Source organism: Gopherus flavomarginatus, chromosome 1, assembly GCF_025201925.1.
Source record: "Gopherus flavomarginatus isolate rGopFla2 chromosome 1, rGopFla2.mat.asm, whole genome shotgun sequence".
Taxonomy (NCBI): Eukaryota; Metazoa; Chordata; order Testudines; family Testudinidae; genus Gopherus; species Gopherus flavomarginatus.
In genome coordinates this window covers 207,203,966-208,259,199 of record NC_066617.1, presented here as the reverse complement: position 1 = coordinate 208,259,199, position 1,055,234 = coordinate 207,203,966, and the positions used below count along the sequence as shown (strand labels likewise).

General features: G+C 41.4%; 2 protein-coding genes across 9 annotated transcripts; one reads left to right on the top strand and one right to left on the bottom strand.

The window, feature by feature from the left end:
• The first annotated feature begins 212,106 nt into the window (after nt 1–212,106).
• Nucleotides 212,107–892,618, top strand: DSCAM (DS cell adhesion molecule). 8 transcript variants are annotated; one of them, XM_050933241.1, is made up of 33 exons: nt 212,107–212,250; nt 322,826–323,143; nt 329,652–329,798; nt 627,381–627,527; nt 643,606–643,884; nt 646,302–646,577; nt 649,082–649,378; nt 650,202–650,477; nt 662,340–662,618; nt 677,808–677,927; nt 685,202–685,375; nt 745,538–745,734; nt 751,146–751,242; nt 752,665–752,793; nt 762,020–762,187; nt 770,561–770,631; nt 776,492–776,732; nt 778,440–778,586; nt 781,423–781,578; nt 792,584–792,717; nt 807,238–807,391; nt 819,939–820,056; nt 821,199–821,362; nt 825,305–825,403; nt 825,718–825,906; nt 827,508–827,798; nt 832,166–832,342; nt 842,392–842,422; nt 847,036–847,151; nt 850,362–850,511; nt 855,781–855,978; nt 860,357–860,659; nt 891,732–892,618. In XM_050933241.1, exons 1-33 carry the CDS (start codon nt 212,208–212,210, stop codon nt 892,070–892,072), a joined length of 6,027 nt encoding a protein of 2,008 aa, XP_050789198.1. In that variant the 5' UTR covers nt 212,107–212,207; the 3' UTR covers nt 892,073–892,618. The 8 variants fall into 8 exon arrangements, with proteins under 8 accessions (XP_050789198.1, XP_050789197.1, XP_050789199.1 ...); XM_050933240.1 differs by lacking the exon at nt 212,107–212,250 and adding an exon at nt 221,612–222,073; XM_050933242.1 differs by lacking the exons at nt 212,107–212,250; nt 825,305–825,403; nt 825,718–825,906; ... (6 more) ...; nt 860,357–860,659; nt 891,732–892,618 and adding an exon at nt 221,612–222,073 and having other exon boundaries at nt 821,195–821,268.
• A 56,158-nt stretch (nt 892,619–948,776) lies between these two features.
• PCP4 (Purkinje cell protein 4) lies at nt 948,777–1,028,088 on the bottom strand. Its single transcript, XM_050933442.1, has 3 exons — nt 1,027,993–1,028,088; nt 1,000,768–1,000,819; nt 948,777–949,120 (listed from the first exon to the last, which is right to left on the bottom strand). The coding sequence occupies exons 1-3, from the start codon at nt 1,027,999–1,028,001 to the stop codon at nt 948,993–948,995; spliced, it is 189 nt and encodes a 62-aa protein (XP_050789399.1). The 5' UTR covers nt 1,028,002–1,028,088; the 3' UTR covers nt 948,777–948,992.
• Between the last annotated feature and the right edge of the window lie 27,146 nt (nt 1,028,089–1,055,234).

Here is a 1,055,234-nt window from a genome sequence, read left to right as displayed (position 1 = left end):
TCCCACACCCTCCCAGTTGTTTTTAATTCCTGGATGAGTTGTGGCAACCCTTGCCCCTTGAAGTTGCATACAATCTCTGGCCCAAAATGAAATACAGACCATTCATAAACTTAATGCAATATGTTCCCCCAAAGATACTCCAGGCAGTCGTAATGTCTGTCACAGTGTATAGCTATAAACATTACAAAATATGCTTTGTTAGTATCTTCTTGTTCCTCTGCAGACCTTCATTAAATTAAACATTTTATTGGGTCTAAAGGACAAAGATATAGAATTGTATTTCACAGAATGTACTCCAATAGCAACTATAATCTTAGTTCACAATGTTCCAGGGTAGATGTAGCTTTTTGAGTGTTATCTCCAACTAGAAGAACAGCCACTGCCTAAAACTCACACATAGTTTAAAAACTGATAATGAACTACTGATAGCCCTTGGCACAGGACCTTCTGCTGAGGTAGGGACAAAGCTGTTCAGGTTTTTTAAAGTTAATTAGTAATAAAAGCACATGCCATCTTAAAGCCATATAGTAACTAGATACTGGTAAACCAGTTTGTATAAAATATGAACCAGGACAAAACATCATACATACTTTTTCAGAACAAACCAGAAACATTAGTAAGTTTGAAAAACACTGAGTTACATTTAAAAATAGTATTATTACCTGCCTCTGCATTTCAATTTTTATATTTATTTTAATCTTTGTAGTTATTCATTGTTTCTTATCTTGATCTGGGCTCATAGGTCTCCTTGTAACTTTTCTATCTCCCACTGTTTGTTCCAAATACCTGGCAATGAGACTAATTACACTTGCCTTTTGGCATTCTTTGTTTTCAGGAGACAATGGACCAGGGAAACTATTCTATTAAGGTAGATTCTCATAGGCAGATAGCCAAAGAAGGCAAAACTTTCAAAACAGCTTAAGAAACTTCAGGTAATTCTACCTTCATTTATAATTGTATAACCCACTGAAGTAAATGAGATTGGCTGGCTCTTTATGTGGGCAGAATTGAGCCATTTTTCTTTAACCAATTTCTTTTTGGTCTAATTCATTTTTATACTATTTCTTTTGTTTTGACATTCAAATAATGCATTACAGGAGTTGATAGTGCTATTTATATTTAAGATTTCCCCACACTTCCCATTATAAGACAGTGTTTTCTGTTGCTTATAACTTTGCCAAAATTTATCTGTTGAGCTGAAATTTTTCATGCTAAGTATCTTGTCTTCAGCTGAATTGTTTTGGAAAGTTTCAGCAAAAACAATTCAGACATTGCTGAGAATGAGGCTAAGGAGGAAAATATAGTGTTTTGCCATTTAAAAAAAATGTGAGCAACCTTTTCTTTGAGAAGCTCCAGCAACTCTGTGCTTTGGAGATGGGGCTTGAAATTTGAAAGGGAGCTTTCTCTCATGTCATGGATGTGTCTTTTGCTGTTACAATGAATATTCACTTCAATTTAGTCAAGTTATAAAGCCTCTGAAAAATCTCAATTTGCACATGCTTAGTAGAGACTTGTTAGAATATTGCAACTAAATTCTCTGAAGACTCCATCTGCACTGAGTATGCTCTGTCTCCTCAGAACTCCTACATGTTATTGCCCTTTGTATGCACTATCATTATGGGGCAACTGAGCATGCTCTATCCTAGGGCTACAGAGGCTAAGCTGGACTTTCCCTGTAATTGCCAGGGGCCAAAGTGGTCCTATTGGCATCCAGCGGGGGTGGGCAGGCAAAGCCCGCCCACTTCTAAAGGGCCTCCCCCCAGCCTAAGGGGTGGACCCACAGGTCTGGGACACCAAGTAATTACGGGGGACAACTAATGAAAAAACAGGATCGGGAGTGAGGGCATAGGGCTAAACGAAGGGAACCTGATGGGGACACTGAGCAGAGAACCCCGGACAACGCCCACTACTCCTCGAAGGCATCAAGGGAGCCAGTGGATGCCGCCCAGAGGAACTCTGCCCAGATGCGTGAACAGACGGAGGAACGGAAATAGGCCCATACAGTCGCAGGAAATCCCGTCGGCCAACCTCCTCTCCCTGGTGTTGTAGATGGTCAGTTTGGCCAGGGCCAAAAGGCGGTTGAGAAGGAGATCCCGCGACTTTGTGGGGCCACGGATGGGGAGCGTATAGATAAAAAGGTGAGGGGAAAAGTGCAACCAAAAACGCAAGAAAATATTCAAGAGGAGCCGGAACAGGGGCTGCAACCTGGCGCACTCCAAATAAATGTGCGCCAAGATCTCCTTCTCACCACAGAAAGGGCAGGTGCTGGGGACAGGGGTGAACCGCGCCAAGTACACACCCGTGCTCATGGCCCCATGAAGGAGCCGCCAACTGATATCCCCGGCGGGCCTCGGGACCAGGGTAGAGTACAAGCTGGCCCACCCGGGGCTTCTCACCCTCGAGAGGTGGCAGGAGGTCCCGCCATTTGGTATCGGGGCGGGACGCGAGGGTGAGGTAGTGAAGGGTATGGAGCACGAGCGTGTACAGATGTTTCCGTAGCGCGGTCTGGACAGAACCGGCTGCAGATCATGCAGCCGGCTGGCAGTGAAAGGGTGAGGAGGCCGATTGGATCCATGGGGCAGAGGCTCGATAAAAATGTCCACGGGGCCAGGGGTGGAGGGTGGGCGAGGCGTGCCCTCTCGCAGGACCCGGTCGAGGTAAGCCCGAGCAGCAGGCAGTAAAGTGGCCTTCACCTCCTGAAGTACGCACTGGGGAGTACGAGGTCTGGAGAGCCCCATGCGCTGAGCGAGCGTCAGAGGATCCAGCCAGTCTCCCCGGTCGTAGTCCAGGAGGTCTCCGACCCTGGTGATGCCCGCCGAGACCAGCCTCTGACACACCGTGGGGGACTCCGCCACCTGCACACGAAGCTGGGGATTGTGTAGCAGGGGCTCCGCGAGGAGGTCAACCCCCACGGTGGCCGCCACGGACCTGGTCATTGAAAAGAGCTTCCAGGTCCGGAGGAGGGCTTGGTAGAAGACCGGCAGCCCAGAGAGGTCTCGCGGAAGACCTTTCGGATGGAGGTAAAAGAGCTGCCGGTCGTATTGGAGCCCTCGGAAGCGGCGGAGGAAGGCGTGCGCCAATACGCTCCACACCGGACTACCCGCACCAAACAGGAGCGGAAGACATGGACCTGAGTGCGTAAGCACTTCAGGCCCTGCCCCCCATCCCCCAGGGGCAGGTGGAGGACCGCGGCAGAGACCCAGTGCGTCCCTGGCCAAAAGAACTCCAGAATCGCCGTCCGGAGGTTGGCCAGGAAATACGGGGCCGGGACCAGGGTGTTGAGCCAGTACCAGAGCATGGACAGGACCAGTTGATTAAGCACCAGTGCCCTCCCCCGAAGGGAGAGGCACCGAAGTAGTCCTGTCCATTTCCGGAGCCGCTCCGTCACCCTGCCCTGCAATCTTGCCAGTTCTCCGGCGGAGACAGATGCGTGGCAGAAAGGTAAACGCCAAGATAGAGCAGCGGACCCGCGCTCCACCGGATGGCCTGAAGTGTGAGTGGGAGGGAGCTCGCCTGCCACCCATCCCCAACCACCAGGCCAGAGCTCTTGACCCAGTTGACCCAGGCGGAGGAGGCCGCCGAGTACACAGCCTGGCAAGCCTCCACCCGCACCAAGTTGCCCGGGTCCTGGACCACGAGGAGCACATCGTCAGCGTATGCCGACAGGACCAGCGGCAGCCCCAGCTCCTGAAGCACCAACCCTGTCAACCTCTTGCAGAGGAGACAGAGGAAGGGCTCGATCGCCAGAGCGTACAGCTGGCCCGAGAGGGGGCACCCCTGCCGCACTCCCCGCCCGAAGCTGACCGGCTCGGTCAGGGTCCAGTTGAGCCTGACCAGACACTGTGCAGAAGAGTACAGCACCTGGAGAAAACCCACAAACAGGGGTCCGAAGCCGAACGCTCGCAGAGTGCCCAGGAGATATCCGTGATCCATCCTGTCGAACGCCTTCTCCTGATCCAGGGGCCAAAGTGGTGCTGGGCACAGGAACTGAGAGTAAAGAGACTGTCACTTGTGGTCTGAATACTCCTCTGGGGGTGCTCAGGCAACATATGGGAGAAGAAGGAGGTGGAGGTGGAGCTGGCGGCAGCATCAGCATCCACAATGGAATGCAAAGTGGTAAGAAATGGGGAAGTGGGTACAGAAGAAGACTGGTTTGCAGCAGCCAGATGGTGCAGAGAAACAGAGGACGGGGGGACAGGAGCAGGGGTTGGGGGCCTAGCTGGCTGCTAAGTGAGTGGGGGTGTATGAGTCAGGAGGAATGAAGCGGGGTTGGCTAGGAGCATAGAGGGACAGAGGTAGGCAGGTACACGGGTAGAAGTGTCTATAATCACTACAGTACATTCCCCTAAGTAACCTGGAAATTGAACCCAGGATTCCTCAGTCTCTACATTTCTCTGCTGTCAGAAAATAGATTAATAAATTCCTATAATAAATGCATAGATTTTAAGGCCAGGAGGGACCATTATGATCATTTAGTCTGACTTGACCAAAGAACCCTAGCTTATATTTTCTGCATCAAGCCCATAACTTCTTTTTGAGCGATAGTGTATCCTGTCTTGACTTAAAGACTTCAGATGATGAAGGATCTATCAGCTCTCTGGGTAAGTTGTTCCAATGATGTATTATCCTCAAATGTAAAAATCTGTTAACCATTTCTAGTCTGAACTCCTTCCGATGGGTCACCATACTTTTTGAATTGTGGACACCAGAACTGGACACAATAGCAGCTGCAGAGCATCATGTAAAGTAGTGCCCCCCTGCCTCATTCAAACTCCCCCCCTACTTGACTCTTCCTCCTCCTCTCAGGCACATCCAATAGCAGCCTGACCACCCCTCCCTCCCAGGCCAATAAGCCTCCACACCCCAACCCCTCTCAGCCCTAGAGGGAGACCTCCTCCCAGGAGCCACTGCCTCCCACACCCCACTTCTTACCTTACCCTCCCTGCTGGCAAGCCTCACCCTTGGGTGACAGGTCTGCCCTGATTCCGGTCTGGTTTCCAGCTCTAAGAGGCGCCATTGGCGTTTTGGCAGCTGGTAGATGAGAGCGTGTTACTGCATGCCATGCACACAGAGCAGGACATGGGTACTGGCTGCAGCATGCTCCCAGCCATGATGTGTGTGGCACATAGTTACAAGCTGACTCCATGTGCAGTCGTATGCCTGTGCAGCAAAAAACTCTGGCAAATTACATCTCTTTTTATCAGCAAGAGAGCAGAAAAGGTGGCCAGGGTGGTCAAAAATGGGTTGGGTAGCAACAATTTTTTCCATGTTTCTGCTTAAAAGTTGCTGAGCCATAGCTTAAGTGCTCCCCTTCTTCCCCCACAGCTCTGCGGCCTACAGGACACAATATTCCAGTAATGGTTTCGCTAATGCCGTATAGAGAGGTAATATCGCCTTCCTACTCCTATTTCATATTCCCTTGTTTATACATCCAAGATTTCCATTCACCTCTCAGCTACAGCTTTGCACTGTGGGGTCATGTTCATTTGGTTCTCTACCACAGCCCCTAAGTCCTTTTCAAAGTCCTCAGTATTATAAATGTGTTCTCCATTTTTATTCCTAGAAGTATGACTTTGTTTCTGGTTGTTAAAATGCACATGTGGCGGTGTGGTTTGCCCCTACTTGTCAGTATATCCTGCCATCTGGCATGCCCTTTATGAGTCTGAGGTGGAGGAAAGAAGTAGCATTTAGAAGGGAATCCAATACTGTATCTTTATGGGACTGTGACCTGGAGCGGTGCAGAAAGGGTGGGGCAGGGCTCTCCTCCCACCCAGCTAATAAGGAATGAGCTTAGGGAAAGGGCCAGCATAAATGCTGCCTTTGCCTTCACAATAGGTCAGCTGTTTGCAGGTTCTGAAAGGAGTAAGAGGGCCCCTGCAGGGCTTTGAGTTAGCTGGGATCTGAACCCAGCAGGAGGTGGTTTCCAAACCCTCTAACCCTGAGGATGAAGTGGGGTCAGTTGAGGGAGATAAATTACTAGCCAGCTCCATGAGGAGAGCACAGGATTCTTGGCAGGGAGAGGGATGATAATTTCTGGAATTATCCAGCTCCCGAAGAAAGCTGAGGCTCCTGCCATGAGGAGAGACTTAAAGACTGAGACTGCTGAGATGACTGGGAATAGAGCTTAGCAGGCAGGTGTCAGAGGAACCTGAAAGCCAGAAGTACCTTTTGTTTATTTGGGACTTCTTGATTTGTTTTGTTTGTGTTGGTTTTAAGGTATTTATTTAGGAAACCAACAATTTTAAAAATCCTTGCCATGCAAATATCGGAAACAAAACAATCATTACAACAGTTACTGTTGTTTTAAGAGCTGTTGTATAGGAATATTGTCATCAGATCTTTCTATTTAACAGGGTGTTACCATATTACAGAGTGAGAATCATTACAACACCTGTGTCATTTCTAGTGATTTTATTAAATTGTGTGAAATCTCTGTATACACATAACAGACCTGGTGTGCCTCAAATGTTAATATTCCAGAAAACTGGACAGGTGTGTTGGGGTTTTTTTTTGGAGATGAATGTACTTTGTCTAGGCACTGAATGAATAAAAGGTAACCAAATATCCAAGTTTCTATCTGTCTTCCATCTATTGTGCCGGGTGCATAACTGGTGTATATATTTTCCATAACCACAACTTTTTTTGGGAACTATTTCTCAATGGTTGGACTATCTTTCTTTTCTCCAATGAGAGGCTACCAATTGCTGAGCTGCTACTAGCAGATTCGTTCTTTATTTTCTTTTTGTGTGACCATTTCCACTAGGAAGGCCTAGGACGATTACCAAAGGAGCATTTGGTAATAAATATTCAACATTTTGTGATATTTGGTTATGGATTTCCCAATAGTCTCTAATGACTGAACAAGTCCATCATACATACAATCTCCTCTTTCACCACAGTTTCTCCAACATGTACCTCCATGCAATCTCTCTATATTTTATTTTATTGTACTACAGACTAAGGTTGCTGGTCCTCCTTTCCAGATCAAAACCCTTTCTCTTGGGGTAATTTGCCTATCCATGTCTCTTTCCGAGCAAGTCATATGTGGACACTCTTTTGTTAGGAAAGCTGTCTGCAAAGCTTGGTTATAAATTAGGTTTTTTGTTTTGTTTCCTAGCTGACCAGATGGCATAGCTTCTATTAAAATTAGCTTGTTGTATAAAACAAGCATTCTAAAAAGTTGAGAAATATAATTCCTGACTTGAAAGTACTGGTATCAGGGGAGAATAGGCCCGTTAAAGTTAGTTTTGGTCTCTAAATAATTTAGAAAAGTTTCTTTACTGACTAGCTGGCCCACTGTGTGTATTCCTCAGCTCCCCCCAATCTTTGAAACTCTCAGGCTTGTGATTTGGGTTAAGATCTGGATTATTAGCACTGGCTGTCATTGAGAGAAAATAATGGATTTTCTCTCTAGTTTTATCCCAAATCCATAGGATGGAGAATGTATAAATTTCAGAAGGGTCTATCGTGTGTGGGTTTGTTTTTTTTCTTTTTTTTATAATCCATGATAGTTTACCCCTTGTTTACATTGCTGCAATTTTCTTCTTCAGTAAAGACCCAGTGTTTTTTGCTGGGTTAGAGCACTTCCAGTCCATTACAGTGTTGAGCTGACAGGCTTGATAGTAAAAAAACCCCAAACATTTGGAACAGCTGGTCCACCCTGTTTAATGGGCCTGTATACAGTGTCTGCTTTCATTCTTCATCTTTTCTTATTGGGACTATTTGTCCTGGCCCTTTTGTAGGGGTCTTGGAATAAACAAGCCTTAAGGAGGGTATTATTGAATCAAACATCAAGAGTGACTGAGATGAGGAGAATTATTAACTTCTTGAGAAGGGAAACTGAAGCAGAGTGTACTTACAGCATCACACTGACTCAGTAGGCAGGACTACAAGGCAGGCATGACCTATTACACCATGTTGTTCATATGAGTCCACCTTACCAAGTGGTCCAGGTCAGTCTGTATAACTGCAAAATAGCTGTGATACACACTGGCAAAGTGTATGTTTCAGCCCTCTTTAGTGGCTGGTCCACATAAAGGATAACAGCCTCCTACCACTATCAGTTACTCCATTACTCAAGTGGTAGAGGTCTGCCGTGGGTCTAAATAGCCCAGATCTGCTGATGAACCATGTGGGGGCCAATATGGTTCAATGTGGTTTTTTTTTTTTTCAGTTTCCTATACGAAAATAGGAAATTATTTTAAAAGAACACTAAGGATACAAAGTCAAGCATTGGAAAGTTTGGAAATGTCAGTATTTAGGTTACCCATGCAACCTTAATGCAGCCTCCTTGTGCATATGCATTACGATACAGCCTTTGACATGATCACACGCTATTTTTTTCTACAGGACCTCTGTCTCATTCAGTGCACAGGATAGACTGTCTTCCAGCAGTTCTCTGCCTTGTGTTCACCACCTACCTTCCAACTGCTTCCACAAATGAGGCCAGGGCCTAACAGTTAACAGCCTTCTCCACTACACAACCCTGATTCATTCCAAGAGCACAAAGATTGTTCTCATATTCAAAGTAGCTGAATGTCACCCTGGAGAATTGAATTCTATCCCTGTCTCTGCCACAGAGTTCATATGTGCTTCTATAGAAATTCTAAGTATTCCGAAAAAATCAGGTCCTGGACATCTCAAATTTGGCACCCAAAATTAGTGAACGTTTTGACACCTTTGGCCTTAAATCTTGGTGCTTCCATGTCCCCAGCTGTGAAATGGGGATACCATCACCTCAACTCAGATAGGTGTTATGAAGATTGATTGCTATTTGTGAAGCACTCAGATACTCTGAGAGATTTATGGAAATGCCAAAGTGGAAATCTGTTTTGTATTCAGTGCTGGGTTTGGATAGTGGATGTTAAATAAGACCTGGGCCCACGCATTGAATGTGGAAGATAAGATGAAATATTGGAAAATCTACCCATTCACTGACCTAGGCAATGCTTATTCTGTATGTGCGTGTGTGGTGTGAAATAGTATGATATCATAAATAAATAATTAAATACTATCATAATGCAGATGCACAAGGGAACCAAATTAAATTTGTATGGGATACCTTGATCCTGACGCTTCCTAACAGTTGTGTCCTTGACTTTGCACCCTTAATTTTATTTTAACAATTTTTGGGATTTAAGATAGATATTGACAATGTGTTTATGCTGTTTAGTGTGGGTATATATAACATACACGGTCATATGTACGTTTATAGGTGTGCCATATCTATGTAATCTTTAACTGTAAAAATGTAACTATTGGCTGTTGTGCTTGGCAGACTCATTAGTTAATAATAAGCCTGAGTGAAAATACTCTTAGAGAAGAAAACTTTTGAATGTGAAGCCTGTTTAGTGAGTGAAAAATCTCTTAAATTAACTATAGTTACATCCTATTTGTAAATGGTAAATCTTAGCACATGTATGTATGTGCACACACATAGGATTATAAGTCGAATTGAGCTGATAAAACTTGTTTTTCTCCACTTCATTCCCTGCACTAGAATATACCATTGGGATACTGAGTATATGAGAGAAATATTGTGTTAATGTATTATTGTCATTGCATGCAAGTCTCTCTCATAGAGTGCTCTGTCTTATCTATCTTAACAAGACTTAGACTTTTGGATCCTTATAGTTATGTTTATCATTGCTTTTTCCTTCGCAAGTCTCTCCTCAGAGAATGACTGCATTGATTACATGTTAATATGTTCTACAGACCTACACAAAAAACCTTGCCTGCACATTGGCCATGACAAAGGTTTGGCTGCTACTGTATTTGAATATGAATTTCAGGATATAGTAAATGTATTCCTATTAGCCAGTCTAGAGAACAAAGAATAAGAAACAAAATTCATTGCAATGTGGTAGCTAATCCCCTTCAGTGGACTTGCTGAAAATACAAATCTAAAATGGGGGGGAGCACTTTCAAGGATCACTGTCTCTGCAACAGGCCCTAGAAAAGCATCCGTATTTTAATCACATAAAATGATCAGGCAACACTCAAGCTTTTGCTCAGCAAAGCACTTCACCATGTGCTTAACTTTAATCTTGTTAGTAATCTCAACCCTCTTCAGCAAAGCATGTGCTTAAAATTAAAGCTCTGCTGAATCAAGGCCTTAACAAGCCATTATGGGTTCAACCTACCACCAGAATTACACTCTGCCGTGAGTAGTTTACAACAACCACTTGGATTTGTAAGAAATGGTGTCAGGAGTGCCTCATGCTTAGTGACCCTTGCTAATGCCTCTGCTGCGATTTCCAGTGCATGAGAAGTTGCTGTGTACTCTATGGGTACTCATGGGAACTCTGACAAGGGCAACACTATGGATGTCTGACAGTTCTGATCATCTTCTGCTAACCCTTTTTCTCCCCTCCATCCCAGACACACACAAATTAGAACTATTGCTGTGAAGAAAATCCTATACCTCTTGCACTTAGATCTTAAAGGGGAATCTTTTTCTCCCACCTCCCAGCCCTCTTCCCCCCAAAAAGCATGAGTGAAATACTTTGTCACCAAGGGATAGTGTAAGAAGAACTCACCCATTAATATTATTTATCCTTGTAATGAACACAACATATAAAGTGTCTAATGAATTTAAAAAAACAGCTGGAGGGGCAAAAAGGACATGCATGGCTGCTTTGAAGGGAAGAATGTCCTTATTTCATACTTCAGAAAAATCATTCAAGAGCAGTTCATCCATGTGAAAATGTGACCCTGTAATGCTGCCACGGTCTGTGAAAGCAGGGATGATCTGCTGGGGAAATGCAGCTTATGCAAGTTTAAAAAAACCCCACAAGAGAGCTTCAAACTTTACCTTTTTTTCTGAGAGTAAAACATATGTGGAGAAGAGATGATTGGTAGTGATTAGAGTGACCAGACAGAAAATGTGAAAAATCAGGATGGGGGTAGGGGGTAATAGGAGCCTATATAAGAAAAAGACCCAAAAATCAGGACTGTCCCTATAAAATCGGGACATCTGGTCACCCTAGTAGTGATCATATGCTTATTTCTGAGTGATTCCTTTCCCCTTTTTGAGGAACATTCTCTCCCTTTTTGAATATACAGGCATGTCTCTGTAATTTTTTGTTGCAAAAATTGCTTTGTGAGAATAAAATATAAGTAGCAAAACAGCCTACAAGTTAAAGCCTCATCCCTCCACAAGAAATATAGGGTTGCCATCTTTTAGTTGTTTGAGCTGTACAACAAATTGCATCATTATAGGCAAAGCTGATAGGGTTGCCTACAGTTAACATTGCCCAGTGCATTTCTTTAGAATACACTGTCTTCAGTTACTTATAATTTCACTAAATTTTAACTGTTTGGGATGAATTTTTCCATGCTGATTGTCTGCCTCAGGTTGAACTTTTCTGGGAAGCACCAGTTAAATGTTCCAGCCAGAAAACCAAGTTAGGGAAAAATGCAAGTTCTCTTCCTATTAAAAAAAAAAAACTTACAACATTTAATTGAGAAGCTGTAAGACCTGCATGCTTTAGCCCAAGGATTAGACAGATGGCAAGGGTATTTCCTTGTAGTAGTGATGTGCCTTTTACTGTGTCCCCATAAAAATGCACCCAAATTTGGGTGAATTTTTAAACCTCTGAAAAAACTTAGTTGGCATATGCTCTGAGGCTGGTTAGGATTTGGCAGATAAATTCTTTAGATGTTCCATCTGTACTGGGCATGCTCCAACCCCTCACATATCACTAGCTCCTACATGTAATCAGACTGCCTATGTGTCATCCTCCCCACAAAGTGACTGAGCATGCTCCAGCCAAGGGCTGCAGGGGAAACTGGACTTTCCCTGCACTTGCTCCTCCTAATGGCCAGGAGACCTTGCAGTGCCAGTGCCTTCAAATTAAAACAGAGAGATTCTGTCTTTTCTGTACTGTCAATGCTCCTCCTGCTGGCATACAGGCAGTGTGGAGGAGTGAGAGCACAGGAGTGAGGAATACAGTAAGGGAGGGAAAGGAGGAAGAGATGCCAAGTAGTAGGGAGAGGGTGTAGGAGTCTAGGGGAAAGAGGTTAGGAAGAGGAACTGGAGAAAGGAGCAGAGGAGGTAGAAGAAGGGGCAGCAACTGAGAACTGGAACAAGAACTTGGGGGAAGGATAGGGGCAGGAGGATGGCTGGGCAGCAGCTGGAGGGGGGGATAATAGGGGAGGGGAGAGATGCACGAGTGGGGAGGGCATAAGAGGGGCAGAAGGATCTGATAGACCACTCTCCTCTACAGAACCTGGAATTGAATCTAGAGGTCCTAAGTCCATACATTTCTTTGCTATACAGCACAGAGTTGTGAGACCTACTGACAAAGTGTATACCTCCTTTCCTTCTAGCAGTTCATCCACATAGAGTATAACAGCCTTTGACTGCTACCAGTTACTGTGTTTGCTAGAGTACTGTGCTGTGGGTGTTCTTCTGATGACCCCTGTGGAGGGTCAGTGTGGTCCCCCCACAGACACATATTTAAGATTTTAAAAAACAAAGGAAATTACATCCAAAAGCTGTTAAAAGAACATTCAGGTTGCAAAATCAAGCATTCAAAAGTTGGAAACATTAGTCCCCTTGTTTGTGTATATTCAGATACAGTCCTGAATTACATTATTACTTACTATTTTTTCCACAGGACACCTGTCTCATTCTGTGCACAGGAAGGATTGTGCTCTAGGAATGTTGTGTAATGAAATAGGCTGTTGTCTTCAGGACTTATGCCTCCTTTGTTGTAGAAGTTGGAAGGTGCATAATGAATGAGGCAGGAGGCCAACAGGAACTCTGCTCTGAACATATGAAATGCTGTAAAACGTTACGTACTCTGAAAAATCAGGCCCAGGCCTTCTCAAACATGACACTCAAAATTAGTTGACATTTTTGGCTTTGATCTTTGTGCCTCAATTAAAATACCTGAGTATAAAATGGGGATAATAATGCCACTTTACTAGAGTGTTGTGAAGATAAATTCATTCGTGTCTGCAAAGAACTGAGCTATGACAGGAGCACCACAGAAAAGCCCATGAGGAAGCTAATAACTCTGTACTGAGTGCAGGATTTGGTTAGAGTACGGTAGAGAAAACTGAATGATGAGGATACAAAGAAATATAGACCAGCTGCCCACTCAGTAAGCATTGATCATTCTGTGCACAGCACAATGAAGGGGGTCCTGTGGAAAAAATAGCTTGTAATTACAAATGTATCAACACATACAAAGAGGCTGAAATAAGGTTTCATGGAAGGCCAGCAAGTGCTCCAGTACATGAATTCACTCACCACTGAAGTGCAACCACTTCTCAAGTGAAACATTGTGGTTCCTGAACAGTGCCCAGCAACAGTTCAGACAGAAAGCCAGGAATACTTTATTCACTTAAAACAGCAGGAGGAATTTATGCAAGCATGTTGCCATCAGAACCCTGGACGATTGTACAATGCCTTATTGTGTAGGTCAGTTATTATAAAACCTGTTATTTTCTCTGTTCTGTAGGAATTGTTCAGCTAATGCTGTGCTAATGTTCAAAGTGTATAACTAACCTTATTGTAACTCTTCCTAGGATATCTAATCAGTTTGCCTTTTCTCTCTTATGCTTTCAGTCTCACCTGGACCTCACCTATTCTTCTTCCTTGCACTGATTCCTCGCCTTCCGTGCATTCCTTAATTGACTTGACACTCTTTGTCATCACGGGACATGGAATCAACGGTTTTCATAAATACAGTCTAAAGTTGCTTCTTAAAATTTCTTTTCATCCTACAAACAAGGACAGAGAGAAGTCTTTGTATTGCAGTCATCTGTGTCCTTCATCACGAACCCTGTCCTTCCCTCATTCTTCCCACATAAAACTCTTGCTGTCCCCATTAACCCAACACTTCCATTTTCTCTAGTCTTTAAATCTTCCCTTGATCCAGTCCCACTGCAGCTGAGCTATTTGTCTGCTTTTATCTCCCAGAACTCATGGGCCCTCCTGTACACTGATATTGACTATTGTTCTAGCAAGGGATAGTATTTATTTTTCTTCTCCATAACTTTGCCCCTGATTGCCATTGCTCTGTTCTGCCTTGTTATACACCCCCCGTGTATCTCTCAGGTTCTGGGAGCCATTAGGAACTAGGGTGACCAGAAAGCAAGTGTGAAAGAGCGGGATGGGGGTGGGGGGTAATAGAAACCTATATAAGAAAAACACCCCAAAATTGGGTCTGTCCCTATAAAATCGGGACATCTGGTCACCCTATTAGGAACACAGAGAGGTCTCAAACATAACTTACAGTAGCCCCAAGAATGCACTAAATGAGGCAGGGGCCCTGTAGAAAAGATAGTACGTGATCATGTAATTAAAAATGGACTCATAGAGCATACGTGCAAAGGGGGAACATAACATTTTGCTCTTGAACCCCTCCAAATCATTTTTACCTTGTGTAATTTTACCATGATAGCTCTCATAACCCCCCCCCTCCGCACACACACTTTTTAAAATGAGTAAATCCAAAAGTTTCTCCTTTGTCCTCTTTCTTGTCCTCTGATTTATCAGAGTTTTTGGATCATTTCCTTTTCCTTCCTCACCTTGGCATCTATGCTTTTTCATATTTTTTTTTCAGTTTTCTTCCAGTTTGTCTGACTGATCCTTCAAGGTGTCTTGAGAGGATGATCCTTTTCCTCTCTCAGTGTATGTTCCTCGGGTTTTGTTTTTGGTCTCTATTTTATTTTTATACTTGCCCTTTTGGTAACACTTTTGCTCCTGGCCTGCAATATTTGTACGCGGATGACACCCAGCTGTGTTTCTCCTTTCTTGTCTGGTCACTACTCATCCGTAATTCTATTTGTATCTTCCTTATCTCCTTTGTATATGAAAGCCAACTACTTTCAAGTAATAATTATGAAAACAGCAATCCTTTCCTTCCCCTCCAATTCTCACTATTCATCTTCTCTCTTCTCCTTTCTCACCATTGATTATATTCTTATAATTTCAGTTGCCAACGCCAAGAATACATAGTCTCTTTAAAACTAATTATGTTCTTTTTTTTAAAAGCCTGGTCTTTCAAATTATCAAATCCTGCAGATATCTTTTGAGTATTTCCCATCAAAATTATTACCTTCAGTTCTACCAGTGCCATCTTTCATGCACTTCTTGTTTTGTGTCTCTACTCTTACAACACTGTCTATGATCATATCTTTCCCCCCATTTCCTTAGTTGCTCCCTTCAATCTGTTCAAAATCATGCAGCATGACTGATTTTTCACTTTGATCTATTACAGGGGCAAACTTTTTCGCCTGAGGCCCGCGTTGGGTTTCAGAAATTGTATGGAGGGCCAGTTAGGGGAGGCTGTGCCTCCCCAAACAGCCAGGTGTGGCCTGGCCTGGCCCCCGCCCCTATCCTCCCCCCTGCTTCTTGGACCCCGATGGCCCCACTGGGACTCCTGTCCCATCCCCTCCCCCCGGTCCCTGTCCCCTGACCGCCCCTGGAACCCCCATCCAACCCTTCCTCTCATTCCTGAATGCCCCCCCCCGCCCGGGACCCCTGCCCCATCCAACCACCCCTTCTCCCTGACCACCTCCAGAACCCTTGCCCCTGACTGCCCCCCCCCCGCTGCCCCATTCAACCCCCGCTTCCCTGCCCTCTGACTGCCCCGATCCCTATCCACACCCCCACCCCCTGACCACCACCCCAAACTCCCCTGCCCTCTATCCAACCCCCACTGCTCTCTGCCCCCTTATCACACTGCCTGGAGCACTGGTGGCTGGCAGCACTGCTGTGGCTGGAGCCAGCCACGCCACCTCACAGCATTTGGGTCAGGCCGCAGCTCTGCAGCTGCACTGCCAGGCCGCCCAGAGCATTGCACCAGTGGCGCAGCATGCTGAGGCTGCAGGGGAGGGGATGGGGGCTAGCCTCCCAGGCCAGGAGCTCAGGGGACAGACAGGAGAGTCCCGCAGGTTGGATGTGGCCCGCGGGCTGTAGTTTGCCCACCTCTGATCTATTACTTATGTCTGCCAACTGTTCTGTCTCTAAAGGCTCCCTCTTCCTTTCCTACTATTCTCACCTTATTTTTATTCCTACTGCTCAAAATACTTTTTCTTCTTCTTCACTCCCTAGCCACCCGCCTGTTTCCTTTATTCAAATTCTCAATTTTAGCACAATTTGTTCATCCCATGCTGTTTCTAACATCAAGCTCTCTCCTTTGGCTCCTTCTCTTTGCAAATATGTCCCTTCTTCTTTCACTTTTCATTTCTTTCTTCATTTGAGTCTCATCTTAAAGGCTTTCTATGTTCTACAACCTAATGCTAAAATACTGTCTATGATGCATCAACATTCCTCTTCTTAGCTTCGTTATGCCTCAATACTGCACTTACACGGGGTCTAGCGGTTGCCGACTTTGCCATTTCTGTTTATTATTTTTCATTGTTTCCTTTGTAACTGTTGTCCAGCTCCCCAGAATTACAAGTGATGTATTAAACACCTGCAGTGGAATGTGCTGGCCTTTCAAGGGTAGACCCCAGATGCAGTGCTATCCTGGTACTATTTCAGCCCAGAACCCAGGCATTTGTGGGGTTGTAGTCCCCAAAGGAAGCAGTGCAGATATAGTTCACAGCAAGAAATATAAAGAGGGGCAGCCGCAAGGGATGTGGAGTGTTGCTAATCCTCAAGATTTGATCTCAAATCTTACAATATTTGGTGTTCTTTTAGAAGCCTTGGCTCCTGGAGTGTGGATAGGTCAGAATCTCTGCCTTCATTTAGGTGAAAAAAACTTTCTAGCTCTTATGATTGCGGAGAAATGCTTGAAAACGTGACCCGAATGCACCTGAAAACTCAGAAACCAAAGGGCAAAACAAGAACCCAATATTAAAAAAAAAAAATTTTTAATCCAACTTCATGATTTTTGAACATGTGGGGTTGACAATACTGAATATGAATACTTCACTTTCCCATAAAAGGAGAGGTTTGGAAGAGGGCAGGGCTTCTAGCAGATCTGTTCAATGGAAAACTTCGGAAGGAGCTAGAGTGTGGTCTCACTGTCTGCCCAATAAGTGTATGCCTAGATTGCATCTGTGGGAGAGCCTCCCAGCCTGTGTCCACACACTCATGGTAGTAGGGCTCATGCTAGCGAACTAAAAGTAGCGATGCAGACATTGCTTTGATGGTGCAGTTCACCTCCCCCCCCCCGGGTTCATAGCCTCAGCCACAATGGCTGCACAGCTCTTTTTAGAGCACTATGGTGAGCCCTGCTAGCACACGTCTGTGAACCCAGGCTGGGAGGCTTGCTCTCAGATGCAGTATAGACATATCTAAGGACCCTGGGAAAGGGCCTTGCATACCAATGGCTGCAGCTGTTCCAAGAGTCATGTGGAGAGAGCCAGACAGCTGGAGAAGGGAAAGCTGGAAGAGGACCATGTGCAATTGTTTGTGAGGGGTATTGCATAAAGAAAGATTGTGTTGTGTATTTGGTTGTCATGGTTTTTGTTCCTATGGCAACCGAGTTAGATTATTAAGGGATAGCCCAGCCAGCTTCGGCCGGTTAGGCGAGCTCTGTGTCTGTAAATAAATGGTAGTTTTGTTAGCTGTCTGCTGTCCACTCTCAAGTGATTTCTTCCTAAATCGGCTGCCCCCAAGGATATAACAAGTGGCTACGGAGGATGGGATTCCGGTGCTGCTCCAGTAAGAGAAGGAAGTAGAAGTCAAGGTAAAGAACAAACAAACAAAAAACTGCTTGTTTGCACTGACTGTGAAAGTGAAACTAAAAATCATGGCTACTCTGACCGGGCCACTGGAACCTTTTGATGAGAATATAGAGCAGTGGCATGTGTATACTGAGCGTTTTGAGCTTTTTATTATTGCAAATGACATTACAGAAGCGAAGAAGGTGCCAATATTCTTAAGTGTTGTAGGGGCTAAAACCTACTCCCTGCTATGCAGCTTATTACACCCTGTTAAGCCTGAGACTAAATCTTACAGTGACATCGTGGAAATCCTGGGGTCCCATTTTTTCCCCCAAACCACTGGTCATTGCTGAAAGATATCGGTTCCACAAAAGAGACCAAAAAGAAGATGAAACAGTTGTACAATTTGTAGCAATTTTTAAAAAGCTAGCAGAACACTGTGAATTTAAAGAGATGTTAAATGATGCCCTGCATGACAGGTTAGTGTGTCTACAATGAAGCTATATGGAAGCGCCTACTGACAGAGGCTCAGCTTACATTACAGAAGGCTGTTGATATTGCTGTCTCCATGGAACTGGCTACAAGGGAGGTGCAATACATCGGTGTATTCCCTAGGGTGCAAAAAGTGTCACAAGAACCTACCCACAAAACTGTGCAGAGTCAAGAATGTTCCCGCTGTGGTAAGCCAGGTCACCAGGCATCAGAATGCTGGTGTAAGGACCTGGTGTGTCGACACTGTGGCAAAAAGGGTGTGTGCCCTGTAAACAAAAGAAAAAGAGGCCTGTGGTCTGGCCAACAAAAAGAGGAACCCTGCATACCCTAGAGCAGACCCAGGATGATCAAGGTGACACCTCATCGCAAGAGGAAGTGCCACTGCATGTTTTGTCTTTGGCGGTGGGCTCACATGAATACTGGGTAACCCCGTTGTTGGATGGCAAACTTATATACATGGAACTGGACATCTGTGCAGCCATCTCGCTGGTCCCCGAGACTGTGTATAAAGAAAAGCTACAGCATCTTCCGCTTAAGGCAACAAAAACTGTTCTGAAGACGTATACGGGAGAAGCTGTGCCCATGTTGGGCACTATTGATGTTAAGGTGGAGCTCAATGGACAGGCTGCTAAATTGCCACTGTTTGTGGTGAGAGGTAACTACCCAGCCTTAATGGGTAGGTCTTGGCTTGGGAAGATTTAGCTGAACTGGGCAGAAGTGCACCTGATGACTAAAGAAGAAACCAGTCTAATCTCTATACTAAGGAAACACGCTGCTGTTTTTGGAGATGATTTGGGAAGTATGAAGGGAATCACGGTGACATTGAACATTAAACCTGACAGTCCATCAAAATATCTGAAAGCCCGAACTGTGCCATATGCCATCAGGCCAAAAGTTGAAGCAGACCTGGAGCACCTGGTCACCAATGGAGTCCTAATACCAGTTACCCATAGCTCATGGGCCACTCCTATCGTTCCAATAGTGAAGAAAGATGGCTCTCTCCGGATCTGTGGTGATTTTAAAGTCACTGTCAACCCAGTGTTGTGTGCAGAGCAATACCTGCTTCCCCGCATCGATGACCTCTTCGCAAGCCTGGCTGGGGGACAAAAGTTCAGTAAGATTGATCTAAGTCAAGCATATTTACAGATGCACGTCGATGAAAAGTCCCAAGAGCTGTTGACTATTGTGACTCATAAGGGGCTTTATTGATACTGTCGCCTACCCTTCAGAATAACGTCTGCTCCCGCCCTGTTCCAGACGGCTATGGACCAGATCTTGTGTGGCTTGTCAGGAGTTCAGTGCTATCTGAATGATATCCTGGTCACTGGAAGGAATGAAGAGGATCACTTAAAGAATTTAGAAGCTACCCTACAAAGACTGGAAGAGTATGGCCTACGAGTTCGCAAAGACAAGTGTGAATTCTTCAAGCCCTCTGTTGAATATTTGGGACACACCATTTATTCTGCAGGTCTTCATAAGGCCCCTGCAAAAGTTAAAGCTATTGTGGAGGCTCCCCCACCTCGAAATGTAAGCCAGCTGCACTCATTTCTAGAACTACTGAACTATTATGGAAAGTTCATCTCACAGTTAGCCACACTGCTAAAACCACTTCATGAGCTCCTTGGGCAGAACAAGGCCTGGAGGTGGACTGAAGCCTGTGATGTTGCATTTAACAAAGCTAAGGATGCATTGCTAAATTCTGAAGTTCTAACGCACTTTGGTCCATCCTTACCCCTACAATTGGCCTGCGATGCCTCCCCTTATGGAGTGGGAGCAGTCGTGTCACACATTATGCCTTCAGGAGAAGAGAGACCTATTGCTTTTGCTTCATGCACTCTAAGCAAAGCAGAAACTAACTACGCCCAAATCGAACATGAGGCATTAGGAATTGTTTTTGGAATTCAGAAGTTTCATCAGTACCTGTTTGGGTGAAAGTTTACTCTTCTCACAGACCATCGACCTCTGACATCAGTTTTTGGACCCTACACAGGCATTCCCTCATTAGCTGCTAGTTGTATGCAACATTGGGCATTGTTACTTTCAGCACACACATATGAAATCAAATATCGGAAATCCACTCTGCACGGCAATGCAGATGGCCTCTCAAGGTTGCCTTTGACGGTCAAACATCAAGATAGTGCCCAAAAGGAAATCTTCTACTTTGAACAGGTAGAGAATACACCCATCACTGCTACTCAGATAAAGAAGGCAACTCTTGTTGACCCAGTATTGTCCCAAGTTATGGACCTGGTGATGCATGGAAAATCTCGACAAACCTCTCCGGTCTCACTCAACCTTGTTACCTACATGTCCAGGAGGACGGAGTTATCGGTCCAATCTGGTTGTTTGTTGTGGGGGAGACGTGTCATTATTCCACCACCACTGAGATCACAGATGTTAGAACAGCTACATTCCGGTCACTGTGGAATAGTGCGCATGAAGGAAATTGCATGAAGCTATTTTTGGTGGCCTGGATTGGACAGTGCTATTGAAGAGAAGGCAAAAGCTTGTATGTCATGTCAGGGTGTGAGGAATGCACCCCAGTGGGCACTCCTACACCCATGGGACTGGCCGGAAAACCTGTGGCAACGTATTCACATTGACTTCGCTGGCCTCCTTGAAGGAAGCATGTTCTTGGTGGCAGTAGATACCCATTCTAAATGGCCAGAAGTCTCTATAATGCAGTCCACTACTGCAGAGAGTACTATCCAAAAACTACGGGGACTCTTTAGTCATTTTGGTCTGCCAGAACAACTTGTGAGCGACAACGGACTGCAGTTTGTCTCTCAGGAGTTTCAAAATTTTATGAAGGCAAATGGGATACACCACATCACGTCAGCACCATATCATCCATCCACCAATGGATTAGCTGAAAATTGTGCAGACAATGAAACACGCTTTGAAATCAGCAAGGGGACAACACTCCATTCAAAAGCGTCTGGATACCTTCTTACTTTCCTACAGAAACACACCTCATGCTACGACCCAGGCATCCCCAGCCTTTCTAATGATGGGATGACAGCTGCGCACTTGCTTTGATCTCCTTAAACCTTCTGAACCCCAACAAATTGTGCAACATCAGCAGCAATATCAAATCATCAGACAGGCACCCAGAGCAAAAGACCGAACCTTTAGCCCGGGACAGCCAGTTTTGGCTCGGAATTATACTTCCAGAACTAAATGGGTCCCTGCCACGATCATCACTCAAACAGGACCTGTTTCCTACACAGTCTGGACTGCAGAGAATCTTACCTGGCGATGACATGTAGATCAGCTGTTGCCAGGTCATGCCAGTCCTCAGGACACATCTGCAGTTGAGTGGTCTGACTTCACCTCTTCTGGTGAGACACTGAATCACGAATCACCTGTTCCTGACTGTTCTCCTTCATTACTGAAGGCGGCTGAGATACCCCTTTGCCCAGCACGAGCTGATACCACCTCCCTCCTCACCTGTTTGTGCTGTGGACCCTGAGCCCATGGTACTTTTGGGTGCAACAACGCCAGAAGTTCGCCGTAATCCACCTAGAGACAGAAGGCCTCCTCATCGGCTGGATCTTTAGCTAGGGTGAACCCATGGTTATGGGGCAAAATAATCCCCAGGGTTTAGCTGGGAATGGAGGCAGTCTACCCTCCTTCTCTAGTCTAGAGCGTGTTTTATTTAGGGGATGTTCTTATTGGGGGGGAAGGAATATGTTGTGTATTTGGTTGTCATGGTTTTTGTTCCTATGGCAACTGAGTTAGATTATTAGGGGATAGCCCAGCCAGCTTCGGCCGGTTAGGCGAGCTCTGTGTCTGTAAATAAATGGTAGTTTTGTTAGCTATCTGCTGTCTGCTCTCAAGTGATTTCTTCCTAAACCGGCTGCCCTCAGGGATATAACAGATTGAAGCTCTGATAAAATAGTACTAGCTATAGCTAATTCATATGGGGATAGATTGTGCCTTTAGACTCTGCCTTGAGGCAGGGATATTGAATGAGCTGCATCACACCAGGAGTAGGCTGGTGAGGCATTATTCCCTAGAGACACCTCAATGAGGCACAGTTCTGTCCCTGCTTCTCCCTTGCCCTGGGGGAGGGCGTATGTGCATGGAACTGCTGGCTTATACCGGCAGCAAATTACAACCCGTTCTACTAGCTCAGCTGTGCTAACTGGTGTGGTGGGAGGTGGAAATAATGCTCCACTCTTCTGAGTAATGAGCATTGTGTACATAGCACCCACTTCCACTATGTGCCTGAACCAAAGTCTGGGTAACTGATACCCAGATGTACGTGGGAAGGGAAGGGTTCTTCCTTCATCCCTTCTCCCATACAGGTGTGTAGACCAAGTCAATCTAGCCTATTGTTATCTGAATAATATACTGTGAACTGAACATTAGAGAATGGTGTCATCAAAACACTGCAGCATCACCAGACTTCTTAAAACGATAAAAGACTTGAAATATAATTGAATGTATTGAAAAAAGTGTTCTGTCAGCCTGTTGTTCTGGTTTGATGTCACCCTCAGTTTGACTCCATGTTTTAAAGTTCTGGCAGTCACTCTAATCCCACTCATTCTGATTGGCCAAGTCAGTTTCTATAGCTGAATTCTAGTGAATTTTATGGTCAAATTCTCTTCTTCAAAGCAGCTTCTCTGCCTCTGTCATGTCCTAGAAAAGCTGTGGAACAGAACCTGCAGTTGGACCAGAAGCTGCAGCTGGTGCCGTTCAAAAGTTTCTGCCCTGCTCTCTCTAAACAAACGGGCAGATTCTGTCACCTCACTGACACTGAGTAGTTCTTTACTCTGTGAATAAGCCCACTGAAATCAATGGAGCTATTTTCAGTGTGAGTAACGGTAGCAGAATCTTGCCCTGAAAAACACGTTCACCTCTCCGACTTGTTGTAGTTCTTATGAAAAGTTGACTGATTTAAATGCCCAGGGAATGAAAGCTTGGGGGACTGATAGCTCAGTGGTTTGAGCATTGACCTGCTAAATCCAGAGTTATGAGTTCAATCTTTGAGGGGGCCATTTAGAGATCTAGGGCAAAAACATAAACTGTCAGGGATGGTACTTGGTCCTGCTGTGAAGGCAAGGGACTGGACTCAATGACCTTTCAAGGTCCCTTCTAGCTCTATGAGATAGGTATATCTCCATCTAATAATAAATATCATCCACAGGACAGAGACAGCTCCCTTTCATTGTTCCACCAGTGTGTGTGTCTAATTTACACTGGAGAACCCTTCCTCTAGTGTAAATTAGAGGAGGGAGGAGGAAGCAGCTATGTCTAAACTTAAAATACTGCTGCAGAACTACAGCAACTCAAGGGGTTCTCCCAACACTGTAGTAAATCCACCTCCCCAAGAGGCAATAACTAGGCCAACAGAAGAATTCTGCTGACTTACCGCTGTCTTGGGGGACTTAGGTTGCCTTAACTCTGATGCTCAGGGTGTGGATTTTTCACACCCCCAAGCAATATAACTAGGCTGAACTAATTTTCTAGTGTAGACCAGCTCTGAGTCTCCACACCCTTCACATTTTAGTGGTGAGTGCCAACAGCTGTGCTAATGAGTGCCAAATTTGGTGCAGATGCTTAAAGTCGTGGGTGCCCCGCATCCATTCATACTCATTTCCCACATAGGTCCCCAAAAAATCAAATGGCAATAATTTTCAGTCTGTATCAAGTGGGGCTGGATTCAAACTGATGACCCAGAAGTGAAATGTTTCTTGTCCCATGATCAGTCCCCTGAGCCATCCAGACCTGCAACAATTGTTTTCATTATTATTATTTATTGCTGCGGCACCGGAGCGGTGCATGACATTTAAAGACAAATGTTAAAAACAGACTGCTCCTTTCATAAGGGCGTTTACAAGTTAAAGGCCAGATTGAGGCTGGTCTGTGAGTAGTCTCACATCAGGGTAATGAGGGAAGGATGAGGAACTTTTAGCCTTCCCTCCATTCTTAGATCTGGTCACAGTTACAGCACTTGTGCTCCCCTGAGGGCAAGAAGAACAAATCTAGACATATCTGGTTAATCCATTGGTTGAACACAAAACAAAAGTGCATGTAATAATCTAATCAAGAACAGAATATTACACGCCTGCCTTAAAACAACAGAGAATTAAGCTAATTGAAATACTGAAAAGGTTAAACAAAGGGAAACAAATATAGTTTGAAAATGGTGGCACTTACAATGAGAGACAGCAAAGATTGGGATCATTTAATTTGGTAAGAGACTTGACTAAAATAGCCAAGATTATGAAAGATAGAGTGAAAAACAGGGTCAGGCACTTCTTTCTTAACTCCTTCCCACAGTACAAGAACAAGAGGTTCCTTCAGGAGAGTGAAAGGCAATATATTTAAAACAAACAAACCCAAACACAATACTTTATTAAATATATTGCCAGCCTCTGGAGTTGTTGCCACCAGAAGTTAAGACAAAGGACCCATTTGTCTATGTTTGGCACAGGAACAGATGGGTTGGGTGATGGAAGGAAAGGTGGCTTTAAACCACATTTGAATCACCCACTTTTGGGCCCTGCTCAACCCCTGGTATAAGTCAGAGCAGCTCCAGAGTTGCTGTAGTTTACACTCAACTTCCCATGCCTCCCTATAGGCCATAGGAAGCAAAAAATAGCTGGAGTGCAGGAGCATTGTAGTCACACTCCTTCCTGACATGGTCCACCACACACAGACATGTCCCTCAACACTCTACAATAGAGCTTGGGGGAGGCACAAGCATAGCGCCATTCTTTCAGCTATATGTTGGGGGAAGGTGGGGGCATTACAATGGGTTATGCCCTGAGAGCCATTTCTTCCCCCTTTAGCCTACCAGAGTATAATATTTATAACCATGAAAAAAGAAAGATACAAGAGAAATAATTAGGGCTGTCAAGTGATTGAAAACATTAATTGCATGATTAAAAAAATAATCACAATTAATCGTGCTGGTAAACAATATGAGAATACCATTTATTTAAATATTTTTGGATGTTTTCTACATTTTCAAATATATTAATTTCAATTATAACACAAAATACAAAGTGTTCTGTGCTCACTTTATATTTATTTTTTATTACAAATATTTGCACTGTAAAAAACAAAAGAAATCATATTTTTCAGTTCACCTAATACAAGTACTTGAGTCCAATCTCTTTATCATGAAAGTTGAACTTACAAATATAGAATTATGTACAAAAATAATTGCATTCAAAAATAAAACAATGTAAAACTTGAGAGCCTACAAGTCCACTCAGACCTACTTCAGCCAATCGCTCAGACAAACAAGTTTGGTTACAATTTTCAGGAGATAATACTGCCCGCTTCTGGTTTACAATATCACCTGAAAGGGAGAACAGGTGTTCTCATGGCACGGTTCTAGTCAGCATTGCAAGATATTTACATGCCAGATGTGCTAAAGATTCAGATTTCGCTTCATGGGTTCTGTTCGATAACAATCCAAAGCAAAGCAGGCCGATGCGTGTTCATTTTCATTATCTGAGTCAGATGCCACCAGCAGAAGGATGATTTTCTTTTTTGGTGGTTCAGGTTCTGTAGTTTCTGCATCTGAGCGTTGCTCTTTTAAGACTTCTGAAAGCATGCTCCACGCCTCATCCCTCTCAGATTTTGGATGGCACTTCAGATTCTTAAATCTTGGGTCGAGAGCTGTAGCTATTGTATCTGCTGTGAAAGTGTTCTTAAAACAATCATATGATGGATCATCATCCAAGACTGCTATAATATATGGCAGTGTCAAGGTTCCTCCCCGACTCTGAACTTTAGGGTACAGATATGGGGACCTGCATGGACACTTCTAAGCTTAATTACTAGCTTAGATCTGGTAATACTGCCACCATCCAGAAATTTCAGTGTCTGGAACACTTCCTGTCCCCCCAAAACCTTCCCCTCCCTGGGAAGCCTTGAAAGGCTTTTTCACCAAGTTCCTGGTGAACACCGATCCAACCCCTTGGATCTTAATACAAGGAGAATTTAACCATCCCCCCTCCTTTCCACCACCAATTCCTAGTGAGTCCAGATCCAATCCCCCTGGATCTTAAAACAAGGAAAAATCAATCAGGTTCTTAAAAAGAAAGCTTTTAATTAAAGAAAGAAGGGTAAAAATCATTTCTGTAAAATCAGGATGAAAAATACTTTACAGGGTAATCAGATTCATAGAGCCCACAGGAACCCCCTCTAGCCTTAGGTTCAAAGTTACAGCAAACAGAGGTAAAATCCTCTCAGCAAAAAAGAACATTTACAAGTTGAGAAGATAAAAATAAGACTATCACGCCTTGCCTGGCTGTTACTTACAAGTTTGAAACATGAGAGACTGATTCAGAAAGATTTGGAGAGCCTGGATTGATGTCTGGTCCCTCTTAGTCCCAAGAGCGTACAACCCCCAAAACAAAGAGCACAAACAAAAGACTTCCCTCCACCAAGATTTGAAAGTATCTTGTCCCTTTTGGTCCTCTGGTCAGGTGTCAGCCAGGTTTACTGAGCTTCTTAACCCTTTACAGGTAAAAGAGACATTAATCCTTAACTATCCGTTTATGACAGGCAGAATGCGGGTAAAACAGAACAGTAGACATACAATTCTCCCCCAAGGAATTGAGTCACAAATTTAATTAATGCATTATTTTTTTAATGAGCATCATCAGCATGGAAGCATGTTCTCTGGAATGGCAGCCAAAGCATGAAGGGGCATACAATTGTTTAGCATATCTGTCACCTTGCAATGCCGGCTACAAAAGTGCCATGCGAACACCTCTTCTCACTTTCAGGTGACATTGTAAATAAGAAGCAGGTAGCATTATCTCCTGTAAATGTAAACAAATTTGTTTGTCTTAGTGATCGGCTGAACAAGAAGTAGGCCTGAGCGGATTTGTTTTACATTGTTTTGTTTCTGAGTGCAGTTACATAACAAAAGAAATCTATATTTGTAAGTTACACTTTCGCGATAAAGAGATTGCATTACAGTACTTGTGTGAGGTGAATTGAAAAATACTATTTCTTTTATCATTTTTCAGTGCAAATATTTGTAATAAAAAATAAAGTGAGCAGTGTAGAGTTTGTATGCTGTTGTAACAGAAATCAATATATTTGAAACTGTAGAAAAACATCCAAAATATTTAATAAATTTCAATTGGTATTCTATTGTTTAACAGTGAGATTGATTAATAATTAATTAATTGCGTGAGTTAACTGTGATTAATTGACAGCCCTAGAAATAATACCTAATATTTCAGGCTATAAAGTGTTTAGCATGCAGGAGTTCTGCCATAGAACTCCACATCTGTATAGGTGTATTCTCTATGCTTTTGCTCTCCTCAGAGCATCTGAAAGGTAATAGTTTCTTTATAGCAAATGTTGGATCTGGTGTCACAACTCCTATTTTCCTAAAATAAAGAGAGGAATATCTCCCTTCTCTAAGCTCCTTCACTGAAGATTATTATTGTTTTATTATAGCACCTTGAAGTCCCTGTTTTGAACCAGGACCCCGTCGTGATAGGTGCAGTACAAGAACAAAAAGACAGTCCCTGCCCCAGAGCTTACAAGTGAAGATCTAGAAAGGGGTAGGCAACCTATGGCGTGGATGCCGAAGGCGACACGCAAGCTGATTTTCAGTGGCACTCACACTGCCTGGGTCCTGGCCACTGGTCCAGGGGGCTCTGCATTTTATTTAGTTTTAAATGAAGCTTCTTAAACATTTTAAAAACCTCATTTACTTTACCTACAACAATAGTTTAGTTATATATTATAGACTTATAGAAAGAGACCTTCTAAAAATGTTAAAATGTATTACTGGCACGCGAAACCTTAAATTAGAGTGAATGAATGAAGACTCGGCACACCACTTCTGAAAGGTTGCCGACTCCTGATCCAGAAGATAGGAGATCTTATGTAGGCCATTAATCTGCTGATATGTTTATCGGACCTTTCCCAAAGGCCTGCTGTTTTGTTTTGCAATGCCAAGCTGTCTTGTCTGAGGGCATTTTTTTACTTTGAGAAAATGATTCAGGGCATTTTTATGTATTACCCCAGTAATCTAATAATTTACATATATTTGAAGAAAGAAAGTTAAAATAATGGTTCAGAAGGTGAAGGATATTGACAAACATAGCAATTAGAGTTAGTCAAATTATTCATTTGTAGTGTTTTAGCCACGTTGGTCCCAGGATATGAGAGAAACAAGATAGATAAGGTAATGTCTTTTATTGGACCCATGGGCACTGACTCCACGGGTGGCAGGTTTGTTTAATTTTTGGTGGTGCCCAGAACTGATCCAAATCCCCCGCCCCACACACACCTCGTAAGCCAATATATATGTATATATTTAAAATAATGTAAAAATGTGAGGGCTCTGGAGTGGGAGGGGGTCAGGCAGAGGATTGGGGTGCAGGGGTGAGTGCTGTGGGGTGGGGCTGGCAATGAGAGGTTCAAGATGCAGAAGGGGGTTCAGGGCTGGGGATGAGAGTTAGGGTGTGGGGGGATGAGGAGTTTGGGGTACAGGCAGGCTGCCCCCGGGGCTGGGGCCAGAGGGCAGGGAGTTTGTTTTTAAACAATCAGGATAACAAGGCTTGTCATTAAATTAAATTAAGGATCATTAGATGATCCTGAAAGCATTGCCAGGCACTCCAGTTAAAGTTAGGAAACAAAGGGTTGGACTAAATGGTCCATTTTCAGGATGGAGAGAGATAAATAGAGGTATCCCCCAGGGGTCTGTTCTGGGACCAGTCCTATTCAACATATTCATAAATGATCTGGAAAAAAGGGGTAAACAGTGAGGTGGCAAAATTTGCAGATGATACAAAATTACTGAATCTAGTTAAGTCCAAAGCTGACTGTAAAGAGTTACAAAGGGACCTCACAAAACTGGGTGAGTTGGCAACAAAATGGCAGATGAAATTCAATGTTAAATGTAAAGTAATGCACATGGCAAAATATAATCCCAACTATACATACAAAATGATGCAGTGTAATTTAGCTGTTACCCTTCAAGAAAGAGATCTTGGAGTTATTTGCAGTACCCTAGAAGCACTATGCTTCTAGAGTACTGCAAATTTATAAGAATCCTTCTCACTGTGCTGCATCATCCTGAACTGTGGCATACTCATTTTTCAGCTTCAGAAGACTTGAAAAAATATCTCCAGTCATCAATGGGACAGATGCAACTGAATAATGTAACTGTCCTTAATGTGCATCCAGACCATGCCAGGGAACTAGATGTAAATAAGATTGCTGACCGGTTTATCCAGAAAGCTACAGTAAGATGTAATGTCTTTAAACTGGGACGTCAGTGAAGACAGCTTGTAGGTGACGATAATGATTTTAATATACTGTAATTCATGATAATATAATTGTGATGGGTTCGGTCACAGAGACCCCCTTGGGGCTGTCACCTGATGTGCTGGGATTACCTCTGAGCCCCTTTTCCCTTCCAGCTTGGGACTCCAGAACCCTGCCTTGTTGAGCCAGACACGCTAGCCTGCTGCAAAAGAGACCCAAATCTGTCCTGCTCCACCCCTTTTTATAGCTTTGGCACAAGGCAGGAATCTTTTGTCTCTCTGGGTCCTCACCCCTCCTTAAAAATGGTAAAGTACCAGATTTAGGATGGATTCCAATATCAGGTGGCATGGTCAGGTGTCCTGTGAGATCCCAGCCTCCATTCTTCCTGGGCTGGCCCACAGGTACACAGGAAGGTTTGCAAGTAAACAGAGCCATTTACAACCAGTTGTCCTAGTCAATGGGAGCCATCAAGATTCTAAACCACCATTAGTGGCCCTCACTTTGCATAATTACAGTAGGACCTCAGAGTTATACTTCATATTTCTAGCTTCAGATACAAGAATGATACGTTCATTCAGATAAGATGAACACACTCAGTAGATTATAAACTTTATAATGATACCTTACAACAGACCTTTTGCATAAAGCATATTCCAGTTACATCATGTTCACATTCATAAGCTTATTTTCATAAAGCATATGGAGTGCAACGTCACAGTAATTATGTAGTTCATAACAATGTAATAATTACTGAAATAGTAAAGATACCAATGACAGACATACTCAATAACTAAAATATGAAAGTGTATAAATATGCTGAAAATAGCCTCACCTCTCCAACACATACACGTCTTTAAAAGCACCCACCTGCAAAAATGAAAGCCAGTGCCTGTGATTGGATGAACTTCTGTTGGGTGAAGGTATAATCTTTTTAGCTAAACAGAGCTCTTCTTCAGGTCTGGGGAAGGAAGTAGTGTGTCTGAGCTAAATACAAGTTGGGACAGATAGTTACCCATAAGGGGTGACACCGTGAAGGAGCTTACTTGAGATGAAATGGGCAATAAGGGTTAGATTGTTATGCCAAAGGTTTTGAAGTGGGCTGTTAAGGGTTAGCAGGCAAGTGTGTGTTGCAGATTGTTGTAACAGAAGTTGGTCCAATAAAAATTATGCATTGGCAATTTAGCCTTTCTTTTTTGTTTTTGAAGTATTCACAGACGGCAACTGGTTTCTACAAATCTATAAATTAATATTCACCGTATAGTTTGGAAGTTTCCAGCCTATGTGTACAATGTTGTCAATCTATTTGTGTTGTGTGACTGGTCACCTGGCTACATATTTATCTCCTGGTTGGATGACTGACTTTTTATATGAAATTACAGATATCCTTGTTCAAGCATGAACATCCTTGTTTATATGAAAATATGGGTATTTGTATAGAGAACAGCTATTCCTCAAACATGCACAGGAACCAAAAGCTGTTCACCTGAATGTTTAAGAACAGCAAACAATAAGGACTGCATGGACATGGTAGTGATTCAGTATTCAAGCAAACATTTACAGACATTGTTTGGCTATACTTGAATGGCTTTAGTATCCGTGCTCTGTCACTGCAGTTCATTTAATGGTACAGTAACAGGGTGTACTGACCTTTGCAGGATGGTTCAGCTTTAATGAGTTCCTACTTTCTGTACAACACCAGAGAATGCTGGGAATTGTAGTCCAGGAAACTACTGGGATCTGAAGGCTACCCCTACATTGAAGGCTGGGAAAGGATACTAAAAAAACAGCTACTATCTCTCTTAATAAGAAGAGAATAAAAAAGAGCAGGGGCTGTGATTGGTATCTCCAGCAAGGTTCGTGGGAGACATCCAGATGATCGAATGAGGAAATCTGTAGTGAGAAATGTTTGGGAAACTGACACCAAGTGATTGTAGAGAACCTGTGAACCCAGAAGGAGGGTGGGGAAGTTTGCTTTGTTCTGACTTTTGTTTTGTTCACTTAGATTTTGCCACCAGACTTGAACAGAAAGAATGAGAGGCTTTGAAAGTGCCTTTAGGCTGCCTGAGCTGGTCAGACTGGGTAGTTTGGACTTTGAATGTGGTAATCTGAAGTGAAGCAGTTTAGTTTGGCTGTAGAGTCAAATACTGACCTGCCATAAAATTATACAAATGCTTCTCAATCACAAAGGAAATCCTGGTTAATGGGAAAAGAGTATCCTGAGAAATGGTCTGGGATGAGGAAGCAGAGAGGACAGGAGGCTAGGCACCTGCTTTCATATTAGAGCTCCAGGCTAGAGTTTTCACAAAAGGGTGGATGAGAGCTTCCCTTCCTCTCCATTATATCAACAGGGGAGCTTGCTACACTTTCTTAGTATAAATCTTGCTTTTTTCCTCCATCATTTACTCATTTCATGCTTATAAAGTTGTGGCCACTGAGACTTAAAATGAACTCTGCAAGACACTTTTTTTTATAGAGAAGTATTATTTGTATTACATTATGTATCTTTGTCTACAAACGCTTTCTACAATTTTTTGAATGGCATAAACATCAGACTAAAAAAATATAATTGTTGAACACGGTCCAGGGATGTATAATTAGAAGTAACAGTGGGAAGCAAACATTGTGTTTGCTGAGGAACAGACTCAAAGACAGTGTCTCCCAAGAGAAATGGTAGAATCCCCATTTCTTGAGCCATTTAAAACTAGTCTGAGCAAACCTCTTGAGACTAGTAACTTATCCCATTCCAGCAAACTATCAAGCCCCATGAACGCTCACTGACTGTAATGGGAGCTGAGGTTCATAGACTGGACTCCTATTCTCTTCCATGTGTAACTTTGCCCCCATGTCTACACTACAGCATAAAATCGAAATTATTAAAACCGGTTTTATAAAACTGGTTTTATAAAATCGATTTTATGCGTTCACATTAGGGCACATTAATTTGGTAGTGTGCGTCCATGGTCCTAGGCTACCATCGATTTCCGGAGCGGTGCACTCTGGGTAGCTCAGTAAAAGAATGAGACCAATAACTTCGATTTCCGTCCACACTAACCCTAAATAGATATAGTAATATCGATTTTAGAGTTACTCCTCTTGTTGGGGAGGAGTACAGAAATCGATTTTAAGAGCCCTTAAAATCGATTTAAAGTTCCCTGTAGTGTGGACAGGTACAGCGTTAAATCGATTTAATGCTGTTTAAATCGATTTAACGCTGTAGTGTGGACCAGGCCTTTTACTTTAAAACAATAGCAAAAAATAAAATAAAATAAAATCAATTACTCACGTGTCCACCAGATGTCAGTATATTATAGGTCTACAAAGGGCACCCACTCAAACTAAATGAGATTCAATTCCTGTAAAAAAGGTACTAAGGTACCTTAAATGTTTCCCTGACCAAGTTCAGAAAATAATGGGGGTGGTGGAGGGGAAGAACGTGTAGTCTAGTCTCCTTCAGACAGTGAAGGAAAGGTACTGTTTTCTGGTTTATCTGTATTGGTCTCCAAGGAATTGTTAACTATTCAGACAAATGGCCAAATTTTCTGCTGGTGCAAATTACACAGTTTCATTGGCTCCAGCAGATAATTGGATTCCCACCCCCCACCAAATAAACATTTGATAAGAGAAATAAACTTAAGGGTGGTTGTGACACTCTATACCTCACAGTAGCATGCTGGAACCCCAATATTCACCACTGTGATATTATTACAGTATGATATGTTTTGTACAAAATTATACCTCACAAGGCATACTTTGTAAGTCTCGATCTGTTGAACAATAATAACCTATTGGATTATACATATTATCATTGTATGTGAAGTTATAAAGTATTATTATATGTGTTACTGAAGTATGTTGTAAGGTTGGGAACACCCATAACCATTTACAAGAAAGAAGTAGCCATCAATAGCAAGACAGCATTAATGTCTCATCAACACACAATCCACTATCTTAGAAACTTCTTGCAGAAGGCATATATGCCATGGGGTGAACTAACTCTCCTTACAGCAAGGATCTTTCCATTAAGTTGGAAGAGAGTATAAAAGTGACATCACTTGGCCTCTCCCTCCTCCCCCCAGATACCTGGCAGAACATCTGGAAGACAAAGACTTTGAAGTGGGGAGGGTGGTCGCAGACTAGAAGGTAGTCCCAGCCTGTGTGTCAAGGAACAGTAACTTGCTTGTCCCATTTGTCAGGGTGACACTTTTTTGATTCAACTCTTATTTAGACTAAAAGTTTAGATTTAGAATGCGTGCTTACTTATGATTTTATTAAGGTAACTGTCTCTGACCTTATAATCACTTAAAACCTAGCTTTCTATAGTTTCTGTTTTATATCTGACCTAAAACAGTGTGTTGGTTGAAGTGCTTGGGAAATCTCTGCTCAGGTTAACAAGGGCTGTTGCATGTCCATTACCCTTTTGTCAGAGTGGTGAACTAGGTAATGAGCGTACACTGGCCAGGCTTCTGACCAGTGCAAGATGGTACAGTTCTGGGGTGCAAGGTTGGGGAGCTGGGGGGAATTGTCTGGAGCTTCTCTACTGATGGTTCATGAGTGGCTGGGAGATCATTCATGTAATCCAGTTGGGTGTGTCCTTGCTTGTGGATGTCTGTGTAAGTGCAGTGCCTGTCAGAGGTTTGTTACTGGACATCAGCATCACAGTGGGAGATGCAACCCAGGTTTGTGGGTCTGGGGGAAGGACTCAGTGGTTCCACAGTCCAGTTTGCACCCAGGGACCTCGGCACAGTGAGCAGGGTAAAATGCACAGCTTGTTGTTCTGAGTGAGATTTGCACGTCAGACACTGGTGTAGAGATTTTAAGTGAGACTTTTAGTGTGGTGCCTGAGAACAGTCAAGGAGAAGGTTTCCAATTTGTTGTTTTCTGTTTGCTTATTTCAGAAAAGGGAAGTAGGAACAAAAGGCATAAAAATGAGCAAGAGTGATGCAGTTGCAAGCTTGACACTGTACAAACTGCAAGCAGCCTGAAAGGAGAAAGAACCTCAGCAAATCTTGGAGCTAAAGGAGCTGGAAGTGGAGGCTCACCTCTGAGCCTTAAAGGAGAAGGAAGAAGAGGCTGCCAGAGGTTTGTAGCTTTATATCAGCATCAAAGGGCTCGTCCAGACTGGGGGGTGGGGGGAAATCGATCTTAGATACGCAACTTCAGCTACGTGAATAACGTAGCTGAAGTCGAATATCTAAGATCGAATTACTCACCCGTCCAGATGGCGCGGGATCGATGTCCGCGGCTCTCCGTGTCGATTCCGGAACTCCGTTGGGGTTGATGGAGTTCCGGAATCGATATAAGCGCGCTGGGGGATCGATATATCGCGTCTAGATTAGACGCGATATATCGATCCCCGAGCAATCGATTTTAACCCGCTGATACGGCGGGGTAGTCTGGACGTACCCACAGTGTGAGAGGCAGCCCTGGTTGGTGCATTTGGAGGGCTCAGTGGTCCCACAGTCCAGGTGGCACTCTGGGTACCCTGTCAAAGTGGTGTCATATGAATGCCCTAAATAAAAAGGCTTAGAAAGACAATCAGCACTACCCTGATCCTGCAACTGGATCAGTGCAGGTGGACCACTGTAATTCTGTATAGCCTCAGTAAAGTGAAAGGGGCTCGATGTGGGTACAAAAATCCACCCATACAGATTGAATTGAGGGATGAAGGCTCACATAAGTAACAAATTTTCAATCCTTTTGCACCCCTGCCCATCTACAGCCACTTCTTCAGAATGCAATGTTCTAGTAAGTACTTTGCTGGCGATGTCACATCTTCATCTCTCTGTTGCCTTGCAAGCAAAGGGGACCCAGCAGAGGCACAGATCTTCACTATTTGCATCTGCCTCCTTCTTACTCTGGGGACTCCCAGCTTGGAGAATTCTCCTCCCCTCAATTGCTAGTGCTGCTCCACACACTGGCAGGAAGACCTGAAGTCTCAAACACTCCAGCCACATTCAGTCCCTCCTGCTGGCCCCACTGCAAGTCCCACCCCCCTTCTAATTCCTGTTTAACTTCTGTAACTTGCTGGACTGATAAGTAACGAGTGTCTGTGATATAACTGGCTCAGCATAAGTAGATGGCTGGTCCAATCTGAAGGGACAGGCCTCTGTGACATAGTTGGTTCAGCACATGGAGCTCAGTAAACGGATCTATTTGGAGTCTCTAGTTCAGCATCTCTACAAGTCTGAGCTGAGGTTAGAGCTTATGCTTTTCTGAGGCCTTTAGCCTTGCAGCTTTAGCATGCTGTGCCCAAAGCAAGACATGGGTCTTTAGTCTTGCCAATACTGAAGGCTTAAAAATCATGAGTCGGGCCCCCCAAATGAGGGTTGTTTTTTAAAAAATTATATTGTGTGGTTTTTGGTCTGGCCTTTGACTTTTGAGGCTCCTCCCCATCCCCAGTGTATCTGTGTGACAATTAGTGTAGCCCATGCTCCGAAATGTACTGGGGAAGGGGATGTTGGCCCTTGCTTCTGGAGGTCTCACTCCATATCTAAGCAACCCCTGACCAGGAATTAATTCTACCCCTAATCTCCAGATCAATCTTGAGTGAGAGTCACTCATGGATACTGGAACAATTTGTATAGAGGGGGTGCTGAAAGCCATTGAACCAAACTGTAAACTCTGTATGTAATGGAAACCTTTGCAAGCCAGTGGGTATAGCAGCATCCCAGCACCTATGGAGTCACTGAGGAACAGCTTCATTCTGCCTGGCCTAATCATTTCAGACCCAGGCCTGTCAATTTGGATGAATCAAAATTTTAGGAAGAAACGAAGGTTTGGGCAGTAGAAGAATGGGACTGGAGGAGTCAGCAGAGCCAGAGTAGTGGATGCTGGATGGGATCAGTGGTGTTTGTTCATTTGTGGTGTGGGTTTTTTTCTTGACAACTGCTGTGGCCAAGACACTTAATAGGAAAGGACTGTTACAGCCTCTCCTAACCCTTCATTGGTTAGGTTTGTAATGTTATAATGCCATTTTTGGCAATCCATCTCTAATTGGATTTTTTCCCCCAAGAAATTGTCCATTTTGGAAACTTTTCATGCATCACTTTTAATTCTTTCCCCCTTTTCTGCTTGATCCAGTCATTTAACTAGGCTTATGTTTCAAAAGTAACTGGAAGAAAAACCAAAACATGAAACCCTAGAAAAAAAATGTGTAAAAGTTATCATGAATTTTTGGAAAAATGTAACATGGGTCAGTTTGAACCCTACAAAATGAAGACAAGCTGAATTTTTTCCATGAAACCTTTTTTAATTTTTTTACTCGCTCTAGCAACATATTGTTATGCTGGAGGGCATGTTAGCTACCTTCCATTCGGCCTAAATGAGGGAACAATTCAATGCTTCTTTGATAATAGATCCAACTGGATTGCAGTTGTTCTGTGTGGGTCAGAAGCAGAAAGCCTCAGGAGAAAACAGACAGAAAAGCAGTTTTAGTGTGGCATTAAGGGAAAGCCAAGAGAAAACTTTTGGGCAGAGTGCTGGCTGGAAAGCAGCTTGGAATTGTGAGCAAGGAAACTGCCTGCTGTTCTCTGTTCCTGTTGTGTTAAAGGAAACAGGACTTTATTAACAAAGTTGTACACAAACAAGATAGCTTCACAGAAAAAACTGACTGTCATGAATTTCTTCTCCTAATGGAAACAATCCACAAAGCCTAAAATACTGGCTAACTGATTGGGCCAAAAGGGGTGGCAGTATATTGGAAATCTGATCATTGTAGGCTCCTGGATTCTTGAGGGCAAATCAGTGATGGGGACTCCCTTTTCACCTGAGGAGGAGCGACTTCTAGAAATGGGAGGCCTCCTCTCTATTCTCTCTGGAAGGGAGGGGGCGAAAAAGTCTCCTTATAGAAAGAGAGGCAAAGATTTGAAACCCCCTAAGCTCTGCAGCCAGGGAACCAGCCCCTCTAGCTGCTCACACTGTAGTATCTTCTACCTGCTGTAGGCTTTTCTGGAACCCTAGGCATAACTCACAGTGTGGACCCAAGGCTGTGAACCAGAATAGGTCTGACTTTGGCAAAACACCAGCACCTTAGGTTTTGGCTGACACCAAGTAAGCACATTCCTGACCTGAGAGGATGGTCTAGAGTTCTCAAGTAACAGCGTAAACACACTCCTAGGAGAAGGCACAGGAACACAGCAATCCCGAGTAGGATAAGGATGGGATGACAGGATAACAGATAGGGATGTTTTGTTCTAACTAGCAAGTACAAGGGTAAGGGTGGTAACTAACCAGCCAGGAGTGTAATATGTAAGTGGTTTGTATCAATGTATAAAAGAGGAAGTCATAGGAGGGACGCTTTTGTCCAGCCTAGAGCTCCGGCAAGGCCTATACCAGCAATATCCTCATTTCACCATCTGTGAAGTAATAAGAAGGGCAGCTGCTCTGTGTGAGCTGAGATGCCTTCAAAAGGAGTGGAGGCAGAACTCTCTCTACTCTTTTCAGCAGAAGAAGAGCTGTGCTCCACACTTCTTTAACCCTACCACTGACAGTGTTTCCTTCTGAAATTCCCAACCATTAACTCCTGACTATGCCCAGGATTGGGCTCCTTTTCCTCAGTTTGGGGGTCTCCCTATTTGTAACAATCATCTCTCTCTGCTCTCCTTTGGAAGTGGGGTAGCTCAGCACTAAAAGTTAATTAACTCTCTCCATGTCCATGCTGGATTTTGAATTGAGAATCAGCATCTTGTCATATGGCCATGTGATGAAGCGTAGGTCTGCACCTGTAGCCAGGCTGTGTAAGGAAAGAACAGCATGGCACATCCTGTATTGGGTAAACACTGAAATTCATTTTGAAAATTATCAATGAGTGTTGCATAGCAGACTGATTTTTTTTGTGTGTGTCTCATTATACTTTTTTGGCTAGTATGTTACAGACTGCCATATGGCCCAATTAAAAAAAAGGCTGTGTATATGCTGTCTCACATAATATATATGAAGACAAGATAATTAACACTGATTAAATCACTCTAAAAAACATATATGAAACATGGCATTACAAATTAGTTAATTGGAGTTGGCTGGCCAATTCTTTAGCTTTTGGCTGACTACTAACATGTCAAAGATGACGTTACACAAAGAGGTGGTTAACATGCTGTCACTCTGTGCACCACTTGCGCTGTAAAAACATTTAGTGTGTCTGTGGATTTTCTTATTCTTTGAAGTAATCAGAGCAGGAGCCTAAATGTGGGCTCATCATTCCCAAGACAATGGGGAAAACTGGCAGAGTACCTTTTTTGCTTTCTTGCTGATGTTGTGAAGGCAGAAGAAGCTGAATGAATGATTGGCTGAAATTTCTCTCAGGTGCAACTCTGACTTCAGTCAGATTGAATTTGGCCTATTGTGTATCAGCATTGCATTTGGAAGCCAAGAAAGGAAGTGGGTAACAGAAGGCTGAGCTCCTATGTGACATTCTCTGGAAAGCTATTGTAAAGAGTATAGCAAAAGCATGGAGTATTTCCTAGTGCTTTAGCTTACTCTCCAGGTGCCTAAAGATTAGGACACAGAAAGCTTTGCATAGCTCTCCTATCCAGAAAGAAATATTGAATATGCTGCTTTTCTATTTCTTTTTCCTTGTAGCCTAAAGGATTTCTCCAGCCAATATACTTTGTCAGTTTATTTTAAAAAACATAAGTGTTTGCTGACAGAGGCATAAGGCCTTTTATATGCTAAAATAACAGCGATCTATCTCCTGCTATAACTCTTATGGAGCTACTAAATCAATGTCAATAAAACAAGGTGCTGGTTGGGACTACATAGTTAAGGAAGTTCCATTTTACACTTAAATCAGGGATTCAGCCTCTGTGTTGTAAAATTACAGCACCTCATCCCCAAACTGACAGCCCTTACTCAGAACAAATTTTCTGAGAATTTACCAGCAAGTCTGTTAATTAGCTTGAGATAAAATTAATTAAAACTGGGTCCTTTAAGAAATTTCCCATGTTTCTTCATGCCAAATGATTACAATAATGGAACAATGCAGGCACTTCACACACTTCGGTCCTGAGCTTCCGTGGAAGCTACAGAAGGCAACAATTCCCCACCATTTTTCAGCCATCGTGAACTGAGCCACACAGCTTTCTCCACAAACTCTGCTCTCGCTTCCACCACAAACTCTTGTCAAAGTTAGAATTAGGACTCACAATTTGTCAGACCACTCTGTTTTATTAGCACAGCGCTCTGCCAATAACATTCAGAATATGTGAGCAGCCATGCAAGGCCAAAACAGTCTTATTTATACAGATAAAAGAGCGGGAATCAGACAAGGGAACAAAGAAAGCAAAACTGTAAAATTCACCTGGGGCACAGCATGCATATCCTACTTCCTTACTAACTCTTTATGGATCTGAGGCTAATACTTCACCAATTGCCCTTAAATGGTGCAATTGTTCTATGTGAATGTCTGTATTCCTGACACCTGGATTGCAGCATTCCAACAGTTTTTCTTAAAGGTACAGACAGCATTTCTTTAATCCTTTCTATTTTCACAATATAATTCATTCTACTTTCACAATCCCTCCTTTTGGTCAAGCGCACGCCATGACCAACAATTACTGGGTTCCACAAATTAACCGTTTCTTATCTTTTTGTTCATCAGTGATATTTAAAATTATTATATTAGCACTCTGTTTTGGGGCAGCCATCTGGGTGACACAATTCTGGATACAACAGATTAACTGAAAGCATACAGAAATCACTAAGATTTCAAACAGGATAGTTAGGGCTCCCTGAAACAACCAGTTTTCTATGCCAGAGAAATTGAACAGGTTACTTAGCCACTTCCATAAAGAACTCAGCTTTTCATGAGGAAGATATGTGATTTGTTCTAAGTGGCTGTAGCGATTTATTACCTTATTGGTATTGTATAAACATACAACATTGTTTTCCAGTGAGAGCACAGGTCCCTTCTTTGGCCGTGAGCACTATGTCCAATGCCTGACGGTTCTGGAGGGCCACCTGTCCGATCGCCTCTGTTTCCTTGGCCAGGGCTCTTAAACTTTTTCTGGTTTTATTTGCCATTATTTAACTACTTAGGAGCCTTTTTGCCTGGTGTATTGCTCCCCCAAGTGGGGTAAAGGAGCTGCCAATAGCCTCTTCCCAGGTGTCATTACTGTTCCATATTGTGTTAAACAGACAAGGTCCTCCAGTGAGGTCTGGGGAATTGAGTGGGATAGCCAGGACAGGAACACCAGTTTGAGAGTGGGCTGGGATGTGGCTGCAGACCCAGCATTTAGAAATAATAAGGGTCTGAGCTATCCACACTTGCTGCTGGATAAAAGAATTGTCATTGTGTGCACCCCAGACCTTAAGATACCAGCAGCCGAGGAACAGGCGCTACCAGAGCTGCATGTTGGAGGCAAGGCCCTTCTGGTTCTGACAACCTCAACTGAGGGAACTGCACTTACAGTTTTATGTCCACCAGGCAGCAGGCGCTTGGCTCACTACTGCTTCTTCTTGGGCCTTGCTTTATGTAGTCATCTGCTTCTGGCAACCCTTACGAGAGCGTAGATTGTAAGGTATTGCAGGCTGTTCCTCTACGTCTTCTTCTGGAGTCAAAAAAATTGACTCTGCATGGTCCTGAGGTGGTGATTGGTTCACTGGGGTCTGTGCATTCTTACACTGCGAAGCATGTATTCACTCTGAGATGCCAGACAGTTTAACAGCCGTCCCTTGACTCTGGCTGTAACAATGGCCTTCACACCTTATCTTTTCCTGATGCATACATTCCTCATTCACACAAATAGATTTGAGAATACAAACAGTAGTATTTTATATAGAACAAAAAAAGCATTGCAAATTAAACCTTGCTAAGTTTTACAATTGATAACTAAGACAATTTACATTGAGACCCAGGCCTTCAATGTTTCTCTAATTTACTTAACACAGACACAATAGAGAATCCTGTCTCTTACTACCTAAATCTTAAAACAAAGAGTTAGAGAGGGCCCAATTTGTAATGCATATGGGAAAACAGAATCCTATAGTCCCAGGGGGTCATTTCTTTCTGCTATTTAAAAATAGTGACTAGCAGGATGAAATCAAATTATACTTTAATTCTTATGGGATATTATAAAATCCTGCTCCTACATATCCCCCTTTTGACACTAAGATTATTAATCGCCAGTGTTACTTCTTATTTAGTCCACGTAATAGAAAATACTGGGAGGTGATTTGGGCCTGTGGCTTTAGCTTTACATACATTTGTTTTATCCACCAGCACATTTTAAACATTTCAATTAAACACATACAATGTAAAACCAAAAACAATTAGGGTAGTAATATTAGTATGCCAGTAGTTGTGGGAGACCATTCAGAAAATGTTATACCAATGGTAAGCTGTTATACTTTTATGCAGTGGCAATTTTTAACATGTCCCCATTTGCGTGTATAATATGAACAGTTCAGTTTTCCACATTTTTGTTTTTATTTTTTTTTAGGAACCATGTTACCTTTTTACCTTTTAACAGATGATTGGTAACTGTTTGCCATTTAATGCCAAGGTTGATAGAGAACTCAGCTAAATCAGTGCTTACAGTAAGCGGAGACTCTTTTGTTGTTGTTGTTGTTGTTGTTGTGGCAAATAGTAAATGTGATTATTGGTAAACACAGTACTTACATTACATTTACATTTGTCTTCTGGTGGGTTGCTAGCACTTTTTAAACACTTTTCCCCAAGAATTAACACATACACATAGTCCATTATACAGTACTTTGGATTATCTGAAAGACAAAAAGAACAGTTTTCTACCCCTTTTGGGGTGGCATTGATTATTGCTTAAAGATTTCATTCTTTTACAAATACCCTTCCTGACTGCAGGCAAAACAGAGGAATTACCCCCATATTTTCCTGTGTGGTTTTTTTTTTTTTTTTAAGGCAGGCCAGGTTTTAATGGCTTCTACATTTTAAGGGTTATGCAAAAATTATTTCACTGTTTAGTTATTAAATTCATGAGGTGGTGTACCTTAAGTTTTGCCTCTTTTATATAGCAGACCAAGTTTGTAATGTTTTCCCTGCTGTGTTAAGCTTTAAGTTTATTTACAGGTAATAGCTGAGAAGCATTATTACCATATTACTTTAAAGGATTTTTTCAAAAATCATACACACTACAAGTTGTTACAGGGGTACTCACTAACATTAAAGTTATTTTAATGTTTAATATTAACAGTAACATTAGCATCAAATTAATTAAAGGTATCTTGTTATACCATGCCTTTTATGTAGGCAGTTTGTTTGCTGACCAGGTATGTTCTTTATTTGCAGCTTCATTTGTGCTGGCAGTTTTTACCTTTTTTTATCAGTTAGGTAATTTGCATCAACACAGGCTAGGCTTTTGGATTCAAAGCCATCAGCAGAGCTTAGAGACTCTGTTTTAACACACAGGGATCTGAAAAAGAAAACACAGCCTATTGTGGCTCTTTTTGGAGCCCTAATAGGATTTTAATTCAGCAGCATGTTTCATTTGCATTTTTTTTTTACATCCCTTTCTACAATATACGCTGCACATGTCCTACGGAAAATGCACATTTTTTCTATACTATAACTTTTCAAAAACATTAGCCATATTAATTTTTACATAAGGTATAACTTTGTTTTATTTTTACAGAGTTTTCATGTACTTTTATTAAAGTGACAGTCTGATTACACATAGTCATTTTAAGGCTCAGTGTTTTTAACATTGCTTCTTTTTGTTTTGTGCACCTCACCTCTGCTGTTGCTTCAGAGGGTCACTGTTAACTTCTTATTCTGTCATTACAGCTTTTATCTGCTATTGTTACAAAAAAAACAAACCAAACAAACAAAAAGACTCCAGAATCTCTACCTATTCTCCTGATTCTGACTGCCCTATTGCAGCCATGACTTGGTCTTTATTTAAAAACATTTTAATTTTTGTAAAGAATCAAGTTACCCCTTAAGGGTTAAATGCTAAATCCCAAAGCCAAACAACACTAATTACCTGTGTCTTGCAAAAAGGTCTGTCAGTTTTGCAACTTTGAATCAAAGAGTCAAATGAATTTTTAGTGGCATTAAAAACAAAAACAAAATCAATTTATTTTACACCTACAAAACAGTAGTTTTACAAACCAGATGTGTTGGTTTAGATTCTTAGAACTTTACATACACAGACAAATAGATACATACACATTTTCTTTTCCTTAACATTATTTTTTTTTTTTACACTGCTTTGTTTTTGCATAGCTGTATATATATATATAAGGATTATTTACAGGCACTTTTCTGGAAAAGGGCCCATTTTCCCTTCAGAATGTCTGCAAAGAAACCAAGAATTCTCTCTCTTTAACATGGTCCTTTTTAACATTTTTCACAAAGTTTAACTGCTTAATTTTCTCCAGCCTTTATAGTTAACTTTTTACTCTCTTTTTTTAAATCACTTGTTTATGTTTCAAAATGACACCTTTATCACCTTAGATTTTACCCTTTTAAGTATTGTTCCAGGGGTTCATGCCTGCACTTAATACTTTTTTTTACTCCTGACACTATTCCCTTAGGGCTTTCAACCTGTTTCTTTTCTGTTGCTTGCCTGCTTGTCTGGGCCCGATCCTGCTTTTTTTTAATGAACCGTTTGTGAATGATATTGTGGTCACTTCACAATTTTGAAAGAAATGTTCAAGGAAAGGGACCAGGAAGGGTGGGGGCTAGTTGAGGAGCCCCCCCTGCCCCCAACCTTGCTGAATTGGTAGTGGGACACTATAAAGAATCAGTTTCTGAGGCAGACAACAAAGGGGAACAGAACAAGGGACTTTTTGTCCTTTTTACAATGAGATGGGAGTATGAAGGGGTTTGGATCGATCCGGGGTTTGGAGAACGGGGTAAAGGGGAGCGCTCGGTCTAGTGGTGGGAGAGGAGGCTTTTAATAAAGCTTTTAACTTATTATTTGAATAAGTGAGAGAGGCCAGTTTTGATTTTGTTCACCTATGATTTGCCTCTTCCCACCACTGCATGAAACAATTAACCTCTCCTTTAGCCAATTTAGTTTTAGGTTGGCCGAGTTTGTCCTTTAAGACGTCCACTCAGTCTTTGTTCCAAGATTTTAACAGTGGTGAGTTTTGGGATCCCCCTGAGTTAGCCTAGACCATTTTCCCAGAAATTTACAGGAGTCTTGACCCTTTTTACAGGAGTTTGGACCCATCCTAAATACATAAAATGAGCCGGCGTTCATTTAGGGAACTGTCCCGACTTAGACGTCTGGTTACCAGTACAGGAGGACTTTCACACACCAATCACACAAGAAGGAAATTCAGGTTCGTCAGAGCGATGCCTGCTGCAACACATAAAAGGAGCCCACAGGCTACTGCCTCAATTGCCCTTGCTTTCACACTAAGGGTTTTACCCAAGGTGTGGTGCGGCTGCAATTGTGCAGATTTCACTCACTCAGACCGCGGGGACAGGAACCCCTTGGTCGGCCGATCCCCAGACAGAGACGGCACCCAGACTCAAACACTCCACAAGAGGACAGATAGACACAGAGACAGGACAGTCCTCAGTCCGGACAAAACACAGAAATAATTACCTGACCAGATTCCTGATGTCAGATCCCGGGATCCCTACCAGAACAGAGTGGGAACCAACAGGTTCGATGGCGTAGACCTCACTGTGTCTGTGCGCCTTTCCACTCTAGTGGGGGACCGCTTGGGCCAAATGCCCAGGTGCCGGCTGCCACAGTCATCCCACAAAAACAGTCAGGAATCACACAGCCCCAGTGAAGACGTTTGCCATCTCGGTGGAACCTCCAAATTGTCAAAGTTAGAATCAGGACTCACAATTTGTCAGACCACTCTGTTTTATTAGCACAGCGCTCTGCCAATAACATTCAGAATATGTGAGCAGCCATGCAAGGCCAAAACAGTCTTATTTATACAGATAAAAGAGCGGGAATCAGACAAGGGAACAAAGAAAGCAAAACTGTAAAATTCACCTGGGGCACAGCATGCATATCCTACTTCCTTACTAACTCTTTATGGATCTGAGGCTAATACTTCACCAATTGCCCTTAAATGGTGCAATTGTTCTATGTGAATGTCTGTATTCCTGACACCTGGATTGCAGCATTCCAACAGTTTTTCTTAAAGGTACAGACAGCATTTCTTTAATCCTTTCTATTTTCACAATATAATTCATTCTACTTTCACACTCTGCTCTCCTGCTCTTGCAGCTCTAGCGAGCATCCCGACTCCGTGAGAGCTACAGAAGACAACCATTTACTGCCTTTTATCAGCCATCTTGAACCGAACAGTTCTCCTACGTTTTGCGCCCTTTTTCCAGGATTACCCGTGCAGGCACTGTAGCGTGGTAATCATGGAGCCTGCTCAGAGCTCCGCTGCAGTTTTGACCATTGTAAATACCTCGCACATTATCCAGCAGTATGTGCAGTACCTACAAGTCCAGGTGAGGAAGCAACGACAGTGAGATTACTATATTGATGAAGACATGAACACACACGTTCCTAGAAGCACGGCATGCAGCAATTGGGAGATCATGGTGGCATTGGGTCAGGTTCATGCCATGGAACACCGATTCTGGGCCTGGGAAATAAGCACAGACTGGTGGGACCATACAGTATTGCAGGTCTGGGATGATTCCCAGTGCCTGCGAAACTTTTGTATGCGTAGGGTCACTTTAATGGAACTTCGTGACTTTGTGTCTCCTGCGTGAAGACACCAAAATGAGAGCAACACTCACAGTTGAGAAGAGAGTGGCCATAGCACTGTGGAAGCTTGCAACGCCCAACAGCTACTGGTCAGTTGGGAATCAGTTTGGAGTGGGCAAATCTACTGTAGGGGCTGCTGTGCTGCAATTAGCCAGCGCAATCATTGACCAGCTGCTATCAAGGGTAGTGACTTTGGGAAATGTGCAGACCATTGTGGATGGCTTTAATGCACTGAGGTTCCCTAACTGCGGCAGGGCGATAGATAGAATGCATGTCCCTATCTTGGCCCTGGCACACCGGGGCAGCCAGTACATAAACTGCAAGGGGTACTTTTCCATGGTGCTGCAAGCACTGGTGGATCACAAGGGATGTTTCACTGACATCAACGTGGGATGGCCAGGAAAGGTGCATGACGCTCGCATCATCAGGAACTCTGGCCTGTTTGAACAGCTGCAGAAAGAGACTTACTTTGCAGACCAGAAAATTACTGTTGAGGATGTTGAAATGCCTATAGTTATCCTCGGGGACCCAGCCTACCCTTAAGCTGTACACAGGCACCCAGGACAGTAATAAGGAGCAGTTCAACTGTAGGTTGAGCCAATGCAGAATGGTGGTAGAATGTGCTTTTGGACGTTTGAAAGCACGCTGGTGCAGTTTACTGACTCGGTTAGATCTCAGCACAACCAGTATTCCAATTGTAATTGCTGCTTGTTGTGTGCTCCACAATATCTGTAAGAGTAAGGGGGAGACGTTTACGGTGGGATGGGAGGTTGAGGCAACTCACCTGGCGACGAGTTTCGCACAGCCAGACAGCAGGGTGATAAGAAGAGCACAGCAGGGTGTGCTGCGCATCAGAGAAGCTCTGAAAGCCAGTTTCATGACTGGCCAAGGTACGGTGTGACAGTTGCGTTTGTTTCGCTTGAAGTTATCCTCCCCATATATTAAATAAAAGGAAAAAGTCAAAATTGTTTAAAAAACCTATTCTTTATTATTTGATGCACAACACATTGAGAGAAATCCAAAGGTAGACTGGGGGGGTGGTATTGGGTTAGTGGGGTGGAGGAGGAGGGAAGGACAAGTCCAGAAACCAAATCAAAAGTTTGCATATGCCAGCTTTCTGCTGCTTGGGTGATCCTCTGGGGTTGAGTGTGTGGGTCCCCGTAGCCTCCCCTGTCGTGTTCTTGGGTGTCTAGGTGAGGAGGCTGTGGAACTTGGGGAAGAGGGAGGGCGGTTATGCAGAGTCTGCAGCAGCAGTCTGTGGTCTTGCTGCCTTTCCTGCATTAGATCCATATAGTGGAGCATATCAGTTTGCTCCCCAATGAGCTTGACCATAGCGTCCTGCCTGCTCTCATCACACGCCCTCCTCTCTGAGTTCCTGTAATGCTTTACTGGACTCCACAATTGTTTGCTTCCACACATTCAGCTGGGCCCTGTCCGTGCGGGAGGACTGCATTAGCTTGGTGAACATGTCCTCCTGAGTTCATTTTTTCTACCTTCTAATCTGGACCAGCCTCTGGGACGGAGTAGATAGGGGCCGCATTGAAACATTTGCACCTGCAGGAGGAGAGAAAGGGAGGGTAGTATTTTAAAAGGTACATTTCAGAGAACAAAGGGGACACTCCCTCTCAGTGAAACAGGCAATTCATAGTACAGAGCACATGTTCTTTCTGTACAAGTTAGCATTTTGCCTCTTATACTGAAGTGCCTGCCACTTTTGTGCGAGTAAGCCATCACCACACATTCAGGCAACAGAATTCATCTTGCAGGCAGCCTAGGGGCACGCGGGGTTCTGCTTCTTCTACATTCATTTCAATGCTTTCAAACTGCTGGGCCCCCTTTCCCATAGCGAGTAATGCCTGGTGGATTTGCCATAAAAAAGGAGGGCCTGTGGGCTTTCTGGGATGATCGCTTCACACAACACTCCCCCCTCCCCCTCCCCCGCACCCACCGCGTGGCTCTGATCAGGGATAAGCCCTCTAAACTGAATGCGAACAGCCCAGTACGGCTGGGTTTCCCCAGGGCCGGGTTTAGGCCAATTCAACCAATTCCCCTGAATCAGGCACCACCCCTAAGAGGGCCCTGTGCCCAAGCCCCGGTATGGTGTACCAGCAAGAGCCGATGTGCTGTACCACGGTGGCCCAGCTTCCCCAGGGGGCAATTTAAAGGGCCTCGGGCTCCCAGCAGGGGATGGAACCCCAGGCCCTTTAAATTGCCACCAGAGCCCCACTGCTGGAGCCCTGGGGTAGGGCTGCTGGGCTCTGGGGGCTATTTAAAAAGTCCGGGGCTCCCGTTGCTTCTACCGCCCCGACCCTTTAAATAGCTACTGGAGTCCGGCCGCTTCCCCAGGGCTCCCGCAGCTATTTACAAGGCTGGGGCGATGGAAGCAGGGGAGCCCTGGGCCCTTTAAATAGCCTCCAAGCCCTGGGCTGCTGCTGCTACATCGGTGGGGGAGGGATGAGGAGGACGGGGCACTCACTGTACAGGATGGGCTGTACCCGCACCCCTGCCTGCAGCCAGCCCCACACCCCCTGCCCACACCAGTCCCTATCTCCAGCCAACCCCGCACCCCTTGCCCTGCCTGCAGCCAGACCCTACCTCCAGTCAGCCCCTGCCCTGCCTCCAGCCAGCCCCATGTTCGCTGGTGCCCTGCAGTTCCCAGGGCAGTAACCCTGCACACCTGCTTCAATGAGGGGGGCAGGGAGCAGCTGGGACCCACACATGTGCACACCCTAGGATGACCAGACAGCAAGTGTGAAAAATCGGGACGGGGATGGGGGGTAATAGTATCCTATATAAGAAAAAGACCGCAAAATCGGGACTGTCCCTATAAAATTGGGACATCTGGTCACCCTAGCACACCCCCAGGGAGTGGCGGGGACCCACACATGTGAAACGGAGCTCATTTCTACTTCAGGCCCATCTTTTTAAAAAAGAACTTTAGATAGGGTTAACATACATCCATATTTTCCCGGACACATCAGGGTTTTTGGTTCCTAAATCACCATCCAGAAAATACGGACGTATGGTAACCCTATTGGTACAAAAAATACATACTATGGCACATCCCTTATATCAGAACTTTTTATAGGGAACTGGTTGCAAAGAAATGAAAGGCTTTTTTTTTAACTTTTTTTTTTTTAAAGTCATCCCTGCTGAGGCCCCGCCAAAAATGTTCAAAATGGGCCCCTCGCTTCCTAAAGCCAGCTGTTGGCCCCTGCCTCCCACCGCATGGCTCCGATCAGGCTCTCACTCATCAGAAGTACCTTCTCCAGGGTCATGGTCCGGGAGCCCGCCTTGGGAGTTGGGGGAGGCTATTGGCTCCAGCATTAAGAATAGTTCCTGGTTAGGGGGGAAAACGGATTCCCTACTTGCTGCCTGTGCACTGTCCTCCTCCTCCTCTTTGTCCTCCAGTGACTCTTCCTCCTTGCTCCGTGCAACTCCCCCCTTGCAGGTGTCCAGGGATAATGGTGAGATAGTGGTGGCATCACCCCCCCCCATAATTGCATGCAGGTCATGGTGGAAGCAGAATGTATGGGGCTGTGACCCAGAGCGCTCATTCACCTCCCTGGCTTTTTGGAACACTTGCCTGAGCTTCTTGATTTTTGAATGACACTGCTCTGTGTCCCTGGAGTAGCCTCTTTCCGTCATGGCCTTGGAGACTTTATCGTATGTATTTGCATTCCCTTTTTTTGGAACATAGTTCTGCCATAACAGATTCATCTCCCCAACATACAATGAGATCCAGTACCTCCCTTTTGGACCATGCTGGAGCTTGTCTGCAAATCTGGGACTGCATGATCTCTTGTGATGGTGCACTCTGCATGGTCACCTGTGATGGTGGACTGTGCTGATCGTCACCTGTGCTGATGGTGACCAAACACGAAATGAAATTCAAAAGTTCCTGGGGCTTTTCCTGCCCACCTGGTTAGTGCATCAGAGTTGAGAGTGTTGTACAGAGCAGTCACAAGGGAGCATTCTGGGATAGCTCCTGGAGGCCAATAATGTCAAATTGCATCCACAATACCTTTAACCTAGGATTGCGATCTTGATTTAAGCGCTACTCCACTTGCCGAGGTGGAGTACAGAAGTCAGATTAAAGAGCCCTTTAAATAAAAAAAAACGGTTTGATTGTGTGGATGGAATAATTTTTATTTATTTTTTTCAAATTAACTCCACTAATTCCAAAATCACAGACTAGTATAGACCAGGCTTAAACGAGTGAAGGTTGCAAATTAAGGGCTAGATTCACCAGCATGCTTTGATTGCTCTCCACTGCTCTAGAGGTGCAAAGCTGTGGTAAATCCAGCTAAAGTGGCTGGTGTGCTCCAATTGCATTGGTGTACCAGTGGCTCTGATCTTAAAAAGTAAAAGAAATTATTCAAAGTCTAATTATTTGAATCTATTTAGTATCACATGGTAGCATTCTCTTTGGGTTTCTTCAGTGTTTGTATGAATTTTTAAATTATTTTAAAAGTTAAAGAAATTTGAGATAAAAGAAACCCACTGTTGAGATCGAGTTAAGGCTGAGAGTATATACCAGTAACTTGAAGGTTAAAAAAAAATTGTAGGGATTATAAACCCAGGAAATTGAATTAAAAGTTACACTTAAAAGAAATCCAAACATGTGAAGGAACCAAAACAATAGCTGCCTGTCAGGAACGAGAGTCAGCAGCCAAGCCTGGCAATTACAGCTACAGCAGAACTGGCTGATTGGCTAAAGGGAACCAGCTGCACAGGTTACTAGTTGCTCAGCACTTACACTGTCTGGTTTGTTCCCAGCCTTGCTCCAGCCCTGCTCTGGCTTCTGGTTCCAGCTCCTTCTGTGACCCTAAGATCTCGTTAATAGTGCCCAGTTCTTGCTCTAACCACATCCCAGTTGCTGGCACTGCACTGCAATGCCCAGGGGAGGCTCCAGGAACCAGCGCTCCAAGCATGTGCCTGGGGTGGCAAGCCACGAGGGGCGCTCTGCCTGTCTCCGCAAGGGCGGCAGGCAGGCTGCCTTCGGCGGCTTGCCTGTGGAGGGTCCACTGGTCCACATGCCTGCGGGAGGTCCGCCGAAGCCGCAGGACCAGCGGCCCCTCCATGCTTGGGGTGGCAAAATGTCTAGAGCTGCCCCTGGTGATGCCACAAAGGGGAAGGAGATGGCATATGGGGAAAAAAAATTGAACATCTTTCAGAAAAGTCAGTTTAATCTTGATCTACAAACACTAAAATGCCATAGTCATAATTCTTTGGCTATCGCATGTCAGTTTTAAGTGACAGACAATGCTGTGGGATTAAGTCCTTTAATAGAAATGACTTTCTATAACCTTTAGCTTAATGATTCTTTATTTCTGAGGTACATAAACTTTCAACAATAAAAAGGAGGAAACACAGTTTGAGTAAAATGTGATCATTTTGGATTAAAATGAGTGATGTCTATCAAAATGAGAGATTTCTGATAGGCAAAGCTCTACAGGTGCCCTGATTTAGGAAAGCATCTCTAAACACATGCCTTAATCACACACACTCTACAAGATATGCACCACATGCCTAAGTTAGCTATATACACATGCACTGCCTTCTTTCATTCCAAACACTCACTAAAAGTACTTTAAAAGAAACAGCAAACTTAGTAGCAGACCTTAAACTTAACCATGGGTCTTTTTGTAGCAACAGCTAATGCCTAATGTATTAGGTGAGTGGGGCTCCCACTCAAGCCACTGCACTTCTTTGTTAACACACTGGAAAAATGTGATTTAGTAAGAATGCTTTTTGCCACATGGGTGCATTTTCTTCTACCCATCTCAAAACATGTTATGAAGGAGGGTAAGCATTACTCCGCTCATTTTACAATTGGTCTGAGTACTGAAAGACCATGAAACATTTGTAGGAGAGACATTGTGGTTTAGTACTTAAGATAAGGATTTGATTTCATTTCCATCTCACTATTTATTATCAATAGTCAAATGAGCACACAAATGTAATTTTTCCTACATTCCCACAGCAAGGAGTTTTAAAGGAGCATGGACTGGGACTTTTCTGCTTAAAATTAGGAGTTCCAACTATAACCTTTCTGCCAGGTACCAAGGGCAGAAACAATGCCCAGGTCCTTTTCTAAAATAAAGGCTAGAGCCCCAGCCAGAGCTCCTACTTACCAATTACTCCTACTTCTGGTTAATTAAAATAGAACCTCCCTGCTCACTTTGGCAAGTAGCCCTGTCTCACGCACAAGCACTCAGAGTCCATAGGAATGTGGAACCAAAGTACCTTTCATTTAGGGGAAAAGAGGAAAACACTGAACAAAAGAAAACACAGTTACCATGTATATAGATTTACAGACAACAAATTGAGCAAAACCCAGTCAGTGTGTCAGGAATATGACCAACACCATAGCCCCAAATATTAATTGTCTGGCCTATTTAAGTCCAGAATTCCTAGTCACAAACACCCCCACCTATTTAAAACCTGCACTTACAGGTCCAAGTTGACTCACTAGTAGTTAAGGACATAAGTAAGTAGGTGCTCTCCTCTGCCTGATTGCTCCTGTCCAAAGAAGTCTGCACCACCAGGACCTACTCTGATGTGCAGTTACCTGGTTCAGTTCCATGCTGTCAGCACTGCTGGTCTCATCTGTCCTCACTGCCAATTCAGCTTGGCCCAGTCACACAGAACCACTCTATGCATAGTTCAGAATATCTAGGTGGGGCACCCCAAACACACAGGGCTCTCCATGAGAGAGATGTCCTATTCCCTAAGACAAAGCCTGCTAGCTTCTTTTGTTGAACTTGAATCTTGTTCCTAAACTATTTCACTGTCTATGAAACCAGGGTGACCCACTGAATCCAGGATAAATCTTGCAAATGTCTGTGCTTGTTACTATAACTGTGCTATGAAAAAGCAAAATATAGACAAATTTCAACTAAACCAACAAAACACGCCATGTGGAATGGTAGGTAAACTATGGGTTAGACTTTATATAAATGAGGCTGGCAAGTGTTGTTCCCTTCCTCCCTCCCCCGATAGGGAAAGTAGACATGTTTCGCTGTCCCACCACTCCCTGTCTCTCATCTTATGAGCCAATAGGGTACTGAAACAGGTAGTAATCCTTCTCGATAGCAACAGTGTCATTTTAAAGTTAGAGACAGGAACAGAGGGTCAGAAAACCTTGGTTCTATTCCTGACTCTGATTTCCTGTTTGACCTTAGGCAAGTCATTTTAACCTTTCTGGTGAAGTTGTGGCCCTACTGAAATCAATGGCAAAACTCCTATTGACTTCAATAGGGCTAGGATTTCACTCTCCATTTTTATTTCCCCATATGTAAAATGGGTATAACATCCACTTCTATACAGTGCTTTGAGATTCCTTGATGAAAGGCACTAAGTATGAAGTAGTAATAATATTAGGAGAACTATGGTGCTTAAGAAAGTAGGAGTCTTACATTTCAATTCTCAGCCTGCTCACAGGAATGGAGCAGATAGCCGAGGGAAGGAACAGGGTGACTTATACATGATGTCAACGTAACTCATTTTCTCAGGTCAGTTGATATGTAGGTTGCCTACCTGAGAAATCTGTGGTTTGAACCAAGTGACTTGTTTCTTTCTTTTAAATATTATTTAATGAGCAAGTTTCAGATCTTTTCAGCATTCCTTAGGACAGAAACATTAATCAAATATTACTTGTGTCTGTATCGCACAACAAAAATAAAGTAGTCCTTTTGGTTTAAAGACAGAAATATGTATACATCTATTTAAACAAGATTATTTAAATACAAGCTGGATCTCTGCCAGAAATGGAAAGAGAAATGACTGGAAAAATAATTTTCAGGATCACAGGTAGCAGTATCTGCTTGCTTAGAAGAGGAAGCTGTAATATCTATTATAACATTTGCTGCTTTAAAAATACGTATCTATTGTATGATACAGAATGACCTACAATAGTCAACATGACAGTTCAGGAACAAGATAACCCATTAAGATTAGAATTCATTAGCTGTGATCATCTTGTTTACATGATATAATGTGGGCTACATGGCCTTCATGGATGTAGGGTAGCAAGCTGCAGGATAAACAGTCTGAACTCCTCTCTTGGGAATTTATTTTGCAAATTACTGCCACATAATAAAAATGTGGCAGTTTACTTTTATCATTCTGTGTTTAGTTTGGCTTTTATAAAATTATTTTGAGACAGATCATTCACTTGACTCAGTTGTTTCCCATTTAACTTAAAAACAAGAGTTGTTTTTACAATAAACAGGAAAGTAAGACAAATTAGTTATTTTACTTTGCAAATACAATGTACTGCTTTACTACCCTTGGCCCTACATAGATTATAAGGCCAGAAGGGACTATTGTGATTCTCTAGTCTGACCTCCTTTATAGCACAGTCCATAGGATTTCCCTGAATTAATTGCTGACCATCTGACAGCACTGCACCTCATCCACATCACACTGATAGGGTAGAAATTAGAAATGGACATAAGCTGCATCTTCTACGTAAGTTCCGTATCTGGGTATCGAACACACCAATGGTTTTGGGTGTTTGAAACCAGGATTTTAGTCGCACTTATTATAAAGATAGGGCCAGGGCCATGACAGGGGTGCGTGTGTGTGTGTGTTTCAGATTCCCATCACAAAGCTTGTTGGTTTTTAGATCTAGGGCTGTGGTTTAGGATTGTCTACAGTAGAAACTGAACAGTACTGGCATTGTATAGCCAATGAGAGGGATCAAGTAAGCTATTCCACTATTCAAATGTTCACAGTTCAAGGGCTGATTTGGGCTTAGGGTTCAGCTCTAGATTCCATTTATCCAAACCTGCAAGGTACAGAAGTTTTGGGTAAATGGTAATGGTTTGGGTCAGTCTGTGGACAGTATGTGTAATTAGTACATATTTTAAAAAGAGGGTGACTGAAATTAGGCTCTTAAATAAAAGTGTTTTGATTTTCAAAGGTCTTAAGCACCCACAAATCCCACCGCAATTGATGTACAAAGTAGTTTTCAGCATAATTCTATGTCTCTCAGTGCCATATACAATAAGAGAAACACATGTCTGAACTAAACACTCTTGATAGGCTTATAACAAAGGGAACATCAGTAAAGCAAAGGTGCAGTGACAGAAGTCTACTCCCTAAACATTAGTTAGTGAGAGCGAGTGCCAGAGAAATATTCATCAGACAAATCACTGATGTTCTGTACTTGTTTGATAGGAAGTTTTAAATAATACTGAAATATGCACTACCTGGTAACACAGGCCTAGATCCTCAAAGGTACAATACTCCACTCTGCATTGTAATGCCTAACCAGTCATTGCCTGGCTACCTAGTAGAATCCTCAGCCCTGAACTAGGCACCCAGGTTCCCTCTACAATGCATGGACAGAGTTGGGCATCTAAAGACGAAATCTGCAGAATCCAGCAAGCTGAGTGGATAACTACCTAAATCATCAAGGAGTAAAATACAAAGGGAAGGGGGGTTCGGCACTCAAGTGGCTGGCCTAATTCACCTGGTTGATGGGCCAGAGATAGACACCATCCCCCTCTTGGGATCTTCAGCTGCAAACTCTCTCCTGATACCTAAGCCAGGTCAGCTGCTTATGTAGCCCACACAGTAACAGCCAAAACCAATCTCTGTCTCCTACTCATGCTTGATACCAGTCTCATGCTCACCCTACGCAGGGCAAAGGCCTGGAGTTTAGTTTCTGTATGAGACAACATGCATACTAATACTGCTAAACACATTATGGAAAGTTTTGGATGTAACAAAATAAACCAGTCCTGCTAAACAAATGATAAGGTAGTAAGTAGCCAGATCTAAAGAACTAGAAACACTATTACTACCTCCGTCATTCAAAAATGAATCAGGCCATCAAAAATCCCGAGATTGGCTTATAAATCATGTGATTAAAAAAACCCACTGACTTGAGGTTCCTTTTATTGGTGTTTGCGGTTTTTGAACCTTCAGGGTGCACTTGGGCCACATTATGAAGCTTTTATTCACAACCATGAGCCTTAGAATTTTTTTAAATGAAAGCCAAGATTCTCATGTAAACACTTAACTCCAGGAGTTGCCTCTTTAGGAAAAGCATCAGAAGACTCACAACAAACCATGACAGTTGGCAGTACCAAAAAGTAACATTTCATTCTTTAACAAAAAAAACTACATTCAACTGAAAAAATATTAGCGAGTTTGTTCTACACAAAGCTGAGCTAAATGTGATATTTCCACCCATCTCTCTTTACAGTCTGGAATCTGCACCAAGATTAGCAATACAAATGTGGGGAGGAGGAAGTGCTAGGATTTAAGCTTATTGTAATACTTACCATGTGTCTTCTTTAAAGACAGCTATGGTGGGAAAGGCTTCTAGGTCAGTCAGGAAGAGGTTAATGACCTCTCAGGGCACAGTCAACTCCAACCCAATACACCTGTGAGAAGGTAACTCCCTACAAGGAAGGATTCCATCTTAATAACCAGCAGTACTTACAGGGAAGCTAGAGCTAGATCCCAGAGCAGAGAGTGCTAATTAAGTAAGTGGCTGAAGATAACCTGTTGCCTGACTTCAGTTTCTTTTTCTTCTTCTTCAGAGCCTAGAAAGCTCTATGTGGGCTCTTAAGCTGACAAAGGGTTAGAAATGTAGCCCTATCTCAGAGACATTTGAGCTATTATTCCTCTAAGGAGAAAGGGGTGACTCTGCACTATGAGAGTGCTCAACCTTGCCTTTTTCATGTGGACTAAGGTTAACTCCCAGAAAGAGGGAGAATTGCCTCCCCTGATACTTGGAAGTAGAGCAATGCAGCCCCTTTCTAGGGTGACTGTATAGCAAATGCTGCTGTAACAGGAAACTGTTGAGAACAGAGGAAGTACCAGTATCCATGGTAATAGGATGTTTTAAAGGTAAAGCCTGTGACAGGTTTAATAGTGACTGCAGCTGATGACTCTAGAGCAGGGGTTCTCAACCTTTTTCTTTCTAAGGCCTCCCAACATACTGTTAAAAACTCCAAGTCCCAATGTGCGTGGGCCTCTGGCCTTCAGCCACAAGAAGGGGGGTGGGGAAGAGACTTGAGGCTTCAGCTGCTGGGACTCAGGCCTTCTGCCATATGGGATGCCAGGGCTGAAGCCTCAGGGGCCAAGCTCCCAGCTTTAGAACCGCATGGGGGTGGACTTGTGGCTTCTGCCTTGTGGGGGCACCAGGGCTTAGAGCTCTGGGCTTTCAGCCCGCTGGAGGGCATTGGGGATTGAAGCATTTAAGCCCCACAGGGGGCCCGGGGGCCCTGAAACCAGCTTGCAGACCCTGGTTGAGAATTGCTGCTCTAGAGAATGCTGACGACACTGATGCATTGTCTGTGAAATTTTGCCTTTTTTCATCCTGAAAGTTCAAGTACTGTAGAATGGCTGTGAATGTTCAACTGCAAAAAGCAGTTCTTTGTTGCAGGGGTTTCTTCTGAAAACTGACCATGATCAATGAAGAACCTCTGTTGAATGTTCTCAAGACCGTTTGTTTCACTTTTCAACTTTTAAAAAAAGCTGTAGCTCTCTCTGTAAGGATCTTTACCACTTATGTGCTGTGAGTAGTTCAGTTGACTTTGTCTCAAGTTGTCCGTACCTATAGACGTGATAACACATGTAACTAGTTACTCCACGTGTGTGATTAACTTTAAATACAAGTAGTCCCATGGAGGTCAGGTCAAAGCAGTGAGCTAAAATCTAAGCTTTGTCATGTTTTGCAGTATTAGGGCCTTATGTACAAAAATGTCTCCCAACGAACTAGCCCTTTCCCCTTCCTTTTCTCTTCTCTCCCTTCCCTTCCCCTCCCCTGCCAAAAGACACAGAAAAAGCTGTTGTAATGGTCACATTCATATGAGCCCCTGATTTAACAGGAGTGTGTTGTGTCCTACGAATGTGTAGGTTTTCACTGGCTCTAGGGTTGTTGCCTGTTTTATAGGTGAGTAAGCAGAGGTTTTCCCATGGTCACAAGCATGTCAGAGGTAAAGCTGGCAACGAAGATGGATATGACCTGTGATCTTTTGCAGGGTATATAATATTGTTAGGCTGAGAGATGCTAATTGCTGCTATAAAGGAAGTTTTGGCTCCAATGTCCATCCCAGACCCCACTAAAACCAGTGGGTGTGCCATGAACTCTTTTTGGCTCAACAGAAGGAGCCATTGGTCAGCCCCCTATAGTAAAAACTGCTGAAGCTGGGACTCTTCTGAGGTTAAAGCTATGTGGCAGGTCAGAGTTAAGACATGCAGACTAAGGTGTTTCCCCTGGCTGCAAACACAGGGACTCCCATCAGTTTGCAAGCTGCCTGTATTGGCAGTAGAAAGCTAGGAGAAGGAGTTGAGTGTGACCCTAATAGGAAGGAGCGGTACAAGGCTTCTGAGGCCTAGTGCTTTCTGGAGTGCAGACTTCAGGATTTCTGGGCAAAACCTACCTGCTTTGTGTCATTCTTCAGCTCAGGAATGCCTTGACTCATCATCCTCAATTTCCCACTTAACAAAAATAACCATTCAAGGCCCAAAATACCTGCCACCTGCTCAGTCAAAAGGGCACCAATACTTTACTCCATTAGGTTAAGAAAATAACCTTGACAACAGCACCATGAAAAGACTGTAGCAAACAGAATGGTCCTGTAGTGATGATGGTAACCATCATGAGTGGAATAAGGAAATAGAGGTGTATTTTACTCGCTTTAGGAGTTTGACTCTCTGGTGAACAGCTTGCTGCAGCTCTAGCACACAGTAAGGGCCAGCTCATGAAGTTTACCTAAGGGCTGTGACTCATGTTTGTTTTGAAAGGCACAGCACTAAGGGCCTGTGAATTATGTCTATTGTGAGAAATTGCACTGAAGTAATCACAAATGCAAAGCTAAACCCAGTTTAAAAGGAAGAGAACTAATGATCACAGAAACCTATGTCTGCCCTGCTCCTGTGGTTCCTTGTTGCAGGAGAGTCCTGACTTCTCTGCAGCCCCTTTGGTGAGCTCCCTCACTCTGCTTATAAGACCCAGGTGAGTTAGAGCTCATCACCTAGCTCTTCCACTTCTCCACCTGCCAGCCAGTGGTCACCCCACAAGTGCAGATCATGTTATTAGTTCTGTTTTTTTCTTCTCTAGAAGAGGATGGGAATTCACCTCATCACAAAGCTATATCTGCAAATAAGCTGTCTCCACACTAGAGGCTTCTGTTGGCACAGCTATGGTGGTCATAAATCACACCCCTCCCTGATATAGCTATGTCAGCAGAAACTTCTTGTGCAGACTTGGCTTAAGTGACTTGCCCAAGATCACACAAGAAGCCTGTGGCAGGGCACAGACTCAAATTCAGGTCTTCAAGTCTTAGGCTAGTGTCCTAACCACTGGACTATGCTTCCTTTATTCTTTATCAAGTAGAAAAGCAGCTGGTCTAAAATGCTGAGATTTAATCTTGCCTTTTTACTCCACATGTCTAAGATTCTTTTGTTTGCTATGTTGTAATAGCTGCCCACAACCTTTTCCTGCTGCCATAGAAGGACACTTCTGATGGACTAAAAATATTTAAAACTACTTCTCCCTTTCAGGAAATACCTGTGCTAAAGAGAGACACTTTATATTTGTGGTGGTACCCAGAGAAGCCAGTTAGGATCAGGGCCCCGTTATACAAAGTGCCGTATGAACTCACAGGAAGTTGTGCTCACCATCCCAAAGAGCTTACAGTTAAAAAATATAAGGGGAAAGAATCAATTTATTGCAAGACCTGATCCAGTGCTATTCAGTCCTACAGGAAAAGGCTTCTAAGAGGCAGATCTTCAGCTAATGAAAATGTCAGTGGAGCTGTGACAATTTATGCTAGCTGACTATTCTATCTCACTCTTTGGGGTTTCTTTCACAGCCGTCAAGGATGTGGTACATGTATGTGTATATAACCTCTTAAGTATGCCATTGCTGTGATTCCTTAAACATTAAATGTAAAATATCAGTGATGCAACTGAGGCTTTCCTGAACAGTTCAGATGATTGTGCATAGCTGATTCTATGCTTCTGAGCATCAATAACTTGTTTTCATTACAAATAGTTGTCTGGACATAAATTTCATTATTTTCTTCTGGGTGGCTTAACTTTTAATATTTAAATTTTTAAAGTTTGATGTGTAACTTGGAGGCAGAGGTTTTTTTTTGAGTGGCAATCTTGTTCTTGCATGCCAATGAATATTTTTTATGCCATTTTAGGAAGAAAAAAATACCCTAGTTTAACACTGACCTTGTTCCTTATGTTAAAGGATTTCAGCTGAAAGACATTGAGCATATGTATTTGATCTTTATTGGCAAATAGAAGGCCAAGGGGTACTGGAGGTTGCAGAGGGCAGCCCAGGAGTAGGCTAAGGCAGCAGGTCCAAACCCTCCTTGCCAGTGATGAGTAGGCTGATACTGCAGTCTGCTCCAGAGTGTGGGGCTAGACAATGACTGGCAATAGCCGAGGTGGGAATAGTGGGTGGGGGTTCCCTGGGGAGGGGAGACCCGAAGACTGAGCGGTTACTGCTAGGGGGGCAGCACTCCAGGTAAAAGGAGCACCGGGTCTGGGAGGGACACGGAGGCCAGAGGATAGGCGTATTATCAGCCTGCAGAGAGCACGCCTTAGCTGGAACGAGCTAATTCCCAGAAGTCATCAGCAGGCAGTGCTGCAGGGGTGAGTCCGCACCTGTACAGTCTTTGAAGAAAATGTGTTTCAGAAAATGGATACATATGCATTGATAGTATCAATTCCATACGCTAAGGAAAACCTTCTTTTTTGCTACTTGATGGTCAAAGTGCAACTCTGAATGTGTATTTTACAGGAGTCTGTATTCACTACTCTAGAAAGGTAAATGGAGATTCAAGGCCTCATTCTTAACTCTTTTCTGAGGGCTTGTCTACATCAGAAAGTTGCAGCGCTGGTGAGGGAGTTACAGCGCTGCAACTTTGAAGGTGTACACATCTGCAGGGCACCACCAGCGCTGCAACTCCCTGTTTGCAGCGCTGGCCGTACTCCCGTTTTGTCTCGGGTGTAGAGGATCCAGCGCTGGTGATCCAGCGCTGGTAATCCAATGTAGACACTTACCAGCGCTTTTCTTGACCTCCGTGGAAGGAGGAAGCCTCTGGTAATCAAGCTGGTCTCCTTTCCCGGTTTGCTCTCTCGTTCCCGGAGCCCCGAGCAAGCAGGTCTCCTTCCCTGCGGTTTGCTGGGTGGCTCCGGGAACGCGAGAGCAAACCGCGGCGAAGCGGGTCTCCTTTCCCGGTTTGCTCTCTCGTTCCCGGAGCCCAGAGCAAGCAGATCTCCTTCCCTGCGGTTTGCTGGGTGGCTCCGGGAACGAGAGAGCAAACCGCGGCGAAGCGGGTCTCCTTTCCCGGTTTGCTCTCTCGTTCCCGGAGCCCAGAGCAAGCAGGTCTCCTTCCCTGCGGTTTGCTGGGTGGCTCCGGGAACGCGAGAGCAAACCGCGGCGAAGCGGGTCTCCTTTCCCGGTTTGCTCTCTCGTTCCCGGAGCCCAGAGCAAGCAGATCTCCTTCCCTGCGGTTTGCTGGGTGGCTCCGGGAACGAGAGAGCAAACCGCGGCGAAGCGGGTCTCCTTTCCCGGTTTGCTCTCGCGTTCCCAGAGCCCAGAGCAAGCAGGTCTCCTTCCCTGCGGTTTGCTGGGTGGCTCCGGGAACGCGAGAGCAAACCGCGGCGAAGCGGGTCTCCTTTCCCGGTTTGCTCTCTCGTTCCCGGAGCCCAGAGCAAGCAGATCTCCTTCCCTGCGGTTTGCTGGGTGGCTCCGGGAACGAGAGAGCAAACCGCGGCGAAGCGGGTCTCCTTTCCCGGTTTGCTCTCGCGTTCCCGGAACCCCCCTTGAAGCCGCCCAACAGCGCTGCAGTGTGGCCACATCTAACACCACTTGCAGCGCTGGTTGCTGTAAGTGTGGCCACTCTGCAGCGCTGGCCCTATACAGCTGTACTAATACAGCTGTAACAACCAGCGCTGCAAAACTTTAGATGTAGACATGGCCTGATTGTCATAGTGGGTCCAACCCACCTCCAATTTTCCCTGCTGATGGGGAATGTCTGCATAGCACCAAGGATTTGACTGGCTAGCTTTTATGCGCTGGCAATCCTGCCCCTTGGTACCATTGGCAGCTGGGTGTAAGTTAGAGCAGCACTGAGGTGGCTTTAACTTTTGGAGGGCAGGGCTGGCCTCTGACTGACCCTAGGATCTGGGGAATGCAAAGATTTGTCTGAGCTGCTGCTCCTAGATTAAAATGGCAAAATATATTAAGATAATTACACTTTTTTTGTAGAAACTTTTATAAACATAAGTAGGAAACATTTGTTACTTGAGAACTGGTTAGTGTTTGTCTTCAATTACACAGATAACACAAGACACTAGTATAGAAATTGTTGCTCTATTTGTGTGACTCTGTACTTAGTAATAGTCATCAGCTGCTAGCAGATCAAAAAATCTCTTATGTTCAGTTGACTTGCAGAGTTCCTCATCATTTTGGGACCATAAACAGATGCATGAACAGCTATTGAAGTAAGAACCAGGAAACACATTCATATCACAAGTGACTAGTCAGCCAAATTTTGGAAATAGCCACTGAAAGTCACTGTGAAGGATAGGCCAAAATAAGGAAGATAAATGATAAAAAATGTAACCTCCCACATGTAGTATATAAATGAAGAGGTGTCTCACTCTTTATGGCTATGATCCAGCAAACAATTGAGCATGTGCTTAAATGTTTTGCTAAATCAGATCTAAGTAACAGTTTATAGCTCCCATAACTTCTGGTATTCCAAACCGAGGGTTTTAGAATTAAATGTACTGGAGGTGTGGAAGACACTCCACACTCTCGTTGTGGATTGTACTAGTATGGCAGGTGCAGACTGAACACTGACCAGAGGGAACTCTGAGTGTGCTCTGTTTGACACTTTAAGTCTGGTCTAAACTTGAAAGTTTTATTAGTATAACGAATTTGGCTAGGGCTGTATTTTTTTTTTTTAAAACCAAATAGTTGTGCTGATACAATCCCTAGTGCAGATGCAGTATGAAGGTGCTTTATAGCAATATAGCTTATTCCCAGCTATACAGATAACTTGCCTTTATACCAATAACTGCTTCTACAGTAGGGGGTTGCACCACTTTAACTATGCTGGTATAGTTAAAGTGGTACAACTTCTAAGAGTATACAAGGTCTAAGTTGTATGTGCTTTATCACTGATGCCAGGTGACAAGTCTGTTTCTTTGTCTGAACTTCCAAACACTTGCTCTAGAAGGGGTGTGTGTTGGGGGTGGGGAGGGGATTGGGGGAAGGATTTCACTGCCTAACCCAGAGGTAATGTTATAAATAGCAGGTTGTCTGCTGGCAGACTTTATCAGTGACATGCTTGCACCTGATCAAATTTCTTAGTTGAAATAACAAATATCGCTTAACATCTGAAGAAATTTATGCCCCAGAGGACTTTAGTGAAAGAGGGATTAACTTAGTAGTGAAAAGCCAAAGAGAAGATTAATGTATAAACACTATAGAAAAATGTTCCAAAGGCCCTTTGCAAATGGCAGGAGCCAGTGAAGACAAGCACAGGTATTTGACTTGGTCAAATGGTCATAGCTTTGTGCTGGTGGTGGCTTTTTTTTTTTTTTAATACCCTGAAATACAACCTGTCCTGGCAGCAGCTGGAGGGAGGAAGCAAGCTGGCTTGCTCCTTTTTGGTGCTCAAAACTGGAATAATCGTCTGTCCCAAGCCTAAGCCGTGGGGTGGAAGAAGCCCCAAGCTCAGCTGGGTGCCCTGGCAGAAGCCAGGCTGGGCAGCTGGTGGAGGGAAGGATGGTGGTGCTGAGTGGGGGTGGGAGGGTCCTGGGGGTCAGCAGGCAGAGGTGGTGCTATGCCCCCTTGAGACCCAGGGGTCAGCAGCACTAGCTGAGGACCGCCTTCAATGAAGCCCCTGCCTTCTCTTCCCCCATCCTTCAATATCCTCCCTCAAGTAACTTGCATAGGGCCCACAAATCCTAAGGACAGCCCTAGTCTCAGTCTTTACATAGTTCCAGCCCAGGTATTGAGCTGTACCCCTTGGCTTTCCTCCCTTGAGGCAATGGTTTTAACTTCTCTGGGACTTTTTGCCCTTAGCTCTCCAGCTGGGCCACTGAACAGTTCAGTCCCCCTTCCAGCGGTGTATCATAATTCAATAGTCAGGCTACCTCTCCAGTGCCTAATGAGGGGAGGACCCAGCCTCACCTGCTGCTCCAGGTCCCAGCCTGGGGACCCTATGAATAACAGCCCTATGTTGCCGTGTCTCTTTAGTGAAGAGTTTGTTGCTACAGTTCCCTAGGCCGCTTTCCCACAGCCCCAGCACCTTCACATAGGCTTCACCCTTACTGCATGGCTGAAGTCTTGTATTCAGTCTCAGCAGCCAGCCAAGAGCTTCTTACTCCCTCAGTCCCTGCCAGCAACTGCTCTGTCCTATAGCTCCTTCACCCAGCCAGGAACATCATGAAAACTTCTCTAGTGTGGAAGCTCCTTTTTTATGGCCCTCCTGGACCCTGACTGGCTGCTTCTCCCAGCCACTCTAGCTAGCCTGGAAGATACTTCTGCTGTTCCTTTCTGGGACAGCATGTGGTAGGACCACAAAAACTCCAGCAGGGGGCCTCAGGGCCTGGTACACCTGCCACAACAACCATGAGGACTAAACTTTCTTTTGTCTCTACATTTAAGCTTAGATTCTGTAAATCAGAATATGCTGTGCTGGCTTCAAATGTATGCAGTGCACTAAGTGTTTGACAACTCTGATTTTATTTTATGTAGTCAAAACTCCACGTGGCATCTGAATGATAGGAAACCCAACTGAGCAGAAACCAATTAAGTGGATCAAGTGAGTCAATAAGAAAAAGAGCAGGATAGACTGCCTATGCAATAAACTCAATTTGTCTGTAGCATGGTTTTGTCTGTTTTCTTCCACTGCTGCAATTTTACTCTTATGGAAAAGGCGGCATGGTTACAGAAACATGCAGATTTGCAAAGCTTTCAGTGAAAAAGTGTAACGTGTTTTTTGAACACAGACCTGTTTTAGGTATAGAGTGTTTTCCAAAACAGGAGGGGGTGTGTGTGCGCGTGCACGTGTTCATGTCTTGAGATTTTTTTTGTGTGTGTGCCAAACTTTCACACAACTTATGAATCTGCAGCTCAAATCTCTTTGGATGGAATCTCAATATATGCCATTGTGGAGTCAGCCAATACTGGAGATTTAGTCCCAGGTTTTGAGCCTTCATTATCCACAGAAAACAGAATTGCTGAAAGTATATTAAATATTTACATGAACACACATAAAATTGGCCTGCTTTTTGAAAGAATCTCTTGAATCCTATTTAAACTAATCATTTTCCCCAGAAGCAAAGGGAATAGTTTGATTCTTCTTCCTATCCATCTAACAACTGGGATTAAGGGAGTACATAAATGCAACTTCAGATTACTGCTGTCTTAATTCAAAATCCTCAAGCAGATATCAGACTGAGTGAGCATAGTCTGTTCTGGAGAACACAAGCAAACAGCTTGTGATCTATAAATCTTTATTTTTTCCTTCACTGTAAATCTGCTGAAAATCTTCCTCTGGACGTTGCCACATTTTGTCCATACCTTTTGACTGTGCTTCTGTTGAAAACCTTATGCTTGCTTCAGATTAATTTCCTATTTTTGATTACTGAAATTGCTTGTTTTACAGACTTTCTATATGCCGAAGATACTGTAGTGACATTCTCCAGGGTACAATCTGGACAGCGGTGTTCTCTCAGATCTCTATCGTGGGTGTCATTTCTCACTGCTTCACTGTGAGAGCAACCACTCCTGGTCCTGCTTACACAACCACTGGCATGCAAAGTCACTCCCAGCTGAACTGGAAGCATATTCTAGCAAACCACTCCTAAATTACGTTACAGGATGTAGTAGGAAGACAGCCTAAAACATAAGCCTTTGTATTGAAGGCCTGGTATAAGGCCTGGGCTAAAGTAGCAGTTAAAACTTTGCTAATATAAAGTAAAATTAGGCTGTAAGCTAGAGGCAGGGCCTGCTTACAGAATGTGGAAAGAACAGGGTTAATACTGCAAAAAAGTGCTAGGCACAATAGACATTCGCAAACACATTCCAAAAGGGTGGTTCCAAAACACTCCCTACCAAAAATTGGTACAAACACCTTCCCCAAAGATAACAAGAGCACATTAGCCCTTCTTAAAAATGTTAAGATGACAGTGTAATAAATAAAAATGTACAAGGTAATGGGTGGTAATGTCAAAGGGTGTCAACTAACTACATCAAAGGGGCAATCTGTAACTTGTTTGTATCAGTGTATAAAAAAGCATTTTAAAGTCTTTTGTCTAGCCTAAAACCCCCCAAACTCCTGCTGTTCACTAAGCTGGCCCATTGTTATGGGCATTCATGTATTAGTGGTCCAGTAAAGTGCAAAATACTAGTACTGTGCTTAGTCAACAATAACACTGCCTGGGTGTCTTTGTACCTTAACAAATCTTGTGGTCATTGGGCAGTTTGCTCAGGTCTGCAATGCCACGTGTCTGCACGGGGCTGGGGCAGCACACAAAAAAACCCAGAACAGACATGCAGCCAAACATGTAACTACACTGCTGACACTAGCGACCTTCCATTCCTAGAGTTGTCCCTAGAAATGTGCATCTTATACTGTCCAACTCTTTCCTTCTGTGCAGTACAAGGTCATAGAAAATGATATACATGAATCTTGTTATCCTAAATGGAGGTTCCCAAACACTTCAGTCCAAACACACTGGTTTAGATAACAATAAAACAAGTTTATTAATTAGAGAGAGGTTAAGTGATTACACATAATGAGGCATAGAAGTCAGATTTGGTTACAAAGAAAATAAAGATAAAATGCAAACTAATACCTCACTTAGCAAGCTAAATGGATTCAAAACAAAGGTTTCTCACCACCTGGTTTTTGTAGTGTTTATTGGCTGACAGGCTCTAGGCCAGAACCAGTTCAGTGTTTCTTCAGGAAATGTTGCTGCCATGAGTAGAGAGGAATTGAGGACAGAAGTAATTTGTGGTGTGTGTGTGTGTGCGCTCCATTCTTCTACCATTCTCTCATCTGAGGATTATATCTGGCTGTCATCTGAACCCCGGCTGGTCTGTTTACATGAGAACTGCCAGCTGTCTTCCATTGCCAATATGTAAATTTTGCTTTTACCCTTCTTTCTGCCAAAGAATGGCAGCTTAACTAGGTGATGGTCCACTTGACTTTGTTGACACCTGGCTGAAGAACTGGTTTGTACTAGTATTTCTGAACTTGGCCCATGTTACAGCAATGTTATACAGCAGAATCTTATAACTCTACATACAATGTTGATGCATCTATTTTATCAGGATAATAACGTTCAGCAGACTGAGTTTTCAAATGATCCCTCACAAGGCATATGTTGTTCAAAATTTATCATAGACTTGTAAAAAGGATGAATATAGAGATACATTCTGTCACAACTGTTCCAAGAAATTTCCCCCCCCCCACTACCACCCTCACAATTTTTTTTGGCAATTCCCACAAAAATCTGGCTTTTTCAGACCAGCTGTAGGGGCAGCATTGTGGTAAGCCATGAGTGTGAAAAACAGAGGAAGCAGTTAGGCGAAGGGGAGTACACAGAAGAGGATGCTGGGAAGATGGTTGGAGGCTGAGTGTAGCCAGTGGATGCTAGCAGTATGAGAGTCTGTCCAGGACAAGTCAAACTCTTCAGGAAAGAAGAGAGGCAGGCTTAAGGAAATAAGAGCTGGAATACTTCTGAGAAATTCTCCAATAAGCACTGTCAACTGCAGCTCAATTACAGAGTTAAATAATACATAACAGCCCAAAGAGGAGGATTCAGAAGTATGAAGTAAGATTAGCTACTGCTTTTAATTCAAATCAGGCAGAGAGGTGCAGGAAAGCTGTTATAGGAGCTGCTGAGGAGAATTATTCTTGTGCCAAGGGTGATGGGGCTGTATGGGGAGAAAAATCCAGTGCTAGACTGGTAAAGGGGAGCAAGTTCACTGAGCTTTTAAAAGTAATGAGGTTAATTCTCTCCTGCAGTCTAAATTGACTGGGGAAAGAAATGTATAATACAAATGCCATGTTATATTGAAAAAAATAAAATAAAGACCTGAAGACTGCAACCACACAATGGCCCTGAAGTAAGTCGGTAATAAACTAAATGATACGTAGTTACAAAAAGATGCAAAATGTGTAAGATCTGACAAGACAAATATCCTCAGGAACCACAAGTGTGCGCCTCTGTTTTCTAGTACAGTACATTGTCACTTATTTACTTCACAGCATGCATCAGAATTCCAGGAGCTAAGTAGTGAGGACTAAATGCTGAAAAGAATAGATGATATCATAGACTTTAAAGTCAGAAGGGACCATTATGATCATCTAGTCTGACCTCCTGCACAATGCAGGCCACAGAATCTCACCCACCCACCCAGTCCTGTATCAAACCTGTGTCTGAGCCACTGAAGTCCTCAAATCATGGTTTAAAGACTTCAAGGTGCAGAGAATCTTCCAGCAAGTGACCTATGCCCCAAGCTGCAGAGGAAGGCGAAAACGCCCGAGGGCCTCTGCCAATCTGCCCTGGAGGAAAATTCCTTCTCGATCGCAATTATGACAATCAGCTAAACCCTGAGCATGTGGGCAAGACTAACAGCTAGACTCCCAGGAAAGAATTCTCTGTAATAACTCAGATCCCACTCCATCTAACATCCCTTCACAAGCCATTGGGCATATTTACCACTAGTAGTCAAAGACCAATTAATTGCCAAAATTAGGCTATCCCATTATACCATCCCCTCCATAAACTTATCAAGCTTAGTCTTGAAGTCAGATATGTCTTTTGCCCCCACTACTCCCCTTGGGAGGCTGTTCCAGAACTTCACTCCTCTGATGGTTACAAACTTTTGTCTAATTTCAAGACTAAACTTCCTTATGGCCAGTTTGTAGCCATCTGTTCTTGTGTCCACATTGGTACTGAGCTTAAATACTTCTTCTCCCTCCCTGGTATTTATTCCTCTGATATATTTATAGAGAGCAATCCATCTCCTCTCAGCCTTCTTTTGGTTAGACTAAACAAGCCAAGCTCTTTGAGTCTCCTTTCATAAGACAGGTTTTCCATTCCTCTGATCATCCTAGTAGCCCTTCTCTGAACCTGTTCCAGTTTGAATTCATCCTTCTTAAACATGGGAGACTAGAACTGCACACAGTATCCCAGATGAGGTCTCACCAGTGCCTTGTATTGTAGAACTGATAAATGAAATTGTTTTCAATTGTTCACTTTATTAATGTAACTTCTGTTCATCATTCACTACACTTGCCTATACTGTAACTTCTGTTCCATATTGTAATTCAAACCCCATTTTAAAACACTCACTCCATTTTGTAAAAGCTTCCTCCAACCTTCATTTTTGCAAACCCTGCTGTAATCTTATTAGTTTACTTTAGATGTGTGAATGAGGTATGTATGAATGATGGAATCAACCTCCAGCCCCAGCCTGTCCTGATGAGATAAAGTTCAAATACCAACGGCTGAAGACCTAGACAACAGCCCTAAACAAAGTAGGAAGCATCCACTCTAAAAAGAAAAGGACAACAGAAGGAAGATCAAAGCTAGGTCCAAGGCTGAAAGTCACGCCTGCAGTTGATGGGTGATCAATCTAAACCCAGAGGCAGTGTGACACAGCAAGACCTATAGACTTTGAATCCAAACTAAAAGCCTATAAAAAAGAAGGGTGAGATGAGAGACTCTGGGTAACATTCTGCTGCCAACATGGAAGAACATCGGTGCCTGCCCAACAGAGATCCAGCTCAGCCTTGTGCCCAGCTTTCCTGGCCAGTTAGCTGCCACAAGCTACGAACCCAAGCTGCAAAATCAAGCCATGAACTTAAGGTATCTTCAGGACTGGTAACTATGCAGCAGCTGCAGAACAGCTGATGAATGTGGGTCTGTGTGTGTGAATGTGTGTATGTACGTGTGTATAGATATTAGGTATAATGTGAGTGTGTGTGTGTGTATAGGTAATAGGTATAATGTGTGTGTATAAGAATTAAGATATTAGTTATTAGTCATAAATTGTTATCATAATAAATGTGGCATCTTTGTCTTGTCCCCTTTAATAAGATCCTGCTGGTTTTTACTGGTCTAATATAATTGGTATAACAGTATAATGGTACTAACCCCTTATCTCTACTGGAAATACTTCCCCTGATGCATCCCAAGACTGCATTAGCTTTTTTGCAGAGCCATATCACATTGGCTGCTCATAGTCATCCTGTGATCAACCAATACTCCGAGGTCCTTCTTCTCCTCTGTTACTTCCAACTGATGCTTCCTCAGCTTATAACAATAGTTCTTGTTATTAATCCCTAAATGTGTGACCTTGCACTTGTAAACTGGAGTAATAGTAATAGGATGAAATTTAATAGTGACAAGATCATCCAGATCTTCCTGTATGATATCCAGGTCCTTCTCTGTATTGGCAATAAATAAAACAAAGAGGTGAGAAATAACAGACCTCAACCTGATTGTCCCTCTGCAAATTTGTGTACACAGAGTCAATTCCTTACCTCTTTCTAAAAGTGCAAAGTTTCTGTCCTCAAGGGAAGGAAATACCCTTCCACGTATTTAAGTATAAGCCCCATTTTCAACCACACCTGTAACTTAAATGACAAGAAGTCCTTGACTAACATGGATACCACTCTGAAACCTGTCACCTGTAACGTAGTCTTTGGAAAGGTTCTGTTCTTGAAATTGCTTTTATTCTATTTCTTATTCCAGAGTCAAGTTTCTCTGGAAAGCTTGGTAAAAATCAGAAAATGATTTTTTTTTCTGTTTTGAAACTGCGCTAATGTCTTAGACTTCTGACTTTTTTTGGCTCATCTCTCCAAAAAGAAAACAAATGTGCATTTGTAGTCAGTAGAGTGATTTAGTGGAGAAATTAGAGCTGAATTGAGCATGCAAGCTGATTTTTATAACAGGCTGTGAACAAATGCAAACGCAGAGGGAAGGGGAGAGGAAGGAAGTCCCACTTCTCTCTTGGCATGTGGTGCACCCCACTACTACATCCTACTCTTCCTCCACCAACCCACTACTAATAGGAAGAAGCAAGCACTGGAGACAGTAACAAAAAAAAATTTTAGACTTGGCAGGATTCAGTTTGTTGTAATTTTGATGCATAATAATGTGTCTTCAGGAATTTTTCTATCGTTTTTAAATTTGTAGTTGCAGGAAATAAGGGAGGGTTGGACAATTATTGATAGATGCAGAGACTCAAAGTTAAAGCTTTATAACCATTATAACAGGTTGTCAATATGCAAAGTACTTATCCTTAAATCAAACTCAGTTCTCAAGCAGCATCTTTCTTTCTTTGCTTATGTGTAAACCTTATCACTGAATATATTTTTTTCATTGGGTTTGTGGTGAAATTGACACCAATTTAAAAAATCTAATCTTTCCAAGCCTAAGTGTATCCATCATGGTCTGGCATATGGTGACTGTGGGTGGAATGCAGTCACGCACAGGGTATGCCTACACTGCAGTCAGAGGTGTGATTGCACCACATGTAGACATACTGGAAGTAGATTTGATCTAGCTTGCTTGAATAACAATAGCAGTGAAGCTGTGGCAGCATGGGCAGCAGCCCAGAGTAGCTGCTTAAGTACACTGTATTTTACCACTATTATGCAAGCTATCTAGATCAAAGCTAGCTCTGGTATGTCTACATGTGCTCCTGTCACACTTCCGATTGTAGTGTAGATATATTCAGTCCTCAGAATCATGCTTATCAACACCAGTGCAGCAGTAAAGAAGCTGATCCCCCATTGACTCTGCCTACATTTCTCGCTCCGGTGGAGTACTGTATTCGACGGGAGAGCGCTTGGCGGTCAATTTCTCTCGCCTTCACTAGACGTGATAAATTGACCCCTGCTGGATGGATTGCTCCAGAGGTAAGTGTAGACATGCCCTCATTCACCTAACATGTGAGTGAGACAAAAACTACATAAACATCATAGTAAACTCTGGACCAGCAAACTTCAGTGGCTCCCATACCACTTTAATTTGATGTTTGAAGTGTAATATGTACCTTTATCCTTTCTGTGCTCATTTGAGGCCTTAATAGGCTAAAGTATTTCTGGACTCAATAGTAATAAATGCCAAAGGAAGCCTAAAATATTCAATTATAACATCCTTTCTAAACATCTCAGGTCTTCAGACAGGGCATCAAAAAGAAATGCTATGAAGCTGCCATTATTATTACTTATGAATCTCATGTTACTCAAACAACAAGTAAAAATTATGTCATATAGGAAGTCTTTATCTATCTTGGTGTGTACCACTGAACTACACTCTGTGGCTTGGCTTTTGAAATTGTCTACATTAAGCAGCAGCAGGAATTTAAAACTGATCTGGATTATGGGAGAACATGAGCCAAAGTCTTGCCTGGTAGTGAGGGCATTATACAGGTCTTAGGCAGCTTCAGTTCCAGGAGGTCTCTAGCTTCTCAGTAGATCTGGCACCCTCCTAAGCTGGCCAATTGGATGCCTGCAGTGCAGGGCAAATGGCACAGCATCTCCCCACTACTAAGAGGCTCAAATAGCACCCTACTTGGCTCCTGAAGAGCCAGGCAAGGCAATTCTACATAGTCCTGTAGCCAGGCTAGCCAGGCTTGGGTCATTGAAACCAACCATTCCAGTGTTGCTAACTCTTGAGACTTGAGTGATGTGATATTTTTGGTGTTTCTTAAATCCCAGCTCCTGAAAGTGAGAGGCTCTGAGATTCTCTGCTTTCTTTAACAGGGGAGTGTGTGCATGTGGTTATTTTGTCACAATGTTTGCATAGAAAAGCTTGACTGTGAAGTAAGTTCACCCTAAAGCCTCAAACCAGAAGGCAAATTAACCCCCACCCCCAACATTTTATTAGCTTAAACAAAAAACCTTCTGACTTTTCGGAGCCTGACACATGACTTATGAATGTTTGATTCACAATAAGCACAATTTCCCTTTGAAGACAGGAGGGAATTTCCCCTGTGTCTTTTTGCATGGACCCCTTCGTAATAGTGACCATAATATAATTAAATTTAACGTCCCTGTGGTGGGGAAAACACCACAGCAGCCCAACACTGTAGCATTTAATTTCAGAAAGAGGAACTACACAAAAATGAGGTTAGTTAAACAGAAATTAAAAGGTACAGCACCAAAAGTAAAATCCCTGCAAGCTGCATGGAAACTTTTTAAAGATACCATAATAGAGGCTCAACTTAAATGAATACCCCAAATTAAAAAACATAGTAAGAGAATCAAACAAGAGCCACCCTGGCTAAAAAATAAAGTAAAAGAAGCAGTGAGAGGCATCCTTTAAAAAGTGGAAGTTAAATCCTAATGAGGAAAACGGAAAGGAGCATAAACTTTTGACAAATGAAATGTAAAAATATAATTAGGAGGCCAAAAAAGAATTAGAAAACCAGCTAGCCAAAGACTCAAAGTAATAGCAATTTTTTTTTGAGTACATTAGAAGCAGGAAGCCTGCTAAACAACCAATGGGGCCTCTGGATGATTGAGATAATAAAGGGGCACTCAAGGATGATAAGGCCATTACGGAGAAACTAAATGAATTCTTTGTATCAGTCTTCACAGTTGAGGATGTGAGGGAGATTCCCAAACCTGAGCCATTCTTTTTATGTGACAAATCTGAGGAACTGTCCCAGATTGAGATGTCAATACAGAAGGTTTTGGAACAAACTGATAAACTAAACAGTAGTAAGTCATCATGACCAGATGGTATTCACCCAAAAGTTCTGAAGGAACTCTGATGTGAAAGTGCAGGACAACTAACTGTCGTCTGTAGCCTATCATTTAAATCAGCCTCTGTACCAAATGACTGGAGGATAGCTAATGTGATGCCAATTTTTAAGAAGGGCTCCAGAGGAGACCCCAACAATTACAGGCTGGCAAGCCTGAATTTAGTACTGCGCAAGCTGGTTAAAACTATAGTCAAAGTCAAAATTGCCAGACACATAGATGAACATAATTTGTTGGAGAAGAGTCAACATGGTTTTTGTAAAGGGAAATCATGCCTCACCAATCTACTAGAATTCTTTGAGGGGGTCAACAAGCATGTGGACAAGGGGGATCCAGTGGGTATAGTGCACTTAGATTTTCAAAAAGGCTTTGACAAGGTCTCTCACCAAAAGCTTTTAAGCAAAGTAAGAGGGGATGGGATAAGAGGGAAGGTGCTGTCATGAATTGGTAACTGGTTAAAAGACAGGAAACAAAGGATAGGAATAAATGGTCAGTGAGGGTGATGCATTGCAGTGGAGAATGAATCTTGCTTGCTATTACTACTGAGGCAGAGAAATGTTACAGTTCCCTCTACAAAGGTGAGTGTTTTCCATTTTCTCCCACCTATGTAGAAGGTGGGTTTTTTAATCTCACTATTTTTAGTGTAATTTTTTTTCAGACTAAAAGTTGGTTGACTATAACTTTGACCACTAAATCCATGTGGAGGTGAATGAAGTTTTGTGTAGCAATGGGGAACAAATGTCCATTTGCAGATGTTACCGTGCATGTAGAATTTTGTTACTCAAAATAGTGTTTAACTGAGCTCAAGAAAAGACACTTTGAATTTTTATGCTTTTTTGTTGTAAGTTAAATCCTTTTAGACATGTTTTAAATGTCAAACACTGCTGTTGCTCCTTTCCCTCTCAAGATATCCTAAGTAAAAATGTATATGCTTGCTTATGAGCAGCCTAAATAACTGAGAGAATATATATATATTTTTCAAACTCCAATGCATCAGTGGGGTATTAGCAGCTAATGGTGATGTAACAGTGAAGACATGCGAAACTACTGATTCGGCACTGTAATGTCTAGTTAAATGCTACACTAGCTATTTAAAAAAGAAAAGCAAGACACTTGTGTATGACTCACTAATCACTGTCTGTGCTAGAGTCAAGAGTACAAATGCCTTTTGTCATGAAAATGCTTGCTTGCTTTGATCTCCACAACATTCTTTAAACAGTTCTACAGAATAGGTAAATCTTTTGGCACATTCTTTGCAAAATAATCATGTCAAAATTCAGTGTGGGAGTAGCAAAGAATCCTGTGGCACCTTATAGACTAACAGACGTTTTGGAGCATGAGCTTTCGTGGGTGAATACCCACTTCCTCAGATGCATGTAATGGAAATATCCAGGGGCAGGTATATATATGTGTGCTGGCAAGCAAGCTAGAGATAACGAGGTCAGTTCAATCAGGGAGGATGAGGCCCTGTTCTAGCAGTTGAGGTGTGAAAACCAAGAGAGGAGAAACTGGTTCTGTAATTGGCAAGCCATTCACAGTCTTTGTTCAATCCTGAGCTGATGGTGTCAAATTTGCAGATGAACTGAAGCTCAGCAGTTTCTCTTTGAAGTCTGGTCCTGAAGTTTTTTTGCTGCAGGATGGCCACCTTAAGGTCTGCTATAGTGTGGCCAGGGAGGTTGAAGTGCTCTCCTACAGGTGGAGTGTTTGATCCTTAGGAGATTGGTGCTAATACAATTTTAGTAGCAGGTGCATGCTATACATTGCTTTGCCCAAGAGGGGAGGAGAGTTTCTTGCTTTTTCTAAGCAGTTAGTTAGAAAAGTGAACTACACTGTTGTCATGTAGAATTTCTATAAAGTGGTTGCCATTCAAATGGTAACATTTAGCAATAAATAACACAGATAGTGGCACTGTTTTATAAATCTGTCCTGGCATGCAATACAGGAACACCAGCATATTCCACAAAATGTTTCACAGCTTTTACTCTTTATTTTATGTTTCAGCTGAAAACTCTAGATACCTTTGTTGGTGAGCTAGTAAAATACTGGCTACTATTCCAATAATCAACACATTTCTTCAGCAGAACATGTAAATTCAGTCCCCTCCTTCATGGCTACAGTGTGTAGAAGAATGGGGATAAGGGCAGCCATGGGTTTGTGTAGGGTTATGTACCATTGGTTTGTATACAGCAGGGGTTGGCAACCTTTCAGAAGTGGTGTGCCGAGTCTTCATTTATTCACTCTAATTTAAGGTTTTGCTTGCCAGTGATACATTTTAACATTCTTAGAAGGTCTCTTTCTATAAGTCTATAATATATAACTAAACTATTATTGTATGTAAAGTAAATAAGGTTTTAAAAATGTTTAAGAAGCTCAATTTAAAATTAAATTAAAGTGCAGAGCCCTTCGGACCAGTGGCCAAGACCCGGGCAGTGTGAGTGCCACTGAAAATCAGCTCGCGTGCCGCCTTTGGCACGCATGCCATAGGTTGCCTACCCCTGGTATAGAGACATGCTTTGTGGAACTCCTCCTGTGGACTCCCATTCTCCACCCTGTTGAGGGTAGAGACACAAGTTTCCATAGAGGGTACCTCAGCCCTTGAGGTGCAGTGGCCACTAATCAGAGCAGCTGTGAATAGAGGTTTTCCTTTGCCTTCCACAGGTCAGGCTAGCTGGGAGTTTGAGGCTCTGCAAAAAGTAAAATCAGGAAAAGTGTTCCTCCCGTCTCCCCCTCCCCCAACATTTTTGCCAAAGGTGCTGTTGTTTCCATCTAATTTCACAAGATTTAGCTAAAAGGGGAAGAAAATATGAGAGTAATGTAAAGCTACCCCATTCAAAGATATTCCACTGATTATGAGACTAGCATTCCACTACCAAATAGTGATTCTTACAAAGTAAAGTTAACCTCCCCCGAATGTATCATCTGGTAGAAAGAAATGTTGATCTTTTTTGCATTTCAACTGTAATATTGTAATGAAAGATATGCATCATATAACATATTTTTAAAATGATCTAACTGATGTTCTGTGGGTGGGGGGTGGAATGGAGCTGCTGCTGAAAGTTCTGGCATCCAAAAAGAGCTTTGGGTAAATGACTAACCACTCTTTCTTGTGAAAGAACCAAGAATAGGGATTTCTGTCGTGCTCAAAAGCATGGCTATATAAACTACAGATGGACCAAAACTCCAGATCCATGCACCCCCGATGTTATGAATATTCAAATTTAATCTCTGTATCTCTAAAGGGAAGAATCAAACCCTGAACTTTGGATCTGAGTCTAAACTTTTTGTCTCAGGTCTATATCTAATTTAAAACATCTGCTCCCTTAGGACTGTCTCATTGTGGGTACCTGGGATATCACAATAAAACAGTAATCATCTTACCAAACCAAGTGTTACCAAAGAGACCCTCTGTGTCCACTGGCAAAGGGTTCAGTGTCATGTGACAGAAACTCTCATCAAGCCTGACAAACTCGCTGCACCTAACAGTGTTGTCAGTGTTTATAAAGAATGTCATGAGAGATCCAATAAAAGCCAGTAATGCATTGGTGATTGACATCCATTATGAAATCTATGTATTAATGCTACATGAGGAATTATGGATACTCTTCGATATTATGTATTAAAGTATGCAACCAAACAAAGGGAAGAGAATCCATTTTTCCCAGATAAGAGAAAGGATCATTATCTCCCTGTCTCCAGTGCTAACTGAGCATGGCAATACCAGAGACAACTGCTATTCATTTGCATCTGAGATAAACACCAGTTACCAGGAGTATGAGGCAACAGCATGGCATCAGCGCATTGGAGTCTGAAATATGAGGGTGGGGGGGTTCATCCTAGTGGAGACAAAGACAATGAACTTTAGGGCATGTATCAGGAGAAGCAAAAGGGCATCTTGTTATCTACAGCTCAGAGGACAAAGAGCTGGTCTTTGTATCTTAGAACAGTGGGTGAGTGACACTGAAAGGTTGCTTTAGATAAGCAACTTAATAGTCAAGGATTAGGAAGCACGATTCAACTTTTCATTTGTAACCATTTTCTATTTCTGTCTCTGCTTAGTATCACTGAAATCTGTTCTTCATTAATAAACTTATTCTTGCTTTTATAATGTCATCTTTGTACTGTTCTAGTAAAGCGACGGGTGTATCTTCACTGAGCCAACAGGCTGGTATGTGTTCTGTCTCTTTGGAGACAGAAGAATTGATCACTTCTGTGAGCGTCTGATGACCAGCTCGATATTGCAGCAGAACACTCTTTCTGGGGCTTGGGAGCTAGGGGGAGCGAATGTAACCTGCAAGAGATCACAGAGCCTTACGGAGTTTTTGTGGCTGGCTAGCACACTGGGGTGATGGGGAGCTGTCACACGGGCTAGCATCAAGAAATCTGTGTTTTGCTACGGAAGATGGGTGACCTTTCTGGATGCCCTGGGAAAGCATCTCACCAACAAATATCTTCTGTGTGGGGAGGGTCAAGGATCAGCTCTTCTAGGGTGAGATGTAAGGCAAAATATATATGCTGATATATCTCTTTATTGGGTTTAAGTTGAGGAAATTAGTTTGTCCATTAAATCTATAATGAAATATACATGAAGGCCTTTATATCCAACCTATATCTTCAAGCTGTGGAGCTTCAATTAGTTTATATAAAAGATGGCAAAGGAGACAGAGCTCTGAAAGGGGGATGGATTGTGATCACAAATTGAGAAATTTATTTTAATTAGTCTGTGTGCTATTTAGAATGTATCTCTTTCCCCGGGTTCACATTTAAGTTTGTATTAATATTCTGTGGCTCATACACATCTACAAATCTTTAATTTTGTCATCCAATTTAAATAGAAACTCTGGCCTCCCAATCAGTGTTTTGAATCACTAGGATATTGACTAAGTATATAATTCTTATCTTAGACACTGAACAGCTGTTGCTATTTGTGTCAGATATGTAATTACAGCAGGGGGAGCTGGACAATCGGAGATTAACAGGATGCTGCTTAATCTTCCACCACATGGTTCCATTTAAAAAAAAAAAAAAAAAAAAAAAGGGAAGAAAAAAAAGAAAAATTACACGTGAGAAATCCCATTACAACACACGGTATATCTGCCCATGCCCCTAGCCTCTGTTCAGTTGATAAGGCAGAGACAGACCTCTTTCTAAAGCTGCTGTGGGACTTATGTTTGAATCTGGGGGTCTATAGGCTGTTAAGAGTGTTCTAAGCCAGGAGTGGGCAAACTTTTTGGGCCAAGGGCCACATCTGGGTGGGGAAATTGTATGCAGGGCTGGGGCAGGGTGAGGGAGTGCAGGGTGTGGGAGAGGATGCAGTGTGCAGGAAGGGGCTCGGCAAGGGATTGGGCAGAGGAGGGATGTGGGGTGCATGAAGGGGCTCAGGGCAGGGAGTTGGGGTACAGAAGGGGTGTGGGCAAGAAGTTGGGGGGCAGGGTACAGGAGGCGTTCGGGATCTGGGTGGCAGTGGTGCGCAGTGGGGCCAGGGCAGGCCCCCTGCATGCCATCACTGTCCCTGTCCCCGTGCTTCTCCAGGAAGCACTGTGGCCCCTGGGGGAGGCAGAGGGCTCCGCGTGTGCTGCCCTTGCCATACCTCCATGTCCCTCCCTTGAAGCTCCCATTGGCTGCAGTTCCCCATTCCCAACCAATGGGAGCTGTGGGGGGTGAGGCCTGGAAGCATGGGCAATGCCCGGAGCCCTCAGCCCCCCTGCCTGGGGCTGCAGGGAACTGGTGCCGGCTGCTTCTGCAGAGGGGCACTGGGCCCGTGGCGCCATGGGGGGCAATCCCGTGGGACGGATCCAAAGCCCTGAGGGGCCAGATCCGGCCCGCAGGCCATAGTTTGCCCTCCCCTGTTCTAAGCTCCAGGTGGCTTATGGATGACTCCATTCCTGTATCTTTTGCCCCAGTTTAAAAATGTATCCTGTAGTTTCCCCTCTAACATATACATTAGTAACTTTCCAGAAGGGTAGATGATCCCTTCTGCACAAGTTGAAGGAAGCTAAATTTAAGAGAAATAAGCAGACGGTATGGCAGTGGGACCTTGTCATGCTTTCCCATGTATTCCTTAATAGGATTCCATGGTAAGGGAGGTAGCATGTTTCAGGGAAGAGTTAGAGTAGCAACCATAGTACACAGCATGTTTCCCTCACAGCAATGAATTTCTGAATCTTCTGTGGGCCTACTCACATGTATAATATTAAGCATATGCATAAAGGCTTGCAGGATCAGAGCCAAAAGTGATCATTGAAAAGAGCATGTAATGAAAATAAATATCTGACAAGGCGGAAGGAGGAGTGCATTAGGTCTATGGAGTTGTGAAGATGGCACAGTGTGTTACTTTTGAGGTTTTATTATTTTTTAAATGATCAGATAAGTGGTTGTCTGAGAAACGGCTGGACTAGGTAAGCTTTTGACAAGAGAGAGGAAGGGGGAAAGGATGTTGCGTGTCATATGGGGCCAAAGAAAGTCATTCCACAAACAAGAAGCAGCATGGATGAAGTAACAGAGGAGCTTGTGTCAGGAGACAAATACTTGACTGAAAATACTGCCTTTCATCAAAGCGTGAAAACTTCTCTCTGGTGTAATGCTACAGGCTGTCAGTTGAATTTTCCCCTCGGTGTTCTGGTTCTCTCTTAGAAGATAAACTGCTGGCTCGGTGAACAAATGTGTTAAGGGTCTCTGAGTGAATAGCAAGAAGATTGCTACTCTTCACAAGTAGGAAGGACTTATCTCAGAATTACTTTCAGCCAGGAAGTTAGGGGCATGTTTATGCATTCTCTAAAACAAGTAATAAATACATCAACAGTAGCAGCAGGTAGTGAGTTGCCATTGTATATCCCTTCTAATGATTGACCTGGTTTGTCAATTTAATAAACTTTTATGCACTATGATTTTCTTGGGGAGTATGCCTATTTGTGATGACCCACCAATGAGCAGAGTCTGAGCTTTTCACAGCAATCAGCTGTTATCTTCCAAACATGACTGTAGGTCAGTGGTCCCCAACCTTTTCGTCTGGCAGGTGCCAGATGAAGGACCAAGGCGGCAGTGGAGCACCTGCCAAAATGCTACTGAAACGCCGCAGAAATTCGGGGGCGACGCCTCTCGATGACGTCACTTGTCGGCGGCAAGCGGTGTCATCGAGAGGCATCCACGCCAAAATGCCGCTGAAATTCAGAAGCATTTTGGCGAGTGCTCCACCGGGGGTCAGGACATGGGCGCATTTAGCTGCCCCTGCAGGCGCCATGGCGCCCACGGGCACCACGTTGGGGATCCCTGCTGGAGGTGTTGAATCTCTCCCCCAATTTCTACTTTTTGCCCCTGCTGCTTATTCATCATGGGATGCTCTTAAAATGTTAAGTATTTGTTAATATAACATTTCATTTTATGTTTGTGGGGAAAAATAGGAGTGAAAAATTATGTGAAATGGACAAAATTAATTCTGAATTTTAGTAATAAAATGTTCATTAGTTTTATGCAATAAGTCTGAGAGCTTCTTTTAATACCCATAAGGTATTAAGGGAAGATACATTGCTGTACAGTATTGTGTATAACCACCCCTAGATAGAGTAGTTTTTAAACAGGTGTCATCAGCTCTTTAAATTTGTCATTTTCATATGCACTATTTCAGGCTTGATTCTGAAGTGCCTTTTGAGCATCTAATATACTTAAGCTTTCATCTGTTCTAGCTCCTTTAAAAAACAAACAAACAGAACTACAGTGTGGGGAAGGGATAGCTCAATGGTTTGAGCATTGACCTGCTAAACCCAGGATTGTAAGTTCAGTCTTTGAGGGGGCCATTTGGGGAACTAGGGGTAAAAATCTGGGGATTGGCCCTGCTTTGAGCAGGGGGTTGGACTAGATGACCTCCTGAGGTTCCTACCAACCCTGATATTCTATGAGTGTTCTATAAAGTAAACATACAAAGTAGTATGTGCTTTTTTGTGTTCCTTCCTTCTGAAGAATATTAATTTACAACTGCATCCCACTTCAGGCAGTTTCTGATTTTCCTAAAAATAAGCTTTGGGACTTGGAAGGATTTATTGAATGAGACTGGATTTCAAAATAGCCATGTAGTAGGTTCAGTTCTCAGTATTATGACTTCTTTTAGAACACAATTGGAAAGGTGGTGTTTAAACTTAGTGCATCTGATACATGGAGCAGCATTTGAGAAGCCTTGTAACCTATGTAAGAAGTCTACCCTAGCAGCATATAAGCAATTGTTGATGGTCAATTGCTTTGTCTAACTTGAAAACAACAATACTTCTAACTCAGGGTCTTCAATACTGCATTTGATGTAAAAATATTAGCTTTGGCATGGATGACGGAATTCAAAATGGCAGCAATTCACAGAAGGTAGCTAATATCCTCCATTTCTAAATTGTTTTCCCCTTCACACCCCCCAATTTATCTTTAATCCCTGTCAGATGCATAAAATGTGGTATTGCATCTTTGACACTGGAGAAGGGGAGTGTGAGAGGGGAGAGGTTTGGACTCTGATCCAAAGCCTATCAAAGTAAGACCTCCGTTGGAACACTCCTTTCTAAGTATTTACATTTGTGTACCCTCTACAAGGCTTACAGTTCTAAGCCATGGTGAGCACTGTTCAACACCTTCGCTTAGCAGCTATATTTTCACTTGTGTAACTGTTTACAAAACTGTAAAGGTAAATAGTAAAACAAACCAAAATATATTCTGCTTTTCCTGGAACTAATATAGCATGTAAACTATAGAAAAAGGGTGTGTGGCAGCCAAATCCAGGGGAGGGTATCATATCTGACTTGTGGCTGGATCCTTAATAGGAAACACTGACAATATTTATGAAAAAGTAAGACTTACCATTGTCAGAGTTACTAAAAGTCTCACAGTCCAAGAAGAAACTGGGACAGATTCTTCAGTAGGAAATCAATGAGGAAATGTCAAGTGGTTACCTCTCTAAATTATAAAATAACCCCTCTGCTATTCCAGTATGCCAAATCACCTTGCACAGGGGAAAAAAATCACTCTGGGTGAATGGAATATTCACTGATGCAATTTCGTTGGAAGGACAGTTCCTGCGGAGGTTCGTGTTCTGCAGAAAACAGTGGGTGAACTATGGATTCCCCAGCCAGACCTGTGGAATCAGTTCTTCAGTAGTGCATCTTCCAAAAATGCACTGTCCACAGACAATTTTCTCATGTGTCTTATGTTATTGGCTGAAAAAAAAACCACAAAACACATGTTGTGTGTGTTTATCTACTCCTGTGGTTTTTTTTTTTTCTTGTTGTTTCTGAGCTTTCCCTGGAATAATGGGCCATTCATCATTTGGGGGTGGGGAGGGGGAAAGATGGACAGTTCCCCACCTCTTGCCCCTCAGTGATCACTAGAGCGAAATTTACTCCTGTGTGAGCGGACAGCACAGCCCTCTTTTGAGGCTTTAAGTGGTACAGAAGTTTTGTGCTGAGCCTTTGCACAGGAATGAATCTTACCCCACTAATGCATAACAATGTTTTGGGCAGTTGGAGCAGAAAAATATGAATTGTATTTGAGTGTCCTGTGCATATTACAGGTTTGGTGAGAGGAGAATAATATAAACTCTGCTCCACTTTATCTAAGCTTTTTTTTTTTTTTTAAACTTTAAAGTAAATATTTGTCATACTTCCTTGTAAAATATGTGAGCTGATCACTAAAGATCCAAATCAGCCAGCCTTATCTGTGCTGAAGTTGTATCTTCTCCCTTGAAGAGCCCTATTGGAACCAATGGGCCCATGTGTGGAGCAAGTTACTATTCAACACAAGATAGATGGGTAAAATTGGGCCGTGACTGGTGTAAAGATTTTATGGTGATTTTTCCTGGAAATCACAAAGTAGTCAGGATAGCTTTTTCCTTATTAAAAAAAAAAAAAACACTCCCCAGTTCCCCATGTATCTGCCAAAGGTCCTATGTCTTTCTTGCTTCTTGTAGCTGAAATCTTTACTGGTCTTTCTCACCATCACCAACTGCAAGAGCAGGCAGGGAACTGGTAGAGCATTCACTCCCTGCCCAGTTCCCTTATTGGAAGCTCATATTGAATTTGCCATCCACAGCTAGTTCCCTTTCAGTATTTGTTTCCACGTTTTCCTTTCACTGGCTATCTGTTTGGGGGTTTATTTTTACAAAAGTACTTCATTGACTCTCTTTTCATCCAAAATTCCAGCTAAAGTCAACAGGCAGTTTTGGATGTGTCAAGCATATCGCAAGACTTTCCTATTGGTTTAGATTTTTTTCAAGGGTCCTATCTAATACACCTATTCCATTTCTACTGAGTCTGTGGAAAATGTGTCAGGAGAAACATTTAGACCATTACAATACAAATTAGTTATGTAGTGTGGTGTTCATATAGTGCTTCACAGCCTATCATGGTTCCCCACCACTAGGGAAATGCAACCTATGTGGAGCTACTATATGGTGGGTGAAAAACTGAGTGGAAAACTATTTCCAGAAAGTAGTTATCAGTGGTTCATAGTCAAGTTATAAGGGCATAATGTGTGGGGTCCTGCAGGGATTAGTTCTGGGTCTGGTTCTGTTCAATATCTTCATCAATGATTTAGATAATGGCATAGAGCAGGGATCAGCAACCTCTGGCACACGGCTTGCCAGGGTAAGCACCCTGGTGGGTCGGGCCAGTTAGTTTACTTGCTGTGTCGGCAGGTTCGGCTGACCATGGCTCCTACTGGCCGCGGTTCTCTGTCCCAGGCTAATGGGGGTGGCGGGAAGTGGTGCGGGTGAGGGATGTGTTGGCCACGGCTTCCTGTCACCTCCATTAGCCTGGGACAGAGAACTGCTCCAACTGAGATTGGAACCATATTGCACTTGGTGCTGTACAAACACCTGGTAAAAGGCAGTCCTTGCTCTGGAGAGTTTACAATCTAAATAGACAATGCAATGATTATTATCCTCATTTTACAGATGAGAGAACTAATATACAGAGAACCTTAAGTGACGGACTAGCCCAAGCTCACAAAGAAAGTGTGTGGAGAGACTGGGAACTGAACCTAGAACCCCTGTATTCTAATCCAGTGCTTTAACCACAAGAACAGATTTCCTTTCTTTTTATGTCTGTCATATGGCACAAAGCTAGGGTTATGTAAGTGTGTAATCACATGCCATTTCAAGAGGAAATAAAGTTTTGCATATAAAGATGAGTATGTTTTCTTAAGTGCAGAATGTACTGTCCGCATTTCTTTCTTCTAAAATCTTTGCAATTGTTTGGTACTTCCTGCAGAATCCCTACAGTGACAACTCATGACAAGCCAACATCTTGGCAAGAAAATGACTGAAGTTCAGTGATAAACAGTGGCTTATTATGCCAAATACAATCTACTCTACATCATACAAATTCGGGTACGCTGCTCAAGTCAAACTGAAGTGGATCTGTGGGAAGTAGTTATGGCATACTGTGCATTGCTAACTAGTGATGGCTGAAACTCAAGACTTGGCAGCTTGGTTCAGATGAAAGATGCTTCCAAAAGCTTGGATATTGAACCATACCTTACCCAAGCTTTTTCTGCTCTCCCCCACCAGTTCAGTAATAAGCCTGATAGACGCAGTGTACTTGATAGACTCCTCAGCTCAGTCATCTATAAGTACATATTTCATATGGATGACATTGGCTCTAACATTTGGTAGGTTCCACTTTCTATTTCTTCTACATTCCCTGACAATATCTTTTTTCACTTTGCATAAAAGGAAGCTAGAATATGGGGCGTGGACACAGTGCAGTATGAAATATATGTGATAAATATTGTGCGCCTAATTCTCCTCTCACTTATCCCAGTGTAACTGCATTGGTCTTATTGTCCACTTTGTCACATTCCTGTAAAATGGAAGCAGTTCAGGCAGGCACCTTTTGAGGTTACCAAGAAGTTCCTGAAGGTGATCTGTAGCTGGCATGAGAGACATACAGATGCAGATATGTAACAGGAAACCTCCTGCTAAAGTTAAATACTACAAATTTATTGTCTGAGGCAGCCTACACCAAATTAGAAGTCAGTACAACTTGTGGGAGAAATTTCGGCAGAACTGTATTCAGACAAAATCAAAATGCTTAGATTTGATTTTCCAATTTCATTGAAATCTTGTTTCAGAAGGAAACTGGGGGCGAGGAATTGATTACCAAAACAAGACATTCTGACATTTCTGGAATAAAACATTTTTGATTTTTCATTTTGAAATGGCTTTCCATACTTTTCTTTATTTTCTATAATACCAAATTTTAAAAGTCACAATCAGAGTTATTTCACACAAAAAAAAACTATTTGTTTGAATTGTCCTATAAATCTCAATCTCTCTCTTTTCCTCCTGCCCACCTCACCCGACCCCAGCATTTTCTTTGAGAACTTCAAAAGATTAGGATTTTTTCCCTCTGATTCGAAACAAAACCAGATTTTGAAATTCTTTGTGAAATAGAACTTTGATCCTCTGCACAACTGTAGCAGTCAGTGAAATATCATGTCTGTGTGTGTACAAAGAGATACTTGCTTAGCCAGGCACTGACATGCTAAGTGAGCTATAATCTTGATCTAATGAGTATCAGTTACCCAAAGTGTAATGAAGGACAATGCATTATGAATTCACTAGATATATAAGAGAAATTTCTGTTTTCATTGGTTTGCTCTCCAAAATATGCATCTCTTAGCTTCACATTTTTTTCTGTAGCTGAAATAAAACCTGTTTTGCTTTATGCTTACTGTACTAAACAAATCAGTTTAAAGGAGGGTGACAACCTATTTACCCATCGGCTAGTTAGGTGCATGTTGTATAATATTACCTAGAAGTCTCTGGGAAAAGACAAAATGAAACATTGTTGCAATTAATGTTCTGTCTTACACCTCGGTTTAAATTTCTGCATATCAGTTGGAAGTTAAGAGAAGAAGAGTTCTGGGATGATGAGTAGGCAAGGTGGCTGCTAGTGCATAAAATAAATGGCAGAGCTGCAGGTAACAAGGCCCTCCTTATTGCCCCTTCCATTTTTCTGCACAATTGCAGATGGTCTGTCGTGTCCTACAATAACTAATTGGTATATGTTCTCATAGCTATATACATATTGAGAATTTTTCATGGGGAGGTGGCATTTGTATAGAAAACTATTGTAGTCCACGTTTGTTTCTTATCTAAGCAAGGTGTGCTGATCGATGTGCATGCTGATCTACATAAGAGTAAGTGAGATCCCAATCAGGCTCCCTTTAAGAAATGAATTAAAAGGCAAAGACAGAGAAGGGACTAGAATTTAGTCTCTGAAAGCTTCATAGGTGAGTGCTCTTCCAGCTGAGTTACAAGATGCAAATCCCCTTAAAATGTGTGAGCATTTTAGGTGTAGCTGCCTTCATGCATCCAAGAAATCTTTTATGATAAGCACAGTAAGGAAAATTTGCAGTATATCTCTGTTGAAAATGGAAAGCATTTTAGGAAATGCAGCCTCTGCTGAAGCTGAACGTTACAGGATGAAATTTACTCCTAGGTAGAAGGCCAGCATCAGGCCTGTGTACCACTGAACTCCCACTTAAACCTTATTTCAGAGTTTGTCAGCCTTCACTGGTGCACTAGCCTTGGCGTCGCTGTCATGGTATAATTCCCAAATCTGAACCTTAGAGTCCAAAAATATGGAGTACCAGCATGAATTTCTCTAAGCTTAATTACCAGCTTAGATCTGTTAAACTGCCACCACCCAAAAATATATAGTGTTTTGGGGCACTCTGATCCCTCCAAAAACCTTTCCTGCGGACCCCAAGACCCAAATTCCTTGAGTCTCACAACAAAGGGGAATAAGCCATTTCCCTTCCCCCTCCTTTCTTCCTCTCAGATCTTTCCTGTCCTGGGTACACTAGGAGATCACAGTGATTCAAACTCTTTGAATCACCACACACAGAGGAATGTTACCTCCCGCCCCCTCCTTTTCCCCTCACCCAGAGGCAATACAGATTCAAGCTCTGTGAATCTAAAACAAAGGGATTCCACCCTTCTCCTTCCCTGTTAAGTACAGACTCAATTCCCTTGAGCCTCAACAAGGGGGGAAAATCAGACAGGTCTTAAAAGCAAAACTTTTAATAAAAAGAAAGAAAAAAGTAAAAGATGTCTCTGTACTTTAGATGGTAAAAGTTACAGGGTCTGTCAGCTTATAGAAACTAAAAAGAAACCTCCCCCCCAGCAAAGTATTTAAAATACTTCCAGCAAACTACACATTTGCAAATAAAGGAAAACAAATAAAGAGACTATACTGCCTTTCTATACTCACAAAATTTGAATAGAAGATTAGAGAGCCTGTAGGTACGTGTGGTCACTCTCAGAGCCCAGAGAGAACAAAGCAAAACCCCAAAAACACAAACAAAGGCTTCCCTCCACCGAGATTTGAAAGTATCTTGTCTCCTGATTGGTCCTCTGATCAGGTGTTGCAGGTCACTGTTTGTTAACCCTTTACAGGTGAAAGAGACATTAACCCTTAGCTATCTGTTTATGACAGTTGCCCTCTACACAACTGTGACTATCACCCTTTAAGTAGTCAATGCACTGCCTGTCAAAAGAAAACCCTGGAAATAGGCAAGGGATGGAAATATTTTTAAATTGAAAGCCAAAGCATGCCACAAAAATGAAAAGTAAATTGTTCTGACAAGTGAAAGAGGATTTATTGTTTCCAAACTTGCATTTTTCTTTTCTTTTTCGCTTGTTGCAGTGGCTGGTCAATTTTTTTTTTTTATCCTGGTGCATAATGTACTGTTACTTCCAAATCATTGGAATTTATTTTCAAGTTTGACTTAAAACATTAGCAGATATATCCAAAACCTTTCTTCACAAGCATCACTTTCCACCGCTCCTTTTGGTATTTCACTGTGACATGGATTCTGTGCTGGACCTCTCTGCAGAGAAATGAATTTTGCACCCTGCTTTATTAGTTCACTCCCAGCATCATGCCTTCCCCTTGCCTGGAACAGTTTTGCAAACATCACTTGCAAAGCTTTTTCTGGCACACATTCATTAAACCTTATGTTCCATGATACCTTACCATTTTGAGGAGTCTTTCCATTGACTTCCAAGGGCTCTTGGCAGGTCCATAATGGTCACTTGCCACCACAACTGTGAATTGCATTGACTCTGTCATTCTTTGTGCTAGCCTACTTGCAGATCATAAAAGCTTGGATGCAGGAAGCATGCTATGTATTTGGCACAACTCTCAAACTGTACAGCGCTGTGGAACTATACAAATATCACTATTTTTCTACCTACAAATGGAAGAAATGAGATTCTCTTTAGCTGATCTATGTTCCTATTCCAATGGGGTATTTTTTCCCCCCAGAAAATGGGTTTTCTGACATTTCTGTGACCTCTTAGAAGAAGAATTAGATGCACCAGTTACCAAGCAACAGAGAGTCAGGCAACACACTTTCAAAGAGCTCTAATTGCACATAATGGCAAGAACTGCTTCCACATTCACAAAAGCTTCATGTACTAGAGACTTATTCGGTTGTGAGAATTCATTTACCTGTTTATTATCAATATAGTATTAAGCTATAATTACTACATGGAGGAGGTGAAAAACTTAAAGATACATGGGCTCTGGATCTGCTTTGCGTACAGTGAACCGTAAAGAACTATTGTCACGCCTTAGAATTCACACATCACATTTTTGTTTGTCTAGACTATTTTATAAGTGTTCAGCTCTCAGGAAGATCCATTCATCTCTACAATATTAAAACCAAAGGGAATGCAAAAATGACTGACTTAAATCTTTGAAATATTTTGTAAGAGACCAAAGAGATGCTTTAAAGCACCAAATATTCTAATAACTTGTCATTTTAAAACCTTAGAGGATATGTTTTATGATTCACACAATGAAATCCCTATAGGAGAAAAATGCACATGCCCGTGTTGGAAGGTTTTCTTTTTACCCCAACTTGTATCTCACCGCAAGAGAGAACTCAAACTCTTAACTCCTTGCATGGTGCATCTAGGACAGTCAGGACACCCCTTCCCAAAGCATTCCCATGTCATCAAAGGACCATAATAGTATGCATCCAGTGTAACAACCCTCTTTCCTCAGGGGTTTGTAAAAGTTCAGCTTGAGCTACAGAATAACTCCACACAGAGTCAGAATTTGTGAATGGACACCCAACTTCTTTATTACACCTTTATTAGTCATTGCCCCTTAGTTTCCTGCAGGGAGGTGATGTCATCTAGTGGTTGGCGCAAAGGAGTGGGATTTGGAACTATTTTCCACTCTGGCATTGGTTTGCTGTGTAGCCTTGGGCAAGTCATTTCATTTCAGAATGAAGGCGATTATATGCCCTTCAGAGATAGATAAATATGTGCCTGCCTGTCACAGGTGGTGTGAGGCTGGCTTAATGTCTGAAAAGTGCTGTTACTATTTTATTTGTCCATTTATTTTTCAAGCACCCAGGTATTTGCAAGGTGCCTCACAGAAACAATTAAAGACATAGGGCTTTGCTGAACTACACTGACATTAATTAAAGTTACATTTGTGTAAAACTGATATAAGTGAGTGCAGGAAAAATCATGCTCATGGTCTGAATCTGAACATGATCTGGTCTAGCTCAATCTAAATTGAGCATGATGCATCAAGTGGAAAAGTATTCCAACCTTACATGATACCAGGACCATTTTCTGCACCTTCTTCCTTGAGCCATCCATACCATATCTTTGCCTGTCTTGCTATCAGACATGAGCTGGTGCAATGCTTTGTAGAAGAGGTGAGCTGTCCAAGGGCTCACTCCTGGAACCTGATGAGTGCACTGGACCTAGTCCAACAAAGTATTTAAGCATATGAGCAGTCCCATTAACTTCACTGAGACTACTCACATGCTTAATGTTAAGTCCCTAATTGTATAGATACCTGTATACAAAGTAGGTGGATATTCACTAGTTGAATCATCAGAAGATAAATGAAGTGTTGGTTAAATTGCCCACTTCTATATGGATTTTTGGAGCTCTCTTTTTTTCTATTTAGGGACCTTTCAGTTCAGTAACTGTGTAATTACCATGGCTTCCAATAGAGTTACTGTGATATTACCAGGTAGTTTATTGCAGAGTATCTATGTAATTAACTTGTCTAACCACTGTAAGTGGAACGATCATGATTTTCCAATCCAAAAATCACTTTTTATAACCATATTCTGACAAATTCAACAATGTTCCTGCCATATTTCTAGTCCCACAAGTGGTTATTGCTTTTCAGAGACTCAGTCAGGGGGAGAGAATTACTATGTTGGCCAAGTATATAACAAAGACACAAATTACCTGCCACTGTTAATGGCACAAAGTTCCTCTGCAATTCTTCCCAGCTCATGAAGCTGTGGTTAACTTCTTTAAGTAGGAATTGTTCAACTCCTATTGAATTCAATCAGATTTGCATGGATGTAGCACATTTTAGATAATCAGTTGCTTTTTAAATGGAAATTTAAGTTGGAGCCTCTTCCAATTACACTTAACCTCCAAAATCCTGCACTCCTTAATAGTACTAGATATTTACATGCTAACAGTGTGCTCAGCATTGCTCAATACATAAATATCAAGACAATCTTTGCTCAGGAGAGGTGTACAATCTAGGACACAGAAGAGCAAGGTGTGCCAAGACACAGGAAGGAGTTGCTGCAGATAAGCTCTTTTCCCCTCTGAATCTGTTGACTTTTTTTGTATTTGTGGGCATCAGGGAGAAATAGGTTGTTGGGAGGCATTTAATAAAGAGAAGGAGAGGGGGTTGGAAAACTGGATGTGAGGGGCATCATTCTGTCCATAGGGGCAGCATGGAACAAAGCACGAGGGCAGCAAAAGGATTAGAAGCACTTCTTTAAATTCATGCATGTATTCCACTGAAGTTAGTTCATGCCCATTCCTGCAGGCCTTACACATGCACGTTACTCACTGGAGTCAATGAGAGGTTTAAATGTGGGAGAGAGTCAGGATCAGGCCTAGTGGGTCTAAAAGCTATTGCTATGAGTGATTTTCGGCCCTGATATACCCCTGTATAATCAACATTCTGATTTGAGAGAGAAATAATAATTATCTTACAGCTACAAGGCACTTCCTTCTTGCTACATCATTATAATTAACGCATAAGCAAACAGCACCTAGCACATCAATAATATACAGTATCACCAATACTAGTATTAGCCTTGTGAAAGAATATATATATATAAACACCGTAATCAGTGAAGGAGAGAGTCACTTGGGGTCCCAGAGCCCGGGCTCTAGAGTTAGGCTGAACATCTACACTGAAATTTTACAGCCTGAGTCCCATGAGCTTGAGTCAGCTGACACAGGCCAGCATGGGTGTTTAATAGCAGTGGAGACATACCCAATGGGGCCAGGATTTCACCCAGAAAGGGGAAAATCCATGGTAAACTATCCATGGGATCTGTAAGCTTGTGAAGCAATGGTTTCACCAGCTCTCAAAATATTTTCCAGATATTTGACTCACCCAGAGAAGAACTCAATCAACATGCATACTTGCAAATTACATTTTCTGATGAATTGGTCAGAACGGTGATTCCCATTCTCTTTCCCCTCACCCCCGCCCTTCTTAAAATGGTAACCCCTGAAAAGGGTTTTAAAATCTACAAAATGAAACCTTTGCTTTCTGTTGGAAAGCTGTGGGGAATGGATTTCATTATATGATTAGCTCTGATTTATTTTTTCTCTGTTAACATTCTGTTGCACACTACAATGCTCACCACAATCTGCCATGAATTTTCTGTAATGATATTCCAGCTTTCTGCAGTCAGTAAATTTTCTGAAAATATTTCATTTTAAATGGGATTCCACTTACCCCACTCAATACAGCCATCGCTATCGTGAAAATAGTCAAGTTACACATTATGCTGCCTGATGAATAGAGTTACTGCAAAGCTTTCAGTGCACGACTGTTTTGCAGCATTTGTACATACCAGCCTACTTTGGCCCTATCAGGGAACCAGCTCAGAACCGCAAAAGAGAGACTTGACCTCTGGTAAGAACAACGTTCTCCTATGTGCTTGGGGGAAGAGAAAGTACACCAGAGTGCAAGCTGTGCAGTCACGGCCAGTGCAAGCTGTGCAGTATTAAGGAAGTCTTGCAGACCAGATGAATGGCCTCCCAAGAGTTTATGTAGTCCCAGACATAGGGAACTCTAGTTTGTATGCAGCTAACTCAGTCTGGATGCAAAACAGTTGAGGAGGTGGGCAAGCTGGTTCAAAAGAATTGAAAATCCTGTTGAACCTTAATTCATCCATTATGCAAGACCACAAATTCCACTTCTGAAGGTTAAGAAATGTTTGCTTAAGCAGAGAGCGAGAGAAGAGTGGCGACATTATAGCACAACTCCGTCTTCTCTCTGACCACTTTCCAGATCCATGACTTCTTACCTGCAGAGGCCTCCTTGGAGGGGGTGGCATGGGGGCTTGGAACATCCAGCAGTCCTCTGGTCTCACTGGTCCTTTTGAGGAGGCTTTCTAGCAAAACTTGTTCCCCTGCCTCATGCCCCCAGCATCTTCAGGTACCGCCATGACTGAAGAACACATCTTCCACTCTGTCTTCAGGAGAATAGACTGAATTGGCCTACTGATCTCCAAATTTATTTTCCTGGCCCCTTCTAGAGACAAACCTTTTCCCCTGTTCTGGAGTAGCCAGCCCAATTATCCCCTCCTCTGGATCCCACTGTTCTAGCTCTTTAAAATTTAAAATCACTTTTGAGTTTAATTCCCAGAATGCATTATGGGACTGTGACAACTCAGTTTTGCGTGTTCCCTCCCTTCCATTTTTGCACATGATCTGAATTCTCTAAAGTGATGTGGTAACCACAAGGGTTATTCTTTGTGTGTGTGTGCTAGTGCTTAGGAAGAATAACTTGGAAATAAGCATTTTACAATCCCATAAAGTTTAGTAATTCTTTTATTTTACAAATGCAGTACAATATTTTATAAGTACAGCTGTCATCAAAATGGAGCCTTGATTCTGATTGTAGCTTCTAGGTGCTACCATAATACAAATGAGAAATAATTAATAACGTACTAACTGAACTAAAACCACATATCTGCTTTACAGCTTTGTGACACCAGCCTCCTCTTTTGAGAAAAGGGTGACTTTTATTATGGTCCTGCCAGCTACTTAAATGATCACTCAGGTGTGAATGTGTCACTATAAATAGTAATTCCTGCATCCTTGTAGGACAAAGATGGCTGCTGAGTCTATGTAGATGTGATGTATACCACAGAATTGTACTAGTCTCTGGAAGAATTGTACTAGTCTCATGGCCCCAAACTACTGAGGGTCATGCTGTCCACCCTCCGCCCCTGGAGCTGGGGCCAGGAGCGGGGAGATGTGGACAGGTGTAAGAGGGCAGAGGTTGGGGCAGCAGCTGGGGATGGGTCTTGGCCCAGGGACAGATTCACCCTCCCCCAGGGGCCAAGGCTGGGGCTGGGAGTGGGCTGCAGCCAGGCTGCAGTGGGGACCAGCAGCCAGATCTTCGGCTGGGTGCAGTTCCACTCCTGGCGCTGCCCCCTCTCAGCCTTGGCCCAGGGCTGGGAATGGAGCTGAGGCTGGGGGCGGGAATGAAGCTGCCATGGGGGCTGTCAGCCAAGATCCCGGCTGTGTGCAGATCTGTGCTGAGGCTGGGGCCAGGCCCAGGCGCAGAACTGGAGCTGCAGCTGAGGGCAGGGCCAGAGCAGAGTTGGGGTGGGGCTGGATTGCGCTCATTCCCTGCTCCCTGTGGGGGCTGGCCTGGTCTGTTACACCCCCCCAAAATGTTCCTCTATGCTGCCATAGGGGGTGCACCCCATTGCTTTATGTCATTGTGTAATCAGTTCTTTGGCATTGGGAGATTTAATGTGCCTTGCTCCTGTTATGTTTAGTTTTCAATCACTGCAAATGTCTCCAAATGTTACTGGCATTGTAGATACTTTTGAGGTTGAACTGATGACTGCATTTTAGAGCTGGTTGGAAAATTTTTCTCACCCTCTTTCCCTTGGACAAAAATGGTTTTTCAACCAAAACAAACATTCTTGGAAGATTTTTATTTTGATCTATGAAAACTGTAATCCTAGCATGTGTTCAGTTTTTGACAACCAAACCATTTTGGGGGTTGGGATTTTTTTTTGGTGAGTTGTGGGGAGGAAGGAGAGAAAGGTGGAAGAATATGGGAGGGGAAATCTCAACATTTTCTTTCTTTCTTTGTAAAAGAGCAAAAATTTTTTCGTTTTGTTTCCTTAGACTGAAAAAGTCCAAACAAAAGGAAAATTTTCAGAGAAAAGACTTTCTATTTTTCAACCAGCTTTACTAGCTTTGTCCTTGGCTATCATTACTGTCAGGGTGACTTCTTCAGATTCTGTCCTGGAACCACCAAATGCTATTGCTGTAACTATGTCTGTCTTATCTGAATGGGACCTGGTACCTATTTGTTCACTTCAGGCCCAACATCAAGTTTAAACTTTATAGGTATATTGCTTTCAAACAGTGTGGAATCCAAGCTTCTCCTGGGTTAGCTGTGACTTTTGTGACTTGCTCCACTGTTCCTACAAACAGGATAGATTAGCAATCCTGTTTCAATCTGTTTTTATCTCTTAGGTGGATTTGTTACTCTGCATGTTTGGGAAATGATTTGCTTTTCTACATAAGTTCTCAGTGATGTGTTGTTTGTTTCTTCTTTCTCATAAGGGTGTAGTGTCCAAGGGAGGGGGTGCTGGCAGGGGGCCCAGGCTGGCGGGGCCCCTCCCCCGGCTAGGGGGGGTGTCAATACTTTCACTGCAGTTTCTGGAGGTCCTCGGTGTTGAGGTGGGGGCAGGGCAGGTCCCCGAACATCTCGGTGCAGAGGTGACTGTTGCTTTGTGCCAGCTCTCTCATAGCTGTTGGATTCTGAACATGCGATGTTAAAATTGTGTTTAACAGCCCATACAAGCTCATCCGTAATTTGCACAGCCCCTATCTTTATTTGCGATTTTTGTAGCTTTTGAGGCCCTGCAGATGTCTCTAGCTCTTGGCAAACACAGAGCAAGTTCTTTAAATAGGCTTTCTTCCGGTCTTCTGCCAGTCACGCTAAACACAGTCTTCTCTATAAGTAGATCACTTTCAGTGTTCACAGGCTCAGTTCTGCGGCTCCAGTCTCAAATCTGTTACATAATCTTTTCTCTCTCATTTGCGCACAAACTAGGATGAGACCAAAAGTGTTTCTGTTCCAAAACAATGTTCTCTTTAGGATTGCAATTGCTTCTAAACATTAAGAACTTGTGCGGGATGAGTGTCTCATTTCCTTTCTCTGCTAATGTGGTGGTATACGCTTGAAGAACATGATATTGTTTTCATATCTTCGCTACCTGTCTCTAAACCTTTGTAACAATTTTAAAACATGCTCCCATCTCTTCTAATTCTCTGTTATGTTGCATCTAGGAACAATGGTGGCAATGGACTCCTGCTGTTCTCTATGGCTCTCTTAATTATGACATTAATTTGCTTTTTTTGTCCTACTTTCTTTCAAATCTGCAGATTCGTTTTTCTTTCCTGGTTGTGCTCATTGTTAACCAGGATCTTGGCACCAACTGTTCTGTTGCTCACTTGCTTCTGCTCCCCACTTTGCTTTCTTTGTCTCTTTTCTTCCCTTCTCTATTACTCATCTTGGAAAAACTTGTGTCTCAGTGCCTCTGTAGCAGGGTGGTTACCCCACTCCTGCCTTGAAGAGCTTAAAACAGCCCTGAGAGAGGGCTGTGGCTGGGGGAAAGCATCTACCAGGCTGATTGGGGAAGTAGCCACAGCTGGGCCACGCCCCAGTCAGGCACAGCTGGGTCTGTAAAAGGCCACTGAGCCAGGAGCTGGCAGAGTCTTGCTCTAGCTGTAGAGGGAGGTGGACCTGGCTGCAGGGACCTGAGTGGAGCAGGGCTGGGGAAAGGCAGAGGAGCTGAGAAGGCTCTAGCCTAGAAAGCCCCAGGCTATGGCCTAGCAGAAGGCCAACGGGTACGGGGGCTTGCAGAAGGGCAGCCCAGGGGTAGGCTAAAGCAGCAGGTCCAAACTCAACCTTGCCGGTGATGAGTAGGCTGATACTGCAGTCTGCCCCAGGGTGTGGAGCTAGACAATGACTGGCAGTAGTCTTATACTGAGGTGAGGTGGGGACAGTGGGTGGGAGCTCCCCAGGGAGGGGAGACCTTGAGACAAAGAGGTTACTTCCAAGGGGCAGCACTCCAGATAACAGGGCACCGGGTCTGGGAGGGACAGGGGGCCAAGCGGCAGTGGGACACTGGCCTGCAGAGGGTGCTGTGTGCTGGAAAGAGCTAATTCCCTGGGATGACCAGCAGGATGTGCCGCAGCAGTGAGTCTCCCATCGCTACAGCCTCATACACAAATATTGCCATTGAAGCCAGATCTTAATCCCAATGACAAAGCTCTTATTAACATCACTGGGTCTGGTATTTTTGACATGGGACAAAACATAGAATTCTGCTGTAGGAAATATTTAGAAGAGCTCCTGCACACGTTGAATTTCTTCATTTTAATTTTGTTACTCCATAAACATAAGTATTTTGTTATGGTAGGAAAAAAGGCCCCAACAAGGCTCTCTAACAGTTTTTGGATCATCAAAAAATGACACAGGCCTGGTTTTTCCTCTTACCTGCATCAGTTTAAATCCACTGACTTGAGAGATTCCTGATTTATACAGGTATGTGAGCAGAATTGGATTCTGCATATGCCCATTTATGTTTATGTATTAGTGCCTCTGAGAAAGAGGCAATGCTGCTTGTTCCTGTGACTTATAACAAAGACTATGGCCAATATGGTTCGCTTTGTGATTTCAACAGGGTCCTTTTCCAACCTGGATGTGTGTAAGCCCTAAATCCAGCCACAGAACAGCAATGTGTTAATTCTGTAATCAGTTTACATAATAATTTTTCAGTGATTGTCTCCTTGCAATGAACAAAAAGTACTGTACATAATTTCTCTTTTTTGTTGTTGTAGTTTGTTGTTAATTAGGCTCTTTAGTAATAAAATCCCTAATGGAAGGAATAAATGAATAACTAGCTTTGATGCAGAGCATACTTTCATTACGTAGAAAGGCTGAAAATGTAGTGCGCACTATATTTAGAGCCAGCATTACAATACAGACTTCTTTTATGGATAGTAAAGTAGGAAGCAAATTGTACTGTATTTCTGCTACCACTTAAATGTTCAGTGGTGCCTCCTCAAGATTTCCACACTCTCCTTACCAACCCATGAATTTCATGTGAAAATTAGTTGAGTAAAATGTAATACTTTCAAGTATAAAATCTAGTATTTAAAATGTTCCACTACAGGTGGGGTATGAATTCTGCTTACTCTAAATCAGAATGTGCCTCAGGCTGTTAATCCTAGAGCTGATGGGCCAGTTATGTGTCCATAGAGCAGAGATCAGCAATCTTTGGCACGCAGCCTGTCAGGGAAATCCGCTGATGGGCCGGGCTGGTTTGTTTACCTGCAGCGTCCACAGGTTTGGCCAATTGCAGCTCCCACTGGCCATAGTTTGCTGCTTCAGGCCAATGGGGGCTGCGGGAAGTGGTGTGGGCCGAGGGACGTGCTGGCCGCTGTTTCCTGCAGCCCCCATTGGCCTGGATTAGCGAACCGTGGTCTGTGGGAGCTGCAATCGGCCGAACCTGCGGACGCTGCAGGTAAACAAATCATCCCGGCCTGCCAGCGGATTTCCCTGATGGGCCGTGTGCCAAAGGTTGCTGCAGAGGATGGTGATAGCACCTGAAACTGGATAGTAAATCTGGCATGTTAAGTGTCCTCAGAGCCAGTTTGCATCAGCAAGCATAGATCTGACTCAATACAGGGCAAGCCCTGTCTAATTTTGGGAACTTTCCCTGAATAAGGCCAATGCAAAAATATTGTGAATGAGAAGGGATGTATCATCTCCAAGTTTATTGAAAATTAAGAACTAGATTTAAACATCTGCCCTGAGTATAAGACATCATGTAGCTCTGCTGTCTTTGGAGATCCTCCACTAATCTCCAGTTGTTGCTTCGGGAGGGAAGTAATCTACTACTGGTCTATAACACTAGAAGATTACATCCCCATTCTGGGCTGGCTCCATTGTGCTGGCCTCGTGTGTGTGGGTATATGTGGAGTCAAGGCTCTTCCCATTTCCCACCCTTGCCCACCCATCTGAGTAGAAGAGTGGGAGTAGAGCACTCATGGAGGCTATTATTTATCTCCATCTCCCCATGCTGTGAGTCCCAGGAGAGTAAAGGGGCACCTTATATCCCTTTATTTACCTGAGCACATGCATAAGAGACAAGACTATTCCTGACCTGACCTAAAATAAATGGGGCCCAATTTTTCCATCTGCAATGGAAGTAACTAGTATCCTGTAGGTGGCAAATTGGGGCCATGGATTATCCCTGCTGTAACAAGTTTGGTCTGTGTTTCTATGCAAGTTCTTCTGGGAAATAGTAAGAGCCAGCAAGAAGTCTAAGCAATTTTATTCAGCTATGATGTAACTGTCACTGCTGTTGTCTGAAATAAATATACTGTGTTTGTGATTTTCCACTATGGAAAAGATGTGTAAAATTATTATTATATAATATACAAACACATACATACTTTTTTTTCTCTTTCCAGAAACCCTTTTCATCTGGGGAAACACAGGAGATCTATTTTAGAATATCTGTAAACAGTGTCTGTATAGTGCACATACCCCTTACGGGCTACTTTGTAGGCTGGGGTTGGCAACCTCTGGCATGTCTTACACCAGGGTAGGCACCCTGGTGGGCTGGGCCAGTTTGTTTACCTGCCGCATCGGCAGGTTCTGCCAACCGTGGCTCCCACTGGCCGCAGTTCGCTGTCCCAGGCCAATGGAGGTGGTCGGAAGCCACAGCCAGCACATCCCTCACCCGCGCCACTTCCTGCCGCCCCCATTGGCCGGGAATAGCGGCTAGTGGGAGCTGCGGTCCGCTGAATCTGCCTATGTGACAGGTAAACAAACTGGCCCGGCCCACCAGGGTGCTTACCCTAGCAAGCCGTGTGCCAGAGGTTGCCAACCCCTGTTGTAGGCTGTATACATTAAAGGATTTTCAAAGCAATTTGCAATGAGCAATTCTATAACAAGAAGGGTATAAACTACTACATTAAAAGAATGTTAAGGTTGGAAAGTCAGGCACATAAAAATTAGGAAACACCAGAACTAAAGTTGCCATTGCAACTTTAATTTCACCCCTTTTGTGCATATGCATTATGGTGATCTTGCCCAGTATCACATAAGAAGACTGAAACAGAGTAGGAGTGGAAGCCAGTTCACCTGGATCTAGTCTTGTGCCTTAACCACACAAGCAGAACTTTTCTCTTCTTATCATGTGCACTGAATGAGGCAGGAGTTTTGTAGAACCAGAGGATGTGATCATGTAACTGAAGACTGCATCATAATGTTTACGTGTATGGGGAAAGAATTAAGGATGTATAAGTAATCTTAATCCTGCCACTTTGTAACTTTTTAGAGCTTTACTTCACAACATAGTTTTTGTAATTTCCTCTGTTTCTTTTTGCTTTTTTAATACATCTGGAAAAATATAAATTTCTTTCCAACATGTGAAATCTTGATGTCTTATGAAGATCATCACAGATTTTAATTCATTTAGATCCACAGTACAGATCTCTATCACTTGAGCTAAAGAAGGAACTAGTAGCACTGGTAAGGTTTTTTTGTTTTGTTGGTTTTTGGTTTTGTTGTCTGTGGACTAACCCCTAGAAAGGGATGTGACACAGACTTTGCCAGCTGGTTGCACACTTTTTGGTAGAAAGCAGAAAAAATGTTGGGCATCAGAATTCCTAGGTTCTGTTCCTGTGTCCGAAGGGATTACAATCTAGTGGAGAGAAGGCAGCACAGCCAAGCACAAAGATTTGGAGCATTCATTCTGAAAGGCAATGTGGCTGAGCGGATCAGACCTGAATCTGCCATTTTACAGACAGGATCCTTTTCTTAGTTCTACCTGACGTGAAATGTACAACCTCTAAATTGCCCCATCTCTAAAGTGGGGAAGGGGGAGAGGATGATATTAGGCAGCTTCCTAAGGTAGAGGTATGAGGCCTTGATCAACAATAATGATTCTGTGCATTTAACAGCCTTTAACTTTAGTTAGTGGAAAGACTGAATAATACTCCTAGCTCAGTTTACCTTCTTTTGTTCCAAAGGGGCTACTGTGATGGTGTTAGCTCGTGTGCTGTCACTGACAGTGTTAGTGCTCTGGCTGTGTTTCTAAAAGATAGAAAGGATTGTCGGGCTTGGGAGTATGCTCAATGCTGTTGGCATGTTGCAGGATTTTTGGAGCAAGGCTCTAAGCAGCTCTGTTGAACATGTGCAAATGACCAGTTTCAGATTCTGCTAACTTGGCCAAATTTGTGAGTGTTTTCATAGGAACAGCAAACTGCAACTCCCTGATGCTGGGATCACCCTACTGCCAAATTTCAAGACCCTGTTTCAAAGCAATGACTTGATAGAGATCTTCAAAGAGAGAGAGGAAAAAAACCTTTGACACTAGCAAAACTGCCTATTCTTCTTTGAGTGCTTGCTCATATCCATTCCAGTTAGGTGCGCGCGCGTCGCGTGCACGTTCGTCGGAGATTTTTACCCTAGCAACACTTGGTGGGCCTGCAGGGCGCCCCCTGGAGTGGCACCACCATGGCGCCCCATATATACCCTTGCCGGCCCATCCGCTCCTCAGTTCCTTCATACTGCTTGTGTCGGTCTTTGGAACAGTGGAGCGTGGCTTAGCTGATCTCCACCTCCCTAGCTCTTCGCTCGTTTATATAGTTATTGTGTACATAGTTAGTTTTTCTATAGTTCTAGTTAACTTTTATATTAGTAGTTTTATAGTAGTTATGTATATAGTTAGAGGGTCGGTGGCTAGCCCCTTCTCCTCCCCCGATACCGGGGCCCATGCCCGGTTCACCGGGCTTCAAACCTTGCGTGGCCTGTCATCGACCGATGCCCACAGGAGATCCGCACGACTCCTGTTTAAAGTGCCTGGGAGAATCCCACCTTGCGGACAAGCGCCGAATCTGCAAGGCGTTCAAGCCCCGTACGAAGAAAGAACGGGACATTCGCCTCAAGCAACTCTTGATGGAGGCAGCTCTAACTTCTCCATCTTCAGCACCGACTCCAGCACCGGGGACAAGTGCTTCCTCCGCACTGGAATGCACGGTTCCAGTGAAGACTCCTCGGTACCAGCCTTCACCGGCTCAACCCTCTGGCAGGCACTGATCCCTCTCCCCGAGGAGCAAGAGGCACAAGGCTCCTGCGGCACCTGTATCTACGCCACAGTCGGAGCATACATCTAAGGCGGACTGCCCGGCACCATCAACTGCTGCGGCACCGCTTGCCTCTGCACTGTTGATTCCAGTTTCTCAGGAGCCGTCGAGTCCGGTGCCTACCAGCTCCCCAGCGCACGCTGTGGTCGAGCTCGTCATGCCTTCGACGCCGGAGACTTTCTCCACGGCTTGGGAATTAATTGCTCTGACGGAGCCTGAGCTGCCCCAACCCCCGGCACCGCTGGTGCAGGTTGTTCAGTCACTGGGCAAGCCCGCCATGATGAAGCCATCTTCGCTGGACACTGCACAATGCCACCAGTCCCGATCCAGGTCCCGCGGGCACTCTTGGTCCCACCATCGCTCCCGCTCTCAGCGCCGCTCGCAGTCCCGGTACCGCTCTCCATCCCAGTACCAGTCGTACTCGCGTTACTGCTCAAGATCCTGGTCTCCATCGCAGTACTCTTGGCACCGGTCCAGATCCCAGCACCGCTGTACCTCTCGCAGCCGATCTTGGCATGGTGATGCAAGGCACCGGTCGACCTCCCGGCACCACGCTGGTCGCAGGTCCCGGTCCCGCTCCCTGCACCGCTACAACTCTCAGTACTGTTCGCCGGTACCGCACAGACAGGAGTCCAATGGACACAGAGACCTAGTCCAAGCGACTTCAGCTCCTCCATGTCCCTCGCGTCATCCATCCATCTCCTCCCATGCAGACAGTGCCTCCTACGGGGATTCGGATATGCATGCCCATGGCCCGGACCACGGACCTCATCAGTGGTCCTTTTGGACACCTTGGGCATATCATCAAGCCCAAGGCGAACCGACTGGCCCATCACGCTCCAGTCGCTCAGAGCACCTTGTGCCCAAGGCCACCGTCAGCCGACCTCTCCCTGCTGACACAGAGGAAACCAGTGCACACGCACCGGAACCGCATGACCTTCCAGAGACGGAGGTCCTCCCGGATCAGGCGTCAGTGCAGGACCCACTCGTCCTGGGGCTGTCATCCTCCTCTTTCCTGGATGAGGCAGTAGCGGGGACGTCATCATCGGGACCACCTCCAATTGACCTCTGGTCACACCAGGACCTTCTGCGGCATGTTGCCCAGAATATCAACCTGCCGGTAGAGGAGGTTCCAGAGGTGGAGGACCCGGTGATTAACATCTTGTCCACAGAGACACCCACCAGAGTGGCTCTCCCATTTATCCGTTTGATCAAGGCTAGAGCAGACACTATCTGGCAATCCCCGGCTTCCATCCCGCCCACAGTCAAGGGGGTTGAACAGAAGTACATGGTGCCTTCCAAGGGGTATGAGTACCTCTACGTGCACCCCGCTCCCTGTTCCTTGGTGGTACAGTCCGTCAACGAACTGGAGTGCCACAGCCAACAAGCCCCTGCGCCTCAATCTAGGGAGGCCTGGTGCATGGTTTTGTTGGGACGAAAAATCTATTCTGCGGGAGGTCTCCAATTCTGCATAGCGAACCAACAAGCCCTTCTCGGCAGATACAGTTACAATACCTGGGAGGCTGTCGGGAAGTTTGCCGAGTTGGTTCCGCAGGATTCCCCCCAGGAATTTGCAGCACTCCTGGAGGAGGGGAAGAGGGTCGCGAGGACCTCATTACAAGCCTCGTTAGATGCCGCCGATTCGGCGGCCAGAACGGTCGCTTCTGGCATAGCCATGCGCCATATATCATGGTTGCAAGTGTCCAGCCTGCCACCTGAGTTGCAACATACGGTACAAGACTTGCCGTTTGATGGTCAAGGCTTGTTTTCGCAAAAGACGGACCCCAGACTGCAGAGTCTGAAGGACAACAGAGTAATTATGCGTTTGTTGGGAATGCATACACCTCAGACTCAAAGACGGTCCTTCCGCTCCCAACCGCAGCGCCCTTACCCCCCGCCTCGGCCAAGGCAAGACTTTGCCAGAAGACAAGGTCGTACTAATCGCAGACGTCAGTCTGGACCTCAAGGGGGCAACAATTCTGGTCCCACCAAACCAACGCCGGGACCCAAGCCAAACTTTTGAGGGTGTGCCCTAGAGCAGTGTACCAATTGCCTCCCTGGATCCCTTTCAGTTCTACAACCGCCTTTCCCCGTTCCTTCCAACGTGGTCCCAGTTAATGTCAGATCGTTGGGTCCTACTCATGGTGGAGCTTGGATACCGTCTTCAGTTTGTTTCACCCCCTCCCTTCCACCCCCCGTCCTCGTCCCTCTTCAGGGACCCCTCTCACGAGCAACTCCTCATCCAGGAGGTCCGCAAGCTCCTCTCAATCAGAGCTATAGAGGAAGTACTGGAGGAGTTAAGAGGCAAGGGGTTTTATTCCCGATATTTCCTCATTTCCAAGGCAAAAGGGGGCCTCTGGCCTATTCTAGACCTGCGAGGACTGAACAAATTCATCAAAAAGTTAAAGTTCCGCATGGTATCCCTGGGAACCATTATTCCTTCCCTGGATCCCGGAGATTGGTACGCCGCTCTCGACATGCAGGATACATATTTCCACATAGCAATTTATCCCCCTCACAGGAGGTATCTGCAATTTGTGGTAAACCATCGACACTACCAGTTTACTGTTCTCCCCTTTGGCCTCTCCTCGGCCCCTCGTGTGCTCACAAAGTGTATGGCAGGTGTCGCTGCTTCCCTACGCCGTCGTCAGATACACGTCTTCCCTTACCTCGACGACTGGCTTATCCGAGGGGCCTCTGAGGCACAAGTGATCAGCCATGTGGCCATTATCAAGGACCTCTTTCTGCATCTAGGCCTGATCATCAACTTAGACAAGTCCACTCTGGTGCCCATGCAGAGGATAGAGTTTATCGGGGCAATGCTGGACTCCAACCTTGCGACGGCCAGTTTACCCCCCCACCAGTTTCAGGCCATAGTCTCACTTGTCCAAGGTCTTCAGCATTTTCCAACTACCTCTCCCTGCACTTGCCTTGGTCTCCTCGGTCACATGGCTGCATGCACATTCGTCACAAAGCACGCCAGGCTGCGAATGCGTCCTCTCCAAATCTGGCTCGCCTCCGTCTATCGGCCGCGCAGAGACGCCATAGACATCATTCTGACAATTCCACCGAGCGTTCTCGGCTCCCTCGACTGGTGGCGAATGTCCTCCCGGGTGTGTGCAGGACTACCGTTCCATCCTCCCCAGCTCTCCATGTCCCTAACAACGGATGCGTCCTCCCTGGGCTAGGGTGCTCACCTAGGGCACCTGCTCACCCAAGGCCTTTGGTCGTCCCGGGAGTTGTCACTACACATCAATGTCCGGGAGCTGAGAGCGGTCCGGCTAGTGTGCCAAGCGTTTCAGCGCCATCTGCAGGGCTGTTGTGTTGCAGTCTTCACGGACACACAACAGCCATGTATTATATAAACAAACAGGGAGGGACGCGGTCCTCCCTCTTGTGTCAGGAAGCGATCCAACTGTGGGACTTCTACGTAGCCCACTCCATAGACCTAGTAGCCTCCTTCCTCCCAGGAGTCCGGAACACGCTCGCAGATCATCTGAGCAGGTCCTTCCTGGTGCATGAGTGGTCCATCCGTCCAGACATTCTCCATTCAGTTTTCCGGAGGTGGGGCGTTCCCCAAATAGACCTCTTTGCCTCCAGGGAGAACAGGAAATGCCAGGTGTTCTGCTCCCTGCAAGGTTGCTCCCCGCGCTCCCTGTCGGACGCATTCCTCATTCCGAGGACGGGCCACTTCTGTTATGCCTTCCCACCGTTTCCTCTCGTCCACCGAGTTCTGCTCAAAATGCGCAGGGACAAAGCCTGTCTTATCCTGATTGCTCCAGCTTGGCCGAGGCAGCATTGGTACACCATGCTGCTTGACCTGTCTCTGTCAGACCCGATTCCCCTGCCACTCTGCCCGGACCTGATCATGCAGGACTTCGGCAGGCTACACCACCCGGACCTGCAGTCCCTTCATCTGACTGCATGGCTGCTGGCTGGTTGAGCCAATTGGAGTTGCGTTGTTCTGTCGCAGTGCAACAAGTGCTGCTGGGAAGCGGAAAGCCCTCCACACAATCAACCTATCTTGCTAAATGGAAGCGCTTCTGTCACTGGTGCACTCAGCAGGACCTTTCTCCGCAGTCTGTATCAGTCCCCACCATCTTGGACTATTTGTGGTCTCTCAAAGAGCAAGGTCTAGCGATCTCTTTGCTAAGAGTGCACCTTGCAGCTATTTCCACCTTCCATCCTGGGGAGGCTGACAGTTCCATTTTTTCCCATCCTATAGTTTCCAGATTCCTCAAGGGCTTGGAGTGTCTCTATCCCCATGTCAGACAACCAACCCCTACCTGGGACCTGAACCTCGTCTTAACCAGGCTCATGGCGCCTCCCTTTGAGCCTTTAGCCACATGCTCGCTGCTGTACCTGTCCTGGAAGACAGCATTCCTAGTTGCTGTCACCTCGGCTAGACGAGTCTCAGAGCTTCAAGCTTTGACTGTGGATCCTCCGTATATGGTGTTCCATAAGGACAAGGTACAGCTGCGACCACACCCAGCGTTCCTCCCTAAGGTTGTCTCCTCCTTTCACTTTAATCAGGACATCTTCCAGCCAGTCTTTTTTCCAAAACTGCACTCATCGCAACGGGAACAGCAGCTGCATACTCTGGATGTCCGCAGGGCTCTCGCGTTTTACATCGAGAGGACCAAACCCTTCCGGCATTCACCTCAACTATTTGTAGCCGTGGCGGAACGTATGAAGGACATGGCAATCTCTTCCCAGCAAATTGTTTCTTGGGTGACATCCTGTATCCGAACATGCTACGACTTGGCTCATGTTTCGACTGACCATCTTACCGCCCACTCTGCTCGGGCTCAAGCCTCATCTGCTGCGTTCTTGGCCCATGTTCCCATACAGGAAATCTGCCGCGCGGCCACCTGGTCTTCCGTCCACACCTTTGCATTGCACTATGCATTGGTCCAACAGTCTAGAGACTCGGCTCAGCAGTCTTACATTCCGCAACGTCTCACTCCGACCCCACCGCCTAGGTAAGGCTTGGGAATCACCTAACTGGAATGGATATGAGCAAGCACTCGAAGAAGAAAAGACGGTTACTCACCTTTGTAACTGTTGTTCTTCGAGATGTGTTGCTCATATCCATTCCACACCCACCCTCCTTCACCACTGTCGGAGTAGCCGGCAAGAAGGAACTGAGGAGCAGATGGGCCGGCAGGGGTATATATTGGGCGCCATGGCGGCGCCACTCCAGAGGGCGCCCTGCAGGCCCACCAAGTGTTGCTAGGGTTAAAAATGATGAATGTGCATGCGGTGCGTGCACAACTAACTGGAATGAATATGAGCAACACATCTCGAAGAACAACAGTTACAAAGGTGAGTAACCGTCTTTTTTCCTGTAACCTTATTCTTAGGAAAGGCTGATCCACTTTAGCTGAAACTTGGGGGCCAGAGGCGGACGGTGTAGGGCAGGCCTGCACAACTTGTAAAGCGATGAGGGCCATCTTACTTCAAAGAAAACAGCTGAGGGCCAACCCCCCCCCCCCGAACCTCTCTGCAACACCCCTACCCCCCACCCTCCAGTGCCGGCCGGCCGCCCCTCGGAAACAAACCCTCCTTCCCCAGCATTGCCCTGCTGAAACAACTGTGGGCCAAAAAGGAAGATGGGGGGAAGGAGAAACAACATGCATAGGGTGACCAGATCACAGCAGTACAATAGGACCCACCCCCTGCAGGCTCGGCCCCACCATCACACCCCTCTTTAGCCCCCTAGGGTCACTATATTACTGCACACAGCAGTACCAAAATTTTAAAATACTGAAAATGGATACCCCACTCCAGCCACCAACTCGCTGCTTGCCTTGCCTGCCCCCACCCCCCGGTATAAAGCCTCACCACCACTGCCCGCCCGGCTCATCATCCCTCCATGAAATAAGGAGAGAGGAAAAGGGGGACAGTTTGAAGGGATTTTCTGGGGCTGTGAACTGAGGGGAAGGGAAAAGGGGGCAGTGTGAAAGGATTGGATGTGACTGTCCAACACACAAACACAGGGGCTGCAGGGAGCCGGGGGAAAGGGGAGGGGCACTGTAATAGGGGCTGGGGAAGGGGAAGGTCTCTGGACCTGGGAAGCGGGCAGGGCAGGTGCAATACACACATAGAGACACACATACATCTCCCTCGGGGATTTCCTGACTGCCCACAGACAGTTCAACCCCCTGATCACTACAGAGGCTGCCCTGGGACCAACCAGTGCAGTAGCTGCCCTGCCCCCAACCGAAGGGGGAAGGACCCTGGGGGAGGGGTCTCGATGCAGTCCCCCCTCCACCTCCCACCCGGGCAGGGTGCAAACCCAACAGCCCCACCCTGCTGCTTGCCCGCGGCCTGCACAGTGAGCCCATGCGGGCCGCATGTTGTGCAAGCCTGATGTAGGGGAATAGGGGGGTGACTAGCCTCTGGAAACAATGGAAAATATCAGACCAAAAGTTGAAAGTTTTTGGCAAAGTTTTAAGCAGCTAAAAATAGGGCTTTTAAGTTATAATGGAAAGTGTTAGTGATGTCTATAGTTAAAGTTTCCTATCAGTTGTGCCTCTAGTATCTCTGAAGTGATACTGTCTGTGATGAGCTCTTCAGCAGAGGCCAAATTATCCAGTTCCTGTAGTGTACTATAGTATTATAAATGTATGATGTGATACATTTCTTAGCTCTGCTCTGTATAAATGGATTGCAGTTTTGGTATCTGTGTACTGGTTTTTGATACGAGTATGCACAGCTATCTTTAAATAATGAGCAATAGCAGAACAGTATCTTTGTGGTTCAAAGAATAGAAAGTGTTAACACTGAATATATATTGAATCATTCCATTTCCTGGGCCAAATTATGTCCAGTTGCTATGCAGTGCTTCTATGCAACCCTTAAATAGGGAAGGGTACAGGTATAAAAGAAGGTGGAATTGGGTCAGTAGTTGAAATTTCCAAATAAATACTCCAATTGTACCACACAAAAATAACCTGGATGTTGACTGTTGACTGTCTTCTGACTGCAGTTTATGAAATGAACAGCAGATGGGAGAGAAGCAATGTATATCCTTCACCAGCCCCCAGCTAACAATGAAACATCTGAAAAAACAAGGCATTCTGGACCTAAATCAAGCCTTTTATACAATGCCTCTTGAAAAATGCCAGAATGGAATTTAAAATAAAACAGGTTTTACTTCTAACATTATTTTTTTATTATTCTCCAGTTCCATACTCCCATTTCTTTCTACCTGTCATTCATCAACCTTGCCCAAGCAATCTGCATCGAAATATCAGTTTACCTCTGTTCAGGTACTTCCCTGTCTATTCCTCATTCTGTCAGTCCTCATCTTTACTTGTTTTGTGAATTTCTCTCCCCCCCCGCCCATCTAACTGCTGTCCATGTGTCTGCCCATCTATCTGTTTGCATTAAAATCTAAATACTGAATATCAATGAAAATAACACAGGTTGTTCTGGGGACAAGATCATTTGCATAACACTTTATGATTTCCCCCTGATCTGTGATCAAAGAGAATAATCCTAAAAAGGGTCGTGACTCAGAATACTGATAAAAGTTGTATGCATAAGCAATTAAAATCTGCTATATTTTGCAGACACCCAGCAGGGCTGCTATACTTAAGGGCCTGTCAGTGTTTTCATTATCATAACCCTTTATGAGAGAACCTGCCATTTCTTTCTCCACAACATTTCTAATAACTGACCCTTCCTTTCTAGCTCTCCAGCTACAATGCTCATCCATACCTTGATTATCTCCTGCCTTCACAACTGCTACCGCCTTCTCTCTAGTTTCGCTGATTCCCATTTTGCTGCAGTGAAATCTATTCAGAATAGTGCAGCAGCTAAAATTACCATCCTCACCCACTTAAACCACATGACTCCCCCTTTTTGAAGCCCTTTACCATCTTCTCACCTTCCATATGCAACTCAAACATCTTGTCCTTGCCTTCAAAGCTCTGTACAACCCCATCCAGCCCTACACCTCTCCTCTCCTCTCTTACCCTCACACTCTCTTTGCTTCCCTTGGAATATACGGTGATTAGAAAGCTGGCTTGATCGTCAGGCTCAATGGATAGTGATCAATGGCTCCATGTCTAGTTGTCAGCCAGTATTAAGCAGAGTGCCCCAAGGGTCGGTCCTGGGACTGGTTTTGTTCAATATCTTCATTAATAATCTGGAGGATGGCATGGACTGCACCCTCAGCAAGTTTGCAGATGACACTAAACTGGGAGGAGTGGTAGATACGCTGGAGGGTAGGGATAGGATACAGGGGGACCTAGACAAATTAGAGGATTGGGGCAAAAGAAACCTGATGAGGTCCAACAAGAACAAGTGCACAGTCCCACACTTAGGATGGGAGAATCCCATGCACTGCTACAGACTAGGGACCGAATGGCTAGGCAGCAGTTCTGCAGAAATGGACCTAGGGGTTACAGTGGAAGAGAAGTTGGATATGAGTTGACAGTGTGCCCTTGTTGCCAAAAAGAATAACAGCATTTTAGGCTGTATAAGTAGGGGCATTGCCAGCAGATTGAGGGACGTGATCATTCCCCACTATTCGGCATTGGTGAGGCCTCACCTGGAGTACTGTGTCCAGTTTTGGGCCTCACACTACAAGAAGGATGTGAAAAATTGGAAAGAGTCCAGCGGAGGGCAACAAAAATGATTAGGGGGCTGGAGCACATGACTTATGAGGAGAGGCTGAGGGAATTGGGATTGTTTAGTCTGCAGAAGAGAAGAATGAGGGGGGAATTTAATAGCTGCTTTCAACTACCTGAAAGGGGGTTCCAAAGAGGATGGATCTAGACTGTTCTCAGTGGTAGCAGAAGACAGAACAAGGAGTAATGGTTTCAAGTTGCAGTGGGGGAGGTTTAGGTTGGATATTAGGAAAAACTTTTTCACTCAGAGAGTGGTGAAGCACTGGAATGGGTTACCTAGGGAGGTGGTGGAATCTCCTTCCTTAGAGGTTTTTAAGGTCAGGCTTGACATAGCCCTGTCTGGGATGATTTAGTTGGGAATTGGTCCTGCTTTGAGCAGGGAGTTGGACTAGATGACCTCCTGAGGTCCCTTCCAACCCTGATATTCTATGATTCTCTGATGAAGACCTCCTCCCTACTCTCTTGTTCTGCTCAGCCTTGGTGGAACCTTGGGTATATGCAGAATGCTATTGACTGTGCTGGGGCTCTGGGCACTTGGGCAGGTGTTGGCTTCTGCCTGTGTGGAGCTACTTGCAGGACTGGACCGTATTTTCTTCTACTCTCTCACCCGTATGTTTTCTTCCATTCTGGAACATCCTCCTTCTCCCAGTCCACATTATTTCCCTCCCTGAAACTCAGTTCCTCCACTAAATCCACAAACTCCAACCCTGCGTATTTTGGAGTCCGTCTATACTTGTGACTGTACACTATTACATGTGTAGTGATGTTCTATAACGCCTATATTGTCCACATAAATTCCTTCTGGCTGCTGCAGGGAAGCATATAGGAACATGTCCCTTGCAAACACCTATGTGCACCACCAGTATAGGCTGTGATCTCCAGGCTGCAACTCAGCTTGTTTTTGCTGTTGTCATTTTAATGTGCCATCTAATATTTCTCACCTGTGAATTTGAGACAGTATGAAATACATGGGTATTTGACTACTTTTCTAACTTCCCTTCAGTGTTAATGGTCTTCATTTTTAAATACTTAAGTTAGTTTGAATGAATATTCTTTTTTATACATATTGTAATGGCAGGAGATAACGTGTTGGTATGACATAGTCTTAAAAGTTCTTTATCTTAATGTCTGAGCAGTACAGGTTTGAGGAAATCATTTATTTGTAGTTTGTTTTATGATGCAGTTTTCTTTTTGGATGAGCATTTTCAAGCAGTAGCACAGTTTGCTCTGTTGTAACAAGACATGATGGGATGAAATGAGAAGGAAAATAGGAAGTATTTAGTTTGACCCAAATCTCATAGTTCCAATACCTTCTGGTAGGTATCCCACAATATGCATTCAGGAAAATCCCAGAATACACAGAGCTAAAGGCAGCGCAATACCTGATGGGTTGTCTGCTCAGCATTCTGAGCACTTATTTCAAAACAGTGCAGCACTTTATGGATGCAATGATTCCAAAGGGACATGGCTTCATCTGCGATAACAATGTGATATGGATCCACTGCTTGTGCAAAGTTATTTTGGATACACAAAATCTGCAGCAACTTTCAAGTGTAGATGTATCCTTAGTGTCTCTATGTGGAATCAAATCACAGTTGGCCCCTAGGAACCAAGTGGGAAGGGATTGTTTGCATTCTGTTTGTGGCCACCTCTGTTAAAGAACTGGTGCATTTGATGAAATATAAATAATTTACACTAAGAAAATATCCAGACTCTACACCACTGATTTCTTTTCCAAGGTATAGACATCTGCTTTTGTATAATTTCCATTAATTTAATGAATTGGTGGGAATCAGAGACTCAAACTAGAGTACTCGCCCTTCAAATTACCTAATTTAGTAATGTTTTAGGAGGATCAAAAATGAAACAGGAGTCAAGGAGTGAGGGAATCTTGAGAGAAAGGAGCTGTGCTGGAGAAAAATCTTTGGGAGCAGAGCAGCTCTGCAGGTTAATCTGCTTCCTGTCCCCACCATAGCTTCTACAGTCAATGTGGCTAAAGAATGCCTTTAAAGTTACGCACGTGTTTGTGTGCTCTGAATCAGGACCATTACAGTGAGGAAACTGTTAGTAATAATAATATTCTGGCTCACACTGCTTACCTTTTGCAAACAAATACACAATTCATTTATAATAACAACAAAAGAAGATACTTCTTAGTAATCAATCCCTAATTCATGACACCTCCCCCGGATTGCTTTGTATTTAGGTATTTGCTATTAAGTAAGTCCCTTTATAGGTGGATTTTTAAATGTTGCTTTGTAAGATTTACGTGTTTTAGAATTATCCTGGGCCATTACAAAAGGAAAAGTCAAGTCTTCTGCCTTGCCAAATGGAAAAAGAAATAAAATCACACTACTCATGCATGTGTACTCCACACAGCTACAGGTAGTAACCTGTATTACCTGTCCCATGCATCTCTAGCACCCCATCCAAATAATTAGTGGACTATAGATGAAATCCTGGCCTCATTGAAGTAACTGGCCAAACTCCCATTGACTTCAATGCGGCCAGGATTTCACATAATATCTAGAGCAAGCTCTTAAATTCCAAATAAGGAAGCTAGTTAGTGATAGGTTTCCATGCTTCACCTATATTAGTTCTCCACCAAGGGGTGAGTTAAAAGGTGGAAAGAAACATTAATACATTCTGTCAGCATTTCAAAAGCTAATCTTGTATTGTTTGTTATGCTAAGTCTTTCATGAACTTCCTTCAAACAGAGGAGAACACCTATCCTTCACCCTGAGAATTAACCTCAAAAATTAGAAAACAGGGATTTGAATGTCAGGAGTTAGAAGTGGACAAATTTCTGCCTTATAATGAAAATGTTCTTAACTATGGAGAGACTGTCAATCTCCTCATCATGTAGTTTGCAAACTCCTCAGGACAGGGAAGTGGTTTACGTTGTGTCTTACTCAGTTCTGACCATATTGTTAGTTAGCACTTAACAAATAATAAAGAATATGATTCGTATAATAACTCAATCCTTATGCTTCAGTCTGGGCTGTAACCTAAATGGCAAATTATCTGCTCAGAAGAATTATTTTAGAAAATTTTATTTAGATTTCTTTAGCTATTTTGTAGTCACAAAGTTGCTTTGTTTTTAATGTGAGGTGTTATTTCTCTCATAATATTGTACAATGAAGTATGCTTTCTTTTAATTTGTATCTTGGAGCCACCTGGCCAACTTCAGAGATGACAGGTAAGATGATAAAACTTAGATTCCCTTTACACATGTTCTCCTTTAAACTGTCTTACTCCCACTTAGTGCAAGGAAATTTTAAGTTGGTTGTTGAGTTGCCATAAGAAGGAACAAGTAGCCAGTTTAATCTATGCATTCTTATACCATGGTTTAGTTGTTTTGCTGCTCTCTTCTCATTCCTTGGTGTATCAGTAGACTCAGAAGACCAAATTCAGAGGTTATATTTAAGGTGAGGAGATAAATGTTTGTCTGTAGTGTAAGTCTAAGTGAATCTGATGGACCTTAAGTTGGTGCTCTTTACTCTTCATGTTAAAAGGACTGGAAGAAGGTTACATCATCTTAAGCCCTCTAGACTTTCTCAAGCTTTGACTCTTAGGTCCTGATTCAGTAAATGCTCCCAAACATGTACTTAGAATTATTCCCATGCTTAAATTTATCTCTAGTTAAAAGCTTTTCAGCATGTGCTTAAATTTATGCACACAAGTTCTCCCATTGAAGTCAATGGGACATGAGCACATTCTTAATAACTTTTCTGAATCAGGGCCTTAATTTGGCCCATCCACTTTGGACTGCTGCATCATGGCATATTTTTAAATAAAAGCGCTTAAAACAACTGTTTGTTCCCAAAACAGCTGTGGTGTACACAGAATAACTTATTTGTAGGTATTGTTTAGTAACAGCATAACTCCTGTACTAATATTATATGGGGAAGCAATGTCATGTAGTGGTTAAAATATGGGATAGAGAGTTAGACACCTGAGTTCTATTCCTGATGCAGCTAAGTCACTGTGTGACCTTGGGAAAGACACTTTCCATGTATTTGTCATGTCTGTTAACACTTAATTACCTTTGAGGTCCCCTGTGAAAGATGCTCTGAGGAGTGAAACTTCAAAATCTCCAGCTTCCTGCTGTGTGTATAACTTTAGATGTTCTACTTTATAATGCTAGAGAACTTGCATTCTCTGATGTGTCAGAATAGCTTCAGGGTCCACCAAACGAAGCCAATGGAGTATTCCATCTCCCGTGCTAGGTGGCAAATTGTCAGTGCTTAGCACTCAAAGATATTAGCAGAAATGAGCATTAGTAACTGGAGCAAGTTTTTACTGGTTAGCATTCAGTACTGCTGCCATAGTAGGAAAAGGAAGGGGGTACACACACACACACACACACACACACACCGCCCCCAAGAGACAGAGACGAAATAACAGTGTGTAGAAAAAATATTGCTTGTTTGAGCTGAAGTCCAAGGAAGATGCTGAAACATTGATGTAGGTGGCTTGCTGCTCTTTATTTTGACAGTATCTCTCTAATAAGCTACAAAGATGCTCATGTTGAGTGGAGGGATGATTGGATACTTAACACTATGCATCATCAACAGTCCAGTCATGAGGCCAGGAAGCAGCAGCAAGGTGTTTGCAAGAAACTTTCCACTCTTTGCAACCATTAGAAGCTTCATCTACACAATGTTATAGGGACTGAAAATACATGACTATTACTCTGATTAACTGGTGATTATGCTGATTGGGAGAATCACTGAGGAAACACTTGGAATTTTTTGCTGCTGTTATTTGGGAAGAAGTCCTTCATTCTCCTTTTATTTTATAGTAAAATACAAAGGTTAAAGAATCTATGTCAGGAGAATCTCAGAGAAACCAGAGGAATCTAGAGTTACTTACAGCTAACACTTTATGATTTTTACTGGCCTTGGGGAACAGAGGAAAAAGTTGTCCCAAGGTCACTTCAAATCACAGGCTGTTGAGGGGCATTTAGGCTATGCTATCAGAAGAGCTTAGCTGGCAGAGATGACCCCCTTTGGTATAGAGAGATAAAAATACATTAAAAATATATGAATGAAATGGAAAGCCAAGAAACTAGCAAACAATAAACACAGCCCTGGAAACAAGATTTTTTTTTGTGTGTGTCATACACTTTGCTTAGAAATAAAATACATTGCAGAATTTAAAGCTTTAAAATTAAAATGAATATAAAATCTGTACAATTCTCCCTCATCTCCACAATTGTGCAGATCACAATAAATGAAGCATCCTAGAGACAACTGAAAGTTACAACCATCTGATGGTTGTTTAGTGGCTTATGTAGCATTTGTTGCTCCTCTCAAAACCAGTTCCTAATTGAAAACTGTCCATATCACAAAGCCACCATCACTTATGGCATGAATGGATACTTGTGTTGGCAGTGTAATCAGAGGTCAAGGACTGAATTAGCATGGATATGAAACAAAACTTGGACATGAGAGGTGCTCCTTCCAGGTCAGGGTTGAGGCAGTTTCAGGAAGCTTGACTGCCTCTACCTGAACTCAATCTATAGATACTAGAAGGTCTTGCTTTCTTAAGGTGTCAATGGGGTAACTTTAAGGAGCATTAAATTCTTTTCACCACTCCCAAACTATAGTTGTGTCAATAAAACACCACTCATTCTAGTGGTGCAACAGCAGTGCCATAAGGTAAGGATTTCCTAAAATTTTCTTTCTAAACAGGGCCTTTAACCTTGTTCTGTTCTGACTTGAATATATTTGTATTGTTTCTCATCCAAGAGACATGTGCATTACTTTTTCTTTCATGGGGTTCCATAAAGGGCAGAGTTAAGGTTATCTGGATGACAGCTTAATACCTGTAGGTTTATTTCTTAGGGTAATGGATGGTGTGTGTGTATATGTGAGGGGTGACAAATGTTCATATGACTTTATTTTGTATTTCCTGGGTTTTCTGTGTTTTTAAGTTTTTGGAAACCAGTTAATGTTGCTAAGAGACAATAGCAAGGTAAAATTTTCATAAGCACCTAATTGGGAATATGCTCTTGAATCACTTGGCCATTTGACAAACTTGCCCAAGGTATTTTGTGTTTTTATGTTTCAATAATAATATAGGATTCGTTTCAATGCCAGCTTTCACAACAATTGGTCTGAGCTGCAATCTGAAGTGATGTTTCTTATACAGCTGCAGCAGCTTTGCATTGAAATGTTTACCAGTTCTTTGATTTCTATGGCACTTTGTATGGAATTCTTGAGGCGAGTAGTTGTGTGGTTTCTTGCTACACAAACTAGTGTAGTCCTCATCAGAGAGAGTTGTGGATTCTTAAAAATGTGATCAGCATCTTGTGTTGAACAGGTCACATGGCAGGAATGGCATGTTATAATCTGAAAGGGTGTAAAACCAATTCTGACCTTGGTTGGCATGTGTAAAATATATATTATCAAACTACGGTGGTAGCAATATCATCCTCAGAATATAGATGTTTACCTGTTAATTACTCTTAGTGCTGAATGAGTAACATAAATGGAAACATCTGGGAGGAGCGACTGGTTTGATGGATTAGTTTAGTCTTTGCATAGCACTGGTCTTTTACCTTTTCAGACCTACATGTATGTCCAGAGATTGTTATTAAGAAGTGTATTATGTAGTCATATTTTATTAGTTAATGTTGAAATCAGTGGCTGGTTGCAGTTTAGTTTAGAGCACAGAATTAACCACTTCATAAGAACGGCTGTACCGGGTCAGACCAAAGCTCCATCTAGCCTAGTATCTGTCTACCGACAGTGGCCAATGCCAGGTGCCCCAAAAGGAGTGAACCTAACAGGCAATGATCAAGTGACCTCTCTCCTGCCATCCATCTACATCCTCTGATGAACACAGGCTAGGGACACCATTCTTTACCCATCCTGGCTAATAGCCATTTATGGACTTAACCACTATGAATTTATCCAGTTCTCTTTTAAACAATGTTATAGTCCTAGCCTTCACAACCTCCTCAGGTAAGGAGTTCCACAAGTTGACTGCGCTGTGTGAAGAACTTCCTTTTATTTGTTTTAAACCTGCTGCCTATTAATTTCATGTGGTGACCCCTAGTTCTTGTGTTATGAGAATAAGTAAATAACTTTTCCTTATTCACTTTCTCAACATCACTCATGATTGTATATACCTCTATCATATCCCCCCTTAGTCTCCTCTTTTCCAAGCTGAAGAGTCCTAGCCTCTTTAATCTTTCCTCATATGGGACCCTCTCCAAACCCCTAATCATTTTAGTTGTCCTTTTCTGAACCTTTTCTAGTGCTAGAATAACTTTTTTGAGATGAGGAGACCACATCCATACACAGTATTCAAGATGTGGGCGTACCATGGATTTATATAAGGGCAATAATATATTCTCAGTCTTATTCTCTATCCCCTTTTTAATGATTCCTAACATCCTGTTTGCTTTTTTGACCGCTCTGCACACTGTGTGGACATCTTCAGAGAACTATGCACGATGACTCCAAGATTTTTTTCCTGACTTCTTGTAGCTAAATTAGCCCCCATATATTGTATGTATAGTTGGGGTTATTTTTTTCCAATGTGCATTACTTTACATTTATCCACATTATACTTCATTTGCCATTTTGTTGCCCAATCACTTAGTTTTGTGACATCTTTTTGAAGTTCTTCACAATCTGCTTTGGTCTTAACTATCTTGAATAGTTTAGTATCATCTGCAAACTTTGCCACCTCACTGTTTACCCCTTTCTCCAGATCATTTATGAATAAATTGAATAGGATTGGTCCTAGGACTGACCCTTGGGGAACACCACTAGTTACCCCTCTCCATTCTGAGAATTTACCATTAATTCCTACCCTTTGTTCCCTGTCTTTTAACCAGTTCTCAATCCATGAAAGGACTTTCCCTTTTATCCCATGACAGCTTAATTTATGCAAGAGCCTTTGGTGAGGGATCTTGTCAAAGGCTTTCTGGATATCTAAGTACACTATGTCCACTGGATCCCTCTTGTCCACATGTTTGTTGACCCCTTCAAAGAACTCTAATAGATTAGTAAGACACGATCCTTTATTCAAGAACAGCAATTGAGTTGGAAGTAGAAATGAGGACCACTGGTAACTTTTTATGTGAGGAATCTTTCAGAATGTCTGAGTGCTGATGGTGCCTCATGAGCCGCAAGACAAATTAAAGCATTTCTTAAGGTGAAGGGGGTTCATGTTTTTTAATTTTTTGTAAAGTTATATTGATGAGTGATTAGTCATAGGTAGTTGTGCACTGAGCTGTATGCTGTAGCTGTGAGATATTAGTAATGGAACCTTGTGAGCAGGCTTTGTCATCATTAGGATGATCCTTAACCTGTTCTATAAACTGGCTTTGAGTTCACATATAAGTGTCAAGTTTACCTACCCATTATTTTTTTTTTAATGCAACCATCTTTCACTGGCCACAGGGAAACCAAGAGCTCACAAGAGTTAACTGGTTTGCCATTAGCAGACCAATAAGAATCTCTGGCAGGCAAAACTCGAACTCTTATTATATTCCATGTGTCCACACCAGGCCTTGTGTCTTTGCAATAGTGCTTGACATAATAAATTCATGTTGATCCATGTCAGGTCAGATCAGATATTTCCCTTACTACGTTCAGTAAGCAAACCCCAGTGATGCAACATTGCTGGTTTTGTGTGAGTTTTTCTTTACTTATCATTATACTTACAGATATAAAAATTCTTGATTAATCATCATGAGTCGTAGGTTTTGAGAGGATAGCTTGGGATATTTGAGGACTGAGGTTTAGAATGCAAACACAGTATAACTAGAAAAAGTTTGTGTATTTAAAATAACTTCAGACTCATAACTAGATATGCAATTGTGTACACATTATATTGGACAATGGGTTCTTTTCTGGGGGCAAATAGCTCCCCCCCATCCATGAGTGCTATATCACTCATAAGACCATATTAAATAGAACCAAGTCCCTGGTGAGTCACAGCTGAACTGTAGAGTGGAGAGGGAAATCACATTTTTAAAGTGTGATCTACCCATGTCCAATAATGACAGTGTCCACAGAATGAGGAAGTAGCATTTTACACCCAGTTTACATAGGTCTGTGTGAATACACAAGGCAGTGGAGAAGCAGGCTAAAAATTTCTAGCCCTAATGGTTGCAAAGAAGCTTTTAAAATGAATAGTGTGTGTGACTGATGCAACAATGCTGACCGTTGTCTTCAATTGCCCTATAGCAATAGCTCAAAGAGGTCAGAATTGCACAGTTCATCTCTTTGGCCAATTTGAAACCTAAAGTTGAGAAATGTCAATATAACTAACTTCACCGTTAATCAATCTAGCAGAAACATGCACTAATGTACTTTAATCCTAAATCATCTCCCATAACTTCTCAAGTGACAAAAGCCTCAGATGTCAAAACCTCCAGCTTTCTCCTTTGACAACTTCTAATGTGCAGTTCTGCATTTTAAGTACAAAAATCTGCAATGTACACAACACTGGAGAGAGAGGAAAAAACCTCTCCGAATTTAATGTCAAAACCAATAATATAAGATATAGTGCACTGATAGTATTTGTTTTCTTACTGAATTCTATAAGACCTCCACTGACAAGTTTACCGGAATGTGCCACAGATCTTATTTTAGTCTACTGCTGGTAAAGAAGGAAAGTGGGAGCATCTTCCACAAAATTCTAGCTTGCTACCAAGTACCCAGTTACATACTACGGCCTTGGTTATAACTTCAAATGTTTTAGCTTTGCCTGAGGGTAGCAGAGATGATAAAGATCTGAAAAATAGGGGTCTCCACAAGAGGTGCTCATAAGAAGGAATTTGGGTTTGGAAGAGCAGCTGAGAGAAGGAATAAAAAGAATCTCTCTCCTCCTCCCACCCCTTATAAAATGACCTTTTCTCTGTCATGAATATGGGATCTGCAAAAATCCTTCATTAGAATGGCAGTTCACAGGACATTAATATATGGAGATATACCTATCTCATAGAACTCGAAGGAACCTCAAAAGGTCATCAAGTCCAGCCCTCTGCCTTCACTAGCAGGACCAAGTACTGATTTTGCCCCAGATCCCTAAGTGGCCCCCTCAAGGATTAAACTCACAACCCTGGGTTTAGCAGGCTAATGCTCAAACCAGTGAGCTATCCCTGGCTGACAGAGAAGGTGAGGGGTGCACACTTTAGAAGTTAATACATGATGTTTTGGAACCACTGTCTGTGCATAAGATGGGGTTTGATTGGGCTAGAGGCTTCCTCCATTACTCGTGATTATGTCTGCACTGCAGCTAAGAGTGAGCCTCCCAACTTCCGTAGACAGATGCATTCTACCAGGGATTGAGCTAGTGCACTAAAAATAGTGCTGTGGATGTTGAGTCTCCAGCAGAGACTTGGGAGAGCCACTCAAGCTCAGACCCCAGTTGATGGGCTTGAGAACCTGAGCTACCACCCAAGCTGCAATGTCTACACTTAGGGATGCGTAGGTCCATTACTGTGAGAATATGTAGATTCATTATCTTCTCTAAGCCTCCTCAACATAATATAGGAGTGGGTTGGGAAAGAGAAAATTAATTTGCTGGATGTTTATTTTGAAGGATTAAGATTATCTTCCTGTCAGCATCAGATATCCTCTGAATCAAAACCAAAAAGCTGGAAAGAGAGAAGAAAGTGTACTGTCCTCGCTGTTACAGAGAAGAAGTAAAATTGTATGAAACAAAGTCTTGAAGACAGCATTACAAAATCAAGCAAGATTGAGGTCTGGGATTTTCTTCATTGGCGAATCAGAAGAGGAACAGGATAAAATTCAGTCTCCTTGTGTACAGACACATTCTGAGCCTTAAATCTTTTTTCTTTTAATCTTTTGTCAGACAGAGAATTATTTTCAAGTAGTGAAGCTGCTTCATACAAAGAAAGAAGGCTGACGCTACAGAGTACCTGTAAGAAAAACTCTTGTGTGTTTTTGATAATTTACTACTGACAAACATCTTGAAGTATCCTGTCTTTCAAATAATAACCACAATCAGCTCTTTCATTCTGTCCTTTTGCAGCATCATGGTTAATGGCAGCTTCCCTCACCTATTGTCAGAATTCTGTAGTAGATGGGGTTGGCGTAGGGGACCAAGTGGCCCTTCCATACCCTGAATTGCCTGATATGATAGTGAAAGGACATATGTCGTTAATAGGGACACAACGCAATGTTGTGTAACAGGCAGAGGGATGGCATCATTGGGACATCGGAAGACGAGCATTACTTTTCTTTACTGAACCTGTCAGGAAATAATGTTGCAGAAGAAAGCAAGTTCCAGTACCGATGAGACTTCAGTTTTTTTACCCTTTTCTGTCTACTATCCTCTAACTCCAAGGTTTTTATCAGAACCAGCGGAGGCCAGTGAGCCACAAAGCATTTTCTTAAAATGTACAGACTAAAAACCTAATACTAACATCTTTCTGCAAACTTGAGCTGGGGATGGGGGATGTAATAGGGACCCGCCTCCACCTTCATCCTCTTCCCTGCAGAAAGTCCTCCAGGTGTGCTGCAGTGAAGCTTTATTTCCAAGTCCCCTTCACCAATAACTCCACAGTTCCCTGTGCTCACCATTATTTACAGTGTTTGCTGACATTTAGGCCCTCTCAGCAGGATCCGAGGGGAACAGAGGTCTCCCTATAGGTCAGGCTCAGGTAGACTTCCCCCCCCCATGCACTTCCTTCCTGTGCCTTTTATCAGCCATGGGCTGATGGGGCCAACTGCATTCTTACCCCCACCTAGCCCACCAGCCTGATCAAATAATTGCCCCAATCCACTTGTCCTGTGGCCCCAGTAAGGCTCCATGTTACCAGAGTGCTGGCTCACCTGCTCACTCCCTACACTCTTTCATGGGGGATGGGGGCAGAAGGGAGAATGGTTTTCCTATCTTTAGAGAATTATCAAGATTTTTCAAATGTTGCCCATTCTCAGTCTGGATGAAAAATTGAAATCTCAAAATTTCACAATCCAAAAATCCTGCCTCTTCCCACCAACCCCCCAAAATTGCAAATTGGGTCCATAGAAAGAGTTCAGATGCGTGCAAAGATCTGCAGAGAAACTGAAGCTATTCAGGCATGTGTCGGGGTCTCCATGTGGAAGGCCTGTCCCATCATGCTGCCCTATGGATCTTCCTCCTTTGGGTAGCCCAGATCCTGTGGAAGCCATGCTGCCAATGGATTCCCCTTCCTTCTGAACTGTGCCATACAGGCCATGACAAGGAGTCTCTGGGACTTAACTAATGTTAAACATTAACTCCCTCACGTGTACAAGTAGAAATCTGCAGGATCTTGAAGACAGCTCAGACTGGCTGCTGCCAAACTCTGTCTCCACCCACCTCCCAGCTTTTCCCCTGCAGATCCACAGAGCTGTATGTACATGGATGAGATGTGGGGTGGGAAAGGAGGGACCATTCCACATTGGCTTCACTTCATTCAGTGATTTAGGCACTTTCTGCCATAACTCCCACTGCTTTGGGCCATGCAATAGAAAGGTGTTTAGGACTCTCAGTTGTCACATCCAGGAACTACCTTTCATGTTGCACCTCATGGTCTGATGAAGTGAGTAGATGGTCTTCCTGAATATGTTCTAATTCCACTTAGACAGAAACGTCTGTACTGTCAGGAGATACTGGGAAATTAAATGATCAGCAAGCAAAGCATGACTTCTCTATCATTCAATGGGAAATATCAGATTTCTTCAATAAAACATCAGTATAATGTATAATGGCCTGGCTGATCGCTGAATGGCTAGTGCCTGTAGTTCTTTCTACAATGGTCTGAATGCCCCTTCAGCCAGGAAATCTAATGCTAGTGTTACAGTTCTATCCTTAGTAGTCAAAGTAACTCCCACTGCCAAATAACTTAATTCTGCATCTTTGTGATTCTGTGTAAAGCTCTCATGAATGGTCTTTTATCAAATCTGGGTTTTGGTAAAATATGTAGTACAATAAAGCTAAGTAGATTTTTTTTTTCTGGGTTGGTGTCATGGCTGCTTCTCAGCTGTCCATCTCTTGTGCCAGCTTCCATATCATTGCTGATCCCTGCAAGGTAATATAAGCTTATGGATGGAAAGAGTTTTATATAATGTGGATAACTGATCAGTCATGGTGCCTTTCATTCAAGAAAGAGTCCTGGTGTTACTTTGATTAGTCATACACTCAGTTCTTTCTCCAACTTTTTCATGGGGGTGGGTCCCAACTGGACTGCATCCATGGCCCCCTCCTCTTCACCTTTCACATAGTCTGTGTGGGTGATCTCATCCACTAGCCTATCTTCATCTATCTTCATTAAGAGCTGAAAAGCTACCTTTCCTCTCCTAATCTAGTCAGACGTCTTAACCTATCTCTGACCTTTCCTCCTGGAAGTCTGGCCCTCAGTTTAAACGTAACATGGCCAAAACTAAACTCCTCGACTTTCTTCCCAAACTCTCTCCACTCCAACTTCTTCTCTTGCCCTTATGTATATGTACCTAGCTCCTTTTGCTCTTCTTTGCACAAAAAAATTGGATTTATTTTTGGCATTTCTAATAATTTTGCACTTGTGAGGAAAGTGAGCTAATGTACCTCTTACACAGCTGTACTCTGCTCACATCCCATACGTTTTTTGAAGATGCAACTTTTATACATTGGTCCTGCCTTCACCACAGAAATAGCATAGAAGAAAGATAACTCTTCCTGTAACTCAGCCTTGTGACTGATGATAAATGAAAGGATAAACCCACATGAATAGAGTGAGCCTATAGGACGTGCATCTTTTTTTGGTCAGCAAATAACTTGTGGTAAAATAAAGTACATATGATTTCCTTTAATGTATATTGGTCCAAATCTAAATAGGGAAAAACTGAAAATGACACACAGCAACATCATGGCTTAATGCAAGAGGAAATAGGGGCTTCTTTCACACTGTTCTATGACACCTTCCAGATAGTGTCAACAATTATACACTGATTGTAAATCCAACGCAACAGCAAACCATATCACAAATGCCTGCTGGGATCTGCTTTGATGCACCTAATGGAAATCAGCACCCAAGCCTCAATCTGAAATATTTCACTAGTTCCAAGATCTGCTGGAGGGTGAAGAGATCTCACTGAAACAGAGATTTTTCTCTGTTGCGATTCACAAGTCTTCATTCCATAGCAGGAAGGAACACAAATTGATGAAAAAGATAAATTAATGGAGCAATAACTGGTGTTTGGTTACACTCTCCATAGTATCAGGGCCTGATCCTCCAGTTTTTATTCAGTTGTAACTCATTGAATCCAAAGTGAGCTTTGCTTCAGTAAGGACCGCAGGAGCTGTTTCACAATAAGTTTTAATTGAATTGAATTGGGGACATCATGAAATTTACACAGAGTAGGCATTAGATACTCTTACCCCCATCACTCAGGTTTTTTGTGATTCCCTCCCCCCCAACCCCAACAAAACTCATCTTTTCAGGGGGTTGGGGGTGTGTGTGCATGCAGATACACACAAGCAAACCCAGTGACAATATCTACAAAGGTTTTAATAAATGAAACATGGAACACATACTGTGTGTTTCACTTCATAGGCATACTTCTTCATCAAGGCATATGCCCAAAATAAAAAGGAGATTGTTTAATGAGACTGCCTAAAATGGCATGTAGCGGATCTGTAGCTGCTAGCAGCAAATATCTCCAGTGGCTGGTGATAGGACACTAGATGGGAAGGGCTCTGATTTACTATAGAGAATTCTTTCCCAGGTGTCTGGCTGGTGGGTCTTGCCCACATGCTCAGGGTTTAACTGATCGCCATATTTGAGCTCGGGAAGGAATTTTCCCGTGAGTCAGATTGGCAGAGACTCTGGGTTTTTTTGCCTTCCTCTACAGCATGGGACATGGGTCACTTGCAGGTTTAAACTAGTGTAAATGGTGGATTCGCTGTAACTTGAAGTCTTTAAATCATGATTTGAGGACTTCAGTGATTCAGCCAGAGGTTAGGGTTCTATTATAGGAATGAGTGAAGATCTGTGGCCTGTGATGTGTAGGAGGTCTGACTAGATGATCATGATGGTCCCTTCTTGCCTTAACATCTATGAATCTGAGTTTGAAATTCTTCAAGTAAAACACTAGGCCTCCCACTCTTTGTTTCTGCTCTCTGCTTTTGTGGTGCATATTTTATTGTGAAGCTTCAGTCAAATCAATCTAAATGCAATAAAACAGACTAATGGATGGAGTCCCTTGTGCCAACTATCTACTACGTTTTGGTTGAAGTCCTCTTCAAATTCAGTGCAAATGTTGACATATTTACGGTAGTTGGATGCAAACATAGACAGTCTTCCTGAGGTTCCATTAAGTGCCATTGGGAAGCTGGGGCATTCAACTTTTTTTTTTCAGTCAGCCAATCCTGAGGGGTGTGTGTGTGTGTGTTGTGGAACAATGTTGAAGAACCTTAATTACTATTCTGACTATGTTTCAACAATTATGATGATTTATAAAATTCTCCCTTTCTGTATCATCCCACACAGTATTCTGCTCTTCCAAGTTAATGTTACATTTGATCTTAAAGGATCCAAAAAAAGAAGCCTTCCACATCTTTTTTTCACGAGCACAAGATCTTGCTAATAACATCTGGATGATGTCTATCTTAATTTATGACAATGTTCGTATTTTGCTTTGAAAGAATTATCTGCTTCTATTACTTCATCCTATTCGCTCCTAGCACTCCTTTCAACTTTAGGTATATTGAATTGGATAAATTCTTACACTGATCTGTAATAATCACTAATACTAATAATACTAATAACTAGAGCTGCTGGAAATGTTTTAAATTTCCAAACTTCAACAATTTTGAAATCCACAATTTGGAAATAAAAAAAAAACTGGAAAAACTTTGAATTTGTTGTGAAATCCCTTCCTCATTTTCCCATTTTTTAAATCTAGTATACAGTTGGTTTTGAATGTCTGAAATTTTGAATTTCTGAAATTTCTAACTTCAAAAGAGGGGAATATTTTTTAAATTGCAAAATTGTCTGCTTTTTTTTGCTCTATTAATTATGTACTTGCAGTTTTGATCATCAGCTTTCACATTTAGTACAACAGATTGAAAAACACCTACCCTGTGTACTGAACATTGAATACTCAAACAGAATAGTAAGACGAAGTAGCTAGTTTCATTTAGAACCACATTAGACAAAGCCATGCAGATCATCCAGAAGTTTCTAGATTCTAGCAAACCAACCTCACCCCAATAGATACTCTTTTCAATATCCAGTGACATTTGTTTTCACCCACTAGTCACCACAGAATTCCACTCATTCTTTTCCCCTCTCTAGGCTTCTAGACTGTCACGGAGTGTGGGGGAGTCCGGCCCTGCACCCCTCTTCCTGGGACTCCCAGTGACTCTCAGCCAGCCGGTAAAGCAGAAGGTTTATTGGACAACAGGAATGCAGGTTACAGCAGAGCTTGTTGGCACAGTCAGGACCCCTCAATCGAGTCCTTCTCAGGGTTCAGGGTGCTTGGATCCCAGCTTAGGATTCCCTGAATTCCCACCACCAGCCCAAAACCGAAACTGAAACTAACCCCCTCCAGCTGGCCCCTTCCTTTTTCTAGCTTCCTGGGCAAAAGTGTTGACTTCCCCTCCCTCCTGCCTAGCTCAGGTTACAGGCTCAGGTATTGTCCATCACCTAAAGTCCTCCCCTGCTCTCCCATCCCCCATGCAGACAGCCCCTACTTCATTACATATCTCCCCCCTTCGAGACTGAACTGGGCGGGGTCACTCTGCCCAGTGACCTGGGGAAGTTCAGGGCCCCCCCCGGGACAACACATCCGCTATCAGGTTGGCACTTCCCTTCACATGGACCACGTCCATGTCATAGTTCTGCAGGAGCAGGCTCCACCTCAGAAGCTTGGCATTGGCTCCTTTCATCTGGTGCAGCCAGGTCAGGGGAGAGTGGTCGGTGTACACGGTGACGTGTCACCCAAAGAGATATGGCTCTAGTTTCTTAAGGGCCCACACCATGGCCAGGCATTCCTTCTCGATGGCCGCGTAGTTCTGTTCCTGGGGTAGCAACTTCTTGTTCAGGTATAGGATAGGGTGTCTCTCCCCCTTTTCATCCTACTGCATTAACACCGCCCCCAGTCCCGTGTCTGAGGCATCGGTGAACACCATAAAGGGTTTGTCAAAATCGGGGGTTGCCAGAACTGGGCCACTAACCAGAGCCTCCTTCAGCGCCCGGAGAGCATCCTGGCACTGCTCGGTCCAGACCACCTTGTCTGGCTTCCCCTTCTTGCACAGCTCAGTGATGGGTGTGGCTATGGAGCTAAAGTGGGGCACGAACCTTCGATAGTACCCCACCATCCCAATAAAGGCCTGGACCTGCTTTTTGGTTTGGGGAGCGGACCAGTCTCTGATCACCTCCACCTTGGCTGGTTCCAGCTTTAGGCAGCCGCTCCCCACCCGATGGCCCAGGTAAGATACTTCAGCCATCCCCACCTTGCACTTCTCAGCCTTTACGGTTAACCCAGCCTCCTGGAGTCGGTCCAGCACTTGTTTAACCTGGGACACGTGGTCCTCCCAGGTCTGGCTGAAGACGCAGATGTTGTCAATATACGCCACGGCAAAACTCTCCATCCCCCTCAGTAGCTGATCCACCAGGCACTGGAAGGTGGCCGGTGTTCCCTTGAGGCCAAAGGGCAGGGTCAGAAACTCGTAGAGCCCCAGAGGGGTGATAAAGGCCAATTTCAGCCTGGCATCTGCCTCCAGCAGCACTTGCCAGTAGCCCTTGGTAAGATCCATGGTGGTGAGGTACCGAGCGCCTCCCAGCTTGTCTAGGAGCTCATCAGGTCTGGGAATGGGGTAGGCACCAGATACGGTGATGGCATTGAGCTTTCGATAGTCCACACAGAACCGGATCAATCCATCCCTTTTGGGAACCAGCACCACTGGCGAGGGCAAAGGGCTAGAAGACAGCTGGATCACCCCCAAAGCCAGCATGTCCCTGACCTCTCTTTCTAGGTCCTGGACAGTTTTCCCAGTGACCCGAAAAGGGGAGCATCTTATAGGAGGATGTGACCCAGTCTCCACCCAGTGGACAGTCAAATTACTGCATCCAGGCTGGTTGGAAAACAGCTGTCGGTACAGATGAAGCACCACTCTGATCTCAGCGTGATGGGCCAGAGTTAGCTGATCACAGAGGGGAATTGCCTCCAGTGGGGAACCAGCTTTTGTCCCAGGGAATAGATCCACTAAGGGGTCATCTCCGTGCTCCTCCAAATGTCCACACACGGCCAACACCACATTCCCCCTGTCATAGTATGGCTTCATCATATTCCCATGGTACACCCGACGGTGATGTGCCCGGTTCGACAGCTCCACCACATAGTTTACCTCATTTAGTTGCTTGATAACCTTGAAGGGCCCTTCCCAGGCAGTCTGGAGTTTGTTTTTCCTCACAGGGATGAGAACCATCACCTGATCCCCTGTGGCAAAGGCACGGGCCCGCGCCGTGCGGTCATACCAGACCTTCTGCTTCCTCTGGGCTCGGGCCAGATTCTCCTTGGCCAGGCCCATGACCTCGGCAAGTCTTTCCCGGAAGGTCAGGACATACTCCACCACTGATTCTCCATCGGGAGCGACCTTCCCCTCCCATTCGTCTCTCATCAGGTCTAGGGGCCTCCTTACCCGCCTTTCATACAATAGTTCGAAAGGCGAAAACCCGGTAAATTACTGGGGTACCTCCCTGTACGCGAACAGCAGGTGAGGTAAGTACTTGTCCCAGTCCTGCGAGTGCTGGTTCATAAATGTTTTTAGCATCATCTTCAGCGTCCCGTTGAACCTTTCCACCAGCCCATTGGACTGGGGATGATACGCTGAGGCCCAGTTATGCTGAACCCCACATTTTTCCCACAAGCACCTGAGCAGGGCCGACATGAAGTTGTACCCCTGGTCCGTTAAGACTTCCTTGGGGAACCCCACCCGGCTGAAAATTGTCAGCAGCGCATCTGCCACGGTGTCTGCTTCGATAGAGGACAAGGCCACCGCCTCAGGGTAGCGAGGGAAAAATCTACCACCACCAGAATGCATTTCTTCCCAGACCGAGTCGTCTTGCTGAGAGGTCCCACTATGTCCATGGCCACCTTCTGGAAAGGTTCTTCTATGATGGGTAAAGGCCTCAAAGCCGCTTTCCTCTTGTCCTGGGCCTTCCCCACCCTCTGGCAGGGGTCACAGGATTGGCAGTACTGTCAGACACGGGTAAAGACCCCACGCCAGTAAAAGTTCTGTAGCAGCCTCTGCCTGGTGCACCGGATTCCCTGGTGCCCTGCGAGAGGGATGTTATGGGCCAGGTACAGTAGCTTGTGGCAAAACTTCTGGGGAACCACCAGCTGCCTCCTGATCCCCCATGACTCTACTTCCCCTGGGGGAGCCCATTCTCAGTACAGGAACCCCTTCTCCCACAGGAACCTCTCCTTGCAATCTCTCCTCATGGTCTGTACTGCACTGAGGTCAGCCCGGTCCCTGGGCTTCTGCAAGGAGGGATCTTTCTGCAACTCGGCCTGGAACTCAGCAGCTGGGACAGGGATGGGGACCTGCTCTCTCTTGCTGGCTGGGTCTGAGGCCGCAGCCTCTCTGAGCCGTGTCCCTGGGCATTCCCTCCACACCAGGTTAGGGTCCTGCACCTCGGGTAGAGTACCTTCCCCTTTGTCGGGGCGCAGTGCCCTTCGCTGACTCTGACTACAAGTCACGTCCAGGGCACTCCGGGCGTTACTTGGCCAGTTCTCGAGGTCCCCTCCCATTAACACGTCCGTGGACAAATGTGGGTGTACCCCCCACATCCTTGGGGCCATCCTTGGCCCCCCACTTCAGGTGTACCCTTGCCACGGGCACCTTGAATGGGGTCCCGCCCACGCCCATCAGGGTCAGGTAGGTGTCGGGCACCATCCAATCTGAGGCCACCACCTCGGGCCGGGCGAGCGTCACCTCTGCGCCTGTGTCCCAGTACCCAGTGACCTTCCTCCCATCTACTTCCAGGAAAACAAGGCACTCTTTCCGGAGGGGCAGCCCTGCGCCTACCCTGTAAACCAAAAACCCGGAGCCTGGAGCATCCAGCCCCCCAGAGGAGCTGACCTGGGGACCTCCTCCCTCCTTGACAGGTGGTACGCTGCCAGCCCCCCTTTCCTGGGAATGTTGCCCCTCATCCGCCTGGGTCTTTACCCAGTCAACCCTCTCCAGGTTGGGTCTGCTCGGTCTGTCCCTGAGCTTGGGGCACTGGGCCCGTATGTGGCCTCGCTGGCCACAGTGATAGCAGCCCATGTCTCGTGGGTCCCCTTGAGTGGGTCGGATGGATGGACCTGATGCTGGATGTTCCCCTTTGGTGGGGGTTCTCCATAGGCCCCAGCTGGGAGGTCCCATGGTGACTCTCTCTCTGCGTTGAGGCAGGCCTGCTCTATCAAGACTCCTCCGTGTTATCCCCTGCCCTACTGTCCACAAAGTGGTCGGCCACCTGGCCTGCGTGCTGCGGGTTCTCCGGCTTCTGGTCCATCAACCACAGCCTCAGGTCAGACGGGAACTGCTCGTACAGGTGCTCCAGTATGAATAGGTCAAGCAGGTCCTCTTTAGTTTGGGCCCCAGCTGTCCACTTGCGGTCATACCCTTGCTCCTGGTTGGCCAGTTGTAGGTATGTGACCTCACGGGTTTTACGCTGACTCCGGAACCTTTTCCGGTACATCTCAGGAGTCAGCCCATACTCGCAGAGCAGGGCCTTTTTGCCTCCTTAACTCAAGCTCTTCCTGTCTCAGCTCCCTGTCATATTCCAGCCTCATCCGCTCCAAGGATGCCGAGCGACGCCGGGACGATCCCCTGCTGGGGGGTGAGTTTCGCCGGGAGGATCCCCTGCTGGCCGGGGGAGTCACGGTGCCCTCGGTATTCACTGGGCTCCTCCCCACCCTTCCCCTAGGCATAGGAAGGGGGGGTCTTGGGAAGATAAGTACTAAATACTGCAATTCAGAAAGAAAAATCAAATACACAGCTACAAAATTGGAAATAACTTGCTAGGTGGTAGAGCTGCTGTAAAGGATCTGGGGGATATAGTGGACACAAATTGAAGACGAGTTAACAATGTGATGCAGCTGCAAAGAAGTCTAATATTATTCTGGGAAGTATTTGCAGGAATTGGTGAGGCCTCAGCTGCAGTATTGTGTCCAATTCTGGATGCCACACTTCAGGAAAGATGTGGACAAATTGGCAAGAGTCCAAAGGAGAGAAACAAAAATGATAAAAGGTTTAGAAAATCTGACATACGAGGAAAATTTAAAGAACTGGGAATGTTTACTCTTGAGACAAGAAGATGGCAGGGGAAGGGCTGATATATTTGAAGATTTGTTAAGGGCTTTTATAAAGATGATGGTGATAAATTGTCCCCCATGTCCACTGAAGGTAGGACAAGAAGTAATGGGCTTAATCTGCAGCAAGGGAGATTTAGGTTAGATATTAGGAGAACCTTTTTATCTGTAAGGGTAGTTAAGCTCTGGAATAGGTTTCCAAAGGAGGCTGTGGAATCCCCCTCACTGGAGGTTTTTAAGAATGGATTAGACAAACACCTGTCAGGGATGGCTGAGGTTTACTTGGTCCTGCCTCAGCACAGGAAGCTGGAGTAGATGAACGCTCAAGATCCCTTCCAGCCCTACATTTCTATGAAAGCAAGAACTTTAATATTCTCATTACTTTCCTCTTGGCATTTTAAAATAGTTAATATCCATTCAGAATTAAAGTAGTATAAAAACTCTTTTAATACATTATGTTCATATAAATTCTTCAGAATGAAATAGAAATGTAAGTGGAAAACAACCAATACCTAAAGCCATATAAGTCTTTTCAACGCCCTTCCCTGCCCCCGAACCAATACTAGGGTAATTTATTCCACCCCTCCCCCGGAAAAAAGGTCATTTTTTACCAATACTTTCTCTCACACCCATTTAGAGGCAGATATAACTTGTTTCTAAATGTCTTTCAGTGGAGCAAAATAAAATAAAATCAAGGCAAATTTTTAACATTGAGGGTAACTAGCCAATTTACCAAGGGCAATTGTGGATTCTCCATCAGTGGCAATTTTTAAATCAAGATTGGATTTTTTTTAAAAAAAGATATGGTCTAGTTCAAACAGGAATTAATTCAGGGAAGAACCATGGCCTATGTTATGCAGGAGGTCTGATTAGGTGATCAAAGTGGTCCCTTCTGGCCTTATAATCTATGACTCTTTGCACTAGGTAGTGAAATAATCCATTTAATTTTGTAGTCTTTTTCCAGTTTTTAAATGTCTTCTCTGGTTGCATTTATCTTTAGTTTAAAGAGAGATGTACCAGAAACTACAGTTCAAAAATAACTTGTGCTATCTACCTGCTGTTTGCCCTCTTCCCAAAATTACAGTTAAAAGCTTCTCAACAGCCCTAGCTTACTTCAAAAATTGAAATCAAATACCATTACAGTATATTTGAATTGATAATGCATATATCCCATCTGAAAAACAATGCACGTTCACTTCAATTTTTTTCCATTCACATTGCTTTATATTTTCATCTTAAGCCATGGCAACAAATGGACAGAAAACTTGGATCAGTATTAGATAAATGATTTCATGTTCAAGGGATACATCTTTTAGCTTTCAGAGCTGCTAAGTATGGACCAAATTCTGATATCCTTGCTCATTTGAGTAGCATCTTCCTCCAAGTGTAGAAATATTGGCTTGAATGGGATAATTTATGGAGTAAAAGCCTTATTCTCAATGAATAGTACCATCATAAAGGGACCTGTCACAGGATGGTTACCCCGCTCCTGCCCTGAAGGGCTTAAAATGGCCCTGGGAGAGGGCTGTGGCAGGGGAAAGGCTGGGCTGATTGGAAAGCAGCCACAGCTGTGGCTGGCTTAATGCAGGCCCAGCTGGCCCTTATAAGAGGGCTGGGGTCAGACACCAAGACACTCTCTCTCTCTCTCTAGTTACATGAAGAGAGGAGGACTTGGCTGCCTGGGAAGCTGAGGAGGGTGTCTAGGGCAGAGGGAGCTGGGGAGCTCCAGCCTAGCAGAACCCCAGGCTGAGGCCAAGGTGAAGGCCCATGAAAGGGTACTAGGGCTGCAGAGAGGCAGCCCAGACCTAGGCAGAGGCAACTGGTCCGATTTCCCCTTACCGATGATGAGTGGTACAGAGTGTAGTCTGTGCCAGGGAGTAGGGGCTAGATGATGACTGACAGTTGCCGCTGAAGCAAGGAAGGGATAGAGGGTGGGGGTTCCCTGGGGAGGAGAAACTCAGACTAAGGGGGTACTTCCAGGGGGCAGAACCCACATCTAGAAGGGCACTGGGATCCGGGAGGGACACGGGGCCAGCAGCAGTCGAGATGGCAGCTGGCAGAGGGTGCTCCTGGCTGAAAAGAGCTAATTCCCTGTGTCATAAACAGATAGCTAAGGGTTAATGTCTCTTTCACCTGAAGCACCTGACCAGAGGACCAATCAGGAAACCGGATTTTTTCAACTTTGGGTGGAGGGAATTGTGTGTCTGAGTCTTTTGTCTGTCTTCCTGCTGTCTCTGAGCTTTGGAGAAGTAGTTTCTTTTTTCTAGTCTTCTGTTTCTAAGTGTAAGGACAAAGAGATCAGATAGTAAGTTCTATGGTTTCTTTTCTTTGGTATTTGCATGAATATAAGTGCTGGAGTGCTTTGATTTGTATTCTTTTTGAATAAGGCTGTTTATTCAATATTCTTTTAAGCAATTGAACCTGTGTTGTATCATCTTAATACAGAGAGCACATTTGTATGTATTTTTCATTCTTTTTATATAAAGCTTTCTTTTAAGACCTGTTGAAGTTTTCTTTACTTCAGGGAAATTGAGTCTGTACTCACCAGGGAATTGGTGGGAGGAAGAAATCGGGGAGATCTGTGTGTTGGATTGCTAGCCTGATTTTGCATTCCCTCTGGGGGAATAGGAAAGTACTTTTTGTTTCCAGGATTGGGAACAGAGAGGGGGGAGTCTCTGTGTAGTTTCACAGAGCTTGTGTCTGTGTATCTCTCCAGGAGCACCTGGAGGGGGGAAGGGAAAAAGGATTATTTCCCTTTGTTGTGAGACTCAAGGGATTTGGGTCTTGGGGTCCCCAGGGAAGGTTTTTCAGGGGGACCAGAGTGCCCCAAAACACTCTAATTTTTTGGGTGGTGGCAGCAGGTACCAGGTCCAGGCTGGTGGCTAAGCTTGGAGGTTTTCATGCTAACCCCCATATTTTGGACGCTAAGGTCCAGATCTGGGAATAAGGTTATGACATGAGTGGCAGCAGGTGGGATATAGACAGAATCCAGAAGCCAGTAGGAATATTATATTTTTCTTTTCTCTGCTAAGGGCTTTTTAGCAGAGAGAGAAGCAGTTGGTTTTAAAAGGGAACCAGAGAGAATTTTTTTTTCTGCTCTCTCTGGCAGTTTGTGGCTTGCATGTTAAGCGAGAAGCCATTAAGAGACTGTTGAGGGTCTTTTGTCATGCAATAGCCCTCCCATTAGGAGGCAAGTACCAGCACTTATATGCATGCAAATAAAGTGGTTTTTCTGGTTTACTTTCATTGAACATTAGCTAGAGAGAGAAAAGGAAAAAAGCACTGTTGCTAGGCAGACTTCAGGAGGCAACAGAACCTGCAGTTCAGAAGATAAACACCGGAGGGCACCCCAACACAAGAAAACAGGAATCATGACTTCTAAGGCAAAAATTGAGGCCGAAGAGCAAATCAAAGAAGCTGAACACAGGCGACAACTGGAAATAAAACAAAAAGAGATGGAGATGAAAGAAAGAGAAGAACAAATCAAACAGGCAGCACACAAAAGAAAACTACAAGAAGAAGAGTTCGCCCACCGAAGGAAACAAGAAGAAGAAGAGTTGGCCCACCGCCGAGAAATGGAAAAACAACAAAAAGAGAATGAAGAGAAGGAAAAACAGAGAAAACATGAACTGGAGTTGGCAAAAGCTGGGCTGCCTGTGCCAGCCAACCCTAACAACCCGGCGCCAATTATTGCTCCACAGCACAGGAAATTTCCCACCTACAAGGCAGGTGATGACACTGAGGCCTTCTTGGAAAATTTTGAAAGAGCCTGTCTTGGGTACAGCATTCCCGAAGACCAGTACATGGTAGAATTGAGGTCACAGCTCAGGGGACCTTTAGCAGAGGTGGCAGCTGAAATGCCTAAGCAGCAAATGAATGACTATAAACTTTTTCAAACCAAGGCCAGATACAGGATGGGGATAACCCCAGATCATGCCCGTCGGCGTTTCAGAACCCAAAAGTGGAAACCAGAGGTGTCATTTCCCAAACACGCCTACTACGTTGCAAAAAACTATGAGGCCTGGATAACAGGAAACAACATTCAAACCTTGGAAGAACTGAACCTCCTCATACAAATGGAGCAGTTCTTGGATGGTGTTCCTGAAGACATCACACGGTACATACAAGATGGAAATCCCAAAGATATCGCTGAGGCGGGGGAGATTGGAGCCAAATGGATGGAACTGGCAGAAAGCAAGAAAGCTACTGTCAAGGGGAACGATTACCCCAGGGGGCACACAGACCATAAACCCTACAACCGAGGACAGCCAAAGACCCCACATACCACCCAAGTAAAGCCACACATACCCTACCCTTCAACCTCACCAGTCTCCAGTAACTCACTTCGGCCCAGTGACCCATCAGATGGAAGATGCTTTAAGTGTAATGAACTGGGACATATCAAGGCCAACTGTCCCAAGAACACCATGCGAGTGCAATTCATTACACCACCATCACACCAAAGATCCCCAGGCCCGGATGCCTATCAAATACCCTTGGAGCGAAGGGAAAATTTGAGAGTGGGCAGAAAAAAGGTTACTGCGTGGAGAGACACGGGGGCACAAGTGTCAGCTATCCACCAATCCTTCGTTGACCCCAAATTCATCAACCCAAAGGCCAAAGTTACAATTTACCCCTTCATGTCACAAGCTGTAGACTTGCCTACAGCTCAACTGCCTGTCCAGTACAAAGGCTGGTCAGGAATGTGGACTTTTGCAGTCTATGACAATTATCCTATCCCCATGCTACTGGGGGAAGACTTGGCCAACCAGGTGAGGCGGGCCAAGAGAGTGGGAATGGTTACACGTAGCCAAACCAGGCAAGCTTCCAGACCCATTCCTGTTCCTGAACCGTCCACAGAGGCCCCGTCTGTGTTACCAGAGACCCAGACAGAGGTAGTGGACCCGGATTCCATGCCTACCACTGAAACAGCCACAGCATCTCCAGTCCCAGGCCCGGAACTGGAACAGCAACCAGCACCAGCAAGTGCAACCACATCTTCAAACTCAACGCCAGAGGGCGCCAGCGAGCCAAAACTGGCAGAAGCAAAAGACAGCCATACCCAAAAGGCTCAGCCAGAGCCTGAAATACCCTCAGGTGCACCAGCGGAGAGCGGTTCACCAGCAACGGAAACAACCCCATCACCTACATCGCTTCCAGAGGGACCAAGCCCAAGTCCACAGTCTGAGGAAGAACTGGTGACCCCAGCCTCAAGGGAACAGTTCCAGACTGAGCAGGAAGCAGATGACAGCCTTCAGAAAGCTTGGGCGGCGGCACGGAGCACCCCACCGCCTCTCAGCTCTTCTAATCGATCCCGGTTTGTTATAGACCAAGGACTTTTATACAAGGAAATTCTTTCTGGTGGACACCGGGAAGAATGGCAGCCGCAAAAAACAGTTGGTGGTTCCAACTAAGTACCGGGAGAAGCTCTTAAGCTTAGCCCATGATCATCCCAGTGGCCATGCTGGGGTGAACAGAACCAAGGACCGGTTGGGGAAGTCCTTCCACTGGGAGGGGATGGGCAAGGACGTTGCCAAGTATGTCCGGTCTTGTGAGGTATGCCAAAGAGTGGGAAAGCCCCAAGACCAGGTCAAGGCCCCTCTCCAGCCACTCCCCATAATTGAGGTCCCATTTCAGCGAGTAGCTGTGGATATTCTGGGTCCTTTCCCAAAAAAGACGCCCAGAGGAAAGCAGTACGTACTGACTTTAGTGGACTTTGCTACCCGATGGCCGGAAGCAGTAGCTCTAGGTAACACCCGGGGTAACACTGTGTGCCTGGCCCTAACAGACATCTTTGCTAGGGTAGGTTGGCCCTCCGACATCCTTACAGATTCAGGGTCTAATTTCCTGGCAGGGACCATGGAAAAACTGTGGGAAACTCATGGGGTGAATCACTTGGTTGCCACCCCGTACCACCATCAAACCAATGGCCTGGTGGAAAGGTTCAATGGAACTTTGGGGGCCATGATACGAAAATTCATCAACGAATTCTCCAATAATTGGGACCTAGTGTTGCAGCAGTTGCTGTTTGCCTACAGGGCTGTACCACATCCCAGTTTAGGGTTTTCACCATTTGAACTTGTGTATGGTCACGAGGTTAAGGGGCCATTACAGTTGGTGAAGCAGCAATGGGAGGGGTTTACGCCTTCTCCAGGAACTAACATTCTGGACTTTGTAAGCAATCTGCAAAGCACCCTCCGACACTCTTTAGCCCTTGCTAGAGAGAACCTAAAGGATGCTCAAGAAGAGCAAAAGGCCTGGTATGACAGACATGCCAGAGATCGGTCCTTCAAGGTAGGAGACCAGGTTATGGTCTTGAAGGCGCAACAGGCCCATAAGATGGAAGCATCATGGGAAGGGCCATTCACGGTCCAAGAGCGCCTGGGAGCTGTAAACTACCTCATAGCATTTCCCAATTCCTCACTAAAGCCTAAAGTGTACCATGTTAATTCTCTCAAGCCTTTCTATTCCAGAGACTTACAGGTTTGTCAGTTTACAGTCCAGGGAGATGATGCTGAGTGGCCTGACGGTGTCTACTACGACGGGAAAAAAGACGGTGGCGTGGAAGAGGTGAACCTCTCAACCACCCTGGAACGTCTGCAGCGGCAACAAATCAAGGAGCTGTGCACTAGCTTCGCCCCATTGTTCTCAGCCACCCCAGGACGGACTGAACGGGCATACCACTCCATTGATACAGGTAATGCTCACCCAATCAGAACCCCACCCTACCGAGTGTCTCCTCATGCCCAAGCTGCTATAGAACGGGAGATCCAGAACATGCTACAGATGGGTATAATCCGCCCATCTACCAGTGCATGGGCATCTCCAGTGGTTCTGGTACCCAAACCAGATGGGGAAATACGCTTTTGCGTGGACTACCGTAAGCTAAATGCGGTAACTCGTCCGGACAACTATCCAATGCCCCGCACCGATGAGCTATTGGAAAAGTTGGGACGTGCCCAGTTCATCTCTACAATAGACTTAACCAAGGGGTACTGGCAAGTACCGCTAGATGAACCTGCCAAGGAGAGGTCAGCATTCGTCACCCATGCGGGGGTGTATGAATTCAATGTCCTTCCTTTCGGCCTTCGAAATGCACCCGCCACCTTCCAGAGGCTGGTAGATGGTCTACTAGCTGGACTGGGAAAATTTGCAGTTGCCTACCTCGATGATGTGGCCATTTTTTCAGACTCCTGGCCCGAACACCTACTACACCTGGAAAAGGTCTTTGAGCGCATCAGGCAGGCAGGACTAACTGTTAAGGCCAAAAAGTGTCAAATAGGCCAAAACAGAGTGACTTACCTGGGGCACCAGGTGGGTCGAGGAACCATAAACCCCCTACAGGCCAAGGTGGATGCTATCCAAAAGTGGCCTGTCCCACGGTCAAAGAAGCAGGTCCAATCCTTCTTAGGCTTGGCCGGATACTACAGGCGATTTGTACCACACTACAGCCAAATCGCTGCCCCACTGACCGACCTGACCAAAAAGACCCAGCCAAATGCAGTTAAGTGGACTGATGAGTGTCAAAAGGCCTTTACCCAACTTAAGGCAACGCTCATGTCTGACCCTGTGCTCAGGGCCCCGGATTTTGACAAGCCATTCCTAGTAACCACAGATGCATCTGAGCGTGGTATAGGAGCGGTGCTCATGCAGGAAGCAACAGATCACAACTTCCATCCTGTCGTGTTTCTCAGCAAGAAACTGTCTGAGAGGGAAAGTCACTGGTCAGTCAGTGAAAAGGAATGCTATGCCATTGTGTACGCCCTGGAAAAGCTACGCCCATATGTTTGGGGACGGCGGTTCCAACTACAAACTGACCATGCTGCACTAAAGTGGCTTCATACTGCCAAGGGGAACAACAAGAAACTTCTTCGTTGGAGTTTAGCTCTCCAAGATTTTGATTTTCAAATTCAACACATCACAGGAGCTTCTAACAAAGTAGCTGATGCACTCTCCCGTGAGAGTTTCCCAGAATTCAGTAGTTAAAAAGTGTTCTTAAAATGTAGAAGTCTGTTAGTTATATACTTAGGAGTATATGTAAAGGTGTATGTGTTGTATTAATCTGTTTATTTTCAAGTTCTAGAAGGAAATCGCCGCCAGTGAGCTTCCCCACTGTCTGCAATTTGGGGGGCGTGTCATAAACAGATAGCTAAGGGTTAATGTCTCTTTCACCTGAAGCACCTGACCAGAGGACCAATCAGGAAACCGGATTTTTTCAACTTTGGGTGGAGGGAATTGTGTGTCTGAGTCTTTTGTCTGTCTTCCTGCTGTCTCTGAGCTTTGGAGATGTAGTTTCTTTTTTCTAGTCTTCTGTTTCTAAGTGTAAGGACAAAGAGATCAGATAGTAAGTTCTATGGTTTCTTTTCTTTGGTATTTGCATGAATATAAGTGCTGGAGTGCTTTGATTTGTATTCTTTTTGAATAAGGCTGTTTATTCAATATTCTTTTAAGCAATTGACCCAGTGTTGTATCATCTTAATACAGAGAGCACATTTGTATGTATTTTTCATTCTTTTTATATAAAGCTTTCTTTTAAGACCTGTTGAAGTTTTCTTTACTTCAGGGAAATTGAGTCTGTACTCACCAGGGAATTGGTGGGAGGAAGAAATCGGGGAGATCTGTGTGTTGGATTGCTAGCCTGAGTTTGCATTCCCTCTGGGGGAATAGGAAAGTACTTTTTGTTTCCAGGATTGGGAACAGAGAGGGGGGAGTCTCTGTGTAGTTTCACAGAGCTTGTGTCTGTGTATCTCTCCAGGAGCACCTGGAGGGGGGAAGGGAAAAAGGATTATTTCCCTTTGTTGTGAGACTCAAGGGATTTGGGTCTTGGGGTCCCCAGGGAAGGTTTTTCAGGGGGACCAGAGTGCCCCAAAACACTCTAATTTTTTGGGTGGTGGCAGCAGGTACCAGGTCCAGGCTGGTGGCTAAGCTTGGAGGTTTTCATGCTAACCCCCATATTTTGGACGCTAAGGTCCAGATCTGGGAATAAAGTTATGACACCCTGGACAACCAGTAGGAGGCGTCTCACCAGTGAGTCATCACCCTGCCACAGGTCTCTATAGTAGAGGAGTTTTTTTTTTTGTTTTTTTAAATAGTATCTTGGTAGACAGTAAAAGCAATAAGGAAGTGTTCTGATGATGGTAATGATACATGTTAATATCTTATCCATCATAAGATGTTGAAATAGCACAGGGTTCTGGTTCTTTTGGGAATAATAGTTGTTATAACACCTAGCAGCTCAATCTGAGATCGGGAATCCATTTTGGTAGTGTCATGGGCTGGCTGGCATGTTGAGGAAAGCTAGGCTCAGCTTTGCTCATGACTTAGCAGCTGTCCCACAGCCTCACTGAGCAGTTGGCAACAGCAGAGCTAATTAGTGACCTCAGTTGGGTATAATGGGATTTACTTAGAAAATGAGCCCAGCTGTGGTGGTAAAACAGGAAAGCGCCACAAACAGAGCTGGGAACCCCAAGCCCCTGAGACAGTCTCCTTGACTGGATTTCAATGAAGATAGAAGATTCACTAGGAGTTGAGAAGAAGGATGGGTTGCACTTATTTAAATGTTTTCCTACCCAAAATCAGATATGAGTTCATAGGGGTTCTGTTCCAGAGTTGGGATGAGTTTTAGGGCAAGTCTTGTGAGGTTTTTCTTTACCAAAATGATTAGGCTATCCCTATATATAAAGTACAGTATCTCCACTTCCGTGATGGCCCATCATTAATGACACTAACTCAGGTTACCAATGTGTATGAAGGTTGGAGTTAGCAATACTCTTGTATGAGCCCTCTGGCAGAGTTGTATTTTAAGTTTGAAAAAAAGCTACCCTCAATCCTTTAGCACCTTTAAAACAAAAACACCCTATCAATATGAAAGAAATGTTATTGGTAACTCAAATAACAGCATGTTACATCTTGGCCTAAACTTACTCCTTAAGCTTCACTGATCAGATGGTTTCACCTGAACGACCTCCAATGTTCTAACCCCTAGTTCTCTCTATCCTGAGATACACCATCCCCTCATGTCTTGATTAAAGCTAACACGAGTTGCCTTCCAGCAGGAGTCAGCAATAATTAATCAGCATCTTTTTATATGAAGTTCTAGCCCCTGATCCTCAGTGGCTAAACAGAGGAGCTTAGATTCCTATGCATAGACCTAGGTACTACTGCCTTGCTATAATGTAATCAAACTTCAGTCAGATCTGTTGTTTCAATGGTGGTTTGAAGGATTTTTGTGAGCAATGTTAATGTTGCATTTGAAAGACATTCCATCTACATCCAAGAAATTGTAGAACATGAAACTGTTCATGATGCCCTCTCAGCCTTAGGCTATATCTTCATAACAAAAAGGCATTTCAGGGAGATAAGTTGTGTGTGTTAACTATCCAGCTGTATAATCCTAGTGGAGACAAGGCACAGGAAGTTTTTACTGTGATTTAGCTAGTCCAAGGTTGACTACAGGGGGAGGAAATAGTGTTGATCTCACTTACCTATGTCATAGCAGAAACTGCCTATGCCTTGTCTCCACTAGGATTATACAGCTGGATAACTAACGCACACGAGTTATCTCTCTGAAACATCTTTTTTTGGCAGTGAAGGTATAAGACACTTGTAAATGGTCCCTCCATGTCAAGGTGAGGCACCATGCTTGGTAGTGTGGAGAAGCTTGCACTTGTTCTGCCTTTGCTGAACATATTTGGGGAAAAAAACAAGATTTAATTCTTTAGCACTGTCCATGCTGTATCTTTTACCTTTAGCACAGCAGAGTGGTGCATTAGAGGTGTGCTGGGTCCATGACTCAGAGGTGAATAGATAATTTTTCCCCCCATTTAGTCTGGGCAGTGTCCACTGATTCCTTGGACTCATTTTTGGAGCAACGGGCATTGTCTGGGATTCTCCTTCTGGTTCTCTTGTAGGTCATATGATCAAAACATCCCTCTCTTTGTTCTTCTTTTTTGCCTCTCAGACTCAGTTTGTGTCTGGGTTCTGTGGCCCCTCTCTTAAAGGGGAGATGATTCTATTGATTTGGTGGGCTCCAGCCACCAATCCTAGTCATAAAGTAGGCATACATCTTTCACAAGCACTAAATTCACTTTAATATGAACAGAGAAATCGTCCAAGGAAAGACAATGTTTTCCTAGATGCATTGATATAAAGTGATGGTTTTTTCACACTGGGATCTCTCAATATGCAAGAGATACATAATTTTATAACTATTCAGCTTTACAGATATCCAAGCATGCTGAAAATAGGACCATACATTTATGGGAGACAAAACAGTTTCATTAAAAAACACCCTTCATTCATGGGTGTATGGTCTAGGGTATTTTGGTAGCCATTATGAAAGAAATGCCCACCCATCCGACCTGCTTTTATTCTGATTGTGAATATTAAAGTTGAAGGATTCCTAACTTACAATGAAAGATTGAAAAAACCTTCCTTATTTCATACAAAATTGTTAAACTTAAAATTTATCTCATAGTGTTTGGTTATCAGTGCTCACCAAGAGACTCACAGTGCAGTCATTAAATCTTATTACAAAGCAAAGCGCAGAAAGTAATTGCCCATGTTTGTAAGTAGCTTAGAATTTATTTAAAAATGCATAAAGAGAAACTGCAAAATTTTCTTCAGGCTCAAGCCTGTTAACCCCTTCAGGTAAACACTACACCAGCTCATTCCCCTAGTTACCTTCTCTGTTTTCTACTGATGTGGCAAGATGGGAATTTTCCCTGTTTTTGAAGACAATGAAACGATGTGTGATCCGTTTCAATTGCAGGAAAGCTGTATAAGATATGGAAGGCCTAAATTCATATTAAAGTTAGGAAGCGTTAGGAGAAGCTCACCAAGTAGTTTAGTTTAAGCTGTTCCTCAGACTATGTTCCCTGTTCCCTCTTCCCCGGCCACTGCCACAAAAGACTGTATTTTCCAAATGATATATCGGGAATTAAGTGCTTCAGTTCTTTGGCTCTTAATGTGATTTTTTTTTTAAGTGAATTCCCTCCACCCACCGACACCACATTGAGACTGAAACTTTATGTGAGGATATAGATATCCTTGTGACATTAACAAATAAGGAGCATATAAGTTTCTGGGTAACTTTAGAAAGTGCCTGTATGTTAGGTTATAATTAATTTGTTTGCAAATATTTCTTGAACTATGTATTTAATAAAGTCTTTTTCTGGGGAGGCTGGGAATGGAAGGGGTGAGAAAGCGATTATGTTTGGTACATTTGATATAACATGATGAAATAAGTTAAACAACTTTCTATATTATATTTTGCTTTATTATGTAATCATTTTCTCCGAACGAGCAAGACTTTGTATGAGTTGAAACAAATTCAGGTGCTTCAGCAAAAGCAAGAAATAGCCAAATCTTACGCCATTCAGACCGCAGCAAGCAACCTTTTAATTTTAACTGTCACACATTTAAGCTACACAGCATGTCTCTCAGTGTGTTCAGAATTCTTAAAATCTGTATTGTGTAATCATTTTCTCTTCCTTTTGGATTCACATTTTTCTTTCAGCAGCAGCTGCGGGAGGTGGTGAAGAGGAGACTGAAGGTTTTTTGTTTTTTTTTACCACTATACTTTCCATCATGCACCAGACAAACGTCTTATCTAGCTCAGTGACCCCCAACACTTTGTTTTGAATCTCCACAGCATTACAGTCTTCAAGTCAGTGCCTCCAGCCCAAGGAAAGGCAAGGGGGCAAACAGCCCTGCCCTATAACCTTGGCGCAGTGGCTGGGTAGAGGAGTCCTTGAGTTCTAGGACTAGCACCCCTAACCTTTGCAGGTAGGGTAAGGAAGAACTTGGCTATGCGCCTCCCCTGAAATGGCCATTCGAAATATGATGGGTCTTCTTTAAGGGTGGTGTCGAGAGTGCACTCCCCAGGAATAAGAGCACCCATCTGAGAATGCTTTTTTGGGGGAGTGAGCTGATTTCTGTGTGTTAATTTACAAAACTGCATTGTATTTTTTCCTTTCTGAACAATGACAATCATCAAAAAAGATATAACTGAAAAGATTACAAACGGATTTTGCTCCTCTTTCTGTTAACTTCGAGCATCTTTGGGCAGTTTTGAATAGCCTTTATTCATAGCCAAGTAAAAACACGTGTTTTTGCAACTTATTCTCAATTCAGTCCATGGGACTAGACCTGCACAGCTGCCCTTCATGCTAACAGAACCGAAGCCTCATATGTTTTGCTGAGTACATCCTTATAGCCTTTACTACTAACTTGTGATCCTAAGAACCCCTCAGTGCCAACTGGCAAAGAGTTTACCATTCTATAACAGTAGCCCCTGAAAGGCCTGGCAAATTCATGACACCCAACACATTGTTTTGATAGTATTTATCTATAAAGACTGTCATGTGAGGTCTTAAATGAAAGTCAGGATCATGCTGCTCCTCAGTCATTGCACGATGTATGTACAGATATTTAAGAACTAGTGAATGTATGCTAAACATATGTCTAAACTAAGGCTTAGTTGACAAACAAGTTTTTGAGTCAGACAAAAGACGTTGATTCACCTGTTTTGCGGTGGCGGCTACGTAAATTAAACCTCATAAGTCAACATAGTGGAAGCCAAATCTTCATGCGGCGTAAACAGAGCTGGGAAGTCACTGGAATCTAAACCATCAGGGGTTATCCTGATTCTGGAGAGAACATATTGAACTTTGGGAATATACGAAGGCAAAAGGACACGTTTATTCACCAGTGAGGGAGCAAAAAGGACAGTGCTTTTTTGCATTAAGGAAAGGTGGATGGGTCCCAGTCACATTGGTGTGGTTTTAGGTGGGAAACATTACTTTTGACAAAGATTTTAGCCTGTTAAAGTTAACTTTAACTCACTTCTTAGTCTATGCTGCTTGTTTTGTATTCAATCATTTCTGTTTCCATTATCCTTACTCAGTATCTCCTAAATCTTCATCTTAAGTTTATTATAATGATCGTTTTTGCGATAACTCTATCTCAGTGCTGTGATGTTATTAGGGACCTCATTATTGAGTTGTAGCAGTCGAGCTGTGTGTATACTGTTCCCTTGGGGACAGCAAACCTGGTGATTTTTGTGAGCATCCAGTGATGGGCTGGATACTACAGGGGGATGCTTTCAGCGGAGTACACCTACTGTTACCTGACAGGCAAAATAAGAGCTGGCAGAGCCCTGAGGATATTGCTTGTTGGGGTGGGTGGCTAACAGACAGGTGTTGTTAGGGAGCTGACATTGAGTTAAGCACAGCAAATTTCGTTCTCATTGAGGCAGGGAAGGGGGGAACAAGGCAACTCGCAGCTTGGGAAGCTGCCACACAGCTCTTTGAATCACATGATTACACGGGAATCTCAACTTTCATTTAAAATAAAAAGGCAGTCTCTAGCCCTCTGTGTTGTAGAGAAGATCTTGAAAACATGAACCCCAAAGGCTCAAAACTCAGGTGGACAATAACTTTCTTTATTTTTAAGCCAATAAATAATAAGGCAATAACTTTAAGGCAATAACTTTCATTATATTTTAAGGAAAAAAGTTTTCCTTTTAACAAAGGCAGTATTGCCAACTGCGTATGTTTCTTCTGAAAAGAAAAGACCCCTCCCTGTGGGGCCATATTTACAAGATGCCCCAAAACAAAAACAAACAAAAAAAACCACAATTAAAAATTTGGGGAAATTCTGCTGTCAGTCCCAGATCATCCCCTGTGCTGAGTATAGGCATGTAAGAAACTGGAAACTCAGTGGATTTCCACTTCCTGAGTTTTCAGCAAATTGTACTCTCAGGAGTGGTTTTGACCCCTCTCACAGAGAACTGGTAAGGGGGCCCAGCCCACAGACCCTGTTCCTAAGAAAGTTGTAGTCTGGGACCAGCAACCTAACACTGTTTCTGTCTTCTCTTGCCCTTCCTTATTCCCCAAGCTCCTGTGGCTCTTGCAGGGGCTGGGCTTCCCTGGCAGCCAGTGCCCTGCAGCAGGGCTTGAGGGGTCAGGGTGAGCATGCCACAGAGCAGGCATTCTGCTCCTCCGTATCCCCACATCTGCTCAGGCCTGAATCTGAAGGTTTCTACCCCAGTTACGGAAGCAGAGGGGAGAATTTTCCTGTTACTCCAGTGCAATGTACTTGAACCCTGAGGAGGCTGCACTAGTATAACTGCCCAGAGTTGTATAATGTGCCCCTGGAGAAAGCAGTTGATTCCATTAGCCTGACTATTTTCATATTTGAAAACAAATTAAACCATTTTTCTTATCACTGGTGAAACTCTGATAAAATCACTGGGCCAAATCCCTTCTTGTCTAATTCCATTGATTTCACTGGGATTATACCAGGGATGGATTTTGCCCATTGTTTTGTTTTCCAGATAAGAACTGTGAATGATGCTGCTGAATTATAAAGAAATCTATCTTGGTGTTTTATTTCAATGACCTCATCTTTGGTTTGGCCATCAGATTGTGCTGTCGGCAACCTTTGTAATCCTTGGACAAGAGGGTGTAATTCAGACCTAGTCAATATGGATATAACTGCAGCAGTACTAACACCAGCTGAAGACAAAGGTTTCCTAGCAACTGGAACTCGGTAAAAGCTCACTGAGTAACAGTTCAAATATGTCATGTAGAGCTGGGATGGGGATGTAAGTTAGCGGAATCTCCACGCAAGTCAAAACAAGCTACATCTTCAAAACAGTTACCCCACTTGAGGGTAGGTTTTATTAACATAAAGGGTGATTAAAAGTCATTACAGAATATCAGCCCAAGATGCCTGCTCAAACTAAGCTGCTCCTATGGCTCCTTTCCCAGACTAAGCCTTCCTACTAGGAGCCTGACTGCTTCTGGGTTTCGTTCTCTCAGGACCTGTCAGTTCCAGACCCAAGCCCCCTCCTTCAGAAGTGAAGTCTAATGAGCCACTTCTGTCTTTGTGACTGAGCAGAAATTAATCTGCAGCACTCTGCAGGGTTCCAGCATCTGCTAACTGGATGGGGCAACCGCTGAATCCTGCTGTCCTGACACAGAGAAGAATAGAAAATAAGTATCTAGATTGCTCAAGAGCCTGCAGAAATCCTGAGTATGTGCCCAGACTTGAGCACTGGGAGGGTACATTTAAACTGCAAACCTCTTTACATGTATGTGTCAAATGTACCGCAACTCTAAGGCAAGCACTAGAGGCTCTAGAGGTGTCAGTGAACATGCAGAGCCATGGCTCACACAACAGGATTATTTACTGGGTCTGGCAAAAGAGGAAGTTGTTACAAATAACTTAAATAGAGTGGCTTAATTACAATGATCACAGCAATTCCTAGCTGGGGCCCGTAGGGGCAGCTGCATTCCTGAGGCCTAAGCACCTAGAATACTCCTTTCCCCAGTTATGGATCACATGCAGGTCCCACTGACTAGGGCTCAGCCCCACTGCCTGCTGACTCATTGGGAGCCCCTCCACATGGTTCTCCAGACAAAGCTGCATTCTCCTCGGTAATGATTAGGCTGCAAGCCCCACCCCACAGTCTCTGTGATCTATATCTACCTTGGAAGTCTAGGTGCAGCTTCTGTACTCCTGAGTCCCCTCCACTCTGTGGTCTGCAGATGAAAGGCACTATAGAGATACTGTCTTATTATCCTGTGTGTCGGCTATTACTCAGAAAACATTCAGCCTACTAACAGGGAGATTAGGACTCTTGATGCATTAATCCCCACACCTGGGGAGCTGGTTTAATCGAAAACTCACATTTTTACAGTGAACTGTGGGGTTTAGTGTTCCTTTTATCTTTAGCCCTTCTAAAATTTCACCCAGCTACATTTCAGACTTCAATTTTCACATCCAAATTTATTTCCTTCTCCAGTAATAGCTCAAAGCAGTAAAAGAACTTTCATGAAAATGTGCAATAGAGTTTGCTTTGACTTTTCCCCATAAAAGCACCTATGGCCAATTGTTCCTAACATTACAAAGTCATCCTCTTTCATATGGAAATAGCAACATTTCCAAGTTAATAGAAAGGTTTGAAATCTATATCAGGGCTTCAGGAGAGGCAAAGTGCAACTTTGATATGCCTCCTGGAAATGAAAAGATTGGACACTTGTTCACAATATGTTCAGTGGTTTGGAAGTCTCCACGTTCACACTGTGGTGAATACTTGATTCTCCATTTGTGAATCAGGTGCATGCATCTTCCATGTAACATCCTAATAGAGTTGAAGGTTGTCCATTGTCTTCAGCAGAGAAAGAAACCAGGAGGTTCAACAATGGGATTGTCTATGAGGTCCTTGTTGTTTACATCACAGCCTGCCCGTTGCATCTGCCAGGTGTCTTTTGGGTTGAAGTTGGATGACAAAAGACCTGCTCCAGCTACCCAGAATGTTTGTCGAGTCTTAATGTGAGTACAAGGCAAGCGAACAAGATTATCATGGAGTGGGAGCTTTTGGTTAGCTAGAGTTTTCTTGAACTTGCATAGCATAGCTCTCTTTCACTGGATGGTTGGAGGAAAGATGTTTGTGAGGATTGGAAGCCTCGGCAGCGGAGTGGGTTTCAAGGTGCCACTTACAAGTCTCACAGTCATTACAAAGTTACACTGCAGAGGATATTTTGAAAGTGCTTTAGGTTCTGGTACACGGAAGCATCTCAGTTCAGGAAGCACGGTTAAACACATTTAACTTGAAGCACATGCTTATGTCCCATTGAAGTCCCTAGGTTCTAAGCACATGGCCGAGTGCTCTCCTGAATCAAGATCTTAGTTTCTAAAGGGGATACTTTCTCTTAATTTTCACTGTACAGCATTTCTTAGCGTACATTAATACTGTCATTACTATATCAATAACCAATCGGAATACAGGAGAGCTGGAATCTGGCTAATCACAGCCTGGAGAAAATTGTAAGCTGATATCAGTACAAATGGGTAGGTATGAGAATTTGCTCAAATACAACTTTTTAGTATCTTCATTAGTGCTGTAACAGCAGTCGATTTTTTTGCAGAAGAATTAAGATAACTGCTAGTTAGATAGGCAGTGTACTTGTACTTTACTTATTTCCTCTTCTCAGAAGATCCTGTGGGTGACATCCTGGCCCCGATGAAGCAGGTAGCAAAACTCCTATTGAATTCAGTGAGGTCAGGATTTCTCCCAATAAGTAAATGTCTTGTGGATAAAGTATTTGGCTCCCCATCTTGGTGTGATATTCATAAATTTAGGATAACTTCCTCAAAATGAAGATTTCCATCTGTAAGGGAATCTTCAAGCAAGAAGTTCCTAACTGAAGTGCTACATGTTAAAAGTCCCTTACAAAGTGATTGGTGCCATAATCACATGAACCCTGGAGTCAATGGCGTCTCCAACACCTAACATGGGGCAGTGAATACAACTCTCTACACTACTTTTAGATGCCAATAATATCAACTGTTTCAGAAGAACCTGAATGCTAGACAGGTTTAGAAAAACATGTTTGGTCCAAATTCTGCTCCTACACCCAAGTAAATCTCATTTCAACAGAGTTATTCCAAATGTAAATCAGTGTAACTGATTGCAGCATCTGACCCTTTCAGATCACAGTTAAATTGAGTTAGATCTTGATCCTGCAGTCAGATCTGTACCTATTCAGAGACTCATGGAATACCATAGGTCTCCCTGTCAGTTGGCCCCTCCCCGCACTATGACAACACAGTATTGGATCTTAATTTATGATGTACAGTTTCACAAATTAATCACAGGTGTTAATCCCACCTTGTCTCCAATCTATGTGAGTGGAAGGCCTGGAACACAATGAAACTGGTGCAGTTGTATTGTGTACAGGTGAATAAGACATGAAGTAAAGGAAGAATGCAGACCTCTACACAGAGAGGCCATGCCACCTGGATTCCATGGAATATACTATGTGGGATTCCAGAGCCTTAGCATGGAGGAGGAAGAAAGGAATGGATCAGTGGATTCAAAGGTACTTGAAACCAAAAGCCAACACATTGTGTGAATTTAGGGTTCTCTAGTCTGAGGTGGAGGTGGAGGTTCCAGCCTGGGGAGACATACTCACACTATCGCTGATCAATCAGAGTGTATTTGCAGCAACACAAACACTGGCAGGGCTTAGCCACGCTAAGTATGTGCCTAACATCTCAGATGGGTACGCTGTCTTAGCTAAACTCTATTTTTAGCAACCTCATTCAATCAGAGGAAATATGGGTATGTCGTCTGGAGCTGAGGCACACACCTCCAGCTCAAACTGTGGATGGACCATGTGAGAATGGGTCTGGTAGTTACATGAGCTTCATTCTGTTCTGCTGCAACTTTATAGTGTAGGGAGAGGATTAAACCCTGACATTATCTACTTTGGGCATCCTCATTTCACAGTCCGTTTGCCACCCAATGGATCCTGAATTTGGTCCTTCAGTGATCTGAGATCTCAAACAGTTTTTTCAATGTAGTATTTTGTTCAAAGCATTTCAATTTATTGCTAAAGAACTAAGTAATTTAAACACAGAAGTAGAATTAACCTTGTGGGCTACATTACATTACCATGGTGATTTCAGTTTTAGTGTGACCTTGTTAATTAAATACAAATATTTGCTGGACTGGCTATGATGACACTGATTCCAAGGAGAGAATGGAGTTTGTTTAAATGTAAAGAACTCAAGTATGCTTTAATTTTTGTGTGTCTGCCTTTATGCAATTGCACACACATGCACAAGCGGTCTCCATATTATGGCCTATCCTTTCAAAAGTAACAGGAGATTCTGAGTGCCTCAATTTTTGCATGTCATAAAGGGGCAGCACTCAGCAGTTTCTGTAAATGAAGCCCTTTTAAGCTGTCTCAAATTGGATGCCCAAAAATCACTACTCACTTTTTTGAAAACGTAGGCTATATATATTATAGGCTATATCAACATATGGCTATGTAGAAAACACACACCTTGCATATAATGCAAACAGGCAAGCTCTCCCTGTGATTAGACTGCATGCCAAACATTAAATATGTTTAATTTTGTTATTTTCACTCTAAAAATGAAACATTAAGGTAAAATAATACTTTTCATTTTTATGCAGCTGGAATACAGAATACAAAATATTGATTCAAGAGGCTAGCTGTATTGAAAATCAAATGAGCTTTTGCCATTGCTGAGAGCAGACAAGCCCAGTAATCAGCCTGTTCAACTAATCATTACAACAGTGCTGTTTGTGGCACTCTAGTTAAGAGTCTGTCAGCAAATTCATTATAAACCTCATTTTCCAGGGATTTATATCTTGGCTATAAAAAGTTGCTCTAATCTGAAACTTTCAATACATATGACTCATAGACTCATATGCTCATGTGGATGGGGATTGAGAGAACTGACCTGCCCTGCCCAGCTGCTTACTGAGGGTCTGCTAGTGCACTATTGAAGTCAGTGGGGAATCTTGCTGTTTACATCAAATAGGATTATGATCTGACCTGCTTGTACCCTATTTATGTTAATGGGAGTGTTGCCATTGAGTTCAATTGGCTTCAGATTGGGCCCAGTACTACTTACCTGCTGCTGATACATGGATCTCTAAAAATGCCTGTAAGAAATGTTATCTCAATAAATAGTGCCACTATGACATAACTCTTGGTAGAAACCTTTCTTATCAGGTATTTCAGTGAGTAAAGTAACCCAACGCAGTAGCACATGACAAGGTTTCAAGGCAAAGGTTTAAATGCAAGATTTGATGGAGGTTGTGATCTAAGTCAAACTGGTCTTTTTACCTAAGTGCTTCTGCTCAAGGTATACCCAAGAGGAAAAAACAATTCCTATGGGCTATAAGACAAATAAAATACTTAAAACTGTCCCACTTACCTGCAATACATGCATTTGCAAGGTGGAGCCATCACACTAACCAATATGGAAGGCTGTTAAAGTGGTTGCCTAAATGGGGATCAAAGCAGCAAATTCAGATTTTGGTAAACATCAAACTTCCCATCATTTTGAGGTATTCAGACCTCGGGTTTTGCTTTGGCTCATTATCAAGAAAGGGGACACTTTGCAAAATTTGGATCTGGTTTCAGTGTTTGAACACCCCCAAACTTCAGGGGCATTTGGATCTGGGGTTTTGGTTTGAGTCCATCTATCTATATTTAGGCAACTTTTAAAAATGCACCCTTCCTAATATGTATTCTGTGGGCACTTAGATAATGTCATAAAGGAAATACTACTACTATTATAATAATACTATAAAAGGGAAACAAAAAGTAAAATAAAACTGCAAATAGTGTTAGAGGACTGACATCGTGATGACCTCTGAAACAGGTAAAGATTTTTTTTTCAAAAGTGTCTAAAGGCTAGATTTTCAAAGGTATTTAGGCTTCTAAAGTTGAAGGCTTATACTTTTGAAAATCCCACTAGGTGCCAATCTGAATCTTTAAGTGCCTAAATACCTTTGAAAATCTGGCCCTGCGTCACTTAGGTGCCTAAGTATCATTGCAAGTTGAGAGTACTTAAGCTCTTAAGTGAATTCTGAAAATACAATTTAGGCTCCAAAGTTACACAGTTGATTTTGAAGGTTTTGCCCTTTCAAGCCATGATAGCAATGGCACTATGGATTCTGATTCCATTGCATCATCATTTTCTCCACAAAACTGAGCAACTCCACTGAAATTGTACTGGTGTAGCAGGAGAATTTGGGCTATTGTGTCTGGTTATTTCAGGTTACTTCAAGTGGCAAGTGAGAAATACAGTACCTACAGAGAAAGGATAGAAATTAAGATGACTGGAAATTGAAAAGTACAATGAAATGTCATAAAATGTATTAAGGTCTTTATAACATCTTCATTTACTATCTGTAATTGCACAAAAGAAATTCTACCAGTCTTGGTACTGAGAAGAAAAAAATACCTACTATATTTTCATAAGAAAACCCCACCATTTGCTAATGTGAAAGCAACCTGCTGTTTTTCTGGCATGTACCATGAGGGAGAGGCTTGTGGAATAAGAAAGTGAGAAGAAACTGGAGGTAGAATTTATTTGGTGAAGATTATGGTAATATGACTTTATTTCCCTCAGTAAGACAGGATTGCAAGCTTATATCCATGATATGAAATATTATACATCTGAGAGAAAATAATGATTCCGATGTAGATTAATGTCTCATTTCAAAACATTACAGTATTACATTGCCCTGTGAAAGTATTAGTAGACTGTCTATTGACAAAATATGGATTCATCTAGCCATTATGTGACTGAGACTTTATTAGATATGACTAACTTTTTACTATGTTAAATAAGATTCATGACACGCAGATGGATATATGGCTGGTTGTTAAAAAACCCTTCTCAAATACTGCATAATCCCTGCTCTTTACCATTATCCCAATTTTGATATGTCTGGCATTGCCTCCTTATAGCTGAGCATGTTTTTGGTTCTCTAGTTACTGATTAGCTCCTAATCATCTGCTCTGTATAAGCTCTAAAGGGTAATTTACTGTTGCATTTTCGTGAGCATTAAGAGCCTTTCTTTTGAATTTGACTAACTTCAGCTCAGTTTTGCTGTAATTTCTAATTTTGTGGAAGGTGGTTGTTTATAATTCACAAGATGTTTGTTTTAAAATAAGCAGTTGCTTCAATACTTAGCCACGCTGCAATCCTGCAACTTGCTCCTGAGTCAGCTGCTCTGCTTGTTTGCTCCATCATTATCCTGGCTGAAAAAATGTCAGAGTGATGGAGTACCCAACAGCAGCTTCCCTGAGAAAAAATGAAAGGATTTGCTGAGTGAGCATAAGACCCATTCCACAGAGAATCCTAATATCTGATGGTAAATCCATGACACAGGACAGAAGAAAGCCTTGTTTCACGGGGGTCAGTTGCTAACGGAAATGTAATCCTCACAGAGGGGAGAGAAGCTGAGAAGCAAGAACTGCCTCTCAGTCATCGTTTTCTGAAAGCTGTTCAGTAGCTTATGTATAAAATTATGTCCCACAAAACAACATTAAAAGAATGCTAAGGTTGTATAGTCAAGCACTGAGACCTTAGGAACTGCCCAAATTATGGTTGCCCATACTTATTTCAATTCAGTCCCTTGTGTGCCTGCATTATGATTTAATTACACAATTACATTCTATTTTCCCCCCACAGGATCCCAACATCATTCAGCATACAGGATAGAACGTGTTCTTTTAACATAGGCTTTACAAATGTAATTTCCTCATTTTTTATAAAACTTAAACTGAAAAAGAAAAATCATATTGACTCTCCGCATGGATCATCAGCAGGGTTGGGATCTTTACATCCACAGCACCATCCTTTATCACTTGAACTAAGAGTAACTGGTAGAACCAGGTGGCTGCTGACTTCTGTGTGGATCTGCCACAAGAGGGGAATAGAGAGAGACCCTGCTTGTGGGTGTCTCAGCTGTTTGCTAGACAGCAAGGGAATGCTGAGACCTAGAACTTCTGGGTTCCATATCCAGCTCTGAAGGAGGGTGTTTCCAGTGGTTACAGATCCTTCTGTGACCTCTCCTCTTCTCTCCTGCTCCTACCCATCTCACCTCTGCCAAACTCCTGACCCATCCTTCTTTTCCTGCCCTCCCCACTCTTCTCCTGCTCCTATCCCACCCTCACACTGTAGCTCTTTACTCCACCTCTTAATTTCTTAGCCCTCTGCATTTGAGTCAGGCAGGTTCCTACTTCTGCTTCATGCTGCCTCAGCCCAATATATGTGTGAGGTCACTGAAAGTACAGAGGAGACTGTCTCCCTGCTCTCAGTGTCTCTGCCTGCCACCATAGGAGCCCCTGTCAGGCAAGAGGAATAATTACAGGGAAAATCCTACTAAGCCCCTCCATCCCCTGAATGGAGGGAGCATGCTCAGTTGCTCTGAGGGGAGAGCACATGTGCAGTCTGGTTGGCAGGTGGGATGGAGCATGTACTGTATGTTCAGTGCAGATGGGCTCTTCAGACATCTTTTTTAGCTGCCAATCTCCAACAGATGTCTAGTGAGTATGTGCAAATCATTTGTTTTAATTTGAGGCTTATAACTTGGGTACTTTTTAGAGATGGTAAAAGCTACATCCTGGCATTAGGACAACCTGCTTGTCAAATTTAAAGTTCTTGCTCCAAAGCATGGACATACTAGAGCATCTCAATAAAACGGTTGTAAGAATGTCTTTAAAAGGAACAAAACAATCATCTTTCTTTAAGGACATAAGAACGGCCGTACCGGGTCAGACCAAAGGTCCATCTTTGACCTCATTCTGAGAAATGTCTGAACTATTTTAGCTGAAACTTTCAGAAAAGATTCAGCCTGAGACAGATACCTAAACTGCAGCTTGAACAGTTTGAACGTGTAAGACTATGAGCAACTGAAAATAGGCTCTTATAATGAAAGTATTGGGCAACCAAATCTATTAGGGTCTCTGTCTGCATCACCTGAAATACTTCTGAGTTAGTGGTCAGGGTCCAGTGTATATTGCACAGATGTCCATGTGACAAATATCGCAGTCATAACTGGTAACTTTAACAGTCTCAGCAGGGAGGCTATGAACTGATGTGTGTATTAGCTTGGATTTGGAGACTAAATTAACCTGTCACCCTTAGATCATCCCTTTGGGTCAGAACTGAGGCTTTTGAGCAAGTCAGGGTGGAAAAGCTGGCCTTGCCACTCACTAGAATGTAAGGTTAATTTTCCTTTCTATAATAAACAGAAGACCTTAGCTTCTGGTGTGTTTGCTGGATTCTGGCTTTTCATCCCCTCTGGATACAACAGAACCATGTGGTTTTCCCTGAGCATAGAACCCCCAATAGCTTTGAAAGGAGGGGGCTGAGATCTGGCCTTGATTTCCCCTTAAAAATAAAATAGTCTTCTGTCTTACAGTAGATCTCAAATAAATAGGAGAAGAGTTCTCATAGGATTTTTAGGGGTTTTGCATATTAATTTATCTGAAAGATATAACAATCGACTCTGTTCTTACTAACAAATAAATGTGTTTCTTTGCTGGCAAAACTGCCGACACTGCTTGTGAAAGTGAGGAAAATAATTTTTTCTGCCCAGTCCTTAAAGCCTCAAAAAGGAGAAATATACCACCTTTTCTCTGTGTGGCTTTATTTTTCACAGCTCTAAAGAAACAGAAGATGATGCCATTCTGCGGAGAAAGATGCACTATATTACGTTCATGTTTTATTGCTAACTGTATGGTTTGGGAATGTTCTTTACTTCCCTAGGGAAAAAGCTGTTTCACAATGTACTGTACTTTCTCTAATGTTGATCTTAGTCTTCTAGGATAAATGTGCAAGTAGTCTGGATAGGATGTACTTTTCCTCCTACAGCGCAGATGAAATAATTCCTCAGATGGTCTCAAAAGGCTGCATTGTGTCCCTGAGATCTGCACACAGAAGCTATCCTCTGCACATTGATCTTTCCCTTCCCACACTGGGTGAGGTGGTTCCTCAGACATCTTTGGAGCACAATTGTCCCCATCCTGAAATTCTGTACTGGCCATGTGCTCAGGCACAAAATAAGATTAAACTAGCTAGAGACAAAGAGTAACAAGAAAAAATTCTATAAATACATTAGAAGCATGAGGAAGACCAAGGACAGAGTAGGCCTGTTACTCAATGAGGGGGAAGGAGAAATGGCAGAAAAGGTTAGTAGCGATTTGGTGTCTATCATAGTGAATGCCAGTGAAAATGAGGTAGGATCAGAGGCTAAATAAGGAAAGAATAAGCTAAAAATTACTTAGACAACTGAGATGTTTTCGAATCACCAGGGCCTGATGAAATATATCCTAGTATACTCAAGGAACTGACCAAAGAAATATCTGAGCAATTAGCAATTATCTTTGAAAAGTTATGGAAGACAGGAGAGATTCCAGAGGACTGGAAAAGGGCTCTATATTTGCCCATCTGTAAAAAGAGAAATAAGGACAACCCAGGGAATTACAGACCAGTCAGTTTAACTTCAGAATCTGGAAAGATAACTGAGCAAATAATTAAGCAATAATTTGCAAATACCTAGAACAGGAGTGGGCAAACTTTCCCACATCTGGGTGGGGAAATTGCATGCAAGGCCATGAATGTAGGGCTGGGGTAGGGGGTTGGGGTGCGGGAGAGAGTGTGGGGTGTGGGAAGGGGTGCAGTGTGCAGGAAGGGTCTCAGGGCAGGGGGTTGGGGCACAGGAGGGGTATGGGGTGCGGAAGGAGGCTCAGGGCAGGGAGTTGGGGTGCAGGAGAGGTTCAAGGTGCAGGCTCCAGCATGGTGCTGCTTACTTGGAGCGGCTCCGGGGTGGCAGCAGCATGCAGTGGGGCTAAGACAAGCTCCCTGCCTGCCTGCCTGACCTGGCCCTGTGCTGCGCCATGCTGCTCCTGGAAGCAGCTGGCAGCATGTCTCTGTGGCCCCTGGCGGGGCAGAGGGCTCCGCATACTGACCTTCCCTGCAGGTACCTCCCCCAAAGCCACCATTGGCCACGTTTCTCTGTTCCTGGCCAATGGGAGCTGCAGGGAGCGGTGCCTGGAGGAGGGCAGCATGCGGAGCCCTCTGTCTGCCTGTCCCCCAGGGGCTGCAGGGATGTGCGCCGACTGCTTCCAGCAGCGGTGCAGGGCCCACAGCACCATAGGGGTGGCAATCCCGTGGGCTGGATCCAAAGCTCTGACGGGCCGGATCCAGCCAGCGGGCCATAGTTTGCCTGCTCCAAACTAGAAAATAATAAGCTGATAAGTAACAGACAGCATAGATTTCTCAAGAACAAATCATGTCAAACCAACCTAGTAGCTTGCTTTGACAGAATAACAAGCCTTGTGGATAGGGAGGAAGCAGTAGATGTGGTATATCTTGGCTTTTGATACTGTCTCACATCTCCTCATAAACAAACTAGGGGAATACAGCCTAGATGGAGCTACTATAAGGTGGGTGCATAACTGGGTGGAAAACCATCCCCCGAGAGTAATTATCAGTGGTTCACAGTCAAGCTGGAAGGGCATATCAAGTGGGGTTCCACAGGGATCAGTTCTGGCTTCTGTTCTGTTCAATATCTTAATCATTTAGACAATGGCATAAAGAGTACAGTTTTAAAGTTTGCGGATGATACCGAGCTGGGAGGAGTTGCAAGTGCTTTGGAGGATAGGATTAAAAATCAAAATCAACTGGAGAAATAGTCTGAAGTAGATAGGATGAAATTCAATAAGGACAAATGCAAAGTACTCCACTTAGGAAGATATAATCAATTGCAAAAATATGAAATGGGAAATCAGTGCCTAGGAAGGAGTATTGTAGAAAAAGATCTGGGGGTCATAGTGGAATATTAAGCTAAATATTAGTGAACAGTGTAACACTATTGTAAAAAAAGCGAATATCATTCTGGGATGTATTCGCAGGAGTGTTGTAAGCAAGACACAAGAAGTAATTCTTCTGCTCTACTCTCTGCTGATGTGGCCTCTGGCTGGGATGATTTAGTTAAGGATGGATCCTGCTTTGATCAGGGGGTTGGACTAGATGACCTCCTGAGGTCCCTTCCACCCCTGATATTCTATGATTCAACTAGAATATTGTGTCCAGTTCAGCACCTCATTTCAGGAAAGATGTGGACAAAGTGGAGAAAGTCCAGAGGAGAGCAACAAAAAGGATTAAAGGTCTAAAAAACATGACCAATGAGGAAAGATTGAAAAAACTAGGTTTGTTTATTCTGGAAAAGAGAAGAAGACTGAGAGGAGACATAACAGTTTTCAAGTACATAAAAGATTGCTACAAGGAGAAGTGAGAAAAATTGTTCTCATTAACCTCCGAGGATAGGACAAGAAACAATGGGCTTAAATTGCAGCAAGGGAGGTTTAGGGTAGATATTAGGAAAAACTTCCTAACTGTCAGGGTGGTTAAGCACTGGAATAAATTGTCTAGGGAGGTTGTGGAATCTCCATCTCTGGAGATATTTAAGAGTAGGTTAGATAAATTTCTATCCAGGATAGTCTAGACAGTATTTGGTCCTGCCATGAGGGCAGGGGACTGGACTCAATGACCTCTCAAGGTCCCATCCAGTCCTAGAATCTATGAAAGGTTTTAGTATTAAACACTCAAGTACCCACTCACCTTACAAATGCCAGGCAGGCCCTGATTCTGCGCTTGTTGCATGTGTATAGACTGGTGCGGAGCCCCAGTTAAATCAGTGGGACTCTGCATGGATGCAGTAGTTTGCCCTCATGCCACAAGCTGCAGATTATCAGAGGGTAGCCATGTTAGTCTGTATCCACAAAAACAAGGAGTTCGGTGGCACCTTAATTACTGACAGATATATTTGGGCATCAGCTTTCATGGATAAAAAGTGAGGCTTATGCCCAAATATATCTGTTAAGCTGCAGATTGTATGTGCATCCTTAAACCCCAATCTTAACTATGCCCTTGGTGCATATGCACTATGATGCAGTCTTGGATCCTATGGATACCATGTAATATCATCTTGCCCTTAAAGAAAAGCTCTTAGAATGTAATAGGGATGCAACTAGCAGGTTTCATAGAAATGACTCAAAAATCTGCAGGATTTTTATAGCAGCCTATACACTTAAAAGAGAATAATATTTCTGTTCTAAGAATTCTGTGGACTGGTAATAGTCCTACATTTTTTTGTATAATATTCTCTATTAAATTTTGTAGGACTTTATGGAAAAGTTCTATATAAATGACATATGTAAGAGCTATATATCTGGTATACAAGGAGTAGTAGAAGATACTACGTGTCTGTCTAAGGTTGAAGAAAAAAGGGTTGGCTGTGCTTTCCTGGAAGTGGGCCTCCATATTCATGCTGAATAAAATGCAAAAATGAACTGACAAAAAATACTTGGTGACAGTTAATATTTTAAATACTCCATTATTTTTCATCAGAACCTTTGCAGTGTCTTTTCAATATCAAAAATAGGCAGCAAATATGCTACAACCCATATTTCTCATGGTATAGTCAGTAGTGGGACCAGAAGCGGAGTGTACAGGTGACCACCCAGCATTTGTGGTAAAGTTGCATTTGCACATCTTTTCTTCATTAGAGATGTTCTTTGGGAATTATTTAATCAAAGTGTACACATGGTTTTAATGGTTAAAATAAGCCTCACTCACCATTTTTTGTCTATGGACATTTAGAAATAGGTGGTGAAAGAGGAGGGGAGATGTTCTTAATCTGTAACATATCTCATGTACAGTAGTATATATCGTACATCATAAAAGCCTAATCACTAATTATGGTACCTGTTAATGGTCTTGTAGGTGAAAATTGCTAACCTGCTTTCAGTATTGTATCTCTGAAATTACTAGGGGGAAGAATACCTGAATGTACTATATGGTTGCTCAATAATTTGAGATTAACAAATTATACATTGACAACAATCAACACAACCATCATATCCACACTGTTGTAATCATTGCTCAAATGAAACGTTGGAAAGCATCTAGCTACAGTGCAAGGAGAGTAGTGGGTTTATTTCAAGCTCTAGAATACTCATGCTGAAAAAAAGTGGTGAGTAGGAGGAACCAGGTTTTTATGTAAGTACAGGCACTAGTAGTACTACCTAGAAGAGCAGGACATAATGTGGACAGACTTTTAGTAAGTTTCCCTAAACAGATCTATTGATGCACCTTAGTCTTGACCTGCTATTACAGGTTATCTCTGAGCAAATATTGACAACCGAATATTGCATTAGTCCACTGTGGACATGCGTCCACACAGCTAAGATGAGACCCATTAAGATGACCCATAAAGATGACCCATAAATACATTTCACATTCAACAAGGACTGAATCCCGTTTTCCAAAGGCAAAAGGCTAGCACTCTGCCACATTGGTCTATCAAGTCTCTTACAGCAACAGACTTACGTTTAAGATTCTTGCTTTCCATGTTCTAGGGTATAGCACTGAAACATTGCACAAAAAGTGTGTTTCAGAAGATTGAGTGAAAATAAGAATTAGATTTCAGGCAAAGAATTTGGTCAATACATGAGCTACTCCAGTAATGGAAAGGTAGGCCCTTTTTCATAATTTTTAAAGAGACTGAGCTGGGAGTCAGCTGAGAAAGAAGAAAGAACTGCAGCTGACTTGTGCTAGAAGAAAATACTTTCTTTTCATCCTACAAAAAGTACTTCTTCAGGGAAGTCTGGAGAAATAAAATGTTGAGCCCTGCACATATCATGAATGGATCTCAATATCTATAATCTTAATAGCAAAGATTACAAAAAATTGTTCAAAATTCAATTTCCATAAAGAAGAAACCCTGGAGAACAAATGATATGAATCCTGGGGGAATTACGCTTAATGCATGTTTGACTGTAGCTGTCTGCCTGAGAGCAAAAAATCAATGGTTTATCCTTACACAAGGCACTCTTGAGGATATGGGAAAGCAAGGTCTGAATAACTTTTTTTGAAATAGCAGTGGAGTAAGCCTAAAAAAAAAACCTAAACACCAACGCAGTCTCTGATTTTATAATGCCATATAATACTGCTTACTGCATGCCAGCAACTCTATTTATATTGTGTACATTTCTGTTGGTGCTGGGTGTGTTAACCAAAAAGCCAGCTTTCTGTAAAAGGTGAAGAACAGGGGTATGTGGAAACCCTGGATTCAGTTTCCAGCTCTGCCATAGACTTTGTGAGACTTTGGGCAGGTGAGTTAATCTCTCTGTGCCTAAATTTCCCCTCTGCAAAATGGACGTAATAATATCTTCCTATGTTTCATGAGTGTTATAAAAATTCATTTTGTTTGGGAGATGTTCAGTGATGGAGAGACCACTCTCCATTCTACTATATAAGCAGTCTCTGTTGTGTTCCTTTAATTTCTCATGTTAATGTTAGTGCTGGCTTCTCTATCATTATCTACTGTCATGCATCTTGAGGAGGCCTAATTATAATGCAATTCACCTCCATAGGGGGAAACTGGGTTTGATTTCTGGCTGGTAGATTGGAAATATTGTACAGATAGCATACATATCCCTTGAGAGAGAGCATATCTGCAGAATGGCTCAGGAACCCTTCTTTTGGCCATTTAACAGCAGAATATCAATCTGTTTTAATTCAGTTTAGTTTATATTAATTTGTTTATCTTTGATGGGTCTTGCTGCCAATCTCTCTGAAGCTTTGATGGACTTTTGATAATCTCCATTTCTGGCTCTTTTGCGTGGATGTTTTAGCTTTGCCTAAGAAATTTGAAATGGGCTGTGTCCTAAAATATTGTACCCATGTTAGTGAGTGATCTCAATAAAGAGCTATTGCTTTGGATCCACCCAGGGAGGAAAATCCTAGCAAATACTGTCATGTAACTTAATCATTAACAACCAATATTATGTAAACCTCAACAAGTAAGTGCATGAGATAGAAACAAAGCCAGCTCCAGGCACCAGCTGAGCAAGCTCATGCTTGGGGCGGCAGATTCCAAGAGGTGGCATTCCAGCTGCCCCTTTTATTTCCTTTTTGGTTTCCTGCTCTGGCCACCTTGCAGAGGGCAGCGGCACGGAGGATGGGAATGCCCTGCAACAAACTCGGTAGGGTAGCCCGCATCTTCCCCTCCCAGCCTACCGGAGCAGCGCAGAGCCCTCCCAACAGGTGGTGTGGCGGGAAGGGCTGCATGGCAAGCACCCTGCTGAAGCCCTGACCGCCCCCCTTCTCTCTCTCCCCCCACTCCCTTCCCCTCCCCCCGCTAGAATGGGCACGCACTTCGTTGCACGCAGGTTTTTTTTTTCCACCTGCTTTACTGCTCTGCCCCCCCCACCTCCAATTTTTTTTTTTTTTGCTTGAGGTGGCAAAAAAGCTAGAGTCAGCCCTGGATAGAAAACCCCAGAGCACTCGCAGTTAATGGTTGTTTGATACTCTCTCATAGTTGACATGCAATAAAGTGTAACAGATATTTTTCTGGTTGTTTAACTGAGGGGCACATTTGCTCCAGTGCACATGACCTGCATCTGCTTTTGAACTCCATTTAACCTAGTGTGTAGTCCTTTTGTTGGCCCTGTGCACAGGGGTATGGGTAAATATCACCCTCACAATGCAATTTTCAGCCTGTACTCAAATGCCTTCACTTAGTTTTTCAATCAGATCCCCAAATCTCTGGGAGTTTTAGGCATTTGGTCAAATGCCCAAGTGAAATTGGTCACTTGGGAAGATGACTGAAAGTATTAGTCATTTGGCCAAATGACTGTCATTCTGCTCTAGTAGTACACTTAGTCCCTTGAACTGTCACTGTGTTGGTGGGGACATTCAGTTACATAACTGACCATACCCTTTTAACCATGGGTTTCTTCTTTTGTGCAAGCAGTGTTGCCATAGTAACTTCTTGTTTCTTGACCATGCTGTCTCTCTCAGTTCAGGGCTACTTCTATCAGCATGGTTTCAGGAAAGCTCTGGTTTCAGAAAGTTTCTCTGTTAAAATTGTCTTATCTGAATACATATGAAGGAAGTGGTGATCTCTCTCTATATATATTATAACTGAAGCTGGTAGTACCACCTATTGAAGGTTGCTCAACATTTTCCATTGTAAGACCCTGTTTTTAGCGGTTAATAGTTTTCCCAAACTTTAATCATTAGAGCTGAAATTTTCCATGCAGGGGGCTCTCAGGTTGGCATGGGGGTTTATTATTTAAATTTCAGCCAAAATTGTATGTGTGCATGCACTGGCACAGTATAATACACTTTTTTTTCCTTCAGAAAAGTAGAAATCTACAATATCTCTGGTCCCTCCTAAGTTTATACCTATTTTCTCTTTCTAAGCTCAGGCTTAAATTTTCAGAACTGACTAGTGCCCAGAGACACTTTGAAAGAGCTTGATTTTTCAGAAGTGCTGAGCACCCATCTTCTGAAAATCAGACTGCATCACAGGGAGGTCCTACATAAGCAAGTCTGAGCTATTGCCAGAGGTCAAAGTAAGGCAGAGCTGGAGTGAAGCACAGCTTAAAAATAAGAAGGAAGCACTTCCCCTCCTCTCTCCAGGTTGGGTGACCTGTGCCCTGCCACTGCTCTCTCTCCTGTTTGATCAGTGCAAGGAAAGCTTCCACTCCTGTTTCAGTCTACTTTAAGCACTGGCAGTTGTTTGGACAAAATGATATACAGGCTGAACCTCTGTAGTCTGGCATCCTTGGGACCTGACTGGGTGCCGAATCAGAGAATTTTCCGAACCACAGAAGGTCAATGCAGAGTGTCAGCAGGTCTCCATAGGCACTGGAAGTGGGAGTGTGGGGGGTGCTGCAGCACGACCCCCCACCTGGGGGCCCTGCTGTCACCCGGGGTCCCGGCAACCGGTTCCCCACCCAGGGGTTCTGATGCCAGTCCCAGGTCCCAGCTGCCGGCCCCTTGCCCACGTCCTAGCTGCCAGCTCCAGATCCTCCTCTTCCCTCCCGGAGCTTCAACTCTGCGAATCAGCTGTTTGTGGCACTCTGGAAGCACTGGGAGAGAGGAGGAGGAGGAGATGGTGGTAAGTGCAGGGCCACTGGTATGCGAGAGGCACAGGGGGATGGGGGCAAAGAGGGGAGCTTCGCACCAGTGGATGCTCCGCACCCACTAATTTTTCCCGTGGGTGCTCCGGCCCCGGAGCACCTATGGAGTCAGTGCCTATGCTGGACCACAGATGTTGCCAGACCAGGGACTGCCGGATTAAAGAGGTTCAACCTATAGTTGATCATGGCAGTGTATGCACACCCCATCTTCTGTCAGGGTGGATAGTGGGTGGGTGGACACTGCAGTTACTGTCCACCCGACTGTCTTGGGCCTCACCACAATGAGGTCCAATGGTCAGGGTCAAAGCAGTGGCCTTTGGGTTCTGGGCTGCCTGGCTTAATGGCTGGGGTCAGTACAGCAGCCCTTATGTTCAGGGCCACATAGCCTAATGGTCAGAGGCAATATAGAAACCCTCAGTACAGGGCAGTGTCAATATAACAGCCCTTATATATAGTGCAGTATAGTCTAATGTTCGATACCCAAAGGGCAGCCACAGGGGAGGGGGGAACCTAGTGGCCCAGGTATGGGGATACAGGCCCACCGAACTCTATCAGGTCCCAACCCAGGGCCCTAACAGTGGAAGAGTGGTCCACCACTGGGTCAGCAGGGAATCCCATGGAAACACACTGACCTCATACAGGTGGGAGATGCCACTTGCTCACCCTCCTTGGGTCACTTCCTACCATGCTTCCTGAAACTACAGTCCATGGGGCATTGGGGTCTCCGGGCTACTCAGACAGGTAATTTCCTTGGGGCCCCATTGGCCACAGATCTCCTTTCCAGATGGCAGGATTTCCAGCCTCCACAGGCAAGGACTGTGACAGCTCCTCAACTTGGAGCCCCTACCAGAGATCATTCCTCTGTAGCAGTCAGCCCAGACTGAGCCAGGCTGCTCCCTTTTATACTAGTATAGCACTTGGAGCGTGCCCAGTATGCTCTGATGGGCAGGACTTCCTCCACCCATAGTGTGGTGTTAACCCCTTCCGTCCCAGCATGGGGTATGCACACCCTGTCACAGTGATTGTATTGTATTGATGCATCCCACTTGTCAGTGATGCTATTGGATGGTGGAAACCAATCTTCTATCTTAAGGTTATTGCTGGAATTTCCCCCAAGCAGCATACCATTGCAGAAACTGTTTTGTAAGGTACAGTGTAAGCATTAAAGTTTGTATTGGCTGCAGGTTGAATATGCAAGTCGCTATTGACAACCCCAAATATTAAAAAATTGGGTCAGGCCCTCAACATCATCTGACTGACTTTAAAATCATGAGATTAAAGAGAGAGAAGGGGGCTTGGCAGAATTAGTTATTTAAAGCTATTTTCATGGATAACATCTGTTTATTTTTAAACATTTTTTTATTTTTTTATTATTTAAATGTTCATAGCTGCAGGAAATTATGGGTGGTTTAGACAATTATTTCCTGACTGTAGATGTTGAAGTTCAAAACATTACAGCTTTATAGCCGTCAAAACACAAATTGTCAACATCGCATGTGTAAATATCCTTCAGACAAACTCTAAGTTCTCAAGCCGAATTTCTCTTACTTTTCCTAGCTATAAATTTCTATTACCAATGGAAATATTGTGTATGTGTACAACGAAAGCAACATTGACCAACACTGATATATATCTAGTCCCGAAAACCTCTCTCTCTCTAAACCATGATTCTTTTTATTTGCCTGCTAGATTTTGAACTTTGACACCGTGTTCAGATCATATTTCCAAGCTCTCTTCCACAGTCATAGGGACTGGAAAGTAACTTTCTTAAAAATTAAAGCCAAAATTCTCATGTAATCATTTGTCTCCAGATGCTGGGGCTCTAAATAACATATCATGAGACTGGTGATAAAATCCTTCAAGTTAGCAATGGTAAATAAATGAATAAATAAATTCACAGAGGGGTTGGGGGAGAGTCATGCCTCTGCTTGACTCCCCTTGCGCACACCTGTGTGTGAGTAAATCACCTTCCTGAGTGACATAAATTACTACGCAAAAGAATAAATGGATACAAATCTGACATCAGGAATCATAGCATTCAAAAACCAGTCTGAGAACACTTCAGCCTGCCTGGACACTCAATTACAGACCTCAAAGTCATACTACTCCAACAAAAAAACTTCAAAAATAGACTCCAATGAGAAACTGCAGATTTGGAATTAATTTACAAACTGGACACCATTAAATTAGGCTTGAATAAAGACTGGGTGTGAATGGGTCATTACACAAAGTAAAAGCTATTTCCCCATGCTAATTTCTGCCCCCTCCCACTGTTACTCACACCATCTTGTCAACTATTGGAAATGGTCCATCCTGATTATCGCTATAAACTTTTTTTTTCTCCTGCTGATAATAGCTCACCTTAAATTGATTATTCTCATTACAGTTGGTATGGCAACACCCATTTTTCATGTTCACTGTGTATATATATCTTCCTACTATAATTTCCACTGCATGCATCCAATGAAGTGGGCTTTAGCTCATGAAAGGTTATCCTCAGATAAATTTGTTAGTTTCTAAGGTGCCACAAATACTCGTGTTCTTTTCATAGTAACCTTCACTGAGCAGTGGGCACAACTCATAGACTTTAAGGCCAGAAGGGATCATCATATGGTCATCTAGTCTGACCTCTTGCACATTGCAGGCCACAGAACCTTGCCCACCCACTCCTTTAAGAGACCCCCAACCTCTGGCTGAGTCACTGAAGTCCTCAAATCATGGTTTAAAGACTTCCAGTTTCAGAGAATTCACCATTTACACTAATTTAAACCAGCAAGTGTCTCGTGGGCCATGCTGCAGAGGAAGGCTGCAACACGACTGGCTGTTGGAAGACTGTGGTATTTACTAGCTTTTAAATCAATTGCCATCTTTTTTATAGGCTAAGTTGGGGAGGGAGGTGGTAAAAATAGCACTGAGTGGTCCATTTATGGCCTGGATTCTGCCATGTATTGTATGTGATGAATACCTGCATCTGGACAGAGCCCTGTTGAAATCAGTGATCTCTAAACTCACCTATGTGTAATACTTTTCAGAATTAGGGCTTCCTGAACCTTGACTTTTCCCAGGAATCTGAAATGTTTCTTAATGGATGATCATGTATGTTGTAAGCTATCCGTACAAGCTATAGAAATACGCTTCACTAGACAATTTTCCTATGATATTTATAAGTTTCACTTAATTCTGAAAGTTTTGTCAAACTTTTCAGAACTGTTGATTATTAATAGAGTATGGAATATCTGTTCCATATGCAGTTTATAAAGTGGCTAACATCAATATATTTTTGTATGGTATGATATCATACTTCATCTGCTTCACTGCAGTAATTTTTTTATATCAGTAACATATGGCATTAATTTTTATTCAAGACAATTTTAGGATTAACTTGACTATTCTGTGCTGTATCTGTGGTTTTCAAAAACAATTACTGAGTGAAAACAGAATAAAGATCTCACATTATTACTATTAATAATAAACAATTAATGCTATAAATGTGCATAGTATTTTACAGAATCCAGAAAACGCATATTGTTGCAGAAATGTCAAATACATGACTTGCATGATGTGTTTGTGGTCCATGTGGCACATTCAACATTTGCAAGAATCTAAGTTTAAAAATAAATGTCTAACCCTTATGGTTCTGAAGAGAACCTTCCAAATGTGAACTAAGTGCAACCAATGTGGTATGAATCTGCAAACTATTTTTTAAAAAATGTCTGAAGTGTGTGCTTCCCCACCTACCATTAATCTTATTCGGGCATTGACATTAAAGCAAAATGACATTTTAAATGTCAACATTTACTATTTCTTTGATTATTTTAGCTGATGGGATGGGAAAGAGGCTGGGAGAAAAACAAGATGTGGGAGGCGAATTGAGAATTGCTGAGGGGAATCAAAGGCAGAAAAGAAAATAGAAATAGAAAAAGGAGCTGGGGAAGGAAGAGAAACAAAGGGCTGAAAGAACGGTGGCCCTGAAGAAGAGCTGTGATGGGGTGTGTACCTCCCCCAAGCAGTGAAATGGTTAATATGGGCCTGAGGCCAATTGTTACTTGGTTGCACCTGGAGAATGGGACAATGTTCACTAGAGATGAAGCTCAACTGGGAAGGAGGTTGGTGGTACTATAGAGGCAAAAAGAGTGGAGCAGAAAGGAGGGAACTCTGCAGTCACCCTCTAGGCCTTGGGCTAGAGACTGGAGACACCCACAGGATCAACAAGAAATCCTGGGTGACATTTGGTCCTGGGATTCTCTCCTGAATAGAGAAGACTGACAAGTGATCAGGAAAAAGATAAGAGCAGCCAGTGGGGTGGAGCAGGCTTTGGTGGTGTGCCTTGAAAAACAGTTGGGATCTGAATTTCCAGGGAGAGAGCCCTTGGAGGTGTTCAGTTGAGGAACAAAGCAGGGAAAACCAAGCAGCCAAGAGGGACAGAAGATCAAGCCTGAGGACGGGTGAAGTTGGGTTTGTGCATAGTTTGGGATTTTGTTGCAGGAGAGATTCTAGGGAAGAGGCTTGAGGGAAGGGTAAACCTAGAGAGGTTGTGTGGAGAAGGTCTGGTAAAAGACTACAGTCAGAAGCACTGTGAGGTACCAGGGACATGTCATATAGACAAAATTTGCTTAATCACTACAGTGTCTCTGGGCTGAAATGCAGTGGAGTGGAAGGACCTGGGTTCCCTTACTAGCCACCAGAGAAGATGGTGTGAAGCCCCTGATAAGGGAGTAAGAACTACTGGAAGCACTGAGAGACAGAAATGGAGACCATGGACCCAGAGTTGGGGCTGAGACCTTTTGTGAGGACATTGGGCTGTTTTCTGTTGGATTTTCTGTTACCACACAAAGGGTGGACTAAAATATGAACTAGCCAGAGGGTTGAGTTACAGTAAGAAAGGGGCCAGACCAGCCATCAGCAGGGGGTGCCAGAAGGGGAAAGAGCCTGCTATGCCATACCCAGTTGTAACGGGGTGTGCTAGCAGTGAGTTCACTCTCCTACAGGAGCATATTTTCCTACTGGGTGATGTTGACAATTAAGTTCTGAACAATAAAAAATAACAAAGTCTAGCTAGTACATTAGAGCCATATTCTATACCCATGGTGAAATTTTCTAGTCCCCTCAAGATAATGGCAAAAATACCATTAGCTTCATTAAGGTCAGGATGTCACACCTGCTCTCTGCTAATCTCCCATTGACTAGAGTTGGTCTGAAAATGGAATTCCCATTCCACGGGAATTCTGACACTTTGAAACTTGTTTTCATTCTGAATTGGAATGAAAGTTGAAATTTTCCCATGGAACAGAAATTGAGGGGGAAAAAATTCATTTCAAAACACTGAATCAGTTTGTTTTAATGTCACAACATTTTAATATATAATATAAAATTAATATTTCAATATAATATAAATGTTGAAACACTGATTTAAAATGATAGGGTGAAAATGTTTCATTTTGACTTTATCTAAATTAGTCTAAATTGTTCATTTCAACATTTTTCCAGTGAAAATTTCATCAGTCTGTACATTCCTCTGGAACATTTTGATTTCCATGAAACATCGTTTTCTGACATAACTGTTCCACTGAAAGTTTGTTTTTGTCCAGCTTTGTGATCAACACCTTTGGGAGTTCTAGTGTGGATGGGAGTTTATTGTTCTAAATTTTCACTTTGGCCCACAAGCTATAATTCAAAATGGAATTCAGTCCTCTCCCCAGGATGAGATTTATACCCTGTTTTTACAAAAAGAAAGATTAACTTATTATTCAAATCCATTAAATATCTGATGAAGTGCCAGTAAGCACAAGACTTTTAAGGCTCATTCACCAAAAAGATTCTGTAGTCAAACTTCGAAGCCTTCCTCCTGGAACACTGTTATCATTATTGCCTCCAAGCAGGTTTAGTTGAGCCCTTATAATCATCAAAATGATTCCTCTTCCATGTGAACTAGAGTACCTCATATTAAATGAGGATATTGATATAATAAGCATCACAAAAACTTGGTGGAATTAGGATAATGAATGGGACATAGTAATACCAAGAGGTACAAAATATATTGGAAGGACAGAACAGGTTGTGCTGGTGGGGCAGTGTCGCTATAACTGAAAGAAAGCGTAGAATCAAATGAAGTAAAAATTTTAAATGAATCAAACTGTACCATAGAATCTCTATGGATAGTCATTTCATTCTTGAATAATAAGAACATAGCAGTAGGGCTATATTACAGACCACCTGACCAGGATGGTGATAGTGACTGTGAAATGCTCAGGGAGATTAGAGAGGCTATTAAAATAAAAAACTCAATAATGGGGAATTTCAACTATCCTCTTATTGACTGGGTACAATATCACCTCAGGAAGGGATGCAGAGAGAAAGTTTCTTGACACCTTAAATGACTGCTTCTTGAAGCAACTGGTCCTGGAACCCACAAGAGGAGAGGCAATTCTTGATTTAGTCCTAAGTGAAGCACAGGACCTGGTCCAAGAGGTGAATATAGCTGGACCGCTTGGTAATAGCAACCATAATATAACTAAATTTAACATCCCTGTGATGGGGAAAACACCACAGTGGCCCAACACTGTAACTTATAATTTCAGAAAGAGGAATTCCACAAAAATGAGGAGGTTAAACAGAAATTAAAAGGTATATCACCAATAGTAAAATCCCTGCAAACTGCATGGACATTTTTTAAAGACACCATAATAGAGGGTCAACTTAAATGTATACCCCAAATTAAAAAACATAGTAGGAGAACCAGAAAAGAGCCACCATGGCTAAACAACAAAGTAAAAAAAGCATTGAGAGGCAAAAGACATCCTTTAAAAAGTGGAAGTTAAATCCTAATGAGGAAAATAGAAAGGAGCATAAACTCTGGCAAATGAAGTGTAAAAATATAATTAGGAAGGCCAAAAAAGAATTTGAAGAACAGCTAGCCAAAGACTCAAAAAGTAATAGCAATTTTTTCTGAGTACCTCAGAAGCAGGAAGCCTGCTAAATAACGAGTGGGGCCACTGGTTGATCAAGATAATAAAGGGGCACTCAAGGATGATAAGGGCATTATGGAGAAACTAAATGAATTCTTTGTATCAGTCTCACAGCTGAGGATGTGAGGGAGATTTCCAAACCAGAGCCATTCTTTTTAGGTGTCAGATCTGAGGAACTGTCCCAGACTGAGGTGTCATTAGAGGAGGTTTTGGAACAAATTGAAAAACTGAACAGTAATAAGTCACCAGGACCAGATGGTATCCACTCAAGAGTTCTGAAGGAACTCAAATGTGAAATTGCAGGACAACTAACTGTCATCTGTAACGTATCATTTAAATCAGCTTCTGCACCAAATGACTGGAGGATAGCTAATGTGATGCCAATTTTAAGAAGGGCTCCAAAGGAGACCCTGGCAATTACAGGCTGGTAAGCCTGACTTCAGTACTGGGAAAACTGGTTGAAACTATAGTACTATAGCTTAAACATCTTTTTCTCCTTTATCTATAAGAGAGCTATCTCCCATGTGCTTAAGTGTGTGAATTACAGCTAATGTACATCGTTGGATACTATAGTAAAGAACAAAATTGTCAGACACATAAATGAATATAATTTTTTGGGGAATAGTGAACATGCTTTTTGTAAAGGGAAATCATGCCTCATCAATCTACTAGAATTCTTTGAGGGGGTCAATAAGCATGTGGACAAGGGGGATCCAGTGGATATAGTATATTTAGATTTTCAGAAAGCCTTTGACAAGGTCCCTCACCAAAGGCTCTTAAGCAAAGTAAGTAGCCACGGGATAAGAGGGAAGGTTCTCTCATGAATTGGTAACTGGTAAAAAGATAGAAAACAAAGGGTAGAATGAATGGTCAGTTTTCAGAGTGGAGAAAGGAAAATAGTAGTGTCTCTAAGGGGTATGTGCTGGGACGAGTACTATTTAACATATTCATAAATGATCTGTTAAAAGGGGTAAAGAGTAAGGTAGCAAAATTTGCAGATGATACAAAACTACTGAAGATAGTTAAGTCCCACGCAGACTGCGAAGAGCTACAAAAGGATCTCTCAAAAGTGGGTGACCGGCCAACAAAATGGCAGATGAAATTTAATGTTGATAAATGCAAAGTAATGCACAATTTGGAAAACAAAATCCTGACTATACATATAAAATGATGAGGTCTAAATTAGCTGTTACCGCTCAAGAAAGATCTTGGAGCAATTGTCGACAGTTTTCTGAAAACATCCATTCAGTGTGCAGTGGCAGTCAAAAAATGAACAGAATATTGAGAATCATTAAGAAAGGGGTAGATAATAAGCCAGAAAATATCATATTGCGTCTATATAAATCCATGGTATGCCCACATCTTGAATACTGCATGCAGATGTCACCTCATCTCAAAAAAGATATATTGGACTTGGAAAAGGTTCAGAAAAGGCAACAAAAATTATTAGGGCTAGGGAATGGCTGCTGTATGAGGAGAGTTTAAAAAGACTTGGACTTTTCAGCTTGGAAAAGAAATGACTAAGGGGGGATATGATAGAGGTCTATAAAATCATGACTGGAGTGGAGAAAGTAAATAAGGAAGTGTTATTTACTGCTTCTCATAACACAAGAACTAGGGGCCACCAAATGAAATTAACAGGCAGCAGGTTTAAAACAAACAAAAGGAAACATTTTTTCACACAACGCACAGTCAACCTGTGGAACTCCTTGCCAGAGGATGTTTTGAAGGCCAAGACTATAACGGGTTTCAAAAAAGAACTAGATACTTTCATGGAGGATAGGTCCATCAATGGCTATTAACCAGGATGGGCAGGGATGGTGTCCCTACATTCTGTTTGCCAGAAGCTGGGAATGGGCAATGGGATGAATAACTTGATCATTTCCTATTCTATTCATTCCCTCTGGTGCACCTGGCATTGGCCGCTGTCGGTAGACAGGATACTGGGCTAGATGGACCTTTGATCTGACGCAGTATGGCCGTTTTTATGTTCTCACATATGTTCTTGGGTAGACATGGCTTTTTTTCTACTCAGGAAGGCATGTCTAAAGCTGGGACTTGCTCAGAACTTGCTCTATGGATAGCAACTTTGGTCAGTAGAATCAGGATTCATCTCAGCAGGAGAAGAAACACTGCAGAGGCTCTGCAGCAAAATACACTGAAAATGAATTTTGACCAGTCCAGAGTTCTAAATCTGCAAAGGTTAAGTATCCATGGATGTGCATTAGCTGTAATTCACACACTTAAGCACGTGGGAGATAGCTCTCTTATAGATAAAGGAGAAAAAATGTTTAAGATATTATTTTTTAAAAAACAGAGAAGTGATTTTTAAGTGACGGCAATTACTCATAAGGTATCTTGTCACTATAATTTTCAATGGATATGTAGTTATCCAGTAAGACAAAATTTAAAAATATCCTTGTTTCTTCAAGTAGTAGTAATAAAACTATATAGAATAGGTCAAATTCCTATGGAGGTACAGCAAGGATGAATCTGGCCTTAAATAATAATACTTTGTGCATTTATCACGTTTTTCCATCGAAGGCTCTCAAAGCACTTTAGTAACATACATCACTATTGGGATTTTGGTTGTTTTGCTTGTAAAATGATTAGCCATAAAAAATTCAATCTTCAAGGCACTTTTATAGACTCTTCCCTGTTATTTTGGACATAAATTACTTTTCAGTTCTTGGTAACTAAAGTCCCATGGCATTTAGTGTGGAATTAGCCACAAGCAATTGAGAAATTAAAGTTTATTCTGATATAGTGGGGAACCTCTGAAAATGTTCCTGTACAGTGCAGTCCATGTGAGACTTTCAGTGAACTCTGTTCACTACTTACTAATTACAGGAAAAAATTAGGTCATGAAATTGTTTCCAAAATGATGGTGGGCCCCACAGTTTATTGTATACCTGTAACATCCACATTGTGCTAACACACCCTATCCTCTTATATTAGATCAGTTCAGCTCCCATTGTTGAATGATATAGTACAACATGGAATACTGGAACCTAATCCAGTCTGGACAGAATTTCTTAGGTCTAAAATTATTTCAGGTACAAAGCTCTTTAAGTTATATTTTTCTCCAAAGATAGTAAGAATTCTGCTGCTGCTGCTACTTGTGAACCATTATTTAACGGTCACCTGACTTAAAATTGTTCAGTGCATCACATCTCTGTGTTGGTAGCTATTTTGTAAGGGTACAGTAATTCTGCTATGATATATAATTAAAAAGGTGGGTGTAACAGATTTGGATTTTAAAAAATCATGCCTAAAATAAAATTAGCAAGATTATTTTCTCCATCCTCAGGACTAGGCCTAGATCTAAGTAGTCACTTATTAGGGTAGTCTTGCACAGCAGCTGTATAACATTATTTTCACTGTTTTCTTTGTAATATTTTTCTGCATATAAAAATGAAACAGATTGCAACTCAGATTGCAGAGTCCTTTGATACCTCAGCCCGATTTTGTTTCCAGTTTTGGGGCTGCCTCGCGGGGTAGAAGTTCTTACTGCGATTCCAAGAGACAAATACTCCAAACTCAATGGAATGGCATGACATATGTATGCTTTTAGAATGTGGGTATGGCTACACTTGAAACTTCAGAGCGCTGCCGTGGCAGCGCTTTGAAGTGCGAGTGTGGTCGCAGCGCCAGTGCTGGGAGAGACTTCTCCCAGCGCTGCACATACTCCACATCCTCATGGGGTTTAGCTTGCAGCACTGGGAGCCATGCTCCCAGCGCTGCGGCACTGTTTACGCTGGCGCTCTGCAGCCCTGTATCTTGCAATGCTCAGGGGAGTGTTTTTTTCACACCCCTGAGCGAGAAAGTTGCAGCATTGTAAAGCGCCAGTGTAGCCAAGGCCTCAGTCAACATGTATGAGGAGCTGGAGTTGTTCCTTTCAACAGGTGCAAGGCATTGTGCATTAAAACGAACTGTTTGAACTACTCATAACATTGATGAGCTTTAACTTAACTATAACCACTCAAGGAAAAGACCAAGGTATCATTGTGAATATCTCAATGCCTTGCTTCAGTCAAAAAGCAAATATGATTTTTAGGCTGTCATTCAGGATGTGATAGAGAATAATAGTGCAAATGCCCTTATTTTGAATACTGTTCAACTTTTAATTTGTCTCAAAAAGACATAGCACAAATGGGAAAGGCCCAGAGATGGGCAACAAAAATAATTAAGAGGTTAGGAAAGACTTTCCTGTGAGGTGAGATTTAAACAAGTGAGAAGTAATTAGTTCAGAGAAGAACTTATAAAAGGAAACCTGATAGACATATATAAAATAAAGAATATTATGTGGAAGGAGTCACTTGGGCTATTGTGCTCCTCATAACACAATAACAAAGGGAAATTCTCAATAAATAAGTAAGGAAAGGATTTTAAAAATGGTTCAAGGATTTTTTTTTCTGTCTTACAAAGCACACAATGTCTTATGGAACTTACTGCTACAAGCTATCATCAAGACAAAGAACACAGTAGGACTTCAAAAAAGAATAGATGTAATAGAATATGTAAAATAAACATCCTCAGTGATATATCCTAGATTAAAAAATTATGGGGTATCACCCCTTGTGCTTCTGGATATAAGTGAAGTATTAATTAACTGGGAACATGAATGAACTTTCCACATGGACATATTATTACATAAGTGTCCTTTGTGGGTGTCTCACAGCTCTTCCTGAAGCAGCTGTATAAAATGTGGCTAATACTACTTACCCACCTTGGATGAAAATTGCTGTACAAGTGAAATACAGTTTATCTGGTGCTGGACAAGGCTGGAGGCAGATATCAGATTAGATGGACTACTGGACTGACCTGGTATGACAATTTCTATGAAAACTAAACAGCACTGGATTTTTATTGTGCCTGGTGTATTTTATCTAGTATGTTAGAGAACTGCTAAATTTGTAGTTTTAAAAGACTTTTAAGTAGCAGGATGATGCTGGAAATTTGCAGTGAGATATTATGTGTTAGCATCACAGAATCAGCAGAAAAGAATGTATAATGGAATGACAGAATTTAGAAGCTGGTAAAGACCCAATATGGTGTGCAATGCAGGATTGTTCCCAACAGCATATTTTCTAATGTTTTATTGAACAGCACAGTCACTGGCCAGAAAGGCCCTTATTATTCTCATTTACATTGTCCCCTTTACACGGCTCTAGCTGTATAAAGGGGCTGTAAAGTGAGAGAGCATTACATTTACACCCACTTTAAGGCTTTTGCATATTGCTAAAGCATACAGGAGCTTAGTGTGGTGGAGAGTCAGGCACATTTAACATCTTGGAAAAGTGTAGCCTCAATACTCATGTTCATCCCATAGTCAAAGCTCAGACACACATTTATCAAAAAGCCCATTATGTAGCAGATGGTAGAATAAAATGGTTGTTTAAACACAATGTGACTCAGTGTAACCTGGCATAGCACATTATCATAATGTGCTGCATGTGTTTCTTCACAGTTCTGGACTAAAAATATAGCAACTAATAATTTAAAAAAAATCCTGGTACAGAAACATGCCTTTTTTGCTCCTACTGGAATATCTGCAGAGTCATAACAGCAATTGCAAAACAATTGAAGGGTGGGGGGGTGTGCGTGCAGAAAATGAATTATGTACATTCATAGTAATATAGGTAATACCCCAAACAGAAAAGAATTAGATCGGTAATCAAGGGGATTTTTCTCTGCTATTCATACGGAGCTTCACTGACTATAAGTGGCACAGAAAGAAGGGCCTCTTTCTTACAGCACAGTCATCAGACTGCAGTAGATGAAGTCTCATAGGATTTACCCATGCACTGGAATATACACTATACACTAAAACTTGTATAAAATCCAAGCAAATAGAGCCCTTCATAGCAGTATGAGCGTATTGCCTGCACAGTATCCTGCCTATATTGTATCCCCAAGATCTACTCATGCACAGGCTTCTGGAATAGATGTGGCAAAGTGGTGCATTTGACTGCAGATTTTAAATATGGAATCCGAGTGGACTTACCTTTTTGGGCTATACAAGGAAACTATAACTCTGATCAATGTACACTTGTGTAATGAGGCAGCCTTCCTGCATAAGCAATGTGAATAAGTTTCACAAGCCAATAATTGAACGGATTCCCAGAAACCCTCTAAATAAGAAGAATTATTTTAGAAAAGAGAAATCCACACTGTCATTTGCACTACATCGGTGCCTTACTATGAGGGGTTAATATCAACTAGTTCTGTGGTTCAGATAATATAAATTCTCAGTGGGTCAAATCCTTAGGAATCTGCAACATATTGGGCTGCAACTTTCATGAGGTCAGGCTTTTCTGTAAAGTTTCTGGGGCTTGTGATCAGGCCAAATGTTCTGTAAGAAAATATTTCTCATGGTATTTTGGTAATTGTACATCTTTTCCATTTTGAAAAAAATCCTCAAGTTAGGCTGACTGGTCTATAATTCCCCAGGTCTTCTTTGTTCGCCTTTTTAAAGATAGATACTATTTTTGGCCCCCCTCCAGTCCTTTGGAACCTCGCCTGTCCTCCATGAGTCCTTAAAGATAATTGCTAATGGTTCCAAGATCATTTCCTAATGCTGATGGGATGGGAAAAGCTGCTGGATGAGTTGGTGGAACTTATATCAGCACATTGCATTGGGGAGTTTGACTACCATTTGTAAAACAGACATACAACATGAGGGCATTTGATAGTGGGCTGCTATTGGATGCCTAGATAGCAGTTGTGGCCAAGAACAATTTCTTTTCACCTGAGCCTTTTCACACTGATGTGGACCTTGCCACAATTGATTCATGCAATTGTCACCTTGTGATAAAATGTCTGTAATGAGCTTATTATTGGAATAGCATGTTGAGAACACTTTTAGACCAGTTCTCTGTTATCTGTGCTTGGTTTCCACAAGCTTCCAAGAGGAATTAAAGGCATTAGTTTTAACGTATAAAGCCCAAAATGTTTTTTGACCTACTTACCTGAGAGATCATCTGCCTCTGTGTGACATATGGCCACAGTTGAGATCTGCATTGGAACTTGAGCTGGAGCTATCTCAATATCAATGAGAGAATTTCTAGTAGGTCGTTCTCTGAGAGCAGTCCATGGTTTTGAAACTCACTCCCCATTTTGGTCTGCCAGAGCCCATATTTGTTAATCTTCTGCAAATGATGCAAAACTCATCTTTATTCTTTCTTCTCTAAGGCTCTTGAGGAGGGAGGGTACTGAGGTAGGGTAATTTTGGATAATCCTTTGTTTAATTTATGGGATAGATACCCAGGGCACAGGATATGGGCCTATAGTCATATTTTTAAAAAATTAAGATATGTAGCCATACAGGTAGAGATACTGATCAAATGACCTTGCATAAGCCTATGTCTTGACACCACCCCAGGAATTTGGAGGTGCTGCACCAATGACCTCACAGAGGCATGTTCCTTAGCAACATCTCAGTGAATTAGTGTGCTGATTCACTGACCTCACAGCGGCTTGTATCTTGAAATTAGTCTAGCAAGCTAGGGGTTTTGAGCCAGTTGGCTCACAAAAGCCTGTGGCTTGTCACCAAACCAGAGCTTCTGACTCTAATAGCATTGGTAAGGTCAAAATGACTCCATGGCTGCAGACCAATGAAACACAAAACCAAAAATTTTCCCAAAAAATCCAAACACTTTTTTTTGACATTTTTGAAATAAAACATTTAGATATTTTTATTCAAAAGGAATTTTTGTTTAGCTATTAAGTTCAGTTTTCTGTATCAAAGTTAAGAGCTCAGATGAAACAAACATTTTATGTTGGGTTGAACAAAGTATTTCATTCATCCTGAAATAAAAGTCATCCACTGATATCAGATCTTATTGACCTTATTTTAGTTTGGCTTTTGTCCTCCCATGAGTGAATGTTTATTTCATTGTTAGGTCAACTTCTGTAACCAGCATCTAACCTTAAAAGTCTAGCTTGTGACTTAACAGTTCCCACCTTTTCCCAAAATTTTTCTAAATCCCTCTTGAACTAATTAATGCTTCTTTCTTCTGTTGGTATCATTGGCAGTTTATTTTATATTTCAGCCACTCTGCAACAGAAATTCTGTCTCACCCGGCTTTTGGGATCACCCTCCTAACCATGGCCTGAGACCTCTTGTTTGTGACTTAGTTATCTCAAATAGTTTATTGGCATCCACGTTCATTTCTTTCTTTTCTCAGTCTTTCTGTACATCAGTGAGACACCAAACCGATGCCAAATTGGTATAACATATTCAAATCTCAATCTTGTTGCCAGAATTAATGCAAACAAATTAAAAAGTATCTAGCCTTTGAAGTTTAAGAATAACAGAGGCTGTTGTAGAAAAACCTTTATACTCAGTGATATGATGGCCAAGGCCTCTGGGAGTTCTTAGTTTAAAAAACAACAACAAAATCTCCAGAACTTTGGGAAACCAGTGGTAGCTGAATTAAAGGTGTCCCTGTTGTGTATAGTGACTACAGTATAGCAAATGTAGCTGTTCTGGAAATGAAAATACTGTATTAAGTAATAAAATAACTAAAAGGTTTCTAGTATTACAATAGTGAAAACTAATCTTCTGTGAAGCAAAGTTGCTAAAATCACCAAATAATGTTAAAATGTTGCTGCAGAACAAAAAACAGTTGTTTTTAATGAGGTAGGTTACATTTGTTCAAGATTTACACTTTGGTTTACTGCATTGCCCAGAAGTTTAGTAAGGGGAGACATGGGCGGCTTCTGGGAGGCTTGCTCCTGGCTCCGCCTCTTCTGCCTGCCCTCCCTTACCTGAAGGAGCCCCAAGCCAGCCGGAGCCCCAGGCTGGCTGGACCTGCCCCAGCCATGCTGTGCCTCCCCTCCCCAGACCCCAAGCCTCCCTGCCAGAAAAGTGCTTTGTCTCTTCTGGAAGAACCTGAACTTTTATATGCCCCATTCAGGTTCTATGGCAGCTGAGGAAGCAGTAAGTGCTATTCAGCTTCCCGGGTTCATCGGTAATCTCTCTGGTGTCCTCAAGGTCATTAAATCAAATCAAGCCCAGGTTTAGTAAATGGCTGAAAGTTGTTACTATCTGTTGGTCGTTTGGTCTCTAGTTTCCAGTGCAAAGATGTCACAAAAACAACCACCATTAATTGGAATTTTTGGTGGTCTCAGCAGAAAGGTTAAGGGCTTGATACTGCAAGAAGGAGCTCAGCAACATGCAGGTTCAGACCCTAAATGAATATGGAAACAAAACTCTCCTTCCTAGTGGTTGTTCTTCTAGGACAGGCATGAGATACTTTAGTGGATATTTGCTGAGACTTGCACTGCACCTATTCTATGGCTTAATAAGATTTCTCTCTCCAAAGCTGTCTTATCTGTCACCTCTGATCAACCTTAAAATCCACACAACGTATCGATGATTCCTAGTACATTTCTTACAGCTTCAACAATCCTCAGCCAAGTGCTTTCACCTCAAACTATAAAATAAGGATACATTTTAATAAGAGAATGTCAAATATGAAACCAGGTCAGAGAACCAATGACAATCAGGAAGAGTAATTATCACTCACTTCACCAGCAGCATCAGTACACGCAGGGGTTCTCCTGTGGATCAGGTAGTTCATTTTGGTTTATCTGCCATATTATGTAAAGTAAGGTTCTATCAGAGAGAGATTTCAGTAAGAGCAAATACTGATACTTTGTAGAAGCTTGTCAGCAGAAGCATAGATAAGATAAACAGCCTCCAGACAAACCAACCCCACTGAGTCTTCCACTTGCTGAATTTTAGCAAAATAAATGAGAGAGAAAAACTACAGTTAAGTTGAGACGTTAGTGGAACCCACCGGAAATCAAGGGGCGGACGCTGCTAGAAGCTGAGTGTCTTTTTTGACAGAATTGGCAATTTCCTGCAATGTCTTTGGGGGAATCTTACAGTATTCAGTTTATGTAATATTGTGGGCCAGGTATTGTATGTAATTCTATGTGAGAAGGTCACCACAACTCCTCCAGAACTATGCACAGTGTGTGTGGGGGTGATTAGACAAATTCACTCATATTGTAACACCTCTAGAGAGGTACCACCACCTGAAGAGGTTTGTATATACTAGTTCAAACTGGATTCTCCAGTGAGTGACCAACAGATAAAGAAAGGTTTTTTAGTTAAATAGCCTGAGTTTAAACTGACTCATGACTTTCTTTCTGATCCAGCAAATGGACAGGACCTTCTATGAAAGGTTGGCATGGGAGGGAAGGGGTGGGGGACAAGTCTTCCTGGGAAGGGTTGGAAAGACTTAGGTGTACTGAAGCCCCATGAGATCATTGAGTGACCCCAGTAAGCTCTTACCATGCATATAAGAACTTGTATTGTTTTTATATGTTATACATATTGTCACCCTTACTCAGAGGTGAAAGTAATCCGGTAGGGTACAGTACGGCATACTGGCAAGAGTCGGTACGCCATGCCAGACTGGACCAGCTTCACTGGGGGTGATTTAAAGGGCCCAGAGCTCCAGCACATACTACATTCTTAGCAGTATGTTAAGTAAAGTAAGTAATCCAAATAAGGTCTCTAGCTGTATGGAAGCACAGAGAATATCAAAGTCAGATAACAGATTCAGGGGTAGGGAGGGGGAATAGTGTTTTTGACTTCATCACTAACGGTAAATAAAATTCCTTGCTGTGGAGAAGACCAGCACAAGGCCTATACACCACTGAATCCCCATTTCAGCTGTACTTTAGGGTGAAATTCAGGCTGTGTTGAAGGAAATGTATTATTATTCAGTGACAAAAGTAAAATGTTTTACTACAAGAGTGGGTTATTTCATTACAGTCCCTCCCTTGCAACAACCTTGCTGTGTAGTTACTGTCATAGTGCCCCCTGATGTCAGGTGGTGGTGTTGCAGATGACTTTGACTCTAGCCGCCCCTCTGGTGGTCACTTCCTTAGCCTCACAGTGGCCTGCCTCTGTGCATGTTTTCCTGTGCTTGACCCTCAGCCAAGTCACCTATAGGTTTGATCCTCTTCCAAGGTAACACAAGGTCCAACTCTAAGTCCAAATAAATATCTAAACTAATTCTTCTTCTGCCCCTTTTGGGCTACACTGAAATTCTCTGCTTCTTGGGTCCTGCAGGGCTTCACCTATGCTGCTTCCTCCCTGCAGGTTTGCCCCCACTGCCTCCTTTCCCCAGGGAATCTTGCAGCTTCCTCAGGGATTTCCCTGCTCCTCACAGCCCTATCTCAGCCTGACTCTGTGGGCCTCTTGCAGCCTGATTTCCCCAGGCCCTTCCCTTTCCTGGCTCCCTTCCCCCAGACTGAGTTTGCAGCTCTGTTTAAGTAGTCCTCTCACTAACCCGCCCCCTCCCCCCTACTGTGGTTAGTCATTATAATTAAGTCTTCATCACTCTCAGCTATGGGATAGCTGTCTGGTCACAGGCCAGGCTGAGTCGGGCTTGCCTTCAAGGGTCAGCAAATCTGTGACACTTGCTATCTCATAACTCCAAAGTAAGTTATGTGCACCACAAAAATAAAACTTGCTTAGTGTGTTTCTAAGACCATTCCACATGGCAGTGTCTGTACATAGATTTGGGGCAGAAAGATCAGTCCATTACTAGAGCTGGTTCAAAATTCTCCAAGGGAAAAACAGGGCTGATTAGTCAAAATCAATAGTCAAAATATGTTTCACAGAGATGGTCTGATTTCAACTAAGTTGTGATGGAACTCTGACAGGGTTGGAAACCTGTCTGGTTTCCTGCCAACTCACCCATCCAGCTCCCTCATAGACTGCCTGTCTGGCTGAAGAGGAGTCAAGAGCCTGCAAGCTTTGAGAGTTCCAGCGTCCAAGATCTACTGCTCTGGGGCACTCCTGTTAGGTGGGTTGTCCCAGAACTGGAGCTTCCTTTCATGGTGAATTTTGAAATTTTTGGGTTTTGTTCCAAATTGAAATGAAACCAGATTTTGAAATCTCAAAATCATCCACAAAAGAAAGTGACTTTCTTTTGCTCAGCTCTAGCCAGTAGGAAAAGAACTTATTGGCCAATTTAACAAACACATTATGGGCCTTCTTTTTGGTATGTCCTGAGCCTCACCTTCCTGTGTGTGTGTGTTCATGCACAAAAGGATAGCACACCAAAAATGCCAAACATCAGCACATAGACAATTATTTCTGTCACTTGTGTGCAAGAGTACAATAACTTGCATGTGCAAAACCCACTGGGTAAATGAGGCTTGTGCCAGAAAATTCCATCACCTACAAGCACAGGTGTTAATGCACTAGGGGGCATGGATGCAAAGTAGAAAGTTTGCAAGTAGATGCAGCCTGCAGAAAACTAGGCCCTGGTTGCTTAGCATAGCTTTTCTTTCAGCATTTGATTATCCTTTTGGGGCCAAATACGTTGTAGCTTCTTATCTGCATATTGACATGGCTGATACTGCACAGAGCATTCTCTTATTGCTAACCTAGTTTATAAATAACTATTTTAAGTTGACTCTGGTAGATAGCACATTTTAAATTGTTTGAGTAGTCGGAGTGAGGGAGAAGACAGATATTTACTGTAAGTGTAATATTTTGGACATTTTTCTCAGTAATATCAAGCAGCAAATAGACAAATACAACAATGCACTTGTTTCATTAGCTCTGATATTAGAAGAATGGGCCAAGCTAAGCACCCTTGTGTTGCCCTTTGCTGTTCTCACATGACATTCCCTGTCCTTGACTTATCCCTTCTCTTGAATCAATGATGACTCCCATCATAGCCTTTGGGCTTCTCCATGACTGCTTTCATCTGAGCTAGTCTTTCTTATTGTTTCTTACTGTCCTAGTTTTGTGCCTCCCTCCCCAGTTTACCTCCCCTTTAAATTCTCCAGCAACTTTGACTAAGCTCGCAAGTTTGGCTAAAAATGCACAAGCCTTTTTAAAAAGTGGGAATTTTCTACACCGTGCAGGATTCCTGGTAGAATTCTCCTACCTCTAATGGGTGTCAGTGAAGCATTTTGAGGGGCCTGTTTATAATAGCTATGACCTCCTGCTTCTAAGCATTCTGACACAAAATGTTAGTTGCAATGCACACAGTAATTCACTTAGATAATATATTTGTATATAATAGCAAAACAATTCATAATAGCATTGTGGTCTCTCCAGTGGATACAGCAACCATGAGGTAATCACACCCTCAGGGGATTAGAACCACTCATCTGTTCCGCATTCTCTATCATACCCCAAGGATGCGATTATCCCATGCCAGTAGTCATATTCCTTGTCATGCCTTACTGCCTAATTGCAGCATCCTTTAAAAAAATCAGGTGAGATATTGTTGAAACCACTTTAGGAGAGTGTGATAGCTCCTGAGCTGTTAGCTATGTATATTAATTAACCCTTTTTAGAGAAAATCCACAGAAGCATGCTAAGAGACCATGTTTTCTTTCCCTCCTTCCCCCATCACCCTCTCGATATCCTGGTGTAGTCGCTCTCCTGGTATCTCATGCAGTGCTCCGGGGTGTTCATGTCAAAATATACCAGCTGAGAATGCAGGATAAGAACAGCCAGAGGCTTTCTTCTGGTCCTCAAGACATTTCAAATCTATACATCCCTGATTAGTATAATACCCTGTATCTTCAAGAGCACAAATATTTTTTTTCTGGTCTCCAAATGGGCAACTTATACAGCAACGCACAAAATCAGTATTATAAGCAGAGAGGAAAAAAACCAGGAAAATATACCAGGGGAACAAAAACTATAACGTATATTTACTTTTTACATTGAGAAACATTTAAACAATTCCTTAACATTTATAACTGCACATCCATTTGGAATAATTGAAACTGAAATGTTAGAAGAAATTACAATTTGCTAATCCATTTACAATGGTATAAATTGCTTCTCCTAGCCAACTGCCAGGCTGGCTGCTTTATTTAATAACTTTAATGCTAAAGTTCCCTGAGGCAAGGACATAGTTATACCACCAACTGTGGAAGGTTTTACTGAGGTCCCCTGGCTATTGTCCAGGTACTGTGTGAGAGCTTAGCTCTTTCTTTTACAGATGTTGCAGTTGTTATATATTTTAATTCGAGCTAATTCAAGATGGAATAGAAAGCATATGTAACCCTTCTGCCAGGCCGAATTGAAGCAGCAAGGGCCGGGTTCAATACATAGGGGTCCCTTCCCTACAACATAATGCAAACCAGCTCGAGTCCACCCAGTGACCTGGGAAAATCTTACACACAGCCCTGGGCACCTCAAAGAGGCAATACTTCCCCTCTCGCAAGCACAGAGTCTCGGTGTAGCAGAAAAGGTTTAATTACATGAGATAAACAACAAGCATTAAATTGGGAAAATACCTCAACTAGAGTTCATAGACCAAACTGTGAGCAAAGACCCACCCCAGGAAATTGGGCCATGTCCTTTTCCCTGGGCTCTTGAGTCCAGCAACCCCCAAATCACCCCAAGACTCCAAAGTCCAATACCCCAGATGTCCCTAGAGTCCAGCAACCCAAAGATCACCCACAGTCCCTGTCATAGTATAATTCCCAAATCTGAACCTTCGCGTCCAAAATATGGGTACTAGCATGAATCCCTCTAAGCTTAATTACCAGCTTAGATCTGATAGGCTGCCACCAATCAGGACTTAGGTAGAGCGCCTGATAGACTCTGGTCTCCCCAAACCCTTCCCTGGGGACCCCCAAGACCCAGATTCCTTGAGTCTCAAAACAAAGGGGAATAAAGCATTTTCCTTCCCCCTCCTTTCTTTCTCCCAGCTCTTTCCCGCCCTGGGTACCCTAGGAGACCACCGTGATTCAATTCCTTGAATCACCCCTTCCCTCTCCCTTCTTCCCCGGAGAGAGATACAGAGATAAACGCTGAGAGCAGGTTTTTCTTCCCTCCTCTCTTTCCTTTCTCCCACCAATTCCCTGGTGAGTGCAGACTCCCTTCCCTGGAGTCTTACAAAAGATAACCAAAAAAAATCAATTAGATTCTAAAAAAAAAGAGAAAAACTTTAATAAAGAAGGAAAAACATAAAAACTGTCTCTGTAATCATGATGGTAAATATACAGGGTTTTTCTAGCTTATAGACAATAGAAAGAAGCTTTCTCCAGCAGAAACACAATTTAAGCTACTTCCAGCAAGTACACATCTGCAAATAAGAAAACAAGTTAAAAGACTATAACCGCCTTTTTTTTCTTACTAACTATTCTGAATAGATAAGAGACTGCAGCAGGGAGATTGGCAGAAACCTGGTTGCACCTCTAGTCCCGTCCAGGACCCCGAGAGAACAACGCACAAACCCAAAACCCACAAACAAAGGCTTCCCTCCACCCAGATTTGAAAGTATCTTGTTTCCTGATTGGTCCTCTGGTCAGGTGTTTGGGTCCCTGTTTGTTAACCTTTTACAGGTAAAAGAGACATTAACCCTTAACTATCTGTTTATGACACAACCCCCAAATCACCCCAAGACTCCAAAGTCCAATATCCCAAATGTCCCTAGAGTCCAGCAACCCAAAGATCACCCACAGTCCCAAAAGTCCCACAATCCAAAAGTCTCTGTCCTAGGTCAGCGCAGCCCCAGAGTTCTAGAGTCTATCTGCAGAGGTCCCTCACCCCAGCCTTGGTAGAAAGGGGCACCTTACGTGGTCCAAGGCCAACTGCCCTGCCTCTCTGTGGGGTTCTGCTTCCGCCTTCTCCACGAACTGCTCTGCTCTACCAGCCACTCCACTCTGCTCCTCCAGCTGTCCTCACAAACTGCTCCGCTCCACCAGCTGCTCAGCTACACCAGCGATCCCGTGATCCACTCCAGCCATCCCCGCAAACTGCTCAGCTCTGCTCGCTCCGTGGGCTGTTCCACCCGTCCCACAGCTGCTCTGCTCTGCCAGCTGCTCTGCTCCACCAGCCATCCCCACAAACTGCTCGGCTCCACTCACTCCATGGCTCCACTCCACTCTGCCAGCTGCTCTGCTCTGCAGTATAGCTTCAGGCTCCCACACTAGTTAGCACAGTACTCAGTGCTCTCAGCTCAGACCACTAGTGCTAGTGCACCATTATCCCAAAGTGAGTTCAGCTCAGTAACCTATATCTAGATTCTTAAGGAAATCAAAAATCAACTCTGATATTCCACAGTGGAGAGAGAAGTAGGTGGAACTGGTGCTTCTGGCTGATACAAGGAACCTACACCACCAAATACAGATACCTGCCCCTAGCCTTTCTCAATTCACTGCATTTTGGAACCCAGGTCCCTTGTCTAGCAAGTGCTATTTAGTTGATAGTGAAACCCTTTATCATAAAACAGTTTCGTAGTTCCTCATTTACTTAATCAGGATGACAACACTTTATTCCTCCTGCCCCAATAACAAAGAAATAGGAGAATCCCACAGCTGTGAAAGTAACCATTTTAGGCTGCCATGGGCTATGCTAGGCGGAGTGGGTGTGCCTATGCAAACACGATCAGCCTCTGAAATTCTTTTCTACACTTGCCATAATTCACCACCAGATGTCAGGGTAGAGCTCATTCTGACTCTGCTTACACATATAAACAACATATCTTACCAAATCAGGCTTATTTATTACTGTACAACAATGACTCTGACTATTATAATAAAACATGCATTGCTTTTATATTTAGGAGCCTAGAACAGAGGAATTATGACTTTATTCACCAGTAGAATCATATAAATTAAGTATGAAAGGATTTTCTAGAGGAAATAGTATCTAGAAAGATAGTGCAGTAGCATAACCATTTGATAGACACTGCTGTCTATAATACAGTTGTCTATGAAGCTTATTCCCCTGGGTCTTTCAAGAACATCAAGAAGCCTTGAGGGTTTTCTCTCCGTTTAGTTCCTCTCCCTCCACAATGACCCACATTGGGCTGAACTTTCTTTTCAGGCTGAGGGCTGGACACAGCCCCCTTGGGCAGGCTCCTGATCTCCTTTATGCTGCTTTTACATTGGTGTAACTCCAGTGGCTTCAGTGGAATTATTCCTGACTTTTATCAGTCAGGAGAGATTGAAATCCAGCCCATTCAATCCTTGTCAGCTTGAATGTACTGTCTTGGCCATTTATGCTTAACTAAATATGATATTTAAAAACATGACGTTCATATATTCAATATCTTTGAAAAATCAAATTATTCATTAACCTTCCTAAAACCATAACATCAAAGATAACTGTGCTGATTTTTTAGAAAATTGTATTTCTAAGATCTATTATGCATGTATGTTGTATGCAGGATTATGTCTATTTTTGTATACAAAGAAAATACATTTTTATTTTCAGCAAAATTGTCTGTAGGTCAAGCTCTAAAATTGTTCTCAAACTGATAGTATAATTAAGGGTTTGATCTTCATGATGGAAATACATTAGATGAAGCAGAGGTTAATGCTACTCGTGTTTATTTTTTTCCTTTTCTGCTTACGAAAGGAGTGTTTACTTTGAACAGTGTTTAATTTCTGACACATTCACCTCTGGGGTGGAGACTAGAGGTAAGTGAACTTGCAGATAGTAAATTTGCAGTTATGGAGGGTGTTCTTCCTATGTGAAATAACTTGATTCCCACTTTTAATATAAAAGGTAAGCAGAGATTAGATTGGACAAACCAAGAAAAATTAGGGTAGAAATCTGTTGGTATACCAAATGTTCCAAGAAGAATAGGGCTATTAGTGGGCTTGGGAGTCTGGCAATGTGAAATGAAGCCTTTGACTTTAACGTCTCTGGTTTGAATCTGACTCTAAATTAAATTCTATCAGGAAACCTACTGCAATGTGCAGTAAAGCTTTCAGAAACTATGAAGTTGCAGAAACTTCTGAGCCCTGAGGTCATAGTATTTCTGAGTGCTATGGAGAGAGGGAGAGAGAGCTTTTATGCATTGTTTCATCATGCTACAGTGGACAATACTGCCTAAAGAAATTATCTGCTTTGCCATATGTGGGATTTGTTGGAAAATTATTTCCATTGTCAGTCAAAGTATGTATTTAACCACTTCATTCAGTGAGAACACATTTTCCTTTATAATGATGAGTTGGTCAAGAAGACTCATAAGATGAACCCCATGTGTATATAGAAGTAAACATGCTTGAGTTTATGGGTATCCCCTTATGAGCTCCTTCTAGGCAGTATCAGGGAAACCATCAATTATATATAATCGCAGTGTCAAATACAACAGTAAAATAATAAAGCCCCCATAAATAATATCAAAGAATGTCATACATAACACTTACATGAATCATTCAATGCTTATCTGACCTAAGACTGAGATGATTGACAGGTCATTATCTTCAAATCATTTCAACTACGCCTTTTTAGCACTGTGACTAGATATGGCTTGTGTGCACATTTTTCTTTAATAAAATATATTTTTTGATCCTGTGAGAATTAATGAAATTGAAGTTCATGAAGTATCTGTGGGAAAAGGTGATTCACAAAGAGCAATCTCTTCTGCTGGGTAGAAGGACAGTGCTTTTAATGGGCCTTTTATGACCTATGGCAATGGAGCAATTCACTTTGTAACTATGCAAACAAAAGGACAACCCCCCCCCAATGACTTGATGTGAACTGACACCCAATGGTTGTCCTTATATTACATTCTACTGACTGGAGGCAGAGGTCCACCTAGCAGGGCTGGCTCCAGGCCCCAGCGCGCCAAGCGCCTGCATGGGGCAGCATGCCGCAGGGGGCGCTCTGCTGGTTGCGGGGAGGGCGGCAGGCGGCTCCGGAGGACCTCCTGCAGGCACACCTGCGGAGGGTCCACTGGTCCCGCGGCTCCGGTGGAGCATCCGCAGACACGTCTGCGGGAGGTCCACCGGAGCGGTGGGACCAGTGGACTTTCTGCAGACACGTCTGCGGGAGGTCCACCGGAGCCGCGGGACCAGCGGACTCTCCGCGGACACGTCTGTGGGAAGGTCCACCGGAGCCGCAGGACTGGCGAGCGGCAGAGCGCCCCCCATGGCGTGCCGCAATGCTTGGGGCTACGAAATGGCTAGAGCAGTCACTGCCATCTAGAGTATCATAAAATTGACTTGAGCATGCATAGCCATATTCTTCTCTGTCATGTGGATGCAAATCCCATGTAAGTCAATGAGAACAATGCCTGGGTAACTGTGAGCAGAATTTGGCCTATGACTTCATAGTTGTTGGTTCATCTAGCTTAAACATTTAAATTATTCAGTCTGGAGGCTGGACATAAGCACAGCAAGTCTCTGTTTTGTGCAGGAAGGATGGGGGATGGAAATCACGTTAGATAAGGATCAAACAAAATGTGTCATTCTTGGTGGGTCCCTCTCAGTCACTGACACACACACTAGTTAGTGAGATGGTTGGGTCTTGAGAAAGTGAGGTAAGCAGGGTTAATCTCTAAGATTCCTCGGATTGTGTATTTGTAAGCCTTGCTTGGCTACAAGGATGCCTGATGTAATTTCATGAACTTCTCTGGTGTAACATTCAGCATGAAGCTGTCCCATTTTGTTTATCTTGTGTCTGTGTCTCTTCAGTTACCTGAGCAGTACTTACGAGATAATTTTAGTAATTTGGTTGTTATTTAACTCTTTGTATTTCATGTTTCTTTTATTGTATATTTTTGGACTTGTGAATGATAAGAATAAATGCCATCACTGTGCCATTTTTCACTGTGACTATATAAGGGTATATCCATCAGCTGAGGCTTGTGGAAGCTGATTATCTAAGAGAGAACCATGGATGGTGATGTTCTGAGCCATTTGATCAGCAGACAAGAGAAAATTTGAAAAAGAAATTCCAGAACATAGTGAAATCCTTGTCTTGTGTTGTGAGAATTAATTGATAAATTAGGTAGTTTTGGTAATGTTCTTTGAAGATAAAGTTATAAGTAATATGGTTATTTATAATCACAAAGCAAGATCATGAAATGATACCACTGTTACATAATCTTGAGCATTTTATATAGCTTCAGGCTGCATCATATGGCCGAGAACTGAACAAGCACAGTATTGAGTTGTCTGTGAGATTAGTCTGTGACATGCATACCTGTGGAATCCAGGGTATGCTAACGTCAGAGAAGGCATTAATTTTAGACTCTCATTGTCTGACAGAGATTCAGAGTTAGACGTCACTAAACTTTCTGAATGTCAGCAGGATATAGACAGGCTTTCAGGACCTTAGGGCACTGGAGTTTGATTCCCAACACTTCTTGTAATCTAAAGAATAATGGTAACTACTTTGGCTGTGGTGTGACTATTCTGAAAAAAATGAATGATAGAAAAGCCTCTTCTGTTTCATTAATAGCATACAGCAATCGGAACATTTTTTTAGCTGTCAATATATCTACACACTAACTTTCACTGCCTCCAATGCTGAAATGACATGCGCGGCTCACTTCCAGAATTAACTCAAGTCATATGCCGTTTTGTCGATTCCCTTGGTAAGGCCTTCAGGATAGGAACTTTGTTTAATTATCTGTTCTGGAAGGTGCCTAGCACACCTTTAGGTGTAGTATAAGCAATAAAAGGTTGCATTTTGACTTACGTGAAAAGCTACTGCTGCAAGGATCTGTAACACACTTTGAACATTGTACCATATTGATCTATATAAATCAAATGTAGCAGTTTTATATGACAGCACTATGGGTTCAGCTCTGGTTGCTGGAGTTTCAAGCTCAACAAAGTGAAAGTCACCTCTGATGCTTTTCTCAAATTTGGAGATGCTAGGAACATACCCAGTCCAAGGCTAGTGACTACAGAAACAATCACAAGTACAAAGTCTTATCTGTACTACACGTTTTATTGAAGCAATAAGTAAAGTTATAGTTACCTATGTATATATATAAACCCTACAAAAATCCTTGCAAGTATTATAACTGTAATCATTCTTACATCCTCCAAGAGATTCTGGGGTATGATGGATCTTTCACCAGATAATCTTCAATAGAGGGATGATTCCTTCTGGAGTTTCCTGTGCAGTCATCCCTGGATCTTCCTACTTTACCCAACCAGGGAACTCTTTTAATATTGTAATTCTGACACCACCTAACACCTTATGCACATGCATAATGGTTTCAACCCTCTTTTCCTTATCTGTACTTCCACACCCAATAAATATTTTGGTGCCCAGTTTTTCATAGGTTGTTTCTTAGTTCCTCTGACTCTTTTAGGATCTACGCACAACATGTGTCTATGGCAATCTGCGGTCAGGACTGAACATTCAAAAACGTTACAATCAGGTGTCTTGTGGTGTTGGACAATACATTGGGGTCCATTGCAATCTACTTTTTCGTAACATCACTTATTGGCACATCTTTTACAGTAATCTTGTGACATTACTGGCATAGCATTACCCACTCATGTTAAGCATCCTTAAGTTTATAGTCTGGTCTGGTAAGCTAAAGTCTTTTAAGTCTCAGCCTGTGGGCCTTCTGTGCCAGCCATGCTTTACTTGTCTACCCAATACATGCTCATCACTCCTAAATACTTGTCAATCTCATACTTCTGTAATCCTACAATGTAAAGCCATTTAGCATACATTGATTATATATATAATAGTATATGAATTGACCATAACGCCACATCACACAATTAAAGTTAGACGATACAATAAACTCAGAGAGTCAGAGTTTAAGGCCAGAGGGGACCACCAGATTATCTAGTCAGACCTGAAGTGTATCAGAGGCCATTAGCAGCACCCAGTGTCCACGCACTAAACCTGACAACTGAAATTATACCAAGGTCTTATAGTTCACAGGAGATTAAACAATTATAGGCCACAGGGAGGGGACCAAGGTACACTGATGCCTGAGGGTCTGCAAAATCAGAGAAATGATTTAGTGACATATATCCAAATAATCCTGGCAAGTGACTGGCACCCACGTGCTACAGAAGAAGGGGAAAAAAAACACCCCAAGGTCACAGCCAGTCTGATCTGGGGGAAGATTCCTACCTTGCCCCACATGTGGTGATCAGTAACACTCTGAGCATGTGAGCAAAAACCAGCCTGACAAAATGCTGAGCGCCACCTCAGTGAACTGGCCCACCCCATGTCACATGTCCAGCCATGGCCATCTCTGATACTTCAGGGGAAGGAGAGCAAAAACAACAACAGAAACCCCCACCCCACCCCCACAACAAAAAACAACAAACCCAGAATACACTGGGGGAAGGGTGGGAGATAAATGCCTTTCTGACCCCTGAAAGTTGCTTGCTGAAGCCCTGACACATGAGATTTTAGGAACAGATGACATAAAACAGAAGGGAATGCAAGGGTGGCTGTGCTCTGATCCCTGCCATCACAAACAACCACATTGTACAATCCCACTCATAAATGTCACCAGCTCTCATAAAACTAATTAAGTTGTTAGCCCCCCACAATTCCTATTGGGAGGCTGTTCTAGACCCATACTCCTCTGATAGAATGATCAAATCATTTGTAACAGCACCCCTGGCTGCATCACCTGCAGGGATTGAACCTGAGATAACTGAATCCAAAAGCATGAGCCTCTAAAAAGCCCAAACAAACTGGTCCATTAGATTTGGGGCAGCAGCGGATTCAAAGATAAAATAGAGTTTATTGGAAATTTTCTGATGAAGTATTTTTTTGTTGGAAAATGCCACTTTGTCAAAAGTGAAATATTGCATGGAAACTTGACAATTTTGACAACATTTTTTTTTCCAGTTTTTTTCTAGATAATGTTGAAACCTTCCATTTTGACCATTTTGGAACAGAATGTTTAGAATTTCTGTTTTGAAAAGACTTTTAACATTAATTAAAAAAATGCAAAAAGTCAAAATGCTTCAATCAACCTTAAATTAACCTTTTTCCTAATTTTATTTTGTAAGAAATTTAAATTCCTTGTTGTTTTCATTCCATTTTGCAAGAGACTAGAAATTCCAAGTCATGAAATGAAAAATCTGGTTCTTGCCCAGCTCTGCTCATAAGGCTTATAAGACTTAAATCAGGGGTTCTCAAACTGGGGGTTCGCGAGGTTATTACATGGGTCATGAGCTGTTATCCTCCACCCCAAACCCTGCTTTTCCACCAGCATTTATAATGGTGTTAAATATATTAAAAAGTGTTTTTAATGTATAAGGGGGGATCACACTCAGAGGCTTGCTGTGTGAAAGAGGTCACCAGTACAAAAGTTTGAGAACCACTGACTTATGTGATCCAGCCACTGATGGGGAACAAAACCCACACTGAGTTAATGTGGGGTTTTTCATGAAACCCGTTTCATTAGTTACTACATAAAGGTGGCATGGTCTAGGATCCTTTTTAATATGTACATCTCTTTTTGGACTCAAACTTTTATTGGGAATTAAAACACTCCTATAAAGGTGCAAATGATGACTCATAGTGGCAGGTTAGCTCATTAACTCCCAGTATGCTAGATGTGGGCTTGCAGCTGCTTTATCTGCTTTGAGGAGAGAGAATTTGTAGAAAGAAATCTTTAGAACAAAATCATGCTTAAGTGGAAGCCTAATTTTATGTTCTGTGGTTGCTTAAGTTTGCAAGATAAACTCTTGGAAAGGGAGTGAGTTTAGCACCTTAACCTGTTCTATTGGGGGAGCAGAGTCGCCAATATGTTTTGACTTGCTTACTATATGCTGTTGGACAGAATGTTGTAAATACGAAAACCCTGCTTGTTGTAACAGCTTGCAATGAATCATCACCTGCGTACAGGGCTGCTGGACTCAACAGCCTCACTTTTCAGACAAAATAAGATTCATGGTGAGTTACGTGACCAACCTTGGTCAGTATTTTGTTTTAATCGATACAAACTCGAATTTAGCTTGTTGTGAAAATGAATCAGGGAATCACTTTTTCTTTGACAGGTAAAATGCAGCTGCTGCTGTTTCATACAACAGCAGCAGCAACATCCCAAAGAAGTCCAAGTTGGGGGAGAAGACACGGAGCACCTAGTAGCATGAGAAGTACAGGGGAAAGCACCTAGAGAGGTGGGCAGGAGCAGTGAGGAGAGGGGATGAAGGGAAGAAAAAGTGTATGGCCAGCTAAGAGATGTTGAAGTTTCTTGGCCACTTAACTCTCTGCCACTCCCACTGAAGAGAATGTTGCAGCTATTGAAGCCATTGTATATGATGGAAACCACTTCAATCCAGGAAGTGCTGCCGCACCCCCAGCATCCCTAGTTCCAGCACCCATGCATGCGTGTGCACATCCTAAAGGGAATATTGAACATAAGTCAACACAATCATGCACCTTGTAGTAGCAATGGTGGGTGACGGCTTTCTTACTTAGCAATTACTGATAAATATTCAAGTCACTAATACCGACTTAAATGTTCAGGAAAGTAATTAATAGTGCAAGCAGTAAACTAACAATTGCAGCTGCCAGCCACAGCGTAGCCTTTCTTACCATTACCTACAGTATATTTATGCTAAACTTTTTGAACAGCACTGGCATGTTTTTGCATGTCTGAGAATAATGTCACCCAAAAATTCATACTGAGCTTTTCTAAAAAGGGCCCAATTACCGGGAGTGGGTGGGGAGTGAGTGGGTATGTTTTCTTCTCTTTTTGCCAAGTGAATCTGTAGATTAACCACTAGCTTTGATCCTAGTGTAATCCAGCATTTTAGGAGCATGTGTGTTTTGGGACAAGTGCAGGGAGGAATTAGTTTGTGAATTACTGGTAAAAGTGCAATGTGCTGTCTCCCAGCTAATACAATGTTCCTTTTTCAATCATCTCCATGAAGGCATTCTTCATTAATTCTTCTCACTTTTTGTTTGAACAGAAGTCTTAAATAAAATGATAGGTATATTAAATAAAAGCTGATTTTAACATACTACTTTTTCATCTATAGATCTTAAAGTACTTTACAAAGGAAGTGGAGATACTAATTCCTATTTCTGTAATGTAAGAGGAATGTTGCTTTGCAGGAGATGAATACCACATACACCTGTTCACTTTTAAAGGGGTCTGTTTACAGGCATCTGGACAATTTTTTTAAAACACACACACACACACACACACACACACACACACACCTCTAAATATAAATAGTATTAAAATTAGTTTTACCATTTCAATCTTATTTTAAGTAATGTTTTACCAGGTTCCAACATACTATGTATTTGTACTGCCTAAAACACTAATATTTATTCCTGGCTGAATTAAAACCTTGAGAAAAAGGCAAAACAAAGAGTGAATATGGGATTTTCACTCACTGGGATTAGAGCTGCTTCCATCAATCATTACTTACGTGACATCAATCCTGTTCCCCAATTCATCCTCAGACTGCATAATGGCCGACAAAGAAATCTTGGCTTTTAATAAAATATTCACTTAAATTTAAATCAACTAACTTAAATTTAAAGACAACAAAAAGTTTCAGCAACATATCACATAGAGTAGCCCCAAGAAAAACAGTACATACATACATACATACACTCTCTCTCAAGGAGAAAAAAAATCTCCTTAGTAACCTTAACTGAACTCTCTCAGTCTTCTGACCTGTTCCCTAAACATACTCAGCAACTATATTAGTTTATCTAGATTTCATTACTGGATCCATAAAGACTTGTAAGTCGTGAGCCATACACAATTTAAATTAATAGTTTGGGCAACAGATATAGGGAGATTGATTAATTAAAATATAGAAAAGTAGAAGTGAGCTTCTAGAGGTAGTTTAGTCTAAAAATACTGGAAGGAAAACAAGCAGCCAATACTTGTGGTTCTTCAAGAAGAATTATTATAAAATCAGAACAAAAATCAAAGAAGAAATGAATGTCAAAAGGGTGGAGAGAAAAAACTAGCAGCCTAGATAAAGTGCTCCCATCCCCCAGGCTTTCAGTGAGAGGAAGCACCAGAGGCTGGAGTGGATGCTAGAAGCATGGCAGTGCACTGGAAGTAGATGCGCCATTAGATGTACTAACAGAAATTGCAGCTTCTCCTGCACAACTCCCCACTCACCAAGGCCAGCAGGGGTGCCAGCAGCCATAGTTATCCCCCCTGAACAGTCTATTCTCATTTTAATAGCCTGCCACTAGAGACAAGAGATGTGCTGCTTGTTTCTCTAACTAATTAGCAAAGTGTGGAGATGCACGGTGAGAAAACCACCAAGTGATCCTCTGCCACCTCTGAGAGTAGTGAGTCTCTACTTGCACAAGAGGCTCTGTAACAGCCAGGAGCAGGGGCTGCAGCAGTGGTGAGAAGAGACTTAAATTATTAATAATCAGTGATATCAAGTTGACTGTGAATTAATGGCTATTCTGTCATTCTTGGTTTAGTGTTGTTTAGAGACCCTGAAGAATAAGGCTTGATGCACTGTCTGTCATTTAAACTCTGATACTTGTTACATTGAAGTCGATGTTAGAAATCCCATTGACTTCAGTGGTACAGGATTAAACCGTATTCAGCGTTGCCCATTATTATTTTAATTCACTTACACTGATGCTGTATAGCTAGTTGTTTCAGCTAATGCTGGTAGCAATAAGAAATAATTCAAACTGATGTTTTGTCCCTTTGCTTTATTAAAATTATAGAGGATGGAGGGGGTTGCTGGTGGGGAGTCCAACTATTGCTTGTTTTCCTGTTTAATCTTTGGATTTGAAAATTGGCTTCTTCCTCATTGTACTGTGCCTCTGAGAGAGGGCCATGTTTCCATTTCCACTACTCATTGTGTCCCTCTCTGCGTTCTAAATAGGATCCAGAATAGATGCTCCCTGGGATTCCATCCTTTGAAGGCTGTGACTTGCCTTAGGGGAGTGTCACCTCCCCCACCTGCTCACTACTGCACAGCCAGGAGGAAGGGAAAGATGCTTAGCTCCATCGCCATGCTCTGCCTGTACATTATCAAAACGTACTAAGAATTCTTCACACAAATGAGCTTCCAGCTGACAATATATATTTTTAATTTAGTTCACACAGTTATACCTGGGTGGTTGAGAGAGGTCCTTTTTTTTTTTAATCCTGGTAAATGTATTTCATTTTATAACTTTTGCTTTGGATTAAAAAGTTGTTGCCTTTGGCACTAAACAGCACAGCAGGTTAGTGAAAGTTAGGTTTCCTTTCATTTCCATGTTAGAAAGTACACTAGCCTATCATGTTACTTTAAGAACCAGAAATAAATGAAAAAGTCTAATACAATCATGTAGATACTGGTAGCCATATAGATACATTACAACTACTGAAGATTGTTCACTCTTCCTCTGTTACCCCTCATGTCAATGGGTAAAGTGGCCACATGTTTTCCACTGACAGGCAGCTGGGAGTTTACTGTTAAGAATCTTTCAGGATTATCTTCATGATCTTTCCCTCCCCACTCTTTCTTTTTCACATTGGGTTGGGGAACCTCTTCAGAGAGCAACGGGCCTCTCCCTGGTGTTATCCACTGTGCTGGGTTTCCTCATCACTGGTGGCTTGTTTACACAGTGGGGTAATGTGCTCTACAGGGGTGTGATTTCTAAAGCACACTAACATGTTGCACATTATTTGGTCCTTTAAACCCTGCTGGTGTGCACTAAAGGTTCCCTAGTGTGCTTTAACACGTTACTGTTTCCGACAGCACTATGTTACAGCACACCAGGGAACCTTTAGTGCTCACCAGGACTATGTCTACACAGCTCTAAAGCCTAGACTTCAGATCCTGAGTTCCAGCCCAAGCTGCAACTTCAAAGTGCTGTCTACACAGAGCAAGGCAAGAGTAACCCTGCTAACCTGGGTTTGTTGACCCAGGCTGGAAGGTTCACTCCAAAAAGCTGTGTAGACATTCCCCAGCAGAGTCTACATGGACCAATGAATGTGCAGCATATTAGTGTGCTTTAGAAATCATAATCCTGTAGCGCATTACCCCACTGCATAGACAAGCCCTGAATTAACATTCCATGCTATACAATAATGTATTATGTGGAGTTTGCAGAGAGGAGAGAAGCAGTGGTCTTTTGACTTAGGTCCTGGACTAGGCCAACAGAGATTTGAGTTCAGTTCCTGTCTCTGCCACAGAATTTGTGTGTGGCCATGGGCAAGTCACTGAATCTCTCTCTGCTTCAGTTCCCTATTTGTAAAATGAGTGATAATTAGAGCTGGTTATGAAATGTATTTTATTCTCACAACGTTTTTTGACCAAATGCTTCTTCACAAGTTTTTGGGATTTCATCAAAAAACTCAAAACCCTAAAAGCAAAAATTCTCCCATCTAAATGGTCAAATTTAGACTTTTCCCATAAAACTTCTCATTTTGCTGAGTGTGTTATTTTTCATCAAAAAATATTTCAGACAAAAAAATTTAACTTGCTCTAAAAATAATAATTTCCCTCCAACTTTTCTCCATCTTGTCTACTTCAATGGTTAACACTGTGGAGCTGGAATGATTTGTTACTGTGTGCATATATATAATGTTTGGCACCATGAGAGCTGAAAAGGGCCGCTAGGTGCTAACACAAGATAAATAAAAGAATAACACCTATGCTAACACCCCCACTATATGTGGAGAGGTAAGAAAATGTCTTTAATTGAACTTTTTTACACCTTGAAAGCTGGGGCTCAATTTGTTTCATGTTGGGGTGAGTTCACATTTAATCACCGAGTAGGACATACCCAGATGGTAGATTTTCCTACTGTAGGTGTGCTGTGATTTATACCTACTAGCTGCTTTAATGCTACCATTAGTGGCTTTCTATTCCATTAATGTATGTTCCTCTGAGAGCTAGTTAGTGAATAGTAACATGTAGGGATTAATTCCTTCCCCCTCATCCCGTTTTCACTTTCTGCCATTATTTACTCCTGTACAAAGTAGGTGGAAAATGCTTCCAGATCATCATGGCTGTGTTTTTACACCCATTTTGCATAAGAGTAATTCATTACAAAGGTGCAAGGCAGTGAAGATTCAATCCCATGCTCTTTAACTGTAAATACTGGGCCAAATCTGGCTTGCCTAACATACAGGTAGTTTCTCGGGAATGAGAATAAGCTCCTTGAGGCAAGGTCATTATTCCACTAGGCCAGGGGTTGGCAGCCTCTGGCACATGGCTCACCAGGGTAAGCACCCTGGTGAGCCGTCCAGTTTGTTTATCTGCCACGTCGGCAGGTTCGGCCGATCACGGTTCCCACTGGCCACGGTTCGCTGTCCCAGGCCAATGGGGGAGGCGGGAAGTGGCGCAAGTGAGGGATGTGCTGGCTGTGGCTTCCTGCCTCCCCCATTGGCCTGGGACGGCGAACCACGGCCAGTGGGAGCTGCAGTCCATCGAACCTGCCGACGCAGCCAGTAAACTGGCCAGGCCCGCGTGCCAGAGGTTGCTGACCCCTGCACTAGGCCCTGTTCCAGTACCTACCAAAGTAGGTACCAAGACCATAACAGGGTTCAAAAAAGAACTAGATAAGTTTATGGAGGATAGGTCCATCAATGGCTATTAGCCAGGATGGGCAGGAGCAGTGTCCCTAGCCTCTGTTTGCCAGAAGCTGGGAATGGGCAACAGGGGATGAATCACTTGATGATTATCTATTCTGTTCATTTGCTCTGGGGCATCTGGCACTGGCCACTGTCGGTAGACAGGATGCTGGGCTAGATAGACCTTTGATCTGACCCAATAGGCCCGTTCTTATGTTCTTATGTTTTAAATGGACATTGGATTGGGCCCCTACTTGTTTGGACAGTGCCCCATGCACTTCAGTTGCTACAGAAATAATACTTGGAGCTCTCCTCTTTGACCAGTCACTCACATGTTCTTTTACAATAACGTAAAGCACATTTTAAAATAAAGATTTGGTCACACAAGCTCTGCAGAGTTCTTAAAATTATATATTTGTAACAGGAGTGCCCAGGAGAGCCCCCGAATCAAGGCCCCATTGTGTTAGGCACCGTTCTGAAAAGTAACAAAAAGTGTCACTTCCCCAGAGAGCTTACAGCCTTGGTGTCAAACAGAGCACAACGAGTAGACAAATAACGTGAGGGTGAGTTGGGGAGATGAGGTAACAATAAAACAGAATTCAGCAGGAAAGTAGAAGGTACAGCTTGCCACTTGCAGATGATAATGATTTGTAGGCATTCCAGCAGAACTTGGCGTTGAGGATGGATGTAAGAGGATGAGGTGGGGGCTCCACTTGGGGAAGGTGGCACGAAAGAAAGCATGTAGATGCTTGATGTGGGAGTGGATAGGCAGACAATGAAGACTGCCATCATTGGCGGAGCAAAGGTTGGGGAGCGACTGCTTAACAACTCAGTAAAGTTTTTGGGGTGGAGCTCTCTAGTGAGGGGCCTTAAAGGCAAGGAAAAACAGCTTGTTTTTGTTGCAGTGGAGCCAGCAGAGAGACACAAAGTGGGGAGGAGGGGTTGTGAGCTTTCTTAGACGGAGCATGATGTCGAACCTTTCACTTTAGTGCTGACTTTCATCACGTGACTGTTGGCATTTTTCCTTCCACCTACTCTAGACATCATTACACTGAATAATTAGTAATTAGAAAATAAGTTCTGATTTTCAGCTATTTTATACCTGCTGGTAAATTTAATCTTTATCAGAGATTTCATGAGTGACAAGCTTCAGATTCAGATCTGAACTTTCCCATTTGGTTTTTGGATTGAGAGTCTTGATTTGGGGCCATCTCTAGTCTTTACTGGTAAGGGAAAGCTTTGTATCCTGTCATGCTACCAAATGCTTCTACCAGGAAGTGTTAGCCTTTTTGATTCATAGTGTTCAGGAGGGTTGTGATTTTATCACAAGGAATACATTGGTTTATGGAAAAGCAGTCGCATATAAGCATAATAATTATGCACCCAGCATTCTTTCTCCACCCTGTGAAAGATGCATTCTTGCTTTACAAAGGTACAATCAACACTGAGCTCAACTGAGTATGTAGTTAACAGTTATATCAGCAGTTGCTAGTGACAAAAACAATACAACTCTAGCTATAAATGTTATAATTAATCAGGCACGAAAACAGTAAGGCTTTTTCACGATTCCACATTCAGTTGTGGGATCCTTAGTTTGACAAGATACTTAAATGATAGTGCTGAAGATTTTTCTAATATACAAGGACATTTCACAGGTGATTTCTCAAAAACAGGAAGTCGTGAAGTTTTATCATCAGAAATCATTCACATCCCTTCTGTTTCTATGTCCCCCCCCAATGAGGTATAAATTAAGACATTATCACTGCAATATTTTTAGATGAATTTCTGCAGCATTGCCTTGCAGAGATGAAATAAAACAAGACCATTCTGAGAAAATATGACATTCATAAATAATTCCAGCTCATCCACAGATTACAAAACAGGATGTAATTCGAACCATTTAGTACCAACTTACTAACCTTTAACAGCCTGTAAATCAAAATTTTATTTTTGCAGTGATGTAAATTACAGTGGTTCGACGGCTTGATTTGTTTTGTTTCACATAAGATGACTGTGAATAAGATCTTCCAGTTTTCATGACAATATGGTTTTTAAAATATATTTTCTTTGAACAAGATAGAATATCCTAGGGTGACCAGATAGCAAGTGTGAAAAATCGAGATGGGGGTGTAGGGTAATATGTGTCTATATAAGAAAAAGCCCTGAATATCAGAACTGTCTCTAAAAACGGGACATCTGGTACCCTATGTCCAGTACTTCTAGATGCTGACAGTCTGTGCTCACACACTGTTGAACTTTTAGGGATCTCATCATTCTCACTCAGTGTGAAACCTAACAAAAAGTGAATTGTTATTGTTGCCACAAAGGCCTTGATCCTGTAATAATTTCAGCATGGGCACATCTCCACATCTTGGTGGCACTCCAGTGAAGTTAACGAGGCTCTGCATTGGTGAAGGAGTATTCCAGGATAGACCCCATTGTAGAATCAAGGCTGAAGTTACCTCACATTCTTAGTGATGGAGGAAAAAAATTTATATTGCTGATACCAATGTGTGGCAATTGATTGCACTGTGGATTTTTTTTAAATGTCTGTAGGTCACCAGGCAATTATTGTTTCCTTTTCTGTGGTGAACAATAGCTGTGGAAGCTCCTGAATCCTGAAATCCAGCCATTTAAAAAAAAGAAAAAAGAAAAAACAAGAACCTAGGAATTTCCATATTCAATCACACTTATGGTCTAACTAGTTCAATATCCTGTCTCTCTAACAGTGAGTGATACCAGATGCTTCAGAGGAAGGTGCAAAACCCCCACAGTAGGTGGATACGGGATAATCTGTCTTTAGATAGATCTCATCCTGGACTCTAATAGGGATTGGCTTAAGCCCTGAAGCACAAGGTTTAATGTCCCTTCCAGAAATGTCCACATAAATTATGAGAATTCTGGATACTCTTGATAGTCATATAAATGTCCAGTCTCATATTGAATCTTGTTGAGCGCTTGGCCTCAGTGACTGTCTGTGGCAATGAGTTCCACAGTTTGATGATGCAATGTATGAAAATAGGATTTCCTTTTATAGGTTTTGATTATAAACACAGATGAAATCATTTAATCTTTCTTCTTTTTTCTTGTGCCAAATCCCCCTCAAATTGGTCTATTTAATTGTGACTACTATAAGAGTTTTTTTTTTAAGACTCTTTTGCTGCATTAGCCTTTTACGTGATGTACAGTGCCTCCCAGTGCTTGAGAAGAGAAGGGCAACTTTAGAAATAAAATCATGAATATTTAAAAAGAATAGAAGTGGACTTTATCATTATCTGATATGCAAACATTTCCACCTTAGAAGCAATATCAGTGGAAGCCTGAGGGAGACAAATTTTTAAAAAATTAAATCCATGAAATTTCTCTTTAATAATATATGAGGTTACCTTAATAAGTCCTTATGGAAGTTATTACATTGGCAGCTAATGACTGGTTTTAGTTAATGACCCATTAACACATTAGCAAAGCAGCCACTAACTGTGATATTTGGTAAGAATCCATTTCAAAGGGACTCTTAATATTAAAATCTGACAATGATTTATTAACAGACACATTTTAAGGCATTATTTTCTACCTGGAGCAAAGAGCATGCACTGAAGTGGCAGTGCTGGGAAATCAGTAATTCCATGTGGGTTAATAACTAGTTTTACTCCAATCAGCAGACATACATAAATTAAAATGCTAATACTTATACCCCCACCCTGATTTTATTGCTGAGACAAGTCTCACTATAGGATGGTGAAATAAAACAACAATATTAGCACTATGGTCTTCCTATGACAACCTGAAGATTTGAGTCCCGCAGATGTGAGACCCACTTCTGTCTAATTTGGCCCGTGAAAAAGACCTTCCATTTGTTCTTTGCAGAGATGTTTAGGATGCTAAAAAGAACATAAAGAAGGAGTATCCTCCAACTGCAGGCAAAAGATCTCAGCAGCTGAGGTCACTAAAGAACATTAATTTTCTATACCTGATAGGCATTTGTGTGTGTGTGCCGGGGCGGGGGGCAGTTGAGTGGTTACAATTCTGTATTGTAAACTGGTGTAGAATGCATCAGCATTCTCTAGTATGCTCCAGAACTCCAAAAAGATGTATCTCAGATCTGTGGGGCTCCAGGGTTGCTGCTCTGTTGAGAACACCATTTTCACGGTCACTTCTGTCTTTGGAGAAAGTGAAGCTGCCTGAATTAGTATCCAGGCTTTCTTTGAAATTCATAATAGGTGGAAATGAAAATGGTCAGAAAGATGAGAGCTTGTGGGAGCACTGGGTACCACCCATATTCTGTTAATGCTCTTCTTCTCCAAATCAGTTCTTATCCTGCTCTCATCAACATACTGTTTGAGTGCCTCCCTGAAATGCATCTAGCAACTTGACTAACATCTGTCACGTGGTTTGTTCTCTCATCCTCTGCTCAGAGGGAGAAGTCTGCACAGTGCAATGTTTTCTGTTGGTAGTGTCACATACACAGAGAGAGAGAGTCTTTATATGTTTATATTAGAGAATGCAAGATCAAAGAAATGCACCTTGCAGTTAGAGTCGAAAGTGGTGAGGTTTGTGAAGGCCCTTAGTTTCTGTGGGAGTTTGTTCCATAGTCTGGGACTGGCCCCTGGGAAAGTTCTGTCTCCTGCACAGATGAGTTTTACCTTTATTGTAGAAAGTTTTGTTGTGCCATAGGAGCAAAGTTGCTGGCCATGGTCTTCCTCATAGAGCTTTAAGCTCCTTCCTCAAAACATACTTTTTTTTCTTGAAGCCTTTGAAGCCCATTTTTCCCTTCAAAGAAACCATATCTCACATGCAGGCACAGCTGAAAGATCAATATATGCTTGGAACCTCCATGATGCCAACCTGATCAATCATATAACCTCAGAGTGACCCCCATTCACTCCCACCCTTAGTGTTTGTAATCAACATGCACCAAGTTCCACCTCAACTTAAACTGCAAGTTCTTGAAAACAGGGCTTCTCTTTATTTTGTGCACCATATGTCGTTTAAGGAACAATCTTAATAAACATCATTAATAATAATACCTTGCTCTTATATAACACTTTTCATCAGTAGATTTCAAAATGCTTTACAAAGGAGGGCAGTGTCACTATCCCCATTTCACAGATGAAGAAATTGCATCTGCCATTTTGTTGCCTGGTCACCCAGTTTTGTGAGATCCATTTCCAACTCTTTGCAGTCAGCTTTGGACTTAACTATCTCAAGTCATTTTGTATGATCTGCAAATTTTGCCAGCTCACTAGTCACCCCGTCTTCCAGATAATTTATGAATATGTTGAACAGCACTGACCCCGGTACAGACCCTTGGGGGACCCGGCTATTTACATCTCTCCATTGTGAAAACCCTTTGTTTCCTATCTTTTAACTAGTTACTGATCCATGAGAGAACTTTCCCTCTTATCCCATGACAGTTTAGTTTGCTTTCAGGATGATGGACCTTGTAAAAGGCTGTCTGAAAGTCCAAGTACACTATATCCACTGGATCACCCGTGTCCACCTGTTTGTTGACATCCGTAAAGTATTCTAATAGATTGATGAGGCATGATTGCCTTTTACAAAAACCACATTGATTCTTCCACGACATGTTATATTTATCTATGTGTCTGATAATTCTGTCTTTTACTATAATTTCAACCAATTTGCCTGGTATTAAATTAGGCTTCTCAGCCTGTAATTGTCAGGATCAGCTCTGCAGCCTTTCAAAAAAATTGTCTTAACATTAGCTACCCTCCAGTCATGTGGTACAGAGTCTGATTTCAGTAATAGTTTACATGCCATAATTAGAAGTTCTGCAATTTGTTATTTAAGTTCCTTCAGAACTCTTGGAAGAATACCTGGTTCTGGTGAGTTATTAGGTATTACCTACTCTTCCTGGTTGCTGAATAGCAATGGGGAAGTTCTGGATCTACTTCTAGCTAAGACAGTCAGCATTTCATTTCTGGAGGATTGTGGGTTCTGGTTTCCTTTAAGGAAGCCTTTGTTAAGCCTCTGCTCAAGAAGCCATCTTCTCATACAGACAGACTTGCTCATTATAGACCCATCTTGACTCTTCTTTTTCACAGAAGTAATTGAGAAACTTGTGATGAGACACAGATCTAGCAGAATCTGAAGTTTTTCCATGACCCCAATCTGTTTGGTTTCAGGTGTGGGTAAAGCACAGAAACTGTGCTAGATGAAATACTTGATTTTATGGCCTCAGATGAAGAGCAGGTGTGTAGGCTGTATTTTGGGGATTGTTTGATTTGGTTTATTTTTGGCTCTATTGGCTGCCTTTGATACAGTTGGGCTTGAGGTTTTTGAAACTTCTGATAAGGGATGGTAGAGCTGCCTTGTAATGGCTTCTCTCTTGCTTATACGACGGATTGCAGAAGGCTAATGAAGAAGTGTGGGCTTTGATGCCTTCAGTGTGCTGATGACACCCAGATTTATTCTTCATCTCCTCCAGTTCAGAAAGTTTGGGTGAGCAATTTGGCCAGAGCCTGCATGAGACTGGGGCTTGGATGGGCTGGCTGAAGCTCAATTTGATGAAGACTGAGGAAAACAACTGGAAGAATTGGCAGAAATTTTATCAGCATGCTTGACTGCCTGCCATTTGTTGCTCAGCTCAATAACCTAAAGTTATCTTTTGAGAGCTGCCCCTGTCCCTCTGTGTTCAGCTAGCAGCTATTGCCAAGACTGCATTTTATCATCTGTGCTTGGCAAGCAGGGTACAACCATTCCTTCTGGATGTAGGCTAAATCTCAACACCATTTGAAACATTGGTGGGTGTGATGTGAAGGATAAGCTCCTGGCCTGGCTGCTTGAGGAGCACTTGTTTGGACCCAGGACTCTGTACCCCTGTTGTGCTAAACTCGCTTATGGCTCAGCTGGCCACAAACGGAGCAGCTTTTAGATGGCCCTGGGAATTGAGCCAAGGGAATATGGCATCAGCCTCTGGGAGCAAGGCCACTGAGCGGTGTTTATGAACATGCAATTAAACTGCATTGTAATAGGAACTTGCAGCGGAGAAGAGTTAAGGGTCCACAACCTGCCTTCACTTGTACATTCCATGGCATTTGTTCCATTTACATTTTGTTCTTGTCAACCTTTGTAGATGCAAAACAAGGATATTGCCGGTACAGTTAGTACAAATCGTTCAAACAGCCTTTAAAGAGAACTTCGATGTGATCTTTACATATTTACAGAGGGTGAAACTGGCTGCCACCTTTCTTCACAAGGTATTGAAAGTGGTTTTTATATAAAGGTAAGCTGTTCTCTAAAATTCTTAGTAATGTTACCCCCCGGAACTATCACTATAACAATGAACATTCAAATAGATGGAGACATATAATTACTGACATTTTCAATTACCTAAACAGTTTTAGAGGAAGAAAGGGCTTGAGAACAAATGAAAAGAATCACTTCATAAATTAGAAGTTACAAATTACACTTGGAAAATCTCAGGTATCTGTAAGAAATTTTTATCAAATATTCAACATCAAAGGATACCTCAGTATATTAATACCATTGCCATGAGAGGAAGGATTGTCCACTGTTTCAGGCACTAGCCCAAGAGTTGAGAGAGCAGGGTGTGTGTGTGTGTGTGTGTGTGTGTGTGTGCGCGTGTGTCAAGTCCTTCCTCTGCCACAGACTTCTTAACTGACCTTTGGCAAGTCACTTAGCCTTTCTGTGCCTCCGTTCTCCACCTGTTAAATGGCAATAATAGTGGTGCCTTACCTCACAGGGTGTTGAAAGGATAAATACATTAAAGATTGTGAGGTGCTCACATGCCATGGTGATGAGAGCCTTATAAGTATCTAAGATAGATAAATTACATGGAATAATTTGGATTAAACCTCCTCTGAGGTGACATCAACATACCATATTGAAATTGGTAGCTTGGAGCATGTCCTATATTACTTAACTTTGTGTATTTAATAGCTGTGCATTCACTGTGAGATTTTCAAAAGTACTCAGCATTAGCCTAGCTCTTTTCCTGTTGAAGTCATTGGATAAACTCCCATTAACTTCAGTGGGAGCAGAGTCAGACACACAGCAAGTGCTTTTGAAATTTCCTCCATTGTGCGCCACATGACTTAGAGAAGTATCATCCTTTAGTATTAAAATGTGTTATATAGTCAAGTATTTGGGCCCAATCCTGCAACTTGTCCCATGAAGTCAGTCACACAGTGATTCCCAGTTACAGGCTCAGGGTCTCAGAAGATGAAAAGTGTATGTGAGTATAGGAATCATAGGCAGAGAAGATAGGACAAATTAAACTTCAGTCAGGACTAAAGCTATCAGACACCTTAGCTTCCTCTGCTGGTTCACCAGACAGTTTGCCTATGTTGAAATTAAGGGCAGTACTGGCCTCTACTAGTGATTTATTTATCTATTTATTTTTAAAGTGCCTAGAATACTGGACCATTTCACCTTGAATGACCCCTTAGAATATGCGCTAACTACCTATGCTAAACTCTCTTGTTCAACCTCCTATTTAGCTGTGACAACTGTGAGTACCTTTCCCAGATCTGAAGAAGAGCTCTGTGTAGCTCCGAAAGCTCATCTCTCTCACCAACACAAGTTGGTTCAATAAAAGATATTACCTCACCCACCTTGTCTCTAGAATTCCAAAGACAGTCTGGCTAGATACATGAGCACTAGATACATGTGTTCCAACGTACAGAAAATCCTATTGGTTTCTAATATTTTTTTAAATGTAAGGAGCAATGTGCAGGTAATTGGGATATTGGGATCCTTGAAGATCAATATATTAAGAGCCTAGTTGCTCTTCAACACTCATATTTTAATGCAATGTTTTCAAAAGTGGTCTTCAGTGTTCTAGGGTTGGAAATGGAAGGAGATTTTTTGTGTGGATAATTTGTGGAGTTATGTTTATTGCAGAGACAGCTGGGAAAGGTGGAGTAAATGGATCATTAGCTGAGCCTCAAAAATCTTCTCTGGAAGCAACTTAAATTTAACTAGTCCCCTTCTTATCTTTCATCCTTAGACTTCTTCACTTCCTCTCCCTCTTTTCTATCCAGCCTACCAATCAGTCAGACCTCAGTATGGAGGTTACTTTTGACTCTTCCCTCTTCCTTGCCTCACAAATCCTGCTGCTGCTTCCTCCTCAAAATCGCCAAGATCCATGCTTTTTATTCCACCTCCACAACCAAATCTCTTGTCCATGTCCGTATTATATCCACCTCAACTTCTGCAGGATCCTCCTCTTTGGCTTCCCAAATATACACATATTTTCCCCCTTCAATCCCTACAAAATACATCCACTGAGGTCAGCTTCCTTGTCTATTAATTTGGTGGCTTCTGTTTCCTTTTTGAATCCCTCTGCTGGCTCTCCATCTGCTAATAGCTTGTCACACCTTTCAAAACATGACACAACTCTGCCTCTCCCAGCTTATCTTCCCTTGAGAAGCTCCTTGCTGCCCCGCATTATCTCCTTTCCACCACATTTCCAGCGTAAACTTTTCACACAATCACGGCCATCATGTTTTCATTCACGGGGAACCCCATTCATGGAACAACTTTCTTGAGCCCATCTTCATGGTCCCTGTCTTCTTCACTTCTTAGTCTAGATCTTTATCCTTGGAGCACTGGCATTTTCTTCTGGCTTGGACAATACAGTTATTGGTTTGATGACTTTATGCTCTCTCATTTACTTTAACATATGAAATTCAGCTGTTCCTTTCAGTAAAAGAGATTTCAAACTCAATGAGCCTATTGCAGCTAAAAAAGTACTGTGTAACACACTATTTAAAAATAGAACTGGACAGACATAGGACAGTTTAAAAATTGTAATGCTTAATATGATTTAGTTCAATTTATTTTCCTGATGGTCCCTCCAGTGTATCTTTCTATACATCTTCCTAATAGCCATTATATATAACTATCAGTAAACATTCAATTGATACTAGCAAGACCCCAATATAATCAAAATTTAGTAACTTCCACTTTATTACTAAATTCCACTTTATTATATCAGTTTTGGTTTTCCCCTCTGTGGATATTTTCTTCTGCTGTAGGAACTCAGAGGGCTACAACTGACAGAGGCTTGTGATAGGGTTAATACTTTCCTCTGTTCTGCTCAGAGGCAGAGAAGGTTAGCAGAGGGATCAATGTGATTAAAGCTGAAGGAGAGGAAAGATGTGCCTGTCTGCTTGCTTGCTGCCTGGATGTGGTGGTTGAAGGGTGGTGTATATGCAGCCTGGTTTCTGCAGATCTGGGTTGGATATTACCAGCGATGATCTTATGCTTGCATTGGAGGATTTTTTCACCTGTGGACCTGCCTCTGCAAACCTGCTGGTGTCTCCCTGAGCTAACGACACACCTGGCATTAAAGCACCCGCCTCCCTTTTCCCTCTAGCTGCATCTTTCTGAAACAGAAAGCAAGTGTCAGTGGAGAACAGAAGCTAAAGGAGAGATAGATCACTTGCTTTAAGGACAATCAGACACATACACGCATTCTCCAAGCAGCTACACTGCTACCAGCAAAATAAGCTGGACTGATCTTCCCTCTTAGCTTGCAGCTTTAACCTTGCAGTTGATAAATAGGAAAACTGAAGGCAAAGAAAAGAGTGGAAAGCTAAAAGCACATAGCTGGGAGGATAGAAAGGAGCAGGGGCATGTGGATATTGGCTATCTTCTTGTTCCAGAGCATCTTGAATGGTGAGCAATATAATCATTTAGTTTGTGATTCATTTTATTTCAGCTAATTGGGAAGGGTGTCAAAGGGAATAGGATGATTTTTTATCTTTTGTGTTTAAAGCATCACGCTGGTTGTTAGCAGCTGTGGAGAGAAGGAAGAAATTTTTCTGTAATCATTTAAACTAGCTTACCTAGCAAAGTGACCGTCCATAACTTAACAACATATCTGCTAAAACTGGAATTAGATGCTGCTGTTTGGGCATTAGTGATCAGTGTGGTTCGGTTTTATTGTGAAAGTACATTATTTTCTGAAACAGGTACACAGCTAACTATATGCCTTTCAGCAATGTGTTTATGTAATCTAAAGAAAAATTAATGTCTGTATGTATTTTGATTTGACTGGTTTGGAATTACAATTGTTAATTTGTCTTGCCACATGGTTTAAGTGAGGTTATACGTAATTTATTGTAAAAAGAGGAAAATATTTCAATTACGTCTTCTAAGAAATTTAATCTAGAGACAGTTTTCATGTTTATTGCACTTATGAATATATAATGGACACAAGCAAAAATTATTTAATCAAATTTACAGAATGTTGAGGAAACATACAGTTAATAAGTTGTCCAAAAGCACTACTAATTTCAGAGGACTGACAAGATTTTAAAATTAAGTACTATGCACAGGTAATCACTGAGTTTGTGGTTATTTTTAAATGTGGTAGTGTGGGTGAATTTGATGCTCATTAAAATATGTTCTTGTGCCTTGTTTTGATCTAGGCGTATGTTTGGATTAAAATTTCTAGAGCTGGTTAAGACTAGTAGGGAAAAATGCTTTTGACCCATGCTTAAACCTCTAGATCAGTGTCTCCCAGGTGAATTATGTAGCCTCTTTGACTGTTTCCCCTCCTATAAACTGACATTAAAATATTTGATTAAAGCGGCCATTAAAAGCAAACAGTTATCAACCGTTAGCACATTGCTGTGTCTGAGATAACAGTTTTTCCTTATACTCACAAAAAGAAATAACTGTTAGCATATGTTGACTTTTTAATGAGTCACCATTACTTACATGTGGCAAAACAAAACAACAACAACAACAAAAACACCTGAGAATGATTAGAGGGCAGCTGAGGGTAAAAAAAATTATGAAATTAACAAGATGTGTGCCAATGATTTTCCTGATCACTCTGGCCCCAATCCTGTGAGCTGCTCTGTGCAGGCAGACCCCTGCACCTATGCAGAGCTCCACAGAAGTCAATGATCGGTATGGGAAGAGCAGTGTCAGGATCACCACACGTTTCCCATGTAGGTAAATAGAATGAGTTTCCTTGTCCGTCCAACTGTCAAACTCTAGCAGATCTCATGTGTGGTATGCACATGTAGTGAATATGTCTGAAAATGTAGGTCTTAATCTCTCTAAGCATAAGTTCCCCTCAACTGTAAAATGAGGCAATGATGCTTTAAACAGAAAAGGCATTGTGGGGACTAACAGTGGTTGTAAAGTGCTGTTTAGGTGTACAGTGTTATAAGGATCATTCCGTTGCAAAGGTAGGAATCAGAAGTTCTGGGCTCACAACCCTGGGCATGTTCCTCTAAGCCACGTGACCTCTATTGCATGTCCTGTATTTCTCTTCCTCGCTATTAATTCCTACTTTCATTCACCATTTTTGCCTTACATTAGAAATTCATCCACTGATGTTATAATGATGTCACTGACGTCATGTTTAGTATGGAATATTTGTGACATCACAAATGGCATAAACAAGTGGATGAAAACTTAATATGGAAGTGATCCCCAGAAAGAAGATAATTGTTGAGAAGTCAAGGTTCTGATGATGTATAGGGAAAATTAAAACTTCCAATGTGATGTGCGCTCATTTTTCTTTCTAAACTGAGTGATTGTCAGTGGTTTTCCAGAATGAACAGCAGCTGATGGAAACATGGGGACAGGGACAGCCTGTTTCTTTTTAATTTTTTTACGACTGTTCAAGGAAGACACAGTAGATTGTTTGTTTGTTTTTGGTTTTTTTCTGCATTTTCCATAAAACAAGATGGCAAGGATAATATTCTCCATTTCCCCTTGTCCTGTTTAACTTTCTCCAGGAACAGAGCACAGCTCATGGTGTGAGAAATAGTTGGGGTGAGATTCGGTCATCAGATGTACTCCAAATAACTAAGTGGAGATGGTGGGACGGCTGGGGAAAGCAGATGGCAATTGCCCCAAATGGGCAGATGTATTTTATATCGGTTTTTCTTTTCTCAGCTTTACACCCCACCTTTACAATTCTGCTCAGCAACTCTGCTTCATAGCTGCACTGCTTTCTCCCCATCACATACATAAAAGACTTGGGAAGATTCACAGTCAGAAATTTTCAAGCAGCAGACGTGCCTCTTCAACAGCACGTCTACATAGGTGGAAGCCATTTGTGGACGACAAAATTACAGAGAACACTCTGCAGCTCCTGAGACATGCAGAACTCTGCTCTTCCTGGCTCCTTCTGCATGCCGATTCTGACCAGAGGAGAATTGGTCCGCGTAAAGGGTTCAGTTCTGCTCTCATTTATATAGATACAACTCTGTTTAAATCAGAGGAGTTCCACACAGGTAAATGGAGGTAGAATTTGACTCAAGACCAGGGATAAACTCCTTCTCACGTAATTACAGTATTTAATGGATTGCACTGTAGGAATAGTTAAAAAGAAAGGTCTGCAGACCCCTGAGACTGTCATTCATTTTCGAAAAAGCCTCTTGGAATCTGCAAGACCCCAAATTTCCTCACAAGCTCCTGTGGCATTTTTAAAGGATGTGGCTGTATATTCCACAAAAACTAGAACCTGAATCTTCCTAGATCACAGTTATTTATTCTTGATTACTCAGCCTCTTTTATAACCAAACACTTAAAAATCTGACTGATATCGCTGATAGATTTACTAGTGAAATTCCCATGGTCTGCATAAGTCACTGATTTTGATACTGCTGCAATAGTAAAGCACAATAGGTTGGGTTTAAAACAGAATTTCAGGCTCAGCTTTTTAATGTCTTCTTGTTGTGCATACATCAGACATGTAAAGGGCAGAGTACTCCTCTTTATGGGTGTTCTAGATGTGCATCTATAGTGCTGTAATACTTCTATAGCTTCTTATACTCCTGTCTGGTTCCCAGGTCCAGGACTAACCACCATCTGCCATCTGTGCATTTCCCGTAATCAGGGCTGGTGTTAGTGGGTAGCAAGCAGGGCAATTGCCCAGGGCCCCACGCCACAGGGTGCCCCCTCAAAGCTAAGTTACATGGTCAGGCTTCAGCTTCAGCCCTGCGAAGCAGGGCTCAGGCTTCTGCTTTGGCTCCTTAGTTTCTGCCCAAGGCCCTAGCAAGTCTAATACCAACCCTGCCTGTAATACTGTAAGCCCAACTCTATGCAAGATAAAGTTGTCTGAAACCTTGGACACACTGTTCTGACCCTCCACCCTCAGTTACCTTATATGCAGTTTTTCCTCAGCTCTATCACAAGAACATGTTGTTTTATATATGAAATTAGTCATCCTCTCCTACGTTTCTCTTCTTTATAAAAGAAAAAAATAATGCTAGATATTCTTCCAAATCCTGAGGCCCCCCAGAATTTCACATAAATGTAGATGTTTGTATCTTTACATTTTATGATTCAAAAATTGCCCCAAATGGACATGTTTTCTTAAATTCTTACAGTTCTAGTCACCATCCTTTCAGCCAGTGAGAACTGAATGAGCTTCCTACCAAAGTCTGTTAGTGATATTCTTTAATCATCACAATTAGTTATTAGCAGAGTTGGTCAGAAATTTTGGAAATTTCACAATTTTGATTTGAGGAAATTGTTGACATTTTGAGGGAGCGGGGAATTGAATTTTTTCATAACTTTTTTTAAAAAAAATGTCCTGGTGTCTGATCAGTTCTAATTGTCTAGGAGGTGGTTTTTGTTGTTTGTTGTTGGGTTTTTTCTTTTTTAATAGAAAAACTTGATAATCTCTGAGGCAACAAAAGGAATTTTGGGAAGAAAAGTTCCCAAGAGAATATGAATTACATATACAATCTTAATACCATTTTTGCAGGTACTAGGTTCTCCCATATTCAATAAGAAATAGGTTCTTTTTAAAAAAAATTCTGCAGGACATTCCTAGAACTCTAGAAACAGAAGCTGCTGAAGGAAAGAGAAACCTCAATGAAAATACTCATAGAACAACCATTTTGTTTTTCTATGTGCTTTCAACTTGAGTAGTTTTAACATGAATACTATAGTAACATTTATGATACATTGATTCATGGACATATCATGACTAATAAACCAAGGGTGGGCTCCATGAAGGGACTTAGGCATTGCTACACCCAGTATTATGGCACCTTAGTTTTAGGTTCCTAGAAAATCACAGGAATAACACAACAATCCGCAAAGCTGAGTTAGGCTTCCTATACAATGAAAAGGAAGAGATAGGCACCTTAGAATGCAATATTTTTGCATATTATCTTCATGGAGTAATGTATGCTTTGTGGGGAAGATGAGGAAATTAATCATACATATCCCCTAGCATTACTGGGAAAAACAAGACATCTTTATATCAAGGAATCTTTCCAATGCTTGCACAACGGAGGACATATAGATTCTATTAGTCCAATTTGTTTCGTTATTTTATGTTCCAAACTCATTGTCTTTCACCATTAAGTTAATAGCAATATTTATAGACCTAGAAATGGCTTTCAGTTCTGAGGTATCCCATTGAAAATACTTGACTTGTGCTGCTTAAATTCAACTTATTTTGATCAAAATGGCTGATTGTGAGTTAATGAAAATAAGTGTTAAACCAGTTGTGAGTGAACAGCAAAAGATTTAGAGATTGGTTCTGACAAGCATTCAAAACTTATTTGAATCTCTTTGGTATGAAATCAGACATGGAATCTTGTGAGAACATGTTTTTACATGGTTCTACTGCTTCCAGTCAGGATGGAATATGGCAAGAAAAGTCCCCCTCTTCTGCACCCTTTACTCCACACACACTTTTTGAATGCATTCTCTTCTAACAATGGCCCAAACTACAAATCTCAGGATCATATGAAAATGAGGGAGGAGGGGAGTTTATCAAGCTTTTTTATTTTCAATATTCAAATAGGATTGATTTGGATACAATTTGAGATCTGGGTAAAAGTTTGGACTGGACTTTATTTTAATCTAACTCATTCACCAATCCTTCATTTTAGCTACCAACAAATTTTTCTGATAAGCGTTTAGCTTAATAAAAAATGAAATATTTTGGTATATATTGCCATCTTGGTTTTTTTTTCAGTTGAAAGAATTGTAACTCTTTTCAGTGGTACTCAAAGCATCATGACAGGTCAATAATATCACTTGTAAAGATTGCCCTTAATGTTAGCTCTGTTTCCATTACAGAGTTGCACCTGTAGTTGTTACCTTTACCTAGATGGGAAATTGATCATCAGTAATGACCAAAAGATGCAAAAGAGTTTCAGAAGCTGGGAGATGAATGATCCATGATAATGGTCACTGGAGGTCTGTCTTCTTATTCATCTAGCCTTTTCACTCAAGTTAACTTCTCTACTCTTCTGACCACTTTCTCACAGTAATTTCAGCCCTGCCTCTAAATAATATTCTTATCTTTTAGAAATTGAATTTGGAAACCAGGTACATGTAATAAACTGCAATGAGGTGCTCTGTTCAAATTGCTGAGTTCTCCAGTAGAAGAGATTTGGGTGAGCTTCCTAAAGCCTTAAGGTAGTGTCATGGCCCTATGTCTGATTAGGTTGATTATCTCTATTATTTCCAATCCAATCAGTCTTTGTGAAAGGTTTTCACAGAAGTCCTTGAGGCCCAAATCAGTGTTGGCTTATAGTAGATAGGTCCTCATACCTTTGTCCATAAAGGAAAGGGAATTTTACTTCAGGACCCAATACATCATCTCTATAAGACGGGTCCAATCTTATATTTCTTATTAGAACATTAGATGTTCAGCCTATTAGAATACAACAACCTACTCAACCTTCTTTATAGTCATTTTGAGTCCACCTTTCTCTAAATCATGATGTGAGGACTTTAGTCATTCAGTCAGAGATTATGGGTCTATTACAGGAGTGGGTGGGTGAGGTTCTGTGGCCTGCAATGTGCAGGAGGTCAAACTAGATGATCATGACGGTCCATTCTACCCTTAAAGTCTGAGTCTATGAGATTGCTGTAGTCATTTGTTGGATGTGCTATCAAAATCAAGTATCTGACAACAATACTTCCCATCAAGAATGGGAACAGAGTATATAAAGGATGTCAGGCTAGTTTGCTGACCTTACCACTCAAACCTTCCTGCATTTGTTATTCAGAATGCTGAATTTTGTGCTTTTTGTCCTAGACTTAGTAGTCTTTTTAGCTTAGGTTGTGTTGGTCCAGGACACACTATATTTGGAGTATGTGTGGGCAGAACTGTCAGAAAATGTTTTGTTCTAGATGCTGTATTGGCATCTGGCCCAAGTGTTTCAGGGTCTTAATGAGTTCCCATTACAATAATTTGCTGCGTTCATGTTCTATAAAATACATCATCTGGAATGCTAAGTGTTTAAAAATGTAGGGGACAGATCCTCAGCTGGTGCAGACTGCCATAGCTCCATGGAAGTCTGTGGACATATTGCAGTTTTCACCAGCTGAGGATATGCTCCTTAGACTCTGTAAGGTGACCACTGAAAGTTAGAAAGTAAGGGTGATATATACTTACTGTGCAGAAGGTGAGCATGAGGTCTGTGTGCCCCTTACATCCCACTGACGCCCTATTTTCAAGTACTAAGAGATATTTATGTGGTGGATAGGGCTTGTGCTGGCCTTCTACACAGGGTTGAATTTAATCTAATGATCTTGCTTTGATACTGGTCTTTCTGATGGAGCCTAAAACAGCTTTTCTGTCTGATAGAGGTGATCTGATGAAGGACCACAGAGGAACTATGGCAGCTGTTCTGATTTTTCCAGAAAAGACACAATTTATATTGTGTATCTATATATACAAATATAAATTTTGACATTTTTCTGGAAAATTCTTGGATTGTTTTGGTAAGATTTAAAAAAAATAATTGTGTTTCCATATCCTTAATCCACAATGTTCTTTTTCAGTAAAATATACTAAAAGAAAGGCTTGGCAAACTAATAAAACAAAAAAATAAAAATAAAATTCCTCCCCTTGGATGAAAATCTAATGCACTCTAAATCCCAAATGATGAACCTGGCCATTCTTGGCATCCAGACTTGAAACAGTGCATGCTAACTATGATTTCACATACTCAGAGTATGGGTGATCATGTGGCATTTTTCTGTTCTCTGATTGGTTGACTGAAACAAACAGTAAGAAAGAAAACAAAGCAATTCAAAGATGGCTGAATGAATAAGTCTGGCCCAAACCTTTCCCAAAACTGATTCAGGTGAGTATTAATCAGATTTTGCTTGTCACCAATGCTTTTGCAAACTAAGAAAACAATTTATGGAAAAATTAATATTCAGGGTATTGAATCCCATCAAAGCAAACTGGCTTTTTAAAAAAAAAAAGTTGCACCTGCCCCACTTGTCTCCACCCAGTATTCTCCACTCTACTTTAGGAAACCCTTTTCCCCACTTACCCCCATGAGCAATTAGTCCCTGCCCCCTATTAGACCTAGCTATACTACTTTAAATTGAAGAACTGAGATCTTCTTGCCTTTCCTGACCACAACCCCAGCTATAACATGATGCAGAAAATGAATCATTTGTCCCTGATGCAATTTGTTGATTTTCATTTTGGTTTTTAGCTTCCTTAAGAATTACAACTGGAGGGGCTTGGAACGAGCCCCATAGGAGGAGAGATTAAAGAGGCTAGGACTTTTCAGCTTGGAAAAGAGGAGACTAAGGGGGGATATGATAAGTGGTATATAAAATCATGAGTGGTGTGGAGAAAGTGAATAAGGAAAAGTTATTTACTTGTTCCCATAATATAAGAACTAGGGGCCAACAAATGAAATGATTGGGCAGGAAGTTTAAAACAAATAAAAGGAAGTTCTCCTTCACACAGCGCACAGTCAACATGTGGAAAACCTTGCCTGAGGAGGTTGTGAAGGCTAGGACTGTAACAATGTTTAAAAGAGAACAGGATAAATTCATGGCGGTTAAGTCCATTAATGGCTATTAACCAGGATGGATAAGAAATGGTGTCCCTAACCTCTGTTTGTCAGAAGGTGGTGATGGACGGCAGGAGAGAGATCACTTGATCATTACCTGTTAGGTTCACTCCCTCTGGAGCACCTGGCATTAGCCACCGTTGGTAGACAGGTTACTGAGCTGGATGGACCTTTGGTCTGACCCAGTATGGCCATTTTTATGTTCTTATGGCATTATATCATGCTTCTGATACTTTTGAGTCCATTTTCAGTCCATTACTAATGTACCACAGAAGTCTCTGGACTTTGTATCTTTCCTGTCTGGCTATACTAGTGACCTTTCTGGCTATAGTCATCCTTTTGTCTTATTTTTGGGCATCGTTTCTTGGGTTCCACTATAGCAAACAAGGCTGGGTCTTGCCAAGTTGGCCATCTTTACGACCACAAAGCAGGTGTTTTTTAATACTGATGTGTTGTGTGCCAGTCCCCACTTTAAGCTTGTACCCTGCAGAGCTCCCTTTGGACAATGCAAGATTCTCCAGCCCAATAATAAATGACTTTTTTTTTATTTTAAGTTTTACTAATTTTAACACAAATCTTGAATTAGCCTAATGCTGCAGTTGTTCACAGTGTTGATTCTAGTTATTTTATTTTAATGTTTCTATTTTTTCATTGGCCTTCACATCATGAAAGACAAGGTAGAAGCACAGATTGTTTTTAGTTAGTGAGGCTGAAGTTTACAGTTTGCTAAAAGAGAAAACAAAATCAGTTCCCACAGTAAAGAAACACTTCAAAGTCTAATTGTATTGGGTGCTTTAAAAGTGTCGGAAATGGAGTTTACTATTTGGTTAAGAATCTCAGTAAATTATTTCACATGCTTCTGTGTCTAGGCTATGACCTTCCAGAAGTGCCACCCCCTACTACTTGTCAACACATTAGTCGTATAAAACTCAGCTGATGCCAAACGGACGCAGGTCAGCCAACTATAGAACTGTATAATATTCTACTATGTTCTTCTATTCATCTTGTTTTTCTCCCCGCTATGGATACTTTCTGCTGCTTTAAGACTGCAGAGGGCTAAAATTGACAGAAGCTTGTGATAGGGTTAATACTTTGTTCTGCTCAGAGGCAGAGAAGGTTAGCAGAGGGATCAATGTGATTAAATCTGTAGGAGAGGAAAGATGTGTCAGTCTGCTTGCTTGCTGCCTGGATGTGGTGGTTGAAGGGTGGTGTATATGCAGCCTGGTTTCTGCAGATCTGGGTTGGATATTACCAGTGATGATCTTATGCTTGCATTGGAGGATTTTTTCACCTGTGGACCTGCCTCTGCAAACCTGCTGGTGTCTCCCTGAGCTAACGACACACCTGGCATTAAAGCACCCGCCTCCCTTTTCCCTCTAGCTGCATCTTTCTGAAACAGAAAGCAAGTGTCAGTGGAGAACAGAAGCTAAAGGAGAGACAGATCACTTGCTTTAAGGACAATCAGACACATACACGCATTCTCCAAGCAGCTACACGGCTACCAGCAAAATAAGCTGGACTGATCTTCCCTCTTAGCTTGCAGCTTTAACCTTGCAGTTGACAAACAGGGAAACAGAAAGCAAGGAAAAGAGTGGAAAGCTAAAAGCACATAGCTGGGAGGATAGAAAGGAGCAGGGGCATGTGGATATTGGCTATCTTCTTGTTCCAGAGCATCTTGAATGGTGAGCAATATAATCATTTAGTTTGTGATTCATTTTATTTCAGCTAATTGGGAAGGGTGTCAAAGGGAATAGGATGATTTTTTATCTTTTGTGTTTAAAGCATCGCGCTGGTTGTTAGCAGCTGTCGGGAGAAGGAAGAAATTGCTCTGTAATCATTTAAACTATCTTACCTAGCAAAGTAAGTGCCCATAACCTAAGTGTGTTACGATATAACTTCCTCATTCAGAATAAAACTGTACTTGATGAAATAGGGATAGATGCAATTTTTCTTTTTTTGGCTGAAAAAAGTACAGAATTTTGCCAAGCAGAGCATCAATCTGTAAGAGCATACTGAGTGAATTTAAAGGGCTTGTATATCAAGCTTTTGGATTTTGATTTTGTTTTAATGTTTTTATATTTCAATTCTTAAATTGTCATGTGATTTGACCGAAATAATGCAGGCTTTTTATTTAAGGAAAAATATTTTTAAATTTCCTCTTGCCAGCATTTCTCTGAGAAGGTACCTGCTATGTGTTCAACACACTCATTTATGTAAAAATATGCACTGATAAGCATTACATCATCTAAAAAAGATTGAAGACTCTTTCAGTCAATTTCAAAGTTATGAAGGGGAAATAACTATGGAAAGACAATAAAAAATAAACCCTTATTTGTGTACTCCTCTGCAATAGATAAATGCTTTCCCAGTTTTTAATGCTGTTATTAATACAGGTGAGGTTTTATATATTTAATACTTAGACTTGCATAGTTATTCTTTGAACATATGTATCATCCTAAGGTGCATATTGAACTATATGCAAATAAATATAGTATCTTTAGGATAGAAAACAAATTGTGCTGTGTATTGTGATGCTAGTTATTCCTATTATTTTACCTTCCTATTTTCAAATTTGAGACCATAGCTCTGCCTAAAATTCATTGTACACTGGCAGTTAAAATGGAAAGATTAAGCACACAATTTTCAAAATGGGCAAACCAGATAGAATAGGAAAATGTTGCTTGAATGAATGAATGAGGGATAATCTCAGGGTAAAGTGTAAAATTTTCCCTGGAAGATACAAATATAATTGAAGCTCCAAGCAAAGGGTGACGAATGAGTGCTGGATGAGAGTGCCTTCACATTTGCTTAGGTATATACTCGATGGGAAAATACATTGACAGGCAAAGCAAATCCAGTATGAATAGAAAGAAATATCATAAAATTAAGGCAATAAGAGATGAAGCAGGAAGGAAGGTAAGGGAGTAAGGAAGATGCATCGAGAAGTATGTTTTGATGCACAGTATACTGTACAATGTAAAATCATCAAAATAACCCCCAAACTTTTTATTTTATTTTGAAATCCTCCTAGCAGTAAGACATTGCAATAAGTTCTGGCATTAAGAATGTATTTATTTATTTTGTCAGATGGCACTATGCCTTTTCTGTATCCACTGCAGGCAGATACCTTGGAGAAAATATTTGCTTTTAATAACACAGGATCACTGTGAAAGTATATTTGCTTATCAGGGCTATTCAGTTAAACAAGGATTTGCATAGAAAATTAGAAATGCAACATTTGTGTCCAAAAATTGTAGGTCTTTAAAAGACAAATACATGTGTACCCTGCACGCACATGAATTCACACCCATTTAAATTGCATACTTTTAAGGTAGACTACCTGAAAAAAAAATCTGCAATTCTGAAGAATAATAAATTAACGATGTTTTCTTTTTAAGGTTGAAATTGTATGAATAACAGTTTCTCTCATTTATTCATGTAGTCTGCAGCAATGTCACAGTTTCAACATTCACAAGTATGGACCAAAATTAAACATAAAAAATTATCAGAATACGTATTTATCCTTAACACTCTAAACACAGAAGATACATGTATCTTCCCAGATTTTATGCTGATATACATACACTCTGTGTGTATACGTACATACATGGTACATACACACCACAATTTTTTTAAATATTACAACACTAGAAATATCTAATGGATGGTTCAGTGAATCTTTATTAACTTAAAAACTGGTTAAAATGGGGTATTTTGACATTAATTTTCTATGATATAGTAAATATAAGATAGTAAGCTCTCTCTGTGTATTGCAGATTCTTATATGTACACACACACAGGGTATGTATACCAGCATAAAATCTGGGAAGATGATACTTCTGCATTTAGGGCTGTTATGGATAAATATATACTATGAGAATACATGTGATAAGTGTTTCCTGAGGCAGTGTCTGGCAGCATTTAAAACATCAAATGCTCATTGTTAAAGTGCTTTTAGTTACACTGTTGAATTTAGAATACACTATTCACATGACTCTAGTAAGATTTTGGTGATATTTTGAAAATGATTAATACTTTGTGTTTGAAGGGAAATACAGTATAGGCAGTATACACAAATACAAATGTTATATAGTTATACAATATGTGGCACTCTTTTATGATGTTATATAAAAATTAACTCTTGAAGCTTGACTTCTGTTATTACGGTTACCCACCTGCTTTTCAGAAGTCCCCAGGGAAATGCACAAAACTACTTACAACACGCATGTGTTCTCGCACCGAAGTGTGTGTGGAATCTAATTATGGTCTAGATATATTATAAAATGAAATAAAAATCTAGTATAGCAGGTAAAACTACTATTTTTAATTTCTTTTCTTTTGTATTTAACAACCATGGGGCCCAAACCTGCAATCTTTCTATCTAGCAAAATTTCTGTTGGAGAGTCCCTGGGAGCCATCTGAATAAGGACCGCAGGATTGGCCCCCATATCTCCCTATAATCACTCAGCACAAATAAATCTCATCATGATAAATGGTACCTTCATTGAATGGACTTACTGTCTGTAAAATATCTTACTTATGAGTGCAATAGAATATTAGTACACCAGCAATATCCAAATAATAGGATTCTGGAACAAAATTTCCAAATTCTAACTGCAATTGTTATTTCTAACTACTGATTTTATTTATTAACACTATTGGTTTCTTAAAACATGGATAAAAAAGTATTATTAACCATAAATACAGTCAACCCATTTGAGAAGATGGAGATACTCTTTCAAAACAGTGAATTAAGCTAAATAACTTCAACTGATGGTAAGGTGAGTCATGCAGTTATAACCCTGAGTAACACACTGAGAATTTACCTTCTGGGTTACTGTATTAAAATATTCTAGAAGTAAGCATTTAAAATTATTGATATAAGTGAAAAAAGCCACTTTAGTCCAATCCCAATGAGTATAGGCATATTTTATTGATTACTTCATGGAAAAAAATAAAAAAGGTCAAACTTCTTTTTACACATTTCAGAATTCCTGTACCCAGCAATACACTGGCTTATTTGAAATGTGTTTGCTAGACATGCTATTGCTCTGTGTATTCAAATGTCAGTATTTCTTGGTAACATTTTAATATGTTGACATAAATATGCTGAAACCATTTGCAGGCTTCTCTTCCACTGTAACTCTTGTTTGCCTGTGGTCCATTGATCTGTGTTGAAATCAATGGAACACCAGAATGTACCCAATACAGTACAGCTGATACTAAAAATAAATTCCCATTAAAATGATTTCCATTTTGTATCCATAATGCATGAATCCCAGTGTGCACATGTCCATCTTTGATATATCAAACGAGTTTTTAGTAGCATATCAGACTGTAAGCAGGACAAGAGCCAGACTGTAAATTGGGATGGGGGCAGAAGGAGTAGACAAAAACTGTAAGAACGAACAACAGAGGTAATAGGAATACTTGCCACAAGAAACAGTGATCAGTACTGCTAGAAACAAACAGGAGGGCTAACACCTTTACTGATATAAATGGAGCTTTTCCTCCCAATGGAAGGTTTTTTTGAATAGCTGTGACATCAAAATATAGTTTGAGTAGCCAAAGCCTTGCTCTCAGGTAGTAAGATACTTCATGTGCTGATATATAGTTATTGACGTGTTTGTGGATAACCCAATCTTACTGATTGATTTTGACCTTGTTACTTCTGAGGCTTTTAATTCTTTTCTTGCAATAAGTATTAGTTGATCACTGAGTGATTAAAATGAAATTTGCATTAGTTTGAAAGCTAGACAGAGTGCAACAGAAATCTGCTCCTCCACTTTAAAAGAGAACTCATTTCCCTTCTTTACGTTTTTAATAATATTCCAGAATATAGCAATTACTGCACATTAAGAATTCCTGACCAGCTTCACCAAACACAAACTGAGATACTACGACATCGTGCCTGCATGTTAGTGTGTCAGTATCACAGGACACTAGTGGGCAGCAAACCACACAAGACTGGCAACACTTCAAAACAACAGTTGGAATAAACAGTCACTGAAGGGAGGATTTATGAAGGTAGATTGTCTTGCAGGGTCACTATCCCTTTAATTTGCAGAGCTCACTATTCTGTTTTCTTTTCCTCCTATGAGCATTGAATAACAATTATTAATTACAAGAAATCTAGAGGCTACATTTGTATTAAAGTTTAAAATGAGGTTGATTTCCACAAATAGCAATAAGCTGTAATGAGAACTTGAGGCTTGATTCTGCATTTGTTGAAGACAACGGTAAAACTCCCTTCCCTTCAGTGGTACAGCATCAGGCTTTTGGGGTATTAAAGGCCAAAGGAAATGGTGAGTGGGAAAGCTAATGGATAGCCTGAGGTTGGTTGATTGATTTTAACCTGCTTACACTCAGCAGTTCCACACTGTATTGAATTATGTCATTTATAGAGGTACCACTCAACACTCCACACCATCAACCATCAGGCCTTTTCTTTAATTTAAGCTAATGGGTCCCCAGCATTTTTTGAAAATCAGGCCATCTATTTAGTGCCTAAATTATGGACTTGTGAGCTTAACTTTATGGCTCCATTTTTGAAAATCTTGGTCTAAGCCTCTGTCAGCACCCCAAAGCTCGATAAGGTGAGTCAGAAGTTATTGACTTGATTAGTGGTATAAACAGTCTATAGCAGCGCCAGAAATGCATGGCATGATTTTCAAAGGTGTTTGCAAACCACTGTATTATAAATGATCAGATACTACCAGGATGGGCACCAGTACAAAACTCTAAACCAGAAAGGCCCATATGTTTTTGGCAGTTGCACAAGCTAGGATTATTATTATTTTGTAGAACCAGTTGATTTTTTTTGTTGTCAGAAGCTAGTGTTTCAACAAAACTGACATTTGTTGTAAAATTTTACCAGTTTTAGCAATTCTGTTTTGAAAAAAAAATAGAAAAAATGTTTTTTGCAAATGTTTAATAATCCCATTTCAACATTTTAAGAGTGGAAAGTTTTGATTTTTCCACCCCAAAATTTACTTTATTTTATATATAATTTTTTAAAAAAATAAAATGTCAAAATTGAAACTAAATATTTAAAATGAATCAAAATAAAACACCTTAATGATTTTTTTCTTCAGAATTTTGTTTTGTGAGAAATTTGGAAATTTTGGCTTTTTTCTCCATTCAGAATGTGTATGTGTTGTGTTTTTTAAATCCTTCATGGCACTGGAAATCCATTTTCCAGTTAGCTCTATTATTTAAAAGTGGTAGCATTGCTAATTATTCAGGTCATAGGCAAACTATTCACTCTGGGTTAGGAAGAAACTTACCCTAAAGCCAGATTATTGTATGCATTATCCATCACACAGCTTCCGTTGAAGAATCTCATACTGGCTATTTTTAGAGTGGAATCTTTTCTTTAAATGTGACACTGGTTCTGATTTAGTATTGCAGTTCCTATAGCATGGCAAAATGAAAATTCCTTAAATAGATGTGGGAATTTATTTTTTTAAATTATTATTCCTTATACAGTTACTGCTACCATAATTTTGTAAAAGTAGCAACAAAACCCTCTTGAGCAATAAGGTTCTCCAATGTACTGCAGACTACAAGATCCTGAATACCTACTCCAAGGTGAATGAGTGGGTGAAGGCTGTTACATTATTTGTATTATTCCATAAAATAAACACCACCTTCTTAACCTCGCTTATTTACAGACCCATCTCATTTCATTAATTCATGGGCCTACACTGTCTTATAGGAACCACATTTAAAGCTTGGTTTCAGAAGAGCCTTTCGTATCACAAAAAAGCATTGAAGAGAATGATCTTTAAAAGTAAACCACACATTCCACAGATACTTGTTTGATTTTTTACACTGATCTCCAGCTATCATATGTCATTCATTTCTCATGACTTTCTGAATATTTCCCCCCTTTAAAGTAATGGTTTAATCACCAGAAAAAGAGAAAATTGGCTGCATAAATATATCTCATAGTGAAATGGGAGAACAGATATTAAGGACATAGACATTGAGATAGGAAGAAAGAAAGGCTAGTGGATGGATAGTCAGAATGACAGATTAACGACTCTTGCCTGCGTCCCTATTTAAGTTATTTTTACTCAGGAGGCAAAGATTAAGATTTAAGAATGAGCCAGCAGTCCTATTTATAGAAAGCCATTTTTAAATGCAGTGGCTTTGAGAAGGAGAGTCACCTCCATACTAAACGCCTGCATCCCTGGAGCTTCCTAGTAACGCGGGGAGAGAGCAGTGCAGCAAACTGTGCTGAATCACTGATCAGGCTATCTGCTGAACATTCTAGAAGGGCAGACCACACATGAGCTCAGGAACACAGTGGAGCACAGGAACACCGCTGGGAGTGGCACTCATGGTCCATGTTTAAATGGCAGCTACAAAGCCAGATGCAAACAAATGGAATTGCAGCAGCTCAGAGGCTATGTTGATGAAATACCATTCAAAGCATCTGAATGTGCGCTGCATCACCTAAAATGAAGACCAAGCACGCAGTTGTTAATCTAACGCTGTCAGTGTTACAAGCAGGGACAAAATTATGTACAGTATGTGTGATGGCTTGGAAACTACTGTGTATGGAAGGACAGGATGCTCGCTCCAATGTCCATTTTTAGATGCTGCTGTCTCCTTACACTTAATTACACATTAATCCTGTACTGAATGTTTGTCTTAAATTATGATACCTCTCTTTGTACTGTCAGCAAATATTGAAAAGTGATATTCCCACAGATTTCTTTTCTAGTTTCTTTTAAGGTAGGAGTAAAAGAAATAATTATTTAAACAGACAAACAGCCTTTAAAAGGTGGCTATTATTACACAATAAGAAATTAGAGACATGATTTCTGGAATGACCAGAAATATTCTAATGGAACAGATAGCATTGTTAATACATTCTGACCCAAATTAAAATGCGTTGCATTGAAGTTTTGAATAATTTGGTGTCTATCTTTATAATTGCCATAGCTATGAGTAAAGATGCATAAAGCATAGACGGAGCAACTCTGCGACAAGCATCTCCCAGGGTGTGAATTCCAGGGAAAAGAAATGCTGCCATGTTGTGTTTGCAAATGATTGATCTATGTTGAAGTCTGCATGCTAAGGACTTCTTTCTTTCCCAGTGCAGAGTGGCTGCACTCACTGCTTCATTTTATAGTTGCACAGTATGAAGGGACTTCATGGAGGTTGGCACTGACTCGTTAGCTTCAATGCTGCTCTTAAGCAGTATCTTCATGGTGGACATATTTTAACTAACTTGAGGCCACTAGTTGTTTAGTAGCATCATTCTGTGATACTAAATGAGAGTCTAAGTGGGGTGTAGGTGTGTGAACCCAAGGATATAAGCTGGTTGAGAGGACCAGCCATACAGTGAAACATGCAACCTCTGAGGAACCCGTACATTGTTATTGTAATATTCCCTGTTGTAGACAAGTCACAAAGTGGGGTTAGTATTCTCTGAAATGAGTCAATTAACCTTCCATTGTCTGGAAAAGCAGATATGTATAAAACTAGAAATGCTAGCTCTGAATCTAATTGATCTCCCTTCCCTGATGGGTTAGGCAATCAGAAATCATTGTTCTCACCTGACTTCAACAATGTTATTTTCTACAGTTGAAAGCAGAGAAAGGTGGTGTGGTTTTTTTGTTTTTTAATTTATGTAACCTGCCGTAAATTTAGAAATTGTGCCATGGAGCATCCAAGAATAAAAATATTAAATTACTTTTTCTCCAGGCCATGATATCTCATCCTAGGTTCTGCCATTAGCGTGGACTGCTGTGCAACTGCAGCAACAAGGGATAAACTATTGATTGTCCTAATTCAGGAAAACATCTTTATGCACTTAAGCATGGTTTTAAGTCCTATTAAGTCAGGGCATGAAGAAGATTAAAAGAAGATAGAGATGGGGCAGAGGGAGAGGAGGAAGGACTTCCAAATTATGTACTGGCTCAAACCAGGGCCACCAAGTCTCTCTAAGATCATATGTGACTAGCTGAACCTGACCATGTCTCCCACTCTTATTTTTTGTTTTGGATCTTTGCTTGTTTGTTTGACTAGAAACAAAACACTCTCTGGCTGTTGGCACATAAAGACGGGGAGACCAGAACATGTGCTAGAGAGGGGAAGTATATGCTCTTCTGCTAGGTTAGGCTAATGGTGGTGAAAGAGGAAACAAGGGAGTTATTAATCCAGGCCAGTTTTAGATATATACAAGGGACACGTTTTAAATAGAAAAGGCCCATGATGGTTTATCCTCAGAGGGGACCCAGGAGCACTGTACCAAATCCCACTACTACTAAGAATCATGTCCTGCTCTAATGGTTGGTTTGTGTTTAGCTGCCTTAAGGTTTTGTTTAATTGTGCATCTCTCTGGGCCTGGTGAACTGGAAGTTGTTGGATTACAGGCACAACATTTGGCAAAACTGAAATTTAATGATGCTGTATCATAATGTCCACCCATTAATCTGGGAGCCCCTAACCAGGGTGTAGGTTATTTTAGGTATTTCTGGTGGTGTTTTTTAGTATACTTTTTTTTTTAAACTTCAGTCCACACTTTTAGCTTCACATATATAGGAAGATTCCCTTTCTCTCCTTCCTCTCACTCTCGCTGCATGCTTGAAATAGTTTCCCTCTTCTCGATGCACCAAGCAACATCCCTTTCCTCCTTTATTATTATCTGTACTGCGGTAGACCCAAAAGCCCAAATTTGGATCACCGCCCCATTGTGCTAGGCACTGTACAAACAAGCCTATAATCAAAATTTGAGGAAGTGGGAAGAGAAGCAAACAGGTACAACCTACAAGCAAAGGGATCAGGATAAGGGCAGGCTCACATCATATTAGTTGCAGATTTATTGAGGTTAGGTGTTTAGTTTTGGGTTTATTTTCACTTTATTTGTTTTTATTATGAAAAGTACTTCTAGCCAGCTTTGGGGGGATAATCCAAATAGTAAATGGGAGCAGGCAAGAATTGCTGGAGTAGGAGAGAGGAGAGGGTAAAGAAGGAAACTGGGTTGAGAGGAGGTAGAAAGGAGCAAAGACAACTGAAGGGTCATAGTGGAAAAAAGGGGGCAGGATGAAGTGGAAACAGCAGCAGTTGTAACAAGTAAAGGGGGAAAGAATTTGCACTAAGGTAAGTGGTAGCAGGGGGAAGGGGAGGACCAGATAATGCTATTGAGTTAGAGAAACCCATCCACCTTCTGGGATAGCAGCCTTCTGCTGCCAGCTGATGCAGTTAGTCTGGTATCTCAAGTGGTAAAAGTCTGCTACATTGCTAATCTATTCTTGCATGATCATTTACTATTTTTCCCACAGGAGCCCTGCTGCATTTAATGCATGGCATGAGTACACAAAGGGGCAGAATTAAGGTGACATGAGCAATCATAAATCTGGCCTTTCCTAACCTTCTAATATTTGATTTTGCAACCTAAATAAAGTTATTTAAAATATATATTTTTGAAGTGATATATATCAGCTGTGGCAAGGTCTTATCTGTAGTGAATTGATAGGAACCGGAAATGAATAACTTAAGCATTGAGTTATTATATAAAATGGTCCGGCGCAATACTGGCAGCTCCCTTTGAATAAGGAGCAGACTGCAGAGTATAGAGGTACATTGCTGATACCAGCAGGGGATGCTGTTATCTGGCTAAAGATTGCTGTGTAATGATAAGCCAATAGGAGAATTTTTGTTGTTCCTGTACCATGTTATCTCTGACCTTGGCAGTAGTCTCAACTGTGTTACTAGCTGTTCTTTCCCCACTGTCTGTCCCTTTCCCCCCAGTGTGATTGTTCTGAGATGACAGTCTCCTGAGTTTATTTGATTTTTTTTTTAAATTAGCATGCAGTAAAAACAAGTGTAGATTTTAAATTAAGTAATTAAAAACTCCAAAAAAAGAATTCTAAAAATCTTGTAGCTCATGCATCAAGGAATCCGTTCTACAACTAAGTGGGCTATCGGTCTGTTGCTGCATGAATGAATGATTGATTTAAACCAGGAATGTTTGCAACATGGGTGTTTCTCACTGGCTCAGCAGCAAAACAAGTCAGTTGAATTGTACCAGCTCCCTTAGCACAAAGAGATCTTTAGTGACACATCTTTAAAAACTGAGAAGATTCAGCTCTTTATTTTATTTTTAGATGACTATACTGTTCATATTACTTATAGCCCTTGAGGTTTTGTTTTTGGCTTAATAATTTTCCTCTACAGAAAATGCATACTGTACTTTGGGGTGTGATTTTTAAATTATGCATACTGAACTATATATTTTAAAATAGCATCCCCTCTAAGCATAATGCGGAAAAATAGTAGGGAAAATAATGAGTGCTGTATTGTAATTGGTTGCCTTTTTTATTAATGTAAAGTTATTTTGAGATGCCTAAAGGATTATCGATAGAAGTCCTTAGTGGGGGATATAGTCAATTTAAATTAGCTCACAGTTTATCCCTTATGATCTGGAATCTTTAAAATGTAGGTAGCGCCTAATTATTCTACTAGGTTATATTGTACTGTAGGGAATTTCTTTCATTCAGGGCTTGCTCACTAACATATAATAAACTCCCACGTCACTATATTTAGTACTACTAAACTCAACTAGAACAGTCAATTTGAAAAGGTTAACTAGTTGCCTTAAAAATAACTCATATCCCATCTTTTGTCAGAATAAAACAAATACAATAGACTTTTTAAAAAAATACTGTTTAAAATATTTTCCAGGTTTCCTTCTGTCACTACATTTCCCCCATGGTGTCTATACAAATGAGTGTCATTTGATTATTCAGGTAAACATCAAGGGTATGCTTAATGTTTTGCTGCTTCAGGAAATTTTCTGCTGTTTCTTCTTTTATAACTGAAATGGATTTACAACCAAATTTTGCTATTTTATTACACAGAGAACATCACTTAATAGGTCTTTTTTCCTTTCCCCCTCAGCCTCACTCTCCCTTTAACTGAGCCACCAAAAGCAAGTAGTGCAGCATTGGACTAATTACTACAAATGCAGGGTTTGTAAAAGGACACCAATACTTTACTGTATCCCTGAAGGTCATCCAAGTGATCTATCCTTAAACACTCATGCGTGTGTGTGTGCAGAGGGAGGGGGGGAAGGAGACTCTCAGGATAAGGTTGGAGATGATTATGATAAAATTTTATGGGCTAAAATATGCGCCCACTCTTAAATCTTCCTGTGATGATCTAGTGCAGAACTGTCCTTGGGATTTGGTGAATGTCTAAATTAAGAAATCATAGCCATGGCAAATCTGGTTCTGACAACATCTTTTCAGGGTTAAAGAGTAACATGCAATCCAGGTGACAAACTTAAATTGCTTCTCCAGCACTACAAACCTCAATTTCGTTTTTGTTTTGTTGTTTTTTTTTTTTAAAGTCATCTGTGCATGATCTGGCATCATTAATGTGCTGGGTGCCTAAAGTGTTCCTTCGTCTGTTCCTCTAGCAGCTTTTCCCCTCAAGTGATTATGCTAATTAGTGTTTGATCAGATGATTAAATTATAATTTGATTAATCCTGTGTGCTAAATGCTCTGAATGCATTTTCCATTGCCTGAATGCCTTGTGCTTAAGCGCTCCTGTTTGCAGTCTGATACGAGGCTTTTGCTTTTTCCTGTGGATAGTGTTTTCTATTTTAAAAGCACCGTTAATTCTCTTTGACATTAGGAAAGGGAGGAGAAGCCTTTTTGTTTCCTTTAACCCTCATTATGAGGACCTAAAATGTGGCTCCCCCTAGTTGAACTGAATTATATGGAGAGGGTTAAAACAGAAGGGGGAAAAGAGTTCTGTCTGTTGATATTTCTATTCACATTTCCTCGTAACAATGCTTCCCTTTCCAAAGCTGAAATGTTTGAGTCGAGAAGACTTTTCTTTGTAGAACAATGTTTTTGTATTTTGTCAGGGTCCCCCACACCAAACCCCACTTCCCCTGTTTTATCAAGGTTTGTTTTTGCATGTCAAGTACAGTAGATAATCTCCAGCAAGAGAAGAACACAGAATATACTGAATTCATAAACTCGGTGTGGTTAAAAGATTAACACTTAGCTGCATTTGTTCCTTTCCCTTGAATACTAGGGCCCTTTTTTGGAGTGATCCTCAAAGGATCTTCGTAAATAAAACAGAGACTGCACTGTTGGCATTTAAAGTTAATTTGTAGCACATATTTGCATTTAAAAGGGAGACATTTTGGCTTCAATGTGGCTTTTTCCATATTTGTCAGGTCAAGACAATAACATTTGTAGGCATCGGTGGCTTGTTCTAGCAGTCACTGTAGGGCAGTGGTGTCTGCAAGAGTTCAGGAAGGGTTGTCGTAGCTCGGGAGGTTGCTTTACCCTGTAATTTAAGTCTGTGTTTTAATTTCCAATTATAGTGCAAAATCTTTGTTTGTTTGTTTGTTTTTCCCCACCTGAGAATCCTACTGAACTTCCTCCCAGGGAAAATGCGAGAGACAGATTTAACAAAGAGATGCCAAGCTTTGTGTTTGGGGAACTCCCTCTTCTGTACCCCAGCCGCAGCAAGGTAAAACAAGGCAATGAGAATATTGGGTCCTACCCATCCCCACCCCTTTGTTACCTTCAGTGCTAGTAACCATTTGTGAAACCCATATTAAGTGTTATTCAACCCCTGCCAGGTTGTCCATAAAACAACTTAGCCTGTACTGTAGCTGTTCCATGATATAATAGGGTGTTTTTTTTTCTTTATTTGTGTTTTAACAAGTACAGATCAAAATAGGGAGGAAGATTAGAAACCGGGAGTTTAATTAAAAGTGCTGTTGCTCAACACCCCTGTTTCACATCTAGTCTTTACAAGGCAGAGTCATATAGCAATAGTGGATTTTAATATCTCATCACACGACTAATATGAGAAAATCCACATACTGTCAGTAACATGAGCAGAGGAGGTTTGCCAAAACAACAACCACAAACCCCTCCAACACCTCTATACTTTTGAATATACCTGTTAATCACAACAAACGCTAAAGTAGCTATACAGTTTGGCTACATGCAAAACCTTCAGCTTGGGAGATCCTGATCTTTTCATTTGTAATTATTCATATTTCAGTAGCACTTAGAGGCCCCAGCTGAGATGAAGGCCACATTATGCTAGTCATAATAATAAATGACATAGTAAGGACTGGTCTCCTCACAGTTTTTATACTGATTTAACTATTTGGGTTAGATTGGTAATTTTTCTACTGAAATAGTTATACCAGTTCAACTTCTAGTGTGGACGCAGTTATACTGGTATAAAGTTGCTTATACCAGTGTAATTTATTCCGCTTCCCTTATGGGAATAAGTTAAACCAGCATAAGCACCTTTATATCAATATAACTACATTCACTCTGGATGGATGCGCTGTTTTAACTATACTTACATATATATATAGTATGGTATATAGTAAGGCTTTTGGTATTGTTGCACATGACTATCTCATAAACAAACTAAGGAAATATTGCCTACCTGAACCTACTGTAAGGTGAGTGCACAAAAAGTTGGAAAACCGTACTCAGACAGTAATCATCAGTGTTTAAAGGTCAAGCGGGAAGGGCATATTGAGTAGGATCCCACAGGGATCAGTTCTGGGTTCTGTTCAATATTTTCACCAATTATTTAGATAATGGCATAGAGAGTACAGTTATAGAGTTTGCGGACGATACCAAGCTGGGAGGGGTTGCATGTGCTGATTATTTCTTCCTATCCTTGGTGAACATGGGGAACAATTGATCAGAGTCCTCTTTGTAACAACTTTTTACATATTTGAAGACTGTTATCATGTTCCCCCTCAGCCTTCTCTTCTTTAGACTAAACATGCCCAGTTTCTTCAACCTTTCCTCATAAGTCGTGTTTTCTAAACCTCTCATTTTTGTTGCTGTTCTCCGGACTCATTCAAATTTGTTCACATCTCTCTTAAAGTGTGGCACCCAAAACTGGGCCTCATACTCCCTTTTCCTAGAGCAATGTCTATGCTGTTAAATGCATACAAAACTAATCGTGTCTAGCAACAGAAGTCAGAGCTAATTGCATTGTGCCAAACACACACATGTACCAGAGGGACAAATCTAAGCCTAAGCATAAGGGGCAGCCCTCACCAACCCCTCCCTTCTCTCCACCCCCCATCTCCACACTAGCACCAATGCCCTCTCTATATGGTGTCACTGGGTTTTTAGAAGTTCCTCTATCCTATTACAGGGGTTTATTTGGGGTAAAAGATTGGCAATGTGCAGCAGTTTACCACTACAGTGACCCGTTCTAAATACAACACGCATGGACACAGTGCTGTAAATGTTCTCATCCTTTAAAATTAGGATACTAAATGATTTCATACTCTTTGCCACTTCAGTGGCATTCTGAAATAACAAAACTTCTGGTAAATTTGGCAGATCTCTGCTGCATGCCCTGATTGTTCTATGTATCTGGCACTCTCCTATGTTTCTGTTTGGGAAAATACTCAAGCTTCTCTGTTCTATTTTAATGTACACTATGTATTTTTTCTCTCTCTTTCTCAAGCTTTAACTTTTAAAAAATATAAATAGGTTGATGTAAAATTAGTCTCTGGTACTGTGGTCTTGTTTATAAATGCTGAGCCCACTGCCTATCATGCTGGCTCCTTGTACTCCCCTCTTTACAGCTGTCTACTGTCTTTTACTTAAATGATAGGATCGTTGTAGCAGGGTTCATCTTTCTGTTCTGTATAGTGCCTAGAACTGTGGGATCCCAATCCATGACTAGTGCTCCTAGGTGCCATAAGACAAATAATAATAATTCCTGCACTAGAGCTATACACATTTAACTTGCGTGTGTCTCAAATCTGGCACTGTCCATAATTAAATATCTTCTTTAAAAACCTTTCTGTATTCAATGTAAGAGCGGCACCTGGTACATCCAGGGGTGGGGGGGGAAGGAGATGAGGGATATCAAATGTCATCGCACACTTCAAAATCCCATTTTCACCTGCTCATGTGGTATGTATCAAATGCTACTTTTAGGTAGTGCCCTTTGGTTATATTTTGGGAAACTCCTAGATTTAAATGCAACCATATGTCTTTGTTGTCTGGAGACGGTTGAGTTTCTTGTATAGATTGTACAGTTAGGAAAGTGCTGTTATCCCTATTATTCAGAGAGGGGACAGTAAATAGACTAAATGACTTACCCAAGGTCACAGAGGAAGTTGCTGGTGGAGCAGGGAACTGAACCTGGCTCTCCTCATTCCTGGGATAGTGGCCTAACCACTTGACCATCCTTCTCTCATCTGTAAAATGTCTTTTGGGGGAAAAGCTGAATCAATTATAGTCCAGGGGTTAAAGTGTACATTAAGGATTACAGAATCACCTGTAGCCACAGCAGAACTCTCTCAAAAATCAACGTATTGTTTGCCTAAAGATCAAATGGAGAGTGGTCTTTGTATTGTTAATGTGACTGTTTGTTCGGGACATTGCATTCAGTCTTGCTCATTAGAAAATATGCTTGCCTTTATGACCAGGATTCTTTTTGCCATTTGTTAGCCCATCCCTCTCATTCACCGTGTATGTATGTTCCTGTTCCTTTCTTTTCTCTACATCTCCTGCCCTGCAGCAGCTCCCAATTCCTACTCCCTTGTTAGCTTCATTCCTATTCTATCTGCTGAAAAATGATAAATAGCTAATGCTGCCATTTTAAAATGTTATGGATTTTAGACTCAACATTCCAATGAGCTGTAATGAGGACAGAAGAGTCCACATGTCTTGGTCATTGTTTCAGGCTGTCTGCAGACTCAGGAAGACTGGTTACTCTCGGGTCACAGTTTGAAAGGTTTATTTGCAAGTGTGAGGACTAGATGCTAGCTTACTTAAAAATGAAAACAGAGATTCTGCAGAATATGAATATCGTTTGTGGGCCATATAAACACACCAAATGAACCATATCTGGCCTGCAAGAAGCAGGGTGTTTGATACCTCTGCTATAGGAGATACCAGGATCTGCATGGATCTTGATTGAAATGAGGTATTTGACTGCCAAACAGCTGCCTGTCTGCTAGGATGGTGGATCCTGATCCATCCTCACTGTCCCAAAGATATAATGGGAAGTGGAGGGGGATCTTTGAGGTTAACTTCATGGAGTCTGGCTCCCCCAAGTTCTCTTCCTGGGGGTTATCTTGTGGGGTGGCCATCAAACCCACAGCTACATCATTATATGTGTGTGTGTGGGGGGGGGGCTGGTTTTAAATGAAGGTTTTCGGCATCTACTGTTTGGAAAATGGGTTTATGTGCCCCTGCCAAGAAGTCCAAGTATGCTTCCTGTTTCATACATTCTAAGGCCCAAATGGACCATTGTGATCCTCTAGTCTGATCTCCAATATAACACAGAGCATAGAACTTGCATGAAAAAATTCCTAGAGCATCGCTTTTAGAAAAACATCCAATCCTGATTTAAAAATCATCAGCAATGTGGACTCCACCACAACCCTTTGAAAATTGATTCAATGGTTAGTTTCTCTCACTGTTAAGAATTTACATCCTGTTGCCAGTCTGAATTTATCTAGCTTCAGCTTCCAGTCATTGGATTGTATAAAACCTTTCTCAGCTAGACTGAAGAGCCCATTATCAAATATTTGTTCCCCATGTAGATACTGAAACAGACTGTAATCAAGTCACCCTTTAACATTATCTTAAGCTATGTAAGTTTAGCTCCTTGAACCCTCTCCAATTTATCAACATCCTTATTGAATTGTTCTTATTCAGCTAATTATTCACTGCAACCCCCAAATCTTCTTCAGAGTCACTGTTTCCCAGAATAGAATCCCCCTTCCTTTAAGTACAGCTTACATTCCTTGTTCATAGATGTATACATTTATACCTACCCATATTGAATCACATATTGTTTTCCAATGAGCCAGGTGACTCTGTATCAGTGATCTGTCCTCATCTTTATTTACCACTCCCCTAATCTTTCCTCCTCTCCATATTGAAGTATTGCAACTTCAATCCTTCTGGCCAGCGGTGACTGAGTAGGAATCTATTTGGAGTCTTCATACTTCCTCCTAAATATATAATGGTTATTGTGAACTGCAAGAAACAGATCTCAACAGATGGTGAGCCAATGATAGCAAGGGAGACAGAAAGTGGCCTAGGATAGAAATCGGTATCTCCTGTATGGGAATGAGCAGCAAATTTTTGTGTTTTAGTTCATAAATAGTTGTGTCATTTCCATAGTAAAACAAGCAACTGCTGTCCAGAAGAACTAAACAGATTTGGAATTATGACCAATGAGCAGGAGCACAGGATAGCCCACTTTGCACACATCTTATACTATTTAGTGAAGTTAAACAGAATTAAATCACTGTATTCACTTAAAGAACACAGTTCCATCTCATGACTTCCTGTCAGTACAAATGCATGGGTTGGAGGAATGAAAACACACCCCTTACTTGATTTTTCTTCTCAACCAACCGGTCACGTCATAAATGTAAATAATCACAATAAACCTGTCCTCAAAGATGCACAAACTGATCTCATTCAATTTTATGTTGTGCTAAAACCAACTTGGATTTAAACAGCTGGCACAAATTACCTCTGCCTTTTCTTGGAAGAGCTAACTTAATCAAAATAAATGTGCTTCCATAGAGTCAATATTTCTTTCAAGTTTTGTCCATACTGATCTCAAGCTGGTTTAAAAAAATTAGACAGAATATTTAGAAACCCTTTCTGGTGAAGAAAGAGATCAAAGAGCAGATCAATGAAATTGCCACAAAAAAGAATATTGGAGTGATTTAATTTTATTAACTGGAAATTTTACACCTGGGACCAGTTAAATTTTTCTAGAAACTATAGCAAATAAATTTATAAGACAAAATATCAAAGTAAATTATTTTGTAAAGCCTCAGAAACACAATCTGATGTATCATTTTAAAATGCACATACATGGACAATCTCTGGATATGACCAGATATAAATAATACCAGCACAACAGCTTACTGTTTGGTTGTATTGTCGTAGTGTCCAATCGGGTGTTAAGTACTCTGTAGAGACATATTCCCTTTCCTAAAGAGTGAACAGTCTTCCTATCTCAAGGGACAAGATAGGCAGATAGATATTTGACAAAATAGCAAAGATATCTGTCTTACTGGTTATACTTTAGTATCTCAAAAAGCCTTCCCCAGCCTGCTTACCTGGGGCCCCAGCCAACCTGTTCTTCCATTACTGACCCAAAGTGACAGCCTTCTACTCTCGTCACTCCATATGTGAGATGTGCAGGAAGGAATAAATAGGTAGTTACGCGCTGACTAAAAATGTTCTAAAAAGTCTTCTCCTGTCAGGGCTGGCTCCTGGACAGTCCCAGTATTCCCTCCTCCACCCTTATCACATACAAACATCGTTCCATACTGCTTCCCTCCACAGATTGGAATGGTAAGGCAGTAGTTCCCAGCATAGTTTCCCAGGTAAAAGGTCCATAGTACATCTATACATGTATCTAATACATCTCCTGGGATTTATTCAGGATTAGACTACTATGAGTGCAAATACTAAATTCAAAGAACTGGCACAAATTCATGCCTTCTTTTTGGATGATGCCATAGCAAATATTAACACCTAAAGGCAAAGTATTAACAACTGAAGGCCAAATATAACTTCTCCCATAGAGCTATTTATGATTTCAAAATAAACAGGTATTTTATAAACTGTAAACAAAGCAGGAAATGCTTTATGAGACTTATGTATATTTGAGTTTTCTCTGCTTAAGTCCTAAGCCAAAATTATTTATGTCTAGAGTGAACGACATATTGATTACCACACTTAAAAAAATACCGCAGAGCTCAAGAACAAGATGTTAGACTTATGCTGGATGAGGAGCAATGGAATGTGTACTCCCCTTTGAGCACTTCATAATTAACAAATACAAATGGGTGTAATTTTATTTTGCATAGACTGTATTGCACTGCCATGCCTTAGGTAGGATCAACCCTGAATTAGCAAATACATTTAACACCTGGCCAAGATCAAGCTGGTTTTGGAGTTTGCCTAAAGAACCAAATGTTCTGACACAAACTCAACCAATATTTAGGAAATCAGCTGGATATGAAGTATAACTAAATCCTTGGTATACACAGACATCTTAAGATAAGATCAAAGGCTTATGGAACCTACCTCCTCTTTGGAAAGAAATCAAGAAATTTGGGGACTAGATCCTCATTGCGCATATTTTAAGACAATGCACAAAGATTGTGCAAGATATGAAATTGGAAAATATCTGAGTCTTTTACAAATTACCTTTTCAAAACTATAGAGTACAAATTTTACAGAATCTGGGGGTACATACAATATAAGGTGGTATTTATTCATGACTGAAAAACAACAATGAACTTCAGTTAATATCTACATGCTCTTGGGCATATTCATTGACAAACTATACATAGTGCTGCTACTAACATTTTAGTTCTATTGATCTATGACTCATTATCACTTGTGCTATCTAATGAAAGCTTATTATTGATGAAATCTTAGAACCTGAAATAAGAAAAATGTGACTGAAGTAATTGGGATGTATATTACAGTGCATATATAATATTCAACAGACGTACACATTGTTTTTCCTACAATTAACATGTATTAAATTGAGTACTAATGGAAGAAATTCTTAATTAGACACATTTACACTTCATTTTTTTTTACTAGTGTGTTTTTATATGCTGATTAAGCAGTGGAATGATGGTCCAGTGGTTAGGGCGTAGACTAAAAGTTGGAGAGCTGGGTTCAAGTCCCTATGTTGCCACAATCATCTCATGTGATCTTAGACAAATCACGGAGAAGATATGTGCCTCAGTGCCTCATCTGTAAAAATGGGGATAATAGTACTTTGATGCCTTCTCAGAGGGCTGGGGACTGTAAATTGCCTTAATATCTGCCTCCACTGAGAGGAAAACCTGTTGATGCTTAACTGGTGGTCAGCTCCCTGAGACCACCAGCCCATTAGCTATCCAAACAATCTCCCTAGGCCTCCACCAGTCCTTACTTTGCCTTGCAGGTTAGCAGTAGGTGTATCCTAGCATCTGAGTCCCTCTGAAGTATCCAACCCCTGTTGCTGGACACTAACAGAAATTACTGGGTTTGCTGTCCACAAGGAAACAGTGTATACACACCTTGACTAGTACAACTCAAGATCAGGTCCTTTATAATATCACAGCCCTGAAATACAGTTATAGTGAAAATAATCCTACATTTATTATGAAAGACTAAGATTTAAGAGATAAGGATAATGGAAACCGAAAGGGTTACATGTAAAACATAAAATGCAAGCCTGGGTCTATACTTATGAATAAAGCAGATTTCCCCCCACAGAGTTAGTTTTTTGCCGAACTAGCTGGTTTTCATTCAACCAGGATCCAAGTGTTCATGAACACTTCCCACTCTTCAAGGGGTTTCCTCAGTGAATGGATCACAAAATGTCCTTTTGCTTCTCTGTATATTTCCCCAAACTCATTGTTTTATCACCAGAGTCAGAATGACTCCTGTGGTTACTTTTCTGGTATGCTGGCTCCATGATGTCTTTACATACATGTGTTGACTCCATATGCAAACTCGGCTTCCACTGTGTTGGCTTACAATGCTTAATCTACATATGAACATAGGCAGGCGGGTAAATATGTATCCCTTTCTGTGGCAGAACCTGTTTGTCAACCCTGCCTGGGATATAGACTCTAAAATATATTTTCAGGACACATACACAACTCCTTAAATATCATCTGTACATACATCTTACAATAGTTATGAGAATCAGTATGACAAGCATTTATAGATACTTTACATGATACTCTTTATGAATAAATACAATGAACGTGGTGTGCTAAGTGTAGTGAGTTTGTCAGGCCTGTTAGGAGTCGCTATCACAGAGTAGTGAACACTCTGCCAGCTGGCACCAATGGGCCTCTGTGTCACAAGTACTTTCCTACCTCTAAGGGAATAAACACGTTAAAAACTGTGAGGCAATCAGATACCATGGAATGGGGGCTATATAACTACCTTAAATAGGTACTAATGACTGATAAACTTTCTACGCCAGTAAATCATTCCTAATAACAAACCAACAAAAAATCCCCATTCTGAGAGTGAGAAGAAAATAACAGGTGACTCTCTGTCCAGTAGTCAAACAAGAAATGCTGGTGAATTAGTAAATAACATTATAAGAAAGGTCAATCACTCCATGCACTCCTGCTTAGCTATGAAATATTTTTAAAAGCCCCAACAGACCATGCCCACATCTCTTTCAAATACAGTATACCTAGAAGGAAAGTGTGTGTTTTATTCAAGTGAGAAATATAGTCCCTTGTACCAATTTTATTTTTCTCTCCAGAGAAGGGGAGTCCTTTGAGGTAATCTGATTGCATGGTTATCTGAGAATTCCATCAGCTGCTTCTGGAAGGCACTGCTCTGTGCACTAGACAGTAATTGAGTTAATTGTCCATTTTTAAATAACTACATTTGAAGTTAAGTTGAGAATTGCTTTTTAGATCTTTAATTTGCTTTGGAAAAGTGAAATAATTCCCAAAGGGGTTGTGCTAATCAATATTCCAACGGCAAATAACCCTGACTAATACTTGAGCATAGAATTCCCAATATTGTGCTGCTTAAATAATTCTGTGGGAAAAAAAAATACACAAACTCAGTCTGTAATTGGCAGGTTAATAATTTTTTTGACTGCCAGGCAAAGGGAGTTTTAGTCAACAAGAGTTTCATGTAGTGGAGAATTGCGTTGCATTATCATCATCTTTTTTTACCTTCTTTCTAATATAAATGATGACAAATTGCATAGCTGTAAACTTGAAAGTCTCTAAATGGTGTTTTTGTCAAATCCTTTAGAATGAAATGCTTGCTTGGAGAGATTGTTGAACTTCTGGAGCTGGAGGATGAGTCCTAATTATTATGCGTCATGACACAATGCATTATGCATCTTGGTTGCTATTCTGCTTTTTAAACACTTGTTATGGATGATGAGACTAATATAAATGGACATACAGTGAGAGCTTCTGCAAAACATTCTTATGATGTCATATTCTGTTTCTAGGGACTTTCATTGCAGCCTTTCTTGGAAGCCAGAGTATGCACATTTAAAAGGCACTTAGAGGCACACTAATTATTAGCTCCTAGGTAATTGTCAAGGCAAAGTCACCTTTAATCAAAGGTGCCCTCGTAGTAGGCAATATAACAAACTATAGGTTTAACACTGGCAATGATTTAACTTGGTCTTGCTGTTTTAAATGTGTGAGTGCGCGCTCCTACCCTCATTTTCATCAATAGCAAAATACTAGCTGGCTTCAGTGGATTCAGGATCAGTCCCATTATGCACAATCTTATATAATGTATGTTCCCTTCCCTATCCTAATTTACACATAATCTTAAAATAGATATTTTATAGGATGTGTCAGGGCCTTTTAAATGCTTAAAAAGGGCTATGGGTACTGTCCATGAGGTAAAACTTTTCAATAAGGTGTTGTCAAATCAGAGGTGACTTCCTTGGCTTCCAGGGGAAAACCAGCTTATATTAGGGTTTTCCATAGACTAATAGGGATGTGATGGAAAAGTCATATAGTGTCAGGTGTCGGGGGATTATTTACTTTTTTTAATAGTCTAGGCAATCTTAATGAATATCTATCTGCTATCAAATCTGAGGGAGAGAGAAAGGTCAGTCTGAGCAGATGTTTTATGAGTCAGCAGCAGGTAGTGGATTTAAAAAAAATTACTGTAGTTCCCCAGAAGGCAAATATAACACTGTATCTCATTTTTGAGGGCTGGAGGAAATATAATTTCAGTGTCATTGTTTGCATTAAAAGAAGATACCACTCAGTGACCCACTGAGAGAGTGTTAACTCACATCTCAGGAAAGCATGAGTGGCAGCTTTTTCCACCCCTTGAATATCAAGAAAATTAATCCATGTGTAGCTGTGGTGTGAATGTTTAAGGGTGTGTTTGGAACTGCCTCTGAGGTACTAAGGGATCCTTCCTTTTGATTGGAGGATGCTATCACCCTTAGGAACCAAACTTGAACCATAAAGATTTGTGTTCATTTCAGAGAGAGGGCTGAGGTACAAACAGGGTTGTTTATACCTTCTAGACTTACTGCAATACAGAATGGTTTCAGTTTTAACTGGTATTTCTTTCTCCTAAAATTGTGTGTGTCCTGTGGAGGTTTTGTGATATTTCTGTTAAAGTAAATCTTGTTCCCCCACACCCCAAGTTTATGGTTACCAGAAGATAGCTTTCTCCCCTGCCAATGATTAAAAGAGGGTGACAGCACAGGATATGGCAAATCTGACCTCATATTAATGATGTTACTCAGCATAACCTCCTCCAGACACTCTCTGTTTGCCCTGAACAAGGGAACTACAGCCAGGTTCTTCCCTCTTTCACTCTAATGTAGTTCTCCAACCTCATCTAGCTCTCAGGGCCATAATTAGGAGTCTTGCTGTAGTGCCCATATCCCCTTCTCCTCCTAAGTTTCCCATGGCTTGCAGAGGATCCTCTCATATCCTTACTTGCCATTCTGTAGTCTTCTCCTAGCTGCTGCTGCATTTCTGTATATGGGGGCAGATGGGACAAGAGTAACCAGGAGTAGAGGTTGGTGAGCAGCCAGCAGAGAATTGGAAAGGGAGGGAGGAAATCTCTTCATTCAACTCCTGCCACTCAGCAGCCATAGGAGAGCGCAATGAGGAAAATGACTTTTGTAGTGAGCCACGAAGGTCAAAGACACATGCTTGGGAGGTCAGAAAATCAGAGAAGAGGGCAGAAAGTCAGCAATTTCCGCCAAAAGCCAGAGGCTTTGGTCCATCCTCCAACCTAACACCATAACATGAGCTCACCCCAAAGCTGTGCAGGTGAAAAGAAGGACTCCACAACCTCTAAACCCAGCCCCCCCCCCACACACGTGGGGCTGTAGGAACAACTCCTGGGGGTGAAGAGCAAGTGCCTGTCTTGGAACTCTGCAGAGGAAGGGTAGCTGAGTCCAAGAACCAGAGGTGGGCCATGTACTCTGATCAGCTTCACTGCTACTTCTCAGTTCGGGAAGCACCAGTGCACCTTCCACAGCATCACTATCTCTCCTCCTAAGGCGGAAGAGATAGAGCTTAGTTGGGGGGGGGGACCCCTAGAGCTAAGGAAGGGCAGCTTACCAATGCAGTGGGTCCTTGTACCTGTGGGAGTCTCTGGAGTAGCCCACCTTTTTCTGCCTTCACATTTCTGAGAAGATGGCTGCAGCTCTTGTCATCCTCAAGGGAACAGGGTGTTACCTGTCAGTTCTGTGTTCTTGGGGAACCAAGATGCAGTACCCAGTCTGTCTGACTCACCCCCAACCCCAGCCTCTGCTTGAACCAAAGCTGATCAGAAGAAAGACTTACAAATAGCAATGAAAAGGCAGTGGGAGATGCACCTAAACCCCTCCAGACGAGGGTGAGAAGATTAAGGCAACTCCCCTAGTCTTATTTGCATCGAAGATAGGACAGGGAAGCATTACCATTAGCATACAGAATAGAGAACAGAGATTCCAAGGCAAGAACCACACTGAACTATGGGACCAGGAAAGCAGGGAAGCACTGCATCGTGGGGGATCTCTGCTCTAGATGTTAATGAACCCACACCTGCACACACCCAGCTCAGTAGTTATCAGACCACTTCTAGTAATAAATCCTTTACTGGTATCCAAAATACTAAAGCTGCCTAATTGCATTGGGAGCGCCCTCGAAGGAACACAGCCCATAGCCAGGAATGATCAGTTCCTATTGTCTAGCCTGAACAAAACAACTTTGGTATACTCCCTTGAGCCATCAGTTTACCCATAAACAAATCTAGTGTTCTCCCTTGAGCCATTGTGGTTTCCCTACAAAAACTCCTACCCATACTCAAATAATTGTTCTGATGCCTGGATCCAAAATCTGCATCAGTTCCATTGGACTTCATCTTCTCCTGACTGATCCTGCTGGGGGCTCTGCCTGTCTCCAGCACTCCGATCCCTCAGCTACCCCACCACCTGGGAACCCCAATCGATTCAAGCTTCAAGGAGTGTTGAGAACACAACTCTCTCTCTCTCTCTCTCTCTTTTTTTCTACTCTAGGTATAGCTTTCTAACCCTGACTTGTGAGATCAGTTACAGTTTTCTAAACCTGAATTTTATAATTAAATTTAACCTAGATGTAATATTATAACTGTTTTGTTTGTTTGGCTCCCCTGTGGTTATTACCTGGCAATAAATAACTTTCATGGTTAAGCTGGTTGCTTCCTTCCTTCTCTCTCTCTCTCTCTCCTTCGTGTTTTTGACTTCCCCATTTGCTCTGCAGCAACACTCCTCTAAAGATCCCCGCAGTGCCCAAAAATCCTGTGAGGTTTGCTCATCAAGTGGGTTACTACTAGAACAATTGTAATGTGAAAGTGGGGATAGGGACGTGCTGAACCTGTAGCATATAAAGGTGGCAGCTTGGAAGTGCTGCTTGACCCAGCCTGCTGAGTCCAGGGACACATAAGGGGTCAGTTTGTGAGTGCTGATTGACCTGGTCTGCTCAGGCATGCTCTGTTAGTGTGTTTGTTTATCTGATTCTGGGGCTGGAGAAAACCAGCCCTGGGGATCGTGGGTCCTGCAGGATAGCTCCGTTGGGAGGGAACTTGCAGAAGGGAGAAGTAGAGCTCTGTATGAGAATACAAGTGACACAAGCAGCACATTGATAGAATTAGAGACCTCCCCACTGCGAAGAGTAACCCTAATAAATGAGCATACCCCAAAGTAATAGAAATCTGGTAACAAGGGGAAACACAGTAAAAGTTCCTTCTCTCCTCTTTTTTCTGCCTCCTTCAAGGGGAAGTGAGTCTTGGGGGCAACACATCTCTTTCCCCTTGCAAGTATGAGAGAGTGAGAGGGTCACTGATGGAAATAAATGGGGCAGGGATTGATGGGTGTCACAGTATTCATGTGTGCCTTTAAGAGGGATCTGGGCCAACCTATCTGTGCTTCATTAACAGTCTTGTGATGGGGCCTGATAGAAGGCAGCTGATCCCTTAGTTTAAAGAGCCAGGTAGGAACCTGTGGCTGAGGGGAACTGTAGAAAATTAGAAGGCTTCTTTGAGACACTCAGGAACAAGATTTCAACCAGGTAGGGTTGGGAGTGGCCTGCTAACAGCAGGGAACTGAGTTGGATTTTGAGTCCTATATTTGCAACTCTGAGTTTTGTTTTCAGCTTTGATATTAATAAATCCAGACCCTAAGGCAGGCTAAATACACAGAGAGAAGTCTCTGTGTGTGAATTTTATTGAGGAGCCCTGGAAGAAAGGAAACTGTGGCAGGCTGCTGTAGAGTCACCCCTGGCCATGAGAGGGTGTGTGGAAGGTGGCTGATCTGTTACAGCAGTGTTTCCCAAACTTGGGACGCCATTTGTGTCGGGCAAACGCAGGAGCGGCGCTAGGGGTTTGAGCGCCCTAGGCGGACGGCAATTTCGCCACCCCGCACGCTGGTCCCACGGCTCTGCTGGAGCTGCCGCAGTGGTGCCTGTGGAGGGTCCAGTGCTCTGTGGCTCCGGTGGAGCTGCCACACTCATGCCTGCAGGCGGTCCACCGGAGCCGCGCGAGCAGCTGACCGTCTGCAGGCACGACTGCGGCAGCTCCACCGGAGCCGCCTGCCACCTCCTCCGGCAAAACGGCGCCCACCAATTATTCTGGTGCCCTAGGCGATTGCCTAGGCTGCCTAAATGGTAGCGCCGGCCCTGGGCAAACCCCTGGCAGGCTGGGCTAGTTTGTTTACCTGCCACGTCCGCAGGTCTGGCCGATTGCAGCTCCAGGCCAAAGGGATCCCCTGGAAGCAGCAGCTAGTACATCCCGCAGCCTGCGTCACTTCCAGCAGCCCCTATTGCCTGGAGCAGCGATCCGCGGCCAGTTGGCGCCATGATCGGCCGAACCTGCGGACGTGGCAGGTAAACAAACCGGCCTGGGCCACCAGCGAATTTCCCTGCACAAGCAGCGTCTCAAGTTTGGGAAACACTGTGTTACAGTGAGTACAGGGGGTGAGGCACATCTGTCTAAACACTTGGCTGTGGTACTTTGGCAACAAGATGGTATGGATCTAAACCAGGGGTTCTCAAACTGGGGGTTGTGAGGTTATTACATGGAGAGTAATGAGCAGTCAGCCTCTACCCCAAACCCTGCTTTGCTTCCTGCATTTATAATAGTGTTAAATATATAAAAAAGCGTTTTTAATTTATAAGGGGGGGTTGCACTCAGAGGCTTGCTGTGTGAAAGGGGTCACCAGTACAAAAGTTTGAGAACCACTGATCTAAACCCTAGTATAATCATCTTCAGCTTCCTACAACTGAAATCTATCGAGGAAAGAGGATCTCTGAAGGAAAGTGTGACAGACTTTCTAATACTTCCCCCATGTCTCCTGACTCTCTCTGCTGTTCAGAATCAAAAGGGAGCAGGCTTTTAGCTTCTTCTCTTGTCACATCTGCAGGGAGTGTATGTGTGTGTGTGTGTGGGGGGGAAGCGGGATTGAGATTTTTTAAAAAGTAAAATAAACAAATTAAAGGTTCACATTCCTCTGCCGTTTGGTGATAAAAGGTACCATATTTTAAATCAGCATGGCTTTACTTTGTGGCATGTTGGTAGCTAGGTTTTCTTGCACACCTGTAAATTTGAATAAAATTCGATGAGAGTTGTATAATATATGGTTGTGTAATAAATGGTTACTTCCTGGATAATGTTTCAACCTAAATGTCATTTATCATACAGGTATAAATGATTTTTTTATTTACTTTTTAACAGTAGTGTGTTTACACTAAATGGATCTGTCCTGGAAGACTTGATCTGAATGGAAAGTCTATGAAAGAATCCAGTGCAGTTTCTGCACCCAATTAAGTTCATTTTTATGCTGTGGGTTACCAGGTCAGCCAGAGGAAAAGCTGATGCTGTGATAAACCTTCACTAATTTACAGGAATGACTGCTCTCACTTCATGCTCTTATGCTATATAGACTGTTTTTTTTTTAAAGCAGTGAAAGATCTACATAAACAAGTGTAGCTAAGATGCATTGTTTGTTCAAGTTGTAACACGTTCAGCATCTATACTCTGTTAGAGCTTGGCCCAATTCCCATTGAAGTCACTGACTTGCATGGGAGTTAGATCAAGCTATTTGTAGCAAAGTATGAGCTTTTTAAATAATATTATAAAGTCAAGCAAGGTACTGTAAAAATGCTATAGTTTTGTAAAATATACTTTTTACAAGAGAACCTCCAAAATATTTTTTCATCTTTGTATACAGAGAAAAAGACAAAAGAAAAATGAAATACATAAAGAGACACAACATGTCTCTGAGTCACCTGTGTTGTTATAAAGTACAGTTGAAATATCTGGCAGGAAAAACATCCAGTTTAGAATCCAGTCTTGGTATTAACATGCAATGTTACAATATATGCTATTATTTCTGTGTGATTTCAGAGTGGCATCATAGAGATTTGCAGATAATGTTCTAAGATTAAATAATATTTCCATTCTCACACTCCTTTCTAAACCCCTATTTTTGCTAGGTTATAACTTTATCAAATTAATTTAAAGACTGAAATTTCTCAGTCAAGAAGGTATACTTGGAAAGTTGTATGCAAATCCGCATGTTGTCATTTTCACCAGTTAAACTCATTGCAGCTGAAATAGTTATTGTTTTCTTTTGTGTTTTTGTTTTAGTTGCTTTATAACTCCAATGGCTTTGTTCTCAAATTCTGTATGTATTGTGCATAGCCTTGAATTAGGTAGGTAAAAAAAAATTCTAACAACTACTTTTGGACAGACAATTGGATTTTCAACAAAACAAAATTTTCAGTGTCTACTTTCCTCGATTGTTTGCATTAGAAAACCAAAAATCTTCATGTTTTGGTAGTTTGGGGCTGAATTAAAAAAAAATGCAGTGAAAGGTCCACACAAACAAGTATAGTGAAGATGTAGCAGTGCATTCTAACTGTCTCTAGTTCAAACAACAGCTAGTGATTTTCCCATAGCTGAAGAATGGAAGGTTAGAATTTTATTTAGCTGTTTGAAAAACTGCGCATTGAGCACAAGCACTAAATCAGTTTCCACATAATTAAGAAATGCGCAGCAGGCCGTGACTCCGTTTGCAGATTCCAATGCCTGATTCTACAATCTCTGCATTCTATTGGATGTGACAGTGAGGGGACTCGTGGTTGACCTTAAACCTGATGATTTTTCAGATCCAGAGATCTTATCATGTTTAAATTTTATATACCTTCTCCAGAACTTGGATCTCTTTTCTCTAGGCAAACACTTCTCAATATTAATCTTTGTTTCTTTTTTTACTTGGCAACTGTGTGGTGACTCATTTAGCATTTAAAAGTATATAATTAAATAAATAATGGTATAGGTTATGTATGGTACATCCTGTGAGGAGTAAATTATGGAAATCACAGAAGCTGCAAAGGAAGAGGTGGTAGGTGAGGTTTGGAAAAAGTGTGGCTGTGCCAAATACACCTGATCACTTCTGTTTTTTTCAGACGAAGCAATTCATTGTCAAGGAAAAAAAGTTGGTATCTTTTCTGTATACAGTTTTTGCCTACGCGCCATTAGCAGATTGTTACTGAAGTGGTGGAAAGGGGGAAAGCCCTAGTGGTTTGCGATTCAGAAGTCCCCTGATCAATTTCTTGCTGGAATGAATTTCTCACAAATAAGGATTATCCTTCATTTGTTGCTTATTCATTTGGAAACTTTAATGTATTTTGCACTATCCACATCAAGCTTTGCAATTTCTATTATCTGTTATCTATTACTGACAGAGCGCACTTATTTGTTAGCTGTTCTAATAATAATGATGGTTGAGATGGCAATTCCTATTGTTTACCCTATTTTCAGTGGCATATTCATTTCCAAAACAATTATCTTTTAGGCTAAAATAAACTTCTCATGCTTGCTCTCTTCCAGAAGGGATTTTTGTTTCCCCCAAAAGACTTTAAGATAATCTATTTTGCATGTTTTTAATGTGTTTTGTAGATTGGATATTAAAATAATGAATGAGATAAGAAATAAGAAACAGCTGTACATGATGCAAACTAGAATTGTGTATTTGAGTTTTAGATGAACAAAATTTTGTTTTTGGAAACCATAAGAGCTGTATCCCTGACTACAGTCATCAGCAAGCATCAGAGCTTGAACAGTGTCAGGTGCTTTCCTAATGAGACAGAACCATGACCACAGGCTGCCAGTCTGAGAACCATTGTATTAGAATCTTAACTCTGTCCCCTTCCATATGTCCATCACTACAGCTCTATGACTTGGTCATCAATACTGACCTATAAACTGGTGTAACTTTCACCTCATACTCCATGTAAATAGGTCACCTCTGCATGTGTTGCTTAACAGATCTAGGAAGTGAGAATCACAAAACTGATCATTGTGAAGCCTGCTGGTTTGCTGACTGATTTTATATGGGTTACCAGGTTAGTCAGTGATGATCTGGTAAGAGATATGGGCTGATGCTGTTATTAGAGATACAAGAAATGCAGCACCAGCTGTCCACCATGTCTGCCATTCTGAAATTTAAACTATCTTGACAATTTCCCACCAAATGGAAAGTGGCAGCCATTGTTATCGCTGAAAAAACTGTGCACTCTAGTATATATTTTCTTTTGGTTTATTGTTATCTGGTCAGAATTAAAGCGGACAGAATTAGTTAATTCTGTGCAGTCTTTATTAGAACACATGCATATGTTTTAATGAAACTATCCTGCAGGTACATACCATCTCACACTTACCCTAGAGTTTTGCTCACACAGAATATTTGATTCCAAAAATCAATAATACTCTCACTACAAGAATATTATTTGTACCCTTCTGTGAAGATGACATCTTACATTCTTTTTGAAAGTTGCTTGTATTGTTGGGTTTTTAAAAGGCCAGAAATGCCGCCCACCTGCATCAACAGCTGGGGGAACTTGATGGAGCCAGTGGTGAAAGGGGAACAGTCCCAGAGCAAGGGAGGGAAACACTCGCCATGGTATAATAGGTAGATCCTCCCATGCCAGTGACTAGCACCCATTGTCCAGCAGCAGGTGAGGAGTGCTGATTAGATAACATTCCCTAGTTCCCAGGATTTAACCAGCTCAGAGGCCATGTGGAGCCTTTCTCAGCTCTATTTCAGCAGCACCATCCTTCTGACCTGAACTAGGAATGGGAACCCAGCCTGACTGATGCTGCGGATCTAGCTGATCACCTATATAGGGGGTTAGGAAGGAATATTTTCTCCCATGGGCCAGTTGGCAGAGAACCAGGGAGTTTTTTGCCTTCCTCACAGAATATTCAAGCCACAGTGTGTCGAGTAGGAACCTGCTTAGTACCTAATTTAGGTGCTTTAATGGAGTTGTTTATTTGTCAAGACTTCTGGCCAGTTTCCAGTGCAGTTAAGAGAATAAAATGAATGATTCCCAGACCTGCGGTTTTGGTGATGAGCCTTGGGCTCATATGATAGTGTGAGACCTTGTGGCCTTTGTGGGCCTAGGTCAGACCTTGTGGCCCTCACAGGCTGAGGTTCCAATTCTGCTGCAACCTCTGTCCTACTGGCAGGTGGAGGGTTCTAGGACTCAGATAAAGTTGAGTCTTAGGGTGTAGGCTGGGGAGAGCCACTCTGCATTATGGGTTATATGATAAGGTTCCCTGTAACCCGGGGGCCAGTTACAAGTAATATGGTAAGGAGCCCTGTAACCCCCACACTAGAACAAACTAAGGAGAGGATGGGTGATTGGTAGGTAGCACCCCATCCTTGTGTTAAAGTTTAATAAAAATTGTGGCCTGCCACTTAATTCCACGCAGGTGTCTGTCCTCATTTTGCCACTGTGTACACATCAATATGCTTAGATTGATCATTTGCATCAGTGGAAAATACTTACCACTTACCTGAACCTCTGGAATGTAATTACACTGTGTAGGATGGGAGGGGAGAGTGGGGGGAGATGGAAAGAGTGGTTTGATAGAATGTATGTAATTTGGATTAGTGTATATAAGCATATTTGTAAATCAGCAATTTTCAGTGTCTAGAGTTCTCAGTAAAGTTAATGAGCTAATGGCACATATGTCAGTGTGGAAATAAGCCCTATTTATACATTAAATAATTTAATGCATTAAGTGTATATTACGCTGTGTGGCGAGGCAGCATCAGGTCAAAATGAGAGAGGGATGGAGGCACTGGTTGATCATTTACTAGAATTTGTAATGGGAAATACAGACGTTCATTTCCAAGTCTCCCATTTAAATAAAAGTGCATGTCTGCAGTAATCCAAAATCATTGCCACCTAATGGCTATTTATTGTCTTCTCAGATTAGTTTGTGGTCTCCATCCAATCCATTGGGCATGCATCCACATCACCCCATGGCCCCCTTTTTTTAGCAGTCTAAACAGAGACATAAATGGCAGCTCTGTCTTCAGGCTCATCCTAAGTTTTCAGCCTTAAACATGTTTCATCTTACTCAGCAGCAGTCTGGGGAAGCGTATACTGCACATGTCTGTGCTTCACATATTTGTAGATACATAGTTATCTCTCCGTGACTGTCGGCTAGTAACTCTCACAAACTTGCATTTATTTATTTATTTTGAAAAGAAAGGGACCATTAATCTCTGTCAGGAAGCAAAATGTGTTAAGAACTGACTGGAGCACTACAAGCTATTTAAAATTTAATTTATGCAAAAATGGGGGGGGGAGGAGGTTAAGAATATTGCACTGATGCAAATTACAGTTGAAAAGCCCCATCTAATCTCTTATGTCTATAATATATACTTTCATGCACGTTTCCCATCATGGTGGTATCTGAGCACCTACCCAGGATCCTCTTATTCACTATCTTTAAAAACTGAAGCGAGAGCTGGTGAAAGAAAAAACAGCCTGTCAGTGGTTCCATCTGTATCAATTTTACTGCTGATAATCCATATGATTTTAAAAACAAATTACTTTCTGCTGCTGAGCTCTTGTGGTAAGAAGGCCGAGTTGTTTAAGCCACGGGGGAGTTTTGTATACCCTCATGTTGTATCCTGATAAAGATTGATAAAGATTCAGGCTTCTCTTTTGAAAGTCACTTGTTTGCCTCTTTTAATTAGCTAAATAAGACTAACACATTTTTCATGGAAATAATGGGATGTTCACGTAACCACAGTCATTGTTCACAGGTAATGGATAGAGGTGGTTAAATATTGGAGTCATAGTACTTGGCTTCTGTGGAACCCCTCCTTTTTCCAGTCTACCACCGTCACAAGTGTACTAAGTTTACAGCTGGTAAATTTGGCTACTGTGCATGAGGCCTGCTTCTGAAAGTTTTCCACTAACATAAAAATGTCAAGCACTCAGAGATTTCTTGTGCGCTAGCTAGTGAGGTTGTGAAATCCACAATAAGCAGTTTTGTAGTTCCACAGCTTATTAACTGACACTTCTGCCAGAATTTTGAGACAATTTGAAGATGTTGGCCAGGGAAGATGTGCTTAAGTAGTATGGAATTTGGTACAATTAAAAAAATTAGGCAATGTCGTGATGCATCCTCAAGAGGACTGCTATAAAGCCCATTGATTTTGGTGGACTTTGGATCAGACCATTAGTCTTTACCCAAGAAAAATTCCCCTTTTGCTTTGAATGGGAGTTATGTTTGATTCCCAAATTTCATCTTCATGTTTGATAATTTCATCCCCGTCTTTTAAAGAACTAGTCATATAGCCGAAAAAGAATTATTTGCTGCTTTACGCAAGATTTAGAATTTTCTTTCTGGTATACTTCACCTGGCTGTACCAACTGGTTCTATTATCAGTTTAATCAGGTTCCCTTAACACTCACAAGAAAGTTGAATGCAACAGGAATCCACATGATGATGGCAATTGGGATTGGTCATCACTGTGTCCTGACCTATCCCATTGCAACACATAATTTGCTTGGGCATTATTTGTTTTAAAATCAGCTTCTACAGATGTTAACTTTGAGAAATTCTGTAGTGATGATCTCTAAAATATTTGTGGAGAGCAAGGTTGGTTTTGGGGTCTACTGCTGTTTTATTTATTTATTTATTTTTGAAGTTGGACTCATTACACATATTGGTGATGTGGTAGTGTTATTTGGAGTCTGTTCCTTAAAAATGTATCTAATAAAATAGGCTGTTAAAGCTGAGCAGAGCTTTGCTAAGTGCAGTATAAATTCAAACAAATACATTACCTTTGCCTCCTTCTGTTATTTGTACAGGGCCAGACCGTGGTGTCCTTATTCATGCTGAGTGGTACTTTTTCACCATGAGTTGTTTCAGTGAAACTAATGGGATTACTTGTGGAATAAGGTACTCATGTTAACTGGTACCTACTGTAATATTGCTCACAGATATTAAGGGCCTGATTGTGACCCCGTTCACTTCAGTGGGGCTACTCACTATGAGAGAGGGTATCACATTTCGGTTATGTTTAAACAGCTACAATGGGGGGAAATGGTGCAATTATGTACACTATGCTGAACAAAAGTACCCAGAATGGGGCTAGTTCAGTGGGAGAATTTGTGGGAGTAACTGCCCAGTGGCAGGACTAAGGGATTCAGAATCTAGTCCTAAATGTGTAGAGATCAAAATACCTGCAAACAGGACAAAACACTTCTTTGCAAACTACATTTGAAAATCTTTCCTGTAATAAATGTGATTACAAGGCAGACTGCCAAAACCACAGCTTTTTAACAAAACAAGCAAACAGAAAAACCCTTAGGCCATGAGACATGAAATTTTGTGATTCTAAAAAAGAAAACAACACTTATTTTGCAAAGGTACAACTTTGTGTAACCATCTGAATTAAAACATCATCATACCCGACTGCACAGGAAGTCCCAATGCGTAATTCATTTTTAAGCCTTATTTACACTAGTATCTGCAAAACTATTCTTGACCTACATAAATCATCGGCCATAAGGAGAGTCAATGGGAGACTGTCTGCTTTGAAAACACTTCTAATATGGTGAGCGAAACATCAAACAAGATTAAATCAAAAGGTGAAATAGAACCCCCTGAAGGGAAAGAAACACGTGTAATTCTGCTATTTTTTCCCCTTTAACTACATATAACTTTCACATTAGAAATAAACAGTATAATGTAGTGACTTTATGGGGGGGAACCAAGTCTGTCTGTAAGAAGAACTGAGTTCTTCTCTCTGCCCGTCCAGAATATGAGGTACATCGCTCTGTGTAGTCGACTGAGATTTAGTTAGGACCTACAGATAACTCATTTCCTCACTGTCTCTGTAAATTGTGACTCTACTAACTGACTTAGAAAAATGCACATGTGCGAAAGAAGATTAGGTCACTAAGGTTATGGGACAATTTATGGTCCTTCATTTTATATTTTGTTAAAAGTTGAGCTTCAGGAGGTTGAGAGCTATGGCTCAGCCTAGGGCTCAAAGGACACCTTGCCAGTACACTAATAACAGTACATTTTAGGTACGGCACTAAAAAAAAGTATTGGAGTTTACATAAATATTTGAGCTGTTCATTTTTTCTTTTTTGGAAGGCAAGACCTGATTATTTTTTTCTATTTATGTGGCATTGCTGATGTGGAGCCGTACGCTAAAATTTTGGTGTTTTCTCCAGTAATAATTTGGGCTTGGTAGTTATCAGTAGCTTTAGCAATCAAACTTGTGTTACCAGGAAAGCCCCATTGCTAGGGAAGTTTGTGTGTGTTTCCATTGAAAGCATTAGGGTGCTCTAAAATGTGTAAAATTTTGAAAGTAGAACAGAAGGATAACAGGGTTGTGCAAAAAGCAAGGTAAGTATAACAAAGAAACAGACAAAACCCCCAAACCCTGAAGTTGGGGTAGGTACTGATCTACATGATGAAATTTCTAGGACCTCTTATTAGGTAAATTAATGAAATTGTAGTGATTTTTTTTTTCAATGAATTTTTTAATCTTGTTGAATGAGAATTAATTTATGGCAGATGTGTAGGTTTATGTAAAATACATCCAGTATTATATTTCCTTTGAACTAAAGACAATAATATCTTAAATTGGTTAATTTAATCTCTGAGGGCATCTTTTCACTGCTGAATTAACTCAAGTTATAACTCAAGCATTGACCCTAAACTCAAATTCTGTTCACACATAAAAACGAGATAGCTGGCCCCTCAGGGGGTATAGGCTACAGCTTGAGTTAGCACAACTCCTCAGCTGCTAACACAGTTGCTCTGTGTGGCTCAAGTGTTATTTTGCAGTGCAGCCACTCTCTTGAGTATAGACAGGGCTTAAATTCTCAGAGCATTTCCCAGAGCTCACCACGTCTCCTCCCCCAATATGCTATAAAACTCTAGGGTGGTTGAAAATATTTACTGGAGCTCTGGACAGCTCTGGCTGAATGTAAGCCCTGAGTATAGATAATTATAATAAAGCCTGAAACACATCAGTACCATGAACCTATCTGCGTTTCCAACAGTCAGGTTTGGAGGATCCAATTACAGCCTTGATCTTGCAAATACTTTTGCACATGGGTAAATGTACTCAGGTGAATATTTTGGCTGAACTCGGACTGTTGATATGATTTACTTATTTGCATACATCTATTTGCATGATCAGAGCTTTCGTAATTGTTCCAGCTATCATTTAGTCATTCACCTTGAGGTCTGTAGCCTGCACCAGTGACTGAACACACAAGTATTTTGCTTGGATTTCTAGCATTTGAATTTAGAAGTCGTCTCTGATAAATGAGTCAATGTAACAGGTTAATTCTGACCCTTTCCTGGGTAGTTAACTTTTAAAAATAGTAGTTCAAAGGAGCATTGAGATGATATAGGAAAATTCAGGCTGTTGCCTCTAGTGTAACTATTTATGTGCAGATAGACCATTATAGTTTTCTAGGACTGTCTGACTGCCAGCTTTTTGAGTGTAAAAAGTAACCAAAAATAGAATTTTATACTGTATTGAACTGTTATCTCTTCAGCTGTGTGTGCAAAATAGCATAATCTTAAACTCAGCATGCCGTTGTATATTACTTGTATATAGGGATAGACAGTAACTTTTTACAATCTTTCTGACTGAGAATGAATTGAGCACTGCATTTGTGTTCTGCTGAAGAGAGATTACTGGGGGAAATGGGTGGAGGGAGAATACACTTCTCATGAAAAAAACATGACACATACAATTTGCAGTACTCCCACTTCCAGCCAAGCTTGTTTTATAGTTAAAGGGCAGGTGGGTGTGTTCCATTTCTCATCTGCAGCACACGCGATTCTTCTTTTCCTAGAATAAGTTTCTCCTTTATTTGGGAGACCTATGGGCAGCTGAGGGTGGGAGAGGTGGGAGAAATGAACTGAAGAGTTTGAAAATGTCTTTTTTATGTAACTAGTTCTTCAAATTACAAAAAATAAAAACCCAACATTTCATACAGGATGTTTATGCAAAATTTCAAACTTCTGGAGACTTGCCCCTCTCATTTCTAGTATATCTTGGATAAAATTATTATATCAGAAAATCCAGATTGCCCACACATAGTTAGACAGTACAGCTCTGATGAGATACATTTTCTGCCTTTTCCTGTGGGGCTAAATTTCCAGTAGTCTTCCATGATTAAGGCTAATTTATTTTAATAGAATTGTAAAGCACAAGTTCTCCACTTGCATCATTGATTATATGTTGTTGAATCTTATAGACTGTTTTGTCTGTAGTACATCTCCTATTTGGAGAAAGCTATGCTGTCAACTCTTGGGATTTTATCAGGAGTCTCATGATATTTAATGTTTTTCTTGAAGCCCCAATTTCTGGAGTCATTTGAATACATGAGACTCTCAGCTTTCATTCAAAATAAAAACATTTTTAGACCTCACAGTTGCAGTAGAAAACTTGAAGACGTGACATAAATACACCACAAAGGATAAAAAAAAAAAGTTAACTCCCCCCAAGATTTTTAGTCTAATTTTTAAGCCTGTCTTAAAGCTGAGGGCTTGACTTACATTTTTTTAAATGACTGGGTTTGGCAATACAGAAAATAAGTGACTCAAGCAGTCAGTTATTTTCATATATTTCTATAAATATACTGTGTGTATGTTCTAAATGGCATCTGTTTGAAGCTGCTCAGCTGTTTGGAATTTTACACTAAGGGAGGGAAATGAGTTGACTGAGAAAAGCAGAGATGGTGACATCAGTTTATCAAGCACCTTTATCACATGGTTCTGCCATTTATCACATGGATTTCACCTCCAGCCATATAAACTCTAGATTCTCACCATTTTATTGTATTACCAAAGTTACCTCCTGGTGTATAAAGTTGATGGAAGTATGGGAGCTTGTAAAAAAGAGTCCCCTTTGGTTATTCCCAGAAAGTGAGAGACGCTGGACATGCCCAGTTATCTACAGTGTTTGTGTGGGTGGGGGCTTACACATAGGTCCCTGTTTCTTAGACCTTGTAAGGGGGAATCCCACCCTTTGCAAGCCTTCTTAAGTCTCTTCTGATGGGGGCTCAAAAGGAAAATTAAATGTCCCAGTGCACCCAAGAATAACTTCTTTCCGGGGCCAGCTCAAAGAGACAAAGGCCAACAGTGCCTTCTTATTTCTGGGCTGTCTGGGTAGCAGTTTGCAAGGAGTCCTTCTGGTTGCACTGCTGAATCGGGCCCCCTCTGTCAGGTTTACCTGGGGAGCTTGCTGTGCTACTCGCAGGTCGCGGGTGGAGATCTCCTGGATGGCACTTCCCCCTTGAAGCTTCAGGAGTCACTCCAGCAGTTATCTGCTCACAGTGATCTCTCTTGCTCAGCTTACTGTAGTATCCTCCTTTTTAAAGGCCTCATCCCATCATACATGATTGTCAGGGTTGGAAGGGGAGGGCTAACACTGCACACAGGATCTCTCTGGCACCTTTCCCATCAATGCAGGGCCTATCCACATTGTCACAGAGCTCCATAAAGGTTGGAGGAAATACATTGCTACTGTAGGCCTCTTGGGTGCTCTATTGAAGTCTTCCAAAAAAAAAGTGAAAATAAACAGATAAAACCTTTTCCCTGTTCTATAAAAGTTGTTTACTTGTTTTTTAGAATAACACTTTTGCCCTCTGTTGTGATTTTTATTGCAAATTATATAGCCCAACTCCTAGAATCACATGATGATGTGAGAATCTTGGCTTTAGTTTAAAAAGAAGGCCATTTCTAGCCCTTGAGGGTCTGAGAGAAGCCTGAAAACATGAACCCTAAAGACTCAGAAGTCAAATACAAAGACTAAACATTTATTATCTTTTTTTAATCCTTGTGATTGTTTTAAGCTAACCTCATGCATTTTGGGGGACCTGACTCTTGGTTTTCGAATGTTTGGTGTTGCCAATATTGGCAATAATGGCTGGGAATTTTCAAAAGAATCCAAGAGAATTAAGTACCCATATCCTACTGAAATTCAGGAGGAGTTAGGTTCTAACACTCATTAGACACCTTTGAAAATCCCAGCCAAAATGTGGACTACAAAAGAGTTAATGCATTAAAGTCAACATTGATTTGAACTCAAGTTGTCTGAGTCTCCATAGCAAACTAAAACAAAAGTGACATGAGAAAAGCAGTCATCCATTGTTGCCTGATGATAGAGAAGGTTTTAAAAATCAAACACTCCAGTACAGCCTGGCAGTGCACAGAGAAAAAGCTAATTAATTATAAATAAGCTGAATAAATAATTTAAATGTATCATTTATTTCTCCTTTATAGTTTAACTCTTGAAAAATCATTTCAATTAAAATTTTCAGCTCACTCAGAGATGCAAAGAGGCACTGTGGTTCAAGATGGATGCAAAGTCCTTTATGATTTCTTTCTTTAAAGTCTGTTTTTACAGCAGGGATGATATTAAAATAACTAGCAAGGAAGAGGGAAACAACACCAAGCAAAGTTTGCTCTGATAGAGTAACTGAGCTTATTTTTAATTTATGAATTAATAAGCATGTTAATTTTACGGCCCAATTTGTCAAAAATGTCTTGGTCCCCCTACAATTCATGTTATATGCATGAAGTAGACACAGTTTCTCCATGAATTATAATTTCTCATTTTCTCAAGAGCAACAAGAGATGATTCATTCTTCTCATCTTCTGGCCCAATTTGGCTCCTTTGCTCTACTGATAAGAGCATTTTCATTCATTATGACCTGTGGAACTATTTCCTTTGACTCCGGTCAGTAAACTGGGAAGAATGGGGGAAAAGAATTCTATCCTTTTGCTTTTTGTTTTGAACTAAGATGCAATTTTTCTATCAAACACATGCTTTAGCCTGCAGGTCCCTAATCCCGAAACATGAAAATACTTAGTTTCATTCTCTGAAACCTTAGCATCATCATCATCATCATCCTTGACCTTGAACTTTGCTTTTCTTCCTCTCTCTCTTACGCATGTCTGTTTGTTTATAATCACAAGTGCACTGCTGTTGAGACTGTTTCTGATGGAATCCTCCTCTTTTCTCAATTGAGTGTTGCAGCTCCCTTCTATTTGCCTTTGCCAAGCTACTGCTGTCAACTCTAGCATGCACATTGTTGCCGTCCTTCTCATACGTGAAGTATGAGCACATCATTCTGATTCACTAGTTCTCCCTTAATTTCAAGATCCCATTCAAAAATCTCCTTTTTACTCCCTAAAATCCCTCCATACACTTCTCCCAGCCTACATCATGAAGCTTGTCACCATATGTAAAACACACACATGTAAATATGTATGCATTTGTTTGCAAATGGAGAATTCCTGCTGATGTGGCATGGTATAAAGGTCCTATTCGCAGTCATTTGGAATTACACCATTGTCATAAACAGATAGCTAAGGGTTAATGTCTCTTTCACCTGAAGCACCTGACCAGAGGACCAATCAGGAAACCGGATTTTTTCAACTCTGGGTGGAGGGAAGTTTGTGTCTGAGTCTTTGTCTGTCTGCCTGCTTTCTCTGAGCTTTAGAGAAGTAGTTTCTGCTTTCTAATCTTCTGTTTCTAAGTGTAAGGACAAAGAGATCAGATAGTAAGTTATATGGTTTCTTTTCTTTGGTATTTGCATGAATATAAGTGCTGGAGTGCTTTGATTTGTATTCTTTTTGAATAAGGCTGTTTATTCAATATTCTTTTAAGCAATTGACCCTGTATTTTGTCACCTTAATACAGAGAGACCATTTGTATGTATTTTTTCTTTCTTTTTATATAAAGCTTTCTTTTTGAGACCTGTTGGAGTTTTCTTTTCTGGGAAATTTCAGGGAAATTGAGTCTGTACTCACCAGGGAATTGGTGGGAGGAAGAAATCAGGGGGAGATCTGTGTGTGTTGGATTTGCTAGCCTGATTTTGCATTCCCTCTGGGTGAAGAAGAAAGTGCTTTTGTTTCCAGGACTGGGAACGGAGAGGGGGAGTCACTCTGTTTGGATTCACAGAGCTTGTGTCTGTGTATCTCTCCAGGAGCACCTGGAGGGGGGAAGGGAAAAAGGATTATTTCCCTTTGTTGTGAGACTCAAGGGATTTGGGTCTTGGGGTCCCCAGGGAAGGTTTTTCAGGGGGACCAGAGTGCCCCAAAACACTCTAATTTTTTGGGTGGTGGCAGCAAGTACCAGGTCCAAGCTGGTAACTAAGCTTGGAGGTTTTCATGCTAACCCCCATATTTTGGACGCTAAGGTCCAAATCTGGGACTTAAAGTTATGACATGGTGTGCAGCGGTTACGGGATAGACAAAATCCAGAAGCCAGTAGGAATATTATATTTTTCTTTTCTCTGCTAAGGGCTTTTTAGCAGAGACAAACAGTTTGGTTTTAAAAGGGAACCAGAGAGAATTTTTTTTCTGCTCTCTCTGGCAGTTTGTAGCTTGCATCTTAAGCAAGAAACCATTAAGGTGCTATTAAGAGTCTTTTGTCACACAATAACACTCCCATTGAGAGTCATTACCAGCACTATATACATGCAAATAAAGTGGTTTTTCAGGTTTACTTAACATTAAAGATTAGCTAAAGGCTCTGTTGCTAGGCAGACCCCAGTAGGCAACAGAGCCTGCAGTTCAGAAGATAAACACCGGAGGGCACCCCAACACAAGAAAACAGGAACCATGACTTCTAAGGCAAAAATTGAGGCCGAAGAACAAGTCAGAGAGGCTGAACACAGGCGACAACTGGAAATAAAACAAACAGAGATGGAAATAAGAGAGACAGAAAGAGAGGCAGCCTACCAAAGAGAACAGGCAGCCAAAGAGGTGGCCCACAGAAGGAAGCAAGAAGAAGAAGAGGCGGCCCACCGCCGACACATGGAAAAACAACAAAAAGAAATGGAAAAACAACAAAAAGAAAATGAAGAGAAGGAAAAACAGAGAAAACATGAACTGGACTTGGCAAAAGCTGGGCTGCATGTGCCAGCCAACCCTAACAACCCGGCGCCAATTATTGCTCCACAGCACAGGAAATTTCCCACCTACAAACCAGGTGATGACACCGAGGCCTTCTTGGAAAATTTTGAAAGAGCCTGTCTTGGGTACAGCATCCCTGAAGACCAGTACATGGTAGAATTGAGGTCACAGCTCAGTGGACCTTTAGCAGAGGTGGCAGCTGAAATGCCTAAGCAGCAAATGAATGACTATAAACTTTTTCAAACCAAGGCCAGATACAGAATGGAGATAACCCCAGATCATGCCCGTCGGCGCTTCAGAACCCAAAAGTGGAAACCAGATGTGTCATTTCCCAAACACGCCTACTACGTTGCAAAAAACTATGAGGCCTGGATAACAGGACACAACGTTCAAACCTTGGAAGAACTGCACCTCCTCATACAAATGGAGCAGTTCTTGGATGGTGTTCCTGAAGACATCACACGGTACATACAAGATGGAAAACCCAAAGATCTCGCTGAGGCGGGGGAGATTGGAGCCAGATGGATGGAAGTGGCAGAAAGCAAGAAAGCTACTGTCAAGGGGAACGAATACCCCAGAGGGCACACCGGCCATAAACCCTACAACCGAGGACAGCCAAAGACCCCACATACCACCCAAGTAAAGCCACAGACACCCTACTCTTCCACCTCACCAGTCTCCAGTAACTCACCTCGGCCCAGTGACCCATCAGATGGAAGATGCTTTAAGTGTAATGAACTGGGACATATCAAGGCCAACTGTCCCAAGAACACCATGCGAGTGCAATTCATTACACCACCATCACACCAAAGATCCCCAGGCCCAGATGCCTCTCAAATACCCTTGGAGCGAAGGGAAAATTTGAGAGTGGGCGGAAAGAAGGCTACTGCGTGGAGAGACACGGGGGCACAAGTGTCAGCTATCCACCAATCCTTCGTTGACCCCAAATTCATCAACCCAAAGGCCAAAGTTACAATTTACCCCTTCATTTCACAAGCTGTAGACGTGCCTACAGCTCAACTGCCTGTCCAGTACAAAGGCTGGTCAGAAATGTGGACTTTTGCAGTCTATGACAATTATCCTATCCCCATGCTACTGGGGGAAGACTTGGCCAACCAGGTGAGGCGGGCCAAGAGAGTGGGAATGGTTACCCGTAGCCAAACCAGGCAAGCTTCCAGACCCATTCCTGTTCCTGAGCCGTCCACAGAGGCCCCGTCTGTGTTACCAGAGACCCAGACAGAGGTAGTGGACCCGGATTCCATGCCTACCACTGAAACAGCCACAGCATCTCCAGTCCCAGGCCCGGAACTGGAACAGCAACCAGCACCAGCAAGTGCAACCACATCTTCAAACTCAACGCCAGTGGGCGCCAGCGAGCCAGAACCGGCAGAACCAACAGACAGCCATACCCAAAAGGCTCAGCCAGAGCCTGAAATACCCTCAGGTGCACCAGCGGAGAGCGGTTCACCAGCAACGGAAACAAACCCCTCATCTACATCGCTTCCAGGGGGACCAAGCCCAAGTCCACAGTCTGAGGAAGAACTGGTGACCCCAGACTCAAGGGAACAGTTCCAGACTGAGCAGGAAGCAGATGACAGCCTTCAGAAAGCTTGGGCGGCGGCACGGAGCACCCCACCGCCTCTCAGCTCTTCTAATCGATCCCGGTTTGTTATAGACCAAGGACTTTTATACAAGGAGATTCTTTCTGGTGGACACCGGGAAGAATGGCAGCCGCAAAAACAGTTGGTGGTTCCAACTAAGTATCGGGGGAAGCTCTTAAGCTTAGCCCATGATCATCCCAGTGGCCATGCTGGGGTGAACAGAACCAAAGACAGGTTGGGGAAGTCCTTCCACTGGGAAGGGATGGGCAAGGATGTTGCCAAGTATGTCCGGTCTTGTGAGGTGTGCCAAAGAGTGGGAAAGCCTCAAGACCAGGTCAAGGCCCCTCTCCAGCCACTCTCCATAATTGAGGTCCCATTTCAGCGAGTAGCTGTGGATATTCTGGGCCCTTTCCCAAAAAAGACGCCCAGAGGAAAGCAGTACGTACTGACTTTAGTGGACTTTGCTACCCGATGGCCGGAAGCAGTAGCTCTAGGCAACACCAGGGCTAACACTGTGTGCCTGGCCCTAACAGACATCTTTGCCAGGGTAGGTTGGCCCTCCGATATCCTTACAGATTCAGGGTCTAATTTCCTGGCAGGGACCATGAAAAAACTGTGGGAAACTCATGGGGTGAATCACTTGGTTGCCACCCCGTACCACCATCAAACCAATGGCCTGGTGGAAAGGTTCAATGGAACTTTGGGGGCCATGATACGAAAATTCATCAACGAATTCTCCAATAATTGGGACCTAGTGTTGCAACAGTTGCTGTTTGCCTACAGGGCTGTACCACATCCCAGTTTAGGGTTTTCACCATTTGAACTTGTGTATGGTCACGAGGTTAAGGGACCATTATAGTTGGTGAAGCAGCAATGGGAGGGGTTTACGCCTTCTCCAGGAACTAACATTCTGGACTTTGTAAGCAACCTACAAAGCACCCTCCGACACTCTTTAGCCCTTGCTAGAGAGAACCTGAAGGATGCTCAGGAAGAGCAAAAGGTCTGGTATGACAGACATGCCAGAGAACGTTCCTTCAAGGTAGGAGACCGGGTTATGGCCTTGAAGGCGCAACAGGCCCATAAGATGGAAGCATCATGGGAAGGGCCATTCACGGTCCAAGAGCGCCTGGGAACTGTAAACTACCTCATAGCATTTCCCAATTCCTCACTAAAGCCTAAAGTGTACCATGTTAATTCTCTCAAGCCTTTCTATTCCAGAGACTTACAGGTTTGTCAGTTTACAGTCCAGGGAGATGATGCTGAGTGGCCTGACGGTGTCTACTATGACGGGAAAAAAGACGGTGGCGTGCAAGAGGTGAACCTCTCAACCACCCTGGAACGTCTGCAGCGGCAACAAATCAAGGAGCTGTGCACTAGCTTTGCCCCATTGTTCTCAGCCACCCCAGGACGGACTGAACGGGCATACCACTCCATTGATACAGGTAATGCTCACCCAATCAGAACCCCACCCTACCGAGTGTCTCCTCATGCCCAAGCTGCTATAGAACGGGAGATCCAGAACATGCTACAGATGGGTATAATCCGCCCATCTACCAGTGCATGGGCATCTCCAGTGGTTCTGGTACCCAAACCAGATGGGGAAATACGCTTTTGCGTGGACTACCGTAAGCTAAATGCGGTAACTCGTCCGGACAACTATCCAATGCCCCGCACCGATGAGCTATTGGAAAAGTTGGGACGTGCCCAGTTCATCTCTACAATAGACTTAACCAAGGGGTACTGGCAAGTACCGCTAGATGAACCTGCCAAGGAGAGGTCAGCATTCGTCACCCATGCGGGGGTGTATGAATTCAATGTCCTTCCTTTCGGCCTTCGAAATGCACCCGCCACCTTCCAGAGGCTGGTAGATGGTCTACTAGCTGGACTGGGAAAATTTGCAGTTGCCTACCTCGATGATGTGGCCATTTTTTCAGACTCCTGGCCCGAACACCTACTACACCTGGAAAAGGTCTTTGAGCGCATCAGGCAGGCAGGACTAACTGTTAAGGCCAAAAAGTGTCAAATAGGCCAAAACAGAGTGACTTACCTGGGGCACCAGGTGGGTCGAGGAACCATAAACCCCCTACAGGCCAAGGTGGATGCTATCCAAAAGTGGCCTGTCCCAAGGTCAAAGAAACAGGTCCAATCCTTCTTAGGCTTGGCCGGATACTATAGGCGATTTGTACCACACTACAGCCAAATCGCTGCCCCACTGACCGACCTGACCAAAAAGACCCAGCCAAATGCAGTTAAGTGGACTGATGAGTGTCAAAAGGCCTTTACCCAGCTTAAGGCGATGCTCATGTCTGACCCTGTGCTCAGAGCCCCGAACTTTGACAAGCCATTCCTAGTAACCACAGATGCATCTGAGCGTGGTATAGGAGCAGTGCTCATGCAGGAAGCAACAGATCACAACTTCCATCCTGTCGTGTTTCTCAGCAAGAAACTGTCTCAGAGGGAAAGTCACTGGTCAGTCAGTGAAAAGGAATGCTACGTCATTGTGTACGCCCTGGAAAAGCTACGCCCATATGTTTGGGGACGGCGGTTCCAGCTACAAACTGACCATGCTGCACTAAAGTGGCTTCATACTGCCAAGGGGAACAACAAGAAACTTCTTCGTTGGAGTTTAGCTCTCCAAGATTTTGATTTTGAAATTCAACACATCACAGGAGCTTCTAACAAAGTTGCTAATGCTCTCTCCCGTGAGAGTTTCCCAGAATTCAGTAGTTAAAAAGTGTTCTTAAAATTTAGAAGTCTGTTAGTTATATACTTAGGGGTATATGTAAAGGTGCATGTGTTGTATTAATCTGTTTATTTTCAAGTTCTAGAAGGAAATCGCCGCCAGTGAGCTTCCCCACTGTCTGCAATTTGGGGGGCGTGTCATAAACAGATAGCTAAGGGTTAATGTCTCTTTCACCTGAAGCACCTGACCAGAGGACCAATCAGGAAACCGGATTTTTTCAACTCTGGGTGGAGGGAAGTTTGTGTCTGAGTCTTTGTCTGTCTGCCTGCTTTCTCTGAGCTTTAGAGAAGTAGTTTCTGCTTTCTAATCTTCTGTTTCTAAGTGTAAGGACAAAGAGATCAGATAGTAAGTTATATGGTTTCTTTTCTTTGGTATTTGCATGAATATAAGTGCTGGAGTGCTTTGATTTGTATTCTTTTTGAATAAGGCTGTTTATTCAATATTCTTTTAAGCAATTGACCCTGTATTTTGTCACCTTAATACAGAGAGACCATTTGTATGTATTTTTTCTTTCTTTTTATATAAAGCTTTCTTTTTGAGACCTGTTGGAGTTTTCTTTTCTGGGAAATTTCAGGGAAATTGAGTCTGTACTCACCAGGGAATTGGTGGGAGGAAGAAATCAGGGGGAGATCTGTGTGTGTTGGATTTGCTAGCCTGATTTTGCATTCCCTCTGGGTGAAGAAGAAAGTGCTTTTGTTTCCAGGACTGGGAACGGAGAGGGGGAGTCACTCTGTTTGGATTCACAGAGCTTGTGTCTGTGTATCTCTCCAGGAGCACCTGGAGGAGGGAAGGGAAAAAGGATTATTTCCCTTTGTTGTGAGACTCAAGGGATTTGGGTCTTGGGGTCCCCAGGGAAGGTTTTTCAGGGGGACCAGAGTGCCCCAAAACACTCTAATTTTTTGGGTGGTGGCAGCAAGTACCAGGTCCAAGCTGGTAACTAAGCTTGGAGGTTTTCATGCTAACCCCCATATTTTGGACGCTAAGGTCCAAATCTGGGACTAAGTTATGACAACCATACTCTCAGTATAGAGGTTTTATCAGCGTAACTTTGGTGTTATCCCGAATGAGTGCTAATAGAACCTTTACACAATGCTGTATCATGTGATCAGTCAATATCTCATGTTGGAGATGCATTAGCAGGCAAAGGGCAGATGAGGTGGTCAGCTGTACATGATAATGATTTATCAGAAGGCTCTTCATCTTATTGAATGCATATCATTTGTGTATGTCTGACATTACTTGTTCATATAGGATTCTTGAAACTACTACCCCATGCCAACCAAAAACAACAAAAAGGAAGAGAGGTAAAGTGCAATAACAGAGATAAATCAATAGGTACTACAGAGAAGAACAGAGTTGTTTGAAATAGATGGCAAGCTGATGAGAGTTGAAGAGATTCAAGAACTTTTAGATGGCAGAGGCTGCAAATAAATAAATAAATAAATAAATCTCATGGGCTAACACAAGTATCATTCCACGAAGGGACGCAGAGGCCATTGCAAGATGAGCAGGAAGATTAATAGAAAGTGACCAGGTGCATGAAGCAGGTTAAAGCAAATGCATGAAGGATTTTAAAAATGAGAGGGACATTTTGAGTGGGTGCTTGAAAGGAAAGGGTAGCCAGTAGAATGGTTTGAGCACTGGGAGATGTGGTTGGGATCCCTTGCATCTGAGAAGGAAGACTGCAATGTTCTGCACATACGGAAGTAGAGAATTGCAAGTTGGCAAGGGCGTACAGAGAACCGCAGTAATCCAACTGTCAGACATGACAACTAGACTCATAGACTCTAGGACTGGAAGGGACCTCGAGAGGTCATCGAGTCCAGTCCTCTGCCCTCATGGCAGGACCAAATACTGTCTAGACCATCCCTAATAGACATTTATCTAACCTACTCTTAAATATCTCCAGAGATGGAGATTCCACAACTTCCCTAGGCAATCTATTCCAGTGTTTAACTACCCTGACAGTTAGGAACTTTTTCCTAATGTCCAACCTAAATCTCCCTTGCTGCAGTTTAAGCCCATTGCTTCTTGTTCTATCATTGGAGGCTAAGGTGAACAAGTTTTCTCCCTCCTCCTGATGACACCCTTTTAGATACCTGAAAACTGCTATCATGTCCTCTCAGTCTTCTCTTTTCCAAACTAAACAAACCCAATTCCTTCAGCCTTCCTTCATAGGTCATGTTCTCAAGACCTTTAATCATTCTTGTTGCTCTTCTCTGGACCCTCTCCAATTTCTCCACATCTTTCTTGAAATGCGGTGCCCAGAACTGGACACAATACTCCAGCTGAGGCCTAACCAGCGCAGAGTAAAGCGGAAGAATGACTTCTCGTGTCTTGTTTACAACACACCTGTTAATGCATCCCAGAATCACGTTTGCTTTTTTTGCAACAGTATCACACTGTTGACTCATATTAAGCTTGTGGTCTATTATGACCCCTAGATCTCTTTCTGCCATACTCCTTCCTAGACAGTCTCTTCCCATTCTGTATGTGTGAAACTGATTGTTCTTTCCTAGGTGGAGCACTTTGCATTTATCTTTATTGAACTTCATCCTGTTTACCTCAGACCATTTCTCCAATTTGTCCAGATCATTTTGAATTTTGACCCTGTCCCCTAGCAGAGATAGTGTCAAAGCGGTCGCTTACATGAACATTGTTACAGAGATGATACCATATAGATAAGTATAAATAAGGTAGGTAGGAAGAAAGGGAGAGGATATATACTTATGAGGAGAGTCTGTAGGGGTAGATGTGTGGTATCTGTATATATAATATGTATATATTCATAGGGTGAAATGCTGCCCTCAGTGAAGTCAGTGGGAGTTTTGCCATTGACTTCAGTGGGGCCAGGATTTTACTCAGTGTTTGTGAATAAACTGACTAGCTTGTAATTGTTCGGGGGGGGGGTTCCTATTTTTGTCAAAAATTCATTAAAGATTTGATAGTTTTAAAAGTAAAATTTTTATATTAGTTTTGTAGGGTGTTTTGGGATACAATTGTGAGAGGAACATTTTATTTACTAAAGCTGTCCTGTACACATCTGATGCCAAAGAGGTCCCTTTGGCACCAGGTTAGCTAACATTAGGTCTCTGTGTGCGTCAGTTTTAAAGGAAAGCTGTTTGATGATTCCAGCCTCCTTGTGGACATGGAAGTATTTTAGGATTGCAATCTTTAAAAAAACAAAGAAACAAACAAAACCCCACAGTAGTTATCACTGAAATCCTGATACTCTGGACATGGGAAATGCTAGGCCTACGACTAGTATACTAGTCTATGAGAACGTTCAGAGTCTTATCTTCTGATTCAATCTGCTCCTTCTACAGTTGCACTATCCACCATTTGGGATGTGTAATTATCGAGCAGGAGTAGAAACATATTGATTACAAGTTCAGTCCCATACAACCTTACAGAAACTATAACCTGTGACAGAATGTGGTAGACTATTTAGGTATACAGAGTAATTGCCTTTTTTCTCTATGGTGGTTTATTGGCCTTAGTCACAACTTTTAGTAATGGATGACTTAACTTTTTGCAAATATTCTTAATCTTCCAGTGAATTTAATCTTGTGCTGTCCTTGTGGCAAGAGAAGCCTGGTGTACTATGGGCCAGGTCTCTGTATTTATGTTTAATGATTTATACACATTTTTCCCTCTTCTGAATTCCCCAGGAAGAGCTCGTCTGTTGCATTTCTGATGAAGCGTTTGATGGAAAAGTACTGTGAATATTTTTTTGTCGCACAAAGTACATTTTTGTGTAAATCTAAAAATTTATTCCCCATATAGCTTGAAAATTATGCTTTTCCAGAACTGAACAGTGGATAAAGGTGTAGTGGAGGAAAATGGCTACTAAAGAAATATTTTAGTGGTTAGCTTTTTGTTTACTTATTACTTTATAATTCACTACTTTTACTCTATAAAACGTTCAGAGTTATCGTCAAAGGCTTATTTTGTCATTTGGAATCTTGAGACTTCTGCTGGAAAGATTATATCACAACTAGACCTAGGAGGATAATAGATTTTTTGTTTCACTGTTGATTCCAAAACAGCTTAAAACCTCAATCATTTTGAAGCACAATTTTGAAATTTTTTTTGGAATGAACAATTTGGTGAAGCTGATACAAATTTTCAAAATGTTCTAGGATTTCTGGATATGTGTGTATGTGTGGTTTTTTTCTTTCCTTTTTTGCTTAAACATTTCATCTGAAAAACTTCATCTAGCTCTAATTTTGACATTTTAATAACATGAATATTTTAGTGGATTATGAGGCAAAATGGAGACTTACTGCAAACATTCATCCTTTTGACAGCTGCTTTAATGTCATCATGGTCAATTTGGCCCCTGAGTAGCCAAACTAGGAAAATTGTGGAAAAAATGTCTCACCATTGTTAGCACCACTTTGGTCCCACAAGTGTTAGCAACATTGGGAGCCCACGTGTAGATAGGCTTCAGGGCTAATCATTACAGTATTTAAAATGACAGCTGAAGTTGGCAGCCCATCCATACTAGTGTTATCACGATTGCTAGCACTTGTGGAGCTGAACTGATGTTAATTGCTCATGGGACACTTTAAAAATGTTTCCCTACTGCAGAAAAGCTAGTGACTTGCAGTTGCATATTTTTTGACATTACACTCCACTACCACTCGGAAGCTTTGTGACATCAGTAAGAATCTGTCTCCCAGAATTAACAAGTGAAACTTCCAGCAGACTACTGAGAGGCAGTGGTACAACTATTTTATACGCTAGGATAGTATGAACTAGAGAAATGCTAAATGAATTAGTTTTTCCATTTCAAAGTCACTAGTTCAAGTTCAGTAGTCAAAAGAAGAATCCAAGAGGAATCCCAAGGCTTATATGAAATTACTTGGTAGTCTCAGCCTAAATCTTACTGGGATGGAGGAAATGGCTTAGATAAAATAAGAACTGATCCACAACTGTGTCTAAAATATGAATTGAACCAAACCAAACTGGAAGCCAACAGCAAGTGTGTCAGTAGTATGAGAACAAATTGAACATTCTGAAGCTGTTCAGAAAAATCCTCTAGTAAGAACATTTTACCTCTTTATATTCTCTCCTTGTTAGTTAGTGCAGGTCAAGTACTGTGTAAAGAATAACCAAATGCCGGGGTAGTGGAGACCTTTATTCAAGTTTTATAATTCTGCTTCCAATCACTGCTATAGCTTCCTCCCATCTCTATTACATTTTGTGTGAGAACAATGCCCTGTTATATCTTGTTTATGAAGAGGTATGATGGCCTTGGAGTATAATAGTAAAAACATATTGAATTTGACTCACCTCTATGGGTATAGTGAAGCACAGATTGCATTCCTTGCATCTGTAGGAGCAGCTGTGCCTGAGGGGGGATTGACAGCTGGTGGGAAGGGCAGATGGAAGTACTGCTATTTCCCTCTGCTGAAAGGGGGAGCAGCTATAAACTCTAGCCAGGACTCCATTGTACACTGAAACCCTGCTAACTTTCCCAAAAGCAGATATGAGATGGACATGTGCTGTGTCAAGCACCATTGGGCTGGTGTCCTGGTCACTGCCATGTATCTTTTTGGCAGTGGGGAGATAGTGGAAGGCTGGTCCTGCCATTTCCTGCTTCTGCTGGACTTGCTGCTGTGAGGTACCACAGCCTTTGGTTCTGCTGTAAGAAAATGAATGAAGCACCTTATTTTAAAATGTGATAGGGGAGGAAGAATGCTGGAGATCCCATGATAATTTTGAACGTGGCTTCAATGTGAGTCTTCTATATATAGTAATGTCATCTTTTGTTCAGTGTGGTTGATTATAACAACTGGACATGCAAATTCTAGTTACAGTCTGTACAATTACTACATATCATTTTTTGAACACACAGTAACATGCAGTTGTTTAAATACTCTTCTTTGCCTACCCTCTTTATAATAACTCTTTGGGCACTTGAAAATAAAAAGTGTCTCTTAACTGTTGTTGCAGCAGAATTATATTTGTATTCTCATGATGTTAGGGCTTTTGGCGAAGGAAAGGTCCTTTTATAAGATACAAATAATTATATGGACTTTGTGACAGAGAACATTACATTCTATCTTGATTAATCTTGATAGTGCCTCCTTCATTTGAGTAGAGTGTGGTGGTAAATTCATTCATTGAGTGTGTGGTCTGGTTTCACAATAATTGTTGCCTATTCTCATATTTATATGATATATTTAAATCTAATCAACTGTAACAAGTGTGCATTGTTGTCTCCCAAATAAAACATCCAATAATAATAATAAAAAAAACTATGCAAACTCTGGGTGAGTTTAGGCCCAAGTGAACTTTACTCAGGGCTTAGATATTTAGTCTCATTGTATTAAGCTTAACAAGTGCATGTATGGGAACAGTTTGATAAAGAGTATTCTTATTCAGTTCTGTAGTTTTATCCATACCATTCTGTGCTTTGTAGAGTAAGCAAATCTTCTGTTTGTCTTTCCAACATTAGTCCCCCATTTAAATGTAGCTTATAAGAAAGAAAGAAAAATACATTTGTTGTTGTTGTTTTTGTCTTGTCCCATGATAGTCATATCAGACCCATGAAGTTCAAGCATGAATTGGGAGACTCTTACAGGGTCCTTCATATGGACTTGATCCAATGTGTCAAATCTGAAGAACATCGCTTTCCTTATCATATGCCATTCAGAAAGGTGGGCAGGTGTTAACGCCTGCTCCCGACACATTTTGCAGAGTGGGTATATCTTAGTCCCATAGCTGCTGACTTTCATTCCTGAAGTATGCTCTGTACACAAACTTGCGATAGTGTGCCCTGAATGCAAGCTTGCAATAGTGAGATACTTTGATGTCAATCATTGGCTCTTTTATTTTTCAACCACTTATTTCAGCTAAATTTTCCTTGACAACTCATCAGTATCTTCGACTGTTGCCATTCCTACCTGAATTTCAACCTTCCAACTTTGGCCAAATCATCAGCTACCTCACTCCCTTACATACGAACATATGATGGAATATATTGAAAAGTCAATTTGTTGCCTCCCTCTCTGATACGCTGAGCCTTTTTATGAATTACACTGATGATAGCATTCTGGTTTATTTAAAAGAAACTGAAAATTGCCATCTGCAATTCAACAAATCTCACAACATATACCTCTATTTCTGCTGTTTATTTTTTCAGTGTGAGGGGAATAGCTGTCCTTTCAGCCATATAATTTGAGCTGATATATGCCGAACTAGTGCTCTTTCTTGTATTCTGTCCATTAGGCCACTGGAAGAAGGCATCACAACCACCAACTGCCAGGGTCCCAGTGGTCAGATATTTGCATTCTCTATTATTTACATATATGTAAATATGCGGTTGCTGTTTATAAAGATGCCCATCAATACTCTTACAACTATTCTAACAGTTTGATGTTGAAGCTCACCTTTTTAGTTTAGAAATGAATATGTAACTTCAGGAAATAGAGCATAAAATCAATGTACATCACAATATCAGGTATGACTTTTTTTAATCACATAAATAGTTTGTCAGTGCCTAATGAGGCAGTTGGTGAATTTTGCCCTCAAAATGCACCTGCCTTGATAGCTGTTTTAACTAGGGCTGTCAACCGATTAAAAAAATGAATAGCGATTAATCATGCAATTAATTGCACTGTTAAACTACCATTTATTTAAATATTTTTGGATGTTTTTTCTACATTTTCAAATATATTGATTTCAATTACAACACAGAATACAAAGCATACAGGGCTCACTTTATACTTATTTTTTATTACAAATATTTGCACTGTAAAAAACAAAAGAAATCATATATTTCAATTCACCTAATACACTTACTGAGTGCAATCTCTTTATAATGAAAGTTGAACTTACAGATGTAGAATTATGTACAAACCCCCCCCCCCGTGTTCAAAATAAAGCAATGTAAAACTTCAGAGCCTACAAGTCCACTAAGTCCTACTTCAGCCAGTTGCTCAGACAAACAAGTTTGGTTACAATTTGAAGGAGATAATGCTGCACATGTCTTGTTTACAATGTCACCTGAAACTGAGAACAGGTGTTTGCATGGCACTGTTGTATCTAGCATCACAAGATATTTACATGCCAGATGTGCTAAACATTCATAGGCCTCTTCATTCTTCAGCCACCATTCCAAAATACTGCATCCATGCTGATGACAGGTTCTGCTCGATAATGATTCAAAGCAGAGCGGACCAATGCATGTTCATTTTCTTCATCTGAGTCAGATGCCACCAGCAGAAGGTTGATTTTCCTTTTTGGTGGTTTGGGTTCTGTAGTTTCTGCATCGGAGTGTTGCTCTTTTAAGATATCTGAAAGCATGCTCCACAGATTTTGGAAGGCACTTCATATTCTTAAACCTTGGGTTGAGTGCTGTATCTATTCTTAGAAATCTTACATTGGTACCTTCTTTGCGTTTTGTCAAATCTCCTGTGAAAGTGTTCTTAAAACGAACGTGTCCTGGGTCATCATCCGAGACTGCTATAACATGAAATATATGGCAGAATGCAAGTAAAACAGAACAGGAGTCAAACAATTCTCCCCTAAGGAGTTGAGTCTCAAATTTAATTAATGCATTATTTTTTTAACAAGCATCGTCAACATGGAAGCATGTACTCTGGAATGGTGAGCGAAGCATGAAGGGACGTATGAATGTTTAGCATATCTGGCATGTAAATACCTTGCAACAGCAGCTACAGAAGTGCCATGCAAACGCCTGTTCTCACTTTCAGGTGACATTGTAAATAAGAAGCAGGCAGCAGTATCTCCTGTAAATGTAAACAAACTTGTTTATCTTAGCAATTGGCTGAACAAGAAGTAGGACTGAGTAGACTTGTAGGTCTAAAGTTTTACATTGTTTTGTTTTTGAGTGCAGTTATGTAACAAACAATCTACATTTGTACGTTACACTTTCATGATAAAGAGATTGCACTACAATACTTGTATAAGGTGAATTGAAAAATACTGTTTCTTTATCATTTTTACAGTGCAAATATTTGTAATAAAAATAATATAAAGTGAGCACTGTACACTTTGTATTCTGTGTTGTAATAGAAATCAATATATTTGAAAATGTAGAAAAAATCCAAAATATTTAATAAATTTCAATTGATATTTTATTGTTTAACAGTACGATTAATCATGATAAATTTTTTAAATCGCAGTTAGATTAATCGACAGCCCTAGTTTTAAGTTCTTTATTGACTCTTGGTATTTTGTAGCTGCCTTGTCTCTGACATCAGTGTTCACTGTATGCTGAGAGGATTTCTGATATCATTCAACGCTACTCTCCTAGGATTCCTTAAGGAACACAGATACTGCAGTAATCTGTAGAAATATTCTTGATTTATAAAATTATTAAATAGATATCTTTAAAACCTATTTGACAACCTGAGCCATGTGGACTAGTGGATAGAGCACTCGACTTGGACTTGGGAGACCTGGGTTTTGTTCCCAGTTCTGCCACTGGTCCTACTGGGGGACCATGGGAAATCACTTCACCTCACCGTGCCTCAGTTGCTCCATATGTAAAAGGGGATAATGATAACGATAATGTGACCTCCTTTTTAAAGCACTTTGAAATCTACTGATGACAAGCGCTATGTGACAGCTGGGTGCTATTATTACAATATAAACAAATCTTGATTATTCTCCACTTTCAACCTATTTTTTATTTTTAAAGTATGGATAACTGTAAATGCTATGTTTTCTATCCTCCTTAAAATACATCCTGAATATTCATCAGTGCGAAATATTGTATCCTAAAATATCATTAGCATTTAGATTTTCCACCAGAAAAAGCTACATGCCTATTTGCTGCTTACTTGAATAAAAGGAGTATTTTACACTTCAAGATCATGTATTCGCTATACAGGATCTTAAAGTATAATTTTAAGTGTGAGAGTCATTGGCCACATGTCAAGTATCAGAGGGATAGTCGTGTTAGTATGGATCTGTGAAAGCAGCAAAGAGTCCTGTGGCACCATGCTCCAATACGTCTGTTAGTCTATAAGGTGCCACAGGACTCTTTGCTGCATTGGCCATGTGCTTCAATAAAACGAGGCTGTGTTTTGATAACTCTTCCGTCAGTGCTCTTATGATGGGGCAAGGGAGCTGTGTGGCTGTTTAAGTAAATGAATGTTTTTAGGGCTTTCTAATAAAATACCCACAAATTGTGTGTGTATTTGGTACATTGCATAAGTCTTATTTTGTGCACATGAATATGAATATTTCTGACTCTGTATGGGTAGTAGAGGGACCTAGACAATGCCTTTTTTTCTCCCTGGTATTTTAATTTCTTCTGTCCTGTAACTAGCACAGTCACCTATATAAATCTAGTTTGCTGGGGTTATCTTTGGAGCCTAAAGGTGCCAATAAAGCATATACTATTATTATATTTCCCCCCTTTTCCATATAGAGGAGTATTTAGGAGTATTTAGATTCTTCCCAGTGGCAGGAATTCATGTGGAATAAAAGATTCAGAATGAAAGCCTTTTAGATGAAGGACATTCTCCAGTAGTTATTATATTTTTAAGTCTTTGTCTCTAGGTTTGGAATATCCTAAAAGCATTATTAATATTTGATAGTATAGTGAGAGTCCTAGGTAATGTAAATGTATAGTGGTCCCACACATCATCCATCTGAGTTTAACTGTGTTCAATCCTATCCATTTAGCCAGAGGTTGGCATGTGTCATAGCAAGAATGGTGAATGGAATGTGTCCCACTGAATAGGGATGTGTATAAACTGGCTCATGCTGGTGAAACTGTTCATTTTTCTTGATTATTTTAATAACTTGCGGATGATCCTAGTATAAAGCAAAAGATATAGCAGTTAATGATCTAAGAAAAGGTTAGGATCCCTCCCTTGTGTCACGTGGCTTGACAAAATTTTGTGAGGTCATTAGATTCCCCCAAACACTATGTAGAAATGTCAGGGCACCATGGAGTGAGTTAACTCTTCCATTTCTGGTCTGATGCAGCTTCTTGCTTGGGGTGGAATTTTGTGAGGTTTTTTTCTTTTCTTTTGGGATGCATCTACCCTGCAGTGGGGAGAGTGCTTCACTGTGAGAGCAGACAGAGGCAATAGCTTTGCTTGAGTGAGAGTGCTAAAAATAGCATTGCTGGGGGTGGCACAGGCAGCAGCTCAGGCTAGCCACCAAGTACAAACCCACTGGTACCCCCTGGGTTTGTACTTGGGCGGCTAGTCCGAGCCACCACTCATGCTACTCCCCACAGCACTATTATTTTTAGCATGCTAGCTCAAGCAGAGGTAGTGCATGTCTGTCTGCTGTCACTGGCAAGCATGCTCCCAAATACAGTATAGCTGTACCCTTATGTGGATGGGGCGGGCGAGCATTGCCAAGTCAAAGACTGCCTAGGAAATGGGCAGCATGGAGAATTTTTAATTCTTGTACCAGTTATATTAAGCAACAATGATATGATTTAAGAACCAAGTGTCAACCTTACCTATGTTCAAGTTGTGATATATAAAACAATACCTATACACATGGTCTTTCTATTTAAGTTTTGATCACAAAATCACTTATTCTTACAAGAGGTTTATTGCTTTAATAGGTATGTTTTATTGGTGTCTTCTGTAGCAAGTTATCCCTCAGATTATGTAATGCAAGTTACATAAACCTCCATGTGTGCTGCTGGATATAATAAACCGAAGGATTAAATGCAGCATGTTTTCTAGGATAAACAAAAGCTTTGGATTGACCCAGAAGTGCTTTAGAGTAACCTTGTCCAATGATAGGAGAATTTAGGTAAAGGTGAGTTAGCTGTGTGAATTTCAGGCCTGAGTTAACTGAAAATTTCTTTCCTCTTATACTTATGACTAGTGAAGTTTTCTGTAGTCAGTAGATGAGAACATCTCTGGAGCAAAGCCCACCCTTTGAAATTAAGATTAGTCTAGAAACAAAACACACTGGTCTGTGCAGAATTTTTGTAGCATACAAAAGAGGCTAAACTTAGCTGTAACCTGTTCAAAGGTAGATGTATTTTGGTAGTGGGGTAGCCAATGACTGACTCTCACATGTTCAGCAGAGATTGTACGGCCATTGTCAGTCTTTCCAAATCTTTGCCTGACAAACTAACTCTGGAACCAGATTGATTTAGGAACTCTTTTGGGCGCTCATGTAAGCGGAGATTGCATTCTATTTCCATTACTGTATTGGGACCAAAATCTGTCGTCTTGTGGGGTTTAAAAAGGTTTGGGTTTTTTCTTTGAGTGATTGCATGTATCCATTCCACTCCAGGTGTGTGATCCCTAGTGCACTGTTGCCTGCAGTGGTACCAGTTGGGGCAGTGCATATGCCCTCCGTTGCCTCATGCTGTTGTGTGATGGTATAAAATGCAGAGCCTCCCCGACAACTCTCAGTTTCTTCTTACTGCCTGTGACAGTTGTTGGAGTGTGTTAATAAGAGCATAAGAATGACCATACTGGGCCAAACCAATGGTCCATCTTGCCCAGTATCCTGTCTTCCAACAGTGGCCAGTGGCAGGTGCTTCAGAGGGAATGAATAGAACAGAACAGGACAACTATCAAGTGATCCATTCCCTGTTATCAAGTCTGAGCTTCTGCCAGACAGAGATTTAGGAACATTCAGAGCGTGGGATTGTGTCCCTGACTATCTTGGCTTCTAGCCATTGATGAACCTATTCTCCTTGAACTTATCGAATTCTTTTTTGAACCCAGTTATACCTTTGGCCTTCACAACATACCCAAGCAATGAGTTCCAGAAGTTGACTATATGTTGCTTTCTATTCATTTTATTGGATGACTCCTGGTTCCTGTGTTTATATGAAGGGGTAAATAATACAAGAACCAGTGTTATCTTGCTATCACAAGTTTTTCTCACTCTGTACATAGTTGTGCTTATTTAATGTTAGGCAGTTTTAGTAAAATGTTTTAATTTTTAGACTGTTTTTTAGATACACTTTGGTTTCCTTTGTTGGGTACCACACCAGTGCCAGGGCATGCCTCAGTCATCGGGTTTCAAACCCTGCCATTCTGGCAAGAAACTGATGCCAGTGAGTGACCCGCAGTCCAGTTGCCTGAAGTATCTTGAGAAAGACTTGTGTCAGGAATTGGTGCCAAATTTTGCAGACACTTTAAGCCAAGGGCCAAAAAGAGACAGGGAAGCCAGACTTAAACTTATTCTGGCGGAGGCAGCCCTGTGCCCACACTCAAAGCTTCCCTGCTCAGAACTGGTACCAAGCACATTTGTTTCTGTCAGGAGCACTTCCCCGGTTTCTGCTGAATCCTGCTGCTAAGGAAGATGTCTTTGAAGGATTCGGTATCGATGAGATCAGGGTCCCTGGCACCAAAATCTACCATGCATGCCGAGACAGAGAGTGTAGTGTGCTCGAGTCAGAGGCACTCCCCAAGGCAGTCATCTACTCAGACAGCACTGTTGAGATCGGCACCTGAAGCACAATCATTTAGCTGTTCAGAGCCATCGTCCTTGTCCCAGTAATAAGAAACTATCCTGGTGCTGCTAACTTCTAAGCATATGCTGCATCAAGGGATCTGCAGAGTCTTTCGGCACTGGTTTCACTAGCAATCCAAGAGTGCTCTCATGTGATACCATCAGCAGTTACTAAACTATGCCAATGGCCTCATCCCACATGTGGCACTATGAGCACCTTCAGACACTTGCATGCCACATTGTACAGTGCTGTCCAGAGGGGATTTGGTGAAGAGCTCTCTGGTACCATCTTCTATGGCTTCCAACACTGATCTCTGGCACCAACAGGAACAGCCTCCCCTTGGTTGGAGGAAGCTGATTCATCTTTAGATTCAGAGGTTGGCTCATAGCATGACTGCAACATGTATGTACTTCATAGTTTCCCTCCGAGTGCTAACCACCATTGGTACCCACCAGAGGCTCTGTCTTGGCCAGTCAGTAGAGGTCCATGGCCTAGAAGAAATGGGATGCCAGCGCCTTACCAATGGCCATTTTGGAATCTTTTCAGATTTCCCCCTTCTCCCAGGTTGTTTCTGCACCCTCCCAACTCTACTTCATCTAGCAGGCATCAAGACCCTTCCCACCAAATGCAGCAGGCAACCATTCCCTCTAGCAGGCACGGTACCGAGGAAGAGGAAACTGCTCTGGGGAATCTCCCCTTGCAGGAATCAGAGGAGGCTTTATTGCATCCAGCTTTGGCTTCCTCCTCTTCCATCCAGCTTTGGCTTCCTGCCTCTGATGAGGCAGTGGGGTCAGAGGATTCCTCACCTCCTCCTTGTGATGATAAAGCCCAGCAGGACCTGTTAAAAAGGATGGGTCCTGCCTTGGATAATTCAGGTGGATGAGGTTTGAGAGAGGTCTCACAGGCTCTTTGATGTTTTAGCTTCTGTAGGACCTTCTCGAGTGACGATCTCAATTAATGATGGAGCCCACTGAGGTGCTGTGACCGACTCCATCTTCCCTTCTGACCATAACAAAAAGGGCTGATTGCTGGTAGTATGTCCCCTCCCAGGGTTTTGAAAAGTCAACTCAGATTGGTATCAGCTGCCAGTGAGAGTGTGCATCAGGGTCATGAGGCATCTACTCCAAAAGGAAAAGATGCAAAGAAGACTGACCTCATTTGCAGAAAACTTTATACAACTCAGAATTGCTAACCAGCAGGTATTGCTGGGACACTACGATTTACACTCTGGGACAATATCTTAAAGTTTAGGGACAGACTGCCAGAGGATGTAAGAGAAGAGCTTCTCACTGTGGTGGATCAGGGAAAGTTAGTGGCCAGAACCTTGTTTTAAGCAGGTTTGGATGCTGTCAATTCTACAGATAGAACCATGGCATCGGCCTGTAGCAGGGTGAGCACCTGCCCCAGCCCTGAAGGGGTTGGAAAAGCCCCACAGAGGGCTGGGGCTGAGGAAGGGAACAAAACTCCGGCTGATTGGGGGAAGTGGCTGCTGCTGGGGCCATGCCCAAAAAAGACTAATTGGGCTTTATAAGGAGGCCAGGGCAGCCAGAAGCTCAGGAGTCTCCCTCTGCTTGTAGAAAGAGCCGGGCCTGGCTGCTAGGGAGCTGAGCAGGGTACTGAGAGTGGAGCAAGGCTGGGGGAAGGCTAGAGGAGCTGGGGAGCTGATGTGTCTGACGAAGTGGGTATTCACCCACGAAAGCTTATACTCCAATATGTCTGTTAGTCTATAAGGTGACACAGGACTCTTTGCTTTTTACAGATCCAGACTAACACAGCTACCCCTCTGATACTTGAAAGTAAGAAAAGATATATTTGCTGTTAATCTTTACCAGAGCGATGGAGAAGTTGTTATTGGTCAATTTTTTGAATCTGTGAAAGGTGACTTGTGAGAGCTGTATAACCCCTAGTATGAGAATCAACTCTATGGGTATGGCTACACTTGCAGTTGTACAGCGCTGGGAGTTACAGTTGTCTTCGTACAGCTGTGTAGGGAAAGCGTTGCAGTGTGGCCACGCTGACAGCTACCAGCGCTGCAGTGTGGCCACATTTGCAGCATTTGCAGCGCTGTTGGGAGTGGTGCATTATGGGCAGCTATTCTGCTAAGAAGAACCATGACTCTGGGATGACGAGCAGTGGCTGCAGAACTTTCGGATGAGAAAAACCACTTTCATGGGACTGTGTGCTGAGCTCGCCCCCACCCTGCGGCGCACGGGCACGAGATTGAGAGCTGCCCTGCCAGTGGAGAAGCAGGTGGCTATTGCAATCTGGAAGCTGGCAACTCCAGACAGCTACCGATTGGTTGCGAACCAGTTTGAAGTGGGAAAGTCGACCGTTGGGATCATGTTAATGCAAGTTTGCAGGGCCATTAATCGCATCCTGCTAAGAAGAACCATGATTCTGGGGAACGTGCAGGACATTGTGGATGGCTTTGTACAAATGGGTTTCCCTAACTGTGGAGGGGTGATAGATGGGATGCATATTCCTATTCTAGCACCACTTCACCTAGCATCCGAGTACATTAATCGGAAGGGGTATTTCTCTATGGTTCTTCAGGCACTTGTGAATCACCATGGGCGTTTCATTGACATTGACACAGGCTGGCCTGGAAAGGTGCATGATGCACGCATCTTTCGGAACAGTGGCCTGTTCAGGAAGATGCAGGCCGGGACTCTGTTCCCAGACCGAAGATCACAGTAGGGGACGTCGAAATGCCTGTTGTGATCCTTGGAGACCCCGCTTATCCGTTAATGCCTTGGCTCATGAAACCGTATACAGGGAAGCTTGACAGGAGCAAGGACCGATTCAACTACAGGCTGAGCCGGTGCCGAATGACTGTGGAGTATGCTTTTGGCCGTTTAAAAGGGCGCTGGCGATCTCTGTATGGGAAGCTAGACTTGGGAGAAAGCAGCATCCCTGCGGTTATATCCGCGTGCTGTACCCTCCATAATATGTGTGAAGGGAAGGGTGAAACATTCAGTCAGGAATGGACCTCTGAGGTTTAATGCCTGGAGGCTGAATTTGCACAGCCAGAGAGCAGGGCTACTAGAGAGGACCAACACAGGGCTACAAGGATTAGGGATGCCTTGAGGGAGGAATTTGGGGCTGAAAACCAACAGTAATGTTTGGTGCCTTGCACGGGAGTGAAGTGCAGTGATTACAATGTTAGTAGGAATCTGTTTTTCCTAAAATGATTTGCAGTGCCTGTGTCTTTCCTGGGCTACGGTATCTTTCACTTTCTGCAATAATAAAGACTGTTTTCAAAGCCAAAAATTCATTTATTGAAAAGAAAATAACTTTATTGACAGACACACAACATTTTGGGAACCTAAAAGGGCAGGAGGTGGGGTGGTGAACTGTACAGTCACAGGTTTGAATATGTCCTGCCTGGAGTGCTGTGCAATGACTGCTGCACTTCAGGATGAAAATACTGCATGGTGATGGGGGTTGAGTGCAGAGGGTAAGGGTCGTAGTTCTCAGGTCTGGTTGGTGAACGTACAGGTGTTGGGAGCAGCTGGTGGTGGTGAGCACCTGGATGCTGGGGAAGGGGGTTTGGAGCTGACATTGGGGCACAAGGGAAAGAGCTTTGGAACGGGGGGGTGGGGGGTCGGCACAGTAGTGCTCTGCCCGCATGGCTACGAGTGACTGGATAGAGTCCGCTTGGCATGCCAGGATGCTTATCAGCTGCTTTGTGCTTTTCTTCTTAGCTGCTGCGTTTCTCTGGCGGATCCTGCTTTCCCTTTCCCTCCAGTCCTGCAGTTTTTTCCTCCAGTTTTTTACTCTCTCTGGCAGAGTGATCCATAACTGCTTTCAGCATGTCTTCTTTGCTTTTTCACAGCTTCTTCCTGAGGTTTTGTAGCTTCTGAGCAGTCGATGATATGGGCAGTCGAGTAGTAAAGGACACTTTTCGAAAGGCAAAAATGGCAACAGTTAACAGAGGCAGCATTGTTTATAATCTCACCCAGACAGTTATTTCCACACAGTGAAGGAGTTTACAGTCTTCTATTTAGCATACTTTTCCCATACCAAACAGAGCGCCCATAACCCACAGAAGCCACAAAATGGTGAGTAAGGGGGACTGATTGCTTCAGGGATGTGCAGGGGTTTCTGTGCGTTGGGGAAAGCAAACTGCTGAGGGGGCATTGACACTGAACAGTCTCCCAACATTTTCCACAGGAGTTAATCCTGGAAGATATCTCGCTGCTGCGGGTTACCTGGGAAGAGCGGGAGGGTCTTCTACAGCAATGCAGATTCCGTTCTGGCCCCTATGCAGCTTGCCTGTGTGCAGCAATGGTCCCCCCACCCATCACAGCACAGTGGCGCGGACGCGTTAGCCTCACTGGGACAAGGACCACAGTGGCTCTCCCTATAAACTTGCACAAGCGCATTGCCCACGCTCTGGCTGAAACTTTTGAAGAGATTACTGAGGCTGATTACCGCGACGTGATAGACCATATCAATGGGTTATTCCACATCTAGGCATGCATGCATGCAGCCCTAACCCTCCCCTCCTCTCCCGAAACATTTCCATCCTGAAAATAAAAGCCGCTTACCAGTAACCTACTCCTCTGCTTGTCCTTCACCAAGTACCGGCTGCTGCGACTGGCTACCTTCCTCCTGGCTTGAGAAGAGCTCCTGGCTGCATGCCTCCTGGGACTCTGGGGTGTCTCCCCCCACCCCAGTACCCTCAATCTCGGTTTCCTCCCCCCTCCCTCCCTCTCCCCCTCCCCCTCCCCCTCCTCCTCCTCTCCCCTACCCTCTCCCCCCGCTCTGAAGTGTCCATCGTGGTCGTTGGATTGGCAGTGGGGTCACCCCCAAGTATCACGTCCAGCTCCTTGTAAAAAACAGCAGGTCGTGGGGGCTTTGCAATAGGCACTCCGCAGCTCCTTCACTTTAACCCTGCACTGCACCGTGTCCCGGTCATGGCCCCTTTCCAGCATGGCCCTTGAGATCTGCCCATAGGTATCGTAATTCCTACGGCTGGAGCGCAGCTGTGACTGCACAGCTTCCTCACCCCAAACACTGATGAGGTCCAGCAACTCGCCATTGCTCCATGCTGGGGCTTGTGTGGCGCGTGGAGGCATGGTCACCTGGAAAGATTCACTGATTGCACTCCACATCTGGTTGAGCAAACAGGAAGGGGATTTTTAAAATTCCCGGGGCATTTAAAGGGCGGGTCACCTGAGGCCAGGACAGTAGAGTGCGAACTGATGAGCAGCGTGGCTGAACAGGCATTCTGAGATACCTCCGATATCACCAACGCTGCAATCGTTATACCCCAGGCAGAGCAGGAGTACAGCCAGCGCTGCAGCCAGGGAGATGCAGCGCTGTATGTGCCTTGCAAGTGTGGACGGTGAGTAAGTTGCAGCGCTGTAAACCCACCACCAGCGCTGCAGCTCTCCAGTGTAGACAAGCCCCAAGTCATGGAAAGAGATGTAGGATATGGTGGTTCAGCAATCAGCCTAAATCTGTAATTCTGAATCTCTTTGAGTGCGAATTCCAGATATGAGGCCAGCATAATGTGTTTTCTGTTGTCCCCTCTCTTACTTGTAATCGGTCCCCACACGCTCCTTTTCCTCTTCTCAGTTTATGTCCCCTCCCTCCCTGCCTTCTTCCCCTTTAACACCTGTCCTCTCCCTGATTGCACTTCTGATGATAAAACACTAACCTCTCGCAAGAACACACTAGTAACTACCTGTGAAGGATGTTTTTATGGGGGAAGAGATGTGACACTGACTCAGGATCAGCTGCAGTGCAACCTTACAAGTCTATCTTCTCTGAGTTTCCAAACTGCACTTGAGGCCGGCATAGCAGGCATCACGTGCCATAGAGATAGCATCAGTGCCCAAAGTTATTGTGGTTAATTAGAAAATGGGGTAACTAGACATAAGTAGGTCACTTTTGTTTAGAACTGCCAATGGGCAAAAACAGGTAGCAGTCTGCAGATATTTCAGTATGCTCACTCAGACATTTTGTAGTTTTAAATCCTTCTTGTTTCAAAAACTAAACAGCAGCTTTGATATATTTTTATTGCAAGTCATTTTTCAGAAATATGTCCAAGTGTTACACACTGGTAAGATAATTAGGGGGATTGAATATTTGATAAGATTGTTTGCAGTGGTGATGCAGCCATGTTGGTGCCAGGATATTAGAGACGCAAGGTGGGTGACCTAATATATTTTATTGTAAGCTTTCAAACTGACACATACCTGCACAGCTCTGTGTAAGATCAAAAACTTGTCTCTCTCACTAACAGAAGTTAGTTCAATAAAAGATATTACCTCACCCAACTTGCCTCTCTATTTGACAATATTTTTTTTATATTAATCTTTCCTACGCAAACAAACATACTTCATGGCAAGTGTTTGTCTGGAAGAGGCAGCTGTGTTTTGAGAATCAACTGAGAGGAGGGCACTACAGTCAGTTGTCCTAATGGCACAGTCTTCTTTTTGCCAGAGCGGAATAAAGGCATCTTCTCAGATGTGTATTGTCCTCAATTCCCACCTATGAGAGTTTACACTGTTTAGCTGAGGGCTTCCCTGTGGCCATGTGATTCAAACTCAAATTCACTGTTTTATTTTGTTTTGTTTTAATTCCTAGTATCTGTTTCTTTCTTTCCCCCTCCCCTCTCATTTCAGGTGAAGAGTGCTGTACTGACACTATAGTTACAGTACACGAACTCTGTCTAAATAAAGTCCTATTAGCAAAGGGGACAAATTTTGCCAACAAATGTTGTGTGTGGTTTCCACTAATTATGATGAGATAGGAATGCATGTATCCAGGGCTGAATTTGGTGCATTAGGTTAAATAGATATGATGGTGGGGCAATATCAGTCTCTTCTCTTACACTATCTACAGCAGTGTTTGTTTTCCATAAAATATTTTTATATTTATATTTAATAATCTTTCCCAGAGGCCTATTCTCCCTTCCTCCATCCCACACTCCCATCTTGCATGTATACCCCCTGTCTTTCAGACCCTTCCTTATCACTGAATTAACTGAAGCTGATTTCCTGCTGCCCTTGTCCCTAGACCTACTCCTCTGTTTTCACATTTAAAATGAGAGAGCTGCTTTTGTTCCCCGTAAGATAGTGTGCTATAAATATGATCAATTGTCATTTGCATTCCATTACTTTACATCAGCTGTATTCCTATTGACAAGATGTCAGATGCACAATAATCCAGTACATTTTCACATCAATAATAATTCAGCATTTTATCCTGATGGCAGATTTACAGAGGAATTTTGAAACCGTATGTTATAAATGGTGGTATGAAACCTTAACATTAACATTCAACTGTGTTGCGTGTTCCTTTCAGGTTTCTAGTGTGCTGTGCATCACCTTCCATTAAGTTTCAGAATGTTATGCAGCTGCTCTTTAACATATTTTACTCTTTAGTGGGTTAAAACCAATGAGAGAGAAGAATTTATTTTGGCTTTTCCACATTGTCCATTGGGATGGGGGAGGACTCCAACTTTCCTTGGAGTTGTGGTCTAATTGCTATTTGTTAAAAATAATGAACTGTCTTACCAGTTATACTTTCCCACTATAGATTTAATTAGCATTTTCCCTCCTTTTGCTAGGCTGATAGAGCTGAGAGGAGGGAAACTGAAGCAATTTGAAACCTTGTTAGAAATTTATGAAGTGCTAAAATGTTTTATTCCCAGAGGCTGGTTTGCCAGCTGTCACTGGTAAGCCATTCGCTGCCTGCCTGTGCGTATGTCTGTGATAGCAAGGGGAGGCAGTAGGGCACAGTCAACAAGAGCATGTACATCATTTGGCAGATTATACACTCCATAATTAGCAGGAAGTAGAGTGAAACTAATTATTTTTCTCCACAATTGGCCAATGACATTTCAGAGGAGGACGGATGTGGCATTGGATGAGGGAAGTGAAGAAAGGGCCTGGTGATCCTCCATCTTTCAAACAATTAATGTGTCATTATATGATTCCAGTAACCTCTTAACCTCGTATACCTGCTAGAAAGGGAAAACTTTCAGATCCTATTGTTTTATACCGTATGGGACTGAATTTTTGTGTGTTGATACTTAACCTGTGAAAACTTTCTAACACATAACTAGAACCAGGTTGTGAAACCGAATTCTTTTGATTGCAGGGCAAGTTTATAGGTGTATGTTGATTGCAGTCTGTGTTTAGATGTACATGCATACCCCCATTCACTTCTATAGAAGGACTGTGTGTGCATCCAAGGGAAGAATCAGTCCCGATAGCTGGTTCTGATGGACTATTTATCCAGAAAAGCCAGTTTGTGGCATTTAAAAGGAGAAGCAGTTTATTAGGAGAATTAACGCTGGTTTTTATTTTAGATTTAATTAAACAAAACACAAATCAATCTGCTTCCATTTTAGAACAAACCATTCCTTATTTGCAAGCAAGGCAGGTGCCCCTTAACGGAATATGTGAACATAGCATCTTGAAAATCACAAGACTGACCTTTAAAGTCCATTTCTATCTATGCATTTTTAAGAAAATACTTTTACAAGATCTTTTGAAAAATCTTTTTATCTAAGTGGAGTTATTTGAAGTACATTGCATGGAAACATATTACTAGAAGAAAAACTACTAGGAAATGGATATAAGGGAATTTAGAAAAACAAAAATAGCAGCTTCCCCTTACCCTTAAAACCAGAAAGAAATGAGATCTTGCTTTCTCTAATTTTTCTTCTTGCAGATTAAAAGTATTACCTTACAATCTTAAATATGCCTAGAAATGTCCTCCTGGGTCATTTAGTCTGCCCTCTGGCATGAAGCAAGATATATTTTCCTATGCTAGTCCCTCAAGTGTTTTATTGATCATGCTCTTAACACCTCTAATGACGATGTGCCAGCTACCTCCCTAGATAGATCATTTCTTTGCCTAATTGCCGTTGGTCAGAAAAAGCATAATATGTAACTTGATTTTTCTCTCTCCTAATTTGGTTTCAAAGCGTTTGTTGCGCATTATGTCATTCCCAATTATTGGAGATGAGCTTGCACAAATCCTAATCCCTGAGACATAAAGTGAACGAGGAGAAAAGGGGGTTGGGGACAACCCAACAGTAAGGGTATTTAAATCTAAGCCATGTAAATATTCTGAGAACTCTCTTTTGCATGCGTGTGTAATATAAAAACATATATGTGGACAGCATATTTCTTGCAAATAGATATGATTAAAATATATGCCTTTTTAAGTGAAATGAAATATCTTTACAAAGAAACCATTTAAATGGTTTTACCTTTAATCGAAAGGAGCAATAATTGTGTTTTGTATACAGAAGGTTAGTTTGTAGTCATTCTACCCATTTCTTAGGGGACCTGAATTGTGGGGGAGGGGCATTTATTTTTAGGTTTGAGTTTTGATATTTTTAATGCTTGTGGGCGGCAGTACTGTGCACAAAAAGTCTTGCTGAACCTACAAAACTCAGTAATTACGGTACATACTCATGAATCCTGTTGACTGCCATTTTATCTAGTAACTATTTATGTATATACAGATATCTCTCATTTACAGAGCACTTTTGTAACTAGAGCAATGGGAGCTAGAAGCAGCAAAGGTGTCAGGGCTAGCACAGGAAGGAGTGGTAATTATGTAACAAGTCCCTGTCAGTATATAAATTCATAGTGTAATCAGCTTCCCTCTAACCCCAACCAGCTGGGCTGCAGGTGGGCATGGTTTGAGAAATGCTGTTGGAATAATGGAAAATAAAACAAAATGTCTGTCTTGGAGAGTGGAGCTCCCTGTTGGCAGTAGAACTGGTCTAAATGAGGGATTTCCAGTTTGTGGGAAATGTTTTGTGTGTTTTCAATACTTGGTTTTAATTTGAATCAGGCTGGGGAGCATGTAAGCTCCGATGCCCTGAGTCTGGGGCCTGTCACATGATGGGGTTGCCGCAGTGCCAAAGACACGGGCTTCTAACTCCATGACAAAGCTCTTAAAAGTCCTGAGAAGCTCTGGCTCAAGCTGGTGTTTTTAGGGCTTCCAATTGCATGGCAGGGAGATGAGCCCTGGTTAGAACTGGGCTTTGAGAGGCTTTTAGGGTTCTGGCTCCACAGCGGGGAGTCTGGACGCCCTGGCATGGTGGGGCTTCCCAAAAGCTGTGGACCCTGGAAGACCAGTGTCCCCACCAATCCGATGAGCTTTAATTCACCCTACCAACCAAAGAGTTTTGATTCACTTAAAATTCTTGAACCAGTGATGTTTCAACAAAAACATGACATTGGGTTCTAGGAATCGGCATTTCTGATAAAACTATTTCACTGGACAATTTCCAACTGGCTCTAATTAGCTGCTCTAGCAGAGAGAGGAACGGTGAGGTGGGATCTCTGGCTGCACTAAAGTTTTTTGTTTTTGACAATGTGCTCTTCCCTCATGCTACAATAGCTTATGACTATTGCCAGGTCATGAAAAATCCACTCGCTTCTCAACAGTAGTAAATGGGAAGGCTTTTCCTTGCAAGAGGAAGAGAAAAGGTTAGCTGGCTTCTGGAAAAACCTAAGCTGTAATAACTTGTAAAGAAGTAGTTTGTTCGTAAACAATGAGCAGGTACTTGCAGCTATATTGTTCTTTGTTTTATAGTGAGAAAAACCTACAAAAAAGAATAAAAATGAAGATTTCATGAGAGAGCACAGAATATGTGTCTCCTGTGCAGCCTACCTTGAGTTTTTAGAACAAAATGCAGTTGAATAGCATGAGAGAATATTACAATGTAGTTCAGTGTACTAAGCATGGAATTTAGAATAATTCACCAACACTTTCTAACCTACGTTCTGATACAGAATCTCTCTGCAGCCATGATGAAGTAACTTCACTTTTCTGCCTTATCTTTCACATCTTTAAATGGAGATAATCCATACATTGGAGTGCTGTGGTAGTGGTGCTTAATTTTGATTTACCAGTGGAAGTCAATGTAATCCAGGTGGTACTATGATGTAAATTGGTGGCTACTATTTGGAAGCTGGTGTAAAATGTGGTTTAGTATGTCAGTCCTGCAGAATTCAATTATTATTTTTTTATACGTAAAATGGATAATATGTTTGGTTTTATCTTTTTAAATTTTTATTTATTTAAATTTCCATAGTTGCAGGAAATTATGCTCAGTGTATGATGGCTGTCAAAAGAGCAAATAAAGGGTTAAGTTTCTGCAAGAAAGGCATAAAGTATAATACTGAAAACATTATAATGACATTGTGTAAACACTGAAACCCTGGTCCCACTGAAGTAAATGGCAAAACTGCCATTGACTGCAGTGAGGCCACGATTAGTTCAGTTTTGCTCACCCTCATTCCAAAAGAATTAATAGAAATCCAGATAGAGACAATAAAAGCTATTGCAAGTATGGAGAGACTTCAATAAGAGAGTGGAAGAGAGAAAGAAGATAATGGATAACTGATTTAGAGAGGGAAGATGATGAGGTGACATGGCTGAGGTTTATAAAACTAGTAAATAGTATGGAGAAAGGACAGGAGTGTCTCATCATTCAAGACCTACAGGACACTGAATGAAATTAAAAGGAAATACCACTTTAAGTAATGCATGGCCTATCCAGTTCACTGCCACTCAGTATTGTGGAGACAAAGAGCTTAGCTGGATACAAAATAAATCGTTCATTTTTATGAATTGGAGAGCTGGTAAATTTCTGTCAAAATCAAGAATAGGAAGGGGAAAAATTGTGATATTTGTGTGTGTGGAAGGGAGTGGGGTGGTGGTTGTTTTTCTCTGAAGAGATACAATGAATATTCTCTTCCTCCACCTGTGTATATTTGATCTGATCCTGAAGAATGAGGATTGCTATCCATTTAACGTTACTGCAGCTGTGTTCCAACGGTTGGTGGCTGAAGTAGGAGGAAGCACTCTCCAAAGGCATATTGTTGCATAACACTCTGTTATGGCAGTTGTGCACCTTCTTTTAGAAGTGTTTGGTGTTAGATGCCCTGTTTCAGACAATGGCTAACAAGGAAAACCACTGTTTACTAAAAGAGAATTGAGAGAAAAGGTGTGGTGTGGAGACTGAAAGAGTGGAGAAGGGAGGGGTATAAAGCAGTGTTTCCCAGATTTGGGGCACTGCTTGTTTAGGGAAAGCCCCTGGGTTAGGTTAGGCCGATTTGTTTACCTGCTGCGTCCGCAGGTCTGGCTGATCGCGACTCCCACTGGCTGTGGTTTGCTGCTTGAGGCCAATGGGAACTGCTGGAAGTGACAGTCAGTATATCCCTCAGCCCGCGCCGCTTCCAGCAGCCCCCATTGACCTGGAGCAGCAAACCGCGGCCACTGGGAGCCACGACCGCCCAAACCTGTGGATGCGGCAGGTACACAAACCAGCCCGGCCCACCAGGGGCTTTCCCTAAACAAGCGGCATTCCAAGTTTGGGAAACACTGGTATAAAGAAAGGGAGGAAGGAGATATGCAAGAAAAGATGTGTAACTTTTGAACTGCTGAAATTAATTTAATATACTTTATACTCTTCTTGTACTTACCTGAAAGATATCCCAGATCTCTAAATATGGGAGAAAGGAATGAGTTAGCTATTCTGAATACTTATTTATATTAATATTGAAGACTACTTTTGATTGTGCTATAAATTAACTGAAGAAAATGGCAGTAAAAAAATAACCTACATTTCCCCAGAAGACTAGCAGCCCCCAGATGCTTATCTTATTGAGAGTTTTCCCTTGAAAAGACGAAGGTTCACACCTCCTGTACGCAGGTGTAATACATTGTCATAACCTGTATAATTCATGTGTCCCTCTAGCAATTTACTGCAGGGGTTATAACATCTTGCTACCTACAGCTGGGAAGTTTTCCTTTTAGCTCAAGTTGTAGAGTTGTCGGTGTGTGTGAGGGGGTGGAGGGGCAGGCGTTAGTACAGAGTTCCTTATTTCGATCCCTGCTGATGACTGTACCGTGTGTATGTGACCACAGTCATAATAACACTTTCTGCTAATTAATCATGATTCATAACTTCCTACTGATGACTGATGTATGTACGTGACCACAGACAATAACACTAATAGAGGAGACTGGTAGTGGCCCAAAGAGTCAACTCTCTTGCCCCTCTTTATTTGTATGTATGTATGCAACTATGTACACCTCTACTCCGATATAACACCACCCGATATAACATGAATTTGGATATAACACGGTAAAGCAGTGCTCTGGAGGGGCAGGGCTGTGCACTCTGGTGGATCAAAGCAATTTTGGTATAATGCGGTTTCACCTATAACATGGTAAGATTTGTTGGCTCCCAAGGAGAGGGGTAGAGGGGTATATGTCAATTAAATTTGGGAGTGGTCCCAAAGAATCTTCTTACAGACCACCTCCAAAACCACTAGGCCGGCGCTATGCATGTTGTAGGGTGACCATGGCATTTTCAAGTGGGTCTCCAAACAATTATTTGTGTTCCAAATCTAGCTCTAGCCTGTGTTCTTTTTGTCTCCTCTACCTTGCTTTGAGACTTCCTCTTCCTGCACTAAATTTATGTCCTGTTATCTGATGCCATTTTCATTACACTTTTTGTGCAAAGATTCAAATAGGGTATTTTAAATTGTCCTTGAATTAGCTTTTTAGATTAAACAAACAATTTAAATGCTGCCTTACATAAGTAAATAAATTGAAGTTGGCAGTCAAATTAATTTGAAAATTGCTTTTTGAATTACATTACCCATAATATCTCAACTACATTATATTGGTGCTGAACTATAAGGCCTTGTTCCAGTAGTGACTCCACAAGATTGATGTTGCATATATCATCAGCAGAAGAATTCTAGTGGCTCAACTCTATAACTTAGGCTCCTCTCGTACCTCAAATAGAGTTTTCTTCCAGTAAATGAATACCGATATCTTTAAACAGACCTCAGATAAAGCCTACTTCTAAGGCTATTTTTTTCTTCATTGGATGGTTGTAGTCCAAGTAGTTTTTGTCTAGGAACTTCAGTCTAGTCCAGAGGTCGGCAAACTTTTTGGCCTGAGGGCCACATCTGGGTATGGAAATTGTATGGCGGGCCATGAATGCTCACAAAATTGGGGCTTGGAGTGCAGGAGGGGGTGAGGGCTCTGGCTGGGGGTTTGGGCTCTGTGGTGTATCCAGAAATGAGGAGTTCAGTGTGTGGGAAGGGGCTCCAGGCTTGGGTACAGGGCTGAAGTGCAGGAGAGGAGGTGAGGGCTCCAGCTGGAGGTGTGGACTCTGGGGATGAGGGTGCAGGAGGGTGCTCTGGGCTGGGACTGAGGTGTTCAGAGGGCAGGAGGGGGATCAAGGCTGGGTCAGGGGGTTGGGGTGCGGGAGGGGGCCAGGAGAGCAGGCTCCGGGCGGCGCTTACCTCAAGCAGCTCCCAGAAGCAGGGGCATGTCCAATCTCCAGCTCCTTTGCAGAGGCACGGCCAGGCAGCTCTGCATGCTGTCCCATCCGCAGGCGCTGCCCCTGAAGCTTCTACTGGGCATGGTTCCTGGCCAATGGCAGATGTGGGGGCAGCACTTGTGGAGGGGGCAGCGTGCGGAGCCCCCTTGGCTGCCCCTATACGTAGGAGCCGGAGAGGGGACATACCACTGCTTCCAGGAGCCGCGTGGAGCAGTGGGACAAGCCCCAGACCCTGCTGCCCAGTGGGTGCTCAAGGGCCAGATTAAAATGTTTGGAGAGCCATATGCGGCTCCTGGGCTGTAGTTTGCCCACCCCTGATCTAGTCAAATAAATCAATGTGAAATCTGCAAGAAGCTAGACATGGTTGCACTAAACTGTGCCCTGTTAGGGGAGTTAGCTTTCTTAATGATATTGTACCTTTTCTTCAGAAATGTAAGCCACAAACAAACCCATATTCTTCAAATACATTTTTTTTGTTCTTCCCACCACTTCCCTAACTTAAACATAAATGACATTCATGCCACTTAAGTAGTTAGTGTTCACTGTGCATGATTCGTTAACATGAATATAGTTTGCAGAAAATCTCTAGTGAATTTGAATATTTACAGAACCCTAGAAATATAGATAACAGATTTAGTATCTGCTGTATCAATTTTCAGTATTAGACATTTAGCAGCAATAATTTCATGTTTACACTCTACTCCTTTTTATGAATGTGCTCTATGGTTTGAACTCATGGTAAAAATGAGCTTTAACCATTTAAATCTTATCCCCAGATATGTATTTCAAAGACCACTCCCACACTTCACAAACTGCCTCTCTCTCTCACACACACACACACAAGCATGCAGTTTCTCAGAGAGAGGTTTTCTTATCTCTCAAGGAAAGCAAGGCTGTTGTCCTTCTAATCTTTTGTAGCTTGCTCTCTAAGCATGGGAAGCTGAGGGGTAGCTCAACAGCACACTAGCATGTAGTGCACTGTTTGCATGAACCCTACAGTTTCCCTAATGTGCTTTTGTAATGCCAACAGACCCTGGTCTTCAGTGGGATTGAACTGGTGATTTCTGTTTGTAAAATTCATACCTCCTAGCAGTATTTTGATTGACTTTTGTCTCTTTTTAATTGTAGAAGTTATAGTTTGTGTTTGCCAGCAATGAAGCATTACTTTTGCATGTTTCTATTGTGTTCACTGGTTAGTAGTTGTGTTCTATCATAGTAAGCCAGTTTGTTGGAAATTTGGAGCCGATATCTCTCAGTAAAGAAGCAGAAGGCCAGAGAAAGGGAAAATGTGGTCTTGGTCGGGGTAGCTGGAGGATTTGTCCAGATTCCCTTTTAATTCCTACAAATGAAGAAGAAAATACATTTTGAATAATCATTCCTGAAATTTTTTGATACAACTGAGAGGGGAGGAGGAAAGAGAGAAAGACAGAGCAAAAATATCCAAACCAGTAGCCAAAAGTGAGGGGTTGATCAATGTACTCTCAGTACCACAGTAAGCTTTTCTACACAACATTAGTACACGCCTCAGAGATGTGAGGGATATTAGTCTATATCCAGGCTTTGATGAGAGAGAACCAACCAGAATTCAAAATATATCTGGGTGAGTAAATAAAAGCTACGGTCTTCTGTCTGAATATGTCCTCTGTTTATGGCTTGCTTCTTCTGTGAAAGTAGCAAATAGGGCAAAAGTGTATTCAAACTCCTCTCATGCTGTTGTGTGCAGTCTCTCTTTCGCCTCTAAGATTCTGCCAGGTGATCTTAAACCCATATTTCCTCAGCGAGTGTGCAGACTCCACTGGCTGCATTAGTGTTCCCCCATTCGTGGGCAGAGTGACAACTTGAAATCCAATACTTTTTGGCTCAATCCAGAGCTTTTTCTTTGGCCCAGAAAATTACATCTCATGTCATCCTTTGACAGATTAGATTCAGCACTCCCGCACAGATGCCTAAATGTCTCTGTACTACACAATCAGAAAGATGCTGTTCTAATAGCCTAGTACATTGGAAACTAATGAAACAAATAAACACAGTATGCCAGATATCAACCAATGCATGAAAATATACAGTGAAATTCTAGTCCCACTGAAGTCAATGGCAAAATTTCCATAGACTTCATTCAGGTCAGGTTTTCATTCATAGTCCTTATCTCTTCTTCCCTCCTTTCCATCGTGCCTAAGTAGCACATACTATGGTTATATTGCTATTGTTCATTGACTTCTGCCTTGACTGGCTTAACAGAACAGATTAAGGAGTGTTTGTTTTTTTGAGTTTCTTTGCTATTGCTAATTTGTTCTACAACTTGAAGATTACGTGTTAAACTAAAAACACAGAAATCTGTTGAAAAAGGATAAGTTCAACAGAAGTACTTTTACTACCAATTTGCGGGCCTGATCCTGCACACCATACCAGACATGGTACTTCCTCCTATGAGTAATTCCATCAAAGTTATGCAGTTATTCATGGTTGGAAGACCTTTGCCCACTAAACCCAGGAGCAAAATAGTGCTCACAAAATAGAAACAACCAAAAATAAAAAATAATAAAGCAAAAGCAAGGTATGAGCATTTTGAAGTGTATAACTGCTACCCCTCTTCTGCCACTGCATTTTTTCCTGAGCATGTACTTTTAGGCATGTAGCGTAATGTTTACGTACATATGCACACATCAAAATGTATATACTCTTGCGTATTTCCCAATCTCTCTTTCACTAGTGAGTGTGTAGTCTTGTATGATATGTATTACAGGATGGGTCGGTTTGTCTGACTGGAAAGGAAGTCTTCTGGTGTGGCTTTTCCTATCTTAGCCTTGTTAGTCAGCGATATGACAATTTTTAAAGGATAGAATTAATATTAATATTAGTTAGTATTAGAATTCTTCATCCCGACATGGGCTCTTCATATCCTTTGAACTATAACACTATAATTGCCCCAGATATCTTATTTCAGTGGTCCCCAAACTTTTCACGGTCATGCCCCCCTTATTCCTGTCCATGCCTCCCCCCACGTCGGGCTGGGAGGAGGGCATGGACAGGGGTAAGGGGCTGAGGCTGGAGCCACAGCTGTGGGTGGGTTTGGGGTAGGAAGCGGGGCTGGGGCTGGGAACAGAGCTGCAGCCAGGGGCTGAGGCTGGGGTCAAGGCTGAAGTGGAAACTACGGCCAGGCAGTGGTTGGGGCTGAAGCCAGGAGCCAGGGCCACAGATGAGGGTGGGGCTGGAGCAGAGCTGGGGGAAGAATGGGGCTGGGTGACTCTTCCTCTCATCATTTAGAGTATATACACTGTTTCACTGTCCTATTAGGTAATGTAACTGCTTAGAACTTTAAAGTCACTTTCTCACTTCTTTTGGGCCTAATTATGTGAGTGAAACTCCCATTGTATGGGAATTTAACCTGTGATACTAAGGGTAGAACTAGGACATTTTTCCTTTGGACAGTTCGTGTCTGGCCTGTCATACCCCCTACATTAGCAAAGATTTGCAGGACTGAATCGTTTATGAATCTCTCTCCATCACTGGTTTCTTGTGATTTTCAACCCTCAGACCTTCTGACAGTCTTCCCGGATCAGTTATCTAAACTTGGTGCTCAAGGTAGACAGTCCAACATTGTCCTGTCTGTGCGTAAAGTTTTATGTAGTTTTTTAAATGCTGTTTTTAAAAATCTTGTGAAAATTAGATATCTATCTGCTCTTTAGAGAACTATTACCAAATAGCAACCTCAATTCAAATATTTAACCCTCACCCTCACTTCCTCGATTGTAAAACAATCACTTTCAGCCACTAAAAAGAAAATGTTTTATGTAAACAAACTGTTTAAGGCAGCACCAACACTCCAGGGCACAATCTTTAGAGTATTATGCTACAGGAGTTGGAACAGAGGGTTTGTTTAAAATGAACCTATTGAAAATGCAGTAAACGGACTAATTGCAGTTATTTAACTGATACAGGCTTGAAGGAGCATTCCCTTGGGTCAGTCATTAATTTCAGGCCATTAACACTACTTTCTACTGGATGAAGTTTAACAAAAATCTGAAGTAGGCAAATCATTTTGGAACAAATAAGGTACAAGCACTTGGAAGCTAGTGTCTGCTCTACAAAGACAAAGGTGATTTAAGATTAAGTTAGTATGTATTGATAGGGTTAGCTATGGCACTCATATCACTGTGTTATCTGAGCATGTCATAAATATTAATAAATTCATTCCTGTCACACTTCTGTGAGGAAGCAAACCTTTTTTAGCCCCATTTTACAAATGGAGGGAAAATACCCAGAGAGACTTAGTGACCTGCTCAAGGTCACACAAGAAGTTTGACAGAGCCAAGTTCTGAACCCTGAGTCCAAGTCTGGTGGTTGTATGCTTGCTTTTCAGGAAGGCTATGAAGTCCTTAAGACAAAAGTATTGTATTTTATTAAGACTAACTAAAGTATAACTGTATGGCAGGGGTATATAAAATGCTCACATACTGCGCACCTGGTTACTTTTTTTTAAATTCATTGGAAATTTCTGCTCTTCAGCTGATCAGCACACATGCTTCTCTGTTTTCAAGGACTGAATGTTATTTTAGGAATCTTTCAGAATGCTTGGGAATGCTAATTGACTCATGATGCAGTGTAGTTGGTCCAATAAAAGATATTACCTCACCCATTTTGTGTCTCCAATTGGCTGATGAGGAAGTTAGTTGACCTGTAAATGGAATGTCCTCTTTAAAAAGAAAAATTGTACATAAATAGAAAACCCAGATTTCAAAGTGAGCCTGAGTTTCCCGCCACCCAAGGATTGATGGAATAATGTGGTTTTGGTCTTTGTAAGAAATAGAAGTAAATGAGGAGGAAATATGTAAATCGTTACGCTCTTAGAGACCAAAACGCTGGATGAAAATCATCTACTTTCTTGGGTACACGTAATTCACCATAGCTTGTCTAGTCTTCTAGAGAAATAGAGGCCAAGAGCAGTCAGTCCATTATACTTTCTCTTCATTAAGAGAGAGAACTAAATAAAAATTAGTACTTCATAGCAAACTCCAAAGTAGCTTAAAAATGAAGCTGATCAGTAAGTGCTAAAGAGGTCTCTTTTCTTCAATATGCCTCACTGTGTTGCAGTATCTAACTATATAGTGCCTACATAATTAATAGCTTTATTTTGATGCTTGACTAAAGTCAGATCATTTTAGGAGTCTTTTTCCAATTTCAATACAGATTCTGTTTCTTTTACAGAAGGGAGAATATCTGCTTAGACCTATGACAACCTGACTGTATTTGAACTTGTATTTTCTGTCCAAATTGACATGAAGGACATTTTACTCTGCCTGCACCATGCACTACTTGTGGGCTATCTCTTCAGCATGATTAGAATCTGTGTTCTCTTTGGAACTCAACTCTCACATGGGCAATGGGAAATAGGCATTGAGAACACAATAAGAACTATGTGCTAGATAAAGGTGTGCCACTCTTGTTCTGTAGTTGGGATGTTTGTGACTCAGCCAATCCAGCCTTGTCTAATATGATGGGCAAACTGACAAAACTAATGAAATCAAACTGAGATCCAGTTCCCAAGGGGAAATGCCTGGTACAATTGTGAATTAGCATTATGCTACAAAATACCCTAGATACGCTGCTTGCTCTGTAACATCAGAGAAGGCACAGCAGGCTAAGAATTCCAAAGGGAAATGACTGTAACCGGGTTTCTAGTTTAGGAAAGGGCTGTGTCAAGCAAACCTGGGGCCCTCCTCCAGAGTTGTTCAGTATGGCCCAGAGTTGCGTGGCCCAAGTCTCAGTTTCTCTTTCCCATCCACCAATTGAAGTTGGCTCAAGTTGCTCTCCCAGCATGGATTTGGGGGCTCACATAGGTGGGAAGCAGATGGATGACAATTTCCTCTTTTGAAAAGAAATGGGGAGTAACTTAGTGTGATCCAGTCAGGGTTGAGATAAAGGGGAAGATGTCCCAATTCTCTCCAGGGAGCTCAAGTTATTAGTGTCTCAGCTCTCTCAAAATGAATGAGCATGTACCTGACATAATATAGTAGTGCAGCATATGTTGCACATAGCATTTCAACCTGTCCTTGGTGGGCTGGGGTAGAGAGGCTACTAGAACCCAGAGGCCCCTTGTGGCTTTAGATATGGGTGTACTGTCTGAACCGGCCAGGGCCTCCCGGGGGGGAGCAAGAGGGGCAATTTTCCCCAGGCACCGGGCCCTGCAGGGGCCCCCCTGAGAGTTTTTCGGGGCCCCGGAGCAGGGTCCTTCACTCGCTCCAGGGGCCCCGGAAAACTCTCTTGGGGCCCGGGCTCCCGGAGCTTCTTCCTCTCCCGGTCTTCACCACTGGGGGGTCCTTCCACTCCGGGGCGGAAGGACCGCCCGCTCCCAAGTTACCGCCAAAGCAGGACCCGCCGCTGAAGCGCAGCTGGGTCTTTGGGGCACTTCGGCAGTGGGGGGTCCTTCCATTCCGGGACCCGCCGCCGAAGTGCCCCAAAGACCCGGCTGCGCTTTGGTGGCGGGTCCCACTTTGGCGATAATTCAGCGGCGGGGGGCCCCCACCATGGGTCTTCCGGGCACTTCGGCGGCGGGTCCCAGAGCAGAAGGACCCCGTGCCGCCGAATTACCGCCGAAGCGGGGGCCCGCCGCCGCCGAAGACCTCAGGCCCCCAGAATCCTCTGGACTGCCCTGGAACAGGCTGCTTTATTTAGTAAAGAATAGAACTGGAATAACCCAATGCTTTTGGCAATATTGCTATGGTTGCAAATCCTGACTTGCAAAACCCTTACTGCTCTGTTTCTGGGTCTCTGTTGTACATACTGGGATTAGAATGATACAATCAAAGTTTTGGTCTAGTTCATTCCGTATTTTAGTTTCTTGTTGCAGAGCACAATAATATATATATTGAAGTTGGGAGGACATTCTGTAATGTTTTATTGTGAGCCAAGAGAAAATGTGTCCTTCATTGGCCAATATATAGTACTGTGTATCATTACGCTTTCTGCACCACTCCCGAGATAAAATCTGTTTCAGGGTCCACTTTCCTATGTTTTCTTCATGAGTTGATATCAGATAATAGTACTAGCTAACAGAATGTTATATTTTCTATTTTATAGCAACTCCAGGCTTTCAAGAGTATTGGAACATTTTTTACAAGGTTTTAGGGCCCAGTTTATATAGGTTTTTAAAAAGGAAATCCTGTTACGACAGTGCCATGTCAACATTTTAATGGGCCAGACTGGGCTAAGTTTCTAGTCAAATTGGATGGAAAATATAGTCCTGTTTGGAAAGTGCCTTTCACTCTGTGTGTGGGACCGTCCTCATGTGACGTATGTGCTCCCCTCACCATTTTAGGGCCTGATCCAACTCCAATTGAAGTGAATGAGTCTTTCCATTGACCTCAGAGGCAGTTGGATGAGGCTTACATCAAGGAAAGGAAGGTCCTGTTTGTGACAAAAGTAAAGCTGGTATGTAATAAAGTTATGAATACAAAAGGAGCTGCTATGTAAGAATATTGATATGTAACCTAGTTATTGAGAGAGGATGCATAACTTTTATATCGGGGTAGTGGAATGTTGTTACACACTGTAATACTTGGATTCAATACAGGCTGTGGAAAGCACAAACAGGAAAGCAATTCAGTAGCTTCCCAGATAATACCATCTAAATATCACCCTAGAAAGACAAGGGGCCAAGCTGTTAGTTTCAAGACTCCTGTGTCTTCTGTCTCCAGTGAGTTTCAAACCTTGTTTTTCTAGAGCTAGAACTACCTAATTAAAGGGCCCCAAACAATTAAAGTGTCTTGTAATGCCCTTCACAAGAATCTTGTGAGCAGATGTCTAGGAGACAGGCTGTGGGGAGGAGTCTAGAGGAGCTGGACCTCCCCAGTTCCTGGGAATGGTGAGCCTTAGGACAAATATAGATATGCATACAGTCTGTTTTGTTGTTAAACTCGGTACTTGCTTGTAGTCCCCTGTGTGAGTGGGAGCCTGAGATCTGTGGGGTCAGAGGTGCAGTTTGCCTGGTAACTCTGATGTTACCCTTTACAAATCCCTTTAAAATAAGGGGAAAGGAGATAGTGTGGCTGCCTTTGAACCTACAGTCATTCACTAAGGCCATGTCTACATCTAAAGTTTTGCAGCGCTGGTTGTTACAGCTGTATTAGTACAGCTGTATAGGGCCAGCGCTGCAGAGTGGCCACACTTACAGCAACCAGCGCTGCAAGTGGTGTTAGATGTGGCCACACTGCAGCGCTGTTGGGCGGCTTCAAGGGGGGTTCCGGGAACGCGAGAGCAAACCGGGAAAGGAGACCAGCTTCGCCGCGGTTTGCTCTCGCGTTCCGCGAACCCCCCTGCAAACCGCAGGGAAGGAGACCTGCTTGCTCGGCGGTTCGGGGAACGCGAGAGCAAACCGGGAAAGGAGACCCGCTTCGCCGCGGTTTGCTCTCTCGTTCCCGGAGCCACCCAGCAAACCGCAGGGAAGGAGACCTGCTTGCTCGGGGCTCCGGGAACGAGAGAGCAAACCGGGAAAGGAGACCCGCTTCGCCGCGGTTTGCTCTCGCGTTCCGCGAACCCCCCTGCAAACCGCAGGGAAGGAGACCTGCTTGCTCGGCGGTTCGGGGAACGCGAGAGCAAACCGGGAAAGGAGACCCGCTTCGCCGCGGTTTGCTCTCTCGTTCCCGGAGCCACCCAGCAAACCGCAGGGAAGGAGACCTGCTTGCTCTGGGCTCCGGGAACGAGAGAGCAAACCGGGAAAGGAGACCAGCTTGATTACCAGAGGCTTCCTCCTTCCACGGAGGTCAAGAAAAGCGCTGGTAAGTGTCTACATTGGATTACCAGCGCTGGATCACCAGCGCTGGATCCTCTACACCCGAGACAAAACGGGAGTACGGCCAGCGCTGCAAACAGGGAGTTGCAGCGCTGGTGGTGCCCTGCAGATGTGTACACCTTCAAAGTTGCAGCGCTGTAACTCCCTCACCAGCGCTGCAACTTTCTGATGTAGACAAGCCCTAAGATAGGGACTCAGAGTGCTCTGAGAACAATGTTGCCAAGAAGGATTCTATTGTGCTGTTTTCTATATGCTGATAATGCACATGTAATTATGCACTTGACTGTGGTGTGTGTGGTGATTGAACCTGGGATTTCTGTTTTTTTTCTGCACTGCCTTGCAGTTCAAACTACAGGGTCTGAATAGCAGTGTGCCCCAAAGTGCTGCTCTGTAACTCCCCCCATGTGGACATTCTGAGCACAAACTAAATGGCTCCTAGTTTGTGCTAACATTGTCCTCTTCACTGGGCCTTTTGTGCATGCCCTAGTGTCCAAAAGTTACTAGGTGTCATACAGACAAATCAAATTGCATAAGACCCTGAAGGTTCCACAGTCTGAGTAGAGACATGGTAGAGGAGGAGAAGACAAAGTGTAGGCAGGAGTCATGAAGAACAAAGTACCAGATGAAATCTTGGGTTAGCTTAGTGATGCTTCAGACATCTTGGTGTTGTTGAGGTATTGTTTTCAGTGTGTAGCTAGGGATAATTTAGACATTAGTAAGACTTCTTGGGGAAGGGCAATTCACCCCTGTAGTAGTGAGATTAAATAATGCTTATCTAATTTTGTTTCCTACTTATCACCTCTCACCTTACCTCCAGCTCATGCCCCATTTCTTCTAACTGATAACTCCCTCATCTCTGTTGCAGCAGATCCAAACTTACCCTCCCTGCCATTCTTCTCTCCTAGTTTCTTTTGTTGAAATATTTCCCTCCTAGGGATACAATCTACTCTGAGAAAAAGATCTTGTGTACCGCATGGGAAGAGGGGTAGGCACTCCAGCCATAAGCTATTAACTATCCTTTTCTCCTTTGGTTCCCCCCCTCCCCCAAAAAGCTATTTTAATAATACTTTTGGCTAGTAAACCCTCTGTTTTTCTTTTATTCTTCTCATAATACAGTTCCACCAATGAGATAAAAAATACTATTATATGTATATAATCCTGCTGATCATGAAGTGGTTACAGTATTTAGAGCATGAAACGGGTTCCAGAGAAGATGTGGGAGGAACAAGTTAACTATTAATAGTGAAACTTAGTAAGTAGGAATTCCCCTTTTTAAAAGTCATATAATCTCTAAAAACATCAAGAGAGTATAATAGAACTCCATAGGGTTTGGGGTGATATTGAACTGATCTTGACATGTAGGGAAATGTCTGTACCCACTGGTTACATTAAGGCAGGACTAATGACTTAGCCTTCGGGTACATGAAGAAAGAGAGTGTACAGCAAATTAGTGTAAACCTGACTAATCATTACAACTGGTCCAATATTTTAAACCAATTCCCAATTTTTTCTCAAATTAATGGCATCATAATATTGATCTTTGAATATTGGAAAACTGCTGTGCATTTTTTAATCCTGAAAGTTTAATCAACTTTAGCTTAGTATTGGAATTGCATTATCCTTCACTTGTTATGATTTAATTGTAAGAGTTTGTCATCCAGTCAGGATGCAGAAACAACTTCCTGTTTCTAACTCAAGAAAGTTAAGTCCAAAGCAGACTGCAAAGAGTTTCAAAAGGACCTCACAAAACTGGGTGACTGGCCAACAAAATGGCAGATGAAATTCAGTGTTGATAAATGCACATTGGAAAACATAATCTCACCTATACATATAAAATGGTGAGGTCTAAATTAGCTTTTACTGCTCAAGAAAAAGATCAGGAGTCACTGTGGATAGTTCTCTGAAAACATCCACTCAATGTACAGCAACAGTCCAAAAAAACAAACAAACATATTGGGAATCATTAGGAAAGGGATTGATAATAAGACAGAAAATATATTGGCTCTATATAAATCTATGATACGCCCACATCATGAATACTGCGTGCAGATCTGGTCGCCTCATCTCAAAAAAGATCTATTGGAATTGGAAAAGATACAGAAAAGAGCAATACAAATGATTAGGGGTATGGAATAGTTTTTATATGAGGAGATTGGGACGTTTCAGCTTGAAAAAGACACGACTAAGGGGGGATATGATAGATGTCTATAAAATCATGACTGGTGTGGATAAAGTACATAAGGAAGGAAGTGTTATTTACTCCTTCTCATAACACAGGAACTAGGGGTCACCCAATGAAATTAATAGGCAGCAGGTTTAAAACAAACAAAAGTATTTCTTCACACAATGCACAGTCAACCTGTGGAAATCTTTGCTAGAGGATGTTGTGAAGGCCAAGACTATAACCGTGTTAAAAAAAGAATTAGATAAGTTAATGGATAGGGCCCTACCAAATTCATGGCCATGACGTGTAGCGGATTGTAAAATCTGGTCTTTTATGTGCTTTTACCATGTACTATACAGATTTCATGGGGGTGACCAGCGTTTCTCAAACTGGAGGCCCTGACTCAAAAGGGAGGTGCAGGTGGGTCACAAGGTTATTTTAGGGGGGGTTGCAGTATTACCACCCTTACTTCTGTGCTGCCTTCAGAGCTGGGTGACCGGAGAGTGGCAGCTGTTGGCTGGGCACCCAGCTCTGAAGGCAGCGTCCTGCCTGCAGCAGTGCAGAAGTAAAGATGGCAATACCATACTGTGTCATTACTTCTGCACTGCTGCTGGCGGTGGCTCTGCCTTCAAAGCTGGGCTCCTGGCCAGCAGCTGATGCTCTCCGGCCACCCAGCTCTGATGGCAGTGCTGCAGAAGTAAGGGTAGCAGTACTACTCCCCCACACCCTAATTACCTTGTAACCCCTCTCCCTGCAACTCCTTTTTGGTTCAGGAATCCTACAGTTACAACACCATGAAATTTCAGATTTAAATATCTGAAATTATGACACTGACAATTTTTTAAATCCTCTGACCGGGAAATTGACCAAAATTGACCAGGAATTTGGTAGGGCCCTATTCACGGAGGAAAAGTCCATCAATGGTTACTAGCCAGGATGGGCAGGGATGGTGTCCCTAGTCTCTGTTTGCCACGGAATGGACAACAGGGAATGGATCACTTGATGATTGCCTTTTCTGTTCATTCCCTCTGAGGCACCTGGCATTGGCCCCTGTTGGCAGACAGGATACTGGGCTAGTGGACCTTTGGTCTGACCCAGTATGGCTGTTCTTATCATCTTATGTAGATGTCCAATTGCACACCACCACCAAGGAATATTTAAACTGAAGCAATTCAGAGGCTGAAAACTCAAGTCAGCAAATACCTATAAATAATTAATGTTTGAGAAATTGAGATAATTTTGTAATTCAAAATTAAAAAGGGGCTAACTAATATTTTTAATTGTTTGACTAGGCCACAGAGTGCTGCTCAGTAGATGTTCCTCTTCCTCCTCTTTATCACTTTTAAATCTTCTAGGGGAGACACGAAGTACCTTTTGGACTATTCTCTTGTCTCTGAGTGGTTATTCATGACCATCAAACCACTTTCTTCAAGTCTGCTCATTTCTTTATTCTTACCCTAAAATAACAAATAGGATTCACCTGAGCTTCCCACTGCAAGAGGCAAGAAGAGCTCACTGAAAACAAGCGAACAAATAAAAGTCAAAAGTGTCCTATTAAAACTTCTCTTGTCTTTTAAAAAGGAAATGACCAATTCCTCCCCCACCAAAAAAATTATACTGCTGTCACACCGCTTAAAACGTTAACTGTTCAATTACAGCATGAATAAGCAATGAAGTAGCTGTTCCACATGCATTTCTATCAGTCAAGCTATTATTGGACACAAAATTGAAGGCACAAACAAATGATACCTTCCTAACTAATTAGAGGCTTCCATGTGGTATTTGTCATTTAGTATCTGTGTTCATGTCCCTGCCATGCACTATACCAAACAACCTCACTTTTCACACTTCCAGAGAGGCAACTCATTTGTGGGCTCCACTTCTTATTTTATGGTTTGACCTGAGGACCTCTTATTTTAATTGAGGACCCCTGCTTTGATTTTAATATAAAATGCTATCCTGTGAGAATGGCAATGTACAAATGTGCGCTTTTTGTTGACTTGTTGTAATTTTTCTATAGAAAAAAACAATTGCCTACTTAATTATCGTCATTAGAGGTTTTGAGGCTGCTTCAGATGAATACACCCTTGGAATAATAAATTGAGAGTAGGCACATGGAATAGGAGTAGCAATTTGGAAATGCACAGTCTGGTTTTGTTCCTTTTGGACACACTCTAATTTTATACTTCTCAGCCCTAAAATACTAATAGCCTGACTACCAGTACAGAATACACTACATGAGAAGTAGTTCTACAACTATGGAACGTATTCCATGGAACAAAATTGTTTGGTTTTTTGAGAGGCAGCAGTTACATAAGACATATTAAAACAATATGCAAGCTAACAATACTTATTTGCACACATTGTGTTCCATATTGCCCCTTGATCATTCCATTTCACGTTACTGCAATAGTAATGCACGACAGGATTGCTTGAATTTCGTAGAATAGTACGGCCAAGAATTGCTTTGTATTTTGAAATGTACTTTTATCAGACTGTAAACTGACTCTGAATATTTAAAGAATTTGGTTGCTACAGTGATGCTGGAGAATAACTAGAATTTTCTTGTACAATAAATATAAATTATGACAGGTGCAGTTCACTAACTGACACTGTGCCAGAACATTAAAGCAATAAACATCTAATTTCAGTATGGAATTTGACATAAAACAAACTTAATATCTATCATACCAGCACTATACAGGGAATAAGTAATAATGGAGAATGGGCAAACAGTCATAACACCAATACATGTGGTTTCCCTCTAGAAAATTGTCCTGACAACTTAATCCATTATCATGATTAAATCTTACAACTCTCCCCTCATTACCCTCTGATGATACAGTGTATCAAGATGGTGGAGAGGTACGTATTAGGTACAAAAGGGATTTGAGTTGGTAGCTAACTTGTTCGAGATCTGTATCATGACCTGAAAGAGGAAGCAAGTAGCATATTAATGGAATTTACAGACTGTAACTGGGTGTACAGACCCTTTGAAATTTAAAGGAAAACCCTCAGGGCTAGCATTACTCCAGTCCAAGTTTGCCTGTGGCATTAGGGGACACTGTCACTGAGAGAGAAGTCGTCTGGATTTCATTGAGAAGCCGAAGCTGCTGATGCTGGCTTTACAGCCCTTGTTTGGAGTCCCATGGACAGGATGGGTTGAAACTCCACTCTCCCCCACAATGAGGAGAGGTCCTGGTGGGGTCTACCAGTTTCCTTCTCAGAACTTGAAGAGCAGGGCAGGCTGGGATATGTAGTCCAAAATAGCAGCCATATGCCTAGTCCTAGCTTCTGACATGACAGGATAGGGAAATAAGGTAAGCATGTAATCAGTATCCTTCCCGTAATATAGGAGACCTGGAGGTAGCTGGGCTGTAGTTCTTCTTTTAAGGTTCAGGGCAAGTAAACGCACTATTGAAACTGGACTGGAAAAAATACTGTATAAAACAATGCTACAGTAACAGGGAGATGAACTGGATGTTTATTTGGCTCCTTTTTTAAATTTAACTTTTCAGCTTTCTGATTCATGACATTTCAGTTAGTTTAATCTGTTTAAATTGGTGTAATGAGTTCCTGGAGAACGGAACTTACTGGTAAAGCTTGGCAGAAAATAGCCTCTCTCAGCTTTTCCCTGCAAAATTTTTCCAGATACTGAAAAATTTCTTTCCCAAATTGGGCTTGAAAAGTTGAAATCTCAAATTTCCACAAACCAAAAATCCCCCCCAATTTTTTATTTGGGTCAATCTAAACATTTTGTTTCAATTTCAACCACTTTATTATTATTTTTTGTTTCATCTACCTTAAATTTCTAAACAGTCAAAACTTTGAAACTTGTTCTCAATTTGTTTCAAGTTGAAAAATTTGTGAAAACTAACCCAGCAAAAAGTTTAAATTTTGACATATTGGCACTTTCAGACAAAAAGATGTTTAGTTGAAAAATATTTGACCAGCACTATTTAATTATGCCTTGTTCAGGAAAACCATTCAGAGCCACTTATGGAGAAATAGGAGAAACTTGTTCTGTTACTGAGAGAAGGAGATGAGTTAGTGTTTTCTGCCAGAAGATAGGAAGTATTTAGTAAATCCTTTCCTCATAAAACTATCTATTTACTGGTCTGATTAGAACAAATTCTGAAAGTTTTGTTTTGGGGAAAGAGAATCTTGTTTTGTCTTATTTGAATTCATACAAGAAAGCAGCATTGGGCAAGGAGATTGAAGTGGCTTGTAGCAAGTAAGTGTTTTTTTCTGTTCATCTCTTGCTTTGCTTCTGGTTAGATTTAAAATTGTTGTAGTATAGGGTATTGGTTTTATTGGTGCTTCCATATTCATTTATATATTAATGTACTATTTTAATATCCACATTGTTGATTCATTGTTAATTATATTTTTTTAATCTCATGATTGTTTGTGCAATTGACTTCATTTTTTGTTTTCTATACTTGAAATATTTTGTGTTGATCTATCACTCTCCTTATCTCTCATTATTATGCTTCAATGCACCCAATTTTTCTTTCATGCTTTTGGTGCCATTCAGAGAGTCCTTTGAGGTCCCCCTTCTAACTTGCTGTCATTCAATGCCATTTTTCCTTTCTCCTACTTTCCGCAACATTCCTGAGTGTCTGCATTATTTCTGCCCTAGTTTTGTTCTTTGTATCATCCCCATTTACATTCTCATCCCCAAATACAGAGCACCAAATTCTTCCCTCAAGTATGAACATCCAATTCCCACTGACTTCAAAGTAGCTGCGTATGCTTCTAAGGTCAGAATTTGGCCATTAATTAATTAATTCATTCATTCATTTTCTTCTTCCTCTAATACAAATATTTAATATCTATTGCAATTCCACATTCACTGGTCACTGGGGCAAGTCACTAGATGGAGACATGACTACAGCCAGTGAGTGTATTATATACCATGCTTCTCTGACCTTCTTCTTCTGGCTGAAGCTACTCCATTAGGTCTCTTTGAATAGTCCTGGCAATCATGATTATTTTTACTTGTCTATTCAAATTTTGTTTTTGTTTTTACCAAGTGTGGGTAGGGTTTTTGGGAGAGGAAGGAATGTTTGACTACATTTAAAGACTTGTCTACCTAATCTATCTTTCTTGTATACTATGCCCACTGCAGTGATATCCAAGTGCCTTGAAAAATTCTTACAATGGACAAAAGGACATCTCTGCAACTTTCTCTTTCCCTTCCATAGTAGTCTTAAAATAGTGCCATTTACTGTGTATAAATTACAGGTTTCAGAGTAGCAGCCGTGTTAGTCTGTATCTGCAAAAAGAGCAGGCGTACTTGTGGCATCTTAGAGACTAACAAATTTATTTGAGCATAAGCTTTCGTGGGCTACAGCCCACTTCGTCGGATGCATGCAGTGGAAAATACAGTAGGAAGATATATATATATATATACACACACAGAGAACATGAAACAATGGGTGTTACCATACACACTCTAACGAGAGTGATCAGTTAAAGTGAGCTATTACCAGCAGGAGAGAAAAAAAACTTTTTGTAGTGGTAATCAAAATGGTCCAAGGAGCAAGGACTGGCCTGTCTCCTAAGATCTGTGAAAGTGATGGATCATCCTTCAGGATAGGTTGTAGATCCTTGATTATGCGCTGGAGAGGTTTTAGTTGGTTTTAGCTGAAGGTGACGGCTAGTGCTGTTCTGTTACTTTCTTTGTTGAGTCTGTCCTGCAGTAAGTGACCTCTGGGTACTCTTCTGGCTCTGTCAGTCTGTTTCTTCACTTCAGCAGGTGGGTACTGTAGTTGTAAGAATGCCTGAACTAGGAGACAGGCCAGTCCTTGCTTACAGACAGTTTCCCAACCTGAGGCAGGTACTCACCAGCAACCACAGACCACACAATAGGGACACTGACCCACGAACCTATCTTTGCAACAAGGCCCGTTGCCAACTCTGTCCACATATCTATGCAGGGGACACCATCATAGGACCTAATCACATCAGCCACACTATCAGAGGCTCGTTCACCTACACATCTACCAATGTGATATATGCCATCATGTGCCAGCAATATCCCTCTGCCATGTACATTGGCCAAACCGGACAGTCTCTATGTAAAAGAATAAATGGACATAAATGGGACGTCAAGAATTATAACATTCAAAAAACAGTCAGAGAACACTTCAGTCTCCCTGGTCACTCAATTACAGACCTACAAGTTGCAATATTACAACAAAAAAACTTCAAAAAACAGACTCTAATGAGAGACTGCTGAATTGGAATTAATTTTGCAAAATGGACACCATTAAATTAGGCTTGAATAAAGACTGGGAGTGGATGGGTCATTACACAAAGTAAAACTATTTCCCCATGTTTATTCCCTGCCCCCCCCCACTGTTCCTCACACCGTTTTGATTATCACTACAACGTTTTTTTGTCTCCTGCTGGTAATAGCTCACCTTAAAGGATCACTCTCCTTAAAGTGTGTATGGTAACACCCATTGTTTCATGTTCTCTGTGTGTGTATGTATATATATAATCTTCCTACTGTGTTTTCCACTGCATGCATCCGATGAAGTGGGCTGTAGCCCACAAAAGCTTATGCTGAAATAAATTTTTTAGTCTCTAAGGTGCCACAAGTACTCCTGTTCTTTTTGCATACAAATTAGTCATTGAACCAGGGATATGAACTTGAGTCTTCCCCCATCAAGTGAGTGCCCTGACCACCAGACTGTAGAGTCAGTATCGGTTACTCTCTCTGGCCCGATGACTATTCAAATATTGATGCAAAGTACAACAGCTTCAAACAGAGACACTGAGAGTGACGTACCCCCTAGCTCAGTGGTTAGGACACACTCCTGTAATATGGGAGACCCAAGTTAAAATTCCTGCTCCACATCAGGCAGGACGGAGGTGGGGATTGAATGTAAGTCTTTCACATCCCAGGTGAGCGCTCTAGCCATTGGGCTGAAGGCTGTAAGGGAGATCCCACTCCCTACACAATTTGTGAACCTATCCCTTCCTTCATTTCCCTTGCTTTTATTTAAAAAATGCCCAGAGAATTAATGTTTTGTTCAACTAACATGAAATTTTATTTGGTGAATTTTTTTAATATTAGGAAACCAAACTGACTTCAACTGCCAATGAACCAAAAAAATCAGTTGTTTGCCCAGGTCTAGCTCTGTCGTAAACCCCTCATGGCCACCCAATTTCTAGCTATTGCTCTGGGTGCCACTTCTTTTAATGCCAGTAACGTTCTCTTTTCTTTGCCAGTTTTTAAGGAAGGTGAGTATTTCTTCTGAGTCTTCTCTATGATTAAACTATTTCTTTTGTCCAGCTTCAATTTTAACAATTTAAGTTTTGTGCATCTTAAATATTAAAGCTGAAGGGATTTTTGTGCAGGGGTTGGGGTGGGGAATAGGAATAGGTATAGATTCTTTCAATATAATCCCTATATATTTGTACTCCTCTTAGCCCAAGCACTTAGCCAAAATTCAGGGTCCTGCAGGTTGTTTTCAACAGGAGGACAAATTGATGCTGGAGTCAGGTATTTCTTTGCTGCAATCTTGTTTATTTACAAAGAATATACACCCAGTCCTGTTTCCCAGAACACAGCAAAAATAGCAGATGACTTCTTGGCTCACAACTGCAAGCCTTTCTCAGTCAGCACTTTAACCCAAAGTAATCTGTCTTAGCTTTTTCTCAAGGTCAAATTACAAGTGCTTCTCTGGTTGTCTGAGGCTTCTTTTCTCTTTCTCTGGGTGCTTCCATGGTGTTTCTTCTCTCTCTCTCTCTCTGCAATCAAATCAGACAGTCCCCTGAATTTACGTTCACTTGTAGTGAAATCCCTCCATGCACATAGTTTAGATCTCTGAGTGACCTTACATGCACGGAGACCTTTTGTTTTGGCTGTTGGCTCCTATTGCTTCACTTGTCTCTAAACAAAAGGGCATATAATTGGTCCCCCATTTAGCCTGAATGGAGGGCAGTTGTTATGCCCACCAGCTTTAACAAGGTTGGACTCGATATATAGGATTAGACCCCATCAATCTATTTGGAAACTAAATTTAGTACAGTATGGGGGCAGCCTACTTAATTAGTGATGTACTACACCAGAGGTGGGCAAACTATGGCCCACAGGCCACATCCGGCCAGCGGGACCACCCTACCCAGCCCTTGTTCTCCTGGCCTGGGAGGCTAGCTCCTGGCTCCTCCCCCATTGTTCCTTCTTCCCCGCATCTACACCGTCGCACGGGCAGTGCTCTGGGCAGCAGGGTTGCGCACTCCTGCAGGGCAGCGCAGCGCAGCGATGTGGCTGTCTCTGGCCATATGGCACAGCTGCCAGACATGCTGCTTTGAGCGGCATGGTAAAGGGGATGGGAGTGGGGGGGTTTCATGGGGGACAGGGAGCAGGGGGCGGTTGGATGGGGTCGAGGTTCCGGGGGGCAGTCAGGGGACAGGGAACGGGGGGGGTGGGTTGGATAAGCATGGGAGTCCCGGGGTGCCTCTAAGGGACGGAGGTGTGGATAGGGGTCAGGGCAGTCAGGGAGCAGGGTGGGGTTGGATGAGGGTATAGTCCTGGAGGGGTTGGATAAGGGGCTAGGGGTCCCAGGAGGGGACAGTCAGAGGATGAGGAGCGGGAGAGGGTTGGATGGGTTGAGGAATTCCGAGGGGGGCAGTCGTGGGGCAGGAAGTGGGAGGGGTTGGATAGGGGCAGGGGCCAGGCTGTTTGGGGAGGCATAGCCTTCCCTACCTGGCCCACAATACAGTTTTGCAACCCCGATGTGGCCCTCGGGACAAAAAGTTTGCCCACCCCTGCACTACACCCTGTACGATCAGTGCTCCAAAATCTACACTTGCTGTCCGAAGGCTTTCTGGGTGGAGTTAAGGGTGCTGGGTTTTGACCAATAAAACCCTAAGTGGCTTTAAATCCCTAAATACTTCAGAAACTGCTTCTCATCCTGTGTCAATACCTGCCATAGTTGGTCTGCAGAGATGCTCAAACCGGGCCTCCCTAGTTGCTGAAAATCACAAAGGTGATTGCTGGCAGAGTGTTCCTCTCTTCTGGAGTGTGCTCCCACACTTGAAACAAAAGAGCCCCAATCTGCTGAGTGGGCTGCCTGGCTCAGCAGTGCAGGGGGAACGTCCTGAGAAGGGAGTGCTGTTTGAGGGCTGATATCCACTGAGGGTGAGGTTTTGTTTTATTCTGCACTGTACAGTTTGCTACCCCTTACTTACACTTTGGGGGTTTGCTGCTGGCTTGCCTTTGTTCATGGGACTTATGCTTAACTGTCGGGGTGCTGAAACTTTAAAGATAGGCACACTGTGTGACTGAACCAGTTTAAATAAAGTCAAATATTTGATTGCTGACTAATAAACTAATTTCTAGCTATGATCTGGAATTTTCTGAAGAAATGGGGTTTAGCTGGAAAATGCCAATTCATTGAATCTGAAGTGTTTCTCAGAAATTTTCTGGGTTTGACAAACTTCTGATGACCCCTGGGAAGGGTTCTGATGGAACCCATACCAGACAAGTGGCTTCCTGCCAACTTACCTGGTAGACTGCTGTGGTCCCCGGATGTCCAGGGTCTGTGGCTGCAGAGCAGCCTCACTAAGCCATGGAAACCTTTGGAGCCCCAGCTCTAATGGGGCTTGATTTGGGGTTACCAGGCAGCAGGTTCCAGCTCTGAGGCAGGAAACCTAGAAACCCCAGAAGGTCTTAAGGCTTCCAGGCTCTTTTAAGGCTTCTGAGAGCCCTACTGTGGGACTGAGTTTAGGAACTCTGGCTTTCAAACTCTGAGGGTCCTGGCTTAGCTGTGGCTCCAATAGCTCCTATGCTTCCACCTCCCTGTCAGCCCTAATCAACTGATGGGGAGCCGAGAGCCAAGAAGTCCCGGGAGTCAAGCCTGAGCCAGGAGCCTCAGACCATAGGCTCTCAGGAGGTCAATTTTCTGTAGGAATTTTCTGAACAAACTTTTCAATCATGTCTAAACAGCTTTTTGTTCTGAAAGAATTGAAATGTTTTCAGAATTTTGGATTTTCCCACAAAATGGAAATTCTACCTTTTGACCAGCTCTACCATATATGTCCAGTGCTATGCCATGCATCTGATGTTCTACTGCGCCATTGCTTCAAATGCTGCTGCCACACATCTGCTGCAGTGCAGAACAGCACAAAGGGTTTAATTACATCACTTCTCTACTCTACACTGACTTTATTTTATGGTAAAATATGATACGTGGGGCCCTCTTTACCTCTGAACTTGCCTTTGATTCATATGTCTTATGATGTCTAAATAAATATTTGATGCCAGATTGGATTCATCAAAGGGAAAAATGGGAAAATATTTGTGTATTTTTAAAAGTTTTATTAATTTAGGTCTGAATTCTTCCTTACATAATCAAGTGTAAGGATAGGATTTGGCCCTTAATGTATAAAATGAAGGCAACATAAATTAGAATGCTGATAAATAATCACTAATTGAGTAATGTAATATTTTTTCAATAGAGTTAGTATTAGATTTCAATAGCTTTACAAATTTGATGCACACAGAAATTGTACTATTTAAATATTTGTGTATGTATAGTTTGTCATCTATAAATATTGAAATTCAACTATTACTAGAACTGTTGCTTATCTACTTCTGATATTTTGATTGCTGTAATTTCCTTTTACATTCCAATGCTAAATTAGTTGCAGAATGTGTTGTATGACTCCTTACCCAAACTGACAAAGGAGTGTTACTCTGTACACAAACCTGCAATGGTCAAATCTCATGAAATGCAGTTCAAATAATCTGTAGAAGGTTGAATACTTGTCCAAATTTTTCCAGGCTCCCTCTTCAATTTCTTGTTTACTCTCCTTTCTTTTTCATGATTTTACAATGACCCTCAGAACTTTCTCCATCCTTAGAAACATGCTGTGGGCTCACGGCTCTAGGCATCTGTTCCTCCCTCCCTGCAGTATTTGTGTATAGGCTCTAGACCACTCACTTGCCTCTTCATTATTTTACAGTAAAAGGAAATTAAGTCTACAATTCATCTATTGTAGAAGAAACTATGAGAGTTAGAATGGAATTTGAAGAACAAATAGACAAGTACATAAAAACAAAGAAATGCTAGTGTATTCAGTGGAACATGAAAGACAGCATATTTAAAATGGATAAAAGGAAATATACAACTCAGTTAGCCTCAATTATGTAGCAATGAGTTTCATGGAGTTGGAGAAAAATAGGATTCAAAAAGGGGTTGGACAATATAGGGATAACATGAATATCTGAATGGTCATAGCAAGAATAAAAAAAAGTAACAAAAAGTTGTGGAGGGGATGTATATCCTCACGTTTCAGAGCATAAACCAATAATCAACAAGGGTTAGGGGGAAACTTTCCCTGGGGCAGATTATCCCATAACTGCTCCCTGCAGCGGTTCTTTCATCTTCTCCAAAATATCTGGTACTGATCACTGTTGGAGACAGGATGTTATACTACAACTAGATGGACCTCTTCACTGGCCTGAATCACTATGGTAATTCCTATGTCTAGCTCTCTCTCACAGTTATTACAACACCTCCTGCAGACACTGAGTGACCTCACCTTCCTTTTGCCTTTGATCCCACTGTATAATTAGCAGTTATAGCAGCCCCTATTGTATCTTGCCTAGTGTGCTGTGAACTCTAGAGCAAGACACACCTGTAGACACCAGCAATATGGATCGAGCAGAAAAATTATTAGACTGGCTGGCCTTGTCATAAGACCTTAAAATACAGAGTACATGTAGGGACATTGGACTCATGACTTATTAGAGAGCTGTAGGAAGCGAGTGGCTCTCAGGCAGGGAGACAGGATAATTACTGGACTATACTTATCAAAACGGACAGTTATTAGACCCAGTCTAACCCTGTAAACAGGTTCTGGTTTAGGAGAGAAAGTTAAAAGTCCAGTCTGGATTCATATCAACTCCAGGGCCCTGCAACTTGCTCCACATAGGCAGACCGCCTGAAACTCTTCAGTGGATGTTCTTGTGAGTGCTGGGGTCTGCCCACACAGAACAATTTGCAGGAGCAGGGCCTAAATGTGTTTACTTGTATCTATAGCATGTTGTGCTCTGTGCTGGGAAATGTGGATTGACTTCTTCAAATCAGCTTTAGATCCAATTTTAAAAATAAATAAATAAGTTTATTGTTTTCTGAAAATGTATGGGTTCGTTCCAACATCTGTCTGATCTTCTTATCCTCTGCTTGTATTCATAGTCTTTCCTATTTCAAGCTTTCATCTTTTTCACCCTTACCCTGACTGCTTTCATCAGTTACCCCCTTCTCCTCTGTCCAGTGCCATGAGTTGTGGTCTCACTGCTGCTCTCCTGACTAAGCCCTCATATTTTCTATTTTAATATTTAACAAATTTTAAGGTACAACAACATATAATTATACTTCCCCCCCTTATCTCAGTTTCAGTTAATTTTTGGTACCTCATCTGTTCTGTTGTTCTGCAAATTATTTTTTTTGATGAAGCATAGTAGAAATAGCTCTTTAATGAAAGATATTATCCCATTCTGGATTTTTTTTTCTGCAGTATGCATCCAAACAGCTTGTCCATTGTGCTCAGCAACAAAACACATCTGGATCTTCTGTTTGTATGTACATTATATCTTACAATTACTTTCCAGGGATTCTTTTTGATATGTGCATGTGGCTTCCATTAAGATGAATGTGTAGTAGATGCTACTTTAAAGTGAAGCATTATTCTATAGGCAGATGGATGAAAATTTAGTCAGGAATATTGAAAGTTGCTACAGTGGATACCATGCAACTGGAACAGGTGATATTTTCTTAAAGGTGTATTATAACATCTAGTCTGCATCCAGTTCCCTTGCATAGCATTTTGATTTAAATTGTGCATGGAAAAGTTAGGCTCTGTGTAAGGCACCAAACTTAATGTCTGATAATCTTCTCTATTTTATGATGCTGACCATTTGGTATATACCTTTTCATCCTAAATCAGAAACCTCCTGGTTATACCTGACGGTCTGTTGCAATGCAGCACAGCATATTAAGAGTTAGCGATTACAGTATATTTATTACTGTGAGTGTCTCCTCTTTGGAGATGAATATTAAAATAAGTTAAACAATATTTCAGTTCTAATTATAGAGAATAGCTCTTATAGTTAAATGAACAATGGTGACTTCCACATCTTTTTTTTTTCATTCTCCATCCTGTTACAATCAGTTTTGTTCCCTACTTTAAAGTGTAGCTATAATTAGAAATCTGACTATATAGAAATGGCACCATCTTGTTCCTGTATGTGTTCAGTTCATATCTGTTTGCTTTGCTAAAAAAAAATAAGATCAAGTTTTGACTATGGCTGAACCAACCGTGAAGGCTCTGTCTCCTGTGTGTTACTCTGAACCAGCACCTGTAATATCTGTTTGCCTGGGCTCGCTGTAAGCCATCCCCTGTCAGTCTGCTAGAAGATTCAGATTCCTAAACCTACAAGATACTTTCAACCTGCCTCCTGAGATTTCCCCAGAAATCCCTCTCCACTTAGCTTTGCTGTCTTTTAGGTGGACAATCTGCTTTTCCTGCTACCTAATGGGTCTAGAGGATCTCTTCCATTGAGGTCTTCTAGGGGTGCCAGACCAATCCTCATCTTTCTTTGTGGGGGTCACCATGAAGGGTCACTTGTTCCAACCCATTATGGTCTTCAAAGAAGTATCACGAAACAACTTATTCCTTCCTTATCACCCACCCCATTAGTGGGCAGGAGAAGTAAGGAAACCCTCCCTCTTACACAGCCAACCACCATAAGATTGAGCAGCAGAAGTAGATAGCACCATATCAAGATTAGCTTTGCAGTTGCTAGGGGTTCTTTATACCCAACACAAGATAATACATTTTTTCAGATAAAGGCTAGTATTGAACTCTCTGGCAGATGCCTACTCTGGCCTGATACACAATAGATACCTTTTTAAAACTTGCCAGTTACTCTAGATAACTTTACTTCAATGTTTATAGAATTCAAGCTGTAGTGAAGTGCAAATGCAGATAATAATGCAACCTTACCTATTTGTCTAAGGTAGAACTGGCTAGTTTTTAGGGTAAATACTATATGTATATTAAATGCAAAAATATATAATGCACTGGTATGGTCGTACAGTTAAAAAAATCCCAATTTCTAGAAATGTAGAAGTAAAGCTTTCCACTGCCATGTTCTCAAACACAGAGCAGTAGGGAGATGCTGCTGTATTAGAGGTCTCATACTATGGATGAAACAGAGTGAGGTTCCTTCTGCTTATTTCTGGTTTTCTGGGTAGAAGGTAATGATCTCCTGGCTTTGCTTCATAAAAACAGGGGGACAACTTCCTGTTCTGGCCAGTATTTACCCTCTCAGTATAACAAGATCTATTGCCCAAGGCCAGGGGGGAGCTATTGCTGAGCAAGCTATAGTTGACATGTTAGCCTTAAACAGTCTCTCTACTAAACGTATCCAACTCTTTTTACTAGCACTGGTCAAATAATTTTTTCTACAAATTTGTTACGTTTTAAAAAACTGATTTTTTTTCATTAATTGCTCAGTTCTTCTCTTTACATTGTTTGATATACCTCAGAGATGAAAAATACATAAAAGCAAATTCTATTTATAAATGCTAACAGCTTTTGCCAGACAGCAAATTCTAGTTACTGAAAGTTTCACTGAAGTAAATTCCTGCTAGTATTTGACTGGTCTTAACAAGAATACTGGATCAGCAATGGGAAAGGTGATCTAATTTGCTTCTTTCCAGACTAATGGTAATCTTGCTGGAGAGTAACTCCTTTGCTTTGTGTTTTGAGATCCATAGCTTTTTGGTTGTTTTATTCTGACAAAATACAGAAACAAATTGTCCTATCCTATATTAGGATCCAGTTGCTCTAGTTACCTCCATCAACTGTCATAACAGTTCAAAATTAATTGTGATTTATGTGTTTAACAAAAAGAAATTACTTAAAGGAGCAGAAAAGTCCTGAGCATCACTATCAGACTACTAAGTTGTAGGACTAAAATTGTGATATGTGCAGTAATATTTTCTTGGCTGTTAAATACCCATTTGTCTGTTTTATCTTGCAGTTTTCAGTGAAGATCTACATGCCAGCCTGTATTTTGTCAATGCATCTTTGCAAGAGGTAGTGTTTGCTAGCACCACAGGGACACTGGTGCCCTGTCCTGCAGCAGGGATCCCTCCTGTGACACTCAGATGGTACCTAGCAACGGGCGAGGAGATCTATGATGTCCCAGGGATCCGCCACGTCCACCCCAATGGCACTCTCCAAATTTTCCCCTTCCCTCCTTCAAGCTTTAATAACTTAATCCATGATAACACTTACTATTGCACAGCTGAAAATCCTTCAGGGAAAATCAGAAGTCAGGATGTTCACATTAAGGCCGGTAAGTATGGTTCTTTACTTCATGACTTCAGGTTGGGCTGGTGGGGGGAGACCATGTATTTCTGGCTAAAAAGTAGTAGCCATTGTGAACTGGAGCAAAGACTGTGGGTCTAGAAGGCAATCCCTAGAGTTCTTAATAAAATCAACTGAAACAATATTGGCTTAGCCTATTTTTATAACAGAGAAGTTAAGTCCCATCCCAAAGTCCATCAATCAAATGAGTTTCTGAAAGACGCCAATATTCCCAGCTGAACAGTTGGAGATGGGCCATTCATCAGAATCTATTTACTCTTCAAAGAGTTGGGGACGGGGGAATAGGGACTTGCCCTGCACTGTGTTTTTGGGATGGGGTGGGGCGGGGGCTGGAGAATGGCTAATAGATCCAATTTTTGCATAAGAAAATCTTCCCCTTATTTTGCCTGTCTTTAGTTGTGATCTGGTTTTGTGACTCAGAGATGAACATGTGCATTGAGATATAATAATAAAATGGTATTGTAAATATATAGGAATCGCTTTATGTTTAACTTAAAGTATGCAAAGGATTTTTTGTATTGTGGGCGTAGCAGTTTGGCAACTATTTTCTGAATTGGCTGAATAGAAAGGGGTGGCCCCTAAAAAGGGAGAATTGATTTTAAATGTAATTAGACTCAAATCTATTACCACTATTCTACTAGTGCACAGAACTCTGAAACGTGGTATCTAGACATTTTAATTAATCAAAATTTTAATTAAAAAATTCTGGGGACAGATCCTTAGCAGATAGAAATTGTCAAAGAGCACCAGTAACTTCAGTTTACACCAGCTTAATCACCAGTTTACATCAGCATAATTTATACTATCTGAAGATCTGTCCCCTAGAGTATCTGCAGTCCAGTAGCTGTATTAAAGAAATTGCAAACCATGCACAAATATGGCGCTTTGGGGTTATAGCTCTTCTTAAGATTCTCTGTTTGCAAACAAGGAAAAGCCAGATACTGAAGTGCATTATGCCAGTTAATAGTTTCTGCTTCCTGACTTTTAGTCTTACTAATGCTAAATATGACTTCAGAGACATGAAATGTGATAATTAAAAGATACAAAGAAAAACTGACATCAAGAAATTAATGAAATGCAGTATCCAAAACATGCAGTCTACAAAAATGCATTCATTTTCTGTGCAGAATATACTTTTTTTGAGTTTTATTGAATCTGTAGACTAGAGATTTGATCTTTTTAGGGAGAGAAGATGTCATATCAGTTTCCCTGTGGATTTGCCAGTGCATCTCAGTCTTTACTTCCTTGCAGTTCTTTCCTTGAGCTTCTTTTAAGTAGAAACTCTAAAGTGTTGGGTGGTTTCCTCATAACATTTTGCATGCTAATGATGCTTAAAGATTCAGATATTAGTTGCTTATTCTTTTGTGGATACACTAATGTGACTGCCTAAAGAAGACTGTATCTTGAAACCTTGTTAACTAAGGCTCTGATCAAGCAATGAGGTTCATGCAGCTCCAAGGACCTATGAAGCAGCTGAAAACGTGCACATACCTCCATCATACTCCTAATCATGTACCAGTATATAGGTGTATATAAGTAGTAATTAAGAAAATAGGTACTTGAATGTGAAAGCCATTTTCCTGTTCCCTCTGTGGCTCGTGGGATCACCAAGACATCACCTTAGAATCTAAGGATAGTCTATGGCACAAAAGACAGCAATTTTGCTAATAAACATCAATAGCATAACAAAGGAAAGAAGGGAATAACTATAGCCTCTGCAAAGTGTGCCTGCAGCTTCTGCCCAGCCATATTCCACCCTTTCTCCTCACTGTCAAAACAGTTATCCCTCCAGATAAACAGCCCAGCCCATCTGGGCGTGCATACAGGGCTTGGATCACAAATCCCCACTCCTCCTCACCAACAAATATCAAGAGCATTAGAGCTGCCATTGAGCCTAATGCCAAGCTATCTCCATCATTCAGTCTCAGTCCCAGGGATACGCCCAATCCCACAGTTCTGGGAGATATATACCCCTCCCTGCGATCCCTACAGAAACTGGACATTGTATTTGCAATGTATAGGAACTGGGTGATATCCCTGTAAATAGTTTTGGAGCCCTCTTGTGGGGCTCCCTATTTTTTATTGCAGGAGCCATCAGAACCCTGCCAGAGTAGCAGTATGTACAGATAGCGAGACCTTGTATATTTGTATATAGTTAGTAAACATGGTTATTTGGAACCCAGCTACCAGTGCAGCCGTGCGTATTATGTTATGAAGAGAGCAAAGAGATGACAAAATGTAATTTCTGGCAAAGACTACACAGTCCTCCAAAACTTCTGACACAAAATGCTGGATCACATGGAATCCTGAACATGATCCTGGCTTGGCCACAGCAGAAAAGAGAACGCAGCGATAAGTCAACATAAAACCTCTCTCTATTTGGTAATTAAATGCAGTCCTGAGGAAAGGACCAACAACTGGGCCTAAGCCTTACCCCATAGCAGGTAGAGAGGAGCCCTGCTGCAAGCAACATGAAAGCTGGAATGGCTTTTTGCTCCCCGCAGCGCCACATAAAGTGGGTGCAGTGCCCTCCTTCCCAGCCAATCAGAGGATTTCTTAAAGCTAGACATGTGACTAATGGAATAGTCTAACACCATGCTAGTTCGTGATTGGTCAGGAGAAGCAACAAATCCCTGGGATTTCCCAGGATGAATGCCTGGAAGAAAGCTTAGCCTGTCCACCGGCTATCCTGTGGATGGTGGAGGTGCTCAAAGGAGATGGTTGAGCTGAAAATGTTTTGGCTTTGCATGTAATGTAGATAAACTCTCTGGGCCAGATCTTTACCGGGAGTAGATGGAGGTAGGTCCATCTTGCTTTCAAGTTATTGTTGTTTTTCCAAACAACTGTGAAAGCTAGAGACTTTTTCCCCCCCATGAAAGATGAGTCTCATGCAATCAAATGACTCTGATCTGGGGCTTTAAGAAAAACAGCAGAAATCACAAGGCTCATGATAAAATCATGAGGCTCAGCAACATTGTGGATGCATTAAACAAAGAAGTTAGTGCATATACACAAACAAGAACTGTCTCATGCAGTTTGGAACTGAATAATTACTTGTGATCTATCTCAACTCCTTGGATATTGCAAATTCCAAAGATTAATAGTTTGGTTTGGAAATCTGATGAACGTGTGCCCTCTCCCTTTCCGTATGCCAAAATGTCAAGGTCCAGATACTGCAAGTCTCCCCAGCAAGGGATTGGGGAGGGATAGCTTAGTGGTTTGACCACTGGACTGTTGAACCCAGGGTTGTGAGCTCAATCTTTGAGGTGGCCTGTAACCAGGCACGACTCACTCCCACGGCACCTCCTGCTGGTTGTCCTGGGAATTAGCTCAACTTCCAGCTCAGAGTGCCCTCTGCAGGCCAGTGATCCACCTTTTGGCTACTGGCCCTGTGTCCCTCCCTGGACCCCAGTGCCCCTTTTATGTGGGGTTCTGCCCCTTGGCAGTAACCCCTTCCTCACAGGTTTCCCCTCCCTGGGAACTCCCCACCCTCTATCCCCACTTTGCCTCAGTTTCTTGGCAACTGCCCAGTCATTAGCTAGCCCCATGCCCTGGGGCAGACTGCAGTATTAGCCTCTCATCATCAGCAAAGGGGGTTGGACCTGCTGCCTTGGCCTACCCCTGGGTTGCACCCTGCAACACCCAGTACCTCTTAGCCTTCTGCTAGGCTGCAGCCTGGGGCTTTCCAGGCAGCAGCTCCTCTGCCTTTCCCCAGCCCTGCTTCACCCAAGGTACCTTGTTTGGTTCCCTACAGCCAGGCCCTTCTCTCTCTGAATGCAGAGAGAGACTGTCTGGGCTCCTGGCTTCTCTGCCCTTATATAAGGGCCTGTTGCTCAATTTGGGGCGTGGCCCCATCTGCTGCCACTTCCCCAATCAGCCCAGCCTAAAAGGCTGCTTTCTCTAGCCCCAGCCCTTATCCAGGGCTATTTTAACCCCTTCCGGGCTGGAGCAGAGACCCACTCTGCTACAGGGCCCCTTAGGGATCTAGGGCAAAAATCAGTCCTTGGTCCTGCTAGTGAAGCCAGGGGGCTGGACTCAATGACCTTTCAAGGTCCCTTCCAGTTCTAGGCAATAGGTATATCTCCAATTTTTATTATAAATTAGTTCTGCCTCTGTCAAGTTTCACTGATTTACAGGCGTTTGTGTACATTTGCTTCTTGGAAAAATTGCCCTGGAAGTGGCTTTTTTAATGACATGACAGGTTTTTGTAACTGTACAAGTAGTTCAGAAAAAATGTGAAACATCTTGCACTAGCCCTGTTCATAATATTGTGTCATGATACCTTCTCAAAATAGCCCATGCTCTGCGAGCTATCCCTGGAGCATTAGTGGTAGGAGACAGTTAGCCACATAAAGAAGGAGATCCTTGTGCTTTGCAAGCCCTTCACTGGAGCATGGAAAGAAGATGGTAGCTGGCTTCTTTCACATGCGAAGAGGTGTTCCAAGGTTGCTACTGTAAGAGAACATATGCTTCTGACAATCCAGCAAGTCTATGATCAGAGTTAGTGACTTTGCCTCATTATTTATGATCAGGAATATATTTTTAGACTAATGATGCCTTAATACTTAATTTTGATTTATTTTATTTTTAGACCTGTTAACCTTTAAACTACACAATTGTCTATGCAGATTGTAAAACTTAAAAAAAAACGCACTTTCCTGTTCATGAGCTAGTGGTTGCACTGTAATTTGAAACCCTTCACTATTTGTATATGCTTAACTTACAATTTGAATCTGGCCAGACACACTTTTTTTTGAGGAGCAGTTGTAAAGAGGTCGCCATTTATAAGTCCATGGCTTCTTTATTCCAGAAATATACCTATAAATACTGGAAAGCAAATACAATCACATCCACTTAGAGTGAATGTGCTTATACTTAAATTTTGCTCTATGAATTTTTTTGTTTAGTTTTTTGTTTTGTTTTGCAGTGGAAGTAGAGGACATTTCTATATAATGGTCCCATAGCACTATTGACATGATTACCTTAGGGCACTGAAATTATTCTCATTGGTAATGATGACTAGTAGACCTGCGTGGCCGCATTACCTCTTGCTCCTTTCATCTCTTTGTATTCACTGAAACTGGCCTACCCCTTCTCCAACACCTCTTTTGTAGCTGCATTCTTGTAGTGGTCTCTTCTCACACAGCCCGGATATGAAGCAATGGTGGTATTGAGCTCCTACTGTTTCACTCATGCCACTTTTCACCTTTTCCACTTCTGAACTGTACTCCATCAGATGTTAATCTCTATCTCCTTCTCCTGTTAGTTACTGTCCACAGGCTTCTCATCTCTATTTTTCATTGATTACAGTGCATGGATTTCCTCTTCTCTTTATCTTCCACTCCCTACCCCAGAAATGCTCAGCTGTTGTATTGACCTTGTAGATGCTGTTGCCTCTTCCACTCCCTACCATCTTCCTTTGACCTTCATCTCTGGATCAATTCTCCAACCTGCCAGCTGGGTCACTAGTACTATTCCACTAATGTACCTCACTATCAGAGTTTCCCTTTAGTGATCACTACCTTATTTCTTTCAGTGTTGCCCACTCCACCTCTGCCCTCACTTTTCTGCTCAACCTTTGAGACCTTCAATCTATTAACACGCTTCACTTCTCTGCAAATCTGAGCACCCTCCTTCCTTCCCTCTCACTCACCTCTGTTGAGTCCACAGTTAGCACCTTCAACTCTTCTCGCTCTCCTCCATCCTAAATTTCTCTCTCTCATCCTTCTGGTTGTCCCACTTATTTTCGCACCAGGAGAAGACTGACAGCTTAATTCAACAGAACCACCATATGGGAATCTCCCACCAGTATTGGGGGAGCCTGTGCTTCCTCTGACAAAGTAGAATGCCCAGCTTCTGAAGGAAGTGTGGTATAAGAACCTAAAGAAGCTGGCATGAGACAGAGCATCATTTTTTCCATGTGAAGACTGTTTCCCTTGGGAAATGATTTTACCCTTACACCCAGAATTAGCTAGAGGATGAACACTGAAATGTTATGGGGTATAGTATACTACTGGAGTAAGCAAGAGGATCTTGGAGTTCTTTCAGGGAGACCCTTCAGATTAGCAGTGTAAAATTATCACAGATTTACCAGCCAAGACACAAAATTTACTTTCTTACCCCTTGCCATTAGGATGAAGAAAGTCTAATAATATTTTACTTGCCTGCCTAATTTGTCTTTATCCTGGGTGAATTGTGCAAGATCAATGCAAGAACTGGAGCAGGGCATGATCCCACCATTTTGGGTTTGTGGCTTTGACTAAGTCAGCTGTAAGGCATATGAAAGTGAAAGGAGTGACGGTCATGAGCTCATCTTCTGACTTCCTTTATAAAGGCCGAGGAACTCTGTTGTTTATATTCAGTCCTTGGGGAAATGATACCCACCTGTCTTTCCAGACAGGATTTCTTTCTATTTAATTCTACCTTGGCTTTACCATCTCACTCATTAACAAAACCTCACTATTCTTCCATTGTAGTTTTACGGGAACCCTACACAGTCCGTGTGGAGGACCAGAAAGCCATGAGAGGCAATGTAGCGGTCTTCAAGTGCATTATCCCCTCCTCTGTGGAGGCGTACATCACTGTTGTCTCTTGGGAGAAAGACACAGTCTCACTTGTCTCAGGTAGGCTTTTATGGCTTTCTTTCCCTATTGGATATGGTTTGTGTTTTCCATGATGCTTGATGGTTCCTTTGTGTTGATTATAGCTGAATGATATTTCATCTTTCCACTGTAATTAATGTGTAGCACATTTGGCTCTGATGCATCCTCGTGATTAGGTGTGACTTGAAGCTTTGAGACATTTCTGGCTTTTTTTAGCTTGCTCCCAGGGAAATTAACATGTATTTTGTTTTACACTAGACACTAAATCAGTATTTCTTGGCATTGTGGCGTAGTGTTGACTTGATGTTTTTTTAAAAGGAAATTCTGTTTGCCGTAGAATTTTTTGTTTTGGGTGTCATAATCTGTTTGTTAGGTTGGGATTGTTTTCTAGTGGTGAAGTTAGTTATGGAGTAAAAGAAATCTCGAGTTACTTTTATTTTGGTTCTTTTAAATGATATGTGAAATTGACTCCCATATTTCAATAATATTTTTGTACCAGGTATGCCTATAGACAACATTTGGAAGCTTATACTATCCACAGACATAATATAATAAACTTTTGATGTATGCCAAATATATTTATGCATATATTGACGTTAATCTGTATGTTTATAAAAATAACTATCTGCACTGCTGTGTATACAGAAAATTTACTTTGCTGTTGGAAAACTGCAAACTGTCATGAAAATAACTGAATTTTCTAGCTAGGACTCCGCAAAACATCTACAGTATGTACTGAAAGTATGTATAGATGCAGCAAAGATCCCATTTTTTTTTTTAAAAAAAAGAATACTCCCATTGAACTGATTTAACCTCACAAACAGGTCTAGGAGTGAAATCCTGGCCCCACTGAAGTCAATGGTGGGAGTACAGGATTTCACTGCAGCAATCCAACATTTTCTAGCTAATAGTATGTAAGAAATCCATAGAACAACATACGTGTATGGAGACTGTATCACATGGAAAGTTCATGTTGTTGTACTACAGCTGAAATGTGTATTATGTGGATAAACACAGAATACATCTGCTATTATATGCTCAAGTAAATGATGTACATGCACAGAACGTGAAAGTACAGCTGTTGAGTATTGCAGCAATGGGACAATAATCAGAGCTAAATGTCAGTGCATTGTATATTAAGAATGTGTTTATACTATGCTACAGTATATGCTGAAATGAGTTGAAGATTGTAAGTTCCTAGGTTAACCACCCTCCATTTTCGATAAACGTGGTGCTGATAGAAATGAAATTCTTTGTTTCTATATATCTTGTTTTCTAAATGTGACTTCCTGTCTCTGGTAAAACTATTGTTTAAAAGGCTTTGTCCCTTCATAGATATTTTTGAGACAATATGAAAATAGATTCGTTTGGTACAGAAATGTTGTATTTTTAAGTGATCAGTCACTGTGTTCACTGATATCGGTATAGTTTTTAAGTGCACTAAATCCACTTTAGTCCATTTTTTTTACATTGTCCCATGTGGGCTGTGATCCAACTATCTGATATTCATGGGTAGAAACCTGCACCCATGCAGACTGCCATTAAACACAAGGACCTGCCTCCCCAGATCCAGTTACAGTAGTTGAGACTCTGGGATCGTAAATAAAATATAGATGATGTGATTTGTGGTCATGCATTAAAGAACAGGATTGAGCCATTAAATGTTACAAATATCTTTATTATTATTGTAACCTGTTAAAAGAATATATAATACAATTAAAATTACCAAACAGATAATTACATGAGTTTCTGTTTAATTTCTCTTAATTTTAAAATAGTCTATTAAGCTAGATAATTTAATATTATTAAAAGGTCCTTCATTCTCAATTATCAATTCAGAACATCTTGAAAAATTTCACCAATGTGACTTGTCTCCTCACAGCCTGATTCCTACCCTGTTGGAACACTGCTCATCTTTGGATGGCTCAATTTTCCTCATAATTCTGAAGTCTAGAGTACAATATATGTTTCTGCAGCCTCTTCCCTACTATTATAGAGGGAAATGCTGCTCCTCTGGAAGCCACAATGACTACATAGTACATAGAAACAGTTTACCTAGTTAGTCAAGCCTCTGCCTTCAACATCTGTCCTTCTAGTGACTGAAAGATGATGAGGGGTATGGAATGGCTTCCATATGAGGAGCAATGAATAAGACTGGGACTTTTCAGCTTGAAAAAGAGATGACTAAGGGGAGATATGATTGTGGTCTATAAAATCATGACTGGTGCAGAGAAAGTAAATAAGGAAGTGTTATTTACTCATAACACAAGAACTAGAGGTCACCCAATGAAATTAATAGGCAGCAGGTTTAAAACAAACAAAAGGAAGTATTTTTTCACACAACACATAGTCAACCTGTGGAACTCCTTGTCAGAGGATGTTGTGAAGGCCAAGACTATAACAGGCTTCAAAAAAGAACTAGACAAATTCATGGAGGATAGGTCCATCAATGGCTATTAGCCAGGATGGGCAAGGATGGTGTCTCTAACCGCTGTTTGCCAGAAGCTGTGAATGGACGATGTGGGATGGATCACTTGATGATGACCTGTTCTGTTCATTCCCTCTGGGGCACCTGGCATTGGCCACTGTTGGAAGACAGGATACTTTGGTCTGACCCAGTATGGTCATTCTTATGTTCTTATGAAGGAACATAACAATAGTCCTTTATTGATCAGCTGGGCCTAAAGATTTTTTCTCATAGGACTTTTGACTTTTTTAACTGATGAAGCGGCATCCATTAAAAATCTTCTTCTCATCCCAAAGCATCTTTATAGACACAGAGAGCAGTACAGTATCACCATTCATTCCTGTCTGTGTCTTGTTCCTCAATTAAATCCAGTCTGGTTATGTCCCTGGAAGAAAAAAAGTATGGAACTGCATTTCCATGAGCTGGATAGGGTGGATTGGCCTAATAAGCCATTACATCTGGAACGTATTTGTTTTAAAAACAGTACAGCAAGCCATTTAAAAATGAGACTTAATACATTTATCATGGCTCTGATCCTACAATAGTATATCTGAAAAAAAATTGTGTGCAGTCACAAAGCAAGTAAAAACTATCTATTAAAACTGATGCTCTTTAAAAGGTTGTTTAGTGTATCTTGGTATATCATATAAAATACTTTAGAGAATCTAATTTCTGAGGTTGTCACAGTACAGATCAAATATAAAGTCTATATTTAATTACAGTTGTTCTGATAAACTCCTCAGTATCAGTGTTAAAGGGAGGCAGGGAACATCAGTCCAGTTTAACTAGAATGACTGTAGGATTTGCCGTTTACTATCACAGTACTTTAGCAGCAGCTTAATAGTGCTAGCTTTTTAAAAAGTGACGTGTTTTATGAGACAATTGCCTTGATTTTTCTCCATGATCAATTCAACAGTAATATGGCCATGAACTCAAATGGTGGGTATTGATTAACCTCAAAGACTTGGATTCCCAGTGCTGATGAATAGGATGCTAAGACATAACAGGATTATTGATCTGTTTTCCACTAGTGATCAATATTTTGAGGGAAAATGTATACCAACATAAGTACCAAATGTGAGAACAACTTTCCTATATATGTCTGATCAACTTTTGTGAAGTGTTGAAAAGAAATAGGCAATAGTATGTTTTTGCATCAGACAATTTAATATTAGAACATTAGTGACAGGATAGGATTAAAAGAGAAATGTGGCTGATTATCAGTGAGTAGCGGATGGCGTCAGAAAGGAAAGTTAAAATGAGCAGAAACCACTGCAGGGAATCTACTAGGGATGTATATTTACTGGAGACTATCACAGACTGTATTAGACAAAATGTCATGGAAACTGTGGGATAAAACAAAGTATACAGTATGGTAAAAGGAAGAAAGTTGAAAATCTCCCATAAGGATTATCTTTTGAAGAACACACAAGTAAGACAGCAAGCGTAGACCCATGGAGGGAAGTGTGAGACTTCCTAAAAAAGATAAACAAGCCAGCATGCTAACAGGTGCTGCATGTTCTAGGTTTAGAAGAGTGATTTTTGCTTTTGAATTAGTTACACTTGCATACAATCCTTTCAGATATTATCTAGAGTGAACATTTCAGATGGTAAAATATGTGGAGACCCCATCCTGAATTTTAGAATAAAGGGACTTGCAAATGAGCCATAATCCTTGTTTCAGATGCTCCGCTATTACACAGTATGTTAGGTGTCCCTTTTTCTATGTAAAACCAACTCTCTGCTTGCTTGTTTGCTTTTCAAAGCATTGCTGCTCATTATATATACCAAAATCTAGTTTTTTAGAAGAACACTTAGGAAATATGTCTTAGCTCAGATAGTAGGAGCCTTGTTGGTTTCATAATGATGCAACATGCTGGACATCTGTAACTTTATAATCTATTGGCTAGATTCTGCTTTTGGTTGTGCATAAGGAGGTCCTACTGAAGTTATCTGAGAGCAGAAAGCTGCCCATAGAAACTTTAGTGTGTAATAAAGATGTAATGTACAGGACTGCTGGTAAGCAACTTTTCTCTGTTTCCTGGTTCTGGTTTCATGCCATGGATCAAGGTTAGTGCAAAGGTGTGGGGATAGGAGGCCATTAGAAGGCATCCCCAGAAGATAGGCCTGGACCTTATATGGAGCTCTGTTGCTAACAGAGTCCCCTTCATTTAAAGCAATAGTTGCCTGTTTAATAAAAATGGTGAATATGTGTCATGAAAACTTTTTTCCACAATTTTTTCAATGAAAATTTAAAATAAAATCAATTTTAAAAACTACAAATAGAAAAATTATATCCATTCAGACAAGCATTTGCTCATCCATCTTTCCTAGCACTAACAATTCTTAATCACTTTTCCCCCACAGTACAGGCCTTGCCTAACAACATTTGAAATGTGAAAAATAGGAAAATGTACAATAGTTTGGAGCAATTTTAGAGGGACTTACACTTGTGTCTTTGTAAGTATTATAGCTAGATCTTTGAGACTCACACATGCTTTCTAGTGAATCATGTCTTGCAGGTCACACTCAACATGAAAACATAAGTAATCCTTTGTTGGAAATCTTGTCATGTGACTACTAGCTAACTTTGTACATACAAAGTTTCTTCTGAGTCCTTACTGTTTTCCTTCATGAAATTACCCCCACAGATTGCCACTCCATTAGAATCTGGCACTATGCTGTGTTGATTTTGCAACTACTGAAAACCATTTTTCCAGAAGGGCCTAAAGAATGCAGTAAAGCACATTTGTGCAGTGACAACTGAAAACAAAGTGTAATGCATGGTGCTATTGTGTTTTCCGCTGCCACTGCTGCCCCACCCCCCATCCTCTGCATTCAGCCACCAAAAGGGGACTAATGCTTGGTTCTGGTCTCTGTCTCAGTTCCGAACTGTTGCTCTGTGTACTTCAGGCAGCCCCAACAAACAGCATAGCCAGGCGGGGAAGAGGACAGGCAAAGGCAAAATAGTCATTGATTCTCCCGGGGGTGGGTGAGTAAAGAGTAGCTCCATATCCCTTCAATTGTTGATCAGTTCCTGGGATGAGTGGAGGACAGGAGTGGTGACTGAAAGGGGATTATTAAAAGGGGTGAGTGTAAGAGAACAGTGAAGGGACAAGGAAGGAGAAGATTAAGTGGGGAAAAGTGAGGAAAAGAGTGGAAGGGAGAAGGTTAAATAAACTGTAATCGTATTGAGAGAGAACTTGTCTTTCTACGGGTTACAGCGGTATGAGACACAAACAAATTGAAACTTTGTCTGCTTTTTCTATAATATTCAACAGACAAGGGAAAGCAGACACTGAAAAGACAGCAGAAAGGATGTACTATAATATGCATTAGAAGAAAATGGAAGTAAAAAGAGAAAATATATAAACAAAACAGCTCAATGATGTTGTCTATAAAAATCTTTATATTAAAATATTTGCAATATTACATTTTTGAAGGGGTAGCTGTATATAATCTAAACACACATGTTCTTTATATCTTTTCTTGATTTATTCTGAATACCATGCTAGCTAGATGATGAGAACTGTGAGGGTTTTTTTGAGATTTTAATGGACTTGTGTAGTTTAATGAGGTTAACAAGAGGTGCATGGACCCTCCTGCGTAAATTCCCCCATTTTTCCTCTCTAATAACAAACCTTGAAAGGATCTGAGTTGTGTGAAAAATATAATGACTTTAAAAAGGTACAAAAAGAAGAGGGACAGTATTTATTGTGGGGATTTGATTTGCAGTGAAAGAATAGCAGCTTTGAATGAAAGGTGTAGAAATATGAAAGGTAAACAAGTCCCTGAAGGGCTTTGATTGACACAAGGATGACAGCTGTTGAGTCTTTGAGCCTCTGCACTTTCCATGGGCCATAAATAAGATACAGTGACCAAGGCTTGAGAATGTGTCACTGATGCACAATGACCTGCATTTAATATAATGAATTGCATAATTTGCACTGCATTCTTTAAGTCTTATCTTTAGAAAGCTCCAAGGGTTCTTGGATCTCTTTCCACCAAGAGTTCTGTGAATTGCAATGACTGATGGTCAGCAGTCCTGTTTGCCAGTAGTTACCACATGGTGGTATCTAAGATCTGTACTCATATTTGGAGATCATGGCAGCATCTCAAAGTCCTTGGGGTGATTATTTTTCTTCTTAATAGTGAGCGCTGTGCAGGGCTAAAATAGGTTAAATTTTCTGATGAATATTATTCATGAATGTAGATAGTTTTCTGTATAAATTAGTCCTTTAGAAATATTGTCAATATAGAAGATGGTCCCACATGCAAAGATGAGATCCAGATTTAAAGGCATCCAAAATTCACCCATTTCTCTCTAACAATCAACAGCCATATAACATAATTTCAAATGCTCTAGCTCTAAGATTTTTCATTGTCCAAGTTGAACAGAATAAAAATCTAAATTGCTAGACCTAATGCTGACAGTAAAAGAGGTTTAAACATATGTAGAGTTTTTGAATAATCTAACGTCACATCAATAATGCAGCTAAGGAATTAAAATACCCTTTTAAATTGTAATACTATACAGAAAAATGCCACAGCCAGACTCCTCCTCCTCTTTTTTTTTTCAGGGCATGATTTCAAGAGTTGCTGAGCACCTGCAACTTCTCTTGATTGCTAGTGACGTTAATAGGAAGTTCGGACGCTCAGCATTTTTCAGGATTGGACCTTAAGTTTGCTGCAACAGCAATGTGTTTTCCAAGCTTCATGCAGATTGTAAAGCTCACTCATTTCTAAAACTGATATTGCTTCTTAGCTTTCTCTTTCAACAAAGTTATTTTCCTAAGGAACCATTAGGGAAAAGTAACGTACTGCGTTATTTAAGAAATGCGTGGTTATTGCATTTGCAACTTTTTCTACGTTTGGTAGTAGTGTTTAAAGATGGGATTACCACATTATAGAAATTAGAGATGGGAAGGATCTATTAGGTTTTGTATACCTCTCCTGCCAATCCAAGTTTGTGGTATGTTCTCCTGTGACTATGTAGTTCAGTTTTAGCTGACTCAAGCAATGTCGTTTCCCCCATTCATTGGAGAATCTTCCCACTGGCTGATATACAGTATCTATTCCATCTATGTTTTCCATTACATTGTATGATAATCTGAGAACCATGCTAAACTGTGGATGGGGGAGGATATGTCTAGATACGAGTGTGTCAATAGCAGAGGACACAGGGAGGAATAATGTCTCACATGACTTTCTGCTACTTGGTCCTTGAGTTGGCTATGGTGTTCATAAGGAAGCCTTGGAATTTAACTGGAACTGTTAGTCTTTGATGACACACCATGGTGACTAATGTTTCCTGTTTGTGAATTTGGGTTATGATGTCTGATTGGCGGGGTTAGTGATCCGATCAAAATAGAGATGAACTTCCATCTCCTATATCCACTTTTAGATTAGGGTGTGAGCAATTACATGTGTTGATCAGGCAGTTCATGGTCTATAGGTGTATAGAAAATTTTGGACCTTTGTATCAGATGTGTCATCTCCATGGGCCTGAAGTTTCCTAAGGCAATGAGTTTTTGGGACTCTTCCACAGTCTTTGTCAGCTTTTCTGTGAAAACCTTCATGATCTGGAGGTCAGTTGTTTGGCATGACTTTTAACTTAGATTTTGTTGACTTGCAAATAAGGGATACACTTGAAATATTCTGACTTTTTTCCCAGGAAAGATTCTTCTTCTTTAGGAGTGAGAGAGCTACTCTGATTCAATGCATTTTGGGCCTGGTCTAAAGTTCACTGAAGTCAATGGGAGTCTCTCTGTTTACTTCAATGGATTTTGGTTCTGACCCTCTAACATGGTGATGTCTGGAATAGCCTGGAGGGATGCTATGGGCTAGCACCAATCATCTAATCATGTTTTGATAATGTAGACAAAGGGAAAGAGGGTTCATTGGATTTACGATCATGGATAGTGAATGTTTTTTTACTGTTGAGCTAGCATTGCAGAGAGAGCATATGTGCAAGAGGTGGGTTAGGAGCTGTGAGAACAGTGTTTTGTTTTGTTTTGTGTTTCTTAGAGTGGCTACAGATGGAGTGGACATAAGTAGCACAGTTATTTTCTTTCCAGATAATAATTGACCTTGCAGACTTTTCACCCCCAGCCCCTTCTTCCTTTTAGTATTGGGAATGTGGATGGATGCCTGTGGGAGGTTGGAGCAGGAGGCAAGGGACCGATCAGAAAGGGATGTGTAGACAAGTGGACTCACCCCTGTGGCACTCCCTGCTGGTGACTTCTGGGAATTAGCTCTTCCAGCTCCAGAGTGCCCTGTGCAGGCCGGTGATCCACCTGTCCTCAGGGCCCCGTGTCCCTCACGGACCTGGTGCCCTTGTACCTGGGGTGCTGCTCCCTAGCAGTAATCCCCTTTCTCTCTTTGGGTCTCCCCCTCCCAGGGGAACCCCCACCCTCTATCCCCACCTCACTTCAGTATATGGCTACTGCCTGTCATTATCTAGCCGCACAGCCTGGGGCAGACTGCAGTATCAGCCTAATCATCACTGGCAAGGTTGGGTTTGGACCTGCTGCCTTGGCATACCCCTGGGCTGCCCTCTGTAACCCCCAGTACCTCTTGGCCTTATGCTAGGCTGCAGCCTGGGGCTTTCCAGGCTGGAGCTCACCAGCTCCTCTGCCTTTCCCCAGCCCTGCTCCACTCAGGTACCCTGTCTCTATCTCCCTGTAGCCAGGCCCTTCTCCCTCCACAGGCAGAGGGAGACTCCTGAGCTCCTGGCTCCCAGCCTCTTTATACAGGCCAGCTGTGTCCTGATTGGGGCATGGCCCAGCTGCAGCCACTTCCCAATCAGCCCAGTTTAGCAGCTCCCAGCCACAACCTTCCCCTAGGGTTGTTTTAAGCCTTTCAGGGCAGGAGCAGGGTAACCACCCTGCTACAGGATGTACCAAAAATCCAGGGAGCAGAAATCTGCCCCACTTTTGGTTACTTTATCCGTATTACAATAAGGCTACATCTTCACTACCGGCCGTATCGGCAGGCAGCAATTGATTTCTCGGGGATCGATATATCGCATCTCATCTAGACACGATATATCAATCCCCGAATGAGCTCCTGTCGACTCCGGAACTCCACCAATGCGAACGGCGGTAGCGGAGTCGACGGGGAGCCGCGGATGTTGATCCCACGCTGTGAGGATGGTAGGTAACTCGATCTAAGATACTTCGACTTCAGCTACGCTATTCATGTAGCTGAAGTTGCGTATCTTAGATCAATTCCCCACCCCCCCCAGTGTAGACCAGCCCTATGTGAAAGGACACAGCTGTGGGTGAAGGTACTGTAGATATGTCAGTACTGAAGAGTGCCTGGGAAGCAAATGGCACCTTGTAGACTAACAGACGTTTTGGAGCATGAGCTTTCGTGGGTGAATACCCACTTCGTCAGATGCATGTGGTAGAAATTTCCAGGGACAAGAATATATATGCAAGCAAGCTAGAGATAACGAGGTTAGTTCAATCAGGGAGGATGAGGCCCTGTTCTAGCAGTTGAGGTGTGAAAACCAAGGGAGGAGAAACTGGTTTTGTAGTTGGCAAGCCATTCACAGTCTTTGTTTAATCCTGAGCTGATGGTGTCAAATTTGCAGATGAACTGAAGCTCAGCAGTTTCTCTTTGAAGTCTGTTCCTGAGGTTTTTTTGCTGCAGGATGGCCACCTTAAGGTCTGCTATAGCGTGGCCAGGGAGGTTGAAGTGTTCTCCTACAGGTTTTTGTATATTGCCAGTCCTGATATCTGATTTGTGTCCATTTATCCTTTTCCATAGAGACTGTCCAGTTTAGCCGATGTACATAGCAGAGGGGCATTGCTGGCATATGATGGCGTATATTACATTGATGGACGTGCAGATGAATGAACCGGTGATGATGTGGCTGATCTGGTTAGGTCCTGTGATGGTGTCGCTGGTGTAGATATGTGGGCAGAGCTCAGGAACCAATCCATGCAACAAACCTCGATGCCAACTCTGCCCACATATCTACACCAGCGACACCATCACAGGACCTAACCAGATCAGCCACACCATCACCGGTTCATTCACCTGCACGTCCATCAATGTAATATACGCCATCATATGCCAGCAATGCCCCTCTGCTATGTACATCGGCTAAACTGGACAGTCTCTATGGAAAAGGATAAATGGACACAAATCAGATATCAGGACTGGCAATATACAAAAACCTGTAGGAGAACACTTCAACCTCCCTGGCCACACTATAGCAGACCTTAAGGTGGCCATCCTGCAGCAAAAAAACCTCAGGACCAGACTTCAAAGAGAAACTGCTGAGCTTCAGTTCATCTGCAAATTTGACACCATCAGCTCAGGATTAAACAAAGACTGTGAATGGCTTGCCAACTACAAAACCAGTTTCTCCTCCCTTGGTTTTCACACCTCAACTGCTAGAACAGGGCCTCATCCTCCCTGATTGAACTAACCTCGTTATCTCTAGCTTGCTTGCATATATATTCCTGGCCCTGGAAATTTCCACTACATGCATCTGACAAAGTGGGTATTCACCCACGAAAGCTCATGCTCCAAAACGTCTGTTAGTCTATAAGGCGCCACAGGATTCTTTGCTGCTTTTACAGATCCAGACTAACACGGCTACCCCTCTGATACTAGGAAGCAAATGGCACTTTTTAAATTTATTTTTCCTTTTCCCTCATTTAAATCTCTCCACTCCATCTCTTCCCTCGTTCTTCCACAGCCTTTTTTTTCTTTTTTCCTTTTAAAGGTAAGGAGCATAGGAGTATTGACAGGATTTGAATGTCTCTGGGGGAGGGATCTTGCACAAAAAGAGGGGAAGAAGAGGTGGCATGAGTACCTTGGAGAGGAGAAGGGGCACTGCCCTTCCTTCTTTCTTCGAGCGAGGAAAGAGAAATAGTGAGGATCTTCTTCCTGGGTCAGGTCTTCAAATATTAGGAAAGTTTTCCTGACACTCAATCTCTATATGTCTTTCTAATTTAATCCCATTCCTCCTCGTTACAACACTCTCCCTTTATTGTATCACCATCCTTGGAATATTAATAGGCAATTACATGCCACACTCCCTAGTCATTATAGCCTCACCAAATATAAATATATGCATAATAATTAGCTTTTCCAAATGATTTAGTCCTTTCAGTCCTTAATCAATTTTATTTCTCTTCAGGTTCTCCTTCCAGTTTTGTCCACATCTTTCTGGTACTGAAAGGCCCAGAAAGTAGCACCATGTTCTAGGGCCTGACCTGTACCAAAAAGAAAGGTGCTTTCACCTTCTCAGACTATTGCATGATGATTCTAATATATGGTCTATGGCAATGCTGCAGTACAGTATGTTTGGGATAACCCTTCATGGAGCTTAGAACAGGCCTAGCAGCCTGTTGCGCAATGCATCACATTACAAGACGTGAGTGCCAAACTGTATTGGGTTTTGGTTTTGATTTTTTTGGACTATCTTATTATTTTGTACACTGATGTTTAATTTGATATCCACAGTCACAAATAGGTACTTTCAGCAATGTTTCTGTCTCTCACTGGAAATATCTACGCATTGGATTATTTTCCCCCAGACGTACCTGAATTTATCTGTATTTTTCCAGGTTAAATAACATATTATTGCCTGCTAGATTTTTCTTGCAGCTCTGTCTCCCTATACTCTGTCCTCTTTCTGGAGTTCATAGCACTGCCAAATAGTCTGTACTCTTAATTAACATGGTGTTTACCCCTCCCCTTCACTGGATCTTTATTAAAGATATGAATTAAGATAGAATGGACTATTAAACTTCACAGTCACTCACTGGACTCCTTTCCTGTACCAAACACGTTGCATTCTATTATTTCTCTTTATTTACAATTCCTCAGACAGTTTTTGATCCATGTGACTTTGCTTATGTGTTCAAGGCACTGTCCAAGACTTTAATTTGTGCATGTGAGACACTGTCCAAGCCTATAATTTCTGCATGGGCTCTACTCATTCAAGCCCCAATCCGATGATGTGTAATACAGATGCAGATGGGTGTGCTCATCTGTATGGATCTATCCCTAACTTTGCAATTCTATCAAAAATAGTGATCATAGCATTATTTTTTTTATCCCATGCTGTTAGCTGCTTATGGATCTTGTTACCCTCCTAGATATTTACATAATTTTATATATGTTGGTGAATAGATACTGAGTATCCTCTGGGTTTTCAAGATGATTCCAACAAAATTCTGAAAGTGACGTGAGCAAAACATCCTGTGATTACTGATGGATTTGATATGAAGGGATGAAATTGACGTATCAGCTCATTCATTTTAATGAAATAATGCCTTACTGCTCAGAAACTATTACACCATAAAGCTGTTGTCCTATAAAAATTTGATTTTTATTTTTTAATAATTTTATTGGATAATACCAATGCTTATTTTAAAGCATTTTTCCTATTTTTTATTTATTTATTTAAATTTTCACAGTTGTGGGAAATTATTGGGAGTGTCAGACAAAAATTATGTAATGACAGCAGACATTGAGTTTCAAAAAGTTAAAACTTTATAACCATTAAAACATAAACTGTCAACATCATATGTCAAAATACACACAGTAAATATCTTTAAGTCAAACTCTTAAGTTCTCAAACAGCATTTTTCTTACTTTGCCTATCTGTAAATTTCTTTTATCATTGATGGAAATGTATATGTATTGATTGATGCTATTCGAGGAAGGACTGCTAGGCACAGATGGCGTTCACCTTTCGAAGAGGGGAAAGGCCTTATTTGCGCACAGACTGGCTAACCTAGTAAGGAGGGCTTTAAACTAGGTTCAACGGGGACAGGTGAGCAAACCCCACAGGTAAGTGGGGAACATGACCTGGGAGATGGGTTGGAAACAGGAGGGAGCACGGGCTATAATGGCAGTGAGGAAGGAGGGTCAGGGCTGGGAGGCAAGATCAAACCAGTATCTTAGATGCCTATATACAAATGCAAGAAGTATGGGTAATAAGCAGGAAGAACTGGAAGTGCTAATAAATAAATACAACTATGACATTGTTGGCATTACTGAAACTTGGTGGGATAATACACACGACTGGAATGTTGGTGTGGATGGGTATAGTTTGCTCAGGAAGGATAGACAGGGGAAAAAGGGAGGAGGTGTTGCCTTATATATTAAAAATGTACACACTTGGACTGAGGTGGAGATGGACATAGACGGAAGTGTTGAGAGTCTCTGGGTTAGGCTAAAAGGGGTAAAAAACACTGGTGATATCGTGCTGGGAGTCTACTACAGGCCACCTAATCAGGTGGAAGAGGTGGATGAGGCTTTTTTCAAACAACTAACAAAATCTTCCAAAGCCCAAGATTTGGTGGTGATGGGGGACTTCAACTATCCAGATATATGTTGGGAAAATAACACCGCGGGGCACCGACTATCCAATAAGTTCCTGGACTGCATTGCAGACAACTTTTTATTTCAGAAAGTTGAAAAAGCTACTGGGGGGAAGCTGTTCTAGACTTGATTTTAACAAATAGGGAGGAACTTGTTGAGAATTTAAAAGTAGAAGGAAGCTTGGGTGAAAGTGATCATGAAATCATAGAGTTTGCAATTCTAAGGAAGGGTAGAAGGGAGTACAGCAAAATAGAGACAATGGATTTCAGGAAGGCGGATTTTGGTAAGCTCAGAGAGCTGATAGGTAAGGTCCCATGGGAATCAAGACTGAGGGGAAAAACAACTGAGGAGAGTTGACAGTTTTTCAAAGAGATGCTATTAAGGGCCCAAAAGCAAGCTATTCCGATGGGTAGGAAAGATAGAAAATGTGGCAAAAGACCACCTTGGCTTACCCTTGAGATCTTGCGTGACCTACAAAATAAAAAGGCATCGTATAAAAAATGGAAACTAGGTCAGATTACAAAGGATGAATATAGGCAAATAACACAGGAATGCAGAGGCAAGATTAGAAAGGCAAAGGCACAAAATGAACTCAAACTAGCTATGGGAATAAAGGGAAACAAGAAGACTTTTTATCAATACATTAGAAGCAAGAGGAAGACCAAGGACAGGGTAGGCCTACTGCTCAGTAAGGAGGGGGAAACAGTAACGGGAGACTTGGAAATGGCAGAGATGCTTAATGACTTCTTTGTTTCGGTCTTCACTGAGAAGTCTGAAGGAATGTCTAACATAGTGAATGCTTACGGGAAGAGGGTAGGTTTAGAAGATAAAATAAAAAAAGAGCAAGTAAAAAATCACTTAGAAAAGTTAGATGCCTGCAAGTCACCAGGGCCTGATGAAATGCATCCTAGAATACTCAAGGAGTTAATAGAAGAGGTATCTGAGCCTCTAGCTATTATCTTTGGGAAATCATGGGAGATGGGGGAGATTCCAGAAGACTGGAAGGGGGCAAATATAGTGCCCATCTATAAAAAGGGAAATAAAAACAACCCAGGAAACTACAGACCAGTTAGTTTAACTTCTGTGCCAGGGAAGATAATGGAGCAGGTAATTAAAGAAATCATCTGCAAACACTTGGAAGGTGGTAAGGTGATAGGGAATAGCCAGCATGGATTTGTAAAGAACAAATCGTGTCAAACTAATCTGCTAGCGTTCTTTGATAGGATAACGAGCCTTGTGGATAAGGGAGAAGCGGTGGATGTGATATACCTAGACTTTAGTAAGGCATTTGATACAGTCTCGCATGATATTCTTATAGATAAACTAGGAAAGTACAATTTAGATGGGGCTACTATAAGGTGGGTGCATAACTGGCTGGATAACCGTACTCAGAGAGTAGTTGTTAATGGCTCCCAATCCTGCTGGAAAGGTATAACAAGTGGGGTTCCGCAGGGGTCTGTTTTGGGACCGGTTCTGTTCAATATCTTCATCAACGATTTAGATGTTGGCATAGAAAGTACGCTTATTAAGTTTGCGGGCGATACCAAACTGGGAGGGATTGCAACTGCTTTGGAGGACAGGGTCAAAATTCAAAATGATCTGGACAAATTGGAGAAATGGTCTGAGGTAAACAGGATGAAGTTCAATAAAGATAAATGCAAAGTGCTCCACTTAGGAAGGAACAATCAGTTTCACACATACAGAATGGGAAGAGACTGTCTAGGAAGGAGTATGGCAGAAAGAGATCTAGGGGTCATAGTAGACCACAAGCTTAATATGAGTCAACAGTGTGATACTGTTGCAAAAAAAGCAAACATGATTATGGGATGCATTAACAGGTGTGTTGTAAACAAGACATGAGAAGTCATTCTTCCGCTTTACTCTGCACTGGTCAGGCCTCAGCTGGAGTATTGTGTCCAGTTCTGGGCACCGCATTTCAAGAAAGATGTGGAGAAATTGGAGAGGGTCCAGAGAAGAGCAACAAGAATGATTAAAGGTCTTGAGAACATGACCTATGAAGGAAGGCTGAAGGAATTGGGTTTGTTTAGTTTGGAAAAGAGAAGACTGAGAGGGGACATGATAGCAGTTTTCAGGTATCTAAAAGGGTGTCATCAGGAGGAGGGAAAAAACTTGTTCACCTTAGCCTCCAATGATAGAACAAGAAGCAATGGGCTTAAACTGCAGCAAGGGAGATTTAGGTTGGACATTAGGAAAAAGTTCCTAACTGTCAGGGTAGTTAAACACTGGAATAGATTGCGTAGGGAAGTTGTGGAATCTCCATCTCTGGAGATATTTAAGAGTAGGTTAGATAAATGGCTATTAGGGATGGTCTAGACAATGTTTGGTCCTGCCATGAGGGCAGGGGACTGGACTCGATGACCTCTCGAGGTCCCTTCCAGTCCTGGAGTCTATGAGTCTATGTGTGTATGGTGAAATTGGCATTTAGTGATAAATATCTAATCCTTCCAAGTTTATATATTTGTGGTTTAGCTGTGATTTCAAAGTGGTAAAAAGTAGAAACTTTCACTAGCAATGATGTCTGACCTGTTTTTTTTTTTATATGGAGTGAATTCATAACAACTGACATTGACATCAATTAAGCTTGAAATAGTATTTTCTGGTGAAGTTTTTTGACCAGTCTAACTGGTTGAAGTAAAATTACTCCATTAATGGGTGTAGTACTGTTGCCATGGATAAACCTTTCAATGTTCAGAGGTTCAGACAGACAGACATCCAAAATCCAGATGCTTACTCTGATCCATCCATCTCTCTTGAGAGTCAAAACTGAACTGAAAAAGATCACTAGAAAATCAGTTCCATTGAGATATCTGGTACCTCCTGATTTCACTCTGGCTAAAAATATCATAAGAACAGCTTTTCTTCTGTTTCTTCACTTTGGTCTCCAAAATACAGACCCCAATAAAATGTATATATTTGTTCAGTCTAAGTTTTAGATGATCAGTCATTACTTAGGAATATAGGTCATTTTACAACCAGTGGTCTGTGCAATAATTACAAGAACTTCTTACTCCTAATCTTCTGGGGGAAGAACTATCCTCCTGCTTGATGATAATTGATCATCCTGTGTATACACAATAACAGTTAAAACTTTTTGGCATTCAGTAAGAGGCTGTCCCATTTTTTTTTCTAGTGATTTGTTAGAAGAATTGAATCTGTTGGCTTTCTTGTAGGGGAAACTCTAAACAACTATTTTAACACAAAGAAATGCATTATACTTTCAGTATATTTCTCAGCTTTTAGGCTACTGTGTTTTTAGTTCATATCTGCCCAGTTAGAAACAAAGGGTGTTTGTTTTTATCGTGCACTCAAATGCTATTTATGTTGAACTACTAAAAATGTTTACTCCAGGCCACGGAGACCAACATGATGCCATACTTTCAGCTGACAGAGTAGTATGATCCACACAGACCTGTCAACAAAAGCAGGTCAGCAGGATTGTGCAAGGAAAAAAAAATCAATAAATCTTTGAATTAATCATGCAGCTGCCGGAGAGAATTATGAGTGCATGAAATGAAGTATGTAGGTATATATCTATGGCAACTATTTTTTTTTTCTATCTCAGTTCAGTCTTTCTTTCTGTGCTTACCTGTTTTTTTTCTATTTTAATGGTCCTTTGTCTATTCCAATATGTTCTTCTAACATTCAGAATCCATTTAAAACCATCTAATCAAATTCAGTTCACAGAAAAATGTGTATTAACTTTCTCTGTACTGCCATTTTTCTCCATCTGAATTTTATTCAAATTGATAATAATTAATACAAGAATTTTAGCTTGATATAAAGCAAAGATTTTTCCATCTCGTGCAGTAAATTGGACTTAAAACAACTGATGCTTCATTGCACAGAAGAGTTAAAAATTCATGTCTGCACTGCTGATGTCTCAGGTGAGCCACTGTCCTCATGTCTAATTGAGCACTTCTGCGGCAGTGCAGTGGGGTATGAGCTTTGACCTCTCAGGAGAAAAAAAATCCACACCTGTGCATGAATACCAACCCAACTTCCCCATCTGAGTAGGCTGTTCTGAATAGTATATCACAGACAATCACAATCAGTAAGCTTGATTTCTAAATGTGTGTATTTGAGCCCTGGCTTCCAAATCTGGATTACTGTCAGAAGCATGGGGAACTTATATTTATAGATAGATAGATAGATGCTAGTGAAATTTATGAGCTGATTGAAACTAATTATGAATTAACATATTCATCTTTTCAATAGATCTTGTGGTCTAGATTATAAACTTTAGTTTCATCAGATTTTTTTTGAAGGATTTATCCTTAATTACACTGCAGTGGTTTTAGGTGGGTCATTCCATATATCTTCCTCTAGCAAAAACTTAAGCTTTACTGCTGCCCTGGTTTTGAGTCTGGTAACGTGGATAGCTGATCAGATTAATGCTCCAGGGTCTTTAAATCCTACTGTCAGCCTGCTTTGAGGAAGAGACTCTTCCACCTCCCTATTCCACACACGACATATATCTACTTCTGAAAAATATAGCATGTACAACCAGTAGGACGTTATCTCTGGCTCTCTGCCTAAGGATCAAGTCTGGCTAAATTCCATTTGGGGAATGGCCCAGCACTTGATGTTCACTCTCACTGTACATTCAAATTAATTTTCCTCTTTTATTCATGGGCTTTCTTTTCAAATAGATGGTGATACTCATAAATTCCCTGAGAACGATCACCCTGCTATTTGTGGAAGGTCAGAGCAACTCAGTTCAGGGATTACATGTTTCAGCAGAGAAAACAAAGTTGACTTACAGCATTTTTCTTTCTGATCATATTTGTTGTGGAAAAAATAAATTCCTTCCAAATATCTGTTTCCAAAAGGAGGACACCACATTACAAACACACTCTGAGAAAGGTATTCAGAGTCAGGGAATACGTTGAATTTGGAATGAAAAAAATCTCTTTGAGGCTTGTCATTTTTGTGTCTTTTAAACACCTGGGTATTTATATAAATAATAAAATGTAGGGGGTTATTCAAAGGGACACAATATAAAAATCACATTTCTGAGTTGTGTTTTTCTACACTGTTGGAAGTATCTCTCAAAGCAGTCATTGAGAGATGTTTTTCTTTGTTTTTTATACTGTTTACTTTGTCCATTTATGCATTCTGTGTGAGTCGGGCAACACAGAAGAAAGAGAACCATTTATCTGAAAATAGAAAATCTGCGGTGTGTTTTTATTTTTATCACAATAATATGACTGAATGAATTGGTGTCATGTGCAAAATGACTGTTATCTCCTGTTTTAAAAAATTAGTTAGATTTCATGTGATGGCGATCCTTTAAATGTAAAAAATAGTATGTGGATTTTTAAAAAAGAATTAAACTATGTTAAATACTATTCAATGCAAAAAAGAAGTTGTCCTTACAAATGAAATAACTTGCCTTGAAGCAAATTTCTCATTTAAAACAAAAAATCTGTGTGAAGTCTTAGATCTGTATGTTCAGCCTTCTTATAATTTGTATATGTGCATGCAGCATGACTTACAATAATCTTTTTATTGCAATTCATTTATCTGCAATCTCATTCAACTTCCTCAGTACTCCTGCAATAAAAAAGCATAAGCAATTAATGGAGTGAGGGAGAGGTTGGAAAAAAGAACATAGTGAAACATAAGGAATGTATCAAAGACTAATACACTTGCACCATGTTATATTTAAATATGGGATGCAAGGCTGGGAACACTGGTGAAGTAAGAGGTTTTTGTGAGCTTCATGGCCTTTTTTTTCAAACATTTTTGGTTTCATAAACATATTAGTGTTTCATAAATTTTTCTGTCCCTGAAAATTACCCCATGCTGATATTTAACATTCAATGAAAAATCCCAACCATTTCTACCCAAGTGGAAGTTATATGCCTTGCCCAAAAACAACTTTAGAAATTTGCAACAGAAGTGAAAAAGAATAGAAAATCAAATAGTATAACCAGTGGTACAACAAATACTCAGCATTTTTAGGGTGGAAAATAGAAAGATCTCCCCTAAATGTCATAGTGGGATAAATATGTACATTCTGTGGTGCTGTTTTAATTTTTAAAAGGATTTAAAAAAATTCTCTACTACTTTTGCCTAACCTGCTTTTCATATCCATTATAATTTTGTTACTGGAATAGTATTATTAATACTAATACCTTGCAGTTCAATAGGGCCTTCCATCCAAGAATCTTAAGGTACTTTGGGACATTTTCAAAGATGCTTAAAGAAGTTAGGAACACAAGTCCTGATGAAAATCAGTTGAAAATCTCCATTTGATAAAGGCTCTGTGAAGTATTACTATTATTATCTTCATTTTATGTATGGAGAAATTGAGATCCAAAGAGTTTTATTAACATGCCCAAGTTCTGAGAGTCTGTGGCAAAGCTGGGAACAGAAATTGGGTCTCCTAATGTGTAGTCCTCTGGTTTGAGCCTTCATTTTCATATACTTCTTTTATAAATACTGGATTAGCAGAAGAAAGGTTTCACACCCTAAAAGTTTTCTCAGTGCATTTCCCCATCACTTCCAACAAAGACACAAAAGAAATTAGAACGGGGAGAACAATGGCCACAGTCAGGGTTGGCTCTAGACATTTTGCCGCCCCAAGCACGGAGGGTCTGCTGGTCCTGTGGCTTCGGCGGACCTCCCGCTGAAGCCACGGGACCAGCAGACCCTCCGCAGGCAAGCCGCCGAAGGCACTCTGCCGGCCGCCCTAACGGCGACCAGCAGAGCGCCCCCCGCGGCTTGCTGCCCCAGACACGCGCTTGGAGCGCTGGTGCCTGGAGCCACCCCTGGCCACAATTTTGCTGTGAGAATGCCTCTGCTTTGTCTTGTGTGTAGATCCAATCCTGCATACTCTCGGATTGCCATTGCCAGAACTCCCTTGACTTGGAGTGGAGTTCCCTGTGTGGAAAACTTAGAATGTCAAGCTTGCTAAAAAAAAATGTGACGGGAAATCACTGCTGATAAATATAGTCAGTAAAAATCAAATAAAACGGTTTGCCTTTTGCTGCTTCATTTTATTTAGATGTATTTTCTTACTGCATATGATATTGCCTAGTAATAAATCACTATAAGGAAGCAGTATGAACAAGTATTAAAAAATATGCCCTAAATATGTCAGAGAAAAATGAAGATTGTCTGTGTTTTAATCAGTGAAAATGAATTGCATTTAAAACTGGAGACTTCCTTCCCTTCTTCTTTGTGACTCATGTCCTTTACAAATGATATGCACTGCTGCGTTCAAGTCGCAGTCTAATCTCTCCAGTTAATACCTTATCTGAATCATGTGTGGAAGTTAAATGGCTTAGCTGGAGTTTTCTACGGTACTGTTAATTTCCCACATTCTTCCCCAAACTCTTATATAGAGAAAGGAATACTGAATATTTCAGTTTTATTAAGTTAACATGTTATATGTTAACAAACTCCTTCAGAACATTTATGAACAATATTGTATTTTTTCCTGAATTAAAACTGTTAGAGCAGAGATGATCTGTATGTAGCAGTTTAACTACATCATTCATCCAAGCTGCTCCTCTTAAATGAAATCAATGCCATTTTTGCATTCCTAATAGGGACCTATTTAGTTAAATACACAGGCACTTTTCACCTTCATTCTGGTTGCAGGATCATAAGAGTCACGAATTGCTGAGGTGCAAGTAGGTATTGGCTTCAATCCAGTGCATTAATGAGGACTGCTAAAGTATATGGTCACATCTGGGTGCCCTGCTTGCTTCGTTAAGACTGCTTTGTTGTCCTACGGTATCACAACCAAGATTCATGCAACTCAGGTTTGAGGGATGTTTTAAAATTTATCTTTAACACCATTACCTCTATGATGGATTGGATCACAGAAACCCTCTTGGGAGCTGCCAGCTGATGTGTCAAGACTACTTCTACCCCTGCTTTCCCTGCCAGCTCAGGACTCCAGCACCCTGTCTTGCTGAGCCAGACACACCCGTCAGCTCCAACAAAGATCCAGGGTCTGAATTACTTGCCCCAAAGCTGCAGGTTTACCTGAAAGTAGCTAACAGAAGTGTTCCTGTCTTAAACACTCAGATGCCCAACTCCCATTGGGCTCTAAACCCAAATAAATCCATTTTACCCTATATAAAGCTTATACAGGGTAAATTCATAAATTGTTTGCCCTCTATAACACTAATAGAGAGAGATGCACAGTTGTTTGCTCCCCCAGGTATTAATACATACTCTGAGTTAATTAATAAGTAAAAAGTGATTTTATTAAATACAGAAAGTAGGATTTAAGTGGTTCCAAGTAGTAACAGACAGAACCAAATAAGTCACCAAGCAAAATAAAATAAAATGCACAAATATATGTCTAATCAAACTGAATACAGATAAGATCCTCATCAGTTCCAGAATGCTCCCTTTTACAGGCTAATCTCCTTTTAGCCTGAGTCCAGCAATCACTCACATATCACAGGGTATGGCTTTCAAAGCGCTGCCCCAGCAGTGCTGCGGGAGCGCTGCCGCGGCAGCGCTTTGTAGTGTGAGTGTAGTCGGAGCGGCAGTGCTGGGAGAGAGCTCTCCCAGTGCTGCATGTAAACCACATCCTTTATGGGTGTAGCGTGCAGCGCTGGGAGCCGCGCTCCCAGCGCTGCCACCCTGATTACACTGACGCTTTACAGCGCTGTATCTTGCAGCGCTCATGGAGGTGTTTTTTCACACCCTTGAGCGCGAAAGTTGCAGCGCTGTAAAGTGTGAGTGTAGCCACGGCCACACCCCTTTCAGTCACTGTCCTTTGTTCCAGTTTCTTTCAAGTATCCTGGGGGATGGGGTGGGGGTGGTGGAGAGGCTGTTTGTCTCTTTAGCCAGCTGAAGACAAAATGAAGGGGTCTACCAGGGGTTTAAATAGACTTTCTCTTGTGGATGGAGACCCCTTCCTCACTCCTATGCAAAGTCCAGCTCCAAGATGGAGTTTAGGAGTCACCTGGGCAAGTTACATGTCCATGCATGACTCTCAGTTTTTACAGGTAGCATCCATTGTTTGTATGCTACCTTGAACATCCTCAAGCAGACTTCTTATGTGGATTGGAGCATTCCAAGATCTATTGTCTTTTAAGTGTTTCTTGATTAAGAACTTAATTCCAACATTCCTTTCTCCAGGAACTGACCAAATGCTCTACTTAGGCCTTGGCTACACTGGCACTTTACAGCGCTGCAACTTTAGTGCTCAGGGGTGTGAAAAAACACCCCCCTGAGCGCTGCAAGATACAGTGCTGTAAAGCCTCAGTGTAATCAGTGCCGCGGCAGCTCTTTGAAATTTCAAGTTTAGCCATAAGGTTATTTAGAAATCAAGCCAGTACACAGCCAACATTCATAAGATTCATGACGTCGAATACAAAAGTGATACATGCATGCAAATAGGATTAATACATTTAGTGGATCGTAACCTTAACAGAGATATGTTACATGGCATATGTAGCATGAAACACATTCTAAGCATATTTCCATAGAGCCTTATGGGAGATACTGTCACAACCTCTATATTACAATTATTATATGGGTACTTTCTATAGCATTCTTATATGGGTACTTTTATAGAGATCTATCAACTTTTCTATTCAGAAATCTTGTATTCAGGAGTTTATAAGGCGATCATAAAAATGATTTTTGGACTGAACTTGGTTCTGTAGGTCCAACATTATTTTAATGAGAATCTATTAGGCCATTTTAGATGTATTGCTTTTAAACTAGCAGGTGTGAGAATTGTACAACGAGTTTAGAAAGAAAACTAGTGAGGGTCCAGAACAGCAGGATAGAACCAAGCATTGGGTTGATCTGGCTTTGGAAATAGCCTCAGAATGAGACACGTGGCAATAAAGTTAAAATGCAGACATACCAGTGAATATAAAACTGTGAAAAATGTGCTGAAGAGACAACCCCAACACCCTCAAAGGAAAGGAATGGAATTTCAGCTTGCCACCACAAGGCAGCTATCTCTCCAGTGCCCTGTTTAATATCACCATGGAAGTTATTGGAAAGCGGTGGGGGGAGGGGAAGGTCATTGGACTGATGTGCAGTCCTCAGAATAACCATCTGCTTCTGAAGTTTGATCCAAATATGTTCACCATATTTCAAGGCACAAAGAGAGGAGAGACATTAGAGTTAGTTGAAAAATGGGGAAACACCTTGGCAAAAAACTTCCAAATGTTGAAGTTGTTTCTGGGTTTCAGGATTTGAAATGGAAATTTTTTTCACTTAATTGAAAATTTTTACAATTTTTTGGAAAAGTTTTTAAAATTTTGAAAGTTCATTTTTTTTCTGCTACTCCCTTTTTATTTCCCTTTTTGCCGCTGAATGAATGGTGGTAACGGTTTGGATTTTTCAGTATTTCATTTTCCTCCATCTGTTTCATTTCTCCTTTTACCATTCTGTAGCTTTTCTAAATTTCTGCAATTTTTTTTGTCAGGGAGGGGCAGCAGGGGAAGTCACTGGGTAAAGGAAATGTAAAAAGTGTGTTGAGGGGCAACCTTAAACATAATTTATTCTGCTTCATTCAGTAGCAAAAGAAATGTGTGTGTGGGGGGGGACACCAAAATTCCAAGTTTTCAGTTTTGATGGAAAAATGGGATATTTGTAAAGAAATAAAAGAGCAACTTTACATGAAAGTTTCTTTTTTCATTCAAAAAGGTTTTTTATACCTCCTCGTCTCCCCCAAAGTTTCAAACCAAAATGTTTGACCAATTCTGGAACACATTAATCAAATAGAAACACAGGCCCTGGGACTATACTTACAACAAGCTGAGCTTCCATTACACATGATAGGACTGGGGACTGATTGTACTGACAGTAGAACACATTTTTGCAGTGGTGTTGTAGTTGTGTTGTTCCCAGGATATTAGAAAGACAAGGTGGCTGGGGTAATACCTTTTACTTGACCAACTTTTGTTAGTGAATGAGACAAGCTTTTGAGCTACACAGAGCTCAGGAGAAGAGCTCTGTGTAACTCAGAGGGTTGTCTCTTTCAGCAACAGAAAATAGCCCATTGGTGATCCTGACATTGGAAGCACTCCCAAGTAAAGTACAAAGGGCTCAAATATGAAAGCCAATTCAGGCACATGCAAAATGTATAGAAATGCCTTGTGGGGGGCTTTGAAAATGTGGCCTACAGGTTATACCATGTGGTCCAAGTATAGGACTTAGTTACAGTGTAATTTCTGGCACTGACTTGATATATGACCTTGGGCAAATCATGTAACCCTACAGTGTTTCAAGCTGTAAAATGAAATTACTTATTGAACTACCACCTGCGAGTGTTGGAAAATTAATTTAAAAGCATGCATAAAGTCTTATGTAAATGATAAATATAATTAACAGTATGCTGCAGTATAGCAATATGCTATCTCTTCTAATTCCTATACATAATTATCTTATTTTCCCCTAGTTTGCAAAGTGGAATCTTTAAGGAAGGAATAAAGAGATAATGAAATGCTTCATTGTGACATTTTATTATTCTTCGAGCCATTGAAAAATGTTTATAATTTATCACAACGTTTTCAGATTTTTAAAAAATATATTTCACACAGTCAAGGATTTATCTATATTGAACCTCCAAACTTTCTATCTTTTAAAATAATTTCATAGCCACTTGATTAATTGTAGATGAAACGCAAAAGTTTGGATACTCTCATGAGTTTTCCAACCCTTGAGGTAACACCTCCCACTCACTTAGGCCTAGCTCTTCACCATCTACACCCTCAACAAACACAGCCTAACTCTGTCCAATATGGTGTCCATACCTCAGAGGGTCCTTGATTCTCTAACTAGTAAAAGAAGGCACAAAAGGTGTGCATGGGAGTTGTGTTCTTGCAGCCTCCTCCGTGAGGGTCATCACTGCAGCCACCTCCCTGATATGCTTCAGAGCTCAGGGCCAACGGACCCCTCAGGAGGCAGATCCTCCATATTGGAGCTCATAGTGATTCGTTACACTGGCCAGCATTTTCTACTCCACATGAGGGGCCATTTGATCAGAATAAAGTTGGCTAACTGAGCAGCAACATATTATACCCATCAACAAGGAGAAGCAAGATCCCAGCCCTTATGCACTGAATTCGTAAAACTATGAAACTGGTATGTATTACACTCAGTACAGATCTCAGTGGTTTATCCATCAGGGTGGACTCCCTCAGCAAGCCTTTCTGCATTTAGATAATGGCATAGACACTGCACTTATAAAGTTCGAGGATGATCTCAAGCTGTAAGGGGCTGCAAGTGCTTTGGAGGATAGGGTTAAAATTCAAAATGATCTGGACAAACTGGAGAAATGGTCTGAAGTAAATAGGATGAAATTCAATAAGGACAAATGCAAAGTACTCCACTTAGGCAGCAACAATCAGGTGCACACATACAAAATGAGAAATGACTACCTAAGAAAGAGTACTGTGGAAAAGGATCGGGTGGTCATAGTTAAGGCTGCGAGTTTGTCATGGAAGTCACAGATTCCATGACTTTCTGGGACCTCTGTGACTTCTGCAGTGGGTGTTGTGCCTTGCCTAGGGGCCACCTGAGCATCTCAGGCAGCCCCTGGGCCAGTTGCACTGGCTGCTGCTGAAGCAGTCTCAGGCCACTGCGCTCCCCACACCGCAGCAGGAGTTTGGATGTGGGAAGGGGCAAGAGATTGGTGTATGGGATGGGGTGAGGTGAGCTCTGGGTGGTGCTTGCCTCGGGGAGTTCTCTGGAAGTGGCGACTTTCCCCTTACTCAGCTCCTAGGCAGAGGAGTGGCTAGGTAGCTCTGCATGCTGCTTCCACCCTCAGGCACTTCCCCCCCAGTTCCCATTGGGCACGGTTCCTAGCCAATGGGAGCTGCAGAGCCAGCTTTCTGGGCATAGGCAGTGCACAGAGCTGCCTGGCCACACCTTTGCCTAGGAGCTGAGCGAGGTGGATGTCGCTGTTTCTGAGGAGGTGAGGAGATGGGTAGGGAGCATGCCAGCCCCCTCTCCAGCACCAGCGGGGGTCCCAGGATGCATGCTGCCACCCTTGGCCCCCTGGATCTCCCCCCAGCAACCGCAGAATCCCCAGGCCACCCCCCTGAGCACCTGCGGCACCAGTCCACCCCTCTCCACCTCCCAATTTAGTCAGGGGTATATAGTTGAGTCATGGACAAGTCACGGGCCTGTTTACTGCCCATGACCTGTCCATGACTTTTACTAAAAATATCCATGACTAAAACATAGCCTTAGTCATTGTGGACCACAGGCTAAATGTGAGTCAACAGTGTAACACTTGCAAAAAAAGCAAACATCATTTTGGAATGCGTTAGCAGGAGTGTTGTAAGCAAGACATGAGAAGTAATTCTTCTGCTCTACTCTGTGCTGATTAGGCCTCAACTGGAATATTGTGTCCAGGTCTGGAGACCACATTTCAGGAAAGATGTGGTCAAATCGGAGAAAGTCCAGGGAAGAGCAACAAAAATAATTAAAGGTCTAGAAAATGTAACCTATGATGGAAAATTGAAAAAATTTGCTGCGTTTAGTTTGGTGAAGAGAAAATTGAGAGGGGACATGATGATAGTTTTCGAGTACATAAACAGTTGTTACAAAGAGGAAGGAGAAAAATTTTTTTCTTATTCTCTGAATAGGGCAAGAAGCAATGGGCTTAAATTGCACAACTCCCAGTTTGAGAACCCCTGATCTGGATAACACTTGTCCTGCCATGAGTGCATGGGACTGGAGTAGAAGACCTCTCAAGGTCCCTTCCAGTCATAGACTCATGGAATATTAGGGTTGGAAGGGACCTCAGGAGGTCATCTAGTCCAACCCCCTGCTCAGAGCAGGACCAATCCTCAGACAGATTTTTCCCCAGATCCCTAAAGGCCCATCCTTAAGGCCCCCCTAAGGATGGAGCTCACAACCTTAGGTTTAGTAGGCCAATGCTCAAACCATTGAGCTAGCCCTCTTGTGTCCTGTCTGACCCACAATCTTGCTTACCTGCTGAATTTAAAAAAACCCAGGCTTATTGCTGAGTTCCATTAAGGTTCACCTAGTTGCTATCATAGGTGTTCACACACACACAACCTGCATCAAGGATTTTTCAGTCTTCACCCACCTGACCACTAAAAGGTTTATCAACAGCCTGTTCAACCTCTTTCCTCTTGTCAGCAAGCCAGCTCCACCATAGAACCTCAGCGTAGTCCTCAATGTACTGCCGAAAGCCCTATTAGAACCTGTGGGGAATTTTTGCCTCCTTCCTTTGTCCCTCGAGACCTTGTTCTTCATAGCCATTACCTCAGCCAGGAGGTAGGGAAGCTCGGAGCCTTAATAGCTGACCCATCATACACTGTGTCCTCTTGTGATAAGGTGACACTATGTCTAGAATCTCTCTTCCTACCTTCAGAATTACACAGTCAGGAGATTCTCTTTACTGGTATTTTATCCCAAGCTTCATTCTTTGAATAAAAAGCCTTTAGAGCTTTCCCTTGGCTTTTCATCTTGATTGCAGAACGAACGAAACAACATCCAATTTCCACACAAAGACTGTCCAGTGGGTTGCAGGATGGATCTCAGGCCCCAGTTCAGCAAGGTACTTTAATGTTAAGCACATGATAAGTATCTTGCTGGCTCTGGGTTTATATCTGTAAAATCTTGAGATTACTTAATGGAGATGCTCTTCTGCCAACTTACCTTCTGCTTCTCGGAGAGGTGGAGTACAGATGTCGACAGGAGACCGCTCTGCCATCGACTTAGCTTGTCTTCACCAGATCTGCTAAATCGACACCGCTGCATCGATCTCAGCAGTGCTGATTTAGACAGAAGTATAGACAAGCTTTTGATGTAGGAGGTGGAGGAATATATATTATGATTAATTTCAGAAGACTGTGGTAGGAGATTAGAATAAAACATTTTTAAAAAATGAGAAACAAAGCAGTTCTTAAACTAGGAAAATAAAGTTATGACTCCGTGCACCCCAAAATGTGATGGCATCCTCCAGCATTTTCTCAACTGTTCAACTTGCAACTTGTCACAGATGTAGGAGCATAGTATAACAGCTGGTTAAACTTCTCCATCAACTCAAGCATATTTTGATTATATGTAGATCTTTCGGTTTTAATTTTGTAATGTAATCATTGAATAGTGTGTCATTCTGTGTGTTTGTCTATACATATAAAAAGTATTGACTGGGTGGGATGGAAAACAGCAAAGAAATATTGTCAAAGGCTTAAAAACAGATTATGAAACTACTCTATTATCCAAAATTTAATTCCTTTTGTCGTTGGATTTGTTAATCTTTGGGATTACTGTAAAAACTGGTTGTGTGGTGCCTAAGAAATGATGTGGATAGAGCTGGTCAAAATCATTCAAATTCTGAAATTTGAACTTGAATGTTTTTAGTGAAATCACTCTTCCCCACCCCACACCTGTTTGCTGGCTGAAATTTTTGTGGAAACATTTCCTTGATTCCCTTCAGCTGCTCAAGAGACATTCTTAAATAACAGCAGAAATAGCAGGTGACATGCATGGACTTCATACTTCCCTTTATGCAAGGATTATTGCCTTCTAGCAAGACTGTGGGACAACTAGCATGTGCTGCTTTTGATCAGAAGGTCATGCCTGCCAACTAATTCTTCAAAAATGCAAAAGGTTAATATGTGCCACTAAATACAATATATAAATCAATATATAAGAAAAATATTCACTATAGTACATCTGTGTGTGCAAGTGTAACTCTGATAGACCCTGGTCATCAGTGGGCTGTATTGAATCTGGGGCCTCTGGAGCTTAGTGTATGAGCCTCTATCACATGAGCTAAAAGCCAACTGACTATTACCTTAGGCTGTAGAACAGACTTATTTTCTCTCTCTCTCTCTCTCTCTCTCACTAAGTGGTCTTGGTGCCACTATATGGGACAGAACACCATACCCAGAAGGTGTGTGGGTTACGCAAGCAGATAATATTTAAATACATACTGTAGTTACATGTAACACACACACCTTGAATTATGCTTTATGTAAACAAGCAAGACTGAGAGTTAGTTTTTGTGCAGAGGCAAGAGAAACCTGAGTCTAATGATCCGCAAAGAACATTTGATGATCCCATTCATCAGTCTGTAGCACAGAGGGAGAGTCTGGCCTTTTTTTTGAGGGGTAGGGGGAGAAGAGGCTGTGGAATGTAGATTATTTTATGGAATAGCACAGAAATTGATTTTGTTCCCTTATAGTATCAAACTCCAGCCCTTTGAGTCATTTAGAATTTGAATTTGCTGTGCATTGGTTGTGTTTACGTGATTAAATATAGTAACTGTAGAACAGATTATTGTTGTATTTTAGGAAATTGGATGTTTACTTTTTTTTGCCCACATTTACTATATTATTGTTTTTAGTTCAACAATAGAAATAGGTTATTTGCAGAAAGGATCTACTGTGTATGGGTTTTTACTTTATATGAATGCTTATATTGAGGGATATTGGCAAAACTCCCATTTTCTTCAAAAGGCCTGAATTTGGGGTTGTCTTTATTACTTTATGGCTTATGACTTGCTAGTATGAATTTATTTATAAATTGTGTCTACACTTTTTTAATCCTATTGAGAATGCAGACATTACATACTGGAATTAAAATAACTCTTATAGGCTCTTACTTAATGTTTGTACATTAGCAAAATACAAGTGTCCTACATAGCTAATTACTGTTGTAGTGTCAAGTTATGAATATTAGATTTAAAGTTTTTGGAAGGTGGGTGTTTAAAAAGCGATTTTGATTAAGTTTTTAAAAGAAATTCAGATAGCATGCTGCATTTTTGCACTTCTTTTAGGTTACATTAGTTGTGTCCTTTTAAAAGCAGACTCTCTGGACCCCAAAAAAGTTGTCACTATTTCTTACCTGAGGGCAAGTCTACACTACAAACTTAAGTCGATGTAAGTTATGTCAGTGTACAGCCACCACAGTAATTAAATCGGGTTGGCATGTCCACACTAGCACCTTCTGTTGGTTGTGTGCATCCTTATCATAGGCGTTTGCGCTGTCAGTATGTGGCACAGTAGGGCACTGAGAGCCAGAGCCCTGCCACCTGGCGCTCCAGCTGTCAGTCCCAGGTGGCAAGGCTTCAGCTGTCTGCCTTGGGCAGCCTTTAAGACAGGCCTACCATTTTTGGTCTGCATTTTCTCCCTGCTTCTAATTTTTCATGGTAGTCAGCTGCCATTGCACAGTTAGTGGTTCTTGGCAGCTCATTTAAAGGTGACCTCCAAAGGAAGGAAAAATGATGTGTTTGTATGTTGCTTTATGATAAATAAAGAACAACAGAAGATTTTTTAAATTAGAAATTTAGGACTTGACCATCCTTGAGATTTCTGTGGTGACTGGAGAACCAGTGAAATTATTGTATTACAAACTATAAGGGAGTGAAACATCAGCAAAGAGAGAAGGGATAGTTAGTCAGACTCTTTAAAATTCTTGTTTTTTGTTAACATTTTTAAATTCTGATGTCTGATGACCCTACAGAGAGGAGGTTTTCATTTAGATTCAACACCCTGAACTCCTTAATTAAGGTATTATAAATTTCAAATATATATCTAAAACCTGGAACAAATCTTTTAGGAAAAGCAGAGAGGAGCAATAATGATACTGATACTTTGAAAGGTATAAAAAGAGAAGAAAAATTATTTTAGAAAAAGCAACAAAAATTGTAGTCTTTTTTTTCAATTATTATTAAAGAAGTCAAAAGGAACACAAACCTATTTTTTAAAAAATATCACATTATAGGTCACAAAGAGTAACCATAAATTCTACAGGAGAATATTCAAACTGGTCCTTCAAATAGAATTTTTCCTCACTGAGGCATCCAGTCACTTCACTGAGAAGCAGGACTCCGGAGATCCCTTCCATTCCAATAATACCCACCTGACCAGCTTTTAGTAACATTTTTTTTTGAAGCACTAAGTTCAAAGACTCTGTTCTTTCTCTCCTTGGACTCACTGGGCAGCTCCATAATTGGAGAGGTACGTTTGACCTACATTAGACTGAAATCCAATAAGCTGCAGTACTGATCATTTGAAAATACTCATGCCTTTTATTTTACCCTCCAGAATATCTTCTTTGTGTATCCATTTGAGATTCAGTCAAGAATTGTTCTTCTGGACATATATTTTAGTATTACTTAAAGCAAAACTTTTTTTCTGCAGAGATGTTGTGCTGTTAGAGCCAAGATGGAACACCTTTATTGAATCATCTCCCTGCATATGACTGGATGATGGTCAGCCAATACTAAAGCTTTGTTGTCGCTGCTAAAAAAGGTGTTTTTTTTTACTTTGGAGGTAAATAGCTCACATCAGAAATTTAGAGGTAAAGACACAATGAAGACCAGGCACTTTCTGGAGTGTAGCAAGGTCTCAGAAAGCTGGGTGCAAGAATAGTCACCTTCCCAATTCTGACGCCTAACATTTTCCTTGTCGTCCATAATTACCCAACCATAATGTGCGAGCTATGTCTATGCAGTTTTGCGAGCTATCTACACAGAGAAGAGTTGTGTTTACACATTTATCCAAAATGCTCACTGGCAGTGATATAATGCTACATTTTATAATGCAGGAGTCCTGCAGAAATTATCTGAAGTTGGTAATTCTGTTACAGGTGAGAGAGTCTCCGAAATCTATCTTGTGTGTGATGTAGTCACAAGTAAAGCACCCATATTCAAAGCCTAACTAACATTTTACCAGTAAATTTTTAGCGAATTGAAAATCTGCATAACAGCAATTATGAGACCTCACACATTAGTAATTAATACACCTATCATAACACAGAACATGTGTACCTCAGTTTTCATGTGCCATACCCAAAGCTAAGTAGCAAGGCACAGCCAAAGCACACATGTAGCTAGTCAGAAAGCCCAAGGGCTTGAGTCATCATTGTGTTACTCTAGTTTCAGATTGGTGCAACTCTACTGGAATTAAATGAATGGAATTAAACTGTGTGAAAAGGGAAGTAATGCAATGGGGAATCAAGCCCCAAATCTTTATACCTGAACCCACAGTTTTGCCTATGGAAAAACTTGTACTTTGAGCACAAATAACATTTGCTTGCATTCACCATTCATGTGGGCGGGCACCAAATGCAAACAACCTTTGTCACAAATATTCAAACCACTCTTGAAAATGTGGGCTGTATCACAGAATCCAAATGCAAGGAGCCATACTGCCATGCAATTAAAAAAACTAAACTAAAAAAAATTCTGTTCACAAAACTGCTACATCAGCACTTCTCAAAGATTGTGATACTTAGTCCATTTTGCATTACTAAGTCAGTCTGCTTCCATATGATAGAAATGTTACCTGACCTACATAAAAAGTCCAGTTCCTACCTTGCAACATCAACATTTGTAACCTCTTCTAAGTACCTCGAAGATACACACACTATTTGGATAGAGTTTGATTCTACCCCAATATAAGGCAAGATTCACTTGTATTCTACAGCTTCATTTGTGCCACTCCATAAACTGGCTGATCAGACCAGACTGACAATGGGTTTTCCTTTGTCAAAATGTTGCATAGGCGCTAGAGTGCTAGTTAGGAGAAACACATACTAAGAGAATAAAGAGATTAATTCTGATCAAGGGCTTCCTCCATCCATCCCTCACCCCTGTGCAAATCTCCCTTGGCCACCTCCTCCACACTCCCTCAGGGCTGGGCACCTACTCCCAATCTGCCCCTCCACCCCCTGCAACTCTCTCCAGCTTTCTCCTCCAACCCGCAAGACTAGGCACCCACTCCCCATCTCTCGCCCCATCTACTCACTCCCGCACAACCCTCCCCTCATCTGCCTCCTCCTTAGTCCCCTGCAACCCTTCTCCTAGAGCTTCTCAGCTCAGCCACAACAGGACACCTGCATTCCACACACCCATCCCAGCCTGCACCTCCTGTCTGTCCCCCAGCAATTCCTGCATCCTCAGCCTGAGCCCCCCCAGTCCACCTCCCACACCAGTCTTGATAAGCTCCTAGCTATTGAAATGGAGGCTACAGTGTATGTTAAAGGTGGCAGGGGAAGGGACAGGGCCCAGGATGTAGGGGTCATGGGAGGCAGGGGTGGAGTGGCAGATGCAGTATGGATGCTGGCATGAAGCTGAGCCACAGTTGTGATCTTACACATGCTGGGAGTGGGGAGCAGCTGGTAGGGGGTGAGAGCACTTCCCTGGCAGCCTGGCAGTTTGCAGGCTGCTTTCTGTTCCTCAGAGCACCATCTACCCAGGTAGCCTGTGGCATCATTACAATGGTGTGTAAGGTAGCGCAGCGTCTGCTGTTTGGGCCCCCATTACCTCATGGGCTGTGCTGAGACTGTACCACCTTGTAACCGTGACACTGGACACTTTAGTTTTACATGAGGTAAACTCACCAAAGTCAAGCCCTGGAGGGGATATAGGGCTGATTACCTCACAACAAAACTAATGTGCCCGGTCACTAAAGCATTAGTAACTTAATGAGTTACAAGCAGAAGTGGATTGCATTTGTTTCATAAAAAATGATGTTCAAATATCAGTCTTAAAAGCAACTTTAAATACATGGATTCAAATATTCTTCTTAAGTTGAAAAGCTCAGTGCCAAGCTTGTCTGATGCAGGAGAGGAGGAGATTGGGTACTGAGGTCTAATTGTTTAGAGAGAGCTCAGCTTCTACAGCTAGCATTTCCATTCTTGATGGCAAGAGGGGCAAAAATAGGCTTGCATGTCTAGAATGGCTTTTAATAGCAACTCATTGTGAGTTTGGTATTGACTATCTTTACCATCATATAAAACTGGTAAGTCATTAAAATGATAGATATCTTTACTTGTCATGATCCTGATGATCATTTTAGATGGATCCCTCATTAGAGATTGTGTTTGCTACTGGAATAGACAACACACCTAACTACTGTCAACATGTCAGAAGTTTACTCGATAAACTGAACTACAGGTGTTTGGTAGCTGAATCCAATACCCTCAATTTATCAGTGAAACAAATGGGAGTATTCATCAGAGGCACTTGCTCACATTTCAACAAAGCTCCTAGTTTATTTACCTGATTGTAGGTCACAGAATCAGGGAATAGAACTTAATAAAATTCCCAAGTAACCCAGTTCTGTCACTACTCCCCAAGTTCAGATCCTCAGTTTGGTTTACTGGGCCAAACCATACATGTTAGGTCACTTCTTCCCATACACAAGATTCAACAGCTACCATTTCAGAATCCTCATGTCTTGTTTTAGACCCTACATATGCAGTGAAACTCTCAACTATTTTATTCAAATAAAATCTAGAACAGCTTTTAAAAGAGTGAATTCTAGACTTAAGTACACAGACAACCAAGGAGATATAGATGTTTGTAGATCTAGTTCTGAAATTCCATTGGCTGGATAACCATGCTAGAGAGAACATAAGTTTTAAAAGAAGGTACAATACATTGTTTTCTTAATTTTGTTTTACTACACAAGCAGTTGCTGTAGCTGATATATGAAGGTGAGGGGTTTGGGGGATGGTCCATAAATAGACAAGGTGTCCAGGAGCTACTGATATCCTCTTTCCTAAGATGTAGTCCATACAATGGAAAAAGTTTGCAAATTCACCATTTGCTCTTTCTCAGAACTCTCCATGAATCTTAGTTTGATTTCATGAAAAATATTTATTTGCATATCCTTAAAAGTGAGCCACACATAAAGTAATTGAAGGTTTCTAATACTGTAGAATTCAATATATCCATTGTAAGAAAGTGGCCTGACTCCAAGTTTCGGAACTGCTTTTTATTGATCGTGGTGTTTATGAGAAGGAATATAGCAATATCGCTCTCAGAAGCAAACTTCTGTGAAGAACTTTTGGAAAAAACGTCAGCAACTGTCCTGTACAAACTCAAACTTATTCTGGCACCTGAAGCAGTACTATATATATATATATATATATATATATATATATATATATGTCTGATCTGTTTTGTCTGTAGTAGGTGGCAAGCTCCTTAGGCAGAGAGGATGTCCTCTTATATGTTTTTATAGCACTGATAGAACTATTTTCCTTTTCATATGCATTATAGCAAGCGCCTAGCAGTATCTGTTATGATTACAAAACAGTTCCCATTATAATCCCATTTTCAGACTCAAAAATGGCAATAAACCAAGAGCCGAACCAACCCACTTTTGTTTCAGTTCAGCACCTACTTATTGTCGTGATGGGGATTTATGAAATCCCAAAGGAAGATAAATATCTTACCTTATTTCTGGCTCTTTAGAATCTAATTGGTGCAGTTTAAATGCTAACATTATTAAGCATATGACCTTTTCTTTTAAACAAGGGAGATTAACATTTCATTAACAGTTCTTTTTACATCTATAGTTACAGAACTAAAATCAAAGGTCAGGAAATGCAAATATTAAGGTTCCAACAGTAATGTTCTATCAATTGTTACAAAGTCATACTATCATCTATCAATTTTTTGGTTAGGTATAGTAGCTTAATGTATTGTGATTTTAAATATATGTAATATAATGTACTGGATGTGCTTCTCTTCCAAGTTAATATTGTTGGAACCTCAGCTTTTGTATTTCCTGACTTGTCATTTTAACTATGCAATGCTGATGTTGATGTTTTTAAAGTAGGGTTTTTTGGAATTTAATATATTCTTACAGGAGAGATGTTAAATTCCCTCCAGATAGAGAAAATGGCAAATGTCGAGATAAAGATATTCCATTAGAAAGGTCAAGCAATTGTAAGTAAGAGTTAGCTACAAGTAATAAAGTGGATTAAATTAATTGACTTGTTACAAGCAATATTCCCCCGGATGCTTAGAAACCTAGAAGTGTTGAGAACTAGGGCTACATAAGAAAAGCAATGGGTTAGAATGGTGAAAATGACAAAAGGCTCAACTGTAGTAAAAATGTGTCAAATGTCAAAGCCATGGTATTTCACTCAAAAGCAGTATCAAAACCACCAATTTCCAATGACCCACCTATAAATGTAAAACATGCTGTGAAAATAAACATAAAAATATTTAAATTTAGTTAATCCTCGTTTAACTTAAAACAAAAACAAAAAACCCTAAGATGACCCTAACTACCACTACCACTGTATGCCACAAATCCACAAGCCAGTCATCTGCAATGGCCACTCAGAAGTTCGTTCCAGTTGTGGGAGTAAGACTCAGAACCTCATGTTCCCAAAGCGCAGATACTTGAACCTGAGGAAAATCGCTTATTTATTAGCGGCTAAATAGACTTATGCTCAACATATTAGAGCAATGCTGATTCCGTCCAGCTGAAGGCAACAATACACGTCCGCTTTAATCGCTTGATTATAATATATTGATTTGGGTGTAGTGGGGGAGCCTTTTCTCAAAAATAGCTGAATAAACTGTTAAGCATACACAATGCTACAGGGAATCTGCATAGTAGCAGGGGAGGGCACCAAGACAATTCCCACCATCAAGACTGCCTTTATGAAAAAGATGGTACTGTTTTTAGCATTCAGAAATTGCTTTTATTATACAGCTACTTTGAGACACCAATCCTAAAATTTGCAGTGGACATTGATTTTAGTGGTGCTGGGTTCTGTGTGGATGCAGCAGTCCATCTGTGCACTATCAGTTGCAGGATTGCAGACTCATTTGCAGAAGAAGCTCACAGAGTTGGAAGCTCACAGTGGAGAGGGGTTAAAATAGTTAGTGATGATGGCGATGAGGCAATGAGTTAGTATTGAAAATCAGCTTTAAAAAAACATCAGGCAAAAGCTCAATTTTTTAACAAATAAACAAAGAAATCACCCTGTACAAAATAGCTCTGAGTATCTGATGATCATGGATAGATATATTCTGTAGTTAGCATATGATTGTTTAAAATTATATTTACTGCATAATAAGAATTAGATTCTTGCATAAAAGCACTCTGTGGTTTACAGGAGAATTCTATTTCTCATTAGCTTTGAAAGGAAAGAGAAACAGTCGTAAGAGAAGGGGACTCTGAAAAAAGTGAATGGACCAGAAAGGGGAATGGAAGAGAGACTAGCTGGATAACGAAGAGAAGAAAATGGAAGAGAGACAAATAAAGATCTGCTAGTAGTAGTATTTTTTCCGTAGGGCCTTTCATCCCAAAGGATCTTAAAGTGCTTTACAACCAGACATTCGAACTATGCAGGGAAACTTCTCTTCTAACCTCTGTATAGGTAGGTGCAAAGAACATGTTTTTAAATGCTTTGCAAATCTATTTTTGCTCCACATTGAGTGATAGTTACCCATGCAAAATTGACTTTAGCCCTTTTTCATTTACTAAAATAGTCCTTTTAATCCATGCTCTTGACTGCCGGGGGACACAAAAGGATTACCTTATCCAATTATTTATAATTGCCTTCCAAAAGGCATGATTATGTCTCTCTTCACCAAATGTTTCTTGGTGCGATCATCTGCAAATCCTTTGCATAATATTCAAGTTGAGATATACATCATCTTGGGCTAATGTGTAAATAACAAATTGACACTTCAGGAAGCTTCCCTAGTTTAGGAATTGTAGTGAGGTCTCTGCCAAGACAAACCAGAATGCCCACTGGCTGTTGACATCTATAGGGGACCCATTAATAGTTAAACTGATGTGTGAAGAGTGGGTATTTTAATGCTTTCAGAATAAGAAAATAGATTGTTGCCATTACCTCATTATTGTCATAAACCTCACAATATGTTTTATACTTGTAAAACTCTTGCAGCCTTACAGTAATTGTGAGTAATTAGCAGCTCCTTCATCTCTGACCTAAGATTTTCTTGCCTTTGACAAATATCTCCCAGGTTCAGTGTTGGGGAGGCAGTACACTATGAAGGGTCACCGCTATTAACAGAATAAATGGCCAAAGAGATGCCTTGTTTAGATGACATCAAGGCAAGCCATCTTTCAGACTGTAATGTGCTGGTCCGTACAGATATCTGATTGATTTATTTTAATACAGACAACTGCAAAACATGGTGTGGACTTGTAGATCATTTGTTCAAATATGGTTAGACTGCTGGGTAGTTAGTCTCAATCAAGTTACTAGGTGACAAGTGTCTACCTATTGAAACAACCACCAGAATGGCACTAAACATCAATGGTGCTCCCAAGTGAAACTAAGGATTGGCAATGACCCAGTAAGGTCAGACTGAGAGATTCTGGCTGGACAGTGTGAGTATGATGCCAGTGTTGTGTCTCTCCTGTGGATATATGGAAGATTATGCCCAGAAGCTATTTTTTCCCCCAGATGTCTAAACAAAGTCACTTAACATGTATAGTGCTATTGCCATTTGAAGGGCTCCAGCATCTGGGTAAATTGCTACTGTGACTGCCTTCTGCTAACAGGAAGTTTCTCAAGGGAGTTCTCCTAGTGAAGGAGGGGCAAATACAGCATCTGTGGGGTAAGTGACCATCTGTAGTGTGTGTTTGTTTGTGTTTGGGGATTACTTGCTGTGTGCTGAGCTTGTGTTTGTCAGTCTGTTTGTTTGTTTGGTTGTTTGAAGGACCATGTGCTGTGGCTGGCAGTTGGAGGCTGAGAGCTTCAAAGGAAGGTTTGAAAGCTAGAAGCCTCTGGTAATTGGCTGAGCCTTAATCAGTGGGCGGGGCATTCACTCAGGCCAGGGCTTTATAAAGCCGCGCACAAGCAACCAGGGGCTGCTAACAGGGAGTTTCACAAGGGAGTTTAGAAGGGAGTGGGAAGGGAGCGGGGGTCCCTTGTTGGTCCTATCTGTGCCCCTTCAGTCCCCTTAAAACCTATAAACCAAACTACATTCAAAACCTCTTTCTTTAAACCACCCTTTCAGTAACTAGGAGACAATGCAGGCAGAAGCCCAGCAGCAGAGTGAGGGCTATCCAGTTTATTGCACTGAGTGTAGCATGTATGATTACCTGCCCTGTGGGTGGGTGGCGTATGTGTGCAGTCGGTGCAAGGAGCTCCTGGCCCTCAGACACCACATACGGACCTTGGAGGCCAGGGTGGCGGAACTGGATGAGCTAAGAGAGGCAGAGAGGTATGTTGATGAGGTTTTCCAGGATACTGTAGAATTGTCCCACCTCCAGTCAGACAGCCCCTGCGCTGTTGAGGAGGAAGAAAGGCCCAGGGAAGCAGATCAGTCAATGGGAGCAGAGGGAAACCTTCCCATAGTTGGGACCCTCCTTCCAGATGGTGCTGGGGTTGCCTCTTGCACTGAGGTTACCTCTCCAGGGGGAGGGAACTCCAGTTACTAGGAAAAGGCAGGTGTTAGTAATGGGAGATTCGATCATTAGAAACGTAGATAGCTGGGTTTGTGATGACTGGGAGAACCATATGGTGACTTGCCTGCCTGATGCGAAAGTTGCAGATCTCTCGAGGCATCTATACAGACTTATGTGTAGTGCTGGGGAGGAGCCGGTGGTCATGGTACATATAGATATCAATGACATATGGAAGGGTAGGAGAGATGTCCTGGATGCCAAATTTAGGCTGCTAGGAAAGAGACTGAAATCCAGGACCTCTGTAGTGGCTTTCTCAGAAATGTTCCCAGTTCCATGTGCAGGACCAGGTAGGCAGGCAGAGCTTCAGAGTCTCAATGCGTGGATGAGACGATGGTGTAGAGAGGAGGGCTTTACATTCATTAGGAACTGGGGAAACTTTTGGGATGCGAGGAGCCTATACAGGAGAGATGGGCTCCACCTAAACCAAAGTGGAACCAGACTGCTGGCACTAAACATTAAAAAGGTTGTAGAGCAGTTTTTAAACTAGGAGATGGGGGAAAGCCGACTTCTGCAGAGGAGCATGTGGATCGGACACAGACTTCTCTTAGGGGAGAGTCTGATGATAGAGAATCTCCAGGTTATAGTCAGGAGCAGAGGACAGAAGAGGATAATGTAAGGGCCAGATCAGATGATAAACAGTCACATAAAAAAGAATCTGGCACATCAGAAAAGGGCAGACAAATAAACAGGGACAAGTTTTTAAAGTGCTTGTACACAAATGCTAGAAGTCTAAATAATAAGATGGGTGAACTAGGGTGCCTTGTGATAAAGGAGGATATTGATATAATAGGCATCACAGAAACCTGGTGGACTGAGAGCAATGAATGGGACACAATCATTCCAGGGTACAAAATATATCGGAAGGACAGAACAGGTCGTGCAGGGGGAGGAGTGGCACTATATGTGAAAGAAAATGTAGATTCAAATGAAGTAAAAATCTTAAGTGAATCCACATGTTCCATAGAATCTCTATGGATAGAAATGTCATGCTCTAATAAAAATATAACATTAGGAATCTATTATCGACCACCTCACCAGGACAGTAATAGTGATGATGAAATGCTAAGGGAAATTAGAAAGGCTATCAAAATTAAGAACCCAATAATAATAGGGGATTTCAATTATCCCCATATTGACTGGGAACATTTCACTTCAGGACGAAATGCAGAGATAAAATTTCTCGATACTTGAAATGACTGCTTCATGGAGCAGCTGGTACGGGAACCCACAAGGGGAGAGGCAACTCCAGATTTAATCCTGAGTGGAGAGCAGGAGCTGGTCCAAGAGGTAACTATAGCAGGATCACTTGCAAATAGTGACCATAATATAATAGCATTTAACATCCCTGTGGTGGGAAGAATATCTCAACAGCCCAACACTGTGGCATTTAATTTCAAAAGGGGGAACTAAACAAAAATGAGGGGGTTAGTTAAACAAAAGTTAAAAGGTACAGTGACTATAGTGAAATCCCTGCAAGCTACATGGGGCATTTTTAAAGACACCATAGTAGAGGCCCAACTTCAATGTATACCCTAAATTAAGAAACACAGTAAAAGAACTTAAAAAAAGCCACCGTGGCTTAACAACCATGTAAAAGAAGCAGTAAGAGATAAAAAGACTTCCTTTAAAAAGTGGAAGTCAAATCCTAGTGATGCAAATAGAAAGGAGCATAAACACTTCCAAATTAAGTGCAAGAGTGTAATAAGAAAAGCCAAAGAGGAGTTTGAAGAAAGGCTAGCCAAAAACTCCAAAGGTAATAACAAAATTTTTTTTAAGTACATCAGAAGCAGGAAGACTGCTAAACAACCAGTAGGGCCCCTTGATGATCGAAATACAAAAGGAGCGCTTAAAGACGATAAAGCCATTGTGAAGAAACTAAATGGATTCTTTGCTTCAGTCTTCATGGTTGAGGATGTTAGGGAGATTCCCAAACCTGAGCTGGCTTTTGTAGGTGACAGATCTGAGGAACTGTCACAGATTGATGTGTCACTAGAAGAGGTTTTGGAATTAATTGATAAACTCAACATTAACAAGTCACCAGGACCCGATGGCATTCACCCAAGAGTTCTGAAAGAACTCAGATGTGAAGTTGCGGAACTATTAACTAAGGTTTGTAACCTGTCCTTTAAATCGGCTTCGGTACCCAATGACTGGAAGTTAGTTAATGTAACACCAATATTTAAAAAGGACTCTAGAGGTGATCCCAGCAATTACAGACCGGTAAGTCTAACGTCGGTAGCGGGCAAATTAGTCCAAACAATAGTTAAGAATAAAATTGTCAGACACATAGAGAAACGTAAACTGTTAAGCAATAGTCAACATGGTTTCTGTAAAGGGAAATCGTGTCTTATTAATCTATTATTAGAGTTCTTTGAAGGGGTCAACAAACATGTGGACAAGGGGGATCCAGTGGACATAGTGTACTTAGATTTCCAGAAAGCCTTTGACAAGGTCCCTCACCAAAGGCTCTTACGTAAATTAAGCTGTCATGGGATAAAAGGGAAGGTCCTTTCATGGACTGAGAACTGGTTAAAAGACAGGGAACAAAGGTTAGGAATTAATGGTAAATTCTCAGAATGAAGAGGGGTAACTAGTGGTGTTCCCCAAGGGTCAGTCCTAGGACCAATCCTATTCAATTTATTCATAAATGATCTGGAGAAAGGGGTAAACAGTGAGGTGGCAAAGTTTGCAGATGATACTAAACTACTCAAGATAGTTAAGATCAAAGCAGATTGTGAAGAACTTCAAAAAGATCTCACAAAACTAAGTGATTGGGCAACAAAATAGCAAATGAAATTTAATGTGGATAAATGTAAAATAATGCACATTAGAAAATATAACCCCAACTATACATACAAAATGATGGGGGCTAATTTAGCTACAACGAGTCAGGAAAAAGATCTTGGAGTCATCGTGGACAGTTCTCTGAAGATGTCAACGCAGTGTGCAGAGGTGGTCAAAAAAGCAAACAAGATGTTAGGAATCATTAAAAAGGGGATAGAGAATAAGACTGAGAATATATTATTGCCCTTATATAAATCCACGGTACATCCACATCCTGAATACTGTGTACAGATGTGGTCTCCTCACCTCAAAAAAGATATTCTAGCACTAGAAAAGGTTCAGAAAAGGGCAACTAAAATGATTAGGAGTTTGGAGAGGGTCTCATATGAGGAAAGATTAAAGAGGCTAGGCCTCTTCAGCTTGGAAAAGAGGAGACTAAGGGGAGATATGATAGAGGTATATAAAATCGTGAGTGATGTGGAGAAAGTGGATAAGGAAAAGTTATTTACTTATTCCCATAATACAAGAACTAGGAGTCACCAAATGAAATTAATAGGCAGCAGGTTTAAAACAAATAAAAGGAAGTTCTTCACGCAGCGCACAGTCAGCTTGTGGAACTCCTTACCTGAGGAGGTTGTGAAGGCTAGGACTATAACAGTGTTTAAAAGAGAACTGGATAAATTCATGGTGGTTAAGTCCATAAATGGCTATTAGCCAGGATGGGTAAAGAATGGTGTCCCTAGCCTCTGTTCGTCAGAGGATGGAGATGGATGGCAGGAGAAAGATCACTTGATCATTGCCTGTTAGGTTCACTCCCTTTGGGGCACCTGGCATTGGCCACTGTTGGTAGACAGATACTGAGCTAGATGGACCTTTGGTCTGACGCGGTATGGCCGTTCTTATGTTCTGTTATTAATGATTGTAAAAATTTCAGTGAAAATGTATCTTAGTACATTATATCTACATGCAATTTAAATAGTTGGCATGTAATTGCTCAAGCTGGAATTTGGAAACCAGTGTGAACACCCTTACACACATAAAAGGTGTCATGGAATCACTAGTGAACACAAGGACCTTGGTTTTACATTTTTCCTGAAAGACAGCACCTCCTGCAGCACATCATCTCCTAGCACCATGCTAGGTCACTAGTTCAGTACTGACTCAAAGGACAGGGTACCATCTACTGATTTATCCACAGTTCTTCCTGCAGCTACCTCACAAGATATTCCATTTTTGTCTTTACCTGTTTCAGATTTCACAGGCTGGATTTAAAAGTGGATGGAGTGGAAATTTGGTCATCTCCAACTATATTGGCTTAAAAAACATTGCTATTTTATTTTTACTTGTCATCTTGTAGACTCATAGGCTCATATATTACAAGGCCAGAGGAGACCATCATGATCATCTAGTCCACAGGTCAGCAACCTTTCAGAAGTGGTGTGCCGAGTCTTCATTTATTCCCTCTAATTTAAGGTTTCGTGTGCCAGTAATACGTTAACATTTTCAGAAAGTCTCTTTCTGTAAGTCTATAATATATAACTAAACTGTTGTATGTGAAGTAAATAACGCTTTAAAAATGTTTAAGAAGCTTCATTTAAAATTAAATTAAAATGCAGAGCCCCCTGGATTGATGGCAAGAACCCAGGCATTGTGAGTGCCACTGAAAATCAGCTCATGTGCTGTCTTTGGCACCCATGCCATAGGTTGCCTACCCCTGATCTAGTCTGACCTGCACATTGGAGGCCACAGAACCTTGCCCACCCACTCCTTTAATAGACCCCCTACCCTCTGGCTGAGTTACTGAAGTCCTCAAATCATGACTTAAAGATTTCAAGTTATAGAGAATCCACCATTTACACTAGTTTAAACCTTCAAGTGACCTGTGTCCCATGCTGCAGAGAAAATTGAAAATCCTCCAGGGTCTCTACCAATCTGACCCAGGGGAAATTCCTTTCCAACCCCAAATATGGAGCTCGGAGAGACCCTGAGCATGTGGGCATGACCCACCAGCCAGACACCTGGGAAAGAATTCTCTGTAGTAACTCAGAGCCCTCCCCATCTAGTGTCCCATCGCTGGCCATTGGAGATATCTGCTACTAGCAGTCGCAGATCAGCTACATGCCATTATAAGCAATCTCATCATACCATCCACTCCATAAACTTACAAATCTTGAAGCCAGTTAGAATTTTTGCCCGCCACTACTTGCATTCTAAGTCATTGTTTTCCCACATTATTTACCCAAAATATTATGGTTCCCATTCTGAGCAGTGGCTGAGCTGAACTTATTCTGAGCAAGACTGAGTGAGCAGGAGATTACAGATGGCTGTTTGCTACCTTTGCAGCAGCCTGGGTTCAGCTGTAACCTACATCTGGCTTCCTATATTTCCAGAGGCAACAGCAGCAAATGAGAAAATAATACTCCAGCCACAGTTCCTTTCCCCTGGTCACACTGCTAACACGTTCCTTATTCCATAGACCGTAAGACAAGGGACATAAAGTTGGTATGTTGGCAGCATGCCATGCTGGTTCTTCTGTCTGCCTTCCTGCTTTTCCTGAAAAGATTTGAGCTTATGCATTTTCCTTTCCCACATGAATGCCTAGTTCATAGCTAATTTTAACAGAGTCTGAAATTATAGCAGGAACTAATGAACCCCAGGAATGACGTATTACACCATGGATGACTGTTGTTTTAAAAGACTGAATTTGTAAGAGGCTTGTGACCTTTTGTCATCATTCCTAGCAGTGACGTGTGTTGCGTGATCTCTAATGCTTTGAAATGTTGTTTTATTTTATAATAAATACAACTTACTTATTTCTTGCTTTTCTCCTATAATATGCTGTTCGGTTGTTATGGACCCTCTTTGCTATGAAAGTTGTGTTATGATTGAAAACATCTTATTTCTGAAACCATATGTAATTTCCTTTCTATGGCAGCAGTTATAGTTTTTTCAGGATAAATGTGTCTGATCTTTTTTTTTTTTAATGTGCTTATATTTGTGCCTCTCTGTACATACTGTAGAGACATCTCATAGGAAACCTCTTCTCTTTGTTCATGCTTTACTCTCGAAATCAGTACTTGAATGTAGCTGTATTTTGCAGATAGGCAATTTTGCAGTAATTAAGCTTCACGAAAACAAAGATTCATGTAGAATTCCTTAGATACCCTATGGTTCAGTTTAGCAATAAAATTCCATCTCATCTTATCATAACCTGTTGGTGTTTCACGTTGCTCAATTGCATCACAGTGCAGATTCTGAAATTCTGAAGGTCAAGTCTTTAAAGATTCAGCAGCAGCCTGGAATTAAATAATACTGATACTGAGTGCAGTGTAGTTTAGTGAACAGAGCCCTGGACTGGAAGTCAGAAGCACTGTTATATTCCTAGATCTGCTGCTGGTCTACTGTGTGATTTCGGCGGTTACTTCACTTCACAGTGCCTCTGTTTCCCCATTCACCTTCTGACAAAAAGACCCAGTCTCTGATCCAAAGAGCTTACAATCTGTGTGTAACTATGACAAGAAAAGAGAAAACAGAAAGATGTGGCAGGGGGAATGCAGGGCAGAGGTTACAAACAAAGCTGGGTGAATAACTGACTTTTTTGGTTCACTGGTGGTTCAAAAAAAAAAAACCAAACTTGTTTGGGTCTAACAAAATATTTCCCCCCTCCTAACCACCAGGCTATAGGTGTGTGTGTGTGTGTGTGTGTGTGTGTGTGTGTGTGTGTGTACACGTGCTTCAGAGCAGGTGTCATAACTATAAAGGGAAGGGTAACAACCCTCCTGTATACAATACTATAAAATCCCTCCTGGCCAGATGCACCAAAATCCTTTTACCTGTAAAGGGTTATGAAGCTCAGGTAACCTGGCTGACACCTGATCCAAAGACCAATAAGGGGACAAGATACTTTCAGATCTGGTGGGGAGGGGAGGGTTGTGTTTGTTTAGGGGTTGTTCGCTCTTGGAACTAAGAGGGACCAGACATCAATCCATGTTCTCCAAATCTTTCTGAACAAATCTCTCATATTTCAAACTTGTAAGTAATAGCCAGGCAAGGCATATTAGTTTATCTTTGTTTTTATCAACTTGTGAATGTCCCTTTGCTAGAGGGAGGTATCCTTGTTTTGCTGTAACTTTGAAACTAAGGCTAGAGGGGTTTCCTCTGAGCTCTTTGAATCTGATTACCCTGTGAAGTTATTTTCCATCCTGATTTTACAGAGATGATTTTTACCTTTTCTTTGGAATGCATCTGAGGAAGTGGGTATTCACCCACGAAAGCTCATGCTCCAAAACGTCTGTTAGTCTATAAGGTGCCACAGGATTCTTTGCTGCTTTTACAGATCCAGACTAACACGGCTACCCTCTGATACTTGATACCTTTTCTTTGTAATAAAACCCTTCTTTTAAGAACCTGTCTGATTTTTCCATTGTCCAGAGATCCAGGGAGTTGGGTCTTTGATCACTTTGTAACCAATTGGTTAGGAAATTATTCTCAAGCTTCCCCAGGAAAGGGGATATAAGGGCGTGGGGGGATATTTTGGGGGAAGAGGAACTCCAAGTGGTCCTTTCCCTGTTTCTTGTTATATCACTTGGTGGTGGCAGAGTACCAGGTTTTAACCTAAGCTTGTAGGAATAAGCTTAGGGAGCTTTCATGCAGGTCACCACATCTGTACCCTAGAGTTCAGAGTAGGGAAGGAACCCTGACAGCGGGAGTTTGAATCTGGGTCTCCCATACTCCAGATGAATACCCTAACCATTGAGCTATAGAATGTAAGGATATCACCACCTCTTCTCTGAAGCTAGCCCTCCCACCTCAATTTTTTGTCTGAAACTATTCTGCAAATTCATGTTGAATTCACTAATAGTTTCAGTTGACCCAAATCTGCATTATTATTATTTTTTGGTAAATAAACTATTTGTCCAAAAAAAAAGTGTTTATGTACATGTGTATATATACATACACACACTATGTAAAAGTAACTGATTATTTTAGAAACTCTTTATCATACTCACACAAGTCATCCCATTGACTTCAGAATTTGACCTTCAATGAAAAAATACAAAACACAGTTGCAAAAAAAAAAATTAAGACACACTTTCCACTTACCAATCAAATTGTTTTGTTTTTTAAGTTTTAATTCAGAGTTAAATGTTGACATAATTAAGTAAGAGTTAATTTTACAGTAGCACTTGGGTAACTTGCACTGCTAATGTGAGATCCTTGGATTTATAGACAGAAGAATATCAAGTAGGATTAGGGAGGTGGTAGTACCTCTGTCTGCGCATCAGTGAGGCCATTATTGGAATGTTGTTTCTCATTCTTGTGTCTGTCTTTCAAAAAGGATGTTGAAGAATTGGAGAGGGTTTGGAAAGGGCTACAAGAATGGTTTGAGGAAGTCTGAAAAATTTGCCTTACTGTGAGAAACTAAAGATGAGCAATCTAATGAGTTTATCAAAGAAAAGGCTAAGAAGTTACTTGATCATAGACTATAAGTACCTGTACAGGGAGAAGACTTCTGAAAATAGAGAGCGCTTTAATCTAGCAGGCAACCACATAAGATCTAATGGCTGGAAATGGAAGCTAGACAAATTCATACTGGAAATAAGGTGCACATTTGTAACAGTGAAAATACTTAACCCATTTAAACAACTTACCTAGAGACATGGAGCAGTCATGTGTGGTCTTTAAATCAAGATTAGATAGCTTTCTAAAAGTTATGCTATAGCTCAGATAAAAGTTATGAGTTTGATGCAGGAATCACTAACAATGTTCTGACCTATGTTATACAGGAGGTCAGACTAGGTGATCATAATGGTCCACTCTGGCCTTAAGACTAAAACAAGTTCCTGTTGCTGTTTCTCCATCCTTCCTCCGTTTTCCTCCTTCATCTTAGTTTTTCATCCATCTTACTGTGTCTTACTAAGGTTGTAAACTGTTTGGAGTATGAACTGTGTTTTACTATATGGCTGTACAACATCTACAGCAATGACACTTCTGAGCACTATTTTGATGTATGTCTGGCTACTGTCAGACACAAGATATTGTGGGCCACTGGAGTGATGCAATATGGTAGTTCCTATGTTAAATAGTAAATAATATTAAAATATAGAGCAGGGTCACTTTGTTATTTCATTACCTTCTCACATATGTGAAAATACTCTGAATGCCCTTTTTTTCTAAAATGATGGAATATTTGCTTCTGTGTAAATATTTCTTGTTCTGTCGGACAGTATGACATGAGACTTGCATTGTGCAAAACATAATGCTGCAATAGTTTTTTTTCCTGACCTAGAGTGAACATCTTCTCAAAGGCTGATTTTGATATATGATCCATGTCAGCTCAAAGGACTTGTCTTCACTACCAGCTAAATCAGCACTGCTGTAATCGATGCAGCAGGCATCGATTTAGCAGGTCTGGTGAAGACATGATAAGTCAATGGCAGAGCACTCTCCCATCAACTTCAGTACTCCACCTCCCCAAAAGATGGAAGCTATGTTGATGGAAGTTCATCTTCTGTTGACATGATGCAGTGTAGACACTGCTGTAAATCAATCTAAGCTACGCCAATTTAAGTTACATATTTTACATAACTTAACTAGCATAACTTAGATTGACTTACCTTGTTAGTGTAGACCAGGCTAAAGAGAGCTCTCCAGAGCATACACCATCCAATCTGTCTCACTATATTTAAAATAGTTACTCTTGTGATCTAAATTAGTGTTCAGTGGGAATAAAGTTGAGACTACCAAACTCATGTCATCCATATGAAGTTAAATTCGTACCATGATTCCAGATGTAAATGGAGATAGTGTTGTATACATCCAGATAAAAATCTATTTCAGAAAGTTTCTGAATGCAAAGGTTCTGCGATTGATACAATTTGACTCCTGAACCTAATTTTCTAGTGTCCTTTTAGGACTGTAGCGATGTTACTTCTGGTAAGTATAATTTGCAAGGCAAATTTCCTTTGTCAAGCTGTGACCTGATGTAAGTCAGAGGGATTTCATATCATCTAGGTTTCCCTTTTAACTGTCATTCCCCTCTTTGACCTGGGAAGTTATAATATCTAAGAGCCCAAGGAATGTCATGCTCTGTGCATGTGTAAAGTTTAATTGCAATCCAACACTTCATTCTTGACTTTTCTTACCCTCAAAACAGACAGGTAGAAAGACTGTGCCTAATATCACCATTAACTGTACTGAGGCAATTATGCTGGAAGACTAATTGTGATGGTGATGCTGGTGGTAGTGCAAAAATAAACTGCCTTTTTCTCCTGAAAAGGGAGGCAAAAATGATAGGATTGTACATACAGACCATCTTTTCACACTGAAGTACATAATAATGCAATTTAGTTCAGTCTTGTCAGGTTGAGGAGGTATTGAAAAAAATAATGCACACATAGCTTGTCTGACAGCCCAGCCACTAATGGAGTAAGTGACAATGGCTTTTTGCTCACTGCACACCAGGGAGTGCCTGGAAACTTTGTGAAAATAAATGGAAATCCAGTGGTATTCAGATTCCCGAGGGAGCTGAGGGACCAGTGGTGTGTCATTCTAAGATAAATGATAAGAGTAGACTTGTACCAGTGAGGGAATGCAAAATAAATAAATATTCAAAAATTGCTATGAAGGAAAATTAGGATTTCTGCGTTCACAGTGTAGATGTGATAATATGGTTTGTCTATTTTATAATATGGTAACATTCCAAATTAGAGTTTGTTAGCCATGGAAAAATAGCAAATAATTCATTTCTATTTAAATGGCTTTGTGTTGCAGATGACGGACAACATCAGGACAAGATTTTGTGGCCTGAGTTTGAGCTAACTGGTTTAGACAGCCAATGGTTGTGGATTCAGTTTGGAACAAAATAAATAAAATACATAAATTTGACAGGCTGACTATAGCTGCTGCTGTAACATTTCAGGACTTATGAATCTGCAGCTTAATAAAAATATTTTTATATGTGAAAGCAGAAGTTTTGCCCCCAAAGAAGCAGAAAACTGTACTTGGGGATGATTGCCACTATGTGAGGGGTCCGAGCTCTGATCCAACAGTTTGAAATGGCTCTATTGTTCTTGCTAGGCTTAAAGGGCTAGGAGGGATAATTTAGCATCCAGTACTTTTATGGTTTCCCAAGATTTATTGAATTCAGCATTCAAAAGTGAAAAAGCCTGCATTGAATCCTATTATAAAACTTGATATGTGTATGTGACAGAGAGTTGTCACCTCAGGTACATAAATGATGTTATTTTCCTCCTTCCTTGGACAAAGGGGGCAAAGTTGATGCACATAGACCTAAATACATCCATCAAAATGGAAGGTTGGATGAACAGGCTTGATATAGTTTGGAGACAGCCTGTCTTTTCTAAAAACAAGGCTCTGGACTTGACAGGAATAGGTTTTAAAACATTATAGAAGAAAATCTGCTTTTTACTATTTTATATTCTGAAACATTCCAAATCTATATGCTTGTGACTATGGATTTTGTTTTGTTATATATTATCTTGGAATAATCCAGATCATACTGCAAAATGCAGTTTTTCTTTCAATTAATTGCAAATAATACTTCCTTTCCTGCCAGGCTTTCACCACATTGCCATGGGGTTTGATATTGAATAATACCTGTATTCTGGTTACAACACTGATAAATCTCTGAAGTAAATTACAGAATAGCTCACATTTCTCAGTGTGAGGAATACATAATTATTACTTGAAAATCTAATCACACTGTACCAACTCTAATCAAAATGGATCATCTCCCTTTGGTAGAAATGATAGTTTATATAAAATATATTGAAAATTAATATTATCCAATTACAAGGAATTGGAATAAACTTCGTCACCCCCAGAGTAAACACAAGGGGCCATATATTCTATTGGCTCAACTCCACTGAGGTCAATGGAGTCACACTAGCAGAAAATTTGGCCAAAGCTCCTTATTTTGTCAACTGTCCATGCGCATCACCCTTATTTAAATCTTTGAGAGTTCTGCAGGCAGATTAAGGACTATGTCCTAACTAATATACAAATGTTATGGTATGTTATTGCACCATGTGGGGAGGCCAGTAGAATTTAATTTGATGATAAGCTTAAATGGGAAGTCACCATAACTGCTCCTATAATACGTCACCATTGGACCCAATTGGACCCATAAGTGTGTCTAATTTTTATGGCATTATTAGTAACATATCTATAGAAAGTCTACATCAATTCTGAGCAAGAACAAATGCTGGGTTGGGTAAGAACTGCACAAAAGAAATGCAGTGCTTTTAAAAATACAATGTTTACCACTGAAAGGGTCAGAATTTGCCAAATAGTCTAGGATAAAGATATCTCAAAGAGTTGTACCTGGTTGCATTTTAATTTTAACAGACTGATTTAAGAGACCTTTGATTTATACTTTGGTATTTCCTGGAAGTCAACCAAACTCAGTTTAAATGATAAATATTTATATAAATTCACCCACAAATCCATAATGTTTTTATTTTATTCTCTACCTTAATTTCAATCAATATATTTTATTTATCTCATAATCATCTTTTTTTTCTTGGTTAACTTTGTCCATCTCACTAAAATTTTCCCATATACAGTATATATAAAATATATTTGAGAGATGATTTATTCTGAAGTGGATCAGAAGAACATAGAGGCTCTAATTCTATTATCATTATTTTTTTCATTATTAAATCAACCTTGTAAGTCAATAATTAAAGTATGACTCAAAGAGTTACACATTTCAGGTTACATGAGTTGATCAACTGAATCCCCATTTAATCCAATCTATCTGTGGTGTGTGAGACATCCATTACCTTGGTAGCCAAGAACCCCCACCCCCATTCTTCTCTCACATGCATTCTGCATTATGCTCTCCCTTCTATCTGATGTCCTGTTTGGAGTATGGCACACACATGAAACTTTGAAAATGGATTTTGTTTTGCTTGACTACTGTATGTGCCTGTAGACATCCATATTTACTGCATACTAATTAACAGAGCTGTGCAGCTTTTAGTTGGCTTATACCAACTTATATCATGTTGCAGAGTGCAAGGATCCCTTTTCTGCTGTCATCCATTCATTAGGGCCTAGAATGCCACAGTGGTTATTAGTTCCTACTGCGACTTATTTTGACCTGTAAGATCCTATTTTAAGGTAAAGATTAAATCTTAATTTGGGCCAGCAAGGCTCTAACTTTTCCCCTCAAACTATTTCATACAGAGGGTAAATAAATCACCCCGCCCCCCGAATGACAAAAGTTTTACAGCTGAAAAGCGTCAGTGTGAACAGCGCATTGTCTGTAGGAGCGCTTTCCTGCTGACAAAGCCGCTGCCGCTTGGAAAAGCGGTGGGGGGTGGGGTTGTTGGCAGGAGAGCTCTCTCTTGCCGACAAATGGCAGCTACAGTGTGTGCCTTTTAGCGGCACTGCTGTAGCAGCACAGCTGTGTCGCTAAAAGGTGCATAGTGTAGACAATGCCTTAGAGTTTATAGGTGAACTATAGAAAGGATGATCTTGTAGTTAAAGAAGTGAACTGCCACTCACAAGCTCTGAGGTCAGCTTCCCCACACTGTCACAAACTCCTGTGACCTTGAACAAGTCACTTCGTGCCATTTTTTATTGGTATTAAGCCATCTAAAGATTTTAGATTGGTGCCTAGGGGGATTTTCAAAACTGCTTACGCAGGTTTGGCACCTAACTGTCATGGAGAACCATGGGAGTTTAGTTGTCTAACCCGCTTAGACACTTTTGAAAATCCCACTGGATGTCTATCTGAATCTTAAGTGCTTGAATACATTGGAAAATCTGTCCCTTAGTCTTTATGTGCTTCAGTTTCCCTTCTGTACAACACCTACCACTGTGGTGTGCTGATCTCTCTGGGGACTTCTATCTTACAAACAATAGATAGTAAAAACCCTCTGCTTTAGAATTTTGCACTACACTGGAGTAGCTTCCTTTCCTTTTCCGATAGTAGACTGGGCAATGAAACACGCCATGTATATCTCTAGATTATTTGCTAATGAAGAAAGGTTTTTCCAAAATATCTTGATTCTGACAATTTTTTCAGTGTGTGGAATATTAAAATGTTACTAGCTAACTGAAAAGGGTAATTACTATATTTATTACAATTTGCTTAGGAACCTGACAGAACAGTGGTGCAGTAGGTGTCATCGTGCAATTAGTACCATCAATAACTTTATATTACATATTATACTGTTGTAATAGCAATATTAACTCAGCTAAGAATCAATTGGCAAGCCCTCAGACTTTCAGTTTAACTTTTACCTTTATGCAGTTGCGCTACCTATGCTATTTTTATAGAATATATCACTTTCTACACTTTTTTAATAGCCCTAACATAGGCAATTCATATAGGTTTCAATATTTACCCATTATACTAATCTTCTCCCAAGTGCATACTCAAGACAAATGTGGTGGTCATTGTTTAGTACCCTTATATTCTACATAATTGTCACAGCTTTAACTATGTCATAAAAAGAAGGGAAAAAAGAGAGGAAAAACATTAAAGAAGGAGAAGAGAAGAGAAGAGCAAGCACATAAACTCTTTGTGAAAGAGAGGCCAATAAGCAGTTATATTTGGAGAATGATTGTTTTGCATTAGTCAATTCAAAGTCTATTCTGGCATTAATAAAATAAAAATAAAACCAGAACAAAATATGTTTTTTTTTTTCTGGTCTTGGGTCATTCAATGACATCAATTTTTGAAAGAGGCTGTGTAACAAGCTGACAAGGATTTTCCTTTAGCTCACCTTATTAGCAAGTGTTGGAGCCCAGCAGGGAGTTGCAGTTTTATTACTCAGTGGGGCAGGTCTAGCTTCTTACACATGAACCTGAATGTAAGGGAGATAGATATTTCCCTCTAGGAGATAAGTTGATGGCATGAGGCCTGAGGAAAGGGACCTTAGGAAAAGCCAAGCCTTGGTGAAATACTTAGGCTGAGATGTATGCAATATACAGTTTTGGAATTAACCTTTCTGTTTACAAAGCCAGGCCCCAGGAGGGGTGATGTTTTATCTTTACAACTAGTATGTAGAGTTTGTTTGGAGCTGGGTGAGGATTACAGGTAACACTGTCAATGGATACTGCACAGGTCTGGGAGTCAGGAGTCTTGGGTTGAAATCTTTGCCCCACTGAAGTGAAGGGCAAATTCTTATTGACTTCAGTTGGGCAAGAATTTGGATTTCACTCTTAGCAGGTGTTATAAATACTATGAACAGTTCACTGCCTGATCTTAGGTCAGTCACTTAGACCGAATCTTGCAAACTGCTCCATGCTGGTGGGCCCATTGATTAGAATGGTCTCTTTAAAGGTCATCTAGAGAGGCGATTGTGGCAGAATGGTTTGTGCTGTCTTAACTTATCTGTTTTAGCCAAAGAAGTCCTGAAAGATGTTTTGGCCTTGTAATGTTTTTGTTTTGCTTTTTGTTTTTTTTTAAATGAAAATTATGATCTTGTTTTTTTTACCTTGTTTTTCCTGGAAAGTCTCTATAGGTGAGTGGAAAATTGAGAAGTTTATGGCATCATTGATTATGTTGAAGTGAACCCTGATTGAGAAAGAAGTGATTTTTTATCACATTGCTTGAAATCTTTTGGGTTTTGTTTTCTTTTTAAGAACTCTTGGGGAACTTAACTGCCTGAATAAACATCGGGGGGGAAAATTTTCTTGTTAAAGATTCAAAACTCTTTCTGCTGCAGGTAAGAGCTGAAACAGCCCCAAACCACATCTTGGGTCTTCCAAGAAAGACCTACAGCAAAACAGGGAGGATCAGCTTTGACATTTGTCATATTTGTAAGCTACAAAAGAAACAAACCCTGCTAGGCCTCCTTTACGCATTGTAAAAGAACACACACAAAAAAGGCACAAAATGTTTTTTTCACCCTTTCTCTTCACATTACTACTTTAAAAAGGAAAACATTACTCCCTCTTGACCTGAATACTGCTCCATTCCACAATCTATGTGGGTTCATGGTTAACAGTGCAAAGTTCATGTAAATATATAAAAGATACATAACACTTTAATAAAACAGTCCTTTATTAGTATTGTCATTTGATCAGTCCTTGAATTAAGAGAGGATGGCAAAGAATTTAAATTGGTTTGGTATTTCTTTAATCACAGGGAAAAAACTTGCTGTCTTCACAGCTGAGCCAGAGGTAACTGGGAAAGGGTATGTGCGTTCCAATCTTAGAGAGACAATCTGCTTAATATGCTTAATATGTTCTGGTTTAGTCACTAATGCTTTTGGTACATAAACACTGTCCGTAAACATCCACGAGTCTTCTTTAGAAGAATAAGGTACAATAATAAACAATTTTTAATGTGTTTTTTTACTAGAGACACATTTTATTTGTACATGCTACTCAGTTAATATTTTTTTTCTAGTCAATGCATTCAAATTGCCAGATCACTAAGACATGATTATTTGAGATAATAATTTAACCACAAAGGCTAGAACGTAATCAGATACCTTCAGAGTTGACAGACACCTACAATGTTTATTTATATTAAGTTGGCTGGATCTGGATTTATTTCCTTTTCATGTTACTGGACCTGATAAATCAGACAATCCTTAGAAAAATGCACTTCACAATTATCTATAAACATGTTATCCCTAGGATTACATCAAAGAACGCACTATAAATGATTCAATCTGCAACTCCCATTTGGCGTTTACGAGCTTCTGGGACTCTGGACTGAGCCTCAGAGCACTCTGACATGCTTGAAGTCAGGTTTGGGGATAGAATAGACTTTACCCCTGCTGAGGTCAGTAGGCAATTTTCTGCATGGAGTAATAGGGACAGGCAGTTTTCTGGACCAATGATGAGCCAGGGCTGCTAAGCCCTTCTGTGGGCAGGGACAGCCTGATGCAGAGACAAAGAGACTAATTTTAATTTCAGATTTTGAGCTGTGTGTTTGGGAATTGGGAGCTTACAGAGAAGCAGAATACCCCAGGATGTCTCTGATTAACTCCCCCTCCCCACAAAGAGTGTCTTTGAACTACTGTGGGATCTAGTGCATGGGTCAGGCAGTTTCAGCCCACAAATGCCAGCACCCAGTGTAGCAGAGACGTGACCTTGTGCTGGCTACCAAGAGGCAATCGAGAGTTCTATAGCAATCCAGACCAGGGAGCCAGGAGAGGAACATGCCCCACCAGGGCAAAGACATTGTAAAAAGACACATTTTGTGTGTTTAAGCCAGCCAACATTCACAGCACTGCAGCACTCATCTCTGGACTCACTCTCAACATACCACCTGCCTGGGAAGGAAGCAGGGAGGTAGCTGGGGTTGGGAAGAGTTGAGCGTTGGGAGGTGAGGAATTAGTTGATTTGTTGATGTTTTAATACTTATTAGTTAACCATAACCCTTTCCCACATCCTATTTTCCTATTCCCACCAAAGTCCACCTTTCTTTTACTGTTATTTTTGGGTGTCATTTCTTTGCTGGGGTTTGTGTTGATGTACTTTATTGTTTTTTGTGTACTGGGTTTTATGCTCCTGGCCAGCCGTGGTAGCATTATTAATTTTCCCAATGGACGCCACCTATGTGTTCTGGCCTCAGTTAGAAGTCACCTTGGATGGAGGCACCAGCTGTCATAAAAAAGAACCCAGAACCCAGCTTATGTGAGGAGAGGGAAGAAGCCACTACAAGTAGCAAACACCAGGGAGGAAACGTGAGCCTCAGGAGAGGGGTTCCAAATGGATTGTATGGTTTGTTTGCCAATTATCCTTACTACTGCTTTTCTTTAGCCATTCATATACGTACAATAAAAAAAATCAAGGAAGATATTTGAACTAAAATATTCATGCATGTGTCGTAAGTTCTGACCTTATCAAGGAAATTATTCTGATCATTTAAAGATTTGTTTAGCATGTTACTGGACCTGTACCATAAGTATTTCTCTTTATGTGTAACTTCTTTAGCGAACGTGGAAAAAGTGCCAGATTGCATATCGGGTTCCAAAAAATGACATTGTTTAATTGAGATTGAGACTATTATTTCCCAGAGTCTGTTTATTCACAAGATATTTAAAAGCTTTGTGGGCCTAATTCTCATTTATACGAAGACCCCTTTACACAGCTTTGGCCCTCAGGTTACACCCTATCACCCTCAGTGGTGATATTTGTGCAGACCTATTGTAGGGACAAACCTTTTCTAATAGATAACATGTTATGTTTACATGTGTATGACTGAACTGTTCAATTCATAGCTTTTCTTTTTTAATATTTGAAATGTCTTCAATCAGGATAAAGATACATGGCTATCTGCAGAAAAGTGTGATGTTCCAGAAGAGAAACTGCAGAGTAATTTGTGGTGAGATGTAGATCCTGCCAAACTCCGTGACCACCATTTTGGATTTCTTTTAGCTGCTGCGTAGACTGAGAACGTGACTAAGTAATCTTTTATAAAGTGTTTTCATTGGTCAATCCTAATGTTAAACACTAAACATTCAGGCAAACCTTAGGGGCTAGTTTATTGCTGTCAAGATATTTTTTCCCCCCAGTTTGAACTTTAGTGTCCAAAAGTGGGGACCTGCATGGACACTTCTAAGCTTAATTTCTAGCTTAGATCTGATAGCGCTGCCACCAGCCAAAATATAGTGTTTGGCACACTTTGTTCCCCAAAAACTTTCCCTGGGGAACCCAAGACCCAAACCTCTTGGGTCTTAAAACCAGGAGAAATAAACCATCGCCCCTCCTTTCCCCCTCTCAGACTTCCCCTTTCCTGGGCTACCCTGAGAGGCTCCACTGATCCAAACTCCTTGGATCTTAAAACAGAGAGGAATTAACCTTCCCCCCCCTCTTTTCCCCCCACCAATCCCTGGTGAGTTCAGACCCAGTCCCCTTGGGTCTTAAACATGGGGGGGGGGAAATCAATCAAGTTCTTTAAAAAGAAAGCTTTTAATTAAAGAAAGAAAAAGTAAAAATTATCTCTGTAAAATTAGGATGGAAAATGTTTACAGGGTACTCAGATTTATGTAGCCTAGAGGGACTCCCTCCCCCCTAGCCTGATATTCCAAGTTACAGCAAACAGAGGTAAAACTCCTTCCAGCAAAATACACATTTGTAAGTAAAGAAAACAAACATAAGACTAATTTGCCTTTTCTAGCTAGTACTTACTATTTTGAAACATGAGAGACTGTTTCAGAAAGATTGGAGAAACCTGGGTTGCACGTCTGGTCCCTCTTAGTCCCAAGAGCGAACAACGAACAAAACCAAACAGCACAAACAAAGACTTCCGTCCACCAAGATTTGAAAGTACCTTGTCCTCCCATTGGTCCTCTGGTCAGGTGTCAGCCAGGTTTACTGAGCTTCTTAACCCTTTACAGGTAAGAGAGACATTAACCCTTAACCATCTGTTTGTGACAGTTGCCAACTCCTGCAGACTATATTGGGTGGGATTCAGTTGAATCAACTAAAATAACCAGTCCTGCAATGACTTTGCCTAAGACCATAGGGTAAGATTTTTAAAAGTGTCTCTATTCCACTCAGTGTTGCAACGCTTAACATACTTAGAAGCCTAAAGGACAATTTTGGAAGTAACTTAGGTGCTGAAGTCCCAGTAGCTTTCAATGAAACTTAGGGTCATCTTTGTCCAAAAACATTGATTCATGAAAACTGAAACTTTGTGAAAAAAAATGTGGGCTTGATGAATTTTCTGACTCAAAAAATTGTGGAGGAAAAGTTTTGAAATTGTTGAAACATTTCATTTTGAGATTTTCAAAATGAAAATTTCATGTTTTTTTCTTGTTTGAAATGACTGTTTCAAATTTTATCTAATTAGAATGAAAAAAGGTTTAACAAAGTGGAAATCTTAAAGAAACATTTCAATTGACTTAGAAGGAAAAAAAAACATTTTCTGGTTTGTGAATATTTCAGATTTTGACTTTTCATCCTGATTTGAGATGGAAAAAAAAATTCAAACTCTCAAACATTTTCATGGGATGGAAAAACAGTTCCCTGCCCATCTCTTTTAAAAGTCTAGGCCACAATCTCATTGTTTCCATCTTCATGTACCAGTTTTAAAACAACTAAACCTGTGGACTGAACCACAGACTAATCCTTGCTTGGCTCTGGAATTAAAGTATACTCTCATGGACATAATCTGAGTGTTTTAGGAATGCAGGCGTATTGTTAAAATCTTGCCTAGCATGTTCTATGGCATTATAAAGCAGGTTTCACTGACAGTGGTTATCATGGTTCAGGGCAACTGCACCTTTATTTCTGCCTTGTGGTCCACCAAGAGCACCAACTCTAGACTCTTGGTTCCTCAGATGTCACCTCTCTTGGACGGAAAGAGATCCATATCTCTCTCCCGTCTGACTGGGGTTTTCCAGGCTGCACAGTTCCATGCCTATACTGTGTTATTCCCAGCAAGCCAAACTGCTTAAATAGGCTAGCATCTGTGCTTTGCCTTCTCCTTAGAGCAGGGGTCCTCAAACTGGGAGTAGGGATCCCTCAAGGGGTCGCAAGGTTATTACATGGGGGTCACCAGGGGCGGCTCCAGGCCTCAGCACGCCAAGTGCGTGCTTGTGGCGGCAAGCCATGGGGGGCACTCTGCCAGCGCTGGGAGGGTGGCAGGCAAGCAGGGAGCAGTGGACCCTCTTCAGGCAAACTGCCGGAGGCAGCCTGCCTGCCGTGCTTGGGGCGGCAAAATCCCTAGAGCTGCCCCTGGGAGTCACAAGCTGTCAACCTCCACCCCAAATCCCACTTTGCCTCTGGCATTTATAGTGGTGTTAAATATATTAAAAAGTGTTTTTAATTTATAAGGGGGAGGTTGCACTCAGAGGCTTGCTATGTGAAAGGGGTCATCAGTAAAAAAGTTTAAGAGCTACTGCCTTAGAGGCTATAAACAGCATAATTGCCAGCAGTTATAAGTTACCACACAGCTCTTTTTAAGCAAGTATATTTATTCTGAAGGTGAAAGCATTACAGAGAAAACATAAAAACAGTAAAAGAACTTACATACATGCTAATAAGCTTACCAGAGCTCACCCCAACTCAAACAAGGCTCTGATAGTAGCCAGTTCTTCAAACTCTAGGAAGTGTTTTTTTTCCTGTGGCTACAAGTTCATAACAGCCTTAGCTCAGAACAAGAACACCCATACAGTTTAGGTCTTTGATCTTCAGGTTCAGGGAACAGGTAATCAGTAAACAATGGTCCCTTCCTTAGGGCATAGCTTCAAAAGGCTGGGTTTTTGCATAACTGGAGGGGCATTTGCATTCATCTCCCCTTAGATATTTTCCAGGAATTCCAGTTCACACCTGTTGTCCCAAAATACCATTCTTCTCTGCCACATTTTCAGTATAGTCCTTTGATCATCCAGGTCTGCAATATTACATAACTATAATACAATGGACACCAAAGATACTGAAACTTAATTCAATAAGACTTTAGAAGAGTATTGCAGGAAATTTCTGTCACAGTGGTAATAAGGGAAGAAAAGCCAATAGAATGCCGACTACTTGAGCCTGACTTTCTATCTCTTGTTGTTGCTAAAGCAGAATGGAAGTAGGTGATTATTATTACCTAAAAATAGAGTTAAGAGAACCCTTTGGGATCTTATTTTCTTCCTACCTGCTAGATGTTTGTCATACTTAGGTTAATACAAATAACTTTATTTTTGGTAAGCTTCAACTATCTTTGAGAATACCCTACAGACAGGTGTTTGTGCGTCTAAACCTAGACTTTGGATAGGAATCATGGCTCAAAATCCTAAGTAAAGAAAAAACTTTTGAGACAAATTTCATAGGACACAAGATTAATTAGAATTCTTCTCAGCTTTTTTTCACCCTCTACGTCTTATGTAGATGTGCAGCAGGGTAGTCCACTGACCCAACAAAACATAAAAAAAACACCACAGGAAGAATGTTGATGCTTCAGTTTGGAGTAGATCAGAATCCAATCTAAGCTGCTCGCAAATAAAGATGTTTTCCACACTTCCAAATACACTAATAACACTGGTCTACAATTTTTGAGAAGTCATCTGCTTCAGAGATAAAGTGTGATATTTATTATGTACTTTGATGTGCTGAATTCAAATATGACAATTAAAACAACTGATTGGCTACTGTTTAAGATATTTAAGTTTTTACATTTTATGTCTATGTATATTGTGTAGATAGTAGAGTTTTAATCATAAATTGTAAACCTAGGTCTTTTCATGTGTTTATGGTTGCTTTACATAATAATATTTCACTTGTCCTGTTTATGGAACACTTTAAAAATCAGCAAAAGGGTTATCTAAATAAAATGTATTATGAAACAAAAGGCAAAAAATGATTATGTACATAGTTTAGTCCTATTCAGTGTCTACTCGGCGCTTCTTGGCTTGTCTCTTGTATTCATTAAATGGAGCATCTCTTGTCACTGTCCAGCAATAGTCTGCAAGCATTGATGGGCTCCATTTGCCCTGATAGCCTGCCAGGAGATTCCACTGCTGTAGTCTGGAACCCAACAGCTCTGCCTTACTCTTGGGTAGTTCCAAATCCCTGACAAGGTCATTCAGTTCACCTTGTGTTATGAGGTGTGGTTCAGAGGAGGAGGATGGGAGAAAATGTGGATCCTGTGACATTGATGGTTCAGGACCAGAAGTTTCATCCTCTTCCTCTTCCTCATCTGACTCAAGTGAGAAGGATTCTGGTGCATCAGGAACCGGCAGTCCTTCTGCGTGGGGTACTGGGCGTACAGCTGATGGAATGTTTGGCTAATGCACAGTCCACTTTTTCTTCTTTGACACACCTTTCCCAACTGGAGGCACCATGCAGAAGTAACAATTGCTGGTACAATCTGTTGGCTCTCTCCAAATCATTGGCACTGCAAAAGGCATAGACTTCCTTTTCCTGTTCAACCACTGGCCAAGATTTGTTGCACAAGTGTTGCAGCATATGTGTGGGGCCCACCTCTTGTCCTGATCTCCAATTTTGCATGCAAAAGAAGGTGATAGGCTTTCTTAACCATAGTGGTTAGACTGCGCTTTTGGGATGCAAAAGTCACTTCACCACAAACATAGCAGAAGTTATCTGCACTGTTCACACAAGTACAAGGCATCTCTGCTCACTTTGGCTAAACAGAAATGTGTCCCTTTGCAAAATCAAACACTGACAAATAAGAGAGCACGACACTGTATGATTTCTAGAGTTGATATAGGGCAATTTGTTCAGCAGAGTGATGTAAGCTTCCTTATGATTGCATCATCCATGACTTCTAGAAAGAACATGATGCAATTCATATCATGTATGACAATACCAGCTTCAGATTGCATCATTTATTGTTTTGCCTAAAAAGCAAGTACTGTCCAAACTCAGTTATAGGTTTATTCCTAGATCCAGTCAAAGAGGTATTTTAGTCATTTCTGGTTTAAATTGAGATCCCTTCCCTTTATAACTCACTTATCCTCCGCCATTCCCAAGTCGAGGGTCGTATATACTGACCCAATAGCATATCTTGAAAACTAGAGCCAATCAACAATTTTAAGCATCATTTTTGTTCTCAGTGACCCAGAATTAGTAAAGTTGGACTACGTTTATTTCAGAAGCATTTTGGCTGTAGAGCAGTGTAATCTGTCTAGAAAAATCCTTACAACCGAAAGGCTATGAGTAGCATAACAAATATGGACATTTCTGAGCCAAGTCTAATGAAGCTTGCGTCATTAAATATCATTGTAAGGCTCTGCTCTCAATGAAGATAGACAAAAGGAAGCTCTGTGTCTGAACTAACTGGGACTTGGAGACAAATGCTTTTATCACAGAATATTGTAAATTAGGTTAGTGAAGGGAGGGGTGTGTGTGTGTATATATATATGCAGAGCATGGCTGAGCTGAAATATGACCTGAAAATATTATGAATGCATTCCTAGAAATAGAATTAACATACACTAAATGGACCAATGTCAGTGATTTTTGTGCTTTAAGAAGGACTGTCTCTTAATTTTTCAGTTTGACATTTCTTATTTGTATATTAATTATGTCAGAAACAATCCTTGTTTGTCTCAGCTCAGTTAGAATACATATTCCACAGCAATCAGAATTGGACATTTAGGTCTCAATTCTCCACTCCTTTTCAGCAGTTTTATGACAGTATAAAACTGCTGTTGGATCTTGTTCTGTAGAATTTCATTTCCAAAAAGGTTGAGTAATAGGGCTTGTCTACATGCATAACCTTTATGAAGTTCCCTGACCTCTAAAGCCATGGATTTGCTATAGCCTAACAACCAGAAGAAGCAATGGGCTTAAATTGCAAGGAAGGTAGGTTTAGGTTGGACCAGGGGTTGGCAACCTTTGGCATGTGGCCCATCAGGGTAATCCGCTGCCAGGCCAAGAGATATTTTGTTGTCCTTGACCATCCGCAGGCACAGCCCCCCACAGCTCCCATTGGCCAGAATGGCAAACCACTGCCAGTGGAAGTTGTGGGGGGCTGTGCCTGCAGATGGGTCAATGTAAACAAAATGTCTCGCGGCCCGCCAGTGGATTACCCTGATGGGCCATGCGCTGAAGGTTGCTGACCCCTGGGTTGGACATTAGGAAAAAATTCCTGTCATGGTAGTGAAGCACTGGAACAAATTGCTTAGGGAAGTTGTGGAATCTCCATCACTGGAGAGTTTTAAAACCAGATTAGACAAACACCTGTCAGGAATGGTCTAGTTGTTATGTACCCCTGCCTTGAGTGCAAGGGACTTGGCTAGGTGACCTATTGATCTCCCTTCCAGTCCTACACATACATGATTCTATGATTAACAAACCCAGGCTCTGGTGGACCAAAGGGAGAGCAAGTTCCAAGGTCTGCTGCCAGCTCCATCTCATTTATATTTAGGGGATTCCAGCACAAGGGCCTGCAGCAATCTTAACTACCAGTTATGTCATGGAGAGGGAGGTGTCAGTCACTCTTTGCCTTGTCTGCATACGACTTTAAATGATGTAACAAATGAAAGCTTTTCTCCTTAGCACAAGCCCTGCCAGCAGTACCTCTAGGAATCTTTTCCAACTCCTGGTCTATTTTGACAGTGGACTACTAATCACAATAAATGCATACCAACTGGTGCAATAGTTTTGTAATATGGAACAAAGCCCACTAGGGAAATGACCAAGGTCACTTGTGAACTGAAACAAATTTGAGTCAGCCCCATGGACGTGGAAGGCTAGTGTGCTAACATGCTCGGTCACCAAGCTCTAAGGTGATGTCTTAATTTAATAACATTAACAGGAGGCTATGTTCATCTTGAAGATGATGTGGGTGGAAACAGCTGTATTCCCCCTCAAAGCTATTCATTTCTTTCATATTTTTCCTACTCTGTAATTATTCCTAATCAAACTACAACAAACAGTAAACACTAAAAATGAAATAATGCAGTGACAATTTGACAATAATGAGCAGAAAATTTTCCATCTGTCTAGCAGTGAGTAAAAATCTGTGTAATTACTGCTTATTTTTCTTCTAATTGCTGAGTTATTAGTTTAAAGCTTACGCACAACTGGTGAACGGTGCTGACTACCCATTCTCTAATTGCAGTCCCTGCTTTTCTGTGCTTGAAATCAGGAAAAGCAGAAAATGGAATTTACATTTAGAAAAGATGTCTCCATTAACCCCTCCGGTAATAGCAGCTGTTCAGTTTTGTCTTAACAAGATGTTGAGACTAAATCCTCAGCTAGTATAAATCAACATACAATTTACACCAGCTGAAGACCTGATCCTAAGTTTTGCAGTGGAAGTACCACTTTTTAATGTACATTTTAACTTCCCAGTGTCTGTCTTGTCTATTTTGAGTGTCAGCTCGGAGGGGCAGGGACCAGCTACTGCTCTGACAGTGTGGTGCCTAGCACAATGAGGGTCCTATTCTTGATCATTCCTTAGGCACTAACATTGTACCAACAATATTAACAATCAGCCAGAGCTAACTAAAGCTTTGTGTTTGAGTTGGCAGTAACAACCTCAGTAGCCCATAAAAGATAACACTTGTGTTTATCTAGCTAGTACCACAACTAAATGAACTAGGTATGATCTAAAATATGTGGGAAGTCTGGTCCTTATTATGCCTGTAGTCTTAGTCATTGCCATTATAATAGAGCTGGAATGTTTCTATGCCCAGAACTGAGGTGAGGAGAAGATAGACTGTTTCTATGGAAAATAGGTAGGAAAGGGTATCATGACTGACCATTCTTTGGGTACGCTTGTGTAACCACCATTAACATTAATGGGGATTTGCACATGTCCCCGGACGGGAGAATAGATTCTATAGATTAACCTACTTTAAAATACAAAACACACAGCAGCAGTAGAAGGGCCTTTGATTTCTTTACTATTTTTTGTGATACTTACCCTCTTCTGGGGATATGGGGGAGGGGGAAATCATGTAAATGTATTTAAGAATCTCTGCTCTGTGCCTAGAGGACTGCAGCATTCCCACTTCTTTTCAACTCTGAATAAATGTATTTGCTTCTTGGGCTCATGCATATTATGCATAATCCATTAGCTACAGTTGCCAGCTGTGTGGTAGAGATAGGGAATGGTGGGACTTCACAGATTTAAAAATGGCAAGGATACATCACCCTAAAAAGAGCAGAAATGAAATAATTATTTGCATAATCTTTGTAGAGTCACCTAGGTTTCCTGAAAGCGGCTTAACATGTTTGGAATAATCTATTAGGAAAATATTTGGGGGAAAATATTCCTTTTTCTCATGACCATATGCATTTTGATTTTTTCTCTTTGTCTAAAAGATTTTCATTGTGTTTTATTCATCTTAAGAATATTTTATTTTAGAAAAATAACTGTTCTTTAACCTTTGTTCACCCTAGAAGAATCCCAGTGAAAGCACAAGGTTGTCATGTGAAACAAGCTCATATTTCTTTTTATTTTATTTCTGATATTGGTTTCCAAACACAGTATATTATAGAAAAAAGTATTGATTTAAATGCTATTAATACACATTACTACTTTGGGGAATTTATTTTTTCTTTGATGTAGAACTACTTGTTATGTTGCACCCAGAATGAAAGATCCCCTTGGCCTGCTAACCAACAGAGCTAATGAAATACTCTTCTTACCATTATGCATTAATGTAGCCCGAATGAAATTAGTCAGAGTTTTCTCATAAAGTAAGGCTCACTTGCATGAGTCAGGTTTTACAAGGGCTGTTTGTTTCACTACATGTGTATGTTGTCCAGTGTTTAATATTTGGTTTAGACTATGGAGGATAGGTACATGGAAGTGGATATTGTTCTTTGGGATATATAGATTCAGTTCAGCTGTGCATCTCAGCTTCAATTAATGAAAACTAGCACTCAGGAGGCCTGTTCCTTCAGGTCAGCAAAGTGAATCTTGTAATGTTTGGGGGTTTTTCACAGTACACCGCAGATGTGCATAGTCTATGTTAATGGAAGAAGAGAGGCTGAGACAGCAATGTAAATCCAATAGAGAATTTCAAAGGCACCTTACCCACAGAAGCTTCTTAATAAACACAGAAATTCAAACATCTGTACACTTGTTTTGCACTGATACAATATGGCTTGCCACTGAATGTTAAGTCTGCCTTAATTTATTGTACCTTTAAAAATTATGACATAGCATTAGCTGTATTCACTTCCTAGAAAATAGCAAACAAACAAACAAAAAAGAGGAAGGTTGTTAAGTGCTTTTTAATCACCTAAGCTCCAAATTTAGCAGCTCCTAAAGTAATTCTTTCAACAAGTATAAAATGAATCACTTTAAAGCTCATTACAACCTGCCCAATTCATTAAAACTCAGATTTGACCATTTAAAAACATTATTTGCCACCAAAAATATATCTACTTTTTAAAAATCCATCACTCATTCGAGGATTTAAAAAAACAAAACACCATATTTCTGTGACCTAAGTGTGCATCCCTTTTGCTGGTTTTGCAGCCACCACTGTCTAATGTGAACTGCTTGTAGACCTTATCTACACAAGAAAGATGCATCAGTGACATTTAACCAAAATAAGTGTTTTGCACTGGTTTAACTCAGTTGGTTTAAAATCGCATCTTTAGTTCAACTGGTTCAATTTTCTCATGTAAACAGGGCCTAAGTTACATGCTAACATCCACCAAGAAGCAAATATCAAAAGAAATTGTAACCTTAATTTCAGCTTCGCTGGAAATTGGGACGGTGGGGGCTGTTTAGGGGAAATTGCTGTTTGCCAAGGAAACAGTGTACATGAAAATAAATGTTATTTTCTAGCTTGTAAAATGGTGTTACAAACCATACAGCATTGAAAATAGTATTAAAAGCTATAAAACAGCTTGTGTCTTCATAAAATGTTAAGAAAAATATATCTGCAGAATAGATAATACTCTTTAAGATACAAGCAACTACTGCTTGTTTATTGTAACTGTAACATATGTGAGGACTTTTATTTAATTCCCCAGTTGTCAGAAATGAGGTTGAAAGTTTTTAATAGCCTCTGGGTATCAAATCTGCAGCCTCAGGCTCCTATTTGTAATTTAATAAAAGTAATTTATTATAAAGAGAGTAAAAACAAGAATTGCCCAGTAGATATGAAAGCACATTTACATTATAATTATCAGGCACATAACAGCTAGAAAATAGATAAAAGGAGCATTACAGTAGCACCATCACCACCAACAGCTAAGATATGATAGAAAATCACAGCTATAGAGAAATTTTATATGGGGGGAAGAAGTGGTTTTAGATGAAAGGTCATCACCACCTCAGCTGGCTGGCTGAACCACCTGGTGGTATTACAAACTACTCTTCAGAAGGTTGTGAGAGGAACTTTAAAACACACTTTTCTTGAACCAGGTGGGGTTGGGTGACAATTATGACAACAGATCAACAGGGAAAGATGCACCTTGTATCTCTAAAATACTTCTAGATCAGTGGATCCATAAAGTACTTTTTAATTATGCTTCTCTCTCAAGCACTGGTATGTCAGAAAATCTCAGTTCAAGGCAGCAAGGTTTAATGATGCTGGTAGACAGCTAACACCCCTTTTCTGAATATTACACATCCATGGATTAGATTTTAGAATCATAGAATCACAGAATCATAGGACTGGAAGGGACCTTGAGAGGTCATCTAGTCCAGTCCCATGTACTTATGGCAGGACTAAGTATTATCTATACCAGTGGTGAGTAACCTGCAGCCTGTGGGCCACATGCGGCCCATCAGGGTAATCCGCTGGCAAGTCACGAGACAGTTTGTTTACATTGACCAGGAATGGTGAACCGTGGCCACTGGGAGCTGCGGGCAGATGTGCCTGCAGACAGTCAATGTAAACAAACTGTCTCACGACCCGCCAGCAGTTTACCATGATGGGCCACTGATCTAGACCATCTCTGACCAGTGTTTGTCTAACCTGCTCTTAAAATTTTCAGAGTTCAGCATGCAACTCCTATTTTAAGTACCTGCATAAAGTGTTTGTCCATTGTTCTCAATGGGAGTGGGGGATGGGTGAGCCCTTAGGTTCTGAGAACATTTTGAAAATCTGGTCTATGTTAATGAGTAACCAAATATCTGCTTGTGACTTCTACTTCTGTCTGAGAGGGCTATTCTCATAGAACTACATCTTGGAATTTTTTATACACCTCATGATGGCTTCAAGACTAAAAATTAATTCAACTAATCCATTGAGTGTGTTTAAGGAGATAGCGTTCCCAACCTAGATATGGTCAGATTTACACCTTTCCTGATACTCTTTTCTGTTAACTTACATGACATCAGAGATAGACTTCAGTCTGAGCTTTTCTGTTCTGGGGTTGCTCCCTGAAGGGATTTCTCTGTCACTAATATTTCCTCTGCCTCAGATTGTTACTCAAACTTTTTATAGTTTACTCCTGGCTTGGAGCTGATTGGGTCCCTTTGGTGTGGCTGCCAGGGTGACTCACAAGATCACTGCATCTCAGTTCAGGGTCTCAAAAATAACCTTGTTGCATGGGTTATTTGCTGGGTCTCAAAAATGCTGGCCAAGTAGACCATGTATAGAATGATTGTTGTGTGATTTCTGCTTTAGAAGCATATTTTGATATTCTTGAAACTGAAAAAAATTAAAGACAAAACTCTGCATCTATCTCGTAATTCTGAAATAAGATACAAAAGTAGTGATGTGCTGCCAGTGTGTTTGGAAGAGGTTTCTGCGTTTTTCCCCTCTTTAAACTAAGTTAAATCATATGCATATGCTCCTCCTCTGCACCCTGCTTCTGTTATGAGGCACCTGTCTCAGCCTGTCAGTTGCAGCACTCATCAGGGGAGTGGCTAGGGCCCTGTTTCCTCACCCTCAACAGTCGCAAAGGGATTCTAATGCCTCCCTTCTGTTCCAAGAACCTCTGTAAGAGATGTTTGGCAGGTCTCCCTTCTCAATGTCAGCCATTGTTTCATACAGCAAGCTTCATAACTCCTGTCATCATCTAGAATCTTCAGAGGAAGGTTCACTAGCCCCAAGATCTGCCAGGTTTAGAACTTCCCAGACATGCTGTATGCTTTGATGCATAGCTACTGAGGGAGCATCAGGCTGCAACAGCATTGGACAAATATTCTTGTTATGCTAAAATGAGGGATTGAGAAACAAGACGTGCAACTAAATGAAACTTTCCCAAATCTCAAATAGTTTCTAAGGATGGGTAAAATTAGATATTATGCCAAAACTATCACTAAACATATCTGGTGTTTTTTTAATTTACCATTTGCCTCTTTTTTGTTTAAAATTGGAAAATGTAAAATACTTTAGCTATTCCTTCAATGAACATATCCCCAGACAGAAATGACCTAGTAGAAAGAATGTGTGATAAGGTTATGAAATTTGCTGTTGGTACACAACCGGGGATGGCAGGGGGACAATAACATTCAAAATTATTTGAATAAAAACAGAAAGATGTAGCAGAAAAATGACAGGCAATTCAGAGTAACATCAGGTAATGAAACTAGGGAGGAAAAAAAAGAAAATAAACTCAAAATAGCCATAAGTTACAAAACTCTCAAAATGACATTTTAAGTCTAAGTTCTTGTCTTCCCTAGAAAATTAGGTCATTTTAATTAACATGATGTCAAATATGATTTTGTAATCAGCCGGGTGAGTTGTGTTTTAACACTGCTTCAGCAGGTTGTGGGTAAATCCTACTGGAACTATAGGGTTCCAGTAGGATTTACTCGTGATCAAGTGGCATAATGGTCTCTATCTACAGTGCCATGCTTTATGCAGTACTAAAACGTAACCTTGAAGAACCATGTCATCTAACTTGACCTCATTTTCAAGTGATGACAAGCCTCAAGAGCTTAATGTTTGAAGCAGAGGAAGAGACAGATTTTGCTTTGAAACCCTTCTTGATATTAATAGGACATTAATAAAGCCAAATTCTTGCTGTGGAAATGTTATGCCTAAGCTTAAGCAAAATGTCAGTTTTTTACAATCCTTTCTGCAAGGAAAGCTCATGCTTTCCCATTAATGGTGCAGTAATTTCTGTGTATATACCTCTGTAACCGGGCAGACTCACCCCCGCAGCGCCTCCTACTGGTCATCCTTGGGAATTAGCTCGTCCAGTGTCCAGAGCGCCCTCTGCAGGCCGGTAATCCGCCTTTCTAGCTACTGGTCCCGTGTCCCTCCCTGGACCCAGTGCCCTTTTACATAAGGTGCTGCCCCCTGGCAGTGACCCCTTGTTCTCAGGGTCTCCCCCGCCCTCTATTCCCACCTTGCCTTAGTGTATAGCTACTGCCAGTCATTGTCTAGCCCCACGCCCTAGTGCAGACTGCAGTATCAGCCAACTCATCACTGACAAGGAGGGTTTGGACCTGCTGCCCTTTGCCTACCCCTGGATTGCCTCCTGCAACCCCCAGCACCTCTTGGCCTATAGCTAGGTTGCAGCCTGGGCTCCAGGCAGGAGCTCCCCAGCTCCTCTGCCTTCCCCAGCCCTCTCCAGGCACCCAGTCTCCAGCTCCCCACAGCCAGGTCCATCTCCCTCTACAGCTAGAGAGATAGTCTGTGCTCCTGGCTTCTCTGCCTTATATAAGGGCCTGTTGCTCAGTTTGGTGCGTGGCCCCAGCTGCCGCCACTTCTCTCAATCAGCCCAGCCTAAAAGGCTGCTTTCTCCAGCCCCAGCCCTTATCCAGGGCTGTTTTAACCCTTTCAGGGCCAGAGCAGTAGTCCACCCTGCTACAACCTCTAACTGCCATATAAAAAAGACGAAGAGCCCAAACAACATCAAAATAGAGATAGGGAAGTGTTTGGTTCAGAGCTAGAATTTAAAGAACTAAAAGGAGTTTATATGGCCTTTAATGGGGTTTGGCGCAAGAGTGTAGCTCTATATATCCCATAATAGTAAAAAAGTAAATAGAGGATTGAAATTTAAAGAAAAGAATATGAGCTAAACATTGCATTTTATTACATGGCGAACATTTAGAAATAACTTTTCTGACATATTTACTGGTGCTATATATGGGTTTACACATGTCCCAAAATGTATGATTCAGAAAAAGGCAGAGCATTAAAAAATGGTCAGAAAGTCCACATGAGCAGCTCTTTTAGTTGTTGAAATTCAAGAAGGGACATGTTTGTCATCCTACTTCACAAAGAGATTTTCCATTTTTACTATCTCTGGCCTGCTCCGGCTTATGTTTAGTTTTATAAGTATAGAAATAAATATCATGGTTAGCAATAAAACACAAAAGAAGGGTTAGAGTGGAAAAAAAAGCACAAATTATTGCTGGGATATTATATATTCTTTTACAAGGGCATCTGTCCCTTCCAGCTGTTGGGTGGTGCCTCCTGATACCTTAAGCTTGCAGAACTCTTAGCAAATTTGGGTCCTCTGGGGCTGCACGACCGTCCCCTAGAACAGGGGTTCTCAAACTTCATTGCACCACAATCCCCTTCTGACAACAAAAATTACTACATGATCCCAGTAGGAGGGACCAAAGCTGATCCTGCTCAAGCCCCACTGTCCCAGGTGGTGGGGCCAAAGCACCCCAGCCCCCTGAGCCAGCCCAGTGAAAATGAGCAAGTGAGTAAAGTGGGGAAAGTGAGCGACAGAGGGAGGGGAGATGGAGTGAATGGGGTGGAGCCTCGGAAAAGGGGCAGGGCATGGGACGGGCCTTGGAGGAGGGGCAGGGCAGGGGCGGGGCAAGGGTGTTCGGTTTTTTGACAGTAGAAAGTTGGCAACCCTAACTTCAGAGGTGCACCTTGTGCCTGAGAATTTACCTGGAACTGAACGTGTGTGCTGAGTGCCTCATATCCGTTGGGGAAACTTATTCCCCAGAACATTGCTCAGTCTTCTGAGTGTTCACCCCCAGAGTGCGCTGGGATAACAGATGGACTCACTGAGACTGCAAGCCTACCTCACAGGAAAAGCCTTAAAGGGATAGGTACTGGCACCTGAATGCAGGGCCCACAATGGCTATCAGCAACACTGAGGCCCAGTATTGCCAGGTGAGCAAAGGCATCTGCTCTGGCTTCAGCCCAACATCCAAAAGAAGCTCTAGGCAAAGTCTTCTGAAGCATTGATCACTATTTAGGCATTAAAACAGCACTGAAACTATCTGCTGTGACAGCCTCAGCATGTTATACCTATGCAGGAGTCCAGAGCTGACACCTCTCTTAGGGATCTGAAGGCAATTCCCCTCTTCCCCGGCACTGGCTGTGTTTAGATGGGCTTCATCAGAGTAGATGCCTTAGAGAAAGGAGACTAGAAAGCCTAGCTTCCAATTCCATAGTTCTCTGAGAAAGACACCTTTGCACCAATTGGAGCAAGAATCACTGGCACCAACCTCTCTGTCACCAGAGATAGGACAACAGAGATATCTGACACTAGCACAGGCAGAACTGTCCTGAACCCATGTTTCTTGAGGAGTTGCGCTCTGCCCAAAACTCATGTTAGATGCAGCATTCAAAAAATGAATATACTTCTTTTGATGGTGTCATTTAGACAATACTAACAAAAAGAGAATTGAAATAGTTAAAGATATTCATCTAATATTGACAAAGAAAATCTTTCTAGTGCTGCTAGGTCACTCAGCATTTATCCAGTCTATTAGCTTAAACTTTGGGTACTACTGTATTTGCATTTTTTGGCCTCAATCCTGCCCTCAGATGTGTTGAAGGGGAGCTTCACTCCAGCGTAAAGTCAATGCTAGTCTATAATAGCATAAAGGTCCATATAGGTGCATCTATTTGTAGGATTGGGGCCATTCTTCTTACTGTCTGTGTTTCATAGCACCTAAAGGCCCAAGCAGAGACATATTCTTCTAGGTGCTGTGTACACATGCTCTTTCTAAGAGCCATTTTGTTTCTCTTGCTTTGCCAACATTTATTGTTCATCTTGAGCTTCAGCTAAAGCAAGAATTTTTGCTCATGTTTAGTAAAGACATGTTTACTGTGTTGTACTAATTGGACCTTGAGGTTAATTGTAGTTTTTAAAAAACGTTAATATAAAGTCTACTCTATAGCTTGTCTGCAGCATGAAAGTTTAAGTCTAAATTCTGTATTCTGTGTAGGGAGCCAAGAAGAGTTAGCTATATGCAGGAGAGTTACAATTGCTTCTCTCCAGGCTGTTTGTAACCTCTGCAACACATCTGGGAAGAGGTCTAGGGAAGACCTCAGAAATAACGTATTTATAAACTTCATGTCGGAGAAGGGGAAATCACGCTGCATTAATTAGGATTGGGATAATAGAACACCTAAACAGGCAATTTAATTTTAAAAAGTAAGCATGGGTTCACAAAAGGGAGGTCATGCCTAGCAAATCTAATTCTCTTTTAAAAATTATTACGTAAGAAATAATGTGATGTTATGCGAATAGCTATGGAAATAATTTACCTGAACTAATCTGTAAAGTTAGAGATCAATGCGTGGGATACTTGAGAGTAAAGAATAGATTATCAAAGAGGATGATTTGCATAGAAGCAGTTTCGGATGGAGGTAGGTGACTAATGGAATGCCACAAGGATTAACAATGACCTGAGGATGGAATATGCAGTTTGGCGAATAAATGGCTGACAGAAAATTAGGGAGCAAATTAATCTAGAGAAGGAATATTGTAAAATTCAGAATAACTCTGAGCATATAATGTGTTAGATAGGTTTTCATCAGCTACTTATGTAGAACACAGGCGACTAATGGCCAACAACATGGCAAAAGGAGTGTAGACCCAGCAGAGACTCAAGCAATAATTAACGAACAAAAATGCATGGCCACTGTGATATACTTTCTTGATGGAGAATCTAAAACCATACATATCTTATGTTATTTATATACAACGTGCACATTTTTTTGTTGTTGTTTTTTTTGCAGAGATCTACTCATTTTGATACTGCTGAGTAAAATACATCTTATAACTAGTCCTTTTGAAAGTCTATTTGCTTCACTTAGCCCTCAGATGCAGTAAGTAAACTGGTATAAGGAAAGAAGCTGTGTGCTCAATTTATTTCCTGTTTTCAGGAAATGCTTGGAACATGACATTGGTTTTGGATGACTTCCTCAGTTTTACCCCATCATTGTCAAAATCTGAATTAGACAATTTCAGATAGGTCACTGCAGCTCAGCTGAGAAAATAATGGATCTGCCTGAATGCCAGAGGTTAACGGTTCTTGGAGATGTTCACGTATCATTCTTAGCAACTGTCATCCCAGCCCAATCAGTGGTGTGAATCACTCAAAGTTACAACTGTGTCTGGTTGGTGCACCTTGGGTAATTAGCCATATTCATCACTTCAACTGACTAGCAGGAGAATGACAATAATGTTTCCCTTTGAATGGCAACTGTTATTCTATGATGAACACAGAATGTTGTCATCAGCCTCATCACCGTTGTCATAGTCACCTGCAACCTCACCATTCTCATCAATCATGTCTGCTGTGAGAGCATTGACAACTTTTCTTTCCATTCACACTTGGAACATTTTTTTAGAAACAAACCCCTATACTCCCTGTATAAATAAACCCCTATATTCCCCTCAACTGATGGAGCATTATTGAAAATAGCCACGATACACAATTTTTTTTTAAAAGGTTGGCAATGGATGTTGTAAAAACACTGGCCCTTGATTCTTTGCCTGGCATGAAATGTGTGGCTGGACACAATTCTGCTTCTAGGACAATGAATTCCCTCTCTTAGCACAATCCAAAAATCTGTAATACTCAAGACCTCAGACGGATGGTTGGAACCAATCAGAATAAAACTGACACTTAAGATTGCTTATTTCCTGTGGTTCATTGCAAATCAGTTGTTTAGACTGTTGAATATTTGAGGGAGGAGAGTGCTCTTAAGGAAGCCTTCCAGAATAAATACTGCTTAAAAACAGTGGGAACTTCAGCTGCAGTATTGTCTATCTCACAGATATATTATAAGACTTAGTGAGTAAGGGGCAAATTTTCAAAAAGTGGTCTGTATTTATACGCATGCAGCTCTGTGCCTGCCCAGAGCTACATATGTATTTTTCAAGCACTAACACCTGCATGCACAGGAGGTAGTATTTACCTGCCTAAAACTCATTTAGGAGTGGTGGGGATTGCATAGTTACATTCTGATACATCTGGAGGTTAGTGCTTTAAATGTACTACCAGATGTTTGCAGGAACTAAGCTTTGTGTGCACAAATGGGAGACTGGGTAAAATGGCTTTGAGAACTTGGCTCTTAATTTTTTAGAAGCACTTTAGAGATTTTCAGCTGGATAGTGCTTGCTACTATAATATATTAAACCTCCCTATGGGGTTTTGCTTTTGGTACTGTTGTTTTTATATTTATTGTATTTGTTGGCACTCTGGTAACAATGCCTCCAAAAGGTATAAACCTTTAATACGTGAGCATTGGGATTTTTTTTAGTAGGGTTCTTTCTAAAGTTTCCCAGGATTTTTTTCCAATTATTCCATTTCAGTCCAAGGCTGTATTAGTGTTTGATATTTTGCTTTCCTGGAATTTGGACCCTTCCCTACCTTTCAGTATTTTCAAACTAATTAAAAGGTTTATGGAATGTAAATACATTATAATGTTTAGATTTCCATTTTCTATATAGTGTAAAGCTACTTACTGTAATTACTAGTAAAATTTTCTTCTCCACTCACTTCTCTTCCAACAAACTAAGTTTCACTTTACAGAATTTTTATCTGTCTTCAGTCTCAGATTATAATCCAGATTCTTACCAATTATTTATTTATTTTGTTTAACTTCTATGAAACTGGAGGTGATTACCACGTCTAATGCTTTGGAGGATTTCAGACCTGTTTGCTCATATACAGGTTTATGAAATCAATAGCGATTTATTATAAACAGCTACATTTAACAGTAGAAGAAAAAAGTGTATTTTTAAAATACCAGTGCCAAACATCTCTCTCAATTATATTAGATGAAGATTTCCAATTAGGTTTAGTATGTGGAGTTAGAGAGTGCCTTCACTTTTCTAAATTGCCTTTTTCAAAGTCTCAGCTAACTTTAAAAAAAATAAAAATAACCCTCTATTACTTATTGTTCAAAAGAAACCCTTCAAAGTATTGATGGAGGCCACGTCTACTCTACAAAATTAAGTTGACCTAACTTATGTAAGCAAACAGCTGTCACAGTTGTTACCTTGCTTGTGTGTGTTTACATTTTGCTCCTTGTGTCAGCAGTGCGTATCATCACCAGAACGGCTTGTATCAATTGTACTGTCAGTGTGGGGCATTGTGGATGACTTCTGAAAGCCAGCAATAATTGATATAAGCAATGTGGCGTTTAAAGACACTGCATCAACTGAACTACTGAGACATTGACTGTATGCCTCTTGTGGACATGGAGTTATTAAATCAGAGTAGCTGGTGAGTTATGTTGGCAGAAGCAAAATTTTAGTGTAGACATTTACAGACTTAGTTCAACATAAACTGCCTTGTTTCGACCTAATTCTATATTGTAGACTAGTGTAGACTATTTCTATAGTGTAGATATCTCCCTGAATTTGCAGAATGAAACAAAAGCTTGGAGAGGTGTGAACTACTCCTGTTCCATTTCAATGAAGCATTAGTACAGATGCTCATGGATAATGTAAATGTCAACCTTGTTTAATTATTTCATTACCAATCAAATCATGCAAGAAAGGAGATGGATGATACTATTATAGAAATCTGCACAAATTACTGAGAATGACAGCTTATTTTGTTGCCTGAAGTCTGTGGCGCTTGGGAGAGTATAACCACTTCCCTGCCCTCTATCAAGAATAAACAAAGAAGCCTAGCATAGCTCAGCAGGGCATCTGAGCAACTTCTGAGGAACTCTGCAGAGCCAATGGGAACTCCTCTGCCAATAAGTCAAACCAAAGGAGCCGAGTGGAACCCAATAGAGCATACATGACCATATTTTGAGCACCTACATAATCTGTTTTGAGGGACATCTCAATTTGGCATGTCAAATGGACAGAAATTTGTTTGCGGATGGATCTTGATTCATAGGCAGGGCTTGAAAGTGTATCCTTGCTGCCCTTGACCCCCTCCATTCAAACCCTAGGTGAAAGAATCTTGATTAATTATATATTAAAGATTTTTGCAACACTAAGAGTCAACTGTAAGGTGTTGGACCCAATTGCCAATGCTAACCACATGTAAAATAATAACTTGCAAAGTGGACAGAGGGTCTGTACAAAACGCACAAGTTATTGTACGTAGCCCAGTAGCATTTTAAGCAGAAATAAAGAGAAATAACACTGCTCTACAGCCAAAATGCTTCTGAAATAAATGTAGTCCAGCTTTACTAATTCTGGGTCACTGAGAACAAAAATGATGCTTAAAATTATTGATTGGCTCTAGTTTTCAAGGTATGCTATTGGGTCAGTATATACGACCCTCGACTTGGGAATGGCGGAGGATAAGTGAGTTATAAAGGGAAGGGATCTCAATTTAAACCAGAAATGACTAAAATACATCTTTGACTGGATCTATGAATAAATCTATGACTGGGTTTGGACAGTACTTGCTTTTTAGGCAAAACAATAAATGATGCAATCTGAAGCTGGTATTGCGTCATACATGATATGAATTGCATCATGTTATTCCTAGAAGTCATGGATGATGCAATCATAAGGAAGCTTACATCACTCTGCTGAACAAATTGCCCTATATCAGCTCTAGAAATCATACAGTGTCGTGCTCTCTTATTTGTCAGTGTTTGATTTTGCAAAGGGACACATTTCTGTTTAGCCAAAGTGAGCAGAGATGCCTCGTACTTGTGTGAACAGTGCAGATAACTTCTGCTATGTTTGTGGTGAAGTGACTTTTGTATCCCAAAAGCGCAGTCTAACCACTATGGTTAAGAAAGCCTATCACCTTTCTTTTGGCTGCAAAATTGGAGATCAGGACAAGAGGTGGGCCCCACACATATGCTGCAACACTTGTGCAACAAATCTTGGCCAGTGGTTGAACAGGAAAAGGAAGTCTATGCCTTTTGCAGTGCCAATGATTTGGAGAGAGCCAACAGATCATACCAGCAATTGTTACTTCTGCATGGTGCCTCCAGTTGGGAAAGGTGCGTCAAAGAAGAAAAAGTGGACTGTGCATTAGCCAAACATTCCATCAGCTATACTCCCAGTACCCCACGCAGAAGGACTGCCGGTTCCTGATGCACCAGAATCCTTCTCACTTGAGTCAGATGAGGAAGAGGAAGAGGATGAAACTTCTGGTCCTGAACCATCAATGTCACAGGACCCACATTTTCTCCCATCCTCCTCCTCTGAACCACACCTCATAACAAGGTGAACTGAATGACCTTGTCAGGGATTTGAAACTACCCAAGACTAAGGCAGAGCTATTGGGCTCTAGACTACAGCAGTGGAATCTCCTGGCAGGCTATCAGGGCAAATGGAGCCCATCAATGCTTGCAGACTATTGCTGGACAGTGACAAGAGATGCTCCATTTAATGAATACAAGAGACAAGCCAAGAAGCGCCGAGTAGACACTGAATAGGACTAAACTATGTACATAATAATTTTTTGCCTTTTGTTTCATAATACATTTTATTTAGATAACCCTTTTGCTGATTTTTAAAGTGTTACATAAACAGGACAAGTGAAACATTATCATGTAAAGCAACCATAAACACATGAAAAGACCTAGGTTTACAATTTATGATTAAAACTTTACTATCTACACAATATACATAGACATAAAATGTAAAATCTTAAATATCTTAAACAGTAGCCAATCAGTTGTTTTAATTGTCATATTTGAATTCAGCATATCAAAATACATAATAAATATCACATTTTATCTCTGAAGCAGACGACTTCTCAAAAATTGTAGACCAGTGTAAAATGGGAAGATGCTACCAAAAGACAATGCAGGACAAAACAGGGAACTATATTGTCTAGGAAACTTTTTTTTGTCGTTACAGAAGACATTTTATACAACAATTATGCTTGTGTTTCATCAAACTCTTTACAACAAGCAGAGGAGGAATATTTTGTACTGTGTCAACAAGTACATCACCTGTTCATCTGTGTGTAAGATAACCTTTTTAGATAGTCACATGGAGATAACATTCCAGCTGCTGTAAGTAAATGGGCAGGTGATCAATGAAAGAAAAGCAAATATTCATAGCCATAATAACTGGAACCTTTCAACTGTGTTTGCTTTCATTCAGTGGTGTTTGTCAATGGCAGATGTGCTCAGGAAGTTTAGGCTGGAAGGGAAGAGGTGAGACTCCTCATGCAGTTGTTAATTTGCAGTGCTTACAATAAGTCCATCTTGCAAAAATCAATCTGATACAGATATGGTAGGGAAAATCAGACTGGAATAATTGGAAACAGCATTCTTTGTAATGTTCTCTTTCTCTTACACCTATTACCACTACTTCTCTGTGAAGAATGCTCTCTGCCTTATACTTTATTTTGGAGATAAACATTCCCCTATCACTGGCTTGCCTTACCCTTGAAATTCTACATATTAATGTGTACATGATGAGTTTATTATCCTAAAAGCACTTGCCACACATTGAATATTTTAACATGTACGTGCGTTCTAGTGGAGTAAAAGTAATAATGATACAGCAATACAAACACCTATGGAAAGCCTAACCCAGCTAGTGTACAATGGAAATTTTTGGACTTGTAATTGCATTTTTCACTGATTACACTAAATTTTAGTCATGACACTAACACTTACAAATCTATACTAACTGTACTAACAAAAAATATTTCTTCAATCATAGTCCTCCAAACTTTCCAGTTTCCTTTTTAGTATCCACACAGATCTGCTAGCATTATTTTTAATTACCAAAAATGGCCAAGTGATTAACACTTGAAAATTAGCTACTGCACATATACAAAAATTATTTAAAGTGAGAGTTTAAATATTTATATTGAGAGGCGCTCAGATGTCATGGTGATGGGAAGGCTATAAAACCCCAGATACTTACTAACACAACAAAGGTAGTGTGCTACAGGTGGACATGAAAAATTACATATACTTTGGAGCCAGTGAGAACACGCAAAGTTAGGTAAAAAATGAACAAACTTCTGCTATAGCAGCTCACATAAGATCTGCAAGCAAACCAGATAGCATTCTATCTGTCATAACAAGTTATACAGTCGTAGCCGTTCAGTACATGTCTTAGGTGCGTATGTTTAATTGTACACAAAAAAGGTTCGGGTAGGGATGCAGGAATGAGAATGCCTTAATCCCACAGCCACCTTGAAGAGGCAATAAAAAGGTATTAAAGTTGGCTGATGAACATACCACACCTCCCCAGTGGTTGCATGTATGCTTGAGTGTGCTGTGAGCTCCTCAGGGTGAGGACAAGAAAGCCCCAAGGACATAGTTAATATAAGTGCCTTCCTCTGCTGGAGAAGGGCACCAGTAGCTGTATTAATTCAGAATGTGGCGTGGCTTATTGCTGTGGGGTTATGGCTCTTTAATTTTACATTAAATTTCCTTTGAAAACAAGGGAGAGGAGGGAGCGGTAGCTGTGCAATGGATGCTTGCATTTCACACTATGAACAGTAAGGCCTGGTCTACAATGAGGTGGGTATCAATCTAAGTTATGCAACTTCAGCTGCCGCTCCCCCGTTGACTCTGCCTGCACCTCTCACTGAGCTAGAATACAGGAGTTCATGGGAGAGAGCTCAGGGATCGATTTATTACATCTAGACTAGACATAATAAATCGATCCCTGCTGAATTGATCACTTCCTGCTGATCAGGCCAGTAGTGTAGACATACCCTAAGTTGCAGAAGGATCTCTTCCTTCCTTCTGTTCCCCAAAACCCCCAGGATCTTTCAGCAGCAATCTGTGATCTAAACAACCATTTTTAAATTATAAACAACAGGAATGATCCCCAAGCTGTTTGTGTTTGGTGCTTTTTTTTTTTTTTTTTTTTTTTTTTTTTTTTTACAATACAGAGTTGGTTAAAAGAAACTGGAGTTCCCCAGACTTCTGTTAAGGGTGAAAGGGCAGCTTGGCGCTTTAGGGGCAGTAATAATGTAAAACTGTCACTTTGTTCTGCTCCACACACACCTCTCTTCACATTTCCATCTCAAGCTGCCTCTACCATTCTGCCTCTCACCTGCTTCTGGGATCTTTTAAAGACAGCCAAAGAGTAGATTGATGATAGAAAAGCAGCTGGGAGTGAGGGACGAGGTAGGGGGATAGGGTAGGGGGAGAGAAGATAATATCCTTAAGCCAAAAACTGCGTTACCTGCTAAAACATGAAGACTGAGATTTCTAAAATCAACTAAAAAGCCTGAATGCCCATTTCCCATTGAAAATTAGGTGTCTAAATCCCTTGTTCACCTTTGAAAATTTCAGCCTGCACTTGTGCATGTGTGTAATATGAATTGAAATATCACTTTGAAAAGAGATGAGAGAGGGTAGGAAGAATGACAAAATAAGATATTTAAACAACTTTTTTTTCCTCTTAGTAACTTAATGGCAAAGGGAATATTTTGATTTTTTCGTTGTTAGATTAGAGCTATGCATGGTGAGGAGTCCATGCACAAATGTGACATCAAAAAGGCGCCAACAAGCCAATCAGGATCTCTTTTGGGGCATTCAGTGTCCCTAGTGATGCTGAAATGTATGGATGATTGGAAAATAATGGTATTGACCACATTGTGTGCCGTGAGAGTGGGAAGAGATTTTCTCATTTCTGCACAGTGGAGCATCTCTTCCTGCTATTGAAACCCTTTGAGTCAAAAGTGCTGAAAAATGTTATTTTGTTAAGCAAAAACTGATCCAGAAAAACAATTCACCAGGGAAAATGAGGGAAAACCTAGACCTCAGTCTATCCCTCCCTTACATCAATAGCTTACTTTATCATTAGTCTCCTAATAAAAGCTGGTAGCCAAGATAAAAGACTAAGGGTATGTCTACACTACCCCCCGAATCAGCAGGTAGCGATCAATCTATTGGGGATTGATTTATTGTGTGTAGTGTAGACACGATAAATTGATCCCTGATTGCTCTCCCATCGACTGCTGAACTCCAGCTCTGTGAGAGGCGGAAACAGAGTCGACGTGGGAGCTGCAACAATCGACCCCGTGCTGTGAGGATGCAAGGTAAGTTGAACTAAGATACGTCAACTTCAGCTAGGCTATTCTCATAGCTGAAGTTGCATATCTTAGGTCGACACCCCTCTCCCCCCCACCAGTGTAGACCAGACCTAAGGGTGGGATCCACGAAGGGACTTAGTTATTACAGTGCTGAGAGTCAAACCCCCTAACTTGTAGGTGCCTAGAAAATCATAGGAACAATACTATGATCCACAAAGCTGAATTAGGCACCTAGGTTCCCTATACAATGAATATGGAGAGAGGGGTGCCTAAAAATGCAATCCACAAAAGCCAGCACACTAGGCAAGGAGCTGCCTAAATTAGCTAATGGGTGATACTGATGAGGTGTACTAAGTCCCAAGCATCTCTCAGAGATAGATGTTTAATTCCAGGCTGCAGAGAGGCATCTATTTCTGTTTGCAATCAATGAACGGAAGCCAGCTGCCTGGAATGAGGCAGCTTGGGTGCCTAAGCTGTTTCTTGCAGGAAGGAGTGAGGCGCATGTCTCGCTCCACAACAGATGGCTGAAGGAAAAGGTGGGTTGTGTGTGTGACTATAGAAGTATTTATCTGCAGTAGAAGAGTTTCAGCAGGAGAGATTGAGGGAGTGCCACCACCATCAGCACCACCATCACCTTCCTCCTGCAGCCAGATTTTGAATGGAACCCAGTCTGTTAGGAATACTCAGAGGCTGACAACCAGAACGAGTCCTGCCTGAATTGCTTCAGTGATTGCACCTTAGGTGTTGTCTTCTGGGCTTCATCCTTACTTTGGGTACATCCACACTACCCGCCGAATCAGTGGGTAGCGATCTATCTATTGGGGATCAATTTATCATGTCTCATCTAGACGCGATAAATCAACCCCTGCCGCGCTACCCATCGACTCCGGAACTCCACCAGGGCGAGAGGTGAAAGCAGAGTCGACAGAGGATTCGCAGCCATCGATCCCGCGCCGTGAGGACGGGAGGTAAGTCGAATAAGATACGTCGACTTCAGCTATGCTATTCTCATAACTGAAGTTGCGTATCTTACATTGACCCCCCCTTCCCAGTGTAGACCAGCCCTTTGAGACAGACCACTCAGTACAGTACAGACGGCACAGACTTGGAAAAGGAATAGGAGTAATTTTAACAGTCGGAATAGAGATAGAGATACTTTCTATTGGCTAGTATTTGTGATATGCTGGGGGGGTCTCTAGTGGGTTCCCAGGAACCACTTGTTGAAATTCCACAGACAAGTTGATGGAAATAGAATTTCCTGCTGTTTCAGAATTATCCATGGGGCAGTGCATTGGCCCAAAGCCATTATCTTTCACTTGTACAATACTCCTTTCCAAGAAAGTCTTTGGAATTTTCTGTATTTTGGATGTATAGGAATGCTAATGATGGTTTTCCTTATTTTCATTTTGCAAGGAAAAAATAAGCAAAATCCCTGTTGTTTAGTTATTCCATGTGGAGCTGAATAAATAAGTTGTAGGAAATAAATTATTTACATGTAATCCCTCGTTCTGTTCACAAATTGTCTGATTAATTACCAAAATACCTTTACTGTCTATTCTTGGTCTGTATATTGATCTTAAACATTTGTGAGTATTTGATTGGACACACATGTCACTTAATATTTTCTATTCTGATAGAATGAGAATAACTCTTTTATGATGAGGCTTCTGGGGTGGATACTCATGTTTACATGTTCAGAATTTGCTTTCTGGAACATTCTTGAATATTATGTTAATTTGCCATTTCTGCAAACATTCCTACCAGTAAACTCATTCGCTAGAATATTCAGGGAAAGGAAATGCAGATGAGGAGCAGAAAATATCTGAGGCATTTGTCCGGCTCTTCTTTTCAGTCTTTCAGAAGTCCATGTGAGAGAAGTGAGACCTTGTTTTGGAAACTGCTAAATAATTCCTACTGTCAGATGACCCATTCCTGAGGCTCAGAAAAATATTTCTGAAGAGCAGATCTGAAGAGTTCACACCAACTGACAAATATTATTTCAACACTTTCCTTGGAAGATAACTCTACCCTCTCCTGCAAGGTCCAGCAGAGACCACCTAAGATATATTTGCTTGCCAAGTGGCACTGCCTCCAGCCTTAGTTCTGTTTATGACAGGGTGTTTTTATTAAAGGGGAAAATTCCCAATTCCCGCACTCTTACTTGCTGTAAACACATGCATCCCTGTTCATCTTGTTTATTTTGTTAGGCCCCTTTGTTAACATGTTGGCAACAAACCTCTGAGCATTATTATTACTCTCCATCTACATGCGCACACACAGTGTCCTATCCACTAGTATGTCATCTGAAGCACTGATTGCTGGGGTAGGCAGGCTTTGGTTACAAAAATGAACCACTTGCCCATTCCTGGTCCATGCCAGTTATTCTACTAGAAAGTAATAAAATATACTCATAAAATTAGAGACAAATCCTCAGCTGGTATAAATATCTATAGGTCTATTATTTCATGGGCCTATGCTGATTTATTCCAGCTGAGGCTGCAGCCCATGCCATTTCCTGACTCTGAGACTCTTCCTTATGTCCCATTCATTTGCAAAATACATTTTGTTTTAATGCAATTGTTAGCCCATTTCTCCAACTGAGAGATCCATGGCAAATATCAAACACAACTTCTCTAGCACCAGATCAAACAGAGTTGCACTGTCAGCATATATTTGAATCTGCTAATGTTAGGCAAAGTATAATTTCCCACCCCTTTTACCCATCCCTCACGGCAACCACCTCTACATTACATTTTCACTCTTTTAATGAAAAGGTCCCACATTAAAGCCTTCCTTCTTTCTACATTTCATGGCTTTTAAGCAGCATTCCATTTCAAAGCAAGAGCCCTTTCATAGAGAAACCCATTTGTTTGCAGAGAATAATTCCCCCTTGGTGTTTGCCACATATTTATTTTGTCTCAGCATTATAAAAAAAGTGTCATGTTGCTGACTCAGAAGGAGCTTATTATGGATAGCCTTCACGTTTCAGTTGCAAAAGACATTTCCTTGAAATGATAATGTAATGAGTGTAAGATCAGCTGCATGTATCTGTTAGGCTATTCTTTTGATCGGTCAAAATACCTTTGTTAAAAAGCTGCTTGATTGATTTCCTGGCTGGTTTTTATACTGTTTGGATCTTCTGTACATATACACATGACATTTTTTCCACTTCAAATTGGTTAATAAATTCACACTACTCAGGAGACTGCACACGAAACACAGTGAGCCCTTTCTAGAGAGATCTGTTGCTCAGTGCTTGATAGAAGGATTCTTAACGATACACTGAGCATCTCCCTTAAAATATTTTAAAACCATCTGCCACAAAGAGAACTGTGTCAGCTGAAGCAAAAGAATGGGATTCTCTGGGCCATATTCCCAAGAGATTGAACCCTGCAAAAGGCAGCGACACAGTAAACAGGGAGTCTGGAAGCCCGGATGAGAAAATGTTACTCATCTCTTTTCTGGGTTTAACCACAGGTATATTTTCTTATTCTGCTTGATGTGAATAATAATTGAGGTATTATTATTATTTATTTATTGATATGTTTGAGGTAATTTGGTATTTAAATAAACTTAAACGTACATGTATCATACACACATTATTAGCTATGCAAAATATCCACAATTAATCTCAAACCACTTGAAATTGTAAAACATTGGGTTACTGTACAAATACTGAGACTGCTGGTTGAAGGACATGCTTCAGTTTTGAGAACACATGACCCAGATTATGATTTTGTGTTAAAATTCATTATTTCGGGATGTTTTTGTGCAAAACCAGGAGGTTGTTAGTGGTCTCAATCCAGTATTAATCTGAGTTTCAGATATTTGTTTTTAACGACAAACAAACAAACAAAAAAGGAATGAAAATTATTGGGTCATGAACTTCATGAACCAAAAGGAAAGTTTAGATGAATCCCTGCAAAGTGAAACCCTGAGGATGTGCACAGATCTGCGTAAAGTACTGCATTGTAAATTGGCATTTGTTCCCAAGATAACAATACTCACAGCACAGCTTGCCTCTTCCTCTCCTCTCACTAAGCAGAGTTGCCAATTTGGTTTCACATCAAGATGATGTTGGGTGTTAGAAACAAAATCTATTATTGTTTCATTGTCCTCACATGGGCATATCCGTGACTTGGCTATGTAGTTAGCATACCATTCAAGCAATTGTGTATACCGGCCTTGTCCAAGCAGTGCAGATGCACAGAGTTGGAAGCTATTCTCCTGTGCACACTTAAAATCCATGTTAAGGTATCAAAATATAATTTAAACACTTCATGGTGTTAAGTAATGTCAAAACAGCCAGGTATGAAACAAAAATTGGGAGTAAATTAAGGCAAAAGAATTTTTGACGGAGTTTTAGCACAGATTTCCATATATTTTTAGCATTATTAAATTTAATACTTTTATTCTAAAAATAGAATAAAAGTATTAAATAGAAACCATTAAAACCTACTCACTGTGGATTCTTTCTGAAATTCAAAGTGTTTGTAATTACTCCACTATGGACAAAATGATTTCTGCACCCCTAGTTGAGCCATTCAACAAAAATTTGATTAAGCCATGCAGTAGTTTGCAGGCAAGTCCATTGTTTCACACTATGGACTTCCCATGTGACCTTGGGCAAGTCACTTACCCTCTCTTGCCCTCAGTTTTCCATCTATAAAATGAAGATAGTAGCATTTCCCTAATTCAGAGGTGTTATGAGGATAAATACATTAACCCTTGGTGTGGTGCTCAGATAGTATGGTTATGGGAGAGCCATAAGTATCTAAGATAGATGTGAACAGTTGCTAAGGAGACAGAAGCTTATGACAATGAGTCTTCCTCCTGCTTATCTCAAATCCACCTGACAGAATATGTATGATCTTGCACATCTACTGAAGGTGGAGGGATGTTTTAAGATTATTAAGATAGCCAAAAGGGGTGAGATAGCTATACTTCTGACCTAGCTTTTCTGGGCTGTTGATCACCCAGCTGGGTATGAGTTCGTACAAGCACAAGGAAGACAACTGTTTTCTGATGGAGGTTGTTTTGTTTTCAGTAATGTACCTGATTCTTAGTAATAGGATTCTTCATTACTTGACTGAAAGCAATATGGCCTCAATCCATGTACTAATATTTTTAAGTGTTTACAAAGAATTGTAGGCTCTCTGATAGTTTGGTGAATGGCTTGCTGCCAGTATGCCTTGAGACATTTTCCCCTTTGCCAAAGCAATGACAATGGGGAAAGGACACAGTGCAGTTAAATTCCATGATGTCATCATAGCTGACTATCTTCAATATATGTTTATCTGGGAATGAGCATCTTCAAGATGTGAGGAATGTGACTGAAGCCCAGATCTGTCCCTTTTTGTAGGATTAAGTGCTGAGGGGGTGGAGTCAGCATCTGTTATATTATTTGTGGGGTGTGCACTTATGTCTATAAGACCTTTCCCTCCTCTCTCTTTCTGAATAGGATCAGAATTCATCAGCTTCCATAGAACAAAATGGTTAACTATAATAATCGTGTGTGAGAATGCAGAGCCTGTATATTCTGGTTTGATTCTACTAAAGAGACCTGCTGCTATGTTTGGTTTAATAAGAACCCTGTTAAGGAGACAAAAAGGTTCTGGGATTTGTTTGCAAACAGATTGTAGCTATTTGAGATGGTTAGTGTATTTGATAGTAAATGAGAGAAATATTAAGGTAATTTGCACACATCTGAAAATAAAGCATTTATTTTGAAACTATTAAGACATTGGACTCATTATAAATACACATAATAATTTACTCCTCATCAGAGAGATTTATTGTTAGATGAGTCTTTTGATTAATACCTTTTATTCCTGAATGTTTTAATCACATTTAAATTCATACATTCAGTATATTCTATTTTAGCATTGACAATATTTGGAAAGTACTTTGTATTCAGGAACTATAGACATCCATCCATCTGTCTCACTCATATAATCACACGTGCCCATCATCATGGTGGCTGGCCACCAGTACAACTACTGTACATAAAACAATATTGGGTTATAAGAACTATACCTTCCACACCACCTTTATATTAAGCCAGTAGTTCTTGCAAAGAAGTTATTAATGTGCTTGTTTTGTTTTTAAAATGTGTCCAGTACCTTAATAGAAGTATGTTCAGATCAATGAGTCAGTCTTCTGAGTGGCTGTTCCACCCTCAACTAAAACAATGTTTTCCATTTTAATGTGCAACCTAGAAGATCTGCTGTCAATCTCATTTCTAGAATAGTAGTTCCTAGACTGTGGTTCCTGGACTGCTGGGTGCACTGAGCACTTGCTGGTGGTCTATGGAGAGCTGTGGTCCTGTGGTACTAGTTCTGCTTCCAGCTGCTACATCACTTTAAACTTAGCAAAAAATGCATTAAAGTTTTTCCTAATATTACTTTCCTGCATAAATTATTGCTTTACTTGCCACAAGGATGTTATGAATGTTAAGGGAGGTGCTTTACGTGACTTTGAATGAGAGGTGGCAGCCCATAATATAATCTTTCTCTTAAGCTGATGTCCACACTATATGAAGAAGATTTTGAACTCTTGTTCTAAAGAAAAAGAGTTCTTTAGCCTTGGAAACCAACACTTTCCACATATATGTCCATATTTAAACCAATGTGTTCATTATTGTAATGGACTTATTCTGTACAATGGCCCACTGTAATCTATGCACATAAAGCACAACTAAACATAACGATTTACAAATTTTTTCAAGCATGCTCAATTTCTTCCACTCTATCATCTTGTGTTCTTCACCATTTGAACAATAAAGTAACCTCCAGGTATTTCCCCTTAGTAGAGATGGGATGAGGCAGGGTAGGGTTCTTTTGGTGAAATCATAATTTTTGCTTTGCCAAGTGAAAACAGTGAAAGGCCTTGCACCTAATTAGGTTAGAATAATTAAGGTATGTTATTGTACTACTAAGAAGCAGAGATTCAGTGTACATGCGTAGAAATTGAAATCAAGGAGGAGTGGGGCGTGGGTTCAAATGTATACATTAATTGCAAACAAAGAAGAGTGAATCAAAGTTGTCTTTTTGGACTTCTGGATACGGATAGACAATGGGTCAGAATGAGAGACAATCAAGTGCAGATGTGAGAAGTGGGATCACAGCATTCAGAAAGATAGTGTCTAAAAGGTACTTGGGGCCAATAATAAAACAAGGATACTGAATGTGGGCAGTGGAACTAAATGACACAGAAAGTGCAGTAACTGTGTAATTGGAGAATTCCCTGTAACTAAGCCCACGTCCATACTACCCCGCCGTATCGGCGGGTTAAAATCGATTGCTCGGGGATCGATATATCGCGTCTAATCTAGACGCGATATATCGATCCCCGAGCGCGCTTATATCGATTCCGGAACTCCATCAACCCCAACGGAGTTCCGGAATCGACACGGAGAGCCGCGGACATCGATCCCGTGCCGTCTGGACGGGTGAGTAATTCGATCTTAGATATTCGACTTCAGCTACGTTATTCACGTAGCTGAAGTTGCGTATCTAAGATCGATTTTCCTCCTCTAGTCTGGACCAGCCCTAACACTCTCTATAAATCAGTACAGAGTGCCTGTCAGGCCGGCTCCAGCTTTTCTGCTGCTCCAAGCAGCAAAAAAATAATAAAAAAAAAGAGCGGCAGCACTTCAGCGGCAGCTCAAAGAGGAAGAGAGGGAATGAGGGAACCACCGCCGAATTCCCACCAAAGACCCGGATGTGCCACTCCAATACCGGACGGATTGCCGCCCCTTTGAATTGGCCACCCCAAGCACCTGCCTCCTACATTGGTGCCTGGAGCCGGCCTTGATGCCTGTGTAAGACTTTTCAGCTCTGTCAAGGCTCTTCTGTGTAAATTCTGGCCCAACAAACTCTAGGCTAAACATGAGTTCCCATTGCAAAGTTGCTGCAAAAAGAGATAATATTATCCTTGAATGAGCGTATTGAGCAGGACTAGGGATTTGATATGATCTCTGTCTATTTGCTCTGGTGAGAGCACTACTATCATCCTGTTTCCCCTTGTACAGTCCAGAGTAAAAAGGTTGTTGCAAAATTGGAAAGGGTTCAGAGAAGAGATACAAGAATGATCTGAGTAAGAGACTTAAGGAACTCTACCACTTTAGCTTAATTAAGGGAGTGCTTTAATTTGATCACTGCCTAGAAGCACCCACACCAGGAGGATATCTTATGCTTCAGATCTTTTTAATCTAGCAAAGGTGTAATGTGACCAGTCGCTGGAAGCCTATCAGAATTGTATTGGTTTTATTTCAGGTTTGATTTTTAGCAACGTGTCAGTTAACCATTGGTGCAGATTGCTAGCCAGGTTATGGTAAACTCTCTGTCAGTTGAAATCTTTAAATCAAGATTGGGTGTCTTTCAAGACTGGACACTTTATTTCAACCTCTGGTGATTGGGCTTAGCTGAGGAATTACTGTGTGAAATTCTATGGCCTGTGGTATACCAGAAGTCAGAGCAGATAATCTTAAAGGATCTTTCTGACTCTAAAATCTATTAGTCTATATCAGAATACTTCTTAAAATGAAGGAGAAAATCTCTATCATTTCTTCTGGAACCTTTTTAATCTGCTCGACCTATTGAAGTCAAGGTAAAGATTCCCAATAACTTCAGTTGGTTTGAGATCAGGCTCAATCTGCTTCCCCTTCTCACACTCATGCTGCTGTTGCTCTCCCCACCAGGGACTAGTGCAATTGGCCTATACTCCTGTAAGATAAGCTGTTTACACAAAATAAGCTTCCATAATGTCATTCAGTGTTTGAACTACAAATCAATCAATATATGCTTATGTACCCCATATGAAACCCCATTTAACATTTGTCCCCTCCCAGCAACCCCGTTTTTCACTTATTGTTGTAATTTATTACCTGAAACATGAAACTGAGCTTATGGAAGATGGATAACAAATCCGCATACACTATGGGACAGGCTGAACACAGTTTTATTGGCAGAGAATCAGCAGTTTGCATCATCATCTCTAACAGCTCATGCCTTTCCTTCTGATTCTACCAGCAATGCTGGGTTTCCAAGGTTACAGCTGTTTAAAGGCCTTAAGGTATACATTTCTTACCCTTTGTGTTTTATTGATTGATTTATTTTGTGCCACTGATTCTAGGACCACTGTAACTTTTATTGTATCTTCAACATGTTGAACCATGGCAGGTTAATACTGTCTGGCTTGATTCCATGATTCCTGTCAATTCTGCCCTTTATACAGTGATTCTTGACACATACCTTCTGTTGTTGTAGGGCAGGATACACTGTCTTGGTAGCTAGTGTTCCTACTGAAGGAGCAATAGTTCACTGTTACAGAAATGTATATCTCCCTTTCATAAATTCAGCTTAAATGCAGGAAGCCCCAAATCCTTCCTTCTTCACATGTATAAAATAATGTGCAGAGCAGGCATCCTTATCTTGTATGAGAATATTATATCCATCTGTTTTTGCTGGCTTCAAGGGAACTGGATTTTTTACTTGTCCAAAGAGCTGCACTTCTGCAGTTTTTCTAAGTGTATCAGTCAGAGAACATGAAAGCCAAGGTTTTGTGCATTTTATACTGTCATTCTAATACAGACTGTATGCCACTTCAGGAGCATAGGTAGTTAAATAGTACCGTATATACTTGTTCATAAGCCGAATTCTTTTAGTAAAAAAAGGAAGCACCAGAGAAGGGGGTCGGCTTATGAACAGGTATAGAGAGAGGGAGAGGTGGGACACAGCCCCCCACCCCCCTCAACAGAGGGGGAAGGAAAGGCAGCACAGCCAGCAGAGCCAGAAGGGAAGAGGCGGGGCCATAGTCTCTCTGCTTCTGGCCACACTGCTCTCCCCCAAGCCTCCAAAGCAGCTGCAGCTCCAGCAGGGCTGTCTCTAGGTTTTTTGCTGCCCCAAGCAAAAAAAAAACCCAAAACAAAGCAAAAACCTCTGAAAGCCCAGCTGCCGAAGCAAAAAAAAAAAAAAATGATGCCCCTGGAATTGTGCCACCTCAAGCCCCTGCTTGGTTTGCTGGTGCCTAGAGCCAGTCCTGAGCTCCAGGGCTGGCAGGTTGCAGCCGTGCTACTTGGTCCCACCCCCCAGAGCAGGCTGCATCCGTGCCGCCCAGCCCCGCCTGCTGGAACTTGCTGCAGTTGCACCGCCCGGTCTGGCCCGCCGGAGCAGGAGCAGCTCCAGCCAGGTCAGAGACATCCTCCTCTGGCCTTCCCCAGATAAGGTGGGAAGGGATGGGATGGAGAAGAGTGGTGGGGTCATTTGGGGAGTGGTCATAGGGGTTACTCCCCTGACCCCTATCACAAAAAATTCCCCCCCCAGTTGCTGTCCCGGCCCATCAGGGTAAGCAGCTGGCACACCGAGACACTTTGTTTACTTAGGTTTACCTCCATGCCTGCGGATGCTCGAGGTAAACAAACCATCTCGGCCCAGCAGCGGCTTATCCTGATGGCCCGGGAGCCAAAGTTTGCTGACCCCTGAATTATAGGCCCTGCTTGTGAATGGGTAATAATTTTTTTCCATTTTTACTTGTCTATCTTGAGGGGGGGTTGGCTTATAAACGAACTAGCTTATGATAGAGTATATACGGTATATATCTGTATTTGTACAGCATCATTCTTACTTTCCTTATTTCCATATGGGATGATTCCTTGTCAGATAAAATAACTGGAGAAATTATACAAGTCTTAACAAAGTATGCCTCTGTGCCAAAGAAGGTCAGAAGGACAGCCTACTGACATATAGAATTGCCTACAGTCAATTTACCATGATTTTTGGTTTCAAAATGACGTTAATATCTCTCTTATAAACAATTACCTTGGAAATAAACTTCAGTATTTTTTTTTTCGTATTTGTGTTTCTCTATTCGGAATTACTATTATAGAGATCAACACTCAACAAGAAGAAAGCAGAATGCATTGTTCGTTATGTAAATAGCAAAGACAAGCAACTGATGAAAAGGTAACTAGAGGTTGATGACACTGGTCTACAATTATTGAGAAGTTATCTGCTTCAGAGATAAAATGTGATATTTGTTATGTATTTTGATGTGCTGAATTCAAATATGACAATTAAAACAACTGATTGGCTACTGTTTCTAAGATATTTAAGTTTTTACATTTTATGTCTATGTATATTGTGTAGATAGTAGAGTTTTAATCATAAATTGTAAACCTAGGTCTTTTCATGTGTTTATGGTTGCTTTACATGATAATATTTCATCTGTCCTGTTTATGTAACACTTTAAAAATCAGCAAAAGGGTTATCTAAATAAACTTTATTATGAAACAAAGGCAAAAAACTCTTATGTACATAGTTTAGTCCTATTCAGTGTCTACTCGGCTCTTCTTGGCTTGTCTCTTGTATTCATTAAATGGAGCATCTCTTGTCACTGTCCAGCAATAGTCTGCAAGCATTGATAGGCTCCATTTGCCCTGATAGCCTGCCAGGAGATTCCACTGCTGTAGTCTGGAGCCTAACAGCTCTGCCTTACTCTTGGGTAGTGCCAAATCCCTGACAAGGTCATTCAGTTCACCTTGTGTTATGAGGTGTGGTTCAGAGGAGGAGGATGGGAGAAAATGTGGGTCCTGTGACATTGATGGTTCAGGACCAAAAGTTTCATCCTCTTCCTCTTCCTCGTCTGACTCAAGTGAGAAGGATTCTGGTGCATCAGGAACTGGCAATCCTTCTGCATGGGGTACTGGACGTATAGCTGATGGAATGTTTGGCTAATGCACAGTCCACTTTTTCTTCTTTGACACACCTTTCGCAACTGGAGGCACCATGCAGAAGTAACAATTGCTCGTATGATCTGTTGGTTCTCTCCAAATCATTGGCACTGCAAAAGGCATAGACTTCCTTTTCCTGTTCAACCACTGGCCAAGATTTGTTGCACAAGTGTTGCAGCATATGTGTGGGGCCCACCTCTTGTCCTGATCTCCAATTTTGCAGCCAAAAGAAAGGTGATAGGCTTTCTTAACCATAGTGATTAGACTGTGCTTTTGGGATGCAAAAGTCACTTCACCACAAACATAGCAGAAGTTATCTGCACTGTTCACACAAGTACGAGGCAGCTGCTCACTTTGGCTAAACAGAAATGTGTCCCTTTGCAAAATCAAACACTGACAAATAAGAGAGCACAACACTGTATGATTTCTAGAGCTGATATAGGGCAATTTGTTCAGCAGAGTGATGTAAGCTTCCTTATGATTGCATCATCCATGACTTCTAGGAAGAACATGATGCAATTCATATCCTGTATGATGCAATACCAGCTTCAGATTGCATCATTCATTGTTTTGCCTAAAAAGCAAGTACTGTCCAAACCCAGTCATAGATTTATTCATAGATCCAGTCAAAGATGTATTTTAGTCATTTCTGGTTTAAATTGAGATCCCTTCCCTTTATAACTCACTTATCCTCCGCCATTCCCAAGTCGAGGGTCGTATATACTGACCCAATAGCATATCTTGAAAACTAGAGCCAGTCAACAATTTTAAGCATCATTTTCGTTCTCAGTGACCCAGAATTAGTAAAGTTGGACTACATTTATTTCAGAAGCATTTTGGCTGTAAAGCAGTGTAATTGATCAGTAAAGTAACATAACAAATCACTCCTATCAAAGTATTGTTTTAAAGAGTATACGACCTCCCCACAGTCATAGTTTTGGCACTTCTAATATTAATAAAAAGCCAAAATGTCTTGTTCAAAACACCTAATGAAAAACTACTTGAGAATTTGAGACAAATGCATTATCCATAACGGGTTAATACTCTGTTTGGGAAACTATTTCTATTGATGAGAATACCAGCTTATGAATCAGGCTCTCTGAAACTGATTTTACATCTTCTCTTCATGGATGGGTATGTTGCACAAGTAGTGCTCTTCTGCCTTTCAACATAAAAAAAGACATTTACTGGAAGTGGAAGACAGAGCTCAGAGTCAACATCACAGTTACTCTAATGAGGAAATTTAAAAACTTGTTAGGGAATGCAGAACTTCAAGTTTGAAGAGGGAATATTTTGTCATTCAAAATGAAAGTTATAGGAGATGAAAAGGAATATGTTTGAGAATGCTGTGTTAAATTCTTTTCTGTTCTTATTCACCCAGGTGCAGTAGCACTGCATTAATAAACAAGGGTTCTGCTATAGTTAATGCTTGCCTGTAAAGTAGCTATATATAAGAAACCTACTGACCCAGAAATGGGAGAAACCACAATCAATTAGTGAGTCAGTGGCAAGAAGTCTGATGAACCACCAAGTGATGCTGACATTGAGAATTTTATATTTGCATGTTCAGCCTTAATGATAGAACCAATAGGGAGATAAAACTGGAAAGAGTATCACATCTTTGATACTCTCATTCCATATGAAGAACAGATCTGGGTAAACAAAATTCTTATTTTCTAGCAATGAATCGGGGAGTGGGGGGGTTAATTTGAAAAAGGAAGAGGGTGGAGTACCTTCTGTTATAACATTTATTATTTAGTGAAAACAAAAGACAGCTTCCATCACAACCTACTCTTCTTTCCACCCTCTCATACATGCATTCATCGTTTTTCATTTGCTAGGAAAGTTGTGAATTTCCACTGGTTTGTGAAAATACAGAATTCGGCATAAGTGCAATTTCACTGGGTTGCAAAATGGGAAAATATCTAGCTCTGAGATTTTTTAAATACCCATTACATTAATGTGCAGATTGACTGTAATGCATAGTTTCACACTTTTATGTAGGTCAGTATGTCCAGTACAGATAGAGAGATGAGTAGTGATGGGGAAAATTGAAGGACTGAACATATTTTAAACTACTGGTTTTGATGATGCCATTGGAAATTTTGTGTAAACAATAGCCTCGAACTAGCAATATATATTAATATATATGATACATATATATTAAAACAAAAAGCTGTGAGAGGAGAGAAATATTTGTAAATTAACCTATTTCATAACATAGGGATATAAATGTGCATTTTGTAAAAAAGGAACATACCTGGTCTTCTGCATATAAATTCTGTGTGGTCTTGCAATAAGAAATAATGTTAATGGTTTATTTGGCCCTGGGCATGCAGTGAGACATGGCATGCTAACATTAAGCATTTATAAAAATAGCTATGTTTTCTACTACAACTCTTTTTTGCTTGCAGAAAGTATAGTCTTATTGATACCTTTTGAGGGAAATTGTATGGGTCCCCTAACCGTGCGATTACCTTATTTATTCTTTTTCATTAACTTATACCTCTTACATTCTTTCTGCGGTAAATTCTGACACAATCAGCCAATAGACCCTAAACTCTTACACCTGACTCTGTCTGAATAATCTGTTTCTTCCACGTGAAACTATAAACCATCAGCATGCAGTGTCCTGTGGTGAGTAATTAATAATAATGAGGATTTGTTGACTTTGTAGTTATTTCACGTTTAAGTGGCAGAGAACCCAAGAATGCAGGGGAATGAGACATTGTTTTTTTCAACATAAAACAATATAATTCTTTTGAAACCATTAATGACTCTCTATATGTATTCTTTGATTTTTAGAAAAAATAAAGGAATCACATTTCCTGCAAACATTCATGTTGGCACAAAAGAATATGGAGGGAAAATTTATTAGCCACTGCAAGTGATTGAATACGTCAAAAGAAATAATATATGTTGTGCATTGGAATTATTACAGAAATATGGTAGCTTTATATGTAGTGATTAAAAGAGGAAGAGAGCTATCAGTATGCAAATTGACGCTGCTAAGAAAGTAAACCATACCGCTTCTAATAGGTGAAGTGAAACTGTATATTAAAAGGTTATGCTCTTATCCAGGTTCAATAGGTTGCTTTGTAGTACAGTGTATTATGTGAATGGAAATTGTAGTGGGGGAAGAAAGAAAGATTGTATATGGAGGAATGTTATGTTAAAAATTGGATACATTGGTATATTATATCCGAAAGGAAATGGCAATAAACTTATTCCATGGAACTATAGAATAGATCAGAAAATAACATTGTCCGTATACTGCTCCAAAACATGACTTTGTCTCAAGTGGCAATGTAACAGTGTTTATCCCTAAACAGTATAAATAAGAAAAGCAGAAGTGGGATAAAAAGCCAAATTAATCAGTCAAAGATGTGTGGCAGGAGGGTGCTTATTGTCAAAAAGTGCTGGAGAGCTGCTAGCTGTGGTCATTGGTGGGTGTTATAGTGTGGGCATTCATCCTCAGAGCCTCCCATTGTGTTAGCCCTGGGGGGCCCCGCATGCCCACTAGTGGCCCAGTGTGGAGTGGCATGTGTCTCCCTGACTCAGTTCCCCCTTATGGGCTATCATTAAGTTTAACAAGACTTGTACAGAGTGAATGATGCCCCTTCAGGGGTCTAATTTATTTAATCAAAGGCCAAACAGACATGCAAGCAAGTCTTCACCCCCAGTGTCCTAGCTGAGGAAGAGGGGAGCAGTTAATATTGAGTCCATCCTTCTCCTTTCACCAGTAAGGCTCTCTTGACCCAGGGCCATCTTTGGAGTCAGGCCTTCTGCCATCACCTGAGGACAGGTTCATTCTTTGGACTCAGGGCCTCAGCAGAGGGCAAACCTCTGGAGCTCTCCTCCAGAGTAGTGTGTAGGTTCCCAATGACCTAGACCTCATGCTGCTGTGTGGTAAGGTCCTTTTACTGGGACCAGGCCTTTACCACCTTCAACCTTTTTTAAACCCACTCCAGGAGCACCTTTCCTAGGGGCTGTTTTATAATGAGCTCTCTAGCCAGCTTCCTGAGCAGTCCCATTCCTCAAGAGCTTCTTTACTGTGTTTTGGGGCTTCCAGTCTGAGCCCTCATAAGGGTTATGAGGCACTGGTGAGTATTGCATCCAGTTTTGGTCCCCCCACTACAGAAGGGATGTGGACAAATTGGACAGTCCAGCGGAGGGCAACGAAAATGATTAGGGGACTGGGACACATGACTTACGAAGAGAGGCTGAGGGAACTTGGGTTATTTAGTCTGCAGAAGAGAACAGTGAGGGGGGATTTGATAGCAGCCTTCAATTACCTGAAGGGGGGTTCCAAAGAGGATGGAGCTAAGCTGTTCTCAGTGGTTGCAGTTGACAGAACAAGAAGCAATGGTCTCAAGTTTCAGTGGAGGAGGTCTTGATTGGATATTAGGAAACACAATTTCACTAGGAGGGTGGTGAAGCACTGGAATGGGTTACCTAGTGAGGTGATGGAATCTCCATCCTTAGAGGTATTTAAGGCCCGGCTTGACAAAGCCTCGACTGGAATAATTTAGTTAGTGTTGGTCCTGCTTTGAGCAGCACGTTGGACGAGATGACCTCTTGAGGTCTCTTCCATCCTAATATTCTATGATTCTATAAGACTCAGGTGTTCCCAACTGATTAGTTGCCACCCAGCTACCTAGGTAATTAACTACTCACAGGTGAATCTGGATTGGCTCATTCGCATTAGCAGAGCCTACCACAGGTGGACTGGTCCTGACTTACCTTACAGAACTAGCCCCCACAACACAAGGTATGGCGAAATCTTAAATGAACATGTGTGGCAGGAGCAGGAGTATCAGGGTAGAGCCACCAAGAATGATTTGGATGGACTGAACTACAGGATAACTGAGAAATATCAGTATTTTGTAAAACTAAAAATATAAATCTATACACTGTATATATATAAAAACACTACTCCGGGAGCCTTCTGCATAATCTGACACTATGAGACAGAGATTGTGAAATCCACTGGATTTTGAGCATTTCTGTCATGAGACTGACTCAGAATTATTTGTCTTCAATCTAAAGTCCTGAAAACATCCAGGAAAGTTGCAATGATGACAAGTGATTGTGTGAAATACAGTGAGTAGTCACAGCATAACTCTGTTTAACTCAATGGAATTATTTTGTGACCTGTTGATATTTTACATTTATAATCTAATCAGGCTCTAATCTGGATTATAATTAGAGAATTGCTATACATTCATGTTTATCCAATATATCAGCCTAACCCTTACTGTGCAGCATGCTTATACATACATTTGATACAGTTGCTCATTATTCTGAAATAATAAAGTGATGGAGTAGCATGGCAAATAAAGTGTATAAGGGTCAGTGTACAATAGCTGCTCCTTTAGATAACGTAGAATGCTTCCTTAGCTCAGACTTCTGCAACACTTCAGTAAATATGCAGGCCAAAGAGGGGAAAGACTTGTCCAACTGCGATATTTTGAAAACTGTCTTTCACATCAAACAGGATGCTGTGGTGACACATGTTCTGCAGCACCATTACTGAGATAATGCAGCATCGTTATCCCATTGAACCACAAGTTGCCACTACTAGGCATCTGTTTCCTGAAGTAATAATGACTCATAGTGGCACCTGTATTTTACATTACAAATTATAACCACCATTATAATGTGTCACCATTTCAGGTTTTGAGTTTTCTCTTGGGAAAAACAACAAATCAGTCTGAGAACTTAACTCCTTAGCAGTAACTATAAGCAAGGTGTGCCCTAGCATATTGGATATGTCAAAATTAAAGGTGGATATCAGTAATAATTTTACATATTTTACATAGTTATCTATGGTCCACACACTCCATGCCACTACAGAAACGCTGCTGTCCTAAGTCATAGGGGTACAGTGATGTTTAGGGTTGAAAGAGTAGTTCACTATGAAGAAATATTTTCTTTGTATAAATTATTTAAATCTATTCAGAACAAAAAGAATCCTTACAATGGTATAGATCATTTACTAGATTAAAATGGTAGAATTATCAATAATAATGCAAGAAAAGCACTAGTGTCCAATAAATATTTCTGTTCCCTTGGGAAGAAACCAAACGATGAAGTCATATCATATAATGATGATGATGACACTCTTTCTGTTCTGCTAGTAACTTAGGAGGATGTTAAACGGCAGCTACTAAAGTCAGACATTTTAAAATCAACAGGTCCAGATAATTTGATCCAAGAGTTTTTAAAAGATATGGCTGATCATCTCACAGAACCATTAATATTGATTTTCAGTACATCTTGGAATACTGGAAGTTCCAGAGGGCTCAGAGACAGCTAAACTTGTGCCAATATTTTAAAAGGGTAACTCTATTAATAAAGAATTTAAAAGAGGGCAATATAATTAATAAAATAATCAACATGATTTTATGGAAAATAGAACCTCTCAAACTAACTTGATACCTTTTTTTGAGGAGATTACAACTTTGGTTGATAAAGGTAATAGTGTTGCTGTACTATATTTAGACTTCTGTAAGGAATTTGACTTGGTGCCATGTGACATCTATATTCTAGTTTTTTACTTAAAATTAACGTATACATTAAATGGATTAAATGCTGGCTAACTGATTAGTCTCAAAATGTAATTGTAAACAAGGAATCGTCATTGAATGGTGTGCTGCAGTTCTTGGCCCTACCCTATTTAAAATTTTTATTTATGACCTTGAAAAAAAAACCAAAATAATCACTGATAAAATTTGCAGTTGTCACAAAGATTGAGGTAGGGGTAAATAATGAAGAGGACAGGTCACTGATACAGAGTCATCTGGATCACTTGGCAAACTGGGGGCAAGCAAACAATATGTGTTTTAATACAGCTAAATGTAAGTGTATACTTCTGGGAATAAAGAATGTAGGCCATACTTAGTGGATGGGGGACTCTATCCGGGGAAGCAGTGACTCTGAAAATGGTTTGGAGCTGAGAAGGATAATCAGCTAAATATGAGCTCCTAGTGTCACACTGTGTCCAAAACAGCTAATGCAATCCTTGGATTTCAACTAGAAGTAAAGAGGTTATTTACTTCTGTATTTGGCATTGATGTGACCTAGGGTGACCAGATGTCCTGATTTTATAGGGACAGGCCCAATATTCAGGGCTTTTTCTTTGGATCCAGCCCATGGGATTGCCACCCCTGTGGTGTCGCAGGCTCCACACCTCTGCCAAAAGTGGCTGGCACCACGTCCCTGTGGCTCCTGAGGGACGGGGGGCATAGGGCTCCGTGCACTGCCTTGCCTGCAGGCTTTGCTCCCCGCAGCTCCTATTGGCCAGGAACAGGGAACCACGGCCAATGGGAGCTTCGGGGGAGGTCCTTGCAGGCAAGGGCAGCGCGCAGAGCCCTCTGCCCTGCCTCCCCCAGGAGTTGCAGGGATGTGGTGCCGGCCACTTCCGGGAGTGGTGCAGCGTGGGGGCCAGGCAGGAAGGCAGGGAGCCTGCCCTGGCACCAGTGCACACCACTGCCACCCCGGAAGCACTCCAGGTAAGCAGCGCCAGGCCGAAGCCTGAAACCCTCCTACACCCCGCACCCCAACTCCCTGCCCTGAGTCCCCTGCTGCACCATCCTGCACTCCAACTCCCTGCCCTGAGCTCCCTGCTGCACCCCGCACCCCTCCTATACCCCAATCCCCTGTACTGAGCTCCCTGCCATACCCCTCCCTGCACCTCAACCTCCTGAGTCTCCTCCTGCACTCCACACCCCTCCTGCACCCCAATTCCCTTCCCTGAATCCTCTCATACATTCAACACCCCTCCTCTGCCCCAACTCCTTGCCCCAAGCCCCTTCCTGCACACCACACCCCATCACACACGCTGCACCCCAACCCCCTGCCAGAGCCCTGCATACTATTTCCCCACCCAGATGAGGCCCTCATGCCAAAAAGTTTGCCCATCCCTGCCCCAGTGTGACTGCTGCTGGAATACTTTGTCCAGTTCTGGTGTCCAAAATTCAAGAAGGATGTTGATAAATTGGAGAGAGTTCAGAGAATAGCCATGAGAATGATTAGAGGATTAGAAAGTAGCCTCTTAGTGATAGATTCAAAGAGCTCTATCTATTTAGCTTAACAAAGAGAAAGTTAAGGAGTGACTTGATCTCAGTCTAGAAGTAGCTACATGGGGAACAAATATTTAGTAATGGGCTCTTCCATCTAGCAGAGAAAGATATAACACAATCCAATGGCTGGAAGCTGAACCTAGACAAATTTAGACTGGAAATAAGATGTTAATTTTTAGCAGTGAGAGTAATTAACCATTGGAACAATTTACTAAGGGTTGTAGTGGATTCATCATTGATGGCAATTTTTAAATCAAGATTGGATTTTTTTTTCTAAAAGATGTGCTCTAGGAATTATTTTGGGGAAGTTCTGTGACCTGTGCCATACAGCAGGTCAGACTACATGATCACAATGGTCCCTTCTGGCTTTGGAATCTATGAATGAGGGATGAATCATCCATTGTGGAAGAAAAGGTCATCTTTTTGGTTTGGTTTTTGAGATGGAGTTCCGTGTATTTTTTTGTTTACCACCGTATGTTCTTCCCTACCCTTTTTCATTTGTTGTGTTTGTTTCTTTAAAGGCTCCCATGCTTATTAACTCAGCAGCACCTTCTTATGTTGCTGGTGATGACAGGTTGTCATGTCATTGTAGACATCCCCATTTCAGAGCTCTGCCAATCACAAACTGACCCACAACTAGGCACCAATGCAAAATCACAACTGTAAAAGTCTGAAATCCAGCCTCTGAAGCTTCCCTCTAAGGGTTACCTTAAAATCCTTTCTCTCTAGTCTCACCCTCCCCACATTCTGTCTCTTCTACTCATGGCCACTACCACAACTGCAACTCCCAGGCCGACTGGATCACAGTCTTTTAACTGGAGCAAGCAGCACATGCACGTCTGTTACTGTGTTAAGCCACTAGAATGTGGCAAGCTGTTTAAGGCCTATCAGAAACAGTAGATGAGATCAGCTGTTAACTAATGTTAATTTCATCTTCCGTTTCCGTTTTCCCAGTTCTAGTTAACATTTTTCTCCAAAAAGCTGGGATTCCTATGAATATCACCTTTCTTCCTGGAGCATGAGCTTTCGTGGGTGAATACCCACTTCCTCAGATGCATGTAATGGAAATATCCAGGGGCAGGGATATATATGTGTGCTAGCAAGCAAGCTAGAGATAACGAGGTCAGTTCAATCAGGGAGGATGAGGCCCTGTTCTAGCAGTTGAGGTGTGAAAACCAAGAGAGGAGAAACTGGTTCTGTAATTGGCAAGCCATTCACAGTCTTTGTTCAATCCTGAGCTGATGGTGTCAAATTTGCAGATGAACTGAAGCTCAGCAGTTTCTCTTTGAAGTCTGGTCCTGAAGTTTTTTTGCTGCAGGATGGCCACCTTAAGGTCTGCTATAGTGTGGCCAGGGAGGTTGAAGTGCTCTCCTACAGGTTTTTGTATATTGCCATTCCTAATGTCTGATTTGTGTCCATTTATCCTTTTCCGTAGAGACTGTCCAGTTTGGCCGATGTACATAGCAGAGGGGCATTGCTGGCATATGATGGCGTATATTACATTGGTGGATGTGCAGGTGAATGAACCAGTGATGGTGTGGCTGATCTGGTTAGGTCCTGTGATGGTGTCGCTGGTGTAGATATGTGGGCAGAGTTGGCATCGAGGTTTGTTGCATGGATTGGTTCCTGAGCTAGAGTTATTATGGTGTGGTGTGCAGTTACTGGTGAGAATATGTTTCAGGTTGGCAGGTTGTCTGTGGGCAAGGATTGGCCTGCCACCCAAGGCCTGTGAAAGTGTGGGATCATTGTCCAGGATGGGTTGTAGATCCTTGATGATGCGTTGGAGAGGTTTTAGCTGGGGGCTGTATGTGATGGCCAGTGGAGTCCTGTTGGTTTCTCTCTTGGGTTTGTCTTGCAGTAGGAGGCTTCTGGGTACACGTCTGGCTCTGTTGATATGTTTCCTTATTTCCTCGTGCGGGTATTGTAGTTTTGAGAATGCTTGGTGGAGATTTTGTAGGTGTTGGTCTCTGTCTGAGGGGTCAGAGCAGATGCGGTTGTACCTCAGTGCTTGGCTGTAGACAATGGATCGTGTGATGTGCCCGGGATGGAAGCTGGAGGCATGAAGGTAGGCATAGCGGTCGGTGGGTTTTCGATATAGGGTGGTGTTAATGTGACCATCATTTATTTGCACCGTGGTGTCAAGAAAGTGGACCTCCCGTGTAGATGGGTCCAGGCTGAGGTTGATGGTGGGGTGGAAGCTGTTGAAATCATGGTGGAATTTTTCCAGAGTCTCCTTCCCATGGGTCCAGATGATGAAGATGTCATCAATGTAGCGTAGGTAGAGAAGGGGTGTGAGTGGACGAGAGCTGAGGAAGTGTATTCCTCAGTGGGATCTGAGGGAAGTGGCCCTACAGAAACTACAGCATCTACTCAGGACACTCCCTACACTAACACCAGAAGAAATCTACATACCCCTAGAGCCCCGACCAGGGTTATTCTATCTACTACCCAAGATCCACAAACCCGGAAATCCTGGACGCCCCATCATCTCGGGCATTGGCACTCTCACTGAAGAACTGTCTGGATATATGGACTCTCTACTCAGACCCTATGCCACCAGCACTCCCAGCTATCTCCGCGACACCACTGATTTCCTGAGGAAACTACAATGCATTGGTGACCTCCCAGAAAACACCATCCTAGCCACCATGGATGTAGAGGCTCTCTACACAAACATCCCACACACAGATGGAATACAAGCTGTCAGGAACACTATCCCTGATGATGCCACAGCACAACTGGCTGCTGAGCTCTGTGCCTTTATACTTACACACAACTATTTCAAATTTGATGACAATATATATCTCCAGATCAGTGGCACTGCTATGGGCACCCGCATGGCCCCACAATATGCCAATATCTTCATGGCCGACCTGGAACAACGCTTCCTCAGCTCTCGTCCACTCACACCCCTTCTCTACCTACGCTACATTGATGACATCTTCATCATCTGGACCCATGGGAAGGAGACTCTGGAAAAATTCCACCATGATTTCAACAGCTTCCACCCCACCATCAACCTCAGCCTGGACCCATCTACACGGGAGGTCCACTTTCTTGACACCACGGTGCAAATAAATGATGGTCACATTAACACCACCCTATATCGAAAACCCACCGACCGCTATGCCTACCTTCATGCCTCCAGCTTCCATCCCGGGCACATCACACGATCCATTGTCTACAGCCAAGCACTGAGGTACAACCGCATCTGCTCTGACCCCTCAGACAGAGACCAACACCTACAAAATCTCCACCAAGCATTCTCAAAACTACAATACCCGCACGAGGAAATAAGGAAACATATCAACAGAGCCAGACGTGTACCCAGAAGCCTCCTACTGCAAGACAAACCCAAGAGAGAAACCAACAGGACTCCACTGGCCATCACATACAGCCCCCAGCTAAAACCTCTCCAACGCATCATCAAGGATCTACAACCCATCCTGGACAATGATCCCACACTTTCACAGGCCTTGCGTGGCAGGCCAATCCTTGCCCACAGACAACCTGCCAACCTGAAACATATTCTCACCAGTAACTGCACACCACACCATAATAACTCTAGCTCAGGAACCAATCCATGCAACAAACCTCGATGCCAACTCTGCCCACATATCTACACTAGCGACACCATCACAGGACCTAACCAGATCAGCCACACCATCACTGGTTCATTCACCTGCACATCCACCAATGTAATATACGCCATCATATGCCAGCAATGCCCCTCTGCTATGTACATCGGCCAAACTGGACAGTCTCTACGGAAAAGGATAAATGAACACAAATCAGACATTAGGAATGGCAATATACAAAAACCTGTAGGAGAGCACTTCAACCTCCCTGGCCACACTATAGCAGACCTTAAGGTGGCCATCCTGCAGCAAAAAAACTTCAGGACCAGACTTCAAAGAGAAACTGCTGAGCTTCAGTTCATCTGCAAATTTGACACCATCAGCTCAGGATTGAACAAAGACTGTGAATGGCTTGCCAATTACAGAACCAGTTTCTCCTCTCTTGGTTTTCACACCTCAACTGCTAGAACAGGGCCTCATCCTCCCTGATTGAACTGACCTCGTTATCTCTAGCTTGCTTGCTAGCACACATATATATCCCTGCCCCTGGATATTTCCATTACATGCATCTGAGGAAGTGGGTATTCACCCACGAAAGCTCATGCTCCAAAACGTCTGTTAGTCTATAAGGTGCCACAGGATTCTTTGCTGCTTTTACAGATCCAGACTAACACGGCTACCCTCTGATACTTGACACCTTTCTTCCTGTGTTAGCCTTGGGCCTATGAGCACTTAGAGCAGCCTGGAAGAGGGCAGTGATTGTTCACTCAAACACTCCTGGAGAAGGCTACAAATAAGACTTCCATGTTTTGCTATTATGCATAGTTATCTTGTTTATATTAATGCAGTAGAGCAGCACTCTCTGGCAAGGAAGCTTTATTATATTCTACATTTTCTGAAGAAAACAGCATTGTTCAGTTGCCCTTAGTATCATTCTTCCTATACTGAAGGTCATAGAAGGTGGCCACATGATAGAAGAAAATAATATATCTAAGTTAATGGGAAGAACCTAAAGAAGATGAACAATGTCACCTATCAAGAGAACTAATTGTATTGTGGAAAGAGGGAGCAATAAGGAAGATCAGCCAGTGCAAATAGAAATAGCAACTGCACTCCAGCAGTTAATGAACTGGCTGTGGAGTACCTTGCGCCTTCTGCAGATTCAGAATTGAGAGTAGGTCTTAGGCTGCTCAGCCCTCATAGTTGCCAGTGTGTGATGTAATCTATCAAATATGTGATAAGTGACCAAATGTAGAACTTCTGTATTGTGGTGGTCGTTGCAAAGTTGACTGTTTTAATGTTTTTAATTAACAATTGATGAATTCTAATATCTTAATGGTTGTAAATATATTTTCTTTATAATTTAATTTTGATCAATTGTTGGCAGATTTTAATGGTTTCCAAGGCTTTCCTTAGCAGTTTGCTGTGGTTCCATCCCCTTGAGGGGAAACATTTGAATGAATGAAGACAGGCTTACAGTGTAGGCCCTTTGTTAAATGTAGAGAATGAAAGGGAGCTGGATGAGTACAGGGGAAAAACTCTTTTGGTAAATGAGTTTCTACTCTCCACAGGAGGCCTGATTCCCAGTCCCCAGCTGTAGACTCTACTGCCTGAGAGAAATTAATTTAGAACCTGGACTCTTTTTTATACCTGAAGTTTCAAAGATGTTTAATTTGATACAGTTTCATGTGCCTGTGCAGAAATCTGCTAAGGATGTTTTATTGCACTAGATTATTATAATTTAGATGCTGCTGTTCTCATAGTTCATCTGGTCCTCAGTCATTTAGTATGTACATATATAAGGTCCTGTTTCGGCAAGCAAATATTTGTTAAGTTCCTCATTCTGGCTATCCATGGACTAATGGCTTAACTAAAGACTAAGAGGTGATACCCAAAGTAATGATGTGTGGTTGCAGGTATTAGATACCCTGAAAGAAGGAGAATGAAACAAAGAAGTATCCTCCAGCATTGCACTGTACTTGAGGGTACAAAACACAAGATAAATCAGAGTTTAAGTAGAAAAGTTACCCCATATTTATTGCCATTTTGAGAGTTTATCTTGTATTTGGCAAGCATGACATAAATGAGTAAAGGATTACCCTGTTCCCCACTCCTTTTATTTTTTTTTTAAAAACATGAGTATCTCATGTTCTTTTTCTGAATGAGTAAAAGAAATAGTCAAAAAAATCTCTCCTCAAGTTACCTTTAACTCACTGTGGGATGAACCCAAGTCCCTCTGTTTATAATAATCCTACAAGAAAAATCAGGACTAAACCCATATGAAGTCCACAGAAACCCTTAGTATCTTCTGAGTAGTCACTGTTCCTGTGATCCATTTCATTGCAGCGGAGAACTTCCTGGTAAATTGGGGAATATTAAAATGTAAAAGTAAATCTGATTAGACAGTGGCAGTGTTTGCAGAGGACGCTGTAAGTAATTTTGAAAAGGCTGGTGGCAAGTGCCCCTGATGCAGTAACAACATGCTGCATGGCTTTGAAGAGCCATTCCCTCTAATAGGGACAGACTTGGATTCCCCATAGAATACTGTTGCTTTTTTTTTTTTTTTTACTGCTCTTGTTCTTAATCCCTTGACATTAGGAGAAGGAAGTACTGTATCCTGCATACAGGCAAGGCTCAGCATGCCTGGTGGCAAACTGGACCTCACTTCTGCACTGAGGTCCCAGCATTCTAAAGTGCTCTGGTGTGTGGCATACAGGCATTTCCTCAACAGCTTATTTTACATTAAAAAAATGGAGGATTTAAATAAATTTAATTTGAATATGAGCAATACACCATGACAATAGGCCCTGTTCTACCTATTTTCTATTCTATTCTATTTATTTGACTCTGTCCTCACATTTCTGGTTTTCAGTACACTGTAGATTTGTCCATTGGCAATGCATAGCTAAATCAGAGAGGGAAATCTAAAGATGTGAGTGAATGGGGTTTTTGACAATGAGGGGGGAATATGGGAATGGGTTTGTGCTTCTGAGATATGCATGTTGACTGCATATTTCTGATAAAAGGATCAGCAAGCAAATAACTAACAAAGTTGACATTTTAACAACTTTGTGTTTCAGACTTAATACCCCATTGATATGAATACGAAACCCAAAAACTCAAGTTAAGTTATCGGCTTTGTTAATAGTTTAATTTTTTGTATGTTACCTACGGCACTTCAGAGTAATTGTTTCATGCTGCTTCAGACTCAGTAGAATAACACAGCCTCAGTTTACATTCAGGCCGTATTTCCAAGGTTATCCTCACAGGCTAGAAAATTATTAAATAATGACATTTTAATTTCTAGAGACTGATGGTGCCATTAGGGATGGATTCAATAGCTATTTCTTTGGTTGTGGAGTGAGGGCACGTTGCATTATGATTTTGTTTTTGATGGTGTTTCTTGGGATGTGTGGGGGCTAGGGAGTAAGAGGAAGTGCCTGGTGCAGATGTCACGCAAAAAACAAAAGGGAGTCCACAAATTATTTTCCTTTCTTCTAATGATAGATGAACCTGAACAGACTTGCAGGCGTCTTTCAATTCAGTTACATACAATCAATTTTTGAGAACTGAGAAGAGGCTCTTTTAGAGAGTAATGGTGAAGATGGAGTAAGCTGTAGCCATGCTGCGAATGGAGAGAGGGAATAGGAGAAACTCTTAATCTCAACCCTTACAGGTGTAGAGTTCATTCAGTTTTGTTACTTTCTTTTGAGTTTCTGGAACATTCCAGAAACATGCCCACATCTCTCCTGATAAAATCTACTTGTGAAAGGATGTGCTTAATGATTGAGGAATAAATGAAACCTGCCAGGTTTTTCCTTCCCCTTAGGGCTGAATTTTTTCCCCGCTTTCATTTTGCAATATCAACAAAGACTCCATTATATTAAAATAAAAACAGTGGAAAAAATGGATAACAAAATAGAAATTAGTAGTTTTTGGTTTTTTAACCCCCTACACTATGTCCTTTATTTATATGTTTGCCAGCTTTTTCTATCAGGTGGTACAGCAAAGCTTTTGATACGGTCTCTCAACAGTATTCTTGCCAGCAAGTTAAAAAAGTGTGGATTGGATGAATGGACTATAAGGTGGCTTGAAAGCTGGCTAGATTGTCAGGCTCAACAGGTAGTGATCAACAGATCAATGTCTAGCTGGCAGCCGGTATCAAGCAGAGTGCCCCAGGAGTCAGTCCTGGGTCCGGTTTTGTTCAACATCTTTATTAATGATCTGGATGATGGGATGAATTTTACCCTCAGCAAGTTCACAGACGACAATAAGCTGGGGGGAGAGGTAGATATGCTGGAAGGTAGGGATAGGGTCCAGAGTCACCTAGACAAATTGGAGGATTGGGCCAAAAGAAATCTGATGAGGTTCAACAAGGACAAGTGCAGAGTCTTGCACTTAGGACAAAAGAATCCCATGCACTGCTACAGGCTGGGGACCGACTGGCTAAACAACAGTTCTGCAGAAAAGGACCTGGGGATTACAGTGGATGAGAAACTGGATATGAGTCAGCAGTGTACCCTTGTTGCCAAGAAGGCTAACGACATATTGGCCTGCATTAGTAGGAGCATTGCAAGCAGATCGAGGGAAGTGATTATTCCCCTCTATTTGCCACTGGTGAGGCCACATCTGGAGTATTGTGTCCAGTTTTGCCCCCTCCCCCTACAGAAAGGATGTGGACAAATTGGAGAGAGTCCAGCCGGGGGCAACGAAAATGATTAGGGGGCTGGGACACATGACTTACGAAGAGAGGCTGAGGAAGCTTGGATTATTTAATCTGCAGAAGAGAACTGTGAGGGGGGATTTGATAGCAGCCTTAAATTACCTGAAGGGGGGTTCCAAAGAGGATGGAGCTAGGCTATTCTCAGTAATGGCAGATGACAGAACAAGAAGCAATGGTCTCAAGTTGCAGTGGGGGAGGTCCTAATCTTCTATGATTCTTCTATATGATGCAATATCATTATATTATAGAAATCATAGCAGTTCAGTAGTTTTCTAGATGTCAGCCTTCCAGATATGTGAGCCTACAGCAGTTTGCATTTGTCATTCTTTCTGGTATGCTCAAAATATCATGTAGTGTTCATATACAGATATGAAAGTTTGCTTCCCATAGAGCTGAATCAAACTGCCTAATCAGAACTATACAACTCGGTACATTTTTGAAGAGGTGAGCATTTAAGGAATATGCTAGAATTTTGGAACTCATAAAACATAAATAAGAAGTGTTGCCATCAAAACTCTGAACTATTACGATAGAAATCATAGACCTTAAATATTAGCACGTCAGTTATATTCTCCAGTTTGGCGGAAACAGCTTTTCATTAGGAAAATCATGACCAGTAACTCTCTTGATAATGCCTACCTCTCATACATGTACTGCATTACATGACTTGCTCCATGACACGCTATGATTAATCACCTCTTTGTTATGGCACAAAAATAGACACAAATCCCTAAAAAGCATTTCCTTATGGTTTTCCTCTTTCTCTGTAGCTCCCCGTTGGACATGTAAGTCTGCAGATTTGATCTATGCAGTGATTTTTGATCCAAAGTACCTGTGCTTTCTTAGAGTGGTACCGAATACATGAATTCTGCAAAATACTGTGCAAAAATGACTCTCTTGCAGTATGCTCTGTTATTAGTCCCTGCCTAGAGTAAAGCCAAAGGCAAGCTGAGAAATAGGAAAATAGCAAATAATGTATTTTATAGAGAATGCAGTTTGTTGCAACAGATATATCCCATTAGCACTATGATGACATTAGGTGCCAGGATATTCCATTTTAACTAGATCATAAATTGTACTTTGCCTAAAGGATTTATCATCAGTTATGTTTGTGTCCCAGTCGTTTTTTTTTTTATGGTTTGCAATCACAAGTTAGGCCTCCCTTCAAATACATCTTTTATCAAGAAGTTGGAACTGGATCATTTTGTAAATTAGGATCAGAGCACGAGGTTGTATTTTACTGCTCCCTCCTGTTGATAAATGTTCTTTCTTTTAATCTCACTAGCAGACAAGGCAATGAATTAAACATTAGCTGAATTGGCGAGCAAAATGCTGAAATCCTTACCTTCTAGAGAAATGAGATATTTCACCTAGCAGGTACATAAATCGCCTTCTGGTTAGTCAGAATTAAAAGGGAGCAAAATGTTTAAATAAACCTACAAAACAAAACAAAACAAAAACCACACACGCACCCCTCCCCCACCACCTTCTTAGCTTTTATGTATTATGGGGGAAAATACAGTTTTATTAGCAATATTGTTTCCTCTGGTCATTCCATTTATGTTTGTTCCCTTGTAAACATGTCATAATCTAGGTACAGACTGTAGAATTTTAATATGCCACTTTATTTCGATTGTAGGGGGAAAAACCCTAGCCATTCTTTCTAAAATCAAAGTATAGCAGCAAATTGGGTGCAGGTAGGATTACTTAACTTCACCGGCACTGACTTGATATCAAATTCTGAACACCCTACTTCCACTGATGAGAAGTTAGTCACATGGTTAGTCCCATTGACTTAAATGGAACTAGTTGCTTGAGTAACTGCTCAATGTTGTGAATTAGGGGTAAGTCTACACTACGGGATTATTCCAATTTTACATAAACCGATTTTGTAAAACAGATTGTATAAAGTCGATTGCATGCGGCCACACTAAGTACATTAATTTGGTGGTGTGCATCCATGTACCGAGGCTAGCGTCGATTTCTGGAGCATTGCACTGTGGGTAGCTATCCCTTAGCTATCCTACAGCTCCCGCAGTCTCCCCCGCCCATTGGAATTCTGGGTTGAGATCCCAATGCATGATGGTGCAAAAACAGTGTCGCGGGTGATTCTGGGTAAATGTCGTCACTCATTCCTTCTTCCATGAAAGCAACGGCAGACAATCATTTTGTGCCCTTTTTCCCTGGATTGCCCTGGCAGACGCCATAGCATGGCAACAGTGGAGCCCGTTTTGTCTTTTGTCACTCTCACTGTATGTGTACTGGATGCTGCTGACAGAGGCAGTACTGCAGCGCTACACAGCAGTATTCATTTGCCTTTGCAAGATAGCAGAGACAGTTACCAGTCGTTCTGTACCATCTGCCATGCCATTGTAAATTGGCGATGAGATGACGATTATCAGTTGTTCTGTACCATCTGCTGCTGTCATGGGTGCTCCTGGCTGGCCTTCGCTGAGGTTGGCCAGGGGCGCAAAGACAAAGATGGGAATGACTCCCTGTGTCATTCCCTCCTTTATGTTGTATCTAAACATAGAGTCAGTCCTGCCTAGAATATGGGGCAAGTGTACTAGAGAACCAGTGTATCAGAGAGCACAGCTGCTTCGTGTCAGATCCCGCAGAAATGATGAGCTGCATGCCATTCTAGGGGATGCCCCTGCAACAACCCCACCCGTTGCTTCCCTCCTCCCCCAACCCTCCTGGGCTACCGTTGCAGTGTCCCCTCATTTGTGTGATGAAGTAATAAAGAATGCAGGAATAAGAAACACTGACTTTTTAGTGAGATAAAATGGGGAGGCAACCTCCAGCTGCTATGATAGTCCAGGCAGGACATTAAATGGTGCGGGGGAGAGGAGCCCAGCATCCCGCTGCTATGATAGTCCAGGCAGTACAGAATCTTTTCTTTAGACATGAAAGGGGGGGGGGTGGCTGATGGAGCTCAGCCCCCAGTTGCTATGATGAAGATGGTTACCAGCCATTCTGTACCATCTGCCAGGAATGACAGGGGGTCATTCCTATTTTTACCCAGGCGCCCCCGGCTGACCTCACCTGAGCCCAGCCAGGAGCACTCACGAGATGATGATGAGGACAGCTACCAGTCCTTCTGCACTGTACCGTCTGCCACCAGGGAAGGGAGGGGAGAGGATGCTGCTGTTCAGTGCCGCAGCAACGCGTCTACCAACGGCATGCAGTAGACATACGATGACATTGAAAAAAGTCAAGAAATGATTTTTTTTCCCTTTTCTTTCACGGGGGGAGAGGGTGGGTAAATTGACGAGATATACCCTGAACTACCCCGGACAATGTGTTTGACCCTACAGGCATTGGGAGCTCAGCCAAGAATGCAAATGCTTTTCGGAGACTGCGAGGACTGTGGGATAGCTGGAGTCCTCAGTACCCCCTCCCTTCCTCCATGAGCGTCCATTTGATTCTTTGGCTTTCCGTTACGCTTGTCACACAGCACTGTGCTGTGGATTCTACCATAGCCTGGAGATTTTTTTCAAATGCTTTGGCATTTCATCTTCTGTAACGGAGCTGTGATAGAACAGATTTGTCTCCCCATACAGCGATCAGATCCAGTAGCTCTTTTTGGATTTGGGACTGCATCGCCACCCGTGCTGATCAGAGCTCCACGCTGGGCAAACAGGAAATGAAATTCAAAAGTTCGCGGGGCTTTTCCTGTCTACCTGGCCAGTGCATCTGAGTTCAGACTGCTGTCCATAGCAGTCACAATGGTGCACTGTGGGATACTGCCCGGAGGCCAATGCCATCGATTTGCGGCCACACTAACCCTAATCCGACATGGCAATACCAATTTCAGAGCTACTCCCCTCGTCGGGAGGAGTACAGAAACCAGTTTAAAGAGCCCTTTATATCGGTATAAAGGGCCTCATTGTGTGGACGGGTGCAGGGTTTAATCGGTTTAACGCTGCTAAATTCGGTTTAAATGTGTAGTGTAGACCAGGCCTAGGTTTTCATAGAGTGGCCTTTGAAGGGATCTCTCTTACTCTGCCCTGTTCATGTTGAATGGTATCTCTTGGTGCTACTGTAAACCAAATAATATAATTCAGCAGTAATATTTCCAGCTTATGTAGATTTTTAAGGTGTCTGGTTCCCAAACTAGCTGAGTGTTGATTTGAACACTAATAGTTTAATTATTCCTAAATCATATGCAACCAGTTTTTCTGACCAGCTACCACTCAGTGCAAACACTCTCCAAAAAAAGTGTTTTCCTGAAATCTGCAAAAATTCTGATATTAAATTATTTTAAATGAAATTCTTAAATGTCTTTACTTTCTTTAGAACACAGAACAAATGGAAGTAATGCAACTATTATGTATGCTTAAAGTAAGTTCAGTATTTATACAAATAATCCTTTTAGTTTGACATAACTAGCAAAGAACAATTTTATAATGATAAATGTAACTTAAAATATTATGTGGGGTTGCCTCTTGCTTACAGCATGAAAAATTTGATTCAATTCTTGTCTTTGTTCTCTTGGGCCATGGCTACACTGGCGCTTTACAGCGCTGCAACTTTCGCGCTCAGGAGTGTGAAAAAAACACACCCCTGAGCGCTGCAAGATACAGCGCTGTAAAGCCTCAGTGTAAACAGTGCCGCAGCGCTGGGAGCGCGGCTCCCAGCGCTGCAAGCTACACCCGTAGAGGATGTGGAGTACGTGCAGCGCTGGGAGAGCTCTCTCCCAGCGCTGGCGCTGCGACCACACTCGAAACTTCAAAGCGCTGCTGCGGCAGCGCTTTGAAGTGCAAGTGTAGCCATACCCTTAATGTAGTACTGGGGAGTGGCTAAGAGCCCTCATCAGACTACTGAGCTACAAAGTTCCACTGGCGCTCAGACTGAGGTCTATGGCAATCTTCCACCCAGAAAAGAAAAGTGAGGCATTACGATTCTCTTCCATATGTATATGTGAAAGCTGGTCCACAATTAAGATGTCGGACGCCCTACTTATTGAAATTTCTTATGCCCTTTAAAACATTCTCCTTTAACTGAAGTTACAAGGTATGTGCCTGACAGTATAATTTCTTCATTTGGCTATGATCCCTCTAACACCTAGGCATGTACTTAATCTTTAGGTACATGAGTGGTCCCACTAAAGTCAGTAGTTCTTACCGATATTAGGCAAGCTCTTTACATATGTAACTAGTCCCTCTAAGCATTATTGATTCACTAATGACCATTTTGACATAAACATCTAGCCTATGTACTTATCTCACAATTCCAAACTCTCCCATGCATTCTAGAGTGCTCCCCTACCCAACTTCCATGTTTCCCCCTTCAAAACCCCTTCAGTGCAGTTAGGCTTGGTCAGTATAAATATCCGTGTCCCACTGAAAATTTCAAATGTAGGGACAGAGTTAAACACATCAAATCTAATATAAAAATGAATAACATGGGACACTGTATTCATTATATTATTCATTTTCATACTTAATGTCCAGCCTGAGGCACTAGAGTTCTGCAAAAATTGAGACACCTCACAAAAACTAGGGGATTTCTGCCCATCTAGCTGCAGGGTATATAGGTCTTGGTTATAACTCTAAACCGAGTCCTTGCTCTAACCTTGAATATTATTTTATAGTGCTGAATAGTAACATTAAATGAATTCTGGGATGTTGATCAGAATAAAAACAACTACCTAATTCTCTATTGATGTACTGTATGTGAGGACATGACCTCTCATAGTATTTCATGTGTTATACTTCAGCGCTTATTGCCAGCAGTGAAAGAGGCACAGTATTGTGGTGATTACAAATATGATTCTGAATGTTGAACTGAGTTTCTTAATCAATGTTATTGGGCAAAGATTGTAAAGTTATCTTTGCTAAATATTATGAATTATTTAAAAGTCAAAATAATATGTACCCATTTCAAAGGAATGATAGAATATCTCTTATTCACTCTCCTCTCCTGCCCAACTTATCAGACAGTCATCAATCTGAGTCACTAGCGTAAGTTTTTATAAGAACTACAGGATACGTTCCCAAACTAAGAAATATTTTGATTCACCTGGTGGAGGGGGAAGATATCCGTAATAATGTGCGAGAGAGAACTACAGGCTTATTGATGTCTGTGACTCTCTATATGAGTTTTGGTCAATTGTATTTCTTTCTCTTGCCAAGTGCTTTAGAGTGGATATTCTCAACTCAGATTCATAGGCCACATGGAAAATTTCTGGCCCTGTACCCTGAGAACACACAAAAATGTTGCTCCCTTTTTTATTCTCTGGCCCTGCATGTAGTATAAACCATTCCTTTCCCCACCCTCCAAATCACCATCTCCCAGTCTGACATTTCAGTGTGAGTAATGGGGAACTTCCAAGGAAATGGACAGAAATATGCCCCACATTAAACAAGTATTGTACCCACAAACATTAAACACTTATTACATAAAGGGCAGCTGTGGTTTTATCCTACTGCATACTCTCTCCTCACAACCTCTTCTGGTGACTGACTTGGATCTAGGAAGGAGGCCCAGAGGTTAATATAGAAAAGAACTATAGCCATGTCTGCCAGTTAAGAGTGTCTAAAAAGGAAATGAAGAAAAAACACTTATTAAAACCTGTTGGGTGATGAGGTGGGCTGTAGGTGCGAATTAGATTTAAACTCATATCCCTAGACCCTTGGGTGTAGGACACCAATTCTGTCATGGAGATAAAATACCCTGTGCCTTCAGAGAGACTGATGCCTGCTGTGCAGAGAGACATCATGGCCATTTTGGAAGGAATTCTTCATTCAAATTCCTATTAGCAGTAAGCATTCACTTTGATGACCAACAGTTTTTCTGATGACCAGAAATAAACTAGAGAGAGAGGAAGATTTTTTAGCAAGGTGAAATGAAGAATGGTTAAATTTGATGTTTTGTCTTTTTCAGAGTATTGCCACTGGAAAGAATGAAAATGGCTACACACTGCTTAAGCTTGATTGCTACAACAATTTAAAATTCCCCTCACAATATATTTTAGAACCAATATTTCATCTGATCATCTGCAGAGCTTAATCTAGCTCTGGAAAATAAAAGGCAGATGACATTTTGCCTTTTCTCAGCTATGGTGTCTTGCATCTCAAAAAGATGGTAATATTGGAACAAAAAGTGTTTGTTTTTGCTGTAGCTCTGCTATTGATAAATGTTCTGTCTTTTCATCTCGCTTCAGGAAGAAAACATGAATTAAACATTAATTGAACCATATTGACTGCCAGCGTGTAGAAATCTTATTGTAGATGTTAGAGACTGAAGAAGGCTGCAGGGCAGATTGCTGTTTCTTCATTGATTATTTCAGTAGTAAAAGAGACTTGTTGACAGAGTGCTGTTCTGATGTGAATAATATTTACTCCCATAATATGGCAAGAGAGGTGAGAAGAACTGGAGTGTCACACTGTTTAATGTACAGTCTGTTCAATTCAAGGGAGATGGGAAGTGCTCCCCTTCCATGATTTCTTGGCTACTAACTACATTAAGACTTTCAGCCTTTGTAAGAGAAAAAGGCCACAGAGAATATTTTCCTTCTGGTGTTTGTGAAATTTTCCCCTACCCATTTCTTTTTGATAGAAAAATGTGTCTATTTTTTTCTTTCTTGTTGCTCTTCCCTTGTATTGTAATAGGCTTTCCAGTACCCATAGTAACGCATATTGAAAGTGACTAGCAAAGAATCCCAAAGCTAAGATTCTTGGGATAGATGACTGCACTAGAATTTAAACCAAACACACACTAGGCTCAGAATGAAAGACCCCTAAAGCACTGAATCAGTGAATGAAGGGAAGGTTTTAAAACTTGCGAGGTCTCAAAGATTGCTCTAATGCATCTATACAAAGGAAACTGACTAAAATAATTAATCATACTTATGTCTTGTTGGCTTGTGTTTCATATAACTATCTTTCTGCAAATAGCTTAAAGATAAACAGTGCTCAGAAAAATTTCTAGTGGTTAAAGTAGGTGGGTGTATATCAGAACAATAAAATACACTGACATGTATACACTGTATAATTTTTGAACTATGCAAAAAGAGTTCCATGGATAAATACTTTTTTCTTTCATCTGTGTGGGTTATAACCATTAATCCTACTTGACCCAGGTGCATTATACACAGTAAAACACACACAGAACTTCATTGTTTCCCACTGCTTTTCTAGCAATTAAACAGCCCTGTTTATAAATAGCTTTATATTTGAATTTCTCAGAAGGCCCTGATTTCAGTGGTACTAAACATTTAATACCTTTTTGTAGCAGCCAAAGTCTCTCTGGGGCTCACAGTACCAGGAAATCTCATTTGCTTTTTCATTATGAATTTTGCAGATCAGCACCTCCCATAAGTCATAGCATAACAGTGGCTTAAAAGTGAGATACTGCACCTTGATATGTATGCCTCTTTTCTTATTATTGGTATTCTTATTTATTTATTTTAAAATGCATTTAGTGCTGAGTTGACAGAGCATTGGTGACAAAAGTCTTCTTATTACTCTCAGGACAAGTACAACAGAGGAGGCAGTGGTACAAACCTCCCCATACATCTCACTAAAGTATTTCAGCTTTGAGCTGAAGAGGACATCTGTCAGGATAAGAGTGTAGTTCACTGTCCATGCTCACGCTCACCTAGAGTTCTCTGCTGCCACTGCCAATAAGGGTGATCATCGGGAAGTCTTAGGCATAGAAACATAATGCCTTACTATGTCTACAATCCTCTTAACTGTATCCCTCCATAGTAGCCCCGTGAAGCTTTCGTGGCTTCCTAAGTTCATGTGTGATAACATTTTGCAATCTAGATACCCTTTCATGGAAGACTGGAACTCCATTCACTTAAGGTATGTCTATGCTGCAATTAAAAAAACCCACTGCACCAACAGGGGTGCTGGAACAATTTTTCTAGTGAGGTTGCTAAAAGCAGAAACCATGTATTTGGTTGTTATTACTACTTCAGCACCCTGTAGTTCCAGCACCCCTGAGCACCAAGTCTCAGAGGCTGGGTTAGCTGACTCAGGCTCACAGAGCTCAAGCTGCCAGGCTAAAAATAGCAGTGTAGACATCCAGGCTCAGGCTGGAATCCCGGGCTCTGAGACTTTCCCCCCTCGCAGGGTCACAGAGCCCAGGCTCCAGCTCAAGCCTGAATGTCTACACTGCAGTTTTATAGCTGGCAACCCAAACCCTGGGAGCTCAAGTCAGTGACTCGGGCCAGATGCGGCTGTGCCAAGGCTTTTATTGCTGTGTAGACATACCGTTGGGCCTCACAACAGCTAACCCGTGACTTTGTCATTCCGGCTCTATTTGCTGATTCACAAGTGAAACTGTCTCTCTTCCATTACCAGTACATATGATCCATCCACTTCCTGATGTTTACATTTTATTAACATTATACATTAGGGAAGTACAAACTTTTTTTGCCTACTTCAGACCAAGGAAAACATTAATGCAAAGGTAGAGCAGATCAAAGTTTTCTGAAAACTGAATTTTCAACTCAAAAAATCCCTGCAGTTTTTCATCAAATCAGGAAAATCAGTTGATGTTCACCATTTTCTGCTATACGTAACTCTAAAATTTTTCAAAAAAAAAAAAAGGTTTTGGGGAGACAGGAGTGGAGAGGAGGCAGTCTGTGTTACAAAGGTAACAGCCAGTGGACTCCAGGAACTCCACTTTTCCAGTCTGAGAAACTGTATCGTGCCAGCGTATCTCCCACATTTGGCTGAATAACCATCTTTAATTGATTGTGGCACATTACTAGCTTCCCTCTTCATATGCTGTGTTTACATGTACTCATGTATTGTCGCCGTCCCTTTAATGTTAATGGAAGTATAAGAATGTAGTGTGTTTCAGCCATAGCCTGGGTCAAGGTCCAATGTTGAGAAGGTCAGATTAGCTGCTTTCTCTGATGGAAAGAAATCCTGAGGGATTACAAACTAAGACATATGGAGACTGTGTCTTCCTCCCAAAAAGACTTTTTTCTCCTTCACAAGAAATCTGAGAACTTACCTCTGGTAGGCAGGAGTTACAAAGAAAGGCAGAGGAGTGAGAGGATGAGACACCAGATAGGATAATAAGATTTTTACAAATACTGTTATGTGAAGTTTAAGATGTAAATGGGAATGTTTGTCTGAGAGTTAAGATTTATGCAAGAAATTATTTTAGAAAATGGCTTTATATTCCCAGCTGGGAGTTATAGCCCATGTTGTAGGCAGTTGTCAGGAGTAAAGAGCGAGGAATCAGAGAACTGTATGACTGGAAGGGACCTCGAGAGGTCATCTAGTCCATCCCCCTGCACTCATGGCAGGACTAAGTATTATTTAGACCATCCCTGACAGGTGTTTGACTGACCTGTAATTAAAAATCTCCAATGATGGAGATTCTGCAACCTCCCTTGGCAATTTATTCCAGTGCTTAACCACTCTGACAGATAGGAAGTTTTTCCTAATGTCCAACCTAAATCTCCCTTGCTGCAATTTAAGCCCATTGCTTCTTGTCCTATCCTCAGCAGTTAAGGAGAATAATTTTTCTCACTCCTCCTTGTAACAATCTTTTATGTACTTGAAAACTTTTCTCCAGACTAAACAAACCCAGTTTTTTCAATCTTCCCTTATAGGCCATATTTTCTAGACCTTTAATAATTTTTGTTGCTTTTCTCTGGATTTTCTCCTATTTGTCTACATCCTTCCTGAAATGTGGCACTCAGAACTGGACACAATACTCCAGTTGAGATCTAATCAGTATGGAGCAGAGAGGAAGAATTACTGCTCCTGTCTTGCTTACAACACTACTGCTAATACATCCCAGAACAATGTTTTCTTTTTTTGCAATGGTGTTAACGTTGTTGACTCATATTTACCTTGCAATCCACTATAACCCACAGATCTCTTTCCACAGTACTCCTTCCTAGGCAGTCGTTTTCCATTTTTTAATGTGTGCAACTGATTGGTCCTTCCTAAGGAACTTTGCATTTCATAGATTCATACGGTTGGAAGGGACCTCAGGAGATCATCCAGTCCAACCCCCTGCTCAAAGCAGGACCAAATCGCCCCCTCAAGGATTGAACTCACAACCCTGGATTTAGTAGGCCAATGCTCAAACCACTGAGCTATCCCTCCCCACAAATGAGGATTTCACAACCACAACGGTTGAGAAGTGGTTCCTTGCCACACAGGATGATACCAAACTAAGTTTTCATAGAATCATAGTTTATTTGTCCATATTGAATGCTGGTTGCATTGGAAGCTATTTGCTGGAGGCAGAGGCTCTTCCTGTTTGGTGCTTCTCATCAAGCATTATGGCAACTGAATGAAAGCACATTCCTGAATCTGTTTGTCTGTCTGTGTGTGTTTGGTCTAGGGTAGGTATGCACACACACACCACAAAATACTTTGGCAACTTAACTTTACACAGAAAACTATGGAAGATAATAGACTGTGCAGACTTAACCTATCTGAAATCCTCTCCTGCTGGGATAGAGCAGATAACAATTACAGGGACAACAAGACAAAAATAAACCCTTTCCAAATATACTAGATACAGAGACAAGAGACTAGTATGTCATTAGATATCCAGCTGTGCATAGAAGTTGCATATATTCTTCCTTCTCAAAACTGCCTGTTACATAAGGCTTTTATTAAGGTTTTATGAAGTGATTTAGCTTAGATTAAATTCCAGTCCATTTTAACACTGGAAGTTTGAGTGATCCAAACCAAATCCGATTATGTGATCATTTCACATCTCTTATGAAAGTGGTGACATGTTAGTTAAGGTGAACACAGATTGTTTGCTATCTGTCCCCCTTTCCTTCCATCCTGCAAAAGATTACGTACCATCAACGTTATGGGTCCATCTTCTGGGAAACAAGAAGGCAGATTTATAGACACCCAAGCTCCCCCTTCCTGACCTTCAGTATTCTTTGCCTCCTCTCCTGTAATATTGGAATTCAGCTCTCAGCTCTCTCAACTGCGCCTTTCTGTATTGTACTTCCTCTGTGACGATAGAAGAAAAGAGCAAAGAAAACTGAAATAGGGAGAGGGAGAAGTGAGACAAGAACAGGAAGGATCTTGCTGAAAGAAGGCCAACACTAAGCACCATCTAGTGATTTTACACCAGTTGTACAGGTTTTGAAAGCCAACAAGTCATGGAAATCATGCACCAGGGAATTTTATATCATTTGTGCAGGCTCCCACTGTTGGATCTGATCCTGCATAATAGGGGGGATGGTCAACACCCTCTGGGATGTTTCATCTCTAGGTTGCAGGCCACCCTTAAGGTGGATTTTTTCAGGTTGCATAGTGGTCTGTTATTTTTGGGAGAGCATCTCATGTCTCAGTAGTAGGATCAAATTGTCAGGAATCTTGTCATTCCTGAAGCTTCTCCTTTGGTTCCCTCCTGTATTCCCCGTCTGTAGAGCTGCTATGCCTGAGATTTGAAAGGCAGTGGTTCAGTGTCCACTGAACTCTCTGTAACAACCTGTATAATTTGTGTTCTCACTGCATTCATTAGACAGCTAGACATTTAGAACAACTCTCCTCTCACTTTCTATATTTGTTGAACTTGGGCCTGATCATGATTTTTCTAAATTTGAGGATAGTTCAGCCCAAAATCCTTAATCCAAATACACCTGAACTTTAGGGAGGTCTGATCTGGGGGTACGTCTACACTACAGGATAAATTTGAATTAGCTTAAACCGATCTTATAAAACAGATATTATAAAGTCGATTGTGCGCGTCCACACTAGGCACATTAATTCGGTGGTGTGCGTCCGTGGTCCGAGGCTAGCATCGATTTCTGGAGCGGTGCACTGTGGGTAGCTACTGTAAAAGAATGAGGCCAATAATGTCGATTTGCGTCCACACTAACCCGAAATCGATATAGTAATATCGATTTTAGCGTTACTCCTCTCGTTTTGTAGGAGTACAGAAATCGATTTAAAGAGCCCTTTAAATCGATATAAAGAGCAGTGTAGTGTGGACGGGTGCAGCGTTAAATCGATTTAACGCTGTTAAAATCGGTTTAATAGCATAGTGTGGACCAGGCCTGAAATTCACAGCTGGCTTCCATGGCTGTAATGGACTGAACCATTAGATACATACAGCATCATGCTTTGAAGTTTAGATCTGGTTGCTTAAGTTTATTTCTGGGTCCAATACCTTTCTACACATCTTACTAATGAGTGATACCCCACTGGTTCACTAGCTGTGACAAATAATATTGAGGACAGTAGGCCTGCCTCTTGAATAGCCAGTGCAAAGCTGAATTGTTATTTGTTGGGTTTTTTTACTATCTTGAGCTTGATTCTCCTCTCTGTTGCATGGCCTTTTATATCAGTGTAAATGCAGTGACATAACGCTGGGATCATGGAGTGGAGAAGAAAGCCCCTAATTTTTTTTCTATTCACACTTTGGGAATTGTACTCTTGTAGTAGTAGTTCTCTCTTATTTGTGTGTGGGTTTATTTTCCAATTTTATTTCTTATAATACCTGGATCCATGATTTATTGGTATCCATTATTATATCTTCTTTGTGTCACCACATTATTATTATTAATTATTATTAATTATCATTATTTTATTGATTATTACCATTATTTTATTATTGATTATTGATTATTTTATGGTGTTTATTTGTTTATTTAAACTCTGGGTTTGACCTGTGGATAATCATAACATCCCTCATTTTGAATTTCCTGGCTTATTTCCTTCCTTTCTGTTCACATCTTTGTCATAATTTAAATTAGTGTTTTGGCTGATAACAATGAGTACTTTGTTTGCTCTAACTTGTAAAATACCTAACTTCATTTAATCAAATATTAATTTAGTCATTAAAAGGTATTTACATTAATTGATTTAAAGATTGATTACATAGGTTGTGTTACACTAAAATAACAGTATAGTCCCAACAGATTTATGCAGCCAACTTAAACAATATTCGGTAGTGACCTGTCAAAAGTAATTCTCCTCTTTAATCTGGAATCACAGAATGATCACTGTCTAAAATAATTACCTGAGTAATTCCTCCAGAAACATTTTATTGTTAGACCTTGTTACCGGTCTATGGAATCAGGGAATTATCAGTAAGAAATGAACTTTTCCATTGTTTTTGGAACATGTTGATATTGTAATGGTAAATATAAAGTGCAGCTTCTACATAAGATTTTTTTCTCTCTGAATGTATAATAGTAAACTGTATACTTGTTCAAGTGCTGCAATTAATATTCTTGCTTATGTGAAAGTACAGCTTGACTCAACAGTTAATTTTGTAATACATAGAATATAGTCATTATGTACATTTTGGGTGAACCAAAACTTTAGTGAGATTTCAAAAAATACCAGGTTTGCATGTTTCTCCATTGCATCTTTCCCAGACATCTGCAGGTCTGGGAGTTTGCATGAGGGGGAAGAGATGGCAGATTCAGGGCTGGGGAGGGACTGGGGCAGGGCTTCCCTGTGGTTGCGAGTCATAAATCCACCTAAAAGTTAATAACATAGCCTGAGTCTGGATCATCTTTTGCCTGGTAGTCTCTTCACACTGGAGAACCTCCTTGCTTTGGTTGGGACAGGATATTCCAGGAACATCCATCAACGGCAGTAGCCATAAGAGCAAGATTCCCAGGAACCCAACACTGCTAGGGAGCAAGAAGGAGAAGAGGGTCCCATAGCCACCATGGAAGCATGCTGATGGCCTAGCCACCATACTGCCTCCAGAAGATTCTCCTGAGATATGTGAGTTCTGAGAAATTGAATGCCCTGCTCATTCCACATTGGAGAGTTCCCCTGCATGAAGATTCTGGCAAAAATGCTGTGAGCCTTCCTCCTCTGCTGCCCTCTGCCTCACCAAGGAGAGAATAAATCCTGTGTGTATCTGAGTAGTTGGTCTGTAAGATCTGCTCCCTGTAAAGTATTACAAATACCTTTTGCACATCCAATCAGGAATTGTATACCTGCCTATGCTTTCCATAGTGCAATGTCTTCAGACAGACGGTGATTTTAGTTGGCTTTCTCCTTCCTGGAGTGCATGCCTAATGCAAACTAGTTGGAGAAATCTGAACCATGAAATGTAAGTATTGATAACAGAAGTGGGCAGGGGAGAAGGTAAGTGCACCACTTACTTGGCAAGAACTGGATTTAAAAATGAATTCATCCCCATAAATAGAAATTATTTTGGGGACCAGTGCTGACCTAGAAATTCTGTGTGCAGTTGGCTTTAGAATAAGACATTCAGGAATGCCACAAAAGTGAGTCATTTAGTAAATATACTGTATCATGTGTCTGTGTTGATGGTGTTTCCAGTACTCATTTCCTGTGGTATTATATTTCCAGAGGTGTTATAATGTTCCAACTTCTGTGCTATATAAAAAGCTATAAGTAACTTTTAATAATAAATGATTATTATGTACAAATACATTTTCTTTCTAAATTGGAAAGAAAGGCTTCTGCACAGCTAGATGTGCAAACGCCAGTGCCTCTCTCTCTCTCTCTCTCTCTCTCTAAAATGAAAAGAATGTTTGTCCAGAAGCTTGTTGGGTGGGAATTGAATTATCCTTCTTGTCTTAAGCCAACTTTATGAGGTATAATCTCCTTTTCCTCTGTGTATAATTGCCATTAGTGATTTATACATGATATGGAAAAAGAACAGACTCTTTCATGCAAACACTACAAAGATGGAGTTCCGCACACAGATTTAGTGTTGCTATACATATTTTTTTCATCTAGTATTATTCATATTTATTAATCTTATAACTAAGCATAACAGTATGTCCACAAGAAATTTTCAGTGAGTCAAGTTGTTTCTATTAGGAAAATGTCATAGTTCATAATAATCATACTTGTAGATCATCCTTTAAGAGAAGACCTGGCAATTCTATCATCCACTGCATTTTTTAATGACTTGTAACTTTAAAAAATAGTGATGCTCCATTTTTCCCTATTACATTTCAATTTTTACCTTATTTTTCAAGACTTGTTCATTTATATTTATTCTGGTAAATCTACTTCATTTAGCTGATTCTGCTATTTCCTTGTCCCTTCCTATATCTGCAGCTAGTATACTTGTGGGCCATAGCCTGGCCGCAGATTGCTTAATCAGCTAAATAAATTCAATTATTTATTTTTAATTTTTTTTTAATTAAAATGGATGAGTCCTCTCTGTCTAGATCAGATTCATTGCAGGTATAAAGTCCTGCCAATGACTGATCAAGATGCTATGTGGATGTTTCTTTTTCTTCTTCTTCTTTCTCATTCTAATTCATCCAGTCAGCGGTATTAAACCTGGTTTTCTCAAGCAACTTCAATTTGCAAAAACTGATCAGGTCAATCTATTGTCCTTGCTGACAGCCCAAGATGCAGCAGACCTGCTGCACAATAGGCAGCCTACAGGGGTCAAAGCCTGCATGTGGATGATAACAGTGCTATTCTTGGATGGAAAACACCATGATTAGTGAGCTTCAATCTGCCTCAGCATGGAACTATAGCTCAATGGCAAATCCTAAAGAAGCACCTTTAGGAATCTCTTCTGTCCCTGTATTTTATTTAAAAGTGGAAGCTGCAAACTCAGAGATCTGAACACTGTTATTTCCCCCCTGCCTTATCCCCTCCACCCAAGTGAACCTTACAATAAATAATCAAGGAGGGTAGAAGCTGGGGGAAGGGATGAAGTTCAGAATTATTACCTTGCCTTCTCACATTATCCATACAACTCTACAGAAATCTAACATGTTAGAGTTAAATTGTGCCTTCTGCTTTCCAGGCTTACTGATTTAGCTGTGAATGTGGTTGAGGATCTCTGTAATTTTATATAATTATATACAATTGCCTACTCAGGCTGTGACCACTTTCTAGTAAACTGATCATTTCAGAAGTGCTAAAGAAAATTATATATAGCTATATGATCTCATCTGTTTCATCCTGAAGGATCTCAAAACACTTTAGAAATTGATATGCAGCATAAATTATGTATGAGGATCCCTTATTCCACCATTGCTATTCAGCACTGCAACATTACCCAGCCTGATTGGGAAAGAAAGCAGATCAAATGTGCAGAAGTGAGGAGATAGAACAAGAAGAATTTTCTTACATCTTGTTAAAAACATTTATGTATAAATTGGTTGATTCTTTGTGTGATGTTATGGAGACTTGAAATCTTTTAATTGTTGATGTTGAATCTGCAGCAGGTTCACCATTTCAGAAGCTGTTAAGGAGCACCCTACTGTACAATATTAAACAGACAATTGCAGCCAACTAAAATGAAGGTGTTCTGTCACTCTCCTCCTCAGCCCTGCCATTCAACCAAAGCTTACCATTAGCATGGCTACGATAACTAGGAATCCTAGCATTAGAACCTGGCTTCTAAAGGAGCCCAGAATAAGATATGTAATCATTGAGTGGGAAAATAACTGATGGCATGCTCTCCCTCCCACCCATCCCTTTTTTCCTTTCGTTATCAGTACTGGAAAACATCAAAAAGGTGAATTCCTGAGGAGTTGCTTCTGAGATTTTACAGAAGCAAGTAGAATAAAACAGTAGATTAGAAGTGATGGTTTGAGCAGATGATTTCAGATCTGGTGGGTGATCTTGTTAGCACGCTTTGTTTTGAAACTCTCTTGTGGCTGGAATGACTGTGATAGAGGGCAGAGCTGAATGTTGTATAGCAGCAGGGGCATAACCAACCGAGTGAGCAGCAAACCATTAAATTTCTTAGAAAGTGCCTAGACCTCAAGTGATGTCTAATGAGAAAAAAGGGCATCACTAGTACATAAAACAGGCATTAGAAGAACCAAACTGTCTGATACTGAAGATATGCAGTGCTCCTGTTTCTTAAGATCAGGGCAGGGCTACATATTCCCAAAGTATCAAGTTGCTTCCATAGTGGAGGAGAAAGAGAAGCACAGGTCACTGAGGGAAACTGCATCATATGTCTCACAAAGGGAATGTCATCAAAAAAGCAAGAGAGAACCAGTACGTTGATAGCAGGATAGAAAGAATGGGAAAAAACATATGAAGATGGTCAGTGTAGACAACATTTATAGAGATTCTTCCGTGGACGGGTTTGAGTATGATCACACTACAAAGAGCCAAAGTGCAGACAGATGACCAATGAGCAAAGAAGCAAGTTTATAAAAAGAATTCAAAGTCAAAATGGAAAAAAATAAAAGAGAGAGTTATTGAGCTTTAATTCTTAGGACTGGAATAGAATAATAATTTAAAATTTCTAGATCAGCTATTGATGGGGTTGAAACCACATGAGACTATATATATGGGACTTAAAGTGCTCAGACCTCTGCTGAATGACTGTAGTTCACCCACATGGGCATTAATGATACTGCCAAGTCTGACTGTGAGCAGATCAGCAGTAACTACATAGCTCTGGGAGCTAGAATGAAGGAATCGGGGACTCAGGTCACGTTCTTGTCCATTCTCCTGGTTGAAGGTAAGGTCCCAGGCATGGTTCCAGCACATCTTGGAGATGAATGGTTGACTGCATAGATTATGTCAATGGGTAGGGAAGCTTTGGCTCCCTCAGCCATGGGATGCTGTTCCAGGAAAGAGATCCACTGGAAAGAGATGGGATCCACCTGACTAAGAAGAGCAAGAGCATCTTCAGGCACTGACTCACCAACTTAGTGAGGAGGGCTTTAAACTAGGTTCAAAGGGGGAAATCAGTGGAGGAATCCTGCTCAGCATCTTGGATGTCTATACACAAAGGCAAGGATCATAGGAAATAAATAGGAAGAACTGGAAGTATTAGTACACAAGTTAAATTATGACTTAATTGGCAATACTGAGACTTGATCTGATAAATCTCATGACTGGAATATTGGCATAGAGGGGTTTTGCTTGGTCAGGAGGCTCAGGCAGGAAAAAAAAGAAGAGGAGATGCTGCACTATACATCAATAATATGTACACTTGTTCTGAGGTCCAGAAGAAGGTGAAAGGCAGATTGGTTGAAAGTCTGTGGATAAAGATAAAAGTAGATGATGTCATGCCTGGGATCTATTATAGGCCACCAAATCCAGAAGAAAAGGTGGATGAGGCATTTCTAGAACGAAAGAAATATCCCAAACCAAAGACCTGACAGTAATGGGGGACTTTAACTACCTAGCCATCTGTTGGAAAAGTAATACAGCAAAACACAATGTTTCCATTAAGTTCTAGGAATGTACCGAGGACAACTTTTTGTTTCTGAAAGTGGAGAAAGTAATGAGAGGAACAGTGGTTTTTAGGCTTGATTCTGACCAACATGGAGGAATTGATTGTGAATCTGAAGGTGGAAGGCAATTTGAGTGAAAGTGACTGTGAAATGATAGCTTTCATGATTCTAAGGGAAGGAAGAAGAGCAGCAGAAGAAGAACAATGGACTTCACAAAAAACAGACATTAACAAACTCAGGGAACTGGTAGATAAGGTTTCCTGGGAAGAAAATCTAAGGGATAAAGGAGTTCAGTAGTGGCAGTTTCTCAAGAAGATAATATTAAAGGCATAATTGCAAACTATCCCATTGCAAAGGAAAGACTGGAAGAATAGAAAGATGCTAATATTGCTCCATCAGGAGTTCTCCAATAACCTGAAAATCAAAAAGGAATTCCTGGAGAAAGTGGAAACATGGAAACATGGACCAGTTGCTAAAGAGTAGTATGAATAGCACAATCATGTAGGGACAAAACCAGAAAGACTAAGGCACAAAATGAGTAACATAGAGCAAGAGACATAAAAAGGTAATAAGAAGAGATTCTTCAAATATGTTAGAAACAAGAGAGAGATGAAGGAAAGTGAAGATCCTCTACTTAGCTGGGAGGGAAAGCTAATAATTGATGAAATCAAGAAAGCTTAGGTGTTCAATGCCCATTTTGCTTCAGTTGCCATTAAAAAAGTTCATGGTGGCCAGATACTCAACACAATTAATATTAAAAATGAGGGAAGGAACACGATTATCTTTGAGAACTCATGGAGGAAGGGTGAGGTCCCAAAACCTCACTGGAGAAGGGCAAGCATAGTACCTATCTTTAAAAAGGAGAACAAAGAGAAGCCAGGGACTTATAGACCAGTCAGCCTAAGTTTGATACCTGGAAAGTTACTAGAATAAATTATTAAGCAATCAGTTTGTAAGCACCTAGAGAACAGTAGGGCTATAAGGAATAACCAGCATGGATTTGTCAAAAACAAATTATGCCAAACCACCCAATTTTTTTTTCTTTTCCAGGAAGTTACTGGCCTACTGGGTCGTGGGAAGCTGTAGACATGATATATCTTGATTATAGTAATGCTTTTGGCACAGTCCTATATGCCATTTTCATAAGCAAACTAGAGAAATGTGGTCTAGGTGAAATTATTATAAAGTGGGTGTACAATTGGTTGAAAGACCGTACTCAAAGAGTAGTTATCAAAGGCTCACTGCCAAACTGGGAGAACGTATCTAGTGGAGTCCCACAGGGGTCGGTCTTACTCAATATTTTCCTTAATTACTTGGATAATGGAGTGGAGAGTGTGCTCATAAAAATTGAGGATGACTCCAAGTTGGGAGGGATTCCAAGCACTTTTGAGGACAATATTAGAATTCAAAATGACCTTGACAAATTGTCTGAAATCAGCAAGATGAAATTCAGTAAAGACAAGTGAAAAGTACTTCACTTAGGAAGGAAAAATCAAACACACAATTACAAAATGGGGATCAACTGGCTAGGTGGTAGTACTGCTGAAAAAGATCTGAGGATTATAGTGGATTACAAATTGAATATGAGTCAACAATCCAGGGCAGTTGAGTAAGAGGCTAATATAATTCTAGCGTGTATCAACAGGAATGTCATATTTAAGACATGGGAGGCAATTGCCTTGTTTACCTGAAAAATGCAAGAAACCAGAAGTGGTAATATGACTTCATGAAGGAGTGCTGAAGGATCGGGGGCAAAACATGCTGGAAATAGAGAAGGAGAGTGGGAATCAAACGAGAACAGACAGATTGAATTAAGGCTTAAAAGAGGGAAGGGTAAACATTATTGGTAGCAAAACAGATCAAAGTGAATTTGTATTTGTACAAATACATCAGACAGAAAACAAATCCTGGAGAGAAATTAGTTACATTAATGAAAGAGAGGAAGAAAGTAAAATGATTTTTAAATGACTGAACTCATGAAGTGCTTTTTAAAATGACTGAACTGCAGAGGTAAAATAGGGAAAGCAGTATGAACAGTTAAGAAATAATGAAGACCTTGTAAATTTAGTGGTTTAATATAAAGTATCTAAAAGAATACAGTAAAACCTCCAAGTGTACATTTAACCGAGACACACAAATTGTTATTTTCTTCCCCACTTTTCAACAACTGGATAGCAGAACAATGCTATGAGATCTCATGTTACTAGAGTTGATTTGCCTTTCCATAATGTACAATATTCAATACTATATTGTAAAGTCATAAGTAAATAGAACTATACTACACTTGTTAAAGAAGTAGGAGGGAGAATACCTTTCATATAGTATTATTAGAATGTGTATGGTGCTATACATGTACATAGCAATTTACAGGCAAATATAAATACAGTGTTTCTTCCTCAAGAGGCTTCTAATCTTAAATCAGCCCAAAACACAACAAAAGGACAACAGGCTAGTCAAGATGAGGAGAGGTGATTTGGGCAAAGGTATGCAAATGTGGCATGGACATTGGGTCATAGGTGCTGGAACTAGGGGTGCTGGGGTGTATGGCAGCACCCCCTGGCTTGAAGTGGTTCCCATCATATACAGGGTTTATAGTTTGGTTCACCAACTCTCAGCACTAAATAAATTGTTCTAGCACCCCTGCACTGGGGACAACTTAGCTGTGGAGAACAGAGGTTAAAGATGTTTTCTTCATGGATTCCTTGTTTGTTTATTTTAATTTCATTTAAAAATAAAATAAGGCATTTCCAATGTTGGAATACCATTGAGAGGCTTTGTGAAACAAATTAGTATTGAGGAAAATTTTGAATAAGGATGGAATGGCTGTTTATGTGCATAACAAAGCGTAAACATCCTTGATATTTCATAGAATATCAGGGTTGGAAGGGACCTCAGGAGATCATCTAGTCCAACCCCCTGCTCAAAGCAGGACTAATCCCGGGACAGATTTTTCCCCCAGATCCCTAACTGATCCCCTCAAGGTTTGAACACAACCCTGGGTTTAGCAGGCCAATGGTCAAACTACTGAGCTATTGAGTGATTTTTTTTTACTCAAAAGGTAATAATTCATTACCTGCCATTAGTCTATGATGTATATAGTCAACACTTATACACAACTGTTAGGTCCAGCTCATGTGTCTTTGGTTGTTGAAGGAATTAGCAAATTAATTTACTGACCCTCTGGCAATTATTTTTCATAGTAATGGTGAGTGGACAAATGCCAGAGTATTGGAAACAGCAAATGTGGCACTGGTTCTTTTTGAAAAGGGACAACAAATCAGTCTTGGAGATTACTGTCTAATAAAACTGACTTCAAATGTGTGTGTGGGGCAGGGGTTTAATATGAGTCTATAAGAACGTTGGCTGGGATTTCCAGAAGTGAGTTAGGTGCACAACTTCATTGAAAATCTCAGCCCTAGGGGATATCAGACCTATGAGCAAAAATCAGCAATGCTATATAAGGAAAAAATTGCTTCACACAAGAGTGATAATTTTTTGGATGGAATTATAAAATGAGTGGCTGAATGGAATAGATACTCATTTGTTAAAGAAACCTGAGTTAAAATATTTGAAAAATTAATTCAGATTGGCTCATATTAAATATTGAAATATGCATTGCAAGCTGTCTGAAGGATCACATATAAAGGCATTCAATCCTTCACTAGCAGGCAAATAGACACAGTGATCTAACTGGTCTTTTCTATATCTAATTTCCTATGCTTATGTGATAATTCAACCTTATGCCTTTAAAATACGGTAGTGGTCAAAATAGAATTTGCTGTAAAATGTACTCTTCAGTATTGCTTACATGAACTTTAAGTAACAGAGTCCTTATGGTATATCACTGGATTATCTTCCGTCCTGAATGGCAAAATCATTAAAGTTTTAATGCAGTCCTGCACTTCTGAGTTCCCTGCAGCATCTGTTTCCTGGTCAAATACAATCAGTTTCCTTGTGCTGCCTGCTAAGAGCCAGCATGGTCTGTAAATCCAGACTTATGCATGCTTTGACCATTTTCTATGTTTTACTTCCAAAGCAAAGTATCTCTCAGGGGGGAAAGAGGTACTGTAGAATCAGAAAACCTATTAAAATATCTTCTCTCATAGTAGCTAGGAACAATTGTCCAGCTGTGATTTGGATGTATAGATAGGTACATATGCACTTTACCCCTTAGGCTTCTTTATAGAGGTTACTATGCTTGAGAATCCCAGTTTGCTACTTGGTAATATAAATTTGGTAAAAATGTCAGCATAACAACCTGAAGCAAGTTTCTGCTCTGAAGTGCTTAAGCTATGCAGGATTGTTGAATAGGGGTGAGGGAAGCAAAGAGGATGCGTAGTGCTACATTTGGTTTTTACACACTGAGGGTATGTCTATGTAGCAAAAGTGGTACATGGGCAAGCCTACCCAAGCTGGTTTGAATCCGGCTGGCCTGGGTAGCAACAGTAAAGACAGAGGATGAGGGCTTCAGTACAGTGCGAGTCAGGCATAGACCCCTGGTATGTACTTGGATCACTAGCCTCTCTGAAGCCCATGTTGTGCTGTCTTCAAAGCGACTGTTAGCTGTGCTAGCTAGATTCAGTCTAGCTCAGGTAGGGGAGTCCAAGAGAAAGCTGGGGCGTACTAAGACTTGTTTCATCATAAGCAAGCAGAAAAGGAAAATAATATCAGTGTGTGTGTGTTTTTTTTTCATTAGAACCAAGAGTCAACAGTCAAGAAATACACTGTTTGCGTGCAGAAAGATTTTATGTAAAAAAAAAAAAGAGTGAAATATCTGTTCTAAGAAACCACTTGAAAAATTACCTTATTAAATGATTTTTGTTAGATGTCCATATAAGGTGTGGATTAATCAATCAGAGTCATAAAGCCTGATTCTTCTTTTGCCAGATTTTACACTGGTGTAATTCCATTGATTCCAAAGCAGCTACTCTCAACTTACACCACAGTCAGTGAGAAGACAATCAGGCATAGGGTCCATATCTTCTGACACCTGGTACACATTCTGTGGGAGACTTTGAGTGTCCTTGCAATAGAAGAGGCTCTTGGGTGAAGCCTCAGTAATACAGGCACTGTGAACCAGATTTTTAAAGGTGTTTAGGCACCTAAAGATGCAGATAGTTGCCGAGGCACATTTGAAAATCCCATCGTGTGTCTGTCTGCATCTTTAGATGCCTAAACTGTCATAAACAGATAGCTAAGGGTTAATGTCTCTTTCACCTGAAGCACCTGACCAGAGGACCAATCAGGAAACCGGATTTTTTCAACTTTGGGTGGAGGGAATTGAGTGTCTAAGGTCTTTGTTTTCTGGCTGCCTGCTTTCTCTGAGCTTTGGAGAAGTAGTTCTACTTTCTAGTCTTCTGTTTCTAAGTGTAAGGACAAAGAGATCAGATAGTAAGTTATATGGTTTCTTTTCTTTGGTATTTGCATAAATATAAGTGCTGGAGTGCTTTGATTTGTATTCTTTTTGAATAAGGCTGTTTATTCAATATTCTTTTAAGCAATTAACCCTGTGTTGTATTATCTTAATACAGAGAGAACATTTGTACTTATTTTTCTTTCTTTTTATATAAAGCTTTCTTTTAAGACCTGTTGGAGTTTTTCTTTACTTCAGGGAAATTGAGTCTGTACTCACCAGGAAATTGGTGGGAGGAAGAAATCAAGGGGAGATTTGTGTGTTGGATTGCTAGCCTGACCTTGCATTCCCTCTGGGGGAATAGGAAAGTACTTTTTGTTTCCAGGATTGGGAACAGAGAGGGAGATTCACTCTGTTTGGGTTCACAGAGCTTGTGTCTGTGTATCTCTCCAGGAGCACCTGGAGGGGGGAAGGGAAAAAGGATTATTTCCCTTTGTTGTGAGACTCAAGGGATTTGGGTCTTGGGGTCCCCAGGGAAGGTTTTTCAGGGGGACCAGAGTGCCCCAAAACACTCTAATTTTTTGGGTGGTGGCAGCAGGTACCAGGTCCAAGCTGGTAACTAAGCTTGGAGGTTTTCATGCTAACCCCCATATTTTGGACGCTAAGGTCCAAATCTGGGACTAAGGTTATTACATAAACACTGTTAAAACTCTGGACCTGTGTGCCTGTTTTCCCCCAGGATTCCTTTAAAGGCACATGGTTATTGTTCAGGTGAGTTCTTATGGCAGGCATTTGCACATGGTGATATTCCTTTTGCAGAAACTTTCCTCTTTCATTTCTTCACTAATGTCCTTTGATTGTTGAGTATAAAACTACACTGAGAATTTTTTTTTCTTTTTGGCTTCTTGGTAATGGTGCATATAATTAGCAACCAATTCACTCTCTTCCCATTGCAACATTTACTTATTGTGTGGAACTTCTTGATCTTTTGCTACTGCGTCTTCTCTCATTACCGTTGGAGGTTTTTATCATTTTCCTAAAAGTCTGATCTTTTCCTCTTCACTAAATATATCCAGTAATATCGTACATCATCATCAGCTTCCTCTCTAGCTTTCATAACAGTGTCTTGTAAAGTAGAACAATGAAGATGGTATCTAGGCTTGTTGATGACCACTAAACAGAAGATGTTTTTTAATTTATATTAGTCAGGTTCTGATCCCTGAAACTCCACTCTTTGGGCAAAAGTAGGGTCAGTTTAACATAATATTATAACTGACATTTTGTCAGTAAAAAAAATATTTTTTTTTAAATTTATTTCTTTTACCTGTGATAAGTGTATCATACACAATTTTCTTTTAGGTTATTGCCTCTGACTCTAAGACCAGAAACTTGATTACCCTATTGCAGGAACATTAGAAGAACATTCCTGACTCAGCTGTATTAGGATCATTATCAAGTTTTACATGGTTACTAACAGATGAAAGCCCATGCTGTTAAACGGGGGCAATTAAAAAATCATGTGTAAAAAAGCCCCAAATGGCTAAGAACTTAAAAATTGGGGGGTAACAGAAAGCAGATCCAGTGATGATGGAACTGGTGATATTCTAAACAAAAAGTGCTCTCAACCACATGTGACTGTTTCCATCTCTTTACACAGTGACAACAAACTTTTGAGGCTTCAGACTGATGTTTGAGTTTATTATGTGTGCTCTTTGTGGTGTTTGGGTGGGTGGCTGGAAAAAATTACATCTAGGTTATGTTGTGTTGGCAGAGTTGTATGGATTTTTGTGTGTGGCAAATGAGGGATGTGTGCTGCAGTAAGGGGCTGTGTTTTGGGGTGTATTGTAGTGCTTAATTTGTGCCAAGGCTTGCCAGGACTGAGCCCCGGCACCTTTAGACTTGGCAGTTTGTAGGGCTTGCTGCATCAATTATGAATGTTAAAAAAAATTGCTTGAACCCTGGTATCTAATTGCTTGAGCCTCAACACCTCTTTCATTACAAATTAAGCAGTGGTTTATTGTGTATGCTGGTTGTGGTGTTGTGTGGATGGTTGTGTTGATTTGTGTCTGGGAGGGTTGTGCTGATAGATTTGTATTGAATTTATGCAGGTGACAGTTGGGGTCATGGGTATAGTGGATGGGTCAAGTAATCCCCATCTGTGTAGCCTCCTTCATACAGACAATGACATTGTTGCATGCAAAGTAGCTGTAGTATAAGAGTGGTGATTGTTTGAGTTACCTCTGATATCACAATGGTCTAGAAGTCTTGGCATGGGACAGAGACCTGCCTTACTGTAGCTGTGCACTACATAGATGTAATTTGTAAAGTCAAAATGCCTGAGAAGTTAGACTTTGGATGGTAACCGACTGTGAATCCCAGTGATGATTCAACTTGGTAGAATTTTGAACAAAAAGAACTTGAAACCATGCTTGTAACTGTTTCCATTGCCTCTTACTGATTCAACAGATATTTTAGACTTCAGAGTGACATTCTTGGAATATATTATATAGATTTTAAAAAATCATTTGAAGTGTTTACCTTGTGGGATGATTTTGTGTCTAACATTTATTTATTTTTTTAAATCCTGTTGGCTAATTTTTTTTCTCTTCTAACATTCTTGCATAGCTGTGTCTAAAATAATATGCAAAAGCCATTAACCCCTCTGCCCCCACACATGCACACAAACCATGGGCTTTAGAGTCTCTTGTCTAAGGTGCATGGTGGTTGTCATCTTGAAAAATGTAGTTGTCCTTTAATCCAAATGCCATTTTATATATATAATAAAAATGATTTCTGACCATTAGTCAGCTCTATACATTGGCTCATAAATTCTATCCCATATCCTGTTGTCTCTGATGAAGGACATTCCTTTACATGAAAGCTAAAAGTAACCAGGGATTAAAATCCCTTCTAGTTGGTGGGCACATTATGATTTGTGAAAGAAACAATGATAGGTGTCAGAATTAGTAGAGGAGAGCTGATTGAAGTACTTAAACCATAGTAAAGTGAAAGAGCTGACTTAGAAAATGAATCTCCTGCTCTTGTAATCTGAAGATTTGCTAACTAAAAGAATGAAAATTGAATGCTTCTTGTATTTTTTTATTATTGTCATGGCGGATCAGAGATAAAACTGTTTTGGCAATTTTGTTTGTCTATCAACCATTACTACATAGAGAATGAAATCAAGTGATAGTAAATAATAATCGTACTGCAGACTCATTACTAGACAACTACCCAGTAAACCTGGTTTATTGCAGCAGAGAAACTACTTTCCTGGAACAGTTATGCCTGACACTAAATCAGTATTCTAAGTAATGTATCAGATCAGATACTATAAAACTACACTGCTCTAACTTAGAAAACAGTATGTTTTCAAGGATATAGTTGAAAACATGTTCAAGTAGGAGTCTCAATTTAAAAACCCACTGCTTTAGTTCTGATCAGTTTGAACCACATATAGGAGAGTTCTCATTGTCATTGTTCAAGGCTTCATTACCTGCAAAAAAACCCATAAGTATTTATAGTGCTTTCCGTAGAATGTCTTCAGTCTTAGTAGTGCACTTGGAAACATCAGCGCTTAAAAACTCAGGCTGTATTGGTGGATTGTTTCAAAACACACGGAGACACACTAAATATCCCATGTCTGCAGTGCTGTGCAACAGATAGTCCACACAAGGGCAGTCATTGAGACATAAAGAAAAATGAGAGCCACAGTTAGTAAGAGTGGTAGTTTTTTTCAACTGTCTAACAAATATTATTGTGAGTATGTCTAAAAGAGAACAGAAGGACAGTTTTAGGTTGGTCTCAACTAAGGCACCCACCCACTTAGCAGGCATTTTGGCCACTTGCGCCAGTCCCTTGCTTGGGCTGCAGAGTTGGCCGGATGCACCAGTTGTTTTCCTCATGTCTATTGTTAGATTAAGTAAAGTGAGATGAGTGTCAGTAAGTCCATGCTTCCATTCACCAGCACCACTTATTGACACTGCTGAAATACCAAAGCAGGCAATTCCCTTCCCTGGCCTCAGGTAGGAAAACTGAAAAACCTTGTTATCTAGGTTCATTTCTGCTACTTCTGTGGGAAAGAAAGCACAAAAGAAGAGAGCCCCCTCCTCAGCCTGCGCAAAAAACAAAACAAAAAACACCTTCAGCAGAGACCACGAGTGAAGAAATGTCCCCTGACTGGACCTGCATTCCTTGGAAGGGACCTGCCCAGCAGGTCTGATTTAATATGAGTGACTGTGTTGTAGTGGGAGAAATGGTGCATGGGAGCAGAGGGTGAGTTTGTGGTGTCAGAGTTATCAGGTGGAGTGCAGAGTTATTGTGAAATGGAGGGAAGAGTCATCAAGATACACACTAGAGGGAAAGAAGAAATGAAGTGAACGAAAGTAAACAAAAAAAATAAAATGAGACATCATAAGGTAATCTAATTTAATAGATCATTTCATTCCAAAATGTTACAATAACTAAACCTCATTAATGTTGAATATGCAGAAGAACTTAGCACTGTCTTTTTAATGACTGACAGAAGTCCACTAAAACTTCCACACACAGAGCACATGCACATGCGAATGTGGGGAATAGAAGAGAAGGGTAATTAAATTTTGTGGACTGCTCTAAAGATATTATCTGAACTGACTGTATCTACCAGTCTGGCCCTGGCTCTGGAATGGGGTGATGGGAAGTCCTAGCTTACTAAACAGGTCAGGTAACACAATTGTGAATAGTCCTTGCATCAAAGAGAAGCTCTGGCTGTAGAACTCAGAACTGGATGGCCACAAGAGAATCCCTCAATCCCTTGTCAGACCCCTGGCTATGTAACCCAGACAGTGAGTGATATAATGCTCCACTCCCATACTGAGCATTAGAGCCATCAAGAGACCCACTCACAACCATCTCTAACACTGGGTATCTCAAACCTCAGGGTTGAGAGATACAGACCACCTCCCCTCAACTTTAGTCTGCTCTAACTGAATAATTTTATCCTCTTATAAGGACTCCCTGTGCTTGTTCAATCAACAATCTGTGACAAATGGTTCATAGTCACAAAAAGAACCGGAACAAACTGCTTATGTCCAAGTGCTATGTTAGCATTCCCAATAGAGGAAAAAGAAAATCTATGGTTAAAATAACATAATAAATAATGTCCAGTGACAACATAGCAGTGAAAGAGTGAAAACAGGGTGACAACAGTGCCAATAATATTTCTAATATGCCACTCTGTCACAATGGTGGCCCTGATGGGAAGCAAAAGGCAGAACGGCCTGAATTTGTTCAGCTCCTCCAATGTGAAGAGAAATCTCCTGCATCATTCAGCCAATGATTACTTTACCCCTAGAGCCAATGTGAGAATCCAAGTGGAGCAGTCTATGCTAGCTGACATAGGAACCTTTTGGTCTTTCAATCTGGATACCGTAGCAATATAGCTGGGACAGCTTCTACTCTGATAAACCTGTGCATTCCCATTGAAAACAATGTGGCTGCATGCAAGTAGAACTGAAGTTCCTATTCTGTTCTCTTTCTGTTCTATTTTCTTTGGAGCTTTTATACCATGCTCATCAATGTAGTGTCTGAGTTCTTTCAAAAGTGCAGTACTTGACATGACTAGCATCTGTCATATGTGCTCAGTCTGTCTTTCTTCCACTCCCCAGGAGGAAGATTGTGTGTAGAGTATTGTTATTTCTGAATGATGTGCTGTGTGATGTTTATTAGTGAAGTGAAGATGAAAAAGTGCACCTTACTTTTCCAGTGGAGTGTGGACAGGTTTGTGGTTGTTGTTTGAGGAGTTCATTCCACAGACATGGACAAGCACCAGAAGAAACTGTCTTGTACAGAAATGAGCTTTACCCTTGATATAGACAGTTCTATTGTGCCAAATATTGGAGTTGTCAACAGTAGTCTTCAAGCTTTTGGCAATCTTTTAGTATCCCAATCCCAAATAATTAGGCACCTTGAAGATAAAGACTGTGCTCTTTAACTTCATGCGATGTCTGTGGGGAACCAGTTTAGTGAGTCCATATGTCCATTTTGTAGATGTCATTTCCTCCAGGCTGACAGTTTCATGCCCAGCTAGATTGTATTGTTTTAGACCAGTCAAGAAATAATGAAGACAGACGTAAGTCTAAAATTTTGAGAGTGGGTATTAGAAAAGAAGTTGGGGCTAGCAAAAAAATCCCAGGTAATCCTGGAAGGCTCTTGGCTGAGATTAAGAATTAATAGCAGCAGTATGTTAGATGGTTTGAAATTGCAATAGTGGGATGAGCAGGCAACTGGAACATTTGCACTTTATACTTGTTATAACAGTTAACAATATGTCTCCAATCTGGAGTTTGTATGTGACAACATTTTTATAATCTTCCACTCTAGCATTAGCAAAAAGCTCTCTCTAATTTTGGGGGGAGAGGGAGAAGGGGGAGGGTTAAGAAACTTTGTAACAGAATCCTGATTTTGAGTTGAACAGTTAATAAAGGTCAGCTTAGTAGCCCCATTCTATCATTTCCTAGCACCCCAGGGAATTAGACAAGATACAGGGTAAAAGTGTTTGTTGTTATTAAAAAATGTTCTTTTGATACCATATGTCATGAGCTATATCTGTCTGAGCATATTGCAGAGCTTTCATTGCTTTATGCAATGTTTTAAATTATGTGCACAAATAAATATTGCACTTGTATGTCAAGCTTCGTAGGTGTATATGATTTAAACTTCTGTTTTATAGTAACTTTATATTTAAGTAGTGTTTCTCCTCATCTTAGACTGTAAGCACATCAGAACCTCACCTATCTTTGTATATGTTTGTACAGTGCCAACACAATGGGGTCCTGAGCCTGATTTGCACCTTTAAGCTAATATAAATACTTAACTGTAATTGGGTAAAGTTTCCAAGTTAGGCTCCTAAGAGCCTAGTCTCATTAACAGTGAGTGAGTGCCGTGGCGACCATTGGGAGTTGTAGTTTGGATTCTTGTCCGCGGGATGGGCTCCCTGACCAGATGACATGTCTCATAATGCGCTACAACCTTGTGACTCCCATTAAGTCCTGCAACAGGTCAGTAAAAGTAGAGACCATGGTAATGGGAGCTGTAGTCTGACTATAGAAGTAAAAGTGGCAGGAGGCATCTGAGTTACAAGTCCCATGAAGCACCATGGCTGCACAGGTCAAACTGCTCTGAAACAAAATATTTTAATTCAGTTTAACAAACCAAAATAGTTTGGGTCAGTTAGTATTTTGTTTCAATTTTTCTGATGGAAACTTTTGAGTTTTGGTCAAAAGTGTCTGGGTTTTGGATTTTCAATTAAAAGTCAAAATTTTCCATGGATGAAAATGAATTTCTTTGTTGTTGAAATTTTCCACAGGAAAACCCCCATTTTCCAGCCAGTTCTACCCTCTGGTCTTGGTGCCCGAGGCTCACCTGCATCTCCAAAGATCTCTAATAGCTAATGTCAGAATCAAACATTATTTGGATAAGTTTTAATGGTGATGGTGGCAGTTACCAACCTCTCATATAGCCAGTGGTCAGATGAGATCCTACACTAGGATACCTAGCAACTTTAGGGGACTGCTAGACATCAGTCATAATGCCCAGCGGAATTTATTTTGATTTGCTTTGTTCTGGGCTATTTTTGGTTATTGCTTTTACTGTTTTAGAGAGGGGGATACATGGGCCAGAGAATTTCTGAGATTCAGAATGGCTCTGGAAGCTACATTCAGCTTGGGATTGTGAGTAGCAAAAGATCCCACATATTTTTTGTGGGTATCAATATTTTTCTTTAAGACAATGTCGTGGGTTACACAGGGGTCAAACCCCCACTTAGGGTAAACTGGGGTAAACTGGCATAGGACCTTTGATTTCAGTGTATTTTGTGTCTTAGAAAATAGATGATAGTGAGCTCATTGAGGATATGCCACTTTACACTAGCTGCAGATCTGGGTTTCAGGATTTGTAATTATTATTTTTTGTGTCAATATATAATGTTTACACCATCCCACAAACCACCTCCATTAGTAGCTCAATTTTGCAAATGAAAAAGAAATCTGATGAGGATTTATTTTAAAAAAATCTTCAGACCTATACCTCTGTGTATAGAAGATCACCCTAAGCTCAGAAAAATATTATATCCAGCATTAATAAATTAAATGTATAACATTAACTAGAAAAGTAGTAGTAGAGACATTTTGTTATGAAAGATATTTAGTCACTGTAATCCTTAAGGCAGCCTTTTGCCATAATACAAAACTTAGAAATGAAATAGAAAATCTTAAAGTGTGACATTTGAATACATTTTATACAAGTTTTAAGTATTTTATTTTTAATATATTTTGTGAAAATATCCCTGAATATAATATGAATATTTGCTGTTAGTTGTGGGAAAGTGTCTGGTTTCAAAATATGAAAGAAGCAGTTGAGGTTTGTAGTTGTTTAAAAATATTGTGTATCTATTAAACTACACAATACTGAGGAGTTAGTCCTGCTCCATGAGGTGGGGGATACACATTGTTTTTTGGCACATCTGTTAAAAAGTAGCTTTAGACACCGACACACATTAAATGACTTTTTAAGTCACTTGGGGACGTGTCATTATAAATTATGCAGAGAAAATTCAGAATAGAAAACTTTATGTTCCTTTGAGGTAAAAAGGTGTTAGGACCACAGATTTTTGTCATGGAAAATTATCATGCACAAGAAATTAAACTTCATTGTGGATTAGTGCACTAACTCTTCAACTTTGAAAATGTATATTCGGGTTCTGATTCAGCAAAGTAGCAATGTACCAGTTTAAGTCAGGGGCTGAATCAGGGCTTTTAATTCATAAGTGAATATTATACCGATACTTTGGAAAGTTACTTTGAAGTGTTTGAAACACTAGACAAACTCAGACTGGAAACAAAGTGTAAATTTTAAACAGTGAGCATAATTAGCAGTTGGAATCATTTACCAAGGGTCATGGTGGAGTCTAGGAATTATTTTGGGGAAGCTCTAATCTTGTACAATACAGGCCATAGATGATCACAATGGTCCCTTCTGGTCATAAGCCAATTTTAAAAAGTGTTGTTTTTTTTCAATATAAAAAATAAACATATTAAACATGATTGACAGAGCTATTGAATTTTTTGTTTGCCAAACCCTGAATCTTCTAATGTGTGTCATAAATTTTAAAATATATTTAAAAGACACGTTTTGCAAGTAAAAAAAAAAAATCAATAATACCAACAATTCTTAGTAGGGGGGGACACATTCTTTTTAGCAAAAAAATGCAATTTTTCAATTAAATTTTTTTGTTTGAGAAACTTCTACCAGCTGTACAAATCATAAAGTAAGCAATATTAACTTAATTAACATTATTTTACAGAGAAAATGCAAAGATGGGATTATTTACTGTTGGTGTTGCATTTTTTTTAGCTAAGACACAGAATCATGTACAAGAAGTCTGTTGAGAATAAACTTCATTGTAATACAGAACCCAGCCAGTAGCATATGGGTAATATAAGATGATGAAACTAATCATAACAGTGTTAGTGTGTTGAGTAGCTCAGAATAAGTATTTACTAGTGTATTAAATATATGTTTATTCTAGGTGGTGGATTATTAAATTTATTTTCCCATTCATCTTTAAATATTTTAACCACTTATTTTCAAGGTAAATTCATTGTATTTACTCTGTGGATGCCAGGAGACATTTCCTTCAAATCTTTGATTTGGTCTCTGATCCATTGTGTAAAGCCTGGATTTTCTTTATTTTAATGAAGAATCAATAAAATCAGTACTGCCATGTATTAAGTTCAGAAGGACTGTAGTACTGATGCCATGAGAGTGCTTACTTTTAAGATATCCCTCTTTCTTCTCCCAACCCCCGACTCCACCCCAAGTTGGGCAACCTGTATGTATGGGTGTGTGTGTTTTTATATATATATATATATTAGAGCTGTTGATTAATCATCGTTCACTCATGCAATTAACTCAAAAACAATCATGATTTAAAATTTAATCACAATTTATCAGTTTTAAGCACACTGTTAAACAATAGAATACCAATTGAAAGGTATTAAATATTTTTGATGTTTTTCTACATTTTCAAATATATTGATTTCAGTTACAACACAGAATATAAAGTGTACGGTGCTCATTTTATATTATTATTTTAATTGCAAATATTTGCACTGTAAAAACAATAAACAAAAGCAAAAGTATTTTGCAATTCACCTCATAGAAGTCCTGTAGTGTAATCTCTTTATTGTGAAAGGTCAATTTACAATGTAGATTTTTGTGTTACATAACTGCACTGAAAAACAAAACAATGTAAAACTTCAGAGCCTTCTAGTACACTCCGTCCTACTTCTTGTTCAGCCAATTGCTAAAACAAACAAGTTTGTTTACATTTACGGGAGATAATGCTGCCAGGTTCTTATTTACAATGTCACCTGAAAGTGAGAACAGGCATTCCCATGGCACTTTTGTAGCTGGCATTGCAAGGTATTTACGTGCCAGATATGCTGAACATTCATGTGCCCCTTCATGCTCTGGCCACCATTCCAGAGGATATGCTTCCATGCTGATGACACGCATTAAAAAATAATGCTTTAATTAAATTTGTGACTGAACTCCTTGAGGGAGAGTTGTATGTCTCCTGCTCTGTGTTTAACCTGCATCCTGCCATATATTTCATGTTATAGCAGTCTCAGCACATTGTTAGTTTTAAGAACATTTTAACTGCAGATCTGACAAAATCCAAAGAAGATACCAATGTGAGATTTCTAAAGATAGCTACAGCACTCGACCCAAGGTTTAAGAATCTAAAGTGCCATCCAAAATATGAGATGGACGAAGCGTAGAGTATGCTTTTAGAAGTCTTAAAAGAGCAACACTCCGATGCAGAAACTACAGAACCCGAACCACCAAAAAAGAAAATCAGCCTTCTGCTGATGAAAATGAACATGCGTCAGTCTGCACTGCTTTGGATCGTTATTGAGCAGAACCTGTTACAGCATGGACACATGTCCTCTGGAATGGCGATTGAAGCATGAAGGGACATATGAATCTTTAGTGCATCTGGCACATAAATATCTTGCAACACAGCTACAACAATGCCATGTGAACACCTATTCTAACTTTCAGGTGACATTGTAAACAGGAAGCAGGCATTATCTCCTGCACATGTAGACAAACTTGTTTGTCTGAGTGATTGGCTAACCAGAAGTAGGACTGAGTGGACTTGTAGTCTCTAAAGTTTTACATTGTTTTATTTTTTTATACAATTATTTTTTGTGCATAATTCTACATTTGTAAGTTCAACTTTCATGATAAAGAGATTGAACTCCAGTATTTATATTAAGTGAATTGAAAAATACTATTTCTTTTATTTTTACAGTGCAAATATTTATAATAAAAAATAAATATAAAGTGAGCACTGTGCACTTTGTATTCTGTGTTGAAATTGAAATCAATATATTTGAAAATGTGAAAAACATCCAAAATAGTTAAAAAATGGTATTCTATTATTGTTTAACAGCGTGATTATTTGCATGATTAATCATGATTTTTTTTAATTTCACGATTAATCATGATTATTGTTTTAATCACTTGACAGCCATAATATCTCTGTGTATCTCTCGCTCTGTGTGTGTGTGTGTGTGTGTGTGTGTGTGTGTGTGTGTGTGTGTGTGTGTGTGTATATATATGCAATAGAGCATCAAAGTTAAAAATCAGAGGAGGAGAGTCAGGCAAACAGCAATATTGGTGAGGAATACCAACATGAGTTGAGGTGGCAAAAGCTGAAACAGGAATAGGAAGGGTTTGGGTAAAAAAAAAAAAAGGGGGGAGGAAGGTGAGAATACAGAAAATTGAAAGTGAAGGAGTCCTGGAGTATGAGAGAATGGGGGCGGAGCACAGAGAGGAGAGAAGACTGGAGTTGTTAGAGTGATTTGTTTTTGAGACTCTGGTCAAGTTACTTATTGTGAGTAAACTAACCAATTAATGATTATTTTTTCTATTTTCAAATGATTTGCAAACCATTTTAATCTTGGCAGAGGTATAATTCTTTGCAAAATTTGCCAGATAGTTTAGATGACAGGTTCTCGGTATATGGGTTGTTTCCAGACTGTTCACTTTGACTGCAGATGGTCGTTATTCATTGTGTACGAATGGCTATCTAAGTCACACTACTTTTGTTGGATGAATGGAGCAAATGGTGAATATCAAATAACAAAATAAATAAAAGGGGACATGAACATAATTGAACCAACCAGCTGTTTGAAACTGTGTTTCTGCAACATTCAGTATATATCTTAGACCAGCCGCTACAAATCAGCATAATTCCATTGACTACAGTGGAGTTACACTCATTTAATTCATCCAAGGATCAGAATGTTTCCCTATTCCACCTAGCTCAAGCACCATATATATACTTCATTTTGAGGCAGAAAAAATGGGTTAGGGCTAGTAGACCTCATTTTTTTTTAAAAAAAGACATATGTTCTCAGCATGTGTCCCAAATTGACTTCTGCTCCTTTGCCCCAGTTTCTTAAGCATGGGAGTCAATCGAATGCTTGTTGTCAGCAGCTGATCTCTTTGCCAGATATGAACTTTAGGGCCAAATGTCAGGGAACTCACAAACTAGCGATGGCTTGATCAGCAGAGTTTAAAACTCTGATAAACCACTTATTGCCCCTATAAAATGATGACTGTGGTGACAGTCTATATTTTTGCATATACTAAGAACGCAAGCATACGGACTTGACTGACATAAAACATTTGAAAAGGAGTACTGTGATCTTTGTCGTCTTTAAATTTCACTAATATAAACTGTTCATAAGAGGCTTTGTCCTTTAATCCTCACTGATTTTCAGACAATTTGTTGTCTTACAATTAAGTGCAGATGGTTTGGAACTGTAATGCAGATAAACAAAGATGCTTAGGACTGTTCCAATTTCCGGGCTGGATTTTAACGATAATCCAAGTCTAAAACATAAGAAATCTGTTTTTATCTGATTTTAATGCTCTTTTACTGTAATCACTGAAATATGTCAGCTATCTGTCTGTAAAATAATACCCATTATAATATTTAGTGAAGGAATAAATCTAAGAAGACTGTGCAGAAATATACAGTTCTTCACCCTATTATGTCATGTGACATATAACAGTAGACAATTCAACCATGCTAAAAATGACGTGTAGTGCAAGTCAGATTTGGCATTGACAAGGAGATAGCACTGTCATGAAATATCTGTGAAACAAAATTCCCTTATTTAATACACAAAGAAAATAAAATCACTGACTCCAAAATGGCTCAGATACCAAACTACTTTTATACAAATCTGATTTTCTTTTGTTAAAGACATAAATAGAGATGGAGAAGTTTGAAAGTCCTTGTAATACATGAATTGATAGAAAGCAGGGAAGAGACTGACTGATAAATTTGAGTACATCATCTGCAATGGGTCCCTGTGATAAGCATTCTTGGATGTTAAGGGGATTAGCTAAGTGACAGTCTCCAATAACCATATTCGTATTGGGTCACACCTTGCTCCACAAGTAGTCATACTGAAGAAAATGGGTCTCTTCATGGAGCAAGATGCTATTCAGTGTAAGAGTGACAGAATCTAGCCCTTTTGGAAACAATGTTGCTTATTTTTGAAAAGTCATGGAGAATTGGGCTGGCGAAATCTTACTGACCTTCAAAAAAGGAGAACCATTTTAGCAATTAACACAGAGTAGGGTAACTTCAATTCCTTGTAAAATGATGGGAAAAATACAAAGAAGATAAAACATAAACCATAAAGGAATCTGAGTCATTATCAGCATGGGTTTATAAAAATAATCTATGATTCTATAAACCTGACAACCTTGACTGCTTTTGATTGTATCGCTACAGTATCAGTCCCTGATCTGGAGCTAATTGCAGGACCAGGGCTTTGGTGTCTGATGCAAAGTCAGCAAATAGATTTCAGTATAATGTTTGGTAAATAGTCTGACAATCTTACTTGAAAAAAATCATTTTGACTTGGCTATCAGTGCTGTCATGTGAAGCATAGAAATTAGAGACAGAAGGAAGTTAGTGGATCATCTCTCCTGCTGGTGCTAGATTATTTCAGTGGAGGATGAGCTAGTGCTGTGTTCTGGTTAGATTTATGGAGCCAGACCCTCAGGTGGTGTAACTTAACTTAGCTCTGTTGACTTCTATGCAGCTACATTGATTTACACCAGCTGATAATCTGGTCCATTAATGTATGGTTGCCAAACTTTTTTTAATCTCCAACAGCCTGCAAGTAATTGTTGGTGCTTGATGTAAGTTCCATAAACTGTTTAAAGAGGGTGATTTAATAATTGAATATGGACTTTCCCAGCTCCTATATCTATTCACTACTTTGAGGAGGGGCAGGAAATTAACTGCTGTCTACCTGCTTCTGCCCCTTAGGGACTTAATGCTTGTAATGGAGAACACTCCTGCCCTCTCTGCCTCTTCCTCTAAAGGTTGAGCTTGAAGAGGAAGAAAAGGAGATGACCACTACTAGTAACTGGGGGAGCTGGAGTCCCCCAGCTGTGAGCAGCTACTGCTGCTGGAGTGACCTGGCTGCATCTTTGTGCAGTGCTGCCTGCTGCTGGTTCCTTTCCTTGTTCTTGCAGTAAGCAGCAAAGGTTGTGCTGCAGCTGCGACTAGATCCTGGAAGCAATGCAAGCCCAAGCTGTTCATAGAGGACAGCTCTTCCCCAGTTCTCACCTTTGTTTTATTATAGTAGTTGGGCACTGTCCTTCCCTTCTGGCAGGCTTCCTTTCTCTGCTTCGCTTGCTCTTGCTAGCAGTGGCAGCATCCATCCCTACCCCCTCAGCCACCTCCACACACAGCTGGAGAAATTTGGCTTCCCCTCCCTGATCATTACAGTAATTATCTGCCCTCACTTTTGTCCCCACAAGCAGACATTAAGTCTACACTGAATTTTTAGCACTGGTCCAAACTTTGTCTGGCACCTGGTCAGTTGCAAGGGAAGGAGTGCTAATGTAGGTAAGGTGCAGTACTGCTGTCTAGTCCTGATCGGGCCAACTGTGGGGAAATGCTGCTGTAAATAAGGCCCCACGGGACGTTTATGATCACTCTGTAGGAAGACTTTGGGTAGGATACTGCTTGGTTAGTGTCTCTCTGCTTTCATCTCCGCTCTCACTGATGAGTAATTCCCAGGTCCTAGCTTGAATTAGGAAGTGGAAGCGGGGATGGGAAAATGCAACACTGAATTCACATTTAACTATTAGTAAAACATCATTTTAAAACAAATTTTGTTAGTTTATTACCCAAGAGCCCCCAACTCTGTGTATGTGTAATTTCTCCAAATGATGCTGTCCACTCTTTGACAGTTCCAAACTATGGGGCTTTCACCAGTTCCTAAAAATATTATTACACTATCTAATAAATCTCACTATCAAAAAGTTACCCCCCTCTCTACTTGGTCTGAAATTTCTTTCTTTTAGTTTTATCCAGTTGTCCATCCTACTTTGTACCACCCTAGATACATATGGATTGCAGTCTGGCCAAAAGGGATAATGATGGGCAGCTTCAGAGACATGTGTTAGATCCCATCTAATTTAACATCTTCACTCACTTATCTGGAAGTGGGGATTAATTAACTGCACATTAATGAAATTCTCAGATCATATTAAATTAGGAGCTGTTACAAATATCACTGAGGACAAACATTAATGTATAGAGACCTAGATAGGTTTAAATATGGTATAAGCATTAAAAAAAATAAAATGAGTTTCAGCTAGGAAGAATACACGTGAATACATGGGCAGGGGGAGAGGCAGGTGAATTTGAAGCAAATATTCATTGGAAGAGTGGAATCCAGCCAAGACAGACCTTGGGGTAATAAAGCAAGTTGGCAATAAAAATACATGCAAGCTTGCAATAAAATGTGGGGACAAGAAAGCAGTTTTGGGACTGTGTGTGCAGAAGCTGCACATCGTAGAACAGGGAGATGATAGTTGACCCTGTCAAAGGATGCACGTGAAATATTTTGTTCATTTCTGGCACCTCACTACTCAAAAGATGTAGGTGAAAGTGGAGGGATTTCTCATATTTTGTGCTGGCAGCAGAATATCCATTAACTTGTCTTGTTCTAGGTCCATTGTTGAACCAGCAAAGAATAGTCTCAGGTTGCTAAATAGATTCTACACTAGTCCCTTTTATTCTCCTATATTCATCCAGCCCCCAAATGGTGCTCTGCTTCATGTGTGTGCAGGCTATGACATAGCGGCGTATTCATGACACGTCAGAATGGCCACAAACCTCACTGCCTTCAGAACCAAATGTAAAGCTCACTTGTTTGATTTAGCTTTCCCACAGTAACCCCACCTACATTTGTGGGAGGGGCTAAGGAAAGAAGCTGATGATACCTGTCTTTAAAAAAAAAAAAAAGAAAAGAAAAGAGAGAGTTATGTTTTTAGTAAAGGATATTATATAAAATAGAGTCTTGGTTATGAGAAGAGGCTAGTTTGCATGCAGATATTATTGACACCATATGTGATACAATAACTGTTTCGAGAACACGTCTGTTTTTGATTTCTCTACAGCTTCTCTTATAAATACAAATAATAGAAAATCAAAAAGAAGAAAATTAAAATTGTAGCAAAATGTTGCTGGAGGACTGCCACCATAATAACCCACCATACATAATTCATGGCAAGCCCGCAGCTTCAAAACCTTGGATTTCTGCTTTCTTCTGAAATATGCATTTAAAGTGAGCTCCCTCACTTTTGCAAAGTTGAAACACAATCAAAATAATTTCCCACCTCCCCACTCAAATGAAAATGACTTGGAAGCTATGACCTGGAATTTTCTGTTTTGTAATGTTGAGGGGGAAGAGGCCATGCTCGTCTAAAGTAAGGTTCCCCTTTTTTCTAAGCTGTTACAAAACCTTCATTAATTCAGCATAGTTTAGATATAGCTCAGGTGCTCTCTCTGCTTTAAGAACAGAGTGCTTGTTGAGTCTGAATTTCATTTCTGAAGCCAGTCACAAATCTCAGACATGCATGATAAATATGCACAATGTCATCTCCAATGGCTGCTGAATAGAATGATATAAAATACATCTAGTCAATAGAACTTTCAGGACATTATGTTGTGGTTTCCATGGAATCAGGAAAGTTTGAACACAAAAAATGTTTTTTTTCTCTGTTAGCAGAGAAGTATGTTGAAACAGACCCATAATACTGTATCTTATTCTAACCTTTATTTATAATTATGTACACTCTTTGTTGGGAGTATTAGACAGTGAAAGGAAGGTTCATGTAATTCCACTTCAAAACACTAGCCACAGACTCTCACCTAATCTCTAGTCCCATGTCCTGTTTCCCCACCCCCCACCCCGTTTCTCTTAGTGTACCAACTGGTACTTGTGTGACAGATTTATGTTACCAATCTGCCTGGGGCTTCAGGTGATCAGGCTGAGGCTGCAGGATCTTTAGGGCAGGAGATGAAGGAGCACACCAAGTGACTACGTTTAAAGCTTTATTAACCAAATAACAGTGGTGCATGCTGGGTCCACCCTGTGTCACTCAGAGGGAGGAAGAAAGCGTTACTGCCCGAGCCCTAACCCACTTTCATACTTACACACACACAACCCAAGGCTGGCCAACCCTGGGTGTAATGTAAGAAGGGGACAGGGAGGGGAGACGAGAGTTCTGCCCTGTGCACAGGTCATCTAAAGTCCTTTGTAAATCTCTGACTTGCTTCAGTTCTCAGGAGGGTTTTAAGCCCTGGGTTCTGCCAGGAGCATTTTCATCCATGGACCCTCATCCCCTGTGGTCTTTCTACCAGTCCGAACCAGCCTACTGCGGCTCCCTTAGTTTCCCCAAAACACACCAGTTTCAGGGTCACAAGACTGTTGTTTTTCCACTCACCGACCTTTGCAATCCTACTAGTTTTGCAACCCCTTCAGTTCTGTCTGGCTCAGTTCTCCTTTCTTGTGGCTCACTGGGGTTGAGCTACAGGCTTCTGGCTGTTTGGCAGCAAGGAGCTTGTTTGTGTGCACTGGCCTTGGGCTGCAGTTTCGTTCCTTATCTTTGGGCCTAGCTAGATTGTCGAGTCAACCTGTTCCTTTCTCCCTTCCTCCCCCTTTGGCCTCTTGTAAAATGCAAAGGAATCTTCCACTCCACACTCACACCTTCAACCCTTCCCAAGATACTTTCCAATGCATATAAAGGTGTTAGCAATATACAATGCTGGTGCTGACCCTGGGGACCCGAGGGGGGGCATTTTATTGTGACACTTGGCAACTTCATCTCTTGATTTTTGTGCTAAATATTTCTTGTACTTGGCCATGTGGTCCTGGGGGATAGGTAAATGGATCATCCCTTCTGTCTATAGCTGCTTTGTATCAACCAAATAACACTGCTCTACAGCCAAAATGCTTCTGAAATAAATGTAGTCCAACTTTACTAATTCTGGGTCACTGAGAACGAAAATGATGCTTAAAATTGTTGATTGGCTCTAGTTTTCAAGATATGCTATTGGGTCAGTATATACGACCCTTGACTTGGGAATGGCGAAGGATAAGTGAGTTATAAAGGCAAGAGATCTCAATTTAAACCAGAAATGACTAAAATACATCTTTGACTGGATCTATGAATAAATCTATGACTGGGTTTGGACAGTATTTACTTTTTAGGCAAAACAATGAATGATGCAATCTGAAGCTGGTATTACATCATACATTATATGAATTGCATCATGTTATTCCTAGAAGTCATGGATGATGCAATCATAAGGAAGCTTACATCACTCTGCTGAACAAATTGCCCTATATCAGCTCTAGAAATCATCCAGTGTCGTGCTCTCTTATTTGTCAGCGTTTGATTTTGCAAAGGGACACATTTCTGTTTAGCCAAAGTGAGCAGAGATGCCTTGTACTTGTGTGAACAGTGCAGATAACTTCTGCTATGTTTGTGGTGAAGTGACTTTTGCATCCCAAAAGCGCAGTCTAACCACTATGGTTAAGAAAGCCTATCACCTTTCTTTTGGCTGCAAAATTGGAGATCAGGACAAGAGGTGGGCCCCACACATATGCTGCAACACTTGTGCAACAAATCTTGGCCAGTGGTTGAACAGGAAAAGGAAATCTATGCCTTTTGCAGTGCCAATGATTTGGAGAGAGCCAACAGATCAAACCAGCAATTGTTACTTCTGCATGGTGCCTCCAGTTGGGAAAGGTGCGTCAAAGAAGAAAAAGTGGACTGTGCATTATCCAAACATTCCATCAGCTATACGCCCAGTACCCCACAGAGAAGGACTGCCGGTTCCTGATGCACTAGAATCATTCTCACTTGAGTCAGACGAGGAAGAGGAAGAAGATGAAGCTTCTGGTCCTGAACCATCAATGTCACAGGACCCACATTTTCTCCTATCCTCCTCCTCTGAACCACACCTCATAACACAAGGTGAACTGAATGACCTTGTCAGGGATTTGGCACTACCCAAGAGTAAGGCAGAGCTGTTGGGCTTCAGACTACAGCAGTGGAATCTCCTGGCAGGCTATCAGGGCAAATGGAGCCCATCAATGCTTGCAGACTATTGCTGGACAGTGACAAGAGATGCTCCATTTAATGAATACAAGAGACAAGCCAAGAAGCACCGAGTAGACACTGAATAGGACTAAACTATGTACATAATAGTTTTCTGCCTTTTGTTTCATAATACATTTTATTTATATAACCCTTTTGCTGATTTTTAAAGTGTTACATAAACAGGACAGGTGAAATATTATCATGTAAAGCAACCATAAACACATGAAAAGACCTAGGTTTACAATTTATGATTAAAACTCTACTATCTACACAATATACATAGACATAAAATGTAAAAACTTAAATATCTTAGAAACAGTAGCCAATCAGTTGTTTTAATTGTCATATTTGAATTCAGCACATCAAAATACATAATAAATATCACATTTTATCTCTGAAGCAGACGACTTCTCAAAAATTGTAGACCAGTGTAATCCACTCACATTTGACCATTTCCTTCTTAAACACTAGGATGTCAGTTTCTGTTTTTACTGGCCCATTCAGCTTGCTTTTTCCTAACTAGAGCTGGATGACATTTTCAGCTAAAATCTTTTTTGATGAAAAATGCAGATTCAAAAGCACCACAGCCTTTCACGAATTTTTCAGTTTTGCCAAATTGTCTTGAAAAACAAATGAAAACTTCCCAAAAGAATCAAAGCACTTCATTTAGACATTTTCAAAATTAAACACTTTGATTTCTGGAGGGAGGGTTGGAGTGTCAAAATGATTTTTTTTTGTTCTGGAATTTTCAGCAATTTCCTTTTTTTAAAAAATGTGAAAACATACACCTCTCAATCTAAATGAAATATGTTGTTTTCGGACAAATGAAACACTAAATTCAACCTGAAACAAAGGGGGGCTTATTTTATTTTTCAGATTTCTGAAAATTGTCAAGCTAAAATGAACAGAAACAGGTCTTTTTTTCCCCCTAAAAGTGTGCATGCACTAAAAAATCTGTTGCTCACAGAGCTGTAATCTTCACCAATTAACTCAACTTGTTACTGAAATGGGGATATTTGTTTGGACCCTTACTTTGGGTTCCCAACTCAGATATCTATTTCAAGGGAGTAATTAATTTCATAATAGTACCACTCTGTGTAAATAGATCTTGGTGTGAGATTGTTCTGGGCCAAAAGATATGGAGAATTTTCCTGAAGCAGGTTGTATAGAATGAAGAGGATTTGAGCACCATCATTGCCAGGAGGCATTGGAGATGGATTGGCCATATGCTTCAGATGGAAACTGATTCCATCATCAGAGTGGCAATAAGATGAACACCTGAAGGCAAGTGAAAACGATGCCGCCCAAAAGCAACATGGTGAAGAGCTGTGGAAACTGAGCTGAAAAACTGGGGCACAACTGGGGAACAATTAAAAGACTTGCCAGAAACAGACAGGAGTGGAGGAGCTTCATTGCTGTCCTAAACGCCAGAGGCGTAATAGGAACATGATGATCATGACCACTCTATCACAGATTTTTCAAGGCAAGGGAGGGAAAAATGAAAAGATACCATGGAGGAGTGTTTCTGCTTTCAGAGGCTGACTATAGTTGTTGGATCTGCGTATCTAGGTGAAATAAAACTGGGTATGAGGGATTCTCCTTTCAGTGACTTAATTCTGCCCAGAGGTAATGACATGTTGAGGATAATAAACAGCAAAGGAATAACGATTAGGGCTGTCAATTAATCACAGTTAACTCATTGAATTAACTCAAAAAAATTAATCGCGATTAAAAAATTAATCACAATTAATCGCACTTATAACAATAGAATACCAATTAAAATTTATTACGTATTTTTGGATGTTTTTCTACATTTTCAAAATTGATTTCAATTACAACACAGAATACAAAGTGCACAGTGCTCACTTTATATCATTGTTTTTATTACAAATATATGCACTGTAAAAATGATAAACAAATAGTAGTTTTCAATTCACCTCATACAAATACTGAAGTGCAATCTCTTTATCATGAAAGTGTAACATACGAACACAGATTTCTTTTTTTTTGGTTACATAACTGCACTCAAAAACAAAACAGTGTAAAACTTTAGAGCCTACATGTCCACTCAGTCCTACTTCGTATTCTGCCAGTCTCTAAAACAAACAAGTTTGTTTACATTGACAGGAGATACTGCTGCCTGCTTCTTATTTACACTGTCACCTGAAAGTGAGAACAGGCATTCACATGGCATTTTTGTTGTTGGCATTGCAAGGTATTTACTTGCCAGATATGCTGAATATTAGTATGCCCCTTCATGCTTCGGACACCATTCCAGAGGACATGCTTCCACACTGATGATACTTATTTAAAAAAAACAATGTGTCAGTTAAATTTGTGACTATACTCCTTGGGGAGAGAATTGTATGTCTCCTGCTCTGTTTTACCTGCATTCTGCATATATTTCATGTTATAGCAGTCTCGGATGATGACCCATCACATATTCGTTTTAGAAACACTTTCACAGCAGATTTGACAAAACGCAAAGAAAGTACCAATGTGAGATTTCTAAAAATAGCTACAGCACTCGATCCAGGGTTTTAAGAATTTGAAGTGCTGTCCAAAATCTGAGAGGGGTGAGGTGTGGAGCATGCTTTTAGAAGTTTTAAAAGAGCAACACTCTGATGCGGAAACTACAGAACCCAAACCACTGAAAAAGAAAATCAGCCTTCTGCTAATGGCATCTGACTCAGATGATGAAGATGAACATGCATCAGTCCTCACTGCTTTGGATTGTTATCCAGCAGAACCCATCAATCAGCATGGATTCATGTCTCCCCTGGAATGGTGGTTGAAGTATGAAAGGGACATATGAATCTTTAGTGTATCTGGCACGTAAATATCTTGCAACGCCAGCTACAACATTGCCATGTGAACGCCTGTTCTCACTTTCAGGTGACATTGTAAACAAGAAGCAGGCAGCATTTCCTCCTGCAAATTGTTACCAACCTTGTTTGTCTGAGTGATTTGCTGACCAAGAAATAGAACTGCATGGGCTTGTAGGCTCTAAAGTTTGATTTGTTTTTATTTTTGAATGCCGTTTTTTTAACATAATTTTACATTTAATTTCAGCTTTCATGATAAAGAGATTGCACTACAGTATTTGTATGAGGTGAATTGAAAAATACATTTTTTTTGTTTTTTCCAGTGCAAATATTTGTAATCAAAAATAAATATAAAGTGAGCACTGTGCACTTTGTATTCTGTGTTGTAATTGAAATCAATTTTGAAAATGTAGAAAAACATCCAAAATATGTAATAAATTTTATTATATATATTATATATTTGGAAAGGTAGTAAACATCTAAAACCATTTAAAATAAATGATATTCTATTGTTGTTTAACCGCGATATTAATGGCGATTAATTTTTTTAATCTCTTGACAGCCCTAATAAAGATTTCATTATCTTTCTTTTAAAATCCCTCTACCACTGTATATTAAACATGAGATTTATAACTGGGCTTTCTAAATTCAACATAGCACACTGCAAGTCAGAGGCAAATTGCAGCTTAGCTTCTGCAGTCATCAAAGTCAGGCAAGAAACAAGATACTGCATCTTTAAGAAGTGCTTATTTGGCATTTACTTATTTAGTTAAAGATCATCACCAAGCAGAAACCCCTCGGGAGGAGTAGATGGCTCATTGGGCCCCATGGGGAGGGCGGTAATTAAACTCTGAGGGCAAGCACTGATGTTAAGCTAAAAGCTCGTCTTTAAATAGTAATACACTTGCAATGTAAAGTGGTAGGCCCTCGGGTGCCTGTTGACATAGCGTTAGGAGCTGGCACTTTTTTATATAAAAGCTAAATTGAAGAAACTGTTATGAGCTCATCTGCATAAAGCAATATGATTCTGCCTGAGGGTGCAGGCAACAGGGAGTGATTAGCAAAACGTCTTTTTTCCCTGCTACTCTGTTGCTCTGCTAACATGCCACTTGTCACTGAGAAATTTGAGACACCATATGCCAACCTGCAGCTACAGAGACCCCCTTGCTGATTGCACTTGAAGAATTCCTCTTCAGCACATGAGGTGCTGTCAAGAGAAATTTTTGAGGACATAGGAAACACACTGGAAAGAAAAAGCTGGTGTTGCCTTCCTTATCCCTTCTCCTCATGCTGCATCAACCCTTACCCAGTGAGAATTTTATATTTTAAATAAAACACTGTTATGGGAAGAGTTCAATTGTTTTTCCCCCTGAGTGGAGTAGACTTGTTCTAGTTATTCTTTACCATACAGAAGCCTAAGCTGGCTGCTTTTTATGATTTGTTGAATAGTGATTTGTTACCTTGTTAATTATCTTAATTATATATTATATATAAAGATAATTAACAAGTTAAATTGCTATTTAAAACCAAAGCAAACAAAAAATATTGAAAAACCAGTTAACACTGTGACAGCAATGTAATAATCTATCACACCATTTTGTGAAACCCAATTCCTTAAAACAAAGGGAATAGATAATTGAAAATATTGTAAAACTTAATGCACATGACAATTGTGATAAAGTATAAAGAAAGGCATATTTCATCACCACAAAACAACCTTAACTCTGACCCATAATTTTGCTGTTTTGATTCATATCTGTTGTTAAATTGGAAAAGTAATTGATATTGTTTATAATTATATGTCTATGTACTTATATGGCTCTTGTAAACATGCTAACTAAGTACCTCACATTTATTAATGTCATCAAAACACCCATTTTACATATAGGAAGCTGAGATAGAGACAGACCAAATGACATGCTTGGTGTAATTAATTATGAGTGCATTAATTATGAAAGATTTCCTCATCTGTTTATGTTGTCAGCACATTTTAAATGCAACCTGAAGAAATGTAGTTTTTAATATTTTCTAGAACTGAGTTGTTCATCTATACTTGGATCTTGGTAAATATCTCATATTTGGGGTAACTTGAATTCTAGATTGTTTTATTATTTTACTGGCCTCACAAAATGCAAGAATTTTAAGACTATGATTTGATTTTCGCAGAAGATGCAATGTTGATTACCCTAGAGATTTGGATATGAAGGTTCAGAAGAAACAGCACTTTCACTTAACCTCTGGATTCTCATATTGTGAAATGTATCCTGTGCAGTGACATTCTTACCATTTAGACCAATGGATATTCTAGTATGGAGAATACGTAGGCATGCCAACTTTTTTGCGTCATAAATTATGAGGCTTCTTTCCTGAAACCTCAGCTCAGTCTTTTTTTGTGGCCCCTGTCCTAGAATAGGAGGAAAAAACACCTTATTTGCTCAACATAACAAAACAATGGAAACATCAAGGAACTGGGTGGATCAGCAGACTAATTATATATATATATATATATATATATATATATATATATATATAGGTCATTGGTTCAGATACAGGACTGGTAGAGAGTGAAAGCCATTTCCATCTACTTGATGTTGAATTACCTATATAAAATGCATAAATAGTTACAGCCTAATCCCTAAAGACTAGATGTCCACTGTACATCACAAAAATCAGTACAACAATTGGCATTCTTGGTGATAGTCTCAGCAGTAAGGCCAAGGACTGGAGGATGAACTGAGCTTTTACCCCTTGAGCTATTCATTAGAGTGTCTAGTTTAAAAGTAGAAGCATTTGGGGCATTAGGGCAGTCTAAAAAGGATATGAAAGAGGGCATCTTCCAAAACACAGCTGAAGCATAATGACAGGGTAGGTTTGGGAGGCTTACACTGCCTCTGTGCCCATGCTATGCCTCTTCTGGGAATACACAGAAGAGGATTTCAGTGCCCAAGGCTGCCAGTTCACAAGCACTATATTTTACTTATTTCTTTATTTAGTTAAAATGGGTTCATGCCCGGGAATATGAGACTTGAGGACTAATCAGTTTTTAGGATGTGATGCATATTTAGAACTGGCGTTAACTATGAAATGTACAGATTAAAATGGCCTGTTCTGCTGGAGTGTAACTCCATTGATTTTCACAGTTACTTCTGATTTACATCACTGCAAGAAAGAGGATGGCCAGGATCTATAGCATTATCACATAAAGTAGACATTTGGAAGGACTTAAAAATGTTCAGCTGATGAAACCAGCGTTAATTTCCAAATCTATTTGGTGATACTATGTGAAGTTCACCTTGCATAGCAAGGGAAAATGTTCCAGATACACAGAATGGCCTCCAGATTCTTACAAACGAGACGGCAAAGTTGTATTTGGCAACAAATTAATACAAATCTAGTGACCGGTTGGCCAGTTTGAAACATTAGGGACCATGCCTCTCCCATTTCACAAAGTTTAGAGCTTCATTAACATTTGTCTACTCTGTTTGTTCAGTCTTTCAAGTTTGAATGAGCCTAAACCAAATCACAAAATAGGGAACCTTGCCATGGAGGCTATCTGTAAAATTCAGGTGGCTCTTGTCATAAACAGATAGCTAAGGGTTAATGTCTCTTTCACCTGAAGCACCTGACCAGAGGACCAATCAGAAAACCGGATTTTTTTCAACTCTGGGTGGAGGGAAGTTTGTGTCTAAGTCTTTGTTTTCTGTCTGCCTGCTTTCTCTGAGCTTTGGAGAAGTAGTTTCTACTTTCTAGTCTTCTGTTTCTAAGTGTAAGGACAAAGAGATCAGATAGTAAGTTATATGGTTATATAAGTGCTGGAGTGCTTTGATTTGTATTCTTTTTGAATAAGGCTGTTTATTCAATATTCTTTTAAGCAATCGACCCTGTATTTTGTCACCTTAATACAGAGAGACCATTTGTATGTATTTTTCCTTTCTTTTTTATATAAAGCTTTCTTTTAAGACCTGTTGGAGTTTTCTTTACTTCAGGGAAATTGGGTCTGTACTCACCAGGGAATTGGTGGGAGGAAGAAATCAGGGGAGATCTGTGTGTTGGATTTGCCAGCCTGATTTTGCATTCCCTCTGGGGGAATAGGAAAGTGCTTTTGGTTTCCAGGACTGGGAACGGAGAGGGGGAGTCACTCTGTTTGGATTCACAGAGCTTGTGTCTGTGTATCTCTCCAGGAGCACCTGGAGGGGGGAAGGGAAAAAGGATTATTTCCCTTGGTTGTGAGACTCAAGGGATTTGGGTCTTGGGGTCCCCGGGGAAGGTTTTTCAGGGGGACCAGAGTGCCCCAAAACACTCTAATTTTTTGGGTGGTGGCAGCAGGTACCAGGTCCAAGCTGGTAACTAAGCTTGGAGGTTTTCATGCTAACCCCCATATTTTGGACGCTAAGGTCCAAATCTGGGACTAAGGTTATGACAGCTCTAAACCAAAAATCAGGAACCAAAAATGTATCATGGAACCAAAAATCTGCAGCAGTTCAGGTCCATTTTTAGAACAAAGTCACAAAATCATGATCTGTTTATAACACTGAATGTAGTTCGCTGATATTTGAACTGAGCCTTTAAAACACTTCAGGTCCTCTGGGATGAAAGAGGCTGGTAACAATCTGGCAAGTGTTTGCTTGAAACACCTCACCTGTTGGCAGGGTGAGTTCCCTGTGGGAGAAGGTTGAGTGCATTCTGCTGACTCATTGAATCAGGTGACTTATTACCTCCAGTGGGAAAGAGGAGGTGGGAGCATCCAGAGAGAGAGAGAGAAGCTAGGGCAGGGGTAGGCAGCCTATGGCACGATGCCGACGGCGGCACGCAAGCTGATTTTCAGTGGCATTCACACTGCTTGGGTCCTGGCCACCAGTCCAGGGGGCTCTGCATTTTAATTTAATTTTAAATGAAGCTTCTTAAACATTTTTAAACTTTATTTACTTTACATACAACACTAGTTTAGTTATGTATTATAGACTTATAGAAAGAGACCTTCTAAAAACTTTGAAATGTGTTACTGGCACGCGAAACCTTAAATTAGAGTGAATAAATGGAGACTCAGCACACCACTTCTGAAAGGTTGCCGACCCCTGAGCTAGGGTATGAGCTGAAGAATCCTGAAGTAGGAATCTTGGAGCAGTCAAGCCTGGCCAGAGGACTTGTGCTACACTTCATGCTGTATTATTGCTAATTTCTTGGTTGGGCATACTCTAGGAAAAGGGAGTTTCTGTATGTGGATTTTCTATGTGCGGACTTGAGAAGGGCACCCGCTCACAGTGCTATACAAACATAAGATGTTACATTAAAAAAATTCTACCGTGAGTATAATAACCTTAGTCCCAGATTTGGACCTTAGCGTCCAAAATATGGGGGTTAGCATGAAAACCTCCAAGCTTAGTTACCAGCTTGGACCTGGTACCTGCTGCCACCACCCAAAAAATTAGAGTGTTTTGGGGCACTCTGGTCCCTCTGAAAAACCTTCCCTGGGGACCCCAAGACCCAAATCCCTTGAGTCTCACAACCAAGGGAAATAATCCTTTTTCCCTTCCCCCCTCCAGGTGCTCCTGGAGAGATACACAGACACAAGCTCTGTGAAACTACACAGAGGGACTCCCCCTCTCCGTTCCCAATCCTGGAAACAAAAAGTACTTTCCTATTCCCCCAGAGGGAATGCAAAAATCAGGCTAGCAATCCAACACACAGATCTCCCCGATTCCTTCCTCCCACCAATTCCCTGGTGAGTACAGACTCAATTTCCCTGAAGTAAAGAAAAACTCCCACAGGTCTTAAAAGAAAGCTTTATATAAAAAGAAAGAAAAATAAGTACAAATGTTCTCTCTGTATTAAGATGATACAACACAGGGTCAATTGCTTAAAAGAATATTGAATAAACAGCCTTATTCCAAAAGAATACAAATCAAAGCACTCCAGCACTTATATTCATGCAAATACCAAAGAAAAGAAACCATATAACTTACTATCTGATCTCTTTGTCCTTACACTTAGAAACAGAAGACTAGAAAGTAGAACTACTTCTCCAAAGCTCAGAGAAAGCAGGCAGCCAGAAAACAAAGACACAGACACTCAAATCCCTCCACCCAAAGTTGAAAAAATCCGGTTTCCTGATTGGTCCTCTGGTCAGGTGCTTCAGGTGAAAGAGACATTAACCCTTAGCTATCTGTTTATGACACGCCCCCCAAATTGCAGACAGTGGGGAAGCTCACTGGCGGCGATTTCCTTCTAGAACTTGAAAATAAACAGATTAATACAACACATGCACCTTTACATATACTACTAAGTATATAACTAACAGACTTGTACATTTTAAGAAAACTTTTTAACTACTGAATTCTGGGAAACTCTCACGGGAGAGTGCATCAGCTACTTTGTTAGAAGCTCCTGTGATGTGTTGAATTTCAAAATCAAAATCTTGGAGAGCTAAACTCCAACGAAGAAGTTTCTTGTTGTTCCCCTTGGCAGTATGAAGCCACTTTAGTGCAGCATGGTCAGTTTGTAGTTGGAACCGCCGTCCCCAAACATATGGGCGTAGCTTTTCCAGGGCGTACACAATGGCATAGCATTCCTTTTCACTGACTGACCAGTGACTTTCCCTCTCAGACAGTTTCTTGCTGAGAAACACGACAGGATGGAAGTTGTGATCTGTTGCTTCCTGCATGAGCACTGCTCCTATACCACGCTCAGATGCATCCGTGGTTACTAGGAATGGCTTGTCAAAATCCGGGGCCCTGAGCACAGGGTCAGACATGAGCGTTGCCTTAAGTTGGGTAAAGGCCTTTTGACACTCATCAGTCCACTTAACTGCATTTGGCTGGGTCTTTTTGGTCAGGTCGGTCAGTGGGGCAGCGATTTGGCTGTAGTGTGGTACAAATTGCCTGTAGTATCCAGCCAAGCCTAAGAAGGATTGGACCTGTTTCTTTGACCTTGGGACAGGCCACTTTTGGATAGCATCCACCTTGGCCTGTAGGGGGTTTATGGTTCCTCGACCCACCTGGTGCCCCAGGTAAGTCACTCTGTTTTGGCCTATTTGACACTTTTTGGCCTTAACAGTTAGTCCTGCCTGCCTGATGCGCTCAAAGACCTTTTCCAGGTGTAGTAGGTGTTCGGGCCAGGAGTCAGAAAAAATGGCCACATCATCGAGGTAGGCAACTGCAAATTCTCCCAGTCCAGCTAGTAGACCATCTACCAGCCTCTGGAAGGTGGCGGGTGCATTTCGAAGGCCGAAAGGAAGGACATTGAATTCATACACCCCCGCATGGGTGACGAATGCTGACCTCTCCTTGGCAGGTTCATCTAGCGGTACTTGCCAGTACCCCTTGGTTAAGTCTATTGTAGAGATGAACTGGGCACGTCCCAACTTGTCCAATAGCTCATCGGTACGTGGCATTGGATAGTTGTCCGGACGAGTTACAGCATTTAGCTTACGGTAGTCCACGCAAAAGCGTATTTCCCCATCTGGTTTGGGTACCAGAACCACTGGAGATGCCCATGCACTGGTAGATGAGCGGATTATACCCATCTGTAGCATGTTCTGGATCTCCCGTTCTATAGCAGCTTGGGCATGAGGAGACACTCGGTAGGGTGGGGTTCTGATTGGGTGAGCATTACCTGTATCAATGGAGTGGTATGCCCGTTCAGTCCGTCCTGGGGTGGCTGAGAACAATGGGGCGAAGCTAGTGCACAGCTCCTTGATTTGTTGCCGCTGCAGACGTTCCAGGGTGGTTGAGAGGTTCACCTATTCCACGCCACCGTCTTTTTTTCCCGTCGTAGTAGACACCGTCAGGCCACTCAGCATCATCTCCCTGGACTGTAAACTGACAAACCTGTAAGTCTCTGGAATAGAAAGGCTTGAGAGAATTAACATGGTACACTTTAGGCTTTAGTGAGGAATTGGGAAATGCTATGAGGTAGTTTACAGCTCCCAGGCGCTCTTGGACCATGAATGGCCCTTCCCATGATGCTTCCATCTTATGGGCCTGTTGCGCCTTCAAGACCATAACCTGGTCTCCTACCTTGAAGGACCGATTTCTGGCATGTCTGTTATACCAGGCCTTTTGCTCTTTTTGAGCATCCTTTAGGTTCTCTCTAGCAAGGGCTAAAGAGTGTTGGAGGGTGCTTTGTAGGTTGCTTACAAAGTCCAGAATGTTAGTTTCTGGAGAAGGCGTAAACCCCTCCCATTGCTGCTTCACCAACTGTAATGGCCCCTTAACCTCGTGACCATACACAAGTTCAAATGGTGAAAACCCTAAACTGGGATGTGGTACAGCCCTGTAGGCAAACAGCAACTGCTGCAACACTAGGTCCCAATTATTGGAGAATTCGTTGATGAATTTTCGTATCATGGCCCCCAAAGTTCCATTGAACCTTTCCACCAGGCCATTGGTTTGATGGTGGTACGGGGTGGCAACCAAGTGATTCACCCCATGAGTTTTCCACAGTTTTTCCATGGTCCCTGCCAGGAAATTAGACCCTGAATCTGTAAGGATGTCGGAGGGCCAACCTACCCTGGCAAAGATGTCTGTTAAGGCCAGGCACACAGTGTTAGCCCTGGTGTTGCCTAGAGCTACTGCTTTTGGCCATCGGGTAGCAAAGTCCACTAAAGTCAGTACGTACTGCTTTCCTCTGGGCGTCTTTTTTGGGAAAGGGCCCAGAATATCCACAGCTACTCGCTGAAATGGGACCTCAATTATGGGGAGTGGCTGGAGAGGGGCCTTGACCTGGTCTTGAGGCTTACCCACTCTTTGGCATACCTCACAAGACCGGACATACTTGGCAACGTCCTTGCCCATCCCCTCCCAGTGGAAGGACTTCCCCAACCGGTCCTTGGTTCTGTTCACCCCAGCATGGCCACTGGGATGATCATGGGCTAAGCTTAAGAGCTTCCCCCGGTACTTAGTTGGAACCACCAACTGTTTTTGCGGCTGCCATTCTTCCCGGTGTCCACCAGAAAGAATTTCCTTGTATAAAAGTCCTTGGTCTATAACAAACCGGGATCGATTAGAAGAGCTGAGAGGCGGTGGGGTGCTCCGTGCCGCCGCCCAAGCTTTCTGAAGGCTGTCATCCGCTTCCTGCTCAGCCTGGAACTGTTCCCTTGAGGCTGGGGTCACCAGTTCTTCCTCAGACTGTGGACTTGGGCTTGGTCCCTCTGGAAGCGATGTAGGTGATGGGGTTGTTTCCGTTGCTGGTGAACCGCTCTCCGCTGGTGCACCTGAGGGTATTTCAGGCTCTGGCTGAGCCTTTTGGGTATGGCTGTCTGTTGCTTCTGCCAGTTTTGGCTCGCTGGCGCCCTCTGGCGTTGAGTTTGAAGATGTAGTTGCACTTGCTGGTGCTGGTTGCTGTTCCAGTTCCGGGCCTGGGACTGGAGATGCTGTGGCTGTTTCAGTGGTAGGCATGGAATCCGGGTCCACTACCTCTGTCTGGGTCTCTGGTAACACAGACGGGGCCTCTGTGGACGGCTCAGGAACAGGAATGGGTCTGGAAGCTTGCCTGGTTTGGCTACGTGTAACCATTCCCACTCTCTTGGCCCGCCTCACCTGGTTGGCCAAGTCTTCCCCCAGTAGCATGGGGATAGGATAATTGTCATAGACTGCAAAAGTCCACATTCCTGACCAGCCTTTGTACTGGACAGGCAGTTGAGCTGTAGGCAAGTCTACAGCTTGTGACATGAAGGGGTAAATTGTAACTTTGGCCTTTGGGTTGATGAATTTGGGGTCAACGAAGGATTGGTGGATAGCTGACACTTGTGCCCCCGTGTCTCTCCACGCAGTAACCTTCTTTCCGCCCACTCTCAAATTTTCCCTTCGCTCCAAGGGTATTTGAGAGGCATCCGGGCCTGGGGATCTTTGGTGTGATGGTGGTGTAATGAATTGCACTCGCATGGTGTTCTTGGGACACTTGGCCTTGATATGTCCCAGTTCATTACACTTAAAGCATCTTCCATCTGATGGGTCACTGGGCCAAGGTGAGTTACTGGAGACTGGTGAGGTTGAAGGGTAGGGTATCTGTGGCTTTACTTGGGTGGTATGTGGGGTCTTTGGCTGTCCTCGGTTGTAGGGTTTATGGTCTGTGTGCCCCCTGGGGTAATCGTTCCCCTTGACAGTAGCTTTCTTGCTTTCTGCCAGTTCCATCCATTTGGCTCCAATCTCCCCCGCCTCAGCGATATTCTTGGGGTTTCCATCTTGTATGTACCGCGTGATGTCTTCAGGAACACCATCCAAGAACTGCTCCATTTGTATGAGGAGGTTCAGTTCTTCCAAGGTTTGAATGTTGTTTCCTGTTAGCCAGGCCTCATAGTTTTTTGCAATGTAGTAGGCGTGTTTGGGAAATGACACCTCTGGTTTCCACTTTTGGGTTCTGAAGCGCCGACGGGCATGATCTGGGGTTATCCCCATCCTGTATCTGGCCTTGGTTAGAAAAAGTTTATAGTCATTCATTTGCTGCTTAGGCATTTCAGCTGCCACCTCTGCTAAAGGTCCACTGAGCTGTGACCTCAATTCTACCATGTACTGGTCTTCGGGAATGCTGTACCCAAGACAGGCTCTTTCAAAATTTTCCAAGAAGGCCTCGGTGTCATCACCTGCCTTGTAGGTGGGAAATTTCCTGTGCTGTGGAGCAATAATTGGCGCCGGGTTGTTAGGGTTGGCTGGCACATGCAGCCCAGCTTTTGCCAACTCCAGTTCATGTTTTCTCTGTTTTTCCTTCTCTTCATTCTCTTTTTGTTGTTTTTCCATTTCTTTTTGGTGCTTTTCCATTTCTCGGCGGTGGGCCAACTCTTCTTCTGCTTGTTTCCTTCGGTAGGCCACCTCTTCTTCTTCTAGTTTTCTTTTGTGTGCTGCCTCCTTGGCTGCCTCTTTGGCTGCCTGTTCTCTTAGGTAGGCTGCCTCTTTGATCTGTTCTTCTCTTTCTTTCATCTCCATCTCTTTTTGTTTTATTTCCAGTTGTCGCCTGTGTTCAGCTTCTTTGATTTGTTCTTTGGCGTCGATTTTTGCCTTAGAAGTCATGGTTCCTGTTTTCTTGTGTTGGGGTGCCCTCCGGTGTTTATCTTCTGAACTGCAGGTTCTCTGTTGCCTCCTGAAGTCTGCCTAGCAACAGTGCCTTTAGCTAATTTTCCTTTTCTCTCTCTAGCTAATGTTCAATGAAGGGAAACCAGAAAAACCACTTTATTTGCATGCCTATAAGTGCTGGTACTTGCCTCCTAATGGGAGGGCTATTGCATGACAAAAGACCCTTAACATGCAAGCCACAAACTGCCAGAGAGAGCAGAAAAAAAAAAATTCTCTCTGGTTCCCTTTTAAAACCAACTGTTTCTCTCTGCTAAAAAGCCCTTAGCAGAGAAAAGAAAAATATAATATTCCTACTGGCTTCTGGATTCTGTCTATATCCTCCCACCACTGCCACTCATGTAATAACCTTAGTCCCAGATTTGGACCTTAGCGTCCAAAATATGGGGGTTAGCATGAAAACCTCCAAGCTTAGTTACCAGCTTGGACCTGGTACCTGCTGCCACCACCCAAAAAATTAGAGTGTTTTGGGGCACTCTGGTCCCTCTGAAAAACCTTCCCTGGGGACCCCAAGACCCAAATCCCTTGAGTCTCACAACCAAGGGAAATAATCCTTTTTCCCTTCCCCCCTCCAGGTGCTCCTGGAGAGATACACAGACACAAGCTCTGTGAAACTACACAGAGGGACTCCCCCTCTCCGTTCCCAATCCTGGAAACAAAAAGTACTTTCCTATTCCCCCAGAGGGAATGCAAAAATCAGGCTAGCAATCCAACACACAGATCTCCCCGATTCCTTCCTCCCACCAATTCCCTGGTGAGTACAGACTCAATTTCCCTGAAGTAAAGAAAAACTCCAACAGGTCTTAAAAGAAAGCTTTATATAAAAAGAAAGAAAAATAAGTACAAATGTTCTCTCTGTATTAAGATGATACAACACAGGGTCAATTGCTTAAAAGAATATTGAATAAACAGCCTTATTCCAAAAGAATACAAATCAAAGCACTCCAGCACTTATATTCATGCAAATACCAAAGAAAAGAAACCATATAACTTACTATCTGATCTCTTTGTCCTTACACTTAGAAACAGAAGACTAGAAAGTAGAACTACTTCTCCAAAGCTCAGAGAAAGCAGGCAGCCAGAAAACAAAGACACAGACACTCAAATCCCTCCACCCAAAGTTGAAAAAATCCGGTTTCCTGATTGGTCCTCTGGTCAGGTGCTTCAGGTGAAAGAGACATTAACCCTTAGCTATCTGTTTATGACAGTGAGCTGAAGTTAAAAAAAAATACTGTCTGTGTCAGAGATAATATTTATTTCTCTTGTTCATCCCCACCCCATTCTACTTTTGCTCTTGCAGCTTTGACCATTGATTCTAATTAGTACTGAAAAGGACATTTTTGGCAAGGCTTTAAATACAGCTTTTATCTTCTCTAGTAACAGGCAGAGTTGCCTTTAATGGTATTTGGCATGTAAGAGTGACTGCAACTTTTTTGGTTTTTTTTTTTCAAAATCCTTCTTACTCCTGCAATTAATCAGGAAATCAGAGCACTTTCGTTCTCAATAAACAAATATATTGTGGGCTTGACCGAGTGTATCTAATCTATCTATCTAGCTCATGAATTTAAAAGGAAAACGTGAACATTGTGAGTGTTGCATTGAAACATCAAGAGTTCCTTTTATGAAAATCTACATCACATAGTCTGTTGAGCTGTTGCCTTGGTTACGTGCACCTTTTAAAATTAGTCTTTCCTTTTGGTGGTTTTTAGATATTTTCTCCAAACACCTGTTAGTTATTGACCTGTATATTACAGTTTATGTACTGTAGTAATGGGCCAAGGAGGAATAAACATTCCAACTGGGTTGCTGCAGATATTTCTTATGCATTTAGCAACACCCAGTCTGACTTAGTATTAGTTACCATACATTTATGGAATTGCTTTAATAGTTTTTCAGAAGGTCTTATGGTAACTTTAGGGAACGTGCTAATGCTGGCCAGGTATTATTGCCAGCTGTTATGATATTGGCCTATAACACATGTCAGCAGCCTATGGCATGTGTGCCAAAGATGGCACGCAAGCTGATTTTTAATGGCATGCTGCTGCCTGCGGGGGTCCCAACCACCGGCCCCACTTAGCCTGCTGCCAAACCCAGGCCGGCAGCAGACTGAGCGGGGCTGGCAGCCGGGACCTCATCAGGCAGCAGCGTGCCATTAAAAATCCTGCCCAGCCCAGCCCGCTCTTCTCAGTCCCTCCTGCTGGCATTTGCACATGCTTTCCTGACCTCCGTCACTTCTGGTGGGAGGTTGTGTTTCCGGGTTAGCGTGTCCATACTGCCACCTGGTGTCCACGGAGTCTGAGCGGCCCCAGAAGTGGCCCTGCCGGCACGGGCAGGAAGAAGGACCCGGTCCCACAGGAGTTGCAGCGTTCGTGAGGCCTGTAAGTGGGGAAGGGTCTTGGGTCCCATCAGCGCTGTGCGTCTGCCCACCCCAAGCATGGCCGGCACCGCTCCCTGGACTCAGGCAGGCTGCCCCAGATTTGGAGCTCCGGTGCTGGGATGAGCTTGGCTCTGTAGTGAGGCAGGCCGCGTCTCACAACCCAAACCCAAGCCAGAGGGCTGTGGCTCACTGCCTGCTGGACTCTGGGATCAGCTGGGTCATGCCTCTTTCTCCCCCTCCCCCAGGTCACTGGACCCCGCTCCCCTCCAACATTGAGGGCAGAACCCAGGAGTCCAGAGCCCTAACCTTCATCTGCCCCCCCACCCCCTCGAACAACTAGAGCCCAGCTGGAAACCCAGGAATCCAGAGTCCTCGCTTCCAGCACTCCTCCCCTGAGTGTCAGACACCAGCCCCTTCCCAGAGCCCAGGAGTCCCAACTCCCACCCTGCTCCCTGCCCTACCCCCTCCCACACTCCCCAAGCCCCTGCCCTGACCCCTGCACCCCCTCACACACATCCATCCCCCGTCCTGACACATGCACCTCCCCATTACCCCAGCCCTGACTCCAGCACCCCCCTCACACACACACACCCTCCCACACCCTATTCCCTGACTCCTGCACCCCCTCACATGCCCTCTGCCCTGACTCCTGTGCCCTCCTCACATACCCACAGCCCCCTGCACTGACTCCCGCACCCCCACACATACCTACCCCCACCCTGAGCACCAAATGGGAGCTCCTGCACCTCCCCCTCCACATTCCCACCTGCACCCCTTGCACCAAATGGGAGCTGCCCAGGTAAGCGCTCCACGCCCAAACCTTCTGCCCCAACCCTGAGCCCCCTCCCTCTTTCTAGCTCCTGGCCAGACCCTACACCCCAACCCCCAGCCTGCTCTTTCACCCCCAGCCCTGTGCTCAGTGCACTCCCACCCTCAGCTCAGTGCAGAGAGAGGAAAAGAATGGGCCAGAACCAGGGAGAAGGTAGGTACCCACTGTAAGTGGCATGGCCAGTACCCCAGACCAGCAGCGGGCTGAGCGGTAGCTGGTCCCACTTGGCCTGCTCTGCCTAGGTGAACGGAACCCCAGAACGACAGTGGGCTGAGCAGGCCAGCGGCGTAAGATCAGCATTTTAATTTAATTTTAAATGAAGCTTCTTAAACATTTTGAAAACCCTGTTTACTTTACATACAACAATAGTTTAGTTATATAATATAGACAGAGACCTTCTAAAAAACATTAAAATGTGTTACTGGCACGTGAAACCTTAAATTAGAGTGAATAAATGAAGACTCGGGACAGCACTTCTGAAAGGTTGCCAATCCCTGGCCTATAAGTACTATCTTTTGGTATAGGACTTCTAAGAATGATGATAAGTTTATGGTACCCATCAGAACTAATGACTGGCTAACTACTTAACATAAAGCTGCTCACAGACATCTGACTAACGACAACTCCTGTTTCAAGAGATTTGTGCTCCAAACCAAGTTTATCTACTTCTGTGCTACCAAAAATGTGGTTTTTTTCCCCCCTCTTCAGTCATTTGCATTGCAAACTGCTGGAAACAAGGTAGAACGGGTATATAAAATGTGAAAGATGGAGGGGAGTCCTCTTAATATATTTCTTTTTATATATTGCAAAGGCCTGTATATATTTTAAAGACTTTTGGGACTGTACTTTATGCTACAGTATGCTTTGCTCCTCACTGCTGGCAGAATACAGCCACATAACTGGCTATAGGAGAATCATCCCAGTGAAAGAGGATCCCACAGCAGCATAGAGCTGATGTAGGCACTCCTATATCATAATGTTTCTCTGCAGTTGGCATATAGAATGTGTTCGGAGAAAAGAGGGCATGCCAGAGACTTTTTCACACCGCTGATCTCTGTCTGCAGTATTGAGGCTTGAACCCAGCTGAATGATTCCCATGGGCTTAATCAACTTTGGATAAGGTCTTTGGACTTTTGGGGCCATTGGCATCTGTCATAACTTAGAGCAACTCTAAGGCTACTCTAACTTAACCTTGTAGGCTGAGCCAACACATAGCTGGCCCAGTTTCAGGAGAATGAGAAACCGGACTATATCTCATCTTTGTATTCCCCATCTGTACAGTGTACCTCATAGCCATACCCAGGGTTCTAGCTGTAAGTATTTGACAAGGTGATGGGTAGAGCTGGTCAGGAGTTCTCCAATGGAAAATGAGAATTTTCAGTTTTCCATCAGAAAAATTGAAATCACTTTGACCTGAATCAGAATATTTCCAAAATGTTTCATTTAATACCTGTTCAACAAAACATTAAATTGCATTTCCATATCAGAGCATTTCCTTATGGGAGCTGCAATTTGGACTCCCATTCTCTCCTATGGTCTGAGCTCCTTGGAGGACTACCTCTTCCATAATGAAATGCAGATTTTCCTCTGACAGAGGTACATAGTGCATTCTGGAGATGTAGTCTGGAGAAGAAGCCTGGCCCATAGAGGATGATGCGGGGCATCAGGCTCTCGTACTACAACTCCATGGGGCAATGCACCACTATGGGAAAAAGCAGTTTAAGATAGAACTGACTCAGAATGAAGTGTTGTGAGTCAATTAAATTAACCAAAATGAAACATTTTGATTTTGGGAATGTTGAAATGTTTCATTTTGATCAAAAATATTGAATGAAATGTTCTGACATTTCCAAAATAACATATTTTGAAATTCCTGTTCTATGGAGAAAAAAACCAAAATTTCAAATTTTGTACCAATTTGGGACAAAAAACCCACCCCAAAATGAAAACCCATTGAAATGTTGGAATGCCCTACAGGGTGGAAATTTCAAATTTTGCTTGACTCTAATGGTATGTTATTTATTTGGGGATTTTTTGGGTAAACAGTATGGTACATCAGGAGTTCTATGTCTGATGCATGTAAAACTTGTTAACTAATAACTGACATTATATGCATAATTATTCAGATACCCTGTACTGAGCTAAAAGTATAGGCCTAAATGCAACTCATGGAGTTGATACGAACTACTTTCCCTTTGAAAGGTAATTACTGTGCCTCCACAACCAATGTGAAAAGAACTGTTTTGCCTTACAGGCTTTTATGGTTTTCTTGAGGAGTGAAAGAAACATAATAATCAGCATTTGCCAAGTGAGACATTCTTTTTATTCTAGAGAGAGATTTTGGGCTGGAGTGAACATTCCATTCCATGGTGTCTAAAATCTACAGCAGTTAATGTTAACTAAGATGTTTCAAATGGATAATTAGTTGCTACTTGTGGGAACAACATAATTATCTGTTTCCATAGAATATTCTGAAGCTTAAAGATTTAAAACAAGGATTTTGGGTTAATACTGCAACTAAGGATGAATTTCACCTCAAAGGACCCTTACATATCTTTAAGTTACGCTTTTAGTCCTCATCCAAAGTCTAATAAAATTAGTAGAAAGTCTCCAATTGATTTCGGTAGGGTTTGGATCATTAACCTTGAGTTACCATTCTGCACTGGAGCGCCTACTGGATGATGTAGCTTCACATCAGCCCATGCTCCCAAAACATAGAATAAATGTTCTATTTAATCCTTAGGCAGTAAGGGACAAATTTTCAAACAGGTGCCTAATTTCTTCCTGTGAAATCTTTTTACAGCAATGTTTTATAAGCACAACATAGGCCCCTATGTTTGAATATTTGGTTCAGTGTGAGCCTTAGATTCATACTACCTCATAAACAACAAGGAGTCTGGTGGCACCTAAAAGACTAATACATTTATTTGGGCATAAGCTTTCGTGGGTAAAAAACCGCACTTCTTCAGATGCATGGAGTGGAAGTTACAGATGCAGGCATTATATAATGACACATGAAGAGAAGGGAGTTACCTTACAAGTGGAGAACCAGTGTTGACAGGGCCAATTTGATCAGAGTGGATGTGGTCCACTCCCAATAATAGATGAGGAAGTGTCAGTTCTAGGAGAGGCGAAGCTGCTTCTGTAATGAGCCAGCCATTCCCAGTTCCTATTGAAGCCCAAATTAATGGTGTTAAATTTGCAAATGAATTTTAATTCTGCTGTTTCTCTTTGAAGTCTGTTTCTGAAGTGTTTTGATTCAAGAATAGTTACTTTTAAATCTGTTGTAGAATATCCAGGGAGGTTGAAGTGTTCACCTACTGGCTTTTGTATGTCACCATTCGTGATGTTCAATTTGTGTCCATTTATTCTTTTACATAGGGACTGTCCAGTTTGGCCAATGTACATGGCAGTGGGGCATTGCTGGCACATGATGGACTACCTCATATGTATTAAACATTTCTTTTCAAGGGTTAGCTCTTTCTAACAAGGCTTACCACTTCAAAAGAAAAAAGCAGCAAAACTAAAAAGCATAAATAAGTATATATTTCCCTGTGTAGCACCATTCTTAAAATGAAATATTTTATTCAGCAGAAAGATAATGAAGAGACTGTTACTGCTTTGGAGAACCAAGATATCTATTTTTTAACCCCAAGAAGACAGCATTTTTACTTGTTTTTTGTAGCTATAGTAAAGTGTCATTTCCTTCTGTCACCACTGAGTCTCTTCTTCCCTGCTGTTGGAAACTCTCCGTTATTAAACCCACAAGACCATTTGATCCAAGGAAGATATTGTGGCAGTAAAACCATATGTTTTTCACAGCTTTCTTTGTTGGTAGATGGAGTTTTATCTTTTTATATTCCTGACATTTCTATGTCTCCTAAGCCTCACTCAGCTACTGGAAGAGGTTTTCATTTCACATTAATTTTAAGACAGGTTTGAAAGAATCTCCCTTTTATGAAGAAACATGTTTCAATGACAAGTTTAAAATTTCATTCAGTTTTTCTGACTGTTCCCTCATTCAGATTCTGAGCCCCTATTTTGTTTCTGCATTTTTAAATGATCATTGTTGCCCTGATCCTCTTCCCATTGAAGTCTATGACAAAACTCTCATAGTGCAAGAGTCGGCCCAATATCTGCCAATTTGTGATACTTTTAAACCATTTCTGTTTGACAGTTCTACCTGTTGGATGTTTGCTCTTGAATTTGAAAATTTGTATTAGTAATAAAGAGTAAACACTGGCTGATGAAGAGGTCTTCTTAATTGCGAAACGCCTTTGAAATGCACCATTAATCTGTTGAGTTTTTAGATATTTCTTTTGAGGAACAAAGAATTTTTCTGACCACTTTCTGACAAGTTTTCATGGCTTCCTTGACAGAATCAGCTTTCTCTGTGGCCCCAAGTGAATTAATTATATTAAATATCACAAAGAGTCTCTACACTTATAATTATAAAAAGCTGAAAAATGTGGACAAGTATCAAGCTTTAAAAAGAATATAGGCACATCATAAATATTGCATATTAATGAAGGAATAGTAATGAGAATTACAGAACATTTTAAATTGAAATAGTTACAAGGAACAATTAAATACCAGGAAGTACAGCCTATCTGACCCACAAATTAGAAATTATATGTGGGGAGGGCACCCCATCAATGATTTTAAAGAAAACAGTTAAAGTTCAGCTAGAATGGTAAAACTATAATATATCTCAAATAGGAATAAAGTGAGAAGCAAACATGGATATCTTTGCGAGGAATAAATTGTATTTTCCCTGGAGGTACAAGATGAAAGAATTATAGATTTGCAATCTGCTCTCTATATACTAATGTAAAATATAAGATAAAATGAAAATGCTGCTGGACAAAAAAATCTTCCTGATCAAGTAGAAAGATTCTGATAATACATAACCCCAAGAGATAGTGAACTCTTAGCAATATCTGATATGCAAGACTTGTATTGGGCAGCATGCAGATGAGGGCCTCAGCTGACTTGACATTACACAATGACAAAATATGGTTTATAGTGGAATAGAAATTACTCTCAGAAGGTACACTAAAGGCTATAATGTGAAATGCTAGCCACGTTAAAGTCAATGACAAAGCTTCCATCAACTTTGATGGAGCTAGGATTTCATCCATAGTCTAATTTCCACTCAGTTGTGTCAGTTTTACATCAGTGTAATTTACTTATTTTTAATGATATTCCACTATCTAGAGCAGGTGTGAAATAATATACCAAGAATCAGATCCTCTGCCAAATCAACATATGTCATTAGTATGTTTTCCAAAGGGGAAATGTTTTATTTTCTTAAATGTAAATAGATTCCTTTTAATAATACATTCTTCCAAAGGCCCTGTGTTCCAAATATATTCAATACCAGTGGAGGCTGGAGAAAAAAACAAAGAGAAACTTAAGTAGTAATAAGTAATGGAGCACAGACTGAAAATATCTTCTCTTCTTTTTCTTCTGGTACTACACCCACTGATCTTTCAGAAAAATAAGATAGTGTGGCATGTAGTTGCCTGTTTATTTAGTGTTGCTCATGGGGAGCATGGAATATCTGTTTCATTGCTTGAACTATCTTCGTACTAGTTTCTGGGAGCAGTTTAATGTGTTGAAAGGTTGTTTGAAACTTTCCATTATTTAAAAATAAATAAATAATTCAAAACGTGTTTGAAATATCTGTAATGCCGCCATAATTTGCAGCAAGGACTTGAAATTTGGCAAGTGGATAATCCTGAGGTCAGAGAGGTGCGTTGTGCTGAAAATCCGTTCAGAATTGGCAGTTATAATTTGTTGAAAAATCCCCACTTGCCTTCTGTGTTCTGCTCTATAGTGCTCACTAGAGGCTTGCTGCAAAGAAAAAAATATGAACATTGCATGTGCCCCAGCCAGCATGCTCACCAACAGCATGCTCTCAGGCATTTCCCTGCATATATCTAAAGCAGCCCAATGGAATCATAGATGCAACCACTGTATATGTGTGGATATGGTGGAGATGGAAAAATTGGGGTGGGGGGGCTAAGACGTTCCCTGCTCCAAAACTATTTTCCTAGTCAGTGATGCCCATGGCCAACCAACACTGCCTGCCTCAAGTCTGGGGATTTAAAAAATAGACTTCCCCTAGAATCATAGGGTTAGAAAGGACTACAAGGTACAATGTAGCCTCCTGTTGCTGCTTCTCTCCATTCAATGCATTCTATCTACTCCCCACCCTGGCTATGGTGGGTGTCACGTCTGTATCCGATGGACATCAGCATGTGCAGGGAGAGGAAGAGACACAGATACTGCAGCATTCCCTCTTCCTGTGTGGCAACTGACTTCCGCTCCCAGCACTGGAGAAAGCTTGTGGTAGGGGAAATGAGAGGGAGGATGAATGAAAGCCAAGAAGTTACACAGGCAACTTTAATTCTGGCATTTTCTAACTTCTGAGTCTTTGACTTTACAACCTCAATGTTCTTTTAACATAATTCTTCATATATACTCTTCCAGTCCTTAAAAAAAATGGTTTCATCTGATGAAAATTCCTATTGGGCCCCACATGATTCATCAGCATGGTTTGGATCTTTAGATCCACCGCACAGAGCTCTGCCACTTGAGCTAATGGAGTATTCAGTAGTAGTAACCTGTTTTCCACTCTAATGAGTCATGCACCAGAGTGGGATGAAACACACACTTGCCAGTGGATTTCACAGCTGTTTGCTGACCGCAGAGGAATACTGGGACTAGAGCTGGGTGAATAATGGATTATCCAGTTCACTGGCAATTTTAAAAGTTTTTAAAAATGTTTTAGGTCAAACAGAAGATTCATTTGACCCAAAATAAAGCATTCAGTTTTGATTTTGAGGATTTTACATGTTTTTGAAATTTTAAACATTTAAACAAAGAACTGCTTCATTTGGGAAAAATGTTGAAATGAAACATTTCAGTTTTTCCTGAATGTTGAGGTGTTTTCCCCCCAAACAGTTTGGCAAAATCAGCACAACTTCACCAAACATTTTGTTGTTACCAAATCTACATTTTTCACTGGGGGGAAAAATGCTAAAAAATTATTGCCCAGCTGGTACTGGAACTCCAGAATTCTGGGTTCTTTTTCCAATGGACAGTTTTCTAGTGGCTATAGTGCCTTCTGTTCCTGCTCTCCAACCTCTCAGCCTGGCCTTATTTCCCTTTCTCATTCCCTCCACTTCCCAGACTGCCTCTGCTTCCTTCAGCTTTCCTTGGGGAGGTGGAGAGGGGGAATCAGCCAGAGGCACATCGCCAACATGGAAAGCATCAGCCCAAATGGCTAACATTTGATGAAGTTAGATGCAATGGAAAATATGGTTTTATAATGGAAACTATTGGGAAACCTTAAATATAGACATAGGTTGTGTCTATACTTAAAATTATACCAGCATAATTCTGAAAAACTCACAGCCCTGACCAACATAGCTATGTGGACTAAACACCCAATGAAGATGCAGCTATGCAGACAGAAGAGTGCTTCTGTTAGCATAGCTAATATCATTCAGTGAGACAGTTCCTACACCAGTAGAAAAACTCCTGCGAGCAGATGCTGCATCTACGCTAGGGGGCTGTACAAGCATGGCTTTGTGTAGAAATGTTCGATAGTGTAGAAATAGCCATAGCTGCCAGCTACACCTATAATATATAAACATAATTGGATAAATATATGTATATATCTTGCTTCGTGTACAGCAAAAGAAACATTTATTTTTTATGATATGTAATGATTATGTAAAGGTAAATAGTAGCCAAAAGTCAATAAACAAGTCTTTATGGGAAAAAGTGTGTGCTTTCTAAGTGAATTTCCAAATCCATGGAGAAACATTCATAATGATTCCATAAGTATTCTTATGCATGTTATCACCATTTGTTATTTTCCTTTGATGTTGCTACAATGAATTTGTTTATTGTTTAGGACATGTGTAGAGCATATATAACAGAAGGCTGTTGAAAATCCTCTTACCTTCCTTAATGCAAAGAAAGAAACATGCATACAGCCTTCTCAGGTTATTTACTACTTCAGAGCTTAAAAGGAGGACATGTAAGAGAGAAACTGATTTTTCTGCGTTATGGTGCAGAAATAAGATAGAAAAGAGAGTATGTGAGAGAGACAGACTGAGTCTTATGAGGTACCATTTATTCCTTTTGTTCATGCTTTCTGTTCTTGTCACTGTTGTCATACTGCTCTTATTTTCTTTGGTTGTCAAAGTAACTATCAGTTTGACCCATCCAGTGATACTAAATAAGGATGTCAAGTGAAGGAGAGCCAAAGAAGGACATAGAAGAAAGAAAATAGGGAGAAGAGAAAAGCATGAAAAAGCGAAATGCTTCATATCAAAATGTGTAGCATAAACTTTGAGAATTAATTTGCATAATGTTGGATTTGCCACCTGGATGTAATAATCATTTTGATTGGAGGTCAGTAAAAGGATTTCCTCTTGAGTTTAGTTTGGCTCTGATTTCCACTTTCAGTGTTCCGATTTTAATAAGATCGTAAACGCAACCTCTTTCACTGTGGATACAGAACACGTGACTTTTAATTTAGTCTGTTGCACAGCACAGCACTTGTGTTAAACACAGACTGTACCAGGGAAAACTAAGAAAAAAATAATGTAAACAAAAGCCCTCACTATTCTCCCTAGAATTTACTCTAGGTAGCTCATAAATGGTTCATATGAAAGCATCTACTCTATATTCCTTTATGTAGTCACTGCTTATTTTTAAGCTCCCATCTCTCTCTATATATATATTTATATATTAGTTTCAGAATGTTACATGTATTATTGGTAGGACAAATGAGCATTATTCCTGACTGGCACTCTCCCCCTGCAGTTTCATACTAGTAACTGTAGTTTTCAAATACAGAAACTTGCTTATTCATTGTTTGCTGGTGCAGAGATTTGATTTGATTTTTTTTAACCCTGGAACAATTTTGTGCTCAGCTCCCTATTGGAAATGGTAATACACAAAACATCTTTTTGAAATTTGATCTGAAGTTTCTTTAAATCACATCCACTGGAGTAGTATGGAGAGGGCAATATTTGTAATAAATTTGGACCTGACTGCAAATAAAAATGTTGAGGTTGTCTACCTCCTTTGCAGGCCTCACAGGCTAAAACATGGCTTACATTTTCAAATGTGAATAATGATTTTGAGTGTCTCAATTTTTTGAAGTATCAGAGGGGTAGCCGTGTTACTCTGGATCTGTAAAAGCAGCAAAGAATCCTGTGTCACCTTATAGACTAACTGACGTTTAGGAGCATGAGCTTTTGTGGGTGAATACCCACTTCGTCGGATGCATGAGTATTGCTGCTCAATTTTTTGAAGCTCAACTGGAGACACCATAAAAGACTCCTAATGATCAGAAAGAGCCTAAGCACTCACTCTGAAAATCAGGCCCTTTTTAGGGTGTCTTAAGTTGAGCTCTCAAAAAGTTGAGGCACCTCAAGTGACTGTTCACCTCATATGTGTGTGAATGATGCCACAAAAGCAGTACTTGCCCCAGGCCCAGATCTTCTGGGTCTTATTTTCCTTCTTCTACAAAAAGCAGACAAGACTATGGATCCTGTGTTTGCACTGTTAGAGATACTATCCTTTTGCTGACACATTATACAAAAGTCCTGATCGAATATCTCCAGTGGTTATCTAGGTGGAATTTAAATATCCTCAGAGATTTTTACCAAAGAATAGCATGACAGTGAATATTCTGTGGGTAGGAAGGTACATGAAGACCCTGAAAGCGTGCATTTAGACAAATTCGCAAACTTTATTAAATCTTTATGAAACTTCTTTAGGTAAGTGCTGCCTTGTGGCATCATTTGCATCTAAACCCCACACCACAAAAGCTAAAATTATTATGATTTATTTGTACCACCTGAGAGCATTATATAAATGTGTTATGAGGGAAGAAAATGAAGTAAGAAAGGATACAGCCGTGGGTAGGAGAATGGACATAAGGAGGAAGGGTAGTGTTGATACCAGTCTAATAGGTGATACTGGCAGTAGAATGTCTAGGCCTAATCAGGTCAAGAATGTGAGTGAAGCCAAACAGCAAAAATTAAGATGTTTGTACACCAATGCAAGGAACTTAGGTAATAAAATGGAGGAACTAGAGTTACTGGTGCAAGAAGTGAAACCAGATGTTATAGGGATAACAGAAACATGGTGGAATAGTTGTCATGACTGGAGTACAGGTATTGAAGGGTATGTGCTGTTTAGGAAAGACAAAAGTAAAGGCAAAGGCAGTGGAGTAGCATTGTATATCAATGATGCGGTAGACTCTAAAGAAATAAGAAGGGATGGAATGGATAAGACAGAGTCTGTCTGGGCAAAAATCACATTGGGAAAGAAAGCTACTAGAGCCTCCCCTGAGATAGTGCTTGGGGTGTGCTATAGACCACCGGGATCTGATTTGGATATGGATAGAGACCTCTTTAATGTTTTCAATGAAGTAAATAGTAGTGGGAATTGTGTGATCATGGGAGACTTTAACTTTCCAGATATAGACTGGAGGACAAGTGCTAGTAATAATAATAGGGTTCAGATTTTCCTAGATGCGATAGCTGATGGATTCCTTCACCAAGTAGTTGCTGAACCAGCAAGAGGGGATGCCATTTTAGATTTGATTTAGGTGAGCAGTGAGGACCTCATAGAAGAAATGGTTGTGGGGGACAACCTTGGTTCGAGCGATTCTGAGCTAATTCCATTTAAACTAAATGGAAAGATAAACAAAATTAGATCTGTGACTAGGGGTTTTGATTTCAAAAGGGATAACTTAAAAAATTAAGGAGATTAGTTGGGGAAATGGATTGGACTGAAGAACTTGTGGATCTAAAGGCAGAGGAGGCCTGGAATTACTTCGAGTCAAAGTTGCAGGAACTATCAGAAGCCTGCATCCCAAGAAAGGGGGAAAAATTCGTAAGCAGGAATTGTAGACCAAGCTAGATGAGCAAGCATATCAGAGAAGTGATTAAGAAAAAGCAGAAAGCCTACAAGGAGTGGAAGGTGGGAGTGATCAGCAAGGAAAGCTACCTTATTGTGGTCAGAACATGTAGGGATAAAGAGAGAAAGGCCAAAAGCCATGTAGAGTTGGACCTTGCAAAGGGAATTAAAACTAATAGTAAAAGGTTCTATAGCATATAAATAAGAAGAAAACAAAGAAAGAAGAAGTGGGACCACTAAACACTGAGGATGGAGTGGAGGTTAAGGATAATCTAGGCATGGCCCAATATCTAAACAAATACTTTGTCTCAGTCTTGAATGAGGCTAATGAGTAGCTTAGGGATAATGGTAGGATGACAAATGGGATTGAAGATATGGAAGTAGATATTACCACATCCAAGGTAGAAGCCAAAGTCGAACAGCTTAATGGGACTAAATCGAGGGGCCCAGATAATCTTCATCCAAGAATATTAAAGGAACTGGCACATGAAATTGCAAGCCCATTAGCAAGATTTTTTAATGAATCTGTAAACTCAGGGTTGTACCATATGACTGGAGAATTGCAAACATAGTTCCTATTTTTAAGAAAGGAAAAAAAAAGTAATCCAGGTAACTACAGGCCTGTTAGTTTGACAGCTGTAGTATGCAAGGTCTTGGAAAAAAAATTGAAAGAGAAAGTAGTTAAGGACATTGAGGTCAGTGGTAATTGGGACAAAATGCAACATGTTTTTTCAAAAGGTAGATTGTGCCAAACCAACCTGATCTTCTTTGAGAAGGTAGCAGATTTTTAGACAAAGGAAACACAGTGTATCTAATTTACCTCGGTTTCAGTAAGGCATTTGATATGATTCTACATGGGGAATTATTAGCTAAATTGGAAAAGATGGGGATCAATATGAAAACTGAAAAATGGATAAGGAACTGGTTAAAGGGGAGACTACAACGGGTCATACTGAAAGGTGAATTGTCAGGCTGAAGGGATGTTACTGGTAGAGTTCCTCAGGGATCGGTTTTGGGACCAATCTTGTTTAATCTTTTTATTACTGACCTTGGCACAAAAAGTGGGAATGTGCTAATAAAGTCTGCGGATGACACAAAGCTGGGAGGTATTGCCAATACAGAGAAGGACCAAGATATCATACAGGAAGATCTGGATGACCATGTACTGAGGTAATAGTAATAGGATAAAATTAAATAGTGAAAAGTGCAAAGTCATGCATATAGGGATTAATAACAAGAATTTTTGTTATAAACTGGGGACGCCATCAGTCAGAAGTAACAGAGGAGGAGAAGGACCTCAGAGTATTGGTTGATCCCAGGATGATTATGAGCCGCCAATGAGATATAGCTGTGAAAAAAGCTAATACGGTCTTAAGTATCAGAGAGGTAGCTGTGTTAGTCTGGATCTGTAAAAAGCAACAAAGAGTCCTGTGGCATCTTATAGACTAAATATCACGAAAGCTTATGCTCCTATACACTTGTTAGTCTATAAGGTGCCACAGGACTCTTTGTTGCTTAATGCAGTCTTGAGATGCATTCAGGCGAGGTATTTCCAGTAGAGATAAGGAGGTGTTGGTACCGTTATACAAGGCACTGGTGAGACCTCATCTGGAATACTGTGTGCAGTTCTGGTCTCCCATGTTTTTAGAAGGATGAATTCAAACTGGATCAAGTACAGAGAAGGGCTACTAGGATGATCCGAGGAATGGAAAACCTATCTTACGAAAGAAGACTCAAAGAGCTTGGCTTGTTTAGCCTAACCAAAAGAAGGCTGAGGTGAGATATGATTGCTCTCTATAAATATATCAGAGGAATAAATACCAGGGAGGGAGAGGAATTATTGAAGCTCAGTACCAATGTGGACACAAGAACAGATGGATATAAACTGACCATCAGGAAGTTTAGACTTGAAATTAGATGAAGGTTTCTAACCATCAGAGGAGTGAAGTTCTGAAACAGTCTTCCAAGGGGAGTAGTGGTGGAAAAAGACATATCTGGCTTCAAGACTAAGCTTGATAAGTTTATGGAGGGGATGGTATGATGGGATAGCCTAATTTTGGCAATTAATTGATCTTTGACTATTAGCAGTAAATATGCCCAATGGCCTGTGATGGGATTTTAGATGGGGTAGGTTCTGAGTTACTACAGAGAATTCTTCCCTGGTGAGTCTTGCCCACATGCTCAGGGTTTAGTTGATCCCCATATTTGGGATCAGGAAGGAATTTTCCTCCAGGGCAGATTGGCAGAGGCCCTGGGGGGTTTTCACGTTCCTCTGCAGCATGGGGCACGGGCTACATGCTGGAAGATTCTCTGCACCTTGAAGTCTTTAAACCACGATTTGAGGACTTCTATAACTCAGACATAGATTAGGGGTTTGATACAGGAGTGGGTGGGTGAGATTCTGTGATCTGCATTGTGCAGGAGGTCAGACTAGACGATCATAATTGTCCCTTCTGATCTTAAAGTCTATGAGTCTATATTAATCATGACCCTCTCCGTGTTAATTACCAGCTAAGCATCTTCACAGTTTGGAGCACCGGGCATCAAACCTCTTACAGAGGGGCCAAGAGGGCTTGAGTAGCAGTGTGGAGGCCTTGAGCCCATTAGGTAAGAGGTTTAGGGGATGAAACCTAAATAAGTTTGGTGTGAGTGGAGCCTGCTTATGGAAGAATTCCAGAAAAAAACTGCAAATATACAGAGTTTTGCTGACAAGTCCCTGTGTGGGAATAACGCCCACTCTAAGGCACAAATCTGAACTAAAGGGATTTGTTAAAAAAAAAAAAACAACTAAAGTGAAACAGCAAAATGTTTTCAAAAAACAGATGGCACAGTATTTTTTTTTAGCTTTCACCAGTAGTGCACTTTGTAAATAGCTCTAGGTGAGCATTTCGAGCTGAGCCTTGCGGTCACACTGACACCTATAAAATGGCGCACTGGTATATAAAAAACACTCAGCATTAAGCTCTTGAAATAATCAATTATTTAACAACTTATCACATTTACTCCCCACTGAATGAAGAATCTTTACAGCATCAACGGTTATCACAATTGGATCATCTCTTCTAACATTCCATCTTCAAAACATGAACACAGCTCAGAGCTCCTATGAGGAAAAAGAAGAGCAGAGATCCCAGGTTTTGCTAAATTATTTACAGCAAGAGAAAATGATTGTTTATAGCTGATAACTGTGTATCTTCTTGGACTACAAAGGGCACAAACATCCAAATACAGGGGTTTCTGATTATTAAAATCAATGGAAATCTTTTGTTTGACTTCAGTGAGCTTTAGATAAGGCCATTGAGGAGCATTAGGTATTCCTTAGTGAAGGATGAAGCTAGCTTCCAATTATAAGCTCAATTTCCAAATCCCCTCGTTCCCAGAAAGAAACGAATATTGTTGAACTATTACATACAGTATCTCGTTCCATCCTCAGGGAGAGTTGTTTTTTGGAAGATAAGAGGAAGAAATCAAATGAGGAGTTTTGAAACTTTGGCATTTACAAAAATTCCCCAAATTTATGAAAATGTGTAAATATTTTCTCTTTTGGAAGAGGGGCTCATGTCTTCAAAATGGTGTGCTGCAAATATGTGTTTGTTTGGAACCTTTTATTATTTTGGGAAGGTAGGTTAGTGAGGAAATTACTAAGATTCAAAAAGAGCTTGTGATGGGGGTTGGGATAGCCCGACTGTAAGAGAAGCAGGGAAAGCTTTACTTATATGTTCATTAGATCAGAAATATAAAGAGGAAGCAGCAGAAGTTTGGGGGAAGACCCTTGAGACAAAAGTGAAGCTTTCTGCCTGTCCTGTCACAGTTGGAAACAGTCTGGAAACTCACAGCCCCCACACACCAGATCAGGAAACAATGAGGAGCTGGGAAACTGATCACTTTGCTTACATGATACTGTACATTGCTAACCAAATGCTTTTGTAAGTTAAAGGCTATTTGATTTTACCTCCAGCTATAAACAACCCATCCTTTGTTTACTATTTTGCTCTTTCTTTTGGGTTGGCCTGAAGAAACGACAAAATATAATTCCCCATAAAATAATCCAGAGTAAAGAAACACTCTGTGGACACCGGTATTTGTGCAGCATAAAGTGTCAGAGTATACATGTGTGGAGTGGGGCTGGAACAATTTTTATATTGGGGTTGCTGAAAGCCATTGAGCCAAACTGTAAACCCTGTGTATAATGGAAACCACTTCAAGCCAGGACTGCAGTAGCACCCCCAGCACCTCTAGGTCCAGCGCCTATGCGTGCCTGTGCATATGTGTGTTGGGGGTGTCTTTGTCTCTCTTCCTTCTTGTCAGGTGCCCACCGCTAAGGTCAGGTCATGCTTGTTCACAGCCCTTTTCATATGTTTACAGACTAATATCCCAAGTTATTTTTAAAGGGACTTGCATATGAGAAACAAAAAGGGCATATGTTCTTTTTTGCTCCTTTATGATGTATAAGGGAGGCCTGAAAGGCTGTTTTTTTAATGTAAAGAAGCTCTTGTTCTCTTTCTTTTTGACATTATAAATTAAAATTTTGTTTGACCTAGAAGAGTTAACGGTTAGTGGAGAACTAATGAAATTATGACATCATGAGATAGGTGGTGGAAAGCAGTGACACTGAGCAGAGAAGGGATTTTAGTCTGAATGTTTACAACTTTTGGCTCTTTTTGTTTTATTTTTTTTATATTTCATAAACTCCTATAATTAATGAATACATTGGAAAAAGGATGTCTTGGTGAAAACTCTCTGGAAGGTCCACAGATCCTCCAGCAAAAACAATGAAGTCCAGACTAGACATTTCTATGATTAAAATACAAGCAGAAACGGATATATTACCTCTTACTGAGGCAGACTGATAGGTTGACAGAAATTGTGTTGATGTATGGTAGCACTGAAAATTCCGCACTGCATGTCAACAAAGAAATATTTATTGGCACTACTCTATATTTATATGTGCAATAGCACTCGCTAAATATAGTAGTATTTTAAAAGAAGGTGCTGGAAGTCATGAAAGATGAATAGGAAATTTGAAAGAACGTATTTTTTCATTTTTTTTCCTACTGCTATTCAACAGTCCTTCATGTTAAAATTATGTTAAACACTGCAGGGTCAGATCCATCCCCATATAACTCCACTGAAATGAATAAAGTTAAACTAAAATGAAGTTGACCCTGAATCAGTATATAGTGAGAAGGGGAGAGGTGTTTATGTACTTCAGCTTTTGTATGTAGATTCTTTTACTGCCTTTTCTAGAGTCACAAAAACAAAATAGCCGTGTTGGAAAAAATAAATCTGAGCTAGTATGGCTGCTGTCAGTGCCTGAGGAATGTGAGTATTATGCAGCACAATGCATTTCTTTTCATACATACTGCCTTGAAACATCTACAGTGCTGAAATACACATTCAGCAGTGGGTGGCAAATAGACCATTTAATCCTTAAAAAACAACCACCCTATATTTGCAAATGTTATAAATATTATTAGATGTATAACATGAAAAACAACAACTCCAATAACTTGAACTTAAAAAAAATGTTCAGTGTGTTTAATCAACAATTTATCCATGCAGATATCTTGAATAGGTTTAAAACGTACACGTTCCTGTTAATAGGGCTTTATGCTTGTGTGCCTCCTTGTTAAGCATCTAATTCTGCATTTAAGATAGGTTGTCTTGTTTTCACTGGTGCAGGTCAGCTCTGGTGTATGTAGTGCAGAATTTAACTTGTGATTTCTATCTGTGGGCTTGTCTTCACTAGACTCGCTAAATCAATCCCTGCTGCATCGACTGCAGCAGTGTCAGTCTTCCCATAGTGAAGATGAGCCTGTGTTGGGCAAATGAGTTTCCGTATTTTGTCCAGGTGCTCTGGAACACAAAGGAAGATGACTAGAACTCAATGAACTTTCCTTTTTATTATAAATACAAGGGATGAAATCCTGGCCCCACTAAAGTCAATGACTAAACTGCCATTAATGTCAAGGATTTCATTCAAGATCTTAAATAAGCCCGTCAGTAGTTTTAGCACATTGTACTAACAGAAATAGTTTCAGATAATGAGCTATTAACCCATCAACAAGGTAGATGCCCATGAAATGGTTCTTTTGTGAGTTTTAGTCTCAAATATTTATTTCAGACGATTATTGTTTCTCATATCTTTGCTATTTTGGTATATATATATTTGGTATATAACATAAATATCTTATATTGTGCATATATACCAAAACCTTCTCCATTCTCCCTCTGTTCCTTTTAATATTTTGTTGAATCTTCAACTAACATCTCTTACCCCATAAAGCAAATCAGGCAAACACTGATGTGTTTAAAAATATGTGTCTGAGCAAAATGATTTTGTCCCTCTTTTTAATCTAATACGTTATTTCAGTTATCTATACCTTAAGTAAAAAGGAAATGGGAAGTGCTGGTGCATGTGATTGAATATTTATTAAAATAGACATGCAGTGAAAAGAGGAAAAGCAAAGCAAGTGGGAAGACATGGATGGGAGTCAAATGCAGAGACTTTTTTCTAAAATCCTGCAAGAATTTCAATGTCATCAACAAGCAGAAGACATGGGAAAGCCTCACCTTCCATTGAAATATTGAAGCAATTAATGTTAGGGACCAATCAGGAAGGTCTTGTCTCTCTTCTAGAATTCAAGTGGGAAGACAATTAATGAAATGGAAGATATCTTGGTACCTCAGTTACCCTCCAATAAAACTTGCAGAATTATTATAATTACACTGCAGAGCATGGAGTGGGATTTTTCAAAAGCACTTAAGTGTTTTAGGAGCACAAGTCACAATGGCTTTCAATAAATATATACAGAGAAAGATACCGATCTCATAGAGCTGGAAGGGACCCTGAAAGGTCATTGAGTCCAGCCCCCTACCTTTACTAGTAGGACAAAGTACAGATTTTGCCTCAGGTACCTAAGTGCCCCCCCTCACAGATTGAACTCACAGCCCTGAGTTTAGCAGGCCAATGCACAAGCCACTGAGCTATCCCTCTGCCCCAAATTCATTAGGTGCCTTTGAAAATCCCATTTCATCATGCATATTTGTAATTTTAGTCCTGATCAGATACTACATTGCAAGGGGATATGGCATTTATATAATAATAATACCATAGCCACCTATACTTTCATATCTCATCTGAACATTTTAAATCCCACAAAGCTATATGCCTCAAAAAGAAAGAGAGAGAGCACACTGTAGTCACAAGGATAGCTGAATTCTGCAGATACAGTAACTCAGACTTAGCCTTTGGACTGTTGTCTGAGAGGACTTGCTAAATTCTGATATTTGCAGCTCCTTTGCTGCTGGTTGGACTCTTAGTCTTCTACTGAAAATAAGCAATTAACAGTCAGTAGTTTTTTCTGTTTTTGAAAACCTTCCTTAGACGATATGCTTTGTGACACTTTTAGTGACTTCATACTTAATTGATTGTATGACAGTCAAGGTTAACATACTGTCTGATAAAATGATGATGGGTTTATTGCTACATGGGAATGTGTGTCTGACTGTTTTTTTAAATATGGAGACAGAACTAGGGTAGAGAGGTCTCTCCTGGAACTGACTGTGAGTCTGAAGCACACAATTTTCATTTTTCAGACCACAATTCTCATCCAGCTGGGGATTCCAACCTTAAGTAGGTTTGTGACTCTGGGTCATGTGCTAATGGAAATCAGCTTTCATTACAAACTCACAAGCCCTGTGTGTAATTAAAGATGATTGGTATAAAAGTTTAAAAAAAAAATCCTGAATAGAGCTATCATGAAGTCTGCTTTTATCTTCCTTTAAAAGGAGTGGCTTATATGAGGTCTGATCATTGTGACAAAGCTAATTAAAATATACTCCTGTCGATGGACAGCTAGACAAATGAAGAATGTCTTTTTTTTCTCTTATCAAGAGATGATCCAAATGAACTGAGAACAGGGGATTCATAAGAAAATATGTTCTTCATTGGTCAGTGCGAATAGGCTTTGGAATTCTCTCAGAAAGCAAATGTGGATGTGAAGCCTCTCCCTACTGTGTGTTTTCCCTTCACACCTCACAGATTTTTCCTAAAGTGACCCTCTATACAAGAACAGTTCCATATATTTATTCTATGACCGAACAAATAAACAAAAAAGAGCTTTTCTGTTTCCATGGTAATATCAATTCACATTCTGCAGGTACAGCAGCTGCCAGTTAGACCACTGATGAAATGAAGACTCCTGAAGGCTCTTTGTACTGCAGCACTTGGCCAAAAATAACTTGGCATGCCACAGTTTCCCACAAACCTACAGAGAGAGGAGGATTAAACTGACTGGCAAGCAAACTGTCAGCTCGTTTAGTGTCTTCATGCTAAGAGGAACAAAACAGTCACTGTAAACATTTAAGAGAAAAAAATGTTTATGATTTGGCACATTACATTTATTGCCTAAAAGGTAAAACATTTATGCTGTTGAAAGGAATATAAAATATGCTCCATCTAGTTCACCCCAAGGGCACTGGATAATTTGTTTTCCAGCAGAACTATTATAATTACATATATTCTGAATTGGAATTAATTAGCATTTTTGGAAGTAACAGCGATAAAACTAAGCCATTATTTAAAATTCATTCTAATGGTAGTAAATCAGTTTTCTTAGTCAGTCTTGGACTTTTTAGTGTGCTTTTTTCTGAGAGAGACATAAAATGATTACTTCCATAATCATCTTAATACTGAAGCCCTGTTCATAATTGGATCTCACCACATGATATTAAAGTCTGCATCGGTGTTACCTGCCCTGAGTAGATTTCAGTGCTAATCAAGTGTTACAATAATGCTCCATAAGGGTATTCAATATGAGCAGGTAGAATGAAACTTTTTTTGACACTCCTGTTAACCAGTGCATATGTAGTGTTTTACCTCTAATATGTCTAATTAAGTTAATTAGAACCAGAACAGACACTCCTGAGTTGCAGCATTTGGAAAGTATGCTAGCAAGCCATCCAAAGGGACTAGGTGGGCACGCTATTCAAAAGCCTATTTGGGAAAGTGATCTGGTATGGAGCCTGAACTTGCTCATTGATATGGTCCTTCCAAAATGGTGTTATAATATACAAGTTGATTATGGATGGAGTGGAGGACTTGCCACTCTTCAGTGGATAGCAGACTTTGGATGTAAGGATTGTAAACTGCTAATAAACTTAAAGGGGTCACTAATCAGCCTGTGAGTTTGCAGGCAGAATTTTCAGTGTGCAATTTACTGTAAATACAAATGCTAGCATTTAGGGAACTAACTACTGGCTTTGTGGCGCACACAGTTAGTTGGATGTATAAATTCAAATATTTGCACCAGCGACTCATTGATTCAGAAGGTGTAAAGACTGTTTTTAGATTTAGTCCAAAACATTCTTGATTTTTTTATCATTGCTTAATAGATATTTGTACAGTATGCAACAGGATTAATTCAAAACACTACAGCTTGTAGCTGTAATGATACAAAATGCTACAGTACTTACTATTGTATGTGAGGCCTTTATTGTGAAATGCGTTACTTATTTTTCTATAAGTAACAATAGTGAACTTATTTTCCATTTTGCCACACTGAGACTTCACTTTTACCTTTTATTTCCTTAACTGGTCTATTTTTTTAAACACCATTTCTATAACTATCATAACCTAGTCCCAGATTTGGACCTTAGCGTCCAAAATATGGGGGTTAGCATGAAAACCTCCAAGCTTAGTTACCAGCTTGGACCTGGTAAAGCTGCCACCACCCAAAAAATTAGAGTGTTTTGGGGCACTCTGGTCCCCACAAAAACCTTCCCTGGGGACCCCAAGACCCAAATCCCTTGAGTCTCACAACAAAGGGAAATAAACCTTTTCCCTTCCCCCCTACAGGTGTTCCTGGAGAGATACACAGAAGCAACCTCCGTGAATCTAAGCAGAGGGATTCCACCCTCCCCCGTTTCCAGCCGGGAAACACAAGCACTTCCCTCTTCACCCAGAGGGAATGCAAAGTCAGGCTAGTAAATCTAACACACACCGATTTCCCCCTGACTTCTTCCTCCCACCAATTCCCTGGTGAGCTGCAGACTCAATTCCCTAGAGTTCCCCACTAAAGAAAAATAACTCCAACAGGTCTTAAAGAGAAAGCTTTATATAAAAAGAAAGAAAAAGTACATAAAATGGTCTCTCTGTATTAAGGTGACAAATACAGGGTCATTTGCTTAAAAGAATATTGAATAAACAGCCTTACTCAAAAAGAATACAATTCAAAGCACTCCAGCAACTATAGACATGTAAATACAAAAAAAAACCATATAAATCACTAACTGATCCTTTGTACTTACAACTGGGAAACAGAAGATTAGAAAGCAAGAAATAGAAATCCCCTCATAGCCGAGAGAGCATACAGGCAGAAGACCAAGAACAAAGGACTCACACACAAACTTCCCTCCACCCAGAGTTGAAAAAATCCTGATTAGTCTCTGGTCAGGTGCTTCAGGTTACTTTTTTTTTTCAGGTGAAAGAGACATTAACCCTTAGCTATCTGTTTATGACAATAACACAGCCTTAAAAGTTAGCCTTAAAACATTCCATCAGAAAATTCCATCTTGATATTGTAAAATGGTACGGAAAGGTAAGTTTATGTCTAATCCAAAGGTAATTATAGATTCTCCAGGGAGTCTCCCATTAGTAGAAGACTTTCCCATTTAATGTATTTCTTTGGGAATATGCTGTATGAAGCACACATTGAAACCTTGGGAATGCTTTTAGGAATATCAGAGTGGAATTTTTTATTTTAAGGGATTTTCTGTGGAAAATGATTTTTTCTGAGTGTGTCATTAGTATCTTATTTTTACAGAGAATGTATCTGGTATGTGCTTTATCTGAACATGAGGTGCCTCCTAAGCGTATGTTTTAAATATAGGCCTTCTAGTATGACACCTAGTGGGCAATCAAGATAGATATTTTGGAATGTCATTCACATTAGACAAGGATGATTAGCTTGTATCAGATCTACAAATACAGCATGTGAGAAAAATATGTGAAGCAGCATAAACATTTCAGAGGGGTCCTTGTTGATAGCAATGTGCATTACCTCTGTGGCCTGTAATGCAAAACATTTGTGTCATTTAAAGGAACATCAGGTATTTTCCATCTTGTTCACCCCATTAGATATTACCACAGGACATTAGAATATGCATCAGTGCAACTCGGATGATTTTTATGACATCTGTAAATGCAAGAGGAAGTTTCCTTCCCTTTGTGTTTTTCCCCTCTCCAATATAGCCCTAAAAGAATAATATCCAAAACCATGTTTAAAGTGATTTAAAACCCCCAGATACTTGGTTTAAGAGAATTCAGGAATTAGAAATGAGATTCAAGTGTGGACTAGAGGGTACAGTTAGCAATAAATAAAAATACAATTGTATGTCAGATAGTGGAAAACTGTAGATGCAGAAGGTTTAAAGTCAAACACAGATGTTATTTACAGTACCTAAGCCTGATTTAACATATTTTGGTCAACTTTACTTTTGAGCCTGTGGACAGAAGATTTTTGAGGGCTTTCATCTTAAGTGAATTCATTCTATAGAATTGTCCATTTATTCCCACCTATTTCTTCCCTTCTGCTGCCCCAACAAAAATCCTAATGTACTTATATAAACCCAACTGCATGTCTTAATTTTAAGTAAGGTAGCTTCACTTTCTGCAGAATCACCTACAGACTACAGAACTCACTTGAATTTTACTGTGACATTGAAATTTTCTTCCAAAGTGAAATGGAAATCTTATTCTTGGGACCAAACTGGCCTGTTGTAGAACTTATTTTGAAGACTAGCCATTTCCAAGGATGCCACATTTCTCACTTTGATTCTAATAATAATAGAATGATTATGTTTTTGACACATTCTTCCCAAAACAATTAAGAACACAGTTTAATTTAAATATGGGAAGAATGACCATATGAAAGATAAATGTAATACGGCAACATTCAATCTTATAACAAATAGACTTTTCTGGATGTATTGAAAAAGTCAATGCAGCAATACATTGGCTTTGCTGAAATAAAACAACTTTTTGTTACTGATTTAATGTTGCAATTCTATTTAATACATTTTCCCCAGTATAATCTTTGTTTCTATATTTGAATTAAAATGCATTCCTTTGTGAACTGTACTTCTCCAGTGTTTTTACTGGGGGGACTGTGGTGAGGTCTCTCTCTTACATAAAATGTCTATTTAATGTATTTTATTTCATCTCCTAAAATACTTGTAGCTTAGAAAAACAAAATGATCTGCCAAGCAGGCCCCCAATTCAGCAAATCACATGGCTTTAGTAATGTAGATATCTGTTCCCCCATGCACTGAATATAATCCACCAAACCATTATATATAGTCCACCAAAGAGCCATCAGAAGTTAATAAGGTCTGGTCACTAAAAGCATTGGCCAGATTCAAAATAGCAGCCTACAACTGAAACTCTTCTAATCCCCTGAACTGTTCAGTCCCTAGATAGGTCCATTTATTTATCTGAAAGAAATGGAGTATGCTCTTCTGGGTTCTAAATGACGTTGAATATAACCCATTTAATTCCACGCCCAACTTGTCCTCAAGTATGACTTGTTAGCTCCTTTTACAGTGATTGAAAAATACTTAAGTGCAGGTGTACAATAAGGAAAGCACCAGAATCCAAATTTAGTCTGTAGTCGGGGGGGCTGCAGGCACCAGCATGCCAAGTGCGTGCTTGGGGCGGCAAGCCACGGGGGGCGCTCTGCCGGTAGCCGCGAGGGCGACAAGCAGATTGCCTTCAGTGGCATGCCTGCGGCGGGTCCGCTGGTCCCGCGGCTTCGGTGGACTTCCTGCAGGCACATCGCCGAATCTGCGGGACCAGGGACCTCCCGCAAGCAAGCCGCCGAGGGCAGCCTGCCTGCAGTGCTTGGGGCGGCAAAATACCTAGAGCCGCCCTTGTCTGTAGTACTTTCCTTTGAATTTTTTCTGAGTTGTACAATCATAAATATAGCTTTATATTAACCTTGCTTGGCTTTGTCTCTGGTCACCAAAGGATTTTAAAAATTGCAGGCCCATCAATGAAGTTGTTTAGCCACTTTCTTAGTAGAACAACAAGTTTAAACATTAATCTTTAAACACTGAATCTTTCTTGTTCTTTGACTTTATTATTCCTTGAAGTTTGGGTTATTCAGTCTCTGGGTGAAAGTGGGAAGGTAAAGAAACTGAAAAAAAAAAACAACCTACAGTATCATTCTTTTGTTTTCCTTCAGATTAAATTTTGTAGGTTAACTCTACCATTTGGTCCTTTCTCTGGCTCTTTAATGAAACCTCTGGTAGAGGGACCTAGAAAACGAGATCAGTCCTATGAACTGAGTATTTTAATTAGTTGGAATATGCATTCTTCATTAGTTGTCTTGGGACCAGATGCAGTGTACGTCGTTATTGTCCCAGTGCATGAGTGTTGGGGGTAGAGATAAATCTGTAACAAAGCTCTGACAGCAGTCATTAGTCTTTAAGATTAACAGAGCGGTTTTATACATTGGCTACATATTAATGAAACAAGAGTGCAGTATGTTGTAATAAATGTTTCTCCAGTAGTCTGGAAAGATGCTTCATAGTTGCAGAAGTCAGCTGGGTATTATTGTTCCTGTTTGTTAGGGGGCTGTGTTCCTTATTTATGGGAGCTTACATCATCATGAACATGAATGAAAAAATGCCAAATATTTATACTTGCCGCATGCTCATTATTTGAAGGATGTGTCAATTAATAGGGTTATTGGTAAAATGTTAGTCTAGAATGTCTTTATCCCTGTGCACAGAGGTACTGCAAACAGAAATAGTAGTGGGGTTTTTAATTAGGAGCATTGTTTGTCACTGTCATTAAATAGGTCCTAAATGACCCTGTGTTGTGAATTTAAATCCTAGGGGAATAGTTTAATTGGAGTACTAGATGCTGCAGGGTTCTCGCTGACTACCACCCCCACTTTAGCAACTGCCTGATCTCTTGCCAACATGTACTGCGGTTACTGTAAACAGGTATGAAATTTGAAGCAAATCAATAGTATTTACCGAGTGAGAGCTCTGTTGTATAGATGGTCCTAGATGTGAACTGGAGTTCCAGTAAGAAAAGTAGATGTCTCTCTAGTTGGAGGATGTGACACATTTCAAAATGATGGAGAAGCACCTTACACCAAACCAGTCATTTCTAAAGACTTGGCAGGTAATTCGTTAACACACTTGGAAGCCAGGTATGATGTTTCTCAGTCCAATGGATTTGTGGAAAGTGTGCAAACTGTAGTAATAATAATGATACCCTCCCCAGCAGACAGCCAAATCTCCTAACTGGTTTTAAAAATGTCAATATAAATATGCAATGGCAAGGAAAGCAGCCATTTTTTAGTTCAAACCTACTATGAACTTTTTCAGTTAGTGAAGATTCTTTTCAAAATGAGCCCAGAAATCACTTACTGTACATAACCTTCGTTGTTAATTTTAACTGCTTAAATCCTCAGTAATAAACACTATACAAACAAACCTACTCTGCGTGTCCTAGGAGGCATGGGAACAAGAAAACCATAGGATTTGCAGAGATCCAGAGTTACCGTCTACAGCCGAGAAACTTTTTAAAAAATGTCCTACTGTTGCTAACCTCTCTTCAGCTTTATAGGTATTAGCAATGTAGGGGAGCCCTTGTGAAGAGCCTGCTGTCATGTTTAATACAATGCCATGTATCCTTGCTCAAAGCAAGTCTGATTGACATGATACTTTCAGATACTGCCAGCCTGTAGAGAAAACAACCCAATGTCTCTTTTTTGAACCTGGGTATTTGAGTGGATTTTGTCTTATGTCTCTCTTCATTAGGGCAAATGCATACCTTAAATATATTACTAGATCCATTTACTTCTCTGGGACTATTCTCATACTTAAATTTAGGCATGGTTTTAAGTGCTTTGATGTATCAGGGCTAAAGTCATGGGAGTACCTCGAACACTGGAATTATTTTGAATTGAATCGTTATATTTCAAATGCTGATTTGCCTCAGGCATTAAGAACTGTAAGTCTTATAGAAGAAGATTAATAAAAACAGTTCTCAGTTCTTATGGCATTACTCTGTAGGCAAGATATGAACCCCTTAAATTTCAGTACTAAAGGAACAGAACTTAAAAGATTTTTTGTCATAATATTTGACATTTTTATTCTTTCTTAATTTTTTTTAAGCATTTCATAGTTCTTGTAGCTATGTGACATGCTGTAGGTAACAAAACCTGATGTGGGTAGGACTTAAGACATATGACAGCGCTGTAAAAAAATGAGTATCTGCTTATTTGCTTATTCTAGTTATTTCATGACCATGACAGAAGACATGCCCTTCTCCTGTCAGAAATTTATGTTAATAGGCCTCCTTTGGTAATTCAGGATGGCTGATGACAGAAGTGACTTGAGTTTGTGTTTCAGAGGTGCATTTCTAGTCTGATTAGGTGCTTCAGGAAAAAAAGCAAAGATAGCTTGAGTGTTAATATTTCAAAGGCTACTGCTGTGAAAATAGAAGTATGGCATTATATTCACGCTTTCACTAGTATAAAATACTTGGGGGGGGAAATGGAGGACGATCATGCATTGGGTACAAAATAATTTCCCCGCAATGCCTCACTTCACAACACTGATATACTCTTTTGGAAAAAAAAGATGCTGATATTAAGATGCATTAAATGTATGCGTGTGTGTGTATATATATATATAAATCATAGATTTTAAAGGCTTGAGTGAACAATTATGATAACCTAGTGTCATATCTGCATTACATAGGCCACAGAATTTCATAAAGATAGATAACTTCACAGTTTAATTCAACTATTGAAATGTGTTCACTTGACGCTGTTTGTGATGTGTTAACAATTCTATTCCCTTATATATTTCAATGTAATTAACTTTTAATTTACATTTTCTAAACCATTAAATGTAGATTTGCAAATATACAAAAACATAATATACAGTGGTAAATAATCCTGTTAGAAAAAAACTGACATGGTGGGTGGGGAACGTAGTGCCTTTTATCCTATGAAGTGAGTGGCAATATCATTGTCTGATAGTGTGGCTCCAGGAAGAGACTGCCCTGAAATTATTTGTGTCTAGATTAGAAAGCAAATCTAAATTTTGCCAAAATTCAGGGTAGCTCAGGTCAGGAGCTCCAAGTCTGACTTGACTCATGATCTGTAGTAGTAATAATGCATAACATTTCTCTAGCATCTTAAATTTTCAAAGCCGTTAACAGCCACATAGTAATTAATCCTCAGAAGTGTGCCTCATCACTAGAAATAGGCCACATTCTGCCATCAAGATTGCCAAGGTTGTGGTGTTGTGTTTTGTTTTGTTTTTTATGGATGCCCAACTCATGCCTTTGCAACTTCATCTTCAGATTCTGCCTTTGATAATACATGTCCTAAATATAATTGTACAAATATAAATGAAAGCAACACTTAGCCCTGCAGTTCAAATACAGTAAACATAATTTTTGATGCACAGCCTCTATAGAACCAGGTCACATTGCCATACCTTTGTAGTCTCTGCAAGGTTAGCAGGGACAAAAAGCAATACATTTTTTTCTCTCCTGCAAAAAGCAAGTGGGCATGACTCAATGAGCACAAGGAGTAGATTGAGCAAACCATAATTTACAAAGCTAATAGGAAGGGGAACGTTGGTAATGCAGGTGTGAAAACAGCATCCACCCAAATTAAGGTAATTCCTAGAGTATTTTTCTATCCTTCTCCAGTAAGAAATGTATACTGGGAACTGTTCCTCTCCATGCTGAAATGAGACTTGTGGCTTATCTGCACCAACAAGTGGGTGTCATGCTATGACTGTGGTGCTGTGTAGTTCAGACCTTGGTTAGAACATCACAGGAAATGAAATTAACCTCTGCGCCAGCAATAGTCCCTAACACTACACAGTGCCCTGATGCTTTCCTCAGTTATCCATATGATTTATTCCTGTTCCTTGAAATGATATATTGTGGGGTAAGAAGAGGCTGTATAAATACAAGATTTCTGCTAACCAGGATATAGACACCTACTAATGGAGCATTTGTGTGCACCTGCTTATCTGAGGGAGGTTAAACCCTGTTTTTTTTCCCTCAAACAGATACGAGTATAATGGTATGTATATAATAACAAATAATGCATCTGTCTTCTCTATTTAGTTTGTAAGCTCTTCAGGACAGAGATGATCTCTTGCTATGTGTATGAGTAGTACCTCGTACAGTAGGGTCCTGATCTTGGTTGGGGCTTTTTCTATAGTACAAATGAGAGCTCCCCTGTACCGGTGACAATTTCTTTATATCCCCAAGTTACACTTGATTGGTATGCACTACTTGGTCATTTCTTTTATCTGTGTCAGCCTCATATAAGAAGTGAGAGGAGGGTGCTGTTTGGATGCTAATAGGTATGCAGATGGTACCAGCTGGAGAGACTCTCCTGTACTAAAGGTGGGGGGGGGGGTGGGATGGTGTATATGGTAGCCCTGCTCAAGGAGAGTAGCGTTCTCTTCTTTCAAAGTATGCACAGCCAGACTTTCCAAAGGGGGGAAAGTTCCATGAAAAATTCACAAGCATTAATTTGTTAGATAATCTCACATTACTGCTATGCTTGAGGTCTTTTTAATGGAGGCAGTCAATAAAAGAGGGAAAAGCAGAGCTTTATTTGCACACATGAACAGGCACAAAGCTGGATTCTCAACTGGCGCTGGAGTGATGAGAGCAATCCCCAAAGAATGTTTCCTCCAGACCAGGCCTTGAATATTTAATAATGGTGAATTACCAGAACCCTTCAACTATAATGAAGGAATAAGCAGGCAATTAGAGCAAACTCCAAATCCCTTGCCCTAAAAAATAAATAATAAAAAAAAATAGCAGCCTGTTAACTCACTAAGTTCAAATGTCTTTCCCTTCTGGTTTTTGTTCTCCCATTTATTTGAAACCAATGCTGAGAAAGAGGCCTTCTGCCATCCCATTTTTTTTTTAAAAAAAGAAGCCATGCTATCATCTTCTGTAGTAATGTTCCCAGACACCACCACTTATTGAAGTGCTATTGTGTTTTGCATCACTACTGTAGCATTTTTAAGAGGGATTGTACAAAGCACTTTAGAAACCATGATAAATCAGTCTGTAATAAACACAATTTTTAATACCACCAATGTGTCAATAAGGTACCTTGTACCATAATATAAAGCACTAGTGCCACACTACTGCAGGGCAAGAGCAACATTATCCACTAGTATGCTTTAGGTTTGTTAAGCAGAAGAGTCTTATAAATCTTGAGCTGCTTGGAGCTCTAAACAATTGTTTAGTCTGCTTATGCCTAGTGTGACCATTGGTCAGAACTTCGTGGTTGGTTTTAGGACTTATAAATATTTTGTGTGTGTGTACATATAAATATATGGATGAGGTATGGAAAAGGAACTGTCCTAGCTTGTAGATGACACTAACATTAGAATCAGAGCAAAGAATGAGAAACAGTGCAACCAGACTGAAGAGGATTTGGATTATTTAGGTAATTAGGTCAGCAGATGGCAAATGCAGTTCAGTATAGAAATATGTAAAACAATTAGTCTGGGAAGAAGAAACCATTCACCCCAGCACGCTAATCAGGAAAGAGTTCATTGGTTATTGAGAAAAAGTCATTAAAATCATCAGGACTATGGACAGAGCAATAGTGAACAATGCAAACACATTGCTAAATTGTACTAGCAAAGGGATGGAACACAAACGCCAAAATAAGCAATTGGGTTACTATGTAAGAGAGACTCCAACCCATCATGCAATGTGTGTTTGTGGATATTATTTCCTTAGTATTACATGTAGGCTTGGAAATAGGAATCAAAGCCCCTACATATGTAATGCTTGAGACAACACTGTTCATGGAGAAGTGTCAGACTATGAGATGTGGCCGACATGATGACATGGACTTGTAGAAGAGATTTGTTGGTCCCCATTTGATATTCTGTAGGTATTATTATTCATAGGAAGGATGTTATCACCTTGGAGAAGCTGACGATGGCAACACCAATAACACCAGATTTTAAGGCACAGGAAAATGCTATTAAGTCTACCCTCTGTGGCTGAAATGAGACTTTGAGATAACCGTGGTGAGATATTCAAAATCACAGCAGTCAGATAAGGCACTTTTGTTTTTCACACTGACAAGGGGTGAAAAAACTTCATCTGCAAATTAGAAGCAGAGTGAATTGGGAGTAACACAGCATGATAATACTTAGAATTTGTGTAATAGTATGGACCACATTCTCTACTAGTGTACATTGATGCATCTACAGGGAAGTCAGTGGAGCTGTGCCAGTTTACACAGTACAGAGTTCAGCAATATATATTCGAAATACTGTACAGACATTAATTAACAAAACCCACCTGCCTCACAGTTTGATGTTTTGTAAGATTATCCACCTTTTACAAAGGAGGAAATTGAGGCAGGGTAATGAAGTGACTTGTCCAAGGCCACATAGCAAGTCATTGGCAGAACCAGCCTTAGAATTCAGGACCTCCTGATATCAAGTCCTGCACACATTCTTCCAAACCATGCTGCCTTCCAGCAGATAATTGCTACATGCAGGCCTACTAACAGCAATTCTGGGCCCCAGGGCAGAACAATCAGTGGCCCCCCTTGAAAGGGATGGCTGAGGTTTGTGACACTACTTTTTATCCTATTGATAACACATTAGAACCCCCCCATGCGTAAGTTATGATGTTGCTTGATCTAGTTAACTTTTTTTTTCAAGTTACAGCACCAGTATTAAACAAATCGTGAGCCTAAATATGAGCTGTAGAATTTGTTATTTTGAATTATATATTTAATTTAAATAAATACACTGTGGAATGAAATTAATTAATATGTAAGACATTTAAAGAAGCACAGAGTAAGAAAACACTTAAAATATCAAATAGACTAATTAAACACCTAATCGTGATTCATGTATAATCTAACGACAAGGAAAAAACTGATATACAAAATGTAACTGAATATAACCAACAAAGTTAAAATGTACAATACAATACTTGCACTGCTGGTACTGTGGGACATTAACACCCAGAGCAGTGAGGAGACGGCATGCATGACATGCCACACCTACTGGGAGATATTCGAGGAGGCGGCCAGGGACAAAAGCAGAGGGAAAACCTGCTCCTTGTTCCATGGCAGAGCGGTGGAGGTGGCTTCTCATCCTGTGCTCATCAGCTCATCAGCCAGTGCTAGCGACAGTGAAGAGGGGGCTATCCCCAGGTGCCTCTCAGCAAACTTAGGGCAGCTCGATTGGGTGGCTGAACTTGCTGGCTTGTGTTTGGTGAGAAGCCTGCAGGCTTGGGGGAGGAAATCTGGTAGTGCAGAAGGAGCTTGTTCCTCTTTCAAGTCTCCCTCTTTCAAGCCGGAAAGCCAGCACGGCAGGCACAGTGGCTCCCAAGCAGCCAGAGGAGGCAGCAAGCTTCATAGTTCCCAGGCTGCTGTTGCTGACAATCTGCCAGACCAGGGGGTGCAGCAGTGCTCTGGCAAACTGTTACTGTCACAATGAGGGACTGCACTCTGTACAGAGCATTTTATCTTAATTTTTATTAATAAAATACATATCTATCCCATCCACCCAGGCCCTTGTAAATCTCCAGGCCCCTGGGCAATTGATCCCTTTGCCCACTCTCCCACCCCCCATTGGCATAGAATGTATTATTGGAAACCACCTCTGAATATTCCCATTCCCAAATACTGTCATGTTATCTCTTTGTGTTTGAGAGAAACTTCTGTACAGTGAAATTCTGAGCTCTCACACAATACATTCCTTCTGCTGAGATGGTTTTTAATCATTATCTGCCATTGTTCCAAAACAATATTCCATCCTCAGAATGCTTGAGGTTTTTTCCCTTTAGGGCTGCCTTCTCACTAGAAAATAACTCATGTTGACTACAGCCTCTGGACTAGGAAATTTGCTATGATTACAGATATTGTTTTCTACATGGATGAGCATTTTGATTTTTAATTTAATCTGAAAATCATGTACAGTAATTCACTAAATCTAGATTTCAACAGCCTTTACCTAAAGAATCTGAAATAAGGATGAACATAAACTCCATTTCTGATGTATCTTTTAACATCAGTGTTTCAGGTGAAGTTGCATTTCCAGACACAGAACCCAGCAAAGAAACATGGAAGAAGTGAGGTCCTGCAGGGATCTGTCCTGTGTCTGGTTGTATTCCATGTCTTCAAAAATGATTTAGATAATGGCATAGAGCAGTGGTGAGCAATCTGCGGCTCACGGGCCACATGTAGCCCGTCAGGGTAATCAACTGGTGGGCTGCCAGACAGTTTATTTACATTTGCATGGCCGCCTGCAGCTCCCAGTGGCTGCAGTTCGCCGTTCGCGGCCAATGGGAGCTGTGGGAAGGGGCGGCCAGCACGTACCTGCGGCCTGTCCCACTTTCCGCAGTTCCCATTGGCTGATAACAGTGAACTGCAGTCACTGGGAGTTGTGGGTGGCCGTGCAAATGTAAACAAACTGCAGGTTGCCCACCCCTGGCATAGAAAGAACACTTATAAAGTTTGTGAGCAATATTGCGCTGGGAGGGTTTGCAAGGATCTGAGGGTTGCAGTGGATCACAAACTAAACATGACTCAATAATGTAAGACTGTTGCAAAAAAGGGAACATCATTCTGGGATGTATTAGCAGAAGTGTTGTAAGCAAGACATGAGAAGTAATTCTTCCACTCTGCTCCGCGCTGATTAGTGCTCAGCTGGAGTATTGTGTCCAGTTCTGGATGCCACAATTTCAGGAAAGATGTGGACAAACTGGAGAAAGTCCAGAGAAGAGCAAACAAATGATTAAAGGTCTAGAGAACATAACCTTCAGGGAAAGACTGTGGAAAAATGAGTTTGTTTAGTCTGGAGAAGAAAAGAGAAGACTGGGGTTGGGGAGGGAAGGGCATAACAATCTTCAAGTACATAAAAGGTTGTTATAAAGAGGAGGGTGATGGACTGTTCTCCTTAGCACTGCGGACAGGAGAAAAAGTAATGGGTTTAAATTGCAACAAGGGAGGCTTAGGTTGGACATTAGGAAAAACTTCCTAACTGTACAGGTAGTTAAACACTGGAACACATTACCTAGGGAGGCTGTCGAATCTCTGTCAATGGAGGTTTTAAAGAACAAGTTAGACAAAAATCTGTCATTTATGGTCTAGATAATAATTAGTCCTTCCTCCCTGCAGGGGACTGGACTAGATGACCTATGAAGATCCCTTCCAGATCTGAATTTCTATGATTTCTATGGAAGATGTGAATTCAAATTAGCTCTCACCTCCCTCTAAGCTTTTCTAGGAAAGCAGCAAATTTACTTGTGGTTTGGATGTCTCAAAGCTTATACACCATTTTTTAGAATTAATCCATATCAATTAGGCCAATCCCTTAGTTAAGAGCTTGGATCCTTCACCTTGAGTTGGCAGAAATAAATCAGTCTTATATTCTCATGCCCTACAAAAAACAGAATCCTTTTAAACGAGGTCTTTTTTTTCTCCATCTGTTTGCTCTGTGTCAAAAGTTTCTAACTATTCAAACTATAATTATCATTTTATGCTTGAAATTTTGTTTGCAATATTTAATTAGGCATCAGCTGAAATTCCCCAAAAACTATTTATACTTGACATGATTTTTATTATATGGTGTTACTTAAAACCAAATAAGTTGACATTGTTGCTTCTTCGTGTGTACATAGATTTTAAGGAGCAATCTGTTTCTCTTAATCTAGACTTTCATCTTTTCCTCTTAGATAAATAGAAGAATGTATTAAAGTCACTTGTTTGAAAGTCATTTTGTTTAAGTACTGTAGCAATGAATTTAGTTCCTCTCCTCTGTGATCTGCCTCAGTTTTATATCACATAATCTTGGTTATTTCAACCTGATTTTGCAGTATTATTTTACCAGAAATGATAATCCATCTAAAACTGGTTTGTTCAGAACTCTGAATCTCTCCTTTGATGATTATAATAGAACAATAGACCAAGTAACTCAATCCTGTAACCAACGACTTTTCCCATGTAACTGCTGTCAGTTTGTTTGCAGTATATTGAGATATTTTGCATGTTTTACTCCTTCTACCATTTACTGTTAGAGATGGAAATACAATCAATATTTCTCCTTTATGCCTTTTCTTACATTCCTTTGCACCTTTCTTCAAATTAGCAATGGGTAGTAACTGCAAGAACAGGAAAAAATCCCAGTAATCATATGTTGCTACTGTTGGCAACAGCTCTGGCAGCATATGCCCACTTTGTAAAACAAAGCCATTTGTAAATCCATAAACTGAGAAGGAAAACACTCTTGCTTAACATAGTCACATAAAAAAAAATTCTACTGTTAATTCAATTCCCTGTCAGATTGGGGCCCTGTCAGATTCAGGTATTTACACTGAAGGGATGTAAGAGACTTGATAACTTGCATTACAATGATTAATGCTGCAAAAACATTTTTCTAATTTTAATTAATTTGAAAGAAGTTTAGTGCCATGGTCCAGTGGCTAGAGCACTAGACTGAAACTTAGGAGCCCTTGATTCTGTTACTTACTCTGCTAATGACCTACTCTGTGACCTCAGATAAGTCACTTCAACTCTCAGTGACTCTTTCTTCTCTCTCTCTTTGTCTGTCTTGTCTATTTAGATAGTAAAATCTTTCAGGGAAGATAGTGGCTCAGGCTAGTGTTTCTACAGCATGTACTACAATGGGGCCCCAATTTTGTTTGGGACCTCTAGATACAATCATAATACAAATAATAATTAATAATTGTGCTTGTTTCCTAATTCATCATTTTTAATATTTCAAAATGTAAGTATAATTGTATTTTTTAACTGCTGATCTGTGACACTGTGAAATCCAAACTTACAAGTAACTTGTATAAGTTACGTGTTATAGGCAAAAGAAGTAGATTACTCCTTGCAGCAATAATTAACCATGTGTAAGCAGAGTCAGGATAAGCTCTACCCTGACATCTGGTGGAAAGAATTTCAGAGAGTGTATTTGCATAGGCACAGCTACCCTATCCCAGACTGCCGAGCTGTGGGACTGCTTTGTGACAAATGACTCAATCTCAGTTGGGTGGTACTTGCTAGACAAGGGACATGGGTTCCAAAACCCAGTGAATTGAGAGAGGCTGGGGACAGGTATCTGTGCCTGGTGGTGCAGTCTCCTTGTGGAGCCAGAAGCACCAGTTCCACCCCCTCCTCTCTCCACTGTGGAATGTCAGAGTTGATTTTTTTATTCCCTCAAGAATCTAAATACAGGTTACTGAGCTGAACTCACTTTGGGCTAATGGTGCACTAGCACTGGGGCTCCCCTACTAAGAGCTGAGATCACTAAGAGTTGAAATAACTAAAGAGCTGAAATAACTGAGCTGAGAGCACTGAGTACTGTGCTAACTAGTAGGGGAGCCTGAAGCTATACTGTGGAACAGAGCAGCTGGCGGAGTGGAGCAGTTATGGGGATGGCTGGAGCAGATCACGGGACAGCTGTTGGCAGCGGAGCGGCTGGCAGAGCGGAGTAGCTGTGGGACAGGTGGAGCGGCCAACAGAGCGAGCGGAGCCGAGCAGTTTGCCAGGGAGAACTAGAGCAGCTCATGGAGCAGAGCAGTTTCTGAGGACGGCTGGAGGAGCAGAGTGGAGCGGCTGGTAAAGCGGAGCAGTTCGTGGAGAAGGTGGAAGCAGAACCCACAGAGAGGCAGGGCAGTTGGCCCCGGACCACGTAAGGTGCCCCTTTCTACCCAGGCTGGGGGGAGGGACCTCTACAGATAAACTCTCGAACTCTGGGGTGGCATTGACCAGAGACTTTTGGGTTGTTGGACTTTGGGGTGATTGGACTTAAAACCCTAAGGGGAAAAAAGACAGTGCCAAACGTACTTGGAGGTGGGTTTTTGTTTATGGTTTGTGTTATAACCCTGTTTGTGGTGTTTCTCCAATGGGATGCCACATTGATTCCTTCCTTTATTAAAAAGATTTTGCTACACTCAGACTCCGTGCTTGCGAGAGGGGAAGTATTGCCTCCTAGAGGCGCCCAGTGGGGTGTGGTATGTGAGTGTCCCAGGTCACTGGGTGGGGGCTCGAGCCGGTTATGCATTGTGTTACTGAAACGGAACCCCTGGATACTGAACCCGGCCCTTGTTGCTGCCAACTCAGAGGGGCAGAAGGGTTACACGTGTAATTTTATTGTTTAGGGTGAAATCTTGGCCCTAGTGAAGTCTGTGGCGAAACTCCCATTGACTTCAGTTGGACTAGGATTTCACTGTTATGATCTAGTACCTGAATCTCTAAATCGAGACTTGGTAGGTTTGGAAAACATGGATAGACAGTTTTTTTCTGGCAGTAGCAAATATGTGACACTCATCTACCCATGTACAGTACTCTAAAGTCTGACAATATTCTTCTGCTGTATACTCAGAAAGCTATAAATTTTTAAAGTGTTTATTGTAATAACAAAATATGGTCCTAATCTGCCTTCTAACACCCCAAATCACAGTGATGTGATTTAGGGAGGGCATATATTATTGCATTTCTTCAACACTGCAGGTTGAAATTTGGGTTGTTTTGAAGGGGTTTTTTTTGTGAATTTTTGCATAAAATGAAGATTTTGTTGAGTTCAAACATTTTCCCTCTATAAATTCTGAAAAAAAATTGAAATGAAGCTTTAATTTTGAATTTTCATTTTTCCACCACTGGTAAATAAAAAAGTGAAAGTAAGCGGGGTTTCCCTAACCTTTTCAAATATAAAATATATACACATACACACACAAAGGAAATTACTAGTTTTTCTGTGAAAAATTTCAATTTCATCCAAACTCTACTTTTTAATTCATGTTTATAAACTCTAATCACTTTCATTTAAGACATGATGGAAGCACTCCTGCTTCTTCAGCAATATTTATATAATAAAGTTTTACCATTAGTATAGCATTTTACAAATTTAAATAAGCAAAATGACTGATTGCCTAGCAGCAGAATACTCTCTATCTCTTGAAAAAAAATGCTGTTGTATCACGTCAGCCTGAGATCATCCTAGCAAAATGTAACCCAAGTTGATCAACATAGAATGGAATAGGAGAGCAATCATTTAAAAGTAGTGGTGAGAAATAACTCTTTAACCTGCAAAAAGGTCAGTGGGAAACACTTGACACCTTGTCAGCCCAAAATTAGAACAGGGCATTTTCTAGAAATTGGCATGATTATACTATCCAATAATAATTATAGTATATTCATCTAGATATCTTCTGATTTCTGCATCGCACACACAGAGTGAATCTCTGAGCACAAGATGTTCTGCTTTTCGTATGGACTAAAACTCCAGATTATGTAAAATATGGTTTTGATTCTCCCACTCACACCAGTGTAAATCAGGAGTAACTCCATAGAAGTCAATAGAATTACACTTGATGTGAGTGGGTGAAGAATTGGCATCATGAGCTTTTGTCCCATATCTAAAAGGAAGGAGTAATGTCAAAGTTTACATTATACAGTCTAAGTACACTAACCTCCAGAGAACCATGATGGTTTGTATCTTCTTGGGTAAAACAATCAAATACATTTAGACAATGGAGCTCCATAGTGTTGAATGTCCATGGCCACACTCTGTGGCTTTATTCCAGATGTCTAGGAGCTCCACAGGCTTAGTACTAATCTGATAAAGCCAGATTAATTGTGAACTACTGCATGACCACTGCCACTCCATGACTGGGAAATGTCCCCTCCTGACTTCAAGTCCAATATTGAGAGCTTGGTGTGTGGGGACTTTGTCTCCAAGGTGGGCAACATGACCAGAAAGGGCCAGCCAGCAGTGGCTGATGATGGCTTCAGTCCTCTCAAGGCCAGTTCTCAATGTTACTGATAACATCAAACCATCTCCTACAATAGTTGCCATTGGCAATGCATTCAATGTGTCTCCAGCTCCTGATGTCTTGTTTAAGCAAAGTCCATGATTCAGATCCATAGAAGAGGATCAGGAGTACAAAGGTTTGATAAATCCATCACTTTGTATATAGTTTCACCTTCTTTTAGCTGCAGACTTATGTGTGTGCTCCATGGCTGATGCTGCTAAACCAATTCTCCTTAGGATATCCACCTGGCTGTGCCCATTTGATGACAATTTACTGCCTGGATAGATGATGTCATTCACTGCTTCCACAGTTTGTCCAGAAGCACAGATGTCTTGTATCACAACTTTTATGCCAACACTCTGGATTTTTGTTTTTGCCCCAAAATCCCTTAAACCAAGGGCAACTGCCTTGTACTAAAAGCTCTCTACTGTGTCTTTGGGGTTGTTTGCATCCTATCTGAAGAGGATGACATCATCTGCATTATCCAGGTCAGTAAAAGAAGTTGAACTGACATTTATACTGCTGTTTGCAGAGATATGTTCAAGGAGCCAATCCATTGTGTGGCAGAATAGGGCTGTGACTGGGACACATCCTTGCTTCACCTTGGAACTAGTGTGAAACCTAGGTCCTGCAATGTACCCATGCCTCTGAGTTATTATGTAGCACTTCAGTTAGCCTCAGGAGGATGTCGGGAACACTGATACCTCCTAGGGCCTTCTAGAAGATAGCTCTATCGACAGAATTTAGGTCTATGCATGCTGCTGTCAAAGGCCGGTTGAATTCACAATAGGTTTCAGATAAAAGTTGGAGAGCACGTATAGTGTCCATTGTAGATCTCCTGGAAGTGAAATTTGATTGCTCTGGGCAGTGATGTTTCACAAGGAGAGGAAGAAGCTGAGCGAGTAGGACATGTGTGAGGACTTTTCCAGGAACAGAGAGCAGAATTACTGGCCTTTAGCTACTGCACTCAGTGCATAGGCGTTTCCCCTTACTGAGTGGGTTAATGATCCCTCCTTTCCACTCTGCTGATACCTTCCCAATAGTCCAGGTAGGACAAAGAGTTGATGCAATGCTACGAATGTGAACTCTATGGCACCACTGAGAAGTTTGGATTCTATGCTGTTAGATCCAGCAGCATGCCTGCTTTGCAGTTTCTTTATTTCACAGCAAACCTCTTCCAACATAGGTGCATCTACACATTTCAGGTTCAGGGATTGCGTCTACTGCTAATGTGTTCAGTTATAAACACTGAGTCACTTCAGGATAGTTAAGAGTGGACTTATAATATTCTTTCCATCTAAGCAGGACTTACTGGATTTAAGCATGTTTTACCATCTGTCTTGTTTATCAGCATAGCCCTTGCACAATGTTCAGTTTTGGATCAAAGTTATTGAATAGCTCTGAATGCAGGTCATAACTTATGACATCTTATTCCCTTTTCTACCTCCTTTGCCAAGTTCTCAAAATAAGCTTCATGATCCACTTTTGTTCTTGCTCAAATGCCTTGTCAATGTTAAGGTCAGCATTCATCATGATGCTGCCTGGCCTCAGTTTCTTTTGCAAAATTTGCTATGTTGTCTTGGGGAGATAAAACATAATGAAGGATATGGTAAAGCATGAAATGACATTACAGGTATCTGAAAATAGTATACGATACAAGAAATTCTAAACTCCAGCAGTAGCAAATGTTACATGAGTTTAATAAAGCTACACACTGCGATATTTACAGTGTTGGATGTGTTTGATGCATTGGCTAAACCAAGAAGATCATAATTGTGTAATGAAATATTTTTTAGGAATAAAATTAGCAGAACAAGAACAGAATCACAGTTAGAAGCAGGTCATTCAAAGCAATTAGCTCAATTTTAAATGCCCCAGATGCTATAATTATTTTTGTTAATGCAAGTGCTCTCTCACCAGTACAATATGTTTCATTTCCTTTAACTTAGAAACAAGCAAAAATATAAACAAGCATGAAGTATGCTTGAGATTCTTAGCTCATCTTACAGGGCTTTCTTTCTGGTCTCTCTGGAATTGGGTCTAGTCAAACACAGCACCCTAGGAAGTATCATCACTTAGCTTGTTTTCCTATCCTCAGCCACTCTCCTTTCTTTACAGCAGGATTTAGAAGTACTACTGAAGTACTTGGTCTTCCATGCTCTCTAAGATTTGTCCAGCTCGGTTTCTGTGTTAAACCACAGTTCAATTCACTAGTGGAAGTCATTATCCATAGATGTAGCAATGTTGAAACTTGCACTTACTGTGGTGAATGGCACCTCTTCTGCAGGATCAAATCCAATAAGAATGGGCAAGTGCAGTGCATATTTTGTTCTTCTAGAAGGACTGTATCTGTGACTTAGTATGTGCTCATATGTAAAACAGTATGATGACAATTATATTTGCAGAGTACTTCTCTATAAAGTGGTTGTTGGAAGCCAACATTCTGCCATGTCAGAACAGATTTATCAGAAATTGTAATAATTATGTATCTGGAGTATCTTTACAACAAAGAATGGAAAAATCTTTGCTCCCTACTTTCTATCATTCCCTTAGCATATTTACTGAAGATGACTAAATAAACCACACTATTTATTATTTGTTAGTACTGTAGTTCCTATGCACCGCAGTCACGAACCAGGACTCCATTGTATTTGGCACTGTACAGACACAGCCCACAAAGAACTTAAAATCAATTAGACCTTCAGCTGATGTCATTTGGGGTAGTTCCGTTGATTTAAATGAAACTACATCGTACTGCAGCTGAGAAGCTAGCCCAATACTACCATGTGAATATTCCATCTTTAAGTCTAAATGCCTGTTGGTTCTTTTTTCTAGCTATGATAGGGACATTTTAATATAGATCTGTTAGAACTAATGAGAGAACATGCAGAACGTTAATAATCGTCACATGTCCAAAAGCAAAGTAAACTGTCCAGGTTGAAAAATAATTAAAGTTAACATTCCTCTGCTGTCTAGCAAATTGTTGTGCAAGCCACTAGTAAAGTATGTGTCTAGTTTCCCTTTAGTGACTGGTCCATATATCAAATAATAAATATTTACTACAACCTCTTGCATCATTAGCTTAAGTGGTAGAGGTTGTGCCGGGGACTCTAGATTCTATGTTCCTTCCTTTTCCTCTCATGCAGGGGATAAATATGGTTCCACATGATGGAATTTGGAAGGGGAGGGTTGTGATTCAGTTTTCTTCAAGAAAGAATTATTAAGAAATTGTTTACAGAAAACTATGTTAAAAAACTAACGTTGCAGAGTCAAGCGTTCAAAAGTTAGGAAATTCCAGGATTCACGTTGCTCCTGCAATGTTCATTCATCCCCCTTCAGTGTATGCATTAAGATACAGTCTATAATTACATGATCACATAAACTTTGTTATACAGAACCCCTTTCTCACTCAGTGCCCAAGGCAGATGATGATTGAGGTTGCAAGGAAGAGTGTTCTCTTGAATGTAAGGCCCTGGACTGGAACCCAGAAGAGCTAAATTCTATTTTTTGGCTTTGTCACATACTTCATATATGATGCTGGATAAGGCTATATTAATCCATACGTTCAAGGAGGTCATATTAAGGTGTCACGAGCGACCTTAATTCTTGGATTCTTAACTTTTAAGTGCTTAACTTTGCAACTTTAACTGTGTTTTATGTATAACTATATATATTTACTAGTAGGATTGGTAGACTATGGTACATACTGGTTAACATTTTCAAAGAAAATGGATAGACACACAAGTCTATCAAAAAAGTAATGAGTTACGTTATCCTTTTCTCAGTTTTGAAAATTTCTCCTGGCACCTTTATGTAATTCAGACAATAACATTAATGCAAAACTCCTTCAGCCATCTGCTTATTTCTCTTTTAATTTTCCCCCTCTTACTTTCTAATTTTGTATCTCTCACATAGACCATGATGCTTATGGACCAAATCTGGCAAAAATGTATTTCTGAGCCTTTTCACTGTAGTAAGTGCTGCTGGTAGTAGGAGGTGTTTGCAGGACTGGGTCCTGTTTTAGGTCATACAACTGACAAGACTTGTATTCAAACTTAAAGTGCAAAACTTAATATTGTTGAAAATATATATTTTTTTAGTGTCTGGGTTTTTGTAGTGCTCTTTGGACACCAGTATAAATTCTGGTAAATAAATTAATTTAAGGAGTGTATTCAACAGCAGATGAGAATTAGAATAATGTAATTTATCATGGTTTGTTTATGGGTCCAAAATATACAGTCTTTTTTCAGGCAAAACACTTCCTAAAGGAAGCAAGATTTTTGCCTGAGAGAGGACTGCAGGATTACTTCCTGTGACTAAGCAATGTGGATCTCATCCAAATACCACTTAAATCAGTTGTGCGCAGTGTTGTTGTAGCCATGTTGGTCCCAGGATATTAGAGAGACCAGGTGGAGGAGTGGGAGGTAACATCTTTTACTGGACCAACTCAAAGAGACACCAGACCCTTCCAGAACAAGAGATGTGAAACCTGCAGACATCTCTCCACTGTTACAATAGTCAATACTCTTCCCAAACACACTGTTCAAGATCCATGAGTCCAACACATGCCTATCACAACATGGCGTGTACAGTCCATTTAGTACACTCCATGGCGTGTATTTAGTACACTTATCCAGTGCACTAAATACCCCAATAACAACTATGTGGGCGAAACCAGACAATCACTGTGCTCTTGATGAACTCACAAAGAAAAATAATGGAAGATAAAAACACCATTTCAGCTGCGGGCGAATGCTTTTCACAAAATGATCACTTCATATCTGACCTCTCAGTTCTCATTCTCAAAAGAAACACTAGACTGGGAGCTTAAATTTGTAACTTTGCAAGATATTAAAAATTATGCTCTTAATAAAGAGCCTCGATTTATGGTTTATTACAACAACCTGTAACCCACTAGTCCCCCTTTTTGTCCTATGACTGTAGAGGTGTGAACAGGCCACCTCATCTTGAATGGTCTCTTATGATGTGTGTTAACTACATATGCTAAACAATCTGTTCCACCTTGTATTTAGCAGTGACACTCTAAGTACATTTCTCAGACCTGAAGAAGAGCTCTGTGTAGCTCAAAAGCTTGTCCAATAAAAGATATGACCTCCCCCACCCTATGTGTCTATTGAAATCACTGGCAGTTTTTTCATTGACTTCAGTGTGGTTGGACCTTTTGTAACCCAAACAAACTGTCTCTTCCCATGTCCCCTACTTCCATGCAAGCTTCTATTTATGTGAACATTATAATGATAGAACATTAAAAATATTATATAAAACAAAATACACACACATTACCTTGGTTGCAGTCTTGTCATAAGCCTATTCTTAGTTGAAGGAATTGCTTTTAAAGAATTCTTAAAGAAATAACTGTAATGTTTGTCACTTTCGAAGTAGAGTTTGTCCTACTTTAATGCCAAGGACAATTTTTTTCTTGAAATACATGATTTTCCTTCCTACTAATCAGAATTCATGTGGTAAACTGTAATTTGGTAATCAGTACATTTTTTATTTAAATTCATTAGTTGGGGGAGGCAATTACGCCCTGTGTGGCCTATTTTGTTCTTAATACTATACAGCTTGCATTTTAAGATGAAAATTTAAACATTGGGAATCTGTGCACTGCATATTCCATCTCCCATTTAGATCTTTAAGAAAAAAAACGTTGACAGCAAAGATAGATCACCATATATTCAAGCTTAATCTGACATTTCTCTGCTAACAAAGTAGGTGAGGAATTTATTTTTACTTAGTAACGGCTCATGAATATTCATGATGTTGCCCCCCCCCCCGAGGCTGGAAGGGAAAAAACACCTCCAAGTATTTATGATACATAGAAGAAAAAAGGCCAGTACACTATAGATAGCAGTAGTTTAATGACTTGAATCTAACATGGTCCAATTAAGCAGTATATATCATTTGCCAAGATTTGGGAAATCCATCAATTTCACAGGAAATTAAGGTTGAATTTTTGCCATTACTTGGCCGCATGGCAAGGATCCCAAATGACTCTGAGCCCTGAAGACCTAATTGAGAGCTGTGAGTACATGCAGGGATTTCTCTCCTCCATTGCATTTTATGCATACAATAACCACTTTGTTTATACAAGGTCTCTGTAGTGTTGCCTAGTGGAGTGCCAGTTTCTTTCAGAGTGAATGTCATGCAGTGGAGCTATGATTTCAGTAGTGTTTGCCACCACAATTTGATCATAGAAAAAATATTTTGCATTCTTCAGTTCCTTCACTTTTGTATATAGCACAAAACGTGTGGATGGCACTTTACAGACAGAATAAGTCATGGGGGAGCTTACAATCTAAAGGTCCAATCTTTCTAGGTATGTGAGTATAGTTAGTCATATGCATAGCAGTTCACAAGATTGGGGACCAGGTTAAAATGTAGCTGAATAATTAGCACTAGAGAGACTTTGGGTGAAATCCCAAACTACTGAGGTTAGTGGAGTTTTGACATTGACTTCAGTGAGGTCAGGATCTCACCCTGGATGTCCAGTCCTGTAGCCATAGAAACCAGTGGCAGCAGAAATGTGCCCTAATAAATACGCTTGTTTCCTTGACCAAAAATTTATTTAATCAAATTAGCTATCCCAAATAAAAAATGAAGTACCTTTTATTATGTATAGATTGTCCTTTGGTAACAGAAAGCAACAAACTTCATATACAGTGCGTTACCAAAACCTACATAGCTGTCAATTTCCTTATTATTATATGGCTTTATTTTCATCTTTCTTCCCATTTCCAGATTTTTTTCATTTTCTATTTGATGGTATTACTCTGAAGTGACAGTTTACGTATGAAGAAGTTGCAGGTTTTGCATTTTGTGACTATCCAGTGATAAATTGGAACCGATCAAAGAAAATTGTTCCTGTTTTGCATATCTGTTCTCCTTCCTTATCAGAAGTCACTAAATAGTTTGTAAAAAGCACTGAAATGAGTCCTTCCTTTTTATTGTTTTTTTTAAAAAAACAAAGAACCTTAGAACTAGATTTATCTCTTTTAGCCAAGCAATGTGACTGTGTTGTTCAGTGTTACGAATTTGGAAGATTTTCCTTTTCTGTTTTCCTTCTGAAATGTTAAGTTCTGTTGAAATTTACGCTGACACAGAGTGCATGTTCTGTGAGACTTAACCCCTGCATGTGCTCCTCCAGCACAGGAGACAGGTAAATCCATGACTTTCCACTTTCAGAGTTTCATCTTCCTTCTTTGTTTGGGTCAAACATAATTTGCCCACCTCCTGCCCAACGCCTGTGGAAAAAGTGAGCAGTTTGCCCCCACAAAACCAGTGGCTCTCCAATGATCTGCAAGGCCTTGTGTCGCCACATGAGCTTCAAGGATTCCTTGGGCTCTCCACTGCCAATAACGATGCCTTCAGGTGATGTAGATGTGTTTAGATTTTTTGAGCCAAATTCTCACTCTGCAAATTTGCTGCTTTTGAGATCCACAAAAACTATTTTGTGCAATCTTTTCAGGCTCAGTAGCAGCATTTAAACCATACTATTCCTGGAGCTACCATTAATGATGCTGGTGCAAAAAACAAGATGTCGTGGAGTGACACCGTGCTAAAATATATTTGAAAATACAGGTACTATAGTTTATGTGGGGATGGGAAGAATTGTCTGAGCTCCATTTGAAACACAGTGCTTGTGTGTTTGACACACTGAAAATGGGATGGGTTATTTTACATGGGGGAGAGAGGCAGGATGAAATAAACTATGGAAAAATAGCTTAATTGGCTGGAGTCATGGGATGACTTGTGGGTTTTGAGGTATCAACATCTTCACCTCTAGGTCACCAGTTCAATTCTAGTCGAGGATGCTATTGACAGAAAATCACTTTCACCTGCCTTCATTGCCCTATGTGAAATGAGTTGGGTACCCTATGTCCTTTTCCAGCTGGGCACAAGTGTAGTCAAAATAAAAAAGTTCACTCATTTCTAGTATAAAACTTGAACCAAACCTTCCTTAAGGTTCAGAAATGTTGTTCCTTCTGCTTTCCAGCAGGGTCTACAAGGGCTGAAATAACAGGAGAAATGCTGTTCTCCCAGTAATTCCAGATGAGACTGGAAACAAAAGAGTTGGAAATCTCACGTGAAAGATTTCAAGCCCAGTTTTTCGGACTCAGGTGTTTTGGATACTTCAGATAAATGTTTGGATGCTTATTCAGAGTTTATCTGCTCACTCACCATCTGTTGTTGTTTATAGCTTTTTACAGAGACTAGGACAGAAGTGATGAGAAAATTTCCCTACCCTCAAGAATGTATAATCTGTGTTATACAAACATAGAACCAAGGGTACATCACATGTAGTTGCATTTAGAACTATTTAAATTGATCTGTCTAAGGTACTTTTTATGTTTTCCATCACTTTGATATCTGAGTGCCTCACAATCTTTAATGTATTTATCCTCACCTCATCCCTGTGAGGTAGGGCAGTGCTATTATCCCCACTTTAGAGATGAGGAATTGAGGCACAGAGAGACTAAATGACTTGCAGAAGGTCATACAGGATGTCTGTGATGAAGCATGAATTAAAACTGGGTGTCCCATAGCCCAGGTTAACACTCTAACCACTGCACCATCCATCCCTGCTATGGAAGGATGTGAATGGTATTGCCTTTCCTGTAAGGTGCTACTCAGTGTGAGTGAGGGCCACAGATTGGGCCCAAGTGAAGTAGATAGGAAAGGAGGGGTTAATAACAATTACTGAGCCATATTCTAATAAGCCAGTCTTGTAATCTCTAGTACTTGCCAGAGACGGAGGTTGGGAAAAGGTGAGGCGTCTCTAGCACACAGTGGTGAGAATCAGCAGAGGAAATAAAGGCAAAGGAAATGGATATTGAAAAGGGATCAAAAAGAGGTGCGTGAAAGTGCCTGCTGAACCCAGTGAGGGACACTGTTCCAGGCTTAGAGAGCAATGTGAAAATGCACTGTGGTGAGAATGGGAGTGGGCAAAGGGAGCAATACAAGAAATGTTTCTCTTGCAGTAGTGAGTATTTTTCAACCAGAGATCCCAGTGAGCCAAGGCCAGCATCACAGTGTTCCATTATCCCCATCCTAGAAGCAGCAGTAGGGCCTCTTTGCCATAATTACCCCAGGAGCCAGAGTGTATTTTCTTAGGAAAGTGGGGAGTGCCAGCTCAATACAATCTACTCCTGCCACACCCACAATCTCCTGTTGGGTTGATGTTAACGTCTTCCCTCCACCCTGAGCTGTGGGTTCTGATGTTCCCCCTGTTGAGATGCCAGGAGTAGTTCACACTTCTCAGATCTATTTTTCCAAACTCTCTGCAGGCTCAGCCATCATTGCACTGTTTCCATTTGAGTAATGTTTTCAAGTTTTTCTTCACAACATGAAATCTAGAAATCGTTTTTTAAAATTTATTTTATGAAAGCTGAGATTCTGATGTAATCACACAACAGCAGGATCTGGAGCTGGAGGCACAGGCTAATAGTGTCTATGCCTTCATCGAGTCCTGAGGAAAATTTGGTGGTCAATTGTGTTCTGCAGGAGGTCAGACTGGATGATCACAATGGTCCTTTCTGTCCCTAAAAATCTATGCTTTGATGGTGGCAGAGGAATTGAGGAAGCGGGAATGAAGACAAGACTTGGGCCTTGTCTACACTGCAGAGCTTTTTGGCAGAACAGTGGATGTGTACAAACTGCAATGCCACTTTTGGCGACAAAATAAAACCACCTCTATGAGAAACATAGGGCTTATTGTGGCAAAGTTAAAATGAGAAAGCGTCAGTGTAGACGCTGCTGTTTGTTATATCGCCGGAACTGGCCTCCCCCAGTATCCCACAATGCCTGCAGTGACTGCTCTGCTCACTGTTTTGAACTTGGCTCCTTGCAGGCATGCATCCCTCCCCTTTCAAAGCTCCGTGGAGTTCTGACAGCTGAGCCTGCTGCTCTGCTCCAGGAACAAACAGCAAAGCATTAAGGTGGAATGTTCCTGCTCTTTCCCATACTAGGAACACAGAGGCAAGCAGGGGCATGTGTGTGTGTGTTTGTGAGACACAGAGAGAGAGAGAGAGAGAGAGAGACTGGTGTGTTGTGAAGAGCCAGAGAGGGAGCTGGGGACTGATCTTGGGAAATGGACAGAGACTAGGACAGAAGTGATGAGAAAATTTCCCTACCCTCAAGAATGTATAATCTGTGTTATACAAACATAGAACCAAGGGTACATCACATGTAGTTGCATTTAGAACTATTTAAATTGATCTGTCTAAGGTACTTTTTATGTTTCCCATCACTTTGATATCTGAGTGCCTCACAATCTTTAATGTATTTATCCTCACCTCATTCCTGTGAGGTAGGGCAGTGCTATTATCCCCACTTTAGAGATGAGGAATTGAGGCACAGACAACACACACTCTGTCTCTGTCTCTCCCTCCTCACACACACTCCTTGCACATGTTTCCCCCCCCTCCCCCCGCACACACTTCAGTTGAAAAGCAGCTGACAATAGTAGGATGCCCATGGAATGATGGGACTGAAAAATCTGCATCATGTGTTGCTGTACCTGCCCAATGAGGCATTCCCAGAGCACTCTGTGGCCAGTTGCACAGTGGGATAGCTACCCACCGCACGCTGCTCTTTGTCTCAATGCAAGAGCTGCTAGTGTGGATGTGCTCTGCTGACACAAGGAGCTAGTGTGGATATTCAATGGCACTTTAATTAAAGCGGTATAACTTTTGGCGACAAAACTCTGCAATGAAAATGTAGCCTTGGAAATGAAGAGGTGATCAATAACTTTTTTGAGGGCAGTTTCAGTGGATTGAGGAGTAAGGAGGATCCCCTCATAGTCAGATCCACCACTGACCTAACTTGCTGTTTGACAATCAGCAATCGCTTAGCTTTTCTGTGTGTGTCAGTTTCTGCACCTGTGTCAATTTGCTTTTTTTCATGAGCATTACATTTATGTAAGATTGTAAGGAAGATATTTTCTGCTAAACAAAACTTTAAAGTTACAATGTGCACTGTTGAGTTATGCTGCATAACGTAGCTAATTGCTGACTGTGGAAGCAAGGTATATATCATCCTGGATAATTCTAAATAATGTATCTTCTGCTCTCTGGAAAATAATGCAGTATGAAAGAACTGAGAGAGAGCAAATTTAATTTTGTCACACGGTACAAAACTTTTCTTCCTAAAATCTTTATTGCGTACTTTGTCATTTATATAGTCATCTTTGCCATTCATAGCATTTGAAGTTATATTATAAAAATGCTATGCACTATAATAATGGGCTGCGATATATGTCACTGCCATTCTATGCTTCTAACTAGAACTCATAAATGTGGATTATTTTTTCAATTCTATTGAAATATTCTCAACCTACAATTGAGCAAATTAAAATATTTATGTGAATTGCTTAGATCTGGTCTTTTTTATAATTTGCCTGTTATTCTTACATTGAAACAACAGATTGATCTGACACAGAAAGCCATATATATATTTTTAATAATTACATCACCATTACAGCAGCTCTGCTTTAATTAAATCATCACAATTAGCCAAGCTTGTTATTATAGGTCATTAGTCTCCTTAATACCATTTTACCTATTATCACCTGGTTTTCAAGCATACATCTGTCACAGGGAAGCTACTTTTCCACCTCACTTCATTGCTCACTGACTTACACCTAAAAGCCTTTAGGCAATTATATTAACCATTATGAATTGCCTTGGTGAAAGTCACAGGAATAATAAATAAATAAATAAATGGACTACACAGGTGCATTAGACTGAATAAAAACATGAGGAGAAACAGATTCTAGGGAGCCAGTAAGGTTTTTCCTGTGGGGTTTGTGTTGCCATTTGGTCTAATTCTTTCTGAAATGTCCCCATAGTATACTATTTCAGTGCATACTCTCTCACTTGATTTTGCTTCCTAAAGATAAGAAACACAGTGTTGATGTTAAATTAATCAGTTAGATTGATAGGCTAAATGTAATTCCAGTTTTCCTCAATTTCACAGCTTTGAAGAATTCTTCTTTTCATTAGTTGATTTTATAATATTGTAATTTTTTTGAGCGAGCTCCCAGTTGCTTGTTCAGTAATTTATTAATATTGTGAACGTGATGTCAAAAGCTACCCCACCCTCCCTTCACCCTAAACATCGATTCTTTCAGTGTGTGCATGGCTTTGTGGACTTATTTGTCGAGTAAAAACTGGTCAAAGTTATTATTTAATCTGACCCTGCATGACTGGTGATTTATTCCTGCTGTTAAAATTCATGGCAAAAATAAAGTGTCAATTACACAGAGTGTACTAATGTTTTAGTCCTCTACCTATTTCAAAAGGAGGAATAAAATATCAATTCAGCAACCATTAAATGGATTACTGGTAACTATGTCCCCTTGTGAAAATCTGTGGACCCCATTTTCAAAACTTCAGGAACAGCCCTCTTAGGGAGTTCTCTCTCTTCTTGATGCCATCTGTGGTTATACTCATGAGGCAGTATTTTTTCTGATGGAAAAATGACACCTGTACGTAAGTTTAAGAGCTAACTAACATCACTCACGTTACCTTGCACATAATAAATAAGTGAGGTTGTTGGGATAGGCTCCACTATGTTATTCAGAAACAAGAAGCATATTGTTTTAAAATAAAAAATCTAAATTATTTTTCATTTTGTATATTAACTTTTCAAATGTCGCATATTCTGACAGATTTAAATACCATCCTCAGAGAGAAGGCAGTGAAACATTGCTGAAATATCAGTTTCAGTGCAGCTAATGTTGCCCAGATTATTCAATCCCTTTATTTATCAGCTCTTTGATAACTCATAAATCTCCCAAGATAATGCATTTAGAATGTCACCGTAAATCAATTCTCAGCATTAAAAATACTTTGTTGACAACTCCATAACTTGTAAAGGGAATTTGCAATGCACACTCTACTCCCTTCCCCATACACCAGGGGTAGGCAACCTATGGCACTCACACTGCCCAGGTCCTAGCCACTGGTCCGGGGTGCTCTGCATTTTAATTTAATTTTAAATGAAGCTTCTTAAACATTTTAAAAACCTTATTTACTTACATACAACAATAGTTTAGTTATAGATTATGGACTTATAGAAAGAAACCTTCTAAAAACGTTAAAATGTATTACTGGCACGCGAAACCTTAAATTAGAGTGAATAAATGAAGATTTGGCACACCACTTCTGAAAGGCTGCCGACCCCTGCCATACACAATTCTCATTGATATCAATAGCAGCAGGGTGATAGGACCGAGGTACTGAATTGCTGAAACCATCCTGACTTGTATGGTAAATGGCTTGTGGTTTTAACCATCTGGGCATTAAAACTTTTTTAAAAACAAATTAGATCTGCACATGGAAGAGAGATTTCAACTGTAGCCTTTAATTGTAGCATAGTATCCTGACCTACAGTCCTGCCTGTCTGTCTATGAATGCTAACTCTATTGAGAGCTCAAGAGTAGCAGGTTACCCCAATAATCATAGGAGTATCTTAAAAAAAAATAAGCAGCCATAATCCTATTCAAAATTAGATTTTTTTTGTACAAAAGAAAACCCCAATAATTTTTCCAGATACATAAACTCTATTTTTTTGTTGTCTGTTTGGAATTTGCAGCTTATGGCACTAACTAATGCACTTACATGTATACACATGCTTAAGTGCTTTGCTCTATCCTGGCCTAAAATGACTTATTTTCTAGCCCACTATTTTATTAAAGAAAAAAAATTCTATAATATTAACTTTGGACAATGTATGGCATGAAAAGAGTTTTGGACTTTCTCCAAGAACTGGAAGTGTAATGAAAGATGTAATGTGAAAAGAAAATAATGCAGAATAATGAACTGACTTATCCAATGGAGTAGTCATCTGATTACTAAACACTCTTATTAATATGATCAATGAATAAAATAATCAAAAATATATCTACGAGCTTAGACCAAACCATGAAAGACAGCAAAGATGCCTAAATTCAGCCGACCAATCGCCTTGGACTCCAGATTTAATTCAGAAAGAGATTAATAGTGATGAAATGATAAACTAATTGAACAGGCCTAGTTGGGAAAGATTGCCACACCCCAGTATGAAAGAGAGTGTATCTTTGTGTTTGTGTACAGGTTCTTAGGCTGAATATTAAGATCTAAGGGAAAAGATTTTTGTGTTCCTGAATAGAGAATACATCTAGGAATGACCAGATGAGAATGGATCAGGTCAGCTGACACTCTGATGAATATTAAGGAATTAAATACATCTCTTTAATTGCACATGAGCAATAATAGAAAGAATACAGTATTGCTGGAACATTGAAAACAAAAGTTTAAAGGTGAAGTGTTTATTTGGTGGTATACTTTACAATGAGAACATGTACTCAGTTCAAACATCTAAATTCACTTGAAAAACAATGTTAAATGAGGGTTACAGTTGCAAAAATGAAACACTCTTAAGTCAGGAAACACCAGCGCTAAGGTTGATTATAACCTTAACTCTGAATCTTTTTATGTATGCATTACTGTACAGATTTTAAATACATAGAAAACCAGTGTGGTAGTGTAAAGGATCATAGTGTATAGGGGCTGTTACAGGATGAACCTATCCTTCAAGAGGGTTGGAGCTAAAATACAGCTGTGTCACACTTACCTTGCCCTCCAGGTGAAGAAAACAAATAAAGTCACATGACAAAGGGTCAGGTGACTAGGAGTGAGGTGTACAGGGAGATAAAAAGGCAGCCTATGGTTCTGTAAGAGGGGAAGAGACAAGTTGAGAAGATTTCAGAGGCTGGGGGAAAGACAAAAATTAGGAGAGATCTGCAGGGAGGGGTGTCCTGGGGATAGAGCAGAACCTTGTCAGCTGGGGAAGCTTCCTAGAAGTGAAACAAAATGCCAGGAAGGATGGTAGTGGTCCCCCATCCCAAAGGAGAAGATGTTTGAGCCCAGGATTGAAGGCAAGGAACAGACTAGGAGTGACTCCAGAAGAGGAATGGAGTAGGGAGGAATTCTGAGGTGGAGCTTGTGATGTTACTGACCTGAACTGTGACCGTATAGATCATTGTTGCAACCAAGGTCCTAGAGTTGCACCAAAACTCGTACAAAGGAGGTCAAGTAAGGCGTCTATAGAAAGGTTGTAATTTGCTGGTTATAATTATGCTGTCTGTATATGTGTATCATTTATTTATTTGAAGTTATGAATATTGGCTATGTACTTGTATCTCAATGTATTTGATTCTAAGTAGCATCAGTGAAGTGTTTAGTCAGCTTCTTCAGAAAGTACTATTCTGAGTAAGTGCCCAATCAAGAAACACTGAACTGGCAATGGACTTTGGAAGATGCCAATCCACAGCTGAGCTTTCCTGGGAATGTTCAAAATAGCATGTAAACAATGGCATCAGCCTGCAAAAAGCTGACTCAGTTATGGACGCATGACTTGCCCAGGTGGCTACAAACTCCATCTTGTTTCTGTGATTTTACACAGAAGAACAAAGGGGTTTCTACCCACAAGAGAGAGACTATAAAAGGCTGTGGAAGCCCCTCCATTTTGTCTTCAGCTGGCTTAAGAGATAGCCTCTCCACCCCAAAGAGATGCCTCAAAGAAACTAGGACAAAGAACGGTAATTACAGGGGTGCGAGTGATTGCTGGACCCACGCCATAAACCACAAAGTTGGGCTGAAAAGGATTGGGCCCAGACTAGAAAGGCATCTAGTCTGTGAAAGAAGCTTACTGAATGAAACATCTCTGAGGGTGAGATTTACCTGTATTCAGTTTCCTACTGCATTAGGCTTAGACTTGCATGTTTTGTTTTATTTTTCTTGGTAATTTACTTTGTTCTGTCTGTAATTACTTGGAACCACTTAAATCCTACTTTTTATACTTAATAAAATCACTTTTGCTTATTAATTAACCAAAGTAAGTAATTAAAACCTGGGCGAGCAGACAGCTGTGCATATCTCTCTATCAGTGTTATAGAGGGCAGACAATTTATGAGTTTACCCTGTGTAAGCTTCTTATAGAGTAAAACGAATTCATTTGGGGTTTAGGCTCCCAGAAAGACTGAATACTGGATGCTGGGAAAGTCCCTGTTAACTGAGAAGCCCCTGGGCTAAGTGAATCTTAGTTTCTGTGCACTGCAGGGGGGCATGGCCCAACCTCTTGGTCTGTGCTGTAGCTGACTGGAGTGTCTAATTCAGCAAGATGGGAGTGGAGGGAAGCCTTCTCTGGCAGAGGCGTCTGCTCTCAGTGGTATCCCAGCACAGCTAGCGACAGTCTTGAGGGAGTTTCTGTGACTGAACCTGTCAGAGAGCTAAACAGAGGAACTCCAGGAAGAAGGGTTGCAGAAGTCATGCTTTAAAACAGGAGGAGAGCAGCCAGTAACGGAAGAGCATCAGGGTAGCTTGTGACTACAGGGGCAGAAACCTCATTGCTTAGCCACTGCAATGTGCTGAAGACAGAGGGAAACTGATGCAGGATGCTTGCAATGCTATGCTGTGCTACAAAGGGTCACACTCTGGGACAGGACCTTGCAACACAGGCCTATTATCATATATTATTATTTCTCTAGGATTCATGCTTCATTTGGGGCCCAATTTCACTCCCATTGAAATCAATGGGAATCTTACCCTTGGCTTCAATTGGAGTTGGATCCGGACCTCAGTGTCCAGATTTGACAGTGTGTAGTATTCAGTGTGCAGTGTTTTGAGGAGAACATTCTATAACTAGACATTATGGCCCACATGATACATACATAATTGTTTGGAGGTCTCTGCAATGTGAAGGTGTGGCAGAGTATCTTTAGGACAGTGTGGCAGCCTTATCTCAGAATTTCTTGCATATATTTTTGGTTTAAGTAGTACACTTAATAGTGTGTTCAAGCCATTCATATTTTTTAGAAAGAGAAAATGCAATAAAAAGAAAACTGGATGACACTGGATCTGGTGGTTCTTTGGTTCAGTTATGTGCATTACACTTTTTCTACTGAAATCTAAATGTAATGAACAAATCAGACCTGGCTCAATGAGAGTAGGGCCCATTTATGCCTGAGCTGAATTTGGTTAAATGCTGTTTCTCATTTCACTGTTACTTTAGATACAGCATTCACTCCTCCATAGAGCTTGTCAAGTGATTTGTTGTGAATAAATTATCCTACACATGTAGACCACTCTTCTGTTTTGCAAGCCATTTTCAAGCCTATCATGATTTCTGCAAATGTATTTTCTATTGTTGAAAGTATTTGCTGCTTCAGGTCTTTGGGGTTATAGTCGCTTCTGTTGGGAAGGAGAAAACAATTTAAAAACTCATTAACAAATATAACCAAGTATGCGTCAACATATGCACACTTGCACAAATATTTAAAACTTCTTGTCCCTGCCTACAGGTATATGGGATCTTGGGGAGCAATTACCACACAGGTGGGGTGCCAATTAATTTCTTTATTAAAGGAAAAAGGAAGTGGTGGGAATTTAACAATGAAGTACGATGGGATGGGGTGTATAGGGTGTTTACAATAGACAATGGGGGCGTTCTTCTTATTGAACAGTGTAGGGAGTTCTAACAGTGGGGTACAGTAAGTGGGGTTCAGCACAATGGGGTACAGTACAGTCAATAAGCGTATCAAAAAGAAATGCAAAATAAAATGGTAGCTTCTATATAGAATGATCAACAGTCTTAGATAGAATGTATTAAGTGGTTGGTGGCCTTATACACAATGTAACACAATGGTATCAATGCAAATACAAAGTATATTAGAAAAGTGGAAGCAACCAATGGGGTGTTATAATTACAAGTAAAATGTGAATATAAGCGAATTTATGCGATGTAACGGTATGAAAGAAAAGTAATGACTTAATTTGTGAGGCTAGGATAGCAGATAATCTGCAAGAGTGTAGGGGGGAGGGGAGTGAATGATTAGTGGCAACTGATGAGAGGAGAGTGCAGCTGGAAGCAGCGAGAGACTCTGAAGCCCTGCAGGGTAAGCACAACGGAGCAGTGTGATGGTGATCTTCGGTAGGGGAGGGGCAGCGGAGAAGTGTAAAGAAGGGCTGGGGAGAGGTTTAAGCAACAAGCGGACACCAAAAACAAAGGGAAAAAAAGCGGCAAAGGGTTTGGGAAGTTTCACAGGGGGAGAAGCAGCAAGAGGTTTGGGGAGTTCGGAGGGTGATGCAGACGCGGGGGGCGGGGGGGGAAGCAGCAAGGAGTTATAACCGGGAGAAGCACACAGAGCGGGGGAAAAACAGACACGGGAAAGTTCAGGGAGAGATCGGGACAGCGGGAAGACGAATTTAAGCAGCAAAAACCTTATCTGAACAACGACTAGGCAAAACAACAAATATCACAATTCTAAACAAAACTATAACAAGCAACTATACGGAGCAACAAAACAGTAAACTATAACAAGGCAGGTGAACTTACAAGCTCTACAATCTTAACAGACTATGACTTATTAAACTAAAAAGCAAAACCTACAGTGCACCTTATGCTATGGGGAAGTCACAGAGGGCAGAGTGGTATGTGCCCAGGATACAGCTCCCAAGGAAGCCAAGGGATGGTGGCTGAAGCCAAGGGATACAGCTGAAAGCAGAGAGCCCCGAGGCAAAGCCCACAGGAGCAGAGCTTAGCAGCGGCACAAACTTATTTTTAGTAGCAAAGCGCCGCGGAGTTTAAGAGAGGTTTTAAGACACAGACCAAGGTTTAGCTTGAGTCTGTGTGCTGGGGAAACAGAGCCAGCAGCTAAAGTAAAATAAAAGTATGGAAAGTTTTACAGAGGGATTCTTACCAGTCCCCAAGGCAGCAGCAAAGGCAGAAGCAGCAAGAACATCAGAAGGCTCGGTACAGTTTCAATAATCAGGAGATCTCTCAGGTAGCAATTCGTTCTTCGTGGGGGGGGGCTTCAAAAAATGGGGGTATGCTCAAAAAATAAAATGAGAGCAGAGAAAGGGCCCCCCAGAACCCCTGGCTGATCAGACCAGGCAGCAATGCAGGAACCTTTCTGATGTTTGTTTCAAAAATGTCTGTTTTTAAAGGCAAACTCAGGCAGTTTCCCGCCAGTAATCCTAATAGGCTCCCTCTGTCACAGGGGAGGAGGCACAGGGAAAAGCCAGGCAGGTGAGCACAGAAACGTGTCTGGGCGGAGTCCTGTGCAATAGGTGACTCAAAAGCACATGAGGCCTATGACTCATGCCCAGGATCTTAAAAACACAATAGGTCTTGCAGCTCTGGACATTGCCTGCCCTACACCAAGCGCAGGTTCAACAAGGTGATAACAGGACTAACCCTTTGAACAGGGCAGTGGTCCCATTTAGCACGCAGCACAAGTGGCCATCCCTTTGAGAAGGGCAATGGCTCTTGTTAAACAACTCAAGGGGCCCTCCCTTTGAGAAGGGCAGTGGCCCTGGTAAACAACTGAACAGCCAGGGAAGGGTGGCCACAGGAGGAGAACAAAAACAAAATGGAGTATGAGGACAGCTGTAAAAAACAAAATGGAATAGGGGGATAGCTGTAACAGACACTTCTATATCTGTAGAAGGAATCCCTGAAAGCCTGGTGGTTTAATTTTTTGGATGAATATAAAGATGGTATTTTGTTTACCTCCTCTAGGGCCTGACCTAAAGCCCACTAAAGTCAGTGGAAAGACTCCGATTGATTTCAATGGCTTTGGATTAGCTCTCTAACAGGGAATATTTATAAATACAAACGATATTTTTCTAAAGTTGCTAAAATGCCTTTAAACCTTTATTGTGAAGCAATTCTAAATATTTAAGGTTTATTTTTCCACAGAACTCCTAGAATTACTTATAAATGCTGTAATGTAGAAAACAGTTGTAATACTACTCTCTAAATAGGAATGTACTCACTTCAGGAACAGGAATCCAAATATTTTACTCAAATAGTTTACTTAAAACTTCTAACAGAAAATCTCTCTGCCTCACTCTCAAATGTACAGCGTGTAATGTACTGTGCATGTATAACAGCATATGTGGAGCAAATTTACATGAAAACTGCCCAATATTGCTGCTTTCTATGTGTCTCAATATTCTAGAGAGCCTAATTTTACAATGAATAACACCAGATGCCTTCGAGGAGTAGTGGGCACTGTCCCAGGTTCTCTGCTTGGTGTCCCCTCCTGGCTCCCTGCTTTTGACCCTGTGACCCTCACTCCCATCTCTGTTTGTTTCATTTGTTGTCCCCTGAACTTACTTGAGCCTGGGGTTCAGTAGCTACTCTTCTTAGGTGAGGGAAAGGGCCTTCAGATGTGGGTGGGCTCGTGCCCACCCCTCCCCCAGATACTCATCTGTGTCCACCTCCAACAGAGCCTGCAGTTACTCACCCTCAGACATGCTGCAGCAGGCTATCCCTGGGCAGGGTCTAGGTCAGATGACCCCCAGGCACAGGTATTTCACTCTCACTGTCAGCGCCACAAGTTAGTCTGTGCAACAGTACTGCTTGGCCAGGAACCCTCCCGTAGCCTCATGGTTTTAGATGCCCTAGGCTTCCAGCCTGCCCTCGATCCTGTCCCTGTCTCTGCCCCAATCTTCTTCCAGCCTGCGTCAGCCTTGTCTGTGCCCTTTTCTGCCCCTGTTCCTGATCTCCTCCAGCCCTGACCCTCAAACCCTTGGACTGCCTCCAACCTGGTTTCAGCCTGCTTCCAGACTCTAAACCTGATTTGGCTTGTCTGTGAACTCGGACCCTGGTTCTGACTCATGGCCTGTCCCTGGACCCTGTGTCAGCCCTGCCCTTGCTCCAGTCCAGACTCTACATCCAGCTTCAAGCCTTGGTACATGTTCTTGACCACTGCATCTGATCACCTAGAACCAAGAGCCGAACAGACTTGATTACAAAGTCATGACATAGCAACAATTTGACTGAAATCAACTAAGCCCTATTAGTGCCTCAAAGCCAACCTTCATAAAGCATAACATTTTCAAAAGCACATGAGCTGCTTTCCATGAGACTTAAGCTCCTGAGTGTCTAAGTCGCTTTTTAAAAAGGAATTTTAGGCCTAGTCTACACTATGCGTTTAAACTGAATTTAGCAGTGTTAAACCAATTTAACCCTGCACCCGTCCACACAATGAGACCCTTTATATCGATATAAAGGGCTCTTTAAACTGATTTCTGTACTCCTTCCCAATGAGAGGAGTAGCGCTGAAATTAATATTGCTATGTCGGATTAGGGTTAGTGTGGCCGCAAGTCGACGGTATTGGCCTCCTGGGAGTATCCCACAGTGCACCAGCTATCCCACAGTCCCCGCAGTGTCTGAAAAGCATTTGCATTCTTGGCTGAGCTCCCAATGCCTGTAGGGTCAAAAACATTTTCCCGGGTGTTTCAGGGTGTATGTCGTCAATTTACACCCTTCCTCCCCCCCCCCGAAAGAAAAGGGAAAAAAAATTTCTCACCTTTTTTGTGTCATCTTATGTCTACTGCATGCTGCTGGTAGACATGGTGCTGCAGCGCTGAACACCAGCATCCCCTTCCCGGTGGCAGACGGTACAATATGACTGCTATCCATCGTCATCATCAGCCCGTAAATGCTCCTGGCTGGCCTCGGTGAGTTTGGCCTGGGGCGCCTGGGTAAAAATGGGAATGACTCCCGGTCATCCCCGGCAGATGGTACAGAACGGCTGGTAACCGTCTTCATCATAGCAACTGGAGGCTGAGCTCTATCAGCCCCCCCTTTCATGTCTAAAGAAAAGATTCTCTACTGCTTGGACTATCATAGCAGCGAGAGGCTGGGCTCCTCTCCCCCGCCACCCTTTAATGTCCTGCCTGGACTATCATAACAGCTGGAGGCTTCCTCCCCCACATTTTATCTCACTAAAAAGTCAGTGTTTCTTATTTCTGCATTCTTTATTACTTCATCACATAAATGGGGAAACACTGCCACGGTAGCCCAGGAGGGTTGGGGGAGGAGGGAAGCAATGGGAGGGGTTGTTGCAGGGGCACCCCCTAGAATGGCATGCAGCTCATCATTTCTGCGGGATCTCTGGGGCTCTGACATGGAGCGGCTGTGCTCTCTGGTTCTCTAGTACACTTGCCCCATATTCTAGGCAGGACTGACTCTATTTTTAGACAAAATATAAAGAAGGGAATGACCCGGGGAGTCATTCCCATTTTTGTCCACGTGCCTCCGACTGACCTCAGCGAGGCCAGCCAGGAGCACCTATGACAGCAGCAGACAGTACAGAATGACTGATAACCATCATCTCATCGCCAATTTACAATGGCATGGCAGACGGTGCAATAGGGATGGTAACCGTCTCTGCTACCTTGCAAAGGCATATGAATGCTGCTGTGTAGCACTGCAGTACCACGTCTGTCAGCAGCATCCAGTACACATACGGTGACAGTGACAAGGCAAAACGAGCTCCATGGTTGCCATGCTATGGCGTCTGCCAGGGCAATCCAGGGAAAAAGGGCACGAAATGATTGTCTGCCGTTGCTTTCACGGAGGAAGGAATGAGTGGCAACATTTACCCAGAATCACCCGTGACACTGTTTTTGCATTGGGATCTCAACCCAGAATTCCAATGGCCGGGGGAGACTACAGGAACTATGGGATAGCTACAGGATAGCTACCCACAGTGCAACGCTCCAGAAATCGACGCTAGCCTCGGTACATGGATGGACACCGCCGAATTAATGTGCTTAGTGTGGCTGCGTGCACTCAACTTTATACAATCTGTTTTACAAAACTGGTTTATGTAAAATCGGAATAATCCCGTAGTGTAGACATACCCTTAGACTCTGAAGCAAGTGCCTTAACATCACAATATTGGATCAGATTTCACGATGAAACTGAGGTATAGGGTCAAATGTTGTTTTTCTGGTGTCATCTTGTACCATGATAATTATATCTGGCCATGAAGTTTGAGATTGAATTCAATGATGTTTACAGAATCCTTTGTAAGGGCTTGATTTAAGGTATCACATCCAAAGAGCATCCCTTCCCTTACAATATGAGGTTTAAAAGGGTGGGCAGATATGAAAGCCTGCTCTCCGCACATCTTGCAGAGTAGGGCAAATTCCAAACTCAGTGACATCCATGCAACCACACTGACATTCTCCTGTTTGAACACTTGCAAGCTTAACTCTTTCCATAAGGTTTTTATTTTTAAAATACACAGTCACACTGTCATTTTACAAAGCTGAGCGCTTTCCTTTGGGGCTGGATTGTGCCTGGCCTTTGTGTGGGTGTGGCAGGCAGAGAAGGGCAAAGAGCCCACACTTTCAGATAAACGCAGGGACCCTTACACTACTTGAATTCAGGACACACATGACCCAAAAGGAGGAGAGATAGAAATAGCTCCATGGCCCTGCCCACTTCCAGATTCTTCCTTAGTGGTGTACACCTCTGCTTCATTCCCTACTTAGAGATGTGCCCATGAGCACTGTTTTGCCATGTCTTTCTTATTTCTTTTTAAAGGAGGCTACAGGAATCAGGAACCAGGGACTGGGTCACTTAACTCCCTTAGGCTTCTTTGAAAATCCCACCCCAAGCTCATAAATAAACCAATGATAAATTATTATTTATACTCCCCCATTGACCACCAGCCCAGTAAATAAACCTTGTAAATATTTCACATAGATTGTAAGCTCTTTGGAACAGGGGCTTACTTTTTTTTCCTGTGCTTATATAGCTCCTAGTACAATGGGGTCCTGGTCCATGAATGAAGCTCGTAGGTGCTGTGATAATACAAATAATACCTGAGAAAACAAACCCTTATTTTTGCCATTCTCTTTAAAATAGAAGCTTGGGCAACTTAAAGACAAATTTTGAAGACCTGCAACACCCAAGAGCACCTAACCATTGCAGGAAGTACAATAAAACAGACAAGCCCATCAGAGGAATGGTTTACATTAAAAAAGCTAACAGACACTTAGGGTAGTGACCCTGCAAAGTGCCACTATAATAATCACAAGCCAATCAGAATCTAAACATGAAGCAGATTTTTTTAGAAGAGTCACATCACTAAGCAACTGGAAACTAACTAAATACATACAAGCTAGGAAGACCAGATAAATTCTGTGTTATTAGCTCTCCAGCAAAGCTGCTGCTGTTGCTGTTTTTCCTGATTAGGAGTTGCAAACCTTACAGGATAACTGCCCCATCCCTCTCTAAGGATGTCATTCCTCTTAAATCTTGAAACTTCATTATCATGGCAGTTGATTGTTGTGATGCCAGTCAAAGGCTTTGTTAGCAGAAAGAGGCTGGAGGCTCCTAGATGATCTACAGAAATGCTGATCACTCTGCAAAAGGAAGGTTTGGGGCTACTACACATTGCTTTTATAGCTTCTACTCTCTTACTGCTCTAACCCTTATCTGAGATATTGAACAAAAGAGGTTAATTTGCTTCCTTTTCTGGCCATGCTGTAGATAGGAATCTTTTCTAGTATTTGAACATAAAAAACACAACCAACAAACCAAAAAACTGCTGCAGAAAAACACTTGAGGGAAAGGGGTGAGAACAGGATAAGGAGTGAACAAAGCTTATTGTCATATTTATTAAAATGCACAGGAAGAAATTATTTTGTTCTTGTTTGTTACAGACATGAAGTCATTTGCCATTTATTTGCTAGAGATAGTGAAAAATATGCTGGCATTGCAGTAGTCAGCTTGTCAATGTGACCTTTTTTAATGTCACATGTCACAGAATTTCATGTCACACTAAGACAACGTGACAGGACTGAGCAGAGCTTTTCTAATGTTTTCCCTTCACGTTCTCAAAAGTGTTTGCATCCTAAAGAGGAAAGGTTCAGCATATCCAGTGTTTGGTGATTCAGTGAACTCTGAAAAGAGAGAGGTCATACTGCAAGACATACTTCTCTTACCTTCCCCACTCCACACTCTTCTCCCTTCCCTCTGTTGTATGTATGTATTTATATTTAGAAATATGTTATAAAATTCAAATAATCTAGCAAGGCAGTCATGATGCTTTATGCTTGGTGACAAGAACAAACTTACAATGTCAGAGTTAGTTTAGAATGTCACTCAAATTCTTTATGTAATGTTATCTCTTTACATGTAATATAATGAGAACTAAATGCAAATATCTAGATCCAATTCTAGTAGCAATCTGTGGTAGTTATGTGTCTGCAAAGTGACAAGGGCCATACAGATAACAGCACCATTTTTCATCATTTTCTTTTAAAACCAAACCAAACCAAACCAAAACACTACATTAAGGCTGACTTTGATGATAAAATATAGAAATCAATCTACTTTTTGTGTATTAGCTGTGAAATTTTTGGCAACAGAATAGAGATCCTAGATCTGTCATTAGTGTTGTGGAAATCCTTCTTTCTTACATTAAAGATACTGATACTAAGGCAATTTCATGAAAGAGATGAAGACCTTGTTTAAGGTGCTTTAATTTTTCATATAGTAGAAGGTACCAAAAACTCTCTCTACTTGTCTTTCTTTTTCTTAGTTTAGTTGGTAAATACTGGGTTTTTTAATGGTGATTGCTTTAACATGTAGCACCAGACCTCAGCTGGTGTTGGCCCATAATACATATATAAATGCTTATTACAACTGATTTTGTGTTGTGTTAGTATGTAAGTTGATACACTACATGTGTTGCATTTAACATGGTTGTATTTTCTAAGTTTAAACTATTAAATGGTATCTCCAACAGGGTGAGTTCACCTATGTTGCATACATGACTGAATTACCTTTTTCTCTATTGGGTTTGGGTGATTTTTTTCCAGATGGTATAGACTCTAGAGGAAAAATGAGGGGTTATTGTGGTTGGTTTTTTGTTTTGTTTTGTTTTTTTAGGTAGACAGGCTAAATTCCCAGCTATCTTAGATTACCTGCAAAAGATTTTGTCAAAGGCCTAGATTTTAACCTTTGCACTGTCAGGGTTAAGGTTTCTGCATTAAGTGTCTTAAGGAGTTCAGTAGTTGTGAGGGACTTAGGATCATTCCCCCTTTTGTCATATTTCTTGAAGGAGGTAACAACAGAGACTTTCACCATACTGGGCTTTCCAAGCCCGGGCTTTGATAAGAGACTCAACATCTCATTTAGGGGGGTAAATTAGGTTAATGATATCTTGATATCAGAAGGAATCATACTGGAGAAGTAGAGGAGGGAGCCCTAGAGAGCAGGAAAATCCTGAATGATGATTGGTTGTCATCTAGCTTGTCACTGTGACTTGAGATACCCTCCATGTTGGTGCATGTCTGACTGAATAACAGAAGGCCAATTAGCCAGTAAATGGGAATATAATTTGCCTTTCCTCTCAATCTTGTTGAATCTTTTAAAAAATATGTCCAGCCATTATGCAGAAGTCACTGCTCATATAGGACATAATCCAAACCTCACTGTAATCAGTGAAAAGACACCCATTGACTTCAATAGGCTTTGGATCAGAGCCATGTTGCCATTGTCACTAGTGCAGACAATTGGTTCACATCATTTGTTTACATGAATGGGTGCCATAATGGGTGAATGAGTGCTAATGCTGAAGAAAACTAACTAGTGCTATGGTAATGAAAGGGTGCAAAATTGCTGAATTCAATACAATACAATAAATTAACAGATTTTCCATATACAGTGTTGATTTATATTAGAATTCCTTGTAGCATTAGGCAAATGGGTTTTGTGTAAAATAAGTACAAATCTGACCTTTCTCCCAAACCTTTTTTTATTTTTGAGTGTTTTGATTTACTTTATTCCTTCTCCAATTTTGCATTACTGGGTTTTAGCCTGAGCTAGAAGTGAAAAGGTTAAAATACTTCACTTGCCATGGACCTCTCCTATGTATCAAATTTTGACATTCTCCTTACTAATTCTTTGACAATTATCTTTATCCCCCTGCTTCTGTCCTCCTTGCCTTTTAGGATGTTTACATATTGTTGCTGACACTGCAGAAGAACAGAAGAGATTAATTCAGAACCTCACAAGTACTAAATCTCAGCCGGTTTTTGTAGAGCTACATCTCTACATGTTTATCCTTATTTTTTTGCGTAATTATAGCACATAGCCAGAAGACTATGTTTAGGAGCTAGGGCAACCATACGCATGTATCGTAAATGAGTTCCAAATTTTAAAGGACATTGGTTTAATATACTATGCTGGATTTTGGAACCAGAGTTTGGTAGTGTTATAATTTGGAGATGATAGTTACGTGGCTAGTTGTATAATACTGTGGCATTTGGCCCTTATTTCATTTAGATTGTGCCGGATACAGATTTAAAAACGTGTTCCTTGTTTGTTTGATTTTTCCCTCCTCTGATATCATCATTTCAGTGATGATTTAGTTTTATTTTCAGATTGCTGCTTCACAGAAAACCCATCATGTTTGTAAAAATTGGAATCAAAGTCCTATTATTCTGCAAGCGTATGAGATGAGAGGGGGGTCAGACTGTGCAGTGCTGGCTGTCCTTTTTGCATTTCATTTCAAGTGTAGGTGTTCTGCTATCCTGAAGATACATCTAACTTAGTGTGTCCAGCTGGTGCTTGAATCCGAGATGGGGTGTGAAAGGGCTTGCACCGATTGTCAGGAATACTTTGCTGAGGTGATCAGTTTATTCACTGTGGTGGTATTGGTGGTGGAAACAGACAGACTAACAGCGCTTGATAATTTCAGGGTCCACACATCTGATTCCTCTGGATCAGTGCAGGATTTCATGATTTCCATGATGACAAATGGACTATCCCAGGTGACTTCTGGATCTTCTCATAGAGCTGGCCATACTGTGGAACCAATATCAGGACAACATTAGAATAAAATGCATGTGTTCATTTTTAATGTGTGTACTATAGCCTGCACAATTTGTTAGATTTTCTTCGTATGTTCAGGAAAGGAGTGCCCCTGCTCTGAGGAGCTCACAGTCTGAGTTCATGTTGATTTTATTAGAGCTGTTGAGCAGGGACTGTTTTTTATTGTATGTTTATGCAATGTACAGCCCAATGGGGTCCTGATCCTGTTTGGAACTCCTGGGCATTGCTGTAATACAAATAATAAGTAATGGTCTCTCAAACCATCACCCAAGGTTTTTTGTTGGGACAATCCTAGTGAAGTGAATGGAGTTGTTTTTGAGAGTTTCTGTTCCTTCCTATCTTGGAGGTCCCAAAGGGTGATTTCCAGGAATTGCTTGTTGAGCCTTGAGGGCTCTGTAATGAGCGATGTTCTGCAGGGGTACACTTTGTCTCCCTTCATGTTAAACACATATATGAGGTCGTCTGTAAAGTTGTGAGGAAACACAGATGGTAGTGTATTCAGCATGCTGATGATAACCAGCTCTATGTATCCATAACAGTGAATCTGCCTGTTGCAATGGAACGAATAACCCAATGTTTCCATGAAATCTGAATGTGGACAAGGGTAAGCTAGCTCAGTTTTAAGTTAGACAGGATCACAGAGGTGGCTACAGTTTGTGAATCAGCTTCACAATCTTGGAGTGACAATGTAGCCTAAAAGGTGCTATGTTTTTGCATCTCTGCCTAGCGAGAAGGATGTGACCTCCAGTTCAGGCCTTGCACACCATCATCTATGTCTGTCACCTCAAGACTTAATAATTATAATACACTCTAGATGAGACTGCTCATCAGTACTACTCAGAAACTCAAGCTACTGCAGAATGCAGCTGCCTGCCTACTGAGTGGATTGTCATACGGGAAGCATATATTACTACTATGCTTTTCACTGGCTGCCAGTCCATTTCTGGGTGGAACTGAATTGTGCTGGCTTTAATCTATAAAGTCCTAAATTGTTTGGTTTCTGGTGGTTTGAGGCACTACCTCACACTTGGTGTGGTATTACCTCATTTGTGATCTGCTGAAATCTGCAAGCTAGAGCCCTGTGGATATAAACAAGAGGAAGCTGCTTGGCAGGATATTCCCTGGGTGGTTCCTCAGCTCTTCTTCTTGTTCTGCTAGAGCCCTGATATATTAACCTTTCAGACAGGCTGCAACGCCCTTCTTTTCTTCCAGGCAGTGGTTGTGGGTTTCAAGAGAAGGGGCTGGGGAATGAAGGAGGATTTAGGTTGTGTCTTACAGTATGGCTGGGTAGACTGCCTTTATTTCTATTAAAAGGAGTCTATTAATAGGACAATCTGTGTATTTGTAAATCTTGTTAGGTGCCTAGAGACTTCAATAGTAATGAAAATGAATATATAAAAATAAAGACTATAGTGCATCTGGAGGTTAGCAGGTCTGTGAAATTAGCCTTTGGCCAATAATGGCTTTTTCCTGGGTTAGTGTAATTTGCTGTAGGAACATGTTTTGTTAGCCAGTTACTATGTTGTTGTTTTTGAGAAGATGGTACTTGATTACTGTCTGAAAAAAAAAAGTTTTCATCACACATGTAAAACCACTAGAAACGTGCAAGCCTTTATGCCGCATCATAAGCAGTGTTCAGTGGAATACGTGTAGAAACACTTACATATATCATCGTGTAATGTGTATAATGCCATAAATTAACATAGAGTCTAAGCTGTTTTTTTTTACTTTAATAAAAAGAACTCCTAAAGAGTAATAGTGTAGAAATGAGTGATGGGAATGTCAAAGTAGCAAATTGATGTCTGTAATGTGATAACACCCAAAATTTCCTCTGGGTTTGAGGCTTTGTTTGTCTTCTGTAAAGAAAATGATATGTTCGGGAATTGACGATGGCAATTAACCACTCTGCACACAAGAACAAGCTACTTGGAAAACACTTGCAGTAGTCTGTTCTGGGTATATTGGCTAGCTGTTCTCTTGGCAATGGCTTTAGGAAACTCACAAGTATAGGACTCCAACATTGGTCTAGAGATGAATAAGCTTCTCTAGCTTCTTTTTCTCTTTCTCCTCTCATGTTCTTCTTTTTTCCCCTCTTTCTTTATACATTTGATTTTCATCTTTCTAGCATTTTTGTGTTTTTATTTTCTCCTTTTTTGTTCCCTTGCAATAGAAATTGCTATTTCTCAATTATATCTTGCATATGTTATTGTATGTGATTATTTTTGTTCCTTATTTGTATTGCCCTAGAGCATACAAGCCCTAGTCACAGACATCATTGTGCTGGGCACTGTACAAATAAATAACAAAAATATGATGCCTGTACCAATCTAAGTCAGTGGTGGGCAACCTGCGGCGCATGGGCCACACGCAGCCTGTCAGGGTAATCCATTGGCGGGCCGTGAGACAGTTTGTTTACATTGACCATCTACAGGCACAGCTGCTTGCAGCTCCCAGTGGCCGCTGTTCACCATTTCCAGCCAATGGGAGCTGTGGGAAGTGATGCTTAGCCTGTGGCTCAAGGCAGGCTTTGCGCTGTCACACTGGGACTGCATCTTGCCAAAGCCCATGGCCCTCCCACAGCCCTCTTGTCACTCCTGGCTCACCAAGGGCACCATTTCAGATTTTTGGGGGGAGCAGTTTTAACCGTGATTCCAGGGGCTATTTAGGCACCTGAAAACTCCTGTTTTTTTGCAAATAATAACTTAGGAATTAGCTGACAGGAGTATCTAATTCCTATATAAAGAAAGAAAAAATATATACAAACTCCAATTAAAGCCATATTTTAAGTGTTTATGTAAATTTCAAACAATCTAGAGATAATACAACAAGATATTCCCAATCCCAAGCCTTGAAGTATCAGTGCTGGAGCTTTAACAGATATCAGAAAGACAAGTCTGATACTTCATATACTACCTTTAGTAGAGATAAATCAAAATAAATCAAATTTGTTTAAAATCTGTTTACTTTCTCTAACAGACACACTCAGTTACTGTCATTATTGACTCTATTTTAGTCAATTGCTTTTCACTCCACTAGAAACGTATTTACTTAATTTTAACATACACGATTAAGTTTTTTTTCTCTTCTTTTATTAAGAACGGGAATTTATTTTTAAAATTATTTTGGCATTTATGTTTGCCCATCAGAATCAGGTACGTGACTGACTAACATCTGACTCCATCATTGCTATTAGTATCATACTTGGAACTGCATTTATTTTTGTATGAATTTTAAGTTATTTTACAGATATAACTAAACGTACACTTTAAAAATGAGCGACCTTTATGTGCACAGTGTCTAAAGTTATGTGTTTAGCTAAATTTTTTTAAACTGGCACTGCTAAGGTGAGTACAAGCTAAATTTACATTCTAGAAAGATACTAGTATTTGATTGTACCATTTTAAATAATGAATGCAGAGCACAATATGGTAATCAAAGTAATAATGCTAATTGCTCTAACCAGGATAGGTGAGGCATTTTAGAACTCACTACTCAAAGAATTAAATTTAAACATAAAAGAGAAATAAAATTAGTAAATGCACAGACCAGTCAAAATACTAAAATAATGGCACTGCAGTCCTTAACAAACTTTGAAAGAATAAAATTACAGAGAATATATGTGCTGTGCACATTTTGACAGGATATACCAAGAAGTAACAACAACAATAACAATGCAAGTGTGTGTCGGGGGAGAGTGTGTATGTTGTGGAAGTGATAAGAGATGGGGAATGTGTGTATGTGTGTGTGTGTGAAAGAGAGAGAGACAGCATGTGTGTGAGAGTGAGTGTGTGTGCTGGGGGAGTGTGAGAGAGACAGAGTATGTGTTGGGTGAGTATGTGAGAGTATGTGTGTGTGAGAGAGAGACAGAGTGTGTGTTGGGGGTGTGTGTGTGTGAGGAGGGGTGGGTGAGAGAGAGAGAGCACCAGTGTGTGCGTGAGAGAGAAACAGTATGCGTTGGGGAAACGTGAAAGAGACAGAGTGCGTCTGGGGGAGTGTCCCTCCCCTCAGCTCAGCAGAGACTGGGTACATGGGTGCGGGGATGGGAACACTCTGACCTCAACCCCACCGTGCTCTGCACACTCTAGGTATTTTGCCGCCCCAAGCACGGCGGGTAGGCTGCCTTCGGCGGCTTGCCTGCGGGAGGTCTGCCAAAGCCGCGGGACCAGCGGACCCTCCGCAGGCATGCCGCTGAAGGCAGCCTGCCTGTTGCCCTCACGGTGACCGGCAGAATGCCCCCCACAGCTTGTCGCCCCAGGCACACACTTGGCATGCTGGTGCCTGGAGCGCCCCTATCTGCACAGCAGACAGAAGGCTCCTTGGAGCAGCTTGACCAGGAGCAGCTTGACCGGGGCAGCTCCAAGGCAGGGAGGAGGGAGCAGGAGCATAGGTAGCTGCAGAGAGCAGCAGGGGGAGGAAGGGCATCCCTTAGCACAGAGCCCCGGGTTGTGGTCCAGCCTACCCACCCCTAAGGCCAGCCCTGCTTGTACAACATACTACCAAATACTTCTCTCTGTCTCGCTCAGATTTTTCCATCAGTTATGGAGATGGACCTGCGCTGCAAATTTTGGCTGTTGATTTGAGCTTCTCCAGGGGGATTTGGATCCAGGGATTTGGTTCTGAGCCATCTAACCTGTTCTAATTAAATTATTGAAGACACCCAAAATAAAGCTACAATTCATATATATTTCCATCAGTAATACATTCCTGAATTTTCTAAGTGTTTTAGAGGAGAGGGAAGAGTTTTTAAAGTTCAGAGACCAAATAAAATATGTTCATTTACTTCTCTCACTCTTTCTACTAAAAAGATTAAACTGCTGTGTTATATTGTGTGTGTTATTGCCTCTTTCTTCTCAAGCTCTTAGACTTATAACATTCCATGAAAGGCAGCATGATGCCATTATAATCACTGAACAATTTTTTTCCTGCTGGGAGGAGACACATGGGTTCCTATCAGTGAAAGAAAATGGATCCTTTCAACATTGCAAGTAAAGTAAAACAAAATACCTTTTAAGTTGCTATTATTTTTAATTACTGTAGACCTCTGGAAAGTATGCCTGGGAAAATGCCACATTTTGAATGAAAATATCTTTCTTGAATCATTGTTCTATTAGAAACAAAGGGATTTTTCCTCCCTCTGCAAAGAGATTAGATTGTTTTTGTTTTGTTTTAAGAGACAGAGTTTTAGTGATTCAGGCATCACCAATACACCCATGCCTGTTTCAGATAACAGACTGGCTTTGTGCTTGAATGTTTGTGGGTCAGGTTTGTTTAATATCCAAAGTAATTACCTAAGGAGCTGCCTGGGGTTACACTTAGTGTTGCCTCATTAGCATTCAACGCCATTGCTAGAGCATGAAGGAGGGAAAAAATCACTCAGAAACATGTGAAGACAAGATAAAAGGAACATGCTGAGAAGAAAAGACAGTTGTTTCATAATTGAACTGGGGAGGAAGATGAAATGGCCTGTAGCATATTTCCTGTGATCTATACCTGCTTCACATGGAAGTATGATGCTGCATCTTGATACATTGTCAGCACTGTGATTATAGGTAAGAGCAGTCACTGATGTTTTCTGCCACATGCAAATAATTAAATAGTACCACAGTCCTTTACAATATCTGCTATGTGGGCACTAGTGTTTGATTAAAATATTTACACGTTGTGAACTTTCTCTCTAGAAAGCTCACCTCCTCAACCAATCTGATTTAGTCTTCATGTGGCATTGTGACACAGTGGCCCATTGGTGCTTCTACTCTGTCAGCAACTCTTATCAGGCCTGACATACCACATCTAACACACTGTTATCATGATCTATACCCAAAAGTTGACATGTAATATATCATTTGAAATCTAATAACTCACTCACCATTAATATTCTTGCATAATGTATATACAGGGTGTGCTCAAAGAGGTATGGATATGTTCTAGAGTTACGTTCTTAAAATGTTTGGCAAGCAGTGCATAAGCAGTTTGCAGTAGACAAAGGAGTGTGTACTTGTCTGTCCAGCCTGGTCATCAGGCAGAGGCAATCAAGGTCTATTTACATATAAAGCAAACAATGCTATCAAGCAGGGGAGAAGACAGCATGGTGTCCGCACCCCAGTAGGAGAGAGAAACTTTATCTGGGCTATAAAGACAGGGGGTCTGAACCTCAAATGATAAGTAACGGAATCAACTGATTGTATACAATGTTACTGTATTACAAAAGTGTATTGAGTAAGGTCTTTTATGAAAGCTAATGGCACACTGGTGATTTAATATCAATGTGAAATGTATGCTTTAACACTATATGAGGAATTATGGATACTTAATGATATTATACTTTAAAGTTTGTGACCAAACACAGGGAGAAACAGGCTTTCCCCCAGACAGGAAGGAAGGAAGCTATCTTTCTGACTTTAACAAAATTAAGCAAGATGTGACTAAAAACAAAGGAAGCTCCATATACATATGAATCAGCAAGGAGATGGGAAGTCCACAGGAAAGGAAGAACAGTATGAACTTGTCCTGAATCTGGGGCAAAACACTAAGTTTGGGAAGATATAAGACGCCATCTTGGTGTCCATCATGGTAAGTACACAAGGGGCAGAGCTCTTGCAAGCTGAGATTGTTGAAACCTCTGGGAACAGAAGATTAGTAAGATAACTACCTTGAACAAAGACTGTAGCTTGTTAAATTAGATCTTAGCCATTGGGAAGTATATTTTAAATGTTGTTTGTTTTAAACTCTTTCTAACTTTATTCCTTCCACTTGGTATCACTTAACATAGAACTTGTTTAATAAATAGCTTTACTTGTTACAATAAACCAACTCAGTGCTGTGCTGGAAGGGAAAAGTGTATTTACCCCATTAAGTTAATAAACTGTGATGTGCTTTTTTCTCATTAAGGAGCAAAATAACCTTATTATTTCTCTGTGAGTTTCAGCAGCAGAGCAGTTAAGGCACCCAGAGTGACAGGGCAGGTGATGACACAACCCTTCACTGGTCTGGTTTGCACCCCAGGATATGACAGATATGTACTGCAGTCTGCAGATATTTTAGCTGTGTGGGGTTTTATTTTATCACCTCCTCCTGTTCAATATGCAAGTAAACCCACCAAAGAAAATAGAGAGATGTTTGGACTATCGTGTGCCGTGTATAATCTGATGATATTTGGCTCTATTTTCATTACACTAAACTCAGAAGTCTAGTTTCCAAATGTCTGTCTGTGACAGGGATGGAAATGAAAGCGAACTCTTTATGATTCCTCTATAAGCCAGAACTTTATCATCTCCAGGCTGGAGTACTGTAAAGTGCTCTATGTAGAGATAACAATAATGAAGACTATCTAGAGCAAAGGTTGGGAATCTTTCAGAAGTGGTGTGCTGAGTCTTCATTTATTCACTCTGATTTAAGGTTTCGTGTGCCGGTAATTCATTTTAATGTTTTTAAAAGGTCTCTCTCTATAAGTCTATAATATATAACTATTGTTGTATGTAAGGTAAATAAGGTTTTTAAAATGTTTAAGAAGCTTCATTTAAAATTAAATTAAAATGCAGAGCCCTCCAGACTGGTGGCCAGGACCTGGGCAGTGTGAGTGCCGCTGAAAATCAACTCAGGTGTCGCCTTCGGCACCCGTGTCATAGGTTGCCTACTCCTGATCTAGAGGCTTCCACTGGTGAAAAATGTAGTGGCCCACCTCCTGAGTGAGGTAGGATGCTATTAGTACATAACATCTCTCTAATAAAATGTATGCTTTGGCTTCCTATTTTTATCCAGGTGTTACTCAAGGTGTTAGCTAACATTTTTAAATCTTTGAATTATTTGGGACCCAGTTACCTGAGATACCCTTTACCTTGTTCTTCTGTGTGACTAGAGCTGGGTGCACAACTTGCAATGATGACTTTTTTCAATGAATTGAGTGTTTTATATTCTGTTTGTGAACTACCTCTGACCCCATGTGGCTTTTCCTGAATTTGTTTTATCATTCATAATTATTTATGGCACCACTAGCCAGAACAAATTACAGCCTATGGCTGACTTGTGAAGTGAACACTATTATTTGTTGTGTGGTTGGTCATCTAAGTCACATAGGTGTTGTTTCTATTCCTTGACTGAATGACTGAAACTATTTAAAACAGGAGAGTAAACAATGATGAATACCAAATAACAAATGACCTTGTTCATAGGTGTGAAGATTAGTATTAATATGAAATAACAGCAGTTCTACACACAAAAAATAAACAGAAACCAATTATCCAAATATTCATGGGAAAATGAGCAAAAAGGGGCACAAACATTACCAAATCAAATTGAGAGTTGTTGGTGAAATCCTATCAGGACAGCACAATGAGCTTAGTTCTCTCTGACTTGCTTTGCATCAGTGATAGAAAGTGTCAGATTAACTTAATTTTACCCAGAGGCTGTGCATTTCTAGGAAAGATGGGTTTAAATTCCAGGCAGAGATGATAGAGGATTTTCTGTACTTTTACACTATCATGCAACATTGTAATTCTGACAATTTAAAGTGGTATACCAGTGTCACTGCTCTTGCTATAAGATGTTACAGGTGCAGTACATACAAATACTAATTACAGTGCTCTCAGGTAAAACAAGTTCCTTAAGGTTGGCAACAAATTGTGGTATGATATGGGTGTTTTTATTTTTATTTTTATTTTTGAAGATAATGGTGTTCAGAACTGGAGGTATATGGTGTAAACTTGCAACCATTTGCACCGTAGAAGTAAAGAGAAAATAAATAAAGTAAGATTGTACTAAGTGCTAGGATAATGCATGTCTCAATGAGCATGTATCATTTTCTTGTTTTTGTTAGCATTGCAATGCATTCTTAGTCTGCATGATTTTTGTAGGACTTCAAGGATGTTTTGTGGAATTTCTTTATAATTACCAGTAAATAAATGATTACAGACCACCGTACAGAATCTACAGTCAAACTTGCCACTATTTGTTTGTGCTCTTTACACTTTCTTTAATATCCTTTTATAATTAAAATTAATTTCATATTTGGTATCTAGACTTTGTGGTTCCATATGGGGGAATAAACTGATTAAATTTAAGGAATGATGTCAATTTTAAATTTGGCCTCAAATCTAAATTCTGTAAAACAATTCTGATAAAAGTTATTCTTATTCTGTAAGTGGGAATCATTTAAGAACACCTTACTAGATGCTCCAAAAGCCGCAACTGAGGAAGAAGATTGTGCCAGTTAAAAAACAACCGGATTTGGCAGGGAAGTAAAGACAGCTAATATATATGACAAATGGAAGAAATGGGAAGTTGATAGTAATGAATATAAATAATAAGTTAGGAATTGTAGAAAATTGATAAGGGAAGGCAAGGAACACAACGAGAACTTTGTGGCCAGCAGAGCTAAGGACAATAAGAATTAGTTTTTAAAAATATATTGGGAACAAAAAGAATCCTGACAAAGGTATTGCTCTGTTACTGGATGGAAGTGGTAGAATTATCAATAATATTGTATAAAGGCCAAAAGTGTTCAATAGATATTTTCTGTTCTGTATGGGGGTAGGAATGGAGAAATGATGCCATCTTATCAGACGGTGATAACAACACTTTATCCATTCCATTAGTATTAGTATTTCTGGATGATGTTAAACAGAAACTACTAAAGTTAGACATTTTTAAATCAGCTGGTCCCTATGATTTGCATCCAAGAGTTTTAAAAGAGCTGGCTAAGGAGCTTGCTGGACTGTTAATGTTGATTTTCAATAAGCCTTGGAGCACTGGGGAAGATACAGCTAATATGCCAGTCTTTGAAAAGAGTAAATGAGATGACCCAGATAATTGTAAGCCTGTCAGCATGACATCAATCTCAGGTGAGATAATGGAATGGCTGATACAGGACTTTATTAATAAAGTACTGAAGGAGGGTAATTAATGCAAGTCAACATGAGTTTATGGAAAATAAATCCTGTCAGACTAACTTGATATCTTTTTTTTAATGAGATCGTAAGTTTGGTTGATAAAGGTAATAGTGTTGATAAAACATACTTAGACTTTTGTAAGGTGTGTGACTTGGAATCACATGACATTTTTATTAAAAAATTGAAATAATACAAATTTAATATGGCACTCATTAAATGGATTAAAAACTAGTTAACTGATAGGTCTCAAAATGTAACTGTAAATGGGTATTTTTCTTTTTCCAGTGGGGTCCCACAGGGATTGGTCCTGCATTATTTAAGATCTTCATCAATGACCTGGAAAACAACATAAAATAATAACTGATAAAGTTTGCAGATGACCCAAAATTTGGGGGAGATGTAAATAACGAAGAAGGCAGGTCATTGATTCAGACTGATCAAGGTCGTTTGATAAACTGTGTGCAAGCAAACAATGTGTGTTTTAATATGGCAAAATGTAAATGTATACATCTGGGAACAAATAATGTAGGCTATATTTACAGGGTAGGAGACTCTGTCCTGGGAAGCAGTAACTCTGAAATAGATTTGGTGGATAATGGCCTTCTAGTATGACTCTGGGGCTAAAAGAGTTCATGCAATCCTCGGATGCATAAACAGGGAAATCTCCAATAGGAGTAGAGAGGTTAGTTTACCTCAGTATTTAGCACTGATGTGGCTGCTGCTGGAATACTGTGTTCAGTTCTGGTGCCCACAACTCAAGAAGGATGGTGATAATTCAGAGAGGGTTCAGAGAAGAGCTATGAGAATGATTAAAGGATTAGAAAACCTGCCTTATAACAGGAGGCTCAAGGAGGTCAATCTATTTAGCTTGACAAAGGGAAGGTTAATGGTAACATGATTACAGTCTATGAGTACCTATATGGGAACAAATATTTAATAATGGGGTCTTCAATCTAGCAGAGAAAGGTATAACTCAATCCAATGGCTAGAAATCGAAGCTAGACAAATTCAGAATGGAAATAAGGCATATGTTTTTAACAGTGAGAATAATTAACACTGGAACATGGTGTCAAGGCTCATGGTGGTTTCTCCATCACTGACAATTTTTAAATCAAGATTGGAGTTTTTCTAAAAGCTCTGTTCTAGGAATTATTTGAGAGACATTCCATGGCTTGTGTTACAAAGGAGGTCAGACTACGTGGTCACAATGGTCCTTTCTGGCCTTAGAATCTATGAATACAGGATTTAGTGCAGTCATTTTTTTTAATATGTTTTTGGTTTAATTACAAATCCACAGTTTTCCAAGGTTGTTAGGCAACTAGGTGCAGTTTTCAAGCAAATTATGCTTTAATCAAGGAAACTTTTCCATTCTTTGGTCTGTGCCTACAGCTTAGCTTTTTCCTGTGCTTAGCTACTGAACCTCACTGAAGACATAGTATATGTGCAGTAATCCTCACAATACAAAAACCTTGTTTTTTTAAATTCCAGATATTTCTCTGCCTGATGCACCTACACAATTGCAGCACTACCTGTGTGTGTGTTTTGACCAGTCAAGGACCAGGCTTCATTAAGAAACAAAAGGAGTGAAAAGTGCTGGCTGCTGCAAGATACTTGTTGCCTAGTGACAGAACCAGACCTATAAACTCAGGCTTAACTCCAACTCCATTTATCCTCAAGGCACCAGGAATTGTATTTTATTCCTGGGCAGTTGTTCACTCTTTATTTTTTAGAAATAGGATGTGGATTTTTAAGTGCCGTAATTGTACCACTAGATTCCCATAGGAACAGATAGATATTGGGCAGTTGGCAACTGAAATTAAATCAAGGTTAGACCTTTACTTTAGGGCCTATAAATGTGCACCTTTTCTTTGAGCATAACTGACTTAGAAGTGAAGTGCAAGTGAAATATGAAAATATAGCTGTGGAAGGGTTTTGCAAACTACAGTTCTCTCAATGTGAGTTGTAAGGATCATATTCTCCTAGGATCAGGCCTTAACACTGAAAATGGGGAATAAGGGGGAGAGACAATTACATTCTCTCATTGCAGTAATTATGGTAAATTGTATCCTGTTGTTCTGTTGCTTTACTACAAAATGCTCATTGTTCTTAGGATTAATTTCCTTTTTTCTCTATTCCTGTTGGGCAAGACAGTCTTCTTCCCACATCGAATGAATTGTGTAACATGCTCAAGCTATTGTCTAAATATTACTGCAATAATAAAGTAAGTTAGGCTAAAGAAGTGATAGTTTTAAGTTCTCAGAATTTTTAATAGATCAAACTTCTCTGAGTTACTGCATCACAATTGCTTGTATAACCTGAGCATGCCATGTTTCTCCCTTTTCGTGTGCCAGGTATTTTTGAGCAGCTGGGCTAAAATGTATTTAAACCCAGGAATTTGGGAAAGATTCATCGCTTTTGTTGTCACTCCAGAAACTTGTACCTTTGAAAGTGGCTTTAGGATTACTGACTGTTGTCACAGTTAGATTGGGAAATTGCTTAAATTTAGAAGCAACAATCATATTCGTAGAGCAAAGGAAGCTGATAGCCCTCCTTATTTGCAGTGGCAGAGATACTGGATTCAGAAAATGCGTCCTTTGCAGTAAGAATACTAGTCAGATACACATAACATGACAGGAAATTAGGAATCAGAATGGGAAATGTTAAGATCCAAGGTAAAGGAATGGATTAAAAAAAGCATAACTCTGTTTGCATTGAAACAAACGTTTTCTGTCCCTCCCACCATTCTACATTACTGCTACCAATATAGTAGATGAACTACTATATTCATTTTACAGTAGTGCCTAGATGTCCTCAAACCAGATCAGGGCGCCATTATTGCAAAGCACTGCATAAACACCTTCTAAGAGAGTCCCAAACCTGAAGTGTTTACAACATGACAGATAAACCAAGGTGAAGTGAGTTACCCAAGGTCAGACAACAGGTCAGTGGCAAAGATGAGAATAAAACCCAAATCTCATAATTCCCAGTCTAGTTCCCTTGCCAGTAGACCACACAGTGGGAAAGGAAAACATAAAAATCCAAAACTTCTTGATGAGTATTTTCCTTTTAAAACAGGAAACAGTATTTTCCTTTTCATTGTTTTACTTCATTCCATTTAAAATGGTTTTGATTTTTCTAAGAGCCAGGTTTTCTAAATGGACTTGCTTTTTAGTGCAGTGAAGCTAGAGAGGGACCTGAGCAATAGAGGGGCAGATTCCCTTCTGTCTGAGCAAAACTCAGTACAGGATACAGGAGGGTGGGTGAGGAGGGACAGAGAGCGATTCAGAGGGCCAGCTTTGGCCTCCACGTAACTTAAAGCATTGCTGCTTGACTGGCTTAGGGTCCATAATGGTCATTATGCTAGTACAGGAACTGTCACACACCTTATTTCAGGAAGGGGTGGGACCAGGGACACCAGGCTTGGCTGCAGCACAAAAGCAGTAGAATTATCTGCTAGACACTTGTGGCTGGCTCATGCCTCTTTTGTGCCACCTGAGTGGTGCAAAGTGGCATAACCCATTCTGTTAATTTAGACCCAATTCAAATCTTCCCCCAGATTTCAGGGCATAAGGATCCACAGTTTTGATTTGGGTCCATCTATAAATGAAACATCTCAAAGAATACATGTTAAAGAGAGCTAAGAGGGAGTGTTAAGATATTAACAGATGTTAAAGGACAATGGATCGTGTGTAGTCAAATTGTATGGTACTGATGGGGGGTCAAATACGAACTAATAAAAATTAGAGCAAATTCAAAAAAGGATGCATAACTTGGGTACCTATCCCATCCATGCTGTTTTCTGTAATAGCAAATATCACCCTGGTGGTTGTTTAGCAACAGGACTGCATAGTTGTAATTCGCCTCACACAGTAACTGCTTCTGCTGGAATGACTGAAAGCCCTTGACTCAGACATTTGCTTCTTTAATCAACAGCAAAAACTACTGTAGGTTGTACATAGTGGGCCAAATCCGGAGAAGTGCCGAAGACCTGAAACTCATTGAAGTCAGTGTGTATTGCAGGTATTCTGCACCCCTGAGGGTTTGGGCCTTTGTAAGATATAAAGCTTGTGGGTGGGGGGTTGTTGTTATTGTTGTGAATTTCAATAATCGTAAGAGAGTAATAGAAAAAAATTAGCCTGAGGCTGCTGCTGGGATGAGCCCATTCTACTATACTACCAACCACAGCACTCCACTTTAGAAAATTACTTTTACTGAACTCCATGAACCCTGCTGTAACCATTTAATTGTATTCACACCTCTCCCACATCAAGTATAAAGCAGTTCTATCTGTCTATAGCCCCTTTCAGGTAAAAAACGTTAGATTATCTTCTTCTTGGCATTATCTACTTTTATTTATGCACAGAAATGCTTTCAGGATTAAACAGAAAAGTACTGCCTGGTTTGAACAGCCTTCTGGCGAATGATTACATGGATTTGCAGGAGAGTGTATTGTTGTGACCAAACAGAATGTCATGGTAAAGCAGACAATGCCCCCATTTGAGATACCAGAAAGAATAAAAATTAATTGGGGAAAGAGTTATTTACCACTGAATAAAATGTAGAGAAATGCCAGTAAGTGCAAATCAAATAATTATGTTACCCAGTTAGAAGTATCTGATCAAATGGATCGACTTCCTCATCAAAGTGTTCCTAAATAATTTTGCCATCTGGAGGGGCCTCCGGAATGATTTGCTGATACTGATTGCTATTGGGACTTCACTAATCACCCTCTCCTTAAAACATCAATTATTAAGAGTCCACCACTTGAACCCTGTGGATATGCTATCTTTCAGTAATGTAGATTGCTTTTCAGCCTGCTTGTCTTTCCCCTTTAATCTTAGGATTCATTGTAATAGAAGATTTTGTACAGTGCTCTACAGTAAGAACAACCTGGCAGTTTTCAAGTTGTTTGTTGTGCGAAGCATACTGTCACTGTGATAGAACCAGCGATTTTGATTAGACTGAATACATGCTATATGCTTTTACAGCAAAGCTGGATGGTAAATGCTTTCCTGTCCCAGGAAAATTTTTCCAGATTTCGAAACATTTTTCCGATCTAATTTGGGACAAATTTTTTTTTGAATTGACAATCTGAAAAATTTATTTTAGATTTTAATCTTTCTATTTTCTTTAGAATGAAAATGAATTTTTTTGTTTTGAAAATGTCTAAATGGGTAATTTTGACAATTTTGAAATGTTTTCCCCGAACTTTTTTCAAATGAGAAGTTCATGAAAACCAACCTTTCTCCTCACACACACTGTTTAGGTTTTGATGAATTGGTCCTTTCTCATGAAAAAAGTTTCATTCTCTTACTCACTTGTTCCTACTTTTAATTTCCAGGATATCTGCTGTGTTGTGAGCCGCTGTTGTAGAGTCGTTCACTTCAAGGCACTAACTTTTAATAAAACTGTCTATTTGTAAAAGATTAAATTATTATTTAAATGGTTTTTCATAATCTTTGATTTCTTTTTTAGAACATCACACCACTTTTAGAAATTCCAGCCAGTTATGACATTACATCCCTCCTAGCATAAAAGATGGACTGGTGTAATCGCTCTTGTACTGAATCAGAGGGGTGAATTTACAACAAGCAGTTCTTGTTAATCATGCAGTCACTAAAGCATACTGCTTTTAAAAAATAAAATATAACTTTGAAAATGGCTTTCTATAGTTTTGTACTGAAAGCCCAGCTAGCAGCAACCCATCAAAGAAGAAGTTGTACTGTTTAAAGCTTCATTGCTGCAACAAACAAAAGGCAGAAAAAATTAAGGGTAGATGTGACAAATGTCAGCCACTTCATGTGGTGCACAGGCATTTTGCAGGTCTGTCATGCATTCTTGCACCACCAGTAAAATGTCTCTTACTAACAGACCAACCCCCAACGGAAGGTGCATTGAACTATAAGCCAAGATCTCAACTCTTCTACTGACTGTTCTTAATGTTCCTGTGGACTACACAACTCTTTCTAGCCAAGACCTCTTATCTTACTTATCTGAGGGGGATACAACTGTTATACAAATAAGGTAACAGATCAATTGAATGAGGTTACTCTAGGCAGGATTGGGACTAGAACCCAATCCCCTAATCAGGCAGCTCACAGCCACATTACCTTTTAGGTGAAAGCTGTCAAATTATGTGTTGCGTAATCTACACTAACGAATGTAGGTCTTTTTCTCCCTCTAGTGGCTAGACCACATAAGGCCTGATCCAAGACTACTGAAGTCACTGGAATTAATTCCAGTGGGCTCTGGATCAGACCTGTATACAGTTTATGAATCCACCACTGTCTCCATGCTAGTGTGCATCATCACGTAATTGAAATGACAAAAGCTTGCACTTTTAGATCTAGTCATCCAAAGGTGAGTCCCTTCAGATTATCCAAACAGGTTTCCTGATACCAGGAATTCCTGATACCCAATATTCTAGTTTTGGTTCACAAACTGAGTAACCACTGATAACGTGCACGTTGGGTCTCTATGCAGCTTCTCACACAGAATAACAGCATATCTCCCCCCCCCACACACACACACAGTGTCTCCCTGTCCTCCTGGTACTTGAATAGCTGAAGCGACAGTCACAGGTTCTAACTGGGGTGATGACCCATATTAGGGAAAATTTATATATGTTAGTGTGAAGATTCTGGGAAGAGATAATTGTTTTGATTATTCTGTATTAGAAGACATTATATTTGAAATTGTATTTGTATGGTGTGTTACTATTTGTTTTATTTTTATTTTTTGGTTAATGTTTGCTCTAAGTTGTGGTTTGCACCAGTGCAATTTAACTCCTTTCTTGAAATTGAAGTAAACTGCACTAAGGCAAATCACAGTTTACAGTGACTTTTCCTGTCTACACTAGAGGTGTGTAATGAAGCAGTTACACCCAGTCACTGCCCACCAATACTTAGCTAGGACAAATGCCCAGTGTAGATGAGGCCTAAGGTTTGTATCCAGCTCTGACAAACAGGGCAAAAGTAATTGTTGTTTTTAATAAAACAAATACCTTTTTTGAGAGCACTATTTTACTGCTGTTGTCCTCAGAGCTAGTCAGCATATGTACATGTTGTTTGTCTTCTCATTTGTTTGAAATATTCACGTAAGCCCAGAAAGATACTGCAGTCAAATGGAATTCTTCCAGCAGCTCTTCCCTCTCTTGAAAGCTCAAAGATTAAAACTAGTTAGGAAATTAAGAATCAGAATGGGAAATGTTAAGATCCAAGGTAAAGGAATGGATGCAAAATACATAGCTCTATTTGCATTCGACCAGCATTTTGTGTCCTTCCCACCATCCTGCATTACTGCTACGAGTACAGTTGGTGAATTATTATATTAGCCATGGGTGGCGCTTGAACTGCTGGCTGGGATAAGTTAGCCCCCAGCACCACCCCTATCCCTTCCACCTGAGGCCCCGCCCTTTCCATGTGCCCCAGAACCCAGAGCCCCCCCTTCAGTGCTGGGATGGAGAGCACACAGTGCTGCTGCTGCAGCCCTTCTCCCCTAGCCCTGAAGCACAGTAAGGGAGAGCACGCAGTGGCACCACTGCAGCCTCCCAGCCCCTGGAGCCCAGCAGCATTGCTGAAGTGGGACCTTCGGGACAGAGTGTGAGCAGGGCCATGCCTGGCTGTTTGGGGAGACACAGCCTCACCCAGCCTCCCATACCTGCTGCTCATGATATTAGCATTTATTTGTTTTATAGTAGTGCCTAGAAGTTCCAAATCAGATTAAGACCCCATTATGCGAGGCACTATATACACACTTTCTAAGAGACAGACCCTATCCCTGAAGTGTTTACAATCTGACAGACATGACAGATAAATGGAGGTGAAGTTATTTGCCCAGGATCACGTAGCAGGTCAGCGGCAGAGATGAGAATAGAGCCCAGGTCTTCTGTTTCCCTCATCAGTTCCCTAGCCACTAAACCCACATTATGGGAAAGGAAAAGATAAAAATCTGATATTTCTGTCAGTATTAAAACATCTTTGGAATTTCTAAATATTATAGGTGACTGTTTCCTAACTCAAAAACTTTTGCAGGCAACATGGAGGAATACTATATTAGAGCTCATCTTGACAAATGAAGAGGAACAGATCACAGAACTAAAAATTAATGATAACTTAGGCACAAGTCATCATGACTTGATCACAAATCAGCTTGGAGGAAGATTTTAATCAGAAAAATATCAATGATAACTGGAAACTGTTAAGAACACTTTACTAAAGGCCCCAAAAGACACAATCTCAAAGTTGAAGAAGAAGACCATAATGGTTAAAAAAATGACTTGGTTAGAGAATAAGTGAAGGCATCTATAAAAAAAATTAGAATAATAAATAACAAACAAAACAGAGGGGAATTTGATAGTAATTAATATAAATCAGAAGTTAGGAACTGTAGAATATTGATAAGGGAAGCAAAATGACACCCCACCGCTGCCACCATATCATAACCTTAGTCCCAGATTTGGACCTTAGCGTCCAAAATATGGGGGTTAGCATGAAAAACCTCCAAGCTTAGTTACCAGCTTGGACCTGGTACCTGCTGCCACCACCCAAAAAATTAGAGTGTTTTGGGGCACTCTGGTCCCCCTGAAAAACCTTCCCTGGGACCCCAAGACCCAAATCCCTTGAGTCTCACAACAAAGGGAAATAATCCTTTTTCCCTTCCCCCCTCCAGGTGCTCCTGAAGAGATACACAGACACAAGCTCTGTGAAACTACACAGAGGGACTCCTCCTCTCTGTTTCCAGTCCTGGAAACAAAAAGTACTTTCCTATTCCCCCAGAGGGAATGCAAAATCAGGCTAGCAATCCAACACACAGATCTCCCCTTGATTTCTTCCTCCCACTAATTCCCTGGTGAGTACAGACTCAATTTCCCTGAAGTAAAGAAAAACTTCAACAGGTCTTAAAAGAAAGCTTTATATAAAAAGAAAGAAAAATACATACAAATGGGCTCTCTGTATTAAGATGATACAACACAGGGTCAATTGCTTAAAAGAATATTGAATAAACAGCCTTATTCAAAAAGAATACAAATCAAAGCACTCCAGCACTTATATTCATGCAGATACCAAAGAAAAGAAACCATAGAACTTACTATCTGATCTCTTTGTCCTTACACTTAGAAACAGAAGACTAGAAAGTAGAAACTACTTCTCCAAAGCTCAGAGAAAGCAGGCAGGCAGACAAAAGACTCAGACACACAATTCCCTCCACCCAGAGTTGAAAAAATCCGGTTTCCTGATTGGTCCTCTGGTCAGGTGCTTCAGGTGAAAGAGACATTAACCCTTAGCTATCTGTTTATGACAGGCATCTATACAAAAAATTAGAATAATAAATAACAAACAAAACAGAGGGGAATTTGATAGTAATTAATATAAATCAGAAGTTAGGAACTGTAGAATATTGATAAGGGAAGCAAAATGACACAAGGCAAAATCTATGGCCAGCAGAATTAAGGACAATAAAAAGGAGGAGGTTCTTTTTAGTGAATATTAGGAACAAAAATACTCCTAACAATATTAGTCCATTATTAGATGAAAATGATTAAATTATCAGTAATAGTGCAGAAAATGCAGAAGTGTTCCATAAATAGTTCTGTTCTGTATTTGGGGTTAAACAGATGATTTAGTCATACAATATGATAACACTCTTTCCATATCACTAGTATCTTGGAAAGATGTTAAACAACAGCTACTAAAGTTGGACATTTTTAAATCAGCAGGTCCAGATGACTTGCATCCAAGAGTTTTGAAGCAGCTGGCTGAGGCGCTGAACTGTTACTGTTGATTTTCAATAAGTATTGGAACACTGGGAAAGTATCAGAAAACTGGAAGAAAGCTAATTTGTTCCAATATTAAACAAGGGTAAACAGGATGACCTGAGCAATTATAGGCTTGTCAATCTGACATCAATCTCAGGTAAGATAATGGAGCAGCTGATATAGGACTTGGTTAATAAAGAATTAAAGGAAAATAATATAATTAATGCCAATGAACATAGGTTAATGGAAAATAGATCCTGAAAAAAACTTACTTGCTATCTTTTTTATGAGACTTTTATCAAGCAAATATAATAATAGTCTTGATGTAATACACATAGACTTGTGTAAGCCATTTGACTTGGTACCACATGACATTTTGATTAAAAAACTAGAATGATATACAATTCATTAAGGATATTACATTATCCACCTTGTCATTCTAATATTCTGGACCAACACAGGTACAACAACACTTCAAAAATCAAATTAACATAGCGTACATTAAATGGATAAAAACATGACTAACTGATGGGTCTCAAAATGTAATTGAAAACAAGGACTCATCACAGAAGAGGTGTGTTTCTAGTGGGATCCTGCAGGATCAGTTCTTGGCCCTATGCTATTTAACATAGTTATTAATACCCTGAAAGAAACAAAATCATCACTGATGAAGTTTGCTGATAACACAAAAGATTAGGGGAGTGATAAATAATAAATAACGAAGAGGACAGTTCGCTAATACAGAGCTATCTGAACTGCTTGGGCTCGAGCCAACAATGTACATTTTAGTATGACTTTTCAAAGTGCCGGGGGGTGCTTGACCACCGGCTCTGCTCCATGCCCCACTCCCCTCGACCTCTGCCGCCAAGGTCCCACCCCCACCCTACCTCTTCTTGCCCCTGCTCAACCCACGCCCTGCCTCTTCCCACCCAGTTCCACTCCCTCCCCCAAGCGCGCTGCATCCTTGCTCCACTCTGGCCTCCTGATCGCCACAAAACAGCTGTTCGCAGGGGGCAGGAGGCACTGGGAGAGTGGAAGAGGTGCTGATCTGCGGGGCCTGCTGACAGGCAGGAGGCGCTGGGGTGGAGTGGGGGTGGAGCTCAGCCCCCACCATTTTTTCCCCATGAGTGCTCCAGCCCTGGAGCACCCACAGAGTCAGTGCCTATGGGTAAACATAGAATGTAGGCCATGCTTACAGGATGGGGGACTCTATCCTGGGAAGCAGTGACTCTGAAAAGATTTGAGGGTCAAGCCGAACACGAGCACCAAGTGTGACACTGTGGCCAAAAGAGGTAATGCATACAGGGCCGGATCCAGGGGTTTTGCCGCCCCAAGCAGCCAAAAAAAAAAAAAAAAGCTGTGATCGTGATCTGCGGCAATTCAGCGGGAGGTCCTTCACTCCGAGCAGGAGTGAGGGACCCTCCACTGAATTGCCACCGAATACCTGAAAGTGCCAGCCCGCTCCAAAGTTGCCACCCCAAGCACCTGCTTGATAAGCTGGTGCCTGGAGCCAGCCCTGAATGCATAAACAGGGGAATCTCAAGTAGTAGTCATAGAGTTTATTTTACTTCTGTATTTGGCACTGGTGTGACCACTGCTGGAATATTGTGTCCAGTTCTGGTGACCACAATTAAAAAAGGATGTTGATAAATTGGAGAGGGTTCGGAGAAGAGCCATGAGAATGACTAAAGGATTGAAAAACGTGCCTTAAAGTGGTAAACTCCAGGAGCTCATTGTGTTTAATTTAACAAAGAGAAGGTTAAGGGGTGATTGCAGGCTGTAAGTATCTACATGGAAACAAATATTTAACAATGAGCTCTTTAAACTAGCAGAGAAAGATATAACCCAATCCAAGGGCGGGAAGTGAAAGCTAGACAAATTCAGACTGGAAAAAAAGGTGTAAATTTGTAACAGTGAGAGTAATGAACCAGTGGAACAACTTACCAAGTGTCATGATAACTTCTTTATCACTGATAATTTTTAAATCAAGATTGGATGTTTTTCTAAAAGTTATGCTCTAGGAATTATTTGGAAAAGTTCTGCGGTTTGTTTTATACAGGAGGTCAGACTAGATAATCAAAATGGTCCCTTTTTGGCCTTGGAATCTATGAAAACTGTGAGTAACCTAAACTATATCTGTTGCTCATTCTTTAGCAGCCTATGAGCTGCAGAATATGGTGTTAATTTATCCTTCAATGCTTACAAATCTAATGCATATTGTGCTGCTTGATTTGCCCCACTGGTGACGTTGCTAATGAATGTTTTTCAAATAAACCACTGTGTTGTCACAGTTTCAATAACTTAGTGATGCACAAAAAGTTATCACATTGTAAAATGGAGACCTTGAATTATAAAACAAATACTCGTCTCCCAGAACCCAGCTAGTTTAACTACTTGGCAAAACAAAGTAAGAAAAAAGGTTTGTTTGTTTTTTAAGGATGCTGAATGGGATGTGTAATTATTAGTGGAGCTGGTGAAATGTTTTCACGGAATAGCTTATTCCCTGATTTGGGGCCCTAACCTCAGACTGTAGAGTCATTCTGATTTTCTTTCTCTGGTCCAATGACTATTCATGGTCCTTATGAATGACTGTGAAGTGCCACTGTGAATGACAATGAATAGTCATTGAGCTAGGAAAAGTGCGTCAGAATGACACTATAACTTGCTGGTCATGGCACTCAGCTGTGATGGGAGAGCCTCAAGTTCAAGTCCATGCTCTAATGACTCTTTAATTATTTATAACAAATGGAACAGCTTCAACAGGAGAGACTGAGAAAGACCCACATTAGAATATCTGATACTGCTCTAGCCACCTGACTATTTAGCAACATGAGACACCGAAATTCAAATCTCTTCTCATCAGGCAGAGGAGGAAATGCATCCTAGGTCATTTTGTGAAACTAGTCCTCCTTTGCTTTGGTCAGAATGCCCAAAATCAAACTAAAAAATGTCAAGTTTTGACCTTGTTTTGTTTTAAAAGAGAACTGGATAAATTCATGGAGGTTAGGTCCATTAATGGCTATTAGCCAGGATAGGTAAGGAATGGTGTCCCTAGACTCTGTTTGTCAAAGGGCGGAGATGGATGGCAGGAGAGAGATCACTTGATCATTGCCTGTTAGGTTCACTCCCTCTGGGGCACCTGGCATTGGCCTCTGTCGGTAGACAGGATACTGGGCTAGATGGACCTTTGGTCTGACCCAGTATGGCTGTTCTTATGTTCTTATGACATTGTTTTGACCTGACTCAATTTTTTCTAGTTTTTCGTTTGCCTAAAATAATCCTCTTTGAGTGATGGTCTCTATGTGTATTCCAGTGAGGGTGTGCAGGCGTGCCATGCGCTGGAGCCAGAGGTTTTCAAGACCAGTGTATGTTAACCCGCATCTTATGATACCTTGTACTACAGGTAAGGGGCAAAACGCCTCCAGTTCCCTCTTACTGCCATATAGTCGAAGTCGGAATCTTCTCTCCTCACACTAGTAGCCTCTACGAGAACGATCATCCGTTGCATCGTTACATATCGTTAGCTAGTTCAGTTGTTTTTCTTAGCTGTGTACATAGCTTGTAGGTAGTTAGTGTAGATAGTTGCCCCATTTGGGCCCCATCCCAACTTTGTCAGGGGACTAAGCCCTGTGGTCAAGGGTTTAAGAACTGTGCCTCATGCCATCGCTCATTCTCGGACAATACCACTTTCCCTTTCTACCGCGGACCTGCAAGGCTCATCTCCTGTGCCTCTGAAAATTCGTTGCGGCCCTGCATGGCATCCAATCCTGGACCAGTGAAACCAGTGGTGCCCTACACTTCACTGGTGGTAAGTGCCTCATCTTCTACCTCCCACCCAGATCCAGTGACACTACTGAAGCACGATAAGGCCAAGAAGAGAGCTGCAAGCGCTGCCATGGACATCACAGCAGGTCCTCGTCACGGACCTACTGCAAAGCACAGCGTTCCCTCCCCAAGCCATGCCTGATTGGACAAGACATTGTATGCAGAACCTGCCTAACCACCTCCTACGACTCCACACATGGGGGGGAAGGTCAAGAGGAAGAAGGTGGCACTGGTACCGTTGGCTCCCATGCCAGCCGTGCAATGCGACAGCCCTCTGAGGCATGCTCCTCCACTTCAACAGGAGTCCCCATACTCTGCTCCATGCATCCCTGCCCCCTTCAGCAGTCAGCGGGTTGTGCCTTGGACACCCAGCAGGTTGAACCACTGCTCCCCATGATTTCCCCTTTTAACCTGTGCCTCTTGGCTCTGCAGCCACCTATACTAGCAGATACACTGCTACGTCTGGGCTGGGATCCATACCCGACGGTCATGGGACTGCCCACTCTGATGGCCCCGCCGCTGCTGGAGGCCTCTTCAGACTCTGGGGGATTTTCGACAGAAGAGCTGTCATCTTGCCCGGTGTTCCAGCGCAGCTCAGACCCCCAAGCACATCCACCACACCAAACAGGCTACCCCTGGTCCTGCTGTAGTGGTATCCTTGTTCTTGGGGCTCACAGTACCCTACCCCACAGCTGCAGTGTCCCACCCTTCCATCTTGGCCCCTCAGCCAGAATCGTCCAGCTTGGATCTGGAAGCAGACCCAGAGGGTGAGCCAGTGCCACTGGTGCTACCTCGTCCTGATGGTGGCATCCTCATCTCCAGATGAAGCACAGGTTGCCCCAACCCTCTCATCTTCTGATGATTACCACCAGTACCAGGAACTGCTGCAGTGGTTGGCCCTTGATTTGGGTATCCCCTTGGAGGACCGACCCCATCAGCTGCTAAACGTCCTTCAGCCTCAAAGACCAGCATGTGTGGCTCTGCCCATTAACAAGGCCATCCTTCATCCCACATGAGAGGTCTGGCACACACCAGCGTCCTGCGCCCTGACATCTAAGATGGTGGAACATGGATACTTTGTGCCATCCAAGGGATCTGATTTCCTTTTTTCCCACCCTGCCCCAGCCTGACTGGTGGTGCATGCAGCAACAGTACAGGTGTGACAGCACTCCTCCACCCCTCTGGATAAGGCAGCAAAGCGCCTGTACCTGATTGGAAGCAAACATTACTTCTCTGTGGCCCTGAAGTTCTGCATTTCAAACTAACAGGCTCTGCTGGCAATGTATGATTTCAATAATGATGCCAAGCTGGCAGAGTTCTTGGAGGATATCTTGCAGGAGAAACAGCACAGGTTCCAGACCCTGGTGGAGGAAGGCCTCTTGACAGCCAAAGTCTTCCTGCAGGCAGTGGTGGATGCGGTGGACACATCCTCTTCCTCCCTGGCCACAAGCGTTGTTATACTCCAAGAGGCCTGGATGCAATCCTCAGGCTTCTCCAGGGAGATCCAGTCCACCATCCAGGACCTTCTCTTCGACAAGGACAAACTGTTCTCTGCTAAGGTTAATGAGGTCTTCCACTCCTTGAAGGGCTCTAGGGCGACCCTTCAGTCTCTGGCGATTTAGAACCCCACATGCCCACCACTAGCAATATAAGCCGCCATTCCACCCATACCCCCATACCAACCTACCTACACTCAGTACCAGAAGTCTGCCTGATGGTGCCCCAGATCTCAGCATCCACGGCCACTGGCTACCATCACCTCTTTTATCATGGCATGACACCAGCTGAAGGCCCAGTCTTGATGTGCTTGTTGAGAGCTGTGAACCCCTTGCATCATTGCTTCCATCTCCACCCCATCACCTGCAGGGAGCGTCTTGCCCTATTCGCCTACCACTGAGGCTAAATGACCACAGATCATTGGGTCCTGGAGATCATACGACACAGCTATTCTATAGGGTTCCTCATCTTCTCCTCCCACTGCCCCTCCCAACCCAGATGCCTCCGAGGATACATAGGAGACTCGCTCAATGCACCCTCCTCCAACACGAGGTGAACGCCCCCCTAACAAAGGGTGCATTCAAACACATGGCTGCCCCCTTCATCGGCAAGGGCTTCTACTCCCCATACTTTCTCATTCCAAAGAAAAGGGGCCTCTTCTGCCTTATCCTCAATTTCCGCTTACTCAACACCTTTATCAGGAAAACCAAGTTCCAAATGGTGATGCTTACATCGATCATTCTCTGCCTTCCCCAGAGATTGTGGTTTGCAGACTTTGATATGAAAGATGCATACTTCCATGTCAATATCTACCTGGCCCATCGCAAGATCCTCTATTTTCATATAGGCGACAACCAATACCAGTTCAGAGTCCTCCCCTTTTGTCTTTGTCAAGGTCTCCTGTTCCCTTAACTGTACAACTGGCTCCTGGTGACACCAAAACTCACTGAAATGACTCAGCCTGATGATCCTGCCTTCAGTCAACTTCTCCCTCACCTGGTGGATTGATCCCACCAAGGTGCTATACAGCACTATGTTCACCACTCCTGTCCCTATTGCCATCCTCACCATGGACAACTCCCTAGCTGGAGGGAGTGCGCACCTAGATGGCCATGCCATGCAAGGGAAATGAGCTTTCTATGAGATGAGCATGCACATTTACATCTTGGAACTATGCATGGTCCTACTAGCTTGCCACACATTCCTGCCTCTTTTCCTCAATCAGCACATCCAGATACTCTTGGACAATACCACTGCAATGGCATACATAAATGGACAGGGAGGCACCAGGCACCAGTTGCTCTGCATGAAAGCCATCCAACTCTGGAACTGTTGTCTTCACCACAACACCATGCTCCATGTGGCGTACTTTCCGGAGACATAGAACTCCTTGGTGATCACACTCAGCCAGACCTGGTACCTCAACCACGATTAGGAGCTCCACAACTCCACTCTCCACTCCATCTACTGGGCCTGGAGCTCCCCTCGTTGGGACTTCTTTGTTACTCACAAGAACCGCAAGTTCCCCCTCTACTGCTCCTGAGGGCCCAGGGGTTGAGATTCCAAGAGTGAAGCCCTTCTCCTTCCCTGGTGCAGCAGTCTCGGATATGCCTTTCCCCCTTTTTCCACTCTTCCCACATATTCTGCTCAAGATCCACCATGACCAGGCCATGGTCCTCCCGGTAGTCCCATGCTAGCTGCGACTGTTCTGGTTTCCCAATCTACTCAGACTGTCCACCCACCCACCGATCACTCTTCTCGCTCACTCAGGAACATGGCAGAGTTTGACACCCCAATTCAGGCCCGCTTCAGCTGACATCATGGTTTTTGGATGAGGCTCACACTTATACAATGCCTGTTCTACACCCATCCACTGTATACTTATGCACAGCAAACAGGACTCTACACGTGTGCTATGTCGTAAAATGGAAGCACTTCACCTCCTGGGTTCAGGGCCACCACCTTCCCTTATAGGACATCTGTGTGCCCATCATTGTAGACTACCTCTTGGAACTTAAGGGCTCACACTTAGCTCTACCTGTGTCTACCTCATTGCCCTCAGCACCTTCTTCCCCCCAGTGGATGGACACTCAGTGTTTACCCACCCTACCACTATTCAGTTTCTGAATGGATTGAAGAACTACTTCCCACCAGTCCTTACACATAGCCTCCTCTCCCCTCTCCCAGGACCTTAATCTTGTGCTCTCTGCCATCACTAGACCTCCATGTGCTCCCTCTCACACTGTCTATGAAGGTCCTTTTCCTTGTTGCCATCACCTCCGCTCAGCGAGTCAGCAAATTCGCAGCCATGATGGCTAACTCCATAAGGACAAAGTCTCCCTGCACCTTCACCCTAAGTTCCTTCTCAAAATTGTCTCTGAGTTCCACCTCAACCAGTTGCACCATCTCCTGGTCTTCCATCCTAAGCTGTACTCCACTCCCACGGACAGGACACACCACTTGTTAGACATCCGACGCACACTCATGTTCTACTTGGACAAGACTCATGGCTTCCATGCCTCCCCACACCTCTTTGTGGCCATTGCAGAACTGTTGCGTGGGCAGGCCCTCTCCTCACAGGATGTATCCAAGTGGAACTCTCCATGCATTGCGGAATGCTATGTGCTGTCCAACGCCATGCTGCCCAGCAGAATTACAACCCATTCCATGAGGGCACATTCAACTGCCTCCACCTCCCTGGTGGACATCCATGGCACAATATCTGTCATGCAGTGATCTGGCACACTATCCATATCTTCACAGCACCCTATGCCATTGACCAGTGCACAGCTGCAGATGTGACCTTGGGACATGCCATCCTGCAGCAGGTGATACCTCTCACATCCTTGCACCCACCTCCAAGCTGATCACTGCTTCATACTCACTTGTTTTTGGAATACATATAGGGATCATCACTTGAAGAAGAGGAGGTTACTTACCTGTATCTGGAGGTTCTTTGAGATGTGTGGTCCCTATTTGTATTCCAACACTTGCCCACCATCTCCTCTGCTGCAGACAGCCTATTTAGCAGTAAGAGGGAGACTGAGGGCACGTCACCCCATATGGCCTCTTATAACCTTGCCAGAAGTGTGAGGCAACATAAGATGCACGTGCGGGTCAATGGACATTGCTGCTGAAAACATCCAGCACGTAGTGCACCAATGGTGTAGCTAGGAGTGGAAATTTGGCTGGATCCTAACTATCGGGTGGATGGGCAATGACAGACTGTGCTAGCTCAGGTTCTCTCCCAAAGCAATGCCCTCTTCCTAGCCTTGGTGCCCCCAGATACAGGGCTTCACCTGCTGAGTTGAGCACACACATGGGAAGGCTCAGAAAATGGCAAGGCAGAGCTGCCAGACCGTAGCTTTCTGAAGGGCAGGCACAAAGCTTCTCCTCAGATTTGGGTGGGCCTGGATACTAAGTGGGTGGGCCATGGCCCACCTAGGCCCATCCATGGCTACTCCCCTATGGTGCACATACACACCCATGTTTGGAATACAAATACAGACCACATTCCTTAAAGAACCTCCAGTTACAGGTAAGTAACCTCCTGTTTTCTGTTTGACCTGAAACAAAACCTTTTAAAAATTTTGGAAATGCCAGCAAGCTGAAAAATCTGTTATGATCCCAGATGTAATTATCAGCGCTGCCGGGTTGCTCAGTGCATTAAATCCACTAGCACTTGGAGACGGGAAGAAGTGTGCTTACTGTGTAACACCAATTCTCACATGGTACAGTGTTGCTATTCACATACAGCAGTGTGTCAGTCGATACTGTTGTGCCAACAGTATATGCATGTTATTATAGCAAAAACCTATTGCTGCCTGGGTACTGCAACCACACCACTTCAGGTTGTGATCATTTCAAAACTCACAGGCTAAGCAAGTTTGAGCCTTGTCAGTACTTGAATAAGAGATTTTTGAGGAAAATTGAGGCTGCTTCAGGCAGTGATATTGTTGATTCTGTAGATGTTGTTTGTCCTTCTGAATTAATACTGAACCAGTCCTCCAGAATGATCTTTGGTGGCACTGTTTTCTCGGAAAACTCAAATGTGAAATTGCAGAACTACTAACTGTGGTTTGTAACCTATCATTTAAATCAGCTTCTGTATCAAATGACTGGAGGATAGCTAATGTGACGCCAATTTTTAAAAAGGGCGCCAGAGGTGGTCCCAGCAATTACAGGTCAGTAAGCCTGACTTCAGTACCGGGCAAACTGATTAAAACTATAGTAAAGAACAGAATTGTCAGACACATAGATGAACATAATTTGTTGGGGAAGAGTCAACATGTTTTTTGTAAAGGGAAATCATGCCTCACCAATCTACTAGAATTCTTTGAGGGGGGTCAATAAGCATGTGGACAACGGGTATCCTGTGGATATAGTGTACTTAGATTTTCAGAAAGCCTTTGACAAGGTCCTGCACCAAAGGCTTTTATGCAAAGTAAGCTGTCATGGGATAAGAGGGAAGGTCCTCTCATAGATCAGTAACTGATGAAAAGATAGGAAAAAAAGGGTAGAAATAAATGTTCAGTTTTCAGAATGGAGAACGGTAAATAATGGTGTCCCCCAGGGGTCTGTCCTGGGACCAGTACTATTCAAATTATTTATAAATGATCTGGAAAAAGGGGTAAACAGCGAGGAGGCAAAATTTGCAGGATGATACAAAATTATTCAAGATAGTTAAGTCCAAAGGAGACTGCAAAGAGCTACAAAGTGATCTCACATAACTGGGAGACTGGGCAACAAAATGGCCAATGAAATTCCATGTTGATAAATGAAAGGTAGTGCAAATTGGAAAACATAATCCCAAGTATACATATAAAATGATGGAGTCTAAATTAGCCGTTACCACTTAAGAAAGAGATCTGCTAGTCATTGTGGATAGTTCTCTGAAAATATCCACTCAATGTGCAGTGGCAGTCAAAAGAACCCCAAACAGAATGTTGGGAATCATTAAGAAAGGAATAGATAATAAGACAGAAAATATCATGTTGCCTCTATATAAATCCATGGTACACCCACATCTTGAATACTGCATGCAGATGTGGTCACCCCATATCAAAAAAATACGATGGAATTGGAAAGGATTCAGAAAAGGGCTACAAAAATGATTAGAGGTATGGAATGGCTTCCATGCGAGCCAAGATTAATAAGATTGAGACTTTTCAGCTTGGAAAAGAGACGACTAAGGGGGGATATGATAGAGGTCTGTAAAAACATGTCTGGTGTGGAGAAAGTAAATAAGGAAGTGTTGTTTACTCCTTCACAAAACACAAGAACTAGGGGTCACCAAATGAAATTAATAGGCAGTAGATTTAAAACAAACAAAAAGAAATATTTCTTCACACAAACACACAGTCAACCTGTGGAACTCTTTGCCAGAGGATTTTGTGAAGGCCAAGACTATAACAGGGTTCAAAAAAGAATTAGATAAGTTCATGAAGGATAGGTCCATCAGTGGCTATTAGCCAGGATGGGCAGGGATGGTGTCCCTAGCCTCTGTTTGCCAGAAGCTGGGAATGGGCAACAGGGGATGGTTCACTTGATGAATACCTGTTCTGTTCATTCCCTCTGGGGCACCTGGCATTGGCCGCTATGGGAAGACAGGATACTGGGCTAGATGGACCTTTGTTCTGAATCAGTATGGCCATTCTTATGAGTACTTCTTGTCAAAAGGACATCAGATAGAGATGTTACCTGATATTCTGATAAGTCTTTTAGGAGACGGGATGTATATATTTTTTCCACTTAATTCCCCATCAGTTCCAGTTGGATGAGATTTCTTCATGTGCTGCAGATTTTCACTCCAGAGGTGGCAGCATTTCATGATGAATGGTTCTTGTGCATTGTATAAGTTTGAAAAGGACTATGGGATCCTGTAGGATTGCTCAGTAGTATGTAACTGTACGTGATTATTACTTACCATTATTCAGTTCTGGTAAATATTTTTGTCCAACCTTAATATAATAGGTTCTACCATTCGTTTATATCCTTCCATAGCAAGTTATTATCTATTTCAAATTGTTATTATTCATACATACTCTTTGTACCTTATACAAATGGGATGTGAATTTAAGATATATTTAGGGTTGCGAAGCCTCCAGGATTGGCCTGGAGTCTCCTGGAATTGGCATTGATCTCCCGGTGATGATTGATAGCAATCGAGATTTTAATAGGATATTTTAAGAAAATGACATTATGGCATGTTGGAAAAAAAATCTCCCAGAATAGCTTCAGTCAGAGTTGGCAACCCTAGATATATTGGGGGATGGCAAGGAACTTTTTATACTCTTCATTTCTCTGTGCCCTATTAGTCTCCTATTGCCTTCAGTTTAGCTACTGTTCTTTAGTGATAATAGATGAGATCAAAGTAAATAGTGATGAGTGCCCCTTGACAGCTTTAATATTGTTATTATATTATGGTACATTAAGTTTTTAATTTAATAAAATATGGCAGATTGCAGAATTACATGATTACAATTTCAGGAAGCAGTAAACAGGTTACTCACTTGTTTGGAATTGCTGCAGGTAATTTAATAGCCAAGATGCTTCTACCCACTGATGGTAATTTGGATTGTGCTTGGATAAATTAATTGATTGTGAGTATCTGATGAAGAGAATTTGGGGGGAGGGGTATTTCACAGTTAGTATTTTGTTCAATAAAGTACAATTGATCTTATCCTTTTACATCACATTACATGATATATTACCAGACTGTGTTATAACAACATGTAATTTAGCTATATATGTCCAGTTGCAGATCAGAGGGTTATTGTGAAGTCAATGAGAGCTGCAATTACATTTCAAAACAGAATTTTTCTACTTGGCTGTCTAGAAGTGAAGCAGGTCTCTGCAAAAGCACAGTTTTTAACCATAGTTAAGCAGACCAATGCAAAGCCCTCCCTATTCCTATGTCTCTCATTATGGCTGCATGAGAGAGACTGCCAGCAGAGCAGGTGCAGAGGCTTATCTTTGGACCAACCTGAGTACTGAGGAGCGATCTCTGTGCCAATCAGCTCTGATGAAGATTGACAGCAAGGGGAAAGTCACAGGATTCATATTTATGCTAGTTGTGATTCTCACACAACACAAATGACATGGAGGGACTGCAGCCAATACACCAATCTACAAACTGAAGAAGCACCTGCTGGTGTCTATGCAGCAGCTCCATGCACTGATCCTAGTTTAAGTTGTGGATTTCACCTCTCTAACTTTGTGCAGTTTAATCTGCACCCTGCACATAATTGGTGACATTTCCATGAGTGGAGTGATTTTCCCTATCTGAAGGGATGGTTAGTACCGATGTGAATTGGGCTGTACTGGGAGTTGACGTGATTTAATGTAAGACCTAGTATACTCACAGCTTTTGTATGAGTATACATATTTTGGTGAGGAGTGTGATATTTTTACCAAAATGGTCACACCAATACAACCTCTAGTGTTGATACAGTGATACCAGTATGAAACTGCTTATTCCACTTCCATTACAGCTACTAATATAACAGACTCAACACGAGGTGGTTGCACCACTTTAACTGTATTGGTAGAGTTAAAGCAGTACAACTTGTATGTTTAGACAAGCCCGTAGATTTGATATGTTTTATATAATGGGAATAAGAGGGTGAGATGGCCAAACATATTTACATAAGTTGATATGGGAAGAAATTGCTAGTTTCTTGTTGACTATGACTGGGATTTTGAAAGGGCCTAAGAGAGAACCAATCTTTAACTTTCAGTGGAAGTTGGGGGCATGACTCCCTGTTGAAAATTCCACCCTACGTGTATATATAAATGGTGAAAACGATGGTATTTCATAAGTCCTAAATTCACTAAATTTCCTCCTATTCTGGGTATTTTATAATGCTGCTTAGTTTGGGTTTTGGCTAACACCCACTTTGTCAGTCCATACCTGCTTTAGAGGCATCTGTAACATGATTGTGGACAACATGCTGACCTGGAGATTTGCCCTTTTTAAGGGAATGGCATCAGACCAGCTGACCCGAAAGTTACTGCAGAGGCCACTCTCAAGTCTCTAAAGCCTAAGGCTTTAGTTTTGCCAAATTTCAGAGCTCCACATTGTGACTCTGATGGTATTAGAAGGCCTTAAATGACCCGAGTGTAATTAAGTTACCTTGGCAATATCTTCTGTACCTTCTAGACATGTATGGCTTGTTATAGTTTAAACCCACACAAAGAGAAGTAGAACTGCAGTGTTACCACGGCAACAGCAGGGGCCTGTCAACACCTCTCTCACTAATAGTGACAAATGGTACTTATTACATCAGCACTAATTTCATCCGATCTCTTTCAGATGAAGATACTTAGTCCTTGTTGATCAAATTGTGTTGCTGTAATTACTGAGAACAGACCTTATTAGATGACAGCACTCCTTTCTCATTGCCTCATCTCATGTTGAGGCTCATCACTTTTCTAGTTTTACTACTTTTGATGGTGTTTTTGCCTATTATGCAGTGTGCTCCCCATTCAAAAGCAATGACTTTTTATTTAATTCTGAGAGGTGCAGAGAGCAATTTAAACAATTTATATTAAATAACTTTCTGGGTGGTTTTAAAACACATACGAAAAAGCAAAAATTAATTCTTAATATGGCGTGAAGCAAAACAACCAGTACACATAAAACTGTGCAGTTCCTTTTAAAGAAAAACTAGAAGTTTATAATCTGCACACTCATAGGAAATACAGTATGTTTATGTTAAGCTCTCAGTATTTTAACAAGTAGCACATATTGCAACAATATTTTTGTTACCTTACTAAATGTTTTACAAATACAAGTACCTCAGAATGCAGAGGCAAGGTAGCCCAATGAGTAGGGCACTGGACTGTGCCTCCAGAGAACCTGGCCTCTGTTCTCTGCCACTGGTGAGCTGTGTAACCTTGGATCCTGCCCTGTACACCCATTCCACTCCCATTCTGTTACTTGTCTACTCAGATAGGAAGCTCTTTGGGGCAGGGACTGTCTGTCATTGTGTGTATGTAAAGTGCCTAGCATGATGGGGCCCTGATCTTGTTTGGACACCACTGTAATATGGTGGAATGGGAAATAAGCAAGAGGCTGTTACAAATATCTCTTTTCCGCTAAGATTTCTTATGGTTACACAAACTACATGCTAGGCCCTACAAATGCTTAGGCATGTGTTAATGTGCTTTCTCATATACTTAGGTGTTTGCAGAGTCCGCACTTAAAACAATGACACCTGAAAAATGTAATCCACTTTGGTGGAAAAAATGCATAATAACCACCATCCCCCAAATATACCACACAGAATATAGTTTATTCTTCAATAGTAACACTGCACCTGCTATGTTGCTATAAGAAATATTATATCATAATGACCTGTCCATCAAATTCTCTAATAACTTGTTTTATTCCAGGATGAGTTTGGATGAGTTTTTAGTCCGTAAATTCAAATGTGTTTTACTAAGTAAGGACTGCAGGTAAAGCCCTATGGTTTCAGAATAAACAAATTGAGGTGGGAAGGGGGGAATACTGCTTTTTAACCAGATCTAAACAAATCTAATAAGATGGGAAACAAGATCACATTTTGCAGACGGAGAGCTTTTAAAATAAGAATGCCCTTCATGAATTTGAAAAAAATGTAAATGACAGAAATATTTGTTTTAAAATTAGCCATTGAGCATGCACAGTACTCCTGTTATTTTTCGTAATATTATTATCTTGACATCAAAATGGAAATGACTTCATGATTGTTAGAATTATTATTATATTGTCATCTGATTAAATGACAAAACCATGCTAGACTGTTGTTTTTCCCAAGACCATGTATCTATAGACAAAGATGACATTTAGTTTCAGAATAAACAATACCAAATCAATTCACATTATCATAATCACACAGAGACCCATAAGCAAAACTACAGTGTCATAGAATTCACTATGGGCCTTATCCAAATTCTATTTAAGCCAATGAAAAGACAGACTCCCATTGGCTAGCATAAGCCTTGGATCAGGACCAGGGCCGGTGTAACCATTTAGGCAGCCTAGCCAGTCGCCTAGGGCACTAGGATTTGGGGGGTGGCATTTTCTTCGGCAGCGACCGCGGTGGCCGGATCGTCGGCTGCCCCGGTCGCCGCTGGCATTTAGGCGGAGGAAGCTGGGGCAAGGTAGCGCAGGGAGGGCAGCCTGCAGCAAGTAAGGGGGGGCAGGGGTGGCACGCAGGGGAACTCCCCGTCCTAGCTCACCCCTGCCCCGCCTCCTCCCCAAACACGCCGTGGCTGCTTCACTCTTCCTGCCTCCCAGGCTTGCAGCGCCTAAGCTGATTGGTGCCGCAAGCCTAGGAGGCGGGAGAAGTGAAGCAGCGACGGCGTGCTCGGGGTGGAGGTGGAGCAGGGGTGAGCTGAGGGGGAAGGGCCTCAGGGCGGAGGGTGAGGGAGGGGAGCTGCTGCAGGGGGGGCACCTCAGGGTGGAGAGGGGGAGCTGCCGCGAGGGGGGGATGCCTTAGGGCAGGGGCTTGGGGACAGGAGAGGGCGCAAGATGGAAGTTTTGCCTAGGGCAGAAACATCCTTGCACTGGCCCTGATCAGGACCCAATTAAAAAAGAAGAAGAAAAGAAAAAAGAGAGACTTCATACATTTTAAAACGTCTTTGTAACAAAGACAGCTGTATTTCGTATTTGAGCAATACTGTAGAATTTTTGTACAACTCGTTGCATGCATTTTTAAAGCACAAGAACTTTTGTATACATGCAATTATCTTAAAATAGCACATGCCACAGACAGACTCCATGCCTACTATGCAATTTTTTTCATCTACATTTAACTACTGGGACATAACAGTGACATTCAAGGCAATGACATTTGGTCATTCCTCTGGGAAAAAATAGCCACAAATCATCCCAACACATGATTAGGTCAAATGGGAATAATCAAGTCATATTCATAACTCATTGGAAATAGACTATTCTGAAATTGCTACCTGATACAGAACAAATGCCTCATTAATCAGAAATGCATCAACCTAAGAACACTAGTTATGTCAGATAAAATTATGAATGACACTACAGGGAACATAACATTCTGTACTACATGCAAGAATGCATCTACCTATTAGGAATGGCACATCCTTATAGTACTTTTTCTACTGATCAGGGTACTGTTGAATCATACTGGTATATAAAAATAGACCTGGGGGAGGAAGTAAGATAGACAGCTTAACATACTGAAACATAGCCTGCTAAATAAAGCCCCTTTAGTATACTTCACAGGAGAGAGAGCAGCATAATCATAAATGTATGAATCCTGAAGTCCTTACTGAGGGAAAACTCACTCTGGAGAAAATAGGAGTTTTGCCTGATGAATAAGGACTTCAGGATTAGATAGAATATGAATAATAAGACTGTAGTCACACAGCAAATCAGTTTCAAAATAAGATGTGGAATCCAGCTCTTTTGACTGCCAGGCTCAAGCCAGACCTGAAGAAGAGCTCTGTGTAGCTCAAAAGTTTCTCTTTCACCAACAGAAGCTGATCCCATAAAAGATATTACCTCACCCATTTTGTCTCTCTAAGGCCCAAGCATAATTCACAAGACAACAGTGGTTGTCTATGGGCAAGTCATTTCTATATACTATACAAAATACAGTGTGCATGCACTTAGGTGTATGTAATTTAAAACATTGTAACCCAACCAAATCAAAATGACTTTTCACTGGCCCACCAAAATGTACAGTCATAACTAAGGATCTACATGTCTGCCATATTTCATATCTCTACAAACTGTTGAGGTGCTAGAGGTGCCTTTTTCCTAAAATAGTAATAATAATAATAATTAATAATAAAAGATTGCAAACTATTGTTTTTAGAATGGCAAACTGTACTTTTTTCATGCTTTTATTTCTGAATATGGCCAAGTTATATTTTGTCCCAAACATTCAGACCAAATTGACTGCTCAGCTGAAAACAAATGTGCAAAATATCAGCCTGAAAGGTATAAGTAAGACAAATGTGTGACTATGTCTATATAGAATAGAAATGCTTGCGTCGCTTTATTATAGACATCACCGTGTTTTCTAACTACTCTCCCTCTCTCTCTCTCTCTCTCTCTAAATATATACCCATACATAAACACAAACACTTTCTGTCTCTCATTTTCACAAGGGGCCCCTTAGGGTATGTCTACCCTGCAAATAAAAGATGTTAACTCAGGTTAGCTAACCCACATTAGCTAACTCGTATTAAAACAGCAGTGAAAACATGGCAACTTGGCTTAGCAGCTCTTGTTCAACCTCAGGTTCCCTTAGGGTATGTCTACACTGCAACGGGGAGTGAGTCTCCCTAGTGGGGCTCAAGCAAGTGTACTAAGCAGAGCAATGTGGATGTTGTGGATCTGGGTGAGTCTCTGGCTAACCACCCAAGTTCTGACCCAGGGATTGTATTGGCTTGAGAGCCTGAGCTGCTGCCCAATGTCCATACTTATAGCATGTTGTGAGTCTGTCTACCTCAGCTGGGAGCTCACTACCACATATTTCCTTGTAGGCTTTAATTTGAGCTGCTAACCTGAGTTAAAAGCCAAGTTATCATGTCTTCTCTGCTGTTTTAACCTGATTTAGCTAATGGGGGTTAGCTAACCAAAGTTAAGAACATGTCTTTCTTTGCAGTGTAGACGTAACCCTTAGCCTGTTGCTGAAATGTAGCTATTTATGTTTTTGTAGCTTTTGAAACGTGCTCTGTGATACCTTGTAGAATAGTTTCCTATATGCAAGCAATGTCTATTCTATTAACATTTCACAGAGCCGTCAGTACACCCACGAGTTTCACTGCAGGAGCAAATATTAGCAGACTTGTTAGGAAATGGCAACAAAGACTTTACCTTACAGTAGTTCTAAAGTTTAATACTGAAGTATCTGATTTTAAAACCACAGGAAGATAATTCCAATTATTATGTGCTGAGACTGCAAATCCTTACTCCCACATGACCTCTTCTATGATGTAACTATTAAGTTGTTATGGCCATTTGATCTTAAAGTACAGTATAAACCCCAGCTTGAGTCTTTAGTAAGTGTAATGAATTATTTCATGTATTTTCTGTTCTCATCAGGGAGACTGAGGATCTAGTAGAGCAGTACTAATGATTTTATCTCCTCAAGGGCACAATGTGTTTTGTCACTTGTTGCACAAAAAAAAGTTACCTTAGGTGTAACTAAAATATTTAAAAACTTTAAATTTCCCAAAGTTAAATTTCTAGTTTTTTTTTAAAATTTTTCTGCTTATCTACATTATTAATAAGTGTGATCTATTCTGTTCAAGAACCTACGTATATATTCAGACAGCTAGCCCCTCCCACTGCCACTGCCATCACAGCTACACTTCTATTTTTAGTGCACTACCAGGATCAGAGCTAATGTAGGTGGGTCTACTTGAGCTGGATATTACACCTCCCACCTTTGGTGTAGACATACCCTATGATTCAGAATGCTCAGAACAATATGATTTTTTTTTTTTTTAGGATACAGACAAGAATCCAGAGTGATTCCTTACTGTGTTGAATCAGCCTGCCAGGAGATATTGTCTGGAACTCAATTAACCATCCCCCCGATAACGTATGGGATGGCACAAAAATAAGTGAAATTGGGTGCCAACTATGAAAGATGCAACATCCCTGCACATGAACCATTGTAGCAATGCTGTGGGTATTTATAAAGTATATATCACAACATCTAAGTAGTGAATAAAATTATGGAGAAATATAAGAATCCGGAACAATTGGTGTTTTTTCTTTGTGTTCCCTTGGAATTTACCAGAATGTGTTGATTGATATGTGTTCAATCCAGGACATTCTTTTAATGGCCACTTTTCTGGGACAAGATTTTATTGCAAAACATGCAGCATAATTCCATTAATAAAAAAATGGAAACAGATAACACGCAACTAAAAATAAGGGATTACATAGGAAAGCAAGCGTTTTAAATGCACTTCTGTTTGCAGCCTATATTGACGAGATAACTGATGGGTATGGCTTTTGTGTTTTTTATGTTTACATCAACACTGGGATTTTGAGTTTTTAAAAGTGGTATTTTATGCCACAAGCATGATCCACGACATTATACTGTTGGGGAAATAAAGTAATTAAGACATGGCACTTTTGAAAACAGAAAATAAATTAAATAATTGATTAAACTTTTGCTAAAAGTCCTCAGGTGCTAAGTGGCCATCAGAAGTTTCTGCTGGTTTGCAGACTCTCCTGGTAGCAGAGAATCAGCAATAGCCTACTCTATGCCACCCCTCCCCCCACATAACTCCTGAATGTGGCTGGGAGGAGCTGTGATTGGAGTATGCCTTACTGCTCTTAGGGGGTGGCTGTGCCTGGGAACTTCTGGTTTTGGCCAGCCATGTGCAGTTGGTAAGAAGGGACCACTGGGGTGAGCAAGTGAGGCTGATGTCTGGGTCACTAATGGGCTGGGAGGCTTTGGCTATGTGTGCAGTAGACATCACAGATGTGTTAGAATGTGGAGTGTTCCTGCAGAACCAAAAGCCCTTCTCCATGCTAGAAGGTGGGTTCTGGAGCCCAGAGGGTAGAACAAGCAATGCAGGATGCAGCTTCCAGGAGGCTCTCGTTGCTGTCATGTAATGTTTAAATCTAATCTAATCTGATCTAATGAGCAAAGCGGGGAAAAAGAAGGAGCTTTAAATTAAAAAGACAGAATGGTGGCACAAAAAAGCTACCTGTTGGTTAATAGTTTTATCTGAAGTTGAATCTTTCTGCTATTTAGGTGGCTGAGTTATTAAAAATAAAATGAAAGAATTATTAAAAAGATATCATTTATAAATATGAAGAGAGCTTATGTCACTTATATGTGTGGAGTGGGTATAGTTGTTTGTTTTTTTTAAATAAATGTAGAAGTGATCAAGCTGCAAAATTCAGGTCTAGATCCAGATTTCAAAGTCCCCAGAGTGCAGATGCAGAGTTGATTTGAACCCATCTCTACATGTTAATTTCAAATCCAGTAAAAAAGTTTGCAGTGGGTGAGGAGCTTTTTTTTAAAATCTTAAAAGAAAACAACAACAATATAATGAATAATTTCAGGTGAAGAATCAGTTTTAGGACTGTGTGATCTTGCTAACATTGTGAAGAGAAAAAGTGGTGAAATTTGATAAATAAATTATTTGCTATGAATTATTTCCTAGGAATGGTGCATCTTTTAGTTACCTGTCTCTCTCTCTCTCGCTTTCTCTCTCTACATATATATCTCCTGCATTTATAATGAGTTCTGCTGCTTTTGTTGCTATAGGACATCTTCACTGTGTGCAGTTTCATTCTGGTTCCTCAGTCAAATGAAAAAGATCTGTGATCCTGGGATGCTGTGTTCCAGTTATACAATTCTAAACTAAATATGAGACTGTTACAATTTCAAATAGATTAAAAGCTGCTCACTTGCCCAACTATATGATAGGGAGAGATTATAACGGGGCTCTGTTCTAAATTGATAAGAGAAGATCTGTCAAATATCTGCAGGCCACTTACTTTCCTGTGTGTGTAGTCAAGAGGGGATTAAATATAACCATAACCATGCATGTTTTATTTTTATTCATGAGTGAGTCTCAGTCTCGAAGCTGAGATAGTAGGAACTTTGCAAAACTGAGCGCCTAAAGTGAGGCACCTACATCCACATGGTCTAATTTTCAGGAGTGCTAAGCATTCAAAGCTCGCATTGACTTTGGTAGTATTGTGAGTGCTCAGCACTTCTAAAAATCAGGCCATGGATTCAGATGCCTAAATGTAGATTTAGGTACCTAACATTAGGCACCCGAGTTTGATCATTTTGGCCTAGGGCACATGGACAGCAGATTCTTTGAACACGTGCTGTGCTGTAATGTGGTGAAGAACTACGAAATCTAATAGGATGTCAAATAGATGAAAATATAATTAGTCCTTCACCTGTATAAACTAGGTGATTAAACAAAATAGTCACCTTGAGGAGTGAAGTACTCTCTGATCTGTCAGTCTGTGCCTCTTGTACTACCAGTTGTAGTTTTGACTGGGAAAAAAGTGGGTTGAATGGGGAGTGCAGTCACTGTATTCTGACTAGCTCAGAGAGATGACCTTACACAACTAAAGCCAGCCCCTCCCTCAGAGAAAGAGAGTAAAAAGGCTCGTGCTGACTCTCCTAAGCACATGGTGGGAGTCAGACAATTAAGACAAAAACAGCAGCACATGTTTTAAATCACATGACCATTCCTAACTACCTCAGCTCAGGATATATCTTGAAATTCCCATGGTAATCCAGATAGTTTGGGGGAAGTGGGAGAGGGGAACCAGCACTCAGCTTCTAATCTTTCCTCATGCAGAAAACTCCACAAAAAGGATGTATTTTCTGAGATGCAATATGAATGCAAAAAGGGGCCAATTTCCAGTGTTTACAATTTTTATACAGATGTTCCACACAGCCCTAGATGGATTCTTATTTTGAATTATCTGATCTTGTGCTGTTGTTTAAAATAGGGGTGGAGGGAGATGCAGCACTAGTGAAAACACTTTCCATAACTTCAGGAAGGGAGATAGCATAATTTGCATAATCAAACTTTTCTGAACTGTTACTCACTAACATTTCACACGTCTTTGAGAATTGATTGTGTTTGAAACATATAGTTGTTTGAGAGAAGGAGGGTGTATGTGTGGATGTTCTTAAAATCATATTTATATGAGGGAATATTTCAACATTACAAATGCCATCTTATCTTGGAGATTTAACACTGTAAATGCTATTCTGGAGTTAATGAGTCGACATGTAACTTGGAGGCAGTGGTATAGTGGATTTACATACACTTGGGACCAAAGACATAGCTTTTCGATCAGACTAATGGCTTGGAAGTGGCTTCAGAAAGAGTGCTGGTAATCATGTTTGACGGTCTGAATTGATGGCTGATGGCTTGTAAAGGGCAATGCACTGGAGTGATTTCAGGGAGCTTTTAATAATGCTTGGCAAATGATCAGGCTCCACAGTCATTCACTTTGTAGGTACCAATATTCTTTTTTTCAGAGAGGCAACAGAGCATAAAACAAAGGAAGCACAAAAATGCAGACATTGTTAAGGGAATCTGAGTTTCCAGATGAACAGAATAGAATGTCAGGTTTATGGAATCAATCTTATATAAACAAATCATACCTATAATGATCCCTTGAAATTTAAATATTACATATGGCTCTAATTATATATTATTATTATTTGTTGTTTCCAGTAGCACGCACAAAGTGCTAGACCTTGCACAAACATAAAGGGGGAATTCTTTATCCTTCTCTGGACAGGGACATGAAGCAGCATAAACTCTTCACTTTTTTTTTTCACTTTCTCTCTGTGTTTTTGGTTGTTTGGGTTTTTTTTAAGTGACAAGCCAGCAAATGATCAGTGGTGGCTCATGAATGAATTTTGGTTCAGTTCCATCTCCTCCTTTTTCATCCTTTGTTATTTTGTGAATAAAATTCCTTTTGAATATCTGGCAATATGATGCAACTTCTCCAGAAGACCTACCAATTTTATGCGCAAAATATCACTAAACAAAACAAAAAAAAACAACCCCCAAAACAGGCCTTTGCCGTCACATAGTTGTGTCATCAAAGTCTATAAAGTTAAAAGTATTTATGATACAGTTTTTGAATTGCTGCTTTTTCATATAGCTTTTATTGGAATATTTCTATTACATCTGTTTGTGGGATACCTTCTGGATTACCCATTTGGCTTAGCCTCCTTCAGTGGCTAACTTGAAATTACTTATGCTTTACTCAAAAACTCCTTAAAATTGTGCATCAGCCTGGATAATGGAGTGTAGAAGCCATCAATTGCATGAATTATTTTTTTTTCCATATTGCTTCCTCTTGAGGGGCCAGATACTCAGCTGGTGTAAATTGCAGCAGCTCCACCTGTGGTACCTAGCACTGTCTAACTATAGCATCCAGAAAAGAATGTTGTTACTGTCAAACCCCAGCTTGAGAAAATGAGATCTGACTGTTATAGTACTGAAAGTTTAAGTGACAGATACATTTTCCACTTTATTGAAAAATGGAGCTTATTGCCTGGAAAATATTGATAAGCAAAGCCATAGAATGTAGAAGCTGGAATATTTTGTCCAACAATTAAATATGTCTACATGCAGGATGAGCTGTTTGTTTTCAGTATTTGTAATTCTAGTTTCCTAGTAATAATAGTAACTATGTATTTCTCATAGGAAACATATTAAACCTTGTGCTCAGTAATCTGCACTGGCTACCAGTCAGTTTTTTTATAACATTTAAGGTATTGGTTTTAACCTATAAAACCCTAAATGTTTTGGATTTAAGAGAACACTTTTTACCACAATTGATTGTGTGACCCACTAGTCAGTGTGTCATGTGTTCCCTTTCTGCACTTCATCCATAGAGAATGAAAGTCTGTAATAGCTCCTAGATACAGAATTTGATTCTGGCTCTTAAACTGAAACTGTGGAGACTCATGCTTTTAGTTCTAACAGTCTTCAGTTCAGTCTTCCACATGTCACTTATGATGGTGGGCATCACAATAGCACAGGGTTTGCAATCAGTTGACATACTCCAGCACAACTCCTAAAGAGACACCCCCCCATACCCTAAGGGGAGGATCCACAGGGTCTGGAAACCAAATAATTCCGGGAGACAACTAATGAGATAACAGGGATGGGAGTGAGGTCAAAGAGTCAAAGAAAGGGAACCCGATGAGGACACTGAGCAGAGAACCCCGGACAGCGCCCACTGCTCCTCGAAGGTGTCAAGGGAGCCAGCAGATGCCGCCCAGAGGAACTCTGCCTGGATGCGTGAGCGGATAGAGATTGGAAATAGGCCGCACAGTCACAGGAAACCCCATCGGCCAATCTCCTCTTCCTGGTTTTATAGATGGCTATTTTAGCCAGGGCCAGGAGGAGGTTGACCAGAAGGTCCCGTGGCTTTGTGTGGCCACGGATGGGGAGTGCATAGATAAGGAGGTGAGGGGAAAAGTGCAGCCAGAAGCATAACAAAATATTTGTGAGGAGCTGGAATAGGGGCTGCAACCTGGTGCACTCCAAGTAAATGTGCACCAGGGTCTCCCTCACGTCGCAGAAGGGGCAGGTGTCTGGGACGAGTTAACCGTGCCAAGTACACACCCGTGCTCACGGCCCCATGAAGGAGCCGCCAATTGATATCCCTAGTGGGCCTCGGGAACAGGGCAGAGTATGGGCTGGCTCACTGGGGCTCCTTACCCTCTAGAGGTGGCAGGAGGTCCCGCCACTTTGTGCCAGGGCAGAACGCGAGGGTGAGGAAGTGAAGTGTGTGGAGCACAAGCGCATATAGATGTTTCCTTGGCATGGTCTGGAAATGAACCAGCTGCAAGTCGTGCAGCCAGCTCATGGTGAAAGGGTGGTGGGGCCAGTTGGGTCCATGGGGCAGTGGCCTGATGAAAAGGGCCAGAGAGCCTGGAGTGGAGGGTGGCGGGGCATGCCCTCTCTCAGGACCCAGTCTAGGTAGGCCTGAGCAGTGGGCGGCAAAGCAGCCCTCACCTCCTGAAGTACATGCTGGGGAGTACGAGGCCTGGAGAGCTCCATGCGCTGAGCAAGCGTCAGGGGATCCAGCCAGTCTCCCTGGTCATAGTCCAGGAGGTCTCCAACTCTGGTGACGTCTGCCAGGACAAATCTCTGGTGCACCGTGGGAGCTCCACCACCTGCACACAGAGCTGGGGAGGGGAAAGTAGTGGGACCTGGGCCCTCCCTCTCCACGGGGTCCTGGCCCAGGCCCAAGAGAAAGGGAAAAGGAGTGTCTCAGTCTCCTCTTCCTGATACACCAGACCAGCCTGGAATGGGTTGCTTCCTACCTCCCTGCTGTCTCTTCAGTTTGGGATAGGATTACAGCACTCTGCCCCCCAGCCCCTGTCCCAACAGAAAGTTCACAATCAGTCTCAGCAGTTCAAATAGCCAAATGGGAACTCCCCAGTCCACTTATCGATGTCCTGTTTTTCTCCCTTGTCAGGGAGCAGGGGACAGACTAGGGTCAGGTCCTTGACCTACCAGCTGGGTCTTATCTTCAAACCAGACCCTTCTTCCATGAATCGTTCTGTCCGAGAAGCTGCAAACTGGCTTCATCTTTTCACACAGCCTCTCCTTCAACCCCCACCCCCACCCCCACCCCACCCCACCTCTGCTCCTTCTACGCTTGACTGTCAGAGTCCCCTTTAAAGCAGATCCTCTATTTGGAGTATAGTCCCAGCTGCTGAGGGGCAGGGCCCTCTTGGCCCTGTATTGCTCCTTTGTGTGGGGTCTGTAAATCCCATCAGAAGGTGCTTATAGAGTGTGATAAATCACTTCTTAACCTTTCCTTTGAAAAGCTAAATAAACTGTGCTGCTTAACTCACTGTAAGGCAGGACTTCCAGACCTTGAATCTGTCCCTGCCTGCAGGTATATGGGATCTTGGGGAGCAATTACCACACAGGTGGGGTGCAAAATAAACTTTATTAAGAAAATGCAAAAACAGGGAAAATTTAATAGTGAGGGGTATGGGGTTTGTTAAGGTAGGCAATTGGGGAGGGAGTTCTTTTAGTATAGTATAGGGGGTTTCAATAGTGGGGTACAATACAGTGGGGTACAATACAGTTGGTAACCAACTAACACTGAAGTATAAATGTAACAGGTAGCTAACAATTTCTAGGTAAAGGGTGTGTCACAGCAGCATATAACCAACTAACAGTTATGGGTAAAATGTGTTAAATAACCAACAACTCTAGGTAAAAATGTGTCACAGTGGTGTAAATATAAAATGTGAGGTGTGTGAGAGAGAAAAAGGGTAACCAATGGGGTTTTATGCTAGACTTCAGTAATACAATTGAGGTTTGGCAGCAGTAGGAGCGGGGTGAACATGTGGGGGAAGGGATTAAAAGAGAGAGAGAGAGAAAGGCAGTGGTAGAGGAATGAGGTTAGGGGATGGGGGAAGAGGAGCACGTGGTGGAGCAGAAACCAAAGATAGAGGCGCTACAGAGGGAGATTTAAACTCAGGGAGACACAGAGAGCAGACAGGCTGCAAGTTTAAACAGCAGAGAGACTGCAATGAGTGACTGGGGAGCTCGGGGCGGGGGGGGGTTGGGGCAGTGGGAAGACAAATTCAAATAGTAAAAACCTTATCTATCCCCTAACTTAATCAAACTTATATAAAATGACAAGCAGCTACAGAATACAACCAGGCAATGATTTTCTAAACTTATCTTAACCAACAATTAGGCAACACAACAAATATCACAAAAACTTACAAGCTCTACAATCTTAACAAACTATGACTTATTAAATTAAAAAAAAAAAGACCTATGGTGCACCTTATGCTATGGGGAGGTTACAGAGGGCAGAGTGGTATGTATCCAGGACCCAGCTCCCAAGGAAGCCAAGGGATGGTGGCTACAGCGGTGGATACAGCTGAAAGCAGAGAGCCCCAAGGCAAAGCCCACAGGAGCTGAGCTTAGCAGTGGCAAAGAGCCCTGTAGTTTAAGAGAGGTTTTAAGACACAGACCAAGGTTTAGCTTGAGTCTGTGTGCTGGGGAAACAAAGCCAGCAGCTAAAATAATAAAATAAAAGTATAGAAAGTTTTACAGAGGGATTCTTACCAGTCCCCAAGGCAGCAGCAAAGGCAGAAGCAGCAGCAACATCAGAAGAGGCAAGGAGGGCTCGGTACAGTCTCAATAATCAGGAGATCTCTCAGGTAGCAATTCGTTCTTCGTGGGGGGGGCGTTCAAAAAACGGGGGTACGCTCAAAAATAAAACGAGAGCGGAGAAAGGACCCCCCAGAACCCCTGGCTGATCAGACCAGGCAGCAATGCAGGAACCTTTCTGAGGTGTGTTTCAAAAATGTCTGGTTTTAAAGGCAAACTTGGGCAGTTTCCCACCAGTAATCCTGATAGGCTCCCTCTGTCACAGGGGAGGGGGCACAGGGGAAAAACTGAAGGTAAGCCCAGAGACATGCCTGGACATAGTCCTGTGCAATAGGTGACTCAAGAGCACATGAGACTATGACTCATGCCCAGGATCTTAAAACCACAATAGGCCTTGCAGCTCTGGACATTGCCTACCCTACACCAAGCCCAGGTTCAACGAGGTGATAACAGGACTAACCCTTTGAAAAGGGCAGTGGTCCCACTTAGCATGCAGCACAAGTGGCCATCCCTTTGAGAAGGGCAATGGCTCTTGTTAAACAACTTAAGGGGCCCCCCCTTTGAGAAGGGCAGTGGCCCTGGTAAACAACTTAACAGCCAGGGAAGGGCGGCCACAGGCGAACAGAAAACAAAATGGAGTCTGGGGAAACAAAATGGAATAGGGGAATAGCTGTAACGGACAGAATCATTCTTGCAGCTCTTTACTGTGCCCTTTCCAATTTTTCAACATTTTTAATGGTACTTTAAGATTTCATTTTTGTCTTACTTTCTCCCCACTAGTCCATTTCTGCTTCCTGGATACGAAGACTTGATAACTATTCTTTATGAACACTTAATTCAGAAGCTAGTGCTCTAGACTTGATATTTATGTGTATTCTCTCTGTCTTCAATGCAGTGCTGTAGGTAGCTGGACTCCCTCCTTCCAACTTCTTGTGTGTGAACAGTTTTGCCCACAGTTAACTCTCAATTTATGTATTATACATCACTTACATAATTTATCACACACAGGGGCCTTATATTATTTATCACATGCATAAAGACATTTATGTGCAGACATGCAGGCGTAGGGTATTTTCTTACATAAATACTCTTATTAGTGTATTAATATTTAACCTTGGTTATATTCCAAACAAAACTTGCTCCCAAAAGTTTTACTAATCATTTCAAAAAATAGCTTTATATATAATATGTAGTATAAGTACCATTAAAAAGCAAATGTTTACCATGATATGAAATGAATAAGTTTTCATAATATTACATTTTAAATATAGTAAATAACACAATTAATTCAAAAGCTGTAATATGGTAAATGTTGGTTTCTTAATAGCACCACTCTATATTTTTCTTCACATATTCATAGAATATTAGGATTGGAAGGGACCTCAAGAGATCATCTAGTCCAACCTTCTGCTCAAAGCAGGACCACTCCCCAAATGACTCCCTCAAGGATTGAGCTCACAACCCTGGGTTTAGCAGGCTAATGCTCAAACCACTGAGCTATCCCTCCTCATATTCTGATTGTTTAGTTGTGAATAGTCTTCTTTTAAGATATATTGTCATTGACCTTATGTCACATTCCAAAATGCTATAGATAAAACAAAATTTTCTGAAAAGAATTTTGAATTTTTATAAGTAAACTGAAGATTATTTTACTTTCAGAATAATTATTCTGTACAGTTTAGGTTGAAACAGGGACTAGAACATAGCTGTCTAATAACAACAGAGTTTTTTGCAAAGTGCTGATTTGTCAAGCCTGGAACATTTCACAGAAATATCTCCAATTTGAACTTTCATCATACCACAAACAGCGTTTCAATGGAAAACTTCTAAAAAATCTAGAAACTTTAGGGGTTCTCAGGGCTTCCAGGCATGGAGCTGGGAACCTGGAAACCCTGGGATCCTCAGCTCTAGTGGGCACTCTGAATGGTAGGGCTGAAGCTGACATGAATCATTTTCAGTCAGTTACAGTCCAGGGAGCATATTTTGTTTCAGAAATACCATGCGTCAGTGTTCCCAAAACAGAAATTTCACAGGAGTTCAAATTTACATGATATTGTGAATAAAATTTGCTTTCAGTCTGAACTGGAACTGGAACATTTCAAAATGTCAGTTTCCTATTAACCAGAAATTCCAAGTTTCAGCCAGTTCTTATATTTACCCCAAATTATAATTTGGCCAGGATGCTTGAATGAACCATCCTACTCTTGTAAAAAGGGCTATGGGATATTTAATGACCACAAATGGTCAGGAGCGCTTCAGTTTTACCTCTCAGCCAGAAGACATGCTAGGTGAAAGTCTTCCATATTCTGTCACTACATTGCTAAAGCAAATAGGCACAGTTTAAGTTAGAAGTGCAGCTGCTTGCATATTCTTGCAAATGATTGTTTATCCATCTGCCTTTTTAAAAAAGAGTTTGGCATTTTGACATTTACTCAAAAAATGCTTCCAAATTGAAAGGCGAGAGTAACTCTGTAACCAGAGGTTTCTCAAGGTAGAAAGGTAGACATTAGGAAATGACTGTTGCCTTAGGCAATATTACTTCCTCTCCCTGCTGTTTCCCCTACTCAAGCACCCTCCCTCTCTTCCCCTCCCCCTCCTCCTCCTTCCCCTGTGCGCACCCCCCCCACACACACACGTTTTGGATGTCTACCATCAAATGGGATTGAATGTCAAGAATACTGTACCGAGTATGAACACCAAAGAGGATTCTATTTCATAGCCTGAAATCCTAGCTCCCCAAGTGAAATCAGGGCTTTCCTTTGGTTATAATCATCTCAGAGGTATACCCAGGCAGACTATTCTACATGTTAAAAGATAGCCAGGTAAGGAGAGAGATTATTGTAAAAGAGTTGCAGCTTTAAGACCCAGTTTTGAAAGAGTAGATCAAAGACAACAAATGTAATCGGTTGGTCACACAATCAGATCCCATCCAACCACTTGTAATTAATTATTAAAGCCCTTTTTTGTGCACTTATTTTGTCAGTTTGAATAGAAGAGGCGCCAACTGTTGGGTCACTATTGAAGATCAGCCTTAAATCATTATTATTGAATTGGTGGACTCTGGTGTCACTACTGCTGTCTTGAAGAAAAATAAGTGAAGCACAATATATTGACTTTTGGAGCAAGTTTTTTAAAATTTAATTTGTTTTATAGTTACTCCTATCCTCTACCTCCTCGCTCTTCAGTGTACATTTTGAACAATATGATCCTTACACTACAGAAAGAACACAAATCAACCAAAGTCCAGTAATGGAGTTCCTATATATCTTGTTTCTGATTTAAATTCTTTAGAGGTGAGGAGGGGAATAGGGTGTCCAGAGGTACACAGTGTAGAATGTTAATACTGAGTACTATGATACAAGCTACTGGGCTGGCATCATAAAGAATTTTAGCAAGAGAAATTGACCTCTTCCTGGGAGGTAAAGTCCCTGTGAGAGTCTAAAGAAATAACTATGACTCTAATATATTCTAATGAGGCAGTTGCTTAAGAGGATGAATTTTCGGAGAATTAGCATAGAATAAATGCCATATGCCATCCAGCTGTTCAGATTTTACCACATTAGTTTTCTTTTTATGAAAGTTATTTCTGGATGTTCACATCCCTAAACCATTACCTGCAGAGAATAGAGTTATCAAATTAAAGTTTAATATCAAGAAAGGGAAGCAAATATAATTTTAGTCTAAAGCCTTTATTATTTTTATGTTGTCTGATTTTGAAAAACAGAAATATTCTTCCTTTTTTTGGTCTTCTTGTTACTTTGCAAGCTGGAAGAAATTGTCATAGCGTGCCAAATTATAAAAATTGCAGCATGTATCTTTGGCTTGGAGCAGCGAATTGCGGCCAGTGGGAGCTGCGATTGGCTGAACCTGTGGACGCAGCAGGTAAACAAACTGGTCTGGTCCACCAGGGGCTTTCCCTGCACAAGCGGTGGAACAAGTTTGGGAACCACTGTCCTAGGCTATGATTTATGCTAATCATATTGTTTCGACCTAAATTACTATGCATAGAAAGTGACTTTGAAGGTACAAACCATTAAGTCTGATGCATAAACATTGTTCAGTTCAGAAGAAATGCAAGTCCTTCCTTCATATAATGGGTGATGTCTTGCTTGTTCTTAAATCTCCCTGTTGATGGAAAAGGGGATGAATTAGGTTTCCTGATATCATAGAGTAAATGTAAGTTTAGCTGTATTGTGCTTCTGGTCACCTATAGGCCACATATTTATTAAGGATTCACCAGCAAAAACTTGAAAGAACTGATCTTAATCCTCAGGCAGCTCCATATACCACAAGTGAACCTGTTTAATCAAAAGCTGCTTTAAAACTATCCAGTGATTTAAAACTTAGTTGCTTTCTTTGCAACTGAAAGAGGGAAAGCATCTGACAAGAGTAATGTCTATAAAGGCCTGAATCATCTAAAACTGCAGTATTAAGATTATGACAATTTTTCTTAACATGCTGGAGGATTGACAGCTAACTACTACAGAAGAGATTTGCAGCTACCCAGACCAAATGCTTTCATGGGAGATTTAGAGAAAAGATACTGTGCATTATGTACATGTTTTGAATCATTTTTCATGATCAAACAGCACAAAAATAATTAACATTGACGTAACTGTTAATTAACACAATCTTGATCAATGTACATAAAAGTACAATTTAATGTTGATCTTTTTCCTTTCCCCCTTGAACTACCAATCACTTAACAGAAAATAAACACGTAATTTTAAAACCCCAAACTGAACATAATACAAGTACAAGTAGGACTGACAACTGATAGCAAATATGCCCCTTTTTTTACAAATTCTAAAACATGGGTGAGAAAATAAAAAGAAATGAGGAGGAGCATCTCCTTAAATGTTCTGATTTATCTAATGTAACTTTCAGTTTTCTATGGTGCCCGTTATCACAGATCTAAATATTATATTTAACTTCTTAAAATGATTGAACTGCATACACAATAAGATTATCTATTCATTTTTTCTTATTTATTCTGCTCTTAGAGAGAGACAGTATTATGATACTAGAGTTGAGCGCATATCAACCAAAAGTATGAATTCAAACTCCCATAAATTTCAGGGGTGTTTGGATTTGTGTCATCGGATTCAGACCACTTCCTGTGAATCTGAATGCAACATGGCTTCGAAACCTAGGTGCTAATCACTGCTTAGTCTTTTGTATCATGTCAGTTTATAAAAATGAAGTTGGTGTGTGCATATTTTTGAACATTTTTTTAGTTAGCTCATAGTCCTAGGAGCAGGGAAAGATTTTTTTAAATGTAAAAGCAGATTGATATTGTAGCTTAGTAATGTCACAGATTTTGCCATAACGGAAGGGCGGCCAGGTCAAATTTGAGTTTGAGTGAGTGGTGTTGAAACCTTGTGCCATGGGGTCCCAGCACCACTCAGGTTTCATCTGGCTGCCCCTGCCCCCCAAGCATCTGCCTGGTTTGCATATAACTACAGTGACTTCTGCCCATGAGATATTTCGAGGATGGGGCGAGGGCAGTATTCTCTTGGGAACCTGGGGAACTGCACCTGAGGGCTTTATCTTAAAGATGCAGGAGAAGAATGGTCTTTTTTCCTTGTCCCCTTCCTGAAGGGTTGGAGGAGGGAGAATGCTTGCTGACTCAGTGGTGTCTCAAAACTCTGACAGCTGCTCAGCCAAATATGGCTAATAATTGTGCTAATCAGGAAATTAATTATTCAGTTTGCGAACTCCGGTTTCTTTCACTGGAAGCTCAGAAAGGGAAGTCATATGTCAGCACTGCTGCAAGCAAAGTTGATGGCAGTGATGAGCAAACCAGAAAAAGTCTAAAGTTTGGATCTAGGATAGATAAACATGCAATACTTGGAAACTCTTGACCTTGAGCGTGAGCTTGGAAAATTCTTGGATTCACAATTTCATAGCTCTTAAGGCCAGAAGGCACCATTATCATAATCTGTGCTGATCTTCTGCCTGACATAGGCTAAAAAACTTCGCCAAATAATTTCTGTATCTAGCTTTTGACCTCTGATTAACCTATAGCATATCTTTTAGAAAGCAAAACGGTCTTGATTTAAAGACTGTAGATGATGGAGAATTCACTATGTCCCTTAGCAGAATTATTAGTTAGCAAAATCATTTCTGGGTTAGAAAGCTATTTCAGTGGAAACCTATCTGTTTCTTTGAAAATTATGAAAGATTAAGAAACTTCTGTGCTTGTGTGTAAATTTGATAGCTCAAACCAATAAACTATCCACCAATGAAAACAAGAATTTAGGCCTTTTCCAGACTACAACTGAAACCATCTCGGGCCTCAAGTCTGCAAACATTTACACACGTTCTTAATTTTACTCATGAAAGTAATCTCACTGAGTTTACATAGAGGCTCAACACAGCCGGTATGAGCCTATATGCTGTACTGCCAGCTCTGTGAAGCTACTATCTTGTTTTACAAAGTCAGCTTTCATTTTGAGGGGAGAGAGAGAAAAACGCCATCCTTAACTCTGTAGTTGTTATAGTTCTGAAGAAAACCTCAGAAGTATGAACTGAGGGCTTGTCTGCAGTTAAAGCGCTGCAGTGGCACAGTTGCGCCTCTATACCCCTTAATGAAGATGTTGCCTACGCTGATGGAACAGCTTCTCCCATCAGCATAGGTACTCCACCTCCCCAAGAGACAGTAGCTACGTCAACAAGAGAAGGCCTCCCATTGACATAGTGCTGTCTGCACCAGGAATTAAGTCAGTATAACTACATCACTCAGGGAGATGGATTTTCCAATCCCTTGAGTGATGTAATTTTACTAGTACAAGTTGGTAATGTAGACCAAGTCAGGATATAACTGATGCAGAAGTGTCTGTGAGAGTCTGCAGAGAACTGGAACAATACCTCTGAGAGCGGTGAACTGCCCCATTCATCTCAATAAGGTATTAACTCAGATACCCAGTAGTCATGATTTAAATGTTTTAAATGATTACTTGTTTTATTTCTTATGTCAGAAAAGTGATGGGGGATCATAGATCTGAAAAATTTATTGAATAACATCTCATTTCAGTGCCAAAAGTGTGTGACATTTGAGAGAGATTACAACTTATTTTCCCCCCAAGCAAGGAGTTATGCCAGCCTAAGGAACCCAGCAGGGCCCATGGATATAATCAGTCCCCCTGAAGGGGAGCCAGTGGTGCTCAGAGGGATGCATACTCTTATTTTGGACATCAGCACAACCTACTGTGAGTGGCATCCAGTTTTGATGACTCACATAGATAGAACATATTTTGTGAGTGGATCTTGGAAGAGTACCACTACTGTTTAACTCAATCATGCAGATTGTTTTGTTGTTTAGAGAATCATGTTGTAGCAATGCTATAAAATGGTGAGAAAGTTATTCTCTAGAATGGCTCTTTTTAGGAAAGGTTCAGGGTAACCATTTTAGATAATTGCTAGAAAAACAGTTTTCTTAGTTGGAAGTGATGGGTACAATTGATAAAAGTTTAGTTGTGCTATATTATCATTTAGCATCTGATTAAAGGAACCATCTGTTCTTTTAATTTCTGTCAACCCAATTTAGGCTGCAATAATACAAAATTATGATATGTTTCCCACAAAATGAAAATCAAATATTTTTTATTGCCCCGTCTTGAGAATAACATTACCCCTTATTCAAAGACTAACACTGTGGCTGCCAGAAAGGGGGAAATAAATAACGTTAAAAAAAGAATAATTAATGTTAGAGTCTTAAAATAGCTCATTTTCATACATTAATTCCACAAGAAAGCATTCAAATACTCTTTTATGAATTATACATGAGAAAAATTGAAACCTAAACGGAGTTATCTTAACTTTATTACTAAGACCTGTAAAATGTTATTTTACTCTTTGATATTATCCAGTCTAATGGATGGCATAAAAACCTTACATAAGAGCAATTTCATGTTATTAATGTGGCCTTTCATCACTTAGAGAAATTAATACAATATTTGCCAATGCAGCTAAACTTTAATGAAGTTACTGGGTTATTTAGGGCAGTAGGCAGCAGTTAGTAAAATAAGAGATGCACTTCTTTAGATGCCATCTAGGAGGTATAAAGGGAGACAGTTCAGGTTGGCAGGCTCCAATTTGACCTGCTTTCTCTCCATCTATTTCTTTTCAAGATTATTAATTTCGTATTTGTATCCTCAGATTAAATGCTTTGGTAATGTCTCCTATATAAATACAAATTGAATGTTATTCACAATTGATGGAAAGTAATTTGATTAAGGAAACTAAAAGTTTACAGATGGCACGGAAATTGGTGCAGTTGTAAATAATGATAAGGATTAGGTCAATTGTATAGCATGATTTGGATCACTTGATAAACTGGTCTCATTTGAACAGCACATGTTTTAATACAGCTAGATGCGAGGTCTGGGAACAAAGAATATAGGTCATAATTTCATAGAGTTTAAGGCCAGAAGAGATCATTAGAACATCTAGTCTGATCTCCTGTATCTCACAGGCCATTAAATTTCCCCATATACCCCTATGCTGAGCCCTATGACTTTAGTTGGACTAAAGTATTTCAGTCCTCAGAAGACTTAAATATTGTGTGCCACAGAAAGAGAACAGGAGAGTGTCAGGTGCCACCAATGCCCAAGGCCCATGCAGGATGGGGGGAACTGTATTCTGGAAGGCACTCTGAAAAGGACATCAGAGGTTATGGTGAATAATCAACATTAGTTACTGTGGCTAAGAAGACTAACATGTTTTTTGGATGCATAACCAAGGGAGTATCAAGTAGGAGTTTGGAGAGGGTATTATCTCTGCATCTAGCATTTCTGAGACCATTGCTGAAATATCGTGTCCAGTTCAGGGGTGTGAACTTGAAAAGGCTGTTGAAAAACTGGGAAGGGTTCAGAAAAGAGCTGCAAAAATGATTCAAGGTCTGAAAGATCCACTTTACAATCAAAGCTTTAGGAAGGTCAATCTATTTAGCTTATCAGAGAGAAGGTTAAGAAGTAACTTGACCCTGGTCTGTAAGTACTTATGCGAGGAGAATATTTCTAATAATAAAGGAGCTCTTTAATCTAACAGACAACGCCTAACAATATCAAATAGCTGGGAGCTAAAGTTAGGCTAATTCAGACCAGATATAATGTACAAACTTTCAGCAGTGATGGCAATTAGTCATTGGAATAATTTACCTTGTGGTTGTAGTGGTTTCTCCATGGAAGTTTATAATCAAGATTTATGTCTTTCTACAAAAATATGCTCTAGCTCAACCTCAAGATATAGACTTCATATAGGAATTACTGTGTGAGTGGAAGATTATAATGGTTTCCTTCAGGCCTTACAATCTATGAATCCACAAACTATTCATCCTCATACTGAAGTGAAGTTGTACAGTGGAGACAGGTGAAGACTTGGGGACAGGACTCCTGGTTCTGTTCCCATCTTTTCCGCTGACCCTTGTGATATTTGGCATGTCCCTGGTTAATCTGTGTGACTTGGTTGCCCATCTGCAATACAGTTATAAGTATAATATTAGTAATAACACATGCCTACCTTACAATTGTGTTCTGAAGAGTAATCAGTGTTTGTAATATGCTTTGAGGTCCTTGAATGAAAGACACTATATGCAAATGATGGGCCTGATTTTCAGAGGTGCTGAGCACTGAAAACTGCAATTGAAGTTAATAGGAGCTGCAAGCTCGCAGCATCCCTGAAAATCAGTCTCTAAAATTATTATAATTATCAAGTTTTCAAGGGATTATTACATTCAATAGCAAGGAAAAATAAATGTAAATTATGAAATATATTTTGACAGTGTTCTTTTATTAATTGGGGTGAAGGTGATTTCTCTGCCTCCTCCCTCCCTTGAAGCTTGCTAACAGCAAACAAACAAAAAGCTTAAATTTCTCTGAAAGGATGCATCTTTAAAAACATTCTTGTTTAGCATATTAAGTAGGTAAATAAAAAAAAGTGATTTTGCTAGAGCAAAACCAAAAATGATTAAATTAAATATGCCTGGAGAACAGAACACTCCCCAAGATCAACAGTGTAATAAATGCATGTCGTTCCCCATCCTGGTGCGTTTCTAAACACTTTTGAAGTACAGTACACAGAATGCTCAACACTTAGGCTTTGTTGCAGCTGACAGCCTGTCGGCTTTCATGAAAATGCTCTCCGTTTAGAATGTGACAGAAATTACATACATTTTCCCTTTTATGTTTTACCATCTTTTATGTCTAGCATTTTTATGGTTTAAAGGAATTAGTTATAAAAGCGTTATGTAAGTATGTAAAATATATTAAGAAAAAGAGGAAGAGAAATGCTTTAACTTTGTAATTATACACAGTGTGTGTTGGTGAGGAATGTAGACTGTGTGATAAATCTGAGAGGTGGCAATAGCTCTTTATTTTTAGTCATGTTTAAAGAGGGTCAGGCAAAAAAATCCTCAATAATGTAGTAAGTGAAGGTTTTATTTAACAATTCCCTTTCTTATATCTGATTGTGAGATCATTTAAATAATGTTAATATTACGTGTACATTCAAGGGGGCAAGCCCATATACGTGGGGCTAAGACTTGAAGAAGATTACATGTACATCAATAACTCTATATTTCAAAATAATTGTGTTTAATACATTACTCAGATAATGGTCATTTACAAATTCTTAGCTGTGCAGAGACGTAATGTAATGTTTCTCTAGCTTTCAGACAGGCTTTTCAAAAAATATGACCAAATTTGACTGGCATGTGTACATAGGCGCATGTGAGAGCTTTTGTAGGCTGGAGTAGGGGAAAGAAGGCTCAACCAAAAACATGCAGAGGTGCAAAGGGGCATTGTGGAGTCCGGGAGTGGCTTACATATCCATGCATATACCATATGTCCCTTAGAACAACAACAGGCAATATACATAGGTCTCAACATAAGATTCCTTTTCCTATATTGGTAGAAATAATATGTATTAGGTGGGAGATGCTGTGGGAATTCAACTTTTAAACCCAAGTATATGAAAAGACTTTGGCATGTGTGTAACTTTATGCATGAGTAATCCCTTAGTGGCTTAAATCTTTGTAGGACTGGGGCTTTACTTATTAAAGATACTATTGTAACCAGAATCAGTCAGTACCAGAGAGGGGGACATGGAACAGCATTCACAATGCACTCCTTGTCAGTACCCAGCCCAACCCTGGGAAGCTAATGATCCAACCAGCTGATCAAATTTGGTAATGAATCCTGGTCACGTGCCACCTGAGGTAGGTTGTGCATATGCTAAGAAGAAGAAATACAGGCGACAGTGATGCAGGGCACTTTTAGGACGTTTGGTTGGCCATTTGCATATGCATTACATTATTCTCATACATGGTTGGGTAAATGAGATAATTAAGACCATAACTGTACACTTAAATTACTTAAAATTCATTTTTTCAAGTGTGATCATTTGGCTTAAGAGTTAGCCCCACTGAGATTAGTGAGGGCAGCTCACATCTCTTGAAGTGATCATGCCAGGCTGCCTGCCGTCAGAGGAAAACATCTGTGCATTGGTTACACGGTTCACATCGTGAGGATTTCTTTGCAAACAAGGAATATAAACTTTAAAAAAATAAAGGTCTATATTCTGTAGACATGTTGGTCAGATACCAACATGTCTACAGAAGTTCTGGATCTGGACTGTGGGCTGGATTTTTTGGCATGACACGGCAAGTGTCCTTTTGAGCACAGATGCTGGAATCTTTACAAAGTAAAATGTATGAAAATGCTGCACAGAAGTTAGGTTGCCAAATGATGAGTAAGGGTCAGAGGAGAGTGGATTGCATAGTTGTGTCTGAGTGTGTATAGGTTGTAAATGCCATGGAAAAAGGAGGGTTACTTAGCATGGTGCAAGGGGATATAAGGAAGAGTAATATGGTGAAACTCAGCAACATAAATTTTTAACTGAATACCAGTGAAACACCATAGAACAGTCTTCCAAAGAAGTGGTAGGCCATCACTGGAGCCATTTAAAAGTAGACTGTATAAATAATTAGAAAATGCAACGTAGAGAGCAAGCGTATACTGGCTAGTGAAGCCCTAGATGATCTAATAGATACTTTCAAATCTCTAATTTCTGTGTTTTCACCTGTTGCAAAGTTTGTCAGTAAAATTGTTCAGCTGCTGTATGAAGAGTAACCTGCACAGCCAAAGAATCCCTGTTTGGCTAAGCATTACGCCTGTAAAAGATCTCATAGTCACATTAGTAACCTCTTATGTAAAAGGAATGGTGCTGACCATTCTTATTGAGTTAGTTATTCATTGTTAGATTAACTATGCCATTTTCTTCAAACACTATAATTAAAGATACTCCAATATTTTAGAATACAAATGCTGATTTTTTTTCTTGTGAGCTTTACATTGTATATTTTAGCCATAATTGTACTGCTCTGAAATACTATCTCCCAGGAGGTGGTATCTGCCTTCCACTATGCTAAGAAGCCTGTTTTGTTTCAAAGTAATCTGCACTGAAACACAAACCTTGTGCATTTCAGTAATTAAAATTTTCAAGACAATGGTCCTCGGATAGTCCAAAAAAAAAAAAAGCAGCATCTAAAGGTAAACTCTTCATGTTTTAGGTTGAAATATACTCCCAAAGTGCCTCCACAGATATACATGGCTGAAAAGCCTTTTCCCCTCGCTCTCCCTATGACATCTGTCTCATGTCTACCACATCTGCTCAGGTTGGGCACTGAGCTCTGCATTTGATCCAAAGTGAGCAGGAGCTCAATATCCTGTATATTTATGTTTCAATGGTAGTTTTCAGCAGCAGCTCAGAGTAATAGTTTAATGTCTTTTGCAAAAATGAGGAAAAATAATAGATTCAAAGTTCAGTCTAACCCTGCTTCTACTATAAGATTGGCAACTCATTACCTCTAGACTCTTATGAGGAAAACTTCAATTTTTTACCTCCGAAGACAAAACAACAAAAATCTTCAGGTGTTTTGAACACTGTAAACTCTTTTGTCTTTCAGGATCTAGATTTCTCATCACATCCACGGGAGCCTTGTATATTGTAGATGTACAGAATGAAGATGGATTGTATAACTACCGATGTATCACACGGCACAGATACACTGGAGAAACAAGACAAAGCAACAGTGCAAGACTTTTTGTATCAGGTACTCTGGAATTTCTTAAACTCAGTATACTACATATTTCTCTCTCTAGCATACTGAACTGATAAGGCAGGAACTACTGGTACTAATAATCACTTGTCTAGCAAACCAAATGCACGTGTAAGTAGGTAAGAATCTACAGTACTTTTCCTGTAGAAGTGAAACATCATAAATTTAAGTTGCTTTTTCTATTTTTCCCCCTCCAATTATTTATTTTCTGTTATATCCTATGTAGAAAATACTGTCCAGAATGCTATAATGTAAACTATCCCCTCAAAATATAGAAGCTACGGGTCCAAGTATACACAGCAATTCATTCTCAGAACTGGAATAAAAACGCAGGAATTCCTGGCTCTTAATCCACAAAATTATGTTGCTTTCTACAGAAAGATCTTAACTTCTTTTTTTTCTTGCAAATCGCCCTTTCATGAGTAATATACATTTAGAGGCATGTGGTCTTTTCCTCCTGTAGTTTGAAAGATTCACTAGCTATTATTATTCTACTTTCTAGTAAATATTGATTTGAGATGGCTCCCATTCTGCAATATTCATGATTTAACAATTTTATTTTAGCCTAGGGGACCAGATGTCCCGATTTTATAGGGACAGTCCCGATTTTGAGGTCTTTTTCTTGTATAGGCTCCTATTACACCCCACCCCCATCCCAATTTTTCACATTTGCTGTCTGGTCATCCTATTTTAGCCACTGGGCCTGTAAATGCAACACTCAGTGCCATCATTTCAAACTATCGCTGAGGTATTAGTCTTCCTAATTAGTGTGCACAAAGAGTAAAAAGCAGATAAAGCTAGGAAAGAGAGAGTTAAAAATGAAACTCCACCTTCTTGTATCTTGGTAATCAAATACACATGGCCCTAGCATTTGAAAAAGAGGTTTGGCAGTAAAATTTGTCCAGGGATTTTGCTGAATTATGCAAACAAATTTGCATGTCGAAAAAGGAAGTTATTTTCAAAATTGGACAGGCAAGCTGCATAAAAAATTAATGCTTTTCCAAATAACATTTGGCGGGGGGGGGGGGGCAGAATAGGAGCTAGGCTTTAGTGTGTATTTGGTGAATTTTAGTAGGTCTACAGTGCTTTACAAACATTAACTTGTCACTTCCATTAGGTAAATAGGTATGTATTACTATCCTAAGTTTTCCAAAGGGCATAATTGAAGAAAAAAGGGTAAGTGACTTAACCAAGGGTGTTAGTGTCAGCAGTCAGGTTAAAAAGCAGGAGTCAGTGATCATATTTAAATTGCATCCAGGTGTCTTCACCCTGCAGGCTTACAAATGAGAAGGCAGATCACAGAGCAGTGTGTTTTATTTTTCTTTTACAATCTCATTATTTTAAAGCCAGCATCACAATTGCTATATGTCTAATGATTTTGGAACACTAGGGGTTGTCAATACTGTGCTCCGCATGTCCCCTGTCTCCTACCCTCTGTTCCCAGTCTTAATACAGGGAACCGGGAGGGAGCTGAGAGTGACCAGAGGAGGCAAGGGTTGCTGGGACTGGAATTTAACGCCACAGCATAGGATTAGAACCCCCATTTACAAACAGAGGCTTAAAGGGATCTTCTGTGTCACTGAATCCAGTCCCCTGCTATTGCAGGCAACCCTACCATGTAATCCCATTCATAAATGTAACAAGTTCCATCTTAAAACCAGTTAGATTTCTTGCCCCCACTACTCCTACTGGAAGGCTGTTCCAAAACCTCCCTCCTCTGATGGTTAATGGGTGTGTGTGTGTATGTGTGAATGTCTTTGTACATGTCTGTTTGTGTATCCAAAAATCATTACACATCTGCAAAATCAGCTGCTTTTGTGCCTCAGACTGTGAGTGCGCAGCCTCTCCCCCTCCCAGCCTCCCAAGAGGCTATCCTTCCTTTTTGATGCATATGGCATGGATTATAGCTAGGGTTTCTGGGTTTTTCCCCCCATTTTTAATTTATAAACACTGATAAAACACCCATATATCTCTCATTTTAAAAAAAAGAAAGTAATTTGGTGTTTATCCAATAAACACTAGACATGGTTACTTATATCTAAGGGTTTGTCTACACGGAGCAGTAATGCAGATTACAGGGGTGTGATTTCTAAAGTGCATTAATGTGGTGTGCATTAATTAGTCAGTATAGACCTGGCAGGTGCTCACTAAAGATTCACTTGTGTGCTTTAACGTAGTGCTGTCTGAAACAGTACTACATTACAGCATGCTAGAGAATATTACAAAGAGATTACTCATTACAGTACAGTATATACAAAAAGAAAGCCCACCTGCCCCTGATTTTTGGACATCCAAATAAAACTCAAAAAGTGCTAAAAATAAATTCTGAAAAATGAAATTAATAAACTTGAAAACAGAAGCTCTAATTACAGCATTGTAGCAATTACCTGTTTTCACTATCAAACAGCTGTTATATAGTTATAGCCCTGCAGATCATTCTGGGTATAGCAACTGTCAGCAACTGAAGGACTCATTCTCCTTCCCTGGGATTAATCCTTTATGAGGGAAATCTGGTGATTAAATCCACAAATCCCCACTTCTTGCAGCTTGCCAACTGTGACTGAGATCTTAGGTCACAAAGTCTTGCAAAAGGATCAAACCGACTGTTCCCCTTTCTTCTATGAATGTTATCTAATGGTTGGTCAGCCCCTTTGAAAATATAAATCAGTATGTAAATGCTAAATATTATTTCATTATACAATCCAGAAGTAGTTCACTATTCAAGTCCTGCTATTTGTACTATGTCCCATGTGGCTGAAACACTCACCCCTAATATTTCCAGCCAGATGAGGAAATATAAGTCCAGCACAATGGTCTGTCTGATTATCCCAGATATTTGGTCTTAACAGTAAAAGATTATTTCCATCCTTCCCATTCAGCCCTGAAATATTGCCCCACTCCCTCTTGCAGTCAAGCTAAAATTGAACCAGTGGTAATCCGTAATCAAGCCATTATCTTGACCAACAAAGGAGGATTTCTACCCCGGTTGCTTCCTGGAACAAGTAGGAGAGAGGGCTTTCTGCCTGTTCCATCACTTATGCCTACTTTGAGCAGCCCAGGGGATATATCTCTACATGGAGTTCCCTTTCCTGCCCAATTCCACACACACAGCATTGTGGGAAGTCTGGTGCATCCTAACGTACACCACCTTAATGTCAGCATTTGGGGCTTTTGAAGTGGTTAGTTTTACACCCTTGAAAAGCTAACTTCTGTTCTCATTTACACTCATGCAGTCCTGCTGAAATCCCTGGGGTTGCAAGCTGTAACCAAGAGCCGAATCTAGCTTCATGCATAGAATTCCGCCTCCTAATGACTTTGTTTTAACAGGACGCACACACAAAATCCACAGCCGAACAGTGTCAGACACAATGTTTTGCCTCAATTTTCCATTGTCCTTGTTCACAGCCTCCTGCTGCTGACTGCTGAATCACAATATTTTAAAGAGGTTGTTGCAGTTTGTTTTTCTTTAGATTTTTGAATTGGGATATATTGCTTTCCTGTTTACTTTATTGGAGGTGATTACAAATAGAGAATTGGGTTTCTTTTCCTCTTTTCCTTTCTGTTTTTAACTGAAAAATGGTTAACGGCTTTGTAGGAGCTCCTACCAGGAATCTTTTGGAGGACTCGCCTATGAGAAAATATGGCTATTGAAGAGATACTTGAATACATTGGAACAGAATGCAAGAAAGAGGGGTCACTTTAGTTTTATTTTGTACATCGCAAAATGGATCTGTATTATCTATATCTATATTATCTCCTCCACCACACATGCTTTGTAAACCAGTGCATGTGCCACAGGGAATAACTGTTCCATGAAGCAAGCACACACATGTTGGACTCTGGTATTTTAGATCTCTTTTATTTCCTCCATCCACTTCCTTAGTTCCCTGTATCTGAATAGGTGATCCTTGTCGTGTTTCAAGGTCTGAATGCCACTTCATGGATTTTCATTTTAGGGAGTTGCAAACTGTACCACTCAGACCTGTCAAACCCTTCGAAACTGAAAACATCTATTCAAAAATCTCCTGCTCCTGGAAGCTTTTTAATAGTGTTGCACAAAAGTGGCAACCAAACCAAACAAACAAAAAAGTGGAATTTCCTGTAAAATGTGTAGCCATTTTATATGCAACTTGTAGAGAAGGGATGGAAACACTTAAAAAATATTCAGATCTACCTAGGTGGTGTTTGGGATTCAACTGGAACCAGTAGAGGTTGTGATGTCATCTGGGTCCCTCTTGTCAGGACCTCTCAGGATTAGGGTTACGAAGGCCCAGGGTCCCAGGAGATAGGGAGAGTGTCAGCCACGATGGTGAAACTTGTTCTAGTAGCCAATTTTTCTCCTCAAAGTCTCTTTCTGTAAGGACCTGCAAACAGAGGGATGGAGTAACCTGTCCTCTCATTATTTTGTCAACAATTAGGCCTGGTTTCTGACACACCAGTTATGGTTCACTTTTCTTGTTTACCAAATATGATCTTAACACAGTGCTTGAGAAATATCAGTAGGCCTTTTTAAAAAATTCAGTCTTTGTCTCTTTTTCGTACCCTTTTCCATAAACATTTGTTGTTATGGGTTATTGTGGCATCTCATGAACTTACACTCACTTTTTACAGTTGGGCTCACAATCAGGGTAAATTTGCAGGCCCTATTATCACAACAGGATATCCAAACCTCATCTGTTTTAGTGGAACATGGACATCTAAGTCCCTTAAGTAGCTTTGACAATCACAGCCGGGATGTATTTTAAAAGTCACTTCCATTTTTAAAGAAGTTATAAAATCAGTTTTAAAAAAATTAAACAAACTGACTTTAGATGGCCAGGATGTTATGATCTTCTCACTGCATCACTGATTCTCAGTTACTCTGTAGCATCTGTTGTATTTTACACCCTCATGATAGTGCTACTTCATCTACCTTTTTGTTCTGATGGGCCTCAGATCTTTTTTCCACTCCAGCATCATGATGAACAATATATCTGGTTGATAGCAGCAGGATCACAACTCATCAGCTTTGTGTTTTGATTAAATGCCCATAAAATAGCACACATCAGGGGTAATATACAGGTTATTGTCCTCTTGAGTCTGGTTAGAAAGTAGATAAAATGTTGTTTCACTACATGCAGCTCCTATAGCCATCTCAGGCACATCCCTGGTGGAATTAAGACTACATCCATACTTCATTTAGTAGCAGAGAAGACCACTGTGCACCTGAAGCTCCTTAAACATACGCTATGTTGAACAGTCCACCGAAGTGTCAGCATATCTTAGGGACCATTACTAGCATCCTATCCATATTTGCATTTCTCCTGAGTTAACTCCATCAAAACCAAGTCGAGGCAGCAGGATGCCAAACAGGATATATACAGAAAACTCTTGTTACACAACATCTTCACGTTGTGGCTGCGGTCTGACACTACAAACCAGAGATGAAATAGGAGCTGGTTAACCACTTTGTTATGATTGCTTTCAGCTTTTCCAAAATGTTACAGGGAGAGTGTAATTTCTCAAAGCCACACATGCACAGCACGACATGATAACAAATGTTATAGGTGGTGTTGCCAAAGATAGACCCAATGGCTATTGATGCATGTAAAATTGTTGGTTTGGATGGTAGAGCTTACAGCTGGTGAAAGCATGCTGTAGAACTGATGTTCTTCCTCAGGTGATTGCACATGTCCATTCCTCTGTAGGTGTTTGTGTGCTCCACAGCTTGGCTGTTGGAGAGTTTTTTCCCCTGGAGATACCCACTGGGGTGGCACAAGAGCTTTCTGCTGACTCATGCACCACACGCAGGCATAAAGGGCAGAGCCACCCTGACACTCCCCACTCCCGACACACACACACTGAGTTTCCTCCTACTTCCCATGACAGTTCCTGGAGCTCCCTTATATTGATTCTGCAAGTCTTTTCTTTTAGTGTAGAAGCAGTACCATTTTTAGAAACTGTGTAGTTAGTTAGCGTAGATTAGTTGAAAAAGAAAAAAGTGGGCTTTTTTTGTTGTCTGTGTGTTTCTGGTGCCTAATCTGGGTACCAGCCAGGATACTGGAGTTATGCTGCACTCTCGGGGCTTCAAGCCCTGCCACTCTTGTGGTAAGGCAGTGCTGATTAGGGACCCTCACCTCAGCTGCTTTAAGTGCTTGGGGAAGGCTGACGTAACTGACAGATGTAGTATCTGTAAGGGCTTTAAGCCCTGCTTTGAGAAGGATTGAAGGTTTCCCCCTCAATCAAGAGCATCTCTGCATCCATCTCATCCAACTCCATCTACTGGCCATAAGAAGCATATGTGCTGCTGTAAGGAGGCGCCCTGGCTCCCCGCCGCGCCTGAGAGGGACGAGCCAGAGCAGGTGCCTCAGTGGGCGGAGTCAGCACAGCCTGTCCCCGCCCCCCCGGAAGTCAAGGGGCGGGACAGGAAGTATAAAAGCCCGGCCCCAGCGCTCAGTTGGGTGCAGGCTGCCGGAGGGGACAGACGCTGGTGCCCGGGCTCCTGCCGGGCCCAGCCTGCCCTGCACCCACTACCCAGAGGAGCACTGGCCGGACCTGCCCCGCGCCCACTACCCAGAGGAGCGCTGGCCGGACCTGCCCCGCGCCCACTACCCAGAGGAACGCTGGCTGGACTTGCCTCAGACCCGGTACCTGGAGGAATGTCGGCCTGACCTGCCGTGTGCCCGATACCCCGAGGAGTGGCCTGAGCTTCCCCACGACCGGTACCTGGAGGAGCCCATGGTCTGGGACCCCCCAGACGACGCCGGCAAGGACCAGGTACCCAGAGAGGGGGAGGTTGGAAGTGGCCCGGGGGTAGCCGACCCTGGTTTGACTCCTGAAGAGCCCGAACCCATGTCAGTGTGTTGCGGCCAGGATCCCCACTGACCGCAGCGGGTCTTGACCACTGCTAGGGCCCCGGGCTGGAACGCAGTGGAGTGGGAGGGCCTGCGTTCCCCCTGCCACCCGTAACCGAGTGGCAGACTCCCCCTCTTCCCGCCTATTGCCGCTGCTCTGCCCTGATCCAGAGGGCCAGAGCTAACTAGACTTGTGTTTGGTGCTCTGCCCAAACCAAGGGCTGGGCCCCTTTGACCTTGTCACTGCTCTGTCCTGATCCAGAGGGCCAGAGCTAACTAGACTTGTGTTTGGTGCCCCACCCGAGCCAAGGGCCCGGGCTGATACTGTGTTTGCTCAGCCCCTGCTAGAGGTCTGAGCTTGAACTGCTACTGCCCCGCCCTGCCAAGGGCCTGGGCTGATACTGTGTTTGCTCAGCCCCTGCTAGAGGCCTGAGCCTGAACTGTTACTGCCCACCCTGCCCAAGGGCTGGGGCTTATTTACTTTGAGAGCCCCGACCCCGGCTAGAGGGTCGGGGCTCTACCTTGTTTGCAGACCCTGTACCCCCTCAACACCTGCGGAGGGGCTAAGCCTACCCGGACTGCAGCGTGCTAGGAGGCGCCCTGGCTCCCTGCTGCGCCTGAGAGGGACGAGCCCCGACACGACTGGCTTACACGTGGAAGCACCACTGGGGGTACGTTGCCCAGGATGTGGGCGTGGACCCTTAATGCCGGTGAACGGGGGGCCGCAGGAGAGGGAGCCCCCTCCCCCGAGACGGACCTGTCCCACCTCGCCACCCTTCTGACCGAGAACCAGGATTGGCAGCAGGCGGCGCAGTCCCGATGGCAAGAGGAGCAGCAGGCTGCCCAGCTTCAGCAGCAGCAGCAGCTCATCGAGCAGCTGGGGACTCAACAACGCCAGATGATCCAGGACCTGGTTCAGCAGCAGCGGGAGTTCCAGCTGAAATGCCTCCAGCGCCTTGCAGCGGAGCGGGGGCCCCGAGAGGGGGTCCAGTCGGGGGGCATCGATGGCGGCCCAGGGCCCCGCCCACTGATCCAACTGACCAAGATGGGCCCAGGTGATGACCCGGGGGCCTTCCTGGTCACCTTTGAGCGGGTGGCCACCGTCGTGTGGTGGAACCCTGACCAATGGGCCTCCATCCTGGCGCCATACCTGACAGGAGTGGCTCAGGCAGTCTACCGAGGCCTGTCTGCCGAGGCCGCCCAGGACTATAGGCAGGTGAAATCTGCCATCCTGGACGCCCTCGATGTGAGCCCGGAGACGTTTCGACAGCGGTTCAGGGGCCTGACGTACCCCACGGGGGCCCGGCCTCGTATGGTGGCCCAGGAACTGCGGGAGACCTGCCGGCGGTGGTTGCAGCCCGAGCGTCGAACGTCGGAAGAGCTAGCAGAGCAGGTGATCCTTGAACAGATCACCCACATCCTGCCATCGCGAGGAAGGGCCTGGGTCCTCCATCATCGACCGGCAACCGTGGCTGCCGCTGTCACCCGGATGGAGGACTTCCTGGCGGCAGAAGCCCCGGTGGGCCCGACAGGCCGACCAACCCCACCGGGGCCAGAACGCCCCAACCCCGAGAAGAAGGCGACACCCACCCGGGCTGCAGCCCCACCAGCACGGCCGGCCCAAGCCCCAACTCCCGCTCCCCGGAAGGTGCCCGGAAACCCCGCAAGGGACTCCCCCAGGACCCGGCCCCGAGTCGGACGACCCAACCGAGGGCCTTGTTTCTTCTGCGGCAAGTCAGGACATCTCCAGAGGGATTGCCCCCAAATGGAGTATACCTTTGGCCAAGTCTGCTCCGGGGAGGCTCGGGCCCGGCGCCGACAGCCCGCCAAGATTACAGGGCCTGTGATGGTTGAGGGGTACCCGACCGTGGCCCTCCTCGACTCTGGTTGCGGACAGACCTTAATCCGCAACCACTTAGGTCCTCCGGCGGATGCACGCCTGGGGGAAATTCACTTACAATGTATCCACGGCGACGTACGGCCGTACCCCAGCACCTGGGCCCAACTGACAATCGATGGGGAGACCCGACAGATGGTGGTAGGTCTCTCACCAAGTCTGGCGTATCCAGTGATCCTGGGCCGGGACTGGCCCGGGTTTCCGGCCGTCCTACGCTGACATGCCGGAGACGGCCTGGGTCCCATACCAGCCTTGGAAGGAGAGGCCCCAGAAGGGAAGGACGATGAGCGGGGCCCCCCCAGAGATGGAAGAGGATGAGCTGGACCCCCCGGGGGACCCCGCCGCCGAGGACGGGGACGATGCCTCCCCGGGCGAGGCCAGGGATCCCTCGGCCCCCACGGACTTCTGCCGGGACCAAAGAGCTGACCCCACCCTCAGCGAGGCATATGAACAGCTCGCCGCCGTGGATGGAACGATCCTCGATCCCGGGCGAGCTGCCCGGTGGCCACACTTTAAGTTGCGACAGAACCGCTTGTATCGGGTCGAGAGGGACGCACACACCAGGGAGCCCCGATCACAATTCCTCAAACCCCGCTGTCATCGGCGGGCCATCATGAAACTGGCCCATGACGTTTCGGCTGCCGGACATCTGGGTACTGAAAAGACCCTAGCCCGAATATTGGGGCGCTTCTATTGGCCGGGGATATACCGCAAGGTGAAGGACTATTGTACCTCGTGCCCGGAGTGCCAGTTGACCGCGCCGGCGAGGACACCCAAGGCACCACTGGTCCCGATGCCGTTAGTCGAGTCCCCTTTCGAGCGGGTGGCCATGGACCTGGTGGGACCCCTCCCTAAGAGTGTTGCGGGGTTCCAGTACATACTCGTGATGCTGGACTACGCCACCCGGTTCCCCGAGGCGATCCCGTTCCGTAACATCACCGCCCGCACCATCACAGGCGAACTGGTTAAGGTCTTCGCCCGCGTCGGCTTGCCCCGGGAGATCCTCACGGATCAGGGGACCAACTTCACCTCGCGGCTGTTGGAGCAGGTGTGCAGGCTCCTGGGGATCAAGCAACTGCGAACCTCGGTGTATCATCCCCAAACCGACGGCTTGGTAGAGAGGTTTAATCGCACCCTCAAGGATATGTTGCAGAAATTCCCCCCAGAAGACCTTCGCCGGTAGGACCAACTACTCCCGCCCTTGCTCTTGGCGGTGCGAGAGGTCCCCCAGGCCTCAACCAAGTTCTCGCCGTTCAAGCTATTATATGGCCGCCAACCGCGGGGCCTGTTGGACCTGATGAGGGAGACCTGGGAGCAAACCCCCTCACCCGCCCAGGGTCTCCTGCAATATGTGATACAGCTCCAAGAGCGTCTCAAACAGGCTGGGACCCTTGCACAAGCAAACTTAAAAGCCACCCAAGAGATGCAGGCCCAGACGTACAACCGGGATGCGCGCACCCAGGACTTCCAACCTGGAGACCGGGTCTTACTCCTCCTCCCCTCCAGTGAGTCCAAGATCCTGGCTCGATGGCAGGGCCCGTACGAGGTGGTGCGAAAGGTGGGCCCCGTCACCTATGAAATTTGTCAGCCCGACCGACGGAAAGAGCTCCAACGGCATCATGTTAACCTTCTTAAACCCTGGCGGGAACAAGAAGGGTTGCTGATCAATCCCTGTCCACCAGAACCCGAACTAGGGCCCCAGGTACACACTACGGAAGACCCCGAGGGGCCCCAGCTTGGGGAAACGCTGACAGAAGAGCAGCTTGAGCAAACCCGCTGCCTCCTCCAAGCATTCCCTCGCACTTTTACGGCCCAGCCGGGGTACACCTCCATGGCCTATCATCAAATTCAGACGGAGACGGGGGTGGTGATCCGGGCCACGGCCTGACCCCTGCCGTATCACCGAAGGCGAATAGTTGAAGACGAGGTACGGGCGATGCTAGACCTAGGAGTAATTGAGCCATCACAAAGTGAGTGGCGTAGTCCCATCGTCTTGGTGCCTAAACCCAATGGCTCCCAGCGCTTTTGTATTGACTTTAGGCGCGTTAACGCTGTCTCCAAATTTGACGCCTACCCCATGCCCCGAATAGACGAGCTGCTGGCCCGGTTGGGAGAGGCCCACTATATCACGACCCTGGACTTAAGCAAGGGGTATTGGCAGATTCCCCTGGATCCGGCCTCCCGGGAGAAAACCGCGTTCGCCACTCTGACCGGCCTATACCACTTTACGCGGATGCCCTTCGGCCTTCATGGGGCACCCGCAACGTTCCAGCGCTTGATGGACCGCCTCCTCCAACCGCATCACGACTACGCCGCAGCCTATCTAGATGACATGGTCATCTACAGTCGGCAGTGGGAAACCCACCTGGACAAGGTCGCCGCCGTCCTAAGGTCCTTGCGGGAGTCTGGGTTAACGGCCAACCCTAAGAAGTGCCGCATCGGCTGGTGTGAGACCACCTACTTGGGGTATACCGTTGGCAATGGACAAGTGAAACCTCTTGTGGACAAGGTTCAGGCCATTGCCGCCTGTCCACCGCCAACCACGAAGCGCCAAGTCCGCCAGTTCTTGGGGCTGGCGGGTTATTATCGGCGGTTCATTCCTCAGTTTGCAGCAATGGTCGCCCCCTTGACCGGGCTCCTTACCAAGGACAGCCCGCGACACGTACGTTGGACCCCCGAGTGTGACGAGGCTTTCCAGTCACTGAAGGCAAGTCTCTGCAGCAAGCCAGTCTTGTTTAGCCCGGACTTCCAGCGACCATTCGTCCTACAGACAGATGCGTCGGAAGTCGGGCTCAGGGCTGTCCTCTCACAGGAGGTGGATGGGGAGGAGCATCCGGTTCTCTATATTAGCCGGAAGCTGTCCCCCAGAGAACAAAACTACGCAGTCGTCGAAAAGGAGGCCCTCGCAGTGAAGTGGGCCTGCGATGCCCTGCGTTACTACCTCCTTGGGGCCCTGTTCACTTTGGTCACCGACCACTCCGCCCTCCAATGGCTATGCCGGATGAAAGACCACAACATGCAGCTTCAACGGTGGTACTTAGCCATGCAGCCCTACGCCTTCACCATCCACCACAGGGCGGGAAAGGACCACGCCAACGCAGACTTCCTTTCCCGCCTGGGGGGCCTGGACGAGCCTGGCCCCGTTGCCCGGGAGCCAGCCTTGAGGGGGGGTGTGTGTAAGGAGGCGCCCTGGCTCCCCACCGCGCCTGAGAGGGACGAGCCAGAGCAGGTGCCTCAGTGGGCGGAGTCAGCACAGCCTGTCCCCGCCCCCCCGGAAGTCAAGGAGCGGGACAGGAAGTATAAAAGCCCAGCCCCAGCGCTCAGTTGGGCGCAGGCTGCCGGAGAGGACAGACGCTGGTACCCGGGCTCCCGCCGGGCCCAGCCTGCCCCATGCCCACTACCCAGAGGAGCGCTGGCTGGACTCGCCTCAGACCCGGTACCCGGAGGAACGTCGGCCTGACCTGCCGTGTGCCCGATACCCCGAGGAGTGGCCTGAGCTTCCCCACGACTGGTACCCGGAGGAGCCCATGGTCTGGGACCCCCCAGACGACGCTGGCAAGGACCAGGTACCCAGAGAGGGGGAGGTTGGAAGTGACCCGGGGGTAGCCAACCTTGGTTTGGCTCCTGAAGAGCCCGAACCCATGTCAGTGTGTTGCGGCCAGGATCCCCACTGACCGCAGCGAGTCTTGACTGCTGCTAGGGCCCCGGGCTGGAACGCAGTGGAGTGGGAGGGCCTGCGTTCCCCCTGCCACCCGTAACCGGGTGGCAGACTCCCCCTCTTCCCGCCTATTGCCACTGCTCTGTCCTGATCCAGAGGGCCAGAGCTAACTAGACTTGTGTTTGGTGCCCCGCCTGAACCAAGGGCTGGGCCCCCTTTGACTTTGCCACTGCTCTGTCCTGATCCAGAGGGCCAGAGCTAACTAGACTTGTGTTTGGTGCCCCGCCCGAACCAAGGGCTGGGCCCCCTTTGACTTTGTCACTGCTCTGTCCTGATCCAGAGGGCCAGAGCTAATTAGACTTGTGTTTGGTGCCCCGCCCGAGCCAAGGGCCCGGGCTGATACTGTGTTTGCTCAGCCCCTGCTAGAGGTCTGAGCTTGAACTGCTGCTGCCCCGCCCTGCCAAGGGCCTGGGCTGATACTGTGTTTGCTCAGCCCCTGCTAGAGGCCTGAGCCTGAACTGTTACTGCCCGCCCTGTCCAAGGGCTGGGGCTTATTTACTTTGAGAGCCCCGACCCCGGCTAGAGGGCCAGGGCTCTACCTTGTTTGCAGACCCTGTACCCCCTCAACACCTGCGGAGGGGCTAAGCCTACCTGGACTGCAGCGTGCTAGGAGGCGCCCTGGCTCCCCGCCGCGCCTGAGAGGGATGAGCCCCGACACGACCGGCTTACAGCTGCAAACAACTTAGCATTGGTACTGAGCCCAACACCAAGCAAATTGCTCCTGGAAATTTCCACTTCATGCATCCGACGAAGTGGGTATTCACCCACAAAAGCTCATGCTCCAATATGTCTGTTAGTCTATAAGATCCCACAGGACTCTTTGCTGCTTTTACAGATCCAGACTAACATGGTTACCCCTTTGATACTTGATAAGCAAATTCAGGACCCTTCTCATGAGCAATCTCAAGAAGAGTGGGAATGGGACCAGCCCCCAGTTGACATTGATGGAAGTGTCCTGCTCTAGGGAAGTTCAGGAGGTGCTGCTGAATAGTACAAAACCATCACAGAAGAGCACTCTACCTGGCTAAATGAAAGAGATTTTCCATTTGATCCAGACAGAAAAGATTTTCCCCAATCCTTGCTTCTATTAGACACATACTGGACTATCTTCTGTCCCTAAAACACCAAGTGTTGGGGATTAGCTCAATCAGCATGCAGATAATATGTGGAGATATACCTATCTCACAGAGCTGGAAGGGACCCTGAAATGTTATTGAGTCCAGCCCCCTGCCTTCACCAGCAGGATCAAGTACTGATTTTGCTCTAGGTCCCTAAATGACTACCTCTAGGATTGAACTCACAATGCTGGGTTTAGCAGGCCAATGCTCAAACCACTGAGCTATCCCTCCCTCCAGTGTCTAGCCTAGCATTCTCACCTATTGCTAACTGAACTCTTTTTTCCATTCTAATGTCTGTAAGACTTTTAAAGGGCCTAAACTATTTCTGCATGTGCAGAACGCTGCTCCCCCATGCAGCCTGAGTCTGATCTTAGCAAAGATGATGGGTTCCCTCCACTTCGAGCCTCTATTGACCTGCTCCCAGCTGCATCCTTTGATGAATGTAGCTTTTTTTAGTGCCCATTATACCAGCCAGAAGAGTGGAAGAACTCAGGGCATTAGTGTCAGATCCTCCATATACATGTTTCTACACAGAAAACGTTTGCCATCATCCTCACCCAAATTTTTTTACCAAGGTGGTTTCCACTTTTCATATTAACCAAGAAATCTTCTTGCTGACTTTCTTTCCAACGCATCATGGTCATCAGGATGAGGACAGCCTTCATGCTCTGATGTTAGAAGAACTTTCCCTCTTTATCTGGATCAGATTAAACATTGCAGGTCTTTGACTCAGTTGTTTATTGCATTTGCAAACAGTAGGAAGGGCAGTTCTGTATTCACTCAAAGGATCTTGTCTTGGATATCCAGTTGTATTTGTTTTTGTTACAAGTTGGCTAACCTGAAGCCTCTGGATAGTGTTGGGTCATTTGACTAGGTCCCAAGCAGCCTCTGTGACCTTTCTGGCTAACATTCCCATATTAGACATTTGCAAAGCAGCAACCTGGTAATCTTGTCCTACATTTACCTCTCATTATGCCATCTCCCAACAATCTAGAGACAATGCTAAATTTGGATGAGTGGTCCTCCAGTCCCTGTTCACATAGACTCTGAACCCACCTGCTCTTGGGGTTGCTTGTGAGTCAGCTGCAGTGGCATGGGCATATTCAGTCACTCGAAGAAGAAGAAACAGTTAGTAACCTTTCTGTAACTGTTCTTCAAGATGTGTTGCACATGTCCATTCCAGACCCTGCTTTTCTTCCCCTCTCTATCGGAGTGTTCTGGGGGACAGGAACTGAGGGAGGGGTCAGGGACAATTCTGCCTTTTATAGCTGTGTGCAGTACATGAGGCAGCAAAGAACAACAATTACGGAAAGGTTAGTAACCATTTTATAGTGGTTCAAGTGTTTTGCTAGCATCCAGACAGAGGCAAAGATTGTGTGGTTATCTTTGACTAAACCTGACAATTCACATTTTACTAACTTTTTATATAAAATTAACGTGGGTGACTGCTTAGTCCATTTGTTTTCAGTCTAATGGCATTTTATTTTTTAGAACTGTTTTTATAACTTGAATAACAACTCTGTAGTACACAACAGATGGAGTGCAACAAATAGATCAACGTATGCTAGGTGAGAGAGAGGGCGAAGTTTAACATGTGGAGTCTACCATGGTTAAAATGTCGCAGATTGGTTCAGATAGAAGAAAAATAGCTTCATTTAAGTCAACATTTGATGTTATGATCATTATTCATTTTATTTTACATTAGTAGCAGTAGTAATAAACATGTATTGTGTGGTAGTGCCTAGAGGCCTCAGTTAGGTTGGGCCCCATTGTACAGCATGCAGCACAAGCATAAGAAAATGACAGCCCCTGGTCCTAAAGAGCTTACAGGCTAAAAAACAAGACATAACACATAGATCATTATGTTTGGTGAAGGTATCAAAGCATAAACATGGAGTTGATGCCGCACATTTCTCTAGAATAGAAATAACAAGAGTCACCTGGCTGTTGGGACTTGTTTGTGTGAGAATGTCTTTCTGGGAACCTGGACAAAGAGTAGTTTGCTGGAGTTATAAGCTCTAGCTTACTTTTGCTATCTAAGATTCCTTTTTAAGAATATACAATATTTGTCAATTAGACTACAAACACACTTCCCCTTGCTTCTGCCCATTTCTCTTCTGACAAGGAAGTAATTCACTCTTCTAGTTCAAAACCCTCCGACCACTTAGAAGTGGGTAGAATATATTGGTTTAGTTCTAGGTGAAATGTGTTTACACTTTCTGGTTCTTCTCTTTCCTGATGGGTGATGTGAAGAATGACTGCCACCTGGAAACAATCCAGTGGGAGGTCTTCCAAGTAATCATGCAATGTTTAGTTAGTACATGCTGCTGGATGTAAGCCAGTACTGCTGAGATACCACAATCTGAATGACTGGTGCACAGTAGCAGTTTACAGTACATAAAATTCTGGGATAGCAACTAAAAAAAGAAAGATAAATAGCAGCATATTGCTTAGAAAATGTAATAATCTTAATTAACTACACTGAAAACATCTATTTGCTTTCCAGACCCAGCAAACTCAGCACCGTCTATTCTGGATGGGTTTGACCAATGTAAAGCCATGGCAGGACAGCGAGTGGAGCTGCCTTGCAAAGCATCGGGGCACCCAGCACCAAAGTACCGTTGGCTGAAGGACAATGTTCCCTGGGAGCCAGATAGCAGGTTTCGGCAGACAGTCACAGGTCTGCTGATAGAGAACACACGTCCTTCAGACTCAGGCAACTACGTTTGTGAGGTGTGGAACAACTATGGTACTGCTGAGGTGATAGGGCATCTACATGTAAAACGTAAGTCCAGGACTGAACGTGGCAAGTATAATTTCAAACCCATGATTGTGCTTGGTTTGCAATGGAAGGAAAAGAGAGAAATATTTTGTAGAAGCTTCTTTTGTTATTGTTTTTGTTGCTGTTACTTGTTTTGTTATTGTCAATGGTGGCTGCTTGAAGCTGCACAAAGGTTTGGAATGTTATAAACTGTCTTAGTGGAGATGGATTAGTGAGCAGAATGCATATGAGAGATCAGAAGTGCAAAAAGGAACACAGTTTATCACATGGTTATGTGATTTTTCACATAAAGGATGTATTTTGCTTAGTAATAGAAATAGATGAATTGCAAACTGTCTTCTGAATAAAAGTGTCAAACTCCGGTCACTGGGATTTCTGCTATTCATTATTTTGAATATTCAGATAATCCTGGAGTATTCATGAAAATGTATGAAAATCCTGAATGTCTCATGAATTTTATCATAAATGATTATTAGTCTGAAATGCTGTATTGGAAAGGCATTTATTTGCTGTTTGTTATTCTTCTGTTTAATTTTTTTGGTATAAAGGAGCAGAAACAATACCATTTGACTTAGATTTCCAACCACACAACATGAATAAGAAATTGTGAAAAGGAAAAGTGTGTGAACAATCCATTGTCTAAAAATCATTCAGTGAATAATTACAAATAACAAATACATCCAAAGAAAATCAGGATAATTTATCAATGATTCACAAATTAAAAAAGATGGCTACATTTGTAAAGCATTCATAACAGGTAGATGAATCAGATCCACTTAATATTGTACAGGCTCATAACAGATCAGGAATATCTAGCAATCCTCAATAGGGAAATAATAATATTTACATTATTATATTATACAATATTATTTAAAGCAGAATTAAGTTAACTAAGAAATTGTGTATATGTGTCTAAAATATATATAATTTTTTATTTAACTCATCTGTTTTACAGAATATAGTGTAACATCTTATATCTATAGCTCTGTGTGTGCGTGAGAGAGAGAGAGAGAGAAAGAGATGTAATATAAATAAGTAATATTGATAGCGCTTCCAATATTAGGTAAAATGTTGGTCATTAAACATGCTAAATAAACAATATCTCATCACATTTGGTTCATAACACATATCCACAGATAATAAAAGAGAGATATTATATTTTGAATTATTTCTTGTTGATAGAGCTGGTATTGAACAAAAAGCCTGGGGGAGAATCCCATCTGGATATAAATTTCATGGTGGTATGTTATATATTGTGACAAAGTTCCTCCTCTACCTTGATGGGTCCTGCGCTTATTTGGCAGATTTGCTCACCTCAGTGATTTTTCCCACAGTCTGGGTCAACTTCTCCTGTGTCTGATCAGGAGTTGGGAGGTTTGGGGGGAACCTGGGCCCGCCCTCTACTCCGGGTTCCAGCCCAGGGCTGTGTGGATTGCAGCTGTCTATAGTGCCTCCTGTAACAGCTGCATGACAGCTACAACTCCCTGGGCTACTTCCCCATGGCCTCCTCCAAACACCTTCTTTATTCTCACCACAGGACCTTCCTCCTGGTGTCTGATAACATTTGTACTCCTTAGTCCTCCAGCAGCACAGCCTCTCACTCTCAGCTCCTTGCGCCTCTTGCTTCCAGCTCCTCACACACACTTCCTCTCCTCTGGTTCCCCCTCACCTGACTGGAGTGAGCTCCTTTTTAAACCCAGGTGCCTTGATTAGTCTGCCTTGATTGGCTGCAGGTGTTCTAATCAGCCTGTCTGCCTTAATTGGTTCTAGCAGGTTCAGGATTACTCTAGTGCAGCCCTTGCTCTGGTCATTCAGGGAACAGAAAACTACTCATCCAGTACCAGTATATTTGCCCTCTACCAGACTCCTGTACCCCACTGGCCTGGGTCTGTCACAATATGTACTGGGCCCAATCAAAATGTAAGGAGGTTGAGATGCAGATCCAAATTCAGTAGGTTTAGTTGTTGGTATGCGTGTGGATATAGACTCTCTTACTTATGTTTACTATTGTTACTTCAGTACTGTGAATTTTCTTTCACACATACTATCAAACTTCAATAAAAATATATCATCATATTCTTAAATGGTGATACTGAAAATAAAGTCAGGTGGGCTATCTTACTGCTTTGTGTACTTATCCCACAGTGAGTTCCACACAAGGGCACCCTTACATCCAGGCAGAGCCCCACTGATGGCCATGGGACTCCAGCTGGGTATAGGGGTCTGTCTGTGCCGAACTAATTGTGGGACTGTGGCCTTAAAAGGCCCTTGAAATCAAACATGGCCACCTATTCTCATTGCAGAGATGTGTATTTGTGATTCAGCGTTTTTTCTCAGTGAAAGGTCACCTGTTAGTCATATTTTTTTAAAAGATACATAATGTCTTCCTTTCCCCCCCCCCTTTTGACTTAAATCTTCAGAGCCTCTGAAAGCCACAATCAGTCCACGGAAAGTTAAAAGCAGTGTTGGTAGTCAAGTGTCCTTGTCCTGCAGTGTGACTGGAACTGAGGACCAAGAACTCTCCTGGTACCGAAATGGTGAAATCATCAACCCTGGAAACAATGTGAGGATCATGGGGATTAACCGTGAGAATCTCATTATGGATGGCATGGCCAAAAGTGATGGTGGAGCGTACCAGTGCTTTGTACGCAAGGACAAGATGTCTGCTCAAGACTATGTTCAGGTGGTGCTAGAAGGTTAGTCATTACCTGCTTTAGTGGGGTTACTGGCTACAGTGAAGTGTTATAGTATGTATATAGTATATATAATATGCTTGTGGTCTCCAATTATAAAGAGAGAGAAGACCCTGTGCCTATAGGAAGGATAAAACTAGCCACACACTTTGGGAGATATTTGTTCCTCTTCGTGCTCCAGAACAACAAATGAGAGGAAATGAAGGTCCAAGTGTCAAATAAATTGATTTGAAAAATATCCCTCCTGCTGAAGCCCCACCAAATGTGTTAATTTTCTTCTGCTATCCAAAATTCTGTAACTCCAGGACACGAGAGACAAGAGATCCCTACTGAGGATCAAACATTTCATTCCAAACGCAGTTTTCAGGCTGGCTGTGAAATCCGTTGAAGGTCTGGAGATCATACTAAGTAACTGACACAATGTTCCACATAATAATCAAGTGAAGAAAGTAATCAATTTGTACAGAGCCAGTTCACTAATGAGGCTGTAGTGCTGTCATGGCATGGCCACTATTTTTAGTCTTTATAGAAAAAGAAGAGATTACCTGCCTGGACCTAGTTACCTCGGCAACCATCTCTTGTGACTAAGAAAGCCTAAAGAGCATATTGATAATCTATAATGATGTCAAGAGAGTGCAGGTTATCAGAGAGCGACAGCAGGAAGGATTTCAAAGACACTCGGTCTTGCTGGGAAAATAATGTCTGCTTTCATCTCCAGAAAAGCCTGTCACTTGAATAAAAAAAGGGCAGAGGTGCATACTGAGCACACTCACTGATTTATTTGTCGTGTGTCAGTTTCCATTCAGGATAAAAAGCCGATAGCTTTTTTGTCTTGTGAGAGATGACAGTGCGAATGCATGGAAAAGGAAAGGAAGAGAGAGAGAGTCAGAGATGAAGAAAGAAATTTTAAATACTCTGTCACGCATCCAATAGGACAAGAACAAAGAAAGAGGGAGAGAGAAAAAATATATAAGAAACCCAACCTAATGTCCCTGCTGAAATATAGGTGTTTCAATGTACTGAAAATGATAATTTTGATGCTCTTAGGTGATTGTGCTGGGGAGAGAGAACACTGCTGTACTTTTTTTCTTTTTTTTAATCCTGCTGAGATTCAGCCCATTTTGTGGGGATAGCAATTCAAGCTTCACACACATCACAAGATCTCCCTCAGTTTGCTGTGTGATCCCATGTTGAGATTACTAGGTAAGGAGAGGCTATTTCCAATGGCATTATGCTGGTCTGAGCCTCCATGAAATGTGCAGAGTGCACTACCTATTCTCTCACAACATTAGAGTTACTGATGCTTGTCACTGATGTCCTTCCCCATTACATCTTGTATGGAATTAAAATGTTATTCCCATAGGGAAAAGCCCACTGGGTGGAAAGAGAGGGGTTTTCAAGAGGTTTAAGCCATTTTTTATACTGTGATTAAACCACCCTCTTATAGTCTTTGCTGATGCTAATATTTTCTCAACTTTAAAACTAATTGGCTGGCCCCACTATGCATTAGATCCAGACAATGGCATACAGAATTGTTTTCTAAACCTCTTACTAGACTGCTTCCTACATATTATGAGCTGAACCAGATGCATTCTTACTCCCAGTTATATTTAAATCCATTCTAAACACCACTCTTAAAGTATACTGTAATTTAAAAAAGAACAACAGAAAGAGTGTACTGTATTGCAAAATCTGAGAAAGAACCTTCTAAATAATATTAGGGTGTCATTTTTGTTAAAACCATTACTCTTCTGTGCTATCCTGTTAGAGAATAATTTAATTCTACTCCATACTTTGAAAATCCTTACCTTTTCTTTTCTCACTTGCACCTTGGAGACTCTGGTTAAATTGTGAATGGGTCACAAGAAAATGTATTTGTTGTCCTCTCTACCTTGGTAGATTTGTGTACAACACTGAGCTACCTCAAAAAATGTCATCATCAGCATGAGTAGCAATTTGTATATGGAAAAGGCTTATTTTAATACTGGTAAAAAAAAGATATTGCAGGACTGAACTGAACTGGCAGAAATATGTGGAATTAGCATACACAAATTATGCCTGGCTTTGGTCAACATTATTTGTCCTTAACTTTCAAAGGAACTGAAATATATTATAAGTATATCCCCAAACCCCATTTTAGGCTTACACTCTACTTCTTTGGCTTCTCAATTTCCTATGATGTCCAAGCGTTTTTCTCAGGAACATGGGAATTGCTATATTAGAACAAACCAATGGTCCATCTAGTCCAGTATCATCTCTCCAACAGTGGTCAGTACTTGAAACTTCAGAGGAAGGTGCAAAAGAAATCCTGCAGTAAGCAGTTATTAGATAAGCTGTCCACGGGAAAAATCCTTCCTAAACTTCATTAATTAGAAGTTGGCTTATGTTCCTGAAGGATGAGGGTTAGCGTCCCTTTCAGAATTCTTGGTTTATGGGCTAAACAAAGGTAATGAGAGCAGTTTTATTGTGCATACATGCTGTTCATTTGCTTTCCGTTTCCTCTTCAGATGGAACTCCCAAAATCATTTCTGCCTTCAGTGAGAAAGTGGTGAGTCCAGGAGAGCCTATCTCCCTTATGTGCAATGTGAAGGGGACTCCTCTGCCTACAGTCACCTGGACACTAGATGAAGATCCCATAATCAAAGATGGTAATCACCGTATCAGCCAGATTATCACCTCTGAGGGCAATGTGGTCAGCTACCTGAATATCTCTAACACTCAAGTTCGAGATGGCGGAGTCTATCGCTGTACTGCCAACAACTCTGCTGGAGTCATCCTGTACCAGGCTCGAATAAACGTAAGAGGTGCTTGTCAAATCAGCTCCTCAAAAAAACACACATAACTCATTGTAGTGGAGAAGATTGTTGCATGCACTGGTCTGAATCTTGGAATGCCAAAACAGACATACTGTGGTTGTCCCATCTTCACACCTCCCTCAACCCCCTCTAGAAACTCTGTTGTATGGTTATGGTTGGAAGGCCACTTCCCTCTTTGGCTTGTGAAATCAGCTTATACAATCTCTTTCCCTAAACTTACCTTCCTCAAGCATGAGGGTTAGTGTCCTCACTAATATGTTTTCCTATTTTAGTTTTTGCATGCATATGTTTCTTATTTCCTCTCCTCCTTTAGTTGTCCTACATTCATTGTAATTACTCATGCACATAGTACGTTACCTTGAACTTGTAGTTCTACATGGCATAATGCCCATCCTCATGATATTATATTTTATATACATCAGAATGAATGCTAACTTTGTCAATGTTCTCATGTGTAACAGGATTCTAGCTTAGCATACATTTTAGTATTTGACATTTAATTGAATCATTCCCTAGCCTTTAATTTGTAATGCAGCAAAGATTTTATCAGACAAGTATTCAATAATACAAACATATACCACAGCCCTAATTAGAACGTATGCTGTAGGGTGAGAGAAACTAGAGCACATAAAGATTAGGGAGACTGCTTAAGTGGTTCCTAAAAGCAAAAACTGTCAAATGTTAAGAAGAAATGTTATGCAGGCTACATTAATGGATGTTGTAAACATTTATATCATCAGCAAAAAATGAATATTTCCTCTAGCAAGTATGCCCTTAAATTATTTTCAAGGGTTTCTTTGTACTTTTCCAGGCCCAGCAAGCATCCGTCCAATGAAAAATATCACAGCAATAGCAGGACGGGACACCTATATACATTGCCGTGTGATTGGCTATCCATATTACTCCATTAAATGGTACAAGAACTCTGACCTGCTTCCTTTTAACCATCGCCAAGTAGCATTCGAAAACAATGGAACTCTGAAACTCTCAGATGTGCAGAAGGAAGTGGATGAGGGGGAATATACATGCAATGTTCTGGTTCAACCCCAGCTGTCTACAAGCCAGAGTGTACATGTGACTGTAAAAGGTAATGTTTATATTGAAATATAAAGCTAAGCTAATGGCCAGATGGTTTTTAATCAGTACAAGAATCCACACATGTAAAATTGTACAGGTGATTAGAAAATAAGCAACAGGACAGTTAATCTGCTTTTTTTTTGTAGGCATGATATATAACCAATGGTCATCTACAGATATCATATTGTACCATACTTGCTCTCATTGAATTGTGCCTTGTCCTGTTGACTTTAGTGGGACTACTTGCATAGTAAGGTACTGCTCACCATGAGTAAGTCTGGGAAATCTGGCCTTATATGATGAGGAGGACTCGAGTGCTTCTAAAAACTGAACACTAAAGAGCATGGAATGTAATCCTTTGTTTTCTTATGAGATGACTCAGTGGCTGAGAATGAGTCACTCAATGTTACCTCCATTGAAGTTTTATTGGTCATTTTCTCTTCTTGATGACTAAAGTCAGTTTTGCAACCTAGTTATTTTTCAGCTGCTAGAAAATGCAATGAGGTTTTGTTAGTTATGAATTGTGACTATTTCTCCTTTTTCTCCAGTAAACAGATTCAAGAGCTAAATTAATTATGCTTGATTTAAAAAAAAAAAGGAATTGTGTTTTTTCAGGGAGATATTGATGCTTTAAAGAGAGAGCCATTTCTCTAAGTTCATTTTAATGTTACATGACCTGTAGTTTGGAACATGATGTTTGAAATCAGTACAAAAGTTCCCGTACAAGGATGTGGAAACTGATATATAAACATTCAGAAGTAGATGATGATAATTTCCAAGCGTTGCATCCAGACCATACACAAAGACATTAAAGATAAAAAGCACAAAAGTGCTCATTATGCCTGATTGTTCAAAACTAGGTTGTACTGCGGTGTGGTACAGTCTCCCATCCAAGATGACTAACAAGTTCATTTCACATAAGCCTACAGGAAGAACTGAAGTACATTTTCCCCTTATGATTTTGTTCAAAAGCTTTTCTATCCTTTTGCATTTTTCTTTGATTAATATGTGTCAGGCCTTAGATAACATACTAAGGACATTTCTATGCTTTTTTTTCTTGTTTTCATTCTAGAATTATGTTAATTGCTTATTACTTGAAGGGATGGAGGGATTAGCTTGTAAGCAGCAGTACTGCAAACCCTTCAAGGAATGACCTATCATGTTCTTTAGCCCAGAAGGGGCACTGTTCCATGCAATCTGTTATAAAAAGCTGCTAACACTGCAACTTTTTATCATATGCTCTATCCTGTCTGTCACCGTAATAGTCTTGCAAAACTGCCGTTGGTGCATCTCTGTGAAAATGAATGTTAAATTAGTGATTGTGCTGATATGATCTCTACTGTTCCTCTTGCTGAGAATGCCATCTTTTAATTATATCATTCTTCAAGTGCTTATGACAGCTAATATAATCAGATGTAGACGGGAGTGCTCTGACTATGTTTGTAAAGAAAAGCCTTGGTGCCATACCAATACAATTCAGATATCTAGACCAAAACACAACGTTTCACAAACATTCTGAAAGTGATTTGGTGCTTTAGATTCAGACACGTGGATGTATTTTAATATTATGACTTTTATTAAACTTTAACACAGGGGAGGGATGCCATCCACCCATCACTCCTGGTCTCCTGTACCAGGCATTTAAGTGGTTCCATTACAGCAGTTACAGGAAACCTGTAACTTGGGGTAGGATTTCCTCAGCCTAACCCCCCAGGACTCAGCAGGCTCTGAGTCCTAACAACCCTGCCCCTATTAGGGGGATAGAGGCAGAAGGTGGGGACCTTGGCCCCTGAGTGCCACCAGGTCTTACCCTATCCCATTAGCCCAAGACCAATCAGCACAATCCCATGTCTTTTACCTCTGGGAACCATTCACTTTATCTTTTTAATGGCACTGGAAACCGGCCACAAGTTTGATGAATTAATAACTCAACCAGGTATCTCAGTTAGCAAGTACTTTCCTGCTTAACCTACTGTGGCTCCAAGGTGCTGTGAGGAAGGCAAAAAATCTCTCCAGGCCTCTGCCAATGGGTCATATGGAAGAAAAAATTCCTTCCTGACCCTCAATATGTGAAAAGCTAGACCCAAAGCATCTGCCAGACTGGATTCCCATTCTTTGCTCCGGGTAGGTAGGACGATGGGGCTGATGGAATGGAGATGAAAGAGGCCTCACATTGCCCAGGCTTCAGGTTAAATTCCTGGAGTTGGGGGATGTCAGCCAAACATTGTCCTTCCCCCCCCTAGCTGGCCAATGGGTGCCAGATATTCCAGGGGGGAGAGGAGGTAACTGGTGTCTCTCAATGTGTCTCCCACCCTCACTGCTGGAGCTCCCTTCCTTCACCACCAGCCCCATTAAGTTCCCCCACCCATTAAGGTGGGTGGGTGGCATTTTGACTTCCAGTGGATAACAGATTTCAAACTTGACTGCCTCTCTCTGAAAGTCTCAAACGATTCAGAGGCTTTTAATTTATCTTGACAAGAGTGAGATATTTAAAAAAATAAACTAGCTATATCCGTATCCTAACAAATTATTTTTACATTAAATACAAGATTCCAAAAATGGGCTTTATTCTGTTGTCTCGTCAAATCTGAACAAATTTTAATTAGTTGTTATATATTTTAGCTGTAGTCCAGCACTGCCGTAAATTATTCTGGACATCTACACATTTTTGTAGCAATAATTAATAACTACATACAGATTTTTATCCTGCATATTATATATAGTTCCTTGGAGCGTTAGCAGTTAACAACAGTCAGTATTTTCCTATTGCTTGAAAATATAATGTAAACTATTATAATTTTAGTGTGCTATCTTTTCCTCTATAATTCAGACTGACACTGTTATGTCTGATACTGAAAAATACAAAATGTGGAACAGCTTCTATACATGAATTCAAATATCTTGAAATAGTTTCATAGAGTTTAAGGCCTGAAGGGACCATTAAATCATCTAGTCTGACCCTCTGTATATCACAGGCCCTTACATTCCATCCATTTCATTTGCACAGCCAACCTCAATTCTGGCATTTCCTAACTTGTGAGTGCTTGCCTTTGCCACCTTAATATTTCTTCAATATAGCTGTTTGTGGGTAAGTTCCTGGCTTTTTAATAAAGCAAATTGCAAACATAAAAATTCTATCCTATGGCATCATATTGATCATAGGTGATCAACAGAGTTGTAACTTTTAGATCCACTGCATAGATCCACTGTCTCTTGAACTAAAGGGTGGTTCTCCTGTTTGCACAGACTCTTCTGCTCATTCCTCCCAAACTTGACCCATTCTGCTCTGTCCTGTCCAACCTGTCCTTGTTTCAGTCCTATCGCTTCCTCACCTGTGTCCTCCTTCCAGTTCCATTCTCTTCACCCTGTCAGTCCCAGTCTCTGCTCCACAGGCTTTTCAGTCCAGTCTCCCTCTCTGAGCTCCCCATCCCAGTCTCCTTGTCCAACCATTTTCAGTTTTCCCTCACCCCCTGGGTACAGCTCTTGTTCCCTCTGCATTTGAATTGGGCAGCTTGCTCCTCCATATTGGCTGGACCCAAAATGGGCTATGACAGGGTGTATAAACCCCGCACTGGTGATGAAGAGTTTAAAGAGTTGCTGTGGGCAAGGCTAGCCCCATCTCTCTGGCTCTGTCAATCAAGTCAAGGGTGGAATAAAGACTTAAAAACAGGAAGTTCCCAGTAGCTGCTGGGCAACTGTGGGAAAGAGCATATGGCAACTCTACACTTCCCAGAGGAGACTCCTGGAAACCTTCATGGGAACTTTCCTTGGGAAGTCCATTTACCATCCCCTGCCCCAGGTGCTTACAAGGAGACAGTGACCCAGTTATACCAGCCAGGTAAGATAGGTCCAGCAAGCCCCAAGGCAAGCTGATTAGTTGCTTGGTGCTGCTACTCTCTACTCCTTTTGGGATTAGATAAGCTGAGAACAGACAAAATGGACTAGGGGAGTGGGAGCCAAGAACTCCATCCCCAGAAATCCTAGGGACTCCTCTTTAGGCAGAGGGAGGCACCCTGAGGACTTTTCAGTGCCCGTCCAGTAGGAAGCACCCATCATCAGCCCGAGAACTGTGACAAGGGAACACTGAGAGCACAAGAGAGACAGGCTCCCTGCTGTCATTTCTGATGCCTGTTCCCAATCCACTCACAGCTGTCCACAGCAATTGCGGGAAAGTTCTGCTCCCTCCCCCCGCCACTGGAAGCCAAGCTGGAGCATGCTGAGTGCAGATGGAATTTCTGGAGTTTTTAGCTGTGACGTTCTAGCAAGTCTCTATTGAGCATGTGTGAACTGTGATTTTTCAAAAAGTCATAACTTGGCCAGCTGCGGATGGCTTTTTTTCAGGGATAGTGAAGGACACGTCCCTGGCACAAAAGCCACCTCCCTGACAAATTTGAAGTCCCTGCCCTAAAGCATGGGAGTACGAGAGCTTCTTGAAGGAAAGATTATTAGAATGGTTTACATGAGCATAACAATGTATTTTCCTCCAACCTTGTTTTGGAAACAGCCAAACGGTTGTGGCTGAAATTTTCAAAAAAATGTCAGCCCATGGCAGACACACAGCATGGACAATTACAGCCCAGACAGTTAAAGTAATTGAATACAGGGTGTGTGTATGTGTGTGTGTATATATATATAGTTATATTTTTTTGAAACATATTGTTGAAAAATTAACCCTTCAAATGGTGAGATCAAAATTATTATTATATATTCAAGCTATAGTAAAACCCATCAGAACTAAGTGGTGATTTTTTGGGTCAGTCTCATAGGAGATGCTTCCCAGCTGAACAGCCTGCTCTCATTCACGTTTCTCTTACTGAAACAAATTGAAAAAGAAGCCCAAGAGAGTGAAGGAGACAGCATCATTAAACAAATGCAGTGTTAAAATGTAATATCACTGATTCCATAGAGTTTATTTATGTCTATGGTTTAGAGGAAGTTGCATAACCTTACTTTTTGTAAACCTTATAAAAGAATTATATTAGAGGGTTTCTTCTCTGGTAACGGGAAGGCCAATTATGGGCTATTTCTAAGGTATTTTATGTTACAACTGTCTTAATAGCTCCTCTTTGCCTTTCTTGGGAAATGTCTGTTTTTCTCTAATTAATAAATAAAATGGTGCCCATTGATTTGCATTGCAGATCGGAGCATGGGAGGTTGCTTTAGAAAATGAAAACTATATAGGCATGAAAGGAGAAAACTAGAATCTTGCAAGGATCCTATGGATCTCTTTATACTTTCATCAAACAATCTGCTAGTTCTTTCATGCTTGGTTCAATCATTAGTATATATCTGACAGTAAATATGAGCTTTGTTGCATGAATGTACATAAGGAAGGCCTTACTCCATTTCTGCACTAGTGAGACTAGTGTTGCAAGGTTTGGGGTGAGAAACATTTTTAGCTTTGATATCCTTCCTAGCCTCTGCTGTAAGTGAGCTGAGACAAGGCATTGAGGCCTGAGCAGCTTAAATACACAGTTTGCGTGAAATGATATTTTAACCTTGTATAGACTTGAGAAAACACTATATGATAAGATAGCCCTACACTGTGTCCTCTCTTTGCTGATACGCTTTGCAACTTCACTATAGTCTAATACTTTTCAACAAAGCAAGGAAACAGTTTGTGCTGTCTTGTCAGGTGAAAGTTGGTGGATATGTCCATTGCATGTGCCAGGTGCAAATCAGCTCTGATTCCCCTTCCTGGTACTGTTTCTTTTTTTTAATATTTTGGAGTACCATCTATATTAATTGGCAACCTTGCTGCTCTTATTGCTATGTTCACATGAAATACCTTCTGTGGGAACCTTTCAAATTCACATCTCAACATTTTAAAATTGTTTTATGTGCATTAACGCAGTGTAGAGGTTGCTGAATTCCATTAATAAAAAAACACAAATGTGACATGTATCCTGAGTCCTGCAGTAGACAATATATCTGTCCTGCTATGTACTTCTGATTATTTTGCTTCCAAAAATGCAAACAATGGCACCACTGAGAAATAGATGTGGAAGCTGTTGCGTTGCTATGACTGTATTTGTGATGGAGAATTAGTGATGTACAAGTATGTAACAAAATATTTTGTGTACTGTTCTTTAATGCAAATAGAAAAGTATGACATTAATTTTGGTTTGATAAATCTTTATGAAATGTATTGTATTTATGTCTACAGGAATAGTAGAGCTGGTTGGGAATTTTTTGACAAAATAGTTTTTTTGTCAAAAAATGCTAATTCATCAAACTGGGCACAGAAACATAGCGGTTTTGATTAAACTTTACTCAAGACCAGTTTGGAATTTCTTGTGAAAGAGAGAGAGAGAGAGTGCTACTCCCACACAGCCAATAGTCCAGTGGCTAAGTTACTCATCTTGGATATGAGATACAGGGTCTTAAACCTGGGTTTTCTATATCCCAGGTGAGTGCGCTAACCACTGAGCCGACAGCATTAAGGAAAGCACAACTATCACTGTCTGAAAAATGTCATCCACCTCTACCCTTAAGGCCATGTTAATGCAGAGTTTTCGTTTGTTTTGGTTTAAGTTCTTTGCATTTGAATTTCCCTTGTTTGAGGGAATTTTTCATTTCCCTTACTGAAATTAATTGAAAAAGAAGTCAGAGAGAGAGAGGACGATGCAGCACAGTTTTAAAAAAATGCAATGTTCAAAAGTGATGTCACTGATTTCATAAAGCTTATCTATCTCTGTAATTTAGAGACCTTCCCACTACCTCCCACTGAAGTTACACCACCTTACCTCCTGCAGACCTGATAGAGGAATTATATCAGGGTGTTTCTTCTCTAATAACTGACTCCTACTCATTTATTTGAGGGTTATGGCTGGTATATGTGTATGATATATATAGTATGTTGTGTGCCTACATATGAATATTATATATGTGTACACACATATATGTAAGATTATAAAATCAGGATTATGATAATGGAAAAGTGGATGTAAAACCAACTGCCTGGGTGTAATTCTGGAATTATGATAGCAGGGGAGTTGGTGTGAAACCAGTATGTCTGTCAAAGTAGTTGCAGGAGTCAATTTGAGAGTCAGTGGTCCTTCTTTAAAATCATCCTGCCAGTAGTCCCCTCTCACTTACATCGGTGGCTCTTAGCTCAAGACTTTTAGTAAATCTCAACTTCAAACATATAACATGAGGAGAGAGGCAATCTCTAGTGTAGCTAAGGCCCAAACTGTGGAAAAAGTTAGTTCCCTGTGCAGACAAAGGCATAGTAAGACTCAATGGTTGGAAGCTGATATTAGATACATTCAGGCTAGAGCTAAGGTACAAATGTTTAACAGTGAAGGTAATTACCCATCGGACAATTTACCAAGGAACATGTTGGATTCTGTATCAACTGAGATCTTCAAATCAAGATTGATGTCTCTTTAAAGTATATAGTCCAGCTCAACCACAGTTCAACGAAGGAATGACTGGGTGAAAAACTGTAACTTGTGTTATGTGGGAGGTTAAACTAGGCATTCATAATGGCCCCTTCTGGCCTTAGAATCTATGTAAACCAACTTGCATTTCCTAATTTCTGAGTGCTTGATTTTTGCAATATTTTTAATGTAGGGTTGGGTATTCTGGGGGAGAGGGGTACTTTATATATATGTCATTGGCATAGAAGTGAAGAATATACTATGATACAGTACTCTGATAAATGAGTGTCTTTGTACAGCAATAGAATCACACAGATCAGCCCCCATCCCCTTTTTTATGCAGCTGCTTAGCAAAGGCTTTTAGAATATTGTTTCTCCTTTTTCAGGACAGGCTAGATTAACACTTAGCAATGAACCCAGGACATACGGAGACAGTAGTTCAGATCAATAAATGTCATTAGCAGATGTAATGTTAGCAGATGTCTAGTCTGTTTATTTGGTCACCCTTTTCAGCTTGGAATAAATATTTTGATGAATGATAATCCCTGCTGATAAGGTTCAATATGCTGCAGTAAGGGGCAGACAATTGAAAGTCTAATGCTCAAGTGACTAAGTTGGATTCTGCACCTAGTTACACACAACTGATGAAACTGTTTAGGAGAAACCAGATATTGTTCAGGAAATTTACAAAGAGCTCAACTGTGGCTAGTCCTGGGTGTCTGCACAAAGCCCAGACACTGTCCTGATCCTTGCACTCTCAATGCATAAAAACTAAGTGAATCCAGTGCAAATGGAGGTGAGTAAGCGTCCCAAAGGGGCAGAACAAGTTGATGAGGGTCAGGCCATTATTTGTATCAGCCAAGGGATCTAGACCAGTCTGGGAAGGGGAGCTCACTCTGTACCCTGTGAAAGGGTATGTCAGAAGCCATTGATGTAGGTGTTTCTGTTCGCATGCTGCAGAAAAATCCACTAAGGAACAGTGACATAAAGTGACAACAACCTCAATTTCACTGTGGGGGACTGCAGGGGGTGAGGGTGGTAATGCTCACAGGGAAGATTGCAAAGACAGATTAGTTGGAGGATGTGCTGTTTCAATGAATCCCCTCAGCAATTTTCTCCAACAAGGTTGCTATGGACCTTTGGCCAAGAAATTAAAGCTGCTTCTCTCCTAATGGAAGGCAGTGGTGAAAACTGAAGGTAATCAAATAAATCTCTCACAGGTGCACTTGCTGGGGCAAGGAGACATAATTTGAACCTTTCTGCACTAGTGAGCCTCACTAGTGATCCTCTTCTTAAATAAAATAAGTGCTCTTAGCTTCAGCATTCCTAAAACATTACAAGAGCTGAAATTTGCAGTTTTACCCCAGGCATACTCTTCACTGGGTCTTTCCTTGTCCTACCCAATGCTTTCTTTCTTACCGTGGGAGTGGAAAAACAATCCACTGAGCAAATGGGAAAAAGCCTACAGGCTCTGGAGACCTGTTTGCTGAAGTCCAGGCTTTTGCCAAACAGGAAAGAATGTTTGTTATAGGAGTACATTTTAGCAACACAATTTTTGAAGTATTTGTTATAGTATACTTGTCTGTATGTCTAACAGTACTATATGGCCCTGTGTTACACACCAGTATAACTGCAGTTATACCAGCATAAAACTGGAGTAATACAGTGGTAAGGTGGGCCTTGTATTTTTTGAAAGAAATGAAATTGTTTCTTTAGTTGGGGATGGATGCAGCCTTTGTACAAATTGTATTTATTCAATCAGAAATCTCTCTCTTATAGCCACTTTATTTTAGAAATATTGGGACATATTTTGCATAATGATTTTTTGTTGTGTGTCATTGGGTTCTTGAGATGTGAAGTATATTTGTTTTCCGAGGACGTACCTGCTCAGGTTAGCTCATTGAAGCTGTCTTGAGCAACTCAAGCATACAAATATAATATCAGATTAGCTGTTAGCAACAAGTAGGAGTTGTCCCTGAAATATTGACATTGGTCAAAGCAATGACACTAATAACATATTGGTTTTAAAAAATATTCCCTGCCAGGACACCAAACCGCTATAGGTTACGTGCATGTTAAAGTTTATACAACAGGAGTAAACAATGGTCTGTCTCATCTAGGCTCTAATAACCTGTTTGGAGAGACAATGTGCTGGTCTTCAAATCTCACAACTACTTTCTGAATTCCATCTGAAAACTGCTACATAGTGGTGAATTCAACCTGCATATTATAATGCAAGAGGTTAAGGGGTGGAGAGGCTAAATTCAATACCTTGCAAAAAGTTGCTCAAAAATTTGAATGTTAATTTGATCCTTCAGAATCGCCAAAATGAGGGTGGGAATTTCATGACACAAGTCTTTCTTGCAAGTTTCTGGAACTTTCCACATGTACTAAAGCCAAAAATTGCCCCAGACTATATGCCTGCTTCTGATCCCAGCAAGAAACTGGAAGTATAGATGTGTGTAAATTAGTTCAGATGTTACATAAAAACATTCCCTGTTCAGTCTGAACTGCTTTGCTGATGTCTAGTGCAGTGTATCTAATACTTTCAGGCTTTAATGCAATCTCTATCAAATATTTGCTAGATTCGGAAGCCATGACAAGTAATGTCAGGTGACTTTCTGCATGCATGTGAGCCTGTACTCCTAAATTAGCATCTTTACTTCAAGCTATATTATTTTCAGGGTCCTCTGGTTTGACTTTTTTGAATGGGGAAGGGGGAAAGCCAGTACTTTGTTCCTCTTTGTCTCCATTTTCACGACTATGGAAATGTCAACCTCAAAAATACAAGTTGAAGAAAGAACAATTCAAAGAACCCTAACCCACACTCTAGCGTATAGCCTTTTTTGTCATCTACGTGAATGGGAATTGGGACTGTTCCAATGGCCAACATCTGACTATAATTTACTGGATCAGTATGGACTGTCACTGCTACCTGCAAGAATATTTCTGCTATCAACAACAGCAGGGCTTCCAAATTCAAATTATTTTTTCTTTGGTCTCCTGACATCTGTCCCATGATTCTATTATAAGAGCTTGTACAAATCGGTGAAGTTAATGTCAGCACTTCACATATTTATTATTTCTCTGATTAATTGGTAGACACAAATCATTGTCTTTGACATATTAAACCCAAAGTGCTTCATTTTTTCCCTCAGATGCAAGACCCATGCACAATGTTTAATTCCAGTTAAGCCTTCTTAATAAATACATGATGTGTTGAACTAGGCCTCTTAATAGGGCTTGCATGGGACTGAAGTGGTGCACAGACCTTTTGCTGCTCTTGTGCATAGAAATTAATTTCACCCTAAGGTTCTGATCTTGCAAATACCTATGCATATGCTTAACTTTAAGCATTTGAGTAGTCCCATTTGAAGACAGTAGGGATAATTACATGGTTGTGAGTAACTGTTTGCAGAGTTGTCTAATGGTTAGAACACAAAATTCTATTCCAGACTTATTCTGTGATGTCAGAAAGTCACTAAGGACTAAATCCTCAAAGGTATTTAGGCACCTAACTCTCATTGAAATCAATTGGCAGTAGGTGCCTAAATACCTCTTGAGGATCTCATAAGACCTGATTCTGCAAGGTGCTGAATCTTCCCAGAGCATACTTAGCACCGTTGATTTCCTTTGATTTCCATGAGAGTCTACGGTGCTCAGAACTAGGTCTGAGGAGGAATTTTTCAACAAAACACTTTTTCATCAGAACCAAAACTTTTCAAAGAAAGGTATCAGTTTTGATAAAACTTTAGTGGGGAAGGTTTCTCAAGTCAGAGATAGAACTGAGACAGAGGGAGAGACACCCAAACACCATAGAATAGCTAGTAGTCCGGTGGCTTGGGCACTCATCGGGGATGTCAGACCCCGCAAGTTTAAGTCCTTGCTCTTAAGGAGAGCAGGAACTTGAACATAGGTCTCCCCCACCTCCCAAGGGGCTGCTCTAACCCTTGGCTGTTCTGGGGTGGGTTTCTCTCTTGCTCTAATTTTTCACACAAAAAATTAAAAGATCTTAATTTTTGTCCCAATGCATAACACCACCAAATGCTGAAACCTCAAGATTTTTTGCAAAATGGAATTTTTGTTTTCCGGGAGGCCTTACTGAGAATGTTTCAGGAAACACAACTTGCTGGATCAGGATGTAATGGTCTGATTTTAAGCGGTGCTGAGCATTCATAGGTGCCATTGACTTCAGTTGGAATTGTAGGTGATCAGTATCTCTGAAGGTCTTGTCGCCTCAGTTTATCCATCTGTTAGATGGGGAAAATAATGCCTACGTCATAGAGGTGCTGTAAAGCTTATTTAATTAATGCAAATCATATTGAGATCCTTGGATAAAAACTGCTATGTAGTTATTATTTTGTATTACTATTACATATGCGAGATACCAGCTGGCAGGTTGAAGATAGTTTTCTTTTCAACAATTATCAGTGTTTTCCATAATTATACTGTATTTGCAATAAATTTTTTCTTTTAATTTTTCATTTCAGTTCCACCTTTCATCCAGCCTTTTGAGTTTCCAAGGTTCTCCATTGGACAGCGAGTCTTCGTTCCATGTGTTGTGGTCTCAGGGGATTTGCCAATCACAATCACCTGGCAGAAGGATGGCAGGCCAATCCCAGCCAGTCTTGGAGTAACCATTGACAACATTGATTTCACCAGCTCCTTAAGGATTTTTAATCTTTCACTGATGCACAATGGGAATTATACCTGTATAGCTAGAAATGACGCTGCAGCTGTGGAGCGCCAAAGCCAATTAATTGTGAGAGGTAAGATATGTAATTAGTCTGAAGGGCACCAATTAAACAGAAGTCAACAATATTTCCAAATGATCATTGTTTAATGGAGGTATAAAATCGTGGAATATATGGTAATCCCACAGGCCTGACAAGTCCCCTCTTTGGGGCGAGGGATATCTCAGTGGTTTGAGCATTAGCCTTCTAAACCCAGGGTTGAGACCTCAGTCCTTGAGAGGGCTATTTGGGGATCTGGGGGCAAAAATCTGTCTGGGGGTTGGTCCTGCTTTGAGTGGGATTTGGACTAGATGACCTCCTGAGGTTCCTTCCAACCCTGATATTCTATGATTCTTTCATTTTAAAAAACACAGAACAATAAAGCAGAAAAACAAACATAACTTTTTCTTTCTGAAAGTACTGAGCCTTGAACCTAATCTGCAACCAAGGAATGCATTAGGGCACAGATGGGAGCCACGGGATTTAATTTATGGAAAATATTTTGAAGCACGAACCCACTCATCCTTTGGGAACAAAGCATTTAAATTGCTATTATATTAGTTTCCCTTTAGTGGTGTTCTAGTATGATTCTCCGTATTTTTAATTTAGAAGAATAGTATCTCCTACAAATCATGCTAATAAACCGGAGAACATGAAAATTTCTAGGAACTGCCTTTAGCAGGAGAATGATTTTTTCCTCCTGCTTATCAGTTTTTAAAATATTATTTGTGGCACCTTAGAGACTAACAAATTTATTTGGGCATGGGCTAAATTTATTTATTTCATGGGCTAAAACCCCCTTCATCAGATGCATGGAGTAGAAAATATGGTAGGAAGATATATATATATATATATATATATATATACAGAGAACATTAAAAGGCGGGGGTTGCCATACCAACTCTAGAAAGACTAATCAATTAAGGTGGGCTATTATCAGCAGGAGAAAAAAAAACTTTTGTAGTGATAATCAGGATGGCCCATTTCAAACAGTTAACTAAAAGGTGTGAGTAACAGTAGGGGGGGAATTAGCATGGGGAAATAGTTTTTAGTTTGTGTAATGACCCATCCACTCCCATCTTTATTCAAACCTAATTTAATGGTGTCCAGTTTGCAAATTCATTCCAGTTCTGCAGTTTCTCATTGGAGTCTGTTTTTGAAGTTTTTGTTGTTGAAGAATTGTGACTTTTAGATCTGTAATTGAGTGTCCAGGGAGATTGAAGTGTTCTCCAACTGTTATAATTCTTGACATCTTATTTGTGTCCGTTTATTGTTTTGCGTAGAGACCATCCAGTTTGACCAATGTACGTGGCAGAGGGGTATCGCTGGCACATGGTGATATATATCACATCGTAGATGTGCAGGTGAACGAGCCCCTGATGGCATGGCTGATGTGATTAGGTCTTATGATGGTGTCCCTTGAATAGATATGTGGACAGAGTTGGCAACGGGACGTGTTGCAAGGATAAGTTCCTGGGTTAGTGTTTTTCTTTTGTTTTATTGTGTGGTGTGTGGCTGCTGATGAGTATTTGCTTCAGGTTGGGGGTGCTGTCTGTTAGCGAGGTCTGGCCTGTCTCCCAAGATCTGTGAAAGTGAGGGATCATCCTTCAGGATAGACTGTAGATCCTTGATGATGTGCTAAAGAGGTTTTAGTTGGGGGCTGAAGGTGATGGCTAGTGGCATTCTGTTACTTTCTTTGTTGGGCCTGTCCTGTAGTAGGTGACTTCTGGGTATTCTTCTGGCTTTGTCAATCTGTTTCTTCACTCCAGCAGGTGGGTATTGTAGTTTTAAGAATGCTTGGTAGAGATCTTGTAGGCGTTTTTCTCTGTCTGAGGGATTGGAGCAAATGTTGTATCTTGGAGCTTGGTTGTAGACAATGGATCGTGTGATGTGGTCTAGATGAAAGCTGGAGGCATGTAGGTAAATATAGCGGTCAGTAGGTTTCTGGTATAGGGTGGTGTTTATGTGGCCATCACTTATTAGCGCTGTAGTGTCCAGGAAGTGGATCTTTTGTGTTGACTGATCCAGGCTGAGGTTGATGGTGGGATGGCAATTGTTGAAATTGTGGTGGAATTCATCAAGGGCTTCTTTTTCATGGGTTCCGATGATAAATATGTCATCAATGTAGTACAAGTAGATAGGGGCGTTAGGGGACAAGAGCTGAGGAAGCATTGTTCTAAGTCAGCCATAAAAATATTGGCATACTGTGGGGCCATGAGGGTAAACATAGCAGTGCTGCTGACTTGAAAGTATACGTTGTCTCGAAATATGAAATAGTTGTGGGTGAGGACAATGTCACAAAGTTCAGCCACCAGGTTTGCCATGACACTTATCAGGGATACTGTTCCTGACAGCTTGTAGTCCATCTTTGTGTGGAATGTTGATGTAGAGGGCTTCTACATTCATAATGGCCAGGATCGTGTTTTCTGGAAGATCACCAATGGATTCTAGTTTCCTCAGGAAGTCAGTGGTGTCTTGAAGATAGCTGGGAGTCAGAGGTGAAAGTAAGCCAGTACAGTCTGGTATGGCATACCAGCAAGAGCTGGTACGCCATGCCGGACTGGACCAGCTTCCCCGGCAATGATTTAAAGGGCCCAGGGCTCCAGGGGGCTTTTAAATCAGCGCGGGAGCTCCGGCAGCGGGGCTCGGGCAGCACTTTAAAGGGCCCGCGGCTCCCCTCAGCAGCTGGAGCCCCGGGCCCTTTAAATCACCATGGGAGCCCTGCCTCCCCAGGGTAGGGGCGTCAGGGCTCCCGGGCTGATTTAAAGGGCCCAGAGCTCAGCAGCGGTCAGAGCCCCAGGCCCTATAATTCGCCCCGAGCCACAGCTGGAGCCCCAGGGCCTTTTAATATTGAAAGGTCACGCCTCTTCCAGTTGAGGCTATGCCCCCACTAAGGACTCCGGTGTACCGGTAAGTCCTTTAAGTTACTTTCACCCCTACTGGGAGTGCTGATAGCGTACGGCCGGAGGAGAGAGTCTACATAGCCAGACAATCCTGTTGTCAGGGTGCCAATGCCTGAGATGGTGTGGCATCCAGGATTTTCAGGTTTCTGGATTTTGGGTAGCAGATAGAATACCCTTGGTCAGGGTTCTAGAGCTGTGTTTGTGCAGATTTGTTCCTGTGCTTTTTCAGGGAGTTTTTTTAGCAGATGGTGTAGTTTTTGGTAACACTCAGTGGGATCAGAGGATAATGACCTGTAGAATGTGATGTTAGAGAGCTGCCTAGCAGCCTCTCGTTCATATTCCAACCTATTCATGATGATGACAGTTAGAGTTAGTCTCTAAGGGTATGTCTACACTACAGGATTATTCCGATTTTACATAAACCGGTTTTGTAAAACTGATTGTATAAAGTTGAGTGCACGCGGCCACACTAAGCACATTAATTCGGTGGTGTGTGTCCATGTGCTGAGGCTAGCTTCGATTTCCGGAGCGTTGCACTGTGGGTAGCTATCCCGTTGCTATCCCATAGTTCCCGCAGTCTCCCCTGCCCATTGGAATTCTGGGTTGAGATCCCAGTGCAAAAACAGTGTCCCGGGTGATTCTGGGTAAATGTTGTCACTCAATCCTTCCTCTGTGAAAGCAACGGCAGACAATCATTTTGCGCCCTTTTTCCCTGGATTGCCCTGGCAGACTCCATAGCATGGCAATCATGGTGCCTGTTTTGCCTTTTGTCATTGTCACCTTATATGTACTGGATGCTGCTGACATACGCGATACTGCAGTGCTACACAACAGCATTCATTTGCCTTTGCAAGGTAGCAGACGGTTACCATCCCTATTGCACCATCTGCCATGCCATTGTAAATTGGTGATGAGATGACGGTTATGAGTTGTTCTGTACCATCTGCTGCTGTCATGGGTGCTCCTGGCTAGCCTCGCTGAGGTCGGCCGGGGGTGCATGGACAAAAATGAGAATGACTCCCTGGGTCATTCCCTTCTTTGTGTTTTGTCTAAAAATAGAGTCAGTCCTGCCTAGAATATGGGGCAAGTGTATTCGAGAACCAGAGACCACAGCTGCTCTATGTCAGAGCCCCAGAGATCCTGCAGAAATGATGAGCTGCATGCCATTCTAGGGGGTACCCCTGCAACAACCCCACCCGTTGCTTCCCTTCTCCCCCAACCCTCCTGGGCTACCGTGGCAGTGTCCCCCCATTTGTGTGATGAAGTAATAAAGAATGCAGGAATAGGAAACACTGACTTTTTAGTGAGATAAAATGAGGGGGAGGAGGGAAGCCATAAAAATGTTGTCATACTGTAGGGCCATGTGGGTACCTATACCTGTGCTGCTGACTTGAAGGTACTCCAGCTGCTATGATAGTCCACGCAGTACAGAATCTTTTCTTTAGACATGAAAGGGGGGGCGCTGATAGAGCTCAGCCTCCAGTTGCTATGATGAGGATGGTTACCAGCTGTTCTGTACCATCTGCTGGGAATGACCAGGAGTCATTCCCATTTTTACTCAGGCGCCCCCGGCCGACCTCATCGAGGCCAGCCAGGAGCACTCACGGGATGATGATTACAATGGCAGATGGTACACTATGACTGCTATCCACCAGGAAGGGGATGCTGGTGTTCAGCACTGCAGCACCCTGTCTACCAGCGGCATGCAGTAGACATAGGGTGATATTGAAAAAAAGCGAGAAACTTTTTTCTCCTTTTCTTTCTGGGGTGGAAGGGTGTAAATTGATGACATATACCCTGAACCATCCGGGACAATGTTTTTGACCCTTCAGGCATTGGGAGCTCAGCCAAGAATGCAAATGCTTTTTGGAGACTGCGGGGACTGTGGGATAGCTGGAGTCCTCAGTACCCTCTCCCTCCCTCCATGAGCGTCCATTTGATTCTTTGGCTTTCCTTTATGCTTGTCACACAGCACTGTGCTGTGGACTCTATCATAGCCTGGAGATTTTTTCAAATGCATTGTCATTTAGTCTTCTGTAACGGAGCTCTGATAGAAAAGATTTGTCTCCCCATGCAGCGATCAGATCCAGTATCTCCCATACGGTCCATGCTGGAGCTCTTTTTGGATTTGGGACTGCATTGCCATCCATGCTGATCAGCGCTCCACGCTGGGCAAACAGGAAATTAAATTCAAAAGCTCACGGGGCTTTTCCTGTCTACTGGCCAGTGCATTCGAGTTCAGATTGCTTTCCAGAGCGGTCACAATGGTGCACTGTGGGGTACCGCCCGGAGGCCAATACCATCGATTTGCAGCCACACTAACCCTAATCCGACATGGCAATACTGATTTCAGCGCTACTCCTCTCATCGGGGAGGAGTACAGAAACCAGTTTAAAGAGCCCTTTATATCAATATAAAGGGCCTCGTTGTGTGGACAGGTGCAGGGTTAAATCGGTTTAACATTGCTAAATTTGGTTTAAATGTGTAGTGTAGACCAGGCCTAAGGTGCCACAAGTACTCCTTGTTCTTTTTGTTGATACAGACTAACATGGATACCACTCTAAAACATTATTGTAATTAGCTAGATATTGTCCTTCTGTGTCTTTGCACCTGCTCTAAACTCGTACTCTCTGGAATGTGAATATAGGATCCCAAAAGTTAGAGATGGAAAAGACCTGTTAGAAGAGATACTCTAGAACTTCTTTTTACTGTGAAAAATATTCAGGAAAACAAAAAAATTTGTTTTTGTAAAAGATTTTCTGCAACATTTTTTGAGTTTCCATTCAAAAGAGAGAGAGAGAGAGAGAGATGTTTTCAGTTTCAGCAACCAAACGCGTCCCCCCCCGCCCCATGAAAAAAATTTATTGCAAGGCAAAATATTTAGTTTCATTGAAATTTTGTCTGTTCAGACAAAATTTTTCAGTTTTTGATTTTTTTAATTGTAAGTCTGAAAAATTCTAATTAAAAGTAGATATTTCATAAAAAATATTATTCATGAAAAGTAATTGAAAAAAATTTCAAACAAAAAAATTCAATCAGCTTTATATATTATATTTAACCCATTTCCCTGGGGCCCAGTGCTAGATTATTCCCTTTGGTATATTCTCAAGTTTACTATCCTATTACAGTATTATTACAACTATTTTTGTTATTGTGTTATAGTAGTATCCAAAGACCCCAGTCAGAACTGGGGTCCCATTGTGCGAGGTGCTGTACAAAGACACAGTACCTACCCTGAAGAGTTTACTGTCCATGAAGACGAAAACTGACAAAGACTGGGGGAACAGGGATACAACTTACAAGCTGGGGCCCCATTTCAAGAAAATCCTTAAGGAGGTGCTTAAATTCCTCCTTATTCAAGACAGCACTTAAGTGCTTAACTGTTTAACTTGAAGGCATGTTTATATTTCATTTGTGGTCTAAGTATGTGCATAATGTGAAGCATGTGCTAAAATATTAACCTGAACAAGGATGCTTTCCTGAATCAAGGCCAGAACGGGGGGTGTGTGTGTGTGTGTGTGGGTTAGTTTTCTAAATAAGTTTTCCCCTATGTAATGGGAGAATAAATGGTACTTAAGCTCTTCCCATTTCTAATCCATATTGTGCAACAGCTTCTGAACAATATGCTCTGGACTTAAACACCGGCCTTACCAATTGGCAGAGGATGGGTTCTTGGAAAAGTCTCATTTATGTGAAGAGTGTGAGGTTTTTTTATACAAGAGTAGAGAGAAATCATGTGTGCTGGTATGGAAAAGTCAAGAGAAATATGACTGTTCATCGTAAATATTATTCTTCCTTTTTGCTCTTTACATTGATGTTATTAATTTTAAAAGTTGAATTAAAATGCTTTTTATAAAATACATAATTACATTTAAAATATTTGGGAGTCTAGATAGTTTAACATCACATGGGTAGACTTAAAATAGCATCGAAATACACTGCAATCCAATATCGAACTGAAGAGCATTTTATCTGCCAACAGTTGATTTTAGGGGTCTGTATTTCTGCTGCAGTGGCTGTTGACAACATCATTAATACCTGCAATACTGTAAAGCGAAATAGGAAATTGTTTATTACCGGTAAGGGTATGAACTTTTGAAGGGTCCATACGGTGACTCATAAATTGGGGGAAAAATAATCTTCAATTATTCTCTGTCAAATCATATTTATCTGTAATTTTTCAACATGCATATCTTTGTTAATTTTGGGGGCTGTCAAATAAGTCTTGTGTGTTTTTAATTTAAGTGTTTTAATTTGTCCTTAGACTCTGCCATTTTTCAGGCAATAAAAATGGTCATGGTGGAAAACATTTTCTTTGAATTGCGTGCATCTTATGTCAGATCCTATACCATGCTCCAGCCCTGTAGTGCTACATAAAAGTGCCAGAGGGACCCCAGGGCTGTCTGAGTTATGCTGGAGGCCTCTCCTCTAGTCCTTTGTTTTAAAAATAAACTCACTCACTTGAAGGGAAGTCCATCCACCTTCTTCTTTCAAAGATGGCTGGTAATCAAGCCAACTGAATGAAAATGAGGTTCACTTTTATAAACTCATGCTATGCTGGCTCCTGTCAGTGTTTATGGAAAAGTCCTATAGAATTTACTAGGGATTAAATCAATGTGGCTATGTAAAAATTACTGTAAAATCTATATTTATTATTATTATTATTATTTTATTTTAATTATTTTATTTCTGGTAGCGCCCTCAATGTGCTACACACTATACAAACACAAAAGAAAGAAAATGACTCCTGCTGTATTTCAGAGAACTATGTCCTTCCTATAGAATTTTTAAACCATTTTACATAATTAAATTCAGCATTTTCTTTCTTCAATAGGCTGGTTAAAAATTCTGCGGAAAGGTTATGATTAATAATTCCTCTGGGGATTTTCTAGTACAGGAGTAAAATAACTCTGAAATAAAAAGTGTAGTCAGTAGTGTTTTAATTGGTGAGAAAGACCCTCATAAATATATTATGAATTCACAAATTCTGAAATACTACTAGAACAGAGATTTCAAAGAAAGCAATGTGTGCATGCATAAATCATGATTTTAACATTCTTTTGTGTGAACACATCATGAGTTTAAATTGAGATAAGATCTTTAAATACTGTACCTAATAACCCCCCATAATGCATTTAGTGGAAATACGATTTCATTTTGTGCTTGCTTGGTCTATCTTATATTGTCAGATAGTTAAGCAGTCTATGAGGAGTTCCAGAGCCTTGAATGTTCCATAAAGGAAGAGAGTCTGTGTCTGTTCACTGACGTTTTAAAAACATTTTGTAACAAATATAGACTGTGATTGAAAAGTAAGGAAAGGATGATGAACCGTCATTGTCATTGTTGAACATTCCGTTTAATTTCCTTGTTGGTATTTACATTGCAGCTGAAGGCTGTTCTTGAAAGGCTCACATCATATTTATTGTTCTCATTTGATGTACCTGATCAACATGAACTGCTATGCACTGTCTCACTTGGGCAAAGAACATCTCTTTTCTAGAACTGCAGAGCAAATGGTTTCACTAAACCCGCTAAATTGACCCCATAGGTCCAATTACCAAATTTAATAACTGTTCATCTCTGCTAAAAAACAGTGTGTAATGATCTTATTCATTAATACATCAATGGCTGCTTTGGTGTTTAAATTTCCTCCATCATTTTGACAGTATGACCTAAATGTAAACTACATATGTTCCATGTAAAAATGGAACATTGTATTCTGGGCCAATCACTTGGATTGTTTTGCCTCTGACTCCAGGGACTCACTAGAAAAGCTCATGTTAGGAGTTTTCAGAATTACTCTCTGGTATAATGTACTGTTAAGAAAGGCCCATTATGAGTGCCTAGTCTGATATCCCACATACTTTGATCATGCTACTAAGAATATGATGAATACTGTTTTTAAAATTCAGTCAGGAAGGATATCTGGGTTTATGAAAAGCAAAATTAAATTAAAGAACAGCAATGGTTGTGTAATCATTTATTTTTAGTAACCTTGGATCAAGTCCATCAATATGACACTGATGAACAGTGTGTACTTCAATCACTGATTGACCTTTCCCTAACTTTCTGGGACTTTTTCAGACAAGCAGATAATAAAATATTTCCTAGTCTAAAAAATGTCACTGTGGCACTAAATTTCATCTTCCGCAATCTGTTCTTATTTCTCTGAACCTTTGTTTTCTCTTTGTTAAAGCCTGAATCTTTTAGTCATGATATTGAGGGAAAATACCTTCTAGGTCCCTCTGACTTCAACCATTAAATAGTTTGAGCCTGATGACCTATGCAACTCAATCCTTAGCACAGATCCATCGGTCACAGGAAATGAGTGAACCTTAAAGAAACTCAATGCTAAATCAATATAAAATGTCTACCTTTATAAACTCAGGAGCCAAAGCTGTTGGAACAAAGGTAATATTCAGAAAGGAATCACTCCATCATAGTCTCATTCTGTTTTTGAATGTATTTGTGAAGTGATGTGTAGGCAGGTTAGGCCAAAGCATTAATACCGCAACAAGAGGTACACCAGACTCATGGCTCTCTCCCCAGAGTTGACTTTACTTAAGCTCATCAACCTGGCCAACCTGGAGAAATCCTTACCAGGCAGATGTTCTTGATTTCTCCAAGGTCCAATGAATGCCTTGAAGAAACTGGACCATCAGAGCATCTTTATAGGGCAAAACTCGATCAAAATCAAAAGATGACGGCCTGTGTGTGTATGTTCGAAAAAATGTAGTGGTAACACTGAAGTAACCACTCATTTGAAACTAAAATTGCAGGGGGTAGGGATTGAGGAAAAACAAAAAAAAACCTCATTATAAAAAGAGAAACTGAAGATGTCCTTTCTTTTTATCACCTGGCTACTTCCCATTCCAGTCATAGAAGAAGAAAGTCCTTTGGGTTGGCTAGAAGACAAAAGAAAATAAGTAGTTGAAAGATCATTGAACTACTGTAAAAATCTGTGTCATTTTGCTTTCTTGTAGCAACATTTCTGGTGTCCAGTGGAAATCTAGTAATAGCAATAAAGATACCAGCCCAACTGGCACAAAATGATATTCTTGTAGGTAGTCTTTACAGAGAGACCAAAGTTTGAATGGGCATAGGAATGAATTCCTTTATTACTCATCTTTGTAAGGGTTGAAGCACTCTGTATTTGTGGATCTGTGTGGGAAAGCTTTTATGCCACTGTTCATGCTGTATTTGTTCTGTAGCTAAATATTAGACTCTAATTTCCACAGTTGTCAATCTGGCACTAAATTCGATAATAGTAGCAATAAATTAATAATGATCAATTATATACACACATTTGATCCTGAAGGATATAAACCTTTTCACAAAATTATTGTTCCTTTTCGTAAAATAAGTAATCACATATCATGCTTCAGGGCATCAGCTGATCATGGTGGGACTGGGATTTCCTCTGCCCTGCTCCCCATGTACAACACTATACGCACAACTGGCCAGGTACATCTTGACAGGTTTTTTTTTCAAAATCCTCTTAAACGTCATGCTCATGGTAGGCTACAGCCTGAGGAAGGATACTTGATGTGATGGACCATTTTGCCTGAGCTGGTATGGAAAATTATGTTTGTACATAGCACCACTGAACAGCAACCACAACTGTTGTGGTAAAGTGGTAATCACCTAGTGTACAACATAGAGCTCCTGAGACGGGAAATTCTGGCTAAGGATATCTGAGCAAAACTATACATTATGGAAGTACAGTGGAATCTGTTGTGTCCATAAAGAGCATCCCAGAGCATGGTTTTTAAGGCCTTCTCTGAAAGGCACTCACCCCCAAAGTACAAGAAACTCAACTTATCCCTCTAGGACTGTGGTTTTCAAACTTTGGGCCATGACTCAGTACTAGAAACTGGCCAATGGGAGCTGGCATGGGGTGGTGCCTGCGGGTGAGAGCTGCATGGAGCCGGACCTGCTGCAGGCCGCTGCCAGAGTGCAGCGCAGTCCACAGTGCCAGAACAGGTGGAAAGCCTGCCTCTGCACCCCGGCTGCCCCGCTGACCAGGAGCTGCCAGAGGTAAGCCTCTGCTCCAACCCCATGCTTCAATCCTCTGACCCAGCACTGAGCCCCTCCCCAAACCTGGAGCCCCTTCCTGCACTCCAAACCCCTCATCCCCAGCCCCATCCCAGAGCCTGCATCCCCAGACAGAGCCCTCACTGCCCTGCACCCCAACCCTCTGCCCCAGTCCAGAGCCTCCTCCCACACCCTGAACCCCTAATTCCTGGTCCCACCCCACAGCCCCCACCTCTGCACTCCAACCCTCTGCCCCAGCTCCCACACCATAAAACCCTCATCCCCAGCTTCACTGGGTCATGGGCATCAACAATTCTCTTCAACTGTTGCCAGAAAAAAAAGTTTGAAAACCACTGCTCTAGGAGGAATGCGAGACCATGTCTGGACATGAACAAGTGATTCCAGGGAGTCAGACTTGAATCCAATGTCACTAAGCCACCTGTCCCATCATGATGAGAAACCAAAATCTGGTAGGTTGGGCAAAGGACTGGGAGTCGGGAGAGCTAGGTTCTAACTCATAGTTGACATCTTCAGAGGTGCTGAACTCATCAGAAGTTGTGATTGGTCAGCACCATTTATATGAAGCCTGTGTGTGACATGGACTGTCTGTGGTGCAGTTACCCTGTCTGTAAAACTGGAGTAATGATACTGACCCATTTTTGTAACGTGTTTTGAGATTCACGGATAACAAATATATCTGGCATGCATCTGACGAAGTGGGTATTCACCCACGAAAGCTCATGCTCCAAAACGTCTGTTAGTCTATAAGATGCCACAGGATTCTTTGCTGCTTTTACAAATATATCTGTGAATCTCAAAACACTTAACAAAAATTGATCAGTAGTGTAACATTGTAGCCTCCACTTTTTTGAAGGACAAAATAAGTCCCATATTTAACTAGTTGCATATTATCTTAGAGCAGTGGTCCCCAACGTGGTGCCCGCGGGCGCCATGGTGCCTGCTGGAGCATTTATGTGCACCCACCTAGTGCCCAACAGGGGACCTGCCGGGGACAGAGAACTCAGGCTGTGGGCGTGGTGTTCTCTGTTCCTGGCAGATGCAGGACCTGCCTAGTTCCCAGGTGCCAGTGTTCTTGGTCCCTGGCAGGTGCGGAGCCGCAGCTTAAGCTGGAGAGAAGCCGTGGCCCCGCGCCTGCTGGGGACAGAGGACTCTGGGGCTGCAGGTGCTGATGTTCTTGATCCCCAGAAGGTTCGGGGCCCACCTAGTGCCCAGCAGAGAAGAGAATCTGGGGCCCCATGCCTGCTGGGGACAGAGTACTCCAGGGCTACGGACACCAGTGTTCTCTGTCCTTGTGACTTTTCTCCGGCTTCTCGCTTCTCTCTGGATTCATATATTATGTAATATTAAATATTTTTTTTGTATTATTTAATATACAAATACAAAATAAGCCTTGAAAAATTGTTGGTGCTCGCCACGCTTTTCTGAAAATGTGAATGTGCTACTAGTCACAAAATGGTTGGGGACCATTGTCTTAGAGTGTCATTTATAGTTACTAAACTACTATGTTCAGTTGTTATTGTATTAACAATGTTTAGGTGACATAGTATCTTGCACCTTGGAAAACTAAGGGTAAAGATACTGATTCTGTACTGGACACATCTTTATTCTCAACCTTTGACAATGTTACTAGGATTTTAATCTCTGAATACCTATGCTCTTGAATTGACCCATTATCCACTGACTCAGATCCCATCTCTATCAAGCAGTGTCAAGCTGAGTGCAACACATTTCCATCCAATTCTGGAGGAAATTCAAGTGTCTCATTAGTTTTAAAATTATATCTCCTTTATTATAAATATGTCCATTTTCCAACATATCCTTGTATGAGGCATGTGCTACTCTAATCAGAACTGTAGCCTTTTATTTCCGGGCCTCAGGCAGTCACCTTTGTATGCACCATATCTTTTTACCAAAAATTTGTTACAGAATGTTTCCTGAATCAGGCAAAGTATTTATTTTACAGAATGTTAGCAGTTTATTTTCATGCAAGAATTTATGGATGGTCACCTCTTTATTGATTCTGGGAAATCCTGAAGATAATTTGCTTCCTGTTAACAGTTCTCCAGGTGAAACATGCTGAAGTCACTAGACTGTGAGACATATAAACCCAAGTATGTTTGTGTTACTGCCTAGTAGTGGAGTTTTTTAGCAGGCCTTGGAGAATCAGTACCCCAGATCCCCTTTTCTGCTTTTCTATTTGTTTGGTGATGAAATGGATTTACAATAATTTGATTTCATATGCTGATGTAAATATTCTATGTTAATGAATGGAATAATGTGGACTATTGTCCAAGATTATGATTGCTAGGGTTGCAGTTTTGGTGAATAGCTTTCCTGTGAATTAATGCGATACTTGATTTGTGCTTGACAGCATGGCAATCCTCTGAAAAGCTGAAATAATTATGAACAATAAATACAGTAGCCCTTTCCATTCAAAGTAATAAATGAGAACCTGCCTTTTTCAGTGCAAAGGGGAATATTGTTTCTGTCACAGTTAGCTCCTGAGGTTTATTGCAGTACGATTTAAGACATACTGACATTTCTTGTTTTCTGCTCATTGTCTTTATTCACATTTGGTTAATTAACAGCTTCACACTGATTTAGATTATTCAGTGTCCTTAATAAAGCTTTAGGATTTAATTTAGAAAAGGAACTCGTAAAATGATTGTCTGCCCTCAGTAACATTGCTCCAAGTGCTAACTCATCCTGCAATGGTACTTACATAAGCCACTAAGCCATCTATACTGGAAAATTTAGGTCATCAGTAAAGTATAGCACTGGTCATTCTGCTGTTTCTGCTTTGCTTCCATTGCACTGTTTTTCTGGTGCATGCCATATATAAAATTAAATAAAAACACCTTTTACAGGCTCAGTCACATAATATGGTTTTCTGTCTGGCACTAAAAGAACAACAAGAAGATTTGTACATGTGGAGGATACAAATAATTTATACACTTCTGTTTTCCAAGTGTGTGGTCATTAGTTAAGCACTGGAACAAATTACCTAGGGAGGCTGTGGAATCTCTGTCACTGGAGATTTTTAAGAATAGCTTAGACAAAAATCTGTCAGGGATGGTCTAAATAGTACTTAGTCCTGCCATGAGTGCAGGGGATTGGACTAGATGACCTCTTGCGGTCCCTTCCAGTCTTAAATTTCTACGATTCTATGATTATGAGTCTGACTGAAAGCCCATTGAAGTCAATGGAAAGACTCCCATTGACTTTAATGGACTTTGAGATTAGACCCTATATGCCTGAGGCCTTCTTTTTATTTATTTAATTTTTTTATAACCTTCAGCTCAGAGTACTCCAAACTCTGAAAGCCATAAATCATGGTTGTCACCTTTGCAAGTCTGTCTGTGCAAGTATGTCTAGTAGTGGCCACTCATGGTCAGCTCGTAGTGCCAATATTGTCACAAGTACTTAATCTCCTACATTGTGTGTACTTATTGGCACATTCTGGTCTGTTCCTCAAAACCAACACATCTAGTGACCTCCACAATACATATCAATATCAGATAACTCAGATTATTTCTCTCTCATTTGAGCATGACCTCAAAGAAGTAGAGATCAGCCAAAAAATTCCACATTTGTTTCTAGAACAATAGGCACTGGTTTGAACCATATCATTTTAAAGTACAGTGATCTTTCTAAGAGGTTGTTAGTATTAATATTTTTATCATATTGCTTTGTTCAATGATATTTAGGTCTGTTTTTCTGCTTTATTTTCTTTGATTTCCTCTTTTTCTAAAACCTGTCAGCATCCTTAATTATTTTGATACAAAAGGGCAGCAGTTTTTTTTTTTAATTGTTGCTTGTTCTTAGACGCCTGTTCTACCTCTGTCTTCCACGGCTAGCACTCCTGTGCTGAGTCTGAGGATATGTCATCATATGAGCCTGATGCTAAGGTTGATCACATGAGACAGCAAGTGGAATTTACCATTCAACCTTTCCCCGCCCTGTAATCTCTCACACAGTGGTGCACAATATATATATATATAGATATATAGATATAGATATAGATATAATTTTCAATGGCAAAAACTGCTTTAAATTAGTGCAAATTAAAATTAAGAAAAATCAAAAGTAAAAAAATTAGCTGTTAGATTTGAATACTGAGAAGTTATATTTTTTATTTTGCTTTGTGTAAAATTTTGTGCCCATTTCTAATTTTTATTCCCATTAAAATTCCTAGAGTTGGCCAGTAATTTTCTGAATTATCTTCTCAGCTGCACTATTTCTCAATGATTCCTTGTTTTTCCCTCAGTTCCCCCTAGATTTGTGGTTCAACCAAGTGATCAAGATGGGATTTATGGTAAAGCTGTAATCCTCAATTGTTCTGCAGAGGGTTATCCTGTACCCACCATTGTCTGGAAGTACTCAAAAGGTATGATTTCTTTCATAATCATTTGGGTCCATATTCTGGTACTCATATTTCAGTTTAGTAGCACCTTACTCCATGTAGTTCAATAGCACTAGTCATGGAGTAATACTGAATTTGAGTTAAGAGTATCACAATTTATTCCCCTGATATTTAGAGTAAGTAGTACTTTTAAAATTCATGTGTTGCATCTGCATGTATGTGTATACATTCCTCTGTGGGCATTTGACTGTCTACAGTGATTTTAGGTTCTTGAAAGTAAACCTGAATAAAGTCTCAAGAGGAAGGGTATGGAAGGTAAATGTTGCTTTGATTGCTGTGACCTTCAGAACAAGGTTCATTGGTGCTACTTGGTTTGGTTTTTTCTTTTCTTATGATAACACAGCCAATCATATCTTTTCTACAAAGAAGAAAGGTCAGATAGTATTGGCATAACCCAGTAATTCAATATGCGCTTTACATAATGCTTTAACATTTTATTTTTATGTAACAGAGCATTAAAACTGGCCCCACTTGACCCCAGCTAACCACACGAAATTGACAGCTTTTTAATTAAAATATGCTTCCTGCTAGATTGTCTTTTAGCCAATTATCTGTTAATGCTTACCTTGTGTCAAAGCTGGTGTTATTCCAGAAAGCAACTGTACTGTATACATTAGTTAATGTTAACCCTTTACCACAGTATAAGAGAGAATACCTTATCACACCACATTGTATGTAGACAAAAAAAACCAATTGACTTCTGGCTAAAATTTGGTGCTGTTGGGGGCACTAGCTGAGGCAACACTACATGCCATTTTCAGTTTAATAGCACTGTTTTGTTTTTACCAGTACATGGAAGAAAATATGGAATTAATTTAAACACTTCCCGATGTGCTTTTATTTTAACTTTCCATGTTGTGCTAATAAGGAAAAGACAATTATTCTGTATTCCATTTATATTCTGAAGAGGGAGGCCAAGTCAGGCTAGCTAGATTCCAGCTAACAGCATGTAAGCACCATGAGGGGTTTTTTTTTTAGTAGCAGAAAAGAGTAGTTTCATTTTAATGATGTTCTACACATCTAAGTGAAAATCCTGTAATGATCTCCATTCATAGCTCTTTCTGAATCTTGGATGAAGTAGGTTTGTCATGCAGAATGAAGTTTTAGCTGATATAAGAAGTGGTCAAAAATGTTTGAATTTTTGAAGTTCCAATATATTTTTTTTCCAGAACAGCTCTAGCTGACATGGACAATATTTTCATGCTGACACTGTATTTTGTTATTACATCATGATTTCATCAGAAGATTTAATTAAAATCTTGTACAGATCTCTAGGCTACACAGTCCATCTTGTCTTAAAATGGCACACAGTGTGTATACTGTGACAGGTTTGTACTAAGATCCCAAAAAAGTACTGGGGTGGAGGCCGTTAACAACAAAGCGCACAGGTACCATCAAGTTTGTTGATGCCATGTAGAGTTTAAGATTATCAACAAATCTGAAAACCAGTTAGCATCATGGCCAATATAAGGTTTCTAAAGTTAGTGCAAAAGGAAAGGCAGAATGGCATTTGTGCACAATAGGATAATGTTTGACAACCTTATCACTTCTGCAGACTTATGACCTAAATCAATAAATAAACCCAAGTAATAATAAGCAAGGTGGTATTATCCTAGTCACTAAGGAACATTCAGTCACGTCACAAAACTCACTACACAGTAATGCATGTGTGATGGTCACTGCTCAGGATGGACTTTGGCCTGGAATAACTGATGTTTTGCAAGTCAGGAGTGAGATGCCCTTGCATAGCTACATGTAGATGCTTTCCCAAATTGTGCCTGTCTCTCACTAGTGCTATTAGTCCTTCACTCACTTTCCCTGAGCACCAAATTACCCACAGAATTCTGGATACAGCAACAAGAGAGCATCTGTGCACAGATACCTGGGCTTTGCACGGCCACTACACACAATTCATGAAGTTTAACTATTTCCCTTGCATTAACCACAAGAAAGTTGGTTCATTCAAGAAAAAGAAGTAGGAAAAGAGAAACAAAATTAATGTGACTAATATAGTTGAAAAATCATTAATGACAGCTAATATCTGTGCAGACATTATCCTATAATGTTACCAAGTTCAGTGCATCTGCCTAGGTAATCCTCCATGTAACTGCCAGTCCCAAAAGTTAGCTCTTTTAGGATTAGAGAAGCTTAAATTTGCACATGTTAAATTTTAACGTTCCAAATGTTGTATTCATGAGTTGTTATAGCGTTCTCTTTCCCCATAGTCTTTTCTCATTCCATTTTCTTTTAGGCTTACTCAGCCCACTGCTTATAGTAATTAATGTTGATGGATATCAAATTCATGTACAGAAAGTTATATAAGAGAATCCCATTGAAAAATATATCCATGTGATTTCTCTGATAATGTCCCCTACTGCCTCCCAAATTAGATTGTCAAACCTTTGGAACAGGGCCCTTGTCCTTGTATGTGTTTGTAGAACACTTAACACTGTAAGATCTGATCCTGATTTGGGCTTCTAGGCACTATGATAATATAAACGTTATACTGTAATCAACTACCTAAATGTAAACTAAATTGATAGCAATGGAAATTAGTTATCAACAATACAAATACTATCTATGTAATCTCTCTAAGGTTTTCCAAGGAATCTATCAACACAATATCAAAGCATATGTCTATCTGTGGTCAGGTGTGTGGTTGCTGCACATGTAGACTTACCCAAGCTAACTTAAATCTAGCTAACTCAGCTACTGGAGTAGTGAAGCTGTGGCAACCAGACTTCAGTGTGGACTATACAAGTCCATGTAGGACCCTAGGTGCTTACTCGTGTGGCTAGCCTACACTGAAGCCCATGCTGCCATAGCTACACTATTATTGGTACCCATGCTAGCTAGATTAAAGCCAGCTCAGGTACGTCTACATAGTTTATTTGCAAAAAAAAGAACAATTTTTGGTGAACCAAAACTATTCATGAATTCAGGCTGAATTTGTCAAATAATTTAGTTGAAAACAAAAATGAAAAAAAATGGACAAAATTGAAAGTATTTTTTTCAGTTCAGCCACCAAAATGAAAATTAAGTATTCCCTGAGCTACACATGCTGCAATCACACCTCCACTTGCCGTGTAGACATACCTTAAGTGCCGAAGCATAGACAATGGTAGTGCAAGGTTCCCTTTAAATGCACTTCAGTTCTATTCTGTTCTAGAAGGAGTACCTGTAAAAGCGAAAAGGTCATTTAGCTGCCATACGCAATTCTTGTTGAATTTTGTGTGGAGAGCATTTGTAGCATTAGAATTGGACTGAAACCACCAATGTTGAAGTGAGAATAGGGAAGCAACCATATTCATTACAGACTTGGGCCAAATTCAAGCAACTCAGATACTGCATCTTATTACTTGTCCCCTGAATCATCCAGTCTCTCCATTCCCATGTAAAAATGGCTTCAGCTCAATCATTTGGGATTGGAAATAGGACCTTTATTCTCTTGCATGAGCAAGACCCTCGATGTTTAATGATGATTCAAGAATCAGTGGATTCCAGATCATAAACATGCACAATAAGTTTGCTACTGAAGGATATTATGCTTCACTTGGCTGTGTGGTGGAAAGGAGTCAAAGTGTTCAGTTAAGGAGGGGAAAGGAAAAGTGGCCACATGGGAGGTTAACCAACTCTGTCTATTTGCCCTTTTCTCCTTGACAGTTGTTCTATACAAGCCCTACTCCACAGAGCTGCGTAGGGTATGGTCAGTGGGACGTGAGAAGGAATTGAGGGAACAGCTATTCTGTGTGGCTTAATCCTCTATCAAATCAGCATGAAAGCACCAAAATGTAGTGCTGCCATGAGCAAGAGTAAATCCCTCTCGGCAGTTTTTCACTGGGGACTGTGATGGGGCTCAGTCAATGTCAATGCAGCAAAGACAAATGCTGTGCTGCCTTGTTGTGTGGGAAGCCTGGGAGAAGAGCAGACAGGCTGAGATCTAAGGGGCATGACTCCGTTATTCCAGCAAATCTTTGTCTGTCAGAAGAAGTGGCAGAGTACACACTGCTTGTGGACCCACCTTCAGGAAGTGTAATGGCCCAGGCCCTTCTAGATCTGTCCACCTTTTTAACGTGTGAAAGGAAGCATATGGACCTAACCAAGCAGATGATTCATTTCTGTCCAACCAGCCTCCATGTCTGCCAAGTCATAAGACAGATCTGAATTCTGTATTTTAAACTAGCTATTAAGTTGAGCCTGTGGCAGGTTACCCCCCTTAGGATGCCACCTGATGTGCTGAGATACCGCTGAGCCCACCTGTTCTGCCAGCCAGGGCAGCCTTTTTACCTGTCTTGCTGAGCCAGGCTCTTAAGCCTCCTCCAGCACACACACAGGCAGGGCCACACCCAACTTCAGAATGACACAGACACTGAGATCAGCTCTAGAAGGCCTCAGCTTAAGGGACTTGCCCCAGCACTCAGGTGTCCACCTCCCTTGGAGTGCAGACCCAAAGGTATATTGTCTTGCTCTGTAGAGAAATCTGTACAACGCAAGCTCATATATTCGCCCTCTCCCTCAATGTGGAGGAAGATATGCACAACTCCACCCCCCATTAGAAATTACAGAAACTGGGTTTAATAATAAACAAAACAAATTGTATTAACTATAAAAGGCAGATTTTAAGTGGTTAAAGGGGTAGCAAACAGAACAAAGCAGATTACTAAGCAAATAAAACAAAACACGCAAACTAAAGTTAACAGATATATTGGAGCATGAGCTTTTGCGCATACATCTGACGAAGTGGGTGTTCACCCATGAAAGCTCATGCTCCAATACATCTGTTAGTCTGTAAGGTGCCACAGGACTCCCTTCTGCCTTTACAGATCCAGAATAACACGGCTACTCCTCTGATACTTGAAACTAAGTTTGGTTCACTAAAGAAACAGGTTACAAATATAATTTCTCACCCTAAATCTTGTCACAGATAGATTATAGATAGATTATAGAAAGTCTTGAAAGGCATCTACACTGGCAGCTTGAGACTTCAGGTATTTCCACTCACAGACTGGATGCCCTCCCAGCCTGGGTTCAACCCTTCTCCCTTCAGTTCAGTCCTTGCTTCCTGGTGTTTTTCAGTGTCTCTTTGTGTGTGGAGGCAGAGGAGAACCACAATGATTTCACTCCCCTGCCTTATATAGCTCTTGTGTATGGCACGAGCCCTTTGTCTTCCAGTGGAAGAACACTGGCATTCCAACAGGTCGGGTCCAGTACCAGGTGACTCAGACCCATGTCTCTGCAGGGCTGTGGCAGCCATTGCTCGTAGGCTGTCTGGAGCATCCACAGGAGGACTGAGCTCTTTTACAGTGCATTGTGTTTGCTACTGGGCCATTAGCCCTGTCTGCCTTTTTCATTATTGCACCTGAAGGGCTAGTTGGGGATGACACCCAAAGTAACACATTTGAAATGCAGATATGTAGTCAATATTCTTAACTTCAGATACAGAAATGATACAGGCATATAAATTGGATAATTACATTCAGTAAATCATAACCTTTCCAATGATATCTCAAATGAGCCATCTTGTATAAAGTATATATCAGTTGTGTCATATCCATTTCATAAGCATATTTTCATAAAGAATATAGAGTGAAATATCACAAAGCCATTTATGCAGCTTATGACAGTTTCCATATCTGCTCCCTGAGGGATTTGCACAGTTTGGGTTTTGTTTTTGTTTTTAAAAGTTTAACAGCTTTGTTCACACCTTATTACATTCTTTGCAGCTCTGACTGAGAAAATTAACAGATTGAAATCCTTTAAATTGTACATTGCATTTTAATTTGGTTTCATTGCTCCTACTCATGCCAAAGAGTGAAGTTTGGCTACATGTCTACATATTTGCTGATATCATAGATTTACCTTTAGATGGTTGTTTCAGTCCAAAAATGATTATTAAGCTGGCTTCTGTTTGCATAACTGATGCTGATAATAGAATGCTTGGTATCAGTTATTATTCATCCCAGTATATTACAGTACTCAGTCTAATCTAATCTAATGCATATAAAATTCAGCCATCACTGTGGTATCTAGGAGCCATAAAAACTATTTAAAAAGTGACAATTATCTAAGAGCATCATACTCCTTATTTTGCCTGATGTCCAGCCAAGGAATGCTCTGCGCAAGTCAGCATGGGGCTGCAAAGCTGTCCTCAACTTACATGCACATCTCAATACTGGGCCACCCCAGGTGCCACAATTTGTGGAATAACACTACAGCACTGGTGAATCGAATCAAAATAGATCAAAGGAGTGGGACTTAAGTACACCGTAGGCCTCATGCAGGCCCTATGAGAATATGTACTATTAGAAAGGGATACCTCTTAGCAAATAATAAATATATCTGAAATAAACTGAATTTGATGGACACATGCAGGAGGATGTTATACAATACTGTAAATCTAACCTTGAGAAGTGAGGATTTTCTTAAAGAGATGAATATCAACAACTCCTTCTCAGCATTCCCTCCCTGCTGAATTCCCTTGACTGCAATGCAGTTACACCAGAGTTGTGTTTGGTTCAATGCCTCATTTCACTGTTGATAGAAAAGTGACCAGTGCATTTTCTGAGTGAGTTGTGCACCAACTATAGTTCTTTAATGGCAAACTGCACCTGCAGTTAGATGTGTTCTTGCATCAATCTGAGTGCTGTCCCAGAACACAGTGACTCAGAGATTATGTGTGATTAGACTGTCAGTTGTAGGAGGAAATATTCACTGATGTGCTTGTCCACATGCTACCCATGAGTTTAGTGAACAAGGTCCTTAAAGTCCCTTGAGCATTCCATGTTTACTACAATAGACATCCCTCATGATCATAAGGAATTCATTTGGTATATGCATAAGGAATGCAGACTTTGTGGCTGTTCAGCTGTAATTTTGAATAATTTATCAGCCACTAAATGTACAACAAATGTGGCTTTTTACCAGGAGCTCTCTGCAAATCTTCATCTCCCTCTTACTCCTTTTTCCCTCCGTCTCCACCCCCTACTTTCTAGTGAATTGTAACTGCAGTTATAATTGATAAGATAAGACATTTTTATTCTTTCTTTCCATTGAATGACTTTAGTTTTGGCAAAAGGCATTCAGTTTGTTCTGTAGATGGTTAGAATGCCGGAAAGCTACATTTCATTTTAATTGAATTTAGCCTGTAATAATAGATAGCTGTTGTAGTGCTGCCTTTTAAATAAATTCTTCATTCCTCACCTCTTCCCTTCTGATTAATCTTTTGGGTTCTTCTGTAGGTGCTGGAGTCCCCCAGTTCCAGCCCATTGCCTTGAATGGCCGTATCCAGCTTCTCACAAATGGCTCCTTGTTGATTAAACATGTGCTGGAGGAAGACAGTGGATACTACCTCTGCAAGGTCAGCAATGATGTGGGAGCGGACGTCAGCAAGTCCATGTACCTCACTGTTAAAAGTAAGAACTAAAAGCAATTCTTTTTGATCCAAAGCAGAGTTACAAAGGTTTGTTTGTTACCATCCTGTTCCTGATAAAATAGGTTTTTTTATTTGATATTAAAATTCAATTGCATATTCTTGTAACTGGAATGTCAATATAGCTGCATAAGGTTTATTTAGGAGAGTTAAAAAACAGATGAAAAGGCAGAGCGTTGACACTACTTATGGTTCAATAGCGAAGAATGTGGTAAGAACATTCTTTGGGTAAGGACAAGGAATGAATAATGAAGGAGAAATACTATGAGTATCTGCTAACAAACCCCAAGGTTGGCCGAGAAGAAGGATGAAGAATTCCTGGGCTAATTCTCAAGGTACCATACGCAGCAGTTATTACATTTATTTTAAATTGGTCATTGGTTGATTGTTTTCAGAAAACACATACATATTTACTTCTGCAAAAGATTTGGTCAAAGCCTTTTTTATCTGATCTGAGATCTTTACGGGGCTTAAACATATCTTCTTTACTGTATGGGCAGGAGGGATAATTTTTAACATATGAGTTTGTTCTATATTTGTAAAGGTCCTAGCGCAATGGGGCACGGGACCATGACTGGGGCTCCAAGGTGCTACAATAATACAAACAATACATTTTAATAATAATATATACACAACTTCCTTTAATGTAAACACAGGTGAGAATATAGAGATGATAATATTGTCATGCTGTCTGGAGTGGCTCACAACCAAGAGTGCCAATCTCAGGTCAGGCTGTCAGAAAACAGGGCAGACACCCCAAACTCGTGGTATGTTCTATAATTAGATTTCATCAAGCCAGTAACAAATGTGTATTCCTGGATTACTAGAACAGTCTTACCATGGAGTCAGAGACAGACCCCTTAGGCTCTCCAGCCTATCTTATCACCCAGACAGGTGGATTTTGTGATACTAGTCGCTATACCAAACATCACATCATGTCAGGTGATTTCCAATCCCAAAGGGTCAGTCACTTACCCCAGTCAATGGATACTCTCAATCTCACACCAAAGACAACGCTGACAGCCTATTGCTCTAGTAAAATAACTAAAGGTTTACTAGTTAAGAAAAAGAAATGAGAGTTATTGACAGGTTAAAATAGGTAAAATACACTAACAGTTGAGTCTACATTTGTAAATCCAAAAGGATAGCAGAGATGTGATAATCTGCTAGTCTCCAAAAGTCTTTCAGGGTTACCCAATATAACTCTGGGGATCTCTGTCCATGCCCTAAGTATTTCCACTCTTTTGGAATCCAAAACAATCCAGAGTTGAAGGATCTTTCCTAGAATCCATCCTTTATATCTTCTTCACACAGAATGCTAGCTGACAGCTTTTGTACCCACATGGACCTTCCTTTGAATAGATAATGAGAACAATACACCTAACGGTCCATTAGTTTTCATGAAGTTCTAACACCTGAATACACTCTTCATTTAACACACCTTTGATCTAGGATTATTTAATTACATAGTATGCATAATGTAGAAGTAATGTAATAGCAAACTACAGGCTATAGACAGACAAAAAAAATACAATCAACATCCCCCCTTTGATCTCTATTAGCATATGAGTGAATTAGTTTGAACACATACTAACACTCAACCCTTCTTTGATATTCACATACAAGTGAATTGGCCTATGGTTTTGGCTAGAGCTGGTTTGTCAGTGTCACAGATATATTCCAGAGGAAGTCACAATGTTGATACGTTTCCTCACCATAGAGATGTACAGGAACTAGTGACACACAAGCACACACCATCCTTCAAACATTCCTTGTTGAGTTATTAGAACAGCATTGCTGGAGATCACCAGGGACAGCATGCACTTTCATGTCTGTTGTATTTCACAGATTGATTGAATGCTTTGAGAGTTCTGGATGTCAATTGTCTTGACACAGGGCTGTCTTTGAAAGTAAAAAGGTATTTTTCCCTGAAAGGGAGGGAAAATCCAGATTATTAATTCTTCATTGGATCTGTAGTCTAGGATATACAGTTTTTGAATACTGTTGTATTCAGTGTTGTAAATGGATTGCAAAGACTAGTGTGAATCTTATTACACCTGCTAGTAATAGCCTCAAACATCTTCCACGTTCTAGTTTATCTTTTGTCAAAAGTGACACACTGGTACGAAGGAGAGGACCATTTTTCCTGATCACTGCAGAAATGACCAGAGTAATGTGATATCCAAAATTTCCAAAACCAAAAATATGAGCAATTACTAATGGTTTTCATAAATCAGGTTTTAACACCAGTTTCCCATGCTTCTGTAATTGACCATTTTTTGAACCCGTTTTCAACCACAGTAGCAGTACATTTCTGTAATACGCTATAGAAAAGCAGCTTCTCCCTAGCTGGCAGCTCTGCACACTGCCTGTCTGATCACTGCATGCAGTTTCATGTGTGATAAAAGAGCATCCCTTATCAGATAAGAGCAGGAGCCTCCCTGGAGAGTTAGTTACTGTTTGAATCTAATGAAAACCCCTCTGGCTCTAAGATAGCAAACACACACGTGCATGTACTCTCACACATACACACTCACACACATACTGTTCCCAGTGTGGGATTAGTAAAGCAGCTATAGCATACAGTGTTTGTATGTGGGTGCATGTTTAAAGGAGATTCAGACTTAGCTTTAATCAAACATACATTAAGGGCAATCTGGTTTCTGGAGTGACATCAATAGAATAGTGCAGTTGTGTGCCTATGATATGGCTGAATCCCCAGTTATAATAGGGATTATGATGGTTAAAATGTAATAAACTGCTGTTACTCCAAAGGACACCCTATACCTATGTGGTGTTCTCCAGATGTATTCTATTGTTTGTATGTTGTTTCGTTTTCCCCTGTGATTATTCTTGCTCCCTTTCCCACTCTGTCACACGCTGGCCTCTGTACTGTAGTCCTCAGGGATATCCTTGCTACAAGATGAAAGCCTCAGATTTCCTCAGTGAAATTCACTGTGCTAGTCATTAATTGATCCTGCATAACGTGTTTGCCCAGCTCCATGTGTTCACTCTAACTGCCTCCTTTTACTCAAAGGCAGAAGAGGATAAAATATGCTACAGGTAGTGATTTCTGGGTGACAGGGAATGGAATGGAATATCCTTTCAAAAATTTAAAAAGATTAACACAAATATTTTGCTACTTATTTTCTTTGAAGATTCCTTGTGACAAACCAGCTTCCTTTCCCCCTCTCTGTATTCCTATATACTATATAGATTTTCAATCTGTGTACCAAACTGTAGCATCTCAGGTCACTTGAGAAAGAAATAAGTGGCTTAATACAAACTTAAAGTCATTGAGCTCTTGAAACCACTTTGAAAAAGAGACATAAGGAGTGGTTCCTTCCACTCCTCCTTTTTGGCTTATCTCTTAAACGACTAGCGACGTATGTACACATATGCCAACCATTGAAAGTATAACCATGAATTAAAAATAATAATAATCTCATCTGTAGGTTATTTTTTTCCATTTTTAATGAGTGTTTCTGTCAACTCCATTTTCTCCTTTGTCTACTTTAACACTTTCAGAGCAGTCTTCTGTATTAACTGAGATAAATCTCATCTTTCTGAAAGTCTGGATTCTGTCCTCTTCCATCATTTCTAGTATCAAGTATGCAAAGTTATTCCCTATTTACAGTAGATGTTAACATAAGATAAGTGTTTTTATTGGTAGTTTATAACTGGCTAGAATGAACATTTGATCTAATGTACTTTACTGGTTTATTGCCTCTTCCTCATTTTTTCTCAAATAAACAGACTTACTATGCAGTTGATATAGGCTAAAAAACAACCTTGCTAGCACCTGGTGACAATTCAAGATATGTATTTATATTATTTAGTGCTCCAAATGGTGCTTGTTGTCAGATGATTTACCTCAGACAATATAACTAAAGCTGCATGACTGATGAAGATTGCATAAGGAATAAGCATACCGGGAAGAGAGAAGGTACCAAAGGACAGAGCCCCAAGGAAAATCATGGACCTCAGGAGATCATCCAGTCCAACCCCCTGCTTAGAGCAGAACAAATCCCCAGACAGTTCTTTTTTTTTTAACTCCTGTTCCCTAAATGGCCCCCCTCAGGGATTGAGCTCATAACCCTGGGTTTAGCAGGCTAATGCTCAAATCACTGAGCTATCCCTCCCCACTTTCCAAGGATGAGGAGGAGAAAGAGCCTCCAAAGTGGATATTGGAGCAGCAGCCAAAGGGCTAGACTGAGAACCGTAAAAACATAGTCTATGCCTAACAATTATAATCCATCTCCTTACCATCTGAAGATTACCATTGGGTGTGACTATCTGCTGGGCTCATCATATGCAATTTTCAAACTTCACATGCGCCAGGATATATAAAATGTGAAAAAAACCAATGAGAGAGCCCTGAAAGAAGGCATCCAGAAATGGACTTTTTTCCAGTGGTGGTTGGAATTAGGGGATTCTAAGGAAATTCTACAGAGGATAAGAAGCCTTTGAAGGTGAAAGAAGAACTAAAGTTAGTTGAAGGTTGTCCAGGAGTCATAGGAGAAGAGATGTCTATTTAAAATGGGCACCATTCAAAAACTAACTGCACAGATTGGTTCATCTGAACACTATCACACTTTAATTCCAAACTAGAGCGTGTATAATGTGTTAAAACAATTTGGTAAGAATTTCTAATGGGAGCCAAGCTTCAGTATAAAACATAGGAAGTAATCTGTGGTATGTTCCTATTAAAATCATCAACCGGATTCAGCCATGATTTCCCTGATCTTTCCTAAATCCATCACTCATTAGCGTGCCAGCAGGGAGACTGGTGACGTTTAGTCTGAACACCAAAACACATCCAGCAAGTCTTGTCTACCAATAAAATCACTTCATTCACTTTCCTCTCAAATACACTTCTTAACTATTTGCATTATACATGATTAATACATAAACCTAAAGCTGTACCCTGGAGTCAAACTCATGCATCCTTCCAGCATGAATGTATTAATCGCAGATAATAGTTATCATGCTAAGCTACCCCACTTCAAATATTTTAGCTAAACCCTGCTAGAGATCTATGACAAGAGCTTGGAGCAGAGAAGAAAACAGCCAGTGGCTGGGGCCCTGGGTTGGGAGCCTGGGATTCTAGTCTTTACTCTTCCTCTGACCTGCTGTATGACCTTGGGTAAGTTACTTCACCTCTCTGTGTCTGTTTCCCCTTGTCATAGTATAATTCCCAAATCTGGATCTTAGCGTCCAAAATATGGGTACTAGCATGAATTCTCCTAAGCTTAATTACCAGCTTAGATCCTGTAATGCTGCCACCAATCAGGACTTAGAATAGAACGCCTGATAGACTCTGGTCTCCCCCAAAACCTTCCCTGGGGACCCCAAATTCCTTGAGTCTCACAACAAAGGGGAATAAACCATTTTCCTTTCCCCTCCTTTCTTCCTCCCAGCTCTTTCCCGCCCTGGGTACACTAGGAGATCATCGTGATTCAACTCCTTAAATCACCACACAGAGAAGAATGATACCTTCCCCCAGAGGCAATCCAGATTCAAGCTCCATTAATCTAAAACAAAGGGATTCTACCCTTCCCCTCCCTTCTCCTTCCCTGTTAAGTACAGACTCAATTCCCTTGACCCTCAACAAGGGAAAAAATCAGACAGGTCTTAAAAGCAAAACTTTTAATAAAAAGAAAGAAAAAGTAAAAGCTCTATCTCTGCAATTTAGATGGTAAAAAGTTACAGGGTCTGTCAGCTTATAGAAACTAAAAAGAAGCATCCCCCCAAGCAAATACAATTTAAAATACTTCCAGCAAACTACACAATTGCAAATAAAGGAAAGCAAATAAAAAAGACTATACCGCCTTTCTACATTTGCACTCACAAAATTGGAATAGAAGATTACAGAGCCTGTAGGTACGTGTGGTCACTCTCAGAGCCCAGAGAGAACAATGCAAAACCCAAAAACACAAACAAAGGCTTCCCTCCACCAAGATTTGAAAGTATCTTGTCTCCTGATTGGTTCCCTGGTCATGTGTTTGGTTCCCTGTTTGTTAACCCTTTACAGGTAAAAGAGACATTAACCCTTAACTATCTGTTTATGACACCCCTCCCACTCTATATCTGGTAACTCCATTTCAACTGTAAGCTCTTCACAGCAAGGTTTGGTTCCCTGTTTGTTAACCCTTTACAGGTAAAAGAGACATTAACCCTTAACTATCTGCTTATGACACCCCTCCCACTCTATATCTGGTAACTCCATTTCAACTGTAAGCTCTTCACAGGAAGGTATTCTTTCACTCTGTGTGTACAGCACCTGGCACGGTGAGGCCCTGATCTCAGTTGAGGGCTCTAGGTGCTACTACAATACAAATAAATGATGATAATTAAATACAAAAACACAAAGAACAAATGGAGCCTTATGTAAGGGAACTCTGAGTCCTATGAAACTATATCTTCCACTGTTGAAAGGTAACACGCTACCGTATCATTGAGACATTGCAGTAGTCATAGGTGAAAAACAAATGTACACCTGTCCTTCTTTGTGTACCTTTATCCTGCAGAATAAAGACACACTTAAATGAGTTTGTCTTACCAAAATACCTACATAATAACATAAGAAAGGCCATATTGGGTCAGACCCATTGTCCATCTAGCTCAGTTTTCTGTTTTCCAGTACTGGCCAATGCCGGGTGCTTCAGAAGAATGAACAGAACAGGGCAGTTATCAAATGATCCATCCCCATTGTCCAGTCCCAGCTTCTGGCAGTCAGAGGTCAGAGACATTCAGAGCATAGGGTTGTGTCCCTGAACATCTTGGTTAATATCCATTGATGGACCTATCCTCCATTAACTTATCTAGTTCTTTTTTGAACCCAGTTATAGTTTTGGTCTTCACAACATCCTCTGGAAACAAATTCCACAGGTTTACTGTGTGTTGTGTAAAGAAGTACGTCCTTTTGTTTGTTTTTAACCTAATGCCTATTAATTTTATTCAGTGACCCCTTGTTCCTGCAGTAAAGCCAGTGAATGATAATGGAGCTTGCAGTGTGTTTACCTCAGCAAAGTAACTCCAGCTCATCACCCATGGTGTGGCTGTAAAGGAAGATAAAAATTACCATCTGTAGCATGTTCAAAAATCCATTGTAGGAAGAACAATTGTCTCACAGTGTCAAGTTCACTGTGAAGAAGCCCAACTATTCTGACGGCTATTTCTTCATCTGGCCTTTATCCACATTTTGCAGTTCCATGGTCAATAAATAGTGTTTTCCATGACAAAACTCCAGTTGTACACTCTGTGTTTTATTATTTTCTCCTTCTATGTTCTGCCATCTTGAGCCAAAGTTTAAAATTTCTTATCTGTTGCAGCCACTTTAGGCAGAGAGGGCTGAGATTCTGTCCAATGGAAAAGGGAGACTCCATAGTTCAATGACTTAAACATGTCATCAGAACAATGGAGTAAGTAAAGGCAAAAAATAATAAAAAATTAATTCAGCTGAACTGAAAGCAGCATATACACCCCAAAAAGTGCCTTTTTCTTGCCATACCCAATTGCCTTGCCTTTTTCTACCCTACCCTCCTGGCCATAGGATGAGTGTATCTTTCTTGAAATATGTAGGTATAAACAAACCATTGGGAGCCTCTGTTCTAATTTCAAGTAAATGTTGATGGATTGTAGTACTTTTATTTTTGAATGCAGGCTGGGAGAAGCTAGAGAAAAGCTATGGTAAATCTTGAAAACATGCAAAGGTTCCCTAGACACAAATACTCACTCTTGTTAGTATAACAGGCCCCTTTTTATTCTAATGAGATCCTCCCACTATGAGAAATGAACAAGCTCTGAGTGCTGTTCGCTGCCTCTTCAGACCATCGGCACAGCTTTGATTTAAGGACTTGCACTTTAATCACCCATCATGTGTCATTACCCCGACAGGCGGCAGCAGCCGCAAGATACAAGTGCCAGTAAATTGCACTGAAAGTCGCTGAAGCGACCCTTTGTTGATTTTCTTTTACAGCTATTCCATGGCAGATCAGCCGTCATAACAACACAGTGCTTGTGGCAACAGGGTGAAATTAAACGTGAAGTATGTTCAAGGTAGCTGGTAGAAAACTGGAATATCCCTTTTTTTCTGTAGATTTGAATGCTTTTTACTTTTCTCACTAATGTCAAGCCTGTGGCAAATGGCTGAAACGACTGCTATATCTCGTCAGATAATTGCCAGATGCACTACAGTACAAATATTAAAGTGCTTTTGTATGCAAATCATTACATTACCGTCATTTTTTTAAAGAAGAGACTGGAAATTTGCTCTCTTTTTTTAAAGAAAGAACCCTGTTGTAATTGGCTATGCGGGAGAAAAAAAAATAGCAGCGCCTTTTTCTTTCCCAGGAGACTAGCTGCACCAGCAGTGCTGCTAGCAGGAAGATGAAACATAGAGATTCTTACCCTAAGGCAATATAGATAAGTATATATAGACCTACAATATCTTTTTATCTGGATAAACGACATCACACTCATTATCTTTTCTTGTAGATAGTCGTCTCTCCAAGCCCTGTGGTGCTTGCATAACAAAATTAAACATGAAGTATATGTGGATTTTTTTTAATACTTACATAGAGAACATTCAGTTGGGACTGTAATTCTATTGTCAGAAGTGTTCTGCTGTCAGAGGTAGCATAAGGGATGTAAAATATTAAGGCATCATTGCAGAGATGATCAATGCAGTAAAATCATTACCATTTCCTGCTTCAAAGCCTTCTTTCAAACTTACTTTTGCTATGAGGCCTGTAAGAAACTAGCCAATTACTACTGGATAGTCTGAAGGAGATGGTGTAGTGTAGTCAATATTTTATTTCTTTATGTTTAAAAATGTATAAATAATCACGATAGGTGAAATGTGTATAAAACTACAGATATTTTCACTGTATCCATCTTCCCTGCCCTTGGTATGTTGCTCGTCCTATTAAACTGTAACTTTTTTTTGGAGACAGGACAGTGGCTCTGATCCTGCAATGAGCACCCAGACACAGACCTACTGAAGGCAATGGAACTGCTTGCCCTCAAGGGTCTGCCCAACAGAGCTCATCACAGGGTTGGGATCTGTGTCTCCTATGTGTAAGCAGAGTCAGGATGAGCTCTACCCTGACATCTGGTGGTGAATTATGGGAAGTATGGAAAGAATTTCAGGAAGTGTGGAATCTCAGGTATTTGCATGGGCGCACCCAGCATAGCCCAAGGCAGCCTGGGATGTTTATTTTGATAGCTCTGGGATCCCCAATTTCTTTGTTATTGGGGCACAATAAATAAAGTGTTGCCACCCAATTATGTGAATGAGGAACTACAAGACTGCTTTATGAAGATGTCTCAATATAAATTAAGTGACACTTGCTAGACAAGGGACATGGGTTCCAAAACCCAGTGAATTGAGAGAGGTTGGGGACTGGTGTGTGTATCTAATGGTATGGACCCCTTTTGAGGGCCTGGAACACCAATTGCACATCCTCCTCTCTCCACTTTTAAAGAGAAGAGCTAATTTTGATTCCATTAGGAGTCCATCTTGAGACTGCTGAGCTGAATTCATGTTGGGCTAATGGTGCACCAGCACCAGGGCTCCCCTACTAAGAGCTGAAATCACTAAAAGAGCTGAGCTGAGATCACTGAGTGCTATGTTAGCTAGTGGGGGAGCCTGAAGACATATCGCTAAGTGCCTGGCAGAGCAGAGCAGTTTGCAGCATGTTGGAGCAGCCCATGGAACAGTGAGCGGAGTGGAGCGGTTTGCAGGGACGGCTGGAGTGACTCACGGATCGGCTGGAGGAGCGGCACAGCTAGAGCTGGTCGTGGTGAAGGCTGCAGCAGAACTCCACGGAGAGGTGGAGCAGTTGGCCCTGGCCCACGTAAGGTGCCCCTTAACACCCTGTGTGGGCTTCCCCTCCCCCACCCAGGCTGGAGGGGGTAAAACTCTGCAGATAAACTTTTGAACTCTGGGGTGGCACTGACCAGCGACTTTTGGGTTGTTGGACTTTGGGGTGATTGGACTTAAGACCCTAAGGGGGAAAGGACATTGCCAGACGTACTTGGAGATGGGTTTTTTTTGCGTATGGTTTGTGTTATAATCCTGTTTGTGGTATTTCTCCAATGTGATGCCACATTGTTTCCCTCCTTTATTAAAAGGATTTTGCTACACTCAGACTCCGTGCTTGCAAGTGGGGAAGTATTGCCTCCTGGAGGTCCCCGGGGGCGTGGTATGTAAGTGTCCCAGGTCACTGGATGGAGGCTCGAGCCGGTTATGCATTGTGTTATTGAAACGGAACCCCTGGATACTGAACACGGCCCTTGTTGCTACCACCTCAGAGGGGCAGAAGGGTTACATATGTATATGGACAGCACCTAGCACATTATGAGCAGGAGCAGAATAAATAATAGTAAAATGTTTCCATTTTTCCATTGCTATTCTGGTACTTCCGTGATGGCTATTACCTAGAAAATTATCCAGTTCATATTTACCTTCATCAATCTTATAAACCTTTTGTGTTGAGTGGAATGAGTGGAGTGGAATTAAAATGGATATTTAAAATATCAGATACAGTAGAGCTAGTTCAGTGGTTCCCAAACTTGTTCTGGCACCTGAACAGGGGAAAGCCCCAGGTGGGCCGGGTCGGGTCGGTTTTTTTACCTGCCGCATCCGCAGGTCCGGCCAATCATAGCTCCCACTGGCCGTGGATCACTGCTCCAGCCCAATGGGAGCTGCTGGAAGCAGCGGCCAGTACGTCCCTCAGCCTGTGCCACTTCCAGCATCTCTCATTGGCCTGGAACAGCGAACTGCAACCAGTGGGAACCGCGATCGGCCGGACCTGTGGACGCGGCAGGTAAACAAACTGGCCCGGCCCGCCAGGGGCTTTCCCTACACAAGCGGTGGAACAAGTTTGGGAACCACTGAGCTAGTTAAAAGGGCAGCTTGCCCTGCTCAGAGAACAGTTCGCCTGTCACAGCAATGCAATTCCTGTGGAGAGAGGGAAATTAATCCAGTGTATATTATAGGTGGTTGGTTGAAATATAGAGCGCCTCTCTTTCTCTTTTTCTCTTTCTTCTCCTGATATTCAAGTCTAATTTATTTGTCATAGAAATGCAATGTCAGTGGCATTAGAATATAATGGAATATAAAGGAAGCTGGTTAAGAGGCATACTATAATCTTGGAAAGCTTCCATCTTACAAGAAGTGTATTGGAAAATGTCCTCACTTATTGTTTGGGTTTTCTTTTTCTTTTTTGAAAGAGAGAATTTAAAACAAAATTATTCAGTTTAGATGTACCATCACATGAAGCCTGCATGTAGATTTCTGGAATAATATATGTTTTTCTAAATAGGCTTTTAAGCAAATATATGCCAACTAGCTTAACAGAGTTTCACTATTACTTGTAGTTGCTTATTGCACTGTTACAATATATTTGGAGAGAGCTCTGTATTTTTTTCTATCTAGCCCCATTAATGACCCAAATCATATTTTGTCATTCCATTGTGACACTTTTCAGAATTACCCAAGGTATCTGGTGTGGATCACTATCACCTGCTTACAGCACGAGAGAGCCTGATCTGTGCCCACCAGGGGAGACCCTCTCCAATGGTGGTTGGCAACACAGGCACTCCTATCCAGCCTCCAGGAGCCCAGCTCTTTCCCAATTCAGGCTAGCAATTTACACATCCCACTTTGTTACACTTGAGAGCCCTGTCTGTTCTGTTCTGGACACCCATAATGTACACCTGTCTGCTGCCTTCGTGAAAGCAGCAAGTCCTAGTTCACTAGTCTCCTCAGCACAAAGCACTTAGGCAGAGGTGCTGACTTTCTGAGTTCCTGGGGGGTGCTCAATCCCCAGTCCACTCCAGGTCCTGTTCCCACTCCACACCTTTCCTCCAGGCTGCATTCCCGCCTTGCCTCTTCCCACTGATGTCCCGCCTCTTCCTTCCCTGTTACGCCCCCTCCCCCCAGCACACCACACACTCACTTCTCCCCTCTACCCTTCCACTGCCTACTGCCTGCTGCCGAACAGCTGATCCTCCTCAAGTGGGAGGCATTGCGGGGGGAAGGGGAGGAGCTGATCGGCGCAGCCCGCGGGTGCTCCCCTGGAGCACCCACAGAGTCAGCACCTATGCACTTAGGTTTATAGTAAAACCAAATTGAAGTTTAATGGAGCTTGAGACAGAGATTGAAATAAAAGCAAGTATTAAGGGTTTGCAATTAAGGTTCCAAGTAAAAGAAAAACATAAAATGCAATCAATAGCCTACACTTACTAACAAGTTATGTCCTGTCTAATAAGGTACTTCTTACCCAATAGTCAATCCTTACAGCTTTTGTCTAGTTCAGAAAGCTCAGATCCACCTTTCATGAGACACTCGTCTTGGCAGAGTCTCTCCTCTGCAGTGATGACAACTTGTGCTTTCTCTTCATCACTTATATAGTTATAGATTATTGTCTCTTACTCCAGAGGGTTCCTTTTCTTGGCTTTTTGGGTCTTTGTAAATCCTCAAGCCCTGCTTGAGACAGGTGTCAGGAGTCCAGGGTAATGCACTGAATGTTTGAGTTCTTCCTGGAGGGATGCATCCAAAGAATCATGATGGGAAACTGGACCTCCACCAATAAATCCCTCACCTGTGCAGTCCCACAAGGATCAATTCTGTCTCTGGTTCTTTTCAACATTTACATTCAGTGACTAGGTGAACTTGTCAGATGCAAGGACTAAAGTGCCAGCAATATGCAGATGACACACAGCTCTACCTATCCTTCATCACATGTGCAATTATTAATAGATTTTTTTCATTGATGATGGAGCAAATTTAAATTACTTTCCTAATGTGGAAGGCGTGTGTGTGTGTTGGCACCCAGCAGAATATAAATTCCCATTATAGGAAATACATGCATGATTCATCATCACTTATTTTTGTATTTGCAGTTCATCAGGAGTTGGGGCTAAATTTGCTAACAGAAAATGAATATGCTTAAATCAGTGATAAGTGGCATACTTCTAAAGAAGAGATGGTAAAACTGATAGTGAGATACTAATCAATTTACCAGCCATATACAGTACATGTGACTATTTTCCTCCTCAGAAGTGTTGATTACTTCATCCCTGTTTTTAAGAAATGAACATTTCTCCTTTTTAGTTTTTCTTCTCTCTACTTACTATAGTGCTAACTTGAGGGTGCTTCCTATTTATAAAGTTATAAGCATATACCAACTTAAATACACTCCAAGGCCAAGATGCACCAAGATATGGATGTTGCTCATAACTTTTCTCATTTTTCATCTGCCCTCCCTCTTTTCTTCTATCCATAGCCATCAAGCCACTTTCTTCCATACAGGTCATCAGGCCACTTCTCAGTATATTTTGATCACAGTATGTTTCAGAACTCAACTACAAGGCAGAAGCTGGTATTCTCGAATGATAAAGAGCAAAAATGCAAGTTTTGTGACCCTAAGAGAATCCCAATTCCAGAGGGCCAGGGGCTCCCTGGTATCAGGTAATGAGTTTCAGCTGGCCTGACCAATTCCGTGTACCCCAACTCACTGTGGTTATAATCTGAATCTAAAAGGTGTCATGTAATGTATCATTGGAAAATTAATAATTCATTGATCATTAATATTCTTGTATGATGTATGTGCACAGTGTTTATTGAGAGTTATGGAGATATGCTGAAAAAATGACTAAAGTGTGTCTAAACCAGGCATGTCAGGGTGAGGTGGCACACAGATCTGCCCTAGACAAAAGAATGTGTATTTGCTTTTCTGGCTGGCCCAGTCATCAGGCAGAGACAATGGCGATCTATTTGCATATTAGATAAACAAAGCCATCAAGCTAACAAATGGGACAGAGACAGCTTCCATCAGGCAAGAGAAACTTTATCTGAGCTACAAAAGGCAGGGGGTTTAGAACCTCAAGTGACAAGCAATTGAATCAACTGATTGTATACATGTGACATTACTGAGAGTACAACCTGGACTGATGAACAACTGTGTCCCCTCAGTTCTCCAGTCTGGGGCACTTTTTACACTGTTTTGCTGTGAAAGCCACCGTTCCTAGTCTGCTCACACACAGCCTCCAGCATGTAAATTATACCGCAAGAATGCTACAGCCAGTCATCCTTGAATTATACTGCAGAGTAACACCAGCAAATTCCCAGGTCCAGACTTTCCCCCAGAAATGTGCATCATGTACTGCCCAGCAGTCTCCTGGACAATACAAACTCATATAAAATTCGTCATTTTATTAATAGAAAATGATAGGCACAAATCCTGTTATCTCAAATGGAACTTCCCAAACACTTCAGTCCAAACACACAGGTCTAGAGAAAACAATAAACAAGATTAATAACTACAGAAAGATAGATTTTAAAATTACAAGCAATGAAGCATAAAAATCAGAAGTGGTTACAAGATAATAAAAGTAAATCACAACTATTGCCTAACTTAACAAGTTAGAGTAAATTCAAAGCAAAGGTCTCTCTGACCAGGTTCTAGAGTCTTATTGGCTGAATTCTTTCAGTCAGGATACCTCCTCCAGTCCAAAGCTGTTTCCTTTGTTTTCCAGGTGTTGTGGTTTCCAGGGGTAGAGAGGAAAGGAGGAACAGATAATGTGGGGCACCTCCTCCATTTATAGTTCTTTCTCTTCTTCAAGAATCATCTCCAGCTGAGGTTCAGGAAACAAAGTCTACGTGGACAGGAACCCCCAGCTGTTTCTTTGTCAGGATGTAGATTTGCCCCCACATCCTCTTTCCTGCCAAAGAATAACCACTTAATCAGGTGATGGTCCATTTGATTTTGTTGACACTGGAGGAGGTGTTGGCTAGCCTTTTGTCCATGGGAAACTGGTTTATGATTGCCCCCTCCCTACCCCAGACTTGAAATATGTCTTGTAATAACATACAGAGGAATTCTATAACTTTACATGTAATGTTGCCACACATATTTTACCAGGGCAGTAGTGATAAGCAAATTATGAGTTTTAAAAAGATACTTCACAAGGCATACTTTGTACAAAATTTATCATAGTCTCATAAAAGGGGTGAATATAGGGGTACAGTAAATCAAATTACAATACGACTGTCGGAGAAAAACTTAGTTCTCACATTTTGGTTGGGTGCAGCAGAGTCAGATACTTTATTTTCTCTTTACAGTTGTATAGAGGAAGGGAGTGCCCCAGGACACAGGGGTGCCCCAGTCCCAGGCAGGTCTCTCCACAGGTAAACAATTACAGCAAGCATTTATACCTTTTGTTACAGACAATAATAAGCAACAGCTGCATTTTGTTTATACCTAGTTCATCCTGATATCTTGTTTTTCTCATTTCTAAAGAGATGCCAGACTACATTTCTCATTATCAACACAAGGTCACAACAACTTCTCACACAGTTCTTTCCCACTCACCTCACACAATCGTTGCTTCTACAAATCTCGCTTTATTGGGTGACAGCTAGCCTGACTCTTGCTAAAAGAGACTGTCTTGCATTAATATCCCCTACAAATCCCTGTCAGTTCTTTCTCTGCTTCCACATGACTGTATTAAAAAAGTTTATCAAGTGAGGTGTTTTATGAAAGTCTGTGACATACTGGTGATTAATATCATGGTAAAATGTATGTATTGACATTATATAAGGAATTGTGGATACTCATTTGATATTAGGCTTTACGCTCTGTGTCCAAACAAAGGGAAAAACAAAATCTCTTCCAGAGACGAGGGAATGACACCGCTATATACCTGTCTCCTACATAAATTAGGCATAGTGGAATCAAAACAATGGAAGCCCCATTTACATACAAAGAAATGGGAAACTTGCAGGAAATGAAGAAAAACATGAGGTCATCCGTCCTCTTGAAACAAATTCATTGAACTTTGGAAGATATATGCAAGGATAGAAGCCATCTTTGGCATCCATCACTAGACAGACACAATGGAACAGAGTTCTTGCAAGCTGAGAAAGGTGGGTCTTTCAGCCAATGTGGGGTTGAAGTATCTTAAAACTGAATATAGGTGAGAAACTTGATTAGGCAAAGATCTTTCACCTAGGAAGACAAGGGAAAGCAGCCTTTTGTGTTTCTGTGGTGTCGCTGCCCACAGGTATATGGGATCTTGGGGAGCAATTACCACACAGGTGGGGTGCCAATTAATTTCTTTATTAAAGGAAAAGGGAAGTGGTGGGAATTTAACAACGAAATATGATGGGATGGGGTGTATAGGGTGTTTACAATAGACAATGATGGGGGCGGGGTTCTTCTTATTGAACAGTGTAGGGAGTTCTAAGAGTGGAGTGCAGTAAGTGGGGTTCAGCACAATGGGATACAGTACAATCAATAAGCAACTCAACTTTATATAGGAACAACTCTAGATACAGTGTGGAATGCAAAATGTACCAAAAAGAAATGCAAAGTAAAATGGTAGCTTCTATATGAAATGGTCAACAATCTCAGATAGAATGCATTAAGTGGTTAATAGCTATATATATAATGTAACACAGTGGCATCAATGCAAATACAAAGTATATCAGAAAAGTGGAGGCGACCAATGGGGTGTTATAACCACAAGTAAGATGTGAATCACAGTGCAATGATACAATATGGGTGATAAGTGAAATTATGCAATGTAACAGCACAGAAGAAAATTAATGACTTAATTTGTGAGGTTGTAATAGCAGATAATCTGCAAGAGTGTACCTAAAGGCTGAGTCAAGAAACAGGAGTGGGGAGTGGAGTGAATGATCAGTGGCAACTGATGAGAGGAGAGTGCAGCTGCAAGCAGTGAGAGACTCTGAAGCCCTGCAGGGTGAAGCCCAGAGCAGTCTTCAGGAGCCTGCGGGCTGGACGTACGGGAGACAAGAGCAGCTGGAGCGCACTTAAGGGGAATCTGGGTGCAAGCGATGGGAAGGCACGTGGAGAATGGGGGAGACAGCTGAGGGAAGAAACAGGTTGCAGCAGCGGAGAGCACTTCAGTGAAGTTGCGGAGCAGCGGGGTGAAGACAAACGGAGCAGTGTGATGGCGATCTTTGGTAGGGGAGGGGCAGCGGAGAAGCGGGAGCACAAATACAGGGGATACAGGGAGAGGCAGCAGAGAAGTGTAAGGAAGGGCTGGAGGGACACCCAAAAAAAAAGGAGAGAAGCGGCAAAGGGTTTGGAAGGTTACACAAGGGGAGAAGCAGCAAGGGGTTACAACAGGGAGACACGGGGAAGTACACAGAGGGGGAGATTGGAGCGGGGGAAAAACAGACACGGGAAAGTTCAGGGAGAGATTGGGACAGCGGGAAGACGAATTCAAACACCAAAAACCTTATCTATCGTCTAACTTAATCAAATTTATATAAAATGACAAGCAGCTTATACAAAGTAACAAAACAGGTACAGAATACGACCAGGCAATGGCTTTTTAAAATTTATCTTAACCAATGACTAGGCAAAACAACAAATATCACAGTTCTAAGCAAACTATAACAAGCAACTATACGGAGCAACAAAACAGCAACTACAGCAAGGCAGGTGAAACTTACAAGCGCTACAATCCTAGCAAACTATGACTTATTAAACTAAAAAGCAAAACCTATGGTGCACCTTATGCTATGGGGAGGTCATAGAGGGCAGAGTAGTATGTGCCCAGGATACAGCTCCTAAGGCAGCCCCCCAAGGAAGCCAAGGGATGGTGGCTGCAGCAGTGGAATGGCTGAAAGCAGTGATCCCCGAAGCAAAGCCCACAGGAGCAGAGCTTAGCGGCGGCACAAACTTATTTTAGCGGCAAAGCACCGTGGAGTTTAAGAGAGGTTTTAAGACACAGACCAAGGTTTAGCTTGAGTCTGTGTGCTGGGGAAACAGAGCCAGTAGCTAAAATAACAAAATAAAAGTATAGAAAGTTTCACAGAGGGATTCTTACCAGTCCCCAAGGTAGCAGCAAAGGCAGAAGCAGCAACAACATCAGAAGAAGCAAGGAGGGCTTGGTATGGTCTCGATAATCGGGAGATCTCTCAGGCAGCAATTCGTTCTTCGTGGGTGGGGGTTAAAAAACGGGGGTACACTCAAAAATAAAATGAGAGTGGAGAAAGGACCCCCCAGAACCCCTGGCTGATCAGACCAGGCAGCAATGCAGGAACCTTTCCGATGTTTGTTTTAAAAATGCCTGTTTTTAAAGGCAGACTCAGGCAGTTTCCCGCCAGTAATCCTGATAGGCTCCGTCTGTCACAGGGGAGGAGACACAGGGAAAAACTGCAGGTGAGCACAGAGACGTGCCTGGGCAGAGTCCTGAACAATAGGTGTGAGTTCACACTCAGGACTCAAAAGCACATGAGGCCTATGACTCATGCCCAGGATCTTAAAAACACATTAGGTCTTGCAGCTCTGGACATTGCCTACCCTACACAAAGCCCAGGTTTAACAAGGTGATAACAGGACCAACCCTTTGAACAGGGCAGTGGTCCCACTTAGCATGCAGCACAAGTGGCCATCCCTTTGAGAAGGGCAATGGCTCTTGTTAAACAACTTAAGGGGCCCTCCCTTTGAGAAGGGCAGTGGCCCTGGTAAACAACTTAACAGCCAGGGAGGGGCGGCCACAGGAGGAGAACAAAAACAAAATGGAGTATGGGGACAGCTGTAAGAAACAAAATAGAGTAGGGGGATAGCTGTAACAGACATGTGGAAGATCTTGACTGTGAGACAAAGTCAGCCATGGCTGGAAAGGAAAAAGATTAGTAAGAAATCTTCCTTGTACAAAGACTGTAGATTGTTAAATCTTAGCCATTAGAATGCATATTTTGTTTTGTTTAACATGTAACTCTTTCTATCTTCATTCCTTATACTCAAACTCACTTAATCTCATATATATGTTGTTAATACATTTGTTTTATTTTTACTATCAACCAATTCAGTGCTGTGTTTGCAGGGAAGGGTGTATTTATGCCAGTTAATAAATTGTGATGTGCTTTTTTCTCTTTACAGAAACAAAATAAACCTTATTATTTCTCTGAGCTGTCCAGGAGAGGGAAGGACACTTCAGGGCACATGGTTTGGGGCAAGTTTGGGACCAGGAGTGTGTTGGTGTCAACTTGCTGGTTGTCACCAAAGCTGGTGGAAGCTAGAGTGGGGCTGTGGGTCTGTAGATAGGCTTCTGGAGTCAGAGCTGCTGAATCAGGGCTGTTTAGCACACAGACACTCAGGGCCCTGAATGCTTATAGGCTGGCTGTGAGCATCCCAGGCTGGGAGCTATAGCAGCAAAGCATTGTTAAACACCCAGTGTTGCAGGGCAAGAGGTGACACAACACCATATTCATCTGAACTGTACCCTGAAGTGTGGCAATGTCCCATCTCTCTAAGAACCTTGAATGGGCAATCTACAAAACATGTCCTGGCTTCCTTTCCTCTTTGAACCCCTTCAACCTGACTTCTGCTCCCTGAACTTTACTGAAACTGCTTTTACCAGGGCCTAAGTGATCCCTTCCTGACTAAGGCCTCAGTCCTATGATGTGTTGACTTCAGTGAGGCATTGTGCGAGCACAGCAGTCTAACCACACGCAATGAATTGCAGGATTGAGGCCTAAGTTGTTGGACCTTTACTCCTTCCTCATCCTCTTTGATCTCTCTGAAGGTTTTGGTATCCTTGGTTGTTGCCTCCTCAATAACTTATGCTATCAGTCAGCTTTGTGAGTCTGTTCTCTCTTAATTCTTCTTCTATCTCTCTGCCCTTCCTCCATAATCTATGAGGTTCCTCCTTCCTCCACCTCATATTTGTTGGTATTCTACAAGGCTCAGCCCTTCCTCCTGCCTTCCTCTCTGTCTTAACCCTAGGTGACCTCATCCACTTACGCATGTTCAGCTACCATCTCCGTACTGATTATTTAAAAATCCATACTTGAGCTGTCTTCCCCTCACCTCTCAGATGAAAATGTAGAATTTGAAGAATATTGTCAAATGCAGCAGAAGTTGTGGACAGATCCTTAAAACATGAATCCATGATTTTTCATGCCTACAGTTTCATGTGTTCCTGATGAGCTAAGCATGGACATTTTCAGCACAAAATGTTTGTTTCAAAAAGTTATGCATTTTTGAAAATGGGGGTTATAATGGAATCTGTTTTTACTAATCTTGACTGTCAGGTTCTCCCAGGTTCTCACTCTATTAGTTATAAAAATTAAATTATCTTGCATTCTGGGTCCTTACAAAGAATTTAATTTTAGACTCCTCATTCTTCCTCCCTCCCCAGGCAAGCTTTTTAACACACTGGAAAACTTAGAGAGCGTTTTAGAAGTTAGCATCTTATACTAGACTATTTATCCAAGACTTTTATTAAGTCTAAAAAACGTCATTTTCAAGAAAGATTCCAACAAAAAAGCATACTTTGAGAATATATGCAGAGAGTATAAACCATCCCTGAGTATTGAGTGACACATACACTCCACAGTAGTTACATATATTTTGCTGCATAATATTCATGTGGCAAAAGAAAATGTAAAGAGCGTAGTTCCTATGCAAATATTTTATGCTTTGGATCCAAAGAGCATATTTGATTTTAAATACAATATTAAGTATCTCTGCTAGCCAAAGAGGTTCTCATCCAGCTGCTTCCATCATTATACGTATAAGCATTTTTTTGTAAAGGAAGCAATTTTGTCTTGAGAGATAAAAGAACAGCATTTTAGTAGTCTTTTGTTTTGTACTTCAAACTGTTATTCAAGAGTTACATGGTAGCTGTGATCATATCTTTCTATGAAAATCCTATGATTATTCAGTATAAATACCATGTGTGTATCCTATAATGATCACAGTAAAAGCAAAGGTTAAGTATACAGTTTGGAGACACACTGAAGTTACAGAAGATACAGGACTAAAGGAGGACTATACATTAGGTCAAAGATCCCTGCAGACAAGTGAATTTCTGGCATTTTGTTTCCCAGACTGCCTCTTGCTGTGTGCTCATCATGTACAGTAATTCACAAAGAAGCACTTGCAAATGGTTAGTAAAGTACAGTCGTTTTCAGCAGCCTAGATAGATTTGCTCTGTGGGAAACTGTTTTTCTTTGGCCTGAATTGTATACTTAAACAAAGATTTCATCTCAGCATCAGTGTCTCAATGCCTATTAAAGTTTTTTCTTTTTCCTTTCTTCAGATATTTTCAATGTGTGATGCCAGTATATACCATAATCTACTGCCTGCATGTTTCTTTGGTAGTAAGGACAGCCTTTGGAGCTTTCCATTTATAACAATGGCTGTTAGCTTTAAACTGTTGTAAGAATGTCTTTATGGTACATAGTCCATCATAAAGAACTAGAGAAATGCATCTTAATTTTGAAATAAATCTCATTAGGGGAATCAAGGTTAAGTCTTGTCAAACAAAGAGCCATGATTAGCCAATGAAAGAACTCACAGTATTGTCCCAATCGCTTAAAAACAGAACAGTCTTGGTTAATTGTACCTTTCTCCACCAGGCCACAGAATAATTAACAGGTTCTGCATTGACTTTTTTCTCTTTTCCATCATATGGTGGAATATTTGAGTATTTTCATTTAACCGGAAAAAGAATGTTGTCATAACAGTAATAGACTACTTTGTAAAACTAATTTTGCTTCCCTTAGTGTCATTTATTTAACACTTAGCTTCCATCTGGCAAATGCAAAGGTCCCTACAGAAATGTAGTTTCAGATTAATGTGTGGGGATGTATGTGCATAAAATACTCCATGATTCTTCAAGATGAGAATAAACACCAAAGTCTTTACTCTTTCGTTGAAGAAAAGCATTGTTATTATTGAATAACAGGATAATACTTTCTTTACCTTATGGACTTCTGTTAAAGTTCCAGTATTAATTTGGGCCTCTGAAACATTACTCACTCTGCTTTGAAAAGATTAGGTCAGTGATTCTCAAAGCTGGTCCGCCGCTTGTTCTATGAAAGCCCTGGTGGGCCGGGCTAGTTTGTTTACCTGCTGCGCTCGCAGGTTCAGCCAATCATGGCTTCCACTGGCCGTGGTTCGCCACTACAGGCCAATGGGGGTGGCAGGAAGTGACGCGGGCAGAGGGATGTGCTGGCCTCCGCTTCCCACCACCCCCATTGGCCTGGATGGCGAACCGCCGCCAGTGAGAGCCACGGTCGGTTAAACTTGCAGATGTGGCAGGTAGATAAACTGGTCTGGCCCGCCAGGGGCTTTCCCTGAACAAGCGGTAGACTGGCTTTGAGAACCACTGGGTTAGATAATAGTGCTAATTGATCTTTTACAACTTCAGATATTATTTAGGGATTTAAATTACTTGTAAACAGCATTCATTGTGGACAGCTAGTTGGCAATCTAAATATATCCATCTGTGTGGGCAAAGTGTGTGCATGTGATTAACATTATGTAATTGTTATAACTATTATTGTATTTGTGTGTCTTTCCTATGCTGTCCCATCACACAAGTTGAAGCAGTATCACTTGTATAATGAATTTGCACAGTATAGTTAAGACTGGTAAAATGGTTTCTATATCGCACCCTGTTTCCATATACTCAAAACTTTTTGTGCTGAATATTTCCATGTTTAGTTTTGCAGAATGTCACACTGTGTCATCATCTATTAAAACACACAATGACAAAAACTAGTCAGCTACCCTTCCCTTTTTGATCTCCTTAATTACTGTCCACCGTCACCAACACTTTGTGTGCATGTGTGTGTGTGTATGAGAGAGTGAGTGTACCCTACCTAAGAGAAGGGACAGAAAAGTGAACAAAAAGGGGTACAAATATGGTAAAATGATATTAAGAGTCAGATTTCATAAACATAACTATACATATTTTTTCCACTATTTGCCCAGTTCTAATTTAGTTTTTGTGTAGCATGGCCATCCATCAGATAGTTCTGTCCATATTGATACTGGTGGCAGTTTCTACTCAAGAGTCTCCTTTACGAGAACTTACACACACAGATTTTGGCAGAACTTTTTAAGAACATAGGGAGAAGCTTGCCAACACCATGCATGGCTTTCATTAAATGTAATCTTCAACGCTACAATTTTAGAAAAATTGGTTCCTAAGTCTATATTTATACACCTATATGCTGTACAACTTGATTTTCAAAAATGCTGAATAACCAACAGTTCCCAGTGATTTCAGTGGGAGCTGATTAATATTATACATTTTGAAGAGCTGGACATTTATTTAGGCTCCTAAATTTAGGCACTATCTTTTAAAATCTTGGCCTAAACTTTTAAGAAAAATCAGTTCGTTTACATTTGCACAGCCGCCCACAGCTCCCAGTGGCTATGGTTCACCGTTCCTTTTGGTTTTTGTCTTTTATCATTTTCCTGTGTCGGTTCATTTGAGAGGGTCGTAATTGTCTGGTTTCATTCACATAGTTGTTATTGGGGCATTTAATGCATTGGATGAGATACACCACATGTTGTCATAGGCATGTGTAGGACCCATGGATCTTGAAAGGTGTGGAATGGGGGGTGTTGATTGATGTAACAGTGGAGATAAGTCTACAGGTTTTCCATTTCTTGTTCTGGCAGGGTCTGGTGCTGCTTTGGTTTGGTGTGTCCTGGTCTGTGGGGAGCTTGATTCTGATGATGAACTTATAGAGATGGGGGGGGTTGTTTGAAAGCTAGAAGAGGGATTTCAGGAAAGATTTATTTGGGATGGGGTCCCCATCAAGTATAGGTTGTAGTAGTCTGATGATACCCCATATGGGTTACAGTGTGGGATGGTAGGTAACACCACCAACTATAAAGAAATCAAAGAAGACCCCACACTACAATTTACCCAGGAATTTAAGGATATCATTAAATCCTTTCCCACACCACTCCAAGAGAAACTTTATAAACTCATCCTTCCCTCCCCTGCCCTCAAAAGCCTACCCCAGGGACCTTCTACATGCTTCCCAAGATACACAAACAAAGGAACTCAATCCTTCCCAGGAATTGAAATCAGAGGGAATGTTTGAATTTACAAGTGGGGTTGTAAAACAACTAAACTGGCAATATAACATGTAACTAGTTGACCACTGTGTGGGAGGGATGGTGTGTGTGTGTGTGTGTGTGTCTACACATATCTGGCCACGGCACTCTTCCTGAAGGAATATCAGGATTCATAGATACCATCTTCAAAACCATTCACCATACAAAGGGCCAGCTTTCTCCAGGACAGAACCAACTTCCTCCACAAACTCTACAGCATTAACAACCTCCCTCAGCCTTGCCACCATGCAGGTCACTTCTCTCTACACCAGCGTCCCTTGCAATGGCAGGATAGCTGCCCGCTTCAAATATTTACAAGAAAACGGACAATCCTCAGATATCCACCCCAAACACATCGCCAAACTCATTCATTTCATCCTCACCCATAACAATTTTACATTCAACAACAAACACTTTGTCTAAACCCTGGGAACTGCCATGGGTACTAGTATGGCTCCCCAATATGCGTTACGTGTTACAGATTGTTGTAATGAGCCATGAAACCGATATCTCTATTAAGTCTATGATTTTTAGTGTCTAACAGTGTCATGAATTTAAGTTCCCAGGCTCACCTTTTGAAGGTGTTATGCAGGTTTCCTTTGAGAGTGAGTATTGAAAGATCAGATATGGAGTGATTATTTTGTGAAAAGTGTTCACCCACCTTTATTGTCCACACTATTTCAAGTGACCTCCTACAACTGAGTTAGTGTGACCCAAAGAGCACTCCAGTGCCAGATAGCAAGGGGATCTCTGGTATTTAACTAAGTCTCAGGTGGCCTGACTCAGTGCACCCCAACTCACTGTTGTCCTTATCCTTATCTAAAAGCTGCCATGTAAGATATCATGTGCAAACTGGTAACATACTGGTCATTAATATTGTGTGGTGTATGTATGGGTGATATATGAAAAATTATAAATATGTACTGGAAATATGTACCTATAATATGTTTGGCAGGTAGGGCTTAAATCACCCCACACTAGACAAAGGGATGTGGTCTTGCATGCTTGAATGCTTCTCCAATATAAACTGAGCAAAGAGAGACAATGAAAGTACTTTTAGGAAAAAGGGAGACAAAGCCATCAAACTAGCATGTAGCGCCTCAACCACTTTACTATGATGACAGGGGGAGGAGACTGCAAAATTTAACATGGCAACAGCTCCCTAGTGGAAACAGCATGCTGAGCCCCCAGGAGGGCTTCCTGTTGAAAACAAAGATAAAACTTCAAGGGTTTAAGCAGAGAGAAAAGGTCATTTGGTATCGTTCACCTGAAGAGACAAAGAAAGCAAGTGCTTTGAGCTCTGTATTGGATCCTGGCTGAGAACTTGCCAGTCATTCTGGAAGAACAACTATAGTGAGAAAATTACCCTGAACAAAACTCTAGTTGTTTAAGTTAGGTTTTCACCTTAGAAGCATATGTTTATTTAAAACCATGTCTAGCTCAATTTCCTCAACTTAAATATCTGTTTGTTGTTGTTGTGTAATAAAACAAGATTATGTTTATTAACAACCATCTCAGTGCAGTGTTTCAAACTGAAGAGTAAAATCCTCAGTCAAACTAACAGGCTGGTGCTGTGTACTGTCTCTTTAAAGGAATAGTGACCTTGGTAACGTTTTATTAGTACTAAAATGACAGGGGTTGATCACTGCAGGGATGACTGTTTTGGGGAGACTTGGGGCTGGAAACAGTATTGGCATCACCCTGCAAGGAATAACTAAGCTGGTAGAAGCCAGGATGAGGCAATTGTGCTGAAAGCAGGCTGCTGGTGTCAGAAATCTGAGCCAAAACTGCACAGCATAGAAGAACCCCAAGTTGTAAGGTAGGTGGTGACACAACCTCTTAGTGGTCTGGGTGAACCCCCAAAGCATCACAGTTACCCCTTATGCTTAACTCTCTATCCCAAATTGTATTTAGCTCAGACACTCTGATTTCCTTCCCCAGACCTGAAGAAGAGCTCTGTGTAGTTTGAAAGCTTGTCTCTTCCACCAACAGAAGTTGGTCCAATAAAAGATATTAGGTCACCTGCCTTCTCATATCCTGGAACCACCATGGCTACAGCTATACTACAAACAGCAAGAAAGAGGCATTTTGTGATGTAGGCACGTCACACTGTTTCATACGCCTCTGGCTGACAAAGGTTGGCTCCGTGCCAAATATTTAAAGTCATACTCCAGTATTTTCAGCTGGAAATCAGTTTTTAAAACAGCGACTTTCCCAGCTGAAATAAAGCAGAGTAGATTTCCAATAAATGATTGTGTGTTATCAGTGAAAATCCCCTCACTGTTTGCAAACCTAATGTCCCTCTCCATTTAAGATATAAGTAATTGCTTAATGAAGTTAATGCATTTTAATGCAAATAGGCATGTATTTAAATAATGAACATGACTGCCAAAGTCCTGGCCCTCATGATTTTTACTGGTTCCATGTGATACATGTATCTGATCATACAGCCAATCTGATTTGAAATATTCCAGACAGGATTTTTTTTTCATCATAAAACATCTCTGCTTGACTCGCATTTTTCATGGATGCTAAATAATCCATTAGACATGGGAGTAACAAGCAAATGCAATTGTCATGTGTCCTTGCTACTTTTATAAACATATATATTCTTCAAAAGGAAAATTTGTATGAAATACCAGTAACAGCTTTACTCATCTAGTCCCTCTTAAACTCAAAAATATTTAAAGCAGCACACCTATAGACCGATTGTTTTGAAAAAGGGTTTTGAATTTTGTTAATTTATAAATTCCATGTAGTAATAGTTCAAGTTTTTTAAAATATTTGCCATCAACAAAACAATTTCTATAAAGATACCAGTTGTGCAGGATTCTCACTTCTTGGCTTTAGCTCCTGAGCACGAAACTGGCAGAACTCACAAAGCTCTTAAGTATCGTGCAGAAGAGCATACTTGCTTTTTCTTCCCTTGCCCTGGAGGAGCAGCTCCCTCAGGTGCATTTGCCCTGGCTGGTGTGGCGAGAGCTCCCCCTCCTGTTTCAATCTACTTTAGTCATTGCTCCTAAGGTTATTTGACTCATGAGGGAAACGGTAGCCAGGTGGAGGGTGAGCCAGGCTCCCTACATGGCTACACACTCACATGCTGTCAAGTATAAATGCTGCTCTCCAACCATTCCATTCAGTTCATTTGAGCTTGTCTACTTGGGATATTTTTCCAGTTCTTCCTATATACCAGTATAGTTAAAGTGCTATAGTTACACTGGTATAACTTCCCATGTGAACACTCTTATTCTGGAGTTAGAGTGGCTTTTTCAGTTAAGTTTAAACCACTTGCAAAGCAACATAAACAAAACTGGAAAAAGGCCCTCTGATACTGTAATAGGCGAGTCCACATATGGAGTTATGCCATCATAAATATAGTGCTTTAAATTCACACCGTACCTTATACTGGAATAACTTCCCCACACAGACAAGCCTTTAGATGAAGGGAGGTGAAGCTCCCAGAAAGATAAGCCACCTCAAGATGATCAACAGAAGAACGTGCCCCATTTATATAGCACCATGCTATAGAAAAACTAGTAAATTGTCTCAAGTCTTAATTCAAGACACATAGGCTCTGTCCTTCTCTTCATAGATACCTCTGCATCCCATAATATCAAGGGGGGAAGGGTTACATCTTTTTTCTTAAGAACCTATTACATATCTGACAAGTAGAATTAGTCATCATCAAGATACTATATTTGTTTTGTTTTGCCTTTTTTTTTTTACTTCCTATACTTCCAATGAGAATAAGATATTGCATTTGTATCCATTTAGTCTTCTTATTGTGTGTTTCAGCAATGAAATATATGATTGATTTTCACAGCGCTCATGCAAGTAATGTAATGCTTGAGTGGAATCTGAGTCTGGCATACCGAATGTATGCAGTGTGATGTTTGCCTAGCAAAATATTGAATATTTACTAAAAATCTGACGTGTGTGGTATTCCATAGAATTCTTTTAAAACGAGAGTTTTTTTTTTTTAAAAAGTACATTAAAAAACACACTTCTTATTATCTCCTAGATTTCCTATACATTTACAGTGAAAGTATAAGACTAGTAGCTCTAAAGTGTCATTTGTGTGATGTTTTTCTTTTAGGTTGTCTGTATTAAACAAAAGTTTTCCAGCTAAACCGAGTTTAGTATTAAATTATAAGAAATATATTTTCATTAACTTTGACAAGGCATATGTCTCCTTATCTGCTAAAAACAACGCTTTAACAGCGCTTGTGTCTCAAACTGTTGAGCCAGATGAGAAATTTGAATTTTCAGTGTGAACTTTTACATCCCTCATATTGACTTTGTGGCAACTCTTTGTTTTGCTCTTCCATAGTTTTAAGGTCTGTGATCTACTTACAATTGAATTGTTTTAGATAAAAATAAAAATACTTCTCAGTAATGCTTGTTACAGCACCATTAGAGTTTGCTTGGACTTATAAGATTTTTTGGGGGAAGTATGCTGTACAGACAGTGTTATATTAGACTACGAGGTAATGAGTAATTATTTAAAATACTATAAATAAAACGTCAAATTAATTCAGTGTGGATATTTGAATGTTAGGCCCTGATTCACGAAAGCATCTCTCTTTAAGACAGCACTTAAGCATGTTGAGGTTAAGGAGACTTAAACACATGCTCAAGATTAAGCATGTGCTGTCCTGAATCAGGCTTTGTGGAGAGGAAACAATACTTTGCTTTGTTCCTTAATATGATCAAAAATATTTTTTAAAATACAAATAAAGCAAAAAATGATGGCAATACAACATTATGGTTAAGCACATGTATAAGTCAAGAAATTTGATTATAGTTCTCCCATCAAGAATGACTTGGCCCCTTGGACATTTTTAGCATTGCATTAGTCTAAACTGTAAATTTATCCATGTGACAGACTACGCTATTGAGTTACAGTTCTAGAAACCGTAATTTTGAATTTCCTGACCTTCATGCATTTAAATATTCAACTATAATTTTGCATCAACTGAGTTGCTCTAGTTGTTAATTAATTTTCTTTGCGTCAACAGAGTATATTATTGTTATTTTAGTTGCTTAATTTTCTTTGGTTTAAAAGAAATGTAGCAGTGCACACCAAAATAAATAAATGTAAAAGAATTGAAATAAACACAACAATGTTTCTTTTAGTGTTCAGGGAGCCAATGTGTGTAGTTTTAATATACAAATGTACCTAGTGTTCTGCACCTCTGTGCAATGTAACAATTTTGAGATTAAATATTCCCTTCCCATATAAAAATAGATGTCAGGGTGCACAGGAAGGGTAATGAGATTGACTTTGTATAGTTTCCAAGCAGTCATCTTCTCAGGTTGTAGAGTTCTAGTGAGGGGCATAGAGTAGGCAGGGGTATGTACAATCTCTCATTTATGGATTCCAAATGGAAGCCTTGGACCTTCAGGGCCAGGAGATGGAGAGTTCGATCCTTTGGGCTGTTCTGCTGGGCGCCATCATCCCATGCCCCTGGCAGCACACTGCCCCAGAAGCCATGTAGCCTAGCTGGGATGAATGGTGCTTCAAGCAGCATTCAGTCCAGATCAGATTTCTGCTTCAAAATCTGGGGACAATGCTGCTACTATTCCTGACTGGTTCTCTGTCCTTTCCTGTCCTGCCTCAAGCCGCACCCTCAACATAATCCATTGCCCATCTCTCATTCCAACAGAGAAGCTTACCTATGGTCCCAGAAAGAAGTGAGTAGGGGAGGAGCATGAGGCCTTCATAACAGTATGTAGCTGATGTGGATTTTCCTCCACTTGTAGAATTGGAGATGAACTAGCCCTTAGAGGCTTATGTGAAATGCATGTCAAGAGATTATTTTCATATATCTTTAATTTTGTCTAAGCTAATTCCAGTCTCTTCAAATGTATCATAGGAAATTGCTGTTGAGGGCTAAATTTATGACAGGCTTGGAGTTTTGCTTAAATCAAACAATTTTTTAATGACTGTGTCCGAGTGCAAATATCTATATGAAAATATTCTGCAAGCACTAACATACTTTAAAAAAATTCTAACAACTTAAAAAAGACCACTTGGAATTTTACCAAATTTAAGAGAGGAGGAAATAAATTTTGTGCTGAAAACAAATTTTGAGAACTCCCAAAGGTTTTAGGGTTGGTTTTTTTTCCACCCCAGAACACTGTAAATGGGGATTTGCAACCAAAGTGCCATGACTTGATGCTATAATACTGTACTACAACTGGTATAAATGCATCAAACTATTAGTCCACATTAGCATCAAAATGCATTGGCAGATGACTCCTTCTTACAGTTTGTAGACAATATGTTTACATGGCTAAGGAGGTATACATTACTACAGCATAATTCATAGAAATAATTATGGATTATATTGAAAGTTGGTCTGTCTAAAGCTCTTAAAGAAATTTTGCTTTGTATGTGGCTTATGGACAAGGATGTGAGAAATGTATTTTTCTACCTTATCTCTTATGTGGGTGGAGGAGGTTGCATTAACTGTAGTAGGTTTGCTATCAAAATTACTTCAGCTTCATTTGGTTAGTCAAGAATCCTGAAATTTAATTGTTTTCAGGCTACAGCTGGTAGAGCAAAGGTGACAAAGAGTTTGTAAAACCGTTAGGTTTGTGTTTCTCTTATTGATCTCCATGAGAACAATCATTAGATCCCATAATATAACAGGGAATAAACACTTCTTGGTTAAAGTGCCACAATTAATAGGTCGCCCGATATCACTGCAGCAGGTTGTAAATGAGTAGGTTTTAGGATCTGAGCCCAAAATATATTAAGTTTTCCTACTCTGTTTAGATAAAATGGATTCCTAAGCTCTACTCAAATGAATCACTCTTGGGCCTTGGCTACACTCACACTTTACAGCGCTGCAACTGGGGTGTGAAAAAACACCCCCCTGAGCGCTGCAAGATACAGCGCTGTAAAGCGTTAGTGTAATCAGGGCAGCAGCGCTGGGAGCACGGCTCCCAGCGCTGCACGCTACACCCGTAAGGGATGTGGTTTACATGCAGCGCTGGGAGAGCTCTCTCCCAGCGCTGCTGCTCTGACTACACTCACACTTCAAAGCGCTGCCGCGGCAGCGCTCCCGCAGCGCTGCCAGGGCAGCGCTTTGAAATTCCAGATGTAGCCATACCCTTGTAGTCTTTAATTATAGTATACACATGTAATGACACCATTGCCAGGAGATTATACAATGTCCCAAGGATAACATGCTGCAGTTGCTTCCTGCAAAAACAATTGTGTGTGATAATACAGCCTGTCACAAGATGTCAAAAGAAACCACATGGTGTCTTGCAATGATTGTGAAATTATCAGGTGTCACCATTGCATATATGATAAACAATACCATCATAGCTGAATTTCTGGTGAATTTATTAGACAACTAATAGTGGAGAGAGAAAACAATGGAGATTTTAGACATCTTAAATGCACAGAATGATGCAACAATGAACTGTTTAAGGCTTTTATTGTGATTGAATAACATTAATCATGAATCAAGAATCTACCTGGTAATAAGTAGCGTTCAATAACTGTTTTAGAATTAAAAATGTACAGAGTGAATTATCGTATGCTTACTAAATATTAATTGAGTTTTTTGTAACATACTGTGGTTAAATATGATTTAACATACTCATTATAAGCTGTTGTGAGTGATTACTGGTATAGTTAAGGGCTGTCAAGCAGTTCCACTATAAACCCATTTTCATTAAAGGCTAAGGGTTTAATTTTGACCCCACAGAAATCAATGGCAAAACTCCCACTCACTTCAGTGGGGCCAGGATTTCACTCTAATAGTCCTAAGGGTCTTACAAGTGCAGAGTCCCCTGCAATTATAGTTAATTTCATCCTTAGGTCCTGATCCAGCAAAGCTTGTAAGCATATGCTTAATGTTAAGCACATGGGTTTTCTTGTTGAAGTCAGTGGAATTACTCACAAGCTTAAGGGCTTTGCTAGTTGAGGGCCTCAATGAATAATATAGACTCTATTCTATTAAAGTTAAATGTCATTCAAATAAAGCACAAATGATTCAATCAAACTACCCAGTTTACACTATGTATTGCTTTTCTTTTTCCTTCATATGAATGGCACATTCCCAGTCACATGCAAGCAAAACTCCCATTGAAGATTTACTGTTACTGTATTTTTTTAGGGGAAACTAGATCTGAAGGTCACTCAAGTGTCAAATATACTGGCCAGTAGAAAGAATGAATGAGTGTGAATGTGAAGGTAGATTAATCTTGAAGGGTCTACATTCTTGGTTGGCAGTTGGAAATACACAGTAAGTCTGAGTAAGCATCCAGAAAATTCACTGATGCAAAGGTTACTTGTCAACAAAAATCCAATAGCACTTTAATATTGTCCCATAAAGGAATGAATAGTTAGTCTTAAGCCTATACATGCACAGTCACAAACGACAACCCCTCATAAATATATTACTTACTGATGGATTGGTACCTCAAAGTCTTCTTGGATGGGCTCTGAAAAGTTCTAAGACCAGCTCATTGAGAGAGGCTCGACAATGGTGAGACAGATGACACACATTCTGCCATGAATTCAGACAAGACTGAAATATTGTAGCTGCTGCTGAGTATCATGGCAGAGTAGTTCAGGAGAGTAGTTTTCCTGGCCTGTGCACTAGTGAGTTATTCTTTTAATAGATGATTTGTAGGAAAGCTCAGATCACCCAGTTTATCCACAGTATAACTCCTTTGACTTCAATACAACTGGACAATTCGGGAGCTATCCATGTCTAAGCACATTCCATTTACCATACCATGAGTTTATCTTGGCTTATTGGTGAAAATTAATGAGAAAGATACAGGGAGCCACATCCATAATAGGAGATGGAGGGAGAAGTTGGAGGGTTCTTTATCTGAACCAGTCCAAGCTTGAAGAACAGTCCAGATTTTAATCAGGAGTGCATGTATGAAGATTCTGGGCAGATAATTGTTTCTGAATCATTTTGACAGTGGTTTTTTTTATTTTTATTTGTGCTATATTTTTAGGTATTCTTTCTAAACCATAAGACTACAGTTAATTGGTTTCTATATTTTTGTTCTATTGGATTTTCTGTTACAGTACTGGGAAATATTAATACAATAAGATTGCATAGCAATAATGTTTACTTCTTATTATATACCAGTTCCCTCTGTCCCACCCACCCCCCTCAGCCTCCACTGTTGGTAACTATCATATGCATTTGGCAGATCTCATGTCAGTCTTGTTGCGAGTAGAGATGGTTCCAAGAGAAAGTTTTAGGTCTGAAGACTTCAACTTACTGGAATTTTTGGATCCAGAAATGGAATCCAAAATACTCTGGTAGCTTCTAATTCTATGCAGAGCCAAACTAAAATCCTAGATGTGAACATCCCCAGACTCCAGAGAGTAGTATAATATTTTGTACATTTAAGGAGCTCACAAATATGAATGAAATAAGCCTCACAACAACATTCCATTGTGTTAGATAAATCTTGCTATCTCTATTTTACTGAAGGGAAACTAAGGCCTAGTCTGCACTACAGGATTAGGTTGACGTAAACTGCCTTGCATCAACCTGGCTGTGGCAGTGTCTTCACTTAAGTTTGGCTCCTGCTGATGTAAGTTCCTCTATATGTCAATTTAGTAACACCACATTCTCGAGCGGTGTAGAGTCATGGTAGATGTAATTAGCTTGACGTGGTGTGAGTGTAGACTTTGCATTGCTTACGTCGAATGTTACTGGCTTTCAGGAGCCATCCCACATGCTCCACACTGACAGTACAATCAATACAAGCACTTCTGATAAGGATGTGCACCACCAACACAAGAAGCCAAGTGTGCACACACACACACACACAAGAGATTTAATAACTGTGGTGGCTGTATGCTGACGTAAGTTAGGTTGACATCGTCTTGTAGTGTCAACATGGTGTAAGTCAGAGAGAAGGTAAATGATTTCCAAAGGCCACACAGGAAATCTGTGACGGAGTTGAGAATAGAACTCTTATCTATAAGATGCGGATAATGAAACTGTCCTCCTTTGGAAAGCATTTTGAGGTCTGATGAAATAAAGCACTACATAAGAGCTAGATGTTCTCTCACAGACCTGTGCTTTATCTGCCTGACCATCTCATTATTCCTTTCAGTGGCTTTATTCAGTCTTTAGATACTAGTAATAATGGAGAGAATCTGACCTTTGCCATCCCATTTACCTTTATCAAACCTCGGATTTCAATAAACACATCCTCATGAAATTAATGCCTTTTTATGTAGCAAATACTGATGGGTGAATCAATCTGTTGAAAGCCAGTCCGAGTCTGAACACAAAGAAATCCTTTTGAGATTTGGAAATTCACCTGGATAACATTTAAAAAATTGATATTCTAGTTCATACCTCATAGACTCTAGGACTGGAAGGGACCTCGAGAGGTCATCAAGTCCAGTCCCCTGCCCTCATGGCAGGACCTCTGTACTACTTGTTTCTAGCTGAGTCCAGAAGAGGAAGTGCCAAAACAGCATGAAAGCATGTTCTTGCAATATTTCTATCCCTACCAGAAGTAGTAAATATAGGAATTTAGGAACCCAGATACTATGCTGATGAGCATGGTATAAAAACCTGTGTAGGATAGAATAGAATTCTTGACAAGTGACTCATTTTCATAAGATTTCCAGCCTAATTTTCAGATGATTGGATATGATTAAGATAATGATCCAAATTTTGGGATTGTTTGTTTTTTTCTGAACTGAAGTTCCAAATCGTTGATGTTTTCTGCAAAACTCCTGCTTATTTAGGTTTGCAGCCTTGCAGTTGCCAGCTAGGTCTGCCTGATACATACAATACATTTCCATTGGCCTTTTTTTCACCTCCTTCCCTCAAAGATCAAGTCTCTACAAGGAACACAACCTAATTAAAGGACCCAGCAGGAGCCTACTCAGAAAGAGAACAGACTTGGAAAAATACTGTGTATGGTATTAGAGGCTTTTGTTCTGGCCAAAGCCAAGGCAAGGAACATGAGCTCCAGACAGGTAGAAGGGACTGAGATTTGTGAAAGATTGGAACACAGAAGATGGCAGAACTGACAATAGGAGTTGAGTGAGTTACTGGAGCTGCCAGGAACTTTGCAGGCTTTTGGAAAGAGAATCAAAGGGTTATTATTTGTTAGCAGCAGTATTAAAAATGTATTGAATTGACAGAACTGAGCAGGCTTTTCCTTTCATCCCTGCTGTGGATAAGACTGCATTTTTAAAATTATTTTTTTACAGCTCTCTACAGGTCAACTTTCTAATGAGCTGCTCATGTAAATCAAGCTCTGAACTATCTGACTCTTGGCTGATGCCACACTCATACAAAGCAACTGAATTAAATATACAATATTAATATTGGTACATTTTGGGCTCCAAGCCCACAGATCTTCATGAAATTTCCTGGTGTGCCCTGGAGAAAGCATTGCTTATCAGACTGAGTCTTTGGCAAACATACGGTTAAAATTTTGTTTCTTCTAGTTATGGGTCCATTTCTAAAAGGCATCAAGCACCTACTACTTTACTTTTTTCCAGTGAAAACTCTTTACTGCCCAGATAATGAGGACTGCCTCTTAAGATGACTTCAGTTGCTGTTGTGAGTGCTCTGCACATCAGTAAATCAGGCTTTCAAGCTTGGCACCTAGAAAATGAGGAACACATAGTTAGTGACCACCTGCCAAAATGTTGGTTTAAACAACCTGCCCAATGTAATATAGAAACACTGTGGCAGAAGATAGGCTAGGACTAAGTTATCCTGTGTGGTTTCCACATGCCTTAACCACAAAACTATCCTTTGTCTTCCTGCACTTGTTCGTCTTATTCAGTGTATATCCATGAATTTCTTAAGTAAAAGCGACAGGAATCCTGCAAATAGCCTCATTTACTACCTACCCCTGAATCATTGCCTGAACACTGTCCATTCTGCAAACTAAACGAGGCAGGGTTTCTATGAAACAAACAGTATGTGATCATTAAAGATTGTATCATACTGCATAGGCAGAAGGGGGCTGAATTAAGGTTTCCCAGGGAGCCTAATTTCTGTCATTTCCCTGTGTTTGAGTGCTGGACTTTGCAAACCTAAAAAATGTTCATTTGATGTATGGTTTCTTGTGGCTCCCGAGCCTCTGCCTGAGTAACCTTACCTTAAGTAGTTTGAACTGCTGTTCTAGGAAGTGCAGCTGTCCAAAAATGAATGGAATTTTAGGGAAAATTTTCACAAAAATATTGTCTGGCTTTTCATATCCATTCAAAATTTCAACAAACAATTTTTCAGTAAATTTTATAATTTCCCAATCAACTGTAACTAGGATTACAGGAATCTTATGTATAAAATAGTATTTACATTGCATGAGTAAGGCAAGGAAGATTTGGACAATATAGAATTAAATAATATCTCTCACTGCTCTTTTCCCTAGCATGATGCATAGCTTTATTCCTTTCTCCAGTTCTGCCACATTTTTCTAAATGCCTTCATTTGGTGGTGCTTCTTCTTGTTAGTTATAGAAAGATATTCGTTATTAGTTACTGCAGGGTGCAGGGTGGAGATTTAAAACAAATACACTATGCTTTGTTTATCATTCAGTCCATATTAGATAAGCATCTTTTGTCAGATAATAAATATTCTTTATTAGGGGGTTTCTGTAATTCTAAGTAGATTTACGCTAATGAGCTACATCAGTCGCCATATGTCAGAGTATTAATATGGACCACCTAGGGAATTGGTAGCTCTGGAGATTTATAATGGAATAAGTAGTCTTTTCCTTCTAGGTCACCAGTTTGAATCTGACTAGATTGATGTGAATGAAAATATCTAACAGTTGTTTGGTGTTCTCAGTCCAGTTTTTGAGTAGACAGGTTTCCACATAACAAAGCTAACTGTTACAGTCAGCTCCCCAGTTGGCATGTTAGGCCTGGTCTACACTACGCGTTTAAACTGATTTTAGCAGCGTTAAACCGATTTAACGCCGCACCCGTCCACACTACGAGGCTCTTTATATCGATATAAAGGGCTCTTTAAATTGGTTCCTGTACTCCTCCCCAATGAGAGGAGTAGCGCCAAAATCGGTATTACCATATCGGATTAGGGTTAGTGTGGCTGCAAATCGACGGTATTGGCCTCCGGGCAGTATCCCACAATGCACCACTGTGATCGCTCTGGACAGCAATCTGAACTCGGATGCAGTGGCCAGGTAAACAGGAAAAGCCCCGCGAACTTTTGAATTTCATTTCCTGTTTGCCCAGCGTGGAGCTCTGATCAGCACGGGTGGCGATGCAGTCCCAAATCCAAAAAGAGCTCCAGCATGGACTGTACAGGAGATACTGGATCTGATCACTGTATGGGGAGACAAATCTTTTCTATCAGAGCTCTGTTACAGAAGACGAAATGCCAAAGTGTTTGAAAAAAATCTCCAGGCTACACAGTGCTGCGTGACAAGTGTAACAGAGGGAGGGAGGGGGTACTGAGGACTCCAGCTATCCCACAGTCCACAGCAGTCTCTGAAAACTATTTGCATTCTTGGCTGAGCTCCCAGTGCCTGTAGGTTCAAACACATTGTCCAGTGTGGTTCAGGGTATAGCTCGTCAATTTACTCCCTCCCCCCACTACTTGAAAGAAAAGGGAAAGAAATCGTTTCTTGACTTTTTTCAATGTCACCCTATGTCTACTGAATGCTGGTGGTAGACGCGATGCTGCAGCAGTGAAGAGCAGTATCTGCTTCTCTCCCCTCCCTGGTGGCAGATGGTACAATATGACTGCTATCCGTCATCACCATCAGCCCGTGAGTGCTCCTGGCTGGCCTCAGGTAAGGCTGGCCGGGGGTGCCTGGGTAACAATAGGAATGATAGCTGGTCATTCCCAGTAGATGGTACAGAATGGCTGGTAACCATCCTCATCATAGCAACTGGGGGCTGAGCTCCATCAGCCCCCTCCCTTTCCTGTGTAAAGAAAAGATTCTGTACTGCCTGGACTATCATAGCAGCGGGATGCTGGGCTCCTCTCCTCCGCACCACTTAACGTCCTGCCTGGACTGTCATATCACCGGGAGGCTGCCTCCCCCTCCTTTTATCTCTCTAACAAGTCACTCTTTCTTATTCCTGTATTCTTTATAACTTCATGACACAAATGGGGGGGACACTGCCATGGTAGCCCAGGAAGGTTGGGGGAGGAGGGAAGCAACAGGTGGGGTTGTTGCAGGGGCACCCCCCGTGAATGGCATGTAGCTCATCATTTCTGCAGGATCTGATACAGAGCAGCTGTGCTCTCTGATACACTGGTTCTCTAGTACACTTGCCCCATATTCTAGGCAGGACTGACTCTATTTTTAGAAACCATAAAGGAGGGATTGACTCAGGGAGTCATTCCCAGTTTTGCCTTTGCACCCCCAGCTGACCTCAGCCAGGGGCACCCATGATAGCAGCAGACAGTACAGAAAGACAGATAACCGTCATCTTACCGCCAATTTACAATGGCAGCAGACGGTACAGAACGACTGATAACCATCTCTGCTATCATGCAAAAGCAAACGAATGCTGCTGTGTAGCGCTGAGGTAACACCTCTGTTAGCGGCATCCAGTACACATACGGTGACAGTAAAAAAAAAAAAAGCTCAACGGGCTCCATGGTTGCCGTGCTATGGCGTCTGCCAGGGCAATCCAGGGAAAAAGGGCGCGAAATGATTGTCTGCTGTTGTTTTCCCAGAGGAAGGAATGAGTGACGACATTTACCCAGAACCACCCGCGACAATGATTTTTGCCCCATCAGGCACTGGGCTCTCTACCCAGAATTCCAAGGGGCAGAGGAGACTGCGGGAACTATGGGATAGCTACAGAATAGCTACCCACAGTGCAACACTCCGGAAATCGACGCTAGCCTCGGACCATGGACGCACACCTCCGAATTAATGTGCTTAGTGTGGCCACGTGCACTCGACTTTATACAATCTGTTTTACAAAACCGGTTTATGTAAAATCGGAATAATCCCGTAGTGTAGACGTACCCTTACACAGGGAGAGTTAGAACTGATTCAACTTGGATACCCAAAAACACTTTGGCAGCGGATGGACTGTACAAGTAATAGCTGAGAGGCATTAGCAAGGAGGTATGGGGAAAACTTGTATTGCTGCCATCAATGTTGGAACTGTTGAATTAATAAACAGAACATGTTTGTTTCCTGATGAATAAATAGAAGATTTGTGTGTTAGTCACGAGGTGGTGATAATGACAATCTTTACCAATGAAGTATTCACTCCATACACACTTGACATACAACACAGGAGACCAATATTTTCTGTGACTGAACAAGTTCAATGTGAGCAATGGCAGAACTTCCCCAAACAACCAATTGAAAGACACCCTTTGCCCCCCAAGAAATGCCTTTCTTGACAGTCTTATCAACTATTGCTCTGACTCTAACCTCCTGTTTTTGAAACAGGCTATTTGATAAGGTTGTGGCAAGGCACTTGTAGTATTAACTTGAGTACTGCAACTTTCTTGAGTACTTTCATTCTGGCGTTAATGCCATTTCCATGACCTATACGGGCCTAGTCAATTTGGTTGGTGATGTCCAACTGCAATGATGAACAGAGCTGATGTTCATACCAATTCTTTTAGGTCATCATCAGCTGTTGTTACGATGAATCACTTTGAGCTGACCCACTTGGAGACACCGGCTAACGTGAACAGCATCATTTTTGAGTGGTTCAGCATCTTTTGGAAAGTGTCCAAACAGTTCAGGATTGGGGCACTGGAGTTAAGCTTCTTCTTTTTTTTTTTTTTTTGATTAATTCTATTAAAATATAGATGACAACTGTAAAGAGAAAAAAATAACTACATTTTCATGACACTCTTTCATTGTTTTTCTAGCAGGTGTATGCCTAAGCCAGCTGGGTGCTTTCAAGGGAATCCTGTGTTTCATGAAAGCAGACTCATGCTGCTGTATCAGAGACCCTATCTCAGTCTAAAAAACTGAGGAAATGCATATACAAAAAGACTGTCAGTAAAAGTTGCTGCCCACTTTGCATATTTAACACGCTACCTGAAAAGCAGGGAAATGAAAAGTTAAGGCACCTAACAGTGCATACTATCTACTCTTCCGCCCACCGACATGAACCTCACCATTAGCACAATCACCATACATGACAGCCATTGCACCACACTGTCAAATCTGCTCCATTAGGCACAACAGTCTTCCGGTACCATGGGGGAAGTTTGACTAGGTGCAGGAGCGGTGGTAGGAGATCGGCCAGAGCAAGGTTTTGAATTGACTAGACTGGATCAGCCACTCATCTTGCGGTGTTGTCCCTAGACCAGTGCTGAGGCATGGGTTTTGTACACACAACGGCTACAGCCATTTTGTGGGTGCAAGCGAGATGGTAAATGTAGACAATTTGATCAAAAGTCATGCTAAAATATAGTCCTCATTTAACATAATACTGTAGCAGGTGGTTTAGCTTGATTTATTATTTCAGTACCTATTACAAAGCGTGTGTTAAACCATGCTGGGTGACATAATTTAATTCTTACTTTGCATTCAGCTATGATATCCCTTTTGCCATTCTTCTTCACTGCACATTGACATATTTGTGGAAGTGGAGGTGTTTCCATTCATTTAAAGCAAAACATTAAAGGAAACTATAAACCAAATGAATGAAGGTTTTCATAGATTTTATGAAATGTGCCAGTCAGTGGTGGTAAAAAGGGGTCTGGAGTCTTTTACCATGTGTTTTGTCCACGAGATTGATAGCTATAATTTACTCCAGCCCGAGGCACTGGAATTTATTTATGCCTTTCCTTAGCCCAGGGATAAACATGGTCTCCAGAGAAGTAGAAACATATTTCTTTTCAGAGTATGCTGAAAACAAAAAGCCTTATAATAATGGAAACAGTAGGTATGGGCATGATGGGGGATTCCTCTGTTCTTTTCCAGATATTTTAAATCCTTATTCCAAGTTTTATGACTCCATGAAAAACAGCTTTTAAAAAATCAGATCCTTTCGGTCCAAAGCATTAACTACGGCCCAGGAGAATACAGTACAATCGAGGAGGAGTACAAACATGGGTATGTGCTCCCCTGATCCTCAAATGGCTGGACAGGTTAATCCCTTAGAATAAGTCAGAGCAGCCATAAAGCTGATTTAAGTTGCATCAACTTCCATTGGCCCCAGGGGCTTTATACAACAGCCAAATTGCAGCAGCATGTAGGGATGCCCAGGCCATGCCACTTTCCCCTGGGCTCAAGGAGGGTGTGTGTCATAGGGTATGTTGGCTTGGTGCCCTGGAAGTGTTCACTGCACTGGGGGCAAACCTCTTATGGCTGGCTACACTGGCTTTATGGCTTCTTTGTGCTGTGAGTGTGGCAAAAAATGATGGCAGTGCAAGGAACTAGACCTGTAAATACCAAGTTCTGTATCATCAATAGCAAAATTTGGCCATAGAGTTTGTATCTCTGTTGACACATATTTATGTAGTGGTCATCAGTACAGTGTTTGAGCACTTCTTGCTGTCTCGCTACTATTCTACTTTAGTTCTTACACCACGGCACGCCCATCACTACATCTAACACCTTTCATAAAATCGTTAAGGGAGGTGATTAACATGTGCCAAATGTGGTTCATCTTTTTACCTTCCTCTCACAAGGAGGAAAATTCCATACAAAGTTGAATTTTTAAAATAACTTTATTTTATTTTAAAGCACTTTTATTGTGTAAATGCTGTGGTTTGAATTGAGGAAGTACACCTTGCACTTAGAATGGAAAGAGAGGAGGTTTAAGATGGAGCTGAAATGCTGTAGCCATTGGTTCTTGGACTGGTCCTCAAGAAAGCTCTCTCAGCTGTATAGAAGAACTCTTTGCAATGGTGTCTAAGGATCAGACTTGTCAACCACGGTCCTCATCCTAGAGCTTTAGATGATCTTTTAGGTATCTTGGGCCCAACTCACTGACTGCCTTGAAGATAAAGACCTGGGCCTTAAATTTGACAGTACACTATATGTACCCTCACTATATAATACATGTAAAAAGCAGTGGATGTTGCTAATACCACTGGTCTACAATTTTTGAGAAGTCGTCTGCTTCAGAGATAAAATGTGATATTTATTATGTATTTTGATAAGCTGAATTCAAATATGACAATTAAAACAACTGATTGGCTACTGTTTCTAAAATATTTAAGTTTTTACATTTTGTCTATGTGTATTGTGTAGATAGTAGAGTTTTAATAATAAATTGTAAACCTAGGTCTTTTCATGTGTTTATGGTTGCTTTATATGATAATATTTCACCTGTCCTGTTTATGTAACACTTTAAAAATCAGCAAAAGGGTTACCTAAATAAAATTTATTATGAAACAAAAGGCAAAAAACTCTTATGTACATAGTTTAGTCCTATTCAGTGTCTACTCGGCGCTTCTTGGCTTGTCTCTTGTATTCATTAAATGGAGCATCTCTTGTCACTGTCCAGCAATAGTCTGCAAGCATTGATGGGCTCCATTTGCCCTGATAGCCTGCCAGGAGATTCCACTGCTGTAGTCTGGAGCCCAACAGCTCTGCCTTACTCTTCGGTAGTTCCAAATCCCTGACAAGGTCATTCAGTTCACCTTGTGTTATGAGGTGTGGTTCAGAGGAGGAGGATGGGAGAAAATGTGGGTCCTGTGACATTGATGGTTCAGGACCAGAAGTTTCATCCTCTTCCTCTTCCTCATCTGACTCAAGTGAGAAGGATTCTGGTGCATCAGGAACCGGCAGTCCTTCTGCGTGGGGTACTGGGCGTATAGCTGATGGAATGTTTGGATAATGTACAGTCCACTTTTTCTTCTTTGACACACCTTTCCCAACTGGAGGCACCATGCAGAAGTAACAATTGCTGGTGTGATCTGTTGGCTCTCTCCAAATCATTGGCACTGCAAAAGGCATAGTTTCCTTTTCCTGTTCAACCACTGGCCAAGATTTGTTGCACAAGTGTTGCAGCATATGTGTGGGGCCCACCTCTTGTCCTGATCTCCAATTTTGCAGCCAAAATAAAGGTGATAGGCTTTCTTAACCATAGTGGTTAGACTGCACTTTTGTGATGCAAAAGTCACTTCACCACAAACATAGCAGAAGTTATCTGCACTGTTCACACAAGTACGAGGCATCTCTGCTCACTTTGGCTAAACAGAAATGTGTCCCTTTGCAAAATCAAACACTGACAAATAAGAGAGCACAACACAGTGTATGATTTCTAGAGCTGATATGGGGCAATTTGTTCAGCAGAGTGATGTAACCTTCATTATGATTGCCTCATCCATGACTTCTAGGAAGAACATGATGCAATTCATATCATGTATGATGCAATACCAGCTTCACATTGCATCATTCATTGTTTTGCCTAAAAAGCAAGTACTGTCCAAACCCAGTCATAGATTTATTCATAGATTCAGTCAAAGATGTATTTTAGTCATTTCTGGTTTAAATTAAGATCCCTTCCCTTTATAACTCACTTATCCTCGGCCATTCTCAAGTCAAAGGTCGTATATACTGACCCAATAGCATATCTTGAAAACTAGAGCCAATCAACAATTTTAAGCATCATTTTCGTTCTCAGTGACCCAGAATTAGTAAAGTTGGACTACATTTATTTCAGAAGCATTTTGGCTGTAGAGTAGTGTACTCAGCAACAGAGCTGGTCCAAACACAGTCAGGATTCCTACCTGCCTGCCTAATTCCCCAAATGGTCTCTGGAGCAAAGGACAATATTAAAGTTTTGATTGGAGAAGCAAGATAGATGCATGTTAATGTAAATACAATGTCTTCAGAACTTTGATGAGGTTTTCATTTAAACTAAGGATAATTCTACTTTCTTGCCTTCTCAGAAAGTTATATTTATTGATATCATTAATCTCCTTGTTTTTGTCTAAATTAGACTCAGTGCTTACTTGTCTGTATGTACAACCATGCATATCGAGTGTGTGTGTGTGTATAAACACATATTTCTATCTATATGCAGAGGAGCTCTATCTACTGTGTGTGCCATACAGTGTAGTTGTAGCCATGTTGTTTTCAGAATATTAGAGAGACAAGGCAGGTGAGGTAATATCTTTATTTTGCTGGGAGTACCTTTACCAGACCTGAGGAAGAGCTTTGTGTGGCTCAAAAGCTTGTCTCACTCACCAACAGAAATTGGGCCAATAAAAGATATTACCTCACCCACCTTGTCTCTGTGTATGTACCACACACACAAATAGATATGAATAGATATGTCCTACTTCTATTTTATTCTAGTTCTTATGCTTCAGGCATCACCATGGTATCAGATGCTATCTATCAATCTATGCACTAGAACTATAATTCATTCTGAAAAAGCAAAACAATACTAGAGTATTTCTACCAGAGCTCTTCTTTGTATACATCAGCAGATCGTATTTCATGGCTTTTTAGCTCAGATCTATGCAGTTATAGACCCAAGTCACTGTGCTTAAAAGTATACTTACTTGCATGAACGAGCAGTGAATGAAAACCATTAGTGTCCCAGCATGCATTGCTCAGCAGCACTCATTTTTGTTGTAGCTGGAGCTTCTTAGTGTGTTTCTGCTTCATTTAACCCCCACAATACCTCAATTAGTGCATGCTTCTCTTCCCCTGGGAGGGACATTTACACATGTCACTTTCACAAGGCTCAAAAATCTAAAAAGCCCCTGAGAGCAGCATGGTTATAAAATATCTCCTGATTAAAAGCTTGTGTTTTCCAAGGACTTTCAGACTCTAGTTCTGATTTTATCAAAGGACACAAACAGAAGATTTCAGGAATGGCAACTAATCAGAGAGTAAATAGGAACTCTCACCAATGACCCTAACATCCCCCGCTGGCTTTTACTGATTTATAATCTGAATCTGTAAGAGTAAGCTACAAAAATTTGAAAACTCAATGGGTCTAAAATTGTGGTAACAGATATATTGTTATTTAACATTACAACCTGATGGTGTTCCAGTGCATGCACTGAACTTAACTTAGGATCAAAGCAAAGGGGAAAACATCCAGAATACTCTACTACTACTTTTAAATATGTTAACATTTCTGTTGATCTTAGATTTAACTTTTGCACAGCAGCTAATAAAGCTGATTAAAAAAAAAGAGTCCAAGAAAATTTACTCTTAGTGGATGAATATTTCAAATACCAATACATTTTTGAGAAATCCATCCTTTGTAGTGTAATAATAATGCTCATTAATTTCCTATGGAGAAGATGGTCTTTTTCCAATTCTTCATGAATCATGCTAAAATAAAAATAAACTGTTTATAAATCTCCAATTAGTTCTTCTTCTTCTTAGCTATTAGTCTAGCTTCGATGATATTTATCTCACTAAGTCTCATATGATCTATCACAATTTCTCCCAAATTTCCTTAGGCTTTTACTATAATTCACTGCAGGGAACAAAGCTGTCAGCTTACCATTTTCATTCTGTTGGTTATTAGGAAGTTTACTTAGCAAAATGGGAATTGTACACACATGGCAATGCAGAATCAAGTCACATTCATTTCAGAAATATGTCAGATGAGAGAAAGAATTAAAAAAATATAAGCACTGTTAGTTTCTGGTATGTTGTTTGCAGACAGCAGTCTGCAGTGTACGAACATAAAATGAGTGCAAGAAAAAGCTCAGGAAAAGGGAAAGACTTGCCTGTAGTGAATTGAGAGAAAAAATCTTGTTATTAATGTGTCTTTTGGTTAAAATTCATAGTTGCCATGCAAAATAAATCAACTCCTTTTCCTGTAATCTGACCTGAAACTGCTTCTGAGTGAATAAGTTATGAACCCTAAATGTTCACAGCCTTTACCCGGACACATTCAATCATATCGCGAGGCTCTGGAGAAGCCGCCTAGTGTTCGAAACATTGACATTCTATTTAAAGCTTAGCATTAAATAAGGCCAGTTCGAGTTTGGAAACACATGTCTGAGTAATACTTTTTATCAAGTAACTTCATTATATAACTGTAGTAAGCCAGCAGAGATGATATTTAAGAATGTGCTGAATGCTTATTAATTCTAGGCTGAAGAAATATTTTCATTCATAAGGATTAAGGTTACACAGTAATCAGGCCCTAACGCTGCAGTTTTTACATATTATAAAGTTTTGGATAAAAAAAGTGTTTTGATCTGGGGATTGCAAGGTCACTGACAAGAACTCTATTTGTGTTTACAATTGTAGTTTATTATATATATGCTGCTATTAAAATGCTGGGTGCTGTATAAAAAAATATGAAGACGAGATCCCCTCTGTGTTATTATCTTTCATCCAGTGGGACACTGTTTCTCAACAAGTATTACTTTCAGACAACTGTCCTGCTAGCAGAGAGAACTTAATGAAACCTAAATGAGTTGTAAGGCAACTGTCAATTAACAAATGCTATTACACATGTAAATATAAGGCTGAAAGGCCTTATTGCGTGCCAGGTTTGATTATTTAAAAAAACCAGCTAACTAGCTGGCCTGAATTAATTTCATACACAATGCAAAATCTCCTGCATTTCAGTGCAGTACTCTAAACTAAAGCTGAATGAGTAATTCATACTGAATAATTAATTCATCAGACTCCCCCTCATTTTCTGTTTCCACAATGTTCATGAGCAGATTGCAAAATTCTCATTTATTAGTTTGAAATTATCTGTAATGTATTCCCCTTGTATTAATACCGCACTAACAGTTTATTCCAAAATATTTGCTATTTGAACTTTGAAATTCATACCACATTAATTAGTTACATAAGTCACCTTGCATTGCTTCTATTCATCAGGATGAATTCCAAACATGAGAATAAAATATACAATGTAAAATTCCCTTCCAACAACTATTCAAATATTTGAGCTTAGAATTTTCTTTTTGCAAGTATTTATGCCAAAAAAAGCTTGATTTTCAGTATTCATGACAAGCAAATATGAAAGGATCTCAAAAAGCAGTCGCACTGAAATTCATTTTCAAATTTGAATAAATACTAATAGAAAATGCTTTCCATTATTTGCTCAGCTCCACTGTAAGCCATTGCTTCCATTAGAAATAGCATTATTTACAGAAGAATTGGCGAGATATCATAGGGCTGATTTTTCTAATTTATTTCTGAGTGTGAATTTAGTGTTCTTAAAAGTGAGTAATTAATATAGTATTAATATGTAGAGCCCTGCACAGATACAGAATTTGTATCTGCATCTGATCCACGATCTGCAAACATGATCCATGGATATAAAGTTAATATCCACAGATTTGCAGGGCTCTATTAATATGAACCAGCCACACTGCTATCTTTCTCACACAGCTCTGTCAGTCATGACAGGCAGTGTTATTTCTGTTCTAGGCCTGGGCGTCTCTGGAGTTGTCAAATGATGTGAACTAAGTGGGGGCTAAGATGAGATGAGTATTTTCACTTGTTGTATAGGCCCTGATTCAGCAATCCATGTAAGCATACTCTTACTTTTAAGCACTTGAACCCAGCAAGAGAGGTAGCTCAGCATAGGAGGGTGCCTAGAGGATGGAGCAGCCCTAGGGGCATAACTCAGGGCAGGGTGGGTGGGTGGGTGAAGAGGATGCTAAGCTCTTGTTTTGGGGGGGTTGCTGTGGAGCTTGCAGGGTCAGGGCATGAACAGGCTGGAAATTGCTTCCTCCCGCCACTCCAGAGCTTAGCTAAGGGGCAGAGAGGCTTTCCTGTGTCAGCGCTGTGTGGGGATTTGGCACATGCAGGGCTCAGCTCCTCCTGGCCAGCGCCCCAGGCCAGAGGGTCTTGGGCTTTCCTGCGGTGCCTTCCAGCCAGAGTCAGTGGGGAAAGAAAGGCCATTCTGTAGATGAGCTGAGTGATTTGACCAGGGGCCGGTTCTCTGCATAGTGCTGAGAATAGGACGCACACTGCTGCGGGGGATATGGAGGAGCCGCAGGGCTGGGGAGGTGAAGGGGCAAAGCAGGGAGAGGACAGCAAGAGGGGAAGCACATAAATGGGCGATGGGTGGGCAGCAGAGGCAACACATAATCAGCCACTGCCTGGTGCCTGCCCGCACTCATCGACCAACGCAGATTGCAGCACACAGCCAGTGCCAGCCAGAAACAGGATGGGGGGTAGGACCCTGCTGGCCAACAGTCAGCATGCAGTGGGGGCTGAACTGACGGACCAGCAGGGGGAGCGGCCAGCCCTGCATTCTGCATCTACGCTCCGCCACCAGCCTTGCACACCCACCCCCATCATCGGCCACTGGGCCCCTCATTGGGTGGCTGGCGAGCAGAGATCCAGCCAGCAGCAGGACCCACCAGTACTGATGTGAGTGAGACAGAAAATACATGACAATTTTCCGGTTTTAAATAAAAAGTCGAACACCTGCAGGAGGGCTTAAATATGGGACTGTCCCTTTAAAAATGGGACATCTGGTCACCCTAGTTTTAAAGATGGTTTGGAATTGGGCAAACCACATTTGCTCCTTCACCCTATTATAGAGAGCCTGCAAGTGCTTTCGTCCCATCAACAGTTCTTTCTTCAGCTGCTAGGAATCCTGGGGAACATAGCACCTATTTGCTGCTTGGAGGCTCACTATAGTGGTAATTATTCATTATATGTTCAGAGAGTATTTTTAACATTGTTCTTCCTTGGTGGATGTTTTTATCTAAGTGCTTGAACTCAGCTAAAAACAGAAAAAATGAAAAAACTCACAACGTTGCAAGTTTCTTATAAAGGGATTTTCAGTGGAATTCATGCCAGGTTCACTTCAGTTTATTAATGCCTTGTGATGGGGGAATCTAAAAAGATTGAGAATTTTGGCTCAGATGGTTATCTTAAACGTATCCTAACTTATTGGAGCCTCCTTGGAGTGGAATAAGAAATAGCTTTTCTAACGGTAAATCAATGCGTCCATTTTCAGTTCCTGATGAAATAATAAATGCAGTGGTGCAAGAGAGGAAATAAAGGCAAGTTAACAAACTTTACTGAAACTCAGTAAAGGTCCAGGTTCAGTTTAGTTTGAGATTTAGGTGTAAGGTGTTTGCACAAGTTCTTATTTTATCTGAATCAATTCAACAGTTCTTAATAGTAACCTGTTCTACTGAATTCTGCACCTTGATTTTGGATGGGGAAGTTAGCAATCACTACCAGTGAAGTTATTCTCTACAATGTCCACGTAAGGGAAGGGAATATAACTGGTTGACATGTAAAAAATTAAACCATCATCCTTCCAGGCAGAAGACCAGCTTTAAATACGGAACCCTCACTACATACATACCAATAGATCTGGTCTCACACTGCAAAATTCAGATCTTGAAGATATGAACTGGCATACTGGCTCAAACCTATGGTCTATATAGTCCATAATCCTATCTTCAACAGGGGTCAGCAAAGCAACAGATACTATGCAAAGAACCCCGCAGTAGGCAGATGTGGGGCAATCTGGCCCCCAGGGAAGCCTCCTCCTAAATCCTAATAACTAGAGATGGTTAAGCCCTGGATCATGATGCTTTATATCCCTTCCCAAAACACTTTAAAAGTAAGTATTTACTGCTACAGCTATGACTTTTTGTTATTCATATAAATGTTCTTGTTTGTATCTTACTAAATTTTGACCTTGATGACATACTGTGGGAGTTTGTTCCACAGTCTATTTATCTCAATCTGAATGTTTCTAATGTCAGAAGTTGTTTGGATTCGGGTTTTGGTTTCGGCACATTTCTTATGCCAATAAAGCCAAAAGGATGAAGTAAATTCTACTGAGAAATATATTTTATTGATTTTATTAAATAGATTGTTCAAGATGCTTTGTCATTAAAGAACCAAGATATTTAATTAGGCTATTTACACCACTTAACAATAGTAGGTTAAAGATAGAAGGGAAGAGAAACATGCAGTCTTAGGAATGTGGCTTTGATACCAGAGATCTTTTGACATGGAAAGAATAAGAGGAGAGTCTTGGAGAGTTTATGGATTAGGATCATTGCAAATAGATTGTGCAGAGTAAGAAATCCGCTCTGGAGGGAAAGGATATGTAGCTGTATGAGTCCTTGCTATGGCAATGAAGACTCAGTGCTGACAACTGTGTTAGAAGAAACAGAGGCTAAGGAGGGATAAAGTTGTCAGTAAAGAACAAAATGATTTCTTCTTATATATTTTTTCTAATGTCCTTTCTAAGACAGTTTGCTTGAATATTTTGTTTCTTATGATCTAATTACTTGTGTCAGACACACAGCCCTGGTAACACGCCCTCTGCTGGACAGACTGATGTGTTTGGGTCCCTATAGACCAGGGGATGGGGGTGGGGGTGGGGGTGAACAGGATTCTGTATAAGAAAAAGACCCCAAAATTGGGACATCTGGTCACCCTAGTGCCAAGTCTTCAGTAATTTAAGGTTTCACATGCCAAAATAATTTTTACATTTACAAGGGCCCCTGACAGAACCCCAGACTGGCAGCGAGCTGAATGAGGCCGGGAGCAGGGACCTCGTCTGGCAGGGGCCGGCAGACTGAACCCCAGACCGGCAGTGGGCTGAGTGGCCAGTCTGGGGTTCCATCTGCCACCTGCGCTGCCGGTCAGGGGTTCTGTCTGCCAGCCCTGCCAGCCGGGGTCCCAGCCACCAGCTCCGCTCAGCCCGCTGCTGGCCTGGGGTTCCTTCCATCCAGGCCGGCAGTGGGCTGAGCGGGGCCGGGACCACAGCTGGCAAGGGGTCGGTGGCCAGAACCCTATACCGACAGCTGGTTGAGTGAGGCCAGGGATGGAACCCCAGACTGGTGGCAGGCTGAGCAGTTCAGCCAGCTGACGGTCTGGAGTTCTGGCCGCCAGCTCCTGCTAGCCGGGGTCCTGGCCATCGGTCCTGCTCAGCCCACTGCCGGCCTAGGATTCCCTTCATCAAGGCAGCCAGGGGGCTGAGTGGGGCTGGCAGCTGGAACCCCGGCTGGCAGCAGTGCGCCAGTAAAAATCAGCTCGCGTGCCACCTTTGGCACGTGTCGTAAGTTGCCAACCCCTGCTGTAGACCCCTCTTTCCTTAAGCTTCCCTTTCTCTGAGTAGACTGTCACACTGTTTCTTTCCTTGGCCTCTCTGGCACATTTCCCAGGCACAGGCCCTGTATCTGTTACTGATTAACAGAACAGGCCCAGATGGCCCAGCTACCCCAGGACCAGCATGCTAACCCCCCAGTAGCTTCACCAAACCCTCTCCCAGAGCTGTATCCTTGTGCGCACTGTGGTTTTACCATTCAGTTTTTTCAGGACACTTGATAGGTATAGCACATAACACACACAGGCTTTGCAAAGATTTCTAAACACAATTACTCTTTACATTAGCGAGCACAAAAGATATACAAATCCAGAAGAAAAAAACATACACAGATCCTATAAACATTTCCCTGCCTCTGTTCCCTCACCACCCTGGAACATTCCTTGGGCTTAGGTCAGAGTCTTCTGCAGTGTTGTTGATCACTCTCCTGCAGTTCATAGTTTCTCCTCTGAATCATAGAATGTCTCTGTCTGATCCTTCCAGTCAGTATCCGTCCACACATATTCTTCGCCCACACCATCCACTATTCAATGAGAGGCCCTCTCTTTTAGAACCTCCAATCCCTTTTGGCAGCCTCATCAAGTGATCAAAATCAGGTGATTCATTGCTTAGTTACCTCGCCCCTAAAGTTCAGACTTGAAAAACTGGTGTTCACTGGATGGCAGTCATCTCTTTGTCCAAGGGTATTCCATTTGAATGTTCAGTCATCAGAGGTTAATGACCATCTGTTGTTAGCCATGTGCCAGGTGCAAGAATTTCTCCTGTTATGTCCTGTGATATCTCTTAATATGGAGGCAAAAGACAACAGAGAAAGCAAACAGTCTCTGCATTCAAAATAGTTTTCAGTCTGACACAGAAGATCCCCAATATCAACCAGAATGTGTAAGTGGCACGTAGATAGACTCTCCCAAATCATCACAATTTTTTTATAAAGGAAAAAGGATAGGAATGGAGTTTGGTTTGGTATTGAAATATCAGTTAGTTAGCTGTTTGCTGGCACAGTTAAAACTAGAGAAAAGAAAAAAGAACCCCAAAACCAAATTTCCCTGAAGCTCAGGGAATTCAGATTCAGAGCCAAACTTCACATTTTTTGCAGCTATACAGTGCTAAATTCTGCCTTTGCCACTAGCTCAATGTATGGGGCAATGTATAGTTGCCACGAAAGCAGATTGTGACTCAGGCATGCAAATTGGTAGATGCAGTATCTGTGTTTTGTAACCACTCAATGGATTTTTCAGACTCTTATGTATACCTCAGATGTAAAATATCAGTTTTGGACTTTGAGTACTCATAGAAATATTAGTATTATAAGCCGCTGCACTCAAATTCTGAAAATATCAAAAGCTTTTTTTGTTAAGCTGACCCTTTTGAGTTAAGCATTTAAAATACCCCCTTTTCATTTTGTAGGCCATATGAGATTTAATGCTTGAGTAATTAAATTCATGCAGCAAGTATTTAAACTTGTGTCCAGGAAATTCTTGGACTACAACTCTGTAGTAGAGGGAGAGATACTTGTTATCAGTTTTATGCTACTAGAGAAAATATTAATGAAGTGAGGTCAAATTTGGTGAGTAGTTTTAGCTGAAAAATATGGATTTTTTTTCAAACAAGTCAAAATGGTTCATTTAGACCATTTTGAAATTAAACGTTTTGACTTTTCATTTTGAAACTTTTCATTTTGAAGTTTAGCTCTGTTTATTACAAAAAAAAGTTTTAAAAAAGCAGAAACAAAACAAAATTAAAACTTTTTTCTTTGTTTCAAATAAAAAACACCCTAAAACAACAAAACAAAATGAAAAACTGAAAAAAAATGGTTTCATGGTTTTGTTTCATTTTTGGTGTTTTTCAATCTGAAACAAACTTTGTGTTTTGTTTTGTTTTCATTTTGGTGAGAAAATAAAACAAAGTAAGTTTAGAAACACGGAGGTTTTTCAAATTTTTTGATTTGGCCCCCAAACCAAAAAATCAATGACACACAGAATCACAGAAATTGTAGGGCTGGAAGGCACCTCGAGAGGCACCGAGGCAAGACCAAATAAACCTATACCATCCCTGATAGGTGTTTGCCTAACCTATTCTTAAAAACCACCAGTGACAAGAATTCCACAAACCCCCTTGAAAGCCTGTTCCAGAGTTTAACTATTCTTACTATATCTCACCTAAAGCTCTCTCATTGCAGATTACTTCATGTTCTACTTTCAGTGGCCATGGACAATAATTGATCACTGTCGTCTTTATAAGAACTTTTTAACTTAATTGAAGACTGTTTTCAGCCCTCCGTTCCCCTCCTCCCAGTGGCCTCACCCCTCCTTCTTCATTTCTTAAAAGGCTAAACATGCCCAGTTTTTTTAACCTTTCCTTATTGGTCAGGTTTTCTAAACCGTTTATTATTTTTGTTGCTCTCGTCTAGATTCTGACCAATTTGTCCGCATCTTTCCTAAAGTGTAGCACCCAAAACTGGACACAGTACTTCAGCTGAGGCCTCACCAGTGCCAAGTAGAGCGTGACAATTACCTCTCGTGTCTTACATAAGACACACTTGTTAATACACCTCACAATGATATTAGCCTTTTTTGCGACTGTATCACACTGTTGGCTCATATTCAGTTATGATCCACTATAACCCCAGATCCTTTTCAGCAGTGCTACCACCCACCCAGTTATTCTGTTTTTTGCATTTATGCCTATGATTTTTCCTTCTAAGTGGTAATACTTTGTACCAGGGCAGAGGTAACTGCTCAATTCAATGGATGCACTATACTGTAATCAAGTGGGACACCAATCACCCATGAAAGTTCCCTCTGCCCCAGCACCGCAACCCTAATCCTGTCTTGATATGGAGGCAAAGCCCAGAGGGAGGGGCAGCCGGAGAGTGACCTCACCCTGCCGTGGGGGCTCCTGTCCCATGGCATTGGGCTGGGCTCCCCGCTCCAGCCGTTGTGCCCTGGCACACAGATTCACAGTGCCACTCAGGTTTGGCCTGCTTGGTTTCATGGTGGGTGCAATTGAATCCATGCTACAGCCGCTCCTGCTTTGCTCTTTTCTTTATTGAATTTCATCATGTTGATTTCAGACCAATTCGCTAATCTGTCAAGGTCATTTTGAATTATAATCCTGTTCTCCAAAGTGCTTGCAATCCCTCCCAGTTTGGCGTCACTTCCAAATTTTATAAGCATAATCTCCACCTCATTATCCAAATCATTAATGAAAATACATTATAGTACTGGACTCAGGACAGACCATTGCAGGACTTCTGTGGATACGTCCTCCCAATCTGACAGCATATCCTTGATAACTACTCTTTGAGTATGTTTTTTCAACCAGTTATGTGCCCACTTTATAGTAATTTCAGTTTAACCACATTTCTCTAATTTTCTTATGAGAATATTATGTGGGACTGTGTCAAAAGCACTACTAAACTTAAGCTATATCACATCTACTGCTTCCCTTCCTATCCAGTAGGCCAGTAACCCTGTCAAAGAAGGAAATTAGGATGGCTTGGCGTGATTTTTTCTTGACAGATCCATGCTGGCTATTACTTATCACCCTACTATTCCCTAGGTGCTTACAAACTGGATTTTAATAAACTGTTCCAATATCCAGGTATCAACATTAGATTGATTGGTCTATAATTCCCCAGGTCCTCTTTTCCCCCCTTTTTACTAAGTTCTACATCATGCTATAACCTCTATTTGGGGACTATATCCCATACTGATTGGGGAATCAATCAACTAGATTATTTAATCTTTTTTTTCCATTGCTATCTTCCATGATTAACCAAATTTGTGAATATTGAGTTCATACACTACTGTAGAAATACCCTCTGAATATAGTTTACAACAAACAGAAAATGCTTGTGAACTTCTAAGCCCCATGCCCACTGTGACTAAAATCAAAGGTGCAAGCTCAGGCACTTGGCACTAGAACTTGCAAGTCACACTTTCAAAGGACCTCCTTTTCATTTCCTACGACATGTATGCATAGGTGCAGCTGTCTGTCCAAAGTTGCAGGATCAGGGCCAAAATGTGCCAGTGCCCCCAGATACACATATAAAACACACCTTTGTGTCCATAAATTGGATAACTGTATATGCCTAATTTACTGATTTGTAAGTTTAGATGCAAATGGGTGCATGCCCCAAAAGCTGACCCTCTGTATGTATGGCCTTCTTGATAGTTGGAAAGTCACGCTTTTGTGAAATAAATCAGCTGAGCAGTACAGTATTATATTTCGGGGGACTCCTAGAGAAATGGGGACCACCACTTCTTTTTATGAAAGCAGGAATTCCTCTCAACTCTGTTTCCTCTTTCAAGTAATTTTTAATGTGGAACACTTCTCTGTAAGAAAGTTTATCAGGATTTAATATACAAACAGTTTTACAAGACATAGGTAATCAGACTGTATAATGGTGCCTGGTAAGTGCATCATATCCCAGAGAAAACCTTTCTAAGAATCCTTTCTGTAATTAGATCCAATTTTTAATTCTAACCCACAGCTCCACAACCCTGCTAATTATCAGATCAGTTTGTTATGGTTCAGAAACCCTTCTAATGGAAAGGGCTGCATCCTGACATATTGTCATATCCAAGCATCAATAGCTCTGACATGTGAAAAGGTCATGCCACCAAACATTAGTATTTCAAAACAGCAATTAGAGTAATTCGTTTAAAAAAGGTTTCTTCTTCTGTTCACTAGCAATGGCTTAGTCTGGAAGAAAAGACTGTTAGTCTATAAGGTGCCACAGGACTCTTTGCTGCTTTTACAGATCCAGACTAACACGGCTACCACTCTGATATATGAAAAAGTTATGATTTGTTGGTTATGATTATGCTATCATTGTGTGTATCATTTTGTAGTTAAAGTTATGAATATTGGCTATGTACTTGTATTTCAGTGTGTTTGATTTTAAGTAGCATTAGTGAAGCATTTGGTCAGCTTCTTGAGAAAGGAATCTGCAGATTAAGTGCCCAGTCAAGAAACACTTAACTGACAATGCATTTTGGGAGACGCCAATCCACATCTGAGCTTTCCTGGGAACGTTCAAACTAACATGTAAACAATGGCATCAGCCTGTAAAGAAATGAGTCATGCATGGACATGTGACTTGCCCATGTGACTCCAAACTCCATCTTGTTGCTGTAATTTTCCATAGTAAGAACAAAGGGGTGTCCTTCCACATGGCAGAGAATATAAAAGGCAGCTGCATCATCTCCATTTTGTCTTCAATCCTGCTTCTTACCTCTGGAGTAATTTTGCTATATACTGAAGCTCTGAACAAATCACTGAATGACCCATCCAAGCTGTGGATGTACTCCAGAAACTTGATTTGAGCCTGCAGTTTATTCCATCACTGCTACAAGCCTGAACCAAGAACTTTCCCATTACTGTATGTACTTGATTCCATTTAACCAATTCTAACTCTCATCTATATTTCTTTCTTTTTATGAATAAACCTTTAGAGTTTAGATTCTAAAGCATTGGCAACAGAGTGATTTGTGAGTAAGATTGGACTTATATATTGACCTGGGTCTGGGGCTTGGTCCTTTGGGATTGGGAGAACCTTTTTTATTTTATTGGGGTATTGGTTTTCATAAACATTCATCCCCATAATGAGTGGCATTGATCGTGATACTGGGAAACTGGAGTGTCTAAGGGAATTGCTTGTATGACTTCTGGTTAGCCAGTGGGGTGAGACCGAAGTGCTCTCTGTTTGGCTGATTTGGTGTACCTTAATAATAAAGGAAACCCAGCTTTGGGCTGTTACTGCCCTGCTCTAAGCAATTTGTCCTGAATTGATACTCTCAGTTGTGTCCTGCCAGAGGCAGCATCATTACAGTGGTGACACTCCTCATATCTGTCTGTCCTTACCCATTGACACTCATGTCCACACCCCTTTATCCACTGTTATTACAAACACTGGATAGCAGGGTGAGGCACAACATGGCCCCATTTTTTATACCTTGTGCCTGTGGTAGTCTACCGGGATACCCAGGGTCAGAGGACACATCTTCAAGATTGTACCCAAAATACAATCTGTGGGCAAACTTACTTCCTGTCAGCGTAAAGATGGATGTGGCTGTCTTGAGCAGACTTACTTCAGTCCATTTCCTCAGATGGGGACTGTTTTCTCACTCTGCTCAGCCAACAGCTTAATGATGGTAGCACCAAGGAGAAGGGAACACTTAGCCTGCCTGACTCCAAGATGAAGAAAAGGAAGCAGGTTTTGCTCCTTTTCTGGGAAGAAGCAGGAGGCTTGTGGCTGGCTTATCAGACAGACAGAAAGAAGGACCTCGGCCGTGTCTCATTCTGCTGCTGCAGCAGCAGCAGCAGCACAAGTCAGGCTGGGTTCTAATGGCTGAATGGTTCTTTCTTCTCACCTGCCATGATCTCCATATAAACGGGGAGCCAGATGTGTGAGTGAATAAAGCACTTCTCCACTCCCTCAGGTGGCAACTCAGGGAGCAGAATCTAGGTGCGTGTCTACACAGCATTTTGGAGATAGCGTCCCAGCTGAAGTCAACCAACTTGGATTAGAGGGGCTCTTGCTAGCACTCTAAAAATATCTATATAGAGAGCACTCTGAAATTGCAACTCAGGCTGGAGCTGGGCTCTGAAGCCCGCACCCCTCCTTGACTGAGCTCCAGCCTGAGCTATAACTTAAAGTATTGTTTGTACAGCTATTTTTAGAGCTCTAGCACAGGGCTTCTCAAACTGGGGGTTGGGACCCCTCAGGGTCAAATGAAAAAAAAGAGATTCAGGGAGTCGTGAGGTTATTACATGGGGGGTCATGAGCTGTCAAACTCCACCAGAAATGCCGCTTTGCCTCCAGCATTTATAATGGTGTTAAATATATAAACAAGTCTTTTTAATTTATAAAGGGGGGATCACACTCAGAGACTTGCTATGTGAAAGGGGTCACCAGTACAAAAATCTGAGAGCCACTGCTCTAGCACAAGCCCTGCTAGCCCAGGGCTGTTGCTGCAGGCTGGGTGGCTTGCTCCAAAATGCTGGGTAGAAAAGCCATAGGTGGTCAAGAGTGACTGTAGTGTAGTGTGATATTCAGCAGCAGATCACAACATTTGTGGCTGTGCTCATTTTTTGGCCAATGTGTGCGGTGAGGAGAGGCAGTGGCCCTGAGTTCATTCCAGAGTCCACGGCTACATGTCTGATTGCTCCACGGCCCATCCTGGCCTGCCTTAGAGCATGTTGTTCAGAAACTTACATATACAATTGGACACAAAGCTGATGCCACACTGTTCCTCTGTGTGGCTCTGCTGCTGCTTTCTTGTGATCAGGCTACTGTCGAAATTTAGGAGTCTTCTAAATGTCAGTTACCTTCTAGCTCACGAGACCAGAACAAGCAGAGCAGAGAGACAGTTTGTGGTTGTTGCACTGCACTAACCCAGCACCCCATGTGCTTGCTGGTGAGTCACTCAGCTGTGGTTTACTTTATTGCATCACCCAGTGTCAAAAGAAGACAGAGATTTCAGGGTCTGATTTTGTTGAATGGTATTTTGAGAGGAGGTTCAGTTTTGGATTTGTCAGTTCTGAGCCTGTCTTTTTAAGGAACTGTGAGGGGAGGACATGCAGTAAAGACTTCTGAGCATTACAGATAGTTACATCTATGCCATAATGTAGATTTTGAAACGAAACTTGAAAATTGTATTTTCTTTACATAGATTGTGAGAAAAGTAAGATTTTACAGCTTTTTTATTCTTCTTAGCCGTGTAGAGCCAAGGCAGCAGACTCTTAGGGTATGGCTACACTTGCAGCTGTACAGCGCTGTGAGTTAAACCTGTCTTTGTACAGCTGAGTAGGGAAAGCGCTGTAGTCTATCCACACTGACAGCTGCCAACGCACTGGCATGGCCACATTTGCAGTGGCGTTGAGAGTGGTGCATCATGGGCAGCTATCTCAGCATTCAAGTGGCTGCAATGTGCTTTTCAAAGGGGGGGTGGAGTGTGACAGGGAGTGTGGGGGAAGAGAGAATGGTTTTTTGTAGTGCGGACACTGTGTCAGCACCCTGCCTTGCAAGTTCCAACCCCCCTCCCTCCTCCACCCCTCTCACTCAGTGAAAGCAAACAGCAGCTGTTTGGTTTTTTCTCACAGACCAGATAAGCAGCCGCTTGGGGAAACTGACCCTCCCCCTCCACACCCCACGCGCCACCTCTCTCTCCAAGCAAACATTAGCTTTGGGCCTTCCAAAGGGATCCCCCCTGCCTGCCTCTGCTCATTCACAGCAGACAGTAGCTGTGTTTGTTTTTTTGATAAGCAGCTTCCAGAGCCCGGAGTTCACAACAAAACAAGGAAAAGAACCTTCACTTAAAAGGATTATGGGGAGTTTCCGGAGGTCAATCACTGTGTAATGAGGTTGCTTCCCATTTACACTGGAGCACCGGTGTCTCAGCCACTCCGCAGCAGCTGTTATTCCTCTCGATGAGGTGGAGTACCTGCAGCGCTGTAGCCACGGAGATACAGCGCTGTATGTGCCTTGCCATTGTGGACAGGGAGTGAGTTACAGTGCTGTGGGCAGCTTTATTGCGCTGTAACTCTCAAGTGTAGTCAAGGCCTTAGTGTGAGTAGGCTGAAAATCATGTCTAAATGGACTACTCAATACAGTAGGAGAAAATCAGGGTAGATTTAGCATCAGCTTTATATATAAACATGTGCGGTACATATGATAATTACGGTATATACTCTACATACGTAGGTCATAATTTCCTCTGTGCAGTCATCTGTCTCGTGTGGTTTTGTACAGCTCCTAGCTTAATGGGGCTCTGATCTTCACTGTAATGCTGACAATAATGAAGAATATATTTATAAATAAATAGAAATGTAAATTTGTGACCCACTGGTCTTCCTCAGTCATTTCTGCTGAATCTCATCATAGTAGCATGGTACTGAGTATAAAGTTCTTCCATTGCATCTTTACAGGCCACATACCTGACTGCTTATGGCTCACAGTAATTTTCTGAATCTATTAATATTTTAATTTATTAAAGATAAGAATGGACTCAAGCTTCAAATCTAGATTCCTAGAACCCTAATGTGTAGGAAGAATTGTTTGGATCTCAGATGTTGGCTTGGGACCATCTTCAGCTAAAATATTTCTTATATTACATAAAAATGAAAATAAAACCATTGTCTAAGTATTTGTGCTAGCTAGTGACACATCAAGAGCGTGGCTGAGCCTGAGACTACAAGGCCAGACCTCAGTTACAATAGCTGTCTCACTGATGAGCTGCCTTGTTTTTGATTTTAGTTCCTGCTATGATCACTTCCTATCCAAACACCACTTTGGCAACACAGGGTCAAAAGAAGGAGATGAGCTGCACAGCACATGGAGAGAAACCCATCATAGTCCGCTGGGAGAAAGAGGATCGAATCATTAACCCTGAAATGTCCCGCTATCTTGTTTCCACCAAGGAAGTGGGTGATGAAGTCATCTCTACCCTGCAGGTACTAAAGCAAAGTGACCAATGACTTGTTTATACATTCTAGAGGATTGCTTGCTTCTATTTTTTATGGCTGAGGACACCAGGCACAGCTGTCACCACCACCCCCAATCTAAAAATAATGACTTTGGGTCTGATGCTCCTCTTTCTTATACTGGTTTGAGTCAGGAGTAACCCCACTGTAGTCAGTAGAGTCATATTGGTACAAAACCAGTGTACCAAGAGAATCAGACCCTGTGTTTTTCAAGTGCCTTCTCTCTCTCTCTTCCTATCTGCGCTTCTGAGTGGCACCCAGGCAGTCAAAGTAATAATCAGATAAAATGTCCATTACAATATCCTAAGCCAAATGAGGTTAAAGGAAAAAGTGCCACAGGGACATGAGAAGGACTTGCGCTGTGTTTGTTAATATTCAGCAGATCCTGGATATTGTAGCAAAAATCATCCAGCCAGCTGGCAAGAAGTCATATTTCACAGCTTTGCTGTTACTTATGTGAAATACAGCTCTCTGGTGGTATCATAGCTATGACTCTTGCTTTATCTGTCAAAAATAGACAGTTCTCAGTTAAGCCAGAAGAGGCTCCGTTGGAAAGGGTATGGGGAGGAGGTGTACCACCTTACTGGCATTAATGACGCATGGGTAGTAGTGGGAGCAAGAGTAGAGGTAGCCCCTGCTAAACAAGTGAAGATATCTTAGTGGGCTGGTGCCATGGTCCTTCCCTCACTCTGCCAAGAAATGCATTCTAGATACAGTATCGTTTCTCGTGGTGCTAGCTTGCCCCTTCTTCCATTACGGCAGCCTGCAGCCAAATAATGCTGCCTCCTGCACAAGTGTGCTAAGCAAGGGTCAAAGGGCTTCTTGTGCCCTCTCCCCACCTCCAGCCTGGCATAGCCACAATTTGGCCTGGAGTCTGTATTACCAGTACATGTATAACACACTATCCAAGTAGCTGAGACCAAGTGATGAATCCTAACATGGTTTTGTAATACAGCCTGTCTTAGTGTTGAAATTGACATCAAGACTAAGGACATCAACACAGGCTACATCTGATGCTACTGCACTTTTTGGTCCAAATACACCTGTACCCTGATATAACGCAGTCCTCAGGAGACAAAAAATCTCAGTGTGTTATAGGTGAGAATGTGTTATATCAAACTTGCTTTGCACCCCCGTTCCTTGTTCCCTGACTGCCCCCTCCAGTGACCTCCATCCCCAATCACCCTGAGGGTCCCACCCCCTACCCAACCCTCCTGTCCCCTGACTGCTCTGACCCCTATCCACCCTGCCCCCACCCCCTGACAGGAACTCACCGGCAGCGGCGGGAAGCAGAGGAGCGGCCCCAGTCTGCTCCACTGTGCCAGCTTCCAGCTACGGCGCTCCGCTTCCTGCCGTCGGTGAGTGCGGAGAGGTTGGGGAAAGGATGCCCCCCACACTCACCTGCGGTGGGAAGCGGAGCGATGTGGCCCCAGCCCGCTCCACTTTCCTTGCCCCGGCCCCAGCCATGTAGCTGGGGAGCAGCTGGAGAAAGGTCCTGCACTCACCTGCGATGGGAAGTGGAGTGCCATGGCTGGGAGCTGGCAGAGTGGAGCTGGCTGGGACTGGGCTGCTCCGCTTCCTGCCACTGGTGAGTGCAGGGAGATTGGGGAAAGGACGCCCCCCCCATACTCACCTGCAGCGGGAAGCGGAGCGCGGTGTCTGGGAGCTGGTAGAGTGGAGTGGGCTGGGGCCAGGCTGCTCCACTTCTGCCGCTGCTGGTGAAAGTGGGGCGGGATCCCTACCCCCAAACCCCCTCCTCCGAGTGACACTGCTGGGGCCAGGGCGAGGGAAGCAGAGCGGGCTGCTCCTGGCCCCCTGCTAATCCCCCGGGCAATTCTGGGACTGCAGGACCCCCAAAAGTGCCCTCTCACAGCTCTGGCCCCCCAGACCCTGTGGGGGCGAGCCCTTGACCACCCCCAAGACCCTCTGCCCCTTATCGAACCCCTCGGCCCCGGCCTGGCCCAGCACCCTTAACACACTGCTCAGAGCAGTGTGTCAGAGCTTTACCGCCTTATATGCGAACCCGCATTCTATCGAGCCATGTTATATCGGGGTAGAGGTGTACCATGTATTTAAAGATTTAGATGGAATGCCATGCCTAATCTAGGAATTGGAGCACCTTTCTTTGATCTTCTTTTACTTGTAAGTATCATTTCCAGTGTGATTTGTCACCAGGAATCCCTCCAGGCTGTAGATCCCTGGAAGCACTGGTATCTCCCCTTATCCCCTTCCACTACATGGGAAGGGCACCAACAAGGCTGTTTTCCCCACACTTCTCTCTGGGAAGCAGGGCTAAGCAACACTTCACTTTTCTGCATCTTCTCTGTTGAGCTGCTACTGTCTTTTGTCTGGGGATGGCTGGAAAGATATAGTGGAGGAGGGATTGACAACAACTGAAAAGGGAGGGATAAAAGGAAGTGGGAGGTCTTTGGGAAGAAAATTTTTTGGGAAGAAAATATATTCAGCAGATGGGAAGGATTAAGAAAAGACAAGATCAAGTGAATTAAACAGTTTTATTTAAAACTCATCAGGAAACATAAGTTACTAATACACATGTATATTTAGTAAAAACATATTTTTGCCTGTATATTTAGTAATATATTAAAAAAAAAATCCCAGAGATTTTCAAAAAAACCTTCCAAAGAATGCAATGCAAAACTTTCTCCATAATTTGGCAAAATTCTTGTTGATTTCCAGTACTGCTTTTCAGTTATACTATGATATAAAATATCTCTTATTGTTTTGTTTTTTTAACTCAAGGAAATAACTCTAGCTCTGTGAGATGCTAGGGTATACTCTCACAGTAAAATATAGCTCTTTCTTCACTAGCTGAAAGATGTCTTGGAGACTATCCAGTAAAGCTCCTGTTCTACTTTTGTTGAAGTCGATGTGAGTTTTGTCATTGACTTCAGTGAGAGAAGATAAGTCCTAAGTATGTGTGTGCATGTACGTATGTGATGAATAGTATTTATTACATACAAATAAATCTATTATGCAAATAGATACATGAACATGAGTCCCAGCACCCACAATCACCTTGATGACTTTAGTGTGATTCCATCTGGGTGCACATGATAGCACTTCTGTGTGTAAGATTGGGGCATTAATCCCTTTCTTGGTTAGCAAATTGTTCATGAAATAATATGGTAGTGATATATACTGTATATATATATAGAGAGAGAGAGACATAGCTATAGATATAAATGCACAAAAAAGTTACAATAATATTATTAAGGTTGCAAAGTCAAGCTCCCAGAAGTTAAGAAATGTCAGAATTAAAGTTGCCTATGCAACTTTAATTTGTCCCCCTCATAGTCTTTAATTACATGATCACATAATGTTTTTTCCACAGGAAACCCTGCCTTATTCAGCACATGGGATGGACAGTGCTCACTTAATGAACAGTTATTGAATATATAGATATATATTTTATTTTAATTGTTCTGTGTGGGCCCCAGGCCCTATTTACTGCACACTATACAAACCCTGTTCTGAATATAAAAATATTCATTTTCTCATAGGATTCTCTATGGCATTCATAATTATATTATCTGAAGACTTCTCAAACATTAATTAATTTATCTTTACAGACTGTCTGGTGAGGTGAAGTGGAGGTATTATCCCCATTTTACAGATGGGGAACTGAGGCACAGATAGAATGTTTCCACTAATTTTGGGTGTCCATTTTAAGACACCTACAACTTGATTTTTCAGAGTATGTAGCATTATATAGCACTTTAGATGTTAAAAGCACAGCTCCCATTGATTTCAGTTGCAGCTATGAGTGTTCAGAACTTCTGCAAATCAGATCCAAGGGTCTCAAATCAGGCACCCAGGAAATGAGAAAAACACAATTCTTGACCATCTGTGAAAAGTCTGGTTTAAGTGATTTGCCAAGTATCAGATAAGAACTCTAGGACAATGGCAGGGATAGAATCCAGTTCTCCAGGGCAGCATTCAGCTGCTTTAACCATGAGACCATCCTTTCACTTCCCACAGTTCCCTGCCCTCTCTATGTTAGAATCAGACAGTTGCCTTCTCCACACTGCCCGGATCACCAGCAGGAGAGTTATTGAGAGCACAGGAGAGACAGGTTCCTTTCTCTCAGTTCCTTTGCTTGGCCCCATCCTGGCCTGGAGCAGCTGGGAGCAGTCATTACAGGGAAACTCCAGCTTCTATGATGTAGCCCTGGGCTGGAAGGTGCACACTCAGCCACTCTGTGGGTATGGCTCATGCAGAACCTGGTCAGCTTTAGGAGAAGAGAGAAGATGCAGCATGCTCAGTAAATTTGTGTGGACGGCTCATGTGCAGTCCTGTCACATGTAGGATCTTTGAGGGGACGATGCATGAGCAGTCTAGTCAGCACTTCGAGCTGGCAGAAGTTTGAACATGCTCAGTTAGGAGGCAGTCTGTGGAGATTTTAGCTGCTGAAGTCAGAGCTCTCTATTGTGCATTTACAAACTGGGATTTTTCAAAGTCTTATAACTTGACTACAATTGGGTGGATTTTCAAGGGGACAGAAAAAAAGGCACATCCTTAACACAGTCAACCCCCTGCCAAATTTCAGGTCCCTGTTCCAAAGCATGAGGTTTGACCATTGTGACTGAAATTAAAAAAAAACCACAATAGCCGGAGGCAGACACCTGTTATAAAAAATATCTCAGCCCAAATTGCTAAAGTCTGGCAAAGTTATAAGCAACAGGGTCTTATATTGGGAAATTTTAGGCAAGCTTAATAATAGCTGGCTCTACCAGGTCCACCTATAAAATATGTACGTAGATAGATAGATATTATTATGGTGCTTATATCCAGAATTTCCTGCAATAATTTGTGACATCGTACATTAAATTGCATTTATTATGCATTTTTGACCACCTCACCTGCACTCTGCCCACAAATCCAGATACTAAGTTGCTTCAAACATCTGCCATTCTCCTTTTTAAAAAACCAACCTGCCAAAGAAAAGTTTCTTTCCTGCTTCCAAAGTAAAATATTAAAGTGATCTTAGGTGCAGAATAGGGAGTATTGAGCCCTCGATCAGTGAAAAATTAAAGATCTGACCTCATGTAACCAACAGAGCTAAAAAGGGGTTCTACCACTGGAAAGGGGAGACGCCCAGCTTTCTAATAGATTTAGCTCCTGCCTCTAGTCTTGATAGATACCAGCTTTTTGGACCTTACACTCATGCCATTAATATTTATTCTGCATAGTTACATGGGTGTTTGTATATTCCATGTACACACACACATACAATATCAGTGCACTACTGCAAAGAGAAACAGTTTGTATCATTTTCCCACCCTGTATCTGAAAGATGCTTACATTTATTTGCTTTCTGTACATATTGTTGAATCAATGGCTTCTTTTCAATCCTCCTCTAGATTTTGCCAACTGTGCGTGAAGATTCTGGCTTCTTTTCCTGCCACGCTATCAATTCTTATGGGGAGGACCGTGGAATAATTCAGCTCACTGTGCAAGGTAGGAAGAGGACAACATAAGGAAAAAAACACAACTATTGTAGTACAGTAAGTGTATGCCATGCTCAGAAATCTGTTTTGGGGGGGAGGTGCTAGTCCCTAATTAAACATATTCCTAATTGTCAGAGAAATTAGAAGTTGCATCAGAATCTTAAACTCATGTTTTCTAGCAACATAGAATCAATCACAGTGAAGCTTAAATTCCAGAGTCTTTGTAGAAATGTACAGATGAGTAAAGGGAGTATTTCTTATATTCACTAGTTGACAATCTACTTGTCAGACATAAAAATCCATCCAGCACATATACTGTAGGGATGGTATACTTGAGGTTTTTGGGTTTTTTTTAAATCAAGAAAATGGTTTAAACTCAGGTGAAATAAAGCAAAAGCGATTTGATGTGATGTTTTTTCAGGAGAAATGTTAAACTCACTATATATTTAGAAACAAAATATTTCAAGTTTAATCAGTCAAAATACATTTTAATATATTTGTGCAACTCAGGCTCCGGTAGCCTGTATCGCTTGGGGCTGGGTTCTCCCTCCTGTGGGGAGCTCAGTCAGGCAGACAGCAGCAGCTTGTGAAGTGGTTTAAGGTGATGGTATTTTAGATGCAGAGCAGAGGCAGAACTCAGCCATTGGCCACTGCTGGTTTGCCACATGACACTAGCTCATGTGCTTTTATGCCTTGGAGCATAACATTTCTAATACTTGCAACAAATCTTTCTCCCAATCCTTGGTTCCCTGTGACTACAGATTCCACAGAATATATGAACCAGCCCTGTCAAGAAATTAGGAGGAAACTGGGAGCCAGATTCTCATTTGCCCTAAGGGTCCTTTATACTGCTCTGGCAATGAAAAGAGATCTTAAAGTGGGCATAAGCTATATATGAATATATATATGTGCCACATTGTGTAACAGCATGAAGTGGGCTTTGTGTAAATGAGAATCAGACCCTTGGTTTTGAACCCTTCTTTTATGTATTTATATTCAAAGGGTTGGGATTCTTATTCCTCCAATAGTTTAGCCCTAAAAGTACTGTCTTTATGTATATACCATCACATACATTCAAAATGTAGAAGTATCAATGCAGTGTGACAATTATAGCCAGAACCTCCCTGGCATGAATACTGCAAATGGGAGCAGAATTTAAGCAATATTACAATATGTTGCATCTGTGCAGGTCTACCATTAGTTAGTAATCCAAGACAAATTCAGTCACTCTTATTTTGAAAAGTGACTTTTCCTTGCTCCACAGAATGTTCTCCAATGGGTGGTTAAATGAGTATATATATTAATGAGGGAGCAGAGAAAATGGCATGAGATCATCCTGTTAGCAGACCACCCTAGAGCCATGCCCATTCTTATAGCTTATGCTTAGTACCAGCATTCTTTTGACTAAAGCAGAGTCTGTTTGTTAACTCAGAGCCACCAGATCCTCCTGAAATAGAAATCCGAGAGGTGAGAGCACGCAGCATTGCCCTCAGATGGACCATGGGATTTGATGGAAATAGCCCGATCACAGGCTACGATATTGAATGCAAGAACAAGTCTGGTAAGAGAGAGTCTTCATTTGCATTTCTCATAACTTGTTTTCATTCCGTCATTATTTTGTTTGTACTGTAAACAGGGAATCATAAATCAAAACATCTTGATGGAAATTCTTCCTCCACAGTCTGTTTATTGTTCTACAGTGGGCTTTGTTTTTTGCCATTTCACTCTTTTTGATTTCTTGTATTAGGACCATTTTGTTTATATTTGGATTGTTGCTCTTCCCTTTTTTTATTGGGATAGCCACAGATTTCCTGATGCAGCCTTAGCCATTCCAGTTTGTGACTTCCACAATGGATGCTGAATGGTATTAGGCCACTATTATTACCTTTACCTCCTGTTTTTTTTCCCCAATGCCCATTTTTCCCAGGGGGGTGATTTCTCTGAACAGTGACCTTTTATCTGGAGTGCTGAGCTACAGAAATTCTCTTCTGTTGTACTTAGGGTTGTGTGACATTTCACCTGAACAGCAGGGTTAGGAGCCAAACTGCAGTCTTAGTAGTGTGCTAGGATAGACAAAGCAAGCTGTGTAGTAGCTTGCTGAGCCACCAAACTGAGTTTGCAGTAACCTCTGAAATGCTGCAAGGGACGGGCTAGTAGAACATATCTGCAGTACAACGTAAGCAGATATATTTTTGCTAGGTCAGCATTCAGCCATATCAACATGCAGCTCATAAGTAAAGCTGACCCACGTGCCTGTATCACTACAGGTGTGCTAATTCGTATTCTTAAAGGGAAAATACAGAGACAGAGTGACATTTTAAACTGTTAAATATATGAACTTTGGATTAAATATCATAGCTCTGCCTCTGGGCTGAACTTCATTTGCTCTGTAACGTAAAAGGTGCATGTTGGCTTGAGTTTCAACTGTATTTGGACAGTTGGCACAAAGTGTTACCGGTAAGGTCATGACATCACTTTCATTTACGCTTTCTCACATATAATATGTTGTTGCTGTGTGTTATGCTACTGTGGTTAATTTAGTGTTACAAACATGTAGATGAAAGATGTGAGTCCATCTGTTTCACAAACATTTTGTATACAACTTTGTAAGACATTACACACTCACAAATAAAGTCTTTCAAATTGTTGGGGTGGAGGAGGAGCGAAGGAAAATACCCTGTATAGGAATAGAAAATGCAAAAAAGATAAAGGATTATGGAGCAAAGCTGAAAGAGTCATTGGAGAACAGTGAGAACTTTGAAGAACTGGAAGAAAATAACATAACTCCTGGTTCAGGAAATCATCCCTAATCGGGAAAGAATTTAAACAGAGGTTTGTCTTTAAGCGCATGTTCACATTCCATTGAAGTCATACAAGTTAAGGTTATGCTTAAAATTTAAGCCTATGTTTAAATACTCTCGTATATCACAGCCCAAGAAGGGACTAGGAAGGAAGCAGAAAATTATAGATGAATAAGATTCACCTTATTGATAAATAAGCTTTAAAAGATATTTAAAAGGGATATTGAATTTGTTTGTTTATTTGGTGTTGCTTCTCATCCTGGTGTTTGTTGTACTCTGTCTACGGAGATTATCTGTGGACATAGTCTAACTGATGCATTTTGAATATATATGGTTATCAGTGCAAACATATTGCTGATGAAATTAGTTATGAGAGAGTATTTGTATAATATTATATTTTTAACTTTTTGAAACTGATAAGTAATTGTACAAATGATATTCCACTGTATGTCTTTAATATTTTGCATTTGATTAGTCTGTATTGTATTTTTCCTGTGCATAGGGTTGCCACTGTACGGTTTCCCTGAATTGTTTCTTTTTTTGAGGTGGTTGTCCCAGGAAGTCTGTAAGGGTGCTCAGTACACACTACCAGCTGTTCCGTTTTATGGGTTCAGGATCATCCTGGACATCCTCATTTGTGTAACACAGAGGTAGCAATCCTACCTGTGCATGGTCTTTGATATGCAAAAATAGCATATGATATTACTATTGCTAGATTAGGAAGTGGGAGTTAGGAGGATGCTGTGCCACAAAATAGAAGCAAACATCACACTTGGTTGTATAAACTTCTCATAAATCAGGGGGTTTTATTTGTTTGGTTTTTTTAAGGGGAAATGAGATTATTTAAAAATTGAAATTATACCAGTGAGTATGGTTCCCTAAAGATTATGGGCCAGATTCTCAGTCTAGCATCCCTGGAAGCACAGCCCAGGATGTGCAGTTTAGCAGGTGATATGACTTTAAGTTATGTGTGCACTTCCAGGTTTCCGGGTCTGGCTTTCCCTATCCACCTGTAATCCACTCCACCAAGCCAAAAGAAGTGGAGTTTAGAATGCCATCCCTCCCTGACGCACCCTCCTCCAACTCTGAGCCTACCCCTACACTGCTCAGGGAATCCCCTGCACCTGGAGACTTCCTGCCTGGAGTCATCCAACTGCTTTCCTCTCCTGCTAGGCTGGAGGAGTGATGTAAAGGGGCAAGAATGCAGCCCAGAATCAGGGTCTACATCTTCTCTGCAGGGGCGGCTCTAGGTATTTTGCCACCCTAAGCACGGCAGGCAGGCTGCCTTTGGCAGCTTGCCTGCGGGAGGTCCCCGGTCCCACAGATTCGGCGGCAGCCTGCAGGCAACCTGCCTGCTGCCCTGGTGGCGACCAGCAGAGTGTTCCCCATGGCTTACCGCCCCAGGCGCGCGCTTGGTGTGCTGGTGCCTGGAGCCGCCCCTGCTTCTCTGGTAGATCTGGTAGAATCTTTTCAGGTGATAATACAGAGTGCATGCAAGGGTGAAGTAGTGAACATAATGTACTTGGATTTCAAAACTGCATCTGAACAATACCACATGATAAACCAGTAGCAAGGATAGCATAATAGTTTAAAAAGTGATTATGTGACTAGGGCACATTATGATAATAAAAGTTTGAGACTGGAAAGAAAAAGGAATGGTCTGGAGGAACTGGTGTATAAGACAAAACTTTAAAATCTGTATAGTGATCATTTGCACTGAACTACTGTGCCCAGTTTTTGGTCATAATTCTATAGAAAAATCATCAAGAAGATAGAAAGGCAACAAAAAATACAAAAGCACTGATAAAGTTAACTTATGCAGAATGGCTGCAGAAAGCAATGCTGAAGAAAAAGAGAGTCAAGAGGGGTTATCGCTGCATTTTTTCAGATGTTAAGAGAGACAGCGATCGTAGGAAGATAAGATCCTTGAACTAATATTAAACCCACTGCTTGGTGTACACAGACGAAAGAAGGAAATAACAGCCTAGAAAATAATTTAGGCAAAACATCCAGCATATGATAAGCATCTGTAATACCCTACCAAGAATACAAGTGAAAATAGCCAGCATAGTTATGTTTAAAGAGAATTAGATACTTAAGAAATAACACTGCAGGTTACTGATGGATATGCCAACTGACTACTTAGGTACCTGGGTCGTAGTGATTGTATAGCGGTCAGAGTGTTGACTAGAAACCAGAAGAGGTGATTCTTTTCCCATCTATTCTGGAACTTCTGCTTAAAGTGAGAGTTCATGAAAAGACCTCAGGACACTACTCTCTGAACTATGGCTTTATGGCCATACACATTACACCCAGCATGAACATGTGTACAATTGTTTTTTCTGATTATATTATACCTGAATGTCTTATTCACAAGTCTTAAAATGTGTCAGTCTAGAAATATCAGTTAATGAACAAAGCTCTATCTGCAGTAAGTCTTAGGTGAATATTTAAAAATTTCATGGACAAGTCACTGGGGAAAAAAAGCTAAAGTCATAGGTCCAGCAAACCCCCAATCCAACCAGCAAGTCTCTTACAACCGTTCCTAAATAGTGACCCAATGTCATCTCCCTTTCTCTTTCTCTGATACCAAACCCACCTTAACACCCTCCTGTGAAACCTTCATTCCAACTCTTGAGTAAACCCACTTGTAATTGTTCTCAGAAAGCAACCAGATTTACTGCCAGTTCTAGAATGACAGAAATGGCCACAAACTTTTGACAAAGATCCTGAGCTCATCTTCCATCACCTAAACCTATCCACTGCCCAAGTAAGAAGCATTTGTAGCTCTGAAGCTCCTGCAAATTTAAGAGTACTGATAAGTAGTTAAACATGTGAAATCACAGAAGATAAGAATATTCAGTTTCCATGACTTCCATGAGAACATGAGTCAAAGGCCTTTTACATGAATGAATGAACTGTAGCAAAGGCAGAGGAGGATATGAGGGGCCCATTCAGGAGCAGAATGGGAAAGAAGCATTCTTCAGATTAAAATGGCATGCGGTGTTTAATAATCTATTTTTGAAATTATTGCCCAATCACGTTGCATAACATTGTCATTAGCCCTTTTCACTCTCACCATGATGTTTTTACAGTTGGCTTGATCCTGTACAATGCAGGTGCTGAGTGTTGTGTTATAAGGTAAAGTGTGATGAGCAAGTCTGGGGAGCACAGGGCAACCTAGGACCATATAAAGGCAATCTCTGGTTTAGACGCATCATAGCATGGGACCTCTTATGGGCCCCACCCAGGTACCACGGCCCTTTCCTCATTTTGAATGGCAGTGGGCCCCTCTCCTGTCACAGAAAGGACATAAGAATGGCTATACTGGATCAGACCAATGATCCATCTAGCCTAGTATCTTGGTTTTTGACAGTGGCAGGTGCCAGATGCTTCTGAGGAAATGAACAAAATAGGACAAATATTGAGTGATTCCCCCTCTGCCATCCAGTCCCAACTTCTGGCAGTCAAAGGTTTAGGGACATAGAGAGCATAGGGTTGCATCCCTGATCATCTTGGCTAATAGGCACTGATGGACCTATCTTCCATGAACTGGTCTAATCCTTTTTTGAACCCAGTTATGCTTTTGGCCTTTGCAACATCCTCGGCAATGAGTTCCACAGGTTGACCGTGTTTTGTGTGAAGAAGTACTTCCTTATATTTGTGTTAAACCCGTTGCCTATTAATTTCACTGAGTGACCCCCAATGGTTTTTGTCTTATGTGAAGGGGTAAATAACGCTTCCCTATTCACTTTCTCCACAACATTCATGGTTTTATAGGCATAATGAGGTTCCCATCTCTCCAGCAGGAATGGAAGCAGGGCCTACACCTTCTCTTCACTGATGGCAGCAAGGGGGGCTTCCCATACTTAGTCCAACAACTGGAGTGTCACTGTTGGATCAGTGGGACTCTTATCCAGGGGCGGCTCCAGGCCCCAGCACGCCAAGCGTGTACTTGGGGTGGCAAGCCTGCAGAGGGTCCGCTGGTCCCGCGGCTTTGGAAGACGTCCCGCAGGCAAGCCGCTGAAGGCAGCCTGCCTGCCATGCTTGGGGAGGCAAAATGCCTAAGGCCGCCCCTGCTCTTATCCTCCTTCTACACACACGGTCCTCCAGGACAAAGGGTGGGGAGGGGTTGCAGGGCTCTCCAGAGGAGTTGGTGTTGGAATTAACATCTCATTGAGATGAATGGGGTAATTCATCCCTCTCTGAGCTGTTGTCTCAGTTTCCCTTCAGACTTAGGTAGACATTTTTTGCATCCTTTATATGTCCAATTTTCAAGCTTTTCTTTACAACCAGGTGGGCCAGAAACTTTTTTTAAAATAAAAGTTGAGATTTTGATATTATCACATGGCTTCAGGAACTAAGATTCCAGGTTTGGGCTGATAGTGCCTATCTGTATCTTAATCCATCTATGGCCCAGGAACCTGACTTTGCAGTGAAATTACTGCTGTCTGGTCACCAGATTACTCCAGCCTTCTAGCCGGAGAAGGGACAAGGGGTAGAAGACCAGGTGTCTCATCATGCTTGAGCATATGTCTTCTCAAACATGTCCATTATTTGTCCATACCCTGCCTATTTTTGACACTGCATCCTTGAAAGTTAGGGAGCAAGGTGCACAAAAGGAGGATTATGCCTAGTGCTTAGCCTTCCTCATGCCCATACATAGACTCAGCTCACACTTGCATTTAAGCACAACAACATCTCTGCATTCCTTGCTTCATGCTATACATGGATTTGCAGAATCAAGGTCTTTATCCGCAGCCTGACAAGAATGGCTTCAAGAAATCATACATCTTTTAGCAAAGTATGCCACAAATGTGTGTAGTTTTAAATATTATCACTAGATGGCATCTCACACACAAAACAGAAATTCACAAGGTTGGCTAAAGTATTATATATACAATCTTTCCCCCAAATCAGAAGTTAAGTACAATATAAAACATATTTAGCCTAGCTAGATTCTGTAAATGGACCTTTATGGTTCAATCATTATCTTAGGAATTAGTGAAAAATACAACACAGAGCTATGGATTTTCATAAACTCTTTCTGTCTATGTTCATTTTATATAGCACTGAGAATTGCCTGATTTAAAAAAAAAATCTCTTTTTGAGGGGGGAAAATGAACTGAAATTTTATGTTTTCATTTTGCTTCATTTATGTATGGTTCTTACCTGTTCTATATATTATTTCTAAGTTAAAACCCTATTAAATACATCGATTTTAAAATGCTTTAGAATGGTAGCAGGAAAACAAAAGAGCCATAAATCAATCACGGTACCCCAGTGGATGCTTATTGTACTGCCTACACAGGAACAATCATTTTATTTCTATCATTTAGCAGCAGAATTTAAATCACCATTTATTTTTTGTTGCGTCACCTGGCAACAACATCGGAGAGAAATTAAACAATTTCTTTCTTCACTATGTGTCTCAAGCTTTTCTTATTTTTCCCTCAGAAATTCATATAAAAATATACTCTAAAATCCATGTATTACCTACACTCTATCATTCTGGAATAAAATATATCTAGAAGTCTTGAAGATTCTGATTTTCCATCTCCTCCCTTACCTTGGTACGTCATTATTTAATCTACAAAGAACCTAGGGGTTTTTCCAGGCTGGATACTCTGTTTTGAGTAACTTAATAGTTAAAAAAAAAACCTCTAACATTGAAGGAGATCTTTTCAAAAATCTTAATCAATTTTGTAAAATATTCAGATCAAAATTATCATCTACCACAAAGGAAGTTTACTTAATCCTCCATACAAACTGGATCTTTTTAGTCCAGAACAGTTGACATGATATAAACTGGGACAGAGACTGTCTTTCTCTATGTTTCTACAGCACTAAGCACAATGGGGCACATATCTTGGCTGAGGTCCCTATGCACTATTCTAACAACAACAACCATTGCTAAATATTACAGGCCGGATTCTCTGCTGCCCAGAGAATCTGTGGGGTACATCTGAGTGGTTGGATCATCAGGGAGCCAGTTGCCGCTCCCTGATTCTTTGCCCAGCCCTAAAGCAGATTAGTATAGCCCAGTGGCTGCTCTTAAATGTATCAGCTGGCAATAGTCCCCGAAGGACCATATGACAGTGAAAGAGACCCAGAATGCATGCATTCCAGCTATGCTTCCTTCTTGCCCTCCAGTGACAATGGCCCTCCAGTGACAGGAGTATGTTTTGCCAGCTGAACACCTAGTAGAGAGTCTCCCATTTCTGGATGTTTTTATGAACTTCAAACATTTTGAGGTTTGTTCATCACTGAATGATTCCCCATTTCATATAGTATGGTGGCTGAATTCTTTTTTCTGAAGTATTAGGCATCGACCAGTCTCATATACAGAATACTGGACTAAATGAACAATTGGTTTATTCTGGTATGGCAATCCCCAAATTACAGCATTTTGAAGGGTGATGGCTACTGTCATTAATTCAAATGTTAACAGTCTTCCAAGACACTTCAGGACAGTGTCAGTTTTTGCTCAAGAGCATCATTTAAAAATATCCATAAAGTGTAGAAAGAGTATTCCAAGCAAATGTTATCAAGGCTATGTCCAGAGAAGGCCTTTAGGCATCCTGGGAGCACCACTGCAAAGGCAGCAGTGATGAGTAGTAGATGAATTCAGATGCAGCTGATTAGCACTGCATCAATTGATACTTACATTTTTAGGAGTTTTTAAAAGAGCATCAGTTGATAGCTAAATGTTTGGGCATTTTTAAATACAGACAGACAGATGAAGAATGAAATTGTTCTGCAACTAACAAAATTATTTAGTATGTAAACAATTTGCACATCTCTAAGGGACGCCATAGAGACACACAGAGAGAAAGAATTATACACTGCCTCAAAAACTGGACATAGTGTATTGTTTCCTGCTATGCTTTCCTATTTTTACCAAGACTTTTCTGTCTGGTGAGCTTTTCATGATGCTGCCTGCAGTAACCCTCACTAAACAACACCACTGTATAGCTCCCAGCTAAATCCCATAGGATACTACAGAGGTTAAAGGAGGAATATACAATACAGTGAGAAAGAAATGACAGATGACAACACATAAGAGATGTCAAGATGATTTAAAACAGATCAGTCCCGTTGTTTTATTTGGACTGATTTAATGTTACGTTGAGGCCGAGTGGTTACTATATGCAACTAAATTCTGTCCTTTCTATTACCATGTGTCAAGCAAGTTTAGTGAATAATTTATGCTAAATGTGGATAACCTCAGATTTCCTTAGATTTTGATTTAATCTGGATAAAATTCCTCCTTTTACAGGCACATACAAACAACTCATGGGATTAATGACTGCACCGATGTTAAATCTCATTGAATGTGGATCTGCATCATTAACCTGAAAACATCTCAATGGCTTAGTAGTCAATACTGAAAGGTGCCAAATACTCTGGCCTCAATCCCACTTCAGCTCATGCTTAATTATCTGCATAGTTCATTGAATAAGCATGCAGGAGTGAGCCCTTAAGAATTTAAAATATAAAACATTTTCATCTTTCTAAATTATCCTTTGCATCTTTAAGAATCCTTCCTGTCCCCCTTTTCATTCCTGTCGAACAACTTCCTTTCAAGGCTCCTTGTCACAGTAACCAACCTTCCCTCTGAGGAGCACTGAATGGAATTCCTTTAGGACAGCGGATCTCATCCTTTACCCACATCACAAAAAAAAAAAAAAAGAAGGGAGAGAACCCCTCTCATTCTCATTTCCACTATATAAAAGTGGGTTCCCCTTTGGACCTGTTCCTGCACCTCAGGCTGAGAATTCTTTCTTTAAGAGCTTTGATCAGTGAGAAGGAGTACTGAAGAAAAACGTCATATGCCATTTAGGTTGTATTAGCAAACTTTTTCCAGTGCTGATGCTGAAAACAGGAGGTCTTCTCTTATAAGGTTGAGTTACTTAAATATTTGAAATAACAAAATGAATGCAAAATTGTCTTTAGTTTTTTCTCTCCCCCCCATTTATTAAATAGACTCCTGGGATTCTGTTCAGCGAACCAAAGACGTCTCTCCTCAGCTGAACCAGGCCACTATCATTGACCTCCACCCTTCCTCCACCTACAACATCCGCATGTATGCCAAAAACCGCATTGGCAAGAGCGAAGCAAGCAATGAGCTCACTATCACTACGGATGAAGCAGGTACATTCTGGCTTTGTATTGTCTAAATCAGGAGTTCTCAACCTTTTTCTCTCTGAGGCCCCCCTCAACATGCTATAAAAACTCCTGGGCCCAGCGGGGGCAAGGGGGGACTCAGGACTCCAGGCTAGGGGAGGAGGGGGGCAGGGAGAGGGGGCCTTGGGCATAGGCGTAGTTTGACTTATATTTAGTGGTAGGCAAGGGCCAGCTCCACACAATGCGATCCAGGGAGGGAGTGCCACCTCCACTCCCTGACTCACCTCAGCAGGCCACCCACGAGGGATGCAACCAAAAAATATAACTCAAAGCGGGGAAACAATTCAAGAAGTTTGAAAACCACTCAGGGTTCAGGGAGGGGGTAGCTAGGGGCTGTGTGCTTACAGGGAGTAGCTCAATGTGCAGGGAGAGGGGTAGCTAGGGCTGCCGCCTGCAGGGGCGGCTCCAGGCACCAGCAAGCCAAGCGCATGCCTGGGGCGGCAAGCCACAGGGGGCGCTCTGCCAGTCACCGCGAGGGCGGCAGGCAGGTTGCCTTTGGCGGCATGCCTATGGAGGGTCCGCTGGTCCCACAGCTTCGGTGGACCTCCCGCAGGTGTGCCATCAAATCCATGGGACCGCGGACCTTCTGCAGGCAAGCCGCCGAAGGCAGCCTGCCTGCCGTGCTTGGGGTGGCAAAATACCTAGAGATGCCCCTGGCCCCCAGGATGGCCCCACTCTGTGTAAGGCACTGCATTTTGGGGTAGCGACACCCTTGTGCCTCCCCAATTCTGCCCATAGGCTCAGGTCTTCTTCCTGCAGGGAGGGCTTCATCCCTGTGCTGCTCCCAACTTCAACCCCCTGGTGAGTGCAGCACCGGGGCTCCTGGCTTCAGCCCCACAGTGCTGCTGGCTTCAGATGGGGGCGGGGGCACCAGGGCTCCACCACGGCTCCCAGCTTCAGTGGGGGGGAGGGGCTTCTGGCTTCAGTCCCATGCCACTCCCAGCTTCAGACCAGGGGCACCAGGGCTCCCAGCATCTGCCCCACGTCGCTGCCGGCTTCAGCTCCACGCTGCATAGCTGCTGGCTTTGTTTTTTTGGGGGGTGGGGTGGGGGGAGGAGGGTTTTGCCAGGGCTCGGTGCACTGGGTTTCAGCCGGGGGGCCCTGCAGACCCCTGAAAGGTCTCATGGACCCCTAGAGGGTTGCAGCCCCCCCTTTGAGAACTGCTGGTCTAAATCTTAGCTGAGCTCAAATTTTCTTCCTTACTAGAAATTTCTGTTTGAAATGCCAACTACACTACTACAACTATCTCACAGAGGATGCTAAAATATTCCAAGAAAGCATGACTTCAGAAACATCATTGTGCAGGCCTGTCATTAAAACTGTTCAGTGGCATCTAGTGGTCAAAGAAGACATTACGCTCCAAATTTTCAACCTTGGGAACTAGAAGCTATGCATTTAAATCCCTATTTGAGGACCCAAATATGGATTTAGGTGTCTAACTTAAGATTCCCAAGATTGAAAATGTTGATCTACATGAATAATGTTGTTATTGAGCTATTCTCCACCCCTTTAATGTCAATTAAAGTTAGTTTGCATTAATTTATTAATATTGTTTCCTTGAATTTAATTTTCATGCAGTCCTCCACCACAGATGGCATTGGCCATTTGCAGCACTTCCTCTCCAGCTAGGAGGACAAGTGACTGACTTTTCACAGAACAGTCATACCAGCGCCGCTGTCTCTCTGTTCTGGCAAGAGTACCCTGCCAACACCTTCCCCTTAATGCCCGGGATAGCCCCTTTTGAGCCTGTCATTGCAATATGCAGTGGCTTCTTTGCATTCAAGTCTCTATGTACCTCACTTGCTGAAGTGAAAGAAGTTATCCTTTATTGCTTTCCTTTCCTCTGATGCCTCCCTCTTTCTGAGGCCAATGCCCTATCGTTTTCTTCCTTGAATTATACGTCATAATGTTGAATATCTGCAAATATCTCCCATCAAAGTTACATATTGCAATTAAATGAATAGACATCACAGCTGGGATTCCCAAAGGAGCCTAAGAAAATTCAACATACAAACACCACTGAAATTCCTATATTCCTTAGGTTCCTTTGAAAACTCTAGGCCATGCTAGAATCTGCCATTTCTTGTTTGAAAAGCATACCTGCATCACGCATATTTTTTTCTATGCTAACATGCTAATACCTCCCTGCCTGGGTTTTTTTCCCCCCAAAAAAGATATATGCTAGGAGTTATTTTCGGGAAGACATAGGACATTGTGTTTGACAGGAGGTCAGCCTATGATCACCATGGTCCCTTCTGGCCTTGGAATCTATGAATCTATGTACAGTTGAGAGGTAAAATAACAATGTAAGTGGTTGGGGGCAGATTATGGCAGATAAAGGCCCACCGCATTCTAAAGCTACATGATGATCTGGGTTCTAGACACTCAGTGGCATGGTTTTCAGCCCACATATGAGAATTTGGCTGTGCAAATCTTATTAATATTAATAGAAGACCAAATCACTGCAGTGAAAATTTACCCCTTGCCATGAGATCAGATTCTCAGTTCTCAAGGATTTGTGACAAAGAATAAGAGCACAAGGGCTTACTGTACAAATGGAAGCAAACAGGAGACAACATGAGCTGCATTCATTTTTTCCCCTTAATGCCCTTTTTCAGCATATATATTGCACCCACAAATAATGTCTGTGTTAGAAAAGGAAGAGAGAATGAACAAAACTCTGCATTATGGATTTTAATTTTATATTATTCTTAGTGGTGGGGCAGATTTCTTTACTATACATCAAGGAAAGGACGAGTAATTTGTTTGCTTTTAAACTACATGTTGAATGCAAAAATGTTTTTCCTGTTTGCAAGGTGAAATATGAAATCTTTAGAGAAAGAGGTTACCCATCCGGAATACATCCACCTCCCACTCTCCCCTTCCCAGAATCTCCTAAAGAAATTGTTTCTCATATACTCACATAAGTTATTAGTATGTGCTGTTAATAAACTTGGAGTGTTCCTTACTTACTGACTTTCTTTTGTCTGATAATTAATATGTCAGCATCAGCAACTGACCTCCCATTAAAAACTAGCTTCCCCATTAGGCTGAAACCTGGATGTCACATTTTATCCAGTGTCTCCAGACCTAGTTTCAGGATTACTGGGCCTTTCACTGCTCTCATTAGGGAGCTGTCCAGTCAGAGTGAAAGGTCAGTTATGTGGAACCGCAGTCAGAAGTCATTGATTTATTCAAGGAGCAATCAGCAGAGGGAAGGTCAGGTCTAGGCAAGGCAACAGCATTTGTTGTCTTGGTTTTGGTTTGATCAGTCGCACAGTATGCATAAGTGCAGTCATTTGTCATTGTTTACTGTTTGCTGCTCTTACATCAGGAGGGTTAAATTAGCACAGGGTGCTGAGCAGGAGGGAGACACCTAAGGGAAGAGATCAAAATGAAGGCCTGAGAAAAACAACATTAAAAATTTAAAAATCCAAACCCCTTTACTGCAAAGGTGCAGATTACATATCCTACACTAGTGTGACTCCAGGCTGCCAGCATTATTTATTAGAAAGTAAACTGAAAAGGATGCCTTCAGCAGGAGGAGAGTCAAGCAATATTCTCTGCCCTTCCACTAATCTGGAGCTGATTTCAGGGCTATTGGAGCTTTACCTCCTAACCTTTAATAGCTATTGCTTTGAAAAATAGACTGGGAGAGCTCATTTCCTTCAGTGTTTGACAGGAAAGCAGAAGGCTTGTTTTTCTTTGTTTCTGTGTATTGTTAAAGTTTAACAGTGCAAGCTGAGATATCGGGGTTCTCTTTCTGGCTTTGTCACAGACTCTGAATGACCTTAAGATGCTCATTTATCTTCTCTGTGCCTCAGTCTCATCATCTGTACAATGGGTATAAAACATTTACCTGCCTCACAGTGATGTTGTTAGGCTTAAATCTATCATGTCTGTAAATCTTTTAGAGATGCTTAGATGGGAGGCCCTAGAGAAATGTATGGCATGTTAGAGCAAGGAAGGTTGCAGGAAAGTTGGCTCCCACATGCGAATAGTTATCAAAGGCTCAGTGGGTTTAGTGTTTGTGTATAAGTCTATGACTACACTGCAGTTGGGAACAACCCAGGTAGACAGACTTGCACTAGCATGGCTCAAGTTGGCATGCTAAAATAGCGGTGTGGATATTCTGGTTCTGGCAGAGATGTGGGCTAGCTACTCAAGCTCAGAACCAGAGCTGCTGGACATAGGGGCGGCTTTATGTTTTTTCCACCCCAAGTACCACAGTCAGGCGGCCTTCAGCGGCATTTCTGTGGGAGGTCCGCTGGTCACTCAGATTCGGCGGCAGTTCTGCGGGTAATCTGCTGGTCCCACGCCTTTGGTGTACCCGCCGCCGAATTGCCGTCGAAGCCACAGGACCGGTGTACCTCCCACAAGCGTGCTGCTGAAGGTTGTCTGAATGCCGCCCTGACAGTGACCGGCACGCTGCCCACCGCGGCTTGCCACCCCAGGCATGTGCTTGCTGCACTGGTGCCTGGAGCTGCCCCTGGTTGGACTGGCTTCAGAGCCTGAACAGCTACCCAAGCTGCAATGTCCATACTGCTAGTTTAACATGCTAGCTTGTGCCCCACAGGCGTGAGTCTGTCTGCCTGGGCTGGGAGGTTCGCTCCCAGCTGCAGTGCAGACATACTGCAATTAAAAATCCATGGCTCACGGGGCTTGGACTGTGGGACTGCTTAATTGTGATGTAGACGTTCCAGGCTTGGGCTGCAGTCTGAGCCCTGGGACCCTCCCATCTCACTGGGTCCTAGAGCTCAGGCTTCAGCCTAAATCTGGAAGTCTACACTGCAATGAAACTCCACAGCTCCACAGCCTGAGCACTGCAAGCCAAAGTCAGTTGGCATGGCCCAGCTGCCGGTTTTTCATTGCACTGTAGACATACCCTAAGGCAGTGATGGACCCCTGCGACCTGTCAGGGTAATTTGCTGCTGGGCCGTAAGACAATTTGTTTACATTGACCATCCACAGGCACAGCCGCCCACAGCTGCCAGTGGCCATGGTTCAGTGTTCCTGACCAATTGGACTTGCAGGAAGCGGGAGCCAGCACAACCCTGTGGCCTGCACCGCTTCCCACACCTCCCATTGGCCAGGAATGGCGAATCGTAGCCACTAGGAGCTGTGGGCGGCTGTGCCTGCGGAAGGTCAATGTAAACAAACTGTCTAGCGGCCCGCCAGCGGATTACCCTGACGGGCCTTGTGTGGCCCACAGGACACAGGTTGCCCACCCCTGCCCTAAGAGGTTAACATAACCTTGCACATTTTGGATGGAGTGTTTGCAAAAAATCACCTAATTAATTCCTGGAAACCATACTGGAAATTCACCTCATTGCCTTCAGGGTAGTAGTTCGATTCCTAGCAACTCTTCATAATCATGTAAGTTGTGGTGAATGTGTACAGTGAAATTGGCAGACATTAATTTCACTCCACCACAACCTCTGTCACAGCCTCCTTATCACACACTTTGTCACAGTACACTCCCCCTCTCCTCTCTATGCCCTGTGTCACCATCCTCTCCCCTATCCCAATGCCCTCACACAAACACGCTCCGCTATACCCTCTGTCACAGCTTGCTCCCTCCCACCATATCCTCTGTCATGGCTTCTCCATCACAAACTCACCCATAGTCTGCCTCCACCATTCACCTTCCTCTACACTCTCTGTCATAGTGCCCCTCACCTCTAACTCCACTATACCATCTACTGCACCCCACAGCCCATAACACCATCTGTCATGACCATTAGAATCATAGAACCATAGGGTGAGAAGAGACCACCTGGGTCAGCTAATCTAACCCCCTGCCAAGACACAGGACCCGTCTCCCTATTCTTGCCCTCACACCTATCTCATCCCCCATCCAGCTCCCCAGTGACCCAGGGTACAAACATTCACTCTGTCATGGACTCACCACATTCTTTATCACAACCCATTCAGCTGCAACTATCTCCTTCACAGTCCCCCAGGCAAGGTCCTGAGTCTGCTCTCACTTACATTGATGTAAATCAGGAGTACTAGTATGAAACCAGTGTGAGAGCAGAACTGGGTCCAGGATGTGTTATCCCAAGCATAGCAAAGCAATCCAGAATCTTTACAAAAAATAAGGCACAATCACTAGCTAATGTTTGCTACAGTGTTTCTCTCTGATTTCCTTCCTACTTGCACGAGCTTCCTGTGGTGAGTCTGAATTCTTCAGACCAGACAAGCAAACGTTTAGCCTATATAAACATGTCACAGTAATAACTTCCACGTCAGAGACAAAGAATATGTTTCTGCACATGGAGGAACGAAATAAACTGTGGGCATAAAGGAGATTTATGGTTGCCATACTGTGATGCCAAAGAAAAGACAGGATTTTACCAGCTCGTTTCATAAGCCAAATTTTTTTGCACATATCTACTACAAAATAATATATCTGGAGTGATGACATTAGTATCTGTAAACTGGTGGTCAGAGTCTAGAGTTGACTTAAAGAACTAGCAAAGACCCCACTCTTGCTGTTGTGCTTACCCTGTTTTCATTACTGTGTGTTACTGAATAGGAAACTTAGGGTACATCTACACAGCAACTAAAACCTGCTGCTGGCCCATTCCAGCTGACTTAGACTCATGGGGCTCAGGCTAAGGGACTGTTTAATTGCTGTGTAAGCATTCAGGCTCAGTCTGGATCATGGGCTCTAGCACTCTACGTGGTGGGAGGGTCCTAGAGCTCAGGCTCCAGCCCAACTCAAACATCTACACCACAGTTAAACAGCCCCTTATCCTGAGCCCCACGAACCTGAGTTAGCTGGCATGGGCCAGCCACAAATGTCTGATTGCAGTGTAGACATGCCCTCAAACTAAGGTCCCACATGAGCTATAGGCAATGGTTCCACTTCACCATGCGTGAAATTCACCCCACTGCACAGGGCAACAAAATCCCACAAAATAGGACTGGTACATGACTTCAGTGGAGCATAAGCCTTGTGCTAGGTCTCTGTACAGGCATGAATTTCACCCATGTAAGCCCAATGGACTCCTTTCACTGCAGTCATTTGCTGCTGTTTACCCCTCAGACTGCTTTCATTGCAACATCCATTTCCTCCTGCTCTCCCTCTCACAACCTGGTCTCTTTTGCTCCCTTTCTCATATTATTAAATTTGTGATTTCTTATTTTTTATTCATGCCACCTCATATATATAGAAATCTTCTACTAGAGCTCTGAGATATCTCCGCAGGGCCGGCTCCAGGCCCCAGCGCGCCAAGCACGTGCTTGGGGCGGCATGCCACGAGGGGCGCTCTGACGGTCGCCGGGAGGGCTGCAGGCCACTCTGGTGGACCTCCCGCAGGCGTGCCTGCGGAGGGTCCGCTGGCACGCCTGCGGGAGGTCCACCAGAGCCGCGGGACCGGCGAGCGGCAGAGCACTCCCCGCGGTGTGCCGCCGTTCTTGGGGCGGCGAAATGGCTAGAGCTGGCCCTGTATCTCTGTCTCTTTCTTCACATCCTTCCATTAAAACGGCTTGGTTTTACCTTTCTTTTACAAATCCCCACTGCAACACTAACTGCCTCCAATCACCGTTCATTGCATTGTAACCGTCTAATTTAGATAGAAGTTTCTCAGGACCAGAACTTTGTCTTCCAACTTGTTTGTGAAGCACCACACATACTGTTGGCAGTATATAAATAATAAGAGAGGCTCCCTCTGACTGAGCCAGCAGAAACTGTCCCGGGTTCATGTAATCAGGCAGGATATTCTTTATATGGCTTCCACACTGATATATTTAGACACAGAAAAACTATTTGTGCAGTTTTTACTTCATAAAATAATAATTTTGTACTGAACTTGCTCAGTCTTTAGTTAACAGAACGAGTTTAATCAGAAGCTACATGTTGAAATGATCAAAGCTGGTTGAAGAGTTGTTGTGTTCCCTAATTCTGAATGGGTGCTGCTGTCTTTTCAGTGCGAGCACATTCACAGCAGCTTAAAGCACATTCAGCATATCAGTAGAGAAGATTTCAAAGGGAAAGAAAAGCATCATGAGCATGTCACTAAACAAGGCTTTTGAAGGAAAGTCACATGCGACTCATTCCTGTTTTATTTGCAAACTTGCTAAATCTTGAAATAAAAACATTTCATTGTCACAAATGCCATGCAACCAGCTAGTGGAGACTCCTTAGCCTTTCGGTTTTGTTTGAGTAAAGCGATACCTTCAATGCTTCATATGCTGTTAAATGGTTTCATACCAACCCAAAGCCTCTGTTCTATGCCACAGTGTTGGCATCAACACTATATTTTGTTTATTTCTGCCACATTATAAGAACCTGCCTTATGATGGATGTGTCTCCCTTTCTGTCTCTCTCACCAGCTCCTGATGGCCCACCTCAGGAAGTTCAGCTCGAGCCTGTATCTTCACAAAGCATTCGGGTCACTTGGAAAGTAAGTAACCATAGCAGGAAACAGAGACTCTAGCAGTATTTATGTATGTTCAGAGAACTGTTGTTAGAGTGAATATTATAATAACTGTGGATCAGAAGTATTTTGTTTTGAATAGAAGCATGGAGACCCTCTTCAGTGCTATGTCTCAATTTGATCAAAAGTAGAGTCCATGTGTTCACACATAGTTTAGTCAAAATTATCAGATTATCTATTTTTCCAATATAATTTTGAAAAAATCTCTATTGTAACTTCCGTACTCTAATGCTTGTGACTTGGTTTGGTTTTATTCAGTGTCCTGATAACTGAAAAGTTTTTACATATGTTGATTGACAGTGAAAACAGTAGGTTTATAAAGACATTAAACCAAACTGTACATCCTGATGAATAGAATAAAGATGCATAGTCACTATGTATAATCTTAATAAGAGTGGCAATTTCCATACCATATTCAGGGTAAACTGTTAAAATAAAGTTACAGCATAATGGCCATAAACGTGTGTAGAAATTCTACATGGTTACTGTAACTTATGTAATGGGATGTGAACTTTGCCCTGTAACACAGAACTTTTGGAGTGTCATGGTAATAATTGTAGAATGCTGGCAATTTATCATACCAGCACGCTCTCATTTCAGACAGTTCATGATGGAACCAGATTATCCTGCATATAAAGGAAGCGTCTGTGCAGACAGACAGACTATATCTAATGAATTGTCCAGCTAATGCAGACAAACCTCACATGCTAGGGATTCTGGAGTAGGTTAGTAGTAGTTAAAAATAGATATATTGAAAAAACTGTCTCCAGGGGCTGTTCGCTGAAGTGCAAATACAGGTTTCCCTATCATCAATCCTAAATTTATTCTTCTTCACCCCACAAACATGAGGGTGACATGAAAGTACAAATAATATTAAAGGTGCTTTGCACAAAACTCAGTTTTTCCTCGGTGGTCTTGGTTTCTGGGGATGATTCTCCGTTGCTGCTGAGGTATGCGTTGTTCTTTGTAGTGCATGTGTCATCTGCAAAGCATTGCATTTAGTATATAAATCTAATAGCAAAATATAATTATTCAGATTGGGAGAGGAGATGATAAAATTATAAAATGCAGCAAATTGCATCCTATTTAAAATTCCTGCGATGTGTAAGGAAGTGATTTTGCCTTGACTTGTTCAATCAGGAAAAAATTCTTTGCTAGTCCTTTTTTAGTTGTCAGATATACAGTCATAATGTTTGCATCACCTTCATGTCATACAGTTATACTTTTTGTTGCTGTGGTTTTCACAGGTAGCAACGGTTTGTGGCTATAACGAATAGCATCATATAGCAGGCAAAATGAAGCTCCATAACATGCCAGTAGAGAAAGCTAAAGAGGATACATGAAGTGCCATACTTCAATATATTTTACCATTAGCAGGAGAGCACACAGTCATCTTCTGAAATAATGTATGCTGTATACTGACTCTGGCCTTATATGAAGAAATACTTAAAGGCTGATTTTGGAGGAGATTTCCAAAAGCACAAATGGGAGTTAGGCACCATTGACATTCTGTGGGAGTTATGCACCTCATTGCCCATTGGTGTCTTTTGAAAATCTCCTCTTTAGTATTATGAACTCACATCAACGCAAATATTTACAGCTGAAATGAAACTTCCTGGCCTAAATTTTCAAAAATTGCCTACATCATCATAGGTACACTTTTGCACTCGTAATTAAATGTGGGCACAATTAGCTGTGCCTGCAATTGTATCCATTTAGACATTTAACTACTTAGTCTGTGTGTGCTGTCAGGAAAGTAATTGCATCTACCTGAGTGCAGCTGGAGCTTTTCTTCGTCCCTTTCTTGTACAGAGGGGATTCAGAATCATGGCCAAGCCTGATTTGCTCTGTGAAACTACAACACTTTTCAAGTGATGGCACTGTACACTTTATAATAAAATGAACATGCAGGAGCACATTATACTGAAAGAACAAATGACATACACTATAATGTAGCAGTAAGATAATTTATTATAACTCATATACAAATAAATAAAAATATTAATAATAATAGTGCAACAGTTAAAGTTGCTACACACTCAACCTACCTGACATAAACCACAAAAGCAAGGAAATGGTCATTTAAGCTGCATATCAATACAGACCCTCTATTCTTCTATCCATAAACACACACCTTAGCTCTACTGCAGCTATCATACATCACAGACCATGAACCACAACCTTCACTCTTCTGCTTTAGAGAGGCACCATAAGAGGCATGATATTCACTTAATTAAAATTATTTTCGGTTCAGTATGGATTAAGAAGTTGTATTTTGGTTACAGTTGCACCAGTCTCCCTTGCTCTCAGTTCCCCAGGTGTCTGGCAGGAAACCAGTCACTTTGATTCAGTGGTATTTAGAGTTGTTCTAGAACAGGGGTCAGCAACCTTTCAGAAGAGCTGTGCCGAGTCTTCATTTATTCACTCTAATTTAAGTTTTCGCGTGCCGGTAATACATTTTAACGTGTTTAGAAGGTCTCTCTCTATAAGTCTATAATATACAATTAAACTATTGTTGTATGTAAAGTAAATAAGGGTTTTAAAATGTTTAAGAAGCTTCATTTAAAATTAAACTAAAATGCAGAGCCCCCTGGACCGGTGGCTAGGACCCGAGCAATGTGAATGCCACTGAAAATCAGCTCGCGTGCTGTCTTTGGCACACGTGCCATAGGTTGCCTACCCCTGTTCTAGAATATAAAGTGTCCACAGATGATCTGTTGGCTCATCTAAACAATGCTAGGTTTCACCATGGTGTTTGAAAAAAGATGACTACTTCTTTCTTTTTCTTTTTCTTTTTCTTTTTCTTTTTTGACCAAGAATCTCCCTCACTGGTTAAGCTCAGGCTACTGCTATGCCTGTGCCCTTCCTTTAGGACTACTGTTCACCCATCATGATCCTTACTGAGATACTTCTTTTCTGACAGGGAAACTCTGGGCCTTAGTCTCTATCGCCTCATTTAGGGGTGGAATCATCACTTTGCTATACAAGTGACATGTACACAACCTCTTGGATGCAAACAGGCTACATCCTTATTGCTTTGCATAAGCTAAGATAAGAACATAAGAATGGCCACACTGTGTCAGACCAATGGTCCATCTAGCCCAGTATCCTGTCTTCTGACAGTGGCTAATGCCAGATGCTGCAGAGGGAACGAACAGAACAGGGCAATTGTGGAGCGATCCATCCCTTGTTGTCCAGTCTCAGCTTCTGGCAGTCAGAGGCTATGGACACTCAGAGCATAGGGTTGTGTCCCTGATCATCTTGGCTAATACCCATTAATGGACCTGTCCTCCATTAACTTATCTAGTTCTTTTTGGAACCGAACTATACATTTGCCCTTCATATCATCCCCAGGCAACGATTTCCACAGGTTGACTGTATGTTGTGAGAAGCACTTCCTTATGTCTGCTGCCAAGTAATTTTATTGGGTGACCTCTGGTTCGTGCTATATAAAAAGTACAGCAGGAAAACATTGCAGCTAACATTTTCAAACCTGCTCACGTAGAGTAATGCTCCAAAATCCATATTTATGCACAAGCTGGTCAGGAATTTTTCCACAACATTTTTTTTTAATTTTGGTCAGAAAATACTGATTTGTCCCAGCTGAAACTTGGTGCAACAATATACTGGGTTCAGCAAAACTTTCTGAAGTACAGGGTAGAGTTTCTGGTCAAAAAGAGACACTCGTTCCAGAATAGCTAATCGGGTATGTCTGCACTTCGACCTGCAGGTGTAAATTCTAGCTTGAGGAGACAGACCCAAGCTAGCTCTAATCAAGCTAGCACACTGAAAATAGACTGTAGCTGTGGTGGCAGGAGCAGCAGGCAAGACTAGCCACCCCATGTGCATGCCCAGCATTTCAAACAGGATCATATTCACGGCATCTAAGCCCCTGCCTCTACTGCCACATCTGCACCCTATTTTAGCATTTTGGTTTTCAGACATTCAGCTTTTTAACAACAAAAAAAAAATCAAAATTTTCCATTGAGACTGTTTTCACAAAAAAATTAGTTTTCCATCTAAAACCAGTTTTGACAGAAAATTTTCAACAAATTTTCAATTTCAACAAATTATAAGAAAAGGACATATAAGCAAGAAAGTGAATGAATGACCAGTTAACTGAGTATTCTAATACTTCTGCTGTCTATGCTCTGGTGGATTTTTTGTTTTTGTTTATAGTTTTGTTTTTGGATTTTTTTTTCTACTCAACAAAACTACACTGTCCATTCACAAAGATGGGTGCACATTTTATGCAATGGTTATGAAACGGAGTGTGGAGTGCTTCCATCGAGACAACTATTTGCCTTTTTCTTTCTTAACCACTAAAATATAATTGTGATATTTCCTACTTAACTGGGACAAATGTTCTGCATTCCCATGAAGAAATCCAGATTTTTTAAACTCCAACCAGCTTCCCCCCCACCCTCCCCCATGGTAAAATATGAAGTCTTACAGTCATTTAAAGAGCAAAAAACCGTAGAAGTATTGAGACTATGATGCCACACTGTCAGCTAATGCATTTTTTATAAGATGTGACTTTTTAAAGAAATGTCTTCTGCCACCCAACAGAACAGAGTTATTTAGGAAACCAAGAAAAATAACTGGTCTATTATATATCAGAAAGCATGGTTCTACTCCCACCTGAGGTCTTATGCATGAACTAGCCCTGATTCTGCATCTCTTTTGCATACTTCTGCTGAAATCAGTGAGGATTTGATGTGTGAGGGCTTAGTGATTAGGCTATGTATATTTGTCTTTACTACTTCTTATTAGCTAAAGGTCCACATTGAAACAGTAAAAGAGGAGGCAACCACTCTCTTAGAAAATCTGTTGTTACTGGGGGAATTGAAGTATATTCTTGTCCTAAGAAAAGATTCCTGTCTGAAGCTTTGTCTCCTTTTTTTGGAAACCAAATGCAGTGGAAAATAAACAAAGCATCTGAAAATCAAATCCTGTTACTCTAGGAAATCTGATTATAGACTTCAGTATGGTGTGCTGATGGTAGTGGGAGAGCTTGTTTGGGTAGTCTGCTGGGATGTGTGTGTGTGTGTGTGTGTGTTAGTTTTTGTACATGGACCCTAAGTGGTAGTTGTAAATTTTACAATAATTTCATATGCACCCAAAGCATTATATGGGAACATTTTTACAAAATTAAATAAAAAGTAGGTGAACAAATTTCAGCATCTATGTAAGTGGAAACATAACAAACATTTCTGTTCCTAATAGACTTTCTCACCAAGTTAACAATGCTTATTTTATTTTCTACTATATTTAATGCTACAATCTACTGAAATGGAAAGATCTGTCAGTCAGAGTGCAGGAATCTTGTATGGTGACTCAGAACTATAGTGTACAATACATTTCCTGGGCACATTTTTTAACACTGAATACCAAACACTTGTTTCAATAGCCATTCAGTGTAGAAATTCCTACATTCTGATTCACTGCTGCCTTCAGAGGTCATCTATGCACCCACAACAGATGTGGCTGCCTCAACGTCTTGATTTATCCAGACAAAACTTCCAAATCTAAATTAGGCTTCAAAAATATTTCACCATTAGCTATTTTAGTAAAATAGTCTGGAATTCTTTTTAACTCATTGGTGATTATATCCTGGAAAATAAACAACTTGGCCCGAAATTTGTTTAACATAGTAAAGCGTTGTTGCCTTATGAACAGTGACTCCCTCAATTTATGACCTAAAAATAGAGTGGTGTTCATTTAAAGAAAATGTTGACTTTCTGTGCAGTTCAAGGTGCTTGAGGAACAGAATTTATTTGCATTTCCACATATATTCTTAACATATAATATTTCCTATCTCGTTCAGGCTCCAAAGAAGCACTTGCAAAATGGAATTATTCGTGGATACCAGATAGGCTACCGGGAGTACAGTGCAGGGGGCAATTTCCAGTTCAACATCATCAGTATTGACACCACTGGAGATAGTGAAGTTTATACCCTGGATAACCTGAAAAAATTCACTCAGTATGGCATGGTAGTACAGGCATGTAACCGGGCTGGAATAGGACCTTCTTCTCAGGAAATCATCACCACTACCCTAGAGGATGGTAGGTCCTAGGCAAGCAAATATCATATATACCATTGCACACATTTTATGATTTCTTTATCAGGCCTTTTATTCTCCCTGATGGATATGTTGACCTAATTGTATCTACTGCCTGATTAGTGTTCATTATATAGTAGATAAGAGAATGGTTACACTGGGAAACAATAGTAATATTATAGACAGGTGGGAGGGAACAAATCAGCCTGCATGTTGTGTACAAATTTCAAATTGCTAGCTATGCAATATAGTTCAGTTTAAGAAATATGACTGTTCTGATTTAATAACGTGCAGTTGTGAGAGAACTTGATTGAGAACATAGCCTTCTTTAGAAACACCCTTGTTTTGATAATGACTCATTTGCCAATTTCATGCTCTCAACATAGGATCATAGTGTTTGCTATCTCGTAAAGTAAAAATACTAAAACTGAAGTAACTATTTTTTTCAGATAAGTCTGCTGTGAAACCCAGAGCTATGCTTATGCAGTAACATAATTTTCCAGCCTAAAATGAGACATGAATTTTTCCAAGAATGTCCAAACTAATAAAAGCAAAGTCACTGGCATGTTCTGTATATTTCAGGCTGTCCACTGAGAAAAGCAATTCAGAATTACTTTTCTAAACTACACAGAAGAGCACTTCTCAAATAATGATAGAGAGTCCTCTAGTGGAAAAAAAGAGTTATTCTATATGCTATAGAGAGGAGTTTAATACCTTAAAACAGTATAAAAGTAAATTCTAAAACAAGCAACCAAGGAAGATATCAAAAGCTAGATTTTCTGCAGTTTAAATTGGCATAAATCCACTCAAGTCAATGCCAGTTTACACCCACCGAGAATCTGACCTTATGTATGTTGAACAGAGTAACACATTTGTACATTCTTGAGTGTTATGGATTTTGAGGCATATGCTTCAGAGAACACTGGTGTTTTACATTTACTGCAAATCCTGTTAGAACTAGACAGAGTACAGCATGATGGAAGACAATTCACTTAAACATGCATGTTTTTACCACTGCAACAGATGTAAAGTTTTTCTGCTATATCTGGCACATATGGGTTCTTTCTTGGCAACATTTTTGTAACATCACTGTGAGGTCATTATGGGAATTGGGGATAAGGTAAATCAAGAAAGCAGAATGATAGATTAACAAGTATTGCATTTGAAACAGAAATTATTAAATATAAATTTGTTAAAGCTGATTGAAAATTTGAAAATGTTCTAAATTTTTGTGAATTTTTTTCAAAAAACTGTAAATTTTGATTGAGAAAAAATCTCAAAGATATTCAGAAAATCAATTTTTCTGTATATTTCAATCAGCTCTAGAATTTCTTTTCCTTTTATTAGCAAGGGCAAATCCTAATGAAGAGCAAGTCAGTGAGGGTCCAAAGACATTTCTGGGGAGTGAACTGTATTTTCAAAAACAAACATGGCAGTAACCAAGCAGTTCCATCGGTAGCAAAGTGGAAACTCAGCTTAATATAATGGATTTTGCTTAAGTAATGAAAATTGAAATTGTAGTAGAAAGGGACTCTTCCAAGAAGTGGGTATGATTGTTATTTAATTCGTGTCTCCAGTGAATTGTGAAGAAAATATATATGTGCATTTTAAACATTCAGTTTCACATTGGTGACTGTAATCTCTTAAGAGTACAGTTTTACTTGTGCACAGAAGTTAGCTAGAGCTAAAATTGGTGAATGTCTCATTCCAGTACCCAGTTGCCCTCCAGGGAATGTCCAAGCCACTGCTACATCACCAGAAACTATCTCCATTTCCTGGTCTACACTTGCCAAAGAAGCCCTGAATGGGATTCTCCAGGGATTCAGAGTTATTTACTGGGCAAATCTCTTGGATGGAGGTAAGCAGCTTTAACCAATCCATCAGGTATGTGCCAATAGCAATGACAGGATAACAGGAAATTCATAGTGGTTAATATCATTTTGTCCTCCAGTATGAAAAGCATATTGGAAAACTTTACATTTTCTTTCATCATCATTTTACACAGAACATCATACATCTCTGTCTGAATTATTTTGTACAGAGCTTTGAGTAGTTGACAGGTTGTTACAAAACTATTTATGAACACAGACATGTTCAAAAGAGAATTTTGGCAAGTGTGGGAGTATCATCAGTTTCTCTTTACCTCCTCAGAGACGAAGCTACTGCCTTTCCTTTAAAGATTACTGTGCCAGTTTTAGCAGCATTATCAAAATACCTGTTATCTGATTATTCATCCAGGAAGAACAAAATTAAACACAGGAATCCTTGTTTAAATGCCACAACTGTTTCTAAAAATATATTTTTTTAAATACTCAAAGGTTTCTTGTTTTCAGAGGTGGGAAAAGAAACCTACCTGGCATTTCTTTTTCTTAAAGTCAACAGAATTATCTCTGAAATCATTTTGTATTATGGACTTGTCTTCAGTGATTGGCTTTTGAGGCCCACAACGCAGGGGATTTCTGTTTTGTCATTAGTAAATGGCTTGAAGTATTTCAACCATTTGGGTAAATAAACAAGTTGCAGTTTATCTGACAGTAGCACTTTTCATCTCCACGTGATTTGAAACAAAAATTACATAGTAAAGTGTCTGTGTACACTAAGTAGTGACGCTGTAAACATAACACCATCCTCCTCGATAGATCTGCTCCCAGTATTTATTTTTTTTTAGTTATATGCTGACAATGTGCTTTTGCCTCCACAATTAGGGTGAAGGAAGGAAACAGGTTTGGGGCAGCTTTTTATTTTCTCCCCCCCAACATGTATTTGAAGTGCTCAGATGTTTGGAAAGTTAACATAGATCCTATGGGAGGTGATCAAGTGTGCATGCATTTACCACATTCGGCATCTTATCATAATATCACCTCAATATTTGTTTCCTTTTTGTGGACTTTAGTGAACAATACATTTTAACTCTTTTTTTTTTTAACTCTTGCTAGCAGTGCAGAGCTGTCTCAGCTCTGGCAGAATGAGCTGGATTATATTCTGGTGTGTGTATCCATCAATAGGCTAGTTACCAGGGGGAGGGATAGCTCAGTGGTTTGAGCATTGGCCTGCTAAACCCCAGGTTATGAGTTCATTCCTTAAGGTGGCTACTTAGGGATCTGGAGCAAAATCAGTACCTGGTTCTGCTGGTGAAGGACCAATGACATAGGTATATCTCCACATATTACTGGATAAATTCATGGTGGTTAAGTCCATTAATGGCTATTGGTAAGGAATGGTGTCTGTAGTCTCTGTTTGCCAGAGGATGGAGATGGATGGCAGGAGAGAGATCACTCAATCATTGCCTGTTAGGTCCACTCCCTCTGGGGCACCTGGCATGGCTGCTGTTGGTATACAGGATACTGTGCTAGATGGACCTTTAGTCTGACCTGGTATGGCTGGTTCTTATGTACCATAATTAAATTCCAGTTGTCTTGCCAAATTCTATCCTATACTAGTTAAACTTGTTCAAACATGAGGTTGCACAGGTGTAAATGAGGGCAGAATGTAACACAGAGGCTCACTATTACTGGTGATAATGCTCAAGTAAGAAATCTTTTGAGCTACAGTGACTACTCTTTGGTGAATGAAAAATAAAGATGAGAAAATGTGCAGTCCTGATTCAAGACAAAGTAATATTTTTTCATTGACTTCAGTAGGCTTTGGATTAGGCCTTATACTGCTGGAAAGCTACATAACAGTATAGCCTACTATATCCCGCAAAACGCAGCTATTGGATCTGAAATTTTAACTTTGAATCTCCTTATCTTGTTAGATGTATTTTCTGCTCTAGTTGTTCTTTTAAAGCATTTTTGCACATGAATCATGTTTTCCAGCTTAATACGTTAAGGTTTATGTGATGAGCTCCATCTCTCCGTGCAAGTGAATTTGGTTTTACCACATTTAAATTTATCGTTAACTAATGCTTCTGACCATAGTGCACTTTAAAGTAGAGCTGGGCAAATTTTTTCAAACAAAAAGCGGTTTAACTTTACAAAAAATGGCCTTTTTTCAGACATGAAAACTGTTGTAGAAATTGTTGACTTTTTCTAATATTTTTATTTTGAGGGGAAAATATTGTATCATTATTATTAATTTTTAAATAGTAAGTATTTTAAGTACTGTTATAGAAATATTTTATTTACTGAAAAGCTGTTTCTCAGTAAGTGTAAAATTTCAATAACCATTTTGACAGTGGTTTTGATATTTTTGCTTAATTTCAATTTTAAAAAAGGCTAAATAAATTAAAAAGTTAAAAACAAGTTTGCTGTTAATCATGTGAAAAGGAACTGACATACAAATTTTAAATGTCATTTTTTCCATCTGATCTATTGTATAATAATGATCAGTGTGAACATTTAAGGTATCTCTTTAATAATCACAAAATATTCTTTCTCTTTCATTTAAATTAATGGAGATAAATGTATCTCCTAGAACTGGATGGGGCCTTAAAGGGTCATTGAGTCCAGCCCCCTGCCCTCACTAGCAGGACCAAGTACTGATTTTGCCCCATATCCCTAAGTGGCCCCCTCAAGGGTTGGGCTCACAACCTTGGGTTTAGCAGGCTAATGCTCAAACCACTGAGCTATCCCTTCCCCTATGAGTACATAGTCGTTAATCAGAAGATTCCCTTTTATTTTCATACAAATATAGACGTATGATTAAAAGAAGAATAGCATTGCCAATAACTTGGTTCACTTTTTGTTTCCTAGAGCTGGGAGAGATTAAAAATGTCACTACTACACAGCCCTCACTAGAGCTTGATGGCCTGGAAAAATATACCAACTACAGCATCCAGGTGTTGGCATTCACACGAGCTGGAGATGGAGTCAGGAGTGAACAAATTTTCACCCGCACTAAAGAGGATGGTAAGAACTATGAACTTCTCCATAGCCAGCTTGCCACATGACACTGCTTGTTTTGGCCCAGATTTTCAAAGCAATGTGTGTACAACACCCAGCGTGCATGCACAAACTAGGATTTGCATGCATAGCTCTTGAGTTGTGAGTACATGTTCAGTGCTGTGTGCACAGTTTAAAAAAAATTGGGCATTTCCATTTATTCATTTCTTTTATGGCCAAGTTAAGTATTGATGCCCCAGTTCAGGAAAACATCTAAGAATGTCATTAATTTTAAGTGTGTTCGTATTTTTTAAAAATGTAACAATAGTTTATTTAAAAACTTTGACATGTTCCTGTTTTTGAATTATCCTTGAGATAGACTTTCTAAATCAATAGAAGGTAGGAGCCTAACCTGCTTAGGCACTTTTGAAAATCCCACTAGGCATCTAGCTGCATCTTTGAGCACCTTAATACCCTTGAAAATCTGTTCTCCAAAGGTCAAGGATGTTTTGGCAGAGATAGGAATGTGAGACACAGAGCTAATGAATAGTATTAGTTCAATAATTTCTTCAGTGACATTTGTGATATTTTTTCAAATAAAGTAGTCAATGGTTTTTTTTCTTTATTATTCATCCAATTTATAGATAATGCATAAATATTAGTAAAATTCATATGGGAAGGGGATTTACAGAAGTGCGTAAGGGAGTGGGTGTCCCACTCCTACTGACTTTCATTCATTGAAGAATTCCATTAAGTTAATCAAACCAAATATTAAGGTCTTGGTTCTGAAATTTACTCCCATTTTAATGTCACTTTACACTGATGGAGTGGTGTCAAGGGGCCTCACAGCAAATTAGGATCAGGCTATTGCAGGGTGGCACTAGTCTTTTAAGAAGGAAGAGGCTATGTACCTGTGATTCATTAGCTGCCTCCTAACTGAGCCTTAAGAGGGCATTTCGGGGGAAGGCTGAAAGCAGGAGAGCAGCAAGTTGGATTTGCAGGCTGATCTTCGTAAACCAGTGAGTTAGGGCTGGAGAGCAGAGAACAAGAGAGGGTGTTACCCACTGACTTCGAAGTCAGAGAGTCAAAGCTACGGGCTGAAGGTAAGGGAGCAGTGTAGGGTTTATCTGCTGACATCTCTGTGGTGGAGAGCTGGAGCCAGGTGAGCAATGGAAAGGCCTATTTGCTGGCTTATGTGGGATATGAAAAGTTAACTGAACAGAAGGAGCAGTGGTGCCCTCCATCAGAGTGGCTGGGGGAAGGGTGTTCCTTCTGGGAAGAGTGGATTATATCCCAGTTGGAAGGTCTAGGGTAGCTGACTTGGTTAAAGGATGGAAGTGATCTGAAGAAGAGCCGAGGAGTGATGGCAGACACTGGAGTTTGATATGTGAGGTGTTGAGGAACTAGATGTCTTGGGGTTTTGAGGGACTATCTGCACTTGGGTGATAAATGGACTGTTTGAGGACTGTTGTTATGTGCTGTTTAAACTATGTTTTTGTAATAAACTGGTCCCAAGGAGAGACATTGTTAGGGAAGAGACTGTTATGGAGGTTTTGGGCTGCCTGAGAAGGTTAACTGAGGCAGTTGTGCCTGTTCCGTTACAGCCTGCTGCTAGAGGGCACTCCAGACAGAGCGACCCTATGAGACATGCCCTTAATGTGTATTTCTTTCCATCATTCACTCAGCTTTACTCAGGCTCTTTGTTCCCAGATTTGTTTTTATTTTCAATATTTACATAGTTCCTTTTATTACTTTGAACAAAGATGGATTAACCGCAAAAGAAGGAGCACGTCTTATGATTCATAAATGTAGTTCTACTTCCAGAGCTCAGTAGAAACAGATATGTTTTAACTCCTTTAGAGAGACAAGGTGGGTGAGGGAATATCTTTTACCTTTTATTTTTCAAGAGCTTATCTTTTATTGGACTAACTTGTTTTCATGAGAGACATTACTTCATCCTCCTTGTCTCTCTGATATTCTAGGATCAACACAGCTACAACACTGGAAACTCCTTTAGTTCATCAGCAGCAATTACTCTCTCTGAAACTGCCTTGAGATGCTGCTTCCCATTTTGTATGTCTTAGCCACACCCCAAAAGACAGTGAAATCCTTTCAAATCATTCTGTAAGACTATAGGTTTGGGCTTTCAGACCACGTAGAATCATAGAATCATAGGACTGGAAGGGACCTCGAGAGGTCATTTAGTCCAGTCCCCAGCGCTCATGGCAAGACTAAGTATTATCTAGACCCAGAGGTGAAAGTAAGCTGGTATGGTCCGGTACGGCATACCGGCAAGAGCCAGTACGCCGTGCTGGACTGCATCAACTTTTATAGCAGGGATTGAAAGGGCTCTGGGCTGCCCGCAGCTGCGGGCAGCCCAGAGCCCTTTAAATCCAACCATGGCTCTTGCAGCCGGGCTGGGGCCAGGATTTAAAGGGCTCAGAGCTCCCCGCGGCTGCGGGCAGCCCAGAGCCCTTTGAATCCTGGACGTGGCTCCGGCAGCCGGGCCTGGGCTGGGATTTAAAGGGCTCAAAGCTCCCCACGGCTGCGGGCAGCCCAGAGCCCTTTGAATCCTGGCCACAGCTCTAGTGGCCAGGCTGGGGCCAGGATTTAAAGGGTTCCGGGCTTCCCTCAGCGGCAGGAGCTCTGGGCCCTTTAAATCCCTGCCGCAGCCCCGCAAAGCTCAGGGTCCCCCCTGGCGGGCAGAGCCCCGGGCCCTTTAATTTGCCCCTGAGCCCCAGGGGACTCCCAGCCACCTCTGCAGCTGGGAGACCCTGGTTGATTTAAAGGCTCTGGGTCTCCCAGCCACAGCTGGTTCCCCAGGGCCTTTAAATCTTGAGAGGCCACACCTCTTCCAGATGAGACCACGCCCCCTCAGGACTCCAGCAGTACCGGTAAGTCCTGTAAATTACTTTCACCCCTGTCTCGACCATTCCTGACAGGTGTCTGTCTAACCTGCTCTTACAAATCTGCAATGATGGAGATTCCACAACCTCCCTAGGCAATTTATTCCAGTGCTTAACCACCCTGACAGTTAGGAAGTTTTTCCTAATGTCCAACCTAAACCTCCCTTGCTGCAATTTTAACCCATTGCTTCTTGTCCTCTCCTCAGAGGTTAAGAAAAACAATTTTTCTCCCTCCTCCTTGTAACAACCTTTTATGTACTTGAAAACTGTTATCATGTCCCCTCTCAGCCTTCTCCTCTCCAGACTAAACAAACTCAATTTTTTCAATCTTCCTTCATAGGTCATGTTTTCTAGACCTTTAATCATTTTTGTTGCTCTTCTCTGGACTTTGTCTAATTTGTCCACATCTTTCCTGAAATGTGGTGCCCAGAACTGGACACAATACTCCAGTTGAGGCCTAATCAGTGTGGATTAGAGCAGAAGAATTGCTTCCTGTGTCTTGCTTACAACACTCCTGCTAATACATCCCAGAATGACGTTCTTTTTTTTTTTTTTTTTTTGCAACAGCGTTACACTGTTGGCTCATGTTTAGCTTGTGGTCCGCTATGACCCCCAGACCCCTTTCCGCAGTACTCCTTCCTAGGCATTCATTTCCCATTTTGTATGTGTGCAACTGATTGTTCCTCCCTAAGTGCGGTACTTTGCATTTGTCGTTATTGAATTCCATCCTATTTACTCCAGACCATTTCTCCAGTTTGTCCAGATCATTTTGAATTTTAATCCTATCCTCCAAAGCACTTGCAACCCCTCCCAGCTTGGTATCATCTACGAACTTTATAAGTGTACTCTCTATGCCAATATCTAATCATTGATGAAGATATTGAACAGAACCAGACCCAGAACTGATCCCTGTGGGACTCCACTCGTTATGCCCTTTCAGCATGACTGTGAACCACTGATAACTACTCTCTGGGAACAGTTTTCCACTCAGTTTTGCACCTACCTTATAGTAGCTGTCTAGTTTGTATTTCCCTAGTTTGTTAATGAGAAGGTCATGTGAGGCAGTATCAAAAGCTTTACTCAAGTCAAGATATACCACCTCTACCACTCCCCCCCACCCCCCATCCACAAGGCTTGTTACCCTGTCAAAGAAAGCTGTCAGTTTGGTTTGACACCTTTTGTTCTTGACAAATCCATGCTGACTGTTACTTATCACCTTATTATTTTCTAGATGTTTGCAAATTGATTGCTTAATTATTTGCTCCATTATCCTTCCCGGTACAGAAATTAAGATGACTGGTCTGTAATTCCCCCGGTTGTCCTTATTTCCCTTTTTATAGATTGGCACGATATTTGCCCTTTTCCAATCTTCTGGAATCTCTCCCATTTTCCATGACTTTTCAAAGATAATTGGCAATGGTTCAGATATCTCCTCAGTCAGCTCCTTGAGTATTCAAGGATGTATTTCATCAGGCCCTGGTGTCTTGAAGACATCTAACTTGTCTAAGTAATTTTTAACTTATTCTTTCCCTATTTTAGCCTCTGACCCTACCTTATTTCACTGACATTCACCATGTTAGACATCCAATCACCACCAACCTTCTTGTTGTGGCTCTCCAAAATGCCATGAGCTTGAAGTTGCTATAGATGTGTCTCTCACTTCAAGAAATGTCTAAAAATAATTTTAAAATTGTAAAATACTGTAATATGTTCTCAAAGGACTTTTGCATTTGAGGTGACAGGAGAGCCAATGTTCCATTCCAGTGACCTAGCACTGAGGGATCAGCCCCCATGTCAAGAGTGGGGTACACTGCTCCAGGGGAGCTCAGGAAGAATTCTGTCTCAGGGAGGCAGAATTCCTCTCAGACCACAGAGGGAGAGCACCTGCTGCTATGTTCCTTCAGGGAGAGTAGAGCATACTAACAGATGTGTGCTGGCCAGTCTTATGATGGAGGGGCAGGGTCATGTCTCTTTCTTCTCCCTGTCTCCTTTTGGGTGTCTTGCTCCCCAGGATGCATAGAGTGAGCAGTCTCCACATTCTGAAAAGCTCAGAGGCAGTGATTGTATCTGGTTCAAAAGGGGGGTCCTTTAACCCTCCTCCTCCCTGAAAAACCACAGAGGCATTAAGCAGTATCTGTCCCTAAATCAGCAAGCCCAACTTTTTCAGATATTGCAAGAGTCAGCTCAATGGCCCTATTGTTTAATTCTTCAACAGGGAATCTCATTTAACATATGTAGATGTGTATATAGGTAATGTCACTATTTCATATCTTGCACCAGCTTCACTGCAGTTATTTTAATTCTGGTTCATGTCTTTGCTAGGACAGTGAGAGGGTTAAAACTAGAAATGGTCCAAATTGAAGCCTTGGAGCCAAACACCCCTGAACTTTGAGGAAGTTAGCATCTGAATGATGCTGCTGACTGCTCTTTCTAGAAACTCTGGTGGTAAATATGACATCTTCGGAAGAGTTCAGATCTGGAGAGGTCATATCTTCCACTTGTGATCGCTCATCTCTACTTAAATTGAGGACAGAGTATCCCAATCTTCAGTAATAAACTTATTCTTGACTGTCTTTACCTTACCATCAAGCCTCCTAGTTCTTTATTATTATCATTATTGGGTTATATCATGTCAGGATTTTTTTTTTACATCAGTATTAAGTTTTCCTTAAAACAATGGCCTGGTGTGTCCCATTATTATTGATAAAGGCACATTGTGGCCATTCATCGCTTAAATATGGGTTCCCAGCTCTGATATACATGTTCATAAATCTAGAATATCTTTAGCAGCCCTGAAATTGACAAAATATTTTCTTCCCAAGTAGCAAATGTAAATGGTAACCCAAGTGATAAGGAAATCAGGCTAGAGAAAATGAGTTGGGATTTGGATTTCTTATAATAATCAATACTGATTTTAGACACCAGAGGTCAGACATTGCTGCTATTGAGCTTAGGAAATGAGAGAGGTTCCAGCTGAGAACATGAAATGAGGCTTCCTTTTAAGGTGGCATCATTAATGTTTTTGCATAGCTTTTCTCCCCAGGAGCCTTCAGAAAAAAATAACTGTTCCTCTCAGAGATCCTTGTGGCACCATGAGAAGTGGAACAGAAACTTCCTATTTTAAGAATTCATTGCATTTTACCCTATCCTTTTCACTCTCAGTGGAGCCACTCATAAGCCAAGTGTCTTCTTCACCCGTGGATTTATTTTACTGATCATTAAAAATTAAAATAGATTTTCTAATTCTCTCTCTGCTTGGGTTTAAACTGCATTTTCACAAGCTATATTTGATGGCATGGGGATTGAATTATTTCCTTCATATTTCTTTATTGGAAATGATACATTCTAAAACCTTAATTAAAACAATGAATCTCTATTCTTTATTAGATAGACCCATTGAGCCAGATCCTCTGCTAATATAAATCAGCATAGCTCCATTGATTTCAATGGAATGACACCAATTTGCACAAGCTGAGAATCTGGGCTATTAACTCATTCAAGGCTCTCTTAAAAAGGGATACTTAGATGTGGGTACATACTGCCCAATTTGGCATTGTGGCAGCCTTAATATGCTATGCCTGATTTTGTATTATTGCACAGCTGCCATATGCAGCTTTTGGGACTCGGATGATCCAGAAGGATACATGTGTCTTTCTGTCTTGCTTTTCAAATGCACTCTTTTTTGTTTTAAAACATTCTGCTCATCTTGTCTAGAGGAAATACAAGTTTAGGCAGCAGTGCCCTTTTTTTCCACCCAAAAAAGTTGGGTGCCAGACATAATCGTTAGTGGCTTGGCTCTGTATACTGCAGAGTCAAAATCCTGTGTACAGAGCAAAGCTTTGCTCTCACAGGGGTGATAGAGCCTTCAAATGTACCATTCATGGCACTTTTGCCTCTCGGGTGTCTGGTACTATGAAGAAAAATAGTCAGCTACACACCTGCTGTGAGAGAGCTCCTGGAGCCACTCTGGATCCCCACGCTCCGCCATGAGTAAATTCTATTCCCTAAATCCTAGTCCTCTCAGTATAATTTTCCACCTTTCAACACATTTTCACGCAGCCACAGGGACAACACAAAGTGCTCCCTTTCCTACATGGCAGGAAACATGCTATCTCTATGCTGTTTTTAAGCTCCTATTGTCCAGGGAATGAGCTTGGGGTCTAATGTCTGACCACAAGGACAGCTTTAAGTGGTGTTCAGTGTTTTGGTGTTGAGTCTTTCTTTCCTCCCAGCTCACCTTTATTCTGGCTCACCCCTGGCAGTCACTGAAAAACAGTCCATAGTACATGCCATGTCTAGCTTGTCATTGTAAGGCATTAGAGGATGCAAAAAGCTTGTGAGAATGATGGAAATCTCAGGCTGCAACCAAAAGATCACCTTTGAATTCACCTTCTTAAAATTGCTACAGCCATTAGCCAATTTTGAGAAACGTGGGATTATCTGTCCTATCATAACCAGAAGCTATTAGGTACAGTCAGTCAGGAATTTTCCAACAAAATACGTTTTCATGGGAAAATATCAGTTACTTGAGATCTAAACTTTTAATAAGAAGGGGTTAGTTTCAATCTCTCTGCCTACACATTTTTGAAAAAAAAAAGAATTGAAATTGTCAAAGTCCTGTTCTGACATTTTCAAAATGAAATGTTTTGATTGTATTTTTGTCTGTATTTTTTCTAGATTATCAACTCTCAACATTTTTTGTGATTTCAATTTTTCATTCTGTTTTGGGACAGAAAAACATTCAAAATCTGAAAAACTCTAGCAGGAAAAACGCTAACATTTCCTGCCCAACTGTACTATTAGTTCTATAGAAAAGAGTGGCAATGGGTGACTGTGGCTACCATTGTAGGACTGTGAGCATGTCTCTCAATAATAAAGTCAGCAGCACATATCACCACCAAACATAGGTTCTTCAGAATATTCAGGGATCACATTTAATAAGCATCCCAGTTATTTTATTATATAAACCCACTCTGTGTTCCAGCATAGAACACTTTCACAGCCTCATGTAGTTTTCCTGAATGCAGAAGCCGGATATGTGTGTATGTATGTTTGTATATATATCTAGAGAGAGAAGATTATTGAATTGCATCGTTCAGTTAAAAACAAACTTGGATTTACATGTCACAGCAATATCCTTCAGGGTTTTCCGAATGAATATCTAAAATGAGAAATTATTAGCAATTAAATTTGTCAATATCTACACCTTATAGGAGAATATATAGGAATCCAGTGAAAATTAAAGCTTTTCATGTGTCTGGAAAACTCTAGATCAATTTTGAATTAATCCTTCAGCAGTTGACAGATAAGAGCCACTCCAGTCAGAACCTCTCCCCATGGATCAAACACTAATTTGGCAATAAATTATTTTAAACTCACTTATCTAGTTGCAGTGATTTTTCAGGAGACATTACTAAAGATAAAGGAATCTCCCACTGGGCTAAGTAATTTCCCAGGAGAGCCAGGTTTCATTCTTCAACAGCAGTAACAAATAGCATTTCTAATGAGCTGGTTATAAATATTGAGCCGAATGCTGTCAAACATCAATATTTATTGTGGATTGGATAGACTCTACTAAATGAATTAGCCTTTCAGAACAAGGATTGGTGGGAGGGTGGGGGTTTTTGATGTGAATATAATGATGAGCTCCTCATTTGGACCTTTAGTATCATTCTCAATACGGTATAAGTAGACAATGTGGGATTACAGGAAGCTTCCACAGTATTTTGAATGGCTGCATCTTAGGCAAAATTGTAGTTAGTGGTACTTACCAATCAGCTTTCTTACATTGTTTAGAAAAAGATTAGATGCAGCTGAGTGGCAGTGTATAACAAAGCAGATTTATCTATGCACATGTAGAAACTGAAGTTTTCCTTACATGCATTTCAAAGGCTGAGGCATTTAACTATGAAACTAATTTTAGCTGCAAACATAGGCCCCAATCTCACTAGCTTCTCCTTGCGAGCAGACCTTACAACCTATGTGGTGCCTATTAATTTCAGTGAGGATCTAGACAGGGATAAAGTTCTATCTATGCCAGTTCTATCTAACTTTTTGGCCTGAGGGCCACATCGGGTTTCCAAAATTATACAGATGGCCGGTTAGGGGATGCTGTGCCTCCCCAAACAGCCAGGCGTGGCCCGGCCCCCGCCCCCTATCTGACTCCCATTGCTTCTTGCCCCCTGACACCTCCCCAGGACTCCTGCCCCATCCAACCCCCCCGTTCCCTGTCCCCTGATGGCCCCCTTGGGACCTCTGCCCCATCTACCCTTCCCTGTCCCCTGACCGCCCCTGGACCCTCCACCCCGACTGCCCCCCACTGCCCCATCCAACCCCTCCTCTCATTCCTGACTGTCCCCTCCCCCCCCCCGCGGGGACCTCTGTCCCATCCAACTATCCCTTCTCCCTGACCGCCCCCGGAACCCCTGCCCCGGCCTGACTGCCCCCTGCCACCCCATCCAACCCCCCTCGCCTTCCTGACTGTCCACCAGGACCCCTGCTCCCATTCAAACCTCTGTTCCCACCCTCTGACTGTCCCAACCCCTATCCACATCCCCGCCCCCTGACCAAGACCCCAAACTCCCCTGCCCTCTATCCACCCCCTCTGCTCCCCGCCCCTTACTGCGCTGACTGGAGCACCTGTGGTTGGCAGTGCTACAGCTGCACCATCCAGAGCACCAGGACAGGCAACCGTTCCGCCTGGCTGGAGCCAGCCATCCACCGCGCAGAGCACCGGGTCAGGCTGCGGATCTGCATTTGTGCTGCTGGCAAGATCTCACAGCCCCACTGCCCAGAACATTGCGCCGGCTGTGCAGTGAGCTGAGGTTGCGGGTAGGGGGAACAGCGGGGGAGGGGCTGGGGGCTAGCCTCCCAGGCCAGGAGCTCAGGGGCTGGGCAGGAGGGTTCCACAGGCCGCCGTAGTTTGCTCACCTCTGGTCTATGCAGATCAGCTTGCAGAACCAGGCCCTAAGATGGTATGTATTTAGTAGCAATTTTTTTTATGATTCTCAAAAGACCAGATCAGCAACTGAAATTTTCATTCCACAGGAAATTACAACATTAAAAAGAAATACAGAATCAGAACAATAAGCTGAAATTCCCCATTCAAAAACTCAGAAAAAAGTGTATTTGGAACCATCAAAATGTTTTTTTTGATACTATCAAAACATTTCTTTTTGATAGTGTTGAAAATCTTGTATTAATTTTTATGTTACAGGAGTATCTATAATTAAAATAATATTTAATATATTCTAAATTGAAATGATAATGATAATGAAAATGTTCAACGCTATCTAAACAAAATGTTTTGACATTATCAATATGAAATATTCTGAATTTTTCCCATAGAAAATTTTGTTGAAATGGACTCATTTCCACAAAACATTTAGATATTTTACTGACTTGCATTTTTCAGTGGAAAACTATTCTGTCAAAAAAAAAATCCAACCAACTCACACTAAATAGACCTTATAACATGTTGTAATAAGTACAGTTTATTGCGTACTTTTCATATAAGTTTAATATTTTGTGGACATTCTCACATACACAGATTGTACACAATAGGAAGAGGCTATGCCTATATATCTGAAGTTGTAGAAAAAATATACAATATATTGTATGCTTAATAAATATGAGTGCATATAATTCAATTCTTTCTCATAATGTAAATACACAGGGAGGCAGGGTTAATGTTGTACATGGAAAATTAAATATGGCATTTCCTGACTTGACTGTTTTAACTGTGCAGCCTTAATTAGTTTTTTCACATAGTTTGTGATGCAATAGTTTGTGATCTACTGTAAATAAATAATTGTGTGCATATAGATGTGTGTAAATATATGCACATTTATATTATAAATATGTAGAGCACATAATTTCACATATGTAGTCTCTGCAAAGATTCAATAATATTTGTGCGTGGGGGGAATGATATATAAAATATTAATTATAACAAATACTTCACTGGATGCAATTGACTCTTGGTAGGATTTCTTCCCCTTTCTATCCATTTCTTGAGTACATTAAGACCTCTGAGCTGTTTTCTTGTTAGATATGCTGTACTGTACAGGTCAATCTTTTTCGATTGCGTTGGTCCACTTTGATAACTATATATGTTGCTCTTTCAGTTCCAGGTCCTCCTGCTGGAGTTAAAGCAGCTGCAGCATCACCATCCACAGTATTTGTGTCCTGGCTCCCCCCATTTAAGTTAAATGGTGTCATCCGAAAGTACACAGTCTTCTGCTCACACCCCTATCCCACAGTAAGTTCTACAAAACAACTTTGAAGTTCATTATTAATCTAGCCATATACATTTCCAGATGTTTAGTGCCTAACACGTTTATTGAATTTTCTCCCTTTTTTTCCTTTCTCTGAAACTTTTTTTTTTCACATATATCCTTGTTGACAGTACTTAAAGCTTAATACAGCACACTAATTTACAAATCATTTCAAATTATAGGATTCCAAGGTTGAATGATTTTAAAGGCACAGGTTCTGAAGCTTTTTAGTTGATTCTCACAAGACCAACTGCCAGCTATCTGTGACACAATTACAGCTGGATAAATTGTGGAAACATTTATTTATGAACATATTTGCTAACTCCAACTTGCATTTGGGTCTGTGTTCCTACAGTTCTGGCTTGGGCATTCATTTGTGAATGAGTGTAATGATATGTGAACGAACATATTTGCTTGTGAATATGCGTATTTGTGCCAGAAGCATTTGCCCATCCTATATATGCACATTATTACTTGCTGAAAATGTGACAAGGGATAACTGAATTGAACATTGGCTAGCTATCTCATGCCTATCTCTCTCCCTGAATCAGGAAGGAATCCAGCTATTTTAAAATCTGGGGGAACATCTATTCTTTATAAACATCAATGGTTGTCTCTCTGATACAAATGTAATATATTTATCAATACGGTTTTATTTATTGCATTTTATATTTATTTCTCTATGTGGCGGAAGGGTATGGGATTGTTAAATGAGAGTATTCATCAACTGTGGTACTTTTAACTGAACATATCCTTAGTTTATGATGCAATAAAAATGTTGTTCCTGAATTAAAATGAGGCCTACGGGAAAATATTCTAAAGTGCCCAAGTCTCATTTTCAAAAGTGAGTTAGGAACCTAAGGACTAATTTTCAAAGGTATTTAGGTACCTAAAGATGCAGGCAGGACCCTTTTGCAATTTTCAAAAGCACCTATGAGATTATACATCTACCTTCCATTGAAATCAATGGGAAATAGGCTCCTAACCTGCCTAGATGCTTCTGAAACCCCACTAGGTGCCTGTTTGCATGTTCAGGCACCTAAATACTTTTGAAAATCTGGCCCTTTAGAAATGAGACTTAGGCTTCTATGCATTTTTTGACATTTTTATCCCTAATGCCATTATTTCAAAAATCGCTGTGTTGAAACCCAAAATAACTTGATGATATGGTGTGGTGTTGATGGTGTTAAACTAGCTATTGGTTGTACAGCACTGACTACTAAGGGAGTAGGTGTTGCTCAAAGAAGGTTGTTTAGGTTTTACTGAACCAGACGTTGCCTGTATTTTTTAGGTCATGATCGTCATGCTTCAAATAGGTTAATTACTAAGTAACTGTGTCTATGGTTTAGAAAAAACACCAGGTGGTGCTGCTGCTTCTTTTTGTTTTTACTTCTCACACATTTCCTCCTTCAGCTTCTTTGCTGGAAACATTGTTGTACTTGGGTGTATATCACAGGGAGATTAAGCATCATACAATACATCCAGTAACTGGTATTTGTTTTGAAGGTTCTCTCTGATTATATTCTTTTTTGGCCAAATCCTTTTTTTTTTATGGCTCACAAATTGTATTAACATCCATGTTTTGCTAGCAGCTCATTATTAGGCTCAAAACGCTTCTCTCGTGGTTTATGCTACAGAAACATTTTGTGGAGTAAATGTGAGTGTTCTGCTAGGACTGACTAGAGCCACTGCTGGTGTTGGACTATGTTGCATTGTACTGCTGCAATTTTGTGATGTAATGTCAAGGTTCCTAGAGCCTATGGATATGGACCCTTTTGCCATTTGCATATATTATAAATTAAAAAAATCATAAGGGCAGACTGTGTAAACTCCTCCATAAAACTCTGCTGATTCAAATAATTATGACTTTCACAGCAGCACCTCCTATTCAGTACAGAGCACTCTATCTTGAACAGTGATGGCCAATCATACCAAATTGTCAGCATCTGTAAACCACAATTTAGGCATCCTCTCTGGATAAGACAAGACCACAAGACTCATTTTTGGACCTCAGCCTGATATTTTTTTGTTAAACAAAAAACCCAAGACATTTTGTCTTGGTTGGTTTGTCATAAAAACATCCTCAGATAAGGATTTTACCATCGTCTATTGAAACCTAAACTGAGAGAGAGAGAGAGAGATTGTAAATAGAACAGTGCTTTCATATTGCATGCTGCTGCTATAGTACCCAGGAGCTGGCAGAGCACTGATTTAAAAGCCCCAATTATTACATTTTTCATTTGAAAAAAAAACGCTTACTGATTTATTATGGAGACTTCTTGGACATTACACAGTTGAAAGCAGTGTCCTAAACAAGAGCCAGATATTTCCCTCACTTACCCCAGCAACCATAATATAATTTTGCACTCATTCCTAAATTCTCCTCCCTCCCAGTCCCATTCGTTAACTTGTAGGCATTCGTAAAGTAGATGAAAATAGAAGGAGGCGCTCATCAGTTTTGGTGGTGGTGTTTTGCCATCATGAATTTGGAGATCATGTAACAAAGTGGCCCGGTATCATCTTCTGTGGGGGGACTTGATCTGAGGACAAAGCAGTAAATGTATTTGGCAGGAGTCCTTATCCTCAATCATGTCCATAGCCAGCTAAACAAAAATGGTGGGTGCGTGCACATATGTGAGTGCATGTATGCACTCATAGAGGGTGCAGCTATGTAATGGGATAATCCTTATGCTCCCAGCCACCTCTATTTTGGCTGGGCTGGGGAAACTTGTGTGAGAAGCTCCCTCTTCTCTTGGAGGATGAGCTGAAGGCACCAAGCTCTGCCTATTTTCCTCTCTTCCCCACTTGGCAGGGAGGGGAATCAGCAGGGGGAGAGATCTTACAGGAGAAGAAAGAAGAAGAATAGGTGACCTCCAGCTTTGCCAATTCTTCTTCTTCTATCAGGTGCTGGTACAGCTCCACCTAGTGGCAAGAAGACTGGGAATCCCATACCCCTCCCCCCCACAGTCAGGTACATCTGCTGCTGCTGCCACTGAGGGAACTTCTTCATTTGTCCTACTTCCATCAGTCAGTGAAGAGGTGGTAGGAGAAGGTAGAGCTTTAGGGGAGTCGATCTCATCTAAGCTCAGTAGAAAGTGTGAAGGGGAGAACCTTCTTTCTGCTTTCAGTAAAGGGAGAGGATCAGTGCTCTGCACTTCACCCCCTTACTTGAACTGCTGCCTGTAGGGTTGCAGAGAATCCACCACATTAACAGAGTGATACAGAGTTTGCAAAAAGATACCAGGAAAAAGAAAATAGATGAGAGATGAAGGTGACCAACTTTGACTACATCTCTTTAATTACTCTATTTTTATAATGGGTGGCATGTATAAGAGGCTTGAGGAGGCTAAGCCTCCCCAAAATAATTTACCTGAATCATCAGGGAAAAAAAGGCTGTCCATGCAGGAGGCAAATGCGAGGTGTGGCTCATCTCCCTTCGGAGGCTCATCATTTGCATTATTTTTCACTTTTCAGAGATCCTCATTGCAGGGGGTGGCCTCTCTTCCCCTTCCTGCCTTTCCCAGAAGAGTGGCACAGCTCCTCCCCAGCCTGATGCCTGTCCCCAGCCTTGACACACACACCCCCACTCATGGGTTCGGGCTGCCTTCTTGCTCCAGAGGGAGGCTTCGTGGCCACTTATCCTGGCCACTGCTGCTGCATTTGAAATCTGGAGTGAATCAGAACCAGTGCCTGATGAAGCAGAAACATTCCTTGTACCCAATCACCCTGTCCTCCTGCCCCCAAACCCAGATCATTTTCAGCCAAGACAACTTTAGCCCCAGGATTACCAGGAGTCAGGGGACCACTCACAATGGCATTGCTGCCCAAGAGTTCACCCACTCCCCAGAATGGTTAGACCTGCACACAGACTGGGAGGTGGCACTAAGAAGAGATGAGTGACCGCCTAAAAGGCATCACACTTCTCCGATTCTCCTTGTGCCCCATAATGGGCCCCTGCTCATGGTCTCCATTTCTCCATAGCCCTGCTTTGCAGGATGCCCTCTGCATGACTCCCCCCAGTACGAGACCTTTCTTCTGCTAATGCAGGAGTCTTCTCTCTAATGCCCCTGATGAGCCCTTCTCTTGAGCTGGAGCCCTTCTTCCTGGCTCTAGTCTCAGCTCCTGAAAATGGCCTCTAAAACACGTTGTCGCCATCTTGTGTGATCTCCCCATCTGGGGAACTTCTGCAAACTTTGTCCGTCCGCCAGCTCCCAGTGCTCTCTCCCAGTGGCTGAACTTTCCTCCTTTGATCACTAAAAGGCAAAGCTGGGATGCACCTTCTCTTGCTGCTGGGATCCTGGCTGTTCTTGGTGGGGAGGGAGGCCAGAAAGCAGGATGGACGTTCCCCATTTCCTTTAACCAGCTCCTGCGGAGGGGCGGCGGGGGGAGCTTCTACAAGTCTCCCCAGGAGGAGCAAGACTTTTAAAGGTAAGCAAACTGGATGGAACTGAATTTCCTCTTGTGTGTGTCAAGCAGGGAGCTGAGACCAGAACCAGGGCACAAGGAGCATTTGTTCACATGTCATGTTGACCATTTGTGTGTTAATGGTTATAAAGCTTGAACTTTTTGAATCTCAAAGTGTACTATCATTAAATCATTATTGTCTGACCTCCCCGTAATTTCCTGCAACTGTGAAAATTGAAATGGACAAAAACTGGGAAAAAGAGCTTCAAAATAAACATTGATGATATCTGTTATAATTATAAAAAAAATTAAAAATCAAATTCTGCCATGCCTAAATATAGTTAATGTTCTTTCCAGTAAAAACAATTCTTGGGAGTCCATTGGGTATATCAAAGCCACAATAAACCACTCTGAATTAACAAAAAAATGAACAATTATTGCTGGCCATATTGTGCACACTTCTACGCAATGCATCCATCAAATGACCCTGTAGGTTTCTGAAGTGCTGATTTGCCAGCACTTCTCACAGCCACATTCAATTTGCAAGGGCAGACTCTGATAGAAGTTCTGCTGACTTTAGGCAAAGGGAAACTGAAATTTTCAGCTTGAAACTGCTTGATTCCAAAGGGCAGCATGTGGCTGGAATATTTCAAACAGAAGAATTTGATTCACAAGTGAAAACAGAAAAGGAACTATCATTGAAATCCCAATTTCAGTCCAAGATTCCAGGGGAGGACCCCTACACCACACAACATTGTGAACTACACTCTCTTTTCTTTTCATTCTGAAAGAATATTTTTTCATTGTGCAAAACAGAAAAATACAAAAATACATCTACATTTTAAAGCTGACTGCTAACCTTAATTGCTTGCAAAAACAGATTTCCGTTTATATAAGAGATGAATGAACCAATTTAGATTAAATAAAAACTGAGAAGGAGAAAGAGCCTGGAAAACTGCATCACAATAGCAAGTGACAGGAGCCTCCCTGCGTGGGGGAAATAGCAATGTCAGGATAGGAAAAGGGAGACAGACCAAAGACACGTGTCTCATGCTCAAAGTGGGCTGAGGAATAAGGAGCAAGATTTCATTGCGGGAAAGACAGAGGGGAAGAGTAGCAGGACTTCAGATGTGATGGGAAAGCAGAGCAAAAGACTAAGAACTCGTGACCTTATGGAAAATGCGGACTATATATGTAGTTCAACAGTGTATGATGACATCTATCAGAAATATACTGTATTAAAACCTAGATTGCATAGCCAGTTACAAAAGCTCTCAGCTCATCACATGAGGTAGTACATTTAGAAAGGAAAATCATTAAAGCAGGTTATTCTGCTGCTTCCATGAAGTGCGTAATTTAACTGAAAATGAATCAGCTATTCTGTCTATGGGATGGTTAGAGATGCGGAAGAAGGAGCGATTTAAGTAAAACAGCATACTGAAAGGATACTAAAAGGAAGACAGTTAGCTCTTGTCTTCTATTCCACCCATATTAAGATGTGGAGTAAGACAACACTCTGATTTCCTGCTAAGGAAAGTCTAAAAGCAGAATTAGTTTGGCCTATTGTACCTAGTGAGGACTGAAATGGAAGGTGTGCCACCTCTGCTGATGACCTTGAATGTCTGAAGCATTTCAGTGGTGCCTTTTCCTCTGCCTAATTAAGGAGATATCTTTGTTGCCATTATACATGCCATTTTTCTCAGAAGTTTACATCTCAGCTATAAAATTGTTATTTTTTTTTCTCATTGCATAAATATTTCCATGGTAGACAAAGAAATAATATGCACTTTTTGTAATTAGGGAAGGTTTAATTACATGACAAATCTTAATAGTTAAACAGTAGACTAGAGTGACTTCTAAATTACTTTTCAAGTTCATTTGGTCTATTTTTGTAAAAGTGTGTGTGTAATAGAAAAACACACTGCTGGGGATTTTTTTTTTTTGGTTAGGAAAGTATGGTTATGTAAACTCTTATCATCGCTTTCTTTTGAACAGCTATCTTTGTTGTGCACAGCTATTACTGGGTTCCCTAGAGACTGCGTGATTTGATACACCTTACGCAATGCCATACGAAATCATAATACTTCAGCAGATTATGGAAGAATTGTGATCCTTAAATGCGTTGCCTTTGACTAAGTGCTTCACACTCTTCATCTTACTGAAACTAGTTTTCATAGTGTTTACTGGTGGCACTGAAACTCTGAAAAATGCCTAGTTCAAGAGATATGGGGAAAAATGGCATTTATAAATAAATCCGCCCCCTCCTCCACAAGTTCAAGTAGAAGAGCAGTGGGCCTAGCACAGATTCGGCTAGGTCTGTCAATACTTCAGTAAAAGTAAGACGGGAAGATAGAGGGACCTAAGGAAGTTGTGGGGAAAGAAGAAGTAAGATTATGTTTGTCCAGGGAACCAGACAAATTGGACCCTAAAATATTATTTGATTTGGGGAATTGACAAAGGTTAAGGATTGTTCGTCTTTTGTTTTGCCTGAACCAAATTTGTCCACCACTGTTTTAGACACTACATCTTGAACTTACTTCATAAGGTAGTCAGTATCTGATTCAGGTTTGATTTGTACACCAATAGGAAAGATGTATTACAATGTTTTACATAACATTGTTTGTCCTAGTGTCAAACATAATATATGGATATCTGCTGGTGGTATAATCCCTGCATGCTGTGACTTTTGCATGGACCACTGTACATGCTCTGTCTGCTGGCTCCTGTGATTGTGCGGTCAAAGAAGAGAGAGATCCCTACTCACCATTCACAGGAGATCCATAGAATAAAATGGGAGGAAAAGATTATAATCAGTCTTCCTCATCTTCCTCTTACTGAAGTGACTTTTCTCTCTGACTTGCCCATCATTACTCACTTTGAGCGATTATTTTGTTGTGCAGAACATATGCACGCAGAAAATGCAGGAAGGTTGGTTATTACACTGCTTGTAATTTATTCCGTTATTTATATAAATGTCATGAGGATAAATGGCACTGTATGGCAGTTGACCTGTGATGAACAAATACATCCCTGTTCTAGCTCTCTAGCTGCAGATTTAGGAACACAACTGGTGATGCCTGCATTCCAACCCTGATGAAGATGTCTTTGCATTCATCTCTATCCCTCCTCAGTTTTGAAGACATGAGCAAAAACTACACAATATAATGCAAAACCAGTTATGAACAAAGTGGGGATATGGTCATTACAGTTCTACAGGCCTTGTAGATTAAGAGTATGATCAGTTTTTTAAAAGAGGAAAGGGAAAATTGGTGAATATTAAAAAGACAGAGTCATGGATAACAGGTGCACTCAGGAGGGAGGCATGGCTGGAGTCAAGGTTGCTGGAGGGGAGCTGAGCTTTTTGTCTCTAATCCACACTTAGGTTCATGCATTACACAACGTATCTGTCAGTTTGATTACATGGCACTTTATACAGCATGAGAGTAATTGTTTATTTAATACTTATTTTTATAAAACACACATAGACTTATTTTATTTTTTTCAGCTATTTTAAAAATATTTACCTATTCATACACCATAGTCTTATTTTATAACTATTTTACAGCTTTATTACCAGCACAAATAATTGTAGATTCATTGTTTTAATCGGTCAGCTTTAATTTTTTGTTTAACATTTTTAGCCATAGTGCATATCTCTAAAATAGATTGGAAATAACAGATTCACTGATATGCACAAATGGCACTGATATGCTATACACTATCATTTTAAACACATCTTCTTTTAAAGCCCCGCTAAAAATAATACCTGTCCTTCTTTTTCATAAAATGATGGACTTGTCTCATTACCCAGCTTTGGATCTGGCAGCTGATGGATTTTAATAGAAAATACTGAGTATCTGATCATTTCAACACATATGGAGTCCTCACACCCTCTTAAACATATATCAGTGATAGAACTCACAACCTTTAGCTCCAAAATAACAGGGTGAAATCTGGAACCTTTTAAAGTCAATGCAAAACTCACATTGTCTTCATTAGGGTCAGGATTTCACATACAGGTTTTTTACGTCTGTAAATTAAAGAGTCATTCTTCTTTAAAGTGTGGCTCGTTACAAATAGCATTGCTGGAGTTCTGTGATTATTTTCTCTCTAAGTCTCCAAGCTTAAACATCTTTGGTTTACAAGAAAAAACATGTTTATTTCTAACTGCCAGCCTTACAAACTCTACCAGTGACATGTAGCAATGAGAGACAGGACTTGGCTGTAGTAAACAGCTAGGCGATTATTTATGAAGGCTATTGGACACATATATGTTCGGTAACTCCCTTGCTCTCTGCTTTGCCAACTGAGATACACAGCTTGTGCTGCCCCACTCAGTGTCTGCCTAAATCCCAGCCCAATTGGAGTAATCATGAAATGGATTACTGAGGAATAGATTACACTACAGGATGGAAGATTCAAACTGGGTTTTGTTTTACTCATCACCACTAGTAATAAAGGTTCTTCTGGCTAATTTATTTCTTCAGCACCACCTGTGCAACTCCATTGTCTTCAGTAGGTTTGCAAAGGATGCATCTAAGGACTAAGCTGGTTCTGTTGATGGTGATGTACAAGAAGGCATAGAATCAAGTTTAGTATTAGCTGTGTTGACTCTGCAGTGTTAAGAGGAGTTGTCATAAACAGATAGTTTAGGGTTAATGTCTCTTTTACCTGTAAAGGGTTAACAAACAAGGAACCAAAAACACCTGACCAGAGGACCAATCAGGAAACAAGATACTTTCAAATCTTGGTGAAGGGAAGCCTTTGTTTGTGTTTTTTGGGTTTGGCTTTGTTCTCTCTGGGTCCTGAAAGGGACTAGACGTGCAACCAGGTTTCTTGCCAATCTCCCTGCTACAGTCTCTTATATATTCAGAATAGTGAGTATTAAGTAGGAAAGGTGGTTATAGTCTTTTGATTGTTTTCTGTATTTGCAAATGTGTATTTTGCTGGAAGTATTTTAAATTGCATTTTTGCTGGGGGGGAGGCTTCTCTCTAGTGTCTACAAGCTGAAAGACCCTGTAACTTTTACCATCTAAATTACAGAGACAACTTTTACTTTTTTTTCTTTCTTTTTATTAAAAGTTTTGCTTTTTAAGACCTGTTTAATTTTTTCCCCTTGTTGAGGCTCAAGGGAATTGAGTCTGTACTTACCAGGGAATTGGTGAGGGACAGGGAGAGAGAAGGGAGCGGGGTAGGGTGGAATCCCTTTGTTTTAGATTCACGGAGCTTGAATCTGTCTATCTCTCTAGGATAGCCCAGGGAGGGAAAGCCTGAGAAGGAGAGAGAAGGGGGGAAACAAACCTGATTTCTCTGTGTTGTGATGCAAGGAGTTGAATCACGGTGATCTCCTAGTGTACCCAGGGCAGGAAAGATCTGGGAGGAAGAAAGGAGAAGGGGGGGAAATGGTTTATTCCCCTTTGTTGTAAGACTCAAGGAATTTGGGTCTTGGGGTCCCCAGGGAAGGTTTTTGGGGGGACCAAAGTGCCCCAAAACACTATAATTTTTTGGGTGGTGGCAGCTTATCAGATCTAAGCTGGTAATTAAGCTTAGAGGAATTCATGCTGGTACCCCATTTTTGGACTCTAAGGTTCAGATTGGGGAATTATACCATGACAGGAGTAAAAAGGAGTAACATCTTATTTTAGTCACTAATCTAAGGAGCTGCGATTCTGAATACCCCCAGGGAACACGTCTATTGAATAAGAAGGTCACATTTCAGAATAGAATCACACTTTCTAGTAATGCTGTCATTTCTTTTACATTTTAATTTGATGCTTGTTATGCTCATGCTGGGGGTGTTAGCGGAACTGACTTTGCTGTTTCTTCACAAGCCAGAGCATAAGTCTAAGTGAGTCCCAGTTTGTATTCTTCTCTCAGCAGTCTTCAAATAGCTCTTTCAATTCATCCTAGTCCTAACCTGGATCTCTGTGATCCCATAGGAAAATGTGAAAGGAGAGGAACACTTGGTATCTTAGCAGGGTCTCTTAGAGAGATTTCCAATGCAGCAATTGTCCTCAGTGCAGAACTGGCTGAGATTCAGTGCAGACAGGGGAAGCCGCTTGCTCTTGTCCCATTGGCTGTGTATCCACAGGAAATCCTGGCCTTAATCCTAACTCTGTGGATACCTGGACTGCTGCATAGAGGCATTCTTCTTCTGCAGGTTCCATAGGTTTGCCCCAGCCATGGCAAAACAGGTGGCCTGGCTGCTGTTTTGTATCCAGCTGACACCGTCTAGTTACCTGCACCTTGCAGTCCCTCTGATGAAGTCACAGAGTTTGGAAGGGATAGTTAAGGCTGTCTCTAACAGCATTAACTAATCTATTTTGTAATATTTTTGAGGCTACGTGGGAGGGAAAGTATGCTACCTAAAATGGCTGTTCCTCTGATTCTCTTTCTGTTGCCTGAATTCCACCAGGTAGATGGTCTACATGGATAATTAGAAGAGAGAATGCACAGAAGGGAGAATGTGTCACATAGCTTCCATTTCATGCTGCACAGACCCTGCTGGTTTTCTATGGTCACGCTCCATGCTGTGCTTCGTAGGCAGTGAACTGAAACAGTAAACAATAAACCCAACAGAGGGGAGCTGAAGAAGCCACTGCACCAGCTCAGTCAGTTATTCTGGGACGAATTTTATGCCACTATGCACATGCAGACTTCATGTGTCTCGCTTTTCTCCCCCAAAAATATATTCTGCTCAAGAGGTGCTGCAGTTACACTTTTTCCCACCAGAGGCTGCTGTGGTGCCAAAATAGAGCTGCTGGCTCACCAGCAGTAGCAGCTGGCTGTTTTCCTCACAGCACCCTGCCCACTGGGCCAGGTTAGAAGGTCCAGGATATGGTGGAGGACAGATAGAGTGAGGCACATGGGGCTGCTGGGGGATCACATAGACTTGTGTTCAGAAAGGCTAGTTGGTGGAGACAGACTGGGGCAGGGGCTGAATGGGAGTGGGGATGCAACGCCACATGGGGATGGGGGAGGAGAAGCTGGGTCACATGAGTCTGACGGGGTGTCTGAGTAGGGGTGCACGGACACATGGGGAAAGGGGGTGCAGAGACACATGGAGACGGGCAGAGTGGTTGAGCAGGGATGCAGGAACACATGGGGATGGGTGAGGGGGTGAAGGGCCACATGGGGACAGGTGCAGGGGTGGCTGTGGGTGCAGGGATACATGGAGATGGGAAAGGGATGCAGGAACACATAAGGACAGGGGCAAATGTTCTTGACTGAATGGGAGGGGCTGGGGTCATGTGGGAGCCTCCCCAACTCCCTAAGAATCCATCATGCTATTCCATAGTTCTCCCACCCGCACCCAACACTCCAGATTCATTCTCAGGCTTCTTCCCAGCAATTACTTCCCTCTCCCTCAGCTACTCTGTTACCTCTGACTCTACCAAGCTTTTGCACTGCTTGTGAGGAGTGCAGGAAATGCATTTATGTATTGTAGTTTAAGTGAATTATTACTCAGAGTTCTATATTAATATGCTTAGTAAAGAATTTATTTGTCAAAAAAAAATCCTGAATCTCTTTTGTTGTCTGTATTGTTACAGACATACTTGCTGACAGGTATTATTAAATAAATTACCAACATTTATTCTAGATTGTTATTTTGACAAATAAAATTTGCAGAATTTTAAAATATTGTGCACAGAATTTTTAATTTTTTGGTGCAGAATTCCCTGAAGAGTAGTAGAAAGAAACCCTTGAGCAAGTTTAGCATTCCTTTTAGCATAGGGCATTCATAATGGGACATGCAAAGCCTAATATATGACAAGGAGACATTTCCTTTAAAATGTTTTGTTACAACTTTTTTTTAGTTATTTAATCTTCATGCTCATAAAGCTCCCTTTCCCCCCATATGCAATGTAAGTTTCTGACATATTAGTCTAGCTGAAATTAAAGAAAAAAAGCTAGAAGTAAAATCAATTCCTTCTCACTGGAATGTCCCCAAGTGTTTGGTAGTTAATGTTAAATGTTGAAATGCGAGAATTCTGTTAACCAATTAGAAACTGAAATGGTTTGCTAAATAATCTTGCTAAAAAGGTACCAGTTGCGTACAGATATATTTGTTAGTTACGCCAAATTCAATTAATAAATTGATTCAGTGAAAGAGTGAATAATTAATTGAAGTAGATGCAATTGCTAATGCTGTCCAGTCTCTGTGACACTCGGAAAGGAGCCAAACATGAGGGAGCTTAAAAGGAATTGAAGACACCAGTGTTGTGATTCTTCCACCAATGGAATGGCAGTAAATGTCCCAGTGGCAATGGAGGTAGTGATCAGACAACACATTTTTAAACAAAGCATTCCTTGTCCACGCTAAAGGCAAAATGGAGTTTAACATGTTGTTAGTTAACAGATGTTCTAACAGGAGTACTTGTGGCACCTTAGCGACTAACAAATTTATTTGAGCATAAGCTTTCGTGGGCTACAGCCCACTTTATCAGATGACCACATCTGTAGCCCACGAAAGCTTATGCTCAAATAAATGTGTTAGTCTCTAAGGTGCCACAAGCACTCCTGTTCTTTTTGCAGATACAGACTAACACGGGTGCTACTCTGAAACCTGAAATGTTCTAGCATGATCCATTTTTCCCAGTATAGAAGATGCCATCTCAAGGGTAGAGGAGTATGCATTGCCCCACCAATTTGCTGAGACTTCCTGTCAGTTCAGACTACAGAGGTGTTAATTGACACCTGAGAAACGGCCCATTTATTCTGAATTTCCTTTTGAAGGACAATTTATGTGAACACTTTCAGGTCAAAGTCTCCTTTGAAATATGAGTTACTTGGAATTGGCCTTTACCACCCTGAGATATTTGTATATCAAAGGGCATTCATGCACCCAACCTGTCTGTTTTAATGAACCTTGAATTATATGAATATTTATTTGTAATAAAAAAAAATCTCAACACAATTGTCATTTGCATCATTAATACTCTAGTAGCCTGGCATTAGCTAATGAGATCCAAGTGTAATGTTGCATATAAAAAATATTCTATTTTATTCCTTTGAACTGATTGGTTATCCTGGCTGTTTTTATATTCAAGATGCACAGAACCTGTGTTAGAAATAAAACTGGATGTTCTAACTGTACGTAATTGCTAACTACTGGCTTCAATATTTTTACTGCAACTCCTTTCTAGCTGAACCAGCAGGAGAAAGTAAGTTGGTAATAGTGTGGTGTCAGGCAGTAATATCACAGCTCGCTCCTGATACTCAGCACTGTCTATTGTATTATTGCAGTTGCATTTACTGTTCAGGCCTGAGACAAAATTTCCTTCCCAGATCAAACCCTCAGAAGAATAAAGCCTCATTGTACGGTGTGTACTTACATACAAAATCCCTGGCCATCCTTAAATCCCCATGCTTCTTTAATTACATAGGTTATTTTGGATACACTTTAAACTATCTCACCACAACTGGCACTAGCTGGCATCTTGTTAGTATCTCTCCAGCACACAGTTGAAGCATATTGATGTGGCAATTTGGGGAAGACTGACTGTCCACTGCCCGCATTATCGTCCTGATCCATAGCTGAGAATCTTTAAAATCGAAAACAAAATTCATTTTGTGACTAAACAAAATTTACGTCGAATGGAGGTAATTTATAAAGTTTAGATCATCACATCGGAGTAAGAAACTGGGTTAAGTCCTTCAATCAAAGTATAGGAACCAGGCTTTAAGATGTGAGTGACCCATCACAAAGCGTGTCTAGTGAATCTAATCAGACAAATGAATATTCTCTCAGGATGATTTTACTACAACCCACTGGGCAATGTGTTGATAAGAAGTATTCATGGAGTACCATTGTCAAATATGTTAATTAAAACTATTCATCAACCGAATTAAAAGAAACAAAGTCATAAAAATCTTGATCTATGAACAATTTGCAAAAAGAAAATAGGGCTAAATTCACTGAATAAATTGATTTCAAAATGTAGCCCTATCCTGTTAAGTACCATGTGCAGTCTATTTGGAGCAATTACCATCATTCACTCCAGACATCCAGAGGTAAAAGACTTGAGCTACTCCACTCAACAATCTTTCTTTAGATATTGTTTATTTTAGTTTGGAAACATTTGTCTCTCCCATCACAGGTAATCAGCGAGTTTGAAGCCTCTCCTGACTCATTTTCCTACAGAATCCCCAACTTGAGTCGGAATCGACAGTACAGTGTCTGGGTGGTGGCTGTCACTGCTGCAGGAAGAGGCAACAGCAGTGAAATTATCACCGTGGAACCATTGGCTAAAGGTATGGAGACTGCCCTTTATAAAATAGTCTTTCTGTTTGTCTTTTAAGACCACCAGTTACTAACATACCTTAATTGTCATTGGTGTTGTGGTTTGTTTATTTTTAAGTTTCAGTTCTAAGTTTACCGAATGGTCTGTCTGTGTGGCAGTCAGAGGCATACCTGTCTTAGCTTTAATTGAGCTAGTAAAGCTGAAAACAACAGTGTATAAGGATGGCAGAACTGCAAGGGGTTGGGGGGTAGTGCCCTCACGATGGACATACTGGAGGGGTGAGTGCACCCCTGCCAGGTCTTGGGCCTCAAGCTATCACATCTCTCTCAGGGTGGAATCACACATGCCTCCCAGTCTCAGACCAGGTGCTGGGCTGTAGTCCCCTATGATTAGCTGTGATTACTTCAGCAGGCCTGACTTATCTTCAGTGCCTGCAGTTCTGTTCCCTCCAGGAACAATGACATGGGACAGAGAACGTGAACGTGAGAGAAGCTCCTTTGGGGGAGAAAGGAGGAGCCCAAAGGTGTTTTATGCCAGTTCAGGATTGGTGAAATTACAATCTATGAAAGAAAAAGTCACACTAATACAATGTCATATCCTCTAATATAAGGCTAGTAGGCAGTTTGCAGAAATGCAGGGTGTTTTGACAACACTGTAAAATAATGTGAGACTTGCAAATAAGCTGTTGATAGGTTGGGCAAAACAAGCTCTCTCAGTTCACTTGTGAGGGTCAAAGTATTTTATACTCATATATGCCTGCTGTAATTTCTAAGCTAGTCATAGTTTTCTAAGGAATTTGGCAATTTTGTTTGTTTCTAGGTTAGTTTGTTTGTATTTTTGTTAGAATAATCTCAGAAGATTATTAGAAGTTAAATTATGCAGAAATGTTTGTGTTACAGATTTCCAAGCTGCTTTACTATCTACTTTACAAGCAAATAACATTAAAACAGTATCTAGTGTATGGAAAGTAGTGGGTCTTACCTTAGACCTTAGTTCCTCCTGTGCCGTTGACACATCGGGCAGTCCAGTTTCTCCACTGATTATGATGCTAATTATGGTGGTACTTCCCAGGTGATACCAGCACATTCAGTATCCTCTGTCACTGTCTTCTGCCAGTTCTTCCTTGGCCTTCTTCGCTTTCTCTTTCCTCCTTCTAGTACTCAATTCAGTGCTTGCTTAGCACCTCTCCCATCTGCTGTATAGTGTATATGTCCCAACCATTTGATCCTTCTTTCTGTAATGATATTTGTTAACATGTCCTGCTCTGTGAGCTCCCTTCTCTTGCATTTGTTATTTTGTCCTTCTGTGAAATGTGTAGTATCTTTCTTAGCCATCTGTGATGGTGATGGGCAGCCATCTGTTTTCATTAGCCACTGTCATTGGTCAAGTCTCTGCTATAATAGAGTGACCAATACAATCACATGGTATAATAGATCTTTAGTTTGGTGTGGAGACTTCTGTTTGACCAGCTGTTGTGGTGTATTTTGTGGTAGATCACTGCAAATCGGCAGATATCCACTTCAGATCTGTGGATCATTTTTGCAGATTGCGGATCAGATGCAGATACAAATTTTGTACCTGTGCAGGGCTCTATTTTGTGATACAGATGAAGTGAGCCATTTTATAATTTAAAATTTATAAATTACAAGAAAAGTAGCGTCATCTTCTTTTATACTATGAACATGTCCTCTAGGGTGACCAGATGTCCTGATATTTAACCCTTTGTCCCGCGTCCCGATCAATGTACAATCAGGACTCCATTTGTCCTGATATTCAGATAAGGAGGCAAGCAGCAGGGAGCACCCACAGGGAAAAATTGCAGCCAAGCTCCCCCTCCTCCTCTCCCCTTCCCCTCAACTTGCCATGTCCCCGCTCCTCCCCCCACCCCCCAGCGCCTCCCACCACCGAAAAGCTGTTTGGTGGCACTTAGCGCTTTCCAGGAGGAGGGAGGAGGAGCGAGGACGTGGCGCACTCAGGGGAGGAGGTGGACAAGAGGCAGGGCAGGAGTGGGGACTTGGGAGAAGGGGGTGGATGGGGGTAGAGCGAGTGTGGATGCTTGGACGGGAAGAGGCAGGGTGTGGGCGAGCACCCACCTGGCAGAGGGGAAGTCGGCGCCGTAGAGGTGAGTGGCAGGCGAGGGGTGAAGAGGCAAGTGAGTGAGCAGCGAGCAGGAGTGAAGAGGCGAGTGGTGGGTGGGTGACTGAGGAAGGACGCAGCAAGCCAGCAAGGGGCCTGCTGGATGAAGAAAGGCACGGTGGGGGGAAGGCAAGTGGGGAGGGGGCAGGCCTGGGGCAGAGTGGAGGTGGAGCCTGGGAGGAGAGGGGGTGGACTGTGGGCAGGGCTGACAGCACCCCAATGTGTCCCGATATTTTAGTGTTGTGATCTGGTCACCCTAATGTCCTGTGAGCTGCATTCTGTGAGTTTGCAAGTGGTTTGGGTTCCTGTGAAGTTATGTTACTTCTGCGCACCCTAATGATGTAGAACACACAAAATGTTGAAAACCATTTCCTGTCATAACCACAACTGCAATGTCTGCAGGGACCTTACATCTTGTGGATAAGGGAGAAGCGGTGGATGTGGTATACCTAGACTTTAGTAAGGCATTTGATACGGTCTTGCATGATATTCTTATCAATAAACTAGGCAAATACAACTTAGATGGGGCTACTATAAGGTAGGTGTGTAACTGGCTGGATAACCGTACTCAGAGAGTAGTTATTAATGGTTCCCAATCCTGCTGGAAAGGTATGACAAGTGGGGTTCCGCAGGGGTCTGTTTTGGGACTGGCTGTGTTCAGTATCTTCATCCATGACTTAGATGTTAGCATAGAAAGTACGGTTATTAAGTTTGCAGATGATACCAAACTGGGAGGGATTACAACTGCTTTGGAGGGTAGGGTCATAATACAAAATGATCTGGACAAATTGGAGAAATGGTCTGAGGTAAACAGGATGAAGTTTAATAAAGACAAATGCAAAATGCTCCACTTAGGAAGGAACAATCAGTTTCACATATACAGAATGGGAAGAGACTGTCTAGGAAGGAGTACGGCAGAAAGGGATCTAGGGATTATAGTGGACCACAAGCTAAATATAAGTCAGCACTGTGATGCTGTGGCAAAAAAAGCAAACATGATTCTGGGATGCATTAACAGGTGTGTTGTGAGCAAGACACAAGAAGTCATTCTTCCGCTCTACTCTGCACTGGTTAGGCCTCAACTGGAGTATTGTGTCCAGTTCTGGGCACCGCATTTCAAGAAAGATGTGGAGAAATTGGAGAGGGTCCAGAGAAGAGCAGCAAGAATGATTAAAGGTCTTGAGAACATGACCTATGAAGGAAGCCTGAAAGAATTGGGTTTGTTTAGTTTGGAAAAGAGAAGGCTGAGAGGGGACATGATCAGGGCCGGCGCTACCATTTAGGCAGCCTAGGCAATCGCCTAGGGCACCAGAATAAATGGTGGGCGCCGTTTTGCCGGAGGGGGCGGCAGGCGGCTCCGATGGAGCTGCCGCAGTGGTGCCTGCGGAGTGTCTGGTGCTCCGCGGCTCCAGTGGAGCTGCCGCAGTCGTGTCTGCGGACGGTTGGCTGCTCGCGCGGCTCCGGTGGACCTCCCGCAGGCATGACTGCGTCAGCTCCACCGGAGCCACGGAGCACCGGACCCTCCGCAGGCACCACTGCAGCAGCTCCAGCGGAACCGCGGGACCAGCGCGCGGGGCGGCGAAATTGCCGTCTGCTTAGGGCGCTCAAACCCCTAGCGCCAGTCCTGGACATGATAGCAGTTTTCAGGTATCTAAAAGGGTGTCATAGGGAGGAGGGAGAAAACTTGTTCACCTTAGCCTCTAAGGATAGAACAAGAAGCAATGGGCTTAAACTGCAGCAAGGGAGGTTTAGGTTGGACATTAGGAAAAAGTTCCTAACTGTCAGGGTGGTTAAACACTGGAATAAATTGCCTAGGGAGGTTGTGAAATCTCCATCTCTGGAGATATTTAAGAGTACATTAGATAAATGTCTATCAGGGATGGTCTAGACAGTATTTGGTCCTGCCATGAGGGCAGGGGACTGTACTCGATGACCTCTCAAGGTCCCTTCCAGTCCTGGAATCTATGAATCTATGAATCTGATTTGTAACCTAGGGAGTAATTAACTTTTGAAGTTACCTTCAGAAAGTAAGAAAACTACAAAAGAAGGTTGGTAGGAACCTGGTGAGGCCTTTTACTGGAATTCTGCTCTATGAACACATTTTTTTCTTCATGTCAGGGATCTTGCAGTAGTCCTAAATAGTAGTAAAAATTAACAGAAATTTTCAGTCAGTATAAGAGAGCTTAAGTAGTCTCAGAAACATTTTGAAAATATCAAAATGAAATATTCTCTTGACACTTCTGAAATGAATATCTGTTCCATGGGAAAATTTGCAAATTTCATTTTTTGGTCTTTTTTGGAATGATTATTTTTTGTTGACAATTTGGAATTTTCAGTGGAACAGGAGGAATTCTAGTTTCCTTCCATCTCTGCTCACAAGTGGATTGCAGCTTTTATTGATACTTCAAGGTATCTTTGGGTCTGTTTTGTAGATAAATTACAGTGACTACATTAACTGCTATTTTCTTAGGCCTGGTCCACACTACGCAGTTAAACCGATTTTAACAGCATTAAATCGATTTAACACTGTACCCGTCCACACTACAATGCACTTTATATCAATTTAAAGGGCTCTTTAAATCGATTTCTGTACTCCTCCCCAACGAGAGGAGTAACGCTAAAATCGATATTAACATATCGGTTTAGGGTTAGTGTGGCCGTAAATCGAAGTTATTGGCCTCCGGGCGGTATCCCACAGTGCACCACTGACCGCTCTGGCCAGGTATCTGAACTCTGATGCACTGGCCAGGTATACAGGAAAAGCCCCGCGAACTTTTGAATTGAATTTCCTGTTTGGCCAGCGTGGAGCTCTCATCAGCACAAGTGACCACGCAGAGCTCATCAGCACAGGTAACAATGCAGTCTCCTGAGAATAGAAAAAGAGCACCAGCATGGACCGCACGAGAGGTACTGGATCTTATCGCTATATGGGGAGAGGATTCAGTGCTAACAGAACTGCGTTCCAAAAGACGAAATGAAAAAATATTTGAAAAAATTTCCAAGACTATGATGGGAAAAGGCCACACCCAGGGACTCAGTGCAGTGCAGAGTGAAAATTAAGGAGCTCAGACAAGCCTACCAGAAAACCAAAGCAGCAAACAGAAGATCCGGGTCAGGGCCAAAAACATGCCGCTTCTATGCTGAGCTGCATGCAATTTTAGAGGGCTGCGCCACCACTACCCCCCCCTTGTCCGTGGATTCCGAGGTGGGGGTTATAATCTCAACCCTGGCTGAGGATTCAGTGGAGGGGGAAGATGAGGAGGAGGAGGAGGAGGAAGAGGAGGACGACCTTGCAGCGAGCACACAGCACTCCATTAGCCCCAACAGCCAGGAGCTTTTCGTGACCCAGATAGAATTACCCTCCCAGCCCTCCCAAGCCACTAGCCCAGACAGTGAAGCCATGGAAGCGACCTCTGGTGAGTGTACCTTTGTAAATATAAAACATGGTTTAAAAGCAAGCGGTTTTTAATGATTGATTTGCCATGAGGGCTTGGGATGCATTCACAGCCAGTAAAGTTACTGCAAAAGTTTGTTAACATGTCTGGGGATGGAGCAGAAATCCTGCAGGGACATCTCCATGAAGCGCTCCTGGAGGTACTCCAAAAGCCTTTGCAGAAGGTTTCTGGGCAAGGCAGCCTTGTTCCATCCACCATGGTAGGACACTTTACCACTCCATGCATGTAGCAAGTAATCGGGTATCATTGCATGACAAAGCCTAGCTGCGTATGGTCCCGGTGATTGCTGGCATTCAAGAAACATCCGTTCTTTATCTCGCTCTGTTATCCTCAGCAGAGTGATATCGTTCATGGTAACCTGGTTGAAATTAAGGAATTTAATTAAGGGGACAGAGAGATGGCCATTTTCCTACTGGGCTGTTGCTTAAAAGAAATCCTTCCTTGCACGTAGCAAAGCGGGGGGAGGGGTGGGGTAATGGCACTGAGCTTTTTAGCGTTTGGCCAGCAGGAATCTTCCCAGCTACCAGCCACGTGGTGGGGGGGGGAGAAAGGGGGGTGATTAGCAGTGATCTTCCATGATATCAGCCATGCGGTGGGGGGAGGGGTAAAGCAATCCTAGAGAATTGGATTGGGGAGGGGAGGGGTTGGCGTCTGCTGCTGCTTGTTAACAGGAAAGAAGCAGGGCACTGTGTATATGAAGGCTGGAGAAGCTGTGGCTTACCATGACCGCATGCAAGTTGAATTGTGATGCCCGGACCTGCATCTGTGAGATCTGTAACACCAGAGCCGCAGGCACTCAATATTAAAAGTTTCCAAATGCGACCTTGTAGTGAAATCACATGTGCTATGTAAGGTGAATAGTGTTGTTCACTGTGAAAGAGTATAACCATTGTTCTGTTAAATGTATCTTTTTAAATCCTTCTCTCCCTATTTACCCTCCCTCATGCAACTGCACATTTTTCAAGCCTCCCTACTCCATCCCGAAGGCTAGCTCAGATAAGGTGGAGGAAGAAGAGGACGCGAGATGAAATGTTTTCTGAAATCATGGAAGTAACCCGCAATGAAAGAGCTCATCTGAGGGAGTGAAAGGACGTGGTAGCAAAGTACAGGAAAGATGCCAGTGAACGTGAGGATAGGAGGGACGAATGTGAGGATAGGAGAGACGCTCGAGATGAGAGGTGGCGGCAGGAAGATCAGAGGTGTAGGCAGGAAGATCAGCGGTGGCGGGATGCAACGCTGGAGCTGCTGTGTGATCAAACTGATATCCTCCGACGTCTGGTGGATCTTCAGGAAGAGGAGCAGGGTCACAGAGTGCCGCTGCAGCCCATGTTCAACCACCCTCAGTACTCACCATGTTCTGTATCTTCCTCACCCAGACGTGTAAGAACGCGTGGGGGAAGGCTTTGTGCACTCGCCCACTCCACACCGGTGGACAGTGCAACCAAAAGGCTGTCATTACATTGAAATGTGCTTAATGGCCTTTTCCTTCCCTCCTATCCTCCTCCCAAACCACACCCGGGATACCTTGTTAATTCTCTTCCTCTTTTTATAATTACATGCTTTTTAAACGATAGTGACTTTATTTCCTTAAGCAAGCTGTAATCGAAGGGGGAGGGTGGGTTGCTTACAGGGAATGACTTTTAATAAAGAATACATGCTTTTTAAATGATAGTGACTTTATTTCCTTAAGCAAGCTGTAATCGAAGGGGGAGGGTGGGTTGCTTACAGGGAAGGAGTCAATAAAGGGGGGAGGTTCATGAAGGGGAAACAAACACAGCAGTCACACCGTACCCTGGCCCGTGGTGAAACTCGTTTTCAAGGCTTCTCTGATGCACACCGCTTCCTGGTGAGCTCTTCTAATCGCCCTGGTGTCTGGCTGTGCATAATCAGCGGCCAGGTGATTTGCCTCAGCCTCCCACCCCGTCATAAAGGTCTTCCCCTTACTTTCACAGAGATTGTGGAGCACACAGCAAGCAGCCATAACAAAGGGGACATTGGTTTGGCTGAGGTCTGAGCGAGTGAGTAATGTGCACCAGCGAGCCTTTAAACAGCCAAATGCACATTCTACCACCATCCTGCACTTGCTCAGCCTGTAGTTGAACAGCTCCTGACCACTGTCCAGGCTGCCTGTGTATGGCTTCATGAGCCATGGCATCAAGGGGTAGGCTGGATCACCCAGGATAACAACAGGCATTTCAACATCCCCAACTGTTATTTTCTGGTCCGGGAAGTAAGTCCCTTGCTGCAGCCGTTTAAACAGAGCAGTGCTTCTGAAGATGCGAGCGTCATGAACCCTTCCTGGCCATCCAACGTGGATGTTTGTGAAACATCCCTTGTGATCCACCAGTGCTTGCAGCACCATTGAAAAGTACCCCTTGCGGTTTATGTACTGGGTGTCCTGGTCTCCGGTGCCAAGATAGGAATATGAGTTCAATCTATCGCCCCCCCACAGTTAGGGAATCCCATTGCAGCAAAGCCATCCACTGTGACCTGCACATTTCCCAGAGTCACAACCTTTCGTAGCAGCAGCTTAATGATTGCTTTGGCTACTTGCAGCACAGCAGCCCCCACAGTAGTTTTTCCCACTCCAAATTGATTTCCGACTGACCGGTAGCTGTCTGGCGTTGCAAGCTTCCAGAGGGCTATTGCCACTCGCTTCTCCACTGTGAGGGCTGCTCTCATCTTGGTATTATGGCGTTTCAGGGCAGGGGAAAGCAAGTCACAAAGTTCAAAGAAAGTGCTCTTACGCATGCGAAAGTTTCGCAGCCACTGGGAATTGTCCCACACCTGCAAAACTATGCGGTCCCACCAGTCTGTGCTTGTTTCCCGGGCCCAAAATCGGCATTCAATGGGTAGAACCTCCCCCATTACCAGCAGGAGCTCCAAAGCGTAGGGGCCCGCAGTTAGGGAGAATTCAGTGTCCATGTCCTCATCACTCTCATCGCCGCGCTGCCGTAGCTGCCTCCTCCTTGCCTGCCTTTGCAGTTCATGGTTCACCATAGACTGCGCGAGAATGTGCGAGGTGTTTACAATGTCCACGATTGCGCTATTGATCTGAGCAGGGTCCATGCTTGCTGTGCTTTGGCGTTTGCTCAGTTCACCCAGGAAAAAAGGCGTGAAATGGTTGTTTGCTGCTTTCAGGAAGGGAGGGGTGAGGCTGTACCCAGAACCACCCGCGACAATGATTTTTGCCCCATCAGGCACTGGGATCTCAACCCAGAATTCCAAGGGGCAGGGGAGACTGCAGGAACTTTGGGATAGCTACGGAATAGCTACCCACGGTGCAACGCTCCAGAAATCAATGGTAGCCTCGGACCATGGACGCACACCGCCGAATTAATGTGCCTACTGTGGCCACGTGCAATCGACTTTATAATGTCTGTTTTATAAAACCTGTTTATGTTAATTCGAAATTATCCTGTAGTGTAGACATAGCCTTAGACAGAATGACTAACTTAAAAAAACACTCCAGTGGTAAAATCTTGGCTCCATTGAAATCAGTGAGAGTTTGGCATTGACTTCAGTGGAAGCAGGATTTCACCCTAGGTGGTCAATCTGTGGGTAGACTTCTGGGTTTTGTTTGTTTTAGTTAGCTTGTTTTTAACTATCCAGTTACCTTTTCCTACTGTGTGGTCTTGTCATGCTAGTGTTAGTCTTTCCCAAAGCATATGCACCTGAAAATGGCACTTCAGAAAACAACACTGCAACATCACAACTGACAACTGATTTCCTTCATGCTATTCTGGTGATATCATTTACTCAAGACAGTGCTTCATTAGCCTTGATGGGATGGTGGTTTCAGAAGTACCTGCTCATGTAGAGTAAGCAGGTATTTGTTGGTTGCTGTTTAGCATCAGCAAGTGATGGGCATTTTCAGTCTGGCTCTTTTTCTATCAGCAATACACTGTAGTCCTACTACCTAGGCTTCATTTCATCTGTTCGTCTCTATCGTTAGAACTGATTTTTGGTGTATATTTTAATTAATTTTTTTACCAGAGCAAATGTCCTAATAAGCTCAGGCTTCTACCACACATTAAGAGAATCTAGGCATCACAATCCAAAATGATTACCGATACATAATATATGGCTTCATTTTCTCTTCATGAATCCCAGCTGTCCCACTGCAGCCCACAGAAGTAATTTTCTTTCACTCTTCAAGACCTGTTCTATATATGATTTTACGTTAAATATTATTTGCAGAGGATAAGAACCCACTGAGATGAAACATCTCAGTTACATTTGATGCTGACTCTCATTTTCATGTTTGTCTAATTAGCACAAAATGGATCATTAACTGTCAGTTCTGATCAACATGCACACTTGAAGAATATCAGTATTAAAAATGCACTATGAAATGTAGTTGCATCCAATTTCAGCATGGTGCTTTTAGATGCAGATTTAAGGACTAAAAATGAATAATAATTACATTAAGGGTCATACCTGGGAAATTCACTATGTGAAAGCTAAAACATGACCCCACAGGGCCTATGTATTATGGAACAAAAATACCACAGTAACATTTTGCTGAAATCCTTAGGTACAGTATGTGTTAAAGATGGAGTTGCCATCTTAACTTTGAATTTATTAGCTTTTGTGGATTCAAGTTAGACTCCTATCCCCTCTGCACCCTCCGATTTATTTGCCTAACTCCCTAGTAATTGTAGTGAGACTATCCCTCCTAAAGTTAGCAAATTTCATATTGAAAAACAAAACAGCTTTGTGTTATGTAGCACAAAAGGAATCTATTAAAAATGACAAATCTATTTTCCAAGTTCCCACAGCTCAAAATACCAATCTGAGCTTTTCCAATTCAGAAGAAAATTAATCTTCCCCAGATACAATGTTTTAGTCTGGGCTTGTCATAGCATGCTGAAGAGAACACACAACTGACTTGTGTTGAACATCCTGCTGTTGTAGCCATAGACATTTAAAATTCATGGCTTAAGCAAGCGTGTGCTAAAGTGGAATGAAATGAAGTTTCCTCTGTGAGCCAATTTATAAAATATTTCCTTGATCCTGACAACCACACTTTTCTTATTTTTAAAATGCATCCCATATAACATAAAGGTCTCATTTTCAAAGCAGACAGCTCGTTCTGAGTACACAAACAACAGTTTTGTAGACCCAAACTGGTGCAAGACCGAATTTAAAAGGCGCCTTTAAAATTTTGTCTTGTATTGCTAAAATTATCTGTGGGCCATGCATTTGAGGACCCATCTTACACATCCACATGAATGTTTTCAGATGGGATACCTTGCTGACTTTAGCGTGTGTGTGATCACATTTCCCTTGATCTGTTCTTCTCTGGCGATTTCTAGTTGCCAAAATGGCCCGTGTGTACCATTGCAACCTGAAGCAACTTAAGCCATGGCTACACTGGCACTTTACAGTGCTGCAACTTTCGCGCTCAGGGGTGTGAAAAAACACCCCCCTGAGCACTGCAAGATACAGCGCTGTAAAGCCTCAGTGTAATCAGTGCTGCAGCGCTGGGAGCACGGCTCCCAGCGCTGCAAGCTACACCCGTAAGGGATGTGGTTTACGTGCAGCGCTGGGAGAGCTCTCTCCCAGCACTGGCGCTCCGACCACACTCACACTTCAAAGCGCTGCCGTGGCAGCGCTCTGAAATTTCAAGTGTAGCCATACCCTTAGATAAGACAAAGGGCTGTTCTAAGTTGCACCAGGGACTGGCTCCAGGGTCAAGGGCACATAAAGCCACATTTTCCCCTCCACTCTATATCTGAAGTGAATTATTGACAGAGAGTTCACAGCTATGGACAATTTTGATGTAATGCTCATATCATTAGAGGAGATGAACCATCCATAGACTGACCTAATTGTCAAAATCTATCTGTCTATTGTAGGCATTTTTATAGCATGCATCACTATAGTATTTAATCACTGGCACTCTTTTTCCCCATTGAGCCAGTCTCAGCCAGAAAATACAGACCTAACTGAAAATCACACATCAGGTTATGAACCCTGGCAGTTCCACCAACAATCCCACTCTGGTACAGTAGGTATCTAGCCTAAACTGCTAACTCTCACCAGGCTGTGGATAGTGATGGTACCCACTGGAATTCAAGATGACAATGTTTTATCTGGGGTAATAATTTCCTTTTTTACATTAACATTACTTTGGATGGAAACATAGATAATGGACAAGACTGCTTCAAAAGAGCCTATTGTATTCCATGAACTGCTAGAAAATGAGAACGAAGAACCTTTCCACCCCTGCCACTTGCACAGAAGTAGGGCAGGTATTTGGACAAGCTCTGATCACAGGATTACCTTAGAAAGACTATGCAGTGGGGCATAGGACCATACAGACAAAGCCTAAGGTGGTTTGACACTTGTAAAAAATGAGTCTCGTTTATAGCAAGAGCAGGGAATAAAACAATGTTGACTTTTGAAATATCTGGGCCATTGAAGACATAGATTAGTCATAAAAGAGATTATCAGAACAACTATTGATCAATTCAGAATGTTTTCAACTTTCACTTCACTGAGGTGAATAAGATTTTGTGTTTGCTTGTCAAAATGAAACTAGGAGATTTCATAGGATGCTGATATGCTATTCTTCAGTAACTAGAGTCTTTAAGATTCTGACATGTTGTAGATACGACTACCAGAAAATGTGGACTAGAAGATAATTCAAAGAGGGGAATGCCTTTGATATAACATTTCATCTTAGCTCCCACCAATAAATATACAAAAGATTAAGTTTTCATAGAGTACTAGGAAAGGAAAGAGAGCTCAAGGATTAAAAGCTTTTGGGATTTATTCTACTTCAAGGCTCTTCCATCCCCAGTCTTCTTTCCTCCAGATATTAAAAATACATTATTTGTGTTCAAATAAATAGCTGATAATGTGGGTAAAAATAATTAATTTTGCATTTGTGTGTTTTTACTCTAAAGAATATATGAAAAAGAGCTCCTCTGTTTCAGTCTTCCTCTTCTTATTGTTCAGCTCCAGCCAGAATTCTGACATTCAGTGGCACAGTAACGACCCCTTGGATGAAGGATATTGTCCTTCCTTGCAAGGCCGTTGGGGACCCATCTCCTACAGTCAAATGGATGAAGGATAGGTAACCAGCAACTATATGTGTAGCTTGAATAAGGCACTTTAGCTTAAAATCATGAGTGAGATTGGGCATGACACTGCATCAGGGCCGGGGCTACCATTTAGGCAGCCTAGGCAATCACCTAGGGCGCCAGAATAATTGGTGGGCGCCGTTTTGTGGGAGGGGGCGGCAGGCTGCTCCGGTGGAGCTGCCGCAGTGGTGCCTGCGGAGGGTCCGCTGGTCCGCGGCTCCGGTGGAGCTGCCGCAGTCATGCCTGTGGATGGTCGGCTGCTCGCGCGGGTCCGGTGGACTGCCCACAGGCATGACTGCAGCAGCTCCACCAGAGCCGTGGAGCACCGGAGCCATGGGACCAGCGCGCAGGGTGGCGAAATTGCCGTGCGCCTAGGGCGCTTAAACCCCTAGCGCCAGTCCTGCACTGCATGAGTGTGTCAGGAGGAATATACCCTTGCTTCACTGTGTAGAGACTGATTACAGCTTCAGAAGGAAAGTTCAGAATGTCCAACTGACTAAAACTTGTTGACTTTAAGGGTTAGAAGGTACTGAAAATGTGGGGGGGGGAAGAGAGATAAATATTAAATACTTTAAATATAGTTTTAATTGGTATTTATATATCAGGCTTGGGGAATATAACTGTAGTGTCAATGATCATTGTGTTGCTAATGTGAATCAAAATCCATGGTAAATGCTAATTGTAGTAATTTTCTAAAAAGAAAACATTCATGAGTATAGTACATAACACACATTTTGCTCTTTTCTAAACATACTGGTCATGCTTTGGAGAGCCATGCTGTAACTGTATGGACAATAATTTGATCCAAATATTGGATCAGAAGTGATACTTGGAAGCTATGAGAGAGAAATCCATGTCCCATACCAGTGATTATGATGCATTGTACAACTTTGAGTTACATTATACCCCGAGCTGGTTGTACTTTTTGAAGGGGTTGATAATTAAGGAGGAAGTCCTCTCCTTTATTATTCAAATCATAGCCAAGATTCCCACTTATTCAAATACTGACCATTGGCATTTTCCAGCAGCATGCTTCCAGTGCTGCTTTAACTAAAGAGGGTCCTGTTCTTTCTTTTGTTTGTTTTAATCCGATTGTAACTTCTTTAATGTATGCATTTTGTTTCCTGTGAGGTAGTAACGGGACACCCAGTCTAGTGATGATTGATGGGCGAAGAAGCATCTTCAGCAATGGCAGCTTTGTTATCCGTACTGTGAAAGCAGAGGATTCTGGATATTACAGCTGTGTGGCCAGTAACAACTGGGGTTCTGATGAAATTATTTTGAATTTGCAGGTACAAGGTAAGCCAGTTGGACCTTTTACATAATTGTTTTGACGGTCTTATCATGGCTGTTAGTTAATGTGTAAGAGTGTGTGTAATGTATATTTAAGTGTGTGTGTGCGCGTGTGTTTGCATGTCTATGTATAAACAATATTTTTGCAAATTTAAATAATCAAAAATGAGACATGAGAACTCATAAGAAAGGTTCTCCTAGTAATGGTGACTTGGCTGCTTCGCAGTTTATCATCCTGTATATTTTATGGTATACATTTTGCAAGCTGAAAATTAACATGATAAAGTCATTGACTTCAGTGGGACTGTTCATGCACTTAAAGTTAAGCATGTGGATAAGCATTTGGAGAATCAGGTCCAAAGTGTTCACTTTCAATTGATTTTGAGTTCTACATAAGGAAAATAACTTCTTATGCTCTTACTGTTGTTATGTATATATAAATATATCATTTTAAAGTTGCAAAATTTAACAGTAGCTGAAGGAATTTTGTTTAAAATGTCCAAATCAAATTTTCCTGGACTGAGACCTAGTATGGAAAACTTCAACATGAAAGGAGAAATGTACAGAAAGCTATGGTGACTATAAGAGGGGGTATTAATATTTTCCCCTACTATAATCTTAGTTAGCAGGTATTACCAGGTACCTGCTATAATATTTTTTAAATGTATACAGTCACCCAACATGGTATTGCTAGGTGCACAAACAATGTGAAAATATGTGTAACACTAATGTCAACAAAAGCACACAATGTTCATGTGCGCACACACACAAAGATCCCTCAACTCACAAGACTCTCCTCCTCTTTCCCCCTCAGTGCAAAGCTTGAGCAAATAACCCTTGCAATGTGCCTTAACTGTCAAAACTTATCAGACATGGGAAATATATTACTGAATTGAGCACATGGAACGCTCTTTGGAAAACATTCTGTTCCCAGTCCCCAGATATATGGTCCTAAAAATTGTCAGCTCAAGTAGTCCAGCAATTTAGAACACAAAAAGAGAGGTGGCCTCTATGGCAGTGTAGGTATTTCTATGTATCCCTATCTATTAAGCCTGAAACAAATGTCAGTGAGTGCATTAACTCACCTAAAATCCAACAAAGAAGCAGGCATGCTTTTTTGTAGTGTCTGAAACATGATCACAATAGGGAAATGGGACAGAAATAATGTTAAGTTGAAGCCTTGTTTCTTGTACTCTAATACATACTTTCATAATTGTATATTCTCAAAGTTATTAAACTGCAATAACTAAAAGCAAATCACTATTAATTCCTTTGAATAAAGGGAGATTGGCATCTAATATGTGGGATCTTAGGTGGAGAAGGTGGGAACTGTGATGAAAAATGTAATGTTCAATCTTTTAGGGTGTAATATGTTCATTAACTCTCAGTGGAAAGTACCAAAGCAAAAGGAATAAGGGAGAAATGATACAGTACATCTGATGTAACTAATCTTCCCTGGAGTATAGAGTTTATTTTTTCTCCAGCACTCACACTGTACTTAGCAGTTAAGTAGCTAAGATCAGCCCCCTATAAACGAGGTGAAATTGGTGGTCTTGCTTCAGATCAGCACTGATCAAATTGCTGTCCTGTGACTTGAATGGGAATTTCAGCAGGAAATTACTCCAGCTGCTTTGCTCTGGGGAGCACAAAGAGTCCATAAATCCAGCTGTATTTACAACTGCTTTGTGTCACTCGAATAGCGCTTAGTAGCTGAAGCATGCTAGTGAATCTGATCTATAGGATGAAATTCTGGCTTCACTGAAGTCGAGTTTTGCCATTGTTTTCAGTGGAGTCTGGATTTCACCCATCGTGTTCAATTTCATATGCTTCAGCCTCCAGTTTCTTTCTCACTTCTATCTATGGTGAAAAAAGAGATGATATCTATATTAAGATTCTGCTCCCTCCAAGCATTTTTGGGCAGGATGTCTCTGACAGAGCTGAGTGAGAAACAGTTTTCCAATCCTGGGAATATTTTCAAGAGTGTGAAAATATTTTCTTATTCTGAATCAGGACTAAATTTTCACAAACCAAAATAATAATAATAATAATTAATAATAAATTCAGTTCAGGATAAGTGAAACATTTCATTCTGAACTTTTCAAAATGTTTGATTTTGGCATTTTTTCCTTCATGCCTCTTTTTCACTCTAATTGGCTTAGGTTTCTAAACAAAAAGTCATTTCAAACTGGACAAACTGAATTTTTCATTTTGAAAACATTGAAACAAAAGATTTTGACAGTTTCAAAAAATTTTTCCAAAAAAATTTCACTCCAGGAGATTCATTAAACTTACCTGTTTCTCAGACAGTTTTGGTTTTGATGTATTGGCATTTTTAATGAAAAAAAAAATCATAAAAAAGTTCCTGATCAGCTCTAGTTTCCAATCCTAGAGATTTCAGAGATCTTTCTTACAATATGGACTACATCACAGAATTCTTAGGAGGAACATGTAGATGTGTAAATGATAGGGACAGGGATTCCCTCAGAAAAGGGCAAATGTCAGAAAGATTTTTATCCAGTCATCAGTACCTGAAAGTAAGGATGGATAAGCCTGGTTGTGTAGAAAGAGAACAAATCCAAACTTTCAGACAAAACCTCGACTTGAACTGAACCTGTGTTGTGATTATAAAGTGTACATAACTTTTTAAAAAATATTAATTTATAATAATCTTGAACCTCTACCTCTCTTGATTCAAACTAGGAGCAGAAGGGGACAAGAAGTGACTAAATACCCCACAAATTTTCCTTGCCATATTTCTGGCCTAACTGTAACCAGGCAATCCCAGAAATCATATAAGAGCTTTTTCTTATCAAATTTCTAGTTCAGAATTGTGAATCCAAGTGATTCAGATAAAGTTTAGATAAATATTCAAACCCTAAGCCTCTGGTCCAAACTGAATCAACTCTTTGGAATTTCACTTATCTCTACTTGTTAATTTTTTAACAAACAGCATTAGCTTGGCAAATGCTCATCTTCAAGGAGTCCACAGCATGCCCTGCATTTTTAGTCCCCCCATTCAGGAATTCTCAGTTAGCATAATAAGACTAGATAAATAGTTCAATTGGAAATCAAAGCCATGTATGAATCTACCAAAATGAACCAGAATATTGCAAGATGACCTCACTTGATGGAATCATGATATTTTGTCACAGTGAAAAAGAAGGAGGGATGGTCACTTTCCCACAATCAGCCCCAGATGCACTTTGCTCTGAGAATCCATCCTGTATGCCCAGGCAAACTCTTGGGTCTGATAGACTCTGTGCACAGCAACAGAAACAAAACTTTTCCAGGTTCACCCACCTCTTGTTGGTAGTGCTGCATCTCTTCCATGTGGATGGGCATCATGAGTGGAAGAGAAACATCTGGAGATGCTGTGGCAGCTTTTGCAAAGAGGAATCTGGATTTCCTCATGGCAGAGATACTCCATTCCTGTGCCATTTAATGCACACAGCTAAATTTTCAACACATGGAGCTGAACAAAAAATGTGTATGTACTCACTTTTGCATATGCGATTACCACTATTTGGTGCAAACGCATCCCTGTGTGTGCCATTTATTTGCAAACCGGCCTCAATTTCCATCAGCTAAACTTGCAGCCATTGCACTTAAAACAGGCGTGAAAATTAATAGAAAGTTAATTATGAGAGGCCACGTGTATTCCTGGTCAGTTGGAAGGAGATCCTGCAGGACAGCAGAGCTGAGAAATACAGATGTTCAGAGAAAAAGTGGGGAAAAATGAAAGATAAAATTGTATAGAAATTTAAATATAAAAAATGAGAGCTTGTCTGCTCACTTCTAACTGAGGGTGTCAACTATACAGACACTTTGACAGAAATAATTTGCATTTTTGCCACACAAAACAGTTATTTGATAAATGACTGTTAGAATGTTTAAAGCTATGCATAATCATTTAAATCTATTTTCTATTTTTAACTCCTTCCCATCCAGTGCCACCAGACCAGCCAAGACTTACTGTGTCCAAAACCACATCTTCTTCTATCACTCTTTCCTGGATACCTGGAGACAATGGTGGTAGTTCTATCCGAGGTAATAGAATTCAGGTTAACTATAACTTACTAAATTATCATCTCTTTAGAGGCTTGGCATATAATAATGATTAGGGCTCCGTGTCTGTCATGGAGGTCGCGGAAGTCACATATGCAAGTCATATGTATATTTATATTACACAGAATCTATTGGAACTAATCCAGTAAGAAGAGAGTTCAATATCTTTCTGTGCTAAAGGGTTTCTTAATGTATAAAATCCTCATAATATCTTGTCATATTCAGCAGAATTTGTGATTTGTATCTTCTAAAGAAGTTAGGTAGCTGGTTTATCATTGTCTTTGCTTTTCTTGCAGGTTACATACTGCAGTACTCTGAAGATAATAGTGAGCAGTGGGGTAGTTTTCCCATTAGCCCTAGTGAACGGTCCTACCGTTTAGAGACCTTGAAATGTGGTACCTGGTACAAGTTCACACTAACTGCTCAGAATGGAGTGGGACCAGGACGCATCAGTGAGATCATAGAGGCCAAAACACTTGGAAAAGGTACTGAATTGCTGTCCTGTTTACTCAGACAGTTAATGAGTGTGAGCTCTCCCATCCTGTTATAGAAGTAATTCTGTTGTTATGGTTAGAAAGAGAAGCACGGATGTTCCAATTTTAGTTGCTTTGAGGATTTTGTTATTGCTTTTGAAAACATTGTTTGCATTGTTGTTGTAACCATGTTTGTCCCTGGGCATGAGAGAAACAAGATGGATCAGGGGTCCCCAACGCAGTGCCTGCGGGCGCCATGGCACCCATGGGGGCATCTAAATACGCCCACATCCTGGCCGGTGGTGGAGCATCTGCCGAAATGCTGCTGAATTTCTGTGGCATTTCGGCGGCGATGCCTCTCAATGACGTCACTTGTCAGTGGCAAGTGGCGTCATTGAGAGGTGGCGTTGCCGCCGAAACGCCACAGAAATTCAGCGGCGACGCCTCTCGATGACGCCACTTGCCGCCGACAAGAGACGTCATCAAGAGGCATTGCTGCCAAAATGCCGCAGAAATTCGGCAGCATTTCTGTTGGTGGAAGGTACAAGCTTTCAAGATCTGGGAAAGGAAGCAGATTTTCTGAACTAAATACAAGTTGGGATAGATTGTTAAGCAGAAGGGGTACATTACCTCAGCTACCTTGTCTCTTTGAAAACATTTTCAGCTACGTCTTTATCAGTACAGACTAGGTTAGGTGTACAAGCCCTTATGTGCACCTTAGCTGCTTCTCTTTCTTAATTTAACTGGTCCCAAAATGATTTGGTAAATTTTACCTCTGAATCTGAAGTTTTTAGCATAGCTGTCCTTTTTTGTCCTTTTTTGTTAATTTAAAGATATACAGTCTGTTCCCTCTACTATTAATGGGACTTGCCCATATGCTTCAAAGTAGATCTATTCAAAAAACAGAATTTCTGTAGCATGGGAAATTCTAGTATTTTTGACATTTGTTTTGATCTTGAAATGGGATGAAAAGTCAAAATATCAGCTGTTTTTCAGGAATGAAAAGTTTAGATTCAGAAACTTCAAAACAAAACATTTAGACATTTTTGAACAAAACAGTGTTTCATTTCAAAATGTCAATATTTTGATGCTTTTGCTTTGAGTTTTCCCATCACAAAAACAGAAAATTATATCAAAATTAACATTTTACCACAAAATCTTTTGATTTTGACAAAACCCCTTATACCTCAAAATTTATGCCTGAAATTTTTTGATCAGTTCTACTTCAAAGGAAGAATATAGCCCTAAAGGGCAATTCACTAATGTAGAATTTTTTTCCAAGTTTACCTGCCTTTCTATGACACTTTCACTTAGTTTTCTATATATTTGGTTTTTGTATGGGCAGCAGTGAATAACATTCTGAAATGTTGGTTGTAGATTTTCAAACTGACTTGTGCAGAAGTTCAAACTGACTTGTGCAAGTCCAGTTCACACAGAAGTGCATGCACATTATTTCTGGGTTTAAAAATCTGGGTCTCTGAAAAAAGAAACATTTTAAAACAGGGAGAAAAATTTGAGAATGATTTATGAAAAAGGCAGGACTGTCCTGTCAATTATTCCTTATTTATTTTTATTTATTTTAAGTATTTCACATAAAATATACTTTCTCTTAGAGCCACAGTTTTCCAAAGAACAAGAACTCTTTGCCAGTATTAACACCACTCGAGTACGATTGAACCTTATTGGCTGGAATGATGGTGGTTGTCCAATCACCTCCTTTACCCTGGAGTACCGGCCATTTCGGACCACAGTATGGACAACTGCTCAGCGGACATCACTTTCTAAGTCCTACATACTATATGACCTCCAGGAATCAACTTGGTATGAACTGCAAATGAGAGTGTGCAACAGTGCAGGCTGTGCAGAGAAACAGGCCAAATTTGCCACACTCAACTATGATGGCAGTAAGTGCATTAATTTAATGTATTTGGTTTAGCTCAGTGGTTCTCAACCTGCGGCCACCCAGGCCCCGCAAACTCCAGAGGTCCAGGGTGGGGCAGCCGCCTGGCCCCGCAAGCTCTGGGGTTGCGGTGGAGCAGCCACCCAGCCCCACAAGCTCCAGGGGTCCGGGGTCGGGGTGGGGCAGCCGCCCAGTCCCACAAGCTCTGGGGATCCGGGATCAGGCAAAGAGGAAGGGATGGCCCAGGCACAGTGGGGATCTGGGGTCAGGGTCCAGGCTGCCACTGCCCTGTCACCCAGCCTCTGTGGCCCAGGTAACATATTGTGGGTCACATATATGGCCCACAATGATAAATAAGTTGAGAACCACCGGTTTAGATGCAGTTTTTGTGTAATATCTAATGTTTCTCTTCCATCCAAGAGTCATTTTGATCTTTTTTTTATGACTGGTGCCTGTAACCATCACCAGAAAGAGTGTGATTGGCTGCAGTGTCATTCCCTGGAGCTTCTTTGTGACAGAACTCCAAACCCACTAAGTCTGAGTCTGAACAACTCAGAGTGCAGGACTAATAGTTAAAACTAGTCCTTTTTGAGTGCAGTAAGTTATTTTGGTGCAGGAGGTTTCCTTACTGTGTTATACAATCAGTGCTGGCTATAACTCAAGTACCATCAGCTGACTTCTTAGTGTTTTACTTAGACCCTTCTGTCTGCTCCTTCTCGATCCTTTCACACACAGTTTTTCTGCCTTTTCCTGACATTTAAAAAAGCCAAGCACAATAATTACTGCATGGCTGGATCTGCTGTTTTAAGCTGCACATTAGGTTGGGATGTTGTGAAAGGCACAGACCAGAGTGTATAATAAAAGAACTAGAGCAGTTAGCCACTAAATTCTTATGAAAAACTGTTTCCAAAAGGCAGCTCACATGCTTTTTGGTCAGTAGACGGTAAATAATTTAATTTCACATAATGTTATCTAAGTGCCATTTAACTTTGTGTGCTACGATATGGAATCTGCAATAAGAAGACAATAAAACTGTAAAAGTATTTCTATTTCAATGGGGTACTGCCTCTGGTCAACTGGAAAATCTCACAAAGAGCAGCAGACATTTCTGACACTGATTATCCCGTTTGATAACAGTGCTTTGGTAGTGAAGCTCTACAGTCAAAGTGGCTACAGTCAGCCTTAGAGAAAGAAAGTTTGATCTAGAAAAATGAGCACATAACTGGGAATCAGAGGAGTTTGTAGAGCAGAATGGGAAACAGAATTTTATTTATATGAAAGGATTTTTTTCATCTCCGATTGAGACAAAAACCATGAAATTCTGAAATAATTTGTTGTAGAAACACCAAAACATTCCTGCAGCAGGGATGTTTTTCAGTGTTGCCAAAATGAAATATACTCCCTCTGTCCTCTTGCTCCCTAACTGCTCTCTGGTGGGCTGCCAAGATAGGGGGGAGCCACAGAGCTGGAGGCAATTTTCCAATGGAAACTCAAAATATTCTGGCAAAATTTAAATATTCCTGAGGAAAATTTTGATTTTGCAGAAGGTGAATTTTCTATTAGAAAATCATTCAGATGTGAAATTTCCAACCAGTTCCATTCATGAGTGCTGATCCTGACCTTTTGGACTCATTGTGTAACCTAGGACAAGTCATTTAACTGGTCTTTGTTTCAATTTCCCTACCAGTAGAAAGGAAATAATAATACTTCTGAATTTATGTACTGTAAGTTGTTTTAGGGATTATTGTACTGGGGTTTTAAAATGTAAAGTGCTACAGACGAGTGCTTGTTAGCGATAGTAGAATTTGGGTAAACCCTTCAGAAAGTTAGCAGAAAGTTCTGAATTGCACATCTTTTCAGTTGTTTGGTTTGCATTCAGTTTGGAACAGCTAATAAGTGTTAGGTTAAATGCCCTAAAACGTAAAGCTCTGTGTACAGCCAGTTAGTCTGAAAGGCTAGAGCATTCGTATTAGAGCTCTGTGAAATTCTTTGATTTCAGTTCCCACACGTCAGCTAACCTTTCCCAGTGGTTTCAGTTTGCAGAATTTTGTGTCCCTTCTATTTTTGCTTGCGTTTCAATTACATTCAAACCAAAATACTTAGGTTTGGATTCTTAGCTGTAAGTCTCCACTGAGTATAGGAGCGGGGATGGCATGGGGGACTACAAAGGAGCCAGTTTTGCATCTCTAATTCTAAGGCTGGTTCAGTTCTAATCCTGGAATAAATTAGAAGAGTTCAGTAGCAGCTCTGAACTACACTAGTTGACTAGGCCCACAAAGGCCCATCCAACAGCCAAAAATAGCTGGAATGCAGTGAATAAGACATTCTGGAGTACAAGGTCCAGAGTGTATCATGGGATATGTAGGCTGACTGGGGAGGCTGGCCCATAGGGATAAATGGGGTCATGAGGCACCCAAAGTACAGCTCCTATGAGGCACCACAGCAGCTCTGGCAGATGCAGATGAATGTTGAACTGATCCAAAACAAAACATTTGCAAGCTGAAATTATTTATAATTTTTTGTTCTATGAAAGGTTTTGATATTTTAACTTTTAATGGCAATTTGGGATGAAAACAAATGTTGAAATATCAGAAATTGCCATGAGATGGAAATTTTGGTTTTCGCTCAGCACTAATTTCACACACTAAACATCATCCGCTGATTGTGTGAAGCATATATAGTTCTATTAAACTTGTGGTACATATTGTATTAAACTAGCAGTGCTCATCTATAATGTACCAGGTTTGCACTTTATTTAGAATAGCTATAGAACATTTAATGTATTTACCTAAAAACTGAGGTTTTAATTTAAAGTTAGGACACTATTTTAATACCACTTAAGTCAAAATATAGCATCTTGAAAGACATGTTTTTAGATACTACTGAGCCTAACTCTCTCCTTAGCCAAAGGGTATGTGTAACTGTAAGTGAAGGCAAATTTTAGTCATTAGTATGTGGGAGAATTTGGGATGATTACTTTGCAGAGATTAGTTTGCCCTTCATTAGTTTGCAGCTCTTTCCATATCTTTAGCTGATCATTCTCTCCATCGTTCCTTTAGCTAACCATTTCTGTTAGTTCTGTGTAAATGTGTTTTCATGCTTTACTCTATAAAGCTGTTATTATTCTTGGTTTCCTATTAAACCACACTATTTCTGGTATAACGTGAACACTGTAGCTCAGCAAAGGGGAAAAAACCCTACACAATGTGTATGAAAAATGCTACTGTATGAAAATAAATGTGCTGAAGTATCTGAGATAACCTTGGATATTGGCACATCCTGTGCTTACCCAAAGTCCTTCAGGATATCACTGTGCTTATTATGTTCAAAACAAGTAGCTCAAAAAGGGTGTAGATCTTTACATTTGATCTGTAATTATGGCACTTACATTGCATCACATCATAATACTTCTATGATTTTGTATGCTACTTAATGAGAGACAGCCATATGACACAATACAGCAGTTAAGATGTAAAAGAGAATGTATCTGTTTTTAAATCCTAACCTCCTATCCATTCAGCAAGCAGATAGCCAGTTTTACGCTTCAGTAGCTGGTTAAAATTAAATAGCATCCATCTGCAGTCATCAGAGTTCACAATACTTACATATTTCTACTCATGTTCCACACAAATCTACATTTTATAGCCCCATTTGTGGATGCATACAGCAGGTTACTAGCAATCAGGAAGTGAATGAGAACCTTCTTATGATTAAACAGCTTTCTTTAGAAAGTGCTGCATGCTGCTTATATCCCTGAAAAGAAAACCAAGGGTGAAGTATTACAGACCATATGTCAAGTAATGATGCTGAAAATGCAAATGCATCCCAAAATGAAAAGACCAAGTTGCCTGACTCTTATAATGGCTGTGCTTTATAAATTACTTCCCCTATTCCACTTTTAAAATCTCATGATTTCCTCATATCCTTGTTGTCCTATTTCTTCCATGAGCTAAATCTCAGAAAGTCTTTATCAGCTTCAGAATTAGCAGCAGGTAGGTTATCTGAACTCAAGATCAATGCAGTGCTGCCCACTTATACACCTGATACAAGAAAGTTTCTGTTTAAAGGGCCCATTTGGTGTACATAGCAGTGGATGTAAGTTCCTTTTTAAAGGAATACCTGATAAATGATGTAAATCTGTTACACAAATACTAATTTCCCATAGTAAAGAATGAAACAAATAGGTTAGACTTTAGATCTGCAGTTTCTTTGTAATGGTTAAACATGTCATGTGTGAAGGTAATACTATGTTGAACATGACAAAACCCTCTTAATGGCTTGTATGCCCTTGGAAGATACAGTACAGTTTCTATGAAAACTCAACCTTTTCTCTTCATTAATAGGCATCTAATGTCATGACACTGTTTCCAGGTACAATCCCTCCACTCATTAAATCAGTTGTCCAAAGTGAGGAAGGTCTGGCGACCAACGAAGGGCTAAAGATGCTGGTGACCATTTCCTGTATCTTGGTGGGGGTCTTGCTGCTTTTTGTGCTTCTGCTGATTGTGCGAAGGAGGAGGAGGGAGCAGAGACTGAAGAGACTCAGAGGTAAGAGAAGACATCTGGCATTTATTCCACATACTCCTAGTCACCTAGCGTGAATATATAAATGGGGCTGTGAAGAGAAAAGCTTGCGAGACTTTATATGGTGTACCAAAGATATTTTTCTACATAAAGTGTCATTTTCCTGTGATATTAAGTTAGTAACTATAGTAATACAGGTGATTTGTCTTTAAAAAAATATTTTTTTACAGAAATGAATATTGTAAAGAAATAACTTTTTGAAAAATAAGTCTCTCATCTCCATAAGCAAAGTGTTAAGTATCAGAGGGGTAGCCGTATTAGTCTGGATCTGTAAAAGCAGCAAAGAATCCTGTGGCACCTTATAGACTAACAGACATTTTGGAGCATGAGCTTTCATGGGTGAATACCCACTTCGTCAGAAGCAAAGTGATTATTTTATCTGGGGGGAAAAAATCATGTATCCATTAATTTATTTATTTTTTAAAGAATTTCAGCAACCCTTAGTTCCAATTTCTTTGAAAGATCATATTGGTTGTTCTTTGGGAGAGAGGGAAATCCACTTTTCAAGAAAACATAAGCTACGCATCTAGGATAATTCTGATGCAGTAACCAGATATCAATGAGCTAGAAAAACATGCCCATAAATTCTCTGACTTGCTCATATATATTTGCAAAAGATATGATTGCATATTGCTTATTGGGATGGACATTAATTATATTGTATAATGTACTATATTATAGCAGGAGACGTTTAATAATAGCATACTTCATTGTTCGCTTCAAATGGAAAAAGTTTTATACTGTCTATTTAACTCTGCTCTCCTATTATATCTCGTTTTCTTTGTTGTTGAGCTGTCCCTTTCTCTAATCATTACCGTATTCATACATAAGTGTCTGCACTTGACATAGGTATCCTAGCTATGAATTAATGCAATTTCATTGTTTCTTCTGATGAATGCACTTATCACTCCATCACCACTAATTGCAATGGGGGCAGAGTACCATATCTGCACCCTGCCCTGTGTGCCTCATGACTTGGCTGTGTTTGTGAAGCGTGGAGAATAGACATCAAGGCTTACTGAAATTATTTTGTTAAAAGCCTTTCAGAGCCTGCACTACATAATAACAAAAATATTTGTAATCCTTAAAATGAGTTTATTTCCAAGTACTGCATGAAAGAAAATTAGTCATAGATATTTCACACAACATGTGATCTTGATGATTAAAACTAGGGCCAACCATAGATTTTGCAGGATAACATGTGGAAATCCCTGTTCATCTTCCTCCCAATATTAGTATCCATCCTCCTCTTCTTCAGGTTGCTTCTTGCCTTGCTGTAGTGACACCTGCGTGTGTGTTGATGCAGGGCCGTTAGAACTGACAGATGTGTAGGTCACAGAGGAGGAGTGATCTTGTATTTAAAGCACAGTACAGGGAGTCAGGTGACCTGGATTCTGTTTCCTGCTCTTCAGTAGGTTTCCTGTGTGACTTTAGTCATGTCACGCTTTGTCTCTCTGCTCCTCAATTTTCCTCATCATAAAAATGGGGATAGTGATACTTACCTACTTCTCAGAGATATTGTGAGACTCAATCCTTTAATGATGTAAAGTGCTTTGCGATCATTGGGTGAAAAGCATTATTATTATGCACATCCAGAGTAATTATACCCTGATAATTAATTTGAGTTTTCATAGATTCATAGATTATAAAACCAGAAGGAACCATTGTGATCATCTACTGTGACATGCTGCATAACACACGCCATAGAACTTCCCTGCATTAATTCCTGTTAAAGCATAACTAGAGCCTATATTTTAGAAAGACTTCTAAACATTGATTTTAAAATTGCCAGTGATGGAGAATCTACCACAGCCCTTCGTAAATTGTTCCAATAGTAAATTATCCTCGTGAAAAATGTGCACCTTTTTCCTGAATTTGTCTGAATTTGTCTAGCTTCAACCTCCAGCCACTGGATCTCATGGTATCTTTGTCTGCTACATTGAAGAGCCCTCTATTATCAAGTTTCTATTCCACGTGAAGGTAGACTCTAATCAACTCACCCCTTAACTTTCTCTTTCATAAACTAGATAGATAGAGCACCTTGAGTCTTTTGATATAAGGCATGTTTTCCATACACACAGAATGCTGCAAAACAATACTCAGCATCCTGACAACCTATTCTCATGAAAACCTGCTTTGGAACATTACATGGGGACTTTACACATGCCCATGTAATGCACTATCAAGACATTCAAGACCCCATTCTGTCAAACTGTACAGAGTGTGAAACTCACCCTAAAGTTCTTCTAATTTATTAAATTATTCCAACTCCGAGAAGAATTATTTGTGGTTCTTCTCTGAACACTTTCCAGTTTTACAACATCCTTTTTCAATAGGGGACATCAGAACAGGACACAGTATTCCAGTAGTAGTCACACCAGTGCCAAATACAGAAGTAATCCGGGCCAGCTTTAGGCCGATTCGCCCAATTCCCCCGAATCGGGCCCTGTACCTAAGAGGGCCCCATGCTAGGGCCCCGTGCCTTAGGTGCCTTTTTATTTATTTATTTATTTATTACTTACCCAGCGGCAGTCCGGGGCTTCGGCAGCATTTCGAAAGCTGGGGGTTTGCTCCAGGGGTCTTCAGCAGCATTTCGGCAGTGGGGGGTCCTTTGGTGCCGTGGAAGACCCGGAGCAGACCCTCCCATGGCTGAAGTGCCACCAAAGCCCCGGACCACCCTTCAAAAAGCCAGTCCTTAAAGTAATATAACCGCTTCACTCTTACTAAATATTCCTCTGTTCATACAACCAAAGATTGCATCAGCCTGTTTGGCCACAGCATCACACTGGGAGCTCATGTTATTCTAATTATCCAACATGAGCCCCAAATCTTTTTCAGAGTCACTGCTTCCCAGGATAGAGTCCCCCATCCTGTAAATAGAACCTGCAGTCTTTGTTCCTAGATGTCTGATCTTACATTTCATTGTATTGAAAAATATATTGTTTGCTTGCCTCCAGCTTACCAACTGATCCAGTTGGTATCAGTGACCTGTCCTTTTCATTATTTATCACTTCCTCAATTTTTGTGTCTTCTGCAGACTTTATCAGGAAAAATTTTATGTTTTCTTCCATGTCATTGATAAAAATTATTAAATAGTATAGGGCCAAGAGCTGGTCCTTGCAGGACCCCACTAGAAACACCCCTGTTTTGACATGTCTGAATCTAAACTTTTCATTCCTGAATAGAAGTTGATATTTTGACTTTTCATCCCATTTCAGGATCAAAACAAATGTCAAAATATTTCTTACAGCTAAAGTTTGAGTACTATCAGTAAGGCAGTTTTAAATCCATTTAATGTGTGCTACACTGTTTTTTGTCTCATTCTAGTTTCTTATTCAAAATGTTGTGTGGTACCACATCAAATGCCATATAGAAGTCTAAGTATATTACATCAACACCATTACCATTATCAGCCCAATTTATAATCTCATCAATGAAAGATTTCAAGTTAGTTTGACAGGCTCTGTTTTCCATAAACCCACGTTGATTGCCATTAATTATATTATCCTCCTTACTAATCAAGTCCAGTATCAGCCATTTCATTATTTTGCCCAGGCCTATATTTACTTGGTTTGTCCCAGGTACCCTTTTAAAATTTTGGCAGAGAATTAGCTTTTATCTGTCATCCGAAACTTTCCTAGTGTTCCAAGACTTATTAAAAATCAACATTAATGGTCCAGAGAGCTCATTGGCCAGCTCTCTTAAAACTGTTGGATCCAAGTAGTTTGGAACAGCTGATTTAAAAATATCTAACTTTAGTAGATGCTGTTTAACATCTTCCTGAGTTCCTGTCACAATGGAAAGTATTTCATCATATGATATGAAGACATCATCTGGCTTTTATCCAGTTACAGAAAAGAAATATTTATTGAATCATTATAATCCTAAAGCCATCACTGACTCACTTTTCACTGACATTATTTACATTTACATTTAATATAATTCTGAAATTGTTTTCTCTGAATAAAGGCTTTTAAAATATTTTTTAGGAAGTGTGAACATTATTGCATGGTGTGTGTATCTTCATGAAGATACACAACTGAGGGAGAAGGGACCACTGTGATCATTTAGTGTCTGACTTCCTGTATAACACAGGACATAGAAAATCCTCAAAATGATTCCTAGAGCAGGTCTTTTAGAAAAACATCCAGTCTTAATTTTAAAATAGCCAGGAATGGAGAATCCACCACAAACCTTGGTAAACTGTTGTAACATTAAATTATCCTCATTGTCAAAAATTTCTAGTCTAGCATCCAGTTTCAGCCATTGGATAATGATGTACCTTTTTCTGGTAGATTGAAGAACTCATTCATAATATTAGTTCTCCATGTAGCTACTTATAGACTATAATCAATCTACCCCTTAACTTTCTCTTTGTTCAGTTACACAGATTGAGCTCTTTGAGTCTGACACTATAAGGCATGTTTTCTAATGGTCTAACCATTCTTGTGCATCTTCTCTGAACTCTGTCCAACGTATCAACCTCTACCAGAACTGTTCACGTTATTCCAGCAGCAGTAGCACCAGGGCCAAATGCAAAGGTAAAATAACCCCTCTACTCCTACTTGAGATTCCCCTCTTTGTGCATCACAGGGTCTCATTAGCTCTTTTGGCCACAGTGCCACAATGGGAGTTCATGCTCACCTGATTATCCACCATTGCCCCAACATCTTTTTCATAGATTGATGTCACTTGCAGTGCATTTTTCGTAAGAGCATTCTTTCCATGATCTATATTTGGGGTTACGGTTATGATCTAGAATGGGGTTATGGCTTCAGTTCTACCCAGGCAAATTAAGCAACCTACCCAGTATTCTCTTCCTTCTAAAGCATTTTAATGATTGGTTTAAAATGTGGAGACCGCTAAAAATTGTCTTCCTCCAGTGTTGCATGATGTATTATTTATTTATTCAAGAACTCTCTGTACAGAGACACTACTTGGTTTTTAACCAGTTGTTTACCCAATTTTTCAGCCATATTGGCTGAGGCACAAGGAGGTCAAGTGATGCCTGAGGTCATATAGTGATTCAGTAACTCAATATATAGTAGAACCAAGGAAACTGCGGACTTTCACTCTTTTTCTGCTATTAACCTAGCCCCCACTGTTACCAGAACAGTATCTCCTTTGCTTTGAATTTCAGCTCACTTTAATCCAAGCAAGAAATACCTGCACAGAATGATACCTGATACGTGGCAAAGCCCAATTTAAAACTGCAGTACAGCTCTGATTTCCCCAGTCAACTCAAATGGGTTAAGAAATATAACTAATGAGATCCCAGTGAGCAAAAGTGAGCGCAGAGGCTGGATTTTCCCATTTTTCACATCCTGATGTAGTCATGCACCAGAAGCCTTTCTAGCATGTACAGTTAGCATGCCAATGAGTGTGAATTTCTGCTTCAGTTAATGTTTTGAACATATTGTTGTCTTATTGCAATTGGCACAGGTGTTTTTTTTACCAAATTCACAGACCTTGAGTCACCCTTTATGTTGTCTCGATACGTTAGTTTTCATTCAGTAAGTCACTGCCATGCACGTGTAAGCTTTGTGCAGAGCATGGAAGGCACATATAGCCCTTATGTATTATGTTGCTGCTATTGTCTGAGGCAATGGACCAACTTGGGCAATTGCTGTGCTAAATATTGGTGCTGCAGTTAAACTGCAGCATTTTCTCATTCAGTGTTGTATGTACCATTGCATAGTGCTGCAGGTTTCCTTCTGGCAGTCTGGGTGAAATTGTGAGGAGATGCTCCCTTACACAAATGTTCTAAGGCCAGCTAAATCAGCATATGGATACCCTACCACGTATCTGTGGTGATGACAACATAAACTCACTCCATTTTTTTTTTCAGATACAGTGAGGAGCACAATATAGCTGAGCAGCAGCTGAGAATATCTGGAAAGAAGTTGCTTGAAACCAAGGGGAAAGGATACACGTGTGGGCATATTGATGCTGCATTGCATTTATTCCAGACAAGTGGCACTGGGTGATTCACAGTGTATTTGCTTTCTAGAGCCAATTGGACAGGCTGCAATGAAAAAAAGGAGCAAACATTTAATGAAAAAACTTTTTCTTGGTTTCAACTAGCATTCCAGCTATCTGTAGTCTCACTGTAGGAACTATAAGTTGCTGATTTAAAGCTTCCTGCAGGGTAGAGGAGAGTTTTTATGTATCACAGCAATGTTGTTAAGTCTGAGTTGTGGATAATATTTGGATCTGGTCTCTCCATTATCCCAAATATTGCTGTAACTTGTCAGCACCAAGAAACACAATTGAGAGCTGCAAGAAATCAGAACTTACTTTGCATCAGTGGCTGCATTTTCTAGGCAATATAGGCTTCATTTTCCCTTGTCTTTTCTACATAAAGACCTTGCCAAGTCCGTAAAACCACCATCAATTTCAGCTGGAAGCAGAAGCAGGCCCTTAGTTTGGTTTATAATTTTAAAAATATTGTTCTTGTTATTATGTAGCACCATTTGTATAAATTGTCAATCAACTGTTAACAGCAAAACCCATTGATGTAAGAGAGAGAGAGAGGCTCAGTGGCACAGTGATTCAAATGAGATGGGGCATTTCAAGTGAAAAAAACCCCTCTCCTCTCCATTTCCCGCTAGGGAAAAAGAAGGTTAAAACTGAAAGAATGGAATGAGCAGAAGGGGAGAACAAACATTCAGATACTTCAGTCAGAGTGAGGTATAAAACCCAGCGTAGATGGATAAGGTGGCTGGTGTCAAGATGTAGGGTATTGCAAATCCCTGTAGGATTTTAAAAGCAAAGAGAGCCCGTTTTGCATTATAGTCAAAGTTGAATAAAACTCCATTAAGTGTGAGGTATTAAGCTAGTGGTGATATGCTCCTGCCTCCTGGAACATGTGAATGGCTTGCCCATTGTATCCTACATCTTTGGAAGTTTACAGATGTGACATTTAAAAGACCATGTATGAAGAACTTGCAACACATGCAGTAGACCCCAGAGGTGATTAAGGAATGTAAAAGATTTCAGCAGAGGCAGGGAGAAGATAAAGACAAATTCTGCCAATATCCTGGACATGCTGATAGATTTGCAAACAAGGAGCCAAGGGAGGAAAAGGTAAATTTAGGGTTCCACATGACCAATATTTGACAGAACAACTCCTTAAAAGCTTGAAACTTGAAATTTGTTTTCTTATCACATTTCTTTCCCTTTGTTGCAGCTGCACACTGCTTTGTTGTTCTGGGATTGCCTGTGATCTCTGGACTCACCAGTTTTTAAATTACTTCATGTTTTGGATGTGGGGGGATGCACATCAGTCTTTGTTTTGTTAAAAATGCCACAAAAATAATTACATTCATTTTACAAACAAATAGAAAAGGCAACATTGAAAGAGAGACTTTGAGTTGACCAGCCTTCAAAGGGTTCCCTTTTATCTGTTCTCTCTGTTGATAATGATACCCAGAAAGGGCTTTATTTTAATAGTAGTTGCAGTAGTACCTATGAGAATGTCTACACAGCATTGTAAGCTTGGGTCTGTGGGACCTGTACCTGCAGACTCAGTGTTTCCAAGCCTGCACTTGAGCATCCACATTGCATTTGAAACCTGGGCTTCACAACCATGCTAGTGTAACCATACTTCCCTGCTCAGATCTGAGTCAGAACTTCAGCTTCTGTGGGCATATACCATGATATCCCAGAGTTCCTAGCACTACTTCAGGCTTGGTTCATAGTGGGTTGTGGGAGAACTTGTCTGTCTGTCCAGCTGGAGTAGGCTGGAAGTGTTTTGAGTGGTTTTTGCCCATCAACATATCCAGCTGAGCCATTATGTATCTGCACACTCCCAAGAGCCAGAGCCATCAGCATGGATCATAACCTAGTGGAAGAACTTCTCCACCATATGCTGTCAGTCCTATTTCAGGAATCAGGCAGAGCATATGCGAGATGCCGGTGAACATTTCAATGTCAGTTTTTGGCCTGCAGAAGACACCTCTCAGAGAGAGACACTCACATGCCAGTTACAGCCTAGCTGATGCTGTTCATGCCTTAGCTGTAGACTCCTCATATGTAGATTGGTGCTTCTGGAGCAGGGCCATAAACACAGACTGGTGAGATCACATCATCATGTGGATCTGGGATGACCTGCAGTGGCTCCAGAACTTTTGCATGAAGAAGCAGATGTTTCTGGAGGCTGGTGATCAGTTTACCCCAACCATCAGGTGCCAGGATACCCATGTAGAGGAGGTCATACATGAGTCCAGGTGCAGGTTGCTATAGCCATCTGGAAGCTGGCTATCCCAGTCTGCTACAGGTCCCTGGCTAGCCAGTCTGGAGCGGGCAAATCGGCTGTGGGGATTGTCATGGCACAGGTTTGTGAAGCGATCAGGACTCTGATGTACTCAGAGGTGGCGGGCATTACCATTGTTCCTGAAATAACTGCTGGCTTTGCACTGGGGCCATTGATGGGACTCATGCCTATAATTTTCCCTCCTCAAGGAGCACCTGAACACATAAACAGCAAAGGGTATTTATGCAGTTCCAAGCAGTGATCAGCACTCCATTGTAGGAGACATGTACAAACAAATAACATGAAGTCAGTCCCAGCCCCAGATAGTTTACAATCTAAAATTTAGATAATCAGTAGCAAATGAATAAACAGATAAAAGGAGCAGGAGGAGGGGAAGTGAGGGAGGCTACAGAGGCAAATTGAGTTTGGATCTCGAGGAGGAAAAAAACCATAATCTTAGAAATTGGAAATTGGAAAACGTGTAAATAAATATTCATAATAAATAACATAAAAAGCTTCCTCTTTCTGAGATGTATATTAACTGGGGATCTAGCTAATTTCAAAGAGCCACCATGGACTTTTCTGAGAGGCAGGTGGAACGGTTTCTGAATACTGGATGTCAGATAGGATTGGGACTCCTGGGAGGAACAAGACCCAACGCACCCCATTTTCCTATCTGTCTGAACAGCCCTCCTTCATTTGCCTGGTCTCCCATGGGAACTGCTTTGTCCTTGCTTCCAGTTCCCAACTGCCATCTGGGAGATGTAGTCCCTCAAAAAAGTCAGGCTGAAGATACAGCGAACCATTATGGCAAAAGAAACTTCAAGGTGGTAGAGTCTCAGTGTGAGACTTAGTTCTTAGGGGATTACAGTGGAAAGTTTTAAAATAAAAATTAAAAACTAGTGGCTTGAAACACACAAACATGCACCCACATGGACCTTTACTCCTGTTTGGAGCCATATTGAAGTCAGTGGGACTCTGTGAGAGAATAAGCGTCCACCCACTGGGATAGTTTTGAATGACTGACTCTTATTGAAATAAGCTGCTACCTACTGATTTGTATGTAGGGCTCCCTCTGAACGCAAAGGGGTAGTTCTGCATAATATCTAATGGAATGGTGTGGATACCTGATAGTGACCAAACAAACTCACCCTTTTGTGATCTTCCTTGGCCAATTCTCCAGGCAATCAGATTTGGTTTGGTGGTGCCCAGGTAGGGGATTGCTCATTTATGTCATGACCTGCTCCTATTCAGAAGTACATGAAACTTTGTGAACTACTTTAACTTATCTCAATTTCTTTTAAGTTAATTGTGTTGAAGAAGAGATAGTGCTAATGCTTTTATTAGGGCTGTTTTTGTTTTTATATTCTCTGTCTCTTTTATTGAATTTCTTTAGCTTTTTCAAGTTAAATTCTATTCTGTTCTAAATTTAGTTTTCTTCAAAGTCAAGATGAACAGTTTGCAATAAAGCCTTTAATATGTTTCTGAGCATTTTCACTGCCACTGGAGAATTATACATACTCTGTGTATCAGAAAGATATATGATAGTCAAATACAGTTTTAACAAAAATAAGGAGTTTTAGAGGCTATTATGTCTTGATGGCTGACCTGAGGAAAGAGAATAATCTCTAATAAATAGCTGGTCTGAATCTTCCACTCCTTAATAATCCATCTACCAAAAAACTTTCATTGTAGCACAAAAATTAAAGTGTTAACTAGCGACTTATCAGGTACTAATATTTGCCCTTTTTTCTTCTAGATGCAAAGAGTTTGGCTGAAATGCTTATGAGGTAAGAATAATGTTTAGTAATTCCAAATTTAATAATGTTTCTGGTTCAGGGGATTATATTGAAAATCATTCCTGGGAACAACTTAATTATTAAACCTTCCATTCCTGAATTCTTTGTATCTATGTGCCAAACACACCAGTGATTTCTAATGGTCCAGAGACGAGCAGAGTTCCACAGAAATCTGGTCACTCACGTGGTGCTGATTCACCTCCTTGTTTCCCCCTATAACATCATGTTAAAAGAGGCTGAAGATGCATTGAACACTTTCCTAGTATTGGATGTGCATTTAAGCAGTTGCTGAACTTGCTGCAGGGATTTTATTCAGTCAGTGAAAAGAGAGGTAATAAGTGCAATCGTAAATGGCAAAAAAAGGTGATCTATGAGGCAATATCTCTATTAAGATGTGAACCACAATATAAAAAGGTTTGAGAACCCCTGTATTAGTGGATTAAATTACAGAACAGGTTTAGGTCCCTTTGGACATTTTGCCTGTTCACTGAAGTGTTTTCATAATATGCATAAAAGGAATTGCTCTTCAGAGATCATCTTATTGAAGGCAATAAACCCTGGGAAGCACATATTTTAAAATACAATACACACACACACGCACACACACACACACATATATGTATCATTGCTAGCTGATTATAAGTAGAACTTTGTGAAAGTGGGGACAGTTTATTTATTATTTTGCTGTTTTGTTTTGAGTCATTTCACTATCCAGAACTATAATTCTTTTGTGAAATGACAACAAAATGACTGTTCTTGCAACAATAGCCTGCAAATATGGAAATTTCATATTTTCAGTGTTTATTGGTTTGTCTGGAAAAAAATGTTGAACTTTGAAACCATTGTGGGTTTCTGAAAATAGGACCATTTTGGTTCATATTAACTGAAAATGGTACTTATTTTTAAGAAAATAAAAACCTCCAGGATATCTGATGATCTGCCAGTTTGGACCATTTTCAAAAATTCAAAATCCTCCATCTCTGAGGTTTTAGATTTCATTTGAATGTACGGCACACCTTAGTTATTAGAGTATCTCTGTCTGGTGTGTTGGTGATACATAGGATTAATCAGTTAACCTAGATTCAAATATAGACTCCCATCCTGCAAACACTTACATATCTGTAAAGTCCCACTGACTTCAGTAGTACTGCTTTTGTGGGTTCAATTACATATGTGCATGTTTGCAGGATTGGAGCCCTCGGTAACGGTAAGTGACAAGTAAAAATGATTTCAATAGAGTCGTTCTTTGGTGTTTCTCCATCTCACAAAAAACCCACGTAGTTCAGCATATTTGGCAAGCCTCTGCTCAAAAGAGACCCAGTACTAACATAGCAGATCAGATCAAGTTGCATTGGCAAAATGTTTTAGTACAGCTATCATGTTACTTATCTGCAATGATTTCTGCCAGCCTTTAATTTTTGTGAGTACTGATAGTCATTCCTTCCCTCATCCCATTAAAAACCTGGTTGCTTGATTTAAAAACATCTACTACATATATATCTTTTAAAGATATAAATAACCGCAAACAATTATCAAAATAGGCATTTTGAAAAAAAATGTGATGTAGGACAGTTTCAAAAGTGACAGTTTCAAAAGTGATTTAGGACAGTGTCCAAGGGTGCTCAACTTGCGACACTTTCTGACAGCCTGCTTTTCAGAGGGCGCATGCACAGCACATTCTGAAAAATCAGGCCCCTTTAAGGGTTACCTCAGATTGGGTAACCAAAAGCTGAGGCTCCCAAAATGACTTGTTAACTTTTGAAAATTTAGGCCTTTTTTAGGCAAAGGAGGCAAAACCCCAATAACCCACAGAGTCACATTTGTTAAATTTCTTGATACATTATGAATAAGATTTCTTTATATTATGCCAAAACCTAGAATCATATGCAAATCTAGAAAGTCTAGAAATCTCCCTTTGGGATATTTGTGCCCCTGTGAGTGCATTTAAGAATAAAAAGGGTTAAGGTTGGCACTTTAGTCTGTGTTGAATGCCTTGGTTTGGGGTATTTAAGTCAGATCCCTGGGGAAGCTACGCAAGCCCCACTTATTAACCGTTTAATGAAAGTTGTATGATTTGCCCCTCGCACCTCAAATTAGTAACAGTTACTAGTGTTTGAGTTCAGCTTGGTGATGTTTCCTTTGGCAGCAAGTTCCAGATAAATTCCTCTTAACTGTTCATCATTGATTAGCATATGGAACTGGCTCATGTTTCTAATTTTGAGCACAGAATAAGACATACGTTGCCTCTGAAATCTCTAACCCAGCCCACACATTTACAAAGGAATCGTTTTCCATACCTCTTTTGCATTAACCTACTTGCTGACCTCAGCCCCCAAAATGAATGAAGAGTCATGACTGTTGGCCAAGTATCCAAAATGATCTTAGTTTTACACAGGTGCCATATGTAATCCCTTTGTGTATAAATGGGTGTGTAAGATTCAACCCTGTTGTGAATGAACATATTTTTTTAGTCATTCAATTGAGTGGGGGGTTAATGTCTAGATTGATTATTCAAAATGATGTTCACCTCTTTAATCAGTTTTGAACAAACTTTAACATATCGTGCATTTCACTTGCTTAAAAAACAAACAAACAAAAATATTTATCCATAGTCAATAAATGAGGTATGTTATATACACGCCATCACAATGTCTAGGGAGCTAATTAGCAAACTTGAGACAAATTTAAGGCTTATGATCAGTAGAGTCTCTTTTTTTTTAAATCATTTCAGACTAATTAAAATGTAAGTAAATTATATTTTTCCTATTTGGGAAGTAGTCTCTGGAATCCTTATCTATGAGATTATAATGCAGAGATTGGCCACCTTTGGCACGCAGCCCATCAGGGAAAGCCGCTGGCAGGCCGGGACAGTTTGTTTACCTGCAGCATCTGCAGATTTGGCTGATCGCAGCTCCCACTGGCCGCGGTTCACCATTCCAGGCCAATGGCGGTTCCAGGCGGTTCCATTGGCCTGGAACGATGAATCATGGTCAGTGGGAGCTGCAGTTGGCTGAACTTCCTAATGCTGCAGGTAAACAGACAGTCCTGGTAAACCAGCAGATTTCCCTGATGGGCCACGTGCCAAAGTTTGCCGATTCCTGTTATAATCCCTTGATGTTAATAGCCTGGATTTTCTAATGTTGAAGACCCAGTCACTAGAGTGGGTTGGGAATTTTTCAACATTTTTTGGGGATTGGAAAATGCCAATTCTTTGAAAAAAAAAGTCTATTCATGGAGACAAATCAGTTTTAATAAGAGGGTTTCTCATCTCCAGGATAGAATTTTGATAGAGAGAGAGAGAGAGACTTTTTTGAAGAAGGCTTCTTGGGGGTGAGTTCATGGTGGATTCTCCATCACTGACAATTTTAAAATCAAGATTGGGTGTTTTTCTAAAAGATCTGCTCTAGGAATTATTTTGGGGAGGTTCTATAGCCATACAAGAGATCAGACTAGATGATCACAATGGTCCCTTCAGATCTTAGAATCTAGGAAGAGTCTATGAACCTCACAGGGTTGTTGTGAGAATAAACACGTTACATACCATTGATAGGAGCCATAATTCCTAAGATAGACAGGGGAAAAGACTAGAAAAATAGATTCTGTCAGATATGTCCTAGCTCAGTTCTGGTGGATCCCATTGAATCTGTTGGGTTTAGAGGCATAACTGCTGCCCATTTTGTGAGGGGAGGAAATTCCTCTTACAAAATGATTCAGGAAAAATAAGGGGGCCCGTCTGGAGAGTTCCTTCCTTCCCTTTAGCATTTCCATGGAAAGGGGTGAACAGATCCTTGGATTTTAGTGTAATATGGAGGATTTTACTCCAATTTCTGAATTGCATATGATTATGCTGCTCAGTTTTATTACCCATTTTCATTTACTTGTTAGTAGATGGCTCATTCTCAGAGTAATTTTCTGGTACACAGACTTCAAAATTGTTATAGCTTATGTGATGATACAATAATCGTTTTATAGTCCTGTTCTAAAATACCACATCCAATGAAAAGAGTTAATCCATGAATGATAACAAGGTTTATAATTTCTTACTACTGCAATGTCAACAGAACTAAAGTCTTCATTTTTCCTTATATAATTAACGATTATTAATGGAATTTCTAATGAATTTTTGATTTCTTAACTTACCGATTCTTATGATGTTCCAGATTTAAATCATCACTGAAAATTAATTAATATGAGAAATTTATATAAGACACCATCTTCCCACTGACCTGTTTGGTCAGCTGAAGGGTTCATTAGTCAAATCTTAGAAATGCAAAAAAATGGCAGTTTTATAACTGTTCCCATCAGTTTCAATATTGAACAGCTGCATTGAAAAGATTTAATAAGGGCTTTTGATAGATAAGCCACTGAATAATGGCAGACTCAGTCCCTTGCCCCCACCTATTTTTTCTCATCTCCCTACCACAAACTTTGAATTAATACCACTTATTTGCTTCAAAGTACAAAGAAAGAAAATAAAATGTATGAGAATTTTGGTGAGTATGGTAATTATATTAGCTTCAGTTGAATGGATTTTTTAAAAGGAAATGTTTAAGTATCTTTTCATATGGGGGGCGTTTTCATGTTTGTCTGTCTTTTGTGCTTAGTAAGAACACCAGGACATCAGATACACTTAACAAGCAGCAGCAGACACTGAGGATGCACATAGATATTCCCAGAGCTCAGCTTCTGATTGAAGAGAGGGACACAATGGAGACCATTGGTAAAATGTCAATGTTGCTTTATATAATAAATGTTTTTGGTGGACTTTGCATTGCATCCTTTACACATAAAAAGGGCTAGGGTCCTAATTTGCAAGATAATTTGTCATGATTGAAAAGTGAATTGAAGCCTTTTCTGCATATGAATCATTTTGAGCTTTAAGGAACCCTAGAAAATTTAAAGTAGAGTAGGGCAGCAAAAAGTGAAGTGTTCCATTTTGACATTTTCAACATGAAAACTTTAATTTTCCATTTTAAAATGATTTTTTGTTTTGAAATTTTAATTTATTATGAAAAAAGGTTATTTTTAAAAGGTTGAAATTAAAACAAAACATTTCAAAATTACTGAAATAAAATGTTTTGTTTGACCCAATCTGAAATTTTTTTCAGACTATCTGCTTGTGAAATGAAAAGAAGTACTTCATGGAAGATAGGCCCATCAATGGCTATTAGCCAGGATGGGCAGGGATAGTGTCCCTAGCCTCTGTTTGCCAGAAGCTAGGAGTGGGTGACAGAGGATGAATCACTTGATGATTGCCTGTTCTGTTCATTCCCTCCGGGGCACCTGGCATTGGCCACTGTCGGAAGACAGGATATTGGGCTAAATGGTCCTTTGATCTGACCCAGCATGGCCATTCTTATATTTTGAGATTTCAAATTTTTGCCTCAAATTTGGGACAAGAAAAAATTTAAAAATCTCTAAAAGTTTTTGCAGGGCTAGAAAATTGTTTCCCACTCAAATCTACATAAAACTACCTAATTATATATCTGCCTAGCTATAGCAAAAGTTATTCTGTATATTGCTACACTGAATAAATAAGAAAAAAATTGAGATACATTAAAACTGGGACCCTGAAGGTGAAAACTTTTACATTTCAGAAGGTTGGATACCAAATCTCCTGGAATCAGACTCACCACTATCATTCTGGTTTCAGGTCAAAAGCCATAAATAACTTGTTATGCCTGGGATACATCTGAAATCTCACAAAAACAGCAATTTCCCTAAGAGTTCAGTGCAAAATGGCTGAAAGCTCGCAAAAACAACTGATTTAATGAGTGTCTTGCTTTACAAAATGGCAGGGCTCTCACAGAGGGAGCTGATCCTGCCAGATTTTTACCATTTTGGACAAAAAGTAGTCTAAAGAAATTTGAAGCTGGCTTAAGTTCCAGGGGAGAGATAGTTCAGTGGTTTGAGCATTGGCCTGTTAAACCCAGAGTTGGGAGTCCAACCCTTAAGGGGGCTATTTAGGGATCTGAAGCAAAAGTCTGTCTGGGGATTGGTCCTGCTTTGAGCAGGGGGTTGGACTAGATGACCTCCTGAGGTCCCTTCCAACTCTGATATTCTGTGATTAAGTGGTCAGCGGAGGATTCCACTTGTTCTGAGGAATCCTCCAGTGATATAGAGCATATGCAGTGGTTACATTTAGGATGTGGTCAGAGGGGAGGGGACCAGTGGAGCTAGCAGGTATAATGTAGCTTAGCTCTGAGGCTCCTACTCAGTCCCAGGATTGGGGAAGAATGAGCTAACTTTGTCCCATCACATCCTGGGCCAGGCTATCTTGATTTGGCTGGACCAAAGGATTCAGCCCTTTCTGTGTTTCATGATTTATAAGGTTGCTTTGAAGATGAGATCCACACATCACCAGCAACTTGGACATTTTTGTTTCCAGCTTTATGTTTCCAAAGTTCATTTCTGTGCTGCAATCTTTTATGACAGAGATTTCACTCTTGCATCCTAGTAGTTGGGCAATAGGGGTCTATAATGGAAATGCCATTAGCTCCTTAACTACAGCAATGTGATCGGTGCCACGGTAATAGACTGTGGTGCACAAAGCAGTAATAGTAAGCCAGCACTTTGACAGGGTTTCACATAGGCTTTGGCAGGTTTTATTCATGACCGGAGTAAGAGCTCCTCTTTTGCTAGGGACTGCATAATTTGGTTTCATAACATTCATTCTATTTAGGGCCCTTTTTTGGGCAAAAAATGCCAGTTATGTTACTGTGCAGAATTGTTCACATTAATGTTCTCTTGTCAGTTGGAAAAAAAAACCCAAAAAACAAAAAACAATTGTTAGAAGCAATGGATCTGCCACAGCTGATGGGTACATTGCTGGCAGTCCCTTTAGAAACGCATTAAAAAGCTGTACATGATATGATAGCAGGAATTTCCCATGGTTTTCATAGCTATTAAGAATAGATGAAAAAGACTGTAATAATGTAAAAATAAAACGTGAAGACTAAACCTGGATAACACTAAGCATACAAATGTAGTTGTTCTGCAAGGTGAAGTAAATGGAAGATTTACCATTGATTATAGTGGGGGCAGGAAGGGACTTATTATTAAATCTTGTATGATTGAGTGGGCAACATACTCTGCATTCTATATAGCTTCTTTTTTTTTAAAAACAGCACTGTGAAAACAATTGTAAAGAAAAAAGCTACTAACTGCCACAGGACCAACTGCTCCCCCCTGTAGGCTGGCTTGGTGCAGGGAGGGGTGGAGATTCTGTATGGAAAGTCAGAAGGAATCCTCCGCAGTGGCCTCTGCTGTTTCTTTGAAGAGAATCCATGCAGTAGTGGATTCACAAGTGTTTCTTTCTCCCCTACTCGGCCTGGGGTCTAACTCTCTCCCGTACCCCACTCCACCAATCCTGTTGTGCAGATAGGAAGAAGCCTCCATGCAGCTGTTCATGAAGTCAGTTCTGCTGCAGGAACTTTGCAACATAAGGAAGAGGCAAGATTTGGCCCATGGGCTCCAGACCACAAAAGCATTTATGCATGTGCATAACTGTGAGCACAAGATTTGTCCCGCCAACTTCCACAAGAGTGTTCAAATGCTAAAGCAAGTTCATAAGCACTTTACTGGATGAAGGCCCTAAGGCGGCAATGTTTTTTGTTCTGGTGCTGCAGAGGCGAAGCTAGCCAGAAGAGAGAGCACAAGTGAGCTAACAATCTCCTTTTGACATCACAGATACAATCACTTATGCTAATAACAAACATGAAGAGCTGGGGGGGGACCAGTGTTTACAAAATGGAAAAAGTCTAAGCACTTAAAGCAAAAGATTGTTACAGGCAATAGAGAGTTTCTAAATTTTAGGATACACAAAAAGCCTATCTGTGTCCCTTAAAGTCATCATATCACAAATGAAGGCTCGCAGGCAATACTCATTTCTTTAGTTAATATTTTAATATTCATTTTCTGTTGCTTATAGATGACAGATCAACAGTGTTATTAACTGATGCTGATTTTGGAGAGACATCTAAACAGAAGTCATTGACAGTTACTCACACAGTACATTACCAGTCTGTCTCACAAGCTACTGGACCATTGGTTGATGTTTCTGATGCCCGACCAGGAACAAGTGAGTATAAAAGAGACTATATTACCCATAGCAGATATCGTTACCACACTATTTATATTATCGTGGTATTTCCTTTATTTCGAATGTAGTGTAGAAACTATTTTGTGCAGCAGGAAATAGTCTCTTTTACAATTGGATCCACTGTAAAAGTGGTACATGTTAAAGTTAATACAGCAAAAGTTTCTTTTGCATGTTAAAATGTAGCTGTAATTTAAGGTAATTCAGACCTGAATATTCCTCAAAGGAAATTTATGCTTTATTTTAGCATCTAGACTCTATTGAGCAAATGTTTCTAGTGGATTTTCATAGCTAATAGATATTTATTTCTCAGCAATCAATCTTTATTTCATTTCTCAATTAACTGTGATTGTTCCTAATGTTCTAGGATATGAAAAATACATTTTCTGATTACTGCATTTTTGAACATTTACATTTCTAGTTACTATATTAAATCCATTTTCCCAGCTATATCCATGCTGAGATCATCTTACAATGATCTAAACAAAATGAATAAAGGTACTATTGCACTACATTCTTCCTAAACTCAGTTATAAATGTGTTCCATATTGGTATAATTGAAAAAGTTTCATTAAATCTAAGGAATACTTATTAGATAGTAATATGGCATATTTGAAGTATATAAATAATTCCTAGGATGTATAGAAATACAAAGATCAGATACTGTCATTGATGTGTATTATATTGAAGAATCAAGATTATGAGAATGAACAATATAATAGAACCCTGCATCGTTTTAAAATCTAACTATCTTTAATGCTGCAAGATCCTGCACTCCAAAAGTACTTGTCTTTCCTAGGTATAATTAGAGGCTAGACAACACCCCAGGATACTTACACTTTCCATCCCTTATCTCCTCCAAATCAGAGCCCATTGAAGTCCATGGAAATGCTGTTACTTAAAATGGACTTTTAATCAAGCCCAATAGTCTGGTTCACATGCATCCCAGCAAGTGTGATGGGAAACCTGTAAAATGTATTTATTGTGCATTTTAATATTCCTTGAATATTTGAAAGTAACACTGTGCACCATAGGTGCTGGAACTAGGGATGCTGGGGATGCTGCCGCACCCCCAGGCTTGAAGTGATTTCCATCGTATACAGGGTTTACAGTTTGGTTCAATGGCTGCACCCCCAACATGCAAATTGTTCCAGCACCCCTGCTGTGCGCAGGGCCAGTCTTAGAATTTTGAGTAGTGTTTCCCAAGTTTAACAGACTCGTTTAAATGAATTTGAGGGGCTCAAGGATATGCAATTTTCAGCCTTCTCTGCTGCAAGGGAAGAACAGCCCAATTGTTTGTGCCGTGGCCCAGAAATAAAACTGGCATATAAACAGATTTGTTAAAGTAACAATTCTCCAAACAAACTAGGACTCTGAGATTGCCAATCCCCCTCAATGCAGAGACCATCCCTCCATCAGAATCCATATATGTGATTGCAAAAAATCTGTTGAATCATCCTTTTTTAAGTTGTAACGCAATTGTTGTTCAAAAACTAAACTTTTATTCAGAAGACAAAAATTGGGTACAACTGTTGCAGTGTCCACAATCCAACTGGGCTCTGCTAGGGCCTTCATTCCATTTGTTCTGTCTCCTTTCGGAAGTCTGGTGATTAGACTCTTCTGTTCCTTGCATTCAGGGAACATAAGGACTAGGATTATAGCTGGCACCTGCAGAGTTGCACAGAAGGAGGAAAGCTTCGTGCACTCTTCACCCATGCTGCTCACCTGCACTGGGACAGTCACAGTCTGGAGTGAAATCTTGGCCCCATTGAAGTCAATGGCAAAACTTACACAGACTTCAATAAGGCCATGATTTCACCTTTGGTCCTTAAAGTTCATGCATGTTTCAACATATTCTAAGACTAAGTCTGGGAAATGGACTCAAATAAGATTCAGGAGATTTAGGTCATGTCTTCGGGGTGACTCTGATACCTCAAAAAACTGAGGATCCTACATGACTTGCATGGATTTCAAAGATCCACTGGCATTTTTCTTTGCAAGAGCAGTTCCAATATTCTTGGCCATAATTTGTCCTCTGCCCAGTGCTGTGCTATGTGTTGTGTACTGTTGGTGGTTGCCCTCTCCTGCTACAGATGATTGTGTTTCAGTGGTGCACTGTGTATATACTTCACAGTCAGTTGTAAAGGGCTTTGGGATCCTTCAGGATGAAAGGTTCTGAAAACATAGACAATTGTTTATGTATTAGTGATATTCTGGGCTAGCTGAGATCTTCTAAACAGTATAGCTACCAAATGCCAGTCAAGGAATAGCTACTTATGTCCCAGCTCTGGGAACACTGCTAAATGGCAAAGAACTGTGTTGCAGCCCAAGCCTGAACATCTACACTGCAATTAAACAGCCCCTTAGCCTGAGCCCCCAAGCCTGAGTCAACTGGCACAGGCCCGCCATCAGTGTCTAATTGCAGAGTGCAGCTGTTAGACACAGAGAATTTGTGGATGGCATCTTCCACGTACACCCACTTGCCTCTTGGATTTCACGTCTGCAGAGGATGTGAGTTACCCTTACAAAGCCACACAGGAGAATAAGGAGGCACAAGGAACCACCTTGCTCCTCACTCCTGACCATCCAAATACCGATATCACAATTCATGGTACTAGGGGAGAGCAGCAACAGTGGACAGACAGGAATGGGGAATGATCAGAGGCAAGGCTCTGTCCCTCCATCCAGCAGACCTCAGCTGTCACAGAGGAGGAAGAAATTTGCTAATGGTGTAGTAATTTCACAGCTTCCAGAATCTGCCTTTACTGCCCCCTTCAGTTTGCTTCTGAGGTGGCGCAGCTATGCACCATGCCTTGCTCAGGGTAAGTTGTAAATTTTCAATCTAGTCTCTTAGTAATTTCCAACAATAAGCTGCTATCTTTTCATAACTAGATACTAGCCATCTAACTATTGTCCTTGTTCTAAAGAGCAGGCGTGATACAGTGTTTATCAATGGCATTGAGTTTGTATTTTTGTTTTGCTTTGGAGGAGGATCTGAACAGAAGGTCAAACAGGCATGGCCAATTTGTATTTATAAATAACCTGCACCTTTGAAGTAACAGGCTCTAAATGCTTCATAGGGAATGTTTACTCAGAAACAATGTCCAAGTCAGTATCTAGTGATGGTTTATCCTTAAACTCGTTCTTGTTCAAATCTCCCACTCCTAAGTGATAGAACAGCGTTGCCATTTGAATGTCAAAGAGCACTGTTTAATTCTTTTACTCACCATAGAAGCTTCAAAAGAAAAATCTTTCCCTGATGGTTTAGTCCAGGAATTGGCAACCTTTGGCACGCAGCTCGCCAAGGTAAGCACCCTGGCAGGCCGGGCCAGTTTGTTTACCTGCCATGTCCGCAGATTTGGCCGATCACAGCTCCCACTGGCTGCAGTTTGCCGTCCCAGGCCAATAGGGGCTGCGGGAAGTGGAGAGGGCCAAGAGATGTGCTGGCTGTGGCTTCCTGCAGCCCCCATTGGCCTGGAGCGGCGAATCACAGCCAGTGGGAACCGCGATCGGCCAAACCTGCGGATGCGGCAGGTAAACAAACCGGCCCGGTCCGTCAGGGGCCTTACCCTGGCGATCCGCGTGCCAAAGGTTGCCGATCCCTGGTTTAGTCACTTTCTATTTGCCAGTTAAAGATTTTTCTTTTCCCTTTGGCTTATGATTAAGGCCCTACCAAATTCATGCCTGTGAAAATCGCATCACAGACCATTAAATCTGGTGTCCCCCATGAACTCTGGTCTTTTGTGTACTTTTACTCTATACTATAAGGTAAACGTATACAAAAGTACACCCTTACTTCTGTGCTGCTGATGGCATCAGTGCTGCCTTCAGAGTTGGGCACCCAGCCAGCTGTTGCACCTCTCCAGCCGCCCAGCTCTGAAAACAGTGCAGAAGGAAGAGTGGCAATACCATGACCCCCACTACAACAGTTTGCGATCCCCTTGTGGGTCAGAACCCCCAGTTGGAGGAACACTGAGTCTTAAGGGCTTTACATGATTATATTTTGTTACAACACTGTGAAATTTAAGAGTTAAATATCCGAAACCATTAAATTCAAGATTTTTTAAATGCTATGACCATGAAATTTAGGAAAATGGAATGTGAATTGGGTAGGGCCCTACATATTATGAAAAACAAGCCTTGTTTTTGTATCAGCGCTACTGATCACGTCAACAAAGTCTAAGCAGTCGATTTTGGCAGTTAGCTTACTTGTACTCCCTTGGAAGGATGGATGGATTGTCTCTGGAGCAGCAAAGCATAAAATATTTTAGGCCCTACATAAATAGTTGATAAAAAAAAATTCTAAGGAAGAATTGGGGTGATTTTATTTTTTTCAGACACTGTAAGAATCTTTATGAATAAATTCACCATCAGAACTTAGAAGGGACCTCAGGAAGTCATCTAGTCCAACCCCCTGCTCAAGGCAGGACCAATCCCCAGACAGATTTTTACACCAGGTCCCTAAATGTTCCCCTTAAGGATTGAACTCACAACCCTTGGTTTAGCAGGCTAATGTTCAAACCACTGAGCTATCCCTCCCTCCCAAAAAAAATAAAAAGTCATGGAGTCCAGCCCCCTGCTTTCACTAGTAGGACCAAGTACTGATTTTGCCCCAGATCCCTAAGTGGCCCCCTCAAGGATTGAGCTTACAACCCTGGGTTTGACAGGCCACTGCTCAAACCACCAAGCTTTCCCTCCATGGAAGATTTTGAGATTTGCTATGTATTCAGCACCTGGTAGCAGCCCTTTAGCATGCATGATCAACAACATACTAGCTCAAATGTAAACTAATAAATAAATAATACACTCATAGGGTTTTGATTGTGAGTAATACTGTTGTATGTTAACATTAAGCAAGATCCCTAGAATAAGAAATGTGATAATATAATCTCTTAGCCATTTATAATCTTTTCATTTATATTTTATAAATTTGGGGTCAAAGGGAGTTATTATGATTCACATGAAGTGATAATGAGTCAAGTAGAGTTACATGGCAGTAGGGAACTGTTTGGATCCCAGACTGTTTAACATTTGTGATTGTATAAACATGTAGAATTTCTGTAAAGAAAATGTCCTAATTTGGGGATGTACTCACTGCACTTCACTGAAACACGTTTTCATCCTTAACTCCTTTTTGTCAGTTTTTGTTTTTAACATCTCAGTCACCACTTCATTTCAGTTATTCTGCTGGTGATTTTTCATTGACTAATTAAGAATATAATGGCAAAGATTCTCTGTTTGTCAATCACAGATCCTACTACAAGAAGGAATGCAAAAACTGGGCCAACAGCTCGCAACAGGTACGCTAGTCAATGGACTCTCAACAGACCCCATCCCACTATATCAGCCCACACCCTCACCACAGATTGGAGGCTGCCAACACCCAGAGCTGCAGGATCAGTAGACAAGGAAAGTGACAGCTACAGTGTCAGCCCCTCACAGGATACAGGTATAATGTTATTTGCAGAATTCCCCTCTAAAGACAGGACTAGTATAACTGGAGTAGTATTCATTGCATGAGATTTACCATATTTGCTGCTGGGATTAAGAGTTTTATTTTCTTTTTAAAGCATTTTAAAAACATACCTTCTAACTGCAACTGCTTCTGGATTATACTACCATTTATGATAACAGGCATTGTGTACATGACTTCCTATGCCAAAAATGTACTCCAAAATCTTTTTGATGGTTCTGTGGGTCATTTTTCTGGTCACTGAAACTATGTGCTTCCTGAGTTCTAAGGGAGAGGTATGAGAATTTGCTTCATGAAATGGCACCAGCCAGGAAGTGGCAGTATTAGCGCCAAGAAAATGGAGTCAAAACTGGAATGGTTTTAAGGTTTGAGCTACTATAAGGTAAGTTGTGTCCAGTGGTGTAATTTGCTCACTAGGGGAATGTCCAGCTTTCAGGCCCAATCCAGTGCTCAGTAACATAAATGGGCATTGGACAAAGCCCTTATTTTCTTTGGGAACAGCTATATCTATAACTAATGAGAAGGGAGAACTTGAAGATGCAATTCTTCACTCAATCTTAATACTAGCCTTGTTGTGTCCCAGTTAAAATGCAGTTGTGAAATTGAAAAGTGAAGCTGATTTTTTTTTCCTCTATACTGAACAAGAGATGAAAAAATGTACAGCCTTAAATGGGTTACATCGTGTGATCAGGTAAATACTCACACAGCAACTCCAAAGATAGGTTTCAAAAAAAAAAATGGAAAATGTTTGTTTTGAGGCATATCACTGACAGAGGAGGTGATTCCCTGGCTAGCTCAAGGCTGGCCACAAGCAACTGCTTGTAATCCCTTGGGGTTTAGACAGGGGTGAAAGTAAATTAATAGACTTACCAGTATGCAGGGTGGCCAGGATCCTAAGCAAGGTGGAGGTGGCAACTCTGGGTCTCCAGAAGGGGCGGGGCCTCAGGTGGGAGGGACGGGGTTGGGGCCAGACTCCCCCAGCCAGCTCTTCAGTGCTGCCCGGCCTGTGCTGCCCGGGGCTTCAGCGGCGATTTAAAGGGCCCAGGATTCTACCCGCTGGCATAGTAGCAGTAGCAGCAGGTGTGGTTGGAAGCCCCGGGCCCTTTAAATCGCCATAGGAGCCCTGAGGTAGCCATGGCAGCACTGGGGAGCCCCAGACCCTTTTAAATAGCTGGGCCCCGGAGCAGCTGCCCCTTTTGCCCCCCACTATCAGGGGCCCTGCTGGTCTGGTTGCTTGTGTACCAGCAGCCACTTTCTTACTGGTACACCATACCATACCGTACCAGCTTGCTTTCACCTCGGGGTTTAGAGTGGTTACACAGGAAAGTCTCAGAACAGTCAGGCCCTAGAAGAGAAAACCGTCCAAAGCAGTATACACAAATAGCTTTTCACTAAATAGAAATGAGGGTTAAAAAAAAAATCCAGTTATTCTCTGAGTAAGAAAAAGCGGACATCAGCCTTGCCTTGATCTAAAAATGTTTGGTCCAAGATTTTCAAAAATATATTCCTAAAGATAGTCCCTTAAATCCATATTTAGGGACCTAAATATGCAGCTTGATTTTCAGAAGTGCTGAGCACTACATATCGCCCATTGACTTCCACTGGGTTACTCACAGTAGTAAGCACTGTGCCCAATAACGTTTGTAGGATTAAGCTGTTATCTTTTAAGAATGGACATCCTCCTTTTAAATATCTTTTAAAATCTACCCTCTGCTTACATATGCTATCCAACGTTAATATCAGGAATTTCCTATGGGCTGTTCTTTTGTCATTGTAAGATACATCGTTAAATCAAATTATGTGAAATTTACATGACTGTGGATAGATACATGAAAATAAAAAGACTTGTAAGACTTATTCAATTAAGAATCAAGGTACATTTACTTTGCTGTAAAAGATTCATGCATATCTAAATCAGTAGAATATTTTTTTTTCTTCAAAGGGAAGGCTGAGCCCTAATGATGTACAATTAAAATCTAAAAAAGCACAGTGGTGGGCTGCCCTGATGTCTCATGAATATCTGTGCGAAGCTGCATGGAAATCCAGGTGACTCTTTTGGGCTGTCAGGAAGTAGGAGAGTCAAAGAAGGCAGTATGACCATCTTGGTTAAAGAGAGAATACTTCATGTGGCCCATCAGACATGCCTCCAGTTTCATCCAGACTTCTTTATCTGGAAGGATGGTGAAAGCCTTATTATGGGCATGCTAGATTGTGGGCAAGATCCTGGATTTGCTATGCCCCAACCTGTAGACCATCTCCAGGGGGCACCCCTTAAGTGTGTCAGACCCCCCCAAGGAGTCAAATTGGCACTGAGCCTCCCAGGCTCCAGAACACCTGTTCCTCACTGTGAGTTTTTCTCAGTGAGTCCAACTGAAGCAGAGAGTCCAACTGTTCAGAGATTTTTACCCCTTTGGGAGATATTTGCTGAAGTACATCAGTCTGTAGCCTTATCAAAACAGAGTAGGATTTATTAATCAACTAGAATACAGCATTGGGAAGTCCTTAGGTTAGCATAGAGAAGCAAAGATAAAGAGACAGTTCAGAATGGCCAATGCTAGGGCTGCATCCAGCCAAGCTGTTCTAGAATTCACCTTGGCTCTGTCTCTTTCTCCTTTAGTCTCCTGTGAGAGCTGCTATGTTTCTGTGTTGCCAGTTCTTATCAGAGACATCTGACACCTCTTGCCTTTGTTCTCAGGACACAGCCTGGCTGTGTTCACATGTTCAGCTGCCTCTGCAGATAAGTGTTAACCTTTGGTCATAAGAGTTTCCATTGTCTCTTCCAGGACCTCCATTGCTAATTATTCTGGTCTCCACCTAGGCAGCTGTGTGAGTCAGACACCTCAGGTGTCCTGCCCTGCCCCTGGAGTAACATTTTAACCCTTTTGTCACTCATTGAGTAGCAATACTGAGATGATAGGTACAGAGTCATATGGATAGTTCATGAAAGTGTTACAGAAAATTCCCACATGCGTCGCAAGCATATTGTCACATATCCCAGCACAGCAGGATTCCTCTCATCCAGGGTCATTTTATTTGACGGACAAGTAAAATATCCTTGGTTTTCTCATCATCATCCAATCATCATGGAAAAGGACATGCAAACTTTAACAATGATTTTACAAGCCTGCTTCATAACCTATAGTATTTGAACAAAAGTTGTTAATTACTAGACACCTTCCAACTCTATCCCTGCCCTTTAAGATGTGCAGGGTTTTTATATTAGAATTAAAATAGTTTTTTAAAATCAAAAGTAAACTTGGGTCATGGAAGGAGTACACAACACAGGGATGACAAAACAATATATATGCTATGCTTTTGATTTCTAGGAAAGGAATGGGGTCAGAGTGATAAATCTGTTATTTTAAAAGATTAAACAATTGTGTATTGAGTTGTACAACCAAACGTAGCCATGCTACATGTCTAAAGCGATGTCTTCACTAGAAACACGGCAGCAGCACAGCTGCAGTGATTCAGTGTAGACACATACTACAGCAACAGGATGGGTTTTCCCGTCAGTCTAGTTAATCCACCTCCTTGAGAGGCCGTGAATGGAAGAATTCTTCCATCAATCTACTGCTGTCGACTCTGAGGATTAGGTCAGTTTAACTCCATTGCACCAGGGTGTGGATTTTTCACACCCCTGAGTAATGTAACTGGATCAACCTAACTTTTTAATGTTGTGCTGGCCTAAGAATCAATAAATGAAATGAACAAAGTCTACCAATTTTGAGCTGCTTTCAAGCTCTGGTTTCAGATTTGTTACCTTCTGATGCAGCCATTTGCTCTATGTGAGATGAATTGGTGGTTTCAGTCCGGTTCCCAGAAAACAGATGTCTGTCTCAGAATCATTGCCATTCTATTGTACCTTTATTGGCATTCTCAACAGAAGGGCCAAGGAGTGAATGAATACAGAAAGAGTTTTCCTTTCACCACTCGAGGTGAGCCCTCTGAAACATCACGGAGGCACATTAACAGGATACTGTATTGAAACTGCCCTTGGCAGTGCTGTGTCTGTTTTGTGGATAAACAGTGGCCTTCTGTTTTTCTTTTGACGTGTAAAGCACTAAAAGCTTACTTTTCAAAAGAGAAATTTGCAGAGGCGGAGGGAAAAGTAATCACATTTTTCTTACTGAATAAATGTTTTTTTCTGCTTCTAAGCAAACAAGTCAATTCTGATTCATATGCTGCTGGTAAGGCAATGAGACCTCATTTTAAGTGTGAAAGATCAATATTCATGATGAAGTAGATTTCATCCAAGTCATAGTCAGGAAAACTACACTCTACTAAAAACCTTTTAATATTAATGATTTAGGTTCTGAAATGACCACATTGTTTATCTTTTTTGGATGTTTAGATCGAGCAAGAAGCAGCATGGTTTCCACAGAAAGTGCCTCCTCTACGTACGAAGAGCTAGCAAGAGCATATGAACATGCTAAGATGGAAGAGCAGCTGAGACATGCCAAGTTCACAATTACAGAATGCTTTATATCAGACACATCATCGGAACAGCTAACGGCAGGGACTAATGAATACACAGACAGTCTGACCTCAAGCACACCATCAGAATCGGGGATCTGCAGATTTACTGCTTCACCCCCCAAACCTCAGGACGGAGGGCGCGTGATGAACATGGCAGTTCCAAAGGCACATCGGCCAGGTAAGCATACAGAGCTAACTTTTTGATACTTTGGGTGAGTATTTCACTGCATGCATAACATGATAGATGGAACAGGATATATCAAAATGAAGGAAGAAATTCATATTTCTTCATATTTAAGGTAAGTATTTGCAGAGTAAAGAATCACTTTTTATCATAACTTATGTTATATTCAGTGTAAGTTTATCCTCCTGTATACAGACAAATTAAAAACAATGGCATACTAATACCCTTTCACTGACCTCAAAGGAATGCCGCAAAATGTCATTGAAGTTGGTTGTAGATAGATATCAAAAAGGACGGTGTTGAGGTGTTATAATTCCGTAAGCACAGACATCAAGGGGAGAGCACAACTATCTGAAACTGGAAAAAAACAAAAAAATGTTAATATCAAGGGAACAGGCTACCTCAGGGGACTGACAACGTAAGTGCTGGAACTAGGAGTGCTGCAGCACCCCCTGGCTTGAAGCAGTTTCCAACATATACAGGGTTTACAGTTTGGCTCAATGGCTCTCAGCATCCTCTCTATACAAATTGTTCCAGCACCCCTGCCTGACAATGGGATATGGAGCCTTCCACTGATAGGTCATTAACTTAAGTCCATCCCAAATTGTTAGTGACTAATAATGCCTGATGGGTACCTATTGATTTTAGTCCAACTCCTGGAAGGCAACAAATTATATCTTTAGTGACACTCTAATAATATATATTTATTTATACAATGCATAGGTATGCATGGTATTCTGTAGGCAAATATGTCACAATCCCTTCTCTGAAGAGTTTACGGTCTAGATTAGACAATCATGACATGACACAGGGAGAGATGATGTAAGTGAAGAAGGATTTACACAGTAAAACATTGTGAGGTTATTTATTTTATTTGTAATTTCATTTTTACTAAGCTTGTCCATTAGGCTGGGTTGGTGTCAAGGCTCCCTATGTGTTTAGAAAGCAACTCATACATTGTGGGTGCTATCCTAACACAAATAATAAATACTACTAATTGAACAAAGGGGATTTGGGGGAAGAGAGGAAACAAGCATAACAAATAGTGTTGAACAGATTGTTCCAGGAGCAGGAAGTAGCATGGTGGGAAGCCAGGAGAGGCTTGTGGGAGAAGTATACAAGAATAATTTGAAAGGACTCAGAAAAAGAAGAAATTAAGTTGTAATAAAATAGGAAGGGAATTACCAAGCCATTCAAAAGGATGAAGACGACATGGGTAGAGGAAATACTTTAGTGGAGAAAATGACTGATTCCCACCTGGTTACACACTGGAAACACAGACCCCAAGAGTGGTGATCACTTGGGATATGTGAATCTACATAAAACAAGAATTAAAGGTAATTTTTTTCTTACTTTGCTTAGGGGAAATATCCACATTTCACAGTTGAAGGAAAACTACAATCTGCCCCTTCCAATCAGTCAGACATGTTCTATAAATTCCTCAGGCAAATAGGAGAGTAAACTCCTTTCATTTTTCCAAATAAATTATTTATGCTTATTTAATATTTTTAAATGTTCTGATGTATTCTAAATAATGTACATGCTCCCTGAGGGCAGCCAGTGCTAAAATTCAGTCCCCACGCTTGAGTTGGAAAGCTTCATGGTTTAAGATCTCAGCAGTTCCCCTCCAGTGAATTAAAGATTTGCAGTCAGCCCTGAGGCCATCAGCTAAATTGATTTGAATTCACACCCATTTTCTTGCTAAATTTTAATTTCCTTTTGCATTAAGGAGCAGCAATCTATCATGTGACATGGTAATTAGATTTAATAACTTGGAATAGTGATGCAAGTTCCAGTGGCCCAACATGATTGTGGCTAAGGCTATATTTTAGTCACGGGTATTTTTAGTAAAAGTCATGGACAGGTCACAGGCAGTAAACAAAACTTCACAGCCCCGTGACCTGTCCATGACTTTTACTATATACCCCTGATTAAATCTTGAGTGCTCTGTGGCAGGGGGTGGCTGGGGGGCGCTGCAGGTGCTGTGGGGGGGCGGGGCGGTGCATGGCCTGGGACCCCCATTGGTGCTGGGAGGTGTGAGGGAGACTCAGCAGCCAAAGACCCCCGCTGGTGCTGGGGGGGGAATGTGGCCCAGGGGCTGCCCAAGCATCTTGAGTGACCCCAGGGCCAGACATACCGGCCACTATAGAAGTCATAGAACGTCCTGGAAAGTCACGGAATCCATGACTTCCTTGACAGCCTCTGAGCCTTAATTATGGCTCATTTATATAAATGTTTCTGAACATGAGCTTTCAGTGATACTTTATAATTTAAAAGATTTAGACAACATATGGAATTATAAGGAAGTTGATTCTTGAATGCTAGAAGATAGATTAATATTCCCAGTGTCCACACTGTTGATGGGTGACTCAAGGGGTATTATTTTCAATCATTTAATTTTTTAGAAATGATGAGGAAGTTAATAATAATTAAAATATAATTACTTAAAGACAACATTGTGCATCTGGTAGCATAATGAAATAAAAATGTTAAAATGTTTAGATTTGCTCTATGGAAACAATTGAAGGTGCATACCTTGACAATGCTCTTTGATTCTGGTTCTTATTTAATGTCATTCTTTTTCAAGATCACATCTACCTGTCTGTTTCCATTATATTTTTCTTTTCTCCTGTCTCTTGTGTTACATCATTTTCTGTAACCTATGCCTCCTTCTTCCTAATTTCTGATCTCACCTTTCAATCAAACTTCTGTAGCTGTCCTGTTGCCAATTTATGTCTGCATAAATAATAGCTATTGTTCAAAAATAATCCCAAGAGAGTTTTGGATTATAAATAAAAAGTATTTTGAATTTACAAGACATTCCACACTAGATTGTAACAACTGGATATTTTCAAAGACTGGAAATACTGAGGCTAAACCACCTGATGGTAAGAGCTCCTTTTCATTAGAGCAAGGTAATGGATAGAGAGATAGGTGCATAAAATAAATTGCTGTATAGCACGAATATTAGCCAAAGTCAGTGAGTCAAAGATCTGAGGATATTTTGGGCTGACATTCAGACCACTCAGGTACTTTGCTAACCATTCCTCAGTCTGTTGCTCTCATTAATGTAGACAAAACTCTGAAACCTTAGGGCTCAATCCTGCAAACTTATGAATGCTCCTGTCTGATGCTGAGCACCCTCTATTCTTATTAATTCCATTGATTTGTGGGAACATAGCATCTCACAGTAGTGCTCAGCAGCTTGCAGGATTAAACCCTTTAGTCAAAGTGGCTGATGCATCCAACAAGTAGCATTTCAGCCATTAGGCTGAGCCACTGAAGATGGCTAATGGTGAGCAGTGGAGAGTTTGGGGGCCTATTTGAAAGAAGGGAGAGAGAAAGGCAGGGTAGCCCATTTTCAGTTTTGATGAGGTCTGTATTCAGGGATCTGAATAATAGGATCATCCCTTATTCCCCTTCAGCTCAGCTTCATTCAGAAAGTGTCATCTCAATCCAAATATTTGAATATTTACTTATCCCTGTAAATGACAGCTGCAAATAACCATGCCAGGTTGGCATTTTACATTGGAATTCAATTTGGATGGCTCATCACACATCTAGGCAGGCTTAAAATGTGATCTGTTACAGCACTAGAGCTGGGAATTAGGACTGCCTTTCCAGAACCTTTACACTTTAAATGCAACTCTAATTGTGTAATTAGTAATATGTGATAGAAGACCTCTACTTATTCCAATCCACTGTAAACCTTTCAGTCCTTTGGGATGAAATTAAAGACTGACTTTTTTTCTCTCTCAGTCAACTGTAAATATGCTTTGTGGAATATGTTCAACTGATATAAGTGAAAATGATGGAATGCTTGTGATGTGATGGAGAGAGAGACATATTGTAGCAGAATATGCTTAACAGTCTGCACTGTTTAGGAATAATTTAGCTGAATATTTAAATGATTTTCCAGTGATGCTGCATTTCTCTAATTTAGTATGAAATTATTCTTGTTTTCAGCTTTGTCAGTTTGTTTTATTAGCTCCTATCATTTTCTTTTTCTTTTAAATGACTCTTATTGCAGTTTAATTGACTAAATGTTAAATTCATGATTTTATAGTTTCATGTACCTGACTCTCCTCATTGTATAGACTAAACATTATGAATAACATAGAAGCAGAAATCCAGGTAAACTAGAAGCCAATTCTAAATATGCCACTTGCAGGTAAGCCTGAGCATCAGAAAACAGAGGATCAGAAACACAGTTGGCTGAGTATCAGAGGGGTAGCCGTGTTAGTCTGGAACTGTAAAAAGCGACAAAGAGTCCCACGGCACCTTATAGACTAAGACATACTGGAGCATAAGCTTTCATGGGTGAATACCCACTTTGCCAAACACATGCTCCAATGCGTCTGTTAGTCTGTAAGGTGCCGTGGGACTCTTTGTCGCTTTTTACAGTTCCAGACTAACACGGCTACCCCTCTGATACTCAGCCAACTGTGTTTCTGATCCTCTGTTTTCTGATGCTCAGGCTTACCTGCAAGTGGCATATTTAGAATTGGCTTCTAGTTTACCTGGATTTCTGCTTCTATGTTATTCATAATGTTTAGTCTATACAATGAGGAGAGTCAGGTACATGAAACTATAAAATCATGAATTTAACATTTAGTCAATTAAACTGCAATAAGAGTCATTTAAAAGAAAAAGAAAATGATAGGAGCTAATAAAACAAACTGACAAAGCTGAAAACAAGAATAATTTCATACTAAATTAGAGAAATGCAGCATCACTGGAAAATCATTTAAATATTCAGCTAAATTATTCCTAAACAGTGCAGACTGTTAAGCATATTCTGCTACAATATGTCTCTCTCTCCATCACATCACAAGCATTCCATCATTTTCACTTATATCAGTTGAACATATTCCACAAAGCATATTTATAAGGTACCATTGGAGGGGTTGCATTACTAAATATTCCAGTAGTAGTGCTTTCTAAATATATATATTTATTTTTTTTTTAGAAATCACAGCTGCAGGAGATGGAACAGAGAACTAAAATAATTTATGAATTCTCACTTCAGAGTTCTAAAGGCGGAATTCTAAAAGCATTTTTGCTAATCTTTCCAAACCCACAGTTTTTTGGAGAGACCAGATTATTTGCTGCTTTTGCTTTTATGTCAACATTAACGAAGTGTTTTTTCTTTTACCTCTAAATAATGGTCAGTTGGACATTTTAGACCATTGATTAAAATAAAATTGCTTCACTGTACCTCCTTGTCCCTAAATTTCAGAATGCAAGGGCATGTTTTCTGATCCACCTCCTCGATGGGCCAAGAGTGGTATTAATAGAATCTTCTTGTTAATAATTGCCTCTTGGTACCTTGAGTTTTTACAATTCTGCAGGCAAAGAGCAGCCTACAGATTTTGCAAACCTTGCTGACTCAGTGTACAAAATGTAACTTGCTCTCTGAGTCTAGGTCATCTTGTACTGGTGATGGTCATACTGCACAGTATGCCACGGTGATGTCATCATGTACTAGAATGAAGGTTAGAAGAACAAGGGGATATGAGAGACAGTATGATAACATTTTAAACTCTGTGTGCAAAATGGGCCCTTCATAACGAGGAGGCCTGTCATGTTTTGGGGTGCAACCCAAACCAGTGAGAGGTTGTGTCACTGCTTTTCCTGTAACCCTGCATTTCTTAAAATGTTCTGCTGCTGTAGTTCCCTGTCTGGACACTCCCAGCCAACATACAAGTATGCACTGAGTGTCTGTGTGTTAAGCAGCCCTGGTTCAACAAGTCTGACTCCAGCAGCCTGTTCGTTACACCTCAGTCACATTCTTGTCTCCAGCAAACTTAGTTACTGTTACTCAAGTGGACCCCAACATACCCCAGTCAAGAATTTCCCCCAAACCACCTTCACTGAAGTCTCAGCCCTCTCTTGGAACACTAGGAGAATTAATGAGGTTTGTTGCTTCTTCAAAGAGACAAAAGCACGATTTTTTACTTTAACTGGACTTCGCAAACACTTCAGTTCAAACACAGCTGAGCAGAGCAGTTTCACTGGGTTGGTTTAGATTAAAAGCAAAACAAGTTTTTTAACAAAAAGAGATCAATTTTAAGTGAGTTCAAGTACAAGGGCATCACAAGGCAGGACTCACCCCTGCAGCGCCTCCTGCTGGTCGTCCAGGGAATTAGGTCTTCCAGCCTCCGGAGCACCTTCTGTAGGCCGTTGTCCCATTTGCCGCTGGGCCTGAGTCCCTCCTGGACCCCGGTGGCCCTTTCAGGCCAGGGTGCTGCCCCCTGGCAGTACCCCCAGAGATCTGAGTCTCCCCTCCTCAGGGAACCCCTACCCCCTATCCCCACCTCACCTCAGACTATGGCCACTGCCAGTCATCACCTAGCCCCCGTTCCCTGGGGCAGACTGCAGTGTAAGTGCCACTCATCAACGGCAAGTGGGGGGTTGGACCTGCTGCCTCTGCCTACCCCTGGGCTGCCCCTCTGCAACCTCAATACCTGTTCTTGGCCTTTAACAAGGCCAGCAGCCTTGGGGGTTTCCAGACTGGAGCTCCCCAGCTCCTCCAGCCTTCCCCCTACCATGCTTCAGTCTAGGTACCCTGCTCAGCTCCCAGACAGCCAGGCCTTCTCCGTCAAGAGCTAGAGGGAGAGTCCTGCTCTAGCTTCTGGCCTCAGCCCTCTTATAAGGGCCACCTGGGCCCCCATTAAGCCAGCCATGGCCTGATTGGGGCATGGCCCCCAGCTGAGGCTGCTTCCCCCAATCAGCCCCGCTTTTCCTTCCCTGCCACTGCCCTCTCCGCAGGCTGTTTTAAGCCTTTTAAGGCAGGAACAGGTGACCACCCTGCAACAAAGAGATAAAGACAAAATGGTTACAAGCAAATAAAAATAAAATATGCTTTCTAGTGGCTAAGACCTAACTTGACAAGTTACAACGTTGGTAGATTTTTCACCAATCTTTTTCCTTCCACTCATGGCTGAGTTTCTCTTAGTCAGCACCTTTCACAGAAGTACAAGTTGATCATTCCCCTTGTTTCCCTAGATGAAAGGTCTTTGCCTAAACACCTATATTCAGTTCCAAGAGACTCCAGCTCCCATCTTTCTCAGCTTGCATGAGCTCTGGCCTTTTGTATCTGTCCAGGGATGGAGAACAAGATGGCTTAGTCTTTCACCTTTTATCTTCTCAAACTCACTGTTTTGTCCCCAGACTCAGGATGACCTCATACTGTTCTTCCCTTCCTATGGACTTCCAATGAGGCTATCTTTGTTTTTGATCATGCCTTGCGTAATTTCATTGGAGACAGGTAAATAGCTGCCTTATCTCCTGTCTGGAAGAAACCTTTTCTTCCCTTTGTTTGATCAGAGACTTTAAAGCATAATATCAGTGAGTATTCATAATTCCTCATCTAGTGCTAATACATAGATTTTACCATGATATTAATCACCAGTGTGTCATTAGCTTTCATAAAAGACCTTACATTATGCGCTTTTATAATGCAGTAATATTGTGTCTGATCAGTTGGTCAATTGCTTATCATATGAGGTTCAGACTCCTGAAAGAGGCAGTCTCCCCCGTTTGCTATGTTGATGGCTTTATCTTTTATGTAAAAGTGCCTTCATTGTCTCTGCTTGACAACAAGCAAATACACATTCCATTGTCTAGAGCAGACTGGGCTTACGCACTGCTTGTCAAACACATTTTAAGAACATAATTCTAGAATGAATCCATAATTCTTTGTACACACCTCATAAATACATCACACAAGAATATTAATGATCAGTGAGTTATTAGTTTTTCAATGTTATATTACATGCTACCTGTTTGGGTATACATCATGACAACAGGGTATTAGGTGGGTTAGATGTCAGACATGACAAAAGTTGATGATACAAAGTAGTGAACCACCAATGGCTACTGTGTCACAAACCCCCAATGTCCATCATCTTCATAGTGTTAATAGCATGTAATATGTGAAAAATGATGCCAAGATATTGTTAGTGTTGAACTTAATATCATCCTCAACTTCAAAGCTCCTGGAAGTCTGGGAGATCACCCAACTTCAAGAGAACAATGGATAAATCAAATGAAAGCAATTGGAAATTGAAAATATAGAGATTTTTTACCTCTTGATCAACAAAGTCAGAATAGCTCAGGCTAGTAGGTGCCTCAATCAATTAACATTTCATGGTAATCCAGTCATCTAGGTGAGAAGAGCTGATGGGCTTAGTGTGGTTCTTAGTGGAGAGGTGTTCACATCACAGATTGCACCCCTGTTGCCACTATCTGGTAGTCTCAACTGTGATTGAACCAGTTATGGAGACTGAACTATCATTTCAGCACAGGCCCTAGTCCTTTGGGTCATGATTGAGGCACATTAGCACATCAATGTTAGACAATTTCCACTGCTAATGCCTGTGGTCTACCTGGGAAATTGATAAATGTGTTAGTACCTGCTTTGAAAAAATTGGTGTGGGAAGTTGAAGCTAAACAAATTCAGGCTGGAAGTAAGGCATACGTTTTTAATTAACCACTGAAACAATTTATTAAGGGCTCTGGTAACTTCTGCCTCACTGTCAATTTTTAAATCAAGATCAGATGTTTTTCTAAAACATATGCTCTGGAAATTATTTTGGGGAAGTTCTGTGGCCTGGATGTTCTATACAGGAGGTCAGACTAGATGATCACGATGGTCTCTTCTGGCCTTGAAATCTATTAATTTGAAATAGACATGCCCTGTTCTTGCCTTTCACTGCCCTCTCAATGGTTTTTTTAAATGGAAGATAAGAAAAGATAATTGTAGTAGTTTATGAGGGGGTGTTTACCTCACACAAGGCCTGAGCAGGTAAAAAGGGCCAATTACCCTGTGACAATCTGCACCTGGAGGAGAATCAAGGCTGATTGGGACTAATGGCTGATGAAGCCCAGCTCGGGGAGGAGCTGAACTGGGTTTACAAAGAGAAGTTGGTGGTGGTAGGGAGGAACTCTACTGTCACGCCCAAGAGAGGAGGGGAGTTGGCAAGAGACAAGGAGGAATCCTAGGGGGGAATAAAGTCTGGGATCCTGCCTGAGAAAACAGACTTTGGCAAGAGACCAAGAGAGGGTAAAGTAGCCGCAGTGAATGGCGGAGGTTCCAGTGGTAACTCAGTCATGGTCCAGAAGACAGAGAAAGGAAAGAGCCCAGAGAAAAAGTGGCAGGGTTTAGGATTGCTTAGACCATGGTTGCTAGACATAGGATCCCTAGGTGGGAACCCAGAGCAGAAGGCTGGCCTGGGTTCCCCTACCAGCCCCTGGGGAACTGGCATAGTCCGGCCAGTGGAACAGAAGACTGCCTGAGACAGATCGTCCAGTGGAACTTGGATACCCTGGAAGGGGAAAGCAATAGTGACCTGGCCGGAGGCCAAGCCATGAAAAGGGAGCAGTTGATTCAAGAGAGAGGGGAGTAAGAACTGAAGGAGGGTGCATCAGACTGGTTGAGAGATAATCCCCAGGTGCAGCCACAGGGAGGTGTCACAGTAGTGAGTAGCAAACCCCTTGACATAACTGAAGTTTTCTCATAATGTTGCTATTTTCTGCTTTGAAAATATTAACACAAAATTGAGTTATCACAACAATTATTCTAACTTCAATAAACATACCAGTCATGGAGTTTATTAAAAATACATTTCTGTTGTTATCATTTTAAATCTTGTAATAGCCTCATCAACAGAAGTCATAATAAAATGAAATAGATTTAGTGTCACTTGTGGGGGGGAGGAATTATGGCTCTGCCTACTCCCCACCCCTCCTTGGTAACTTGCTCCGTGAGGATTATGTCAGGCATAAAGCTCCAGCAGTCCCCACAGCACCCAGTGTGAAGGCTGTCTGAGGGATGGAATCCTGGCTGTCCTCTATCCTTTGTGTAGCCATGTGAAGAACTACTCCCAATATAGCTTTTAGTATGCATGTTATCCAGATCCTCTGATTTAAATACGCTTACATTGTCCAAGAATTCTCTTATATGCTCTTTATCAATAACAACTTTTATAAGGTCTTTAGTTTCTAATTTATTCAGTGCTAGACGTGCCTACCAGAAGACTGAGGTCTGGTCTACTCTGGCATAACGATGTTAGTTAGGGATATGATTCTTTTGGAAACATAACTTTGCCAATAAAAGCCCCAGTGAAGATGCAGTTATACTAGTATAACTGCATCTTATATCAGTATATCTTATTCCACTTACCAAACCACAGTAAGCTATACCACTATAACTGCATCTACACCAGTGGGTTTTGCCACATTAAGTATAGCAGCATAGTTAAAGCAGCAAAATTTATAAGTGAAGACAAGCCCATGAGATGCAGAATGCAGTCACTTGTGTAACCCTTCTGCCCCTCTGAGTTGGCAGCAACAAGGGCCGGGTTCAGTATCCAGGGGTTCCGTTTCAGTAACACAGTGCATAATCGGCTCGAGCCCCCACCCAGTGACCTAGGACACTTACATACCACACCCCCTGGGCGCCTCTAGGAGGCAATACTTCCCCTCTCAGAAGCCTGGAGTCTGAGTGTAGCAAAATCTTTTTAATAAAGGAAGGAATCAATGCGGCATCCCATTAGAGAGACACCACAGACAGGGTTATAACACAAACCATAAACAAAAACCCACCTCCAAGTACATTTGGCAATGTCCTTTTTCCCCTTAGGGTTTTAAGTCCAATCACCCCAAAGTCCAACAACCCAAAAGTCTCTGGTCAATGCCACCCCAGAGTTTGAGAGTTTATCTGTAGAGGTCCCTCCCCCCAGCCTGGGTAGAAAGGGGCACCTTACGTGGTCCGGGGCCAACTGCCCTGCCTCTCCATGGGTTCTGCTTCCGCCTTCTCCATGAACTGCTCCGCTTTACCAGCCGCTCCACTCTGCTCCTCCAGCCATCCTCACAAACTGCTCCACTCCACCAGCTGCTCTGGTCCATTTCTCCCTGCAAACTACTCGGCTCCGCTCGCTCTGTGGGCCACTCCACCCGTCCCACAGCTACTCCGCTCTGCCAGCCGCTCCGCTCCACCAGCTGTCCCGTGATCCGCTCCAGCCATCCCCATAAACTGCTCCACTCCGCCAGCTGCTCTGCTCCACAGTATAGCTTCAGGCTCCCCCACTAGTTAGCACAGTACTCAGTGCTCTCAGCTCAGTAATTTCAGCTCTTTAGTGATTTCAACTCCTGGTGATCTCAGCTCTTAGTAGGGGAGCCCCAGTGCTAGTGCACCATTAGCCCAAAGTGAGTTCAGCTCAGCAACCTGTATCTAGATTCTTGAGGGAATAAAAAAATCAACTCTGACATTCCACAGTGGAGAGAGGAGGGTGTGGAACTGGTGCTTCTGGCTCCACAAGGAGACTGCACTACCAGGCACAAATACCTGCCCCCAGCCTCTCTAAATTCACAGGGTTTTGGAACCCATGTCCCTTGTCTAGCAAGTACCACCCAACTGAGGTTGAGTTATTTCTGTCACAAAGCAGTCCCACAGCTCAGCAGCCTGGGATGGGGTAGGCGTGCCTTTGCAAATACACTCTCTGAAATTCTTTCCACCAGATGTCAGGGTAGAGCTCATCCTGACTCTGCTTACACTTGTATGAAATAATTGCTCATAAACCCCTCAAGCAGATGTTGAAGATTAGATGCTGCATGTGGAGTGCTGCTTTATGATCCCAAGCAGGAAGTGAAAGTTAAGAGAGTGGCCTGGGCACAAATCTTATTTTCCAGATTCGTTCAGTATGGATAAAAATAAGCTACTCGGTGCAATGAGAGGAAAAAATGAAGTATGCAGTAATAAAGTTCAAAGGGTTCATTCTTTCTTTTCAAACATTAGCCCTGCAACTCAGGCAAAAGAGATGTGAACTAGTATGTGATGAATTCAATGATGCTGAAGCTGGGGGTTCAGTTTTCTACCTGGCAAAGATTAGAGTGCAACATGGAGAGGAAATCTATTTTGAAACTCAATTTCTGCTGAAAAGTGGCTGGCAGCGGTACCTGAACCTGATATGAACTCAGCCGTTGGAGATTTATTAATGACTGTGAGGCTTGACTCAAGAATAGCATTGACCTGAGAAAATGAATATTTTATGTCCCTTTTTCTCTCTCTCTTGTATTTCTGCACTGGTTGAAACTAGAGGTGAGTCCAAGTCGCAAAGTCTGTTTCCAGAACTAAAACTGAATTTCCTTAAAGATTCAGTGTGTTTGAATCTGGAGTTTTGGTTTAAGTTCACATCTAAACTGAAACCTGTATGCTGTTTGATAAATCATGTGGTTGCAGGTTGTGTGATTTGAGATTACCCTTTATAGCGACAAGTCTATAGAGTTAATTAAACTGGGTGGAGTAGCATTGGGTTTCTTCCTGCTTTTTTGAACTCTGTGAAAAATTTGCACTTATATGGTCACTCCATTTTTCATCAAAAATTGGGCCAAATTCTCCATTTCCGTATACCTGATAGCCTAATTAAGTGAGAGAATTTGCAGAAATGTGAATGACTGCATGAGGTGTAAGGCAATGGAGAATCAGGTCCATCCTTTCTATTTGGTGAAGGGACCTGGATTCCCTCTCCAGTTTCCATCAACATTCAGTAGCTGCTAGAGATATCCTAGGGAGCATTACCCAGTTCTTTACAGTGCTTATTTAATATCCTTGGATTTGCAATACTAATTCTATGTTCCTCAACCTGCACAAATGTTGCAGGAGGACATTCAGCAGCTGTCCCAGGATTCTGACTAAAAAGAGTGAAATGGATGATATAAGAATGTCCATACTGTGTCAGATCAATGGTCAGTCTAGCCTAGTATCCTGTCTTCCAACAGTGACTGGTGCCAGATGCTTCAGAGGGAATGAACAGAACAGGACAACTATCTAGTGTTGTCTCTTGTTGTCCAGTGCCAGCTTCAGGCAGTCAGAGGTTAGGGACACCTGGAGCATAGGATTGCATCCCTGACCATTTTGGCCAATAGCCATTGATGGACCTATCCTCCATGAACTTATCTAATTCCTTTTTGAACTCAGTTATACTTTTGGCTTTCATAACATCCCCTGGCAATGAGTTCCACAGGTTGACTGTGTGTTGCATGAAGAAGTACGTCCTTATGTTTATATTAAACCTGCTGCCTATTAATTTCATTGGCTGACCAGTGGTTCATGTGTTATGTGGAGGGATAAATAACACTTCCCTATTCACTTTCTCCACACCAGTCATGATTTTATAGACCTCTATCCTATCCCCCCTTAGTTTTCTCTTTTCTAAACTGAACAGTCTCAGTCTTTTTAATCTTTCTTCATAAGGAAGCTGATCCATGCCCCTAACCACTTTTGTTGCCCTTTTCTGTAACTTTTCCAGTTCTACTATATTCTTTTTGAGATGGGGTGACCAGATGGAGGGGGATGCTTTTTCAGTTGAATATTTGCATCATGTGACTTAACATTCAATAGAAAATATTTTCAGTCAAGGTTTTGTTTGCTAGAAGCAGTTCCAGGACTGATTCAAATCATCAACTTGACTCTATAAAAGAGTTACATGGACCCGGGACAAGGGCTGAGAAAACTGGGTGGATAAGGCTAATCAAGAGTTACATGGACCCGGGACAAGGGCTGAGAAAACTGGGTGGATAAGGCTAATCAAAGCAGGCAGGAAAACAATGGAGCAGGTGGAATGTTTGTGCATAGATTTTTACTTTTTTTTTTTATCTTCATTAGCAAGTCCCCTAATGTGTACTGTATGACAGAACCCTTACGCATCTCCTGATTCTGAAGTTACTCTCTTGGATCAGCCTTGCAGGAATGGCATCTAACATCTTATTTTATTATGTTTTTCTCTATGCTTGGGATAATTATTTATGTTTTATTGTGCTGTTGATAAACCAGGAGGACCTCTTCAAAATTCAGAATCATGCCGTCTGCATCTTGTCACAGGGGCGGCACATCAGTGATGAAAAGAGAAATTTTCAGCATCTTCTCTCAGCTTTTCTTTCTTGGGATATCAGGGGTTTAGCCATCTTTGAGCCTGGACAAGCTAATGTTCTGCAAACCACTTAATTCTGCATTTAATAGAGACTCATTGCAGAGTTTAAATCACTGGCGTGTGTTATTTCCTTAATTGGTTTACAGAGTGAGGTTCATTTTTACAATTTGTATAACCTGGCTGCTGCATTAATATTGAACTAGAACAGTGTTAGATCAGTGACTGTACAGGTTTTGTGTCAAACCGGAAACTATACTGAAGTGATTTTAATGCTTAAATCTTGCAGCTCTTTTGATCCAATCCTGTTTTCCAGCCAGCTTTAGTGTGAACATTTCAGTTTAAACAGAGTATGATAGACCTGAACATTATATTCAGTTCAATGGGGTAGAGGAGTTGGAGTTTGCTTCTGCAGCTACTATATATGAATCAGTAAAGCTCATGGAAAGTAATTTTATCCCACTCTTTTGTTAGAAGAAAACAGAATGAGAGCCCAATTCCTCACAGATTCCAGTAACAGTGTCAAACGGCAGAACTGTGACCTGTTTTCATTTTGTTCTCAATTGGTGCTTCATTTTCATTCTTCTCATTTGAAAGTTTATAACTGGTTTTTCACAAGTACTTATTTTAGACTGCTTTAGTTTACAGTGTAGTTTGTTTTCTCTTTCACTTTCTGTCAGGTTAAAAAAAATCCCGTGTATTTCTATATCGTGCATATGTATAAAAGAACACAAATATCCTTCTTTATTAGCAACAACTTAAATGATTAAAAATGAAAGATTTATAAAAATCTTTACTTTTCATCACTAATTCGGATTGTTTACTTTCTTTGTATTTCTCTCAGCTGAAAATAAAATTAAACAGCCCAGTGTCTTTTATACCATGGAGGTAATTGATGCAACTCCATAGTGAAGGCAGAGTTTTGCACTTAAAGCAGGGGTTAAATTTATAGTTTGTTTTCAGGCAATGCTCTAGCCCATTGCTGAAATGTTTAGATTGCAAACACTACTACAAGGGAATGTTCAAATCCAAATAAAAAATATTGGTTTTATTTTAATGAAAACAATAGTTTGTGAAAACAATTCTATTCATCTGATATTTTTTAAAACTTTGGTTTTACAAAACCTTAATTTTGGACATACATTGACCTAAGAAGCATCGTTTTAATGAATAATGAGTGAAACATTTCATCTTGCTGGTTTTGTGAGATGCTGTGTGATTTTTATATGCCATGTCAAGGCAATCCCAGAGTAACCAGAAACAATTGTTTCCATAGAAACAGTAAATGATCCAGCTGTGCCATGAGATGCTGTGGTGACTTACAAGTGTCCCTATTACAACTAGCCCATACCTGAGGTTCTGTTTCTTTCCATTATGTCAGAGGACCTTATTACAATTTTAGATTTACAGCATATCTAAAATGTTGGCAGCTGGAAGTGTTAGTTTGTGATTACCTGCAAGAATATGATCATGCTCTTGTCAGACCATAATGTGCAAGGTAACAAGTGTCATTGTATGTGCAGGTAATCAATTTAACAGCCTAGCCTTATCATAACTGCATTTTTTCTCAATGTGAAGGCTTCTTTGGATGGTAACTTCTAATATATACATATTTTTATGTTGTTCAACCTTTGGTGTCAGCAGCTAGAAAGTTCTTAATTTAAGTAAGAAAATCTGGATTTCTGGCCCCAGTTGATAAATTAGCAAGAATTACACAATGCACCCTGTCAGCACCACTCAAATAACTTCCACTGGAGGGCATAACAAGACCCAGTTACACTAACTGTGCTCTGAGCATCACTTCAGGGATGTTATATATCAGCAACAGCCTTTGATTCTGAGTTTTTGCTGCTTCCAAAACTTCCTACTATTGTTATTAGTAGAGATTGAAACTACAGCCTAACTTTGAGCCTCTTTTCATAGGGTTTCTAGGGCCATGTCTACACTGACATAATCACATAGTGTAGACTCAGCCTACACAGAAGGAATGAGTTTTTCTGTTGGTGTAGGAACACTACCTCCCCAAGCAATAGTAGCTAGGTTAATGAAAGCATTCTTCCATCCACCTAGCTGCATCTACATTACGGGTTGGGGTGCCATAACTGTGTTGCTCAGGGGCTGTGGATTTTTCACACCCCTGAGCAATGTGACTATGTTAACTTGTATTTTGTATGTAGACAAGGTTTATGTCAGATTTAACCATGGATTTCAACAGCAGGGCCTGATCCAAAGCCTATTGAAATCAATAGAATAACTCTCATTGACCATATTGGACTTTGAATCAGGTTATATTTGCCAGTTGAATATCCTAAAATATCCCAGGAATATACTGTGAGGTGTGCCAGGTTCTTGAAAGTGGCAACTCTATGAGATGGTGCATATTTAAAGAATTTTCATTCAGTTCATCCAGTCAGCAGCAACCTAGTGTTAAACACTAGTGTTACTAACTATGCATAACTGAGTGATGACTTTAGTACGTTTTCTCTATCGCCTCATGGACTGGAGATCATTGTTTCTAAGTGCCCTTAAAAACATGAAACAGCTTGGCTGATGAGCCAAAGATGTTGATTTACCCAGAGAGGTCGTTTTTACAGTCTTGCTGCTGCATTCGTATTGAACTAGAAAAGCCTCAGATCTGCAGCTGTCCTGGTTTTGTCAAAACCTGGACTCCCACCCACCAGCTGTGGGATCCAAAGGATTCAGTACTTCCATTATGCAGGGCCGGTGCAACCATTTAGGTGACCTAGGCGGTCGCCTAGGGCACTAGGATTTGGGGGGCGCCATTTTCTTTGGCAGCGACCGCGGCATCCAGATCGTCGGCTGCCCCAGTCGCCGCCAGCATTTAGGCGGAGGGAGCTGGGGCAGGCGAGCGCGGGGAGGACTGCCTGCAGCAAGTGTGGGTGGGGTGGCACGTAGGGGAACTCCCCACCCCAGCTCACCACTGCCCTTCCTCCTCCCTGAGAACACCGTGGCTGCTTCACTTCTTCCACCTCCCAGGCTTGTGGCACCTAAGCTGATTGGTGCTTGTGCTTGTGCACAGAGCAGGGGTGAGCTGGGGTGGGAGGGTGCCTCAGGGTGGGCGGTATGGGGTGGGGAGCTGCCACGGGGGGGGCACCTCAGGGCGGATGGGGAGGGTACAAGGTGGAAGTTTCACCTAGGGCGTGAAACATCCTTGCACCAGCCCTGCCATTATGATATCTGGAGTTAATTCATTCTTAGTGCCAGTGCCAGCAGCACAGTGGCAGCCCTTAAAGATGTACCACTTTTGCCTGATACACATAACTAAAATTACTGCAAAGATTTTGCAGTGTTCCCTTGTACTTCCTGCTGTAGCAAATACCTTGTATACTGAAGATGTTGTGCTAAGATTGTCTAAATACAAATGCTTACTTAAATATGAGGCAACTGACAAGTTTTTAAAGTCTAGTGCTGTACGTCAGTCCCAGTTCTGCTTGCAATAGTAAGGAGAAGAAAAGTACTTCTTTTACTCTTTTATTAGAGACTTCAAACTAGAAATGTCTATGCCTCCTAGTATCCAATTAATAGGTGCACTGTTTAAGTATGTTTCATTGGTTTAATACAAATGTATTGTGGCAAAGTTCCTCCTCTACCTTGGTGGGTCCTGCACTTATTGGCAGATTTTCTCACCTCAGTGATCTTCCCCACAGTTTGGATCAACTCCTCCTGTGTCTGATCAGGAGTTGGGAGGTTTGGGGGAAACCCGGCCCGCCCTCTACTCCGGGTTCCAGCCCAGGGCCGTGTGGATTGCAGTTCTCTATAGTGCCTCCTGTAACAGCTGCATGAGAGCTACAACTCCCTGGGCTACTTCCCCATGGCCTCCTCCAAACACCTTCTTTATCCTCACCACAGGACCTTCCTCCTGGTGTCTGATAATGCTTGTACTCCTTAGTCCTCCAGTAGCACAGCCTCTCACTCTCAGCTCCTTGTGCCTCTTGCTCCCAGCTCCTCACACGCACTTCCTCTCCTCTAGCTCCTCCCTCCCTGACTGGAGTGAGCTCCTTTTTAAACCCAGATGCCCTGATTAGCCTGCCTTGATTGGCTGCAGGTGTTCTAATCAGCCTGTCTGCCTTAATTGGTTCTAGCAGGTTCCTGATTACTCTAGTGCAGCCCCTGCTCTAGTCACTCAGGGAACAGAAAACTACTCAGCCAGTGACCTGTATATTTGCCCTCTACCAGACTCCTGTTCTGTACACACTCGTGCTCCACACTCTCCACTACCTCACCCTCGCGTCCCGCCCCGATACCAAATGGCGAGACCTCCTGCCACCTCTCGAAAGTGAGGAGCCCCGGTGGGCCAACTTGTACTCTGCCCTGGTCCCGAGACCCGCCGGGGATATCAGTTGGCGGCTCCTTCATGGGGCCGTGAGCACGGGCGTGTACTTGGCGCGGTTCACCTCTGTCCCTAGCACCTGCCTTTCTGTGGTGAGAAGGAGACCTTGGCGCACATTTATTTGGAGTGCACCAGGTTGCAGCCCCTGTTCCGGCTCCTCCTGAATATTTTCTTGCGTTTTTGGTTGCACTTCTCCCCTCACCTTTTTATCTACACGCTCCCCATCCATGGCCCCACAAAGTCGTGGGATCTCCTTCTCAACCTCCTTTTGGCCCTGGCCAAACTGGCCATCTACAACACCAGGGAGAGGAGGTTGGCCGACGGGATTTCCTGCGACTGTAGGGCTTATTTCCGTTCCTCCGTCTGTTCACGCATCAGGGCAGAGTTCCTCTGGGCGGCGTCCACTGGCTCCCTTGACGCCTTCAAGGAGCAGTGGGCCTTGTCCGGGGTTCTCTGCTCAGTGTCCCCATCTGGTTCCCTTCGTTTAGCCCTATGACCTCACTCCCGATCCTGTTTTTTCATTAATTGTCCCCCGTAATTACTTGGTGTCCCAGACCTGTGGATCCTCCCCTTAGGCTGGAGGGAGGCCCTTTAGAGGTGGGCGGGCTTTGCCCGCCCACCCCCGCTGGATGCCAATAGGACCATACTCTTGTTCTGTACACACTCGTGCTCCACACTCTCCACTACCTCACCCTTGCGTCCCACCCCGATACCAACTGGCGGGACCTCCTGCCACCTCTCGAGGGAGAGAAGCCCCGGTGGGCCAACTTATACTCTGCTCTGGTCCCGAGGCCTGCCCGGGATGTCAGCTGGCAGCTCCTTCACGGGGCCGTGAGCACGGGCGTGTACTTGGCGCGGTTCACTCCTGTCCCCAACACCTGCCCTTTTTGTGGCGTGAAAGAGACCCTGGCGCACATTTATTTAGAGTGCGCCAGATTGCAACCCCTTTTCTGGCTCCTCTTGAATATCTTATTGCATTTTTGGTTGTACTTTTCCCTTCACCTTTTTATCTACGCACTTCCCATCCGTGGCCCCACAAAGTCGCAGGATCTTCTTATCAACCTCCTCTTGGCCCTGGTCAAACTAGCCATCTATAAAACCAGAGAGAGGAGGCTGGCCAATGGGATTACCTGCGACTGTGGGGCCTATTTCTGCTCCTCCGTCCGTTCACGCATCCGGGCAGAGTTCCTCTGGACAGCATCCACTGGCTCCCTTGACACCTTCGAGGAGCAGTGGGCGTTGTCCGGGTTCTCTGCTTGGTGTCCCCATTAGGTTCTCTTCGTTTAACCCTGTGACCTCACTCCCGATCCTGTTTTTTCATTAGTTGTCCCACAGAATTATTTGGTGTCACAGACCTGTGGATCCTCCCCTTAGGCTGCGGGGAGGTCCTTTAGAAGTGGGCAGGCGAAGCCCGCCCACCTCCTGGATGCCAGTAGGACCAGACTTCTGTACCCCACTGGTCTGGGTCTGTCACAGTATGTTCTCAGTTCAATTATAGTGGTAGTGGTTTTGTTTAAGACACTCATTGATTAAGAACCTGTTTTAGGAATTAGAAGGCTTAAGCCTAAGTATTTTAGTAAGTTACATTCTTTTAAAATGTTCCATGTGAGATGGAATTTTCATTTTTGATCACTGAGGGCCAGGTCCTCACCAAGTGTAAATCAGTTTAGTCTCACTGAAATCAATACAGCTATGCCAGTTTACACAAACTGAGGTTCTGACCACTAAACTATAGCATTACTCATACCCCGGTGGATATTTGTATTATGATTATAAACAACGAGTAGCTGAACAATGATGAATGGAATCAACAGCAGGTGGGTTTGTTTCATTGTGTGAAACTTAACTGCTAATTATTCAAAAAATTAGGGGGGGGAAGCTGTTGTGAACACGCAAACATCAGCAGCTTGCAAGAAGCAGTTAAGTATATAGGTGTGCGCAGATATAGAGCTCTACAAAGATTTCATAAAAATAATTCCTTTCCTGAGTATAAAATGCAGCCATGAAGGGAACGAAAGGAGTTTTAAATATCCAGTCAAGATATAGTAACTATTACAGGGAAGTTCTGGATATCTCCAAATGAGTGTCTCACTAGAAGAGTGTAGCATGGAGATTTTATTTCTTTTACACTATGTGCTTACAGGCATAGGTCCGTGTTTTCACCTTGGGTTGGGGTTATTTTTGTTTTTGGTTTTTTAGTGCCATCTGTGAACTATTAAAACCCCTATCTCCATCTCTGTGAGAAACTCTAAATATGGGATGGCATGGGCTCTACTGTCATGATGGTTACCCATATGAAAAAGAGAAGCTGAGAGTCACCTAGTTGCAAGTTAGCAAACTACTAAAATGCATCAAAAATTGAGTATCCCTATTGGATCCCATTCAAAATTAATCCTTTAACTCATTTAAATATGCCAAAAGTTGAGCCCTTTGAGGTGTTTTCATAGGCGTTTGAGCTCTAGTTGAAGGCATTCAAACCAAGCTGAGAACTAGTCAGTGCTTTCACAGCTAGGTTCCTGGCCAATCAGAGAACGAGTTACACTTCCACTTCCTTTTTTCTCCTGGCTACATGGCTAGTCAATAATAGAGCCACTCCTTCTTTGACGAACACTTTCCAACTCAGGCTAGATAATAGTTCTATGATAGCTCTATGTTAGTGTGTGGGGTAGAAAAAGGAGTGAATAGGCTAGGCCCAGTCCTTCTGTAATAGAGGAGGCAGCGGATAACTCAAGCAATAGCTTTTATATCTATACACTCTCCTTCTTCCAGCCCCTGAGCTTGACTCTTTGCTGGAGCACAGGCCAGCATTTTGTCTTTTCAGGACTTTTTGAAAAGCAATACACCAAGTTAAACCTCAGGGGTGCTGCAGGTAAAGCCTTAGTAAATAGATGTTAATAGGTCCCAGTCAATTTCAAAGAGAGCATACTGTACACAAATATTTAATGCACACAAAACACATCATTAATAGTTTCAAACATTGTAAATGGTATTAGGAATACTATGAATAACTTTTAAACAAAAGCTATTACACAGTAAAGCTATTGGTGTTCCTTACACAGACTTTTCATAGGCTCATAGAATCATAAGACTGAAAGGGACCTTGAGAGGTCATCTATCCAGTCCCCTGCACTCCTGACAGGACTAAGTGTTATCCCTCTTTGTTTCTGTTACAAAGATTCAAATATAAGGTTTTGTCATAACACTTGCTATACTTCAGCACACACATCAAGATACATTCCCCACTGATCTCCTCTTGGAGATGATTTCTCAGTCTTTATAGTGTGATCATAGTATATAGCGTGTGTCACCTGTAGTCTTCAGAGCTGGAGGAGATTGGCAGCACCTCAGTCCTTTCAAGCACTTCAGAGCCCTGTCAGCAAACAAACAGCCTGGGGATCTTCACAGCTAGTGGCATTCCAGCCCTTGGGTTAATAGCTGATTGGTTCTCACAGTTGCTGGTGCAACAGAAATGTATCCAAAGTAGTACAGGGATTGGGACCCAGGCCTCACCGCAGTCACATTTCTTGGTCCTGTGCCAATCAGTCACTGAGTCTATAAGGCTCTGATTGGCTCTACTCCCAGAGGGAGTATAACCTGCCAGGTAAGTGGCCCTCAATGAAAATTTCCTATACAACCTCAGAACAGTTATTGAGCTTGCCTAGTAACTACCACAATCTGTTCTGGAAGTTTCTGGCTCTTTCTAATTGAGTTACCCTGCCTGGCTCTCTGCACAGACTATCCAACTAAGATCCATATCTCCTCCCCACTGGTTCTCTTTCCCTCCCCTGGAGAAAGTCAAATGCTGTGGTATAAAGCATGCGGTTACACTTCCTCTTCTGGCTTAGGCTAATCTAAGGGATTCAGCAACCAGAGAGAGCTCTGAGGCTGCTACAAAGCACGTGTTCTGGAAAGTTTCCTATTAAAGTTGAAAGATTGTTTCATCTGTTGTTCAGTCACCCTGCCTGTTTTCTTAGAGGGCCTAGAGGTTATCCAATGTGCTCTGAAGTGTCCGAAAGAACGTAGGTTTCCATAGCTCATTGTTACTGGAGGGTTCCATTTGGCTGAGAGCTGTTCAGTTGAGCAGTCACTAATTTGCATGGGAAAATTTCAGTTCCCTTTCAACTAGTCTTCAACACACAGTGGAGTCCTGTTTGATCACTCTGCCCTCTGTTGAGTTTTCCACATTAGTATATTAATTAAAAACACCCTAGCTGTGTTGATTCCCTGTTTTTCACTTAGAGGGACTTGCACATTGGAGCAATCTTGAAAAAAGTGAGCATTTTAAAAATATTGGGTGAATATTTTTCTCATCTTTTTCCTTTTCTTTTTCTTTAAGGGCTAAATTGAGCCTGTGGGTAAGTCCACGCAGCAGCTGGGAGGTGTAATTCCCAGCACAGGTAGACAGATTCACACTAGCTCTGCTCAAGCTTGCATGCTAAAAATAGCAGTGTGACCATGGTGACACAGGTGGTGTCTCAGGCTAGCTGCCCAACTATGTACTTAAGGAGTCAGATGGGATTGTACTTGGCAGCTAACCTGTGGAACTGCGGACACCCTGCATTTTTTAGGCGTCATGTGTGTCTGTGCAGGGTATCACACCTCCCAGCTGCAATGTAGACATACCTGAGACTCGGTGCTTAGTAAAGGGTGACATAATTTCTATTTGCCAGGAACAGGTGATCCCCTTTTCCTGTGAAAGAGAATAAGTATCTTTAGCTCTTGAAAGGATAGAGCTTATTTCCCCCTGATGGCTGGCCAGTTACTCTGCCAGTGAGTAAGAAGGGGAAGAAGCAGAGCAGAGTTTCTCTCTGGGGCTAGCATTCACAAAGCAAGAGATGTGCTCTCCGTCAGACTCAAACCCAAGATCTGTGTAGGCCAAGCAAGGAGGCACAAGGCTGATCCTTCTTGCTGCCCTACTCAGTTGAGTAAAACATGAGCACTATCTAATCCTAAGAGGTTTGTGTTTGAATAGAGGTTTTTTCTTTCTCATAGTTTCACTTATTCCTTGTGATTATTATAACTTCATAGCCTGTTGCTATGGAAATTATTGTAGTGCAACACAGACAACTCTTTTGGTTCAGTGCAGCATAAAACGGACAATGTGGGCGCAAGATCTCATTTCAAAATACTGACAGCAACAATTGTAAGAAGTATTACAGCTAGATTGAGACAACAGTCCTATTTAAGGCTACCTAAGAATTTCCTGACATCCAATTTTCAGCCACTTGTAACTTTCTGAAATGTCTCTTTCAAACTGATGTTTCCTAGCCTGCGATCAGCCAAGCTGAATTTTTTTTCAATGTTTGAGTGAAAACTGTTCAGCCATACTTGAGAATGAAAAGCCTTTTTGATTATTCAAAATCTTGCCCCCTTTGTTTGAACCCATTTCACACCTCAAGAGGTGGGAATAGAAGGTTGAAATTTGTCAGGAAAATGGTCATCATTGAGGAGAAATACTTTGGAGCATTCAGGTGAAAATTGGTTTTGATTTGGCAAAGCCTACAAGATTCCTGTAATGAGCATGACTCAGATCCTTGGCTTGTGTGGAAGAGTTTAAAAAAAAGGTGGCAAAACTTTCTGAAGTTTGAAGGATACTTAGGCTATGTCTTCATAGGTAAAAAGATGTGGGCTTGGTTTGGGTTTGAGTTAATTGGTGGTTTGGTTTGGTTTGGATCAAAATAGCTATCTCACTGTAAAATCCTAGTGGAGGAAAAGCATAAGTGGTTTTTATCTCATTGTAGCCAGTCAAGGTCAGCCCTATGCTCTCCAGCCTAGATCTGACCTCCCTTAGCTGCATGAAGTTAACAATTATTCATCTCAGCTAGGATTTTCCATCGTTTGCTTTCTCAGTGTAAAAACACACCTATTTGCAGTGCAGTCACAGCCTTAGGAAACATCCCTTTTCTGGGAAAAAGATATTGTAAATGATAAATGCATGTAGGGAAGTCACAGTTTTTGGTTATTTTAATTTTCTAGAAGATATCACTTCATAACATGAACTGTGTGAACTGTTTCAACTGCTGTAGAGGTTTGGCCATTCAGAAGGAAGGAGAAAGTCAATGCTCAATTAAATTGCTGGGCTCATATTTGAATGGATGATTAGAATTGATGTACATGCTCCATTTTTCCACAGACAGTATATCTCTTATTTTTCAACCCATCAGAAAGCTGTAGATTCTGAATGGCTTTTGTACTAATTAAGCCTAAATGCATAAATTATTAAATGTATTCATTTGCAGTGCTTACGCAGTTGAAAGGTTTGCTTTCTTTGCTAATAAGGCACACACAGCACTGAAAAGAGGTAATTAGAGCATCAAAGGCAATGAACCAAAATCTCATAATGCTTTGCCTGAAAATTTTGACATTCAACTGAATTCAACTTTGGCAGAGTAGGAACAAACCGAAAAACAAGTATACCAATATATCCAGAAATATGAGAAATGAAATCCTGCCATGTTACTTCTGTAGCCATGGCTCTCCCGTCCTTTTTAATCTTCTTAGAATACCCTCACCCTTGATCTAGGAAGCTAAAGTGGACCCCTGTGGTCATATCTCAAAGACTGTTTTTCAGTCAGAAATATTAGTTCTAACAAATCAAAGACTTTTTTCATGCCGTGATATGGCTCCAGTCCTAGCAAGGGGGGTAAGCGAGATGTTAGATTCTTGAAAGTTTTCTTTTTCAACACTTTTAATCATCTGTTTATCTTAGAAGTTGCAGGAAATGATGCTTCTTTCTTGTTACAAAAGCTACTGCTTCATTACAATATGCAAATGTGGACATCACACAACATAGCTAGTGTTCAGGGTAAATCCAAGATAAGATGACACACTGTGTTAGTGGAAGTGTTAGTGGAAGTGACCTCGAGAGGTCATCTATTCCAGTCCCCTGCACTCATGGCAGGACTAAGTATTATCTAGACCATCCCTGACAGGTGTTTGTCCAACCTGCTCTTAAAAATCCCCAATGATGGAGATTCCACCACCTCCCTAGGCAATTTATTCCAGTACTTAACCACTCTGACAGTTAGGAAGATTTTCCTAATGTCCAACTTAAACAGCTCTTGCTGCAATTTAAGCCCATTGCTTCTTGTCCTGTCCTCAGAGGTTAAGAAAAACGATTTTTCTCCCTCCTCTTTGTAACAACCTTTTATGTACTTGAAAACTGTTATCATGTCCCCTCTCAGTCTTCTGCTCTCCAGACTAAACACACCCAGTTTTTTCAATTTTCCCTCATAGGTCATGTTTTCTAGACCTTTAATCATTTTTGTTGCTCTTCTCTGGACTTTCTCCAATTTGTCCACATCTTTCCTGAAATGTGGCACTCAGAACTGGATGCAATACTCCAGTTGAGGCCGAATCAGCACAGAGAAGAGCGAAAGAATTACTTTTCATGTCTTGCCTACAATTCTCCTGCTAATACATCCCAGAATGATGTTTGCTTTTTTTGCAACAGTGTTACACTGTTAACTCATACTTAGCTTGTGATCCACTATGACCCCCAGATCCCTTTCCATAGTACTCCTTCCTAGGCAGTCATTTCTTATTATGTATGTGTGCAACTGATTGTTCCTTCCTAAGTGGAGTACTTTGCATTTGTCCATATTGCATTTCATCCTATTTACTTCAGACCTTTTCTCCAGTTTTTCTAGATCATTTTGAATCATAATCCTGTCCTCCAAAGCACTTGCAACCCCTCCCCCCTTGGTATCATCTGCAAACTTTATGAGTGTACTCTCTATGCCATTATTTAAATCATTGATGAAGATATTGAACAGAACCAGACCCATAACCAATCCCTGTGCGACCCCGCTCGTTATGCCCTTCCATCATGACTGTGAACCTCTGATAACTACTCTCTAGGAACAATTTTTCACCAGTTATGCACCCACCTTATAGTAGCGCCATCTAGGTTGTATCTAGTGCACTTCTTAGTTTGTGATGTATTAATACAATCCTGTTAAAATTGTGCACCCCTTCATATGCAAATTACTATAAAAATTACTGCATATTGTTTGTAAAGATTAAAGACTCTCTAAGCAGAAGTGGATTCAGGGAAACCTTCTTCTTTCATATAGTACAGAAAGCTCTCAAATTTGTGTGTGTGTATATATATATATATAGTCTTTTATCCAGCATCTTGAAAGTAAAACTTCAGCTATATGAAGTTAAACACTTTTCTTTTTTACAATCCATGTTTAATCCACTAGTCTCAGGAAGCAGCAAAGTGATAAGTGATTGAAATGCAAACTTAATATGAGAGTAGGGCCTGCCAATAATCCAAGATCTGGCTTTCACTCTGAGTTTGTTACGGTTACATAAAGTATATTGTGGAACATATAGTGCAAGCTGCAATGGATATAAGTGGCCAGTTTATATGGCATATTTAAGGCATGACCAGTTCCATGCTATTCTTAATGAAGTGATACAGCTGTATCATCTTCCACTGTGGGTAGTAGGAGTTAAGTGCACTAAAATCATTGCTATGATGAGAGTGATCTCCAGGGAAAAAGCTGTTTTTGCAAAAATTGTTTTGGTGATTCAGTACAGTAGGTGGCGCTTGTTCCCTGAAGCATATGGAACCAATGTTCCAACATGGTGTTAAAGGGCTCTGTCCTGCTGAGTGTATCATTGTTCAGATGCAACATAAAACCCAGGTCCTGATGGCTAATAACCTAACCTCAAAATATTTGCAAGCATAAATGTGTGAATCCCACAGGCCTGTACAGGAAATTACATACCATCTACCATAATTCTTTCTCTCATTTCAGTTGCATACACTGTCGTTCACTTCCTGTCCTTACCAGCTGAGTAGTGCAGCTGTGTACTGATGCACTTCACCCTTGTGGTGACTGCAGTAGTGCAGTAGTTAAAGTGACTCGTGTATATGTAAACTACTCTGGAATGAGGTATCAGAGAAGTGTAAAGTAGTAATTATTAGGCCCTTGACAATTTGCCTTTCATCTTCTAAGTGGTAACCATATAATTACTGGCACACACTGTTTTTCCTGTTCTTGTATAAATGATGCTGCAGTATGTCAGCTGAATCCTGAGATGCGCACTACATCCTACTATGTGGGTGTTAAATACTGTGTACTGTTGTCATGGTATAATTCCCCACTCTGAACCTTAGTGTCCAAAAGATGGGGTACCAGCATGAATTCCTCGAAGCTTAATTACCAGCTTAGTACTTGTAGCGCTGCCACCAACCAGGAATTCCTGTGTCTGGTACACTCTGGTCCCCCCAAAACCTTGCCCGGGGACCCCCAAGACCCAGTTCCTCTGGATCTTAACACAAGGAAAGTAAACCCTTTCCCTCACCATTGCCTCTCCCCAGGCTTTCCCTCTCTGGGTTACCCTGGAAGATCACTGTGATTCAAATTCCTTGAATCTAAAAACAGAGAGGAAAATTCACCTTCCCCCTTCCTTCTCTCTCCCCCTCCCAGACTCACCCTGAGAGAGAAAGTAATCCTAACATAGAGAGAAAATTAACCTTTCTCTCCCCCTTCCCTCCTTTTTCCCCACCAATTCCCTGGTGAATCCAGACCCAGTCCCCTGGGGTCTCACCAGAATGAAAAAAACAATCAGGTTTTTAAACAACAAAAGCTTTTAATTAAAGAAAGAAAAAAACAGTAAAAATTATCTTTGTAAATTTAAAATGGAATATGTTACAGAGTCTTTCAGCTATAGACACTGGGAACACCCTCCCAGCCTAAGTATACAAGTACAAATTAAAATCCTTTCAGCAAAATACAAATTTGAACTCCTCCCAGCCAAATACACATTTGCAAATAAAGAAAACAAACATAAGCCTAACTCACTTTATCTACCTAGTACTTACTATTCTGGACATATAAGAGACTGTATCAGAGAGATTGGAGAGAAACCTGATTGCACGTCTGGTCACTCTCAGAACCCAGAGAGAACAACAACCAACACTAACAGCACACAAAAAACTTCCCTCCCTCAAGATTTGAAAGTATCCTGTCCCCTGACTGGTCCTCTGGTCAGGTGACAGCCAGGCTCACTAATCTTGTTAACCCTTTACAGGCAAAAGAGACATGAAGTACTTTTATTCTATTAACTCTTAACTATCCGTTTATGACAACTGTAGATCTGTATTAGAAATGTAACTAGAATAAAACATATAGTGCCAAACAGTGCCTGCAGGAGATCCACAGGAATAAACTGTGATTCTGTCCAAATATAACTTCTCAGCAATTTTTCTGTCTGTGACTTTAAATCATGAATAGATTAGAAGCTAGAATAGAAGCTATTTTTAGATAACAATAACATTGACTTTACTTTTAGGACAAGGTAAAGAATCTGTTTTATTTTAAAGTATTGGACAACTTTCAGTCTGATTAGTCAAAAATACCACCCACCTGCATCAATTGACCGGGCCAGCAGTGAAAGGGGGACAGTCCCAGTAGCAGGGGAGGGAGGAACTTGCCAAGGCACAATATGTAGCTCCTCCCATTGGAGTCTTTGGCACCCATTGGCCAGCTCAAGGAGCGGGGTGCTTATTGGCCAGCATTCCCCACCTCCCAGAATTTAGTCCAGTGCAGGGGCCATGTAGAGCCTTATTCGGCTCTATTCCAGCAGCCCACCCTATCCACCCGAACTAGGAATGTGAACCCAGCCTGACAGATGCTTCAGGGCTAGCCAATTACCTGTTTAGGGGGTCAGGAAGGAATTTTTTCTCCCATGTGCCATTTGGCAGAAGACCAGTGAGATTTTTGCCTTTCTTGCAGCACTTTCAAGCCATCATGGGTTAAGTAGGATCATGCTTACTACCTAAATGAGGTACTTGGATGTAGTTGTTTATCCATTTCAACTTGTGGCCGGTTTCCAATGTGGGTAAAAGAATAAAATGAACAGTTCCCAGAGGTAAAAGACCTGTGATTTTGGTGATGGGCCTTGGGCTCATGTGATAGGTTGAGACCTTGTGGCTTTTGCAGGGTGCGGTCCCCGCCCTGCAGCACCCTCTATCCCCTTCACAGAGGGAAGGTGCTAGGACTGAGAGAAAGAGCTGAGTCTTGGGGGGTAGACTGAGGAAAGCCACCTCATGTTATGGGTCATATGGTAAGGAGTCCTGGAACCAACTAAATGTCTGAGATAGGAGAACAAGGATGATTGGCAAGTAGCGCCCCTCCCTTGTGTTAAAGTTTAATAAAAGTTGCAGCCTGTTGCTTAATTCCATGCATGTGTTCTCATTTTGCCACTGTGTCCTCATCAAACTCTCTCTGCAACATGGTATCAAGAAGTCCTCTGCTGTTTATGATACTAATATAGACCAGCCTGCATTTCTGCCATTTCCAGCAGTTCAGGTGTATGTACTATTATTTGTGCTAGAAAGGACTTTTACTTAAAACATTTGGCATGCATTCATTTTATAAATACGGGTGTAATTTTACATATAACCCTGAAGGGAATTCTATCCATTTACAGGAGTACTTTGACATGTGAAAATGCTGTTCTCCAATTTATCTAAATCATGGGATGCTGGAAGCAGTTGCTGTTGCATTGTAATAGAAAGCTATAAGCTTCTGAGAATTTTCATCCCCTTTTAGGGTATGTCTGCACAGCAGTTAGATACCTGTGGCTGACCCGCATCAGCTGATTCAGGCTCATGGGGCTTGGACTAGGAAGCTATTTAATTACAGTGTAGACATTAAGGCTTGGGCTGGAGCCCAGACTCTGGAACCTAGTGAGGTACAGTGTAGAGATCTTCAGTTATGTGACTGTGGATGGGAGTGGAGGCCTAAAAAAGCTTAATTGTCATTATTGTGCTATACTAAGCACCCAGATCTGAAGGTATTTCCCACCATCATCACCCATGGATACATCTTCAATATCAAAGCTTTTTGGAAGGAGACATGCTTTAAATTTGCTTCTTTTTTCTGGTCTCCTTGAATTTTTGCAAGTGAGTCTATGAAAGAATAAGACAATATTAGATTAAATTAAACTGGTTTGTGTAGCAGGGCTAGCAGATGGGCAGATGCATGCATAAGAACAAGGATACCCTACATCTTTTCCCCACGTGGTGCACAGTGACCACAGAGCAGCTCCAAAGAGGCTATTCCAATTCAACAGTGGGAGTGGGTTCCCTAGCTCTGTACGAAGCACCTTGCCTGCAAAAAATGATGGGAGGAAGTGTGCAATCATAAATCCTCTAGCCTCGTCAGTGTAGCATTATTAGCTACAACTATAAATGCTCAAAAGTCAGGAGATGGAAAAAGTGAGGGTTCATAGTAATGTTAACTGAACAGTGTTAATTGTTCATGTGTTGTATTTTGTATCCCTGTGTTGCTTTTTTAATGTGTACGCTAATAAGTGAATGTGTGTGTAGTTAAATGGCTACCATCAGGAAAGGAAGACGCATGCTGCAGTGTGTTGGCCACTAACCTTGGTAATCTGGAGATCCAGATTCAATACCCTACTCTACCACAGATTTAGTCTCTGTGCCTCAGTTCCCCATCTGTACAACAGGGATGATAGAACTTCTCTACCACTCAGATGGTGTTGTGTTGGGGACCAGAGATGGATGTCATAAGACATACAGGCTGTGCAAAGTCCTTCAGTTTTTTTTCATACAAAATAAAATACATTTTGACCAGCTTCGTTGCCTTTGAGTTATGAACATTCTGACTGGGTCAGGGAAACCTTGTTTTGAAATCAGATTAAATGGCTGCCTAAATGCTTGAGTCTATATCAGCCAAATAGGCAGTTTTGCTGAATTGCATGAAGACAACTAAGAGGTGTCTTTTCATATTTTTCTTCACAGGTGACCTCATGCATTTGCCACCGTATCTTAGAATGGACTTTTTGTTGAACCGAGGAGTTTCAGGCACTAGCAGAGACCTGGGTTTGGGCCAAGCCTGCTTGGAACCTCAGAAAAGCCGAACCTTGAAGCGTCCCACAGTTCTGGAGCCGATACCTATGGAAACATCCTCCACGAGAGAAGTACAGTCATGGCAACCTGGTGCCGTGGCAACATTACCTCAGCGAGAAGGGGCTGAGCTAGGACAGGCAGCTAAAATGAGCAGCTCCCAAGAATCCCTGCTGGACTCCCGGGGCCACTTGAAAGGAAACAATCCCTACGCAAAATCTTACACCCTGGTATAACAAAGAGAGCATGGCTGGACAGTGGCTGTAAATACTTACAATTAAAAAAACCAATCAAAGCTACCTTTTTTATTGAATTCCAATATTTATAATTAAAGAAGATTGCCAAAATATTTGAAAAAAATGCAAACTACAGACAGTGCAAAGACTCTCCTGCTTTTTTTCTGTCTGAGCGTGAGCTTCATCTGACTGGACATCTGAATTTTTGGGTAAAAGAAGTCCAGTTTTCTGATCTTCACAAGCTTTTGTGTTTTTACTGATTTTCTACAAAGTGCATGGGGACTAAATAAAACATTTTAACTGGAAGTTCCATCACACAAGATTAAAAAGAAGGAAAACAAATCACCCTATTTGTGACTTTAACAGGGAGATTGATCTGGGAAATCAAGAAGTCTTTTGTCATGTTCGCACACTTTTTTTTAAATTAGAAAATGGGTCCTTGATCGATCTTTTTGTTTTGTTGTTAATTAGGATGAGTGCTGTCAGTGGAGTGTAGGGGGGATCAATTTGCTTTTGGTTTTTCTTTTCTTTTTTTTTAAATAATTTAATGAGACACTCTTTGCATTTTGTCTATGCGAAATAAAAGGATCTTCTGCCTTTATTTGTGATCTTTTCTTGCATTACTTTCTGCTGTGTTTCATTTTCTTTATGTCCAGTAACTATTTCAGCACTTCTCCCTGTATACTTTACACAGGCAAAACCTTCATTGACTTTGATGTTTGAATGTTTTTATAAAAGAGATGACCTAGTTCAAACAGAAATGAATTCAGGGAAGTCCTATGGCCTGTGCCTTAGAATCCCTTCTGGCCTTAGATTCTATGAATCTTTGATTTAGAATGGAGTTTGGCCTATGTAAGGAGAGCAGGCACATGCCTTTAAAATTCATTGGGGTTTGCTCAGACAGAGATCCCTTGCTAATGGGGTAAAGGGCAAGACTGTTGCAAAGGAGTGAGGTGCTTGGAACAAAACCAGCATTGGACCTTCTGTGTGCTCTTTAGACCTGATCCAAAACCTATTTAAGTCTATGGGAGTCTTTCTATTGACTTTCAATCAGGCCCTTCATTAGCATTTTGAAAATGTAACAAGAAGTGTTTTGGGGTTACTTTGCTCCAAGGGTAAATCTTTAGTCCTTTATATAGGTATCATTTCCATTGGCTTCACTGTTATGTTGTCTGCTTCAGGACTGAATAGTCAAGCTTCACCCTATGACAGGACAAGGTGGGTCTTTCCAGCCATCCAGAAAATTCTTTGTACGCATTACTTCCTAAGCAAATATAAGAAATGTGCTTTCTATCAACCTGTCTTTTCTTTTTAGGAAGACAAAAACCTCTTTTTACCAAGGACTTCCCCACTCATGGATCTTCATTGCATCTTTTGCTTACATGAAATATTGTTTATTTTGCAGAAAATAGAAAGTATTAAACTAATACAGTTTGTGGGTTTAACACAACCAAAAAAATAACCTTAGTAATCTTTAAGCTCCTATTTCTGTGTTCTAGTCTTTCTCTCTTTGATGGAATCTCCATAACAATGGGGTAGCATACTGTATGTCTTATTATTTTATTATTTATTTGTAAAGCCCCTGAGCATAGTATTTGATCACATGCTATTGAAGTCAATGGGACTCAGACATGTGCTTACATGCTTCATTATGTCAGGGCCTAAACACTAATGATGTGGTTGGTACTGCAGAAGGGACAAAATGAAGATGGTCAAAGGCCTTTTCAGCTGGCAGGCTAACAGAGAAATAGAGGGTGACAACTAGGCCATGTTTATGTCACAGAGGTCATGGAAGTCACCGAATCCCTGACTTCCTCAATCCCTCTCAGACAGAAGGACCTACTACCGAATTGCCTCCGAAGAACGAAGTGGCGGCGGTAGAGCTGCCACCAATCAAGGCTTTAATTTTTTTTTTCGCCGCTTGGGGTGGCAAAAACACTGGAGCTGGCCCTGCTGACTAAATTTTTTTTTTCAATTTTTCACATGAAATTTCACTTAGAAGTTGCCTATGAAAAATGAAAACATTTTTAGTGTAAACTTGTCACTTGAATTTTTTTCATTTTGGTTCAAATAGAAATTGCCATTTTGTTTGGGTTTTTAATAATCAACATTTTCATCTTCTGAAAATCAAATGAAAAATGCTAGCACGCACTGCAGTGCTTTGCTGGATCAGAAACAGAGTACTCAGCACTGCACAAAACTGGGTCCTTTCTGCTCTGTGATCCTTATGCACTTTTTCCTTTATTATTAAGAGAACATGTGAATGACCCAGGGAAGGAACCTGGGCTCGAAATTATTGCAACAGACTTAGAAATGCCTGATTGAAATTGCTTTCTTGTGGTGCATGTAGTAACTGTGAATAGTTGACAGTGCCCTGGGTTGAGGGCAAAATCTCTATTGTAGCTTTTATTATTTTAACCCCACAAAATAGAAATGGAGCAGCCACCCCAATTAAACTAAGTGTAGATCATGTAGAAAAATGTCTAACGTTCTTATAGGTTTCACAAAAATAACAAGCTATGGGAGGACCCAGGATCCAGGTAAAGAGGATCCAGGCTGCGTGGAGGTTTCCCCTTTCCTACAGTGGCATTGGCATGTCAACTATCTCCAACATATGCCCTTTATATATCTACATAGGGAGAGATGGCCAGGAGGACACACACTGCAACCTGTGGTAACTCTATTAAAAGCTAATGTAACCTGAGTCTGCATGAACTCTTGTATGGAGCCCACTCCTTATTGCAAAACATTTATAATGAGGCGGGGAGAGTTGTAGAAGTAGTTGTGTGGGAGCTAAGCCTAAATAGTGGATCTTGGCGCTAGAGACCCAGGGTCTAAGTAATGGGGCAGGCAATCCCTGAGCTCTGTGTAGACATAGGCCCTCCGTTGGATTCCCCACACTCAGTGTGGAGATTGACAGCTTCTGGGGGGATAAAGCCTACTATATATTCTACAGCATTGGGAGTGGGATGGAGGTGAAACCCCATCCACCAGATAAAACAAACTGTAGGAAACTAAATAAGGACAACCTCAGTGAGGAGTCTTCCTCCACTGCCACCTGCCCCCAAACCTCTTTGCACAGATTTTTCTGCAGGAGATGGTGATTCCGTTGCAACTCCTATTTGTCTATCTCAGACCTCCTCCAATGATCCACCCCAGCCATGCTTGGAATAATCTCCTGTTTTCTGTCTACCAACCACCCATTCTCTGTCTTTTCCATTGATCCACTGAGAGGAAGAAAGGTGGTCCAGTGGTTAGGGCACTAGCTGAAGACCTGAATTCCAACCTCTGCTTTGCTACAGCCTATCCGTGTGACCTTGGGCAAGTCACGTTGTCTCTGTTCCCTAGCTGAAATATGGGGATAATAGTACTTACCTATCTCGCAGGAGTGTTGCAAAGATAAAATACATTAGAGGGTGAGATGCTCAGATACTACAGAAATGGAGGCCATAGACATACGCAATGGATTGTTATTATTTGTATTATTGTAGCATCTAAGGACCCCATTGTGCTTGGTGCTGTACAGACACATAACAAAAGACAGTCCCTGCACCCAAAGATTATAAGACAAGATATAACAGCTAGGTACAGACAGACCAACGGGGTAGTACAAGGAAAACAATGAGATGATATTGATCTGCACAGTAGGCTGTGGTCTCAGCACACCGGCAACCTAGCTGTTGTCAAGTTTTTTGTAGGCTTCATGGCAAAGGAGAGTTTTAAGGATGGTTCTGAAGGAGGCTAAGGAATTAGCTTTGCAGCTGTTTACAGGGAGTGCTCCCAAGCATGAGGGATGGCACAGAAGAAAGCACAAAGGTGCTTGTTTGGAAATGTAACAAGTGAGCCACGGAAGCTGACTTCACAAGCTGACCGGAAGTGGGAGCTGATATTTCAATAGTGATTGAGAGATGATAGGTAAAAAGCAGATAGACAATGAAGGGCCATGAAAGTGAGGACAAACGTCTTGTGTTTGATGGGATACAGAAGATGGAGAGAGAAGGATGACCTGGTCGGTGTCAGGTGAGGAAAAGGATCTTTGCAGCAGTTTTTGGAATGGATATGAGGGTGGCATAGCCTTAGTATATTTACCAAGGCCAGATTCAAGGATGATACAATAAGCAAGATGTGTGATAGTGAGAGCCTGGCTGAGTATTCAAGCAACATGGATGAATAGGAGACACCACATCTCAGAGACGGTACACAGAAAGAAGCTGCACAGTTTAGACATAGCTTGGATGTGAGGAGTTAGAGAGAGCTACAAATTGAAGATAACACCCATGTTACAGGCCTGAGTGACAGGCAGGATGGTGGTGTTGGCCATAGTGCTCAAAAAACAAGGTAGCAGGGAGAGTTTTCGGGGGAGGATTAAGAGCTCTGTTTTAACCATGCTGAGCTTCAGCTGAAGGCTAGACATCAACAAGGGGATGTCAGAGACATAAATTGAGATATACGACAGGTCTGTGTATCTAGATATTATCTCATCACACCCTTTTTTACTTACATTTTGTCTCTTGTTTTGTTTGTGGTAAATTGTGGGCTCCTTGTTGCAGGGACCATGTCTCATTCTGTGTCTTTTAAAGGGCCATCTTCGTTTACACTAACTGGCAGTCTCTGCAGAAAAGCCAAAGATTCCATGGACTTGGAGATTGAGAGTCAAGGATGTGGAGGTCTGTGTGGAAATTTGTACAACGGTTGACCATGCTTTAAATGATTTTGGATTAACGCAGAATATATAAGAACATAAGAATGGCCAAACTGAGTCAGACCAAAGGTCCATCTAGCCCAGTATCCTGTCTTCCGACAGTGGCCAATGCCAGGTATCTCAGAGGGAATGAACAAGTGATGCCAATGCCAATGCCAGGTATCTCAGAGGGAATGAACAAGCAATGATCAAGTGATCCATCCCGTCACCCATTCCCAGCTTCTGGCAAACAGAGACTAGGGACACCACCCTGGCCCATCCTAATAGCCATTGGTGGACCTATCCACCATGAACTTATTAGTTCTTTTTTGAATCACGTTGTAGTCTTGGCCTTCACAACATCCTCTGGCAAAGAGTTCCACAACATCCTCTGACTGTGTGTTGTGTGAAAAAATACTTCCTTTTGCCTGTTTTAAACCTGCTACCTATTAATTGCATTTGGTGCCCCCTAGTTCTTGTGTTATGAAAAGGAGTAAATAACACTTCCTTATTTACGTTCTCCACAGCAGTCATAATTTTACAGACCTCTATCATATTTCCCCTTAGTCATCTCTTTTCCAAGCTGTAAAGTCCCAGTCTTATTAATCTCGCCTCATATGGAAGCTGTTCCATACCCCTAATCATTTTTGTTGCCCTTTTCTGAACTGTTTCCAATTCCAATATATCTTTATTGAGACGGGGGGACCACATCTGCAAGCAGTATTCAAGATGTGGGCATACCATGGATTTATAGAAAGGCAATATGATTATTTATTATCTCTCCCTTTCTTAATGATTCACAGCGTTCTGTTCACTTTTTTGACTGCTGTTGCACATTGAGTTGTTTGACTCCAAGACTTCTTTCTTAAATGGTAACAGCTAATTGAGACCCCATCATTTTGTATGTATAGCTGGGATTATGTTTTCCAATGTGCTTTACTTTGCATTTATCAACATTGAACATTTGTTGCCCGGTCACCCCGTTTTGTGAGATCCCTTTGTAACTCTTCGCAGTCTGTTTTAGACTTAACTATCTTGAGTAGTTTTGTATCAGCTGCAAATTTTGCCACTTCACTCTTTACCCCTTTTTCAGATCAGTTATTAATTTATTCCTACCCTTTGTTTCCCATGTTTTCACCAGTTACCAATCCATGAGAGGATCTTCCCTGTTATCCCATGACAGCTTACTTTCCTTTAGAGTCTTCGGTGAGGGACCTTGCCAAAGGCTTTCTGAAAATCTAAGTACACTATATCCACTGGGTCCCCCTTGTCCACATGCTTGTTGACCCCCTCAAAGAATTCTGGTTTCCAGGGTTATCAAGCCAACATCTTTCACCAGGATGAATGTGTGTATGTGTGTTTTTTATTTTTATATAGACAATGCAAACAACACACAGGTGAGTATGAATGTGCTGAATCCAACCAATTCCTCCAACATATCATAATGATGAGAACATCTGTGCTGAAGCGCTTTATGCTGACTTGCCGCGAAAAGTCACAGACCAAACAACCTTCCAGATTTCTCACATCTTCTTTCTAACTATAATTTGGTGTCTTGTTCAGCAGTCGATTCAAACTTTGTCATTACCATGCTCCCCTGAGGTATAGAGGGAGCTTCAGCTATCTGAAAGATACATTGAAGTCAAAGGAGCAACACAATTTACACCACATGAGAATCTAGTACATTCTTTTATATTTTTTTTTAAATTGAGTTCTTTTTCAAATATTTTGCAGGGAAGGAGGATGGAGGGAAGATCCCCTTTGGAGAAATAAAATCAAACATGCAGCCTATTAATTTTGTAAGTCTTTGCTAGGTTATTTCCATTTAGGTCATGGCAATGGTTTAATGGTCTCTTGCTGCTGACTCTGGAACATTCCAGAAAGGAAAAAAAGCCTTTCACTATTAATTTTGTTTGATCGTGCCTGAGCTTCCCAGGGGAGATCTCAGTTTCTCCCAAAAGAGACAAGTCTTTCACCAGGAAATATGCAGGTCCAGTGAACATATTAGGTCACAGCATAATGCAGTGAGGGGAACATTCTACACCTGCTTTGGTTTAAGGCTGACAATTATATCCAATAGGTTATATTTCCTTCTATCAGCATGTCCATGCAGCATACTTTAAAAAGCTAACTTAGGTTTCAAAGGTTCCATATTTATGAACTGTATCAATAGTGGATTTCATGCAATTACTGGGCAATGTCATAACAGGCTGATTCTCGGAGTGTTCAGAGGTCTCTGTGAATGTCCAGGTGAGTCTACAGAAATGGTATCTTTTGTGTGGCAATTTGTGACTAGAGCTGGGCAAAAGTTTTTAGATAAATAGCTTAGTCACCAAAAATGCACCTTTCGGTCAAATTTGGTGAACAGTTTCAGGCAAAAAAATGAAAAAAAATGAACCATTTTGTTCTGTCATTTTCTAAACTATGGATCAGCAACCTTTGGCAAATGGCCCACCAGGGTAAGGGCTGGGCCAGTTTGTTTACCTGCCACGTCCGCAGGTTCAGCCAATCCCAGCTCCCACTGGCCGCGGTTCACCACTCCAGACCAATGGGGTCTGCTGGAAGTGGCGCTGGCTGCGGGATGTGCTGTTCACCACTTCCCGCAACCCCCATTGGCCTGGAGCAGTGAACCATGGCCAGTGGGAGCTGCAGTCGGCTGAATCTGGGGACACAGCAGGTAAACAAACTGGCCTGGCTTACCCTGGCAGGCCACATGCCAAAGGTTGCCAATCCCTGTTCTGAACAAAATGGTTAGATTTTTTTTTTAATTCAAAGTGATGTTGTATAGAAATTTATCCCAATATAGGAAAAGAAACCCAAAAAAAAAAAGCCAAAGGAGCAAAAGCACCGACAAACAACATGAATTAAAAATAAAACAAAAGCACAAAGAATTATAATACTTTTGGGTCAAACAAAATGTTTCACTTGGCTGAAACAAACATTTTTCACGTTTGCATTTCAGCCACCAAACAGGCTATGACACAAGAAAAGCCATAAGTATATTATGTGTGGCTTGATCCTGCAAGGTGCTGTGCACATTTCAACCTTCAGTGGGAGCGGAGCATCCTCAGCACTTTGCAGGACTGAGTCTGTGCATATGGACATGTGAGAGTGTGATTGTGTGGGATGTTTCCAAGAACACAACGGGCTAAATTCAGTTTTTGAGTAAATGACTGCAACTCCACAGACTAATTGTAAAGTGCTTCTCATCCTATGGTGGTATTGGCCTTTTACAGAAAATCATTTAAAGCCTGAAATGAATTTCTTCCTCTCTTGGATAATTAGAGAGAGTTTCATTGTTTCAAGGTGTTGAGTTGGGAGGGAGAGCAACAACGTTGTTTTAGGCATCTCTATGTCCTGATTGGATAAGAAAAGTTGCCCCGATTCGCCTGACCAAAAAAAAAAAAAAAAATACTGTAACCTTGAACTCCCAAGTAAAAACACACATTTAATATGTATTTATTCTTTGTTAATTGTTCATAGTAAAAGTGGTTCACGTTGCATGAAGTGAACAATGTACATTTAGCCACACAGTCTTACGTCAAAATTTACACATCTAGATGTTTAAAGTTTAGGCTTCTAAACTCATAGTTAGGCACCTAAATAAATGAGGCCTGGTGTTCAAAAGTGTTGGGCATATCTAGCTCCTGTTGTCTTCTATGAAAATATGACCACTTTTATCTTGGTGGCTAGATATTGATTTAAGAGCCTAACATTTTCTATTTATCTGCAGCATCCATGTTCTTAGCATCTGAGTGCCTCACACTCTTTATTGTATTTAATCTTACAATACCCCTGTGAGGTAGGGCAGTACTTTTATCTCCATTTTACAGCTTGGGAATTGAGGCACACAGAAACTAAGTGACTTGCCCAATGTCAAAGCAAACTAACAAAATGTGGTCTAGATGAACTTACTATAACTGGTTGAAAGACCATATGAAGAGTGTTATCAGTAGTTTGCTGTCAAACTGGGCAGATGTATCTAGTGGGATTCTGCAGAGGGTCTGTCCTGAGGCCAGTACTATTCACAATTTTCGTTAATGACTTGAAATGGAGAGTGTGCTTACAAAATGTGTAGATGACACCAAGCTGGGGGAGTTGCAAGCACTTTGGATGGCAAGATTAGAATCCAAAATTACCTTGAAAAATAGGAGAATTGGTCCAAAATCAAGAACGTGAAATTCAGTAAAGATAAGCGCAAAGTAATACACTTAGGAAGGCAAAAAATCAAATGCACAACTATAAAGCAGGGGACAACTGGCTAGGTAGTAATACTGCTGAAAATGATCTGGGGGTTATAGTGGATCACAAATTTAATATGAGCCAGTAAAGTGATTCAGTTGCAAAAAAGCTAATATAATTTTGGGGTGTATTAACAGGGGTATCATATGTAAAACACAGGAGGTAATTGTTCCACTCTACTCAGCTTCAGTGAGGCCTCTGTTGGCATAGGATGTCCAGTTTTGGGTGCAACACCTTAGGAAAGATGTAGATAATTTGCAGAGAGTGCAGAGGAGAACAAAAAAAATTATAAAGGTTTATAAAACCTGACCTGTGAAGAAAGATTTAAAAAATAGGCCTATTTAACGTTGAGAAAAGAAGACTGAGCAGGGACCTGATAGCAGTCTTCAAATATGTTAAGGGCTGTTATGAAGAGGATGGTGATCAATTGTTCTCCATGGCCACTGCAAGTAGGACAAGATGTAATGGGCTTAATGGGCAATGGAGATTTAGGTTAGATATTAGATTTCTAACGGTAAGAAGAGCTAAGTACTGGAATAGGCTTCCAAAGGAAACTGTAGAATCCCCATCATATGAGGTTTTTCATATCAGGTTAGACGAACATCTGTCAGGGATGGTGTAGGTATCCTTAGTCCTGCCTCAGCACAGGGAGATGGACTAGAAGCCCCCTACAGGTCCCTTCCAGCCCTACATTCCTATGAATGTTACACCGGGAGGTAGTAGCCTAGCAGAGAACTAAATTCAGGTCTCCCAACTCCTGATTAACACACTAACCACTGGGACATTCTTTGTCACTTTAAGCACTTGGGTTTGAATCTGTTGGCCTTCACTTCTTTGTGACCTAGAAAAGATGCTTCTGTTGTACACAGGATTATTGCAGTGTTCCACATGCTGAATTATTTTTCTGGAAACCATAAAGAAAAAAGTGGCATGTGTTCAATTAGTTTTGGCATTTCTGTTAAAATGACCCTGTTGTATTAGATAGGTTAAATGGGATTATATTGTTAAGGATTTCGGTTTATAAGACTTTAGTCCCATTCGAAGTCCAACACTGTGGGACCTGTCAATGTCTCTACACAGACAAATTGATAATCTGTGTTTTAATATCTCCTTCGTTTCATTAGGTTCACCAAGACAAATTGGTTCCTAAAAGTTCACCGAGATTGTTTGATGTAAGTAATGCTGTTCCAGGGGCCTAGTTTGAATATACTTTTGTTCACAAAGTCAAAAAAAGAAAAGCATGATGGAGCTATAAGGTTGCACACCACCGCAGTTTCTTCACCTCTCTATAATTACCCTAGCTTCAGTAATAGTGTAATTATATGCTTTTGTGAGGGAACGTACATTAACTGCAGCCTGAATCATCTTGAACTTGAAAATTGCCAAGCACACACCACCATTGTTGCCAACAGAGCACGTTATCTTACAGGTCCCATAAGTCAGGGGCTAAAGGAAGGCATAATTAAAGTTGGTGGCAGAATACAGATTCCCACCTGAGCCAACATGTACAAAGAACTGAAAGCTGCTCATGTTGTTTGGGGATTCCATTCTCTATTAAAATAATCTAATAGCTATTATTTAAAAAACAAAACCAAAAAGTAACAGCCTCACTTGTCTTTTATTCTGAACATAGGGAAATGGGTGACTGACAGGTGGTTTGGTAAACCATTCCAAGCCAGCCTAGAGGGGCTTGTTCATTAGGCTTTGACTTGTTGGCAAACAGCTCTCACCAACTCTAATTAAGTCTGCCCTTGAAGGTGAACCTTTTTCAGTATTTATAAGCAGAGTGATGCAAGGTAAAGTGGCTTTGAAAAGTAATAGCATGGGCTCCGTTCTGTACTGTTGAAATCAGTGAGAGTTTCGACATTGACTTCAGTGAGAAGAAGATCAAGAGTCATATCTCATAATGCTGTCAAGAATTGTGTTGTTTTTAATAAAAGAGAGGGAGGTTGTGTAACAACTGGAGAAGAGTGTAGCTAGAATAGCTATTTTAAAATTAGTTTGGTACACTGGGGAAAAGGAGAAATGGAGTATATTTCAGTGTCATTATGTCATGATTTTCCATGTAACATACACCAATGTTTTAGGCATAGGTGTCTAAAGTTAGCAATCTAAACCCATATAAGGGCACCAAAATATGTGGCCTGGTTTTCATAGGCACGGAGTTGTGTGCTCGGCACCTCTGAAAATTGGGCCATTTGTTTAGGTATCTATCTTTAGACTCCTAAATCTGAAAGTGTTGGCCTTTAATTCCTTGCACACCTCACTGAAAGTGCACTCCCAAAAACTGCTTGAGTTTCAGTTTAGTACATGGACGTGTAGCCACTCCAGCAAGATTACATATAACACTTGGCTGGTGTGCTCACCTACTTACACAGCATATGACACACAGGACATGTTTTGAATTTGGCTGGAGTTTGATTGGCAATGCATCGCCACTGATACAGCCAGGTACGCTGAAGAAAGTGCACATTTTGAAAGATAACAATGAGGGTGGAGCATACTCTCATCTATCTACTGAACAGCAGAATGGGATTTCCAGGAGTTTCAAGTCAGTCTTGTACTGCGGATCCAGCTGTCATCAATATTATGATTGGTTTGTTTATCTGTGGTTATAACAGACACGAATAGACATTCTCCTGCACAGAAAACGTAAAGATCAATGTGAAATCTATCACATTCTTGTTACTATCACTGTACATTTTTCTTAATGGAACGGAGGAGGGAAAGTTGCTTAGCTTTGTGAAACCTCATCAATCAACCACTTGCAATCACATCACTTTGAAATGTTCTTCTGTGGGTGTATATACAGGTATTACTAATTTAAGGCCAACTCCTTTAGCAAATGTTTTCCTTTCTAGAGGACAGTGTCTCCCCTTATTTTGGTCATTTTGGTTCTTATTCTTAATTGATCACAGTACTGAATTGAGCTTTCAAACCCTTTGCCCCCCAGGCCACGAATCAGAGCATTTATGGGCAGTTTTCTAAAGGAATGTGTTATAAGAACTTATATAGAATAGGATGCTCAGTCCAGTGCACAGCTGGAATCGCGGACTGAGTGCAGGGAAGATGTGAAGGGGTTAGAGGAATAGACACCTCTCCCCAGCCCTGGGTAGCTGCTACATCTGTCCTAAAGCTACACAAGTCCTTGTGGTCCTAAAATATCTTCTTCAAAGGGATGTGACTTAACAAAGCAGCAGAGCCTCTGACCCACCTTCTGCACACAGACAATGCTATGAAGCTGAGTTCACCACCACGTGTTCTCCCCACCTCATACTGCAGAACTACAATTCCCCTCTCAGGGGCCCTGGGCAGATGTGGGAAAAAAGCCAGGGTCTTGCCCCTTAAAGCATATGCAAGCAGTGTTATTACAAAACTAACAGGCTAACAGGGAACATGTTCAGTGTATAACAAAGCAATTACTACCACATTAATATCTATGCCTCATGGTGTGTGGTTTAAAATGGAACAGCCAGACTAGGACTGGTTCTAAGCAGTCTTGATAAAATTATTGGGTATAGCCCATATGGAAACAGCGCACAAGGGGCTGAGCTAGAACTTTCAAATAACACTCAACTAGCAGTATGATGGGCACTAGCTGAGAGGACTTGAAATTTTGCCCTGAAAATTAGTGACTGACGTTCTCAACCAATGGCATGATCAACTAGCACTTATGTATTTGGACCTGCCATTGATCTCAGAATCCATGGAAAACTGAGCATAGCAAATCCCCATGTGCAACCTCTAAACACACTAGCAATATGCAGCGTGCTAGAAAATAGATGGTACTGTGACATACCAAGATAGAATTCAGAGCAGTGAGGGCTGTGTCACCCCAGCCCTGTGACTGGTGGTGCCCTTTACAATGCCTTGCTGCTGTAGCCTCCAACCTGGACTGCTCACAACCAGCCACTGCCGTGCAGGTCACTCCCAGATGTGTATGTGTAACTGCACCCTGCCAGTGACACCATGGCTGTCATCAGACTTTAATTATACTGTAGGATGACCCAAACACATGCCCAATCTCAGACTTTCCTCCAGGAAACTACGTCCTGCACTGTCCAGCCTTCTCCCAGCTAGTCCAGAAATAGTAAGTTTGTTTTTCCTTTAATATACACCAGTTTATCACGATAAATGAAGTTACCCAGACACTTTAACTTGAACACACTGGATTAGATTGAACCAGTAAAACAAGTTTATTAACTACAAAGAGAGTGATTTTAAGTGAGTACAAGTAATGAAGCACAAAAGTCAGAAATGGTTACAAGAAAAATAAAATGCTTTCTAGTACCTTAACTTAACAAACTATATTAGATTCAAGAAAAAAAATCTCCCCACGTACTACCAGCAAGATTATTGACCAAACACTTTGAGTCAGGTTCTTCCCCTCCACCTCCCCACCCTCAAAAGTCCAAAGGCTGTTTCCTTTTGTCTTCTCAGGTGCAGAGACTGTGATGGGCAGGGAATGTCTTGGGTTGTTTGTCAGTCCCCGAAAACATTTATAGCTGAGAACTGGGAGACAAAGAGTCTCTGTGGAAGGATGGATTTTTTTTCACCTGTTTGAGCTTCTTTTTTTTCCCCTTCTTGCTTGCTGACTCTCTTTACTGCTTAAATGCAAATTAAGGCAAGCATACATTCCTTTGTTTAGGACAGACCCGTTTGCCAACTTGTTTCTGAGCAGGGCTGTGGAGTTTGGAATATGTGTTAATAACCTCATCATAACTTCACATACGATGTTGCCACACATATTTTATCAGAATATTACTGATTGGCAAGTTATGAATTTTTAAATGATACCTCACAAGGCGTAATGGGTACAAAGATTATTACAATAGTGTGTACCATATGAATACAGGAGTGTACACCATCACCATGAGATACCCTGAATTGAATAGACTGCTTTCCAGAACATGGGTTTGGCGTGGGCTCAAGGGGACTAACTGTCTGAGCTTAACCTGGGCCACACAAGGAAAATGAGGCCCAACTTACTAACTCCTCTACTTAGGTATTTCTATCAAAATACAGGGTAACTTTTCCATGCATGCTGCAGTAACACACGTGCCTGTGCACCGATCCAAAACTCTGGGTGAAGAGCTGCAAATTAACCTTGAGTGGGTAAGCAATTCTCAGAGGGGCAGCTCTTCTTAATTTCAAGCCATGGAGAAAGAGAGACAGGAAGAGGAAGTGTAGGACAAGAAAATAAGTAACTTGCTTGGTGAAGGACTAGAAACCTATGTCACCATGCTCAGTGACCTGTGACACTGCTTAGCTCTTCTCAGAGCTCAACCAGCACTCAATTTTCAGTATGTTTATTTTAGATGATGCCTTCAGTATGAAAGAACCCAGCCAACTTTTCATGCATTTTTTGCTGACTCCTACTTGAACAAATTAAAGTGATCAAAATACCAGTTAAAACACAATCCAAATTAATTGGTGCCTGGAGAGCAGAAAAATTAACACCTACAATAGAATTAATTAGTGATCAAATTATGTGACAGGCCGTTGTAGTCACAGTAAAATAATAATGATAATACTACAGACGCAAATTGTGTCCTGCTTTATAACCTGTAGAACCCTATGACTTCAGTGGGGTTTTATGATGAGCAAAGTACAGCTGGCTTAGGCCAGCAAGAAGCAGTGTAAATGGTCTCCTGGGTTCACAAGTGCTGAAAAAATTTCAGCTCGAAAGCTTAAACTGCACAGTGTACTGAAATTTGCCACAGTTGATATGAATGTTGACGTTGCTACACATTTACATGTCTGTATTACAGAGCCAAACTGATGCTCGGTAGCGTCCTTTTTATAGCTTTAATCAAAGTTTAAACATTTAGGAACAGCTGCATTGTCAAACGTTAGTTTTGCTCTGTGAGATGCGGTAAGTGGAAAGCCCTCAGTTGTTGTAAGGGTGTCACAATTGTAAGCTCAGATGTCACAGGACTAGGTCCAAGTGCCATGTCCCATTGCAAAGAGGGGAATCTCCCCTCCCAAGTGGATAAAGCTGCCATTCCTAGCACTAGAGAGCCAGAGGATGACAGGTCTTAGGAAAGTTGTTATTTTGTTTCCTCTGAGGCTTTTCTCTAATACCCACCTCATTTGTTGCAGAAGTTGGAAAATGTGTAATGGATGAGCCAGTAGACTGTAGGAAGGGAAAGTCTGGGCTCATGGTTAAGGCAGTTGAATGCCACCCTGGGAAGGGGACTCTATGCCTACCACTGTCACAGAATTCCGGGGCAAGACTAGGCAAATCCCACTCCAGCCCACATCCTTAAGAGGAGTTAGGCGCTTACCTCCCATTGATTTCAATAGGAGTTAGGCACCTAAATGCTTTTGTGGATCTAGGCCTTAAACCAAAATGTGCGTAGGTGGCCACTGGGTGTCCTTCATTTTCTGAGTGCCCAATTTGAGACATCTGGTGCCAGCTTTGCAGAAATGCTGTGCGTTCACAGCTGCAACTGAAATCGGCTAATACTAAATACTAAGAAAAATCAGGCCCTATCGGAACATTTTTGACAATTTGGGCCCAATCTCCCTAGTCTTCCATTCCCCTGATGTAGAATGGGAATAATAATACCACCTAATCTCCCTGAGATGTTGTGGAGATAAATTAAGTAATGTTTGTGCAGAACTCAGGTACTGAAGTGAGAACATCATAAAAACACTCAGGAGAAAATTAATCACTTTATATTCAGTGCAGAATTTGGGTGGTAGGTATTAAATAAGGCCTGGGGCTACACATTGAAAATGGAGGATAAAATTAAATATTGAATACTGGTTTTTTGTTTTTCGATTTTTCGGAAAAAATATTAGCTGAACATGTAATTAAAGTCTGTATCATAATTCATATGCACAATGAGGCTCAATTAAGGTTACGCAGGCAACCTTAATTCTGGCATTTCCTAATTGTTGAGTGCTTGACTTTGCAACCTAGTTTTATGGACATAATATAGTAAATATAATATTACAAAAATACTGAATAGGTGTCAGCCAATAGTTATGTTTTGAAATAACTTTTATAGGTGATTCATTCAACCAATAGCATATTCCTGGTTCCAAGCCAAAATATATTCTGTCTTGAATATATTCTGTTTTGAATCACATGTCAAAGTATCCCAGAGCCCTAGAAAGTGGCCACTGGGGCAATACATATAAAAATACAAAGATAATAAAACTACTATTAACAAAAGGTCACATTAATATGCAGAGAAGCTTGCAAGGTTTGCTGGTTGATATACATTTAAAGTGTTCTCTACATACTTAATAAAGGGCTGACATTTATAAAAAATGATCCTTCCATTCTGTGTTATCGTTTTTATTATACTGACTCCCAGGGACTTTTTGAATTAGGAATTCTGTATGTTATTCTGGGATTCTTTTATATGTCTTGTTTTCAAAACATTGTTTCCAAGCACATGGAAATGCTGCAATATTTTTACAAAGCGTAAGTACTGGTCACCAATTCCTAGGAATTTCAGTACTCAGAAACCTGTCTAACCTTTTAAACCATAGTTGAAAAGGGGAAGACATGGAAACTTCCTGGATATATGCAGACAAAATCCTGGTACTTGACTAGTTACACCTCTACCCCAATATAACATGGTCGTGGGGAGCCAAAAATCCCTACCGCGTTATAGGTGAAACACCGTTATATCGGGGTAGCGGTGGCAGGACTACAGTGGTGATTTAAAGAGCCCAGGGTTCCAGCTGTGGGGAGTGCCAGACCTTTTAAATCACCGGTGGAGCACCCCTGCCACAGCCCCGGAGTAACAGCGGCAGGGCTCCAGTTGTGATTTAAAGGTCCTGTGGCTCCCCGCAGCAGCCAGAGTCCCGGACTCCTTAAAGTGCTGCCCAAGCCCTGCTGCTGCAGCCCCGGGGTAGCGGCAGCAGGGCACCAGTGGTGAGTTAAAGGGCCCTGGGCTCCACAGCAGCCGGAGCTCCAGACCCTTTAAAGCACCACCAGAGCCCCGTTGCTACTGCACTATATGTGAACCCATGTTATATCGGGTCAGTTTATAGCAGGGTAGAGGTGTATAAAGATAGTCCAATTACCAACCAGATGTCAGATTCTTGGTAATTAAGGGCCCAATTCTGCAACCACTTATGCAAATGAGTAAGTTTATTCACATAACTTGTCCCCATTTAGTTCAATGGAACTCTTTGAGAGTAAAGTTAACTAGTGTGTAAATGGTGGCAGGACTGAACCCTAACTCACCTCCAAATACTGAGGAACAGACTCTTTTAATCTGTGTCTTCCGGCAAATGTAGAATGCTAGTGCTCTTCAAAGCACTTGACTTTCTCACCAGAAAGGGTGATCTGGCAAGGTAAGATAACATGTAAGAAGTACTGAGACTGCACTACCCTTTAATGAAATCATTCTGAAATATAAAGGAAAGGAGGAGGGACGGTGCATGAGTACTCTCCTTTTTTAGCATGCATATATTTTAAAGGTTACAAACTACCATGACATTTACAGTTCTCTGCTTTGTTGGAGCTTATAAATTGAAGCCAAAGTGTCATCCAATTAACGGTTCACTTAAGTCCCTTCTTTTATCTCTTCTTCTGTACCTCTGAGAGCTCAGTAGGACTGCTCAAAAATGCTGCTGAAAGCTGAATTTGACCCCAGTCAGCCTACGCTGCATCTGTATAGTCGTAAACATATTTACTAGCTTGTGCTTAACATATAGAAGATCAACAGAAATACAAAAATCAGAGGTGAGGTCTTGAAGATTTTTTTTTTTTTTTGCCATTTGACAATTACAGGAGATAGTACCCTAAGAAAAAAGTTTAATGAATTGCTCTACTGCCATGTTGGATGAAACGTCCATGTTTTCCCCTTCCTTATTCATAACCATAATTTGGGCCAGGATTGTTGAAGAGGGGAAGCTAGTATCCACAGGCCTCCCCTTTCACTGCACAGGCTCTAGAGATAGAAAATTTTGTGTTTACTTCTTGTGGAAGATGTTCTGATACCACGATGATGGACAACCTTATAAACACCTAACTAGATAGACAGACGCACAAGAGACCTGAAGCTTACCTAGTGTAAAGCAGCATCACTTCTTTGAAATTAATGCCATTATGCTAATTTACACCAGCTGAGAATTTGACTCTGTATGTGTGTGTATTTATATTTATAATAGGCAGGGAGTCTTAGATCTGGGTCCATATATTTATAATATAATACTGTGTATGTAAGCCTATACAGTCTTAATTTTTTTAAAGCTTTCACACTGGTATATCATGTAATTTGTTATTGCATATGGGCCCAATCTAGCATCCATTTTAGTCCATGGAAGACTGCCTTTGGCTTCAGTCAGGTTTGGATCAATACCCTCTGAATTATTTGCCAAATAAGGATCACTAGGTAATATTCACATTTCATCTCCCAATACTAATGTACAATACAATATATCTCATTCATTCAGTGAATACATTCAGCCTTGAAATCTATTTCTAATTGTGGAATGAGATTATAGAAAAGAAAAGATGTATTTAAACCTACCAATCAGCCCAACAATGATTTAAAAAAACCTTCACCCTTTCTTTCTGGAAGGTATTTTATAAATTCTCCTTTCAATCTATCACCTTCTCTACTTGACTGATGACAAAGCACCTGTTTTTTTTGTTTGGCTGGGTTTTGATATTTGGTTTTGGTTTGGTTTTTGATGGAAGGGTGTCCCCTTACGTATAGCAGTTGGTGGAGCAACTGGACAGCAATTCCTCAGCTCTGCAAAACTGAAGCCCATGAATTGAATTTCTTTTTTGCAAGAGCCTGGTAAAAGTAAGCCTACAATGAATTATTGAAAGGTGTTCATTTAACATCACTGCGATCTGACCTTGAATATAGACATTCCAAAGGGGTCCCCCAACTCTAAATGTTAGTTTAGCAGCAGAAATATCTGCTGGAGGGAATTTAATATGAATCAAAATGACTTCTGGAGAAGGAAAATAATAAGATGAAGTTACTGAAAAAATAAGAGAAAAACTATTTAATTTTAAACATTTCAAAATACTTAAAGAAAAACATGTTGTGACATGCTGCAACAAACCAGGGGCTATAAGTTAGGTGTCAGATAGTTTTAGATTTGGGAAACACATGATGAAGCTGGAATACAAGGTGAATCACCTTTAGATCAGAAATGGCACTAATTCATTGTTTACTACTTGTTTCATTAAAAGTAAACAGAATTGTTGACAGGACAAGTAATTTTCTATTAGTGATTAAAGAAAGGTTTTCACCTATACAAGTTTATAATGGAATGTGGCAGAGCAAAGGCAGTTAAGGTAACAATAAATAAGTGTACCATTACTAGAAATGTTATAATTTTTTTCATCTGTTCGTTCCACACGATCCACCTTTCCTCCAACAGGTTTCAAAGTAGCAGTTGTGTTGTCTGTATCAGTAAAAAGAACAGAGTACTTGTGGCAACTTAGAGGCTACACATTTCCTACACACTTTCCTCCAACAGTTCATCTGTTAACCTAACACAGGTATTCCATTTCTCTTAACTCCCTTATTTTGCCAGCTACATTTCTTTGGTCTTGCAACAGGTCCCAGTTCAGCAAAGCAAGTAATGTGTACTTAAGTCTATCCCTATCTATGGATGTACTTAAGTGTGTGCTTAAGACCCACTCTATGAAATCCTGGCTCCACTTAAGTGAATGGCAAAGCTCCCATTGACTTCAATAAGGCTAGGATTTCACACATTAATGTCAGTGGGACTTAATCATATGCTTGAAGTAAGGTACATGCTTAAATACTTTGCTTAAAAGGAGCCATAGTGCAGCTATACTTTTAGGGTTTTTTTTCTTTGCTTGTTTGTTTGTTTTGTCTATATTATATTATATTATATTATATTATATTATATTATATTATATTATATTATATTATATATGGATAAAGAAAATAAGGAGCAACTATGACACAAGTTGTTGGGAAAAGAACATCTGTAAATATAGCACAATGAGATTGTTTACACACAAAAAATGCAAAACAAATATCCTTTACAGAATTGTCCATTGTATTTAGCTTCACAGTTATAGAAGATATGGGAAATACGTAAGGCAACACTGTCGGTTTATATTTGACCCCAAAATTAGCTATTTTAAAACAAAAAGTTTTCTATGATTTTTTTTTTGTAAATTCCAGTGGAATTAATTTTTTTAAAGTTCCCCTGTAATTTTTACAACCCAAATATTTCAGCATTGAGATGCTGAAAGTGAAAATGACTACAAATTAAAGTGAACTGGCATAATTGATTTTCTTTGTTCAAGTAGAGCGAAATGCAAAAAGTAAACAAAAAGCATAAATACAAGCATACTATATTTTTTAATTCTTTCACTTTAAATCAAGTTTCCTTTTAAATAATTTCCAGTTAATAACAAATTGATTTGTTTTGAACAATTAACTCATTTTCATTTCTTCTGTAATTTTATTTTATTTATATTTTGCTTTACAAAAACTGAAATCACTTGAAATTCTCCAGTTTTGGGGTCACACTCCGTTTTTGAATCCACAGGATTTTGTTCACATTTTATTCCAAGCTCAAGAACCTCTCATCAAAAGCACAGATGAAAATGTTTTACTAAACTTCTCCAGATGCTGTGTGTCACTGTTCATTTTGGGTTTGACTGGGAATCATTGAGAGATCACCCAGAGAAATTCACATGCTAAGGTAAGCATTCTGTTTCCTGGCTTGGCCAAGCCTCAACACAGGCTTTAGAGAAGCAGCTTGGAAGATGGTTGTGGAGGGGTACCACAGAGATAGGCTGTATTTAACTGAGCTCTGTAATTCCAGCTCCCCAGCAGGACCACTGGGCAGGGACTGCAGACAGAAGGTGTAGGGATGGACCCCCCTCTTGCTCTGGCCCAGGACCTCACAAAACCGTACTCTGCCTCTGACCTCACTTGCAGGGTCTGATCTAGCAGGCATTCTCAAAGCATGCCTAGCTCCACGCAAAACAGTCAGGTGGAAGTCTACCTTTTAACCTTTACCTCAGTGGTTAGGCAACAGAATGTGGGAGGTTCTGGTTCCTAGCCCCCCTTCACCTAAAGAGGAGATGGGATATGAACAGGAGTTTCCCACTTTTCAAATATATGCACTAACCACTGGGCTACGGGATATTCTGATGTAGGGTTCTCTCTGTCTCTCCTGTTTAAGTCTCCCCATTTGGGTGCTATTGAGATCCTCAAAACCCGCTGCTCAACTGCCTTCTAAAGTAGGAATTAGCTGCCTTAGTTCCTCTATGAATCTAGCTCATTGTATAAATCTCCATTGTCTTATCATAACTTTCTTTTGGCAGGGACTAGAGGTATAGTAGGAAGGGAGGTTTATTGTGCGTGTGTGTGTTTACACATATGAATGAGTATATCTGTCTACATCTGTATAGCTGTGGAATGGAGCTATGACAATTTATACCAGGTGAGGAAGAGGATCAGAACCTGAGGGCAAGTCCACACTATAGTGCTACATTGGCGTAGCTGTAGTGGTGCTGCTGCGCCGCTGTACCACATCTGGTGAAGACGCACTATGCCAACGAGAGAGCTTTTCCTGCAGCATAGTTACTCCACCTCGGCGAGAGGCAGAAGCTATGCTGGCTGGAGAGAGTCCCCCGATTACATAACGCTGGTGTGGCCAGCACAAAACTTGCGTCACTCATGGGGGTGTTCGGGGACTTTTTCACACCTCTGAGTGGCGTAAGTTATGTCTACTTAGGCTGTAGTGTAGACCTGCCCTGAGAAAGAGATCAAATGCCTCCTTAAATTCTTCGTTGCTGTATTTTCTCTTTTCTTCTTCACTACCAGTATATGACATATATTTGAGTACGTAGCTTTGAAGCGGACTTTTCTGGCTTTTTATTAACATCAACATAATTGTGACCTTACATCTGAGCTTTTAATACTTGACCGAATGTGCCTCCTTACTCTTTAGAATGCACTTTAATTGTAGAAAATATGCTGGGTATATTTAAGGCTTGAGTAGGTAAAGGAAAACATATGTTTTTTGGTTTTTTTAATTTCCCTAATGGACATGGTAATTTTCTGTCTTGTCAAGAATCAGAGTAAATTAGTTTCCTATAACAACTGCATTTGGAATTAACCAGTATGCCTCATTACTGCACAATTATTTCCTAAATGAAAAAAGTGCACATTATCATGAATATTCCAATGCGAATACAGGCTATTAAAGCCTCATTTGTTCTACAAACAGAACTGTGGTGATTTTTGAACTAGGACTTCCTGCAAAACAGTTTTCTAAGGCTGTGTTAGGCAAGGCCTTTTTGAAAAGGCTACGTCTGTTTACTAAAAGAACAGTAACTGAACAGGGCTGCTAGCTCAGTCTAATTTTCTATTTGATTTTTCAAAATTACCAGACTTTTCATCAAATCTCTAAATGAACCTGAATAAAATTGCTTGTTCTTTTGAGTTTAATGGAGCTGTTACTTTTTATCCAGGCTAAATCACTGGTCAACAAGTTTATTTTTATGATTAGAGAGTGTACGTATAGATTCTTAAGGTATTTTGTATCACTTGTAAAGGTGCAGGAATAATTCTACTGCTATTCTACATCGCTTTTCATCTGACAATCTCAAAGTGCTTTAAAAACTTTAAATAAAAGCCACAAAACCCCATGCAAGAAACATAGTCTACAGTGCGAGCTAGGGGTATGGTTCCCCTGCTCATGTGCAGATACTTTGGTAGCTCACTGAGAGCTAGGTTAGCACAAGTATAAATAGCAGTGTAGCCGCAGCATCCTGCCTGAAAGCTATGGGTACATACACGGCATGACTCAGCCTTGCACCTGCTGCTGCTCCCCATGCTACCGTGGGTACACTCTACTTATACGCATGTAGCTCAATGAAAGCTAGGGCAAGGATGTGTACGCAAGCAGGGAAATCGCATTCCTAGCATGTAGTGTAGACATGGCCTTAATATTAAACCCATAAAAAATGCTAAGACCAGTATATTAGCCAAATTTCTACAAGATGTTCTTACTATCTTACTGAGAAACTGGTAGAAGTGCTGCACTCCAATAGCGTGGAGAACAAGTCTGATAATTCAGCAGACAAAAACTCTGGCTCATGGATCCAAGTCTATAGATTTTTGAATGCAACAATAATTGTATATACTGAGACTTTTTTTCCCCTCTGATTTTTAATGTACTTCCACCTTACTGCTAGTGAAGACCCTAGTAGCTTTGGCCCACATCCTCAAATTTAGTTGCTTAAATTACATTGGTATTTAGGTATAAATTAGGTATTTAGGTGCCTAAATTTCATTGAAATGGATCCTTGTCTGTAAAAAGTGATTCCTTGTATAGGGAGAAGAGAAATTCTTTGTCACTTAGAAGAAGTTTAGTCTCTACAGTAATAACATGCAGAAAGGAAGAGAAAGGGAAGGAAGCACACAGTGCACTATTTAATTAGGGAATGGGGAAAGAATGTGGATTGTGCTGATGGCACACAGGATCAATTTTCCCCTCAAGTGCACATGCATAACTCCCATAAATGCTGAAGGATGTCATGCAGCAAGAAGAATGCTGTTGCCTGTGGGATCATGGCATATCCAATGAACCAAATACTGTCCTCACTCATCTCCAGGCCCGTCAACAAGTGGAGGCAAGACAGCAATTGCCGTGGGCCCTTTTAAATCACCCAGGTGGGCTGCAGGGCTTCTAGGCTTCTAGCCAGGTGAGCAGGTGGAAGCCCTGCCCATGCCGGAAGGGCGCCCATTGACTGTTCTGGCCTGGGGCCTGGAATTACTGTCAGTGGGTCTTCTTATCTCCAAGTGACCTTGTTGAAGTCAATGAACAAAAAAATGGAGATGTGCCATGAAGTCGGCAGGGTCGCACTGGTGTAACTGAGGGAGAATTTGTTTCACTAGGTACACTACCTTCCCCTCCTCCCCTCCCACCCCGAAACTAAATTCTAAGGCCTTAATCCTCCAAGTTGTTCTGCATGGCAATCTCCAGAACTCATGCAGTGCTCCTTTGACTTCACTGGGGATTTACACAGGAGAAGGGGGCTACCTGTGAGGAGCTCCTTGCAGGATGGGGGGCCTAGGATTGTAAGCTCTTCAGGTCATGGAGTGCCCTATTACTTTGTATTGGTACAGGGCCTAGCACAATGGGGTCCCAATCCTGATTGGGACTTCTAGACTCCTCTGCAATGCACATAATAATAATTGGTCCCATTATAGTTTATCATTGAAACTGACATTTTTACTTAAATTTTTGAAGCATACTGAACTAGTTTTTTTTCCTTTTTGAGGGGAAAAAACCTGTAAACACAATGCATTTTTCCCACCACTGCTAAGCTCCCAATGACATACCAGTGCTGGATTGCAGATTTTGCTTTCTATTTCATTAATTATTTCACTGAGGAAAATAATTAACACACAAAGGTCTGAAGAAAGAAGAAGAAAGCCTTGTTTTTTGACATAGGCAGGCTGTCAGTGCAATTTGGATGGTTGTATAGCTTTAATGGCTTCGGAAATTGAGTCAGCAATCATAATATGCAATTGATGCATGGTGAACAGATGCAGCACCTTGGGAGGCATTCGCATTGCTATTATGATGTTTCCCTAATTAGATGCCTGTGAATACAAATCTATCTCCAGCATGTTTTTTTTATGTTGAACTACCCAAGAAATTCAGTTCAACTGGCAGTTTAGCTTACCCAAATGCCATGAAAAAAAGTTGGCTAAAATAATTTACAGAAGCAGTAACGTGCTTTCAGCACTAATATTAGCATTTCATGGCCTTTAGCTAGCTTAGGCAATAAACAAACTTGAATTGTGCAAATTCATTCGGACAAAAGTTTACTGTGTGCCGCCAGAATGGTGGCAGAACATTAGGGGCCAGCATGCCACTTTTTGTCAGAAGCCATGGCTTGCTCTCAGCTAATGGAGTGCTGCAAATCTTAACCATGGTCACAAAGCATCTTCCCCCCCTAAGAGGAGATTAAGTGTGAGAAGTAAAACAAAGAAGGGCATTTTGATATTACACTCCATATTCTTTATGGAAATACGCTTACGATATGGATATGGCATAACTGAGATAGACAATGCAAGATGGCTCATGTGAGATATCATTGGAAAGGTTATGATTTACTGAATGTGATTATCCAATTTGTATGCCTGTATCATTCCTGTATCTGAAGTTAGGAATATTGACCATGTATCTGTATTTCAAATGTGTTACTTTGGGTGACACCCTGTGACGAGGCAGAGAGGCCCCACACTGGTACTGCAGGGGTTAACCCTTCCTTCCTAGCAGAGGAAGCCATGCCCCTGGGGCTCTGCTGGGCATGCTCCAGCTGGAGAACAGGTATAAAAGCTGCTTCGTCTGGGCTGACCACTGGAGGGGAAGGAGGCATGTCACCAGTTTCTGAAGAGGGAAAGCCTGTGTTCCAGGATCTGAAGGCCAGCCAAGCCGGGGCATGCCCCGATGCCCAGATGGAGTTCATCACAGAAGGGAAACAGAGCAGAGGACCCCCCCGAAATGGAGGACACGGAGGTTATGGTAGGAAGTGACCCAGAGGAACTTTAGAGGAAAATGGTGTTAAAGTTTCATAGAGGCTCAGTGTATTTTGGGCAGATCCCTGTCGAGCCAGTGGCAAGGGGAACTTGCTACTACCTGGGCCCTATCCCCTGGCACAGGAATCATATGGACTTTGGCTATTGGGCCATACTGCCCAGAGATTTGGGATGAGTTACCTGGACTCTGGCCACTAGGCTACACTACCCTGCTTGTGAGGGGATTGTATAGACTCTGGCCATTGGGCCGCACTGCTCTGATGCTGCGAGCAATTTATATGAACTTATGCCGTTAGGGCACACTACCCTGACCAAGGGGTGATTGCATGAATGAAGGCTATTAGGCCACTTCGGGCTACCCACAAAGAGGCAAGCACATCAACTTGGGAGTGGCAAGGTTCGGACGCCCCATTCCCCCCCGCCCCAAAGAGGCGGTGCATTGCCAGGCCCACCACACACCCCCAACCAGCCCTTCAGGTACAACAATGAAAAAGCCAGACAAGGCTGATGGCCCATTAGCAGAGACAATGGACTGGGAAAGAGCTTAGTCTTCCTGTGGATGCTCCTGACAGCCTGCGAGTAATACAGCCCTGCAAAGACATGGGTCCAAGTCACCTGCTACTGGACCCCACCTCCTCTGTTGGAATGCCAGTGTTTTTCCACTGGAAGACAAAGGGTTCCCACCTTACACAAGAACTATATAAGGCAGGGGAGTGACATCATCGTGGTTTTCCTCTGCCTCCCCACACAAAGAGACACTGAAAAACACCTGGAACCAAGAACTGAACTGAGGAGAGAAGAGTTGAGCCCTAGCTGGAAGGGGGTCCAGCTTGTGAGTAATAATACCTGAAGTCTCAAGCTGGAGTCCAGTGCACCTGCCTTTCAAGACTTTCTGTAATCTGCCTGCAACAATATATAGGGTGAGAAATTACTATTTGTAACCAATTTCTTTAGTGAAACAAGTTTGCATGTTTTGTTTTATTTGCTTAGTAATCTGCTTTGTTCTGTTTGCTATTTCTTTAACCACTTAAAATCTACTTTTTATAGTTAATCCATTTATTTTGTTTATTATTAAACCCGGTTTATTTAATTTCTAACAGGGGGAGGGGGAAAGAAGTCATGCATCTCTCTCTTCACATTGAGGAAGAGGGCAAATATTTATGAGCTTGTGCTGTACAGATTTTTCTATACAGTGCAAGACAATATACCTTTGGATCTGCACTCCAAGGGAGGTGGACATCTGCGTGCTGGGGCAAGTCTCTTAAACTGAGCCTTCTCAGAGCTGATCTCAGCATCTGTGTTGTTCTGCAGCAGAGTGTGGCCCTGCCTGCATGTGTGCTGGAGGAGGCTTAAGAGCCAGACTCAGGAAGACAGGTAAAAAGGGTGCCCAGGCTGGCAGAACAGGCAGGCTCAGTGGTATCCCAGCACATCAGGAGGCATCTTAAAAGGGAGCAACCTGTCACAGGCATCACTAAAGGAGATTTGATGTAAGAAGCTTGGCCCAGAACACTATAATAAGATGATGATGTTGAAGGGAGGGGTGACTCAGAAAATTCTGATATTGCACCTTTCACTTCAAGGTCATGGGTTCAAAAATAGCCCAGATTAGTAGTGTCTCAAAGTTTGCATTGGCTAGCTGTTCACTGGCTCATGGGAAATAAGTTGGTCATCTCAGTCATATCCCAAGAGAATAAGTGTTCATGTTACCTAAAATGTCATCATTAAATGGCTTTGTAAAGAATCCAAAATTTGAAGGAACATGGACACTGTACTACTAAATCACTCCCGTAGGTTATGGTGGAACAGTATGCCCTAGAACTTGTCCATTGTGGGACAACATGCAGAAGCTTCCATTGCTGCTTTCTATGTTGTGTGTATACTGTACATGTATACAGAACTTCAATCTCCAGGGCTGTCAGTTCAGGAACCTTCAAGATAACTACAGATAATATTAGAAAAGTTATCTGGAAGTCATAGCAACACACCTAAATCTCACAAGAGACACATCATATCTCTATTAGGATTTCTCATGAAAACTTGCTTACAAAAGGTGCATTTTGTTCTTTGATAACATTCTACCTTTTCCCCTCTTGCTAGAGAAATAGATACTTTTAAATACCTTTGAGTACAGAGGTAAATCATAACTGAGATTTTTTTTAAACTACCTAAAATTAGGTTCCTAAGACCCAGATCCTCAAAGGAATTTAGGCATCTGACTCTGTTTGACTTTGAGGATCTGGGCCTAAGTCCATATTTAGGCACCTCTAGAGGTGGCTGGCTCGATTGTCAAAAGTACTGAGCCCCCAGCAACTCCTATGGAAGACAAGCAGGCATTAAATGAAAGTAATTTTTTTAGTAATGGTCCGTTGGAGCATGACTTTGTCCAATGCTTCCTGCTATGACTTTAGACAGAAAAAGAACAAAAAGGAACAACCAGACAACTCAGAGGAAACTGACAGTACTGAGTTACTATCAAATAGCCATGAACAGCTAACAAGGGCAATGATAGAAACTTTTCTTGTAGAATAAAATGGGGTCCTAAGATGTACTTGTACAGAATGAGAGCAAGTCTGTTCAAAAAAATCTTTAACTTTCTTGAAGTTCAAATTGTGGAACTGCCTTTAAACCCTTTAATGGTGGACATTTAATAGTTTAAGTGAATACAAAACCTGCAAGGATCTTGAGTAAAAACGAGTAAAATGATATATCTGCGAAATGAGTTACCTAACTAGGTTACTATCCACCCCAATCAACACAGCATCTGAGCACCTTGCAAACATGTAAGGGCTTAAGTCAGAGGAAAAGCAGCTTCCTTCCTGCACCCTACTGAAAGTAGAGAGAGAGATTATTTTCCTGGGTTTTGTTTGAGGGAGCTAAATTTCTCTTTTGATTATTCACTGACTGGTGAAATAAGTTTGCATCTGGCAGGATAATCTATGGCAGAAGCAGCAGACAGAGGTGTTTATAGAGTCCCAGGCCTTCCTGCCAGTCAGTAGACCACAATCACTCCTGATGGGAGAAAAAAATTGTCCAAGCTGGTGGTTTCCTAGCTGCCTTTATTTTACAGAAAGATTTACTCCCGCTGCAGGCTTCCTCTCCCCCTAAGAAGACAGAGGCGGAAAGAGGCAGAGCCCACAATCTCTGACACACAATTGTCTGTGAAGGGAGAGCATGCCACTGGTTTCCCCTTAGCCAGAATCCAAGAGAAACAGAATAGCCCTCTGGGATCCCTTTATCCTACTGGCTCTCCATAGCAGGGTTGTGTGGAAAGGGTGGTTGAGAAAACAAGGGCTGTTCTTCTGCCTAGCCCCACACTCTCTGGACCTGCTGGGGGACACAGACTCCATCAAGAGGGCTGGAACAAATTTTATAGTGGGGTGCTGAGAGCCATTGAACTAAACTGTAAACCCTGTATATGATGGAAACCACTTCAAGCCAGGGGATGCAACAGCACCTCTAGTTCCAGCACTTCTGGACTCCATTCAGATATGTTTATTCCCTTGTCCCCATTCCCTTGTCGATAGCATATCCCCTCTCACCTCATGTTGAAATATAACTTTAGTAGGTGATGTCATTCCTCCAGGACAACATGCATTCACCACAATTAGTCAGCTCACCCCTCCTGTTTGGAGATACTTTAAGCACGGTTGCTGAGTCAGTGACTTCACAGGTTTCAGAGTGGTAGCCGTGTTAGTCTGTATCATCAAAAACAACTAGAAGTCCTTGCAGCACCTTAGAAACTAACAAATTTATTTGGGCATAAGCTTTCGTGGACTAGAACCCACTTCATCAGATGTATGAAGTGAAAAATACAAGAGCAGGTATAAATACATGAAAGGATGGGAGTTGCTTTACCAAGTGTGAGGTCAGTCTAATGAGATAAATCAATTAACAGCAGGATACCAAGGGAGGAAAAATAACTTTTGAAGTGATAAGAGAGTGGCCCATTACAGGCAGTTAACAAGAAGGTGTGAGTAACAGTAAGGAGAAATTAGTATTGGGGAAATTAAGTTTAGGTTTTGTAATGACCCAACCACTCCCAGTCTTTATTCAGGCCTAATTTGATGGTGTCCGGTTTGCAAATTAATTCCAGTTCTGCAGCTTCACATTGGAGTCTGTTTTTGAAGTTTTTTTGTTGAAGAATTGCCACTTCTACATCTGTTAAGCTATGGTCACATAAACACCACCCTATTCCAGAAACCTACTGACTGCTATACTTACCTACATGCCTCCAGCTTTCATCCAGACTACATCACACGATTCATTGTCTACAGCCAAGCTCTAAGAAACAACTGCATTTGCCCCAATCCCTCAGACAGAGACAAACACCTACACAATCTCTATCAAGCGTTCTTAAAACTGCAATGCTTACCTGGTGAAGTGAAGAAACAGATTGACAGAGCCAGAAGGGTACCAAGAAGTCACCTACTACAAGACAGGCCCAACAAAGAAAGTAACAGAACATCACTAGCCATCACCTACAGCCCCCAACTAAAACTTCTCCAGCGGATCATCACGGGTCTACAACCTATCCTGAAGGATGATCCCTCACTTTCACAGACCTTAGGAGACAGGCCAGTCCTTGCCTACAGACACTTCCCCAACCTGAAGCAAATACTCACCAGCAACTACACACCACACAACAAAAACACTAACCCAGGAACCAAACCCTGCTGCAAATTCCAGTGCCAACTCTGTCCGCATATCTATTCAAGGGACAACATCATAGGACCTAACCACATCAGCCACACCATCTGGGACATGTTCACCTGCACATCTACCAGTGTGAAATATGCCATCATATGCCAGCAATGCCCTTCTGCCATGTACATTGGCCAAACCGGACAGTTTCTGTGAAAAAGAATAAATGGACACAAATCTGACATCAGGAATCATAAAGTTAAAAAACCAGTAGGAGAACACTTCAGTCTCTCTGGTCACTCAATAACAGACCTAAAAGTGGCAATTCTTCAACAAAAAACTTCAAAACCAGACTCCAACATGAAGCTGCAGAACTGGAATTAATTAATGTAGTTTGCTACATAACTGCACTCAAAAACAAAACAATGTAAAACTTCAGAGCCTACAAGTCCACTCAGTCCTACTTCTTTTTCAGCCAATCACTAAGACAAACAAGTTTGTTTACATTTACGGAAAATAATGCTGCCCTCTTCTTAATTACAATGTCACCTGAAAATGAGAATGGGTATTCTAATGGCACCACAGCATTTCTAGGTATTTATGTGCCAGGTATGTTAAACATTCATATCTCCCTTCACGCTTTGGCCACCATTCCAGAGGACATGCCTCCATGCCAATGATGCTTGTTAAAAAAATAATGCATTAACTGAATTTGTGACTAAACTCCTTGGAGGAGAATTGTATGTCTCCTCCTGTTTTACCTGCATTCTGCCATATTTTTTGTGTTATGGCAATCTCGGATGACTGCCCAACACATGTTGTTTGTTTTAAGAACACTTTCACTCCAGATTTGACAAAACGTAAAGAAAGTACCAATGTGAAATTTCTAAACATAGCTTCAGCACTCGACCCAAGATTTAAGAATCTGAAGTGCCTTCCGAAATCTGAAAGGGATGAGGTGTAGAGCATGCTTTCAGAAGTCTTAAAAGAGCAACAGGCTTATATGGAAACTACAGAACCTGAATCACCAAAAAAGAAAATCAGCCTTCTTGGTGGCATCTGACACAGATGATGAAAATGAACGTAGGTCAGTCCACACTGCTTTCGATCATTTTCGAGCGGAACTCGTCATCAACATGGAATCATGGCCTCTGGAATGGTGAGCAAAGCATGAAGGTACATATGAATCTTTAGCACATCTGGCATATAAATATCTTTCAACGCTGGCTACAAAAGTGCCATGCAAATGCCTGTTCTCACTTTGGGGTGACATTGTTCAATTTTCATGATAAAGCGGTTGTACTACAGTTCTTGTACTAGGTGAATTGAAAAATACGATTTCTTTTGTTTCTTTTTTACAGTGCAAATATTTGTAATAAAAAATAAATATAAAGTGAGCACAGTACACTTTGTATTCTAATTGAAATCAATATATTTGAAAATGTAGAAAACATCCAAAAATATTTAAATAAATGGTATTCTATTATTGTGTAACAGAGCAAATAATCGCGAATAACTTTTTTAATTGTGTGATTAATCGAGAGTAATTATTTTAATCGCTTGACAGCCCTACTTTCTAGTGAAAGTGATTTTCCTTTCCTGCTCCCAATTCTTCTCTAGGCCACTCACACAAAATGGCTGCTTCATTTGCAGATCTACCATTTCCCACCCCGAACCTTGGATTTAGAAATCATCTATACAGCTTAAACAGCCTACTTTAGGGATCCTCTTTTAAGGGTTACATATGCATCCATGAATGATTTTAACACCTGCTCATGTGGCAGTGTTAGAATTTTTACCTGAGGCATATACTGGTGCAAATGGGTCTTCTGACTGCACGTTGTAACGTTTGTGTGCATGCAGGTATTAGATATTGATAAGAGCGCACATAGGTCATTGTACCTGAGCAGTACACATCTGCCCAATTCCATGAGCTGCCTAAGGTGCGCAGCGCCCAGAGCTCAAACCCCTCCTGCATCCCAACCCCTTGGCCTAGCCCTGAGCCCCCTCCCACACCCAAACTCCCTCCTGGATCCCACACCTTGTGCCCCCTCCTGCACCCCAACCCGCTGGCCTAGCCCTGACCCCTTCCCACACCCAAACTCCCTCCCAGAGCCTGAACCCCCTCCCACTCTCCAAACCCCTCAGCCCCACCCCAGAGCCAGTCCAGCAACCCCAGCTGGAGGCCTCAACCCCTGAACCCCAACCCCCTGCTCCAGCCTAGAGCCCCCACATAGCCCCACCCCAGAGCCCTAACTCCCTTCCACACCCCAACCCCCTGTCCAGACTGGTGAAAATGAGCAAGGGTGGAGGATAGCGAGAGACTGAGGGAGGGCGGATGGAGTGACCAGGGGCAAGGCCTCAAAGAAGGGGCATGGCAGGGGCTGGGCCTCAGGAAGGTCCGGGGCAGGAGGCAGGGCTGGGGTGTTTGGTTTTCTGCAATCAGAAAGTTGGCAATCCTACAGCAGGTCCAGGTCCAGGTCCCCTTACCTCACTCCTAAGAGCCAAGACTCAGATGCAGGTGGAGAGCTGAAAATTCCTGCTTAGAGTCAGGAACAGGCATCTCTACCACCCTGACAGAGAGGCAAGAGGCTGGAAGTCAGGTGCTCTAACCACTAGGCTGGCCAGTCCTCTGAGCACCCTATCACACACCTGAAGGCTTTAAAGATAAGGAACAAGGCACAGCTCCTGAAAGGTATTTAGGCACCTAACTCCCAATGGGAGGTGTCTAAATACTTTTCAGGAGTTGGGCTGTGGTTCTTGAACTGGACCTGGAATTGGATCAAAAGCCAATGTAGAACATAAATGTGATGTACTGTCTTGTGGCAATCCTCCCTGAAGCCCATCTTGCTCATTCATTTCATCACCTACTTTAACCATGAGCACTTGCTCATGCAATGGCTCCAGGAAAAAAATCTGCCCATTAATGTTAATTGGTATTTTTCAAATGTCCCCATTTACAGATACAAGATTTTACTCGATTGTTAACATATGCAGCTCTCACAACAACAAAAATAAGATGGAATGTTGGTTTTTAATTTTTCAGTGTAAAAACAATTAGATATCACTAAAATTGTGACAGTGTAAACTGGGGGTTACTAATTGGAAGCTGGTGTTTAATCTATGTGGTTTATCATGTTATTGATGAGAATTCTTTAACAATACCACACTATGATGAAAGGGGCTGACAAACTTCACTAGCTGGCAGAAACCTTGTTCATCACTGATTCGTTACAATAAGATCTAGTACAGTCATAATTCTGGGAGAGATTTTCAGAAGTGCCAATGGGTATGCCTACACTGCAATTACAAACTCACGGCTGGCCTGTGCCACTGACTTGGGTTCATGGGGCTTGGGCTGGGAGGTTTTTAATTGCAGTGTAGACTTCTGGGCTTGGGCTGGAGCCCAGGCTCTAAGACCTTGTGAGGTGGGCAGGTCCCAGAGCTCACTGAGGCTGCAGCCTGAGCTGGGATGCCTACACAGCCGTGAAAGAGCTCCACACTCTAAGCCCTGTGAGCCCAGGTCAATTGCACAGATCAGCTGCAGGTTTTTAATTGCAGTGTAGACACACCCTATGAGGCTTTAGAATACAAATCCCACAGACGTTCAATGAAACTTGTGCTCCCACATCCCTTAGAGGATTTTGAGAACCTTATCCTCTGTGACTAAGGTCAATATATTTTTGCACTTAATTCAGGACAAAACCAAAACGAATTGCTGTCCAATATTACATGTGTATGACTAGGCTTTCTTTTGTGTTAATTAGACTAAGACAGGAAGGAAAAACAAATCCAGAATAATGAATACTCTTCCAGGGGCTAACTATAAAAATGGAATGTAACGGTTACGATAAGGTCTGGTGGAGTCAATCATGCAAGTATCCCTACCTGCCAAGAAAGAGCAGTTACTAGGTGAAAATCATCGGGTCAGCATACCTCAGAGAAGAGGCAAGCAAGAAAAACTAACTAACCTTGACTTCTCATCTCATCTAAAGAATATTGTCACTGACAGCAGTACATGATAATGGATCCACAGGGGGGAATGTGGTATAAGGCATGCAAACAAGGTTAACCTTTAAAGCTGATATTCAACAGAACCTTCCTATTACCTAAAATAAAAACGTTCACACCAGCAACAGCAGAATATAAATCAAACTTTCTCTGCAGTGTATCAGCAGTAGAGCCATTTGTCTGATAGTGTCTTAGCAGAAGGAAGGAGAAAAGAACAAAAGTGAGGAAGTTTTGGTTGCTAGGAAAAAGTGTGAAGTCCAGCTGATTCTGGCTGTGCCTGTTAGTGCCACTATTGTTAAGTGTCTCCCTGAGGTTCGTATTATTATCTGAGGGCTTTATTGCCACCATTATAATGTCTTTCTTGGCACATGTGTTATTGCACTTCTGCAATGTAAAGGTTATTTTAAATTAAATTTTACAGGTCATGAGTCTATAACACAAGTTGTTTTTTAAATGAGAGCTGGAGTGAAATGAATGGGTTACTTATGGAGGGGTGGAATTTCCATCCTTAGAAGTTCTTAAGGTCAGGCTTGACAAAGCCCTGGCTGGTATGATTTAGTTGGGGATTGGTCCTGCTTTGAGCAGGGGGTTGGACTAAACGACCTCCTGAGGTCCCTTCTAACCCTGATATCCTATGATTCTATGAAGCATTCTTCATTCTGCTGCTGCTGTACAGGGGTGTGCATGGTAAGCAGAGTTGGGTAAATTCCTCAAACATTTCCCATAAATATTTGTTTGAATAAAACAGGAACTTCCCCTTTGGCTGTTTTGTGAACCTGATTGTTCTTGGTTGTTGTTTGCTTTGTGGTAGTTCCTCGACACCCCAGTCATTGGCCAGGACCCCACTGTGTTAGGCACTCTACAAACACAGAGTAAAGACATCCCTGCCCTAAGGAACAACAATCTACGTGTGAGAGACAACAGACAGATAGGGGAGGACATGGAAACAATGAGGCAAGTTAAGTCAGCTATGATAGGCAGTTTCATCACACCAGCTGCCTGACCATTATTTTGAGCATTTTAATGGCCGAGTTTACTGGCAAGAATGTTTGTGGGTAGTGTGAATTTTATGAGACTATTAGAGGATATATACAGAATATGAATTTTGAACTTGTAAATGCAAGTATTTGCACTGCAAACAAGAGTCTGAGAGTAGTACTTAGTGAGCGATTGTGCCATCCTTACTTGAATTACCAGTACCTATACCTATAGCCTTTTGTATCAGTCAGTTGGACTACCTGTGGAGTGAAATACTACTCCACACAAATAAGGGTAAGCTCCAAGTCCATACACAAAGGAAACATCACTACATTTCATCCAACAGTATTCTCGAGTGTCCTGTTCTCTCTGTCCGATTGCACCAATGGCTCATTTATGGCATGTATACTGGAGGTACAGCTGTAATGGCTGGTCATTGGAGAATTTCCCTCCTACCCAGTCACTGGACATTTTCCATATTTCTTTCTTTCTTTCTTTCTCTTCTTCTTGTTAATATTGAAACCTTCACAGATATGAACTGTGAACACTATTGTCAATTGCTCCTTTAAATCAGTTGTACTTACTACAAGGCTTGCAGAATTATAACCTCACTGCGTGGCTCATTCATATATGTATGAATTGAGCCATTTTAGGTAGATAGCTAATGCTAAGAAAAACATATGGTAATAGAGAAGTGCCTTTCTCTGACTATAAAAAGACCATTTACTACTACTCTTCTGTGTAAGTGTATAGACTATGAATGTATAATGCATGACTTTCCCTTACACTCTTCAGTATAGCACTATTGAAAATGAGCAGAAATGGACAGACTAAGCATCAATCTTTTTTGTGTGTGTTATGGAATCTTAAGTAGTAGTTTTCCATTCTAGGAGTCTTCCAATCTCCAGACAATGTCTTCTCTTTCAACATAGCCTGTACTAATATTAAGGGTGTTGATTAATCACAGTTAACTCACACAATTAACACAAAAAAATTAATCATGATTTAAAAAATTAATCGTGATTAATCGCTGTTTTAATCACACTGTCAAACAATAGAATACTCATTGACATTTTTATTAAATATTTTGGATGTTTTTCTACATTTTCAAATATATTTGTGACAGGTTGGATCACAGAAACCCCCCTTGGAGCTGCCAACTGATGTGCCAAGGCTACTTCTGCCCCTGCTTTCCTGCCCTGGCAGCTTAGGACTTCAATGCCCTGCCTAGCTTGAGCCAGACCCACTAGTCTGCTGCAAACCCAGACCCAGGGTCTGAACCACATCCCCTAACAGCTGTAGGATTAACTGAAAGCAACTTACAGAAGTGTTCCTGTCTTTAACAATCAGATGCCCAACTCCCAGTGGGTTCCATACCCCAAATAAATCTGTTTTACCCTGTATAAAGCTTAGACAGGGTAAACGCATAAATTGTTCGCCCTCTATAACACTGATAGAGAGAGATGCACAGCTGTTCCCCCTCCCCCCCCATGTATTAATACATACTCTGGGTTAATTAATAAGTAAAATGTGATTTTATTAAATACAGAAAGTAGGATTTAAGTGGTTCCAAGAAGTGACAGACCGAACACAGTGAATTATCAAGCAAAATAAAATAAAACATGCAAGTCTATGTCTAACACAGTAAGAAACTGAATGTAGATAAGATCTCACCCTCAGAGACATTTCAATACATTTCTTTCACAGACTGGATGCCTTCCTAGTCTGGGCACAATCCTTTCCCTTGGAACAGCCCTTGTTCCAGCTCAGGTGGTAGCTAGAGGATTCCTCATGATGGCCCCACTTTTCTCTGTTCCACCCACTTATATATCTTTTGCATAAGGCGGGAATCCTTTGTCCCTCTGGGTCTCCCTCCCTCAATGGAAAAGCATCAGGTTAAAGATGGATTCCAATTCAGGTAACATGATCACATATCACTGTAAGACTGTCATAAACAGATAGTTAAGGGTTTATGCCTCTTTTACCTGTAAAGGGTTAAGAAGCTCAGTAAACCTGGCTGACACCTGACCAGAGGACCAATAAGGGGACAAGATACTTTCAAATCTTGGTGGAGGGATTTGGTCTTTGTTTGTGCTCTTTGTTTTGGGAGTTGTTCGCTCTTGGGACTAAGAGGGACCAGACATCAACCCAGACTCTCCAAATCTTTCTGAATCAGTCTCTCATGTTTCAAAATTGTAAGTAACAGCCAGGCAAGGCAGATTAGTTTTATTTTTGTTTTCTCAACTTGTAAATGTTCCATTTTTGCTGAGAGGATTTTACCTCTGCTTCCTGTAACTTTGAACCTAAGGCTAGAGGGGGTTCCTCTGGGCTATATGAATCTGATTACCTTGTAAAGTATTTTCCATCCTGATTTTACAGAGATGATTTTTACTTTTCTTTCTTTAATTAGAAGCTTTCTTTTTAAGAAACTGATTGATTTTTCCTTGTTTTAAGATCCAAGGGGATTGGATCTGGACTCACCAGGGATTGGTGGGGGGAAAGGAGAGGGGATGGTTAATTTCTCCTTGTTTTAAGATCCAAGGGATCTGGATCTGTGTTCATCAGGGAATTGGTGAAGCCTCTCAAGGCTGCCCAGGGAGGGGAAGGTTTTGTGGGGGACAAGAAGTGATCCAGACACTGAAATTTCTGGATGGTGGCAGAGTTACCAGATCTAAGCTAGTAATTAAGCTTAGAAGTGTCCATGCAGGTCCCCACATTTGTACCCTAAAATTCAGAGTGGGGAAGGAACCTTGACAAGGTGACATGATCATATATCACTGTAAGATTTCATTACCCACTAGGTATACAGGAAGACTTACAGGTAAAACAAAGCCGTCTACAGTCAATTGTCCTGATTAATGGGAGTCATCAAGATTCCAAACCACGCTTTGTATAAGTATAATAGGCCCTCAGAGTTATATTTCATACTTCTAGTTTCAGATACAAGAGTGGTACATTTATACAAATAAGATTATCACACTCAGTAGATTATAAGATTCGTAATGATACCTTACAAGAGACCTTTTGCATGAAGCATATTCCAGTTACATTAGCATATTTTCATAAAATCATATAGAGTGCAAGGCCACAATATTGATTTCTATTACAACACAGAATACAAAGTTTCCTGTGCTCACTTGGTATTATTTTTGTTACAAATATTTGCACTGTAAAAATCGTAAAAGAAATAGTATTTTTCAATTCACCTCATACAAGTATTGTAGTGAAATCTCTTTATCATGAAAGCGCAACTTATAAATGTAGATTTTGTTTGGGGGTTTTTTGTTACATAACTGCACTCAAAAGCAAAACAACGTAAAACTTTAGAACCTACAAGTCCACTCAGTCCTACTTCTTGTGCAGCCAATCGCTAAAAGAAACAAGTTTGTTTACATTTATGGTAATAATAATGGAGATAATGCTGCCAGCTTCTTATTTACAAAGTCACCTGAAAGGGAGAACAGTTGTTTGCATGGCACTTTTGTAGCCAGCATTGCAAGGTGTTTACGTGCCAGATATGCTAAACATTCATATGCCCCTTCATGCTTTGGCCACCATTCCAGAGGACATGCTTCCATGCTGATGATGCTCTTTAAAAAAAAAATGTTAAGTAAATTTGTGACTCAACTCCTTGGGGGAGAATTGTATGTCTCCTGCTCTATGTTTTACCCGCATTCTGCCATATATTTCATGCTATAGTAGTCTCGGATGATAACCCAGCTCATGTTGTTCATTTTAAGAATACTTTCACTGCAGATTTGACAAAATGCAAAGAAGGTACTAATGTGAGATGTCTAAAGATAGCTACAGAACTCAACCCAAGATTTAAGAAGCTGAAGTGCCTTCCAAATTCTGAGAGGGATGGAGTGTGGATCATGCTTTCAGAAGTCTTAAAAGAGCAATGCTCCGATGCCAGAACTACAGAACCCAAAAAAGAAAATCAACCTTCTGCTGGTGACATCTGCTCAAATGATTAAAAGGAACATGCTTCTGTACTGCTTTGGATTGTTATTGAGCAGAACCCATCATCAGCATGAATGCATGTCCTCTAGAATGGTGGTTGAAGCAGGAAGGGACATATGTAAGAATCTTTAGCGCATCAAGCACATGAATATCTTGCAACGCTGGCTACAAAAGTGCCATATGAATGTCTGTTCTCACTTTCAGGTGACATTGTAAACAAGAAGTGGGCAGCATGTAAACAAACTTGTTTCTCTGAGTGATAGGCTGAACAAGAAGTAGGATTGAGTGGACTTGTAGGCTCTAAAGTTTTACATTGTTTTATTTTTGAGTGCAGTTATTTTTAGTACATAATTCTACATTTGTAAGTTCAACTTTCATGATAAAGAGATTGCACTACAGTACTTGTATTAAATGAATTGAAAAATACTATTTATTTTATTTTTACAGTGCAAATTTTTATAATAAAATATAAATATAAAGTGAGCACTGTGCACTTTGTATTCTGTGTTGTAATTGAAATTCATATCCTGTATTTGAAAATATGGAAAACATCCAAAAATATTTATATAAATGTTATTCTATTATGGTTTAACAGTGTGATTAATCGTGATTAATTTTTTTAATCACATGATTAATCACGATTAATTTTTTTAATCGCTTGACACCCCTGCTAATATCCATGGATATGTGCATTAATGCTGAGTGGAAAATAGTATTGTATTTACCTATGACCAAATTATATTCTATGTATTTCCATTCATCTTTTAAAAATGATTGATAGTATTGAGTTATTTACTATAAATATGGGACATCAGTGAGTAAGTAGATATTGTGACAGAAAAATTCTACTAATATTGCATTTCTTTGTAAATAATTATTTTAATTTCCCCATATATGATTTATCTAAATCCATTTTTAGTCTAGCTGTAGAGGATGCTAGATAATTCTCCAGAGTCTGGTACGTACCATATCTCAGGAAAATTCTAGGGACCGAACAGGAGGAGATGAGCGATCAAATATTGAGGTTTTTATTTTTTATTCTAAAACAAAATGTATGTTATAAAGCTGTGATCCTTAAAAATGTGCCAATTGCTTTACAGAACTTTAAAATTTTACAGTACCTCAGGACTTTCTGTGTTGCCTAGGTATTGCCTATAAACAATACTGCCCGGTTTTGTTTTAGATAACTATCCAGGCAATACTTAGGTAATGCTCTAATTAATGTGACTTTTCCAAAGGCAAAACTAGTATACTTTTAAGGTGATCAAAGTACTTCCAAACCATATTGAGCTGGGAAGAAGAGATACTTTCTCGAACACAAAGGTCCCATGTAGAAACAGGATAACTCCATGTTTCTTTTAACATGTTCATGCTGTTGGAAATTGCAATGAGTGTATGTTGTAGCTTACTACCCTGGCAGCTGGACAAACCTATGCTCGCTGGGCTGCTTCTTTACCAAGCTTTAGGCAACTGATCTTAACCCTAAGAACGTATGAGGAATGAAAGACCGTTGAGAATATGACTGAACCACTTATCCTGTGTGAAGATGTGCTGAGCCAGATCCTCCATCATGATCCAGCTCTTATACATCACTTTAGTGGCATGAGCGGCCAACAGTAATAGTCCCTGTGGAATACCCTTGGCATAAGGGGGTTCATTGAGCAACATACAATTGCTATAATGACTCAATGCTGTGCACCCCACTTGCAGTCCCTGACTTAGGGGGCATGCTAGTGTAAATTGGTATCAATCAATTACTGCAATTACACTGATTTATACCAGCTGAGGCTCTGGCACATCGTAACAGTACTGTAGCCCAAAATGCTACACTTTCTCATCTAGCAGTCTCTCACATACAACTTAGACTGTGACCTTGCAGGGTCCCTTACAAAACAGCCCTTGAGGGTAGATAAGCAAATACCTGGAACTGCCCTCTGAGATCTCCCAGAAAGAATAAACAGAGCCTATAAAGAATAACTCCAATTATATATGTCCAGGTCTATGGGCAAATCTGAACCAAGAAGCAATGGGTGACAGTTTTCGTATCCTATTACCAATTGCCTGAGCCATCCCATTCCTTACTGGCTCTTGATAATATAATGCATGTATGTTAAAATTAACAATGAGCAAAGCTGTACCCCGATACCTAATTCCATTTCCCTTATCTTATCTTCGTGTGCTGGAGGCGTAGCTGATTCAATGTCTTTATTCTTGTCATCCAGTCTGTGATTATAGAGCAGTCTTATCTTATATAACTAAATGACATATTTAGTACTAACAGCTTTTCCTTCCTATCTTTTGCTGTTTTATGACCTACTGTAGATAATCTACAGCATTTTTAGCACACTGGATTAGATGTACTCTGTTGGTTTCTGTCATTTTGCTTGTGAAGGGTTCTTACTAATAAGCAGGCACTGACTCAGCCAGTCAACACAGTGGAGCTCTTTGTTCAGGATGTGTTATTTTGGAATCATGAGAAAACAAAGGAGCTTCCTTAGTTTAGCAGAACTATTCCCTTCTACATGGTGGCAAGGTTTTTGTCTGGATTCTGGCCAAAACTTTCCAAAGTGAGTGGCAGTCTTGGGTTTCTTAATTTTCTGAGTGCCCAACTTGAGATACCGTAAAGGGACCTGATTTTTCAGACAGCGGTGAGCACCTATCCTCTGAAAATCATGTCCTCTCAAGATGTGTCAGGATGGGCAACCAAAAATTGAGGTATCCAAAAATAAAAAAAATTAGGTCAAACTCTTTACAAGTTAATACTTTTTATAAGGTTTCTTTTTATGCATCCCAAAACATATGAGCTAGAAACTTTTTCCAACTTTCCTCTTCTAACCCTGAATTAGTTGTTCAGCTTCAGTAGTTTTTCAAGAGATCTAAAGCCTGCCTGAGCCACCACCTCTCTCCTTATGTCATGCCACCACAGTTATGACCAACAGAGATGCTCTAATTGTGTTTCCCCTTGATTTAAAGCAACAGGCTGGGTGGTAGAGTTTATTCTGTGGAAATTAATCAACTGAAGAGCATAGTGTCTCCTCACTAATCATCAGTCCAAAACAGCCTGACCTGTGCATGCTGCAAGGTTTATCCATTTCCATGGGCTTTGGAGGCCCTGTTTGTCGGGACAGGAGTGTTGTGTGGGTATGAGTTCTATGGTGGTGTATTGGCTGCTGGTTTTATTTAATTACGTATTTTTAACTTGGTGTCAAGGGCACCTAGAGCACTGGAGAGGTGTCTTCTTGTATCTATAAATACAAATACATAAATAGACTTCAAACGTTATATTGGAAACTAGATGTGGGGCCTCCATTGTTAAGAGAAATCTAAACAATTAGTGAATCTAAAATATTCAAAACAAATTTCTTCCAACAGATTTTGACTCTAATATCCTGCCCACCTTGCCATGGGAGTCCCACACATGAAGGGAAAGCAGAATATTGACATCATGATTTATTGTGCAGGTCTAAGAGGAGAATTTGAGCTTAGTATAAATCAGACTTTAGAAATAAATGTCCTCAAACTGAATCCCCAAACTGAACTCTCTAAATTGTGGGGAAGTTTGAAACCAGATCCCAGTGTTCTTACTGGTTCCGGTCACCATTAATGGGCTGAATCAAAACCCTGCCTCTAAAAACACACAACTACAACTTTGGGAAATTTAAGATTGAAAAATTCCAAATTTTGCATCTCTGGCCTATCTTTAATAAGGGCCATTTTAATAAGCATGTAACATGGAATTCCTTCTCTGTCCTCTGTCTCGCACTTGGTGTGGGACAATGATTTGCTATTGGACTATCAGCTCAGTTATGCTGCCTAATATGTTGTGCAGAAGATTCAAGACTCTGCCTATTTCTATGATGCACTCTGACCACTCCTTGCCTACCTGCATAGGATAGGAAAAATTTTGGGTATGTAGACTCTCTTCCCCTTGCTACTGCTGGAAGCAGGGATGGAGGGATATTAACATGGGCATGTTGTGTGTATGTGTGGGTGTGTGTGTCCCACTCCCTGTTATGCTTCTGTGGCAGCTGCATGTGGCTCGATCAGAAACTGGCCCAAAGAAAGTGAAGATAAACTACAGTTGATTGTCTGAAAAATATATTGCACTAAAAAAAAAAATAATCCTAGTTTCAATAAAAATGCATTTGTTCAACACCAGTCTGTACACTTTGGGGGTTGGGACAATATTTTTTTCTGCCTTTGGAAGTGCTACCACAATTTAAGATTTTGGCTTTGTTGTTGTTTTATTATCAATATTTTATTATCACTATTAATATTCATATAGTAAAGCATTTTAAGTGAACTAGACTTGAATCCCTACTGAAATGTTGGTGATTAAAGAAAAAGAGCAATATCATTTTGCCTCAACTCTAAACTAAATGTACCTATTTTATATATTTTCTGGGGGGACCCGGTCACAATACCCTTAATCAGGTGAAATAGTATCTTACTTTACAAATAGGCCTATTGACTTCGGTAAGGGTATTTATGGTGTAAACTACTATTCATTGTAAATAATAGCGTCACAGTCTGGCCCCTGTACGACAGCATACCACACTGAAAGCGGGTAGCAGTCCTCAGGCTTATTTTATGGGTTATTTTTAGATAAGCATATTCAGACTTTTCGCACCAAGTAATTCATCATTGCAAGGAGAGACCAGCCAACTCCTTTGAATAAAAGAAGTGATCCAAACCTTTTCTTAAGTTCAGAAAAGTTCATTGGTGTTTCTGCACCTGGCTGAAATAATTAAGTACTAGGAAACACACATAAAAGTGTGATCTAATTAAAATTCCCTCCCAGTTTACAGAGTAAAGAGCTGTGGGTAAAGGGTATTTTCCTGGATTCCTGAACTGTTACAGCATTACAAAGTTGTACGTGAGTTAGAAAGACAGAAGAGGTACTTAACAGCCAATACATTCTTTTAAAAATGAAGACAACTGTGTAGAGAATGGGAAAATATAGACTAGACAGTGGGAACACAGAGAAGCTCTGGGACTTAATGGAAATAACAGTGAATATGAACCAACAAAGTGACACTGTCATGAAAATGTCAGAAACCATATAGATCTGTGGTAAGAGATGTATCGCTTATAGAACAATCAAGGGAATTATTTGGCTGTGCTTGGCATTGGTTATGTTTCAGCTGGATGGCGGCATTTAGTTTCAAGTGCGTAGCTAAACTGGCAGAGTTCACAGGATACCAATAAAAATTATAAAAGTTTTGGAATATGAGACCTGTGAGGAAGGTTAAGGGAACTGGGCATATTTGGTCTACAGCAAATGAGTATAAGTGGCACAAGGAAGATTTAGGTAAAATGCAAAGAAATCAAGCTGCCTGTCATAAACAGATAGCTAAGGGTTAATGTCTCTTTCACCTGAAGCACCTGACCAGAGGACCAATCAGGAAACCGGATTTTTTCAACTTTGGGTGGAGGGAATTGAGTGTCTAAGGTCTTTGTTTTCTGGCTGCCTGCTTGCTCTGAGCTTTGGAGAAGTAGTTCTACTTTCTAGTCTTCTGTTTCTAAGTGTAAGGACAAAGAGATCAGATAGTAAGTTCTATGGTTTCTTTTCTTTGGTATTTGCATGAATATAAGTGCTGGAGTGCTTTGATTTGTATTCTTTTGGAATAAGGCTGTTTATTCAATATTCTTTTAAGCAATTGACCCTGTGTTGTATTATCTCAATACAGAGAGAACATTTGTACTTATTTTTCTTTCTTTTTATATAAAGCTTTCTTTTAAGACCTGTTGGAGTTTTTCTTTACTTCAGGGAAATTGAGTCTGTACTCACCAGGGAATGGGTGGGAGGAAGAAATCAAGGGGAGATTTGTGTGTTGGATTGCTAGCCTGACCTTGCATTCCCTCTGGGGGAATAGGAAAGTACTTTTTGTTTCCAGAATTGGGAACAGAGAGGGAGATTCACTCTGTTTGGGTTCACAGAGCTTGTGTCTGTGTATCTCTCCAGGAGCACCTGGAGGGGGGAAGGGAAAAAGGATTATTTCCCTTTGTTGTGAGACTCAAGGGATTTGGGTCTTGGGGTCCCCAGGGAAGGTTTTTCAGGGGGACCAGAGTGCCCCAAAACACTCTAATTTTTTGGGTGGTGGCAGCAGGTACCAGGTCCAAGCTGGTAACTAAGCTTGGAGGTTTTCATGCTAACCCCCATATTTTGGACGCTAAGGTCCAAATCTGGGACTAAGGTTATTACATGAGTGGCAGCTGGTGGGAGATAGACAGAACCCAGAAGCCAGTAAAAATATTATATTTTTCTTTTCTCTGCTAAGGGCTTTTTAGCAAAAAAAAGCAGTTGGTTTTAAAAGAAAACCAAAGAAAATTTTTTTTTCTGCTCTCTCTCGCAGTTTGTGGCTTGCATGTTAAGGGTCTTTTGTCATGCAATAGCGCTCCCATTAGGAGGCAAGTACCGGCACTTATATGCATGCAAATAAAGTGGTTTTTCTGGTTTCCTTTCATTAAACATTAGCTAAAGAGAGAAAAGAAAAAAAGCACTGTTGCTAGGCAAACTTCAGAAGGCAACAGAACCTGCAGTTCAAAAAATAAACACCGGAGGGCACCCCAACACAAAAAAACAGGAACCATAACTTCTAAGGCAAAAATTAACGCCAAAGAACAAATCAAAGAAGCTAAACACAGGCGACAAATGAAAATAAAAAAAAAGAAAAAAAGCATGAAACTGGCAGCCTTCCAAAAAGAACAGGCAGCCCAAAAGGCAGCACACAAAAGAAAACTAGAAGAAAAAGAAATAGCCTACCGAAGGAAACAAGCAGAAAAAAAGTTGGCCCACCACCAAGAAATGGAAAAACACCAAAAAAAAAATGAAAAAACAACAAAAAAAAATAAAAAAACAACAACAAAAAAATAAAAAGAAAAAAAAACAAAAAAAACATAAACTGAAGTTGGCAAAAGCTGGGCTGCATGTGCCAGCCAACCCTAACAACCCGGCGCCAATTATTGCTCCACAGCACAGGAAATTTCCCACCTACAAGGCAGGTGATAACACCGAGGTCTTCTTAAAAAATTTTAAAAAAGCCTGTCTTGGGTACGGCATTCCCGAAGACCAGTACATGGTAAAATTGAGGTCACAGCTCAGTGGACCTTTAGCAGAGGTGGCAGCTAAAATGCCTAAGCACCAAATAAATGACTATAAACTTTTTCAAACCAAGGCCAGATACAGAATGGGGATAACCCCAGATCATGCCCGTCGGCGCTTCAGAACCCAAAAGTGGAAACCAAAGGTGTCATTTCCCAAACACGCCTACTACATTGCAAAAAACTATAAGGCCTGGCTAACAGGAAACAACATTCAAACCTTGAAAAAACTAAACCTCCTCATACAAATGAAACAGTTCTTGAATGGTGTTCCTGAAGACATCACACGGTACATACAAGATGAAAATCCCAAAAATATCGCTGAGGCGGGGAAAATTGGAGCCAAATGGATGGAACTGGCAGAAAGCAAGAAAGCTACTGTCAAGGGAAACGATTACCCCAGGGGGCACACAGACCATAAACCCTACAACCGAGGACAGCCAAAAACCCCACATACCACCCAAGTAAAGCCACAGATACCCTACCCTTCAACCTCACCAGTCTCCAGTAACTCACCTCGGCCCAGTGACCCATCAGATGGAAAATGCTTTAAGTGTAATAAACTGGGACATATCAAGGCCAAGTGTCCCAAAAACACCATGCGAGTGCAATTCATTACACCACCATCACACCAAAGATCCCCAGGCCCGGATGCCTCTCAAATACCCTTGGAGCGAAGGGAAAATTTGAGAGTGGGCGAAAAGAAGGTTACTGCGTGGAGAGACACGGGGGCACAAGTGTCAGCTATCCACCAATCCTTCGTTGACCCCAAATTCATCAACCCAAAGGCCAAAGTTACAATTTACCCCTTCATGTCACAAGCTGTAGACTTGCCTACAGCTCAACTGCCTGTCCAGTACAAAGGCTGGTCAGGAATGTGGACTTTTGCAGTCTATGACAATTATCCTATCCCCATGCTACTGGGGGAAGACTTGGCCAACCAGGTGAGGCGGGCCAAAAGAGTGGGAATGGTTACACGTAGCCAAACCAGGCAAGCTTCCAGACCCATTCCTGTTCCTGAACCGTCCACAGAGGCCCCGTCTGTGTTACCAAAGACCCAGACAGAGGTAGTGAACCCGGATTCCATGCCTACCACTGAAACAGCCACAGCATCTCCAGTCCCAGGCCCGGAACTGGAACAGCAACCAGCACCAGCAAGTGCAACTACATCTTCAAACTCAACGCCAGAGGGCGCCAGCGAGCCAAAACTGGCAGAAGCACAAGACAGCCATACCCAAAAGGCTCAGCCAGAGCCTGAAATACCCTCAGGTGCACCAGCAACGGAAACAACCCCATCACCTACATCGCTTCCAGAGGGACCAAGCCCAAGTCCACAGTCTGAGGAAGAACTGGTGACCCCAGCCTCAAGGGAACAGTTCCAGGCTGAGCAGGAAGCGGATAACAGCCTTCAGAAAGCTTGGGCGGCGGCACGGAGCACCCCACCGCCTCTCAGCTCTTCTAATCGATCCCGGTTTGTTATAGACCAAGGACTTTTATACAAGGAAATTCTTTCTGGTGGACACCGGGAAAAATGGCAGCCGCAAAAAACAGTTGGTGGTTCCAACTAAGTACCGGGGGAAGCTCTTAAGCTTAGCCCATGATCATCCCAGTGGCCATGCTGGGGTGAACAGAACCAAGGACCGGTTGGGGAAGTCCTTCCACTGGGAGGGGATGGGCAAGGACGTTGCCAAGTATGTCCGGTCTTGTGAGGTATGCCAAAGAGTGGGAAAGCCTCAAGACCAGGTCAAGGCCCCTCTCCAGCCACTCCCCATAATTGAGGTCCCATTTCAGCGAGTAGCTGTGGATATTCTGGGCCCTTTCCCAAAAAAGATGCCCAGAGGAAAGCAGTACGTACTGACTTTAGTGGACTTTGCTACCCGATGGCCAGAAGCAGTAGCTCTAGGCAACACCAGGGCTAACACTGTGTGCCTGGCCCTAACAGACATCTTTGCCAGGGTAGGTTGGCCCTCTGACATCCTTACAGATTCAGGGTCTAATTTCCTGGCAGGGACCATGGAAAAACTGTGGGAAACTCATGGGGTGAATCACTTGGTTGCCACCCCGTACCACCATCAAACCAATGGCCTGGTTGAAAGGTTCAATGGAACTTTGGGGGCCATGATACGAAAATTCATCAACGAATTCTCCAATAATTGGGACCTAGTGTTGCAGCAGTTGCTGTTTGCCTACAGGGCTGTACCACATCCCAGTTTAGGGTTTTCACCATTTGAACTTGTGTATGGTCACGAGGTTAAGGGGCCATTACAGTTGGTGAAGCAGCAATGGGAGGGGTTTACGCCTTCTCCAGGAACTAACATTCTGAACTTTGTAAGCAACCTACAAAGCACCCTCCGACACTCTTTAGCCCTTGCTAGAGAGAACCTAAAGAATGCTCAAGAAAAGCAAAAGGCCTGGTATGACAGACATGCCAGAGAACGTTCCTTCAAGGTAGGAGACCAGGTTATGGTCTTGAAGGCGCAACAGGCCCATAAGATGGAAGCATCATGGGAAGGGCCATTCACGGTCCAAGAGCGCCTGGGAGCTGTAAACTACCTCATAGCATTTCCCAATTCCTCACTAAAGCCTAAAGTGTACCATGTTAATTCTCTCAAGCCTTTCTATTCCAGAGACTTACAGGTTTGTCAGTTTACAATCCAGGGAGAGGATGCTGAGTGGCCTAACGGTGTCTACTACGACGGGAAAAAAAAACGGTGGCGTGAAAGAGGTGAACCTCTCAACCACCCTGGAACGTCTGCAGCGGCAACAAATCAAGGAGCTGTGCACTAGCTTCGCCCCATTGTTCTCAGCCACCCCAGGACGGACTGAACGGGCATACCACTCCATTGATACAGGTAATGCTCACCCAATCAGAACCCCACCCTACCGAGTGTCTCCTCATGCCCAAGCTGCTATAGAACGGGAGATCCAGAACATGCTACAGATGGGTATAATCCGCTCATCTACCAGTGCATGGGCATCTCCAGTGGTTCTGGTACCCAAACCCGATGGGGAAATACGCTTTTGCGTGGACTACCGTAAGCTAAATGCTGTAACTCGTCCGGACAACTATCCAATGCCACGTACCGATGAGCTATTGGAAAAGTTGGGACGTGCCCAGTTCATCTCTACAATAGACTTAACCAAGGGGTACTGGCAAGTACCGCTAGATGAACCTGCCAAGGAGAGGTCAGCATTCCTCACCCATGCGGGGGTGTATGAATTCAATGTCCTTCCTTTCGGCCTTCAAAATGCACCCGCCACCTTCCAGAGGCTGGTAGATGGTCTACTAGCTGAACTGGCAGAATTTGCAGTTGCCTACCTCGATGATGTGGCCATTTTTTCAGACTCCTGGCCCGAACACCTACTACACCTGGAAAAGGTCTTTAAGCGCATCAGGCAGGCAGGACTAACTGTTAAGGCCAAAAAGTGTCAAATAGGCCAAAACAGAGTGACTTACCTGGGGCACCAGGTGGGTCGAGGAACCATAAACCCCCTACAGGCCAAGGTGGATGCTATCCAAAAGTGGCCTGTCCCACGGTCCAAGAAGCAGGTCCAATCCTTCTTAGGCTTGGCCGGATACTACAGGCGATTTGTACCCCACTACAGCCAAATCGCTGCCCCACTGACCGACCTGACCAAAAAGACCCAGCCAAATGCAGTTAAGTGGACTGATGAGTGTCAAAAGGCCTTTACCCAACTTAAGGCAACGCTCATGTCTGACCCTGTGCTCAGGGCCCCGGACTTTGACAAGCCATTCCTAGTAACCACAGATGCATCTGAGCGTGGTATAGGAGCAGTGCTCATGCAGGAAGCAACAGATCACAACTTCCATCCTGTCGTGTTTCTCAGTAAGAAACTGTCTGAAAGGGAAAGTCACTGGTCAGTCAGTGAAAAGGAATGCTATGCCATTGTGTACGCCCTGGAAAAGCTACGCCCATATGTTTGGGGACGGCGGTTCCAACTACAAACTGACCATGCTGCACTAAAGTGGCTTCATACTGCCAAGGGGAACAACAAGAAACTTCTTCGTTGGAGTTTAGCTCTCCAAGATTTTAATTTTGAAATTCAACACATCACAGGAGCTTCTAATAAAGTTGCTGATGCACTCTCCCGTAAGAGTTTCCCAAAATTCAGTAGTTAAAAAGTGTTCTTAAAATGTACAAGTCTGTTAGTTATATACTTAGAAGTATATGTAAAGGTGTATGTGTTGTATTAATCTGTTTATTTTCAAGTTCTAGAAGGAAATCACCGCCAGTGAGCTTCCCCACTGTCTGCAATTTGGGGGGCGTGTCATAAACAGATAGCTAAGGGTTAATGTCTCTTTCACCTGAAGCACCTGACCAGAGGACCAATCAGGAAACCGGATTTTTTCAACTTTGGGTGGAGGGAATTGAGTGTCTAAGGTCTTTGTTTTCTGGCTGCCTGCTTGCTCTGAGCTTTGGAGAAGTAGTTCTACTTTCTAGTCTTCTGTTTCTAAGTGTAAGGACAAAGAGATCAGATAGTAAGTTCTATGGTTTCTTTTCTTTGGTATTTGCATGAATATAAGTGCTGGAGTGCTTTGATTTGTATTCTTTTGGAATAAGGCTGTTTATTCAATATTCTTTTAAGCAATTGACCCTGTGTTGTATTATCTCAATACAGAGAGAACATTTGTACTTATTTTTCTTTCTTTTTATATAAAGCTTTCTTTTAAGACCTGTTGGAGTTTTTCTTTACTTCAGGGAAATTGAGTCTGTACTCACCAGGGAATGGGTGGGAGGAAGAAATCAAGGGGAGATTTGTGTGTTGGATTGCTAGCCTGACCTTGCATTCCCTCTGGGGGAATAGGAAAGTACTTTTTGTTTCCAGAATTGGGAACAGAGAGGGAGATTCACTCTGTTTGGGTTCACAGAGCTTGTGTCTGTGTATCTCTCCAGGAGCACCTGGAGGGGGGAAGGGAAAAAGGATTATTTCCCTTTGTTGTGAGACTCAAGGGATTTGGGTCTTGGGGTCCCCAGGGAAGGTTTTTCAGGGGGACCAGAGTGCCCCAAAACACTCTAATTTTTTGGGTGGTGGCAGCAGGTACCAGGTCCAAGCTGGTAACTAAGCTTGGAGGTTTTCATGCTAACCCCCATATTTTGGACGCTAAGGTCCAAATCTGGGACTAAGGTTATTACACTGCCAAAGAAGTGTTTTATATTCACCAGGACTAGAGCTATTGAAGGGTAGGAGCCCATCTGTCAAGGACAGTTTAAGGGTAATAAAAACAGCAGTGCCACATTATAGGAGATGGACTAAGTAACCAACTCAGAGTTGGACTGTGAGCACTAGAAATGTCACAGTTAATCTTGGCTTTCTTTTTAGATGAGTTTTGAGACCTTTTCTCTGTGAAGATATAAACCAGTGGTCCCCAACCTTTTTGTCTGGCGGGCGCCAGATGAAGGACCGTGGCAGCGGTGAAGCACCCGCCGAAATGCCGCCCGATTTCAGTGGCGACGCCTCTTGATGACGTCACTTGTAGGCAACAAGCAGCGTCATCGAGAGGCGTCACCGCCAAAATGCCTCAGAAATTCGAGGGTGACACCTCTTGATGATATCGCTTGTTAGCAGCAAGCAGCATCATCGAGAGGCATCACCGCCGAAATGCCGCAGAAATTCGGTGGCATTTTGGCAGGTTCTCCACTGCCGGCCAGGGCAAATTTAGATGCCCCCTTGGACACCATGGTGCCCGCGGGCATTGCATTGGGGACCCCTGATATAAACTAATGCAACCCAATCATGACGTCAAAATACTAAATTGATATTACCTTGGGTATGTCTCCATCTGAATTTTTAACACACATTAATTAACAAACATGATTATAATGTCTTGTGTACACAGAACACACACACCTGTCCTGGATCCAACATCTGTAGAGTTTCTACGCTAGAATTTACAATCAGGTGAGTTAATGTGTGTTAAAATATGACTAAAATGTCACGTGTACACGTATCCATTAGAACCATAAGTAATTAACGAACCCTCTTACAGCTTCCTAGTAATCAACTTTGTGTCTGTAACAGCCATGGCTAAAGGTTTTGCAACATTTGAGAGGATCCCAGCTCAGTGTCACCCACTCTGGCAATAACAGATCTTAAAGCTGATAAAAACTGTCCCACTGCCCCTGCCTGTAACCTCTGGCCAGAAGAGACAACTTTATTTAAAGGACTAAACGTGGTACTGAGACCAGGGGACTCCAGCATTTCAATCCCTGCTCTGACAAAGACTCCCACTGTGGTCTTAATCAAGTCATTTAATCTCTCTGCCTTAGTTTGCCTCCTGTAAAATGGGGATAACAATTCTTACTTATTGTTATTACCTCACAGGAATTTTGTGCTGATTAATGAGATAGGACCTGATCCAAAGCCCACTGGATTCAATGGGAGTCTTTCCACTGACCTCAGCAGGTTTTGGACCAGGCCCCAAATGTCTGTAAAGTGCTGTATGTGCTAAAATTCACTGAAATGCACCCAATCCCTCTGGCAGTAGGAGCCTCCAGTTCCCTTATTTGCTTGAACAATTTACCCCGAAGGGAAAAAGCTTTTATCAAATATTGCCAACTACACATGGGTCCTAGCACATGGGCAACACTTCTGTAACAGGAAACTGGGAGATCTGAAGATTCTCTCTTAACACACACAAAATTTTATTTAAAATGATCTGCTGCATTTGGTTGTATCCCAACGAATCATCTAACTAATCTTCCCAAATCCTCAAGCCAGCCCAAAGCATAATGGTGTCATCATAGTAGACAGCAGTTGGGTATTTTTGGAGACTGAAGAAGAAAAACTTGTTTTGCAGACCCCCACAAAAAGGGTAAGAGTAGTTTTTAACAAATTAGCGTTTCCGTTCAAATGATTCTGTGAACTTTCACCCACACCCCTTATTTACTACATTTATTTTCTTTTTATTCAGCAAACCTCCTCTGCTGTCTGCCACCCTCCTCCCCAATTCATACGTCTCTAAATATCTTTCCTGACATATTTACACTGCTATATTCAGCCAAGATATTTTGGATCAATTTCAAATGTGCTGCAAACTGATGTATTTCTGGCTGAATTAGATTATACAGTAGCTGCTGAAATACATTTCACTAATCAGATCTGATGAAAAGTCTGCTCTGCAAGCAATCCAAAAGAGTATTTATTACTGCCTATGCGCTGTGTATATATAGTTGAAACTATCTTTCCAGTTACTCATTCTCTTAACATTGCACCTTTACGTTCACTGGGCTTGATTCCCTGGCTGGTTCTAGATGGGTCACTTTATACCCAAGAAGGTGAATGTCAAAAAAAGGTGCAATTTGCATAGTCTAGCAAGGCTTGTGGTGATCTGCATTATATAAGATGTACAAACACAAAGGGAGACAGGCATACTTTTTACTGCTGCATCCAGAACAACATGTCATTATTAATTATTAGCACATGGAGTGAAATAAGCACAAACAAGACACCTGTATATGTCTTACTTGGATGCCAGAACTGGGGCCTGGACAGGATATTCAGGAAAACTACCACAACCACACATGGGCTGCAGGCTACTTTGTGGGATAACAGGTAGATAACTGGATCAGAAAAACCATTGGTCATAATGCAAGTGAGGCACCCAGGGGTGGCAGCTCACTAGGGTGCCATAAGGCAGAAGAAAATGTACTGTTGGCCTGAGAATGGACAACATGTGCAAGCAATCCAGGAAGAAAATTAATAATGTGAAGAGCACTTTGCAAATCTAGAGGACTTGCCAGATCCCTCATAACAGGGAAGAGACAGGCGTAGGCGTAGTAAACAGAAGGAAGTTCCTTTATTGAGGCTGCTGGGCTCACGCAGACACTGCAGTTCCCTGGCTGTCTAGCTCACAGACATAGGAAGACAGGTTGTATTACCACACAGGGGCCTGGTCTACACTGGGGGGGGGGGTGTCGATGTAAGATACGCAACTTCAGCGACGGGAATACCGTCGCTGAAGTCGAAGTATCTTATTCCGACTTACCTCCCATCTTCATGGCAGAGGATCGGTGTCTGCGGCTCCCCCGTCTACTCCACTACGGCCGCTCGCTCCAGTGGAGTCCCAGAGTTGACAGGGAGCGCGTTCAGGGATCGATCGCTACCTGCCGATATGGCGGGTAGTCTGGACTTACCCAGGATCTGCCTAAATTCTGATCTGAAGTAAACAATCATGGAATGAGAAGCTGACTATTCCACAAGCCTTCCCCACTGAAGTATAGGCTAACAATAAAACGTTTGTACTTTGTCCTAACTACAGTAACCAGGCATGTACACAGCTATAATTATAAAAAATAAGCTGCTGGGTTTTTTTTAAAAATGACTTAAGCATTTGATCCCTGTCTCCATGACATTGCTGATTATTCACTGATGAGTTTGAGGATTAACCATTTAGTGGGACCATCTCACAGGAATCATTAGTGCTGCAGTCTCTGGAGCTGCTTAGGGAAAGATGGTATCTTCATCATTTTCCACCTCGTGATTGTCTGGAGGTTTTATCCATTGAATTCACAGTTAAAATCCCACACATGGCAAGGGTCTAGATCCACTCAACCCACTGTCTACTATTACATTATCTTTGACCCATTTGTGATAGGTACTTTTTTGGGGCTGATATCCTTCCATTTTCTCAGAGCATCTGTTGTGGAACAATCTTTCAGATTACCTGTTGGGACCTGGGTATTTCAGCAGCAACATAAACGTAATTGAGATATTAGCTATTCTCAGCTAGAAAACTCCCAGGGCAAGTGAATTAGAGTGCCAGCTTGGTCTTTGGAAGTAAAAATGAGATACAAACAAAAATTATAAGCATAGTCCCAAGTATAGGGCAAGTTATTGGCTGAATATAGGTCATGTGCTTCAGAAAAGTATGCTTATGTCTGCAAACCCCTCCCACAGCTCAACAACAGCCATATTTGCTTACTGAGGGTACAGATTTGTGACAAGGAAAGCCTTGTTTAAAACTGTTCTGACTTGAACATGAGCAAAGAACCAATGAAAAGCAAGAGTTAGGTGTTAGAATGTTGCCCACATGGATGGGAGTCCGCAATGAAGCTGTGGTATAAAAATACTCTGCTATAAAAGGATTGTCTGCATTAAAGTCTGTAGCGATTAATCCAAATGTCATTCTCTCATGCCTTGTTGATTGTTCCATTGTGTGGCAGACTTTATTTGTGAGTTGCACTCTGATCTTGAAGCTGAAAGGCCAGTAATCCATTTACCAATAGCCCTAGTTGCTGTGTTTCAACAATGAAATGGTTTTCATTCTGCCCGAACCATATGATTTAACCATGTGAGTTAAATTACTCCAGGGGGTGGCAGATAAAGAATAAAAGCCTATTGCTTTGCCCTGAGCTTTTAAAGAACTATTACAAAGTTTATGCTATTTCACATGACATAGCTCACAAAGTTAATGCAATCCTTTATTATTTTATTTTATAAAGACTTATTGACCTAAACAAAATGGTATTACCACAACCCAAAACCCATTACAATTTTAAAATTGTCATCCTGAGGCTCTTATTATATGATGTGGTGTACCTTTTGAAAGAAAAATGCGAAGTCTGCGTTCTCTACATTCCATATCCTGAGATTACTAGGCTCATATTGGCAAATGTTTTGTGAAATTTCTAAAGGAGGTAAGCAACAGAAAGGCATCAAAGCCAGAGACAAAATATGATCTTGTGGTTGAGGCACTGAACTAGGATTCAGAAAATCTTAATTTATTCCTGACTCTTACTTACTTTGTCAGAAAAGTAGTGCTTCCCTACCTTACAAGGGTGCTATGAGCTAAATGTATTAATGAAAAGCTAACATACTTCAGCGACTGGGGAGTGGAGAGGTGGAAGGATGATCACATAAAGTACCTAGAGAAAGAGAAAACTGTAGCAGGAGGCAAAGCATATGTTGTGGTTTACTTAGCAAACCATGGGAAAATATAGAGGGTCAGGAAAAATACATTTATTGTTTGGATAGGTAATGAACAGTTATAATCAGGAAAGCAAGTTTAGAGGGGAAAATCTCCCTCTACATCAAATCTCTGAATGTGTATGTTGGTGGGAGGTGGAGGGGGAGGGTCATTTCTAGAACTGTTGACATCTGGCATAAGCTGTGTAATTCTGACCAGTAGGATCCAAATGGGGATGTATTATGTTCTCTGTTTTTGATCTTGGGACCCACTGTGGGTTGTGATTTCCTCACCTGAACCATTTTATTGTCCGAATTGTGAGAGGAAAATAAATGGCTCATCTGCCTCCTCCATACCACCTCCTGTCTGTGATTTTTACTTTCACCTCATTACAGGAAATATCATTTTATTGTCACATTTGACTGGCAGCTGGAATTCTCTAAATGAGGTAAGCAGGGCTTAGACATGTTATATCTTCCCTCAGCAAAATCTCATGATATACAGTGCTACATTATGTCTCCAAGCTGTAAGTGAAGAGGAAAATAGGTATCTGAGCTGGATTTTTTTGTAACACTGTGCTTGCTGGATTAATATAAAGACAGATGAGAGAAGACATTTTAATTACTTCATCCCAACTTTTTATTACAACATCAAGTAAAATGGTGAGTTACAGAAGAAAAGGGATTGGAGATAATCACAAGGATGAAGTCACTCACAAGCTCATTGTTATATACCTGCCAATAGGGTTTTAAATATTCTGTACATGCATCTTCATTTTATTTATTAATTTCCTGACAGATCACCTCAGAACTACCACTTTAAACTACAAGGTAGCTACTAAGACTGGGATCCTGCCTTTTTCTTCTGAAATTTTCTGAACTGAGACTGTATCGCCACTGCCGCCCGTTCTGTCTCTGGTGCATCCATGTCTATGTCAAAGTCCTCTTGAACTTTCTTCTGTCCATCTGTCCCGAGAAAATGAAAAACAAATTAATATTAATTTGAGAATATTATAACCAACTGCACATGAGATGGAAGTCGCTCCCTCCCTGTTTCTCTCACATAGTCTGTCTATGAAGCCATAAAGGCTATTCGAGAACCAGAAGGCAACTGTGACAGAGTTTTGAGTCCCAGCAGCTGAGCTAAGATTCTGGTCACAGAAACTCCAATGCTCTCATTGGTGCTCTAATTATAGCAGAGTTCTCTTTATACATAAGATCTATTTATTTGATGTTTGAACCAAAAAAGTTTTGTTTTGTTTTCAAGGTTATTTTAACCTTTAAAAGTATTTGTAATAAAACTGGCATAAAATTTGAAATGAAAAGTCATTGTGAGTTGAAAAGTCAAAATGTTTTCTTTGGCATATGTCAAAAGGAAACATTTTGACTTCTTTGGAATTTTTGTTTCCCAGGAAATGGGAGTTCTGACTGAAACAATATGACGAATTCAACATGAACGTGCACAGAGTTTCAACCTGCATTCTTGGGAGGTGACAAAAAAAAAAGCTTCATCCAAAAATTTTCACTGTGCTCTACTTATAAAATGTTATGGCCAAACTTAACACCCAGTCCTACAATGAACTGCATGCCAACAAATGTCTATGCCTGCATGGAGCCCCAATGGCGTTAGTAGGGCTCTGTGCAGATCCAGGGGTCCACTCATTCAGAACAACTTGCCTTGTCTTGCCTCAAATTGTAATCTACAGTATATTCAGGGCAGAGACCATTTCTGGTGTTTCTATATTTTGTAATTTTATAATGAGTTTTACAATATTTGAGGTGTTTCTTAAAGCCTTACATCCTGGAGTCATGGGACTACACTAGAAATTCAGCTTTAATTGAAAAAGAATAAGGAAGTAGCTAGCCCTCACATTAGCAGAGAGAAGCTTAAAATATGAATCCTAAAGGTGCAAAAGTCCTAGAGCAGGGATCGGCAACCTTTGGCATGCAGCTCGCCAAGGTAAGCACCCTGGCGGGTCGAGCCAGTTTGTTTACCTGCTGTGTCCGCAGGTTCGGTCGATCGCGGCTCCCACTGGCCATGGTTCACCGCTCCAGGCCAATGTGGGCTACAGGAAGCGGTGCAGGCTGAGGGATGTGCTGGCCGCCTGCTTCCTACTGCCCCCATTGGCCTGGAGCGGTGAACCATGGCCAGTGGGAACCTGTGAACACAGCAGGTAAACAAACTGGCCCAGCCTGCCAAGGGGCTTACCCTGGTGAGCTGCATGCCAAAGGTTGCCAATCCCTGTCCTAGAGCAAATAAAAAGAATGCCAAATATACTATTCTTGAAATCTCATGATAGTATTAAAAATCTTATTGTTAAGGGGTACCTAATTCATAATTTTTGAATACTTGGGGGGTGGAAATACTGCATGTCTTTTCAACTGTTTACTGAAGTGCCTACCACATTTTAGACACTATGGACTCAAACTCAGTGATTCTTATACTGAGCAGAACCTTAATCCTAAACAATCGTACTGATTTCAGTGGAACTACTCAAAGCAAGATAATCTTCCTCATGAGTAAGGATGACACAATAAGGTCTTCTATAAATAATGATTGCTATTAATAAACAAACATGTTGACATTATTTTTTCTTTTTTATTAAGAAAATTGTAACAGATTTATAAAACAAATTCTGAAATAAATTATTTAAATTTTAAGAGCTCTTTATCTACCTTTTCTTGTTACCCCATCTGTGATGGGGCCTCTACCCCACACAGGTGAACAAAGAATTAATAGGAGTCAGAGCTCAGTCCACTTTGCTGCATCTGGAGATTATAATGGGCTTGATTTGTTATTAAACCCAGCTGGGGAGAACCTGGGTCTTCTTTGTAAAGGAAGCAAGTGAAAGCTACAGAGAAGGTCCAGGAGAGAGGACGTAGGCAGTTCCCTGTCTCTGGAAAGAGTCTGGGAAAGGCAGATTGGAGAAGCCCACAGGGACGGAATTAATCCTTGAGGTGGTCCTGGAAATGGGGCAAGGAATTGAGAGTCAGTTCCGCGGGGTTGGTGTTCTGACAGGGAAAGAAGGAGCTGAGCGGACCTAAGGGGAAACCTGGGAACCAAAGGAGAGGCTGTGTTAAACACAGGCTGTGGGGAGGCAACATGAGGGACTGGGAGGTAGGATGTGGCCTGGGAACACTGGCAGAGGAGTAGAGGGTGCAAGTGCACAGGGGCCCGTGCAATTTAGAGATCCCCTGGAGGCTTGACATTTTATATCATTTTTAAGGCTGTAAGCTTGTCATGGTGTGAAAAAAAGTCATAGATAGTGTTTTTCCATTTGCTCATGACTTTCGTGCGTGTCCATGATTCACCGTGCAGTAGCAGCTCCTTTTCTCCTGTGGGGCTAGAACTGGTGTCCTACTCTATATATTGTAACCTGGCATGCAGGGTCACAGTACCACTCAGGTTTAGCCCACCCAACTTTCCATCATGAGTGGGGCAGGTAAGCCAAACTTCAGTGAGTGGTTTTATGACATGGAACACCTGCTCACAGCATTGCTCAAGTTTGGCTGCTCCAACATCACGATGACCTGTTTGAGATCATACAATAATTTTGGTTCCATAGTGCAATCAAAAGGTTAATTAAATTAAGGCTACTTGGTGGAAAACTTAATCCCACTAGTATTACTTTGCACTTCTAAAACCCTTCCATCCAAGAGACTCAAAGCTCTTTACAAACATTCATTCATTGATCCTATGAGATACAGAAACATAATTTCCATGTTATACATGAGGAAACTGAGGCAGGTATTTGCACAGACTCACACAATGTGTCAGTAGGAGAACCAGGAACAGAGCCCAGCTCTCATAACCTCTAAAGGTATGCCTGCATGGTGATTAAAAAAACGCATGGTGCTGAGTCTCAGAGCCCACGTCAGCTGGCTCAAGCTTGAGCTGTGGGATTATAAAGTTGCAGTGTAGACGTTTGGGCTTGGGCTGGAGCCTGGGCTCTGAGATCCTCCCTCCTCACAGAGTCTCAGAGCCCAGATTCCAGCCCAAGCCCAAACATCTGCACTGCTAGACTCACAGCCTGAGCTTGAATCAACTGAACTGGGCCACCCACAGTCATGCCACAGGTTTTTTTATCGTAATGTGGACATACCCTAAGCCATACTTGCTCCCCATTACAGAAATATGAGTTTCAATGCCAGGGTCCAGACCCACAAAGCATAGGCGCTGACTTTTATTGTTCCCCAGGGATACCCCACCTCAAGGCTCCACCCTCACTCTGCCTCTTCCCACCCCAGCCCCAACCCCTCCCACAAGGCCCCAACCTGCCTGCCACTCTCTGCCCTCTCCAGTCCTTCCTGAGCCTCCGAACAGCTGTGTCTGGTAGGTGCTGAACACCCACTATTTTTTTCTGTGGGTGCACAAGCTCCAATGTGCTCAGGGACTCGGTGCCTCTGCACAAAGGAACTTAAGTGTTGCAATGTTCACCCTAACTTTTAAGCTCCTAGCCCCTTAGTGGCACCTACAAAGCCTGGGTTACATGCCTATGATCTCTATACAATGCATGTGCAGAGATAAGCACTTGAAAACAGGATCCACAAAAGCCTGCCTGAGCTAGCCAAGAGCAGGGACTGACAAGGAGGCTGTGTCTGAAGTCCTGCCCATCTTGGGAAGTTAGGCACCTGTATCTAGGCTCAGTTAGGTACCTACGTCTACTTGGGAACCACGTGAAGTCAGGTACCTAATCTGTTACTTACAAGAACAGTGGCGTCACATAGTGCTCTGGCATGATGCATCTATGATAACATATATGTTTTGTTTTAAAATGGTTATAAACCCTCACGATTCTGGGAATTAACCAACCACTAACTGAAGAAGGTTAAGGAGAAATTTTCCCAATAGGCAGGTTATTCCATAATTACCCATTGTGGGGTTTCTAGAAGATCCCTCTGAAGCATCAGTTAGCCACTGTCAGACACTGGATTTGGTATGTCCCTATGTAGAATGAGTCAGATGGACACAGGTGGTCTTGTTTTCACAAGGGGGGAAAAGGGTGTGTTCTTAACTTGAGCTGGCTAACTCAGCTGAACTAACTCAAGGTAAAATCTTTAACATGACTGGCAACCTTCTGTGAAAACTACATACTGCACTGTCTTTTGTAGGATTTTACTGTAAGTTGGCTAACTTGGGTTCAGATCACACCATTCCGCCCGTGAAGACACATTCTAAGGGTGTTCTATGGCTGTCAGCAACATTAGACTCTCCATGGAGCATTATGTCCAATCTAAAATGCAACATAACATTCACAAACCACAGACTCCCAGGTTATTAAGACTTGTCCACTACTAACATGCTCAAATGCTGGTACCGATACACAAACAACAAGATTCTCCTCCTCTGTCCAAAGATTATCATTCATCCTCACTTTTTTTATTCTATATGGGCAAGTTAAGCTGAGTCTCCCATTTATAACACCCCTCCAAATGACTTCACATAGTGAAATATCTGCCAGCTGCAATACTATATGAGCTGTACTGGGCACTTTAGACAGCACCTCCATCAGTAGATGGTGCTATAGCCTTATCTTAGCATTAAGCTGTTGTCTTGTATATTACGTTGTTGTTGTTGTGATCTTGGGTGATTAGCAAGTTCAGTCTTCCTGCCTGTGTGTGCTGGAGTTGGTACTGGAACTTGCATGTCCAATAAATCTCTAATTCTATAAGTGAGTATTACAGAACTATCTATTCCATTTCCAGAACTAGAATGTTAACCACCTTTTGTGCTGCAGAAAGTTATAATCAATAACCAATACTAGATGGATAATGAAACTTTATCAGACTCTTCCTGTAAAGAGGCAAACAATCCTTGTGCACACTGAGGCTTCCCAGCTAACTCCTGAGAAATGTGGTGCAAGTGTAATTACTCACAAATGCCTTTGGCTAACTTCTTTCTTTACTTTTCAAGTCTGTACCAAAATGAATGATGACAGCACAGGAATATGGAAAAACATTAGATTTTCCTCCCAAGCCATGAATACAAAACAGCCCTATGAGGCATTAAAGCAAGGGGGTATAGGGAAATACACTTTTCAAACACTGTTAGAAAATTAGAGAGTTAAGCTTAAGAGTTTCAATTCACTCTTTGCTCTCAGAATAGCTTCATGTTGCCATAAATGAAGCAAAGTTTGTTTTTCTTTTCCTCTAACAACATTCGGTATGAAACTGTACTGGAGCATGGGCTGAAAACTATAAATAGTAATGACACTTCAGACCTTAAGTACCACACTCTTTCCTTGTCCCAGTAAGGATCAACAGGAGTTACAGAAACGTGGGTAGAATATATCCCAACTAATACATTGTTTTCAAGGATTGAATTGCATTACTTAGCAACTGGTGCAACTAAGAGATGGGGAAGAATGTCATCACCCCCACAGAAAGCTAGCTCACATAGGCACTTTACCTCCAGTAGGGTCAATACCTCTTCAAGTGGCCCAGTGCTCAGAGGACTACACAGGCTGCACCATTCTTTATGCTTCCTGACCCCAGCCTGTTAAGCCAGCCAGTACAGGTCCTGGTTAAAGGAGACCAAAACTGAAGTGGGGAACTCCTCATTTCTGATCCCATGGATGTTTCATCCATGTGGTAAAGTGATGGTGCATCATCTTGTGTGATAGGACAAGAGAATACTTGACCAAACTCCACAGCAGTTCCCATGAAGGCTCATACACTGCCAGAGAGTGTGGATTTGTGCTCAGAGTATGGAGCAGCACAATAGGCAAATCATGGTCTTCCCAAAGACCCTCTCCATTATACCGGGCCAGGAGAGCTGAGAGAACTGACAAGACCATTCTGTTTCCCCTGGATTCAGGTTAAAGAAGGGAAGCCAGAGACAGTGTTTCCATCTGTCCCTGGAATAGAGGGGGAGCTGGAGGTGTCAGACAGCTTCTTTCCTTCTCTGTCCCCCTGGATGGGAGAGGGAGCCAGCAGAAGGACATCTGACGAAGGATGCATCCGACGAAGTGGATATTCACCCACAAAAGCTCATGCTCCAATACCTTTGTTAGTCTATAAGGTGCCACAGGACTCTTTGCTGCTTTTACAGATCCAAACTAACACAGCTACCCCTCTGATAGCAGAAGGACAGATCTTGCAACTGAAGAAAGGAGGCAGATAGGGGTCTCAGTTCAGACAGTTTTTCTCCCATCAGATGCTGGTGCTGATCCACCCACTGGCAGGAAGGGTTAGAGCCCTATAAAGTCCCCAGCCAGGGACAGCACCACCTGCTCTTCTGATGCAGGACTGCAGATACTCCTACCTGATATGTCCTCATTTTACCAGACAGTGAACAGGCAGGAGTGATTGGGCAACAAAATGGCAAATGAAATTTAATGTGGATAAATGTAAAGTAATGCACATTGGAAAAAATAACTCCAACTATACATACAATATGATTGGGGCTAATTTAGCTACAACAAGCCAGGAAAAAGATCTTGGAGTCATCGTGCACAGTTCTCTGAAGATGTCCACACAGTGTGCAGAGGCGGTCAAAAAAGCAAACAGGATGTTAGGAATCATTAAAAAGGGGATAGAGAATAAGACTGAAAATATATTATTGCCCTTATATAAGTCCATGGTACGCCCACATGTCAAATACTGTGTACAGATGTGGTCTCCTCACCTCAAAAAAGATATACTGGCACTAGAAAAGGTTCAGAAAAGGGCAACTAAAATGATTAGGGGGTTGGAGAGGGTCCCATATGAGGAAAGATTAAAGAGGCTAGGCCTCTTCAGCTTGGAAAAGAGAGGATATGATAGAGCTATATAAAATCATGAGTGATGTGGAGAAAGTGGATAAGAAAAAGTTATTTACTTATTCCCATAATACAAGAACTAGGGGTCACCAAATGAAATTAATAGGCAGCAGGTTTAAAACAAATAAAAGGAAGTTCTTCTTCACGCAGTGCACAGTCAACTTGTGGAACTCCTTACCTGAGGAGGTTGTGAAGACTAGGACTAAAACAGTATTTAAAAGAGAACTGGATAAATTCATGGTGGTTAACTCCATGAATGGCTATTAGCCAGGATGGATAAGGAATAGTGTCCCTTGCCTCTGTTTGTCAGATGATGGAGATGGATGGCAGGAGAGAGATCATTTGATCATTGCCTGTTAGGTTCACTCCCTCTGGGGTACCTCGCATTGGCCACTGTCGGTAGACAGATACTAGGCTAGATGGACCCTTGGTCTGACCCGGTACGGCCGTTCTTATGTTCTTAGGAGGGAAACTTCAGGAGCTGAGCTCTTCCACGCCCAGAGAGAACACTGTTTCTGGTGTTAGCAGAGTCAAGCTATGTTCCAATATGCTCCCCCTTTTCCTTAACCGCTGCTCAGCATCACTAACTAAAAGATACCGTGGAGCTCACTGACTCAGCAATTCTACCTTGCTGTTCTTGGTGATGTTAGGCTCCTCTGAACTTGATTGATATCAAAGCACGAGCTTCTGTAATCTCACTGGCTCAGCAACTCTAGCTTGTTGGGGGTAATTTCAGGCCACTTGTTTCTGAGAGGACTCTCCTTCTGTACTTCTATTTTGGTGGGCTGATGTCAAGGCTCAGGTCTTTATGAAGTCACCAGCTCAGTAGCTTTAGTGAGTCAAGGAAAATATCTGTGAAACTACTGGTTACCACCAATCTTGCTTGTTTGCTCAGTCAGAGACCAGGTTTTTGTGTGGTTACTGCCTTACTATCTCCACCTTATTGGGCTGGCCTTATCTTTTATAAGTTCTATGGGTCAGCTCCACAGTTGCCACCTTTCACATGGTAAATAAGCACCCCGACTTTCACAATAAGTGAAAAATCAAGCTAATCCCATTTCAAAACAAGTCCAAAACAAGCCAATCCCTAAGAACCCCAACACTCTATGTGACTAGATCCAGCAGGTGTGCAGTCTGGGACTGTGGTGGGCCCGCTGTGCACCTCTGACTCTCTCCCCCGCCCTTGACCCTGCTGGTTGGAAAGTGATCAAAAAAAAAGAAGCAACAAGCTACAAGCCAAACACGCAACAAGCTACAAGACAAAAACTAGCCAACAAGCTACTCACAGGCCAATTAAGCCAAAAACAAGCCCAATTTCTGCATTTTTTTCACGGGTTTGGCATGTCTGTCCGGCTCTTTTAGCTTCCTGAGTTGATATCTAGGCCTAGACCTCTGGCTGGCTGATCCGATGTCAAGACACAAAGTTCTGTGAGCTCCATGGCTCAGCTACAGCTTGCTGGGCTGATGTAAGGAGACAGCCCTCTGTGAGATTCCTGGCTGATCTTCTCCAACTTGATGGACTTATGTGAAAGACCAGAGTTTCATTCTGGCTCAGCTCTTGCCTAGCTTGCTGGTATAATGCCAAGGTATAGGCCTTTGTGAAGTTATTGCCTGTCAGAACAGCGTGGCCCTATCTATTCCTTACCAAGTTTGAGGACACAGCTGGGGTGCTGTGCCTCCACATCCCTGCAGTTGTGAGAGGTCAGTACATGGATTTGGAGGTGAGGAGGAGGAATGAAGCCCTATCCCCCAACCCCTGTACAATGGCATATGAGAATCTAATTCTAAAGATGCACATCAACACAATAATTTCATTATTTTAAAAGAAGGACATCCCTACCAGCTGATTCAGGAGTTAAAGAAGAGCTTTCCTATGTATGCATTTAAAATTCTACAGGGTAGTGTATACACAGATATAATTTTGTTGTAATATTCTACTTGGTGAGATGGAGTTTTCTCTGCACGTCAATATATTGGTTCTGATTTCCTTACCTTATGGTATTAATAATTTTACATTTTCAAATACCACTTTCAAATCTCAAAGGCAACGCATTCTGTTTGAGAGTATGAAATTGGGTTTTGTTTTATTTTATTTTTTTTGCAGTAGTTGGTTATTTTGAAGGAAACAGGTGCCTGGATGGTATAGCGTCCCCACAGTAATCACCACCTAACTCTGAACAGCAAACCCCAGAACCTGCATCTCTAGTATGACTGCACACTCAGTGTGAAGAGAAATAAAGATTGTGACTAGTGATGAGGTTAAATCTACAGCTATTTATCTGACCAGCAGCAAGCAACTCTTTAATACCCCTAGAAACAAGAGGGAAAAGGAATTAATATCTTTCTATTAAAACTGTAAATTATCGTTTGGTATAAAGATGACTTTATTAGTCAGCCAGAATCCCTTTTTCCCTCAGATTGACTTTTACTTTGGTAATGCAGTGTTTTTATCTCAAATGTGAAAAATTAGTTTTGATGTAGGGCAAAGATGGTGGTTCTTTTATGAGTTTAAAATGTTTTTTTCAGCATGAGGCCTTTGAAGTGTCTGATTAATATTTTTCCAGTTCTAAAAATGTTAGACACAAGATAAATGCAATAGCTGAAAATTATGTATGATTGGATAAAATATAATGACAGAAAGAAACAGTCATAAAGATAAATTTACAAAATTCTATTTTAAACTAATATCTAGCCTGCTAAAGATGATTTTCTTCAACAATTAACATGGTGACAAATATTGTTTGTACTGAAACATTAATATTTTAAGTCATTTCTTTCTTCAGCAATAATTATATTAATACACCAATTACAGACTTCTTAAAAGGCTTAAAAATATGAGATTGTGCTAGCTAGGACCTTGGAGCGATTGTTGGTGTAAAGTTATATAATTAAAATACCAATACAGGGATTCTACTTCATGCAATGATGACCAGATAGAACATGCCAATTGTAATGACCACCTCAAGCTTGTAATCTCATCAGATCTTATTGGCTAAGGTTGTGCCTGATCAGTCCTCAAGCGGCTAGCACACAGGGAAAACTCAGGGTGCCACAGAATATAATAATAATTGGAGATATACCAATCTCCTAGAACTGGAAGGAACCTTGAAAGGTCATTGAGTCCAGCCCCCTGCCTTCACTAGCAGAACCAACTACTGATTTTTGCCCCAGATCCCTAAGCAACCCCCTCAAATATTGAACTCACCACCCTGGGTTTAGCAAGCCAATGCACAAATCACTGAGCTATGGTGTTGATAGTCATGTGACTGCACTCCCTCTTACTTCTGAATCACTACTGAACCAATTCCTGACCAGCAGGTACTATGCTGTTGAAGGTGTTATACTTATGATATGAAAAATCAAGGTTCTTCTGACCACTTTTAATCAGCTCAAGGTCCTGTGAGACTCTTAACAGGAATATGAGCATTAGCCCAATGTACTGGACAAGTTTAAACAAGGAATTTTCATGCTGCCTTATTAAATTCCCTGTATTATACTTTCTGCCGAAGCTGTTGTACAGTATTGCTGTGTATAAATGAACAGCTACACTGTTCTACCATAGAACTAGCTGCATTTCAGTAATGTGTGAAGTGAACCTCCCTCTCACCCTACTCAAATGTATTGTAAACTGCAAGAAAATTACAAGCTATCACTTTAAATGCAAGAGGTTTCATGATCCTTTATGCATGCTAAAGGGGTCTGTAGGGATGTAAGCAGTCTGGGCCGAGCAACAGTCTGCCTGCAGAAAGCCAGCCTACAATGTTTCATTAGCAAAAAGTGAGGCTGAATGGAGATTAAGTTGAACAAGAGCACTGGTCTGTACATGTTGCTGAGTGTCTTCCAGCCTAACTCCCCAGGTTCCAGTTTTCCTGGTGTCCCATCAAGAAGTCCCTCCAGGGAACATTGGCTCTCTGGCTTCATTTCCATTGATCAAGATTCATGTTTCCTAATTTTACAAATATTTTTACATAAACACTAAAAACAAATTAGCGACACCCAGCCCCCCGCTAGCGTCCATAGTGCACACTATGCCGCTCACACTGGGCAAAGCTGGAGACTTTCCACACAAAATATCAATGTCATATATTGGGCACAAAGTGGAATGACTTCATATGTAATGTGGTTGTTTATGGTTGCTCCGTTCTACAGACTGGAGCGACCATAAACATCCACTGGAGCTGGCATGTCTCTGACTGCTTTGATCTTGTTGGGATCTGCTTTCAGGCCCTCTGCTGTGAGCAAATATCCAATATATTCACCTTCACTGTCTGAGTTGCATTTTTTTCTAGGCTGAGTTTTATGCTCTTTTCCCCATATTACTGTAGAAAAGTTTATAGTCTTCTGTCATGATCTTGTTCAGCTTCTGTATCATTGCTCCCTTTCCCTACAGTGAGGCTAACATCTGCAGGTTGAACAAGTGGAACCTCATGAACATTTGTGCTCTGCTCTGTCCATATGCCTGAGTGGCTTCCAGCCTAACTCCCTGTGTTCCTTCCTGGTATCCGATCAATAGCAGTCCCTCCACGGAACATGGGCTTTCTGACTCCAGTTCCATTGATCATGGTACAGAGAGTAAGGTGGGTTGAGTTGTTCCTCTGTCTTAGGGAGCAGTCTGCTTTGTTTCTCTTAGTTTGGGGTTCCTGTGTGCTATTGTCATGAATTCTAAGAAATAAAATAGGGTTATGTTGCAACATTCCAGCAAGAGTATTGTATGTTATCTAACATCACTGTGTATCTATTGTGAAATGGAACATATTCTTTAACTGATTAATATATTATTTCTATAGTGGTAGTGTCTAGGAGCATTAGTCATGAACTGGGACCCCAATACGTTAGGTGCTATGCAAATACAGAATAAGTCTCTGCTCCAAAGAGCTTACAATTTTATGAAGTGCACTTATACTTTCAGAATGTAAAGTTTAAAAGTAAGACCTTAGTCCTTACTCAAAAGTAGAATATCGAGTCCTTTGGAAGTTTGTGCCACCTGGACATCTAACAAATTTAATTAAAATGACTTCAAACAAATTATTAATTGCAATGATCAATGGCACCCAAGGCCTTGATGAACAACACCACAAAAGAAGTATTCATCCTCAACTTTGATACAGCTTCCTTCATTTTATGACTTCCACATTTCTCCAAGAATGTGTCTTTTGCTTTGACTTTCACAAGATTGTGTAGTGAATAAACTCATAGAAATTGAAGTGAGTATGAAGCACCCCCATACAAAAGCAGCAGAAAAGGTGACATACACTGCAAAAGTAAGAAGAGACAAGAAAGATGACACGGGTTACAGGAGAAAACTTGTCAATCAGGAAAATGAGGACTCAGAAAAACTCCAGCATAGAGTCAAAGGGGGCGGCGTCTTTAAATAACAAATTTCAGGAAAGAGAAGAGCAAAATGTTATGCTGCTCCATCTTCAAACTACCAGATGAGGACAGTTTCAGGAGACCATTGTATACCAGGATAATTCTATTAGTAGCTAATGAGAAGTTAAGTTATAAGAAAAAGTTAAACTAAGCAATTGTGATATATTAGAGCTTGTAACAGTCACAGTGGTATATTATTCTCTTAGTAAAGGCTATCACTGTATGTTGATTGTAATGTAATTAATTGTACAGTTCATCAGCAGATAGTGCAAGGCACAACACCTCTGGGATTTATCATTTATAACTAAGTAATTGTTGCAGGGAGTTATTTCATAACCTCTACATTTTATGATATAATATCAAGGAATGGCTCCCAAATAAGATTATGTAAGGGCATTTCTTTTATTGGGCAGATTAAGAATAAAAGTGAGGGGGGAAATATAAGACATCACAAATTACTATTGCTGATTTTAAATCTAAACACTAAAAGTTTGATGTCAGTGACCTCAGGCACTGCAGCATGTTGCTGATGTCACATGGTTGTCATGGCACAGCACCAGCCTAGAGGAGCCAGTGCTCCAGGAATTATTTTTCTGGAGAGAAACTAGCAAAAGAAGGTCTGGCCATTTCCCCCTGCAGCCCACCATGTCCTGCCAACTGAACCCAGGAAATATGGACTCAACTGGATTGGCAGCGATGTGATGATAACTATTAGTAAAATCAGTGTCATTGTATCCCAGGCTCCCATTTTGCCCAAAGAATGCCAAATCAGCACCAAGGTGATTTGGTTGCAGCCTGGGCAAAGACTGTGGAATAATGCACATCGGTTGATTTGAAATGAACAAGAGGTACTCCTTGAATGAGCATATAAACTGACCCCTTTTAAGAAGTTTATTTAAATCACCTACAGTAAAAATGGCATTCACTAAATGGAGGATACCGGTTATTAGTTCCTTTAACTCCCTTGGAAACTGCTACCCGATAGAGTCTTCTTCCCTAGAGCAAAACAACTTCTGCCTGTATCTTGGGAATGTTCTAGATAATTTCCTGTGTTTTTCTTTTGTCTTGCCCATTATTTAAACAGATGAATCCGCTTTATCTTGGCCCCTTTCTCAATGTAGTACTAAAAGAAGATGAGAAGGAAGCACATAGCTAGATAGTATCGTAGGTGGACTCCATGGAAATTAAGGACAAAATTACATCAGGAGGAAATGTTTATTCTGTTTAATCTGAATACCCTTCATGTTAAAAATTATAATTTAATACTCACAAAAGGTTCCATATTTACTGCATTAAAATCTCAAACCCCTTACCTGCCCCAGAAAGGGACAGATTTAAAAGAGACTGTCATGGTACAATTCCCCACTCTGAACCTTAGTGTCCAAAAGATGGGGTACCAGCATGAATTCCTCGAAGCTCAATTACCAGCTTAGTACCTGTAGCGCTGACAACCAACCGGGAATTCCAGTACCTGGTACACTCTGGTCCCCCCAAAACCTTGTCCGGGGACCCCCAAGACCTAGTCCCTCTGGATCTTAACACAAGGAAAGTAAACCCTTTCCCTCACCATTGCCTCTCCCAGGCTTCCCCTCCCTGGGTTACCCTGGAATATCACTGTGTGATTCAAACTCCTTGAATCTTAAAACAGAGAGGAAAATTCACCTTCCCCCCTCCTTCTCAATCCCCCTCCCAGACTCTCCCTGAGAGAGCAAGTAATTCTAACACAGAGAGAAATTAACCTTTCTCTCTCTCTTCCCTCCTTTCTCCCCACCAATTCCCTGGTGGATCCAGACCCAGTTCCCTGGGGTCTCACCAGAATAAAAAAGAAACAATCAGGTTCTTAAACAAGAAAAGCTTTTAATTAAAGAAAGAAAAAACAGTAAAAATTATCTTTGTAAATTTAAAATGGAATAAGTACAGGGTCTTTCAGCTATAGACACTGGGAATACCCTCCCAGCCTAAGTATACAAGTACAAATTAAAATCCTTTCAGCAAAATACAAATTTGAACTCCTCCCAGCCAAATACACATTTGCAAATAAAGAAAACAAACATAAGCCTAACTTGCCTTATCTACCTAGTACTCACTAGTCTGAACTTATAAGAGCCTGTATCAGGGAGATTGGAGAGAAACCTGGTTGCACGTCTGATCCCTCTGAACCCCTACAGTGAACAACAACCAAACAGTAACAGCACACACACAAACTTCCCTCCCTCAAGATTTGAAAGTATCCTGTCCCCTGATTGGTCCTCTGGTCAGGTGACAGCCTGGCTCACTGATCTTGTTACCCCTTTACAGGCAAAAGAGATATGAAGTACTTCTGTTCCATTAACTCTTAACTCTCCGTTTATGACAGAGACAAAGATAGTTCATGCTTCTTCACGTTATCCCAACCATGTGCTTCAAATCTAATGCTTGTGGTGAAAGGATAGCTCAGCATATTGACAGTAAGGGGGTCAATTAGGGGAGGTGACTTTTTACCAAGTTCTTTCACACTTACTGATTGGTCAGCATGTTTTGCTGCCTTTTTTTCAGTTGAGCAGTGAAATACATCAGTGCCTTTTATTCTCCTTTCAATTTAGATCAAGCGTATGAAATGTTAAACCTGCTGATAGGACATAGGTTGAGTATTTTCATGAGCAAAAGTTATGCTGACAATTTTGAAGTTAACTTGGCAATGTTTCTCATGCTTCTGTAATAGGGGATTAAAGTTAATGGCACAGTGATTAAGAGAAAATACTTCATGTAAACAAGGACCCAAGTGACACTTGTTGTGGAAACAATCGTGGAATTGACTGCCTGTGGTGAACACAAAAACTGCTGTACTATTATGCTAACATTAGGCCAAATTATGGCTTCTCTTATGCTCATGTGCTGTAGGGTAGAGAGGACTCTGGGAAAATGTTCTTATGTCTAGCACATATATGAGAAAGGCAGCCATGACTGGCTGCAGGTCTGAAGACAGCAAGACAGAGGGGACTGAGTGGGTGTGTCTAGTAGGACCACAGCACAGCCTATTTGCTCACTAGAATGGACATGCTGGGCAGGGGGATGCTGGCTAGCCCTTTCTACATAGGCGCCAACTCCATGGGTGCTCTGGGGCTGGAGCACCCGTGGAAAAAAGATAGTGGGTGCTCAGTAGCCCGACCGATTAGCTCCTCCCCCTTCCTCCAGTGCCTTCTGCTTGCCGGTGATCAGCTGTTCAGCAATGTGCAGGAGGCACTGTGGGAGAGGAGGAGGAGCGGGGACAAGAAGAAGTGGGGAAGGGGGTGTGGGAAGAGGGGGGGTGGGAGCTTGGAGGAAGGGGTGGAGGGAGGGCGGGATCTGGGCAGGATGGTGGTCGAGCACCCCCCGAGAACTCAAAGTTGGCGCCTCTGCCTTTTTAAAGGTACAGCAAAGGATGCTTCTCACCATGGGCCTGATTCAATGCCTATTGAATCAAGAGCCTCACGTGGCCTTTAGATAAGTCCCCATATTGCCCATGTGCAAAGGCAGAGTGAGTACCTCCAAGCACTGCTGTCCAAGTAGGGAATCTTCTCCCCCTCCCTATTGGGACTCAGCCATCCTCCCTGCTGTGCATGGGTACCCCCTGAGTTATGCATGGAACATTGCTTGATATTCGCTATTAAAGTTTCACATGAAAATGGTATAAATATTTATCTTAGTTTTTAAAAGCCCAGAATAGGCAATTCATTGATTCAGTGTTAACTCTTGGTAAACTTACACAAATGGCACATGACACATTTTTGACACTCGAAATTCACACAAAATAAAGGATTATTAGTGGCCATGAGAAAGAATGTGAGAAGTGTTACATCTCCACATAAAACACAAACATTAGGAGTTCTTAAGAAGATTAAAATGTATTTCTGCCCAGTCTGAGCTCTAATACATGCATTTCCAACTGGGATCTTGAGGAACATGCTTTAAAAAGAATCCACCAGGACAAAAGGTACATTTCCTCCCATTGAGGTAGCAGAGAATACCTATTGGCACACAGGACAATTTATGGTTAAGTGCAGGGGGAAAACAATGACAATTAATAGATTCTCTAAAAGACTAGAACATGAATCAAAAAGGGCACAGTGTCCTTCTCAGATGTTTGTTCATTACTGATAGAGAGTTACTACATTGCTGGCAGATGCCTGGAATTCTAACAAGTCAATACTAGAACTCTGTGGGATTTCTCTCTCTGGCCTTTTGTATCTGTATAGAGTGAGGGTTGATGGTATAGGGTAATGCAATTTTCTGAGCCTTTTTTTTTAAGCAAGAGAGACTAATGAGCAAGGTCAGGCACCAAAGACACTAGACAGAACTTTCTTCAATCATTTCTTTTTTCCATCTAATGAAAAATAGAATTTCAACTTTTCTTTTACATAGGGGACATTGAACCAGCATCTTATTTTGAACTTGAGGTTTTTTAGAAGAAAGTATGGTGCCCCAGGGACTTAGGGAAGGATTGTGATTGTTCAAAATACAATGCCTTTCTGATGTTCCCCTTTGGATGGAGAGATTCCAAACTGCCCCAGTGTAGAGTCTACCTTCAAGACACAATCTACCCTTACACTATAAAAAGGCAAATAAACTGTAGTAACAGAACTTTAAGGGTGATACCATGATCACCTGCTTTATGGAGTCTGTCCCTGGTTAGCTTTTACCTGCAACCCTTACGCCTTCTCCAGGCACCAGAAAGGAGAATATGCAGTGATGTCACAAAGGTGGAAGGACTTTGTTAACCTTTGCTGAAAGTTTAGCAAATGCCCATTGAGCATGACCAGAAGTGGCCTTATGGCTTTTATTAGTTTATAATGGAAAAATGTATTGTTCCACATCTCAAAAAAGGAGGATGGGTTTTGCTTGAACCTCAAAAAAATAACCTTCAGGCAGAGAGATGCTATGAAGTACTAGACTGGTAATGCCCAGAAAGGTATTTCTTAGAAAAAAAAATGTCCACTATTTTAGATTCTTGTGGATTCACAATATTTCTGTGATATTCAAAAGGTGAAAAAATGGTCTATTTTTCAATTAAAACCTTTGCAATTAGGAAAATGGAAATGTTTCCAGTGTGAAGGGGATAGGAAAACAAAGAAGATTGTGGTGGTTGCGAGTTTTTGTCTATTTGTTTTCACTTAGTTTTGACTTGGTGCCTTTTTTTCAAAACTGCAATTTAAAATCTATTTTATTAGGGAAGAGTGGGCATTGATTTAACAAAGAATTTGCAATCACAATTAGAAATATATTAAACTCAGTAGGAGCCTAATTGAATCCAAGAAATAAAGGCTTTCCCCTCAACTAAGTGGTATTTGTGTGCGTGTATGGTGAGTGAATACATCAAAACAAAAGTTAAGACTATTAAGGTGGCAAAGTTAAGTACTCAGAAGTTAAGAAATACCAGTATTAAGGATGCCTGGGCAACCTTAATTCAGCTGTCTTGTGCATGTGCATTATGGTTATCTTTAATCACATGATCATAAACTATTCTTCCCAGAACCTCTCCCTCCTACAGTGGACAGGCTGGATGGTGCTCAGTTAATAAACAAGGTTTAATATTTTGTTTTATATTCATTGTTCAATGTGTGGCTCCAGGCCTTATTTACTGCACACAATTCAAACCCTGCTCTGAAGACAGAAGTATTAATTTCGTCCTGGGCTTTTCTGTGGCACTCATCATTATAGTGTGTTTAATTAATGAGTGTTTAATTAATCTTCACAAAAGTTGGGTAAGGTGAGGGGATGGTATTATCCCCATTTTACAGATAGGGAGCTAAGGAAAAGTCAAAAGTGTCCTCTAATTTTGGATGCCCAATCTGAGACTCTTAGCATTATATACGTGCAAAGCACAGCTCCTATTAACTTCAGTTGCAGTTGCGAGTACTAAGAACTTCTGCAAGCCAGACCCCAGGATTTCTAGTCAGGCCCTCAGAAAATGAGGAACAGACACTTAGTGACTACTTGGCACCACACAGGAACTCTGTGGCAGAGTAAGAGAGTAAATTCCAGATCTCCAGGGCAACAGTCAACTATCTTACCAATGAGACCCTCTTTCTCATCCTGCAGTGCCCTACCTCATTCACTAAAACCCTTCCAACTTATATAACAAATAAGGCAGCCACCCCCATTGTATGACCCTGATTCATCCCCTGAGCTGAATGAGGCATGGGAACTGTGGAAAAAATAGTATGTGATCATTTAATTAAAGACTGTATCATGATGCATATATATAAGGGGTCTGAATTAGGGTTGCATGGGCAACCTTAATTCTGGCTTTTCTTAACTTTTTACATGACAACCTTAATATTCTTTTAACAAAATTTGTGTGTATGTGCACACGTGAGCTATTTCCTAGGGATTTTTTTTTAAATCAAACGGAAATTCTATCATGTGGAACCATTTTGACATCCATCCAGATCATAAGCAAAGTTGGAACATTTGGCTCCACCACCCTGACCTCTGTCATTTAAGGTCACAGAGTGACTGAAAGCAATAGTAGGTTGTCATCCTCTACTTGGATCACCACCAGAGGAGGATAAAGCCAAACTGAATAAGGGAGCATGAAAAAGAGAAAATGTTCTTGGCTTCTGCTGGAGCTGCCTCCCAGCTGCTAAGCACTTTGTTAATGGTCTTAGACACCGCTGATCCCAATCTGAGAACTTGGCTGGGATTGTTAAACAGTGGACACTGCAAACTGGCAGGGCTGGTGCTTCCATTAGGCGACCCTAGGCGGTCGCCTAGAGTGCCAGGATTGGAGGGGCGGCATTTTGTGAGCTCCCCACAGGGCTTACGGGAACTTCCAGTTCCGCTCCTGTCGCGCCGCCGAAGAAGGACGTTCTGCAGACGTGCCGCAGAAAACAGCGGCAGGCAATAGAGCAACTCAATGACTGCTGCTGTCACCTGTGGCATTTCGGCGGAGGGTCCTTCGGCTGCATGATGGGAGTGGAACCAGAAGCTCCCGCGCGCCCCATGGGGAGAGCCCAAAATGCCGTCCCCAAATTCTGCCTAGGGTGCCAGAAACTCTGGCACCGCTCCTGAAGACTGGTGGCAGCTCCGAGGTGATGTCCAGTGCCCAGTGGCACTGACAGTAGTTTCTAAGTGAGAGGTGGCACAGAGCAGTGGCAGTATCTTCGAGGGGATAGATGATGTGGAGCAGTGGCAGAACTAGACAACTTAGGTTGAAGCCACAGAGAGAGCGTCAGCCCACTCAAAGGGACTCTGATTCAGGACTCCCTACCCACCAATTAAAGCTGAAATCACCCCAGCTGGATTAGGTAGTAGAGCCCCAGAAGCAGCCCAGGTACACACTGAATTGGTCTTGCCAGCTGAAACTCACTACCTGATGTAGCTCACAAAAGCTTATGCTACAATAAATTTGTTAGTCCCCAAAGTGCCACAAGTACTCCTATTATTTTTGCGGATACAGACTAACAGGGCTACTACTCTGATACCTGGTGTCAGTGAGCGCCTTCTTGGCCTCTGCCACTAGAATGCTCTTCGGGTCACACTGAGGCCAGAAACACCTGTTTCCATCTTCTGCAGGGCAGGAGACTCACCTTTCCTCTCTGAGGCAGACCTTGCTATGGCCCTCCGTGTTTTTGTTACTGGTAGACTAACTGCAAAGGTATCCCAGAAATTTCAGCTCACAAAAAATACCTGCCTGCTTTCTAAGCAGAGTAGCCTGGTGAATGTATATGACTCCAGTGCTGTGCAGTAGCTACTAGTAAGTAGTCTTTTGGTTGACCCTGGCTTCCTCAAAACCCAGAATGACCTGGACTCCACCTAGCTCAGAGATCATCTCCCGATTTCTGACCTGCCACATATCCTGTGCTTATATGGAATGTTTAAGCTAATGGTTAAAAAAAAAAAAAAAACGCTGAAGGAAACTGGAGGCAGAAGCCCTGGCCTTCTAGTATGTTCCAGCTGAGGTAGCCCTAAAGTGGGCTTCCCCAGTCACATGTGATTCCTCCTGCAGCTCCTACTCCATACTCTCTGCCTGTCACAGGCACCAGGGGTGTGTTCAAGGAAAACAGGTGCAGCCAGGACATTGGGATCTGGCCATTCTTGGCTGCTACAATGGAACCTTGGGGACATAAGCAGCCAGTGTAAGTTAGCTTATTTTTCTGACTGTTCAGATTTGTATTGAGAGTCCATCCAATAGAAATTAGCCCAGGATCAAAAGATAGCAAAGGTGGCTTAAAGCCGCCTTGTATTTGTCATTGTCAGAGATTCCCCAAGTTCTACCTGATCACCTTCACAAAGCATTATAAGCCACACCTCTTTCTCTGGGCTTATTGATAAGTACTAGTTCCATTTCCTCTGTTGCTTGGACTAGTGGCAGTGTCTTCCAATTGAAAATTTTGTTGCTGAGCTGGGTCAAGGAGTAGTAGCTTCTCATATTATACATAGAAGAATGATTTTTGCTTTTAACCAAGCCACACACAGCATATGCAGATACTACGGTGCCATGTAAATATTTATAACAACTAAATGAAACACTGATATGTGTAAATTACAGCACAGTGTGAAAAAACTTGCAAGTAAAATATCAGCGTACAATTACTCTTATAAAAATAAAATTATTTTGTGCCTAGCAAGATAAGATTATAAAGAATTAATATGGTTTGAATATACAGTGAATCACAGCTTCTTTGTAGAAAATATTTCCTAAGTACAGTAACTCTTCACTTAAAGTCATCGGGCTTAATGTTGTTCCATTGTTACATTGCTGATCAATGAGGGAACATACTCATTTAAAATTGTGTAATGCTCCACTCTTACGTTGTTTGGCTGCCTGCTTTCTCCACAGCTGGCAGCCTCCTTATACCCCCCCCCCCCCGAAGCATCTCCCGCCTGCTGGCAGACCCCTGAGGATCAGCGCCTTTCCCCTCCTCTCCCCATCTCCTGCCTGGCTTGCGCATTTTGGAGGCAGGAGGAGGGGGGAGGAGTGAGGCTCCCCCTTCCTCCCCTGCCTCCCGAACGCTGCAAGCCAGCTGATTGCCCTGGGCAGGGGGAAGGCGCGAGGACTTGGCGGGCGTCCCCCCCTCCCTCCCGCCAGAGGCAATCAGCTGGCTTGCAGTGTTTTGGAGGTATGAGGGAGAGGGGAGGAGCAAGGACTCAGCGCGCAGGATCCCACTCCCTCCCCTGCCTCCTGAATGCGGCTATCAGCTGGCTTACGACATTTAGAAAGGAGGAGAAGGAGGGGTAGGAGCAAGGATGCAGCATGGGAAGTAAAGGGGAAGGAGGATGGGGGGGAGAAGAGGCGGGTCAAGGGTGAAGGCTTGGGGGAAGGGATGGAGTGGGCGGGCTGAGGGTCAAGCCCTCTGCCTCTGGTTCTTGCAGAGTAGGGGAAGCTGCCCTGGAACCTACCCCCCCCCCCATTTACTTTAATTCTTATAGGGAAATTGGATTCACTTAACATCGTTTCACTTAAAGTCACATGTTTTAGGAACATAACTACAACATTAAGTGAGGAGTTAACTGTACAGGAGCAATGATGATGTTTTACTCAGAGAAATCCCATCAAGAACTATTGTAACAAAGCAAAGCTAGCCTGAGCTTCAAACTACAAAAGACAAAGGTCATGATGCTTAGGAAGTTAACGCACCTTTAATGTACAGTATAACTGAAGATGTGCTTGTGAAAGAGTCTCTGACTTAGATTTTGCGTGAGAAAGAGATGCACTTGTTCCAATACAGTCTCAAATATGAGGGCTAGGCGGAGATTTGTGAAAGTAGAAACTATTTGGAAGAAATTGTCCATTTGTGATTATAAAGGCTAACACTCTACCATGAATAGCAATTTGAGATCTTTAATTTAGATTAGAACCTTGATTGCTTTTGGACTGACTAGAATAGATAAGGAATAAATTCCAAAATCATATATAAACACATTGTGTCCCTGGATACGAGCCCAGCTTTTAATATGCTTGAAATTCAAACATGGCTATTTATTTATATTGCCCCATATTTACTGTGTTACTAATAAAGGGTTTTCTCAAGTGTCTACTGGGAAGTATCAGTTGTTTCACTAATAACTAATCAAGAATTAACAGTTTCTATATACAGAGCAGATCAGTAATCTATGGGACCATATGGATTATTAAGACAAATATAACACTGATGAAATTCAAAGTGCAGAAACAGAACTCAAGTATCTAATTTATTGTTAATTATTACTATTAAATAATATTAGTATCACTGCACATAATTGCTGGAAGTTCGGATCTGCCAGTTCCACACTTTAGTATGCCAGCTATCTCCTCACACAAGCAGCTCTGTTCCCTCTCTCATGGTGCCTCTTACACCTGCAGTGTCCTCCCTGACTCTGTAGGTAGTCAAGTTTCCTCCTCTTTTGAAAATTCTACTTCAAAACCATGTTGTTTCTACAGTCCTTCCTACTCCAACCCCATTGCTCTAAACTCTGACGCAAGTGAAATAAAATTGGAAATAATGTACAAAAGCTAATAGACTCAGAACCTTTTTGTATTGCATCGTGTTGAGCACCGGCCCCAGTCCTGCAAACGTTTGCACACAAGTGGACCCATTGAGTTCAGTGGAATTATTCGCATGTGGAAAGTTATTCGTGTGCATTGTGTGTGTGCAGGATCAGGGCCAGAAATAGTAAGCTTACTTTGTTAAATTAACAACAACAATAATAATAGTCCTGGGGTGGTGGTGGTGAGTTATTTAGCGCTTATGAAAACAAAGAAATAAATATATTGGACAGAGACCAACATAGTATGGGAACACATTTTTCCTGTACAAACTTCCCACTGCATGTGAGAGGCAATACTAGGGGTAGGCCACTGTGTAAGGTGCCACCTCCATTGAGGAAAGCCACTCTTCTCACTGCCATGGTGATGCCATCTTCTAACTACCTTCTCTGTCCCACTTCAGTCCTTCAGCTGCAGCAATACATGGGGCTCAAGCTCACCCTGGCCAGCCGGCTGGCTCTCTAAGCCTGTGAATCCGCCAACCACTGGCAGCAATCCCTTGGCATGATGTCTTCCAGCACATGCTTGCCCATTCTCCTTCAACCACACACACATACTCCCAGCACCTTCCAGCCTATCCCTTTTGGCAGCCTTCTGTTCTCCTACATTACAGCTTAAGTCACAGCCCTTTAGTTCGCCTTTTTCTACTTTTGTATACAAGGATTCGCATGCATTGTAATGGACTCAGTCATGGTTTTGCCATGAGCACCGAGCAAAGGACAATCCATGGTTGCCCTGCCCCTGGATCAGACCAGAAGGCATCTAGGGACTCTGAGTAGCTGTGCTTGTCAGCGTGGTGAGGGGGGTGATGCAGCCAAGGCTTTGCCCACCTGCACCAGGGCAAGGGCTGTAGCAGCCTCACTAAGGCTTCTCTGTTTCCCATGCAGTGCAATTTGGGATTAACAAAAAGGGGTGCTAAACACAAGCTGAGCTGCCCTCTGAACTTAAGTCAGTAGCTGGAAATATGCAGTTTTCCACTTAGCTGAGTGCAACTATTGGCTTTGGGACTCATATGCAAACTTAGTATCTTTTGTGCTAGTTACTCCAGTACCTCCTCCAAAGCAAGATGATAAAGGATGGGAAGGATTTTGGGGTAGATCTGGAACTAAACATGATTACTCAATGACTGAGAGGAGGAGAGAGAAAATTAAAAAAACCCACAGGTAAGTAGCTGGAGGGTCACTGAGTCAAGAGGGAATAACAGAAGATGGGACCCAACTTACAGTGGATAGGAACACTAAATCTCTTCTCTGTCCAGGACACCAGTCCAACTGGAAATAGCCTTAATTTCAATTCTAACCTGTCACACTTATGCCATTTGAAATGCTGGCACTCCCTTGAGCAGGGACTTCCAATTATACCAAATTACGTAGTGATTGTAGAGCATCAGGCTAAATGCATTATGCCAGCAATATGCAATATATTAGAATCATAAAAACCTTTGGAAGATGATTAATAGATTATCAAATTATTAACAGAAGAACTATAAAAATGGGGAGGCATTTTTCATTTCCAAAAACAAGTCTTCTGTGGGGAAAGAGTAGTTCTATGAATTAGTTCAGGTAGTCAAAATAAAAGTGATGTTGCTGTTTTAGAATGTACTGGTAACTAGTGTTGTGTACTGATTTCTTTCCTTCCTCATTTTTCACTTCCACTAAATTAGAAAGTAAATTGCTGGGCTCCTCCACTTTTATCAGACTTTTCTTTCTTTTAACTCCATTAACTTCAATGGAACTAGGTTGATTTACACCAGCTATGAATCTGCCCCTGATTCTGCATATAAACTCCCACAGAGTCCCTAAAGATACTGGGCCAAATTCATCTCTGATGGAATGCCATTGACTTCACTGGGTTTGTACTATGGATGAAGTTGGCTCATACTCCCATGTCAGCAGCAAGACAGAATCTCAACAGTGTGTGTGGTAGGAAAGTTTTTAAATGTTACCTCTGTCATTTGAAAGGAGCAAGTCAGTAGGTGTCAGGTATGTGCCAATCACAGGAAGCGGTCTCATTGCTTCTGGTATGTGGTGAAGCAGCACACTGATAATTATAAGATGACTTCAAAAAGAAATATGGTACTTGTCAAGGGCATAATTTCAGTTACGCCCTTACTCACTAACATTTGACAGGCACTTAAACACATTTCTGAGTGAACTAAGCAGCAAAAAACTGATGACGTCCAAAGTTTCCTTTATTTCAATGTATAACTGCTATAAAAAAATGCCCATTCTGGGCTCTAAGACCCAGATTTTTAATATTGCAATGCCCAACTTATTTAGCAGCCTAAGTCTCATTTTCAACATGATTTAGGCACTTACGTGTCTAAGTCTTACTGAAAGGCAATGGGACTTAGGTTCCTAAGTTAGTTAGGCACTGCAATGGTGTGACTAACAATGCCTAAATACCTTTACAATCTGGGCCTAAGTGACTGACATAATTAAAAGTACAAAAGAACTAAGACAGACTCTTACCCAGAACAGATTCAGTCACCATGAATTAGTGGAGAAAGCTGAGGCAAAGAACACAATGCAAAACCAGAGTGTGACAGAGGAGAGATTGAGAGAGAGGCACTTTCTGCTCTATTTTCTGAAACACAAGGGTGTGTGAGAAATGACAGTACTTGAGAAGCAGTGAGGTCTAATGGCTAAGGCACTCAACTGGAAGTCGGGTGACCTGGATTCTATTCTTGGCTCTATGCTGACCTGCTGTGTGACTTTGGGCAAGTGACTTGACCTCTGTTTCTCCACCTATCTTTTGCCTGTCTTCTCTATTTGGGGGAAGGGGTGGCAGGGACTCTTTTACTCTGTGTAGGTACACTATCTAGCACAATGAGGCTCAGTTGCACTAGACACTTTCACAGTACAGTCATAAGTAATAATAATTAATGAAGCTATCTTTTATCTTTCTATAGGTTGCCTCCCACCTGTGTGCTGTAGAGCCACTGCAGTTCTGATTTTCTCACTCCGTAACAATGGTGCAGGGACCTGAGCCAGGATTTCCCATGAAAAGTGCTCCTTATGACCCTCATTTTTCAGAAACGGACTTGAACTTTTGCGTGTGCCTGACTTGCAGGCATGCAATGGCCAGTAAGCATTTACAGAGTCACATTCACATAGGTATGTATGCATTCAAATCTCCAACTTGCATGCATGCCTTTGGTATTGAGCTCCCAAAAGTGTGACTAATTTTTTTGAAAATGTGGACTTATCTGCTCCTCTGTGCCCCATTTTAGATCTCTTCCAAATACAACCATACACACAAGCATAAGGAAACAAACACAAAAATCTGTATAAACTAATCAAGCTATTGCTCCTGCAGTCTGGAAAAAAGAGAGAGACAGAGACAGTTATTGTTATCTCTATTTTTAAACACTTGGAAGGCACTCAGACACTATGATGTTGAGGGCCATATAAGTACCTACACAGATTTGCTGCAGGAGCAGCAGATGTGAGGATTTTTTTCTGTCCCATATTTCCAGCTAGCTGGCTTTCTGCTGAGGGGGCCTTTAAAGGAAAAATGATAGAAATTTATTTTAAAAGGTTTAAAATTTCAAATAGAGTTTGGGGAGTTGAAATAGTTCTTGTGTGTTTTTTATTCCCTTGGGGACTTCTGAGTTTGATGTGCTTGTCTGGGAACATTTCATCAGGTGAAAAAGGAATCTTTCTGTTCCAATGTGTTGGGTTTGGGTTTTTTTTAAAGTGTCATTAAAAGTCACATCAGATAAACACACACACACTTTATATACAATGCTGTATTCTTTGTATTAGGGGGTGTATTTATTTGATGGAGTCACTGCAATCCATGATAAATGATACAAAAACTGAAAACTTCCTGTGCAGAGAGAGAACACTGACCAGACTGTACAGTCACTGCTGTGCTGATTTACTTGATGCAACTTTTAATAAGGTACTGGTTAAGAAAACATGTGGAATTCAGAGTTCTCTTTATTATTTGATGAAATATTCAGCTGCAATGTAGCAATAAAAAGCAAAATTACAGTAAACATGTCAAAGAAGAAAGAAACAAGAGCAATATCTTCTCTGCCAGATGCTATATCAATTTTTTAAATCATAGATTTTTTCATATTTTTTCTTAATATTCCCCCAGACAGTCGTCTCCAAAAAAAACACATCATCATTTTATGTATGTGTGTGTAATTTCAGAAGGTGTGGACTGTATTTAATGCACACAGCAAAAGTTGTGTTAACACTAAATAAAACATATATAAGCAATTGTTTTTGGTTTGAAAGTTTTGGAGAAGATTCTTGACTGCTGATTTCTCCCTCTAGGTAACTAAGCACATAGTGCTCCTCTGATCAGAAACTGTACCTAGCCTTGCACCTCAGAAGTAGAAACTCACCTAGGAGAGGAAATGCAATTCATTTGTAACTCCGTCACACATGGAAGATGTGAGAACAGCCTAAGAGCGCTAATATAAAGAACAAGACTGGCTATATCTAAGATATGCTGGCTGAGGTGAGGAGATAGGAAGGAGGAAGACAGTGGGAGATACTGAACATCTAGTTGGGGGATCAGATCAGATGACTAAAGGAGTAACAGTCATGGAGAAGACATAAATCTATAAAGACCTGTTTGGTTTAGCACCTGGTTACCTGCATGACTGGCTCTCCTCCTAAATGCTGTCTCAGCAGATAAGTCACCTGGAGTGTTGTTTCTGTGGTCCCTAGATATGAATGGCTGGTGGCTCAGTAGAGGGCCCTCAACTTTGGAATTTGCTTCCCACATTGGTCTGAAAGAGACTGAGTTTGTCAACCATTAGAGCATGGCGCAGGGCCCACCTGTACTCTCAGCGTATGACTGTTAGGAATTATATACGTAATGTATGGTTAAGTTAACTATGGTAGGGATTTAGATACTTTTTTATGCACACTTAGTTAAGGTGTTGTATAATTGTAATTGATGTCCATGTGCCGATGGATGTTCTTGAGAGGGTATTTTTGCAACTTTAAGAGGTGGGGCTGACTGACAAGTCATGCATCCCGATTGACATCAGCTGGGCTTTAAAGGGTATAAGGTGGTGCAGAGTTTGACTGCTAGAATCTGTGGATCAGAAGTGGAAAGGAGGAGGAAGATATGTGTTACTGATTTGGACATCACATTCTGGAAAACACCACTTCTAAGGAGAGGACACTAGTAAAATACAACGATTAAAACAGTTGAGGACATGTGTACTGCATGGTCACTTCCCCCTGCAACTTTACCTAAAACCCAGGAAGCTCAATATTAATTAGTTTCAGACACTGCCACCTTACCTAACTTGTAACTGGTGCCATAAGGTAAAATGCCAGAGATAGCCTCAGTCTGGAAAGAATGTTTTACACTGATTCAGCAAATGCCTTCCAGACCTTTTTTCACATGAGCAGCATGAGAGAGAAGGTCAGAATAAACAATGCTGTAGTATATAATGCAGTGTGATAGCTCAGTCACGAACCTCCCTTGTGACAAAAGGACATGACATCTATAGCTAATGTGACAAAGTTCCTCCTCTACCTTGGTGGGTCCTGCGCTTATTGGCGGATTTTGCTCACCTCAGTGATCTTCCCCTCCACTGGAACCCACAGTCTGGGTCAACTCCCCCTGTGTCTGATCAGGAGTTGGGAGGTTTCGGGGGAACCCGGGCCCGCCCTCTACTCCGGGTTCCAGCCCAGTGCCCTGTGGATTGCAGCTGTCTATAGTGCCTCCTGTAACAGCTGCATGACAGCTACAACTCCCTGGGCTACTTCCTCATGGCCTCCTCCAAACACCTTCTTTATCCTCACCATAGGACCTTCCGCCTGCTGTCTGATAATGCTTGATTGTCTGATAACACTGGTCTACAATTTTTGAGAAGTCATCTGCTTCAGAGATAAAATGTGCTATTTATTATGTATTTTGATGTGATGAATTCAAATATGACAATTAAAACAACTGATTGGCTACTGTTTCTAAGATATTTAAATTTTTACATTTTATGTCTATGTATATGGTGTAGATAGTAGAGTTTTAATCATAAATTGTAAACCTAGGTCTTTTCATGTGTTTATGGTTGCTTTACATAATAATATTTCACCTGTCCTTTTTATGTAACACTTTAAAAATCAGCAAAAGGGTTATATAAATAAAATTTATTATGAAACAAAAGGCAAAAAACTCTTATGTACATAGTTTAGTCCTATTCAGTGTCTACTGGGCGCTTCTTGGCTTGTCTCTTGTATTCATTAAATGGAGCATCTCTTGTCACTGTCCAGCAATAGTCTGCAAGCATTGATGGGCTCCATTTGCCCTGATAGCGTTTCTCCATTGTTGCAATGTCCTGGTGAAATCGCTCGCCTGGCTCGTCATCACTGCTCCGCAGTTTGGTGGAAAAAAATCTAGATGAGAGTGCAAAAAATGTATCATTAGTGACATGTTGCAACCAAGGCTTTTGTATGCCTTGAGGAGGTTTTCCACCAACAACGTGTAGTTGTCTGCCTTGTTGTTTCCGAGAAAATTTATTGCCACTAACTGGTAGGCTTTCCACGCCATCTTTTCCTTGCCACGCAGTGCATGGTCAAATGCATCATCTCGAAGAAGTTCATGAATCTGAGGACCAACAAAGACACCTTCCTTTATCTTAGCTTCACTTAACCTTGGAAATTTTCCAAGGAGGTACTTGAAAGCTGCTTGTGTTTTGTCAATGGCTTTGACAAAGTTCTTCATCAGACCCAGCTTGATGTGTAAGGGTGGTAACAAAATCTTCCTTGATTCAACAAGTGGTGGATGCTGAACACTTTTCCTCCCAGGCTCCAATGACTGTCGGAGCAGCCAATCTTTCTTGATGTAGTGGGAATCTCTTGCACGACTATCCCATTCGCAGAGAAAACAGCAGTACTTTGTGTATCCAGTCTGCAGACCAAGCAAGAGAGCAACAATCTTCAAATCGCCACAAAGCTGCCACTGATGTTGGTCATAGTTTATGCACCTCAAAAGTTGTTTCATGTTGTCATAGGTTTCCTTCATATGGACTGCATGACCAACTGGAATTGATGGCAAAATATTGCGATTATGCAGCAAAACAGCTTTAAGACTCGTCTTCCATGAATCAATGAACAGTCTCCACTCATCTGGATCGTGAATGATGTTGAGGGCTGCCACCACACCATCGATGTTGTTGCAGGCTACAAGATCACCTTCCATGAAGAAGAATGGGACAAGATCCTTTTGACGGTGACAGAACATGGAAACCCTAACATCACCTGCCAGGAGATTCCACTGCTGTAGTCTGGAGCCCAATAGCTCTGCCTTACTCTTGGGTAGTTCCAAATCCCTGACAAGGTCATTCAGTTCACCTTGTGTTATGAGGTGTGGTTCAGAGGAGGAGGATGGGAGAAAATGTAGGTCCTGTGACATTGATGGTTCAGGACCAGAAGTTTCATCCTCTTCCTCTTCCTCATCTGACTCAAGTGAGAATGATTCTGGTGCATCAGGAACCAGCAGTCTTTCTCCGTGGGGTACTGGGCGTATAGCTGATGGAATGTTTGGATAAAGCACAGTCCACTTTTTCTTCTTTGACACACCTTTCCCAACTGGAGGCACCATGCAGAAGTAACAATCGCTGGTATGATCTGTTGGCTCTCTCCAAATCATTGGCACTGCAAAAGGCATAGATTTCCTTTTCCTGTTCAACCACTGGCCAAGATTTGTTGCACAAGTGTTGCAGCATATGTGTGGGGCCCACCTCTTGTCCTGATCTCCAATTTTGCAGCCAAAATAAAGGTGGTAGGCTTTCTTAACCATAGTGGTTATACTGCACTTTTGTGATGCAAAAGTCACTTTACCACAAACATAGCAGAAGTTATCTGCACTGTTCACACAAGTACGAGGCATCTCTGCTCACTTTGGCTAAACAGAAATGTGTCCATTTGCAAAATCAAACACTGACAAATAAGAGAGCACGACACTGTATGATTTCTAGAGATGATATAGGGCAATTTGTTCAGCAGAGTGATGTAAGCTTCCTTATGATTGCATCAGCCATGACTTCTAGGAAGAACATGATGCAATTCATATCATGTATGATGCAATACCAGCTTCAGATTGCATCATTCATTGTTTTGCCTAAAAAGCAAGTACTGTCCAAACCCAGTCATAGATTTATTCATAGATCCAGTCAAAGATGTATTTTAGTCATTTCTGGTTTAAATTGAGATCCCTTCCCTTTATAACTCACTTATCCTCCGCCACTCCCAAGTCAAGGGTCGTATATACTGACCCAATAGCATATCTTGAAAACTAGAGCCAATCAACAATTTTAAGCATCATTTTCATTCTCAGTGACCCAGAATTAGTAAAGTTGGACTACATTTATTTCAGAAGCATTTTGGCTGTAGAGCAGTGTAACTCCTCAATCCTCCAGCAGCACACCCTCTCAGTCTCAGCTCCTTGTGCCTTTTGCTCCCAGCTCCTCACATGCGCTTCGTCTCCTCTGGCTCCTCCCCGCCTGACTGGAATGAGCTCCTTTTTAAACCCAGGTGCCCTGATTAGCCTGCCTTGATTGGCTGCAGGTGTTCTAATCAAAGTAGCTATCTCCACTGCCTTCTAGAAAGATCTTAATTGGCCCCAGGTGCCTTGATTAACCTGGAGCAACTGCCATTTGGTTACCGCGGTACTAGGGATTTGTTTAGCCTGGGGCTAACATAGCTGTTCCTCAGTACTTTACTGTAGCCATCTGGCCTTGCCCCATCACACTAAGCAAATACTACAAAACATATTCCATGAATATTCAATTTCAATATGCAAGCAAATTAGCTTCAGAGGTGTTCCCTTCCCTTTTGAGTTCATTTTCCACAAATAACAAGGTTACTTGCAGGACTGCACCCAGAAATAATAAATGTTGAGTGTGTATTGGACACAGCAATTCTGTAGTTGTCCCTGGTTCTCAAGCTCTCCTACGTTGTGCAAGTACTCCCAAAGTCCTTGTTTGGACAAAGCCATTACAGAATGGAGTGCTGACTACAGTGCATGGGAATAGCTGGTTGGAGAGTTATGATGGATATCTCCATGCCTATTAACAATTCACACAATGATGAGAAGCACAGCATGATGTGTTGTAAAATATGGCATATAAGCATTCATATTTCAGGGAGTTCAGATTGTGTTGTTTCAAATGTGAAAGAAGAAATATAGATAAAGACTGAAACAGAAGTGATGGAATGCAAAATAGCCCATAGCCTGACTTCTTTAAGCAAAAGTTCAGTTGTGGCTATGGCATATCGTAACCCTTGAGGACTATGAGATCCAGACCACAGTTCCAGTAGCATCTCTATGGACACACACTGAAGCAGAGACCATACATCAAATGAGTATTTGAGAAAGGAACAGGAAGTTGGAAAGAAGAATGGCTTTTGTTAAATGATCACCCTAGCCCCGCAGGATGGGTCTACTCTACCTGCCAAAAGAGTTAACAAAAACTGTCCTGCTTTTCTCTTGACTCAGCAGCCCCAGAAAGCTGTCACAATAGTCACATGAAAATACATACAATTTGCATCTGACGAAGTGAGTATTCACCCACGAAAGCTCATGCTCCAAAATGTCTGTTAGTCTATAAGGTGCCACAGGATTCTTTGCTGCTTTTACATACAGTTTGTAACTGTAGTTATTCATAATGTTTGATGGTAGAGTTGACATATGGAGAAAGTAATTTACAACCATACAAAAATAATAATTGTGTACCTCATGCGCTTTCAGAAGATAAGTAGGGGCTCTATTAATAGCAAAAAAGGATGTTTCCAAATTTAAAGACAGAGCCCACTGGTTCTGATGCAATTATTCCCCTGCAGAATGTGCTAGGTTGTAAAGAGTTGTTTGTATGGTGTCAGCTTGTAATTTATGTAAGAAGAATGTAGGATGATGTGAAATGAGGTGAGCGATGACAAGTGCTAAGCTATGGAAAACCTCTTTGTGACATCACAAGACTAGTAAGCACAAGGAGGCCATGCACCTGGAATGGATAGGAAATAAGTAGTACTTCTTTGACTACTATTTTCCACTAGAATAGAAAGGACACTTAAAAACACACTTTGCCAGATTCACCAACATTGGTAAACAAAATGTAAATTACACCTCCCTGCACTAGACTGGCTCCATGTGCCCAGGTGAGATTTATACCATGAGAGGGCAAGTGGTGATAGCGTTTCTGTTTTCCACCATGGGGGAGCAGCTTTAAGTTATGGCAGGGGTGCCATAGCAGCTCTGCTAGTAGAGACTGCTGAAGGAATACCATGAATCAGTAAACCCCCTGCCAACGGTGGCAATGCTCCCTTCTTAGCCAGTGCCTCCCTCTGTGTGGGCTGTGCCTGGCCCTCTGTACCTCTTCCAGTCAAGGCTGGTAGTTCGGGCTGCTTTGAACCTTCCTACTGCCAGGGCTCTATGCATGAGTTTACAACAACTGAAGCTGGTGTAAACCAAAGCTTAATCTGACTTGCGCCTTGGAGAGCAGTGCCAAAGTCCAGTTAAACATTGCTTTCTTGCTGGTGTCCTCAGTTTATCATCGCTTTCTGTGGACAGACTAGGGACTTTGTTCAAAGAGTGGCAGCTGTGCTGAATAATGAGGACATCAAACATGCTGACTTCACAGGTAGCTGTGTTTAAGATGATATGCTAGTTCAAGTCCTGCAATGAAGCCAGATATAAATTTAGGGCAAAAATTTCAAACATAAGTGAATATATTTTTAGATCCTTACACTCATATTTCGACATCTAAACTAATGTGGCCTGGTTTGCAGAAATGTTGAGTACTGCCAACTCTCTCTGAAATCTGTGGGGAGATGTAACTGCTTTCTGCGCCTGTGCAAACCCAACCATTTTTATTTAAGTGCCTATAGGGTTTAATAGGCTATTTGGAAAGATTACTAACGACAAAATATCAGTAAAACAGAGAATGATTTTTTTCACTTTTCTGTGTATGTAGCATAAGCAACCCTGTCTCCTAAGAACATTAATTTATTGTGCCATTTTCCTAATAAAAATGTTATTCTTCCCCACTCTTGGATAACAAGCTGAAATACTGTAGCTTCATAATAGCGCTATTGTAAATATTGGCCAAGAAGGCTACTCGGGCCTTGTCTAGAGACCACTGAAGTCAATGTGAGTCTTTCCATGGGCTTTGGATCAGTCCATGATGGTATCACAATGGTAAAATTTCAGTCTTCAGCATGACTTGATCATAACCTGTAGAAGGACACTAAGCCAAGCCATGGCTACTTAAAATTGTCAGGCAAGATAAATATCTTTAATGATCTAATTCTGCAGCCACTGAGGTCAATGTGACTTTTGCCACTGAGCTCCAGCTGAGTGGTATTATTATTTAATATTTCTATTTCAGTAGGATTCAGTGGCCCACTGTGTTAACTGCTGCACATGCGCAAGAGGAGGACATGGTGTTGTATGTTACATAGAGAATTGCCATCTTGAAATGTTCTGCAGAGAAATTCTGTCCTGTTTTGCACAGGTAGCCTGGGAGAAGAGACCTTTTTCTCCACACCCTTCCCTGCTGGACTCACAGAGCAGCGTGATAGAGTACTAAAGAGAGCAGCAGAAGAGAAGTTCAGCTAGTGCACCATGATTCCATAGGGGTCTAGTCAGGTCCCTAATTTGTTAGGAATATGATTTGTGCACATGATCTCCCTCTGCTACAAGCCATCCTACCCTGCACTGGCAAAATAGTTCTTGGAACTAGTCCACACTGCTCCACTGCATCCCTCCCCAAATCTACACAGCTCACACCAGTGTTAGGTGCTGGGAGGGGATCTACTGCCTTTTCTGAAGCCCATTTTCTGCTGTTGCTCTTCTTCAAGAACCAACAAGCAATAGGGTCACCACAAAGCAGTCCCAGATGAGTGAATTTGGGGCTGTGACTATATTTCTCAAATGATAAAGGAGTCTTCCCACTGGAAGATTGGAACATGAGAAGTCTCAGCTGAGGAAGTCAAAATGAGATGTTGCTACCGCGATAGGGTTGCCATCTAGTGGAGATCAAACCAGAACATACTATCATGAGTATTTACCAAGATGTCCACTACTATAAAAATGAGTCTTTAACGTAGATTTCATTTCATTGTATGAGTTGTGCTGAGAGCAATGCCATTCATGTCTTCAAGGAGAGAGAGAGAAAATACAAAGGTTCTTATGGCTGTTGGAAAGTTTTGCACAGTTTCCATTAATTGAAAAATGAGTGCCTTGTGATTGAACATAGAAGCAAAGTCTGTTGTTCCAGTGCTGGAGTGATGTGTTGCATGTGTGTTATACATTTGTACATAATGAAGTTAATAGGCCTGCAACTGTCCCATTAGTTTTGCTTATAAACAGTTGGTAGTTACTGTTGGTAGTTACTGTAAAAGACAATAAAAGACCAAATGGGCTTGAAATACCTCCAGACTTAGTATTGTATTTCTACCCATAGAGAAGGAAATGGATGGACAGAGGGAGCTGATGGAAACAAAGCTTTTTGCTGTGGTGGTAGCTTTCTGGCAGCAAGACTGAAAACAACAGGAAAATGAGGCTTTCTACTGGGGAGGGGGATAGTGCTCAAACATTTAAAGGGATAGGACATCACACTTAGTACCTGTGGGTCCAATAAAAATACCTGTAAGAAAATCAAACTTGCACAGAACTCAAAAAAGGTATTTGCTAATCAAATAAACTAACTTTCAAAAAGAGCAGCTGGAACCAAATTAAATCTTGTCCCATCACCATGCCACTGCAATCAGTATATAAAGTATGAAGAATAAGAAAATGAAAGGAAAGCAGAGCAAAGAAATGGGCTTATTTGTCCCACAAAATGCCCTTTCTTTATTGGAAACTGTGATGGGGAGTGAAGGGGTTAATCTGGGCCTGAGAGGCACTTATGATACCTGGCTGCCTCTGGAAGGGAGAGGCAGGCTTCACTGATCATGAAGCCCAGCAAGGCAAGAGTAGACTGGTTAGTATAAAGCCAGGGAGTTTAGAGTAAAAATGGGTTGCAGGGAGGGAGTCTGCAGTCACTCTCTGGGAACAGAGAGGTGGTGAGGAGAACATCCAGGGTGGAAAATAAACCCTGGGTTTCTAGGTCTGAAAGAAGTTAAGTGGAGGAAGGGAAATAGCAGGAAGGAGTGGGATTGGATAGATCTTGGCTGCCAGTTACAGAGTCCCTGAGCAATAGTACAGGATTTGGATTTGGAACAGAAGACTGCCTGACATGGCATATGGACAGCTTGTCTGGTGGGACCTTTGTTATCCCAGAAGGAGGGGGAGTGCAACTATATAGTGACCTGACCAGAAGGCCAAGTAACAAAGAGAGTGCACCCCATGTCACGGAGAGAGAGAAGGGTCACAGACTCAGTGAGCGTAACCAACAGAAGGGGGCACCAGATGGGGCACGAGCTAATTCACAGACCTAGCCACAAAGAGGCATACCTGTTTCACATAAATCTTTCTAAGCATATGACACATCAGCAAATAGAACAGCAACAACATGCATATTGTTCTATACTCATAGACTCATAGACTTTATGATCAGAAGGGACCAATATGATCATCTAGTCTGATCTCCTGCACAAAGCAGGCCACAGAACCCCACCCATCCACTTCTATAACAAACCCCTAACCTATGTCCGAGTTATTGAAGTCTTCAGATTGTGGTTTGAAGACCTCAAGCTGCAGAGAATCCACCAGCAAGTGACCCATGCCCCACGCTGCAGAGGAAGGCGAAAAACCTCCAGGGCCTCTGCCAATCTGCCTGGAGGAAAATTCCTTCCTGACCCCAAATATGGTGATCACCTAAACCCTGAGCATGTGGGCAAGACTCACCAGCCAACACTCAGGAAAGAATTCTCTGCAGTAACTCAGATCCCATCCCATCCAACATCTCATCACAGACCACTGGGCATACTTATCTGCTGATAATCAAAGATCAATTGCCAAAATTAAGCTATCCTATCATACCATCCCTTCCATAACCTTATCAAGCTTAGTCTTAAAGCCAGATATGTCTTTTGCCCCCACTACTCCCCTTGGAAGGCTATTCCAGAATTTCACTCCTCTAATGGTTAGAAACCTTTGTCTAATTTCAAGTCTAAACTTCCTAGTGTCCAGTTTATACCCATTTGTTCTTGTGTCTACATTGGTGCTAAGCTTAAATAATTCCTCTCCCTCCCTAATATTAATCCCTCTGATATATTTATAAAGAGCAAGCATATCCCCCCTCAGCCTTCTTTTGGCTAGACTAAACAAGCCAAGCTCTTTGAGTCTCCTTTCATATGACAGGTTTTCCATTCCTTGGATCATCCTAGTAGCCCGTCTCTGAACCTGTTCCAGTTTGAATTCAACCTTCTTAAACATGGAAGACCAGAACTGCACACAGTATTCCAGGTGAGGTCTCACCAGTACCTTATATAACGGTACTAACACCTCCTTATCTTTGCTGGAAATACCTCGCCTGATGCATCCTAAAACCGCATTAGCTTTTTTAATGGCCATATCACACTGGCGGCTCATAGTCATCCTGCGATCAACCAATACTCCAAGGTCCTTCTCCTCCTCTGTTGCTTCCAACTGATGCGTCCCCAATGTATATCTAAAATTCTTATTATTAATCCCTAAGTGCATGACCTTGCACTTTTCACTATTAAATTTCATCCTATTACTATTACTCCAGTTTACAAGGTCATCCAGATCTTCCTGTATGATATCCCGGTCCTTCTCTGTGTTAGCAATACCCCCCAGCTTTGTGTCATCTGCAAACTTTATTAGCACATTCCCGCTTTTTGTGCCAAGGTCAGTAATAAAAAGGTTAAAAAAGATTGGTCCCAAAACCGATCCTTGGGGCACTCCACTAGTAACCTCCTTTCAGCCTGACAGTTCACCCTTCAGTACGACCCGTTGGAGTCTCCCCTTTAACCAGTTCCTTATCCACCTTTCAATTTTCATATTGATCCCCATCTTTTCCAATTTAACAATAATTCCCCATGTGGAACCGTGTCAAATGCCTTACTGAAATCAAGGTAAATTATGTCTACTGCATTTCCTTTGTCTAAATAATCTGTCACCTTCTCAAAGAAGGAGATCAGGTTGGTTTGGCACGATCTACCCTTAGTAAAACCATGTTATAATTTGTCCCAATTACCATTGACCTCAATGTCCTTAACTACTTTCTCCTTCAAAATTTTTTCCAAGACCTTACATACTACAGATGTCAAACTAACAGGCCTATAGTTACTCGGATCACTTTTTTTCCCTTTCTTAAAGATAGGAACTATGTTAGCAATTCTCCAGTCGTACGGTACAACCCCTGAGTTTACCAATTCATTAAAAATTCTCGCTAATGGGCTTGCAATTTCGTGTGCCAGTTCCTTTAATATTCTTGGATGAAGATTGTCTGGGCCCTCCGATTTTGTCCCATTAAGCTGTTCAAGTTTGGCTTCTACCTCAGATGTGGTAATATCCACCTCCATATCCTCATTCCCATTTGTCATCCTTCCATTATCCCTAAGCTCCTCTTTAGCCTTATTAAAGACTGATGCAAAGTACTTATTTAGATACTGGGCCATGCCTAGGTTATCCTTAACCTCCTTTCCATCCTCAGTGTTCATCGGTCCCACTTCTTCTTTCTTTGTTTTCTTCTTATTTATATGGCTATAGAACCTTTTACTATTGGTTTTAATTCCCTTTGCAAGGTCCAACTGTACTTGGCTTTTAGCCTTTCTCACTTTATCCCTACATGTTCTGACCTCACTAAGGTAGCTTTCCTTGCTAATCCCACCCTTCTTCCACTCCTTGTAGGCTTTCTGCTTTTTCTTAATCACTTCTCTGAGATGCTTGCTCATCCAGCTTGGTCTACAACTCCTGCCTATGTTATTTTTCCCCTTTCTTGGGATGCAGGCTTCCGATAGTTTCTGCAGCTGCGACAAAGTAATTCCAGGCCTCCTCCGCATTTAGATCCACAAGTTCTTCAGTCCAGTCTACTTCCCTAACTAATTTCCTTAATTCTTTAAAGTTAGCCCTTTTGAAGTCAAAAACCCTAGTCCCAGATCTATTTTTGTTTATCCTTCCATCTAGTTTGAACTGAATTAGCTCATGATCACTCGAACCAAGGTTGTCCCCTACAACCATTTCTTCTATGAGGTCCTCACTACTCACCAAAACCAAATCTAAAATGGCATCCCCTCTTGCTGGTTCTTCAACTACTTGGTGAAGAAATCCATCTGCTATCACATCTAGAAAAATCTGAGCCCTATTATTCTTGCTAGCACTTGTCCTCCAGTCTATATCTAGGAAGTTAAAGTCTCCCATGATCACACATTCCCATTAGTGCTTCCTTCGTTAAAAACATTAAAGAGGTCTCTATCCGTATCCAAATCAGATCCCGGTGGTCTGTAGCACACCCCAAGCACTATCTCAGGGGAGGCTCTGGTAGCTTTCTTTCCCAGTGTGATTTTTACCCAGAGAGACTCTGTCTTGTCCATTCCATCACTTCTTATTTCTTTACAGTTAACCTCCTCATTGATGTACAGTGCTACTCCACCACCTTTGCCTTTATTTCTGTCTTTCCTAAACAACACATAGCCTTCAATACCTGTACTCCAGTCATGACTACTATTCCACTATGTTTCTGTTATCCCTATAATATCCAGTTTCACTTCCTGCACCAGTAGCTCTAGTTCCTCCATTTTGTTCCCTAGGCTCCTCGCATTAGTGTACCGACAGCTTAATTTTTGACGTTTGGCTTCACTGACATTCTTTACCCTGTTAGGCAGAGACATTCTACCACCGGCATCACCTGTTAGTCTGCTATCTACACTACCCTTCCTCCTTGTGTCAATTCTTCTGTCCACGGCTGTATCCCCTCATACTTTGTTTACTTCCATCTCAAGGTTAAATTCCGGCGTGGAGATCTCCTGGACATCTCCCAACCATCTCCCCCAAATTCCTAGTTTAAAGCTCTCTTAATCAGTTTGGTGAGCCTCCATCCTAGAAGGCTATTTCCCTCCTTACTCAGGTGAAGTCCATCCCGAGAGAACAGTCTTCTGTCCGTAAATGCTTCCCAATGGCCGTATATCCCAAAGCCCTCCTTATAGCACCACTGCCTGATCCATCCGTTAACTGCCATAATCTTGTTACATCTTTGTTGCCCTTCTCTATGAACTGGCAGAATCCCACTGAAGATCACCTGAGCCTCGAGTTCCTTAAGCATCTTCTCCAGTCTTCTTCTGCTATGGGCCCAAAATTCATTTCCCACAAACACTGCAAGAACAAAACTTCATCCGCACCAGTGTCTGCAAACAGGGATCTGAACATGATGAATCAAAATTCCACTTCTAATTCATCAGAATGCTTGAAAGTAATTATTTCTATGATTCACCCAGTGCTAGTCTCCAGTAGCTCTTCCTGGTCCTCTGAACGGTTAGATCATTGGCTGGTGGAGGAAGAAGGGCAATGACCCAAGTTCCCTCTGAGCTGTGCAGTTGCACAGCAGGCTATACAGGCACACAGCCACATGGGCCTGGAGAGGAGAGAAGTAAGGGGGTGGGTGAGGAGGGAAGCAAGTTGGGACATGTTGGGTTGCTACGGGCTTGTACCCTGTCCCCAGAGCTCCTGCCTCTAGGAAGAAGCACCTCTGCCCCGGAGCTGCTGCCGGCAGAGAGAGGGCTGCAGGGGAGTTCTCTGGCCCCAGCCCCAGGGCAGCCTGCACCCCCAGCCAGAGCCCTCAACACCACCACCCCCCGCACCCTAACGCTCTGTGCTAGTCCTGAGCCACCTCCCACCTCCTGAACCCCTCATCTCTGGTCCCATCACAGAGCCTGCACCCCCAGCCAGAGCCCTCACCCCCTCCTGCACCCTAAGACCAACTCTCTGCCCTTGCCCTGAGCCCCCAAACCCCTTATCCCTCATCCCCCAACCAGAGACCTCCCCCTCCCCCTTCCCTCAACCCCCAACCTTCTGCCCCAGCCCTGAGCCCCCTCCCAAACTCTGAACCCCTTGGCCCCAAACCCACCACACATCACCTCCATATTAGTGCACATAAAATTAATTCTGCACATGCATGGGAAAAGTTAGAGAGAACATTGGCAATGACTAGTTTTAATGTGCTGTTTTCTTAGCATGACTCTACAGCTGGGCAGCCTTCAATAAAGAGAAGGGATTTCTTCCTTTAAAATGGAAAGCATCATCTTGACCCTGGAGAAAGCATCAGCAGAGATAATCGGTGGCGCAGCAGCAATGGAAACATGCTTAGGGTGTTGACATTTTCCAGACTTCCAGCCAAAATATATTAAAGGAGGCTGTATAGCATGTGTAGGTATGTATACAATATATGCACAGCTTCCAAAGGAATAATTCACATTTGCTTAATTAACTAGGAGTACCTACAATACACAGTTTATGGAGCAAGATCTAAAGCTGTGGGTCCAATTTTCAATTTTCATATATTTGCTGCCTCATTTTTGTTTAAAATTGAATTCTAAACAGGCAATCATACTGCCCATGACCCTCATGCAAGTGTTTGAGGTTGAGATGACACAAAGGACCTTCACCCATCTCCCGGGGAGCCCCTGAACTTTGTTTTATAGGCAGGACACTCTTTGTTATCATTACATTAAACAAAAAATGTTACTGACACCGAATCTGCTTACATTGTACATAATAGATAGTCAACACCATACATAAAAAAGTCTCGTTTAACTAAAGATCTAATTTACTTTTGAACAAACCCTGCAGTCCTTATTCAGACAAAATTCCTGTTGAGATCAAAGAACAGCAGGATTTGAGTCTCTGAGTCTGTATTAATCAGTTTGGTGAGCCTCCATCCTAGAAGGCTATTTCCCTCCTTACTCAGGTGAAGTCCATCCCGAGAGAACAGTCTTCTGTCCGTAAATGCTTCCCAATGGCCGTATATCCCAAAGCCCTCCTTATAGCACCACTGCCTGATCCATCCGTTAACTGCCATAATCTTGTTACATCTTTGTTGCCCTTCTCTATGAACTGGCAGAATCCCACTGAAGATCACCTGAGCCTCGAGTTCCTTAAGCATCTTCTCCAGTCTTCTTCTGCTATGGGCCCAAAATTCATTTCCCACAAACACTGCAAGAACAAAACTTCATCCGCACCAGTGTCTGCAAACAGGGATCTGAACATGATGAATCAAAATTCCACTTCTAATTCATCAGAATGCTTGAAAGTAATTATTTCTATGATTCACCCAGTGCTAGTCTCCAGTAGCTCTTCCTGGTCCTCTGAACGGTTAGATCATTGGCTGGTGGAGGAAGAAGGGCAATGACCCAAGTTCCCTCTGAGCTGTGCAGTTGCACAGCAGGCTATACAGGCACACAGCCACATGGGCCTGGAGAGGAGAGAAGTAAGGGGGTGGGTGAGGAGGGAAGCAAGTTGGGACATGTTGGGTTGCTACGGGCTTGTACCCTGTCCCCAGAGCTCCTGCCTCTAGGAAGAAGCACCTCTGCCCCGGAGCTGCTGCCGGCAGAGAGAGGGCTGCAGGGGAGTTCTCTGGCCCCAGCCCCAGGGCAGCCTGCACCCCCAGCCAGAGCCCTCAACACCACCACCCCCCGCACCCTAACGCTCTGTGCTAGTCCTGAGCCACCTCCCACCTCCTGAACCCCTCATCTCTGGTCCCATCACAGAGCCTGCACCCCCAGCCAGAGCCCTCACCCCCTCCTGCACCCTAAGACCAACTCTCTGCCCTTGCCCTGAGCCCCCAAACCCCTTATCCCTCATCCCCCAACCAGAGACCTCCCCCTCCCCCTTCCCTCAACCCCCAACCTTCTGCCCCAGCCCTGAGCCCCCCTCCCAAACTCTGAACCCCTTGGCCCCAAACCCACCACACATCACCTCCATATTAGTGCACATAAAATTAATTCTGCACATGCATGGGAAAAGTTAGAGAGAACATTGGCAATGACTAGTTTTAATGTGCTGTTTTCTTAGCATGACTCTACAGCTGGGCAGCCTTCAATAAAGAGAAGGGATTTCTTCCTTTAAAATGGAAAGCATCATCTTGACCCTGGAGAAAGCATCAGCAGAGATAATCGGTGGCGCAGCAGCAATGGAAACATGCTTAGGGTGTTGACATTTTCCAGACTTCCAGCCAAAATATATTAAAGGAGGCTGTATAGCATGTGTAGGTATGTATACAATATATGCACAGCTTCCAAAGGAATAATTCACATTTGCTTAATTAACTAGGAGTACCTACAATACACAGTTTATGGAGCAAGATCTAAAGCTGTGGGTCCAATTTTCAATTTTCATATATTTGCTGCCTCATTTTTGTTTAAAATTGAATTCTAAACAGGCAATCATACTGCCCATGACCCTCATGCAAGTGTTTGAGGTTGAGATGACACAAAGGACCTTCACCCATCTCCCGGGGAGCCCCTGAACTTTGTTTTATAGGCAGGACACTCTTTGTTATCATTACATTAAACAAAAAATGTTACTGACACCGAATCTGCTTACATTGTACATAATAGATAGTCAACACCATACATAAAAAAGTCTCGTTTAACTAAAGATCTAATTTACTTTTGAACAAACCCTGCAGTCCTTATTCAGACAAAATTCCTGTTGAGATCAAAGAACAGCAGGATTTGAGTCTCTGAGTCTGTATTAATTTAGGAGATTGGACAGTTTTATTCATGATGAAACACAAGGAAAACAATCTCAGTTCACAATGTGCAGCAACAGCGAAGAAAAAGACCTCTCCAATAACCTTACCAATAACGAAAATATTTTCTCTGACGTCCTTTTAGTTAACTTGAGGACATGAATGACTTTGCTTTGTGTGTAAGCTTGTGCAATGAAACAAAATCTGTACCTAATGAGTCAACGTGTTAAAAAACTCTAGCAAAATATGTATTTTTCTTTCTTCTTTCATTTTTGTTCACTGTATAGTTTTAGAATATTTGGAACCTAGTGTACTGATTTCATTTCACTATAACTTTATATAAACAACACTGATGGGAAAGTCATCTATCCTTAATAGGAAAGTAAAACAGAAATAACATCTCAGGATGAGTTAATCTCAAGAGGTACAGAGGTTCACTTCAGAATAACAAAATTGATAGGCATATCCAAACCTTATCTGAACAATCCAAATCTCTCCACTCTTGGGGGAAATGAGCTTGAAATCTTGTGAGAACAGGCTTGTTCATGCCTTTTTTTCAATCCTTCCTTCCTTCAGTTAGTTCAAAAGTGGGTGAGGAATATCTTTTATTGGACCAACTTCTGTTGGTGAAAGAGACAAGCTTTTAAGCTTACACAGAGCTGCCGGGACAGTTTCTCTTGTGATTAGTCTTGGGCAAAGAATATGAAATGGACAATTTTATTTGGTAAGTTTGGTCCTTTTCCTGTTCATGAATTGTCCATAAGCTGACAGTTGCCCCATTTTTCAGCTGCGTTAAAGCAAGGGTTGGTTAAAAAATGTTCTTCAAAAGTGTTAATAGATGGATAATGGGGTTTTTGAATAAGGAAAATTTTTGCTTTCTGCGGAAAATTGAGTTTTAGCCATAAACTTTCAGAGGGTTGTTTAGTTGGTGGTTTTTTGTTTTGTTTTGTTTTATGAAAAGTCAAGTTTTCCATAGGATAAAAAGAAAAACATTTCCCATCCACCTCTATTTATAGCAGCTTTGTGCTTGTGATGGGATGTAAATCTCTTATTGGCACTGAAAGGGGTAAGGAGAGCTGGATATTAAATTAGTGCAGCTGGAGTAGGGACCAGGCCCAATTAAACAGGAGTCTTAGCTGGGCAAGGAGCTGGGTGGTTACTATAAAGAGAGGAAGCCCAGAGAAGAAGGGGACTGCAAGGAGAGAGAGAGAGAATTCTGCAATCCCGCTTGTAGCACTAGAGAATGGAGAGACTGGCAGGCTGAAAGAAAAGGCCCCGGGGAGAGTCTGTAGAGAAAAATCAACATTTTTTAGGATTACCTCCGCAACTGAAGCCTAAATTAAGCAGCACAAAAAGACACTTTATTTACGCCTATACTTCCAACAGAGTTATTCTCATACTGGAAGATATCTGGAAATGAAAAACACACACAAATACAAGTCTGGTTTTAGAAAATGAAAAGAAAAAGAGATTTTGTTGTTGCAAACTGCCTCCAGAGATCCTCTAAACTGTTACATTGCAAACTTCCTGATCAACCCCTTCAGTCTGAAGTAGAAAGTCAAGAACTGCATCTCAGTTCAGCAAGCATGAATCTGTTGTTGTGTCATAAGTAAGTCAGGAAAACTATTAGTGCAGTACCACTGAAATTTTACCTGTAGTGGTAGCCAATGATATTTCCAGAGAAACTTTGCTTGAAACCAGCACAGCTGAAGACCCTGAAGATAAGCCGCAAACCAACTAAGCCAAAGATCCCACAGATTATCTTAAAACAGAAACCCAAAGACCCGTAGGTGATCAAGTCAAAGCAATCTTCCTGATGAAACATGTTTGAAGTTCCCATCTGATAAAAGTCACTTTCAAGATTCAGTTATTTCAACTGAGCAGCTGTGTATGCTGATATGGACTGGTCCTTGACAGCCACTAACAGTGATATGCCAAATGAACAGTTTAATTTCTTTCCCTACAACCCACCATTTTCCTTTTCATTTTACAGAATGAAAAATGCACTGCATGAAGATTTGCATATCAAGTGGCTAGCATACTCATATCTTTGAGATTCTGCATACTGTCACGGTGTTGCGTGTTAGAGGATACAGAAACTCAAAAATCAACTTGGATAACAGGTTCTAGCTGTTGGAAGATGTCTGTTTATGGAGGAGCAGGCAGCATACTCAGTCACTTGTGGCAGCTCTACAGCTCATGAAGGGTCATAGTATCAATGTATGTTTTGATAAGGAAGCACATGAAAACATCAGGAAATGGTATGTACTAAAATATTGCTTGACACAATCAAAGCTTTAGCTATTTTAGGTCTCCCCTTCCACAGCCACAGTGAAGTGCTGGAGAGTAATAATTGTGGTATTTACTTGAGCATCAATAAAGTACTTGCCAGATGTAATACAATTTTCCCCCCAACATATTAGTGACACCAAGGTAATCAAATACTTGAGCACAACAATTACTGATGAACGTAAGTCTTTTAACGACAGAAGCCAGGAGGCACATACTTAATAGCTGCAAATCAGCTGTTTTTCACTGCCATTGTAGGTGGAACCCTGGATATTAGCTATGTTGATCAAATGTCCATTTAGCTTCACTTTATATTGAAGGGAAAAAATAGATATAAAAGAGCATTTTGTAAGCTTTGGGGCAATAAGTAAGACAGGCACTGCATCCTTGTGTGACTAGTTAAGTAATGTTTTATTCTGGAAGTATGTATTAGACTCCAAATACCTGTCTGGACAGGGTTATGATGGGGCCAGTACAATGAAACAGAGCTTGTGTAGGATTCCAAACAAAAATGAGAAAATTTCTTTCAGGAAAGGGAGACAAAGTATATGCAACATACTTCTATTGCCCACCACATCATTTTAACCTAGTTTTGGTGCATGGTGATAAAGATACGACCAGTTTCGACCAGAAGGCTGTCTTTTCAACTTCGCAGGAAATAAATATTTTGCAAACTCTTCCTGTCAATGGGAAAAACTAATGCTTAAATCTAAAAATAATTTTTATCTTCAAATTCTTGCTCAAGAGAGCAGTTTTTCAAAGAGAAGAGGAACTTGATGATGCATTTTAGACCCTTGAAGAAGTTGACAGCATTGATGCAGAAGATAAAATTGAACAGACTTCTGAAGAGTGAAGGAGATTCTAATGGCATATATTCCCCACAGTGGCTCTGAGAGGGTGAATCAGGCCAGGTAGGCCTAATTAAACAGTAGGGGAGAGACATAGGCTACAAGAAGGCCACTAATTAGAAGCAGGCTCAACTGAGCAGGAACAGGAGGCGCCTGTTTGGATTTTTTAAAAACTGTTTATGTTTAAAAAAGCCTAAAGTGACGTGGCAAGGTGGGTGAGGTAATATCTTTTATTAGACCAACTTCTGTTGGTGAGAGAGACAAGCTTTCAAAACTACACACAGCTCATCTTCAGGTCATGTGACATGATGTCACATAATCATTAGGCTGCATGCTGTATGTTTGCTGATCATGCTCTGACCCTTAAATCTGCCCCGGAAGAAGCCCATACAGATATTAGGGGGTGGGTCTGAATAGACCTTGCCTGCTCACTATTGAGTCTCTGGGTTGGAACCCAGAGGAAAGAGGGGGCCTAGGCTCACCTGCCACAGGAAGGTGGCATGGAGCCCCTTGATACAAGGGGATAAGCATTTTTGAAAGCCCTGAGACAACAGGATATAAGACTAGACAGGGCCTAAAGACCTGATGTAAAAACATTAGACTTTTGTTTCTTGGACTCTGTTACCCTGGGAGAGGTGGGACTATAAATAATTTGCCTGGATAACTGAGTCACAAGAAAAAGGAGACTGCCACAGGGCTGGAACGGCTGTTGGCAGGGAGTGACAGATGAGGAAAGCTTACAATGCCATGCCCTGACACAAGGGGGCAAGCCAGCAGTGAGTCAGCTCTTGTACAGCGGCATTCAAATGGCACAAACCTATACCTTCCTGCTTCCTTTTCAGTGTCCAGCTCCACAGAAGGGCATGAGAACCCCCAATTACCTGCTCCCCAGAATAAAAGCACAGAGAGACTATTGTTAACATGAGCAGTCCTGGGACAGTTGGTTTGTCTTTACGCACCCTGCTCAGTCATATAGCAGACACTGATGACCCAGTCCATAATATTGAATCACCTCTAATCAGGGCCAGCCCACAACATTTTGGCACCTGAGGCAGGGAGCTCAAATGACGCCCCCATTCCCCTTGCTTGGGTCAAAACTATGAAAGATCTCAATTCTGCCTTCTTCCTGTTCTACTCCTCTCATGGTACTGCTCTGCTACGTGCCCTAATAAAGGAGAACTAATAACTTAAAATGCCTTGTTCAATAATTTTAAGTAACACTTAACTTTCAAATGCCTGAACAGCAAATGTAACTTTCCTTGTCTGCATAGTAAACACTGACATTTTTATCTGTTTGAATAATCAAAGTGGTGCTTTCTGTGCCTTCTTGGTTGCAAAGATTTGAACTGCTTCCTGTTGAAGGTCCACAGTCTGGGCCAGCTCATGCTCTATTGAGATGGTTGCAAGTCCAACCAGCCTCTCCTGTGTCATTGTGGAGCGTAGATGTGTTTTTATTAATTTCAGCTTGGAGAAGCTGCGTTCTCCACTGACAGCTGTTACAGCAAGTGTTAGAAGTAGGCACAGAACAACAACAGCATTTGGAAAGAGGGTGGTCATCTTATTTGTGCACATATATTCCAGAACAGCCTTTGGAGTTGATCCTGCTGAAACGTATCTTGCAAGGGCATTCAGTTCATCACCTAAATCACTCGCATCAATATCGCGCATGTCATCATATGTCAATACTGTCTCTAGTGTCCTGCATTGCTGATATAGGGCTTCTTCAGGTATAGTGAGGAGTTTTGGAATATCATACAACATCCCAAATATACTGCTGTGTTCCTTGAGCTGCATGAAACGTTCTTCAGCTGACTGTATTGCACAATCTAGCACCTTGTAACAGGGTAACGACTCACCCTGCGGCGCCTCCTGCTGGTCATCCAGAGAATTGGCTCTCCAGCCTTTAGAGCACCTTATGCAGGCCCGAGTCTCGCCTGTTGCTGGCTCCGTGTCCCTTCCAGACCCCAGTGCTCCTTTTCCTTGGATGCTGCCCCCTGGCAGTACTCCTTCAGCTCTCTGGGTCTCCCTTCCCAGGGGAACCCCCAACTCCCTATCCCCACCTCGCCTCAGTCTTTGGCTACTGCCAGTCACCATCAAGCCCCCGCTCACTGAGGTGGACTGCAGTATAATTGCCACTCATTATCAGCAAGGAGGGTTTGGACCTGCTGCCTTTGCCTACCCTGGGCTGCCCCTCTGCAACCCTAGTACCTTTCTGGCCTTTATCAAGGCCTGCAGCCTGGAGAGTTTCCAGGCTTGAGGTCTCAAGCTCCTCTAGCCTTTCCCCATCCCTGCTCCACTTAGGTACCCTGCTCAGCTCCCAGCAGCCAGGCCCTCCTCTCTCAGCAACTAGAGAGAGACTCTGTCTGAGCTCCTGGCCCACTGCCCTCTTATAAGGGCCAGCTGGGCCCTGATTGGGACATGGCCCCAGCTGTGGCTGTTTTCCCTTCCAGCGCAGGCTTGCTGCTTACCCTAGCAGCAGCCATCTTGCAGCCTCAGCCCCTTCGCTGGGCTGCTTTAACCCCTTCCGGGCCAGAGTGGGGTGACTATCCTGCTACACACCTGGTTAAAGAATTCAACTTTAAATTGTTGTTTGGGGTCTCTTGTGGGATTATCCCATGCCTCGTAATCAAAATGTCTTCTTCTTCTTCAGTGACTCTTGTATTCTGGAATGGGTGGGAAAATAGCTTCAGTGTGAAGGTCCTCTGCCAACTTCTGTGCACTCTTCAGAACATTTTGAAATCCCTTATCTGACTGGTAAGACTGTAGATATGACTTTGCTTTGTCCAGTTGTTCCATTGCTCCAGATATATCAAGGTCAACACCTTGGAGTCTCTTGCATACATTTATTTCAAACAGTATGTCAAGCCACAACACTAAGCCACACAAAAATTTGAAGTTATGTATATATTTCTGGTGATTCCATTTTCCTCTGCCACTGTTCGCCCATGAACAGTTCCTGTCATAGCATTATCCTCCATAATGGCAACTATGGCATCATCTATCTTCTCAATTTGGTGTTTGATAGGCTGTATCGCCTCCTCAAGGATTTAACTCTTGGATCAATGTCTGCACTTCTCTGTTCTTTCCCCTCACGTTGGCACCATTATCGTAGCCCTGACCTCTCATGTCAGCTATCGTAACTCCCATATCTTCCAGCTTTTTAAGAAGCACATTTGTCATACCAGCTCCTGTAGTATCATCAATGTCAATAAATTCTAGAAAATACCCTCTGACAGTCACCATTGCAAGGACACTTTCACTAGTTCTGTTGTTGTTACAAAAGGCACCATTAAAGTCATTTGTTCCATATGGCTGATGTCAGGTGTGCAGTCCAGAATAGAACCTTGATGACTTCAGATCTGTCACAATCTTCTGTTTGACTTTTGTTGCCAGTAATTGTATGATCTCATTTTTAATTGTTTTTCCAAGGCAGTGGTGTGTGTACATTTCTTGGGTGGTGACTCTTCTTAGATGCTTCTGGAGTACAGCATCAAACTCAGCCACCAACTCCACAGTTTTAAGTAAGTTTCCATTGTTTGGCACATACAGCTGAGATGAAGTGCCACACAGTGCTAGGTTTTGGGTAGCAAGCATTCTCACAATGGCAATGAGCCTTTTCAGAACATTTTGCCAATAAAGAGATTCTGATGCAATCTTCTCTTGATGCTGATCATCTATGGTAGCCTTTAATCTCAGTCTCATCTCAAGCTCTTTCCACCTATAGAATGCTCTCTGGTGATTTGCTGCCTTTTCATGGCATGCCAGATTTCTAGCCAGATTTTTCCAATCATTTGTTCCTGTAGAACCCAAAGTGGCTGGAACATTACACAGGAAGAGTTTGCAACAAAAACAGTATGCAGCAATCTGGGTTTTTGAATACATAAACCATGGCCTCTCCACTCTGTCATCATTGGGGATTTCACACTAGTAATGTGTTGGATGGAAACTTCTGTTTTCATTGGGGAACATGAAGTTTGGGGAACATGAAGTTTTTTACTTGCTGTGGCCCATGCAGTACAAGGAAGTCCCTTTGGCTACTGCTCAAGTGGCTCCACAGTCCTGGATTATCTAGACTTAAGGAACTAAACTCAGCAGCAGCTGTTTCTTGCCCCTCCACCACATTCTTCTCTGATCTACACTTTTCTTCAGGTATGTGCATGTTTACATCCATTTGAGATGGAGATATGGATGCTGCAGTAGCTGCCAGGTCACCTGCACTCTGACTAACTGGAAGATCAGGCATCTCCTCGCCACTCAGTTCCTCACTGGGGCCGGAAGGCTCACTGTGAACATTTGTGTCTATGTATCTCAGGCGAGCTCCTTCCTACTTAGATAGAAAAGCTTTTGCCTTCTTCCGTGTTCTGAATGCTGCCCCAGAGGAGCGTTTTCTTCTTTCACTCATGACTGCTGTTCTGTGCCAGTTATAGTGGCTCTCAACACTCAGTTGAAGGGGACGAATAAGCATCCTGGTTGCAGGGCCTGAGTGATGGAAGATATCAGTGTCGTAAGGGCCTAACTGGCTCCTAGTACTTCAGTTGACTGCCTGTTCTCCTCAAGTGGGTTCAGGGAAGTAGCAGGAAACAGGAAGCTCCCTGAGAAGCTGGTGTTAATCAGTCCAGGCTCCTGGGGGTTCTAGAGTGGTACATAAGAGGCTCTTCCTCTCTCTCTCCCTGCAGCTCCTGTTGCTTTCTGTTATTTCCTCTCACCTTTTCTCCTGCCTGCCTGTTTTGTCTCTTGTGCCCTCCTTCCTCCACCACAGCACTCTGCCATCTCTGTGCATCTAGAGCAGAGAGCATACATATGCACCAGCAGCAGACACAATTTTCTACACTCTGGGTCCTAGTGGCGCCCCCCTCACACTCACAGTCTGGCACCTGAGGCAGCCGCCTCAATTCTTCTCATGACAAGGCCAGCCCTGCGTCTACTCTCCTTGTCCATGATGGCAAATATATTTGGTACTTGATTCTGTTTTCACTTGTACTAGTTTGTACCCATATAACCCATTGACTTCAGTAGAGTTACTCCTGTTTGACAGTACTGTAAGTTCAAAATCAGGACTTTTGTGCTCACACTGAAATGCTAAAAACATAAATGTGAAGACAGAAATCACAAGTTTTCAAACTGATGCAAAGGAAAAGGCTGATGTATGTCAATATTGTAAATGAAACATTTTGATACAAGAAAACAACTTGTCTTGATATTCTCCAAAATGAAATAAAATCTAGTCTTACCTTTCTCACCAGATGTCTTGTCTTTTCCATTTGTTGCTCCAGTGCCTTGTCTCTGAGAGAGAAATAAAAGGGATGTTATAATATGAATTCCCTGGGTTTGCAGACTTCCACTTGAATCACTGTTAGAGCTTGGTTCTCTTGACTGGTTCATATTTGTGAAGTCATTCACCCCAGTGCAAAGTGGATTTGAAATGCTACAAAATCATATGGGTGCATTTTACACCACCTGTGCAGAAAGGCAAATCTCCACACAAGGTCCAAGGGAGTGAAGAATAAGGACCTATGTTTGGAGGGAAGACTCCCTTTTCCCACCTGGTTTAATCCCCTATGGAGACGGATCATTTCCCTCCGGTTTAAATTCAGTCAAAAATAGCAGAGACCATGAGAGTCCAGTGATCATGGTGAAAGTCATTTCAAAATGCATTTGATAGCTTTGCCTTCCATGCCATATGCATGCTTCGATCTGAAGGAAGTGTATTGTCTTCCAGCAATGGAATGGCAATGGATTCAGGAGGAAAGGGAAAAATCAATCTTACCTTAACAGGGGCACTGAAACTCTTGTAAACAAGCAGTATGCACTGCCATCAACCCCCCTGCAAAGTATTCGGCCTTAATCTAGTCCAGTCAACAGTCCTATTTTTTCAAAAAAAATTGTACTATGCTGGCATTATTAACTCTTGGAGTCTTTGTGTTCTTCTACACTCTTCAGTGATGCCATCATGGTGTGCAACACAAGGGATAGCTTTTTAATAATATGATCAAAGTATGGAAGAACTCACAGCTGGAAGTAGTTAGTGTAGATATTGTCACAAATTAGTAGAACATAGCCCTGGGAGAGAAATAGCATAAATTCTCCCTGCACGCAGCAGAATCAATAAAATCAACAAACTAAATGAATCACAAATTATGCTGCAGATCACAACACTGTCTTTTCATATCTAGACAAACCCTGAACTATATGCCATATTTTAAGAGACAAAAGCAGTCTTCTATTCAACGTGTCACTTTTGGCCAGTTTTGCTATTTATTCCTTCTGAAATTTCCCCAGGATTTTCTAAGGAAAACACCAGATATCATCAGATGATAGAGGCATTACATAAGATATTCAACATACAATGAATATAAGTGCAAAACCATAATGATTATACAGTAAAACAGGATAAATAGTTTTCTTGCTAGCATGCGTAGGAGGAAACATAGTTTATGAATGCTTGGGGCCATATGAATTTTTAATGCAGTGGTTCTGCAGAATATCAAAGACACATCATTAAATGTTCCTCCAAAATCAAAGTCACTACTCATTTGTCTGAAGAGGAGGGAAAAGGACTACAGAATATGCCAAATATTATAAGAAAGGAACGGGTTTACTTTTCTGCCCCTGATATTTTTCTACAGAATTCTCAGTGCAATACACAAAATATCTAGTTAATGTGGTATTTAAAACAGTGCTAATTCAATCCCCTATATGTAGAAAATAGGGTCAGAAGTGAATTTTCAGGGAGCAGTGCGGTTTTTTGAGACTTAGATTAAAATTATAACATGAACCTTTTCAATTTATTCTTCAGCCCCCAAAAACTTCAAGGCTTCAATTTTGCCTCTGATCTCAGATTCTTTCCCTATCTTGTATTTTACTGACCATTGCTATTATACTGTATCAATCAGCATTGCTATGGTTAGGGATTGTGGTCAGGTGTTAATAAACATTTGGGGCGGAAAGGCTTTTTTAAATCACTGAGCCATAGAAATTTCCTTTGAGCTAAAATTTCGCTGATGAAAGTCTCAGCCTGAAAACTATTTTTTTAATATTTTGTTTTTTGTTTCATATTTTAATATTTTGTTTTTTAATTATTTCCTTTTATTTGAGTTGAATATATATTTAACAAATTAAATGTATTACTTTCTGATCTCTTCTGTATTTATAAAAGTAAAGAAATGAGGGGAGAAATACATTTACTGGTCTAGTGAATTGGGGGGAAGCAGTAGGTGTGATATATCTTGATTTTAGTAAGACTTTTGGCATAGTCCTACATCACAGTCTCATAAGCAAACTAGAGAAACATGATCTAGGTGAAGTCACAGCCAGGGGGGTCCACAATGGGTTGAAAGGCCATATTCAAAGAGTAGTTATCAATGGTTTACTGCCAAACTGGGAGGCTGTATCTAGTGGGGATCCAGAAGGGTCAATCCTGGGTCCCATACTATTGAATATTTTCACTAATAACTTGAATAATGGAGTGGAAAGTATGCTTATAAAATGTATTGATGACATCAAGGTGTTGAAAGCACTTTGGAGGACAGGATTCGAGTTCAACAACCTTGACAAACTGGAGAATTGGTCTAAAATCCACAAAATGAAATTAAACAAAAACAAGTGAAAAGTATTGCACTTAAGAAGGAAAAATCAAAAGCACAAATACAAAATGGGGAATAACTGACTAGGCAGTAATACTGCTGAAAAGGATCTGGGAGGTGTAATGGATCACAAATTAATGAGAGTCAACATTGTGATACAGTTGCAAAAAAGGCTAATATCATTCTGGGATGTATTAAAAAGAATATCATATATAAGACTCAGTAGATAATTGTCCCCCTGTTTTCAGAACTGGTGAGGCCTCAGCTGGAATAGAGTGTCCAGTTTGGGGTGCCACACTTTAAGAAAGATGTGATATTGGAGAGAGTCCAGAGGAGAGCAATAAAAACTATAATAGGTTTAGAAAAAACCTCACCTATGAGGAAAGGTTTAAAAAACTGACTGGGACCTGCTAACAGTTTTCAAACATGTTAAAGGCTGTTATAAAGAAGACTGTGATCAATTATTCTCCAAGGCTACTAGATGCAGAACAAGAAGTAATGGGCTTATTCTGCAGCAAAGGAAATGTAGGTTAGCTATTAGGAAAACTTTCTAATTATAAGGGTAGTTAAGCTGTGGAAAAGGCTTCCAAGGAAGGCTGTGGAATCCACCACTGCAGGAGGATTTTAAGAACAGGATGGACAAAAACATTTCAGGGATGGTGTAGGTTTACTGGTCCTGCATCAGTACAGAAGGCTTGACTAGATAACCTCTTAAGGTCCCTTTCAGCCCTATATTTCTATAATTTTACAGTGAGTTACAAGAGAAATCCAGCTTTTAAGCCTTGCTTCCAGTATGGCCATTTGGGTACTCCATTCGGTACCTAGGCACCTAAACTATGTATTTGGGTACTTAACTGCAAAACTGGGGACACTAGCTGAGGCACACAAATTGTAAAATGGGACCCCATGTGTGAGCTTGTTGGGTTTTTTGGTTTGTTTAACTGATTATTTGACACATAGACAGGTATACTGTTATGCAATTAGACAAAGGAAGAGGGCATGCAGCTTCAAAGAAAGAGCTGCCAGCGGGGAAAAAAGGGAAGGGAAGACAGGCAGAAGTGAAGGATAGGAGGTATTCCATGGGGTGTTCAGTGGGTAAAGAATAGGTCAAGTGGAAGTGGGATACAGACATTTATAGTATACAACTGGCCACTCATTGATCCTCCATGTCAACATCTTCCAAATTTTGAGTTTTTGGTGATTTTATTTGTTCAAAATTCTATTTTTGATGAGAAACCCTGCAAAAAAAATTTTGGTTGAAAATGTTTGTGTTTTTGACCAAGTATAGAACTGGTCAAAATTTGTTAACATTAAAAATAGAATTGTTGGAATTTCACCATTTTTAAAACATTTTTTGGATGTGTGTGAACTGCTGTGATTTTTTAAGGGTAGGAAGAGAAAGGAAACTGTTCTTGTTTTCAAAAATAAAATCAGAAGCAATGGGAGTAGATTTGCTTGCACTGACAAAAAACAGTCATATTTCATTGGCACTTAATAAAGAGGAAATATGTTATAAGAATGTTATAAGTAGATGGGGTGAAATTTGTCCACGTGCACAGAGGCAGAACAAAGTTTATGCACCATATAGGTCTCATCTAAGCCCTATTTCACTGCTAGATTACAAACTTCACTAACAGCAAAGAAGTTATACACATATAATATAGGCTATGCCTTCACTGCAAAAAACAACAACAACAAAAAAGCTAAATCATGTTAGCTAACCCTTGTTAGCTAACTTAGCTTAAAATATTTATGAATACACAGCAACCCAGCTCTTAACTGCTCAGCTGAGCTGCACACTCATTTAAAAGCCGAGTTGCCATGTCTTCACTGTTATCTTAACCTGAGTTAGCAGAACTGAGAGCGGGAGAATGCATGCTGAGGTGATGTGGCATAAAGGCAATAGCTTCGTGAATTTGGAGTGTCATTATTCAAAGCCATGAGAGAGTTATATGGGTCATGCCAAATTGGTACCTGTAAAGCCTTTATACCACACCATTATATATTCTGTATCAACCTCAAATTTTACAGAAAAAACTATTGCACAAATGTCTTATGTCTATTTACTATTCTTCATCTCTCTGCCTGTAAAACCAGTTGCCTTGGTTACTGTGTGTCCAACTGCACAGACCTGAGAGGAAGAGACAATATATAACTCATGCATTTTTTAAAACTTCTACAAATTGTATAAAAATAGCTTTTCCATACATAAAAATGTTACTCCTTTAATGTCTAATATCTGTGGATCTTCCATGGCTTCCAAGCAAGGAAAGCTTGGGATTTCCCATTTCTACTACTGAATGGTCATGAGATACTAGAATTTAAACTTTCCCCTTGTCTGTCCAGGACTAAGTATTTATTGTCCAGCACCTCAGAAAAATCTAATTTTGGAGGAAAATTTTTACATTTGAGTGGCAAATAAAGTACTTCTCTTGCAAGCTGATTTTTAAACATTGGTGACTTTTTGAAGCTGCTCAGAAGTTTGGAATGTTAGAATAAGCCCTGGTGAAGGTAAATTAGGAATTGGGCAGGTGAGGTCAAAGTACATGATAGATGCAATTTAGCACATGACTATTGCTACCATATGCTACAGTATAAATTTAATATAATTTTTTTTAAATCTTGTACTCAAAATGCCCTATATTCTATCACATTGTCTTTAAATTGTACAAAGTATTCATGATAAAGTATAAGAGAGAATTAGATGGTAAAGTATATGAGAGAAGTCTGAAATAAAAACCCAGATCTGACTACCCTGAGCACCAATAGCAGGATCCAGATCTTCAACATGACCTCCTTCTCTGTTACATATATAATCTATGCACACACACACCCCTGTACTCCCTGATTCTGGAAAGTTTTCAAATACTCTAAATTTTTCTGAAACCAGATGAAAGTTTTCTATTGACTACAGTTGCATTTGGTTTTAAATTGCATTTAAAAATAGGTAACTGACACTGGAGAAAATAATGCATCTTAGATCAAAATCCTTTCAAGTGCCATTTAAAAATGACTCTATTTAACTCAATGGGAGTTTTGCCATTGATTTCAGTGGGGTCACAATTTCACCCACGGCCTATAAGTCCAGAGAACACAAGTACCTTGTTGGAATAGTAGCTATTGGACTCAAACAGCCCACAGACAGGAAAAACAGAAAGACCAATATACAACCAAGGAGCGGTAAAGCCAAGCAACTATGAGTTGGAGCCGGCATATACATCCTGGAAAATTTAGGGTGACAAGTACATTTGTGTATGAAAGTCGGAAGATTAAATTTTTCCTTAATGAAAGGTTCTTGTTTACTATGTTTGGCCATGCTAGCATATGTTCAGAAGTTTACCTGTAATTGTAGCAGTCAGTACTTCCATATGTAGCTAGAAAGTTTGTTAATTTTTGTCTTTTACTTACCAGATCTTTATCTTCTCCAAGGATTATTAGAAAGTCATAATGATGTTCACTATCTTCCCCCCTCAAAAAAATTCTTTTAAGAAGGGGAACACTGATGCTGATGCCCCAGCTACAGACAGAAGGACCTTCTGCTTAACGGAGACAGTAAGGAGCACCTGACTTTTAAAAGATGAAGCTAGAATTTATTTTAATACACCTGCTTCTTGATCATGTACTAGAGAGGATAAGGCAGAACTGGAAGACAGAGAGCAAGTACTGGCTGGTAGCTGATAACACACACATATGTGCTTTCTCTCCCTTCTCTGAAAACTCCTTGCTGAAAAAAACATTGGTGTTGCCTCCCCAAAACCTGGTTGCCATGTGGCCCGCTGGCATATACAAAATCAAAACCTTCCATGCCAAATCAGCTTATCTGTATGGGTGGCATTGCTCAACTGCAGAACATGTATTATGTTACTATTTTAGGATTAGCTAGAGGTCAGGGATCCTTTAGAGAATCTCTAATATCATTAAGAAATCTTTCTTCTGCTTGTTGCTCTACTTTTACCTCCTCTTCACGTTTCTCTGCTTATTTCCATACTAGGGAAGTGGTGCTGAATATAAATGAGACAAAATTGTCATTCCCCATCAGTCTTTTGGGGATAATTTCATCAAATGCACAACACCCAGCCAACACTGGATATAAATACAAGGTGAGTCAAGCTACCCAATTATTTCTGTCTTACATATGAATGTAAAAAAACATAGGCAATGGTGCCTGAGCACCTTACAGTAAACATAAGCTATAGTAAAAAAATACTTGAATATACAGTTACTTGGGTAGACAGATGTGTCTGAGCTGTATTCAGCACAACTCAGGGGGAGGGGGCATATGTCAGTTTATGCCACCTTTGTAGCTCCTAGATTCTGGGACTTACCAGAAATGATTCCAGTCTCTGACATAAGATGGAGAGGCACAAAGGCTGTTCTAACTTGTACCCGGCTGATTACTCCTCCAAGATCTCCTTTTTCCTGGCTATGGCCCCTATGTATGCCAGTTTTTCACTATTCCCTGACACACTGGGAATTCACAAATACCGGTGGAGCCAATTTTCTGGCTGTTTTGTGCTATTAGAGCAGTGTAAAATAGCATGCCAGAATCTGGCCCTCAGTAACAGCATCTACCTGTCAAAATAAAAATTTTCTGTGGACATTTTGGCAGTTCCTCTCAGTAGCTACATGGTCATGTAGTATGCTATTTAACCACCTCTTAATTGTACTGATTTTTGCTGGGAAAGTCATTTTGATTGGGAGCCTCCCATTAGCTTTATGAGTGAAAGTGCTGCAGGTGGGCTACAAGGGAGTGACCTGACCCAAACTGCGATGGCTGAAAAATTGCATCGCTAGTGGTAATGATTTTATGCACTTCTATAACCACCAACCCTATACGTACATGATGAGATTTCAGTGACAGATGTAATATTTTCAATAACCAGCAGAACTGACCAGGAGACATGGAGCAGACCTGCCTTCTAGATACAGTGGACCTGCTTCTTCTCCTGATTCTGCACCTTACGAATTCACTTACACCACGTAAAATGAGTGCAAAGTGGGTCTAAAACATTACCAAACCAGAGAGTAGCTTCTTACACCTTTTTTGCACTAGTGTACAGGTCTATAAAGGGTGGATTGGAGTGGGGAATCAGGCCACTTAAACCTCATTGGAAAAATAGACCACCCAACATCCATAGGCTGAATACTTTAGTCTACAAACAAGCAAAACTCCCGTGAAGTCAGGGCTGGCCTTACCATGAGACGAACTGAGGCAGCCGCCTCAGATGCCAGACGGTGGGGGGGGGGGGGCACTAGGATCCAGAGTGTAGAAAATTGTGTCTGCTGCTGGTGCACATGTATTCTTTCTGCTCTAGATGCACAGAGATGGTGGAGTGCTGTGCTGGAGGAAGGAGGGCACAAGAGACAAAACAGACAGGCAGGAGAAAAGGTGAGAGAGAAAAACAGAAAGCAACAGGAGCTGCAGGGAGAAAGAGGAGGAGGAGCTTCTTACAAAACTCTCTAGCATCCCCAGGAGCCTGGACTGATTAACACCAGCTTCTCAGGGAGCTTCCTGTTTCCTGCTACTTCCCTGAACCCACTTGAGGAGAACAGGCAGTCAACTGAAGTACTAGGAGCCAGTTAGGTCCTTAAGACACTGATATCTTCCATCACTCAGGCCCTGCTACCAGCTTGCTTATTTGTCCCCTTCAATTGAGTGTTGAGAGCCACTAGAGCTGGCACAGAACAGCAGTCATGAGTGAAAGAAGAAAACGCCCCTCTGTGGCAGCATTCAGAACACAGAAGAAGGCAAAAGCTTTTCTATCTAAGCAGGAAGGAGCTCGCCTGAGATACATAGACACAAATGTTCTGGCCCCAGTGAGGAACTGAGTGGCGAGGAGATGCCTGATCTTCCAGTTAGTCAGAGTGCAGGTGACCTGACAGCTACTGCAGCATCCATATCTGCATCTCAAATGGATGTAACCATGCACATTCCTGAAGAAAAGTGTAGATCAGAGAAGAATATGGTGGAGGAGCAAGAAACAGCTGCTGCTGAGTTTAGTTCTTTAAGTCTAGATAATCCAGGACTATGGAGCCACTTGAGCAGTAGCCAAAGGGACTTCCTTGTACTGCATGGGCCACAGCAAGTAAAAAACTTCATGTTCCCCAAACTTCATGTTCTCCAATGAAAACAGAAGTTTCCATTCAACACATTACTGGTGTGAAATCCCCAATGGTGACAAAGTGGAGAGGCCATGGCTTATGGACTCAAAGAATGCTGCATACTGTTTTTGTTGCAAACTCTTCCAGTCTAATGTTCCAGCCACTTTGGGTTCTACAGGAACAAATGACTGGAAAAATCTGGCTAAAAATCTGGCATGCCATGAGAAGGCAGCAAATCACCAGAGAGCATTCTATAGGTGGAAAGAGCTTGAGATGAGACTAAGATTAAAGGCCACCATCGATGATCAGCATCAAAAGAAGATTGCATCAGAATCTCTTTATTGGCAAAATGTTCTGAAAAGGCTTATTGCCATTGTGAGAATGCTTGCTACACAAAACCTAGCACTGTGTGGCACTTCATCTCAGCTGTATGTGCCAAACAATGGAAACTTCCTTAAAATTGTGGAGTTGGTGGCTGAGTTTGATGCTGTACTCCAGGAGCATCTAAGAAGAGTCACCACCCAAGAAATGTACACACACCACTACCTTGGAAAAACAATTAAAAATGAGATCATACAATTACTGGCAACAAAAGTCAAACAGAAGATTGTGGCAGATTTGAAGTAAGCAAGATATTACTCTGTTATCCTGGACTGCACACCTGACATCAGCCATATGGAACAAATGACTTTAATGGTGCGCTTTGTAACAACAACAGAACCTAGTGGAAATGTCCCTGCAATGGTGACTGTCAGAGGGTATTTTCTAGAATTTATTGACATTCATGATACTATAGGAGCTGGTATGACAAATGTGCTTTTTAAAAAGCTGGAAGATACTGAAATTGCGATAGCTGACATGAGAGGTCAGGGCTATGATAATGGTGCCAGCATGGAAGGAAAGAACAGAGGAGTGGAGAGTTAAACCCTTGAGATTTTTTTGTCCCATGCAGTTCTCATTCATTGAACTTGGTGGCCAGTGATAAACCATCAGCTTCTAGTGAGGCTGCTGAATTTTTTAATGTAATTCAGTGGTTCTCAAACTTTTGTACCGGTAACCCCTTTCACATAGGAAGCCTCTGAATGAGACCCCCCCTATAAATTAAAATCATGTTTTTATATATTTAACAGAATTATAAATGATGGAGGCAAAGCGGGGTTTGGGGTGGAGGCTGACAGCTCATGACCTCCCACATAATAACCTTGTGACCCCCCTGAGGGGTCTCTACCCCCAGTTTGAGAACCCCTGATGTAATTAAAAGCATGTCTGTATTTTTCTCTGCATCAACTCATCAATGGCAAATTTTGAAGCAACATCTGGGAACATCCTCTCTGACACTGAAACCACTGAGTGCCACATGATGGGAAAGTCGAGTGGAGGCGATAAAGCCTATCAAACACCATATTGGGAAGATAGATGATGCCATAGTTGCCATTATGGAGGATAATGCTATGACAGGAACTGTTCATGGGAGAACAGTGGCAGAGGGAAATGGAATCACCAGTAATATATACATAACTTCAGATTTCCTTGTGGCTTAGTGTTGTGGCTTGACATATTGTTTGAAATAAATGCAAGCAAGAGACTCCAAGGTGTTGACCTGGATATATCTGGAGCAATGGAACAACTGGACAAAGCAAAGTCATATCTACAGTCTTACTAGTCAGATGAGGGATTTCGGAACGTTCTGAACAGTGCGCAGAAGTTGGCAGAGGAACTTCACACTGAATCATAGAATCATAGACTTTAAGGTCAAAAGGGACTATTATGATCATCTAGTCTGACCTTCTGCACAATGCAGGCCACAGAATCTCACCCGCCCACCCTGTATCAAACCCCTAACCTATGTCTGAGCTATTGAATTCCTCAAATCATGGTTTAAAGACTTCGGGGTGCAGAGAATCCTCCAGCAAGTGACTCGTGCTCAACGCTGCAGAGGAAGGCAAAAAAACCCCAGGACCTCTGGCAATCTGCCCTGGAGGAAAATTCCTTCCTGACCCCAAATATGGCTATCAGCTAAACCCTGAGCATGTGGGAAAGACTCACCAGCCAGACACCCAGGAAAGAATATCTGTAGTAACTCGGATCCCACCCCATCCAACATCCCATCACAGGCCATTGGGCATATTTACCACTAATAGTCAAAGATCAATTAATTGCCAAAATTAGGCTATTCCATCATATCATCCCCTCCATAAACTTATCAAGCTTAGTCTTGAAGCCAGATATATCTTTTGCCTCCACTGCTCATCTTGGAAGTCTCTTCCAGAACTTCACTCCTCTGATGGTTAGAAACCTTTATCTAATTTCAAGTCTAAACTTCCTGATGGCCAGTTTATTATATCCATTTATTCTTGTGTCCACATTGGTACTGAGTTTAAATAATTCCTCTCCCTCCCTGGTATTTATCCCTGTGATATATTTACAGAGAGCAATCATATCTCCCCTCAGCCTTCTTTTGGTTAGGCAAAACAAGCCAAGGTCTTTGAGTCTCCTTTCATAAGACAGGTTTTCCATTCCTCGGATCATCCTAGTAGCCCTTCTCTGTACCGGTTCCAGTTTGAAGCTATTTTCTCACCCATTCAAGAATACAAGTGTCACTGAAGAAGAAGACATTTTGATTACAAGACACGGAATAATCCGTAAGAGACCCCAAACAACAATTCAAAGTTGAATTCTTTAACCAGGTGTTAGATTGTGCAATACAGTCAGTTGAAGAATGTTTCATGCAGCTCAAAGAACACAGCAGTATATTTGGAATGTTGTATGATGTTACTTAAAATTTTTGAACAAGGCATTTTAAGTTGTTAGTTCTCCTTTATTGGGGTAGGTTTCAGAGTAGCAACCGTGTTAGTCTGTATCCGCAAAAAGAACAGAAGTACTTGTGGCACCTTAGAGACTAACAAATTTATTTGAGCATACGCTTTTGTGGGCTACAGCCCACTTCTTCGGATGCATAGAATGGAATATATATTGAGGAGATATATATACACATACAGAGAGCATGAAAAGGTGGGAGCTGTCTTACCAACTCTGAGAGGCCAATTAAGTAAAGAAAAAACATTTTTGAAGTGATAATCAAGATAGCCCAGTACAGACAGTTTGATAAGAAGTGTGAGAATACTTACAAGGGGAGATAGATTCAATGTTTGTAATGGCTCAGCCATTCCCAGTCCCTGTTCAAACCTAAGGTGATTGTATCTAGTTTGCATATCAATTCCAGCTCAGCAGTTTCTCGTTGGAGTCTGTTTTTGAAGCTTTTCTGTTGAAAAATTGCCACCTGTGGTTAAAGTGTTCTCCTACTGGTTTTTGAGTGTTATGATTCCTGATGTCAGACTTGTGTCCATTAATTCTTTTGAATAGAGAGTGTCTGGTTTGGCCAATGTACATGGCAGAGGGGCATTGGTAGGTAGCAGAGCAGTACCATGAGAGGAGTAGAACAGGAAGAAGGCAGAATTAGACCTTTCAAAATTTTGGCCCAAGCGAGGGGACATGGGGGCGTCATTTGAGCTCCCCGCCTCAGGTGCCAAAATGTTGTGGGCCGGCTCTGCATGAAGCCAATATGGGCCCTATACTTAACTGATTAACTGGCAGATGTAGCTTTTTTTAATTACCAGTTTAGGTCATATTTCCAATGAAAATATGCCCTTCTTAATTTATTTTTACAATGGTGTAATTAGTAATAGCTATTTTTGGAAATCTCAGATGGGATGAGCAGTCAACCTGTGGAACTCTTTGACAGAGGATATTGTGAAGGCCAAGAGTATAACAGGATTCAAAAAAGAACTAAATACATTCATGAGGGATAGGTCCATCAATGGCTATTAGCCTGGATTGTCAGGGATGGAGGTGTCCCTAGCCTCTGTTTGCCAAAAGCTGGGAATGGGTGGCGGGGATGGATCACTTGATGATTACCTGTTCTGTTTATACCCTCTGGGGCACCTGGCATTGGCCACTGTCAGAAGACAAGATACTGGGCTAGATGGACCTTTGGTCTGACCCAGTATGGCCATTCTTATGTCTGTTAATAGTTTACAATTGCAAAGATTTGCCATAGAATTCCACGAATTGTATAAAGTATAGAACAGCTTTATTCAGGGTAAGAGAAATATAATAGTCATGTTTTAAGTCTTGTAAAGGTACAGAGGGAAAAAGCTTTCTTTCTCATTCTCTTTTACCATTGCAATCCTGGAATTTATAAACCAGCACAGTGAGAAACCGCTAATTTTGTATTCAAATTCAGTGTAATTTTCTCAACAAAGAATATTTACACCAACAACAAATGTAATCGACATAATTAGCACAAACTGTAGCCTGTCTAATATTTGGTTTATTGGCATATTTTGAATTAAAACATTATTAAGCTGATATTTCTCCGAAGACATTGTAATCACATATTTTTCTGAGGGGGCAGGAATTAATGGAATCTTTGCAGTTAATTTTGAAAGCAGCTGCAAGAATGTGCTGTATTTCCATAAATCCTGTTAATTACTATGCAGGCCTTAAGAAGATATCCTTCATTATTCTGGTGGAGGCTGAGGGTTTGATCCTGCAAGACGTATTTATGTAGTAACCTTTACTCAGGCACGCAGTTGTAGTGACTTTAATAGTATTACTTGCAAGAGTAAGAGAAGTAGGACCAAGCCTTTGGTGTGCTAATGTGAAATTCCTTTAAGCAACATATTAAATTTTGTTTAGCAAAGGGCAAACATTGTTCAGTTGGCCAAAGAACAAGCCTCACCACTCTGCTTGCCAAAAAAAAAAAAAAATTACCTCCCCTCCAGTCTACAGTAATACAGCCTGTACCTAATTATAGTTGAAAAAAGATGTCAAGGTAGCCTAAGAGAAATGCTCTAAATCTTTTTAATTGATATATCTGGTTGACAGAAATAAAAAAATGGCAAACTTCTTAAGCAAAAGGGTCTCTTCCTCTTACTACTATTTCTTATCTTAGATTTAAGACCATCAATATGTATCTCCTGACCTGCAAAATGTATATAGATTGGGCCAGACCCAGAAGTCTGGATTCAGGTCCAGAGGTTTCTGTCTTCCCTGGAGAGAGGCTGATAACTCCACAAGGAGTTTCCCTTAAACAGCATTCTAAGAAGTCAGGATTGTGCACCAAAACGCTCCTAGAGACCTCTGTTTGGAGGAGAGGGTTGATTTGGCTGTATTCATTTTTCTGAATAATATCGGTGGAGTTGGTGGGGAGATTAGATACCCTCTGCCTTGTCATATCTGAACACATCTTCACTCATTCCTTCACACTTTCTCCTCCCAGGGAAATCCCTCTCTGTAGGGTCCCAGGAGGCAGTAGGAAAGTGTCATACGGGCTGCTGAAGCCCAACCAAACATAAAGAAGGGATGGTATCTGTCTGATGAGGGCCTTTCCATTGCTGGATCTCAGGGACGTAACCTAACACTCACTTTTTATTCAGTCATCACTCAGGGATACACTCACTGACTGCAGTGAGAGTTTTCTTTGAGGGGGGGGCTGAGTAATTTGGCCGAAGGAGCTGAGGAAAAAGCTGAGTACGCTAAGTCTCTCTACTTCTGACTACCAGGAAATGCCAAATGTGTAATATGAAACCAGTCAGCTTTCCTTCCTTTTTGTAATTTTCTAAAGATCAAAACTCTGTACAGCACAGCGGACACTCACCACTGCTGCTTCACAGTGATGTGAATAAGACCATGCACCTGCTTCTAAACATAGGAAGCAGAGCTGAGGGGGAAATCGGAATTTCAGTCCGGTAAGAAATTCTGATATTTTGAAGTTTGAAACAGGACAAAATGTTGAAATATTGAAACTTTATGGAGAACGACAGGTCTGAAAATTTTTGATTCATAAATGGCAAAGCATTCCATTTGGCACTTTTGATTGAAACTAAACCTTGTGATACTCCAAAATCAAAATATTTAGTTTCAGTCTGTTGAATGGAACCAAAAGATTTCATTTTGAGTCAATTAAACATTAAACTGCATCTCCCTATGGGTGCTACATTGATTCAGGGCATTGTCATTTAGATGTCTGATAGCCCATTCTTCCCTATGGGCTGGACTCCCTGACCAGACTACATCGCCCATGTCAGGTCAACAAGCCAACATATTTTGATTCACGTCAAACCAACTGCTTTGGTTTTCCCAAGGGAAAACATAAAAAATTCTGTGGAAATTTTTGATTTTGCAGAAACTATATTTTCAATTGAAAGATCATTTAGAGGGAAGGTTCTCTAATAGGAAAATACCTCAGCTCTGTTAAACGCCTGGAGACAAGACTGTTCAGCTTTTGATGGGATTGACTGTAATGTCCAGTGGGGAGTGTATCAGGGACCTAGGGCTGTTGGAGGATGGCATGCAGAAGCTGATATTTGGAGTCAGATGATAGGTTCTGATATTACCAACTATTAGGCCCCCCAAATTGGAATAGTATCCGAATCCAAGTATAAGTATCAGGCTTTTTGCTCATGCCTAGTCCAAATGAATACTGGTGGGTTTCTGTAACAAATGTTTGCTTCATATTTCATTTTCCAAACCCCCATGAAATCCAGAATAATTTAATTTGCTAGGAAACAAACCCAGCTGTAATTTAGTTTAAGGCTGTCTTCAAGGGACAGCACAGTTATTAATGGCAGAAGTTTGCACCAACAAATTGTGCCGTATCTGAACATATTGATCCTAACATTATTAAGACAGACTTATCTCCTTCACGTGCCTGAAGAATGAAAGTGTTTTTTTCAATTGTACCCTGAAAACACATTTGTCTTCTCTTTCTCCCTGGACTCCCTACATATTTCAACAGAGACAGAAATAAAACAAAAAGGCATTACTGTACATTTCAATAACTTTTGGTATATATTGTATTAGCAACTAGTAACTGACCAATCAAAATCTGAACAGATGATATTTGAAGAAAGTTTCAGATCGTCATACAATGCGTCTTCCTGTTTTCATAGGACAAAAACCACAGGACAAGTTATTCTATATCCAGTACAGCTCCAGGAGAAGCAGCAAAAGTGGCTATATTTCACCTTTGCCACTCTTGATGTTTAGGCTGCCAGTTCAGTCACAAGGAGCAACTTGGAGCAGCCTCAGGGCTTGTCTAGATTATGCCAGCTGCAGTGACTTCACAGGGGCAATTCCACAAACTGGGGATTGAGGGTGAGTGTACTGCATCCAGACCCCTTGCCCTTGGCCATGATCCTTATGCTGGCAGCTGCATGGAGAGATGATGCAGAGCTGTTATTGCTGTCTCTATGCCACTGGATGATTCCCCTATGCAAGGAGAATCTTCAACTGGCCGCTTGGGTGGCTTTACATTTGTTTAGAGACACTGGAGTGGCACAAATCAGATATAAGTGGACAGAGGATCTGCCCTTTATTGTTCAAACGTATTGAAATTAAGCTAGTAAGACTTTGGAGAGCTTGAAGTTATGTGCAAGTCAAAGCAAAACCCTGTTGTCTGGCTTGGCTCTGTGAGCCTAAACTGAAGCCAAGCTTTTGGAAGTGACCCTGCTGCACTGGAAAGAAAATAGACAGGGTGATATGTAAGATTACAGTGACTGCCAGGAAGTAGTGTCAAGCATTTTCACTTACTCGACTCTTTCTCATTCATAGACACAAAGCTGAAGAAAAGCCAAGAAACTAGTACCAGGCATTCAACCTTACATTATCTGTGTGCCTCTGGGTCCCAAAACTCACCGGGCCTCATTCTCTGCTGCCTTGTATCTAGTGTAGTCATTTGCACCAGTGCAAAGTGGATTTAAAATGCTATCAAATTATCATGATATTTTATACCTACACTGCACAGGTGAAAAATGACTGCTGATGGTGAAAGGCAGACAAAAAACAGTCCTATTATGTTTCTCCTTAAAAATAAATGTAAATATTTAATAAGTTCATTGTTGCATTGAATGTGCAAAAAAAAAGTATCTTTCAGAGTTTCACAAGGAAAGCACAGTGGCCAAGTATGATGAAAGTTCATTATTTCTTGTTGCTTAGATCCACTTCTATATTCCATCTATTTCTAAAATTTTGTAGACAGCTGGAGGGAGGGGAAGAAGCCTACAAGGAAAACCCCCAAAGGATACTGCCAGAATGCATATTATTTTCAATATACATTGTTTTTGTAATTTTGAATCTTTAAGCCCAGCTCCTCAGCTGATGCAAGCTGACATTGTACTGTTGTCTTCTGTGCATCTACTCCAGACTACATCAGCTGAGGATCTGGTCAAAAAGCCCACATCCAAGATTCAAACATGTTTGAACTTTTACATGAAACAAAAAAAATGTTCAACCATCAGACTCAGTGAAATGATGATAGAGTGCCTCACACAATCTTACTGAAGAGGATAATTCAAACTGGCTTGGTGATTAGTACTGTCACCTGGATTGCAAAGCTGATTGGATGAACTAAAGGAAGAGTAGTAATAAACAGCCAAATATTGAACTGGAGGGACATTGGCTTGCATTTGGCTGCCCTAGATTAAGTGCAGGATGTGCACTCCTGCATATGCATTTCAAATCGTGCTATGTATCCAACAGGGCTGGCCTTACCATGAGGTGAACTGAGGCAGCTACCTCAGGTGCCAGACTGTGTGGGGGAACCACTAGGACCCAGAGTGTAGAAAATTGTGTCTGCTGCTGGTGCATATGTATTCTCTCTGCTCTAGATGCACAGAGATGGTGGAGAGCTGCGCTGGAGGAAGGCAGAATTGAGACTTTTCAAAGTTTCGGCCCAAGCAAGGGGGCATGGGAGCATCATTTGCACTCCTCGCCTTACGTGCCAAAATGTTGTGGGCCGGCCCTGGTATCCAATGTATTTGCTCTTCCTTTTCTCTCCTTGACTGTATGTCTCAGTGTCTCATTCCTCCCTCTTCCCTTCAAGTTTGTTTCTATTGTGTATAACTTTTCCAGCTTTCCTTCCAGCTCCCTCCTCTCTGTTATGTCCTTGAAATCCAATAAGCCAGTCCTGGCTTTTCAATTTACTTAAGATTTTATTTGACTAACAAACAATGAGAAAATAAAGCCACTCTTACATGCGCACATATGCATGAAGTTTGTAGTGTGGGAGAGTTTCAACCAGTAAGACTCCTTTGTTAAACTCTGCTTCCAGAATATTTCAGGCCTGAAACACGAAGCAGGATTTAACCCTTGAGGGGGGTATAGAGGTCTATTAAATTGTAGAACACTTTTTCCATGAGGTGTGGCAAAAGACCCATTACTTGAGACATTTAAAACGAGACTGGAAAAAGCACTGGAACTAAACTGTAGGGGGCAATTCTGTACCAGCAGGGGCATGAACTAGCTGAGTTATTTTGTTTTTCTATCTCTAATTCCTGTGATTAGCAGAATTAACTTTTGAGACAAATATTAAAAGAAATAAATATCCCACATCCTCAGCTAGTGTAAATTGGCTGTGTCATATTACGCCAGCTGGGGATCTGGCCCATACATATAGCTTGCCCAAACCAGAACTGTGAGAAGATACGATAACCAGTTTCGAGTGTTGTCTATGAAGCATACAGACATCAAGTGTGTAGAAGAGTTGTGATCCAAGATCCTGCCATTAGACAAAACATTTGCAGTTGTAACTGTTCAGTGGCTGCATAGCTTTGAGCCTTTTCCATAGATGCTGCCATCCATTTTCCTGCCTCAGCAGGAAGATGGCCTACATGATCTAATAGGTCTTTTCCATCTCTGTGATAAAGAGAAATCAGAATAGAAAGTCATTTTGCATTGGAAGTGGGAGTCGGCAACACTGGATCTCAATTTTAGGTAAGGTTCAACATCTATTTCAAGCAAATGTCTGGATACATGTTGTTTGAGTTTTAACTTAACTAGCATGTTTTTTTTTATTTTATTGTCAAGGGAAGTGGAGAGAAAGATCAGTAGAATACTGTCAGATAAGGGGCTGCAGATTATCCATCTTCATTAGAGCATCCTGGACAGTGTAGCCAGTATAAGGATATTGGTTTATGGGGGCTCAGAATGATGTGACAGCTCTGTAGCAACAAAGATAGTAGAAAGAAAAAGACAGTCTCTCACATACATACACAGTTGGATGCTTCTTTCTCCTAGTTTTCTTGTCTGGAAGGAAAATGCTCCCCTTCCCCTTTCTGTGTTGTGGACCTGGGTCTATTCTCTATCTCAGGGATCAGCAGCCTTTGGCCCGCAGCCCGCCAAGGTAAGCACCCCGGCGGGCCAGGCTGATTTGTTTACCTGCCACTTCCGCAGGTTTGGCCGATCGCAGCTCCCACTGGCCGCGGTTCGCCGCTCCAGGCCAGTGGGGGCTGCGCCCTGAGGGATGTGTTGGCCGCCGCTTTCCACAACCCCAATTGGCCTGCAGTGGCAAACCGCAGCCAGTGGGAGCCGTGATCGGCCAAACCTGGGGACACAGCATGTAAACAAACAGGCCCTGGTGGGCCAAAGGTTGCCAATCATTGCTCTATCTTTTGCCACCCACTCTGGTTCTAGTGGTATTACAGGTTCTTCTTTAGAGCAGGGGTTCTTAACTTTTTTCTTTCTGAGGCTCCCCTAACACACTATAAAAACTGTGCCACAACAACAGTTTTATGGCCTTCCCCACAGATTCAGCCTTGCTGCAGTGGGACCCAGGCCTCAGCCCCACTGCAGCTTGGCACTTGGGCTTCAGTGGTGAGGCTCTGGCTTTGGCTTTGTGCCCTGGGCCCCAGGGAATCTAACACTAGCTCTGCTTGACAGACCCCCTGAAACCTGCTCACAAACCCCCCAGTGGGATACAGACTCCCAGTTGAGAACTGCTGCTTTAGAGCTCACAGTTATAGACCATAGAAAAAGTCTACTTGTTCTTCTGAAGGAGACCGATATTTTCCTGGCCATCATAATAGCGGAACAAGAAAGTCAGGCAAATGGTGGCACAGAAACCAAATACATTTTATTCAAATCAGTAAGCAAATGGCTGGTGACTTTTCCCTATGATAAAAAGACTGAGCTGTTCCCATTGAAGTCAGTGGGCTTTTTGCCATAGGTTTCAGTGAGATCTGGATCAAGCCCAAGATTTAGAAACTGGGAGAAAAAGAATTGCTCTTTTAAATAGAGCTGATTGGGATTTTTTAATAAGATGTTTTTCCGTCAGAAAATGCCAGTTGGTCAAAACTGAAACTGTTTGCAGAAACAGATCAATGTCACCAAAGTTGTCATCTAGGAGGTTTCTCAGGTCCAGGATTGAATTTCTGGTTTTGACAGGAAAGTGAGAGATACTAAGATAGTATGGGGGAGGGGACTCACCTGAGTGGTGAGAGCCCCAGCTCTGCCTGATTCAAAGTAGGGTCTTGAAGTTGGGTTTCCTATATACCAGGTGAGGGTCCTAATCATTGGGCTATTGTGTGCTTAGTTGCTCACTCTTGTTTCAAAAGGGCTCCATTTCACGCCAATGCAGAACAAAAATAAAATTGCAAAACCTCATAATTCTTTTACTAAATGGAATGCTTCTTTTCCAGAAACATGACTACAAAATAATGTGTCTTCATGACAGTTAATCCGTTGCCAACATTATAACCTACTAACCCTCATCAGACTCAGGCATGGAAGGAATCTATCTGGTTTTTTTTTTCCCCTTTAGACTTGCACTAGTTTGTAGTTACTCTGTCACAAGCAAATGGAAAGATATGAAACCCAGTAATAAATCTCTAATTAATTATATGTATTCAGTAATAATACATGTATATGGTGTTGAAATGTGCAGTAATTACACACCTGGTAGGAAGACTCATGCTTTTCTTTTTAAACTACATGGTCACCAGTCTCTCAAACTTAAGCAGAACTTGACTTCCAATTTTCTAACTTTTAAGGGATATTTTAAGAGGTGCCCGATCATGTTCTGATGCCACGCTGAAGAAGAAAGTAGGCAAACTGACAGGTCTAACACATACTGTTCTCCCTTGTCCCTCCCCTTTTGAGTTGCAGTTTGCCACCCAGCTAATAAATGGGTGTAAGTTAAAATTAAAAACTGCTGTGCTTTCCTTCCCCACATCTCCAATCTATACCAGCTGCAGAATTCCGCCCTATATTACCTCTGTAGTTTGCATAAATATTTATTTTCTCCTGATTTTGGCTACAGACAATTTGCTGCTCTGAGGCAGATGTTGAGGGGGGAGGGTGTAAAGAATAAATTGCAGAAAGCAGGCCCCAGAGAATTTTAGCTGCTCCGTCAGATTTCCTCCCGGATCTTCACACAGTACAAGTTCAATCATTAAAAGTGAAGGATGCAGCATATATTCCCTTTCCCCATGCACACCCAGTTTTGCTAGGCATTGTGGAGGGGTTAAGATATCACAGCCCTGTCCTTTCAGTTCCTTCAGGGAGGTTAGTTTCCACTCTAGTGTTTGTATTCCATGCCTGGATTATGCTTCGATCTGGGAAAATAATGGATTTTTTTAGTTTGCTAGCAATTATATAAAATTGGAGGAGGGGATCATTTTGGCTCTAACTGGAAAAAAAATAATTTTGGGTCAAACTAAATGTTTTCTTTCAGCAAAATTTTAACATTTTGTTTTGATTTTAACCACCTGTAAGCTTTTAATATTTTTTAAATAAAATTAAGGGACTTTTTAAAACAAAAAGTTGTTCTGAACAAAAAAAATCAAAACATTTTGTTTAGAAAATGTCAAAATGAAATGTTTGTTTTTTTCTGGAGTGTGTGTGTGGTGGTGGTGGTGGTGGTGTTGTGACGGAGAGAAGGGGGAGGTTGACCAAAACAATCTGGCAAAATAGACACAAATTCACAACACCCTTTGTGTCACCAAATCTGCATTTTTCAGCAAAACCATTTTGGCTGAAAAATTTCACCCAGTTCTAACCATGCTGTTGCAAGCATATAAGAGAAGGAAGGCTCCTTGTACTCTAGCTCTCTCACCTTCTGTACCTGGACAGGGCCAGCCTCAGTCCGGTCCTTTATATGTCTTTTTAAAACATCATCAAGACAAATCCCTGCTAAAGCGGTTTCCAAGCTGCCACACTTACTTCAGCTAACGCTTCATCACAGAAACAGCAGCAGGGCTGAATGACAGTGCTGATGTTTTGGGGGGCTGCAACATCTTGCATGACCTTTAATGGGAGACTTCTGCTCATGCCTAGGTCTGGATCTCAGATTCCTAACAACAGCCTCACATTTAATACTGGAGACAAATGTGTCCGTGACTGTTGTAAAAACCATGTGATGAACTGTCTCCAGTGAACCCTCATGCCGTAAGAAAATGTCGGCATGACCAGACAGTGCCCAGGAAGTGTCACATAGTTAAATGTCTGTGATGAGATGCTATGATTCCACTGATGTGTGTCAGGTTTATGCCAGATTTGAGTTTAAAGGCTCAACGGCAGAGCTGTTCACAACTCTTCAGTGTGAATAATTTATCTCATGTATTTTGGCATTTTTCTGTGAATCATTTATTCACAATTTTTTGTCATTATTTGACCAGCTCTATTTAACAGTAAAGAGCTGGAAAACTCTAAGGAACTCAGACTAAAACTCTAGGGCCCGACCAAAACCCATTGGAGACAACTGACAAGCTCCCATTGAGCCAACAATCAGGCCCTTATTGAACAAGTATTTGGGGACAGATTTACAAAGGTGTTTAGGTGCCTAAAGATGTAAATAGGTCGGTGCCCAGTGGAATTCTCAAAAGTGCCTAAGCAGGTTAGGTGCTGAACTCCCATGGAAATCAGTGCGGCTTAGACACCTATCCTGCTTAGGTACTTTTGAAAAATCCCACCTCCAGGACCAGATTTCCCATTAGGCACTCTAGGCATATGCCTAAGGGCGCTGGTATTCTAGGAGCCCTACAAATTCAAATTTTGCTGCTCGTGGGTCCTGACAGAGAGTGGGGCTGGCTGAGGGGCAGATGGAGGGCTCCTTGCTCAGCCCAGTTGACACCATCATCTCCCAGTGAGGCCAGTGAGTGTGACTGGGGGACAAGGCTTGGGAAAATGGACCTCTGTGGGGGATTGTGGGTGGGCTTTGTGCAGAGTGGGTGGGGATGCTGGGCAGTGGGGGAGATTGTATGGGGCACTGGGAAGTTGTGGGGGGCGGGGTCTGTGCTGCCTGGTGGAATCCTAAGCCTCAAATTAGATGTCCAGGCTCCCGATACAAAGTATGGGCAGAGTTAGGCACCTCCGGATGAAATGCACAAAAGCCTCCACACTGAGCAGGGGGTTGCCTAAGCTAGCCAATAAAAAATGTGAATGAATGGTGTGTGGCCTAAGCCCCACTGCTCAGTGGTGCCTATTGCTGCTCAGGATTCACAGCCATGAACCTGCTCCTGGAGTTAGGTGCTTACGCCAGGTCAGACCTTTCACACACAAAAAACACCTGAGGAGGCAGGTGGCAGCACTGAAACCCCCTTTATGTGCCAGTGGTTTGAGCACACACCCACGCTGTGGAAGATGGGTTTAAATCCCAACTCTGCCTGCTATGGAGCAAGGACTTGAACCAGGTATCCCACAGTAATGCCCTAAACAGTGCCCTATGGCAAGCTCAATCCCACTTTGGATGATACTTAAATATTCATTGGGCCAGGGAGAGCAAGCATAAGTGATTCCATATCCCAGTGGTTAAGACATTCCCCTGGGATATGGGGGAGTCCAGTTCCAGTCTCTGCTCCACTCTATAGTTAAGTATCAGAGGGGTTAGTCTGGATCTGTAAAAGCAGCAAAGAGTCCTGTGGCACCTTATAGACTAACAGACATATTGGAGCATGAGCTTTCGTGGGTGAATACCCACTTTGTTGGTTAAGTATTTCCATGCAGAATGGAGCAGCTTCAAGAACCAAGACTGAGAGGACTCTGCCCTGGATCTCAGTGGTTAGGACTCTCCCTATAGGGCAGGGGTGGGCGAACTATGGCCCGGGGGCTGCATCCGGACCTCCAGATGTTTTAATTTGGCCCTCAATCTCCTGCCCTGCCCTACATGGTGGCACCTGCGGATGGGCCAGCATGCAGAGTTGCCTGGCTGTGCCTCCGCATAGAAGCTGGATGAGGGACATGCTGCTGCTTCTGGGAGTTGCTTGAGGTAAGCGCTGCCTGGAGCCTGCACCCCAGACCACCTCCCGCACCCCAACAACCTGCCCCAGCCCTGATCCCCCTCCTGACTTCCAAACCCCTAGTTCCCAGCCTGGTGTACCCTCCTGCACCCCCAACCCCTCATCCCCAGCCCCACTCCAGAGCCCACACCCCCAGTTGGAAACCTCACCCCCTCCCACACCCCAACCCCCAATTTTGTGACCATTCCTGGCCCGCCATACAATTTCCATACCCAGATGTGGCCCTCATGGCAAAAAGTTTGCCCGTCATTGCTATAGAAGGTGGAAGACCTCCATTCAAATCCCCGCTTCCCATCAGGCAGAGTAGAAATTATGAACCCCAGTCTCACACATCCTGGGTGAATGTCATGACCAATGAGTATTAACGGGGGCACAACCACTGCTTCCTGTGTTTCTTGTGGGGACCAGTCCAGTAGGTGTACTCACAGGGTATGTCTACACTACACTGGCTTGGGCTAAGGGGCTGTTTAATTGCAGTGTAGATGTTTGGGCTCAGGCTGCAGCCTAAGTTCTGGGAACCTCACACCTTGCAGGGTACTAGAGCCTGGGATCCAGCCTGCGCCTGAATGTCTATACAACAATTAAACAGCACCTTAGCCTGAACCCCACAAGCCTGAGTTAGCTGGCACAGGCCATCTGAGGGTGTCTAATTGCAGAGTAGACATACCCGGCCTAAGGTGACTTGTGAGCAAGCAGGATAGGTGGGGGAAGGCCTAGTTTGTGAATCCCATTGGTTCTTAGGCATGAGCTAGGTACCGGGCATCAGTACATAGGTCACTATGTGCATGCTCAGTGGTGGAAATTTAGGCAGCAGCTGCGCAGGAATGTTGAGGATCTAAATTTTGATTTAGGAACCTAAAGTGGCAGTTAGGTGCCTAAATCCTTTTGTGGATCTACCCCTTAGTGTCATAAACAAATTTGCAGTTGTCAATATTCCACAGTAAAGCCTTGTTGCTTTTTTCTTTAAAACTTCTATCTCTTCCCCCCCAAAACCAAGTTAAATGTAGAGAAATTTTAAAATGGCATGATCACATTGACGACTATTTTATGCTCCTCAGCTTTTTTCCGGAGTTGATTTGTAATGATGTGGCCAGAAAGGGGAAACAAAACTGATGACTTTTGTGCAGCAGTAATATGAAAAAATAAAACAAGGTGCAGCAAATAGGGTTTGAAGGGTATCATTTTTGTTCACTTAAGGGGAGATTGATGGCAGGAGAAATATCATTTGATCATTACCTGTTCAGTTCACTCCTTCTGATGTACCTGGCATTGCCCACTGTCAGCAGACAGAACACTGGGCTGGATGGACCTTTGGTCTGACCCAGTATGGCCGTTCTTACGTTCTTATGTTCGTACGTCTCTAAGTCTGCATTCTAAGCTCCACTAACAGTGTGATAATGATTAGCATAAAAAATACAATCACTGGACCATCCTCAACATCCTACCTGCTTTCCCTCTCCCACTTATGGATATTTGATAGCCATATTTGAGTCTGGCTTTTCATTCATATTATCCTCTGCTTTCAAGGTGGATAACAAAACGATCTGATGCAAATATGTATCTTAAACATTTCCAGTTACTATGTTTGAGACAAACTCCATCAGGAACCACTTCAGGAGTCTAAACACTGCACACTCAGACAATTAAAGTGATTGTCTTCTGACAATCTTGCTTTTTGCCTCAGTTCTTTTAACCAGAGCCCTTCTGGTTAAGATAACCTGGGTTGCTCCATTTGTTTTTCTGTCCTGAGAGGGAAATAATCAACTAAAGAATAATTGAAGGCATTCTTCCCTAGTGCAGTTTGTGAAATAAGTGCTCCATCGTCTTCTGTATGACAATGACAGCAGCTCTGTCCCTCGAAGCATCAATGATAAGAGTTAAAAACTGTTAAATAGACACTTGGCAGGGGCTTGAGAAATGTACTGGGAAGGAAAGCAGTATCCTCTGTGATGGGGACTTACTAGACTCTGTGATGGGGACTTGCTATTTTGTGTGGGACAGGTAAGTATATTAATAAAAATATGGGATCCCAGTTGTTGTATAGATGTGATGACTTTGATGCTCATGAGAACTCTTAGCTCCTTGATCAGAGAAAAAAGAGGTTACGTCAAAGAGGGGAACCTAATGTAAACTATTGAACTATGAACTACTGTATGAACAGCTGGTGAAATGGCAATGTAATACAAAACTGCGTTGGCATGACACAGATATAGACAATAATAATCAACCTGTCATTGTTTTATGTTAGGAAAAGTTAACATTTTACCAGAATAGTGATGCCACAGCAGAAAAAGTATTTCTGTTAATGTATGTGACAAATGGATACTTTGTATATAAAAGCTACAATATGAACTGTATCCAGTTTATTCAATGTAGACATCCAATCAGCAGATGAAAAGCTGCGGAGTTACGGGTGCCTTATCTCAGTATTCTATGTACATTACACATAGCAGGAACACATGATGAGGATTTCCCATTTCTTAGCCTGTTCAGGTATGCATAATGGAAATGGAAATATGCCTGCCGTATGACCCTTTTGCAAAGACCACCATTCTACATCTCTCCTTATGTCTCCTCATTGTGTTTATATCACAAGTCAGTTATTTAAGATGTGGTAGAAAACATAGCAATAGCCATAAGCAGAAACATATTTTGTGTGGTTGTTAATTTTACCCTGACTGCCAAGAAAGGAACATCCATCTGTCAAAAAAGACAGGGATAGAAAAGAAACCTCCAAAAATAAGTGCTAAGTAAGACATAATTACAACTAGCTCAATTGATTTGGGATGAGGTAAAGAGCTGAACTATAGAAATCAGGGTTCTACTAGCTGAACCTGCCCAATATTTGGAATGAATACACTTTTAAAAATAAAAATATTGGCTTGTCACTGCCAAACTCTTTTACTGCAAATAGAGTAAGTGTAGTGACTGAATTTTCAGCTTTCTTTTTCGAAATACACAAAGGTCCTTTCATGCTTGATGTTATTTGCATTTTTCCTTTGATGGTTATAAGGACAAGTGTAGATGTAATCTTTCCCAGGACAATAACTACCCAGTTCATATCACTGGCAAACTACAAACAAGGCATTTTTCAAATGAGGTTTATACTTTAATATTTAACTTTTACACCACTGACCTCTCAGCTCACTTCTTCTACATTGAACAAAAACATAAAATAAAACCTTAAAAGATGATAAAGCTTGTCTTATTTAATATCTCCAAAGTACCATGCACACCTATAGAGCTATACTTAGTAATAGATAACAAGAATTAATAATAATCTTTGTTAGAAACTGATGTATTTCATATTTCACAACCAGCGATCAGATGTTTCATATGTCTGCAGGCTATGCTAAGAGGTACAGTGTGATCTCATTCTGTTTTTAATTAAGTAAAAAAATAAGAACTACCTGGTCATTTCCAAACAATCTTATTTATAAGAGTAAGTATAATATTTCGCTCTGGGTGCTTTACACATTCAAACAAAGCATTATATAATCCTGTTAATTATATGTATTCATTAATTTACTCAGTTATGAATGTCTTCATTTCTCAAACTTTTCATTCCATAGTTGATTTAAATTGACTTTAAAAAAACTCATCTGATTTTTCTTAAGCTGCATTTCCCCGTTACTGGTGTTATTCCTGCTTCAGATACCTACATCTCTCTCTCCAGATAATAGGTTTATCCACTCACCTCACTCATGTTTGTTTTGAAATGACAGCTCACAGATTTCCACTTCTTCACAACAGGGAGACTGTATAAAAGCTCTTTCTACTGTTCCTGGCTTTTCTCTTAAAAAGGGCTGCCCAGTGGCATCATGCCGCTAGTAAACCAATAAGATGCATTCACCTGCTGAACTCCTCAGCATGCATCCGAGAGCACAAAGGGCCACCTAGTGGTACAAACTGAAAAGCAGATTCAAACTCCAGGTTGGGTCGTTCCAACTAAATGGAATGTTCATAGTTCAGGATCATTGATAAGGGGAAAATATGTGATGAGAATAAAAACATAGTGAGTATGAAATGTTTCTTTTAAATGTAAGATGCAACTATTTCACCTAGTGACAAATGAAAATATTCAAAAACGTATAATCTGTAAGAAAAGGATCGAGGAGACAGCAAACCAGTTTATAAATCAGTATTCCTGAGAAGAAGAGTGTCTGTGCTGTCCCATATTTGTATATGTATGTATTCATTACAATCTTATACTTCCTGCACATACCCAGCTTTTCTGTGTGTTTCTTGGAAGAATGACTTAGGTATCTGCCTCTTTGCACACAAAGCGGTTAGTGGTGGTGCCCATCTTATAACTTTTATCGCCCAATGGTTAGAACATACATATGGGATGTGGGAGACCTAGGGTCAATTCCCCCCTCTGACTGAGAGGGAGAAAGGATTTGAAGAGGAGTCTCCTACAGCTCTCAGGAAAGTGCTCTAACCACTGAACTATGGGATATTCTGATGTGGGGCTCCCACAAGCTGTCCTGCTGAAACTTTTCCACTGTGGATAAGTAATTAAAAAGTCATAAGAGCAGGGGACTAGACACTGGGTCTCTCACATAAGTGCCCTAACCACCAGGCTACACAAGTCATTCTCACCCTCTTTCTGGTCTAATGACTCTCTAAGTATTTTTCCAGTGCACTCTAACCACTGGGTTAAATATTATAAGTTAGCCATCACCACCACATCCTTCTCCTGTCAGATTTTGAATGGAACCCAATCCAGTAGGCTTGGTCAGAGGCTTCCTACCAGATAGGCCCCACATGCCAGTTAGGCAGCCAAGCCAAACAACTATCTCCCCCGGTTTGTGGCTCATGCCTGAGGCAGGCACCCAGATGCCTGAAGTGTGGCAGCAGTGCACAAGCTCAGAGGCAGAAATGTAGGCAGTGAGGGAATGTGGCCACCTACAGGGTACAGAGGGAGTTTTGTGGATCACAGTGGAGCCTAAAACTGTGACTTAGTTGCCTAAGTATTTTTGTGGTTCTGGGCCTTACTGCTTTTTATTTCCATTAATCCTGTAAGCAGCGGCCTAGGCCTAGGGTGGCAAATTTGCAGGGGCAGCAAATTTGCTCATGACTCCTCTCCAACTCCACCCCTTCCCCAAATCCCTGGCCCACTTCCTCCCCCAGGCACGCCGTGCTTCCCTCCTTCCATCTCCCTCCCAGTCTTGCCACGCGAAAGTGCTGGGAGGGAGGAAGAAGCAAGTAGCGTCACACTTGGAGAAGGCAGAGCAGAGGTGAGCTGGGGCCCACGGGCACGGGGAGTAACCGGGGGGGGCGGAAACCGCTCCCCACCCCAGCTCACCTCCGCTCCACTGCTGCCATCCCCCGAGCATACTGCAACTCCCTTTCTCCCCTCTCCCTCCCACGTTTGCCACGCGAAAGTGCTGGGAGGGAGGGCGAAGCGAGTAGTGGCACGATCGGAGGAGGCAGAGCAAAGGTGAGCTGGGGCCGGTGGGTGCAGGGAGTGACTCTTGGGGGTGGGGGAGCAGGGAACTGCTCCCTGCCCCAGCTCACCTCCACTCCACCGCTGCCGTCCCCTGAGCATGCCACAAGTCCCCTTCTCCCCTCTCCCTCCCAGGCTTACAGCAGGGAAGCAGAGGTGAGCTGAAGGGCCGCAATTTTTTGAGGGCCTAGGGGCATCAAATTTGTTAATCCACCACTGCCTGTAAGCACAACACAGCTAAGAGAGCATGAGCTGTATTCTGTTCCATTTTGTCCATCATCAATAGTAGAGTTCACTAACTTCCAATGACTTTCACATATGCAACAGTGTGAAGACAATTATATTATGCACATGTGAGTAGGGGCTAATTGGAAGACAACATGTTACACACGTGCAACTAAAGGGCTCACTGGTCTACAGCACTTTTGTAACTAGTGATGATATGTAAGTTGGCTGGAATCTTGTTTGAGTTTCAGAACCCAGGTGGAATTTGCATGGCTAGTAACTGAGTGCATTTTAACGTGAAGTCAATGAGATACAATAGCTATCAAACTCCACGTGCTGTTTTTTATAGTCACTTTTCAGCGTAGAACTGTATTTTAATGGCAACTGAAAAACAAGACAGAAGAGATATCCAAGCTCAGCACAAAATTTCAGATTGGCACATATGGGGAAAACATTCTTCTTTGCATTTTCATGCTTTCTTGCTAAATAAACTCAAGAGCAGCTGAACCAATTTTGTTCAAACTTTCTTTAAAAAAAAAATCACTTTGGGGCTGAAACCAAACATGGGAACTTCAGACAGGAAGGCTTTTGTTTGAAGACGGTATGTGTCTAAGAAAAGGGAAGGTGTATAGAATGGAATTTGGAGCTCTGCTTAATTACTCTGTGCATGCTATAATTATAGGCTTTAATTAATTCCTTAATAGTGAGGGGTTTAACACACATTTTTCCAATCACTGTATGATTTGAGACTGGTCATCCAGACTTACCCGGTAGCTTACCCAATTAAAACATGAAAAATATAAAAATAAATCAAATTTCAAAGGTGTGAATGGCTTAAAATATAAAATAAGCTGTAATCACTTGGGACCTTAAGTTGCAGTCTAACCTCTGGGCCTATGCACGGGAAATGAGTCAATGGTTACAGCAGAGTCCCACATCTATCAATGTCACAAAAGAATCAGACGCAATTTGCAAAAATTGACAGTCTTCCATCAGGAGACGTGTGGGATAGAGCTTATTGTATAATATGAATCATCTCTCCTTCCTAAAAAAACCCAAAATATAAAACTCTGTTTCTAGGTCAGCCTAGAAAATAGTGATGCAGGTAACAAGTAGATGTCTGCTCTCTGATAACCTGTGTGTCCCTCAGCAATGTCCAGCTTCAGTCATTATAAGTCCCCTAAACCTTTAGAAACATAAATAATGCTTCCTTGTCTCCACTCTGACTGGTTGCTTATGGCAGAAGAGAGTATTTGAAAATACCCAGCATTCAAATATTACCTGTGTCATAAACAGATAGCTAAGGGTTAATGACTCTTTCACCTGAAGCACCTGACCAGAGGACCAATCAGGAAACCGGATTTTTTCAACTTTGGGTGGAGGGAAGTTTGTGTCTGAGTCTTTGTTGTCTGTCTGCCTGCTTTCTCTGAGCTTTGGAGAAGTAGTTTCTGCTTTCTAATCTTCTGTTTCTAAGTGTAAGGACAAAGAGATCAGATAGTAAGTTATATGGTTTCTTTTCTTTGGTATTTGCATGAATATAAGTGCTGGAGTGCTTTGATTTGTATTCTTTTTGAATAAGGCTGTTTATTCATATTTCTTTTAAGCAATTGACCCTGTATGTGTCACCTTAATACAGAGAGACCATTTGTATGTATTTTTCTTTCTTTTTTTTATAAAGCTTTCTTTTTAAAACCTGTTGGAGTTTTCTTTACAGGGAAATTTCAGGGAAATTGAGTCTGTACTCACCAGGGAATTGGTGGGAGGAAGAAATCAGGGGGAGATCTGTGTGTGTTGGATTTGCTAGCCTGATTTTGCATTCCCTCTGGGTGAAGAGGAAAGTGCTTTTGTTTCCAGGACTGGGAACGGAGAGGGGGAGTCACTCTGTTTGGATTCACAGAGCTTGTATCTGTGTATCTCTCCAGGAGCACCTGGAGGGGGGAAGGGAAAAAGGATTATTTCCCTTTGTTGTGAGACTCAAGGGATTTGGGTCTTGGGGTCCCCAGGGAAGGTTTTTCAGGGGGACCAGAGTGCCCCAAAACACTCTAATTTTTTGGGTGGTGGCAGCAAGTACCAGGTCCAAGCTGGTAACTAAGCTTGGAGGTTTTCATGCTAACCCCCATATTTTGGACGCTAAGGTCCAAATCTGGGACTAAAGGTATGACAACCTGGCACTTACCTGTGGCAGTTAACTTCTTAATTAAAATGTAAAAGGCATATTAATTATCAGTTTAGAATATTCAATCTCTGTTCAGGCAAAGGAATTAATGTGTTTGAAAAGATGCTCGGCAGTTATTCTTTGAAGTTTGGGAAGAGGACGAAGTTAAAAGTATACCCCTTTCCCTACTTCATTTTACTGGTACTGGGAAAGTTAAGGACAAAGTCTTCATGTTCAGTGTTTGTTTCTTTCTACTCTGGATTTAAAAAAAAAAAGCATCAGGTTGTCAACAACATATAGAAATGAAGGATTTCTCCTCAGCCTCACCTGAGAACCTTCACCATTTAACTGCTCATGAAAGTGCGTTTTTGAATAAGAAGACATTTAGGACAAGATCATCATGATTGTCAGTGCACAAGAGAGGAGCAAGGTGTAAATGTGTCTCTTTCCCTTTCACATATAACCTGTGCAAACTATGGTCACCAAGAAGAGCCTCAGCAGTCAGGGTGTTGAAGTACACTATCGAGCTGCCAGTGTTCACCTCTCCACAGAGGGAAAGGGTCAGAATCCTTTTTCTCCCAACCCCAGACAAGCTGATTGGGCCAGGAACATGGGGAGGGGATGCTGCATTATTATGATGGCACAGTAGTTGCATTCCCCTGGACAGTCTAGTGTCCTTAATGTGGTGGCTGTGGCTATTATCATTCTTTCTCCTGATCTCAATAAAGTGAAGTCTTGGTCTGGTTACTGCTCTGCTTGCTCTTTCTCCTCAGATGGGCAGTGGCTTCAGAAGAGCTGCTGCTGCCCATGCTGTAGAGCTCCTTCGTTTTGTCTGAAGCTGTTCACAGGACAAAAATAGAAAGGCAAGGCACAAGAACCTTGCCATTCTATTTGTCCTGAGAAGTATCTAGTATATTTGGTGCTGTATAAATAATAATTACATACCAAAAAACTATATTAAAAGAATGTTAAGTTTGCAAAGCCAAACGCTCAAAAGTTAGGAAATCCCAGAATTTCCTGGCCAACCTTAATGCCCACCCCCTTGTGTGTATGCATTATAATAGTCTTTAATTACATGATCGTATACTATTTTCCCATGGGACCCCTGTGCCTGGGGATGAATCAGCACATTGCAGGAAGACAGAGGATCGTCAAGGAAGTTTCTTACCCCTGTGGTTGTGGAGAAAAGCTTGAAAACATGACCTGGGTGCACCATAAAGGCTCAGACACCAGAAAGAAAATAAAAAGAACATGATATCTATTTATTTATTTTTAAATCTTCTGATTTTCTGAGGCCTGACTCATGATATGAATACTTGGGATTAGAAAGCCTGGAAGCTACTATGCTTTTTTATTTTCTCCTCTCTAAAGTGTAGCCATTGAGAAATCAAGCTGCTTGAAAAGAAGCACGGACAGCACTTTTATAATCTGCACCAATCAGTTTAAGATGAATTAGTCTGGGTCTGCTCAGGCTTCTAGAATTAGCTATTCCATAGCAGACGTACTCAGAGGCCCATCACAGCCATAGCCACACTAGCATTACATTATCTTATTAGCATGGCCACTCCCACATTTGTAATATAATATCTCTCTTCACAAGGAGGAATGGTGGGGAAAGAGAGACCAGGGAGCCAGGAGAGGGTGTTCAACAGGAAAGTGGTGTATTTACTAGCACAAAGGAAACAAGGCCTGAAATGATATAGTACCAGCAGAACAGCTCCTGTTGGTGAGTGTGATTTTTATAATTACTGGTACATTTTTTTAAATTAGAAAGCAGATCAGAAAATTAAAGCAACCCTTCTGACTAATGGAACCCCCATCTAACTAATGGAAATTCCTGGTTTTTCACATCCACCTCACTTGCCACACAGGGGAAAAAAATTCTTTTGTTTGCTTCAAGCATTATGTTACAATGATTTATAACAGCAATAATGCTGTCTAGTTTGGGTATTTCCTTTCATTTAATGATGATATTGTGGTTTAGGAGTCCACAACCTTACCTTAGACCCAGATTTCCCACAGCCTGTGCTAGAATATCCTCTCCCTGTTACCCATTAGTACTTTTTTAAAGATATTAAGAAAATAATACTTGTAACAGATGAATATAACCCACACACCTCCTAGGTGTGGTGTTCTGTCCCATCTAGTCACGCTGAGACCACTTAGAGAGAGATTAATGAGTCTGCTCTACAGCCTTAGCTAAGGGCCCATATGGCTTTTAGCTCATGCAGTAGAGGCTCATGCACTAAGCTCCAGAAACCCCAGATTTAAGCCAATCTGCCGACAACCAGGATCTGTCAGTGTTACAAGTGGTGGCTTGTCCAGGATTTCAACTGGGAAGATTCTGAAGCTTGGGACGTGTTTCCTCAGCTAGGGGAAGTATGTAACCCACACTCTTCCTGGGTGTGGTGCTCTGTCCCATCTAGGGATTCTGAGACCACTTAGAGAGAGCAATTAATGAATCTGCTGTAGAGCCTTAGCTAACAGCCATATGGCTTTTGGTTCATGCACTAAGCTCCAGAGGCCACAGGTTCAATACTACCTGCCAACGACCGGAATCTGTCGGTGTTACATTAACTCAAACCGTGAATTATATATGTGTATATGACAGAGACATAGTTCGCTATTTTGAATCATTGCAATGAAACCATCTACAGTATTTTGTATATTCTGGGAAGGGTTTTCCAAGGCACTAAGAGTTGGCTTATTTGTTCCCATTCAAGACAGTAGGAGTCTGAATTATCAAACACATCAATGAAAATAATTTGCTGGGGAAGAGTCAACATGGTTTTTGTAAAGAGAAATCATGCCTCACCAATCTACTAGAACAGGGGTTGGCAACCTCTGGCACGTGGCTCACCAGGATAAGCATCCTGATGGGCTGGGCCAGTTTGTTTATCTTTCACATTGGCAGGTTCAGCCGACTGTGGCTTCCACTGGCCGTGGTTCACCGTCCCAGGCCAATGGGGGCAGCGGAAAATGGCGCAGATGAGGGATGTGTTGGCCGCAGCTTCCAACCGCACCAAAAGGCTCTTAAGCAAAGTAAGCTGTCATGGGATAAGAAGGAAGGTCCTCTCATGTATTGGTAACTGGTTAAAAGATAAGAAACAAAGGGTAGGAATGAATGATCAGTTTTTAGAATGGAAAGAGGTAAATTGTGGTGTCCCCCAGGGATCTGTACTGGGATCAGTCCTATTCAACATATTCATAAATGATGTGGAAAAAGGGGTAAACAGTAAGGTAGCAAAATTTGCAGATGATACAAAATTACTAAACATAATTAAGACACAGGCAGACTGCAAAGAGTTACAAAGGGATCTCATAAAACTGGGTGTCCGGGCAACAAATTGGCAGATGAAATTCAATGTTGATAAATGCAAAGTAATGCACATTGGAAAACATAATCTCAAGTATACATATAAAATGATGGGGTCTGAATTAGCTGTTACCACTCAAAAAAGCGATCTTGGAGTCATTGTGGATAGTTCTCTGAAAACATCCACTCAATATGCAGTGGCAATCAAAAAAGCGAACAAGATGTTGGGAATCATTAAGAAAGAGATAGAGAATAAGCCAGAAAATATGTTGTCTCTATATAAATCTCTGATATGCCCAAATCTTGAGTACTGCGTGCAGAAGTGTCTGCCCCATCTCAAAAAAGATATATTGGAATTGGAAAAGGTACAGAAAAGGCAACAAAAAGGGTTTGGAATAGCTTCCATATGAGAAGAGATTAATAAAACTGGGACTTTTCAGCTTGGAAAAGAGATGAGTAAGGGGGAATATGATAGAGATCTATAAAATCATGACTGGTGTGAAGAAAGTAAATAAGGAAGTGTTATTTACTCCTTTTCATACCACAAGGACTAGGGGTCACCAAATGAAATTAATAGGCAGCAGATTTAAAACAAACAAAAGAAAGTATTTGTTCACACAATGCACAGTTAACCTATGGAACTCTTTGCCAGAGGATGTTTTGAAGGCCAAGACTATAACAGAATTCAAAAAAGAATTTGATAAATTCATGGAAGATAGATCCATCAATGGCTATTTATCAAGATGGGCAGGGACGGTGTCCCTAGCCTATGTTTGCCAGAGGGTGGGAGTGGGCAGCAGGGAATTGATCACTTGGTGATTGCCTGTTCCATTCATGTCCTCCGGGATACCTGGCATTGGCTGCTGTCGGAAGGCAGGATACTGGGTTAGATGGATCCTTGTTCTGACCCAGGATGGCCATTCTTATGTTCTTAGTCTCCCACGGACTGTAATGGGAACAGAGAATGCCAGCAGTAATTCCCTCTGAAAATCCCATCCCTTAAATCCAGAGTCATTGGATATGTAATTTGTACCATAAAGCCTTATGTGATATATGACACTGTGATCTGGTTGAACCAAAAATACAACATTCATAGAAATAATCATAATAAGTCAGGTAAATTTAGCTCGGAGTAAAGTAGAAACTCTCTTTTAGAACAAACTTTGCAGGTTAATGAAATATGGATCAAGGTTGGTTAACAAATAGTTTTATTCTCTAATGTAAAACTAATTAACCCTGATTTGTATGTGTTTTTCTTTTTCAAGTAGTAAGTAAACTAATCTATTATAAATTACTAGGAAGAGTTCCTGAAGGTCAGAGGAATTTAATCCTAGCCTCTCTTAAATATTTAGCTTACCATCTCTTTGTATTTAAAGTTTCAGAAGCTAAAACTTTAATGGTGTTATGAAATAGTACACAGATGATTTCACCTGATATACAGGATGAGTGTTGGATAACATACACTTGATTCGTGTAAGGCCAGTAATTTGCTGGCTGCTCTTTTAGAGCATATCACTATGAATAAAATAGGAATGGCTAACGAGCATTAATTTATCCTTTTTGTGTTGTGTTTTACAGGTGGGTTGTTACATTGCCCCAAGAAATGGCTGCAGAGTGGAGCCTTGACTTCTGATTAGACCACAAAAGGTATCTTAGTCCAGCCTTTCAAATTAGATTGCAGAGAGCATCACACCAATGATTCTTGTCTAGAGACAGGGTATATTGTATTTTATTAGTATTTACCCAATCTATGAATTTATAAAAGCATTGTCATATGGCATGCAATTAGGGATATGACCACACCTTTCTGTTGACTTGAGGTGAGTGTATCCCCTTTCTCTGTCCTTCATATGTCTGTGTTATTAAATTGCAAGCCTTCCAGCACAGGGATTTTCTCCTTTCTGTGTTGCACATGGCCCAGCACAACAGGTTCAGGCCTTGGGTTGCTATCATAATATAAACAATTACTACTGTTACTAATTATACTAAAAGTAAGAAATTTCCCAAATCTCAAACCAAACTCAGATACTTTTCTGTCTGTAAAAGTTAAGGTAAATATATCTCCCTCTTTCAGCCTGCATCCGAAACAGGCCTGCTATTTTTTGCAGAAATCCATTGTAGCATCTCAGCAGGTCTAGCAGACATTATTGAGCTGCCAGCTTCTTATTAGTCTCAGGAATTACGGAATTTCCTCATGTTGGAGTTGGCCTACACGCACACACTCATGTATAGAATCAGACTGAGATAAGCCCAGCTAGCAGGCTATACCAGCCTTTCTCTGCAGGGCAGTTTTACACAACAGGGCACAGTCAACCTAAGTTACGCAACTCCAGCTACCTGAATAATGTAGTTGGAGTTGACATAGCTTAGGTCGACCTTTTGCGGTGACTACACTGCACTGGGTCAGCGGGAGAAACTCTCCCATCAATTTATCTTATGCTTCTCGTTCCAGTGGAGTACCGGAGTCGATGGGAGAGTGATCAGTGGTCTATTTAGCAGGTCTTCACAAGAACCCCTGTACTATATCGACCCTCTGTGGATCAATTGCCGAGCATCGATCCCTCAGTAAGTGGAGACAAACCCCTGGTAGCCAGTGGGACCTCTGAGATACATTGTGTCTCAACAAGTCACAATATCTCTTAAGCTTTGAGGTGTGCGGGAGAAGTGCAGCTGCTATACCACTCTTGGAGAGCAGGCAGCACTCCTTCTTTATCTGGCAAGCTCTGATGGCCAGTACAGATGAGGCAGGGCCCTGGCTGTGGACACAAGTCCTGTGTAGTGTCCCCTGTACAGGTCCAGGTACAATCTGAACCGTAATGTACGGGAGTGGCTACTAACTACTATGGAATAGAGCTGTGCAAAAAATGTATGGTGAATCTGAACTTACTTGAACTGAGCCTTTGTTTGGGGTTCTTCTATACTTTGTGAACCTTATGGCTAGGAATTTCACACAATTAGGAAAATTTGCAGATATCTTCACCTCAGCCAACTTCCCTCAACTTTCTCACCCTATCAGCGGTCATTACCGCCACCTCCCTGAAAGACCTGGGACACTTCTGGTGTCTCCTCATTCTTCTAGCTACCTCCTGGTGGCTCCATTTCTGAAATCTTTGGGAAGGGTGAGAATGGTCACTAGATTCCAAAAGATTTCTGAGGAGAAAAGAGCCAGGAAGGAGCCTGATCCTTGCTACACATAGACCTTGTCTACACTGGTGGTGGCATGTAAGGTATATGCAGCTCCACGCTGTGGCAAAAAGCAAGCTGCATCCATACTCCATTGTGTCACTACATTCAGTAGTGAAAGGCTCAGGTGGGGGGATGCAGCAGGACACTACAGTACTAAAAATAGCCATGTAGACAGGGGAGGCACAGCTGCAGCATGTAAAGAGCCGGGTAGGATATATTCCCTAAGGTTCTGGCATGTCTTTACTTACCTAGGCAGTGCATCACCATCTACACTGCTATTTAAACATGTGCTGGGGTGGGTGTCGTGTATGTACTCTACACACTACCATAAGTGTAGACATAGCCCTAATGGGAAATTAAACGTCTTACCTGGTACAGCCAGTTCTTCCCTAACTGGTAAGATTAACCTATAATCCATGAACTAAGAAGTATGGGGCTTCACTGGCTGGCATGTGGTTTCTGTTCATTCTTGAGAGTTCAAGAAGCTGAACCCATAATCAGTATAAGGACTGAGAATTAGATGATATTACACATACTTTCAGGCAATTGGGTGACACCCAGTATTACCTAGTTAGGTCAAATATTTAATTATGCTTCGAGTTCTACATTTGTTTTCCGTTTGATACTGATTTAATTATACCAAATTTGAATTCACTATAAAATATCAAAATACTATTACTAAGATATATATACACTCTATAAGGACCATGATCAAATAAGGAAAGCTAATTATGAGCAGAGAACTTAAGTGCAGAACTTGGAAAAAAGCAACTTTTACACCCTAAAGCATATTTTGATTTGTTGTTGAGATTGTTAAAATAATGGGCAGGAATCTCATCTCAGCTATTCTGGAGTACATCTGGAGTTATTCTGTTGGACAAAGTGGCCTCAGTGCAGTTATTCTGGATTTAGAGAAGCAAAACAAAGATGAGAATTTACCCCAAAACTGCTACTGTCATTTTATTCTGTGGAGTCATATGCATTTATCTCCCCCCCAAAACTGTGGCACTATTGCTGTGCATTTCTGAAAGCTTTGTCAGAATGTTTTTCTTATTTTTGACTAATATTACAGAAACTGATGTGCAAGTACAACCAGAATCTACCCCATCCCCCTAATAAATCTATTCTATTATATTTAAAAAAAATATATGACTGATCAGAGTACAAAGTAACCATTGTGTCCTTTTGAGTTTTTTTATTATAAATTACCTTGGCAGTAATGCACACTCAGAAGCATACCTGACTGTTGGGAAAAGTCATTCCACTAGCACTGAAATGCCAATTCTAACCCTGGGGAAGGAGTCATTACCTGAGGTAATGAAACTGAAAGAATGATAATAGATTTATTATTTAAATTGTTGATTATGCCAATTGACCTTTCAGTCAGATCTTTAAACCATCATAAAGTTCGCTTGCTCCTTGACAGGAAAAAAATCATATCCCAGTGTTAGCAATTATTTGAGAACTGTGTTTGCAAAGCAGAAAACAGAGCTAGCGGAGCAAGCTGAGTTCAATGAACTATTACCTCTGAGCGCTGCAGCTCCAGCTGACTCTCTACTCTGGACTGCAGCTTATGCTGCCATATATGCATAGAAGGGGAAAATACAGTAACAGCACTTTAGGACCTTTCATATAAATTGCTATAATTATAGCCACTTTAGCCATTGCTTTGGATCATCACGGGCAGTAACCCACTAGCGTGTGAGAAGAGTGCTGCAGAGCAAGAGAACTATGAGGATGGAAGTTTCAGTGTTTTACCTTTCAGATGCAGTTAGTCTAGCTACGTTATAATAACCGTTCATTGTGTAAAACAAGAGTGGAAAAATATGTTTGATGTCTGTTAAGCAATTCTTATCCAGTTGTAAAATTAACAAACACAAGCAGGTGCCTATCTCAGTAATGTAACATTGGTAATTGTAGCTCCTGGGATCTTCTTACAGTTTCTGTTCTAGAGCACCCCTAACGACCTCAGAATGCATCTGCTGTTAATTCTATCTTCCCCCACCCCATGGAAAGGGATTAACTGATGAATTTAAGGAGTCTAAAGTTTATTAATTATGAAGTTGCTGAGTCTAGTGGTATAAGAGGGTGGAAAAAAAGCTGAGTTTGGTGGACAACCTATCAATACCCATTAGAAGTTCTTCATTAATTATTTCTGATTGAGTTCATTGTGATAAATTAACAGCCTCTGCAATGCAGGGCAAAACTTGTCAGCAGTCTGGTCAACGAGGGTCAAGTGATATAGATTTCATTACTTATGCTTATTATTTCTGCAGCTCCACATTGCTGTGTGCAGCACTTTGCAGCCCAGTAGGAAGACCAGAAGCCTGCTCTGAATGCTTATACTCCGACAGATAACATAATGAGAAGTGACAATAGACCAAGGATGGAGGGAAAGAGGAGAAGCATCAGGAAACAAGGGATAAGGGAACACTGCTCTAGAAAGGGGCATTTTTTACAATGACCCACATGTTTATGGATGCATAATTCAGAGAAAGGCTCAAGGAGCCTGCTCAGCAGAAGGGCCTAATTGCAGTTCCTGTCCTTCCTGGAGCAGAGACTGCTTCCTGCAAGCAGCCCTTGGAAGCACACTATAGTAGGATGGGAACTAGTGGGGCCATGATTCTATGATGACCAGAGTCCCGATAAAATTGGGACTGTCCTGATTTTTAGGCGTTTGTCCCGCGTCCCAGTCGATGTTTGGTCGGGATGCAATTTGTCCCGATATTTCACACTCCTGGTTTTTTTTGCTTTGTTTTGTTCCACTGGTGGAACTCTGTTTCCCCTGCGCCCCGCTCCCAACCCCCCCCCCAGCCGACAGGACTCCGAGACTCCATTTTTTTTTTCCCTCTGCCGGCGGGAGTCCAGGACTCCGTACTTTTTTTTTTTTTACTCTGCCAGCGGGACTCTGCTTTTCCTTCTTTATTTCTTTCCTTTTTTTTTTTTTGCTCTCTCTCTCTCTGCCGGTGGGACTCTGTTTGTTTTTTTTTTCTTTCTTTCTTTTTTACCTGTCTTTGCCGGCAGGACTCCAGGACTCCACTTTTTTGTTGTTGTTTTTTTCTCTCTGCTGGCGGGACTCCGGGACTCCCTACTTTTTGCTGTGCCAGCAGGACTCCGCTTTTTTTTTCTCCACCGGCAGGACTCCCTATGCCCCCCCACATGTGTCCCGATATTTTCTTCATCCCATCTGGTCACCCTACATGATTCTTCTACCCCTTCTGTATTGACCCAGTAGAGCTGGCCCAGTGCAGTAGAGGAGGCTTGTTGCAACCCAGAAGAGTATAGCATCAGGCCTGTGCTACCACTGTGTTCTGAAGAGCTCTAGGAATTCTTTCTTAGGCAGAATTGCACTAAGGTTATGCAGCTCCACACCACTTAAGTTTGAGGCTGTGCTTAAATAGCATGAAAAAGCCTAAATTAATTCAATTTCCATATGCTGATAGGAGCTCTTTGTTCCCCCATAGAAGAAACTTAAAAAGATGTATCCAGATAATTAGTTTATGGGATTTCCAAAAGCAAGCTTTAAACCTGTTACAAAAACTGACCTTTTAATTATCTTCCTTAGGGCTTGAAAAATCTATGCACCCATTCACCAGTTGCTATTTTATGAAGCAAATTCCAGTTATACGAGTCTAGTAGTTACTCAGAAAGAGCCAGATCCAAAGTCCACTGAAGTAAATTGAAAGAAATTCATTGACGTCAATGAGCTTTGAAACAAGCCCAAAATCTGGGTTCATGTTCATGAAAAAAAAAATCATTCTGTGGAATCTCCCCAACCTTCAGCTGAATCTATCATGTCTGAATTAAATGCAATGAAATTTTGTATTTCAGTTACTTCTTTCCTCCTCCATCCCCTTCTTTCAGAACCTCCACTTCCTGTGATATTGTTGTGAATAATAAATGTAAATAATCTTTATATGTTTGAAAGCATTAAAAAATGTCAATCCTGGATGCAGTCTATTTTGGCCCAATCTTATAACAGCTGTAAATTCAACCAGCTTATATCTATTTAAATTATTTTTCAGTATGATCAGTTTTACTCAGTGAGGTAGATTTTCAAAGGTACAAATGGCTCTTATGTATGTGCCTTTGAAAAACTACTTGTTTTGTCTAGATCTATACCAGCCTTTGAGCTATATCCTGCTGCTCTTACTCACTCTAAACTTCCACTGAAGTCAAAGGAACAAAAGGAGCAGGATCTGGCCCTTTGCTATATCCTGAAATGAGTATGAGATTATACATTCTTCTCACATTAAGTTTACATAATGCAACATACAGCGTCATACACTTTTAAGGCTTCTAAGGCAAAATGAATTCAGTGAACTCTGTGTTATGTTTAAATTACTGAGATTGCTCAGTACATTATGTTCAGGTGTTATTTTTCCTATGGCTTTCACTCAGACATTTGCTGCCTTGGCAACTAAGTGCTATGGTAAAGCACCATCTCACCCTTTCAACTCTCCTACAATTCAACTGTAGCCTCAATATCCTGAAGCTCTTCATCACTTGCAACTTTTACAAAGACAACGTATGTATTAAAAAAAGACTTTCACTAGCTGAATTCTGTTTGATAACCAAGTACCATACACCCCATTTCATAAATGTTTGAGAGTATAATAGGCCATGGCTACACTGGCACTTTACAGTGCTGCAACTTTCGTGCTCAGGGGTGTGAAAAAACATTCCCCTGAGTGCTCCAAGATACAGCGCTGTAAAGCCTCAGTGTAATCAGCGCTGCGAGCTACACCCGTAAGGGATGTGGTTTACGTGCAGCGCTGGGAGAGCTCTCTCCCAGCGTTGGCGCTCTGACCACACTCACACTTCAAAGCGCTGCCATACACACTGTATAACTGAAAGCTCTATGCTATCTTATTAGGGGGGAAATAAATATTTAGTCAATAAAGTGAATTCCTTTTGTGGGCAATGCTGAGAGTTTGCATCCGTTACTTCTATCCAACCCACTCAAATGTGAGATGCTGTCTTGTTGTAAAGAGAAACCAGTGCAAGAAGTCAAGGCTATTTTTAAATAGCTATGACTAGGTGGGTTCAAGTAGCTTATTCCTAATACCCTGTGAAATACAAAATGGAAGGAGACAACCTTAAGAAACCTTACTCTGGCATGAAATACTGTATGTCCATGAAATACTTCTTTCCAGGCCTATGTGTAAAGAATTCAAATCACAACACTTAATAATGAAACATGGAGTGGTTTTACAAAGTTGGCAACCCTAGCCAATGTCCTTGAGAATTTTCATTTTACCAGTTAATACTTTTAAAAGATATTGTTGGCATTAATGAACCTTACGCTAATGCTATATAAAAACCTACTGTAGCTGCATGATTGAACTACAGTTTCTGACAGCAAAGCAAACAGATGCAGTCTGTCAGCACATACATTTTGTGGTTGCACTGCACAGTTCTGAAAAAAGTCAATTTTTTTAGTCTGTGACATTTACAATACCATGTTAACATCATGTTATGTAGGCATAATTCATATTGCTGTGTCCTGCCATCTACTACAGAATGAAAAGAAAACTACAGAATCTGCTTCTGAGGATGGCTGTGTTTTTAGGACTGGAGCTCAATGAAATAAATGACAAGATTCCTTTGTATCACTCATGTGCTACAAATGGAGAGGCTCTTGTAACTCTGCTGCTGCGGGAGCACTTGGCAGGCATGGGCTGATTCTTGTTCCCTTCTCCCTGTAGACCTTAGTGCATGTTGAGGTAGTGAGGGGAGTGATTGGAGTACGCTGTGTTCTGTCCCCTCCTGGCAAATGGTCCACAGGGCTCCCATAGTCAGCTGCTGCAGTTTAGAACAGGGCCTCAGGCTGAGTTAACCTGCACCTGTGATAAGAGCCAGGCAAAGAATGAGGGAGCCATAATTGGCTCTCTAACAGCACCTCCTCTCTGATGTGCCCAGAAGAAACGACACAACAGACCAGTTGGTCCTATATAGATTAATAGATTCTAAGGTCAAAAGAGACCCTTGCAATCATCTAGTTTGACCTCCTATGTGGCCCAGGCCACAGAACTTCCCCAAAATACCATGTACCATACATTAAGTAAAAACTTGAACTTCCTTGGATGAAAGGCACCATATAATTGTGAAAATATTCTTAATCTTATATCTTGTAGTAGAACAATAGAATCCACATGTTCTTCACTATTGTGCTTAGCAGTGCACTTTTTGATTACTACATTAGATTATAGATTAGTAGGAGAAAAGGTAAAAATACAGTTTGAAAGTCCTTACATTATGATATAAAAAACATTTATACTTCAGCCATTCCCTGCTATCCCACACTGTAGATCACAGCAGAAGTGTTTTTAAAAAACTGTAAATGAATTAAAAGCATTTTTAAACAATAGTACTAAAGATGACCTTCTCCTTCCCTTTATCCTGTCATCTGGAGCCGAGTCATCCTGCAAATATCCACAATCTTTGTCTGTCTGAGGCAGCACTAAGGTCCACCTGCTTACCATCTTCTTTGATGCAGTCTATCCATCACTTCCTCAACTTTTCTCTGAGTCTCTTTCCTACCACCCTCTTCTGCCATGCCAGCTTCACCAGGTCGTCTTCATTCATCCTTTGTGTGTGTTCAAACTAGTGAAGTCGAGCTTCCTGGATTTTGTCAGCCACATCATGGACTTTGACTTTCATTTTATAATCTCTTCCTTTGTGTAACTCTCTTTATTGAGTGAAGACATCGCATCTGTAGGTGTTGCAGCTGCTGTCTCTTTATTCTCCATGCTTCTGCACCATACAGCATTGCGAGCCACACCATTGTTCTATTTAGTTGGAATTTCAGTTTCAGTAGCACATACTTCTCATACACAACACCTGAGATATTATTCCACAGTCTTCCAACTCCCCAGTCTGGACTGTATCTCACGCCCAAGATCTCCATCTTCTGTAACCCAGGCACCAAAGTGCTTGAACTGATCAGTCTGTTTTAATCGTACTCCATTAATCTCTATATCCAGTTTCTCTGTGGCACCTCTACTGACTCACATGACCTCAATCTAAGTCATGTTCATTTTCATCCCATGGCTGTTTAGATGGTCATGCCACTGATTTATTATTTCCTCTAGGTCTTCTTTTAAGGATGCCCTTACTGCTATGTCATCTGCATATAGCAGCTTCTCATTTTGTTTCCATTGTGACTTGGTCTATCAATATGATAAACAGTAGTGGACTGAGGGCCAACCCCTGATGCAGTTCAACTTTTACTTCAAAGGGGCTTGTTATTCCAAAACATGTTTGGATCGCTGTTTTAGGTGATCTGTACAGGGCATTCACCATAGTTATTAAATAGTCACACATTCCATATTTCCTCAGCACTGATGTGAGCCTCCTTCTGTCAGCTTTATCATATGCCTTTTCTAGGCCTATAAATGCTCACAAACTTTTATCCTATTGGTACTCTAACCATTTCTCTATCACTTGCCCAATTACAAATGTGGCATCAGTGGTTCCTTGTCCTTTCCTAAAGCTGAACTGTTCTTGTTCAAGAAGGGGGTTCCACCATTCTCCTAATCCTAGAATCCAAGATGTATTCCAGTATCTTCATCACATGAGACAGTTAATTTATACCTCAATAGTTTCTGCATTCAAGGATGCCTTCTTTCTTATGTATTGGGACCAAGATAGACTTGACCTAGAGTTGACCAAAAAATGTAATTTCCATCCTGCATGAAATCTGGAAATTTGGTTTTGTCCCAGTCTAGGGTGAAAAGTCAAAATCTTGGAATTTTGAACAAAATGAAAACATTCCAAAAATATTTTATTTCAACCTCAAAATGTTTCTTTTCAGCTTTTACGTTACATAATAATATAATATTCAAAATGATAAAGATTAAACATTTTGACCTTATTGAAATGAAACATTTTGATAATTGCCCATTGAAACTGTCTACCATGCTGCTATTTTCGCATGAAACATTTCAGTTTTGTCATATCAACATTTTCTAGTGGAGAACCTGAACTGATCTAATGTCATAACTTCTGTTCCATGGGAACTTCTGACATTTCAAAATTTCCTATCACTGGAACAAAAAATCAAAATTTCCCATGAGCTGAAAATTCTGAACATTTTTGTTTCAGAAATATCAAAGTGACCATATCAAAGTGCCTTTTGAGTGTTTTTTATATATATATTATATTAAGGTAACATAAAAGTCTAAACAATACAGTTGAAATGAGGTTCTTCTACCTTATCAAAACAAAATGTCTGATAATTTTTCATCAAATCAGCATTTTCTGTTCTGTTAGAAATGTTTCAACCAGCTCTAAATGTTAAATAAAATTTCTTCTCAGTACAATTTTCATATTTGTACAACAATACAATGATGCAGGAAAGCTTGTTACTCATTCACTTGTACTGTAAGCCTTACCAAAGTATATTTTTCTATTCTGTGATACAGTTTAGTTTGAATATTGGTGTAACTTTAGGCCTGATCATGGAATTAAATGGGAATTCCCCCTAGAAGAACTCTCATAGATTTGGGCCCTACATTTTGTTGTAAATTGATTTTATCTTTAGATTTGTTACAGATTTACTTTAGCCTACGCTAATATTAAGGGTTATCAGATATACTAATACTAATACCAATACGATATTGATTTTTCTCAATTCATTGTTAATACAAAGGAAGGACACATAGACTCTTAGATATAAATTATTTATGTTATCTCTGTATAATGTCAGTGTTTTGGGTCCCATTGAGGTCAATGAGAGTTCATTTGAAAAATCTCATCCTAAATAGACAAGACAGAAAAAAGGTGGGGGAGTATTCCAGAATTTGAAATACCTTTGTAGATAACTGGATGTGTCAAAATATGAATTGTCCTCAGCATTTGATCTGACTAACTGTAAAATGATACTAATAATGCAGAATCTGGATTCAGTAGTCACAATTTAATTAAATTGAAAATGCTCAGAGTGCAAAACAAAATTTTCCCACAATTCAGGATCTGGATTTATTCTCTTTGTTGCATAGAATAGCATTGTAGAGATAATTCTGGTGAGATCACTTCTTTCCAACATTCAAAAGTACTGATCCTTATGAAATATCAATATAAATTACAGGATAACTTAGAAAGTTATGAGTATATGCCAGCTAGAGCAGGTGAGAAAATGGGGTTTTTTTCTGGTGCGTTCACTTCTTTCCAACATTCAAATGTACTGATCCTTATGAAATATCAATATATAAATTACAGGATAACTTAGAAAGTTATGAGTATAGGCCAGCTAGAGCAGGTTAGAAAATGGATTTTTTCCATGGAAAATTTTAGCTTTTTGGTGAAAAATCATATACTGAAAATTTTCAGCTGAAAATTGAAAAAGTTTCATCCCATAATTTTTGGCTGAAAACCAAAACTTTGTCCTTGGTCATGCCACTTTATGCCTCATGTGAGTTGTAGTTCAGGTCCATCATGCCCCCCTTTTTCCTTATAGGCCAAGCTCTCTGGTCAGACTACATCTCCCATGATGCACCACAGTCTCCCACCTTGATGAGCCACTGTGATGCATCATGAGACAATCTGGCCAGAGTAAGCCAAGAGAGGTGTCTGGCTAGAGAACTCAGTTTGTAGAGAAGAACAGGGAAATGACACATCCAAACTTCAGCTCTCCTAAGGCATTGCTACATGAATTCTGAATCAACATTTTTCAGCTGTTTTTCAATCAAAAACTGATAATTTTTTTGCTTTTATGTGTTTGCTTTTTTTGACAAAGTTGAAGTTTTCTTTAGAAAATGGACACTTTTTGCAAAAAAAATTTTTGATTGAAAATCCTCAACCAGCCCTATTGGAAATCTTGGCTTATATTAGGAAATAAGAAATGGAAACGTTTGTTGATGATGGAGCTTGGGATGATCAGAAAGTATAAATTAAATAATATAAAAGCAACATTATACTACCCAGCAATAGATTTTGCTGTTCCGGACTAATAAATCTCCAGTTTATATAATCTCTGATCTTTCAGTTGGATCTGGGTGAGCAAACCTTTGTGCTCACATGGAGCCTTACTGACTTCCATGGGACTCCACTGCGTGGCCCGTTGCCATTGGGAAGCCCCCTGAGAGTCAGTGGAGCTCTGCAAGGTGCACCTGCCTGAATCCTATTACAGGATCAGGTCCATCATTTGTATATAGAATTTTGTTGAAAATGTGTATGTTAAAGTCAAGATTGTTATTTCTTCTTGGTAGAAATTGTTCATTATATAAAAAATAGATACATCTATGGTCCTGTTTTCAAATATAAGTGAAATTATGGTGATCTTTATGAGTTGCAGGAAGTCATCCAAAGGTGTAAATTTCAGTGATACAGGAACCTCAAAGGGCAGTAACTCCTATACAAGTGTCACATTTCTGATTTTCCTTGGGTTGACTGGATAATCAGTAGGTCTTCGAGGTGATACTCTGTTCTGCTGCACCTTATAAGGTACCTATGGATAATTAACAAACAATTATGTATTAGATTATATCAGAATGAAATCCATGCAGTGTCCCACTCAAAACCCAAGTATAAAGTAAAACAGCATCCGGAAGAAAGACTACACTTATTGGGGAAGAGATAGATCAATGGTTTGAACATTGGTTTGCTAAATGCAATATTGTGAGTTCAATCCTTAAGGGGGCCATTTGGGGATTGGTTCTGCTTTGAGCAGGGAGCTGGACTAGATGATCTCCTGAGGTCCCTTCCAACCCTAATAATCTATGATTCTAAGTTTCACATGTGACACACTGATTGTAGAACTGACAATTCTGGCATTTGTTAATTAATCATTTGCAGTCTGAGAGCTGCTAGTACACCCTTGTAATCTGTACCGCTTTCAGCAAAAAATAGTTGAAATACCTCTTCTCTTATCTTTTTTACTGAAGCTATTCAACAAGCTGAAATAAAAGTAAGACTTCTGGCATTGCTCTCTTAATACTAAAATTAAAAATATTAAACATGTCACCCAAAGGAAAGCAATATTTTAGAGGTAGGTCACCTGACTTTGCAGTGTTGATTTAGGGTGGGATTTTCAAAAGGCATTGGCCTACCTCTGCTCCCATCGTAGGCAATGGGAATTTTACAATTGATCACAGCGGAGCCAGAGTTAGGTCTATGCTGAGCGCTTTTGGAAATCCTCCCCTAGAAGATTTGTGGTTAGCATAACAGACTTCCATTCTTAATTACATGAGTCTGTGCAAATATCATATGAAAGAGAAAAGACGAGGTAGAATAAGACTCAAAATCCTCAGCTACTGCAACCAAGACATATGTACTTCAGATTGTTAAACCTCAAAAAAATACAGAGATTTAAGAAAAATAGTTACATATTAAGGAGCTCCAAAGACAAGAAATTACTGCAAAATTATAATTGTGCAACTTTACAAATGTAGTTTCACAATTATAAATTATCAGGGAATTATAGCCAATGACCCAGGTCCTCAACTATGGCTGAGGAGCATACAGTGCAAATCAGGACAGATGGAACAAAAAAAAGTTGGCTTTCGGCTCCCCAAACCCTGGACAATAATCTGTGTGCCAGTATAGTCCCTAGTGTGATTGACTCATAATAGGTCTGACCATAAGTCCACTGAAGTCAATGGGAGTCTCTCCATTCACTTCAGTGGGGCTTTGGATCATATCCAAGATGAGGAAACTGAATCTCAGCTACTGAATAGCTGTAGTTTGCTTGAGTCTAAAGTGTAAGTGCATGAAATCTATGTTCTTTTGGTATTCTGCCTGTATTTAACATCTTAAATAATGCATCTGGTACATATGAATTATTTAATAGGTCATAGAAGGAAATGTTAGATAACAAATGTGGACAGTATTGCTTCTGTATATAGCTTTGGATTTAATGGCTCCCAGCACCTCAAAAAAACCCACAGGATAAATATAATTATTCCAGGAACATGTCATAAGACAGCTGTCTTCTGTTTCAAACACGAGTCTGTTTCTTTTTTCTTCTGCATTACTGAAACATATGTTAGTTGCCAAATTTACCCACGTTTATTAACTATTTATTTCAATGGAGAGTGAGTAGTGCTTTCAGAAGTGACTGGGTGGCCCATCTCTGCTCAAGAGACCCTTTCAGGGACCTTTCTGCTGGTCCCTGCTGATCTTAGCCTCTTGCAATTTAGCAACAATCTGAGGACTTTGCCTTTCTCCCCCAGCAGAGTCATTGCTCACTTGTAATTGCCAGAGCACAGGGGATCTTTCCTTTGGTCTGTGGTACCTATGAGAAGAATAGCTGATAGCAATTGTTCAGGTTATGGCCAAACAATATTGGGCATTTCTTGATACTTCAGTTACAGGTATGGTCATTATGTCAGACCATCTGAGACAAGTCACTTAAATAAAAGTACAGGATCGCTATCTGCAGAAAAATTTACAGATTTATAAAAGAAATGGTGCAGATATAGCTGAAAAAATCGGAAGGCAAATGTTATGTTTGCAGAACGCAGCCACCTGCTTCTCAGATATTCTGGACTGCCCATCTAATATAAATCATATTGAAAAGATTAAACTTATAGTGGGAAGGTTCAGTTTGTTTGTTTGTTGCAAGTAATAACCATGAAGTGTCATGTAGAGACAGAATTGCATAGTTCAAAACTGGCTCTGAACTTTCCCAACATATGGAATTTTTTTAAATCTGATGTTTAGCAAAGTGTAGACCCATGACATTTCCGTAGTTTTGTTGCATCAAAATATTTCACTGTGTTTGACTTTATTAAAAAAGTCAATTGCACCAAACATTACTGTAGTATTATTGTAAGATACAGGGTTTGGGACCATTATTAGTGTAAGGGAAAATTGAGTAGGCCCAAACTTTGACCAAAATAACTTTGATTAAAATAACTGTGCACAAGGAGCAGGAGAGAGAGAATGAAAAATGCCAGTCTTGCGAAATGTAACTGTAATCACTAGAAGCCTTAACAGCAAAAGTACAACCTGATAATAAACAGGAAAGCTTGTTGCTTTTGTATTCCTAATGAGGAGCTGTTTTTCTGTTTAAAAGGATATTATGAATGAAAAGTGTGTTTGACTAATATGGTTTTAAGCTATATAAGCTTCTGTGTTCCTTTGTTAAACAGACCAGCTAGGCTGGCTGTGTCTCCCTGCATGCTTGTAATAAAAGAGCTTCAGGCTGTTCTGATCCAAACACAATGTGTGGTAATTTTTCCACGTCATTAGACAATGCCATACTAGAGTCAGTTTTTGCTGGTGGTGGTGGCTGTTTTAATAAGGGTGAACTGACAGAGGCAGTCTTGAATAATGTTATGGCCAGATTGCCCTGGTACCAGGGCTCGTAGATAGGGAAGGGGAAGAGGAGTCTTCTGTTGCCTTGGAAATCCCATCCAAAGGTATGGACAATTGCAGTTCCCCCTTCTCCACCCAGAAAAGGCTGGGGCAGTATGTGCACTCCCACTGCAGGCACTATAGAAAGGGATTATGCCCCTAAAAGCACAATGGGCCTGCTTCAGTATTGCCCTGCATCTTGTGTATACATTTACACCAGTTTCAAGTGAATGAAAAGTGCGTGTAAAAGGCTATCACCCTGCTCCGGCTGAGTTTTACACTCACACTGCACTGATGTAAATGCCTACACACAGTGCAGTGAATTAGGCCCAGTGTCTGTGAGATTCCCCTAAAGCCATGAGGCTCTACTCAGTCTGTGGCTGTACTATCTAGCCCCTGGCAATTTAGCATTCCCTAATGAAGATTTAAAAAGATCAGATGCATTGTACGGTTTCATACATGAAATTCAGATACTTAGGAGCACAATAGTAACATCTTGATTTCAATCGTGTTATGGATGCCATGCCCTCAGCTTGGTTTGATTCAAAGCTTTTTCTTCTTTGGAATAATTCAGTACATATGTGTTTCCAGTCTTCACAGGATCCCTCTTGGACTTCATGATGATTAATGGTTTCATCATCAATTATGTCTAACGTGCAGGGGGGAGAAGCAGTAGCAACAGTGAGGCTTGATTCATTTATTGAAGTATCTGATGCTGTATTATCAATGTTCTTAGATGGTCACAATGATCCCCTCTGTCAAATATGAAGCAAAATGGTAGAATTCCTTCTTCATAGCTTTAAATCTCTCTGCAGTCATAGCATGAAATTCTTTATCCATTGATGATTGTCAGTAAAAAGCATAAAACCACACATGCTGATTTATCAACTGCCCTCAAGGTTATTAAAAGTATAAAGCCTTTCTTATCACATTGGCTTGGTTGGGAGGAACTGGATACCAAATCAATCTTTCTGTCTATTACAGCTCTTCAACCACACAAAAGGAAGTAGTAGTCCATGCATGAAGCTAAGGATAAAACTGGTGCATGCAGCAGCTCACTTCAGGGTTGAATTCTTTAACTGTGTTTCTTTAATCAGTGAAAGAAAGATTTCAGCTAGTACAAGCACAGTGTAGTCATTTTAATTCCTATATGATATCAAGTAGATGAATGATGTGCACACATCTGCTATTATGAAACAGAGGTTTGAACTTCAAATGGATTTGACAGATGGCAGCTCCTCAGACCCAGATGCTATGCAAATGTGAGATGAGCTGAAGGCTCTGCCTATGTTACTCAGCCAAAGCTCCACCTCCAACGGCATTAGAACAAATTGCTGAAATTAATATAGTAGGCGTGTTTCCAAGCATGTCCGTTTGCTTGACACACTCTACTGTACTCACAGCTGGAGCTACTGGGCAGCACACAGCTTAGAGGCCCAGTCCCTACTCAAGCAAAACTCTGCCTGCAATCAGTGGGGGTTTAACCAGCAGGTTCAGGCCTTTGTTATGGCTTGGCTTACAGTGAGAGGAGTCTGTGTGCTTGAATGCGTGGTGTGTCTTTAAAGAGGCTGACTGGGGGACCTCTTTGGAAGCTCTTCCAATCAGGTGCATTCCAGAGGTGGGACTGAGTGTCAGCCAGCTGGTAGATCAGGGTACATCTTCTGTTTGTTTTAGGTTTCAAGGTTACTTACCCACATTTGTTTCTTTTAATTCCAAATTTTATTTTAGTTATTTATTTCAATGGATAAATCAGCAAACAAGCAATTCAAATGCACCATATCACAACATTCACTATGATAAAAATCATGTCACAGAACAGACTGCCTCCATACCCTCAGTTGTGTAACACCGTCAGCCATACTCTCCTGCTCACCCTAAGTCACTCCTGCACATACCTAAAACAAGGTCATATAATCTTGCTCCCCGGCCTGGGCATCTGGGAAAAATAATCATCATTGTGTCTATTAACTGGAACTGCCTTTTCTTCAAATGTGTCATGTCCATTTCTTGCCCTATTAATAAAGATTCACTGGCCAATGAACATCATAACAGGACATACTCAATGGTACATTTCACCCTTAAATGTGAAGTTATTTGCTGTCATGGCTTGTATTTCTGTTTCATTGGCCTTTTAATTCAGTTTTGATAGCGCAGTTTTTCTTCTCAAACAATCCACAGAGTCCCTGTGTGGTTTATATTTAATGCAACAAGTGTGGCCACTACCCCAGCCTCATTCCATCATAAAACCATAACCGCAACTAACTAATATTTCTAATTTATATGCTGTCATTTGTAGTACTTAGAATGAAAACCAGATCCCTCCCTATTATTGGAACTATGACTCATGTTAGATTTAAAAATGAGGACTGCAGATATTATGCCAAATCCAAGCCTGCTGTAGCTCTACTGAAGGTAATTGACTTATGCTGAGGATGGATTTGGTCCACTCTACATATACAGATGATTTTACAAAATGATCATCTTGTCTATCAGAGACATTTATGGTATATTAAGTCGGCCAGTTATGGGGCTTGCTTACTAGAGCACCCAGTCCTGCAGGGTTCTGAGTGCTTTCAATGTCTGTTGAAATAAAGGGGAATTGAAGGAGCTCTGTACCTTACTGAGGGTGCTCAGCACCTTTACAATTGGCCCTTATAGCCCTTACTGGGGCAAAAAAAACCTGTGATCCTGACCCAATGTGCACTGATGTCAATGTAAGCACTTCAGTTGCGTGGACTTTGCATCATGCCATGTAGGACTGAAATCAGTGCTTCAAAGAAAGTGAAACAACCCTGAGGACCAAAGCTAAATGCATTGAGAGTATCTTAGTCCCAAAGCATAAATTTGGTCCATAGCTTACTCCTGTGACTGGGAACAAGAAGCACACTTCATTATCATCACTGACAGTAACAAAATATGCAATTAAACAGAATTCTGCAACTCTCATCTTCCTGTGGCCTTTCCTTAGCTAATATATTCACAGTGGAGACTTTCCAGTACCTCTGGACAGAAGCCTTGGCCTCATCTTCTGCTTGCTGGTAATTTTCTCCTTAGCTCAATATTTATATCATTTTTAAACTGATAAATGCTACAGCATTAGTTTTCCCTATGATGATTTGCCAAATCTTTTGCTTATGGTATGAATTGATCAGTGCAGTTACTGTGCAAAAGAACCAGTGTCCATAGTCTATGAACATTTTACATTAGTTTCTATTCTGATTAGATTAATTTATGACAGCTGTTGTCTGTGTTGTTCTATGTTGCCAGTTTATATAAAGAGACACTGTATGTTCCTGAGTGCTTTACTCC

What these genes read in the sequence shown, in the direction of transcription:
- DSCAM (XM_050933241.1), top strand. Translation starts at nt 212,208, where the DNA reads ATGTGGATATTGGCTATCTTCTTGTTCCAGAGCATCTTGAATG. An exon ending in TGAATGCAAGAACAAGTCTG is followed by an intron (nt 752,794 to 762,019) that starts GTAAGAGAGAGT and finishes TTTATTAAATAG; the next exon opens with ACTCCTGGGATTCTGTTCAG. An exon ending in GGACACAATGGAGACCATTG is followed by an intron (nt 847,152 to 850,361) that starts GTAAAATGTCAA and finishes TGTTGCTTATAG; the next exon opens with ATGACAGATCAACAGTGTTA.
- PCP4 (XM_050933442.1), bottom strand. An exon ending in CAAGACATCTGGTGAGAAAG is followed by an intron (nt 949,121 to 1,000,767) that starts GTAAGACTAGAT and finishes TTCTCGGGACAG; the next exon opens with ATGGACAGAAGAAAGTTCAA.